This window comes from Neofelis nebulosa, chromosome 3 (genome assembly GCF_028018385.1).
Source record: "Neofelis nebulosa isolate mNeoNeb1 chromosome 3, mNeoNeb1.pri, whole genome shotgun sequence".
Lineage (NCBI taxonomy): Eukaryota > Metazoa > Chordata > Mammalia > Carnivora > Felidae > Neofelis > Neofelis nebulosa.
In genome coordinates this window covers 39,596,360-40,593,281 of record NC_080784.1, presented here as the reverse complement: position 1 = coordinate 40,593,281, position 996,922 = coordinate 39,596,360, and the positions used below count along the sequence as shown (strand labels likewise).

At 38.2% G+C, this 996,922-nt stretch overlaps 2 protein-coding genes, 4 long non-coding RNA genes and 1 pseudogene across 36 annotated transcripts; 3 read left to right on the top strand and 4 right to left on the bottom strand.

The window, feature by feature from the left end:
- Window positions 1-8,799: 8,799 nt before the first annotated feature.
- On the bottom strand, window positions 8,800-68,170 carry SH2D4A (SH2 domain containing 4A). Of its 5 annotated transcripts, none has more exons than XM_058720455.1 (10): window positions 68,058-68,170; window positions 62,441-62,824; window positions 50,820-50,979; window positions 49,260-49,431; window positions 36,500-36,580; window positions 32,487-32,598; window positions 30,429-30,639; window positions 27,296-27,426; window positions 10,563-10,783; window positions 8,800-10,076 (listed from the first exon to the last, which is right to left on the bottom strand). In XM_058720455.1, the coding sequence occupies exons 2-10, from the start codon at window positions 62,619-62,621 to the stop codon at window positions 9,984-9,986; spliced, it is 1,362 nt and encodes a 453-aa protein (XP_058576438.1). In that variant the 5' UTR covers window positions 62,622-62,824; window positions 68,058-68,170; the 3' UTR covers window positions 8,800-9,983. The 5 variants fall into 5 exon arrangements, with proteins under 5 accessions (XP_058576438.1, XP_058576441.1, XP_058576439.1 ...); XM_058720458.1 differs by lacking the exon at window positions 68,058-68,170 and adding an exon at window positions 67,817-67,860; XM_058720456.1 differs by lacking the exon at window positions 68,058-68,170 and adding an exon at window positions 67,466-67,672.
- A 1,664-nt stretch (window positions 68,171-69,834) lies between these two features.
- Window positions 69,835-83,588, top strand: LOC131506080 (uncharacterized). The gene is made up of 2 exons (XR_009258721.1): window positions 69,835-70,022; window positions 83,137-83,588. It is a non-coding gene; the product is annotated as an uncharacterized LOC131506080 (long non-coding RNA).
- Window positions 83,589-233,698: 150,110 nt separating this feature from the next.
- PSD3 (pleckstrin and Sec7 domain containing 3) lies at window positions 233,699-980,824 on the top strand. 27 transcript variants are annotated; one of them, XM_058720427.1, is made up of 21 exons: window positions 233,699-233,802; window positions 235,797-235,936; window positions 264,859-264,907; window positions 311,634-312,514; window positions 465,885-465,993; window positions 531,885-532,965; window positions 535,602-535,997; window positions 540,913-540,948; window positions 612,423-612,617; window positions 612,718-612,798; window positions 614,777-614,889; window positions 617,636-617,694; window positions 645,797-645,886; window positions 753,813-753,856; window positions 805,605-805,798; window positions 875,856-875,926; window positions 915,480-915,637; window positions 919,283-919,427; window positions 934,105-934,248; window positions 939,414-939,482; window positions 980,488-980,824. In XM_058720427.1, the coding sequence occupies exons 4-21, from the start codon at window positions 311,750-311,752 to the stop codon at window positions 980,701-980,703; spliced, it is 3,966 nt and encodes a 1,321-aa protein (XP_058576410.1). In that variant the 5' UTR covers window positions 233,699-233,802; window positions 235,797-235,936; window positions 264,859-264,907; window positions 311,634-311,749; the 3' UTR covers window positions 980,704-980,824. The 27 variants fall into 27 exon arrangements, 25 of the variants coding, with proteins under 25 accessions (XP_058576410.1, XP_058576419.1, XP_058576422.1 ...); XR_009259079.1 differs by lacking the exon at window positions 235,797-235,936 and adding an exon at window positions 939,950-940,104 and having other exon boundaries at window positions 233,701-233,802; window positions 980,488-980,565; XR_009259078.1 differs by lacking the exons at window positions 235,797-235,936; window positions 980,488-980,824 and adding exons at window positions 939,950-940,104; window positions 941,189-941,246 and having other exon boundaries at window positions 233,701-233,802.
- On the bottom strand, window positions 380,342-386,097 carry LOC131506649 (uncharacterized). Its single transcript, XR_009259080.1, has 2 exons — window positions 385,662-386,097; window positions 380,342-383,635 (listed from the first exon to the last, which is right to left on the bottom strand). It is a non-coding gene; the product is annotated as an uncharacterized LOC131506649 (long non-coding RNA).
- On the bottom strand, window positions 391,310-415,752 carry LOC131506650 (uncharacterized). Its single transcript, XR_009259081.1, has 4 exons — window positions 415,438-415,752; window positions 412,589-412,717; window positions 393,050-393,209; window positions 391,310-392,121 (listed from the first exon to the last, which is right to left on the bottom strand). It is a non-coding gene; the product is annotated as an uncharacterized LOC131506650 (long non-coding RNA).
- Window positions 499,630-518,109, bottom strand: LOC131506653 (uncharacterized). Its single transcript, XR_009259082.1, has 2 exons — window positions 517,947-518,109; window positions 499,630-499,812 (listed from the first exon to the last, which is right to left on the bottom strand). It is a non-coding gene; the product is annotated as an uncharacterized LOC131506653 (long non-coding RNA).
- On the top strand, window positions 928,014-929,617 carry LOC131506648 (uncharacterized protein C3orf38 homolog; annotated as a pseudogene).
- Window positions 980,825-996,922: the final 16,098 nt, after the last annotated feature.

Genomic DNA, 996,922 nt, shown 5'->3' with positions numbered 1-996,922 from the left:
GTTCATAAATTTTAATCAAAACACAGGACATGAATGTAAGGTGGCATTGGAGAGCTAATAAAATATGATTTGTGGATATGATTTCTTCTTGGAGCAAGAATGCCATGTTTTTAGTTTTGGGAAAACTTTTTACATGTGCAGAGACCAGGGTTTCTCAACCTTGGTGCTAGAGACATTCTGGGATAGATCATTCTTTGTTGTGGGGGTTGTCCTGTGCACTGTAGGACATTTAGCAGCACCTCTGGCCTTCACCCACTAGATGCGAAGAGCATCTCTCACCTAGGCTGACAACCAAAATGTATCCAGTCATTTCCAAATGTCCCCTGGGGGACATAAAACTACACCTGGTTGAGAACCACTGGTATAGAAGGAGAGAACCATAATGAAAACTCTGGCTGTGAATACATTTTACTTGTCCTTTTTATTTTTTTTAAAGCTTATTTATTTTGAGAGAGAGAGTGTGCACACACGTAAGTGGGGGGAGGGGCAGAGAGACAAGGAGAGAGAGAATCCCAAGCAGGCTCCATGCTGCCAGGACCAAGCCCAATGTGGGGCTCGATCCCATGAACCATGAAATCATGACCTGAGCTGAAACCAAGAGTCGAACACTTAGACTGAGCCACCCAGGTGCCCCTACTTGTCCTTTTTAGTTAGAAGAAATTGAGAAATGGTTCCCAAGGTCCCTTTCTAATTGAGTTTCATATTTTCACATACACTGGTGATACTAGAGATTCTGGGCACGTCTGGCTTTGTGGGACTGACCAGCACACTCCTCCTATATTCTTCCAGTGTCTGGAGGACGTACTTCCAATAGGCAGGCAACAGGAAGCAAATGTGATCATGGAATTAGGTCTAAGTGTCCTGCAGATGCTACAGTCCCAGGCTGTACTGTGGGCTAACTAGCCATTTGTGCTTGTTTAAATTGCATCTCACAGATGCCTGAGGCAGCGATTAAGAACTGAGTTTCAGCAATTGGTTAAGAATTGCTGAGGGTAGCTGAAGAGAAAACAGCATAATATTAAACCATTTCTCTCTTTTTAGAACTTAGCTAAAGCAGTTTTATCAAAAAGTAGGAGCCCTCTTGGGGCATCTGGCTGGCTCAGTGGGTAGAGCATTCACCTCTCGATCTGGGGGTTGCAAGTTCAAACCCCATGTTGCGGTAGAGATTACTTAAAAATAAAATTTTAAAAAACAAACAGTATGAGCCCTCTAAAAGTGCATGTAAGAGGGGATCTTAGTTTGAGCTGCTATATCAAAAATACCTAGACTGGGTGACTTAAGCACCAAAATGATTATTCAGGTCCTAAAGGCTGAGAAATCCAGGATCAAGATCCGGTGTCTGGTGAAGACCCATCTCCCTGCATCCTCACAAGGGCTGAGAGCAGAGGGCTGGCTGTCTTCTGGGCACTAATTCCATCGTGGAGCCTACCTCATGACCTAATTACCTCCCAAAGACCTCACTTCCAAATACCATCACATTAGTGCTCCACCATCTGAATATTGTAGGAACACAAACATTCAGTCCATAGCAGGACACATCCCCCTTCCCTGGACCAAGACACATACAAAAGAAGGGTTGGTGAAAGCGCCACTGAAACGTTACATTGAGGGGCTTGGAATTTAACCTCAGCAGCAAAGGAAAGCAGTAATGAACTCTGGTTTGAAAGACCCAGTCATGACATCTTCTAAAGGAAAGATACTGCCAAGGAAGCACTGAGTCTTGTGTTTAAGGTTCATTCCAACTCTCTACATCCTCCCTCTGTTTTTTTTTTTTTAATTTTTTTTAATGTTTATTTATTTTTGATACAGAGAGAGACAGAGCATGAATGGGGGAGGGTCAGAGAGAGGGAGACACAGAATCTGAAACAGGCTCCAGGCTCTGAGCTGTCAGCACAGAGCCCGACGAGGGGCTCGAACTCACGGACCGCGAGATCATGACCTGAGCTGAAGTCGGCCGCTTAACCGACTTAGCCACCCAGGCGCCCCATCCTCCCTCTGTTCTTACGGTATAGAAGTCACTTGGTAACTGGCCCAGCCGTCTCTCTGGAGCTGGGGTCTCTGCTACAGACCTGGGTCTTCTCTGAGCCCTGGTGCCTTGTGAGAGCCTCTGAGCCTCTGCAGCCTTGTGAGAGGTGCTTGTTTGCTCCACCACCCACTCCCCATCCCAGCCAGTTGTTAACTATTCACCAGCACACCACTGCCTCCCAGTGACATACCTGTTCTCCTTGTGCTGGCGTCCGTCCAGCCGTCTACTTTGCAGCACCCCTTCTGTGTTCATAAATGTGGACAAACTGGCTTCTCTCCACACATCAACAATGAAAGAATCAGGCCTAGGAATTTGCAACAGGTGAACAGAACCTCACACAGCCCTGCTTTGAAGATTTTGTCACACTCAAGTAGACATCATACGCAGTTCTGAAATGTATGAAAATTGCTGCCCAGAACCTAATTTCAATAAACTTTGTTTCAGGGAAAAGCTAAGTTATCTAATCTTATCAGTGTTCAGTGTGGTAGTTAATACCAAGGCTTCCCTGGCCAGATTGCCTGGGCTCAAATTCTAGCTTTTTCACTTGCAACCTATATGATCTTAAGCCAGGCACTCGGCATCTCTGTACCCGTTTCCTTATTCAGGGCAGCGAATGCAGTCACATCTGCTGTACACATGAGGCACATAGCAGGTATTCACATTCAGCTATTATTTGATACCAGTTCTGCATTCACAACTATTATGCTTCCCAGCACGTCCATAGCACCTCTTGGGCCAATATGGGTCACACAGTAGAGATCATGAACCCATCACATGTGCACCATTGTCCTTTTATTTCTGTTATTCTGAAAACAAGGTCCGTCTACCTGAAGAAGGATAACTAGGAATGTAAATTTTAATGGATAACTTCTTCCTTAAATTGCACACTCAGTAATTTGGAGTCAATGACCCCCTAGATATTTGGGAAACACAGGTGTTTGAGGTAGGGTGCATAGCCAGGCACCGTCTGTACAGAATGCCACTCTTCTAAGGTAGTATCATTTTCCAGGTGCAGAAGTGGTAATGAACTCGCTCAGAGGCCCAGACTGAAAGTGGCTGGCTTGTCAGGCTCACACATCATTGCCCCATCCTACCACCAGCTCCAGAAGGCTTGAAGGTCAGGAGACGAGGGTAGACAAGGGAGTTTGGGCTTGGGACAAGTCCAGACTCTGTCATCTTGTGCCTCAGTTTCCCACTGTTTCCCTACTCTTCAGCCCACCTGAAAAATCCCCTGTGACCTAAAACAACACAGTGATCCAGAAACATGGATTGTGCTGGGCTGCTTCCCTCCAGCTGCTGTGAAACTCCATGACAGTCAGGCTCTGCAGTCTTGGAAGCAGACCTCCAGCAGGATCCCAGGGCCATGCACTTCAAGGCTGCCTTGAATGGGAGGGGAGAGCAAGTGGGAATACCGGCCTTTTGAAAAAGATTTGACATTGTTTCTGAGAATTGCTGATCAGAGATAATGCCCTTGGGCGGTCCCTTAAAGGTGGGTGTGTTTTACTCCCAACACCCATCAAGTAACTGGCAGCTTTGTGTGATCCATATTCTGATTAGCTTTATATTTGAATTCAAAGCTGTTTCTCCTGGCAGGACTCTGTGCTTTGCTGTTGCTGCCAAAAACTATGGGGACTGTGCCAGCTGGTCGGGGGCTTTGGGTGGTGGTTTTTTCAATACACAGAGAATGTTCTCTCAGCAGAGGTGCCTTTCAAAATGTGTCTGTGATGCTGATCCTCTGAACATGCCCTCTGGAGTGGGCAACTCCAAGGCCCCTTGGCTGTGTCTGCCTTTGCTCTTCCAAGGGAGGGTGCAGGTCACAGCCTGGGAAGAGAAGCAGGCCCTGCCTCTGGGCTGTCTCTGCTGGTCAGCCAGTCACCCAGAGGCTCAGAGAGGGCCAGGCCACCTTCAACGACCTCTGCCCAAGACTCATCAAATGTCCTTTGGTGGCTGGCTTTGCAGACAGCCTGTCTGCCACAGGCAGTACCCAGGTGGGACACTTGGTGAACTGGCCTTACTCTTCATCAACCTGAGTCAGGACGTCAGCTTGAATTGAGGTGAGCACAGTACTGGAGGTGATTCCCTCCACCCCAGTTATCCCACAGTCTCCAACCCCACCCCAGTCTGCTACCAGACCAGTACCCTCCAACCCCAGAGTTTAAAGAATTTCAACAGTAATCACCTGGCCTGCTAGGATGTTAAACCCCATTTGAAACGGTTAAGAAAAATAAAAATTTAAAAATAAAAATGGACAGCAAACAGCAAAACCCTCAAGTTAAATTCAAAGAAAGGCTGAAGGAAAAAAAATGTTTTTAACTATGTGTTCTTTCTTCTAGTCATTAGTCTCGAACAGAGCCATGTAAAAATCACACCTAGAATGTGTGAGGCTGTCAGGAATAGCAGTGGTGTGTTTAGGAAGCATTTTCTAGAGCTCCGCCATACCACCAAGAACACCTCCAGGAGATAAGGTGCTTGCCATGAGGTTTGGTTGTTGAGGCACAGTGTGGAGGAGGGTTACCAGGATCTTGACTCAGCGGGTAGGAAGATTTCATGAAGGGAAAATAAAAGCTGATGTAGACTGACAACGGTGGCAGGGGCTTGTCCCCTCCCTGCAAGTGGGTTTTAGCAGTGGCTAAACCTATCTGGTTGACCTATTTGGGAAACAAAGCAGAGTTAATCCCAAAGGGATCTGGGTTTGTAGTAAGTGTTCTGATCAAAAAGGCAGGCAAATACTTGGGGATTGGTGACCAGGAATTCCAGAACTGAATCAATTTGTCAACCATCAATTTTGGGTAAAGACTGATACCTTGGGGATTGTCAAAGTTCGACAGTAAGAGAATGCCGTCTCTATGCCATTTCTAGTCTAGACTAAGGTAGAAATCTCTCTGTAAGCCATTTCAACTGGCTAATACATTGTGTGGCTCATAATTATATCTCCTACTCTAAAAGTTTCCCTTTTCCCCCCAAAAATTCATCCCAGAAACTGTAGCAAATGGGTCATTACTAACACAGCCCATTGGTTATATAAGCCAAGGTGCTAACAGAGGAGCATGGAGTGCAGGGATCCTGGCTTTGTTGGACCCGTAATTCACATGGAATAACTACCATTTGCAGAGAATGGTATAAATGCCAAGCACTTTACATATTTCTTCTTTAAGCTTCAGAACCCAGTGGGTGACTGAGAGCTGAAGCTCAGAGATGCTTAGTATTTTTTTTTTTTCTTTTAAGATTCCACTCAGCTGGTTAATGATACAACCAGGATCCTGACCCTGACTTTACTGAGCTAACTCCAAACCAAATAGTGTATTGTTACCACACAATTAAAAAAAGCACTTTTGTCGTGTAAACCTCCTGAGAGTTTTCAGTCTGGGGCAGCAGGAGGAAGTGTAAGGATCCAGCACAGGGACAGAAGGAAGCACAGCAAGTGCACTAGAAATAGAACGATAGAGTCCACAGTGGAGGCAGGAAGAACAGAACTGACACACTGCAGAATATTTAGTCTGTGGTGGGGAAGGAAAAGAGATGAGGAGCTCTCCGGAACTAGAAAAGGAGGGAGAGATGAAAATGATGAGGATGAGATTACAAAAATGGAAGGCAGAGGGCAGAAAGGGAAGGGAAGGCATAAGGCAAACAGATGTGTTCTTTAAAAATGTAATTGTAGAAACTTACCTTCTAAAAAAAAAAAAAAAAAAAGACCTGTGGGATGCAGTCTGAAAGTATCACATTCTTAGCAAAAACGAAAGCAGAGGTCCGGGGAGACACATCCACACGTCCCCTGTAAGTCATTTTTGTGTGTGTGCATCACATGGCAGGCGTCCCAAGGTATCTGTGTGCTCACATGTGCCTATAACACGTATTTGAGAAAGTTGGCTCACAGAGACAGTTGTCTTTATGGAAAGGAGCAACTGTAAAACTTCAGGCCATGAACTTCTTTTTTAAATCTACAAGCAGATTTTGTGCCACATGAGCACCTGCCATTCTTTTACTTCAAAGGATGGTTAATTCCAGAGTGTAGCTCAGATGGGCAATTTTTGATATAAATGCATCTGAGATATTTTAAGTGACCTGTCCATGCCTCGTTTTCACTTTTTCTCCCCTTTCCTGATCCTTTTTCTTCTTAACTCTTTTTCCTCTTCCTGGTCTAAGGTTTGGACCCACTAACATTTCTTGGCATTGCTGAGCTCCGCTGGGGATGCTGAAGGACAAAGTAACTTCCTTGTGCATCCTCCCATAGCAGGGTAGGGTAGGAGACCAGAACCCAGGGCCTTACAGGTGATCTGATGGGGGGGCGGTTAATGATTGTGAGGGTCTGGCAGTAGAGGGATGGCAGCCAGAGAGTCTGGAATGACTAGAAGAGGAGATTCTAGAATCTCATTGAGGGAGTTGAGAAAGAAGAATCGACATGGGCAGTGAGAGGCATTTGTGCACAGTCCCAAAGTGATAGGCAGACTGGAGTGCCCGAGGCTGGAACCTGGACAGTAACAGGAGAGGAACATCCTCGACCAAGAAACCTTAGGCAGGTTAAGGGGGCTGGGCTTGTTGAGGCAGAAGGAAGGGACCAGGACCAGGGTATGGACATCCTTGCTTTAGGTCATAACTAGGGTCAGACACAGGGAGACTGTGTCTAATAGCTGAGCTGAGAATTCGGGCCCCCCGACCCCCAGTTAGTGTTAATCACTTTCTGAATTCTTTACCATTCTCTCTCCCTAAGAATTTCAAGTACTACTCCTGGCCATCATGTCCATTGTTTGATGATGTGATCATTGTTTGTGTCAGTTTATTCCTCTGAATATTAATAACCACAGGATAAAATAGTATATAACTCAGATCTGCTCCCCCTTGTACTATGTTAATTCAGTCAGTTCATTTGCTGTTTCCCCAGTTGGATGTTATTTAGTGTCCTTATATCTGGGTATGACTGTACTTATTTCCTCCAAAATAATTCTAGGCAGAGGATGATGCTGGAATCATATGTCTTCATAATTATTAGTGACTATAGGGTACTTTTCTATTTATTTCAAAACCTTAAGATGAATGAAAACTGAATGAAATTAATAAAAATTAATAAAAATCAGCTAGTAAAACATCTTCTTTTAATTAAAATAGAACTACCATATGACCCAGTAATTCCACTTCTGGGTGTTTATTCAAAGAAAGCAAAAATACTAATTCAAAAAGATACATCACCCCTATGTTCATTGCAGCATTATTTACAGTAGACAAGAAGCAACCTAGGTGTCCACTGACAGATGAATGGATAAAAAGATGTGATACACACACACATACACACACACACAGGAATATGACTCAATCATAAAAAAGGGATCATGCCATTTGTGACATGGATGGACCTTGAGGGTGTTATGCTAAGTGAAATAAGTCAGAGATAGACAAATATCCTATGGTTTCATTTACACGTCGAATCTAAAAAACATACGAAACCAAGCCAAACTCACAGATAGAGAATAGATTTGTGGTTGCCAGAGGGAAGGAGGGTTGGGAGGTGGGCAAAATGGGTGAAGGGGGGGTCAAGAGGTATAGACTTTCAGTTATAAAATAAGTCATGGGGATGTACAGTATGGTGACTAGAGTTGAAAATACTATAGTGCATATTTGAAAGTTGCTAAGAAAGTAGATCTTAAAAAAGTTATCACAAGAAAAAAACTTTTTAACTTTGTAAGGTGATGGATGATAACTATACTTATAATGGTGATCATTTCACAGTGTATACAAATGTCAAATCATTATGTTATACACCTGAAACTAATTTAATGTTAATGTCAAGTACGCTGCAATTTTTTAAAATGTGCTTTTGTATTAGAAGTGAAAGCTGACATTCAGAGAGCTAATGGTGGGAAGATATGGAGACAGAATAGAAGTTTGTGACTTCCTGTCCTGTGCCATCTTTGCAATTCTATAAGGTCACAGCTGTTGAGTCACAGGAATGAAAGCCAAAGACAGGTTCTCTTGGACAAATGTCTCACTGACAGTTGTCTCTCAGACTGTACAAACACATGCGACATTTCAAGTAACACTTTACAATGATCTGTGTTTAAAAACTTTCTCATAAAAACACACGTGTGGGGGCGCCTGGGTGGCGCAGTCGGTTAAGCGTCCGACTTCAGCCAGGTCACGATCTCGCGGTCCGTGAGTTCGAGCCCCGCGTCAGGCTCTGGGCTGATGGCTCGGAGCCTGGAGCCTGTTTCCGATTCTGTGTCTCCCTCTCTCTCTGCCCCTCCCCCGTTCATGCTCTGTCTCTCTGTCCCAAAAATAAAATAAAAAAAAAAAAAATAAAAAATAAAAAATAAAAACACACGTGTGCACTCATACACACTCACACACACATGTCCCCCACACTCTGTCGTTACATTTCATACAACCGACTGCCTCACGGACTAACTGCTGCAGCCCCTGCTGCTTCTGGAGGAATGCAGATACAGGGACTAGGCCTGAAGTGCAAGGAAGGCTCCATCTCCCCAGGAGAAGAACCTGTGGCTCAGAGCATAGGAGCATCCTTGGTCACTGCCCAGAGGGCCAGCACCCCTGCTGGGCCGGAGGCTGGGGTGGGGATACAGTGGGGCACAAGACTCCTGGCTGCGGGAATCTGCATCCCACTTGGGAGGTTACTCTTCATCTTCCTTTTTCCTTCATTATCGGGGAGGAGACTGTAGAGCAACAAATGGTATGTGATGTGTGTCACGTTCCACAATTACATGAACTTCTGTGTTCCTTTCCCAGGGCTGCTCTAACAAATTACCATAAACTCAAAGGCTTAGGGCAATAGAAATTTATTCTCTTAGAGTTCTGGAGTCTAGAAGTCTGAAAACAAGGTGTCAGCAGAGCCACATTCCCTTCCAAGGCTCCAGGGAAGGCATGTTCCATACTGCTGTCCTAGCTGCTGGGGGTTGCCAGCACCCCCTGCCATTCCCTGGCTGTGGCTGCATCTCTCCAGCCTCTGCCTCTGTCGTCCCATGGCTGCCTCACCTCTCCATGTCTGTTTCCAAATCCCTTCTCTCCTGCTAAGGATGCCAGTCATTGGACTGAAGGCCCACCTGAATCCAGTATGAACCATCTTAACTTGATCACATCTGCAAACACCCTGTTCCCAGATAAGGTCACATTCACAGGTACCAGGGCTTAGGACTTCAACATATCTTTTTGGGGACACCGTTCAACCCACAAGTAGTACTCACACAGCTCACTATTCTGTTCTGGTCTACCCCTACCGGTAAGCACCTCATGCCTCATCCTGCGTGACGTGCTCCTGGATGGAGCCAAGGTAGACTGGGCAAGCACCGTCCCGCTCATGGAAACACACTCGCAGATGTCTGCTTATGTCTCTACGGTCCGTGGTATTTCTTTACATGTTAAGTCTCTCCTACATTTTTAAACTCCTCATTCAATTTACATTCCCAACTTTTGTTCTTCTGTGTCTCTTACATCCTGGCTCCAGCATGCGTGATAAATGAAGTGTGTTTGCGGGGTCATTTCAGCCATGAGTAAAGGCTTTTTTTGCCAGCTCCCCAAAGCCAACATGAAACTTAATGTAAACACAAACCTGAGACATTTCAAAATGACGCAAAGAGGGGTCATGAAATACTTCACATGAGCTACTAGTTTTTGAAGTAATGCCTTAATTCCTAAAAGGTTTTGATTCCTTCTTTGTTCATTTTATATACATCATTAAGGTTGTATCCTTCATGTTAGGTAGTTGCTGAAATTGGGAATCATCTCTCTTTACTTTCAGAGTGAATATCCTGCAGAGGCAATTTTCTTTTAACATTAAACTCCAGCATTTGTGCAGAAGAGAGATTTCCGTGGGGCTTTAAGGATACTTCCAGTTGATCAGCATTGGCTCTGCTGCAGGGTGACTTTGGCTTCACATACAAATGTCTATTTCAGCGATGTCTGTCCAGAGGAAAGCCCAGCTGGAGGTTACAGGATGACACGATGGAGACTGTCACTCAAAGAGCTCCAGGTAGTCGGGTGGCTCATCCTGCTGACCACAGGGGTACAGAAGGAGCTCTCTCCCCAGGGAAGTTATAGGTTCCTCCTGTGAATCAGAAGGCATAGGTCAGGCTGGGCTGTGGGGGGGGGCAGGTTGTTAAGACAGCATAAATAACATCATGTCCTTTCTGCCTCCTCAGGGTATATAACTTCTTGCTTGCCCTTAGCTTTATTGGTTTATGATAATCTTAAAAGAGATTTTTCTCATCTGCAAATTGCAGATTTTCTCATCTACAAATTTCCCTCCCAGGCTTGAGTTCTAAGTAAGAGTGGTCTCAGATGTGGTCAGTGTGTGCACAGATTTTTAGAATCTTCTACATTCTCTGCCCCGGTGGGTTCTCCCTGAATATTTGAGGAAGAACTAGGTTCAATGATAAAGGAAATGCAATTAAGAATCCTGATTATCTGGAAGAATTATCAAAGACTAATCCCATTACTTGTCTCAATCTTTTTTCTTGTAATTGCCTTTCATTGCCTGGGCTGCTGCAGGACAACAATTCACAGAGCAAATTTAGTCTGCACATGGTTTCACCTTGTGATATTCCACCAGCTCCGCCAGGGTGGCATGCTGGAGCCGGTCCACACCCAGGAAGCTGTAGGAGTCCGTAGAGGCATCTATGAGGAAATGTTTGCAGCCATCCTCAGACAGATAGGACAGGGCATAGCCTTTGATCCTTTCACTGACTCGGATCAGAAAACTGCCTGGCACACATGTGCTCAGAAGTTCATTTGCTCTCTTTAATGTAAGAATTCCTGTGGGAAAGAAAAGCAGGTATTTCAGCCAAATCATTTCCAAAACTTTCTTCAGTTAAATATAGCTGTGTGGATAAAGTTTCATAAAAAGTAACAGCAACTGTAAGTCCATTTTGGTTCTTAAGAATACAGTGCAGTATCATTCATCTTCTGGTATTTGGTAACTGGGCCAGCCAGGTAGGTTACATAAGCAAATGGATAATATAAATGAGGGTGTGCACGTTTACCCTTCAGAGTATGTTTCCACCAATGCACCCAGTTATCACACCACAGCTGTTAGGTAGCTTCTGTGTCTGGCATCCTAGAAGCATTAGATCTGGAAGGGGACTGGAAGTTGCCTTCCTCAGTTTATTGACGAGGACTCTATGGCCTGGAGAGTGATCCAACATGGTCTTAAACAGTGCTTCTCAACCAGCACAATGTCTAGAAGTGTATGATCGACATCTTTGGTTGTCATGGGCAGGGAGTTGCACCTGGCAGCCAGTGCAGAGAGGCCAGGGACGCTGCTAAACATCCTACAGTGAATAGTACAGCTTCACACTGTAAAGAATTATCCAGCCCAAAATATCAACAGTGCCAAGCTGAGGACCCTGGTCTAGGAGTCAGCAAGTCAGTGACAGAAGAACCAGGATGGATCCAAGTCTTCAAGTGCTTTCTACAATAGCTACTCCTAAATCATGCTTCAGTGGCATTTAAAGGAATACAAGTATTTACTTATAAACATATATATACACCTATATATATGTATGTATGTTTATATATGTATATACATATGCTTCTATATTTATGTCTCCATATGTTTGTCCTAACATATATTAAAACAATAAAACTCTTCATATATATTAAGTTTTATATGTATATATAGTTTAGATGCCTCATAAATTCACACTAATTAAGACCAGTCTTTCCCCCAACCAGTCCAAACTCATGAGGTTGACTCATGTTCCCAATTTCCCTTCTAATTCCCATTGTAATTCATCAGATGAATCACTAACATTGCAAAACATATAGAAGGTATGCAAACACATCTTGGAGAGATGGTAACGTCGTTCACTTATTCAGCAAGTTTGGATTTGGGAGGACGAGCGTTATTCTCCCCCTGTTCCCTTTCACCACTGCAGAGAGAAGCTCTTTCTCCTCCTGTTCCACAGTTAGCTCCGTATTGATACTCTGTATCTTATTATTAGGGGAAAAAAACCCAAAAACCTCCTGGTGAAAGGGCAATGGATGGATCATTACAGTCCTTTAGTCTTATTATTAATAAAGTTAACTGAGAATTGAACCCTAATTATCCAGAACAAAACATTAAATAAAACCATTTCTATTTTACTTTAATAAAAGGGGGATTGAAAAATCACCTGTTCTCAGGGCACCTGGGTGGCTCAGTCAGTTAAGCGTCCAACTTTGGCTCAGATCAAGCTCTCACTATTTGTGAGTTCGAGCCCTGTATTGGGCTCTGTGCTGATAGCTCAGAGCCTGGAGCCTGCTTCGGCTTCTGTGTCTCCCTCTCTCTCTGCCCCTACCCAACTCATGTTCTGTCTCTGTCTTTTTCTCTCAAAAATAAACGTTAAAAAATTTTTTTAAAAAATCATCTGTTCTCCCCCAGCCAAGACGAACCACTCAGCCCTTCTCCTGCCTTCTCTTCTCCCATGCACCATTCAGGAGGCCCCAGGGCCTGCACCTTGAAGTCAGAGCGTTCAACCCCTGTGAGGCTCAACCCCAGTGAAACGCCACGATAAGAACTGGGGATGTTGAAAGGCTTGGCAGATTCCCCCACTCATAGATAGGAAGCATCTCTGAAACAGAAGAAGAGTCACAACCTCTCTCCTCAGGCCTCCAGCTCTACTGCGATGATGCCCAGCAGGGTTACCAAAGCCTGTGCTTTACCTCCATTACATCCAGTTACCTTTCTGCCCTATCCTTGACAAGACTGGGCCAACACAATCTGTGGCACCACTGATACTGGTAAGCCTCTTGGATTAGCTGCTAAACTGTCCACTGTAGGTCCTCAAATGATACCCATATTAAGTTCTAACAGATATGGACCTGCTGCTACTGTTGGTCTGTTGTACCTTTCTAGACACACCTCATCCTATTGATAGATTCCAGAGGACAACCATAAGCTGAAACAAGGCAACAGGTAACCAGCCTGCCCTGAGACTAAACATGACTGAGGTCTCAAGACTCTGTGTTTGATTGTTATGGAACCAGGGAGATTTTTCACTGACACTGAAAACTCCCCTTCAGAGGTGAGGGGCTAACAAACCACTAGTGAAAGAGAAGCAGCATTCTGGAAAAAAGATTTCTCTCTTCTTGCAGACTTACTGACAGGCTAACTCTGAAATTGCAAGTTACTTCAACAGATGGGGTAGATGTTATAATTTATAACATCAGCATGTTATCCAGATGGATTTAGATTCCTAAAATGAAAGCTACTCTGGAAAATTATAACTGAACCTGGGTTAAGGTAGGTTAAACTCCTCCTAAAATCAGGTCATGCAGTAGCTGTAAATCAAACTCCCCCAAACCTCTCAAACTGTAATTATTACCCATTACATGCAGATCTTGGCACTGTGTAATCTCCAGAGACACTGGAACACAATAAAATGCTTTTGAGGCGAATCACAAGTCATAATGGAGACTTGAACACAATGGTACTGACAACAGGTTCAGAAGTTAAGTGTTATGGAGAGGATGCTTTGTTCTTTTTGCTTTAAAACAGGATTATCATTTCTGAGGAGCACATTCTTTTGGCTCCTCTGATGATACTGGTCCAAATATAATCTGCTGTTCCATCGAGGGCAGTGGGCACATCCAGAGATGCCTGGCTATGATCGCTACCAAGCAGTGAGCTTTGTCTGCTTGCAAAGAGAGTTCCTGAACACAAAGCCAAAATCCAGCATCAGATATTAATCACCGTGGATTCGGGCAATCTCCTTACAGTACTGATCATTCCCTGATTTACCCCTGTGCGTGACTCTAAGAATTCTAGAGCAGCGGTCTTCGTCCGAGCCCCCTAAAGGCAGTGTCACCTCCAAGCAAGTTCCCTCTGACCAGCTCTCTTCACACATATTACAAAAACCAAGCCTATGTGAGTTCATAGGAGGATTTCTGTGCTAGTGAAGAGGGGTAAATAAAAGCTTTCTTTTACTTCCTCAATTTTTGAAATGAATCAGATCTTCACCCTCCCATGCTCTGTTTTAAGCTGAATCCAGGCAGGGTGTGGCAGGACTACTCCAGTCCAAAAGGAAGCAGATGTCACTGCATAAGGTCTAACTAGATGGCTTCTGGCTTTTAAAGACCCTGGCGCAGAACTGGCTAAAACCCCTGAGGGCCTGAATACCCAGCATGGAGGTTCACAACAGAAGGAGTTGAGAGGGAGCCGAGAGAAACGTCCCACTACTTTCTGTGTGTGATGCCAGGGCACTCTCTAGAAAAGTGCTATTCAACAGAATTTTCTGTGGTGATAGACATGTCTGGGCTGGCCATGTGGAGGCCACTAACCATATGTGGCTACTGAGCACCTGAAAGGTGACCAGTGTGACTGAGAGCCTCAAACTTTCATTTTATTTAAAAAATTTTTATTTTTATTTATTTTTTTTATTTTTTGAGAGAAAGCGTGTGCACAAGCAGGGAAGAGATAAAGGGTGAGAGAGGGAGAGAATCCCAAGCAGGCTCCACTCCCAGCCCAGAGCCCCACACAGGGCTTGATCCCATGACCACTAGATCATGACCTGAGCCCAAATCAAGAGTCGGACATCCAACCAATGGAGCCACCCAGGAGCCCCAACTTCTAATGTTAATTTTAATTAATTTTGGTATAAAGAGTCACATATAGTTAGTGGCTACCATATTGGGCAGCACAACTCTAAATCCCACTGGGATGAAGGCAGACCTCCATGACAGGCCCAGGAAGACTATTTTTTGCAGAAAGGGTGAACAGATCTTAAGAAACTTGAAATAACTCAGAAATTCTAGCATGGCCCTAGTTGAAAATCAAGTGACAGCAACTACCTCACAGAAGAAGGGCAGTTCTCTGGGATGCCCTTCTCCACAGCTTCCTCCTGGAAAATGCCTACTCATCCTCCAAGATTCAACTCAATAGCATGAAAATAGCATGAAGCTTTCTGACTTCTCCCTGAGCAGTAAGTCAATGTTCTTCTACACCTGCTGAGCACCTGGTTCCCACCTCCACCTGAGACTCACCTGGTCTATCCAGGGTCTCACCTGGTTCCCCCTCCATCCTGGCAGGTGCTATCCACAGCTCTGTCAGTGTACTCACAGCACATTCTACTCTGTGTCTCCCTGCCCCACCTCCTTGTGATCTCATGGAGGGCAACTGATTTATTTTCACACTCTCAGCACCTGCCACTTAGAAGATGCCCAGAAAAGAACTAATGAGTAATTTTGTCTTATAATCAAGCCAGAAACTTTCTTCTCTAGGACACTTCTATGCAGCTACTGCCCCTATTGTTATTGGTAGAGAATTGTTATCGGTAGAGACAAGGGATGCCCTCATGTTTCTCTGAAGGACTGCTAACTTTGTTTATATGTGTACATCTGTATGCCCTACTTCCAGAACCTGGAAAATATGTGTTTCAAAATCAGATGAAAGGTAACCAAATACCTATAACATGTAGAGTTCTTAATGTCTGCCTGGCACTACTCAAAGTGTGCATTATTTCATTTAATCCTCAAAGCAGCCTGACAAACAGGTACTATTCCTACTCTCAAATCACAGATGAGAAAATCTGCATCAGAGAGAACATCATAATGTGTTTAAGGTCACTGAGGTAGGCCAGGAGAAGCGCTGGTCTTGAACCCAGGCAGTCTCACCCCAGAGTCCAGGCTCTCATCCACTCAACCTGAATACTACCCCTGTGCTAGTGTTTCACACTGCTCAACGAGCTTCTATTTACTATTTACTATTTAATTCTCAAACAATTTGAAATAAACAGAACTGGTATTATTATCATCACCACACAGATGGGAAAACTGAAAGAGAGAAGATATGTGCCCAAGGTTATAGGATTAGTTAGTGATGGTTTCAGGTCTCTTGTCTCTTATTCAAGTATTTTGTTTTTTAACCCCACAGGCTCATGAAGTTTTCCTGAAATTGGCTGAAAGTAAACTACAGTATTTACTTCACACATTTCTCACCCGGGCAACATAAAGAAGATGAATTTTTCAGTGATTACTCAAGTACAGTTGCCTGGATGTAGGAGCAACACATCGGTAACCTCTGCAACCTCCCCTAGGCTCAGGATTCCCATTGCAGAGCACAGAGGGTTTCAGCTTTCTCCTTGAGCAGCATCAGGTCTGCTGAGAGCTGCCCGTAGGCTGCTGCCCTTCCAGAGCTCTGCCAGGAGGCCCTCACTCCTTCTTCTGTCATCTGTCCCACACTCTCTGCCTCTTGGGCTTCCCAGAAAACCCTGCAAGGAAGGGATGGCACTAAGACAACTTACATGAAGGAACACATCTCTGCTGTTAAGGTGACATCAAAGTCCCACACTGCAAAGTGCCAAGGTTAGGGGTGAGTAAAAGAAAAACTGAGTTTTAGAAGAACTCATTTCCAAGTAGCAACCCTGCCAGACGCAAAGGGCACATGCTATCCATAGGAGGTCTTAAACTTGGACGAGAGCTCTATATTTCCCCCCTTCAGCTCCCTTCCACCTTATGCTTTCTTTAACCCCTTCAGTATTTACAGGAAGTATTTTTGGAGAGGCCCTGGGATCTGCCCTAGATTCTCTATATGGAGGGGAGATGTATGGTGATGTCAAGCTCTCACCCTTGGGGTCTCAGGCACCTTAGGGGTGAGGAAAAATAGAGCTCTTAAAATATTATTCATGTTTCCTTAATAATTCAAGAATAAAAATCACATAATTTGTTCTTTCATCATTACCTTAATGATTAACACTTATTAACTAGGGCTTACTATGTGTCACATTCAGCTCTAAATATTCACATATATTAACTCATTGAATTGTTAGAATGATCCTATTAAGCAGATGATATCACTGTCTGCATTACACAGAGGGGAGATAGAAGATCGGAAGTCACGTGACTTGCCTAAGGCCACACAGCTGGTTGATGGGGCTGGGATTTGACCCCTAAGATGTTCTCTTAACCACTACAACTGCGGCCTCCTTTCCCAGAATAAAGAGTATCCAAATTTTATAAAGAAACCACATGACAACAAAGAAAATTCTGACAACAAAACCATAGGTTAAAAATACTTCTCAAAAGGGGCACCTGGGTGGCTCAGTCAGTTGAGCATCTGACTTTGGCTCAGGTCATGATCTCATGGTTCATGAGTTCGAGCCCCTCATCGGGCACGTTGCTGTCAGCCCACTTCAGATCCTCTGTCCCCCTCTCTCTGCCCCTCTCCCACTCGTGCTCTTTCTCAAAAATAAACATTAAAAAAAATTCTCTAAATACCAGGATCCCCCTTTCAATAAAAAATCTGAAGTCAGACCCCCAAAGCAGGTCACTCTCTTTTGCCACAGCCTCCCCCAACCCCCCCCCCTCCGCCCCCCGCCACTCCACCCTTCCCTTGCCTGCTTGGTCCCTCTTGGTCCCTCCAAGAGCACAGTGTGAAATAACACTGGAGCCTGGGCATCAGTAATGGGAAGCTTGGGGTCCCAGGCACATACAGGCCATGACTCCCAGTGGCTGGCAGCATTAGGATGAGGATAGGTGCATCATTTGCAAAACTCAAGTAAGCAAGGTCTTTGGGGTTAATGGACTATTCTGAACATTAATGGAAATACATACTAATGTTTTTGCAACCGGTTTGCTACACTGGGTAATTTATGAGAAAAGTCAGGGTCTTGGGAAAAAACAAAAACACAACCCACAATGATGCGTAGTATTTGCTGCCGAAAAGCTAGCTCTTCTCAAATCTGAATAAATGTATGTAGCTTTAGCCTCTTTATGTTTCGTCTTCAGTTAGCTTGGAAATCTGAATCCTAAGCAGTCAGACAGGAGAACTATGGAGAATAATTCAAAGTGTTTTGATGCCATTAATGTAGATGAAGGCTTCATGCTAAAATGTAGGTGAATTCCCAGGGCTCCTTGCTAAGGCCATGCTGGTCCCTCTCAAGGGTAGGACAGTGGCTGGCAGGGAAGGGGCCTGCACTAGTCCTTCCCTGCCACACTCACACAGGGACATATTCTCGCTGCTGCCCACAGCCTACCCACCCTACGCAGTGTATGAATCATACATGTAAATGAGGCAGTGCTTAGTAAAGGAAGAAACTTGAAAATCTCTGTAAGAGGGGGGCAAATTTTGCTGGCTGCACAGTTAAGAAATCGCCACTCCTCGGCAAAATAGTCAAAGGACAGATTATCACTTATGAGTGCCAATTCACATGTTCATTAAAATTTTAGCCTGAAGGAAATCTTGGGCAGTCTCTGAGACTCCGTCCACACAATCTCTCCCGTTGTACGCACTTGGTCCTTAAGGCCTGTGTGGCAGGGGCTGCAGGCCAGCACACTGCCAAAGGACAGGGACACGGGACTCCACTTGGACAGTTGGCTCTAGGGAACTTAAGTCCCAGACAGCAACCGCCTCCTCAGAAATGGATAGGACTTGCTTTCCAAGGAGAATGAAAATTTGGAGGATGTGTCAGAAATGGAAGCAATCAAAATAGCTGCAGTGTGAACTATATTGAAATCCCACAGATGTTAAAGGGATTTGCTTTTTAAGTAGCTTAAAATATAAAATATTGGGACTGAATCATTTAGAGGCAGGTTCAGCTATAAACCATGAAAGCAAAAGACATCCACAAGAAACAAATCAGGATGGAAATACTTCATCAACAGTCTAATTATGTTCATATTTGAATAAGGAATGTTCATTACATTTCAGCAGAATAATGATCAACTCTTGATGCTTAAAGCAAATATGTGAATCCTCTAACAACAGAAGCAATTAGAAAATTCCTAAATCAGAAATTTGTTTATACACTTATTGCTAGCTTTTCCCCACCTTCCTATTCCTAGTCCCTGATGAATTCTAAGCTCCTGAACACTGTCATGTATTAACAGGAGACAGGAAATGCTAATGGAGGGAATGAAGATAGGAGTCTATGGGTTTCTGAACAGACTTTCAAACTTCAGTTTCATTTATTTGTTGGCCCTTTGCTCTAAGAAGTGTAAAAAAGCATGTTAGTGAGTACAGATAATTATATATCTACACACTTTGGATACTCCTATTCATGAACCAGAATAAGTAAAATGACTTTGAAGGATGTTAAATTTAGCCAGGAGGACTCTCCAACACTAATCACGAACTTTATGAACTTTCTAGACAATAACATGTGTTTTAAAGACTGCATTGTGACCAACCAGATGCAAGAAAAAAATGAATAAAAATAAGGACTGTATTTGAGGGTCAAGATAGTCCAACACAATGAAAGGAGGGTGGCAAAGAGAGAAGAAAATAATCCTTTTTAAGGAAACAAAACCAAACAGACTTAACTACAGTATACAGGAGATTTAAATTTAGAAAACAGAAGATACGGCTTTAGCAATTCCAGGACTCACTCCCATCTCTCTGCACCTTCCCTCCCAACATCGTGCTCAACCTAAACTGGCAATGTTCTGCTCAACTTTTCCAAACAACTTTATTCCCTGTTTTGGGGGTGGTTGTTCTTTTGTCCTTCCAAATTCCTGTTGCCTTCTGGGGTGACCTCCTAGGTTCTGGGAATTTTAAGGACAAGCCCTAAATAAATACTTGTCAAAACAGCATAGGACAGTTTTTGCAGTAATAAAGATCTATTTTATTGAAGTGCTACTTATTCTTCATATATGATGCTGTTATGACAGTATTTTGTGGCAAGATTAGGATTCTAAAGAAGAGAAAAGCAGAGAGAACAGGAAGGGTGAATTTACTCTCCAGCTGTTCAGTTCTGGTAAGCCATAACAACAGAAACACTACGTGCCAGGCACTGTTCTAAGCACGTCACATATATTAGCTGATGAACTTTTTTCTTAATGTTTATTCATTTATTTTGAGAGAGAGAGAGAGAGAGTGAGTGAATGCCGGAGAGGGCAGAGACCATGGATCATGACCTGAGCCAAAATCAAGAGTTAGACACTTAACCAACTGAGTCATTCTGGTGCCCCTGATGTACTTTAAAAACAAAACAAAACAAAACGAAAAAACAAAAACCTTACTCTATAGTGTAGATATCATTATCCCCATTTTACAGAGGAGATGAACATACCCAGATCTAGGGTCTTGGAGTCTTGTGCCAAGCCTGTACTATACAGTCGACCCTCAAACAACACAGGGTTGAACTGTATGGTCCACTTATATGTGGGTGTTTTTCAAATAAAAATAGTACTGTATGCATTTTCTCTTCCTTATGATTTTCTTAATAATGTTTTCTCTAGTTTACTTCATTATAAGAATACAGGCATAATACATATAACATACAAAATAACTGTAATGTTATCAGTAAGGCTTCTGGTCAACAGTAGGATATTAGTAGTTAAGTTTCTGGGAAGTCAAAATTTAACTGTGCAGGAAGTTGGCACCCCACCCCCTGCATTGTTCAAGGATCAGTTGTACCCCTTTCCATGCTAAGAGCCAAGAAAACTCTGTGCTTCTTGGGCTGTACATTGAAAAAAACATTTTTTTTTTCCTCACATTTATTTATTTTTGAGAGACAGAGAGTGTGAGCAGGGGAAGGGGCAGAGAGAGAAGGAGACACAGAATTGGAAGAAGGCTCCAGGCTCTGAGCTGTCAGCACAGAGCCCAACGCGGGGTTTTGAACCCACGAACTGTAAGATCATGACCTGAGCCAAAGTCAGATGCTTAACCAACTGGGTGCCCCACTGGGGTCTTCATTTTTAAAAGTCAGCTTGAGATATAATTTATATACAATAAAAATTTTCCAATTTTAAGTGTACAAATGATTGATTTTGACAAATGTATACAATTGGGTAACTACTACCACAATAATAATATAGATTGTATTTCTATTACCCCAAACCCTTGTGCCCTTGGGGCATTTTATTAAACATTTGAATGTCACATATCTGCCTCTTAAAATTCTCCCTGGGATTGAGCAAAATAGTGTCTGGACAAGAACATGCTTTTTCCTTATTCTCAGAGGTGGGGATGGGGCATACTTATGCTGGGTGAAAGTTCCATGACACTTTACATCACCACTGACTGTAAGATTTAGTGAATTAATCCATTTATTGGAGAAACAAATCTCTGTGGTATTACTGTTCACTTATTTAAATTCCAAGTTATATAAAAAACATGACATGGATGTTCCCACTTGTGTTAGTGGTCAGATATGCTGTGACTTTGAAGTAAAATAGATCTGGCTCTAAATACTGCCACTAGTGTTAGAAGTCCAAAAAGAACTTCACATCTTAGTTCCTAGTTCTTATTCTATAAAGTGGAAATAAAAGTTACCTCCTTCAAAGTGTTCAATGTAATGTTTGGCACATATTAGGTCCTCAAAAAATTGCAGCTCTAACAGAATCTTCTGACAAACAATTAGAAATAATAAGAGATTTCAACAGTATTAATGAATTTAAGATCAACATATAAAAACATAATTTCTTTACAGCATCAACAACCAATTATGTAATTTTTAAAAATCCCTTTAAAAACAGAAAAAAAATTTACATACCTAGAACTAAATCTAGTTTTCCTTTTTTTTTTTTTTTTAAAAGGTGCATGTCCTATATGGGGGATTTATTTAATGATTTAAAAGAAATATAAGAAGAAATTTACTATGTTCATGGATGGAAAAATACAATAATATAAAGATGGCAATTATATCTCCAAATTAATCTACAAATTCAATGAAATTCTATTAAAATTCCCAACAAGCATTTTAAAACTTGATGTGTTGCCCCTAAAAGCCATGTGAGCTATGTGGGGCCAAGAAAGACAATTTCAAAGGAATAGGAAGAGGGAGAACTTGTCCTAATAGATATAAAGACATAATATAAATATATAGTAATTCCCATAAACAGGATCTTGGTATACAACAGCGGGAGCATTACAAATCAGTGGAAAAAGGAAGACTATTTAATGAATGATACTGCGAGAACTGGCTACTCACATGTAGAATAAATTAGGTATCTATACCATATATCATATACAAAAATAAATTACAGGTGGATTATATATTATACAATAAGCAAAAACCATAAAGGAAAAATAGCTAAACTCAACCTCACTGAAATGAAAAACTTCTATGCCTCAAAATGTGCCAAAAATCTAAAATACGTAGTCTAGGAAAAGATATATGCAACCCATATAGGTTTACTATCCAGAATATATAAAATCCTACAAATTAATATTAAAAACTCAACTGACTAGAAAAATAGTCAAAAGATTATAAGTAATTACAGAACCCCCCTATCCAGGAAGCAGGGAAGGCTCAGCCTCACTACAAATCAGTGCAAATTAAAATAAGGTGAGGGGCACCTGGGTGGCTTAGTTGGTTAAGTGCCCAACTTTGGCTTAGGTCATGATCTCATGGTCATGGGTTTGAGCCCTGTATCAGGCTCTGTGCTGACAGCTCAGAGCCTGGAGCCTGCTTCAGATTCTGTGTGTGTGTCTCTCTCTCTGCCCCTCCCCTGCTCATGCTCTGTCTCTTTGTCTCTCAAAAATAAATAAACGTTAAAAAAATTTTTTAATATAAAAAAAATAAAATAAGGTGATTCCACTTTGGACCCATAAGAATAAGGGAAAAGAAAAGTTTGGCAACACCAAGCATGGTAAGTATGTAGGAAAACAGAAACTCTTAAAGATTGCTAGTGGGAGTAGAGATTCATATAATCACTTTGGAGGGCATTTGGCAATATTCAATATAATTAAAGATTCATGTAACCTACCCTCCTAGCAATTCCACTTTTAGATATACACCCTGAAGAAATTATCACATATGTGTACAATGAGGTATGTCCAAAAGTATATACCCCACATCATTTTCTGTAATGGCAAAAAAAAAAACAAAAACAACAACAACAACAACAACAACTATACCAAATATAGAAGGGATGAATGAATAATGATAGTGTGTATAATAACATAGAAATATAATTATTAAACACATATAAAGCATTGTATGTTTACACTTTATGTATTATAAATAACATATATTATAATATACTACACAATAGGTAAAACAAATGAGCCAGTCTACATTTATAAAAAAGGAAAAATCCAGACAACATAATGTTGGGAGAAAACTCAAGTTGCAGAACAATGCCTATAACATGATACCATGTAAATGTTAAACACAAGATTGCATGTTTTATAGAAGTATGTATACGTTTAATATATCTTAATATATTTTATAAAAATTCACACACATCTACATATATAATGAGAGTACAAAAATGAGAGAATAAAAATGAAAGGATAATTTCAAAAGAGTGGTTCACCCCCTGGGAGAGAGGTATACAGAATCAAAAAGGCAGTAAAAGAGGGTACCTTAATTCTTTCAGACTTTCTTTCCTTTTTTTTTTTTTTTAAGTTTATTTATTTATTTGAGACAGAGTGAGAGAGGTGGGGGAGGGGCAGACAGAGAGGAAGAGAGAGAATCCCAAGCAGGTTCCACACTGTTAGACATAGGGCTTGATCTCACGAACTGTGAGATCATGACCTGAGCCAAAATCAAGAGCCAGATGCTCAACTGACTGGGCCACCCAGGTCCCCCAGGTTTTATTTCTTATTAAGAAAAACAGATATGAAATAAATATGGTTTCTAACATTCACTGTACTGTATCCTGGAAAGTAGATATAACATTTGCTACAACGTTGGTCTTAGTCATAGCTTCCTTTGTACTTTTTGTTCAAAATGGTTTATAATCAATTTTTTTTTAAATAAGGAAAGGGAGAAAAATCCTCCATAATGTGGGTAGGCCTCATCCAGTCAGTTGAAGGCCTTAAAAGAACAAAGACTGACCTTGCCTGAGCAAGAAGGGATTCTGCCAGTGTTCGGCCTTTGGACTCGAGCTCAGTCTTCCCCGAGTCTCCGGCCTGCTGGCCTACCCAGCAGATTTGGGGCCCAGCAAGCCTCCACAGTCACGTGAGTCAGCTCCTCAAGAGGCTGGCCATAGAAGGATCTTCAGGAGGAACAATTGCAGAGGTCCTAAGAGAGGGTTAAGTGTGGTGTGTCAGGGATAGAAAGGAAACGTGTGGTGGAGAGCAGTGATCAAGGCAGGGCTCTTCGAAGAACATCATCTGAGACGGGGCCGGAGCAATAATCAGGGGTGGATCAAGCCAGCTTTGTGAGCCCCAGGGAGGAATCTGGGTTGTACTCTCATTGCAGTTTGATTATGTTGAAAACGGAGGACAGCAGAGGAAAGATGGAGACCAATTAGGAGGCTGATAAAGGAGGGCAGATGAGAGATCAAGATTAGTTATTCACGTGGTGACAAAGTCCAGAACTTTCTCCTACTGAAGGGGCTTAGCAGCAAGGCAAGATGCTCTGGGACATACACTGTAGTTTTCCCAGCAGTCCTCCTAAATGAGTGTGAGTATAAAATTTCCAAATTAACTAACATGAATTACCTTTGCAGAATATTAAAAAATTAGAAAAATGCCCACTACAAAATTCCTTCACAAGGCCCTCTGTCAAGACTGCTGGGGCTTCCTAGTATTCTTCATGATTCTGTGGTTGCACAGTGTAGTAAGGTGGCCTACAAATTTGCAGGGAGGTTCTTCCCAGGGAGCAGGTGGGAAAGCATCCTGGGAAGGAGCCAGTGTGTACATCAGCTCCCTGGTCTCCAGGCTACTAGGAAGGAACATGGGAAGCAGCTAAGAGATGTCAGCAAGTCATTCCATCTGGGTCCTAACACCAAACTGAACCATGTAAAAGCTAGAAATGTGCTCTGGCTCTAAGGAAAACTAACAAAAAGTATAAAAGAACTTGAGAATCTTCAATGGGTTCTCCCACAAGTCCCACATAACCAATGGGACCAAAAGTCCGGTAAAAGTTGAGAACTTGTGGTCTCTGAAAAAAGCTTGCTGAGAGAGAAGTGGGGAGACGGCATATCTAGATGTGCTTGAGATCATCAAAAGATGCTCATGAAGTAGAGTTCAGCACTGCATTTCAGGATCTCTCTTGTACTTGGGATTTTCCAAGCTCTTACGTCTAGGAGATCAGACAATATCCTACTTTACTGCCTCTAATACTGGCCCCCATGGACAGATATTCATCTCATCATTATCCCAAGTGAGGAGGGACACCTGAGACAAAGATCTGGTGCCATCGCAATGAATGTTAGTGCTCCCCAGGGTCTTGTCCTTGTTCTTCTCTCATCATTCTTCCCAATTCACTCCTGGAAAACCTCATCCCTCCCATGCTTTTCATTAGGTGCTGATAACTCCAATATATTATCTCTAACATTGTTCCATCAATTCAATTTCCAAAGGGATATTTTCATATGACTGCCCCAAAGACATTTCAAACTCATCATATCCCAGATAAGCTCATTGTCTCCCCTCTTCTTTTTGCCCCTTAATTTCCCATCCTCTTGTGGTCCTTCTTCCAGCTGATAGCATGCCACCTTCTGCCTAGCCCCACAAGCCAGAGATCCAGTAGTTTTCATTTCCCCTGTCCTCTACCCACTCATCCTGTCTAAAGCTAATTAAAAGAAAAGGGTAAAAGTGTGACTTCCACAGTGAAAAATTAGCTGACCAAAACAGTAACATAAGAAAGGCAGTTTATGCAGTGCATGATAATGGAGGAAGATGGTAAACCAATACAAGAGCTACCATCCCATTATTTCAAACAGGGCTCATGAGCAATAAATGATTATATTTTAAAAATATAAGATATTATCCATCTTTATCATAGAAACATGTGAAAGTTTGTCTTCTTAAAACAAGATAATGACTTACATGACTATTAATATCATATTATTTACATTATACTGTATATTATTTATTTTGCTTATGACTATGATAAATATTTATATAAATGAAAATAAACAAGTAACAATTGCAACTAACAAGTTATTAAAACTCAAGAATTTATTTTTTAATCAAAGCTCCAACTGGATTTTTAGTTCAACTTTATCTTTCTCACTTTTAGCAACTGTTTCAAATAGAACTGCCTGTTAAAGTACCAGGATTTTGAATTACATGAACCAACATTTTCAATGTCTCACTTCCTGCTGTTCAAATGAACTGCCACCCTTGTAATCAGGGATGACAACATCTTCTGCCCAATGACACAGAAACTACAAAGTACTAATTTCCTCAGTGCTTACCATAAAAAGGAAAAAAAAGGGGGGGGCAATATGAAACAGTGGGGCTAACGTGTAATTGGCCATGTTCTTTCTATTCATCTTTTGACACTGATGTCCCTCTTTCTTCCAATGTCTTCCAAGAAGAATGGGAAGAATGGAGACTTATGACTCAGTCCTAGGAGGGGGAGGGGCTCCTCAGGGAATGGACAATTACTAAGGCCTAAATTGCCAAAGAACACATATTTTCAAGGAAAGCTAGACAGTTCCATAATGATCTGACTGCAAAAGCAGCCCATTAGCAGAAAGCCTATTACAAATAATATTTTTCTTTTTAGAAGACTTTGCCATATTATAGGGTTGGGAGTCTATTTTTCTGGACATATTTATGTGTGACATGATACTAGTTAAACATGATTCAACATGATTCAAACCAATATACCCTTTGCGACAAGTGTGCTCTGTGAGAGAACTTTATTTTTGTATTAAAGCACTTTTGTTGTACATAGAGCCAATTAGTCCAAATCAACCACAGACATTACAGAAGCAAGCTGAGGCAAGAAGCCCCTTCATTTCTTGAAGTCCAAGAAACTAAGCAGTCAGTGAAATGTGTGCTGGGTACACAGAGGACTTGAATTCATCAAATTTCTAGTGTTAAATGGCTTATTAGGTAATATCTGCTCAGGCTTCAACAAACCCACCTGGCAGCCTTAACTACTTAATGGAAACATAGATCAAAGTAATAGAATTTTTAGGTTAAAGATCATAAAGTTCAATTTCTTCATTTAATAGATGAGGAAAATGAGGCTTAGCTAAATTGACTTGCTACAGAAAAAGAAGATGATTTGCTCAAAGTCACTCAACTGTTAATGGAGAGCTGACCTTTGGATTGCTAAACCAATGCCTTGCCCACCACACCCAAGGGCATATCTGACTCATGGTGGATGGTGGACAACAGGCACTGCCTTTTGAGGGGAGCCCTAGTGTAGGTGACCAGGAGGCACTGTCTTCCCCACCCACCCGGCGGTATTTCATTTGTGGTGATAAATTAGCCCACAGTACATGCAGAGACCACAACCACTCACTGTTTTGTAACTTCATCATGAGTTTGCAACCCACTGAGAAACCTTTGAAAAACTCCTTGTGAAAATAATTTCAAAGGCTCTTCTTGGGCAGCACAAATAAAAGGACGCCTTTATTCTTTTTGCCCTCCTGGTGGATTAGCATAGCTCTGTGCATCACCAGATGAGGTTCCATTGAGGGAACCTCTGTACTCACCATGGAACCAGGGAGCTATGGCATCTGAGGCTTTCTGGTAGCCTGCTCGCAGAGGTAGCTGCTCCTCTTTAAACCACCGAATGATTTCCTCTTGGGCAGAGCTGGATGCCATCCTCGTCACTCCCTGATTTCTGTTATTTAGAAAATGTTTTTCAAGTTAGATTTAACTAATTTGAAAACAATGCCTTTAGAACTCATACATATGCTATATATATACATATATATATATATATAATCATGTATATATTATATATATTTGAAAATCTAATTACATGGGTTGAGCTAAGGGGAGGTTATACCCCTAATTACTGCCATCATACAATTTCTTTTTTTTTTTTTTTTTTTTTTAAAGTTTATTTATTTTTGAGACAGAGAGAGACAGAGCATGAACGGGGGAGGGTCAGAGAGAGGCAGACACAGAATCTGAAACAGGCTCCAGGCTCTGAGCTGTCAGCACAGAGCCCGACGCGGGGCTCGAACTCACGGACCGTGAGATCATGACCTGAGCCGAAGTCGGACACTTAACCGACTGAGCCACCCAGGCGCCCCATCCCATCATACAATTTCTTGAGGGCTAGTCAAGAAATAGGAAAGAGGGGCACCTGGGTGGGTTAGTCGGTTGAGCATCTGACTTCGGCCCAGGTCACAATGTGAGTTCAAGCCCCACATCGGGCTCGATGCTGTCAGCACGGACCCCACTTCAAATCCTCTGTCCCCCTCTTTCTGCCCTTCCCCAACTTGTGCTCTCAAAAATAACATTTTAAAAAAATAGGAAGGAACATAAATCTGTCACTTGTCCTTCTGGTCCTGTGGGGCTAGTCATGGCTCTGAGCAACTGCTGTGTTAAAACAGAGATTTAATTCATTTTTAATGTGAATAAAAGCTCCATTAACTCCCAGTTAAAATTTGAGAAAATAAGCACTAAAAAGTGAAATACACCCCAGCACTACTTTCCTTGGGCCATGTCCTTGCAAACAAAAGAAATCAAATGCAATAAAATAAATTTCCTTCCTAACATTTTTATTATTAAACTTTCTCTTCTTTCTGTTTCCATCTCCCTGACCTGCTTTCTTCTCTCCCACACTTTGAAGAAGTTTGGTTCTGCTAAAGATAGCCTCAGAATTATAAAGTAAAAAGAAAGAAAAATGTATGAAGATTGGTAAAAGAAAAAAAAAGATACAAGCAGCAGAATCATTTTGAAATATATTCAGTAGCAGAACTTAAATTCTGGGATGTAAGTCAATTTCCATTACAAAAGTAACATTGCAATGTAATAAACATATTTCCAAGTCTCACACCACAGCCCACTAATTTTGAGCAGAATTCAGTGTGAAAACAATGAGGAGTTTGGATGAACTACTGGGATGCCTGTCATGTAAATTAATGTATGGCTCTTTATGCGTTTTATGGTAACACATGTCACTGTGAGTTACATGTGACATATATGTTAGATGTACATATATGCAGGTACATATCCATATATATACATAAACAGCATTTTGGAGAAAGTAGCCTATAATAGTTGACTTTTTTGGGTATCAGACACTGCACACACATAAGATTACATGATGAGTGCTCTAATTAGCTTTCAAATTAGGTTCTTTTTCTTTGGGAACTCTATGGAGATTAAGCAAAACATCTGAGGACAGCCAATCTCTGTCTTTTCTTGGGTTGGTTCCTAGCTGACCTCGGTCATCACTGTTGTCCCAGCCCAAAACCCATCCATTCTGGCTGCCTCACAAGAAGCATTTCATGCAAGTGTATTAAGTTGGAAAAAATGAGTTAACTGAGCACAGCTCAAAACAAGAATTACCCTTATTAAAGGCCACCTTCATTGCTGTCAATCGCATACACTGTGCTCTGAAAATACTGTGGGTCAGGACATATTTCAAGGCACAGTCCCACCCTCAAAAGAGCCTGGAGAACAGTGGTAGGTCCACAAACAGCCCTGCTGGGGATCTGTGGTCAATACACAGACAAGCCTGGGCACTGGAAAGGACCCTGTGCAGGATCTCACACCTTTGTGACCTGGTCACAGAAGTTTGAGGATACCTGTTTCTGATTGCCTTTCTTGGGTTTTTGTCCATAAGAAAAAAAAATGATTCCCCAAACTGTCACTTTGTAGACATGATCATTTAGTTCGGGTCCCCAAGTCACAAAACGGAACCTTTTAGTTGAGTAAGTAGAAATAATTATAGTAGAGGAAAAGGTTCACCTTCCTATTTCCTCTGAGGTCATAATGTCCCTTAGGAAAAGCCCTGAAGATAACTACTGTCTCCAAGCAAAGAGAGATTTGTTTGCTTTTTATTTCTCCATGCTTGTAACCGAGTATTTTTAGTTTTTATTTCAGAAGGCAAGGCTTTCAGACAGTTCTGTTTCACTCAATCACTATTTGATTTCTCTGGTATATTTTAACTATCACCTTTCTACATATTAGAATACGAAAATAATCATATAATATCCAGGAGAAAATAATTTTATAATCAGTTAAGTAACATAAAGGAAAGGGGTTTCTGCTATGATATCATTGTATTTTTCTTCAGGGATTTTACAAAACAAATTGTTCTAATTTCCCATAGCCTTGGAGGCAAAGGCACTGTTATGACCAAAAAAGTTTTCATTCAACAAAGGAACAGTTCCAAAATCTCAACATATGAGCTTGGCTCTGTATCCCAGAACAAGGATTACCATCAAACCTTTAATCCTGAGCAATGAAAACATAACTCTACTGAAGCCATGAAAGTCAGCAAGCCATTAGATTCCTACTTTGATATTGTTTCCTACTAAGAGCAATACTGAGCACTGGTGAAACCCCTGTTGTTTCTGCTTCTCCCCTCATTGGCTCCCCTTCAGCCCAAGGGGGTGGGGGTGCGATAGTAGCATAGGAAGGCACTGAACTCGATGTGCATCCTAAGTTACTGGGTATCTTAATTACAACAACTGTGGACATTTTATAGATAAGAATGAGACGAATCCAGACCAGGTATCTCAGGAAGACAGGCTTGGAGGGGAGGCTGAATTTAATTTCACAGGCAGCCAGCTGGTCCTTCACTCCCCATGGCTCATCATGCAGTTTGTCTTTAATCAGCCAGTTTCCACCGTTATGCTTAAAGCCATCTGTGTGGCTTCTTACCTAAGAGGCTTTCGAGGGTATCCCGCTGGGGTTAGGAACTGAGGCTTGGGTGGAAGCGGAGGTCTTTTTGGTTTCTGTGGAATGCTTGGGGGACTTTGTGGTCCCTCACCACTTCTTCCTTTTTCAGCCGCTAGTGATAACCTCTTGTAGTCTTCCCGCGCTTGTTTAGCCAAAGAGCGTCTCTTCTCATCAGCTGCTTTGGATTTTCGCACTAGGAAAACAAGGCGGGGAGGGGGGAGGTGTTGAGAAAGCCCCTGGTCAGCCAACAGAGATGGTGAGAAGACTCAGCTGGTGGAGAGAGCAGTCTCTCATCCCAGCAGATTCTGTCATCTGATGATGACAATGAACAATCAGTGTCAACACCTATGACTCACATAGTTCAGGCTTGCACATTCACAACTGCCCAATGTTCACTGCAGACTTCCTATCTTTCTCTGGGAGTTTTAGGACTTTCTAAGAGGGAGAAGGAAGAGGAGGAGGAAAAGAGGAGATAGAAATGGAGAACCATGGGTACATGTTTCAGAATTTCCTGCAGTTGGCAAGACCAAGTGGTGAGTCACAGACCAAGTGAGAATTCCAACTGACAGGGGGTCTTTGAATAAAAGAGGTGATGTCACATCCCTCACACACGCAGCTCAGGATGTCACCAGCAAAGAGCAGACTATGAGGAACTCCTCAGTGCCGTGGCTCCTGGCTGTGGACAGGATGAAAGAGTGGTGATGTCCACTCCTCAGTCCACAGAGAACTGAACCAAATGTAAATCGGCCTGCCAGAACAAAAAAAATAAAATAAAGTGATTCTCACCACAGAGAATGTGTTGATACACATAAAAACATCCCAAAGTCACCTTTTAATGTTGCTTTGTAAAGCAGAAGGTTTGTTGTTTTGTTTTGCTTTTGTTTTGGCAACACAGTGGTAAAGGACTCCAATGCAGGATGTTAAGACTAATTTTTATTGTGTGTATTTGCACTTCAGCCATTATTGGTCAAACCCTGTTAGGTTCGACTTTAAAGAGATGCCAAAAATGTTCCATTACGCTAGAATTTCACTGCATAGAAGTGATTGGATCTTGCAAATGTTTTCATTTCACACAAACTGTCATGTTAATGGTATTCACTGTTATGGAACTGAACACAGTATTCTCCACATCCTGCAAACATTGCCACTCCTGTTCTCTCCCTCAAGTGGTCTCTAGGGATGACCTGGTAGGTAAGCTTTTTTCTGGGTCAGCTGTTTCAAACAAACATTTTCCCCTAGCATCCCTGAGCAGGCTCTGCTCTGCCTTCACCTGCACTGAGCTCTTCCTAAGGAGGTCTATCTTTGGTGGTGCCACCTCTAAAAGGAGTCAGGGTTAGGTGACAGGCATGGGAGGGATGCTGATATATCCAATTGATTATCCTGGGTTCTTCTATTACCAAGTTGAGTTCAATGTTGAAATTTAGAAAAATACAGAATAACAAGAACAAGAATTCAAACAAATCTCAGATCCCACCTCTCCAAAAAAACTAATGTCGACATGTTAATAACCTTCCAGTTCTTTTACTTCATATACTCGAGCATTTTAAAATTGGGATATTTTGGGACACCTGGATGGCTCAGTCAGTTAAGTGTCTGACTCTTGATCTCAGCTCAGGTTATGGTTTCAGGGTTGTGAGTTCAAGCCCCATGTTGGGTTGTATGCTGGATGTGAGGCCTACTTAAAAACAAACAAACAAACAAACAAACAAAGGATGTTTTTCATACTGTTTTGTAATATTTTTTCTTCTCCAAGTAAAAAAAAGATATAAACATATCCCAAATTCATTAAACACTCTTCTAAAACATGTTTTTTCATAGCTATATACCATTCCATCAAATAGATACGACAGCTGTGATGGTACAAAGATGAATGGAAAACCTTTCTACTACTGTTCAAAAAGAGACTCATAAACCTTTCTGTAACAACTTAGTAATAATTCTCTCAACAACTATTTTAAGTGCTTCCTAGTTTGATCGTTTATTAAGAGAAGGAATTGGCCTGGAGAGTCTAAAGTGTTATGGAGGCCCTGAGGTACTCACAAGATGCCTGCCACTCTGAATCTTCTTTCCAGCTTTTATAAATCTGCTTGGTTTTCTCCCCATCTATTTGTTTTAGTTCCTCATCTTGTGTTTTCTTCATGGATTCTTTCTTCTGTTAAAACAACAACAACAACAGAAACAAACACTAATGACTGACTGGCAGTTTTCTGTGAGGAGGAGAGGTGGAGGAGGGGAGGGAGGAAGGGGGTACAGGGATGGGGAGGGGACTCAGGTTGGTTTCTGTTTAACTCCCTTGCGGCCCCTGGCTAGGCAATTTGTTGTGCAGGAAAAGCTTGCAGTCAGTGATACCTGAAGCTGACTCTACTGCCACCTAGCTGTACAACTGCATGGCCCCTTACCAAACCTCCCTTAGGCTGTCTTCCCCTAAGTATAATTAGAAAATTAAAAATATTTTGGGGCACCTGGGTGGTTCAGTTGGTTAAACATCTGACTTTAGCTTAGGTCATGATCTCGCGGTTCGAGGGTTTGAGCCCTGCGTCAGGTTCTGTACTGACAGCTCAGAGCTTGGCCTCTGCTTCCAATTCCGTGTCTCCCTCTCTCTCTGCCCCTCCCCCACTTGAGTTCTCTCTCTTTCAAAAATAAACTAAAAAAAAAGAGAATTCAAAATATTTCATAGGGTTATACTGAGGGTTAAATAATATTTAAAAAGTGTCTCCCATAGTGTGTAACACAGTAAGAACTCAGTAAATATCCATTTTCCTCAAACACAGCACTTCTCTGTTTTAAGTTGAATTCCCTGAAGTAGCGTGTAAATACTGTTTCATGGCACCAATGTAAACACTCTAGTATCTGACAGGTTCCATAAAAGTAACAGTACATTTCTACAGCAATCTTAGCTGTATCTCCATGTGCCCTCACACCAGTGTGTCTAAAAATGTGGTATTTACATATGATTTTAGGTGACCCAAAAAGGAATATTTTTTTGTATTTAAAAAAAGCAGAAAAATATTTTTACAAAGCATCATCTTTGAGAAAACATAAAATAAGAAACACAAGTCTTCCTTAAAAAGGGAATTTGCTTTTGTTTATTGTAAAATATACATAATATAAAAATTACCATTGTAACCTTTTTAAAAATTGTGGCAAAATACACATAACATAAAAATGACATTAGCCATCGTGAAGTGGACAGCTCTATGCACCAGTACACTGAAGGAACTCGTTTTTAACTAAAGAGAAACTAATACGCCTAATCACTTAGACCTAAAAAGTACTTTGTTTATTTGGGAACTGCCTCCTGAGTGCCTACAAGAAAACTGAATTTAGCACTTGGTCAACTAAATAAGAGCCTTGGTCACCTAAATAATGAAATAAGCTGAGAGGGTCAGAAAAGACAGATCATGCTTTGTTCTCCAGCACAAAAATGATAGTTTTTTTTTTCTTTTTCTCTATAGAAAGATAAAGACTTTCTGTTAAGTTATTTCACCCCAACTAAAATATAAACCTTGATGTCACAGAACTTGTTTTCAATCACTGTGGGAAGTCATAAATCACAGTTAATGTAGGTGATAATTCATACACTATATTTCACTTCAGATGTAACTTTTTTCTTTCTTTCTTTCTTTCTTTCTTTCTTTCTTTCTTTCTTTCTTTCTTTCTTTCTTTCTTTCTTTCTTTCTCTTTTTGGAGAGAGAGAGTGTGTCTGTGCAAGCAAACAGGAGAGGGACAGGGGGAGAGAAAGAATCCTAAGCAGGTTCCACACTGTCAGTGTGGAGCCCCATATGGGGCTTGATCCCAGAAACGGTGAGATCATGACCTGAGCAAAATTGAGTCAGATGCTTAATTGATTGAGTCACCCAGGCACCCCAAGATGTAACAAAACTTTTGTGTATTTATTATTTTCACTTTTTTTCTTACTTTCATTTCCTGCCTAGAGCTAAGCCTCTGCAGTTTGCCAATATTATAAAAACTAAAACAAACAGACAAAAAGCAGCTTCTGGTGTTTTAAATGACTGTTAGGGGCACCTAACAGTTACAAGTTGATCCTTACTTCCTACTTCATCTATTTAGAAAACCAAGCCAAACCATCATTTCCTTTTTAGAAGTGTTTGCTGGAAACATGTAGGCCCAGGATGGGGATGGTGAGCCAAGCATGGGAAAATAAAGATAGAGGCTGAGGAGTGAAGGAACAGCAGGGCTGAGGCTGAACACTGGTCCATACGCCCACGGACTGAGGTTTAAACATGAGGACAGGCAGTTTGGTGTCAAAACGTCTCCCACAGAAAGTCTCTCATCCCAGCCTGTTAATGGAAATACTCTCCACAAGTTTCCTCAGAGAGCCTCTCCATTGCCTTTAAAGTGGGAAGGCTCTGTTTTATTACCTTTGTTCTACAGAGAAGCTTGGTAAGTGATCTTTCTGCTCATTCACTCTCTTGAATTCACATGTAATTTCTTAAGTTAGAGAGGGGATGTATCGGCCCATGGCTCTAGGTGCTCTCCTGAGAGGGTGTGAAAACGAATAACTTACATCTTAAAATGTTCGAGAACCACTGATCTAGTCCATTTCCCTTATTTTGGAGACAAGATATTTCAGGCCCAGTCTAAACACTGATGTACCTTAGACCTCAGACCACTTCTCTTTTCCATCTAAACTCACTCTCTAGATGATCTCATTTTTCATCCTGGCTTGAAATAACACCAAGATACCAAATTCCTTACAAGGGTCTACATGATTTCTCAGCACTGATCTCTTTGACCATGTCAAGCGAGCTCTTGCCTTTGTGCCTTTATACTTGCTGTTCCCTCTGCTGGGAACATACTTTACCCCAGTCATCCACATGGCCCCTTCCCTCATTCCTTCAGGTCTCCACCAATAGCACCTTTACAGAGTAGCCTTCTCTGACCACCTCTATAAAAAACCAATTCCCACCCTCCCAGCCTTCCTCAGCTCCCTTATCCTGCATCATTTTCCCCCATAGAACTTATGACCATCTGACTTCATAGATGTGTTTGTTGTCTGTCTCCACATCCAGAATATAAGCTTCCTGAGGGTAGGGATTTTATCTATTTTTTCACTGTGTTTCCAAAGCCTGTAACAGTGCCTACCACAGAGGAGAAACTCAGCAGAAATTGGTTGAATAAATACACAGACCCTTTGTCTTTCTTGCTATCATTTGAAATGAAGCAATGTAATCTGGGTAGTGTAACTGAAATTTTCCTTTAGATGCTCTGGAATGGCCTATATTATATCAGCAGTATGCACACCAGGACTATACCACAAAAGTTCATGGCTTCTCGAAGTCTCCACAGGAGCTATCTCAGTTCATGCATGTCCCTGCAGACCAGTCAGGGAATTGACCTCTACTAGAGATCTACTAGATCTGCTAGAATCTACTAGAATGTGGGCCTTCACCATGACCCCATCTCAGGCCTGTGGTCACTCAGAACCTTTTCTTTACAGCCTCCTATCTTATGCTATGTTTTCAAACTTACTGCGGGTCAAATCCTACCATAGTTTCCAACTGCCAGCCTATGCCCCATTTATTGTGAAAAATGTATGATACAATGACAATCTAGCATGATGGAGGAAACAGGCTTGGCCTGTAGGAAGAATCCCACGTCTGGGTGGATGTGTGAAAGGTCTGAGTGCCTAAAGGAGCTCCTGGCACAGTGGGCATGGACGGCACAAGAGGCTGCTCATCCTGAAGGGACAGGTTCACAGAACCAATGAACACATTAGGAACTTAATCTGAATTCACCATTTCTGCCAAGTTAAATGCTTCATTTATCGCTCTCTGGTGTTGTCTCTGTTCTAGATCTTCCATGAGGAGTTTAGCAGAGATTTCTTGGCATCTGTTCTTTCCATGATACTCAAGACTTTTCCAACCTCCAGATAAACAGGTAAAGATGAATAGCTATGCTCACAAGCTTTTTAAGACAGATTTCACATTTTGCTGCTTTCATTTCTGCATGAGACTAATATATCCATTTGTGAAACATTAGTGGACATGGCTATGCATTTAGCCCCCTGAAGACAGAATGTAAGTCTTTACCTGGTGAAATCCATATGCCTTCATACGATTGATAGAATCTGCCAACATTTGTTGAATATTTCTTGAGGAACTGGAGAATGACTAAAAATTAAATGAAACATGTTTTTATACCATTTAGAACTACAGTGCAGTTTCAGTAGATAATCTGTTAATGCTTCCTTTGTTTCAATGTTCCCTAACCTGCCCCACTCCCATAGATGTATGTACCAAAGCTTTCCACCACCAAAGTCCCTGAGTCCATAATGACTGAGGCAGTAGGGACGGGAGACCTCAGCCTCCCTACTCAGTAGGGGATTATTGCTCAAGACCCTGGAGCTGGTGTTTTGGTCGTGACAAGTGGGTTTCTCTTTTTTGTTCCCAGCTGGCCTCAGGGCTCCAGAATGACTTCTAGACATCACCATTACTCCTTAATTTAATTATCTTCTTCTCTTAATCCCTGCTCTACGTCATCCCCTGTTTTAGTTCAGACCAGAGAAATGCTTCGTCTCTGCCATTTAACTGCATATGCCTTGCTCCCTGTCTAGGACTGGAGGCATGACTAGAATATCAGTTTGGTGCTTGGGAGCCCTGGCCACTTTCTCTGTCTGATCACTCTCCTCCCCTCCCCACCTCTCCCACCCCTGTTACCCAGCCCAGTATCTGGCTTTATGCTGCTCTGGATGGATTTCCCAAGAGGAAACTCCTGCCAATGTGGTTCCCAGATCCATTGCCCAGATTCCCTGGTGTCACTCCTGCCTGCCACATGCCAACTGCTCTGGCATTGTGACTGAGCTGGCATATCACACGGAGTGTCTCTTAAGGCCAGGTCAGTTACACAGGCCCCTGTCCCCCTGCCCCGGCCTGATGCAGTGTTGGGCCAAGTCCCAGTATGAAAAGTCACATGAGCCTCTCACAACCCATATCACCATGATTTATGTGCCCTGTGCCTGAGGACTCACTCCTGAATTTTGGTATCGATCAGAAATTGTCAGTAAATTTTCAGAAAAAGGTTGGTACCGAGATTCAGTGTGGAGCATAAGATACTTCAGGGTCATTACTATGTCATGTAATAAACCAGTGTGACTACCTCAGTTTTATCCCTTATCTCACAGTAGCTACATTGCTTTTCCCAGCTGCCCTAGCAGTTAGGTGTGCCCATGGGAATAAGTTATTTCCAATTTGTGATATCTGGTATTTGCCACTCCTATTCAAGTCCTTAAAACCTCCTTCACGCATTCCTCTCCACTTCCCACTTCCCCCTTCCTTTGGGCTGAAATGGTGATCACAGTCATGCCACTACACCTTCAGTCCCTGAGTGACTCTGTGGACCTGGGCCTCCTGAACCAGAACCATTCTTTGAAGTTCTAAGTGAGAAAGATGAACTCCTGTTGTGTTTTGCCTATTGCTTTGTTGGTCTATTTGTTATAAAAGTTTAGCCTATTTTAGTTAATAAAACTGGCCATGGCAATTGGTAGTGGCACTCTTCAAGCCCTCTGTTGAGATTTTTTACTAGTCATGGAGAGTGCTATTAATGCTAATTCCACTGAAGGCTACTAGTCATTAAAGGCGCATTATGACCAGGCACTGTGTTAGTAACTTAGTATTATTTTTATTCCTCAAGCACCTATGATGTATGGACAACACAATACCCAACTATCAGAGGAAGAAACTGAATCTCAGAGGAGTTGTACAGCTTTCTGGCATCATACAGCTGGGTAGTGCCAGAGTTTATACTTTTCCCACTATGTCAACATTGCAATGATAGGAAATGAGTTGTAGGTCAAAATGTTTCTTTATGCTTATTACTTGGCAAAATAATGAGTCCTATAGGTTTCACAATTGCTACCTACCATATTCTATCTCATTTTTTTTTTTAATTTTTTTTTCAACGTTTTTTATTTATTCTTGGGACAGAGAGAGACAGAGCATGAATGGGGGAGGGGCAGAGAGAGAGGGAGACACAGAATCGGAAACAGGCTCCAGGCTCCGAGCCATCAGCCCAGAGCCTGACGCGGGGCTCGAACTCACAGACCGCGAGATCGTGACCTGGCTGAAGTCGGATGCTTAACCGACTGCGCCACCCAGGTGCCCCTCATTTTTATTTTAATATTATAAAAGGATACATAACTGCTCTGCATCTAAAACAGAATAGTATAGTAGCCAGTTCCCTATCTGTGAACAGGTTAGAACTGTTCTAACAGATTTTATACATGTCTGTTGAAAAGTCCAACATGACTTTGAAGAACTTGAATTTGTAGTCTCTGAATAAATTTCCACCATAAGGAATGTGAGCTTTAAAAACAGGCCCACTCTCCCTCTCGCTTTATTTAATGATATAAGATCCGTGGAACATCATTTTGCAAAAAGGATCAGTTTCTTCTATGTTGAAAATTAGGAGGGGGGCACCTGGGTAGCTCAGTCAGTAAAGCATCCAACTTTGGCTCAGGTCATGATCTCATGTTTTGTGGGTTTGAGCCCTGTATCAGGCTATGCATTGACAGTGCGGAGCCTGCTTGGGATTCTCTCTCTGTCCTTCCCCCACTCAGGCTCTTTCTCTCTCTTTCAAAATAAATAAATAAATTGAAGAAAAAAACTTTAAAGAAAAAGAAAATTAGGAGACTGGTAACCACCCTCCCTTGTCTGCTCAAGCACTGTACTCAGGTTCTAGCTATGGAACCAGCCACTAGTCTGTAGCAGGACCTGGACCTAGGCAGCCAGCAGAGCTTTGGACTGGGGATTTGTCACCAGCACTCATCCACCCTCAGCCTTTAAGCTCGCAGACTCTCAGTTGTTTCCTGAATTAGCTTCAGGCTAACAGGGCTTGGACAGGTCTCTTCTAACATATATTCTACTTTGTCAAACCTTTTTCCCCCATCACTTGCCAATTACTGTCATCTGCATGGCACTTGAAGCATACTGTGTGAGTTATTCTTTGTCCCTTAGAATTATTTGCTCAATTGAATGATTCATCTTATATGCACATACAGCATTGTTTCCTTACCACTTGCTTTTTTTATTATCTTTTTTCCTATATTATCTATCTACCACCAAGGGCAGACCACCCCAAGATGGACTACATTGGCATGAAGGTAATTTTTGAGTTAAAAGCAATCAAAACCCAGCAGATTCAGGAAAAGCTCGTTACCTTCCCACCTCAACTACTTAAAAGAATTTAGATAGAGGTCTTGCTCCAGGAAGAGAGCTGTCACTAGAGATAACTCCATGACACTATGAACTAGGTATAGCAGAGAGAGAGGAATCTAGCAGAGCCTGATTGGTCAATGTCCTCTGTGTCTCATTCTTTCTGAGTGGCCCAGAAATTTGTTTTTACCAAACATTTACTCTTTTTTATCATCCTGTGAATTGCAGGAAGTCCCAGACCCCTAGAGCCCCTTTCTCCTTAGTTCAGAATGATATATACACCACATTTTGCTTGACTGTCTTCAGAATTTCCACATCTGTGTGGGTTTCTCATACATAGGAAATTAAATTTGATTTTCTCCTGTTAGTCTGTCTCGTGTCACTTTGATTCTTATTCTGGCCAGAAGGACCTTGAAGGGCAGAGGAAATCCTTCCCCGACACCAGCATTTCAACATTCTCACTGCTTTTGCACTTCTCAGAAATGATGGGGTTATTAATACTCTTAAGATAATTCAAAATTGGGAGCACCTGGGTGGCTCAGTCGGCTGAGCGTCCAACTTCAGCTCAGGCCATGATCTCACAGTTCCTGAGTTCGAGCCTCACGTCAGGCTTTGTGCTGACAGCTTGGAGCATGGAGCCTGCTTCAGATTCTGTGTCTCCCTCTCTCTCTCTGCCCTCCCCACTCATGGTCTGTCTCTCTCTCTCTGTCTCCCAAAAATGAATAAATGTTAAAAAAAAAAAAAAAAAAAAGATAATTCAAAACTAAGCACAGACAAATGAGCCAGACAATGAAATTGACCGGAACTGAAGGGATAATGTGACCATCAGCACCATCTGCTGGTGCCATCAGATTTGACATCCTTTCTTTGTCACAAGTTTTAGGTTCTGTTCTCAGTATACCAAAGCTCTGAGTTGGTTCTTGAGTAGAGGAGTCAGAGCATAAATAATTTCAATTAGTTTAATAACCACCCAGTTAATAACTACCTGATACTTCTACTGAAGTACTTCTATAAGTCTAAAATATATGGTAAACTCTAAAAACTCTTCACATATACCAAGAACCACATATAAAAATTCTAGTTTTCAAGGTGAACCAAGATTTGCCATTATTCCAAAGTGCTAAAATAATATGAAGAACTAATGAGGACTTGTATAGAATGGGTTCATTCAGATACACTTACCCATTCTACAAATACATGAAATACAAGTTCAGTATAGTAGACTGAAAACAGTATGATCCAAGATTTCCTTTATTAAAAAACAACCAGATTATTGGCTCAAAAGTGACTATTTATGATGTTAATACCAGATGGAGACAATCTCAGGAATGCTGTTGCCACTCAACATTCCCAGAGTGAAGATGAAGAGGCTTCTTGGAGAAGGCATCATGCCCCCTCTGAAGCTTCCATATGATGCTATGTTCCAGGGAATATACTTTTTTATTATTCCTATTATTAGAAAGAGAGGAAAACTACCCATACCTGCATAATTTTTGCTTTCAAAGCACTTTCAAGTCCGATACATCATTTGACCTTCATTATCAATCCTATAAGAGAATCAAAGCAGGTACTGTCCCTTTACAAAAGAGGTAAGGTGACATGTTATAGGTAGGAAATCAGAGATTGAAACCATGTCCTCTCGATGTCTACAGCTCAGTCTTTCCGTGGGGTGTCCCAGAGAGAATGTGTGCTTGTTCTCATGCATACAAGCCACAGCACCCTCTTCCCATTTGCTACATTACAGAGGCTTCTGCAGCTGCTGAAACTCTATGGGCACAGTTAAAGCAATCTTACCTGCTTCATATCCCCTTTATTTAAAAATAAAAACTGCCACAGAATATGACTCCACAAAATAAAGTGAAAACTTGAAAGCCAATGGCATCAGAAGGTAGTAGACTTCCTGCAGACACTGAGTCAGAATGGTCCCTTCTAGTCAGTGCAGGCCCAACCAGATCTGGGAGTGGAGAGCATCTGTATTGACCAAAGGGTAGTGCGTGTGTGTGTGTGCGCATGTGTGTGTGTGTGTGTGTGTGTGTGTGTGTGTTATGTATACAAATTACTGTTAAATTTAGAAGTATGGCAATTCAAATCTATATAAGCAATTGGATTATCAAAAGATACTGTAGCAACATCTGTATTACATGATTACAAATCATATTTCCCCCAGAGACTATGTGTCCCATGAGAATTATTCTAATTATATTCACTTTTAAAACTGATTTGAGGGGTGCCTGGGTAGCTCAGTCAGTTGTACGACCTACTCTTGATTTTGGCTCAGGTCACAATCTCATAGTTCATGGGATCGAGTTCCACATCAGGCTCCATGCTGACAGTATGGAGCCTGCTTGGGATTCTCTCTCTCTCTCTCTCTCTCTCTGACCCTCCCAAACTCATGCATATATGCACATGTCCTCTCTCTCTCTCTCAAAATAAATAAATAAACATTTAAAAAAGCTGATTTGAAAAACAGTTCGTTCTGTCTTTTAACTTAATACTCTGTTTAAAAGTATGGCTATGCAATTTATTAACTGCAAATAAACCAGAAAACTCCAATAAACATAAGATTTTTAGCATTCAATTTTTATGGTAAAGATTAAAATGATGAATTAACAGGCTAAAACCAAGAGTTTCCTTTTGAAAAAAAATTACTAGATTAAGTGTTTAGCCATCCTGTTCTTACACCTCTTAAATCCATGGTATTCCTTAATGGATAAAAGGTCAGAATAATGAAGGCAAAGACTATGTCAGCTTAATTCACTGATAGCTGAGCCCTCAGCAAACAGAACAGTGACTGGCACTTAGTAAGGTTCAATAAATATTTGGTGCATGAATGAACATACCATAAATTCATGAAGCACTTTCTCAATCATTATAAAATATTTAGTCTAGTTTTAATATTAATCAAGAGAGACAATTAAAATTCTCTGAAAATTGATGCTCTATAACTCACCCATTTTGCTAACCAGGTCATTGGAATAATCATATCCTGGTATTTCCAGCCATTTTAAATAAAATTTCCCAACGATGACTATAATATTAAGCATTTGAGCATACTGGGATTTAGCTTTTTCCTTCTAAAATAATGAGAGAGGCAGAATAATGAAATTGCTTTGATAAAGTTATGAAGGAGGATAATATGGGGTAGAGATATCTTTCAAAGTCCAACTAAACTAACAAGATGAAAAATGGGACAATCAATTTTACTGTTGAAAATATGGTACATGGTCCCTGTGGAATGATTTTACTGAAACATGAATTAGGACAACAGAGACCCTAGAGAGTCTTTCCTTACTTTGCTAACAATGTTCCTAGTAAAATCTATGCACACGGACTACTAGATAGCCTGACTTAAAAGTACAGCAGACTCTAATATTGTGTGTAATTTTATGGAACATCTTTAAATAATATATTGTCTGAGTTTATTTTGTCCATATTAGAGCACTGAACTGTATACTGAATGAACATCTGTCCACTTTCATTGTACCTTCCCCCTATAACCCCTCACAGCAATGTGCAAATAGGAGAACTGGCAGGGACATCCTCGGAAAATGTAATAATGCAGAACCAATAGGGGTTGTTAGGGCAAAGCATTTCAGATATGAAAGACTTTCAAAGGCTGCCCTTACATTTTCACTAGGGACACACCTGATATATGTTCCATGAAAAACAAAATGAAGACAAGCAAGGGAAATAAAGTAATTATTAAATATAAAGTATAAGGATAAAATAATAAAAGATTGTTAAGAGAGAAAAGAGTCTTAAAAACATGATTGATATGGGAAGTCTTGACATAAGGGAATATAGGAACCTAACTATAATATTTATATCATACATAATAGTATACAAAACACTTCAATATATATTGCCTCATTGATTCTCATATCCAACCCAGTGATAGGCTATATCTGCCATTTTTAAAATTTTTTTATTTTTTAAAGTTTAATTATTTTGAGAGAACATGCATGCAAGCAGGGGGAGGGGCAAAGAGAGAGAGGGAGAGAGAGAGAATCTCAAGCAGGCTTCTCGCTGTCAGCGCAGAGGATGATGCTGGGCTCAACATGGGGCTCAATCTTATGAACCATGAGATCATGACCTGAGCAGAAATCAAGAGCTGGTTGGTTGACTGAGTATCCCAATGCCCTATAACATACTGTTTTTAAAAGCATAACAGTTTAAATGGCTTCTAAGGCCCTAGGATTTTGTAATTCTATCTTCTATAAAATTTTATTCTATAGTCTACCATGAAATTCTACTATGTTACATGGAAACCACTTGGGTAATTATATAACTTTCTGATTATGGCTCCACTCTTGAATTAATAAAATGAGCACAACAAACCCCTTGTCTGTTTTTGCCTAGCATACCCAATACTTTGTCTCTCACAAAAATAATTTTGCTTCCTGCATGCATACTAGAAGAGAATATACATCAAGGGAAACAGTTACTGGTTTGGGATTATCCATCTTTTTTCTTCACACCTGTTAAAAAGAAAACCATGGGCCCAAAATGGCATTGCCTAGCTTGAGACCTAAGTCAGTAAACCAAGACTTACTACCTAACATAACTGCAGTTTCACACCCCCAAAAAGGTAACCTTAAGCAGTCAGAATGGGAATTTCCTGGTCAGCTCTAGGAATTTTACTGACAGAGCACTCTGTTCCCCTTAGAAGGGTGAGCTTGTCTAAAACAATGGATTCTTTGCTAATAGTTTCTTTTTTCCATTCCCTTTCTACCTTCAAAAACTTTCCTTTTCCAAAACCCTTTAGAGCTCCCTTCTACTTACTGGATAGGATGTTGCCCAATTCATGAACCAATTAATAAAGTCAGTTGGGTCTTTAAAATTTGCTCAATTAGGGGCACCTGGGTGGCTCACCTGGTTAAGTGTTCAACTTTGGCTCAGGTCTGATCTCAAAGTTCATGAGTTGGAGCCTTGCCTCAGGCTCTGTGCTGACAGCTCAGAGCCTAGAGCCAGCTTCAGATTCTGTGTCTCCCTCTCTCTCTGTCCCTCTCCCGCTCACTCGCACACTCTCTCTCAAAAATAAACATTAAAAATTTTTCTTTTAATTTACTCAGTTTTTTGTTATTTAACACATCCAATTCAATCCTCAAAATTCTAGCTTGCATTTCAGGAACACATTTTCCCATTCTATTTACATTGAGGTTCCTTATTATAAGTGTGAACCCAACTCCCATTTAGGGATTGGCAATATGCCTGTCTGCATACAAGAGCCAGGCAATGCCATAATGGTTCCCAAGCCCAGGCACAGGGCATCTACTCTGGGGTAGGGTGCAGACTTCTCCACCCCGCCTACTCACCAAGCTTTAGTATGTCCCCGATTAAATCACCTAAGAAAAATTGTGATTTAGTACTACTGTTCACCCTTTACAAAACGCACAAGCCACATATAACCAAAACTTGGTTGCTCTATAAGTAGCACTTAGAGATGAATAAAGGTCCAAAAAAAACCCAACAATTCAGCATATTCTTTTCTATTCTTTAAAGAAGTGGTCTTAATCTTAGTATCTTGCTTCTGAATCTCTCCTTTATCAAGGCAAACAGCCAAATTCCGGTTTTAGACAACTGCTGGTTTCTGAGAGCACGTTTAACTTTGGATTGGAAGTGATGTATGGAAGAAGGAAAACCTAAGTGGAAGTCTTTCATTATGTCTGAAAATAGTTTTATAGGTTGTTCCTTCATTGCTATCTGCTAATGGGAACACAAAGCTAGGAGTTAGAATAACACTTAAAAATATAACCACCACGGTTTCAATGTCAAATTAACAATCAAAGTGTACATTTTAGTAGCATGTTTTTTTATCAGATCTTACAGTAAAATGACAGATATAAAAACAGATATCAGAGTCTTGGGACAGTGTGCACGCACATGTGCATATGTGCAAAGTAGGGGTAAAGAGGCAAGAGATGTTATCTCTAACTCTGTTTCTTTAAAGATATGAAGAGGAAAAATCTTGCTCAAGGCTTTTTTTTTTTTTTTTTTTTTGGAATGCTTTGAATCCCAGATGTTTGTGTTCTAATGTTTTAATCTTTTGTTTTGCAGTAGGGTCTACTCTGAAGGCCATTTCTACAAAAATGACAAATGAGATAAAATCTACAAGTGAGCAGATATAGTTTCATTCAAGGTCCCTCTTGGGGGCAAGGACAGTCAGTCTAGTGATTAATGAATAAGTTCCCCAGCCCCTACAAATTACATATAAACAGAGAAACACAAAGGGGCTTATCTTTGAATTAGCATATTCTGCCACTCTCCTAACCACACTCACAACTGTTTTGCACAGAGTGGGGAAAACAAATTCTCTCGCACAGAGTGGGGAAAACACTGGCTGTCCACATCCAGGATCCCTAAGAATTTCCACTTAGCTGCGGAGTACTCCAGTTCTCACCTAAACTCCCCAGGGAGAGGGAGCCTCACACAGTGCATTATCTGTCATTTTCTCTGGCTCCTATTAACTCCCAGTCAGACTTGTCTTTGCATGGGAATGGCATCTGCTTCCCCACCTGCATATCTCAAAACCTGGCTGGGTGACAGCTAAATGCTGATATGTATCATCACCTCTAGTTCAGCGACAGGCACCCAGTAACACAGTGTTCGCTGTGATCCACTGAGAACCACAACACTCTCACTAAATACTAAGCAGAACACTATTTCTGAGTTTCCCAAGCACTATCACCACTGCCAAAAATAGGAACAGGGTAGGTATTTCGTAGAGGGCAATAGCTTTTCAGAAAAAGAACCATACATTCAACTCTAAGCCAGGCATTACTTCAGCCTCCTCTGCAGAATACACAAACCACTGAGGCTCCTGTGGCCTCCAACTCTTCATCTGAAAAATGAAAAGGACCAAGGCTGGGCCTGCGATAAAACAGCATCTTATAACTGAAGGATTTCAGGGGACAATTCTTGCTGCTTCCATCAGATGGTATTGGGCAAACATCCTCATGTTGATAAATTTTCTCAGCTTCTTTTGTAAAGAAACTGTGTTGCTAATTTAATCCCTACTTTAGAGGGGGCCTTGATTCCTTACAGGATTCTGCCCCAAGTCGCAGAGCTGCCTCTGAAGACTGAAGCCTCCATTCCAGACTAGAGGTCTCCTGCGTCAGCAGTACTGTTTCACAGTACCCGGTTCTGAATCGGGCAGTCTTACCTCTGGCCATTTGTTAAAATGAAAATTTTAAATCAATATAAGTATATTCTTTTAAAATTTTTTCATGACTATTTGAGTGTGTAGAAAATTGCTCTGAGACTGGACTCCAAGTTTTCTAAACCCTGAAGTGGGGGTCAAACAACTATTGTCAAACCGCCCCGCCCCCCACCCCAGACTTGCTTCTCATGACTCTAAGGGTGAAACAAATTCTTCACTCTTAGAATTGGGGCAAATCTTTTATGATTCTACAAGAGAGCTCCTTGGATGACTCCATCTGCTAATGAATATATAAAATAAATCATTGTTGGGGCACCTGGGTGGCTCAGTCAGTTAAGCATCTGACTCAGGTCATGATCCCAGGGTCATAGGATCAAGCCCTACATTAGGCTCTGCACCGAGCATGAAGCCTGTTTAAGATTCTCTCTCTCTCTCTCTCTCTCTCCTTCTGCCCCTCACATGCACTCTCTTTCAAATAAAAAAATAAATAAAATAAATTTTTAAAAATAATTTAAAAATAAAGTAAATCGTTGTTATATTGGTATAAAATGATCGAAATGCAAACCTATACATTGGGCTGTTTAGTGTTCTGGTCCCATGGAGGGAAGGGTACAACTCTCTACATATCTCTACATTTCACAATCTCTTCTACATTGTGAGAAGATTAGCTATTTTCCAGGAGGGCCAAAAGATGAGAGTTTTGAGTCTCAGGCAGAGGGCTGTGGAGAAAAGCTCAGAATAGGATTGCCAATTGACTGAGAAAGATAAAACTTGTACCTCAATTCCAGAAATGAGACTGGATTAACCTCAGCCTTGTACTACTGGGCTTGAACCTCACATCTTTGCCTAAATTCTGCTTGAATCTGAAAGTCCAGACCCCATGGTGAGGCTCATCCATTAAAACTGTATGGAAACCATCCTTAACATCTGTAGTGATACAAAAAATATTCTATTTCAGGTCATGCCTACGGGTGTTGTTTAGGACCATGAATGTTTAGAGGTGGAAGAATTTATGAGGAATCATCTCACCAAACATTCCATCTCCACAAGCTAACTCCTATGGCCAACAGTCTAAATAAACATGTAAGGGATTCTTCCTAAAGCTTCCAGATAAGAACCCAGGTCAGCCAAAACCTTGATTTCTGCCTTTTGAGACCCTCAACAAAGGACCTAACCAAGCCATGTCGGAATTCTGACCACAAGAGCTGTCATATAACAAACAGGTATTATTTTAAGCCATTTGGTTTACAGTAATTTACTATGGCAGCAATAGAAAATGAACACAAGAAAAGCCTGATTCCTCTTCCATAATATGGCCTATCAGCACCTCAAATGCACCTTCCAAGTCCCAGCCAAAGTACTTTATCCCAGTCAGGCTGCCCTCCTCCCTGTATCCCCACAAATGATGCTTTCCATTTTCTCACCACAGACATTCTGCATATCCCCATGACATCAGGCCTACCCCCATCCCTGCCTTCTACAAACCAGTCAAGCCCTGACCTTCTACCCAGCTGGAACTTAATTATGTCCTTCCTTAGTACTAAGTGCTTCTAATCTTTCCTCTAATTCCTGAAGGATGAAGACCTTGTCCTGTGCCTCCTTTGTGGCTCCATAATATCCATCATTACATGTATTGGCCCCTTGGTAAGTATTTGTTAAGAAAAACACTGATTCAATCAATCCAGCCAAATCATGCAAGGTCTTCACCCATGCAGCCTGCACAAATGACACTCTTACAGCAGGGGCAAGGTTTGGAGTATGTCATAATATCATTTTATTGTTCTTCCAAACTATAACCTAAGTAGCAAATGATGTCTGAGCTTTTTGAACCAACTGAGACACAAGAGAATTCAGAACAATTCTGATTATAAAATTCTGTTGAGGAAATAGCAGTCCCCACAGTCACAAGCAGAACCTAGGAAGCCAGTGAGGCACTGAGGTGTAGTCCTCAACCAAAAGGGGAAGACTTGATAGAGAATAATCTACATCACAAATGTGCCAGCGTTCTAGGACTAGAATCAGTCAGCCACAGCCTGTATGCCAGACCTGGCGCTGTTAGGTAAGTAAGGTTTTACTGGAACAGAGCCACATCTATTATATTATGTACAGTTGTGACAGAGACCGTACGGTCCACAAGCCTCAAGTATCTACCATCTGGCCCTTCACACACAAAAAAGTTGCCAATCCCCGTTATAGAAGACATATAATAGGGAAAAAATAAACCCCCAAATTACCTTAAAATGCAAAATTTTATTCCTAGAGTTCCTTCTTCACAACTTCAGTCCATGAAAAAGGGGTGCTTTACCTTTTTTGTGAAATAGCAGGAGAGTCAAATTGAACATCAGGGCCTTCCAGCTGGGAGGGATTTTTCCCAGAAAAGTCTGAGAGCCTGATGTTCAACTACATTCATCTCAGTGGCCCCAATATCTTTCACTTCCCTGGTTATGAAATTCTGCATGTTTACAGATATGAAAGACTCACTGGAATTTTCTCTTCTTCAAGGGGTGGTGCCAGTCTAGAGCCTTTCCCCAGCTCCTCCTCTTCCGCTGCTTTCTTACAGATATTCTGAGACTCCAGGGTATCTGGTGCTTGCAGATCATAGTACTGTGATCTCGTTTTCAAGCTATTGGCAAATTCTTTGGACTGAGTCTTTCTGAAGAGAAACAAATGTGGAATTATCAAAAACACTCTCCAACATGGATAGCTTTTCCAAAGCAGATGCCTACATTCAAATTATGTGAAAAACAGTAATAGATACCATTTACCGAGTGAATAGGCTGAGCCCTTTGCTAGTATTTTAAAGACATTAACTTAATCCTCATAACAGCCCTCAAGAAAGGGGTTGTTATCCTTGCTTAACTCAAAAAAGCTCAAAATAATTATTTTATTTATCCAAGGCTACATAGTGGCACAGGCAGGATTTGAACCCAGTTCTGCCCAATTCCTGTTCAGAAGCTAAACTGCTAGAGCACACTGCCTTCCTCTGATAAGCAGCAAATAATTAGTTTATCTCTGCATGCTCATTTATACGTTAGTTACAGGAGCTGTGGGCAGCATCACCAGCCCTTGGGAACTGAACTGAGGTCTGTATGTCTGCTTCTATCTCATCAAGGGATAACAGGCTTCACAGAAGTCACCCTGGGCACCCTGCAGAGGGGATCAATCATCTGCCTCACTGCTACCACTCAAGTTACCTTCCTAGATCTCCAGCTGATCATGTCTCTTCCTGATTCAAAAACTGCCACCATCCACAGGATAAGGTCCAAAGTCCTAAATCTGGCTTTCAAAGCACTTTAGCACATGGCCCTGTCTCCCGCTATTTGCCCACATATACCCCAAACACTCAGAAGAATTTATCATCACCCAAAGAACCTTACATATTCAAGACTAAGGATCTTGATTATGCCCTCTGCCTGCAGTCTCCTTCCTGACATTCTGCACTGAAAAACTCTACTTATCTTTTAAGGTTCAATTCAGATTTCACCTCTTTTGTGGGTAGGAATCATAGGTCCAGTTAATGCTTTGTTAATAACTTACTTATAGCACATATCACAGCCTATATCAGCTGAAGTTAGTGGTGCACCTGTTTCTCCTCCTAGACTGGAAGCTCCTTGTTCATTTTTGAATCCCCACCACCTAGCACAGGCCCTAAAAGGTCTGCTTACTCAGCTACCTATATCTAAGCAATCTTGTTTGAAGTCCTGAAGCTTGAACTGTCACTGCATTTCTTATTTCTATTCCTGATGCTCAGCTGTGTCAGCCTTTGGTGCTCCAGCATGGTTCTAGTGAAGCCAGTGATTCCTGGGGAAACCACATTCCAGATCAAACCCAGGGTGGCAAGCAAGGAAATGAAACAGCTGATTTGATCACATTGTGGGAATAAAGGGAACCACCAAAAGTCTAAAGAAACTTGCCCGACAGATCTAAAGTTACTCTTGTGACTCTGCCCACCTCACTCTCCCTCCAGCTACTGTGAAGAAGAGGCATCTTTGCATGACTGTATAATCTGGCCAGCCTCTCACTGGTTTGTAGATCTCATACCTGAGCTCTTCCGCTTCCTGCTCTGCTTTCAGCTGGGCCCTCTCAGCAATAATTTCATTACAGAGAACATCGTAGGGTTTATCTAGATGGTGTTCACCCATCACCCAGACCCAGACTTCCTTATCGGCTCCCAGTTTCCAATGAACAGATTTGCCATTCTCTGCAAGTAAAACAAAATTTAGATTGGACAAATATCTTTAGTCATGGGTTATTATGTTTGCCATCATTAAAGTATTGTGTCTTCAGGAAAAAAGCTATTGGATGAGACAAAGTGCTTCCAATCTGCTCAGGAAGCAGCAGCATTCCCAGGGAGCAATGGAGGTGGTAGCAGTTGGTGGCGGCTGTAGCAGAATATGGGAATATGGTTTTTGAATGTGCCCATTTAATAAGTAAAGAAGGTGATATGGGAAGAAGCCATGTATTATTTACATTACCTTCAGGGGAACAGAGCTAACATCAGATATCAGAACCTCTCAAGTCTGAGAGTCTCCTGGAACCCCAGAATGACACAGCTGCTCCAGGGTTTGGTATTTTCATTTTAGAATCAGTCTGGCTTTAATTGAACTCTTAGCCCTGCCACTTCCTAGCTGTGTGCCTTGGACAAATTATTTAGTCTCTCTAAGCCTCAATTTCCTCATCTGCAAAATGGGGGTAGAAGCATCTAGGACACAGGATTGCTGTCGGGAGCAGGCAGGCTAGATATGCCACGTATTCCCCCTAGTGCCCAACACATAGCAGGAGTTCACGAGAGGTCAAGTGCTCTGGTCACCCTCCTATTGTTTATTTACGTGGCTGCTCAGAGATTCACACCAGCTTGTGAGAAGATAACACTACCGGTAGTGTGATACTTGGTGAAGTTACTTAAATAACACTTGTTTACAATGGGTCGCAGGGGTTGTATTACATTCTAGTTCCCGTACTCCTGAGATGCAGCCACACAGGTCACGCTCCCTGAAACTGGGGGAAAGTGAAGCACACCTGGGAGAGGCCAAGAGGTGCAGTCCCTAAATCTAAAAGCTCCAGAGCAGACCTACCCAGGGCCATTATGGGCCATGTTATGGGTCAAGATCCCTGTGCCCCAAGGACCCCAAATTGGCCAGTGGTGTTGAGCATGGGTAGTAGGGCACCTGATGGAACACAGGCCAGGCCATGCTTATAGGTTAGAAACCCACACTGGGATTGTGTCTCATCTCTGTACATTATGTGAAGGTTTCCAGTTAAAGTATCTGCTGTCCAATGATTGTTTTTCAGGATACACTGAAAAAGTGGGCTATTCAAACAGAGATATGTTTTTATTTTGGCACTTTCTACCCTTCTGAGTGCAATGGAGACATTCTACAGTATAATAAAATTCTAAATAGGATACTGGGGTAGAGGGGAGGGGAGACAGAATCTTCACTATAAAAGGAGTCAAATGTATCATTTAGGAGGAAGCTGACTTTGCACTGTTTTCACAAGTGGAGAAACATTGAAAGTGGCAAGTAGGTCCGAAGGGAAGATCAATCCCAAGTGGGCCTTCATGGGGATGGGCCCTGGCCAGCTGTGGCTCTGTGTGAGGAAATGCCAAATGGTTCAGTAACTTTAGAAAGCTGTCATACCTCATGAAATTTGCTTTATTAGGCTCTCTCGGGGCAACTAATAACATTTTTTACTATGTCCATCTCTCAACCTTCACCTAAATGATTACCAATATTTTTGACAGCAGGAGACAGATGCCCTGAGAGGAGTGTGGCAGAGGGCCAGGGGAGGCAGACAGGAAGGTCCCAGGGATTCCAGCAGCTATGCTCAGGACAGCAGGACACATTCCCCGAGAGCACCCTCCATGGGCTGCAGGCAGAACTCTTATGGGAAGGTGTTGCCCTGCAGAGCTGGGTGGGGGACAGATCCCAGAACTGCCTGTGGGCACATGAAGGTGCTTAGAACTATAAGTAGAGAAGGCAGCTAGAGGAGAGGGTGAGAGCCCTGAAATTTTAGAAGCAAGGCAGTGGCGAGAGCATGGTGACGGTAAAGAGATTGCGGCTTGGAGGCAAGAAAAAAGAGAATTGTCAGATCTAGCCAGATGCCAAAAGAGGGCTCTTGACAGAATGGCACTGACAATAATATCTGTTCTGAGTCCTCCTCACCCTCAGGAGCTCTTAAATATTGCCTGAGAGCAGAGACTGGAGGGGCTTCAAGGGCTTCCCCACGACTCCCTAAAACCTTAGGGGAGAATGGAGAAGATTCTAGTAAAACCAATGTTAGCTCTGATACCCTCAGTTTTTTGTTTTTTGTTTTTTTATAAATGTTTATTCATTTTTGAGAGAGAAAGAGAGAACACACGCAGAGAGAAAAGTTGACAGAGGATCCTAAGCAGGCTCTGTGCTGACAGCAGGGAACCCCATGTGGGGCTCAAACTTAAGAATTGTGAGAACTCATGAATGTGGGATCATGACCTGAGCTGAAGTTGGACACTCAACTGAATAATCCACCCAGGCACCCCTGATACCCTCAGTCTTATACCAAGATGCAGGAAGACTACTAAGGACTCTGTTTAGTGTATTTTACAAAAACTGATTGAGTTTCTAAGTCTGAGCACAATGCAGATGAGCTAAATGCTGCAGGGGACACAGGGAAAACACAGATGTGGCCATTTGTCCTGCAATTCATCTAAAGTCTGAGAGAAACAGCAAGGCATTAGGTTACTTATTTAATGCATTTTATTGCATATCTACTACGTGCTACGCACTTAGGTAAATATGTGTAAACACTTATGAACAAGACAGACCAACCCCTGCCCTCAGGGAACTTAGATTTTAGTTGGAGACAGAAGTTGAACATTTAATTATAAAAGTAATACAACTTGGGGAAGGGGTTGTGAAAGGATGCTATGGAAATTCTTCAAAAGAGGAACTGATCTGTTTGAAGGACCAGGGGAACATACATTATAACCACAAGAGACTTTAAGTCTGGTGAGGATTCACAGGATGGAGAAATTGCTTTGGAAGCACACAGAAGTAAAAAGAAGTTCTGTGAATTGAGTTTTGGTGGATGAACATGGAACTTAGAGAGTAGGGTGTAAGTTTGGTGACCTCCACAAAGATAGTGCGATGGAAGATCAGAGAAGGAAATCAGTGAAGAGCTATCGGGAATCAGTGTCTCAGTGAGAGCTCAAAAGAGTTTTAGATATCACCTGGTCATGGGCTGAGGATCATGCAGGGGGCCAGTGGGCCACGTGGCATGACTCCCAGATACCTGGCTAAATGATTTAAACTTAGGCCCTGTAGTGCATAAAGCCAGAAAGTGGTAGTAAAGTCCCAATGTTTCTACCAACTCTTTATGTGACCATGTATATGTTATTCTACCTCTCTGAGCCCGAGTTCCCTCCCTGATAAAACAGAGGTAGTAAGTCAGACCTTACAGGCCTGTCACATGATAAAGGCTCAAAAATATTAGTTCCATGTTCTTGATTAAGTGATCAACAAAGAGTCCATGACTTTCTCTGTGCAGGTGGTGCTAAGGTCAGAGAAATGACTTAGGAAGTGTAATAACACATAGGGTAGATCAGAGTAGTGGAGGTGGGTGGTTCAGTGGGTTAGTGGGGACAGAATGGAGGAGCAATGAGGTACCAGGAGGCAGGTACTCAGGGCCTGAATGAGAGAAAGGTCAGTAAGTTAAAAGTGGCTGAAAAGGAAGTACTCAAAGATGACGCCAACATTTTGAGACTTACTACCTGGGAGGATAGGGGAGTAATAAGCGGAAACAGTGACAGCAAGAAAATAAATTTGTTTAACAATAAATAAATAAATAAATTTGTTTGAGGAGTCAGGTAATGAGCTATTTTGGAAATGTAGAATAAATTATTTTTATCTTTACTAACAATCTACATGGAGAGCATCAGTAGATATCTGAACTATGGCACTGGAGTTCAGAAATGCTACCGAGACTGATAGTGTGAATTTGAAAGTTACTTTATAGCTGACCCCACTGAAGCCACTGGCATAGAAGAATCTGCAAAAGTCATGAAGCCTAGTGAGAACCTTGGAAAAGCATGTGCTCCATTTGGGAGGCAAAAGGGAAGAAAAAGAGCATTCTGATTAAAAGAGAAAAAAAAAAAGGACTTCTGATTCCTAAATAATGACATAATATAGAAGGAGCCTAGGGAGAAATGCACGGCCATACAGCCAAGAGAGGAAAAGGGAGCCAGTGTTCTGTGCCATGGAGACACAGAAAGGGGGATGGAGACCCTGGAGGGAGGGCAGTCTCAGGCAGTGTCTGATCTCAGAGTGTATTTTTAGGGAGACAGGCTGGGGACAGGCTACAAAAACAAGACAAAAAGGATGGGAAGAGGTGGAGGCTGGCAGTAACTATGTGCTCTGAGGAAGTAAAGAGGATTCAGTTCTCTGTTCAACAAATACTTCCTGAGCATCCGCTATGTTCCAGGCACTGTGACAGAAAGGGCAGCTTAGGAGCATGGATGGTTGAAAGATTTCTTTCAATAGAAGAAACTCAGGGTTTAGGGAAGGGAGAAAGTAAGGATGCCAGGGAGCAGGCCAGGAGAAGGAGGGCTAGAGGAGCGTGCAGAGAACAGGTAAAGAAGAAAATGTTGACAAGAAGAGGAGAAGAGCACCTGTCTGCTAGGAGCTGAAAACTGATCCACACAGACCCACATTTCTGTCCCCAGTGGACTTCCTTAAGACAGAGATATAAACTTAAGAGATCCTAATGAGGCAGGCCCTACATCTTGTTATAATTTAATGCTATCCATGCATTCTGGACTTTCTGTCTACTTCACCTTGAAATTATATGCACTGTTTTGTCAGAGGACAGTGAGAAAGGGACCTTTTCATAGCACTTCCTTTTATTTTATTTTATTTTTTTTTCAACGTTTTTTATTTTATTTTTGGGACAGAGAGAGACAGAGCATGAACGGGGGAGGGGCAGAGAGAGAGGGAGACACAGAATCGGAAGCAGGCTCCAGGCTCCGAGCCATCAGCCCAGAGCCTGACGCGGGGCTCGAACTCACGGACCGCGAGATCGTGACCTGGCTGAAGTCGGACGCTTAACCGACTGCGCCACCCAGGCGCCCCGATAGCACTTCCTTTTAATTATAAGGTTTATTCCCAGTCCTTGAATCATGTTTGTACCATGCAGTGCTCTTCATGCCTGCTATCTTAGGGATTCTCAAGAACTTCTAAAACCAACTTTTCTAGAACAGTGGATTAGTCCTGCTTAGGACTGCACCACAATGAACTGTTGTGCAGAGACTCTCATCCATACCTCATTCACATATAAAGTCTCTAACTAGGCAACGTTGTAAAATACCACGTAAAAATGGAGTGACACATGCCCTTGGCAAGGAAACGGCCAGGTTTATTCCAGGCCTACATTAGTGCGTGACACTGCTCACATCATCACTGTGTCTGACTTCTCCCTGTGTGGCAGGCCCAGCAGAAGTGCAGGAGGGAGAGACTGGAGGTGTCAGTGTGGATCATCTCAGGTTCAGGTCAATGCAGTGCTCAAGGCTCTCCCTGAACTAAGACTATGCTTCAGAGGGTCAGCAACTGGTTTCTAGCCCAACTAGATCTAACTCAGAAGGTCACCCATAGTAACAGGAGAGGGCGACAGATGGAGAGAGAAGAATTATATACCCTGTCCCCACAAAAAGAAGACCAAACTGAGTGAATAGAAGCCAGAGCATCAACATCAGGGGCCTCCTAACAAATTTACATATTGAACACAATGGGAGTATCATCAGGGCTGAGGTTATTAAACTATTGATATACTTCCCTAAACTCCCAACCTCTCAGTATCTCCCACCACTCTGGCCTCTCCTCTAGGACAGCCCACCCCCACATCCAGAACCAAAAGACTAGTGCCAGGCCAATGGGCACTTGAGTACTATGGCCATGTCCCTTCTAATTGATGCCCATGCCATGACTGCCATTAAATATTTAGAGTATCACCCAAGGCTATTAATGACCCCATTTTACAATGAGGAAATTAGGATCATGGAGGGTATTTAACTTGCCGAAGGTAACAGACCTAGTGAAATTGGAACCAGAATTCAAAACCAGCCGGTGAGGTTGCAAAACCTGTGATTAAGGTGGCCTCATAATGCACCCTCCAAACCTGAAACATTTCTTTTTCTTTTTTTTTCTTTTTTTTAGAGAGAGAGAGGGAGAGAGATCACATGAGTGGGGAGAGGGTTGGGGGACAGAATGGGGGGAGAGGGAGAGGGCGGAAAGAGGGAGGGAGAGAGAGAGAGAGAGAAAGAGAAAAAGAGAGAAAGAGAATCTTAATCAGGCTCCATGTTCAGTGCAGAGCTTGATACAGGGTTTGATGTGGGGCTCGATCCCATGACCCTAGGACCATGACCTGAGTCAAAATCAAGAGTCAGACACTCAACCAACTGAGCCACCCAGGCACCCCCAACCTGAAACACTTCTGAGAGCAAAAGAGAAAACCACCAAAAGGGATGCTAGGACAATGAATGTAGACAGGGCTCTGATGGTCAAGCTGGGGTGTGGGGTCACTTTCGCATTCCCTCCTGGCCCTGAAGAGCAGGACAAGGCAGGAAAAAGCAAGATCTAGCCCCATGTGCATGCAGAGTCCTATAGGGACTTCCTGAAATCGCTCACGACCATTGCTTTCCCCATTGTATGCTAGACTTGTCAAACTGGGTTAATAATCCTATAATTACTAACACTAAAGTTCATCTTTAAAACTTTAATAAATTTTTATGTTTATTTTAGAGACAAAAGGACAGAAAAGAAGCTGGAGAAACTGCATGGTGCTTGAACTATGCCCAGGAAAGTAGGGGGGACAGAAGCAGGTGAGAGGCCTGGCTTGGCAGTATAGGTCTGAGTGTCCCTGGCATATAGGTGATGTTTAACCATGAAAGGTAGAGGCAGTGCCCCAGGGAGATAATACAGAGACCTTAACCTAGAATCTGTGAACCCTGAGACTGTGAATGAGATTTAGGGAGTAAGTGAGCATTGTGAAACTACGCACAAAATGTTGTCTGTCTGTGATCCTCCCAACCCCACCTCAAGGTTACAAAACCACCAGTACAGAGTGGGGTACCCTCAGGGGAGTACAGCTATTCAGGGGTCAGGCAGAGGCAAAAAAGAGGCCATTATGGAGAGGGCAAGAAACCCATGACATCAAGTGAGAGACTCAGAGTGGCAACTCAAGAGTCAGGTAAGGCTGAGGAATCAACTGAGATCAGAACTGAATCCATCAGTGGAGGTCACCAAATGAGTTCCAGAGTGAAGGAAGGGGATGAAGTGCCCCTGAAGGTGGCACAAACAGGTGGTTTACAGTCATTCCTGGAAAAGGGAAGGCTTTGCATGTGGGAATTTGTTCCCCTGGTAGCAATGAGATGCAGCAAATAAAGTCTCATGAATCCATGTCTGTTTCAAGGGCACACATAGCCCCTCCTGTACCACACACAGCAACCACCAGCCCAGCCTACCTCTTAGGCTTCTGTCTGCTTGGAGACCCAATAAGATAACTGCTGGGCAACCCTCTACTGAGTGAAGGCCTCTTGTGTCTGTGTTACCAGAAAGAAATCACACACAACAAAGGCAGGGCCCTGATGCAAGCATACGTTTTCGAAGTGTGCAAGGCACCTACAGACAAAAGTAAGCTCAACATGTGGCATATTTGTTAGGAGCACCCACTTTCGGAGAGTCAGACTCAGGTCAAGCCCAGGTCTATCATTTAACTCGCTGTTGTCCTGGGCAAGCTAGTTAATAACCCAGTCTCACTTTCCTCACCTGTAAAATGTGAACAGTAATTCAGCTTCAGGCTTGGCTGTGATCATTTAATAAGATAATATATTTAAGCACCCAGCTCAGGATCTGATACTCCATCAGCTCAGTGGTGCTACTTTTATGGTCTAGGGCAGTGCTGTCCAAATGTGAGCTACATCTGTAGCCATACATTTACTAGTAGCCCCATTACAAGATCAAAAGAAACAGACGAAATTAATCTTAATGTATTTTATTTTACCCATGTTATCCAAGATATTATCATGTCAATATATAGTGAATATAAAATTTTTAATGTGGTGTTTTACATTACTTTCTTCCTATCAAGTCTGTGAAATCTGGTAATTTACATTTCTTACACATCTCAGTCCAGACTAATCTCATTTCATGTGCTCAACAGCCACATGTGCCTGTGGCTATCATACTGGACAACACAGCCTTAGACCTCTAGTTATTTGCCCCCAAAAGGCAGAGGAGATACATAATTCTTTTCCTAAGAATCACATTTTCCCATTACAGTTTGAAATGATTTTCTGATCTATTACTACGTTAAATCCATATTTCTGTTTTTCATCCCTCTCTACATTAGCCATAAGACTTCTTTTTTTTTAAGTTTATTTATTTTGAGAGAGACATGAGTGGGGGAGGAACAGAGAGAGGGGGAGAGAGAGAATCCCAAGTAGGCTCTGCACTAACAGTGCAGGGCTTGAACAATGCAGGGCTTGAACCCACGCAACAATGAGATCATGACGTGAGCTGAAATCAAGAGCTGGAAGCTTAACCAACTGAGCCACCCAGGCACCCCAAGCCATAAGATTTCTAAAAGGTTCCTGGTATACACAATATGTAAATTTTCAGTGATACTCTTTGAAAACTCACCACAGTAGACTGTAAAGAGAAAACAATGACAAGATGACAGCAAAAGAGCTGCCAAATGATGAACTATAATGGTGCAAAGGAAAGAGGTGGGGAGGGGCATAAGATATACTTAAAGGGCCAAGAAAAGGACACTTTCCAAAGCTGCAGCCTGGCTAAGAACTGCTAAGAAAAAACAGCAGTAAAGTCAGTGCAGTACAAACTATGCGGGGGCAGGAATGGGGAGGCCGGGAGCACAGGCCTGATAGGAGTTGAAGTGCACAGTGAGGTTTCAGCTAACAATGGCCAGGGGCTTGGCAGGTCAGCAGAGGACCAGCAATGACACTGCTTTGTACTATCTGTGGCTTTATCTTCAAAGACAGAACAAGATGAAAGACAGAGAAGTGCTGCCTTTTAGGGGGAAGTCGGGAAAGCTTTTCTTTTTCTGCAGTTAGAAGAGAAAACTAATTTAGTGCAAAATGTATTTTTCCAAGTGTTAAATTTAAGGGAGTAATAAACTTTTGACATGAAATACTGATAGAATATTCATTGTGTATATTAATATACTTTTTAAATGACCATTTAATAAGATAATATAAATTTTCTAAGAGGTAGATTCAAACTCTGCAAAAGAAGAATTTAAGCAAAGAAACTGAAATTATTGTCTTCAGTCATCACAAGGAGACCATTTCAGCAAACAGGAGAGGCCCAAAGTTTTACAAAGAGTCTGGGCCACTGACATTAGGGCAAGAACTCACTAGTCCCAAGGTCACCCACCACAGCAATATGCTATGTTCATAGTATACATGGTGCCCAAAGAGGTCCAGCTATCTCTGATAAACTCTGGCTAAAGATGCAGAGAGATGCATAAGCCAGTTAAGAAAGACAAGAAAGTGGGGCGCCTGGGTGGCGCAGTCGGTTAAGCGTCCGACTTCAGCCAAGTCACGATCTCGCGGTCCGTGAGTTCGAGCCCCGCGTCAGGCTCTGGGCTGATGGCTCGGAGCCTGGAGCCTGTTTCCCATTCTGTGTCTCCCTCTCTCTCTGCCCCTCCCCCGTTCATGCTCTGTCTCTCTCTGTCCCAAAAAATAAATAAAAAACATTGAAAAAAAAAAAAAAATTAAAAAAAAAAAAAAAAAAAAGAAAGACAAGAAAGTCATGTTTCAATTAGGACATGTTACTTACTGAAGGAAAAATTCTATTTTGGGTAGTATAGAGCACTGTGAAATCTAATAAATCTGCGTGCCTACTGGTGGTATGACTTTGCATATATTACTTAACCTCTCTGATTCTAAGTTTCTCCATCCATAAAACAGACAATTAATATTAACTTTGCAAAAGTTTAGTGAAAATGAGGCATAATGCAAGGAAAAGTGCTCTGCATAGTGTCTGACAAAATAGATATTTAATAAACAGCTGTTATTGATACCAATGATAATAAATGAGATACTCGTATTTACTTTGATATCATTAGAAAGGCTTAATTGTGGGGCACCTGGATGGCTCAGTTGGCTAAGCACCTGACTTCAGCTTAGATCATGATCTCATGGTTCGTGAGTTCCAGCCCTGTGTCAGGCCCTGTGCGGACAGCTGAGCCTGGAGCCTGCTTCGGATTCTGTGTCTCCCTCTCTCTCTGCTGCTCCCCCACTCATGTTCTGCCTGTCTGTCTGTCTCTTTCTCTCTCAAAAAATAAAAACATTAAAAAATTTTTTTAAAAAAATAAAGGCTTAATTGGAAAGGTTTTCATTAAAGGCAGTGTAAGGTAAGGTCACTAAACTGACTTCATTTTGAGTCTGTATATACCAACTCCCAAGTGTGATTCATTTTCTCAATCTTTGAAACCCTGAAAATTTATCAAATTTTATTTTTCCTGGCTTAATGAAAAACGAGGAGAAATTGGCCTTGAATGCCTCTGTAAGCGACCTTGAAAACTGTTTTTTAAAACAGCTTAGGTATTCATCCATGACAGAATTTGTGTCGGGGGAGGAGGAAGAACAGAAGTGGTTAATGTGTGCTTTTCTATGTCTGTGTGTGTATGTGCTTTAAGTCTTAAGGTGCAAAGAATTCCTGCCCCATGGTCTCAAAAGGCTCTCTCAAGCTACCAGGGACTCCTTGGGTCAGGAAGAAGTACATCTGAAAAATTAACTCTCATTAAAAAATATGCAGTATGGGGGCACCTCGCTGGCTCAGTTGGCACAGCATGTGACTCCTGATGTCAGGGTCATGAGTTTGAGCCCCATGTTGCGCATAGAGATTACTTAAAAAAAATGTGTCGTGGGGCGCCTGGGTGGCGCAGTCGGTTAAGTGTCCGACTTCAGCCAGGTCACGATCTCGCGGTCTGTGAGTTCGAGCCCCGCGTCAGGCTCTGGGCTGATGGCTCGGAGCCTGGAGCCTGTTTCCGATTCTGTGTCTCCCTCTCTCTCTGCCCCTGCCCCGTTCATGCTTTGTCTCTCTCTGTCCCAAAAATAAATAAAAAACGTTGAAAAAAAAAAAAAAAAAAAAATTAAAAAAAAAAAAAAAAAAAATGTGTCGTATGACTTTTTCCCTACAGCAGTATTTACGTTTTGTCTTTTAAAGATAACTCAAAGAAAAATCTCTTAAAGTATAAGAAATATAAACATAATTACTATAAAAATGCTGATACAATGACTCTTTGTGTGGCAGTAGAATACTAGGCACTAGTGACTAAGTGGGAGAGAAGTCTTCCTTAATATCCCCAAACCAAAACTGCACAGGTGACTTTTTCCTTCAGCTTATGGTCAATCTGGTTTCAAGTAAGAGATCTGCTTATAGCTACACAAGTTCATGGTAATTGCTATGTGTGTGGAGGTATGTGCATGTAAGTATACACTTCAAATTGATAAACTGCACTATCTCCATAATATTTTCAATAACATTTAGGGTCCACCTACCAAATTGGAACTTGTACCTGGCTTGCTTCTAACTAGTGTGAAATGTTAAAACAAGCCTAGAGCCACTATAGTAACACATTCACAGAAGAGACATAGCTAAGTTTACCTTTCTTTGGTCTGGATTTCACTGGCAAGGACTCCTTTTTTTCCATTGCTGCTTCTCTTTCTTTCCATCGGCGGATCTGTTCCTCCCTCATCTTGAAGAACAGGATCTGTTTCTGCTCTTCGCTGAGCTCTGCCAGCAGATCAGGATCTATGTACATCTCTGATAGTATCTGTTTCAGCATCTTTGCAGGTCTGGAGTCTTTTACACCTGTGGCAAAAGTTCTTGGAAATGGCTTCCAGGTGTGCCTCTCCTGGGCTGGCAACTGGGTGCACTCACAGACCTTCAAAGAGACTCGCAGCAATCCTAACGACAGGGACAATAATTCAGCAGACTGGCTCTTGGTTCCTGGCACCAAATATCCTGTCCAAAATTCTGTTTGTGAACCTGTAAAGAGCAACAAGCAAAAAGCAGGCAGTATTAAAATTGTAGATGCCAGGCAGGGGCAGGCTTATGAATTAAGCTTGGAGGAAATACAGTATCGCCTTTCATTTCAGACGCAAGGAGAAGAAAAGCTGAGGCACACTTTGTCGAGAGTTTGTGTAACCTCTATCCCGTAATTTCCAAAGATACTTTATCAAAAAAACAAAACAAACCCTAACTTTTTACAGGCCAATCTCAGGGAAACAAAAAAATTAACAGAGATTTGGCCTTCTCCCAACGAAGCAAACATATTATTACCTCAGAGCCTAACCACCAACTGTATGGCTGAGAAAAGAATAAAAGAAAAAAAGGCACAGGAAGAAATTAAAAGGTTCTCTCCAAACAACTTATTTCAAAAGAAAATACTGTTTTTGAGATTTCACAGAATTACCCACCCCAAACCAAACCAAAACAGGGCCACGCTGAAGGAAGGAAAAAGAAGAAATATAAATTAGAGCACAATGCAGTTTTCCCATTTCCCCTTAAAAGTAGCACTAAATAAACAAAATTACGTGCTTTCATCTTCACAGGACAAGGCAATTTCCAGACAACCTCCTAGAACCATAAAAAACTCTGTATGTACAGGAGAAAACATTCATGTACATTCTGGAAGGTCACCAGGTTTTATTTAGGTGTACCTGTTCTATATATCTAATTTAATAAAATTTACATTTACAGACCAGAAAAACTGGGAGAACAGAGACATAACTAGGTTCCTTACAAAGGATCCCTGTTTACAAAAGACTTTATTAGAGGGCTCCTTTAACAAGAAGCCAGGGACTGGTGCACTCACAAGTGGCTTTCTATTGGGGGAGGGGGCGCAATTTCACTGACGTTTCATCTAATTTATGCGTTCCTGTTTGGTTGATTTTTTATTATTTTTTTAAATTTTAAGTAAGCTCCACACCCAACGTGGGGCTCGAACTCATGACCCCGAGATCAAAAGTTAGTTGCACACTGTACAGACTGACACAACCAGGTACCCTAGATGATTTTTTTTTACTTCATCTTCAATATAATAGCATACACAAAAAAGCTTACTTACTGAGACTTTTCAGGATCACCTATGTTTAAAAAGTTGTCTAGTAATTTGGTGCTCACAATGCCTCAATAATCTCACCATCTAGCCATGCCTCTCAAATACCTTGATTCTCCAAACTAAGTTCAAACACTCTTAAACCATCCCTTACTTACTTAAACCATGGCTCCTCTTACCTAGTTCCTTCATTTTGACACTCACAAAGCCAGACTGTAATGCTCCCTGGCTTCCGCTTCCCCTCGTCTTCCTCTTCCTTGCAAAGCTGCTCTTTCATTTACACCAGTCTTTTGACACAAGAGTGCTCAACAGTCGGGGTACCCCTGAATGTCTGCATACACAGCACATAGTTAAATTCATCTCTATTCATTGTGCAGCAGGAACCTTTTTTGAGCCTCTAACTATTCTTGCTAACTGCATCCTATAACTTCCTGCAGCATTCAACTACTGGAACTCAAATGGAACACAATATGAAAATTTTTGAAAAGAATTAAAAGCAATGTTTGACTCTAAATCAGGCAGACATGTCCCTCCCAGGCTCCCTTCCTACCTTTGTATTTTGCTTTGAGATGACCCTCAAAGGCCAGAAGAGCCACAGAACTGATGTCCTGTGATGCTTTTCTGACTTTTGGGTCCCAACAGCTTCTTGAGGGGCCGAGCCAACTAAATCCACACTAAAAGAAAGGTTGCCAGAGGCTGAGCTCTGTCTTCCTAGGAACCACAGGAAGAAATTTGGTTTCTCAGCACACTTGACTCCAGTGCTCTGAGATGAAGTGGTAAAAAACCAAAGTGAATGACTCCTTGATGTTCCAGTAAATATCCTTATGTTGGCACATTCCATGATTCCAGTGACTGACTTTCACAGCAATAAAACATGTAGAAAAGGAGGAACCCAGTGAAGCCTGAGGTTTCAGTTCTGTTTCCTATTTGGAATGGGGTGAATCTTAGCAACAGTAATGATGTGGGTAAAGCCAAAAAACCAAAACCCTGAAAGTGCCAAATTCACATTGTTCCTCTCTCCCCATCCCAGAGTACCCCTGATAATAAGAGCTCACCCACACTATGCCAGCCACCACCTTAAGCACCTTACATACATTAACTTACATAATTTTCACAATTACCCTTGGAGTTCAGTTTCTCCCTATCCCTATTTCACAGATGAAGAAGATGGAAAGTGGAAGAGCTGGGCAGTCTGGCTCGAAGTCAGCTCTACTGTGCTCCACTAGCACAGTAGAGTTTTTTTGTAAGCCCAGAATCAGCACATCATCAGGATATGGTACCACATGTGAAATTTCAGAATGAAGACCAGCAAATTCTTGCAGCAACATAAATGCTGACTTGAAGGTGCATGACACATTGCTTCTGAGGGGCAAAAGCCTCATCCAGGTAATTGTAGCTAAGCTGTGGGGAGGCCAGGTATTGAAAAGACCTCCCCCACCCCCCCTCAACCCCCAAAGAAGGGCAGCAGGGAACTGTCATGGTGGCCCAAGTGTGGATGTTGTTTGCCTACTTTATTCACCAGGTGCTTAGTGTTCTCAGTTTCCCCTCTCACAATCACTAGGAGTAGCACAAATGGTACAGCCTCTCACAGGTATGAAAAGTTCCACTGTACCTCTGTGATTAGATACTCAAGCTCTTTCTGTTTTAGTTTTGGTTTGTTTTGCCTTTTCCGGCAAATGTGGATTTTTAGCATTAAAGTTAACTACTGGATCTTGACGGAAAGACACTGGCCTCCCTGTGTCCTCAGAGAATACTTGGGACCCAGCTAACAGCTATCTTGAGGTCAGGCAGCTGAAATAATATGCATGCCATTCTAAGGCTGTTGATTCCCACCAGTGTGGATTAACTCCTTCCTCCTCTGTGCTTTCAGATGGAAAATTCACATTGCACAGAGTGCTTACAGAACATCCAGCAAGGACTCCAGTGTGGGCTTTTCAAGAGCTGCGTGACTTGCAGATGTCAGCTACTCAGTTTTCTCATCCATGAAATGAGGGTCTGTACTATACATCTTTGTAATTTGAGGACTATGTCATATAGTCTAGGTGACGTTACAGAGACAAGTAGAGACAGAGTAGAGGAAATAGAAACGAGGAAACTAACTAACCAGGGTTTTTCCCACTTTCACTCCCTGACAGGACAACCCCTGACATTGATTCAAACTTCAAATGACTTTCCCCATCTAACAAACTGGGTGCAGCAAACTTCCAGCTATTCAAGCTCCAATAAAAAGGAAAGCTAAGCTAACTGTTTTCTCTTGTGTAGCACTTTTCTTTAAAAAGAGAAATGACAACCCCATATCTGCTATTTATTTCAAAAATAAATTTCTAAAGGGTGATAGGATTTTCCAAGATACCACAGATTTGGCCTGACACTCACATCTTCCACAGCCCTGTTCAACAAAATAAAAATTGTGTTTTTAATGACTCTGAGACCTTGGGTCGGGGGAAACCCGAGATAAAGCCTAAATCATAACAATAATGTAATATGGACCGTAAAACTTTAATGCTAAGAATACAGTTTGAATTCTAATTCTTCTAAAACATCCAGCTGTTTTCAGACTTTCAGTTATCTTATTCAACTTTACCTTATAAAGTTTATCTACAAAAGGGCAATTTTTGAGGATAAAATGAATTACCAGAGGCGACAGCAATTTGCTGTTTTGTACATATATACCTTGCTTCAGAATTTGAAATCACTGTACATACAGATTTATCTAGAAAATTCCATTCATGTGTCAAATCTATGTCCACAAATGCTTTCCACTTATTTATTCACTTTTTAAGAGCTCCAAGTCGTCTCTATTAAGCAGGCGATCAAAAGTCCTTTATAGGGGATTCTGGCTGGCTTAGTGGAGACCTTTGATCTCCCCGTCCTGAGTTCCAGCCCCACCTCGGTGAGGCCCCACTTCGGTGAGGGGTGGGTGGGTAGAGCTTACTTTAAAAACAAAAACAAGGGGCGCCTGGGTGGCTGAGTCGGTTAAGCGGCTACGTTGGGCTCAGATCATGATCTCACGGTTTGTGAGCTCGAGCCCCACATCCAGATCTTTGCTGACAGCTCAGAGCCTGGAGCCTGTTTCAGATTCTGGGTCTCCCTCTCACTCTGCGCCTCCCCCGCTCACACTCTTTCTCTTTCTCTCTCAAAAATAAATATTAAAAAAAATTAAAAACAAAAACCTTTCAGGAGGTAAGGAACACTAAGCTTAGAGAGGGGTGCCATGCTTCCTTCTTCCCTGCGACCCTTGGGAAGCTCTGAGACAACCTGACAAAACCTACAAACAGTGACTTCTCCCAGTGACTCCACGCCCACCCCTCCAGGCGCCCGCGCGAACCCCGAGAACAGGAGTGGGCAGGAGTGTCCACTTGGCTGAAGAAGGTCATCTCCGGGTTGTCTGGGGCCACGGTCGGGGTCTGCCTTCCAGCAGCGGGCGGCGACGCTCGGCCCTGAAGCCGGCCCCGCCCGCGGCGCCCGAACCCTACAGGGAGGGCAGCCCTGGGTGCCGGCGCGCTGGGAAACCGGTTCGCGGGACTCTCCCATAAGGTCTGGGGCGAAGGAGGTCCGCACGGCCCTACCCCACGTGTGCGCGAGCGCTCGTCCGCGGGTGCAGTCGCTGCGGGGCCACAGGCGGGGGCGCCCGTCGCGGGCGGGTGGACGCAGGCGCGCAGGAGCCGCCGAGGACGCGACAGACGGGAGACACGCGTGGCGCCGGGGCCGCTCTGCTACAGTCCAGAAGCTCCAAGCTATCCCGACTCTCCCACGCGTCCACCTCGGGCCCGCCCCGGCTCAGTGACGCGCGTGCACACACCCCTCAGGGACCCGGAGGCCAGCCCTGAGCCCCATAACTGCCCCCAGACCTCCCGAGTGCGCCGAAGCCTTCTCCCTCGGGGCTCCCCGTACCACGGCCACAAGCCCCGGCCTCTCACCCGCCCGCAGCTCCAGACACCGGACACCCGACACCGGACACCCGCCCCCCGCCCGGCAGTGGCGGAGGAGGGCCCGGGGAGGGGCGAGTGCAGGCCCCGGCCCAGGCGTCGCCCCGGGCCTCCCCCAGCCCGCCTCATCCCTGCGCCTTCCACGCTCCTCCTCGAGTCCGCCGGCCCCACAACACGTACAGTCTTCTCGGCCTCCGCCTCCTGGCCTCCCTTCCCCACCCCAGGCACTTACCCGTGCAGGGCTCTGCGCTCCTCTAGCAGATTGACCCGAGCAACGCCACGTCCAGTTGGGCCGCCAGAAGCTGTCGGGGAAGGGAGAGCAAGGCAGCCGTGCTTGAGAGCGGCACAGGCTGGCTGGACAAACACTCTGGCCGAGATGTTGGCAAACAGTGTCCCTCAGCCCCGGCCCGCCCGCGCCGCCCCACCCGCGACCCACATGCCGGAGTGACTGACTGGGCGCTCACGGCCCCACCCTACCACCTGGAGACGCTCCAGGGCCAGACGTCGGCGAGGCCGTGTGGCCTGCTGCATCCCGGGCCCCTCTCTCCTGACCGCACACTGCCCCGAGCTGCCGGGGGTCCGGGGCGGCAAGGCCACCGCCCTCCACCTGCGGTCTGTGAAGGCCTGTCGCGCCATCTCAGGACCCGTAGAACTTATTAATATCAGCCGGCCAGGCCCTTTCTCCACTCCAGAGCTCAAGGTTTCCTTCAAGGTGGAGCCTGCGGAGGCGGGCAGACACTTCTCAGTTACACTGAGTCCTGGCAGGCCAAGTCCAATCACCTCTCGGGTTTTGCTCAAGAGTCTCTGGAGCTTACTTTTTTTTTTTTTTTCTTTTGTTGATACTAAGTAATTTATCAGAGTTCAGGACTTTGTCAATTCAGGTGTGGCTTTGTGGGACAGGATGGAGGAGGCAAAAGGCTAGAAAGATGGAGACTGAAGTTAAAAAAATGAAAGACGGAGTTAAAAAATGAAAGAATCTGTAGAATAGGAAAGAAGGTAAAGGAAACTTGTGAATTGCAGCAAGAACAGGTTGGGGTGGTGCATGAAGGGAGGAGCCCAGTACAGGAAAGCTGGGCAGAAGCAGAGTACAAATGTTGGAGGGCGTTTATCATTGTGGGGGAACATTCAGAATGTGGGCAGAAGAACAGCCTGCTTTGGGGAACTCCAGATGGCACATGTTGGGGAGAAATGTGATAAACTGAGCATTCAGTAGTCCTCTCCATAGCCTACCTGATAAATTCAGAGGTCTGATTGCTTCCTTCAAAACTGAACCTTTCTTATTTGTAACCTCTCCAGCCTACAAGTTAGAAAGAGCCTTGGGGCAGAGGTAGTCCTTGAGACCTAACTATTTAGGAACCATTCTAGGGATCTGAACAGGGGAGAATTTCCGGTTTAGGTTTGGTTCCCACTGCTTATTAAATGAATGGCCTGTGGGTGCATTTCGCTGGATTGTCATTTGCCCCTGGGTAGCTGCTGTGTCCAGTTGAAAATGAATCCTAACACTTCATGGACTGAGCAGTTGAAGAACTATAAAGGTGGTTCATCAGCCAGCAAAATTTCCATAGAACACTGGTAGCAGCCAATTACCTTCCCCCACACGCAAATTCTTTTCATGTCCTGACAAGTCTTTGTAACAGTGCTCCCACTTCATTATTAACCTCTCTGTACTTCAGTTTTCCCCTCTGGATGATAACAATGCCTACTACCTCATGAAGTTGTTGAGAGGGCTAAATGAGATAATACATGTAAAGTGCTTAGAATAGTTCCTGGGTGTGATGAGTGTTCAAACACATTAACTTACATTATTTCACATCACATACTATAATTTCAAGTTACAACTTCACACAGACTGTGGATTTTGTCTTCTGCAGTACCTGGACTCCAAGTTAGCCTCAGTGATCCATCCCCACCTTCTAGTGTGTCACTTCTAAGATTAGGTCATAAAAGACCTTGTAAGTGCTTGTCAGGCTGGGCTTCCAGTGCAGGTCTTTGAGGCACTACTGTGGGACCACCAGCTTCAAAATTGTAGTGCATGTTCTGGCCCAGCAGCGGCCTGGGTGACTGCTAAGTGTTCTTCAGGGAGACAGCAGTGGGCAGAGTTGCTGACCCTGTGAACAAAATGAGAGATGCTGAAGCAGGCAAGAAGTTCTTTATTCAAAAATGTGCTGGGTTCTACTCCTGAAACCAAGACTACACTGTATGTTTACCAACTTGAATTTAGATTTAAAAAAAAAAAATGTGCTCGGTGCTAGATGGTGGAAAAAAGTGGGAAACACAAAACAGGTCCAAATCTCTAAGGTCTTTTTGAATGAAAAATAGGATAAGCACCAGGATTTTCTTATTCCGATGCTAATAAAAACAAAGGCGTTATCTGGGGGAGAAGGAACTGATGGAATATTTGGAGAAACCAAAGAAATATATAGCTGGAACTAAAATGGTCTTTGCTGGTCTTAAAATGAATGAGAGAGAAGATCTTATTTGATATTTGAAATGGGCAACATCTTCATGAAATGCTCTTGCAACTTAAAAAATATTAGTTATAAGCCAAAATTTTCCAGTTTCAAATACTGCATGTTTAAGGAAGTCATATTTGATCTTTCTTGATCAGCCTATAGTAGGTTTAACATTTAAAAATAAAAGTTGAAATAAAAAAATAAAAATAAAATAATTAAAAAATAAAGACCTTATAGCTTGTCTTGGTTTGTGTGTGTCTCTCTGTCTGATCATTCATTCTGAAGGAAGCCAACTACATCATAAGCAAACCTGTGGAGAGGCCCACATTGAGAGGAACTGCGGACTCCTGCAACAGCCACAAAATGAATGCGAAGTGGATCCTTCAGACCTAGCGAAGCCTTCCAATGACTACAGCATTGGCCTGTAGCTTCAGTGCAAATTCATGAAACCACCTAATTAAGCCACTCTCTAGTTCCTGACTTACAACATTGAGGTAGTAAATTTGTGTTGTATTAAGCTACTAAGTTTGAGGAAATTTGTTACATGGCAATGGATAACTAATATACTTCCTCATTGGTCTTGTTTCTAAGCCAGTTTTAGCTAGGTTTTGTATACAGAAACTTTCATGTACTGGGTAACTTATTTAAATACAGATCCAGGACCTCACCCCAGAGCTAGGGAATATAATGTCCGTGAGGCACAGGCATCTGCATTTTGAGTAAGCACTCTAAGTGATTGGATTAGAGATGGGGTTACAGATCATGCTACCAGAAACCCTGCTTCAGGCTCTCCAGGTCAGACATTTCTGAATGCAATCGTCAATTTATCTCTTTAAAACATTAACTCTAATTCTTCATTTTTGGTTGCTAAAAATTCTTTGATGCCTACTCCTCCTTCTTGTCTAAAAATAAGCCTAAACCTCTTGTCAACTTTCAAGGACCAGGACAATCTAGAAGTAATCTTCCTCAGCTTTATTATCTTCCTAATACAAACCCTGCTTCCAGATAATCTGACATTTTCCAGGCTCTTAAACCTACACAGGCTCTGCAGCTTCACAGTATGGCCTTAGTTGAAAATGTGTTGCCTTATAACTTGACTTCTAAAAATCCTACCTCTTCTTCAGGCATCAATTCTTAGGAATCCTTTCCTGTCGAGCCTCCCCTGTGTCAGAAGCAATCCCTACTTCTGTGTTTACAGCATTTGCATTACAAGTTAGCATTCAACACGTTACAAGAACCAGTTAATGAACACTCACTAAGTGCCGGGCCCTGTGGTGACCCTGGGGTATGGCAGAGAGCAGACAGCCAGGGCTCCTGCTGCCATCCTTGATGCAGCAGTGCCTTGTACAGTAGCTGTGTGTATGTTTTATGTCTGTTTGAAATCATAAATGTCTTGATAGCAAGGACTAATTCTATGCTAGTTTCAGTCTTCATCAACACTCAGGCACACAATAGGTATTCAGTGCATGCTACTTGAGTGGATGTTGATACTCCAAATGAATGTGGACTGTACACAAATACTATAGTCATTCACACTATGTGGAGCCTGGTATCTCTTTTTTTCTCTCCTTGTTTCCCTTCCATCCATCTTGTCATGTGCCTCTTTCCTGTATTTGTAAATATCTTCCTTTTCCTCTTATTTCTGTAGTTCTTTTTCCATCCTCCTCACTTGGTCTCCCTTATCCTCTACCACCTTTTTTGTTTTCCCTCTCCTGTCTCCCAGTATTTTCTCTTTCAATTAGCATAATCTGAAACAGAAAATATATTTTCCCCCTTAATTTCAAAACCAGACAATTAAAATGTTTCAGATTGCTCTCAAAAACATCAAGTGGCTCTGTTACTTACTCATGAGGCCTTCAATTACTTTTAGCCTCCTTTTGGGCCAGTGCTCTCAATAGAAAGCATTTCCCCATTCCATGATCCAGGATGCAACACTCCTGACAGAATGGGAGATCTGAACAACCAGGCCTTAGCAAGGGACAGGCGTGGAGCATCTACTGCTGGCTGGCCACTGGCAAGTCGGAGACGTGTACCACATGCACCACCAGCACGTGTGTTCAGGAGGGCCCCAATGCCCATCTAGGGGCAGTATTCTAAGAGAAAAGCTAAATATCTATTTACGAAATGCTAATTTTTTAATGTGTCATTTGTAGTAATGGATACCATGAAACAAATAGCCTACATTTTAGTGGACATTAAATGGCATTCCGTTTAGAATGTTGTTTAAGAGGCCTGCTACCCGGAGCTGTCATGTTCAGCCACGCGCATGGTGCTATACAACTGGAGAGACACCAAGCAGACACTACAAAGCATAAGACACCCCTTGGGGACTTTTCATTTTTCCTAAATAAAAGTCAATTTGTGTTTAAGTTCTACAGAAGCAAAAGTTCCTTTCAAATATTTTCTTCGTAAAAAAAAATAGGATAAGTACCAATAATATTTTTCCTGCCATATTTTATCATCAACATCAGAAACCTGAAGTACATTTTTAATTTTTAAAGAAGTTATATATTTGTCATATTTATCCCATAGTGAATGTGAAGTAGATGTAAATGAAAAAGACTAAAACATTTCAACTTTACTCAAAATTGAGCAAATCTCAAAATAAATCTCTGTTAAGTCATCATTCACCAAAAAAACCCAACAACAACCAAAAAAAAAAAAAAAAAAAGGGATTGAAGGTATACTATGATTTCAACTGTTGGCCAGCAGTTAGGTTTGGTTTTGAACTTTTTTCATTTCTTTATGACTCTATGTGAGCTTTTATTCTTTCATCTTTCTTTGAAAATATCAAGAAGATTATTGGTCTTCACATTCATCTTTGAAATACTCTAATTTTAGTGTTTCCCCCTGAATTCTCTTTGTGAACAACAAGTTCAACAAGATTGTTTGAGGAAACAATCCTCAAAACCCATGCTCTGGGTTGCTGATAAGACATTTCTTCATTTCTTGTATTTCTGTGATGCAGTGGTAAGCAGCCGGTGGCCCAGAGGAATCACTGACCCGGCTTGTGAATGGAATTGGACTAATTCTACCCCAAGTAATATGGGACATCTTGTGAATAGCCTGTATTAACCAGTGCTTTTGTACAGGTCAAAGCTCTGATAAAGGGGCAGAAAGCTTTCCCTAGTATTGTGGCACTCCCTGGACCTTCCTAGGCAGTTCTGAGTAGGTCTCCTAATGCTAACAAAACCAAAGTCTCATCTCTTCCTTGGACCAAATTCAGAATCAGGTTTTGATTTCCTAACTTCTCTCTTCTTGCATTCTTTCCAAAAAGTACACAAATTCATTTCAATTTTATAAGGGTTCACTGCCAGTGAGCACAGAAATAGTCTCAAGCACATATTAAAATAACCTACGGGGATTTAATATTTGTCCCTTTGTCCTCTCTGCCAAGGGGTTCTTATTTGATTGAAATGGAATCAAATTGCTTTTTAAAGCAACCCAGGCGACCTTAATGTGTGGCCAAAGTTGAGAACCACTAAAATATATGGAAACAAAATTCATTGGTTATGGATTTTGAAGGAGTGGTAATGGCAACCCCTAGACTTTTACTAAAACAAACATGAAGCTAGATATTCATCTGTTAGGTTCTGGTCTTAAAGTCCCACGACGTTGTCTGGAAATGGATGTTCCACCAAACCCAGCCTGCTACTTAAATGCGATACAAGAGGTGACTGTGTGGCTTGTTGTGGCAGCCTCAATATGTCTAACTTTCACTCCTTTCCTTCCTTTCACTGCTTTCTGGTTATGAAACCCGGGTGTTCCCTCTAGGCAATCTTGCTGAGGAAAGCACTTCTCCCTGTAGATCGAAGATTGCTCCCTCACACCAAGGGTTCCACATGTCCTCAGTCATGTCCTGGTCTTTCCTGGAAGTAGCTGGAGTTCTGCCCCCTAGCAAGTCTTGCACTCTCCACCAAACCATTTCCCTCTATTATACTGTTTGCCTGAAGACTTTTGTGTAACTGGAAATTGGAGTTCATTCTGTCCTTGTGTAAGGTAACACACTTTGCCTCTTCCTCTAAGGATATGTTTAAATAAGAGCCAGCTTATGGCCTCAGTGGTAAGTGCCATTGTTTAGTTTGAGACAGAAAGTTGGTTTTTATTGGCATGTTAGTATTTTAATGACAAGGAAGTTTGTACAGCATCCAGTAGAGTGGAAGGTTATGGCCAGTAAATGACAGATCATCTATACAAATAGGGAAATATGAAAGACAGAGGACTTTCCCTTATGGAATTTGTATCCACATAGAATGTATATAACCACACTTGCCAACCCTCATTGGGATTAAATTGTACATCTTTATATGTTCTCATTAAAAGACAATAAATCATATAATGTTTAGGACTAGAAGGAATCCAGCCATTATTTGGACCCCATTCTGCAGCAAAAAAAAAAAAAAGAAGAAGAAGAAGAAAGAAAAAAGAGGGGCGCCTGGGTGGCTCATTCGGTTGAGCGTCCGACTTCGGCTTAGGTCATGATCTGAGTCTGTGAGTTTGAGCCCCGTGTCGGACTCTGTGCTGATAGCTCGGAAGCCTGGAGCCTGGTTCGGATTCTGTGTCTCCTTCTCTCTCTGCCCATCCCCCGCTTGTGCTCTGTCTCTCTCTGTCTCTCAAAAATAAATAAATAAATGTAAAAAAAATTTTTTTTAAAAAATGAGGCAAAAACAAGGTTAACAATTGAAGGGCTAGTCATTGGCATATCTAGAAATTAAAAAATTTTTTCCGACACATAATCTTTACAAAGTTATTATACTATGTTAAATTAACTAGCTCATTTACCTAACTGAATTCAGGAAAGAGTGAAGGGAACCACTGCCTGTGTTTCTCTCCTAACATAAAGCATCTTTGTGCCTTGATGAAGAGGCAGATGGGAACTGCCTTCGAGGCTGCACTACTTCAGGGCCAGCTGTTTGTGTACAGGATTCACTCCAGTCTCCGCTCACAGCACTGAGCTCACATTACAAGACCTGCAGGTACATTAAACTTTCAACCCCCCTCTGGAGAAAACAAAGCTGAGACTAGGATCCTCTTAAGTATAATAAGTAGGTATTGGTGAAACAACAAATCAATTCTGAATGTTAGGTTCTGATTAAAGGAAGAAGCATAAGGAAAAAAAAACGGAAAAATGAGAAGGAATAGGGAATAGAGGAATCAACAGCAAAAGAATAAAGGAAGTGAAGGTGAATTTAAAAAAATGAATACATAACTTAGTTGATTTCTTAAGTAAGATTTCCTTTGGTGCTTTCCTGCGGAGCCTCAAATCCACTCTCCTTCCTTGTAGAGGAGTGGTTCAAACAACAGAGGAAGGAAGAATGTGTATGGCATTCAGACATGATTTTGAGAATCTTTAGTGGAGGAAATATACATTTTGAAGTGATCATCACAGTAAGTCTAGTTGCTATACATCCTTATATGAAGCTACACAATTATTTTTCTTGTGATAAAAACTTCCAAGATTACTCTTAGCAACTTTCAAATATGTGCTACAATACTATTGACTAGTTGTCACACTGTATATTCCATCTCCATGACTTTATTTTATAATTGGAAGTTTGTACTCCTTGACCCTTGTACTCCTTCACCCATTTTACTCACCCCCAACTCCCCTCCCCTCTGGCAAGCACCAATCTGTTCTCTGTATCTATGAGTTTTGTTTTAATAAGTTCCATATATAAGTGAAATCATATGGAATTTATCTATCTCTGTCTGACTTATTTTGCTTAACATAATACCTTCAAGGTCCATTAATGCTGCAAATGGCAAGATTTCATTCCTTTTTGTGGCTGAGTAGTATTCCACTGTGGATGGATGGATGGATAGATGGATGGATAGAGATAGATGATAGATAGATAGATAGATAGATAGATAGACTAGCCACAATTTCTTTATCCATTCATCCATCAATGGACACATAAGATACTTTCCATACCATAGCTATTGTAAATAATGCTGCAATGAACATGGGAGTGCAGATATCTTTTTGCGTGTTTTCATTTTCTTTGAATAAATATCCAGAAGTGGAATTGCTGGATCATATGGTAGTTCTATTTCTACTTTTTTGGAGGAAGCTCTATATTGTTTTCCATTGTGATTGCACCAATTCACATTCCCACTGATGGTATATGAGGGTTCCCCTTTCTCCATGTCCTCAATACTCATTATTTCTTGTCTTTTTGATAATAGCCATTCTGACATGTGTGAGGTAATTGTGGTTTTGACTTGCATTTCTCTGATGATTAGTGATGCTGAACATCTCTTCATGTGCCTGTTGGCCATTTGTATGCCTTCTTTGGGAGAATGTCTATTCAGATCCTCTGCCCATTTTTTAGTTGAATTGTTTTTCTTGTCATTGTTATTGAATTGTATGAGTTCTTTGTATTTTTTGGATATTAATCCTTTATCAGATATATGATTTGCAAATATCTTATTCACTTCAATAAGTTGTTCTTTAATTTTGTTGATGGTTTCTTTCACTGTGCAGAAGCCTTTTAATTTGATGTAGTCCTATTTGTTTATTTTTGCTTTTGTTGCTATTGAGTTGAAGTCAGATAAAAAAAAATATATTGCCAAGAATGATGGCAAGGAGCTTACTACCTATTTTCTTCTCAGAGTTTTGTGGTTTCTGGTCTTGCATTCAGGTTTTTAATCTATTTTGAGTTAATTTTCATGTATGGTATAAGACAGTGGCCAAGTTTCATCCTTTTGCATGTGGCTGTCCAGTTTTCCCAACACCATTTATTGAAGAGACTCTCCTTTCCCCATTGTATATTCTTGCCTCCTTTGTCATAAATTAATTGGCCATATACATATGGGTTTATTTCTGAACTCTCTGTTCTATTTCATTGATCTCTGTGTCTATTTTTATTCCAATACCATGTTGTTTTGATGACTATAACTTTGTAATACAGTTTGAAATCCAGGAGTGTAATGCTTCTTGCTTTGTTCTTCTTTCTTAGGATGCCTTGGCTATTCTGAATCTTTTGTGGTTCCATACAAATTTTAGGATTGTTTTTTCTATTTCTGTGAAAAATGACACTGTAATTTTGTTAGAAATTGTACTGAATCTATACATTATTTTGGGTAATATGTATATTTTAATAATATTGATTTTTAAACAATATTCATTCTTCCAATTTATGAGCACACAATATCTTTCTATTTATTTGTGCTTCTTCAGTTTCTTCAGTGTCTTATAGTTTTCAGTGTACAGGTCTTTAACTTGCTTGGTAAAGTTTATTTCTAGGTATTTTTTTTTGATGCAGTTGTAAACAGGATTGTTTTCTTAATTTCTCTGATAGTTCATTGTTAGTATATACAAACACAACAGGTTTTTATACAAGCATACCTCACAGATATTTGTGGGTTCATTTCCAAACCACCACAATAAAGTAAATATCACAATAATTCAATCCAAATGATTTTTTTTGGTTTTCCAGTGCATATATAAAGTTTTATTTATGCTGTACTATAGTCTATTAAGCTTACAATAAATTTATGTCTAAAAAACAATGTGCACACCTTAACTAAAAACACTTTATTGCTAAAATATACTATCATTTGAACTTTCAGTGAGTTGAAATCTTTTTGATGATAAAGGGTCTTGCCTTCATCATGTTGATGGCTGCTAGATGATCATGGTGGTGGTTGCTGGAGGTTGGGGTGGCTGTGACAGTTTAAAGTAAGACAACAATGAATTTGCCACCTTGACTGATTCTTCCTTTCACCTGAACATTTAGAGGCCATTATAGAGTTATTAATTGGCCTAATTTCAGTATTGTTGTGTCTCTGGGAATAGTGATGCCCAAGGAGAGAGAGGCAGAAGAACAGCCAATTGATGAAGAAGTCAACACACACACAATGTTTATTGACTAAATTTGCTGTTTTTTATGGGTGTGGGTCATGGTGCCCCCAAACAATTACAATAGTAACATCAATATCACTGACCACAGATCACCATAATAAATATGATAAAAAAAATTGGTAAGAATTACCAAACTGTGACAGAGACAGGAAGTGAGCAAATGCTGTTTTAAAAATGATGCTGATAGACTTGCTTAATGTAGGCTTGCTACAAAACTTAAATTTGTAAAAAACACAGTATCTGTGATGTGCAACAAAACAAAGTATGCCTGTATATTGATTTTATATCCTGAAAATTTACTGAATTTGTTTACTAGTTCTAGAAGTTTTTTGGTGGAATCTTTAGAGTTTTCTCTCTATATAGATTTTTATAAGATCATATACACAAATAGGGAGAATTTTATTTCTTCCTTCCCAATCTGGATACCTTTTCTTTCTTTCTTTCTTTCTTTCTTTCTTTCTTTCTTTCTTTCTTTCTTTCTTTCTTTCTTTCTTTCTTTCTTCCTTCCTTCCTTCCTTCCTTCCTTCCTTCTTTCCTTCCTTCCTTCCTTCCTTCCTTCCTTCCTTCCTTCCTTCCTTCCTTTCTTTCTTTCTTTCTTTCTTTCTTTCTTTCTTTCTTTCTTTCTTTCTTTCTTCCTCTTTTTCTTTCTTTTTGCCTAATTGCTCCAGCTAGGACTCCCAATACTATATTGAATAAAAGTGACTAGTTTGGACATTCTTGTCTTATTCTTGATTCTATACAAAAGATTTTAGCTTTTCACTGTTGAGTATGATGTTAACTGAACGCTTCCCATATATGGCCTTTATTATGTTGAGGTATATTCTGTCCACACTCACTTTGTTGAGAGTTGTTATAAGTATATGTTGAATTTTGTCAAATGCTATTTCTGCATTTATTGAGATGATTATATGATTTTTAATCTTCATTTCATGAATGTGGTATATCATGTTGATTGATATATAATGGTCTATTTTAAGTTGATAGCAAGTTAAACCTGAACACATTCTAAAGCTCTGCTTTCCACCACCCCCCCCCACCCCCCACCGGGGTGTTATCTTGTTCTTTCATCTGGAACATAGTCCTCTGTCTCCTCATTTTGCTGATTCTCTGAGTTTGTTCCTATGTATTAAGTGAAACAGCTAAATCTTTCAGTTTTGAAGGAGTAGCTCTATGTAGGAGATGAACCTTATCTTTAACCTTGCCTTAGCTCTTGATTGTCTCTCAAACTGTCTCTCTGATGGTTTCAGATCTGCTGAGTCTGGCAGCAGCCACAGGAGCATCAGGGAGTAGCAGGGCACCAACCCACGGAGGGGCAAGACACTTGCCCACCAGGTCACACAGGGGGTTGGTGTCAGCAAGATAGAGGGAAAGTATAAAGATGCTGTCTGCCTTTGTTGGCATTGGAAGGTAGAAGAAGAGTGCCCCAAATAACATATGCTACTGCCTTTGTCCCCAGAGACAGTCCCAACAGCTTTTGGCCCTTTAGCAGATGCCTTAATGTTAGCAAATAAATCTCCCTCACATATGATCTAGGTGTTTTTCAATCTGCTACTTTTGTGCTGGGTCCTGGATCAAAGGAGTCTGTGCATGAGCCCTCTAAGAGCAGAATCTCCATTCCTTATAGCCCTATGTTTTCCTTGGATGTAAGATTTTTTGGGTTTTGAAGCCAGATGATTTGGGAGTATATCTCTCAGATTAGGTCCCAAGGGTTGGGGTGATGTATATGAGGCACACACCTTTTGCTTTTCAGAGAGAAGCTCTGTGGGTGGGATATCCCTCCCAACTCTTTCTGTTGTTGGTCATGTGTGAGGAGTGAGGTTTTTAGAAAGACTGTGTCTCTACTTTTCTTACCTATCTGGGTATGGCCTTTTAATCCTTGATTGTGGAAGATCTGTTCAGCTAGTTTTCAGGGTTTATAAAGAGGGAATTGTTGTAAGTGTAGCTACATATTTGTTTTATCTTTGGAAGGAGGTAAGTTTAGGGTTTTCCCAAGCTGCCATCTTGAACTGCCTTTTCTGAAAGCATAAGTGTTATTGCTAGTTTTGCTACATGGTGAGCAGCCCTCCTAAATTGGTTGAATAAAAAGTCTAGTTAAATGCCCAGGAAAAAAGACTCAAATCATCTGTTTTTTTTTTAAAACAATATTTCCTAGTTAGACTACAAGGAAGTAACATATGCAACTAGACAGATGACACTTAACAGTTAGAAATGGTAATTTAGTCTTCTGTGTGATAATGGCACCATAACTTTGTACAGATTAATACGTCAGAGCACTTTCAAATTATTATTTCATTCAGTTCTTACAACATGTTTGGTGAGATAGACCTTTGGTCTTAATTGACAAATGAAGACACTTAGTTACAGTCCATTTCAAGGATTTGCCTAATTTACACAGTAAGTACAGTAAACTGTATTGCTACATGGTAAACTGGTAGTGGAGGGAGCAGAGCTGAGATTCAGAACCTTTAACATCCAGTCTAAGGCTCTTTCCCCTATGCCCTACTGTCTCTGGCACTGTCATTTCCCCTGCATGTGTAGTAAAAGCTGGAACTTGGTCTTCTTATTTTCGTATCCCTGGAGCCTAGCCCAGTGCATGATATAGAGTAGGTACTTAATAACGTTTTTGTTGAATAAATGAATGAATCTAAATTTGGGCTTGCCCAGAAAGAATTAGTACCTCTCTGAATAGTCTTGGTAAGCTTATTTTAGCCTTGTAGCCTAAGAAATTATCAACATGTTTTATGGAATTTTCTTATTCCCTTGAACAGCTCCTGTAACTTGAATGCTCTGAGATGAGATACTATTCTGTACGAAAGGAAGGGATACTCTTAGGGGGATTATATTGTTATCCTGCAACAGATTCATATACCTCTATGTTTATTTTCAAAATAAATACCTATATTCATTTTCAAATATATACCTCTATATATTTTTCAAATTATCATTCATTGCATGCAATGATGCACATCTTTTATCCCTAGGATGTGAATGACACACATATAAGTAACTATTGTTTTTAAATACATGAACTCTGACCCAGAAGGATTATTATTATGATTGGTCTTGCAATTTTAGTAATGTACCATCTCAAATTGTTATTCCATAGTTTTATTGTCCTTGGTTGTCCAACTAGATTATAAATTCCTTTGGATGGACCTTATGCATTTTGTTCATTTTATATCTCCCTCATGCCTAATAAAGAACCAAATACACAAAGATGGATTTCTGCATTCAAATCAAGGCAAAGAACGTAGTATGCCCTTGAGAGAGCTGTTGTGAGGTTGAAAATGCTTATGAGAAAATATTTGTTTTTTTAATTTTCATCTTGATCCAACTTAACAGATATTGTAGTTAGAATGGAATTCTGTTTTATTAAACTCACAATATTTCCTAAGAGTATATATTTTTTGTAATGAAACTTTATGTTAGTAGGAAAATATAGACAGAATTGAGAAAGCTAATTCTAGGATATTTGAGTTAAGAAAAGAAGCCATATATGGCTCTCCTTCTCTTCCTTCTCTTCCTGCTTTTCCTTCTTTTCCTCCTCACCTAACATGTTTAAAATATCCAGGTGTATACTTTCCATTGCTAAAGCGAGAGGGAAATGAATGATTGTTTTTTCTTGTTTGTCAAACATGTAGCAAATGCCCATTTTTTGCTGGGGAGGCAGGTAACAAAAAGAAACAGTCCCTGATGGCAATAAGCATAATATCTAAAAAGGAGAAATGCTATGAATAAAAACTATCATAATATTTTTATTTATTTTTAAACACTTATTTATTTTGAGAGAGAGAGAGAATGCAGGGGAGGGGCAGAGAGAGAGAGAAGAGACACATAATCTGAAACAGTCTCCAGGCTCAGCACAGAGCCCGACATAAGGCTGGAACCCATGGACCATGAGGTCATGACCTGATCCCAAGTCGGATGCTTAACTGAATGAGCCACCCAGGTGCTCTCTTAACAATTTTAACAAAGGGGTAGAAAGTATAAATACCACAAAGGCCACAGAGACAAAGCTGCGAGTGCTCAGAAGACAGAGTATATCAATCTGGTAGGATCCACATCTTGTGTATGGCAAAATCTGATGCTCGCTGATGGGTCAGGCTGCCTCCAAATGTATCACTTTGGCATACTGATTTTTTAAAAAAATTTTTAAATGTTTATTTACTTGGGGGGGAGGGGCAGTGAGAGGGAGACACAGATCTGAAGCAGGGTCCAGGGTCTGATCTATCAGCGAAGAGCCCAACGTGGGGCTGGAACTCATGAACCTTGAGATCATAACCTGAGCCAGAGTCGGAGGCTTAACCCACTGAGCCACCCAGGTGCCTCTGGCATATTGATTTTTTTTAATTAAAGTTACTTAAGCAACAGCCACTGAAAAAAGGGCACTTACCCTCCTTTGTACTCCTGAAAGCAGAAAATAAATCTCCCATGTGAAAGGTACTCTTCCTGTACCAGGAGGTAAAGAGAGAATTCAGGGTTGAGAAGGCTGTATGAATAAACCCTGTTACTTCCCTAATTTACTACCCCAAGCTCAAACTTCTCGGTCTTGTCACTTCTTTACAAATTTATTGTTTCTGAAAGATATAAAAGCTCCCTGCTCTGGTCACTTCTTTGAATATTATATTTTTGTGAGTATGAAATTAAATCTGCTTTTCTCCTGTTAATCTATCTTATGTCAGCTTAATTATTAGGCTATCCAAGAAACCTAGAAGTGAAGCAAAAAATTTCCTCCTTTACATTATCATAAAATTTATCTTACATTCCCTCCTTTTTTTTTATAGCTTGTTGGTAAGGAAATGGTAAGAATTTGTGGGGCAGTTGGGGTTCTTAGTGAGGCTGAACACATAGTAGGATTTTAGGAACATTTTTTAAATTAGAAATGTTTAGTTCTCTGGTTTGATCTTTCCAGCTCATATGAGTTTTCTTTTACTGTATAACAAATGCCACAAAACTGAGTGCCTTTAAACAATAACACTTTAATATTTCTTAAGGGTTTTTGAGTGGCTGGATGGTTATTCTGCTGGTCTTGCCTGGGCTCACTTATGTGGGTCAGCGGAAACCTGGGACAGTATGGAACAGCTGGACATCTCCCTGTACGTGGCCTTTCACTCTCAAGGAGTCTTCACATGGCAGCAGCAACATTCCAAGAAGACAAGTCCCAGCATGTTGTAGTACATGTGCTGATGTCCTATTGGCTGAGGAAAGCCACAGGGCCAAGTCCAATTAAAATAGGAGGAGCTACACAGTGGTATGGATACTGGGAACTATTAGTGTAACAATCTACCACACAGTCCAATATACAGAACTCTCTAGAAATATGAAGAGCATGCTCAAGGAAGCTCACAGTTGTGTAGGAATGTATTCTCCTGTGTCCAGGGATGGTTTATTTCTGCAGCTGTCTGATGTGGAGTGACTGGACAACTAATAAATTATAATAAACCACTGTGGTACTTCCTATAAGGACTCTTTTTCCTTCCTCTTTCCCTTCCTTCCCTTCCTTCTCTTCCTTCCTTCCTTCCCTCCTCCCTTCTTCTCTTTTCTTTTCTTCTTCTTCTTCTTCTTCTTCTTCTTCTTCTTCTTCTTCTTCTTCTCCTCTCTCTTTCTCTGTCTCCCTCCCCTTCCTTTTTTCCTTTCTTCTAAGAAGGCAATTCTTGCTCATGCTAAATTAGGGAGCATGAAAGACTAGCTCTCAATCTAATGATCTTTGCACAAACAACCTTCCTCCTCATCTGTCCACTGTGGATATGTGGTCTCCAATTTCATCTACTTTAAACTAGACATTTGAGGATTTCTTGTCTAACATTTTATGTGATTTTAAATGTTTATAATTAATTAATGTGATATTTCCTTTACTTTTCAAAGCCATGAATGACCCTTATTCACATCACAATTAATTTCTCATTAATTTTGTTTTTACAATGTTTAACATTAACTAGTAGAGCTAGTAAAAAGGAATGGCCCCACACCAGACCTTAGAGCACTGAACCTTACATTCTAAAAACTATATTTCCTCCTGTTTATTATTAACATTGATTTACCTTGTTTTAGCTGTTAATCTGACTATGAGAACATGGTCTGATATATGATCACTTGGGTTGTTTTTCAGAAAAGAGATGATCATTCCACATCAAACAAACCTCCATTTGCAACTATAAGTGAGTTCAAACTACATTTTAAATAGATTTTAGTTTTCATTATGCCTAAAGGTGTAATTTAACAAACAATAGAGTGCCAAATAGCAGCGGGATATTGAGTCCTTCTTTCTGTTGCACCTTTTGTACGAGTCAGAATATCCCAGTGTATAAGGCCATTATGTGGGGGAAAAGTTAGGCTCTTCTAGAAGCCACATTAACACACTCAGCTTGCACAACCTGATTTAAACCAGGAAGTAACTTGGACATTTGAATAGCAGGTCCTCAAGCAAGTCATATTCTTTGTCTTATAAATAAGGTTGAGATTAAACAAAGAAACAAAACCAAACCTTATTACTTACCTCATGAGTGCAAATGCAAGTTTTGTGAGATCTCTATCACCCATGGATTGCCCTGCACTTCATCATCATCACTATCATTTTTATTCAAATTGTTCTCCTTACTGGTCCTCAATGAGCAGATTTTGTTCAGGCACATGTACATTTGAAGGAAATGAAGAAAATAAGGGGGCATCATAGAAAATGTCATAGTCTTTCTTTTGGTTCAGTGAAGCAATTTTAAGGTGTAAGGATGTAGTGGCGAGTCACACATAGTCAGAACACCGAGGCTTTTCTTTCCAGGAAACAGCTTTATTTGTGCCAGCATGGGATCAGTGTGCCAAGACCAAAAAGGCTGAGTCCTGAACACACAGGGGTGTTGCCTTTTGTACAATTTTTGCTCCTTTGTCTCCCATATATGGTAACATACAGTCTGCATGAGCAGTCTGTGTTACAGAGTCATGAGGAATGTCATACACGTGCATGTAGCCAGGTTGCCTTCCCTTGTCCTGAGGTTTTCACCACATTCCTTAGGGAGGGGCTCTACCACATTCTCCCCTTTGATGCTTGGAACCCCTATTTTGGGTCAAAGAGCATCATCTTGGTTTAGGGGTTTAGATTTCCATAACATCATCACATGCGTGGCTGTTTTCCTTTCGACCATTACCTCAGGTGAGGTTGGAGACAGACCATATAACCGGGGGAGCTAGGCAAGGTAGGATTAAACAAGCTCCCAAAATCAAGAAGGTAATACCTATGAGGGTTTTAAATCCCCTGAGAGTTGAAAACCATCTTCCAAATACCTCCCCGGGGTCCCAACCTTTCCAGGTCTGGACTGGGACATGAGCAACATTTCTCATTTGATCTGTGATCTCCTCTTGACTTTTCCTTCACCATCTATCTGTAGGCAGCAGTTGCTCTGGTTAAACTTTCCACAAACTCCTCCCTCAGAGCAAGCAGGCAATCTAAGGCCAAGCGATTTTGACAGATAGTATTGTGCATTTTGGTTTGCTGCTTGGCTAGTAAGTTAAGAGCTCTGGAAGTTTCATTGGTTATAATTTCTACATCTGCTTGAAGTCTGATTATGTGGTTTAGCATGTAAGTGGGAGCACGGTAGCCCCAGGACCCATCCTCTGCCCAAGTGGCAGGGCCATAATACTGGATTATATGCTCAGGAGGCCAATCATCATCTTTCTAATTGCCAGTTCATAGGGCACATAGTTTCCTTTGAGTCTCCCTGTCTCCATGAACTTGGACTTCCAAATGTTCCCCTCTGGCAAGTGGGAGCAGGAAGAAAGATGGACAAATAGTTCCCAGCACACATGACCCTGACCAGCCTGAGGGAAGTACTGTATAGGCTGTCCTTCCACATATCCAGTATTAGGAGGCATCACAATCCCAGACTTTAGCCTCTACTACAAAGCTGTCATCATCAAGACAGCATGGTATTGGCATAAAAACAGACACATAGACCAATGGAATAGAATAGAAACCCCAGAACTAGACCCACATATCCAGTATAGTCCACCCAGGGCCTGCCACTGGATGGCTGCATTGACATTGTCCCAAGCCTCTTAGAGATGAGAGAAGTTAGACAAGGGGTGGGGATCTGGTTCTAGGAGATCTGGGGTCCACCACCATTGGGTTTCCCAGGAAGTTGAGTTATAAAATCTTTGGCCTAGGCCTGTTAACTTCCAACAGAGATGGCGAACTTTTTTCCCCATCAGGCAAGGCAGTTTTTCCCAATAATTGAGGTTTTGAGGAGCCAAACCCCAGTAGTAGGACTGTGGTATTCTATTCCATTATAAGGTTCACAGGGATCTAATTCTCTACCTCCCATAGTCATTAATCCCCCACGTTGGTTCCCCCTTATAGCAAGAAGAGATCTTGAGAGTCTGGGCTATAGTCTCTACTAGGGCTAGAAACAAGTTCCTTGCTGTGACTGAAATGGGAGGGAGCTACTTCTTATTTCTTCTTTGACGGAGTGGAAGACTTAATGGGACATGGTTGGATAGGCAGTAGTGACTCTCTTGAAATGTAGCACAGTCCCTGGGTCTCTGCTTCACCCATGGATCTGGATGCCAATTCAGGCACCTTACTGCCATTTGGAATCTCCTGGGTTAGTGATGGTAAAATTAACAGGGTTACAGGCCTTTGATTGACAACCTGATGTATCAGCCCCCTTCTGAAGGAGTGCTGTTGTGCCTTCTTTTTTCCAAGTAGCCCATGAAACACACCTTCAGCTGGGGCATAAAAACTGAGGTGTATAGGCACATAAACCATTTTCCTCACACATGTATTCGTCATTGAGTTGGTATTCCTGCTCCCAATCCAAGATTTTGCATGGTATATCGAGAGTCCTCAGGCCTGCTATGGTAAGTGCCCGCTTTTTTCATATGACAGATGCCTCTGGGCCAATATCTATAACTGCATATATGTCAAACATCATTTTGGGTTAGTAATTTGTGTCTGGCTGACCAAGGCCCTGCCCTTTTCATAGGATTAGACTTCAAAGAAAGTGTATTGACTCTCCCCTCAGCAGTAGAATAGGTGGTCTTATTGTGTCTGCAGGTCCTCAGGACTTTTCCTTGGCATGAGAAGTGGGTATGGTATAGTAAAGTCCAAGTGACTCCCTGGCCTGAACTGGTTTTGACATGGGTCACATGATGAGGAATCTAGGTCTACAGAGGGGTCCGGATTAGAAGCAACCAATACCAATGAAGCATCCTATCCATAAAAGGAAGGTAAGTGCTAACAGAAACTTCTCACCACACTCCCAGCTAGCTGGGGCAGCCTTTGCCAATCCTATGGTCAAAAGTAGAGCAAGAATCACAATAACAGTGAGACACAAGGGGCAACAGTGCATCATAGTAAGGAAATAGATATAAAAAATAAAGACAGTCTATTTGTTCCACCAGACCGTAGATTCCTCAAGCTTCTGCCATGCGTAGGTTAGTCAGCTTCTGGAGTGACTAAAGCAGGGCTGTAGTATCCCAGAGCCTCTGGAGTTGCAGATTGCTTCTTCTGTATGGTCAGTTTGCACAGTGTTGATGGATCAGGAGTGCACTCCCAGTTTCAAGATGCCAGCTTCACTCTGCTGTGGTGAATCCAGGGACCCACCTCAGCTACCTTTACTGCAGTAGGAGTGGACAAAATGACAGTGAATGGGCCTCTTCAGAGGGGTTTTAGGGTTTGGACATTTCCTTCCTTTATCTATATTGCATCTCCTGGTTAAAGGAGTGAGAGTCTGTGGTCAGATTCACAGGTAATCGCTTCCTAACCCAGTGGTGTCAGGTGATTAAGGTAAAGCCAAGGGCCCACATCTGTTGCCTTAGGGTTAGATTGCCTATCTCATATAGATCCCTCCCCACCATGACTTGATAATGGAGGGGAGGGCACCCATGAAGAATTTCATAAGGGGGGAACCTTGTCTGCTTAGTAGGGCTACACCTGATTCTTTTTTTTTTTTTTTTTTTTAATTTTTTTCAACGTTTTTTAATTTATTTTTGGGACAGAGAGAGACAGAGCATGAACGGGGGAGGGGCAGAGAGAGAGGGAGACACAGAATTGGAAACAGGCTCCAGGCTCCGAGCCATCAGCCCAGAGCCTGACGCGGGGCTCGAACTCACGGACCGCGAGATCGTGACCTGGCTGAAGTCGGACGCCTAACCGACTGCGCCACCCAGGCGCCCCTACACCTGATTCTTAACAAGACAATTGACAACACCTGGTCCCAGTGTAGATGGGTTTCCTGACATAGTTTACTTAATTGCAGCTTCAGGGTTTGATTCATTCATTGTACCTTCCCAGAGATCTGGGGTCAGTATGCCGTATGTAACTTCTAGGTGATCTTTAACCCCTTTGCCACCAGCTGTACCACCTCAGCCACAAACGCTGGCCTTTTATCTGATCCCATAGTGATAGATTTCACAAATCAAGGAATGATTTCTTTTAGAAGAAGTCGGGCCACTTCGTGTGCCTTTTCTGTGTGAGTAGGGAATGTGTCCACCCAGCCTATGAAAGTGCACTTGAAGACCAACAGGTATATATGGCCTCAGACCTGGGGAAGCTCCGTGAAGTTCATCATCATATTTTCAAACAGGGCTCTTCCGACACTCTGCACCCCAGAGGAAGCCTGGGTTCCCTAACTTGGGTTATTCTGGGCACACGTTTCACATTGCTCACATACTGCTTGGGCTATGCTGGAGAGTCAAGGGTTGTAGACATGTCAGCTCAACGTAGTCTTAAGAGCTATCCAGCCAATATGGCTTTCCTGATCGAAGAGCTTGACAAAAGCTGGAACCAAGGCCTCAGGAATTGCTACTCAGTTGTCTTCAAATTTCCACCATCCAACTGGGAGGTAGCTTCCATTTTCAGTCTTAAACCAGGTACTCTCATGGTGTGAGTAATTAGGGTCCCATTCTGCCAGTGGACTAGGGAACAGTGCAGCAGTTAACACCGTTGATTCCACTGTTCCTTTGGAGGCCAAAAGCTTTGCCTCTAGGTCTGCCTTATGGTTTCCGCATGCAGTTGTGGTGTCTCCCCTTTGATGTTCCCGACAATGCATGACTGCCAGTCTTTTAGCGGCCCACACAACATCTAAGAGTTTAAGGATTTCCTTACCATACTTTATGTTTTTTCCACCTGAGTTTATTAGACCCTTCTCTTTACATAAAGCCTTATGTATGTGGAGAGTGGTGAAGGCATACTTAGAGTCTATGTATGTATTTACACATATCCCTGCCACTAGTTGGAGAGCTCGTGTGAGCACAATGAGCTCTGCCTTCTGTGCCAAAGTCCCCTTTGGCAGAGGTTTGGCCTCAATGAGAATTCAGGGTCACTACGGAGTACCCTGCATTCTCCCTCTTTCACAAAACTGCTACCTTTGGTGAAATACTCTGTGTTGGGGTCCTTGAGGGGCTGGTCCTTTAAGTCTGGTTGGCTGGAGGACACCTAATCCATGGCTTCAATGCAGTCATGATCTGGTTGACCTGGCCCAGCAGACAGTAGGGTTGCAGGGTTTAGGGTCCACACTACTTTTAGGTGAATGGGAGGGTTGTCATGTAGCATTCTCTGATACCTGATCATCTGGGCGTTGGTTAGCCAGAATTGTCCCTTGTACTCCATTTATGTCAATACTGAATGTGGCACTTGGACTGTTAATTCTTGTCCCATAGTTAACTTGTCAGCCTCAGACACTAAGAGGGTGGTGGCTGCAAGTGCCCATAGGCAGGGTGGCCAAACTTGGACAACAGAGTCAAGCTGCTTGGAGAGATATGCCACCAGGCGATGCCATGACCCCAACATCTGGGTTAAGGCTCCCACTACAATGTCGGTATGTTCACAAACGTACCAGAAGAAGGGCTTGGACATGATTGGGAGTCCTAGACCAGGTGCGTTGGCAAGGGGCCATTTGGTCTCTTCAAAGGCCCTTTGCTGTACTTGCTCCCATAACAGAGGTTCCTGCTCTCCCTGATTTGTGGCATCATAAAGGGGTTTTGCCAAGACTGAGAAGTTAGGTATCCAGATTCTACAGAAACCTGTGGCCCTGAGAAACTCCCGAACCTGATGTCGGGTCAACGGGACTGGGATTGATCAAACAACTGTTTTCTCTCCAGGCCAAGTTGGCACTGCCCCTGGGAGAGGTGAAAGCCAAGGTACTTGACTTTCTTTTGATAGATTTAGGCCTTTTTCCTTAAGACCTTATAGCCAGTTTCCTGTAGGAAATTAAGGAACTGCTGAGCTCCATGCAATCCTCCCAAGACCTTCCAGCCAGCAGTAAATCATCTATGTACTGAAGGAAAACACAGTCATGTTGATAGGCTGGGAAGACTCTTAGGTCTGAGGCTAATGCAGTGCCAAAAATAGTTGGGGAGTTTTTAAACCCCTGAGGCAATCTTGTCCAAGTCAACTGGCCCTTGTCACCATTTTCAGGATTCTCCCACTGAAAGGTGAAGATTGGTTGACTCTGGGGGGCCAGGCAGATGCAGAAGAAGGCATCCTTGAAGTCCAGACATGTGAGCTTCAGCGAGGATAAGACCCAAGAGAATGTATGGGTTTGGGACAATCGGGTGCAGGGTGACGGTGGCCTGGTTTATTGCGTGTGGGTCTTGGACTGGCAGATAGTCATTGGTTCCTGGCTTCTGCACTGGTAGGAGAGGCATGTTCCAAGATGACCAACAGGGTTGGAGGATCCTGTATTCTAGAAGTTCTCCAGGTGCTTCTGTATCCCCATCTGTGCCTTATGAGGCATGAAATATTGTTTTTGGCAGATGGGCCCACCCCTGGCTTTAGTTATACAATTACTGGAGATATGTTCCAGGCCAGTCCTGGTGGGTTTTCCTCATCCCATACCCCTGGTACTCTGAAGGGCAGCTCAGGTCCCTGTTGTGTCTCCTCCATGAGACGGTAGAGGCACCATTCTCCACCTTGGGGAATCATGAGAGTCATAATCTTCGCTTCCAGATTTCATTGGGTCAGAGCAGCTTGTCTGTGGGAGTTGGAAATTATCTGTGTCTGCAGCTTTCCCAACAGGTCCTGGCCCATTAAAACCACAGGGCAGTCGGGGAGGTACAGGAATTCATGGATGACTTCATGCCCACCTAAATTGCATCTTCAAGGCAGCAAGAAGGGACGGCATGTCCAATTGCCCATGGCCCCCACAATGTTGGCTTGTCTCTGTGAGAGGGGGACTATGGGTTGGATCACCACTGAGTATTCTGCCCCAGTAACTACTATGAAGTTGATGGGTTGACCTCCCACATTCATTCGGATATAGGCTCTTGGGGCCTAACAAAATACAGCCTGGTCTGTCCTAGTCTTCCTCATAGTCCTCCATGGTGTTTAGTCCCACAAAATCATCCTCAGGGGTCCCATGAGGCTGTGATGCTGGTTGATACCAGCCCTGGACCACATGGCCATTTCTTTCTGCTTGGGGCCCTGCTGAGAATTACCCAGCTGCAGGGGACACTCATTTTTCCAGTGGCCCTCCTGAGGACAGTGAGCACACTGGTTCCATCCTAACTTTGATCCTGGGCAGGATGATCCTCCCTGCTGTTCCCCTTTTTGGCCCTGGCCCCTTCCCTTTCCAGGAGTGTTCCAACTGCTTCCCAAGGAAGCAGGCAAGCTAACAAGCTTGCCTTTTTCTGCATCTTCCAGTGTTCTTCCCTCCGTGCCACCTGGTCACGGTTGACAGACACCTTCCTTGCTATTTCCAGCAACTGACTGGCATTCATGCTGATGAAACCCTCTAGCTTTTACAGCTTGTGCCAGATGTCCCCTTGGGCCTTTGGTCCCCTACGAAAGCTGCTTTGACCATTGGTTGGTTAATGGACGCCTCTGGATCAAAAGTTGTGTAAAAATGAAATGCCTCACGTAGTCTCTCATAGAACCTGCTCAGGCTCTCCTCGGGTTCCTGGAGCACTTCTGACATTTTACTCATATTTATGGTCTTTTTCTCCCCTTCCTTCATGTCATTTAGAAGGACTTCTGGATACTGTTCAGTCCTTGCAAGTGCTCCATCTACACTTGGGTCATTTGGGTCCTATTCGGGGTCCTCCCCAGGAAAGTGAGCCTGAACATAAGCCTAGGTGTCTAGCGTCCCAGCCGGGGCATTCCTCTCTAACCATTTTAGGGCTGCCTGAGTAATTTGGTGATGCTCCTCTATGTCGAAGAGGGTCAGGAGGAGTTGGCAGCAGTCCATCCAGGTAGCTTTATGGGTTTGAATTACGGACTGCATTAGTTCAATCATAGCCTGGGGATTCTCCATATAAGACAGAGTATGGTGCCTCCAGTTTAGGAGATCCATAGTGGTAAAGGGTTAGTACACAAAAACACACTGGCCTCCTCGGATCTGGCCTTCCTGATCATAATAGATGGGCCCCCTAATTTTCCCCAGTGCCATCTGTAGGGCTCCCCGGTGTTGCTTCAGGGAGGGTCTGTCTCTGCTGGCCTGATCTTCTAGTCACCTTCTGGGAGGGGTGTATGGGGTTGGGACCGGTGGTCCAGGTGAGCCAGTCACATCTGGAGAGGCTGGTGGTGTTAGAGGTGGCGAGGCCTCCGGACTAGGGGCAGACTCCAGTGGGGTTTTGGCAGCTGGGGTGGCTGGAGGCGCAGGTGGCAATGAGGGGTACAGTGGGACATATAGCAGTGGGGTCCCCTCAGGCTTTCCCGACAGTATGGTTTTTTCAGTTTTTGGCCAGCATTTGGAGAAAGCCGTGACATGGGCCATCATAACTTTATAGCTCTCTTCAATACAAACTTTCAGCCAAGGTGGCCAGAATAGGACCAGGTCTTGCCAACAGTCCATGTAAGGAAATTGGTCAGGGTGGCCTGGATCCCCCACAATGCCCCTGAATACTCAACCAACTAGTTCCTTATCAAGTAAGCCCTTGGAGGGCCAGCCCTCCCTGAGCGATGGTCAATCAATTTAACAGAATTTCCAGAGCTTTCTGGGAGTTAATTTCACACCATAATCTGCTGAATATCCCTTTTTGAAATTTCTCAACATACACTTTAGGGGCATTGGTTTACTCTGCTTTCCACCAATTTCCTCCCCCTAACAGACAACTTTCATAAGAGAGGAAAAAGGGGGAAGGGAGGGACTAATTTGGAGAGGACGCAAACTTGCTTCATCTGTTTCCAGCTGTTCTCCTCTCCTGAGGAAGTCTGATGCCACCCTAAGCCATATGAGGTTGCCATGGAAACACGGATCGGGACTCACACTTGCTTAAGCACATTGGTCAGGTCTAATTTTCCGTTGTCTGTCTCATTCACACACAGTCACACAATGACTCCAGCCTGCTGCCCAGTGCCCAGCACCTTAGAATTGCGGTTTCATTCCTTATGGAACTACTCAGGCAACTCTGGGAGGTGACCACTCTCCCCTTCTGCCCCTTAGGGGCAGGTCTACCAAAAGGAACCTGTGTTCTTACCAGTCTGATGGATGGTGCTCCATGAGCTGGTTCCTGGGCCTCCCTGGGTTCCTTTGTGCATCTGGGGCCCTCACCCTGGCACACCCAGAGGGGCTAGTCTCCTATGGATCAAGTGGTCCACTGGCACCTGGCAAGGTCACCTCTCCTGGTGCCCCAAGGTTCTTACCCTGGTGACAAGGGAGGTGAAACACCATCTCCACCTCCCAGGTGAGCCCCCACGAAATGTACTGGTGAGTCACACAGAGAGAGTAGGGCCACTGAGGCTTTTTTTTCCAGAAAGCAGCTTTATTTGTGCCGGCATGGGCTCAGTGGGCTGAGACCCAAAAGGCTGAGTCCCAAGCACAGCAGGGGGTTGCCTTTTGTACAATTTTTGCTCCTTTGTCTCCCATATATGGTAACATACAGTCTGAATGGGTGGTCTATGTTACAGAGTCATGAGAAATGTCATCCACTCACACATAGCCAGGTTGCCTTCCCTTGTCTTGAGGTTTTCACCACATTCCTTAAGGAGGGGCTCTACCACAGGGAGGAAAGGTTAGATAGTTTCACTATATTCTCCTTTGATCAGATTACCTTTGGAATTTTTTGTTTGATATTAAGTGCCACATTTTAAGATGACAGCAATCATAACCAAGTGCAGTTTTTCCAGAGAAGAATGTTTAATGATGATAGTTAGAGGAATTGGAGATGGTTGGCCTGAATAAAAGAAGGAAGACTTTAGATTTGAGATCAGCTATTTTTCACCAGACATCTCATCTCTTCTTCTGATAATCATCATGTACCAAATAAAGGGCAACCAGAACTTACTACCATCTTCAAGCTCCCCTGGTCCATTTTCTTGTGTACTGCTATACTGGGTTTTGATGAGGTTTTGGAGTGGTGGTGCGGGTTTGGAGCTAATGACCAAGAAAGAATTCTTGAAGATGTCTTTGGTACAAAAAAGTGATTTTATTAAAGCCTGGAGACAGGACCCCGGGGGCAGAAAGAGCTACACTAGGGTAATGAAGAATGACTGGTTATAGACTATGGAGTTGGGGGAGGTAAAGGCAAAAGGGAGGCTTCTAGAAGGACTTTGATATGCTAACGAGGACTCTTCAGATGTCTGAGGATTTGCTATCATCAAGCTAAGGTTGTTTTCCCTTTAGAGAGCATTAACATTATGACAGTAGGGGGTTCCTGCAGAAATATTATACTCTGTATTTGTCTTAAGTATTTGTGAATGGGCTACAGGTGATAAGAAAATTTAATTTTACCTGTCATACCTGCAATACTACTAAGGTGGTATTAGGGGGTCCAGGCAACTGAGTCTATAAGTTTCTGGACATTAGCTATTAAGATTGCCTTTTTCTTACAATTTACTAAGACATATGTAAACTGATGGAGACTCATGTCCTGTATGACTGTGACCTTTATCAGTAAAGCATTTGTTTTCTCTCCTTTCCTTTGTTCTTGGGCAGTCAGGAATGCCTGAAGAGTATCACATATATCCCACCTGGAGGGGTGGGGGGCGTGTGCTAGCTTGTGGTTGGCCCTGCTTGCTTCATGGTCCCTCATCAGTTTCATAATCCTTAGTTTTAGCTATTACTCTTTTCTAAATATTTTCACCCATCACTGCTGTTTCTAGTTTATCACGTTTCTTGTATTAAAGCTAATTCTGTAATTTCAGACTGTTAAAAATAAAACCACAGGCCCAAAATGGTATCACTTAGATTAAGGCCCCAGATCAATAAAGCAAGACTTAATATCTAACTTGTAAATATCTAACTTATCTCTAACTTATTCTCTAAGTTTCCACTCTGGATAATATAACCTTTAAGCAATCAACATGGAATTTCCTGGTCAAAAGTAGGAAGTTTATTGATAGACCCCTTCCGTTACCCTTAGGAAGGTAAACTTGCCTAAACAATCATTCCTTGCTAATCATTCCTTTCTTCTTTTTTAATGCCCTCTCTTTGCCTTTAAAAACCTTTGTTTTATTTAGTTTAGTGGAGTTTCCCTCTACTTGATAGACAATATGCTGCTTGATTCACGAATCATTTAATTAGATCTTCAAATTTACTTGGTTGTATTTTTTTTTTCCACAGATTTGGTGGCAGTGTTGGAATCTGAAATGAACTTCTGGTGGCATTTGGGGATAATGAGAAACAGGCATGGCACCCCACGAAGCCTTTTGAGTACTTACAGTTTCCTAGGGTTGTTGGTAAGTTCCATGAGGTTTGAGCTTTGCTTTGTGCATTGTGGATTTCCAATCCAGGGTTACTGGGTCAGTGTAGACTAAGGAGGCTCTAACAGAGCACCAGCTGTTAGCCCTTGGTTCAGCCTGTGATTCCACATGGGAGTCTTTTCCCAATTTCCAGTCCACAGTTACCTGGAATTTGCAGGTTTAGTCCTTTCTCCATTTCCCATTCTCAGTCTCCATTGCCTGGAGTCTGCTGGTTTAGGAATTGTTTATGGTGTGCATGGCCTTTTCTTGTCCAGTCCACAGTAACGATCTTTGGTTACTGCTGGTATGTTAAGGTGCACAAGTTTGTTTGTTTTGTTTTGTGTAAATAAAAGCCTAGGGAATAGGATCCTTAAAATCCAAAGAATTAAGCACATCGACTTCTGGCACACCTGGTTATCCAAAAATCTAAAAATGATGGTCCTATGAGCTGTGAATATCTACAGAAATGGCAAAATTTTAGAATTGCAATGGCCATTATGGGGAAGTTTCAATTAGATAAGATAATTTAAGAAGTGCACTTGACAGCAAAGATTCCCAAATTAAATAGAATGGGAAACCTGCTTTAACTGGCAAGTAGAAGTATCTAAAGTTTTCAAATTTCCAAATTAATTCCATTGAAAGATTCATTGAAGAAGGCTAAAGAAAAAATTAAAGATGTAAGAGGTATCTAAGACAAGAACTACTGAGACTCATGCTGAGACAAGGAAATTAGAGGGACTCCATTAAAAAAACAAAAGTTGTTTTTTTTCTTTGTTCTTTTTCCTGCTTATATCCTTGCTAAGACCTGCACCCCCACCTTATACATGGCTTAATGTATTTCTTCCTTGTAAAGATCAATGATTTCTTTGGAGTCTTCCAGCTCTATAGGTAATATCTGAGGAGTAACTATGTGCATTCGTCATGTATATTTTCCAAGACCACTGACTCACCAAAACCCCTGACTCCAAGGCATAAGCAAGGGGGACACCTGAGTACTTGCTCTTGTCCAACCAGTTCCTGGATGCCTAAGAGGACTTGTATACCAGACCACCATCTTCAACAAAAAGCTCAGGCCCCAAGCAAAGATGAGTCTCATGCTCCATTTCCTTTCTGATTACACAGATGCTCTGTCTGTATCAGTTTTCTCCATGTCTTCAGTAAACTTTGCTATTACTTCCTCTCAGCTCACATTTGATTTCCAACTTGTGCAAAGCCAAAGACCCTCTTGGCTGGACCTGTAGGACCTACTCTGGGTCCTCAGACCCAGCATGCCTGCATCAGTATCACTCCTACTTCTCCCTTCTATCTTCTTTTGAGTGCTTATTGTATTAATTAATCCTCTGTCTAAATTGTTTTTCCACTCTGAAAAGATAACACAAATAGAAGCAAAAGTTTATCAAGTTAATGGCCTTATAGACACTTCCATATGTACCTTCAAAGGAGGGCTCCCAAATGGGCCCCTCCCAGAATTGACAAAATTGAGAGATTTTCTGGTAAATTGCTACATTATTCCTTTAAACAGCTAAGGGGAAACTCTGGTAGGTACCAGAGCCTGAATGGGGGATCTTATAAAAACTAGCAGATGACAACAAAGGGTAAAAATTCTTGCCAGAATAATTTCTTCTAAAGAAGACAGTCTCGGGGCGCCTGGGTGGCGCAGTGGGTTAAGCGTCCGACTTCAGCCAGGTCACGATCTCGCGGTCCGTGAGTTCGAGCCCCGCGTCAGGCTCTGGGCTGATGGCTCGGAGCCTGGAGCCTGTTTCCGATTCTGTGTCTCCCTCTCTCTCTGTCCCTCCCCCGTTCATGCTTTGTCTCTCTCTGTCCCAAAAATAAATAAAAAACGTTGAAAAAAAAATTAAAAAAAAAAAAAAAAAAAAAAAAGAAGACAGTCTCTTCAACAAATGGTGCTGGGAAAACTGGATGGCTACATGCAAAAGAATAAAACTGGACAACTTTCTTACACCATACAAAGTATAAGCTCAAAATGGATTAAAGTACAAAATGTGAGACCTGAAACCATAAAACTCCTAGAAAAAAACCCATAGACCATAATTTCTTTGAGGCTGGCCATAGAAACATTTTTCTAGATACATGTCTCCTAAGGCAAGAGAAACAAAATCAAGATGAAACTATTAGGACTACACCAAAATAAAAAGCTTTTGCTCAATGCAGGAAGAAATCATCAACAAAATGACAAGGCAACCTACTGAATAGGAGAAGATATTTGCAAATAATACATCTTTAAGGGGTTGATATAAAAATATATAAATAACTTAGATAACTCAACACCAAAAAAATAAATAATCAAATTAAACAATAGGCAGAGGACCAAAAGATGGTTTTCCAAAGAAGACATACAAATGACCAACAGACACATGAAAAGATGCTTAACATCACTCAGCATCAGGGAAATACAAACAAAAACCACAATGAGCTATCACCTCACACCTGTCAGGATAAAAACAATAAGAAATAACAAGTGTTGGTGAGGATGTGGAGAAAAAGGAATCTTTGTACACTGTTGATGGGAAAGCATTGGTGCAGCCACTGTGGAAAACAGTGTGGAGGTTTCTTAAGAAATTAAAAATAGAACTACCATATGACCCAAAGAAAATGAAAACACTAATTTGAAGATATATGCATCCCTGTGTTTATTGAAGCATTATTTATAATAGCTAAGGTATAGAAGTAACCCAAGTGTCCATCAATAGATGAATAGATAAATAATATTGTACATATATACACATATATGTGTGTATATATGCACACACACATATATACAGTGGAATATTACTCAGCCATTAAAAAAGCATGAGATCTTGCCATTTATGGCAGCATGGATGGACCTAGAGAGTATAATGCTAAGTGAAGTAAGTCAGACAGAGAAAGACAAATACCATATGGTGAAATTTTGACTCCTTACTAGGAGTCTGCCTAATCCTACAGATTCTGACAGGCCTATGATTTCATTCATATGTGGAAATAAAGAAACAAAACAAATGTATAAACAAAGAAAAAAGAGATAAAAAAAAAATCAGACTCATATACAGAGAACCAAACTGGTGGTTGCCAGAGGGGAGACAGGTAGGGGATGAGTGAAATAGAAAAAGGGAACTAAGGGTACACTTATGCTGAACAATGAGGAATGTATAGAATTGTTGAATAATTGAATGGTACACCTGCAACTAATACAACATTGTATGTTAATTATGCTTCAATAAAAAATAAATAAAAATAAAATAAAATAAAATATTTAAAAAATTTGGACAAGAACTTGGAGACCTCAGTTACTAGTTTCACCATTCAGATACCTGAAACCAGACTGAGGCCACTGTTATGAAGGAAGGTTAATTCATTTTTCTATTCTCATGATACTCTCCCTCCTTTGCAAAACATAAATTGTTTCCACGTTTTTTTTTTCAGTCAATGAATTTGTGTAAGCATGTTCTCAATTTCAGTTAACACAAAATATCTAATTTTTTGGAAAAAAAAATCCCTCCAAAATATTAGTAACTATAGAGTCTTTGCATCTATCTGTGTGTGTCCTTATATATGTTGTAAATGTGAAATATTTTTCTATTCACACAATAGTGTGCTATTGTTAAAATAATTTGCAGAAGAGCTCAATTGGTTTGAAAGCAAGTGCTTGTAAAAACTGGGCATTCTACCACTCTTAGAAAGACAGAAACTATCCCAAATGTCTTTTGAAGTTCATGTGACCTGAAGAATTATTCTATATAAAAGCTAGTTTAAAGTTGTTGATTTAATTAAAATAGACATTTCTTTAGAGTTATCAGCACTAAAATTAAATTTTTTTTTTCCTGCCTGGCTTTACTTAAAGTCAAGTAAGTTGATGTTATCTGTTATAAATTATTTTTAATAACTTGGAAAAATGACTGTATTTGATGCCTGATGAAGTTTTTATGGGTAATTTAAGCATAATTGGTAAGAACAAACAGATATAAATAAAATTTTTTTAAAAATTAGGTAAATTTTTAAATAGTCTCCTAAATCTTTCTGGTAACTTAAAACTTAACATTTTGCTGAGTTAGGTTAAATGGTGAATTAAGTCAAACTTATTTAGTATCAGATCATTTACACAGAAGAAGAAATATTAACACATTAATTACTAAACTTGGGTCTATCTAGTTTTGGGTTCTTATTACAGAAAAACTAACAGATATTTGAATGTGTTAATGCTACATTGGAAAATTTAAAAAGACATATGTTTCTAAAAATTATGAAATGTATTCATAAATTTGCAAGTCTAAAGAATGCTGGTGGAATGGTTCACAATTGTTTGCTACTAAGTTTTACTTAGTTAAGGTTGCTAAAGGTTAAAAATTCTAATTAATATGTGTAAAAGCTATTGGAAAAAATAAGGGAAAACATCTCCAATATTCCAGGAGAGTAGTATGTGTTTTCTGTAACAGAAGGTTTAAAAAATGGAGATACATTTTTTGTTGAGGGAAAAGAAAGTAATTTTGTCCAAAAGTAGGGCTGGTTGTTTAAAAGAAAAAAATGGGCAAAATCAGAATGTAAAAAAGAAAGGTGTAGAAAGTTTGTGAAAAGGAAATCTTTGAAAACAAATTTTAATGTGTGGCCAAGTTGATTAAGAAAGTGAATTATTTAAAAATCCATTTTAGGGGCATCTGGGTGGCTCAGTTGGCTAGGCGTTCGACTTCAGCTCAGATCATGATCTCATGGTTTATGGATTCCAGCCCCGCGTAGGGCTCTGTGCTGACATCTCGGAGCCTGGAGCCAGCTTCGGATTCTGAGTCTCTCTCTCTGCTCCTCCCTCGCTTGTGCTCTTCTCTCTCTCAAAAATAAATAATAAACATTAAAAAATTTAAAAAAGTCAGTTTTAATATCAAAAGTAAGCTGGTACAAGATTAGAATTTGGTTTTCTCTCAGTTTAAGTACAGATTCTTTTTGTTTTGACTTTTGGTCTGTTTAAGTTTTTTTGACCTGGAACATTCCAAAAGATTTACTAAAATATTAGGCTTATTTTCTATGTTAAATTATATGGGAAGCATTGTTAAATAAGAAGTACTACTAAGCTTTCTTTATGTTGTTTTTGTAGAATTTGGCATATGTGGATAGAGTCCATTCTGCTTCCACAAAAATGGCCTCTCATTGCCAGACTTTCGCCACCCTAATGTCCTTGTAACATGGCAACAGTCTGCTCCTAAATAAAAACATTAACAATGACTGTAAACTAAACAAACAGGGTTTTAGAAAACCCAAGACAGCTGTTTTGTTCTTCCTGGCTTCCTGACAAACCCAGTTTTTTAATTTCTTCATTCTTCATTCAAGATAATGCATTTATGGTGACTCATTTTATAAATAGACCTTAGTGGACAAACTTCTATAAAATTACAAAAACAATCTTACCAGCAGTGTCTGACTTGTTAGGTCCATAATTCCAGAAAAACTATTCTTGCTCCTTCCTCAGAGGCCTCAGGCCTCCTTTCTCTATACACTTTGAACACTTGCTGATGGATTTCATTCAACTGCCACTTAGTATGGATTATCAGTATGTTCTAATAATTGTATGTATGTTTGCCAGATGAGTTAAAGCCTTTTCCTGCTGCAAGACCAATGCCCTCAAAGTAGCAAAGAAATTGTTAGTGTTTCCCACTTGCTGTATACTTTCTATAAACTCCAGTGATCAAAGCACCCACTTCCTTGGACAAATTGTATGAGCCTTAACAAAAACTTGCAAACTTCTTGGAATTCTATTGGCATACAATCTTCTGCTGGTCCCTTGTTGACTCATGATTGTATGACCAGTTGCTGTAAGTCTGTAATGTCTTATGTTTAGGCCTTTCATCAACAGATTAACAAAACCTTTCCAGATCCCAATTCAAAGGATCCTGTTGGTCACAGTTTACAGCCTAGTGATTAGGTATTTTGAAAATATCAGAAAAAAACAGCTCTTGAGCCCGGTTTGGAAAGAACCTTACCAAATGCTTCTGACCCCTGACACTGCTATTAAAACTAAAAGGCATTAAACCTTGGGTATACATCACACAACTACAAAAAGTTTCCACATGACACCTGGTCCTGCACAGATGCTGGGGACATCCAAATCAAATGTATGAGAAAGAGAAGGGGCTGGCATCAAAATAGACTGCTTCACCCAAGACAACAAATCAAGACTTTTTACTTTAACTGAACATGAGACCCTTTCTGCTTTTCCTTTCCTCTACTCTGGCATTGTTCTGGAAAGAAAGACAACACTCTTATCTTTATTCCCCAGACCATTGTTAAGGGTGGTAACCTCTGAATTTAAAACAACCTTTTATTTCAACCTAGGAGAAAATCTAACTGTGCCCCTAACTTTTCACAAGTGAAATAAGACATCTTTCAACTCCCTTAAATTTACATTGTCAAGTTAGAAAGGACTTAACAAAAGGCTTTCATGATTTAGGATTTACTCCTTTTGATAGATCCTTATTTCCCTAGTTAGAAATCAATGTAAATGAGACTAACTTCTTAATTTTTAAAATTATTACAGAATCTGCTGCTAAAGCAATAGCTGTACAAAAAAGATCCTTAGACTTTCTGGCCAAAGTTGTTCTTGATAAAGTAGGTCTTGGTTATCTTTACGCTGAGCAAGGAGATGGCTGTGCTATGACCAACTCCCCTTGCTGTACCTGGATTAACACTTCTGGGGATGTTACAACTCAATTACATAAGATCACAAAACAAGCCACTTCCCTTAAAAAGTGATGCCTTCCACAGGGTCTCCTTTGACTTATTTGATTTTGATTGGTTTGGGTTTGGGGACCATGGATCTGAAGTGTGCTCAAACACTGGGAATATTCCTGCATGTAGTAATCATAATAATCTCTGTGGTGCATTATATTCTTGTGGGGAGCATAGCATAATGTATAAACTCATCAAATCACTAAGTTATACACCTGAAACTAATGTAACATTGTGTGTCAACTATACTCAAATAAAGTTTTCTTGAAACCTTTCAATGCATATTCACAGCCACTAACTACCACACAAAAATGATCTCACTGAGACTGGAATGTTAGAAAAGGAACAAAGAGAATGACTGACTTAAAGAATGTAAAACTAAAGATGTAACCTGTAAATATCACAGAGATAAAGCAAAAATATCATGACTTGAGCACATATTGGTCCCTAATTCACAATGCCTTGCTGTGTCCCTTGAGATGTCTCCTCCTTGTAGAAACTTGCTACTCCTTCAGTTTCTGTGAATGTCCATTCTCCCGGTCTTCCTTATCTTTCTAATCAGCCTTCTCTGTTTATTCATAGGCTGTTCATCTTCCACTTTAAATGCTAGGTTTCCTAAGTCCACTACTCCTCTGATTCTAACAAGTCTAATGGACTCTGCTTGTGTGATTTCATCTACTTGCATTTTTTGACACTACTTGTATGTGGATGCCTCCTAAATCTGTATGTGGAGCCCAGACACCTTTCCTGAAATTTAGATTTGGATGATACAATGCCTGATGGACATGTCCACTTGAGCATCCACCTGAATGCCATCTCAGCAAAGCACAAACAGAATTAACATTTTCTACTTTACTTCAATCTCTTTTAGTTGGTTATATCAACCAGCCCCTCAAGTTATTCTTGGCATTTCCCTTTTCTTTACTATTTCTCATCCCATGTTAATTCTAATCTGGCCATGTCAATTTCTTTTTGTTTTTGTTTTTTTTAATGTTTTATTTATTTTTGAGAGGGCAGAGAGAGAAAGAGACAGAGGATCTGAAGCAGGCTCTGTACTGACAGCAGAAAGCCCGAGGTGAGGCTCAAACCTCATGGTTCATGAACCATGAGATCATGACCTGAGCCGAAGTTAGACACTTAACCGAGCCACCCAGGTGCCCAAGGCCATCTCAATTCTAATGCATGACATTTCTCAATTCATCACAGGATTTCCAGCTGTGCTGTCATCAGTCCAGAATTTCATCATATCTTTCTGAATTTCTAATTGATCTACACTCCCCACTGGTCTTCTTTCTTCCCATTTTATTCTCTCCAAATCCATCATCTACACAGCAACAGGAACGAATATATTATATATTTTAAACTAACTGTGTTATTACTGTCAAAATCCATCACTGAGAGGGTAAAGTCAAAGCTCTCTATCCCTGAGGTGGGGTCCTGCCTCCCTCTCCAGCTCATCCCTTATACTATCTGCCTCACATTTTTGGCTTCAACAACACAATAATTTATCTAGTTTCTTGCATCACCATGCTATTTTTTTTTTTTTTTTTTTGGCTTCTCCATCTTTGTACATGCCATCTCCTTTTCTGGAGCGCCTTTCCCTTTCTTCTCTCTACACTGTTCCCTCCTATTCTCCTCCACCAAAACAAAACAAAACAAAACAAAAATTAAATTAAAAAACAAACAAACTAACAAACAAACAAAAACCACTAACTCATCATCATCCTTGCAGGCTCTTCTGCAAAGCCTATCGTGACCTCTCTTCTCCTCCATGACAGAGTTAGGTACCCCTTTTGAGTGTTCCTATAATGCCTGTTATGTACTGTTTTAAGCACTGATTCAATGTTTTATAACATCAAGTTATAATAGGTCTTTTGCCCTGTGAGACTGTACTTTTCTTAAGGGAAAAATTAGTCTCATTCTTTGTTGCAACCTCAGAATATGGCAATGTACATGACAGCTAGTAGGTACTTCATTAATAACTGAAAAACTAATGAAATAATTAATGTATAGAGGCCACTTTTAGGCAACCAACTTGAAAAATGGAAACCTGAATAATGTAGAAGAGCCCACAGTGATTCCCAATCCCCTGGCTGAGTACAGACAGGCCATGAGGCGACCCACCGCAAAATATCCATAAACCAACCAATGGGTTACTTACATCTGAACACAAGTACCAAAAAAGAAAATTCCATGTTCCCATACCTCCTTACCTTCTTCCTTCAACTACAACCTGCTATCATAACCTTGTGACAGAGTCTCTTCCTAGCTGTCTTGCCTGCTGCTCCCTTGCAGTGTAGTCAATAAACTTCTATTTCCTGTGTTCTGCTTTGGGTGAATTATTTCATTGGCCATGCCACCAGCCTCCACCTGATCAGGTCATCCCACATTTGGTGGCCCCCACATCTGATCAGAGGAGCCCACATCTGGTGGCCTGTACAGGGAGCCTTTGTGGTCTCCCACATTTGGTGGCCTATATAGGAAACCTTGCCAGCCAGGAGATCTCCCTTGATTCTCCAGGAATTTCTCTGGACTTTCCCTCAGTGGACCAACTCTAGTACTCCTTGGGGAACTGATGACTTCTGGCCAAGGCTACTCCTCAGTGAGGATCCAAAGACCCAGGGGGAACCATTGGACTGCCCTTGCCTAAAAGGGTTAGGGATTTCCCCTCTTGCCCTTTGGAGGGATCCTTCCCTCCTTCTCCTTTCTCTTTTTGGCTCTTTGGCAACCTAAACATAGAGCTTCCCAGACAACTGAAGGTCTCTGGCCAGGGCAGCTTCCCGGTGTGTTCTGAAGGTCTGAGAGCAAACAGATTGGACTGTCCATGCCTATGAGAGCAAAGGACCCTTTTCCTCTGCTTTACCACTTTATCCTCTAAGGTCTGTTCTCAATGTGTGGTGCAGCTGGTGGTGGCAACATGACCAGGACTCAGTTCGGACCCTTTCCTGACACTGTTTGACTCTTAGCTGCCTTAAGAGCAGCTGAAAAACTAATGAAATAATTAATGTATAGAGGCCACTTTTAGGCAACCAAAAAAGCAGGGAGCTGCTTTCAGCTCCCTCCCCTTTTCCCATTGTTCCCATGGATCCCGATGCCACCTTGAACTATAGGTAAACACATTCCTGTGCATTTGAGTGGTGAATCCTCCCCATTCCTTTTCTGACTGGGTTCTGCCACTCCGCTTCTGGCGCTTCCTGTTGCAGGGGACACCCCAGCAGGAAGTGCCATCACTACTTGCATCACCCTCTTCTTGGTGAGACACTCCAGTAGAGTCAGTCACCCAGTATAAAGTCTGGTCTTTTTTCAGGTCAGTGAGATGCTCTCACTAAAATTGTAACTGCTAGTCAGAACTCCATTCTTTTTGGTGGGGCCCTCCTTTGGGAATAGGCAGCCAGTATTTCCCACTATGGGACAAATCCCTTCTATTCCTTCAGACTCACCCTTGGGCTATATTCTTAAAAACTCGAACAAATTTGACCCCCAAGTCCTGAGGAAAAAAATATCTCATCATTTTATGTAATGTTTCCTGGTCTTAGTACAAACTCCCAGATTAAGAGGTATCTTCTTTTCTTTCTTGCTTTCTTTCTTTCTCTCTTTCTTTCTTTCCTTCTTTCTTTTGAGAATGAGAGGGGCAGAGAGAGAGAGAGAGAGAGAGAGAGAGAGAGAGAATCTTAGGTGGGTTCTAAGCTCAGTGTGGAGCCTGATGCGGGCTCAATTTCATGACTGTGAGATCATGACTTGATTCAAAATCAAGAGTCAGTCACTTAACCAAGTGAGCCACCCGGACATCCCAGAACTCTTTCCTACAATACTATTTTCCAGCTTGACCTCTTTTGCTGGAACTCATCCAAATGGCCGGAGGTCTCATATGTTCAAGCCTTCAAGACATTGTCCCCAAACCCTTACCTCTGCAAAAACTGTAGATTATGTCTTGCTCAGTTTCGTGGCCCATCTGACCCTGAGAATAGCTATCAAACCTGAAACTTTAAAGTTTTGCTAAGTTAAATGGTAAGTTGGATTGAATTAGTTGGATACTTAAGTTTTTTCCAAATAAACAAAATACTTAAACATAAATTACTAAATGTAAAGTTTCTCTGCTTTTGGCTTCTTATTGTAGAGAAACTAAGATACTTGGGTCTGTTGGAAAATATACTTTGTGCTTAATTGATTCATAAATTTGCTATCTAAAGAATTCTGGTGTAACACTTCACAATTGGTCACTACTTAGTTTTCACTGGAGACTAAGGTTGCTAAGAGTTAAAATTCTGCTGAATGTAGTTAAAGACTGAAGGAAATAAGGAAAGCAACTCTGGTATGGATGAAAGCAGGAGATGTGTAAGAAACATATAGGGAATGGGAATACATTTTGTTGAAGGTAAAAGAAAGTAATTTTGTCCTAGAATTAGACCGGTTATTTGGAGAGAAAAGGCTTGGGACAAAATCTGAATATAAAAGAAAGTTGTAAAAGGTTTGGAAGGGAAAGTTTTAGAATTTTAATATGTGATCAGGATGGACTAAGATTGAAATGAATGGATTTTAAGAGTACACTGATATAAGATTGACTCTGTGTTAAAAAGACAAGTTTCCTTGGATCGTTGGTCTGCTCTTGATTAAAAAACAAAACAAAACAAAACAAAAACAAAAACGTAAACAAAGGGTTTTTTTCTCTTTTGTCTGCCCAGAAAACCAAAGTTTCTGTTTTGTCTTTATCAAGTCTTTGATGATCCCTAATCCTCTTTTTTTTTTAATGTTTATTTTTGAGAGACAGAGAGAGACAGACAGAACACAAGTGGGGGAGAAGCAGAGAGAGGGAGACACAGAATCCAAAGCAGGATCCAGTCTCTGAACTGTCAGCACAGAACCTGACTTGGGGCTCAAACTCCCCAACCATGAGATCATGACCTGAGCTGAAGTCAGAAGCTTAACCGACTGAACCACCCAAGTACCCCTATCCCTAATCCTCTTTAGGCATGTGCTTTGTAACTTTCTGAAGTTTTAACAAAATTCTTTGAGATTTGAATTGTAAATGAAGTATTTTTGACTAATTAGGCCTTTTAATTTGATATATTAAGTTACTCTAGAAGCATGGTTTAACAAATACTGTTATGCCTTAGGTTATGTTGTTTGGGTAAATACTATAGCTATTCTAGAGATTGTATGCAATTCCTGAAGTTTTAACATGTTTTGGTATTTCTCCTATCAGATCTTTAAACATGTCCATTTTTTAGTCTTTTGTCATTTATAGTTATTGTTCTTATTCTTTTGCAAAATGAGTTTCATCTTCAAGGAGATTCATAAAAAGGACTTTTGACAAATGCAGTATTTGATATCTTTAAGATCATAAAACTAAAATGGATAGGAATTTCCAGAACTAACTAAAAGCTGCATTCAAACTGAACAAGAACTAGTGACATGATACTAGTAACATAGTAACCAAATGAATTAAGGAAGATGATTAAAGTTTTTATGACTCTTCTTTGAAACATTGCTGGTTCTCTAATATTTGCTCTTCCAGATTAAGGAAGTTTTCTCTTAAGATATTCATGACAGGCAGAATATGATAAAATTTTCCTTTGTGAACAAGTTGAAGTATTTAACTTTTCTCTCTACCTGCGCCCTCCAGAATTCAGAAAAGTCTCAGTGAGTATTCTTTCTTTCATGACAGTTACAGTTATCTGCATAAGTTCAACAATAATCTGTTTTCCTTGTAACAGGACACCACTGGAAACACTGGTTATATTACCAAGGCTTGGACAGGAATGTCATATTTGAGAGACATGCATAGACTCAGATATGAGCAGACAGCTTTAAGGATCTAAGGTTGACTTTATGGAGCCAATAGAGCCCAGTGGAAATGGCCTGATATCTCGCTTACAGAGTTCCCAGAAGCCTTACCAGGTGAGTAAAGAATGTCACTTCCTGGCAGGTGCAGGAACCTCAGGATATTTTGGGAAACTCAAGAAGAAGAATGCACCCCAATCTACAGGCATTGCAGACAAGTCTGATGACAAATATTTGGCTTAGATTCTGGAGTTAGGAGGCTATTAAAAGTTCAATCTAGAGATTCCTTATAAAATGTTCTAGCAAGACCTAAATGTGAAACAGGAAACCATCAAAATCCTGCAAAAAAAAACAGGCAGTAATCTCTTCGACCTCAACTGCAGCAATTTCTTACTTGACATGTCTCCAGAGACAAGGGAAATAAAAGCAGAAATGAACTACTGGGACCTCATCAAGATAAAAACTTCTGCACGGCAAAGGAAACAATCAACAAAACTAAAACAACTGAATGGAATGGGAGAGATATTTGCAAATGACATACCAGATAAAGGGTTAGTATCCAAAATCTATAAAGAATTTACCAAATTCAACACCCCAAAAACAAATAATCCAGTGAAGGAATAGGCAGAAGACATGAATAGACACTTTTTCTAAAGAAGACATCCAGATGGCTAACAAATGGATGAAAAGATGTTCAACATCACTCATCATCAGGGAAATACAAATCAAAACCACAATGAGATACCACCTCATCCAATCAGAATGGCTAAAATTAACAACTCAGGCAACAACAGATGTTGATGAGGATGTGGAGAAAGGGGAACCTTTTTGTACTGTTAGTGGAAATGTGAACTGGTGCAGTCACTCTGGAAAAGTGTGGAGGTTCCTCAAAAAATTAAAAACAGAACTACCATACAACCCAGCAATTGCACTATTATTTATCCAAAGGATGCAAAAATGCTGATTCAAAGGAGCACATGCACTCCAATGTTTATAGTAGCACTATCAGCAATAGCCAAATTATGGGAAAAGGCCAAAATGTCCATCTACTGATGAATGGATAAAGATTTGTGGTATATATATGTGTGTATATACACACACATATATACATATATACTACACACATATACATACATACATACATACATACATAAAATGAAATACTACTCAGCAATGAAAAAGAATGGAATCTTGCCATTTGTGACAACATGGATGAAACTAGAGTGTGGAATTTGAAAAACATGACAGATGAACATAGGGGAAGGGAAGGAAAAATAAGATAAAAACAGGGAGGCAAACCATAAGACTCTTAGATACAGAGAGCAAACTGAGGGCTGCTGGAGGAGAGGTGGGTGGGTGGATGGGTTAAATGGATGATGGGCATTAAGGAGGGCACTTGTTGAGATGAGCACTGGGTGTTATACGTAAGAGATGAATCACTGCGTTCTACTCCTGAAACCAAGGCTACACTGTATGCTACCTAACTTGAATAATAATAATAATAATAAAACCTGCAAATAAATTTTTAAAAATCTATATGGCCAATCACTATTCTGGCTGAGCTTATGTAAACAATTAAGCCAAGTTTGTTAAAATTGGACTTGTTTTTTAAATGAACTAATCTTGATTTGACTATCTTTGATAAAAATAAGGGTGCTTATAGCAAAAATGTTTCAATAACATCTTTGTAGATATTAGATTTTAATGCTATTTTTCATAAACTAGACTAGATTCTGAATTCTTCTGGTTTCCTCAAATATCTAGCTATGGTTCTCCAAACTAAGGTTTCCAATCTTCTTCCATTCTCTTAAAGTCATTGCAAACTAAAACTGCCCTTATGCCTGGATCTGACCTTTGCACTTCTGTAGAGTATAACTTTTCAGGGGTTATTGATCTTGTTTATTCTGTCAGATCAGACTTAAGTGATTCTCCTGTTGATATTGCAGATGACAACTGGTTTGTCAACTAGTACTGATAGCACTAGTTTCATGGAAAAAAAGATGAGAAAAGCTGGGTATGCTATAGTCTGTCTATCTGCAACTATTGACGCCAAAGCCCTCCCAGCAAATATGTCTGCCCCAAAAGTGGAGTTAATATTCATAAATCTCTGAATGAATTTGCAGACCATATCTTCCAAACCTGATGTGACAGTTACTAACAACCCACCCCATATAAGCCCTGGAGACATGGTTTATTTAAAGGATTGGAAGTCTAGTACAGCAGGGGATTTTACTCCAAAATGGAAGTGCCCCTACCTGGTCATCTTATGTACTCCCACGACCATAAAATTAGGCTATTCCTCATGGATTCATATATCAAGAATTAAACCTGTACGTTCCCCACAGGAATCCATTGTGCCAGCTAATGCATCTTACTCCTGTGAACCTATGAAAGACCTCAAACTTCTCTTCAAATGACAATGATGGTTTTGCATCTCTTTTTCATTCTCTTTTCCCCAATTTGTACTGACAGTTCCTTCTTACAATGGGCACAGCATTATGCTGAACTTAAAAATCAAACAGCTTGCTGGATATGTGGAATTCTGCCTGTGTCAAGCACATCTGGTCTGCCTCAGTGGGTGTCCCCATTTCAGGGCACAGATTGGCATTCCTTCTATCACTATGTATTAGATATGATCTATGACCCAAATACTGCTATGTTTCATGATAGGTCTATAACAGAACAAAATGTTACCCTCTGGCCTATGATCAGTGTTACCTGGAATCCTCCAGTCCACAATCGGCCTTTTCATACTCTCAAACCATTAAGGTTCTGACTGAATTCACTCACCCACAAATAAATGGGGCCAGAAGATGCCTAAGTTATGAAACCCAGCTTCTCAGCAGACACCAGATGGAATGTATCAAATCTGGGATGAACATTTATGGCTTACCCCCACAATTGGACAGTTAAGTCAAAAGGTGATTATATGCTGGGAACAAAGAAACTATACTTATGATACATGGGCAAACAACACATGACAGTTAAGATGGCTGTCATCAAAACTATGCTCACAAACCATTGCTCTTCAGGCCACTGTTGGTTTGCTATTGATGGGGCAAGGAAGCCCAGAATTAGATGGCTGGCTTCTAACAGGACCCAATGGTTATGGGGCTCTAACCTGTGGCCATGGCTTCCGCCAGGCTAGATAGGCCACTGTACTCTGGGTTTTGCCTGGTGCATAGATGCATTATCAAAACCATTACCAATCCAGCCAATCTTCCAAATTTAAAACAATGGTGGATGTGTTCTGTGTTGGTATGACCACCTCACATCCATCTTTATTCCGTCTTTAGGACTGGAAGATGTCACTTGGCACATGAAGCTTTTACTTTTTTTTTAATTTTTTTTAATGTTTATTCCTTTTTGAGAACAGAGAGAGACAGAGTGAGAGTGGGAGAGGGGCAGAGAGAGAGGGAGGCACAGAATCTCAAGCAGGCTTCAGGCTCTGAGCTGTCAGCACAGAGCCCAATGTGGGGCTTGAACTCACAAACCATGAGATTATAACCTGAGCTGAATGTGGACGCTTAACCAACTGAGCCACCCAAGTGCCCCAGCACATGGAAGCTTTTAATACGTACACAAAGCCCTAAATGACACTCAAAATAGCATTTCCCTATTAAATACTGAAGTAACACAAATACATAAAGCAGTTTTACAAAATACAATGGTGCTAGATATTTTAACTGCTGCACAAAGTGGAATGTGTGCTATCATAAAAACGGAATGCTGTGTATACATTCCAGAATACCACATAAATGTTTCTAGGTTTCTGACATGGACACTCAAACTGGTACTCTAAAAGACTCCTCCCTTTCTTTTACTGACTCCTCCCTTTCTTTTACTCCTAGACAGGACGATTTTTGTCAACAATCAAAGGACTCTTATTTGGACTTCTTTTCTTCTTGCTATTCTAATCATGTTTTGCTGTTTTCTCCCATTGCTCTTCACCTGGTGCCAAGACTCCTTCACTGCTCTAACTTCAAAATGATAGATGATCCTCTCTGTTCAAGGAGATTCCCATATGTTATCAACTCTGAACACAACTGCCACGGCCTTCCATAGCTTCTATTAAATTCCCAACTGATCAATGTTGACCCATAGGTATGGACATCTTTATGCCTCTCATTCAGCATGAAGCAGTTACAGGAGATAAGGCCTTCCACCCTCAGCAACCTTTAAGATTTAAGGGTCAAAATCATTCAGTGGGGAATGTAGAAGCCCCTTTTAGGCAATCAACTTGAACAATGGAAACCTGAATAAGGTAGAAGGACCTACAGTTCCCCTAGCTCCCTGGCTGAATACAAACAGGCCCATTAGATGACCCACATCAAAATATCCATAAGCCCTACCTGACCAATGGGTTACTCACACCTGGACATGGATATCAAAAAAGGAAAATTGCATGTGTTCTCATACCTCCTCACCTTCCCCTTTAACTACAGCTCCCCCTCCCCCCCCCCACCATCACTGCCTCCTGGCAGACAGTCCCTCTCTCACTGTCCTGTCCCCTGTTCCTTTGCAGTGTATTCAAATAAGCTTCTATCTCCTCTGTTGTACCTTGAGTGAATTCTTTCACCTCTCATACCACTGGCCTCTACCTGATTGGGTGGCCCCAATTTGGTGGCCCCGCCCTTTTATCTGATCAGGGTGGCCCATACAGGAAGCCTTTGTGGCCCCCCACATAATAGATTACCTTTACAAACCCTGGAATCATGTTTTGGTACCAAGATGCTAACTCTCTCATTGTTCCCTATCACCACCCTGACAGTTTATGAAAAATGGCTCTACCTTCTAACAATCTTATGGTTAAGATTTACAATGCTACCAAAATATACTTCTAACAGTACTTTAAAAGCTAAGATTACATAATTGACCCATCAGTATCAGAAGTGTAGCTGAAAAAGGACTATACTTTGTCTAAAATTAAGAAAGCAACTCTAATACTGACCTGTGGGCTCACTGGATAATCAGAGTATGTCCAAGGTTGAAAAGCAAAATAAGAAGGAAAACTAAGACACATTAAAATAAAATATCCAATATGTTGCAATCTTTGGGTTGAAATTAGAGCAGGTGAGGAGAGTTGAAAAGATCAGTTGTTAAACTATAGGAGAGATGAATCATGAGGAAGGGAGAGTGGAATAGATAGTACAGTGTGGTAAATAATTTTGCTTTAAACACTCAAAAAAGAAAGGAGTTCTTACCACATGCAATGACAGTGGCTCAACATTCAAAAGTATTTTAAGTTCCCTGAATTGACATGCTCCATATTTAGTGGTTTAACTCTTTTGGGGGGGCTATTTTGAAATTCTGAGTGGAATCACAAAGCAAAGCTAAAGACCACTCACTACATAAAGTGCCAGAATGCCAGTCTACCAAGTAGGATTCACAGGGACCCAAATATTTCATCTTTCCCTATGAAAATGGAACAGTGAAAACTACTTCACTTGCCACTGTGCAAAATGCTGTTGGACCTCTGGAATGACCAAATACCCAGAAAGATAAATTTTAGAAAGTTATTCATTTATTTATTTTAATTAAAGATAAGGGGCGCCTGGGTGGCGCAGTCGGTTAAGCGTCCGACTTCAGCCAGGTCACGATCTCGCGGTCCGTGAGTTCGAGCCCCGCGTCAGGCTCTGGGCTGATGGCTCGGAGCCTGGAGCCTGCCTCCGATTCTGTGTCTCCCTCTCTCTCTGCCCCTCCCCCGTTCATGCTCTGTCTCTCTCTGTCCCCAAAATAAATAAAAAATGTTAAAGATAATACTGAATTAAGATGACCAATACCCAGAAAGGGAAATTTTAGAAAGTTATTTATTTAGTTTAATTAAAGAAAAAATTGAATTCTTTATTTTCATTAATCATCTGCATGAATATGGGTCCTTAGAGAAAATCTGTCTATTGGTGGAATCTGGGCTCTCAGAGCAAATGTTACCAGGTAAAAAGACTTTTTTCTCATTATTTAATAAACTTTCTTTCTATGGACTATAGCTTACAAATATTCTGGTATAATAAAGATGACAGAATGTGCTATAGTGCAATAATATAAAGTTTCTTAGGCACAAATATTATATTTGAATTGCAAGCATATAATTGGCTTTTGTCAAGGTAACTTGAAGGATTGGTGGGTTATTTTTATGCATGAGCTGTGATGCTCGTGCTTAACTGGTTATTCTCAATGAGAGCCATGACCATAACCCTCACGATAGCTGGTGTCCTTTGGTCCTTCTTAGCTTGTGGAATGACATACACTCTGGTTTTTTCTGTTCTGTTAAACTCATTGGAATCCCCAATGGAACCACTTCCTTCCTCTCCCTGGGGACATGCCAGCTATTGGCCTCAGGCCAATGTCACCTCCCTCCTGCACTGGCACTACATGCTCTCCTCTGCCCAGAATGGTGGGAGCTGTATTCATTGCAGATAGTAGCCTCTCCTTCCCCAAATGGTTATCAGTGTGACAATAGACAAAACTGGGACTGGCTTCTGTTTTCCCACATCTAGTGTGTTTGTGTTCTTTGTCAGGGGACTAACTTCATTAAAGAACAAAATAAACTTTTTGCAGCTCCACTTTTGGAAGTAGTGAGTTGGTCATTAACTAAAACACCTATGCTTCTGGAAATGAGTCCCTACAACCTGAACACTACTCTTTTGTAGAAATGGCTTATGATAGAGAGATGACAGTTTGGAGCAGAATAAAGACTAAATGAAGAATGTAAGGAGGAGTAGGGATACCTGGAAGCTTATCTTGGCTCTTACAGAACAAATAAGGGGTCCAGGGCTCAGTCACTCCTCTCTCCAGCCTCAGTTTCCTCACCTACATCATGAAGGATATAAATCCTTTTAGGAGTCTAAAAGTTTAAAATTCTAGGGGCACCTTGGTGGCTCAGTCGGTTAAGCATATGACTCTTGCTTTCAGCTCAGGTCATGATCTCACAGTTTGTGAGATCGAGCCCCATATCAGGTTCTACCCTGGCAGTGGGAGCCTGCTTGGAAATCTCTCTCTCCCTCTGTCTGCTATCCACTGCTCATGCTCTCTCTTTCTTTCAAAATAAATAAATAAACATTTAAAAAATAAAAATAAAAATAAATAAAAGTTCAAAATTCTACAGTTTTATAAATCTTGAGAAGTAGAGAACTAATTAGGCTGATAATTTGAGTTAAGTATAATTAAAGGCAAATGCAATAAATTTCCAACTTTCAATCACTATTCTATACATATAATAAAGAATAAATAGAGAATATTTTGAAAATGCCAATAGTCTGGTTTTTCTAGCCCATGATAAGATATATCCAGTTGTCAATCTATTTATTTTTCTTTTCACAAATCAAGCACCTAATGGTGTGGACAAACTAGAAATTCTAGTTGTATGAATAGGAACAGAGATATGTTCCTATAACCATTTAACTTTTTTTTTTATTGTTAAAGATGGATCTGATCCAAAACCAGGCCATTTAGATTTAGTGTTGAAGTGTCAAACATTTATCAGCAATGGCAGTTTGCTAGATCCTCACTAAGAACAAGGGTCTGAGAGGTTATAAAGGTCCTTTCAGTGTTATGATGATGCACCTAGATGAATTTCAAAACTACTCTGCCATCTGCCAAAGGTCAAAAGATGTCAGATCTGGACCCTATCATACAGTGATTAGTGAGTGGCTAGTGATATGTGAGGCTTTGGAGACTGGAACCCTCAGTAGGTTTCCAGCACTTGAATATTGTTGGAATATTCCCACCTTGTCCCTTAGCACTTCCAAAGTGAGCAGTACAAATGCATGGGCACCCATGTGGAACTGAGCTATTTGAATTATTCTCAGGTAAGTTTCTAGGATCTGATCCAACAGGCAAAAAAATATGTGCTGAGTGCCAATACATTCTAAGCACAGGGCTAGGTGGGAGAGTATGTAAAAAAAAAAAAAAAAAAAGCAAGATCTATAAGGCTTTTGACCTCAAGTTTTCAGTAGAGTGCGAAAGGGTAACATTCTTTAGATTGACGTAATAAAGATTTCAAGTAGATTTCTACCGGACTCCTATAGCAGAAGACCAGGATTATTTGGGCAAAAAAATATCGCTCAAATTTTAAATGTCCTGGTCACCACCTACACTACTAAAAGGCCCATTGGTGGGGTACCTGGGTAGCTCAGTCAGTTTGAGTGCCTAACTTCAGCTCAGGTCATGCATGATCTCACAGTTCACAAGTTCAAGCCCCGCATTGGGCTCACTGTCCTCAGCACAGAGCCCACTTTAGATCCTCTGTCCCCCTCCCCCCCACCCTTCCCCTGTTCACACACTCTCTCTCAAAAATGAATAAATATTTATTTAAAAAATAAAATTCCCAATGGTTACAGAAATGTCACAGGATTGATTTAAGTACTCAAAACACTGATGAGGTAAAATTTTTCCTTATCTGTCTAGGAGAATTATCTTGCTCAGGCTTCTTTGCTCTCTCTTCTGTCTTTGCCTGGCTCTATTTTTGTCCTCTGCCTACCATATAGTCTGGAATGGAAAAAATGACTAAATGACCTCATTTTATTAACTCCATTCTAGAGCCTATTTACCTTGAGATGTGCATGGTTCTAGATCACATAGCATGGAATACATACAACAGAATGTAGGCACACATGCAGACAGAAATGATATGTAAAATGGATGCAGCAAATATTCACATGGACTTTGTCATTCTTCACTATTTTTTTTCTTTCTCCAAGTGGATATGGTCCTGAGGAAAAGGGTCGAGAGACTACTACCTTCTGTGGACTTATATACTATTTAGGAAGCAATTCACATATTCTTCAGTTAAAAAAAAGCTTACATTAAGTGTTTACTGTGTGCCAGGCACCACATGTCTTCCATGTTTTAATTCATTTAACCATCATAGGAAATCTTTTGTTATCTCCATGTTACAGAAGAGTAAAGTGAGACAAAGAAGTTACTTGCCCAAGATTACACAGCTAAAGAATGGTAGAGCCAGGTTACCAATCCAGACCATTGGACGCCCAACTTTATGTCCTTAACTAGAACACGTTCTGTCACCCTAGAATGAAAAACTGATTGGGAATCTTCTTTGTCACATTTCACATTCACCTTGAATTTGTGTCAACCATGTGGCAATCCTAAAGTATGCTTGGCGTGCACAGAAGCTAATCTATCTGCAGTGCTGCCTCCCTGCCACAAAACAAGCATGTTCCTGAGTCACTCATGCAGTGAGCATCTGGCTGGAGCTTATGCCTTCTGAAACAGCATGCCTGTCTAGAAGTGGAGCTGTCTAACAGGTTTTTCAACTGACATCACACAGGGAAATAAATATTTAAGGCATCTCTGTACTTTTTTAACTTCTTTGAAAATGGTGTTATTTAAGTGGTTATGAAACATGCCTTGAAAATTATTCTCTTTGATTTAAATACTTAATAATGTGCTTAATGAAGTGTTCCATTTTTAGAGTCATTGCATAATGTCTTACCTATTAAGTGTGCTTCATAATTTGGATTGTGGAATAGTCAATTGATATAATGCTTTTGAAAGGGAAACTGGTCTCTAAAAATCATAAACATATTTATATAATCATCTCCTGCTTTTTGGCCTCCATGGGATAAATCTATTCTGTCTTAGGTTGTTATTTAAACTGTTTTATATGTGTAAGACTTGTCTCTACATTCAGTCACTAAACTCCTTAAAGACATTTCAAGACATCTGGGGACACAGTAAGTGCAATACCTAATACATATTGCTGCCAAACTTAACTGAAAATATACAGATACTAAATTATCATTAGTTACTAAAATTCAAACCATAGATGACAAATAAAACTTCAGAAATAATTTTGAAATCTAATAGCCTCCTTTATTCCCCAAGGCATTGCAAGTCTCCTTTTTAATTTATGTTTTAAAGTTAAAATTAAACGGTCCATCTTTGTGAATATATTGGAGTAGTTATTGTAAAAAGGTATGTTTTTAAATATCAAAAAATAATGTGAGTTTCTGAAAGACATTAAATCCCATCATAAAATATGCTAGCTTTTCTCACAGCAGAATTTAACATAAGTAAATAAAGTAGTCAGGACTTCTATTCTAATCTTTACAAAGAGAGTAGTTTCTATTCCCATTCATGTTGCACCCTGGCTTCCCAACCCTGTTAGTATTGGCAGCATTGAGAGTGGCATTTAAAGGAGGGCTGTCTAAACACAACCCAGTCCTTTGTCTACGGCTTTACAAAGAAGCAGAGCTGCATATAAAATCTAAATCTTTGAGCTGGAAGTGTCAGCTATCGCTGTCTCTTATTGTGGAACCAAGAACTTTCGTTTTAATTCTTGGGCTGGTAGAACTTGCAAGTTATCGACAGAGTCTTGTTATTAAATAGGGCTTTTTGCATTACTGAATCTCAGCTTAGAAACTAGTAGACAAATGGCCTTGATGGATGACCAGTGATGGATGGCTATGGAGAAAACAAGGGCAAGAAGGCTTTAAAGACAATGCATATTTTATAAAATGTCTCCCTTGAAACATGACCATGCAGTTTTGGAGAAGAGGGAAATGGATCATACTTTGCATACAGTAAGAAGTGCACTTTCACCTGTATGCACACACAAGCACAGGCAGGGATAAAAAAAAGCGGGATATAGGTGAGGAGGGTGACAGAAAAGAGGTGAATGACAAGCTAGTGGAAGAAAAAAGGACAGACATGCCCAAAAATTCCCAAAGGAAGGTATTTCCAGGCCTCAAGTTTTCTTATCTTTAAAGTGAGGAGATTAAGGGGCTCATGGGTGGCTCAGTCAGTTAACAATCTTGGTTTCAGCTCAGGTCATGATCTCGCCATTCATGGGTTTGAGCCCCATGTCAGGCTCTGTGCTGACAGGGCAGAGCCTGCTTAGGATTCTCTCTCTTTCCTCTCTCTCTCTGCCCCTCCCCCACTCATGTGCTCTTTCTCTTAATATAAATAAATAAATAAATTTTTAAAAATAGTAAAATGAGGAGAATGAATTATGTCTTTCTTTGATAGCAATTCACAGAACCTAACTCTAGCTGGCTAATGTAGGAGCAAGAATATACTAGAAAGATGCTGGGATATGTATCCAAAGGAAGTCTGAAAACCTAGGCCCCAGAAAAGGGGACCAGGAACCTAAGCAGGTAGATTCGTGAATTTTCTTTCTAGAATGTTGCTTTGCACACAATTCAGTAGCAAGGGGCCTCTCCTCAACACCCCCGTCCCCACTAAAAGCTCTGTGTTTCTTAATTCAAAAGTTCCAATTTCTGGGGGAAACATCTGATTAGCTCAGTTTGGCTCAGCCATGCACACTTGGATTATTCATCTATGACCAGGGAGATAGGATCTTAAAAGTACAAACATAGCTGTTGGGTCCCACCCTGTGTCTTGGGTGGGAATAGAGGTTGGGGGGAGTAATTTCTGGAGAAAGGCAAATAAATGAGAGCTGAGTGACATTACCAGTATCTTTCAATTCTACCTAAAGTTCTACATAAACTACCATAGCTCACAAGAATATTAATATAAATAAGTAAAATAAATACCTTAATAGTACAACCAAAGTGGGATAAAGGTTGATCAGGAAGGACTTCTTAGAAGAGAGACAGTTTGAATGGCAATTTAAAGGGATCTGGTTTGGTGAGGCACTGCCTATTTCAGGTAGCAAGGAGAGCATGCACAGAGGTTCAAGACAAGAGTAGACAAGCCATGTTTTGAGGAGAGGAACTACTTTGCTAACTAGTCCAAAAGATTAAAGTCTGAAATTCAAGAGTATTTAAGTAAATTAGGTTAAAGGTGAGCTGATTTTTCAGGAGGCTGGGGTTGGGAGGCAGCCTGGAGGAGAGGAAAAGCAACATGTTACAGAAAGAGCAGGAGTGGGAGCCTGGGAGGCTGGCTTCTGCCATGAGTCATCATTTTTTCTGTGGATAATCAGGTCCTCTGGCCTTAGTGTATTCACCTGTAAAGGAGGTCTATGATTCTACCACTGGCAATTATGTTTTATTTATTCATTCAAAAACTATTTATTGAGCAACTACTATGTTCCAGGAAGAAAGCTAAGTGCTGACAGTTCAACAATGAAGAAAACAAAGTGCATTCTCTGATGGAGCCACATACCCAGTTGATAAAGTAATTATCAAAACAATGTTTGATTCAGACTCACAATGATGATAAGCCTTGCCGTATTTCCTTGCTCCTGCATTTCCTGTACACACTTCCTTTCATAGAGCTGCTTCTTGGGGTTACATTGTTCCTTTGCTAACTCTCCCTGCCATATCAGATGGTATTGTCATTATCACAAGATACTTAACAGACTCATAAATGGAGTGTGTGAAGAGTCCTGATAATAACACCACACTTTCTTTCCCAAGTTGTGAACCATTTAAGAAGACAAGAGTAAAGCAGATGAGAGACCTAGGTGACTCCTTAAGTACTGACAAATGCTAAGGCATTTGTCATATATTTACTGTGAAAAAGTCTTTTTGATAGTGAGTCCCAGAATTAGACACATTGTGTCAGTTCAGGCCCTCTACCTGGGGTGCCTGCCCTGTGTGGTTTCCTGATGGAGGAGAGGGCAGAACGCTTGCTTCTTACCAACAGCTGGCTCCCAGGAGGATGGAGAAAGCCTGGTTTATGCATTTCCAGTTCCTCTCCTCAAGTCACAGTCTGTAAGTCACTCCTTCTCCCTGAACTTACTTGCTAATGATATATTATTATCTATTTTCTGACTTCTTTCCTATCTGGATAAAGGAAGAAAATTTTATTCCACTTCCCCAGCAGAAACAGGGCAGAAACAAGGACCCCATGAAACAATCCCTGTGCAGCACCGTTACACTTCCCCGGGCCTACAGTGGGCTCTGGTGAGCTTTTCCACCCAAAATTTGGAAATTTGGAAGACTGCTATCATAGGAGATGAGACACAGGCATATCTTTTGAAGGACAAATAAGTAACTACCAAGCCAGCAGTACTTGACTGAGCAAGTGGCTAGATCTGTGCTGTCAAATATGAAGGCTAGATGGAGTGATTTATATTTAAGTTAGTGAAAATTAAATAAAATTAAAAATTCAGTTCTTCAGTCCCACTAATCACATTTCAAGTGCTCCATAGACAATGTGGCTAATGGCTGTTACGTTGGACAGTGCAGATGGACATTTTTATCATCACAGAAATCTTCACTGGCCACTGTTGATCTAGAAAGGCTCTCATTAGTTGATAGAAGGGTTGGTCCATTGATTAACCTTTGAAGTACAGACAGTGGAGAGGCCTCAGGTCAAACTTGTCCTGGGAGAAAACAGATGGCACACTTAAAGGGTTAATAACAGATTATTTACAAAGTTGTGGATAGGGCTAAGCAAACCAACAAAAGAAGGTGAAGCATCTGGAGGCTTTGCACAGTGAGGAACCATCACCTTTGAGACCTGACAGGCACTGCCAAATTGATGGCCATTCAGTGGACAGTTGGGGCAATGCTCTGACTCTTTCTCTCCCTGTTCTTCAGCTATCTTGTTGGCGCCTTCACTGGCCTCCAGCTGGAAGCCAGAGGGCAAGAAAACCTTAGGTTGCAGGCTGCCAAGGCAGCTACATGGGTCACAGAGCCGGACAGAGAAGGAAAATGGAAAGAGAAGAGCAAAGGAGAGGAATCAACTGTCCTTGCAATTGCTGCCCATGGCGGAGGGAGGTTTGGTTTAGCTAAGAGTGGTGTGAACTTCAGGTGGGGCAGTCCTAATGTAGAAATGAACTGCTAGAGGGTTGCAGTGATGCTACCAATGGTTTGGCTTCCTGTGTGGGTCTACTACAGAGATAAGAATATCCACTGCATGTGGTGCTCCTTTCTGTTCATGGGGTGGTTTTCTCTCTCACTGCAAATGAATATATTGGCAGCTTCGAAAACTTGGCCAGGTGTTTCTGAGCCTTGGACCATGTGGGGAGATAGCACAGCCCCTTGGCTTGACTTACGAGCAGTGGATATGCAGCCTGACCTGTCCTATGCAGTGGCCAATTTGGGATAGAATGTTTGCTATCATTTAATGAGTTTGGTTTCCAGGACATTCCTAAAGAATTCAAGAGATGTTTTTTTTCTTGTTCAGTACTGTTTGAAATTAAGGAAAAAAATTAACAAATGAATAGTGACAGGCCAAAACTTCTAGCAATTTATTTTGATGTGTTTAGTTGAATCACAAATAATAAAGTACACTTTTATAACTCAATTATGCTTTAAAAAACTCAATTATGCTTTGATTTTTACTTTTATTATAGCAGGAAAATTATAGAACACTTAGTAAGGAGAAAGTCACCTACTATCCTAACTCATAAATTGTAATTTTTAAAAATTTGCTTCTCAGCTTTTTACCAGTTGTACAGTAAAGTCTTGTATTGTGCTCTGTTCCTTAATGTGATTTCCTGTGCAGTAATTTTAATTTCTGCATAATATTCCTTCTATGATGTACCATAACATTCTCCATTAGTTAGCATTTAATTGCTTCCATTTTTTGTCATTAAAATTATTGCAGTGAACATCTATGAGAATATGGTTTTCTTATAGTTTATTTCCCTAAAATAGGTTCTCAGAGGTAGAGTTATGGGCCAGAGGGCTTTAATATTTTTATAATTCTTTATATATTGCCAACTTGCCTTCTGAAGTATTATATAGCTTCATGAAGTCGCCATTGACATAGGAGGTAGTATGATTCACAGAGCTGCCAGCAGAAAAAATTGTATTAGATATGCGAATTAACTAGGCAGAAAATGATGTTACTAAATCCAGTCTTGCATTTAAAAAGTATATCTGTTGCTATATTTGTTATTGTGGAATTCATATATATGTGTGTGTGTGTTTGTGTGTGTATGTACATAAGTGTGTGTGTGTGTGTGTGTGTGTGTGTGTGTGTGGTATTCTACATATATCCAACTTGAGGAGAATTGGTAACTCTAGAGGCAGAATAAACCTTGGCACCCCTGTATGTTTCCCAGAAATCCCCATAGGTGGCATGGTCTATTGCTACAAGCCAAGATATGGGGACCAACTTCAGAGAGCAAGGATGCTTAGTCCCACAGCCTGCACATGCAAATCACACCTACAACCTGCCTAAGGCATCCAAGACCTCTAGGCCTGTGTGAAGAGGGGCTACCCAACCCCAGCAGGTCATCTTCCTAGAGCTAGGACTTCCCCAAATTGCAATTCTGCTACAGAGTGAGGAAGGTCATTTTGAGTCAGACCCCTTGCAGAGCTATGCCAGGAGGATACATGGAGCCTTGGTGGGAGTCAGGTCTTTTATGTATTCTCAGCAGGATTCTTGGCCATGCCAGAAGGGCAAGGCTAACAAGTTCCTTGAAATATGGCTTTGGGGAAAGAGCAACTGTATTTTGGAGTGAGATGGACTTCACATCACTGTGGGTCCCCCTGAAGTCCCTGTGGGGGGCCCAGCCCATCTCTACAAATCTCAGATATGGAAGACCATCCCAAGGTGCCTTAACAGGAGTTCCAGCAGCTTTTCCATGTACAGTTTGCTCTGGTGCACCTGTCCCCAGGTATCAGGACTTCTTGGTCCTTTATACTGGGCCTGTCCTTGTAGACCAAGCTATCTTCCTGGAATAGTCTTTCCCAGAACTTCATCATTGGTGAAAACACTTGAATGGTGGTTACCCTCAGAACCCAAAGGGCCTTACTGTCTTTATGGGACTAGGGGCCTCTCTTGCAATTTTATTTCCCAGGTGTCTCTCATACCACATATCCCAGGTCAGACCCAGAATGGCTTCTGAGATCCCATGAAATCTGGCATTAGAAGAAATAGCTATTATGTTGTAGAGCAGAGTTGATCCTGGCACCCTAGTATGTCTCCCAGCAGTCCCTACCTGTGGCTCAGCCTATATCTACATGGTCTTGACTGAGGGACTGATCCTAGAGACCCTGCTGAAGGACGGGAATTGCAACAGCATGTGCACAATGATCTCTGCCTACCTCCCCCCCTGAGGTATCCAGGTCCTCTAGGCTTGCGTGAACAGGGTCACCCCAGCCCTATAGGTTGTCTTCGTAGATTCGGGGTTCCCTGCACTGCACTCTTGATGCAGAGTGGGGAAGGTCTTTGAGTCAGACTATTGATCTGTGCTGCTATTTGGGGGGGGGGTCAGTTTCCCCAGGTGTCTCTATTAGTGAAATTCCCAGTGGTGGGAAGGCTAGGGGGTTCCTTGTGATCAGTGTATAAGCAACTGAATTTTGGAGCAGGGTGGATCTTGGCATTGCTGTGAATCCCACAAAAGTCCCCATGGGGGACAAGGTCCATCCCTACAAGTCCTGGATCTAGGGTGTGTTGTTGCTGAATAACCAGGACTGGCACATGTGAGGTGCACTCTGCAAACCTGCCCCCAGGCATCTGGCCCCTTGGTCCCTCACCCAAAAGGCCATATTCCTAGGGCAGACTTTCCCCCTGTGCCATTGATGAGGACATTTGAGTTGTGGTCACTATCAGACACTGTATGGCCCTACTGTTCATACAGGGCTAGGCACATGTCTGGTAGTCATGATTCCCAGGTGCTTTGTTTTGAAGAAAAATTATTCTCAGAGACAGAGTTCATCTTTTCCAGCAATTTGTTTTAAAACAGGATCACTGTGGGAATTTCACAAGCCAATAACATAGAAGATGTCTCTTAATAAACCAATAAAGAAATGACATAGTCCAAATCAATGATAGTTTAATTATACTATTATTCCAGGAGAGGAAAGACTTAAGAATTAAAGTCCAAATTTACTTGATGTGTACTTTTATATGATTTGGTATTTGGAAAAGATGGCTTAGCCAACAGAAAGCTGATGTCCAGCTGCCAGGACCACAGTAAAAGTCCCCTGTTGGTAGAACACATTGCTAGCAAATGATACCACTGCGATTGACAGGCAAGATGATATTCTTCAAAGGGCTGTTGTATGGTTTTTGCCACCACCATTAAAAATGGTGCCTTTACTGCTGCAGGAGCTAATTGCCCCAAGGTCTTCAAAGATTGACTTAGGTCAGCAAAGCGTAACCTTGACCAGATCAAACAGTCTCAGGTTGTCCTCACAAACTGAGAATATGTAGTCTAAATACCAGTAGTTGAGCTACTGAGTTCTTAACTGGTGAGAACAGATGAGAAAATGATATCCTGACACAACTTAATTTAGTTTGCATCAAAACAATGGTTTTAGTTTTTGTCATAAAAAGTGGATTAAAATAACTTCACTTAAGTCATAAACAAGTGGATTTGAAATCATATCAAACCAACAGACAACACTGAGTCGCATTGCCTTATATATGCACAGTTTGATCCTGATACCTGCTCTAGTCATCTGGCCCATTTAGCTTGTTGGCTAGGGACTTATTTTGCTTACCAGGAAATTTTTCGGTTAGCATTTCTCCTCACTGCTTCATTGATGAAAAGGTTTGAATAGCCCTGGTCAGACCTAGAACTGCTCCTGAGATCCTGTGAAAACTGATCTACCATCAGAGGAATTAGCTATTCTTTTTATGTTTTTAATTTTTATTTAATTTCTAGTTAGTTAACATACAGTGCAGTTGGTCTCAGGACTAGAATTCAGTGATTTATTACTGACCTACAATGTCCAGTGCTCATCATAAGTACTCTCCTTAATACCCATCACCCATCTAGCCCATCCCCACCCACCTCCCTCCATCAACCCTCAGTTTGTTCTCTATCATTAAGAGTCTCTTATGGTTTGTTTGCCTCTCTCCTTTCCCCTCCCTTCCCCTGTGTTCATCTGTTTTGTTTCTTAAATTCCACATATGAGTGAAATCAGATAGTATTTGTCTTTGACTGACTCATTTCACTTAGCATAATACACTCTAGCTCCATCCATTTCATTGTAAATAGCAAGATTTCATTCTTTTGGATGGCTGAGTAATATTTCACTGTGTATATATACCACATCTTTTTTTTATCCATTCATCAGTCAATGGACACTTGGGCTCTTTCTATAGTTTAGCTATTATTGATAATGCTGCTATAAGCATCAGGGTGCATGTACCACTTCAAATCTGTATTTTTGTATCCTTGGGTAAATACCTAATACTACAATTGCTGGATCATAGGGTACTTCTAGTTTTTACTTTTTGAGGAACCACCTTACTGTTTTTCAGAGTGGCTGTACCAGTTTACATTCCCACCAACAGTGTAAGAGGGTTCCCTTCTCCACATCCTCTCCAACACCTGTTGTTTCTTGTGTTAATTTTAGCCATTCTGACAAGTGTGAGGTGGTATCTCATCATGGTTTTGATTTATATTTCCCTGATGATGAATGATGTTGAGCATTGTTTCATCTGTCTTTTAGCCATCTGGATGTCTTCTTTGGAAAAATGCTTGTTTATGTCTTCTGCCCATCTCTTAACTGGATTATTTGTTTTTTGGGGTGTTGATTTGATAAGTTCCTTATAGATATTGAATACTCTTTTTTTAATCAATTAATTAATTTATTGTTTAATTTACATCCAAGTTAGTTAGCATATAGTGCAACAATGATTTCAAGAGTAGATTCCTTAATGCCCCTTACCCATTTAGCCCATCCCCCTTCCTACAACCCCTCCAGTAAGCCTCTGTTTGTTCTCCATATTTAAGAATCTTTTATGTTTTATTCCCCTCCTGTTTTCATATTATTTTTGCTTCCCGTCCCTTATGTTCATCTGTTTTGTATCTTAAAGTACTCATATGAATGAAGTCATATGATGTTTGTCTTTCTCTGACTAATTTTGCTTAGCATAATACCCTCCAGTTCTATCCATGTAGCTGCAAATGGCAAGATTTCATTCTTTTTGATTGCTGAATAATACTCCATTGTATATATATACCACATCTTCTTTATCAATGCATTCGTTGATGGACATTTGTGCTCTTTCCATACTTTGGCTATTGTAAATAGTGCTGCTATAAACACTGGGGTGCATGTTCCCCTTTGAAACAGCACATCTCTATCCCTTGGATATACACCTGGTAGTGTGATTGCTGGGTCATAGGGTAATTCTATTTTTAATTTTTTGAGGAACCTCCATACTGTTTTCCAGAGTGGCTGCACCAGTTTGCATTCCCACCAGTAGTGCAAAAGAGATCCTTTTTCTCTGCACCCTTGCCAACATCTGTTGTTGCCTGAGTTGTTAATGTTAGCCATTCTGACAGGTGTGAGGTGGTATCTCATGGTGGTTTTGATTTGTATTTTCCCAATGATGAGTGATGTTGAACATTTTATCATGGTCTGTTCATCATCTGGATGTCTTCTTTGGAAATGTGTCTATTCATGTCTTTTGCCCATTTCTTCACTGGAGTATTCATTTTTTGGGTGTTGAGTTTGATAAATTCTTTATAGATTTTGGATACTAAGCCTTTATCTGATATGTCATTTGCAAATATTTTCACCCATTCCGTCAGTTGCCTTTTAGCTTTTTTGATTGTTTCCTTCATTGTGCAGAAGACTTTTATTGTGATGAGGTCCCAATAGTTCATTTTTGCTTTTGTTTCCCTTGCTTCCAGAGACATGTTGAGTAAGAAGTTGCTGTGGCTGAGGTCAAAGAGGTTTTTGCCTGCTTTCTCCTCGAGAATTTTGATGGCTTCCTGTCTTACATTTAGGTCTTTCATCCATTCTGAGTTTATTCTTTTGTATGGTGTAAGAAAGTGGTCCAGGTTCATTTTTCTGCATGTAGCTGTCCAGTTTACCCAGTACCATTTGCTGAACAGACTGTGTTTATTCCATTGGATGTTCTTTCTTGCTTTCTCAAAGATTAGTTGGCCATATGATTGTGAGTCCATTTTTGCATTCACTATTTTGTTCCATCCATCCATGTGTCTGTTTTTATGCCAATACCATACTGTCTTGATGATTACAACTTTGTAATATGTCTTGAAGTCCGGGATTGTAATGTCTCCCACTTTGGTTTTCTTTTTCAAGATTGTTTTGGCTATTTGGGGTCTTTTCTGGTTCCATACAAATTTTAGGGTTATTTGTTCTAGCTCTGTGAAGAATGCTGGTGTTATTTTGATATGGATTGCATTGAATATGTAGATTGTTTTGAGTAGTATCAATGTTTTAAGAATGTTTGTTCTTCCAATCCAGGAGCATGGAACATTTTTCCATTTTTTTTGTGTCTTCTTCAATTTCTTTCATAAGCTTTCTATAGTTTTCAGTGTATAGATTTTTCACCTCTTTGGTTATGTTTATTCCTAGATATTTTATTATTTTTCATGCAATTGTAAATGGGTTCAATTCCTTGGTTTCTGTTTCTGTTGCTTCATTATTGGTGTATATAAATGCAACCAATTTCTGTGCATTGATTTTATATCCTGCGACTTTACTGAATTCATGGATTAGTTCTGGCAGATTTTTGGTGGAATCTTTTGGGTTTTCCAAATAGAGTATCATGTCATCTGTGAAGCGTGAAAGTTTGACTTCCTCCTGGAAGATTTGGATGCCTTTTATTCCTTTGTGTTTTCTGATTGCTGAGGCTAAGACATCCAATACTATGCTGAATAACAGTGGCGAGAGTGGACATCCCTGTCATGTTCCTGACCTTAGGGGGAAAGCTCTCAGTTTTTTCCCATTGAAGATGATATTAACAGTGGGTCTTTCATATATGGCTTTTATGATATTGAGGTCTGATTCTTCTATCACTACTTTCTTGAGGGTTTTTATCAGGAAAGGATGTTGCATTTTGTCAAATGCCTTCTCTGCATCTACTGAGAGGATCATGTGGTTCTTGTCCTTTCTTTTATTGATGTGATGTATCACATTGATTGTTTTGTGGATATTGAACCAGCACTGCACCCCAGATGTAAATTCCCCTTGGTCGTGGTGAATAATTCTTTTCATGAATTGTTGGATCCAGTTGGCTAGTACCTTTTTGAGGATTTTTGCATCCATGTTCATCAGGGAAATTGGTCTATAGTTCTCCTTTTTAGTGGAGTCTTTGTCTGGTTTTGGAATCAAAGTAATACTGGCTTCATAGAATAAGTTTGGAAGTTTTCCTTCCGTTTCTATTTTTTGGGACAGCTTCAAGAGAATAGGTGTTAACTCTTCCTTAAATGTTTGGTAGAATTCTCCTGGAAAGCCATCTGGCCCTGGACTCGTTTTTTGGCAGATTTTTGGTTACTAATTCAATTTATTTACTGGTTATGGGTCTGTTAAAATTTTCTATTTCTTCTTGTTTCAGTTTTGGTAGTATATATATTCCTAGTAATTCTAGGAATTTATCCATTTCTTCCAGATTTCCCAATTTATTGGCATATAATTGCTCATAATATTCTCTTATTACTATTGGTATTTCTGTAGTGTTGGTTGTGATCTCCCCTCTTTCATTCTTGATTTTACTTATTTGGGTCCTTTCCTTTTTCTTTTTGATCAAACTGGCTAGTGGTTTATCCATTTTGTTAATTCTTTCAAAGAACCAGCTTCTGGTTTCATTGATCTGTTCTACTGTTGTTTGTTTGTTTGTTTGTTTGGTTTCAATAGCATTGAAATCTCTAATCTTTATTATTTCCTGTCTTCTGCTAGTTTGGGGTTTTATTTGCTGTTCTTTATCCAGTTCTTTGAGGTGTAAGGTTAGATTGTGTATCTGAGACCTTTCTTCCTTCTTTAGGAAGGTCTGGATTGCTTTATCCTTCCCTCTTATGACTGCCTTTGCTGCATCCCAGAGGTTTTGGACTGTGATGTTATCATTTTCATTAGCTTCCATGTACTGTTTAATTTCCTCTTTAACTTCTTTGTAAGTCCATTAATTCTTTAGTAGGATGTTCTTTAGTCTCCAAGTTTTTATTATCTTTCCAAATTTTTTTCCTGTGGTTGATTTCGAGTTTCATAGCATGGTAGTCTGAAAATATGCACGGTATGATCTCTCTTTTTGTACTTGTTGATGGCTGACTTGTGTCCCAGTATGTGATCTATTCTGGAGAATGCTCCATGTGCACTCGAGAAGAATGTGTATTCCGCTGCTTTAGGATGAAATGTTCTGAATATATCTGTTAATTAAGTCCATCTGGCCCAGTGTGTCATTCAAAGCCATTGTTTCCTTATTGATTTTCTGTTTGGATGATCTGCCATTGGTGTAAATGGGGTCTTGAAGTCCCCTACTATTATGGTTTTATTATCAATGAATTTCTTTATGTTGGTTTATGTTCTTTATGATTTATATATTTGGGTTATTCCACATTGGAGCATGAATGTTTACAATTGTTAGTTCTTGCTGGATAGACCCCTTAATTATGATATAATGCCCATCTTCATCTCTCATTACAGTCTTTATTTTAAAATCTAGGTTGTCTGATATAAGTATGGCTACTCCAGCTTTCTTTTGGTGACCATTAGTATGATAGATGGTTCTCCATCCCCTTAATTTCAATCTGAAGGTGTCTTTAGGTCTGAAATGGGTCTCTTGTAAACAGCATACTCAGTACTTTGAATTTATCCTGCCACTCCTTTCTGGCTTGCCAAGTTTCTGTGGATAGGTCTGCTGTGAACCTGATCTGTCTTCCCTTGTAGTTTAAGGACTTTTTTCCCTTACTGTTTTCATGATTCTTTCCTTGCCTGAGTATTTTGTGAATTTGACTGTGATATGTCTTGTTGATTGTCACTTTTCGTTGAATCTAATGGGAGTTTTCTGTGCTTCCTGGATTTTGATGTCTGTGTCTTTCCCCAGGTTAGAAAATTTTTCTGCTATGATTTGCTCACATAAATTTTCTACCCCATTTTCTCCCTCTTCATCTTCTGGGACCTCTATTATTCTGATGTTATTCCTTTTTAATGAGTCACTGAGTTCTCTAATTCTTCTTTCATGCTCTTTTGCCTTAGTATCCCTCTTTTATTTTGTTTCGTTTTTCTCCATAAGTTTGTCCTCTTTAACGCTGATTCACTGCTCTGCCTCATCCATCCTTGCTGCTGTGGCACCATTCAAATTGCAGCTCAATTATAGCATTTTTTATTTCATCCTGATTAGCTTTTACTTCTTTTATCTCTGCAGAAAGGGATTGTATGCTTTTTTCAACCCCAGCTATTATTATTATTATTATTATTGTGATTCTAAATTCCGTTTCAGACATCTTCCTTGTATTTGTGTTGATTAAGTCCTTGGCTGTCATTTCTTCCTGTTCATTCTGTTGGGGGAATTCCTTTGGTTCATCATTTTGAAGGAAGAAAAGGAATTAATAAGTAAAAAAATTGAAATTACAAAGTTAAAAACAACACAAAGAAATGAAATAAAGGATGCTAGATCCAAGGTGTGTTTTGTTGTCCCAGGTGTGTCCCAGGTTGTTGAAAGAAGCTTGATAGATTAGAGAAAAAAGGGAAAGATAAGAAAAGAAAAAAAAGGAAAATGTTTGAAAATTTGAAAAAAATGAATCCAACAAAATAGAATAAAAGTAAATGATGAAAGTAAAATAGAATTTTAAAAATTTTCAAAAAAAATATATTAGAAAAAATTAAAGAAAAATCTTTTTAATAAAAATGGAAAATAAAAATAAATTTTTTATGTTTCTGTATTCAAAAATAAGAAAAGAAAAGAAAAGAAAAAGAAAAAAATTGAAAGAAAAGACCAGTGAACAGAATGAAATATGATTGAAATTACATCTGATATCCTGTAGAAGTCAAACTATGAAGAACTTTATAGTCCATAAACTAAGCAGGTGGAGAGAGTTGTGGTGTTTGTCAAGAGCAAGGTTGGCCCAGTTGGGTGGGGCTTAGTGTAACAGTTCTGTTTTCCACTAGATGGTGCTGCTTATCTTACTGGCATGGATTGTTGTGGTGCATGTAAGCGTGTATGCACATGCGCAGGAGGGGTGAAAATGGCATCACCCTGGACCCAGTCTCTAGTTTCAGAACTCTGTACTCTCCCAGACTGGCAATCAAGCACCTCTCCATTGTCTCCGGCTTCCATCCACTCCCCGCTTCTACACTAGCTGTGACCAAACCTCAGGCTGCCAGGCAGCACCTCCCTCCTGAGTTTTATCTCAGATGTGGCTGTGTTTCCCAACCCCTCACATCTGAGGGACTGCAGCTCTGATCCCCTCAGACCCTCTGGGGAAGGGTCTCACTGAGCAATGGCCAGGTGCTGGCTGCCCCCAAGAATATTCACAAGTACGTGCTGCTGCTGCTCCTGCCCGAGACTGCAGCTGGGTGCCAGCCAGCCCCAGAAAAAGTTCACATGATCATGTAGCAGCAGCGTTTCAGGGATTATGGTAATTCACAACATACATGTGGCACCAGGCTGCACCCTTAATGTCCTTGTTCCAAAACCAGTGAAAGTGGTTGTTCTCTGGGGTCTGCTGTGACCTTTGCCTGTGGGGAGGCCACACAGCCTCTATCAAATGTCCTCCTAGCAAGGCAACTGCCACTTCCTGTGTGGCCCTCAGACCCCTCAGACCTCACTCTCCACTCCTGGCGATTCACTGTTCCCACCAGAGCACTGCCAGGTGTTGAGCTGTGGAGTTTCAGACTCTGCTCTCCCCATTTATAGAGTTTTAATGGAATTTAAACCCTCTCCTTTCTCCTTTATCCTTTTTTTGTTCATACCCTTGCAGCTGTTTCCACTTTTCCTTTATCTCTCCAGCTGCTTTCATGGGGGGTGTGCTTTTCCCATACTCTCCCCCTATCTCCATCCTCTCTTCACAAGCAAGAGCAACTCCCTGTCCTCCGCAGCTTCACTTTCCCCCAGTTCACCTCTCTGTGCTGTGTACCTAATGAATTCTGTGGTTCAGGTTGTGCAGATTGTTGTGTTAATCCTCAAATCAGTTTTCTAGATGTGCAAGATGGTTTAGTGTTGATCTGGCTGCATTTCAAGGACAAGAGATGAAAAAAAAACCTTCCATGCTGTTCTGCCATCCTGGCCCCTCCCCAGAAAAGACTTTCCCTGGATACTCACTCTTTATCAGATATGTCATTTGGAAATACCTTCTCCAATGGAATTAGTTATTCTGTTTGGAGCACAATGGACCCTTTTACTCTATGTGTTCTGCACAAGTCCGTGCCTATTACCCAAATTACCCCACTATGGCCTTGATCTAGGGACCCATCCATGGGAGCTTCCATTCTTCAGAGGAGCCAATACATGGGTACTTTTCTTCCTGGGAAACTCCTGAATTCAGGTTTCAGATTTCTCGGACTATGTGTATAGATGGTGCCATAGCCAGCCTGCTGTCTTCCTATACCTAGGGGATACTCTCACTACATTGATGATGTGAAGAGTCATTACCTGTCACTGGAATCAGACAGGTAATACATTCCATTGTTGAAGAGATACTCAGGCCTATGTAGAAACCAATCTTCCCAGATGTTTCTCATTAGGGAAATTCCAAGATTTTCCCTTTATCACTAAGATCAGGAATTACCCTGAGATCCGGTCTAAGGAGAAGAGGTGACTGTTTTGGAGTGATGTGGACCATGTTATTGTTGTAAGACCCTTAGAAGTCCACAGTGAGAATGGGTAAATCCCTGAACTAACGGACCTGAAACATATACCAGAAGTGTAAATAACAAGTCCCTGTGGCTCTAGCATGTGCAGCTCCAACTTGATTTTCTTGCCCAAGGCATCAGGCCTCTAGGCCTGTGGTGTGGGGCCATGCTTCACCCAGTCAGATGCCTTCCCAGAGCAAGCACTCTTTGCCCATTAATTAGATCTACCTTCAGCAGAATAATGCTCTTGATTTTAAAAATTATTTCATTAATTAATTTATTTAAAAATTATTTTTTATTTTATTTAAAATAAAAATTATTTTATTTACTATTATTATTATTATTATTTTAAGTTCCAGTATAGCTAACATTCACTGTTATATTAGTTTCAGGTGTACAATATAGTGATTCAACAATTCTATACATTACTCAGTGCTCATCATGATAAATGTACTCTTAATCTCCTTCACCTATTTCACTCATTACCCCACATACCTCCCCTCCAGTCACCACAAGTTTGTTCTCTAAAGAGTCTATTTTCTGTTTTGTCTCTTTATTTTTCTTTGTTCATTTGTTTGGTTTTGTAAATTCCACATATGAGTAAAATCATATGGTATGCGTCTTTTTCTGACTGACTTATTTCACTTAGCATCATACTCTAGATACATCCATGTTGTTGCAAAAGGCAAGATTTCTATCTTTTTCATGACTGAATAATATTCGTGTGTGTGTGTGTGTGTGAGTGTGTGTATGAAACATATTCTGTATCCATTTGTCTGTCAATGGATACATGGGATACTGCCACAATTTGGTACATGGGATACTGCCACAATTTGGTTATTGTAAATAATGCTGCAGTAAACATAATGGTGCATATATCTTTTTGAATTAGTGTTTTCATATTCTTTGGGTAAATACTCAGTAGTGGAATTACTGGATCATAGGGTAGTTTTATTTTCAACTTTTTGAGGAAATTCTATACTGTTTTCCAAAGTGGCTGTATCAATTTGCATTCCCATCAACAGTGCACAAGGCTCCTTTTTCTCCATATCTTTGCCAATACTTGTTTCTTGTGTTTTTTATTTTAGCCATTCTGACAGTGTGAAGTGCTATCTCATTGTGGTATTGATTTGCATTTTCCTGATGGTGGGTGATGTTGAGCATCTTTTCATCTGTCTGTTGGCCATCTGTATATCTTCACTGAAGGAATGTCTGTTCATGTTTTCTGCCAATTTTTAAATTGGGTTATTTGGGGGGTTTGGTGCTGAGTTGTATGAATTGCTTATATATTTTAGATACTAACAATTGAACAGTTATGTCTATTGCACATATCTTTTATCATTCAGTAGGCTGTCTTTTAATTTTGTTGATTATTTCTTTTGCATTGAAGATTTTCATTTTGATGTAGCCCCAATTGTTTATTTTTGCTTATTACTTTGCCTTGAGAGTCTTATTTAGAAAAATGTTGCTATGGGTGATGTCAGAGAAATTACTGCCAGTGCTCTCTTTGAGGATTTTTATGGTTTTAGGTCTCACACTTAAAATCTCTAATCCATTTTGAGTTTATATTTTATATGGTATAAGAAAGTGGTCCAATTTCATTCCTTAGCATACAGCTGTCCAGTTTCCCCAGCACCTTTTGTTGGAGGGACTATCTTTTTTTGATTACATATTCTTGCCTGCTTTGTCAAAACCTTTTTGACCATATAATCATGGATTTGTTTATGTGTTCTCTTTTCTCTTCTATTGATCAATGTGTCTATTTTTGTGCCAGTACCATACTGTTTTGATTACTACAGCTTTGTAGTATATCTTGAAATTTGGGATTATGAACCTCCAGTTTCATTCTTCTTTTTCAAGATTGCTTTGGCTATTCAGGGTATTTTATGGTACCATACAAATTTTAGAATTACTTTTTCTAGTTCTTTGAAAAATGCTGCTGGTATTTTGATAGATTGCATTAAATCTGCAGATTGTTTTGGGTAGTATAGATATTTTAACAAAATTTGTTCTCCCAGTCTGTGACCATAGAATATCTTTCCATTTTTTTGTGTCATCTTCAATCTTTTTTATCAATGTTTTATAGTTTTCAGAGTTCAGGTCTTTTTCCTCCTTAGTTAAGATAATTCACAGGTATGTAATTATTTTTGGTGCAATTGTAAATGAGATTTTTTTGTTAATTTCTCTTTCTGCTACTTCATTACTAATGTATAGATATGCAATGGATTTTTGTGTATTGATTTTGTATCCAGAAACCTTACTGAATTCACTTATCAGTTCTAGGAGCAGTTCAAGGCATTTGCCTTGGCAAATGCATTTCTGCATCTAATGAAATGATCATATGGTTTTTGTCCTTCCCTTTGTTGATGTGATGTAGCATGTTGATTGATTTGTGAATATTAAACACACTTGTATCCCAGGAATAAATCCCACTATATTGTGATCAATTATTTTTAATGTATTGTTGGATTCAATTTACTAATATCTTTTTGAGGATTTTTGCATTTATCTTCATCAGACATGTTGGCCTGTAGTTCTTTTTTTGGGGGGTGTTTTCATCTGGTTCTGGTACCAAGGTAATGCTGGCCTCATAAAATGAATTTGGAAGCTTTCCTTCCTCACTTATTTATTGGAATAGTTTGAGAAGAATAGGTATTAGCTCTTCCTCAAATGTTTGGTAGAATTGACCTGTGAAGCTGTCTGGTCCCCTGGACTTTGGTTTGTTGGGAGTTTTTTATTACTGATTCCATTTCATTGCTGGTAATCAGTCTGTTCAAATTTTGTCTTTCTTCCCGATTCAGTTTTGGGAGGTTATATGTTTCTAGGAATTTATCCATTTCTTCTGGGTTGTTCAATCTGTTGGCATATAGTTTTCCATAATATTCTCATAATCCTTTGTATTTCTGTGGTGTCAGTTGTTATTTCTCCTCTTTCATTTTTGATGTTATTTGATCTTTCTTTCTTTCTTACTCTTTCTTTCTCTTTCTTTCTTTCTTTCTTTCTTTTTTTCTTTCTTTCTTTCTTGTCACTAAAGATTTCTCAATTTGTTGATCTTTTTCAAAGCTCCTAGCTTCATTAATCTGTTCTATTGCTTTTTTACTTTTTATTTTGTTCATTTCTGCTTTAATCCTTATTATTTCCTTCCTTTTCCTGGTTTGAGGTTTTGTTTGTTCATTTTCTAGCAGACATAAGGTTGGGTTGTGTATTTGAGATTGTTCTTGCTTCCTGAGGTAAACTTGTATTGCTATAAATTTACCTCTTAGAACAGATTTTACTACATCTCAAAGATTTGGGACCATTATATTTTCATCTTCATTTGTCTCCATATATTTTTTAAAATTTCCTTTTGATTTCTTGGTTGACCCATTCATTGTTTAGTAGCATGCCATTTAACTTTCATGTATTTGTGTTCTTTCCAGAATTTTTCCTGTGGTGATTTTTTGATTAATAGCATTGCTGTCAGAAAAGATGCATGGTATTACTTCAGCTTTTTTAATTTGTTGAGACTTCTTTTGTGGCTTAACGTGTGATCTATTCTGGGGAATGTTCCATGTGCATTTGAAATGAATGTGTATTTTGATGTTTTAGGATGGAATTCCCTGAATATATCTATTAGGTCCATGTAGTCCAATGTGTCATTCAAAACCAGTGTTTCTTTGTTGATTTTCTATTTGGATGATCCACTCATTAATGTAAATGGGGTGTTCATGTCCCCTACTATCATTGTATGTCTATCAAGTTTTGGGTGTTAACAGAAGCTTTATGAATTTGGGTGTTCTCATGTTGGGTGCATAAATAGTTACAATTATTATTCCCTTTATGATTCTGTAGCATCCTTCTCTGTCTCTTCTTGTAGTCTTTCTTTCATTTTTACCTGGCTTTCTTTTCACTTCCATTTGCATGATAAATGCTTTTCCATCCCTCCACTTTCAATCTGCATGTGTCTTGGGTATGAAATGAGTCTCTTCCAGGCAGCATATATGGGTCTTGCCTTTTTATTTATTCAGTCACCTTATGTCTCTTGATTGGAGAATTTATTTTATTTTTAACTTTATTTATTTATTTTGAGAGAGGGAGAGAGAGGACGCACACACACAAGGGCATGAGCATGGAGGGGGCAGAGAGAGATGAAGAGAGAGAATCCTAAGCAGACTCTGTGCTGTTAGCACAGAGCCTGACATGGGGCTCAATCTCATGAACCATTAGATCATGACCTGCACCTAAATCAGTGTTGGATGCTTAACCGACTGAGCCACTAGGTTCCATTGATAGGAACATTTAGTCCATTTACATTCAATGTGATTATTCATAGGTACACACTTAATGTCATTTTGTTACTGCTTTTATCATTCCTTTTGTAGTGCTTCTCTGTTTCTTACTCTCTTGTTCTCTTCTCTCATGGTTGGTTGGCTTTCTGTAGTGATATACTTGGATTCCTTTCTCTTTATTGTTGCATCTGGATTCCCAGTTTTTGATTTGTGGTTACCTTTAGGTTTATATATAACATCTTATGCATATGGCCGTCTCTATTAAGTTGATGGTTATTTAAGTTTGAACCCATTCTAAAAGCACTAAATTTTGACTGTTCCTGTCCCCCCGCTCCCATTTTAGGTATATGATGTCATACCTTACATCCTTTTACTTTGAAAACACATTGACTGATTTTTCAGAGATATACTTAATTTTACTGCTTTTGTGCTTCCTTCTTTCTTTACCCCTGTTGATGGTCTTCCCTTTCCACTCCAAGAACCCCCTCTAACATTTCTTTTAAGACTGATGTAACTGGTGATGAATTCTTTTAATTTCTGTTTGTCAGGGAAACTCTTTATCTTTCCTTCTATCCTGAATGGTGGCCTTGCTGGATAGAGTATTCTTGGTTGCAAGTTTTCTTCTTTCAGCACTTTGAATATATCATGCCACTCACTCCCTTCTGGCCTGCGGAGTTTGGGCTGAAAAATCAGCTGATAGACTTATGGCAATTCCCTTGTATATAATGGCTTTCTCTTCTCTTGCTGCTTTAAAAATTCTCTTTATCACTATTTTTTGCCATTGTAATTGCTATGTGTGTTGGTGTGGATCTTCTTGGGTTGATTTTGCTGAGGGCTCTCTGTGCCTCCTGGAGCTGGATTTCTGTTTCCTTTGCCACGTTCATCTCTGATGGGTTCTTTCTTATGTTTTCTATCTCTTTGTTGAGGGTCTCACTGAGGTCCTCCACTCTTCCCAAGTGCAGTGAATGTCTTTATGACCACTACTTTAAATTCTCTATTTGGCATGTTACATATCTCTGTTTCATTTAGCTCTCTTGCTGTGATTTGGTCCTGTTTCTTCATTTGGGACATGTTCTTCTGTCTCCTCATTTTGTCTAACTCTCTGTGTCTGTTTCTGTGTGTTAGGAAAGTCAGCTACGTACCCGCTCTTGAAAGTAGTGGACTTTGAAGAAGAGGTCCTGTAGTGCCCTACAGTGCATAGTCCCCTGTTCACCAGAACCTGGTGCTTCAGAGCAGTCTCCTATGTGCGTTGCATGCACTCTACTGTTGCAGCAGTGCCACATTTTCCCTAAGTCCAGTTGTCTGCAATGGCTTGCTTTGCTTTTGATGGACAGGGTTTGGTCTCTGTGTTGTTAGTGGGCCAGTCTGAGGCCACTTTGGGCTTGAGTTGGGTCAAACCAGGCACTTTCCAGAGCTGAGGTGGCACAGATCTTCGGGGCACTCTCCTTGTGTTGTCCCCTGAGAGGCTTTCCTTGGTGGGTGAGGCCAGCAATCAGACTGGATGTCTGCCCGCATCCTGGCACTGGGGCAGCAGTCAAACTACTGTGTGTGGTTATCTTCCCCTCTCCCTGGGGCAGGAATCAGGGCTTCTTGCACAATGCCATGCTTGAGGCAATGCTTTGGATTGCCTACTGCAGAGGGCAGTCTGAAGGGGGTTGGTCTGTAGGAGTATGTGGGGGAGGGATATACTGTTAGCAAGCCAGGCCGAGATTGTTTAAGTTGCACTGGTTCCATCAGGTGTCCCTGGATCTAGCCTGCAGGGGGTTGGAGGGTGGGTGGTAGGGGGGCAGGGGAGGGAAATGGCACCAACTCTTCTGTTCTTGGAGAAGTGTCCTAAAGATCCCTGCCCCTTTGGCACCTGTTCTGAGATTAGGAGATGAATCTCCTTCCCATTTTTACCCCAAGTATTTTTAGACTGCTGCTTCTATGCTATATCTCAGCGGGCTGTTTGTTTTGCTGTGTCTTCAAGAGCAGGAACGCAGTTTCCTATTCCATTCCCACTCTCCCGGAGTTAAGCCTGCTGATTTTTAAAGTTCCAGGTGTTAAGCCCCACTGATTGTAACAACTCATGAACTTAAACCCCTCTGATTTTCAAAGACAAATGCTTATCTTCCCAGTGGAGATCCCCTGTTCCTGGGGTGACTGGTCTGTTCACTCCCCTTCTCTGTGCTTGTGGTGTCCTTTCCTCCCATGGACTGTCTCTTGGGTCCGTTTCTTGTCTCTGTTTTTGCCCTTCCTATCCTTTTTGGTGTGACTACTTCTCTACATTTAGCTGTGGAAAGTCAGTTCTGTCAGTCTTCTGTGGGTTTTTTTTCCCCTGGATTATTTTACCAATGTGGGTGTTACCTACTTGTATTCATTGGAAAAGGTGAGCTTAAGATCCTCCAATCCCCCAATTGCACACAAGCCTCCATATGGCACCTGGACCAGGAGCTAGTGGTGCCTAACCTGGGGACTGAGACTGTACAGCCTGGCCACAAGTTTGGGAGTGTCTGGCACATGCAGAAGCTGCTCTCTGTTTACCTCCTGCCCTCGGGTTTCCAGTATCTCCAAGACTGGGGAAACAGGGTCTGCCTTAGCCCAGAAAACTGCCTTCCCTTAGCTAGGAGCTGCCAAAGGGCACAGCTCTTGCCAAAAGGGGAAACCATCTAAGTGATACCAGTGTGGCCCTCTGCCCAAGGTGGGCTCAAGGTGCCTCTACAGTGTTTTGTGGAGGAGGGAGTCTGGCTCCCCAGAAGTCTGTTAGGAGCCAATATCCCAGTCATCCCTTGAGATGACAAAGCCAAGGGATTCCCCTGGGATCTGGCTTCAGTCACAAGCATGAAAAGGTGTGGTGGAGTTGTGTGGACCTGGGCACTGCAGTGAGCACCCCACAAGTCCCCACCAGGAGAACAGTCCATCCCCACATATCCATGTCCCAGGGGCTCAGCCAAGGCCACCTGAATGCTGAGACTTGGGTGGTGGGTACATCCCAGTTATGATAACTCCTCTCAGCCTGCCAGGTTGGGACTGTTCTTCCTTGTCACACGACTCTACCCTGACCCATTGATGATAAAGAGCTTTGAATGGTCATTCCCAGCACACCCCATCAGGCCAACTGTCCTTATTGTCCTTCCTGTCTGGCAATGGTGATTCCCAAGTGTCTCCCATCCCACCTAGTCCTGCTGGGGCCTGGCATGGGGTTCCAAGGTCTCTCAGATCTAGGTGGGAGCTCTCTCATCTCCCCTAAGGGAGCCCCACAAGCCCCAAAGTTGGCCAAAACCATCACTACCTGGCCCTGGCCCTGACCCTGTGGCTGAGGCCAGGGAGCCTGGATCCCATCTCAGGGTGGCCAATGCAAGGGTGCTGCCCTTCCTATGCACATTTTTCCCTCAAGCCTCCCAGATGGACTGAGGTCCATACTCAGCTATCTGCACAAGGGAGGGACCAGCTCAGCCAGTCACCTTCTCTGGAGCCAAGAGTCCCTGTCACTGCACTCCTGAGGCTGCTGGGAAAAAGCCACTTTAGTACAAGCCCTGGTAGCCCTATGCTTTTGGGGTAGTGAAGACCTCTGAGGGAGTCGTGTCTTCTAGGTGTCTCATCCACATACTTTCTGGCCCTACCTGGGAGTGGCAAGGTTCAGGAATTCCATGCCGTCTGACTTTGGTGGAGTACAAAAGTAGGTGTCAGAGAAGTATAGAACTGGGCATAGATATGAGTGTCCTGGAAGTCCCCAGGAGTGACTTAGTTTATCCCATATCCCATAGTTAGGGTCAAATACCAGGGTGCCAGGATGCTCCTCACAAATACAGGGCTAGCTTAGGCATATTTATCTTCTGGCATTAGGCTTTCTTAGCCCATTAAGTAAGACTTACCTTCTCACCAAGCTATCTTCCTAAGGCAGCATCCCCTCTGTGGCAAGACTATTACTACACATCCCTGAGCTGGGGACAATCCCAGGGTGCATGGATGCTGAGTCACATTCACTTTTGCATGAATCATTCCCATCTGTGCACCTGCCCTCAGATTCTGTACCTCTAGGTTTTCATGGATACCAACTGCCCCTTACCCAGTGGGACCATTCTCCTGGAGCCAGAGTTCTCTGCATTTAACCCTTGGTGGAGAAGTTGGAAAAGTCCTTTATTTTTATGGCGCTGGTGTATGTCTCCGTACAGGGGTCTTTCTAAATGGTCAAGCCTCCCTGGTATCTGTTGTGCTGCCTTTCTGTCTTGCATGCATGGCATGTCTCCTGAGATCCCACAATATATTTTTATGGGGCATTTGGCATCTCTGGTTTAGAGCAGGCTGAACTTTGACAGTGTGACATGTTTCCCAGAAGTCTCTGCCTGTCATTTTTCCTATCCCTTTCCATCCTAGACTCAGGGGCAGATTCCAAGGAGACTGTGCTCTGAGTTGCATTGCATGTGTTAATGGAGTTCATTTTCAAACACCTGCTGTCTAGCTCTTTCGTCAGACCTGAGCTCTCTCACATGGATATACATATATAACTGAATGCAGGCAATAAGAGGGTGCTTTGGTCCATGCACTCTTTCCTGTCTGCTTGCCTTCTGTGTGCCCCTTTACTCCTGTCTTCTTCCTGCCCAGCACACCCTTTGTACCTCCTCTGCACACAAACCAACTTGTAGTCATAACACTCCAACAAAGGCAGTAATTAAAGCTCAACAACCTAATGGCAGAGATATTGCATCCACACATGGTAAAGTTTTATACTAGAGGCTGAGTAACTGGATCATGTGTGTGTTGATTAAGTCATACCCACATGGAATTAGATTGTGGGGAGCGTCAGATTTATAGCACATTTTCTGGTGGTCAGAACTGAGGAGTATTCAGGGAACCTGAGTGGCTTAGTTGGTTAAGTGTCTGACTTTGGCTCAGGTCATGATTTCATAGTTTGTGGGTTCAAGCCCTGCATCAGACTCTGCTGACAGCTTGGAGCCTGGAGCCTGCTTCAGATTCTGTCTCCCTCTCTCTCTGCCCCTCCCTCACTTGTGCTCTGTCTCTCTCTCTCAAAAATAAATAAACATAAAAAAATAAAAACATAAGAAAAAAAATTTTAAAAAGAGCGGTGGAATATCCAAAATGAGAGTGTCACATAGTACCTGAAGAGAATCTTGATCCTCTTATAGTGTGTGTGTGTGTGTGTGTGTGTGTACATATGCCCAAATATCTATGTATGTGAACTAATAAGTGTGAGTTCTCAGCATGTTTACTTATCACCATTCTCTAGTTTTAGGGGCAAACTGTGTTCTTTTTGCAGGATGCTCTGGAGCCAAATGAAGAATGAGTTGATATTGTGATGTTCCACTCTTGCCCTCACTTCCCCTTTACTGCTTTTTGACTCTCCTCTTGTTCCCAGCCCATGGTTAATATGTGCCTGCTCATGGCCCTAAGATCTGAGTTGTAGAATCTCAGAGCTAAAAAACATCTCAAAAAATCACTTGGTCCATCCTTTCCTTTTAATAGATGGGAAAACTGAGTCTAAGAGAAGTAAAGTGACTTGACTCATGTTACTCTATGGCAAAACCAGTACTAAAACCAAGGTGTCCAAGAAGAAACGTCTTAAGATAAAACGTCCAAAGACAGGGCTTTTCTGCCTTGTAGGAAGTACATGGCTTAGGATAAATCAGCTACATGCCTTGGCTCATTTCCCTAATTGTTCTAACCACCTTTGCCTATCCAAAAAGCTGTTGCAAGTTTCAAATTAAGTAATAGATGTGACAAAGGACTTTAGATACTGTTAAGCCTCTTATTAATGTAAGATTTTTACTATGTCCAGTCAGTGGTATGCCGAGGTCAGCCTTGTGTGCAGACAATAAGAAGGTACATTGTAGAGAATTTCAAAGTAATCTTAAAACTAAAAGGTTGCTTTTTGTTATCACGGTGTTTGGCAGTTCTAAATAAGATTTTCTTATGGGTGGCTCAGTCAGTCAAGTGGCCAACTCTTGATTTCAGCTTAGGTCATGATCTCAAGGTACGTGAGATTAAGCCCTGCATTGGGTTCTGCACTGACAGCATGGAGCCTGCTTGAGATTCTCTCTCTCCCTCTCTATGCCCCTTCCCTGCTCATGTGTGAATTTGCTCAGTCTCTCTTCACAAAATAAATAACCAAACAAACATTAAAAAAAAGTTACTCTTTCTTGAAAACTTCTTTCATTTTGGAGCAGCTTTCTTACGTATCCCAAGATTAAAAGTTTCTTAGGTGTAAACTAGCTATGTCTTTGTTTGCCAGATCATCCCTCTAAAATAGTGGCTTTCTTTTTCCCGCTTCAAAACCTGTTGGAGCCTATCATTTTGGCTTCTATCTGGATTAGTTCCTAGAGCAGAATAACTTTCTTGAACTGATTTCAAACAAGACTTATCAAGCAGAGGGTTGTTTGGATTAATTTAGAACCTCTTGTTGGCATACAATACAATTCACTGTGAAACAGTCCTGTGCGTTCTAATATTTTGCTTTTGCTATTTTTGTTTAATGGACATATACTTTCTATAAAATATTGGTACTACTATTCCTAGCCATCTCATAAAGCTGTCTAGCTGTGCCCTGGCTTCAGAGATAGCATGTGTAGGGCAGTTAACATAGGGACTATGTAAATGAAGTTTAATAATCCATTTTCCTTCAGAGCATCTGGGTGGCTCAGAAGGTTAAGCGTCTGACGTTTGCTCAGATCATGATCTCATGGTTTGAGAGTTTGAGCCCTGCGTTGGGCTCTGTGCTGACAGCTCAGAGCCTGGAGCCTGCTTTGGAATCTGTGTTTCCCTCTCTCTCTGTCCCTCCCCCACTCATGCTCTTTCTCTCTCTCTCAAAAATAAATAAACATTAAAAATTTTTTTAAAAAATCTATTTTCCTTCCTACCTCCCTCTCTCTACCCCTTTAATTTCTTTTTCCTTAGGCAGAATTCTCCTTTATAAGTATTGGCCTCCTATTTGCCTACACTATGTAGGCATGAGAATGGGGTTGCCTGAATGTCTTTATATTTGTTTTTCCAAGTTCACCACATTCAATTTACTAAAGTTGCATAAAATTAAAAGTTTTTCCAGCAGGCGGCACTGTAGGCTTCCAGAGGCTCTGGAAACCACTGGTTCCAGAAGTAGGTGCCCAACCTACAGTCAGAAAAGAAGTCTGAATTTCTGGGTTTGTTTAAGGACAAAGTTGCATGCTCAGGATTTCACCCTGCAGTCCAAAGTATTGTCATGTCATCCTGTTACAGACAAGACAATGGGTACATACAGCTTTCCTGAAGTACTGCAATCCTGAGGAAATAGAAGGGTGAGTTAGCCAAAGTATGCATGGAGAATAATCTTGGTGAAACACCATAATGTTAACTTTATGTACACTGTGTTAACAGAAACTGGACTGACTTAAAGGGCAAACAACAAATGAACCAAGGAAACCAAATAACTTATGTTTAAATAGAGTATATCATAATGCAGTGGTTCTTAAGCAGAGGTACTCATGAGAATCTCCTTACACATTAAAATAAATATTCCCTGTTCCTTCTCCTGAATGACCTGATTGGATGTCTGGATGGGATATGGGTCTCTGTGTTTTCTCAAGTTCCATAGATGATTCCAATGCGTTTTCCCAGTATCTAGTACAATGCAACAAGGGTCATCTGTATTATTCTTGACCCTCCAGTTAGTACAATATAATGGGAAAACAGGTTTCATCCAGTGAGCTTTCAGTTGTCTGAATCAATTTTCTCATCTGTAAAAAGGGCCAAGTTGCAGAGCTGGACTAGTTCCTTAAGCTGAGTCCAGATATTAGCTATGACTGGGTGCCTAGATCTCTTCACATCACCCTTCCACATGCCCCCCCCCCCATTTCCCCACAAACACTGAGACAATGTTGAGTGAAGAGACATCACTGTTGAGATCCTGCTGTCCTCGGTGATCGGTTATAATATAGTGCTGTTCTTAACAGAATTAACTTTGTCCTGTCCCTAAGGCTGTAAAGTATTAGGAAATTGAACATCTTTCATCATTATAGTCTAAGAAGTAGCAAATGAGTCTTAAAACAGTGCTCCTTTGGGTCACTAATGATTTGGGACTCAGAGACTCCTCAAAGGAATAATTAAATCTGTTCACAGTAGGAAGAAAGTAATATATGGTCATTAATGATTTTGTTTACTCTTTTCAAGAGAAGGGATAGAAGAAAAACTCCCTGAAAAGGCACAGACCTGAACACTGGGACAGTCTCCTTAGGAAACTTCTATCTGTTATCTGATAAAACAACAGATAGCCCTTCTGCTAAAACTGGTCACCTTATAAAACCCGCTAGTTCCCACCTTTCCTCCACTTCTCCTTCTTGACATACTTTCCACATCCTTCAAGAAGGAGTCAAAGGTCAGCTTCTCTGTGAGGCCCTCTGCCTTCCTTGTGGTCATTTATGTTGTAAGTATGTCTTTCCCTTAGACTACAAGTTCCCCAATCACAGGAACTCTGAGTCACTCAAAGTAGAATTAATTAATTGATGCAAAATTAATGGACAAATAAGGTTTTCCTTATCTGTGGGGAATATGGGTGGTCATTTAAGAAGTACGTCTGATATAAACAGAACTCACAATACTCCCTACCTCCCAGTATCTTGTATATCAGCAAAGCAGGTATTTAATTTTACCAATTTATTTGGGTTAAACGCTGCTGATGCCTGAGAGCCTTTAGAAAATATATGTATCCTTAGGAAGGACACGACCACCCCCTTGGAGGAAGTGTATTACCCCAACTTTTTCTATCAGGCAGAAGGTAAGGTTCAGGATCGCTCAGTAAACAGTGCCCTGGGAGTGCAATATGTAAAACACAACTGTCACTTCAGGATTCTGAAGAGGACCATCTCTGGGCAAAGTGATGTCCTACTATGGAGGACATGTTTTGATACAAGAGAGCACTGTGGCTGGATTATGAACAAGTAGAATGTCCAAATTGGAAGAGACTCCAAACTTTCATTTCATAGAAGCAGCAACTGAGGGCCAGAATTTTGCCCAAGGTCAACAATCCATATGCAAATGTCTTCAGTAGTGACATAAGCAATGCCCTTTTGCAGTTTCTGGTGCCACTGGCAAGGCAATATTCTCAATGCCAAAGCTTTGCTCCACTTTCTACCAGCTACTCATTGGAATTCTCTAGGACTCTCTTCAAAACCAAGGCACTATATTTTTAACACAAATCTGTACTTTTGACAAGGTCTTTCAGGTGATTCTGATGCACAGCAGGTTTGGGAACTACCTCTCTAGGTTATTAGGACTGTTCATATAGATAATCATAGGCTTTTTGTTTTTTGTTTGGTGTGTGTGTGTGTGTGTGTGTGTGTGTTTTGTTTAGTTTTTTACTTTTTGAGTGTTTTGTTGTTGTTTTTGGTGCTTAAAAGGACCTTAGATATAGCATGAATCGTTTTATTTTTTTCCTTTTAGTTGCAGAAAAGTTATACATTACTGACCACAGTCTACTTTCATGAAAAAAAAAATACAGAAACACCAAAGGACAGATTAAGAAGTCAGAGAAAAAATAAGCTTACTCTAATGCCACATCTTAGTGTTTCTCTGGCTTCTTCATTTCCCAAAGAAGAAAAACAGATCTATAGAAGTGAATGACTCTTTTCAAAGTCACACAGGAATCTAGGCCCTCTGTCACCACTGCCTCAAACATATAGGATGATATAAGCTTATAGAAAAGTCTTGTGAGAAGAGACCACATGGTTCAAAGTAGTTAGCACTAGAGACTGAGATTCCTTACATGCACTTTCATTTTATACCTATCTGTATTATCTGAATTTTTTCCATCTGTAAGCAACACAGAGAACTAAATTACCTGAAAATCCTCCTACTTCAAACACTAGACAATGCTGTATTGCATATTGTAAGTAGTCCTTCCAACACAGAGCTGAGCTTACAGAAAAGAAAAGGAAATGCTCATGTGAAAAGAATGAAAGAGGTGCTGAAAATCAGGGTGGCTATGCCTGATGCCACAGCAGCTCTGGGAGCATCAGCCTGAGACAGATGAAGCTTCTGTACACAGCATGCAGAGGTATGAGTGAGCCCTCACATAAGCCAGGACCAGATAGGCTGAACCCACACAGGAAAAGAAGGAAAAGTTGCTGTTTCTGCTGAGCTCAGGTTAGAAAATGTCTCTCTGAGGACATGAAACATGATTTGTTCAAGCAGAAATTGTATTTTATTCAGTTAAATTAAAAATTAATAGCAAAGGTATTTTTTAAAAAAAATCTTCTATATGTGGAAAGTTAGCAACACATTACTCAGTAAGTGTTGGTTTTACAAGGAAATACAAAATGGTAAATGTTTATAATTAAAATATAATTAAAACACCACATGATAAAAGGTGTGAAAGGTGTGGAACAGCTGAAGAAGTACTTTTAGGTAAAATTATAAATATGTTTAACAGGAATAAAATTTAATATGTTAATTTAAATTAACTTAAATATGTTTAACAGGAAATAAAAAAGATAAAAAAGCACAAGCTAACTGTTCAACTCAAGAGTTTGAAAACAGAACAATAGGAACAAACACAAAGAAACGTCATGGAAAGAAAAAAATACACAAATTAATGAGATGAAAGAGGAAAAATACCAACAGAGATTAACAAAACTAGGAGCTGGTTTGTGGGAAACATTGGTAAGAAAAGTATATGAAGGGAGAAAGAGAGAAGATGCAAATATACAAAAAAAAAAATAAAACATAAAGGTAACTATAGACACTTCCAAAATTTAAAGGTTGTTATGAATGCGTACATACTAATGAATTTAAAACTTACCTTAATCACTAACTTTTTAGGATATATAAATGTGTGAAAATTGACAGGAATAGAAATTTAAAAATTAAATACACCTGAACTTCTGGAGAAGATGTTGGTGTAAGAGGATGCTAGGCTCATCTGAGACCACAGATACACCTAGATAACACCCACATCATTATAAATAACCAAGAAAATGAACATAAGATTGACAGAACTAACTCTTCACAGCCAAATGTAAAGAAGCAACTGCATCAAAAAGGATAGGAAGAGCAGAGGACAAAATGAACACAGGAGACAGTTCATTGGAGGGAGGGACACAAAAACCACAGAGAAGGGGAGTGAACAGACCAGTCACCCCAGGAACAGGGGATCTCCACTGGGAAGATAAGCATTTGTCTTTGAAAATCAGAGGGGTTTAAGTTCATGAGTTGTTACAATCAGTGGGGCTTAACACCTGGAACTTTAAAAATCAGCAGGCTTAACTCCGGGAGAGTGGGAATGGAATAGGAAACTGCGTTCCTGCTCTTGAAGACACAGCAAAACAAACAGCCCGCTGAGATATAGCATAGAAGCAGCAGTCTAAAAATACTTGGGGTAAAAATGGGAAGGAGATTCATCTCCTAATCTCAGAACAGGTGCCAAAGGGGCAGGGATCTTTAGGACACTTCTCCAAGAACAGAAGAGTTGGTGCCATTTCCCTCCCCTGCCCCCCTACCACCCACCCTCCAACCCCCTGCAGGCTAGATCCAGGGACACCTGATGGAACCAGTGCAACTTAAACAATCTCGGCCTGGCTTGCTAACAGTATATCCCTCCCCCACATACTCCTACAGACCAACCCCCTTCAGACTGCCCTCTGCAGTAGGCAATCCAAAGCATTGCCTCAAGCATGGCATTGTGCAAGAAGCCCTGATTCCTGCCCCAGGGAGAGGGGAAGATAACCACACACAGTAGTTTGACTGCTGCCCCAGTGCCAGGATGCGGGCAGACATCCAGTCTGATTGCTGGCCTCACCCACCAAGGAAAGCCTCTCAGGGGACAACACAAGGAGAGTGCCCCGAAGATCTGTGCCACCTCAGCTCTGGAAAGTGCCTGGTTTGACCCAACTCAAGCCCAAAGTGGCCTCAGACTGGCCCACTAACAACACAGAGACCAAACCCTGTCCATCAAAAGCAAAGCAAGCCATTGCAGACAACTGGACTTAGGGAAAATGTGGCACTGCTGCAACAGTAGAGTGCATGCAACGCACATAGGAGACTGCTCTGAAGCACCAGGTTCTGGTGAACAGGGGACTATGCACTGTAGGGCACTACAGGACCTCTTCTTCAAAGTCCACTACTTTCAAGAGCGGGTACGTAGCTGACTTTCCTAACACACAGAAACAGACACAGAGAGTTAGACAAAATGAGGAGACAGAAGAACATGTCCCAAATGAAGAAACAGGACCAAATCACAGCAAGAGAGCTAAATGAAACAGAGATATGTAACATGCCAAATAGAGAATTTAAAGTAGTGGTCATAAAGACATTCACTGCACTTGGGAAGAGTGGAGGACCTCAGTGAGACCCTCAACAAAGAGATAGAAAACATAAGAAAGAACCCATCAGAGATGAACGTGGCAAAGGAAACAGAAATCCAGCTCCAGGAGGCACAGAGAGCCCTCAGCAAAATCAACCCAAGAAGATCCACACCAACACACATAGCAATTACAATGGCAAAAAATAGTGATAAAGAGAATTTTTAAAGCAGCAAGAGAAGAGAAAGCCATTATATACAAGGGAATTGCCATAAGTCTATCAGCTGATTTTTCAGCCCAAACTCCGCAGGCCAGAAGGGAGTGAGTGGCATGATATATTCAAAGTGCTGAAAGAAGAAAACTTGCAACCAAGAATACTCTATCCAGCAAGGCCACCATTCAGGATAGAAGGAAAGATAAAGAGTTTCCCTGACAAACAGAAATTAAAAGAATTCATCACCAGTTACATCAGTCTTAAAAGAAATGTTAGAGGGGGTTCTTGGAGTGGAAAGGGAAGACCATCAACAGGGGTAAAGAAAGAAGGAAGCACAAAAGCAGTAAAATTAAGTATATCTCTGAAAAATCAGTCAATGTGTTTTCAAAGTAAAAGGATGTAAGGTATGACATCATATACCTAAAATGGGAGCGGGGGGACAGGAACAGTCAAAATTTAGTGCTTTTAGAATGGGTTCAAACTTAAATAACCATCAACTTAATAGAGACGGCCATATGCATAAGATGTTATATATAAACCTAAAGGTAACCACAAATCAAAAACTGGGAATCCAGATGCAACAATAAAGAGAAAGGAATCCAAGTATATCACTACAGAAAGCCAACCAACCATGAGAGAAGAGAACAAGAGAGTAAGAAACAGAGAAGCACTACAAAAGGAATGATAAAAGCAGTAACAAAATGACATTAAGTGTGTACCTATGAATAATCACATTGAATGTAAATAGACTAAACACTTTAATCAAAAGACATAGTGTTACTGAATAAATAATAAAGCAAGACTCATCTATATGCTGCCTAGGAGAGTCCTAAAGATGCATGCTGATTAAATTTTTTTTAACATTTATTTATTTTTGGGACAGAGAGAGACAGAGCATGAATGGGGGAGGGTCAGAGAGAGAGGGAGACACAGAACCCGAAACAGGCTCCAGGCTCTGAGCTGTCAGCACAGACCCGACGCGGGGCTCGAGCTCAGGGACCGGGAGATCATGACCTGAGCCTAAGTCGGACGCTCAACTGACTGAGCCACCCAGGCGCCCCAAGATGCATGCTGATTAAAAGTGAAGGGATGGCAAAGCATTTATCATGCAAATGGAAGTGAAAAGAAAGTCAGGTAGCAATAAAAGTAAGACTGCAAGAAGAGATAGAGAAGGACGCTATAGAATTATAAAGGATTCAAGAATCCAAGAAGAAGATACAACAATAGTAACTCTTTATACACTCAACATGAGAGCACCCAAATACATAAAGCTGCTATTAATAAACAAAACTTGACAGAGATACAATGATAGTATGGGGACATGAACACCCCACTTACACCAATGGAAAGATCATCCAAATAGAAAATCAACAAGGAAATTGACTTTGAATGACACATTGGACTACATGGACCTAACAGATATATTCAGAACATTTCATCCTAAAACAGCAGAATACACATTCATTTCAAATGCACATGGAAAATTCCCCAGAATAGATCACACATTAGACTACAAAACAAGTCTCTACAAATTCAAAAAGACTGAAGTATGACCATGCATCTTTTCTGACAACAATGCTATGAAACTAAAAATCAACCACAAGAAAAAATCTGGAAAGAACACAAATACATGGAGGTTAAATAACATGCTACTACACAATGAATGTGTCAACCAAAAAATCAAAAGGAAAATTTAAAAAATACATGGAAAGAAATGAAAATGAAAACACACATTGTCCAAAATCTTTGAGATGTAGCAAAAGCTGTTTTGGGAGGTAAGTTTATAGCCATACAGGCCTACCTCAGGAAGCAAGAACAAATATACAACCCAAGCATAAACCTGCTAGAAAATGAACAAACAAAACCCCTAACCAGTAAAAAGAAGGTAATAATAAGGATTAAAGCAGAAATAAACAAAATAAAAATCAAAAAAGCAATAGAACAGATTGATGAAACAAGGAGCTGTTGTTTTTCTTTTTTTTTATGTTTACTTATTGATTTTGAGAGAGAGAGAGAGGGAGTGAGAGAGAGAGTGAGTGCAAGTGGGGGAGTGACAGAGAAAGAGGAGAGAGAGAATCCCAAGTAGGCTCTGCACTGCCAGTACTGAGTCCACCATGGGGTTTGATCTCACTGCTGTGAAATCATGACCTGACCTGAAACCAAGAGTCTGACACTTAACAAACATTCCTACCCAGGTGCCCCAGAAGCTTGTTCTTTGAAAAGATCCACAAAATTGAGAAACCTTTAACCAAACTTGAAAGAAAGAGAAAGAAAGGAAAGGAAAGGATAGGAAAGGAAAGGAAAGGAAAGGAAAGGAGGAAGGGAGGAAGGGAGGAAGGGAGGGAGAAAGAAAGAAAGAGAGGGACTCAAATAAGCAAAATTAGAAATGAAAGAGGAGAAATAACAACTGACACCACAGAAATACAAAAGATTGTGAGAGTATTATTAAACATTATATTCCAACAAATTGAGCAACCTAGAAGAAATGGATAAATTCCTAGAAACACATAACCTCCTAATACTTAATTGGAAAGAAATACAAAATTTGAACAGATTGATTACCAACAATGAAATGGAATCATACTTAATGGTGAAAAATGGAGGATTTCCCCTCAGATCAGGAACAAGATATGGATATCCAATCCACTCTCACCACTTTTCTTCAACATTACTGAAAGTCTTAGCTATAGGACTCAGACATGAAAAAGAAATAAAATGCCCAAATTGGTAAAGAAGAACTAAAACTTTCGCTATTTGCAAATGACATGATGTCATATGTAGAAAACCCTAAAGAATCCACCAAAATACTAATAGAACTGATAAGTGAATTCAGGAAGGTTTCAAGATACAAAAATCAATACACAGAAATCCATTGCAGTTCTATATACTAATAATGAAGTAGTGGAAAGAGAAATTAACAAAACAATCCTATTTACAAGTGCACCAAAAATAATGAAATGCCAGGAATAAACTTAACTGAGGAGGGGAAAGATGTACTCTGAAAATTATAAAACATTGATGAAAGAAATTGATGACAGAAATAGAAAGACATTCAATGCTCAAGGATTGGGAGAACGAATAGTTTTTAAATGTCCATGCTACCCAAATCAATCTGCAGATTTAAGGCAATCCCTATCAAAATCCCAATAACATTTTTCATAGAACTAAAATAAATAGTCCTAAAATTTGCAGAGAACCACAAAAGATAACCAAAGCAATCTTGAAAAAGAAGAACAAAACTGGTAGTATCACAACACCAGATTTCAAGATATCCTACAAGCCTGTGGTAATCAAAACAGTATGGTACTGGCTGAAAAATAGACATATGGATCAATGGAACAGAATAGGGAATCCAGAAATAAACCCATGATTATATGGTTAGTCTACAACAAAGGAGACACGAATATGCATGGGAAAAAGATAATCTATTCAACAAATGGTGTTGGAAATTCTGGACAGCTATATGCAAAGAATGAAATTGGACTACTTTCTTACACCATACAAAATATAAATTCAAACTGGATTAAAGGTCTAAGTATGAGACTCAAAACCTTAAAAATCCTAGAAGAGAGCACAAGCAGTTATTTCTCTGACATCAGCCATAGCAACATTTTTCTAAATATGTATTCTAAGGCAAGGTAACAAAAGAAAAAATAAACTATTGAGACTACATTAAAATAAAAAGTTTCTATAAAACAAAGGGAACAATCAACAAAACAAAAAAGACAGCCTAGCAAATGAGAGAAGATATTTGCACATGTTATATCTGATAATGGGTTAGTATCCAAAATATATAAACAACTTATACAACTCAACACTGAAAAACCCCCAAATAATCCAATTTTAAAATGGGCAGAAAACATGAACAGACATTTTTCAAAGAAGACATCCAGATGGCTAACAGACACATGAAAAGATGCTTAACATTACTCATCATCAGGGAAAGGCAAATCAAAACTACAATAAAATATAACCTCACACCTGTCAGAATGGCTAAAATCAAAGGCACAAGAAACAAGTATTGGTGAAGATGTGGAGAACAAGGAACCCTTGCAGGAAACTTGGTGGGAATGCACATTGGTGCAGCCACTGAGAAAACAGTATGGAGGTTCCTCCAAAAATTAAAAATAGAACTACATTATGATCCAGTAATTCCACTACTATTTAACCAAAAATATTAAAACATTAATTCATAAATCTGTATGAACCCCATATTTATTATAGCATTATATACAAAGCCAAATTATAGAAACAGCCCATTATCTAACAATAGATGAATGGATAAAGAAGATGTTGTATGTATATACAATGGAATATTATTCAGCCATAAGAAAGCACAACATCTTGCCATTTGTGGAAACATGGATGGACCTAGAGGATATAATGTTAAGTTAAATAAGTCAGTCAGAAAAAAAAGTACCACATGATTTCACTTATATGTGGAATTTAAGAAATGAAACACATGAACAAAGAAAAAAATGAGACAAACCTAAAACCAGACTCTTAAATATAGAGAACAAATGGGTGGTTCCCAGGGTGAGGGAAGGGATGACATAGGTGAAGACGATTAAGGGTGCACTTATCATGGTGACTACTGAGTAATGCATAGAATTGTTGAATCATTATATTGTACACCTGAAATTAATATAACACTGTACCTTAATTATACTGGAATTAAAAAAAATTAAGCAGACCACTATGTATACAAGATTTTAAAATGGAATTAACAAAGTCTCTCTCTCAAAGCATAACATACACACCCTGTGGTATGCAGCCTCTTACATGTCTCTCAACAATCTGTTTCCAGAGATTCATGCCCCTGTGTAGTCTCCAGCCCTTGAGTGTGGGCTAGACTTTGTAGTTGTCTTCTAACAAATGGAATATGGCAAAATGATTGGATGTCGCTTCTGTGTTTAGGTTGCAGAAAGATTGCTTTACATTTGCTCTCTCTCACTCTCCTTTTCCTCTCTCTTAGCCCTGTCTCTGGGAGAAGCCTGACAACATGTTGTTAAATAGCTTTAAGGAGAGTCTCATAGGAAAGGAGTCAGTGAGGACCTATGACTTGTGAACAGTCATGTGATTGACCTTGGAAATGGATTTCTGACACAAGAGCAAAGTGAATGAGTCTGGAAGCATATTCTTCCTTAGGAGAGCCCTGACAGATGCATCTTATGAGAGACCCTGAGTCAGAGGCACCCAGCTAAGCCTTGCCCACAAAAAGTGTGGTATAATAAATGCGTGTTGTTTTGTGTCACTAAGATCTCTGGTTGTTATATGACAAAAGAATAACTGATACACACAAATTGGTTTTACTGATGAATTCAATTAACTTTCAATAAGTATTTTCTATCTTATAAAACTTGTTTCAAAAAAATAGAAAATGAAACTGACGAGTTCATTTATGAGGCTAGTATCATCATTTCATTATGATTGATAATAAAATTTAATACAGACATATACAGATCTGAAGTGTATAACTAGGTGAGTGATGAAAAATGCATACTCCTGTGTAAACAATCTACCAATCAAGATAAAACCTTTCTATTACCCCAGAAAATTCCTCCATGTGTCCTTCTGTCAGTCTCCCTTGTCACAGGCAATCACTATTCTCATTTCTAATATCAAAGGTTATTTTTGTTATTCTCCAAATAAAATCATATCTTTTGTGCCTGATTTATTTTGCTCAACATAATGTTAAAATCAGACAAAGAATTAGGATAATCTAGTGACATGAAATCAGGCTGAGAGGAACGAAATTATTAGAGCAGAAGGTTATAATTTTCTATCTTTCTAGAGCACAATACTATGATGAAATAAAGGAAGCTGCATGAATAAGGCTGCTGGCCAAGTTATACTAAATAATTTTGTCTTTGGTGTATATTAAAAGTAGCTTATTTATATGTAGACTTTTATCTGAGAATTATCATATGGGTGTGTATAGATTGTTCTTCCTTTTTTTGTAACTAAAGTTTTGTTTTTTTAATAAACCTGTTGAGGGAGGCACTGATCATTGTAGAAGTCTAATTACCTAATAGTAATCTTATGTTTTTTTAAAATAATCATGCCAGAGGTGGCAAGTTGTGAGGTAACAACCCCTCCCCTTCCATACATAAGACAGATATCACTAATCCATCTTCACTGCTGTGAGCCAGAGCTGGCCTGTGAATCCCTCTCAACCAAGTATTCTGAGTAGCTATCATCCACTTTTCACAGTTGGAAAAGGAGTGGAAACCTATTGAACTATTCAAATAATTTCTTAATATGCTATTCATAGTATGTGTTGAGATACAGAATGCTACTTTATTAAGATAGTGTAGTGTAAGAGTGTAGAGAAAAAAAGGAACTTTGGAGGGTAAGAGCCGTGGGTGTGAATCCCGACTCCATATTTAATTTATCTGGTGCTTTGGGCAAACCACACCTCTTTTTCAAAGGAGAATTATTATTGGTATCTTACTGATTTGTTGCAAAAATATATAAATAAAATTTTAAAGTACTAGGCAAATAAGAGAAGTTCATATAAGAGTAAGTGCCTATTACTCTTATACTGGAAATATCACAGGTTTTGAATCAGATGACCTAAATTCAAATCTTGGCTTTGTTCCTTATCAAATAAGATAATTTATTTGTTTAGTCTCAATCTATTTCCTTATGGGAAAACAAAAAAGAAATCATAAAAACTGCCTTGATGGGTTGTTGTGTAAGAATCAGTGCCAATAAATGGAAATTGCCTATAAATTAGTCACAGCTTGACCAATGATAGCTGTATTTTAATGTCACTATCATTATTATTCTTCCTGCCTCCTTCCCTCAAAACTATGGATAATAATTGAGAGAATATTTGCCAAACTCAGTTGATGGGGTAAGGGTGGTTGGGGAGTAGAATTTAGAGAGATTCTGAGACACTCAGGTGGTTCAGGTGGTTAAGCATCAGACCTTTGGTTTCGGGTCAGGTCATGGTATCATGTGAGTTCGAGCCCTGCATTGGGCTCCACACTGACAGTGCAGAGCCTGCCTGGGATTCTTTCTCTCTCCCTCTCTCTGCCTCTCTCTCTCTCTCTCTCTCTCTCTCCCTTTCTCTCAAAATACATAAAGAGACTTAAAAAAAAGAACTTGGAGAACTTCTGATGTCTACAATAGTATTACTGTATTAATTTTACAGCTCTTAATTTATATCTGAAATTTAAAGGCAATATAATAGCAAAACTTTAAAAATATGAATGTTCATTAACTACATATAAATAATTTTTAAATACTGATTCAACCATAATAAAATGAAACTCCAAAATCTGATTAAACCATGTTGTGTGTATAAAGTAGTATGTTGTTTTTTTATTGCTAGATTCCAAACAATGCATTTATCCAATTGCCTTTTGATATATATTTTCATGGTTTTCATATTTTAGTTATGATGAATAAGGCTTCTATAAACATTCTTGTATAAGTCTTTTGATTGACATGTTTTCCTATCTTTTGGATAAGGATAAATTCCTATGGTGGAAATTATTGAGTTAAAAGGTAGGTATCTGGGGTGTCTGGGTGGCTCAGCCAGTTAAGCGTCCAACTTCGGCTCAGGTCATGATGTCACGGTTCATGAGTTGAATTCCTGTGTCAGACTCTGTGCAGACAGCTCAGAGCCTGGAGCCTGCTTCAGATTCTGTGTCTTATTTTCTGTCTGCCTCTCCCCAACTTGTGTTCTGTCTCTGTCTCTCAAATATAAATAAATGTAAAAAAAAATTTTTTTTAACGTAGGTATCTGTTTACATTTATAAGGAACTACCAAACTATCAGTTTTCCAAAGTGGTGAAACCCTTTTACTTCAGCCAGTAAAGTAACATTTGTCGTTCTCCAACACAATACACAAATATTCAGTGTTGTCAGTCTTTTAAATAATTTCAGTCATTACAGTGGGTATGAAGAGGTATCTCACTATGGTTATAATCTGCATTTCCTTAGCGACATATTTTTATGTGCTTATTTGCCATCCATAGATCTTTTTATGCAATGTTAATTTCAAGTACTTTCACCATGTTTTACATTTGGGTTTTTTTATTTTTATTATTGATTTATGAGTTCTTTATATTTTGGATACAAGTCCTTTGTATATCACATATTTTCTCTCAGTCTGTGGTTTGCTTTTTTGTTTTCTTAATGGGGAGTCAAATTTAAAATTTTTTATTAATCCAATTTTTTCAAAAGGTCAGTATCTATTTCTAAATCAAATTTTTTCCTAATAAATTATAAATACAACAGAACTTCCTTACCTTGTGAAGATTATATCCAAAACCTACAGCAAACATTATAGTTAATGGAAATTTTTTGAAAACAATTCCCTTTAATATAAAGTCTACAATCCCCTGTATAGATCTGACCAATATAAGAGGAAAAAGAGGAAGTATAAATTGTGAAAGAAAGAGATAAATTGTTACTATTTGAAGATTGTATGATCATTTATTTACCTAGAAAAAACAACTGAATCAACATACAAATAGAACTAATAAGAGAGTTCAAAATTGTCAAACAAATGTCAGTGTATACCAACAACATTCCTTATACCTTAAATACAAAATATTTAAAAAAATACAGTGTCAATCACATGTATAAAGTGTCCAGGAACTAACCAAAGTTATTCAGTGTCCCAGTAGAAAAGAAACAGATGATATACTCAAATTTGATAGAGATTTATTATTATTATTATTATTATTATTATTAGGTAAAATACTTTGAAGCTTGTAATATTAGGCAGTGATTCCTACTCTTAGACCTATATGTTTTTGAAGTTCTTATTTTGCATTTTCATCCAAGGTGGCTTATTTCTTCCTGTGTTTTTGATTTTGGATTGTGAGTTCATGTTCCTTAGAACTTGTTTGTTGCTAATTTTTTTTAATGTTTATTTATTTTTGAGAGACAGAGAGAGTCAGAGCATGGGGGGGGGGGTGGTGTGCAGAGACAGAGGAAGACACAGAATCTTAAGCTGGCTCCAGGCTCTGAGCTGTCAGCACAGAGCCAGATGCGGGGCTTGAACTCACGAACTGTGAGATCACAACCTGAGCCAAAGTCTGAAGTGTAACCACCTGAGCCACCCAGGTGCCCCAAAACTTGTTTGGTTTTGATAGACACCTATCAGACAAAGACATTTTTAAACTAAATTTAAAATTTTTCTTCTATGAGTATTGTGACTTCTGGCCCCAAACCCATGTGTGAGTTGTCTATGGTTAGGAATTCTGAGACAAGAATTGTTTTCTTTTTCTTATTTTCTCTTTCCACTCAGAGCCAAGGCTTACTCAGGCAAGTATTCTTACCATCCCTCTGCATGACAGATTGTTGTTCTCATTCCTAATTTTTAAATTTTGTTTTCTAGTTTACCCACTGAAGGTATTGTGTTTCAAGATGACTATCTCCAGGAGTAGCTTTCTGACCCACCTCACAGCTTTGGAGAGCTCAGGTTTGCCTCTTGTCTCCAGCAAGCACAGACTATCAAAATGCATGGCAGTGCTTCCTCTTTCAAGCAGTCCTTTCTGACTTCCAGCTGCTCATCATCCCTGAGCTCCTTTGACAATTTGATGCTTAGGAAAGACTGGTACTCAAATCTGACCTCAGTTTGGCAACAAATTTCCTTCCTAGCATTATCCATGTCCAAAAGATATTAATTAAATTATTTATATTTAATCAATAAATAGATGTTTAAAACCTTTCTGGATTTACCCTAATGAACAATATAGGTAAAAATTCCTAAACTTAAGATCTTCTATTCCAGTAAGGCCAGATAGGCAATAAATAATTAAAAATAATTAACTAATTAATAATTAAAAATTAAATAATATAAGTAAAATAATTTCAGATAGTGATAAATGCTAAATATAAAACTGAGTAGTGGGATAAATAGTGTCTGCATAGGGATGGAGCTACCTTAGCTGGAATGTCCAGAATAGTTCTCTCCAGGAAGAAGACATTTGGTTTGAGAAAATGATGACATGGAGCAGGCATAGATAATCTGGAAGAAAATACTTCTAGAAGAAGAGGATAGAAAAGAGGTTGGTGTGTGTGAGGAATAGAAAGGAGTGTATCAAGGTTTTATGAATTGAGAGTATGAGACAAGGCTGGGGAGATTTGTAGAAACTGGTAAGTCATGGTAAGGAGTTTGGATTTTTCCAGAAATCATAAGATTTTTAAGAAAGGATATGACATAATCTGATTCATGTTTAAGGAAATCCTTCTTGGGTACCTGGGTAGCCAAGTAAGTTAAGCATCTGACTTTGACTCAAGTCATCTCATGGTTCACGAGTTCAAGCCCCACATCAAGCTCTGCACTGACAGCTCATAGCCTGAAGCCTGCTTCAGATTCTGTGTCCCTCTCTATCTGCCCCTCCCCCGCTCATGCTCTGTATCTCTCTCTCTCAAAAATAAATAAACATAAAAATAAAGATCCCTCTTGCTGCTGTATGGAGAATATTTGAATTGTGGCAAAACTGGAGAATCTCAAAGACAACTTTCAAGTGCAATCACAAAGATAAATATGCTGACTGAGGAGAGCTGGGGAACAGAGGAGACAAAAAGGATAGTTTGTACTAGTTGTTGTCAATTATGCTTCCATGAACCCCTTCAGAGGCTATAGGAAAAATGTAACTCTTTTCACCTCCTGGAAGGCTGAGGGAATATGAAAGTCGTTAGGTCCAATATTCTAGATCTTGTTTTTCTGGCCACAGGAGAAGGATATATTTCCTGTCCTGCTTGAAGATAAGTGTGGCCATGTGACTCTGTCCAGTGAATGAAAGTATGTGACTTTCCATGAGCCCTTCCCTTACCATGGTGACTGGAAACATTCCAGATGATAGAAGCTCTGTCACCCTGGGTCCCTGACTGAAGAAGACATGGAGCAGAACTGACCAAAGATAAGCACATAGGATGAGCAATAAACAAACCTTCATGGTTTTAAGCCACTGAGATTTTGGGGTTATTGTCACAGCATTATCTAGCCTATCCTGTCTAAATATAGAATGATAGTGATAGGAGTTTCTGCGGTAGCTTGGACTAGGTTTAGTTTCAGTTCACAAACCCTTTTTGAGAGACTACTATGCACTAGACTCAAAAATCTATGTCTAGACGAATCTCATGGAGGCTGCAGTCAACATTTTGACCAAAGAAAAGCACAGTACATTGTGTTAAGTAGGAAGATTGTGAACATACTCCTGCTCCTCCCATCTTAAAAAACAAACATCTCTTTATAACTCCACTTTGCATGATCACAAAGTAGTCTCCACAGACACAGTTCTTGAGTTGTCTTTACTATCTCCCTACTCTGTCTTTATCCCACTGTACTCTGGCTTCTGAACCTGCTCTTCCCAAAGTCAACAATGGCTAACTTCCATGGCAGTGTTCTTTAGTTTTTATCTCATCTAAGTTCTCAGCAGTGTTTAGTACTGCTACCTCCTCTTTCTCGAAATACAGTAAAACCTTGGATTGCGAGTAAGTTGTTCTGTGGGTGTTCCACAAGACGAGCAAACTTTTCTAATAAGTTTTAACTTGATAAACAAGTGAGGTCTTGCAATACAGATGTCTTTCTCTCTCTCTCTTTTTCTCTCTCTCTCTTTCCCTCTCTCCCCCTCTTTCTCTCTCTCTACAGGATTGTGAGTGATCATCTCCTATACTCAGATGCTCAGTCTCAGGCTGTGGTGTTTGGCAGAAATCAGTGATTGTTCAGAACATTGGAAGGTGCCCACAGCTGGCACTAATGTATTCTTTGTCACTTCAAAGCACCTATGGACAGTCCTTTGCTCTTCCATACAAGAGTAAGTTTAGGAATACTTTGCCTCATTCTAGGTCACGCTGCCTGCAGATATAGACCCTTTCCTCTGTTGCCCTATTGCCAGCTACATTAAATACAGTATATAACAAGAGTTTATTAATACTGTACTGTAGTCAACATCCGTTGGTGATAGTGAAAGTCGTCCTACACAATAACCCTCCTTTTCTTGTCTCCCTCACACCAGCCACGAAAGTTTTCAAAGGTAAGTGCAGATTAATTTGTTTATTTTTCTTTATATTTTTATTTTCTTTATTATTTTGTATCATATTGCAGTACTGTAACCATCTTATGTGAATATTTTTTGGGTTGTGAAATGAATCATCTGAGTTTCCATTATTTCTTATGGGGAAATTTTCTTTGATATACAACTGCTTTGGATTACAGGCATGTTTCCTGAACAAATTATGCTCACAAACCAATGTTTTATTGTAATTTGTTCTGCAAGTGTTCCACAAGATGAACAAACATTTCTAATAAATTTTAACTTGATAAATGAGTGATGTCTTACAATATGAGTAGTATGTGATGCCTAATGTCACATGATCACAACTGAGCCAATGTTTTTGAAATTGGCTTTGATATACAAGTGCTTTGAATTATAAGCATGTTTCCAAAATGAATTATGCTCGCAAACCAAAGTTGCACTATACATATTATTTTGGGGTAGGCTAATGTCAATGGTAGTGTCCTTTTTTTTTTTAACGTTTATTCATTTTTGAGAGACAGAGAGACAGGTGCGGGGTGTGGGGGAGCAGAGAGAGAAGAAGACACAGAATCCAAAGCAGGCTTCAGGCTCCAAGCTGTCAGCACAGAGCCTGATGCAGGGCTCGAACTCATGAACCGTGAGATCATGACCTGAGCTGAAGTCAGACACTTAACCAAATGTGCCACCCAGGCACCCCTGGTATTGTCTTTTTAATTTCAAATTCCACTTGTCTATTGTGGGCATATAGGAAAGTGATTAACTTTTGTATATTATCCTTGTATCTTACAAACTTGGTATAATCACTTTTTAGTTCCAGAAGAGCTTTTGTTAATTCTTCCAGATTTTCTAAATAGACAATCATTTCATCTGTGAGCAAAGATGGTTTCTTCCTTTCTAATCTGTATACTCTTTATGTCTTTTCCTTTTCTTATTGCATTACCTGGGATTTCCAGTATAATGTTGAAAAGTAGTGGTGAAAGGAGACATCCTTGTTCCTGATCTTATCAGGAAATCTTCTAGGTTCTCATCATTAAAGTACAATGTTAGCTGTAGGTTTTTTGTAGATATTCTTTATCATGTTAAAGAAATTCCTCCTGTATTCCTAGACTGCTGAAAGATTTTTTTTTAACCATAAATGGGTGTTGGATTTTGTCAAATGCTTTTTCAGCATCTATTGATATGATTATGTGATTTTTTTTCTTTATTCTTTTGATGTAATGTATTAAATTAATTATCATTCTAATACAGAACTAGCCTTTCACCACTTGGTTGTAGTGTATAATTCTTTCTGTACATTGTTGATTTTATTCACTAGTATTTTATTGAGACATTTTGCACCAATGTTCATGAAAGAAATTGGTCTGTAGTTTTTTTTCTTGTAATGCCATTGTCTGGTTTTGGTATTAGGGTGATGCTGGCCTTACTCCTTCTGCTTCTATCTTCTGGAAGACATTGTAGGGAATTGATATAATTTCTTCCTTAAATGTTTGGTAGAATTTACCTGTGAACGCATGTAGGACTGGTGCTTTCTCTTTGGGAAGGTTATTAATTATTGGTTCAATTTCTTTGACAGATATAGTCCATTTAATTTGTCTATTCCTTCTTGTGTGAATTTTGGTCATTTGTAAATTGGTCCATTTCACTTAGATTATCAAATTTGTGTGCATGGAGTTATTTATAGTATTCCTTTATTATCCTTTTAGTGTCCATGAGATCTGTAGTGATGTATTTTCTTTCATTTTTGGTGTAATAATTTGTATCTTCTCTCTTTTTCTTAGTTAACCTGGTTAGAGGCTTATCAAATTTTTTGTAAACTTTATTTATTTGGAAAAATAGAGAAAGAGACAGCACATGCAAGTGGGGGAGGGGCAGAGAGAGAGGGGGACAGAGACAAAGAGAATCCCAAGCAGCCTCTGTACCACCAGAGCAAAGCCTGACACAGGGCTCAAACCCAGGAACCATGAATGAGATCATGACCCGAGCCAAAGTCACACACTTAACCAACAGTGCCACACAGACTCCCCATTTTTTTAAAAAAATGTTAATTCATTTTGAGAGAGAAAGAGAGAGAGAGCAGGGAAAGAGCAGAGAGAGAGGGAGAGAAAGAATTTCAAGCAGGCTCCATGTTGTCAATACTGAGCCTGATGCAGGGCTCAATCCCAAGAACTGTTAGATTATGACCTGAGCCGAAGCCAAGAGATGGGTGCTTAACTGACTGAGCCACCCAGGCACCCTAGAGGCTTATCAATTTTATTGACCTTTTCAAAGAACCAGCTTTTGGTTTGGTTGATTTTCTCTAATGATTTTCTGTTTTTATTTTATTGATTTCTGCCCATATTTTTATTATTTATTTTCTTTTTACTTTGAATATAATTTGTTCTTCTTTTTCTAGCTTTCTAAGGTGAAAGTTTAGATGATTGGTTTTAGACCTTTCTTCTTTTCTAATGTATGCATTTAATCCTACAAATACCCCTTTAAACACTGCCTTTGCTGCATCTCACATGTTTTGATAAGCTATGTTTTCATTTTTATTTAATCTACAAATATTTTGGAATTTTTCAACTATTTATTATGAATTTATAGTTTAATTCCATTGTCATCTGAGAGCATTTATTATAAGATTGCTATTATTTTAAATGTGGTAATATATGTCTTATGGCCCAGGATACCTTGATGAGTATTCCATGTGAGCTTGAGAAGAATGTGTATTCTGCTGTTGTTGGATGAAGTAATCAATAGATGTTAATTGATGAATAGTGCAGTTGAGTTCAGCTATGTCCTTATTGATTTTCTGCTTGCTGGATCTGTCCATTTTTCATAGAGGAGTTTTGAAACATCCAACTGTAATAGTGAATTCATCTATTTGTCTTTGCAGTTCTAGCAGGTTTTGCTTCATATATTTTGAGGCTCTGTAGCTAAGCACGTACACTCCAAGCATTGTTATGTGTTCTTAGAGAATTGACTCTTATATAATGCCTGCCCCTCTTTATCCCTTATGATTTTTTCCTTGCTCTGAAGTCTACTCTTTCTGACATTAATATAAGGTACTCCAGCTTTCTTTTCATTAGCATGATCAGTTTTCTTTTGATTCCCATGATTTGCATGATATATTTTTCTCTATCGATTTGCTTTTAATATATATGTGTCTTTATATTTAAAGTGGGTTTCTTATAGACAACATATAATTGTGTCTTGTTTTTTTATTTACTTTGACAATCTCTGTCTTTTAATTGGTGCTTTTAGACCATCTACATTTAAAGTGATTATTGATATAGTTGGATTAAAATCTACCATAGTTATTATGGTTTCTATTATTTGATGTCCTTTGTTCTTTGTTCCTATTTGTGTCCTCCAATCTTTGTCTCCTTTTTAATTGAGCATTTTTTATAATTCCACTTTCAGGGTGCCTGGCTGGCTCAGTTGATAGAGCTTGCTACTCTTGATCTCGGAGTTGTAATTTTGAGCCCATGATGGGTATAGAGATTACTAAAAATAAAATCTTGATATGATTCCATTTTCTCTCGTTTCTAAGCATGCATCACTTATACTTCTTTTATCACTCTTTTAGTGGTTGTCTTTGTGTTTGCAAGTTTATTTTCAAATAACACTATATTGTTTTGCAGGTTGTGCAAACATCTTGTAAACTTGCTTCTCTGATGAATCTAAGAAAACTATTAATTCCGTTTGTTTAGCTTTTTACTTGTTAGAATGGAGTGACAACCTCCAAGCTTCTATATGCCCAACTAGAAACTGTAAGTCTTTTTCTTACTCTCTTAGTACCTGTATTTCATGACAAAAAATATTACAGTTATTCCTTTTGCTATAGCTACATCACAGAAAATTCATTGCTCATCACTATTTCTTGTAGTCTTTAGTTTTCTTATCTAAGATTTTTGTTCTGATTTATTTATCCTTTAGCTAAATGAGCTCTTGGAGTGTTTTCCTTGGATAGGATATGTGGGTGGTCTGCTTCTAAGATCTTGCAAGTATGCTAATGTAAAGGATATCATCACTGAGTATAAGATTTTTGGACTTATACCTATTCATTCTGTAGCCTAAGATGACAGTTGACTGTTTTTTAGCTTCTAATGCTGCAGAGAAGTTGAAGCTTTTTTTCTTTATAGGTGTTCTGTTCTTTCTCACTAGAAGCTTAGGTAATTTTTTTTTCTTTATCACTGTAGTCCAGAAACATTACCAGAATATGTCTAGGTATGTATCTTTTTTTGCCTAGTCCTGCTTGGAACTCTGCTTTATTTTAATAATGATTGAAGCTTTTTTTAAATTTTAACTTTGAATATTTTCCCCATTTTCCCCTTAACAATTAATTTTTTATTTTTTCTATTTTTGTCCTGATAATCCTATTCTTTGTATAAGTTTCTTAGGTCTACATTCCATATGTCTTATAATTTTTCTCATGATGTATAATTGTTTTCCTTTGTGCTATGAGTTGTAAATTTTTTACCTTTTAGTTGTCTACCCTATTAATTTAATTCTCATTATAACTATAATAATTTTAATTTTTCTTGAATTTTAAAATTCAAAGTCATGTTTTAAACTTACAGTGAATCTTTTTTAAATTGTATAATTGCATCTATTTGAAATTCTTATAAACTTTTGTTATTTTTTCTGTTTTTTTTTTTTTTTTTGGTCTTTCCCTCTTGGATTTTGTAATAATTATCTATTACTGTATAACAAATTACCCCAAAATGTTGTGGTTAGAAATATAAACTTGTATTAGCTTACAGTTTCTGTGGGTCAGGAATCCAGGAGTGGCTCAGCTGGTGGTTCTCTTTCAAGGTCTCTCCCGAGGCTGCAGTCAAGGTGCTGGTCAGGGCTGCAGTCCTCTCAAGCTCAGCTGAGGAAGGATCTGCTTCCAAGCTTCTTTTTGGGACCCTCTCCACAGAGCTGCCTCATGACATAGAAGATGATTTCCCCCAGAATGAGTGATCCAAGAGAATATAAGAAAGAACAGCCAAGATAGAAGCAAATAGAAGCCACAGTCCATTTATAACCCAATTTGGAAGTGACATCCTATTACTTTTGCTACATTCTATTCATCAGGAGTCACTAAGGTTAGCTCATACGCATGAGGAGGGGATTACACAAGGATGTGAATACCAGAAGGTGAAAATCAATCTTCTTGAAAGCTTCTGAGATCCTCTTTAAAAAGCTTTACTTTTTCTCTCTATTCATGAATGTGGGTTCCCTCTGAGCCTGTTCATGTCAAGGTTATGGAACTCTCTTGGTCAAAGTGAAGAGCTTGAAGACAACAATCTTTGTTCTAGAAGCTGGAGTCAAATAAGCTGTCTGTAGATTTCAGTCAGCCAGAACTTTTAGCATTTTATTTCACTCAGAAATATAACCAGAGCATTTCTGAAAACAAAAGAGAGCCTCTAAAGAAAAATATAGTCAGATTTGCTTTTCAGGAAAAAAAAAATTACTTTAGCAAAGCTATAGAGGATGCTTTGCAGAAGAGGTAAGAAATCTGTTATGGATCTTTGGCAATGATTCAAGCAAGAGATGATGGGCTGGATAAGGGTATATTCTGTTTTCCTTTTGCATCATTTTCTATTTACTGGGTCATTCTGACCTATATATACTTGCATGCCTTAATATCAACCATTATTTTTAGAAGTCCTTGATCTCACGTCTTCCTCCAGCTACCACCACATTTCTCTAGTCATCTTCACAAGAAACCATCCTAAAAAGGATCGTTTTCCTCACTGTGTCCACTCTTCACCTCCTATTTTCTCCTCCATTTACACAAAGAAGGGTTTCATTCTTACCATTCCTCTAAAACTCTAATCAAGATCATCAATGACCTATATCTCTCCAAAGCTAATGCTCAGTTCTCCATTCTCTTTTACTTGCCTACAAATCAGGGTTTTATATAATTGACCATTCCCTCCTTTTTGAAAGACTTTTTTTCTCCAGGCTTTATGGAACTGATTTTACATTTATCCTGTTGATAAATGTTAAAGTCCTTTGTCTTGTTAAAGTTCTTCCTACTTTCCTGGATCCTCCTTCTTGGCCTATTTTGTGACCTCCTCTTCTATTAGTCTTCCAAATAATCTTTCACAGTCTTAAGGCCTTCATTTGTGTGCTCTGAAGATGTCTGAATCTATGAACTGTCCAAATACCAGGAAACAGAAAACATTTATTCATTTATGTTTTTTCCAGATTGATGAATGAACTCATGGTTTTAAATATAAAGGGACTGTGTCTGCAACAAAACATTTTACAATGTAACTAACATATTTTAAGAATGTGTTCTTTGTATGTACTGTTTTTATATTTCCTCTTTGAGCTCCTGACTTGTATATCCAATTGCCACTTGGAGTAGTTGTCATTTCAAATTTAAGTTGGTCAACATAGAACTACTTATTTCCCCCCTCCCATTTTCTGTGTCTAAACTACCTCAGAGAATGGCACATCATCCACTTATTTGCTTTGGTAAAGTAACTGCGCATCATCTTTGATTCCTCTCTTTCATACTTCTCATTGGTTTCATTTTCAAAATGTGTACAATGCAAATCCAGACCACCACATGTTCCTTGGACTCTTGAAACAGCCTCCTAACTAGTGTCTGCCACCATTTTTCTCTCAGAGCCCATCCTTTCCATCCTCTGCATTTCAACCAGTTACCTTTTGAAATGTAAATCACATCAGGTCAACTTCCTGCTTAAAACCCTCATTTCATTATACTTAGAATAAAACCAATCCTGCTTCTTGCCTTTGCATTCACTTCTTCCTGAGAAAGCACTTCACCAGATACTTATATAGCTGCCTCCTAAATGCCTCCACACACTCAGTACTGTACTTTGTTTTCTTCATCATAATTATCAGCATCCATATCAAACTATTTATTTGTTTCCATATTTATTGTTTGACTTCCCACCCCCTTCCCATGCCTACACACTAGAACATAAGCTCTTGGAGAGCAGGGACTTTGTTCTCTTCACTGGTGTATCCCAGTGGCTTATATAGGGCCAGAAACAGCTTTGTTCACCAACTGACTTTTTTTTTTTTAAGGGGAGGATGAGTGAGGGGCAGAGAGAGAGAGGGAATCCCACAAGGGGCAAAGAAAAAGAGAGAGGGGGAGGGAAAGACAGAGAGAGAGAGAGAGAGAGAGAGAGAGAGAGAGAGAAGGGGCTCACCTAAAGCAGGACTCAAACTCATGAACCATGAGATCATGACCTAAGCCGAAGTCAGATGCTTAACCAGCTGAGCCACCCAGGTGTCCCACCAACTGACTTTCTGTCCATTCCTTTCTCTTCAAACATACAGGTACAAAAACCACACTACAATGTACATCATGCTGTTTTTCCTCCTTGAATGTTTTTTCTTGCTTCTCAGCTTAGAAAAATCCTCATTTTTCTAGACTCAACACAAAATCCTAACACCAGAAGATTCTCAATTCAGACAATAGCATCTTTAATGGAATTATCTTTGCTGAGTTGCATTTATGCAATGTCTTTGTTTTTTATCAATTAATGTTTAAGAAAATGCCATGTAAAATCTATTACATTCATTATAGGTGTGTTATAGGAGACGTTGTTTCTTTTTTTAAAAAGTTCATTTATTATTTTGAGGGGGGGGGTAAAGAGAGAGAGGGAGAGAGAGATAATCCCAAGCAGTCTCCACACTGTCAGTGCTGAGCCCCATGTAGGACTCGAACTCGTGAAGATCATGACCTGAGCCCAAGTCAGACACTTTACAAATTGAGCCACCCAGTCGCCCAGGAGACACTGTTTCCACTATAGTTCTCAGTGACACTAATAAAAACTCCCATGTGAAAATTTTGTTTGAGAAAATAGTTCTAAGAAAGGCTTATTTTCCCTTTTACGAACTGCTTTGTTTTTTCCTTTATAACGATAAATGTTATACAATTGACACTCCCTTTTCTCTTTGACTACCAGAAAGCTCATAGATGCTGAAGTATGGTGTAACTAAACTCCTTTTCTCCTTCTCATTCTCCTTTTCCTTCTCTTCTTCCTCCTCCTCCCCCTCCTCCTCTTCCTCCTCCCTCTCCTACTTCTTCTTCTTCTTCTTCTCCTTCTCCTTCTCCTTCTCCTTCTCCTTCTCCTTCTTCTTTTTGATGTATAGTTGACATTAAACTGTTCTTTTTGGGCTAAAATATATTTTTCCTCTGGTCTTGATTTTCTTATGATATTTACATTTTCCCTGGTCCTGATCCCCTAAGTTCTATTTTATCATTACTTTAATGTATGCATTTTTTGGTGTAAGTTGGTCCAATCCTTTTCTAAAAGGGGGTAGGTGTATATAAAGAATAGGGTGATACTGTCTCAATGACACCATTTCCCACATCTCCAAGCTGAATAACTCTCTAACCCTTATGCTCCCACAACACTTTGTTCACATCTCTACTATACCTGTCTTCAAATTATCATATAATGTAGTGGTTAAGGAAGTGCTTAAGGTTCAATTACACAGTCCACCAAGCTATGCGATCCTGGAAAACCTCTGTTTTCCTCTGTTCAGCTATAAAATGAAGATACTCATGATATGTACCTCATAGGTTTCTTGTATTAAAAAACAAAATTCACTAGAGTAAATTTGAAAATCTAATTGGCTTTATTAGGTGATTCATGAATCAGGCAGCATCTAGTCTAGCAAGTAGAGAGATGCTGCTTGGAGGAGTTGTACAAAATGGAAGATTTTGTAAGAAAGAGGGTGGGGCAAAGAGTGATTAGCAAAGGAAAAGAAAGGATAATTTGGAGCCAGAAAATTTTCTTCTTGGGGGGAAGGGGCCAGCAAGGTTTTTTTTTGTTTTTTTTTTATCATACAGAGTACCTCACTAGTACCAATCAGAAAATTTCAAAGAGACTTTTAAAAGGTCACATCCTTGGGAGAGGTTGAAACTATGATTAAATCTTGATTTGCTAGTTTGGGGAACAAATGATTCCATTTGGGGGATTGGCTTCTCTTTTTTAACAGTTGTGAGGATTAAAGGAGTAGATATGCAATGCTTAGAATGATGCCTGGACTATACAAAGTGCTCAGTGAAGTTAGTGATTACTATTGTTACTGTTATATTATAGCTACTTATGTGTTTAACTCCCCTGATTTGTCCTGAGCTCCTTTAGGGCAGAAACTTTGTCTTATTCCTCATGCATACTAAAGTGCCTGGAATCAACTAGGCATTCAGTGAACATTACAGAAAGGCTTTCAATTGAAAGAAGAATCTGTTTCAGGGTTATAGAGTATTAGGAAGTGAATTTAGAAAGGCATGGTGGGGATGGGTTTTGGAAGACTTGAAAAGCCAAGTCACCTTTACATTTAATGTTAGGGGAAACAAGATCCACTGATGGTTTTTGAAAAACAGGTAAAGAAAAGCAATTTATTAAGGAAGATTAATCTAATAATGGGTGTCAATCTGATTATATATGCGGTGGGATAAGGTCACTAGACTAATGAGCTGTATCCCTCTTTGTCAAAGGCCCCCCACAAGTAATCCCTGAAGTTCACTTTTCTGTTGTGCTAAACTTATACACAAGCAGTTGGCTATAGTGAACTAAAAGTGATGCAAATTCTTTTGCCAGCGACAGCCAGCTATTGGAGGACAAGTGTCAGGGGCAAGGAAGGGTTAACAGGGATGTGAACAAAGGCACATACACAAATCCTTCCCTTCAAGAAAATTGTATGCTTGTGAAATAAATCAGACTGAAATAATCTCGTATGGTCATTCTGGAGAAGAAAAAAAAAAGACACACAAAAAAGGTTAAACATCAACTAGTGCTGAGAGGATGGAGGAAAAGAGGAGAGCCCCATCTTCTCTGTGACCACGAAGACTGTAACCACGTGGAGGTGAGCTGGGGCCTTCTCGTAGCACCTGATGAGATTCTTCTGCCTGGAACTAGTTCCTTTGACTTATTATCAGGCCACCGGAGACTTGATCCTGTGCCTGGAAGGTGAGGAAAGGGTGTGGGCAGATGAACAAAAGGGTTATGGATTTAGCAAATTAACTTTCCTGCTCTAGAGGCTGTTGATGGACAGGAATTTTCCCTTCTGATGGTAAACTCCAGATGGTTTGGAGAAAGAAGTGAAGAACTGAGAGTTGGAATGAGAAGCCCTCCCTCCCTCCTAAGGAGTATGTCCTGTCAGCAACCTCTTTGACACAAGGAAGAATATTAAAAAGAATGATTACTGTTAATACTACCTTTTTTTTTCACTCCAGAATGTGAATGGTCTTGATGTTACATAAACTTTTCTAAAAGTTTATTTCTTTTTAAAAATTTTTTAAATGTTTATTTATTTATTTATTTAAATTTTTTAACATTTATTTATTTTTGAGACAGAGAGAGCATGAACAGGGGAGGGTCAGAGAAAGAGGGAGACACAGAATCTGAAACAGGCTCCAGGCTCTGAGCTGTGAGCACAGAGCCTGATGCGGGGCTCGAACCCACAGACTGTGAGATCATGACCTGAGCCAAAGTCGGACGCTCAACCGACTGAGCCACCCAGGCGCCCCAATGTTTATTTATTTTTGAGAGAAAGAGAGAACAAGTTGGGGAGGGGCAGAGAGAGAGACAGAGAAGAATCCAAAGCAGGATCCAGGCTCTGAGGCACAGAGCCTGATTTGGGGCTTGAACCCACAAACCGTGTGATCATGACCTGAGCAGAAGTCTCAGGCCTTACTGACCGAGCCACCTAGGTGTCCCTAAATGTTGATTTCTTAAGTCAATCATTTCATTCATTCATTTTGCAATTCATTTCATTCATAATGCAGAAAAATAGTAGCAAATATGTTATATGGAAACCAGAAACAAATAATGATGACTCTTGGATTTAACTCCTCCATACATTAAAGCATACCCCATTATGTGGTATCTGAGGGTTAGCAATTCTTCCAAAACTTTAAATACAAGCTCCATTTCCACATTGATGTTTTTTAAATCACCAATTATTTTAAATGTATTAATCACAAAAACCAGAAAATGGATTTTTTTAATCCCTTGATTCTGTATGGAGACATTCAAATAATCCTGAAAAGAAATGTTTCCATTCTTCTGTGAAAATACATAAAGGAAACCTCATTTAAAATGGAATCAGGTGGCCCAGAAGGGGGAGCTGTCATGCACATATTCCTCATTGCAGCTGAGGGAATCCTCAGGAAGAAGGAAAACAAGAATCAGTTCCACAAAGGGAGGACACTTTTCACCCACAAATTTACCTCCTGCCTTTAAGGAAGGAAAACCCCTCCCCTGCCTCAGCAACATTGTGTTAACCACTGCTTGCAACCAATGAGAACCCCCCACAACCTCAAACTCCTGTTCTCCAATACACTTTTGTTCAGAACAACCTCCCCAGCTGCCTTTTTAAAAAATCTCTTGAGAACAAACAGGGTTGATGGGGGGTGGGAGGGAGGGGAGGGTGGGTGATGGGTATTGAGGAGGGCACCTTTTGGGATGAGCACTGGGTGTTGTATGGAAACCAATTTGATAATAAACTTCATATATTGAAAAAAAAATCTTTCTGGGGTGCCTGGGTGTCTCAGTCTTTTAAGCGGATTACTTTGGTTCAGGTCATGATCTCACAGTTTGTGAGTTCAAGCCCTGCCTTGGGCTCTGTGCTGACAGCTCAGAGCCTGGAGCCTGTTTCAGATTCTGTGTCTCCCTTGCTTTCTGCCCCTCCCCCGCTCATGCTCTTTCTCAAGAATAAATAAACATTAAAAAAATTTTTTTTAAATCTTTTAAAAAATTTTAATTCTAGTATAGTTAACATACCATGTTATGTTGAGTGTTACTCAACAACTCCATACGTTAGTCAGTGCTCATTGTCATAAGTGAACTCTTAATCCCCTTTATCTATTTCACCCATCCCTCCAACCCACCCAATTGATTTTTAAAATGTAATAAAAGCTGACCTTCCCTTTGTGTCTTCAGACTTGCCTGTGGTCATCATAGCTTACTTGTCAGAATTGACTCAGTTTCCTGGAGCCCTCCTATTGCCCTCCCTTCCATAGTGTTGTGGGGAACAAAGGCAAGAAGGAAATGGCAGGTAAAATTAAATTTCTTTATAACCTGCAGCCCATTGACAAATACTTGAGGCAAGTCCAGAGTAGAACATTTCTCCAGGAACCACCTACTGTCTTAATGTTAATGCCTTAGTAGAGGGAAAACAACCTTAGATTGACAGACAATAGCAAGGCCTCAGGTAACTTGGGAGTCCTCTTTAGCATATCAAAGTCCTTCTGGAGGCCTCCCTTTTGTCTTTACCTCCCCCAGCTCCATAGTATGTAACCAGTCACTGGGCACAACCCTAGTGCAGCTCTTTCTGCCCCCTGAGTCCTGTTCCCGTGCTTTAATCACCTTTTTGCACCAAAGACATTTCAAGAATTCTTTCTTGGCCATCAGCTCTGAACCTCACCATCATCACCCCAAAACCTCATCATATATGTTAAAATCAAAGTGCACATTTTCTTAGGAGCCATTGAGTTTGGATTCGATTACCAGACTTGTTTAGATGGTTCTTGTGATGAGGTGTCCAAGAATACAAATCACAGCCATCATGATGAGAAGATATTCTATCCTTTTTAGGAAACAGCAATATCTGTTAGTAAAATTCTGAATTTTACAAAGTCAGAAATAAAATAAGCAGTTTATTTTAGCTTGGGATACCTGAGTTCTCATAGGGGTCTCTGGCACAAGTGAGGTCATCAATTATAGATTCAAAAGTTATGTGGGTTCTTTAATATGTAAAATAAGCTTTTATCGAGGTGTAAGTAAGCTCTGCAAAGTTTGCTTTTTAGAAACAAAAGTTGCCTGAAGACAAGAAGCAGTTTCCCTGTGACCTAAAATACTTACAACAGTGTTATCCACACTGGGGCTTTCCACAAATTCTTGGTTTATTGAAAAAAATCTACATAGATATGGCAAATGCACGAATAGGGCCAAATTCCTTGACTCATTGTATATAGGTAATACACCTTAGCTTTTTATATCATTTCAAATTTGGTATGCAGAACAACCAAACAGAAATAAAGAAAAGGATAGATTTAATTGTTCTCTGGTAGTAGATCATTAGGTGTGAAGTTTCTAGGTTTGGTGACAAACCAAAATGTGAAACTCTCCAGCTATAATCTTAAAGTTAACTCAGGCAAAGATGTCTAAAGTAAAAAATGAAGCATATTTCAATAATTACATTTATCACGTAGGCAAAAAGTCATTGTTTACCTTACTTTTTTCCTGTAATTCTTTTAATCCTGTGCTTTGCTTTCCTTGCAGAGTTTTGGTCATGTTTCAGATATACCGCAAGGACCAGCTAGTGGTAACTTGGGTCAGATGACAAATAAAGAAAATATTGTGGGCATTTTTAGTTTTTCTACTTTTCTTTAGTAATTGTAAAGAGTAACTATACTCTTTGAGTATAGTTTGAGGTAGTAATTTGAAGAACAAATACTTCAAAGGCCATGACATTAGACTATCACTCTCTGTATTTTTAGAAAGCTCTCATGTTGCTTGTGTTCTTAAAATATGTGTTACTTATCTACGGTAAATAAGAAAAATATCAATGCACTTTCAAAGAAGGTACATGATTTTTGTGTTTTAAGTTTTTATCTAAATTCCAGGTAGTTAACATGTAGTGTAATATTGGTTTCAGGAGTAGAATTTAGTGATTCATCACTTACATATAGCACCCAGTGCTCATCACTGTGCCCTCCTTAATGCCCATCACCCATTTAGCCCATTCCCTGCCCTCCTCCCCTTCAACAACCCTCAGTTTGTTCTCTATAGTTAAGAGACTTTTATGGTTTGCCTCTCTGTTTGCCCACCCCCCTCTATGTTCATCTGTTTCATTTCTTAAAATTCTACCTGAGTGAAATCATATGGTTTTTGTCTTTCTATGACTGACTCATTTTGCTTAGCATAATACACTCGAGTTCTAACCACATTGTTGCAAATGTCAAGATTTCATTCTTTTTTATGGCTGAGTAATATTCTGCTTTATATATATCTTCTTCATCCATTCATTAGTCGATGGACATTTGGGCTGTTTCCATAACTTGGCTATTGTTGCTAATGCTGCTATAAACATCAGGTGCACGTGTCTCTTCAAATCAGTGTTTTTGTTTCTTTTGGGTAAATATCTAGTAGTGCAGCTGCTGGAATGTAGAATAGTTCTTTTTTTTTTTTTAATTTACATCCAAATTAGTTAGCATATAGTGCAACAATGATTTCAGGAGTAGATTCCTTAGTGCCTCTTACCCATTTAGCCCATTCCCCCTCCCACAACCCCTCCAGTAATCCTCAGTTTGTTCTCCATATTTATGAGTCTCTTCTGTTTTGTCCCCTCCCTGTTTTTATATTAGTTTTGTTTCCCTTCCCTTATGTTCATCTGTTTTGTCTCTTAAAGTCCTCACATGAGTGAAGTCATATGATTTTTGTCTTTCTCTGACTAATTTCACTCAGCATAATACCCTCCAGTTCCAACCAAGTAGTTGCAAATGGCAAGATTTCATTCCTTTTGATTGCTGAGTAATACTCCATTGTGTGTGTGTGTGTGTGTGTGTGTGTGTATACACACACACATATATATATTGTGTTATATATACATATATATATTGTGTATATATATATGTATATATACCACATCTTCTTTATCCATTCACCTATCGATGGACATTTGGACTCTTTCCATACTTTGGCTATTGTTGATAGTGCTGCTATAAACATGGGGGTGCATGTGTCCCTTCAAAACAGCACACCTGTATCCCTTGGACAAATGCCTAGTAGTGCAATTGCTGGGTTGTAGGGTAGTTCTATTTTTAGTTTTTTAAGGAACCTCCATACTGTTTTCCAGAATGGTTGCACCAGCTTGCATTCCCACCAACAATGCAAAAGAAATCTCCTTTCTCTACATCCTTCCTAACATCTGTTGTTGCCTGAGTTGTTAATGTTAGCCATTCTGACAGGTGTAAGGTGGTATCTCATTGTGGTTTTGATTTGTATTTCTCATTGTATTTGATTTGTATTTGATTTGATTTGATGAGTGATATTAAGCATTTTCTATTTTTAACTTTTTGAGGAATCTCTGTACTGTTTTCCAAAGTGGCTGCACCAGTTTGCATTCCCATCAATAGGGTACATGGCCTTTTGAATATGTCTTTTTCTATTTTTGTAATATATTAATTACAATTAATGTCTTTTTATTTTGTAATACATTAATTAATTCATAATTTTGCTCTTGGAACTCTACTAAAAAATTCAAAGGGAATACAATAGTTCAAAGATTTTTTTGAATCTATGTTTTATTTATAAATAATTCTCATATTACCTCTCTAAACTATAACTTTGTCTAAAATATTCATCACTCTAACAGCCTTAAAATGTAGCATTGAGGATGACCCAAATTACATGTTTATTACAAAACAAAATTATAGACAAAGGATAAAGGGTTTATTTGTTATGTGAACCTTCAAAATAGTACTGCCAGTTATTTTAACAGAAAAAAATGGGTTTACTTGGGAATAGCAGAGAATTATAATCTGGGACAAAATGATAGGCAAGTCCACAGAACAAAGGAGGACATCCTTCTTTTATAGGGGAAAGGGGGAGGTTGGAGGGAGGCATTGTAAATAAAGAGTCCATTGGAGTAAACTGGGAGTTCAAAGTATAGTGGCATCTCATTGGCTGACTTGTGACTCTCTCTCATTGGGCAGGCTGTCACTGGGGGGAGGAAGTAGGCCTTTCTTCCTCTTGCCAGGGTAGTAAAGTAGTATACACTTGCAGGGTCCATCTTTTCCTGTTGGATTTGCAATCAATGGTAAGTGCTAGGGTGTGAGCGCTCCCCCTGCCAAAGCTCCTGACTTCATGTTAGTGAGGTTTCTCTTTATTACTTTTCACAGTTAATAGGATATTGTAAGTATTTAAGACAGAATTTGTGTAAATTCTGAAAGCTTCCCTTTACTTATACTGGATGACTGATAAAGAGGGTGAGTTGAATGGAAGAATTATACACATCTACCATTTTAGCCTGATCTTCAATTCTGCTTGAGTAGAATTTTTGCTTTTTACTTTTAATTCTAACTCTTGCACTTTGTTAGTAAGTTTAACCTTTTCCTTCAATGATAGCCTTATAATAAGTTCCACACAACCATTTGAAATTATAATTAAGAACTGCACTCCCTTAACACTGCTAGCCTTAGGAATATGCACTGTATGTCTGGACTAAGATTTGTGCAGTTGAACACTTGTCTTCCATGTTGCACAAAACAAAAATTATACAATAAATGTGCCCTGGACAATTAGGCAAAAGATATTATTACTGAAGAGTCTCTCAAATATAGTTATTTTGCCATGAAGCTTCCTGGCATTAATTTTATTAAAAAGTTGCATCATAAAAGTATTAAATATCATTGCATAACAAATAGAAGAAGGAGTATGTAGGACAGCATTTCTTCCACTATCAAAATTAAAAAAGATTTAACCAACAATTAGTTATTATGAACTAGTAAATTTTGTTTTGAAATGAACAAGAGAGATTCCTATTCCATGAGGTTTGAGAAGCAAAGATCACTCTGTAGGCTTTCACTTGCGTATGAGAAAAGCAAAGCATCCTTAATGAAATGCACCCAAAGATGAGGTACAGCTTTAAGAGGAGAATCCTGGACAACAGTGCTCCTATGAAGGCTACAACTGTGGCTACAACATCAACAGTCCATTGAAATTGAAGGAATTTAGAGATGTTGTAATAAACATTCCTGCTCCTACTTTATGGCTTTAACAACATTTGTGAAGTTGTTATTGATAAGAATGATATTGGAAGCTCTTTAGCTATATCTGTCCCTGTTAATCCCATCAGCTCTCTTTAGCACTGGGTCATCATCATGACTACCATCACCAGTGACTGTTGCCATTTGCCTGTGTCCCAAAACATTACTCTTAGTTATACCTTTTACTAGATTGTATTTGTCAGTAGGACAAGATGCTGTAGGTACACAAAGTTTTGTCCAAATCATATATATGAACCTTTTTTTTTGTTTCTCTATTTCTGTTATGTATTGGTTTGTTGAAATCTGTGCCCTCTAAACATAGATAACCTTTAAGGGCCTGTTATGATGCTACAATTTCAGAGCAATAGCCCTATCAGTATAAAGGTTATCACCAATAATCATACACACAGTGATTCCAGCTTTCTGGCATATAAAAATCCTACCTGGCACCTCAAGTACTATAGGTTGAATTGTTTCCCGAAAAGATAGTTTCAGTTTTAAACCTTGGTACCTGTGAACATGACCTTATGTGGAATGTAATTGAGATGAGGTCATACTATGTAAGAGTGGGCCTTAGTCCAGTGACTAGTATTCTTATAAGAAGAGAAAAGTTTGGACACACACTCACAGAAGGAAGTTGGCCATGTGAAGATAGAGGCCATGTGAAGAAGAGTGGAGTGACACAGCAGCAACCCCAGAACACTAAGAATTGCCAGCAGAAGCAGTGAAGGATTCTTCCTAGAGCTTTCAGAGAGATCATGGCCCTATTGATACCTTGATCTTGGATCTCCACCTAGCTTCCAGAACTGTGAGAGAAAAAATTTCTTTTGTTTTAAGCCACACACTTTGGAATACTTTGTTATGGCAGCCACAGGAAACTAATACATCAGTTCTCACAGGATCTTCAACACCTATAAGAGCAATGCATGTGGGATCTTTAATAATATCTTCTCCGTTACCCAGTCAAGTTCATTTTCAGTATCTGGAAAATTCCTGAATGTCAGGCACAAGATTTTAAGCTTCTCACAGGATTCTAAGCCATTGGTTTCATAATCCTCTGGGAAATTATTTGCTCCTGCCAGTTCTCTGGGTATTTCTTCTTCATTCAGGATATGACACCATCTGTTAAGTAATAGTTCTGAGGCTTGTTTGGTGAACAGCTGAAACCTTCATCAGGCAGTTTTAAGACAGTTGTCATGGATTTCTTCTCTGAGTGAAGGTATATACTTTGTATAGATTCTCTTATGTTATGCCTTTCCTTCCTTCCTTCCTTCTTTGTTCCTTCCTCCCTTCCTTCCTTCTTCCTTCATTCCTGCCTTTCTCCCTTCCTTCCTTCTTCCTGCCTTCCTTCCTCTCTCTCCCTCTCTTCTTTCTTCTTTCTTTCTTTCTTTCTTTCTTTCTTTCTTTCTTTCTTTCTTTTTATCTATTTTTAAATGCAGAATAAATCCTAACAAAACATATTTTATTTTGTCTCCAGTCTGCTTAGTGGAACTTTGATATCTAAAAAAATTATGTTGGAATTATAAGAACAATTAACACAATGTTTGCTAAAAAGATATTCCAAAATGGGTCTGGAATAGACTTAAGCCTAGGAATTGTTTTATAATGAGTCTTACCAATGTAAGCCTGGACTACCATTCTGTTAATAGTCAGTGTTCTTATTTTATCTAAGCAAATGATTGCTGCATTTCCTGTAGTTTCAAAAGCTTCCAAGTGTCTTACTAAGTTATTTTCTTTTGTTATTTTCTTTACAGAATAAGCCAAGGAGAGAGGGACTGCATGTGGAAGGTTTTCTGGGACAGCCAACATCAAGACTGTTATCCCAATAATGGAAAACTGAACAATACATTCTGTGTAACGTATTACACAGACTGCAGTGTAGTCTAAAGTCCACTTGTGCTCCCCAATTCCAAAGTCCATAGTACAAAGTTTGTCATTAAGAAGACAAAGTGAGAAGAGCCATTAGTGAACCATACTTGCCATTTGTGTTACAGATACCTGAAAGCTTGCCTTATAGAATCAACTACTCTTTGGCACTAGTAATGTCTGAAATCTGCCACATTTTGTCTTTGCTGTCTTGGGCTGTTTTGCCCTCTCTTGTTCTATGAGAATCTGTTTTCTTTACATCATCTTTGCCCATTGTTTCAAAAGTCAGCAAAGACAGGAAGGCTGCTTTCAAGGTGGGGCCAACTGTGGTCAACTAGGACCCAGACCACAGGATGGGGTCACTGGTCAGTGTCCTCACTCCTACTGTCTGGTGAGGACAGTCTCCTCCATCTTGAGGTGGTACTGGAGGAGCAGCAGCTGGTCCACAGCAGTGGACCTTGATGATGCACTTCTCAAGGCTACAGAGCTGCTCCTCCTTGCTCTCTGGTTGGTGGAGGTGTCAACCTGCACCATGCGGACCACCCTCCTCAATCTTCATGTTCTGGAATAGCTGACAAACCTGCTTCCAAGCCCAAGCCACATGTACCCCCTCTCCATGTGCCTGCACCACTGGCTCACTGTGGGGCCCATTTCATTTCCTTCCCCTTTTTTTCCAGTGGGCCCTCAAGCCCTGGCCAGAAGATTCACCTGTGCCTTTTTCCTGCACCCTAGCTAGTCCCACAGAAGTTAAAAGGGGCCCCTCTCCCAATTCCAGATCTCACCGCCCCAGCTCCCACTGCAATGCCAAGTCCTTCAGTCACACATAGGCAGGCTCTCAGAATGCTTCAAAGACCACAAACACCCAAATGAGAAAAAGCAGAGGTTATTTATTCAGAGCTTGCTTTGGCAGGGAAGTCAGCCACTGTTATGCCCATGTCAGAGACTCAGGGCAGGCAAGGAGTGGGAAGTCTTTATAGTGGAAAACAAGGAGCACTTCAGGTAGGCCCTGTTGACATGGGGAAACTGGAGGCAAGCACTCCATGTGATTGGATGGAAACAATAATTGGCTTTCTCTGGTTGGTTCTGAGTTGGAAGCATTGGTGCAGACAGGGCAAACATTAGGGGAGCTTGCATTTGTTGATCAAATCCTGACCATTTTGTTCTGGTTGCTGCAGAGATTGTGGGTCTGTGTTCTATTTTTATGTAAGGTTTGGCCATGATCCCTTTGGATATTGTCTCCCACCAATCATCCCCTCTGCTTCCTTTGACCACCTTTCCAAGTGAAAGCTGTCATTGGGAATTTTTAGGAGGAACTGACCTTCCAGGGTGCTGGGGTTTAGCATTTTTCCTGAGAGAAACTGCCCCAAATGATAAGGCCCTGGTACATGCAGCCTGTGCCCAGCACTATGTCTTTTAGTCCTTCAGCTCTGTGATGCAGATGGGTAGCTGAGCTCTTTGATTTTTAAAATTGTGAAACTTGGGGTGCATGGGTGGCTCAGTCAGTTAAGCATCCAACTTCGATTCAGGTCATGATCTCATGGTTTGTGAGTTGGAGTCCTGTGTCAGGCTCTGTGCTGACAGCTCAGGGCCTGGAGCCTGCTTCAGATTCTGTATCTCCCTCTCTCTCTGCCCCTCCCCTGCTCTCTCTCTCTCTCTCTCTCAAATATAAATAAAAAACATTTAAACAAATTTTAAAAAATAAAATAAAATTGTGAAACTAGCCCACCTCCCTTAGTTCTACTGCAGTGCAGCCAGTGGTTACAGAAAACCAAATATTTTCTGTATATTCATCAAATTCTCATGAATAGTAACCAAAAGACAGTATACACAACATTCAAGTTTCTCCATTACACAGTGGATGAGGTAGGGTGTGGTGGATATTCTGTGGCCACAAACTTGGTATTAATCTAGCTTGGATATTCATGTATCCTTCAAATTCATTTTTGTTATGGCCTTTTTTCTGTGTCTGAATTATCACCAAGGTGTAGGGAAATACGTAATGCTCTGTTACCCAGAGCTTTGGAGCATCTTGCAAAATCTTCTATCAATGAAGAATAATGTTTTGTCTTCATCTTTACTCTCTCCCCGCATCTAGTTAGCAACAATTGAACAGTCAACTGGTGATTAATTGGATGCTATTTAGTTTGTTCTGTCAGCTGTTTATTAATCTGTAACTTCCTGTTAAGATGCAGGGTGTGCTTTTTAAAGAAACCTTACACAGCATAAGTTTTATTTTGGGACTGGCTGTACTGATATATAAAGAGGATCTGTGAGAGTTACTTCATCCTGTAAGCTATTTTCTTTCAGCAAAGTTTTGTGGGCACTCACCACATGGTTCAGTGCACTGTAGTGTATGAATGAATGAGATAGTCTTAGTTTCCAGAAGTTTACCATATACTCCAGGGAGACCAGTGTGATAAAGTGTGGTAAGTACAACCATAGATGTGCAAAGTATGGTGTGATGGGAAGGAGGAGCTAGAAAATTCCAGGGGAAGAAAGCAGTGAGAAAGTTTTTAAAGAAGAAGCTCTAAAAGGCAATCAAGGAAAGATTTTTAGCAAGGCATCACATTTTAGTGACAATGTAGAGAGATAGATTGGACAAGGAAGAACTTGAAACTAGAGAAATTATTTGAAGATTATTTAAGAGGCTATTGCAATGATTTAGGCAAGAGACGGTAAAAAGCCTAATTGAAGACAGAAAGGGGGTACGGAGGAAAGATTTGAAAGAATTTTTACAGTGGAGTGGGACAGTGGGAAGTGAGAAAAAAAGAGTTAAGAGAAGGTTTTTGTTTTAGAGCACTTGGAAAATAGTACTGCCATTAAATGGAATGGAAAAGCAGGTGAGCTGGGTGAGGGTTATCAAAACAATGGGTTCACTTTTGGACCTGTTGAAATTTAGGTGCCATGTGGGGACATCATTCATTCATTGGAAATCCAAGTTTGAAGTCTGAGACAGAGGTCTGGACTGGAAATACAAGATGTGAGTGACATAACAGTTTGGAAACATGATTCTATTAAAAACAGATTGTGTTTTCTGTTTATGGCACTGGACAACTGACTAGTACTTCAAAAATATAGTTTAAGATACAGTTTTCTATAGAAATGTAGGTAATAGAAATTCTAGATCATGTTTTTTTTCTCTAATGGTGTCAGTTTTTATGTCAGGGATTGGGCATACATGAGTGGGGGAAGAGGGTAGTACAAACTGAATACAATCTGCAAATTGAACTTGGAGGTGTTAACATTGATATTAAAAGTGTTGCTTGCATTTTCAGTATTAGAGATTTAAAAACACTCTGAACAAAGTATGGAAAACTGTATAGTTTCATTTAATCTTGGAACGCTGTAAAATGTTCTTTACAGTGCTTTACTAGTTCTTGGGATTTGGAAAACTGAAGCCTCTCATCTTTTACTATCCAAAGTGGAATTTTCAGGAATACCTTTTTGTAAAATTGTCCTTTGTATCCAGGAATCTAACCTAACCCTAAACTTAACTCTAACCCTAAATTGTAGCCTTAACCCTAACTCTAGTCCCAAACCCAACCCCAAGTGTAACACTAATTCTAGCAGGAATCTACGTTTGTACACCTAGATCTATACATCATCTTCAACTGAGCCCTTAACCCTAACACTAACCACCAACCTAACTGTAACCCCAACTGGGTACCTATTTCTTCTCACTAACCCTAACTATAACCTAGTGTTTTTAGGGATAAGCTTCTTGGGGGAAATGTTCTTCATGTCTCTAGTAATTAGATAATCAAAACTGGCAAATGAATTTCAGACTAAATGAGTAATTTATAAGCAGATCATCAGACCATCTTTAACAACATATCATTATTAGGTAACCTGAGCTTTCTGATAAAGATATCCAAAGATCTGGGTATTATTCCCAAATGTCTACAAGACATACTTGCTTCTGTTCTCTAATTTCAGAATGTGTATTTTACATTCACTTAATGGTGACTGTGAAAGTTCAGTGAATATCTCTGAAAGGCAAGATCCAAATTAAGGGTACATTTTCACAGTCTTCACAAAGGTGTATACTAACCTTGCTCCCAGTCTTCTAGAACTCCCCAAAGTGTAAGACTGTCCTCCTCCAGATGACTTACAGAAAGCTGGGGCTCTTTCATTTATATCTAAATCCCAATGTGAACCATAGCTAGACCTTACCAGCTATAACTCCTCTCGATTAGACTAGCAGCATTAAGACGGTGCGCAGTGATACGCTCCCGGGATTATAGAAGTAATATAAGCTACTGTATTGCATTCAGAGACTTTACAGCCAAGCTGAGGAAAAATGATTAACAAATATAAAATGATGAGAGAATATGACGACAGAACATAATTCAGTGCTATATTATTTGGTACAGACCTGGATACCAAAGTGTTTCAAAGTGCAGACAATACTTTCTCTTATCTATATAGCACTTGGCAGCTTACCAAAACTTTGTAACACACATTCAATCCTTCTTAGGATCCTGGGATGTTGATGGAGGGCAGGTATTAGTATAATTGTTCAATATTTCTGTATGTAGAAATAGGCTCAGAGGAGTTAATTATGTCCCCTCAACTATTCCAGCAAAAGCAGCAAAGCAGAGTTTTGAATGTAAGTTGGCCAACTTCAAATCCAATGGGAATGCAAGTTGGTCAGATCCAATGAGAAACTCATTCTATTTCATGGAGCAAATGAGACCTGAACTGGGCCTTGGGGGATTGAGTAAAATTTGAAGAGATGAAAGGAAACCAGAGTATTCTGAATAGGGTAAATACTATAAGGAGAAGGCAAGAAGCCAAGAATGGGAAAGTGAACAGAGAAGGGAATGGATGAGGTAAGATTGGTTGCAGGAATTGGGGCTTTGAGAGCCAAACAAAGGGTTTTATATTACATGTCGAGTTTCACTAAGAAGTCAATGAGCTAGATAATGGCATAAAGAAATATCCACCTGGTAAGTGTGCAGGTGTACAGGCAAGAGTAGAACAGGGAGGTTCCTGAGGCAGGAAGGCCATTTAGGTGGCTTTGGGGTGTGGTTACAAGGGCCTGAATAGGGTAGCAACAGTTAGTATCAAATTTAAATAAATGGGTTAAAAAAAGACAATTCAAAATGATAGACTTAGTGTTTGACTGAACTTGAGAGATGAAGACAGTGAAAAAAGTCAAAAAATTCCAAATTTCAAATAACTAGTTTTGTGACTTCAGGCAAGTCATATGATCTCTCTGGGCCCCTCATCTGAAGAAAATGTCATGGCAGGATGTGAGAGCAACCCTCACGTCACATGTGACTGAAACTTGTTATATATGTAGAACTATTGGATTAATCAGTTGCTTTAATAAAGAGGGAAAATTTTTAAGTGTCCAGAAAGATATTTTCAATAACATTATTTAAAATAATGAAAAATTGGGAAATATCTAAATGTTCTACAATGGAGGAAGAAGCAAACAAATTATGACTATTATGTGGAAATGAAAATCACTTTTGAAAAACATAGAAACACAAATATTCAAAATATAAAGATAGGTAGAGAAAACAGGACACACTATTATCTGAACATTATTAAAAAATAAATATATTTTCTAAGGACTGGAACAAACCACTAAGAGTGATTTTCTGTGGCTGATGGTAATATGGCTGATTTGTATTATCACTTTTTACTTTGTACTTTTCTGGATCTTCCAAATTTTGTACAATGAGGCTTTTTTCTTTTATACTAAGAAAAAGTATTAAGCAAAAAAGAAAAAGAAATGAGATCAGCTACTACTGTTTAAAATCTTTAGATGCGTTGTGTCCCTTGTAACTGTTTAAGAATAAAATATATAATAGGTACATCCTTCTCTATTTGACTTGGAAAATATCAGTGGAGTAGAGTAGATTTGGAGAAATGGCAGAGATGAAGAGGTTACCATAGGAAAAAGGGAATAGAGCTGAAGAAGATTGAAGTACTGCAAAAGCAGAGCAGAGATGTACGCCTTTACTGGAAGAAAATCAGAACACTTCTCTGCAAGGTAGTTTGACCTTTGGAAAATGCTTACAGCTCAGATAAATACAGAAGCAACTCCGGAAGTATGCAAGAATGCAGTATGTCACAACTACAAACAGTGTTGCATTGTACAAAGTTTTTCATTAGGTTTGATAACCTCAAGGAGACCTTTGCCAGGATTCTTCTTGGTTTTCCACTACGACTATAAAATGTTTTCATTGACTGTGCATTCAGGCATAAGTGGAAATGCACTATCCAGTGACATTATGAAACATGTATGTTTTGAGAATTTTAAATGAACATTTGTATAACTAAACAAAATATTTCTAGGAAAGGAAATAAGAACACAAATGTGGCCTTGAAGAATATAATTGAAAACCAGTAGAATAATTCTTAGAATCTTGATATTGACACTGATCCATGATAGTTCCTGGCTTTGTGCTCAGTTAACAGGACATGAGAGGGTTGCTTATGTGAGGCAATATGAAGTGGTAAAATGGTCTTTGACTCAAACTTTTCTTCTAAATATGTTATTTCATATTTAGAAATATGAATGACCCTGTACTATCACTTAAATCAAAAACCATGGAATTTTCAATAGGTAGATAAGTTTCTGACAGTTGGAACCCTCCTTTTTTTAATCTTGGAATTTATTTTACATTTACCTATGTGATATTGTTTTCACCAAATATGTTCTACTAAAATTCAGGGAACTCTCTCAAAATATTGTTTCTTCTCCCTGCCATTTACATTGGCCTTACCATGTTTCCCATCACTATCTGTTCTGAATGTCACTCTGCCATATCACAGGGGAAGCACACTAGAGTCTGTCAGGGAGAGGTTCAGAGTTCTCTAAATACAAAGGTCCCCAAACCCCAATACATACCAAACCTGAAAAGGGTCAGAATGCAACCTCTGTCTGGTTTTCTTTAGGATCAGCTTGTTACTAGACTTTGGGTAGACTCACATATGCTAATTGTCTTGGCTGTGCTCACATTTGTAAAAATAGCACAAGAGAAAATTGATGAACATAGCAAACAGTGGAAGAACTTGCCCACCAACTCTTGCCATCTCTCAGTATTTGTGATTCTTGCACTTATTCTTGTGATATTTGCCAAGTGGACAAAACTGCTTCATATAGCGATGAAAGGGCTTCTCCAGTTGTAAGTCATTTGTCTATATAGGTTGTCAAAATAAATATTGTAAGATCATTTGCTTATGGTATCACTGTGGATGATGCTAGAAACATTAGGAAAACAAAAATTTCACATCAATATTACTTTTCAAAAACTGAACCTCATTAGAATATTTTGCCTCATTTAGAATATCTTTAAAATGCATTGCAGGAGGAAGATAAACACTGTTGGGAAGGAAGAGTAGAGGATAATAACAGAATGGGAACTTCATGGCTTTACTTAGAAAAATGAAATAATTGGGCCTGAGATGGCTTTTCTATTGTAGCCCTCTCACTCTGCATTCTTACTTGAATGACTGTCAAAATAAACTACAAGTTATCACACCGTATATAATCAGTGTGACATCTGGGGCTCCATAAGAGGCCACTGTTTCTCTAACTTTAGCTAACCAGTGCACTTCCTGTAGCGTGCTTTGGGTTAATTGTCAGAGGCAAAGGGTCTGATTACCCTCTGGCTCCTTTTAGAATCACCCTCTCTCTCTCTCAGCTAGCAGAAGTGGCTAGTGCTGCACTTACATTAATCCAGCATCGAAAAAACCTATTCTTTTGACAAACAGAAACAAGCAAAGAGCTAATGGGGTAGCCACATCTATTTGAAGAATCTTTTAAATAATTTTGTAATTGATGATTCCTGATTGCTTGATTTATGTATATTTTACACCTTTTCCTTGACAAGTAAACGAAGATTGTGTAGTTTTCATCATGGACTGAAGTGTAGAAGAGAAGGAGAATGAGAAAGAAAGTATTTTTGAGATTTTACAGACAGAACAACTGGGATTTTCACCCTTTTGTGGAGTTCCAAAGTCACTCACACCAGACAGCTTAACTGAATGCATTTTATATTTTAAGTTTCAGACACAACTTCAAAGCAAAGAGGAACCTCTTCAAGGACCTAACAAGAAGCAAGCCTGGTAAGTCACTGTCTCACACAGAAAGTTTTGTGTGAAGCAAAACACTAGTAAGAATATATTTTAGGAGGAAATGTTGGGTCCTTAAAACAAGTCTATCCTTTTTATAACCATGACTGTGTAGAGATAATTCTCACGTGGTAGGAGAGGCAATTTGGGGTATTTTGTCAGGCTGCTTTGTGTTATGTTTTCCTTTGGAGGAAAGAGGGTCAGAGAAATATTCTTGGCTCTACCATTTAAATCTGCTCTAGCATAATGTCACATTGTCAGTGGCTGGGTGGTTGAAGCAGTGAATCATGCTTTTCTTTGAGTATATTTTGAAATATTGACTGGTTGGATCTGCAGAGTTTGCATGAACATAAACTGAGGCATGATTTTTTTTTTTGAAAACTCAAGCCTATCCTGATTTTAGGAGATCTCATTCCATTTTTTTAAAAACTTTGATTTTTGTCCTTTATTTAATAATATCTTTAGTGTTGAAGAGGTGAAACCATAACCAGAGCATTGAGTTGATGACAAAGAACTTATAAATAAAATTGTAACAGCAAAAATATTAGAATAAGATATCATGTGTTTCCACAGAAAACCTGGACATTTACACTTAAAAAAAACAGAGGCAGAAAAGACAACATTTTACTCTCTATTAGTCCATAAAAATTGCCTTTATTTTTGTAACCAGATCTGCTAAATTGGCCTTTGTACGGTCCTTTGCTCTCATGAAGCAAGTGGGGAAATATCTACATGTGAAGTCGTTGCAGTTTATTAAATGTCAAAGAGAAACTTGTTAACCAGACATATCAGATAACCAACTGCCCAATGCAGAGCAGTTGCCTAGCACAGGAAATTCAATGTTCCCTTTAAGGACAACTGATGACCTCACAAAATGCACAGTTTATAAATAATTAGGAAAAAAGATTAGAAAGTGTGTCACTCATGTTATGCTATATGTTCCCCAAAAGAATAAATATTACCATTTGTGTCGTTAATAAGCATGATTAAGCATCAGTGTGTTAGAAACTGTGAATACAATTTCAGCCTAATTCCATAATCTTGGTGAGATAAATGGGCAAGATAGAAGCATAGGAGTGAGATTTCAAGGACAAGCTTTGGGAGAGGGGAGTCCAGAGTGTGTTTGATGTACTTTTTGTGGATATGGACTGAAAAGATCAGTTTCCCAAGAAGCATTCCTGCAGTTAGGAGATGGGATTTTTTTCCCTTCTCTGTCCTGGGAATTTCACTTCCTTGAGATGAGGGAAGGAATGGAGGCTTCTCAGTATCTTTTCTGGATGCTCTCTCTTTGTATGAAAAGTAGGAAATGAAATTCCCATGAAGGATTCTGGGCAAGTTAGAAAAACCCTCAGGAGATCTATGGGATTCTAGAGGCTTCATCCCTGGGTAAGGGTAAGAAGGCCTACCTGACATTAACCCCCTGCAATTTTATGCAGAATTGCTGGTGAAAGAACCACTCCTTTGCATAAGGAGAACATTTGAAGAAAAGCACTTGCACAAGCAGAAGGGACAAAGGTCTTTGAACTATAGCTGCCTTTGAAGCTAGGGCTTCCACTACTCTAACACTACACTCCATATCTCAGGTATTCATGAAAAGAACAGTCTCAATTCAAGACCTCTCGGTTTGAGCTTTGTATAGGGTGTCTGTGTATGCAGGGAGAGAAGACAAAATACTTCCTGCCCTTTGCAAATAAATACAGTCAGGCAGTGAAATTTAAGAATGCTATAATTGGGCTAGTCTTGCCCAAGCAATGACAGAAAGGGTTTTGGTCATGAGAGAAAACAAGGCTTATTGGGGTGGCCGCTGATTTCAATCCAGGAGCAGGGAGAAGACTTAAATGGAGAATCAGAATACTAGAACACTAAGATCACAGTAAGAGAGGGATGTACTTCTAAGGATCAAGGCAAAGAGAGAAATTGGAAGCTAGAAGTAAAGTTGATGATGACTTAAAAGCAGAATAGGGCAGGTTGAAAGGAAGGAATTGTGATGAATGACTCTGAACTGGTTCTGCTAACAGAGAGTTCACTGATGTACATTGATGTGGTGGCCTAAAGGTGTTGCAACAGATCAGGCAAACTCTCCTCCTCACACTGTGGGAAAGCAAACTCTGGCTAAAATCTTATATGGTGGACTAAAAGTTACCTTAAGAAATCTATTCCATCTGCCTCATTTCATACACATGGAAAGTAAAGCCCAGAGATTATCTTGTGGTCTACCTAACCCAGAGCCATACAGAGAAGGAAATTCTGAGAAATGTGGTTCTCTCTTAGCTAAACTGACACGGTTCAAAGTCACCAAGATGTTTAATGGACTTCTCAAACTTGGCACTACCCTTAAATCTTCTTTGTCTGCAAACGTTCTCCATTAATGGCATCTCCAACCCTCCCCAAACATCAGAGTCATTCTTGATGTTCTTTTTCTGTCACACCTTGCATTCAATCTTTCAGCAAGTTTAGTCAACTCTGCCTTCAAATGTATCCAGAATCTGACCATTTGCTTCAAGCCACCATAGTTTCCCACCTGGATGATTGAAGTAAGTGGTCTGTCTGCTTCATCACATGCCCCTCCCTGTATATTTTCAACACAACAGCCAGAATGACCATTTTTAAAGCATAAGTCAGGTCACATTATACTGCTAGACACACACACACACACACACACACACACACCCTTCCAATGGCTCCTTGTTTCACTTGGAGTAAAAAACAGTCCTGCCAATAAATGACCTCCCCACGATCATCTATCTTACATCATCTCTTCCTAATGTGGCCTCCTTATAGTTCTTCAAATACATCAGGCACATTCCTACCTCAGGGTTCTCATGCTGGCTGCTTTATCTGACTGGAACACGTTTCTCCAGATGTTGACATAGTTTCTCATCTACTTCAAGTCCTTCCTTAAATGACACCTCAGCAATACCTACTTTGGCCATCCTATCTAAAGTTACAATCTCCCGTCTCCATCACCACCCTACTTATTTCTATTTCCTAACTAGCTGTGTTTTCAGTACCAATTATTACATTCTAAGATATGCTTTGTGTAGTATTACATTTATTGTCTGCCTCCCCTGATGAGAATACAAGCCCAACAAGGACAAGGTTTTGACTGTTTGCTTATGTGCCTCGGGCTCTAACCCTGCACAGAGTAGGTACTCCATAAATATTTGTTGTATGAACTGAATGTTATTTGTCTATGCATCTCCCTAATTGGAGGAGGGTAGATCTTTATTTAAAAAGTTATGTTATACATTTCTCCATTTTTAGGAAGCACTCTTTCTATGTCATTCTAGGAAATTTCTACAGAAAGATAAACTCCCCCATTATTTTAGAGGCTTCAATCATAAGCATCTTCTTTTTTTACTTAACTAAATTTTAGCTACAGAAGTTTTCATCCCTGGGGTACTGGGGTGGCTCAGTTGGTTAAGCATCTGACTCTTGATTTCAGCTCAGCTCATGATGTCACAGTCATGAAATAGAGCCCTGCATCAGGCTCCGTGCTGGGTGTGGAGTCTACTTGAGATCCTCTCTTTCCCTCTCTTGCTGCCCCTCCCCCACTCCCGTGTGTGTGTGTGTGTGTGTGTGTGTGTGTGTGTGTGTGACAGAGATGGGGGGAGGGAGGGAGAGGGAGAGAGAGAATGCACGTGTGCTCTCTCTCTGTCAAAATAAATAAATCAACATTATAATTTTTTTAATGTTTATTTTTGAGAGAGAGAGAGACTGAGTGTGAGCAGGGTAGGGGAAGAGAGAGAGAGAGAGAGAGAGAGAGAGAGAGAGAGAGACATAGAATCTTAAAGAGGCTCCAGGCCCTGAGCTGTCAGCACAGAGCTTGATGTGGGGCTTGAACTCACAAGCTGCGAGATCATGACCTGAGCTGATGTAGGACGCTCAACTGACTGAGCCACCCAGGTGCCCCAATAAATCAACTTAAAAAAAACTTTTCATCCCTTTTGGTCACCCTGGAAGCATGTACATATTAGAAACATACAGATCTTGGGTCACACTTCCCCAGCTGTTTTCTTCTTAGTGTTGTGTTCTGGATCCTTTGACCTAATTTATAGCTTCTATAGTTTCCAGCCCTTGAGAGAGGTTTTAAAGCGGGGAAAAGAAGTTATGTGCAGGAGAAACATGATACTGTTCCCTTTTGCTGCAACAGAGAAGTCTGAAGGAAGAGAAAAACCACTGTTGAATGGGAGGAGATGTTCCTAGAAAGTGAGACAGGTGCTAATGATCCTTGCAATGGTCACAAAACTCAGAAACGATATTCTCTGGTAGCAGAAAGCAGAAGGAGGAAAGGTTTATTCAGGGAGAGTTTGCAGCTTGGAATGAAATGCTATTAACCCTTAAAAAATAACATGTGCCTGTCACGGGTGTCCTGCATCACATTGTACTTGACTGACATATGTGACTTCCCCTAACTAGACTGAATTCCACTCCAGAGGTGGGATGATGGGTTTTCCTTCTCACCGTCCAGTGCTTGGCCTGGTACCGGAGGCCCAGGGGCAGCTGAATGAACCAAGCTGGGTGAACTGTGAATGAATAAAATGTCTCCCTGATTAGCATTAGGAAAGAAAGAACCATTATTTATGTGTATGTGGCATTCAACTGGGAAAGGGAAGGAGGGTGGAGAGGGAAACTAGCATTTTTTGACAGCTTACTATGGAATTTATGTAAAGTAACTTGTATGGTGCCTTTTGCACACCCGGCATTCATTATATGGTAGCTGTTTTTAATTTAATTTATACTGACTTCATGAGGTGGATGTTATGACCCCTTTTTGCCAAGTGAAGGATCTTCGACTCAGAGAGGTTGTAGATGTTAGACTCACTTAACTAGTGGTGGAGCAAGGATTCAATCCCAAGACCAGGTACTTTCCCTGATCCTATTGCTTCACCATGACCTTCAAGAAGGACCCCAGGAGCATAATGCAGATGTATATATGCATATGTGTGGGCATTATTCACCATACGCATGGACAGGAAACTGGCAAAAACTCATCCCTGGTGCCTCTTTAGTTCTTTTTACAACCCAGCTGCTGAGCCCTTTGCCTTATTCCTGGATACCCATTCAATGACTCATATTTTCAGATGTCTTTACTCTCAGCAACCATCATTCCATTATTCACCCTCTCTGAGTTTCAATCTTCTCGTCTTTAAAATTAAAATGATTAGGGGCGCCTGGGTGGCGCAGTCGGTTAAGCGTCCGACTTCAGCCAGGTCACGATCTCGCGGTCTGTGAGTTCGAGCCCCGCATCAGGCTCTGGGCTGATGGCTCGGAGCCTGGAGCCTGTTTCCGATTCTGTGTCTCCCTCTCTCTGCCCCTCCCCCGTTCATGCTCTGTCTCTCTCTGTCCCAAAAATAAATAAAAAACGTTGAAAAAAAAAAAATTAAAATGATTATACCCCCATATGGATTCATTATGAAGATTAAGTGAGAATAAAAGCCAACATTTATTGAGTGCTTGCTATACACCAGACACTGTTCTAAGCACATTATATGGATTAATTTATTAATTCCCACAACTATCCTATGAAGTAACTATAATTGCTATCACTGTGATCATTTAATGAGTGAAGAAGCTGAATATCAGAGATTAAATGACCTGCCCAAGGTGACCCAACTAACAGCAAAGATTCAAACCTGGGCAGTCTGACTGAAATGGCCCTTGTGCCATTTCACCTATGCTGTCTCAATTTACAAAACAAAGATAATCTATAAAATAATAAATAATATTAAAATAATAAGATGATAATAAAAAATACCCATCATTTACTAAATGGCAATTTGTGCAAAACAATATGCTTGCTCGCCTACATTGGTCCCTACACTGTAGGCCTTCAGCACTTCACAGAGTTATTATAAGGATAAATAACATGACAAGTGCCCACACATAATAGAGGATGAATAAATATTGTCTGGTTTCCACCCGGAGATAACCAGTATTAATATCTTTATATAGAAACTTCTAGACATTATTTATACCTATTTACAAATAAAGAAATAAATGTGAATTATTTTGTACATCCTGGGTTTTTTCTACTTTCCAAAATATCATGAACATCTTTCCATGTCAATAAATATTCATTAACAACATGCTTTCTTAGTGAGTTTGATAATCACTCCCAAGTCAGAAAATACTAGTTTTCAAAATCTTAGATATTGCAATGGTTTGTGACCCTCTTTGCCTTTCTAAATATATTTTAGATTATTATTTTTTTAATGTTTATTTACTTTTGAGAGAGAGAGGGAGAGTATGCATGCACAAGCAGGGGAGGGGCAGACAGAGAGGAAGACACAGAATCCAAAGCAGGCTCCAGGCTCTGAACTGTCAGCACATGGGGCTCAAACTCACAGACCTCAAGATCATGACCTGAGCTGAAGCTGGACACTTAACCAACTGAGCCACCCAAGCATTCCTAGATTATTTTGTTTTTAAGTGAAGTTCTGCATCATGAGTTGTTAATTTTCAAAGTGATTGGGTTATTTTATATTTTTCTTTCAAGAATTGAATTTTTAAAAATTTACATGAAGTCTTTAGTTAGTTTCTTCTGAAACACTTAAATGTAATCAGTAGACATTCACAGGGAAAAAAATCCCCACCATTCAAGTGACAGACCACATGCTTGGGCTTCCAAAGCTGTTTGGTTTCTTCCTAGGTGTGCTCCTGGAGGTAGCACACCTATAGTTTGAATGAGACGTGTACTCTCTGAGACATGTTCTTTTACAGTGTACCATGCAATCCCCACTTATGAAAGTTTCATTTCCTACTCCCTGCACTCCAAAGACTATATAATCTGCACAATGTAGTAAAATGCTACAATATTTTATGATTTTTACAAAATTTTATATTTTATAACTATTATAAAAAAGCAGACTATCACTCACACGGTTTTACTGGAGCCATACTTCAGGCAAGTTCATGAATGATATGATCTCAATATTTTGTTGGATGAAACATCAGCATAAACTGATAGTTTAGAATTTGAGGAATTTAGGAGATGATAGCAAAGTCCCTCTGTAGCTTAAACCTCATATTTAGCATTACATTTTTTTCTTTCCCATATACATACATATGTCTGAAGTTTTGATAGCAAATTTTTAGTTAACCACAATCTCTGCTCACTTTAAACAAGGAGTTTAATATCTTAAACACTTTTAGCTTTCAAACGACTTCTCTGAGAAAACAAACAAACAAGCATAGATTTCTTAGGCAGAAAATACAGACCAATCATCAAAATAGATAATCAGTGTTTTCTTAATAACTCTTAAAAAGATACTAATAGCAGCTAACATTTTTTAAAATATGAAATTTATTGTCAAATTGGTTTCCATACAACACCCAGTGCTCATCCCAAAAGGTTCCCTCCTCAATACCCATCACTCACCCTCCCCTCCCTCCCATCCCCCATCAACACTCAGTTTATTCTCAGTTTTTAAGAGTCTCTTATGTTTGGCTCCCTCCCTCTTTAACCTCTTTTTTTTCTTCCCCTCCCCCATGGACTTCTGTTAAGTTTCTCAGGATCCACATAAGGGTGAAAACATATGGCATCCTTTCTCTATATGACTTATTTCACTTAGCATAACACTCTCCAGTTCCATCCACATTGCTACAAAAGGCCATATTTCATTCTTTCTCATTGCCACATAGTACTCCATTGTGTATATAAACCACAATTTCTTTTTCCATTCATCAGTTGATGGACATTTAGGCTCTTTCCATAATTTGGCTATTGTTGAAAGTGAGCAGCTAACATTTTTATAGCACTTATTTACCGTAGGCACTTTCCTAAGTGTTTTATATACATGTAATTAATTAATATTAATCATATAATTTTCACAACTATCTTATAAGGTAGGGACTTCAAATGACTAGAAATAAAAATGAAGTTGCTTCAATAAATAAATTTTGAGAAATATAAAATTGCTTTAATATACTCATGGGTGAAAATGGGAATAGTCAACAAATTTGATGGTGGGAAAAAAAGGAATGTGTAACAAAATGGTTTAAATTATTTTTTTCTAAAAAGATATTTTAAGAAACTACTGGATAGCTTGGCCAAAAACAGCTTTTGTGTGTTGTTTGATCTTAAAATCTTCATGAAAAAAAAAAAGCTTGACATTTAAGAAGTCTCTTAAGGGGCGCCTGGGTGGCTTGGTCGGTGGAGCATCTGACTTTGGCCCAGGTCATGATCTCATGGTTCGTGAATTCGAGCCCTGCATCGGGCTCTGTGCTGTCAGCTCAGAGCCTGGAGACTGATTCAGATTCTGTGTCTCCCTCCCTCTCTGCCCCATCCCACTCATGCTCTGTCTCTGTCTTAAATAAAACATTAAAAAAAATTAAAAATAAAACAAGTCTCTTAATCATTTCATGATCTATTTAAGTCAAATTACAATGTTGTACACCCTAAACTTATGCTGTGCTGTATGTCAGTTATATCTCTGTAAAACTAGAAAAGAAAAAAAGAACTCTCTTAGGAGTAAGAGTATCAAAGTTAAGCAAAGAAATATTTGATACAACATACAGTTTGAAAATAAAGAAGGGAGGCATTCAAAGGAAGTTAGTAACTTAATTGCCTGGGCAACTCTTTTATGATAGAACAAAAGAAAGACAAAGGAAAATGTAGTGTATACCATGGGATTTTTGTTGTTGCTGTTTCTTTATTTGGTTCTGCTAACCATAAGGAAGAAAACACTTAGGGTTTGAGAGCAGAGAGGAAGAACAGTAACTTTCTCCTCGAAAAGAAGATTCAGGGAGAGGTCTCCCTCTCTCTCTGCCCCTCCCCTGTTCGCTCTCTATCTTTCTCTCTCTCTCAAAGTAAATAAATAAACATTAAAAAAAGAATAAAGAACTAATAAGCTTTCTTGTCCGGCAAGATTGTTGCATATATAATATATTGCGATATACAAGAATAGATTATATTTCTGATCTTAATAAAAGGCTCAGTGAGTCTTTTCTTAAAGTCAGAACTAGGAAGCTTGAATTCTAGTTCAGAGTATCCAGTACCCAGGTATCCATTATACGTGGATGTTTGAGTTTCTTTAAATCTTGCTCTTTATCAGCTTATGTGGTTATTCAAGAGTTAATAAATATTTTTCCTCTCTTACTATATTTTTAGAAAAGAATAATTGGCTGGATTATAACTAAGTGTATTACTTCTTAGCTGGAAAGTATGCATTGCTCACCTGTGTATCAACTTTCATCCCTTTTTACCTGTGGCAGCTCAGCTTCTTGATTGGAAACATATAACCAGTGTTCTGTGATATTATGTATATACTTAAAACTTTTGTGATAGCACACATTTTCAGGCTTAATATTTTATAAAAGTTTGTACACATTGGGTCAGTGTCCATATGGTAAGCTGAATGTTTTCACATTTCTAATAAAACTGTAGCTTAGAGCTTACTGTTTTCTGAGATTTGTAGGAAACAGCCAGAAAGCAGTGTATGTGACCTGAGATTTGTTTGTTTCCTTTGGCTTGCAGTAGATTTTGGCATCATGTTCCTCTTTCCTTGGCAGAAGCTGGAAATTAGAACCTTGAAAGGGATTTAAGTGCAACACTTGGGGCAGCTTTCCCCTTTTGAGCCAAGCAAGCCAGCCATTGACACCTGAGGTAGGGTTATGACAGGCTTTCTCCACAGTTAGGACTGAAAGAGTCCAACAGTGAAGATAAAAATCACTTTGCCGTGGACCAATGTTACTTTTGTCCCCTATGGGAACAACTGAGATAACCACATCCCATTTTGAGATCTGTCTCAATCAGCTGTGATTTCTCTTTTAGACAAAAGTGGTGCCAATGAATATTACTTCTGCTCCGGCTTGGATATCATTTTTCTCCTTATTTCAAAGTATCATTTTGAAATGATAATGTAATGAGTAGAGGAAGAAGCTTCTTACTTATTTACTTATTTATTTTACAATTTTTCTTTCTTTAATAAGCTTTGGTCCCTAGAGACCAGTGTTCATAACATCCGTATGTAAACTCAGTTTACCCCCATTTTCATCTCCACTAGCCATGTCTGCAGAGAGCCTGGCCTCCTAGCTTATTCAGAAAAGAAGATATGAAGGACCATCATGCCGCAATTTCCCTCTTGTCTGCTTCCAAAGTTAACACCATATGTTTACCCATCTTATTCTCCCTCCTATCTTAGAAGAAAAGAAATCCTTCATTTCTTTCCCAAAACCATTTTTTCATCTTTGCTAATAATCTCTCTTTTTCCCACCTTCTCTGGGATTTATGTTATTAATTTTTGTACTCAATTTCTCTAGTTTTTCCTTTCTCCCTGCCTATAAATGTGTACAAGTGTTAACCTTGCACAAAAGCCTTCTCTAAGGTCACAGTCTCCATCCAATTACCTCCCTTTTCCTCTGCTTTGTTTCATTGCCAACTTCTTGATAGAGTTTTCTACAATCACTGCTTCTTCATCTCTCATGTGACTTTCAACTTGATTTCCATCCTCATCACTCAACTGAATTTGTCATAGCAAGGATCATCTGTGATTTCAAATCCAATCTCCTTCTGAGTGGTCAGCTAACTGGACCTTACCACAGCCCTCCCTTCTGAAACTCCTCCCCTGGATTTGTGAAGCAGCTCTCTTCTCCTCTTACTAGTCTCACCCTTAAATGTCACCCATGGTTCTGTCCTGGGGTTGATTTTTGTCAGGATTGAGGAGGTGGCTCGGCAATGGCTCCTACTGTGTTCTTTCCAGTGACACTTTAAGGCATGGATCACTCATTGGTTTCCATTTTCTCTTCTTCCCTATGGGATTACAGAAATTATAATGTTTCAAAAATATCACACTCACATCCAGAAGTTGCTATTTTTGTTTTCCTTCCTGCCTTGCCCTAATACAGGAAAGAAGACACCTTTGGCAAAGGCCTTGGTCATTCTCTTTGTCATGTTTTGGCTTACTGAAGTGGATCAGAACAAAAGAGGGTCTTTATGAAAATATGTGAAAACTTGGAGCAGATCTTGCGTCTGGACTCTTCAGATTAACTCAAGTGAGCATTTGCACTACATGATGCTACCTTCCGTCCATGCGCCTGTATGAGTCTGGTCTCTCAGTGAAGGAATGTGGCAGCACATTTCATTCTAGTGAAGAGTCATTGCATAAAGTATTGATGCACAAGTACTGTATCTATTATTTAGAAAATTATGGTATATGTTACAAGTTACACAGTGTCTCTTCACTATGAGAAATGTCCAGGAAATCACTCAGTGAAGCTTTCCTGTAGTCTGAGTATATTCCCCTTAACAGCTTCTCCAAAGTTAGATGACTCACTTATGCTACAGATTTGTATGTGGACACTGTATTTACTTGCCTACTTCTCATTTCAGCAAAGTCTTTCTTCCTTTTCTACTTTTTTTCTTTTCTGCCCTTCCTTCTTGCTCATGGGACTATTTTACTGGAAACTGTTAAACTCTCCCTCCCCCTAACTGCACATTCAACTTCCTTCTAATGAACAGAGGAAACAGATGACAAAAGTTGTTCACATAGTAAACTGAAAGAGAAAAACTTGTAAAATAGCAAAGAAGTATGAAACATAGTGTAAGATGCATCTCATGAGCCCGAGGGAGAAGGAGAGCAGAAAACCTATCACAAAAGCTCTAAGAATTTCCAAGGTCCTCTCTGGCCCCATGGTATCAGTAAAGAGGGAAACTTATGACCCTAGAGAAGTAGTTGAGAGTTTTAAGAGTTTCAAAATTCATTTAATGTTGCACTATTCACAGGTGTTAATAAAGTTTATTTCTAGCACTCATTACAAGCTCAATGTACTAGGGGTTTTTTTTGAAGGAAGTAAAGATACCGATTTTCTCAGGTTCAAACAGTCCCTTGGTTTTCCTTCTTTGACACTTAATTTTTAGAGGAATGTGGACACTTTTGATAATTCTCCAAGGGACATTTATTTACAGTCATTCTTTTAGATTGTAAAGAATGATCAGAAGACTCTTTTCTTTGCCTTATTTTTTAGTTTTGTATATGCTAGATAGTTTCGAGGGTTTACACTGAAATAAAAGTTTTAATTTAAAATGGAAGTGCTTGGGTGGGAAAGGATTGATTATGCTAATGATATTATATATTGTTTGTTCTTTCATTTAATCTCCAAAAATATTTCCATCCATTTATACCCAAACAGAACATTTATTCCTTTGTGTTTAGTTTTGCTTCACATTTCTTTTTGATCAGGGTACTCACTAATTACTTGGGAGTTTAAACTGCTCAGTCTAATGAAACGCCATCCGGAGTCTTAAACTACATAACATCCATCCTTTTGAATAATCTACAATGTTTGCAACTCAGCTGCAAATTTTTTTTCAGTATCTATTGCTTCTTAGAAATTGAATGGCAAACAGGAGGGAATCTATCATCTCATAATTCTCTTTCCAGTGGAATGAATCTAGGATTTATGTTTTAGATACATATGAACACAGTTCCAAAATTATCCATCTTGCTGAATAGCAGATGTGAGAACAGACAAAAGAATGTGCAGTTCGGTAGTTTCCTTTTGCTCAATTTATAATGATTTCACTGTAAGCAGTAATAAATAATGAGAATGTTTTTCTCAAACTTTGCCTTGAATCAATTGGAGGGCTTGTTCCATACTGATTGCTAGGCCTCACCTCCAGAGTTTCTGACTCAGTGGTCCTGGGGAAGCCTGAGAATTTGCATTCCTAACAAGTTCCCAGGTGATGCTGATGCTACTTATACAGAGACTGCACTTTGAGAACCACTGCTCTAATTATAATGTTACAACATGAATATTATACATGGTGATTTAAATTAGTTTCTATTTTTGCTTTGGCATATGCAAGAGACACTAAAAGATTAAATGTGGGAATTTCAATTTTTGATGAAGAATACATACTGAGAAAAAATGTATTTTAAAAACCAACTATTCCCTGTAACCTCAAAAGTATAACACAGTATGTATAAAACACCTGAGACAAAACGAATCACCTTTTTCTCAGTTATTTGCTGCTATGGGACAACTCTCTCTGGTTTTGCCTTTGTAAACAGACCATGAGATTTGATGTCAGATGGCTATTGCTGAGGCCAGATCCATTTATATACAAAGCCTGTCTAATCAGCAGTCCACCTACATTTTCAATCCGGGTGGCCTATTTGACATCACAATATTCAATTAATGGTCATCTGCCCTGATGACAGGATTAAATGAGCACATGCTGATCAAGTGTCAGTTGATCAACAGCCAAATCAAGTGTCTTTCTCTGGACACTTTACTTTTGGAATTTAAACACAATTCAAATTCCCCAAGTTACTATTCAAAGAAATGGTGTAAGAGTGCCCCACAATATGTTTTTATTGGTTTTGCCTGACTTTTAAAAAAAATTTAAATGGTTATGATTTTTGAAGGCCACCACTCTTCTTCTAACATTCTCTTTTAATATTTAATATGTGCTAATTCAACTTTTTAAAAGCCCAAGTGTCAAAAGAGATAAGAGCTTGAGGAGCTGTGGCAAGCAAAAGCTCACACACTGTAAAAAAGGTGAGCAAAGATGGCCCCACCATAACTGAACCAGGGGTTTGTCTGTGGAAGCCTATCCAGCAGAGGCTGGTAGACGCATGCCACCAGAGGAAGAAAAGCCCCACAGTGCACATGGACTCTGCTTTTATGGGACTGTTAGCTCTGACTATTGTTATGCAGAGGCTTATGAACAATGGAATTGCTTTGAGTATTAAACACACATGGTAGCAGAAGTACCCACATATTTTTCTTTCCAAACATTTGGTCCCCTGTAACATGCAGCTTGGGGCTACAAGAGCTAAACAATCCCTACTGTGTAGACCTGGGTCTATGTTAACTAAGTAATCTTAGGGGAAAACCTGGGAAAACAAATCAGTAACATTGCATTTGGTTATGATTGTCAAGCACGTTCTTTCTTTGAGCTGCCTCATCTGGATTGCTTCCCTTCCCCTCTCAAGCAGATATGGAGTGCTGGTGCAACAGTTGCCACCAGGGAGAGGCACAGAGAGCCAGGAAGTCCTTTTAGCCTTTGCCTCTTTCCCTCCCTTCATTTTTGATCCGTATTGTTCTACCTCCTCATTCTCCCTTACACCCCCGCTTCTTCTTCTCATATATAAAATGACTATGAAGTCATAAACTGGTTGTTCAGCTGCATATGAGAAACCTTTTATTTTATAGCTATGACTAGAATAGACCTAGTCTGTTATATTTTCCAGCTTATTCAACCTCACCTTTTTCTCTATTTTTTTCTTTATTCTTTTTTTCTCAATCTAAAACTGAAGTCTCCTCTAATTTTCCCACAAAATTTTCGGGTTCTTTTTTTTTTTAAGTTTATTTATTTATTTTGAGAAACAGAGAGAAGGCACAAGTTGGGGAGGGGCAGAGAGAGAGGAGAGAGAGAATCCCAAGCAGGCTTTGCACTGTCAGTGCAGAACCTGATGCTGGGCTTGAACTCATGAACCATGAGACCATGACCTTAGCTGAAGTCAGGCACTCAACGGACTTAGCCACCCAGACGCCCCCATGTTCCTTTCTTTATTGCCCAGTGGTGTGTGCTCAAAACAATGTAACTCTTAATACTACTGTCTCCAAAATGTAGCTTAAAAACAGCTATATGCAAACACCACATGCAAAAGCCAATATATATATGATTTTTTATTTATTATAATTATTTTTAATGTTTATTTACTTATTTTGAGAGAGAGAGAAAGCATGAACAAACAGGAAGTGCAGAGAGAGGGACAGAGAGAGAGAAAGAGAGATGCCCAAGCAGGCTCTGCAGCTGTCAGCACAGAGCCTGATGTGGGGCTCAAACCCACAAACCGTGAGATCATGACCTGAGCCAAAACCAAGAGTCAGATGCTTAACCTACTGAGCCACCCAGGCTCCCGCTAGTAGGCATTAAATTATTAATTGATTGATTGTATCTCTGTACTACAAGTTTAATGATGCAAAAACTGAAATATTGTAGCTATATTTTTATAAGTGTTCTCAGCCAAATGGTTTATTTAGTAAACTGCATTATAACAAAATTTCTTAGGTTTGACAAAAGGATAAATTATTTACTGCAGGCAGCAGTTGCTTACGTTAAACTTTTTACAAACTTCTCCATCAGAAGCAAGCAGGTAATCTAAAGTCAAGCGATTTTGATAGATAGCATTGTGCATTTTGGTTTGCTGCTTGGCTAGTAAGTTAAGAGCTCTGGCAGTTTTATTGGTTATAATTTTTTATAGCTGCTTGTAGTCTGATTATGTGGTTTAGCATGTAAATGGGAGTGCCGTAGCTCCAGGACCCATCCTCTGCCCAGGTGACAGGGCCATAATATTGGATTATACTCTCAGAGGCCATTTATTATCTTTTTAACTGTCAATTTGTAAGGCACACTGTTTTTTTTTTTTTAGTCTCCCTGTCCCCACACACTTGAACCCCCAAATGTTTTCCTCTAAGTGGGAGCAGGAAGAAAGATGGACAAATAGTTTCCAGCACATATGATCCTGACCAGCCTGAGGTAAGTACTGTATAGGCTGTCCTTCCACATAGCTAGTATAGTCTACCTGGGGCCTGCCATTTGATGGCTGCATTGACATTGTCTCAGGCCTCTCAGAGAGGAGAGAAGTTAGACAAGGGGGCAGGGGAATCCGGTTCTAGAAGATCTGGGGTCCCCCACCACTGGGTTTGCCAGGAGTTGAGTTATAAAATCTTTGACCTAAGCATGTTTTTATTTATTTTTATTTATTTTTATTTTTTAGATATAATTTATTGTCAGATTGGTTTCCATACACTACCCAGTGCTCATCCCAACAAATGCCCTCCTCCCTGCCCATCACCCACTTTCCCCTTTCCCCCAACCTCTTAGTTTGTTCTCAGTCCTTAAGAGTGTCTTATGGTTTGCCTCCCTCCCTCACTGTAACTTCCCCCCCCTTCCCTTCCCCGATGGTCTTCTGTTAAGTTTCTCAGGATCCACATATGAATGAAAACATATGGCATCTGTCTTTCTCTCTATGACTTATTTCACTTAGCATAATACCCTCCAGTTCCATCCACTTTGCTGCAAATGGCCAGATTTCATTCTTTCTCATTGTCAAGTAGTATTCCATTGTATATATAAACCACATCTTCTTTATCCATTCATCAGTTGATGGACATTTAGGCTCTTTCCATAATTTGGCTATTGTTGAAAGTGCTGCTATAAACATTGGGGTACAATTGCCCCTATGCATCAGCACTCCTATATCCCTTGGGTAAATTCCTAGCAGTGTTATTGCTGGGTCATAGGGTAGTTCTATTTTTAATTTTTTGAGGAACCTCCACACTGTTTTCTGGAGTGGGTGTACCAGTTTGCATTCCCACCAACAGTGCAAGATTCCCATTTCTCCACATCCTTGCCAGCATCTATAGTCTCCTGATTTGTTCATTTTAGCCACTCTGACTGGTGTGAGGTGATATATCAGTGTGGTTTTGATTTGTTTTTCCCTGATGAGGAGTGATGTTGAACATCTGTTCATGTGCCAGTTGGCCATCTGGATGTCTTCTTTAGAGAAGTGTGTATTCGTGTCTTTTGCCCATTTCTTCACTGTATTATTTGTTTCTCAGGTGTGGAGTTTGGTGATGTCTTTATATATTTTGGATACTAGCCCTTTGTCTGATATGTCATTTGCAAATATATTTTCCCATTCCGTCAGTTGCCTTTTAGTTTTGTTGATTGTTTCCTTTGCAGTGCAGAAGATTTTTATCTTGATGAGGTCCCAATAGTTCATTTTTGCTTTTAATTCCCTTGCTTTTGGAGATGTGTCAAATAAGACATTGCTGAGGCTGAGGTCAAAGAGGTTTTTTCCTGCTTTCTCCTCTAGGGTTTTGATGGTTTCCTGTCTCACTTTCAGGTCTTTCATCCATTTTGAGTTTATTTTTGTGAATGGTGTAAGGAAAGTGGTCTAGTTTAATTCTTCTGCATGTTGCTGTCCATTTCTTCCAGCACCATTTGTTAAAGAGACTGTCTTTTTTCTGTTGGATACTCTTTCCTGCTTTGTCAAATATTAGTTGGCCATACATTTGTGGGTCTAATTCTGGAGTCTCTATCCTATTCCGTTGGTTTGTGCCAATACCCTGCTGTCTTGATGATTACAGCTTTGTAGTAGAGGCTAAAGTCTGGGATTGTGATGCCTCCTGCTTTGGTTTTCTTCTTCAATATTACTTTGGCTATTTGGGGTCTTTTGTGATTCCATACAAATTTTAGGATTGTTTGTTCTAGCTTTGAGAAGAATGCTGGTGCAATTATTATTGGTATTGCATTGAATGTGTAGATTGCTTTGGGTAGTATTGACATTTTAACAATATTTATTCTCCCAATCCAGCATGTTAAGTTTTTAACAGAGACAAAAATGAACTTTTCCCCCACCAGGCAAGACAGTTTTTTCCAATAATTACATTTGTGAGGAGCCAAACCCCAGTAGCAGGACTGGGGTATTTTGTTTTACTATAAGTTGTGTGGGGATCTAATTTTTTTTTTCATTGTTTTCAATATATGAAATTTGTTGCCAAATTGGTTTCCATACAACACCCAGTGCTCATCCCAAAAGGTGCCTCCTCAATACCCTCTAATTTTCTAGTCTCTGTGGCCATTGTTTTCCTATGTTGGCATCAACGAAGCATCCTATCCATAAAAGGAAGGTGAGTACTACCAGAAACCTCTCACCACACTTCCAACCAGCCAGGGTGGACTCTGTCAATCTAGAGCAAGAATCACAATAACAGTGAGACACAGGGGTGACATTGCATCACAATAAGGAAACAGATATAGAAAATAAGGGCAGTCTTTTGTTTCACCATACCATCGATTCCTCAAGCTTCTGCCATGCGTAGGTTAGTCAGTTTCCAGAGTGACTAAAGCAGGGCTGCAGTATACCAGAGCCTCTGGAGTTGCAGCATGCTTCTGTATGGTCAGTTTGCACGGTGTTGATGGATCAGGAGTACACTCCCAGTTCGAGATGCCAGCTTCACTCTGCTGTGGTGAATCCAGGGACCCACCTCAGTTACCTTTACTGCAGTAGGAGTGGACAAAATGACAGTGAATGGGCCCTTCCAGAGAGGTTTTAGGAGTTGGACATTTCATTTGTTTATCTATATTGCATCCCCTATATAAAGGGGTCAGTATCTGTGTCAGAGTTACAGGTAATCATTCCCTAACCCAGTGGTGTAAGGTGGTTAGGGTAGAGCCAAGGGCCTACATCTGTTACCTTAGGGTTAGATTGCCTATCTCATTTAGATCTCCCCTTAATACTTGGTAATGGGGCAGGGAGGGTGCCCATAAAGGATTTTATAAGGGGAGAACCCCATCTGCTTTTTTAGCCTCCCACTTGCAGCTGCAGTCTGCCTCCCTAAAGGTCCCTATCTCTCCCTGCCTAATGTTAACCCTTTCCCTATTTGTTTCTCCCCTGGAATATGGCCTATAATTTTTTTTTTTCAGTAAACACTCTTTGGGCCATTTGGTAAGTTTTGTGACTCCTTAAATGAAAGGTCTGTTGCTGTGTTTTAATGATCTTTTAGCTCTGTGAGCTCAGTCATAGTAATTGCCCTGCTCTGTTTATAACCATTTTAAGGGCTGGGGACAGTGTCTATGAGTCAGACCCCAGTTTATTTTCTTGGGAGAGTAGGTGGGATTGAGTCTCCTTTAATAATTGATATAGCAGGCAAACTGTTTTCTGAACCCTGGTATTTACAGCCTGTAATATCCAGTAATTCCCCAAAACTCATACAATTGTTTATTTGTTCTGGAGTTGGTAGTACTATAGTCTCTCATTTAGTTATAATGTCCCTTCCTAGCAAGGGAGTAAGGCTCTCTGGGATTATCAAGAAAGAATGAGAAAAAATTAGTTTTCCCCATATGTATCCCAGAGGCTAAGAGAAAAATTTAGTTATAAATTTTCTCGAGATGCCTCTAATTGTCATGCTGTGTTTGGATAGTTGGCTTGGAGTGGAAAGGACAGAAAAGGTAGCTCTAGTATCAAGAAAGAAGTCAACCAGTTTTCCTTCTATATTTAGAGTTATCTGAGGCTCTGGGTTTCTGATAGACCATTGGTTTAGGGGAGCCACTGTGAAGAGCCCCAGGCCCCCGTTTGTCCCTTCCAGGGGCATTGGTTATCTGAGCCCTCACAGACAGAGGTCCCAAAAGACATTCAGATCTCCAGTGATTGTCTCCACACAAGGGGCATGGCTTATGGGGTTTTCATTTTGGTTGTCCCCTCTGAGGATGTTCTCATTTTTAATGCTCTGAATGGCCATATAAATGACACTTGGTGCCAGGACCTCGAGAAGTCCAGTTTGACATAGTACATAAGGCCACAACTAAGGCCTCAGATTTTTTTTTTAAAGCCTCCTTTTCTGTTTGTTTTTTTATTCTCCTTTTGATCTTCGTTGTAATACATCCAATTGGCAGCTCATAAGAGCTCCTCCAGGGTTCCTTCTGGACCAACAGCCAGATTTTGCAGTTTTCTCCTAATATCTGGGACCAATTGAGTGAAAAATTTGTCTTAGAATCATCACAGCCTCAGGGGTGTTAGGGAGATAGCCATATATTTCATGAGAGTCTCTCTCAATCTTTCCAGGAAGGCCACCAGGGTTTTATTTTGTGTCTGTAAGATAGTGGCTAATTTAGCATAATTTAAAGGCTTAACCTTAGACCTTCTGACCATATATAAAATTTCTTTTTAAAGATTTTCCTTTAGAAAACTTTTACAACATTCCTTTGCTTTTAGATTTTGACCTAAGCCCCTTTTTCCCCCAAACAACCCATCTCATTTAGGACAAAATTACCTTTTTTTTTTCTTACCTTTAACAAAAAATATATTTGCATTCCTTATTTTTTTTATATATCTACTTTTTTACATGCAGACTTGCTTTCCTTATTTTCATCAGTCTTAACTACATTTAGCAGAATTTTAACTCTTAGAAACCTTAGTTTTCAGTGAAAACTAAGTAGTAACAAATTGTGAACTGTTATATCAGAATTTCTTAGATGGCAAACTTATGAATCAATTAGGCACAAAGCATGTTTTCCGACAGATCCAAATATCCTTAGTTTTTCTGCAACAAGTCAAAAGCACAAACCTACATCTAGTAATTAGTGCTTTAGTCTCTTATCTCATTAGATATCTAATGAATTTAATCTTAATTTATCATGCAAGCAAAACCTTTAACATTTTACTTACCAAAGACTTTGAAAGCTATCTTAACAATTACCCATGAAAACTATGAGACAAAGTTAACCATTACTTTAAGTCATCCTTTTGCTAACAAATTGGAACAGAGACAACATAAACTTATTTGACCTTCAGCAAATCTAGGTAGAATAAAAAATTTTTTTTAAATTTAATGTTGCTAAACATTATCTATCTCAAACCAACAAACTTAAATTAGTTTAAACACTGAGTATGTTTTATTTGGGTCCACTTAAGACAATTTGTTCCCCATGGTTAATTTTTACCTGAAACATTGGTGGAGAAATCTAAAGTGAGTGGTCTTTGTTCCTCAACATCTAGGGTGGGAGGAACTGATGGTGCCTGAGGCATGAGGAGCCAGTTATGCAGGCCACCTCCTCCAGGTGGTGCAGAAACAGAAGGGAAGGGAAAGCAGAAGAGGTGAGGTACCAGCAGAAGGCTGAGAAAGAGAATTCCCAGATTTAAATCTTGTCAGCTGAGACTGAGGAGCAGACTCCAGGTTTGTTTTGTTTTGTTTTGTTTTGCTTTGCTTTGCTTTACATTGTTTTGTTTTGTTTTGTTTTCCATTAGTGGAATTAGGCAGTCCATGTCAGTCTGGAGAAGACAGGGAATTTCCCAGAAACAAAAGGAGTTTTGGCAGCTGCTTGGGAATATTCCTTAAAGTTCCCATTCTGAGGTAGGCTAATCAGAGACAGTTGGCTCTAATTATCATAGTCTTTGATCCAGGAAATGAATGAGACAAGTCCCCACACACATACAGTGACTCCAACCCACTGCCCTACATTCAGTGCCTTAGAGTTGCGACTTTGTTCCTCATCCCTTGTGGAACTATAGGGCAACTTTGGGACTTCATCAGGCTCCCCTTCTGCCTCTTAACGGCAAGTCTGCCAAAATGAACCCGGTTCTTACCAGTCTGACGGGTGCTTCCTGAGCTGGTTCCTGGGCCTCATGTGGTCCTCACCCCAGCGTGCTGGGAGGGCTAGTCTCCTGCAGAGCAAGTGGTCCACTGGTACCAGGCGAAGTCACCTCTCCCAGTGCTCCAAGGTCCGTATCCCCAGTGACAAAGGAGGTGGAAATACACCATCTCTGAATCCTAGACGTGAGCCCCCAAGCAATGTCACAGGATTCTCACAGAGTCTTGACACCGAGGCTTTTCTTTCCAGGAAGCAACTTTATTTATGCCAGCACTGCTCAGTTGGGTTCGTGCCCAAAGAACTGAGCCCCGAACGCCACGTGGTGTAGTTTTTTATTTATTTATTTATTTATTTATTTTTTATTTTTTAATATATGAAATTTACTGTCAAATTGGTTTCCATACAACACCCAGTGCTCATCCCAAAAGGTGCCCTCCTCAATACCCATCACTCACCCTCCCCTCCCTCCCACCCCCCATCAACCCTCAGTTTGTTCTCAGTTTTTAACAGTCTCTTATGCTTTGGCTCTCTCCCACTCTAACCTCTTTTTTTTTTTTTCTCCTTCCCCTCCCCCATGGGTTTCTGTTACGTTTCTCAGGATCCACATAAGAGTGAAACCATATGGTATCTGTCTTTCTCTGTATGGCTTATTTCACTTAGCATCACACTCTCCAGTTCCATACATGGTGTGTTTTTTAAATATATTTTTTACTTCTTTGTCTCCCGTATATGATAACATATAAACATGTAGTCTGATTAAGTGGTCTCATGTTACAAGGTCATGAGGTATGTTGTCATGTATGCCATAACCAGGTTGCCTTGAGGGTTTTTTTTTTTTCTTTCTTTCCTTAGGGAGGAGACCCTACCACAGTAGATTATGATAACAGAAATACTGAGGGTGGAAAGGAAAGAGAAGATTTTCTATACTCATTATTAGAGAAGGCCACAAACAGGAGCTATGATGCCTGATCTTACAAAGGGAAGTACCTAAAGATGTAGACTTTAGGGTGAGCACTCGGTACATGGTTCATTGGGTGCCAAAAACCTCAGTCATCAAGATAAATAATGTAATACTCACAAAATAATTAAATTTTGTGCTTGAGGTGAGTGCCTCACTCCCCTCATCCTAGTTCCACTGATGGACTCTCTAAGTGGATTGGACTACTCCGGTGTGAAGAGGGTTACAGAAAGCAGATTTCTCAGGGCAGGGGCCAGGGAGGCAGTCCTCATTGGCTTTTAATTTGTAATGAGGACATCTTAGATATACATATCATCATGTCAAGTATAAGTGATTCAATGGGTTTTTCAAGAAAATACATCCCAGAAATCCCATACTTTCAAAAATACAGTTAGAAAATGTAAGCTTAACTTTAATATGTGTAGTGGGATGAATGGTGGCCTTCAAAAAGATCTGTCCATGACATAATCCCTGGGACCTGTGAACGTGACCTGATTTGAAAACAAAAAATATTTTTGCAGATGTAATTAAATTAATGATTTTGAGACAAAGAGATAGATCATCCTGTATTACCCTGGTGGGACCTAAATCTAATGACAGGTCTTCAGATAAGGGTGAGACAGGGAAAGGGCATGCAGACAAGAAAGGAGGACATGAGAAGAGGCAGAGATTGGGGTGATGTGGCTGCAGACCAGGGAGCAGCGAGGAATGCTAACAGCCAATGGAGGCTGTAAGAGGCAAAGAACGGACTCTCCCCTAGAGCCTTAGAAGGAGTGGAGACTGACCCACACCTTGATTTTGGACTTCTGGCTCCCAGAACTGTGAGGGAATACATTTCTGCTGTGTTAAGCCAACAAGTTTGTGGTCATTTGTTACAGCAGCCACAGGAAGTTAATACAACACGGCAATGAATGGACACATGATGGCATAGATGCCACACTTCCAGCATTAGTGAAGGCACTACTTGAGGAATGTTGTCATCTTGAAGATTAGACTGAAGCTAGGCCTTAAGTAGGGCGACCACATAGTTTATTGGCCAGATCAGAATACTTTTGAGAAAAGGAGGGGGACTATCAGTAATTACACCTGGATAGCAGGCACAAACCCTAAACTGCCCTATGTGATTAAGGGCTTAAGCTATCAATTTCCAGCAAATTAGTGATCACTGGTAAATTTGTTATTGGAACCACAACCCCACTTTATTAATTACAGATGTTCAAGGAGTTCTTGTGTATGATTGCAAACACTTCAGGGTGTTTTTGTTAAATAGATCAATTTGAGAAATGAATGCTGAGTGGCCTTTCAAGCAAGGGTTTTATGTTGCAAAAAATCACCAAGCAGACATATTTATAAAAGCAGAGAATCTGACTCTGGAAAGCTGGAGCAGCAACTGGGCCTGTTTTGGAACATTGGCAGGCGCTGGAGAGAGCTCCTGGCCAGCTCTCCAGTGTCTTCTGAGGTGGAGGCAGTGGAACCAATACGTTCCTGTGTGTCTATCCTCAGCTGCAGTGTTTGCCTGTATGCCTAAGTTTCACATGTTTTAATTATTAAACAGCCAGAGGAGCTTCAGCATTTGGGCAAGAAAAGTAGAAAAAAAAAGTATTTTTCTAATATGAAGTGGTATATAAAATCTTTAACTGAATCCACTGAGGGAAGAATTATAACTTCAAAATCATACAACACTGTACTTTGGCTATTACATTCTTAAACCAATTAGTTTTATGTTGTGGCTTAGAAATTTAACTTCATTATGACAACATAACACTTTAAACTTTGATAATACATTTGGTATTTCTCTGGTTTAAACTATGTTAAATATGCTGTAGCAATGCTAAAAACTGTTCTGTGTTCCTAGGGTATATCAACCAGCAATATTTAAGATTCAGCAATTCAATAAAAAATATTTCTGTGCACTGGCTGGGCATTTTGCCACATGCTGGGAATGCAAAGATGTGAGCACTGTCTCCATCTGTCATGCCTTCTGCCCTGTCCTCCCTGTTCTGTGCCCTGGGACACTGACCCTTACCAATGGGCTCCCTTGCCTCCAGCGTCAGCTGCACCTGCAAAGTGGCGTTCATCTGTAAGCAGCTATGTCCATATGGCTTTCTCTGATTCTCATTCCAAAACGATTCCAGTAACAGGTCAGCTTTAGGGCTGGTAAAGAAAGGGGTTGGTGATGGGGTGGGCAAGGTAAGAGAAGGGAAGGGAGGATACTATACAATTTCTTTCATTTTCCAAAACTCTGCTTACGTTTTTTTTTTCAATATATGAAGTTTATTGTCAAATTGGTTTCCATACAACACCCAGGGCTCATCCCAAAAGGTGCCCTCCTCAATACCCATCACCCACCCTTCCCTCCCTCCCATCCCCCATCAACCCTCAGTTTGTTCTCAGTTTTTAAGAGTCTCTTATGTTTTGGCTCTCTTCCACTCTAACCTCTTTTTTTTTTCCTTCCCCTCCCCCATGGGTTTCTGTTAAGTTTCTCAGGATCCACATAAGAGTGAAACCGTATGGTATCTGTCTTTCTCTGTATGGCTTATTTCACTTAGCATAACACTCTCCAGTTCCATCCATGTTGCTACAAAGGGCCATATTTCATTCTTTCTCATTGCCACGTAGTACTCCATTGTGTATATAAACCACAATTTCTTTATCCATTCATCAGTTGATGGACATTTAGGCTCTTTCCGTAGTTTGGCTATTGTTGAGAGTGCTGCTATAAACATTGGGGTACAAGTGCCCCTATGCATCATCTACTCACGTTTTTATAAACAGGCCCTTCATTAATTTGACTCCAAATTACTGATTTGAGGGGCCAAGATCCTGTATGAAGATACAGACTCAACATAAAGGAATTCACATTGTGGCCAGAGAGACAGATATAACAGCTAACTGTACCATAAAGTGAAAACCTTACCATAAAGGCCTGTCCAAACAGGTGTCAGAGCACTGAGGAAAGAATGAGGAAGTGCTCCCAGGAAAGGTAGAGGTGAAGACAGAGATGAGTAGTCTTTACCCAGAATGTAGCATTTGGGCTGTTGAGGATTCAGAGGTGGTGGATTTCCTAGCATGTTTATGGACCTCATGGCCTCAGAGATGTTGGACTGGTTAATTTAAGATGGAGGCACAGGCTCAGGAAAAAAGAGGAAACTCATGGAGATCCCACTGTGCCAGAGTTTTTACTATTACTGTTTTAGAATAATGATATGTGGTGAGATGAACAATGAACCCAAGCCAGAAAGCCTGAAGCTGTTGCTAGCTAACTATGTGAACAAAGGCAAGCTTCCTAACCTTCCCTCTGTCTCAAGTGCTTCATTTACCAAATGGGGAGGATAATTCCTACCATTCCTCTTATAGAATTTCTGTGAGGCTCAAAATGAAAGAGCATTTGTAAACATGCTGTAGGACTAAAGCATTATGCCAATGTGGATCATGCAGGTGTAGGTAAAGATGGAACAAGGTGAGCCATGAGCTGATAATAATTGAAGCTAGACGGTAAGTACAGAGGACTTTATTACACTATTTCTTCTACTTGTGTGTGTGTAAAAAAATTGTATTTACAAATAATTGACTTATAGAAAAATTGCAAAACTAATACAAAAAATTTCTGTATATACTTCATCAGATTCCCCAAATGTGGATAACATACCCCTTTTGCTTTATCATTTTCTGTCTGTGTATATGGATGAATGTGTATGTATTTTTTTTGTTAAACCATTTGAGAATAAATTGTAGACATGATGCCATTTACTCCTATGAATGTATATTTCCTACAAACAAATTTATTCTCTTTTATACTCAAAGTATAATTATCAAAATCAGGGAATTAGTACTTACATAATATTCTAAGTATTGTAAGTATATACCTACACACTATTATTTATAATTCATATCTCATTCAAATGTCACCAAATGTCTCACTAATATCTTTTATAGCTAAAGAAAAACAATTTTTGTTTTCTGGTCCAAGATCCAATTGAGGACCACACTTGCATTTAACAGTTGTTTATTTAATGTCTTTAAATCTCTTTATCTGGATCAGTTCCTGTCTTTCCTCACTTTCCATGACCTCACATTTAAAAAAATATAGGCCATTTATTTTGTAAAATGTCCCTCAGTCTAGTTTGTCTGATGTTTCCTTATGATTAGATTCAGGTTATACATTTTTGACAGGAAAATCATGTTCTAGAAATCCAAGTTTGCCTCCCATTGCTCTAAAAGACAATGCTCAAGAGACAAATTTTGATTGGAAAGGACTATGAGCTTTACTCAAGAGGCTGGCCACCTGCAGAGAAGGTGGACTCTTGTCCAAAGGCCCACTATGACTACATTCTGAGGTTTCTGCCTGACACAGGGACTGTTAAAGGGGTTTAATCAGTTAAGGGAGTACAGGGTCTGTGACATTTCTTGATTATGTACAGACACAATGATGTCAGCTACAGAGTTATCTTGGTGCTTGGAGGTTGTACAGGTAGTTCTAGTTCCTTGGTACTCCAGGGTGGTTGTGTAAGAAGGTCTGGTTCCTTGGTACCCAAGGGTTGTGCAAGAGTAGTCTGTTCTTTCTAGAGAGGAGGGCAAGGTCTACAGATGTGCAAAGGGTGGTCAGCAAAGTAATTTGCATGACCTTAAAAAAGAAAAATATTTTGCTAAAAGATTGCAGGGCTAATTAGAAAGCTAAAGGGGCTTCAAATGGACCTGTTGGCCTCTGTGGTCTGGGAGCATCCTGCTCCTTCATTCACCAAGGCCAGCAGCTTATAAATCTCAAAGAAAGTAAATTAATTTGGTTACAGATCAAGGGCCTTACATCAACAAGCAAGGAGTGTGTCAACTTGAAGCAAGTTAACCCTTAAGACCAGCTGGAGTGCTATTATAACTACAGAAGGGATATATCCTTCTCAGAGCATCGTATCAAGAGTCACATAATAGGGGCGCCTGGGTGGCGCAGTCGGTTAAGCGTCCGACTTCAGCCAGGTCACGATCTCGCGGTCCGTGGGTTTGAGCCCCGCGTCAGGCTCTGGGCTGATGGCTCGGAGCCTGGAGCCTGTTTCCGATTCTGTGTCTCCCTCTCTCTCTGCCCCTCCCCCGTTCATGCTCTGTCTCTCTCTGTCCCAAAAATAAATAAAAAATGTTGAAAAAAAAAAATTAAAAAAAAAAAAAAAAAAGAGTCACATAATATACGTTTGTCACATTACTGGTGATTAACTTTACCCGATTAAGGTTATTTATGTTCGTAAAGTTACATTTTCTCTTTGTCATTAATAAACTTCTTGGGCAAAGATAATTTACTTTCATATATTTTTTTATATTTTTGTAATAAAAATGGGGATGGGGAGATCAAGAAGTTAATTTTAGATAAGATAAATTTGAAATATTAAATAGGAAATCAAAGATGAAGCTCAGAGTAGTGTTCTAAGGTACTGTGGTATAATATAGATGATATATTGAGTGAGTTGAAGAGGAAATAGTAGGTAAGGAGGTCAAGAGCCTTTGCAGAATAATTTGTAAATTTTGATTGTGAGAAAAAGCAAAATAACGGGTTGGTAGCTGATAGGAAATATAAGGGCAAGAAAGGATTTTTTTAATGTTGGGAAATAGAAGAACATTATATGCTGATAGGAATGACATAGCAGGTGCAGGAGGGGACTAGCAGCAGACAGGGGATATCAGAAGTAGTAAAGTCCCTGAGGATAGTTGTACTCAAGTCAGGAAGCTGGGTACCCAACACTGCCACTCTTTAGCTGTGAAGCTTTGGTAAGTAAATCAAACTCTTAGTACCTCAATTAACCCATCTGAAAAATAGGATTGTTATGAGAATTAAGTAAGATGATTGTACAATGCCTGCTGAAGTATGTGCTATGTAAGTGTAAAGTTAAAACATGGTCTTGAACTCACAGTCATTTAGTATCCTCGCATTGTTTTATCTCTGAGCTGAATTCTGGGATATTTTCTCAGGCCCTCCTGCTTTTTAATTATATATGATTTGTTGTTAACCCATACTTTGAGTTTTTAACTTCAATAACTATATATTTCATTTTAAGTTCTGTTTAGATTCTCCTTTTTTTTTAGATGGTGTCTTGATCTTTCCTTCATATGGTTCCTATTTCCTGTTTTAACATTTAAATTATTTAAACATAGTTATTATACAGTCCCTTTCTAATATTTCAATTTGGTGGGGAGCACATATTTTCCTGTATATTTATATCTGCTGACTTTCCCTTATGGTGATTCATTTTACTTTGTGGTTTGTAACTTTTTACTGTGAGTTTGTCTTCAACTGAAGTTGTTTGTTTCTGTGGGTGTTCCATGAGACTTGTTTTGCATTTTCTTTTGCCAAGTGTTCCATGAGTTTCACCGGACTGGAAACCATTTTTGTGTTAATTTTGCAGTTTATTATTCCACAGATTAGGGCTCTATAGTTGCAAATGGCTCAGGATTAGGATTTAATTTCTCATAGGAGGATTTACTGTTGTTGTTCATTTATTTGATTTTTATGTTTAAATCAGAACCATTTCTAGAAAGCTAATAGTAGAATTTTTTAGAACTTCTTTCCAGGGTCTTAGCTACTTAAAGCGTTTTCCATTTTTGGTTCCCTATTTTACAGAGGCCTAAGATCACATCAAAATTCCTTTCTTGGGGCATGAAAACCTCTGCCTTTTGGACCTCTATCCAGGTTGGATGTGTCCCTGGGCCACCAGAGGCAGCTTGTAAGCCTACCTCTCTGCCTGAGACATTTCTTGCTGTTGCCAAAAACTGAAGAAAGTCCATTTGTTCTTTCAATCTTGGCTATGTGTTTACAATTTTTTGTTATGTTTTATGTGTTTATAGAAGGGATGGAATCTACTTTAGTCTAAATGACCCTATTGCAGGAACCAGAACTCTACCACTTATACAGATAGATGTAGGTATGTAGATATTATAAAGAGACCTAGCATGAAGATTTTCTTGAAGAATTTGCAAGCCATATTTTTCTCTATAAATTCTTTGAACTAAACTCCTGGGGCAAGCTAGATCAGAGATTAAGAGCTGCATACCAGGAATGCATCTCATTGGGCCTCTTGTAGAATTGCTTTTCCTGAATTGCAGTTTGGCATGATACCCTCAGCTTATATAGGCAGATTTTATAAGAAACAGCCTTGTGAAACCTCTCACTGCCTTTCCTATGAAGATATTGTTGAAAACAACATACATGCTTTTCTGTACTTCTCCTGAGTAGCTGGATTGTTCTTCTTTTATGGAAACTGAATTCAGTAACTGCTAGCATTCTCCTCTTTGAATGGACTCTTAGAAAGCTTAGAGACAAGTTTGTACCCAATTTCTAATAAGAGTACAAGGTTCTTGGCATGCATTATTGGATTCTAACCTTACTCATTATTCCATCTTATTTTACTATGCTTATTTTCTCTTTTAGTCTGAAATGTTCTTTATCTTGCTATATTTTGTTTATCTCTATAAACTATTCTACATCTTTAACAGGATAGGGTGAATAATGTGTCAAGAATGAATAACATTAATGTGCAAGGTACCAAGCTAGTTGAATGACATAGTGGATTGACCTCTATGAGTTTCTGTTCAGGGCATAAAATAATTTATACCAATTGCAAGAGAGTTAAAATATCGCAAAATAATATGCAGCCATTAAAAATTAAAACTGAAGAATGTTAAAGAAATGGGACACACACAACAACCAAGTGTTTATCTAATGCTCCCTTCTCAAATATACCAATAGGAACAATGAAATAATAAGTCAATAATGATTATCTCCTTTAGTAGGATTCTGGTTGGTTTGTATTTTATTATTTATGTATTCTTCATTTTCAAACATTTTTATTATAAACATATATTTCTATTATAATTATAAAATGGAAAAGCAGATGAATACCACTGTATCTATTAGGGCTATAGGAGGAAATAGCATTCACCCTAAATGGTTTAAATGAAGAGAGTTGAATGATGGATTACCTACAGAGGCACGTGCTGGGTTAAGAGGATGAGCAAAGATTGTTCAGGCTCTGCAAAACTAGTAACACAGGGAGATATTACCACTCCTGGAGGGATTAGAAGGGTATGAGAGAAAATAGAACTGTAGCCTGGGGGGTAGGTTTTTCCACTAGAACTGTAGTCACAGACAGGCACTTACAGAGACATGATGCCAAAGCAGGGAGGCAGTAGGAAAGAAATATTCATACTTTTCTCTCCTTTACCCACTGTGATGGTGAATTTTGTGTCAACTTGACTGAGCCACAGTGTGCCCAGATATGTGATCAAACGTTATTCTGGGTGTTTCTGAGGGTGTTTTGCGATGAGATTAACCTTTAAATTGGTAGACTGAGTAGATTACCCTCCGTAATGTGGATGAACTTAATTCAATCAGTTGAAGGCCTGAAGAGAACAAAAAAGCTGCCTCTGTCCCAAGTAAAAGAGAATCTTTCTTTTCCGATGGTCTGTGAACTGGGACACTGGCTTTCTTTCTGCCTCTGAACTCCTCTAAAACATGAGGTTTTCCTGGGTCTCAAGCCTGCCAACCCTTGGGAGGGAACCCTAAACCATTGGCTTGCCTGGGTCTCCAGCTTACCAAGTGACTCTACAGATCTTGGAACTTGTCAGCCTGCATATTCATGTGAGTCAATTCACTATAATATGCCTATAACTTATGCACACATGAACATACACACACATGCACACACATCCAATTGGTTCTCTTTATCTGAAGAACCCTAATACCTGACTAATAAACACTATGATCTCCTGTTGGTACCTTCCATTGGCCAAACCCAGCTGGCAGTAGACCTGGGTGATGTCCTGGGGCTCAGAGCAATGCAGAGAACAATGGGTGACTCCTAGGGTTGTACAAATTAAGGTGGTGGTGAGGATTGGGCATGTAGACAAATAGAGACAAATAAAATAATGCTATGGTGGTTCAAAGACGGAAGAGATTAGAACCAATGAGGAAATTTTTACATAAAGGTAGATTTTAAGCTATTTTTCTGTGGATAAAATGGGATTATGATGGAAAATTTTTTATGCCAGCTGTTATGAAGATTAAGCTACATAGTACCACACACCATAGGATGGTACTACCTACACAATAAAAATTATAATAATTATATTAATGGCTAACTGTACCTAGCATTTACCATGTGCCAGGCACTATGCTAAATGCTTTACATGAGAAATTGGATATTTCCTTTTTAAATGTTAAATAATGAGGCAGAAACACGAACCCCTTCATAGAGACCTAGATATGTGCAACAGGTTGGAGGAATAATTGCGGTTTGCTCAGGCAATTTGTAAGTTAGAGGCTCTATGGATTGAGGAGATCATGATGCCATTTTGGGTTTCATATTCATTCAGTGCAATCCCAGTTATTGCCAGGACAGCACTGACTTTGTGGTCTGGTCAGAACCACTTCATGTGTAAAGAAAACAAATGCCCAAAACCTCACATGAGGAGTGGTTTATGTCCTTGTAGGAGGAAAGAAATTCTTCCCACTTGGGTGCTCTGTAGGTAATCTCCCCTGGCTGTGGCCCATGACCAAACCTAGGAAGCAAGTAAAACAAAGAAGGAAGCTCAGAAGAGCCTATGAGTAAACATGTCAGTCCTGGAAAGGAGATAGGAGGCACTCAGCTTTCTGCTGATGTGAAATTCTATTCCTCCCTGTTTTGTCTCTGTCCTGCCAAGCCTTTGGAAGAATGAAGGTGGGGGTCATCATGCTTTCAGATAACCTTAGGTCCCTTGATATGAAGAGAAAAAAAGACAAGTAAAAAGAAGCCAAGTGAAATGGATCAGATCATTCTCTGCAAGTAATAATGCCCACGACAAGGCAGGGGAAGCTTCTGCTCACTGTCCCTAGGCCTTTTCAAGGCAGAGCATGTTGAAGGTCAGCCTGAGGTAGAGCCTGACATCAAGTCTGACTCATATCTGCCCTGAGCTGGCTCTTGTCACTAACAGACTGGACAGGAATGTTGGGGCTTGTTCAGGGTTCTCTAGGCGAAAGTTAAGCATCCAGTTTCATTGCTTACATGAGAAAAGACACTGTATTCCAGGATGAGCTTCAGGCACTTTAGGAGCCACAATTATTGACATATCCTGAATTGAAGAGCCCAGTGGGTGAATGACTGGATCCTGAAGAACAAAAGTCCACCTGTGACACCAAAATGAATTATGAAGGAGACAGAACTATTCAGGAACAGAACTATGAAGGAGATGGCTAACAGCCCAGAGATTGACAAGTACCTACACAGCTTTAAGATTAATCTGATATGGGCACCCAGGACCTGAGACCAGTGCTGCAGGTTGTGAGTAGGGGAGGGACTTCCATTCCCAAAGAACTTCAGGTCACAGGTCTGGGAACCAGGAGTAGGAGCTCTGGTTCCAAATCTGCCTCTAAGTTGTCCTATGTCTTACAGTAAAATAGCTTCTCTGGCCTCAGCCTCTTCATAATTAAAATGATATCTGTGCAAAAAGGCTTCTAAGGATTTTCCCTATAGAGAGTATAACTCAATAGTATACCCATGAGTTCCAGAGCCTAAGGTAGTGGCACCTAAAACGTGGGTTCCTAGTCTCTTTGCTGCTGCTGATAACTTTAAAGGAAGACCAATCTCAACTCCAGACCCCCAGTACAGGATGTCCATACTGCCAGGGAGATCTTGGGTTCTGACCTCTAGCTGTGGTCTGAGAGCTTTGCAAGTGGCAGACAATTGTCACTAGCTTATCCTATGACATGGTAGACATTATTAATGGATCATATTGTTTTCCTAAAACCCTTCTCAACTCAGAGCTTCAAGCAAACACTACTAACAATTTAGAGCAGGCTTGCATGAAACTTATTTGCTACCCCTGCTCTCATCTCTTTCTTTCCAGTTTGACATTCTTCATTGGATAACATCAAAATTAATTGGCTTGCATGGAAAATTCACCTATTGTATGAGATGACCACATTTTCATTAGGGCTTTAAGTAAATTGAACTCTTTAGGCAATAGTCTTTGTGTTTAAATATTACATTAGTGAAGACATTTGTTCTCATAATTTATTTAGCACTGGGTAAACAAAGATGCAGTTACCATAGAATCATGGCATGTGGAGAAAAGAAACAGTAAACATGTGCCTGGACATCCCTTTAGTCCCCTGGAAGAAACACAGTGCAGTTAGTCATAACACATTCAGTGATAATATTGTTTTCTCAGTTTTGAGTAATAGTATTACTTGTGTCTCCTCTGGGAGACTTCCATAACCTAATGGAGTTTCACAACATTTGGCCCTAATTATCTTTTACTTAATTTAATTCATTTGATTTAATTTATATTGTTTTGTACCAAGCTAAGTTTTTCATCCCTTTCCTTGTAAATACACACAGCAATTATTAGAAAGTAGGTCTCACATCCCTTCCCAAATGACATAACTGGGTTAAAAATTCCTTTGGGTGTGCATTACATCATCTACTCTGATGTTTGATGCTTTTCCCAGAATCATTTCCAAGTTATCTACATTATGATAAATAACGTCATATACTTGGGAACTTTTTTTTCTCATTGTCAACATACAAAGCTTATGTATGTTCTTTGAATTTTGTCTGATAAAACTTGTGTTTAATTTTTCACATTCTTCACTTATTCAAGATAGTTTCTTCTATAACTCATAATGAGGACCGGAGAAGACCAGAAGTAAGGAGCTCGGTTGAGGAAGGTTGGGTTATCAGAACAAGCCAGGAGGAGACATGTTTGTTTGAATTAAGATGCAGCAGAGCATCTGGGAGAATTGAGACCACTGAAGTATCAGAGGGCTTCTCCACTCTGATTAATGCTTCTGAATAAAAGGGAGGCAGTGTTCACATCTGGATAAAGAGCACAGTGGATGAGCATGTAACGTACCTTAACAAAACAGAGAATTGAGGTACCTGTCCATGTCCTGGAATGCTGGCTCAAGGCTGACATAAGAGTCGAGGCTGACTTATAGTGAAGCTAATAAAGCTTATGCTTTAGGGCCCCTGGCTTCTATGGACCACTTCCAAGAACCCCAGGGAAGGACCTTAGCAACATGTTCACAATGTCAGATGTTCTTTTAAGATATGCTCCCCCAAAAAGGAAGAAAAAACATATTTTAAGCACTTTGGTCAAGATTTCTGTCTCTGTCAGCTTTGTTCTGTCCTTCTTTTTCTCATATTGAGTATGTTAAGAGTGCTTATGAAGTTTTGAGGCTCCATCTAAGGGGAAGTTCATTGAGGATACATTTAGTTGGGTTAGTGGGATATATCCATGAGGTTCACAGTCACTTTTGTGCCGGTTTAGTGACTATGAGCTCTCCCAGTGTGGGGTACCATGCCCTCATATTTGTTTGCCTGCTGGGATGTGATTGTACAGGGCCAGAGGTCGTATTGTGATAATGATGTGCATTGTGACACCTGCACTAGTACAGCTGGATAGTGGAGAAGTTAGGATTTGAATATATGGAGACAGAAACTTGTCTGTGGAATATTCTTCTAATTATCAGGCATATAAAATGATAGGTAGAGGATTCTATTGTCAATAATGCTTGGTCAAAGTGGAAGTGATCTTCTCCCAGGAATAGATTCAATGATCCAGTGCATAAAATAATAAAATTCCTGTTTAGTATTTTTCTTTGCTGATGGAAATCAGTGGAATGAATTGATCAGACTTCTTGTGCATGAAGAGCACAAATCTATACTAGTACTAGATACAGGGGAAATGTCTGTGTGTGAAGTTATGCACTTTATGCACCTTAACATATTGCAACAGCTACAGTATTTTACTGTATCTTCTCCTAACAAAGTCTGGTGACTCCAGAGAAAATGATGTGCAAAATAATTACTGACACTAGTGATCCAGTGACAAAACTCCTGAACTCAATCATCAATAACTCAATGTATGGAGCAGAAGAGTGATTTGATTAAGCGGCAATGCAGCTTAATACAACAAAGCAGCATCATAACCATTTGAAATTGCCTTTGAATTACTCTGTGTATGCCTCAATTTCAAATTAATTTGATACATTTCTTCAAATTTATTATTCATACTAAAATTAAAATAAAAGAAAGAAGTAGCCTGGTGGAAGCCCAAATTGGTAAGCAAAAAGACTGAGCTTAAAATGTCAAAATGTCTCCTATATATCACAATAGAAACTAAAAAATAAGAAAAACTACTGATGGTTAAAACTCATGAAGGATAAGATGAGTTGATAAAGTCCATTCATTTTCTATGAAAATGACATAGAAGAATTTTAAAAGATAATGAAGATCAGGACACTCTTAGATGGAAAAGAAAAATGCAGGAGGATCAAAATAAGAATGAAGTAAAACACAATTTGTATAGTCAAACAGTACATAAAAGCTAATAGTTTCATTTTGATGAATTCATAGAATTTGATAATACTGTGACCTCTCTCTTCAGCTTGTTACAATGAGCAATAATTTTATTTGACACCATTTAATGAATATATAGTTTTCTTCCCCCCCCAAATTATCACCCCAATAGTATTCTCAGAGAATCAAACATAACACACAGGCACACACACACACAAAGATGTTTTGGAAATAGCCACTCTGGAAAAAATTTTTAATGATCAAACTGTCATGAGATTCTGGCTGGCATATTCCAACACTGGATGTATCATTTTATTTGTAAACTATTATCAAAGAGATAGACATTTCTTATATCAAGTCAGCTTTTAGACTAGACAAATATGTTGAGAAACTTCAAAAAACATAAAGATTCTACAGAACATTAGAAGGCTGTGTTTATTTGGATCACATATAGATCAAATAAAAATGTACTATGTCTCAAACAACAGACAAAAAGTAGTCCAGTCCTATTTTGATTGCTAAAAGAGTTGTGCTTATTTTTTTCATTATTGAAGTATAATTGACATACAGTGTTATATTAGTTTCAGGCATACAACATATTGATCAGACAATTCTGTGATTTCTCACTGCTCACCATGATAGGTGTGGTCACCACCTGTCATCATACAACATTATTACAATATTATTAAGTATATTCCCTATGCTGTATTTTTCATCTCTATGACTTGTTTTATGACTGGAAGTTTGTACCTCTTAATCCCTTTATCTATTTTTCCCATCCAACCACCACCTACCTCTCCTCTGGCAACCACCAGTTTGTTCTCTGTATTTAAGAGTTTGGTTTTTTGTTGGTTTGTTCATTTGTTTTGTTTTTTAGATTCCACATATAAGTACAATGATATGGTATTTGTCTTTCTCTGTCTAACTTGTTTCACATAGCATTATAACCTCTAGGTCCATCTATGTAACTACAAATGGCAAGATCTCATGCTTTTTTTATGGTTGAGTGATATTCCACTGCATATCTATATCATGTCCTTATCCACTCATCTATCAATAGACATGTGGGTTGCTTCCATATCTTGGCTACTGTAAATAATGTTTTGATAAACATAGGGGTGCATATATCTTTTCAAATTAATGTTTTCATTTTCTTTGGGTAAATACCCAGTAATGGAATTACTGGATCATATGGTATTTTTATTTTGAATTTTTAAGGAACATTCATACTGTTTTTCATAGTGGTTGCACCAGTTTACATTTCCACCAACAATGCATGAACATTCCCTTTTTTCCCACATCTTCACCAACACTTGTTATTCCTTGTCTTTTTAATAATAGCCATTCTGATTGGTGTAAGGTGATTTTTCATAGTGGTTTTGATTTGCATTTCCCTGATGATAAGCAAATTGAACATCTTTCCATGTGTCTGTTGTCCATCTGTATGTTTTCTTTGGAAAAATGTCTATTCAGTTCCTTTGCCCATTTTTTAAAAAAAGATTTATTTATTTGTTTTTGAGAGAAAGAAAAAGTTCAAGTGGAGGAGGGGCAGAGAGAGAGGGAGAGTGAGAGGAAGAGAAGGATAATCCCAAGCAGTTCTGCACTGGGACTCAAACCCACAAACCATGAGATCATGACCTGAGCCAAAGTCCAACACTTAACCGACAGAGATACCCAGGTGCCCTCTTTTGCCCATTTTTAAATCTAATTGTTTAGTTTTTTGGTGTTGAGTTGTATAAGTTCTTTATATATTTTGGATATTATTGTCTTATCAGATATATAATTTGCAAATATCTTTTCCCATTTAGTAGTTGTCTTTTTGTTTTGTGGATGGTTTCCTTTGCTGTGTAAAAGCTTTTTATTTTGGTTAGTCCCAATCGTTTATTTTTACTTTTGTTTCCCTTGCCTGAGGAGACAGATCCATAAATATGTTATTAAGGCTGATGTTCAACACATTATTGCCTATGTTTTCTTTTAGGATTTTTATGGTTTCAGGTCTGACATTTAGGTCTTTAATCAATTTTGAGATTATTTTTGTGTATGGCATAAGAAAGTTCTCCAGTTTCATTCTTTTGCATGTAGCTGTCCAATTTTCTTGACATCATTTATTGAAAAGACTGTCTTTTCTCCATCATATATTCTTGCCTCCTTTGTTATAGATTAACTGACATAGGCTTATTTCTGGGCTTTATGCTGTTCCATTCATCTATTTATTTTTGTGCCACTACCATACTATTTTGGTATTTTATTTTGGTACTATTTTATACTATAGCTTTGTAGTATAGCTTGAAATCTGGGATTGTGATGCCTCCAGCTTTGTTCTTCTTTCTCAAAATTGCTTTGGCTATTTGAGATCTTTTGTGGTTGCATACAACTTTTAGGATTATTTTGTTCTAGTTCTGTGAAAAATGCTATTGGTATTTTGATAGAGATTTCACTGAATCTGTGGATATCTTTGGGTAGTATGTACATTTTAACAATATTAATTCTCTCAGTCCATAACCATGGTGTACCTTTCCGTTTGTTTGTGTCTTCTTCAATTTCTTTCATTAATGCCTTATAGTTTTCGCAGTATAGATCTTTTACCTCCTTGGTTAAATTTATTCTGAGGCATTTTATTCTTTATGGTGCAATTGTAAATGGGATTGTTTTGTTAATTTCTCTTTCTGCTACTTCATTATTAGTGTATAGAAATGCAACCAATTTCAGTGTATTAATTTTTTTTATCTTGAAACTAAATTAATTTATTCTGTAAGTTTTTTGGTGGAGTCTTTAGACTTTTCTACATATAGTATCATGTCATCTACAAATAGTGACAGTTTTACATCTTCCTTACTAATTTGAATATTTTATGTCTTTTTCTTTTTAAAAAAATTTTTTAATGTTTATTTCTGAGACAGAGAGAGAGCATGAGTGGGGGAGGGGCAGAGAGAGAGGGAGACAACAGAAGCAGAAGCAGGCTCCAGGCTCTGAGCTGTCAGCACAGAACCCAATGCAGGGCTCGAACTCACAAACTGTGAGATTATGACCTGAGCAGAAGTTGGTCGCTCAACCGACTGAGCCACCCAGGAGCCGCTTATGTCTTTTTCTTGGCTGATTGCTACAGCTAGGACTTCCAGTACTGGGTTGAAGGAAAGTGGTGAGAGAGGACATTCTTATCTTATTCCTTATCTTAGAGGAAAACCTTTCAGTTTTTACCATTGAGTATGATGTTAGCTGTGTTTTCAATAACTGGCCTTTATTTTGTTGAAGTATATTTCCTATAAACCCACTTTGTTGGGAGCTTTTATCATGAACATATGTTGTATTTTATAAAATGCTTTTTTCTGCATCTATTGAGATAATCATATGTTTTCTATCCATCCTCTAGTTAATGTGATGTATCACATTGATTGATTTGTGAATAGTGAACCACTCTTTTACATCCTTGGAATAAATCCCATTTGATTGTGATGAATGACCCTTTAATATATCATTGAATTTGGTCTGCTAATATTTTGTTGAGAATTTTATATTTATTTTCATCAAGATACTGGTCTGTAATTTTCTATTTTTGTAGCGTATTTGATTTTTGTGTCAGGGTAATGCTAGCCTCGATGAATGGATTTGGAAGTTTTTTTCCTCTTCTATTTTTTGGAATAGTTTGAGAAGAATACATATTAACTCTTGTTAACAAGTTTGATAGAATTCACTTGTGAAGCCATCTGGTCCTGGTATTTGTTTGTTGAGAGTTTTTTGATTACCAATTCAATTTTGTTACTAGTAATCTCTTCAAATTTTCTATTTCTTCCTGATTCAGTTTTGGAAGATTATGTGTTTCTAGGAATTTATCCATTTCTTCTACATTGTCCAACTTGTTGGCATATAATTTTAATAATATTTTCTAAATATTTTTTAATGTTTATTTATTTTTGAGAGAGAGACAGACAGACAGACAGAGAGACAGAGCGAGGGGCAGAGAGAGAGAGGAAGACACAGAATCCAAGGCAAGCTGAAGGCTCTGAGCTGTCAGCACAGAGCCAGACGGGAGACTTGAACCCACGAGCTGTGAGACCGTGACCTGAGTCGAAGTCGGACACTTAACCAACTGAGCCACCCAGGCACCCCTAATAATATTTTCTTATGATTATTTGTATTTCTGTGGTATTGGTTATTAGTTCTCCTCCTTCATTTTTTATTTTATTTACTTGAGTTTTCTCTTTTTTTCCTCAAAGAGTCTGGCTAAAGGTTTACCAATTTTGTTTATCTTTTCAAAGATCAAAAATGATAAGATCTTAAATTCATTGATCTTTTCTATTGTTATTTTAATGTCTATTTCGTTTATTTCTTCTCTAATCTTTATTATTTCCTTCTTTCTACCAGTTTTGAGCTTTGTTTATTCTTTTTCTAGCTCCTTTATGTGTGAGGTTATGTTGCTTATTTGAAATTTTTCTTATTTCTTGAGGTAGGCCTATCTATCTATAAACTTTTTTTCTTAGAACTGTTTTTGCTGTGTTCCAAAGATTTTGGACCATAGTGTTTTCATTTTCATTTGTCACCTTGTTTTTTCCAAGCTGACTATTGAATCTGATGCATTTTTGTGTGATCAACTGACAATTTTTAAAAAGTTGCTTGTGCAAAATAGTTTACATAACATTAATCAAAATAACCTGAAGGGCTTTACAAAATGAGTTTGACATTCACAAAAATAAAGCAGAAGACCAATACCACTCTATAACTGTAAATTCTTCATAGGATATGACAAATCTTTTATCATTTGGTGATAATTGTGCATTAGTCATATAACAGAAAAGCCTATGCATAATTTTAGCATTATCAAATAAAAACCACTTATCTGTGACTTTATTTGGAAAAGTAAAAGAAATGGTCATCATATGATAATACATGAAAGGCAACTGCAAAGGGCAACAAGCACCCTTTCAAATATTAATAATTATGTAGGGTACATGACATACATATCTCATTCCCTAATCTCTTCAGAGAAAAAGCTGCCCCAATAGTACTGAAGTTGTTGATTACTGCAGTATATCCACAATAGTTAATACACTTGCTTTGCAGTCTTGTCTAATACAATGCTACCCAACGGAAATATAATATGAGTCATATTAAAATTTTCTAGTAGTCATATTAAAACAAGTAAAAAGAAACAGTTGAAATTTAATGATATTTTATTTAACCCTATGGATCTTAATATGTAACCAACAAATATATATTTAAACATTTAAAATTATTTTTTCTTGTGAACTACATCTTTGAAATCTGGTATATTCTTTATGTCACAGCACACCTATGACTAGCCACATTTCAGGTATTCCATAGCTACATGTGGTTAGTGGTTACCAAATTGGACAGTGCAGGTATAGTAGTTGGTGTGTTTTAAACACACATGACAACTCAGATTTTTCTTTAAAAGATCTAAATATCTAAATGCAATTAGTTTGTCTACTATAAAGTGTTCAAGCCTTGTGACATGGGTGCAAACTAATAAGCTAAAATTAACTGTAAGCCTAGATCAAATAAGGCTGACTTCTGGAGCTGAACCTCTCCAGGTGATCAAAATTTAAAAGTGCAGATCAGTAGGACCCTCAGGAAAGTAACCAGGCAAGAACAGCAACAGTGGGGCCACCAGTGAGAGCTGGTGACCAAGAAGTTGAGCCATAGGACCTCAGAGGGGTATCTTGGACAATGCTTACAGGCTATGGAAGAGACACCCAAGGCTCAAGAGTGACAGGAGGGGGCACTGAAGGAGTAATGGATGATTAACCTTCTTGAATGCCAAAAAGGGTATGCCAGGACCCTGGAGCTTTGTATAAATATGATAACTCACTGAGCCTCAGAACAACCTACAGTTAGGCATTATAATCCTGAATTCACAGGTAATGCCAGTAGAACAAAGAAAGATGGGTAGTTTGTCTGACATCACACAAGGAGGCATGGAATCCAAATTTGAATGCAGGTCTGTATTGTTTCAAAGCCTCTGCAATCCACAGTGCCATAATGCCTCTTTTAGGAAGACTGGTATTCTGAAAATGGTTCTGGAGGTCTCAGGAATCAAAATACAAAAATTATTCTTACATCTTGACAACCTTATCCTTAATTCTGGCATTGCCTAAAAAATCGTAAGTTTTCTTACTATTACCACAGTGTCTTTCATCAAAAATGCCCTGGGAAAATACCTATTACCCACTGGCCAGGTGCAAACCAATGCAACAGCAAATGCTTAGAAGGCTTTCTGAAGATGCTTCTCATGTTATGGTTTCTTTTAGAAACACATTATGTCGTATGAGCAGAGTTCAGTGTTTCTAAATTCCATTTGAACTAGTACAGTTCTTATATCTCTCTTTTTGTTTCTCAGAGCTCTTCTTCTGAAAAATTGAATTGATGGAGTTTACTCCTTCTTCTTACCTTTTCCCTCTCTCTCATAGATATAACTTTTCAGCAGGAAAATTCTTCTAAAGGAAGAGAGAATAAAAGCCTATGAAGTGAATCTCAATCTGAATGAATAGCCTCCAAGTAATTAAACGCTGATTGTCTCCTAAACCCTTTAGTTTCTGGTTTCTGCCTAAAGAGTGCAAGTGTTAGGTGTGAACTGAGGGCTAAAATGGCTTGAAAAGCAACTTGGATAACTGTTGATTTGAACTGTTCACTTACTGTAGGGAGAGGCATGAATAACCTTGGAGCATCCTCATGCTTAAGTACTGATAAAAACATTAAAAACTAAGCATTAGTTCTGCCTTTGGTTATAACTTTGGTAAAAATGGGTATAACTGCCTAGCCTCAGTTCCTCCTTCATAAAATGAGAAGAGATTGCCCATTTCTTGAGCTAAGTGGGCATATTGAATGAGATTAAATGAGATAATATGTGAAAGTGCCTATAGCACAGTTCATGGATTATGGTAAATAAAATGTTGAATGAATAAACCAATGAACATTTTAAGCTTTTTGAAAATCATTTAATGAATAACTATACCAATTTATTATAAAAAGTACTTAATCCATTTCCCATACAGCTTTCATTTTTATAATTCATGGTTTGTTTTCTTTAGTAGTCGACCCATGATTATACATCTTTTTTAAAAACACAATTTTCACATAACCAAACAACTTCCACCTCTTTTTTCTTTATACATTAATTTTAAAGTTAAGTCAGAAATCTATATACCATGGTATATCATTATCTGCATTATCCAGAGATGGAGTCAAAAGGTTCTGAGAACCTTGCTGTTTGCACAGCCAGGAATTGACTTGGGTTTGGACACCTAATTTGACAGTGCCTCTGGTGAGTTCTGCTCAGTTCTCAGTGCACTGAGGGGAACACTGGGCTCACAGATAGCTCAGGGATGGCCTGCATTCTAGCTGACACTATTGTTGAGAAGAGACTATTACTAGCTGCACACTCTCTCCTATGGTACTGACGATGCGTTAAGAAGCATAATGAGCAGTACCGATGCACTAGGTCCCTTGTTGTTGTCTGTTGTGCTTCATCTCACACAATCCTCACACCACCCAGTGAGGTAAGTCTAGCATTTTCCCCCAAATGGGGGAAGAGAGAGGTTCAGGAACTTGCCCAAGGTCACTTGACAGTAAGCAGCACAGCTGGAACCAGATCTAGTTCTGCAGACAACAGAGCTTAACCACTGAGCCTTATCAGCGAGAGCTGTAAAATACAACATCTGAACACCACACTGACAGTTTGAAAAGGGCAAATGTGTCTGATACAGAAGATTGTGTATTTTGGGCCCATCACACCATTTGTAGAGACCTGACTCTCAAGTAGAGTTTTTTGCAGGAGGTGATTTTCATGCTTAAGTGTTATTGTTTGGGATAATAATCAACTTTGAGGGCTCCTTAATTAATCAATACAAATGCTGTGTAGATGGAGAACTTGGGTTAAATCTTAGCCCTACCCCTTACCAGCCATATGAACCTGGGCATACTGAATACAATAGTGCATATAAATATTTAGTTTATTGCCTAGCACACATTAAGTGCTCTATAACCATTTGCTATTATTCTTTTTATTATCAACACATTTTTGGTGCACACCTATTTTGGATAGATATCATTAATGGCACTAAGTGTTGGCTCTAAAATTTTAATATAGGAGAGACTCAGGGACAGCATTCTGGTTAGGGGAAGAAGAGAAAGCAGATTTACCTTAAAGCTGCTTAACATAACGAACAGCTTGAGAAACCAACAGGTTTACATACCAATGTCTAGGGAGGGTAGACTGACAAACCTTAGGGGGGCTACAACTGTAAGTTCTTTAGAGAATGCATATTTCATACCCATGGAACTGCCATTGTGCTAGAAAAGAATATCTTATACCACCACCTTTAAGAAAATCAAACATGTAAATAAATCATGTGGTAGGAGACTTCCTGAAGGAGAGATCTTACCAAGCATTTGGCAATTTGGAAGAAGGAGCTGACAATGCTTTGTGGAGGTGAGTTCAACTTCACAGATATATTTGAGGTGGGTCTTGTGGGACATGTAACAATATGCCAAACAGAGAAACATAAGAGCCAGCTAAGCAAATAAAACAGGATGAACAAAGGCTTGATAACATTTAAAGGACTGGGATAGTCAGGAAATGGCATTTTGAGGAATGGCCTAACAGTTAGTGTGGCTACAATTTAGGATTTAGGCTGCGGGGCATAATACCAGGAGATTAGCCCACAGGGATAGGTTGGCCAGATAGTCTGCCAGGGTAAAGCATTTGTACCTCATCATTTAGGTAATGGCTAACCCCTGATAATTTTTTTTTAATTTTTATTTAAGACAGCGAGAGAGAGAGAGAAAGTGACAGAGTGTGGGAGTGAGCAGGAGAAGGGCAGAGAGAGAGAGGGAGAGAGAGAATCTCAAGCAGGCTCCATACTCAGCAAGCGGCCTGACTCAGGCTTAATAGATCTCACAACCATGAGATCATGACCTGAGCCAAAATCAAGAGTCAGATGCTTAACTGACTGAGCCACCCAGGTGCCCCAACCCCCAATAATTTTTAAAGAAGGAAATACTATGATCAAATCCTTATTTTAAGGATATAAAAAAATCAATGTATAGTGTCAACTGAGAGAGATTCCAGTTGTTTTAGTGAGAATGTGCCAGGTTGTGCTACAATAATAAACAAACCTAAAGTTTTAAGGGCTTAAAACAACTTATTTTTCTCTTCCAATGGGTTCCACATGGATCAGTAAGGGTTTTATGACACATAATCCCTCAATATTCCATGTTGGAACTGTACCATCTGGATAGAACACAAGTCCTCCTTGTCAGCAAGGGAAGGGAGAATTAATCACACAGCCTTGCCTAACTGAAGAAAGGCTGGAATTGTTGATGAGCAAATGGAATGTCTGGTGAGCCTTAACTGTCTCTGGCACGCCAGTAGAAAAAGAATTTTAAAACTATCTGGATACGACATAATAAGAGCCACTGGAGAGGTGGAGGTAGGGTTAGATGCTGTACCTAGGGGCCTGGCCAGGGCCAAGGAGCCATGGAAAAATTGGTCCTTCCACATGCTTCTATTCTTAATCCCATTCTTGCTTACAAATGGCTGTCAACTACCCTCCACTGAGATAGCTGTAGATAATTCAGAAGTAAGCTGATAAAAATTCTAGGTCTAGTGGGAGCTGCAAAGGCATGGTATGTGGAGATCCAAGGCCATGGTCAGTTGTCAACCCTAACAACTTTTCAAGTGTGTGGATCCCATAGTGCCCATTTCCTTTTTCACCTCTGTGTCCTACTTGTGAGAGAACATAAACTAGGTGACCTCTGCATGAGAGGGAGGGGGAGGACAGAGAAAGGAGAAAGAGAGTATAAAATACTGTATACTGGATAAACACATAACAAAATGTTAATCGTGGTTGTTTGGAGGTAGTGAGATTATGGATTACTTTCTCTTTCTCTTTTACTGCCTTTCTTTTCTGCATTTTCACATTTCAAAACTAAACGTCGGGGCGCCTGGGTGGCGCAGTCGGTTAAGCGTCCAACTTCAGCCAGGTCACGATCTCGCGGTCCGTGAGTTCGAGCCCCGCGTCAGGCTCTGGGCTGATGGCTCAGAGCCTGGAGCCTGTTTCCGATTCTGTGTCTCCCTCTCTCTCTGCCCCTCCCCCGTTCATGCTATGTCTCTCTCTGTCCCAAAAATAAATAAAAAACGTTGAAAAAAAAAAAACAAAAAAAACCCCTAAACGTTATTAGTTTTCATCATTTGGCAACTTGTTTTATTAAAACACAATATAGACGTTGTACTATGTATTCTGCCAATGGCTCTGTAAGGTTGACACTTAAAAACTTTTTAAATTATTTTTTAAATCTTTTTTAAAAACGTTTATTTATTTATTTTGAGAGAGAGAGAGAGCACACGAGCAGGGGAAAGGGCAGAGAAAGGGAGAGAGAGAATCCCAGTTAAAATCTGTGCTGCCAGCACAGAGCCTGACACAGGGCTCAATCCCATGAACCAAGAGAGCATGACCTGAGCCGGAAATCAAGAGTCAGATGCTTGACACTTAAAATTTTGATTTAATTTTCTACATTATACAATGAAGAATAGAAAAGGCTAGCAAAAAATCCTCCAACTCCTCTGTGAAACTAGTCTTAGACTCCATCAAGGATCTGAGGACAGAGTTTGGGCCACTGCCTGGGAAGAATACCTCCAGAAAGGGGCTTGGGCTGGGGGAGGTCACAGGCCCGTTACTGCCATGAGGCTGAATAGCTAGCAGCAGAACCAGAATCTGCTCTCCCAGAAGCACATTTCTTCAGGGTTGGGTCAACATCTGAGTCCTTGATCTGTGTAGAGAAAATTCTCTCCCCTCTGCCCATGATTGAATAATGAAAGTAATACTATTGATTGTTAAGAATCTTATGTTGATATGAATACTTTAAGAAATCCATTTATAAAGACAAAATGTACGAAGTAGCACATGTGACAGCAGCCTGGGGGCACTATTAATCTGAACAGATAAAAGATGAATACTGGAAGGACAAGAAGTTTGGGGTTTGTAATTTAAGCAATGCAAATTGTTTTCCTGTGTGGATCAAGCCAGGATGGTAACTTGTGGTTATGTCACTGCGAACATTCTTTCCCTCTGTATCATTGGAGAAGTTACACAGTCATTCTGATTCTCCAGCTGTTTCTAATCAAATTAAATGAAAACTTGAAAAAATACTCAGAACTGAACCCACACCATCTACAGACAGTTCTTGTTTCAAGCAACACTGGGGGAGTGGAATCTTCCTATCACCTACTTACAGCTTATTTATTTCATTCCTGACAGAGAGAAAAACATACTAAGAGCTACTAATTATGCAGAAGATCTATTGTATTCTTTCTTTGATCCCCTTTCCTTTGCAGGTCTCAGTAGAGAGAGATTGTCTGCCAAACCCAAACATTTAGTAATGTGTTTGAAACAGGCCACATGTGGTAACTAAGTCCTCAGAAGACACCATAGGTTCTGAATACCATCAGAGCCAAGAGGTCATTTAAACTCCAAGGTTAGGAAACGGGTCTGTGAGTAAAACTGCACAACATTGTTTCTTTTGGTGATAGATGCAAACATCTCATATAAAATGCTAGGGAACCATATTCTAAATGTTGTAAAGGAATAAAATGATAATTTTTTGTGTGAATTGGTATAATGTAAGTGTAATTAGTAACAGCACAGGGAACTGGTACCCAGTTTCAGTTCCCGTTTACTGGATGTCTCTGTACCTGTAATCTCACCTCTCTAAATATGAGTTTTCCCATCAGTGTGATTGGGACAGTACTTCTCTCATTGGAGTTTTGAGTGCCTGACTCACAGTAAGTGGGGAAACAGAAGGATGGAAAATTCTCACAGCCAGAGAGGGCAGAGTAAGGAGTTAGTTAGCCTCACCTTCTTTGGACTCAGAATCTGGGCTCTTAAGCCCTAGGATGTAATGAAAGCAAAAAGCCAATGTAAGAAAATATAGGGCTATTTTTCTGAATGAGAGTAAGAAAGAATTTTTTAGTAGTATAAAAAGTGAAGGAACCATACAGTAAAATGTATAGATTTAACCACACAAAATTTTAAAAATTTATATAAAAAAACATTTTCTAAAAATTTAAGAGGTAAATACAACTGAGCAAAAATTTACAACATATATTGGTTAATATTCTAAGTATATAAAAAAGCCAAGTGTTTAAAAAGATGAACAGTCAATTTTTAAAAAAGACAAAATACATACACTAAAAATTTACAAAATAAGAAATACAAATGGCCAATACACATGTAGGAAAATACTGTAAGCCTGAAAAATTATCCAGAACACTTCATAAGTTGAAAGAATGTCCATGTTCCGAGACCTCTTCTCTGATTCCCTTTTTCCCTCAGGCTCCCAGCTTGTAGTGAACTGGGAACATGAGAGCTGACAGGATCTAGCCACTGCTGAGTTCTGGCTCCCTTCAGGCCACTCTCCTCCACACTGTATGGTCCAGCCTGCAGGACACAGTAGACTTATGGCATTCTCAGATTTAACCTTCCTGGTGTTGACAATTTGTGACCTACTCTGCTGAGGCTTGAATTTTAATCATAGTCGTGTAAGGTTGATGATCAGTTAGCTAGTGAGTGAGCCTAACTGACTGCTAAGCATTCCCAGTTAACTGTGCTTTACTGTTTCATGGTTAAAGCCCATTCTCATACAGTAATAAAAACTGTTTCTTTATGCAAAGTGATCAAGAAAGAAAGAAAGTAGCATGGTGGTAGAAGTCAAGTCAAAGTGCAAAGGTCTTAGAAACTTTTTGATCTTGGTTAGAAGAAAAAACATCTTGGGTACAAAGCATACTGTTCTACAAAGGCAGTAACAATATTCACAAACAGAATGTTCTAGAAGGTTACCCTTTTGAATGTTAAGGAGTCTAATGAATTGTTCTTTCCTGAATGAATGTTGCTTTAAGATCTGATGCCTTTGCCTTCCCTGTTTTTCACCCTCTTTGCTTCCCTTCTTCCCCATAAGGCCAAGTCCCAACACTTCCTCTGAGAAGCCTGGGCTGCAAATGGGCAGAGGGCATCACATCATCTTTGTATTTGCTTCACACTTTGTGTATGAAAAATGTAACATGGAGGTTAACAGCATAGACTCCTGAGCCAGAACATCTGGGTGCAATCCCAGCCCTGCCACTTATAGACTGTGTGATCTTGAGACAGTTACTTCTCTGTGTCTCAGTGTCTTCATCTGCAAAATGGTAATAAAAATAGCAACTACTCATAGGAATGTTGTAAGCCTTAAGGTAGTTAGTAGGGTTCTTAGGACAGTGTCTGACACATACCAAATGCTGTTTTATCATTCTCCTATAAAACTTCCCATACTTTATTGTAGTTAACTGTTTATATGCAAAGCAGGATTGAAAAAGAAAAAAAGAGGACTACCAAAACTCAGTTGTGCAGATAAAGTGTAGTTTCTTTAATTTGTTTATAGATTTTCTGAACTTCCTCATGACTGAGAACTGCCACCTCTACTCCTCTTGCTCTGGGAGATAAAACAACCAAATTTACTCCAGCTTTGTAAACTGAGTTTGATCCAGTAATTTAAATAGCCCATTGATAATGCTATCTTTGAAATAATTGCTTAGACTCTTTTTTGCGGCTCTCCAAACCTCATCTGACTCCTCTGGGTTGGCCTCTGAGTTTCTGGAGGGAGGGAGGATGTCCTGCCTCTGACGGGGGAGTGTACAAGGCTCTCCAGTACACGCAGTGCTTTCTGGTCCTGTCTTATCCCAGCTGAGAGGCTGTGCTGGCCTTCTACTGAGGCCTGCTGCTAATAAACTCACACTCATCTATTTCTCAGCTCCGAAAGACCTACTAGCCTCTTTTGCTGACTTAGCTCCACCAGCTGTGGCCTCCTCCAAGTCCCTATTGTGTGTTTCACCCTGTTCCAGGTAGTCTACCCCTAGCTCTCTTGCTGTTAGCTGCCTCTCAACTTAGTATCCCCACCACATGAGATGTGTGAGGAGCTCAGGAGTGCAAACTAGACCCTTTCTCTGCCTGAACATGCTGCTCTGCTCTATGATTCATTCAGGGGCAACTAGCCCCCAGAATTTCCAAATTCTCTCAAACATACAACTGCCTCTTTTTTTAAATGTTTATTATTATTATTGAGAGAGAGAGAGGAAAAGACAGAGTGCAAGCAGGAGAGGGGCAGAGAGAGAGGGAGACACAGAATCCAAAGTGCTCTGAGATGTTAACACAGGGCCTGATGCAGGGCTCAAATCCACGAACAGTGAGATCATGACCCGAACCAAAGTCAGATGTTTAACCAACTGAACCACACAGGTGCCCAGCAACTGCCTCTTTTGACCATCATATTCCCACTTTACCTGGGTGTAGAATGGAGGCTTTCTTCCATTTCTTGCAGATTGTCTGTCCCCTGTTGCCCTTACATGAAACTCTGGTCTTGACAGCTGGCCTGGAACTTAATATAGCTTTCTTCCCTTCATATCCTATCTGAATAGTGCCTGCCTTTCAAGCCTATTTTGTAAGTGAAAAATCCAATTCAAAAATTAGATTCATTAGAATCTAAATGCTAATGCTTTCTTTTCCCTTTGGCATTCGTGCTTAAACATTTTTAATCCCCTCAAGGCTGACAAAGAAAGGTTAAATACAGTAAATTACCACCCAACACACACACACACACACACACACACACACACACACACACAACTGGAAACATCAGCCCCATTATCTGAGTTTGTCTCATAGCCCCTGAGCTCTGCAGAGACTGACTGTCCCATTCACTGAGCTGGGTCTGTCTCAATTTGAATACACGCACTACCACTTACCTTGGGACTTTAGGCAAGTTACGTGGTCAATCTGTGTCTATTTTTTCATCTGTAAAATGCAGATAAGAATATGATTTTGTGGGATTCTTTTGAGGGTTAAATAAATACATGAAAAATGTTCAGAGCAGTGCCTGGCATGCAATAACTGCTCAAAAAGTGAGAATCATTATTGCTATTAGCTCAGCACTTCTCCAGAGTAGTATGCTCAATAAATGTTCATTGAAAGATCATACATTGAGGTATAGATCAGGAGTTCTGATTATCAGCATAGAAATATGAGTTTAATAGCCTTATATCCTTATATTACATATCTTTTGCAATCATGTGTCTCTAATCCTTACTCATAAGGAAAACCCCAATTAGCCTTTCTTTCACCTAATACCATGCATTTAAATAATTGATACTTATTCCCAAAGCTACTTTTAAAAATTGGTCTTAGAGGGATGCTGGAAGACAGTGGCATAGGAGGATGCTGGGCTCACCTCCTCCTGCTGATCACTTAGATTCCACCCACATCACCCTAAATAATCCAGAAAACCACTGGAAGACTAACAGAACAGACTCTCCAGAGCCAAGCATAGACAAGAGGCCCACGGAAGAGGGTAGGAAGGGCAGAGAGGCGGTGTGTGCTACTCGGACTGGCAAGAGGGAGCCAGGGCGGTAGAGGGGCAGCCTGCTGGGCAAGGCAGAGCCCCCGAAGTCTGGCTTGCAAAAAGTGGAGGGGCCAGACTGCACGAGTTCTGACAGCCAGGGGGACTTAACATCTGGAATGTTAAAAGTCAATGGCTCTGATCTCAGAGAATGAGGAGGGTGAGAGGACGCCAGGAAGGGAGAGTGGTTGAGTCACAAAAAGACAGAGCTTGGCAGGGGAACAAAGGCGCTGGCAAGTACCATTTCCCTTTCCCATCCCCCAGCCGAAATTCCAAAGGGAACCAGTTCCTGCCACCGAACTTGACTGCACCTCCCAAATGCCCAAAACTGTGCTTATGTGGATCCATCCCTCCCATGGGCCTGCCTGCCTCCTGGTGCTGCAGAGTCCCTCCCTCAGGGGGCCACTGAAGACTGGGCTAGCTAAGCCTGCCCATCCTGCCCCTGTGCACCTTGTGGATCCACCTGATCTAATACACCCTTGGCCAGATCCCATGGAAGCAGCACCACAAGCCTGGAAATGTGCAAGCAGCCCAGACAGGGACCACACCACTCCACAGTGAGTCCTGCCCCTGGGAGAGGGGAAGATAAGGTACACACCAGTCTGACGGTGGCCCAAGCAGTGGGCTGAAGGCAGACATCGGGTCTGACTGCAGCCCCACCCACCAGCACAAGTTTCTCCAGACAGCACAAGGGAAGTGCCCTGCAGTTTGGAGCTACTTCAGGGACTACCCAAAATAATGAAATGGAAAAATTCTCCTCAAAAGAAATTACACGAAGTAATGACAACTAACAAATTGATCAAAACTGATTTAAGCAATATAACAGAACAAGAATTTAGAATAATAGTCATAAAATTAATCACTGGGCTTGAAAAAAGCATAGAGGAAAGTAAAGAACCTATTGCTACAGAGATCAAGGGACTAAGAAATAGTCATGAGGAACTAAAAAATGCTATAAACGAGGTGCAAAATAAAATGGAGGTGGCCATAGCACGGAATGAAGAGGCAGAGGACAGAATAGGTAAATTCAAAGATTAAATTATGGAAAAAGAGGAAGCTGAGAAAAAGATAAAAAAAAATCCAGGAGTATGAGGGGAGAATTACAGAACTAAGTGATGTAATCAAACAGAAAAATATCCATATCGTAGGTATTCCAGAAGAAGAAGAAGAGAGAGAAAGGGGCTGAAGGTGTACTTGAACAAATCATAGTTGAGAACTTCCCTGATCTGGGGAAGGATAAAGGAATTGAAATCCAAGAGGCATAGAGAACTCCCTTTGGACATAACTTGAATGGATCTTTTGCATGACATATCATAGTGAACTGGCAAAATACAAGGATAAAGAGAAAATTCTGAAAGCAGCTAGGGATAAACAGGCTCTAACTTACAAAGGTAGACACATAAGAGTAGTGGCAGACCTATGTACTGAAACTTGGCAGGCCAGAAAGGAATGGCAGGAAATCTTCAATGTGATGAACAGGAAAAATATGCAGCCAAGAATCCTTTATCCAGCAAGTCTGTCATTCAGAATAGAAGGAGAGATAAAGGTTTACCCAAACAAACAAAAACTGAAGGAATTCATCACCACTAAATCAGCCCTACAAGAGATCCTAAGGGGGTTTCTGTGAGTGAAATGTTGTAAGGACCACAAAGTACCAGAGACATCACTACAAGCATGAAACCTACAAATAACACAATGACTCTAAACCCATATCTTTCAATAATACCACTGAATGTAAATGGACTAAATGCTCCAACCAAAAGACATAGAGTATCAGAATGGATAAAAAAACAAGACCCATCTATTTGCTGCCTACAAGAGACTCATTTTAGACCTGAGGACACCTTCAGATTGAAAGTGAGGAGATGGAGAACTATCTATCATGCTACTGGAAGTCAAAAGAAAGCTAAAGTAGCCATACTTACATCAGACAGACTAGATTAAATTGAAGGCTATAACAAGAGATGAAGAAGGTGCATTATATAAAATTACAGAGTCTATCCATCAGGAAGACCTAACAATTATAAATGTCTATGCACAAAATTCGGATGGACCCAAATATATAAAACAATCACAAACATAAGCAACCTTATGGATAAAATGTGGTAATTACAGGGGAATTAATACTCTACTTACAACAATGGATAGATCATCTAGACAGACAATCAGTAAAGAAACAATGATATGATATATTGGATCAGATGGACTTGACAGATATATTTAGAACTCTGCATCCAAAAAGAACAGAATATACTTTCTTCTCGAGTGCACATGGAACATTCTCCAAGATAGATCACATACTGGGTCACAAAACAGCCCTCAATAAGTATACAAGAACTGAGATCATACCATGCACACTTTCAGATCACAATGCTATGAAACTTGAAATCAACCACAGGAAAAAGTCTGGAAAACCTCCAAACGCATGGAGGTTAAAGAACATCCTACTAAAGACTGAATGGGTCAAACAGGCAATTAAAGAAGAAATTAAAAAATATATGGAAACAAATGAAAATGAAAATACAACAATCCAAATGCTTTGGGATGCAGCATAGGCAGTCCTGAGAGGAAAATACACTGAAATCCAGGCCTATCTCAAGAAACAAGAAAAATCCCAAATACAAAATCTAACAGCACACCTAAAGGAAATAGAAGCAGAACAGCAAAGACACCCCAAACCCAGCAAAAGAAGAGAAATAATAAAGATCAGAGCATAAATAAACAATATAGAATACAAAAAAAAACTGTAGAGCAGATCATTGAAACCAAGAGTTGGTTTTTTGAAAAAATAAACAAAATTGATAAACCTCTAGCCAGGCTTCCCAAAAAGAAAAGAGAGAGGACCCAAATAGATAAAATCATGAGTGAAAACGGAACTATTACAACCAATCCCTCAGAAATACAACCAATTATCAGGGAATATAATGAAAAATTATATGCCAAGAAACTGGACAACCTGGAAGAAATGGACAAATTCCTGAACTCCCACACACTTCCAAAACTCAAACGAGAAGAAATAGAAATTTGAACAGACTCATAACCAGTGAAGAAATTGAATCAGTTATCAAAAATCTCCCAACAAATAAGAGTCCAGAACCAGATGGCTTCCCTGGGGAATTCTACCAGACATTTAAAGCAGAGATCATACCTATCCTTCTCAAGCTGTTCCAAAAAATAGAAAGGGAAGGAAAACTTCCAGACTCATTCTATGAAGCCAGAATTACTATGATTCCCAAACCAGACAGAGACCCAGCAAAAAAAAGACAACTACAGGCCAATATCCCTGATGAATATGGATGCAAAATTCTCAATAAGATACTAGCAAATCGAATTCAACAGCATATAAAAAGAATTATTCACCATGATCAAGTGGGATTCATTCCTGGGCTTCAGGCCTGGATCAATATTCACAAGCCAATCAATGTGATACATCACATTAATAAAAGAAAAGAACCATATCATCCTGTCAATGGAGGCAGAAAAAGCATTTGACAAAATTCAGCATCCTTTCTTAATAAAAACCCTTGAGAAAGTCTGGATAGAAGGAACACATTTAAACATTATAAAAGCCATTTATGAAAAACCCACAGCTAATATCGTCCTCAATGGGGAAAAACTGAGACTTTCCCCTGAGATCAGGAACATGACAGGGATGTCCACTCTTACCACTGTTGTTTAACAGAGTGTTGGAAGTTCTAATATCAGCAATCAGACAACCAAAGGAAATAAAAGGCATCAGAATTGGCAAAGATGAAGTCAAGCTTTCACTTTTTGCAGATGACATGACATTATACATGGAAAACCCAATAGACTCCACCAAAAGTCTACTGGAACTGATACATGAATTCAGCAAAGTCGCATGATACAAAATCAATTTTTCAGAAATCAGTTGCATTCTTATACACTAATAATGAAGCAACAGAAAGACAAATAAAGAAACTGATCCCATTCACAATTGTACCAAGAATCATAAAATACCTAAGAATAAACCTAACCAGAGATATAAAAGATCTGTATGCTGAAAAGTATAGAAAACTTATGAAGGAAATTGAAGAAGATACAAAGAAATGGAAAAACATTCCGTGCTCATGGATTGGAAGAATAAATATTGTTAAAATGTCAATACTACCCAAAGCTATCTACACATTCAATGCAATCCCAATCAAAATTGCACCAGCATTCTTCTCGAAGCTAGAACAAGCAATCCTAAAATTCATATGGAACCACAAAAGGCCCCGAATAGCCAAAGTAATTTTGAAGAAGAAGACCAAAGCAGGAGGCATCACAATCCCAGACTTTAGCCTCTACTACAAAGCTGTAATCATCAAGACAGCATGGTATTGGCACAAAAACAGACACATAGACCAATGGACTAGAATAGAGACTCCAGAAGTGGACCCACAAAAGTATGGCCAATTAATCTTTGACAAAGCAGGAAAAAGTATCCAATGCAAAAAAGACAATCTCTTTAACAAATGGTGATGGGAGAATTGGACAGCAACATGCAGAAGAATGAAACTAGACCACTTTCCTACACCATTCACAAAAATAAACTCAAAATGGATGAAGGACCTGAATGTGAGATAGGAAACCCTGAAAACCCTAGAGGAGAAAGCAGGAAAAAATCTCTCTGACCTCAGCCACAGCAATTTCTTACTCGACACATCTCCAAAGGCAAGCACAAATGAACTACTGGGACCATATCAAGATAAAAATCTTCTGCACTGCAAAGGAAAAAAATCAACAAAACCCTAAGGCAACCGACAGAATGGGAAAAGATATTTGCAAGTGACATCTTGGACAAAAGGCTAGTATCTAAAATCTATAAAGAACTCACCAAACTCCACACCCGAAAAACAAATAATACAGTGAAGAAATGGGCAGAAGACATGAATAGACACTTCTCTAAAGAAGACATTCAGATGTCTAACTGGCACATGAACAGATGCTCAACGTCACTCCTCATCAGGGAAATTCAAATCAAACCACACTGAGATATCACCTCCCGCCAGTCAGGGTGGCTAAAATGAACAAATCAGGAGACTAGATGCTGGCAAAGATGTGGAGAAACAGGAACCCTCTTGCACTGTTGGTGGGAGTGCAAACTGTTGCAGCCACTCTGGAAAACAGTGTGGAGGTGCCTCAAAAAATTAAAAATAGAACTACCCTATGACCCAGTAATAGCAGTGCTAGGAATTTACCCAAGGGATACAGGAGTGCTGATGCATAGGGGCAATTGTACCCCAATGTTTATAGCAGCACTTTCAACAATAGCCAAATTATGGAAAGAGCCTAAATGTCCCTCAACTGATGAATGGATAAAGAAGTTGTGGTTTATATATACAATGGAATACTACTTGGCAATGAGAAAGAATGAAATATGGCCATTTGTAGCAACATGGATGGATCTGGAGGGTATTATGCTAAGTAAAATAAGTCATACAGAGAAAGACAGATACCATATGTTTTCACTCATATGTGGATCCTAAGAAACTTAACAGAAGTCCATGGGGGAGGGGAAGGATTAAAAAAAAGTTACAGAGAGGGAAGGAGGCAAACCATAAGAGACTCTTAAAAACTGAGAATAAACTGAGGATTGATGGGGGGTGGGAGGGAGGGGAAAGTGGGTGATGGGCATTGAGGGCACCTGTTGGGATGAGCCCTGGGTATTGTATGGAAACCAGTTTGACAATAAATTCATATTAAAAAAGAAAGAAACTTGAATTGCAGTTGTTAGGTGCAAGAGATCAATTAATTCTGTTGTTCTACCAATTCATTAGAAAGATGTGTCTAAGTTTTTCCTTATGGAAATGAATTAGTTCATATTGTAGTCTGTCAAGTTTTTCTTTATGTGTTTTGTAATTTAGTTCTTAGAAACATACATAATTAGAAATATTATTTCTCTCTCATGAATTGAAACTTTTATCATTATGTAAAGATTCTCCCTAGGTCTAGTAAATATCTCAATTATGGAATATTAAAAAAAATAAATAAAATAATAAGAATTGGTCTTAGAGAAAGTAAAGATGCAAACATAATAACAGTACAGGGAAGTGAAAGGGCGGTGCTCTGAGAATCAAAAGACAGGCATCCCACTTACAGCTCTGGTTCATCCAGGCGAATGACCCTGGTAAGCGCTGTCACCATTCCAGCCCACCTCTTGTTGCTGCACTAGATGTCTGAGTTTCTTCTAGTAAACAATGCTCTTCCTTATTTCTCTGAAGAAACAGCACATAGCATTATGAACTAGATTTGCAGCTCTGAATTTGCTTCCATAGTCCTTTAGTTTGGTTCAGGATTCCATCGAAGTCCTCTTGCAAACTGAAAACAACCCCTTGGATGATGGGAATCCTGGTTTAAAATGGACCTTGTACAACCAGGAAAATTAAAAGGGTCTAGATACATATGCTTTGTATCCTTACTTTATTGATTTAAAGACATTGATGAATTTAAATGTAAATTATTTATGAATTAAACAATAACAGCAAAATTTAAACACTCTTTGAGAAAGAACTTCTGAAGAAAAAATTTGTTAAAAAACTTAATTTATTTTACTCTTTTTATCCATCATCAAGATATTTCTAGTCATACTTCTCAAATTTTCTTCAAAGTATTTAATATGACCTGAGTTTTTATTTATGTTTTAAAAATTTTTTAATGTTTATTTTTGAGAGAGAGAAACATTGAGTGTGAGTGGGGGAGGGGCAGAGAGAGAGGGAGACACAGAATCCAAAGCAGGCTCCAGGTTCCGAGCTGTCAGCACAGAGCCTGAAGTGGGGCTTGAACTCACAAGATGTGAGAACACAACCTGAGCCGAAGTCGGACACTCAAACAACAGAGCTACCCAGGCACCCCGACCTGAGTTTTTAAAAGAATCTTGGCATGGGGCACCTCGGCGGCTTAGTCGGTTGAGCATCCGACTTCAGCTCAGGTCATGATCTCAAGGTTTGTGAGTTTGAGCACAGGGTCAGGCTCTGTGCTGATAGCTCGGGGCCTGGAGACTGCTTTGGATTCTGTGTCTCCCTCTCTGCTCTTCCCCTGCTCAAACTCTGTCTCTCTCTCAAAAATAACGATTAAAAAAATTAAAAAAAAAAAGAATCTTGGCATGATTTTTATCATTTAAAAAATATTTTACAATTATAAATGCTGATAAAAAATCTTTTATATTGTATACATAAGAATTTGTTTATGTTTAATTTGCATATTCTTTGAAGGCACCTAAGAAAAATAATATTTTGGAGAAAAGTTAAAGAATTGTTTTTAGTTCCACCTCAATTATCTTAAACTTCTGTTAATTAATTTATACATATATATGTAGTCTAATGACTGTTCACTTGTTTATTTACCTGTCTGCCATTTAAGAGTATATTAACAAAATATTTAAATACCCTACACATATACCAACACAGTCATGGTTAAATAAACCACCAAGATGAGAATAAACACAGTGATATATTCACATCAACTATGCTGATAAGACAGATATTAGCATTTATGAATTATTTTCACCTTATTTTTCTGGAGTACTAGTTCTTCACTCAAACTAGTAATTTCTCATTTTCCACTATTTACTTCTAGCTCTCCAAATTCATCCTTTTGTTATTTTCTGTTTACTTTTTATTTTTATATTCTACTGTTAATTCTTTCCCCAGACTTCAGCTGCTATTAAATTTCTTTTCTGGGATGGTTTAAAATCATTTTATTTTTCTTCATGGTTCTCTCTTTCTTCTCTATAATCTCGTGGCATTCTTTCCAGCATGCCATACTTTTTACAGAATTACATTGATTGCAGTTGGTCCTAAGCTTTATATTTCTGAGCTTTACACATAGCAAGATTGTGTTTGAAAGCAATCAATACCGTTAACTGCCCCCAAACTCAATCCTACCCTTGAATCTGCCAATAAAGCTATATGGGAATATAGGGATTAGGCAATAGTTTGTACTGAACAGTCTCTGCTGAGATATGACTGGTTCTCTTCCTAATGGAAAATCATGCTCACTTTCCCTTTTCATGGGGTAATACTTTTTCTTACTGTGTGATCTATTATCACTTTCAATCAACAAGGGAGATCCCATTGATCTGAGATGAAAAGGTACATAGCATGGTAAAGTTCTACCAGCATTAACACACCCCTTCCATATGTATAAGTACAAAGAAAAATTCTGAATCAAATTATAGAAAGAGGAATAAAATTAGCTCCAATGGACTTTTAATAAAACATATGTTATTGGGAGAAAAAAATAAAATTCTAGAGGATTCATTTGTCAATCTGTGAGTCTAAAAGTTTCATTAAAAAAAAGTAGAATCAAAGAATGTGTCAGCTGGAAAAGGCCTAGGGATCATCTAGGGGCCCACTCATTTTAAAGATGAGTAAATGAGGAAATGGGACTAGCCCAAGCCTCTGGAGGAATTACTGGTAGAGCCAGGAGTAGAACCAAGCTCACTTCAGTGCTCCCACTGGAATTTGTTGGGGGATGCCAGAATCAGTCACCTGCAATCCATTGCTGTAATAGAGTGTACTGAAACCTTCTGGAGACCTGGTGATTATCCCAAAATTGACTGAAAAAAATTGAAAAAATTATTCACAAAAATATATCTAATTCAAAGTTAAAATTCAAACTATGAAAAATGTCTATATAATTTCACCACAGTTTTTAGTCTTTTTAGTGTATTGGTGGTCTGTTTTTGTATGTTATAGTAAAGATACATTGAAGTTTCCCTTATAAATATATTTTTTAAGTTGGAGTTTGTGAGCAGGGATAGTTTGACAGAAACATTTGGGAGGAAATTCCACATTTCCAAAGCATGCCTTCAGTATAGGAAAAGAACAAATGTGTTGATTTTTCTTTCACGTGTGTTGTTTTGCTTAGGTCTTAGTCATAGCACAATATATGGAAAATTTTATTTTAGCAAAGGGAAAGAAATGGAACAATCATCTAAAGGAACAAGACATTTGGGCAAGAACCCAAGCACCTGGATGTCTAAAATATATAGTCTTGTTTGGAATAGACATTCTCTTCCTGTGTCTCTGACTTTCATAATCACAGATTGAAGTATACAGAAATCTAACTGCTTATATGTTTCTAGAACTAAACCTAACGTCTATCAAAAGGCCCCATTCTTCTTGGAGATAAAAAAAGTCAAGGATATTTTCAAACGACTTATCCCATAAAGGGTTAGGCTTTAAGTTAGCACTTTTGTATTTTTTTGATAAATACCCAGTAGTGTGGTCACCGGTTCATAGAGTAATTATATTTTTACCTTTTTGAGGAAACTCCATACTGTTTTCCAGAGTGGCTGCACCAGTTTGCATTCCCACTAACAGTGCATGAGGGTTCCCCTTTCTCCACCTCCATGCCAACACCTGTTATTTCTCATGTTATTGATTTTAGCCATTTTGACAAGTGTGAGGTGATATCTCATTGTGGTTTTGGTTTTTATTTCCCTGATGATGGAGTGATGTTGAGCATCTTTTCATGTGTCTGTTGGCCATCTGGATGTCTTCTTTGGAAATATGTCTATTCATGTCTTCTGCCCACTTTTAATTGGATTATTCATTTTGGGGGGGTGTTGAGTTTTATAAGTTCTTTATATATTTTGGATACTAATCCTTTATGAGATATGTCCTTTGCAATTATCTCCTCCCCAGTCCACAGGTTGCCTTTTACTTTTGTTTATTTCTTCCTTTGCTATGCAGAAGATTTTATTTTGATGTAGTCCCAATAATTTATTTTTGCTTTTGTTTCCCTTGCCTCAGGAGACCTATCTAGAAAAAAGTTGCTCTGGCTGATGGCAGAGAAATTAGTGCTTATGCTTTCTTTTATGGTTTCAGATGTCACATTTAGGCCTTTAATCCATTTTGAATTTATTTTTGTGTGTGATGAAAGCAAATGGTGCAGTTTCATTCTTTTGCTGTCCAGTTTTTCCTACAACATTTGTTGAAGAGACAGTTTTTTTTCTCCCCATTGGATATTCTTTCCTGCTTTGTTGAAGATTAATTGACCATATAGTGGATTTATTTCTCAACATACTATTCTGTTCCATCGATAAATGTGTCACTGGATTTTTGTACCAGTACCATACTTTCTTGATCACTATAGCTTTGTAGTATAACTTGAAGTCTGGAATTGTGATGCTGTTTTAGGATGGAATGTTCTGAATATATATGTTAAGTTCATCTCGTCCAGTGTGTCATTCAAAACCTATTTATTTTATGCTTAGATGATCTATCCATTGATGTAAGTTGGATGTTAAGGACCCCTATGATTATTGTATTATTATCAGTTAGTTCCTTTAGGCTTGTTATTAATTGTTTTATACATTTGAATGCTTTCATGTTAGAGGCATGAATATTTACAATTGTTAGATCTTGTTGGATCGTCCCTTTTATTATGATATAGTGCTCTTATTCATCTCTACTTACCATCTTTGTGTTAAAGTCTACCCTGTGCACTATAAGTATTGCTACTCTGGTTTGCTTTTGACATCAATTTGCATGATAAATATTTCTCCATCCCCTCACTTTCAATTTGCAGTGTCTTTAGATCTGAAATGATTCTCTTGTAGGCAGCATAGGGAGGGATCTCATTTTTTTAATCCATTCTGACGCCCTATGTCTTTTGATTGGAGCATTTACTCCATTTATATTCAAAGTAATTATTGATAGATTTGTATTTATTGCCATTTTATTACTCGTTTTGTCATTGTTTCTGGAGATTTTCTCTGATCTTCTTGTCTTTGTCACTTTTGGTCTGTCCTTTCCACTCAAAGAGTCCCCATTAATATTTCTTGCAGGGCTGGTTTAGTGGTAATGAACTCTTTTAGATTTTATTTGTTTAGGAAATTTTTTATCTCCCCTTCTATTCTGAATGATAGCTTTGCTGAATACACTGTTCTTGGCTGCAGACTTTTATCATTTAGCACATTGAATATATCATGCCCCTCCCTTCTAGCTTGCCAAGTTTCTGTGGAGAAGTTTCCAGGTAACCTTGTGGGTTTTCCTTGTAAGTTAAGAATTTCTTTTGTTTTGCTGCTTTTAGTATTTTTTCTTTGTCACTATATTTTACAAATATAATTACAATATGTCTTGGTATTGGCCTGCTATAGTTAATTTTGATGGGAATTCTCTGTGCCTCTTAGAGATGGGTGTCTGTTTCCTTCCCTAGATTAGGAAAGTTTTCAGCTATTATTTCCTCAAATAAATTTTCTGCCCCCTTTTCTCTCTCTTCTTCTGGGACTCCTATCATATGAATGTTATTATGTTTGATGGAGTCACATGAGTCTATTCTCATGTTGCATAATTTTTCTTTCTCTCTTTAGTTCAGCTCCATTCTTTTCCATTATTTTATCTTCTCTATCACTAATTCATCTCCCTGCTTCTTCCAGCCTGTTGTTCATTCCATCAAGCATGTTTCTAATCTTGTTTATTGCACTCTTCATCTCTGATTGATACTTTAACTTTTTTATCCCTGTTGTAAGGGTCTCACTGATGTCTCAAGCCCAATGAGTATCCTCACGATAGTTGCTTTAAATTCTCCACCAGACATATTACTTATATCTATTTCAATTAGATCTCTGGCCATGATCTTGTTCTTTCATTTGGGCTAAATACTTCCATTCATATTTTGTCTAAGTCTGTATCTTCTTCTCTGTGTTAGAAAAGCCAGTTTGTCTCCTGCTTCTGAAGGATGGCTTTATGAAGTGATTCATATAGTGTTCAGGCCCTGGCACTTCCAGGAGTGTCTCTGATGTATGCTGTGTGCTCTGCTATTGCGTTTTGGTTGTTCTATCCTTGATGCCAGTTGTCTGCAGAGGCTGTCCTTGCCTGCTATGGGAAGTGTTTGGTCCCTGGCCTGAATGTGGTGAGTTTTGACTAGGTGTGCCCTGGTCTGCTTGTTAAATGAGACCTGATACTACTTCCACTAGAACTGAAACCCCGTAGAACTCTCTGGTCAGGAGACATGACATGGAAAGGGGTTTCTCCTGGTCTTCTCTGAAAGGGGCCTGCTGCACTGGGATGGAGGCGTGCTTGACTGAGAAGAGCAGCCCCACCAAAGTGCAGAACTGTGGCACTTGGAATAAGCAAGATAGGCAGCCAATGTCAGCACTTCACTGATTTTTGTAGATGGGTCTGTGTTTATGCTGATGGTGGGGGAAGAAAATGGCACCAGCCATCTCCTTTGTCCCCAGAGAGGTGTCTCCGTGAACACTGACTCTCAGGGACATGCTTCAAGAGCAAATAATCTCTCCACTGTGTGTTTCAGGTGCTCTTCAACTTGCAACCCAGGTTGTTTGTCTGCCATCTCACCAGGAACAGGGCAGTGTCCTCTGGTCTATATCCCAACCAATCCCACTGATCTTTAAAATTCCAGGCTTTATAAGCCCCACTGATTGCAAGAACTCATATAATTTAGCCCCTCTCATTTTCCAAGCCAACAGCTTCAGAGAAATGTCCTTTTTGTGCCTTCCCCTCAGTGCTCCTCTCTCTCTTGCCCTTCTCCATGACCGTGGCGCTCTCCCCTCTGCAGAAACTGTGATCCATTTTTCTCCTAAACTACATTTCCACACCTCCTACCTTCTCAATGTGGACTCTTCTCTCTTTTTAGTTGTGGAGTTTGTTCTGACAATTTCTGGGTTATTTAGGATGATTTGATAGTTATGTGTTTGTAGGATGAACCTAAGCTGGGGTCTTTCTATTCTGCCACCACCTTCTTTTACTTCAACAGACTCTTACCTATAGAGAACAAACTGATGGGTACCAGAGGGGAGGTGGGTGGGGGCATGGGTGAAATAGGTGATTATGGGGATTATGGTGATTAAGGAATGCACATGTTGTGATGAGAACAGGATGATGTAGAAAAGTGTTGAATCACTATATTATACATCTGAAACTAATATAACACTGTATGTTAATTGTACTGGAATTAAAATTTTTTTTTAATTTTTTTTCAACGTTTTTTATTTATTTTTGGGACAGAGAGACACAGAGGATGAACGGGGGAGGGGCAGAGAGAGAGGGAGACACAGAATTGGAAACAGGCTCCAGGCTCCGAGCTGTCAGCACAGAGCCCGACGCGGGGCTCGAACTCACAGACCGCGAGATCGTGACCTGGCTGAAGTCGGCCGCTTAACCGACTGCGCCACCCAGGCGCCCCTAAAATTTAAAAAATAAAATGGCAATAGGATTTTTAAAAAATCTAGTGAGTTCCAAGTAAACCTATTGCTGCATGGGTTCTTCAGTCGTGTTAGGATTTTCCCTGACTCTTTTTTCCTACTTTGAGGGATGATGTAAATTTCAGAGGCTTGTGTAGTATCATATTCAGAACAGAAGTATCATTTGAGGAAAGTACAAGAGCTCTAGTTGTTGTCTGTCCTACAGTGGCACCTAGTGAGAAGAACAATTTGCCTAGTCATTGGGTGTGGACCTCTGCATACTGTTGCTTGCTGGGGTGAATTCATCCCTATCTCAGTGTAGGCTATAGGAACCACACCCTTATCTCAACCAAGAGACACTCTTCATATGTCCTCAAATAAGACTACTGGCTTTTCTTTAAATACATGTCCCCATTTCTCTGTCTTTGTCCACACTATCCCCTCTATTTGTAAAGGTCTTCCCCACTAAATATTCTTGTCTCAGAACATTATCCAGTCTTAAAAAGGCCACAGTGGGCCCTTATGCCTGTATGACTGCATTCTTACCATGTGGGGTCACACTGCCCTCTTTGATTCAGGCTCATGTAAACTGTCCAGAACCTATAGGCACTTTTGACTTGGGCCCTAAACTACTAACTTTTATATTCAGTTTTTAAATTTAACTCATCACAGACAAGGTGAAAAAAAAATCTGACTAGAGTTGTTACAAATAAATGTAAGAACAGAATGAAGAATCGAAAGGCCTGCTCCCATGTCCCAGGGCTACCACGTAACAGGCTGTGTGACTGAATGAGTTCCTCAGCTTCTCTGTGCCTCTGGTCCTCACCAGTACAATAATGAGGAATGGGATTAAGGTAGGAGAGGTCTCTTCCAACACTCAAATCCGTGGAGACAGCTTTCTGACAGTGCCACCTCTCCTCTGAACTCTTCCCTCAAGTGGGGTCGTGATCTCCATGCAACTTGATCCATGTACTCACCTTGATGCACTTCTGTGCTCAGGGAAAAGTAATCTCTTCACCTCTGGAAGCACTCTGGTGTGAGTACCTTATATAACTGAATGAGAGAGAGAGAGAGAGAGAGAGAGAGAGAGAGAGAGAAGAAATAAAGAAAAGGAAAGAGAAAATAATTAACCAACCAAAAAATTTAAGAAGACAATATTTGTAAACAACTAGAAATCTACAGTATATTAGGGTTCATTCTATGAAATTACATCAGCATTTTAAATTACCTTCACCTTAGTCTTCATTGTATTTTACTGTTATACTTATCTAAGCTGAAAACTGACTACATTATGTTAAATTGTATATATCTTTTGCTTTCAATCAATATACAATTGGGTTTTCATCTCCTCAAATGAAGGTTCTATGATCTCTCTGAGTCAGAAATAATATTTTTTGCTCTAAACCTCTTATGTTTTATATTTTTCATATCACTCACCACCTATTTTGTATTTGATTTATTTTTGTCCTTTTGTATTTTACCTTCTAGACTATAAAGTGGTTGACAATAGAAGAGACCAAGTTTTGTCTATTAAAGAATAGCCACAGAATCAAATGCATGGTACTACTCAAAATATGTTTTCTGAATGAATAAAATGATAATTGCATTATTCAGCTTTCACTATGATAAGTTGCGTAAAAAAAAAAAATCAGTGGAATGCAAACATTTATTTCTTCCTTGAAGATCATGGACAGTCAGGTAGCTCTGCTTTGGGCTGATAGTCACTTCAGTTCTGCTTCACATGTCTTTTGTCTGAGACTCAAGCTGAAGGAGACACTTCTATCTGGAATGCTCACTTCTAGTTGGATAGCTATAAGAAGGTTGGCAGAAAATCCCAAAGCTTCCTCAAGCATCCATTTGGAATTAACAGGAGTCACTATTGCCCTCACTACTTAGCCAAAGCAAGTCACCCAGACAAACCTAACTTCACTGGGAAATATATTTCCCTTAGGAGTGAGGTAGGAAAGATTCAGAATTAAGGGAATACTTACTAACAAATAATATAATCCACCACAAAGACATTGGAGAATACAGGATGGAAAATAAGCAGCTCCACAAGAAAGCTTCAGGGCTATAGCAACAGTGCAACCAACCTAAGTAAGTGCCCTAAAAAACCTCTTTCACATTAATTTTCCATCCTTATATCCTTTCCATCCTTTCCATCCTTATATACCTTCTAATTAGTTAGGACGTTGAGATATATATATATATATATATATATATATATATATAATCTGTAGCCTGCATGAAAAATATATATAGATGAAGTAAAACTCAAATCAGCTATGGAATAAAATGCAGGTTTCCCCCCCCCCCCCAAAAGACTAAGAATGAACAGTTCCTTTCCATTTTAGACCCAGGCTTAGGGAAAAAATGGATAGAGCAGCCTCCATGGAATTAAGTTAATTTAAAAATTTTTGGAGGGGGCACCTGGATGGCTCAGTCAGTTGAGCATCTGACTCTTGATGTAGGCTTAGGTCATGATCTCATTGAGCCTTGCATCGATCCCATCCACACTCAGTGTGGAGACCGCTTATAATTATCTCTCTCTCTCTGCTCCTCTCCCCCATTCAAGGTCTCTCTCTCTCTAAAATAAAAATTTTTTAAAGTAAAAAAAATTTTTTTGATATATTTTTGAGATATAATTTTGCATATCACAAATGTCACCAATTTAGAGTATTCAATTCAATGGTTTTAATATATTGAAAGAATTGTGCAACCATCATCACAATCTAAATTTAGAAAATTTTTCTCCTCAACATAACTGGTACTCATTAGCATTCTCTGCTTAGTACCCATCCCCTAGCCATAGGCAACCACTAATCTACTTTCTGTGCAATTAGATTTTCCCTCTCTGAACATTTCATAGAAATGGATTCATACAGTATGTTGTCATTTATGACTGCTTTCTTTCACCTAGCATAAGTTTTTAAGGTTTGTGCATGCTGTATCAGTACTTCATAATTTTTTACAGCTGAATAGTTTTCCATTGTTTGGATATACCACATTTAGCTTATCCATTCATCAGCTGATGGACATTGAAGTTCTTTTCATTTTTTGACAATTATAAACATTGTGTATAGGCTTTTGTTTTCATTTTTCTTGGATATATATGAAGAAGTGGAGTTGCTGGGTCATATGGTAATTCTATCAACCTTTTAAAGAACTGACAAACTGTTTTCTAAAGCAGCAGCACTATTTTATACTTTAATCAGCAATGTATAAGGTTCCCAATTTCTCCACATCTTCACCAACATTTTTTATATCTGTCTTCTTGATTCTAATATCCTAGTGATAGCTCACTGTGGTTTTGATGTGCATTTTCTAAATGGCCAATGCTGTTGAACACCTTTTCATGTGTTTATTGGGCATTCATATACCTTTGTTTAAGAAATACCAACTGGGGGCACCTGGGTGGCTCAGTTTGTTGAGCATCCGACTTTGGTTCGGGTCATGATCTCATGGCTTTGTGGGTTTGGGCCCCGCATAGGGCTCTGTGCTGATAGCTTAGAGCTTGAGGCCTACTCTAGAATCTGTGTTTCCCTCTCCCTGCCCCTTCCCCAGCTCACACTCTGTCTTTCTCTCTCTCAAAAATAAATAAAATATTTTTTTGAAAAAAGAAATATCAATTGAAAGACATTGCTCATTTTTAATTGGGTTATTTGTTTCTTTATTATGGAATTCTAAGAGTTCTTTATATATTCTGGTTATCAGTCCCTCATCCAGTGAGCAATTTGCAAATGTTTTCTCCTGTTCTATGGTTTGTTTGTTTGTTTGTTTATTTTTCATTTTCATGATGGTTTCATAGAATGAAGTCCTTTTGTCTTAGCTTTTAAGCTTTCCTTCTTTCATGCCGATGCATCTGTACTGCTTTAATTGTGATGAGATGCTAGACTGGGTGCTGAAGGCTATGACTTCACATGGCTTTGTCCCCATACCTTGACTTCTCTGTTCATTTTGTCAGCATAAAGGATGTTAAATTAGTACTGGCTGAGATTACCTCCTTAAACAGAAACATAAATCACACTTCCTCTGTTTGCATACCATCTACACTTGAATGAGCCTTGAACAGCTGGATGAGCCACAATTCAACTGTGACTTGACTAGAAGCCCCTAGGGCAATGTCTACCCTCACTTAGAGTTATTTCAACTTTAACTGAAGGTCAAGGTTATCAATGCCTTTCAGTTTAAAGAAGAAACATCACTGCTAGTTCTCCTCTGAGTGATATCACTAGAGAATTTGTTTTTGTTATATTAAGAACTATTTAACTCTTCACATTTAGTCCCAAATAATCTAATCTGGAAAGGCTCAGTTTACTTTTCACAGACTTTAAGTCAAGTATCTCCTTTGGAGTGGTGCAGAGGTACCAGAGAAAGCTTCATTATTTCCAGTTAATGTTCCATGACCATGCCTGTGTATTTTCCATCCTCTGATCTAAAACCTAAAGATATGAAATGACCTAATGGAAAATGCTAAACCCATAAATTTCCAAGCATGAATGTGACTTTGTAAACCTGAAATCCCTCAAGAGACCTTTGTTTCCAATATGCAAGAGGGTTGTGCCATGCAAAGCCTGCTTTTAGTTGCAGGCAGTCTTTCAATTAGCAAATTGTAAGCTTGTGGGAGCTATTATAGGTCAAATGTTCTTAAATTTATTAATAAAACTGACTGGAAGCTCAGAACATTTAGGAGCCATTGACAGAACTTTCAGAGCTGTTGGATCTGCTGTGGACAAAGTTAGAGATACTAGTTTTGCCACCATTATTTCCCAATTTCCTCTTTTAATACATTGAAACTTACTTAAAAACATGAAGTTGTGTGCATATAGCCAACCTCTGTGGGACGGTGACAATGCATATTGTCTCAGGTAGAATTTCCCAGAAGAGGTCCTGAAACAGAGATGACTCCCAGGGGGATTATTGGGTGAGCTCTCAGAAACCGCTCCTGTAAGAGAATGAGGGACATGGGCACACACTGTATTCTCAGCATCTGGGGTGTGCTGAAACTTAACACTAGTTATAGGACGGAGGCCAAAAAGTGAGGTGGGGGCAGGTCTGATGGGGACACATACCTTGTGGGTAAAGGTTTCTACACTGTCTTCAAGTAAGAGGGGAATGCTGCTCTTAATAGGGAAGGGTGGCCCACTTCTGCAGAAGTTTGGGGAGTTAGGAGTTTCAAGATTGAAGGGCAAGCTAAAATCAACTCAGATGTCCTTGGCCGGAAGTTTCACCTTTTTTTGGAGGTCTGCTGTTCTCACAATTAGTCCTGAGCCTGGTAGTCACCTTTCTCTGTTTTCTCTGTCTAGCATTTGAGAGCCTTTTTGTATGCTTCAAGGAGGTCCTCTTGCGTCCGCATTTGGCTCTCACTTGTCTGTAAATTGCTCTCAGGTTTTCACTATCTTTTCTAGAATATCAACCTATCTTTGTAATAGCTACTGAATTACATTGTTACTATTTTCTCCAAACTTTTGACACATCTAGTACTTTATACCAGCTACCGGCATTTCCTTCCCCTGGTATAACCATTTCAATTTGCTACTGGTGAAAGTTTTAACAACCACAGTAAGTATTAGTGTCCTATGGCTGCCATAATAAAGTGAATGGCTTAGACAGAAATTTATTCTCTCATGGTTTTGGAGGCTGAAAGTCTGAAATCAAGGTATCAGTAGAACCATGCTTCTCCTGAAGACTCTAGGGGAGAAGTTTTCCTCCTCTTCCTATTTCTAGAGGTTCCTGACATCTCTTAAGTTGTGGCTACATGACTTCATGCTCGGCCTCCATCTTCACGTGCCTTCTTCCCTATTTGTCTCTCTCTGCATATTTCCCCTTTTTTCATAAGGATGACAATCATTGGACTTAAAGCAATCCTGAATCTAAGATGATTTTATCCGGAGATTCTTAACTAATTAACATTTTCAAAGACTATTTCCTTTTTTAAAAAAGTTTTTTAATTTTTCAAGTTTTTATTTAAATTCTAGTTAGTTAATATACAGTGTAATATTAGTTGCAGGACTAGAAGTTAGTGATACATCATTTACATGTAACACCCAGTGCTCACCACAACAAATGCCCTCCTTAATACCCATCACTTATTAAACCCATCCCCCCTGCCCATCTCCCAGAAATCCTCAGTGTGTTCCCTATAGTTATGTGTCTCTTTTAGGGTTTGCCTCCCTCTATTTTTTCTTTTCTTTCCCCTATGTTCATTTGTTTTGTTTCTTAAACTCCACATATGAATGAAATCATATCGTATTTGTCTTTCTCTGACTTATTTTACTTAGCATAATACAATCTAGCTCCATCCACATCATTACAAATAGCAAGATTTCATTTTTTTTGATAGATAATATTCCATTGTATATATATATACTGTATCCTCTTTATCCATTCATTAGTTGATGAACATTTGGGCTCTTTCCATAATTTGGCTGTTGTTGATTATGTTGCTATGAACATCGGGGTGCATGTGCCCCTTTGAATCAGTACTTTTGTATCCTTTGGGTAAAAGCCGAGTAGTACAATTGCTGGGTTATAGGATAGTTCTATTTTTAACTTTTTGAGGAACCTCCATACTGTTCTCCAGAGTGGCTGCACAAGTTTTCATTCCCACCAATAGTACAGGAGGGTTTCCCTTCCTCCACATCCTCACTGACACCTATTGTTTCTTGTGTTGTTAATTTTAGCCATTCTGACTGGAGTGAGGTGATATCTCATTGTAGTTTTGATTTGTATTTCCCTGATGATGAGTGATGTTGAGCATCTTTTCATGTGTCTGTTATCCATCTGTATGTTTTCTTTGGAAAAATGTCTATTCATGTCTTCTTCCCATTTTTAAATTGGATTTTTGTTTTTTGGGTGTTGAGTTTAATAAGTTCTTTATAGATTTTGGATATCAGCCTTTTATCAGATATGTCATTTGCAAATATTTTCTCCCACTCCACAGGCTGTCGTTTAGTTTTGTGGATTGTTTCCTCTGCTGGGCAGAAGACTTTTATTTTGATGATGTCCCAATAGTTTATTTTTGCTTTTATTTCCCTTGCCTCAGGAGACATATCTAGTAAGAGGTTGCTATGGCTGATGTCAAAGAGGTGGCTGCCTGTGTTCTCCTCTAGTATTTTGATGGTTTCCTATCACACATTTAAGTATTTAATCCATTTTGAATTTATTTTTGTGTATGGTATAATAAAGTCAAAGACCCTATTTCCAGATAAGGTCATCTTCTGCGGTTCTGGATGGACATGAATATGGATGGTGGGGGAGAACACTATTCAATCCACTGTAGATAGCCAGTTTTGCCAGGGACTACTTGTGCTCAGTTTATCACTGATTAGAAGCTCTTCATTGCTAACCAGATGGCAAGCAATCCAGTTCCAAAACCCCATATTACCTTTGTCATCCCACTCCTGATACCAACCTCACAAGTTTCATTCTCCAGGAAACAGACCCTGAAACAGAATTTAGCCCACAGAATATTAATTAGGGAATGCTCTTGGTACCTGTGGAAGGGAAGGAGAGGTCAAGCTGCAACAGCCTTAACCAATCCCACAGGAAGCTTTGGAGCTAACCTAAAATCCCCTGTCATAGTCATCCTGGGTTGGGCCAAAACTGTTAGATGGTTATGTACCAACTTCTATTAGTCACTGGATATGCACTACTCTGGGAAAGGCTTGACCTTGAATGAGGTGGCTCTTTGTAGCTGAAGTAATCTCTGGAGGGGCTGGCAACCAAAGACTGTCTGCTGACATACTCCCAGCAGTGGGCAAGAAGTCCTTCCTTCAAGGAGATTTGGGTGGTATGTCATTGTGTCGACCACAATACCTGAGAGGTGAGGATAATAGGGTGAAAATGGAATTACAGTTCAGTGAACACCCAGGCATATCCAGTTCTGAATCTCATGACATAGGACCCATTCTGGGCCCCACTATTTAATGAGTACAGCCTACCAGACCTTAGGAGTAGTTCAAAAGCTGAGCCAGGTTTAACACACAGCAAGAAAATCTCTGTGGAGTTAGAAAATGCAGTGGCTATCACTATATGACTTGGGATATAGTTGTATAATTATGTTAGAGAACAAATAAACTGATATTCAGGAAAAGTTAATTGACTTTCCCAAAGTCATCTAGTTATGGAGGTGAATATGAACTTTAACATTTTTAGTCATTTTAAAAGTTATTAAATATCCAAACACACATACAACTGTGGAAAATAATTTAATGAACACCCAGGAGTGCACAACCCAACTTTAAGAAGTCCTAACATTTGGTTGTATTTGCTTCATATACTTAAAAAAAAAAAATCTTGGGGTGTCTGCCTGGGTGGCTCAGTTGGTTGAGTGTCTGACCTTGATTTCAGCTCAGGTCATGATCCCAGGGTCATGGGACTGAGCCCCACATCAAGCTCCTTGCTTAAGCAGGGAGCCTGCTTAAGATTCTCTCTCTCTCTCTGTCTCTCTCTGTCTGTCCCTCTCCCTATCCCTCTCCCTGGCTTGCACTAGCACTCTCACTCTTTCTCAAAACAAACAAACAAACAAAAAAAAACTTAACAGTTAAAGAAAGCTTTTACATTTATTACTCTGACCCTAATTCTCCCTCTCCTTTTACAGAAAGAACTAGTATGAATTTAGTGTTTATCATTCAGATGACTTTTTTGTCTTACACTATCTATGAATGTGTCCATAAATAATTAATAATATTATAAAGCATGTCTCAAGCTTTATATAAGTGAATCATACCAAATTTATCATTCTGCAACTCACTTTGTTCATTCAAAATTATGTTTTTGAGATTTATTATGAGATTTAGCCATGTTGATACATGTAACTCTATTAATTTAAACTATTTTATAATATACTATTCAATGAAAATGCTATATATATATATATGTATATTCTTTTATTATTGGACATTTGGATTGTTTCCAATTTTCACTTTTATGAACAATGCTGCAATGAAATTCTTGTTCGTGTCTCTTAGAGCACATGTGAACGAACTGGTGAGTATATATTTAGAAATGGAGTATTGGCTTTTGGGACATGTACATCAGGGCTGGGACCAGGGTGAAGCAAGCAAAGTACATGGAGCACAGTTTTCAGGAGGACTTCATTCTCAGGTGCTAACCTGCACTCACATGATCCTGAGAGTGCATGCCTACTTCAGTGTCGTGCCCTGGGCACCTGACTTGACTCATCCTGGTAGACCCCAAGAGCAAACATTGTGAGCTTTCATAAATATCACCAAGTTGCTCCTCCATATGTTTGAACCAATTTACTTTCTCACTGGCAACTTGTGAGAGTCCCATTTATATCACATTCTTGTTAAATTTGATGTCAGACTTTAAAATTTTTTGCTACTCTGATGGATGTGATCCAGTTCGTTAGTTTAATTTACATTTTGTTTATTACTAGTAAATTTGAGCACATCTCCTAAGTTTATTAACCGTTCAGATTCCTTTTTTTATGGCTTGCCTTTCATATTGTCTGCCTGTTTTTCTATTGTATTACTTATATTTTTCTTACTGGTTTATAAGTGTTCTTATGTTCTGGATCCTAATTCTTTACATTCTATGGGTTGCAGATATTTTATCCTAGTCTGTCCTTAGTCTTTTATTGTGTCTTTTGTCATATAAAAGTTTTACATTTTATTATACTCAAAAGTATTTATTGTTACATCTGTTGATTGTATTTTTCTCTTCCCCACCCCTGAACCTGGTGTTATAAAAGGTATCTTTATAAATTTTACTCTGAAATCAACAGTTTTACTTTTTACATTTGTTTTTAGTACACTTGAAATGTATTTTTGTGGATGATATAAAGTTTCTACATGAATAACCAATTTTCATAAAGATAATCACTAAAATGTTTGAAAAATATTCCTAATTTTTGACTCAGAAATTATATGATTAAGATTTATCCCAGGGGCACCTGGGTGGCTCAGTCATTTAAGCATCCAACTTCGGCTCAGGTCATGATCTCGTGGTTCATGAGTTAGAGCCCCACTGTGCTGACAGAGCCTGGAATCTGCTTCATATTCTATGTTTCCCTCTCTTGCTGCACCTCCCTCATACTCTGTCTCTGTATCTCTCAAAAATAAATAAAACATTTTTAAAAATGTAAAAGATTTATCCCAAAGAAAGGAAAAGAGGTGTATGCAGAGTTACTAGGATGAAGATCACATCATTCCTTATTATATGGAAGAATTGCAGATAATCCAAATATTTAACAGTGGAAGAATGGGTAAAATGAATTTGATTATTGTTATATAATGCTATATAGTTATAAAAATAACACTTTTGAAGAAAATTAAATGACATGGCAATAAACTAATGATAGAGTCTCATGTGGAAAAGGCCAGTTAAAGCCGTGTATATGTAGGGAATGAATAAATCATGGGGAAGGAAGGTACAGCATAGGGAATACAGTTAATGGTATTGTAATAACGTTGTATGGTGACAAGTGGTAGCTACACTTGTGGTGAGGGTGAGCATAGAATAAAGTATAGACTTGTGAAATCACTATTTTGTACACCTGAAAATAATGTAGCATTGTATGTCAACTAGACCTCAATTAAAAAAACCCAGTGTACATGATTTAATCTTATTTTGAAAAGAAAAAATATATATACACACAAGATAAGCTGAAAAGTTATTTATTGAACTATTAACAGTTGTTGTCTCTGGGTCATGAAATTATGGGTGGGTGATTTTATTTTATTTACTTCTCTTTTCACAACTATATTTTCTATGTATTATATATTTTACTTTTATATTTATATATTTTTATATTTATATATTTTACTTAATATATTTTACTTTTTAATAAAAAAATGGAAGTTATTTAAAAATAATCATTTCAAGGATTAAGGTTAACAGAGTACTCTTATCTGATTAATGAGGAACAAGTAGACTTTGTTATCTGTAATGTGGTTACAGTGATTGAAAGCCCAGAATCTTAATGACAGGACTGAAGTCAAGCATCCTGCCCACAGTCCTCCATACTTATATGACTACATGTCCTGATTTGGTGTTCAGAAAGCATAATTACATTACACCTACATTATGGGTGCAGAGGTTGTTGAAACCATATAGACTTTCAAGGCAATATCATAACCATTTTTAATCAGGATTTATTTTTATACAAGTAGAAGTCAAAATTGCGGTTCAACAACTAAAATTTCATGAGATAAGTGTAGGCATTCTGGCAGTTATGAAAGACGCCATCTTCTTTGAGAAGAGACAGGAAGTTTCTTACCACAGAAGGATGTCATATATGATTTGAAGACAGCTGCTCTTGAAATTGTGCAGTAAGTAGAAAGTCCAAAATTTCTCCCAACCCCCAGCAAGACACATATGCAAGATGTTTTGTGCAAAAGAAAAAAAAAGAAAGAAAATAAAAGAAAAAGAAAGAAAAAATCCTGAAAAGTTAAAGCTAGAACTATAATTTTTTATATTCTGAAAATTTTTAAAGTCATTAAAAGTAGTAAGATTAATTTAATAGATACATTGTACCCAGAAGTGTGCTAGTCAAGGTTAACAACTGACACTCCAGAGGAATAAAAAACTTCTGCTTTGTTCCATTTGCTGATTTCTGTGATGTAAATACTTCCCCCGTGGCCAATTCAAGCCATCGTGGTGACATCCTTGAAAAGGGAGTTGGGGAGAGATGCACAAAATTCACTCTCCCTGTGTGATCCAGATCCAGCACACCACTGATTGTACCCCAATAGCCATAATTACAAATATTAACAATTTTTTCATGACATTTTCCACAAAGGAAATAAAACATTATGAACAATGTTGAAGTCCTCCTTGTTTGTCTTCACAGATCCACCTCCTTATCTTCCTTCCCCAGAGACACCACTATCAAGAATCTGGTATGTATTCTTCCAGACTGCATTTTCATACCTTTATTACAATATATATGTAGTCAAAGCAATAATTATGCTTTTCATATTTTGAATTTTACCTACTACTATCATATTATACATATTCTTCATCTTCCTTTTCTCTCACATTATGTTTATGAAGTTTATTCATATTGTTACATATAGAGGTGGTTCATTTTTTATAACTGCTGATTGTGCTCAATTATTTGAAAATACCACAACTTATTTATCCATCCTCTTATTAATAGACTTTTAAGTTGCTTTCAAATTTTGGTAATACAAGTGATGTTGTAACTGCTCTAGATATATCTCAGTATGTAAAGTTACAATGCTCAGAATTAAAACAAATGAATTGTAGGGGATGGTAATTTTCTACATTAGTAATATTGACAAATACTACAAATTATTCCCTAAGTTGTTGTACCAATTCATACTCCAGGTAGAAATATATGAGTATTTCTTATTTTCATATTGAAAATATTTCATATTTTCATATTGAAAATATTTCATATTTTCATATTGAAAATATTTCATATTTTCATATATGAGTATTTCTTATTTTCATATTGCCAATTTAGAGTATCACAGGGATTTTTAAATGTCATCAACCTTAGGGTATGAAAAAGAACTTGGTTCTAACTGGCACTTCATGGATTACTAGTTAGTTTGAACATTGTATTAGGGTGAAGGCTAAGCTACTGTAACACATAGACCACACAGATATAGTAGTTTTTAAAAAGGACATTTCTCTCTTGTATAACAATCTTATGTTGGGTAGTCCAGGCTGGTAAGGTGGCTTGACTCCACAGTTATTCAAGGATCTTTCCTTTTGTTTCACTACTATCCTGTAGGTCATCATCCTTGTCTTCATGGTTACAGTTAGCTTGTTGCCACATAACAACTTTTGGGAAAAGATTAGAGAATTTTTGGAAAAACATTGTTCATAGGCAAATAAGGCAGAAGCTGCACACATCCCTTCCACTCACATTCCACTGGCCCTACTTAGTTTTATAGAGGCGTAGGTGCATCCTTAGTAGGATGCTGGGAAATGTCGTCCTTTGCTGGACAACCATGTGTCCAGGAAGAAGGGAAGAAGGTAGGAACTAACATTCCTTCTTAAGCAGGTGTTTGTTGACCTTTTGGGCTTTATCTTCTATGACTCAACTGGTAATACATTTTGTCCATTTTAATTTTGTTTGCTTTTTCTTATTGATTTATAGAAATTCTTTATATGTGGTAGTTTGCTTACTTACAATAAATTTGATCACCTAAAATGTATCAGTACACATATATCAATAAAGGAATTTTAAAATATTCTAGTGTACATTTAAAGGAATTACTTGTTATTTAAACTAGTCATATCACATTCTTTTGATAAATTAAGATTTCCTTTATAAAGTAAATAATTCCCACTCATCCCAATTTTCTTTTTTCTGGAAATATGGAATCTCACCTACTCTGTTTAAAATGAGATGAGGCACTTGGGTGGTTAAGTAGGTTAAGCATCCGACTTCAGCTCAGGTCACAATCTCATGGTTCGTGGGTTTGAGCCCCATGTTGGGCTCTGCTCTGACAGTGTGGAACATGCTTGGGATTCTCTCCCTCTCCCTCTCTCTCTGCCTTTCCCCCCTCCTCGAAGTAAATACATAAAGTTAAAAAATAAAATGAGGGGCTCCTGGGTGGCTCAGTCAGTTAAGCGTCCAACTTGGGCTCAGGTCATGATCTCATGGTTTGTGGGTTTGAGCCTGGCATCATGCTCTGTGCTGACAGCTCAGAGCCTGGAGCCTGCTTTGGATTCTGTGTGCCTGTCTTTCTCTGCCCCTCCCCTGTTTGCACTCTTTCTCTCAATAAATAAATAAACATTTTAAAAATTAAAAATTAATAAATAAAATGAAATGGACCTACAATACTCCATTGACTTCTAAACATCATTGTTTTATGGTAAGTTTTTTAGGTTAACATAAGTTCTCAAAGCTAACACTTAGAAACTTTGTAGTTTCTTAGATTCTGGTGAAATTACTGAACCTATAAGAAAATCTGACAACCTGTATGATGTTGTGGTAATTTTCTTAACCACACTGAGTTTCCATTATCTCAATTGTAAGGATGATATGATTTGCTCTGCCTACTATATGAGATTGTTTTAAGGATTAAGGAAGATAATATAGGGAAATGCTCTATAGAATGCAGAACTTATATAATTGTTAGGAATTAGACTTATGAATAGGATTTAAGTAACATGCATTAGATTTCATTTGAAGTCTCATAAATCTTGTTTTCAGTTCCACAACATACTCTATATATCATCTACACACATATTCCATACTCCATTATCAGGACCTGACTTTTGACAGTCACTACCATCTCTGGGTGTGAGTGTAGGTGTAGGGTGGAAAGACAGCCATGTGGTTGAGCACATCTATGTAGGATAAGACTCTTCTGAGAATTGGTTTTATTCAGGGCTGTTTCTTTCCTAATGACAACCTAGGAGACACTTTCCAGACTGTTTTCAAACAGTTTTCAGCTAAACCTCATCATGTCAAGTTGTGCCTTGGAGTTTCTATTACTGATTCAGGCCAACCCAGCTTGTCATTCGTCACTGTTTTCACTAGGGAAAATTCTCAGTTTCCTGGAATTTTGCATCCAGCCTGTCACACACAATTAAACCCCATTACAGTTAGGTGGGAGACATATAAATGACGTCTCCCCCTCTTAACCTGATCCATCAGCTCCTCTCCCCAGTATCTCTGTGCCAGCACAACCCTGCATGGCAGTCCTTTGGTGTGGCCAAGAAAAAAGAGGGCTAATGGGGACAGAGAGGGAAAGAATGCTCTGGAATGTGATTTTTGCTTTATTAGTAATAAACTGATTTTTAAAACTTAGAAAGAAGAATTCTATCAATGCATTAAGAAGTGAGTATATAGAAGTATCATTATTTTATTGATATACTTGAAGTTTGTTTTATTTCTTTTTCTTTTTTTTTTTTTAATTTATTTATTTTAAGTCAGCTCCAAGCCCAGCATGGAGCCCATTGTGGGGCTGGAACTTACAACCTTGAGATCAAGACCTGAGCTGAGGCCAAGAGTCAGATGCTTAACAGACTGAGCCACACATGCACCCCTTGAATTTTGTTTTAAAAGTGAGAACAGGGGGCGCCTGGGTGGCGCAGTCGGTTAAGCCTCCGACTTCAGCCAGGTCACGATCTCGCGGTCCGTGAGTTCGAGCCCCGCATCAGGCTCTGGGCTGATGGCTTGGAGCCTGGAGCCTGTTTCCGATTCTGTGTCTCCCTCTCTCTCTGCCCCTCCCCCGTTCATGCTTTGTCTCTCTCTGTCCCAAAAATAAATAAAAAAAAAAAAAATAAAAAAAAATAAAAGTGAGAACAGTGTTCTTGTGACAAAATGCAGGACAATTATTTTAATGCTGTGTAGCTTACACCTGCAGATGATAGGTATGCCTAACGGGAAAGACCATCCTGTCTTCTGAGCAAACATGTCCCTAAACTTTTTATTTGCTGCAGTAAAATTAGACTATAATTATGAGGTATTGAAGTAAGGCATATTTCATAGAGATAACATATAATATTAAATTAAAATATATATACCTGTTTGCTCAGTGGATACCAAAGATAGATAATATACCTGCCTATGTACATCATGTGAGGAATTTTCTATAAAAAGTTAACAACAAAATCATTATTTTTTTTATTAGAAACTCTCATTTCTTGGTGCCTGACTATGTTCTAAACACTGTGCTGAGCACATTTTACATGGTCTCATGTCACCACTATTACATTATTGTTTCTAACAAAAAATATACTCAAGGAATCCCAAGGTTTAGAGGGTTATCTGATTTGACTTATACCATTTGACCTACAGCAGCTTTTCCATTAATGTGATCCTCTTCACTTCATGGCACCTAGTAATCACTTATTTCTACTTCTGTCTTTTTGGGGGTAGGATAAGGGCATCAATAGATTAACTAAACTAAGAGCTTGGATAATAGGTATTAGAGATAGAAGGGACCTTGTGAAGCCCAAGCCAGCCTTCTGCCTTTAGATGATTATGCACAGGAGGGCAGGAGAGGTTTATCACCTTCTCAATGCCAGACAGCTAGAAAATAGCAGATGGAAACCATAGTCCAGATCTTCTATTAAGATCCTGTCTCCAAGATCTCCCTCTCCTAACTGACTTTTTTTGTGAGAGCAAGAGTCAGTGTGTGTTGATATATGGCACATTTGTGCCATTGGTTCTTCTTGACCAGTTGCACTTTCAAAATCATAGAAAGAAGAGGTGAGAGTAGAACATGCTTTTAGGAAAAGCAGCTAAGACTAAAATCTATAGCTCTACCCCAAGGAATAAGATCATAACCTTATCCCAGCCCAAGCTGTAACAACATTCTACCGAGATGATGAAACAAACATGTCTTCCTCCTGCTTCACCTCTTCTACTTAAGCATGTCTGTTCCATCCCTCCCATCTGCTGACATTCCAAACCTCAGGGCAGGCTGAGGATGCAGTACATGAATAAAAAGGGAAGGTGCTAAGAAGAACTTTCTGCCAATCTCAAGTGGCTTTTAAAAATGCATAAATGGTAATTAGCATAAACAGAGCTCATTTTAGTGTGTGTTTGTGTGCGTGTGCGTGTGTGTATTGGAAAGGGAACACTCTTCCTGATGACTATGCCTGAATGCTGGTCTTTCCTGACCTAGTGATGAGATTTCCTGCATGGCAAAGAAATAGCCTCTCACTCCATGAAAAGAGACAGTCCCAGAGAAATCTCTGGAAAGACAGATCTAAACAAACATAGACAAGACATTGATTTAATGCAGATGCTGACACTACCAGGAAAATGAGAAGAAAAGGGAATATTTGGGAAGAAGCTGAAGCATCTCTTAGAAAGGAAAGCAAAGGAATGCATTAAAAGACCAAGAATTGGCAGTAAGAAAATTACCTTGTGACATTCATAAACATGTCAACCAGAACACGTAAAGAAGTGATTCTGGGAGCAATAGAGAACCTGGAGCTGTAACAGAGGATAAGGAATCCAATCAAAACATGAAGCTAGGGGTGCCTGGGTGACTTAGTCTGTTAAGTGTCCAACTCTTGATTTTGGCTCAGGTCATGATATCACGGTCATGGGATGGAGTCCCTCATTGGCTTTGTTGGGCACGGAGCCTGCTTGAGACTTCTCTTTCTCTTCCTCTTCCTCTGTCCCTCCCCCATTTGCACTCTTGCTCCCCCTCTCAAAAAACAAAACAAAACAAACAAAAAAAGCCATGAAGCTTTTTCACATCCAAGCTGTGAAACTATTATCTCCTTGGTAAGGAGGGATTGAGGCTCAAACTGCACTCACCCTAGCATGATTTATTTACGGATAAATTATATATCTATAATTAAGCACATGGATTTAACTGAAATGCTTGGCCACAATATTACACATACCATGTTTGTTAAATTATACTTAAATGACCTCTTTCTGTTTAAAGTACCATTAGGGAGCTGGGTAGTCGGGTGGAGTGGGGAAAAGAGGAGGAAGGGATGGAGAACTCCAAGAATAAGCTATATTTTGCAGAGCAAAAGACTATTGTAGGTTGGGGCTCTCTGTACCTTTACCTACTTGCTGGAGAAGAGGGTATGTTGGAGTTAATATCCTCACATGGAAGGTCCATCAGCAGACTTGAGGCTGTGCTGGTGGACTGAGTCAGTGAGTGAGTCAAATCCCTGCTCCACCCAGGAGCAAAATGACAATAGAGACTTTCAGGGCATAGGTGTGAGTCATGTTTGAGCATCAAACCCTGCAATGCAACACCATGACATCACCTCTATAGCCTACTATTTGGCCCACAGAACAGCTGTGGAAGCAGTGATTGAATCTGAATCAAATTCAACTCTATTAAGTTAACCTTTGCAAGGTCAACATCTGCTACTTGCTCTTTAGCCAGCCAGCAATCTAGCAAATGAGTATAGATGACTTGGTTAATGAGGCTTCAATAATAGAAATCTGGGTACTGATTAAATTTTGTGCAGCATGTCTTTGTGGATGCTAGTGTATCTTGCTGGGTTTCTCAGAGTTTCTCAATTATATCTCAAAAATTATAACAGCAAATGCTCTTTTAAAAAGTATCCTATAGACAATTAGCATGATATATATATATATATATATATATCATGTATATATATATGTATATCTGTATATATATGTATATATATATATATATCTGAACAACTTTATGTGTACATATACACATATATCTATATATGCATATACATACATATACATATTATAAGTTTCTGAATGCTTTTGTATTTGTATATATGTATATATAGGCATACATGTTCGCTACAGTATTTTTTATTGCAACAATAAATCCAGCAATAAATGCCCAATAGGATATTTTTAATTAGATTATGGCCCATACATACTGTGTAATGTTATGGAGCTCTTGAAAAGAAACAAGTGTATTAGCACACATGATTATTACAACCTATTATGAAAGAGAGTGATGTGATAGAAAAATTATGTAATAGGGTCCCATTTATGTAAAAAAAGGGTATATATTAATTAAGGCTTAGACAGTCTCTGAAAAACTGGGAGAAAATAACTATTAACTGGGTTAGTCTCTGGAGAAGGATTTGAGGACGGGTGAAGGTAGAGAGGTGGGAGGGAGAATCTGTTTGTTAAGATGAGTTTTTTTTTTAATGTGTCTTCTAAAATACAGCAAACATTAAATAAAGTCACAATAATTGCACCCAATATTCAGAGGTCAAACTACCATTATGAATATACTGGCTGCTGAACATATACTATAAATGTGGTGTCAAGTGTCCATGAACAAGGATTCAAGTGACCCCAAAGCAATTTCATTGTTAATATTTTATTCTGCCATGCCTTCTCTTTAGCACCATTTTCAAGGAATTGGGGCATTCTCTTTCTAGATATTTTCTTTCTCAATTACTCAATCATTGATCTAATAACAAAAGGAAGCTATTAGAGACTCTATGTGCCAGATATTACTCATCCTTGATAAATTGATGCCCAAGGGAATATGAAAAAAAGGCACATCCACAAAAATAGAATGTAATTCACATTGATTAAATCAATATGTGCCAAACAGTTCATTTTGTGGGACAGGAAAAATAGCAACATATATTAAGAAATCTAACAAGTGAACATAGGAGATTATGGCCCTCCTAGGATTCAATTATTCAATGGGTTTTTCTTGATTATGTATTTTGCATTAGGCATTATGCTGAGGGTGAGTAGTGGAACAGTATGGTGAAAGGAAGAGAGAGTTAAAATAGTAGTTAAAATGCATTGGAATAAGAGGTAAAGTGAAGGTCAAGAGGAAAGCACATTTAAGCAAGTACAAAATGGCATATAAACATGAAAGAATGAGATATTGAAGGGAAGCAAGAATACTGCTCTTCTTGGGTGTGGAGGATACATATCCCAAACTGTCTATTCAATATGTCCAGTTAGATATCTAATAAGCATCTCAAATTTAATACACCCCAAGCTGAGCTTCTTATTCCTCCACTCTCCACTTTCCACCAGCTCCTCCCATGGTCTTCCTTTTTGTAGTTTATGGCAACCACATCCTTCAGTTGCTCAAACCAAATGCCTAGAAATTACTATTGAATCCTCTCCATACTCCATTTACAAGGTTTCAGAAAATATTTCTGGATCCCCTGAAAGGATCCAGACCTGATCATGTCTCACTCACTCTATTGTTTCCATCCTGGTCCAAGGTACCATCACCTCTGGCAGGGTTGCCTCACTTCAATCTATTATCTACATAGCAGAGTGATCTGTTTCTACAGTAAGACAGATCATGTACTTGTCCAGATCAAACCCACCTTGACTCTCATTTCACCTAAAGAAAAAGCTAAAGTCCTCCCTGTGGTTGGTCAAGGTCCTGAATTATTGGACACTTCTCTCCTCATTCTGATTCCCTTCCCTCTACTTCCTCTTCTTACCTCCTCCTCTCCACCCACAGGCATCTAGCTCTTCCTCCAGCCTCTCCCAGGCACACTTGTTCTACACCCTCCACTTTTTATTCAATAAACCTTCTCAGTAAGTCTTCTTAATACCCCTATATAGATTGCAATCTCTTCTTTTTTATTTTTTCATATCACATATAACTATCAAACACATTCTATATTCTATGTATTTATTTTGCCATCTAGAACCCATCTCCAGAGTATAAGTTCCAGAAAGATATAGATTTTTGTCTGTTTCTGTTCACTGCTGTATCCTCAGAACCTAAAATAACAATAAGAATATTATAGACATTCAATAAATATTTATAAAATTCATTAACGAATGAGTGGGGTCTGAATGAGGTATAAAATGGTCAAAGTTGAGCTTGAGGGGATACACAAGGGCCCAGATCTTGAAGGTGCCATAGAGAGGTGGTTATACCATTTGTGTGTGTGTTGTGTGTGTGTGTGTGTGTGCATATCATAGATATGCAAATATATATACAGCACAAAGAACACAACAGGTGGGGGAAAGACAGGAAAAAATGTTTAAAAGTTTTTACAATAGTATTTGTCAGTAAGTATGAAGAAAATGAGACAGATTCCAGAAATAGTTTTAAGTATAATTCATGAGATATAATAGCTAAATTAATGTGGAAGGTGAAGCAGAAGGAAGACCCAAAGGTAGCTCTGAGTTCCTAGTCTGGGTGTTTGGGCGCTTAAGTGCCACTAAATTAAGTGTGAATATATGACCTGCAAGGGAGGTAATAAAAACCAATAGTGGTATCTTCCAGGAGGAAAAACAACCTGGCTGACTTCTGGGCTTTATAATCAATCTCATGCTATGAGTGAGTTTTCACGTGGTACATGAGTGATTTCCTGCAGCAGACGGTGAACTGTCCTTTCATTTCGTGACCACATAGTCCCCAATATGAACAGGAATCTAAGGCTGGAAATGTGGGGAGATTAAAAATAAGCAATTCATACTTAGATTGGAAACACTTGAAACTTATTAGATAATACTACAAAGTTTTATGACAGAGTGTGCTAAGGCAGCAAAGAAATCTAATGGCCACAAAAACAATTCATATCCCGCTAAACAGAAGAAAAGAGGAGAAGTAAATAATAGATAAGGGGATGCTGATGTAACAGTTGTTAACGTTGTATAACATGATGGAGTATGGTTCACAACATGTAGGCTGGATTTGTTTTGTAAAAGCGTCTTAGGACATGCTTTTAACACAGATGAAATTTATTTGCATACTAAACGTGTAAGCCTATTCTTAGCATATTCATGTAAACACATTCTTCTGCAAAGAAACACACTCCTCTCATTTTTCTTGAGCCATATGATCCTCTCAATCTAGCTTTCATTTTCTAACTTTTGATAAAGACACAAACCTAAGAAATGCTTCATTTTTCTCTTCACTTCATTATAAGAAAAATTCCAGTGTAATAAAAGCAAGAGGCAGGCACAATGATCAGCGGCCCCTGTCAGCTGGCCTCCATGGTGGGTGAGCAGTCCTGACGGGTGTGCTCCTGGGAATGTCAGTCTGACAGCTGCCGAGAGGAGACAGAAGTCCAGGTTTTCAGAAGAAATGTCCTTTTAAAAAAGGTTAGCAAGCAGGTAAAAAAATGTTAAAGCAACATGTGGGTCGAAGGATACACAAAATCTGAACACATCTGCTGGCTTGAGTACAAGTTTGAGCTCTGCTTTAGAGTTTCAAAATTCTTTAAGGCACATTCTCTTGCTTGACTTCTTAACAATCCAGTGAGACACGATTGCTTACATTTTCCTTCTCTGGTCTGGTAGTAACCTGAGAAGACAAGAGGCTTACCCACATTACCTAAACCCAAGCCATCTCAAGGCTAAACTTCTCAATCTAAATCTTAGGCTCTGTCTTCTATTGCATTTTGTTGTTTTAAATGTTCAGAAGATTGAAACAGACTTTGGATTCTGCCTTCTTTTTCCTTCCAAGTTCTACAAATTATTTGAGACCAAAGAAAATATACAAAAATAAATTGTATATGTGTAATTTTATTGAACTTGCCTTATGGATTATAAGAAAAAAATAGAGTAATCATGAACATTGTAGCAAAGTTTACTGTTTTTCAAAATCTTAGATAACTTGATACTTGTTATATCATATAGTATTTGTCTTTGTCTGACTTACTTTACTTAGCGTTATATTCTTTTGGCTCATCCATGTTGTCACAAATGGCAAGATTTCATTCTTTTTTATGGCTGAGTAGTACTCAGCTATATGTTTGGTGAGATTTGGGACATGATTTGGTGATTGGATATAAACACAAAGGATTAAATCATGACTTAGCTTTGTAACTTAAAGTACTTTCAGTCAGTCACCAATTTAACAAATATCTTATTGAGCACCTACTATGTGCCAGGCACCATTTTAGGCATTAAGGGTACAGGGCTAAATAAGAAAAGACATTTTAGTGAGATGTGTCAACTGTGGGGAGGGAGCAGAAAATCAAGCAGTGGATCAATTAGTCAATAAGTCATTCAGTGACAAGTGCTAAGCAAAGCTTAAAATAGGCTAATGTGATAGAAAAGGACACTTTGGGATTGGACCAGGAAGGCCTTTCTGAGGAGATGACATTTAGACTGAGTTCTGAAAAACAAGAACAAGCCAACCATGGAGAATAAGGGAAAGGGCGTTACACAAAGAAGAACTAATTGATGAATTCTCCAAAGCAAAAATGAGCTTGGTGAGATGACAAATGGATAGGGGTGCCAAATTTAGCAAATAAAATACAAGATACCCAGTTAAATTTGAATTTCAGGTACCAATATTTTGTTTGTTTTAGTATTGCATAAGCAATAGTTGGGACATACTTAAACTATGGAAAAAACTTTGTTGTTTATCTGAAATCAAAGCATTCTTAGAACTAATAAGCAATTATATGAAGATTTGAGGATACAAGAGGATACAAAAGCCTATTGCTTTCCTACATATCAGCAATAAACGATTGAAATTTGAAATAAAAAATGTAGTACCATTTACATTAGCCACCCCCACCCCCAAGAAAAAGAAAAAGAAAGAAAAGAAAAGAAAGACTTAGGTACCTGAGGTTCCTTATGTAACCTAACAAAATATGTACAAGATCTCTATGAGGAAAACTAAAAAACTCTGATGGAAGAAATCAAAGATATAAATAAATGGAAAGATATTCCATATTCGTGGATAAGAGGATTCAATATTCAGATGTCAGTGCTTCCCACTGTATCGTATCTACAGATACGATGCAATCTCAATTAAAATCCCAGAAAATTATTTTGTGGTTATCAGCAAACTAATGTTAAAGTTTATATGGAGAGGCAAAATACCCACAATATCCAACATAATGTGGAAAGAGAAGAACAATATTGAAGGACTCACATTACTTAACTTCAAGACCATAAAGCTATAGAAATCAAAACAGCTCAGTATTGGTAAAAGAATAGACAGCAGATCAGTGGAACAGAATATAAAGTCCAGAAATAGACTCATATAAATATAGTCATTTGATCTTTGACAAAGATTCAAAGGCAATTCAACAGAGAAAGGATAGTCATTTAGACAAATGATGCTGGGACAACTGGATGTCCCCATACAAAAAATGAATCTAGACACAGACTTCACACCTTTCCCAAAAATTAGGCCTAAATGGATTTTAGACCTAAATCTAAATCACAAAATTATAAAACTTTTAAAAGATAACATGAGAAAATCTAACTTGTGTATTTGGTGATGACTTTTTAGATACAACAACAAAAACAATCCATGAAAGAAAAAATCCATGAAGTTGGGTTTCATTAAAGTTTACAACTTCTGCTCTGTGAAAGATGTTGTGAAGAGAATGAAAGGGTAGGCCAAAAAACTTGGAGAAAACATTTGCAAAACATATATCTCATAAAGAACTTGCATCCAAAGTATATAAAAAGTTAAAGTATAAGCTATACTTTAAGTATAAAGCATTTAAGTAAACCTAAAGATAAAGATGGCAAATAAGCATCTGAAAAAATAGTCAATATTTTTCATCAATGCTTTCATCAAGTAATTGCAAATGAACACAAACTGTACAGCTGTTAGAATTGTTAGAATTCAGAACACTGCTAATGCCAAATGCTGGAGAGGATGTGGAGCAGCAGGAAGTCTCGTTCATTGCTGGTGGGAAGGCAAAAGGTGCCACCACTTCAGAAGACAGTGTGGCAGTTTCTTACAAAGCTAAACATAATCTACCCTACGGTCCAGCAATCATGCTTCTTGATATTTACCCAAACTTATACCCTCACAAAAACCTGCACATGAATGTTTATAGAAGCTCTATCCATAATTGCCAAAACTTGGAAGCAACAAAGATGTTCTTCAATAGGTAAACAGACAAACTTAATTATATCCATACAAATGGGATATTACTCAGTGGCAAGAAGAAATGAGCTATCAAGCCATAAAAAGACATGGAAGAACCTTAAAATTATTTTGCTAAGTGGAAGAAACCAGCCTGAAAAGGAAACATACTATATATTTCTAACAATATTATATTCTAGAAGAGGCAAAACTATAGAGACAGTAAAATGATCAGTGGTTACCAGGAATTTGGAAGGGAATGGAAGGGAGTTGAATAGACGGACCACAAGGGATTTTTAGGGCAGTGAAACTATTCTGTGTGATACTGTAATCTCCAAAGAAAATAAGCAACCAATCAGCACATCCTTATACATTTGTCAAAACCCATAGAATTGTAAAACATAAAGAGTGAACCCGAGGGGTGCCTGGGTGGCTCACTATGTTAAGCATCAGACTCTTGATTACAGCTCAGATCATGATCTCATGGTTTGTGATTTCGAGCCCCATCTGGGACTCTGCACTGGCAGAGGAGCCTGCTTAGGATTCTCTCTCTCTCTCTCTCTCTCACTCTGCCCCTCCACCACTTGCACTCTCTCTCTCTCAAAATAAATAAATAAACTTAAAAAAAAAGTGAACCTGAATGTAAACTATGGGCTTTATTTATTTAATAATGATGTGTCAATATTGGTCCATCACTTGAAACAAATGTACTACACTAATGCAAGATATTGTTACCAGAGCTGATTCCAAACTCAGGTTTGCCACTGGAAAATCAACACTGGAGAGACAATGATGGTGAGAAAGGAAAGGATGCTTTATTCAGGAAGCTGGCAGCCTGGGGAAAGTGGTGGATTAATGTCTCAAAGACAATCTTCTCTGTCCAGGCAAAGCCAGGGGGTTTTAAAGGGGAAGGCATGGGACAAGGGAGGGGTGCTGTGTGCAGAAGAAGCAGGTGCCCAGGCAGTTAGTCATATGTCAACATGACCCTGAGCAGACTTGGCATCTGTGGCAGCTGTTTTTGAACGTAGTCAGGACTTCTCTTCTGGGAAAGTCTATTCCTTCATTCCTCAAGGCCAGTGGTCTGCAAATCTCAAAGAAAGTGAGTTAGTTCTGCTAAAGATCAAGGGACTTAAGTCAACAAGCAAGGAATGGGTAAGCTTGAATCAAGTTAACCCTTAAGATTGGTTGAAGTGCTGTTAACAATGTTAATAATGAGGAAAATTGTATGAGGGGTGGGGAGGGTACACGGAAACTCTAGGTTTTGTTCACTTTAAAAATCAAAGTGCATTAATTTTAAAAGTTTTAACTGGGCATTCTGTGTGTTAGCCACCAACCTTAGGAACACAGAGAAACTCACCGTAGTTGGATTGGTATGTGAATGGAGAGTGAAATGAGATGAGTTTAGAGGTAGGGAAGGGCCGGAGTACAGAAGGCTTTGTAAGCCAGAGAAAGGACTTTTGATTTTATTCTATGTGTAAAGGGATGCCTCTGGAGGAATCAGTACTATTAAATTCTCTCTGGCTCTATGGAAAATAGATGGTTCCTGCAGTGGAAGTCAGAACACCTTTACAAAGTTATTGCATTAGTGGCAGACTTCATTGGTGGCAGAGGAAGAGAGAGCAGTGGTCAGATCTCTAAAGTGGGGACAGAAACAACAGAGTTTTGTATTGGTACTTGTAATGGAGAATGAGTAAAAGAGAAAAATCAAATATAGCATTCAAAATTTTGCCTAAGAAATTAGGTGTCCCATAAATACCATTTATTGATATGGTAAAGAGTGGGTATAAAAAAGTAAAGAGTTCTTTTTACCCTTTGAGATGCCTATTAAATATTGAAACGGAGATGCTAATTTTACTGAGCTAAGGAACAATGTCACTGATTTATATTGGAAACAATGGTAAGGGAGCAGTCTGTGTAGAAAAAGTCATAAATTGGGTTTTCGATATATTGAATGTGTAATGCTTATGAGGCATCTCAATGGTCATGTTGTGTGGGCAGTTGGATGTCTTTGTCTAAAGTTGAGAAGAGAAAGTTTGGCCTGGAGATATAATTTGGAAATTGCTGGTATGAGGTTGAATAAGATTGCCTGCTGAGGCACATATACCAGTTGCAACACAAGGTTGGCATGGAGTAGGGGTAAGCATTCTCTCTAAGGCTGGCTATTTCTTACCATAGGCTACAACCCAGATCTTCTCTCCTCCGGATCCCCAAACTTTAAAAATTTTCCACTGGATACTCCCCAATTCATTTTATTTAGGGGGTAGAAATGAGGGCAGAGCACATGACCTTTACACTGCCTCAAATTTTATTCTTCCTCTCCCCTTTCTCCTCTCTCTCTCTCTCTCTCTCTGCTCTTTAATGAGTCAAGAGGGTGGGAAGGGACCTGTTCCACATAATCACCATCTCCTCACCCGAGATTATCAGCATACTTCAAATTTGCTTCCTTTCCTACAACTACTTTTCCCAGGGCAAGTCTTGGTTTTTGTCACATAGTCCAAGTAGGGTTGGGATAAGAGAAGAGCCGAACAAACTGCCTATATCCCAATATACAATTTCACCATATATAATGTTCCTTATTGTGTGTCCTTTCTTCTCTAGTCTGCACATGTATCTCCTGTCATTTTTTTACATAGCTATCTGTTTTATTTATCAGTTCACTGACAGAATGTCATTGTCGAGAACCTCCCATCATTCTTGCAATATTTTCTTTGGTTTCTGAGAGGGAATCTAAAGTAAGGATTCTCTAAGAATGGGATAATAATGAATAGGGACGTAAAATCTGCTTTGGTAAAATTACTCATGCTTTTATGCAAATATTGATCCGAACAATTTATCTGGAATTTGTGCAGAGCTATTTCTTTTCCAACCTTTTCTCCACCAGAATTCTTTTTTTATGTCCAAATTTTTAAGTTACTTTTAAATCAAGATATAACATGAATAGAGTAGAGTGTCTAACTTGCCCAATTCTTATATATACAATTAATGAATGTTAAACAAGTATACAACTATATATCTCATACATTTTTAGATCTTTCATTTTTTTTCCAGAACAGCAGAAATAAAACATGTCACAGAAAATATAGTTAGTTATGTTATTTAACAACGTTCTCAAACTTTTTGGTCTCAGGACCCCTTTAAACTGTTAAAAATTATTAAAGACCCCTAAGAGCTGTTGGCTTTTGTTTATGTGAGAGATAAGTAGATAGGTAGGAAGATGAGATAGATATATGCTTATAATGTATATAGATTATAAATTAAATCTGAGAAAGTTATAAAACACAAGAATATACCAGTACACATTCTGTTAGTTATTAGAATAATGACATTGTGGAACTCTCTACATATTTGTATATTTGTGAGAGAACAAGGGTAGGTAACAAAGGCAAATAATGTCTTAGAACTGTTATGAAAATCATTTTAATCTCATGACTCCCTGAAAGATTATTGAAGATCCCCAGAAATCTCCCAAAGACAGCACTTTGGAAATTTCTCTTCCAGACCTCAGTTTCTACATCTACATAATATGGCATTAGACTAGATAATTTTTAATTTTCTTTTTACTCTGCTTACCTGTAATCTCTGACTCCCATTTTTCTGCCCCATTAAGTTCACAAAACACTTTCCCACATTTGTCAACTTATTTTGTTTTCCCAATGCTGTGAGACGGTAAAGTAAACCATATTTTATGTACAGCACCAGGAAAGGTGATGAGTGAAATACTGATACAGGGGGTCCCTGACTTATAATGTTTCAACTTATGATTTTTTGACTTTATAATGTGAAAGCAATACACATTCAGTAGAAACCATTCTTTGAATTTTGATCTTTCCTGGTCTAGTGACATGCAGATACTCTCTCATGATACTGGTAGCAGCAGTAAGCTATAGCTCACCATCAGCTACATGATCACGAGGGTAAACAACCATACACTTACAAACCACTCTGTTTTCCCCTTTCAGAATAGTACTCAATAAGTTACATGAGATATTCTACACCTTATAATAAAATAGGCTTTATGTTAGATGATTTTGCCCTACTGCAGGCTAATGTAAGCATTCTGAGCATGTATAAGATAGGCTAAGGTAAGCTATGATGTTCAGTAGGTTAGCTGTATTAAATGCATTTTCAACTTACGATATTTTCAACTTACAATGAGTAGATTGGGATGTAATGCCATTGTAAGTCAACAAAGATCTGTATTTAGAGATCAGACCTAAAAGCTTCCATAACATCATCAGGTGCTAAAGAGGCCTGATGTGGCAGAGGCTTCCTTTTGTGATCAGAGATCTAAGATCCCCACTTCTCCCTCACCAGTGCACATTTACTCTTTGTCAATTTTATATAGTGGGATACCACATAGATTTTAATTTTATTGAAAAGGTCCTCCAAGCACAAGCAACCAAAAAAAAAAAAGCTGACAAATTGAACCTTATCAAAATTAAAACCTTATGTGGATCAAAAGGCACAATCAAGAAATGAATAGAACAGGAGAAAATATTTGTAAATCATGTATCTGATAAGAGTCTTATAATCAAAATATATAAAGAGCTCTTCAATTCAATAAAAAGACAAAAAATCCATTTTTTTAAACATTTATTTTATTTTTGACAGTCAGAGAGAGACAGCATGAGCTGGGGAGGGGCAGAGAGAGAGGGAGATACAAAATCTGAAGCAGGCTCCAGACTCTGAGCTGTCAGCACAGAGCTCAATGTGGCGCTTGAATCCATGAGCAATGACATCATGATTTGAGCAGAAGTTGGACGCTTAACCAACTGAGCCACCCAGGTGCCCCTAAATAATTCAATTGTTAAGTGGACAAAGGATTTGAAGACATTTCTCCAAAAGATATACAAATGGCCTATAGGCACACTGAAAGATGTTCAACATCATTAGTCACTAGGGAAATGCAAACCAAAACCACAATGAAATATCACCTTACTATTTTATTTGATTATTTGACTATAATCAAAAGAAAGGTAATGACAGGTATTGATCAGGGTGTGGAGAAATTGTAACCCTCGTACATTTCTGCTGGGATTATAAAACAGTGCAACTACTATAGAAAACACATTTGCATTTGTTCAAAAAGTTAAACAGAGTTATCATAGAAGTCAGCAATTCCACTCTGAGGTATATATCCAAGAGAATTAAAAACATATGTTCACACACAAAAAATTGTACACAAATTTTCATAGCAGCAATATTTCAAAATATCTCAAAATGGAAACAACCCACATGTCCATCAACTGATAAATGGATAAACAAAATATGGCATAACCATACAAGGGAATGTTATTCAGCTGTGTAAAATTATGAGCTACGATTTAGGCTACAACATGGATGAACCTTGAAAACTTTATGCTAAGTGAAAAAAACCCAGACACAAAAGGCCACATATTGTACGGTTCCTTTTATGTGAAATGTCCAGAGTGGACAAATACATACAGAGAGAAAGTAAGCTAGTGGTTGCTGGTAGATGGGTAGATGGGAGAATACTGAGTGACTGCTAACAGGTATGGAGGTTCTTTTTGAAGTAATGAAAATGTTCTGGAATTTCATAGCGGTGCCAGTTGCACGTTGTGGATATACTGAAACCCCTAGAAGTACTAAAAACCACTTTAGAATGGTAAATTTCATGATATATGAATTATATCCCAAATAAACATTGCAAAAGAAAATAGTGTCTTCCAGAAATAATTATTTGGAGCTTTAGAGACAACTTTGTGACCCAGAAAATAAATAGATGGATAAAGGAGACTACTGATTTCTGCTGAGGAGGAATTTGTAGAGAATTCTTATTGCCAGATTGAGTGATCCTCTAAGATAAGCAGAGTTAGGCTTCGTTCTCAGGTCACTGCACTCCCAGGGTAACTGATGTCATGCTCAAGTTTGAAAATGGAGTTGGTCAAACTGAGGGAACCAATGCTGATGAGGCACATGAAAGCCCATCAGGAAGTATAGATAGGCCAGTATAAGGGCTGCTGACCAATGCCCTTCACCTGAGTTAGGGCAGAACTTTCATATGCTCTTGTAAAACTCAGGTATAAATGAAACTAACTACTAGAAATAAGGAAACAATGACAAAATTTAAAACACCACTGTAACTATAAAAGCACATGGGTTTCATACATCATGGGAAAATAATCTCTTATGCATTGAATACTTTTTCTCTGGTCACCTGTGCAGTTTAGGATAGATGATGCAATCAAACCAGCTCTCATTTGAATGCATTCTCAAAAGAAGAACCCAAAGATACATGATTTGAGTTTAATGGCAAAAAGAAATATTTTAAAAATATAAGCCAATTAAAAGATAATTACCCAGAAATACAGCTGATGGTTTAAGTCTTGGGAGGAAATGGTCTGATGAAACTTTTCTGAAGTCACTCCTTGATCTACAACTGGAGTAAGAACAAAAAGAGACAGTAGAAGCAGTGCAAGACTCTGGCTCCAAGTGGTTGCTCCAAGCAGACAATGAGACAAAGCTGTCATAAGATAGAGGAACTTTGGGGGCACCTGGGTGGCTCAGTCATTTAAGCATCTGACTTCTGCTCAGGTCATGATCTCACAACTCATGAGTTTGAGCCCTGCATTGGGCTCTCTCCTGTCAGCCCACTTTGGATCCTCTGCCTCCCCTTGCTCTCTGACATTCCCTCTCTCTCTTTCTTAAAAACAAATAACCATTAAAAAAAAGAGGAAGTTTGAGAAAAAGAATTCAAGGGTGGTTCTCTCCAGGTGTCAACTTTCTTAGGAGACCTGGGATTGTTGAGGTGCCCTAATTAGTAGGTACCTTTATCTGGATTTTCAAGTCATGACTAAGATGACCCCATGTAGGCAGGAGGGATGAAGAGGTCTCAAATAGACAGGCATGTAGAAGTTCTGTGTAGTGCACAGGTTTGAAAGGTACATTGCATATTGTGTATTATATAGGTTGACAATACTAGAGTTTTAATTTATACTAGAGCAATAGTACTTAAAAGCAAACGAATAGTAATTTGACAGATATTTGACTATAATCACTGCATGTTGTAAGCTATATAGAGAGTTACATATTTAACTCACTCCCAAGGAGAGAGAAATGGAAGGATTTTTTTTAAGACAGCAAAGTATACATACATCCTTTTGATTAGTTTTCTCATGTTCTGTCATCATGCAAAATGAAATTCATTCAAAATGAATACTTACTGAAGCAGTAACAAATATGCAACATCCATCTGGAGTGGTACATGAGTAGTCACTAAGGAAACAATTCCAGGAAAGAAACCATAAGTGCTTTCACCAAAGCCAGATAATTAGAAGTGTTGTTAAAGAAATAGTGTAGGATTTTTCTTAGCTTCCTGGTTAAGGTAAATCAGATCTAATGATATTTTGGTTGCTAATTCCTACCCAGATCATTGAAATCTTTCATGAAAATGAATTAAACCCATAATTTTTAATAGGAAATTTCACAATTATGCTCTCTGCATATTTTCTCAAAATAATTTAGAATCTTTTTTTAAGTTTATTTTAAAATTTATTTTGAAACAGAGACAATATACAAGCAGGGGAGGGGCAGAGAGCAAGAGGGAGACACAGAATCCCAAGCAGGCTCCTCACTGTCCGTGAGAGTCCGACCTGGGGCTCCACTCGGGGCTTGAACCCAGGAAACCACAAGATTGTGACCTGAGTGGAAATCAAGAGTTGGACCCTTAACTGACCAAGCCACTCAGGTGCCCCAAAACAATTTATAATCTTAACAAGAGTACGTCTTCACACATAACTCTCTTCCCATAACTCATGGGATTCTTTGTCTCTTTGTAGTTAAACTAAATAGATCCTACAGAGCCTTCTGCTTTAGTACGTTTAGCGAAGGCAAGTTTAATTAATTTCGTGTAGGGTTGCAAACAAAGATTGGCCCACATCACAGTGTGCACATTATCACAGCATACCTGAATCATATCAGACAGCCATTAAGTAATCTGCTAAATCACCTACCAGTTTGAGCAAGACTATGTGAATGAGGAACTAAACACAGAAAAGAGAAATAAATTTTGGGTGATTGGGTAGGTAGAGAGCTCTGTTACTCAGCTTGCCTTCTGAGCTGTGGTATCCCTCAGGTGGTCTCACAGCCCCTTATCTGAAATTCATAAGGTCAGATGTGTTTCAAAATTCTGAATGTTTTGGACTTCATGAAGGTAATCTATTTTGGATATGTTGTGTATTGACATGATACCCCAGGGTGGTTGGGGAAGCAGCTCATAACCAAACATACCAGCATGTCTGCAGTTTAATGTATGTATGTCATTAAGTAGAATAAAAAATGAACTGAAAACAGTCTTTTGTGAGTTCAGATCAGGTTTCACCTTCAAATGAATTCTGAAAAATCTTTTGGTTTTCAGAGATTGCTTTGGAATTGTGGATAAAAGTTGTGAACCTATTATTAAATTAAAGAAATTGCTTTATTCATCCTTCCTGGAGGAAAATCCTTTCCTGGTTGGAGGTGGAAAATCTTCCCTGGTGTCTTTTTCACCCTCCATCTCCCCTTGACCCTTCATAATATAACTTGAGGAAGAGAGCAGCACTGCTGACCCCAATGTGACCCTGGCTCTGACTGGTGAGTGTGTCCCGTGAGAGAATCTGAAATTCAGTCAAATACAGAGATCCTTGTTAGATTTACACTCCCAAAGGAAGGATTTTGTAGTTGCTGGTTGCTGGATTTGGTGAATCATGGTGAGTATTTGAGTTTCCAAATGATTTTCTTGGGAATCTTTCACTCTCTCATTCACCTTTACCTAAATGATCTTTTATCTAAGCAGTCCAAGATAATCTGATGATTAAAAAAAATTTTACTTTCCTAGTGAATTTAAACATAAGAAGTATCTCTGCCTATTTTCCTTCTATTTGTTCCCTTTCTCCCCCTCCTCCTGAACCCTCTACCCCCAATCCAAATTAAATTGGATTAAAACTATGAGAAAATTCTGAAAAACCTTATTTTGAGAACTAGCACAAACATAGCAAGTATAGTCAATATGAATCTTTTGGTTGTGAACCAATTTTTATGTTTGAACTGGCAGAGCTGTCAGTTTAGGAACTGAAAATGCCATTTGCTTGGTCTTCAGACTTATTCAAGTAATGAAGGAAGATTCTTAGCTGGGAGAACTAAGGGCAGAAAGGATCTACTGAGGCTATGTAGACCAGTGCCGTCCAACAGAAACATAATGTGAGCCATACTTGTCATTTAAAGTTTTCTAGTAGCTCCATTAAAAAAAATGGAAATTAATTTTATTTTTTTCAATGTTTACTTATTTTGAGAGAGAGAGAAAGAGTCCACATGAGTGGGGGAGGGACAGAGAGAGGGAGAGAAAGAATCCCAAGCAGACTCCACACTTTCGGCTTGACACGGGACTTGATCCCATGAACTGCAAGATCATGACCTGAGCAGAAATCAAGAATCGATGCTTAACAGACAGAGCCACCCAGGTGCCCCAAGTAAAATTAATTTTAATAATATACTTCATTTAAGCTCATATACCTAAAACATTAATTTTCTGGTATGCAATCAATATAAAAATTAATGATAAAATATTTACATTTTTTTCCACACCAAGTCTTTGAGATCTTATGTACATTTTATACTTAAAGAACATCTCAATTTGCACTAGTCACGTTTCAGGTGTTCAATAGCCACACATGACTATTGGCCACCATATTGGACAGTAAAAGAAATTTGTAAGTTTAGAAAGCAGAGAAGGTACCAGACCCTCAAATATTTGTGATTCTTCTGGGAAAACAATGGCTCCTACTTTGACTTTTCTTTCACATTAATTCTACTATACATTATAAACAAAAATAAAGACCATCAACTAATGAAAATAATTTCTAGTACCTATAGTAAACTAATGAAATACACAGGATTCATGCTAAGAATTGTATGTCATTCCCTGGCTAAGTAGAAGTCACAATTTGAATCCAAAATTGGGGTGTTTGCCTACTGATCTTTTTGCAAAAAAGGTGTTGCCCACCGATATTTTTTGCAAAGAAATTTGCAGAACAGTTGTCTCTATTGACTTTAACACTGAACTTCTGTTGGTAGCAATTTAAATTGCTCTAAGGAAAGCATGAACATGGTAAATGCTAACAAGTGAATGCTGAAATGATGTAAAAATAAAATTCAAGCATGTTTAGACAGGCTTCTTCCCCTCTAGAACCAGGGAATTTGATCTTATAATCTTATTGTGCAGTAACCAGCTGCATCTAGTGTTTCACAACTACAGAATGAGAATAGGCATTGTTCTCAGTGTATTCCATGTATTGATTTGTTTAATCCTCACAATAATTGTATACAGGAGACATTATATTTTATCCCCACTTGAAAGATGAAGAAACCGAGACCAAATGGTAATTTATCCAAGATCACACAGCGAAGAAGAAATGAAATAATATTCAAACTCATGTTAGTAATCATTATTCTCTAACCTACTACATTTATGAGGTGAAAATAAAATGAAACCTGATTATCTTAAATAGAAATCATAGCATAGATTCAACATATTAATATTAAAAAATATCTATTAGTGGGGTGCCTGAGTGGCTCAGTTGGTTGTTTTCAGCTCAGGTCATGATGCCAGGGTTGTGGGATTGAGCCCTGCACCGGGATCCAAGCTGAAAGTAGAACTTGCTTGAGATTCTCTCTCCCTCTGCCTCTCTCCCCCACTTGTGTGCTCTCATTCTCTAAAATAAAATAAAATAATAAAATAAAATAAAATAAAATAAAATAAATCTATTACTGAAAATACCTTTGTTAAAGGAAATCCTATTTTGTTTTGTTTTGTTTTTTAAATGTATATTTTTCTCTTTTAATACAAATGTTAGCATAATATGTAGAGTGCTATGAACTTTTCTTTTTTTAAAACCTAATAACATAGCCTTAAGATCTTTTCACCTAAGCACTGATATAGTATTGAGTAGTATTTCTTTTTTTATTCCCAAATTTGTTTTATTTTTTTAATCATTTTATTTTATTTTCTTCATCATGACAAATGTGCTCTTTAATTGTCCTCCTTTATTTCCCCCATTCCCCCACTCACCTCCCTTCTGGTAACCATCAGTTTGTTCTCTAGAGTTAAGAGTCTGTTCCCTGGTTTCTCTCTCTCTCTTTTTTTCCTTTTCTCATTTGTTTTGTTTCTTAAATTCCACGTATAAGTGAAATCATCTGGTACTTGGCTTTCTGACTTATTTTGCTTAGCATTATACTTTCTAGGTCTGTCCATGTTATTTTATGTTTAAATTATATATTTCATGTTGTACCAAAACAGCTGAAATTTAAACTCATTCATTCATTTATTTTGTTCAAATATCATTTATTAGTGACACTTTCTATGATCATTTAAAGTAAAATAGCAATAAATTTTTCCAGCCCTTGGCAATATCAATCTTCCTTAATTACAAATTGATACATATAACTCCTTATTATAAATACATAAACTATAAATTTACATATAAATTCATTATTATAAATTTACTTACATGTTTGTGCTGTCTCTGTCCTTAATAAGCTCCATACAGGCTAGATTTTTATTCTGTTTTGTTCACTCCTATATCCCCAATACCTGACAACAATGTTTGGATCTTAGTAAATCCTCAATAAATATTTTATTAATTGAACAGATGAATGACTTTTTTATATTTATTCATTTATTGATGCTGAAACAATACACATAGCACTAATGCACATAAACTTTGGAACAAAATGGACTTGGGATAGAATCACAGCTGCCATTTCCTGTTTGTAAAATATTTTTAAAATAATAAATATAATGACATTGTAAAGTTATTGGGAAGATTTTAATCTTTTAGATACCGCTTTCTAAAAGTAGCATGGAGTCTGGCTCCAAGAATGTTTTTGTTATTTTTACATTTTCATTATTTATCCATTCATTAAATAAATACAGTGCCAAACACCGTGGTAGGTGCTAAAGAAGTTCAACTTAAAGAAGTCATTTCTTTTGAGATAAATCATGGTTTTAATATACTGCTAGACTCATAGGAAGTAGAGGAACTCTTTAAGGACTTCCAGCCCCCAACCCCCACCTTCCAACCATAATGTAAGCTGAAAGCAGAGCCAGGAGCTGGAGCAGTAAGCAAATTAGAACTGCCTTGTTTCCCTGAGAGCAAAGGCTGTGCTGCCAACAGGAGCTCAGGCCTCTGGTTGAGTCATTACTCAGTCAGTACCAGGTGGAAAAGGTAAAACTGTCATTCTGACATAAGCTGGGGATCTTCAGAGATGACTAAAATAGTACCCATTTCAGTAGTAACAAAACCAGGCAGAAATTCTCTCTGAAGAAATCTGCATGATTTTGTGATTTAAGATCATGCAAATATGAGTTCAAAAATATAACCAAAACACAAGTAAACAAGCTATCATGTTGCAGAAAAAGGAAAGAAACAGCTTTAGACACCCAAGGATATCATATTTTTTAATTATTAGATAAATAATACATAATAATTAAATATGAATTATTTATAGAAATAAAGGATGGGATTATAAATTTGATGAAGAAACAAAATGACAGCTGGATTCACAAAAGAATCTAATAGAACTCTTTAAATTGAAAAAATATAGTTGTTGAAATTAAAAATTCAATGGAGAGGTGAAATAGTGGATAAATAGCAGCTGAAGAGGGAATATATGAGGGAATACATAGAAAATACAGGAAAGAGATAGAGCCGTATGGAGACCAGAATGAGAAGCCTGCCATAGTTATAATCAGAGTCCCAGAAGTAAAGAATAGAAAAAAATGGAAAAGAAGTGATAATTGAGAAAAATGGATTTCTGATGAAAGACGATTCACCAAACAGAATAAGTAAAAATAAAACTACATTTAGATAAACCATAGTAAAATTGCAAAATATCCAAGCAAAGAGAAGCCCTTATGAGCAGCTAAAGAGAAAATGCAGATCAGTCACAAAGGTATGACAATTAAACTTACCGCAGACTTCTCAATACACAATAAAAGAAGCCAGAAAGTGTGAAATAATGTCATGAATAGTTGGATGAAAACTTAGAAAAGCTGCTTTAAGAATAAGAATGAAATAACAACCATTTCAGATAAGGCTGGGAAATATGTCACCAGCAGATCTTTACTAAAGAAACTTCTGAAGAATCTACTTCAAAATGAAGGAAAATGATACCAGAAGGAAGTTCTGAGATGCAGGAAGTAATGGTAAGCAAATAAATAAGAAAATATGTAGTTTGTGATAAAAATTACATCTAATTATGAAATAAAACATTCCAAAGTTCTTGTATTTTGGGGAGAAGATGAAGATAATTGATTACAATTAGACTTTGTTCACTTAAGAAGGATCATTGAAAAAAATAGTGATAGAGTATATTAGTTTCAAAACAAGAAGCGAAAAGAAGATAAGAAAAACAAATGAATAAAAGTCTTGTTAAAAATTTTTTAAAGGCAGGGGCACTTGGGTGGTTCAGTCAGTTAAGTATCCAACTTCAGCTCAGATCATGAGCCTGGCACCTGTTTGGATCTGTGTCTCCCTCTCTGTTTACCCCCCCCCCCACACACACACACACTTGTGTGTGTGTGTGTGTGTGTGTGTGTGTGTGTCTCAAAAATAAATAAACATTAAAAAAATTTAAAAAAAATTTAAAGGCAGGGGCGCCTGGGTGGCTCAGTCGGTTGAGTGTCTGGCTTCGACTCAGGTCATGATCTCACAGCTCATGAGTTCCAGCCCCACATCGGGCTCTGTGCTGACAGCTCAGAGCCTGGAGCTTGCTTCAGATTTTGTGTCTCCCTCTCTCTCTGCCCCTAACCCACTCGTATTCTGTCTCTGTCTCTCTCAAAAATAAAAAAACATTAAAACAAATTTCTTTTAATTTAAAAGCAAAGATGGGAGGAAGGGGTATAGAAAACATAAAGCAAAAATAAAGTTAGATGGAATAAACAAGTCTAAATATATCAATGATCATAATGAATATAAATGTTATATTCTTACAAGCTAAAAACTGAGCCAGGGTGGCTCAGTTGGTTAAGTGTCTGACTCTTGATTTTGGCTCAGGTCATGATCTCATGGTTCCTGAGTTTGAGTCCTGCATCAAACTCTGCTCTGTGATGACAGCATGGAGCCTGCGTGAGATTCTTTCTCCCTCTCTCTCTGCCCCTTTTCCACTCGCTTGCTCTCTCTCAAAATATATAGATAAGCTTACAAAATTTAAAAACAAAGTAAATTTGTCCTAAATGCTTAAAACTTCAGAATCTGTTTATCATCTGAATACTTCTTGATTTAAGCACTGCCTGTGTTCATTTTATGCATGCCACTCAGATTTGATAGATTTTGAACATAAAGCTACTTGGTCTTTGCAGGCTGAAGTGTTGCCCTCTTTTGCACATCCTCACAATCCATGTTGCTGATCATTTTATCTGATCAGCAGATAAAATTATTCTTTTCCTGTCTTTCTGAAGAGGGCAGAGCCTGCTCAGTTGGTTGGGAGTGGAGTGGAGGATACAGCACCTTTGTACAATGTCTCAGGATGGAGTACAAGACTGAAATAGAGGTGCTCAGAAATACCAGCAAGAGACAACAACAATAACAAATGTTACTTATACATTATTTATACACATATTTCCTATGTGCCACACACTGTTTAATCTTATGATATAGGGTAGTGCTTAATGATGAGTCCATGAGGTCCTCAAATACCTGTTTAATTCTTCCCTTTCTCCTCCTCGCTTCTCTGTTTCCAAAGAAATTAGAGACAAGTAAGTAGGCATTCAGGCCTCTTGCCTGTTTTCAGAAGCTGTAAAGTTGGCATCAATGCTTCCATTCATCTGCCTCTCTTCTGGGTCAAGAGGGCACAATCACAGTATGGATTATGAAACAAAGGGGTGTTAACTTGGGGGCAAGAGGCCAAAAAAAAAATCCAAATAAACAAACCATACAAGTTAATGCTAATGAGCAGAGAACCAGCTTACAACTAAGTCTTTCCAAGCCTTTAAGGAACTAAATAAAATATTATGCTTCAATGACTGGCATCACAGCAAAGCTGAATAATAATAATAAAATAGTACTGTACATAGAAATTATGTATGTGCATAATTGTGGCTTTATGGAAACTAATGAACCAGATGAACTTCTCTGTTATCTCTGACACAAACTTTTGTTTTTCTCCTGTGAGTTGGAAAAAAGTCAATGTGTCAGCAATTCATCTATTTCTGCCTGTTGGTTCCTCATGCAGAAATTAAATGAGGTGCATAATGTGAATTTAGATGTCAACATTCTGTTGAATTCTAGAAAGATGCACTAAAATGTTTAGTTTGCATGATAAATTTGTGTCACTCTGAGTTTGTTAAATTTGGATTATGGAAAATTGAAGTTTTGCATAAATCTAAATTCTACTAAGGACCCTATGTTAATACATTCTTCACATTATTTTTCCAAAGGACAACTTTGATCTGTTCCATCCAATCTTCAAAGTCTTCATTATACACTTTGGAAAGCAAGATTTTCTTCAATCTCAAATATTCAGCCATGAAATTAATCTTTTGAACAGGTCCTAAAATATTTAGTAGTTTTATCTGACAGGCTATTCATTTGAGACAAACATCATCATGATGTGTTAAAAGCCAAACAAACCAAAATAAAACAACAACAAAAAAATGGTTCATGCTGCCAATCATTTGGTTGGTCTGTGTTAGAGTCACTTGTAGGTCCTCACTGGGTGCGTCCTGACAAATGGCTCAGATGGGAATAGAGGCTGGTCAGGTCCAGAGCTCTGGAGCTCAGCATGTAGCTGAGCGCATCTAAGTGGGCTATTCTGGGCCCTGCCCAACTGATATGACAAAAATTATAATTATCATTTAAACAAAGCAAGTTTTAATATTGTACAACACAATATTAACTATCAGCTTATGTAAAGATAGCATATGCTACCTTATTGGTTTATTTATGTAATAGCTTACCTCAAAACTGGCTCCTTTTATAGCTAAAGGCCCTGCTACCCTCTCATATATCATCACTGTATATACCAAACTATTCTAAGCCCTCATCACCCAGACTCTTTCATCATTTCCTTGCCTCAGCCTCATCCCACTGAGATTATTCTCTACAGCCAAGTTAAACATCCTATAATAAAGCTATTGCGGTGTCACACCCCACTGAACGAGTCAGGATGGTGCACAATTGCTCCTCCATCTGTTTTTACAATTTATCTTCCCTCTCTGCCTTCTTTCTTCCCTTCCTTTTTTCTTCCCTTCCTCTCTTCTTATTTCCTTTTGACTTTTGATTGAATTGTAATATGCATATAGAAGAGTACACATATCATCAGTAGATTTTCACACAACTGACTGGCAACACAGAAATTCCTTCTTGTTCCTTACCAGGCTGTACCCATATACTCTAAAGGTAACCAGTACCCCACATTCTAATAGCAGGAGTTAATTTAGTCAGTCTTCACTTTTATTAATCTTCTGCTACACCCAGGACTCAGGGAAAGGCTCTAACTTGGAGTGCATGAGGATGCCTTGTCTACCGCCGCCCCCACCCCCGCCCCGGCCAGGCCTTGTAGTCTATGGCAGCAAGTTTAATTTGAGTCCCTACATCTAAATGTCCTGAGATGTCATCTGCCTTAATCAGAATTTTCTCAAGAGCTGCCAGGTGGAGGTGTCAAGGTGATGGCTAATGTGCTTGATGAGTAGGGAGAGACTGGCAATGGGTAGCACTTGATAATAATGGTCTGAAGCTAATATACACATTTCATCTCCTTCCCATTGTCTCCATCCTTGCTCCTTAACCATTTTCTCTGCTTCCTACTCAATTTCATTTTAGTTAATGAAATCACAAAAGGCACCTGCAACTTGTGACATTCAATCCATAGAGTCCCCAACTAATACCCAGAGCCTCTTGCATCTTAAGTGCAATGCCTCCATTGTGGGAGAGCCTTTTTTTTTTTCAACGTTTTTTTTTTTTTAATTTTTTTTATTTTTGGGACAGAGAGAGACATAGCATGAACGGGGGAGGGGCAGAGAGAGAGGGAGACACAGAACCGGAAACAGGCTCCAGGCTCCGAGCCATCAGCCCAGAGCCTGACGCGGGGCTCGAACTCACGGACCGCGAGATCGTGACCTGGCTGAAGTCGGACGCTTAACCGACTGCGCCACCCAGGCGCCCCATTGTGGGAGAGCCTTTAATGCTGCTCTGACCTAAAGAACATTCTCCCTGTCTTCCAGGAGCAAATATGCGAAAATATTTTTTATCTGTGATTCTTCTCAACAGCAATTGAACAAATGCTATTAGTTGTTGCCTTATCATAAAGTTTTCTATTGAAAATATAACATAAAATTAGTATATTAAATAATCCCATAGATAATCCCAACCTAACTCTACAACTACTTTAATTTTCCATATTACCTCACAGATCCTGTCCACATTCACTCCAATTTGCACACTGTTGCTACGGCAGTATTCATATCAGATTACCTTTAAGTAGCGTTTTGTTTATACGAACAAAAGGAGTTTTACAGATTCCTCTTATAAAATAATTTTAATACAGAATCACAAAGTTCTGCTTTTCTTTTCTGACATATCCTAATTCTTTTTATTCAGGGAAGCTGTATAGCTTAGCTAAAACAAATGTCGGCCATGCCAGGACATGAGGAGCCTGGATTCTTCCTCCCTCTCTGTCATTGTTTAAGTAAACATATGGATGTCATTGTCACTTTGTTTTGCCTCAAAATCTTCAGGAGTGAGGTACAAGGATGAGACCTATCCCACTTACCTTACAGGATATTTTATTAATGCAGCTGCTAGGGACTGTGGAAAGCAGCAGAGCTAGCAACTACAGCTACTTGGGCAGTGGACAGGTGAGGGCTCTGCTACAGAAGGGGCAATGGTCTCACTCAGGAGGGTCTGTGAATCAGGACTTAGTCTAGGGTCCAATACTTGCAATGTCTGCTCTATTCACCTCATCCTAGCAACCCCTAAGAGCAGGCTTCTAAGGTCCCCAGGATGCATGCAGGGATTTGACCTTTCTGGATCCCACCTTGTCCTTTTCTCCCAGCATTTCCACTCCCTCCCCAGCTTCTACCACATCGTCCTTAGCCTTCCTTCACCAAAGTCTCATTCTCTACTTTTTCCCAGGCAGGGGCTCATTGGTCCATCAAACTGGAACCCTGACCCTGGGCAATACAAAACTTGTTTCTCTTCCTGGAAGAGAAATGCGGGGGCCTCAGAAATACAGGAGCCTTTCTTTAAGATATACCACACCCCCTCAAGAATGCACAGTAAAAAGCTTTCCTGCTGAGGAGGAGAAAAATAGTTTTAAAACATTCCATTTCAAATTCCATATCCCATTCCACGTACATGAATTCAGAAGCAGGAGCAATTGTTTCTGATTGGAAATGTCTTATAGGATTTTGCAGAAAGTGTGGCATTTTTGTCAACCATTAAAGACAATTGGGGGCTAAAATAGGGCACCTCACATGGAGGAGTACTGGGGGCAGAGTTCAGAGTTGGGAGAATCCAGAGTGTAAGAGAGTTACAAGGATTCAGAGGCAGGTGGAGGGCAGTTGTGTGTGGTATCCAAGAGAGAACAGATGCCTGGGATGACAAGAGCAGGACTATGGGACCAGCCCACCAGAGCCAAACCCCCTTCCTCTAAGAGGCCAGAAGGCCCATCACGTTATGCAGATACCCCTGTACCTCATCACTCCAGACACCCCAGCATCCCCAATGCCCATCACCAAGCTCTCACCACACATTGTCCATATGTGCCCTGACGTGACCCAGGCCACCTTCTGTTCCCTCCTGAGACTTCATGTCACAACCTTTCCTCTGAAATATGAAGGTTCTCTGAAGACACTTTTCCCATGGTCATCAAAGGCTGTTTTTTCTTCCACATTCCCTGTAACTAGGATCCCAGAGGTAAGGTGGATATCTTCCTTGCTTCCCTCTGCCACCTCCAGACCATTGTTTTCCTGCAAAACCTTTGTCCTTTGACATTCGTGTGACTTGGACACACTACATTTCTCATCTTTGTCATCTCCCAGTCACACTGCTTCATTCACTTGTTCCTCTCCACTCCAAATTCTCTCACTCTTTGTAATTTCAACATTCTTAGGAAAGGCCATTTTCTTTCCCTGACATCTCAGTTTCTTCACCTCTTTGTCTCATATGATCTTTCCTTTCTACTTCAGTTACTTCCTCTGATAGTTGCACCCTGGACAATTTGCACCACCTTTGAAATCTTGAAGGCCAACATCAAGCTCCCAGACTATTCCCATATCCTTCCAGTTTAATCATTCATGTGTCCCTATCAGAAAAGTTCTTTAATCTCATCATGGTTTCCAATGGATCCTCCCATTTTCTCACTATCCAACAATATCTTTGTAAATGTCTCCCTTCCTACCTAGGTTCCATTACATACTCCACCATTCTAATCAGTTTTTACAAATGCCACTTGTCTGCCATTGCTTTGTGGATGTGTTATGGGCAAGCATCCTCAATAGCAATATAAGAAATGAATTAAATGAGAAAGACATTGAAGGCAAAGCTACTAGGAGGATAAAATGATTCCACAGATACATAATTATTCTTTGAAAAGGTAAATGGACTATATAAACATATGGTTGTACTGTTACATATAGTAATTTTATTCTTCATTAAGAATTAATAATATTTGACTTGATCAAATAGTTCAGCCTTGGGTTTGTCGGGTTCAAATTATCATGGTTTTTTAATGAATGTCCCAGATTATCTCAGAATATATTTATGCCCACAAGCTGGAAAACATTTATAGTTTGTGGTTTGGGGGCTAATCAGGCCCAAAAGTATCTTTCCACGGCAACTGAAAAAGCCTTCCATACTCAGCTAGCTATTTTTAAATACAAGCCACCTCTCTCATTCCTTCCAAATAAGATTGCTTTAAACTTGGAGAACAAGCACTGTTTTTCAGCACATGTGTGTAGCAGCTCTGAAGTTCTAAGACCTATTTCCTTCAAGGTATCTGGATTGAAATAGTGTCTGGAAAAAGTGATTAAAATAGCAATGAATTTGAAAACTTCAAAAATAGCCATACAGATTTTAAAGGTGTATTTAAAAACAAATAAACAAAAACTAATTCTACCCAAAGTACGTGTGAAAAGAAAGAGGTCAAGAATGGCTCTCCTCTAAATACCAAAAGAAATGAACAGTGGAGAAAGAAAGGTGTTGAATTGAATTGATGCCAAGAGACCTCTAGCAAAGGGCTTAAATGACTATTTTATTAATTGTTGTTTCTAAATCCAAAAATTTTAAGTGAAGCCAACACACTGGTGTGTTTGGTTCTGTGGCGGTAATGCCTGAGGGGATATGGTGACAAAAGCAGAGTTTGCTCCTGCTGAAATGAAGGTACATCTCAAGCACCCTACTTCATGGGCTCTGCAAGTGTCAGGCCTCCCCTTTTTCTTTTTTTTTTTTTTTAATTTTTTTTTTAACATTTATTTATTTTTGAGATAGAGAGAGACAGAGCATGAACGGGGGAGGGTCAGAGAGAGAGGGAGACACAGAATCTGAAACGGGCTCCAGGCTCTGAGCAGTCAGCACAGAGCCCGATGCGGGGCTCGAACTCACATACCGCGAGATCATGACCTGAACCAAAGTCGGACGCTTAACCGACTGAGCCACCCAGGCTCCCCGGGCCTCCCCTTTTTCATTCACCTACTGGGGCATCACACAGTAGTGACCCAGAGAAAATGATGGAAAAAAGAAACAAAGCTCCTATGAAAGGCAGCTGAAAAAATTAGTTTTAGCTTTAACTGTTAGGACAGAAGGCATTATATTGATCCCTGGGTAGTTCTAGGACTAGAATGGTTTATCCTAAAGAAACAGTGCAGTGAAAACAAAGGAAACAAAATAGTTCTAGTAAAAACACTTGGTGTTTTACTTCACTTGGTGAAGTAAAAACACTTCATGGTGAAGATTACTACCAACAGATGTTCATAATGTGAGTAGGTAATTTTATGTCAGTATAGAAGATGTATTAATGACATGCATCAGTCATATACTTGCACTTCTTGGACTAGGATCTACCTTCTGGGAGGCATTTGAAAGGCAGCATCATGGGGGCACCTGGGTGGCTCAGTCGGTTAAGCAGCCCACTTCGGCTCAGGTCATGATCTTAGGGTCCGTGAGTTCGAGCCCCGCGTCGGGCTCTGTGCTGACAGCTCGGAGCCTGGAGCCTGTTTCAGATTCTGTGTCTCCCTCTCTCTGACCCTCCCCCATTCATGCTCTGTCTCTCTCTGTCTCAAAAATAAATAAACGTTTAAAAAAAAAAAAAAAAAGAAAGGCAGCATCGTGAGCAGAATGGGTCCTCACCTGGTCATCAGGAGGTTGGTTCCAGCTGGCTCTCTGCCTCTTACTACCTCTGACTTTGAATAGTTAGCTTCCCTTCTCTGACAATTCTTTCCCCTTCTTGGACTAAAATGTTGATACCCACCTTAGGAAGGAAGAATGACATCTCAGACTAACCAGGACAGAGTCTCTAGAGGTAGATATGTTAAAGTGTGGAGGAGAAAGTCATCCTCTATTTTGGACCTCATCCTTTCTGTAGAGTAGGAAGTGAGTTCATCCACTGGGGGAAGAAGCAGAGGATCATGTGAAGAGAAAGTTTGGAGGAACGTCTTGGTGAGCAGATGGAGATCAGAAAAAGCTGGCAAAGCCACAATAACATTTACAAGCACAGACATGTAGTGAACCTGACAAATGGCTCCCTACAGTGGCAGCATGTCTCAATGTGTGAAGCTAGAAGATGGAACCCTTTGAGCAGGGGGAGTTGGAGAGAGAGAAGGGGTCAGGAAAAGGTCCTGCAGTCAAATCTGAAGAAAAATTGCAGAGTGCATTCCCTCTTGAAGATTCATGGTGTATATTGGCATACTAAAGGCTCTGGGGAGACCTACAGTAAAGAAATAGGATAAACTAATCCTGAACTCATTTGACTATATAGCAACTTTTAAAAATATGTTTGTAATAGTTACCAGAGGGGAGGGGGGAATGAAGATATTAGGTGGTGGGGATTAAAGAGTACACTTATCATGATGAGAGAATAAAATAAAGTGAAAAAAATAATAATACTGGAAAATATGTTTGTTAAAATTTCACTGAACACAATAGAACACAATAGAACGCTGTTCTAGGGTATAAAATCCAAGCTTGCCAACAAGGTATATAACACCCTGCAGGGTGGAGCTCCTGCCACCACTTGCCTCAAACCTAAAGTTTAGTGCCGCTAAGCCAAACCATCTAGGCTCATTTTTGTCCACCCCCACCCCACATCCCAGACTGCCCTGCATACTGCATGCCTCATGGTTTCTTTATGTGTGTTTTGCTCACTGAAAACACAAATGCTCTCCTCTTTGACTGGCCAGCTCTTATTCATCTTTTAAGATTTGTGTTATTATCCAGGAAGCCATGCTCCTCAGAGATATTTTATAACCTTGAGTGAAGCTGTATATTCAGAAAAATAACTCACCTGTGCATGGCAATATATCCATTCTATATGTTGCTTTCCCACATATTATCTCATTCAACGTTTGTTTCTATACTGCAAGAGAGACCTTATTATTATCATCATCTTATAGGGGAGAAAATGAGGATCAAGAAGTCTCAGTGACTTGCCCAAGATTACCCTACCAGAAAATGGCAGAGGGCATTCTCACTTCAAAAACCAAGGCCTGACAATATAGTGGGTATGCGAGCCATCAGAATCAAAGCATTTAAAGAGCTTCTTGTAAAAGCAATCATCTAACTGCTTCTCCCTCCTGTCTGTTTCTCTGTGTGTCTCTTTCTCTAACATCATCGCTGCCAGCATCATAGCGTCTGCCTCTTGGATGGGCCTCTAGTGACTGAGAAGGACAGAGAGACTAGGGTGGAATAAAACTCATTTGTACCCTGTGCACACGTCTCTTCTCACAACTGCTGCTGTTCCCAATTTTCTGCTTGGCTAAATTTTTTAAAGAGTGTTAACTGTGTTTTTCCTATTGCTAAATGCAAAACAAACAAAAAGCCCAGTCACGTGTGTGTACACATGCTAGTATATTTCTTTTTGAAGCAAATATTTGTAATAACAAGCTGGAAAGGATGAAGCTTGACTCTAAAAAAATTCTTTTACATTGTTTACCATATTTTAAAAGTAGAAAGTGACTAAAGGAAAATTCTCCAACTTCAGTTGGAAACACTGAGCTCAATAAAAACTTGTGCTGTTGTGAGACTTCATCTTCACTAGCTGCCCCAGGCTCTTGACTTGTGTGGTGTTCATTTGGAATAGTGAGTGAGGGTAAGACTGTCCCTGGCCTGCTGATGGCCCATCCTCTCCTCCTGTTGCCCCACTCCCATCTCCAGGGGCTGCCGAACCTGGACAGTGTATGAGGAAGCAGCCTCAGAAAACTACTTGAACAAAGATACTGGTGGTATGATGGGTTTGGCCCTCCCAGAGTAATTAGAATTCCAAAGGAGAATCCATCCTATCCCCAGGTTAATTATTCTGTAAGTGTAGAACTTTTGGATCTATATCACTTTTCCTGGCATCTTTCAAGTTGCATCATTTGTAAGGACATTTTCTTTTCCTTTTATAAGTGGACGGTAGTCAGCCATCCTGACTACCAGGGGGAAAGAATTGATGCTAAGCTGAAAAGGAGGCCCTAATACATATGTGTGTTAAATGGAATAAGCGATCATTTTCCATCATTTTAAAAGCTGCGCAGACCTAATGAAAAGCATTCTATTTCAAACAGTTATACTTTTAAGTATTGCTTTCTGCCCCCTATGCTTCACTCTTCTTTTACTCCTTTCAAGATAAATAGGCCCTTTTCCCCTGGCTATTAGAAGATTTCCTTGTGAAAGGCATAGATTGTATGTGAGAAGCACATCCATTCATATCCAGTCGAGGTAGTCAATACTGCCCGGTCTGCCAGGCAAAGGGGAACCGGATCCACGTGCCCATGTCTATCTGCATCTGCCCGCTTGGCATGGCTGTGTGTCCACCAACCTCAGTGCACCATACTGGCTCTGTTCTCCCAGCAAAAAGGACACAGTGTGTTTCTCAGGCAGCGTTTCTGTTTGCTTCCTGACAGCTTGACTGCTGCAGAGAATGGCTTTGAAGTCTGGCAGACCACACTAGTTACTAACTCTGCTGCTTGGTCAAGTTGCCCTCAGAGCCTCTGTTTACTTATGTAAACTGGGGGGGTGGGGGTGGGATGTGCCAGTGTGTACCATGGGGATTCGTGAAATGCGGTCTGTGAAGTGCCTGGCACATTCACACCCAGCACAGTATGGAAAAGTAGTTGCTACCAGGTCCTAGAGAAAGGTTTTTTGGGCTAAAAAGCTGAATTTAATACACTAACAAACTGTCTTTTGCAGAGTTGAAGTCACTTCCTCCTCAAAAGGCTTAAAGGACCCCTTCAACTTTATTTTCAAGGCCCTCCATGATCTAAAGCAAACCCCTCCATTTTCCCTTATAAACCATGCTTTGCATGCACTCCATCATTTTGAGCCATGTTACACATGCCCTAAACTTGATATATAATGTCCCATTTCTATGTTTTTCTTCTAGTTTCCTCCAGCCTTGAATGTAAGACTCCCTAATCTTTACTTATTGTAATGCTGACCTACAAGGCCACCTCAGGTGGTGCGTCTTCCATTAGACTTCCCCTACAGCTCTGTCAGAATTAATCTCTCTCTACTCTTACCCCCCTATTCAAAATTTATCACATTCTGTCTTGTGTTAGCTGTGTTTTTCTGTCTTCCTCATTGAATTAAAAGCTTATTAAAGGCGATAACCTTTTCAACAATTGTTGTTGAGCACTCCTGTGTGCCAGGGACTACAGAAGTAAGTATGCACTAGTCAGTGCCCAGAAGCAGCTTGGATCCAGTAGGGTCCATATGTACACCATATATACACCATTTCTTCATTTAACAAGTATTTATTGAACACATTCTGCCTGCTAAGCTCTGTGCTAGGGACTAGGTATGGGATGAAGAACAAAATGGTGTCTGCTCTGGTGCTAGGGGAAACAGTCATCAAATAATTAAGCAAACAAATAACTCTGTAATGACACCTTGCGATATGTGCTATGAAACCTATTGCAGAGCCACATCCATAAGTATTTTCTAAGCTGCCTTCTCTTCTCTACTCTCATCTCACCTTGATCTTCAAAAGTCATTCATGATGCTTCTTACGTGGCAGTTCACACCCATACTAATCTCCTTATCAAATGGTTGCTTGATTGCACCCTAAATTCTCTTCCGAACACATTCTCATTTTATTCAGTATGCGAATTTTTCAAATATTTAAGTTAGAGTTCCCTTTTGCTTAATAATTCCATCTTTAAGTCATTTTTCTCCTCTCATCTTTTACTATAAGAAGTCAGAAGAAACCAAGTCACTTCTTCAACACTTCACTTAGAAGTCTCCACAGTGAGGGGTACCTGGGTGGTTCAGTCGGTTAAGCCTCCTCCTCTTGGTCTCAGCTCAGGTAGAGATTTCATGGTTCATGAGTTCGAAGCCCGCAACATGCTCTATACTGACAGTGTGGAGCCTGCTTGGGATTGTCTCTGTCTTCCTCTCTCCCTGCCCCTGCCTTGCTCACTCTCTGTGTTTCTCTCTCAAAGTAAATAAACTTAAGGAAATTAAAAAAAAAATTAATCTCCTCAGCAAAACACCCAATTTCATCACTGGCAAGTTTTCTCCATTGTCCAGTAACATGTTCCTTACTTCCATCTCAGACCTCATCAGAACGGCCTTTACCATCTGTATTTCTATCAACATTCTGTTATGTGATTATTTATGTATTTTCTAAGGTGGAAACCTTCTTTACAGCTCTTCTTTCCTTTCTGTGCCCCCACCATAATTGTTTATAAAAACCCCTTAATGATAATTTCAGCTTCATCTAGCATGCACCTAAAACCCCAGCCCTGAACTTATAACCTAGTTTCAGAGCTGCTTCCACCTTTTTAGATATATATTGTAGCAGCACCCCGTTTCTTGGTATGAATTGCTGCCTTAGTCACTTCAGGCTGCTGTCACAAAATGCCATAAGCTGAGTGACTTATCAACAACAGAAACTTCTTTCTCATTGTACTGGAGGCTGGGAAATTCAAGATAGAGATGCCAACCAATTCGGTTTCTGATGAGAACCTTCTTCCTGGTTGCACACTGCTGACTTCTTGGTGTGTGTGCCCATATGGCAGGAGAATGAACTGCCCTCTGGCCTCTCCTTTTGAGGACCCTAATCCTACCAAAAAGTCTCCACCTTCATGACCTGATCACCTCCCAAAGGCTATCCCTCCAAATACTATCATAGGGAGTAGGTTTAGTATATAAATCTTGGGGGGACACTCACATTCAGTCTATAATAGCATTTGTCTATTGACTCTTCTTCTGAACCCTGTAAGGACATTTACTTGCTTTTGTACGGATTCAGAGGCTTTTTTTGTTTGTTTTTATTTTGTTTTTAAGTTTACCTATTCATTTTCAGAGAGAAAGAGAAAGGGCAGAAGAGGGGCAGGGAGAGAAAGAGAAAGAGAATGCCAATCAGGCTCTTCCCTGTCAGCAACAGGGCTGGATCTCACAAAACATTCATGAAACCTGGAGATCATGACTTGAGCCGAAGCCAAGGGCTGTAGGCTTAACCGACTGAACCACCCAGGCACCCCAGGATTCAGAGTTTTCTATGTAGGCAGTACCCCCACTGGATCCTAGCTGCATCTGGGTATTGACTGGTACATACTTACTTCTGCAGTCCATGGCACACAGGAGATGCTCAACAACAATTGTTGAAAAGATGAATTTGTGTCACATCATGGCAATGATATACATACCACTGATGTTAGAAACATCGATTGTTCAATTTGTCTTACCTTAAAAGAAAACGTCAGGATTTAAATTCTTCCTTATAGTCCTGACATGGTAATTATTCAGTAACATTCTGAGTTAGGGCAAATATTTTTATATTTCACATATAAAGGTTGAATTTGTGCTACTGGTGAGCTATGGGGCTAGTACTGCAATCTGGTCAGGGCTGTTACCTCTTTATCACTCTTCTCCATAATAAAACCTAGGCCTGTCTCCAGTAGACATCATTCCTTTGTTCTGAAGTACCTGGCAAGAATTACAGTCAGAAGCCCAGAAATCCTAAAAGTAAAGAAGGGAATCCATTTTGGATAAGAAAGGATCCCAAATATTATCTGGCCTTATTATATTCTAGATTTCTCCCTTCCTATTACTTAAGAGATCACATTATGCTTTTCTTGGGAGAGAAATTGTGTTTAACACTGATCCAGGTGACTGGCTTGATTCTGAATCATTTTGCCCTTGTAAGGATTAGGGAATAGAACAAAGGATCAAAGTTCCAGGAAGGACTGAAAATCACAGTATTTATCCTTCTGAGACTGCCTACAGGGCCATTATTACAGTAATTCAGTAACATTATTACTGCAGAATAGAGAGTGGATGCTAAATCAATATGTATTTAGTAATTGTTTTTATTAAGACCTGATAAAACCTCCTCCACTTTTTTTTAATAATGAGACTTTTTAAAAAATGTTTATTTATTTTTGAGAGAGAGAGAGAGAGATTGAGAGACAGAGAACAAGCAGGGGAGGGGCAGAGAGAGAAGACATAGAATCCGAAGCAGGCTCCAGGCTCTGAGCTGTCAGCACAAAGTCCAATGCAGGGCTCAAACTCATGAACCATGAGATCATGAGCTGAGCCTAAGTCAGACACTTAACTGACTGAGCCACCCAGAAGCCCCAAAACCTCCTTCACTTCTATTTAGACATCATCTCATCATGCAACTTTATGCCACACACACAGCTTTCCAAATTCAATGCTGAATTAGTTATATTTTGATAGTGTTTCAAGTGAATTTATTGTCTGGTATATATAAAAAATTACCAATATGTAGTTTTTATCTGAGTTTACAACTAAACCAAATGTTTTACTTAGGGGAGAATAGTTGCAACACTAAAATATTTTGGATTTTTGAGACTGAGTCAGGAGTTAGAAAAAAGAAAATTTCCAAAGCTTTTTGAAACTTTCTTCTTTATTTTCATTTTCTTTCACCATACGGAATAATATGTGGCTGGCATCACAATAAATCTTATTGGCAGAAAGTGCTAGAAAGGGAAGGATTACTGATGGCTGGAATGTCTGGCAAAGGTGTCAGAAAGATGGTGGGATCTATACAGTATCCCAGAAGGCAGTGGCATTTGCATAGGTGGGGAAGACAGAGAAGGGAAGGGACTCAAGCAAGGGTCTAAGTAAAAGCTTTGTATGGGGAGCACATCTGCATGAGGGGGATCATATGGAAGAGCTGTAGGAGAACAGTCTGGAAAAAGAGAGAAGGTAAACCAGGCAAACCAGTGGTTGAGGTTATCTTTATGTTAGAGACTGGTGACCACAGGTCATGGGCATGAGAGAGTTGGGGTCTTAGAAGACCAATGTAGCAGCAGCTCATAAAATCAGTTGAATGGGGATGCAGTGAGCACTGAAAGGATTCAGAGTGGGCTGGAATGAGGACAAGGATGCACTGAGAGACACTTAGCCCCTGTTTGGAGTTAGGACAAAAAGGACTTGAGTGCTAATTTTGCCTCTTGTTAATGACCTTAGGCAAGGTGCTTCATCTCTCTGGGCCTCAGCTTCTTCATCCTATGGCCTTTGAGGACTAAACCGGATAGTAAATGGGAAGCTCTTGGCACACGGTGGCGCTAGATAAAATTGCAGTTCTTACAAGTTCAGTAGAAATGGGTCATTTGCTCTAATTAGTTATAAAAAGTGCACTTAGATGTAATCTAATCAAGCTTTTTTGAAGGTTACTTCTGGTAAACTCACAACACCATGAGGATGGTTTCACTGAGGAACAATCTGGAACAATTAGGGATTAAGTGAAGGAGGAATAGCCTCTGGCTCTGACTTGGGTCTCAGAACACAAACCACCTCAAACCTCACCCCCCACACCACAAACTGTCCCTATCCCACCCCATCCCCACCCCTTTTTTAAGTGGAGCCTGCCCCTGGCCTGGTCCAAAGCCCCCCACCTTTGACTGTCCAGGGCTTCCACAATGGAAAGTCTGCAGAAACCTTGAACTAGAGGACAGCCATCTGGGCATGACACAGAGCAGAGCATCTAAATTCCTCGTGCCCATCACTCTGGTCTGTTTAAGAACTTTTTCCATTTACTTCAAAAGTAGTCATCTTATGTGATCAGATGCTAGGGTAGGCACATATCAACTGAAAACACAAAGAATCAGTCAAACACACCCATGTGTGTGTGGGGTCAGGGTGGCAGGCAGCAAAGGAAATAGAAACAGGATGGAAATGGAAAAACTCCATCTGGTTCTTCCAAAAATAATCATCACAAGGGAGAATATCTGACATGGTGTCAATTCCTGAAGGAATGAGCTGAGCTTGCTTTTTGGGGAGAGGCAAAAAATGGTCACAGGGGAGTAAGTCTGAAGAAAGTAAGAGGTGGTGGAGTTGAGGGGAACATGTGACCCCGGTGCTTGGAGAGGATGTAAGAAAAGTTTTCTTTCTTTCTTTTTTTTTCCTCTCCAAATCTCAAGTGTTTGTCTATTAAACAGAAGATAAAGTTGGTCCCTAAATAGATGCATTCATAAGTAGTGTGGCACCATGGAAAGAGCATAGACTTTGGAGCTGAAAGACGCGAATCTGCATTCACTTAATTGCTATGTCACTTTGGGAAAATAATTTCTGCAGTCTTCAGTATCTGTGTCTTTGAGACAGAGACTCTAATAAAAATCTTTCTATGAGGGTTAGAGGTGATACATACAAAGTGCCCACAGCAGTGTCAGGCATATAGTAGACATTCAGTAAATGACAACTGTCATCATCACCACTACCATGTGCACTATTATATAAATCTCCTTATAATAAGGGAGGAAACTAAGCCACACTGTGAGGTGTATTTCTAACCCACAGACAGAATATCCTGAAGAATCTTGAAGCCTTATTTGAAACGGCATGAATAGGAATGCTCAGTGATTACTATTGGCATTGCTCTGACTCTCCTAGGTTATATCATTCAGAGTCCCATGTCTCTGCCCTTTCATGTCTGCAAGCTCTTCCTCAGTCCCATGCCTCACCCCAACTTTGCCATGTTTCGCATTCTTTCTTGACTCAAGAATGCATTTTCCAAACACATCCTTATAGCAGGAAGAGGCAATTGTTACTACCTTTTTGCCTTCCTATCAGGCTGTAGATGGCCACTAGGTCACAACCAGATTAGACACAGTGATTCGAGAAGTCTCCCAGTTTAATTGCCAAGGACTGACTACCGTGAGCTCCACCTTTTGAGAGAATGAATGATTATTGAGAGGCACGTTGTGACTCCTTTGACTCTGAATAGAATATTTCCAGGAATCCTTGGGATTCCCTGGAACATGCACTTCTAACACTTGTTCTCTGGAATCACCACTCTTGGGAGAATTACTTATCTTAGACTCAGAAAACAAATATTGATTGATCATTTTGTACAATCTTGAATCATTTAAGCTCTTAAAAATACTAGGGAAACAACTTTAGAGAGCCTCCCTCAGCAGTAAATGTAACACATGAGTGGTGAGTAGATCTTTCCTAGGAATCCAAGCTTTGGAAATAGGAAGTACAGACAGGCTGAACAAGCTGTGTTAATTGGGTCCACCCATCCCAGTGGGGGGAAAGAGCCAGACCTGGGTGAAAATCTCAAGTTATTGCCCTTCCAAACTCTGTTGCTCTAAGCAAGTTACTTCATCTCCTTTATTCTCTGAATTTCTAAAAGGAGAATCTTGCTGCCTACTTCCTAAGGTTGTCATAAGATTTAAGTTAGGGGTGCCTGGGTGTCTCAGTCAGTTAAGTGTCTGACTTGGACTCAGGTCATGATCTCGTGGTTTGCAAGTTCAAGCCCCATGTCCAGCTCTGTGCTGACAGCTCAGAGCTTGGAGCCTGCTTAGTATTGTGTGTCTCCCCTTCTCGCACCTCTCTCTCTCTCTCTCTCTCTCTCTCTCTCTCAAAAATAAAGAAACATTAAAAAAAAACTTGTAATGAGAGAAATGAGTGCTTTGATATCCCTTCCCAGTGCCCACTCCCCACTCCACCCTTGATAAGATTTTAAAATGTTCTTTTTCTCTCTAAAAATAATGAGAAGAAATCACTAGCAGAAATAAAGTACAATTAAAATTATCTGTTGTTTGCAATCACACTTTACGAATCTTGAAGGTCAGTGGTGGTGGGAATCAACCTAGAATCCTTTCAAGACAAAGAAATCTCGAGTCTTCAGAGAAATCAGAGACAATGATTTAATTTAGTTATTACTAATATTATTATAACAAAATCCATTCTGACTTAATGACCTAATATGGGGGTGCCTGTGTGGCTCAGTCAGTTAAGCACCTGACCCTTGATTTCAGCTCAGGTCATAATCTCATGGTTCATGGGATTGAGTTTTGTGTCGGTCTCTGTGCTGACAGTGTGGAGCCTGTTTGGGATTCTCTTTCTCCCTCTTCTCTGCTCCTCCCCAGCTCATGCTCTCTCTCTCTCTCTCTCTCAAAATAAATAAATAAACTTTAAAAAAACTAATATATATTAATTTTGTGCTTACAAAGTATTCTTCCATACATTATGCCATTTGACCCTCAAAACAATTCTCTGAGGCAGGAAGCTCAGAAATTTATCTTGCTCAGGTAAATGCACTGAGGTTCAGAAACTTGCCATGAGTCACAGCTAATAAGTGATCACAGCAGGACTCAAGCACATGTGTCCAGACCCCAAATTCACTGCTGACTCTTCTGTCATCCCATTTAATTCCTTAGCTGTTAGCCCCATCACATGAGAAGCATGAAAACATGCGTGTGATTGCCCAGTGCAGGTTATATACGTATACATATATATATATATATATATATATATATATATATATATATATTTCATGCCATAGCTCACATCGTTCCACTGAGTCAACCAGTTTTTTCCAGGACTCAATAGTATGTGGATATAAATTGTAAGAGTTGCTAACATTTATTAAGAAACCGTTATGCGCCAGCTACTATGCTAAGTAAGCCCTTTATATACACTTCCACCTAATCCTCTCAATAACTCTATAAAGTAGATATTGTTACCTCATCTTAGAGAAGAAGAAACTAATTATCAGAGAGGTCAAGAAACTTGTCCAAGATCACACAGTCCCACAATGGATTCAGAGAAATGTCTGTCTGGCAAAATACACACTTTCAATCTCAGTGCTATTTACATCATAGCAAAAACCATGTTTCTCGGGCACTTGCCACAACTTCTCATACAGAACTCCAGCCCTCCCTGAAGGTGCCCCTCAAATATTTAAGAGTGTCCTAAGGAGATGCCTTACATGTGTCCTCCAGGTAAATTCTATCAGTCCTTCTGTCAACTCTTTCTCTTCTATTCTAAGCCTACACAACCTAGAAATGAAATATTTGTCAGTAATCACTTCTGTGGTAGGCTCACAGATAACAGGTTAGAAAAGAGAAGTGTCCTGAACACACCACCACTACCATCATAGTTTTTTGGTTTGTACATCGTTTTATTTGGAGGTTGAAGTTGAAGTGAAACTTCTCATCTCTTTAAAACCCTGGCTGATCTGGCAGTTGTGGTAAAGAGGCATCTGGCAATTATTTCACTTCCTTGAGGCTCACATTCCTCAACTGCAAAATGGAGATAATGTCATCTCCTCACCGGATTGTGTTTTGCCTTAAATAACATTAAGTCTGTAAAGCACCTAGCATAATGCTTGGCACCTGGAGAAGCAAAAACAAAAAGATGGTTCTTCTCACCCAAATCCCTGTTCTGTACAAAGGTAGCTCCTTGCCTTATTAGCAGTTAATCCATTAACAAACTAGTATGTGTTAAGTGATTAGTGTTCACACAAGTACTTTTATAGGAGAGTGGGAAAATTACATAAGAGGACTAAACATCAATCAACACAGGATTTTTATTGAAAAATAGTGTGATCAGATCAACATATCATTATTTCAATGGAGGGGTCTAAGACTTGGACATAACATTGTTTTGCCAAAGTTTTCTCTGTAATGATGTGTGTTATAAAGGGATTATACTGTCCTATTCCTAGACTAGACAGCTCTGGGCACATTTCTGAGCAAATGTACACTGAGTCCTTTGTCAGTTGTCTGGAAATGTGGACAGAGTTACCATAACCTTGGGTGTAATGGCTGTGTGAAGATATTTAAAATAAAAATAAACAGAGGGCCCCAACCACCCATCCTGAGAACTTCCAAAGACACTCTGGCCAGGAGTGGTCAGCCAAGGCCATGGCCCTGCAGTAATCCAGCGGTGCTTCCCATGTAAGGTAATGGCCAGGAGTTGGGGGGAGAGAGACAGGTCAGGCTCATGTGCTGCCAAAGCAGCCAACTTTTTAGGTTATGTGCTCAGTTTGTCTCAGAGCATAATTTCCTGGTTCCCTTTCAGTCAAGTTCAAATTAAAAGGAAGGACCTTTCCCACCTCCTACTCACTTCTCTCCTCAGGAACAAGGCCATGGGACTCAAAATGTTCTTTTCCATTGTGAGAGATATTGAGCCTATAGTAACACCCTGAAAGTGGACTACTCAGTGAATTTCAGGTGAATTGCTTTAGTTTTCACAAAAGGCTGAAGTATTTTTTTAAAACAAGCAAAGCCCTCTCCTGTCTGGTTTGTCATCTGCATAACTTCTCTTATTTCATCTTTCTGTCTCTCTCTCTCTCTCTTTTTTTTCCTTATCCCTTTTTCATCTTTATCTCTTTATTTCTATTTATTTGGGTGTGTGTGTGTGTGTGTGTGTGTGTGTGTGTGTGTGTGTAATACCATGTATTTTGATGTGGGACTATGGGACTAACACTGGGAACTCCTAAATAACCATAGGGTTTAAAGAGGAAATTCATTAAAACATTAAAGTTGTTTACAACTGTACATTATCAATGCAAGCAAGGTGGATTAAAAGTACACTTTGGAATGTCCTGGAAGCTTCATCTACAAATCACACAGTGTCTCACAAGTCAGACACCAAAGAACAAGTGTAGCTAATATAGAATTTAGGATTAAACAATGAAACAAATAACTTTAATATTTTCATTTCAAATATGGGGAAGGGGACATTTAATTACGAAAAAGAAATTCAAAAAAGAAAGAAAGAAAGGAAAGAAAAAGAAATCCCATCAGACTCACCAACATGAGAGTGCTGACTGTTGAGTGTCCCCTCCCACCTCTCATTACTAGAGTGTTCTCCAGTCTGTCTGGTTTTGTGATTCTGTAAAGTGAGTGCTGAGTCCACTCTCAGAGCAACATTATCCCCTGCTCCTTGAAGACTGCCCCTGGGTCCTGAAGATGTGTCATTTGCTTCCTCAGGCTGTCATTGGAACCATGGGGCCAAGTCATGTCTGCCCACAGCTGCTGGCATTTGCATCCCTGGGCACTGAGGTCTGAAACTCGACCCTGGCAAGGGCCCTACCCCCTTGGAGGAAATGGCTGAACAGCCCGAGCAACAGCAGATGAAAACTTCCTTCCTCTTCATCCAGCTGCAGGCCCCCCCTGCCCGAGCTCACCCCTCCCAGTCTCCAGCTACTGCAGCCTGGACAGCAGCCCCAGGGGGCCCGGAGGAGGGACACATTTTCCCAAGTCCCAGGACTGGCTTCTTGGCAGGCCGGGACCTCAGGCACACACAGGGCTTGGCTGCTCCTCCCTCCCGCCTGCTGCAGAAGGGGGGCTCTGGGACAGAGGAACCAGCTGCTTTCAGTTGCTCTGCTCTGAGGGAGGAGGAGAGAGAGGAAAAATCCCAGGATCTGGATGTAAGAAGAGGTGGTGTCTGCAGAACCCCACGTCACAGGCCTTCCCCGGCCCCCGCCTCCAGGAAATTTGGACGACTGCAGCCCCTGTCATGCAGACTTCGTAGCCCAGCTCCCGTTATGAGTGATGAAAGCAACAATCCCTCCATGGGCTGGGAGCACTGGCCAGTCATCACTGCCCCCCAGGACCTGTGGAGCAAGGACTCTTCGTCTTGGGATGCCTTGGGATGTTCAATGCCACAGGTCATCCTGGCTCACGCTACTGACAGGGGTGAAAGTGCTATGCTGAGGAGAGGTGTTGCTACCTGCCAGATTCTTCCCAAGAGCTGTGAAGAGGGCATCAGCACCACTGTGCAAGCTAGGAGAGCAAGGCTCTACAGATACTGTCCGCCCATTCAGACCAGCAAGAGCTACCCGGCCCTGCCTGCCGCTCTGCCTCTCAAGGTAAGAAAGCCCATGTGGCTGAATCCCCAGACCCCAGCTGTTCCCAGAAGAGAGAATAGAGAATGGGGACAGATGTGCCCACTAGAGCTCCCAGTCACTCACACTTGCATGTCCCCTGCACTGTCGATGGGGTAAACCTCAGTAGCAGAGGTACTCATCAGCCACAGTCCCCCTGCCTTGGGCCTAGATCTTTCCTCTCTGCTCTGCCACCTTTCCCAGCCATTAACGACATTTTGTTTGGAAGGAGAGGATGAATAACTGTTTCCCAGATTTCTGACAAAGATAGGAGAAGACAAGTCAGGCAAGGAAGTACATACTTTTAGGGGAAGACCAGAGGGAAGGATAAAGGAGGTACATAGACTTTTATTGAGCCCTATGATGTGTCAGCCATTATGCTAGATGTTTTTCTATATCCCATTTGTTCTCATAACCACCCTGAAAAATAGAAGCTCATACCCCCATTTCAGATGGGGGGAGCTGAGAAGTGGCTAGGCAAAAATCCTCCCCCTTCCAAAAACAAAAAGTACAGAAGCAAAACCTATTCTTCAGAATGGGCTCTGGGTACTTTAAGGAGGCTTCAGTGAATTTTGTGGAGGTTTTCAGAACTGAAGTGCAGCCTTGGAACTCAGCCACACCTTCTAAAGCCCACATCTACCTCCCATCACCCCCCCCACCCCACCCCAAGAAGCTATATAGCCCTGAGCATTGACCTCCCAGCTTCCATTTCCCAGTAGGAATGGAAGAGATAAATCTGTGTGGTCTTCAAAGGTCTCTTCCAGCTTTTATGGGCTCTGTCTCCAATCATGGCCATGCTGGCTCATTGTTATTAGCATCTTATTCTCTGCATCTCTGACCCAACCTCCTCATTGTGATGGTGTTCTCTCCACCCAGTTCAGGTATACAGATCACAAAATGGATGGACAAAATAAAAAAGTATGCTTTTATTTTCCCTTTATTAACAGTTTAGACAATTTGCTATACTTTGCACATAATATAGGCGACAGGGGTGAGGGTGAGGAAGAGCGTGTGTGTTGGGGTTGGTGGGATCAGGGAGAAGAATGGGGACTTTTCTGGGGTATGGGAGGGTAGACATGGAGGGGACTCTCAGAGACCTCACAGAAGAAATGAATGAAATTCCCATCAGAAAATTGGTCTTCCATGGACTTGGAAATGATGCGGCTTCTAGATTCTGTGGTTCTCTCCTACATGCTTCTATACAACATCCTTCCATGCTCTTTCCACTTTTAACAGGGAGCCTGTATAGTCACAGGTAAGAATCAGGGAGAAAGGATGAGCCTAAGTTCTATTCAGAGGGGAACTTTTGGAAGAAAAGAGATGCTAGCATGTTCCCTTAAGAAATAGTTTACATTCCTTCCTGGTTCTTGTATCACTCATTTCCTACAGGGATTTAGGAGGAATGACATACCCATGCGTCAGAGCCCTGTCTCTTTTTGTGTGGTCACACAGTAGTTGTTTATGTACTTTGATGCTGGTTTGATAACTTGAAAACTCTATCTTTTCTTATTCTCCCCTCCCACCTTCCGGGTATAAACCAAAGCCTCAGAGCCATTTCTCTAGGGAGAAGTACCTTGGGAGTTGATCCAAGTGGGTATATTTCTCCCTTGTCTGCTTCATGTAGCAACTTTTGTGAATGGGCTCCCAGACATCTGTCCCATCTAAACTAAGCGATGCAAGATTCTGGTCTAAAAACTTAGATTTGTATACTAAAGTGTTGGGCCAGTAAAAGGGACCCTCAGTAGCCTTGTCTTAAGGGAGAGAAGAAGAGAGGCAAATCAGTGAGACACCTGGGTAGGACCAGGGAGTATATGGTCCGTGTAGGGTGTCCATCTAGGGTAGGACTCAAGGTGGTTAGGAAGCAGGGCTACAAAAACTTATCCTTGAGCTTGCTGGTCAAACATGATTCCCTCCATAACAGGAAAGATGGGAGTTGTGAAATTAGCACCCTCAGACCACAAGTCCTTTAAATGCTTTATGGCTATTATTAGCCAGGTGATCCCTGCCTAGTCTTCTGTGCTAGAGAAAGGAGTACAGAGAGAGGTTTTTCCATCTTCCCAGTCCTGAATAGATTAAGGTGTCTGGATTTGATAAATTAGTGCATAAGAATTCCCTAGTCCTCTCATGCTTTGGAATTTAGCTGTAGAAGTCACTATAAAATGGCAGCAGCCTGATTAAAAATGTCTTCTTGTCACCTATGAATGGAAAGCCCTTGAATACCCGTAGTGGAAACTTTCACCTGATGTACTCATGAAAAAATGTGATCGATTATATTTATTAAAGTGAAATTTTGGTTATATGGAAGCAAAGTCTACACACTACACACTACATGTACACACTACATGTGTTTCATAGGCTTGAGGTCCTTGTATCAACTTTCCAAGCAGATAAATCTGGATCTTAAGTGTAAAGTCTCTTCTTCACAATACCCCAGATGCCTAAATATATTGCCTCACAGTTGAAACAAATGGACTCCAATATGAAAATTATTGCTTTACATCCTTCCAAGTATCATAGGGAGTGAGTGCAGCAAATCAAATCAACTGGTTTTTAATTTATAGTAAAAACAACTATAGCACTTTATGGCCAATATAGAGCTTCCAATGCACTATTTCCTCTTATTAAAACATCAAAACTCCATGAGGATATACATTATTATCATCTCCACTTCATGGATAAGGAGACAAGATGCTTGTAGATGGTCAGCAACTTGCTGGATCCCATGACTAGGATATGGCAGCTCAGGACAGAACTCTAATTATCCAATTGGAGGCCAGAGCCCTTTTAGCCTTCTTTCAGTGTCTTCTGAGAGGGTGAGATTTCCTTAGAAGGCAACCCACTACTTCCTGGAAACTGGGACACTCTACTCCTATTTTCTCTGGTGGAGAGGATGGGAGAAGGACCCTTGGGAATATCAGGTCTAGTGACCAGCCTTGTGTGAACAAGCACTGCTTTCTAGAAGCAATGAAGGTCTGGGTTTGGAGGACATGGTGTTCCAGCTCTGGGTAATGCCAGCTTGAGGGCTGTAACATTCCTGTGGTAAGTCCGTCAGTGTGAATCAGAAAATGTTCCATGGTCTGAGGCCACAGCTGCCCTAAGGATTTCTTGGGCCCATGTTCTGCTGCCTCTCTGTGGGAATGAGAGGAACTGTTGATGTGTGTCTTGAATTTGGGGCTAAAGATACAAAGACCATACCAAGATAAGACAGACACAACACAAAAGAGAGGGGAAAAAAGCTTTCTCTACAATCATTTTGGAAAATTTCCAATTTTTTTTTAAAACTAGGTCTTTATATCTTACATATTTTATGTTTTGAAGTAACAATGACTTTTGGTATTTAAATCATAGTAATTAAATATATTTTAAAGATCTTCCTCCTAGTACTATTTTTACAACACCCCCCCCCAAATTTTCATCTATAGCTTTAAATTTCCCAGAAATTTTACCTCTCTATTGGCATTCCTTTTCTCCCCCCCTCCTCTCTCATCTCAAAAGCAATCACCTTTTTGAGTTTTTATCACCAGCTTTTAGGAATGTTCAAGTTTAGAAGACAGAGTGGAGAATGAGCCAGACAGATAAGGAGCCCATGGGAGGTATCTGGATTTGTGGGAAGGAGACAGGGATGGGTAGTTCTTCTTTAAGATAGTGAATACAAGTGCGATGTAGGTCTATTTTCTTATAGGTAGGCCCTGGCAAGCAGACTAGAAAAAATAGTTTTAACTTTCTGCATCTTGGATTGTTTTGCTTTAAAATAAGACCAATGTCTGAAATATAAGTCTGTAAGTTTTTGACAGAAAGTTTTTATTTAAAATAAAGGTCACTAGCACTGGAATTTATGAGATGAAAATGAAGCTCTGGTTCTGTCAACTAGCTAGCTAACTAGCTAAGTGGCCCCTGACAACTCACTGAACAAAGTTGGTTATCACATTTGTTCTCTGAGGTCCTTCCAGTTCTGACTCTCCATGATTATGAGAATCTATGGAGATATCTGGAATCTATGAATCCAGAAAGGGAATGAAAACTGTTTAATGAAATAAAAGTATTAAAACAACTTAATCTCATCTACCTCAACTTGTCTCTAAAGATTAATGGTTTTATCAAGTGACTTCTCTGCAAGAAAGACATACACATTGGGCTTGCCTCTCTCTCAGGGAGATCTGGGACTCCAGTGGGCACTGGGATGGTTATATACGTGAATAGCACAGTGCCTGGCACTTCACAATTAGTTGAATGAATGAATAAATGATGGAATGAACCTCATAAAGTCTGATTAATGCTCAGTGATATGAAAGGGTTAGTGCCTTTTTTGAACAATAAAACAAATCCCCACCATGGAATTTTAGGGCCAGAATTCCCAGCTGTCCATCCCCTAACCGTTGATATTTCCTTCTCTGACCAGATTTCGGTTGAATTAAATTCCATTCTGGAGTTGAATACTGACCCTCCCCCTCCCCTGGGTATACTTAAACCCCCTGGAAGAGGTCAATATCTTCTCTGGGGTAAACACTTAATTACCCAAGCATGTTTGACTTTTCTGACCTGTTGTAAGCTTAGAAACTGTTCTGCACATAAAACGGTAATCTAGGTAATTCAATCTTTACATTATTCCTTCTTGGCGAGCAATTTAGAATTTTAAAATAGAAATTAGAACAAAGAGAGAGCTTGCACAAATGCCCATATAGTAGTTTTAACAGTAATATAGATAAATGTGTGGTGGTGTCCCTTTTAAAAGATTTTGGTACTTAGGAGACAGTATTGATTGGATTGAAAAGCTTATCTTTAGTCTATTTTACATTGCATTGGTTTTGACACAGATGTCTTGATTTATTACTCGAATAAATGAAGTCTGAGATAGCAGAATGAGTTTCAATTCTTTTTTATCTTGCAATTTGCCTCAGCGTTCCCATGACAACATTTTCTCACTCTTTTTTTCTCTCCTTACTCTTTCCTTTCGCATTCAAATACAGACATCTTATGATCATTGTACAAGTGCTACCCTCATGGAACTATATACACTTCAGCATCTTGATTGGAAGTAGAAGGCAGAGAGCACAGGGGCCACTTTACAGTTGGGTGACCCTGTGGCATAGAGAAAAGCAATTGGAGTGGGAGCTGGGACATAGGAGCTGTGGCCCTCTCCTTGATTCAAGTTAGCTAAGTGAGGACAAGTCTCTTCATCTGGGTCTTAATTCCTTATCTGTAATGTGAAAAGATTAGACTGCTTTCCTCCCATCTAGCTCTGTGATTCTAAGTCCTTGCCAATCCATTTGTGCCCATATTTTGGAAATTCAACCAAAACTATAGCTTTTGATGATAAAAGCCCATCATATTTAGAAGTTACTATGAATTGGGAAACTCCTTTATTGGTAAAATTAGATGCCTGTCTACTATCCAGAGGATAAATAAGAACTGAATGTATTTTAAAACACTTTATACGAATATATACCAAACTTTCTAATCTTGAGTGTTATTTGTTTTTACAAAATATTAGTATTACTCAAATATTAGGTTTGGCCTGAGACATTTGGACAGAAGCTAAAGTTGAGGGGTTTTGACTATACAAAAAAGAGTTGACTATACAAAAGAGAGTTAATTCTCCCATATTAAAAGGAAATAAATCTGCTGAAAGGTGTTTTTAGTCTCTTGAATCAATTATTCAGCAAAAAAAATGTTGGCAATCAATTCCAATCAGAAATTAAAACCTAGAATGATGAAGAGACTTATCTTCACTTAGCTAGTTTGAATTAGTTTCAACAGATTGCCTTCGTTTAACTTTGAAAGCTTGTGCCCTTGAACAAAAGTGTTCTATTAGGATTCTTGTTCTAGTTAGGATTCTTGGTTGTGTATAACAAAAATCTTCAAAGATACTTTATCCCAAATGCAGGGGACTCATTGGAAGAAAGATACATGTGTAAGTGTAGAACCCCGGGGCAGAGGCATAGATGGTCCTCAGGACCAATTGGAATGAGAGCTCCAGAGCTTTCAGGTCTCTCTATCTCTTTTCTTTGTTGGACTCTGTTCCTCTCTTTACTCTTCTCTGAATCATTTTCTCTCTTTCTGCACATCTGCTTCCTCTACCCCCTCTTCCACAGGGAGGAATATGGCCACCCACAGTTCCCAGGTTTACATCTCCTCTCTTTAGAGACAATTCAGACCAAGACTGAAACCCCTTAGGACTGCTTCCCAGCCCCTGGGAAAAAGCTCCCTGGTCCATTGTGGGTTGGGTGTCTCCCCAGTTTACTATGGGACATGGGCAAGCACAGCTCACATGGTACTATCAGATCTGCTGACAGGCCAAAAATAGTGATGAATATGTATATCTTAGAAAGGGACAGTTTCTAGAAATTAATGCGATGTGGAGAGGAGGGGAGCAAATATGGACAACGAACACAATAAATGACCAAAAACACTGCCAGGGTGTTGTCAGCTAAAATTTATAAAGTGTTTGCTTTGTATAAATGTCCTGTCTTGAGTCTTTTCAAATTTAAAGGAAGCCAGTTTTTACAGCCTTTGGGGAGATTTTATTTTTTTTTTTCAACATTTTTTTTTTTTTTTTTTTTTTTGGGACAGAGAGAGACAGAGCATGAACGGGGGAGGGGCAGAGAGAGAGGGAGACACAGAATCGGAAACAGGCTCCAGGCTCCGAGCCATCGGCCCAGAGCCTGACGCGGGGCTCGAACTCACGGACCGCGAGATCGTGACCTGGCTGAAGTCGGACGCTTAACCGACTGCGCCACCCAGGCGCCCCAACCTTTGGGGAGATTTTAAAAAGAGCATCCCTGAACTAAGCAATATATTAGAATCAAACTATTGCTTGATACAGTTTATGAACAGATTTCCTTTCAGAATCTGATACTGGTTATGACATTGTAAATTTTCTCTTTCAAATATGTTTCTTTGTATATTTTTCAGAGACTATAGGGTGCTATAAGAGTTACACAAATATAAGTCCTTAGTGAAAGTGGGGTTCCATACTAAGCAGATAACCATCTTAGATTCTGCATGTGATCTCTTCCACTTTACAGCAACTCACTGGGACTCCTGACCAACAGTGTTCAAGAATTAAGAACAACAAAAATCACAAACATAAGCCACATTCCTTGAATTGGGCTATACTGATTCCTTGAACTGAACCATATGAACGAAAAACAAAAGGTGGGCAAAAGAAAGAATGATGGTTCCATATAGTTAACATTGTTGGGCTATTGCAGGGCTGTGTTTTTAGGAAGCTCCCTTTCCCTCATTCTAAAGTAATCAGCAGTTCCGACTCCTTTTTTGGCTGCCCTTTGTGTTGTGCATATTTCCTGTGATTATATTTAGTCAATTTTAACTTTTTGGAAGTTAACTTTCAATTTTCAGGATGTGTGAATTTGTATTAACCTTTAAATTACCAGGTCCAGCAGATTATGAGGGCATTATTCAAGCATTTACAATGTTTTGTCATTTGAAAATCCTACTTTATCAGCAAGAAGATTTACTTCTCTTTATTGAATTCTCAAACTGATTGTATGGTAAAGTAACAATTAAAATGTTACACCATTTATCCCATGTCATAAGCAGAAAGATCTCACAAGAGTTTGTTCATATACACTCAATCTTTTCCATAAAGGATTTCAAGTGCACTGCAGCTATAGCACAAATAATAAATTAAAATAACGGCAAAGGTAAAGGTAAATAGGAATAAATAATCAGGTCTAGGAAATTATAAATAAGGATCAAGATGGAGAAAAGATCACGTCAAAATCAGGAAAACAACAACAACAAAAAATGCCATAAAGGTCCACAGAGTTGGTATTTTTGAAAGTCAGATTTGGATCTGTGCTTTCTATATACCCAAGCTATAAGGGACATGGTTAGCTACACATTTCTCATTGTGTAGAAAAGTTGGAGGAAAGGAAAGGAGAAGGGGAAAAGGAAGGAAGGAAGGAAGGAAGAAGAGAAGGAATGAAAGAAGGAACAGAGGGAGGGAGGGAGGAAAGGAGGGAATTTCTGTAACATGTTCCACAGAAATAATTCTCTCAGAAAACCAAATATTGCTTAGCCTTTAAAATAGCAATAAAAAATAAAATTTGGGTAAAGTGTTTTCTAAGAAACACTTGATATTTACTATTTCCTTGTTTCTTTAGATGTATATACAACATAATATAATTTTCTTGATAACTTGAGTAATTACTACAATAGTAGTATTGTTTGTTGGCAACTTTACATCAGTAAGACTATTTGCTTTTATGCATAATGCCCCCAAATATTCTGCTGTGTGAGTTCTTATTGCTGTTTAGTAATTTTTCAATTTCCTACATGTTGGCCTATTCCTTCTTGCTATTATTAATGTGCCTACATCTAATGTACTTTTCAAATCCACCACAATCCAGGAAACTAGATAACAAATGTGTTTAAATTGTAAATCAACTTTGTTAATTATGTAAAGTAAAAGTAAAAATGCTCTTTGTGAGGGGTTGAGTGGCTCATTTAGCAGGAAATCTCATGAGTTTTAATATGGACTTTTTTTCTTCTGATTTTGTGTGTTCAGACATGGTACTTCTGCTTTCTATAACTATGGTCACAATCTGGATGAATAGTTGCTAAAGAAATAATTTCTGGACTCATTCATTCAATAAATATTTCTTGATCATTAACTATCTGGCAGGCACTATTCCAGGCACTGGGGATACAGCAATAATAGGAAAAAGTCCTTGCTTATATATTCTGGTGGGAGCAGGAAATGAAACAAGTAAACAAGACATGAACATACAACTTCAGATTGTGACAAGTGCTTGGAAGAAAATAAAACAGAAGGAAGTGGTGAAGTAATCTGCATAAGAATGAAGTTTAGTTTGAAAGTGAGAATTGGCCTCATGGGGAAGGTGACTTTTGAAGTAAGACTTGAATGACAGGCAGGAGCCAACCATGGAAGATCAGGGAGGGGAAGGTTCAAGGCAAGGATTAACACAAGAATCCCATGTACCTGCAGATCAATAGTGAGCATAAGTTACTAGAAAAGTCAAAGCCATAGGCAAGGATAGATCATGTAGAGCTTCATAGACTCAGATAAGAAGTTAGAATTTTATTCTAAGTACAATGGGGAGCTTTTGGAGAGTTTTAAACAGGAAAGAAATGCAGAAGTTAAGGGAAGGATGGGTGCATTTATGAAATAACTGCCCTACAGTTACTCTGCAGATTAGAGAATTTAATATTCTTGCCCACTTCCTAATCTTATCAAAAAATCCTTGAGGCACACAATTTAACTTCCTTTGGATGATAGAGAGCTCTAATTTTTTCCCCAAAGTCCTTTAGCTCTGAACTGTAGAGGCACGATAAATTCATGAAGTATTAAGACAGGTGGAGGAGGGGAGAATACTCGTTACTCAAGTATTTGAGATTTCCCTGAATGAAACTGCATACTAATGATAGACAATATGAGCAGGTCCTCTCAATATTTGTAATCTTGAAATGTTTGATTTTGTTTAGGATAACAATGTTTAGTATGTAAACAGAAAAACTTTCTCTCTTCTGTATCATTATAAAATGCATTGCACATAATAGGTGCTCCATAAATATAACCTCTAGGTTGTCTATGGCAAAGCCATTCTAAGTGACCTCCTCTTTCACTAATTCCTTCAGTTCTTCCCTCACATCCCTCCGTTCCCTGCACTTCACATTTGTAAGGCATTACTTATGACGCATCCAGGCTGGTGACTTGTCAGGCACCAGTGGTAGTTGGCACTGTTGGAGTGGATTTTATTCAATCCAAAGTAGAATAAAATTTCAAACTACCTTTGGGGTCATAAATTTAGCATAGTGGTATATTTATGAAAATATATTTCTCTTGTGGCTTAAACTAGTGCTCTCGGGTGGGCGTGTGGCCAAGGAATTACAGTAATATTTCTCTTTGGCTCAGCTTGTTGACCTAGTTTCCTAGGTCTACTTTGCAAATAATCTTTGTGAAAAATGTCCCTTCAATAGTAGTAACTATTCTCCTAAAGAGCCAGCTTTGCTCCATGCCTTGAATAACCTATAAAATAAATATTTTCACCATAAATAATCATCCCTACTTTTCATGCCATTTGAGAAAGCTAATGGCAAAATTCTTTCCATTTTCATCCTCAATCTGTTTTAGTAGGTGAACTTTTTCTTACAATTCGCTACAAACTGCTCTTCCACCTTTTTATACTGTTTTGTGAACCATTTATGGCTGGCTACCTTCTGTGCATTTATTGGGTTGTTTTATTGTTTGTAGCCTCTGAAGCCCTTTGAGAAAAAAACTATTACATAAATCCAACTAGATGGAATTATACTATTGACTACCTAAGTTACTCTAAGCATTACTAAATGAATTTTTTTAATGTTTCTGTTGGTTCTTTTTGTAAACATTAAACAGGAGGGAGATTCTTTTCCTGCTTTCTATAAGCTTGAAGTTTGAGGCAGACAAACATATATACAAAGAGGCATTTTTAGACATATGCAAGAAACATCAGCAGAATACAGACAAAGGGTTATAACTTTGTGTATTAATCAGTATAGGCTTACACTCGAGTGATGACCAAATAAGAAAGTTGTGCAAGTTACTATCTGCACATCATGATTTGAGGTGAAAAGTCACCATCTCTGTTCCATATTGTCAGGGCATCTCATACTGGAGATGGGCTTCATGGGCCATCTGAGTGAAGGCAGGAAAATTGTGGCTGATTGACAGAATGTAAAGAAGGTTTGCATTTGGAGTTTCTCCTGGGTTCAGGTGTGAATTTCCTTATGCTTTAATAAAGAACATAATCCAATCATATACACATAGAGTGAATGTTTTCCTAACTGAAAATTAAGATTTCTGGGTTGTAAGTTTATACCTTTTATTCAGAAGTATAAAAAATAAATTTAAAATAATAAGCTACATTTACTGAATAAAATACCATGAAAAGAAACACATATTTTAGCATAAAAATATGCATAATTTAATGCAACATTGGAAAATTTGAAGTCAGGACCAGAAAATCTGGACACAGACTACCATGTTTGTGTGTTAGAGAAAGGTAGACTCCCACCAGACCAAGAAGATTTCTCCTCACCTTGGAAGATTTCCTTTTGCGGGGTGGGGGGAGGGGCAAGCAGCGATGACAACTGATTAAGGCCACTTTGCAAGTGTTGTTGATAGGAGACTGCAGAAACACAGGAATGGGTCCTATAAGCTTAATCAAAGTCAGGGAATCTGAAGCAATTTCCTGGTCAGAGTGTGCAGGGACATGGGGAGGGGAGGCTGGGCTTGGGATGCTTCTTTGAATGCAGCACCTTTTGGAAGGACCACAGTCTTGCCTATGGTACATGAAGGATTCTGTCATTCAGACAACAAACCAAAGCTGGTATCCAGGTTGAGAGAGGGCAGACTGTAATCCCTGAACAAAAACGAGGGTTAGAACTTTGTGACACTATAACAATATGTCAGTTCACAATAGTAATGTATAGATTGGCTTTTCTGCACCTTTCTTCCCTGACAAAATGATTATTGAGACCTCTTAGGCCCTTAATCATGAAGATAGACCAAAGAATTCATAACGTTAATATCCTTCCCTTGGCAAACTAGTCTGGCCTATACTGCAGGTGGAACAGACTTAACCTTATGAAAAAATTGGTTCCTATTCTGTTAATACCAGGAAGAAGAAGAAAATAATCTATTCATGAACTATAACTACAGCAGTTATTATTTTGTTATTTTTAATAAAATTACATTAAAATCTTCCTCCAATACCCCACCTTCCTGGACTAGCAATAAATTCAGTCCCAGATATTCTCAGGGCTCTCTGTCCACTAAAATTGGGCCACTGGTCAAGAAGTTTCCATGATATGAAAGCATTCATGAATTCTTGCATTTACCTGTTCCTTCAGTGAGTGCATGGTCAGCTTAGCACTGTGTTGAAGAGCACAGAACCTGGAGCCAGACTCCAAGTGTGAGTCTCAGCTCTGCCTGCACCTTCCTAGCTGGGTAGCCTTGGATGAGTTACAAATCTCTCTGTACCTCAATTTCCTCATCTGTAAAATAGAGGTGAGGTGAGTACCTACTTGATAGAAAATAATAATTTAGTTCTAATATAAATATAAAGCACTTGGACCCATACCTGGCACAGAGTACATAGATGCTGGGGACCTCCAACTTCAATCACCAGTTCTCCATCCATCCTAACCTTTGCCAAACTGCCTCTCATTCTAGGCTGTGTGCTTTCAGGTCTGGCAACTCCATTGCTTCTGTGAACTTGGGCCTCCCTCTGTGCTTCTAGAAGAGTAACACATAGGAAGTAGACAGGTCAGAAGTAGGGGAAAGGAAGTAGAGGTCCCTCTCCCTGTAGGTCTGAATAAAGATTCCTTCCACCACCAAATATAAACATAAAGGCTATTATTTTCCTTGTTTAATCATAACGTTTGTGTTACATACCTAATATCTGAGTTCTCTATTAAGTCATCATCTACTGCAGGCCACAACTGATGGGACCTTGAGAAAAGGAAAAGTATTGAAGCATAGAAATCTTCAGGAAAACAAGAGAGCTCTCTGTACTTGGAAGAGTGAAGTAATTTGCCTCCGAGTCCTAAACAAGGTTAGGAAGTGGGAGGAAAAATATTGAAGCCTGTAAAATCCTGACTAACTTCAAGTCATTTCATAAACACCCACCTTCCCTTTAATTTCTGCCACTCTCCAGCTTAAAACTTCCCCCAGGGTACTGCCTCTGAGCAGCCCCCAGAATTAATCAGGATTCTCTTTATACTTGCCAGGCTCAGGCCAACACCCTCCTCTCCCAGACACTTGTTTCAGCATCTTTAGCATCTTCTAACAGAAGAGAAATGTCTTGAGGGACACTGTTCCTTGACATATAAACCTCCCCAAGGCACAGCAAGGGACTTGGCTTAAAGGGAGGGGAACTGGAAAAAAATAAGGAAAAAATTCACAAATTGATGTCAATAAATTATTCTGCCAGTCAAGATGGTTTAGAGAGATTTTTAATTATTAGACCACATGTAAAAATAAAACACTAAGACTGGGTCTGTCTTGCCTAAGTAAAAAGGAAAGAGTTAAGGAAAATTTGGATTTTACAAAAATTTATTGATAAACTATGTTGGTTCTCTGGATTCAACATCCTTGATTCAAGTTGCTTGGTTAGTTCCAGTGTCCTCTTTTATCTTTCTTTCTTTCTTTCTTTCTTTCTTTCTTTCTTTCTTTCTTTCTTTCTTTCTTTCTTTTTAATTTTTAGGAGGGAATACCAACCTTCATTTATACTTGGGTTTGAGTTCACAGCAATTTTTTTTTAATGTTTATTTATTCTTAGAGAGAGAGAGCACAAGCAGGGGAGGGGCAGAGAGAGGGAGACACAGAATCTGGAGCAGGCTCCAGGCTCTGAGCTGTCAGCATGGAGCCCAATGCGGGGCTTGACTCATGAACACAAGATCATGACCTGAGCCAAAGTCAGCCACTTAACCGACTGAGCCACCAAGGTGTCCCTGAGTTCAGGGCCATCTTAAACAGTATAGTAAAGCAGGAAAAAGCACAGGTCCCGCAACCAAAGTTCAAATTCCAACACAAACATATTAACTATGTGACAACTGGCAAACATTATCTGGAGTTCCTTCAGTAAGGTGGAGAGAGTATCACCCCAGCTTCTTGTGTTCCAGGATTCTTTACCACAAAACTGGGGATTTGTTGTCTCGCAGCTTCAAAGAATGAAGAGGTGGACACAAAATAAGCAGCAGGCAAAAGTTTATTAGAATATAAGATTAGAAAGGAAGAACAGTAGGAAAGCTCTCTTTACAGAGAGGGGACATTCAAAAGTGACTGCCCAAGGATTATAGGCAAGGGTTATTGTTTAATAAGGTTCTCTGGTCAGCCAATTCCCCTTCCCTTTCCCCTTGTTCCTTCTCAGGTTCTACCCTTAATGGCTTGATAGCTCTAGGTGCTGGGTTGTCCATTCCTGATTGGCTTGTTTCCATTGTATGAGGGATGGTCTGTGGCCATAGTTAGGTCTCTTGTCAAATTCCAGAGGGGGAACCTAAGGGAAAGTAGGTGGGGTGTGTTACATTCTTAAGAGAAACCTTATGCCTGAGGGGACTTGCTGAGGTCAGATACTCTCAGCATTGTTCCAAAATAGGTGTTTTTTTCCCACCTGAGGACCTCAGGCCCTAATCTTTCCCTCTCTGCCTACTGAATCCTATCTTCTCCTATCACACTAGCAGCTGTTGCAGCCACATCCACCCCAGCCTGCTTCTCAGGCACTCTACCTGAAAGGCAACTGGGCTGAAAGACAGTGGGCTCTGTAAGTCTCCATTCTGCTGGTTAGCGTGGGACTTGGCAAGCTGTCGATCTTTTGACGGAGCCTCTAACTCCAAATGTTCACTAAAGGCAAGAAATAGGAACTCTAGAACTGATATAAGGGCCAAGTGAGAAAAACTGCACATAGGTCTTCAGTAAGTATTAATTATTTACAAGTGTTGCCCAGGACAAGGATGTGTCCAAAGTGCGCAACGATTTGCAAAGTCGGGTGCACAAGACAATCTGTTTGGTACAGAAAGAAAAAGATTGTTGTACCCCTTTTTATGTTTTTATCTCTCATCTTTTAAAATTTTTATTTTGTGTTTTAAAATTTACATGACATATTAATATGACAGTATTAATTGCAATGACTGGGTTCAGGGGAAAATGTTTTAACATTGCTAGGCATATCATACTAAAAACAAATATTGAAAACAAATACTATTTACATGACAATTTTATCTAATTCTTAAGCTTCTTGTAACATCATGATTCATCTGAAATAGGGCAGGAATGCCCAGAACAATGATCTAGTTCTGCTACAAACTCCAATGTGTGGAGGTTTTTCCCACAACACCAAACAATTCTTCTACCCCAGCTGGGTGCCCTGCAATGCAACTCAATTATGACACTACATGGAGCTAGCGTCAGATCCCAGATTAAGGGTTTAGTACTACAAGACTGCCCCACTTCCCCCATTTTAGATGCCAGACCAGATTGTCACCTTTGCTTCTGACTTACTGGCTGGGTTGAATTAGTTTGCTAGGGCAACTCACAGAACTCAGAGAAACAGTTTACTTACTAGATCACTGACTGGTTTCTTATAAAAGAATATAACTCAGGAACAGCCAAATGGAAGAGATCACAGGGTGAGGTATGGGGAAATGCCTTGGAGCTTCCATGCCCTCTCCAGGAAGACATGCCACTCTCCCCAAAATCTCTAGTGTTCACCAACCCAAAAGCTCTTTGAACCCCATCTTTTCTGGTTTTTATGGTGGCTTAATTGCACAGGTACAACTGATCAAATCAACCATTGGTATTTGAACTCAGTTTCCAGCCCCTATCCCCTCCCTGGAGGTGTGAGAATGGGACAGTGGACTAAACTTTCCAACTCTAATCACAGGTTATTTCCTTAAGGACCATCCCTCACCCTAGGGGCTTTCCAGAAGTTACTTCATTAACGTAACAAAGGACGTCCTTTAGGAAATTCCAAAAGATTTAGGAGAGACAAAGCCTGAGCATGGAAGGAGCAGAGAGAGAGGGGGATACAGATTCAGAAGCAGTCTTCAGGCTCTGAGCTGTTAGCCCAGAGCCCAACATGGGACTTGAACTCACAAGCCGTGAGACACTGACCTGAGCCAAAGTCGGAGGTTTAACCAACTGAGCCACCCAGGTGCTCCATCCCTTGTAATCTTGAATTCCTTACTTTACCTTATAAGATGAGGTTTGGAGTAGGGCTGCCAGATTTAGCAAACAAAAACAGCAATATTTGGGACATACTTATACTTTTCAGTATCACTGTTGTTATCTGAAATTCAAATTTATTGGTGTCCTATATTTTATCTAGCAACTCTTGGTTGGAGGTGTACTTGGCAACTTGTCCTTGTTTGGAGTCCACTTGTACTCAGCCAGCTAAGTGATTTCAGGCAAGTTACTTAACTTCTCTGGGCCTCACTTTCTTTGTACCCCTCCATTGTTGTGAGCATCCTTTTTATAGAGGATGTCAAGCACTTGCACATTTCTTGCACATAGTAGATAAGGTTCTTACTAAATTATAAGTATTATAATAATCACAGATGACCCTGTTACTTATAGTTTCAAGTATTACCTAGTTTTACCTAATGTTACCTAGTATTACCTAGTTTCACGTATTTTTGTACAAATCTAATCTCCTTTACTTTACTAGAAGGTGGGATCCACATATGCACAGACCTGCACATAATGGGTACATAATTGGTTGAATTCTGTATAAGTACAGTTTCTACCCAAGCACTTCTGTTGAGTCTGATTGACTGGCTACTTGGCTGGCCCCTTTGTCCAATTCTCCTATTCCCTTCCTTCCCTTTCCCCCATAAGAAGAATAAGGCTTGGTTCCTAAATTATTTCAAATAAGATAAGCCCTTGTGGAAACTGCTTCAGTCAGTTTTTACAGGCCAATAGATCCCACAGCATGCATATGATTTACCGTTCATATTAAATTGAAAAGCTCCCTTGTGTAATTCTTTGGAACTACTGATGAAAATGAAAGGCATTCACCAGAACTGTTGTAAAGATTTAATGACACTTGCATTCAAGCTGCTGAAAGTAAATAATTATGATGCTGGGTGGCTATTCTTCTGCTGAGTTTAGACAGTTTAAAACAACTTGTCCTGTGTTAGCTTGACATTAATTCAAGGTGTGTGAACAATCTCCATCAGAACTGTGGGCAACATATGATGGAAACTTAGACATTTTTTTATAGATTTATGAAGCATAACAAGGATTTGGAGGAGGGGACCCTCAGGACAGTGACAAGGGATGGTGAGAAGGACTTCCTGGAAGGCTCACCTGTCCAGATCACCCTATGAGAGGGAGAGGTGCCCAGGAGAAAGCACCACCAAAAGTCACAGCAAGCCCAACTCTGGATGGTTTGTGTGTCACTGCACCAAGGCATGTCACTCGTCTTCCAAGCCAGATCTTTGTCCTGCCCCCACTTGCTATCAAGAAGGAAAAGAAAAGTGAAAAATAAAGACTGAGTGTGAATTTGTGTGTGTGTGTTTTTTTTTAAAGGTCCTTGACCTTTCAACTTCCCCCATTTCAACTCTGCTATTACTAAGTATCCCACTGGGTCACCCATTCTCCTCAGGTGTTCTGGGACCTCTGTCAGGTATCCCCTGAAGGGGAGAAAAAAATTTTCCTGGGTCCAAGATCCTTCTAGCTGGACTAAGAATGAAATTTACAGGGTTGCCTGGGTAGCCGAGTCAGTTGAGAGTCCAACTCTTGATTTCGGCTCAGGTCACGATCCCTGGGTCATGGAATTGAGCCCTGTGTCAGTCTGTGCACTGAATGTGGAGCCTGCTTGAGATTCTCTCCCTCTCTCTCTCTCTCTCTCCCTTTGCCCCTCTCCCCCACTTGTGTACTCTCCCTCTCTCTAAAATGAAAAAATAAGAATTAAATTTACATGAGACAGATTAACATGAAAAAAACCCAGTTGCATTAGGTACACACAGAGACCCAATAATGAAATTGAGACCCAAAGAAATGACCAGAGCAAGCAGTTTTTATACTTTTTACCCAAAGAAACAATAAATCTGTGAGGCATTGACAGGACAAAGAAAACTTAGCTTTAGGAACTTCAATTAGTAAGGAATTCTAAACAGAATTTGGGCTGTGGTAGTAAATTAGTAAAAAGTAACAAGGGTTGTTCACACAGTCTTCTTGGCTCTAAATTTCCTATCTCTGGCAATTAGGATGTCTCTTTACTTCTTGCGCAGGGAGGGTAGCTTTCACAGGGGAGATTTATTTCCTGCTTTCAGGGGGACGGGGGACTGTCTGAGTGTCCTTCTTGCACAGGCTATCTCTTAAGTAACTTTTATTCAAAATAATCAATATGCCAAAGTGGTACATTTTGGGCAGCCTGCCCTTGGCCCCTACAGCTCTGTATGCAGGCTGCAGAGGAGCCAAAGTCAGGGTACTGGGCAGTCAGTCCTGAGTCCTAGCACATAGGCTCAAGCCATGAACAAATGAACTTAATTGAACTTTTGTGTATGTGGACGATCATTCTCTTCCACAGCATTATCAGAGAGCATTTCCCATGTACTTGACTAATGGAGGGATTTTCCATCTGATTCCGGGTGTTCCATGTTGAAAGCTAAAGGGAGATCCCTGCATTTGACAAAAAAGACAGAATGCATAGGCAGATGCCAGGTGCATTTCTCCATGCTGGCCAGAAAACAGTACAGAGGGCTGCGTTTGATAAACCCATTTGGCTCAAAGCAGGAAATGAGTCCTACATGGACGGCTGCTGTCAGTCTCTCCAGAGCAGCTCCCATCTGCTTCACCTAGCTTACTGTGCTTCACTTCACCCTGAGCCTTGAGTGCCACCCTTTGCTGCTGGCTCAAGACACACTAGGAAAGACTCTGTGTGGACCACTGAATTGTAATTCCATCTTCTATTTCTGTCTGCCCATTTTTGTGGGATTTCCTGTCCTTTCACAAGCTATTTAAGTGATGCTCAGGAAACTTATGGTTCAGACTTGTGAGCTCATCGAATGCGTGGTTAGAGTCCAAGGGCTTTTCTGACGCCCTTTCTGTGGGACGTGTTTTGGAGAACTCAGTGACTCTTGGTGCAATGACGGCTTTTGGTTTCCTTATCTCTCAAATGAAGATTTGGATGCGATGACTCTGGAGTGTCTTCCATCTCTAATATTCTGTGAGCTTCTGGAATGGAATTATAGGTATGAATATACTATAAAGCACTATAAAGTAGGTGTCACTACTGTTATTATGTTTTCCTCTGAATCATATCACAAACTAAGATGTAGCACAATGCCTATTTCTCTCAATAATTCCTTCAAATTGACCAATTTTTAAAAATGATAATTGAGATAATTGAATGTCTTCCCAAAGAACTCATCAGTCTTATAGCTTTAGCATTAACTTTCGTTCATTTAACAGATATTCCTTTGTAGGCTGTGTGCTAGACATAATGGATATTAATAATAATCATAAAACCAGATTTGTTCTTGAAGTGTATATAATCTAGCTGAGAACACAGACCTTAAATAAGTATTTAAAAGTATGATGAGTATTACAAGGAAGGACAAGATTCTACAGAAATGTAAAATGGGGGCACCCATCCTTGTTTGAGTGGGTAAGAAAAGTTTTTTGCCAGGAGTAACTATCCAGATTAATAATAACAGCTAACATTACTGAGTGTTTATCATATGTCATCATGTTATGTGCATTATTTCATCTAAACTTCACAAGAGCCCCATCAGGCAGGGTCTATTATTGTTTCTACTTACAGACCAAAAAAAAAAAAAAAAAAAAAAATCAAAGCAGTGAAAAGGCTAACAGCAGTTGGAGAGTTGGAGACAACTGATATGAGTGCAGGTAGTTATACACCATGTTCTTTGCTGACTCTGGAGTAGAAGAAACGACAGACAAGCCTGGAGACAAAGGCTGCGTCAGATCCTGCAGGTCTTGATGGACTGTGTGAAATTGCACTGGAAGAAAGCATCAACTGGTTACTACTCTTGGGAGGGAGTTTCTCATTGTCCCTCTGTTCCTCAAGATAATAATGTGTTTGTAAAAGAAAAACAAGCTGCTTTATCATTCAGAAAAGAAGGAGATGGGATGGTTTATATACAGCCAGAGGTATTAGGGTTTGTGAGAAATAGAATTTCTCTGAAGTAAAATTTTCTCATAAGTAAGATAGATGGCATAATCTAATTTTCTAATAAGCTTTGAGTAATCAAACTCTATAATGATCTTAATAAAATTCTACCTGATATCTATCAGATGGCAATAATAGTGAATATTCACTGTTTTAATAATAGAATTATTCTAGCTAAAGTTACAAAGGCATTGATTCTAGCAGGTTCTTTTTCTCAATACTTAGAATTACTTTTTAGGGGAAAAGTGGGAATAATAAATATTATAATAGCAGAAGGGAGTAATTTTATTTCTGACATTTTAAGCACAGCTCTAAAAAGTTTAACTTAAACATTTCTTAGCTGGGAATGACTTAACATTTAGGAGATGAATTTTCTGGGCAACATTTAGATTCTTCAGTATTATTAGAATGTTTCCACCTTGACTTCAAAAGAAACAATTTAAGTGTGTCCAATATTACTTTATCTAGGTGCATACCAGAGCATCTTTAATTATTAGGAATTTCATGCTACTAAAGCGTAATTAATTATAAGTCAGCTACCTGGACTTCTCAGTTAACTTGAATTTCTTTTTGTATTGTATCTAAGGCATAAGGGAAATTGCCAGATAATAAAGTGTTAAAAAAAAAAAAAAAGAAAAAGAAAAACACCTGACATATATTTTAAGACTAAAACATGTCATGCTGACTGTGCACCTCAGGCCAAGATTCTGTGCATTCAAATTCTACTACTCTTGGGATTAAGAGCATGAATTTGGAAATCAGATGGGCCTGGGAGAGTTCTTATTACATTCACTATTTGTCTCCAGGCAGGTTATTTAATTTCTTGATAGCTCAATTCATTCATCTGCACAAAAAGGATAATAATACCAGTCTTGCTGTAATGTAGGAAGAGTCAAAGGGATTGCATAAGTAAAGCAAAGAGTCACTTCATGACAGGTGCTCAGGAAACTGAAATCATTTAAAACCAAGATTTAGTCATCCCATTATCAGAAATAATCAAAGAAAAATGACATTACATTTGGTATTCAGTACTAACTCCTATAAAAAATTATGCCTTCAGATTTTCAAAAATTACCTTTAACAATGATGGTTAAAATTAAAATATTTCTTGGTTAACTTTTCGTAAATTACAATTACAATCAGGTAACTAGAATGCCCAATTTAGAAAATATTCAGGTTAATATAAACTTGATTTTTTATAGTATTCAGAAACTATAGTGTTTTATCTACAAAAAAATAGGATCATCTTTTTGAAGTCAATAGAATTGTCAACTCTAATTTTAGCAAAGTTTAAATAGACTTCCAGGTAGGAATTAGTGCTGTTTTTTTCTGCCTTTTTAGGCTAACTCTGAGTTCTTCAAATCTTACTGTCTCCTGCATGCCTTCTAATTAATTTCTTAGTTTTGTTCTTTGTTGAATATGTATTAGCACCTTTACTTTTGCAGGGCTAATAGATGTTTTTCTTGACTAATTTTGAATGGTTCTGAATTTTCTTTTCTTTTGCATTTGGGGCAAAAACAGTCATATCACATAGATATGACTTTGAAAAGATCGATTTTTCAAATATAGGTCATACCATATATACATAGTAACACCTGTGTAAAATACTTACTAATCTATCTGCTTGGTCAATACAGATTTTGGGGTAAGGTACTATTTCCCCAAAATGTGCACTTTAGATGGTAACACAACTTTTATTATTTTTATTTTAAAAGTTATATATTTTAAAGAATATTAATATATACCTTCTACTTATAGGAAATGATACCAGTTTGCCATTTATTGATAATAATTCTAAAGATTTCTTCTTAAATTGTTTAAGTAAAAAACATTAGGAATTGAACATATATTATTCATATGCAACAAAAATTGTGCAGATGATACATGAGGAGGTGAAACCAGGGAAATAGGAATATTGTTGCTCTTAACTGCACGACTTGGGTGAGTCACTTCACTATTATTTTTTCCACTTTACTTTTCTAAGCCTCAGTTTCTTCATCTACAAAATGGGAATTGGACCTTATAATCACCCCATCAACTGTAAGCATCCTTCTGACCACACTTAACTCATCTTTCTCTCACAACTACCAGGATAGTGAGGGAAACACTACCATGTGGCTCACTGCATGACTGTAAGATTCGGTAAGTTAACTGAAATGCCTTCACTTCCACCACTGGAAGATGCCTCTTGGTCTACAGTAATAGACTATATATAGTAATTTTCTTTTCAGTTGCCTACCCATAGAGATACATTGTATAGCCACAAGCCGAATATTTAAACATTGTGTTTTTGTTTTGTTTTTGTTTTTTGTGCCCTGGACATGTGAGGTGCAATGAAGGAAACAAGAGAAGTGTCAGAAATGGTGAATGTCCTCAAGGAGTTTACAGTTTCCCTGGGAAGGCAGTAAGAGGGCAAGTTAGGCATTTAGGTGAGCAAATATAATTGTATATGGGGAATTTTACCCAGGATGAGAGGTGAAAGCTGTTAGCAAGTTTAAGGAGGAGAATGGGACATGACCTGGAGGGAAGAGGAGTTAAAAATAAAGGGTAAGAAGAAGGAGAACATTCTAAGCTGGGTTAGCTGTGTGTATAAGGTCTCAAAAGTGATATTTTTAAATGTATAATTTAGCAAACTTACCAGAAAAAAGGAAAATAATAATACCTGTTTACTCTTGATTTGCAAGCTAACATGCTTGTTGGTTGAGTCATTTTGTTAATTATATCTTGTCACCCATGATTAAGTTATTAACCATGTCCTTTTTTTATTTTCCAAAATATTCTCTAACTATAAAGATCTTGACCGGGGCGCCTGGGTGGCTCTGTTGGTTAGGCGACCGACTTCAGCTCAGGTCATGATCTCGCAGTTTGTGAATTCGAGCCCCACATTGGGCTCTGTGCTGACAGCTCAGCGCCTGGAGCCTGCTTCAGATTCTGTGTCTTCCCCTCTTTCTACCCCTCCCCTGCTCATGCTCTGTGTCTCTCTGTCTCTCAGTAATAAATAAATGTTAAAAAATAAAAATAAATTAAGAACTTGACCAACTAAATTACTTTATTTCTTTTGCTTGTTTGTTTTGTAAGTGTGGTGTGGCTAGGGGGAGGTAGGGGGAAGGACTGCCAACTAGGATTTCATTTATTTCTTTTTAAGAAATTCTAAGCTGGCATAAGAAAATGGGAAGGGGTGCAGACAAGTGAAGCATGATCAGATGCCACTGGTGGAGGCTGGCACCTGGCTGATGACTGCAAAGTGTACCCAGGCTATAAAGAAAACCCTGGCTAATGAATGTGCCCCACTGTGTTTTGTGACTGATTAAAAGAGGACAAAGAAAGGGCCAGTAAGAGTAGGTAGAAGCCAGGAGCCTTCAACAAGAGGTTGCTGTTACCTTGCCAAAGAAGATATCTAGATAACCAGGGACAGGCAGCTTCTGAGCCACTTGCCATTCTTAAGCTTCATGCCTTTGCATGACTGGTTGTTTCCATGTATCATCTTTCATTTCCCTCTTTCCTCCTTTAGTTAACCTTATAATTGAGGAAATCATTAAAGAAGAATTTCATCCTATCAAAAAATATGTGTAAGTGAAACGATGATCAATTTGGCTTCATTAGGGAAGCATATTTCAAAGTAACAAGATTTATTGACATATATTAATGTTAGTGTTGAGCTATGTATAAGATCTACAGATCTCTGTGGCTATACATATTAGGAAACCAATAATCCTATAAGTGAAACTACAGATATTTTTTATGTATTGATAAATAAGAGGCATTGATGGAAAAATCTCTAGATAGATATTTTTAAAACTACTTCTTGGAAACTCAATTAAATGTTAAAGTTTTTTTTTTTTTCCAAGTTTCCTCTAGTCACCTGAAACCACATACTCCTTAAATCCCCAAACTTCAAAATGTATTCACTTCCTTCCGCTGACATTATTTGCAAATAAGGAAGAAAACAAACCCCAGCTCAACAAAACCTAACATTTCAGGGAGTTAGGGCCCTCCAAACATCATAATATAATATAATTGCTATCATTTGAAAGGTCAGTGACATTTAGGGCTGTCTGGGTCAAAAGCACTCACCTCAGGCACAGATTTGATGGCAGCCTAAGCAGACTTGCTAATCCTTTGGTCCTCAGCACAGTTGCTTGGAATGAAGTGCTAGGCCTGGTGCAAAATACGAGTTCCCATGGTTATAGGAGACAAAAGGCAGCGGAGCGGGCACCCTGGACTGGAGGCTAGCTGAACAGAGCTGAAGGGGACTCTGGCAGGCTGGAGAAAAGAGAATGATCCAAGACAAAGAAAAGCCTTGAACTTTCTATGAATTGTTGTTTCTTTCCTATTTCTCTCCCTTTGTTATCTCCCTAATCTGTTACCTAACCTTTCTTTCTTTTGTTGTGGGAGTGACTAAAGGTTTCAAGTCAGCATTCCACAAAACATAGAAAAATTTTAATTTTTTGAGTAACTGATAATAAACTTGCTGTCATAACTTCCTTGCTTAGGTACTGAGGGAGGAGAAAGGGGAATCTATTTGATCTCCTCAAGTAAAATATCCCAGTGCAACCTGATACTGCTTTAAATCTTAGACTTTCCGAAAAACTTAAATCTCTCCCCCTCCTGCTCAGGCTAGTTTTTGTTCAGCAGCAGCTGCTACTGCTGCTGTTGGAAATAGTGAGTTGCTGGGCCTTGGCATGTCCTGTATTCCTCATCCTTCTCGTTATTTCCCTGTTTTTAACTTTGAGCTGCATTCTCTGCAGAAGCAGCAATAGAGCTGGAGGGCACGGAAACCATCTTCCTACAAGTGTGAAGGCAGTCTACGGAAGCTACAAGCCTGGGTATGGTCATTCCGTTGTTGAACCCTGCTGTGTGCCAATTCCCTGGTCTGGTTCCTGGCATGATGGTGCAGACTCAGCCACAGCTGGGTCCATTTGGGTGCAGAGAAGTGCCCATGAATTAGTCCCTGACCATTCTGTTTTTGTGGTCTCTGCTAAAATGGGGTTGCAGGGTAGGTGGCATACAGAATGTTCATGGGCAGCATTCAGCTCTAAAATGTAACCAACCCAAAAGATCATTGGAGGACAGTCAAACTTTCCTGTGGCTCTTGCCAACAGTACATGCTGTATCCCTTCAGGCTGGGCAACTCAGTTTTGTATAGTCAAAACAAAGGCAAGCTATTGGCTTCCCTCCCTTGGTTAATCTCATTTGGGTCACAGAAACCAGCTGAGTTCTTGCTTTGATACCCAAAGCCACAGAGAACTGGAATGGCAATATCCTCACTTTCTCTTTCCTTGGTGTACTCCATGCTATGGTCCCCTCTCATTTTATTGGCCTACTGCTGAGCTCTTGCTGTCAAAAATATCTAGATAAGCAAATGGCACCATTCCTTAATTTCCAGAAACATCTCCAAACTTCAGAGGATTTTTGTACAATGTGCTTAATTACTCAGTTCAGAGGAAAAGAAGGCATACTAGCAGTAGTTTAGTTGGGTCTAGCTGGTAAAGTAGACAACACTTAAAAAAGGTATCATAAAGTAAAATTAACTTTTGTGTATGTGTATATGTACATGTGCATGTGTACACAGTTCTATGAATTTTAACATATACATATATATAAATAAATATACATATATAAAATATACATATATAATACATAAATATACATAAATAATACATACGCATGTAAATTTGTGCAACCAACCACTACTATAATCAGGAATGGTTACATCACTCCAAAACCTCACTTGCACTATTCTTTTATAGATATACCTCCCTCTCACCCATAATCCCTGGAAATAATTGATCTCTTCTTTCATACAATAGTTTTGTCCCTTCAAGAATGTCATAAAAATTGAATCACAAAGCATGTAATTTTTTGAGACTTGCTTCTTTCACTCAGCTAGTCTGAAGGATTTTGAGATTCAACCAAGTTATTAGTTATTGCATGCTATCAACAGTTCTTGCTTTTTAATGCTGAGTATTCCCCTGTATGGGTGTTCCATACTTTGTTCATCTATTTAGCCTAGGAAGATATTGGGTTGTCTCCAAGTTTTAGTGATTATGGATTTAGCTGCTAAAAACATTCATGTACAGGTCTTATATGACATTAGTTTTCATTTCTCTGGGAAAAAGACTCAGCAGGGAGATTGCTAGGTGATATGGTAAGTATATGTTTAATTTTATAAAAACAAAACAAAGCAAAACATAACCGCCAAGGTGTTTTCCCAGAATGGTTCTACCATTTTGCATTCCCATCAGCAATACACGAGAGATCCGTTTTTCCTCATCCTTGCCAGGATTTGGTATTTTCTTTGTTTTTGTGTTTATGCCATTCTAACATGGGTGTAGTGGTAATGCTTTATGGTTTTAGCTTTCACTTCCCTAATGGCTATCTTTATAACCTCTTTAGTGAAGTAATTATTCAAGTCCTTTGCCCATTTTTTTCCTATCAGCCCATTTATTGAGGTTTTTTTCCCCTTCTTTCTTTTTCCTTTTTTGAGTTTTGATGTTTTTCTATATATTCTAGATCTAAGTTCTTTGTCTGGTATGTGGCTTGTAAACATTTTATCAATCTGTAGCTTATCTTTTCATTTTCTTAACAGTGTCTTTCACTAAACACAAGTTTTTAATTTTTCATGAACTATAATTTGTTGTATTTTTTTCTTTTATACATCATGTTAATGGAATATCATGTCTAAGACTCTTCGTCTAAGCCTAGGTCATGATATTTTTCACTTCTATTAAAAGTTTTATGGTTATGGGACACCTGGGTGGCTTCATCAGTTAATTTTTGTAGTTAATTTTTGTGTGTGAGATTTATTTATTAAGTTTATTTATTTATTTTGAGAGAGAGAGACAGAGCACACACGTACAACATGGACAGGGGAGGGGCAGAGAGAGAAGAAAAGAGAGAGAATCCCAAGCAGGCTCTGCGCTGTCAGCATGGAGTCCAATACAGGGTCCATCTCACAAGTCCATGAGATCATGACCTGAACTGAAATCAAGAGTCAGACATTCAACTGACTGAGCCACCCAGGAACCCCTGTGTATGAGAGTTAAACTGAGGTATACTTTTTTTTTAATAAAGATGACCTATTTTTCCAACATCATTTGTTGAAAGGGCTATACTTTCTCTATTGAATTGCTTTTGCATTATTGTTAAAAATGAAATAGTCATATTTGTGTGGGTCTGTTTCTGGATTCTTGACCCATATATATTTCTTCATGAATAAAACTCTTATTACTGTAGCTTTAAAGTCTTAAAATTGGATATGGGATTCCTCCAACTTCATTATTCTTCAAAACTGTTTTAACTATTCTAGTTCCTCTGCCAGTCATATACATTTTAGAATCAGTTGGTTTATGTCTTCAAAAAATCCTGCCTGTATTTAGATTGGTATTGCATTAAATCTATAGATCAACTTGGTGAAAATTGGCATCTTTTCCATGTTGACTATTACAATTAATTAACAAGTATGTCTCTATTTATTTTGGTCTTCTTTGATTTTTTAAAATGGATATTTTGTACGTTTTGGCATATAGCTCCTGAATATTTTTTTAGACTTTACCTAACTAAATATTGGAATTTTGGGCATTATTATACATGGCATATTTAAAAAAAATTTTTTTAATGCTTTTATTTTTTTTGAGAGAGACAGAGAGAGAGTAAGAGTGGGGGAGGGGCAGAGAGAGAGGGAAACGTAGAATTTGGAGCAGGCTCCAGACTCTGAGCTGTCAGCACAGAGCTCAACGCGGGGCTAGAACTAACAAACTGTGAGATCATGACCTGAGCCGAAGGCAGACACTTAACTAACTGAGCCACCCAGGAGCCCCAAATGGCATATTTTTTTTTAGTGTTGACTCTTTTCTTTTTTAAATTACAGTCAAATACACATAACATAAATTTTAACATTTTAACCACTTTATTTTATTTAATTTAAGTAAACTCTACCCCCAACCTGGGGCTTGAACTCATGACCCTGAGATCAAGAGTCATATGCTCTACGAACTGAGCCAGCCAGTTGCCCCCACATTTTAACAATTTTAATGTACAATTCAGTGGCATCAAGTACATTCATAACGTTGTACAACCATCACCACTATTTAGTTCCAGAACTTTTTTATTACCCCAAAAGTAAACATTATTTTTTAAACCTCAGTTTTCAATTGTACATTATTAGTATATAGAATTAAGACTTTTGTGTATCTTGTGACCTTTCTAAATTCACTTACTAGTTCCAGGAGTTTTATTGTAGATTTCTTGGGATTTTCTACAAAGACAATCATGCAGTCTATATATGAGGATAGTTTTAACTATTCCTTTTCAATCCATTGAGATTTTTATTTTATTTTTTATTGAAAAATTTCCCATTTCATTCTTCTTTATATCTTCTGATACTTTCTATTTTAATGTTTCTTTCAAGAATGTTTGTAATTACTTATTTGAACACTTTTATAATAGCTGTTTAAAGTCTTTTGTCAGATAGTCCAGCATCTATGTCATCTTGTTGTCATGTGCTGATTATCTTTTCCCTCATGAGTTAACATTTTCCTGATTCTTTGTAGGCCAAGTAATTTTAGATTGTATCCTGAACATTTTGAATATTAATTTATGAGACTCTGAGAACTGTTTAAATCATATGAAGAATATTATTTTTGTTTTAGCAGATAACCAACCTGGTTAAGTTCAGGCTAGAATTTCAACCCTCCTTTTGTAGTCTGTGGTTCCAACGTCAGTTCAATTTTCAAAGCTCTTGCAGAACTATTTAGATTTATCTCACAGTTGTACCGCTCAGTGGTCTGTGGGGGGCCTGGGTGGAGTTTGCCCATTAAATCTGTTCTCAGAGTCTGATTTGCTAGTTAATTAGGATCAAATCCATGCATGGGCAGGACAGGATTGCGCCTAGCAGTTCATGAACAATTTTATGTAGAGTTAGTTTCCCAAGATGCTCCCTCTTCACTACTCCCTAGTATTTTCCAGTTCTCTAGTTTTCTCTTTTTGATCCCCTAAGCAGAAACTTTCTACTTCCACAACTGCACTCTATTTGGGCCAGGTGACAGGAGGAGATGTGTGAGAAAGAGGATGACAGAGAAAGAGAAAGAGAGAGAGAGATGAAACAAAAGGAAGCAATGGAATTTGATCCCACTTCTGAGAGCTACAACTCCATTGAACAGAGAAAACGTCTCTCTCCCTTTGAGGTTTGGAATTTGGGCTCCAGCTGTTGCCACTGCCATCACTGCTGCCACCATTGCTGCAGGATAATCTGGAGAGTGGTATTAACAGGGAATCTTACCTAGTACCTGAGAAATTGGAGAAAATAAGAAACAAAGAGATGATTTCCCCCACACCCTCTGAAATTTAGTAGATCCCTTCATTGCTTTTTAAGCCAGAACTAGAGTCCTTCTGATCTCTGTATGCATCACAGTGCTCACTTCCACATTTCCAGCTACCTCAAGTTCAGGCTGCAGGATACTGGAGGGAAAATAAAATGGTAGACTCACCAACAGCTCAGTGCTATTTTGAATTCTAGTGTTCTTCCCTGATCTGCCTGCTAATATATATTTCCTTTGTCAGGTCTTTAAATATTTGAGCCATGTTTTCTGTCTAGGTTTTATTGTTGTCTTTAGTGAGAGAATGGGTGGTATGTGCTTATGCCATCATACCTAGAAACAGAACTTCTGACAAGTTTTGCATGACATAATTTTTTTAACCCAACCAATTTTGATTTGAAGAAGTGTTAATTAAAGTAACATATAGAATTAGAAGGAAAGATTACTGGATCTATACTCTTTCCATGTCTCAGCTTTCTCTTCTGAAAAGTGATGATAATAATAATTTTTACTTTACAGAGTTATGAGATTTAGATAAGGTAATGTATATGTTTGTGCCTCAAACACAGTGTTATATAAGCTTTTATTATCATCATGTACCATTAAAAAGAAGATGTTAATCACTTTTGTAAGATAAGATCTATGTTTGAAATTTCAAATATATGTGCAATGAGAGATAAAAAGACAAAAAATTTTAAGCAATTATATAGAAATGTATATATACATTTCCTATAAATGTAGGAAAAATTTTGAATAAACATAATGTCAATTTTATACTTATGTGTGAAAGGTAAACAAGCAAAATACAATGAAATTTATATGTGAAATTTAAGCAATAAAAAATCCACTGAAAATTTGGAGTTTTTTCTTTATTATAGATACCTATTTGTAAAAATAAACCATGATTTTCCTTGAAACTTATTGCAAATGTGAGTTTTCTTATTAGATGAAAGTATAATTTCTCATTATTTGTCTGAAGAAATATCAAGAATTGAAAACTCATTGAATTCTAAATGCTGAAAAAATTAGGAATCCCTGTTAATACCACTCTTTGATTTGGGAAAGCACTGAGTCTTAGTGTTCAAACTAGTAACAGTTTACATTTGGTTGATTGAATTTCCCTAAAAAAGTCCTGTCCAAAGTGTTTGAGAAGTGTCCCTTCCATTCTTCCTGTTTTTTACACACAGGAACAGTCACACTAACAATTCTATATATTTTGTCAGACTGTTCTCAGACATTCTTGGGGTTAGTCTTTAAGTCAGAGATGGGACATTCATTTGCAGTTTTTCAAAGGAGCATAGCCATAATTTGATTAGCTGACATCATTCTTTAATTTAATTCATATCTCTAAAATGTCACCATAGTTGAACCCTGTTTCTCCTTAGAAATATTTTCTTCAGAAGTAAACAAAATTAACCCATTACCATCAAAACTGTGCCTGCTTGAATTATACAACTACTGCATGTATGGTCTTAGTGAAAGACATGACTTGCAACAGCTTCTAGTATTTTCTGTTCATCTCCAAGAGGCAGTCTCAATAACCTTTCTACCTGTATGTTGTATCTTACCTGATACCCTCTCCCTACTCTCAGTAGTCATCCCCCACCTGTATAGTCCCAACTGGAAGAGAGCAGCTTTCACAACTCCTGCATTCTACCATTCTTCCCTTATGTTAACAGAGCTAGCTCAAGAGAAGACTACAGAGGAGTGGGCACTTTCTGAATATTGGCATTAAGCATCTTCCCTTATGCTGGGGAGAAGAGGGCACAAAGTGTGCCCTTTATGTCACTGACCTCTGGGGAGAAGTGAAAATTACAGTGTGGTTTGGGTTTTCAGGGATTACCTCTAAGACTCCTCTGGAGACCCCAAATTTCCCTTCCTTCAGACTCCTTCCTATACAGTCAGCTTGCAGGCCCCTCAACTTTAATTTGTCTCTCCTAGCAACTTAAGAGTGTAAGAAAAGAGAGGCACAGTAGTTGCCAGCCAAAGAGTGAGGGGTGACAAGGGGAAGGCAGTCTTTTATTAAGAGAAGATGAATGCTAACTAGTTGCTCTGGGACCTGAGTTCTGCACTTCTCTGTTGCTAGACATCCTGTCCATTCAAACCACCCATGAATACATAGCATTGCCTTGAGGAAAGCCTTGAATATCTATGGATTGGATCAGACACTTTCACAATAACCAGTTTTCTGACTTCTATGGGGAAATTATTTGACCTAACAGTGTTTTCAGGAAATTTTAGTCATTTATATATTGTCTTTGTGATTTTTTCCATAAGTAAATATATCTGAAGTCAAGATTTGATGTTCTCATTACATGCTTTCTAATATATGTTAAAATAAGTACATCTAGCTATCAAAATATTATCTCTAGGGTGGGACACATGTATCAGTATTTCACAGATCCCTGGGTGATAATAATGTCTGGTCCATATTGTTGAGACCTCATGCTTTAGAGGGTCGGAGGGGTGCCTGCGTGGCTCATTCAGTTAAACATCCAACTTCAGCTCAGGTCTGATCTCACCATTTGTGAGTTCAAGCCCTGTGTCAGGTTCTGTGCTGACAGCTTAGAGCCTGGAGCCCACTTCAGATTCTGTGTCTCCCTCTCTCTCTGACCCTTCTCCACTCACACTCTGTGTCTCTCAAAAATAAACAAACATTAAAAAATTTTTTAAAAAATAAAGAAAAGAAGATGAGATGTTGTACATGAATGTCTACTCTATTGGCTGGCACATAAATGTTGTCTTTCTTATACTTCTACTAATATATATGGATATTTCCTTTTACCCTTTCACTGATGAACAGCTGAAAAATCTCAAATTATAAATAAATGTGCTTTAATAAGGTGATATACTCTAAATATATGCCTTCGTTGGCTTCTACCAGTAAAATCATGTACATCTTGATTTCATAATACTGAGAGTAAATGGCTTATGTTTTTTCAATGGTGGTTACTTGAAGCTGTTTTCTGTAGAAGAATGATATCACCAGTAAGCATATGGGTGAATGCCTAGACGGAAGGTGGTCAGTTGGCCACAAAATCCAAGGAAAGTTTTTTTCTTTGTGGTTCCATCAGGCTCTTAGCATATAATTGTGAACTTTTAGGGTTTCTACCCTCTTCTGGCTTATGGTCTAATGAAGGAGAAAGACCACAAATAAAACAGGAAACTTTAAACAGAAAATAGAATTACAAATTGAGGAAAGTACTACAAAAATAAAAGAATAGAGAACTGTGGGTGAAAATAATGGGAGCATACTTTACATTCGGTAGTTTGAAAAAATCTCTCTGAAATAAAAATATTTATGCTCTAAGAACTAAAAATAGTTTATTTTTGCTTTTGTTTCCCTTGCTTCAGGAGACATATCTAGTAAGAAGTCACTATGGCCAATGTCAAAGGGGTTGCTACCTGTGTTTTCTTCTAAGATTTTAATGGTTTCATATCTCACATTTAGGTCTTTAATCCATCTTGAATTTATTTTTGTGTATGGTGCGAGAAACTGGGCCATTTTCCTTCTTTTGCATGTTGCGATCCAGTTTTCCCAGCACCATTTGTTGAAGAGACTGTCTTTTTCCCATTGGATATTCTTCACTACTTTGTTGAAGATTATTTTACCATATAGTTGTGGGCTCATTCTGAGTTTTCTATTCTGTTCCATTGATCTATGCATCTATTTTTGTGCCAGTACCATACTGTCTTGATGACTACAGCTTTGTAATATAACTTGAAAGTCTGGAATTGTGATGACTCCAGCTAGGCTTTTTTTTTTTTTTTTTTTTTTTCAGCGTGGCTTTGGCTATCTGGGATCTTTTGTGGTTCCATACAAATTTTAGAACTGTTGGTTTTAGCTCTGTGGAAAATACTACCGGTATTTTGATAAGGATTGCATTAAATGTGTGGATTGCTTTTGATAGTAGAGACATTTTAACAATATTTGTTCTTCCAATCCATGAGCATGAAATGTCTTTCCATTTCTTTGTGTCATCTTCAATTTCTTTCATCAGTGTTTATAATTTTCAGAGTACAGATCTTTTATCTCTTTGGTTAGGTTTATTCCTAGGTATCTTATTAATTTTGGTGCAATTGTAAATGGGATTGATTACTTGATTTCTCTTTCTGCTGCTTCGTTATTGGTGTAGATAAACGCAACAGATTTCTGTACATTGATTTTGTATCCTGTGACTTTACTGAATTTGTGAATCAGTTCTAGCAATTTTTTTGTGGCATCTTTTGGATATTCTGTATAGAGTATCATGTCACCTGCATATAGTGAAAGTGTGATTTGGAAGCCTTTTATTTCTTTTTGTTGCCTGATTGCTGAGACTAGAACTTCCAGGACTATGTTAAATGACAGTGGTGAGAATGGACATCCCCTGTGTTCTTTCAGACCATAGAGGAATCACAAGGATGATACTAGCTGTGGGTTTTTCATAGATGGCCTTTATTGTGTTGAGGTATGTTCCTTTAACCCTACTTTGTTGAGGGTTTTTTATCATGAACAGATGTTGTATTTTGTAAAAAGCTTTTTCTGCATCTATTAAAATGATTGTATGATTCTTATCCTTTCTCTTATTAATGTGGCATATCACATTGATTGATTTGTGAATATTGAACCACTCTTGCAACCCAGGAATAAATCCCACTTGATCATGGTGAATGATTCTTTTAATGAATTTGGTTAGATTAGATTTGCTATAATTTTACTGAGAATTTTTGCATCTATGTTCATCCGGGATATTGGCCTGTAGTTTCTCTTTTTTAGTGGAGCCTTTATCTGGCTTGGGATCAGGGTAATGTAGACTTCATAGAATGAATTTGGAAGTTTTCCTTCCATTTCTATTTTCTGGAATAGTTTGAGAAGAATAGGTATTAACTCTTCTTTAAATGTTTGATAAAATTTGCCTGTGAAGCCATCTGGCCTTGGACATTCATTTGTTGGGAGTTTTTTAAATAACTGGTTCAGTTTCTTTGCTGGTTATCAGTGTATTCAAGTTTTCTATTTTCTCTTGTTTCAGTTTTGGTAGTTTATATGTTTCTAGGAATTTTTCCATTTCTTCGAAGTTTCCAATTTGTTAGTATATAGTTTTTCATAATGTTCTCTTATAATTATTTGTATTTGTGTGGTATTGGCTCATTTCTCCTCTGTCATTTGTGATTTTATTTATTTTGGTCCTTTCTCTTTTCTTTTTTGATAAGTTTGGCTAGAGTTTTATCCATTTTATTAATTTTTTCAAAGAGTCAGCTCCTGGTTTCCTCAATCTGTTCTGTTGTTGTTGTTGTTGTTGCTTAGTTTTTATATCATTTATTTCTGCTCTAATCTTTATTATTTCCTTCCTTCTGCTGGCTTTAACTTTTGTTTGCTGCTCTTTTTCTACCTCCTTTAGGTGTAAGGTTAGGTTGTTTATTTGAGATTTTTCTTGCTTCTTCTTATAGGCCTATAATGCTATATACTTCCCTCATATGATCGCTTTTGCTGCATCCCAAAGGTTTTGGACCATTGTGTTTTCATTTTCCTTTGTGTCAATGTATTTTTTCAATTACTTCTTTGATTTCTGGGTTGACCCATTTATTGTTTAGTAGCATATCATTTAACCTCCATGTGTTTGTGGTCTTTCCAAATGTTTCCTTGTGGTTGACTTCGGGTTTTATTGTGTTGTGGTCAGAAAAGATGCATGGTATGATCTCTGTTTTTTTATTTGTTGATGCTTGGTTTGTGACTTAATATGTGATCTATTCTGGAGAATGCTCAATGTGAGAGCTTATATTTTCTTAATGAATAGCAGCAAGCTGAGGTCATCGCCAACAGTCCAGGAGATAAGGTGGGATTTGGGGAGCAAAACAAGCTTCTATTCCATTTCTTTCTGCAAATTTTCACAAAGTAAATCCTTTTATTATATGTTTATCCTTCTGTTTCATTTTATTTTTGTCTTTTTTTTTTTTTTTTAATATGTGCAGCTGAGGAAGGGGTTAGCAAGAAATATTCAGGTAGGTTTGCACCAGACAGATATCATTGTTCACTTAGCTTCAGAATATGGGAACTAGAAAACCTGGGAAGGGGTTTGGAATAACTGTTGGGGAAGCCAGCACAGACACAATACATATTTTGGAGTCTGAATGGAATGTTTGCTGTCTGTTGAAATTTGAAAATGAAGCAACTGCCTTGCTAACATGGTATCCACTAAGCCATATCTTGGTTTGTGTATGCATTTTTCTGTGCTAGTTAGATTGCATGCATGGAATATGTCCAATCTTTCCATCAGGAGCTTTCTCCTTACTTTGTAATTGTACAATGAATAAAGAATCCTACTCACTTCTTCTACTGAGAGGAACAGGTCCAAGACATATTTTAGATTTAATATAAATATTCAGACATCCAGATTTTGCCTAGCCTGATTAATTAGGATATAGGAGAGTCAATTTTCTTTCTGTATTTGTGAAGCTGCAATGTAACAAACTGCCCAGAGACTACAACAGGTTTCTTTCGTGGCTTCTGAGTGTTAGATTTTGCATTGAAATAACATCTTTTGTTTGTTTGTACTTGAAAAAGATGAAAGGGAAGGAAGTTATCCCATGAGAAAGTTGCTCTAAATGATCACATTTAAATGAGATTAAAACTCAAAGAAGCACAACAAAGGACGTAGTATTTAACATCATGGAGGAAAAGAAAATTCATACCAAGAATAAATTATTTTCAAAATAACAGAATTATGTTTCAATAGAATGTATCTTAATAAGGCAATAGTAGCATTTTTAGTACAAGAGCAGATGATTTTGGGAAGTAGTGTATTCTCTTGCCATAGGCATCGGCATGGAGGCTGAAGCTGAATTGTATTGAATTCTGTATCTACCTTTGTTTGGTGGAATAGCTTTCCAGTCATGTTTAATGTAATCTGAATACAGGAAAGGAACCACTGAGAAGATTAAATCTCTGTGGCCACAGGTCACAGAGTGGGTGTGGATTTAGTTGAGTCTAAGATTTCAACATACTGGTTTTAATTTTGCTTTGTCAACACCCTTTATCCTTAGCACCAATTCTACATTTACCTTTTCTGAACCTTTTGCTATCTTGAAATTTAAATAGTCCTTTTACCACAGGACTAGTAATGTAGATCAGTGAAAAAATCGACAGGTCACCTAGGAAGTTGATGTGTCATTATGTATGTATGAACTGCCTCTTCAGTAACCTTCTTCAACTGTTTTTTTTTTTTTTTTTTAATTTTTTTTTCAACGTTTTTTATTTAGTTTTTGGGACAGAGAGAGACAGAGCATGAACGGGGGAGGGGCAGAGAGAGAGGGAGACACAGAATCGGAAACAGGCTCCAGGCTCCGAGCCATCAGCCCAGAGCCTGACGCGGGGCTCGAACTCACGGACCGTGAGATCGTGACCTGGCTGAAGTCGGACGCTTAACCGACTGCGCCACCCAGGCGCCCCTTTCTTCAACTGTTTTATTAGGCTAGGCTAAACTCTTCCTTGGCAACAGAGCAACCCCTGTATCTCAATGGATTAACACAACAAAGGTTTATATCTTGCTCATGCAAAATCAAATAAGAGAAGAGAGATCAAGAAGGTTATGCAAAAACTTTTCACTGTCAAAGCCCAGAAGTGACAAAAACATCTCTTCCACTCACATTAGATAGGACTAGTCACACTGTACTGCCAACCTGCAAAGGGGCTGAACGTAGAGGCTTCCGTGTGCCCAGGAAGGAGAAGAAAACAGGATAGAGAAGCTTCTACCACAAATTTTATATATATATATATATATATATACAATATATATTACATATAACCTATATATAATAGGTTATAATATATATAATCCAGAATTATTATATATAATAATATATATAATAAAGTGTTTATATATATATTTATTATATATTGTATATATTATATATTAAGGTTATAATATATATATATATATATGTATATATATATATATATATATATAATCCAGGTCATATATATATGTGTATATATATATATAGGTTAATATATATAATATATATATAATCCAGAATTATAATTATATAATTATATATAGGTTATAATATATATAATCCAGAATTATATATTTATATATAATATCCATATATTATATATAATATCCATATATATATATACAGAATTATATATATATGTATATGTGTATATGTGTGTGTGTGTATATATATATATATATATATATGTATAAAATTCTGAATTAAATCCAGATTCTGGATATATATATGTGTGTGTATATATAAATATATAATTCTGGATTATATATATATTATAACCTTATATATAGGTTATATTTTACATATAACTTATAACGTATAATGTATATAATATTCTTATTTTCTAAATGACTTAGTTCAATACTTCCTCAAGCCCAGAATTGCAGGTATTCCAGAATTAAAAACTGTTGGCATTGTTAGATGCTATTAGGGGGAAGTTTTATTAGCATGATTCCTATTTAAGAATAAGCCTTTAAAAAGATACCTATTTTATAAAATAGTTTCAGATTCATTTAATTAGCTCACATGTATTATTAAAACTAAGATTACCAAAAATATTAATTCCTTGGACTGCATTTGGCAAATTCCAAAGTGAAGATTCATTGCTGCATTTTTCAGCATAAAGAGTAGCAAAGGAGATGGGAGGAAGAAAACACAGACATATGGGGCAAAGAAGCTGGATCCATGCAAGATGATTACAGAGCTCTGGAAACATAATTTCCTTCCCTTCCTCCCTTCCTTTCTTTTTTCTTTCCTTCAACAAATATTATTCAATCTCTGCCATATGCCACAAACTCTGCCAAGCACCAAGGAAATGTTCACAAACAAGGTAGTCGTCATCCCTATATTAAGGTAGCACTGGGTGCTATAACAGATAAACCCCCACATTTCAGTGGCATACAATAGAAGTTTGCTTTCAATTGATGTAAAATCCAAAATGTGTGTCTCAGAGCAGTGGGAACTGTTTTTAATCAAGTAGTTCACTCACATGTTTCCACAAATTTTGCACGCGGCTTCCCAAGTGATTGCCATAAGACAGCAGCAGGGGAAAGCACATGGATGATCTCATGTAGGAGATTTGTACAAGCCTGGCCTGGGAGTACTCTACACCATTGCCATGTCCAAGTGCAGGTAGGGAGGGCAAGAGCAGAAAAGACTTAATGAACTAGAGAGAAATAAGCTAAAGGAGTTCTCTTCTGGTTCTGAGAAACAAAAATAAAAATTTTATCAATTCATTTGTTCAACAAATAAATCATTAATGCCTCCTCTTCCAGGGATTGTTCTAAGTATCACAGTGAACAAAACACACAAAATTCTTTTTTCATTAGACTAATGGTAAAGTTTAAAATGTTCCTAACCAAAAATTCTACTTTTGGGTCTATACTCTTAAGGAAAAAAAAAAAAAAGAGAGAGAGAGAGAGAGAGAGAGAGAGAGAGAGAGGTTAGAGTGGGAGAGAGCCAAAGCATAAGAGACTCAAAAAATGAGAACAAACTGAGGGCTGATGGGGGGTGGGAGGGAAGGGAGGGTGGGTGATGGGTATTGAAGAAGGCATCTTTTGGGATGAGCACTGGGTGTTGTATGGAAACCAATTTGACAATACATTTCATATATTTAAAAAAAAAGAAAATCTTGTACATGTAAGAAACCATGTACAAAATGTTTACTACCTTATTGATTGTAAAATGTCCATCAATAGGAAATATAGGTAAATTATAATGTATTTACTCAATAGAATACTATAAAGCAGACAAACTTAAAAAATTTGAGCTACAACTATCAACATGAATAAATCTCAAAAACACAATGTTGCATGAAAAAAAAAGCAAATTGCCGAATGATTACTGATAGACCAGGGTTACATTTAAATAAGTTTTAAAACCCCCCAAAAAACAATACTGTATACTTTTCGTAGATACAAATATATATTAAAAGTTAAAAATATGCATAAGCATAGTGAGCACAGAATTTAGGATAGTGGTTATTATCTACAAAAAGGAAGCAACAGGGAAATGGGTCAGGAAAGGATACCCAGAGGTCCTTGGCTATAAAGCATAATTTCTCTTAGAAAAATCTGAAGCAAATATGGCATGATGTTTAGATTGGATAAAGCTGGACTTTAAGCAGATGAGTGTTCACCATATCATTATCTATTTTTATTATTACATTTAAACTTTTTTTTTAACATTTATTCATGGGAAATGGAGACACAGAATCCAAAGGAGGCTCCAGGTTCTGAGTTGTCAGCACAGAGCCCAACGTGGGGCTCAAACTCATGGACCACAAGATCATGACCTGAGCCCAAGTCAGATGCTTAACTGACTGAGCCACCCAGACACCCCACATTTCAACTGTTTTTGGTACTCTCTTCAACTACACTCATTTCCTCTATCATCTTCTCATATTTTGCCTCCCCAAACATCCTACATATCCCTTGGGTAGTATCTCAACTACTGGTCATGCCAAGGAGAGACATTTTCCCTTCTTGCCCTTAGGTGATGCATCCAAAGCAGTGCAGAAAGGCTGCTAGTGGGAAGGGCGCAGGTGTTAAGGTTTCAAGTGGGGAGGGAGTGATAGGTAGAACATGGTCACTGTAGCTCCCTACTTATACTCAGGTTGGTACCCAAGCACCTGTCCTCCCCAACTGGTCTGATTTCCAAGTCCTGGTGCACTCAATGGCCCCACTCACTACCTTGTAGCCTCAGGTCCTGACCTTCAGCCAACACCAAGATTTCTAGTGACTAGACTCCTGCTTTGCATGGACAATCTGTCTTCTCTTGGCGTCCTTCCCTACCTTAGACTCCTTGATTAGCTGTATTAATGCAGAGCCCCCCCCCATTTTTCAAGCTCTGAATTTTGATATTGAAGCACAGTTAGAGAAATTCCAAGAAATGCATACATATACTTACAGCAGACCAATTCTCAGCTCCTGATATTTGCTTTTATAAATTTCTGTATTTTTTTAACTAGCTTTCCAGATTTATTACAATAGCTTTTCCAGACCACCTTTACTTTCTTCAAGCCTCTATCTTTTCTTCCACCTACTCTCACTCCTACCTGAAGACCTTGCCATGGGAACGTTGAAACTGTGGACACCTAGCACAAAATGCTCCATCCCCCATCACCTTTATTTATTTTTATTTCTACATATGCTCTCTCTGGCTTTGTTGAAGTATAAAAGGAAAATATTTTCCTTTCCTTCCTGGAGTTAATTCAGCTACCTGTGCTCTAAATATCTTTACATCTAAGCTGAGAGATCTTATTCCCATAACATGCCATCTTTTTCTAGCATCTTATGTAGACTGTCATTTTCAGTTAGCTTTTTGTGTTTTTTTTTTTTTTGAGTGCCTACACTGTGCTAGATGCAATGAATATAATAAAGAATAACGTGTGACCCCTGTCCTCAGCTGAGTAGGGGAAGATGGTAACATGCTATTCCCCTGACTATAAGTCAGCATGACACAATGACAAATAGTTCTCCAGGTGTTCACAGGAAGGAGCAATTATTCTGATGCGAGATTTTTATATCCTCAAGCCTTTACACTGCCCCCAAGCCAATTTCCCCAATCCAGCAGCAAAATAATAGAAAAGGAGAAAATACATGCAAATTCATTTATTAATCCACTCAAAATATTTATTGAGTGCCCACTATGTGTCAGCACTACTAGGGTGCTGGAGGCCTCCTAATGAGCAAAAACAGACAAAATTCTTGCACTCCAAGAGCTTATTGGTAATTGAACAAGAAAAGTTTTAATTATACAAATAAGTATGAGCTGTGATAAGTGCTAAAAACAGACAATAGTGGATCATATGAGAGACCACAATAGAAGATGTGGTCTAATTCTAGGAAGCAAAGAAGTATTTCCTAGACCTGGGACAAGGGAACTAAGAACTGAAGAGTGAGTGCTGATTATGGAGGCAAAGATGGAGGCAATAGGAGGGCTAGCCTTTGCAGAGCTCCTGTGTGGGAAGGGAGCTCCACAAGGACACAGGCCTGGCGGAAGCAATTGAAGGAAGAGGATACCATGGAAGGCTGGGGTGCATGCATGTCAGATGGAGAGATGTCATGGGGGAGGGACTCACAGACCTGGATAAGAACCTGTGTGTTTATTCTAAGAGCCATGGAACTGTTGACAATTTAAGTAAAAAGGGAACGTAATCAGATGTGTAAATAAACCAGCACTCTAGCCTCGGGGTGAGGAACAGTGTAGAGGTGTTTGGGGTCACCTCTGCTGAAATTGAAAGAGCACTGGGCTTGGAATTGGGGGTCATAGGTTCTATCTCCAAGTTTTATGAGCCCAGTGACCTTGGGCAAGCTCTTTTCTTCCTGAGGCTTGGTCTCCTCCTCTGGACACTGAGACAGGTGGAAGAGAATATATGTGACTAGGTCCTGGCCCACAAGAGGCCTTCAGCCCATTTGTTTAATCTTCTATCTTTTTTTTAATTTTCTCTAAGCCTCATAGCCAAAATCCACCTGACAAGTAGGCACGTGGGTGAGGGTTGCAGACCATGGAGCCCACAACATTTTTGTGGTAGTTCAAAAAAACTTCAGGAAAACCTCACAGGCCCAGGAGTGGTAGAGTTGCTTAAATTAGAACTGTTTTTTTCTAATTTCCAAATTGCATTTCTCAAAAACTAACTTAGCAGAGCTGACATGGCTTACTTGACCTACATCATAAGAAATGAGATCTTGGGGCGCCTGGGTGGCTTGGTCGGTTAAGCATCCGACTTCAGCTCAGGTCATGATCTCACGGTCCGTGGGTTCGAGCCCCGCGTCGGGCTCTGTGCTAACAGCTCGGAGCCTGGAGCCTGTTTCAGATTCTGTGTCTCCCTCTCTCTCTGCTCCTCCCCTGTTCATGCTCTGGCTCTCTTTGTCTCAAAAATAAAAAAAAATAAAAAAAAAAAAAAAGAAATGAGATCTTGACTTAAGAATTATTGCAATCTCCATCATGAATTGGCTGGCTTGTTTGAACAAGAGTGGTATGTTTTTAAAGTCCTGGCTTCTTCAAGACTTCAACTTTCTGCTAGGTACTGGTTGGAACTAAGAAGTTTAATTGCTTTGTTCCTTTACTTGTCGTGATTGTTTTCTACTAGTGGGTTAGTTAATTAAGAGGTTAAGCTAATAAGTGGCAGGGATGGGATCCAAATGCAGGGAGTCTGGCTTCAGTCTTTGGATTTTGCCAGGCTACTCTGCCTTCTCACTAGTCAAAGTAGGCTCAGGAGCCAAGGAAGTAAAACATGTAGATTATTGTATTTTCATTAAATGAGAAAATAAAGACATCTTCACCATTATCTTCTCTCTCATACATCTAAGAGGCACAGGAAGCATATGCACACATGATTTAAGTTTAAGGGATTCCTGACCCCCTGCATGTGTGTAGGACTACAATGATGGGAGATATTCTTCTCCCTCCTCCTTGGAGATTATCACTTCCTTTTACAGCCTATGAACAGTGTTCCCTCCCCACCCCCAATTCATATGTTGAAGTCTCAACTTCCAGCACCTCAGGATGTGACTGTGTTTGGAGATAGGGCCTTCAAAGAGGTAATTAAAGTAAAATGAGGTCATATGGTTGAGCCTGATTCAATATGACTGATTTCCTTATAAGAAGAGATTAAGACACAGACAACGCACAGATGCAGGGGCAGCCCTGCAGGGACCCAGAGAGAAGGTGGGCATCTCCATGCCAAGGAAGACAGGCCTCAGAAGAAACCAAACCTTGTGACACCTTGATCTTGGACTTCTAGCTTCCATAACTGTGAGAAAATAAATTTCTGTTCCTTAAGACCCCCAGTCTGTGGTATTTTGCTATGGCACCTCTGGCACACTAATAGAGCCTTGTGTAGCTCTACCAAATCTATATAAAATGAGAAAACCTGATTAAGTTTCCTCACTTTCTGCTCATGTGGACTAAATCTGACTCTGTGACAGTTTTCTCTTTTTTGTGATGAGGCTGCCTACTGCTTAAGCAAATTGCCTCTGCACATCTTTCAACTCAACATTGCACGGGTCTCTTGTTTATTAACCACGTTGATGACTTGGAGTCTCCTTTCTTCCTTCTCTCTCATTTCTCTTACAAAGATACATAAGCTAGCACTTTGGCAGTTAAATTGCTTGGAGCACACGAAGCATTAATTCAGTACCTAAGCACATTTCACTAGTTTATCCATATATCGTTGTAAGCCAAATGGTTTTTTACCGTAATCAGTGCTATAAACCATTACATTAGAAATCTTTCAGAGGCATGGGCTTTGAATGGGGAGACAAAGTACACCCTGCCCTCATAAAAGGATCCCATAAAAAATATCTGTAGCTGCTTTTACCTCCAAGGTGATAGGTCTGCCTAAACTCTGTGGTTTGTAAGAGAATGTTAGGCCACTTCTCTTTGAAGAGGCAAAGAGGTTGACTCCACTGCTTTTGAGTTAATGTCAGTGCCAGAGAGCAGCTACCAAGCCTGGCCTCACACTGGCTGCTGCTCTTGGCAGAGGCTTCAGGAGAATGAATTAGAAGTTGTTGGCCCTGTTCTTTGAAGTACTATTTGGATGTGCACATACTGCTTGTTTCTAGGTTTAGGCAAGCCAAAGATGCTAACAGGTTGGTCAGTGGGGTTGCTGCATAAGCAAGAATAGAAAGCAAATTTGTAGGAAGATTTATTTGGGGAAAAGAATCTAACCACGAGATACTTAATGGTCAAACTAGACTGTGAGTAGATGTCACCTCACAGCAGAAACTTCAGAGCAGGAGACCCACCTGGCCACAGCATTGGCCCCAGGGCAGTGTGATATCCAGCTTCTGCCTGGAGTATGAGCACCTTGAGATCCTTGTTCTAAGGGATTCCCATTCTTAGGAAGGAGAGGGCTCATTCTATGTCTTATTAATTCACATCATTCAACATGTCCATATTGAATGCCTGCCTTGTGCCAGGTATTATGCAGGATGTAGGAGAACAGTGGTGAATAGACAGACATGGTCCCTGCCCTTTGGGCTCAACAGTATAGTTGTGCAGAAAGCAAAGGTTGTGTTTCCTTCCCCTACCCACACTCTGTATCTCCCTCTTCTTTGTCCTTTCTTCCATTCATCTGTCCCTTGTATTCCTACTCCCAGAGGTTTGCATCTGAGGAAGACAGCCACAGGAAGAGTGATGCTTATTCCAGAGCATGAATTCTTAACAGCAGAATTTTATCATCTGGGTACAAGATACTTTATAATAAATGAGCATCTTGTGGACTCTCCAATTACACAATCCTGAATCCCTTGCTTGTGATGAAATCTGCACAATGCATTCATAGTGCTGTAGTCTGAATGCCTTGTAGAGGTACACGAAGGCTGCTCCAGAGTGCCAAGAACTACAGAGTTAGAGACCACTAGGCTTGCAAATCAGTAGTGCATGTTGTCATTAGCAAATAAACAGCTGAGTGGCACTATATTTCTCTGCTAATTTGTTCCTGCTTCCTGCAAATCAATTTATGCCCCACTTACACAGGAATGAGAGGCCTGCTGGCTGTGAGCCCCAGAGAGGTAGTGGGGTTTGCAGAGGATATGCTGACAAATGTAATTGCTGGCAGTTCTTGGTCCTAAGGATGCCAGACATAAGATTTAATTCCTAATTCTTCAGGTATTATGTGAACTAAGGATGAGTAGACACCACTCTTGATCAAAGACAAGTGTTCACTTGAGGCCCACACCTGAGCACTTTATCTCTGTCCCTACCTAGTTTAATGCCTCTTCTTCTATTGCAGGACTAACCAATCATTTCACTTGCCAAGGACTTAACGTTGGTAAGCTTCAGTATTAAATACTCTTTAGCAATGTGAGCAGTATTTTTTTTGAAACTTATTTTGTTGGCTTTAACAAAATTTCATCAGTGTTTACTAAAAGGATTAGCATCTGGAGTTTTATTTGGATAATCCAACATTGCATCAAATTTGGAAGAAAAAGGAATTTTAACTTGACTTGGAAATTCAAGGCAACATTACACTTGGGCATTTCAAGAGGCAGAAGGGAATGATAAAGGGATTATAATTAAGTAAGAAGGTCTTTTGTTAAGTCTGACCTCAATCAGATGCATGGTGCTGGGAACTTAGCTCATATTTGTTGAAAGAATAAGTGATGGCCCAAGAAAGGAAATTGGTCAATGCTAAAATGATGAGTAAGTCAGGATCCCCAGCAGGTCTGTGAGTGTAAAATCTAATCATTTCATGTATATATTTTTAGTTTTATTAATTAAGTTTGGGGGGGGAGGGGCAGAGAGAGAGGGAGAGAATCCCAAGCAGGCTCTGCACTGTCAGCACAGACCTGATGCAGGGCTCGATCTCACAAACTGTGATATCATAAACTGAACCAAAATCAAGAGTGAGATACAACCAACTGAATTGCCCAAGAGCCTCTATTTCATCTTTCTAAACACATTTTCTTGTCTCTGTTGGATAATCCCAATGAAAGTCTGCTTATACAAACTAAGTTTGAAATTAATTTCAACTGTCTTTGGTAACTATCTATTAAAGACAGAGCATAAGGGATTATGGTATGGCAAAAAAAAAAAAAAAAGATAAACAAAGGAAAGCATTGTATACATTGTATACATTGTATAAAAAGGAAAGCACTGATGCAAACCCTGAATTCAACTGGGATAAAATTGCCTAGGCAGGTTATTGTGAGAATTGAATGAATTAATGGATATAGCATGTAGCCTAATGCCAGCACCTAGGGGATGGCCAACAATTGTTAATAGCCTCCTCTCAACCTCACAACACTAGCTGATTTTTAGCTAAATCAGATAGCTGGTTTCTTTTACTTTCTTCCATTTCTAGGATTCTCTTCCTTTTAATGGAGAAGACGTCACCAAGTTAAGGAATTATTACCTTTCTCTCATCTTTGCAAGAGCCAAGAGTTTTCTAACCAGTTGGGTGAACTTCTATAGAGTCAGTCTTAGAGAACAGCTACTGGGAACTGCTATTTTCAAGCACTCTATGCTGTTGCTTAGAAATGCTTATGACTTTGCCAGGAAAGATTCTTGGCTGTGTTTAAGGGAGTATGGCTATTGTCAGTCTCAACTCCCTTAACACTTCTGATACATTCAAAATAAAAGATGTATGAATGGAATATCTAGACCTTTTGGTCAAGGTTTCCCATGATACTGTGAATCTCTAAGCTTTATATCATCTTCTGCTTAAAATTTTCTATCGCCTGTGAGAAAGTTAAAGCCCTGTATAATAGCATTCAAGGATTTTCACAATTCAGACCTTAACTTTCTTCAAAGCTTCATATCCCTGTCTCCCTGGAACATACCTAAGCCTTCACAGTTTTTGTTTATAGCCTTCCCATTTCTACACCAAACTCCCCTTCATCCTTGGAGAATCTCTTCTGTGAAGCTTTATGACAAACGGTAGAGCAAGGTTCTCATAGTCCTTTCTTCTTTCAATATCACAGTACTTTTCATGTTTTACTGTAATTATTTCAATGTCTGTCCTCACTGAACTGCAAAGTCCTGGAGCCCAAGAACTGGGCATTGAAAGTCAATAGATCAAGCAAGAACTATGGAATGAGTTGATAAGGAACAGTAAATATAGTGGGGAAAAAATGATAATTTACATTCATTTAATTTCTCCTATAAGCTGAGTACTGTGCTGGATACTTTCCAGTATATAATTGATATAATCTTATTTAATTTGTTCAACAGGCATGCAGGGATTAACACATTTACAGATTAGTAAATTGGTTTAAGGATAGAGTGACTTGACTTGTTTAGACTAATTAAGGATAGAACCTAGATTTGAATTCCATCTGATGCTCCAAAACCCAGGCTCTTTGCATTACACCAGACTGGCTCAGAGAAGGGAAATGTTACACTGGAAGATATAGGTTGGCATTAGCAAACAGTACAGATTTGATAGGGAAGGAAAAGCAGCTAGGAGACTAATTAGTGGAGGAATTCAATTGTAAAGTAATAAGGGCCTGGAAAAGAGTAATGAATAGAGGGTAACTAATGAAAGTGATAGATATTGACAAGGAGGAACCAAACTGAGAAACAAGCAAATAAAAAGCAGATTCATAGAAAAGTCAATGCAACAAAGTACAGTACTTGGTCTGAATGTGGCCGGGGGTCAGAGGATCTGCAGTAGGAGCAGGACACAGTCCTTAGCCTGGATCCCCAGAGATGGCTGCTCCACACCCTATGCTGGGATATACTACCCAACAGCGTGTGGAGCAGGAAACAAAAAAGACTCATGTCCTGCAAAAAAAATCATAACGTGTTAATGCTTATGTTGAGTATTTGAGATTTGACACGAGAGATGGTCAAGATATTTTCCCCCGAACTATGAACATAAAGGTGGACTGCAAAAATAATAGGTTTAATCCCATTTCTCTCCCAGCTCAGATTTGTCAAGTCTATAGGGGATATCAGCCATTGCTCAGAAAGTATAGCACCTCAGCCCCGCAAAAGCACTAACAGATGAGAGGGTTGTTTGAGTTGTGTTTGGCTGGATATCACAGTATATGGAAATGTTGACCCTGAACTACCACCAGAATTTTTTGCAATCTTTTTTATGTAGCTTGATTCCACACGTATGAATTCTTTCTGCAGCCATTTTGGCCAAATATGCTATTTGCTTGTCTGTAATATATGACAACATGTGTGGTCTGATGCTAAGCATAGAATTGTCCTTCTGGTTAATAAGTTTCAAGTCTTGGGTCTTTACTCTTTTTTTTTTTTTTCCTACTCTTTTCTGTTCTGCCCTCCCTTAGTCCCTTTTCTTTGGACTTTTTGTTTTATAAGGTGAAAGTAATTTGGGGACAAGAACCAGATAATTGGGAAGAGGAAGTAGGACAAAGTAAAGACCATATTTTTTGGTAGCTCCCTCTTATTTGCATTCTTGGCCAACTCACTGGTAGAATATTCCTTTATTTGATCTTACCAAGATGGAAGTTGTATTTAACTGGAGAGCAATTACTCTTCTTTTGTAAAGTTACACTTTCTTTTTAAGAAGTATGATTCTCTCATAAGCATTTAATTCAATTTAAAAAAAGAGAAAATTGGACTTTTGGCAGCAAATTTAAGCATTATGAATGAAATTAAAATGCCCAAGTCTGTGCTCAAGAGCATTATGTGGATTTATGATACTCCTTTGAGCTATTCATGAATTCAGCTATTTTGAGCTTCAGTGACCCATGAAAAAAGCACTTTCATTAATGCTTTTTGTTTATGTCCTAAGCCACTGCTTCTTCTCCTTCTTCTCCTTAAGAAAACTGCAGAAATTCTTTGTGTTTAGACCTGGTCAATTTCACAGACTACCTACTTTGCTGGCACAGAATTGAAGGTTTTTGATGCTTCAATCACTGACATTTGGCTGTTACATAGGATTTTTTTCACTTTATGAATTATAGAACTAGATTTATCATGTCTGGTATTTTTCTTTTAAATATGTGCTGGTTTTCTTTGGAGAACATGTTGGGGACTTATATAGGAGACTCACCCCACATTCCACTAAGCATATGGAAGAGAAGTCATTTTGCAGAAGGTAATTCTAGAAGCTGGGTCACCTGCAAAATCACTTTGAAATTTGATATCCTTAAAAACAAAACAAAACAAAACACCCAAAGGGATGAAATACCATATGTTAGGTGCAATGTGAGAATCTGAATCTTTTTCTTCTTTTTTATTATGTAAGTTTTAAAAACTGCATGTTCATCCAGCTGTTTCTCTTCAGTTTTGTTTTGTTCCCATATAAACACACACACATAAAATAAGACAATTTTAATGAAAAGAGAAATTCTTTTTCCTTTAAAGTTTCTTTGATGATGGAATTCATGTAAAGCTCTGAGTTATGAAAATGTACAAGAATCCAAAAGATTCTTAAATGCATTTTAAAACAAAATGCATTTTGTCTCTTTGTCTCCATTTTTCAAATATGTTCATTCTTCTAATTCTATAAAACCACACAGGAAAAGCACAATTTTAAAATAATATTAGCAAATTAGTTTTTGTTTCTATTTATTTATTTATTTATTTTTAATTTACATCCAAATTAGTTAGCATATAGTGCAACAATGATTTTAGGAGTAGATTCCTTAATGCCCCTTACTCATTTAGCCCATCCCCCCCACCCACAATCCTTCCAGTAACCCTCTGTTTGTTCTCTATATTTAAGAGTCTCTTATGTTTTCTCCCCCTCCCTGTTTTTATATTATTTTGCTTCCCTTCCCTTATGTTCATCTTTTCTGTGTCTTAAAGTCCTCACCTTGTATGAATGAAGTCATATGATATTTGTCTTTCTCTAATTTCGCTTAGCATAATACCCTCCAGTTCCATCCATGTAGTGGCAAATGGCAACATTTCATTTTTTTGATTGCCAAGTAATACTCCATTGTGTGTGTGTGTGTGTGTGTGTATATGTGTGTGTATATATATATACCACATCTTCTTTATCCATTCATCCATCAATGGACATTTTGGCTCTTTCCATACTTTGGCTATTGTTCATAGTGCTGCTATAAACATTGGGGTGCACGTGTCCCTTTGGAACAGCATACCTGTATCCCTTGGATAAATACCTAGTAGTGCAATTGCTGGGTCATAGGGTACTTCTATTTTTAGTTTTTTGAGGAACCTCCATACTGTTTTCCAGAGTGGCTGCACCAGCTTGCATTTCCACCAGAAGTGCAAAAGATATCCTTTTTCTCCACATCCTCGCCAACATCTGTTGTTGCCTGAGTTGTTAATGTTAGCCATCCTGACAGGTGTAAGGTGGTATCTCATGGTGGTTTTGATTTGTATTTCCCTGATGACAAGTGATGTTGAGCATTTTTTCATGTGTCAGTTGGCCATCTGGATGTCTTCTTTGGAGAAGTGTCTATTCATGTCTTTTGCCCATTTCGTCACTGGATTATTTTTGCTTCTTGGGTGTTGAGTTTGATAAGCTCTTTATAGATTTTGGATAATAACCCTCTATCTGATATGTCATTTGCAAATATCTTCTCCCATTCTGTCGGTTGCCTTTTAGTTTTGCTGATTGTTTCCTTCACTGCGCAGAAGCTTTTTATTTTGATGAGGTCTCAGTAGTTGATTTTTGCTTTTGTTTCCCTTGCCTCCAGAGACATGTTGAATAAGAAGTTGCTGCAGCCAAGATCAAAGAGGTTTTTTCCGGCTTTCTCCTCGAGGTTTTTGATGGCTGCCTGTCTTACATTTAGGTCTTTCATTCATTTTGAGTTTATTTTTATGTATGGTGTAAGAAAGTGGTCCAGCTTCATTCTTCTGCATGTCGCTATCCAGTTTTCCTAGCACTATACTCCTGGATAGGAAGAACAAATATTGTTAAAATGTTGATACCACCCAAAGCAATCTATATACACAGTGCAATCCCTATCAAAATAATACCAGCATTCTTCACAGAGCTAGAATAATGCTAAAATTTGTATATTTATTTATATTTATATAAAATTTTCTCTTCAGCCAAAGCAATCTTGAAAAAGAAAACCAAAGCCTGAGGCATCACAATCCAGGACTTCAAGCTATACTACAAAGCTGTAATAATGAAGACAGTATGGTACTGGCACAAGAACAGACACTCAGATCAATGGAACGGAACAGAGAACCCAGAAATGGACCCACAAACATATGACCAACTAATCTTTGACAAAGCAGGAAAGAATATCCAATGGAATAAAGACAGTCTCTTTTGTTTCTTTTTAATGAGAAAAGATATATCAGAACATTTTTAAAAATGTTTATTTATTTATTTTGGAGAGACAGAGATAGCATAAATGGGGGAGGGGCAGAGAGAGAGAGGGAGACACAGAATCCAAAGCAGGCTCCAGGCTCTGAGCTGTCAGCACACAGCCTGATGCAAGGCTCAAACCCATGAACCGTGAGATCATGACCTGAGTTGAAGTTGGACACTTCAATTTAACCAATTGAGCCATCCAGGCACCCCTCAAAACATTTTTACTGACAAGATCAAAACAAAGAGGAATACTGTTTGTTCAGAGCATGTTGGGACATATCCTTACTGTTGTCTTATCTATTTAAAAGATGTCTGGGTGTATAGTCCAGTGTGTTTATCTGACATGTATTGACTTACAGCTTTCCGCTGTCTTTATATACAAACCAGGAAAGTTCAAGAGGTATAGAATTTCTAGAAGTTAAAAAGTGACATGGAAAATACTTGATTGTACCTTTTGTACTGAATTTTATGTAAATAGTAGAAAGAATAGAATAGTAACTTAGATTTCTATAGAACTTTATAGCTTTATGGTTTTCATATACATTCTCTCATTTAATCCTCACAGACTAATACCTCTTTTACTATGAATTTAAGGCTCAGGGGACATAGATATTTAAAATGAGTGTCATACAATGGGGCCTATTCACTTTGGCAGTGTACCCTACCACATTAGGGTCATATGAGCTACTAAAGATAGGATAATTAGCTAGACTGTCTCTGAAGAGCCTTGTCCTTCTCTGAGTTAATGCCATTCCCACTGGCCTCTGACTTACAGGATATAGAGGGACACATAAAAGTAAATAAGGCAGGTTCTACATAAAATGGGATCAAGTCTCACAATAGGTAGAATGTTGGAGTTAACCTTATATACCATGTGGTCCAAGCACAACTCACAGGCAGCATCCCTAATTCCACTTCCTGCACCTCTGCTTTTGCTAGGATATTTCCAATAATAAGGGGCATGGCACCTCACAAAGTAGCTTATTCAGCAAACTCATCACTTGCATTGATATTCTGGTCCAAGCCACCATAATCTCTTACCTAATTCACTGAAATTTAGCAGGTCTTCCTGCTATCACTTTCGTCCTGCCCTAACCTCCATGATTTATTCTCTACACTGCAGCAAGTGAACTTTTGAAGATGTAATTAAGTCAAGTTATTCTCAGATTCAAAATCCTATGGTATTTAACCACTTTAAATCTAAATCCAAACTCTTACTATGGCTTTAATGCCTAATGACCTGGCTTCCTGCCTGTGTCTCCTGCTCTTCCCTTTCTTAAGTGCTCTTCACTGACCACATGGGTCTTTTGCTCTCCCCATTTCATGACATTTGCATGCTGCTCCCTGTGCCTACAGGGCTTTTCCTTGCATCTGTGTGTGGCGTATTTCCTCATTCAAGCAGATGAATGCTCTAATATTATCTCCTCGGATCATCCTAACCAAAATAGTTCCCCCCAAATCACTCCATAAACCCTTGACCTGCTTTATTTTTCTTCATAGTTTTATTGCTCCTTTATATTATTATTTTTTACATTCAAGTATAATTAACATACAGTATTTCAGGTGTACCATATAGTGACTCAGCAATTCTATACATGTTTATTTGTGTGGATGTTTATTGTCAGCCTCCCCACTCTACCATGAGTTAGGGACTTTGTCTCTTTCATTCTTTGCTATGTAGTCCCATAGTGAATTCTATACATATTGACGAAATGAATAAATTAATTATTATAAAAATTTCCTTTCCATTTCAAGACTGAATTTATGTGGAATGAAAGATGGCTTGAAGATTCCATCTCTGGGTCATTGAAATAAAGATAGAAGTGGGTCAGCAGGAATTGTAGGGATAGAGTTTGAAGGCACTTAATATCATCCAATCCACCCCCTTACTCTAGAGATAAATTGAATGACCTCTAGATCATACAGCTAGTACATCAAGGACTGGAATACGTCTTCTGTAAATTTCCCTGGTTTGTGTTTTTTCCACAGCACCACACCATCTCATTTAAATCAGCAGAAGGAGGGGCGCCTGGGTGGCTCAGTTGGTTAAGTGTCCAACTTCAGCTCAGGTCACGATCTCACGGTCTGTGAGTTCGAGCCCCGCGTTGGGCTCTGGGCTGATGGCTCAGAGCCTGGAGCATGCTTCCGATTCTGTGTTTCCCTCTCTCTCTGCCCCTCCCCCGTTCATGCTCTGTCTCTGTCTCAAAAATAAATAAACGTTAAAAAAAATTTAAATCAGCAGAAGGAGATGAGGTTGGGGTATAGCTAAAATGGTAAAGGAAAGATGATAATTTAAGCTTTATATGTGCTAAGTTTGAAGTGTTACTGGAACATTTAGATTCAGATGTCATGTACCATAGATGTAAAAACTGTAACTCAGAAATGAGCTCATATACCTACATTGATTTTGTAAATGAAGCTGTGGGAAAGGATGAGATTGACAAGAGTAGAGAAAGAGAAAAAAAAATAAGAAAAGGGAGAGAAAAGAGGGGGAAAAAAGACAAAAGGCCAGAACCTTTGCATATGGAAAAAGTTTGCAAAGAAAAAAGGACCCACGTGGTCTCATAGAGTCAAAGAAGAAAGAAAATCAACCTAGGGAAGGTCAAGTAGGTTAAGTACAAGGCAGGAGAAGATGCAGTTTCAACAGTGTGGGACAAAAAGTCAAATTTCTCAGGACTGAGGTAATAATGATGAGGGGCTTAATGGTTAAGAGCTCTGGAATTAAACTGCCTGGATTTAAATCCAGACTTCAGCATTTACTGTATGTCCTTGGTCAAGATTTTTTAATGTCTCTAAACCTTATTGACTCATATATTAAATAGGGATAAAATTAGTATCTATCACATAAAAGTGTTATGAGAAATCAATGAAATAATCCATCTAAATAGTTTAGCCCTGACACATAGTAACTGCTCAATAAATTTAGATATTATTTCTCTTGGTAAAAGTATGGAATATGAAGGAAAGGGAATGATAAATTTTGGAAATTAACAGGGTCAAGGGAAGACTTCTCTTGAGTGAAAAAAAATACTGTGAAGAAAGGAAAAAGGATCACAAATTTAGGCACATATCTTAGTTTTAGGGAAGAAAAAAATAGATTTTGAAATAAGAGCACAAAACATAGGGATGAGAAGAAATATGGATATTTTGATAATGAAAAATGTATTACAATGTCACCTTGATAGATTTGTCCATGTCCCCAGCTTGTTGGGAGCTTTTGAGTCTTTGTTTCCTACAATGCCACACATTGGCTGATAATTCTTCTTTTTTTAAACATAATTTATTGTCAAATTGGTTTCCATACAACACCCAGTGCTCATCCCAAAAAGTGCCCATCACCTACTTTCCCCTCACTCCACCCTCCATCTACCCTTGATTTGTTCTCAGTCCTTAAGAGTCTCTTATGGTTTGCTTCCCTCCCTCTCTGTAACTTTTTTTTCCCTCTTCCCCTCCCCCATGGTCTTCTGTTACGTTTCTCAAGATCCATACATGAGTGAAAATATATGGTATCTTTCTCTGCCTTGCTTATTTCACTTGGCATAATACCCTCCAGTTCCATCCATGTTGCTACAAATAGCCAGATTTCATTCTTTCTCATTGCCAAGTAGTATTTCATTGTATACATATTGGCTGATAATTCCAATGCTCTGAAATGATGTTTTGATACGCACTGAAAGGGCTAAGCATAGATTCCTACAGCCTGCCATAAGAAAACCTCTCTAAGTTGCCATTGATCAACATTGAATCAAGCGGCTATTGATTTAACACAATCTTTTTAGAATTTCAGGTTGGAAGGCATCTGAAAGACCATCTGGCCCAATGTTACCTGGATTCTTCCATAGCATCTCTAGCAGGTAGTTTCATATAAGCTGTATTTGAACAGCATCCCATTTGATATCTTATAAGCCAGACCTTTCTTCCTCAGTTTGAATTCTTCAGCATATAAAGTTCTCCCACCAATTTGCCATGGGCCTTGCAATGGTCACATTCAAACACTTCTTAGGTATAAGGGACTGAAAGATTCTTAAAAAACAAAAACAAAAACAAAAACAAAAAACAAAAAAACAAAAAAAAGAAAACCGCCAAAAAACATAACCTGGGAATGAAGACACTGGTAATGCCTTGTCTATAACATTCCTTTGTTAGTCACATAGAACAACCCCAAGGATAGGTAAATTCTAATGTGCAGTAGGAGAGGCTGGAGCATAGAGGATGTTAAAGAGCATAAGATACTATTAAAAGGGATAGTCCTAAAGAGTTGTAAACCAAAACACAAGGTATCACAGGAAGGGAAATATTGAAGTCATATTCATCCTTCTTTACACCCGTTTCTTGTTCTGACCCTAGGTGGGTACCTAGGGTGAGCTACCATGTAAAGAGGAGCCCAGGACTGAGCATTAACTCATCACCATCATATAAAAGAGAACATTTTAATTACTGGCAATGAGATAGTTCATTTAGTCCATTTAAGTGGACCCAGACAGAAGTGCATGGATCTGGTGTAAGCTAAGAAAGTTGAAGGTATTCTCCGCCACATAATGTGCCCACAGTCCAGATGTGGTCCAACACAGCCCAGTTCAGCCCAATACTCTCTGAATTCAGCTAACTCTGAACTTCGTGTTTCCTCATTTGTAAATTACCTTACTTGTTAGAACTCAGAGAGCTGGTTAAAGGGTCTCTGTTGGGTCTTTCCGCTTTTAAATTCCATGATAGTAGCTCAGCTATAAAATCTCCCTAGAGACTCCAGAAGTAATGGCAGGAGGCAGGTAGGCAGCGGCAGCTCCAGAATTTCAACCTACGACAGAATTGGGGCCAATCTATTTGAAGGAGAAGGCTGCAGGCTTGTCATGGAACTGCATCTTCCTGGCAAGTGGCTGTTTTTATCTTGATTGCATAAAGCATTGGGGGGACTTAGAGGAGGATTGGGGGAATCCAAACCTCCCCACAACCCCTTGTGCCATTTCTGGAAATAGTTCTAGGTAGATGGTATGGTAATTTCCTCTAGCTCTGCACTCTTGGCAATCTCCATATCCATTGCCCAACTTCAGGAAACTAAAAGGCTCAGCAGTGGTATTAACATTACATCCACTATCAGAAGATATTCTTTTTTCATCAGGAAACTTTGGTTATCACTATGTGCATTGATTTTCTCCGCTGCGTGACTGTATAATGTGAGTTGGTTAAGATTTGGCCAAGAAAAACATAAAATAGAGACTAGATAATTTGTTACAAAGACAGCAAATTAAAAAAAAATCTTAATTCCACAATGAAATTATTACTGTTAATGAAAAATCAACTGGTCTATACTGGCTATGAATACTTTATCATTTATGATAACAACACTAGCATCAATACTATAAATACTGTGCATCTATTAATAGCAGTTTTCACCTTCATAGTGATTTGCCAACAAGTAATTAATGAAACAAACCTACTTTAATTAGTTGCCATGGTAGTAAATAGAGATACACAGAAATAGTTGCCTCCATCAAATCTGTTCTTAGCTCCTGAAACATAATTCAGTTTAGGCAATAAATCATCATTATGTAGCACTATAATGTGTTTAGAATGACAATTATGTTATTATGTTGGTAATGAAAAGATTTGCAAGTACACATAAATAATGCAATAGCAAATATTTATGAAGATAACTTTTATGTTTGTTACACATTAACTTTTTTCCTTTACTGAATCTGATAGCCAAAAGTAAAAATTTCATCAATAATTATTACTCTATTTCTATCTTATCTACTTCATTTCTTCTTGGGTACCCACCCTGAGAGGAGGGTTGTCAGAATGAAAGAGGCTTCAAAAAATTTGCTGTTAAATTAACTGTGAAGAGTTATGGGGGGATGGTGGGAAGATGACATAGTCACCATCTTCAAGTGTCTGAAGGGCTACTGGAGTGGAAGAGGAATTGGACTGATAGTTTGTCCTCTGGTGTGCAGACCAGAGTGCATGGTGGAAGCTACGGGGAAGTGTGATCTGAGGTGTCATGGTGTCATAGTGGTTATGGCAAATACTCTGGAGTCAGACAGGGCCTAAATCCAGACTATGTCCCTTCCATAGGTCAGGCTACCTACTCTAAGCCACAGGCCTGTTGCATGGGGTCATGTGGGGATTATCAAATTAATGCACTGAGAATGTGCTCAGGACCATGTCTGGTATATAGTAAGTAGTGCATGAGTGTTAGCACTTTGTTAGTGGAAGGTTGTTAAGAACGGAATGAGTTGCTTTGTGAGGTAATGACTCACTTCTCTGTCACCAGAATGCAGTAGAAACTGAATGGTCACCTCTTAAAAATATTGTATAAGGGCTTCCTGCTTTGAAGGTAAGGTTGAAATAGATGATTCCCAGGTCCATATGATTTTTTGGGAGGAGGAGTAGGAAGGACTTCTATTTTCATCCTTCAACCTTTTTTTACATTGGATTCTTGCTGTAATGTAATGCTTGTGGGACTATACTGGTGACATATTATTGGTTAAATTGTATTATATGGAGCAAACTTTTCTCTTTCAGACTTTTGCCCTGAAATAGCCTTAATTCTGGGAAAATGACCATTCACTAATTTTGACAATCTAGTCTCTGCCAGGTTTTTCTCTGAGACACCTTAGGACCTTTTCAAATGGAGATTTTTTTCAACTGGTTTCCCTAAGTCTGTGGCTGTGTTCTAAAATTACAAATTACTTCCCCTAATATCCAGAATGTTCTGTTATAATCACATTTCCCTAAATATTTGTATCAATCTTTACCTTGTTGTTTAACTCCTCTGTCAGTGAGCAAGCAGGGAACATGTCTAGGTTTTAAACAGTGGGAAGTTCTTTCTCATCATTTTTCTCATTTTTGTTTCCTTCTCTCTTACAACACTGTATGATGACAGCTCTGGTCTAGTTGCTAAACATCTGCATAGAGCCACTGAAATCCATAAGGTTTTGGGTTTCTTTGTAGGACATGATGTCAGGTGCGTCCCAACTACTCATGAGACTGCTACTCTTGGGAGCATGTCTGTCACTATGACAAAATGCTGGGAATAACAGTGAACTAAGAAGCTTAAAGAGCGGCTGAGAGGGAGCCAAGAGAAAAGGAAATGAAAAAATGAATCCTAGGGAGGTAACCAAGGCAAGGGTAAAAGGTTGGATATAAACAGTACAGGAAGAGAAAGGAAACAGGAAAAGAAGAGCAGAGAGAAAGAAAGAAGAGAGTTTAAAAATCTGTTCTTTTACCTTGAAGACTTACATCCACATAGATCCTTCAAATGCAACAAAAACTATTCTTTAGAGAAAATAAAAGTTAAAGTTTGAAGATCAAAATAGCTAGTAAAAGAGAAAAGAAAAATCTCCGTTTACAGGTAGCCATTCTAGGTTAATCATTTACCAGAAGCACGATAATTGCATAGGCAGTATAAACTAGTATATCTGGTATGGGCACTCTCCATAGTAAACCACAAATGAGAAAAAAATTAAAGGACAAAATAATCTCATATCCAAGAATAACTAAATAAATAACATAAAAAGTCTTTTTTTTCTGAACAAAAAGGATTTGAAGATAAATCCCTGGTGTGTGTGTGTGTGTGTGTGTGTGTGTGTGTGTGTGTGAGTGTGTGTGTGTGTGTGTGTGTGTGTGTGTGTGAGAGAGAGAGAGAGAGAGAGAGAGAGAGAGAGATCTATGTGGCATTTTTACCAAATGACAAATTTTAAGGCACTGAAATAGCCCTCCTTCTTCATGTGTATGGTTTCAGAATTTCTTTAGCAATAATGTGGGCATATTCAACTTATAGTCACAACAAAACATACAGTTTCACATTCTGACATTAATGTTGAATATCCATCAATTACAAATTACTAATACTTTCTTTGGAAATATTTTCTTACCTGAAAAAGTTCCATAGCAAATCAATTTAACTTTATTATTATTTTTAATATGAAATTTATTGTCAAATTGGTTTCCATACAACACCCAGTGCTCATCCCAAAAGGTGCCCTCCTCAATGCCCATCACCCACTTTCCCCTCCCTCCCACCCCCCATCAACCCTCAGTTTATTCTCAGTTTTTAAGAGTCTCTTATGGTTTGGCTTCCTCCCTCTCTAACTTTTTTTTTCCTTCCCCTCCCCCATGGACTTCTGTTAAGTTTCTCAGGATCCCCATAAGAGTGAAAACATATGGTATCTATCTTTCTCTGTATGACTTATTTCACTTAGGATAACACTCTTAAGTTCCCTCCATGTTGCTACAAAAGGCCATATTTCATTCTTTCTCATTGCCAAGTAGTATTCCATTGTGTATATAAACCACAATTTCTTTTTTTTTTTTTTTTTAATTTTTTTTTTTTATTTTTGGGACAGAGAGAGACAGAGCATGAACGGGGGAGGGGCAGAGAGAGAGGGAGACACAGAATCGGAAACAGGCTCCAGGCTCCGAGCCATCAGCCCAGAGCCTGACGTGGGGCTCGAACTCACGGACCGCGAGATCGTGACCTGGCTGAAGTCGGACGCTTAACCGACTGCGCCACCCAGGCGCCCCGAAACCACAATTTCTTTATCCATTCATCAGTTGATGGACATTTAGGCTGTTTTCCTAGTTTGGCTATTGTTGAAAGTGCTGCTATAAACATTGGGGTACAAATGCCCCTATGCGTCAGCACTCTGTATCCCTTGGGTAAATTCCTAGCAGTGCTATTGCTGGGTCATAGTGTAGACCTATTTTTAATTTTTTGAGGAACCTCCATACTGTTTTCCAGAGTGGCTGCACCAGTCTGCATTCCCACCGACAGTGCAAGAGGGTTCCCGTTTCTCCACATCCTCACCAGCATCTATAGTCTACTGATTTGGTCGTTTTAGCCACTCTGACTGGCGTGAAGTGATATCTCAGTGTGGCTTTGATTTGTATTTCCCTGATGAGGAGTGATGTTGAGCATCTTTTCATGTGAGTTTGGTGAGTTCTTTATAGATTTTGGATACTAGCCCTTTGTCTGATATGTCATTTGCAAATATCTTTTCCCATTCCTTCAGTTGGCTTTTAGCTTTGTTGATTGTTTCCTTTGCAGTGCAGAAGGTTTTTATTTTGATGAGGTCCCAATAGTTCATTTTTGTTTTTAATTCCCTTGCCTTTGGAGACGTGTCAAGTAAGAAATTGCTGTGGCTGAGGTCATAGAGGTTTTTCCTGCTTTCTCCTCTAGGGTTTTCAGGGTTTCCTATCTCACATCCAGGTCCTTCATCCATTTTGAGTTTATTTTTGTGAATGTGTAAGAAAGTGGTCTAATTTCATTCTTCTCATGTTGCTGTCCAATTCTCCCAGCACCATTTGTTAAAGAGACTGTCTTTTTTCCATTGGATACTCTTTCCTGCTTTGTCAAAGATTAATTGGCCATACTTTTGTGGGTCCACTTCTGGAGTCTCTATTCTAGTCCATTGGTCTATGTGTCTGTTTTTGTGCCAATACCATGCTGTCTTGATGACTACAGCTTTGTATAGAGGCTAAAGTCTGGGATTGTGATGCCTCCCACTCTGGTCTTCTTCAATATTACTTTGGCTATTTGGGGTCTTTTGTGGTTCCATACAAAGTTTAGAATTGCTTGTTATAGCTTCGAGAAGAATGCTGGTGCAATTTTGATTGGGATTGCACTGAATGGGTAGATTGTTTTGGGTAGTATTGACATTTTAACAATATTTATTCTTCCAATCCATGAGCACGGAATGTTTTTCCATTTCTTTGTATCTTCGTCAATTTCCTTCATAAGCCTTCTATAGTTTTCAGCATACAGATCTTTTATATCTCTGGTTAGGTTTATTCTTAGGTATTTTATGATTCTTGGTGCAATTATGAATGGGATCAGTTTCTTTATTTGTCTTTCTGTTGCCTCATTATTAGTGTATGAGAATGCAACTGATTTCTGAAAAATTGATTTTGTATCCTGCGACTTTGCTGAATTCATGTATCAGTTCCAGCAGACTTTTGGTGGAGTCTATCGGGTTTTCCATGTATAATATCATGTCATCTGCAAAAAGTGAAAGCTTGACTTCATCTTTCCCAATTTTGATGCCTTTGATTTCCTTTGGTTGTCTGATTGCTGATGCTAGAACTTCCAACACTCTGTTAAACAACAGCAGTGAGAGTGGACATCCCTGTCGTGTTCCTGATTTCAGGGGAAAGCTCTCAGTTTTTCCCCATTGAGGATGATATTAGCTGTGGGCCTTTCATAAATGGCTTTTATGATGTTTAAATATGTTCCTTCTATCCCAACTGTCTCAAGGGTTTTTATTAAGAAAGGATGCTGAATTTTGTCAAATGCTTTTTCTGCATCGATTGACAAGATCATATGGTTATCTTTTATTAATGTGATGTATCACATTGATTGGCTTGCGAATATTGAACCAGCCCTGAAGCCCAGGAATGAATCCCACTTGATCATGGTGAATAATTCTTTTTATATGCTGTTGAATTCGATTTGCTAGTATCTTATTGAGAATTTTTGCATCCATATTCATCAGGGATATTGGCCTGTAGTTCTCTTTTTTTGCCGGGTCTCTGTCTGGTTTGGGAAACAAAGCAATGCTGGCTTCATAGAATGAGTCTGGAAGTTTTCCTTCTCTTTCTGTTTTTTGGAACAGCTTGAGAAGGATAGGTATTATCTCTGCTTTAAATGTCTCGTAGAATTCCCCAGGGAAGCCATCTGGTCCTGGACTCTTATTTGTTGGGAGATTTTTAATAACTGATTCAATTTCTTTGGTGGTTATGGGTCTGTTCAAATTTTCTATTTCTTCCTGTTTGAGTTTCGGAAGTGTGTGGGTTCTTAGGAATTTCTCCATTTCTTCCAGGTTGTCCAGTTTGTTGGCATATAATTTTTCATAGTATTCCCTGATAATTGCTTGTATTTCTGAAGGAGTGGTTGTAATACATCCATTTTCACTCATGATTTTATCTATTTGGGTCCTCTCTCTTTTCTTTTTGAGAAGCCTGGCTAGAGGTTTATCAATTTTGTTTATTTTTTCAAAAAACCAACTCTTGGTTTCATTGATCTGCTCTACTGTTTTTTTTTTTTTTTTGTATTTTATATCGTTATTTCTGCTCTGATCTTTATTATTTCTCTTCTTTTGCTGGGTTTGGGGTGTCTTTGCTGTTCTGCTTCTATTTCCTTTAAGCGTGCTGTTAGATTTTGTATTTGGTATTTTTCTTGTTTTTTGAGATAGGCCTGGATTGCAATGTATTTTCCTCTCAGGACTGCCTTCGCTGCATCCCAAAGCATTTGGAGTGTTTATTTTCATCTTCATTTGTTTCCATATATTTTTTAATTTCTTCTCTAATTGCCGGTTGACCCATTCAGTCTTTAGTAGGGTGTTCTTTAACCTCCATGCTTTTGGAAGTTTTCCAGACTTTTTCCTGTGGTTGATTTCAAGTGTCATAGCATTGTGGTCTGAAAGTGTGCATGGTATGATCTCAATTCTTGTATACTTACAAAGGACTGTTTTGTGACCCAGTATGTGATCTATCTTGGAGAATGTTCCATGTGCACTTGAGAAGAAAGTATATTCTGTTGCTTTGGAATGCAGAGTTCTAAATATATCTGTCAAATCCATCTGATCCAATGTATCATTCGGGGCCCTTGTTTCTTTATTGATCCTGTGTCCAGATGATCTATCCATTGCTGTAAGTGGGGTATTAAAGTCCCCTGAAATTACCACATTCTTATCAATAAGGTTGCTTATGTTTGTGATTGTTTTATATATTTGGGGGCTCCCATATTCGGCGCATAGACATTAATAATTGTTAGCTCTTCCTGATGGATAGACCCTGTAATGATTATATAATGCCCTTCTTCATCTCTTGTTACAGCCTTTAATTTAAAGTCTAGTTTATCTGATATAAGTATGGCTACTCCAGCTTTCTTTTGACTTCCAGTAGCATGATAGATAGTTCTCCATCCCCTCACTTTCAATCTGAAGGTGTCCTCAGGTCTAAAAGGAGTCCCTTGTAGACAGCAAATAGATGGGTCTTGTTTTTTTATCCATTCTGATACTCTATGTCTTTTGGTTCGAGCATTTAGTCCATGTACATTCGTGTTATTTTTGAAAGATATGGGTTTACAGTCATTGTGTTATCTGTAGGTTTCATGCTTGTAGCGATGTCTCTGGTACTTTGTGGTCCTTGCAACATTTCACTCACAGAGTCCTCCTTAGGATCTCTTGTAGGGCTGGTTTAGTGGTGATGAATTCCTTCAGTTTTTGTTGGGGAAAACCTTTATCTCTCCTTCTATTCTGAATGACAAACTTGCTGGATAAAGGATTCTTGGCTGCATATTTTTCCTGTTCATCACATTGAAGATTTCCTGCCATTCCTTTCTGGCCTGCCAGGTTGCAGTAGATAGGTCTGCTACTACCCTTATGTGTCTACCTTTGTAAGCTAGGGCCCGTTTATACCTAGCTGCTTTCAGAATTCTTCTTTATCCTTGTATTTTGTCACTTTCACTATGATATGTCATGCAGAAGATCCATTCAAGTTACGTCTGAAAGGAGTTCTCTGCGCCTCTTGGATTTCAATTCCTTTTTCTTTCCCCAGATCAGGGAAGTTCTCAGCTATGATTTGTTCAAGTACACCTTCAGCCCCTTTCTCTTTCTCTTCTTCTTCTGGAATTCCTATTATACAGACATTGTTCTGTTTGATTGCATCACTTAGTTCTGTAATTCTCCCCTCATACTCCTGGATTTTTTTTTATCTTTTTCTCAGCTTCCTCTTTTTCCATGATTTTATCTTCTAATTCACCTATTCTCTCCTCTGCCTTTTCAATCCGTGCTATGGCCGCCTCCATTTTATTTGGCACCTCATTTATAGCATTTTTTAGTTCCTCATGACTACTTCTTAGTCCCTTGATCTCTGTAGCAATAGATTCTCTGCTGTCCTGTATGCTTTTTTCAAGCCCAGTGATTAATTTCATGACTAGTATTTTAAATTCTTGTTCTGCTATATTGCTTAAATCGGTTTTGATCAATTCGTTAGCTGTCACTACTTCCTGGAGTTTCTTTTGAGGATAATTCTTCCGTTTTGTCATTTTGGGTAGTCCCTGAGTTAGTTCTAAACTGCAGGGCACTTCCCCTATGCTGTCTGGAGAAACTGGTGTTGGTGGGCAGGGCTGCAGTCAGACCCGATGTCTGCCCCCAGCCCACCACTGGGGTCACAGTCAGACTGGTGTGTACCTTATCTTCCCCTCTCCCAGGGGCAGGAATCACTGTGCAGTGGTGTGGCCCCTGTCTGGGGTACTTCCACACTGTCAGGCTTGTGGTGCTGCTTCGATGGGATCTGGCCAAAGATGTATTAGCCAGGGTGGATCTGCAAGGTGCATGGGGGTGGGAGGGGCAGGCTTAGCTCGCTTTGCTGTTGGTGGTCCCCTGTGGGAGGGGCCCTGCAACACCGGGAAGGAGGCAGGTCCGTGGGAGGGATGGATCCATAGAAGCACAGTGTTGGGTGTTTGCGCAGTGCAAGCAAGTTTGGTGGCGGGAACTGGTTCCCTTTGGAATTTCGGCTGGGGGATAGGAGAGGGAAATGGCGATTGCCAGCACCTTTGTTCCTCCACCAAGCTGAGCTTTGTCTTCCAGAGCTCAGCAACTCTCCTTCCCGGCGTTCTCTCGTCCTCCCAGGTCTCTGAGAGCAGAGCTGTTGACTTTTAACATTCCAGATGTTATGTCCTGCTGGCTGCCAGAACTACATGGTCCAGCCCCTCTGCTTTTGCAATGCAGACTTCAGGGGCTCTGCCTTGCCAGCCGGGCTGTCCCTCTACCACCCCAGCTCCCTCCTGCCAGTCCGTTTACCATGCACCACCTCTCCACCCTTCCTACCCTCTTCTGTGGGCCTCTTGTCTATGGTTAGCTCTGGAGAGTCCATTCTGCTAGTCTTCTGGTGGTTTTCTGGGTTATTTAGGCAGATATGGTAGAAGCTTAGCGATCAGCAGGATGAGGTGAGCCCAGCATCCTCCTACGCCGCCATTTCCTCTCTTATGACTCTCCATTTAACTTATAAAATAAGTCAACTTGGATTTCAATTTTGTCCATTAATACATATAACATATAAACACAAGGGATAAGCTATAACTTATCTGTGGTGTGTGTGTGTGTGTGTGTTTGGGGGTAGTGTAAGAGGATAAAATGTTGATTTTGAAAAGATAAAAATTGCTCGATAAATCCTAATGTCTTTTCTCTAAGGTAAAAGTATTTTTATTTGTAACTCATTTGATAAGTGAAGAGAGTGATTGGAATATAATGACCAGATATGACTGATTGGCTTCAGGTTGTATCCTCATTTGGTCTGATGATCATGGGATATGTCCAATTATTAAATTTTTATAGTAAATATTATAATGAGTTGACTCAAATAATTGTCATGCAACCTGTGCCAAGAATCTATAAGAGCGTTCCTCATCTGTAACATAAAGAGATTGAGTTAAATAATCTCTAATGTCCTTTTTAGTTCTATGAAGTTAAGTCCTTTGCTTCTGGTTTTATTTTTCCACCTCTGTTTAGTTAGCATACAGAAATGAACCTACCATCAGAACGTCACCCACTTTAAAAAAAATATCACCCACTTTCTTCACAAGTAGCACCCAACTACAGTGTTATGAATCTAATATACTTGTTAATGAACTTTCATCTTAAGTCTCTGTATTGGAGAGGTTTTTAGTTCATTTGCTGGCAAGGAGGGAAATACCTTCACCTACATTTGTGTTTAGTACTTTTTCAGATTCTTCTTGACTTTATTGTGTCAAACAATAAAGATCAGTTTACCAGGGCAGATAACAGAATGACTTTAAATTTGTTATGTTACTACCCTATGATTTTTCTCCTAGAAGTAGTGTGGCAAATGCAACAAACTGATAACTATTTTCAGGATACATGATTCACATAGCTTTCAACAACAGAATTCCCTTACAGCTTTCAAAATAATATGCTTACTATTTGGTACTTAATTATGTGTATTTGGGCTAGGTATTAATCAATGTAAATAATGTTCCTGCTCTAATAGAAAAACCCATAAATTTCAGTGGCTTAACACCATAGAAGTTTACTTCTCACTTACTTCACTGAATGTGTGTTGGTGAATGTTCTGGTTGCTCTGGGCACTGGCAATTACCTGATAAACATGGAACATCTCTTGGGATGTCAGGTCTTGAAGTGGTATATATTACTTCTGGTGACATTTCATTGACCAGAACTAGTAAAATGGCCCCATCTAGATACCACTGGGCTAGGAAATGTAGTCTTCCTAACATGCCTAGGAGGAAATTAAAATGGGCTGGTAAACACAGGGGATTGTTTCTGCTATAGTATTCTACAGATAGCAATGAGCCATATTTAGTAATGAGTTGAAGAAAAGGGGCCTGAAGGAGAAAGCAGCTTATCTAGGCACATTTTCCATGACCAAGGTTAGAGTGGTCGTTAGAAGTTGTAACAATTATCATGTTGTATTTAGATAATTCAGAAACCAAAGAGTGGTAAAAGTTTAGAAATTAAGTTGATACAAGGCTGGAGAGGATAAATGCTGAGTAGGGGGAATGTACATTATTATCTGCAGTGTGTGTGTGTGTGTGTGTGTGTGTGTGTGTGTATGTGTGTGTGTGTGTGTATGTGTGTGTGTGTTGGGGGAGTATTTACAGATTTGTGTGGATGCCCTACCTCCTAACTGTTCTATAGTCTACACTTGCTTTTATGTCATGGCTTAAACTTAAGATCTCTCTAAGCTGCAAGCTTAAGAAGCTAGAAAAAGAAGAGCAAATTAAATCCAAAATAACAATAAAGATGGACACAAAAACAATAAAAACAGAAATCAATAAAATAGGAAATAGAAAAACAATATAGACTACAAATGAAACAAAAAGTTGATTCTTTGAGATCAATAAAATTGACAAGTCTGTAGCTAAACTGATGAGGAAGAAATAGAAGATACAAATGACCAATATCAAGAATGAAAGTGAGAATATCCCTAGAGAGCATAGAGACATTAAAAGAATAATAAAGGAAATACTATGGAAAACTTTATCCCAATTAATTTTGACAAGATAAATGAAAAGGACAAGTTCTTTAGGAGCTTACTCAAGAACTAGATAACCTGAAATATATAATATTTTTACCGATATACATTAGTATATAATATTTATTGTTATATATTAATATATTTATTATATATTAAATATATTTATTATTATATATTAATATAATTTATTATTATACAAATATAAAATATATGTATATGATATATGACACTTATATAATATGTAAATATTAATATATAATAGTAAATATAATATATTTAATATATAATATATATTTAATATATTTAAATATATATTACATGTGACTTTATATACATATTTTATATATATATATATATATATATACACGCAAGTATATATATAGTATATATATAACGTGAGAAAATACATTTTTGTTGTTTAAGCCACAAAGTCTGTAGTATTCTGTTATGGCTGCCTTAGCAGTCATAACACAATAATATATGGTGATCAAATGAGGTTTATCTCATTTGAAGGGTTGGTTTAACATTTGAAAATCAGTGTAATTCACCAAAATTACAGCATAAGAAAGAAAAATCAGGGGCACCTGGATGGGTCAGTTTGTTAAGTGTCCGACTCTTGATTTCTGCTCAGGTCATGATCTCATGGTTTGTGAGACCAAGCTGGCATTGGGCTCTGTGCTGGCAGTGTGGAGCCTGCTTGGGATTCTTTCTCTCTCCTCTCTCTCTGCGCCTCCCCCTAGTCACGTGCACACACACTCTCTCTCAAAATAAACATTAAAAAAAAAGAAAGAAACATCACATGAATATCTCAATAGATGCAAAAAAACCATTTGACAAAATTCAATACCCATTCATGATAAAAAGAAAATAAAACGTCTCAACAAACTAGGAATAGTAGGGAACTTTCTCAACCTGATAGAAATCACCTACCAAAAACTTACAGATAACATCATACCTAATAGGGAAAAAGTAAATGCTTTCTCCCTAAGATCAGAAACTAAGCAAGAATTCTTATTCATTCGATTTAATATTGTACTAAAGTTCCAGATCAGTGCAATAAAGCAAAGGGTAAAACTATCTTCATTCACAAATGACATGATCGGCTATGTTGAACATAATAAGGAATTTATTTAAAAACTAGTAAAGGGGTGCCTAGGTGGCTTAGTTGGTTAAGCTGCCTTGGCTCAGGTCATGATCTCATGAGCTCATGGTACCATATATAAAAATTAAGTCATAAGAATTTATAAGAATTTAAACAAAAAGAATTAAAACCATAAAACCTCTAGAAGCAAACATAGGGGAAATCTTTGTGACATTATGTTGGTCAAAGATTTCTTGGGACACAAAAAACACAAATCATAAGAGAAAAAAAGTGGTAGAGTAGACTTCATTTAAATTAAAAACTTCTGTTCTTCAAAGAAACTTAAAAAATTGAAAAGGTAAGACAAATATGGGGAGAAAATATTTACAGAATACATATCTGATACAGAACTTGTATCCAGGATATAAAATAATTCTTACAATTCAACAATTAGAAGACAAAAAGAATCTATTTAAAAAAATGGGCAAACGTTTTTAAACAGCCACTTCTGAAAGAAGACATAGAAATTGGAAATAAGCACATAAAAGGAGTCTCCATACCATTCATCATTAACAATTCCCAGTCGAACTACAGTTATATACCACTATGCACACAAAAAGCCAAAATTAAAAAAAAATTGACAATATGTTGGCAACATGTTGGCAAGAATGTAGAATACTGGGTCTCTCATACCTTGCAGATGGAAATGCAAAATAATATGGCCAATTTGGAAAACTATTTCATGAATTTTTGAAAAAATAAGGTTAAAAATACATAAACCACATGAGCAGCGATCCCACATCTGGGTGTTTATCCAAGAATATACATACACACAAAAAAAAAACCCTTGAACATATATATTCATACATTTTCCTTATAATAGCCAAAAACTAGAGTGTCCATCAACTTGTAGAGAAACAAATTATGTATCCATGCAATGGAACACTACTGAACAATAAAGAGGAATAAATTACACGTTCATATAAAAACATGCATGGGGGGGTGCCTGGCTGGCTCAGTTGGTAGAGCATGTGACTCTTGATCTCAGGGTCCTGAGTTCAAGCCACATGCTGGTCATGGAGCCTACTTAAAAAATAAAAAAAGAAAAACATACATGAATCTTAAAAGCATTATGCTATGTGAAAGAAGACAGATAACAAAAATTTCATATTGTATGATTCCATTTATATGGAATTCTAGAAGGGCAAAACAGAAAAGCAGGTCAGTAGCTGCTAGGATCCAGGGTTTGGAGGGAGGGATTAACTACAAAGGAGCATGGAACTTTTTTGGGGGAGGGAGGGGAAAAATATCTTGATTTTATCAGTGATTTACACAACTGTATACATTTGCCAGAGCTCACTGAATTGTATACTTAACAATTCTGATCACCAGTTCCAACATGTGTGTGTTTTCCCCCTGTACCACCAAGCAATTCTCCCACACCAGTTGGGTATTCTACAATTCAACTGAGTTGTGACCCTATTTACCTGGAGACAGCATCAGATCCCACATGTTAAGGGCTCAGTCCTTAAAGGGACTAATGGCAAGACTCTCCTCTCCCCTTCAGAAATCAGAAGTTCAGGTTGCCACTTCGGCTTCTGAACAACCTGCTATAGACTGAAGGTTGCCATGGCCTCCTCCTCAGGTTCAATTAATTTGCTAGAACATAACTTGGAGAAACAGTTTACTAACTAGATTACCAGTTTATTATTAAAAGATGTAACTCAGTAACAGCTAGATGGAAGAGATGCGAAGGGCAAAGTATGAGGAAAGGGCATGAAGCCTCCATGTCCTGAGTGAGCCACTTCTCTCAGAATCTCTAAGTGTTCACCAACCTGGAAACTCTGAACCTGTGCTGCTTTTTGGTTTTTATGGAGGCTCCATTACATGGATACTATTGATTAAATCATTGGTTCTGGGCAACAATTCAACCTTCAGCCCCTCTCCCGGCCTCATTAACAAAACAAAAAACATTTTAATGCTCTGGCACTTGGGAAATTCTGAAGGTCTTAGGAGCCTCTGTGCCAGGAAAGAGGACAATCTTATAAATCACGGTATCATAACACTTAAAATTGGTGAGATTTACTGTATGTAAATTGTACCTCAATAAAGCTGATACTGAAGGGAAAAGATTCTTTTCTCCAGGGTTTCTGACTGGATTTATATAAATCAATAGACCAAAATAGCTGCTCTCATAGATCTTAGAGGTGAAATGACTCAAAAAGAGCCACTCTGCCAGAATTCAGCCTCAGGAACTTGTCATCTCTTGCAAGTAATTCAGCAGTTGTGTCTAGAATGAGAATCTTTACTGGGAAATAGAAAACTGATAGATCTCTCTTCTTTCAGAAACAAATTTACAGAAATTTTCAAATGTAAGAGTTCATAATGCATATATTTTGTGATAAGAGTTCTATTCAAAGTCCTCCTACCTATTTTGTTGATAGTGCTTACCAACAATACTCTCTGTAGTCACTGAAATCAAAGAAGTCTTAAACAACATGTTACTCTTTCTCAAAACAAGGAGAGAGAATTGTTTCATTCATTTATGCATTCAGTGAACATTTGTTGAGCACCTCCTCTGTGCTAGGCAATAGGCTGAGAGAAAAAGTGAATGAATGAATGAATGAATGAATAAATAAATAAGGTGTGGTCTTTACCCTCTGGAGATTGCTGTCTGCTCTAAGTTTCTTGGGGTCACAATTCAGAGCATTGAGCTTTCAGGGATTTGTCATTGTCACTAAAGACTTGCTAGAAAGACTGAGGATCATGAAAATAAAGAATGTTTAAAAAAATTTTTTTTAACGTTATTGAGAGACAGAGACAGAGGGCAAGCAGGGGTGGGACAGAGAGAGAGGGAGACACAGAATCATAAGCAGGCTCCAGACTCTGAGGTGTCAGCATAGAGCACGATGTGGGGCTTGAACTCACCAGCCGTGAGATCATGACTTGAGCCGAAGTCAGATACTTAACTGACTGAGCCACCCAGGTGCCCCAAGAATGTTTTTAATTGAAAGTTCTTTAAATCCCCAAATGCTGCAGTTTTTCAAGAGGGAAGGCCAATCTTTCCCATTCATAAAAAAGGAAATGAGGGCCCAAGGACAAGAAGCTTCCATCCCATGGTTAGACGATGAGTGAGCGAAGACTCTCTTCTTGTTCAACAGTCTGGAGGCCCCTGGGATCATCTTCATTGTGATCATTCCTCTCATTACCCACTGTGGAGCAGCCTGTTACTATGTTACGGTTTCTTCTTGGAGAAATGCCAGGTTACTTTTACAATTTGAACACACATACCATTAGTAATTTCCATAGGTCATTTCTACTCTGTAAAAAATATTATAAGTGGAATGCTTATTTCAGCAAAGAAATGTTTTCTATGGAATCTTCCTTCAACACAAATACTGCTTTTAAAACAATTCCTTTCCATTTGTTGAATAATTCTGAAAAAAGTGATTTGTTTTTTGAGGGAAATAGTGACTTTTCCACAAATATTTTCAGCAATTATTTTGATAGTAAAGTATTTTCTGGTGAAGTAGGAGGGAGCAGATAGGTTTTCAAGTGTGAAATAGAAAAGAGGCTGTAGCAGTGTAACGATTTGGTTTTTGTTTTTAATTGTTTTTAATGGTTGAGTTGGTGTGTAGTATTGCACTAAAAAGCTTTATCTTCTCATAAAAATAAGACAGTATAATCATATGGTATTCTTGACCCATACTTTCATTTGTCATTTATTCAGTGCCTCCTATGAGCCAAACCCTGTATGAGGCAGTGCTGTCAACAAAACTCTTATGAAGATGGCAATATTCTGTCTGCATTGCCTAAATATAGTAGTCATTAGCCACATTTCAAATGTGGCTAAAAACTGAATTTTAATCAGCTTTAAATTTCATTTAAATTTAAATCGCTACATGTAGCTAGTAGTTATCAAATTGGGCAAGATATGTATGAGGAGTAATTAATACGAAGTGTCTCAATATGCACAATGTAGTTGTGGTGTATTTGGAAAGATGTAGATGTAGGATTTTTTCCCAGTGATTTCTGTCCACAAGGGTACCAAATCTTTCAGAATCACTTGCAATGAATCTACAATTAAAGTGAGTAAGTCTGTATTCAAAGGTCCAATGCATCCTATGCATACTTAAATGTCCACGTAAATATATGTGCACGCATATTTACAGTGAGAAAACAAAATGCTAGGATTCTTTCAAGCTAAGAAATTTAAGAGGATGGTAGAATAGGAATCTTAAGTTCAATTGCTCATTGACAATTGTCAATGCAATAGATATCGAAGGTATCAAAGCGAATATGAGACAGACCTCTACCCCATGCACAGTTTTTTAATGTTTTATTTATTTTGAGAGAGAGAGACTGTCTGTGTGAGCAGGGGAGGGGCAGAGAGAGGGAGGGAGACACAGAATCTGAAGCAGGCTCCAGGCTCCGAGCTGTCAGCACAGAGCCCGACAAGGGGCTTGAACTCAAGAGTTGTGAGATCATGACCTGAGCCGAAGTTGGACGCTAAACTGACTGAGCCACCCAGGCGCCCCAAAATACACACGCTGTGAGCAGAGTCTGAACTTGTACTGGGAGACCCCATTGGATTTCGAGTCCAATGCCTTAACCCCTCAGCCATCACAGCCACCTCACGCACAAATTTTTATGGAAATGGTCCTGAGACCCTATTCCACAATTGGGGTCCTATAGTCAGATCAAAGTTATAAAAACAAGCAAGATTATGAAAAGAGTAGGGAGCCTGGCTCTACTCCCCACTAGGGGGAGGTGGGAGGTGCTACTCTCTAATTCTAAGCCAGTGAAGGGACTTCCAGGGGCCCTTGGGCCTTGGAGATATTTGATACTGTTCCCTGTAGTTGGAAAATACTGAGGATGGTGGACTAACTCATGTCCCAAACAGCTAATGGAGACCGCTGCTTCCCAGGAAACTCAGTGTGGGAGTGAGTCGACCATGCTTTGGGGCAGGGCCAGCGATCTCTTGCTGTGTGGTTGGGTTAGCCTGCACTTCCGGAATTAGTAAACTCAGGGATATGTGTTTCCTGTGGACCAGATGTGAATCACTTGCAAGACCCTTGGCCTTGGATTGACCTTCTTGGGGTCTATACAACAGGGTGGGCTGGAGAGAGACTTCAGTGGGAACAGGTGTCCTGCTGGGTACCTAGGGTTGAATAACAGGAACAGGGGACCTCTCCCACCCTCTTTCCCACTGCATACTTCCAGCTAAGAAGAGAAAATTTAATGCTAGGTCAATTTTTTTTAAGCCACTTCCCTTTATTTGGATACCTTCTAGAGGTTACAAGAGGAAACCTAGTCTTCGTGACATAAAACTGTCACACAAACATACCGTAAGCACCATGCAGCTGGCCACGTGGACTTCTACCTCCAGGTAGACCTGGCAAGGGTTGAAGGTACAGGTGAAGCACCTCTTGCTTGCAAGACCTTACACACCGTGGTTTTTAGATCTTCCTCTCCCTTCGCCAGAGGAGGGCGCCTTTCCTTCCAGGCCCTGCCTCTCTGCTGCACACGACCTGAGGCAAGAGGAAAAAAAAGCACAGGTCTTTGGCACTTTCGACTGAAAACGTAGTTTTTCGTTTGCTACCCCCCTGCAGGCACATTCGATGTGGGATAGTCCCGAGACTAGACTGCGGGGTGGATGTGAACCCCTGGTCCTCCGAGGCTGGACCCTCCTGAGGGGGAATGGACCTTAAATGGGGAGGCGGGTGGGCAGGTCCCCGGGACTCTAGCAGTGGTAGTCGCCCTAGGAGCTCCTTCAGAGGCAAACATACCCCAATACAGATCTGAGAGGCCTCTGCCCGGCGTCCCCGCCGCCCCGGACGCTGGCGGGGGGGGGGGGGGGCGGGCGTTGGAGATGGGGGTGGGGGTGCTAAGCGCTTGTCTTGGCCGGCGCGCGGCCCTGAGCTCTTCTCGGGCCCGAGACACACGGCGCCCAACTCGCAGTTCCTTCACGCGGCTCTTCCAGAGAGGAAACACCCTCGAAAGCGCCTCTCACTTTCCTCAGGGTAGGAAAACTGTCGGAGAAGAAGACAAAGCAACAGACAGGGTTCCGCTCTCCAGCTGGAGGCCGGAGGGCGAGCTCAGGGCACCCAGCGCCGGCTGAAGGCCTGGGGCACCGCCCCCTATCCGCCCCTGGGGCACCGCCCCCTCCACCTCCCCTTCCACCCCCTCCCACTCTCTAGAAGTTACCTCTTCCCGCTTTCCCGCCCCATCTCCGCCCCCGGGCGCCTACCCCGCCCACCGTCCGCCTGCCCGAGCCTTCGCGCGGACGCCTCGGGGGGCCTCGGGGGGCCTCTGGGGCGGGCGGGCGGACGGCCTCGGCAGCCTCCGCCAGGGTGCGCACCGCCTCCGCCACCGCTACCGCGGGGCTGCTTGCTCGCCTCCACTCGGCTGTCCCGGGAGCCCAACAAAGAGCGCGCGGCGCCGGCCGCCAGCCCTCAGTCGCGCCCTAGGCTCCCTCGGAGCGCCCGGTGGCCCGGCGACAGTTTCGGCGCAGGCGATGGAAGATGGAAGGAAGAAATGCCGCGGTGAGGCTCGAGAACCGCCGGGGGCTGAAGGGCGTGTAGGCTCGAGCGCGGTGCTCACTCAGACGGGGGTTTGCTTTGCTTTGTCGCTCCTCAGTGCCTCAGGGTGCCTGGGCCACTTGTGTTTGTGCCTTGATGTCAGGTTCTGGTAACAGTTTTCCTTTTTGCTCTTTCTTTGTGTGTGTTAGGAGCCCAGAAGGGTCAGCTTTGTGGTGTTAACGTTGAGGTGTTTTAATTCAACCCTCCGCTTTGAAAACCTGACTTGGGAGAAAAGCCTGAGTACTCATACTTGCTTAATGATCAAAAGAAGGGAAGCATTAAAGAGGACTTGCGGTGCCAATTTTTACTCTGCCCAAGTCAGCTCTTGTATTTAGGGGCTATCATGTTTCTCTGTCAGGGAAAATAAAAGCCAAAAAAACAAAAAACGAAAACAACAAAAATACCCCCAAAACAAATTTGCATTGAACGAGCAAACGGGAAGATTATTTGGTATAATATTCTCAGTATCTTTTAAAGACGTTTCATTCTGTTTTACATGAATTTAACTTTTATCTGCTGTTTCAGCTGTGAGTTATAGCAAATTATGTTCTGAGATTAAAAAAAAAGGTTAACACTTAGAGAACCTGGGTTTAGAATGTTGTCACTGACCTAAATAATAAATGTTTAGTTTTACCGTTCCCCTTGATGTTAAACACTCAGTAGACAGAAGAAGTAAAGGGAATTAGTTTTATTTTGTAGAAACTGATTTGCTTGACAGTTGGATCCAGGGTTTCCACTCCAGAGTAACTCTTCTTCAGTGGGTCAAGGTGTTGGTGTGGGGATAAGGCAGATCTTGAAAATTACACGGAGTGGGATTCTGAGAACAAATGCTTCAATTTATTAACTATAATTGAATATATATAAAGGATTTTGAAAAGCCCAATAGCCAGGTAAGCAAGAGAGAATTTCTGCTGTCAAGGAGCTGCTTTCTAGTAGGAGAGACTTCTGCATAGGTTACGATGGGGGAATCCAGAGGAAGGAGAGCTTCTGACCTAGGGGCTTGGAAGTCGTTTGAGGAGCTAGTGGTTCAGCTGCACCTTGAAAGGGGGGAAGGATTTGGCTGGCTTTTTGTGTGTGGGGGAAAGGATGTTCTCTGCTGGAGGAAGAGAAATGCACTTTCTACCCTATTGCAAGAAATGCTTTACCATCCTTTCTTTTCTTAGACTATTTACAAATCAAGAGACGTTTCTTCAAAAAAGTCATTAAATTCCTCTTCAGTTGAAAATGCAGCATGCTCAGCAGAACCAGCAAAACAATACAGATAAATTAATACCTTCCCAACCAGTTTTTAGTGGCTTGATGTATGTCTTTAGAACAACTTTCGTATATCCATTCACAGATCATATCACCAATATATGATTTGTCTTGTGAGATATTTCATTAACGATGCTTTTTATACTGAAAGGAGCCAAGAGGTACCATGGAAAGCACTTGGGCTAGTAGTTAGGACGCCTGGCTTGTAGGTTTTGTTACCGACTGAGTTTTTGCTGTTGTCTTGGGCAAATCGTTTAACCTCTGTAGCTAAAATTTCTTCCTTTGTAGGTTGAGAGAATTCGGTAGATGCTTCCTCAGAGCCATCTAGCACTAGCATTTTATGGTATAATGCATAAACATGTACATGCATTACTAATTCAGTGATGTACTCTTCACATTCTATCTCTTAATTTGTGTCTGTGAATGGATTGTCACTCTTATCCTGGCCATTGAATGTGGAAGAGTGATTAAAGCTGCAAAGCTAAAATACCCTTATTTTAAGGTAAAGTTCCACAGTTGAATGTTACAAGCATAAGAAGCTTGATTTGCAAATCTGAATTTGTGTTGGCTTCAAAAAATGTTTTGTTGACACTCTTCACTTCATTTGTGAACAAAGAGTAATACATACTTTACTATGTAAAGAAAATTGAACCTTAAGAGGATAGTAAATCTTGGGAATTTGGAAATAAAAATAAAGTAAGACAGAAAATCTGCTCATTGAAAAAGGAAAATTCAGAGATGCTTTCTATAAATGACTATATTCACTTTTTAAAAAGTTGGTGTTTATATATTTGTTTGTTCATCCTGATGGAAATGTGAGTGGGATGTAGTCTGGCATTACATTAAAAAACATGTCGAAGGCATTACTGCTTTTAGAGGTGATTTTTTTTTCCTTTAGAAATTCTGGAGTCATCTGTCCTGCCTTATTCATAAATGGACACACCATTGTGGTAATGGGTTAATTTCAGTCATGGTTAAGCTGAGGCAAAAACTATGTGAACATTAAACTGTGTATGTGCTCCAGATTGGTTTGTTTCAGGTTTACCTGAGGTATGTTGTCATATGGCAATTATGAAAAGAACAGTTCTTTGGGCTTGGGTTAGGAGGTGAGTAATGGATGGTGATCTTTCCCAGTTTTTAGAAATGAATTCAGATATGGTTGACGTTTAGGCTGTCTGTGAAAAATAATCTGGCGATCAGTAGGTGACCAAAGTTCACTTACCTCAGGACATGAGTCAGGCTCACAGAAGGCTGGGGATCTAGTTTAGTTTCAAATCAACATTTAGGGATTCTTCCTCTGTAGTCTGGGCTAAACACGGAAGTCCCTACTTGCCTTTGTTAAGAGTGGAGATGATTTATCTTGAATACTGCCTTTTAGTTCTTTCTGAGTTCTTTCACAGTTAAACCAGCTTAACCTTACTTTAGAAGAGTACAGGATCCAAGTGAATTTCTCCAGAGCATTTGTTCAGAGTGTCCCTGTCTGGACCGTTTGTGCAGTTTGTGATATTGTATGCAGATTCAGAGGTTTGCTGGAAAGAATTTTAGTGGTGGCATTTTTTAGAGTGTCCCTTTGTACTTTTCCTGTGTTTCGGAGTTACAAAGACATTTTTCACATGCTGCAAATTAGTTTTAGTGCAGTGGCTACAGTGGCGATGTCAATCACTGTTGCAGTTTACAGTGGAGAAAATGGATAATTTGCAGCATATAGTTAACAAGTTATTCTTACATCCAGATCACCAGATTTCTGTGCCTCATTTGAAAATAAGGTGTAACTCATAACAATAATGAATCTTTGCTTATGCTATCTTTTTTATATAAAAATAGCACATGTCCCTGCCGACCTTGTTTTTCACTGTTCCCAGAAGGTCAACAAACTGGGGCCCTAGTCGGCAGGGACTTTGTTGACAATCCAGGGCACAGACATGGTGAAGCTTTTCTCTTGGGGACACTTCTGGTGTGAAGGAGTCACTAGCTCCTCTCCTCTTCTTCCATGTGAGTGCCTGGCCTAGGCCAGGGCCCGCCACTCATTTCTTGGGGCTTGCTTGACTTCAAACAGCCATCTAGTATGAAGCTCCCTTTTCTTTGGCCACAAACCATTGATATGAGTCAGAATAATTGTTCATGTTGATGGATATTTTCAAGTTTATTCTTGGAGTTAGGGATTTAGGGTAAGTGGAAAAGTGAGCATTTTGATCCGAACCTGGGGCTCTTTTCTTACAGAGTATTTTCCTGTGGGTTGTCCAAGCAGCAGCATTTTCTTTGAAGTTTCACCCTAAGTCCTAACTTCTGGAAAAATGCTTATTTTAAGCATTAAAAAAATTTTTTTTGATGTTTATTTTTGCGAGAGCGAGGGCGCATGTAAGCAAGCATTCAAGCAGGTGGGGGAGGGGCAAAGAGAGAGGGAAACAAAGAACCTGAAGTAGGCTCCAGGCTCTGAGCTGTCAGCACAGAGCCCAACACCAGGCTGGAACTCATGGACTATATGAAATCATGACCTGAGCCGAAGTCAGTCTCTTAATGGACTGAGACACCCAGGCGCCCCTTATTTTAAGCATTTTAGAAACCTCACTTAAGTTTTCAGGAGATGCATTGTTACCATCATAGCTAATACTGATTGAGATCTTACTGTGTACTTTCACAGATTACCTCCTCTAGTCCCCATGACAACCCCATGAGGTCAGTACTATTATCATTATCTCCATTCTGAAGTCTGGAGAGGTTAAGTAACACAGCTAATAAGTGGCAGAATGAGGTTTAAATTTGGCAGCCCAATTTTCTTAACTACTATTCTGCTTTTATGTCCTCAAAGTTAGCATTGTGTGTTGTAGAAACTGAACTTTTTGGTTGTCATATTTGGATTCTGTGGGTCTTAGAATCTGAAATTGGATGACTAATAAACAACCATTATTTTATATATGTGTTGCCTTAAATAGTAGGACCAGGATTGTTGTTTGGCTCAAGAGATGGAAATTGTGTAATTTTCTTTCAAAAACACCTGTAGTGTCTAAAGGGTTCACTAACTGGATCATGTAAGGAGTTCATATAGTTATAAGCAATTTATTGAAATTCAAAACAAAGCAGACCAACAATTTAAAATTGAACTTTCACCTATTTTAACTTATAATTATGTCACCTCATAGAAGTAATCTAGGCTTTTTTTTTTTTTTTTTTTAATAACTGTGGGTATTGACACACAGAAGGCTAATTTTTTCTTCTTGTGAGCTGGGACTTAGGTTGCTGAGAAAAGGACCTGAAACAATGAAGCGGAGAATGGGGAATGAGCTGAGGGCATTAATAAAAAGATCAGGTGGCAGCTGCTCCCCTTTCTTTTGCCTTCTGTTCCCAGACTTTTGCTAAGAAAAAGTGAATTATAGAAATGGAGCAGCTTGGTTCTTTCTATGGCTATTTGGTCTGTGGACAAGGCAAGTAGAAAAATGTGAATAGAAGAAGTTATAGCTTGTTTTGTTTGGGCTTCAGAAGATTATTGGTTAAGGGCCTGTGGAGTTGCTTTTCTCTGTATATGAACACTTATACCCTTTTCTGAATTTTGATTTTCAGCAATCCTTTCCAAGAAGTTATTTGATAGGCACAGTATAGATGGACTCATAGGACATTGAGGGAAGGGGATATCTAGGTGTAAAGTGAGTGGCACAGACAGTGCAGTTTAATGATTGCTGCCTTTGTGGTTAATAATAGTTTCTAACAAAATTATATTGGGAAAACACTGAGAAATAGCAGCAGGTCATGTGATCTTTCATAGCATCTCCTCTGATCTTTCCTTCATCTCTCTAAACGCTGCAGTCAACCTGCAAGTGTTTGAAGAAGCACTTGGGTCTTTCCTTGGGTCTGAAACTATTCATTGGAATATCAGTTTGCTTTGGGCAGATGTTTACATTTATCAGCTTCATTTCTGGTGGCTCCAAAGGGTCCATGAGGTGTCTGCTGATGCTTATGTCTCCCTATAAAAACCTCCTGTGTAGGGAAAAAAATCTCATTGCTTTCCATGAACTAATATCTGTAAGTAATAAATTAAGGCAGAAACTAAAGTACAGACATTAATATGCTGTTCATTCATTCAGCAAATGTTAAGTACTTATCATGTGCTAAGGTCTCTGTTAGGCTCCAAAAACCCTCGTGCACTGACCACTAAGAAAACCTGCCAGGAACATTCAGAGGCATTTGGGTACTTCTGAGAGTCAAACCTCACAATCTGTGAGTACTGGTACTGTGCCTAAGAACTCTGAACTTAAAAACTTTCATAGAATCAGTGAAGTTTCTGTCTTGCAGTATTGTTAAACAGTACTTTCTGCTATGATGGAAATATTCTGTATCCGTGCTGTCCAGTATGGGAGTCAGTAACTGCATGTAGCTACTGAGAGCAGTTGGAATGTGGCTAATGAGATTTAGAAATTGGATTTTAAATTTTATTTATTTAGGTAAATTTAAATAGCCTCATGTGACAAGTGGCTAATATATTGGGTAACATAGCTCTAGAGCAAAAATGCATTAATAGATGGCATTGGCTGTCCTACGCAGTCATTTCTCACTTGACCATCTGGTTGCTTATGATGTGTTTACTGATTAGGCCTTGCTAAGTTTTTAGTTTCGCACACAGTTACTCCATCATGTCAGATAAGTACAAAAGCAGTGAGCGTGTATGGAAGCATGGGATTTTAATGGAAATGAAAGTGAAGGTAAAATCATTAAATGTGCTGAGAAGGAAGGAAAAAAAAATATATTTGACAATAGGAACTATTCTGGAAAAAAAATAAATTGTGTATTAGGTAGCATGCAGTTGACAATACTCAGCAAGATGGAGGAAAACCTTTGATAAAATGGAAAAACTTGAGTGTCTGGCTGAGAGTCCACTATGATATTAATGAGTTGTTTGAGAATTTACAGAGATGGTGAGAATGCTACAGTTGACCTTTTCTGTTGCAAGCTGTGGGTAGTTCCATAGTTTCCAATCCCCCTTGATCTGCTTTTCATCACAGAGAGTATCCAGGTGGGTAGTGGTTGATATCCAAGTGGCTAAGGTCTTTCCTGGGCCCCCTGCAAAGCTGTGTTGGAGAGTCAATAGATTTTCAGTGCAGATGAAACTAAGATGTCTGAATAGTATAAATATTGACAAGGAATGTGCCTGGTTTTATTTATTTATTTATTTATTTATTTACTTATTTATTTATTTATTTATTTAAAATTTTTTTTAGTTTTAGAAAGAGAGAGAGCATGTCATATAGGGGAGAGGGGTGGAGAGGGAGAGAGAGAGAATCTCAAGCAGGCTCCACGCTCAGGGCAGAGCCCAATGCAGGGCTTAACCCCACCACCCTGGGACCCTGACCTGAGCGAAAGTCAAGAGTTTCATGCTCAACTGACTGAGCCACCCATGTGCCCCAAGGAATGGGCTTGGTTTTAAAACTACACATTAGTAGAGGTGCTTCTGCACCAAGGTTAGAGATAGAGAAAACACTAAGACTGTGGAATGGTGAAAAAAAAGCTTACTCTTTTTCCCCAAATACCTTGTAGTGACAAGTCTGGGAGGTGGACTTGTTTGCAGGCTTGAGTGGAATTTGTGTGAAATCATGAGAGAATTCTCATGGTTAGGTCTCTGCTGGAATACATTCTAGTTTTTGAGTTTTGTAGCTTGTGGTGAAAATACAGTGATTATCACCACCTACTGTGCAAAATGTGGGGATAGGAAATGGAGAAGGAATAACATGTATTCTATATATGTTACATGCCAGATTCTATATGAAGGATGTGTGTGTGTGTGTGTGTGTGTGTGTGTGAATTTATATATTATATTTTCTTTATAATACTGTAAGATAGGTGGTATGCCCATTTTTAGAGGATGAAATTGAAGCTCATGAAGGTTTAAATGGGATTCTTTTTTATAAACAAATTGTTGCAATAAAATTTACATACCAAAGTTTTAAATGGGATTCTTTTTGAAAACAAATTGATTGACATACAATTTACATACCACACAACTCATCCAAGTAGACAGTCTACTTTCTGTCTCTATCGATTTGCCCATTCTGCACAATATATGGCCTTTTGTGACAGTCTCCTTTTTAGCACAATGTTTTTAGTGCTCATCCATGTTATAGCATGTATCAGTATTTCATTCCTTTTTATGCTGGATAATATTCAGTTGAATATACAGGGTACATTTCATTTGTTCATTCATCAGATAGTGGGTTGTTTCCATTTTTTAACTATTGGGAATAATACTGCTTTGAACATGCACATACAAGTTTTTGTGGAGACACAGTGTTTTCATTTCTCTTGGGTATATACATAGGAATGCAATTGCTGTGACATATTGTAACTCTCTGTTTAACATGGAGGAATTGCCAAACTGTTTTTCACAGGGTCTGCACTATTTTACATTTCCATCAGCAATGTGTGAGAGTTCCCATTTCTCTATATCCTTATCGACACTTGTTATTTTCTGTGTTTTTGATTTTAACTATCTTAGTGGGTATGCAGTGTTATTTCATTGTGGTTTTCCCTAATGTAGTTGAGCATCTTTTCATGTGCTTGTTGGCCATTTGTAAATTGTTGGAGAGATGTCTGTTTAGATCCTTTGCTCTTTGTAAAATTGGGTTGTCTTTTAAAATTATGTATTTGTCTTTTTATTATTAAATTATAATTTTTTTTTGTATATTATGGATACAAGTTTCTTGTCAGATATATGCTTTGCAAATATCTTCTTCCATTCTGTGGGTAGTCTTTTCACTTTCTTGTCTTATCCTTTGAAGCCTGTGAGGTTCTTTATCTTAAGCAAAGTGTGGGAGGGCTTAGCACACTTAACATACTTACCAAGGTTAGTCAACAAAATGACTTGTAAAATGGCTTGTGTAATGAATGTCATTCTTTTTGTTTGTTTCTGGTTGGAGAACAAGGTGGATTTACCCTTTGCTTAAACTACTCAGGATTGCAAAGGTTTCATGTGTGCTGAAAGCAAAATTTGGAAGTAGACTTTGCTGTACTGAAAATACTGCTTTCCTCCTGGATTAGAGAACTGCTTAAAAGGAAAAAGAGACTTTACCTAAAAGAGCCCTCTTTTGAGGTCCTGTAATTTTATGATCTAAATAGTGTTTCCTATATTTGTCTGTTGCAGGAATTACCTGGTTTTAGATTTCCAGGGCTGATTAAAGGTTCTGGTTCAGTAGTTCTGAAGTGGCACTTTTCATCAACACCTCACATGATTAGAATCAGGAATGCTTCAGAAACTGATCTAAACAGGTGATAATAATGACCTTTTAGTGGTTGCTAGAACTTAATTAGACCTCTTTAGTGGGTGTGGCCACGAGGTGACAAACATCCCTCACTGAGGGTGATTACAAAGAGCAGATCCAGCCAGTCTGGCTACCTTGCTCTGGGAAGCTACTGATCTTGATCCAACACAACCCACAACACACACACATTCAACCTCAAAATTCTCTTCCCCTCCCCTCGAGTATAGTAGAGATGGTTCCACTATAAAAATTTAAACCAGATTCACAAACATTTTCAGGTCATCCTCTTGAGAGTGTTACTCTCTCCTTTTCCTACTCTTTAAGATGTGTTCATAATTTTCTTACCATTGTTGAGTCCCTGGAGGCCTTTCATAACCACACAGGTTTCCATGTAACTGGATGGTAGGTTATACTTTACTGGTCGGAGGGTGGAATTATTCTCATTCTAAAAGTCACACAGCTATTGAGTAGTAAAACATCTTTTTTGTACCCTATATTGTTAGTGCCTGTAGTGCATGGGCACTGTGGATGCTGAGAGGAAAATTCTCCTACTATGTGTAGTGCAGAGTAGTCACTCAGTAGATAAATGTTTGTTCAATGGATGAGTTGAAGACTACAGGAACCCTTCCAAAAATGTATGGACACAGTAGGTGCTCTGACCTGTAGCCTTGTGTTCCGGTGGAACAAAATTTCCAGAGTCAGCAGATTTCTGAGCTTAACGTTTTTTGCTGTTGGCTTCATTGTGGGGTTTTGTTTCATCTCCTGTTTTAGGGAGGTGGAATTTCCCCCTACTTTGTAAACAGTGTTCATGGTTTGCTTTTATAGCTCCAGGTATGTGACTTTCATTATAGCTTTCTTGCAAATGACAACCTAGACCACAAAAGATAAGAGTAATGTGTCACTGAATTTCCTCACACAGGTCTTTCCCTTATGGCAGAGGCATCTGATAGAAGTAGATAAAGATATGAGCTGTGTTTGTTTGGTGTGATGTAACGGTTTCAGAGACCTGTTTCATTTATTCTTTTAATTGTATCATTTTTCATTCTTGATTCCCTTCTTCCTACCTTTGTGTGGTTTGCATGTCAGTTGATTGTCTATTATGTTGATTGGTTCTGTTTGGGGGAAAAAACTATTAAACACAGCATAATCTAAAATAAGCTTAGGTAAAGATATATTTGTGTTAAGATATTTATATATTTCAATTTAATTTTATTTATATAGAACAGTATTTGTATATTTCAAAGAACTTGATAGGCTTAGAGCAATCAAAGACAAAATTTAATTTATTTATTATTTTTTATTTTTTTATGAAATTTATTGTCAAATTGGTTTCAATACAACACCCAGTGCTCATCCCAACAGGTGCCCTCCTCAGTGCCCATCACCCACTTCCCCCTCTCCCCCATCTCCCATCAACGCTCAAGTTTGTTCTCATTATTTAAGGGTCTCTTATGGTTTGCCTCCTTCCCTCTCTGTAACTCCCCCCCCCCTTTCCCTCCCCCCGGTCTTCTGTTGAGTTTCTCGAATCCACATACGAGTGAAAACATATGGTATCTTTCTCTGTCTGACTTATTTCACTTAGCATAACACTCTCCAGTTCCATCCATGTTGCTACAAATGGCCAGATTTTCATTCTTTCTCATTGCCAAGTAGTAATCCATTGTGTATATAAACCACATCTTCTTTATCCATTTGTCAGTTGATGGACATTTAGGCTCTTTCCATAATATGGCTGTTGTTGAAAGTGCTGCTATAAACATTGGGGTACAAGTGCCCCTATGCGTCAGCACTCTGTATCCCTTGGGTAAATTCCTAGCAGTGCTATTGCTGAGTCATAGGGTAGATTTATTTTTAATTTTTTTGAGGAACCTCCATACTGTTTTCCAGAGTGGCTGCACCAGTTTGCATTCCCACCGACAGTGCAAGAGGGTTCCCGTTTCTCCACATCCTTGCCAGCATCTATAGTCTCCTGATTTGTTCATTTTAGCCACTCTGACCAGTGTGAGGTGGTATCTGAGTGTGGTTTTGATTTGTATTTCCCTGATGAGGAATGACGTTGAGCATCTTTTCATGTGCCAGTTGGCCATCTGGATGTCTTCTTTAGAAAAGTGTCCATTCATGTCTTCTGCCCATTTCTTCACTGGATTATTTGTTTTTTGGGTGTGGAGTTTGGTGATGTCTTTATATATTTTGGATACTAGCCCTTTGTCTGATATGTCATTTGCAAATATCTTTTCCCATTCTGTTGGTTGCCTTTTAGTTTTGTTGATTGTTTCCTTTGCAGTGCAGAAGGTTTTTATCGTGACAAGGTCCCAATAGTTCATTTTTGCTTTTAATTCCCTGGCCTTTGGAGACGTGTCAAGTAAGAAATTGCTGTGGCTGAGGTCAGAGAGGTTTTTTCCTGCTTTCTCCTCTAAGGTTTTGATGGTTTCCTGTCTCACATTCAGGTCCTTTATCCATTTTGAGTTTATTTTTGTGAATGGTGTGAGAAAGTGGTCTAGTTTCAACCTTCTGCATGTTGCTGTCCAATTCTCCCAGGACCATTTGTTAAAGAGACTGTCTTTTTTCCATTGGATACTCTTTCCTGCTTTGTCAAAGATTAGTTGGCCATACATTTGTGGGTCCAATTCTGGAGTCTCTATTATATTCCATTGGTCTATGTGTCTGTTTTTGTGCCAATACCATGCTGTCTTGATGACTACAGCTTTGTAGTAGAGGCTAAAGTCTGGGATTGTGATGCCTCCTGCTTTGGTTTTCTTCTTCAATATTACTTTTAAAAGCCAAAATTTTAGAAGCACTATTGAAATAAATATATCTGTGATTATGTAGTCAGTGAGAAAAATGTTTTAATTTATAATATTATCTATCAAGAAGGTTCACAGGGGAGTTAAAGGATAATGGTAATTTCTTGGCATATTTGTATCATGAATCTGAATATATGACAAATATTTTATAAATTTTACTTTGTTTCTATATAGTAAAAACAATTTAGAAACAAACCACTGTTGGTAGGATTCTCTTATGGTCATTCAATGTATTGTTTCTAAAACATTCCATTTAGCTTTCATGGAAATAATTCTTTCTTATATACCCATATGTAATTGTTTTACATAATATTTAATTGAATTACACAATTTCAGTAGCAAGTGTAACCAGCATAAGTCTGTTTGGGAGCAAACACAGTTGATTCTTTGTAACCATCTTCTCAAAGGTAGGAGGAGAATTTCATGAGCTTGCCACAATCTGTGATTACTAGCTGTGAGCACCAAGTAATAATGGGCATCAGCTAGGATGTTTTATAGGGTGAAATTCATCCTGGAGTTGGTTAATTGCAGATTGGTTAAGAGCTTCTGCTGTGTACATGACTTCCTAGACATAACTTCAGAAACAAGCAAACATATATAAGAATAAATATTATAAGGTAGAGAAATTAAGACACTATTTTTTTAAGTCAGTTTGGGTTTTATTTGCCTTCTGTATGAAGTCACTTCATTCCTGCTTAATTTATTTGTGCATCTAAATGTTTTTTGAAATTATTTTGCTTTCCTTTTAACTTGGAAGATAATTTAAGTTCTTTTAAAATGTGGTTTGTGAAAAGATGACCTACCCATGTCTTATCTATTGAGTGAATGCATTACTAAAGTATAAAAAAAATCCTAAATTCTTTGTCTTATATTTAAGTTCAGAGGGTTACTGGAAACAGGTTGTACCCAGATTTTATATATTATTAAAACATTAAGTGCTTTGTACTTTGTGTCATAATTTCTCTATCTTTTTTAGAAGTCACAGCCCATTATACTGGCCTGGCGACTTCACCTGTTTCAGGGAAGGTGCACTTATTGAGACTGTCTTTTCATTGTGCTCTGGTGAAGCATGATCTAGGATCTCGAGAAATCCTAGCACCTTTGGAGTGTTTTAGAGTATCTCTCAGTTTAGAGAACTATTATTTTTACAATTAGTCAGTTTTTTGGGGTGTCTGGGTGACTCAGTCAATTAAGTGTCCAATTCTTGGTTTTGCCTCAGGTCCTGATCTCACGGTTTGTGAGATTGAGCCTTGCATCAGGCTCTGTGTTGACAGTGCGGAGCCTGCTTGGGATTCTCTCTCTCCCTCTTTCTCTGCCTCTTTTCTTCTCATGTATTTTCTCTTTCTCAACAAAAAAACAAAAAACAAACAAAAACAAACCTTAAAATAAAAACCAATTACTCAAGTTTTTTATAAGGTTAACTTAATTATCAAATTGGAGCAGCTTTGTTTTTCCACAATATCTGAATGTGGATATACATAATGGTGCTGTATTAAAATCTAGCCCTTTGCAAAGGTTGTAAAGTATGCTATCATAGATCGTATATAGGTCTGTATCAGTGTCATCTTTCATTCACTCGTATATTTATTAAACAAATATTTATTGAGTGCTTCCTATGCACCAGGCATTATTTTAGATACTGGGGATACAATGATCAACAGAATACATAAAAAATTCTTACTTTTTTTGCATTTCTTTTTTAATTTTTAAATTTTTAATTTTTTATTTTATGTTTAGAGAGAGAGAGTGTGCGTGTGTGTAAATTGGGGAAGGGCAGAGTGAGAGGGAAAGAGAGAATCTTAAGCAGGCTCCACGCCCAGTGCAGAGCCTGACCCAGTACAGGAGCCCAAGCCTGAGGTCAATACCTGAGCTGAAATCAAGAGTTAGATGCTTAACTGACTGAACCACCCAGTTGCCCCCAAAATTCTTACTTTTGCAGGGTGTGACAGACTGTGTGCATGTGTGTGAATTACTATGAGGAAAACTAAAACAGAGGAAGGAGAAGAGGAATGAGGGGGAGTTACAACTATAAATAGGGTCATCAAGGATGGCCTCATGCAGGTGACTTGTTATAAAGGGCGTGAGGAAGGTAAAAGAGTCTTGGGGAAAGAGTACTTCAGAAAGAGTGGACAGCAAGTGCTAAGTCCTGAGGCTGAGGCATGTTTCCGGCCATCCAGAAACTATCAGACCAATGTGACTAGAGTAGAGTGAGCAAGAAGGAGAACAGACACTAGTTCCTGTGAGGCCTCTGGTCTTGTAGGCTATTGCAAGGGCTTGGTCTTGTACTTAGAGTGTGCAAAGAAGCCAGGGAGAGTTTCAGATAAAGATGTGGCATGATCTGGCTTATGTTTTAAGAGGACATGTTGCTACTCATGCTCTCATGAGACTAAACTTAGTGAGGAAGGGCAGAAATAAGGATACCAATTAGGAGGCTATTGTGATAACCTAGATGAAGGATGGTAACTAGAGTGGTTATGTTTTGAAGGTGGAGTGGAAAAGATGTCTTGAGTGACAGAATGTGAGATGTGAGTGAGAGAAGGCAGTGGTGAATTGCAGGGTTATTTATTGACTTGTGTAGCTTGAAGGCTAGAGTTGTATTAAGTATAGGGAGACACTCATTTGGGGGGAAAGATCAGGAGTGCAGTTTTGGAGAGCCCAGCTGGCAGTTGGATATACTACTCTGGGTTTCAGGGCAGAGGTTCTGGACTGGAGGTAGACACTTGGGAGTTGTCAGAGTATAGAGACTGGATGAAATCCACAAGTGAGTGTAGATAGAGAAGAAATGAGGTTCAGGACCCTGGGCTACTTCCACACTGAGGTTGTGAGATGAGATGGAACCAGTAAAGGAGAATGAGAAAAAGCAGCTAATGAGGAGAGTGTGGTGTCTCATGAGCCAAGTGAAGAACCTGTGTGAAGGGCAGCGAATCAAATACTTCCAAGATGAGGGTCCAGAATTGACTGAGGAAGTTAGCAATGGGGATGTCACTGGTGAGTTTGACAATAGCAATTTTACTGGAGTCATAGGGACCAAAAATTGGTGAGGATTCAAGAGAGAGCAGGAATAGAGAAATGGAAACATAAAATGTGGACAAATATCTTAACAATTTTTGCTACAAAGGGAAGGTGAGAAATAGAGCTGAATGGAAAAGTGAGGTCAAGAGAGGTTTTAAAATGGGGAAAATAGCAGTATGTTTGCTGGTATAGGAAAGAGGAAAAAAAAAGGAATGAGCTTTCATGTAGTAGCATAATTCTCATCCAGAAGAATGTTGGTTTTGTTTGAAACAGCTAAAATCATTTAGTTTACTATTGTAAACACTAATTCTTGTTAATGCAGTTTGTATTTTCAACATAAAAAGTTCTTTCTTGTCATATCCATCAAACATCAAATTTTCTCTTCTGAACCCTTAAATAAATGATGTCTTGATACGGATAGTTTCTGTTCATCTTATTCGACCTAATGTAGTCCTTAGTTCTACACCAGTATACATGGGCCTGAGGTACACTCAATTCACACTTTCTTCAGTAGCTGATGACTTTTTATATTTTTAAAGACTTTATGTTTTAAGAGCAATTTTAAGTTCACAGCATAATTGAGAAGAAGGTACAGAGATTTCCCATTTATCCCCTGCCATTCATAGCACCCCCCATTATCAATATTGCCCATTGAGGGGGACATTTGTTTTAATTGATGAACCCACACTGACACATCATAATCACCCAAAGTCTATACTTACAGTAGGTGTTTACTCTTGGTTTTCTGCATTCTGTGGGTTGGGACAAATGTATAATAATATGTATCCTTCATTATCATATCAGACAGAATATTTTCACTGCCCTAAAAAGCCCTCTGTACCCTGCCTATTCATCCTTCCCCACTGTTACAGCTCCTGGCAACTGATCTTTTTATTGTCTCTATAGTTTTGCATTTTCCAGAATGTCATACAATTAGAATCATGAAGTGTGTAGCCTTTTCACTTAGTAATATGACTTAAGCTTCCTCCATGTTTTTTCATGGCTTGATAACTTCTTTTTAGTGCTGAATAATATCTCACTGTCTAGATATACCACAATTTATCTGTTCACCTACCAAAGGATGTCTTGTTTACTTGCAAGTTTTGGCAATTATGAATAAAGCAGATGAAAACATTTGTATGTAGGCTTTTGTGTGGATCTAATTCCTTTGGGTAAATACCAAGGAGCATGATTGCTCGTTCTTATGGTAAGAGTATGTTTAGTTTTGTAAGAAAATGCCAAATTGTCCTCCCAAGTGGCTGTACCATTTTGCATTCCCACCAGCAATGAATGAGAGTTCAGAGATACTACTTCTGAGCTTATTTTTTTTTCCCCTTAGGTTTTGCTTCTGTTGTCTTCCTACTTTCTCTTATTTCAGTATTGAATCCTCTCTAGCAGGAACTTTTTGACTCTCAGAACATACTGCATTTCAGTATCTTCTGCCTTCCAACCTTTGCATTTTTATTGATCTCTGCATAAAGGCTACTGGCTTCTAGGTATTTGTTTAGTAATTAGGTAGCTGAAGAGACTCTAGGCACATTTCATTTGCGTGAATGGCCCGATTTTTGGGTCTTAATTTAAATCCCAAGGCACCACATACTGATGAAAACTTCTCAGATGGCTCTAGAATTGAAGAGGTACTTATCAAAGATAATTTTTTTGTTTTTTTGGTTGAGAAAGAGTTTGAAGTTAATTATATATAAACTCTGAAAATCACTTAAGTTTTGCATTTAGTTTCTGCTATAATTTAGATCATATATCTTGTCCTGATTTTAATTTTCATGAGCCTATTTTTTAAGATCAGCTATATCAGTGCTGTCTAATGGAAATATAATGCAAGTTTTATATATAATTCTAAATTAAAACTTTTTCTGGTACCTGCCTTAAGCAAGTAAAAAGAACAAGTGAAATTAATTTAAATAATGTGTTTTTACTTAACATATCATCTAAAATATTGTCATTTCAATATGTAATTGTTACAAAAATTATTGAGATGATTTATATCCTTTTTTCATCCTCAGTCTTAGAAATTTGTTGTGTATTTTATATTCATAGCATATCTGACATAACTAACCATATAACTTTAACAATAATGTGTTGATATTCACAAAGAATAGTGAAATAAAGATACAAAGAGAACTGCACTTATTCTACCTCCAACTACTCTGCCTATAGATCTGCACTGTCTAATGTGGCAGTCACTTAGGGCCATTTGACACCTGAAATATGTCAGATATGCTATGAATACAAAATACACAGCAAATTTCTAAGACTGAGGATGAAAAAAAGAATGCAAATTATTTCAGTAATTTTTATGACAATTACATATTGAAATGACAGTATTTTAGATGATATGTTAACTATTGGTTAATTAATGTAGGATGGATTTTTTTACATTAATTTAAAAATCTACCCTAAAAACAAATAGGTGATTGTATGGAAAACAGATAATTATAAATATGCAGAAAAACCACTAAGGTGTGATTGATTTTAGCAGTGGCTAGCAGTGGCTAGCATAAGTTAAAAATGGCTGACACGATAATAAGTTTTAGCAAAATTATTTAAAATAATTTGCTTCTTCAGATAACTTCTAACAACAACATCGTTAAGAGTTTTAAAAGATGAGAAGCACCGTCCCAAACATACTCACATCCATTTTCATTTGATCCCACAACCCCCCCCCCCCCCCCCCAATAAGGTAGATAGGTACCATCATGACTCATGTTTTTACAGATGGGGAACCTAAGGCCAGAGAGGTTTAGTAATTTGCTCCAGGTTACACAGTGGGTAAATTGAGGATTCAGGATTTGAACTATAGACAGTCTGATTCCAGAGCTTACTTTCTTAAAGTCTGAACCTAAGGGGAAAAAAAATAAGCTGAGAAGTAGTACCTCTGAACTCTCATTCATTGCTGGTGGGAATGCAAAATGGTACAGCCACATGGGAGGACAATTTGAAGATGCATCTTTAAATTATATGATTGAGGAGTAAAGAGTAGAGATTACTTGCTTTGTGAAATGAATATGTTCTAGAAATTTGAGCACAAATTAACTCTAAATAAATCACATTCTGTTTGCCATTAATTTGTCTTAATTTGAGGGTTGCTTTATCTTGATTTCTGACTGATCTTCAGTTAAAACGGAGCCTTAACACTTTATTGTTCTGTCATCAACAGTTGATATTCATCAACTCTGACTTCGGGGTAAAACAGCTAATAATATGTAAGGTAAACCTTTAGTGTAAGAGAGAACTAGAGTTTGCAGCTTGATTGAGGAGATAAGGTTCTAATACTGATGAAATATTAAAACTTATTAAGAGAAATCCAGTGACAGCAGCAACAACCATTTATTGAGTGATTACTACATGCTAAGCATTGTGCTAATAAGACTTTGCACGTATTATCTTAATCATTAAAATGATGCTGTAATGAATGTTTTTCTCTTCCTCAGTAAGTTACATAAGTGCCAAAAGCAGTACTACTGCAGTTTGAAACAATTAGATTCTGTGAGAATTACTCTATTTGATTCTGGGGATCATATTTTAAGACAGACACTAACAATGAAAAGGCAGTTAGGTAGCTGAGTGGTAGGTGAGTGATCAGAAAATAATGTGATGTTAGGAGAGGTTGTAGAAACTGTAATCTTTAACCTAAGGAAAGAAGACTTAGTGGATAGTTAGTTGTCTTTAAGTATTTGGGACAATGAATGTGATCTGAAGAGAAACATGACTATGGGAAAGGAATACACTTTTCTGTCTTTCTGCAAAGAATACAGAAGAGAAATGAACAAAATAACAGATTTTTATTTCTGAATAAGAAAGAACTTTCTCAAGGAATGGCTTGAAAACTAAACCAACTTTCTGTTCAGATGTGTTTGGATACAGACTAGGTCCTTACCTGGATATTTTAAATTGAATGCTTATATTTGGAAGATTTGGACTATAGGAATTGACCATTGGATGAGTTGTCCAGTTCTTCAAATGAAAGACCCTTCAAAGTTCTTTCCATTCTTGGGAGTTTGTGATTTTGTCATAAATTATGTTCTAAAATCAGATACTTTTGTAATATAAATAATTATCTCGGTGTGTATATTAAATTGGAGATTGTGATTTAATAAGAATGTCAGAGCTAAGAAGGATGAAATCTTGTAGTCTCACCTCATTTTGCAAATGGGGAAACAGAGAAAGTTAGAGAAAATAAAGCTGTAGTTGGACAAATAGGTATTGACTTCAGTTCCAATGCTTTTTTTTTGGTTACCATTACTAATATATAGGTAGACTAAATCACTTACAGCACATTTTTAAAGGTCCCTTTTAATCTTATCCAGAGCTAACAGAATGAAGCAACTGTCAGTTCATTTTTTTAATTAAAATAATTTAAAAAAATGTTTATTTATCTTGGGGGGGGAGAGCACGTGTGCACGAGCGGGGGAGGGGAAGAGAGAGAGAGGGAGACACAGAATCTGAAGCAGGCTCCAGGCTCCGAGCTGTCAGCACAGAGCCCTATGTGGGACTCAAACTCACAAGCTGTGAGACCATGACCCAAGCTAAAGTTGGACACTCAGCTGACTGAGCCACCCAGGTGCTCCTAGTTCATTTTGTTCTAAGCAGATACACCTGAGTCCATTTTGTTGTTGTTATCCGAACTTGGAGCTCAGTGATTTTCCTAAAAACAAATTTCTGTTTCTTCATGGTGTTTTATTTCCTTGAAGATATATGTATGTTCACACTGAATGCAGAAGAAAGGTACAGTGGCTCTGAGAATGTGTTGTTCATTCAACAAATATTTATTGAAGGTCTCTTGTGTGCTTTTCCAAGCACAACTGTACTGTCGTAGGCTTTTACTCTGAGATGGGAAACATCAAATTGTTTTCAGTAGAGAATGAGATTTGCTTTCTTCTTTTTCTCCTCCTCCTCCTCCCCCTCCCCCTCCTCCCCTCCCCCTCCTCCCCCTCTCCCTCCTCCCCTCCCCCTCCTCCCCCTCTCCCCCTCCCCCCCTCTCCTCCTCCCCCCCTCCTCCTCCCCCCTCCTCCTCCTCCCCCTCCTCTTCCCCCTCCTCCTCCTCCCCTCCTCTTCCCCCTCCTCCTCCCCCTCCTCCCCCTCCCCCTCCCCCTCCTCCTCCCCCTCCTCCTCCTGCTGCTGCTGTTAAGGTATGCTGAAATATAAAAGGATTCTGCAGGAATTTCAGCCAGGTGTAGTCTGCCTTGATTTAGTGAGACACACCTTTTGGCTACTAGGCACAAGATTGGAATAACTAAAGTTCCAGGTTTATATAAGCTATATATAAGTTCACAACAAGTTATGTAAGTAAGTTCGTAAGAAAACAAGTATAAACCTCTTGAAAATATTCTACTATATACCAGCTTGAAAAACATAACTTCGTAGTGGGATTTGACAGACCTGGGTTTGAATCCCACCTCTCAATGGTAATTTTATTTTGAAATGTACTAATTCACTGAGCTTCCTCATTGGTGAGGAAGTTTCCTCAGTTTCCTCATTGGTGACATGGGGGTAAAATCTTTTTCATGGAACTTTTTGATGATCAAATGATTAAAATGAGTCCGTGCATGTGAAATGCTTAGCTCAGTGCCTGGCACATTGTAAACATTCAATAAAAGGATGTAACTATTACTATGATAATTTACTCAAGGGAATTTTAAGAATGGGTAAGTTATTTTAAAGATTTGGGGTGCCACCTCAGAGCCTTAATTTATTTTTAGTTTAGATGATGTCTTAAATACCTTTGTCTAAAAGTCCTGACATTGACACAGTGCTTAAAATACTACCTCTTTCTTAACACTGTTTTGCATGCATATGAATTAATTCTTTCATATGTCATTAGCTGTTTTTGTGGTGTCACAGTGTGGCAAATTCTAGAACTTTCCTCCACATTCTACAGACCTTCTTATCAGTTTTGTATCAATTCTGGAGGTTCGGCTATTGATTAAAGCAGGCAGGGAAGGTCCTCTCTGAATAGGTCATAGTTGACCTCTAGCCAGAGGACACCCAAGGGACTTGTTCATTTTGAAGGTTTCTTGGGCTGTAGGGGTGTATGTGTGTGTGTGTGTGTGTACTCTGTTATCCAGAATCTTTGTCCTCCCAGAGAGTAAACACAGCGCCTTATGATTTTGTGGACAAGTTCACCTCTGTAATGTTTTTTGTTGCCCTATTGTTACGCTTGGAAATTCAGTCTGGCTTTTAGTTTGATATTGTATCTATGGCACTATCTGGTAAAAGCATAACAGTGTTGACTTGCCAGTCTCTAAGTGACACTAGGAGAAAGTTACGTGTAAAACCTGTCTTTACGGTGCCCTCCTTTCCTTGGACTATGGCTGTCAGCTGCTTCTAGCCCAGTTCTAGGTCTTCTTTTCCTGGCGCTTTCTTTAGGTATCACATAGCTGAGTTGATAAATTCATCTGGATTAATGGGAGAGGGTTAGAGGACATTTAAACTGCTTTTGGAGGCACTATTTTGCTTTCCTTTCTCATCAGTTATTTGAAAGTACTTTTGCAAAACTAAGACCACTGTATTAATGTAACATTTCAGCATTATATTCAGTGGAGCTGTTAGTGAATAATCATGAGAATTCTAGATCATGGGAAAGGTAGGTTCATGGCAGGTCTCTGGTGAAGATATGGGCATGTACAGCCTTAAAAAAATTTTTTTTTTAATATTTACTTATTTTGAGAGAGAGAGAGAGAGGGAGGGAGGGAGAGGCCCAGGTAGGGGCAGAGAGAGAGGGAGACACAGAATCTCAAGCAGGCTCCAGGCTCTGAGGTGTCAGCATGGAGCCGACACTGGGCTCAAACTCATGGATTGAGAGATCATGACCTGAGCCAAAGTTGGACACTTCACCAACTAAGCCACCCAGGTGCACCTAGCCTTTGTGTACTTAACATTCAATGTCACGTTAGTTTTAGCAAATATGTTTAAAAAATTTTTTTTTAATGTTTATTTACGTTTGAGAGAGAGAGAGACCCCGAGTGTGAGTGGGGGAGGGGCAGAGAGAGAGGGAGACATAGAATCTGAAGCAGGCTCTAGGCTCTGAGCTGAGAGCACAGAGCCCCATGCAGGGCTCGAGTTCACAAACTGCGAGATCATGACCTGAGCCGAAGTCGGACACTTAACCACTGAACCACCCAGGTGTCCCTTAGCAAATATGTTTTTTAAATGGCACCTGCTATTTAATCTTAGGGGTTTTCTGTAACTCATTTAACCAGTTCCCTGTTATTGAATACTTACGTGTTTCTAGTTTTTTATTGTGATGACACAATACTATATATATATATGCTTTACATATAAAAGCTTTTATATAAACTTTGTGTCTATGTCTGTGTTTCTGCTTATTTCCATACAATATTTTCCTTTAAGAGGAATTTGAGAGTCAAAGCTGTGAATTCTTTATGGCCCCACCAAAAATCCATATTCCTTTCTGGAAAGGTGGCACCATTGACATTTTACCTACCATCATATAGAGTCAGACAAAAACGTGTAGTTTTTAGGTGATACAGGTTAGGGCTGGCTTCATTTTAGCTATTATCCTAACTTTACACCTTTAAAAAAGAGGTGGTGGAATCACAGAGCTAAAATGTTTAGATCTAGATCTAGAAAAGATCTAGTCCTACTTTGATACTTTTATCCATGAGGAAACTGAGAACTACAACAGTAAATTCATTTATTCAAGATCACATGGCTGGTAATTGGCTAAGCCAGGATTAGAGACTTGACTCCTTTTTGTCCTGTATCTTTTCTTCTTCAGCTTGAACCTGATATACCAGAGAGATTTGTCTCTAGGACTGAACTAGAGGGGAGTGGGACCAGCCTTTATTTATTTATTTATTTATTTATTTATTTATTTATTTATTCATTCATTCATTCATTCGTTCGTGATGCATGCATGCATGCCACAGCATAGTGTCTGTTTAGTATATAGTACCCTTACCTATCATCTGGCCCCCTGGCATGCTTGTTGCCCATATTTCCAGCGAAGTTCCTAGGCTTAGTTTTGATAGGCTTAGCTTGAGTTATGTGTCTATTTCTGTAGCCAAAGGGAATGGAGTACCTTGGCTAGGTCTGAGTCACATGGTCACATGCATGGCCCTAGGTAGGCCCTAGGTGGTAGCTGAAATGTGGCTGGCCAGAAGAAACATATGCCATATAGAGGAATAGCAAGCACAGAGGCCAGGGGTGGGCTAAAGCTTAGCATATGAAGAATGGAAAGAAGTGAGTAAGGAGGTATTAAGATGGGGAGATATGGAATGGAGGGAAGCGGCTTAAAAGGTAGGCAGAAGCCAGATAGTGCAGTAGGGTGCTTGGATTTTATCCTATGGATATGGGAAGTCGTGAAATGGATTTAAGCAGTTTGGAATTAAAATTTTTTTTTATGTTTATTTATTTTTGAGAGAGAGAGACAGAGACAGGGAGTGAATGGGATAGGGGCAGAGACAGAGGGAGACCCAGAATCTGAAACAGGCTCCAGGCTCTGAGCTGTCAGCACAAAACCCTACGCGGGGCTTGAACCCACAAACCATGAGATAATTACCTGAGCTGATGTTGGATGCTTAACCAACTGTGTCACCCAGGCACCGCAGCAGTTTGGCATTTTAAAAGATCACTCTTCATTCCATTCTCACACTGTAGGAGGGAAGCAGGGAGACCACTCAGGAAGCTCTTTTAGGTGAGAAAGGAAGCTTTCTTGGATGGGAGTGGTGGCAGTTGTGATACACACAAATAAGCCACATTCTGTGTAGATGAGTAGAACCTGATTACTGATGGGCAAAGAGAAAGGGAATGAAATAGATTTCTGGCTTGATTAACACAATGGTTGGAATTGCCATTATTGAGATTTAGCACTCTTGTTGATATTGTTCTGTGTTACTCAATTCCTTTCACCTAGACTTCTTGAGAATAGGATTAGACATCATCTCTTCACCATTTATTCTAGCACAGTGTTAAGGCATATGATAGGCACTTGGTTTGGCAGGGTGGGAGGAGGCTTAAAGTGACAACAGCAAATCCTGCTTGTTAGGATATACGTTGTTGATTTTTAAATTTGTTTAAAATACAAATTATGTGGGAAGAAATTGCATCAGCTGCATTTTATGGAAAATGTAATCAGACCTCAGTTAAAGAAATCTGCCCTAATTTATTGACAGCTGTAACATTTTCTAATCTGTGGTATTCTCGTTAAATCATCTACCTTACTCTTGTTTTCATGGGTATTTTTTTTTTTTTTTTTTTTGCCTAGAATGAGTGTTTTTTCTTTGGCGTTCTAACATAGTAAAAGTAAAACAAAACCTTAGATAGCTAGCCACATTGTCTTTGGGTGGTCCCTGCACCTTTGATACTGCTTTGTCTCTGTTCCTTTTTTTTTCTCTTTTATCAAAAACCTCATTCTGAAGTGCCTGTGAAAAAGAGGCCCAGATCAGAAGAAATCAGTTGAGTGGCCCAGCACAGCTTCCTGAGGTTATAGGGCAAACTAAACCTCTTCCCATAATGTGCTTCTAACAGGTAAGCACAGTGGCTAGCGGGTCTCAGGAGATGCTTACCAATGCTGGTTACTCATCCTTAACCAGTGCTTTGGTTTCTCTTAGTCATGGCTGTTGTTCTTTCTGGCATGGTTTTTGTTTTCTCCCAAGAGAAACTTTAAAACAGGAGGAATTGAATAGAGGCAGCTTGAAAAGAGATGAATACAGAACACAAGCTACCGTTAGCTGGTGTGCTGGCCACTGCTGACGTAGAATGCTGAAACAGCCCTAATGGTTTGCTTGGCCCAAGTTTGCAGTTGGTTTTGAAGCCCCCAGGCCAAATGGCAGGCTCCAGTCCAGCAACTACATACGTTACTCACCTTCTGGGGCAAAAAATGTGCTTTTTGTTCTGCTATTCTCCATTTGCTACAGATTTTTAAAATGATGATTAAGAGAATTTCAGAAACCAAATTATTTTCCCTAGTCTTATTTGTATATTTCTGAAGGATTAGAAATTTAAGTTCTGTTCCTTAAAAATTTCTAAGGAAAAAATGTACCAAAACTTTAGGGTCTCTTCCACAGTCTCAAATCAATCCTTGTTTCTGTAAGTGGTGGTGTCACTAAATGTTCTTAAGGAAAAATTGTTGAAGGAAGTAGAGCTGTGGAGGGGCTCGGCATACGGAGGTTGGGTGAACATTTTGAGTTAGGTAATTAGGCAATTACAACCATGTGGAACAGAAGCGATGATTAGACTAATTAGTTAAGGCATTTTGTAAGTGCCACTTTGACCCAAGGGTAATGGCCTAGAAATGCTGCCTTTCCTGATTCATTTGATTGACGAAAAGCAGGTTTTACACGTGGGATTTACTTATTTTTAAAATTAGGGATTTGCCTGGTTTTCATCTGTTTTCAGTTTTATGTCTCTGGTAACAGGCAGGTGTATCTGATTTAGGAGTTTTGGGCCAGGACTTTACTGCTTTTGTTTGCATCTCCTTAAAAGCACTGTTGTAGTGGAGCAGATTGAACAGGGTACCTTTAGTCAAGCAAGTCTTTGCAAACAACCAGAGTGTTCTATTTGGTCACTATGCAAGTAACTTTCTAGTGACAAGTCTCTTTCTGGTCATTTTTGTACACCTAACTTGTTCATGTATACATTTATTTATCTACCATTCCTTGGTGTTTGTTGTGTGCCAGATACTATTAGATGCAAAAGATACAAAGATATGTAGCAGTTAAAGATTGTTTTGTTCAGTGTTTACCCCAGTTGCCCCAAATGCTTGGCATTGTAGATTTGTATGTTCAGATTTACCTCATGCAATTGTAGCTGATTTTGCAAAGCAGATTTAAAAACAAACAAACCAATTTCCATATTCTGAATCCCATTTCTTTTCTTGTAATTTTAAAATTTAAGCTACATCTCTTCAAAATATTTGCTTTTTAAAAAATATCAGAAATGCTGTTTATTAATATGGTATTAGGTGTAATTTACCAAGTACTTTTACACATGCTATGTTGTTTGATCCTGCCATCAACTCTGAGGTAGGCAGCCAAGCATTACTATCCCTGCGGTAGCACCCTCATACTGGGCCCATTGTGTGGTGTTCAAAAAAGTTAGCTGATTTCCCTCAGGTGTTCACAGCCAATACACAACAGAGACAGAACATTACCTCATTTTCTCACTCCTGGCTTATTTTAGTCTTCTCTTACATGCTCTCTTAATGGCTGAAGTAGGTCCACTGGGTTTAAAGAATCTTTTAGGGGCATTCAGCAATAAGTAAAGTATGTTTAATTCTTCAAAAACAGCATTAGTAACATATATACCAATCAGATAAATGAAATAGAGCACTATTAAAACATGCTTGTGAGATCTTTTTCAAACAGTGAACATTTTGTGTTGATTTGACATTCACCTTACCTTAGGTAAGAGCTGGTAGGCTTTATGAAAATCTGTAGTGAGGTGAAGAGCCAGACAGACCTTTTTGAATCTTTTGAGAGTATTTTATAGTATATAATGGAGTAATAATACCAGCCTTGCAGGAGTGTTCTGAGGATTAAATGAGAAAATCCATGTAAGTAAGGTGCTACTTAGTCATGAAATACTCTATACCTGGTAGCAAAAACAAAGTAAAACAAAAACAAGTAAAAACCTAAACACCAAAGGGGAAAATAAAGCTATTTTTAGGTGCCTTTGTTTATTTTATAATTGAAATTCTAATTCTCATTTTTATCTATTTATTAATGTGGTTTCTCCAAAAACCTTTACTGGTAATGTAAAGGTGCTCCATCTCTATGTGAAAGTATCAAAAAAAAATTTTTTTTTTTCTGAGAGAGAGAGAGAACGCATGAGTGAGCATGAACAGAGGAGAGAGAGAGAGAGAGAGAGAGAGAGAGGGAATACCAATCCTAAGCAGGCTCCATGCTCCACGTGGAGCCCAACATGGGACTCGATCCCAGAACCCTAGGATCGTGACCTGAGCCAAAATCAAGAGTCCGTTAGTCAACCAACCGAGCCACCCAGGTGCCCCCCAGATAATTCTTTTTAAAATAAAACCTTCCCAGTTCAGTGTGACCTTTCACAGTCAGTCAGAGTTAATGAACCTCATTATCAATTGAGGATTTTAAAGACTTGTTGCTCTGCTACCCAGCATCTTGTGGCCTAGGAATTTGAGACACAATGAGAATCTTAGTCTTTAAATAGAATTTTGGGTTATAAAATGAGGTGGATTATCAATAGAAAAGCTTGATTAAATGATTGTAACATAGTATTATTAACTCAGTCACAAGATATCCATTAAAATCAAACTAATTAGGAAATATTTAATTGGTTTCTAGGAAAAAATAGAAAAGGTTATAGAGTGACTTGCCACCCAAAATCAGGAACAGAATTAGAATTGATTTGGAGACATTTCATGGTACTAAAATACATCATTCTAATACTTAAATATTTAGAGAGAAAAGAAATCCCCCCCCCAAAAAAAACTGTTTAAAATATTTTATCTATTGTATGGGATAATAATGAATATTGATTACATTATTTGGATAATATTTTTGGATAATGCAGAAATTTTGAAAACTCAATATCTTCTATAGCTACAATTAAGCAATTATAATAAAACTTATAAATTTATTACATTTAAAACATTGAAACATGTTCCTTAAAAGGGTCAGATGGTTCCTTTAGACCATTTTTTGATGGAATTTTTAAAAAATGTTATTATTCCCTTTTATATATTTTAAATGCATGTACTTAATGTTCAACCTTTTTTTAATGATCCATGTTGATTGTTTTCTAGTATTCAATTACAGTGATGTTGTCTTTATGGGTTATAAACCTGTATCTTAAAGGCATTACAGGAAATTATTTTAATGTATGGTAACCAGGTTTTAAAAAAGGGCCTAATAACAGTTATTGTTTTTAATGTTTATTTATTTATTTTGAGAGAGATAGAGACAGCACAAGCAGGGGAGTGGCAGAGAAAGAGGAAGAGAGAGAATCCAAAGCAGGCGTCATGCTTTCTGCACAGAGTCCAACGTGGGGCTTGATATCAGGAACTGTGAAATATGACCTGAGCTGAAACCAAGAGTTGGACGCTTAACCAACTGAGCCACCCAGACGCCCCCTAATAACAGTGTTAGTTAAATTTTGCTATTTAACAACTAGATTTTCAGCCCCTATTGTAAATGTACACACAGAATCTTAAGAAAAAATGCTCTAAGTACTTTTCAAGTATTAGCTAATTTATTCCTTATAACAACCTAATGAGGTTGTTTTATGATTGTCCTCATTTTTTAAAGTCACAGGGCAGTTAAGTACCTTGTCCAATAATAAGTAGTAGCATCTAGGTTTGAAGTTTTCATCTGTCACCAGAGCCTTCAGTCTTATTCACCAAGGTAGGTCTTTTTGTTCTGTAATGAGTGGACTTTGTTTATCATTTTGGGTAATTGGTGGCCTGGTTTGTTTCCATCCTGATTTTTGTATGTTTTGAAACTTTGTGTTCACTCATTTGTTCATCACATGTTTATTGAACACCCATAATGTTCTGCTGAGGGTTTAGCAAGTAATCCAGGTAGGCCCTTAACTGTTGGGGTTTAGTGTTTAAAACAGTCCTTGAATGTTAGTGCTTGATGGCTAGTAGGAGGGAAGACAGATGTAGCCAAGTGAACTTACTGTGAGGTCAGAAAGAACTCCCCGAGAAGCTCAGGGCTGAGAGGTGAGCAGGGTTAAGCCAGACTGGGAAGGACGTGTGAGGAGAAGATGGGTGACATTCTAGTTAGAAGGAGCAGCCAAGTGCAAAGGCTGAGATGAGAGGCTGAGTAAGTTGTTCAGGGAACTGCATATAAATCCATTATGACTGAAGCTCAGTATTTTGAATTGGGAATAGAAGTGGTGAAGGGTGTAAATAGTGTAAAAGTGTTTTAAGATCAGACAGAAGAGTAAAAGAATTGATTAACTTTATATTTTATTGTAATTTCTGGGATAACAAAGGTAAAGAAACAGAGCATACAGCTTCCATACTTGCAAGGGCATAGAGGCAAGAAAGGAGGTTAAAATAGATGGGATAACTAGCACAAAATAAGATGGTAGATGTAAACCCAAATATATTTATAATTACATTAAATGTGTATGGACTAAATTAAAGACAAAGACTGTCAGACTGATAAAAATCAACCAACCAAACAAGATGCTGCTTTTACTTTATTGATTCCCACAATATGAGAAATGACAAGTAGTGACCATGAAATAATATACCCCCATCTCCTTACCTCTCCTTGTAGTCCACAAGCTGTCACCTTCTTGGGAAGGGTACTGGACTTCCTGCTGTAAGTGCAATGGTCGTGCTGGGAGCTGGCAGGTTAGTTGTATCTGGGTTATGAGGGACTGGCTCCTTACTGACTTGTGAGACCTTTATGGCAGGGTGGAGTTTTATTCACATCCCTAGTGATTCATGTAGTTTTTGACATATGGTAGTAATTGGCATACGTAAATATAAATACCTTGCCTGGTATTTATCATGTGGATACATTTGATTTCCATGTGAGATGTAAAGGATCTTGTTATAGTTTTCACTTTTCCATAATACCTGCTAAAACATATATAAGTATATAATAAATATTTCCTAATTAATTCAGTCAAGGTTAAATCTGACTTCTGCATAAGGGTATTGTACTGCTCAGTGCTTTGGAGGTTTGTTTCTATAGCACAGAAAAAACAAAAACCACTTATTTACACAATAAAGAACCTAATGACCTACTTTTTCATAAATATACTTTACAGGTAGAAGAGTATTCTTTTAGGATGGGGGAGGGATGGGTGAAATAGGTGAAGGAGGTTAAAAGTACACTTATCATGATGAGCACTGAATAATGTATAGAATTGTTGAATCACTATATTGCACACCTGAAACTAATATAACACTATATGTTAACACATTGGAATTAAAATAAAATTAAAAAAAGAAATTAACATCCAAAAAATGGTGTTCTTTTATATTTTGAAAAGCATGACTTATTTAATATCAGAATAAATACTTTGCTTATAAAAAGCTGTAATAAATATTAATAATAAAATAATAAAATATTTTTCTTAGAAGAAATATTGGGTAGAACATACCAAAACAGTAATTTATTTCTTTGGAGTGGAAGTTACTTTTGATTCTGTTAGTCCAAATGCCTGAAGTTCTCTTGTTGACTAAGAATGTACTGCTCGATACAAAACTCAGTTGACTTCATGTAAAAACTACTCATTATGAATGGAAAGAATTACAGAATTCAAAGGCAAAGCTAGACATTCTGTTTTTAATCACAGTGTATAAAAATTAGAATATGGAGCCAGGATCTAGTTGAATATACTTTTTTAAATCTTTTTTTTTTTAATGTTTTATTTATTTTTGAGAGAGAGAGAGACAGAGCTTGAGCGGGAGAGGGGCAGAGTGAGAGAGGGACACAGATCAGAAGCAGGCTCCAGGCTCTGAGCTGTCAGCACAGAGCCTGACATGGGGCTTGAACTCAAAATCCGTGAGATCACGACCTGAGCTGAAGTCAGACGCCCAACTGACTGAGCTACCCAGGCACCCCTGAATATACTATTTTTACAATAGACATTTTGGAAACATTTGTTTGGAAATAAAGTAAAAATGGATATATGCTTCTTGCCCTCAACGTCCTGGTGGTTCTTCTGTTTAGTGATCTGTTTGTCTGTCATGAAATCACATAATTTTAAAGCAGGGAAAGGATGTTAAATCTCTTGTCATCCTCTCATCCTCCAGATGAGAAAATAGGCCCACGGTGGTGGGAGGACTAGACTGAAGTTATATCGCTAACTCTAGAAGGAACTAGGAAGGGGGAGAGGTTGACAGGAAGAGTCACTATCAGCGAGAGAGATGAGAAACAGGGATTGAGAAGAGGAGAGGCAGGGAGGATGGTAAGAAAAAAGTGTGCTGGCTTTGCTGCTTCTCAGAAGTGGGAAGTAAAGCAGTGATCTGAAGCGTGAGGAGAGCGCAGACTGGCAGCAGTGGGGATCTAGGAACATAAGCCTTCAGTGTAAACCCCACCTTGAGCTGACTGAGGCTGGCTGGTCCAGTGAGTATAGAGCTAGCTGTCTCAGGGTTTATAGAGATGAGAAGAAGAGGCAAATTGAAACTTATGTGGCTGATAATTTGTCAGATTTCTGTTTTTTCAAATCTTAGCAAGAGTATATACCCTCACATTTCCTTTTCTACTTTCACATTTGAGCAAAATCATTTGATTTTCCTTGCTTGGTTGGGGTTTGACGTTTTAAGAAAAGTCACAATGCAAACTAATTTTCAAAGGTATTTTGAGTGTTTCAGGTATTCTTTCCTAGTTTACTCAAGGTCTGTTGTGGATTTGCTGCTGTGGAACAAGTGTGGAAACTGTGTGTGGGTGTGCGGTGCTGGTTTTTAATTTTGCCCATGATGCCCTCTGGACTTCTTATCAAGCCTGTGGTATTTACCTGGTGCCAGATTTAGGTCCTTAAATCCCTGAATAACTCCCTGAAGTCAGCAGGGAGCCTGGCCCAATTGAGCATGGCAGTCTTAGCTACTGATGATCCGTTGTTTCTTTTGGTATTATTGTGATATCTGACTTCCAGATTCTCAGGAAAGTGTGTGCTCTTCATTTGTTTGTACTCTAAAGTCCATTTCTGGTTACATCATTGTAAGACTCTCAGTTTGGCCCCTTCCTTTGTAGGCTGTATATATAAATAAATTATGACAGTTGGTATGTTCCTGTTACACAGTAGTATGTGTTCATTTTAGGAAAATAAGAAAATAGGGAAAGCAAAGGAAAAAAAAAATAAATTAATCTATAGTCTACCTCCTAAAGAAACAACTGATAACATTTTAATGTATATCTAAAGGCTTTCTGTGTACATTTATTTGCATAATATTAAATATTATTTTAATAAAAATGAGTTTGTTTTGTTTTTAGATTGCACATATAAATGATACTATGCAGTATTTGTCTTTCTCTTTCTGGCTTATCTCACTTAGCATAATATCCTCAAGATCCATCGTGTTGTTGGAAATGATAGAATTTCTTTTTTCTCATGGCTGAATTTTATACATATTTTTATAAATAAAATTATATAATTGTGCATGTATGTATTATATATATTATATGTACATATATAACATTCATATGTTTATAAATATATGTAACATACATAATGTGCATAATATATATGTATAAATATACATAAGCACCACATCTTCTTTATCCACTTATCCACTGATGGATACTTACGTTGTTAACATATCTTGGCTATTGTGAATAATACTGCAGTGAACATGGGAATGCAGATGTTTCTTCCATATACTGTTTACATTTCCTTTGGATACATACCCAGAATTAGGATTGGTGGATTTTTAATTTTTTAAGAAATCTCCATACTGTGTTCCTTAGTTGCTACAATTTACATTCCCACCAGCAGTGCACAAGTAAGTATTCTCTTTTCTCCACATCCTCACCAACACTTGTTATCTCTTGGCTTTTTGATGATTGCTGTTTATATAAGTTGTGAGGTGATATCAGAATGTGGGTTTTACTTGCATTCCTTGATGACTAGTGATGTTGAGCATCTTTTATGTATTTGTTGGCCATTGGGATATCTTCTTTGGAAACATATCTATTTACTTCCTCTGCCCAGTTTTTAATTAGATTGTTCCTTTGCTATTGACTGGTATTTCTTTATATTTTTTGGATATTGAGTACTAACAGGTACATGATATGCAAATAGTTTCTCTCATTTTTGTGGGTTGCCTTTTCATTTTGTTGATGGTTTTCTTTCCTTTGCAGAAGCTTTTTAGTTTGATGTAGTCACACTTGTTTATTTTTGCCTTTGTTGTCTTTGCTTTTGGTGTCAAATCCAAAAATATCAGTGCCAAGGCTGATGTCAGGGCCTGTGTGTTCTTATAGGAATTTTATGATTTCAGGTCTTATGTTTAAGTCTTTAATCCATTTTGTGTTTATTTTTTTATGTATGGTGTAAGATGGGGGTCCATTTTCATAAGCAGTTCTTAAAACATTTGTTTTTTAGCCCTTCAAATTTCATATGCACTGTAAGTGTTTTTCCAACATGAGCTTTATTTATTAACTTATAGAATGAATGGGGAGAAGGGCAGAGGGAGAGAGAGAGAGAGAGGGAGAGAGAGAGAGAGAGAGAGAGAGAGAGAACTTAAGCAGGCTGCACGCTCAGCATGGAGCCCTATGCAGGGGTTGATCCCATGACCCTGGGACCATGACCTGAGCTTAAATCAAGAGTCAGTCACTCAACTGACTGAGCCACCCAAGTGCCCCCCAAGATAAGCATTTTTAGTGACTTTATGTTTTCCATTATATGGAGATATTGTAATTTATTTGAATTGTCAGTAATTTGAATCGTCAGTCTTTTGCTTTTAGTTTTTTGTTGCAGTGCTGTCAAGAACATCCACGTAATATTTTCTTGGGAAATTTCTTACAAGCATAAATGGTAGATGGAAGGGAATACATATTTTTAAGGTTTTGATTCATATTGTTATTTCTCTCTGGAAAGATCATATGTATGTTGGCCAGCATTACATGATACAGTACCTGTGTCCCCATAACTGATGACATTACTTGGCTAATATGTACTCCTCTGGTTATGAGTTAAGATTTAGATATTTTCCATATGTTTATTAGGAGTTGGTATTTTTTCTTGAATTGCCTATTCATGCATTAAGGAAGATTTTGACTTTATGTGTAATTTTTCAATTTTATCTACCAGTGGCATGAAATGCCTCATCTTCCCATCAGAGGTGATACTAAAGTAGAAGTTAAAGATACTGGAACTGTTTAAAGCCAGGGAATGAGTATCTATTAACTTACAATGATAAGTCAGCCTTTATCCCTTTATACAGTTATAAATCAGTCTTTAATCCTTCTGTTTTAATCTTACAGATAAAGAACAAAAGGCTTAGATAGGCCAAGGAACTTATCCAGGGTCCCACAGTTGTAAATGGCAGAAATAGGATATAAACCCTGTTCTGCCTGACCTTGTAGCACACGTTTCTTTCACTCTAACCATGTACCTTCCACGTCTGGGCCATACCTTGTTTAAGAAGACATATTTATATCAGGTATTAAGTTAGCTGGCTGGAATCTAAGGTACATTTTGACCAAAAAGATGAAATTTGGAGGAATATTTAGAAATATTCTAATGTGATACAGAGTACTTCAGAAACTTGGTGTTATTTTGATTTTTCTGCTAACTCTTCCAGTTAGGAACTGCAATGTATTAGGGGAGTAGAAAATGGGTAGGGATTAGCAAAGACCTTTTCCCTAAAAGCTTTGACCTCTTCCCCTTCCCCACACTTCCAGGAGAGTGCTTACCTCTACTTGCTTTTGTCTCCTCACTAGTGCTTTCTCTTCATACTCTCCTGTTAGAATGCTGCTTTCTCTATTTCCCTAACGCTGTGGCAACAGTGCATGGCAACTGCTTTACTTGAGGTCAGGGAGAAAGACTTCATATTTTTCTTTCTCTTCAACCTGCTGTTTGCATTTAGCACTGTGGTCTACCCGTTCATCCAGTGAAAAGCAGGGAAGCACTGAACTGTAGTCAAGACTATAGGACCTGCTGGATGGAATAGCTAGCAGGCCTGCTGTGCCCCTTTGCAGCAGTTTAAACTCAAGCCTTTTCTGACCACCGGTTCTAAAATAGCACCCATTGCATCTTCTGCCCCCAGTCCTCTACCCCTTCATTCTCTGTGCTTATTTTTTTTTTAATTTGACATGTTATATATTAGAAGTTTATTTGTTCATTCAGTCTACCCCCCACTAGAATGTAGGCTTTAGGTGAGTGGGATTTTCTTTTGTTCACTGTTCTACATGTTTCCTGGGACTAGCACATTGTAGGGGCTCCATAATTTTTTTTTAATGTTTGTTTATTTTTGAGAGAGAGAGAAAGTGAGCATGAGAGGTGGAGGGGCAGAGAGAGAAGGAGACACAGAATCCAAAGCAGGCTCCAGGCTCTGAGCTGTCAGCACAGAGCCCTATGTGGGTCTCGAACTCATGGAGTGAGAGATCATGACCTGAGCCTAAGTCAGACGCTTAACTGACTGAGCCACCCAGGTGCCCCCCCCTTCCCTCCCCATAAATATTTGTTAAATAGGCCACAGGACTTGGTGGTAGAAGCCTGATTTGCTCTCCTTGGATCTTTTACCTTTGAAGGCATCTTTGGATGGTATTTGGCCTTTCCCTGGAAATTTGGTCACCTCCAGGGGATTTTGAAGTCCATCAAGTCTTAGGGCCTGAGCCAAGTGAGAGCCCTGTCAGGAGTGGATTATAGTTATGAAAGATTTGCATGAAGAATAGCTTAGACTTTGGTTTGAATCCTGACCCCTGGTATTTTTACTCACTGTATGAGTTTGAGGAAAGCTTTCTGAGCCTGTTTCCTCATCTGTAAAGTGTGCATAATAATATCTGCCTCCTTAGTGTGCATTGAAGATGAATTCTGACAATGTGTACGGGGGAAGAAAAATAAACAAGTGTTGGTAATGTGGTTGTATTAGTTTTCTTCTGTGTGATTTTCTGTTGATAAATGGAGTTCCTCAGGTGGATTATACTTACTGTCTTACTAATTTAGACAGGCTGTTCAGTGTAATGGTTAAAAGCTGGGTAAGTGACTTTAGTGTTTGATTGCCTGAGATCTAGTCCTTTTGCCACTGTGACAGTGGGAAAGAGCAAACCCTCATTTATAAACTACAACAAATGACTATGGTAGTAGTATTTACCTCAGAGTGAATATAAAGTTTTAAGGAGATCATGTTTAGCACAAAGTTTGGTCCATAGGAAGCACCCAATAATTTATATCCTGTAGTTTAATAATAATACTTATAATAGCTAGTAGAGTTGATAGAAGGTTAGACTTCATCTAGTGCAACTCTAGTGCTCCTGTGTTTCTAATTCTGCCTCCTGGAGTAATAAAGAATAAATGAGTATCCTTTTCAGTCACAGTCATTCATGTACTTAAGATTGGATCTTGTTGTAGACTGATTTAAATCCCTCTAGAATACATATGTTGAAGCCCTAACCCTCCATGTCTGTAAATTCAGAGATAGAGCATTTAGGAAGGTAATTGAAGGTAAATGAAGTCATAGGGGTGGGGCCCTAATCCTATTGCACACGTATTCTTAAAAAGAAGAGGAAGAGAGAGAGCAGAGCTTTCTCTTTGTGAGAAACAGAGGAAAAGACCTTGAGAGGACATAGTGAGAAGGCAGCAACCTATAGGTCAGGAAGGGAGGCTTCATCAGAAACCAACTCTATGGCACCTTGATCTTGGGCTTCCAGCCTCCAAAACTGTGAGAAAGTGCTGGAGGCTGGGTCTTAAGCCATTTGGTCTGTGATATCTTGTCTGAGCAGCCTGAGCAGATTTGAACAGATCCTTTTTCTTTTCTCATATCATCATCATCCCTATCTTATCTTAGTTCTCCTCTTGAGACAGTTTTCCAATACCTTGCCATCCTTGTTATCACTGTCTAGATACTTCCAAGTGTACCATTGTCCTTTTTAAAATGGGAAACCCCAAGAGCTCAGGACTCCCAGGTGGTCTGAGCAGATTGGGTACTGGACATTATTCTTCTTAATGGAATATAAGATTGTGTTAGGTAGTCCTCTGAATACCCAAGAGTAATGTCTGTGCCACCCTATATCTGGTTGATATTGTAGTGCAAATTCAAAATTTTATCTTGTTAATTTCAGCCTTTTGTTTTGTTTTGTTTTGTTTAGAACCCTCTTTGGACCAACCAGCCCACCCAATACTCAGTGCTGGCAGCTTTCATGTTGTGTGTTTTGGTCAGTTTGAGCTGTTATAACAAATTAGCATAGACTGGATGGCTTAAACAATAAACATTTCTCACAGTTCTGGAAATTGGAAGTGCAAGTTCAGGGTGCTGGTGTTGCAGGATTTTTTTTTTTACCTCAACACCTGGGGCTCATTGTCTCACTGCTTCAAAGAATGAAGAGGTGGACACAAAATGAGCAGCAGGCAAAAGTTTACTAGAATATAAATCAGAAAGTAAGAATAGTATGAAAACTCTCTTTACAGAGAGGGGACAGTTGAAAGTGAATGCCTGCGACTATAGACAAGGGTCCTTGTTTTATAAGGTTCTGGTCAGCCCTCCCTTCCCTTCCCCCTCTTTCCTTATCAGGTACTACCCTCACTGGCTTGACAACTCTAGGTGCTGGGTTGTCCATTCCTGATTAGCTCAATTCCATTGTATGATGGGTGGTCTATGGCCATAGCATTCCTTGTGGGTCATATGTTTTATGGTCTACTACTTATTTTTTGTTAGGTCTTTGGTCAAATTCCTGAGGGGAACCTGAGGGGGAGGAGGGCACTCCCAGCATTGTTCCAAAATAAGTGTTTTTCCCCACCCAGGGACCTCAGGTCCTCATCTTTCTGTCTCGGCTTACTGAATCCTATCTTTTCCTATCACACTGGTATGGTCGTATTCTAGTGAGGGCCTGGTTTCTGGTTTACAGAGGGCTGTCCTGTTTTTGTGTTTTCACATAGTGGAAAAGGAGCCACTCAGCAATCTGTCCTCTTCTTTTGGGGGCCACTAATCCCATTCTTGAGGGCTCTACCCTTGTGACCTAATTACCTCCCAAAGGCCCACCTCAAAATAACCATTACATTGGGATTAGAGTTTCAGCATGTAAATTTTGGGGGCAGGGGGAGGGACGCAAACACACTGCACTATACCCCTAACATTGGCTGCTTAGCCTGCTCCTATACTTCCAGTGGTGGGGAGCTTGCTGTTTTGTTATAGAAATTATTCTATTGTTGGATTCCTTCAAGTATGTTGAGTCAAAATCTGACTCTGTAGCTTCCACTCTTTGATTACACCTGTATTCTCTAGATAGCAGAAAATGTTTATTGTGCCTGCACTTGACAGCTTCTCATAGACTCCCCTCTCCCTTCCTGTTATTTGCTTTAAACATATAATAATATTTTACTTAGTATCACTGGGAAAAAAATCAATTCCACTTGTTTTCCACAGGCCAAAGATACATAGATAAATGAATCTGTAATACATAAATAAAAGAGGAGCTTAATTGACAGCAGAATACATATTTGGTTTGTTTTAATGAGTAGCTTCCATCTGATCATTCTCTATGAAAATAGATTGAGGTAATAGGCTCTACATTCCTTACTATTTGTATCAGTAAGATTCATACCCTTCTTCTCTGTTTAGTGTGGTAAGCATTAAATATTTACCTGAAGTCTTCATAGTGTTTTAGCACTGGAAGGTACCCTACAACTCTAATTTCTTTTAGACCCTCCTGTGGCAGATATTTATCTTTTTTTGTGCTCAGTTCTCTTTTTGTTGTGGTAATCAGAGGCTAATGGGAAGCTGGGCTCAGCCTATTCTGGCCTACTTCTGGCCATCAGATTGGGCATGTGATCTTCTCTGGCATTTGAGTTCTAAGGAGCTCTGAGTTCTTTCGATTTGCCTCTATAGAGTATTGGAGGCAGCTGGGCTGGTTGATAGGTATTGTATTGGCAGTCTGTGGTCCAGAGCCTCGGTGGAAGGAGGTTACTATCCACTGTGATGAAGTAGTGGCAGTAGCAGTGGCTCCAGCAACGTTAACAGTAGGCTGGGCTGTTCTGTTTTAGGACCTTGGCTATGCTGTGCCCTGCTTGGTCCCAGTCTGAGTCTGCATCTGCAGCCGTCCTGTAGACAGGGAACTCCCCAGACTCTTGCCAATAACAAACTTCTTTTCTGCCTAAACTAACCTGAGTCAGTTTCTTGTTTTTAACCAGGCACCTCGACATGTACATCCTTATTTGACTGTTTTCAAGTTGTGATATAGGATTGGTTGGATTGATATAGGATTGAATCATCCCTGCCTAAGCACATCTGAGGTTTGTATGTACTAGTTAAGGGATGTACTCCCTAAGGTGTATAATTGCTATTTATGTGGCAGTTAGGAGTTATTTCTTCTCATCTTTAACTGATTAATTTTCAGAGTATTCTTCCAGGAAAGATTTATTTAGTTATTTGTTGTTTGGTTTTTTTTCTTTTTTTTAAAAAATTTTTTTTTTCCAACGTTTTTTATTTATTTTTGGGACAGAGAGAGACAGAGCATGAACGGGGGAGGGGCAGAGAGAGAGGGAGACACAGAATCGGAAACAGGCTCCAGGCTCCGAGCCATCAGCCCAGAGCCCGACGCGGGGCTCGAACTCACGGACCGCGAGATCGTGACCTGGCTGAAGTCGGACGCTTGACCGACTGCGCCACCCAGGCGCCCCTTGTTGTTTGTTTTTTAAGTAAGCACGATGCCCAACATAGGGCTTGAACTCACAACCCTCAGATCCAGAGTCAGATGCTCTACTGACTGAGCCAGCCAGGTGCCCCAGGGATTATATTTTGACTCTTTTAAAGCAGGTACTGATAGCGTAGGCAGTTAGTTAGATGTGACCTGGAGGCAAAAGCGGTAATAAATAGGTGACACATTAGAAGCCTGAAGGCACAACATCCTGACTTTGTGGCTTTTAACATCTTGGCCTTAAAGCTTCCAACACCCTGGGACTGACAGACCTAGAGCCACAGGTGCAGAAAGTGTGCTCTCCTCTCCCACCTTTGCCCCAGGGTAACCTATAATGATAATATATTTACACTGTGGTTTTGATCCCTCCACCCCCCATGGGGGAAGATGACTCTGACAGTTCCTTTCCTTTTGGCAAAATACCTTGTAGGGCCAAAATTTCCCCCTTCCCAACAGGTAGGAGGAGTCCTTTAGATGATTGAATACAACTTCTTGGAGACTGCCCTAGCTATGGCCCATAACCTCTGCAAACCTAAAAAGAAAAGACACCCCTGACTCCGGTGCAGCTGCCATCCCTGGGCCTGCCTGCTCTCCCACCTTGAGAGTGTACTGTCCTTAATAAACCCAAACTGCTTTGTGCTTGCTACTTTCCTTCTGGCTGTCTTTATTTGCGTGGGTCCTCACATAACAGTTTCATGGGGAATCTAAGAACCAAGACCTCCATCTACACAATGCACTCTCCCACTGGTAACAGTACTTTTATTTGTTTTATTTTTTTAAGTAGGCTCCATACTTGGTGTGGGGGCTTGAACTCATGACCCTGAGATCAAGAGTCTCATGCTCTACTGATTGAGCCAGCCAGGTGTCCTGGTAATAGTATTTTTAAAAGAAGGTGGTGAGGCAGGGAACATGTCAGGATGTTGAAATTTAGGATATGGAAATTGTTATAAAAAGGTAAAGCTCTGTCTGATTGGACGGAAGGATTCAATCTGTTTTGAAAACTGAAGTTTTTAACAGAGCTCCATGGAAGGGCTCAAGTTGCAAATAAATTTAAGAAAATGAGGTAGGTTGGTTTATCAGTGACTGGATATATTAGGGTAAATGAGGGTTATTTTTTTTTTCTCTTTTACCTATTGTTATTGTAATATTGTTATTGTTTACCTATTGTTATTTCTCATTTCAAAAACTAGTGAAGAAATAATGTTATCTTGAATATGTGTATATATTTATATTTTATTAGCAGAAATAAACTTTTTAAATTCTTAAAGCTATATGTAATTTGGAGGTTTTTAAAAAAATTCTCTGTGGGCCATTCATAGGGAGACCACGTGTCTGTGGTATCTGCAAATCCATAATAATAATCTATCCTTTCATAATATTTACTCCTTATGACCAGTACTTTCATATTTCGAAAGATCCTTGGGTTTACTTTAATTACACCCATTAACATTAAATTATAGCTAAGGTAACAGGATTTTGGGATTCATACTGTGGAGTATGATACGACAGCCGAGGCTACTATTAATGATATTAATGATGCTAATATTATGACAGTTTGGATAATGAATTTTCCTAAAGATGAACATTGAAAGTATCAAGGGCATTTGCTTAATTGGATCTTATAGTATCTTGTTGAAAAATCTCAGGGAAATTTGTCTTGCTTAGTCTATTTCTGTGAATACTGTACCTTGAACAAATAAGGTTTAGTGTGACCTCTCTAGAAATGGACACAAATAGGGGCACCTGGGTGGCTCAGTCGATTAAGCTTCCAACTTCAGCCCAGGTCATGATCTCATGGTTTGTGGGTTCGAGCCCCACATCTGGCTCTCTGCTGTCAGTGCAGAGCCTGCTTTGTATCCTCTGTCTCCTTCCCTTTCTCTCTGTACTTCCCCAGCTCTCTTGCTGTCTCTCAAAAATAATAAACATAAAACAAAATGAACACAAATAAAAAGCCATAGGTATAAACTAATTTTTAACAAGACCTAAAACGTGGGTACTTTGTATTTCATTACTGAATTTGCTCATACTAGGAATTTGTAACCTTTTCTGGTCATTCCACAAATTCGCATGGTGTTATGGATTTTTAAATCTAAATTCATCTGTTTTGTTTTTAGGATTTCATTAAGATAGTATACTTTGTGGGGCACTTGAACAAAGAATATTTGTAGGAAAGGGATTTTTAAAAGAATATATGAGTGTGATGTCACTTAGTACTTAGAGCTATCATTAAAATGGATCCCGGAGATCCAACATGGCAGAGAAGTAGGGGGACTCGAAGTTCAATCGTCCCTCAAACACAGCAGTGTTGAGGCCAAATAACTTTGAATCCTAAGAGTCCAGGCTGCAGAGTGACAGAGACATCTCCAGGGGCGCACGGGGACAACCTGACGGGCCATAGGTGCGTGATTGCTATCTGGGAGAAATAAAATGGGCCGTGTAGACATGGAGGGGAGGGATTCCCTTCTTTGGAGAGACAAAGGGAAGAGAAAGAGAGGCTGTGGAAATGTAGGACTATATTTGTACAAGAGAAAAACCACAGACCCCTGTCGGAGAAATATCCAATCTCTAACTGCGGGGCTTTCTCCGGACTGGGGCCACCTGCCTAGTTGGCGCACCTGGGGAGGAGGGGAGCCAGCCCCGGGCTCAGGTAACTAGCTCAGCGGTGCAGTCCGCAGTGGGAGAAGGCAATCCCCTCCCTCAGTGCTGTGGGAAGAAGGTATTTAATGGTTCAGAGGACCCTGCCTGTGCCTGTGCCCTTTAAGACAATGGGGTTTAAATCCCAGCCAAGCGCCAGGGAAGCATGTGAGTTGCTGGAGCGGGATACACTGCCTCTTTCACACCTGAAGGGCACTGGGGAGGAGGCCCTCCATCGGTGGGGTGGAGTGGCACTTCCCCGGAAACAGGGTACACAGAGCGGGACCCTTTAAGACGTCTGGGTTTGAATCCCAGACAAGCCCCAGAGAGGCGCCGGAGACTGTGGAGCTGGGGTGGGGGGGGGGTGGGGGGGGTGGGGGAAGGAAGAGAACGACGACAGAAAACAACCCACTTGCGCCTGCGCAGCACCGTGAGGACTGCCTGAACAGAGTGGTTTGGACACCCAGTCCAGGAGGAAAGACTGGGGTGTCGCCACTTTTCTCCCCATCACCACCAAGGTGGGGCCTCAGGGAACCGACAGAGGGCCCACAATTGAGGCGGGACCACCTTACACCAAGCCACGCCCCTTCACACTTGGTAACTACCTGTCTGCTAGAGTGGGATTGAGGCTGAGGGACCAGACAGCCCCTCCTCCAGACTGGCACTGCCACCAGTTCCAAGGAACCCAAGGGTTTTGCATTTTCTGATTTAATTCTTGGATAATTCTTATTTTATGTATGTATGTATGTGTGTGTATATACATATATACACAGACACACTTTTTTTTTCTTCCTTTTCTCCTTTTTATTTCTTCCCTCCTCTAGTCTGGTTCTTCTGGTTGTTGGTTTGTTTAAACATAGTTAATCTATTCTCTTTATACCTGTTCTATATATCCTTCTTTATTTTTTTCTACCCCCCCCCCCGGATTAAGCCGTATAGTTTCTCTGCCTCTCAATTTTATTTTATTTTCCCTGTTCCTGTCATTTCTCTTTTTGTATGAGATAAGGCCTCTTCCACCAACACCACCCCCAACCCGTTGTTTTGTTGTTGTTGTTGTTGTTTTTGTTTTGTTTTGTTTTCTTTTGTTTTTCCGGGGCTACTTCAATGAACAAATGAAAGCACATCTGGTGGAAGGCCCAAAACATCACTACGAGTAGGGAGATAAAGCAACCAAAATCACAACAATAGAGAGCAAGTAACACACTCCAAAAAATACCTCCTGAAGACCCAGGCCCTGGATGGTGTATGACCTATCTTTAATATATTAGTGCTCACAAGCACAGGACACATAACAAACTTTTAAAACACATAAGGGACAGAAAACTAGCCAAAATGATGAAATGGAAGAATTCTCCTCGAAATGACAGCTAAAGAATTGATCAATATGGGCACCTGGGTAGCACCAGTCGGTTAAGCATCTGACTTCAGTTCAGGTCATGATCTGGCTCGTGAGTTCAAGCCCTGCATTGGGCTCTGTGCTGACAGCTCAGAGCCTGGAGCCTGCTTCAGATTCTGTGTCTCCCTCTCTCTGCCCCTCCCCCATTCATGCTATCTCTTTCTCTCTCTCAAAAATAAACATTAAATTTTTTTTTTAAAAAGACTTGATCAAAACAGATAAACAATATATTGGATCAAGAATTTAGAATAATAATCATAAGATTAATCGCTGGGCTTGAAAAAAGCATAGAAGATAGCAGAGAATCTATTGCTGCAGAGATCAAGGAACTAAAAAATAGTCATGACAAGGGGCGCCTGGGTGGCTCAGTCGGTTAAGCGGCCGACTTCGGCTCAGGTCATGATCTCGTGGTCTGTGAGTTCGAGCCCTGTGTCGGGCTCTGTGCTGACAGCTCAGAGCCTGGAGCCTGTTTCAGATTCTGTGTCTCCCTCTCTCTGACCCTTCCCCGTTCATGCTCTGTCTCTCTCTGTCTCAAAAATAAATAAACGTTAAAAAAAAATTAAAAAAAAATAGTTACGACAAATTAAAAATGCTGTAAATGATGTGCAAAATAAACTAGAAGTGGTGATAGCGAGGATTGAAGAGGTAGAGAGATTAAGGGAAATAGAAGAAAAATTATGGAAAAAGATGAAGCTGAGAAAAAGATAAAAAAATTCTAGACCAAAGGGGAGAATTAGAGAACTACGTGATTCATTGAAACATAATAATGTCTGTATGATAGGAATTCCAGAAGAAGAGAGAGAAAAAGGGGCGTGAGGTGTATGTGAACAAATCATAGCTGAGAACTTCCCCAATCTAGGGAAGGAAACAGACATTGAAATCCAGGAGGCACAGAGAACTCCCTTCAGATGGAACTTGAATCAGTCTTCTGCACAACATATAATAGTGAAATTGGCAAAATACAAGATAAAGAGAATTCTGAAAGCAGCTAGGGACAAATGGGCCCTAACCTACAAAGGTAGACACATAGGGTAATAGCAGACCTATCTACTTATGGCTTGGGAGGCCAGAAAGGAGTGGCGGGAAATTTTCAATGTGCTGAATAGGAAAAAATATGCAGCCAAGAATCCTTTATTCAGCTAGCCTGCCATTTGGAATAGAAGGAGAGAGAAAGTTTTCCCAAACAAAAGCTGAAGGAATTCATAACCTGAGGTTGACTCTGTGAGTGGGATGTTGCAAAGACCACAAAGGACCAGAGGCATCACTATAATCACTATAAGCATGAAACCTACAGATACCCAATGACTATGAGTCCATATATTTAAGTAATAACACTGAATGTAAATGCTCCAATCAAAAGACATAGGGTATCAGAATGGATTAAAAAATAAGACCCATCTATTGGCTGTCTACAAGAGACCCATTTTAGACTTGAGGACACCTTCAGATTGAAAGTGAGGGGAAGGAGAACCATCTATCATGCTACTAGAAGTCAAAAGAAAGCTGAAGTAGCCATACTTATATCAGACAAACTACATTTTAAACTAAAGGCTATAACAAGAGATGAATAAAGACATTATATCATAATGACAGGGTATATCTCCATCAAGAAGAGCTAACAATTATAAATGTTTATGCACCCAATTCAGAAGCACCCAAATCTATAAAACAATCACGAATGTAAGCAGACTTACTGATAAGAATGTGGTAATTGCAGGGGACCTTAATACTCCACTTACAACGATGGACAGCTCATCTAGGCAGAAAATCAATAAAGAAAGCAATGGCCTTGAATGATATGCTGGACCAGGTGGACTTGACAGATATATTCAGAACTTTGCATCCAAAAGCAGCAAAATACACATTCTTTTCGAGTGCACATGGAACATTCTCCAAGATAGATTAGATACTGGGTCACAAAACAGCCTTCAATAAATATAAAGAATTGAGAGTATACCATGCACACTTTCAGATCACAATGCTATGAAACTTGAAATCAACCAAAGGAAAAAGTTTGGAAAACCTCTAAATGCATGGAGGTTAAAGAACATCCTACTAAAGAATGAATGGGTCAACCAGGCAATTAGAGAAGAAATTAAAGAATATATGGAAACGAATGAAAATGAAAACATGATAGTCCAAACTCTTTGTGATGCAGCAAAGGCAGTCCTAAGAGGAAAATACATTGCAAACCAGGCCTATCTCAAGAAACAAGAAAAATCCCAAATACAAAAATCTAACAGCACACCTAAAGGAACTAGAAGCAGAACAGCAAAGATACTCCAAGCCAGCAGCAGAAGAAAAATAATAAAGTTCACAGCAGAAATAAACAATATAGAATCCAAAAAAAACCCCAGTAGAATAGATCAATGAAACAGTTGTTTTTTTGAAAAAAATAAGCAAAAGTGATAAACCCCTAGCCAGACTTCTCATAAAGAGAAGAGCGGGGACCCAAATAGATAAAATCACCAATGAAAATGGACTTACTACAGCCGACCCCTCAGAAATACAAAGAATTATCAGAGAATACTATGAAAAATTATATGCCAACAGACTGGACGACGTGGAAGAAATGGACAAATTCCTGGACACCCACACATTACCAATACTCAAACGGGAAGAAATAGAAAATTTGAACAGACCCATAACCGGTGAAGAAATTGAATCAGTTAACAAAAATCTCCCAACAAGTGAGAGTCCTGGGCCAGATGACTTCCTAGGGGAATTCTGCCAGACATTTAAAGCAGAGTTAATATCTATCCTTCTCAAGCTGTTCAAAAAAATAGAAACCGAAGGAAAGCTTCTGGACTCATTCTATGAGGCCAGCATTACATTGCTTCTCAAACCAGACAGAGACCCCACAAAAAAGGAGAATTATAGGCCAGTATCCCTGATGAACATGGATGCAGAAATTCTCATCAAGATACTAGCAAATCAAATTCAACAGCATATAAAAAGAATTGCTCACCATGATCAAGTGGGATTCATTCCTGGTCTGCAGGGCTGGTTCAATATTCACAAATCACAATCAATGTGAATTAATGAAAGAAAGGATAAGAACCATATCATCTTGTCAATAGATGCAGAAAAAGCATTTGACAAAGTACAGCATCCTTTCTTAATAAAAACCCTCAAGAAAGTCAGGATAGAAGGAACAAACCTAAAGTTCATAAAAGCCATATATGAAAAGCTCACAGCTAATATCATCCTCAATGGGGAAAAACTGAGAACTTTCCTCCTGAGATCAGGAACAAGACAGGGATGTCCACTCTCACTGCTGTTGTTTAACATAGTGTTGGAAGTCCTAGCCTCAGCAATCAGACAACACAAAGAAATCAAAGGCATCCAAGTTGGCAAAGAAGAAGTTAAACTTTCACTCTTCTCAGACAACATGATACTCTACATGGAAAACATGAAAGACTCCACCAAAAGGCTGCTAGAACTGATACATGAATTCAGCAAAGTTGCAGGTCACAAAATCAATGTACAGAAATCGGTTGCATTTCTATACGCCAATAATGAAGCAACAGAAAGAGAAATCAAGAAATCGATCCCATTTACAATTGCACCGAGAATGATAAAATACCTAGAAATAAACCTAAGCAAAAATGTAAAAGATCTGTATGCTGAAAACTATAGAAAGCTTATGAAGGAAATTGAAGAAGATACAAAGAAATTGAAAAACATTCCATGCTTATGGATTGGAAGAATAAATATTGTTAAAATGTCAATACTACCCAAAGCAATCTACCCATTCAATGCAATCCCAATCAAAATTGCACCAGCATTCTTTTCAAAGCTAGAACAAACAATACAATCCTAAAATTTGTATGGAACCACAAAATACCCCGAATAGCCAAAGTAATGTTGAAAAAGAAAACCAAGCAGGAGGCATCACAATCCCACACTTTAGCCTCTACTACAAAGTTGTAATCATCAAGACAGTATGGTTTTGGCATAAAAATAGACACATAGACCAATGGAATAGAATAGAGAACCCAGGATTAGACCCACAAATCTATGGCCAACTAATTTTTGACTAAGCAGGAAAGAATATCAGATGGAAAAAAGTCTCTTTAGCAAATGGTGCTGGGAGAACTGGACAGCAACATGCAGAAGAATGAAACTAGAGCACTTTCTTACAACATACACAAAAATAAACTCAAAATGGATGAAAGACCTAAATGTGAAACCATCAAAACCCTAGAGGAGAAAACAGGCAACTGCTTGACCTCAGCTGCAGCAATTTCTTGCTGGACACATCTCCAATGCAAAGGGAATTAAAAGCAAAAATGAACTATTGGGACCTCTTCAAGATAAAAAAAAAACTTCTGCACTGCAAATGTAACAATCAACAAAACTAAAAGGCAACTGATGGAATGGGAAAAGATATTTACCAATGACATATTGGATAAAGGGTTAGTATCCAAAATCTATAAAGAATTTACCAAACTCAACACCTGAAAAACAAATAATCCAGTGAAGAAATGAGCAGAAGACATGAATAGACACTTTTTCAAAGAAGACATCCAGATGGCCAACAGACACATGAAAAGATGCTCAAGGTCAGACTGGCTAAAATTAACAACTCAGGCAAAAATAGATGCTGGTGCGGATCTGGAGAAACGGGAACCCTCTTGCACTATTGGTGGGAATGCAAACTGTTGCAGCTGCTCTGGGAAACAGTGTGGAGGTTCCTCAAAAAATTAAAAATAGAACTGCCCTGCGACCCAGTAATAGCACTGCTAGGAATTTATCCAAAGGATACAGGAGTGCTGATTTATAGGGGCACATGTACCTCAATGTTTATAGCAGTGCTTTCAACTATGGTGAAATTATGGAAAGAGTCTAAATGTCCATCAACTGATGAGTGGATAAAGAAGATATGGTTTATATGTACAATGGAATACTATGTGGTAATGAGAAAGAATGATATCCTGCCATTTGCAGCATTGTGGATGGAACTGCAGGATATTGTGCTAAGTGAAATAAGTCAGGCAGAGAAAGACATGGATCATATGTTTTCACTCATATGTGGAACTTGAGAAACTTAACAGAAGACTATGGGGGAAGAGAAGGGGAAAAAATAGTTAATAACAGAGAGGGAAGGAGCCAAACCATAAGAGACTCTTAAATACAGAGAACAAACTGAGGGTTGATGGGAATGTGAGGGAGAGGGGAAAATGGGTGATGGGCATTGAGGAGGGCACTTGTTGGGATGAGCATCGGGTATTGTATATAAGCGATGAACCACAGGACTCTACCTCCAAAACCAAGAGTACACTGTACACACTGAATGTTAGCCAGTTTGACAATAAATTATATTATAAAAAATAATAAAGTAATTGGGGAACTGGTATTACATAAAAAATAAATAAGACTTGGTTGTTTAAAAAAATAAATAAATAAAATGGATCCCACTAAGAAGCTATTCTGGAAGGCATACTGAAATATTAAGTGCCCTCCCCTACCCCACTTCGCATGTTTATTAAATAAATACATTTTATATTGAAACATTAAGATTTAAAAGAATGTTATTCTTTTCATTGTAGACATTTTGGAAGGCTGTACACTTCTGTGATATTCCAGTAGCCCAACACATTGTTGGAGTTTTTTTTCCTTGGGAAATACATTTATATACTCCATTGCATTTTGAAAAATTATCCTCAGTGGTGATGGACCTTTATTTTTTTGTGGGTGGATTTTACTTTTGAGTCAGCTTACAACTTTTAAAGTTTGCTCTGTAGGCCAGGTGACAGCAAGCTGGGACACAGTTTTTCTTTAGTGAGACATGAAGTGTGTCTGTAAGGAAATCTGTCTTATTTGATGTGAAAACTGGTTTTGGAGGTTATTTCAGAATAGGAACTCTAAATGATTTGCTCAAGATTTCTTGAAATAACATGTGTGGTTTCCTAGGGAGACTCTTTGAATGAGTACAATTCATTTAGATGTACAAATTCTGTTTTTAAAAATAAATTTCAATATACTTTATGGTCTGCTTGTGAATTCTTCTTCAATGTCTGAGTACCCTAATTAGTCAGAATTGGACTTGGGAGCAGTTTTTCTGAGTTGGGAAATCTCAGTTATTGGGTGGAATATAAGATGATTTTAACTGAGGGCAGTGGCTGCCCTGAGGCAGTGAACAGTGTTTTGTGTGAGTGTGCATAAATATTTTGTTTCCCATCAGGAAAGGTTACTGTGTGTTTACCACCTTCTCCAAGGGGCCCAGGACCCCAAAACAATTGAGAACCAAGAAGGTCTTCCTTCTCTGGCAATTTCAGTAACTGTGGGAACATGGATATGCATTTCTGCACCCTGGTTCTTTGGTAAATCTAGAGTTGTTCTAAGGAGCTGAAATGAACGTCTGGTCTTCCATGGGCATAGTTGCTCAGTTAGCTCCTCAGAGGAGTTACCAGTTTAATTTTGGTGGTTTAGATTTAGATCTTTCACTAGGCTCTTGTTGAATGTCTTGGATTTTGGAAGCAAATACCCTCATAGCATCTGGGAATATATGAATGGGCCCTCAACACCTAACATTCTATTCCAAATTCTATGCATTTGGAAGCAAGTTTTGAGAGCCGCCTGTTTTTGCCCAGTTAGTTGATTTTCCTTTTAACCTTTATGTTACTTTTATGTACCTTTTACCTTTGGTTACTAACTTGATCATACGAGTCGTTTGGCAGTTTGTGAATGTTTTTATCAAGTGTAAAAACACTTGCATGGTCATACGCGTTTTCTTTATTTTTTAACTTTCTTGTTGAAATACTAAAGAGAATACTGTTCTAAGAGTCAGAGGAGTCCAGGCATCTTATGGACCAGCTCATAGTTAAAAGACTTCAGCAAGGTGAACCTGGTATGTGTGAGGCATTCTGAAGATAATTAAGTGAACAAATAAGTAACTCTAAGTGTTGTTTAGGGTTAATGTGGATATAGCATTCTACTGCTGGTAATCTTAAGATACTTTTCTAGAAGATTTGAAGTAGAATCCCACTCTGATAGGTCTTAGAGCCTATGTGAAAAGAAAGCCAAGTAAAAGACTTTATGGAAAGATGTATTCCCATTTGTCTGGAATAGTTGGAGCCAGGCAAGAAGATTGGAATAAATTTCTCTCTTAAATCCCTTAGTTCTGTTTATCAGAGCTTCTCCAACATCTCCCTTAAATAAAAGTAACATTCCTTCTACCCCTCTCCCAACCTTGCTTGAGTGCATACCCTAAAGCAGTATGCTGCAAGGACATAATTTCTTTTATGACTCATTTAAAAATTTCATGCCCATTTTGCATTACGTTAAAAAATATATTTATTTTAGTATAAAAATCAGGTTTTAAATGACCATCTATTCAATCTGAACTCCAAGAAAATGTATCCATTGGTCTGGAGTCTTTGTGAACCCTTGGCACACTGCTGAGTCACCCTGGGGATTTGAAGATACCCCTGTTTGATAAGCACAGTTGTAGGGTATAATTGAAAGCTGTAAAGTCTGGGGAAGTATGCATTTTTAAAAACTACCTTTGTCTGACAATGTAGTATAGATTGTAAAAACTTTGTGAGAAGTGGAATGGGAACCCCATTTGCAAAGTTTATAGAATTGTGCAAATTAATAAAGGGAAACCTAACAAAAATGGTGTTGGGAAGTCAGAGGTGGAGAGTTCACACCCTACCACTTGTCAATTACAGAACCAGCCGACAGAAAAAAGGTACCTTGCAAGTCCATGCTGCTTTATTATGGAGAAAGAAAGGTTTTCTTGCTCTGCAACAGCCCAGCCTATGAACCACTGTCACAACTCAGCCAATGAAAAGCAACTACACTTTGGGGCCCCTGGGTGGCTCAGTCGGTTGAGCGACTGACTTCGGCTCAGGTCATGATCTCGCAGTCCGTGAGTTCAAGCCCCGCATCGGGCTCTGTGCTGACAGCTCGGAGCCTGGAGCCTGTTTCAGATTCTGTGTCTCCCTCTCTCTGACCCTCCCCTGTTCATGCTCTGTCTCTCTCTGTCTCAAAAATAAATAAACGTTTAAAAAAAAAAAAGAAAAGCAACTACACTTTGAACTCCCAGTTTACTCTAATGGACTTTTTGTTTATAACAGCCCCTCCAACTCCCTCCTTTTCTCTATGAAAGAGCATTCCTTTCCTTTATTCTCCAGACTTAGCTATGGCAGTTGGTGTGTCCTGAATTGCAGTTTTCTGCTATACCCAAATTAACTCATTTTTGGTGTTTTATTTTTAAGGTTAACAGCATACAGCTGCCTAATTAAGAAATGCATCTTATCGCAATGAGAATCATTTCCTTTAAAATAGCCCGGTGTATTCTACCATTTACTGAGAGTCAGGTCAGCTGTTTCCCTGACTGTAGGACTGTGTGTCATTGTAATCCTGGGAAGTTATACATCACATTTTTTCCCCCATTTTAAAAAGGGAGATTAGAATACTTGCTGCTTACTCCTCTCCTAAGGTGTTGAAAGGATCAATGAGATCATGCTACTAATGTACCTTGAACTCTCTGGAAGACATGGGCACGGAAAACACCAAGTGTTGTATTACCAGGAGTTTAACCCACGCATGGCTTTTACTCTGCCATTATGCTTCTGTTTATTTTGTTTACATGTTGCTTTAAACAATAAAGTACTGTATTAAGCTTGAGGCTCATCCAGTAGATGTTTCAAAATGAGGAGTAAGCCTGTTGGCTTCACATGTTTTAACTTGCCATCTATCTCAAGAATCCTGCCAGCTTGACTCTTGGATTGTTGGGTTGCACAATTTTTTCTGTAAGACCTCCTACTTCATTTTGCAGCTTCAAGTCTATTTGTGGGATGTGGCTTCTTTAATAATTCTAGGCTGTGATTTTTTAAGCATAGTTTAAACTTTGCGCCCTACTCGAGTAATAAATTGTCATTCTGGCAACTTCAGTGCATTTTCACTAGGGGACATGGTGCTTGCCAAGGAGAAGGGTGATGAGATGAGAGAGAACAAAGCCTTGCCAGTAAAGCCTGTGGTCCTTTTTTGAATGGCCCAATAGGGATGCTGATTCCTGAAGAGCATAGCCTCCTCTCTGTAGGTAGCTCTCCCCCTGATTTCATTTAGAGAAACCCCTTGGGCTTGGCAGGATGTGTTCATATACATCTTTATGTAGCCAAAACCTGACTGGTATAACTGAGTTTAAAAGTCAGATGCCAGAGTGTTCAGAAAGGCATTATTTATGAATTATCAATGAATGAAGCTACTGTAATAGAAAATAGCAAAGTTTAAAATAATGTTGATATTCAGGATGGCAGAATTGGGGGAGTTGGAAGTGAGATGGGAGAAATATAATTTTAAACCCTTAAGCTTTCACTGAAGTATAATGCTTAGTTGTTAGTAATTCTAAGCAATGAGTTAGGCACATTTATAAATAGCTTCTTAACATGAATGAACCTTTTTATGAATTGAACTTCAATGAAAAATAAGTTGGTCATGCAAATTGTTTTTTAGTCGTCTGTTTTAAACATTTTAGGGCTGAGATTAAAAAAAAAAACATTTTTAGGCTGTAAAAGCAAAAAGTTCTGGCCTAAAAGCAACATTAATTATAATAGTCTATAGTGAAGAAATATGTGTCACTTTCTTGATAATGTTATGTTTTCTTTGAGTTTCAAAATATGAAAAAGGGGTGGCTTAGATGTAAAATGGAGACCAGTGAGTTGAGTGAATTGAGAATAGTTGTAGACACAGGAGTCTTTTGTGCCTCAGCCAGTTCAGAGCCACTCTGTACTCTAGCAGCTTTGGAAATCAAAGAAGACCTTGCAAGAGAGAAGTTAAGAGTAGTTGGTTGCTCACACAAAAGCGCTGTAAGGAGGAAATCATTGCTTGTGCTATGAATTGGTTCTGAGGCAGCTGAATCCTTGAAATAAAAAAGTAAGTGCTCCAGGGTTTTAAAAAGTAAAATATTATTTTTGTGAAGTGTAACCAGAGATGCTGATTAGAATTAGAAAATTTTGCCTGTAAATATAGGCAAATACAGGTGGAAACTATGCATATATATGTGCTGTCTTCTCAATGAGGTATATTTTTTGCAGAAAGTACTGAAATGTGTAAATTCCTTATTTTTCATAACTCTTCTTTCTTCTGACATGAAGAAGGCCTATGTATTGGAGCTAAATTACTGAGAGCAGGACCAACATTCACAGAGGTAGCAAGCAAATAGTATAAATATGGAACACCTAGGAGAAATGGAGCCATCTGATGGGGCCAGGTTGAATAGCTCCTACTCTTTCAGTGACATGTTTGCTTCATGTTGCAGTAATGTGGGCTCCATATTTTAGCTGTAAGCAAGGCCTTAAAATACTGCCATTTTATTAAATTTGTAGTGCTATTAAATTATTTATACCTGAAATATTGCTACTGACCATTTCCCCCACTCCCCATTTCTTATTTACTCCCAGCAGTGCTGTGTAGTAGAAATTCCTCAGGCAAGATAAATGTAAAGAACTAATCATTGGTTCTAGTTTTTAAATGTTTTAATGGTCTCTACTTACCCTTGTGAGTAATTTTGAAAAAGGAGAATTAAATTTGTTTTATTTATGCTTTGCATTTTAGTTGTTGCTAGTTGGGTATGTATAAAATAAGAAAAAAAACCTCTTGGGGAAAAGAAAAGGAAAAAGTTTCGTAATCTGAGAATCCATAGCACGCAGAAACCTTACTGTAACTGGTTTGTGCATGAGAAATGTTTTAAAGGAATTTTTTAGTTTTAGAAGCAGAAATTAAGAGGGTCAATTCTTTGTGGGTGGTAATATATGGGAATATATATAGTCTAAGCAGAACTCTTCCCAAGATAGTGGCAAATCTTGGCTTCCTGGTAGCCTGATGTGACCTTTAACCTTTCTATGCCTTCTTGGAGTAGGATTGAAAATAGAACCTAGATCTCAAGTGCTTGTAAGGATTAAAGTGATACAATATATGAAGTTCTTTAGCCAGGCACTCCTGGCTCATAGTTTTTAATCATACATACTTTTTTTTTTTTAATAAACAAAATGTCATTTTTTTTTTTAAACTGAGTAAGAGCTGTCTAGGCTAGTCCTTCAGCAGTTGGAGGTATTCAGATTTTTTCTAATTTTAATTTTTTTTACATTTATTTATTTTTGAGAGACAGACAGAGCACACGCAGGGGATGGGCAGAGAGAGAAGGAGGCACAGAATCTGAAGCAGGCTCCGGGCTCCGAGCTGTCAGTGCAGAGCCCGACACGGGGCTTGAACTCACAAACCGCAAGATCATGACCTGAGCTGAAGTCGGATGCTCAACCAACTGAGCCACCCAGATGTCCCTGGAGGTATTCAGATTTAAGTGTGCTGTGGAAGATGCCAGCATAAACTTGATAGTCAAACTGAAATTACTCCATGTCCCATCTAAGAATGATCTTTTTACCCAGTTAAAAAAGATGTCTTGCTGGAGATGTATTAGCAGTATGGTTTGCCATTTTTTCCAAAACAATATTATCCTTCTTTTCCACAAAGTAATCCCTTTTGCTTTGTGGCTGTATTGTCACGTATTGCCAACTTTAAAGCAAACCAGAAACATCTAAGTTTTTTAATGTTGGGGAAAGTTTTTAAGGGAAGTTCCCAATAGGCACAACTAGGCTTTAAGAATCATAGTTGACTTGTCTTTATTTTGAGACTATCACAAAATTTTTGCAGAATGAAAGCCAGTGTTGTAGATTTGCAATAGTTTTATCAGGAAAGCGGGTGATATCTGTTATGGGCTTGAAGGAGTGAGCTCTGGGCAGTGGAGGAAGCACATACATTGTTGACCAGGACTTAGAAATATTTTTGTCAGATACCTTATTTATCTGCTATTTGACCTAGGAGAAATAAAATACTTCAATGACAATTTTAAAGACTTCTCTAGAAGAATATTTATATCTACAAATAGCTTCTGTGTATATTTTTTTTTATGTCTCTTGTTTTTTGTCTTCTGTTGCCTTTACGTACCTTAAATTGTAACATGTTGGGTGTTACTATGTTCTGTATTACTGTCCCATTGTATTGACAACTGTGTGGACTACTAAGTATTGAGATGACTAATTAAAAAATATAGTATTGTTTCAACTACTGCTTCATTACCAATGCTTATGCTTAGAGTTTCTCCTTCATATTTAGCTAAAATTTTTCTGTTGCCGAATTTCATTTTCCAGTGGAGCTGAGAGTATGATTACTCCTCAGAATTTTCTTTATATTTGTCCTAAGCTTTTTTGCTCTTTCCAGGAGTCTCATTTTTCAGCTTCTTAAATCATCTTCTTCTTTTTCTTCTTCTTTTTTTTTTTTTTTTTTCAGTTAGGCTTGGAACTTTAATAAGGATCTAATTGGGATCTCTTGGTGGTACATAAAAAGAATACAAAAATGACTTAGGGATCTGACTTCAGCTCAGGTCATGATCTCATGGTTCGTGAGTTTGAGCTGCACATTGGACTTTATACTGTCAGTGCAGAGCCTGCTTTGGATCCTCTGTCCCCATTGCCCCTCCTCTGCTTGCACTTTCTCTTTCAAAAATAAACATTTGAAAAAATTTAAAAAAATGACTTAGTTACTACTTCTGATTTTTGACAACTCTGTTGTGTTACAGTATCACAGAAGCAGCAGTTTAGTATCAGCTAGTGATCTATAGTGACCCTTAGTATATTCATGCATTTCCTAATTTGTTTTCATGAATTGTTTTATTTAGTTCTTTGTTGGACAGCTTTCTATTATTTTAGGATTTCTGCTTTATTACTCTGACATTCAAAGAACCCCTATTCCAAAGGATCTCTAAATAACTGTAGTTTTCTCTCTTCTCTATTGGTTCTCTTGCCTTTTGGTTCTTCTTTGTATTTTGTATGTTAACTAGGCATGTCATTGACTGTTAATATTCAGAGAATGCCTCTTGATCATATTTCCCCCTTATTCAGCATTCCTTCTTAACTATCAAAGACTACACTCCACATTCTGACATTAATAATTTCTTTCAGAATCAGTGGATAGTTGAGTATTGTTTTTGTAGGGAATTCATTTAAGTGATGCAAATTCAGGGGGATAAGATAAGAGTCCTAGGATCAGGAGACTTACTGTTTATTTTATCTTTATAGACTATGCATCAGTAGAGCAGATATTATTGTAAATCAAAAGAGTAGCTCAGATGTTAGGTGCCATAGGAATTCCAAGGAAAGAATGACATCATAAATGATGGGTGGGATGGTTTTAAGGTCAGGTGTGGGACTTGCACTGTGTCTAAAAAAAAGGTTGAGTATTACTGAGGGAGTCTGCTTTACCTGGCCTCATGTTTCTAGTCAGAGGGACTGCCATGGAAAGAGGAGTGGCTTATTGATTGGTAAATTGGGGAGAATGTAGATCCTCAATTCAGTGCCTGCTAGGCCTCTCTGTGCAGAGTCAGCCTGCCCTTGGCTTTTTCTGCTTTAAAAGACCTGGCTCTGCTGGGATGGCTTGGGGTTTTCTAGCTGTACCAGGGACTGACTAGAGAAATCTGGCTAATCCTTGTCATAGATCTACAGCCATTTTCTCCAGTCTGCTTTATCAGTAATAAAAATGATGTCTTGACTCCTGTTTCTCTCATGGTTGGATATGAGTTTGGAGAGTCATGAAACATTAAATAATGAGTAGATGAATAATGTTGGTTAGTGTAGTGGATCAGTGAGACCTAAAGTTGGAATTGAAGATTGGAGCCAGATTATGCAGGGCTGCAGAACGTGGACTTTATTTTGTAGGCCAAGACACATTCAAGTTTTTTGAACATTTGAGTGTATAGAGTCTTGTTTCAGTACTATAAATCTGGTAGTGATATAGAAGGGATACCTGGGGTGGGGCGCCTGGGTGGCTCAGTCAGTTGGGTGTCCGACTTTGGCTCAAGTTGTGATCTCGCGGTGAGTGAGTTCGAGCCCCACGTTGGGCTCTGTGCTGACAGCTCAGAGCCTGGAGCCAGCTTCGGATTCTGTGTCTCACTCTATCTCTGCTCCTCCTCCTGCGCACACACACACACACACTCTCTCTCTCTCAAGTAAATAAACATTTAAAAAAACCCAACATTTTTAAAAAAAAAAAAAGAAAGGATACCTGAGGTGTGTGGGTGTCTCAGTTGGTTAAGTGCCTGACTCTTGATACCGGCTCAGGTCTTGATCCGTGGTTGTGTGTTCCAGCCCTGCGTTGAGTTCCATGCTGACAGCACAGAGCCTGCTTGGGATTCTGTCTCTCCTCTCTACGTCTCTCCTGCTCGTGTGTACACATGCTCTCTCTCTTTCTCTCAAAATAAATAAACTTAAAAAAAAAAGAAAGAATGCATTCCTGTTTTTACATGTTTTTTTGAAGTCTTTACTTCAGGGATTCTTTAGTAGGGATCATAGAACATCTGGCTTTGGAAGTTATGAAGTAAGATGTTATGAAATATGCTGAAAGCTTAGGTAGGATATTTTAAAAGGGTTATCTTCCAAAAAGGGTTTAAGACCCACCACTAAATATCTTTGTATTGTTTGCTTATAGGACATGTGGGAACAGAATTTCACCATTCATTATGATGTTTACTCTGGATTGTTTTGTAATGCCTTTACCAGTTTACAGAACTTCTTTTCTATACCCAGTTTGCCAAGGATTGTTTTTTAAAATAATAAGTTGATGTTGAATTTTATCAAATATTTTTCTGCTTATAGTCTGATAATCAGATAGGTTTTTTCCTCCTTTAATTTGTCTGTATGGTAAATTACATTAGCTTTGTGTTCTTGGGATAAAGCCAAGTTGGTTGTGATGGATGATCTTTTTTTATATATATATAATTGAATTCACTTTGCTAATTTCTTGTTTAGGATGTTCACATTTAATTTTGTAAGATTGACCTGCAATTTTCTTTCACAGAAAAACATGTAAATGTTTTCTGTGACTCCTTGAATGCTCAGAAGGAATCTATACATTGGGGATCCTTAAAAAAAAAAAAAAACAACAGCCAAAAAACACACAATACCCCAGATTGGAAATAATAATACATGATATATGATTACAAACTAATTAATTAAAGGGTAGGAACTATACAAAGAAAGTCTTTCTCTAACCTCAAAAAACCCAGGTCCCCTGGCAGTCTTTTACCAATGTGTGTGTGTGTGTGTGTTTGTGTGTTTGTGTGTGTGTACACGCACGCACACTTGCTTACATACCCACGCACCCCTTCCCTTCCACAAATGGTTGCATATGTTCTATATAGTTTTCTACTTTACTGTTTTTACTTAATAATGTATCTTGGAGATAGCTTTAGAGTAGCATATAAAGTCTTCCTTATTCTTTTCTTAAATCTCTATTGTATTTCATTATATTCTGGAATAGTTAATTAGACCCTTGTTGATAGATATTTAAATAATTTCTTATGTTTTGCTGACACAAATACCATTTTATTTCCTCTTTGGCATGTTGGTTTTTTGTAGACTAAATTCCAGCAAGTAGAGTTGCTAAAAGGTTGTGTACATTTCAAATTTTGACAGAAATAGCCAAACTATCTTCCAAATGGGTTATTTCTTTACACTCCAAAAATATATGAGCATGCCATGGCAAATGTCTAAAAGATCCTGACCTAAGATTCATTTACTACAGCATAAGTCACCCGGTTTCTTGTCAGGCTACCTGCACCCACACTTCATCCCACATGTAAGTTCATTCATTATTAACTTGGTGATCTCATAAGGTTTGGCAAGCAGTGATTTCCTGCTTAAGAGCCTCCTAAGAGCCTTGGAAATGGCTGTGTTCTAACATATTACCATGGGGGATGAGATGTCCACAAAATACTGAGATCAGGTATTGAGCTCAGCCTACCTTATTCATATCCCTTCTCTATGTCCCTCCTTTTCCAGGTCATAGTGGAATAGTGGAAATAAATTCAAATGCTGGCTTCTATCTCTCTTTGCTATCTGGAGCTTATGATGAATTGGGAGGACAGGGATAGAAGGGATGACATGGAATTAGCTCTTGGAGAATTGGACTCTGTCTGGGCTAGTCTTCCTTTGACTGGTTGCCCTGAGTTAGATTAATTAATTTGTTGAGTTGTGTGCAGTCACCTTCTTTCCTGAGGGATTATTTATTCTGAAGTCTAGGCATGTTGAGGTGATTGATAACATACTTCCAGAATTGGCACTCATCTCTTACTGAATTGAGAGTAGTAGTTATAGTCAAGGGGGGGACATATGGCAGGGGAGACTTAACACTTGGTTACTCTAGTGTCATTTTTATAAACAGGACTTCTGATTGGATCCCTGTTTCAGTTAGACACAGTGATAAAGCAGTGACCAGGGAGGGACAGTGATAAAAAGCAGTGACCAGAAGCTTAGGAATATGGCCCCAGCTGAGTGGGCCAGAGAAGATAGGGGATAGAGAGGTAAGGAAGAGCAAAACTTTAATCCTTCTGTTTTTTTTTAAACCTAATTGTCTCTTTTATTATTAATAGTAATATTTAGACTAGAGAGTATATATGTGAAATACTGATATTTTGCCAAACTAGCCTCAAGTTTGCTTCAGTATTAATCAAAACTGAGAAAATATTAGTGACAAACAAAATAAAATAAACCGTCCTCTAAGAAAGACTTGGTTGGTAATGTGGCATAAGGATTTTTTCTTAGCTGATTTTTCTCTAGTGGTTAGGTCTCTACTGCTCAGAAACTTCTAATATACCTCTGCTCCTTCAAATTGACTACCAAAAAAGTGAATACCAAAGTCCAGACTCTCTAGTGTTAATCTGCTCCTTTGGTGTAATCATCTGCTTCCATACTATTTGAAGTACAGTCCATCAACATCACCTGAGAGCTCATTAGAAATGCAGAATCTCAGGCCCTAACCCAGATCTCTTGAGTCAGAACTAGAATTTTGACTAGATCTCCAAGTGCTTGGTATGCCTAGTGTAGTTTGAGGACTGATCTATTTAATTTTTCTTATCTTCCCTCTGTGCCCTACAGTCACCTTAACTGGGCTAGCTGTTATTTTCGGAACATGTTCTTTATTTCCTCAGTAGCCTCCCTTTCCTCAAGTGATACCATTTTCCCACCAATGTCCTTTTAGGTCAACTACCTTCTGCTTCTCCTTCCATTCATGCAGTTTATGAGGTGCCTAAAATGTGTTAAGCACCGTGATTTGGTAGGGTTTCAGACATGATTGAAAATACAGTTCCTGTCCACTGCTAGTACAAACTCTCCGGGGGACTGCTTTGCAGTACATATCAAGAGTCTTAAGTGTGCATTTCATTGGAACCCAAAATTCTACTTGTAGGAGATTTTCCTAAACTAATAACCAGAAGAGGATATAAAGAATGTGAAATATATAGAAAGTTAATCACTACAGCATTATTTACAAAAGAAGAGATTGATAAATTAAAAAAACTGTAATATACTTGTATAGTAGACTGTTACATAATCAAGAAAGTAAGATATATGTATTACTGAAATGAAAATATATTAACAATATATAATTGAATACAAAATAGATTATTAAAATTGCATGCTTAATTCCTTTACTCCAAGGACTTACAGTTGAATAAGTAAGAGAGAGATATAAAGCAAATAATATAGAAATACAAATATAATAATTATGATGACAGCAGCAACTAACATCTGTTGTACATTCATAATGTCCTGGGCCCGTGTTCTAAGGTATTCACATATATTATCTTCCTTTATCCTTGCAAGAACCCTATGAAGTCAAGACTGTTGTTTGTTACTTTCATATGAAGAAATTATATTATTTTCATAAATTTTAATTGCCAATATTATGGGTAAAAATCAGCAACTTTTGTTTTAATTTGTGTTTCACTGATTATTAGCAAGTTTGAACATCATTTCATGTATATTGGTCATTTGTATTTACATTTCTCAGATTGTTTTTATCTTCTGCCTCTTTTTCTGTTGGGTGTATCTTTTTCTTATGGATCTGTTGGAATTTGTTATATCTTGGATATTTAAATATATATTGCAAATATTCACTCCCAGTCTATGCTTGTCTCTCTTTTATTTTTTTAAAAACATCATTTTTTTAATGTTTATTTATTTTTGAGAGGGAGAGAGACAGAGTTTGAGTGGGGGAGGGGTAATGAGAGAGGGAGACACAGAAGCTGAAGCAGGCTCTAGGCCTGGAGCTGTTAGCACAGAGCCCAATGTGAGGCTTGAACTCACCGACCTGAGCTGAAGTCCAGTGCTTAACTGACAGAGGCACCAGGTGCCCCTGCTTGTCTTTTTTAAAAATATTTATTTTGAGAGAGAGAGAAAGAGAGAGGTGAAGAGAGAGAGACAGAGAGAGACAGAGAGAGACAGAGTCCCAAGCAGGTTCCACGTGTGGAGCTTGACATGGGGCTTGATCTCCAGACTGAGATCATGACCTGAGCCGAAGTCAAGAGTTGGATGCTTAACCAGCTGAGCCACCCAGCTGCCCCTATGCTTGTCTTCTACCTTTGTTTATGTTATCTTTTATCATTTGTCTTTACTGTCAGACTTGGGGTTGTCATTCTTGATTTTTAATATTGTCTGCTTGCCTTTAACCCTTCTCACTAATAAACCATTGGGACTGTTACTGACTTAGAAAATAACATTTCCCCCATATAAGAGCACTGAAGTTCCAGTTCTTCTGATTAACCTATAGATATGTAATTGCATGGGCTTTTGAACATGTATACTTTGATCACCCTGAAAATCTATTTTCTTTTGTCTGAATATGTGTTTGTTGGATTATTATATTCCAGATAAGGGAAGTGTTAATAATACCACCATCTCCTTACATTTTTAACTGAGGTGCTCTTGTACAAAAGATGATTTGTTCTCAGCTTTCCTAAGCAAAATTAGGGATCTGTAATCACTCACTTCAGTAGTTTTTGTTCAGAAATTTATGTGCGCTACCAACCTCAGTTAGCCAGATTTTATCATGTGTGAATAAAATGTATAGGCAATCTCTAACTTTCGTATGTGAATCCCCAAAATTTATTTATCATTATTTGGAACTTAACTTTTATTTTTCCACAGAAACAAGTCAGTTTCTAGGTTTCCAGCAAGCCCAAACAAGCATTCTTAAAATTAACTCTTAATACTAAGTATTATTTGAATTCAACCTAAAAATTGCAGTTTATCACTTGATCTTTTTATTCCAATTATAGATGTAAAAATAGAACAAGACTTTAATCCTCAGAAGCTGGTGATCAGAGACTGTGGGGTATGTGGGTGGGTGGGTTGGGAGTAGAGAATGCATAAATACCTTTAAAACTATAAAAGTGAAGATGCCTCTGGGTGAATCATTTATTCTCCAATGTTCTGTGTTTAAGAACAAAGGTAATTTGCATTCACTCAGTATTCTTCAGCTCATGCATTCTCTGTTGATAAACTCCCTACCCCGTGTTTGTGAGAATGACTTGCTACAAAAATAGTGGTATTACTTCCTACTGTACTTCTTGCAATGCTTGGGTCCAAAAACAACTTCATGGTTAATAGCATTGTTTTTACTCACTGAACTAATTTAAAGCCATCGATAATAGCAACCAACAACTTTAACACCACTTGTAAAATACTCCCAATAAACCAGAAATGCTAAGAGTACATTTTCCTAGGTATTTTGTGGTTGTAGTTTTTGCTGTAGGCATAGTGGAGGTGGCCTGAGAGGAACAGGCTTTGTTCCTTTTTGTCAGCTGCCCTACTGTTTCTTGAGGGCTCAGTTGTATAATTCATGGGAGCTCTAGAATAATAGCTCTCAAACTTGAGCATGTCTAACAATCAGCTGGAGGAGTTAGGTGAAAATTCAGGTTCTCCTGCTCCTCTTCCAGGAATCTGATCCAGTGTGCCTGAGAGTTCAGCGATCTGCTGTTCATCCATAGCACCCAGGCTGCTCTCTTATGATGTTCCCTGGACCAACAGAAATATTGTTCAGAATGTGTTGCTCCTCCTCATGTTACCTTTCTCAGATATGAATCAGAGCAAGACAATTCCTAGATCACCTGCTTCTGTGGGTGAGGCTGATGAACACTGTCAGGGGACCAGTATACAACTTGATGTCCCTGAAGAGTAATTGACCGAATGGGACATAAAAGTTCTGAAATAATTCTTTACTTTTATCATGTTTATGTAAGCATTTTATTTCTGAGAAGTTTACTTACTTTGGATTACTTAGTTTGTGTCTTTGCAAAATCTAAACATGTAAAATTGGAACTTTTTAATATTAAAGGTAGTGTGAGTGTCCCTGACAGTGCTTAAGTTTAAAGAATGGAGATCTTCTGAAATCAAATCCAGATCACTTTGTCAGTTTGTGTAGTATCTTTTACCTATCAAGTGCTCATTATTACTTTCCTGAAGCTGGGTTACTGAGAACTTATCAGTGGAAAATTAGACAAATAAGATATTTAATAATATCTTACTTTGTTGGGACATTGTGAATGAATGACTTTTCTGGCAATTAACAGGAATATTCAGTACCTACATATATTTCATTTTAAATTAAAATAAAAAGTTTGGTGAAAAAATTTATCGAGACTATTTATAACTAGTGTTATTTGTCTGAGAATTATAATTTTTTGTTAAGTTTCTGTTTTTAGGACCTAATGTTCTCTTTGGTGTCCTTCTGTACCTTGCCTTGACAGATGTGTGTTTTATGAATCATTTTATTTCAGCTCATGCACATTTCTTCATAATAGGCATCTGTTAGCAGCTAGAGATGAGATACTTGGTATTGTCTAGTCAGGATTTATATATTTTGCAGGAAGAACCAGTTCCAGGGTGATAGACCTTAGGATTTTCTTTATAGTATCAATTTCATGATCATATGGTGTTTTTCAAGAGGGGTACATGCTTGGAAATACTTTGCTTTGGTAAAATTAGGTGGACTCTATATTTTCTTGTAGAAATTAATGCAATGATTGTATTACTCCTAATATTTCATGTGCTATTTTAGCTTAAATTATAGCCTGAATTTTATAACTTTTAGAATGTTTGTATTTGTCCAGAGACACCTTTTTTATCTACACATACAAGTCGGTAAATGACTTACACTTCGAAAGTAGAAAAGAGATTTAATTTATTTCATTAGTCACCTGCCTTCTTGAGAAGAAAATTATGGCTGATTCTCTTATTGTAATCAAGAGCAATCTTTAGCATGTCTTATTTGTAAGATTTAGTCTTGGGTATTAGGTGTTTCACTAAAACACATAGTTGTCACCCAAGAGGTAACTTTTAAGTTAAGAGAAATAGAGATATAGCAAACTAAGGTGAGAAAACACTTATTTCTCATTATTCACACCTTGAAGTCACACTTAGCACCTATCTTTTCCTTCCTGTCAAAGCGCCAAATGACATGTTTTTTTTTTTTAGGGTGGTTTTAATTGTTTTCAGAGGTTAGTGGAACCTTTGAAGTAACTAAAGACACATTCATAGTTTGCAAAGCTTAGATAAAGGTGAGTAGGCAGATAGTTTTCATTTGTACAGTTTGTGTGTGTGTGTGTGTGTGTGTGTGTGTGTATGTGTGATATTTCTGCCAAGGCTTCCAGGCTTTTTTGAGGTTACTGAGTTTATAAGGACTCAGCAAAAACACTTTTAAACACTTTCTGTGGGCCAGTGTCTGTCTGCTTTGTGTGTGATCCTTTTGATTGTTCTCAGTACCTAATCTTCCTACCTTTTTTTTTTTTTTTTTGAGTATATAAATGAGCATTTGTGAATGTTACTTTCGAAGTCTAGTTGATTTCTTTGGTGGGATCTTGATTTTGCTGGGCTGACTTGTAAAGTTCTGTGTGGTTTTTCAGTCTTCCCTCCTGTTCCTGAAATCCTGCAATGAATGCTCTGTGCATGTGGAAAGCTCCAGCCTCCTGAGTAAGGACCTGAAGCAAGAAAGGAGAGGTGTTCAGAGGCTTAAAAAAGTGTGTTTTTATCTTTAAAATCTGTATCTTTATATTGTCTGCTTCATTTATGAGTTTTAAACCTTATCACAAGCACACAGGTCCAGAGCCTGAGGAAGGCAAAGGTGGGAAGTAGTAGGTAGGGAAACAGAAAAGGCAAAAACAAAGTCTTAAGTCACGGGTCTGTACATTTGCTGTCTAAGGTCTCACACATCTATCATTACTAATTATGAAGTGGGAAAGGTGGAGGATATATTGTGAACTGATAATATTTGGTTGCTAATTTTCCTTTAACTCTTTCTTTGAAGCTTTCTAACACTTAGCTACTTGGTGCCTTGGTGAAGGAGCTGTGAGGAGAACTTGATCTGTAGGTCTTGCATTTGTTTTACAGGAGGCTTTGTTACAAAGGAGTGTTTATCATCCTATTTTCCTAGCCCCTAACTTTCTACATCACACTCCTCAAAAAATAAAGCCTCTGTTACTATTTTGTTTTAAAGTTTAAATGTTTATTTTTGAGAGAGGGGGGGGTGGGGTAGGGGCAGAGAGAGAGGGAGACAGAATCTGAAGCAGGTTCCAGGCTCCAAGCTGTCAGCACAGAGCCCCATGCAGGGCTCAAACTCGAGAACTGGGAGATAGTGACCTGAGCTGAAGTTGGACACTTAACTGACTGAGACACCCAGGTGCCCCACTCTGTCACTATTTGTAATAAGTCATGATGTGTTGTGAATGCAGAGTCTTGCCCAGTATGGGAACTGTTCCAAGATGGGGGATATAATCTTCCCATTTGGTCAGAAGACAACTAAAATGGGTCCAAGATGCAGATTATCAAGGGAGATGTCCTTTGGGTTGGCACAAAGCCTGCTTTCATATCCTTCCCTCTGATTTTACATCAATGCAGCACCTGGACTCTGTCTCTGCTCTGGAGCCCCTGCCATCCCTCCTCCATGGAGGAGTGGCAGAACCTCCACTTGCCCTGTCCCAGGGGACTGTGCTTTCAGGAAATGGGCTGTGTGAGTAGACAGCAGCTGGTGGGAAAATGAGACTGTACCTCCAGGGCCTTTTAAGAAAGCCATGAATTCAGCTCTTGTGTTCACACAGTAAAAACAGGCTTGGCAGAAGGGCTAGAGAGTGACTAGGTGAGGAGCTGAGTTCTCATCTTTGCCACTGTCTTCCCTTTAGTCTTGTAGCCCATTTCCTGCTTTGCTCTTTGGTTTTGATGCTGTTTTTAACCTTTAGAAGTTAAAGATTTGGCCTTTCTGTTACCTTGTTTGTCTCCTGGCTGTTTTTGGCCTCTAACTCTTGAGAGGCTTTCTGTCCCAATTTTATTTGGTGCTCTTACTGGTGTTGGAATATCTATCCAATTAGCTTGTCAAGGCAGTAGGGGCTGGTTTTAGGGGAATTGTAAATTCCCAACTTACAAATTGGGCCATCCTCTTCTCAAACACCAGTGTTTTTTTTTTCTGCTTGTTTAAAATGCAGGCATATGTCAAATATCTTCTTAATGTGAAAAATGCTGCACATGATAGAATTTGAATATCTTTTTTTTTTTTTAATTTTTTTTTTTCAACTTTTTTTAAATTTATTTTTGGGACAGAGAGAGACAGAGCATGAACGGGGGAGGGGCAGAGAGAGAGGGAGACACAGAATTGGAAACAGGCTCCAGGCTCCGAGCCATCAGCCCAGAGCCCGACGCAGGGCTCGAACTCACGGACCGCGAGATCGTGACCTGGCTGAAGTCGGACGCTTAACCGACTGCGCCACCCAGGCGCCCCTGAATATCTCTTTATAGCCATGTAAACGGAAGGAATGGATGATTTTGTTTATTGGTTTTCAGCAATACAAATTTCTTAATTATAGTGGAAGAGCAGAATATATTTGGTTGAACTGTAACAATGAACAGTGTGAGTGGGATAACAATTCCTTGATAAGTCTTACGATTATTTCATTAACAACTCATTTGTACTTGAAACCAGCAGAAGTATACTTATGTAAAAAATACTGATGAGGGAGCATGGGGCAGGCTGAGGACAAAATACAGGCTAACATCCCCCCCACCTCCCCACCAGGTGGGATCTGTGTGATATTCCCCCAGACATTCCTGGCTACCCAAGAACCAAGGAAAGAGGTTTAAGTGCTTGCCCTGGTGATGTGGGAAACAAAGGCAAATGGAAAATTAAATTCCCTTACTGCCTACAGCCCATTGACAAGTTCTTGAAATAGGCAGAGTGACCTCCCTCTAGGAGCTCAGCTGCCTCAATGATGACACTTGGCTAGGGGCAAAAGGGACTTTTGGCTTAACATTATCCTGACCCCCAGGATCCTGTAAATCTACTTTAATCTATAAAAATTCATTTAGAAACTTCCTTTGTCTCGACTCGCCCAAGATATATGCTGGCAATCATACTCCAAGCTTATGGCCCCCTGATATATATCTGAAGGACCTCATGACTGAGGTTTTACTAAACAAACGGTGTTTTCCTAACAGCTAGCCTCTCAAAGTCCTGGAAATTTTGCTTCCAAAATACCTTAGAAGTGTACTCTATCCCTCACCCCCTCCCAACCTGAAGGTATATAATCAGTTACCCATCACAACCCAAGTGCAGCTCTTTCTGCTCACAGGTCCTGTCCCCATGCTTTAATAAAATCACCTTTTTGCATCTTCAAGAATTCTTTCTTGGCCGTCAGCTCTGAACCCCACTGTCACCCCAAAATACCATCAATATGAGTGTGAACTGTTGGTTTTTTCATTGCATAGATGCAGAAACAAATACAGAATAAAAAGTGTGGGGGTTACCTGGGTGTCTCAGTTAGTTGAGTGTCCAACTCTTGATTTTGGCTCAGGTCATGATCCCAGGGTCATGGGATCGAGCCCTGCATTGGGCTCCACTCTGAGTGTGGAGCCTGCTTGCTTGAAGTTCTCTCTCTCTCTCTCTCTCTCTCTCTCTCTCTGTCTCTTCCCCCCCCCCCCACCCCTCTTCTGCTTGTGCGCTCTCTTTAAAAAAAATAGAATAAAAAGTGTGTGCCTGTATATGTATTTCTCTGTGTGTTTGTATTCATTTCCTGTGGCTGTTGTAATAAAGCACTATCAGCGTGGTGGTGTAAAACAACAGAAATTTATTCTTTTATAATTTTGGAGGCCAAAAGTCCAGGTGAGTTTTAGGGGCTAAAGTGCCAGCAAGGCAGTGGTTCCTCTGGAGACTAAGGACGATGAATTTCCCTGCCATTTCCTGCCTCTAGAACTGCATTTCTTACATTACTTACAAGGGGCATTTGGCCCCTTCTTCCAACTAATAGCATAGCACCTTTTCTCTCACTCTGCTCTCCTCTTTCTTCTTTTCTCTATCAAATCTTGACCCACCTGAGCAATCTGGGTTAGTCTCCTCATACCAAGAAACTTAATCACATCTTCAAAGTCTTTGCCATATAAGGCACCATTTACCAGATAGCAGGGATTAGAAAGAACATGGACATGTTGGGTGCAGGGGGCTTATTCAGCCTGTTGCCGTGAGCACATGCACTTGTGTGTGTCCGTTTAAAATTCTCTGTGTTCTCTGGGCTGGTCTATAAGCAGGTATACCCCAGAGGGAGTGAGCATACCCAGTCACCCAAAGTCTAGTTCTTGTGTCTAAATAAAGGGACTAGGCCTTTGGCTTTTTTTTTTTTTTTTTTTTTAAAAGAAATGGCTGATTCTAGGGAGAAGCCTGGAATATCCTATTGTACCAGGAAGTAAAATGGTAATCATAAGATAATGGAGACATGTCAGTAAACCCCACAGAAGTCAGATAGAACTTCCGCTGGCCAAAACTTGGCAATCTGAGCATTGAAATAAATAATGAAAGTAGATTATAACCCACTGAATAAAATAGTAAATTCAGTCACTATTGATAAAAATAAATAAATTTATAGGTTGAAAGTTTGATGAAGAATGGAGTATTTACATACTTTGTAAGTATTTTTCAATAGCATACTTATTAATTACAAAGAGAGAAAATTGAAGTTGACAGTGGAGAAGCCTGGCAGATCAAAGTGAGTATGATTAAGTAGTGGGGCAGTTTAAAATTGCGTATCACTGGAGGATGCGAAGAGTAGAACAGCATCACTTCTGTGATATTCATATCAAAGATGCCTAATCTGAATTTGATCATGAGGAAATGTAAAGACAAACCCAAGGTGAAGAACATTCTACAAAATAACTGGACTGTAATTTTCAAAAAGTGTCACAGTTTTGAAAATTAAGGAATATGATGTAATAGTGGGGTCTAAATAGCCAGTTCGAAGTTCTAAACTTCACTCTATGAGGACCTGGTTAGTCCATTTGTTAGCGGATCCCTGATTTAATTATTTAGGTCTTTCTTGGGCTGGTTACATTCTGCATAGAATACTCTTCACATCTGCCTGCCTGCAGGGTAAGGTCTAGGGTGCCAGCATTTCACAGGCTGGGTGCGAGAAGAAGTCTAAGCATCCTAACATCCAACAAACAAATCCCTGTTTTCACTATGGTATCTTGTATCAGTTGTGCCTTGTGTCCCCCCAGCCAGAGATGTTCTTAAAAAGTAGAGGTGGGTGGGGCGCCTGGGTGGCGCAGTCGGTTAAGCGTCCGACTTCAGCCAGGTCACGATCTCACAGTCTGTGAGTTCGAGCCCCGCGTCAGGCTCTGGGCTGATGGCTCGGAGCCTGGAGCCTGTTTCCGATTCTGTGTCTCCCTCTCTCTCTGCTCCTCCCCGTTCATGCTCTGTCTCTCTGTGTCCCAAAAATAAATAAAAAACGTTGAAAAAAAAAATAAAAAAATAAAAAAAAAATAAAAAGTAGAGGTGGGGATCTGAGGATTTAAATGCTTGATAACCATTCCTTAGTACTAATCCTACTAGTTTTAACCACTCCTTTCCCCACCTTCCTTGTCCCCTTGGCCTTTAAGTACTGTGTGGTGTGACTTGGATTGGTTCTGTTCTCTTTTAACAGGACATAAGGTACCTGTCATCCTAAATAACTTCCTTTTTGCTCTTAGCACTTTCAGCCTTCCCTAGTGTAATAGTTGTCTAGGCTGCCATAATAAAGTACCTCAGAGTGGGTGGTATAGACAGCCAGAGAAAAAATTATTTTATCACAGATTTGGAGACTAGAAGTCTGAGATCAGATCTTCTGAAGCCTCCTCCTTGGCTTGCAGATGGCTGCCTTCTCCTTGTGTCTTCATATGGTCTTCCTTCTGTGTGTGTCTATGTCCTAATCTCCTCTTCTTTTTTTATTTAAAAAAAATTTTTTTTTTAACATTTATTTATTTTTGAGACAGAGAGAGACAGAGCATGAAGGGGGGAGGGGCAGAGAGAGAGGGAAAGACAGAATCGGAAGCAGGCTCCAGGCTCTGAGCCATCAGCCCAGAGCCCGACGCGGGGCTCGAACTCACGGACCGCGCGATCGTGACCTGAGCCGAAGTTGGACGCTTTAACCGACTGAGCCACCCAGGCGCCCCCCTAATCTCCTCTTCTTATAAGGACACCAGTCATATTGAATTAGAGCCTACCCTAATGACCTTATTTTAACTTAATTACCTTTTTAAAAATTGTCTCCAAATACAATCACATCTAAGGTGTTGAGGTTTAGGCCTTCAGCATGTGAATTTTCAGCCCATAACACCTATCTAAACATTGCCTTTTGCAGCATTAGCACTAAGCCCTGCCTGCACTTGTGATGGCATGCTTGGTGCCCTGTGTCCACAGGCCTGACTTCTGCTGGGCGATCGGAGTGGATGGGATTGACCAGGATCAAGTGTGAAGTATAAATGTTGGAACCAAGTGTTATGTCCTTAATGACTTATGAAATACTGTTTTTATGGCCTTTAATTTAGCCTTTAATCTTCTCTGGCTTAAAGCATTTTCTAATACTCAACTCTGACTGACTAGGAGGCTCTCACATCCTCTGAACACCGTAATGAAATTAAGGAGCATACCATCCTCCTCCAACTCTTCTGTCAGCCCCTACTCCACTCTTCCTCTGGCCCCATCCCTCCTATCCCAAATTCAGTGACTTTTACTTCTGAAATTTGCTCACAGCTTTCTGCTTTGCCCTCTTAATTTTTTGCAGCTAGACAATTGGAAGAATTATTTTACATCAGTAGTGTTTTTCTTGTGTCTAATAGGTAATTATAGTCAGTAACATCTTGAGAGTTAGAAAATGTAAGTGAAAATTCTTTGCAAATCTGAAAAGCCATGTAAAATGTAAGATTAAGATTTTATTTGAATATTTAAGTGCAGGGTATGTTTTGGTAATCATGTCATTGTAATGTTACCGCAGGGGAGAGGTCTTTGTTATTCCTCCTTAATGTAGTAACTGCGAAGGAGGTACAGAAGTGTGAAGAATCTTTGTGCTTCAGAATTTGAGATAAATTTGAGTAATACTTTTTATCAATAGGAAGGCTAAAGTCCAAAGACTAAGCATTAGTGTGAGATTGAGTGGAAATTCCAGCTGGGAGTGAAGTCTGGATCATCTGACAGTCCATTTGCTAATGTTACTTCATACCCCCTACTTCAATGAGATTTATGTTTCTAAAGTGACTGTGATAAAATAAAAGAACATATTTTATTCAATTAGTAATACAGAAGAAAAAAGTAGTACCAAATTATATGGGTCTCCCGTCAAGCTGCTTGTTTCAAATAGGATTTTTCAAAGACCCGCAAAAATTATTGTAGAGATGGGTATTGTAGAGATTTATAACCTTTGGCATGGGAAGAGAATATGTCTTTGGTTAAGAATAACATGTAAGTAAATGAATTTTATTTCACTAGGCAAGGTGGAAGAATGTTAATGCTTTGATTTAAGCCTGAATGTTAGGTTTTAGGCTCCCCCATAATTGTCATAGTATGGAGTGCTTTATCACAGTGAAAGCTTTTAGTGTATTTAACTCCTGGGTAAAACATCCCTTTAAAAAATGTTTCTCTTCTCTGAAGTCTGAAAATGCTTTGATTACTGCTTTACTTGCAAGCTTTAGCACAGATGTGCTCTATGAACCAGTGTCAGCATCTCCTGGGAACCACCCCAGATCTGATTAATCTACATTTTAACAAGATTCCCAGGTGATTCATATATATAAGAAAGGATGAAAAACATTGGTCTAGAGCAATGGTTTACAAAATACAGTCCCTGGAGCACCAGCACTAATATTACATGCAAAATTGTTGGAAAATACAAATTCTCAGGCCACACATCCCAGACGTACTAAAATACAAACTCTGGGTGAATCTCCAAGTACATGTTTTAATAAATCATGTAGGTGATGCCAAGTCGTACTGAAGTTTGAGAGCCACTCTAGAGCAATGTGTTTCCAACAGTTTTGATCATGACTCATGGTGAGATACACATTTTACATCGTGATCTGATATACACACACCTGTGCATGTACACAAGTAATTTAGGAGTTATATAAAACAATGTTTAATCTTACTATGTGCTGTCATACTCTGGTATTTTCAATTTTATTCTCATATATATATGTGTGTGTACGTGTATAAACTTATATGAAAACCTGATCAAGCCACTAATGGGTCATGAGCCACACTTTAAATTTTTTTTTTTTTTCCAACGTTTTTTATTTATTTTTGGGACAGAGAGAGACAGAGCATGAACGGGGGAGGGGCAGAGAGAGAGGAAGACACAGAATCGGAAACAGGCTCCAGGCTCCGAGCCATCAGCCCAGAGCCTGACACGGGGCTCGAACTCACGGACCGTGAGATCGTGACCTGGCTGAAGTCGGACGCTTAACCGACTGCGCCACCCAGGCGCCCCGAGCCACACTTTAAAGAACCATGCTTTTGAGCAGGGTCTCTTCTTTTTTTGTTGTTATTTTCTTTGTTTAAAAATTATTTTATTTCATCATGATACGTACTCTTTAATCCCCATCACCTATTTTACCCACTCCTCCACCCCCTCCCCTCTGGTAGCATCAATTTATTCTCTATACTTAAGAGCTGTGCAAGGTCTTTTCTTCAGTGCCACGACCCCTTTTGACAATCTGGTAATGCTATGTACCTCTTGTCAAAATAATGCTTTTTAAGTACATACAGTAACATACATGGATCTACAGAAGAACCAGTTATATTGTTTAATACATATGTTTAATGATTTATGTTTAACAAAATATTAAACAAATTTGTGATATGGTAATGCATTTCTTTATTCATAATTAAATTTAGTGGTGGTTCTAGTAACTGCTATCATTTCAAGGATGAGTATGAATTATATTTTTAAGATATCTGCAGTAACTGTTATATGATGTGAAAATGGCTGTGATTTCTACTGGTGCCAAAGTTACAGCTACTGATAATAATTCTATGGTTAGTTGCATATATTCATATTTGAAAAAAAAAAAGCTAAATTTCAGTTTAAGGTAAGTGAAAATAAAGATGTAAGTGTTGTTGTTTTATTTTTTTACCATTTAACTTCAGACCTCCAGAGTTCTATTGATATGGAACTGAGGCTTAGAAACCTTGCTCAAGAGAAATGTTCCTTAGAGAACAGTTTTCAGGCTTTAAACTGAAACTCTATGCCGAAACATTATCTTCCTATAATTTCTTAAAACTGGTGCTTTATTGATGGCATCTTTTCTAGCACCTTAGTAATGGATTTTGCCTTTAGAATTTTCTTTTTTGTTGTTTTACTGAGACCTTGGGAAGTCACCTGGAAGCCCAAATCCAAGCTATTGATAATGTTCCTTCTCTAGTTTTTCCATATCTCAGTATATGCACGCATTTGCTCAGGTCAGATTCCTGGGAGTCCTTCCCTGAGTCATGGGTTCTGCATTCAGGATTTGAATCTGGATTCCACAATTTACTAGCTTTATAACCTTGGACAACTTACTTACCCACTCATTGCCTCTTTCTCTAACTATGAGACTTGGATGATAGTAGTGCCCATCTCCTACAGTTATCCTGAGTATTAAATGAGATATTAATGTATTGCATTAATGTAACCAAGTCCAAGGTGGTTCTGCTGGCCACACAGTAGACCATAGAGTCAAGGGCAAGATGTTGGGGGATGTAAGCAATTTTGTTCAGAAAGCCAGCAATCCAGTGGTGGACTAGGATTATTGTCCCAAAGAACCATCTCCCCAAGCATGAGATTTGAGTTTCTTCTATGTTAGGAAGAGGGGGAAGCAGTACAGAGTTGGAGTCTAAAGGTGACTGATGTTTGTAGACATCTGAGGAAGGTCATGTAACTTTTGTCCTTGGTCAGTTAATCTTTACATATAGGAATCTGGTCATGTCATTCTTATAAATCTTAAACATAGTATAGTCATTTTTGTACATACTTCCTTATTTCCTTGGGTGAGGTAGATTTTGGATGGAAAATAGTTTTTGCAAATCTTGCTATAACATGCCTGTGTGCAGGGCTAAGCAGAAGTTTCTAAGCTATACGCCACAGTACTAAGGGAAATAGTAATAAGGAGTCAGACAAGCTAAGTTTCTCCCTGCTGCATTAGACAATAATGTGCCTGGACTAAGTGGTTAGTAAATATTACTCATTGCAATTATCCCTGAAATCACCCTTTCTCTCATTTCTTAAATCCAATTTATCAGAAAATTCATGTAGATCCTTCCTACAAAGTATATTTCAAATTCATCTACTTCTGCCTATTTTCATTGCCATCATTCTACTCTAAGTTTCCATACTCTCTAACTTGGACTCTTAACTGGTATTTGCTTCCTCTTAACTCATTTCAATCCATTTACCCCATAACAATCATATGATCTTTTTAGAAAAAATTTATATACTTTGAGAGAGAGAGAGCGAGCATGAACAGGGAGGGGCAGAGAGAGAGAGAGAAAGAAAGAATTCTAAGCAGGCTCCAGACTATCAGTGTGGAACCCAACACAGGTCTCGTACTCACGAACTGTGAGATCATGTCCTGAGCCCAACTGAGCCACCCAGGCGCCCCTAAATGAATGATCTTTTAAATGGGTTAGTGAGTCACCATATATTTCAAACCCTTCCCTGGCTTCTCATCAGACCTTTCCTCGACCTACACATCATGTGTGTTTGGCTCCTGTCTCCTCTCCTTACTTTCTGCTGTGTTATTTTCTTGGTCAGTCTCTAAAGTTTCCCATTTACCCACTATTCTGTGGCCATGTTGGCTTTTCAATCATTTGAGTAGCCTAATCCTTTCCTGCTATAAGGCCTCCTGCTATATGACCCTCTCTCTGCTTAGATGGGGGAGTCTGTTCTTCCCTGGCTCTCATCCTTCTCATTTCTACAAGTATTAGTTACTCAGAGAGCCTTCCTTAACTGCTCTACCACGATACCTAGGGCATCACATTCCTCTTTTACCAGTCTGAAGCTCCCTAAACACATCAAAACATTGATATTTCCTCTCTGCTGGGGAAAAGGTTAATCAACAGCTTGTGAATATCAAGCACATAACTCCCAAGAGGAGTATACACCTTTACCAAAAAGATAAATTTTACACAGTTGAACATTAAGTGATTGTAGAGCTATTTTAAGAAATAAATTGTTTCCTCAAACTTCTACAAACTAGCTCTTTGATATTGGTAGGGAAGAACAAAGAGAACTGTTGAACTGGTCTGCAGTAGGGTGATGGAGTTAATCATAACCCCATCATGGGCCTTCTCACTACTGTCAATCATTTCTGCTCCAAGGAATATAATAGAAGTCATAAAATTTCCCTCTATGAAGTAGCTGTTTGGTTGCTGATAAAACTCTCTGTGCTTCTGTCTCCTACAGTGAACGGTTATGTTTGCTGCTCAGACATGAGAAAAGAAGATATCTCATAATTAGAGGGTAGAAACCAGGGAGGGCAGTATCTGGATTTTGGTTGATTTTTGGGTTCAGGGTAAAGTGGCAGAAGAATGGCTCCCTGATTGAACTAGGCTAGATTTCTCTGTGTTTTACAATTTCTATCTTGTTACTTATTTTAAATTAATACTAGGCCAGAGAAGGGAGGGAGGCATGCCTGAGTTTTGGCAGTTGCCTAAAGCTGCCAGGAGGAAGGCCATAGGAATTTAGAATCATGATGTGAACCCACTTTCACAGTCACCTTTGTAGCTTATCTTTCAAATAGGGGACTTTATGGAATTCCAGAGAACACTGGGACAGATGCTTAAATTTAGGAGAGTTAGTATAAATGGGATGAGTGGCACTTATACTCTGTGCCCCCTGTTTGGCTGAATGGTGTTTCTGATTACATAAAAAATAAGGTCTTTTTGGGGAAAGACTTCTTTATGTTAGCATATTTTAGTAGAACCCATACACAAATATTCCTGCTGTGTGCTATAGGTATTGATAATCATTTGGAACATGACACATCTAAAAATAAAATACAGTTTGCTAATTGCAGAAAAGTAACATAAGTTTAATTTAAAAAATTCTGCCAACCCACAGATAACATCATACTCAATGGTGAAAAGCTAAAAGCTTTTTCTCTCTAAGGCTAGGAACAAGACAAGGATGTTAACTCTTGGCCACTTTTATTCAACATAGTGCTGGAAGTCTTAGCTGCAGCAGTTAATCAAGAGAAAGAAATAAAAGGTATCCACATTGGTAAGGAAGAAATAAAACTGTTGCTATATACAGATAACATTATATTATATATAGAAAAATTAAAATGTCCACTAAAAAACTATTAGAACTGATAAATGAATTTGGTAAAGTTGCAGAATACAAAATTAATATACAGAAACCTGTTGGATTTCTATATACTAATAATGAACTAGCAGAAAGAGAAATTAGGAAAACAGTCCCATTTACAACTGTATCAAAAAGAGTAAAATACCTAGGAATACATTTAACCAAGAAGGTGAAAGACCTGTACTCTGAAAACTGTAAGACATTGATGAAAGAACTTGAAGCTGACACAAATAAGTGGAAAGATATACTAGGTTTATGGACTGGAAGAATTGATGTTAAAATGTACATATTAATCCAAAACAGTCTACAGATTCAGTGCAATCCCTATCAAAATGACAGTAGTATTTTTCCCACAACCAGAACAAACAGTTGTAAAATTTATATGGAACTGTAAAGGACCCTGAATGGCCAACGTATTCTTGAGAAAGAAGCACAAAGTTGTAAGTATCACAATCTCACATTTCAAACTATACTGCAAAGCTATAGTACTCAAAACAATATGGTCCTGGCAACAAAAATAGACACATAGATCAATTGAACAGGACAGATAGCCAAGAAATAACCCCATACAGGGGCGCCTGGGTGGCTCATTCGGTTGAGCATCCAACTTTGGCTCAGGTCATGATCTCGCAGTGTGTGAGTTCGAGCCCTGCGTCGGGCTGTGTGCTGACAGCTCAGAGCCTGGAGCCTGCTTCAGATTCTGTGTCTCCCTCTCTCTCTACCCCTCCCCTGCTCATGCTCTGTCTCTTTCTGTCTCAAAAATAAATAAAAACATTAAAAAAAAATTAAAAAAAAAAAGAAATAACCTCATACTTATATGGTCAATAACTATGACAAAGAAGGCAAGAATATACATTGGGAAAAGACAGTATCTTTAGTAAAGAGTTAGACAGCAGCATGCAAAAGAATGAAACCGGACCACTTTCTTACACCATGCACCAAAAATAAACTAAAAATAGATTAAAGACCAAAATGTGGGATGCCTGGGTGGCTCAGTCAGTTGAGCATCTGACTCTTGATTTCAACTCAGGTCATGATCCCAGGGTCATGGGATCAAGGCCTGTGTCAAAGCTCCATGCTCAGTGTGGAGTTCAAAATTCTCTCTCCCTGTGCCCCTCCTCCCTAGCTTGTACTCCTCTCTCTCTCTCTAAAATAAAAAAAAAATAATAAAAATAATAAGGACAAAATTGTATACCTGGAATCAGGAAACTTCAAATGAAAACATAGGCAGTCAATTCTTGGACATCATCCTTAGCAGTATTTTTCTGGATCTGTCTTTTCAGGCAAGGGAAACAAAGCAAAAACAAACTCTTGGACTACATCAGACTACATCAGACTAAAGAGCTCCTGCAGAGCAAAAGAAACCATCAACAAAACAAAACAAAAAACCTACTTGAATGTGAGAGGACATTTGCAAATGATATATCTGATAAGGCGTTAACATCCAAAATATATAAAGAACTCCTACAACTCAACTCCAAACAAAACCATAAATAATTGATTAAAAATTAGAGGACCTGAATAGACATTTTTCCAAAGAAGACATACAGATGGCAAGAGACATGTGAAAAGATGGTCAACATCCCTAATCATCAGAGAAATGTAAATTAAAATCACAGTGAGATATCACCTCACATAGAATGGCTAATGACTATTATCAAAAAGACAAGAAATAACAGTTGTTAGGATGTGGAGAAAAGGGAACCCTCATGCACTATTGGTGGGAATGTAAATTGGTACAGCTATGTGGAAAATAGTATGTATGGGCCCAAGTGCCCATCCACAGATGAATGAATTAATGTGATGTGGTATACATATATGTGTGTGTACATATACATATATATGTGTGTACACACATATATACACACGTGTGTGTGTGTGTGTGTGTATATATATATATGTATAAATGGAATAAAACTCAGCCATAAAAAAAGACTGAAAGCTTGCCTTTTATGATACTATGGATGGGCACCTAGAGGGTATTTTGCTAAGTGAAATAAGTCAGATGGAAAAAGACAATACCATGTGATTTCACTTATAAGTAGAATCTAAAGAAACAAAACCAGCGAACAAACAAAAACGTACCCAGAATAGAGATAAATGCGGAGAACATAAATGCAGAGAACAAACTGGTGGTTGCTAGGGGGTTGGAGGATGGGAGGATGGGCTAAATAGGTGAAAGGGATTAAGAGGTACAAACTTAATTATACAAACTTAAGGTACAAACTTAATTATAAAGTAAGTCATGGGGATGAATAGTATAGTATAGGGAATATAGTCAATCATATTGTAATAACTTTGTATGGTAGCAGATGGTAACTATAATTTTCGGGGTGAGAGTTTTGTATCACTCTGTTGTATACCTGAAACTAATATAATGTTGTATGTCAACTGTACTTCAATTTAAAAAAATAGGGGCGCCTGGTTGGTTAAGTGTACAACTTTGGCTCAGGTCATGATCTCGGGGTTTGTGAGTTCAAGCCCTGTGTTGGGCTCTGTGTTGACAGCTCAGAGCTGGGAGCCTGTTTGGATTCTGTGTCTCCTTCTCTCTCTGCCCCTCCCCTGCCTGCACTCTGTCTCTCTCTCAAAAATAAATAAACATTAAAAAAATTTTTTAAACAAGTATTGTACCATAATTCTGCCTCCTCCATCAAGCCAAAGTTTTCATAAATTTCTTATTCCCCATAGATGTATGTTTATTTTTCTATACAATTGTAATCTTTCAGTGATCATTTTGTATTTTGATTTTTGTTGTATTATATTTTTTATGTTTCATTTTTAATGGCCATGTAGCATTCTGTCAAGAAGATATTTCATTATTGCTTAACCATTCTCTTGTGGTTGGTTTGTTTTATGATGTATTTTTTATATGTTTTTAATGATAACTTTTTTTTTGTTTTAATTTTGCAGGCAGAGACATTTGTTTGGGTTAACAATGCATCATCTCATTCCCAGAGTGTTGCCAAGGCCAAATATGAATTTTTATTTGGCATATCTAAAGAGAAACCTCCAGATACTAGTAAGTGTTTCCCTACCCTCTTCCTTTAGGTAACAGATGTGAAGTGCTACAGAGATTTCAGATGTTAAAAGCTGAGATTTCTTCAACCAAGAACTGATCTGAAATTACCCAGAACAAACTACAAGAATCACATCCTGCATTTTTAACTTTTATATCTTAGAAAGATTGTTTTGATGAATAAAGTGAACAAATTTCAAAAAGGTAGGAAGGCAGTAATGAAGGTGGAGAAGTACTCAATCAGTACATGATAAAGAGGATATGAGTTGTCTTGGGAATTAGCTAAGAAAGGGATATTGCATTTGGTTAGGAGCCTGGGTGTGGAGCTAGACTTCCGAAGTTTGAATTCTGGCCTTATAACTTATGAGATGTATGACCTTGAGTAAGTTATCTAATCTGCTTGTGCCTCAGTGTTTTCATCTATAAAATGGGACTATACATGTTGTAAATAAGATAGTATACATGTCTCAGAATTCTTTTGGGGGTTTTAAGTAAATTGGCGAATGTAAAGATCTCGGAGCCACGTTTGGCATGTAACGAGTGTTATAAAAGTGTTTGCTAATGTTATTGTTTATTGTAATCATCATCATCATCATACCATATTTGAAGTTGAGATTTAGAAGTACAGTCATGACTTTCCTCAATTCTATCACTGACTGACACTGATTTTTGTTTTGGGTAGTCAAGGTATCTGACCTAATGTAGCTGTTGTTCAGTTGAAAAAATCAAATAATACCTGTTTTTTTGACTTACATGTTAGATAAGATTATGTAATGGACCCCCATAATATTTGGGGATAGCAAGAATGCAGTGTATATGCAACCATGTAATAATTTCTTTTACCTAATGGTGCATATTTATTAGATATAGCAATAGTTGAGGACTCTTGATGAAGAATAAAACAGCTAGGTTATTTTTAAAAAATCATTCTGCTTTTGGGGCGCCTGGGTGGCTCAGTCGGTTGAGCGTCCGACTTCAGCTCAGGTCACGATCTCACGGTCCGTGAGTTCGAGCCCCATGTCGGGCTCTGGGCTGATGGCTCAGAGCCTGGAGCCTGCTTCCGATTCTGTGTCTCCCTCTCTCTCTGCCCCTCCCCCGTTCATGCTCTGTCTCTCTCAGTCTCAAAAATAAATAAACGTTAAAAAAAAATTAAAAAAAAATCATTCTGCTTTAAAAAAATTTTTTTAATGTTTATTTATTTTTGAGAGACAGAGCATGAGCAGGGGAGGGACAGACACAGAATCTGAAGGAGGCTCCAGGCTCTGTGCTGACAGCTCATGGGACCAGAACTCATGAATTGTGAGATCATGACCTGAGTTGAAGTTGGATGCTTAACTGACTGAGCCACGCAGGTGCCCCAAAAATCATTCTGCTTTTATTATAGTGCCCCGATTTGTTATTTATCATTCAGAGTAAATACCTAACTATTCTGGGCTTGAGTTTTAGGGCACTTACCCATCTATTCATTATTTCTCAGACAGGGTATACTGATTTACCCAAGACTATTTAAAACTCCTTGGCATAGCCTTTGCATGTCACATTGTGATTTTGTGCTGATTAGAGGTGTTTTTTTATTTTTCTTTCAGAAAAAGTATTTTTACTTTACTATGTAGAGATAGTATCAAATGTCTGCATAGTTCTCTGACTTGGTGGGTGAGTTTGGTTATTCCTTACTCCTAGGTTTTGAGTAGTATTCTCTGTATACCTGAGTCAAATCAAAATGACATTTTAAACCTGTTTTTATTTGCCTTGGTAAAAACAGTTAGTATTATTTGTGTCTGGTGTGATGTTATTCTGCAGATGTGAAAGTATGCATGTATTTATTGAGTAAATATGTTTAAATAACAGTTATGTGTAGTTATCTGTACTGGGCACTGGGAGGGTGCAAAGAAGTAAAGACAGTTCTTTCCCTTTAGGAGCTTATTCTTTGGTCAGAGAGAAACATATCTGTAAGTGATTGGTGGGGGGGATGATCATTTTCAGCTGTGACTTCATGGAGAGTTAGAAGTTGAACTTTTTCATAAAGAATGACTAGTGTTCTGATTAGTAAGGTTTTAGGGGAGGGCATTTCAGATTGAGGGAATGGAATGAGCCAAAGGTATGGTGGCAGAAAATAAAAATTGTTTCATGGACAGGAAGGAGATTAGCCTGGTTGGTTTTAAATTTAGAAAGATAATCGTTTAAATGGGGTGCAAAATCATTTGGGCCTAAGGCAGGATAGAGTTTGCATTTTATCCAGGTGTGCAGAGAGGAAGTGGCAAATCAAGATGAATTGATCTGGAAATTGGAACAGAGCAGCAGAAGCTATCGGTTACAATAGGAGGGTTGTAAAATGCAAGTTTATATTGACTTGGAAAGTATTCTTTTCATATCTTTACAAAGAAATTATAGCATATTTTTTTCATTTCAAAAACACTGTTGAAGTTTCTTTACATAGACTAGTCATTTGTCATCAAAACACTGCCCAAATTCAGACTACTGTAGAGTTAAGGTAGTAGAGAGAATAGGACAGTGTTTCTATTTGAATTTGATTGATAGACATATCTCTTCCCACAAAGGTTTTTTTTTTTTCCATTAAAAAAGAAAAAAAGTAAACTAAATAAGTGACTTAACCTAGGTGCTCCAGAAGCAGCCTGCTGGAGAAATGGATGCATCCCCAGTAATACTCAGGAGGCATCACCTGACAGGTGATACCCTAGTAATGACATAATCAGATCAGGTAAGGTCCCGTGGTTCGTGATCCTCTGTGAGGCCCAAGGAAAATGTCACTGCTACAGGGAGAGAAGGTTTAGACTTTGTCATTGAGCAGCAACTTAACATGAGTTGTTGGTAGGAGGTTCTAGGGGAAACAAGTCAAGATTATTTGCAAACTATAGCTTATTGCAGGGATTTTGAATCAGTGGCAAGGCTTAGAATGTTGGATGGGGTACAGGAGAACATGTGAATGGTGGAAGAATCTCTTGGCATGGAATTAAGATCTAGATTCTCATTATCTGTTTATCACTATAGTGAAAAGAAAGAAGTGACTGTGTTTCCTTAATTTCTGTGTTCCCTCTGCTTTCTGGGAGCTGCAGCTTTCAGGAGCTTCTCAAGGGCTAAAGCAGTAGTTGGTAGTTGTTGAGAGGCTCTGGCTATGTGTGATGTCTGTTGTGCTGTTACTTAATGAGGCTGTGAGCCACCAGAGATAGGTTGCCTGCTTCCATTCTAGTCAGCTATTAGAATATGTGTAGAGCTGCATTGAACTTCAAAGAGATAAAAAGAGATATCACAGGGGCTGCACTTGGGGCTAACCATAAGGCCTGTATTAATTAGCAGTTGAGTGACAGTGCCTTTCAGACTTTCTACTTCCCACACCTTTCCTCTTTAGGTTACTGCTTAGATGACCAGTATGGCTTTTCTAAACTAGTCAGATAAAGTACACTTTAACAGGAGGGTGGCTTCAATTTGGGAAAGTATGTTTTTTGAAGTGTTCATAAGACAGTATCAGATGGCCAACATTAGTTAGTCTCTGATTTGGTCAAAATCTGGGAGGGAAAAATGTTTGAGAAATTCTTTGAAGAAGATTAAGATTCTGTTCCTCAACTTTTAGGCAGAACAGGTGACTTATAGAAGTGCATGAGAAAGTAAAGGGGCCTGTGGGATGCCTTCTAAGAAGGGGAATCAACTTATATGACTCTTACAAATTGACAGAATCTCACTCCTGTGTTCTTTATGTTTTTTCACCCTGTATTCTTTATTGATTTGTAAACTTTTTAAGGTAAGTAGGTAAAGAAATGTGCTTCAGAAATACTAACGAACTTGCCCAAGGGTAGTTTAGATGCTTTAGAATGAGGTAGAGGTCAGGGAGGAGGTAAGGGGGCAGGGGATTTATACACTAATTTTCCAGAGCTCTGAGGGTGGGAAAAAGTCAACTCATGTGGAACTGAAATCCAAGCCTGCAGCACTGATGGGCTAGAGATTCAAGTGTATCTTCACATGCTATCTAGAAATTGACATAAAACTGGTGTTGGACATGTTGACCTTAAAAGTAAAAAAGCCAGTTATTTTACTAGCAAAATCAGTTTATTCAGCAATAGCAGAGGAATTGCAATTTGGGACATGCAAACTATGGCAAAACATAAGCAAGTTCCAAGATCAAAGGAAAGGAACATTATAGAGAAAAAGAGGAAAATGGGAGGGGCTGCTTTCAACAAAAGTTTGTTGGAGGAAAGCGAGAGTTTAGGGTGGTAACAGTTTCTTGTTGGGTGAGTTGTGGTATTATTGGCTGAGCTTATTGCTGGCCAAGGAGAAATTCTTCCTTTCTGCTGCTGGAATCATAAAGTAGGTTTCTTCCTGTAGCGAAAGCACAATACTGCTCTTCATGCTGGGTTCTGCAGTTGACCAGTGGTAGGGCACGAGAACTTCCCTTCTGGCCTGCCCACTCCATTTTAAATGAGGCTTTCTTCAGTTTTCAGTTTCACAGACTGGAGAAACTCCATAAATTATTGCTGGAGTATGCAAAACTACTCTGAGGGATTGTCTCACAGCTCAGGACAAAGAAAACCCCCATGTTAATAAATCAGTAATCCATAATATTGATCAACTCACAATAAAATGGCATAAATAGCAAAAAAGAAGGAGCTTCCATGGAAGGGGGTGGGGGGGAATCAACATTCACAACAAATAGGGAATCAAGACCCAAAGAACTAGAGACAGTAGAATATTCTGAAATTGTAAAATTGGCTTGTTTAAAAGATAAAAGAAGGAAAAGAAACCATTATGATGAAGGGAAAGTGTGAAGCAGGGACATGCATATTTGAGCAAGAAACAAATATAACTTACAGAAAATAAAAAATACAGATAGTGGAATAAAAACCCCCACAGTGCTTGGTTAAGTGTACATATTTAGGTTTACATTTGGTAGGGACTGATGAACTCTTTTTTGATCCTTGCTTATCATATGTTATCTGTAGAGAAGTGAAAAGAAGGGGGGAGGAAAGAGCTTCTGTAATTCCAAACAATATGTTCTAATTTTGGTAAAGTTTACTTCTGATTTTTTGTTTGTTTGTTTGTAAGTTTCATACCCAAGAGTACATAGATGTTTCTTCTTGTTTCTTCCTCGTTCACTGAATATATTACTCTGTAGCAGACATTGTTTTAGGTCTTGGGAATAGTAGTGAACAGAACTAAAATCCACATTTAACAAACCGTTTAACAGAAAGATTGTTCTGGGGTACCTGGGTAGATCAGTTGGTTAAATGTCCAACTTTGGCTCAGATCATAGTCTCAAGGTTAGTGAATTTGAGCCCCATGCTGGGCTCTGGGCTGACAGCTCAGAGCATGGAGCTTGCTTTGGATTTTGTGACTCCCTCTCTCTCTGCCCCTTGCCTGCTCATGCTCTGTCTCTTTCTCTGTCAAAAATAAATAAACATTTAAAAAAAAAAGTAAGATTGTTCCTATTCAGATTCTCCTCTGGGTACATTAATGTTCATCTTTCACAACCTCTTCAGCATTGAATATTATCTCAAACAAAACACTGTACCAAATTTAATAGAGGAAAATGGACATAACTAGCTTTTACTCCTTCAGATGTAGGCATTTATTTTTTATTTTAAATAGGAAATTTAAGTTCTTATTACCAAAATGATATGTGTGTATAATCTGAAAAATATAACTTTTAACAAATTATACGTGGCCAAAAAACAAGAGTCATCTTCTTTGCCACTCTCCATTCCCTCCCTTAGAGGCACATTGTTAGTACTATTCTCTAAATCTTTCTCTCTCCAAACCGTGAACCTGACTCTTCTTCCTCTGAGTGAGGATCCCACAACATTCTCTCTCCCAGTTCTTCCCTGTGGTAGTGATTGCTATCTTGACTGATTATTGCTTTTTTCTCCTACCCTTTTTTTCCTTTCACTTTTTGGAAAAGCTTTTACTGTAGTTGCCTCATAGATAATATGCTAACATCTGTATTATAGTTTATTCATCCCCCGCCATACCAAAAGTTGTGTTTTTATTGTTTACTTGGTTACAGCTATGGTTTTTAAATATTAATATTTGAAACTGTGTTTCGTAAGCCATGGATTCTAAATAGTCATCTCATGACATTCTTCTGTAAGATAAGAATGTGGTGCCTCTGCATCTTCCCTCCAGCTGCCCTTCTCCAGGCTGAGCCTCCATCTGTCTCACCTTTACTTTTATAAGACTTATGGCATTTACATTCTGTTCGGAAACTAGGACACAATCTTTTGTGTTTTTACTATAGGTTGACTCTAAAAATTTAAAATCCAGCGTCAGCATTTACGGAATGTAGAGTCCAGGTAGTGTAGTTGGACCTGATGTAAAACGCAAGTAGATCCTGTGTCTGTAACGTGCTGTTCATGGTTGTACAGCTAACCAGAGCAGAGAGGAGAAAAAAGTGAGGGGAGGGGCCAGCAGGTTGTTATAATTTACTGATCAATTGTTATGTCTTCACTTTATCACTAGGTGTAACTGGATTATTATTATTATTTTTGAACATTGATAAAACCTTATTATCCAATGTAAAGAAGGGTTAAAAGGTAGGAGTTTCTAGTTTAGTTGTTCCAGTGTGCAAGGTATTAACAAGGACATAGATGTTCCCATCACTTCCCTTTGCCATCTGCAACCTGTTGGCATTCATCCAAGACATGTCCCCTCATATTATCAAGATGGCTGCTGTAATGCCAGCCCCAAATTCTCATACAAGTATGTCCAAAAGAAAATAAGCTTCTTCTCACCTCTCTCTCTCTTTTTCAACTTTAATTTAAATCCAAGTTAGTTAACATAAAGTGTAATAATGTTTTCAAGAATGTAATTTAGTGATACATCACTTACATATAACACCCAGTGCTCATCCCAACCAGTGTACTCCTAATGTTCCTTGCCTATTAATAGGATTATTTGTAACAAGCAATTCATTATCACCATGAACACATCCTTCTTAGAACCTTCTGACAAACTTGTCCTAATTTTTGCTAAAAGTTTTCTATGCCTTTATACAGCTGTTCTCCTTAGATTTTTTTTAATGTTTATTTATTTTTGAGAGAGACAGAGACAAAGCTTGAGCGGGGGAGGGGCAGAGAGAGAGGGAGACACAGAACCCAAAACAGGCTCCAGACTCTGAGCTGTCAGCACAGAGCCCGATGTGGGGCTTAAACTCACGGACCATGAGATTATGACCTGAGCCCAAGTCGGATGCTCAACCGACAGAGCCACCCAGGCGCCCCTGTTCTCCTTAGATTTTAAAAGAATTGTTTATATTGTATTCTTGATTAGATGTACTGCTTTTTGGATTGCATGTTTCATTCTTGGAATCCTTTTTTTTTTTTTTTTTTTTTTTTGGACTGGAGTTTGTCCTTTACCCTTTAGTAATACTTTTGGAGAGGTTCTGGGATTGGTAAAATTCCTAAAGCTTTGTATGTCAGAAAATGACTATTTTGTATTTATGCTTTGTTGCTTTTTTCCACAGAATTAAACTCTAGGTTCACGTAATTTCCTTTCAGAAGTCTGATGTTACTGCTTCCCTTTCTGTTGGATCCATTGGTGCCATGGCCACTCTGATGCTTGCTCCTTTTTGTCACCTGCTCTTTCTCTCTGGACACTTTCTCTCTGCCCTCTGACATGTCAGGAGGCATGAATCATTGTATTTTCTGCATGGTACTTGTTGAGCCTTTCCGGTCATATCTTTCTGTAGCTTTGGGACCATTTGTTCTATTATTTTTAAATTATTCCCTTTCCACTTTTTAAATGGTTTTTACTTTGAAATTCCTACTAGATGGCTGTTGGTTCACTTGGATTTGATTAATCATCAATGTCTCTTAATTTTTCTTTCCTATTTAAAAAATTTAAAAAAATTTTTTTAATGTTTATTTACTTTTGAGAGAGATACAGAGTATGAGTGGGGGAGGAGCAGAGAAAGAGGAAGACACAGAATCTGAAGCAGGTTCCAGGCTCTGACCTGTCAGCACAGAGCCCGACGTGGGGCTTGAACTCATTGACCACAAGATCATGACCTGAGCTGAAGTTGGATGCTTAACCAACTGAGCCACCCAGGCACCCCTCTTCTATTTTAAAATATGTAATTAAAAGCTTTCTAATAAAAGATTCACTTTGATAATTATACTTATAATTTCAAAAGTTCTTTCCCATTCTCTGACACTCAGGTTTCCCTGCAATCTGTTCTTTTGTGTATGCATTATTATGTTGAATCTCTAAAGAATTAATTAGAGTTGTTTTTCCAAGATTACCTTCTGTTTCTGGAATTTCTACTTCATCCAGGGTTAGTTCTATTTTATTAAATCTTGGAGCTTCTCTTGGAAGCCACTGTTTTTCCTCAAATGTCTGTTGGAGTTGTTTTTCCCCATTCATATGCACGAATGAAAGACTGAGTTCCCAAATATAGATAGGCTAGAATTTCTCTGTATGTGTGGAGTGCATCCCCAGCAGGCCTCTTCCTTGAGGAGGAGGGAGGGCTGATAGAGAAGGGCTGAGAAGAATCTTGGTGAGCTGAGATTTATGGACTGGTATAGGGGTACGTGGGTGAGCTAGGTGCTTTTGATGTCAACAAGCTTCTAGGTAGGGAGAATGGTGGAAGAGGGGACAAAATGGGAAGCTGCTTTGTAGGTAATTCTTCAGTTAATCACAGTGACATCTGTTCTGCTTCCCATTCTGGGTGTGGACACCTGTCAACCCTGGACGTTTAGCTTCTCTGTGGTTTTACCATTAGGGTAACAAAAGCCTTCTGGATTAGTTCTTGGTTGTGATTTCTGCTTTATTTTCTCTATGATTATAACCCTATCCCTTTTAGTCTGACAAACTCATTAAAATCTCTGGCTTAATAATGTTCCTCTTTTTCTAAACATTGTTAACAAATTTGTTTTGAAATTTGTCATTTATTTTTAAGGTTTATTTATTTTTGAGAGAGAGAGCGAGAGGGTGTGCGAGTAAGTGGGGGAGGGGCAGAGAGAAAGAGGGAGAAAGAGAGAGTCTCAAGCAGGCTCCATTTTTTCAATACAGAGCCCAATGCAGGGCTTGAACCAACAAACTATGAGATCATGACCTGAGCTGGAACCGAGTTGGATGTTTAACTGACTGAGCGACCCAGGTGCCCCTTAAATTTGTCATTTTAATGGGACTTAGAAAAGGAGAGGAGGCAAACTTGTGTCCTTTTCTATCATAGTAACCCAGAAATATGAATAACTCTTTTTTTCTCTAGTTTTATTGATATATACAATTGGCAGATAACATTGTATAGGTTTAAGGTATCCAATGTGATGACTTGGTAAGTATGTATATTGTGAAGTGATTACCACATTAAGTTTAGTTAACACATCTATCACCTCACATAGTTTCTTTCTTTTTCTTTTCTTTCTTTCTTTCTTTCTTTCTTTCTTTCTTTCTTTCTTTCTTTCTTTCTTTCTTTCTTTCTTTCTTTCTTTCTTTCTTTCTTTCTGTGGTGAACACATTTAAGATATACTCTGTAAGCAGATTTCAAGTATGCAATACCATATTGTTAACTATAGTCACTAAGCTGTACATTACATCCCACAACTTACTTAGTTTTTGATTGGAAGTTTTTGGCCTTTGACCAACATCTCCCCATTCCCTACCCCTTTGCCCCTGGTAACCACCAGTCTACTCTGTTCCTTTGTGTTGACTTTTTTAGATTCCACATAAAAGTGTGATCATGTGGTACTTGTCTCTGTCTGACTTGCCTCACTTAGCATAATGCTGTTAAGGTCCATCCATGTTGTTGCAAGTGGCAGATTTCCTTCCTTCTCATGACTGAAAAATATTCCATTGTATATACCACATTTTCTTTATCAGTTTATTTGTTGATGAACAGTTAAGTTCTTTCCATGTTTTGGCTACAGTGAATTCTGTAGTGAGCATGGGGGTGTAGATATCTTGAGATACTTATTTCATTTCCTTTGGATATATACTCAGAAGTGGTATTGATTTTTAAAAGCCTTATTGAGATGTAGCTTATAATGCCACATAATTAATCCATTTAAAGTATAAACTTCAGTGGTTTTCAGTATGTTCAGAGAGTTGAGTTGTGCATGTATCACCACAGTTAATTTAGAATATTTTGATCACCCTAAAAAGAAAAGACTATATGCCTTAGCAGTCACTCTGTATCCCCCTTCATACTTCAGTAGGCGATCACTGAATTATTTTTTGTCTCTGTGGATTTACTTATTCTAGACACTTCATGTAACTGAAATCATATAATATGTGGTCTTTTATGATTAGCTTTTTTTTCACTTATTGTATTGTTTTCATCCATGCTGTAGCCTCACTACTTCATTCCATAATAAATTGCAGAATATTTTATCATATGAAAAGGAACATTTTATTTATCTATTCATTTGATGTATATTTAGGTTGTTTCTACTTTGGGGCTATTATGAATAATGGTTTTATGAACATTTGGGTATAGGTTTTTGTATGGATGTATACTTTCATTTCTTTTGGGTATGTACCAGAAGCAGAATTGCTGGATCATATGGTGATTCTATGTTAAACCTTTTGAGGAACTTCTAAATTTTTTCCACAGTGGTTGCACCATTTTGTATTCCCAACAGCTGTGTACAAGGGTTCCAATTTCTCCACATTCTTGCCAACACTTGTTATTACCTTTTTATTATAACCATGCTAGTGGATGTGAGGTAGAATCTCATTGTGGTTTTGTTTTCAATTTCGTCAGTGACTAATGATGTTGATCATCTTTTCATGTGCTTAGTGGCTTATTTATATCTCCTTTGGGGAAATGTCTATTCAGATCCTTTGCCTAGTTTTTAATTGGTTTATCTTATTATGATTAGGTTTTAAGAGTTGTTTGTATATTCTGTATACAGGTCCCTTTTCAGAGATATTATTTGCAAATATTTTCTCCCATTGTGTGGGTTGTCTTTACTTTCCTGATAGTATCATTTGCAGCGCAAAATTTTAAAGTTTTTATCAAGTCCAGTTTATCAATTCTTTTGTTGCTTGTGCTTTTGATATTTAAGAACCTTGTGCCTAATCCAAGGTCAAGAAGATGTATTGCTAATACTGTTTTTTAAGTTTTATAGTTCTGACTCTTAGATTTAGGTCTGTGATCCATTTTGAATTATTTTTTTGCTTATGGTGTGAGAATGAAGCTGAATAACTCTTAATGATAGAATGTATTGGGTAAATGTAGAGCGTCTTACTGATTTGTGTTGACACTGCCCCATGTACATAGAATTCCTGGTGAGCAACATGCAAACAAAGTAGCACTGCAGCCTAACCTTATTCATGTTCCTATCTAATCTTTGCATCTGGCTTTAGGACCCAGGAAAGCTAGGAGACATTGTTTTCAGAAAAATGTGGGTTGGTTTAGAAAACCACAATTATACAAAGTAACTGATGACAAATCTAATTCTAGGGTCTTCAGTTGTATTATTGTTCTTGTCTTCATCACAGATACAAGTTGGTTTATAATTTTATGCTTAGTCCTTTAGTAAATCCTCTATCTTTGGCACATTTTATTTAGTTTGCTCCTTCCTTTCCACTTTCCAGCTTCCTTCCTACCCATGATGAAAAGCAGAGAAATGGTTTTACAGTATAATACACAACTATATATTAGACTGACTCACCATTCCTTGGTCCTTCTTAAGTTGGCAAGATGTCCAGATGTCCTGTTATTTTAGCTATCTCACAGACTGTGCTTGATAGGCAGTAGTTTTTAATGGTCTGGGTTTTTTTTTTTTGTTTGTTTTTGTTTTTTTTTAGTTTTATTTTTAATTTATTTTTATTTTAAATATAATTTATTGTCAAATTGGTTTCCATACAACACCCTGTGCTCATGCCAACAGGTGCCCTTCTCAATGCCCATCACCCATTTTCCCCTCTCCCCCACCCCCCCATCAACCCTCAGTTTGTTCTCAGTATTTTAGAGTCTCTCGTTGTTTGCCTCCCTCCCTCTCTGTAAATTTTATTCCCCCTTCCCCTCCCTGATGGTTCTCTGTTAAGTTTCTCAGGATCCACATATGAGTGAAAACATGTGGTAACCGTCTTTCTCTGCCTGACTTATTTCACTTAGCATAACACTCTCCACTTCCATCCACGTTGCTACAAATGGCCAGATTTCATTCTTTCTCATTGTCAAGTAGTATTCCATTGTATACATAAACCACATCTTCTTTACCCATTCATCAGTTGATGGACGTTTAGACTCTTTCCATAATTTGGCTGTTGTTGAAAGTGGTGCTATAAACATTGGGGTACAAATGCCCCTATGCATCAGCACTCCTGTATCCCTTGGGTAAATTCCTAGCAGTGCTATTGCTGGGTCATAGGGTAGATCTATTTTTAATTTTTTGAGGAAACTCCACACTGTTTTCCAGAGCAGCTGCACCAGTTTGCATTCCCACCAACAGTGCAAGAGGGTTCTCGTTTTCCACATCCTCTCCAGCATCCATAGTCTCCTGATTTGTTCATTTTAGCCACTCTGACTGGTGTGAGGTGGTATCTCAGTGTGGTTTTGATTTGTATTTCCCTGATGAGGAGTGACATTGAGCATCTTTCCATGTGTCTATTGGCCATCTGGATGTCTTCTTTAGAAAATTGTCCATTCATGTCTTCTGCCCATTTCTTCACTGGATTATTTGTTTCTCAGGTGCAGAGTTTGGTGAGTTCTTTATATAATTTGGATACTAGCCCTTTGTCTGATAGGTCATTTGCAAATATCTTTTCCCATTCCATCTGTTGCCTTTTAGTTTTGTTGATTTCTTTCCTTTGTAGTGCAGAAGCTTTTTATCTTGATGAGGTCCCAATAGTTCATTTTTGCTTTTAATTCCCTTGCCTTTGGAGACGTGTCAAGTAAGAAATTGCTGTGGCTGAGGTCATAGAGGTTTTTCCTGCTTTCTCCTCTAGGGTTTTGATGGTTTCCTGTTTCACATTCAGGTCCTTTATCCATTTTGAGTTTATTTTTTGTGAATGGTGTAAGAAGTGGTCTAGTTTCATTCTTCTGCATGTTGCTGTCCAGTTCTCCCAGCACCATTTATTAAAGAGACTGTCTTTTTTCCATTGGATACTCTTTCCTGCTTTGTGAAAGATTAATTGGCCATACATTTGTGGGCCCAGTTCTGGGGTCTCAATTCTATTCCATTGGTCTATGTGTCTGTTTTTGTGCCAATACCATGCTGTCTTGATGATTACAGCTTTGTATAGAGGTTAAAGTCTGGGATTGTGATGCCTCCCACTTTGGTCTTCTTCTTCAATATTACTTTGGCTATTCGGGGTCTTTTGTGGTTCCTTACAAATTTTAGGATTACTTGTTCTAGCTTTCAGAAGAATGCTGGTGCAGTTTTGATTGGGATTGCATTGAATGTGTAGATTGCTTTCGGTAGTATTAACACTTTAACAATATTTATTCTTCCAATCCATGAGCATGCAATGTTTTTCCATTTCTTTGTATCTTCTTCAATTTCCTTCATCAGCTTTCTATAGTTTTCACATACAGGACTTTTACATCTTTGGTTAGATTTATTCCTAGGTATTTTATGATTCTTGGTGCAATTGTGAATGGGATCAGATTCTTTATTTCTTTCTGTTGCTTCATTATTGGTGTATAAAAATGCAACCGATTTCTGTACATTCATTTTGTACCCTGCAACTTTGCTGAATTCATGTATCAGTTCTAGCAGACTTTTGGTGGAGTCTGCTGGGTTTTCCATGTATAATATCATGTCATCTGCAAAAAGTGAAAACTTGACTTCATCTTTAACAGTTTTGATGCCTTTGATTTCATTTTGTTGTTTGATTGCTGAGACTAGGACTTCCAACACTATGTTAAACAATACTGGCGAAAGTGGACACCCCTGTCGTGTTCTTGATCTCAGGGAGAAAGCTCTCAGTTTTTCCCCATTGAGGATGATATTAGCTGTGGGCCTTTCATAAATGGCTTTTATGATGTTTAAGTATCCTTCTATCCCGACTTTCTCAAGGGTTTTTGTTAAGAAAGGATGCTGTATTTTGTCTAATGCATTTTCTGTATCTATTGACAGGATCATATGGTTCTTATGTTTTCTTTTATTAATGTGATGTATCACATTGATTGATTGGTGAATATTGAACTAGCCCTGCAGCCCAGGAATGAATCCCACTTGATCATGGTGAACAATTCTTTTTGTATGCTGTGAATCTGATTTGCTAGTATCGTGTTGAGAATTTTTGCATCCATATTCATCAGGGATATTGGCCTGTAGTTCTCTTTTTTTGCTGGGTCTCTGTCAGGTTTGGGAATCAAAGTAATGCTGGCTTCATAGAATGAGTCTGGAGGTTTTCCTTCCCTTTCTATTTTTTGGAACAGCTTGAGAAGGATAGGTATTATCTCTGCTTTAAATGTCTGGTAGAATTCCTCAGGGAAGCCATCTGATCCTGGACTCTTAATTGTTGGGAGATTTTTGATAACTGATTCAATTTCTTCACTAGTTATGGGTTTGTTCAAATTTTCTATTTCTTCCTATTTGAGTTTTGGAAGTCTGTGGGAGTTTAGGAATTTGTCCATTTCTTCCAGGTTGTCCATTTTATTGTTGGCATACAATTTTTCATAGTATTCCCTGATAATTGCTTGTATTTCTGAGGGATTGGTTGTAATAATTCCATTTTCCTTCATGATTTTATCTGTTTGGGTCCTCTTTTCTTTTTGAGAAGCCTGGCTAGAGGTTTATCAATTTTTTTTTTTCCAAAAAACCAACCCGTGGTTTCATTGATCTGCTCCACTGTTTTTTTGTATTCTATATTGTTATTTATGCTCTGATCTTTATTATTTCTCTTCTTTTGCTGGGTTTGGGGTGTCTTTCCTGTTCTGCTTCTAGTTCCTTTAGATGTGCTGTTAGATTTTGTATTTGGGATTTTTCTTGTTTCTTGAGGTAGGCCTGGATTGTAGTGTATTCACCTGTTAGGACTGCCTTTGCTGCATCCCAAAGCGTTTGGATTGTTGTATTTTCATTTTCATTTGTTTCCATATTTTTTTTGATTTCTTCTCTAATTGCCTGGTTGACCCATTCAGTCTTTTAGTAGGATGTTCTTTAACCTCCATGCTTTTGGAGGTTTTCCAGAATTTTTCCTGTGGTTGATTTCAAGTTCCATAGCATTGTGATCTGAAAGTGTGCATGGTATGATTTCAATTCTTGTGTACTTATTAAGGGCTGTTTTGTGACCCAGTGTGTGATCTATCTTGGAGAATGTTCCATGTGCACTTGAGAAGAAAGTATATTCTGTTCTTTTTGGATGCAGAGTTCTAAATAGATCTGTCAAGTCCATCTGATCCAATATATAATTCAGGGCCATTGTTTCTTTGCTGATTCTTTGTTTAGATGATCTATCCATTGCTGTAAGTAGAATATTAATGTCCCCTGTAATTACCACACTCTTATCCATAAGGTTGCTTATGTTTGTGATTGTTTTATATATTTGGGTCCATCCGAATTTTGTGCATAGACATTTACAATTGTTAGGTCTTCCTGATGGATAGACCCCGTAATTATTATATAATACCCTTCTTCATCTCTTGTTACAGCCTTAATTTAAAGTCTAGTTTGTCTGATACAAGTATGGATACTCCAGCTTTCTTCTGACTTCCAATAGCAAAATAGATAGTTCTGTATCCCCTCACTTTCAATCTGAAGGTGTCCTCAGGTCTAAAATGAGTTTCTTGTAGACAGCAAATAGATGGGTCTTGTTTTTTTATCCATTCTGATACCCTATGTCTTTTGTTTGGAGCATTGAGCCCATTTACATTCAGTGTTGTTAGTGAAAGATGTGTTTTGAGTCATTGGGTTATCTGTAGGTTTCATGCTTGTAGTGATGTCTCTGGTACTTTGTGGTCCTTGCAACATTTCACTCACAGAATCCACCTTAGGATCTCTTGTGGGGCTGGTTTAGTGGTGATGAATTCCTTCAGTTTTTGATTGTTTGGTAAAGTGTTTATCTCTCCTTCTATTCTGAATGACAGACTTGCTGGTTAATGGATTCTTGGCTGCATATTTTTCCTGTTCATCACATTGAAGATTTCCTGCCATTCCTTTCTGGCCTGCCAAGTTGCAGTAGATAGGTCTGCTACTACCCTTATGTGTCTACCTTTGTAAGCTAGGGCCCGTTTATCCGTAGCTGCTTTCAGAATTCTCTTCTTTATCCTTGTATTTTGCCAGTTTCACTATGATATGTCGTACGGAAGATCGATTCAAGTTACCTCTGAAGGGAGTTCTCTGTGCCTCTTGGATTTCAATGCCTTTTTCCTTCCCCACATCGGGGAAGTTCTCAGCTATGATTTGTTCAAGTATACCTTCAGCCACTTTCTCTCTCTCTTCTTCTGGAATTCCTATGATATGGGTATTGTTCCATTTGATTGCATCACTTAGTTCTCTAATTCTCCCCTCTTACTCCTGGATTTTTTTTATCTCTCTTTTTCTCAGCTTCCCCTTTTTCCATAATTTTATGTTCTAATTCACCTATTCTCTCCTCTGTCTCTTCAATCTGCGCCGTGGTCATCTCCATTTTATTTTGTACCTCATTTATATCATTTTTTAACTCATCGCGACTATTGTTTAGTCCCTTGATCTCTGTAGCAATAGATTCTCTGCTGTCCTCTATGCTTTTTCAAGGCCAGCAATTAATTTTATAACTATTATCCTAAATTCTTGTTCTGTTACATTGCTTAAATTGGTTTTGATCAATTCGTTAGCTATCGCTACTGCCTGGAGTTTCTTTTGAAGAGAATTCTTCCATTTTGTAATTTTGGCTAGTTTTCTGCCCCTTAGTGCATTTTAGAAGCTTGTTAGGTGCTCTGCAACTGAGAGCACTGCTATATTAAAGGGGGGTTATACACTGTCCAGGGCCTGACCCTTCAGGTGGGGTTTTTTAAGAGATTGTTACTTGCTCTCTGTTGTTGTGACTTTGGTTATTTTATTACCCTACTTGTAGTGATATTTTGGACCCTCCACCAGATGTGTTTTTATTTGTTGCTTGGAGTAGCCCTGTAAAGGAAAACATAGAGAAACAGGAGACAAAAACACACAAACAAATAACACAAACAAGTAAAAAGAAAAAAACAAAAAACTCAAAACAAAAAACCTAGAAACACTGCGTAGAAGTAAAGGACATGGTGGAAGTGGTGCTGATGGAAGAGTGCATACAATAGAGAAATGACAGGAGTGGAGACAAAGAAAAAATAAACATTAACTAGTCAGAGAGACTAAAAGGATTAATCCAGAGAGAGAGAAAAGAAAATAAAGAAGGAGGCGGGGAAAAAGAAAGGTAGATAAAGTTACCCAGACAGAGAAAGTGTATGGCTTGATTATTCCAGGGAGAGACAAAGGAGTGTAAAGAAGGAGATGTAGAACATGTATCAAGAGAATGGATTAAATATGTCTGTTTAGACAAATCACTAACCAGGGTAACCAGCCTAGGGGAGGGAAGAGATAAGGATGAGAAATGGGGCAGAGAATATATCTATATATCCAGAATTGACCTAGAATTAATCCAGACAGTGCTGCATTGCTGCTCTGGGGGAGCTGTCCACAGGGTCTGTCCAGCTCTGTGGGTAACGCAGTTACCCAGTGGGAAGGGGCATGGTTTGGTGCATTCTGGACCCACCTCTAATATGGGCTCCTGGACTGATCCCTGAGGCCCCGTCTTGTTGGTGGTGGTGGTGGGGAAATGGCGATCCCACAGTCTCTTCTCCATGGACCTGGACCCTGTAGGCTGTGTTTGAGTTGTCCTCACTGTGCCGTGGGCACAGACGGGGCGGTCCTTCTTGCTCCTCCACCTCCCCTGACCCTGCGCTTGGCTAGGATTCAATGTCCTGCTGCGTGCTCTCTGGCACTGGGGAAGCGCCTCTCAGTGCTTTCTGATATGTGGTCCCAGCTGGCTTTGTCTGTGCTGCCACACTTCAGTGAGGACCGCCTTCTCCTAGACTGCACGGCCGACCTTGCCGTCGAGCCCCAGGGGTGGCAGATGCAGGCAGGCCTAGTGTCTTTTCACAGCCCTCCAGGGAGGGGGCCACTTTCTCCAACTGCGTACTGCACCCCTGACCTACCACCTAACCCACTCCTGGCTCCCCTCCCCAGGTACACAAACAGGGAGCCTGCCTCTGTCCGAAGAAAACCCCACAGTTACAGATAGGATCCCTCTCAGTCCCAGTCTGAGGTCTTTCTCCTGTCCAGATATAGTCCTACACTTGCCTAGCCCCTCTTTCGCTTCCCTTTGTCTCTTTGCAGAAAGGCATCCCTCCCCCCCCCCCCCATGCCTACATGGCCTGTTTTATCTCCCCCAGTTCGCAATCACTCTCCTATCTTTTTTCCAGTTGATCTGTTTTCTTCCTGGTAGATTCAGTCTGTTTTCCTCCCAGACTCTGGGGCTCAAGGTCCTTTGGCTTTAGCACTTCTTTGTTTGAGAGACGCGGGAGATATGGATCCCCCTACTTCTCCATCATGTTCTTAGTGGTCTGTTTTGGGTTGGCAAAGTGGGTGAGAAAGTGACTGTAAACTTTCTCTTTGGTAGGGTTTTGGTATATGGTATATGATAATTCAGTGCTTCCATTTTATCCCAGCTTGGTCCATATATTGTGCACACAGAACTGTATATTGGTATCCTCAGCTACCTCATCGGAATTGCCTGGTGTTTAGCTAAGGAGTGTTGCAGAAATCAATCTGGAGGCATGTAGAAAAGTTTATTCCTACTTTCTACTCTGTACAGTATTTTAATTTTGCATAGGAGACCCATTTTTTTTTTTGAACCAGTGTTCATTGCATTTTTTTTTAAGCAGCTATTGAGAAGCTGAGGAGCAGATTTTGACTTTTTTTGAGAGTGGATATGATCAACTTTAGAACAGTACATCTCAATTGGAAAAGAGAGCTTTTTTTTTTTTTTTTAATATATGAAATTTATTGTCAAATTGGTTTCCATACGACACCCAGTGCTCATCCCAAAAGGTGCCCTCCTCAATACCCATCACCCACCCTCCCCTCCCTCCCACCCCCATCAACCCTCAGTTTGTTCTCAGTTTTTAACAGTCTCTTACGCTTTGGCTCTCTCCCACTCTAACCTCTTTTTTTTTTTTTTTTTTCCTTCCCCTCCCCCATGGGTTTCTGTTAAGTGTCTCAGGATCCACATAAGAGTGAAACCATATGGTATCTGTCTTTCTCTGTATGGCTTATTTCACTTAGCATCACACTCTCCAATTCCATCCACGTTCCTACAGAAGGCCATATTTCATTTTTTCTCATTGCCATGTAGTATTCCATTGTGTATATAAACCACAATTTCTTTATTCATTCATCAGTTGATGGACATTTAGGCTCTTTCCATAATTTGGCTATTGTTGAGAGTGCTGCTATAAACATTGGGGTACAAGTGCCCCTATGCATCAGTACTCCTATATCCCTTGGAAAAATTCCTAGCAGTGCTATTGCTGGGTCATAGGGTAGGTCTATTTTTAATTTTCTGAGGAACCTCCACACTGCTTTCCAGAGCGGCTGCACCAATTTGCATTCCCACCAACAGTGCAAGAGGGTTCCCGTTTCTCCACATCCTCTCCAACATCCATAGTCTCCTGATTTCTTCATTTTGGCCACTCTGACTGGCGTGAGGTGATATCTGAGTGTGGTTTTGATTTGTATTTCCCTGATAAGGAGCGATGTTGAGCATCTTTTCATGTGCCTGTTGGCCATCCGGATGTCTTCTTTAGAGAAGTGTCTATTCATGTTTTCTGCCCATTTCTTCACTGGGTTATTTGTTTTTCGGGTGTGGAGTTTGGTGAGCTTTTTATAGATTTTGGATACTAGCCCTTTGTCCGATATGTCATTTGCAAATATCTTTCCCATTCCGTTGGTTGCCTTTTAGTTTTGTTGGTTGTTTCCTTTGCTGTGCAGAAGCTTTTTATCTTCATAAGGTCCCAGTAATTCACTTTTGCTTTTAATTCCCTTGCCTTTGGGGATGTGTCAAGTAAGAGATTGCTACGGCTGAGGTCAGAGAGGTCTTTTCCTGCTTTCTCCTCTAGGGTTTTGATGGTTTCCTGTCTCACATTCAGGTCCTTTATCCATTTTGAGTTTATTTTTGTGAATGGTATGAGAAAGTGGTCTAGTTTCAACCTTCTGCATGTTGCTGTCCAGTTCTCCCAGCAGCATTTGTTAAAGAGACTGTCTTTTTTCCATTGGATGTTCTTTCCTGCTTTGTGAAAGATGAGTTGGCCATACGTTTGTGGGTCTATTTCTGGGGTTTCTATTCTATTCCATTGGTCTATGTGTCTGTTTTTGTGCCAATACCATGCTGTCTTGATGATTACAGCTTTGTAGTAGAGGCTAAAGTCTGGGATTGTGATGCCTCCTGCTTTGGTCTTCTTCAAAATTACTTTGGCTATTCGGGGCCTTTTGTGGTTCCATATGAATTTTAGGATGGCTTGTTCTAGTTTCGAGAAGAATGCTGGTGCAATTTTGATTGGGATTGCATTGAATGTGTAGATAGCTTTGGGTAGTATTGACATTTTGACAATATTTATTCTTCCAATTCATGAGCAGGGAATGTCTTTCCATTCCTTTAAATCTTCTTTAATTACCTTCATAAGCTTTCTATAGTTTTCAGCATACAGATCTTTTACATCTTTTGTTAGATTTATTCCTAGGTATTTTATGCTTCTTGGTGCAATTGTGAATGGGATCAGTTTCTTTATTTGTCTTTCTGTTACTTCATTGTTAGTGTATAAGAATGCAACTGATTTCTGTACATTGATTTTGTATCCTGCAACTTTGCTGAATTCATGTATCAGTTCTAGCAGACTTTTGGTGGAGTCTATCAGATTTTCCATGTATAATATCATGTCATCTGCAAAAAGCGAAAGCTTGACTTCATCTTTGCCAATTTTGATGCCTTTGATTTCCTTTTGTTGTCTGATTGCTGATGCTAGAACTTCCAGCACTATGTTAAACAACAGCGGTGAGAGTGGGCATCCCTGTCGTGTTCCTGATCTCAGGGAAAAGAGAGCTTTTTTTTTTAAATTGAAGTATAGTTGACACATAATGTCGCATTAGTCTCAGATGTACAACATATTGATTTAGAAAAGAGCTTTTATCTCAGTATACTTAGGGTACCAAATGTAATTGAGGTCAAACTTTTTTCATTTATTAGCCATTAAGAATTCATTTTTAAGGATTTTCCTTTTCATGTGTTTTATATTAGAGATTTAGTCTTTTCTTGACATGCACAACTCTTTGAGAGCTGTTAGTATGTTTTACAGTAAATTTAGGTCCTTGAGATGGATCCCTAAACAAGATTTTTTATTGTCAGGTGAACAGACTGCTTTACAAGGTATGCCTTTAGCAGTATCCCCCTTTATCTTCTTTAAATCAACCATCTAATCTTAAGTTTCCTTTTGTTTTTAGGTGAAAGGTATCTTTTCCCTTTTATTTTATGAAGCAGAGGTTATATATTGGCATCTTTCACTCATGTTTTATTTAGCTTAGCCAATGTTTTATTTAAAAATTGAGCTAACTTTTAAAAATTGGGAGATTTCATATAAAAACCCAGATTTCAACCTTCTGTTAAAAATCTGAGAGTGCAACATTGAGTGGGCACTGATGCTAAATAGCAGCTGGTGCCTTTGGAGCTCAGGTTTGCCAGTTACCACCCGTCCTGTGTTGTCTCCTGCTTTGCCTGCTTTACATTTGTTACCTCCTGAAACTTGTAGGCATTTTGGGCTTATGGTCTCTGCTTCAAAATGATACTAGTGTAAGACTTTACATGTTCAGCCATGTTTCGCGATAATGATTCATTATGTCATATATTGCAACCCTGACTAACGTCCAAAGGTGCATATAGTATGAAGTTTATGCACAGGAGTTTTCCAAGGCCTTAAGAGACATAGCAGTTTTTTCTTCTTTCTCGTAAAGAGAGAGAGAGCACCCCAAAATGTGTAAGTTTCAGGAGGGATAAAACTGGATCCACCCCTGCAGAGAATCACCTATAGACCTTTTAAAAAGAGTAAAGATTTCCTGTACCACACCTTCTCCAGGCATATGCAATCAGAATCTGTGGGCAAGGGACTCAGGCATATCTAAATTTTTAAGTAGCTCCTCTGGTTATGATTATGATACATACGCAGGATTAAGAACTACTTTATTAAAAATATTAATTCAAAGGGATACATGCATCCCTATGTTTATAGCAGCATTATCTATGATAGCCGAATTATGAAATAGCCCGTGTTCATTGAGTCATAAATGGATAAAGAAGATTTTGTGTGTATTTCCATATGTATGTATATATACATACATTATACATATGTTGGAATATTACTCAACCTTAAAAAATATTGAAATCTTGCTATTTGCAATGTCATAAGTGGAGCTGGAGAGTATTATGGTAAGTGAAATAAGTCAGTTGGAGAAAGACAAGTACCGTATGATTTCACTTATATGTGGAATTTAAGAAACAAAACAAATGAGCAAAGGTAGAAAGAAAGAAAGAAAGAGAGAGAGAGAGAGAGAGAGAGAAAGAAAGAAAGAAAGAAAGAAAGAAAGAAAGAAAGAAAGAAGGAAAGAGAAAGAAAGAAAGAAAGAAAGAAAGAAAGAGGCAAACCAAGAAACAGACTCTTAACTATAGAGAACAAACTGATGGTCACCAGAGGGGAGGAGGGGGTGGGTGGGTGAAATAGATGATGGGGATCAAGGAGTGCACTTGTGATGAACACCAGGTGTTGTATAGAAGTGTTGAATCACTGTATTGTACACCTGAAATTAATATTACATTGTATGATAACTGGAATTTAAATAAAAACTTAAAAGAATTACTATATTTAAAAAAGTAATTACTTGAGCTATATTAAACCACTTTAATACTAAAAGGTTTTGTTAATATATTTGAATTATGGCAGTGGATTTGTTTTACAGACATTCAAAACTGAAGGGCTTAGGAACCATTGCCACTTTGAAGACCAGTCAGACAAATGAGAGGACATCTAGGAAACTAAAATGTAATGTCAATAGGAAAATGTGATTTGACTGTAAAAAAAAAATATGCTTTAATTTTTAAGGAATTCATGAAGAACTTTTCTTATATCTGTGGTAATTGTCCATTCATGTGTAATTGCATCAGCAGTTTTTGTTTTGCTAGTATTTATGTGAATATTTGCTTTGGGAAGCATTATTATATAGGTGGAATCAGGTAGAGATTCTGAGTTACTATAATCTAAGATGGTAGCAGAAAGGAAAATAATATTGCAGCCTGATAAAACTGCCTCTATTCTTATTGCTTGAAGAGTTTGAATGGTTGTATTTTAAAGCAGTGGTTTTGGAAATTTGTGGGGATGTTTTTAATTGTCAGAGTAATTGGGGATGCAGATTGGCTACTGGCCTTTAATGGGTAAGACTACAGGCATCTTGTAGTGCATGAGATAGTACTGCACAAGAAGAATTGTTCCACATGCTACATGACCTTGAGTGTCCTACTGACATTCATGTAGGCAGAAAAACATGTTTCTAATGATCTGGACTTAAGATATTTAAACAAAATGTTTTTTGCATTGTTTTAAATATCCCTGAATTTTTGGGGACTATAACTACCATGTGAACTAAGGGAAGATTTTACTTTGTTTAGTTTGGAAATTTACTAAAAATTGTTCATTATTTCATGTCTGACAAGACTGCTATTCAGTCATCAGTTCAGTATACCCATTAGTCTATACTCAAGCTTTGCTTTCAGGGTGATTCTATGTTTAGGTACAGGCAAGCATCTGACTAACCTAAGCATTTACATAATGAAAATCAATTTTTTGTATTGCATTTAGTAAATTGCTGAATGTATCATATTCCATAAATTATATTGATTATTTTGAATTTTATATTTAGGCAGGTTATATTTTTGAATTTCACTTCAAGATAATAAAGGAGGTACTGTAAATTATGTTATAAAAAGGTACTCTTGCTCTTAAAAAGTTGAGAATTGCTATTTTATTTTATTTTTTTGAAAATTGTTATTTAAAAACAGTGATTCTTAAGCGTATCAGATTGACCTGTGGAAGTTTTGAAAGTGATCATTGTGAACCTCCCCTACAAATACTAATTTAATAGTTGTCTAGAAATTCTAGGAACTCTACAAACCTTTTCTACCTCACAACATACTTAGATTATATTCTTTGTATTACACACCTAGAGTGAATGAAGGCAGCTGCTTCAGGCGTCAGGTGACAATTTCTGGGGATTCTGGTGGCCCCAGTTTTGTCCAGCCCTGTCCTGCCATGCTAGCAGAGATGTATTAACAACTTGGATGCTTGGAATGCTCCTTGAAAACTCAAATTCTATCTTTTATAACTGCATACATATATTGAATATCACCTTGTACTCATTAAAATCTTACCATTTTACTTCTCAGTTATATCTCAATAAAGCTGAAAAAACAATTTGGGACTCTTGAATTTCACCCCAGTAATTCTTTTAAATTAAATTAAATTAAATTAAATTAGATTTAATATGATTTAATTTATTTACGATTTATATTTTAATTTACATCCAAGTTAGTTAGCATAAGTGGAATAATGATTTAAGGAGAAGTTTCCAGTGATTCATTCCCTGTAACACCCAGTGCTCATTCCAACAAGTGTTGTCTTTAATGCCCCTTACCCATTTAGCCCACCCCCCCAACCCCTCCAGCAACCCTGTTTTTTCTCTGTCTTTAAAAGTCTCTTATGTTTTGTCCCCCTCCTTGTTTTTATATTATTTTTGCTTCCTTTCCCTTATGTTCATCTGTTTTGTCTCTTAAAGTCCTCATATGAGTGAAGTTATATGATATTTGTCTTTCTCTGACTGATTTCGTTTAGCATAATACCCTCTGGTTCCATCCATGTAGTTGCAAATGACAAGATTTCATTCTTTTTGATTGTAGAGTAGTATTGTATTGTATATATATACACCACATCTTTATCCATTCATCTGTCGATGGACATTTTGGCTCTTTCCATACTTTGGCTATTGTTGATAGTGCTTTTATAAACATTGGGGTACATGTGTCCCTTCAAAACAGCACACCTGTATCCCTTGGATAAGTACCTAGTAGTGCAGTTGCTGGGTCATAGGGTAATTCTATTTTTAATTTTTTGAGGAACCTCCATACTGTTTTCCAGAGTGGCTGCACCAGTTTGCATTCCCATCAGTAGTGCAAAAGAGATCCTTTTTCTCCGCATCCTCGCCAACATCTGTTGTTGCCTGAGTTGTTAATTTTAGCTATTCTCACTGGTGTGAGGTGGTACCTCATTGTGCTTTTAATTTGTATTTCCCTGATGATGAGTGATGTTGAGCATTCTTTCATGTGTCTGTGAGCCATTTGGATGTCTTCTTTGAGAAGTATCTATTCATATTTTTGCCCATTTCTTCACTGGATTATTTGTTTTTTGGGTGTTGACTGTGATAAGTTCTTTATAGGTTTTTGGATACTCACCCTTTATCTGATATGTCATTTGCAAATATCTTCTCCCATTCCATCAGTTGCCTTTAGTTTTGCTAATTGTTTCCTTCATTGTGCAGAAGAAGTTTTTTGTTTTCATGAGGTCCCAGTAGTTCATTTTTGCTTTTGTTTCCCTTGCCTCCAGAAACACATTGAGTAAGAAGTTGCTGCGGTCGAGGTCAGAGAGGTTTTGCCTGCTTTTTCCTCTAGGATTTTGATGATGTCCTGTCTTATGTTTAGGTCTTTTATCCATTTTGAGTTTATTTTTGTGTATAGGGTAAGAAAGTGGTCCAGATTCATTTTTCTGCATGTCACTCTACAGTTTTCCCAGCACCATTTGCTGAAGAGACTGTCTTTATTCCATTGGATATTCTTTCCTGCTTTCTCAAAGATTAGTTGGCCATACATTTGTTGGTCCATTTCGGGGTTCTGTATTCTGTTCCTTTGACCAGACTGTCTGTTTCTGTGCCAGTACCATATTGTCTTGATAATTACAGCTTTGTAATATATCTTGAAGTCTGGGATTGTGATGCCTCCAGCTTTGGTTTTCTTTTTCAAGATTGCTCTGGCTATTCAGAGGCTTTTCTGGTTCCATACAAGTTTTAGGATTTTTTGTTCTAGCTCTGTGAAGAATGCTGGTGTTATTTTGATAGGGATTGCATTGAATATGTAGATTGCGTTGGGTAGTATTGACATTTTAACAATATTTGTTCTTCCAATCCATGAGCATGGGATATTTTTCTGTGTGTGTGTGTGTGTGTGTGTGTGTGTGCGTGCGCGTGCATGTATCTTCTTCATTTTCTTTCATAAGCTTTCTTTTTAAAAAAAAATTTTTTTTTAACGTTTATTTATTTTTGAGACAGAGAGAGACACAGCATGAACGGGGGAGGGGCAGAGAGAGAGGGAGACACAGAATCGGAAGCAGGCTCCAGGCTCTGAGCCATCAGCCCAGAGCCCGACGCGGGGCTCGAACCGGCGGACCGTGAGATCGTGACCTGAGCCGAAGTCGGACGCTTAACCGACTGAGCCACCCAGGCGCCCCTCTTTCATAAGCTTTCTATAGTTTTCACTGTATAGATTTTTCACCTCTTTGGTTATATTTATTCTCAGGTATTTTATGGTTTTTGGTGCAATTGTAAATGGGATCGATTCCTTGATTTCTCTTTCTGTTGCTTCATTATTGGTGTATAGGAATGCAACCAATTTCTGTGCATTGATTTTATATCCTGCGACTTTGCTGAATTCATGGATCACTTCTAGTAGTTTTTTAGTGGAATCTTTTGGGTTTTCCATATAGAGTATCATGTCACCTGCAAAGAGTGAAAGTTTGACCTCCTCCTGGCCGATTTGGATGCCTTTTATTCCTTTGTGTTATCTGATTGCCAAGGCTAGGATTTCCAATATTATGTTGAATAACAGTGGCCAGAGTGGACAACCCTGTCATGTTCCTGATTTTAGAGGGAAAGCTCTCAGTTTTTCTGCACTGAGGATGATATTAGTGGTGGGTCTTTAATATATGACTTTTATGATCTTTAGGTATTATCCTTCCATCCCTACATTCTTGAGGGTTTTTATCAGGAAAGAATACATTTTGTCAGATGCTTTCTCTGCATCTATTGAGAGGATCATGTGATTCTTGTCCTTTCTTTCACTGACGTGATGAATCATATTGATTCTTTTGTAGATATTGAGCCAGCCTGCATCCCATGTTAAATCCCACTTGGTCGTGGTGAATAATTCTTTTAATGTATTGTTGGATCCAGTTGGCTAGTATCTTGTTCAGGATTTTTGTATCCATGTTCATCAGGGAAATTGGTCTGTAGTTCTCTTTTAGTGGGGTCTTGGTTTTGGAATCAAGCTAATGCTGGCTTCATAGAAAGAGTTTGGAAGTCTTCCTTCCATTTCTATGCTTTGGAACAGCTTCAAAAGAATAGGTGTTAACTCTTCTTTAAATGTTTGGTAGAAATTCCCCTGGAAAGCCATTCAGCCCTGGACTCTCGTTTTTTGGGAGATTTTTGATTACTAATGAGATTTATTTACTAGTTCTGGGTCTGTTCAAATTTTCTAATTCTTCCTATTTCAGTTTTGGTAGTTTATAGGTTCCTAGGAATTTGTCCATTTCTTCCAGATTGCCCAATTTATTTGTGTATAATTGCTCATAATACTCTCTTATTATTGTAAGAGAATTAATATTTTACTGTATGGTATTTGCATTGTTGGTTCCGATATCTCTTCCTTCTTTCTCGGTTTTATTTATTTTTTTAATTTTTTAAAATATTTATTTATTTTTGAGAGACAGAAACAGAGTGTGAGCAGGGGAGGGTAAGAGAGAGAGGGAAGCACAGAATCTGAAGCAGGCTCCAGGCTCTGAGCTGTCAGCCCAGAGCCCGATGCGGGGCTAAAACTTACGAACCACGAGATCATGACCTGAACTGAAGTCGGAGGCTTAATTGACTGAGCCACCCAGGTGCCCCATTCTAGGTTTTATTTATTTGGGTCCTTTCCTTTTTCTTTTCTTTTCTTTTCTTTTCTTTTCTTTTCTTTTCTTTTCTTTTCTTTTCTTTTCTTTTCTTTCCTTTTCCTTTTCCTTTTCCTTTTCCTTATCCTTTTTTCTCTTCTTTTTTTTCTTTTCAGTTTTTTAAAATGTTTATTTTTGAGAGCGAGAAAAACAGAGTACAAGCATAGGATGGGGCAGAGAGAAAGGGAGACACAGAATCTGAAGCAGGCTCAAGGCTCTGAGCTGTCAGCACAGAGCCTGACATGGGCTTGAACTCATGGACCACAAGATCATGACCTGAGCTGAAGTCAGACGCTTAGTGATTGAAACATCCAGGCACCCCTTTTCCTTTTTCTTTTTGATCACACTGGCTAGGGGTTCATCAATTTTGTTAATTCTTTCAAAGAACCAGCTCCTGGTTTCATTGATCTGTTCTACTGTTCTTTTGGTTTCGATAGCATTGATTTCTGCTCTTATCTTTATTATTTCCTGTCTTCTGCTGGTTTTGGGTTTTATTTGCTTTTGTTTACCAGCTCTTTAAGTTGTAAGGTTATATTGTGTATCTGAGGCCTTTCTTCCTTCTTTAGGAGGCCTGGATTGCTATATACTTGCTTCTTATGACTGCCTTTGCTGTGTCCCAGAGGTTTTGAGCTATGGTGTTATCATTTTCGTTGGCTTCCATGTACTTTTAATTTCTTCTTAACTTCTTGCTTTGCTTAGCCTATTCATTCTTTAGTAGGATGATCTTTAGTGTCTAAGTATTTGTTGTGTTTCCAAATTGTTTCCTGTGGTTGATTTTGAGTTTCATAGTGTTGTGGTCTGGAAATAATGCACGATACAATCTCTATCTTTTTGAACTTGTTGAGGGCTGATTTGTGTCCAAGTATGTGGTCTATTCTGGAGAACGTCATGTGCACTGGAGAAGAATGTGTATTCTGCTCCTTTAGGATGAAATGTTCTGAATATATCTGTTAAGTCTATCTGGTCCAGTGTGTCATTCAAAGCCATTGTTTCCTTGTTGATTTTCTGTTTAGATGATCTGTCCATTTCTAAGTGGGGTCTTGAAGTCCCCTACTATTATGGTATTATTATCAATGAGTTTCTTTATGTTTGTGATTTATTGATTTATATATTTGGGTGATTCCACATTTGGAGCATAAATGTTCACAATTTTTAGCTCTTGGTGGACAGACCCCTTAATTATGATATACCCTTCTTCATACCTTGTTACAGTCTTTATTTTAAAATCTAGATTGATATAAGTATGGCTACTCTGGCTTTCTTTTTCCGACCTTACTTTCAATGTGAAGTTGTCTTTAGGTCTAAAATGGGTCTCTTGTAAACAGCGTATTTCTGGATCTTATTTTCTTATCCATTCTGTTACCCTATGTCTTTTGATTGGAGCATTTAGTCCATTGACATTTAGAGTGAGTACTGAAAGATATGAATTTATTGCCATTATGTTGCCTATAGAGTTGGGAGTTTCTGGTTGTGTTCTCTGGTCCTTTCTAGTCTTTGTGGCTTTTGGTGGTTGTTGTTGTTTTTTCCCCATCTTTTCTCTCCTCAGTGATTCCCCCTTAAAATTTCTTGTAGGGCTGGTTTAATGGTCATAAACTCCTTTTGTTTTTGTTTGTCTGGAAAACTTTTTACCTCTCCTTCTATTTTGAATGACAGCCTTGCTGGATAAAGAATTCTTGGTTGTATATTTTTCCGATCCAGCATATAGAATATATCCTTCCAGTCCTTTTTGGCTTGCCAAGTTTCTTTGGATATGTCTGCTGTGAACCTGATCTGTCCTCCCTTGTAGGTTAAGGCTTTTTTTTTTTCCTTGCTGCTTTCATGACTCTTTCCTTTCCTGAGTGTTTTGTGAATTTGACTATGATATGCCTTGTTGATGATCAGTTTTGTTGAATCTAATGGGAATTCTCTGTGCTTTATGGATTTTGATGTCTGTGTCTTTTCCCAGGTGAGGAATGTTTTCTGTTATGATTTGCCCACAGAAACCTTCTACCCCCTTTTCTCTTCATCTTCTGGGACCCCTATGATTCAGATGTTATTCCTTTTTAATGAGTCACTGAGTTCTCTAATTCTTAAATTAAATTGTGTTCTTTTGCCTTAGTTTCCCTCTTTTTTCTGCTTCTTTGTTCTCCATAAGTTTTTCCTCTATATCGCTGACTTGCTGCTCTGCTTCATCCATCTGTGCTGCTGTGGCATTCATTCAAGATTGCATCTGGTGCAGACATCTTGCTCGTATCTGTGTTAAGTCCTTGGTTGTCATTTTTTCCTGTTCTTTCTTTTGGAGTGAATTCCTTTGTTTCATCATTTTGAGGGAAGAAAAATAATAAAATAATAAATAAATAAAAATTAAAAAATTAAAAGCAATGAAAATAATCAAATAAAGGATGCTTGATTCTAGGTGTGTTTTGGTCTTATTGTTGAAAGAAGCTTGGTAGAACAGAGAAAAAGGAAGGAAAAGAAAGAAAGAAGAAAAAGACCAGCAAAACGTTTGAAAATTAAAAAAGTGAATACAAGAAAATAGAATAAAATGAAATGATGAAAGTAAAATAGACTTTTAAAAATTTACAAAAAATAAAACATAGTAGAAAAAAACTAAAGGAAAATCTTTTTCATAAAAACAAAAGTAAAAATAAATTTTTTGAAAGTAAAATAGAATTTAAAGCATTTACAAAATTAAAAAATACAGTAGAAAAATTAAAGAAAAATCTTTTTCATAAAAACCAAAATAAAAATATTTTCTCTGTCGGTATTCAAGAATAAGAGAAGAAAAAAAAATGAATAGGTGACCAGGGAACAGAATGAACTATGATTGAAATTATATCCAGTTTACCCTAGATGTCAAACTATGAAGCACTTTATAGTCCATAAACTAAGCAGGCAGATAGACTTGTGCTGTTCCTCAAGGGGGTGATTGGCCCAGCTGAATGGGGCTTGGCATAATGACTCCGTTCTCCACCAGATGATGATGCTTAGTTTACTGGGGTGGATAGTTGTGTATATGTGCATGCACAGGAGGGATGAAAATTGTGTTACTCAGCTACCCAGTATCTAGTATCAGAACTCTCTACTCTCCCGCTGACAGTTAAGCACCCCTCCTTTGTCTCTGGCTTCTGTCCACTCCCCACTTCTAAATTGTCCACGAACAAGCCTTCAGCCTGCCAAGCGGCACCTCCCTCCTGAGTTTTATCTCAAATGGGGTGTGTTTCTGAACCTCACACTTCTGAGGGCCCTGTGGCTTTGGCCCACTCAGACCCTCTAGGAGTCTTGCTGAGCAATGGCCAGGTGTCAGCCCACCTGCAGGAATGTTCAAGAGACTGTACTGCTGCCAATGCCCAGAGTCTGCGGCTGGGTGCCAGCCTGTCCCTGAAAAAGTTTGTATGATTGTGTAGCAGCAGCGTTTTAGGGATTACGGTAAATCACAACACATTGGTGCTAGGCTTCACCCTTAATGTCCTTGTTCCAACACCTGCAAACATGGCTGTACTCTGGGGTCTACTGGGACCTTTTCCTGTGGGGAGGCTGCACAGCCTCTACCAAGTGTCCTCACAGCAGGGGAACTGCCTCTCCCTGTGTGGCCCAAGGACCCCTGTGACCTCACTGTCTGCTCCTGAGGATTCGCCCTTCCCACCAGAGCTCCACCAGGTATCGAGCTGGGGGGTTTCAGACTCTGCACTCCCCTATTTATAGTCATTAATGGCATTTAATTCCTCTCCTTTCTCCCTTTCTTATTCAGTCCCTTGTGGGTGTTTTCTCTCTCTTTCTCTCCAGCTACTTTCGGGGGGAGTGCTTTTCCTGTTCTTTCCCCCGTGTCTCCGTCCTCTCTCTGCAAGTAAAAACAGCTCCCTATTCTCCATGGCTTCTCTCTCCTCCAGTTCATTTCTCCATACCGTGTACCTGCCAAGTTTTGTGGTTCAAGTTGTGCCGATTGTTGTGTTAATCCTCAAATCAGTTTTCTAGGTGTGCAAGATGGCTTGGTGTTGACCTAGCTGCAATTCAGGGATGAGCGAGGCAAAAAAACCCTTCAGTACAGTTCTGCCATCTTGGCCCCTCCCTTCTACCCCAGTAATTCTGATTTTGGTGTGTGATCTTTAAATCTAGTACTCTAATGAATGCCCTGGATGATTCAGATCCAGGTAGTAGTACTTGGATTGCACTGTGAACAGTCCTCCTGTTCACAGGGATAAGTGAACAGAGGGATAAGTGCAATAACTGTGTAGCATCTGACAAAGAGAATAAGGGAAGGTTATGCTCCTTTCTAAGGGTGTGGGAGGTCATGTTAAGAGATTGCTGAGATAAAGTGGAGATATGAAGCTCCTGCTTAGTTGGATTTGTTGTATCACAGAGAGCAATTGCCTTGCTGGAAATGGTAGAGCAAACAGTACTGAGGAACAAAAGCCCGGGAATAGCTCATCTTGCTCCTTGTACATGAATTTAAACTGTGAGGGATTATGTCCTAAGAAGCTGAGCAGATTTATAGATAAAATACAGATCTACTCTAGGTAATCTTGGAAAAACATGATGAAAGAGGTAAGTGCTAAAAAGCTTTGAGAGGCAAAACCTCTTTTTTTAGAAAGAATAAAGGGAATTGTCGAGACTCTTGAGTTCTAGGGTAACATTCAGTGGAAGTTTAGAGTATTTTAAAAGCATTGGGGGAGTGGAGAGTTCTCCCTGGGTATGAGCTGGTGGTGAGAGCTAACTGATGGATGGTGGAATCCAGATCTAAGGCGACTCTGAGGCAGAATACCTTCCAGGCAGAAGATGCCCAGCAGGGTGGGGAGACAGACTGAGGGTGGAAAGATTTTGACAGGTTAGTGGAACTGAAAGTTGTCTGGAGTGGCTGGAAACCCACATGTTATTAACATTAACCTCCCTAAATAGATGTTATTGGGACACTGTTGGAGAAATGCTGATGTACTGGAAATAGGCCTGGGCAAAGAATCAAGAAGCCTGGATTTTTGTTTGCATCAGGTATAAGATGCCAAAAACTTCCTTCAAGGCAAGTAAAAGCATTCCTGAGAGTATTTACCCTTTCAACATACAATAAATATGTATAGTTGCTAAGATAGAGATATAGAAATAAAGCCTACAGTCTGACTGAAGTCTGGTTGGGGAAACAGACAAATAATATGATGATTCTAACACACTGTGATACCTGCTATAGTAGAAATAAGAACAGGGAGTTTTGAGAGGCCATTGGAGGCACACCTAAGTTAGACTGGAGGGAAGGCTTCCTGGGAGAGGTGATTATCTGAGCAGAGTTTTTGAGGGTCAGGTCAAGTGGGTGCTGGGAAGAAACATGTATCAGACAGGGTAAGAAGCATATATAAAGATAGGTTGCTATGAACACCATGGCTTGTTCAGATCAACTGGTGTCAACATGGGAGGAATGAGAGAGGAGGCTTGGGGCAGGCAAAAAGCAGGTTGTGATCTGTTTTGTATGCCATGCTAAGGAGTACACATAGTATTTAGTTTTTAAAATAATGGATTTTTCATATTTGGGATTTAGGAAATCATTCTGGAAGTAAGTGTAGGAATTGGGTTGCAGTTATGGAAAGGTGAGATTAGAAAGGCAGTGTACCTTGTTAGGAAGGTCCATACACATACAGACATGTGTGCGCGTACACACACACACACACACACACACACACACACACACACACACATACTAGTGGCTTAAGCAAAATAAGTTTACTGTTTTCTTCCCTGGGAGGAATCCAGACAGATGATTTAGAGCTCAGATGCTGGTTTCACAGTGTTAGGTGATCCTGACTCCTTTGAACTCTTTGGTCTGCCATCCTTAGAACATTTCATCTTTTGATGTGGTTGCTGGAGCTTTGGCCATATTCCTTGAGAGTCAAAAGGTAGAAGAGGAGAATTAGGTAAAGGGGCATGTGCTATCTGTAATTTAAAGATATTTTGGGGAAGTTGCTCCAGAACACTTTCAGGTATGGCTCATTGTTTATAGTGCTGTGCCAAGGTTGCAGTTAGCTACGAGGGAAATGTTGAAAGTGTAATCTTTATTCCAAGTGGCCATGGACCCAGCTAAAAAAATTGGGAATTCTGTTACTATAGGAGGAGGAGAAATGGACAGTGGGGTTCAGCTACCGGTTTCTCTGCCACAGAGTTGTGCAGGAGTGCAGGGCACTGGGGAGGAGGATGGGTGAGGCAGTGGGTAGAGTAGAGAAGAGACTTACTGTGGACAGAGTGAGGTGCCACTGCTGGCAACTGATTGCTGTGGAAGGGAAGAAAGGAGGGCACGGAGGGTAGTTTCTGCTTTGGGAGGCTGGGTAGATGGTGGTGCCTTTTCACAAGGTACAGTTTCAAAGGAGGAGCAAGTTTGGGGTAAGAAAAAGAATGGTGTTATGTTGGACATGTTTGAGATTCCTATGGCACATTCAGGTAGAGACATCCAGTGGGCAGGTGGGTATACAGGTCTGGGCCTGAGAGAAGAGATTTTGAAAGGGGATATAGGTCTGCCCAAGGAGCATGTGCAAAATGAAAAGAAGAGTGAATATGGCGTTTTGAAGGAAAAAAAAAATTAAAGGGCAGGCTGAGAGAGTAGTGTTTAAAAGAAAATTAGCAGGTTTAGCCAGAGAGATAGAAGGAAACTCAGAACAGAAAGATTTGAAAAATAAGAAAGGATTTTAATAAGGGAATAATTCGTACTATAGATGAATCTAGTAAGATAAAAAACTGAAGTGTCTAAAAATTAGGAGGTAACTGAATGTAATAAAATAGAGAAATATGTGTGTGCGTAGATAACTCTGTATGTCAGATGTGTATGTATGTATGTATGTATGTATGTATGTATGTATGTATGTATAAAGTTGTTTAGATTAAAGTTGTTCAAATCACTCAGGGTAGATGGTTGCTATTTCCCTGAAATAACCTTGGGAGTGGTCTACATACTCTGTGCCTGTCACCCCTTGGCAGCCCACTTTGGACTTTTGTCACTGAGACAGAATAGTGACTGAATCTCTCAGGCTAGAATTCTGGATATATTTACTGATAAGAGAGAATGTTTTTATGGGTATAGTGGGGATAGATATTTAATACAAGGACTAGTGTGCCCTAAGCATCATTAAATGGTTTAAAATATGTGATGAAATATTAGGATCTCACCTGCCACTGTCTACCACCTTCTTTGTGCTTTATAGCATCAGGCTGAGTGAGCATGAGGGACTTGTCAGAACTGTAGAGGCCATGATTAGATGTGGAACTGGACATGCTGCATCTTCATTTTAGGATAATCCAATACCTAGAGGTATGATTAATTCATAGGCCCAAAATGATTTTGAAAACTGGAGCATCTTTTATATCATTTTAACCTAAGTACAGATATCTATGGCAGATTTCTAGGTTTTCAACTTCAATGAGTAGAATTTTTTTTACCTGAAAGCTTGGAAAGAAATTTTTTGAAAATACAGAATTTTATTCTGGAGTTCTAAATTGTTTATGGAATTCTGTTAATAGTTAGACAACACTTCCCTCTGGTGGACAAAGTGTAACACTTTTTGGTAGCAGGTGTCAAATTGTCAAGTGCCATTTGCTTTTCCTGCTGGCAGATTTCTTGCAGATTTGTTTTGGAGGTTAGTTAATATGCTTTTGTTCTTTCTGCCTAATTTAATCTGGAGGTTTATAAAAATTCCAGTGGTGTACAAATATGCCTTAAATCTGTTGTGTCTTAATCTCATTATGATGTTGTGAAATTAAAGATTTTGGAATTTCCATGGCAAAAAACACACAAGTTTTTGAAATAAAAATGTTAATCAACTATACTCTCAGATGGACATTTTGGTAGGCCCGTGATAATAATATTGCTTGAATACAAGATGCATTAAGATAATGTATGAAACCTAGTCTGGGGTGCTGTTGTTTATTTTTTTCTCATATATAAATTTTGCAAAAACTTCCAAAGAAGTCAGTATTATTGGAGATGTAATAATTGAAAGACTAATGTGGAAGGTCCTAAATTGGCTGTTCCTTAACTGATAATTTTTGGTTGCTGCATTTGTTTTGTTTTGTATTAAATTATGGTATAGGGTGACAGTGGGATATTTTTAATTTTTTGGGTTCAATCTTGAGTGAACATTTTTACACATTTATTATGTAACAGATACTCTACTAGAAAATTTTTATATGAGATTAAACCTCAGAAGAATCCTCTGATCCTCTGATACTAGTCTACTCTCCCACCCATTCCCCCCACTTATTTCACAGATGACACTCACTGAGGGTTAAATAATTAAACACAGCAAATAAGGCATGGAACTGACATGCCAGCTTGAGTGTGACTTGAGTGAACCTAAGTCTTCCACAATATTCTACATTTTTAGAGAATCTGATCAAAGTGCTGCTGTACCCCAGTTGCCATTCTACATGAAAATAGGCTGTAATTCTGACTTTGTCATTAATTGGTATCATGACACTGGATAAACTGTTTAACTTTTCGGCTTCACTTTCTTTCTTTCTTTTTTCTTTTTTTTTTTTTGTAAATCTTGAAATCAAGATCTTCATGTCTAAGGTTTGGGGAATGAGGAGATGGTGGTATGAGTTCATGCTCCACCCCAGTCAGCTAGAGGTACACCCTCTTTTATCTCTTTCACATATTGGACTACTGTGTGAGATACCACTTGAAGGCAGAATTCTTAAAAAAAAATCATGCTGTTGGTCTGTACGATTTCTTAGATGTCATGTAGCTCATTATTTTTTGACAGATGTTAATGCAGTGCAGTACCTCCTTGTATTTTCCTTTGGGAGGGAAAGTAGATATGGCCTGAGTCATCAGATTATTTAATGCATGTTCTTTTCCATTGGTAGTGTTAGGGTGCTGATGACAGGACCATTAAATTAGAAAGAAAGTAGACTGTTGATGGGGGCCATCTTCTGTATCTGAGAATAAGGAGACATCTAAATTCCTTATCCACTATAATTGGGGCACCCAGCCTGCCCCTTTTTCCTTGCACTATAACTTCAACAACCCAACCCTTCTCATCCATAGGGAAATTATAATGCCAGGAATATGATAGAAGTAAAAAAAATACACAAAAATACTGAAACATAAATTAAAATTTCTATTTGCTTTTAATATTGTAGAATTAGAGATTTCTTGGCAAGATATAAAATAACAGTGAGCAAACCAAGCACCCTTTCAACATAGCTATGTTACCTGTGCTTTTCCCCAGCAATTTTTTTTCCTTATTGTGCCTGTGGTGTTCATATATTAGAATATCTAGTCAGTGTTCATTCACTTGATAAGACAGTGGTATGACCAAAGCCAGGGTCCAGTCTTAAGGAATAGATAACTTTTATTTCAGTATATCAGGAAACTTGCAGACTATTTTACAGAAATGTTTCTGTTAGTTATAAAGGTGGCATAAACAAATGAACAGGGATGACTCAATGCATATAACCCAACTATACTAGGAAAAAGCAATTTAGAGAGCTTGCCCTTTTGATGATGGATTGCTAAATATTTAAAATATGGCCTGTTTAGTTGTCCTTGGGGCAACTAGCATGGTGAACTTTGAGTTAACCCTGGTTAAAAAAAGATAATTTTAAAAAGAAGATTGAGGGGCACCTGGGTGGCTAGGTTGGTTAAGTGTCGTGATCAGGTCATGATCTCACAGTTCATGGGTTCAAGCCCTACATCAGGCTCTGTGCTGACAGCTCAGAGCCTGGAGCCTGCCTCGGATTCTGTGTCTCCCTCTCTCTCTCTGCCTCTCCTCTGCTTGTGGTCTGTGTGTCTGTCTCTCAAAAATAAATAAAGGTTACAAAAAAACACAAAGAAAAGATTGAGACCCTGTTTTAATGATCTTTTTATTTTTTTAAAAAATTTTTTAATGTTTATTTTTGAGAGAGAGAGAGAGAGAGAGAGGCAGAGAGAGAGGGAGACAAAAAATCTGAAGCAGGCTGCAGGCTCTGAGCTGTCAGCACAGAGCCCAACGTGGGGCTCAAACCCACGAGCCATGAGATCAGGACCTGAGCTGAAGTCACTTAACCTCAGTCACTTAACTGAGATTTGTATTGCTTTTGTTCTTATATCTAGGTAATTAAAAATAAGAGAAAAAAGCAGGGGCAGGAAATAAGTTTCTCTTGCTTAATACATTTAATTGATTTCTATAAATATTTGAGTATTTGCTATGTACCCAGTGCTGCTAATCACTGCTTAGAAGAAGCTGATGAACTTAAAGCAAGATGAAATTTATATTCGGAGCCATTTAATAGAGTATGATGTAGTAAGTGCCAGATAATTGATTTAAACCTCATGAACAGATGACTAATTCCATGTTAAAGATCTTGCAGGGACAGACTTTTGAGATCACGAGCGGTGTGGGAAATCAGGGATATGTGGTCATCATACTATATACAGCAGAGGAGACAACACAGCAGGGTATGAAGGAGTCATCAGAGACTTGGAGGGATGTTAATGTGTTCTCTGTCGTAAAGGATAGGTGATATTTGAATATATTTGAATATTTGAAAGAATGGGGAGAGTATTCTGTTCTTCAGAAGATGAGAATTATGTTATGGAAACAGTGGAATATTGACACAAGTGGAGAGGTGAGTTAAGGTATCATGGCCTTTTCTATCAGTTCAGAAAATTGTGATTTGAAGTCTATGCCCTGAGAAGCTTTTTTAAATCCTTCTCAATCTGATTGACCATCCATTTCTTTGAGGGCCCTCTGTACCTTAGTGTCTGCCTCTGCTTTTGAATCAGTCATTCTGAAAGGCACTAACTTATTTACAGCTTTTTCTTTCTCTAAATGAGACTGACACTACACCTTGTTACCTTGATAGGAATTTGGCTATTTTTGAAATTCCACGTTCATCATTTTACCTATTACATTCATGGTAGATTGATTACTACTACAGATAGTTTGATTTTAACTATTTTATGTTGAATCATAAAATTTAGATTTTTGTGATGTCTTGCTCTCATTCTCATGTGCTGAGTGCAAAAGACATAAAAATTGAATCCTGTTTAGCAGTACATTTAATCAATTTGTCTTATGAAAAAAGACTAAATGAAAGGAAATTAAAATTCAGCCACTTATGTATCATGAATATTATTGTGTTTTTTATTTATCTGCTGTGTGTTATTCTACTGGTATTTAGGAACTCATTTTTATTTCTGAAGTTGAGGGTTTTTGTTTGTTTTTTTAGTGTTTATTTTTGAGAGTGAGAGAGAAACGTGAGCCTGGGAGAGGCAGAGAGAGAGGTACACACAGAATCTGAAGCAGGCTCCAGGCTCTGAGCTGTCCACACAGAGCCTGACATAGAGCTTGAACTCACGAACCGTGAGATCATGACCTGGGCCAAAGTTGGACGCTTAATGGACTGAGCCACACAGGTGCCCTACTGAATTTGAGTTTTAAAGAGATATTTTACAATTAGTTGCTCATGATGATTTTTCTTAACCTGAGTTGTTGTTTTAGGATATGAAACTGCCACTTCTGATGTTTGAGGTTTAGCAGTAACGTGTTGGCCCTAGAAGAACTGTGCTTGATAGAGGTATCTCTAGGCCATGTGATCCTTCCTAGCAAGCAGCAAAATGAAATTGAAATCTGCAAGTCATTGCTGATATTTTTCCTCTCCCCTCCTACCCATTTGCTCTTAACTATAAAATTCTTCATTTCCACTGGTTATGATCTTTGACATCTTCTGATTTGGGTGTAATAGTTTCTGTTTTGTGACAATGTAAAAAAAATATTTCCAGATCCTTTTGGTGGATTTCAGATCCTCCTGAGGGAGGATTTCTCCTCTTTAGAGTGTCTGTGAGTGCCCAGAAATTTTATGCAAATTTTATATAAATATCCATCTGGGTGTTTCCTATTGGGAGAGGGTCCATAGCTTTTTCTAAGTGGTCCATTTTACCGAAAAAGTTAAGAATCGCTTCTCTGAGACTTGGGTAACAGAAAAATCAGTTTAAGGATTATATTTTCCTAGTCCTACAAATATAACTACTGTCTTAAATCAAGCACACTAATACTATGTTTATAATAAAATAACCTCTTTTAAGTAGTTCACTTATTGAATCTATATTGTCCTTGTTTTTTTTGTTTGTTTGTTTGTTTTTTTGCATGATATACCTCATACTGGAAAGGCCCAAGGGATTGATTTATATATTTTTTTTCCATTTAAAAGTTGATATAATTACTGTATAGGGATCATTTGCTATAATTTTCATTGAAATGGTGGGTGGTGAAAATTTTTGAGGTCCATATATCCATGGATTGCCTTGTAACTTATCATCATCATGTTAGTAAAGAATTAATGAATACCAGGCACCTGGGTGGCTCAGTTGGGTAAGGGTTTTAATTTCGGCTCATCATGATCTCACGGTTCCTGGGGTTGAGCCCCATGTTGGGCTCCACCCTGACAGTGTGGTGCCTGCTTGGGATTCTTTCTCTCCCTCTCTCTGCCCCTCCCCTGTTCAGGTATGGGTATGAATGCATGTGCATGCGCACACTCTCTCTCTCAAAGTAAACTTAAAAAAAAAGAATTAATGAATACCTTTTAACGTTTGAACACTATGGTAGTTATCCAGGACATAGGAAATGTGAGATAAAAAGTAAGTAGGGAAGGCGGTATGAAATCATGAATACATAAGGACCCAATGAAAAGTACAGGCAATATATGTTTTAAGGCTAAAATGGAGGGAACGATCACTATGAGTTGGGTTAAGCATGGAGGACTTCAGTGAGAAGTAGAATTGGAGTGGGGACATGAGTGATGAGTAAGACATCATTGGAAAGGAGGGAATAACTATAAAATAGTTTTATTAGAACACAGTCATAGATTCATTTACTATGGTCTGTGGCTGTTTTTGCTATTATGGCAGAGTCACGTATTTACATAGAGACTCTATGGCCCATGAAACTGAAAATATTTACTATTTAGTCCTTTACAGAAAAGGTTTTGCTGATCCCAGTGTTAAACAGTTACAACTTTAATTTAGTCACACTGGGAATCCATTTAAAATTTGTTTTGTTTAGGTGAAGGGGAGGCATATAGTGGGACAGTGGTGACAACAGTGCTTTAGGAAAAGTGCCTTATGAAGATTAATACAGCAAAATTAATTAGAGTATATTAAAGGATATGCATTCATGCTGAGGTGGGCAGTCTGTTTAGGACCAGTAGCTAATTCTTAAAGCAATAGTATCTGCTCTAGAGAAGTGATAGTAATAATGTAAATAAAGGGATAGACATAGCAGATTTTAAGAAACTAGTTAGTCTTAGATACTAAAGATATAGGGAGATGTAAGGACTCTAAAGAGTGGCACTGGGGCACCTGGGTAGCTCAGTCGGTTGGGTCATGATCTCGCAGTTCGTGGGTTTGAGCCCTGCGTCGGGCTCTGTACTGACAGCTCGGAGCCTGGAGCCTGTCTTTGGATTCTGTGTCTCCCTCTCCCTTTGTCCCTCCCATGCACAAACTCTCTCTCTCATTCTCTCAAAAATAAATAAAACAAAAAAAATTAAAGAGTGACACTAAAGTGACAGGAGAGGTTAATGTTACATTGAAGTAGGAATTCTCTCTCAGACACTAGTTTTTCAGGGAAGGTAATCACTATGATTTTGACATGTTGAATGTGTAACGAGACATCTGTCAGATAGAAATTGTTGATTCTTTGCTTTTTTCTCTGCTTCTCTGGACAGACCCAACTTTCATGGGATGATAGGCACAGTTCCGAGCTGAGGCTGCCTTTAGTTGTTCACACCTCATACAAGATCCCAGGAAAGAGAGAATCTGTTTCCTCAGTCCCAAGTTTCCTTCTTCCTGGTAGTGCCTTTCAAAGTGTAAAGGCAAGATTATAATGTGGTTGTGTAACTCATGGTCTATTACTGGCAGTGACTTGACCACTGTCTGTGGAGAAGCACAGAGTAGAGTTCCCAATGGCTCTCTTGAGCATATAGCGTCAAGTTAGCCCATCATACAAAACTTAGATTCTTCCTTTGCATTCTTTACATGAGACACACATCTCTTCTAGACTCCTCCTGAGACACCCCCTGTCCCTTCCCCCCATAAGCACTAACTTACTTAGTGCTATAACTATAACATAGTTTATATGTGAACTGCTTCTAGCTGTGGTTTACTTTGTATTTGTTTTCTCATTATGTTGTCATTAACCTAAGTTTCTCCTGTTGTTATTATCATAGGTTGTGGGGTCCTTTTGCCAAGACAGATAGGAATGTAACCTTGAGACCTTTAACTGTCCTTGGTAAGATTTCTTTCATGTTTGGCTTCCTTCACTCTTTTTTTTTTTTCAAGTTGTTATTTCAATTCTAGTTAGTTAACATATAGGGTAATATTTGTTTCAAGAGTAGAATTTAGTGATTCATCACTTACATATAACATTCAGTGCTCATCACAAGTGCCCTCCTTAATATCCATCACCCATTTCGCCCATCTCCCACCCACCTCCCTCCATCAACCTCAACCCTCAGTTTGTTCTCTATAGTTTAAAAGAGTCTCTTATGATTTACTTGACTTCCTTCTCTCTTGTAATTAAAAGGATATAAACTGGTCTGGAGTTCTCTTTCTCTCCTTGTTCTATTACCACAGTCCAAGTCTAGACCCTGCCCCAGGTATCTGGTCTGGCTGATTGTTTCTTTTGAATTGACTAAATTATTGACATCGTTTCCTTTTTATTTATAGTGGTCCCCATGTGATTAGTACTTTGTACTCAACAGAAGCGTGAGATGGACTAAAGCCCAGGAGAGATACTGGGTTTGGATACCTGGAATTATCAGTGTAGAGCCCTACTTTGAAAAAAAACATTTTGTAGTTTTCAGTTACTTTTTCATGTGACCTTTTCGAATTTTAATCTTACAGCAAGCTTGGGAGGTAAACATCTATTTGCCTACATTATTGTTTGAATCCTGGATCAAAATTAGTTGTAAATTTTCATTTTAGTGAGTACAAAAGGCTGGGGAAAAAGTTGACTTTTAATGAGTTTTTTTTTAAAGTAATAGTTGAAAGCTGAGACTCAGAAAGGCAAAATTATTTGCCCAAGTTATATAGTAAATAATGGAGCAAAGACTGATTGCCAGTAGTAATAGTAATATCAGCTAGTTCATGCTAAATATTTCCTATGTGCTGGGTGCCATTTTAAGCACTTTATGTCTATTAACTCATTTAGGATATTTTTGCCACCATTCCAGTTTGTCTTTTGGATGATAAATATTTTTTCCAAGCTGTAGCATTTTAGAAGGCAAAGAATACTAAGTGAGAAGAGCAGTGAACTGCGAACTAATTAATTCTATTAACTATAATTATAGGGCAGAGGATATACAATAAGCCCAGGGGACAGCAGCATGGCGGAAGAGGTAGAACCACCTAGGACAGCATATTGCTAATGAAGCCAATGGGAGAGAGAGTTTCTAAAAGAAATTCTATTCCCTTCCATCCTTTGGCTGACCAGATTGTGCTCTGTTGTTGGGGCTGGGTCTGGAGTTGTTCTGATCTTGCTTCCCTGCCATCTAGTTCATGGCTGCCTTATTGGTGCCTACAGAGAGGTGCAACATTACATTTTACACTAATATAATTGATACAAGATGCGAGATTTTGAACAGAATCTCTTACTGAAAGAAGGAAAGAAAATAGAAACAGCAAATAAAGGAGCTTCTAGGATAGAGAATTATGTAAGTATGGCCTACTGAGCCCTTCTGGCTAGCTTCAGTTGCCCATTTAAATAGTTGCCAAGTTTTTTATGTTAGGGGAAATTCAATTCCTCATTGAATTTGCTTTCAAGTTTTACCTTTGTGTATGGATGAGGATCCTCTCATTGCCTCGTTAGCTCAAGACTCTACTTTCCTTCGGCTCTAATGCTATCCTCGTGATGTGGAAATGTTGGGGTTCAGAGCTGACAGCCAAGAGAGAATTCTTGAGACATCTTGGTGCAAAAAGGTGTTTTTTGTTGTTGTTGTTTTTTAGTTTATTTTTGTTTATTTTATGAGAGAGAGAGAGAGAGAGAGAGACAGAGAGAGAGCAAACAGGGTCAGAGAGAGAGAGGGAGAGAGAGAATCCCAAGCAGGCTTTGCACTGCAGTGATGCAGGACTTCAACCCACGAACCATGAGATCATGACCTAGCCGAGATCAAGAGTTGGACGCTCAACCAACTGAGCCACCCAAGTGTCCCTAAAAGGTGTTTTTGTTTGTTTGTTTGTTTGTTTTTTTAGCACGGGGACAGAACCTGTGGGAGACAGAACTGCACTGGGGTTGTGATGGGTGACTGATTATATATCTTCAGGTTAGGAGGGGGTCAGGGATAGTGTAAGTCCAAGGTATCTGGGAGACATGGTTTCCAGGACCTTGAAGGGCTAGCTGCTGTTAGGAAAAGGTCACTTATTACTGTTTAGTAAAAACTCATTCGTGAGACCCTTCAGATGTGTATCAGGGGACCATAAGCTTGGAGTATGATTGCCAACCTATATCTTGGTGGGGTAGAGATAAAAGAAGTTTCTAAAGAAATTTTTGTATGTTAAAGTAGGCTTACAGGATCCCCGAGGTTGGGAGAAAGTTAAGCTAAGATTGCATTTTGCCCTGAGCAAAGTGTCATAGAGGCGGCTGTCTTTCCAGAGGAAGGTCACTCTGCCTATCTCAAGGACTTGTCATTGGGCTATAAGTTGTAAGGAAATTTAATTTTTTTCTTCTGCCTTTGTTTCCCACATGTTTCCTGGGTCCGCTACATGAGGAAGGCAGTCTCCTGGCTGTAAAATTTCTCCCTGTTTGTAACATGCAACCTGAGTTTTATGCCATCTTGAACTGGCCTTGCAGTTTGTTGTTTGTGCTTCCTGGATATCTCAGTGGCATGGGGATGCATCAATGAACAAAATAGAAACAAGTCAATGACTTCAGGGAAGTTTCAGTTTGGTGTTTGGGGGTTTATATATTGATTACATTCTGAATATTAATTAGCAAGCTGTCAATATAAGAACCTACTTAGGGTAATATTGGAAATAACCAGACTATTCAACAATAACTATATTATAACTAAAAATGATGTTTACATTGTTTATATTAATAAATAATAACATGATATTAGCATTACTATAAATAAGTTAGTACAGTCAGCAAGGGAAAAAAGTTCAAATTCCCAAACTGTGCTGGATTAAAAGAGAGGAATGAAGTATAACCCAATGTTAAGTAATGATTTTGTTTCCTTCTGCTCTTCTGTATATTCATATTTGTACTGGCAGCTAAATTCCTTCTTCTTTTTTTTTAACTTTGGCCCGAGGGATATTTCTTGCTCTCTTTATCTTTTAATTGTGTGTTGGCCAGTTTTCTTCAACTTGATACTCTTGATCTGTAAAAAGGAGTTAATATCTTACTTAGGGTAAGGATGTTTTCCTGAAAAAGTTATCAGAAAAGGAGTGGCCTTATATTCAAGTTGTTACTGTTTCTGTATTAGAGATGTTTTGATTACTTTCAGTAACAAAGAACTTTTGGAGAAAACACATAGCTTGAAACCACTAGAGATAATGCTAGTTGGGATGCTTCAGAGATTACTAAAACAGGTTTAAAAAAAGGAGGAGAAAATATATTTAATTACACAGGTAGTAATTATTCCTGAGGAAATGATCCTAGAATTGGAAATGTCAAAGGTCATTGTAATGTAGCTTTTTAAAGATGATTTCCAAAGGACATACAGTAAGTGGTTACATTGTGGGGATCACCTAAAGTGAATGGATACTGTAGATTAGGATAGAATTTCCAATTGTAGCATCACACAGATTTAAATATTGCTGTATCTTAAGACAGAACTAAAGATATAATACAACTCAAAGTTAAGACTCTAGTGGTGGCAAAGACCCTAATGACAAATTGCATGTGAAAAGCTTTAATAAAATAATTGTCTAAAATGTAAGTTAATAAAAGCTATTTTTTAAATTGTTTTATGTGAAATGTTGTTAAATATATGTACAAAATTAACATAAAAATAAACTGTATAAAATTAGCCTAAATTATAGGCAAATTTGTGCAAATATGTACAAATTAACGTTAAAAGTGTTAAAAGATAAACTGAGGTCTATTAAAAATTTTAAGAGTTTATTTGAGCTCAAGTTGATTTGGATCAGTATCCAATATAGGAGATAGGAAGGAGCTCCAACTTGCCGTACAAAGAGGCATAAGGGAATAGGAACAAAAAAAGATACAGTAGGCAACAAAATGGGGTGGTTCTTGCAAAGTTACTTTCCTTTAGGTGTTAGCAGGGGTCTGTCAGGCATATTACCTAACTAGTACTGATCAGGTGATTCATTCCTGATTGACTGGTTTAAGATTACATTTCTGGAAGAGCCAGAACTGTAATTAAGTTATGTCTCAGTTTGGTCATTTGGAGTTAGCAATAAGTGACTCCATTTGGTGCCAGTTGTCTCATTTTTTATTTCTATTTTTTATTATTGTGTGTTGTTTTTAACATAGGTTACCTTTTACCTTAGAGTGGTCTTTTTTGCTTTTAACAGTATTTCATAGTATAAGGCTCTGGCATTATACCAATCTTGGTATTGCTCACTCCTCTTTTCTGCTCACTTGGATTTATTTCATGTTGTATCTTCCAAGATTCTATTTATCTCTTTACATGAAGCTTAGACTGTACTTTATAATAGAGACAATAGACTAATATATAAAAACTAAATTTTTGTAATCCTGAAATTGGCATCGAGTTTTGTTGTTATTGTTTTTGTTTTTTTGTGTGTGTGTTTTTGTTTGTTTTAAGATCTAAGAACCAGACTTAAAAAATAAAGTGGAAACTGGCTCCTCATTTATTGGAATTAGCTCAATGTAAGAAAGTTATTTCAAATAAGGAATTATTGTTACCAGTTCTTCTGATAATCTTGTCTTCCACATGGATTTAGGAGTAAATCAAAGCAAACAATAAAATAATAGGGGATATGGTGATAAAAATTGGCATCATGTAATCAGTCTTGATTTGTAAGAAGGTTTTAATTCTAAAATCTCATATTAAATTGGATAACAGTTTGCTTGCCTGTCTGTATTACTTTGTTTTGAATTTTTGAGAAATAACACAGAGCCCTAGAAATAGTAGACATAGTAGGTCTGCAGGGCCACAACGGGGAAGGAGGCAGAGAGGACTGGGGAGAATACAACCCAGTCTTTAATACGGTTTTTGCAGAAAGGAATGGATAAGGCAGGGTAGGTCCTTGAATACATTTAGGATTGGTAGTTCCTAGGTGTCCTCCATTCCCCTGGAGGGAATAGGGTAGGAGGAATATTGGTTTAAGAGTGTGAGAGATTGATTTAGGAAATGGGGTCTGACAGTGGATTGGTTGGTTTGTATATCAAAAGTGCACTCCCAGGGGAGTCCATTGCTATCTCTAGGAAATAGCTAATGGGATTGGGGAGGGGTGCTTTGCTTCTTCAAGATACTCCAAATGCCAGAGCACCAATACAGGAAATAAGAAGATATAGTCAATACCAACTTTATGTAAATGTTCAAAATATTTTATAATTTAAATTTCGTATGTTTATCAAAAACATAAAATATTCCTTTAAATTTTAATGAAAAGGTACATTTGATAAATCTGGCTCTTTTTGATTTGTTCACTCTGATAGTTCTGGAAAAAACTGTTTTACAGAAGAGGTACAAACAGAAGATTGGTTTGAAATTTTTAATGGTTCTCTCCTTTGAATATTTTGATATTATATATCCTTTAAGAATAATGGCAGTGTTATTAGATTACATTTCAGAAAAAATATAATTGAGGACTTCAAGATGGCACTACTGTCAGTCTAAATAAAGAGGTAAACTGAGGCAAGCTTGAATCACCAGAAATTGAGTTAGTTTGGGAATGGCAGAGCAATTGCAATTTGGGAAATGCTTGCTGTAGCAAGCTACAAGTGAGTCCATCGAGGGTTTGGGTCAGGCTGTATTTCTGGCCAAGGACTGCAGAAGAGAGGGCCAGCCAGAGTTCAAGCAGGTAAGTTCATTGGCTTGAGGACGGGGAGAGAGTTGTGGCAGATGTTCATTGGTCAGGAGATAAGTCTTGGTCTTCTGTAATTCAGGCATTTATAGGAATCAGTCTCTTAGTTACTAAGTTCTGTTTTTCTGAGGGTGCATGTGTGAGATTCTCCATTTCATATCCCCTGGTTCCATTTTAGATTGAAAGAATTTTCACTTCACCTAGTTATGGACTCAAGTGCTGTTTTTTATACATACATTATTTAGAGATGGTGGCCATGAGAGACTAGAGAATATGTAACAAATTTACTTTTGAGTTTTACTTTTTGAAATAGGGAGTTTTACGTGTCAGTCTAAGATAGTGTTAGTTAAAGCCTAATGTGAAATGCTAGACATTTGGAATTGAGACATTTGTGAGGTGGAGACATAGTTCTTCACGGTCACTTGTAGTTGCAGTTATGTAGCCTTTATAATAGCAGTAACTTTGTCAATCATCCTCATTCTTGTATTTTAGGCTTTTTGTTTGTTTTTCTCCTTCAACATTAGCTTAGTAGCATATACCCATTTAGAGACTGAAGGAAATTAAGATGAAGGAGGAGCTTTACACATGCTGTTGCTTCAGCCATTCAACCCTTTGTTGTTTTGTTTGTGATAAGACAACACAGCTACTAAGTATTGGGAAGCAGTATGTTTTACTTTTTCTTTCCCCCAGGGTCATCCATTGACTTTTACTTGACATTGGGGAGGATGCAGGCTCAGAGGATGTTAACAGAAGAGTGATGAGAAGTACCCCAACCCTCTAGTTAGCTGTTGAAACCATAGGGAAATTGTGACCTTCAGTTGTGTTTCATAGGATCTGGAGAGTTGCATTTAGCAGAAAACTTGAATTAAATACTTGAACTAAAGGTTTATTTCTCTCCAACATAAGAGAAGATGGGAATGGGAGATCTATGGTGGGTTTGGGGACTCTCTTTTCGTTTGACCTCCCTAACAGGATGCCTACAGTTACGGATTGCTGCTTTAGGTCTAGCCTCCTTCCATATTCCCAGCAGAAGAAGTTGGGGAGGGCAAAAAGATAAATGCTTCTGTTTCTTCCCCATGTAGAGCTTTTTTGAAAGGCATGCCTGATAACTTCATCTGATACCTCATCTGATTCATTGATTGGTTAATGTGTATATGAAGCCAGCAAAGGTTGTCCTTTGTTTTTCTAACCAACTCTAGAAAAATAGCAGCTTTTCTTGGAGAGGTTTTCAAAAAGGGAGAGGCTTTTGAAATATTGGCAGTTTTAGTAAAAAAATGTGATATTGATACTAAAAGTAATGATGATTATGGAAACAATACTCATAAACCTTAAGCTCTTATATACTGGTTGCTACTTTGAGTGCTTTATTTATTTATAGGCATAGTTCATTAATTCTCAGAATAACCCCATTGTTTTCCTTATTTTTTTTTTTTTGATGAAAAAATTGAGCCCTTTAGAGGTTAAATAATTTGCTTAAGTTGACATAATTGAAAAAGGTGGAGCCCAGATTACAAGCCTGGATCCTGTGCTTTAACTATATTTTAATACTGCTTTATAATTTAAAAATCTGCATGGGCGCCTGGGTGGCTCAGTTGATTAAGCATCTGCCTTCAGCTCAGGTCATGATCTTGCAGTTTGTGAGTTTGAGCCCCGCATTGGGCTCTGTGCTGACAGCTCAGAGCCTGGAGCCTGCTTTGGATTCTGTGTCTCCCCTTCTCTCTGCCCCTCCCATGATCTGTCTCTATCTCTCAATAATAAGTAAACATTAAAAAAAAAAATCTGCAGGGGCACCTGAGTGGCTCAGTTGGTTCGGCTCAGGTCACGATCTCACCATTCGTGAGTTTGAGCCCCATGTCTGTCTCTGGGCTGACAGCTCAGAGCCTGGAGCCCGCTTCAGATTGTGTGTCTCCTTCTGTCTGCCCCTCCGCTGCTTGCATTCTGTCTCTCCAATTGTCTCAAAAATAAATAAACATTAAAAAAAATTTTTTTTTTAAATCTGCAGTTTAGGAGCACCTGGGTGCCTCAGTTGGTTAAGCCTCCAACTTCGTCTCAGGTCATGATCTGAACCCATGGTCCATGGGTTCAAGCCCTGCATTGGGCTCTGTGGTGACAGCTCAGAGCCTGGAGCCTGCTTCAGATTCAGGGGAGCCTCCTTCTCTCTCTGCCCCTCCCCCCCATCAAAAATAAATAAACATTAAAACAATTTTTTTTTTAATTTTTAAAAAACCTGCAGCTCAGAAATAAGGAAACTAAAGATGAAAGATTTTAAGCCATTGTCTTAAGGTCACTTGAGTAGTCAGCAGTAAACTACTCCTGGGCATTATTTCCAGTTTCGGTACGCTTTCTCTAGGTGCACTTTCTACTTTTATCCTCTTATATATAGGCCAGTCTACTTGAGGGGTAGCTATATTTGGCTTGATGTGGTTCTAAATCTTGGAAATTGTATTCCTCCTTTAGAATTCTTTTGATAAGGAAGCCCTCATGATGCAATTTAGCTTAGTGTTTGTGAGGGTGGACTTTGCAGCCATTGTGCCCATGTTTGAATCCTGCCCGTGCCAGTTTTAGCCATGTGATCTCGGACAAGTTACATAGCTGTTGTGTTTTCAGTAGTCTTATCTGTAAAATGGGTTCATATACTAGCTATCCCAAGGGCTGCTAGCAGGAATAGATGAATTAATACAGTAAACCTGCTTAGGATAGTGCCTGGCACATAGTAAGCATTAAATAAATATTTTCTATTCTGATTTTATTATTTAGCAGAAATTTACTTTCTGTGTTGAAAGGTATTGCATATGTCCAGGGTACTATTAGTGATGTAAAAGTTTATGCCATCATATTTAAAACTAGATGTTAATGTCTTTGAATTTTTCATGTCACATTTTCCAAGTAATATCAATTACCCATTAAATATTAATTTAATCACAGGAATGATAATGTAATCATCAGTAAAATGACTTCAGATGGCAGCATCATTTAGCAGTGAAATAAGGACTGGCAAAGCAGGATTTAGGTCTTCCTACAGCAGCTTTCAACGTTGTATTTGCTCTTTCCTTTTCTGTTTAAACAACACAAGAATTAAACCCTTTTAAAGGGAACCTATCCATTTCTTTTCACAAATGTCATTCTCTCATCAGAGAAAATGCTGCATAATACTGAGATGACAGCCCCACCTCTGATGTCACAGAGGATGGTACAATCCTCCCGGAGCCTTTGCTGGGGTTTCTGCTGCCGCACTGGGGAAATGGTTACATTAAAGCTAACTCCTATCGTCTCAATTATCTCCTTGGAAGTAGTTTTCACAAATATAGAAAAGCCCTACGGTGGTTGTTTTCGGTAAGCTACCAAGGTAGAGAGAGACAGGCAGAAAGAGGGCGAGCAAACGAGAGAACAGGCTGCTTAGCCTTTGTGAGAGAGGGACTGAGGCGGCAGCTCCTCTCAGCTAGGGTTTCTAGTGCTCAAAGTGCTTCCATCACCGCGTGCAGTGCAGGGCAAAAGGGGCTGCCAGGAAATTTGAAACTAATTTGCTTCCAGTTGACTAGAACAGCAGATTTTGAATTAGCTGGCTTCTTTTCTAGCTAACTTTTCTCAAGCATTAAGCTGATGAACTGGGCATTTTCTATGATCAATGGGTAACTGCTGGAGCTACAGTAATCTCTGTGAGTAACCTCTATTTGTAGGTCTATGCAGGAAAATATATTTTTATATATCTATCTCTTGTAAAATGCTGCTGTGAAATGATCCATCTGTATTATTGACTGCTTTTGCTTACTAGTCTTGTCTTTTGACTGTCCCAGTAGGAGACTCCTGGGGCTAGACCAGGTTGTGCTGAATCCTGACATAGGGAAGAGCATACTGCATTATTTAGGGATGCCCACGCCAATATTTAACTCCCCAGCCATCAGAAAGATGCCACTTGCCCTCTGAATGCTTTTGCCCAGTACCTTACCTGGCTTTAACCTGGAATGTTTATTTTAGCATCTGACATTGGATTTTCCAAAATTTTTATTTTTAAATAGAAAGCAATATTCTTACCTGTGATTTTATTTCCTTTCATTGTTTTTGTTGTTGTTGTTGTCCAATCGGCTTTCCTAAGAATACAGTTCTCAAAACCTATTTCTCTACTCTCTGTTTGTGATGCATTACATAGAAAGGAGGTGGAAAACGGGCTACCCCTGTAGTTTTAGAAATACATAATATTGTGGTGCTGGATGGGAATATGGGAGGAGTTTCTCTTAAAGAGCTCAAACTCCTTTCCATCTGCATGTCTAAAGTATGGCTATGTCTGAATACCCTAGAAAAGAACCAGGATTAGCCACACAGTAGCAACAGAAATGTTCTGTGAACACTGTAGTTAAGGCTGAGGTAGTATCTACTGGAGATTTAGAATAGGTATTTTAACTCCTTAGTTTATACACGAGGGTTTGTTTTCTGTCGAAAGTGTCACTTTTAGAGTAATACAACATTTATTTTTCTCTCACGAGGGAATTTGACTTTAAACTTAATGTAAAATTTGCATTTCAGATATAGTTGGAATTATTGCACATGTTATTTTGCAGCTGAATCCTTAGCAAAACTGTGGGTCTCTTATTGAGCATGAAAATTACTGAATGCAAATATGAATCAGCTGAGGCTTATTACAGATTGGAGGCTGAGCGAGGTTGTTTACCATTGCATCTGACACCTGTCTTGATACACAGCAGTGCAGAGAAGTCCACAGCTGTAGTTTATCATCTCTACTAGAACTCCAGCTGCTTGGCATTAATGGTTGTTGGTTTTTGTTTTTTTAAGGACTTGTATTTTGAAACATCAATTTCAATTTCTTAAATATTAATGTATTTTATTAAATATTTTATGTAAGAATTTGTATTAATACTACCACATTCATATTAACTTTAGTAGGAGAATGCCTATGTAAATATAATTGTGAAATTATTTAAACGTTTAAACTTTTTTTGTTTTTCAAAATAAAAATTTAAAAAGTCAGTGAAGATCAGAGAAATGTTAAAATTGGGTTTTTCAGAGAATAGAATGGTGGTTATAAGAGGCTGGGAGTGGTGGTGGAGGAAATAGGGAGATGTTGATCAAAGCGTACAAACTTCCAGTTATAAGATGAGTAAGTTCTGGGGATCTAATGTACAGCATAGTTATTATACTTAATAATATTGTATTATATATTTTGAAGCCACTAGCAGAGTAGATCTTAAATGTTATCACCACAAGAAAATGGTTATGTGACATGATGGAGATGTTAGCTTAAACTATGGTGGTAAACATTTTGCAATCTAGAAGTATCAAAGTAACACGTACACCTTAAACTTACACAATGGTGTAGGTCAATTATGTCCCAATAAAGCTGGAAAAAAATAAAAATAAAATAGGGTTTTTAAAAGTGTGAATTCCTAAACAGGAAGAAGTAGTAGAAAATAGAATGGATGAAATCAGAGGAACAGCTCTAATCAGAAGTGATATGGCTGAAAGGAGAAGCACAACATATGGACATAAAAAGAAACAAAAATTATGAGAAGGGGTTGACAGTGGAGAAACATTGTTTGAAAAAAGGAAACCAACTTTAAAAAAAACATGATTTTAAATTCAGCTTAATTTCAGCTTAAGCTGAATTCAGCTCAAATTCGGCTTAAATTCAGCTCTTACCGCTCAGTATTTCCTCTCCATGACAAGAACAACGTTCTGCACATTGCAGAGACTTTGGTTTAAAATCAATGGGCTGAAAGCATCAGAGACTCTTAAAAACTGAGAACAAACTGAGGGTTGATGGGGGTGGGAGGGAGGGGAGGGTGGGTGATGGGTATTGAGGAGGGCACCTTTTTGTATGGAAACCAATTTGACAATAAAATTCATATATTGAAAAAAAAATAAAATCAATGGGCTGTTCCTTATATCACTCATTTTACCTTCTGTATGGTGTATAAGGTGCCACTCCTTAGCTTATAGAGCTTACTCTGAAATTGACTAGGATGGTAAGCCAGTGTCATTTCCCCAGGGATTAGAAGTGAATGGGGAAAAAATGGGTTCTGAATCACTAGTATGTGAAATTTTGCTTGAAGTAAGTACAGCTGTAACTATTAATCACTCAGGAAAGAGAACGTTCAATTAATACAGTAGTCTTCTATTTGTGTGCACATGCTAATAGCTTGTGTAGTGTCTGGCAGGCCTTTTCCTAGATTCACAGCATGCAAGTACCTGAAATATCTGTGTTTTTGGAGACTTATTAATGACTAGGCAATAGCCAGCATTCTCAGTGACTTATATTAGGGTGAAGAGTGTGTATCAAAATATAATTGTACTTAGATTACTCATTTAGTAAAATCTCATCACTCATACTCATTTTCTGTTATTTTTATCATACTAAGCATATTTTCTTTAGTAAAAATGGATTAGGTTAGTTTTTTTAAAGGCAACTTTTTCTATTGCATTGCAAATCTGAACAACCCATGTATGTGTCACTGTTTGTGGAGAGGCTTATTGATTATTAGACTTAAAAACATTGATCATTATTATTCACAGTTAAGAATTATAGTTACTTGTAGGAGAAGTATATTTGAGAGTTTTCAGCTCTGCAAGGCTTTTTATATTTGCTTTATAAATTGGACCTTTGTCTTCCATTTTTTTTTATCGATTTATGAAATTTTGGACTAAAGGGGAAAAGTAGTCACCCCTCTGTATATGGGACTGAATTCCTGTTTGACAAGTCAGGGAGATTTTAAACTTGTTTCTATAAAACTTCCAGTGTTAAAATAATTTAAGAATTTATAGTTCTTTTATAACACTAACTCATGATACAAGTCTTAAGGTGTTTGCTGATATTCATTAGGGAACGAAGAGCCCCGTGGACATTATTGAATTTAGAAACAAGGTACATGGAAAGGAGAGAAAATAGATTTTTAGTGTCTAGGTTAGCTATGATTTGTAAAGAATTGAAAATCTTTGATTTGTACTCATAAAAAACAGATTACAAACCCTTAATGCACGCTCAGAAGTACCTCATTAGAGTGAATTTGCCCATGCATTTTTATTTTACGAGTAATATATCCAATGACATGTACATTAAAAGTCTGAGATGAAACCCTGTTTTAAAAATTGAAAAGCTTACCTCTCCCTCACCCCTTTTCCTTTAGGTTCTCATGTTAACTTCATTAATGCTATGTACAGATGTTAACATATAGGTGTTTACAATGCTCAAGTTTGTATTTGTATTATTTTAGGATTTTATGGTCTTTTTGCATGAGTAGAGTTGAGTCATTGACCATTAATTGTGCAACAAATTTACTATGAGTTGTAAAATAAAAAAAGAGATTATATCACAGTAGAGGTGATTATCTTTCTCTCTTGAGGATTCCAGCATAATTGGAGGGCAAACCCAGACCACAGTGAGCAAACCTTTCTCTTGGTATGAATGAGAGACTGTATGCTTTCTTTAGTTGTCTATTTCAACAGTTGGACTTTTTAGTTAGGAGGTAGGAATTCTTGGGGTTATCTTTTAGAATAAAAAATGTAGCTTTTTAAATGTAGTCAGAACAACTTCTAGATATTGTCGTAGTACTATGGAGAAGTGCTTCTCATACTTGAATGTGTGTACACATTACCTGAGGTTCTTTTTAGAAATATAGGTTCTGATAGGAAGGTTTAGGGTGGTACCCGAGTCTGCATTTTTAACAAACTGCTGGGTGGTATCTGTGCTGCTGTCCCAAGGCTACACTCTGAGTGGGAAGATTCTAGGACAGTGCTTTCAAATAGAATTTTCTGTGATCACATAAAAATGTTCTATATCTGTGTGGTGCAATATGGTAGCCACTAACTACATATGGTATTGAACACTGGATTTTCAATTTTATTTAATTTTAATTAATTTAAATTTAAATAGCCATATGTGGCTGTGGGTAACATATGGGACAACATGGCATTTAGAGTAAGATAATCAATTGAGAAATTTATTCTTAATGGTAATAGCCCCTGTAGGATCATGTGGAAATCTGGAACTATGGACAATATTGTCTCCCCTTAATGTTACCACTGCCTGAACTTTATCTGCAATGGACAAGTGTATACAGATGGAGTTGCTGGATTGTAAGCTCCCTGATAGCAAAAGCCCTGTTGGCCTTGTTCGTTGCTCTGTTTTCCAGTGCTCACCACATACTTGGTGCACAGTAAATGTTGGCTGAGCAAATGGAAGAATTAGCTAGCTGTAATGTTAGGAAGGATCCCCATGTTTCCAGCGTTCTGTTTAAGCCTGTACTTGGGAGTAGGGGACAGAAGGTGGATGGCACTGACATGTGTTATTTTGCTTGTGTTTTGGAGGGTTTCTTTTTGTTTCTGCTGTGAGGTTCTGTTAAATGGTATTCTGTTGGGTATAGGACATTCTTAATTTATCTATTGTTCCAACAAATACATCCATTTTGCTACGTACTAATGTTCTAGGCTCTGGGGATATAATGGTAAAGAAAGCAAAGTTTGAACCTTTTGTAGTTTATATTCCTGTGGTAACAAAACAAAAACAGGACAAAACAAAACCAAAGAATCCCTTTTTAAAAATGAGTGGGTCCAATTTCTATGGAATGTGTATGTATAGAATTCATAATTATGGTTCTTCTGGGGCTTTAGGCATAGACATGATAGTCATATTATCTTGGGAAACCTTCATTCTGTTGCTCAGAATCCCTCATGATAAACTTTTTTATTTCACATTTCAGCTTCTTGTATCCTAGTCTGCAGCAGACTTGCCAAATAGTTCTTACTTTTTTTCTTTGACCATTTTAAGGAGTTTGCTAGCCAGAATGCAAGAAAATCCATTTCATTTACTGGTCCTCAATCAAAATCATTCTTAGAAGGGCCACAGTCTTTCTAAAGCCCATCATATGGAGCAAGGTCATTTCCTCCTGATTTGAAGAAAAACAGGTGTTTTTTTTTTAATGAGGTATAATTGACATATAACATTATATTAGTTTCAAGTGGATAACAATTTGATATTGTATATATTGCAAAATAATCACAGCAATAAGTCTAGTTAACATCTATCATCATATGTAGTTATAACTTTTTTCTCTTGTGATGAGGAATTTTAGGTTCTACTCTCTGAGCAGCTTTGAAATATATGATACAATATTGTTAATTATAATCACTATACTACATGTTACATCTCCATGATTGATTTATTTTGTAACTGGAAGTTTATACCTTTTGACCCCCCCCCCCCCCACCCTTCACCCATTTCACCTAAACCCCACCCTCTGCCTCTGGCAATCACCAATCATTTCCTGTCTATGAGCTTGGTTGCTGTTGCTGTTTTTTACTTATCTATCATCTGTCTATCTGTCTATCTATTATCTATCTATCTATCTTTATTTATTTATTTTATTTATTGCTTTTATTTATTCATTCACCCATTTGTTTGTTCATTCTCTCATTCAGATAAGCTTCACGCCCAGCGTGGAGCTCAATGCAGAGCTTGAATTCATGACCCTGAGATCAAGACCTAGCTGAGATCAAGACTTGGAGGCTTAACTGACTGAGCCACCCTAGGCGCCCCTTGTTGCTGTTTTTAGATTTCCACATGTAAATGAGATAATATGGTATTTGTCTTTCTCTGACTTATTTCACTTAGCATAGTACCCTCAAGGTGTATCCATGTTACTACAGGTGGCAGGATTTCCTTCTTTTTTATGGCTGAATAGTGTGTGTGTGTGTGTGTGTGTGTGTGTGTGTGTGTGTGTGTGTGATTTTCTTTATTCATTCATCCATCCATGTGTACATGGGCTGTTTCTGTATCTTGGCTATTGTAAATAATGCTGGAGTGAACATAGGGGTACCTGTGTCTTTTCGAATTAGTATTTTCATTTTTTTTTTTTTTTGGACAAATACCCAGAAGTGGAATTGCTGGATTATATCATAGTTCTATTTTTAAATTTTTGAGGAACCACTATACTATTTTCCATAGTGGCTGCACCAATTTATGTTCCTACAACAGTGCATGAGGGTTCCCTTTCTTCCACATCCTCTCTAACACTTGTTATTCTTGTGTTTTTGATAATATAATAGCCATTCTAAGAGGTATGAGGTGATATTTCATTGTGATTTTGATTTGCATTTCCCTGATGATGAGTGATGTTGAACGTTTTTTCATGTACCTGTATGTACATCTGTTTGTCTTATTTGAAAAAAATAAGAACTTCTGCCCATTTTTAAATTGGATTTTTTCCCCTGCTATTGAACTGTATGAGTTCTTTTTATATTTTGGATATTAACTCTTTATCCGATATGTGATTTTCAGGATTCTTCTCCATATCAGTAGGGTGCCTTTTCATTTTGTCAATGATTTTCTTTACCAAACAAGAAGCTTTTTAGTTTTATGTAGAAGGATTTTTTTTTCTATTCCATTTTGTCTTATTTCAGCCCTGTCCCTGTGTCCTAGAAGTTGATGACTATTTAACATACAACCCAAAGATGATTATTTAACATACAACCCAATTCAAAAGTAGCCCATTTCTTTCTCTCTATATTAAGTTAAAAGAAAAAAAATTTAAAAATTAGTGGGTTTAGTTCATCACAGGAAAAGCAACAGGAAACAATGTTAAGGATCTGACCAAACCCATGAAACAGCAGATAATATTCCTATTAGAAAAGGGTGACTCCTAAAGGAATATAAATAGATACCCCCAAAAGTATATATATATTTCATTTGAATGTGAAAAGCTGGTCTTCTCTCTCTTCTCCCCTCCCTCCTACACATTTGACACTACATTTCATTCCTTTAAGGGAAAAATAAATGTAGAAAAGCTATGAACTCTTATTAATTCAGATTCTACTAGTGTGTGGTTTCTATTTAGGCAAGTGCTAAAGTTCTTTTTTTATACTTAGCAAATCCCTTTGCTAAGATGTGAGACCAAATTTAGGCAAGAGTAATTCAGTAAGACTTTCTGGAAGAGAAATAGCTATTTCAGTATTCACTTGGATTCTTACATTAGTAGTAGATACAGAGTGACAGAGGTGAAGGAAAAGCTTTAACAAGTTAGGTATAAGAGCTCACAGCAGTTGGCATAGACTGAGCAGTAGCTTTGTGGAAGCATGTTGAAGTTAGAGAGGACTGGGCAGAGGGCATGAGGTGATATTGGGTGTGGATACTGGCTGGAGTGGGAGATGTAGCAGCCTCTTGTGTCTTTGCTCTGTCCCTTCTGCCTTCGCCCTGGCTCAGGCACACATCACCTCACCTGTCCTATTGCAAGTAGCCTGTTGTTACTCCTGAGCCTATTTGTGCTCATTCTTCCCTGTACATCCCTTCACATGCTACCAGAATAACTTTTTCTAACATGCTAAACAGATTTTTCATGCTTTGGCAACATTCAGTTTTGAATCCCCTTATGTTTAGTATGTAGCAGGTAATTAATAAATGTTTGCTGAATTTGAAAGAATTTTGGAAGTATCTGTGTATTTATGGGAAGTATCTATGGCCTTGTTTCAAAAGGGAGCAGAAAAAAAAATCTTTATAGTAAAAGAAGAATTTGGTCTTTTTTTTTTAATCACCCTAATATAAATAGTCCTGATTTTTAAACATAAGGAATAAATCAGAAATTCCAAATAAAAAGGTCAAGATTAATATTGTATGAAGTTTTGTTTGTTGTCAAATACAGTTTAAATGGTGACTTGAAATGCAAACAGCAAAAGTAAACTACTCTTGCATTCTAACAAACAGGTGCCTTATTTGAAAGATTTGGTGCTATGCTGAATTCTGTGATGAGCACTCTAACTAAGAGCCATGTGGTCTTTAAGGCTACTTCTACCTAGGAGCTACAACTAGAAGATTTTTCATTCTGTATTGTGTCTGGTAATATCGCTGTTAGAAATAAAGGTCTGACAAGTCAGAGGCCTCTTAGTTTTTTTTTCCAGGAATTTACTCCTGAGAAATAAAAGACTAGGAATCTAGTCCTGACTTGTAATTCTTCTAGAATACTTTGTTGACCATCGTCTCATTTACCTTAGTCAAGTCATTTTGCCTCTCAGAGCATTGATTTCTCTCAGTCTGTGCTAGTTCTTATTTAGTTTAGAAGTAAACAACATTTATTAGAATAGCACTTATTAGAACAGTAAACTTAGAGCAGGAGAACTGACTGGAATAGTAAAGAGGACGATTTGTCATGCAGGGTTTTGGTTTTTCCCTTCTCCCTTTTGTCTTTCTTTGACCAGTTGCCAAGTTGTTATATCAAGATATCACAAACTGTTGCCCACAGCTGAGGCATTTGCCATCTCCTTTATGAGATACATTTTAATGACAAGTATTAATTATAGAATGGAAAGATTATTTAATTTCTTTGAGTCCTTTTTTCTTGATTTTTTTCTGGTCACTTCTCTTTGGACCAGTGTACCAGTGTTTATTTTAGTGGTTGTTTTACAGATGGGAGTTTAAACTGTTAGGACAAAGTAGACCTCTAAATGATAAAGTATATTTTTTTTCCCTTTGTTAAATAGATTTCATCATAGTATGTTTTTGATGTTAAATGTATGTATGGCTTCAGTGGTAACTGTGGACAGTTTTGTTAAAACACTTCTGATAGGTTAAAAATTGTAGTCTTTTAAAGCTTTAAAATATGAGGTAATATTACGTTCACTTATTTCATGTGTTTGTACACTATGTAATATACAGCTAAAATTCTCTTGACATTTGTAAGGAGGAGAAGTGACTTCTTATAAGGGCTGGTGATTAAAGGAAGGCTTTGAGTTTGGTCTTGAAAGATGAAAGAGGGGATTTGAGTTAGGTCTTGAAAGATGAAAACAATCTGGTCGTTTAGAGATGGGAAGAAAACCTATCCTATGGGGAAAAGAGGTTGAGCACAGACACAGGAGTGTATCCATAGTTAACTTAATTTCCAGTACATATTTGAGAGAACCTTTTCAAGGTATTCATTTGCTGCCCACCTCCTTCAGTTAGAGAAGCAGTAGTAGAGCATATTTGAAAAGGGGGTTGAGCAAGAGAAAGAGAATAGTTTGAGAAAGATACATTGGGACTGGGTTATGGATCCTGACTTCTAGATCAACGAGTTTGGACGTTAGACTTTATTCTCTAGGCAGTGCAGAACTACTGAAAGCAACATAAACTTTTGTTTTAGGAACAAAGTGGGAAAATGAGGCTGGGTTTTGGATAACTATTTCAGAAGATTTTTAAGTTTCAGGGAAAAGTTTGAAGACACACATATTAGAGTACCTTACTACCAATAAAGATGGAGGGGCAGGGAGGGATGTAAAGCAGAGTGAAGGTAGAATAGATAAGCTCTGACTTTTATTTATTTTGGTAGAGTACATCATTCAGTTGAACGTGCCTTCTCAGCTGCCTGCCTTAATTATGTTAGCTGGCTGAATTAATTCTTAAATCCCTTCAACCTTTGAAATTCTATATTCTTTGATCCTTGAATATTTGTAAAGGTATACCCTAGCTTAGAGAAATAATGAAAAACATTTAAAATCTAAAGGAAATATATCCTACTGGGGACTAAATACTTCTCTATCTACTTTAAGCTCTTTCACTATGTTGAAGAAAGAAAAACATCTTTTTAGATTATTGACCATTTTCTTTCATTGCATACTAACAATAAATTTATAGTTTGGAAGTGCTGAAGAAACTGATGAACACAGGGAAAACTGTTAAAAGCCTAAAAAAGTGTAAAACGTGAACAATGTTTTTAAAAGTTGTAAAAAGGTACCAATATAGGGATAGTTCCCAATTCATTTTGTGAAGCCAGCATTACCCTAATACCAAAACCAGACAAAGATAGTACAAGACAACTGCAGACCAGTATTGCTCAGCAAAAATACTAGAAAGCTGAATCTAGCAAAATATAAAAAGGATTATACACTCTGACCAAATGAGATTTATTCCAGGGATGCAAGATTGGTTCAGTATATAAAAATCAGTTGATATAATAATGGTTACTAGAAAAAAATATGAAACCCACATGAGCATCTCAGTTAACAGAAAAAGCATTTGACAGAATTTGACACCATTTCATGATAAAAACACTTGACAAACTAGGAATAGAAGGGATCTTCTTCAGCCGGATATAAGGCATTTGTGAAAAGTCCACAACTAACATTATACTTAATGGTGAGAAACTAAAAGCTTTCTCTTAAATTTAGGAACAAGACAAGGTTGTCTGCTCTTACTACTTCTTTTCAACATTATAGTAGAGGTTTTAGCCAGGGAAAATAGACAAGGAAAATAAATAAGAGACATCCAGATAAGAAAGAAGAGAAAAAGTAAAACTATTTATTTTCATGGATGACATGATTTTGTATATAGGAAATCCTAAGGAATCCATAAAAAAGCTATTAGAACTTAAAAAGTTTGGCAAGGTTACAAGATGTAAGTTCAGTGTACAGTAACCAATTGTGTTTCTATGTGCTATCAATGGATAATCTGCAAATGAAATTTTAAAAATGAGAATCCTACTTCTAATAGTTGCAAAAAGAATAAAACACTAAGGGGTATAGATTTAATAAAAGTAATGCAAAATTTGTGTATTTAAAATTATAGAAATTTGCTAAAAGAAATTAAAGAAAATTAAATGGAAAGACAGTCTATAGCATAGGTCAAAAGATGTAATAGTATTATTGTTAAGATTCCAGTACTCTACAGATTCACCCCAGTCTCTCTCAAAATATCAGCTGACAAACTGATCCTAAAATTCATATGGGAAATGCAAGGGGCCCAGAATAGTCAGAACAAATTAGAAAAGGATGAATAAAGTAGAACATACACTTCCTGATTTTACTTTCCACAGAGCTATAATAATCAAGATGGTGTAATACCAGCAACAAGATAGGCTTTTAGCTCAATGGAATAGAATTGAGAGTCCAGAAATAAACCTTTAAACTTATGGTCAGTTGATTTTCTACAAGGATATCGAGGCAGTTCAGTGGGAGATGGAAGTTTTTTCAACAGATAGTGTTGGGACAACTGGATATCCAACATGAAAAATGAAGTTGGGTCTCTACTTCACACCATATACAAAAGTTAACTCAAAATGGATTAAAAATCTAAATGTAGTAGCTAACACTGTAAAAATCTTAGAAGAAAACATAGGAATAAATTTTTTGACCTTAGATTGGATAATGATTTGTTACATATAACACCAAAAGCACAAGCAATGAAAGGAAAAAGTAGATAAGTTGGATTTTATCAAAATTAAAAACTTTTGTGCTTCAAAAGACACCATCAACTAAAGGGAAAGACAGCCCACAGAATGGGAGAAAATACTTGCAAAGTATATATCTGATAAAGAACTTCTGTCCAGAATATATAAAGAATTCTTATAGCGTAATAATAAAAAGACAAGTAACTGAGTTATAAAATGGGCAAAGGATCTGAATAGATAGAAAATGTACAAATTACCAATTTGTATATGACGAGATGCTCAATATCAGTCACTAGGGAAATGCAAATCAAAACCACAGTGAGATACCATTCAGTACCCACCAGGACAGCTAAAATTAAAAAAAAAAAGATGGACAATAATGGTACTCTCAAACTTTGCTGGTAGGAATGTAAAATAGTGCAGTTGCTTTGGAAAACTGGGAGCTTCTCAGGCATGAAACAGAATTATCATGAGACCCAGAAATGCCATTCATAGATGTATTACCCACAAAAATTGAAAATAAATGTAGACACAAAAACTTATATACAAATGTTTATTAATCCTAATAACCTAAAAGTAGAAACAACACAGATGTCCATCAACTGATGAATGAATAAAGAAACTGTGGTATATCCATATAATAGAATATTATTTGGCAATAAAAAAGAATGAAGTTCTGATACATGCCACAATGTGGATAAACATTGAAATCATTGTGCTAAGTGAAAAAAGCCAGATACAAATGCCACATATTATAGGATTCCATTTTTATGACATGTTCAGATTCACACAAATCCAGAGAAAGAATGAAGATTGGTAGTTATGAGGGGCTGAGGAGATAAGGCAATAGGGAGTGACAGCTGATATATATGGGTCTGTTTGGGGCGGTGGTGAAATGTTCTGGAATTAGAGAGTGGTAATAGTATAATTTTGGGAGCATATTACAAACCACTGAATCTTAAAAGAGGGAAAAATGTCAATATGCACCTGAGGAAAAGGAATCTTACTGTTTTTAACTATCTTTGTTTTCAAAGTCAGGATTTGAAGAGATGCTCCCTCTTCAGATTTCACCAAGCCACATTCTCTTAGTCTTGCCTTATGAAGGTGTTATAAATACTGCTATCACAGAGAAGTGCTTCTTGGATTCCATCCATACCTTATTCAAATTTAATTTTAAAAATATATTTCTAATTGTTTAAAAAATGGAATATTAAACAGTATATACTCTCAGATGTATTACTGATTGTATATTTTGCATACTGGGGGATACCATATGTTAACACATTTCTTTTTTTTTTTTTTTTAACATTTATTTATTTTTGAGACAGAGAGAAACAGGGCATGAACAGGGGAGGGTCATAGAGAGAGGGAGACACAGAATCTGAAACAGGCTCCAGGCTCTGAGCCGGCAGCACAGAGCCTGACGCGGGGCTTGAACTAACGGACCGCGAGACCATGACCTGAGCCGAAGTCATATGCTTAACTGACTGAGCCACCCAGGTACCCCAACACATTTCTAAGTTAAGTTCATTTTGTACATGCCTTAGAATCAAGTCTTTCATGTTCAGTGTATATATTCAGACATTTATCTAACATTTCACCAAATAGGAAGGTTGTAATTCACAGTGCTTTAAAAACAACAGCACAACAGGGGCGCCTGGGTGGCTCAGTCGGTTGAACATCTGATTTTGGCTCAGGTCATGATCTCACGGTCTGTGAATTCGAGCCCCATGTCGGGCTCTGTGCTGACAGCTCAGAGTCTGGAGCCTGCTTCGGATTCTGTGTGTGTGTCTCTCTCTCTGCCCCTCCCCTGCTCATGCTCGCGCTCTCTCTCTCTCTCTCTCTCTCTGTCAAAAGTAAATAAACATTAAAAAAATGACAACAACAACACCACAAATGTCCTCTTGAATAAAGTTGTTAAAGTGAGTACACTGCATTTCTACTGTAGATGAGGATTTTCTTGATACAAAGTAACCAAAACCAAGTTTGGAAGAAAATTGGATAGTGGGGTTGATGTAACTGTAACTGGTCTCCATAAACTCTCAGTTAAAATTTTTCTTCATCAGAATGTTTTCATTGTTCTCAATGACTGCTATTTTAGTAAGAAAATGTAAATTTGGTTCACTGTAGTAAAAATATACTAATTATTGTTTTCACTGCTTCATATATTGGGGTCTACGTAACACACCGTTTACATTTTATGTGGCTGGGATCCTGGAAAATTTTCTTAACACATGAAGTATCCTATTCCATTTTGACTTTAGTCTCATTGTCCAGGGATGTTCTGGAGGCATTTCCCACCCCCCCAGAGAAATCTAATAGTGAAGGGGAGCCTTCCAGCCAAAAAAGTATTTACTGACTTTAGATAGATCATATCTTTGTTCTGAGGCTCTGTCTCAGAGATTGCACTGCACAGATACTTTTGGCTGGATCGTAAGGCTGTTTGTTTTTATGCCCAATATAAATATTTTAGTTACTACTTCATAAATGGTATCACATAAAAGTGATAGGTATTTTATTTTAGTCTCTTTTTGCATGTGCAGCAACTGAGTTTTCTGTGTGGGACCTTATCAAAAGGAGGGTGAAATATGGCATGTGTCATTAGATTGCCTCTTTCTATACTAAAACCTTTGTGGTTACTTTCATGTAAGCTAAATGGAAGGGACCATTGGCAAAGTTACAAGAAGGATGTGTTGCAGAGTGGTTGAGGGCAGGAGACAGTGAAAGAATCAAATAAGGATTATTGAGTACCTAATATGTGTGGATATTTACCATTACATACTCTAACCTATTGTTCAAAACAAGTTATGTGTCCCTTCTGTTCTACTTGTAGGTGATCATGGAGGAAGCACTTTACTCCCACCAAATGTCACAAATGAATTTCCAGAATATGGGACCATGGAGGATAGTGGAGAAGGCCTAAGAACTTCTCTTGGGTTTGATACAGAGTCTCTGCCAGGCTGCCCACAAGGGCAGCTGGGGGTCCAGCTTCTTCATGGCCACCAGTCTGGGCTTGAGAGTGTTACCGAAGGACCAAAAGATGTCAGAGAGTCCCTCTCTCAAAGTCACCTCAAGGAACAAAGTTTACAACCCATTGACTCCTTGATTTCAACCCTGAAAGCCACAGAGGCCAGAAAAGCTTCAGGAACATTACAGGCTACAAAGGTACTGGACAAAGATGCTATTTCTAGTTTTTCAGTTCAGCAGGTGGATAAAGAGCTGGACACTGTCCCTCATAAAACAAAGAGACAGGGAGCCAAAAAATTATTTCCTGCTGGCCAAGAAAAAGCACCAGATATACCTCTTTCAGCTGAAGTTACGACTGAGGAGAACTTTTATTTGAGCATCCAGAAGGATCAGACTGTACTCTTAACCGGAGAAGCTCAGGCACAGCTTTCCAAGATAACTAATAATGGTAGAAAAGGGGCTGTCCATGTGCAGGAGCCAGCTTGTTCTATATCCTCCCTGGGGAGCCCAGCAGTGACGCATACCTCTGCAGGCAGTGTTGCTCTTTTGAGAGAGAAGAGGTCTGATCAAGGTAGCTCCACAGGACGCCCAGGCCGGGTCAAACACGTGGAATTTCAAGGGGTGGAAATATTGTGGACAGGAGGGGAGAAAAGAGAGATACAGCATCCTGTGGATTTTGAGATATCATTGGAAAGGAGCACCTCTCCTGAAAACAGAGAACTTTCCAGAGTGCCAACCCATCTCATTTCATGTGCTGGTTTGTATAATTCAGTTGGTTTAACTGAGAGTGTTTGGGATGAAACCTGGAGATCATCAGAGAAGCTGGGCACCAGCTCAGGGACGTTTTCCCCTCTGCCTCTTGTTGAGAGTGGAGAGGATGAAGTCTTCCTAAAGGAAAACAAAGAACATCTTGAGAAGAAACCTGAACTGGAGAGAGACAAGGAAAGGTGAGCTCCTACAGTCATCCTGCTGTCTGTGATGCCTTGTACACATTATAAGAGATCTTTATCCTGTGCTTGGCCATGAGTACTCAACATAATATCCTGGGTCCTTGTTATTATAGAATGGAAGAGAATTTATTATAAGCCAGATTCCTTCTAAGTCTCTAAGATATAAAAGTGATCTTGTTATAAAGCTGTGCATTAGGCATAAACTGGGGAGGCAGAGTTACAGAGAGGCTGTGAACACCATACTCATGTGGATCCATTTCTGACGTTTTTTATGTTTGACAGGTTTCAACTTTTCCAACATTAAGGTAACTAAAATACCCCACGGTTATCTTTAATAATATGAAAAGGTTTGGACTCTTGACATATCCTATAATCACTATATCCTATCTTAGGCACTTCTTCTGTGTGCAACACCAGTGCCTATATACAAGCCGCATACATGTGTGAACGCAGAGGTTTGGGTTTGGGTTGCCTCAGTTTTCTAGGTTTAGAAAGGAGGTCAGGAGGTCAGAAGTAGACTTTCGAATTCAGTTGTTCTGTGGCATTCACATGAGAATCCCTTCTTACAAGTAGCATATGTTATGATTTTGGGCCTGATAAATCAGCTTAGCATGATATGGTATCTCCTGATCTTGCCATACATTTCTGACATCCATATCAGCTTAGAGCCTGGATAAATGGAAGACATAACTCATCTTTGTTCACTTCTTTTCATTGCTGTCTTGACCATACAGTGCTCCTTCTGGCAAAGTCATTTGTCATGTACTCTCATTTCCAACTTGTACCATCTTTTCATCCATCAGTCCTCATAGCATCACATTTTATAGTTTATGTGGGAGAACATCTGTGTCAAGGCTGAAGGGTTTTTTTTTTTTTGGTTTGTTTGGTGTAAGGAAATACATTTTCCTCTGTAGTTAATTAACAAATCCACCTAGAGTGATGCTCCTCTAGGAAGGTTATCAGGACTCCTCCTCTCCACTTCTTCCTCCCCAACCCCCCTAACACACAAAATCTCTAGATGTCCCTCAAAAGCAGCCTTGATATGTGGCACATGGCTCAATAGTTATAGTCCCACTGAAATATACACTTTTGCTATTGTGCATATTATTAATTTATTCCACCCTTCCCCTCTCCCTTCTTCCACAAATAGTTTTTGACTGTCTGTGATGTTCTTGACCCTGCTAAATACTGGACATAAAAGAATGTTCAAAATAGATAATAACTTGTGGTCATTTCCCTCATGGCGTTTACTGCTAAAGATAAACACTGACTACATAAACATGTTAATAATTATAGGATCACAAATTGTGGTAGGTTCTGGGAAGGAAAATAACAGAGACATACTAGAAAAAAATAAATTCGGTTGATGGCTTAGAGAAGGCCTTTCTGTAGAAATGATAAGTAGGCTGAGACTTGAGAAATGAATATGAGTTAATCAGGCAGAAAATGGGGAAGAATATTCCAGGGAGGAAGGGAACAAAATGTGCAAAGGAGCTGCTGGATTGCCTAGCTATGTGCGCTTCCTAGAGTTGTGTGAAATGAAGTCTTTATGGAAAGTTAGAAGATTTGAAACTCAATAGTGTGGTTGGTGCATAAGGAGCTGTAGGGTTGGGAAATGAGCATGGAGAGGTAGGGAGGAGCTTCCCATTTTATTCCATGGGCAGTGAGAAGCCATTAAGAGATATAAACCCAGAATACTATTTGGTATGTGGTAGACCTTTATAATTTAAAAACAGCAAAGACAACTGTATTGTTGATTGTGAATCCTCATAATAGATTTACGTGAGGTAGTTTTCTATTTTTATTCTTATTTATAGGAATTTGAGGCTTAGAGAGATTAAGTAAGGTTTTCTAAAGTGATATAGCTGGTAATTGGCACATCCAACATTCAGCCCCAGGTTTTTCTAACTCTTGAGCTTTGCTGTTATGGAGTTTAAAAAAATTTACTTAATTATCCTAATATTCATTTTTAATATTTGAACACAGTGCTGCATACTAATTAATTGTTTATAGGTTTTCACTGTTTTGGTTAGCCTTTCAATAAACATGTTTGTTGGCTTTTAAAAAAAATTGTTTTTGTTTTTAAAGGTCATTCGCTGGCTGTCGAATTTTGGGTCTGAAAACTCTCTGCAGTGCTGCCTTGTTGTTGGCAGGGGGCGGCCCTTGGATTCTAATCTTCTCATCCTCTTGAGGGCAGTTGGTCTTGTTTAAATCAGAATGTATTAGTAAACTGATGAAAGTTTAGTGTATTTTTACTCCATTAAGTTTACACAGTATATTTATCTGTGTTCTGTTAAAATTAAGGATGACAGTGGCTGTTAACAATTTGAATTTGTGGAGTTTAGTTGGCTAAAATGAGAATTTAATATTTCATTCAAATATAGTCACATACTAGGAAATTAGTTTGAAACTACAGAAATTATTTAGACAGCACATGTATGCTAAGAGGTTCTTCAACCCGAATATGTTTCTGTGATAGCTTCCTTTTCAAATATATTAAGACATAACCCAAAGAACAAAATTGTTAGCTTTACAGAATATTATCTTTCTTATATGGTTATATGGTTGAAAGGGAAAAAGTAAAAAGAATATTAACCTAATATTGAAATTCTTTATTCTTATTTTCTTTCCAGGATTCTTGAGCTAGAGGAGCACTTTAGGGGAGGAGATGATGATGTCCTTGGGCCTGCCTATACAGAGGACTCCACTGATGTGTACAGCTCCCAGTTTGAAACCATTTTGGACAACACTTCCTTATACTACAGTGCTGAGTCCTTGGAGACATTATATTCAGAACCTGATAGCTATTTTAGCTTTGAAATGCCTCTCACTCCAATGATACAGCAGCGCATTAAAGAAGGCAGTCAGTTTCTGGAGAGGACAACAGTGGCAGGACAGCAAGACGTCCTGAGTGTCTCAGCAGATGGTGGAATAGTGATGGGTTATTCTAGTGGGATCACCAACGGGCTGAATGACACCAGTGACTCCATCTACACGAAAGGCACACCAGAGATTGCTTTCTGGGGAAGGTACTAATTCTGTCCTCATTAATTTCATGCGGTGGTTTTTGTATCACTTTCTCCTTGGGAAATCTGAGAGTGGAATATATCTGAGGAGCATTTGGCCAGTTTCTGTGGATATAAGTGAATTCTGTGAGTAGAAAGTAATTTGGGTTTTAGGGACAGAGTGCGCTTTAGCAGTTTCCCAAATTGGGAAGCTGTGGTTATCGTATATGGTGGTATTTCCTGGATTACAATATATAAATTGTATCCCGAGCAAATATTTGTGGGTGATGAGTAGGTGTTAGCTGCCATGGTGTACCTTTGGTAGCAGTGGTATGGTGCTATGAAAAGAACACTGAGAGATGTTGGCTTTCATATTGGCACTGATATTGGTTGTTGGCTTGGAGCAGGTTGCTTGACTAGGCCAGAAGTTCCTTAACTGCAAATTGAGGGTGTTGGATTAGATGGTCAACCAAGTATCTTCTAGGCCTTTGCTCTGTGATGTCCTGTTCTGTTGAGCAGTCTTCTATTTCTGAGATGGGAAATATCCGATTATATGGATGCTTGATAGAGCTAATACCTTGGTTAAGGCTATAAATATTTATTTTCTCTCTCTGCTTTAGGATTTAAGTCTACTTGGGAGGTAAGATGACAAATTATATAGGTTACATGTGCCCTACCTGTCATTTAGTTATTCTTTGTCTATTTATGGATTATCCAGCATTTCATTTCTTCTTGCTCATTATCTTTGGGTCATTCACCTGTTTTTTAGCATCTTTATCAGTGGGTAGAGAATGCTAAACTTCTTAATGATTTTATGAATTCAGTTTTGATATAATTTTCCTCAATTAAAGTGTGTGTGTGTGTGTGTGTGTGTGTGTGTGTGTGTGTGTGTGTTGGGCAAAGTCAAGGGGAGATTTAAGGGGATAAACTATTTTAAAGCTGTATGAAATAGTGTCAGCACTTTTTTTTAAAAGTCAGTATTTATTATACAGGTTTCCAATGAACCTCTCTTTGTGAGCATCTTATGTTGAGTGTTTTCTATAACCAGTTTATAGGTTTATAATTCTTGCATGAACACATTCAAGACTGGCATTTATAAATTGTAGCTATGCATTTCCATGTGAAATGGAACATCCAAATGGATGTTGATTGCTTTCTTGGGTCACTAGTGATATAATGAAACAACACTAGTCTCAAAAGCAGAAGACCTTAGTCTGAATTACTTGGGCAAGCCACTTATTTTCTCTGATACTCACTTTATTTATTGGCAAAATTAGGTTAATGGTATCCAGCATGCTATGTAGCTGTGAGATTTAAAGAGTTAATATAGATTAAAGCAACTAGCACAGTGTATGGTGCAAAGTAGGAGCTTGAGTAAAGATGTGAGTCAGAATTGGTTGGCGAGTCCACATTTAGACTTTCTCTATTTCCGGGGCTGGGGTGGGAGGGGGTGTCCCTGAGGGTAAGGTGTTTCTGAGGACCATGGTCCTCCCCTTGGGGTGGGAGGAAGACCCTTTTGTTTCCCCATCATCTCTGATAACTGTAAATTGAGATAAAATGCAATAGTATAGGCATGCAGATAATTTTGTTAGAACTGGAGTCCAGCTTTCTGGGGTGAGTTGAAGTTGTTTATATTACAGACCCAAAAAATAGATGGGGGAGCTGAGGTATTTTGGGCTGAGAGGCTTTGCTGCAGATGCTTCAGGGAGAGTAAGTAAATAAAAAGAGATGAACATCAGAAAGTCAAATCAGGAAGGAATTAGGTGAAATGTTTATCAAATGTATGGTTTGCTTATTTACAATAGGAAGTAGTCATCATTGGGGCCAGTGTGGGTGCCAGTCATTATTAGTAGGGCAGAGTTAGATAGTTAAGAAAGAGTATTTGGCAAGTTATAGTATATTTTAGCATCTCAGATTTAGACAGCAGTACACTTTAGGCAATCTGAAGATAAAGCTTCATTACCTGCATTGTCAAACCTTGAGATCTTGGCCAGTAGTAAGACAAACTGAGAAACAGACTCTAACTATGGAGAACAATCTGATGGTTACCAGAATGGAGGTGGGTGGGGGGATCAATGAGCTAGGCGGTGAGGATTAAGGAGTGCACTTGTGATGAGCACTGGGTGTTGTATGGAAGTGTTAAATTCCTAAATTGTACACCTGACACTAACACTGTGCAACTAACTGGAATTAAAAAAAAAAAAGACTGAATTCTAATATGAATGAGAAGCATCTTAGGGATGTGTCAGCCACACTTCTTTCAGCTCTGATACTCTTCCATGTGATTCCTGACTAGTGGTCATTCTTCTCTTCCTTTAACACTTCTGGTAACTTGAACAGACCTATTTGTGTTCTTCGAGTTGGCATAATATAATATGTGGTTACAGGTGAAGAAGGTTTTGTTTTATGATTTATGTGTCCATTCAGGGTTAAAAATGTAGGGCGGGCTCAATGATCTAAGAAGTTTTATTTATTTTTTCCTAAAAAATTTTAAAGAAACTGGAATAACTTTTATGCTTTTCTTTACCCCTCTTTTTGGTGCTTTTAAGTTGCAGCACCAGAAAAATTGTAGGTTGAAGAATTATGACATTTTTTTTAGCTTGAAGGTGGCCTTAGATAGTCTTGTTTTACAGTAAAGAATCTGAGTCCCAGTTTGGTGGGATGGATTTACCTGTGAGAGATCCTTTACCAGAGTTCAAATTGTCTGACTCCTAGATTAGATACATTTGCTCTTCTAGGCAGCCTGGTCTCATACCTTTATTCTTTTTCTAAATCTAACTTCTCTAATGCCATATGTCTATGGAACCAGAAGTGTGAGTTGGTAATTGTAGAATTTATTGTTGTTGTTGGTGTGTGTGTTCAATTTGAGAAAAAAATTTACCAAATTGTTAACAAACATGTCTCCACAAATTTTTAAAGTAATCAATGAGCAGGCTTTTAAACATTTCCTTTACATTAAAACATTCTTCTGCAGAGGTAAGGAAGTAGACTATGGAGCCTGTTAAGGAAATCCAGACTTGAATGCTGACTGCCCAATAGTCAGCCTGATTGACTTACCTCAACAACGTGCTCAGGGCCAAAGTGTTAGGATTCAAGTGAAAAAACATTTTCCGATTTTATTAATAAATGTGACATTTGTATAAGGAAAGTGATAAATCAAACAAGTGTACATGCCTAGTATTCTGTCTCTATTCACTGGCCTCTCCTGATTCCCTTGGCAGTGGACTAGGGGGGTGGGGTCTGACTATATTGAATAAAGTGAACTCTCAAGAAGGCACAAAGAAAAGGGGATGATACACGACTTATGATATGACTAATGACTGATGATGATAGGACCGTCTCCCTGATAATGCTTCTTTGATTCTAACTAGACCTGAACCAAGAAATTAAGCCCATCTCTGTTGAGGTATTGATTTTAATGTATAAAATATTAACTGTCAGCCAGTAGAAAAGATTATAATATTACTTAGGTTGTCTCTAAGCACAATTCTATATCATAGGCATCCTATAGTTTTTATTTAGTAAACACATGGTATGTAATTCTCATAATAAGCTAGGAGAAAGGAGCAATTAATGTTCTCATTTTCTAGATGAGGAAACTGAGGCATAGCGCATTTGAGTAACTTACTCAAAGTAACACAGATGGTAAGTTGCATGCCCAGGGTTTGAACCCAGGCAGTCAGGCTCCAGAGCCCATTTATTTTTGGTTTCAAAACAAAAATATATTTGGCATTGCCTAGGTATATTTTAAAATCCTTTTCTACTTCAGTATGTGATTTACTTTGTCATTAAAGATGATTTCAGGGGTGCCTGGGTGTCTGACTCTCTCTTGATTTTGGCTCAGATCATGATCTCACAGTCATGAGATCGAGCCCTGTGTTGGGCTCTTTTGGGTGTGGAGCCTGTGCACCCAGCATGGGTGTGTTCACTCTCTCTAAAAAAAGAAAAAAAAAAGGTTATTTCAGTGGCAGTATTTGACAGTGATTTCTTTTGAATGCAAGATAACACTATTTTCTTTTGTGTTGCTTCTTTAAAGAAAGGTATTAAGTGGTTGGGAAGGTTAATGAGGATGTTGTATCACTTCAGCAAAACTTAGTTCTCTCTCAGCAGTGCCTTCCAATTTGGATTTAGCCATGCATTGGTGGTCAGGGGCGGGGGTTGTTCTTCCCTGTTACTCTCTCCACTTAAATCAAAGAAGAAAACATTTCAAATCTGTAGTATTCTAGTATCAAGTTGGAAAGGGCATTTTTAAAGAGTACATGTGCTCACTATTTGTCTTTTGAAGGATTATATACCTTTTTGATATCAAATACATCATTCTTTATAAGGTGAAAAAAACCTCTTAAGACCTTGGAATAAATCTGGACAGGAATAGTTAAATACTCTCAGGTGCTCTGAAGTGCTCTGGACACTGAATGTTGGCGAGGGAGCCGCATGTCGGTCAGGAAATAACTCACCCTGTGATTGTAACACAATATTTTAATGAAGGAGCAAAGAGGAGCATCCCCTCCCTTTGTGGTGCGCTACATAGCACTCAGGCTGATGGGGTCAGCAGTGCTGTGTGAAGTCCAGTCACATGGCTCCAGAATTAGAAAGGATAATTAGAGACTTACAGTTGTACATGTTCCAATGGGTTCCTTTGTGTCTGGGTGCTTCTCCCTTGCTGGCTTATCATCTGATGATTGCAACTCCAATCAGTAAGTTGTGACCTGAAGACTATAAGGCACAAATGTTGTCACTGTGACCATTCACAGAGCTAAATATTGTCCAATTCTATTGAGCTTGGGTTTGGACAGATAGGAAAAGAGAGATACCAAATATAGTAACATGGCAGGATCCTCTCTTTTGGTTCTCTGAAACTTATAAAACTGCATTTTAAAATTAACTGTTTAGCATAATAGATAAATTTTATGTCTCAGCCTCCTGGCTTTTCTTTCAGATACCGCTCAGGATATGGAGGAATACAGCAGAAGAGGTGAATTACATCAGTGTGCAACTGATATGCCTGAGGAGAGTGCTTCAGTCAGTCTTGGGTCCACTCCAAATTTGATAGTTTTGGTTTTTTTGCCTTCCTTTTTTGTTTGTTTGTTTGTTTGTTTTCCCTCTTTTCAAATGGAATGCTGGTGTTTAAAAAGTATCCCTTTTCTTTAGTTTTTCTCTTTCTTTAGTGTTTGTCTAGGAAAAAGCACGTGAAGTGTGATTTCAAAAATGTTTTTGACATTTCAATTTAAAACCTGCAGGCATTTTAGTTTATAAGTATCAAAATAAGAATGAAAATAATGTGGTATTAGTTAAGCTTCTGAGTGAGGAAAAGATTTTGATCCTGTGAAATTGTCTTTAGAGATCTGGCTGACCAGTGAGTTTCCGATTTTTCTTGTATCATTGGGAGCAGGAAGCTCCGCAGTCTCATAGGTTTATTATTGGGTAGCTCTTGCTCTAGTAATCTCTTTAGTCCTTTTCTTTTGGGTTTGAAGACTAGTTTTGCAGAAAATGGGTTCTTATTTTTTTTTTTCTTTCCAGCTTCCTTCCAAGCACTTATAATGGATTTTGTTTTTTTATTTACCACAAAGGGATCCTTGCTCAGTGATGAGTGATGGGGGCTCTGCTAGGTTTCAGAGCCAGTCCTATCTGGGTTTGAATCCTGTCTCAGTTACTTACTAGGTGTGTGATATTGAGTAATTACAGAAAATGTGAGAACGTTTCCACGTGTAAAATGCAATGTATAATACCTATCTGGTAAAGGAAGGAGAAGCAAATGAGATTAGTCAGGTAGCAGAAATCAAGAAAAGAAAATCAAGTAGCTTAACAATGCCTGGTGTACATCATAGGAGATAAATAAATCAAAATTTATGTCATCATGCTACTGTGCCATGAGCTCAAGTCCTGTATCAGTCTCTGAGCTGCCAGCACTGTCCTCTCAGCTCTAACTATCTGGCACACCTATTGCTGGACTTCCTGAAATACCACTTTCTTTTCATAAAGTACAACACTCTGTGGTAGGGTGGCATAAATATGGGGATTTGGGATCAGAAGACAAGGAGGTCACGTCATCCTCTTTACTGGCTGCCTGATCTTGTTTTACTCCAGACAGCCTGTGATTCCATTGGTGAGGTGGAAATAACCTTACCACTCATTTTATAGCTTTGTTGTAAGAATTTGCTAAGTTCTAGTTTGTGGATATTTATTTTAAACCTATTGTGAGTTTTGTAGTAGTCTGAATAATAATCTAAGGGATGTAAGAAAATACACAAGAAAAACCTGGTAAAGAAAAACAGATGCAAGGATTTGGCAAATGTTTGAATATAGGACATGCAGGCTGAGTCAAAATCATTGTGAGACTTCAAGCGTGGATGACTTACTGAATCTAGAAGTAATAGGAATTGGGGAGATCGGTGGGGTTTGTAGGAGAGTAGCTAGTAGTGAGGTCAGTTTAAACAGGTTAAATTTCAGGAGAGCGATGGTGCTTTATGTAGAAGTGCTGGTGGGAGTGTGAGGTTGAAGGCTGGCTGCAGGACTTTGGAGTTACCATTTGGATGTGAGGCTTGCAGCTGTGGGCATGAACGAACTCTTGGGTGATGAGGGGTGTGCTGAGGCCAGGTGCAGAGATGCACACACAGGAGCACTCGGGTGCTGCTTGTGCATCTTTTTGATTCTGTATTTGTAGGAAATGCCCTCCAAGGTGAGTTTCCTGGGCGCTCTTCTGTACTTGCTTCGTTTCTCCAGCAGTGCCTTGATTATCAGGGAGAAGCTCAGTGCTCTAGTCGTCTGATGGATGTTCTTTTAATTTCTCTCAGACAGTCCTGGCCCTGGCTGGCCTTGGTGATTTGGGGCTCTGTTTGTTGAGTGCCTTCTATATAAATTGGTGATGACTTCAGGAAATGGTCCTGGATTTGAAATAGGGTTTCCTAGAAACATTTTAATTCTCTAGTTCACAACTTAAAGTAATGCCCTGGATAATGATGGATATTAGTATGAAGAGTGCTGTGGGATGCTTGCTGAAGTGGATGATCTTTTATCAAAGACCATATTAAAACACTTTGTTTTTATTTATTTTTTATTTTTATTTTTATTTTTTTCAACGTTTTTTATTCATTTTGGGACAGAGAGAGACAGAGCATGAACGGGGGAGGGGCAGAGAGAGAGGGAGACACAGAATCGGAAACAGGCTCCAGGCTCCAAGCCATCAGCCCAGAGCCCGACGCGGGGCTCGAACTCACGGATCGCGAGATCGTGACCTGGCTGAAGTCGGACGCTTAACCGACTGCGCCACCCAGGCGCCCCTGTTTTTATTTATTTTTTAAAATTTGTTTTAGAGAGAGAGTGGGAGAGCAGAGGAAAAGGGCAGAGGAAAGAGAGCATCTTAAGCAGGCTCCACACTCAGCATGGAGCCTGATATAGGACTTGATCTCATGACCCTGGGATCATGACCTGAGCTGAAATCAAGAGTTGGATGCTCAGCCAACTGAGCTGCCCAGGCACCTCAAGACTTTAAATGACATTGGACGTATATATTATTACAAGGGTAATCATGGGTCTAAATAAAAATCTGATTGGCAGTTACTGTTTTAACTGGATTGAGATGATATAGCCATTTTTAATTCATATATCAGTGCAATTTTTATCTTTTAAAGGAAGCAACAGCATTTCCTTTTAGCAGAGGTCATTTAACACAAGATTTGCAATACTGGATGAGAAATATTATCCATTGATTTGTTGTTTGGGGAAGCAAAAAGAGAAAGTTATATGAAGGTATTTTACATAGGAGTACCAATTTATCAGAACTCCAGATGGGTACATTTCCAGTGCCTTAATCTTTTTTTCTTTTTCTACTGTGGATCTCCTAAGCTTTCTATCAACTGATGTACAGAATCTGTATTAAATTGACTCAAGCTCCTAACAGAGCCTTAATATTCAGTATCATGGCCATGGTAAGTTCAATATAATCTTTCTCATGCATGCTAATGAAGATTAATATCAAACTACATCTAAACCAATGTTAGGTCAATAATTTGACTTCATAATCCCCACACCCCATATGATATTTCATATGCCTGCGCCTAAACCTCCATCTGTAGTGTTCTACTGGTCTCTCCATTAAGAATTATTAAAGGAAAGCCTTATAAGTCACACACTGAACTACTGAGATTCTTAATCTTTCTACTTACCACCTTGCTTCGCAGTGGTGTTGAGCTGGGAGCCTGTTAGAATTGCAGAATCTCAGGCCCCACCTGTGACCTACTAATTTAGGATCTGCATTTTAAGATGCCCAGGTGGTTTACATAAACTGACATTTGACAGGCACTAGTCTGGAACAGTGGTCCATGGACCAAGCTAAAGTAGGAAAGCTCTAGAATAGGATTCTCTGACCTGACTGCACATTAGAGTTACATAGGGAGCTTTTTAAAATTCCAATTTCCCATGCTTCACCAACAGAGATTCTGATTCTGTTGGTGGAGGGTGACATCCGGACAGTGATAGCTTTAAAGTTTATTTGTTTTGAGAGAGAGAGAGAGAGAGAGAGAGAGAGAGAGAGAGAGAGAATCCCAAACAGGCTCCACACTATATTAGCTCAGAGCCTGATGTTGAACTCATGACCTGAGCCAAAACCAAGAGTCTGACGCTTAACTGACGGAGGCACCCAGGCGCCCCCACCTGGGAATCTTTTAAAGCTATCACTGTTTGGGGTGCCTGGGTGGCTCAGTTGGACTTTGGCTCAGGTCATGATCTCATGGTTCGTGGGTTCAAGCCCCACGTTGGGCTCTGTGCTGACAGCTCAGATTCTGTGTCTCCCTCTCTCTCTGCCCCTCCCCTGCTCATGCTCTCTCAAAAATAAATAAAACGTTAAAAAAAATATGAAAACAATTCCCGGGTGATCCTGATGTTCAGCTTGGACAGTCAACCTCTCCTTTTGGAGTTTGTTAGAAATGTGTAACGCAGACCTCACCCCTGATGTATTCAATCAAAATGTGTATTTTAACTATTTTAACAAATTCTGAGGTCATTCATGAGTACTTTAAAGTTTGAGAAACACTGGAAACTGTTTAAAGGAAGAATATAAAGCTAAGTAAGATAGTCCCTATTCTCAGGTGAGCAGGGTTACTGTGCTAGTGGCAGGGATGAGTCTAACAGAGGTTTGTAACAGTGAGTGGTCCTGGCTGTGAACCTTGTAATGATTTCTTGCTTCATCTTTGGTGTAGTGATCATGGGGTGCCCATCCTTACGCTGGAAATATAATTGGGGTTGATCCATTTTCCTGCTAGGAAACGGTATGGTTTCTTATAAACAGTGTGGGTTCTTAAGTCAGATTGCCTTGGTTCAAATTTTGGTAAATTATTTCCCTAAACCTCAACTTTCTTACCTGGGAAAAGAGATAATAATTTACTTCCGCTTGATGGAGTACTCAAAATATGTTGTCCGTTATTATTAGTAATAACACTGCTTGAGTTATTTTCTTTAAATTTTTTAAATGTTTTTTTATTTATTTTTGAGAGAGAGAGACAGTGAGAGAGAGAGAGAGAGAGAGAGAGAGAGAGAGAGAGAGAGAGAGCATGAGTGGGGAAGGGGCACAGAAAGAGGAAGACAGAATCCAAAGCAGGCTCCAGGCTCTGAGCTGTCAGCACAGAGCCTGACGTGGGGCTTGAACTCAAAGACTGTGAGATCATGACCTGAGCTGAAGTCGGACGCTTAACCAACTGAGCCACCCAGGTGCCCCAAGCTATTTTCTTTAAAACTTTTTCAAAGTCACCTGATATGAAAGAGCTGTGGTCAGATCGATTTAGGATGTTGTATATCTGTAATAATAATTGTAAGAGCCTTAGATTACTTGAAGGTGAGGATTTTTAGTGACAGTTTGTTTCACTGTGTTTATCTATTTAGCAGCTCCACTGCAACACAAAGCATATGACATTTTCTAGTTAAGGGTAGTAATATAAAATTTTTAGTACAGAGAAAATAAGAGGTATTGAATGTTGCAAAGCAAAACCATAAAAGTTCCCTTAACAATGGTTTTAGGATTCATCCTGTAATGTACTTAGCCAGGTATGGGCAGTGATCTTCTTGAGTCTTTAGTCTTGACACTCAGTGTTACAGGGTCCAGCACATATTAGAGACTAGGTTTTTGTTTAGTGAAGAACTTAATTAGCAGCTCCTCTATACTAGGTACTTGGTGTCCGCCAGAGAAGAGGCGGACAACTTCACAAGTATTTTTACTACAAGGCCTAGAAAGCCAGACAGTAAGGGTCTGAGGCTGAGGCTACTTCCAGGAAGTGTTGTAGAGGCCCTCCTGGAAGTGTTGCTTTTGTGTGTGTGTGTGTGTGTGTGTGTGTGTGTGTGTGTGTGTGACTAAGCCACCCAAGCGTCTCTGTGGTGGGTTTTGAAGGCAGAGGTGGATGTGTGTAAATGATTGTTGGTGGGGAGTGTGCAGGGTGACTGTCCAGACAGAGCCAAAATGAGGCAGAATTAGTAACAGCTGCTTGAATTTGGGGACTTGAGAGTTGGGAGCTGAGGGGACTGTGAACCTCTTTGCCTCTTCTGTTAATCTTTCAGACTGAACAGGTGCCACTGTGCTCAAAGGCAGGCATTATGCAGTTGACATTTTACAACTTCTGAAACATTTTAGGCATCCCAAGGGTATGGAAAATAATAAACACTTGTGATCTCACCAGCCAATTTAAGAAAGAAACATTGCAAATGAATTGCCAACTTGGTGAATGCCTCCCTGTTTGCATTCTTCTCTTTCTCTTCCTTAGGGTAACCATGGCCTGTGGGTGTCTGTCATTCCTATACAAGTGTGCATCTGTAGACACTAGATAGTATTTTTTCATGTTTTTAGACTTTATATAAATGTTACCTTCTTCTTTCCTGTTGTAACTCACTTTTTTGCTCAACATTTCAAATTCATTATTACTGATTCATAAAGTCCTACTTTATTAATTTGCTGTATAGTATTCATTACATGGATGTATACTGTAATTTATTTTTCCATTTTCCTATTTATGAACACTTTGGCTGCCTTGTATTTTTGTTATCTCAAATGGCCTGATAGTGAACATTCTAATTTGTTGTTTCTTGTGCACTTATGGGAGAGTTTCTCTAGGCTAAGTATATATTTAGGAACAAAATTGCTGGACAGTAAGTTGTAATCATTTTCTGGGTGAATCAAGGCATTCTTGAAAGGGCGTATTACATTTTCTTTGAGAGGATATAATTTTATCTACTTCTGTTTATAAAGTAATTTTTACTTATTCTACCTCCTGGATCCTTGTAATTCCAATATCCTAACAAAAACAGCTGTTGTCCAAAGAAAAAGCATGGGAAACAGAATGAAGTTTCCTTTCCCTTTAGGGGCACTGAATGTGGACTCTGTTATCCATTAGTTGGGTCTGCTGACTGGCCTTTCTATGGGACTCCTATAGTTCCCGGTTTCTGAGATGCATCTGCAGGCAGTTGCTGTTGTGTCTGACAGCTGTGAGTGTTGCTTGTCCACCTCTGGTTGTCTGACGCGGAACTTGAACAACAGGGAAAATGAATACTTTAATTTCAACGATAGCGGAAAAGCAGAAACAAAAGTAGAAATGAAAATAGGAAAACAGAGATCACAAGATTAAGTATGAATTTTATAAAATCTAAATGGATTAGGTTTTTTTTTCCTCTTTCAGGCATTCTTTAGTGTGTGCTGCCAGAACTTAGAGTCTTCAAAAACAGTACTTCAAAAACCTTAGTGTTATTATGGAAGAACAATGCTGAAATTACTTTCTTCTTCTTTTCTTTTTTGAAATGATGTTGGACAAACCTCTTTCTCCCAAAAGAGCAAACACTCCAAATCAACTAAGACAATTGTCCTTTCTCCCTATTGTCAGCTTGCCGTCTGGCTTCTGAAGAGTTAAATTGGAGGTTTGTGAGGTCATGTGTGACTTCACTGGGTCTGGACTTTTGAAGCAGATCTCTTGGAGGGAAGCTGCCTGTTGAGGCTAAGTGGAGGGGGCGGGGGGAGTTCTCCTGTAACTTCTTTCAAGTTCTTATCCCTCAGCCCCTGAGGGACATAGTAGCATTCTGGGAGAATGTCACTGCAGAGTCAGCGTGTAGCAGTTTGTAGTTACAACCGGAGCAGCTATAGAAGTACATTAAAAGAGCCCTTGCTGAAGATGAAGATTTGTTGAACAGATGGAACGGGAGAATGTTCTTTGTATTCCTCGCAAAATTATGGGCAGACTGTTTGCTGATGGAGGTAACTGGAATTCAGTTTATTTTCTTTGTCCTGGGCAGTACTGGGTTATGTATAATTGTAGTTACAGAAAATTGCTTGGATTTTAAACTGTTTGATTTAAACTGGAAAGCATGGTAAGAAAGTCTTAGAAACTTAGGAAAATGATAGTTCACATACATTGTTTTCTAAACGAGGCTGACAGAAATGAAGAGGGTATATTTGTTACAGGGTCTGTAATGTTTGGGCATGTTGCGATTTTTTCATTTAAGTTGTGTTGCTCTTTTGAGGTGGTTAGACATAGCTTGATGCTTCTAGACTATAATGTGCTAATTTCATCTATTTTTTATGAAACTGCATCCAGGCATTGGAAGGTTCCCAGTTTGAACTTGGTCATTTAGTGGGGTCCGTCTGACAACTGTGCAAGGCTGTCATTCTCATTTCGGTGTACATCTGCTCTAAGGGAATGTTGGCTGTGCTGTTAGTATAGAAACATGATTTGTCTTAGAATTTAGTATTAGGTTTGAAACTTCAAAGGTTAGCTAGTTATCTAAAGAAAAAAAGCATAGGGAGTATCTTTTTCTGGAACTGAGGGAATTTAAGCTTCTTAGTTTATCTCTGGGAAGGCCTCTTTTTTTTTCATACTCAATAGGCACAGACAAGTGCAAGACATAAATAAAGTCAGCAGTGGTAAAGAAGGGAGCTTGAGCCCAGTGTGTTGGTATTTTGTCCCTTCTTGAGATGCTTGGGGTCAAAGGGCTCATGAACACCCAAGAGCCTGTGAGGACCCTAGTATTTGAATGTATAGGACATTCAGCTGATTATAACAGATGTGTTGGTGGGTATGTATGGGGTATATTGAAATTTCTTGCCTTGATTACAGAGTTTAAGTCCATAATTTCAAATTTATATTTCCAGTATTTTATAATGTCATTTATCTTACATAGCCCATTAGTATAAAAAAATGCCTTTTTCTAATTGGATATTTTGTTCTGTAGCTTTAATAATAAAGGACAAAAGAGAATAGTTGAAAAAAAAGATGTGAAACATATTTTGTGAGAGGCACAGTGCCTGTACTTGGGAATTATAGGTTCACTGATTGAGTTTTAGCTCTCTTTCTTACAGTTTGGCCTCTAGTAAATTACTTAACCACTCTTCAGTCTCCGTTTCTTCGTATGTGATCTAGACATGGTGAAGCACCTCTCCTGAGAGGTGGTGGTTGTGAAGATTGACTGAGGTGCAGTGCATGGGATGCACTTCGCAGAATTTCTCCGGTGGTAATAAAAGCTCAGTAAATGTTAATAAACTTAGGCTATTGTTATTTTTAACTTGTTCTTCCTTACATCAGGCACGTGAGAGGACTTAGACCTTAGAGAATGGTGATAATGAATGTGGAGTTGTGGGTACATATGTTCACACTGTAAGTGTGGCAGGGTTCCAGGTAGTGCTTTGTTCCCCATGGCACCATGGCAGTCAGCCCTCCGCTGCCCCATCAGTCATCTCTCAAATGGAGCCTTGGGTGTCAAAAGGACTGAGGGAGAAAAATGGGTAGATTAATGCAAATCCAACAACACTTTGTGAAAACTTCTTTATACTCACGTTCTACTGATTGTGTCTCAGTTCCATCATCTCTGAATATGGAGCCCAGCACTGCCCACATAGGGACCTCACAGGAGGAAAGTGACCCACATTGGGAGTACAGCTGAAATGATTGTCAAAATCAGACCATTCCTTTCTGTGTTCTTTCCATAGGTGCAGTTGTCTTTTGCCATGCAGTGGTGGCTGTCCTTATCGGGTTTATCTTTATTTCCAGCTTGGCTATTTCTATCTTTATGCCCCAGGTGTTAGTAGCTGTGCAGCTCTTTGAAGCTGCTTAATTTCTGTTTCCTGAACTATAACTTGTGGATAATATCATTTCTTCCATGGTATTGAGATTAAGTAAGATAAAATGCCTAGCACAAAGTACTAAGTACTAACAGATATTTTGCTTATCCAAAAATTGCTCTATTCTTATATTACTGTGAAGGGAAAATTCATAAAATTTGTACATGAGTCTCTTTCCCTTATTTTGCTTTTTAAAGGTCTCATGTCTAGATCAGTGTTTCCAAAGCTTTGGTTTAAAATGATTTTCTTGTGTGTTATTAGTTAACTTAATCTAGTGTAAGTTTTTCTGTTTGCCTCCATGACTTTCCAGTGCAGTCATTATAGATTTTAAATTTAATTTTGAACTAGTTTTCAAAAATATGAAAGGAATATGTACCAATGGTAAAAATTGAAATTGAAGTTCTCTTTGTTCCCACTCTGTTCCCACTTCTCAGAACCTCCTGATGGTTTCTAGTGTATTCTTTAAGTCATGGTCTGTGCCACTCTTGGGGAGCATATTTTAAACTGCTTTACTGGTGCAAAAGTGCAAATGTGGAATGGAAGGTTGTGTCAGATTTGCCAGCTCTCTCTGCAGCTTATTTCCTCCCTCCAGTTCTGCAGCACAATGTTTGGAATGTTTGGGAGCTCCCTTGTAGGGAACCTGCCTGCACAGCTGGGTTGTGTCACCAAGAGCCCAATGAACTTGGCAGGTCCTGCTCTAGCCACACTAGTGTCATTCATGTGATCAGGCTACAGTTCATGAAGGATAGTGAGGCATTGGGGTTTTCTCAGATGCCTGGGTCTGAACCTACTGTCAAAATGTTCAATCCTGGAATTCTGGGGAGGCAGAGCCTGTTTGGGTTCCAGCAAGGATTTTAGTCATTGTTTAGCTGGCTAGAGGGTGTGGTTCAGTCAGCCCTTTGAGCTACTGTTGTGCTTGGCTTTTTGTCATTAATAACATTGGGTGGAGGTAGTGTACAAGTAGATGCACTGAATGTGGAGTTGGAAGATATGGGCTCAACTCCCAGCCTTGCTGCTTACCAGCTGTGAGCTGGGGCAAGGTTTCTTTGGTTTTCTGTTTCTTTACTTGGAAAATGAGACTATGGTGAGGGTCAGATACAACAATGTATATGAAAATTCTAGATAAACTGCAAAGTGCTCTGTGGATTTAAAACAAATTTAAATTTGTTTTTCTTAATCGATTATTGAAAGGACTGGCTTATTCCTCTTAATTGGCTTGCGTATGTTGAACTATCTGTATTTTGGAGAAGGAGAAATGGTTGTCTAGTATTCGGTGTCATTGGACTTGATCCTACCTCTTTGTGAATGTGGTTTGTCCCATCTGCTGTTGAATGCTGCATAAACCTACATTCAGAAAGGGGGAGGGCAATATAAATTCTGTGCTCAGAATGTTCTCAAGTAAGCCACTCCCTTTTGTTGATTCAGCTGGTCCTTTATTAAGACCCTACTTTTTAGCAGAGGAAGCACTGAGAACTGAGGCCTGAGTATCTCTGTTGGCCCAACTCTGCTAGTAATTGTGAGACCTGGGAAGGAAGGGTCCTTCTTCTTTTGTTATCTCAGTTTTCTCATCTGTGAAACAAAAGGCAGTTGGACAGAAAACTTTATTGTATGTGGGATGGAGATGATGACTAGATACCTTCCTTTTTCTGTCTTTTCTGTACCTTATTATATCCACCATTTTTGCCAATTCTTGCTTTCTCTTTTAAACAACTTAGGACAGTTATCTTCAGAAAGATAAGACAAGTAAGTAATGAGGCTAAACACCAACTTGAGGGATGCTGTGCTGACATGTGAGACCTAAATATAATGAGAGCCCTTTAAGGATGACAGAGTGGTTAGGAGTGAGTATTGTATTGTCCTGCCTGTGACCCATTGACCTTGACATGCTCTGTTTTATAGACATCTAGAACTAGTCATCTTTGATCAGGGCTTCCACTTCTCAGATCTGTTGTTATGGGAGCTATGAGTACCTGAAGGGAGAGAAAGAAAAAGGATGGGTGATGGTAGCTGGTAACTGTTTGATGGTAGCTGAAATAGAGATGCCACCATGAGAAGAAATGGAAAATGAATATTGTTTGAGCTGGAGGCAATAATCCCTTCAGGGCAGAGGAGGGGCCTTTTGCCAGGCTGTATGTGAGATACTTGCATTGCTGTGGCTTGGTTCTCAGTATTGTTCATCCAACTTGGTTTCTTAAGTTCTTTATCTAAATCTTGTTGACAGAGGTACACATTCATCATGTGTGGACATTTTAGTCTTGCTTTCCCAGGACAAGAGTGCATTTCTAGGTGATGGAATGATAGGGAAACATTTGTATTTCTTCAGTGTTTCCCTGCTAAGATAAAAAACAAAACAAAACACAGTTAAAAACTGTCTCTGCAGAGCACAAATCATAAGGCTTAGGATGGGCCCAAGTAGCATGAGATAGTCATTATGTAGATAGTAACTTTTGTATTTAGTGAGTTCTTTGGTCAGCTGAGCCAGCTGTCAGAGGCCCATGCAAAGTGTCCTTATTTAAACAATTCAGCTAAAGAATTCCAAGACTCATGACTTAAAAAGGCAATGGTTGGTGAGTGGAACACAGATTTCTTATGTGATTGGCTGAGTAGCCCAAGTGTAGGACCATGTGTTCTAGGAATTATTTCTGTTGTAGACCCTTCCAGTTGCAATACAAGTAGAGAGATTCTGTTGATCAACATTTCACACTTCTTGCTAGTTCCCAGAGGTGGGGATCTCATATATTTACCTTGCATATACTTTGTGCCAAGCAAATCAATGCCTATCTAAATGTCAACTGTATAAGGGTTGCTTCAGGACTCGAGGTGGGGATATGGCCAACAGTTTTAGAAGGTAATGAAGACTAAACCTAAGGACTAAGTCAGTACAAAATAGGTTTGGCTTTACATTTTCTGGCATCTTGTCCTTGGGAAGCTGGTGTGTTGCTGGAGTCCAGCTCCAGCAGGTCCAGGCGTTCCCGAAGGATGAATGGCGTTGGCGAAAAAGTGAAAATAAAATAAAACAAAAATAAAAATGGACACAGACAACAGCAGTGTGTTGGACTGGCTACTTTATTGTGGCAAACGTAGCATTATATTTGTTAGCAATTTCCTTGTAGCGTGTGTCACCTACGTTTTCTGGCATTACCGAATTCTAAAAATGTTCCTATGTGTAATCACCCTTTAAGGAATAACATGGTTATTTTCTCATAACGTTCCCTCCTGCCCTTTCCTTATTGATTAATTTCTTACATTATTTTCATTATGTATCTATGTTTATAATCTATAAAGCTTTTGCTTTGCTGTTTCCATGAAAGGTCATCTATCTCTCAACACCTCATGTGGAACAGTTACAGGGACATGACCTCTTAGTTGTTTCCCCGAACCATTTGTGGTTTGAGGAACAAAAGTGTTCGCCTCCGTCCGAGGTGCCAGGAGGGGGCCAAGAGGGCCTTAGGAACCCATGCCTTATGCATTCTCAGAGAGACAATGCGCCTAGGAACTAATGAACCATTCTGTACCTTAACCGACTAGGTTCAGTCATCATCTGAATGCCTCCTGTGGGCCGAGTGGGCCTAGGGGTTGGAGTAACTTGTGCCCATAGATACACTCCTTTGTTGCCGGAGTGGGGCTTTCAAATCCATTTGTTCCTTCCTTCGCTGGCAAATGTATGGGGCTATCCTTCCTTTAGATAGAGGAGTCTTTATAAGGGGTGGCAAGGGCTAAATGTAGGGCCGCACAATTTCCTTGTGGAACCTTATTTCTTTCCCTAATGGTTCTTTTCCCAGGGGGCCTGTCAAGGGCAATTCCCCAACAGACAACTCCCCTTAATACTTTTATTAAGGCCAAATTACATACAAGTGGAAGTACAAGAAGCTTCACTGTCGGTGGGCTGCCCTGCAGTCCTGATCCGTCCACTGCCCAGGCCCTGCCATCAGGCTGGTTGGATAGCTTGGCTTCTGGCAGTGTGTCCTATCCTTGATTATGACTTTGAATTTACCATGGAAATTGCTGGGTATTTTCTTAAGCTTAAAAATGAGGGAACCAAAATACCACTTGACACAGAGCCAAAAAATGTTGGCATATTTTAATGTAACAAGAAACTGCCCACCTTCTCTGTAGAGTCCTGGTAAATTGATCACTCAGAGGCTCCTCCTTGGTAAGCAATATGGATTTCACAGCCTAATCCTTTGAAAATAACTTCTTTCTTTTTAAAGGAAAAAAATGTATTAAAATATTTCATGGGAGATTTAGGTTGAACAAAATAGGCACCCACTATTACACACATACGAAAGACTATTCTCAGAAATATCCTAATATGAGAGAGAATATACAGCACTTACATTTGAGTTGCAGTCAGTAGATTCTGAAATGCCAACATTGCTACGTACTGATTCTTAACTTCATGCCTGGCTTCATATGGTTGCCTCAAAGTGAGAGCTGGTCATCTCCTGAGTCAGCAGTATCTCTTCCTGTGGTATTGAGGTCTTCTTGGGAGGTCTCAGGGCCACACAGCCATGGGGCCAGCTCTGGAAATAGGCTGAGAGATTCATCTGCAGAAGCTAGGTTGTGAGCCAAGGGTGGGGTTGCCCTGCCCAATATGTGTTAAGTATTAAAATCAACCCATGGTTGGCTAGTGTAGAAGTAATAATTATCTTGTGTTATACTCAGTTTTATGAAAACATACCTGAAGATAGCAGTGTGCTGTAACTGTACATCTGGTTGATTAAAAATTGAATTAGATATACCTTCTTAAACAACTTGCAGAGAAAGTCTCATTGTGAAAAAAATAACAGGATTTAGGGATTTTTCCCCCTTCAAAATACTGTATATTATATGGCCACTAGCTATCCTTTCTGTGCTCTGATGCCATTCTTTTCACTTGCTTTTTTGATAGCATGTTTTCTCCTCCCTGCTTTCCTTCTTCTGCCTTTCCTAGCTCCTTTATCCTTAGAATTCAGGTTGTCATGGGGTCTTTTCCTTTCTCTGAATATTCAACCTTGCTCATGTCTCCCCTATTGTTTCTCCAGTCCACATTCTTATCTTGCTAAGCCTCAGTAGCCACTGATGGACAGGGACTTTAAGTTGCTGTGGCCATTGCACATCTAAGACCAGTGAGACTCTGATGAGCCCAGGGGTTGCTTCCAGACCTGTCTGTGGAAGGTGGGCGTCTACAGTAGTCCCATGTCTGCTGGTGATGCAAGTGGTAGGAAGAGTGTTGTGCTAGGAGTTGAAAGACTTCGGCTCTGGCCCTAGTTCTGTCTGTGTCTAAAATCTTCTTCTTCTTTTTTTTAATGTTTATTTTTGAGAGAGAGAGTGAGAGAGATAGAGAGAAGTACGTGCACCATCAAGGGAGGGGCAGAGAGAGAGAGGGAGTCAGAGAATCCCAAGCAGGCTCTAAGCTGTCAGCCCCCAGCCCAATGCTGGGCTTGATCCCACTAACTGTGAGATCATGACCTTCGGGTGCCGAAATCAAGAATCAGATGCTTAACCGACTGAGCTACCCAGGCACCTCTATCTGTATTTAAATTCTTAAATTCTCTCTTCATTCACTCATCTGGAAAATAAGATTAGATTAAATACTTCATAAGGTGTATTTCCAATGCCAAAAATCTATTACTTGACTGTATGAAATCATATGAATTCTGGCTCCTTAGGTTAGCTCTTTGTGACAAATTAGAATCTTCTGTACAAGACCACATTGAAAAACAATGAAGAGACTGTGAAATTGGAGCAGGTAGAATAACACCAAGAATTAGCAATAGCTAAATCTTACATTATATAGCATCATGTTGCTAAGCATTGATGAGATGGAGAGCAAGTGGAGGGAGAGGCTGTTTTCCATTCTTTTGTGGTCTGTTTTGGGCTGTGTACACAGCTTGACTTTTGTACTGTTCTTCCATGGAAGCAACATCCACCAATTACCCTTTTTCTGTCTGAGTTGACTGATAAATACTTATTTTGAAATCCCAAATGCTCTCTCCTAGGAAGGTGAGCACAGAGATAGTAGAGAATTAGAATTCTCCTTCTCTTGGCTGAAGGAAGTAACTGATCATTACGTTCTTTATCCTTTCTCAGAGTCCTTGTTTCTCCCATGAAAGAAAGCAGAAGTGACTCACAGCAGCTGAAATGAAAACAGAATGTAGGAGGTTAGAGTCCATGTATTTCTCTCTTGGTTCTTAGCTGTCCAGTGTATGGATATTGTATCCTCTGCATTTAGGAGAAAAATTCTCTCCCCTTTGAACTGAAGAAGTATGGAGCTGGCACTTGGGAGACTGGTTTTTTTCGAGTGCTTCACATTACCTCTGTGGCTCTGGGCATGTCACTTGCCCATTTCTGAGCTGATCTTGCCTGTAAAATGAGGGAGTTGGGCTAGGCAATATGTGGATTTTTTTTCCAGAGCCAACATGCTATAACCCTGTAATTTTCTTCTTCATTTGTGAGACCATGGGAAAGGAGTGGCAGTGAGGAAAAAGGAGAGTAAGAACAGTCAGGTTCTTCTGAGGCTTATAGAGCTTACTACCTCCTTGAAGGCAGAAGCTGTCTTTTAATTTTTGTGCAATGCTAAGTTCAGGTTACCACAGTGTTTTAAAATTGATTCTTCTTTTTGGTTAGTATACTGATTTTAGCATTTATGAAGGTATCAGCAGCCTGAGGCTCTCTCTTTAAGGAGGACAGTCTCCCAGAAACATGAGTGATTACTTGAATTTTTCTCGTAGTGGTGGCAGAACTTTTGAACTATCTGTACCTTCACGAGGAAAATGCCTGCCTCCACGTGGTCATAGAAACTTTTCTGCTGATCTCCTGTTCCGTTTGTTTTTTCTTCAACAAAAGTCTCAAGGACATTTGTTGTTCCAAGCTTGTAATAAATGTCTCTTGGTATCCGGGTTGAAGGACCTGCTTTTGTTTTCGAACCCTAAGGTGAGGTTTAGCAAGGGAATATCAGTGTTTCATCAGGGAATTGTTTGCCTTTGCCTTCTTGATAATGATAGTGCCAATCAAAACATTTGTATTCTGATTGAAAAGTTGAGTACATGCATTGAATGGCTTATTAAGAATATTTTCTGGTCATGAGGAGATCTGAAAATCTCCTTTTCCTATTTTCACTTTTTTTTAGCACCACAGGACAACTTCAGAGTTGGCAGATTGCCCTAAATTTAATATGCATCCTCTTTTAATGAGGGATACCACTCTTCCCATTCCTGGAGAACTCTTGTTTAGGCTCATACCACTGACTTAAGTGAAGGGTATCAATATGAATGGAGATTATTACAATTCCATTTAGTTATCTATGCTATTGGTCAGCAGGAGAAAGGATTTTATTTACCTATACTGTATATGTTTATTCAAAACAATAGTTTCCATATTCTCTCCTGTCAGACTCTTAGACTAGTTTGATTTATTGTGTTTCTCCCTTCTGCCGTTTCCTAACTGATGTAGTAATGAGATGTGCAAAGCTATACCTGTGGGCAGAAGGGAGGGTGAGGAGGGATTCTGAGGGCTTAAGTAACCCCCACATGTGTGACTGACACAACTAAGAGGGTGTTGATGGGGTGGTTACAGAGCTCTCTTTGTTTGGAAGTACCTGTCTCCCGAAGCCCTGTCCTATCCCCTGGAAGTGATGACTGAGGACGGGGTTGCCACCCTGCCTGTGTCACTAACTCTGGGACCACAAACAGTGCCATGTCAGTGGGATGGTTGCAGGTGCCAAAGGCCCATGGGGCAGCTACTCCAGCAGACTGCAAGATTTCTGTAGCTTACTGCTGAGGTGACAGCCTCTCTTCTCCCTGTCCTTTTCAAGATATCTGTATAGATGTGCCAGTCTTCTATGTGTAATATAATCTCTTTTTAGAATAGTAATAGTGAAAGATGCTATTTACTTTTGAAGAAGTATTCTAATTTACTATATATCGTATTTTTACCTAGTGATTTTTTCCCCTTTAGAACAAACTTACCCTCAAGTTAAAACTTTGTTCTATTTAAATTAACCAGGTTTTAGAAAATCTAGGCTAGTTTGTGAACTCATATGACATGCTTTGAGCCATCTATGGCTGTACATTCCTAGATTTGAGTGCAAAGCATTTCCCACCAATTTGGAATGAACTGGTCATTGTAACCAGTTTTGTATGGGACAGTTGTTTCAGATCCTAACCCTATAATGACGTCATTTTCTTTATACCCAAAATAAATGCTGTGCAGACTAGATTATTCCGGAATTTGCTCTATTTTTCTCCCAATTAAAATCTGTTGCAAAGGAGCCCTGCTAGTGAACAGTCTCCCTTATAAGTTATTGTTTTTTGTGCTTCTAACTTTGCCAGTAATAAATCTTATTTTGCCATGAGAAAGCAGTCCATTCTATTTAAGGTGGAGTAGGAGTTGTGGTTGAAATCGCAAGCACATCCAGTGTGTTCTGTTTTGATTTTCTAGCTTCAGAGCCTTCAGTGGAAATGGCGTAATCTCACTGTGGTTTGGGTTCAAGGGTATAGAACAGTAAGAGCTATAAATATAGTGAATAGAAGGAGGATCATTATTATATTTAGCCAAAATAAGTATGCTCTAAATTGTTTATACATATGGCCTTAAATTAGAGGAACTAGTAATCAATAATAGAGTTTTCAAGCTCCTGATGGAAGATAGGCATGTGTACCTCAATTATTTGTAAATGCATGAAAAAGAATAGAGGGGAGATTACTCTCAAGGGATTGAAAGGGAGACCTTCCTTTTCTTTTTATGATATCTTCATATTTGATGAATAATTATCAGATCTCTTATAGATTATCCTTGGGAGGCTATTGCTCTTAGATAATTATAGATAATTTATATGATTTAAAGGGTCTTAATACAAGTCTTGACATAAATATTTTAAAATTTATAATCCCATTAAGCTAACTGCTGCACCTCTTTTAGGGTCTGAATTCTAAGTATACAATGACTAGAATCACATGTAAGGCTAAGAACCTGTTTCTGTATCAGGAGATTTATCTTCCTAGCCCAACCTGGCCTTTCATGACAGTATGACCTTGGGCAGAAACAACAACAACCACAAAAAACAAACCCCAAACCTCCCTTTTGTCCTTTGTAAAAGGGCAATAATACAGTAATGCCTGCTTCCTAGAGGTGTTTCGGTTAAGATAATGCTTATGAAGTGCTGAACATAGTGGCTGGAACTAATAAGTGTGCAGGAAATGTCAGCTGTCATCATCATCTTCATTGTCATCATCCTCATTATCAAGCATTATCAGGTAATTCCATGTACTTGAAAATGCTTCTATTTTCACTATACTTTTTAGATTATTTCCATTAAGCATAAAGCTCAAATTAGCAACAAGGGACATTATTTATTCCCTACTCATTTCCTTTCTACTGCTCTTCTATACTTTGTACCTCTTCTGGTTTCTTTCACTCAGGGGTGCTAGGTGAGGATTGAAGCTGTATCTCAAAGCTATTATTAGAAGAGAAGAAAGAACTATAAATCCAGAATATAGAGTTCTTTTCAGGCATCTTTCCAGGGTAAAGGAATTTCCTAATGTCTTTTATGCTACTTTATTGCATAAAGGGAAAAAAATAGAAAAAAAAATTAATGTCTGACTCCCTTGCTTAGATTTTTAATTATGTCGGTTTTAATTTTGTGCTGGTATTTGTCTATCTAGAACAATAACTTTCAGTAATTGGTCCCTGTAATTCTTCTGATGATTTTATTTTTATTAACAACCACATTAGAGACCTAGCTTTCTAGAGTGGTACATTGACAGCGTAAAAAACATGGAAACTGAATATCTCCTTTAAAATTTTAAAGTCATAGTAATATGAAAATGTATGGGTCTCTACCCAAGATAAATCCTGTGCCTGATTCCATAAAGTTCTGACAAAAGGGAACATAAGAGGAAAGCTTCTGTACCATAATATTGTACTAAGCTTTCTTTCGTGCACTCATTCTCTGATATATATTTATGTCTAAAACCTTTGCTACAAAGCTCTCACTGACTGAATATTAATAAAGTCTGTATATTACTAAAACTCTAAATTTTTGGGAGCTCTAACTCATCCTAAAACTAAACATTTATTTATTTTTTAAGACTTATTTTTAAATAATCTCCGCACCCAACATGGGGCTTGAACTTTCAATCCCGAGATCAGGAGTCGCATGGTCCGCTGAGCCATCCAGGCACCCATAAAGAAAACATTTAGGTTGCTGTGAAGAGAACTGAAAAGATTTTTCCCCTTAAGCCCATGGTGGGAGCATTTTTGTGTCAAAAACAAATTCTCTAATAGATTACCTCTAAGCAGTCTCTGCAACACAGAGGAGTTATAAAAGGCATGTAAACTTTGGAACTGTGCAGTCTTGAGTTGCCTTGGGATAATGGGAATTCACACAGTGAAGCTATGCAGAGTAGTTGTGGTTTTCATCCAGGAAGCTCTGGTTGTGGGCTAAATGCTAGTTGGTGTGATCTTCAATTAGCAGACACAAGTCTTGTGGATACACAAGTCTTGTTGTGTATCCAGCAGTAGGGTGCAGGTATTTATTCCTTCCTAGGATTCTAAGACATTTGAAATATTGACTACTGGGAGGATGGTGAAGTCCATCTGAAATGGCAAAGAAGGGCTCTGCACTAACTTTCTGTTCCTATGATTAGTAACTAGGGTTTCTTTATTAGCTGTCTACCTCCATTGGTCTTGAGTATACTGCTTATAAATAGAGTAGGTTCTAATTAAAGAAAGGGACCAGGGACCCTTGTTAGTTTGTGCTTTTAAGTTCACTCTGTTACCCCCATATACTGAGTCATGCGGGGTTTTTCTACAGGTGGTGTTGGTTCAGTGTAAACTCTTCCTGACCTGATCCTTCTGCAACTTCCTAAGAATGGTTCATTTCTGTTAGCAGCAAACAAGGATCTCTTGAAAAAGTCAGAGAGTTTTGTCCGTCATCACCGTAGTTGAGTCACTCATGCATGACTGGCTGATACCAGCTGGCTGGGTGCAACCCAGAAAAGCCCACCCACTCACCAGCATCTTTCTTTTTACCCAGTTCAAACAACACCTGCTCTTCCTCTCTCCATTTCCATATGGGGTGTAGGGAGCCCTTTCTCCTATGGCAAGTAAGAGCAATTCCTCCATGCTGGTGGGTTTTAAAACTGTGTATGTGTGTGTTTGTGTGGATGTGTGAGTTTAAATAGTCATTTTTAAAAATAAGAAAGTATTATAAAGAACTCCTGGTTTTATCAGATGATTGAAAGTGGAACTTACTTTGTCAGAAGGTTAAACGCAGTGATACTGATACTGAGTTCTACTCTGGGCATCCACAGCACTGTTCAGGGGCTGCTTTAGTGCGTTGTCCTTGCTAAGAAAACATAACATAGTTCTCCCTCCTTTTCTGTGCTGTACATGAACATGCATACACACAGGTACACATGTTAGCAAGCCCTAATAAGTAGGACAGTTTACTAAGTCATGTAATTAGTGCTGGTACTATCTAACTGCCATAAGCATGAATTGTCAGTGTTGGCCAGGGGTTTACTGGGCAGTTTATAAACTTGATTTTTATCCAACAGGAAATTATGAGACTTATTTTGCTTTCTAACCCCTAATTAGGTTCTTGTTTTACTATTTTTTAAGTAGCACATAGTATTCTAATAATCTTACCAGATACAGTAGACTGTTGTAAAAATTTAGAGGGAGAAGGGACATTCACCCAGTCCACCTACCCACACGCACACGCACATGCACACAGTTGTGCAGATGAATGAATGTACTAAGGTTAAGGAAGTGAGGCAGCTTGCCCCAAATGTCACAGCTAATGATGAAATTGAAACAAGAATTCAATTCTCTTTTTTCTTTTTTTTTTTTTTTCTTTTTTTTTCAACGTTTTTTATTTATTTTTGGGACAGAGAGAGACAGAGCATGAACGGGGGAGGGGCAGAGAGAGAGGGAGACACAGAATCGGAAACAGGCTCCAGGCTCCAAGCCATCAGCCCAGAGCCTGACGCGGGGCTCGAACTCACGGACCGCGAGATCGTGACCTGGCTGAAGTCGGACGCTTAACCGACTGCACCACCCAGGCGCCCCAAGAATTCAATTCTCTTGACTTCTGTATATATCCTAGTGTTCCAGAATGTTTTCAACATGTGTGCTGCATCTGACCACTATTTGTAAATCTGCCTTACGACACTGCCCCCCACCCCCGCCATTGACCTGTCCTAGGGAGGCAGGATAAGCAGTGTGATGTCTTAAGTAGACTTCCTGGATACACATCCCAGCTCTGGCATGCTGCTCCTTTGTGCCTCAGTTTTCACATCTGTCAAGTAGGCATACTAATAATACCTACTTCATAATTAAATATGCTAATGCCTATAAAAGTCTCAGAGCAGCGCCTAGAACATTGGAAGTGCTTAATACATATTAACTGTCATTTTTATCTGAATGCATTGAATGGCAATGAGAGAAATTTTGCATCACACTGAAATGTTTACCTCAGCCTGGGCAGACCAACAGGGGTTCATTTAGTTCATTTACCATTAGCAAAATATATACCAACCACCCAGGTCATCTCTGGGAGGACACTGTGTTTGTCGTAAGAGTTTTGAGACATTTTGGCTTAGCCTCCAATATCCACCTCCCACCCCAGCCTATAACTCAGGAGCGACTGCGGCCATGAGGCATATCTGCTTAGCATGGTTTGTATGGTGGGATGTTTTTAGGCAGAAGGTAGTTTTTGCTCTAAGCTCATTTGGCTTAATCACTTGGCAGTCACATTCCTTTGAAATAACGCAGAGTAGTTTTGTTTGAGACCTAGAGAACAAAGAGATCTGCAATAGGATCCTTAAAGACTCTTGGGATGGTTACTTTCTACTAAGCATGAGCCATTATTTTGTTCCTCCATGTAATAATGTAAATTATTATGTGGAACAGTATGTGGGAGGATAGGGAAACGTTTTTATGGAACGATGGTACTGCATTGTCTGTCTATGTGAATGATGTGGGTGAAATAACCACAAAGTATTGCTAAGTAACTAGCACATCTGTCAGTCCATTGCCATAGGCTGTGTGGGAGGCAGGGAGATACTGTGTGGAGCTAATTGTGTCATCACTGTGTCATGGGAGAGCTACAGCCAAGCCCAAGTCTTGCTTTGTGTACTAAAATACTTGGAGGATAACTCCATTGGTACTTTGAGCTCAGTGTTGAGTTGACTTGCAGTAGGTGATACCTGTCTGTGGTGAGTAGTGTGTTCTAGAACTACTGGAGCTGCAAAACCTTAGGATACTTGTTTTTCCTCTGGGTAAGTAATCCTGGCTCCAGCTTATTACATTTGTAGAAGTGTTTCTCCTCAAAGTAGGCATCCTCTGTCACTGGCCACAGCCTGTTACTCCCTTTGCTTTGCTGTAGCAAACTGGCTCCACCTTTCAGGGCCATGAGTTGTAGGAGGAAAAACAAACTCAAGGTACTTTGGTGGATTGTTCTGTGAGAAGGTGTCCCTAGACAAAACAGGGCAATTTGCCTTTTGACAGAGAATCTTTTAAAGGAAAAGCTTTGCTCTGTTGTGTTTTGGTCTTTTTCTTCTTTCAGGCTTAAGAAATTGTTTTCCTTTAAAATTAAGTTAGATTTGTGTCTATTTTTTTAATGTTTATTAATTTTTGAGAGAGAAAGGGACAGAACGTGAGCAGGGGAGGGGTAGAGTGAGAGAGGGAGACACAGACTCTGAAGCAGGCTCCAAGCTCTGAGCTGTCAGCCCTGAGCCCGATGCGGGGCTCAAACCCACGAACTGTGAGGTCATGACCTGAGCCCAAGTTGGATGCTCAATCCACTGAGCCACCCAGGCATACCAGATTTGTGTCTAAAAGTGCAGTGGAGAAGATATGTTTGGACTAAGGGATGTCTTTTCTGTCTTATTATCTCTGATGAGATAATAATAATGCAAGAAACCAATGAATTCACCAATCAGAACATTTGTAAAGGGTGTACTCTCAAGTTAGGATGCTAGCACTCTTCTGTGGTTCTTCTGGTTAAAATGAGGAGCAGTACCTTGGCTGCTTTTGAGAGAGCTTAGTACAGAAAGTGGTGTTTTGATATTTCTTTCCTTTTTCAAAGACCTCTTCCTTCTGCTTGTTTTAAAGTTGGTTCTGAGTTGTCTGCCATTTCCATTTGTACGATAAGCCCATTTCCTCTGGGTCGTTTGTAGAATATTTAGAGACTGATTGAGATTACTGAGAAACAAACAGAGTCTAGTTACCAAAATTTTTTGAAATGCATTTTGCTGAAATAGGGTGTCAGCCACTGAAGGCTTATATTTGTTTTTAAAAATTTGAACTTTGGTTTACATGTACTTAAAAAAGTTTCTCCCACTCCATGCAGTTTTTTGTGTTTGTTTTTGTTTGTTTGTTTTTTGTTTTCTTTCTTTCTTTTTTTTTTTTAAGAGGAACGGGACATATTTAGTGAATAATGATACTTAGCTTTACTAATCACAGAAGTGCTTTCGGAGAGCAGAGGAGATGAGGAAGGGAGGGTCAGATTTTTTTCCTTTCTAGGAAACCCATGTTCTAACACTTGTCAAGAGTGGTAAAACAGTATATTATTTGGGACAGCTTTTTAGACTTAATGTTTATTGATCACATCATGAAGCCATAGCTCTACATAAAATCAAAACTTAAACTCTAGTATTAGAAGATGGTTTAGAAACTAAAAGCCTTGCTCAGGCTGCAGGGTGAATAGGTGTGAGCTTTGTCAGAAGGCTTTGTGTGATAATTAGTTAAACCATATGATTCATTCTATAAAAGACACAACTTAAAGCCATTCATAATTATGTTTTTTTTTTAAATGTTTATTTATTTTTGAGAGAGTGAGAGCAAGAGCAGGGAAGGGACAGAGAAAGAGGGAGACACAGAATCTGAAGCAGGTTCCAGGCTCCCAGCTGTCAGCACAGAGCCTGATGCAGGGCTTGAACTCACAAACCACAAGATGACCACCTGAGCCAAAGTCGGATGCTTAACCGACTGAAACACCCAGGCACCCCCATAATTATGTTCTTTATTAGAGAGCTGTGTCTACACAGGGCAGACATCAAGAACAGTCCTCTATCATTTCATTCTCAGATTAACTGTCCATCCAGTAGTTGTCTGATGTACAACATGACATTTTGAAGATAAAATGAGTTGTTGATCTGATTGAGGTTAGAAGAAAGTCATCTTAGTTCTTATGCAAGGTGGAGTACTTGAGAACCTTAATGCTGACCAGAATGCTTTGGAGTTTCATCTCTCATTTCATTTAGTATGTACATTTATGGTCTTTTGCCAGTTAGTAATAAAGTGCTAAGAATAGTGACTTCTTGGTAACCAGAAACCTCCACTTAATCCTAGTTACCTATGAAAATTACACCATTAGGATGGAGAGGGAAAGTATAGTCAATTACTTCTAGAGCCCACTCTGACTTTTAATGAACTTGCTCTTATTCCTCTTGAGCGCTGTGTAGGAAAATCTAGGTTTATTTTACCTGGGTAATGTTTTAGATGACATTTATGTAGAAGCATTTGAGCAGCTTATTAAAATATGGTATTATGGTATTATGGTATTGGCATGTGTCAAGAAGCCTTATTTACCACAAAGCAGTGAGGAAGCTCTTGGTAGAGAGCTGACCCCTGGTCCAGTGAATGCCCCAGAGCTTGTTCATGGCTGGTTCAAGAGTATCTCACATTTGCTATCTGTCTTCTACTTCCTGGACCTTGATTTTTGCATGTGGAATGCCATCTGCTGGAGTTTTAAGATGATGTATACTATCTGTGTCACTGCTGCAATTCTATTTTTAGTTTATGAGCATAATCCCTTAACTTCACCTTGAAAGTCTCTATCCCAGTTCCTTTCTGTCCTGGATGTGAATTTAAAAGCCTTACCTATTACATCAAGCCAGAAACAAAGAACCCAATTTGAACGAGACTTGCACATATATTAAAAACTGAACCACTTAAAAAGGAATCTGATTATAAAAGGGAAGCATATATTCATTGAAGACAATTTCAAAAGTAAAATTTATATTCATGGTATATTATAGAAAATAATATGAATGAGTGTGTTTTATTAAAAGTTACACATTCTAATATGTATTATGAAATTGTAACTAGCACATCAAACCTGTGATGACAATTACTATTAAAGACCTTTAGTTTTGGGGAGTCCTCAGAACCTCTTCAGTGCCTTACTCCTTAAGTGATTTTACTACGTCTTTAATATCTAGCATATCAGCAATCTGGTCAGCTTTACCTTCAAAATATATTAGTAATTCATTTCTTTGACCATTCCAAAAGCCACCATAATCTAAATGATCCAAGTCATACTGGTTTATTACAATATCCTTTTAACTAGTGTCCCCCTTCAGTCTTTTCTCAGTCTCTTGGTTTCTTATCTCAGAACAGAAACCAGAGTCCTTACCAGTCCCTACAAAATACAGCCCATGTCTACAACCCATAGCTGTATGATCTCTCCTTTCACTCCTCTTACTCACTTTGCATCACTCACATTGGCTTCTTTGCCCTTCTTTGAACACACCAGAAATGTTTCCACCTCTGGTCTTTTGCCCTACTGCTATTCCATCTTCTGAAATGCTAATCTCCCAGATAGTCTCATGGCTAGCCCCTTCACGTCAAGTCTTTCTAGTGAGCACTTAACCTGGCTACCTTCTCTAGAATTCTAACCCCTTTTACCCCAAAGCTTCATATTCCCCCTTGCCTGCTTTATCTTTTCTCCCTAACCATGTAAGTAACATGCTGTATATTTTATTCATTTTATTATCTGTCTTCCCACCAAAATGTAAGCTCCACTAGGGTAGGGATTTTTGTCATCATTGCTGAATTTCCAGCACCTAGTTTCTGGCATATAGTAGGCATTCAGTAAAACCTGTGGAAAGAGTAAGTTAAATAATAAAAAGCATAAGCTGACTTAAGGAACAGTGTTAAATAAATCAATACGTGTGGTAAAGGGATATACAAAAGTCATTAAAGTGATAAATGAATGATGTTTGAGAAACACTGATTTAAGTCATCTTTGAGTTTGTTTCTTTTGTGTTATTATAAATGGCTGTATAGTAAATATTCTTAATTTTTCGTGCATGTTTATGACTATTTCCTTAAACTAAATGCTTAAAAGTCTAATTTCTGATTCTTAGGATATACAAGTTTTAGTCTTACTGAAACTAGAAAATTTACAGTTTACACTCCTCCTTCCAATGTATAAGTGCCCATATTTCTTTCCACACTGCACTGTGCGACCATCTCAGTACCTTATTATCTTTGTCAGTTGAATACCTACAAAAGCTGAATATCTTAACCTGTCCTTATTTGATAACTTACATGTATGGGCATTTTGTCACATGTTTAATTCTGATCTTTTTGTCCTTTTTTGTAAATTGTTTGCTCATGTCTGTTTTGGATCTGTGGTCTGGCTGTAGTGGACTGATAACCTACATGAACTGGTTTTACCTAACGGTGATCATAGGCACTCTGGTTTGTATCAAAGAATAGAATACAAAGGACACTCGGACCTCCCAGAAAAAGAACTGGAAGGTCCATTTCCCTCTGTCATCTTCAGTGTCCTGTTTTTCTTCACTTTACATCTTGGATTTGCCTTTCCTCCATGCCTCCTTGTTCTCCTGTAACTCTTTCTTCCACCTGGCTTTGGCTGACCATGTCATTAGTTCAGTCCCTACTTTAACATGACCTTTCAGTTCAGGCACTCATCAACATCTCAGTACCATGGGCATGTGTGTCCCAGGTTTCTAGGAGTGAGCAGTCTACTGGCTTAGTTTCATTAGATGGTTGTTCCTTGTCCAGTCAGCTGAGATCAGGATGGGGAGGGGGGTACTCTGTTCTTTCCAGAGGCTATGGATTAAATAGCTTCTCTAGGAGAGACACAGCAACTAGAATGTTCAGTACAGTGTCTTTTGCCCATTTTTTGATTTGTTGTGTTCACTTACTTCTTATGGGTACCCAGGAGGTCCTTCACATAATAGGCCAATGTTGTCTTTGTCTTATGGGTGTTTCTCTGTCCATTTATCATTTTTATTTTGCTTGGTGTTTTTGACATTAATTAAATCTGTCAGTTAAAACATGATTTCTGCGGTGTCATGTTTAGAAATATCTTCTCTGTGAGGAAATTATACATTTAGCTATATTTTCTTCTAGTTCTTTCTGATTTTTTTTATGTGCCCCTTGAATTGTGTTAAATTTTAGAGGAATTTGAGAGAGAAATGGTATCTTTGCCATATTCATTCTAGGGCTAGTCTTTATTTAGTACTGATTTTTTCTCTCAGCAAAGTTTTGTAGCTTTATTTTAGTTCTGTACTTTTAAGTTGATTCCTAGCTACTTTATGAACTATATTCTTATTATGCATAAATTTTTTTTCTCTTCTGTTATCCAACTGTTCCTTCATGGTTTATTAAAGCTACTTTAATATATTTTTATTTCATAATTGACCACCTCAGGCAGGCTGGCTCATAGTAGTTCTAATAACTTTTTTACTTGATACTTTTGGGCTTTATTTTTACATACAGAGAATTTTAATGTATAAGTAACTATTATTCTCATCTCTTCTTTTTTCACTTTTTTTTGTGGCGGATATTTTAGAATGAGGATAATAATAGTTATATTGAAATGTAGAGCATGTCTTTTACTGTTGTATTTTGTTAGGGATAGTTGTCCTATTAGTTAGAGTGCTTTGGGAACATCTAAGTAAATGAAACTAGTGGAAAACTGGTCTTGACCCCCAATTTTTTCACACTGCTTTGTCTTGGAGCCTGAACAACTCGCTTGCTATGCTCTTTCTGGTCCATCTACTGCCTCTAGAAAGTCCGTGTTTAAAATGCACATATGATCCCTCCCATTAACATATTATACTTGCTAATATAGCATGTAATAGATTTAGTTTTCTGATTTTCTGATAGTTGATACTGGTCTACTATTATGGAAAATTGAGAAATACACCTGAAATGGAATAAAAAGTATTTTGATAGTGATGTCAGCAGGAACCTTCATGATGTAGCAGCTGCTTTACTTCTCTAGCTTCATCTTTTGCCTACTCCATGTTCTGCATACCTCCCGCTTCCACTCCATGAACTTCAACCATAGTGAACTTTTTCTTCCTTAAATATGTTTTGTTCTTTTGCATTGAGCTTTCCTTTTTCCCCCCACTCTTAGCATCGTCGTGCTGAGGGTCAGCTTTAGTGTCACTTTCTCCAGGAAGCCTGATATCCCTTAGACTAAGTCTTGTCCTACCATGTATTCCTAATGCACTTGGTCTTTTCTTTAAAATAACATTATAATTTTAAAATTATGTCTTTTAGGGGCGCCTGGGTGGCGCAGTCGGTTAAGCGTCCGACTTCAGCCAGGTCACGATCTCGCGGTCTGTGAGTTCGAGCCCCGCGTCAGGCTCTGGGCTGATGGCTCGGAGCCTGGAGCCTGTTTCCGGTTCTGTGTCTCCCTCTCTCTCTGCCCCTCCCCCGTTCATGCTATGTCTCTCTCTGTCCCAAAAATAAATAAAAAACGTTGAAAAAAAAATTTTAAAAAAAAAATAAAAAAAAAAAAAAAAAAAAAAATAAAATTATGTCTTTTAAAAATTGTTACAGCTATTCAACTATAACCTCAAACAATAATGCCAGAGTGTATCTTGTATCTGCCTTATTGACCATTGTGTCTGACACCTAAATTCTCACTCAATAAATGCTTCCCAAGTTAATAATTAGGAGGGGAATGGAAGATAGTACTTGGCATGCTTATCAGTGAGTTTATCAGTAAGATACTGCAGGGAGCTGTCTGGATTGGCAATAATAGTAGCAAGAGGGAAATTGGAGGAGTCGAAAAGTCAAAAAAACCACCTTCCAAATCCCTCAAAAGTCTTTATTCAAACTCCAGTAACAGCAGACAGGCCTTCCCTTCAGTTCTGCATAGGTTCCGATCCAGGGCATAAACATTTAGTTTTACCCTATGCAGAACTGAAGGGAAGGCCTGTCTGCTGTTACTGGAGTTTGAATAAAGACCTTTGAGGGATTTGGAAGGTGGTTTCATACACAGATGAACTCTGTGTACCCTTGGGCACAAAGGAAAATATAAGCCTGTACTTTATGCTTTCACTCTTTAATTTCTTTGCTCTTCAGGGTTGAAGTAGTGCAGCTACTGGACTTTTACATCATCTAAAATAGCAGGCTGCCTCATAAAGTTCAGGAACCCCACCTACAATAAAGACCATATTTAAAGAGCTAGAGTAAAAAAAGGCAACATGAAAAACAGGAGCGTTTACAAAAATGTAGTATGTGGTGCTCTTTTGTTGTCAAAAAAAGGGAAGGTTTGCTTTTGTGAGCCTGAATGGTACAAGTTGATGAAAATATTTGTAGCAGTGAGTAAAAAATTATCATAGGATTTCAGTATTCTTCAAGTTAGAGTAAACTTAGCTTCCTATGCTTCTTTTTCTGTGTATTATCATATCTGTTATAAATTTTAAACTGTGAACTCAGAATTGAATGTAAATAGGAAGACTAAATACATTTTTGGTTCTTATTTTCTATATCTCACTTATTCATACTGTGTCTTTCTGAGGAAAGACATAATGTTGAGGATTGACAAAATGTTGAACTGAGGGTTGAACTTGTATTAAAAACAAACACAGTAACTGAGCTGATTTTATGTGAGATTGGTATATGACTAATAAAGAAGTTGAGACTGCATATTTTGGCAGCGTGAGTTGTGGTGCCGAATTTAAGTTCAGGGTAATTCTAGAGCTGAACAAGGGTTTTAATTTAACCCTTTCACTTTACTGATGAGGTAGTTGAGGTGTTAAGTGACTTACCTGAGGTCGTGTGGCTTTTCAGCTTTTGGGCCAGACTGGTAATAGTAGCTGCACTACTGTATGCCGTTGATGAAGGTAACACTCTTACCTGTTTTACAGAGGAGGAAACTGAGGCACAGAGAAATAACTTGCTCATCTTCGCACAGCCAGTGCACATGGAGCCAGAATGTGAACCGGGATCTGGGTCCCACATCCTTGCTTTTAACCACCGAATTTTTGTGCTTCTCTCCTGAGTCCAGTATTCTGTGCTGGTTACCATACTGCCAGCTAGAAGAACTGTTTCAGCATCGCTCCTTCTCCAGTATTTGGCTCCTACAGGTGTTTTACATATCTGAAAATGTATTAGCTTTTCCCTAAGACATGCTCTGTCCTCAAAGCTGGTTCAGGTTGAATGGATCTAGTCTGTGCTTCAGGAACCTTGAGGTAGGAAATAGGTCTGCAAGCAGTGGGGGAAGTTCCCCCAAAAGACAAAATAGAGCTTCTGCAGGGGTATAGTTTGGGTTATGCTGCAGTCCTTTTATGTTCTTTCTGAACAATGGAGCTCTTTAGTTAACTAATTTATTTTTTCTCAAAAGCCAGCAGATGAAATTGTTTGATGATGGAATAGCTGAAGGGTACTCCAATACTTATTAAATACCTATTTATCTGCCATAGATCACAAAAGGTAATTTCTACTGTTATCCTTTGAAATGAGTTGCAGTATGCATGTGTTCTATTTCCTTTTGGGAAACAGTTAAAAGAAATCCCTGGGAGTTTTGGGGCATAAAACTTGCTGTAAAGCTAGTTTCACCCCAAATGGATCTGTTTTAGATGCGGGCCATAAGGGTTTATCACTGGGAAGACCAAGTGGTACCTGAACTCATTGTACTGCACTTGTGGAATCCAGAGTCCACAGGGTCCAGAGGGCTTATTCATTCAATAGAAGATTACTAAGGTTTGATGTTTCTAGAGCTTTTTTGAGGGAAAAATGTTGTTTTGTGCTTTTTGCCAGTGAAGCCATGTGAGATGGTAGCCTTTTAAAAATTTGTTTATAAATTCATAATAAAAATTTTCCCTCTAACTTTAGAGCATCTTTTAATTCATCTCCTAATATGTAATTTTATTTCAAGACAATTAAAGAAATGCCCTTTTTAGATGCATAGCAGAAGTGCTGTGGGATTGTAAAGTCAAGTCATTTGAGGGCTTGGGTAGGCTGTATGGAGGCATTTGAACTGAGCCCAGAGGAGTGAGTAGATTTCCATGTTAGAGGGGAGGAAGGACACTTGGAGCTACAGGAACAATAACTCGACCAAAGGGGATGCTTGGTGTACAGGGAAAGACGCAATGGGGACTGAAGCTAGAGACTTGATCAGCCCATACTATGACCACCATGCTGGGAACAGTGTGACAAACATCATCCTGAGGAGGGTGGGTATTCTGTAGGCACTGGAATTTTTTTAAGAGGATGATCTTCATCCTTGAAGAGTAGGAGAATTCTGGAAGAACGGAAGTTGGATTAGAAAGAAAAGGCCCATGGTGATTGAATGTATGTAAAGATTCCCAGGTAACTATATAACCTTGAAACTTTTTTCCTTCTGTATTTTTTAATGAATTTTAATTTTTCTATATATAGGGAATGTGCTGATTTGTAAATTTTTAAATGTTACGTACCTTGCCTTTTCTTCATTGTAAAGTGCCTTTGTCAAGAGAATTTAAAAAGTTTTTAAAAAATCATGAATAAGCCAGTTTTTTGTTGTTGTTACTAAATTTTGGATGTGGTAACCTGGTTGTTGCTGTAACTTGTAAATAGACTTGAATTTTTAGTATTATTAAGTGTTTGGACATTTGTATTACTAAATAGATATAACGAAGCCTTCAATGGAAAAATCAGCTACTAGTTTGTAGTCATAAAAGACTAGTTGTTTTGGTGATTCATGCTGCTTTTTACAATCAGTTAAGGGAAGAGTAGAAAAGTAGAGTATCAGGATGATGTGTTTGCTCTGGTGAAATCTGTGCAGTGGAAATAGCCTTGAACCAAGGAGCTAGAGGATTTGGCTGGTGGTTTGGCTACCTGTAACTTTTAAATTATGCAACTCAGGAAATCTCTTTAACTTCTCTCTCTTTTTTTTTTTTTCAACATTTTTTATTTATTTTTGGGACAGAGAGAGACAGAGCATGAACGGGGGAGGGGCAGAGAGAGAGAGGGAGACACAGAATCGGAAACAGGCTCCAGGCTCTGAGCCATCGGCCCAGAGCCTGACGCGGGGCTCGAACTCACGGACCGCGAGATCGTGACCTGGCTGAAGTCGGACGCTTAACCGACTGCGCCACCCAGGCGCCCCTCTTTTTTTTTTTTTTTAATAAAATGAACTACCCACTTTACAAGGAGTTTATGAGACCTAAGTGATTTAAGTATGAGAAACCTCAGATTTTTTTGCTGATATAAAAAAATCAAATGCCTTCTCTCCATCCTTCTTAAAACAGTCTAACTTATATTTCTTATCTTGGCTAAATGTTGGCTAAATTCACTATTATTCACCCAACACCCTTGTGTTGTGCAAGCCAAAATCCTGGAAGTCTACCTCAATTTCCCTCTTTCCTTCATTTCTCATGTATAATTGGCCAAAACATTTTACCAGTTTTACTACTCTTCTCACAGTTCTGCTCATTAGCTCCATATTTATTACCTTGTATCAAGTCCTTTGTGTTTTTCACCTGGACCTTTGCAGTAGTTTACTAATTGGAAGCCTCTATCTTCAGGCTCTCTTCCTAACAGTTTTATGGCACTGCTTTCCAGCTTCTGTTTTAAGTACTTTGTATACTCCAATTTATTTAATCCACCTGTAAAATCCAACCACCTTCAATAATGCCATCTCATGCTGTCTCTAAAATCTGGCCATTTTTCTTACCTGCTCAGTCTTTCTCTGGCTTCCTTGCCCAAGTATTCACACTCCTTCCCTTTCTCCTGTACCCTCTAATCTGGTGACATGGGCCTGTGGCAGTTCTCTAAATAAGCCATGAAGTTTTACTCCTCTGTAACTTGCATGTAGCCATACCCTGTGCTGGAAAAGCCCTTCATTGAACACTGTCTACCTGGTGAGTGCCTCCTTTTGGGTTAGGGTTGTGCAGGATACAACCTCTTCCAGTTGAAGCACTAACTGCTCTGTGATTTCTGTTTTATTTGTGGTTATTTATATGAAGTTTGTCTATACTCCCTATCCTGGATGTTGGGAGCTGTATTTTGCTCTTTATTTATCTCTGTATATTTCATACCTACTGGATGCTTAGTAACTAATGTTACTAAGGGAATTTAGTGAGGAAACTTTGAAGATGGTTAGGCAGGCATATCTGTGTCTTAAGCCTGTGCTCTTAACCATGATGCTAACATTGTACAATACACTGTTAAAACCATCATACAATTCATATTACTTTGGCATGAGCTGATGTTGTTATATTATAGCACTTAAGGCTCAGAACTTAGCATTTGAAAGATAGAACATACATGTCCTCTGACTATAGAAATATTAATATCATTCTTATAAGTGTGAAATGTAAGTGGCCCTGGGTGTATATAGATATAGTTAGATTTTAAAAAATTCAAAAAACAAAACCTTCAAAAATTTTCCAAAGCTCCTTTGCCAAGATGATATGCATTCCCAAACATCAGTGATAACACAGTAGATGTTACTAGAATCAGTTGTATGTAATAGAACCTTTTCCTTCTTAATGGTAACATTTTTATGTTCCCAAGAGAAAAATACAAAAGGAACTCTTTCACATCACAGGGATTATAAAGTGATATGACATTGTATCATCTGATGAGACCTATAAGAAGTTGGACTTAGTTTATAAGGAGAATTGCTGTTGATATTATTCTGTTTGGATCCAACAATTGTACCAATTCATATAGAGTGTAGTAGTATACCTGTGCTAGTCAGGTTTCTTCAAAGAAACGGAATCAATAGGATCTATATAATGAAATTAATTTTAAAGAATTGGTTTATGTGTTTACGGAGGCGGAGAAGTTCCACAATCTGCTGTCTACAGGCATAAGACCCAGGAAAGCTGGTGATGTAATTCAAAGACCCAGAGCCAGAGAGGTTTAGATTCTGAGTCTGAAGGCCTGAAAACCAGGAGTGATCAGAGCAGAAGACTGATGTCTGGGGCCCCTGGGTGGCTCAGTCAGTTAAGTGTCTAACACTTGGTTTTGGCTCAGGTCATGATCTCACATTTCATGGGTTCAAGCCTCATGTTGGGCTCTGTGCTGACAGCTGCAGAGCTTGCTTGTGATTCTCTGTCTCTCTCTCTTTCTGCCCCTCCCCCTGCCCAAAAAAAAAAAAAAAAAAAAAAAGATTGATGTCCTAGTTCAGTCAGGCAGAAGTCAAACTCAGCTTTTCTCCCCCATTTTCTTCTGTTCATGTCCTCAGTGGATTGGATGATGCCCATCCATATTTTTAAAAAATTTTTTTAATGTTTTTATTTATTTTTGAGACAGAGAGAGGCAGAGCATGAGCAGGGGAGGGGCAGAGAGAGAGGGAGACACAGAATCTGAGGCAGGCTCCAGGCTCTGCACTGTCAGCCCAGAGCCCGACGTGGGGCTTGAACTCACGGACTGTGAGATCATGACCTGAGCCGAAGCTGGACGCTTAACCAACTGAGCCACTCAGGCGCCCCGATGCCCATCCATATTGAGGAGAGTGATCTGCTTTATTGAGTTCACTAATTTAAAAGTTAATCTCTTCCAGAAACACTCTCATGGACACACCCAGAAAGATGATAGATAACATTAATCAGTCATCATGATGCCTTTTGTTTTAAGAAGGGAGCATACAGAAGAACTTAGGTATCTGACCAAATGAAGTGGCTTCGAATCAACCACACATATTCTGGTTTGGCCAGTTCTTTTAAAGCCATCAAGGTGGAGGCTGTGGAAGAGATCAGATTTTCACAGGTCATTCTCAATCCATGAAAGACAGCAATCAGTTTAAAGTAGTAATGTTGCAAAGTACGAATCAATGAATCATAGTTTCTTATCTTTTAAAAAAAATTTTAATGTATATTTATTATTGAGAGACAGAGAGAGACAGAGCATGAGCATGGGAAAGGCAGAGAGAGGAGGGGACATAGAATCTGAAGCAGGTTCCAGGCTCTGAGCTGTCAGCACAGAGTCTGACGTGGGGCTGGAACTCACAAACCATGAGATCATGACCTGAGCCGAAGTTGATGCCCACCCTACTGAGCCACCCAGGCGCCCCTTAAAATTTTTTTTAAACGTTTATTTATTTTTAAGAGACTGAGAGAGACAGAGCATGAGCAGGGGAGGGGCAGAGAGAGAGGGAGACACAGAATCTGAAATAGGCTCCAGGCTCCAAGCTGTCAGCACAGAGCCCAATGGGGGGCTTGAACTCACATACTGTGAGATCATGACCTAAGCTGAAGTTGGACGCTCAACTGACTGAGCCACCCAGGCACCCTCATAGTTTCTCATCTTAAAGCATATATTTAAAACCATCTTCATTCAAAATAATACTGAAATGCTTTGAGCTGCTTTTTACCCATGAACACGGCTCCCTTTCCTCTCAGCATTCATATCAGTAATGTGCTCTTTTAAAAAACAAGCTTCCAGGTGACTTATAGACATTGAAGTTTGAGATGTACTGGTGGTAATTACAGTGAAAACTGACAAGTCTAAAACTACTGGTACATGGTTTTAAATTTATTATAATCTGGGGGGCGCCTGGGTGGCTCAGTCAGTTAAGTGTCTGACTCTTGGTTTCAGCTCAGGTCATGATCTCACAGTTTGGTGAGTTGGAGCCCAGCATCGGGCTCTGTGCTGACAGCTTGGAGCTTGTTTTGGATTCTCTCTCTCCCTCTTTCTCTGCCCCTCCCTGCTCACGCTGTCCCTGTCTCTCTCAAAATTAAATAAACTTTAAAAAATAAATAAATTTGTTATAACCTGGGATGCTTATTTGAAATATAACTAACCCATTTGTTCTCAAACTTTAGGTCTTGAGTGAGGTTGGAGAAGTTGCCTTTATAACAATTTCCCAGGTGATTCTAATGCGAACATAAATTTGAGAAACTGCTGTACAACACTATGACAGTGTTGTAATAGGTCAGGATTTTCTAAATTGCATTTCTCTAAGTGTCAGTAGATGCACTTGGCATAAAAGGATCTGTAGTCAAATAAGCTTGAGAAATTTTGGAAAGTTAAAAAGGTTGTTTTGGGGGCATCTGGGTGGCTCAGTTGTTTAAACATCTGACTCTTGGTTTTGGCTCAGGTCATGATCTTGAGGTTCATGGGTTCGAGCTCCACATCAAGCTCCATGCTGACAGCACAGAGCCTGCTTAGGATTCTCTCTCCCTCTCTCTCTGCACCTCCCTGGCACCTGCTTGCTCTCTCTCTCTCTCAAAATAAATGAATAAACTTAAAAAGGTTATTTGTTTTTTGTTTTTTAGCTCTTATTTTCAGAACCTGGAGCACTAAGAATAGAATATTATTTCGGAGGACATATAGAAAAAGGTGGCTCTTGTCCCCTGGTTTGTTCCAAGACATGGCTAAAGAGGTCATGTTGGACCTGAGTATAAAAGCATATACTGCATATTATTGGTACTCTGAGTGGGGGGTTAGTTTGTCTCTTTTAGGTGTATATATATTGCAGTCAGGTATTGAACAAAGCTATCTTGGTTCTACTTCTTTATTAACTGCTACCCCAAACCCTGCAAATTTCTTTGGATCACTTATCACGGATAATAAAGTGTGTGCTTTAGACATTGGTACATGGCCCCTGGATTTATTCTGGAAGGTTGTGGGGAATTTTTTTTTCCATTTCTATTCTATAAAGTTAAGAATTCTTGGAAGGAAAACACATTAAAATCTTTTTTAAAAATTTAATAGGTATCACCATTATTGAGTGAGTAATTTTATCTTATCTTCACAGTAACCCTTTAATGGAGGTATCTGACGCTAAGACAGGTGATATAACTTGGTTAGGCTGAGCCCTGAGCTCAAACTGAGTTTCCAAACTCATTGTTTTGTTTTTTTTCTTAGTAATTTTTCTTTCTAATTTTATTTAAGGTCTGTATTAGTGCATTGGATTTTTTACTGTGGAAAATACTCTTAGACTGCAGATAAATTTGTTTTGTGGCTAAGTAGCTTTGTGTTTTGGGGAAAGTCCGTGATCTCTCTGGGCCTCACTTTTTTCCTCCATTAGGTTTATAGTGCTTTCCAGACCTTATTGCCAGAATATTAGAAAAAATATGTGAATGTGTGTATGTGTGTATAAAGTTCCATCTGTAACTGCAAGGGAAGAGAGCAGGTAGTGGTATTCTCATTTATAACAATGAGCTTTCCTCAAACTGTGGCAAGTTTAAAATGGTATCAATGAGACTTACTTCTGCAAGTATTTTGGCTGCTGTGAGGTGACTAGCATGTGACAACACTGTGACAAGGTGCAGAAACATCATTTCTTGGGTGACTTGGAGCTGGTGGCATTGCAGCAAATTGCAGAATTTAGGATCTCCTGTGGCAGGACCAAAAAGCCTGCCTCATCTCCAGTGGGACAGGACTTTTAACACCTCTGATGGATAAAGGGGAGGGGAGAATTCACACCTTTGCTGTTATTGCCACTTGACTTGTACTTTCTTCTTTTTATTTTAAATGGTTGGGGTAAAAATCTTTTGGTAGGATTGGTGAGATTGACTTGAAGTATGTTTAGATCTTATTTATCAGCCTTGGTTCCAAGGGTAAGAATTCAGAATGTGAAAATAAGAACTGTCTAGGTGATTTGACTATAGTTGAAGGAGAAATTTAAAAATGAATTTTAAGAATGGTGCCATAGTAAATTCTGTTACCTACAGACCCCAAAGGAAGGAATATATCCTTCGAGTAGAAGTCCCAGACTGGTAGGTTGTTTTTGTGTGTGTGTGTGTGTGTGTGTGTGTGTGTGTGTGTGTGTGTATGCGTGTGTGCTTTAATTTTGCTTCTTAGGAGTTTTTCTGGCTATTGGCTTATGAGTCAATTAGACAATTTCTTTGTCTTCCTTCCTTCTCTCTTTCCCTCTATACTGCTTTATAAAACTAGAGTTTTTATACCTCAGAGTAAAATTACTTCTTATAACCTTATATAAAGCTTAAATAAAAACTTCATAGAGCTGACTGACTAAATTTATTCACCATTTTTGAGTGAGTATATGTGCTAGGATAGGAGTTTTGTTTCCAGGATCTAGGAGAAGGGTGGACAAGCAAATATTCTTGTTCTCTAAATCTTTAAAATTCTTATGGTCATCCGACATGCATTTTTTATTTTAGAAGAAAGACAAGATAAATATAGAGTTAATGTACTAGCGAGAACAGTATATTTTGTTGTCTAAGGTGAATTTCATTGTGAAATGTTGGAATGTTCTCTGAAAGTTAAAAATGTATGTGCAAGCTGTTTTCTGGGTTAGTCTCTGTTACACAGCTTTGTGTGGCAGATAGTTGGGAGTTGGTAAGTGGTTCACATTGACAACTATGGTCGCCTTTAGATGAGGAAGTAGACAGTCATCGGGGGGGGGGGGGTATTGGCTTAAGAATGAACATATTTTACCCAGGACATCACATGTAGGTCATTCATTCTTACTATTTTAAAAGTTAAGTTTGAGTATGTTTATTCTTGCACCATGGTGTGAGGTGTTGCTCATAAGAGTATGTATGTCCAGCTTGGGGTGGGGTGATGGGATATTAGGAACACACTCCAGAGGGTAGACTGTAGCAGTGAAGAAGGGACACAGGTTTGCTTTCCTACTCTCAAGTGAAACCCAAGTGACCCTTTGAGGAGCTGGGCTGGATAGACAACAGGTATTGTCTAGGGCTCTGCATGGTACTTTTTTCCAGGAAGACATATATATGACCAGATCTCCCTCTGTTTGCTTTTCTTTGAAGTCTAAAGACTCAGCCTGAGCCATCTATTGTTCAGGCCACCTAAGACCCTTGTATGGCCCTTCTGAAAGTTTCTGTTGTACATAAAGCATCTAACTTTGTAGATCTAATAACTTAGAGAAAGTTTGAGTGCTTGTGTTCACACAGTGTGTGTTCCATGTAAAATAGATAGGAAGTCAATGGGTAGTAAACAAAACCAAAACCAAACCACAAAAAAATATTTTATCAAGGTTTAAAGTAAAACTCTTTCTGAAGAACTTCTAAGTTTTTTTTTCTTGTTTTCTTATTTTTAATTTTATTTTTTTTTAATTTACATCCAAATTAGTTAACATATAGTGCAACAATAATTTCAGGAGTAGATTCCTTAGTGTCCCTTACTCATTTAGCCCATCCCCCCTCCCATACCCCCACCAGTAACCCTCTGTTTGTTCTCCATATTTATGAGTCTCTTATGTTTTGTTCCCCTCCCTGTTTTTATATTATTTTTGTTTCCCTTCCCTTATGTTCATCTGTTTTGTCTCTTAAAGTCCTCATATGAGTGAAGTCCTATGATATTTGTTTTTCTCTGACTAATTTCACTTAGCATAATACCCTCCAATTCCATACACATAACTGCAAAAACTTCTAAGTTTTTAGTACTAAAGGATTAAACTGCTTTGTGACTCTGGGGGCAGGGGGCAGGGGGATTAGAAGTAAATACTCTTGTTTACTTGCCATTCTTCTTTCATGGGGAGTATTTGTTCTCTAGAAGAATCTGCAACCCCTCCCCCCCACCACACCACACCCCCCCATCCCTTTCTCAAAGTATAGTTTGAGACAGTAGAATTGATTAAGGTTCGAGAATTAAATTTATTTAATAAATTCAAATATATATATATTTGAAGCCCCTGAGTATAGAAGTTCATAAACTATATGGAGTTGTACCTTTTTTTTTTATTTTATATATTTTAATATATGAAATTTACTGTCAAATTGGTTTCCATACAACACCCAGTGCTCATCCCAAAAGGTGCCCTCCTCAATACCCATCACCCACCCTCCCCTCCCTCCCACCCCCCATCAACCCTCTGTTTGTTCTCAGTTTTTAAGAGTCTCTTATGCTTTGGCTCTCTCCCACTCTAACCTCTTTTTTTTTTTTTCCTTCCCCTCCCCCATGGGTTTCTGTTATGTTTCTCAGGATCCACATAAGAGTGAAACCATATGGTATCTGTCTTTCTCTGTATGGCTTATTTCACTTAGCATCACACTCTCCATTTCCATCCACGTTGCTACAAAAGGCCATATTTCATTTTTTCTCATTGCCATGTAGTATTCCATTGTGTATATAAACCACAATTTCTTTATCCATTCATCAGTTGATGGACATTTAGGCTCTTTCCATAATTTGGCTATTGTTGAGAGTGCTGCTATAAACATTGGGGTACAAGTGCTCCTATGCATCAGTACTCCTGTATCCCTTGGATAAATTCCCAGCAGTGCTATTGCTGGGTCATAGGGTAGGTCTATTTTTAATTTTCTGAGGAACCTCCACACTGCTTTCCAGAGCGGCTGCACCAATTTGCATTCCCACCAACAGTGCAAGAGGGTTCCCGTTTCTCCACATCCTCTCCAGCATCTATAGTCTCCTGATTTGTTCATTTTGGCCACTCTGACTGGCGTGAGGTGATATCTGAGTGTGGTTTTGATTTGTATTTCCCTGATGAGGAGCGATGTTGAACATCTTTTCATGTGCCTGTTGGCCATCCGGATGTCTTCTTTAGAGAAGTGTCTATTCATGTTTTCTGCCCATTTCTTCACTGGATTATTTGTTTTTCGGGTGTGGAATTTGATGAGCTCTTTATAGATTTTGGATACTAGCCCTTTGTCCGATATGTCATTTGCAAATATCTTTTCCCATTCCGTCGGTTGCCTTTTAGTTTTGTTGGTTGTTTCCTTTGCTGTGCAGAAGCTTTTTATCTTCATAAGGTCCCAGTAATTCACTTTTGCTTTTAATTCCCTTGCCTTTGGGGATGTGTCGAGTAAGAGATTGCTACGGCTGAGGTCAGAGAGGTCTTTTCCTGCTTTCTCCTCTAAGGTTTTGATGGTTTCCTGTCTCACATTCAGGTCCTTTATCCATTTTGAGTTTATTTTTGTGAATGGTATGAGAAAGTGGTCTAGTTTCAACCTTCTGCATGTTGCTGTCCAGTTCTCCCAGCAGCATTTGTTAAAGAGACTGTCTTTTTTCCATTGGATGTTCTTTCCTGCTTTGTGAAAGATGAGTTGGCCATACGTTTGTGGGTCTAGTTCTGGGGTTTCTATTCTATTCCATTGGTCTATGTGTCTGTTTTTATGCCAATACCATGCTGTCTTGATGATGACAGCTTTGTAGTAGAGGCTAAAGTCTGGGATTGTGATGCCTCCTGCTTTGGTCTTCTTCTTCAAAATTACTTTGGCTATTCGGGGCCTTTTGTGGTTCCATATGAATTTTAGGATTGCTTGTTCTAGTTTCGAGAAGAATGCTGGTGTAATTTTGATTGGGATTGCATTGAATGTGTAGATAGCTTTGGGTAGTATTGACATTTTGACAATATTTATTCTTCCAATCCATGAGCAGGGAATGTCTTTCCATTTCTTTATATCTTCTTCAATTACCTGCATAAGCTTTCTATAGTTTTCAGCATACAGACCTTTTACATCTTTTGTTAGATTTATTCCTAGGTATTTTATGCTTCTTGGTGGAATTGTGAATGGGATCAGTTTCTTTATTTGTCTTTCTGTTGCTCCATTGTTAGTGTATAAGAATGCAACTGATTTGTGTACATTGATTTTGTATCCTGCAACTTTGCTGAATTCATGTATCAGTTCTAGCAGACTTTTGGTGGAGTCTATCGGATTTTCCATGTATAATATCATGTCATCTGCAAAAAGCGAAAGCTTGACTTCATCTTTGCAATTTTGATGCCTTTGATTTCCTTTTGTTGTCTGATTGCTGATGCTAGAACTTCCAGCACTATGTTAAACAACAGCGGTGAGAGTGGGCATCCCTGTCGTGTTCCTGATCTCAGGGAAAAAGCTCTCAGTTTTTCCCCGTTGAGGATGATGTTAGCTGTGGGCTTTTCATAAATGGCTTTTATGATCTTTAAGTATGTTCCTTCTATCCCGACTTTCTCAAGGGTTTTTATTAAGAAAGGGTGCTGCATTTTGTCAAAGGCCTTTTCTGCATCGATTGACAGGATCATATGGTTCTTCTCTTTTTTTTTGTTAATGTGATGTATCACGTTGATTGATTTGTGAATGTTGAACCAGCCCTGCATCCCAGGAATGAATCCCACTTGATCATGGTGAATAATTCTTTTTATATGCCGTTGAATTCGATTTGCTAGTATCTTATTGAGAATTTTTGCATCCATATTCATCAGGGATATTGGCCTGTAGTTCTCTTTTTTGACTGGTCTCTGTCTGGTTTAGGAATCAAAGTAATACTGGCTTCATAGAATGAGTCTGGAAGTTTTCCTTCCCTTTCTATTTCTTGGAATAGCTTGAGAAGGATAGGTATTATCTCTGCTTTAAACGTCTGGTAGAACTCCCCTGGGAAGCCATCTGGTCCTAGACTCTTATTTCTTGGGAGATTTTTGATAACCGATTCAATTTCTACGCTGGTGATGGGTCTGTTCAAGCTTTCTATTTCCTCCTGATTGAGTTTTGGAAGAGTGTGGGTGTTTAGGAATTTGTCCATTTCTTCCAGGTTGTCCAATTTGTTGGCATATAATTTTTCATAGTATTCCCTGATAATTGTTTGTATCTCTGAGGGATTGGTTGTAATAATTCCATTTTCATTCATGATTTTATCTATTTGGGTCATCTCCCTTTTCTTTTTGAAAAGCCTGGCTAGAGGTTTGTCAATTTTGTTTATTTTTTCAAAAAAACAACTCTTGGTTTCGTTGATCTGCTCTACAGTTTTTTTAGATTCTATATTGTTTATTTCTGCTCTGATCTTTATGATTTCTCTTCTTCTGCTGGGTTTAGGCTGCCTTTGCTGTTCTGCTTCTATTTCCTTTAGGTGTGCTGTTAGATTTTGTATTTGGGATTTTTCTTGTTTCTTGAGATAGGCCTGGATTGCAATGTATTTTCCTCTCAGGACTACTTTCGCTGCGTCCCAAAGCGTTTGGATTGTTGTATTTTCATTTTCGTTTGTTTCCATATATTTTTTAATTTCTTCTCTAATTGCCTGGTTGACCCACTCATTCGTTAGTAGGGTGTTCTTTAACCTCCATGCTTTTGGAGGTTTTCCAGACTTTTTCCTGTGGTTGATTTCAAGCTTCATAGCATTGTGGTCTGAAAGTATGCATGGTATAATTTCAATTCTTGTAAACTTATGAAGGGCTGTTTTGTGACCCAGTATATGATCTATCTTGGAGAATGTTCCATGCGCACTCGAGAAGAAAGTATATTCTGTTGCTTTGGGATGCAGAGTTCTAAATATATCTGTCAAGTCCATCTGATCCAATGTATCATTCAGGGCCCTTGTTTCTTTACTGACTGTGTGTCTAGATGATCTATCCATTTCTGTAAGTGGGGTGTTAAAGTCCCCTGCAATGACCACATTCTTATCAATAAGGTTGCTTATGTTTATGAGTAATTGTTTTATATATCTGGGGGCTCCAGTATTCGGCGCATAGACATTTATAATTGTTAGCTCTTCCTGATGGATAGACCCTGTAATTATTATATAATGCCCTTCTTCATCTCTTGTTACAGCCTTTAATTTAAAGTCTGGTTTGTCTGATAGAAGTATGGCTACTCCAGCTTTCTTTTGGCTTCCAGTAGCATGATAAATAGTTCTCCATCCCCTCACTCTCAGTCTAAAGGTGTCCTCAGATCTAAAATGAGTCTCTTGTAGACAGCAAATAGATGGGTCTTGTTTTTTTATCCATTCTGATACCCTATGTCTTTTGGTTGGCGCATTTAATCCATTTACATTCAGTGTTATTATAGAAAGATACGGGTTTAGAGTCATTGTGATGTCTGTATGTTTTATGCTTGTAGCGATGTCTCTGGTACTTTGTCTCACAGGCTCCCCCTTAGGATCTCTTGTAGGGCTGGTTTAGTGGTGACGAATTCCTTCAGTTTTTGTTTGTTTGGGAAGACCTTTATCTCTCTTTCTATTCTAAATGACAGACTTGCTGGATAAAGGATTCTCGGCTGCATATTTTTTCTGTTTAGCACACTGAAGATATCGTGCCAATCCTTTCTGGCCTGCCAAGTTTCAAAGGAGAGTTCAGTCACGAGTCTTATAGGTCTCCCTTTATATGTGAGGGCACGTTTATCCCTTGCTGCTTTCAGAATTTTCTCTTTATCCTTGTATTTTGCCAGTTTCACTATGATATGTCGTGCAGAAGATCGATTTAAGTTACGTCTGAAGGGAGTTCTCTGTGCCTCTTGGATTTCAATGCCTTTTTCCTTCCCCAGTTCAGGGAAGTTCTCAGCTATAATTTCTTCAAGTACCCCTTCAGCACCTTTCCCTCTCTCTTCCTCCTCTGGGATACCAATTATGCGTATATTATTTCTTTTTAGTGTATCACTTAGTTCTCTAATTTTTCCCTCATACTCCTGGATTTTTTTATCTTTCTCTCAGCTTCCTCTTTTTCCATAACTTTATCTTCTAGTTCACCTATTCTCTCCTCTGCCTCTTCAATCCGAGCTGTCTTCGTTTCCATTTTGTTTTGCATTTCGTTTAAAGCGCTTTTCAGCTCCTCGTGACTGTTCCTTAGTCCCTTGATCTCTGTGGCAAGAGATTCTCTGCTGTCCTGTATACTGTTTTCAAGCCCAGCGATTAATTTTATGACTATTATTCTAAATTCACTTTCTGTTATATTATTTAAATCCTTTTTGACCAGTTCATTGGCTGTTGTTATTTCCTGGAGATTCTTCTGAGGGGAATTCTTCCGTTTGGTCATTTTGGATAGTCCCTGGAGTGGTGAGGGCCTGCAGGGCACTTCCCCTGTGCTGTGGTGTATAACTGGAGTTGGTGGGCGGGGCCGCAGTCAGACCTGATGTCTGCCCCCAGCCCACCACTGGGGCCACAGTCAGACTGGCGTGTGCCTTCTCTTCCCCTCTCCTAGGGGTGGGATTCACTGTGGGGTGGCGTGGTCCGTCTGGGCTACTTGCACACTGCCAGGCTTGTGGTGCTGGGGATCTGGCGTATTAGCTGGGGTGGGTAGGCAAGGTGCACGGGGGCAGGAGGGGCAGGCTTAGCTCTCTTCTCCTTAGGTGATCCACTTCAGGAGGGGCCCTGTGGCAGCGGGAGGGAGTCAGATCCGCTGCCGGAGGTTTGACTCTGCAGAAGCACAGAGTTGGGTGTTTGGGAGGAGGGAGCAAGTTCCCTGGCAGGAACTGGTTGTCTTTGGGATTTTGGCTGGGGGATGGGCGGGGGAGATGGCGCTGGCAAGCGCCTTTATTCCCCGCCAAGCTGAGCTCTGCCGTCCGGGGGCTCAAGCAGCTCTCCCTCCCTTTGTCCTCCAGCCTTCCCGCTTTCTGAGCAGAGCTGTTAACTTATGACCTCCCAGACGCTAAGTCGCGCTTGCTGTCGGAACACAGTCCATCTGGCCCCTCCGCTTTTGCCAGCCAGACTCGGGGGCTCTGCTTGGCCGGGAGCCGCCCCTCCGCCCCGGCTCCCTCCCGCCAGTCCGTGCAGCGCGCACCGCCTCGCCGCCCTTCCTACCCTCTTCCGTGGGCCTCTCGTCTGCGCTTGGCTCCGGAGACTCTGTTCTGCTAATCCTCTGGCGGTTTTCTGGGTTATTTAGGCAGGTGTAGGTGGAATCTAAGTGATCAGCAGGACGCGCGGCTAGCCCAGAGTCCTCCTATGCCGCCATCTTCCCTCCCTCATTCTGGAGTTGTACCTTTGTGTGTGTGTGTGTGTGTGTGTGTGTGTGTGTGTGCGCCTGTCAAAAGGTCAAAATTTTGGTATTATAGCAACATGGATATTAAATATTATCTGTAGCACTTTTTGAATTAGCTGGGGAAATATTTTGCATTTCAAAAAATTAAAGAAGTAATCGTTTGCTTTTGTTAGGTATTGATTGTAAATACTGGCTTCAACTAATTCACATAAACTCTACCTACTTTGTCACTTTTCTCATGAGGAATAGTTATCCATAATCTTAATGTTTACCGTTTTGGAACTTGGTATGTTGGTTTGTTTGTTTGTTTTTTTTTGAAATTGAAGGAGCAAAATTTTAATACTAATTATCTCAATGTGTTTTTGGTGCACATTATCTTGGAGCACTTAAAGCATAGCAATGCTTTAAAAATACTATTCTCATTTATCTACATTGAAAAATAGTGTTTTAAAAAGCAATGATTAAAGAGTATGTCTGTATGCTTTTAAATGGTGATCTTTGAGAAGTGGGTCATAAACTTCTAGAATTAAATGTAAACACTAGAACTTCCAAGTAATTTGTCTTTTGCAAAACAGAGGCAACAGAAACCAAAGAATTTTGTGCCATCATTATTTTACTCTCATGACCCATAAACAAGCAAATCAAGAAACCGAATACAATCTTCCTTTTAAATGTTATTGAAATTTAAGGTAAATGTAAGCTAGTAAAAACAAAAAGGCATAGAATTTTTAAAATCTAAGATGCTGTTGATTCAGAGATAAATCATTATTTTTAAGTATCATCAGAAAATAATATGCCACCAATTAACTATGACACAATGCTTTTTAACACTTAGAATTTTTTTTCTTTCTAACTTATTTCAGTCAGCATAATATTCTTTAGATCTATCTATGTTGTTGCAAGTAACAAGATCTCATTCTTTCTGTGGCTGAGTAATATTCCATTTTCTGTGTGTGTGTATGTGTGTATGTATATATATTGCATCTTCTTTATCCATTTACCAATTAGCCTTTGGGTTGCTTCCGTATCTTGGTGATTAAATAATGCTTCAGTAAATTTAGGGGTGCATACATCTTTTCAAATTTGTTTTTGTTTTCTTAAGGTAAATACCCAGTAGTAGAATTGCTGGGTCATGTGGTATTTCTATTTAAACTTACAGATTTTTACATAAAAATAAGAATCTTAGTTGCTTCTTTTCAGTGCCTTCTCCATACCCAATACTTTTGTTTCAATACCAACTAATAGCGTAATCTTTTTTGAGACATTGTACACATCAATTAGGCCAAGACTAAATCAACAATATATAATTTTCCTTTGTATACAAACAATGAATTAACTGTCTAGCTGACAGAGGTTGTACTATATTAAGAAACCATCCTAATATGAGAGACTATACAATTTAGAAAAAATTGTCTAGAAATCAATGAAATATGTTATGTACTTGTACTTATATAGCTTTGCCAAAATTAGTACCACTTTGCCTCATCTCTTTGGAAATGTTCAGTGGGAAAAAAGGAAGAGGGGGAGGACTTCTAGTTTCTTTCTGTTCAGTAGCATCTCTGGCTCTCCCTGGTATTATCCTCCTCCCTTCATAGCAAGGTTCATGATCTGGTTCTAGAGGATTATTTTTGTGGTTTCAAGCTGGTGCACTGCCCCTGACATCATCCCTTCCTTTATTAGTTTTCTGGGCTTCTGGAAGTGCTAACCCCAGTGCCTCTTCCCTTGACCAAGAGACTTTGTCATATTCTGTTTGCTTGAAAAATATTCTCTGAAGCAGAGAATATTGTCAAGACTGAGCCTATCTTATGGGAAGGCCAACTTTGTCATCAGTTATTTATATTGTCATCTCTGCTGTGGACAATTGTGTACTAGGTGAAAAGTTTTGGATTTGGAGTTGGAAGACATGATTCTAAGGGTGAGTCCCATCTCTGGATTTCAATTGTTGTCATATGAACAATGAGTAGTTAGGTGGTTGATTACTTGAAAGTTCTCCATGTGCTTTCTTAAGGCCAAGTGGTCTAATGGTAGGTGGTTGTCCTAATTACACCATAATTTCTTTGGACCCCTGCAGGGGTCTCTGATGTGAAAAGTAGTTACATGTCCTGAATTCTGATTGCTTAGCTGTGAGCCCTGATGGGATTTCCTTTATCTAAAACATGTACCAAAATGGATGCCTTTTTGTAATTCAGTTGTCCATAGGGTGAATTTAAAAATTCGCCCGAAGAAACTGTACTAAGAGGTTCTGATAATCATTAAAATGAAATGATATACATAAAGGGCTTGTCATATGTTAGAGTGCCAGAAAATGTGATTTCCTTTCTTCTCATCTGATTTTTTTTTATTATTTAAAAAAAATTTTTTTTTAATGTTTTTATTTATTTTTGGGACAGAGAGAGACAGAACATGAGCAGGGAAGGGGCAGAGAGAGAGGGAGACACAGAATCTGAAACAGGCTCCAGGCTCTGAGCTGTCAGCACAGAGCCTGACACGGGGCTCGAACTCACAGACTATGAGATCATGACCTGAGCTGAAGTCGGATGCTTAACCAACTGAGCCACCCAGGCGCCCCACTTCTCATCTGATTTTAAAGACTCCCTCTGTTTTTTTTGTTTTTTTTTTTTTTGGAGAGGGAGGTATTCACTACATTTGTTATATACTGTGTACCTTTAATTCTCAGCTTATTTGCAGAGCAGATTGTCTTGTCTCATGTCCAGTAATTGAATCTCTTCCAGCTCATGTTATTAAACTACCTCCGAAATCTCACGATTTCAATTTTAAAATACCAAAATACTTAAGAAGAGAGTTAGATGGTAGATAGCTGATGTAACTTACATTTAGGACCACAAGGCTCTCTCCCCTCGAATTTACAGGTAGTTTGATGTTAGGAGGTGATAGTGTGAAATGAAGGGCAAATTAAATGATATACAGCTCCCTAAAATTTGTTTTGTCTTGTTTTGTTTTGTTTTTGTATGGGAAAAGCAATTTATTTCTAGATTAAACTTATACATGGTTCAGATGATTTATTCATTAAGCAAACACTTTGGTAAGAATAAATGTGTGCCAACTGTCTGGTACACACAGTTCTCCTGGTTTTCTCGCTTATTACCTCATTTGTTTAAAAATATATTTTTAAAATCAAAGGTGGTTTCAAAAACCTGGAACTTTCTAAAATCTATTCACTGGAAAGGAAGGCACCCATGTCTGAGCGCGTCCTCTCTTATGTGACTCAGTGATCCAGGGAAGTCATCTTAGCATTGTCTCATCTATTTTTAACATATAATAAATGAAGATAGGAAGAAACTGGTTTCAGCATCATGCCTAGGAACATATAAAGCTTGGCAATTGGCAGTGGTACTTTTCTTTTTAAGATAATGTGTATTATTTTCTTTTAATAAACTGTTTTCTTAAGTTTATTTTGATCTATTTTGGGAGAGAGATAACAAGCGGGGGAGGGGCAGAGAGACAGGGAGACAGACTCCCAAGCAGGCTCCTTCTTGTCAGCCTAGAGCTCAATGCAGGGGTTGAACTCACAAACCATGAGATCATACCCTGAGCCGAGATCAAGAGTCGGACACTTAACTGATTGAGCCACCCAGGTACCCTGTGTATGATCTTTTTATTTAGTAATGATGGTTTTACTTTTCTAAGTTTAGATATTAAGAATTGAGAATCCTTTGTGTTCTACTTTGTTGCCACTTTTTCATATTTGCTCCTCATTGTACTAAGGAACAGGTAATGTTTAAAAAAATGAAACTTGGGAAAAAATGTCTAGAGAAAGCTCATTGGTAAGTATTTTCTACTGGTCAGAGCTTCTAGATTCCACAATGAGGTAAGTACTTAAAATTATTAAAGTGATTCTAATTGGTAGATATAAATAACCAAAACTTCATGGTGGAGACTTGCAGCTTTTTACATGGGTTCATTGGAGGAAGCATCCTAATTATTATTTTCAGGCATCTTCTAGTCAAGTTTATTGGTGTGTTGAGATTTGAACATAGTCATTGACTTTTCTTGTTAAAGTTTTGCAACTTGATTTAAGGCACTTTTAGTGAGCAACTATTTATGTCCCAGCCATTGTACTAGACACTGGGATAGAAATGTGAGGAAGATTCAGCCCTAGAAAAGTCACAGACCAATCCTGTCGGACAGTACTGGAGACAGTATGCACAGTATGCAGTGGATCCTTGTGCAACAGGATGACTTAAGGGATTGCTGGAGTCTGGGCCTTGGATGCTGCTGAGGGTCAAGGAAACCTTCATAGAAGTAGAGAAGGAAATGAAAAACAGCCCACTAACTTTAGAAGCTAACATGTCTAAGATACTAACAGTCTCTTTCTTTTAAATTGTGCCTTTTCTGACTATAGATGGTTGAGAACTGGAGTTGATTTGGCGGCTTTTGAGTGAATGACCACTTTGGAAGTACAAGTGAATTCAGGTCCCACCTCCCCCATCCCCCACCCCTGTTCTTGCCTTTTCCTCTCTAGCCATAGTATCCTCTCTGGGCCATCCCTTGGATGTGCCAAACACAGTCCTGCCCAGGCCTTAGTATTTGTTTGGAATGCTCTTCCTGAAGATAAGTTGCAAGGACACATCCCTCACTTTCTTCAGTTTTCCACTCGAGTGGCACTTTCTTGGTGCTGTGAGTAAAGCAGCAACCCTAACCTCCCCTGTTTCCTTACCTGGCTTGTATGTATGTCCAAGGCATTTATCACTATCACTGTCTGAATGTTAGCTCCATGTGTGCAAAGACTTTTGCTATTTGATGCATTATTGAACACATAATATTTACTTAGAACAGCATCTGACTCATAACAGATATTCAGCAAATATTTGTGGAAGGATAAAAGGGAGGGACAGAGTGAGGGAGGACCTTCATTTGGTTTATTGTCTGTCTCTTACTAGAAGTTAAAACTGTACAAAGGCAGGGCTTTGTTGCATTCATTCTGTGCTCCTAGCATGTAAAATGTGTCCAGCACATATTAGATGCCTTAATACTTTATTGCAGAGAGAATTTATGCAAATATGATGTGTACACTGAATTCAGTAACTATACTAAGCATGTTTGGTCATATGGATGTCCCTTAAAAAGTAGACATTTTTCTTCTTCTATACCAGTGTTATACCTAAAGTATAACCTATAGGCTTAAGCTTCTATCTCAGCTTTGCCATATTAACATTGTGACCATGTGAAATTACTTTATGTCTCCATGTCTTAATTTACTCCTGTGTAAAATGGTGATGATAGTACCTATCATAGCGTTTGCTAAAGGGGTTTGGTGAGTTAAAATAAAGTGCTTAGAATACTGTATATACAGCACAGTAAACATTCTGGATGTGTTTACAAAATATATGAAGACAGAAACATATATGGATATTCTTGCTAACTCATTCATCATAGGCAATAAAGAGTGGAAAAAAACCCTTGTTATTCCCATAGCCCCAGATGAAGATGACCCCTTTGGTCTGTCTCCAGATTAGCTGAAATAATGTAAAGAGATGAAAGCAGGAAGTGACAGAGAAAAGACTTTGTTTCCTTGGGGGATGATCTTCCTGTCTTCTTTGTGCTGATCTTCTTACACTCTTGTTAGGGAGCTAATTTATTCTCTTTAAAACTACACACAAAATTTGTTCAGTGATTCTGAGAAACATCTGTCAAATACAGCAGCTTTCAGTGTATTTACAAGTGGCACTTAGGGGAAACTCAGTATTGAGAGGATAAGCTGACAGGCCACTGTAGTAGGAATTGCATGGAGTGTGTAAGAGCAAAAAAGTGAAACTTTCATCAACTGGATCATACCCCCAGAGGAATGTGGAACTCTAGACGGTTGAAGAATACAATTATTTATTGAAAATAAAAGCTTCTAAGGTAAAATGCAGCCTATTTCTTTCACTTGGTGTTTGGTCAGTTTTTGTACCACTGCTTTGCATGTTGGTGTCCTCTTCTGGACGACTGCAGAAGGTGTTTGCAAGGTGAGACTGTCCTTGTAGTGGACCTGTCAGAAGCTGAGAGACACTGCAGGGCAGATATGCACTTCTGAGTGCACCAAGGAAGCACAGCAAAACCGTGGAATGGGACAGTAAAAATAAAAATTGTTTTATAAAACATTTTATAAAGAATTGAAGAGAGGGCAGAAAACATTAATAGTGATAAAAACTGGATATATCTAACCATAGAAAGTATTCATAAAGCCTCTTGTTCTTCAAAATATGGGAGAATTAGAAAAGGAAGAGAGACCAGAGGAGATTAGAATTGATCTAATGTTCTGTAGCTAGATGACATTACTGAGTACCTGGACCTGCAAAGGTGTGTGTGGGGTGTTTGATCAAGCTAAATTTGTTTTTACAGGTATACTTTCTTCTTCTTCTTCTTCTTCTTCTTCTTCTTCTTCTTCTTCTTCTTCTTCTTCTTCTTCTTCTTCCTCTTCTTCTTCTTCCTCTTCTTCTTCTTCCTCTTCTTCTTCTTCTTTAAGAGAGAGTGTGTGAGCAGGGGAGGGGGCAGAGGGTGAGGGAGAGAGAGAATATTTTTTTTAACATTTATTTGTTATTGAGAGACAGAGAGAGAGATAGAGCATGAGCATGGGAGGGACAAAGACAGGGGGAGACACAGAATCTGAAGCAAGCTCCAGGCTCTGAGCTGTCAGCACAGAGCCAGACGTGGGGCTTGAACTCACAAACCGTGAGATCATGACCTGAGCTGAAGTCAGACACTCAACTGACTGAGCCACCCAGGTGCCCCTAGAGAGAGAGAATCTTAAGTAGGCTCCACATTAAGTGCAGAGCCTGGCACAGGGCTTGATCCCATGACCCTGGGATTATGACCTGAGCCAAAATCAAGAATTGGACGCTCAACCGATTGAGCCACCCAGGCACCCCTACAAGTATACTCTTGAGTGGTTATAATGTTTAATTTAGGGCTGGGATACTTATGTTTAGTAAACTAATATTAACTAATTTATCTCTAATGGTTATTACTCTCAAGTAAAGTACATTAAAAAGAAATTAAGTTCTAAGTTGAGACCTCTAGCAGAGATCGATGTAAAAAAAAATTCAACTTGAATTAGAATACATCTTTTTTTTTTAATGTTTATTTTTCAGACAGACACACACACACACACACACACACACACACACACACACACACACATACACAGAGTGTGAATGGGGGAGGGGCAGAGAGAAGGAGACACAGAATCTGAAGGAGGCTCCAGGCTCTGAGCTATCAGCATAGAACCTGACACGGGGCTTGAACTTACAAACCATGAGATCATGACCTGAGTGAAGTCGGATGCTTAACTGACTGAGCCACCCAGGCACACCTAGGATACACCTAACTCTTACCCACTGCTTTCAAGATAGATTTTTTTTTGACAGACAAATTAAAATTTATTGTGACAGACAGAAATGCACCTACTACAGTTAAAGCATTTACTATTAACCAGAGCATCATGTTCACATTCCAGATAAGTCTATGTGGAAAAGCATTCAGAATTTACTAGATTTTTCTACATCACTCTTTCATGTACAATAGGGACAACAAAGCGACACTCAGGATTTCGTGGACTCTCATTACAATGCTACACATTGAACAGGGACAAACATCAGTGACTTTGAGAGAAAGGTATAAAAAGACCAAAACCACCCACTGTAGAAAGGGCTCCTAGATGTTACTGTACAATGTGGTCAAGGTAAAAATGAAAACAAAAACAAATGTGAATTGCATTCTGGGAAAGTAGAGGGGCAGACCTGGACAGACATGTAGTCATTCATTGCTAGGCGTGGGGAAATGGGCATAAAGAAGGGGAAACTGAAAACAATATCTCAGATTCAGTATTAAGGTATTCCCATGCCTAGAATATCTGTAAAAACAAACAAACAAAAATCATTAATATGGCAGACAACTAACCATGGTGGAAGAAAATTCTGGGATTTAAGTTGGATGCTGAGGAAACAGTATTAAGTAAAAGAACCATTTATCCCAGACTGGTTTAGGTGTCTCTTGACCTGTGTGCTCAGCAGGAAACATGGATTCACAGGATTGGTTTAGGTACACCAACCCTTTTTAATTTAATTTTATTATTATTATTTTTAATGTTTATTTTTGAGAGAGAGAGAGAGAGAGAGACAGACAGACAGAATCCAAAGCAGGCTCCAGGTTCTGAGCTGTCAGCATAGAGCCTGACACGGGGCTCAAACCCATGAACAATGAGATCAAGCTCTGAGTCCAAGTCCAATGCTTAACCAACTGAGCCACCCAGATGCCCCTAATTTTATTTTAAACTCCAGTATACTTAAGCTACAATGTTATGTTAGTTTCAGGTGTACAATATAGTGATTGAACAATTCCATATATCACTTGTTGCTTATCATGCCAAGCACACTCTTTAATCCCAATCACCTATTTCTTTCCTCCCCCTGCCTACCTCCTCTTTGGTAACCATAAGTTTGTTAAAAGTCTGTTTCTTGGTTGGCCCCTCTCCCCCCGCCTTTTTTTTTGTTACTTAAATTCCACATATGAGTGAAATCATATGGTATTTGTCTTTCTCTTATTTCTCTTGGCATAATACTTTCTAGCTCCATTCATGCCATTGCAAATAGCAAGACCTCATTGTTTTTTATGACTGAGTGATATTCCATTGTATGTATATACATCTTCTTTATCCATTCATCAGTCAGTGGACACTTGGGCTGCTTCCATAATTTGGCTATTGTAAATAATACTGCTGTAAACATAAGGGTGCATTGTTTACATTTGAATTAGTGTTTTTGTATTTTGGGGGTAAATACCCAGTAGTGTGATTACTGGATTGTAGGGTAGTTCTGTTTTTAACTCTTTGGATAACCTCTATAATGTTTTCCAGAGTGGCTGCACCAGTTGCATTCCCAACAGCAGTGCACCAGGGTTGCTTTCTCTCCACATCCTTGACAACACTTGTTCTTTTTGGTGTTGTTGATTTTAGCCATTCTGACAGGTGTGAAGTGATAGCTCATTATAATTTTGATTTGTATTTCCCTGATGATGAATGAGGTTGAGCATCTTTTCATGTGTCTGTTGGCCATCTGGATGTCTTCTTTGGAGAAATGTCTGTCCATGTCTTCTGCCCATTTTTAATTGGATTATTTGTTTTTTAAGTGTTACATTATACTATTTATTGGATATGTCAGTTGCAAATATCTTCTCTCAGTCTGTATGCTGTCTTTTGGTTTTGTTGATTATTTCCTTCACTGTGCAGAAGGTTTTCATTTTGATGTAATGTCAATAGTTTATTTTTACTTTCATTTCCCTTGTCTCAGGAGACATAATTTAGAAAAACGTTGCTATGGCCAATGTCAGAGAAATTACTGCCTGTGCTCTCTTCTAGGATTTCTATGGTTTCAGGTCGCACATGTAGGTCTTTAATCCATTTTGAGTTTATTTGTGTATTGGTATAAGAAAGTGGTCCAGCTTCATTCTTTCGTATGTAGCTGTCCAGTTTTCCCAACACCATTTGTTCAAGAGACTGTCTTTTCCTATTGGATGTTCTTTCCTGCTTTGTCAAAGATTAATTGACTATAGAGTTGTGATTTTATTTCTGGGTTTTCTGTTCTGTTCCATTGAACTGTATGTCTGTTTTTGTGTCAGTATTTTTGTGATGACTACAATTTTGTAATATGACTTGAAGTCTGGAATTGTGATGCATTCAGCTTTACTTTTCTTTTTCAAGATTGCTTTGGCTATTTGGGGTCCTTTGTGGCTCCTTACAAATTTCAGGATTGTTTGTTCCAGTTCTATGAAAAATGCTTTTGGTGTTTTGATAGAGATGCATTAAATGTGGAGATTTTAAAATTTTTATTTATTTTTATTTTTTATTAAAAAATTTTGAAAGTTTATTCACTTTGAGGGAGTGCAAGAGGGGGGAGGGGCAGAGAGAGGAGAGAGAATCCGAACCAGGCTCTCTACCGCCAGCTCAAAGCCTGATGTGGGTGTGAACTCACAACCTCTTAGATCATGACCCGAGCCGAAATCAGATGCTTAACTGAGCCACCCGGGCACCCCTATTTTATTTTTTTTAAGTTTATTTATTTTGAGAGAGACAGAGTGTGAGTGGAAGAGGGGCAGAGAAAGGGGGAGACAGAGAATCCTAAGCAGGCTCTGCACTAACAGTTTAACACAGGGCTGGAACTCATGAAACCATGAGATCATGATCTGAGCCAAAACCAAGAGTCAGACGCTTAACTGACTGAGTCACCCAGGTGTCCCTAAATGTGTAGATTTCTTTGGGTAATATAGACATTGTCACAATATTTTTCTTTCAACCTATGAGCTTGGAATACTGTCTTTTCTTTGTGTCATCTTAATTTCTTCCATCAGTGTTTAAAGATTTTAGAGTACAGGTTTTTCATCTCTTTGGTTATGTTTATTCCTAGGTGTCTTATTATTTTTGGTACACTTGTAAATTAGATTGTTTTCTTTTTTTTAAGTTTTAATTTTAAGTTTAATTGTAAGTTATTTAAATTGTAGTTAGTTGGGATTGTTTTCATAATTTCTCTTTCTGCTACTTCATTATTGGTATATAGAAATGCAACAGATTTCTGCATGTTGATTTTGTACCTTCAGAATTTACTGAATTTGTTTATCAGTTCCAGTAGTTTATTGGTGGAGTCTTCTGGTTTTTCTATATAGAGTATCATGTCATCTGAGAATAGTGAAAGTTTGACTTCTTCGTTGCCGATTTGGATGCCTTTTATTTCTTTTTGTTGTCTAATTTCTGAGGATAAGACTTCCAGTACTATTTTGAATAAAAGTGGTGATAGTGGACGTCCTTGTCATGTTCCTGACATTAGATGAAAAGTTCTCAGTTTTTCCACATTGAGTTTGATATTCATTGTGGGATTTTCATCGATGGCCTTTATCATGTTGAGTTATGTTCTCTCTAAACCTGCTTTGTTGAAGGTTATTATCATGAATGGATGTTGTACTTTGTCAGATGTTTTTTCTGTGTCTATTGAGATGGTCATATGGTTTTTATCCTTTTATTGATAGGTACAACAAATCTTGATATGACACTATTTAACAAACTGTTTACAATATTAAAGTTATAGTCATAATCCACTTGGTGTGGAGTATCTGTTGTCAATTGTGTTATCAGAATTCATACAGTCCCTCACTGGAAAATCCTAGATTACCTTCTGTTGCCCAATGAATATATACTAATACTAATTCAGGGCAGTAAAAATGTGGACAGAAGATACATTTTTGCTTAAAAATTATTTATTGCATGTGGAACATCTATTAACATAAATAATTAGAAGATGGTTTAAGATCCCACTGAAAGTAATTCAGTGCTTTTTCATTTTTATTAATTTACTTATTTATAGCTATCCAGCCTCTCCATTTATTAATAATCATCTAATATTTTTACAGCACTTTGCAGTTTACATAAAGGTTTTTTTTGCCATCCAGCCTCTCCCTTTATTAACAATTATCTCTAATATTTTTTATAACACTTTGCAATTTAAATAAAGCTTTTCTTTTTTAAAAAATATAATTTATTGTCAAGTTAGCTAACATACAGTGTATACAGTGTGCTCTTGGCTTTGGAAGTAGATTCCCATGATTTATCGCTTACAAACAATACCCAGTTCTCATCCCAACAAGTACCCTCCTCAATGCCCATCACCCAGTTCCCCCTCTCTGCCACCCCCTATCAACCCTCAGTTTATTCTCTGCATTTAAGAGTCTCTTACTGGTTTGTCTCCCTCTCTGAAACTATTTTTTCCCCTACCCTCCCCCCATGGTCTTTTGTTAAGTTTCTCAGATTCCACATATGAGTGAAAACATATCTGTCTTTATCTGCCTGACTTATTTCACTTAGCGTAATACCCTCCAGCTCCATCCACATTGTTGCAAATGGCAAGACTTCATTCTTTCTCACTGCCAAGTAGTATTCCATTGTATATATAAACCACATCTTTTTTATCCATTCATCAGTGATGGACATTTGGGCTCTTTCTGTAATTTGGCTATTGTTAATAGCGCTGTTATAAACATTGGGGTACATGTGCCCCTATGAGTCATCACTCCTGTATCCTTTGGATAAATTCCTAGTAGTGCTATTGCTGGGTCATAGGGTAATTCCATTTTTAATTTTTTGAGGAACCTCCACACTGTTTTCCAGAGTGGCCTCACTTGTTTGCATTCCCACCAACAGTGCAAGAGGGTTCCCATTTCTCCACATCCTCGCCAACATTTGTTGTTTCCTGAGTTGTTAATTTTAGCCACTCTGGCGTGAGGTGGTATCTCAATGTGGTTTTGATTTGTATTTCCCTGATGATGAGTGATGTTGAGGATCTTTTCATGTGTCTTTTGGTCATCTGGATGTCTTCTTTGGAAAAGTGTCCATTCATGTCTTCTGGCCATTTCTTCACCGGATTATTTGATTTTTGGGTGTTTAATTTGGTTCATTCTTTATAGATTTTGATGCTAACCCTTTATCTGATATGTCATTTGCAAATGTCTTCTCCCATTCCGTCAGTTGCCTTTTAGTTTTTGTCAGTGCTTCATATTTTTAAATTAGAATTGAGCATTTTTCCCCCTCTGTGGTATGAAGGAGCAGAATATGGCACTTTAAAAACATTATTTTTTAATCATAACTTTTCCTCAATAATATAACCATAGTGATAGAAAACTGATTTTCAAGTATCAGGTAAAATTTTTAAAAATTACATAATTTTGATTGAACTAACAATAAAGAATGTCTTGAGTTTTCAAATGATTATTCGGGAATTTTGCTTTTGAAATGGCTTATTTTGTTTAATAGATTGTATCATTGAATGGGCCTCTATAGAGGGAAGCACTAAGGAATAATATTATAAGCCTACACAAAATCAGTCACTATCATTAGTTTTCTTGTTATATGGAATTGTATGTGAGTAGTATTTGTTGTCTTTCTCTTTTTAGTTGGTAGTGATTTCAGAGAGAAAAAGCAAACATTTGCTAGTCCAGGTAAGTTTTGGCTTTCAAAAATTTGACATTCCCTTTTATAAATTTTCTTTGGAAGGATAGATTTGACCTCATTCTCTGTTATTGTAAATAATCTCCCTAAGGGTATTAAACTTTCTTGCTTATAATTGTATTGCATTAGGCAATAAGGATGCTAAATCTCAAGAGTGAGGTTACTGGGCTCTGGCAGTTTAGTTTTACATGTCTTTCTTTCTCGTATGTCACGTTACCAAGTAGTACCTCCTTCCTCCTCAGTCAAAGGAGGGTATGTTATGATGAGTTTATGATTTATTGATGTATGTATACATTCCTTTCTTTAGAGTGTTATTGCTTTCCTTTAAGTGAACATTTTTTAAGTTAGAGAATTTGAATTTGGAGAAACAAGAAGGGATGTAATATCTTGGCATGGGGGATAAGCTAGTGTTTTTTATGTAGAGATATGAGTGTTTTGTCTAAATTCACACCATCCAGTTTCCAGCAGAGTGTGCAGTACATAATCACAGTCATTAAATGATATGGTCAACTTCAGACTGTCTACTTATGGATTTTACAGGGATGTGGACTACAGTTGCTCCTTTTATTTCCTTTTGTCAGGATAGAGAGTGATATGGTGTCATTAGAGATTTTTAATGCTGTATCACGGCAGTGAAGTAACATAGCCAAAAGCTGTATCTCATGAAAGATGTACACCTAGAATATACAGTGACATTTTAATAGCATTCTAGGAAAACAAGTTAGTCCATCTGTGAATGATTCACTCTTCTTTCTGTCCACTGGAATTGGGATTCATGGATTCATTCACTGAAGCTTCTGTGCAAATACTGAACATGTAAATGTTTTTACATCATTTTTTCTCCTTATTTATCAAGCTAGACATCTAGTAATAGTTGATTTGCACATGATTCACCTCAAGTTTTTATGATGTAGTTGTATTAAAATTGACTTGTTAATATTTCTGCAAAATTACATTCTCATTTGAGAGCTGACCCAGAAAAGCTGCAGTTTAATATGGAAAATCAAAACAAAGCAAAATCTCAAAAGGCATAAAGGCAAAAAGCAAAAAAAAAAAAAAAAAAAAGCAAAAAACAAACCAAAAAAAACCCAACAAAATAAACCTGCACCATCTGGATCATGCCCCCAGAGGAGTTCAAGGCTCCAGAATAGTAAAGGTTCCAATTACTTATTGTAAATAAGCAAATTGGTAAATTTGATCAGTTTCTGTACCACTGCCTTGCACGTTGGGGCCCTTGTATGGAATACTGAATGCAGGACTGAGTGAAATGAATGAAGTTTAAAAAGTATCCTAAGGAGGCAGAACCTCTTAGTGACACTTATTACAATTCTTCAGTTTTAGAAACTGAATTATGTTCTCCATGCTGAACAGAGAAATAGCCATTAGGAGTTTCTATAGTTAGATTTTGTTTATGGTTCTCTTATAAAGTTCCTGAAGTCATTTATAAGTAAAATGCAGTCCCATCTAGAGAGATGTATTCTATGTAAATGTCAAAAATTTGAGGCAGTTTTCTTTAGAGATGTCAAGGATTAATTTCTACTCAGACCTAATGAACATTTGTATACAATACAAATAGCAGTTTACATTTAATAAAATACTGCCTGATGTAATTATCTCATGTGATCATCCAAATAACTAAATAATAATCTTAAGGATGTAGGGAGAAGTAGTGATGCTCTGGTGATGGCAGCTAACATTTATGGTTTACTCTGTGCCAACCATGCATCTACTCATTTAATCTTCACAACACCTTGGGGAGTTGGTATTGTTAATCTCCATTTCATAGATGAAAAAACTGAGGCTCACAGAGAATCATGAGTTTACTATCAACTCTGGTGAGTGATAGAACCATTGTTTGAACCTCGGCCATCTAACTAACTGGAGATTTTGGCAAATACTTGCTTTTAGCATCTTCTAAATAAATAATTGTTACTGACTGGCAAACTAAGCACTTGCATGTAGAATCTCATTAATAAATGAAAGGAGACCTCTTAATTCTTTTGCTGTAGTGTAATTGTGCTCAAATGAATACACTGTTAGACATATTTCTTTGTTGGCACATTTCTGGGTTTTTTGGTCAGATGAGATATTACAGCCTTTCACCAGGTGACCCCATCCACATTGATGGAGGTAACTGCTATGCCTGTATTGAGTTCCCACAGGTAATGGATGATCGCTGTGGCTACTAGATAGGTCTGCCTGGATGTCCTATAGACACCTTATATTACTGCATCTTCAAACCAAACTCAACGCTCTTTTCTCTTTCTGTCTCCTGTTTCTGCATGTGCATGTGTGTGTGCGCTCTTGCACTCATTACCTCTTCTTCCTCTTGTATTTGTTATCTTGGTTGGTGGCCAACATATTCTGCTCAGGTTCTAAGTAGAGTTAGCCTTCTGCTCTCTGAACACAACTCCATACACATTCCAAATCACTATTATGTTCTTTCATTTTACTTTCTAAATCTCATTCAGAGCAGGTGTTTTTTAATATTTGTATGAATTATCTTTCAATTTCAGGTTCTTGTCTCTTAGCCAGAGTATTTTGATAACTTTCCTAGCTGGTCTCTCTGCCTTCAGTTTTGTCTCCCTACAGTTATTCCCCCATGTTACAAAGAAAATTGATCTGATCAAAATCCACATCTCTCCATTTCCCCTCTTCAGACCTATAGTGCTTTTTCATGGGTTACAGTGGTGGCTAAAAATCCTGATATCACATCAGAGTCATCTTGGAGCTTAAAAAGAAAATGCTAAGCCCCCCCTCAGGCCAACAGTCTGAAAATTCCCTGGAGTAGGGCCCAGGCACATGTCTTTTGTGAAAGTATTACATATGCCATATTTCCATATCTCCTTGGATATCTAATGGAGACCTCAAAGTTAATATGTCTAAAATGGAACTTCTTTCTCTTTTTTTTAAATTTTATTTATTTTTTAAAATTTACATCCAAATTAGCATACAGTGCAACAATGATTTCAGGAGTAGATTCCTTAGTGCCCCTTACCCATTTAACCCATCCCCCCCTCCTACAACCCCTCCAGTAACCCTCAGTTTGTTCTCCATATTTATGAGTCTCTTCTGTTTTGTTCCCCTCCCTGTTTTTATATTATTTTTGTTTCCCTTCCCTCATGTGGAACTTCTTTCTCTTAAACCTGTGCCAACTTTGGTCTTCCCTATGTTAATTGATGACACCTCCACCCTTCAATTTGCTCACACTTCCCATGACCACCTTATGAATAAAAATGGCTGCTTGGGTGGCTCAGTCTATCATCCAACTCTTGATTTCAGCTCAGGTCATGATATCACAGTTTGTGAGTTGGAGCCCATGTCTGGCTCCTTGCTGACAGCATACAGCATGCTTGGGATTCTCTCTCTCTCTCTCTCTCTCTCTCTCTCTCTCTCTGCCATCCTCCTCCCCTCTCTCTCAAAATAAATAAATAAACTTAAATATATCTATCTATATCTGTATCTATATCTATATCTATCTGTATCTATATCTATTATCTACCCCTTTCCTCAAACTAAGATTTTTGATCTCTCTTTCTTTGTTCTATTATTTTTCCATAGCAATTATTACCTTCTAACATACTATATATATATATGTAATTTTTTTCATTTATTATGTTTGTTTATTTTTATCTCCCCTGGGGTTTTCTACCATATTTGTTGAATCAGCAAAAACAAACCAGAAAATGCCTAACAGTAGCAAAATTATAGTAGTAAAGGATATAAAGTACTTGGGTACTGGAGTACTATTGTTCGTGTCCAGGTCTGTGCCTCAGTTTCCATCTGGAAAATGGGTGTACTACTGCCTACTTTATAAGGTTATTGAGGATTAGAGATGGTTTCTAGGATTACTAGACAGTTTCTAGTAAGCACTTATCTCAGTGGCTGGCACAAAGTAAGTGCTTAATCAGTGTTAGATGCTGCAAGGTGAGTGTGTACCATGGAGGTGTTGTAGCTGTTCTGAATAATTTCTCATTTACATTTCCTCCAAGATTAGATTATGTGCTACCTCTGCAATGCCTGAAAAATAAATGTCCTGCATGATGATGGCCAAGAAGAATTCCTTTCCTTTCGTTTCCTTTCGTTTCCTTTCGTTTCTTTTCGTTTCCTTTCGTTTCCTTTCGTTTCCTTTCGTTTCCTTTCCTTTCCTTTCGTTTCCTTTCCTTTCCTTTCCTTTCCTTTTTTTAACATTTATTTTTGAGAGACAGAGAGAGACAGAACACGAGCAGGGGAGGAGCAGAGAGAGAGACACAGAATCCAAAGCAGGCTCCAGTCTCCAAGCTGTCAGCACAGAGCCTGATGCAGGGCTGGAACCCAGAAACTGTGAGATCAAGACCTAAGCTGAAGTCGGATGCTCAACTGACTGAGCCATGCAGGCACCCCTCCTTTTCTTTCTTAAAGGCAATTTAGACTTCAGGATTTTTTGTGTACCTTGCTTATGACTTATTTAGAACTCTTTTTTGACTGACGTTCATTCTGGCCAGGAAAGCTCTGCATTTGTACCAGCTTTCCTGAGTTTGTTGGTTCCAGGCCTTTGCCATCTGTATTTTCAGCCTGAAGAATGGTGCCAGGGTCGTATTGCTCCCTCTGGCCCTTTCATTCTGCTTGCTACTGGAGTCATTTCTTTCCTCTCTTTGGGATTCTTCTGACTGGCCTTTACCCAGCTTATATAGTATAAAATTTGAACTAGGTGGCTGTTTGTTGTTGTTTTCTATGCACAATTCCCTAGGTATACTTTATAAATGGAGGCGGGAAATGCTTTGACACCTTAGCCTAGTTTAGTTTTTTAATCCTAGTTATATTCAATAAAAGTTTAAAGAATTTTTAAAAATTTAAATTCAAAGTAAATATGAAATCAGGCAACATAACTGGTACCCTCTGCTGACATCAGTGCCTCTAGAACATTTCAGGATTGGTCATAATGAGTTAGAAAGTTAGTGCTACATGTCATTGATAGTATAGCATAGAGGGTAGTGGGGGCAGTGGGCACAGGTAGTTGCTCAATTCTTGGATCCTTCTAACAGATGGCTATTGAATAACTTCAACCTATTCTTGTGATGGGATACAAAGTGAAATTCAGGATTGTAGTAGGTGAGAGAGATGGGACTTTTAAAAGCAGAGCTAGAATAAAGGTAATTTATCAGGCTGAGACTGCTGCAGGGGTGAGTTGGAGTAGGATTCTTGAAAAAGTTATTTCACCTGGGCTCTTGTAGAATCAGTAAGAATTTGCAGAATGGGGCACCCCAGAATTTTAGGGCAGGATAACAAGAAGGCACAGCTAATATTCCTGTGTGGCCCAAGCATGAAGAAAATGGTAGATCATAAATCTAAATAAGCAGTTGGGGGTCAGCTTGTGAATGTTCTTATTTTGTTATGGAACCAAGCTGGATTGCTGGCAGAAAAATCAAGCGGCACTTGGAGATCTTGGTGAATCGGAGTTTTATTTTACACCAGCAGGCTCAGAGGAGATCCCTCTCCAGAGGTCTAAGTCCCGAACACAAGAATGGGGGACAATTTATCGTCTGTTACTTCCGCATTATGCATTAGTAGTAATTTGGCACACAGGGCAAACAGGGTAGGAAGAAGAACCTGGAAGAGGAGTCTCTAAGCTAGAGACTAGAGCTTATGTTAGTCCCGTCAACCATCTTATGGTGCATAACTTTACTTATTTTCCCCACAGTCTGACATGCTACAGAATATAGATTTTTATCTTGTGTAGGATTTTTATAAAGGAGACATATTATTACAGCTTTGGTGGCAGTATGCAGGCTGGTAAAGTATGCAGAGAAAAGAGGGTTTTCCTTTTGCATTTAGAGGACATTAGAGAAGATCAGTAGATCATAGGCAACTGAGAGAAGGTCTGGATGAAACTGTAGAACAATAGTAAGAATAAAAATTAAATCACATAAGTAAGTCAAAATATTCTCGTAAGGAATCTGATTGTGAAACACACTACCAGTTGATAGAGAACACCATTATTGGAAGTCTTCAAATAATTTTAGAACAAACATTTTAGAAGATAGCATTACTAGGTAAATCTAGGTAAAATATAGGATGGCCAGTTAAATTTGAATTTCAGATAAACATTCAATGATTTTTTTAGGTCCCCTGTGATGTCCCTGTATGTCCCATGCTGTATTTGAGATACACTGAAAAACTATTTTTTTGTTTTATGAAAATCAGATTTAAGTGGGTATTTTTTTTTTTTTTTTAGGAAATGTGGCAATCATAGTATGATAAAAAGGTTATGAGAATGCCTGGTGATCAGACTCAATGATCTGATCATTCTTTTGATGATATCACATTTGTTTGGAGGTATGAGGTACAGGCCCCAGTGAAGCATTTTCTAGAACACAGTGAGAACCTTTTGGGAAGTTTTTTCTACATTTAAGTGACTATTAGGGATTTCACCTTATGAGATTATAAAGTTACTTGATCAAGAAGAAAAAAGAAGCTAGCAAGAAAAGGAAAATTCAAACTACTGAAAGCATCTAATATTCAACAGGCTAGGTGGACAATGTCTTCTTTATTCTAGGAAAAAAAAATGGGGTGTTATTCCTGCTGAGAGGCATCATCCAGTTTGCTTTATCAAGTATGAACAAGGCTGGGCTGCCATTGTTGTTTCTGCTGTTGATATACAGTGGCCCCTGTGTTCTGGTTCCTGTTTTTATTGGGGTTGTAAAATCATTACACAAACCCCAACAGCAAGCACTCTGCCAAGAAGATGAGGTCATAATAATATGACCTCATAGGGAGCTAGTTCCTTAGAAGCCCTAGTGGACCAGCAGACACTGGAATTGTGGAGCAAAGAGTGCTGGGAAGGGGCTTATAAGATTAAGTATGGCCCAGGCATGCTAGGCTCTGGGATGGGTTCTTTTTGGTGTCTGTCTGATTGCTGGTGAGTATGTATTGCCATTGTATTGCTAGGCTTCTGACTTAAAAGAAGCAGTGTCTGTTCTTGTTCAAATAATCTCATAAATTGTGAAATGGGGCAGAATGAAACCACCTAGGAATGGAGGTATTTATCTTCACTTTATTCCTCATTTCTTTTTTACTAAAGGTTTTTTCAAGAAGATCCAGAAAAGTCTGACTTGTACAGATTTGAAAATTACCTCCTTTTGTGAATGTGGGGAAAATGCGGTGATATAGACTGGGACAGGCAAGAGAGCAGAAAGAGGAAGCAAACATGAGGAATGAAAAATAAGAAATAGGAATGACTTTGACCACTACATTTTAAAAAATATATGTTCATTGGGATAAGTCTCTTATATCTGAAGAAAATCTTTGTAGTACTGTACATGTAGTATAATTATACTCTTTACATAGAGTGATTAAATATATGCCATGAATTTGTCATGGAAAAGAATAAGTAGCAGTTTAATTGAAAAGAAAATTCTTTGACACTTGTTTCTTTTTTTCACGCGATAGTTAATATATAGAGTAAGAGAATGCATGAGAACACAACTCCAGGGATTTTCTTTTATAATTATAAAAAAATTACTTGATTGAAACTAAAACAGTTCTTAGAATAAATATTTTACATTTCTACCACTTATGTGGGAAAACACAAAATGTAAGTTGCCCTTTAAAAGAATTTTCTAATATGAGTTTACTGATTATAGGTTTGATGTATATAATTAAACATTCAGCTTTCTGATAGGATAAATTTTATAAAAGTGGGTGGTAACTCTGTAGAGGAAGGTTTAGGATGAAAAAATACTTAAATGTACTTGCATGAGGATTTCATCATAATGTAGCAGTTTATTTTAATTGGCATCTACTTCTGTTGGAAAACTGTTTAAGGTAGCTAATTGTTTAAAGAAGCATTATCAAACATCTTAGTTTGCCTAGAGCAATTCCAGTTTGTGTGTTGTCCTGGCATTGACTGTGGTTTAACATTTTAGTTTGACTTTAAAAAATGAAGTCAGTCTGGGTTTGATAAGCTTCCACTTGGTACTTGTAGCTTCTCTGCAGTTTCCTCTGGAATGTGTGAAGTTGAAATGTGCATTGAACAGAATTTTTGATGAGTTTTTGGGATGATGGTGGGGTTCGTGGGGTTTGTAACTGATGGCCAAGAAAGAATTCTTGAAGACATCTTTGGTGCAAAAAAGGTAATTTAATTAAAGTAAGGGACAGGACCCCTGGGCAGGAAGAGCTTCCAGGGACCATGAGGACAGACTGGTTATATACTTGGGAGTTGAGGGGAGGTAAAAATCAAGTGGAAGTTTCCAAGAGCTTTTCATATTAAAGAAGCCTCACAGGGTACTGGAGGCCTCGCTATTGGCAAGCTAAGGTTGTTTTTCCCTCAACAAAGCATTAACAATAAGACATTGGGAGCTCCTGGAGAAATGTTTTACTCTGCTAGCCTCAAGTAGTTGTCAGTGGGCTTCAGGTTATAAGGAAATTTAATTTTATCTGCCATTTCCTTCTGCCTTTGTTTCCCACATCACTATGGACAGGTGATGTTGGGGCTCCAGGAAACTGAGTGAATCTATAGGTTTCTGGAGATTAGGCTGTTGATAAGACTGACTTTTTCTTGTAATTTACTAAGATATTTGTAAATTGATGGAGACCCATGTCCTGCATGACTGTGATCTCTATCAGTTAACCATTTACTTTTCCCCTTTTCCTTTGTTCTTGGGCAGCCAGGAGTGCCTAAGGAATAGTAAACATACCCCACCTGGGAGTAGGGAGTACTTGGGCCTGTCAGTTTGCCTTATGCTCCCTCATCATTTTCACATAGTTGAGTCTAAAAGACAAAGTGGGATAACCTCTCTCTTTTCCCTCCCCATATCACTGACTTTCAAGGACGGCATGTGGAAGACTTGCTGATAAGGGAGCTTGGAGAGGAGTTGCAAGGGGCATTGAATTCCCTCAGGTCTGTCAGTGGTTGGGGAGGTCTGGGACTGCACAGCCCTTGGGAGCTACTTGGTGTGCAGTGGCTAGAACTGCCTTTGAGTGATAGTGAACATGAATCTGTGAGGCTGCCACTTAGCTAGTTGGTAGTAGGAAATGGGATATTGTAAGTTAGGTAGAATAAGTGACAAAAATAGAGATTGAGCAATTTTGCTTAAAAATCTATTCATTTTTGCTATAATGATTTTTGTCATTTATTGTATGCTGTAAGTTTACAACTAATTTTTTATTGGCAATGACTCTTTCAAACTTCGTAACAATTATAATTACATATTTAATGATTTTATTATCCCTGTTCCTTCTTCAGAGTGTCCTGATTTAGACAATAAATGGTTACTTATAAATTCAGGCTAAGTTAAAGAACTATGGGATAGAGCAAAAACACACAAAATTAGGCCTGTGAGCCTGTTCAGCCTAGCCTAGAATGGCTTTTAAGTTTTGAAAGGTTGAAGAAAAAAAAGAAAAAAAAACAACAAAAAGAAAGAAGCATGTATGACAGAAACGTTATGAGGCCTTGTCTGAAATATTTACTGTCTGGTTCATTACAGAAAAATTCTGACTGTGTCTGGTTTAGGGTCTGTGGTAAGTACATTGGAAGGCTACGTAAGCATAGTTGTTTATCATTAACACATCTTTGCCTATTTTCCAAGTTAAAGTGAGGATTTGGAAGTTACTATATTCTTGTTGGTTTAGTGTTACAAATGCATTATGTAGCATTCTATAGCCAGGTTCTAATTTGTGACCCCTTTCTAGAGCAGAGGTTCTTACAGTGTGGTCAGTGGGGCTTATTGTGACTCTTTCAGGAGGTTAATGAGGTCAAAGCTATTTTATAATAGGAGTACAGCATTATTTTCCTTTTTCACTATATTGATATTTACACTGATGGTACGGAAACAATGGAGGGGGCTTTAGCACAAATCAAGGTGTAGCAGTGAGTCACACACAGAGAGTCTGGACACCCAGGCTTTTCTTTCTAGGAAGCAGCTTTATTGATGCCAGCATGGGCTCAATGGGCTAAGACCCAAAAGGCTGAGCCCCAAGTGCAGTGGGGGGTTGCTTTTTGTACAAGTTTTGCTCCTTTCTTTCCCATATATGGTAAAATACAGTCTGCATGGGTGGTCTATGCTACAGAGTCTTGAGGAATGTCACCCACACACACACATAGCCAGGTTGCCTTTCCTAGTCTTGAGGTTTTCACCACATTCCTTAGGGAGGGCCTCTAACACAAAGGTAGTGGCACCAAACTTTCCAAGTTGTTATTATATTCTTCATTACCATGTACTCAAAGAAACAAAACTCACCTAAAAATTCCTTTATAAAGCAGTACAAAATAATTACATTTTAACCTTTTTGTACATACCTTTTTTGTTTGTTTCAAGTTTTTATTTAAATTCTAGTTAACATATAGTGTAGTAATGGTTTCAGGAGTAGAACTTAGTGATTCATCACTTACATATAACACCCAGTGCTCATCACAAGTTCCCTCCTTAATCCCCATCACCTAAGGCCATCCCCCTATCTGCCTCCCTTACAGCAACCCTCAGTTTGTTCTCTATAGTTAAGAGTTTGTTTTTTGGTTTGCCTCCCTTTCTTTTTTTTCTTTTATGTTCATCTATTTTGTTTCTTAAATTCCACATATGAGTGAAATCTTATGGGATTTGTCTTTCTCAGACTGACTTATTTCACTTTAGCATAACACACTCCATCCATACCATTGCATACAGCAAGGTTTCATTCTTTTTGATGGCTGAGTAATATTCCACTCTATATACATACCACATCTTATTTATCCATTCATCAGTCAATGGACATTTGGGCTCGTTCCATAATTTGGCTGTTGATAATGTTGTTATAAACACTGGATGCGTGTGCCCTATCAAATCAGTATTTTTTTATCCTTTGAGTAGGTACCTAGTGGTGCAATTGATGGGTTGTAGTGTAGTTCTATTTTTTCCAGAGTGGCTGCACGAATTTGCATTCCCACCAACAGTGCAAGAGGGTTCCCCTTGCCCCATATCTTTGTCAACATCTGTTGTTTCCTGTGCTGTTAATTTTAGCCATTCCTTTTTATTTTCACGTGTGATGAAATGGAAAATATGCATAAAAGCACTTCTCCTGATGGTGTTCCTTCGGACAGCCTTACATGTAATTAAGTTGTGAGTTACAAACTAGTTGCTTTTTGTGAAATGCCAGTTTTCCTTCAAAGTGTAACTGAAAAACTATGATTATTGGCAAACATTTTCTCAAAAATTGATAGAGTGAGTCTATTAATACTTTAAGAAAACTACTGACTATATTTGTTGCCAACAGTACAATTTGAGCTTTCAGTCAAAAATTAGAATTTTGGAATATTTCTGTCTGCCACCAAAACTTTGATATCTTTTCAATACTTGAAGACTTTTCTGAAGATAATCATGGCGTTTAATAAATGTAACTTTTAAAAGTATTATATAGTGAAATGTGTAACATATTTTGCAAATGACCAATGTATGATGCAGAATCATGCCTGGGTAAAAGATCCATTTAAAGTGTAAGACAGGGGCACCTGGCTGGCTCAATCACTGGAGCATGTGACTTTTGATCTTGGAGTCATGAGTTTGAGCCCCATGTTGAGTGTAGAGATTACTTAAAAATAAAATCTTAAGAAAAAGTAAAGTGTAAGACAAATTTTAATGTGAGTACAAAAGGTTAATTGATACTTTATTGCAACTAACATTTAAGAAACTATCCCTTGTTTTATTTTGGTGTCCTATAAAAAAAATAATAAAATTATCTGTAAAAGATTAAAATACTTCTTATTTTTCCAACTAATAAGCTGGATTTTCTTTCTTTTTTTTTTAAGGTTTATTTATTTATTTTGAGAGAGAGTCAGCATGAGAGAGCAGGGGAGGGGCAGAGAGAGAGACAGAGGGAGAGGGAGAGAGAGAGAGAATCTCAAGCAGGCTCTACACTGCCAGCACAGAGCCCAGTGCAGGGCTTAATATCATGAACCAGGAGATCATGACCTAAGCCAAAATCCAGAGTTGGATGCTTAATCAACTGAGCCACCCAGGTATCCCTGGATTTTCTTAATATATTTCAACCAAAACAATATTATTGTTTACAAATTAAATATAGAAGTGGCAGTGAGAATCCAGCTGTCTTCTAGTAAGCCAACTATGAAAGAAATATGTAAAAAATCGAAATAATTATTGCTTTTCTCATTAAATTTTATGTTATTATTTTGGAAAATTATTTTTAATAAAATATTTATATCATTGAAATGGGTTTATTTTTATTTTTTTTACATTTTTTTTAATGTTTATTTATTTTGACAGAGAGAGAGAGAGAGAGAGAGAGCGAGAGCGAGCATGAGTGGGGGAGGGGCAGAGAGCGAGGGAGACACAGAATCCGAAGCAGGCTCCAGGCTGTGAGCTGCCAGCACAGAGCCCGACGTGGGGCTCGAACTCACAGACCATGAGATCATGACCTGAGTCGAAGTCAGATGCTCAACCGACTGAGCCACCCAGGCATGCCATGAAATGGGTTTATTATTTTTAAGTGAATTAATATTTGAAAATTTTCTTTCTAAATTACTTATACAGTGAATATCAATAGATACAACTCACAGAAACATGAAGGTAGCTAGAGTCCTCTGTATTTTTAAAAATGTAAAGGTCCTAACTGCTCATAAGGGGTTTAAGCAATCACTTCTTCAGTACATTGAAATATATTGCTGTAAATAGTTTTATGAATAATTAAGCCTAAAACTATCCCATTTAAAAGTTTTTCATTTATTGCTACAATATGATAATTTTATCAGCTGTTTTCCTTTTTTTGTCACATAAGAAAAATCTTTTTAATTTTTTTCTTCTTTATCAATTCTCACAGCAATGCTGGGGTAAAAACAGCACTACTAGAGACTCATTCTGAGATGGGGAGCACTGAAATTCTGGAAAAGGAGACCTCAGAAAGTCTCAGTAATGGTACCAGCAGCAACATAGAAGCAGCCAAAAGGTTGGCCAAACGCCTTTATCAACTAGACAGATTCAAAAGATCGGATGTCGCAAAGCACCTAGGCAAGAAGTACGTTCTGTACCAAGGCTGGTGTCTGAATGTGTCCATGTGTGTTGTCTTGTTTAATAGCTTCAACTTTAATAACAGAGTCTATCCTGTTTTCTTATAGCAATGAATTTAGCAAACTAGTTGCAGAAGAATATCTGAAGTTTTTTGATTTTACAGGAATGACACTGGATCAGTCTCTCAGGTATGATTAAATATCACTTCTGTTCTTTTTTGCCTCCAAAAATTAATTCTGAGAAGAGAAGTAATGCTGAAGCTAAAGTGTGATTTTTATTTTTTTTAAAACCCATAGTGACTTTGTAATCTTAGCTCATATTATTCTATAGTTATTAAACATAGCAGAAAGAAAAATATATTGTTTTTATGAAATCATATATGAACTCATATTTTGCATCTAGCAGATGATGTGGTAAAGAATAGTGACAAAGTAAGTCTCGAGGAGGAGTAGAATCTGTGGGAATTTGGTTTTTGAATGATCAGTTTAAAAAAAGGCAGTTTTACAGGCTGTAGAATTATACATTTTTTTCCCTAAGCATTTGTTTACAATAGCCAAGTAGCCTTTTAAGGTGATACTTTGGTATTAACTCATGAATGGAATAAAAACGACTATCCACATAATAATCAGAAAATATCTGCAAAATTGTTTCAGCACTTTTTGCTGATCCATTCAAAATAGTGTCATAAACACACTGATCCTCACTTTTCACACCACTATTGTATTGTAAATTTCTAAGAGCCACTGCTAAAAGTAAAACTTAGTCAGCATTTACTCTTAAAAACTTTTTAACATGTCAGAGGTTGGAGGAATTCTGAGATCATCTGTGTAACCCTCTAGTTTTATAAATCAGGAAACTGTGCCTTGGGAGGTGAAGTGATGATGTTTGGATTAGAATGCACAACAATGACTTATTCTGTGGCACTTTGCATGAATTGATGGCACTCATAGGTTTTTCCACTGAAAACAAATAAGGGCAGAGGAAAGATCTATATTTATGCTTTACTTTCTGATGTGGTTTATAAAAGTTATGAAAAATTAAAGTTTGGTCAGTGTAATTTAGATTTAACAAACTAAGACAGCAACATTTTCATCATAGAAATAAGGTTTTATATATGTTCCCACAGTAAGATTTTTTAGAACATTTTAAAGGATTTTTTTTTCTATTCATCTCATACTTAGGGAAGTGCTTTGTCTAGTGAGGGTCATCTGAGTTTATCCATAATAGACAGTACTCTTAGTGACTCAGATTTAGATTGGTGTGTAGTTCTGGGCATATTTTTATTTTTCAAAAAATTTTTATACATACATTAATTTATTCCTAACCCAAGAAATAATTTATAGTTTTAGCTCCCAATTTCCTTCCCATATAAAAGGTAATAATATAATATGATAATAGGCAAAATAAAATAAGAGAAATCTACTATACACAAAATAATATAATTGTAATTTTAACAATGTGTCAATGACAAGTATAATCATATAGCAAAATGATAAACTGTGATCCATGTATAGTTTTAAAACATCGCCTTCATGGTTGTAGGTTCAGCCTTAAGTGTTCTTTGGTTTTTATCTGACTGATCTTTTAAATGGCTATTTGTCATTTAGTCATGGGAAGTTACCACCTTCCCAAGGTGGTATTGTTATTGCCTTGTCCATCTTTATATTGACATTTTATAGAATAAAATAAATTTATATTGAATGCTATATAGTAAATGATTTTGTGAAAGAATAACTGTAGAATATCTTCATATAATTAATTTCTCTTTATTTGTATACTTATTTGAGACAGAGAGAGCTAGCAGGGGAGGGTCAGAGAGAGAATCCCAAGCAGGCTCTGTGCTATCAGTGCAGAGCCCAGTGTGGGGTTCAGTGTTATGGATCATGAGATCATTACTTGAGCTGAAATCAAGAAATGGACACTTAACAGACTAAGCCACCCAGGCACCCCTAATTAATTTCTTATTATATATGAATTAATTTTATTTTAATTTTTTAAAATGTTTATTTATTTTTGAGATAATAAACTCAAAATAAGAGACAGTTGGATGCTTAACCAACTGAGCCACCCAGGTACCCCTATATGAAGTAATTTTAATTGTCAAACATAAAGAGTATGGTAATGTTTTCTAAAGTTTCACTTTTTTCCCCCCTAATTCTTTTTTAGGTATTTCTTTAAAGCATTTTCTCTTGTGGGAGAAACTCAAGAACGAGAGAGAGTTTTAATACATTTCTCCAATAGATATTTTTACTGTAACCCAGACACTATTGCTTCACAAGGTAATCTGATGGAAATGTTTGTATTTCAAAAAACAAGGGCTATTTTCTCATTATTAAAGTTATATTTTATTGTGGAAAATATGGAAGATTATACAGAAGAAAATGAAAATCATCTAGTTATCTAAAGATAACTATTATTAACTACTTGATTTATTTCCTTCCAGTCAGTTTGTGAAATATTTAATGTCAAATTGGAATCATTACAGAGTTTTGTTTCCTGTTGTCCTTCGTTTTCATTGTGAGCGTTTTCTCATGTCATTAAATATTCTTTAAAAAGCATGATATGTAATGACTGCATGATATTCCTTATTCTTCTTTTAATTAATTTTTACTTAGTTTTCCAGTTCCATACTATGACAGGATGCTTTAAGTTGCTCATGCTGTCACTGAGATTTTACATGCAAAGCACATTTTAATGAAATGCTCGTTTTCCTATTTCTTCTTCCTATACATCTGACCCTAAACCCCTTGCATGTATGCTTATTAAATTTGTGGTTATTTTTGGAAACGTTTACAAATCTCACTGGAGTTTGTGGTGTGTCTCCAGTGCTTTGGTTTGATATTCATTGTAACAACACTGACCACTGAATTTGGTTTATGATTTTAATGAACTATGAGTTTATGTTTATTGTACTAATATTTTAAAAAGCAAGTTTAAGCTATTTAATTGTTGATGTACCCTATCAAGAGAGGTTTTTCCTCCATGTCAACTCCTGCAATAAAGCAAAGTTTTCATGATTTGAGGTCAGGTGCTTTCATTTGCAATTGGAGAATCTTTCATAAACACAGATTCTGGAAGAGATCACTAGGACTAGATGCATTAGAAATGGCAGTTATCTTTGAGCTTCAGTATTGCCAGTTAAGTGTACGTGATATTGACTAAAGTGATTATTCCCCAGGTCTCTGGTCTCCACCCTCCAGGCTATAGCTAAATTAACTAACCATCTGATCATTAAAGTCACATTCTTCTCTGTAAAATGGGAACTTAATTTTCTTTAGTCCTTTCTTTGATTATAGTTAGGCCTATTGTAATCACGGAGTAGAGAATGAAAGGGATAAAAAGGGAGTTGTTTCTATTAAAACCTTCTTCATATCTAATAAGATGTTAGCAGTCCTCAGTGAAAGAAGGAATATGGATGTGTACCCTCAACTGATAGGGATATTTTAGAGTTGGCTGCTGAGTTTTCTAGATACTTTTAAGGAATTTGTTTTAATGTATTTAAAATTTAATAATAAGCTGGAAGTGGAATGAATATACTTTTGGGCATTTGGTAACATCTCCTTAGAGGCATTAATAATAGAAGTCACCTACTATACTCAAAGGCATACTTTGAAAAATAAGCTATCTTTTTGTTTTTTAAGATTTTTTAAAAGTTTATTTATTTTGAAAGAGAGCAGGAGAGGGGCAGAGAGAGAGGGAGAGAGAGAGGATCATAAGCAAGCTCCACACTGTCAGCACAGAGCCTAATGCCTGGCTGAACTCATAAACTGTGAGATCATGACCTGAGCCTAAGTCAAGAGTCAGACATTTAACTGACTGATCCACCCAGGTGCCCCCAAATAAGCTTTCTTTCATTCATGAATTCAGTTATTAGAAAGGCCTTTCTGTACATTTGGCATTCATTAGTAAGATTTTTCTGCATCTGCAACTGCTATGGACAGCTATACTTGGATTGAGAATTGCAAGAAAAGAATGAGGAGAAGTATTTCTAAGGTTTGGAAATGAGAAGCTTAATTCTTAATTGCCTTTTCTTTTCCTCTATAAAGTAAGAAGAGAGAGCAATGTTTCCATCTAAGTGTGAAATGATCCTTCTGGTTTGAACAACATTTTTTTGAATATTTAATTTTTTAATATTTTAAGATTATTCCAATATTTTACTTTTGTCTGATCCATAGTATCCTGTGCCAGTAACCTACATGTTGCCTTTAAAGAATTGTCACCAAAAAGGATAACTATTCCTCTTTTTTAGCCAGAGAAATAATACCCAGACAGTACAATGAAAGACCCAAATCTTGGTTTCCTTTAACTTTTGCTTCTTTCTTAATTTACTTTCCTCTCAGAAAGTTAAAAAAGACGGAATAGTAGAAAATGGTTTATTTTAATTTCTGTATCTTGTGTTTCAAAAAATGAAGAAAATATAAATAAAAATATAAAAATTATCTCACTATCCAGAGACAATAATCTTTTAATATTGTTATGTATTATTCTAGATATATTTATATTTAAATGGAACTATACTGCATACAGTGCATTTTTCATGTAATAATTTACTATGAAATATTTTTCTATTTAAACATGTATACTTGGACAACATTTTTAATGACTTAAACATAACAGTTGTATTTTTGGAGGGTTTTATTTACTTGTTCCCCATTGTAAGCAATGTTTCTTTGGATATCCTTATATTTTGTATAGATCCTTATTTCCTGAGTGTAAAGCCCTGTAAGTGGATTTACTGTGTCAAAAGTAAAAGATTACTGTTTCAAAGCTTACAATGTGTACTGTCAAATACCCCTCCAGAGAGGTAAGAATAATATACTTTACCAGCAGTAGAGTCCAACTTTGTCACTGAAGTCCCTTTAGTAATTTATTTTTATCTATTTTTTTGTCTCCCCAAATATGATGAATTGTGCCTAGCCACATTATTGTGTTTTCATAGGTTCTTAGTGTATGCTATTTAATGATAATAACAAGCCCAACAGGAAATAGTGAATTAATGCTTTCTTTCCTTGTCTTTCCCCTTAGATGGAGTCCATTGCCTCACCTGTGCAATGATGCTTCTTAACACAGATCTCCATGGCCATGTAAGTGTAGGTGTGTGAAGATGTCTTATACAAATTAAAATGTCTCGGGCTTATCTTTGCTTTTGTGTTCATACATATTTATCATATGCTGCCCTTTCTTTCATTCTCTACTTGACAGCTAGGTAAACATAAATCTTTGGAAGAAGAAATAACTTACTTTACATGCTAGCACAGAGCTTAGTTTTAAGTGAATACGATATCGTGTACATGTCTGGAGTTGTTTTATCTGTAATGTGTGTGTTCTGTATCTTCTTTCTCCAGTAGGTGGCAGAGGCAGAGCTTTTACTTTTTTGTTTTTGTTTTATTTTGTTTTTGGTTAGCTATTAAAGTTGATATCTGATGGAAAGGGGATATAAGTTAGATCTGAAAATGTTGACTGTGTTTTCACCAAATACAGTAGTGCGTCTTAAGAACTCAGCCTTTTCTACATTTCTCAGCTCACCTGGTCTTTTACCAGTTAAAATATCAAAATGATATAATTATTTTCTCTTGTATTTAAGATGTAGAATAAACTTAAATTTATAGTTATTACACAAGCTTTCCTTTTATAGATGTGGAATTTTAGCATTTACTTAAACTATTTATATTAGAGAAAAGAAGAATGTTTTAGCTTAATATAGGCTAATATATACTTATTTAGCACAAAAACTTTTTCATAGTCTCCAGTCCATTTATTTTGAAGAGAAAACCAGGTTTCTTGTAATTAAAGAATCTAAATCATCCCTTGATTTACTATATGATTTATCTTACAATTAAAAGAACTAAAACTCAGTTATCAGTCCAATTTAGTTTTCCTATTTCAAAAGGCCACATAGTTTCCTTAGGCAAAATGGAGCTCTATGGGGCCATTAAGATGGACTGAAGGGAAAGAAGTGTTCTACCCTCAGAAGACTGAAGAGGAGATGTAGTTAGTGACAGTTAGTTTAACGCTGCCTTCACAAATCTCACGATACTCAACCAAGAAATTCCTTTTGCAGTTTGCATCAGGTGAATTTAGAATAACTTAGTGACTTGTAGACATGCATAACATGTGTCCAGAGATGATAGAGATTAAGAATGTAGATTTTTTTCAGGGGACATTTTGGGGTAATAGCGCTGTAATACATCTTATGGAAATGAAGGTACTAGTGAGCCTTGAAATGAGGATCAGAATCTAAACTCATCCAGCTTGCCAAGGGGAGGACCAATCAGTGGATAGTCCTGACCTCTGCTTTTCTCTTACCAGTGAAGCAAGTTTTCCCTGCTTTCGTCTTTCCCTGTCTTGTGATAACGTTGCAATTCTGTCCCCTTCTTTTCTTCACACTAAATTTCTCAACCTTTTAGCTGAAAGAGACAATTTTGAGTGCTCTTGTCCACATATAACTTTGGTCTAAATCAGAGAGTCCCAGCATGAGGGATCTTCTTCACATGAGTTATTTTGAGGTCCCATCCATATATGATGGTTACACATTTAGTGTCTGTTGACTGAGAAAATGTGTAATGAAAAAAAAAGAATCAATTCTTATTTAAAGGTTGAGGATCTCATAGAACTTCTGTGGAAGTTGCTAGATGCGAGATTGGTTTCTATTAAAAGGTAAATTACCGGGGCGCCTGGGTGGCTCAGTCGGTTAAGCGTCCGACTTCAGCTCAGGTCACGATCTCGCGGTCCGTGAGTTCGAGCCCTGCATCGGGCTCTGGGCTGATGGCTCAGAGCCTGGAGCCTGCTTCCGATTCTGTGTCTCCCTCTCTCTCTGCCCCTCCCCCGTTCATGCTCTGTCTCTCTCTGTCTCAAAAATAAAATAAATGTTAAAAAAAAAAAGGTAAATTACCTTTTAAAAAGCTAATATTGCTTTAATAATACTTTCAAATAAATATGTAACTTATTAATCACAATAATTTGAAACAGGAAGAGATAAAGGTGTGAGGTTTATTATTTATTCAGATAAGTCAGCATGCTTGATATCCAACTAGGCATGGGCACCCCAGTGTCTATAGCCCATAGGTTCAGAACCACAGATCTTGGATTTGCTCTTGCTCTGTCTTTATACCTCCTTTGAATATTTGAAAAGAGATTAAATGAAGCATCATACTTCTTTTTGGCAACTAGAATGTAAGAGTTTATCAGTAAGAGACAGCAAACAAATGAACAGTTTATTATTAGCTTGAGTTATGCCAGTCATACATAATTAATATTTGGCTGTGGTGGCAGAATTACATATAAGAGGGAGAATATTATAAGTACAAGTAAATCTCTGTATATCATCAAAATCATGTATTTAATGATTATTAGTTCTTAGCTTTGTTTTTGAAAATGTATGCTTTATACTTAGGGTTGTCTGTTGTTTAAGTTTTGTATACTAGAGTTTTTTTAATCCTTATTTACAATGCATGCTGTTAAAAGTCTGTTAAAATAGATAGTTGTTATCATGAGAACTAACCATATGAAAATGTGTTTCTCTTATCTTCAAACTGTGGATTCATTTAAAAAATAAATTTTCCTTCTAGGTGGTAAGTTTTTATCCATAATTCTGGATGTAGCTTCTCTTGCATCATGGTTGCCTGATTTTTTGTTATCATGTTTGTTTGACTTATTAGCATGGCCCCTTTGAAGGTGAACCATTCAAAATATAAAGTGGTTCATTTCTAACCTTTTCCCCTTTTCACCTTTCTAGGCTGTACTGCCTAGGCCATCACCTCTCATTACTCAATCCAATGTCAGAATAATCCTCTTGGGGAGTAAACTAATAAACCATTTTCTTTTTCTTTCATACCATTGTGCCATGATAGCATGACCTTTTTAAGAAGTACCAAGATAAGTGTGTTCTCATGCTTTCAGTGGGGGAGGCATACCTTGGGAATTCTTTTGGCTTTACTTTGTGAATCTTTCTTGTGGCTTTATTTACTCTAAGGAATGATACATTGAAAATGCACTGATATGGGCCTTTGTTCTGCTAACTTTCTTACTAATAAAACAATAGAATGTATACTAATGTAATAAATCTAATATAGTGTTACATGTTGGAATTTCTTTCTTTCTTTTTCTAATTTATTTTATCATTCAACAAACTCTTTTAGTGTCTCTACTCTATCCAAGTTCTGTGCCGTTTGGGTTAAGGATGGGAAATGAATGAGATGTTCATGGAAGTCAAATCTCATTTTTGGAGTGTTGGCTAGGTTAACTTCCATTAATCCTTTTAACTGAAGAATGGTAGCAGGTAACTGAGGTGCTAAGGTGGAAAAGCACTGGAGAGCTATTTTAATTATATGTTGGATTATTGAACTTCACTAATAAGTAGGCTAGGAAAAAAAAATCTGTGGCGTATGCAATATTTTGGGGAGAAATTCATTCAGATGTTATAATTTAATTGGAACTAAAAATGCTGATTCCCTTTTGTGTCTATTTTTTTTAAAATATGAATGATGTATCATTAGTTTAGCAATAGTATTGACTGGCTCTTATTTGTCTGCATGTGGCTTATTCTTTTAGATAAATATGTTATAATTGTGGTCACATGATTAATTTGCTAAGTAATCTCTTTAAAATGCCTCTATCTATGAAATATATATGTAAATTAAACTTTTGCACATACAGATAAATTTCTATTAAAACAAACTCTAGAGTGTGGTTTTCTCTTGCTATACTGAAACTAAGTTGTATTACATGTTGTTTGAACTATGAACATGGAAAGAGTTGAAAATATGAAAATCTTTTTCTTTTTAAAGCCTTGTATTTTATTGGAAATAGTTTGAGCAAAAGGATTTTGTCATGTTAGAATAAATTCAGGCCTATTTATTTTATGGACTAATCTTCAAATGTGCTTTTGGTACTTCCATCATAGTTGAGATTCAGCCCTCTGGCAGGATTATCACTAGGGGTAAAGGCAGGTGGCAGGGACAGGACAATAGGCAGGCACTTCTCACCAGGGCAGGACTCTGAGGTGGAAGGAAGTTTTAGATACAGATTGAGTTGTAATGAAGTGTAGGATAGATGAGTACACAATCAGTAGGTGAATTTCACAACTAAAAGTCAAAAGAGATCTATAAGACAATGGCTGTGCAGGGCCAGGCCATAGTCAGAGGCAGTAGCCAGGACATTATTTTTAATGAAGATATTATGACAGAAGCTACCCTTTCATACTGTGGCTTGGTATTTTTACTAGCAATTTTACCCAAGGTGTCCACTATGCTTTTCAGTGTTGGCAAGAGCCAGCTCACTCTCCACAGGTATAAGGGAGTTGAGGACTGTGGTTCTTCTGGAGTGGTGGCTGTATCTGGCTCAGGCTGGGCATCCTATAAATGTCTTTGGAATACTCCAGGTGTGTTGAATATCATCCTCAGAGGTCTGAATTTAATGTATGAGGCAGGATTTTACTGTGTTGTCTTGGTTTTGTTTTTGGTGTTAGGTTATAGGTTGAATAAGGGATAAAACCCAGTTAGTATACCATACTGGTAGAGGGGAGAAAAAATCAAAGGTAAAACATAGTTTTTGTAATAGAATAATGTTAAAAATATATGTGGAATTCAGTTTGACATAGGTCATAGGAGTATATTATTTTTCAGTTCATAAACTGCATTGGTAATTGTGAGCTTTTAATTCCTAGACTGGCTCTGTAGGATCACAGAATTTTAAATGGTGGGTAAAATATTTGGTTTATTATCATAAGTGGAAAATGACTATTATAAGAATTGTTTAATGCTTTTACTTTTTATATTGTGCCTCAAAAGCACCACAAACCTCTAAGGTTGATAGGTAGTTAATATCCTTAAAAAGTCTCTGTGTCTGTAATTATCATTTTTATAACTGGCAGCTGTCTTAAGTGAATTTTGCCTGCTGCTCTCCCTTTGTCCTGGGTAGCTGTCTTGTCTATACCTTCTCTTCCTGTCTGCCCCATATCCTTGATGCCCTCTGCCAGGAAAGCCATCCCTAGCATTCATTTGTTTCCTTATTGAGTTTTACCCAACTATAGATTCTAGCCTCATTCTTAATTTGCATTCAGCCAGCACAGCCTCCTTCCCTTACCTCTTTTCTACCTCCTTGGTGCCAAGTCTTTCTGTTCACCTCACTGGGAGCTCCCTAGCCCCAGTGACTTCTAGTGCGCTCTCATCCCAGGAGCTTCTCAGTGATACTGAAAGTTCATAGAAGCATCAGGTCTAGCCTCAAAGTTGTCAAGGGTTTCTGGTGGGGCCCTGGATTCAGTTTTACTCTTACTATTCCTTTCTTCAGAATGAGCATTTGGGGGATAGCCTAAGAACCTTAACCATCAGCTGTGGAAATGTTTTTATAGAAAACTTTCTTGATTTCAGATTTTCCAATTTTATTTTATCTATTTACTTTTTTAATGTTTATTTATTTTGAGAGAGAGAAAGAGAACAAGTGGGAGAAGGGCTGAGAAAGAGGGAAAGAGAGAATCCCAAGCAGGCTTTGTGCCGTCAAGGCAGAGCCCACATGGGGCTTGATCCCATGAACCATGAGATCAGGACCTGAGCCAGAATCAAGCGTTGGATGCTTAACCAACTGAGCCACCCATGCATCCCAGATTTTTCAGTTTTGAAATGACCTTTAAAATACAATGACTGGTCAAATTGACAGCTACCTAGATTTTAGTAGGAATGCCTTTTTAAGTATGTCAAAATTAATCATGCACTGGTAGATTTTCTTGGCTTCTGTGATTCTTCAAAATGAAAGCCTCCCTTCCTTTTTTTATTTCCTCCATTTCTTCCTCCCTAGCCAATTCCTTCTCCTTTTCTTTCTTTCTTCACTTTTTTTTTTTAGAATAGGTTCATACATGGAAAATATAACACGGATATGAGTTGGGTTAATGGGACTCATTTAAAGACCTCAGATTATCTAATTTATACATTATTCAGTCACTGCATGATGACTTTCCTTTTCCTTCTTACCATTATGAACTTTTCACATTTGCACAGCTCAACAGTAGAAAGTGGTAAAAGAAAGCAGATGAAATGCAATATTAAATCTGTTTTTGCTCTTTTTTCCTGCAAATGTTTTGGGGAGAGAAGGAGAAGTGAGGGTGAGGAAGGTAAACAAACTTCTTACCTTTAATCCCACTGCTTAAATTAATGTCTGTCTTTCTGTGACAAGTTAAAAGTAGAGTTTAGTCTTTGTAATTTGATAATGAGGTCAGTGTCTTTTCTTTTATCTTCTCAAATTTCAGAGGAAACACTTTCTATGAAGTTGTGATAAAATCTGTCTGCTACTATAGTACTTCTCAAACTTTATGGTCTCAGAATCCTTTTTTACTCTTGAATTTTTTTGAGGTCCCCAAAGAACTTTTGTTATATCCATTACTATTTACTATGTTAAACTAAAATGGATAAGATTTAAAAATATTAAATTATTTTAAAATAGCATTAATAAGCCTATTAAATGAATAGCATACTTTTTTCTTTTAAAATGAGTGAATTTTATTTTTTATGTATTTTTAGGTGTACAGCATTATGATTCAATATTTGTATACATTACAAAATGATCATTACAATAAGTCCAGTTAACATTTGTTACCAAAACAGGTTTTTTTCCTTGTGATGAGAACTTTTAAGCTACAATTTTCTTTCTTTCTTTTTTTTTTTTTTTTCAACGTTTTTTTTTTTTTTTTTTTTTTTTAATTTATTTTTGGGACAGAGAGAGACAGAGCATGAACGGGGGAGGGGCAGAGAGAGAGGGAGACACAGAATCGGAAACAGGCTCCAGGCTCCGAGCCATCAGCCCAGAGCCTGACGCGGGGCTCGAACTCACGGACCGCGAGATCGTGACCTGGCTGAAGTCGGACGCTTAACCGACTGCGCCACCCAGGCACCCCTTTTTTTTTTTTTTTTAAAGTAGGGCCACACCTAGTGTGGAGCCCAACCTGGGGCTTGATCTCATGCCCTGAGATCAAGACCTGAGCTGAGATCAAGAGTCAGACATTTAACCAACTGAGCCACCCAGGTGCCCCAAGCTACAACTCTTAATTTTTGAAAATTCAATACAGTATTAACCGTGATGTACATTACATACCCATGAGGTATTTATTTTATAATTAGAAGTCTGTACCTTTTTTTTAAATTGAAATATAGTTGACACACAATGTTATGTTGACACACAATGTTTTAGGTGTACAGCATAGTGATTTGACAAGTTTGTATGTTATGATATGCTGACTACAACTGTAGCTACCATCTGTTACCATACAATGCTATTAACAAACTCTTGACTATTTTCCCTATATTAAACCTTTTATCCTGTGATATATTCATTCCGTAACTGGACGCTTGTATCTCCCACACCTTTTCACCTGTTTTGCCTATCCCCTTACCCTTTGCACCTCTGGGAGCCATCAGCTACTTTTCTGTATTTATGGGTCTGTTTCTGTTTTTTTTTTTTTTAACTTTACAAACACTTATGTGTTTTTTTAAGTTTTTAATTAAATTCCAGTTAGTTGACATACAGCATAATATTAGTTTCTGGTATACAATTTAGTGATTCAGCACTTATATACAACACTGGGTGCTCATCACAAAAGCCCTCCTTAATCCCCATCACCTATTTGTTTGTTCATTTGCTTGTTTTTTAGATTCCATGTATAAGTGAAATCATATGGGGATAACAATTCTTTTTAATTAATAATAATATACTTAGAAAAACAAAAAGTGAGTGAAAAGTATAGCATTTAAAATATTTGGGGGAGACTTTCATATTTGGCTTAATAGAGGACAACTAACTCCTCTGCTTCTGTATTTAGTTGGTTATAGTTTGTCAGAAGTCATGTGGCTTTTACTCCACTGTAACTTGTGAGAGTGAAAGAAATGTTTTGAGTATTATTATAACACTAGGTTTGAGTTCATGGACACTGGGGACAGGATCCATGAATCCTATTTTGAGAGCCACTGTGTTACAATATTACTATCAGTTGCTTTATTTTTTCTTTAAACCACTTCAGTTCCTTTTTCAATGGCAGTGTTTTTACACAAGTGGCAGGAAAAGCCCAAGTAATATTTCAGATATCCCTAAACGTTGAACTTCTTTAATACTTACATTAGCTCTGTGATTGGAGTTTGTGAAAGGATACTTTGAATATGACAGCATCTTGGTTTCTAAATTTACAAAGGATCCTACTTTGCCTGCTAATCATGCATATAAAAAAGTGGACACCTGAGGGCAGCATAATACAATTAAACTTACATGATAGAGAAGAAAACAAAACAAAAGCAAGATAGGAACTTGTAGCAGAACTACAGAATTAAAGTAATTACCAAATCAGTAGTATCCTTTTTTTTTTTTTTTTTTTTTTTTTTAACCCCACTTATTGTAACATGTTGGAGATGGAATTGTCATGTGGGCAGGTATACCTACTGTGTTTTTGATATCCCAAGGTTTATGAGGCCAGATTTTACCAATGGATCATGAGAGCCCTTAGTTTCTCTGAAAGCATGTTTTCCACAAAGCTTCCAGACTCTACATTATTGAAAATAAAATTTTTAGGATTATTTTGCCTGATTCTTTAACCTGTAGGTCAGAGTATATGCTGTGGTTTGCTTTCCTAACAAATACTTGAGATAGTTGGCCTTGTTAGTAGCTCTCCCTTAGAACTGAGTTTAGGTTAGGTCTTGGCTGGAGCGTTGAAGAAGGTTCTATTCCTCCAGTTGTCAGGGAGAGCATACTCAAAGCAAAGACTTGGTCATTCTTGTGATGAATTTTGGACAGCAGATTATATGGTTTCTAGGTTACTCTAAAGAAGGAATCTCTTCATCATAACTTTGCCCCTTTGCTCTCATTATTACCAGTAAAGTTGGGAACTGATTATCAGCCCAGTGGGAAAAAATGCCATAATTTTAAAAATAAGGCACAGAATACATCAGGAATCCTAATCTGTTTTACTTGCTCACTCATGATGTGCTCAACACAAATTCTACTTCCTTCTAGTTTTCTCTTAGATCAGGGGTCAGTGGGGGTGCCCAACTGGCTCAGAGCATGGCATATAGACTCTTGGTAGAACATGTGACTCTTGATCTTGCGGTTGTGAGTTCAAGGCCCATGTTGGGTATAGAGAGGGCTTAAAAATAAAATCTTAAAAAAAAGAAAAAAGATTGGGGTCAGCAAAGTATGTCCCACAGGCAAAATTCTGCTGATAGACTGTTTTCATAAGTAAAGTTTTATTGAACAAAGCCATACCCATTTCTTTACATCTTCACACTAAAATGACATGTTGAGTAGTTGTAACAGGGACTTCATGGTCTATAAAGCCTAAAATATTTCCTATCTGGTCTTTACACAAATTTTCAGAACTTTTCTTTTCCAGTCCCCCGGCCCTTAGTCCATGAAACCTTTGCTATCTCTCCCACACATAGTAGAGCAACGTTGAAGATGATCCTTTTACTTAACATTCTGAACTGGGAACATGTTAAAAACACGCATGAGTTCAGTTTTTTAGAAATAATTCATCAAAGAATTTCTCTTTAAAAGGCATTTAATTTAATGTATCTTTAAAAGAAAACAAATGGGGAAAACAGCTCTTTCTTTTGTATTATAAGAGAGTATTTTTGAAAATGTCAGTACAGTCATTTTGGAGAATAGTCTTGAATTTATCTGGGAATATGAACCTCTAGTCTTCGGTTTTTCATCTTTCTGCTTAATATTTCCTCTATTACAGATAGTTCATTCATTGGCCCAAAATTCAAGATTTGGGCCTGCCTGGTACTTTGAGTTTTCAAATAGAATTCTTACTTTTTATGGATTTTCCATTCTGCATGTTAAATTTTAGGTTTGATTAAAGGTGTCTCTGGATTTTAAGGCTAAAGATTCTGATGTTCATATTCACTGAACATCTCAGATTTGATTGGAAATGTTGCATTGATTTCAAGAGACAATTTTTGTGACTCTCAGTGCGTGAGGCTTTTCACACCTCCATGCTCTATTCATTTAATGGGAAGGAATTCAGAATATAAAAAGGTGCTATGAAATTACTGCCTTGGCATGTAACTGACCAGCATTTGTTCCAGAGCAAGCCTACCTTTTTCCAAAGGTATGAATATATTTAGGAAGAAAATAGAACCATGGCAATGTGTGAGTTTCTCTGTGATAGATGTGAATGGTTGAGATACACAGTCAGTGATTATAGTTAGCTTTGTTCACTGGACAATATTTGAATAATAGTATTTCAAAATAATTGACACAGTTTGGTATAATAAAAAGGAAAAATCCAGGTATTATATGAAGGAGTGTTTCTTGATGAACAAAGACTTCATTTTACTTTTACTCCATGATGAAAATGGTATAAAAACTCAGTGTTTAAATGTATATGATAGGCACAAAATGGACTGATGAGACCCTTTGCTTTTCTGCCTAAGCTTTACCTAGGAATTACCAGTGAGTAAGAAGACAATAAGTAGCAGTTATAAATAACCTCAACTAATCAAATATTCAGTAAGTTGTTGGGCATCTTTAACAAATAGAAAGCCATGTATCTTATTATTTTCTTGCATTAGACAAATTGAGGCACCGGGTATAAGGTGATTGATTGTACTAATGCTTCCTTACTGTGGAGAACCCAAAATATATGAATTGTTTTTGTTGGTTTGAATTTACTTATTCATTTTTCCCCTAATTGCTATTTTCCTAATTTTTATTTCAAATTTGTGAGTGTAAAGGTATCTTTACACTAATGTAGAAATGGTGTGGTCACTGTGAAAGTATACAAAAAGCAATGCTAAATAAGCAAGTAAATAAAGTAAGTCTGAATTTAGAATGAAGTATGATTTTATAAACCAAAATAATGCCAGGGACTTTACCATTGTTTTTAAGTGTTATAAAACATGATAATTGTCAATTAAATGGTGAAAGTTTTATTTATAACTTATAATAGAAATTCATGGTGTCCTAAAGAAACTTTATACCTGGGGGGTGGGAGGGAGGGCAGGGTGGGTGATGGGTATTGAGGAGGGCACCTTTTGGGATGAGCACTGGGTGTTGTATGGAAACCAATTTGACAGTAAATTTCATATATTAAAAAATAAAAAAATAAAAAAATAAAAAAAAATAAAAAAAAAAGAAACTTTATACCTAATGATCATTAAACATATTTGCTCATGAATCTTTTTTCAAAAGAATTTTGAAAAAAAATACCCTTCTTTCCTTTTAAAGGTGCCCTCTAAATTTTTTTATTAAAGTTTAAGTAGCTAAAACATAAAAAGAATTTTTGATGTGGTTATTAACTATTGGCATTAAAATATTCTTTCATTAGCATCTAAAGGTCTTATTGAGGGGAAAGTACTTCCAAATGACAGTAAGGACTTCTGAAAATCTGGTCCTCCAAAATTACAATGAGAATACTTGCAAAAAATGGTCACAATCACTGTATTCAGAACTGTAGAGATTAACAGAAAGCTTGCAACAATCTGAAGAGTATTTACTGAAGAAAACAAAAAACAGCTGAAGATCCATAAGAACAGTAAGATTTGTAGTGTTTTAACTTGCTCTATTACCATCTCCTCTCCCCAACTCCAGGTAATCTTGAAAACATATAGTCTCACAATCAGAGTAGCTGTGAAAACCAGAAGCCTAGCATTCACTGGAATGGGCAGTGGGGAACTCCCTCAAAAACCCCATTCCCAGGGAATTGTCATTATTCGATTTGTCTGGCAGCTCACTGGAAAATCCTCACTTGCAGAGCTTGTCTTTCTTTGATCTGACTGGCTCATTCAATAAAAAAAAAGTCTTTTCCCCAGAGCATTTGACAGTTCACAGTTGTTAAACAATACTGCTGCATTAGGTGCTAGTAACAATTGGGCAAACAAGAGGCTGACCAAAAAACTTAACAGGAAAAGCCGGGAAATAAGGCATACTGGTAAACTCTGATATATTCTTGGGAATCTATGTCCACCTTCCCAGAAAAAAACCTGAAAAGACCCTAAGCTCATACTGCTGACAATCCTTGACATTCTACATAAACAGAAAGTGAAGACTACAACAGATTTATAAACTGTCTCCTGGTGCATTGAAGGTATTCCTTAACATGCACACACAACCTCATGGCAAGACTGAGATACTTATTCGTTCAAGACATTTAAGGAAATCTCTGTCCAATAATAAGCTGATTACTGAGTTTACGGAGTAGAGACTTTCATGGGTCACATACAACAAAAATTAATTCAGGAAAAGCCACTAAACAAACAATACAGTAACAACAAACGGGGGGAGAAGGACAAATCTGATGTACAGAGTTACCACATTATTTACAATCTCTAGTTTTCAACAAATAATTATGAGACTTGCAAAGAAATAGAAAAGTATAGCCTCTATACAATCAAAGATAGCAATCAGAAACTGTCTCCAAGGAAAGCCAGACATTGGACTTAAAATATTAGAAAAATGGATTAAAAGCATTCAACTGTGTGCATTATAAAAGAGACACATTTTAGATTCAGAGACCATAGGTTGAAAGTTAAAAAATGAGAAAGGAAGTACCAAGTAAACAATAACTGGAAGAGAATTGGAGTTTCTGTGTTAATATCAACCAAATATACTTTAAGACCAGACATACTAGAGACAAAGACATTTTATAATAATGAAAAGGTCAGTCCACCGAAAGGATACAACAGTTCTAAGTGTAGGCACCTAAAATACTGTCCCAAACTAACTGGATGAACAACTTACAAGTGGAAAGGAGATAATATGCCCAAAATCAGAGCACCAAAATATATAAAGCAAGTACTCACAGAACTAAAAGGAGCAATAAACAACAGTACAGTAATAGTTGGGGCCTTTAATACTCCACTCTCGCCAATAGATAGATGACCTAGACAATCAGTAAGGAAATGGTGATTTGAACAATACTGTCCACCAAATGTTCCTAGGAGACATATGCAGAATATTCCATTCAACAGCAGTAGAATACATATTCTTTTAGAGCACACGTGGGACATTTTCTAGGATAGATCATTGCTAGGCTGCAAAACAAGTCTCAAGAAATAGAAGATGATAAAAATTATATCAAGTGTCTTTTTTGACCACAAATTTCAGAAAATAAAAATAGAAATCAAAAACAGGAGAAAAGCTGGAATATTGACAAATGGAAGTTAACAACCAGTGGATCAAAGAAGAAATAAAAAAGGAAATTAAAAAGTATCTTGAGACAATAAAAAAAATGGAAACACAACATACTAAAATTTATAGGATGCAGCATAAACAGTTCTAAGAGAAAACTACAGCTATAAGCATATATGTCAAGAAAAAGAAAGATCTCAAATAACTTTATACCTCAAGGAACTAAAAGAAGAACAAACTAAGCCCAATGTTAGCAAAAGAAAGGTAATAATAGAGATAAGAGCAGAAATAAATGGGATAGAAGATAGGAAAATAGAAAAGATTAACAAAACCAAGAGTTGGTTCTATGACATGATAGACAAAATTGACAAACCTTTAGGTAGAATAATGAAAAAAAAGAGAAGACTAAAATAAAATTACAAATGAAAGAGGAGACATTACAACAGATACCTCAGAAATACAAAGAATCATAAACTATTATAAAAAATCATACTCCAACATATTAGACAACCTAAAATAAATCGATCTATTTCATACAGCCCGCCAAGACTGAATCATGAAACAGAAAACCTGAACAGATCAATAATGAGAAAGGAGATTAATTCAGTATCAAAAACCTCCTGAAAAAGATAAGCCCAGCACCAAATGGTTTCACTGGTGAATTCAAGCATTTAAAAAAGGATTAACGCCAGTCCTTGTCAAACTCTTCCAAAAAATTCAAGAATAGGAGGGAACATTTCCAAACTCATTTACAAGAACAGCATTACCCTGATACAAAAGCCAGATAAGAACACTGTATGAAAAGAAATTTACAGGCTACTGATGAATATAGATGCAAAAATTCTCAAAATACTAGTAAACTAGATTTAAGAGCACATTAAAGGAACACACACTGTGATCAATAGGGATTCATCTCTAGGAGGCAAAGATGTTTTGACATCTACAATTCAATAAATATGATGCATCACATTAATAGAATGAAAGATAAAAATTGTATAGTCATCTTAATAGACCCAGAAAAAGCATTTAACAAAACTTAATACCCTTTCCTGATAACAATTCTCAATACATTGATTATCGATGTATGCCTAAACAAAGGCCATATCACTGCTAACATCATACTCCATGGTGAAATGTTGGAAGTTTTGCCTTTAAGATCAAGACAAGGGTTTTCATTCTCACTACTCCTATTCAACTTAGTAATGCAAATCCTAGCCAGAGCAATCAACCCATCAAGGAAAATAAAATAATCCAGATTGAAAAGAAAGAAAGACATGAAATCATTTGCAAACGACATGACCTTAAGTGTAGAAAACCATAAAGACTTCACACACACACAAATGTTAGAACTAATAAAGGAATTAAGTAAAATTCAAGATAAAAAGTCAATATACAAAAACCAGTTGTGTTTCTATATACTAATGAGAGAATATCTGAAAAAGAAAAAAATAATCCCAGTCACCATAGCACCAAAAACAATCAAATACTTAGGAATAAATTTAACCAAGGAGGTGAAAGATCTATCTGTACACTGAAGGCTAGATGACATTGTTGAAAGAAATTGAAGACACAAATGGAACAATGTCCCATGTTCATGATTGGACTAATTAATATTGTTAAAATGTCCAACCTGCCCAAAGCCATCTATAGATTCAATGCAATTCCTTATCAAAATCTCAGTGGCAATTTTTACAGAAAAGGAAAAACAACCCTAAAATTTGTATGGAACCACAAAAACCCCACATAGCCAAAGCAAACTCAAGAAAAAGGAACATAGCCAGATGCAATCACATTTCTCGATTTCCAACTATACTACAAAGTTACAGTAATTAAAACAGTATGGTACTGTCATTAAAATAAACACACAGACCAATGGAACAGAATTGAGAGCCCAGAAATGAACTCACACATATTCAATCAACTAATACTTGACGAGGGAGCCAAGAATACTCTATGGGGAAAAGATAGTCTCTGCAATAAATGGTGTTGGGAAAACTAGTTATCCACATGCCAAAGAATGAAACTGGATCCCTATCTTAAACAACTCACAAAATTAACTCAAGAATGGATTAAAGACTTATATATACAAGGCCTGAAACCATAAAATCCTCTAAGAGAACAGCAGGAAAGAAGCTCTTTGACATTGGTTTTGGAGATAATTATTTTAATCTGACACCAAAGCAAAAGCAATAAAAGCAAAATAAGCAAGACTATATTGAACTAAAAAGTTGCACAGCAAAGGAAACCATGAACAAAATGAAAAGACAGCCTATAAAATGAGATGAAATATTTGTAAATGGTATATCTGATAAGGGATTAATATCCAAAATATATATATGAAACTCCTACAACTCAACAGCAAGAAGAAAATTGAAATTGAGAAAGGAACTGAAGTTTTCAAATAAGATCTATACAAATGGTCAACAGGTACATGAAAAGTTGGTCACCATCACTAATCATAAGGGAAGTGCAAATCAAAACTACAATGAAATATTACCTCACACCTGTTATAATGGCTATTATCAAAAAATCAAGAGTTAACAAGTGCTGGTGAGGATTTGTAGGAAAGAGAATCCTTGTACAATGTTGGTAGGAGTATAAATGTGTGCCTTTTATTTTGTATGTATTTTATTGAAGATTCTAATCAGAGTAATAAGGCAAGAAAAAAAAGTATCAAGATTAGAAAGGAATAAGTAAAATTATCTGTTTGCAGAAGACCTGATCTTGTATATAGAAAATTGTATATCTACCAAAAAATAAACACTATTAGAATCTCAAAAACAAGTTCAGTAAACACTGCAAAATAAAAGTTGAATATATAAAGATCAACTATATATATTATATATCAGTAATGAATAATATGGAAATGAAATTAATTTTATATATGGTAACATCAGAAATACTAAGATACTTATGAATAGACTTAACAAAATAAGATAATACATTGATGGTGAAAAATACAAAACATTGTTCAAAGAAATCAAATGGAAAGTTATCCCATGGTCATGGTTTGGAACACTTAATGTTAAAGTGGCATACTCTCCAAAATGATCTTAAGAGTCATTACAATGTCAAAATCCCACTTGGCCTTTTTTTTGGGGGGGGAGCAGAAATTGATAAATGAATCCTGAAATTCGTGTAGAAATGCACAAAAAAAAGAGAAATAACTTGGAAGATGATACAAAGCTTACTACAGAACAAGACAAAGAAGACACAAATAAGTTGAAAGCCTTTCCATGTTCATGGATTGGAAAACAATATTGTTAAGATCACTCAAGGTGATCTGTAGATTCAATGCAGTTTGTATGAAAATCCCAATGAAATATTTTCAGAAATAGAAAAAAAATAAGGCTAATATTCATATGAATTCTCAAGATCAGAGAGGAAATAAATGAAATAGAGACTAAAAGGACAGTAGAAAAAATCAGTGAAAATGAGAGCTGGTTCTTTGAAAATATAAACAAAATCAATAAACTCTTAAGCTAGATTAAACAAGAAAAAAAGATAGAGGACTCAAATAAAATAAGAAATGAAAGAGAAGTTACAAGTGATACCACAGAAATGACAAGTGACTACTATGAAAAATTATATGCCAACAAGATGGACAACCTAGAAGAAATGAACAAATTCCTAGAAACATACAATCTCCCAACACTGAATATGAAAAAATAGAAATTTTGAATAGACTTTTACCAGTAAGGAGATTAAACAATAATCAGAAACCTCCCAACAAATGAAAGTTCAGGATCAGATGGCTTCATTGTCAAATTCTGTCAAACATTCAAATAATATTTAATATTCTTCTCAAATTCTTCCAAAAAACTGGAGAGGAGAGAGCCTTTTCCAACACATTTCACAAAGCTAGCATTATCCTGATAAAAAACCCAGACAGGACACCATACAAAAAGGAAAATTATAGGCTACTACATTGATGAACATAGAAGCTAAAATCCTCAACAAAATATTAGTAAACCAAATTCAATAATATGTTAAAAGAATGATACACCATGATCAAGTGTCACTTATTTTAGGAATGCAAGGACAGTTCAACAGCTGCAAATCTGTGATATATCACATTAACAAAATGTAAGATAAAAATCACGATCATCTCAATACACACAGAAAAAGCATTTGATAAAATTCAGTAGTCATTTATGAGACAAACTCAACAAAATGGGTATAGAGGGAACATACCTAGACTTAATAAAGGCCATATATGACAATCCCAGAACTAGTATCATACTCAACAGCAAAGAACTGAAAGCTTTTCCTCTAAGAACAGGAATAAGACAGTTTTGTCCACTTCTGTCACTTTTATTCAACATAGTACTGGAAGTCCTAGCTATAGCAGTTAGACAAGAAAAAGAAAAGGCATCCAAATCAGAAAGAAGTAGAACTATGTTCACAGATGACATGCTACTACATAGTGAAAATCCTGAATACGCCACCAAAAACCTGATCAGTTGGAACTGATAAATTTATTCAATAAAGTTGCAGGACACAATATCAATATACAGAAATCCATGGCATTTCTCTATGCTAATAATAAAACATCAGAAAGATGAATTAAGAAAACGATCCCATTTACAACTGCATCACAAAAAATAATATATCCAGGAATGAATTTAACCACAGAGGTGAGAGACTTGTACTCTGAAAACTGTAAGACACCAATGAAATAAATTGAGGATGACACAAATAAATGGAAAGATATTCCATGCTCATGGATTAGAAGAATTACTATTGTTAAAATGTCCATGCTACCCAAAATAATCTACAGATTTAATTCAGTACTAATCAAAATTCCAATGGCATTCTTCACAGAAGTACAACAAGTAATTGTAAAATTTGTATGGAACTGCAAAAGATTCTGAATGGCCAAAATGAGCTTGAGAAAGAACAAAGCTGGAGGTATCCTGCTACCTGACTTCAAACTATAATACAAAGCTATAGTAATCAAAATATGCCATTGGTATGAAAATAGACACACCAGATCAGTGAAACAAAATTCAGAGCCCTAAAATAAATCCACACTTATATGGATAATTAAACCACAACATAGGAACCAAGAACATACAATGGAGAAAGGGGTAGTCACTTCAATAAATAGTGCTGGGAAAGCTGTACAGCTGTATGCAAGGGAATGAAACCAGAACTACTGTCTTACACCGTATACAAAAATTAACTCAAAATGGGTTAAAGACTTGAATATAAGACCTGAAACCATAAAATTCCTAGTGGGAAACTCCTGGGCATCAGTCCTCGTGATGTCTTTTTGGATGTGACTTCAAAGACAAGAGAAACAAAAGCAAAAATAAATAAATAAATAAATAAATAAATAAATAAATAAATAAATAAATAAATAAAGGGACTCTTCGATACTAAAAAGCTTGTGCACAGCAAAGGAAAATCATCATCAAAACAAAAAGGCAACCTATTGAATGTGGGAGATATTTGCAAACCGTATATCCAATAAGGGGTTAATATCCAAAATATATAAAAACTCATGCAGCTCAACAACAACAAAAAACAAATAACCTGATTCAAAAATGGATAGATGATCTGAATAGACATTTATCTGGAGAAGACATACACATGGCCAAAAGGCACATGCGAAGATGCTTAGCATCATAATTATTAAGGAAATGCAAATCAGAACCACAGTGAGGTATCACCTCACACCTGTTACAATAGCTATTATCAATAAGACAAGAAATAAGTGTCAGGTGGGATGTGGGGAAAGGGAACCTTTGTACACTGTTGGGATTGTAAAATGGTATACCCACTATGGAAAACATTATGGAGATTCCTCAAGAAATTAATAATAGAACTACCATAAGACCCAGCTATTCTACTTCTGTAAATTTTTTTGAAGAATATGAAAACACTAATTCAAAAAGATGTATTCATCCCTATGTTTGTTGCAGCATTATATATAGTAGCCCAGATATGGAAATAGGCTAGGGGTCCATCAGTAGACAAATATAAAAACGATATATAGTGTTACTGATCTTAGCGTGGAAACTCACAGTTTTTCCCCATTGAGGATGATATTAGTGGTGGGTCTTTCATATATGGCTTTTATGATCTTGAGGTATGATCCTTCTGTTCCTACTATTTTGAGGGTTTTTACCAAGAAAGGATGCTATATTTTGTCAGATGCTTTTGCTGCATCTATTTAGAGTATCATGTGGTTCTTGTCCTTTCTTTTTTTGGTGTGATGTATCACATTGATTGTTTTGTGAATATTGAACTAGCCCTGCATCCTGGGTATAAATCTCACCTGGTCGTGGTGAATAATTCTTTTAATGTATTGTTGGATCCAGTTGGCTAGTATCTTGTTGAGTACTTTTGCATCCATGTTCATGAGGGAAATTGGTCCGTAGTTCTCCTTTTTAGTGGGATCTTTGTCTGGTTTTGGAATCAAGGTAATGCCGGCTTCATAGAATGAGTTTGGAAGTTTTCCATCCATATTTGTTGGAACAGTTTTGAAAGAATAGGTGTTAACTCTTCTTTAAATGTTTGGTAGAACCCCCTGGAAAGCCATCCTGCCCTGTCCTCTTGTTTATTGGGAGATTTTTGATTATTGATTCAATTTCTTTACTGGTTATGGGTCTGTTCAAATTTTCTATTTATTCTTGTTTCAGTTTTGGTAGTTTATATGTTTCTAGAAATTGGTCCATTTCTTCCACATTGCCCAATTTATTGGCATATAATTGCTCATAATATTCTCTTATTATTGTTTATATTTCTGCAGTGTTGGTTTTGATTTCTCCTCTTTCATTCTTGAGTTTATTTATTTGGGTCTACTCTCACCACTGTTGTTCAGCATAGAATTGGAAGTCCTAGCCTCAGCAGTCAGACAACATGAATAAAAGGTACCCAGATCAGCAAGGAGAAAGTCAAATTTTCACTCTTCACAGATGACATGATACTCTATATGGAAAACCCAAAAGATTACACCAAAAAACTGCTAGAATTGATACACGAATTCAGCAAAGTCCCAGGATATAAAATCAATGAACAGAAATCAGTTGCATTTCTATACACCAATAATGAAGCAACAGAAGGAGAAATCGAGGAATCAATTCCGTTTACAATTGCACAAAAAACCATAAAGTACCTAGGAATAAACATAACCAAAGAGGTGAAGAATGTATACACTGATAACTATAGAAAGCTTATGAAAGAAATTGAAGAAGACACAAAAAAATGGAAAAATGTTCCATGCTCCTGGATTGGAAGAACAAACATTGTTAAAATGTCGATACTACCCAAAGCAGTCTACATATTCAATGCAATCCCTATCAAAGTAACACCAGCATTCTTCGCAGAGCTAGAACAAACAATCCTAAAATTTGTATGGAACCAGAAAAGATCCCACATAGCCAAAGCAATCTTGAAAAAGAATACCGAAGCTGGAGGCATCACAATCCCGGACTTCAAACTGTATTACAAAGCTGTAATTATCAAGACAGTATGGTACTGGCACAAAAACAGACGTCAGATCAACGGAACAGAATAGAGAACCCAGAAATGGACCCAGAAATGTATGGCCAACTAATCTTTGACAAAGCAGGAAAGAATATCCAATGGAATAAAGATGGTGATGGGACAACTGGACAGCGACATGCAGAAAAATGAACCTGCACCACTTTCTTATACTATACACAAAAATAAACTCAAAATGGATTAAAGACCTGAACATAAGACAGGAAGCCATCAGAATCCTTGAGGAGAAAGCAAGCAAAAGCCTCTTTGAACTCAGCCGCATCAACTTCTTAGCACATCTTCAGAGGCAAGGGAAACAAAATAAAAAATGAACTGTTGGGACTTATCAAGATAAAAAGCTTCTGAACAGCAAAGGAAACAATCAGCAAAACTAAAAGGCAACCAACAGTATCGGAGAAGATATTTGCAAATGACATATCAGATAAAGGGTCCAAAATCTATAATTAACTTATCAAACTCAACACCCAAAAAACAAATAATCCAGTGAAGAAATGGTCAGTAGATATGAATAGACACTTTTCCAAAGAAGACATCCAGGTGGCTAACAGACACATGAAAAAATGCCAACATCACTCATCATCAGGGAAATAGAAATCAAAACCACAATGAGATACCACCTCACACCAGTCAGAATGGCTAAAATTAACAACTCAGGCAAAAACAGATGTTGGTGAGGATATGGAAAAAGAGGGTCGCTTTTGCACTGGTGGTGGGAATACAAACTGGTGCAGCCACTCTGGAAAACAGTATGGAGGTTCCTCAAAAAATTAAAAATAGAATTACCCTATAACCCAGCAATTGCACTACTAGGTGTATATCCAAGGGGTAGAGATGTATTTCGAAGGGGCACATGCACCCCAATGTTTATAGCAGCACTATCAACAATAGCCAAAGTATGGAAAGAGCCCAAATGTCCATCGACAGATGAATGGATAAAGAATAGGTGGTACATATATACAATGGAGTATACTCAGTAATCAAAAAGGATGAAATCTTGCCATTTGCACCAACATGGATGGAACTAGAGGGTATTATGCTAAGTGAGATAAGTCATTCAGAGAAAGACATATCATATGACTTCACTCATATGTCGAATTTAAGATACAAAACAGGTGAACATAATGGAAGGGAAGCAAAAATAATATAAAAACAGAGAGGGGGACAAAACATAAGAGACTCTTAAATACAGAGAACAAACTGAGGGTTGCTAGAGGGGCTGTGGGTGGGGGGATGGGCTAAATGGGTAAGGGGTATTAAGGAAAACACTTGCTGGAATGAGCACTGGGTGTTATACATAGGGGATGAATCACTGGAATCTACTGAAATCATTATTGCACTATATGCTAACTAACTTGGATGTAAATTAAAAATAAATGAATAAATAAATAAATAAGAATATATAGTATATTCAATGGAATATTAGTCATAAAAAGAATGAAATCTTGCCATTTGTGACATTATTGGACTTTGAGAATATTATCCTAAGTGAAATAAGTCATATGGAAAAAGACAAATACTGTGTGATTTCCCTCATATATGGAAACTAAAAAAATAAATGAACAAACTAAAGAAAACAAACTCATAGGTACAGAAAACACAGTAGTGGTTACCAGAATTTAAGAGGGTTAGGGGGTGGGTGAAATGGGTAAAGGGGGTCAGCTGTATGGTGATAGATGGTAATTGGACTTGTGGTGTGATCATGTGGTAGTGTTTGCAGATGTCAAGTTATACACCTGTACACTTGAAACACATATCTGTGTGTGTGTGTGTGTGTGTGTGTGTGTATACACACACACACATACATATATGCATTTGGCATGTATATACATACATGCATACATATATACAAGAAAGTACTCTATGATTCCCTTTATGTGAGCCATCTAAAGCAGTCAAATTCATAGAAACAAAAAGAAAGTAGAATGATTGTTACTATAGGCTCAGGGGGTGGGAAAGAAGGGTTGTTTTGTTTTGTTTTAATTTTTTTAACGTTTATTTATTTCTGAGAGAGAGAGAGACAGAGCATAAACGGGGGAGGGTCAGAGAGAGAGGGAGACACAATCTGAAACAGGCTCCAGGCTCTGAGCTTTCAGCACAGAGCCCTATGCGGGGCTCAAACTCATGGACCACGAGATCATGACCTGAGCCGAAGTCGGATGCCAAACCGACTGAGCCACCCAGGTGCCCCCAGCGGGGTTGTTTTTTAATGGGTATAGAGTTTAAGATTTGCTATATGCAATAGTTTTCAAAATCTGTTTTATAGCCATGTGAATATACTTAACACTGCTGAATTTTACACTTAAGTATGGTTATGATGGTAAATTTTTTGCTATGTGATTTTTAGCCACAATAAAGTGCAATGACAAAAATAACTTACTACAAAGCTATAAGAATCAAGAGCGTATTATACTGGCATCCAGTCATACATCCAGATTACAGTAGAATTGAGAATTCATAAGAAAACCCTTATTTTTTTTCATGTCTTTAGTTTTAATGTTTCATTTCTTTTTTTTTTTTTTTCAATATATGAAATTTATTGTCAAATTGGTTTCCATACAACACCCAGTGCTCATCCCAAAAGGTGCCCTCCTCAATACCCATCACCCACCCTCCCCTCCCTCCCACCCCCCATCAACCCTCAGTTCTCAGTTTTTAAGAGTCTCTTATGCTTTGGCTCTCTCCCACTCTAACCTCTTTTTTTTTTTTTTCCTTCCCCTCCCCCATGGGTTTCTGTTAAGTTTCTCAGGATCCATGTAAGAGTGAAAACATATGGTATCTGTCTTTCTCTGTATGGCTTATTTCACTTAGCATCACACTCTCCAGTTCCATCCACGTTGCTACAAAAGGCCATATTTCATTCTTTCTCATTGCCATGTAGTACTCCATTGTGTATATAAACCACAATTTCTTTATCCATTCATCAGTTGATGGACATTTAGGCTCTTTCCATAATTTGGCTATTGTTGAGAGTGCTGCTATAAACATTGGGGTACAAGTGCCCCTATGCATCAGTACTCCTGTATCCCTTGGGTAAATTCCTAGCAGTGCTATTGCTGGGTCATAGGGTAGGTCTATTTTTAATTTTCTGAGGAACCTCCACACTGTTTTCCAGAGTGGCTGCACCAATTTGCATCCCCACCAACAGTGCAAGAGGGTTCCCGTTTCTCCACATCCTCTCCAGCATCTATAGTCTCCTGATTTGTTCATTTTGGCCACTCTGACTGGCGTGAGGTGATATCTGAGTGTGGTTTTGATTTGTATTTCCCTGATGAGGAGCGACGTTGAGCATCTTTTCATGTGCCTGTTGGCCATCCGGATGTCTTCTTTAGAGAAGTGTCTATTCATGTTTTCTGCCCATTTCTTCACTGGGTTATTTGTTTTTCGGGTGTGGAGTTTGGTGAGCTCTTTATAGATTTTGGATACTAGCCCTTTGTCCAATATGTAATTTGCAAATATCTTTTCCCATTCCGTCGGTTGCCTTTTAGTTTTGTTGGTTGTTTCCTTTGCTGTGCAGAAGCTTTTTATCTTCATAAGGTCCCAGTAATTCACTTTTGCTTTTAATTCCCTTGCCTTTGGGGATGTGTCGAGTAAGAGATTGCTACGGCTGAGGTCAGAGAGATCTTTTCCTGCTTTCTCCTCTAGGGTTTTGATAGTTTCCTGTCTCACATTCAGATCCTTTATCCATTTTGAGTTTATTTTTGTGAATGGTGTGAGAAAGTGGTCTAGTTTCAACCTTCTGCATGTTGCTGTACAGTTCTCCCAGCACCATTTGTTAAAGAGACTCTTTTTTCCATTGGATGTTCTTTCCTGCTTTGTGAAAGATGAGTTGGCCATACGTTTGTGGGTCTAGTTCTGGAGTTTCTATTCTATTCCATTGGTCTATGTGTCTGTTTTTGTGCCAGTACCATGCTGTCTTGATGATGACAGCTTTGTAGTAGAGGCTAAAGTCTGGGATTGTGATGCCTCCTGCTTTGGTCTTCTTCTTCAAAATTACTTTGGCTATTCGAAGAAAACCCTTATTTTTATGGTCAGTTGATTTTCAACAAGGATGCCAAGATCTAAAGGTATAAAAATTTTGGAAAACATAGAGTAAATATTTCTGACCTTGGATTACGTAATAATTTGTTACATTCGACAATAAAAACACAAGTAGTAAAAGAAAAAAAAACTCTGATAAATTGGGTTTCATATAGATCAAAACTTTTTGTGCTTTAGACAACACCATCAAGAAAAGACAACCTACCGAATGGGAGAAAATATTTGCAAAGTATATATCTGATAAGGAGTTTTATATCCAGAAAATATAAATAACTCCTACAACTCAACAATAAAGACAAATGACTCAATAACAAAAGGGCAAAGGATTTGAGTAGGGATTTATTCAAAGAATATATACAAATGATCAATATGTGGATGAAAGATGCTGAACATCATTAGTCATTAGGGAATTACAAATCAGAACCACAAGATTGCAATTCATATCTGCTGGAAATGGCTAAAATAAAATGGACAGATAAATGTTGGTAAGGATGTAGAGAAATTGGAACTCACACTTCTAGTGGGGATGTAAACTGGTGTGGCCTGTTTGGAAAAAAAATTCTGATAGTTCTTCAAATGATTAAATGCAGAGTTACCATATGACATAGCAGTCCCACTCCTGAATTAAATACATAGGAGGAATGAAAATATATGTCTATGCAAAAACTTTACACAAATATTTACAGTAACATTGTTGATAATAACCAAAATGTGGAAACAGTCCAAATAGCCATCAGCTTATAAATGGGTACACAAAATTTGGTATATTCATACAATGGAATGTTATTTGCCAATAAAAATAAATATTGATTCATGCTAAAATATGGACATACCTTGAAAACAATATGGTAGATGAAAGAAGCCAGTCAAAAAAAGGCCACACTTTATATGATTCCACTTATGTGAAGTGCTCTTGCATAGGCAAATCCATACAAATAAAAAGATAATTAGTGGTTGCCAGGAGATAAGTATTGGGGATGGGAGGAGAGATATGAGTACTGACTGCTAATGGATATGATTATCTTTTAGGGTGATAAAAGTATTCTGAATTTAGATAATGGTGATGGCTGTACAACTCTATATGTGTATTATGAATCACTGAATTGTATAATTCAAAAGGATGAATATTATGTGAATATCATTTCAGTAAAGCTAGTATTTTAAGAAAGCTTCAGTGAGCTGACACTCCTCCTTCATCATATTAAAAAATTAACTCTCTTTATTTTACTTTTTCTCCTAGTAGTCATAATTGTTTACTTTTCCATAGTTTTTTTTTTTTTTTTGTATGTGTGTGTTAATAGGTTTTTATACTTGGGAGACTTTTATTGATTATTGTTTGATATGTATTTTTAACAAAAACTGTATAAACTGAAATGAAAGTTTCATATCTATTTTGATACCTTTGATGACTATAATACTACAAGTATTTAAATATAAATTGTTCTTCAAGAAATTTTGTTATTAACAATACAAAATTAATAAAAATGATGTTACAAGTATTTGAATTCACATCATATATTAAAGAACATTTTAGTTTTTAACTAATGATTAAATTATGCCCTCTTTTGGTTTGGTTAAAAGCAAAGAATTGGAAACTGTCTGACTTGGAAAAGACATTATTCATTCATTTTCTCAAATCCTCAGAACATAACCAAAAACACCATGTCAAGTCATATCAACATTACTATTAAATATACTTGTTACTTTTTACCTTGTTCTGATATCTTTGATAAAGACTGGGAAGGTTGAGTTATTGTGTTTTTCAATACAGTGTTGTGAAACTATTTTTTATTAAAGTTTCTGTGCTTTAAATAAGTTTTAATCAAAACTTAGGGCTAGAGATTTAACTTACTTAAATTATGGAAATATCTACCAAATTCACTGGCAAAACCATTTCTCATTGTTAAAACATTCACTCAGTCTTTCATATGCATTCTGACTATGCCCTCTTTGCTAATGGAAGAGGCAAGGTTTTTAACAAAAGTTATTTAGCACTTTCACTAAAATTAATTAGATAGGATGGGTTGGACTATTTGTTTCGTGTCTTAAAGTAGAAGAGCAGTTGTGAGACAGGAAGTGGGAAGTGATTACTTTTAAGATACACAGGTGTATATGTTCCCAGGCATATATGTACTTTTGAAGTTAAAGTGTTGTGTACATAAGCTCTTAAACGTATCCTTGGCTTTGTATCCCTTTTAAAATCTTTATTTCCTGGAATATTTTTCCTCAACTTGAAGGCTAATGTTCTACCCCACTCTTAGTCTTTCATGAAAAATAACCTCGTGGAACATACATTTTATTTGTATGCATATTGTGTACAAGGATATTGATAAGCTGGTACACTTCCTGTTCACTTGGACCACATTTTGGCAAAGACCACACTTTGCCTGTGCCTTTTGTGGATAGATTTCTCTTGGTGTCCAGATTGAACCTCTGAATCCTTCACGACTGGTGGCTCTTACTAGTTGACTAGAGCTGGCATAAGAGACACTTCTCTTTCATACCACCTTTATTAGTTTCCTCACTCTGACATATTTGTATCTTCTCTTTTTTTGTAGTTTAGATTTCCTAATTACATTTTACTTTTTTTCATTTTGTTTATTAATGTGATTTTTTTGTTATTGAGCTTATCCTTCAATCAGTTTGGAAATGTGTTTGGAAATAATTTTCCACGAGTCTCTTGCATTTCTGTACATTTTGTGAACAGAAGCTTTGATTGCCTTTGTTCCGGTCTACTTTTACACATTTTTTTCTATAGTGAGCAGCTTTGGAATATATAATGACTAGAGAGCAATGCATAAGTTTGTTTATAGCCTTGGATGATACGAGTTGGTTCGTTCCTTTAGAGCAAAAGTGATAGGCTTATTGCCCATTACAGTTATTCAGATTCCCACATCTCAGTGCTCCTTTCCTGTATCACAACCCACCACGTGTGCATATCAACTGTCCCCGCTCAGGTTCTCTGAGAATTGGGACTCTGGAAACTGGAGCAAGAAAATGCTGTCATTTTGGTTACTCCTGTTGCTGTAATAAATGCCTGTGCCTCTGACTCAGGACACTTATTACTTCATCTGGTAATGTGAGATAGTGATAGACTAGTTTGTTAGAGTGAAAGTGGCTAAAATCTCAGATCCTTCACAGTTCTTGACAATATGTAGGGAATACAAATAAGCAAATAAATAGCTACCAGAGTTCAGCTCAGAAATGTCATTTTATCCATGTTTTTCATTAAAAACTAACATATATATCATATGTATAAATGTAGCATAAATTTCTCGGATTTTTTCTTAGGTTAAAGTAAAGGTTTGGCATAATTCTGCTATTTATATTTAATGACTGTTTTGAAAGCATAATAAGCCATCTGTTTCTCATATGCATATAAGTTTGTATTATACGTATGTATGGATATATACACATATATGAGGGGTGTGTATTCATGGTTTGAAAAACCAAATCAGTCTTGCTTTGCTTAATCATATTTTTAAGAATTCCATGTGTGTCATGATGATGTATTATTTGCCTCTATTCCAGAATATTGGAAAGAAGATGACCTGCCAAGAGTTCATTGCAAACCTCCAAGGGGTAAATGAAGGTGGTGATTTCTCCAAGGATCTATTGAAAGTAAGTATTGAAATATTGGTTTTTAAAATATGCTTATATGTATCTTTCTGCTTGTTTTTAAATATAAAATAGATAGGCTAAGGACCACTTAAGTATTTGGTTTTTGCTTTTGGTTTTGGTGATATTTCTGTTGGGCCTCATCTTTGATGTGTCAGACTGCAAGTACCCTTTAATGAATTAATGCTAAAAGTTCACATTGTAATCAATAATACTGAGATAATAAGTAGATTTGGAATAATTGGTGATTCATAGTGGGAAGTTTTTGATTCATTTGCAAGTGTACTGTCAGAACTTGAGAAAGATCACAAAGGTATATTCACTATGGAAAAGAAAAAAAAAACATTTACATGGTATAATGGAAGCAGTTCTGACTGTATTCAGTCCCTAGTTACAGAGCCACTTAGGTTGTCTATGGAAATGTAAGCAATTGCAGAATACCTGAATTATTTCTACTTGGCTTTATTATTGGTAACAATCAGCATGCTTTTCCCTATCAGATTTTCAAGGAGACAACAAAATCAGCTTTGGAATTCATAACATTCTATAGCAGTATAGATGAGATATGCATTTGATTAAATACAAAATAGTGATTGATAATAGATGTGAATATTTTAGAAGTTCAGGATAAGATGTGTATGTTCACAGGTTTCTATTTGATTCTAGCGTTCTTTTCTAGAACTTTGTACATATGTAGGCTTTGAATTTGCTAAGGAAACACATGTGAATCATGGTATGATCTTTCTCTCTCAAAAAAAAACAATAAAAAAAAAGAAATGAGAATTGACAGGAAAAATTTTCACAGTGAACCTTTTAGATTTTATTCGTAGGCTTATGGTAACATGCATGACTGTGGATGAATTATTGGGCAGATTTAGAGCATGTGTGATGGAGCTGTCTGAAACCAAATGTAGTTAACATACAGTCCAGTGGCTGCCGTTCACCTTGGATAAACATATGTTCTTTGATTTACTTTGCCAAGAATTTGCTGGATGACTTGTTATAGTTGGGACTATATTGAGATCCTATTTATAAACCTCAGGGGAGAAAACATGTATTATACTCTTTTTTATTTACTGTAGGTAGATGACAGTGAAATAACACCGAAAATGACGGTGGCATTTAGCATGGAAATTGCCAGGTAAAATACTGATTCCCTTTGATAGTAAACCTCAGCCACTCACCCTCCTAAGATGAGGGTTTTCCCTTTCAGTAAGAATCTGGATTTTACTGCAGATTTCAATCAAGAAAAGGTTTTCTTCAAACCATTTTTGTTTCATTTCTCTTTTTGATGTGGCTCTCCTTTTTTCCTTCCCTGCCCTCCTTCTTCTTCCCCCTCCTCCTTTCCCTCCCTTACTGCCTCTGTTTCAATTTATATATGTCTTTTCCTTTCTCTTTTGTTTTTCTTTTTGTCTCTCTTCTTTCTTCTCTCTCGTCTCGCTCTCTCAGACTCTCTCCCTCACTGTCTTTCTCAGTGGCTATCTCATGATTCTCTTGAGAGATAAATTAGTAGGTGGAATTCAAGTTAATATTTGAACTTTTGTGGAAAGTGATTATACACATGCCATACAGACAGATAACATACCTATATACAGATAAACAGAAAACACTTGGTATCATCTTACAAGGTTTTGAGTAACCTAACTCCCTTACACCCTCTCTCCAACTTAAAAATTACAGGCATATACAACATTCAGTTTAATTTATTAGGTAACATGAATAGAGTTAAATGGATTGAACTGAGGTTTTCATTGATACATAATGATATTATTACTTTTAGATTTCTTTGGATCAAAAGTAGCATTTGTTATGTATTTTTATTTATTAATTTAGAGGGAGAGTGAGAAATAGAGAGTGTGAGCATGGAAGGGGGCAGAGAGAGGGAGAGAAAGAATCCCAAGCAGGCTCCTTGCTGTCAGCACAGATCCTGATGCAGGGCTTGGTCTCACAAACCTGAGCCAAATCAAGAGTTGTATGCTTTAACCTACTGAACCACCCAGGCACCCCAGGATCGAGAGTAACAATTTAATTTATGTCTCTTCAGATTTCTTTGGACCAGTAGTAACATTCCAACTATGGTTAGATAGTAGGGAATATTTATTGAAGGCCTACTATGCTTTCAGTGGGGGTTGTGGATTTGGAGAACTAGCTAGAACTAAATGGACTCCTGTCCTCACAAACTACTGAGAAAGATGGATGGTTCTTTTTCCCTTAAATGAATAGTTATTCCATATTAAAATTAAAATATAAACTGTGCTTGTTCTCGACAGAAAGTTATCAAAGAAGATAAACTGATAAACCTTATTGTATTTATTTTTAAAAATTTTTAACATTTATTCATTTTAGAGAGACAGAGCACCAGCAGGGGTGGGGCAGAAAGGGAGAGGGAGACACAGAATCTGAAGCAGGTTCCAGGTTCTGAGCTGTCAGCAGAGAGCCTGACCAAGGCTCGAACTCACAAGCCGTGAGATCATGACTTGAGCTGAAGTCAGATGTTTAACCGACTGAGCCACCCAGACACCACAGCCTTGAATGTATTTAAATGTATGAAAAATGAGAAATTTATTTCAAGGCTTTAATTCAGAGACTTAAATTAATATTTTGCTTTAATTTTGCCTTGGACTACGTTAAAGGCATGGATGATACACTGAGCTCTTTTTCACAGTTTACAATTCCACAGCAGTTTCCCTTTTCACTCAAATGACCTAAACAGATAAATGAATGCTTTGTGCAAATAAGAATGTTTCCCTTGCAAGTTGCTTTGAGTATAAATTCTAGATACCTATAGTATAAAGTAGAATAATTTGGATACCAAAAGACAACCAGTGATAAAATATTTAATTTCTTTGAAGTTGAAGTCTGGCTGGGAGGATGTGATATTTGAGATAGGCCTTTGAAATATAGGTACAATTATACTAGTAGACTTGTTTTGGTTTTTAGTTAGATTATCATTCTGTTTCACCTTCCACCCCCTTTCTCACCCATATAAACATTAATGTTCTCTGTGGTAAGTACCTCTCCTTATTATTTCACCAAATCAAGACAACACTTCATTTAACAAAATCTGCCAAGCCATCTGTCATGTTTCACGGCTGCCCATCCCAACACTTGGATGTGGTTTGTGCTTAAGCATCCTTAGGACGATGTAGAAAAGAAGGGAAAATGGATATTCTGCTTTTAGTTCTGGCAGAATAAGGCATTCCTAAGATTTTATAATAAATAATAAAACCTTTAAGTACATGAATAGAGAGGGATGAGAATGTAGAATGTGGGCCAGCTCTGGATTGGAGGCTGAACTTTCTGAGAGACATTATCACGTGGTGATTATGATTGTGGACTTGGGAGCTATACTGACTGGGTTCTAATCCCAGCTCCTGCTGAGGGATTATAAGTAAATTCACTGAAACTTAGTCCCTTGATTTCCTCTTCTGTGAAATGGGAGATTTTATTAGTACCCATCTCATCAGTTGTTTTAATAATTGAATGAGTTACTATATAAAGCCTTTAGAGTCCTAACATGCAATAAATGCTATATATGATAGCTATTATATATTTTTATTTAAAATATTATTTTATTTTTTACCAGCTTGAAGTAGACTTGGAAGGGCCTACATCCCTTTCTTCCAGGGTTTGGATCTAAGGTGTTTTTACAACTACTAGGGCTAATTAAGATTAGCTTTAATGCACAAGACCTCTATTGCCCATCCTTTTTTAGCCTAGGCATACACATTCTCTTGCTGTTTCAAAGGGACTGTCTGTGAACTTGACTTTGAGCATTTGCTCCTTTTGTGGTAAGATTTTTAACTGTCATTTATGTCTTCCTTTCTTTCCAAAGACTTGTTGGTTCCACTTTTGCACTGTTGGTGGGATTGCAGACTGGTGTAGCCACTCTGGAGAACAGAGTATGGAGGTTACTCAAAAACTTAAAAAACAGAACTACCCTACAATCCAGCAATTGTACTACTAGGTATTTACCCAAAGGTTACAAAAATACTGATTCAAAGGGGCACATGCACTCTGATGTTTATAGCAGCATTATCAGTAATAGCCAAACTATGGAGAGAGCCCAAATGTCCATTGCTTGATGAATGAATAAAGAAAATATGGTATATATATATATACAATGGACTATCACTCAGCCATCAAAAAGAAAAAATGAAATCTTGCCATTTGCAATGATGTGGATGGAGCTAGAGAGTATTATGCTAAGCAAAATAAGTCAGTCAGAAAAAGACAAATACCATATGATTTCACTCGTATGAGGAATTTAAGAAACAAAACAGATGAACGTATGGGAAGGGGGGAAAAAAGAAAAAAAAAGTGAGAGGGAAACAAACCAGACTTTTAAGGATAGAGAACAAACTGAGGGTTGATATAGGGTGTTGGGGGGGGAGGGCCTAAATGGGTGATAGACTTTAAGGAGGGGACTTGTTGTGATGAGCACTAAGTGTTATATGTAACTGATGAATCATGAATTCTGCTCCTGAAACCAATGTTGCACTGTATGTTAACTACCTAGAATTTAAATAAAAAATTAAAAAAAAAAAAAGACGTTGGTTCTGAAGAATCAGAATTTTCCACAAGAAACATTTGTTCCATAAAGTCTGTGTTAACATTGTGGAGACACTTGAAAATGAACCTTGGTTAATCCTGTATTTTCCTTGCCTTTTTACCTTGTTAACAACAGGTTATTTCTCCTCGACTTTATCTCTCTTGCCACGCTTTTATATCTTATATTTGGCTTGGGTCTTTGAAGCTACAAGGGTGGTGGTCCCGTACCTTCTTACTTAGGACTGTTTGGAGAAAACATAAGAGAGCAGGTGGGCATCTAGCAACCTTTCTTTTCTCCCACAGAGTTTTAGACACTTCAAATAATTCCCATCTCCATTAATATCCCAGGATTATTTGGGGATCTTTAAAGAGAACAAGAACTAATTTGCTTCCTCAAAGGTTCTTCCAGATTCCAGGACCAGTTTAAGTTTGGTCTTAAACTGTTCTGTAAGTTTTATTTCATCTGAGTTTCCTGTGAATCTCTATTCTTGGCTATAACAGAAAAGCCACATTTTTATCTTCAATCTATTCTGCTTTCCATTTCTAATCCTGTGATAATCCTTCATTTCTCATTATATATGGGGGAAACACAAGAACTTTGGGTGATAGCCACAAGTTATTTAAATATTTAGAAGGAAAGTAGCCATTTCAAAATACATTTACATGAAAGTGGGGACGAAGTAAAAAGAAATGAGGCAGAAGAAGGAGCCAGTGAAAAGCGTCATAGTGGAAGGTCAGTTATTGGGTGCATGATTGCATTTTGGGTAGATCCAGACTGAAGATTTCCACAATGAAACATGAAACCCTAGTTGTTTTCTGTCTCAGCTTTCTTATTGCCACGTACCATTTGATACTCAGATAAAGTTCTTTATATTTTTATCATTGTCATAGTTAAGTCTTTAATTTTCTTTTTTTCTTGAGCAGCAAATGAATTCAGTAGGTGCCAATGGGAATTAGGGGAAAAAAATAGCTAGGGGCACCTGGGTGGCTCAGTCGATGAAGCATCCAATTCTTGATTTCGGTTCAGTTATGATCTCACAGCTTGTGTGAGATTGAACCCTGCGTCTGATAGTGCGGAGCCTGCTTAGGATTCTCTCTTGCCCTCTCTCTCTGCCACTCCCCTGCTCTCAGGCTCTCCCTCTCTCTCAAAACAAATAAACTTTTTTTTTTTAATTTTTTTTTAACGTTTATTTATTTATTTTTTTTGAGACAGAGAGAGACAGAGCATGAACGGGGGAGGGTCAGAGAGAGGGAGACACAGAATCTGAAACAGGCTCCAGGCTCCGAGCTGTCAGCACAGAGCCTGACGCGGGGCTCAAACTCACAGACCGCGAGATCATGACCTGAGCCGAAGTTGGCCGCCTAACCGACTGAGCCACCCAGGCGCCCCACAAATAAACTTTTTTTTAAAGAAAAAAACTAGCTAAAAAATCTTCTTTAAGAATTTTTATATCATCTTAATGATGGAGAGGGTAGAATCAACAAGACACCCAAGTCTCTCAACATGATTCTAATATAAGTAAAACACAAAACTGAATACAATTTGTAGAGTGTTTTGAAACATACCTCCTTTGCCTCCTTTTAAGTCTGCTTACATACACAAATAGCTTAATAATAGCTCCAGTTACAAGGCATTGTCACTGGAAATCATTAAAAAGCAAGGTAAATAAATCTTTCTTGGGCAAGTCAATAACACACTATCCTTTCAGGCTATTGCTTGTGATTAGATGTTTGAGTTTAGAGTATTCTTCAGAAATTTAATTTTTCGGGTGGAAATTTTTGCACCTATCTCCTTTCTTGGGAATTTATTAACCTTGAAATTAACTTTCAATCTCTTAAGGGAAGACCAAAAGTTTTCATTCTCTCAGGTGTGTAGTTAACGTGCAGTGTGCACGTGTGTGTGTAAAGATTGTGGGGTAGGGGGGAATGCCAGTTAAATTGATAGAATGTAAATCAGTATACCTAGCTTAGTGGAATTCATGTGCTTCATTTCATTAATGGAATGGTAAATAACATAATGAATTAAATTATTACATATTGTATTGGTCAGAATCCCAATAAAAGTTGTTATTCAGATGTGTTTGTTTTCCCTTAGCTTTCACAAAAGATAGAATTTAGGTGAGGTTTTTTTTAAAGAAGTTTCTGAGGATATACAGGTTACCTATGTCCAATCCTTAATTTATGTAGTTGGCTGAAAGTATTATGTTTTGTTCTAAATGTCGTTTTCTTATTTGGTATTCTTAGGGAAGAATAATTTGTGACAATGATGGAGAAGGGTTGCGTTTAAACAGAGGTTTAAAGGTTAGCAAAGAAAAAGGTTTGCGAAGAAAAATACATCATGTTTTATTTTCAAGTTTTTATTTAAATTCCAGTTAACATACAGTGTAACATTAATTTCAGGTGTAGTCTAGTGATTCATCACTTATATACAATACCCAGTGCTCATCACAAGTGCCCTCCTTAATGCTTATCATCCATTTAAACCAGTCCCCCTGCCCACCTCCCCTCCAATAATCCTTAGTTTGTTCTCTATTATTAAGAGTCTGTTTCCTGGTTTGCCTCTCTCTCATTCTCTCTGTCTCTCTTTTTTACCCCTCCCCCCCATGTTCACCTGTTTTGTTTCTTAAATTCCACATTTGAGTGAAATCATATGATATTTGTCTTTCTCTGGCTGACTTATTTTGCTTAGCATGATACTCTCTAGATCCATCCATGTCATTGCAAATGGCAAGATATCATTCTTTTATGGCTGAGTAATTTTCCATTATGTATACATACACACGCACACACACACACACACACACACATACACACACACATATGCATACACACACAAATACACATCACATTGTTATCCATTCATCAGTCAATGCACATTTGGGCTCTTTCCATAATTTGGCTATTGTTGGTAATGCATGTATACATTTGAATTAGTGTTTTTGTATTTTTGGGGTAAATACTCAGCATGATTACTGGATCATAGCATAGTTCTAATTTAACTTTTTGAGGAACCTCCATACTATTTTCCACAGTGGCTGCACCAATTTGCATTCTTACCAACAGTATAAGAGGGTTCCCCTTTCCCTGCATCCTTGCATCATTTCTTATTTCCTGTATTATTAGTTTTAGCCATTCTGACAGGTGCAAGGTGGTATCTCATCGTGGTTTTGATTTCTGTTTCCCTGATGATGAGTGATATTGAACATCTTTTCATGTTTCTGTTAGTCATCTGTATGTCTTTTTTGGAAAAGTGTCTGTTCATGTCTTCCATCCATTTCTTCACTGGATGATTTGTTTTTTAGGTGTTAAGTTTGATCGGTTCTTTGTAGCTTTCTGATACTAACCCTTTATCTGATATGTCATTTGCAAAGATCTTCTCCCATTGTGTAGGTTGCCTTTTAATTTTGTTGATTGTTTGCTTTGCTGTGCATAAGCTTTTTATCTTAATGAAGTCCCAATAGTTCATTTTTGCTTTTGTTTCCCTTGACTAGGAAATATAAAATTATATCGTGAAGGTTCAAAACCATAAGGCTTTGCAATGACTAACAGTTGTATTTAAGGGTAAACAAACAAACAAAATCAATCAGCCATTAGACATAGCGGTGATTTTTTTATAATCTCAAACCCCAAAAAGTACCTGTTTTACACAGTGTGACATCAAGAGCTGTAAGGAATTTTCTTAAAAAGAGAGAGAACAAAACCAGCCCACTTCACTTCCAGAATTCTGTTTATCTGTCTAATTTGACCCTTTCAGCAGGGAGAAGATTAAAAATTTAATACTGAAAATTGCCCTACTTTTCTTTATCCCAAAAAGCTGGCCTTATGCAACATCCTGTACCCCAACTACATAAGCCATTCTTGCTCCCTACTCTTTAATCTTTACTTCCAGTGTTATCACTGAGGACAAATATAACTAGAGAAATCTGAACAAAGTCAGGTCTTATTAATGTCAGTACTCTGGTTGTGATATTATACTATAGTTTTGCAAATGTTACCATTGGAGGGAACTAGGTAAAAGGCACAAAAAATCTATTATTTCTTACAACTACATGCAGATCTATAATTATGTCAGTAAAACTTTCAATAAAGAAAAGGCCCACTTTAAAAAAAAAAAAAAGAAGAAGAAAAGGCAAATGGGCCTGTTCTCTCCATTCAGAGATTTTGGCATCATATAAATTAGCTTAGTGAAATTTTACTACTCCTGTCTTTCTTTTAAAGTACCAATATCATGATCAGGAGCTTAGACATAACAGCAGCAGCATTAAAAATGGTGGTATATTAAGAAAAAGGCAATGGGAATTAATTTCAAGTGTTGAAAACTGGAAAGTCGCATAAATCTATTTTTAAAAACATTATTATTACTCCGGATACTGTAGAGAACTGTTGGAAAGATGTGAGAGTAGAAATGGAAAAGATGGTGAAGAAATGATCTGTCCATGAGAGAAGGAACAATGGCTTGGATGTGGGTAGTGACAGTATTGAGAAAAACACATTCACTATTGAATTATTTTTAGTTTGTTATTAGAATTTCTGTTGCTAAATTTCCCCTGAATTGCCCCTCTGCCCTCTTCTACATCACCTGCATTCTAAATTGTGTGGAATGGAAGAGCAATAAAAGGGAGAAAAACCCTAATTGTTTCTTCTGAGTTAATGTTTAATCTGTTAGGCCAAATGTGCTGGTAGATCTTGTGGCTCTGTGAAGTGAATAGCATCAGATTTGGAAAAAGCAAGCCCAACATTTTACCTTGGCCAGGAAATTAACTTTTATCAGTTTCCTTGTGTATAACATGGATAATAATACTTTCCTCCAAGAGTGATGATGAGGATTAAATAAGATGATGTGTGTTCACTCCCTCTCTCTCTGCCCCTCTCCCTCCCTCCCTCTCTGTGTCTCAAAATAAACATTTTTTTTAAAAAGGGGCACCTGGGTGGCTCAGTCAGTTAAATGTTTAACTCTTGATTTCGGTTCAGGTCATGATCTCACGGTGTGTGGGATTGGGTGATTGGGCCCTGTTGACTGTGCATAGCCTGACTGAGATTCTCCCTCTGCTGCTCTCCCACTCACATGCACTCTATCTTTCTCTCAAAATAAATAAATAAACATTAAAAAAAAATGATGTATGTTGAGTGGCTACTAGCATTGTGTCATTCAAGTGTTCATAAATGTTAGCTTCTTTGTTTTTTTCTGTTGCTCTAGTTTTTGTAACTAGGTTGTGAAGGTCACTGGGCTTTGAGCCTATCTTAATGCTGCCAGTGGTGGACTGGTGGTGGACCTTTGGTGTGATCATTTTACCTCTTTGTACCTTAGTTTCTTCATTTGTAAAATAAGCAAAGTTAGGCCACGTCCATAACATCTGTCACCGTCACTTGCCACCTGGACCAGAATTTCTTGCTCTGTTTTTCTGTTGTGCCCTTATCTTTTCAGCTAAATATTCGTGATAAAGAAGCTGGAAAAATTCCATAGATGATCTTTAAGGTACATTTCAATCCAAGTATTGGAAACATTCTTAACATAATTTTTTCTTCATAAATTCAAATCATATCTCTCAAGTTTTAACTTTTAAATATTGTATTTACTGGTTTAGACAAAGAAGTATGTTCTTAATAGTCACAGTTCAGATTTAAATCCAGGAAAATTACCTTTGTGGTAGCAGCATTGTCAAAGGATTAATCCTAAAGAATTCTATTAGAGGAAGAAGCAGGCTGCAGTCTGGAAAAAAGTCTAAACTTGTTATAAATGAAAAGCCTGAAGTGAATTCTCAAAAATACTTGATCTGAGTTATATTCGGAGTATGTAGTTGAAAATAGGAACTTATGGGTGGTATTTAAGTGTAGCTAAAAAAAGAGCATCAACTGTTGCCTAGAGTAGGTGATTTCTCTCAGAGAGAAGGTCATGGAAACCTGGTAGCAACAGTATCTATGGAGGAAAAGGGCTTGGATGCTTATCCTGGTATAGGCAGGAGAGCTTTTAAAGAGAAAAACTATGTTAGCAAGCTTTTTTAAGAGAAAAGCTTTAAAGGTTCTTGTTTAAAATATGGAATATTGCTTTTTTCAGTAAAATGAATCAAGCTGAGTTGTGATGAAAGGTTCGTGGTGTGTTTCTGCTTCTGCTTTCCCCATGGAGATCTTGAAGCATGTTTTGCTTCTAGTCGTGTGCTCGTCATGAACAGAATAATGATGCTGCCTTTCATATGGTTCAGACCTTGAATGAAAAGTGGTGACTATAATGAGGATAATACTTTGAAGTAGCTGAAAATCCACAAATCATGTTCATGCTTTTAAATATATATATGTGTATATATATATATATATGTGTGTATATATATATATATATATATATCTCAAAAAGAAGTCTGGTAGAACACTTAACAGAACAGATGCTACTTAAAAAGTACAAACAGATTTTTAACAAAAAAGAAAAAGAAAGAAAGGCAAAAAGTTGGAGTAGGGGAGGTGGTAATCATTAAGAGTACTTTAGTGTAATATTAATGAATCCCAGAGAGATTCTATTTTTAATTTGATCTTGAAGAAGTGCTATATAATTTCATATTCAGCTGCATCTATGGAAATTCGATTGTGTGTTTGGAGATTTTTAAAAATATCATAACATAACCCATCTAGGTTGCTGCTCCTTTCACTGACATATGACCATGTGATATTAATGAGTGTAATGGGTCACACTGTGAACTTAAACCATCCTCCTTTTGCTTATGGTACACCATGTGGGGATGGGTTCCTTAGGAGTGATGTGCTTTTTTTTTTTTAAACAGGTTTTCAATGCTGTGGTAAACAAACTATCAGTAAATACTGTATTCTAAACACAGTGTTTACCTATCCATTAAGGTATGGTGAAACAAATTTTAATTTAAAAGCATTTTTAGCTGTATAATACAAAATGCCATAAATGAAAACAATTTTTTGTGGTTGTATTAATGCTTTGCTTTAAGGTCAGTTCTCTGATAAAGACGGAAAGTTGAAAGCACATAAAAAGTTAAAATAAAAACTCTGAACAGCCACAATAAATGGGTGTTATAGCGTCTGTGTAACACACCTTAAAATTTTACTCAGACCCTCATTTGTGGCCTATTTTTAATAATAACCACAATTTTTACTTCAAAATTTTGGCCTAATCTCCTTCTTTGGTATATCCTAAGCAAATGGCCATGCAGACACAAGTGAATACCAATATGTAAACCACTGCTGAAAACTATGGACTGGCTGGGCCCCTGCCATTGATCATCTCTGAGCCAGCTCTCCACTGACAAAGTAATAGCCACATTCAATTGATTTTTCTAAAACAAAGTTAATAAAACACACGTGTTTAGGTTGTTATTTTTTAGTTGATATTATTTTGAACAAATATATCGTAGTTAGCCATAAATTAGAAGGATGGAGTTGAAGGGAGTGCTGTTATCTATATGGACATTAGCAAGAAGTGATTTGATAATGAGGTGAAGAGAAAATGAAACCTTAAAAAGCACTGGTTCTCCATTTGGAGCAGCTGGAGTTGTTTTGACAAAGGACAGGCAAATCCCTGTAGTCAAAACAGCTTCTCAGAGAATGGCTCTATTACATAGCACATCAGAGTAATGGATGTACTTAATGAGTCATCAGAAATGTTGCATTATGCTTATTTAGTTTAAGGAGAGAGTGTGAAATGGATTTGGAAAGATTGCCAACAAAATTATTTTATAAAGATTTTGGTATCAGAAATTAGCTTCAATTAGAAAATCCACTATTGTAGAATAATTAATATCTCTACTCATTTTTGGACTTCATTCCAAAATGTGTTGGGTTTTTTTGCTGTTAATTTAAAGTTTTATGTTTATTTTAGTTGTTTTAACATTTATTCTTCCCTCAAACTTTTCATAGATAGCAGCATAGTTGTTGTGTTGTAACATTGCTTTCTCAGAAACACTAGGAAACAACATTTTCCCATATTTCACAAGGGAGTGTTTCCTGGATGATGTAGGTACACAAACCTTCCCCTTGCCACTATATATTCCTGTAGTTCTCCCTCATCTCAGCTACCTGTTGAAAATTCTGATACTTTCAGATAAATGAACTACTGTGTTCATTTCTACATACTGCCATTTGAAGACCACTGAGGGAAGTCAGTACCTAATCCTGAGGCAAGTCATTTCATCATTGCTTAATTCTAGAAGCAGTGAGAAGCACTTACTCCTTTTTTTTTAAATTTTTTTTAACGTTTATTTATTTTTGAGACAGAGAGAGACAGAGCATGAACAGGGAAGGGGCAGAGAGAGAGGGAGACACAGAATCCGAAACAGGCTCCAGGCTCTGAGCTGTCAGCACAGGGCCCAGCGCGGGGCTCGAACTCACGGACTGTGAGATCATGACCTGAGCCGAAGTCGGACACTTAACCGACTGAGCCACCCAGGCATCCCGCACTTATTCCTTAAGAATGCAACATAAATAAGTGGTTTCCTCTTTTTCTTTCAATTTTTTTTTCACCTCTAGGAACAGAAATCAAAGACAAATTTGTGTACCTAAAATATTACATTAAAGAATTGTTTGCATTTCAGGTTGTTAGTCATATGTTGTAGACTTAGGCAAAAAAAAAAGACATATTTGAAAAATTAAGGATTTTGAGACTATCTGAATCTTGATTAGATGATATGGCTTGTTGCTTGTGTATGACATTCTCTGTGTTGCTTTTTTTAAAATTTGAGTGTAGGTGACACACAATGTTACATTAATTTCAGGTGTTCAATTTAGCGATTGATAAATTTATACATTATGCTATGTTCACCACAAGTATAGCTACCATCTGACCCAGTACATTGGTATTACAGTATAATTGACTTTATTCCTTATGCTCTGCTTTTTATTCCTGTGACTTATTCTGTAACTGGAAGCCTGTACTCCCATTCCCCTTCACCCATTTTTCCCAAACCTCCACCCTCCTCCCCTCTTTTTTTCTTTGTATTTAGAGTTCTGATTCTGCTTTTTGTTCATTTTTAAAAATTTTAGGGGCGCCTGGGTGGCGCAGTCGGTTAAGCGTCCGACTTCAGCCAGGTCACGATCTCGCGGTCCGTGAGTTCGAGCCCCGCGTCAGGCTCTGGGCTGATGGCTCAGAGCCTGGAGCCTGTTTCCAATTCTGTGTCTCCCTCTCTCTCTGCCGCTCCCCCGTTCATGCTCTGTCTCTCTCTGTCCCAAAAATTAAAAAAAAAAAAAAAAATTAAAAAAAAATTTTAATTCCAGTTTAGTTAACATACACAGTGGTATATTAGTTTTAGGCATGCAATATAGTGATTCAACAGTTCCATATATTAGTGCTCATCAAGATAAGTATACTCTTAATCCCCTTCACCTAACTTATCCATGCCCCATCTACCCCCCACTCTGGTAATCATCTGATGTTCTCTATAGTTAAGAGTCTGTTTTTTGGTTTGTATCTCCCCTGCCCTTTGTTCATTTGTTTTGTTTCTTAAATTCTACATATGAGTGAAATTGTATGGCATTTGTCTTTCTCTTACTAGCTCATTTCGCTTAGCAGAATACCATTAAAACTATCCATGTTGTATCAAATGGCATGATCTCATCATTTTTTATGGCTGTGTACTATTCCAGTGTGTGTATATGTATATGTGTATGTATACATGTGTGTATATGTATATATGTGTAATGTACATATATACATATATGCACATTACATACATACACACATATTTATATGTATATGTATGTCATGTATATATATGTGTGTGTGTGTGTGTATGTGTGTCATTTCCCTTATCCATTTTCCCTGACCCTATTGTTAAGGATAAAGACTGTGTCTTGTTGGTCACAGTATCTCTTGTACCTAGTGTAATTCCAAGAAAAATCAGATATTTAACAGATACTTGCCGTTTTATGTAAAAGCGCAGTGATTTCTGACCATGGTTAGGCTTTGTGAGCATCATGTGAACAACTTGATATTATATGGAGAATTGTGAATGTGTGTGAGTATGTACATAATTCCATCTTTTTTTGAGAGAGAGAAGGTGAGAGAGAGAGAGAGTGAGAGTGTGAGGGGATCCATAGTTTTAATCAGATTGTCAGAAGGATCTTGGTTCTCCCAAATGTTGAGAGCCTATAGACCTAAGACCCTCCTAGATTAGAGACTTATAATACCTTGTTGTTTTAATTTAAATAACCACACCAATTATTTAGGAGAAAGAGTTTTTCTTTCCCCAAAGCATATTGTTCATTCATTAAGGTCCTGCTATGGGCCAGTCTCTGTGCTAGATTCTGGGGTATAGCCCCTAAATAAGACAGACACAGGTTATGCCCTCATGGGGCTCAGAATTTGGTGGGGAAAACAAATATTGGACCTATGATTATACAGGTTATAAAACGCTTTACTTTGAATTATACACTAATTGTGTTCAGGTATAAAAGGCATACTTAGTAGATTTGCTGTGAATGGCAAAAGTCCAAAACTGGATTAAGATGAAATTTGATAGGATTCATGAGTTTCTGCTTTGGTAAAGACTGTGCTAAATATATTGGGGAAAGCAGAAACTAGTGAGAAATGCATCCTTCCCTGAAGGAATTTTTAATATAGTATGGTGGTTCTCAACTCAGGCTGTCCATTAAAATCATTTGAGGTGAGAGGAGAAAAAATAGGCAACTAACATATTCTCACTCAGATAGAAACCATTAAAATGGTATAGACTCTTTGAACTTTCTTATAAAACTAACTTACACTTACCAGCAATGATCCGGCAATTCAAGATAAATGAAAGCCTAGCTCACAAAAATATTTGTAGCAGCCTTATTCATAATAGCCCTGAACTGGAAACAACCCAAATGTCTATCAACAGGTGAATGGATAAACGGTGGTATACAATGTGGTATTCAGTAAGAAGGAATGGTCTACCAATTCACACATCATGAGTGAAAGACACTTTACAAACAAACATATGCAATGCATGGTTATATGATATATGAAGTTCTGCTATAAGCAGAACTAATCTATGGTGGATTAAAAAAATCAAAAAAGTATTTTACTCTTGGGATGCGAGGGTAGGAATGTCCTAGGAATGGGCATACAGGAACTTTCTGTGGTGAGGTTAATATTAAATGTTGGGGAAAATGTCATTTGTGGGGCTGTAAACAAAATCATGATGTCTTCTCTCAGCCCTCCCTCCTCCCTCTCTTCATACGCATTTCTGAAAGCTCCTCAGATGATTCTGATGTCCACTGAGATAGGAAAGATTATTGAGTAGGATAAAGTACAAAAGAAAAAAATACTACTTTTCTATTGCTCTTGTAACAAATTACCACAAACTCAGCAGCTTAAAGCAACACAGATTGATTTTTACTGTTTTGTAGGTCACAGGTTTGAGTTGACCTGAATTTTTCTGCTCCAGGTCTCACAAAACCAAGTCAAGATATAGGCAAACTTCTCTTTCTGAAAGCTCTGAAGGTGAATCCCCTTCCAAGCTCATTCAGGCCTTTGGCAGAAATCAATTCCATGTGGTTGTAGGACTGAGGTCCTCATTTCCTCGTTGGCAATTAGCTAATGGTCATTCTCAGCTTTTAGAGGTCATCTACATTCCCTGGCTTCTGATCCTCTTTCTTCATCTTCAAACCCAGCACTGATGGCTCAAGTCCTTCTCACTCTTCATATCTCTGACCTCTCTTCTGCTTCATCTCTCCTCTGTACTTCTTTTTTGGCACATCTCCAAAGTGATTGTTCTTCTTTCCTCTTATGTTTTGAAGGGATCATGAAATTAAATTGGGCCCACCCATATAATCCAAAATAATCTTCCTGTGTTAAGGCAGCTGGTTAGTAACTTTAATTCTATCTGCCAAGTTCCTTCCCAGCAGTACAGAGGTGGGTTATTGATTAACTAGGGATAAGAATCTTGGGGAGGAAGGACCAGCATGATTAGAATTCTTCCTACAATAGAGAGTTACATATGCTATGGATTTTCAGAATAAAGAGAAATGACTTCCAACTGGGGAGCACTTGGAAACCTCCTTTAAGGAGGTAGCATTTAGTTGTCACTTAAAAGGCAGTTCTTATGGAGTCTGTGGAGCTAGAATAGGAGATGGAACTCTGGATGGGGGTAATAGTTTAAGTGCCAGGGTGGAGAAAGGAAAGGTGACAATGTGTGATGCATTTATCCCATGAATGCATGCCATGTGTATTAGTTATTATTTACACTGAGCTATTTAAGCCACTGTAGCATAAAGTCAGATTTTTTTAGATTAATGTAGAAGAATAGCAGGAATGTCAAAAAGTTACACATTTAATGTGTAGAAGTATTTTTAAATGGACTGGCCAATTTTGTAATGTGACTCTGTATCAATTTTTCTTCAGCTGTTAGAACCAAGTAGAATTACATATCAAAGTCTGAAAACTTACTTACATATTTCTAAATTTTTCGTAACTCTAAATCTGCTTATGAAAACCTGGGGAATACGGCCTTCCATAAAAGTATCCCACTCTCCTTTGTATTTCCCCACAATACTGAACTTTTGACCATTTTTAGAGGACTTTGTACCCTGCTATGGGGGTGGATGATAAAACATCAGTACAATTGCAGCTGCTGTGGAGAGATGCTGTGTTTCTGTGGCATCTCTATAAAAACTACAGCTGTTGTCCACTGTTGTTTTTTTTTTTCCGAGTAATTTCACATAAAGGAAAAATCCTATTTATAAGCATTAATTACTTTGTACCACTTATCTTTCTTTTACCTAATTTATTTATAAGCTTTTTAAAAAAGATTGTGTATACATTTTCATTTTGAAACACATGCATCTATATGAAAAGTCTTAGAATACTTCCTGCCAGCCTTTTAAAAATACAAAAGATGTAACTGCCTATGGTCATTTTTAGCCTTCTGTTTTTTTAAATTTTTTTTAATGTTTATTTATTTCTGAGACAGAGAGAGACAGAGCATGAGTGGGGGAGGAGCAGAGAGAGAGAGGGAGACACAGAATCCAAAGCAGGCTCCAGGCTCTGAGCTGTCAGCACAGAGCCTGACACGGGGCTTGAACTCACAAACCATGAGATCATGACCTGAGCCGACGTCGGTCACTCAACTGACTGAGCCACCCAGGCGCCCCTTATTTAGCCTTCTAAAGAATGTGGATATAAAAGCTAGAACAATAAAACCAGTACCACCTGCTCTTTAAACTTCTAGTGCATACTAAGCATTCCAGAGTCTTTCCAGACTTTTCTTCTTAGGTTTTACCAGCGTCTGTTTTCCTTCCTTGTCTTCCCCACTTCCACCCAAACCTGAAGCCGTACTCATGAGGATTGGAGTCCTGCTAAAGGAAACCCATCCTTCTTCTGTGTCATTTCTTACTGGTTTTGAGAGAAGAAATAGCTTTTTCTTGGAATTGCTTTCTGCATTCTGAGTAAATACTATAGAAGACATTCATGCAGTAGTTAATGTAGCTACTTAGTACCTGCAAAGAAAGCACTGCTTTCTTCACCATGATGCCATCTTTTTCTTGTCATCATCCCCTCAGGAAATCTGCTGGTGTTTTGATTAAAACTTCATGCTTTCCAGACACCTGGGTGGTTGGTTCAATCAGTTAAGCATCTGACATCAGGTCAGGTCATGTGTTCAAGCCCCTCATCAGGTGAGCTTGAGCCTCACTATGGGTGAGCACAAGCCCCACTTTGGGGGATGCTTGAGCCCCACTTCTCTCTCACACACACACCCCTTGCCCCTCCTGGGGTTCTTTCTCTCCCTCTCCCTCTCTGCCCCCTTGCTTACTTGCGCCCTCTCTCATAAATAAACAAACAAATAAATAAATAAATCCTTCATGCTTTCATATTCAAAAATACTGGGAACTCTTTCTGATTTCATCTTTTCCCCATTCATTTTCCCACTTTTATATGCTAAGGTATATTTTCTGATCACTCTGAGAGATTGCAGTTGTTTTCAATTGTTTCTTTGTCTTCATATCTCCACAATGCTACTGACTCTGAAAACATATTTTTTTGCCTGTCTACTATATCAGTTACATATTTTATTTTTAAATAGGGGAAATTGAATTAAAAGTACATGAAACCAAACTTTTAGAAACTCTTCTAGGTAACTTCTTCAAGCTCTTATGTTCTTATATTTTCCTTGTTTATAATATTGTTAATTAATTTTTAAAAGTAAAAATGCTTTTAATTAATTTCTCCAGTGCTGTTAACCTCCAGTAAGTAGTGTTAGTACTTCTGCAGGTACTCACATGAATTTTGATGAAAAGACCAAATTATGATTTATAGTGTGTTACACATTATTATTATTAAGAAATAGAGAATTATTTGGCAATATTTGCATTTAAGAAGCTGTTTTTAACATTAAAAAGATTGATAGGTTTTTAACCTTCACATTATTTCCTATGAAGCCCACTATCAAAGGAGGCTATCAGCTAGTAATTTTGAAACTATTACTTCATATTTATACTAGAATTAAACAAATAAGCAAATTATAGATATTAAGGGCCAGGTTTCTCTCTCTATAGGAGAAAATCATTACAAATTAGGAAAAGGGGTAAAGTTAAAATAAACCCTTTGGTGCTAGATTGGAATTGGAGTTATCAATAGGAATTTATAGTTTTTAATGTATAGACACAGAAATGTAGCTGGGTGTGTATATGCTAGGTTAGTATACAGTTATTTCCTAGTTCTGCCTGTTGAGAGGATCCAAAAGTAGTGACCTTACTAGCATCCAGTCTTTGGTTTCTAAGTATCATTCACCAATAAAGGGAACCACGGTTTCTTGGAGAGGTGTTTGATTCTAGACCTCAGGAAGGGAAAATACAAGAGGAGCCTAGAACATCTTGTGCCAGAAAGTTATGGAAGTGCTCAACAAAGAGGGGGCATGCCAAAAGGATAACTGGGCCAATGTGGAGAAGCTTCCAAGGTCAAAGCTAGAACAATTTGAGCAGAAAATGATAGTATTGGATTATACCCCATAGACCAAAATAAATATCCATTGAAAAATAAATAAATGGTGGAGAAGGGACAGCTCTTTTTTACAGAAGAATTTGAATACTTGTAATAGCAAAGAGGTAAATAGAAGCTTACAATTAGGCATATACCACAGTAATATTTGCATACAAGATCCACATATAGATAGTAACATAAGTGGGTGAAAGTTTGAGGAAAAACAGGATACTTGCATAGTCTCAAAGTATTTCCCCCAAGAGAGTAATTACAAAAATAGTAACTTTACATTGCAGACCCCTAGGACTTACCAAATGCTCATGGTTAGTATCACCAATGATAAGACATATGGATGTCATAAAGCCTCTAATATGACTCATTAATGCCACTAATTCACTTCTATAGTATTTTCTCCCAAATGCCTAACCTCAGTGTAAACATGAGAAAACATCAAGCAAACTCAAACTGAGGAATATTCCATGAAAAGCCAGTCCTCTTCAGAAGTGTCAAGGTCATGAAAGAATGAAGAACTATCACAGATTAGAGGAAACCAACAAAACACAACTACCAAGTGGATTGTATGATCCTGGGATAGGATCCTAGAATAGGGTAGTGGAAAACTGGTGAAATTCAAATAAGGTCTGTAGTTTAGTTAATAATACCATACCAATGTTAATGTCCTGGTTTTGATAATTATTGTTTTAGGGTATACAGAAACTCTCTGTACTATTTGTACAACTTTTTTATAAGAACATTAATTGCAGCATTGTTTACAATAGCAAGAAATTGAAAATAATACAGATGTCCACTGGTAAAGGATTAGGTAAATTATGTCATATTCATATAGTTAATATAGTTTTAATAACTATAGCTATTAAATAGTAATTATATAGTTGCTATATAATTTTAATAACTATAGTTATTTATATAGTTTTAATAACTAAAGAACCACACAGCATTATGTGTACTGATATGTATGTCATGGTGAAGGGTTTAGAGTGTACAGTTTCATTCCAGCTGCCTAGTTTCTCATGCCCTCTTCAATATGTAAAACTGATTGGGACACATTATATGTGTACATATAATAATAGTATGTACCTATGGATTGGCTATGAATATTAAATACGAAAATCCGTGTGAAGCACTGGATAATACTTAGCACATAATATGGATAAAGTATTAAGTACTTTATTATTTTCTAGAACTAAACGGAGGAATAAAACCCAAAATAACATTAAGTTTCAAGCGATGCCATCTGTTAAAAGAAAATCATATGTATGAATCTTAGAGATAAGGTACTAATGTAATGTGTTAATGGTGATACTGTTGGGAGAGGTTGACAAATTAGGGAACTTCTACTTCCTAAGTTAAACATTCAAAAATATTTTCCATAAAGTATGCAGTTAGGCAAGTATATATAGCAGCTTTTAAAAGAAGCCCACTGTTAATAATTATTAAATAGAAATTATTAAATAAGCATAATTATTAATAGAAATGAAAACTGTAAGGCTGAAGTTGGGTAGTCATTCCAGGCAAGTATCCAAGATCCTATGACTTGTGTTCTGTGCTGGTGGAAAGTATAAGAGGTTTGATTTTGCTGTTGGCCATGTAAAACTAGTTGATATCTAATTCCCTGCTACATGGTTCTTCACTTAAAAAATGAAGAACTTAATGGCTCTAGCTGATTATTCCAGACTGTGAAAAGTTACTGTAAGGATGGATGTGACCAGTTTTTTGTCTTCATGTGATCTAAATCAAAAGGCCTAAATTGTAGAGTTTAGACAGAAATAAGTGGTTCTGGTAATTTTCATTAGAATGATTAAACTCTGGAGGAAAACACCAAAATGATGTAATCTCTAGGTTTATAATTAAAAATTGGATAGGTATCAATTGCTTTTTGATCCCTACGTAGTGGTGGTCCACCTGAGTTACAATATAAGCCAGAATTCACTAGTATGATAGCAAAAGCCATTTATATTTATATACAACACAGATAGAACATACATGTATATATACCTGTAAATAACTACACATTTTCTAAGAATATGCTTATATTCATATTTTAGATATGACACTAGTTTTTTTGTGATTATAAAGGTTTGGGCTTTGTGTGTGTTTTTGTTGTTGTTGGTGGTGGTTTGCTTTTTGTGTGTGTGTGTGTGTGCGCTTGCTTCAGTACCTATGATGTTCTAAAGTTCTTTTTTGTGCTAGGGCTCTAAGCTCGACCACTCTGATCTATACAGGAGTATGCAGCAGATTTAGGTCCATCTGTCTTTGTAGTTTTAAGCTGTGCTGGGTTTCTGAAGGATCACAGGGTGGAACTAGGATAAAATCTCAAAAATAAGTGTATTCCAGGGAGATAGGAATATCCATCTCTAGAAATTGGAATAAAAGGTAAAGTGCTCTTCTGTTCTTTTGCATTTGTAATTCCTTTGTAATATCTTTCCTATAATATGATAGGCCTTTCAAATTTGAATCAATAAAGCTTTCCAAATAAAAAAACTGTAAATGTTGAAAATATATCTTCCTTATTTGACTCTTGGTAATGTTTTTACACATCTTTGCTCCTGGCGTCCTTAAACATTTTTGTTTAAATATACACTACTGGTTGACCTGCTTTTTAAAGATCATTTAAATTTCACTTAAGTTTCACTTTTCCTTCAGGACTCCACTGCTTTTTTCTTCTGTTTGCAACAGTCACTGTTTTTAATTCATGGTAACTGAATGGCAGAGAATTTTTCTTTTATGATAAAATTAGATGCAGTGCCTTGAAGCCCATATAATTATATTGCAATCTCTGGGAAGCTTAAAGTAGATGACAGAGGGTGTCCCAGAATACAATGTGCTTGTAGATAAGATACTGGTAGATAATCTTAGCACAAGATTGGGTTTTATAGTATTACATTTTGAAGGTACTGGTATATATGGATAGTGCCAACATATAAGTGCAGAGTCTTCACATGAATAGTGCAACTGCAGTGTCTATGGAGTTTTCCACTTTTCCCCAAATACTTTGGTTTCTTAAGTTCTAGGATTTTAATATGAGATAAAATTGGCTAGCGGTAGTGGGCACTGTTTGTGTGAGCCAGTGCTGTGAAGGTGGGATGATGATAGTAACAAGTCTAGGGAAAGAGCAGTGGACGCTTAGAGTCACAGTGTCTTGGATATAGTTCTTACCTTGCCACTTACTGCCTTTGTGACATTGGGCAAATTCGTGAAGCTTTTTGAAGATCCTTTTTCTCTAACTATAAAATGGAGATAACATAATCCCTTTGAACAGTTGTTAAAAGGATTAAATTAAATAATATATATCACATCCTCTGGCTCATAACTAGTACCTTTCTTCCCTACACTACTTATTCTAACATCTACCTCTTGCTCAGTGCTTTGTTTTCTCATATTTTAAAAACAGACAACAGAAAATATTACTTAAGTCAGACTTTAAAAAAAAATTTTTTTAATGTTTGTTATTTTTGAGAGAGAGACAGAGTGAGAGTGGGGGAGGGGCAGAGAGCGAGGGTGACACAGAATCTGAAGCAGGTTCCAGGCTCTGGGCTGTCAGCACAAAGCCCAATGTGGGGCTCAAACTCACAAACTGTGAGATCATGACCTGAGCCAAAGTTGGATGCTCAACCAACTGAGCCACCCAGGTGCCCCTACTTAAGTCAGATTTTAAAAATAAGAAAAAAATTTTAAAAAGTATGTTACTTAAGTCCCTTTTTATATTTGGACCCGAAAATTCTTCTAAGTTTTCTTTCTTCTTCTCCATCCTTCATTCATTGCTGGCCATGTGCCAGAACATCTTTCTGGAGGACAAAGCCTTAGGAAGGCACCCAAGCTAATTCCCACTCAGGAGAATGCTAGAAGACACTGGGAGAAGCCTGACGCAGATGTACTGAACCCTGGGAGGACTAGAAGATGGGAGATGGTTAAGGTTGGTTGAACAGAGGAAGTTGAAGCAAAGTTTAAGCAAAATTAGGAGGAACAGGAACAAAGTAGCAGTGATAGAGCGAAAAAATTGTTTATTTGGATCTGGAGATGAGTAAGAGGATTTCTGGATGACTTCTGGGATTTAGGTGCCTTGTGGTGCCATTTCACTGAGATTAGGAATACAGGAGCAATTTAATTGGAGCTAGAGGTAATCTTAAAAGGTTATCTATCCAGTCTGATATCCCTGAAATTTTAGATGAGGAAACTGAGGAACTATTAAGGGTAGACTCAAAGAGGAGCTGAGATTTACTCATGGTCACTCAGTTCACTGTCCCTGCTTTATTAGAAGTGCAGTAGTTTGATTGCTTAAAGAGGGTCTAAAGAATGGGACTGAAGGTATGCTGTTCTTTTGCGTGAGAATTTTATACATGTAGCACCAAGGCATTTCTGTCTGTGTAGCAAAAGGTCACTGGAAGCTGTCAGAATTGAAGAGGAGTAGTGCAGTGGGGAAAGAAAGAAAAAAAAAAAAAGGGCAGAGCTGAGGTCAGATTCTGAGGAGTGAGTAGGTTGCCAAAAGCTGTTGCAAGTAAAAGCAGTGTGGGAGTGATTCAGGGTGAGTTAACACAGTAGGAGCTGTCAGCCTGGAGCCAGTGTCAGTGTCCATTTCCTCAGAGCAGTTGGAGATCAGAGGTGGGGACAGAAGACCTGGAAGCAAGAATATGGAATTGGTCCAGAGAAATATCATGGAAAGCTGCTATTGAGGTGGCCTGAGGACCTATAGGCCAGCCTGCCTCCATTGCTCTTCAGTGTTTGGCTGACCTCTAATATCTTGCAGTTTTGTTTCTCTGAGTTTTTTTCATGAAGAAGAAAGTTACCGAGCAGTCTGTTATCCCAGATTTGATGTTATGTTATTTGTGGTATTTTGAAAATTCTTTTGGAAAGAACCTATGTTCTAAAAATAGCTAGTGGTGTTAATTTCATCTAGTTTCATATATTTAAAAAATACTTGATTTTTATTTTTTGCTACTAAAAAATAGGATAAGTTAGAAAACTATGTGACCATGTTTATTAATAAGTGAAAAGTAGACTGTACTTATAAAATGGACTATTTATCTATAAACTCTTAGATACATGAAAATGGAAGTTTAAAAAATAAGTGTGGGGGTATATAATCCTGTTTTTCATTTCCAACCCTATAATAAAACACAGATGTTTTAGGAAATTCTATGGTTCACTATAGAGTTCAAACAAATATATTTATATTTGATGTTTTCCAGGTTTGCCCAGCCCTCTGTTTCTTTAAATACTCAATGGTATTTCAACAGTGAGCCTATAACTAATAATTAAGCATAGGAACACCCATTTTTTCCCCTTATATATCCTAGTCTTCTTTCTTGCACAAAGATTTGTTTATTGCCTAAAGTCTATTTCTGCTGGGAGAATCATATGTTTCCTTGTTACCGATTATAGCTGAGCATAGTTTTCAATCTAAATGAGTTTTTCAGTTGCTTAATATTTTCTTTCTTAAGGATATTTATTGCTACATTCTCATCATTTGAGTTTTTCCTACTTTCCATATGTGCCATCCAAAATGATTTTTTAACGTTGAACTTATTTATTAACTAAGTCACTAAGTAAAAATCAGTTAGTCCGAGTTGTTCTGAGCAATCTGTGACACCCAGGTGCCAAAGATTCTTTTTAAAAGGAAAAGAAAATCATTCTGGGGGCATTTTTTGTCTTATAAATATATTAGGACAAATTCAGAAAAAAAAATGGCTGGAATTTCTTGCAGAACACTTTTTTTTTTTTTTTTTTTGGAGAGAGGAAGTAATTAGAAAGCTTGATTTTGTCTGCTGTTTAGCAGTCCAGAAAGACCATTTCTGGAACATGATCAGTTCACTAAAGGTATAATCAGCTCTTCGATCTGTGTAATGTTTATATATCTCTTTCATGCAGCCATTGTTCAGTAACTAGTATGAGTCTTCATTTTGGTGCTAAGAGTAAGGTGCCCATTTGGCATTCAGACCCACTTATGTTATAGGCTTAACCTATGATGGAATTGAAATATCCAATAATGAATAGAGTTTTCAAATTTTAATGTATATGTATAGTGCAATATGTGTAGTAGATCCCCTTTATAAGATGGTTAGTATGAAGATTCATATGTAGCAACTGGTGGATTGTGTCCCCAGAAAAAGCAGCTACTATATAGTAAAACATAATAGATGAGTCCTGTTGATGGTAACAATATGGATGTTATCTTATTATAGATTGTGAGAGTTGGAAGTCATTCCTGAGGATGAACCCTCTCTGTTGACAAATGAGAAAATGGGTTTCAGGAAGATAGTAACTTATTCAAGGCCCTATCTATGCCTTGGTTACACAAAGACAGAATAGAGAGGAGTAAAGCTAATTCTCTTTTCCACTGCCATGGTTTCCCAACAGCAAGGATGCCTCTAATTTTGAATGACATGCTGAACTGATTACTGGGTAAGTCATAATAATTGTCTGTGATGCAGATGCTAAGGTCTGGAATTAACACTCAGTTCTGTTTTTTTGCCAGTGACCCATGTCAGGGATTCAGATTTTCTGATTCCCACTACATTATCCTTCTCCCAGTCTCACACTGAAAGACTTCTTAAAGTCAAGCAAAGACAGCATAGCACAGCAAAATCCCTGAGTTCAAATGATAGTTCTCTCATTTTCTAACATTGAGCCCTAATTTTCTCGTTTGTGAACTAATGCAGTGTTTCTTGACTGTGGCTGTATGTTAGCATCATCAGGGAGAATTATAAAGATGACACAAAGCAAACAAAATAGTGCTATCCTTCACCCTAAGAAAGCTCTGATTTTAAGTCATCCTGGATGGGATTAATATTGTTTTTAAAGCTCTTCAGGTGATTCTAATGGATGATCAAGCCATCAGATCTGATGACTTAACAGTTCCTTTCAAGTTCTAATATTTTGCAAGTCTTAGATTTTCTAAAAAAAATGTCATCTAGTCCAGCTGCTCACTCAGCATAACCATCCCTTGGTATTGAAAGTGGCTTCTTATTTTTATGTGAACATGTTGAAAGAATGCTCATTACCATCAGAAATCTTAGATTCTTAAAAAGTTTTTTTTTTTTTTCTGATAAGCAGCCAGATTTGCCTTTGGAGAAACAGCTGGCAACTCTAATTCCTTATTTATTTGATGACCTTTCTAGTATTTGAAGATTACTTTTATGATTCCACAAAGTTGTCTGTTAAAGCAGAATACTACCAACTTTTCATCTCTGTTGATGTGATAGTATGTCCATATCCTACCATGGTGTTTATCTTGCTTTGGGGATAACCTGGAGGGCCATCATATTTGTGAAGTCCCTTGATGATCATAGGAGGAAGCCTAGGGAGTTTTGGTGATTGTCATCCTCTAAAACTCTTATTGAGTATAGGGTTAATAAAAGTCCCCAGTTCCAGTAAATAGTTATTTACGGACACTCATTGATTTATATTCATTCACTAATAAATACCATAGATTATGTAATCCCCAGCATTTTTTAATTTTTATATACCAGGCATGATTCTATTAACACATTTGATTCTTGCAATAACCCTATCAGGTAGTACCATTATTATCTTCATTTTATAGATAAAAAGAAGAAACAAGCCAAGGAGCATGACTGGTAAGTATCTTGCCTCTGCACAATGAGTGGCAGAGCTAGCATAATAATAATGTAAGGCTTCTTACTGCATAACCTGTAGTCCTTTAGTCTTTCAGTAGAAGTCTCCTCATCTGTAATGTAAGAATGTTCATTTTTTTATGTTTATTTATTTTTGAGAGAGAGAGAGAGAGAGAGAGAGAGAGAGAGAGAGAATGAGGTGGGGGGGGGGGGGGCAGAGAGAGAGGGAGACACAGAATCAAGCAGGCCACAGGCTGTGAGCTGTCAGCAGGGGCTCCAACTCACAGACAGAGATCATGACCTGAGCCAAAGTCAGACACTTGACCTACTGAGCCACGCGCCCCAAGAATGTTCATTTTTTTTAAATATGAAATTTATTGTCAAATTGGTTTCCATACAACACCCAGTGCTCATCCCAACAGGTGCCCTCCTTAATGCCCATCACCCACCCTCCCCTCCCTCCCACCCCCCTCAGTTTATTCTCAGTTTTTAAGAGTCTCTTACGGTTTGGCTCTCTCCCTAACTTTTTTTTTCCCCTTTCTCTCCCCCGATGGTCTTCTGTTAAGTTTCTCAGGATCCACATAAGAGGGAAAACATATGGTATCTGTCTTTCTCTGTATGACTTATTTCACTTAGCATAACACTCTCCAGTTCCATCCACGTTGCTACAAAAGGCCATATTCAACATAGTATATTTAAGAAAACAATCCTCAGCCCCTTAGGCCTATTTCTAAAGCCAAGAGTTTTTTTATTTATTTTATTAAAAATCACAGATACACTGCTGGAATTTTCACAAGAAATTAATGTTCATTTTTATAGTAATACATATAAGCATACATGCATAAACATGTAAAATAAAGGGATTTAGATTCTGTTCATTCATCCATCATCTGAAAGTCTAGAGAGAATCTGACCTGAATCTTGTTGTATTTCGTAGAATTTTAGAACTCTAGAGTTTCAAGCCTTGTGACTAATGATATGAATTATCCTTAGTTTGTAATTGTGGAAGTTGGGGATTAAAGTAGATGGAGGGCATAAGGTTTATGCTTATACCTAAATAGGTAAACTAGATTATAGGAAATGTGCTCAAATTTGTTATAATTACATGCTGTTTTAAGAAACCTCAAGTACTTCAGAAACTACTTTCCATAAAAACAATTTATATGCTAATTATGTTATTTTTATTTATTCTTTAAAGTAGATTTTGCTAGGTAATCTTTGTTCAATTTGCCAAATAAATTTTCTAAAACAATTTTATTTGTCAGGTGAGTGTTTCTTCAGTTGACTCAGCAGAAAGTTTGACTATAGTTTTGAAAAATCATTTAAAGAACCCTTGTTGATATCCAATAATCCTTTGTGTTCTTACAGTTTCACTGGTATGAGAAATTTGTATTGATTCTAACTTTTCATGAATACTATTTCTTAGTCCTTGTTTGATTCATTCTGAAAGCTCAGTCTTTCTGTGTAAAGCTTATATACTCAAGGTTGCCAGTAAAAACCATGCTACAGGTGAACAGAAACATTTCAGAGAAAAATTGACGTTGTAAAACTTATTCTTCATCTGATTACTTTGGCAGATATGTTTGTATGACTGGTAACAATATAAATTAAATCAGCTGCAAAGCAAGCATTTCTATCCACTGTGAATCTTACCCTTCGGGATAGTACATCTACTTGTATTCATTTGTAGCCCATGTGCCTGCCAGCTCAGTATATTTTTCCGAACTAGTATTATGAGCATCTCAGCCATCAGTTGTGATTGTTTATGCTAAGGCTTTGGTGGTCTTATGTATATGTGCCAGTATTACCCTCTAAATTATTGGCTTTAAGAGTATAAGAAAAGCAGTCTTTGATGTGAAGATCTGATTTTCCCCTTTAATAGCAAAGGTTTCCCTTTAACAGCAGAATTTTAAATTTTATCTCAGATGAGGACTGTTGCTTTTGTAGTACAGAAAAGCTTTTTAATGATGCTGCTGTTCTTTGGAAGCTTTTGATTTCAGTTTTAGAAAGAACGATTTAACACCTTACAAAACATCAGAATGAGCGATTGTGGTCTTCTTTTCTCTTTGTTGACTTTCATGTTTACAGTCTTGGACTCATAGACTTAAATGGGAGTGAGGGGCGGCTTGAAGATACTCTCTGCCAATCAGTTCATCTATAGGTGACACTACCTGGCACTATTCATTTGTTCCTTTTATGTCTCCCTGTGGCACGGAAAGCTCTGTAAGGGCGGGAGGTTGATTTGCCTTGTTCACTGTTGTGTCCCCAGTAAGTGAAGAGCCTAAGACTTGGGGAAAGAAAAAAGGCTTACCCAAGATTGTCCAGCCAGTAAGTTGCAAAATATGACCTAGAAGTTTCACCTACTGACCACAAACTTTGTGCTTTTTTGTGATTTAAAAAAATGGACTTTACTTGGGAGTCTTAATTATTTGGAGCCTTAATCTGTATAAAACAGCAGAATCCTACAGTTTACACTTATTGGATACTGTTTTTCAGGCATATAAACTACTTACTTCATTGAACCCATAGAGTAAAACTCATTGATTGAATGTGTTTTTATCCATATATTTTTTAAAACTTATTTTATGTATGTCCAGAGAGACGGCACGAGTGTACACAAACAGAGGAGGAGCAGAGAGGGAAGGAGAAAGAGAATCCCAGGCCGGCTCCATGCCTCCAGCACAGAGCCAGATGTGGGGCTTGAACTCACAAACTGTGAGATCATGACCTGAGGTGAAATCAGGAGTCAGCCGCTTAAGTGACTGAGCCACCCAGGCACCCCATCCATATTTTTTACAGGTGAAGAAACTTGGGCTTTAAAAGGTTAATTTAAAGGAAAAGGTTAATTTACTGGGGGTTAGAGGCAGGATTCAAATCTGTTTTTCCCCACCTGCCAAGTTTAGTGATCTTTCTACGTTTGCCTTTTATATGGGGGCCAATGTTTGTCAGTATAAAGAATTATCCCCTCCCAGAGTAACAGTAACTGAAATTATTTTGCCCAGTGCCTTAAATGTTGCAGATCTTAATACCTGTAGAATTTGTTGAGTGAGTGCTGGCTTAGCCTAGAAGTTTCTTTCAAAGACAGTAAAAGAAGCATCACTTAATTACTTTCTTTCATCTGTGATAGTCAGTTTTGGCCTCCTGTGTGGTCTGATTTGAAGAGCTTTTCTGTTTCCTTATCTTTTTTTCATTTCCCCATAATTAGACTTGGATTTCCTCATTTTGGTCCTGAATGATTGCAAGGTTCAGAGCTTTCCTGCTAAATTACGGATACCCCTGAGATGGTATGGTATTAACTTGGTTGAAGATTAACATTACAGCTGGGAGAAAAATATTGTCTTTTGTTGTTTTTATTATGGAAAATGAAGAGGAATGATGACAAGCAGGGAAGTGAGTGGAAGCCACTGTAACATGGCATATTTGTCCACATTTTGTGCAAATGGTAAACCTCTTATCCAGTGAAATTTTGTCTAGGCTCAATTGGACTAGTTTCTTTGAACTCAGGATAATCTCATTACATCTCCACTTTGGTATGCAAACCCATCTGCCAACCAGTTTTAGGGAAAAGTCATGCATGAGTAATACTGCTGTTTCTTATACATGAAGATTGGAGATTTCAAGAGGGGATGGTGTTCTGCACCATTGCATGTTGGTGCAGGAAAGAGGTAGCTGCCTGTCCACAAGAGCTGCTATGTTACTACCTGCATACAACACATTTATTTTTCAACTGTGGATATTCCAGTATTTATTTCTTTTAAAAAGATGTTAGAAACATTGATCTTTTAAATTAGTGACCCTAAGAAATAGAACTCATTTTTTAAAAAAAAATTTCCATTTTTCCCTCTAGCAATTTATATATTCTTTACCTATTACTAAATCCATGTATTTTTTCTGTTTAAAACTTACATTTAGCCAAAGGTACGAACAGACTCAGTGGTGGTTCTGTAACCTCACTTTTTTGTTCTCTTTCTATATTAAAAAAAATTCTAATTAGATATTATAATCAAAGTTGCTCTCTGTGAAGTCTGCACTACATCTTCCATTTTGTTTTTTTCTATTCTTCATTGGCTAGAGACTGAAGGGTAGGAAATAAGGTGTATTAGCAAGGAAATGCACTTAATTTTGGCCATTTTCTATTTTTTTCTCTTGATTTCTCTTATGTTAGTGGTTTCCAATAGTGGGATTTATGGCAGATTGTTTGCAAAGATGGTCACCTGTAGATCTTCCCATCCGTGTTTGCAAAGATGGTCACCTGTAGATCTTCCCATCCGTGTTTGCAAAGATGGTCACTTGTAGATCTTCCCATCCATGTATGCACATGCTGTTCCACCCATCTAGAGGGTGGGGTCTCTTTGCCCCTCCTCTTGAAGTGTGTGCTGGCCTTGTGGGACAGAATGTGGTAGAAGCCATGCTGTGAAAATTATAGACCTTAGAAGGGGCAGTTTCTGAGCCAGCATGTAAGGCAGGAAGCCCAAGCTTTCCTACTGGGGAGGGGAAGCCTGTATAGTAGGTAGTAGGAACACCAAAACTCAGTTGCCTCCAACCAGCACCATTTCCGGACATGGGAGTGAGGCACCTCAGATCTTCCAGCCCCAGGTAAGCCTCGCTAACACCATGTGGAGCAGAGATGGACATTCTCCTCTGAGCTCTGCTCTGAACTGCACATCCACAGAATCAAAAGCAAATAAAATAGTATATGTTATATACCACTGATTTGGGAGGTAGCTTGTTGCAGAGCAATAGATAACCAAGACAGAGTATTTCTTCCAAAACTTTCTTCTTTTCTTAAAACTGGTTACAATTTGTCCAACTATATCCACACACCTGTATTCTTAAGGGGTCTGCTAACTGACCAGTATTTTGTTTGTTGGGTAAGAATTTGTTGTTTAACAAACAACATTATTCAGCAGCTGTTTCTCATTTTGTTCTTTACCAGCTTTATATTTGTCTTCACTTACGGCAGATTCTGTGTCTCCTGAAATGCCCCTGAGAGGTCATTTTGCTGGAGCACTCAGAGAGACCAATTTCTCATAGTATGTGGAAGACAAAAAAATTACTCCTCTCTTGCAAAAGAAAAATAATGAAACAAAAAAAAAAAGAACCTGTTTTCTCTAAAGAGTATTTCCTGCTACCAAATTAGACCCTACTCACCTCTCAGACTCCATGAGTAACTGAACATTGTACTCATTGCTGGACAAAGAACAAAACAAGAATCTGGGAATAAAAATCAAGCAAAGGCCAAGACGATCCAGGGAGAGTTTGCAATGTACATTTTCTGTTCAAATTGTAAGTATTCCTAGGAAAACTTTGAAAGTAGTATTTCGTTTTACTTCAAATTTTCTGGAAGGATCTGAAACTATTTTTAAGAGTACAACTTTTAATTTCCTGAGAAGAATGAGTGCTTATTCTGAGGTCCTTGTCTCAGCTTCTATAAGTAATATCCTTTGAAAACTCAAGGTACTATTTTTCTCATTTTGTTGTCAGTTTTTTATACTTTAATTAAAGATTCATTGTTTATTTCTGTTGGCTTTCTGTCTAGCAATTTCTTTTCTCAAACTCTCCCAAAGAGTTGACTAAAAAGAATTACTAGGATTATGTTTGATCAGGGCAGTAAAGTTTAAATATCAAATGATAGAATTGGCTGGGTTTAGAGGATCTAAGTTGCCTTTCTTAATAGCAGAGAGAATCATATCAGGTCCATCTTAATGATTTATTTACTGTTTCACTTACTTCCAGTGATTACTTACGGGATAACATGATTCCATGAGTTCAGTAGTCAGTAGTTAGAATAAATGTCTTGCTGTTTGATGAAGAGGGTTCTTTGGGGTGGTGAAGAAGGAGACATTTTTCTAGAAAGGGGTGAGGAGAATGATTTTTAGGAGCAAATTCTCTTTCCTTCATTTTATTTAAAAATATTTTCAACCTTTCCTAGGTACATGTGGATTTCTGCTGGGTCACCATCTATCTCTCCCACCCTAAGATGATAGTACACACTCTAACCTCTAAAGCAGTGCTGTTCCCACTGGACATTTGGTAATGTGTGGAAACATTTTTGGTTTTTACAACTTGAGGCAGATAGGTACTCCTCATATTTAATGCACAGAGGCCAAAGATGGTGCTGAACATTTTGCAGTGCATGGTATCTGGCACACAGGAGGTCATAATTGAGTATTAAATGGATGGATGAAAGGTCACAGAGTGTAACAAATGTTTATAGTGTGTCTTTTCTTCCTTCTCTTTCCCCAAAGGTACTGAAGGTAGGCTTTGTTAAAGGTCAGATTGCTAATTCAGGTATAACCCGTGATCTTATTAATATGCATAGATAAAAGATTTTTTTGCATTTCCTACTCTCAACAGAGATGAAAGCTAAATAATTTTTAGTTATAATGTGGGATGTGTGTGCGTGCACACATGTATGTTTATATTAGAGAATACTTGCCACTTAACCAGAGATTAATAGATTAATGTATTAACAGAGGAGAATTAATGGCGAGGTTGATCACACCAATCTTGATGATGGTACCTTCATTCTTAAAATGTCAGGTCCTCGTTGTGTTGTCCTAGGGTTATGGAATGCATGTGATTTTTAGAGCTGCTCCGAAGTAACATGCCCTATTAAGAACATCTCAAAAGAAGTGGTATGTTGAGAATAACATAGCATACCACTTGTAACTAGAAAAATGCAATACTTTAGTGTATTTCTTACTTTTGAAAGTCAAGAATTAGTAGGCCAAATGATGCCCCTATTTTAGAAAAGAAGAAGCTTTTTTGTTTTATGGTGCTTTCTTTTCTAGTCTCCATAGGATTCTGGCTTCGCTATTTTAATGAAAGAAATAAATGAATGTGATAAATAATGAGAGTTTTACTTGGTGACAACATTGTTAGTACATTGGGGCAATATTACTTAAGAAATTGAATTATTAACTCAAAAGGAAGGTTTAGCAGGGGATTTATTTCTTTCTCCTGTGTAGTAGGCTAGAGACAGGGATATGAAAGATTTTCCCCCAGAATAGCATTTATATTTTTTCATAGTGTCCTCATTTCATTCATGGCCCAGAGCAAGTGCTGGCTATTTTGATGAACAGTATTTAAAGGTAATGTATGAGACAGATGCTGGGTAGTTCTTAATACATAGTTAACTAAAACTTGTCCACTTAAAATCCATACCTTTTCTAAATCACACTTAGAAAACTGCATCCTTTTTGTCTGGGGAGCTTTGAATTCTCTTTATCCCTTTATCTTTGTTGCACACTTCCTTAATGGCATGTTCTTAGGAATACTACGTGAGTCTACATGTAGTTCTCTGTCTTGAAATAATTTCAGGTCAGAGTCCCAACAAAATACCACATTTGGACAGAACTTGGTATTGAATATGGGCTAATGTGAAGAACTGGTGGTGGATTAATTTGAAGTAAGAAGTAAAATGGAAAGCAGAACCAGTTTGAACTGTTTCCTTAGCTCACTGCTGAGTTAAGTTTTTACAAATTGCCTGGTAATGACGAGAATGTATAAGATTGTGGATTCTGAGACAAGCCCAGTTCAGAAATCTCTGCTGACTAGCAAAGGAATTTCAGAGTCCCAGGGGGGAAAAATAATTAAGAGATTTATGGTTCATATAGTTCAATATAGTTGCTTATTAGTTCAGTGATTCCATTTTAAAATTACTCTTTTTCCCCCCTTTGGATGGGAAAGGGACAAGAAGAATAAAAATTTTCAATTTTTTAAACACTTTTATTTGAACAGGCATTTGAGGATACAGAGAAAATATAAGACCACAAGGAATTTATTCCCTAAATTGAGAGTTAGAACTGATGTTTAAAGCATCTCCCTGTCTTTTGCCCTTTCTCAACTTCCTCTCATATTCATTTTGATAGCTCATTCTTTTGTTTCCTTTGGATGGGAAAGGGCAATTGAAAGTGATTTCAAGGTCCTTTAAACTCTGATCCTTGTCAACCCTGCAGCTTCAGCTCCTTTCCTGTCTTCTTTGTACTCTAAACTCCAGACCCATTGAACTTCTTTCAATTCCTGAACACTTTTTACTCTCTCTTGCTTCTAGGTCTTCATTCATGCTGTTCCCTCTGCCTTAAACATTCCTCCCTCCTTTTTTCTGGTAACTCCTACTCATCCTTCGGGACTTTACATGTCTCTTCCTCTGAGAAACTTTCCTTGTTGCCAAAGTCCATGCTAGGTGTCCTTTCTGTTTCATCTGTAGCACCTGATTTTTAACTGACTTTAATATCTACACTAGACTATAAATTTGGAGAAGACAAAGACCATATCTGTTGTGCCCATTGGTTTATCACCAGTGCCTGACAAAGAGCTTGATGCATAACAGGCTCTCAACTATTCATGGAATACTTGGAATGAGTATTTAACTGTTAAATTGTATGGAGAGAAAAAGAGAAGATAAAAGTGATTTGTGAAAATGGGGATTTGACCTGAATTATAAGCTCCTTAATAGGGATAGTTTGACACATACTTTCTCCTACTTGACTTTCTCTCTCCCTTCTCTTTTTCTCTTATTCTTACAAGAACTCATTCATTCATCCAGCAATTTTTTTTTGAGGTCTTAATATGTGTCAGCATTGTTCTAGGTGCTGAAGATACAAAAGTGAAAAATCCCTGCTTTTATGGAGTGTACATTCTGATGGACTAAATGGGTAAAAATGAGTTAAGTGTGAATATAGAAATTAGCTTAGCAGGCTGGTAGGGCAATGAGTAGGGCCTACTTGATAAGTAAGGTATGTTGCAAGTTGGACTTTGAATGGCTCCCTTTAAGAGCATAATTTTACTTTGGAAAGTAGGTGGGTAATGGAGAATATATATAGCTTTTAGGTAAAGGAGACTTTTAGTCTGTAATTAGTATGCAGAAATTGAAAGTAAAAAGGCCAACTTAGATAAGATGGCCAAAATCAGGGTAATGATACCCAACGTGTAATAGGGTAGTGGCAGAGAGGTAAAGATGATTAAAAGGGACATTGTGTGCGTGTGTGTGCGTGTGTGTGTGTGTGTGTGTGTGTGTGTGTGTAGCAGGCGGTTGGGCTTCTTTTTAATTCAGCTATTTAGTTTCTCAAGAAAATTTCCTAGATGATGGACTGTCTGGATAGAGGAGATAAAGGAGAGAGATAAATTAAAACTATACATTTAGATCCCAGAAGAGCAAGTAGGAACACTGAGAAAGACAGGCACAGTAGTTTTGGATGGAATTAAGATATTTTGCATAAGTTGAATCTGAGATTTCATCAGACTTAGGTTCATTCAGTTGACAGTTATTAAGCTTCCATTCTTTATCATGTTCTGGAGGTCATACAGCTGTACAAGATAGATGAGGTCATAAAGTTTACATTCTAATGGATGCCCAGATGAGAGGGTCAAATTGTAGATCAAGGTTTGGATATCTTCTGTAACCAATATGAGTTGAAGTCATGGGACCTAGTTAGCAGATAATTTTTTAGTTTATTTAAATTTTCATATCTAGGATTTGATATAATGTAGTAATTATAATCAATTACATAGCAATTGCTTTCAAAAGAAAGAAAAAGGTAAGAGAAAATCAGGGAAATACTGTGAATCTTTTAACCAGCTATGTTCCTTTTCCATATGTGGAAAGAAAAAAGACATTTCTTTGTCTTTAAATTCTGACCTGTCATTTTATTAAAGTTCAGTACCTTAATGTCTCTCTCCACTTATTACTTGGCAATATCTTACTAGCTCATCGATGTTAATTTAGGCTTGTCTCCAACAAATGCATGTAAGAAATAGAGGCCAGTAATTCATGTGATTTTTAAATAGATTTACATTAGTGCCTTTCTGGGTTTAGGGAAGTAGACAAAGGAGAGACCTGTAGTCATAGTTTCTGTTGTCTTTGTCTTCTTTCAGTAATAGCCATGAACTCTCAGGTTAGTGTCTTGGCTCAGAGATAAGGATGGTTTGGCATTGATTCTTCTGTTGCTATCTCAGGCTGGTTTTTTTCGTCCCCAAGAACAGCACTCTCAGTAGGTGTGGAGGTGGGCGGGACGTGAAGCAATGGTTTGCATTGCATTGCCTGGCTACAGCTTGGCATTTCTTCCCTTTTTCTTTCTCTCTGCGTCATTGCCACTAGTGCCACTAATTTTACTTATCCCATCCACCCTTGTTTCTTGAGGAGTAGCCCAGTGTCTCGGCATTATATTTTCTTTGGAGGTGTGGCAATATTCTCAAGCAGTAATCTAGGAGATATTACCCATTTCATTTTACAAGGTTAATGCTAGAGGAATTCATGAAAAAAGTAGAATAAGAGAAAGTCCCTCTCACTTGATCTTCTACTTTTCTCTCTGATTGTCTTCTACCTAGGACATATCCTAAATGAACATATACTAGATGCCTCAGTTGCGAAAAAGAAGGGAAAATGGGACATAAGGTAGGAGGGTTGTGAAAAACAGTGCCAACCCCATTCCTTCCAGTGATTCCAGAAATCAAAAGCAAGCCTCCTTGAATGAAGTATAAAAGGTTTTTACCCCCTTAGGACATAGTGTGATTGAGAGACCTGGTTTTCATCTTTTTTTTTCATTTCAGATCCCTACCAAGGAAGTCTGTAATATTAGTTTCTTCCAAGCTCAGATCCTACTTACATCTCCTCCTTTATCTATTTCTGTCCCCTATCTGTTTGTAGCTTCTCTCCTCAAAGCTAGCTATTTTCTAAGTTTCCTAAAGAAGAAAGAATTCTTAGGCTTGTATTGGGTTAGACTTTAAAGGATGGACAGGGTTGGGGTAGGGTGAGGTGGGTTGCAGGCTTATTCCGCATGTGGGTTACAAAGGAAAAACATGATTGGGAGCCAATAAATAGAACATATTTTCTACACTGAAAGCCTAATAAGAGGTTATTTGGCAGAAAAGAACTAGAAAATTAGGATTTGCTCAATGATCTCCTAAATGGGAGTTTTCTTTATGTGTATTTTAAAATCTTTTTACATAACTTTTTCCACCACTTACTGGTAACTTTGCCCCAAGCCCTCCTACCCACTTTAGATCTCCCAGGATCCCTGTCTAGTGGTTAAGATTGTTCTTTGTCCATTTATTCCCCCCACCCCGTATCCAGGAATAAATAATTTATCCCCACACTCCTTGTTTTATTCATGTATTCATTTCTTCCTTCCTGTTTTTATGTGTTCATTTGTTCTACAATCATTTGTTAAGCAGAATTTCCCTTTCTCACATTAACCATTCATTACATGTCCATGTTAACTTTTATGTCTGCCTTGGAAAGAACTGTAAAGAGGTGTCTAGCTGTTGTTTATTTTGGTTACTCAGTGTGTTGTTGCCTCATTTTTCTTCTTCTGGTGATAGACCCCTTGATAACAGGCGTGCCTGCCTACTTGTCCTGATGCCAAGATCTCTGCTCCACATGATACTTCCACTCTCACCTGTGATCAAAACCCTAAGCTTGTATTTTTGTCTTCTTTTTAGTATATCCATTTTTTTAATGTTTATTTTTTGTATGAGAGAGAGAGAGACAGAGTGTGATTGGGGGAGGGACAGAGAGAGAGAGAGAGGGAGACACAAAAGGTGAAGCAGGTTCCAGGCTCCAAGCTATTAGCATAGAGCCTGATGAGGGGGGTCTAACTCACAAGCCAAGCCTTGAAATCATAACCTGAACCGGTCAGACACCCAAGCCAACTGAGCAACACAGTATAATGTCTGTCATTGTTTACTTTCAAAAGAATAATTTTCTATGTAACTTTCTTTATACATGTTGGTTTACAGTCCTTTACTTATATTAATATGACTGTGATAGCAATATTCTGATATGTATAGATACAGAAATTGCCTCAAATTAATTTCTGCTTCAGGGAACATGAGAGTTAAAATCAATAAATGGTTTTGCAGTGACAGTGTGTGGGAGAATCAACTCTTCTCTAGAAGTTAACTCAGAAGAAAATACATGTTCTTAAAATATATTATTTTTATGTACTTGGCTTTCATATGATTGTTTATTTATAAAGGGCTACTGTGCTCTTCTGTGTACATACTTACAAATTTCATTATTTCATAAACACTGCGGTGCCACTGCCATATTCTCTGAGCCATTACTTTATGTGCAGTGCTGGGAGAAGTGGTGTTGGAGATGCAGAAAGAATACATTTTTCCCTTTCCTTGAGAACTCTGTGTGTGTGTGTGTGTGTGTGTGTGTGTGTGTGTGTGTGTGTGTCTAGGTATGTTTGTATGCTTTTTATATTTGAGAATTAAGAAAATAGGGAATTCTGTCATATGTCTTTGTGTATTTCAAGGTGTAGCTTGGTGCTGGACACTTAATAGAATTTTAGTAGAGAAATGTCTATGCAACTAATTTGGATTACATTAAAATAGTTGACTGAAGTCTCCTTTTAATGACTTGCTGTAAAATGAAAAAAATGCACTGGATAATGAAATCCAAAAAAGGAAGAAAAATTACATCCACATTCGCACAAAGGCATTTGAGGAATTTGCATTCCTAAGTGTTACTTGCGGCACTTTGCTTTCTTGAAGATGAATAACAATAATAATAATTATGATTATAACTAGTCTCTTCAAAAGAGCTGGAGCATTGGTGTGCTTTACAGCCATATACATGTATGCATACAGATGCATAGAACTTGTATCTGAGTTCATGCATAGCCAAAGAAAGAAATCCTCTGTCACTCTGAGTTTGACTATGCTAATTCAGTGCAGCAGGATTTTTTTTTATCCCAGGCACCTATTTCTCCACTTGTATGCTAGTGCTGTGGGACATATTTTGAAAGTATAAGTTTTGGTGTATGTCCTTAGTCTTCCATTTTAAGTGAGGAAATAAACCTGGTAATATAAATGGAACAACTAGCAAGGGATACAAGACATTCTATAGTTGGTACCAATTATGGGCTTCACATAAGAATGCTGTAAGAGTTCAGAAAATGAGAGCTTGGCGGATATGTGGTACTCCAGGGAAGCTCCATTTGAGTGATGAATTTGGAATGGGCCGAACAGATAGATGGGATTTAAACAGATGGGAAGGGTGCTTGTGGTGAGGAGGAAAGGGCATTCTGGGGTTAGAGAAGAACAGGATGTGGGAAGGAGGAGGGAGCACAGTATTAGTGTTAGATGGCAGTGAATATGGCCAACCTGAGGTCTGACTGCACAGGTCTAGTGGGTACTGAGAGGATGTAATACTAATTGGAGACACTAGAAGAGCATCCTGGCAGCCTAATGAGGTTGATGTGCTTTCCTTGCCCCATGCACCGTTGCTGCCTCTGCTCTGTTTTCTCTTGAACTAGGAATGAAGAAGGGATGGAAAGAAAGTCTATATTTGTCCCTGTCTTAAAAGATTAAGTTTATTCTTAGTGTAGATCATTTATTACCCAAATGAAGGGAAACCCTTTACAAGGCCATCTAGGTATGAAATATCTCAGATTATCAGCTGTAATTAGTGTTTATACTGTGCTGGGAAGAGAACATTATAAGAACATGTACACTTTTAGATTCTGGTTTAAGTTTTTCATTGTGTTTGTCAGCTGTATAAAGTAGACCCAGCAAAGGAAGGCTGAGCGTTGCTTCTTTAAAAACAGGGAACAACCTGCTCCTTGTCGAATTAGGGAATCTCTAAGACTTTGTCACATACTTTTTAGTCCCACTGACATATTACTCCCACATCCTTGTGGGTAGTAAAGTTACATTTTTTTAAATGTTCTTTGATCTTCCACCCACTGATCTAGTAGACATTTAAGTTCAATACTGCAGCTGGAAGAAAGAGGAATTGAAATATAATTTATACTATTAAAAAAGCCTCAGAAATCATACATAGTCTCTATGTCTGCACAAGTTTAGAAATTATAACGATAAATTGGTTTTCATTTTAGAATGTGTTATTAGTCATCTCACTTTAAATTACATGGCATTACTATTTGTGACCTACTTAAAATGGATGCCCTTGCATAGGTTGACTTGTAGGCCTTTTGCAAAATGTCTTCTAATTGCAACCATATTTTGAATATCAAGAGGTTAAATAAATACTGACTGATTCTCTATGGACTTTATTTTATTGAGGGAAGAAGTGTGATGAGCCTTTATTTAGGGAACTGCTTAGTAAATAGTTACCATAGTAATTAAATGCTTCCCTCCTGCTCTGTGTTAAGATAGGACACATTTTCCAGAGTGATCATTTATTTGTGCACAGTGATTTGTAGAGCAGGAGTCAAGAGACCCAGGCCTTGCCCTAGCCAGGATGGTGCACTGCTTTGTGGCCTTGGGCAAGTTATATACACAGCTTCACTTTTCCTCCTGTATAAACTGGGACATTGCGTTGTCATCTCACTAAAATGTCAGTCTTTTTAACTTCTGAAGTTTTTATGATCCTAGCTATACTACAGAATTCTGGAGGAATATAAAAGGGTAAATACAGTGTACCTTGGTCTCAGGTGACTTAGGCACTTGTTCCTGCTTACCTAGGACATGGTTGATTCCTCCAGATAGACATATGTGGGCATACCTCAAAATGAATCTTACATCAACTAGCACTGTTGCCTCCCCCATCCCTTTTGTAGCCTTGCCTAGAAATTTTGGAATATTTAATTCAGAAATAATTGGTCCTTAGAAGGAAACCATTAAGATTATTTGAAAAAACAAAATACCAGAAATTGCATACGCCTTGTTTTGCTGGCCGGAAGTGAGCACTCTGAGGGGGTATCCTGCCAGTCAGGTGGCAATGATGTGATTCACTAGGGCTCCCGGGGCCAGAAGGGCTTTGCTCTCAGAGGAACATGGACAGTGGGCAAATCCTTCTTTCCCCAAGAAAATCAGTAGAATGTTCATGATCTAATTTCTTTGTTTACATTGGCTGATGAGTCTTACCCCTCACTATAAATATTTTTATCTTCATGCTTCCTTTTAAAATAAAGGCTCATTTTGGTTTCCTCAAATACTGAGGAAGAGTGATATAAAGTAGGAAAAATTAAAACCTTGAAGACATCACCACTAATGATAAATCAATTTTGACCTTTGAACCTTTGCTTTTCTCGAAGACTTGAATTGTAATTATGTGTGTACTTAAAGCGTGTTGTATGAGTGCATCTGCATCCCTGCTTCTGGGTATTGTACGCCATCTGCAGAGCCCTGTGGGGGTGGTCAGGCAGGGAGAAAGGTTTTGTACTAGACCGGATTTTTCTTTCAATTTTTCTGGCAGATTCAATATGCACTTTAAAAATCTTTTACTTTTCTTTTCTTCTGGTCAGTTTGCATATAGTATTTTGTTTCTATTCCATCAAGAGCTTCTAATTCTTGCTACTTTTTGCCAATTGTAAGTAGCTGTAAACACATGTTTGAGGATATGGATATAGTTTTTTTTAACTTTGTTTCCTACATTGCTTGTGTTTTATTCAATAAAATTGTACTTTTTCTAGATGATATATTAACATATATTGTCAATTCAAATGGCCTTTGAAAGAGGTTCAGAATGTAGTTGTGCCAGAAAGTGTAATCCAGTAAACATCTGGTGGTTCAGGTAGGTAGGAATGTTCGGAATGCGCCTATGTACTTTATTGCCTAGTCCAATAAAACATGGTTACATTTTTGTAGCCCAAACTAGAAGTTTGAGCTTCTCTGTGTTTTCCAGCATGCCCCTCTACTTGCAGAATATCACTGCAGATTTTCTCTGTACATATCAGTTCTGCCATGTTGGGTATGGCAGTTATCCTTAATGGGTGGGTCAGAATGGAACAGTCATAATCGCATAGGATTCTATTTTATACTTTGGGCACTGACGACAAAATATACATATCTTTACTTTTCTGTATTTCAGTGAAAGAAATATACATTACTATGAATAGAAGAGATATCATTTCTGTTTTTAAAAATTTTGAGTATAGTTGACACAGTGTTATGTTAGTTTCAGGTGTGCAATAGTGATTTGACAAGTTTGTACATACTGCTGTGCTCAACACAAGTGTAGATACCATATGTCCCCACACAACGCTATTATAGTATCAGTGACTATATTCCTTATGATGTGCCTTTTGTTCTCATGACTTATTAATTCCATAATTGGAAACCTGTATCTCTCACTCTTCTTCACCCATTTTGACCATCCCTCTATCCCCTCCCCACTGGCAACAATGAGTTTGTTTTCTGTAGGCCTTTATAGGCCTTATTTTGCATTTGGTTTGTTTATTGTTTTATATTCTACATATGAGTGAAATCATATGGTATTTATCTTTCTCAGTCTTTTTTTACTTAGCATAATAGTCTCTAGGTACATTCATGTTGTCACAGATGTCATGATCTCATCCTTTTTTATGGCTGCATAATATTGCATTGTGTGTGTGTATTATATCACATCTTCCTTACCTGTTCCTCTATAGATGGACACTTATATTGCTTTCATCTCTTGGCTAGTGTAAATAATGCTGCATTAAACACAGGGTGCATATATCCTTTTGAATTAGTGTTTTTGTATTCTTTGGGTAAATGCCTAGTAGTGAGGTTATTGGATCAGAGGGTAGTTCTCTTTTTAACTTTTTGAGGAACCTCCATACTATCTTCCACAATTGCTGCACCAGTTTGCACTCCCACCAATAATGTACAAGGGTTCTTTTTTCTCCACATTCTCACCAACACTCGTTATTTCTTGAGCTTTTGATTTTAGCCATTCTGATAGGTGTGTAAGGTGAAATATTGTGATTTGGATTTGTGTTTCCCTGATGTGAGTGATGTTGAGCATCTTTTCATGTGTCTGTTGGCCATTTATATGTATTCTTGAAGAAATTGTTCATATCTTCTGCCCATTTTTTAGTTGGATTATTTGGCATTTTTGGTGTTGAACTGTGTAAGTTATTTAAATATTTTGGATACTAACCCTTTATCAGATATGTCATTTGCAGATATCTTCTCCCATTAAGTATTGTCTTTCAGTTTTGTTGATTGTTTCCTTCACTATGCAAAATCTTTTAATTTTGGTTTATGCCCAATAGTTTATTTTTGGTTGGTTTCCCTTGCCTTAGGAGACTTATCTAGAAAAATGTTACTACAGCCAACATGAGAGAAATTACTAGCTGTGTTCTCATCTAGGATTTTTATGGTTTCAGATCTCAAATTTAGGTCTTTCATCCGTTTTTAGTTTATTTTTGTGTATGGTGTTATAAAGTGGCCCAGTTTAATTTTTTTGCATGTAGCTGTCCAGTTTTCCCAGCACCATTTATTGAAGAGACTATCTTTTCTCCATTGCCTCTTTTGTCATAGATTAATTGACCATCTAAGTGTGAATTTATTTTTGGGTTTTCTATTCAGTTCCATAGATCTATGTATCTGTTTTTATGCCAGTATCATACTATTTTGATTACTACAGGTTTGTAATCTATCTTGAAATGTGGAATTGTGATAACTCCAACTTTATTCTTCTTCCTCAAGATTACTTTGACTATTCAGTGCCTTTTGTGGGTCCATACAAATTTTAGGATTCTATGTTCTAGTTCCGTGAAAAATCCTTTGGTATTTTGATAGGGATTGCATGGAATTTGTTGGTTGTTTGGATAGTATAGACATTTTAACAATATTAAATCTTCCAGTTGTTGAGCATGGAATATCTTTCCATTTTTTATGTCATCCTCAATATCTTTCATCAGTGTTTTATAGTTTAAAGAGTACAGATCTTTCACCAGCTTAGCTAAATTTATTCCTGGGTATTTTATTCTTTTGGGTATGATCATAAATGGGATTGTTTTCTTAATTTCTCTTTCTGCTAATTTGTTATTAGTTGTATGGAAATGCTACTGATTTTTGGGTATTAATTTTGTGTCCTGCAACTTTACTGGATTCACATTTATTACTTCTAGTAGTTTTTTGTGGAGTCTTTAGGATTTTCTATGTACAGCACCATGTCATCTGCAAATAGTGACAGTTTAACTACTTCTTTACCAGTATGGATGCCTCTTATTTTTCTTGTCTGATTACTGTGACTAGGCCTTGTAATATTATGTTGATTAAAAGTGACAAGAGTGGACATCCTCGTCTTGTTTCTGATTTAGAGGGAAAGCTTTCAGTTTTTCACCACTGAGTATGATGTTAGTTATAGGGTTTTCATATATGGCACTTATTATGTTGAGTTATGTGACCTCTAAACCCACCTAGTTGAGAGTTTTTATTATGAATGGATGTTAAATTTTGTTGAGTGCTTTTTCTGTATCTACTGAGATAATCATATGATTTTTATCCTTTGTTTTGTTGATATGGTGTATCATATTGATTGATATTGAACCATCTTTGCATTCCCACAATAAATCCTACTTGAGCACAGTGAATGATCCTTTTAAGATGTTGAATGTGGTTTGGTAATATTTTGTTGAGGATTTTTGCATCTATGTTCTTCAGGGATATTGGCCTGTAGTTTCCTTTTCTTGTGATTTCTCTTCTTTTGATATCAGGATAATGCTGGTGGTTTCTATTTTTTAATCAGATATATTAGTATATAGTTTATGGTATACAAAATGCTTTCTTACCCATTACCTCAAAAATCTTTGGCAGAGCAAAATATAATACTGAGTTTTGCTATACACATATATTTTGTCTTCCTAAAAAGCTATTTGGTTAAAATGAAACTACTTAACCTTAAAATAATAGATGCAGTCAATTTTAGGAATAAAAATAAAATAATGCTAGAACAAACAAGTCAGTCTTAGAGTTGGAGTTGTCCATAGATAAAGTGTACTGCCTCTGTAAATGTGGCTTCCTTGACCTGAAGTGTCTAAGCGTAGACTGGGAAGTTAGCTGGGGTACTGAAGAAGAGGTTCAGCTAAAAGAATATTTGGACTAAGTGACTTAAAGTCTTTTTCTTTTTTTTTTTTTTAAATTTTTTTTCAATGTTTTTTATTTATTTTTGGGACAGAGAGAGACAGAGCATGAACGGGGGAGGGGCAGAGAGAGAGGGAGACACAGAATCGGAAACAGGCTCCAGGCTGCGAGCCATCAGCCCAGAGCCTGACGCGGGGCTCGAACTCACGGACCGCGAGATCGTGACCTGGCTGAAGTCGGACGCTCAACCGACTGCGCCACCCAGGCGCCCCTTAAAGTCTTTTTCAAATAAGGTTCTGTGGTATGTAGTTTGTTATAGTTAATATAGATATGGATGTGTTTTAAGCAAGATGACTAGTAATACATAGTAAAGAAGGTGCCTTTGAAGATGTTTTCTGCTTCTGCCAATGTTGTTATGTGGCTTGCAAAAGTTTTATTCTTTGGCGTCCTCTAAAACATAGAATAAGGTAAAAGCCTGGATTTAGTAATTTCCTCAGACCAAACCGTCAATTTCAGATTTTTTAAATTTTTCCCAAGGACTTTGTCTTTTGACAAATACTCCAGTACAGCCTTGGTTAAGAGGACCTTTATAATTAAATCATCCTCATGTTATAGATAAGGCAGTTGAAGTGTTTGAGTAACATTTCTGCATTCCTAAAGTCGGACTCTAGAGTCTTAACTTTTTTTTTAAGCCTATTTATTTATTTTGAGACAGAGAGAGAGAGTGTGCACAAGCAGGTGAAGGGCAGAGAGGAGAGGAAGAATCCCAAGCAGGCTCTGCACCATCAGTGCAGAGCCCGATGCAGGGCTCAAACTCATGAACCATCAGTTCATGACCTGAACTCAGATCAAGAGTTGGACAATGCTTAACTGACTGAGTCACCCAGGTGCCCCCAGAGTCTTAACTTTGATTTTATATTTTATGCTGTCTTTTGGAAGAAGTTTATAAAGCTCATAAAGAAGCTGGCAGTTTGGTAAAGATGATTCCTTAGTGATTGGTCATCTCTCTTGACATCTTTAAAAAAAAAAAAAAAAGAGGAACTTCATAAATGCTATAGACCAAACTTGTTACTTTGTCAGTCTCAGTGGAGTCTACTAATATTCCTCTTCCAAGGTGCCTCCTAGAAACTTGTTTATCAGCTTGAACAGGGCAGAGTGCTTCTGAAACAGGCTATGTGCCTATCAAAAGTCACAGCAACCTAATTTTCAATCTCTGTTTTCATTCTTTCCTATTAACCTTCTCCTGATCTAAGATAACTATGTTATCACTTATATTCCTTAATCCTTTATTCTCACAAGTTCTCTACATCAGCTGCCTGACAGTTTTACAGATGTCTGTGGCAATTGGGTAGAGTCTGAAGTTCTGTGATGTCTGTTTTTGCACATTGTCTAGGCATTTGTGCTAAACTCTGCTCTACTTTGCCTTCTTTTTTTTTTTTACCTGTTTTTCCCATTTTATTTTATTTATTTGCACCAAATTTTTTTCCTTTAAAACTCATGATATCTCTAAGTTACAAGATTTCCCTGACTTTTTTTTTAATGTTTTTATTTATTTTTGAGACAGAGACAGACCATGAGCAGGGGAGGGGCAGAGAGAGAGGGAGACACAGAATCCGAAGCAGGCTCCAGGCTCTAGCTGTCAGCATACAGCCTTATGTGGGGCTTGAACTCACGGACTGTGAGATCATGACCCAAGTTGAAGTAGGACGCTTAACCGACTGAGCACCCAGGCACCCCTAAAATTTCCCTGACTTCTTGCTTTCTTTTGTCATCATTTCCTATTTTTCTCTTACCACCATATTTCACCTCCTAAGGGCTTTTAGGGTTTTTACTTAAAGATTGTATGACATTTCAAATCTTAGAAGACCTTGTACTCAAGAACACAACTGAGACATGACTATATGTGATAGTCATATATTTTCTTTTTATTAATTTTTTTATTAACGTTATGCCTTAAGAACTTTCAAAAAAAGGGGGGGGGGCACCTGGGTGGCTCAGTTGGGTAAATGTTCGACTCTTGGTTTCAGCTTAGGTCATGATCTCATGGCTTTATGGGTTCGAGTCCCGTGTCTGGCTCTGCGCTGGCAGCATGGAGCCTGCTTGGGATTCTCTCCCTCTCCCTCTCCCTCCCTCTCTCTGCCTCCCCTCCATCCATGCTGTCTCTGTCTCTCTCAAAATGAATAAATAAACTTTAAAAAATAATAAAAATAAAAATGCCTTCAGTATTCCCATATCCTAGAGATAAAATTGTGGAGTATTTCCTTACCTTCCTTTTTATCTGTCTGTGAAGCTGAAGGATTTAACCTCTTTGTAATCCCTGCCTCTGCCTACTTTCTTAGAAAAGTAAAAAACAAAACATATACAATAGTATGCTAAAGTTAGAAATCTTTTATAATTTCTTTTGGGGAAAAAAGATAGGTGAGCATATAATGGGTAACATGGGAAAACCTAAACATTGCTGGGTGATTCTAGAGAAATGAACATGAATGAATAAATGGATGAAAGAATAAAATAAAGAGAGTGAGTGTAAAAGAATGTTACTTACACTATAACTTCGCACGGGTGTCCTTGCAGGAGATGGGAGGTAGGTTGTGTGTGTAGAAGCAGCAGCAGGAGGTAAGAAACCATCAAAGCCAGCTTACAATGGAAGGTTCATTGAGGGCTTGCTGGAGCCAATGTAAAATAAATCCCCCCTCTACCAAATATGCTTGAAAACCATATATTAAACCCTGGTATAAAGGTGGAAAGGGATACACAAGAGCATGACTCCCAGAGGCAGGACTTACTGGGTACCTTCTTATAGAGATTGGCTACCACAAATCTTTCTGAGCTGTCTTTGGCATTTAGTCTGAACCCTTTTCTGTGTTCTTTTATTTACTACCTCTCACCTCATCTAATTTAGTGTATAGAAGGGAGCTGGAGCAGGCAAAAGTTTATGAAATGGAAAGAATGCTTGGTTTGGATTCAGTTTATGTGTGAAAAGGATCACCAAAGCAGGCTGTATGGAAAAAACAACAGAAATAATGGTTTTTTTCTGACTCTGTCAAAATGGCAGGAATTCATCAAAGCCAGTATTGTGGCTGCTTTGGAGAAAAATGGTAAAAGAAATTGTATAAACAATTAATATGCAAATACATGAAATAGATAATATATCAGAGGGTATTTAAAACTGACTCTCTGAGCACCTGGATGGCTCAGTCACCTAAGCATTTAACTCTTGACTTTGGCTCAGGTTGTGATCTCTTAGGCTCTATGCTGGCTGTGGAGCCTGCTTGAGATTCTCTCCCTCTGCCCCTTCCCTGCTTGCATGTGTGCTCACACATGCTCTTTCTATCTCTCTAAAAAAAAAAAAAAGAAGAAGAAGAAGAGGAAGAAGAAGAAGAAGAAGAAGAAGAAGAAGAAGAAGAAGAAGAAGAAGGGGCACCTGGGTGACTAAGTCAGTTAAGCACTAGACTCTTGATTTTGGCTTAGGTCATGATCTTACGATTCAGGAGATCGATCCCCTTGTCAGGCTCTGTGTTGGCAGTGCAGAGCCTCTTTGGGAAGCTGTCTCTCCTTCCCTCTGCCCCTCCCCCTCTCACACTCACTCTCTCTATTTCTCTCTCTCTCAAAATAAATAAACTTTAAAAACAGACAAACAAAAAACCTGACTCCTTTTCTGCAATTTTGCTTCATGTTTTCTTTTAAAATTGGAGCAAAAATACATTAAGGCTCAAAAGGTTAAGACATTATAATTATAAAAATAAAAGCAAATTCGGGGGCACCTGGGTGACTCAGTGGGTTAAACGTTCGACTTCAGCTCAGGTCATGATCTCACATTTCCTGAGTTTGAGCCCCAAGTCGGGCTCTGCTGACAGCTCAGAGCCTGGAGCCTACTTCGGATTATGTCTCCCTCTCTCTGTCTGCCCCTTCCCTGTTCCCTCTCTCTCTCTCTCAAAAATAAAACAAAAACATTAAAAAAAATTTTTTTAATGAAAGCAAATTCGAATGTTTTGACCACAGTTATGATGTGTGACCTTACACCAATCACAGGTGCTCTGGGCAGAAGCATGACAATTGCTAAATTGGGTATGTATTTAAGGAAAGTTCCCCTAATTCCCAATCTGAAACATTTTTTAAATTGACATTTTCTTCTAAATGGCTCTAGTCCTTACAAAAAAAAAATAAGTCTGTTATAAATGGAATGTTAGAGTGAATTGCATTATTATCTAAAAAAAAACAATTGAAAAACATGATTTACTTTGATGGTTTATTTTTATTTAATCTTGTTTTTGCTTTTGAATTGTATACTGGAGAAGAAAACAAAAAAACCTTTGTTGATACTGGGACTGCTTTAAAAAAGGCTGATTTCAGTTCTGCTGCCTAATTTTCATTCTTTCTCACTGCACTATTTTTTCGTGTCTGAAGAATTTCAGGTTTTGTCCAGAGGTTTGAATTTTTTTTTTTTTAAGAAGGTGCATCCTTGATCAAGCACATCTCTTTGGAGTCTGGCAGGGGGCTGGGCCAGCTGCCATTGTGCCACTTCTCTTTGCATGGGGAAGGTGGAGATGATCATACTAGCACCGTAGTCTCTCTGACAGAGATATAAATTGAGAGCTATTACTTTGTAGTCAATTCTTTTGATTTATAAAATTCTCATTCCATATGAGAGCAATTTAGCCATTTTTAAACCACATGTATGTTTTCAAACCATGGACCTAAATCAGACATGGAGAATAGTTCATAGAACAAAAATGGTCTGTTATAAAAGTTAATCAACTCATGTTACTCCCTGCTTAAAACTCTTCATCCTATAACTTCCCTGCATACTTAGAAAAATAAATTTAGACTCCATATCAAGACCTACAAGGCTCATATGATCGGACTCTTGACATCATCCCCCTATACTCACCTCCACCTCATCTCTTGCCAATTTTTCTCTTAGTGTACAAGCTCCAGCCATACTGGCCTTCTTGCCACTCTGAATGCACTAAGCTCATTCCTACTCTCAGCTTTTTTAGCTGTTAGCCCCTCCTCATTAGTCTGCAGCCTGCTCAAAAATTCAATTCTCAGGCATCTATGCCTCTGCATTGCCTAGAAGAGTGAAAACTGTATTTCCCTTATCCCTTGCTGCTTGGGTTCAGATTTGTGATTTAAGTTTGGCCATTAGAACTCCATGTGAGATGAACATGAGCCATAAAGAGGCCCAGTCTGCTTGAAATAGTGCTGCTCTTTCTGCTGGAGTTTCATTCTTCTGTGGCTTCCGTGGCAGATATCCAAATGTCCATTGCTTCTGTGCCTGTCCAGAGGCAGGATGTGGGGTGCCATTTATGGTGGTTGTGGTGGCAGCACTGGCCAAGGCAGTGCTTCCTATAGCAGTTCAGTTCTGCAGTATGGCTCTGGAAGTATTTCCTGGACACTCAGCCTGGATTTTTTATTAGCCTTCTAGCAATCTGTAAAGTGTTTAATATCTAATAAGTAATAGTCTTAAACTTCCTAAGTAGATCCCATTCTCTGTACTTGCACCCCAACTGATACCTCCACCATGCCTGCCCTCTCAAGTAGCACTCACCCGCCCCAACCATTACATTCTATTCGATTACCCTACTTTATGTTCTTCATAGCACTTAAGCAACCTGGAATGAATCATGTATTTGCTTATTCATATGTTGGCTGCTTTCCTCACTAAAACCTATGTTCTATGAGGTTAGATGCTTTGTATTTTTTACCACTGTGCCCATCAATACCTAGAACAATGCCTGACATGGTGGAGTCTCAGTACATGTTTATTGAATGAATGTATGTGTCAACTCCAGTTTTAGAGTAGCTTCCAAGAGGATTGAGACAGAAACTGAAGACTGCAATGTGTTTCAGTAAAAAAAGAAAAACCAGCATTATTAATAAGTAGTATTCATCATGGGCTATAGAGCAACAAGGCCTTGTGTTTGTCATGCCTGCCATAAATTTTAATAGCTGAGGCAGAGCCTTGATACCTGTGTTTGGAAAATATTTTCAAGTAATCTTCCTTTAAAAAAAAATCTGTTATATTTAGCAAATGAGACTAAGTGTAAAGACGTTTAGTCTCTAGAAATAAATTGCATTTTAAAATTACTGTCAATTTACAAGCTAGGTAATTTAGAGTTTGTAAAGTTTGTTTCTTGAACAAACTGAATTAGGATAATTTAATTTTTTTAACATTTATTTATTTTTGAGAGACAGAGAGAGACAGAGTGTGAGCAGGGAAGGGGCAGAGAGAGAGGGAGACACAGAATCTGAAGCAGGCTCCAGACTCTGAGCTGTCAGCACAGAGCCCGATGTGGGGCTCAAAATCATGACTCGTGAGATCATCACCTGAGCCGAAGTCGGACACTTGACCGACTCACCCACCCAGGCACCCCTGAATTAGGGTAATTTAAAGAATATCAAAATAGTCTTTTCTTATAGTGTTACAATTTGTAGATGGACAATAAACAAATATATACACGAATACATCAATAAAATAAATATCCTCAAATTGGGTTTTTTTAGATCTGCCTAGTCTAGAGCAGTACTTTTTAAATCAGTGAATCATTAAATCAATCTAGTGTTTTGTGGCTAGCATTTCTTTTATTAAAATGGAATAGATAAGAATGTAGTACATATAGGAAAGGTAAGTGTTACTTTTTGAAATTTTGGTTCAGGTATATATTATATATGTGTGTGTGCGTTGTATGTGCTGGATCATGATAAAAATGTTATTTGTTACTGACGGCTGGAGTAAAAACTTCTGAAAAAACACAGAGAGACAACTGTATGATCCACAACTCATCACTGATGGCTCTACCCAGAGGTACTACTAAGATTAAAAGTTAGAAATTTGTCTGTGGATAAACTTACTTTTTTTAAAACTCTGGCCTGGAGCAGACATCTAAGGTTGTTTTCAGTATTCACAGGAATGAGAAGTGAGGAGAGAGCAGTGGACTGCCCCTGTATTAAATGTGCAATAGATATTTTACCATAGTCTCTGATATAGGCTTTTCAGTTTCACAAGTAGAGAAAAGGAGTTTTACTGTAATTTTTGCAATTATTTTCTCATTGTCATATGTGTAAAGAAGGAAGAAAGAGCAAATGAGGATTGAAGTGAGCCCCATTAACTGTAAATTAGATATGACTTCTCAGTCTCTTTCCCTTACCTCCATGGTGAGAACAGGCACCTTGTCAAGACTATAAATAAATATTCTTTACATCATTGCCATTACAACAAGGTTGCTTGTTACCTGGCCAAAAGTAGGTGAGGTTGTCCATGGCAAAGCCCCGCCTGCCCTCTATTATCTTTAGAAATTCAGCTCTAGTCCCAAACTTTCACATCACACTTAACCAGACAAAAACTGTGGTTCCTGCCCTCCAGAGAAGCCTGACTGGTATTTTTCTGTTTTTATTCAAGCACTCTTATTTGGGGCTCTTACTTCCTGTCCCACACTTTCCAGTCTCACACTGTACTCTTCTGAGGGGTCTAATAATTTCTCTCTATCTTGTTACATTTCCAGTGAGTCTTACATTAGTATAAGAAGCTAAAATTAGCAGGAGGCAATACTCATAAAACCAAGCTAATGGACCCTGAATCCCATATGTACTACTACTGACCTTGGGAATGTTATTAATTATTTGAGTCTTGCTGTCTCATATGGGAATATAGGAGTAATGACCATATCTATCTCATAGTCTTGTAACTTTTCCTTTTTCAGATAATTTGTAAATAAGTGCTCAGGACTCTGCCTTGCAATAGTAGTAAATGTTTTTGGTGGGGAGCTGCTGCCCTTAAATCCTAAGCCTCCCTGCCCTGAAACTGCCAAATTAATGTGCTCAGAAATCAATAACATAAATATTTTTTGAGAATCTGCTGCTCATCTGTTGTTATGGGGAATATAGGAAAAGGTTTCAAGGAGCTTATAGTTCTCTACAGAGGAAAAAACTCTTGTATACTTGACATGTGTGTGGAGGAGAAAGGAAGGAATAGGGTTCCTGGAAAGGAGAGGAGGGTGAACTGTGAGGTGTTCTTTGAATGGTGTTTTTGAATGGTTCTTCGCTGCCCCCCCCCCCCCGCCAAATGAAATCTGAATCCCAATTTATTAACTTTATTGTCTTAAGTAACTTTATCTGGCCCCATTTTATCAGCAAATTTCTTCTCCATTGGTTGAAATTGTGAAACCATGTAATATTCAGAAGATTGTTTGGCTGGTGTGTCATCAGGACAGAAGGAGTTAGATGAGTTGTATGTTTTAATATCATTGAGCAGCTTGATGTAGCCATTTCCAGTAGGGATGAGCGTGCAATGGACCACAAATCTCAGAGTTCCTTAGCTGCAGTTTCTGTATCCATCTCTGAGCTAGGAGATTGCCAATTGGACCAAAAAATATCTCTAAGCTCACTAGCTAAGGCTTCTTCTCCTCTGTACTATGCATGGATAGGCACTGCCAGTGCTCTAGTGTATGGCTCTTTTGATATTCTTCCTTGGCTAACAAATAGCTGACGATGAGTATTTCTTAGACATTATAATGTATGCAGTCAAAGTGAATCCTTCTAGCTTGTTGAGCTAATTTTTGATTATCTAATACATAGTTGTAATAGAAAAATTAGGAAATAATGATAAGCAAAACAAAATTCTCCCATGATGACATTTTGCAGAATAGCATTGCATTGTATATTTTTTAAATTACTTTGCTACATATCAAACAACCCCAAAATTTCTATGACTTAGATTTATTTACTGCTGTGACTGAGCTCTGCTCCAAGTGTCTTCTCATTTGGAGATCCAGCCTAAAGGAGTGGTCCCTCTGTGGACAAACCCTTTCTTGTGATAGGAGGAAGAACAGGAGAGGCTGAGCCCAACTACAGTGAATTTAAAGCTTCTACTGGTGTGTGACATAGATCATATTCGAATACTCATATGCCATTGGCCAAAGCAAATTACATGGCTATGGCCAACATCAATGGATTAGGTAGCTTTCCTTGGGAAAACTTGGGAGTGGGGTTTATTTCGGTATTTGTGAAAAACAGTACAATTTATGATAGTTTTGGTCACAAAACTATTCCCTTTCTTCACACTCAAAATACGTACGTATTCAATAATACAGCAACCACATTCCACTTTTCTGTTCATAAATACTTCCTTCCACAGGCGAAATACACTCACCCCCTCTCCAGACAAGAGACATGCAAGAACAGTCTGTGTTGCACTCCTTAGGAGTTTTATGCTATAGCCATAAATGAACATGAATTTAAGTGATGTGGTCTACTTTTTTTCAACTTACATGTTTAAGAATCTTTACATATCAATATATATTTTAATAAAATTTTACTATTTGCATTACACTTCATTATTTATGCTATAAGCTATTAACCAGTCCTCTGTTAGTAGACATTTTGTTTCTAGTTTAAACATTTTTTTTCATTCCTTCATTATTTACTTAGGAATTGCTGAGTCAAAAGATAAATACATATTTTTAGTGCTTTTTATTTCTATTACAAAATTGTACTCCAAAAAGGCTATTCTGTGCTATTTCTGTATGTATTTGACAGGTGAAAATACTATCTCATTGTCTCCTTTTCTTTTTTTTTTTTGTATTAGTTTCATTATGTTTTTTGAAACTTGTAGTATTTCTTCATTTTTGAATTGCCTGTTTATTACTTTTTTCCAATGTTTTAAATTGGGATTTTCATCTTTTTTCTATTTGATCTCTGAAATTTGCATTTTAATGCTTTTTTTTCTATCATATATTCTGCTTATTTCTTTCTAGCCTGTCTTTTAACTTTGTTATTTAAAAATTTTTTTAATGTTTTTATTTAGTTTTGAGAAACAGAGGGAAACAGAGAATGAGTGGGAGAGGCAGAGAGAGAGGGAAACACAGAATCTGAAGCAGGCTCCAGGCTCTGAGCTGTCAGCACAGAGCCCAATGTGGGGCTCAACCTCACGAACCATGAGATCATGACCTGAGCTGAAGTCAGACGCTTAACCAACTGAACCACCCAGGTGCCCTAACTTTGTTATTTTTTAAACTTTCAGTTTTTAAATCTTAAGCAGGGCAAAGACATTATGGATAGTATACTGTGTGAAGATGGAAGAAGGTAGAATGAAGAAGATGGGCTCACTGGAACTAGGCAGCAGGTCTCTCAGTAACCTGGCAGGCCTGGGATGGAAACTCAGTAGGAAGCACTGGGATTCTCTTATTTTCCCTTACCCGTGTTGTTTAAGGTTTCCCACTGTGGAAGTTCATCTTCCCAGAACTGGTCTTCTCATAAAGGGACATTCCCCACTTATAATCTAATAGAAAAAAGTGTTCAGAATAAAGTAAATGATCTTTAGTGATAGTAAAGTTAGTATCTGTAGAGAAGATAGAAATGCATGTTTTCAGTTGGGAAGCAATAGTTTGGTACATTATACCTTGCTTTGATTTTTGCTTTATCATCTTTTTGGCATCTTTGTTTTAGATCTTATCTGCCAAGAAGTTAGTTTTTGATTAATAAGCTTTTTTTTTTTTTTTTTGAAAATCATTACCACAATTTTAGGAACAAACCAGTGATGTTGCAGTATTTTCAGGGTTAAAAGCACTTGCATTAATATGAAATTCATTGTCAATATTGTTTAGGGCAAATTTTGAAAATGATTGCTTTGAGATTCAACTGCATTCATTTCTATTCACTTGGTTTAAAAATGCAAGGTTTACTTACTGATTTTCAGGTTTAGTGTTACACATTCTCATTAGAAACACACTCATGTTATTTAATTTTTATTAAGAAAAAACAAACTAAAGATTGGCGATTGGTCTTCAGACATAGCATCCATTGTACTGTAATCACACAGTCTTCTGTGGAAGTTATTTGTATGTTATTTATTTTAACAGTTACACTTCCAAGGGAATTTTCTATGTGGGAGTGTTTTCTGTGGGTGATTATTTCCACCAACAAAAATGGCACATTGTTAATTGTTTATATTCTTAGAAGTTTTTTTTAAACTTATCCTTGAAAAGTAAATGCTTGATATCCTCAGAGTTCATGTAATCTCATGATAGTGAAGAATTTAAGGAAAGGAATTTTAATTTCAACCTCCTGAATGTCTGATTAAGTACCTTTAGGTATGTTGGAGGGGATAATAACTCTGGGTAGCCATTCCTGAGCTAGGTGGGTACTGTGTAGCTGCAGGTTTCATTTGCATATTGGTCAGTGAGCTTCACTCTCTTTTACAGGCACAGAGGGCATGAGAAAATTCTGTCATGGTTCATAAACTACGAATTCATCAAGAAAAGAACCCCTGTAACCAGGAGAACAATGAGAAAGCTCAGGGACTGTTGGTGGCATTGGCTTCTTTTTAGTGGAGTCCTACTAGCAAAGAATTCAAGCACACTCTATGCAGCTCTTGACACTGGCAAATAAGAGTTTTCTCTTGCTGGAATTTTTCACAGTTCTTATCCTCACAAAAACACAAAAATCAAGACAGTATCATAAAAGAGATAAGAGAAGGACATTTTAGGAGAACATAAAAATGTCCCTGATAAGCAGTGCCTCTTGTAAAGGGTACCAATTAAGGTATAGGTATTTTTCAAAAGGTAACATTTTAAGTCATTTCTGTTGTATAACTCTGAGAACAATCTGTAGCGGGTTTACACACACACACACACACACACACACACACACAGGTATACATACACATGTACATAATAAGATTTCCCTATTTTATAGAGTTGAAAACTGGAGCTTAACATATAGCACAAAGTTCCCCAGATAGTAAATGACACCTCTCCCCATACCTCCATCTTTCTTAACCACTGTCCTGTGTTGCCTCAGTGTAATGTACTTAATTAATCAGGTCATATTTTGAAGTTATTGGGGAGAATGTGGATCTTAGAGTTACAAACAGTTCCATCTATTTCCAGTCGATCTTGAACATGTAGAAACAGCTGTTGGTTACAAATTGGTGATTTCAGCCTTCCTCTACAGATGGATGAGTTATCAGTGTAATACCTGCAGCAGTAAATGTCACTCTGAGTATCTGAAGTTAACTCCACGATTCCTGGGAGACATTCTGCCTTGAGAAGTACAATGTTAAGATTAGAACTTGAAGAGTTTTTTGGTTTTGCTTTTATTTTCAATTCTTTCACATAATTTTCATATAATGTATAGGTAAAAAGTCCCAAGAGCCATAAATGGTCCTATGAACATAGTATTTCACATGGAGACATTTTCATGATTTTTTTGTCAGATTGAAAAAGATTGAGATGAAGTATTGTTTATAAGTTTCTACTGTTTAAGTAGGTTTTTATACCCTTGGGAGAGCTTATGGCTATGCTATTGTAAAGCTGGTTGCAACTGGTAAATAATTCCACCTTAAATGTAAATATCTACTTAAAGACAAACACTAAACATTATCAAATAAACTCCATGCATTTGGGGAAAATTCACCTTGACAGATATTTGTGTGTTTCTTGGAATTTATTTGTTGTGTCCTATGATTAGGAAACCACTTTTTGTTTCTTTCACAATGAAGTACTTAATTCATATGATGACATTAGCACATATATGTTTGGTTTAACTGGATTGTAATATAAGTGATCTATTATATTCTTTTAATAATCAATATGATTCTGTTTTGTTTTGTATGAGAGGACCTTGCTATATGCTATGTTTTAAGCTATGCAGTCTTTACACAGGGGCTTGGTAAAGTAGTATACTATACATGGGTTTAAAATTTGTAGCAAGCTGAATGTTTTGTCATTGAAATTATATCAACTCAAAATATCCAACTCCAACTTTGAGTTGTACCAGTTTTTAAAGTGTCATTTCCTGTGACCAATATTTTTTAGTTATAATATTTAAGAGAAGATACTATTTTATGAAATTGTGAAACTTTAAATCTGCAAGGACCTTAGAGATCATACCTTCTATACAGATGAGTAAACTGATGCCTTGAGATGTGAAGGGACTCTTCCAAGGTTGTATAGCAGGATGGTGGCATTGCTTCAACTTCACTTCAGTGTTTTGAATCTCAGTCCAACACCCTATTTTACCATTTCTTTAAACCTAGGCAGAGGTAAAGAAAAAAAATCAAAAGAAAGGACAAAAGGAAAGAAGGGCTCAATATTCTGTGGGTTGGTTTTTAGTGTGATGTTGTGAAATCCATTGGTCTTGGAGTCTAAAAGTTTAGAGGTTTGGCTTCTGTTCTATTTTTTCCCTTGCTAAATTTGGCCTGTTTTCCTCTTAAATAAAAACAATTTCTCTAGTGTTTTATGTATCTGGACTATTTTTGTGTTTTTGTTTGTTTTTGATGGGTAAATGAGCCTATAAACATTTTGTTTTATAAAGTTTCTTTAAATCTTTATTCTCCAAAGTTTAGATCATTTGTAAATAGATAACTGTGTTTAATGGTAAAATTATAGACCCCTAAACAGCTGTCTAGAAGCTGTTATTTCATCCTCCTGCTAAATGATGAAGCTGTGCTTCTGCTTATCCTTAGCTCACAAAGCAAATTGTTTATTTTCTCAAACACAGTTTTCAGGTTATTAGAAGTATTGCAGAAAGGCTTAAGATGATGGATGTGGGGTATAGCCTCTAAGCAATGTTCCCACTGTTTAAGTGGTGTTTTATATCTTGAAGAACTTGATCCAGAAGATAACAACCATACTGTAGAAATTACATCATATTTCCAATTAATATGAATATATATATACCCTTTCAATGACTCATTCATTATAATCTATAAAATATTCATATCCTAACGGTGTATGTAATAATTCTTGGGCTTTGTGTATCTTTTTAAATTGTGTCTATTTAAGCGATTAAATTAAGAAATCTGTTTTCAGAGGGAAACAGAGTTGCTGAGTTATTTTCTGTCTTTGTTTTTAAACGGTATGTTTAATGTTAACATGAAAACCCCAGAAGGTGGTGGTGAATTTCTTAGATCCCATTTCTCTAATTCTTGGCTTAGGAAAATGATAACAGGGTTTGACTGAAGTAAGAGTCTATCAAATCCTGTTGCAAATATGGAAGCCTCACCTCATAAAAATTCTCCAGGAATATTGTCATTGATTAACTGCCTGTGGGAAAAATTTTATACTTGGGAATAAGTTCAAAAAGTTAAACATTGGGGTGCCTGGGTGGCTCAGTCAGTTAAGCGTCTGACTTCAGCTCAGGTCATGACCTCACGGTGTGTGAGTTCCGGCCCCGTGTCGGGCTCTGTGCTGACAGCTCAGAGCCTGGAGCCTGCTTTGAATTCTGTGTCTCCTTCTCTATCTGCCCCTCCCCCACTTGTGCTCTGTCTCTCTCTCTCTCTCAAAAATAAATAAATGTAAAAAAAATTAAAAAAAAAAAGTTAACCATTCACCAGTGGTTAGTGAAGAAAGAAGGAAATAAGAACAGAAGCTATAGCTTGATTTTTGTTGTTTTAAGACCTCACTACAGTTCATACAATGTGTAGTACTGAGAAGAATCTTAATAAACTTTGGTTTAAATAATGGAAGTAATTAAAATCCTTCACATATTACTTTTTCCAGTGTCTTAATCACTTTTTTTTTTTTTTAATTTTTTTTTTCAACGTTTTTTATTTATTTTTGGGACAGAGAGAGACAGAGCATGAATGGGGGAGGGGCAGAGAGAGAGGGAGACACAGAATCGGAAACAGGCTCCAGGCTCCGAGCCATCAGCCCAGAGCCTGACGCGGGGCTCGAACTCACGGACCGCGAGATCGTGACCTGGCTGAAGTCGGACGCTTAACCGACTGCGCCACCCAGGCGCCCCACTTTTTCCAGTGTCTTAAAACACACCTGTTCTGGGGTGCCTGGCTGGCTTATTCAGTGGAGTGTGAAACTCTTGATCTCAGGGTGGTGAGTTCAAGCCCCACGTTGGGCTTAGAGATAAATCCAGACTCAACACACACACATACACACACTCATTCTGTATCTCAGTATGCCTATCCACAAGTTTCTTATGATTAATTTATCTTTCATACTACTTGAATTCCTTTTATTTTTCTCTTATCATATCTTGCCCAATAATCCTTATACTACCTGAGATCTTTACCTAGAATTGTAAACATCCCAGCAAACATTTTTTGAGGAAACCCTTCTTCATATAGAATAATTGACCAAATGAGATTAGCCAGCTCACTAAATATCAAACTATGGTTTTTACCACATACTATGTTGTCACCATGAAATAAACTCAAAAATCAAATGTTTGGTCCTCTTTCTTAATTGTAACTAGGTGTATCAATTTAGGTAGATTAAATTGTGATAATAAATGATCCCAAATTATATAATGGCCAAATACAGGTTTATTTTCCTTCTTACCCAGTTGTCCAAGGCAGATCTTCCTGGTGAGCAAGTTGCTTTTTTCTGTGAAGAAAAATAGCAACCTATTTCCATTTTGTGGCTTTAGCAAACCTAGAAATACCTTAATTTTTCTATATCTTGCTTGTAAAAGGGGAAAGAGAACATGGTGGGGGAGGGGTGTAGTTCTTAAAAAGGTTGGCCTGGAAGTGGGGCACAGTCCTTCCAGTCACATTTCATTGGCAGGCATCTAGCTGAAAGTGGGGTTGAGAAACAGTATCTGGATAGTTCCAGCAATACCCCTATTAACCCTAAGTTAATTCCATCTGTTTTCTTTTTACTAATTTTAATGAAGTTACTATAAATTTTCAAATTATGTATGTGACTTTCATTATATTTCTGGCAGATAGTGCTGCCCAAACCAATGATGGTATAATTTAAGGCTGAACACCTCTTCCCTATCCTAGTCAGAACAGCCATTCTGATAAAGTGGTGGAGCCAGATTTGTTAGAACTAGCTCAATTAAAACAAAGTATTTCCTGTTTAAATTTATATTGATGAAATAGTAACATCATAACTTGTTGAATGACTGTGATACTGTGTTATTGTAATATAGTAAAAACCTTGATAATTGTGGGTGGAAGTTATAATTAGTGCCTGAATTAAAGTATATTTTAAAAGGAATGTACTTCTATTTGCTTCTAGGAATATATACTAATACAAGTTAAGCAAAGTGCTGCTTAGTAAAATAGGTCACACACAGTATTAGAAAGAGAATAGCTTTTGCGATCTTAGTGGATTTAACATTGAATTTAAGTCCCTATTTTAACTGAATCACTTTCTTCAGTTCAGCTAATTTCTCTAAAACCCATCTCTAAAACGAGATTAATAATGTCTACCTAGTAAGGTGTGTCACAGGATTAAATGAAATAATGTAAGTGAAGTTTCTGGCATATATAAAGTTCCCTGGGAAGCATACTCTGAGTCAGAGGTTAACTTGTAGGAAGTTTATTAGGGAGAGGAATCCCAATACCAGGCAGATGGAGCAGGGTGGGGGTGCTGTGGAGGAAAGAGGAAAAGAAGTTGGACTGTGATTCAGTGGGGTGTAGAGGGGCCAGGCAGCCATAGACTCCTCATCAGATCCAAGTCATCCCTCCCTAGAGGCAGTGAACTTGGGCCAGACAGCTTTCTTCAGCTCAGGGCAATTCTCAGAGAGAAAGCTAATCAGTGAGGCTGGATATGTTCTTCCTTCCTGAAAGGGCATCTGGACAGCCCAGCATAGTTTCCACCCAGGAATATTCATTACCTTTTCCCTCGTATTACAAAGTTTACTTTACAATAGGAAAATATGCTATTGTGTTGTATGAAATTACCATAATTAATTTAACCATTTGAATTTTTTCCTATGCTTTCCCATTACAGTGACATTTTTCAGTTCATCTCTTGAAGCATAAATGTAAGAGCTTTTCTGAGTTCTTCTGAGAGAAGAACTGCCAGGTCATAAGGTAGACAAATTAAGCTTTATAAGATAATGCAAAATTGTTTTCTAGTGTTTATATGGAAGAAGAGCAAGACAGGTAGGATGGGACCCCAGAAAGTTTTAATGGTGGTGATTATATTCTATTTTATATAATGGAGGTAGAGGGTTGATGGGTGTTTCTTTCATTATTTTTAATATTTTGCATAAACATTTTATGTATTGTTTTGTGTATATCAATTATTACATAATAAAAATGTCCCTTACATGGGAATAGGTAGACGGTGCCCATGGTTCTGTGAAACCTCTCAGGGGTCTTCTAAAGTACACTGAAGAAGTCTTAAGAATTTGTTTCTATAGTACTTGATATCTTAACCGGTTATATTTCTACCATATTGTGGCAGGAGACATGAAAGATGTTATCTTGTTACTTTTTTACCTCATACTTGCACTTTCTTTCTGCAAGGCCCATTTGGGGCTGTCAGCTCAATAATTGTTGTGTCTACAGCTTCCTCTAAGAGATATTAAGATTTAATTTAGATTGTCAGCTTGCACCTAGTCAGCTCAAGTTGTGATCTCAGTATCATTGCAATATTAGCTCTCATCAGCCCTTTGTTGTTGCTTTTCTTTGTAAAGAAGCTTTTCCTTTCCACTGGAGATCTTTAGTCTTCTTAGGAGTAGTCTTATCCCTAGAGAATTTGAGAATTGCTCAGGATAGCTCTGGTCCTTTTGTCTTGGTATCTGTCTTAGATTCTCTGTTTTCCTTTATTGGTTCCTCTTATATTAAAATGTGTATTGAAGGGGCCCCTGGGTGGCTCAGTTGGTTGGGCGTCTGACGTTGGCTCAGGCCATGATCTCACAGCTCCTGAGTTGAAGCTTCATATCGGGCTCTGTGCTGACAGCTCAGAGCCTGGCGCCTGCTTGGGATTCTTGTCCCCTTCTCTCTCTGCCCCTCCTTTGCTCACGCTCTGTCTTTCTCTCCTTCAAAAATAAATAACCATTAAAAAAATTTTTAAATATGTATTGGATTGTTTTTAATATCTAAGAGGTAGTAGTATTTGGGGGGAATGGTATATGTTTCCACATACTTGGCCAGCTCTACGGATCCCTTGAATGACTAGGGCTATCCTGAAAACTATTTAATTTATCAGAATAATTTTAACTTATTATCTAAGTAAGAAGTGCAAGAGAGGTAACCTCACTTTTTAATTAGAGTTCTGTAGGATGTTTTCCCCAGAGACTTGGGGAGCACTGTAGTGGTGGGCCCAGATGAGCAGAGTTGGTTGGTGGGGTGGGAATGGTGGGTAGGTGTTTAAGGCATAGGGAACAGGAATGTTTTATTATTATTTACTGTTTGGTGGCCCAGACTTAAATAGGTACCAAGATCTTTTTAATCTTTGTTACTGAAGCGAAACTCTGGCTTAAGATGCTTTATTGTTTGTTTCATGAAACTCGGACAGAAGTATTTTCAGGTCTCAAAATCACAACTCTTTCAGAGCATCGGGATCTAGCCTTTCTACTCAATTATCCCAACTGTGTCTTTAACATATGAGATTATGCTAACTGCTTCATCTGTGTTTCTTCTCTACCATTTTCTATAATTAAATGGAAATTAAATTGAAATCAAATATGGCTTGAAATTGTACCAGCCAAGATTATTAACTACAAAAAATAAATAAGAAACTGGCCCTTCATATGTGTAAAAATAATTAATTGGAAGGTCGTCAGGTAGTTCACAAAATGGAGGGGGAGATTATTTGAGAATTGTATTGGAAAATAGGTTCTAACCAAGGAAGGCTGACAGCAGAGGAAAATGCCAACTTGCTTCCATGAGACAGGTGTGGTCTGAACCCTGCAAACTGCCACCACTACTGTAACAGGGATGCTTAGTTGCCCCTGTGGCCTGACATCACTCCCTTGTGAACACCAGGTCGTCAAGCATAGGTCACATGGCCCTTGCTGCCAGCTTATGTGACAGAGACTGTCTGTAACCCCCCACTCTGGCCCACGGTAAGGGTTACCCCTAAAGTAGGAAGTTGTTCTTGATGAGTAGCCTAAAGTCAACAAATATACATTGAGTTGTTTCCCCCATTTTTCATCAAGATTTAGAGAATTCAAGAAAATTACCCAAAGTCATACATGCAGTCAGTGATGAATTCAAGATGTAAAAACACTGGTCTGTTTTGGCTCATAACCATTGCACTTTACTGCAACCTTAAGTGCTGTTAGCCTTGTAGAAGGCACAGGCATTGTCTTGGCCACATTGAAATTTGAATGAAGCAGGGAGTAGTAAATAGAAATCTGTTGCTTTGTTTGGTTGGTTGTTTTGTTTTTTGAAGGTTGCACATTTCTAATTGGTTTGGTTCCATTGGAAAAATCTGGCTCAGTATGAGAAGTTGATCATTTGATACTCTGTAATATGTATGGTCTAGCCTTTACCTATTTCAAAATGAACTAGTCTCCCAAATTGTTCCAGGATTTTTCTAAACCTTTCAGGAGTTTACCTGAAGGTAAATTTATGCCAGTTCAACCTCCCACCTGGACCCTCTGCCCCAGAAATGACCTTCTGAAGCTCCAGAGCACAACTTTGGTACTACAGAAATTTGAATTGTTCCTAACAGTCTGTGTTCTATTCTTTTCTTTGATTGGAACTGCTGATTGAGAAGTTAAAATAATATGTAGTGTGAGTAGTTTGGTCCTTTTGAAAGTGAAAGCCACACATAGATTTGGAAACAAAAAACATCCCTAAAAAATTAGCAATTTTTGCAGTCCCTTTCTTGACAAGTATAACCACAGCTACTACTATTATGCTACAGTTGCTTAGACTGTTTGTCCCTTTCTTTCCTGTTTGTTGTTCAGATTCCATCTCATCATCAGCTTCCTCAGGGGAGCTTTCTAAGACTTATGACCAGCTCAGAACCTGTTGTAGACTCTCAGAGTACCTTGTGCTTCTCCTCTTGGCAGTGGCACACTTTTGCCTATTGGATTGATTGTTTACTAATTAACGATTCATTGATTAATGTCTATCTCAGTGTAGACTCAGTAGGAACAGGATCTGTCTGGTTTTGTTAATATTCTGTTCCTAGTGCCTAACACAGTGAATGAGGGAAATGACAGTGGTGAACAGAATTACACAGGTCTTTTTGTCTTTTGTACTATAGAGCTGACGGTTACTCTTATGTAACACTAAGTGGTGACTATTTTTGGTGAAATTAAATATGACTTGAAATTATTAAAGACTAATAGGAACTGATAAAGTGACCCAAACTACCAAGCAAATTAATCAAAGAAATGGAAAATGAAATTTTGTGGTTTCTAGGGGTTTTCTGATAAATGAACGAGAAGCAGGAAAAAGTGGTGCTCTTTCTATACAACTCATGGGGTTTTTCTGGAAAAAAATTAGAGTCGTGCATTCTGATTAGCATTACTTTATACTCAGAGAATAATTTGTCTTTGGTGTGAAGCCCTGCAGGGGCAGCGATCATTAACCATTTTCTTTTCTCCCAGACACTGTGCCTGGCATGAGTTAGGCACTTAGGGAATATTTGTTGAATTAACACTAAATGTTATAAAGAAATTATTGTGAGTGGGCTTGTTGGATTAGCTTCTGGAACAGAATATTTTCTCAGCACTTACCATCCCATCTATAATTATTGGTTTACTTCCTAGAAGAATATCTTTTTGGGCTCTGAAATGATAACCATTTCTGTGTTTGCATTTTGTGTGTATTTTGGGATAGAATGAAGAGTACCGTCTTGTAGCACAAAAAGAAGAATTTATAGTGTTTCAGGTATACATGATAGGTTTTTCTACCATTCTAGAAGGCCTGAACTGAATGTGACAGCATTATAGAAAATTATGTCTTATGAATACATAGATGAAGTCTTCCTTCTGTATTTTCATGATGGCTAAATAGCAAATCTAATATTTGACCCTTGTCTAAATGTCTTACATCACTGGATTTGGTTTTATGAGGGAAAATGATGTTTTTTTCAAGTTTGGAACTACTTCACGCTTACAGGGTGTTTTCCCCCCCTCAAGAATGTTATTTAATTTTAAATGTAAGAAGGTTCTATTTAAAGATTTTTTTCCCCATCCTGTTGCTTTGTATGAGGAACAGATGGAACTAAAGCATGTGATAATAGAGGCAAGATTGAGGGCTGCTAGAGTGAGGTAATACGTCTTCATAGGTTGAACAAGTCATAGGGATTTTGACTTCCAACTGCTAATTAACTGAAGACAGTGGTTGTTCATTAGAATTAGGCTGATCTTACTTTTTAGATACTGAATTATGACCTAAATAAATACGTAGCCCCACTGCTAGATAAAACTTTTCACTTTTGTGCCCAGGTTAGATGCATAAAAATAATTATTATCAGACCTTTAGGAAAATGGCCAGTGGACAAAGGGAAGGGACTGTGAAACTTGCTCATTAGGCTGGGATTGAAGGATAAAGGGACCAGAGAGCAGCAGTTTCAGTGTCTATTCACAGAGAAATTGTCCCAAGTCCTGTTTTGGAATGTAGTCTTGTGTGTCCAGTCCACGAAAGTGGTAGGTTGGTGGCACATGACAACAGAGTTCAGGTCACACTATCAGCACAGGTGTTAGGCAGGTGAGCCTGCATGAGGTCTCATGTGGCTGTACCACCTGTGGCTCAGGATCTAGTCTTGGGGTGTAGAGTACTAGAAGAATCTAGGCTACCACCATTTACGGAGTTTCAAAATGGGTCCCCAGATTGGAAAAGTATCAGAATTATGGGAAAGCCTGGAAGAAGATAGGAAAATAAAGCAAGGAATCAGTTTTTATCTAATTTTTCTATTTTGTTGTTTTAAATCTTTTTTTTTTGTTTTTATGTACTCTCAAAGACTACAGTAAAGTAGATATTGTCCTCTAGAAGGTTAATTTTGTGATCATGTTGCTATATAGAAAGGAATAGCATCCAGAGAATGGGAGGGTACATAATGTCACTCTTGCCACGTCAGGGACAGGGAGCTGTCACACAACTTCCTGGACCCTAAGACTAGTTCCTAAGCTATTGGTAGAGTTGATTTTTCAAGTCTTCTCTGCAGTCGTTCTATGAATGGCTGGCCTCCATTTCACTTCTGGAGTCAGTCTTCCCATAGTGAATTTTCCATTTAAGGTAACCATTTCAAACCTTATTGCAGTCTGAAAAGGTGTATGGCCATGGAATCCATAGCTTTAAAGAAGCAAACAGCACAGGAGAAAAACAACTTCTGTTAGAAATTAGGAAACCTGGGCGCAAGTCTCTATCACTTAATTCATTATGAAATCCTAGACAGGTCACTTCATGTTTCGGAATCTCAGGAATCTTCACCTATGAAGTGAAGAGATTGAAGGTGATTATTTCTAAGGTCCCTTCCAGCTCCCAATGAAATTAAGTTCATAAGAATGGCCTAGAAGAAAATCATTCATTAGCACCTTTATGACAGTAGCACTAGCACCAACATTGAAGATGTTGGACCATGTAACATTCATGGCTAGAGAGCCTCAGAGAGCACCTGACCTCTGACTCCAAGATCAGCATTCTGTTACTTTACTCTCTTTTGTACAAGTTTGTGTGTTCTAAGAACCTAGGGTAAGCCATGAGATCCTTTTGAATTAGGTGAATGTTACATCCACCATTCTGTTCTGAAAATAAACTAAAGCTGGTTTTTTTCTTGCCACCTCATGCCTCTCTCCTTTCCCCTAGCCCTTCTGTATATCGTGTTAATAATTCTACCTCTGGAATCGGTATTTAGAATTCATTACCACTTTGGCTTCTCTCCAGAGTTCATAACTCAGTCTTCATCTTTTTCTGCTAGTGGTTTCATGACATTGTCTTAGAGGGGAAAGAAGCATCTGGCTAGATACCCTTGATACTCTCTTGTCTATCTCATGTGAGGTCTGCAAGTCTTCAATTCATTGATCTCTCAAAGGTATTCACCATTATAATTATCACAGTAAAATTTTCTGTTTTTTTCTAACCCTTACCCCAACTGACTATGAACTTCCTAAATTTAGGGGGCTTGTACTGGGGCTGTATATCCCCAGCACCTGGTACCCAGTAGGCAACATGAACACAGTATTAAATTGGTTTAGTTTCTCTGGGACTCTGCCTGTGGAAAGGCTTAGAAAGTTTTTCTGCTGACCTTTAATTGGAACACTTTTTTAGCAGCCTTTTAGGGTTTATGTACTAAATAGTATCTTCTGTCAGAAAAGCGTCAGAAGGTGATGCACCAATTTTCAGACTTTTAGTTAATTTTCATGATTACATTTCTCTTACTATTTCTATTTGATATGGAAGTCACCTTTATTTTCTGTTAAAGCTTTTATGGAAAGTTATTTTGAACTTCTAAATAGCACTGCCCTCCAGGAGGCCTGTCTGTATTTTATACCAAGCAGGCTATCTGTGCACAGGCTGGCTAAAGTCTAAGGACAGTCAAGCCCACTCAGAGCAGGATGGGGCAGGACAAGGCCATCCCATAAGTCTTTGAAATGATTCATATTGAAACTGGTTGTGAACCCCATATATACCTAACATGATGACTGTGGGTGATTTGAAGTAAATGTAGGGAAAGGAAAATAAGACTTGTTCAGAAAATAAGTAGAAAACCGTATTGTTTAAATATTATTTAAGATATGGTATGTTATAGGCATACTCATTGCATCTTTATTTAGAGTAGCAAAGACTGTAAACTAAATATCCAATAATAAGACCCTGATAACATATGATACATCAGCACACTGGAATATACCTTGCAGCTGTTGACAAGAGTGAGGTAGCTTTGTGCTGATATAGAAGGATCTCGATGATAGGAGAAAAAAGCAAGCAACAAAAAGACTATATATCATGCCTTCATTTATAGCCCATAAGAAGGAAAAGGACATAATATACACATACTCAAACACATAGTGTATATGGATAAATGATCTCTGGAAGGATAGATAGGAAACTAGCGATAGTACTTTTTTCTAGGCAGAGGACTAGGAATCTGGTGGGGGAGAGAACTTAAATTTCACTGCATACTCTTTTGTACCATTAGGAAAGAAATTAATTGTGTATTAACTATATCCATTTTTCAGAAAAAAAATATGCTGAATTTTCTTGGAATTTTAACTGCATGAAATACAATAGAGAAGGGAAGCTTACTATATATTTAAGGAGTTTGATTATTTGACAAATAGTCATTGAGCTCCTGCTCTCCACCAGGCACTTTTGTAAGCTCTGAGGTACAGGTAGCTTCAGACAGCAGTGAATGCCATTAAGACCAGGAGATAGCAGTTATGACAGAGAATGAGTGGGGTGGAAAGTGGGGGCTCTTTTAGGAAAGGGGACAGAGAAAGTCTCCTAAAACAAGTACAGTTGAGCTGAACTCTGAATGATGAGAAGGCAGCTATGTGGAGGATCAGGGTAGAGCAACAGAGTTCCAGGTGTGAGGACAGCATATGGGGGAGTAATTAAGGAAGGTGTCAAAGGAGCTGAGCTTGTGTTTTATTTGAGGCTGAGTGAAAGCTACAGTGCAGTGTATTAAACTGGAATCAAGAGACAGGCCTAACTGAAGGAGAGAGTGGTATTGGGAAGTGGTGGTAATTAAGCTTAGGTCAATAGGATGAGGCCAGGCCTGAGTGCTAGGGGTCCTGCCAGCTTCTTCACATACCACTTGGAGGACATATTCAGATATATTACAGGCATCATCTGTTGTTTATTCTTACTACTAGCGGCATTGCAGTGGTTGTCTTCACTCTGTCCAAGTAGGAGTTTGGGACAGAAAATACAGGGAAGGCACAGAGGAAGACTTTTCTCTCCCTGACTTGCAGAAAGTTTTATTATAGGTTTAAAAAGGAAAGGGCCAATGTAAACAGCCATAGTTTGTGGAAGATAGTGTGGTTGGTGGAATCATTTAAAGTGAGGATTTAGGGGCACCTAGGGGGTTCAGTCAGTTGAGTGTCCAACTCTTGATTTTTGTCTCAGGTCATGATCCCAGGGTCAGGGATTAAATCCTGTGTTGGGCTTTGCACTGGGCATAAAGCGTACTTGAGATTCTCTCTCTCCCTCTTCCTCTGCCCCTCCCCTGCTCTCTGAATAATTAATTAATTAATTGAGGATTTGAATGCTGGCTCTGTGCTAATCTCCTGAACTGACCTCTCTCATCTGTAAAGTGGTGGGGATTGTAATGTCACCTCAACCCACCTCGCAAAATTGTCAAGTTGAGAATCAAAGTGAGATAACAAATGTTACTTCTATAAAGTATAAGGTGTTAAACAGATGAAAGTTTTTATTAATAATGACATTACAGGAATGGTGGTGCCAGTTGGACAGTCTGTAGACAAAGATAGCATATTAATGCTAAACTTCCCAGAAATCAAATTGTATATCAGAATCCATTTCTGTACATACTAATACATGGTTTTCATCCTTTTTATGTAACCTTTTTGGTGGAGAAAAGGAAATCCAGTTCCTCAGGATACATGTTCTAACTCCTCATTATGGTGACTGGCAAATATCCAAAAGATGTGTTTCTTTTAAACCAATGCTCTGTATTTCTAGTCATGCTGAGGAAGGGACTCATTGTCTTTTATGTAGTACTTTTTGAATTTTTATCTTGCCTTTGCTGTTAGTTCATTCATCAGTTCTACCTCAAGCTTGCTTGTGCTAAATGGAAGATATTTGCCTATATACCTATATAATTATCATATACTTAAATTAGAATTATGCACATGTTAAATGATAACTTTACCATAATGTTACAGCACACCACTTTTTATATCTTTGGGACATGCTTTGTAACGTGTAAATTCACTATGGATTTTTTGAATTTAAAGAACAGTTATGCAATAGTTTCAAATTACCTGAGAAAAGAGAAAAATTTACCACAAAGTAGCCAAAATGATGTTATAGAATTATAACATTCTAAACTTAATGAATTCTTAGAGGAGATTCCCCAAGTTCTTCTAAAAGCTATTATCTATTATTATTTTAGACAAAATAGTATCAAAAATTATTTATTATTATTTTTGCTTATGGCAGAGTTAAAGTATCAAGTGCTTCAAAGATATGAAAAATAAAGAAGTCTAGAGGAGGGTGGAAGAAGCCCCTGACATGAGGGTAAAACTAAACCTCACATCTACATATCCCTTTGCCTGGGCTGATTGACATGGTGGAAACAGCCTGAACATCCTGAGTCCTCAAGGAAAAATTCAGACTTGAGGAACTGAGTGTTGAGGCAAGACTGTGTTCCTAGATTGGCATTTTACAAACTATTTTAAAATTTTGTTGTTTATATTTACATGAAAACTTCTTTTATCTGGAGGCTTATTTAGCTGACCCTCTCTCTACCCCTGTGATGCCCTATGAGCAAGGCATTGTAGTGCTGAGTGTTATGCTCAAAATGACTTTGTGTGTCAGAAGCTAAATTATCTGATCTTCTAATAACCTCCAATGTGTTACTTTTACTCAGAAGGTTGTATGTGTTCTTATACGCTAACAGAGCATTTACACCTCTTGGAAAAGCTCTTGCTTTTTATTGATCAGAGTTGGTTTTTTTGGTCTCACTCTAAGCCATATTTAAAATTAACATGTGCTAAATGACCAATTTTTTAAAACTTTTTAGTATGATAGGAAGGTAGTGTCACCTCTTTATTCTGTTTTTTTCCCCTCATATAACTGGACACAATTCCTGTCTAAATATCTGGCTCAGTGCTCTAAGGTCATAAGAAACATTTAATTCTTCAGAAGGCAATACAATTTAAATTACTGTTAAACCATGTGTGGCCTGGAACAGGAAAGAGAGGAAAATAGATGATAGCTGGAAATGCCTTTGTGGCTACTGTCTTTTTACTAGCCTGTAACTGATGAGTCTTTTGCTTTACATACTTACTCCCACCCTCCAACCTCTGCAACCCCCTGGCCTTTTGGAGATTTATCTTTGTTCACACCCCACATGGTGCCTAACAGATTACTTGAGACTTTTATTTGTGGTATCTCTATTTTGTTGTTGACATTAATGAGCTTGATGTACAATGTCACAAGAGAAATGGTGTTGTTATTTGGAATGTTAATGAATAGCTTGCCTGGCCAATTGCCATTTGTTCCAGTGTGTGAATATGGAGCATGCGTGCGTGCATGCGTGCGTGCGTGTGTGTGTGTGTGTGTGTGTGTGTAAAAAAGAGACGAGTAGCAGGGGTGGGATTGCATTTTTTTCCTCTTCGTAGCCAGTGACGTGAGCCGTGCCTGGAACAATCAGACTCGCTGCAAACAGGGTAGTTGAAGATGCTGGGGGAGGCAGCCTGGTGTTTCTTAAGCTAACGCAGATCTCTGCTCTTTGAGCTGCTCAGGCACAACCCGACAGAGTTCCTTCAGCGTTAGAGCCTTGCAGCGGTTGGAAAGTGCCTTTTTATTTCTCCCAGCCTCTTCCCCAGTCAACCTTCAAAATGATTGGCGTGAATAGTGTTCAGAGTACCAGCAAGGTGCGGGTGAGGACCTCAGGTTCCGTGAAATACTCCCGGGAGGATTCTATCCGGCGGCAGTCCCACCGGTCAAAGTCTATGAAAATTTCTAACTCCTCAGAGTTTTCTGCTAAGGATACTAAGGTAAAAAATACCATGTTAAACTGTATTGAAAATTTGATATACTCTTTGACAATGTCTAATGTGCAGTGACAGACTAAGAAAGTAATGTAAAAAAATGGCTCTAATCAGGTGAGATCAGATGAAAGGGATGGTATCTGAACTCCAAATATAAAGATTGCTGTGGCATGGGTCAATTTTGTAAAAAAGCCTGTTTGTGGAGAAGGGTGAGGCAATGCTCAAAATGAGATGATTGTGGGAAAGTGTTGGTTGGCACATTGATCTTGTTTTTATTCTCGGAAAGGTTGCCTTGACAAATGATTTGTCAGTGCAGTATATTTTTAGAACATCAAGAATACAGAGACATTGTGTATGATTTTATCGTTCAGTTAGTTCCTCTTGCCTCCCTTCCCTTGCTCTCCCCACAATATATAGAGCTGCTGTACAATAGTGATCTGGTCTCATTGAACTACATTCTTGCCTTGTACAGAGTCATTAGCTTTGGGTATGTGTATTTGGGAAGAATTTCTTCTTTCGTGTTTTTTACACATTTGTGTGCTGGTTGTGCTGCCATTAACCACTTGTTCTTTGTGACTATCTGTAGGATAATATTATCTCTGTTCATATGAAATGTGAAGGGAGTGATTACGTAGTGAAATGGGCATTTACTACATGCAACATATTCTTGAGATTCTTCCCACCACCATCTGTGTGAACAGGGTACTCAGAAACACTCCCACTCCACAGGTTTAAAAATGGAATAATAGAATCATAGGATCACAGAACTCTGGAGCTGGAGATGTAGATGATTATGATGGAGATTTGAGAGGTTTGATAACGCACAGAGAAAGCTTCAGGAGGTGGATCTCAGTGTCATTTGAGCCTTCTCACAAGTTCTGTATCCAGACCCACTGAGAGTGACATTAGGCTTTCACTCTACCACCTTTCACCTTCCTAGGCTCTTTCTGTGACATTTACAGTATTGAAAGGCTTTGGTAATAGCAGGTTCCCTTCAAAGTATAACAGAGGTGGGCATGAAGGGGACAAAATACGTTAATGTGACTTTAAGAAACATGTTGGCTTTTAATCTACCCCCATTAGATTATGACACAGTGGGATATAACCCCATCAATCATTAGCAAAATTTCTAGCTAGGATGTCTTCAGGCATAGCTCTTTCCCCTTCAGTATTTTTTTTAAAAGCTGTATCTTTGGGGAAAAATATGTGTCTTCACATGTCCTGTTCACATGTCTTCTTTACAGTCCTGTTAATGTGACTTCATGGTGATGTATTGGTCTCTGTTGAGACCACTATGTGATCCCTGTGGCATGATGACTACTGTCTCCTGCTATGATAGAACTGGATGGCTTATTATATTGTTAAATAACCAAATGTATGTAAGCGTGCATGTGATTCTCAACATGGCTCTGAAATTGGCTCCTATTAAGAGTGCTAAGAAGCATCTTTGGATTTTGTTCTAACGTGGGTTATACCCACAGTATGCAGTCAAAGACTTTGGGAAATAAATGCATCATCATTATCTGCCACCAATCCGTTTGATAATTTAAGCATCATAATGTTAGTCTACCCAGAATTATGGTTGCATAGTATAATTAATGTTGGAATCAGGCATAGATGTGAAACGAAAAGACTTTCTACTGTCTTCTCTTTTTGTTACATGGTACAGGTTTTCTTGTTTGATATTGCATCTATGTAAGAAAAAGCCAGGCATTTTTTTTTCCTTCAGAATATTGCCAACATTGCACAGAGCAAATAGTAGAAAAGACCCCTGTAGAATTGTAATCAATAGGTCATCGTATGGTACTTTGGAAATTATAGTCAAAAATTTTTAGTTATATTTTTTAAGCATATGTGGTATCTAAGTTTTGAAATGTATATTTAAGATTGTAACTAAGTCCCCAATATCTCATAAAAAGTATTTTTGTAGGATTATTTAGTCTTTTTAATTTGAACACCAGAAGGAGCTAATATAAAATCATTAGAACAGGAAATTAGATAGATTGAACTTAATCTTTCACTAGCCATTTTTGTTCCCTAAATGAAGTTAACTGGATAACAGGATAGGCTTGCACCATAAATATAGGAGACCAAATTATATTATAGATGCATAAATACATATCAATATGTATTTCTATCCACAGTGTAAGCATTTTACCCCAGGGGGTAATAATTAGAATTCTTATTCACTTTATTTCTATCTAGTAGTACTTTTTTAGCGCTTAAAATCAAATTAGTGTTTCTTCCTGCTAATCATGTGAATAAAACTTTTTAATTTTCTGTCTCTTCTCTCAAAATGAAAGATATCTAATCCAATGATTAGAAAAAAGTCTTCTCCCCTTCCCCTCCAAAAAGGTAAGGTGCTTGTGGTATGTGCTCCTGGGATTTAATTTTGTCTCTTTGGAACTCTGGCTTTTCCTAGAATAGGTGTATTAATAATTGTCATTTGTAAGAGGGCTGGAGTTATAACATGTTTTGTATTCCTTGAAAGCTTTCATTTTTCATGTTTCTAACTTCTGTTTTATTGTTCATTAAAAACATAATGGTTTATTTAAATTTTATTCATCTGTTGTCCTCACTTTTTATCTGGTTTATTCATTTTTGTTCTTCATTTGCAGCAGGTGTTAAAGGACTTCAGAAAGGATTAGATACTCTTGCTTTTTATTTTAGCAAAATATCTTAAAAGCTTCCCTTGATCTAATCATTTTAAATTAAGAAAATTCACTTTTCTAATCCTTTGTTTCATTTTGACACAGTCTGAAGAATGTTTAATTTAAACTACTGAAACAGTCTGTATGTTATTTTCTTTAAAACTTGATTTTCTGTGTGGCCTTTTTTTTTTTCTTTAAGGTATTTTAAATTATATTCTTTAGACCTCCATTTGGAACGTGGTTTTGTCTTTTTTTAGATAACATTGTTTATATCAAATTCTGAAGCAGATGTAGGACACATGTCAGTATGTTTTAGAAGACTATGCATTTTGTGGCGAGCACATTCATTGTTCAACTGTATTAATTGTCACTTTGGTTTAAGCTCTTTATCAGTTTAAGGATCTGTTATTAGAAGAGTTACCAGTGAGGCTCCTGGCCGTGAGGGGGCAGTACAGACCTTCCTGCTGTCAAGCCCAGCTGGTTGCTCTGCCTTTGACAGAAGTAACATTTTGGAATCAATTTCTTAAAAGGCAGATACTCCAGAATTTGGTATGTATAGTATAAGAAATGTTGATTAGGCCTCAATTCTGCCAAGAATTTCCACATGTTTCCCATGGATCTAGTTATACCTCAAGTGTAAATTATTTTGATGTTGCTTAGGTTTCTTAGTGTTTTTGTTATTGTTTTGTATTTGGTGTGTGTGTGTGGTGTGTGTGTGTGTGTGTGTGTGTGTGTGTGTGTGTGTTTTGTTTTATTTTGAAACAAGGAAGGTAATTTATTGTAGTGAGACTATATTGAAGTTCTATATATGATCCCCAATGCATAGAAAGTAATTTCCTCCACACTGTTGGGGAAGGCATTACTGAGCCACAGAGAAACTCAAAGTGCTATAAATAAGTTAATATTGATGTAGTTTATTTTTACTAATCTACCAAGATTGAAAATGAGATGATTAAAAGGACACATTTAAGTACTTTTCATAAATTTTAACCATGGCCTTTTCATTCACTGGAGTTTGTAATGCCTTTCATAACTTCAAACACTGAAGTCAATTCCTTGCAGTCTGCTGCTTTTTATTCCTGTAGTGAGTAGTTAACACAAAGCTACTTACTGGAGTAACTTCTAACAGAGATTTAACCATTTTCCCCTAAATGGAGTTTGTCGACAATATGAAAAATGGCATGATATTTGAGGCAACATAAAAAAAAATTATTTTTGAACCCTAACCAATAGAATAGCACCCCAGGAGGCAGAGAACAGCAATGCAGTTAACCAGAAGTTCACAAACAAATAAACACATACTCATGTAGACATCTTTGCACTTAACACCTTATCTCCAGTACATTTTTTACATTTGCTACATGTTGCACAGATTTGGGCATACACAAACACTACCTGAGTGCCACTGCATGGCCATCCCCTGTGAGGAGGACTCTATACAAATTTTCTAAAGGAGCTTATTCTGAACTTTTTTGAAGACAGAGTCTAAAGCAGCTCTTTATACAGTCATACACTTATAGAGATACCACAAGCCATGTCATGGTGTCTGGTCTTCCTTCATAAATGTAGGATTCTTTAGTATACTGAGTTGGTCTGCTTAATTTTTAACTTGAGTAAGTCAATTATAGGTTTGAAACATAAATCTATAAAAGTTCATGTTGATAGTATCATTTATTTCCTTTTTTTATATAAGATTAAAAAAAATTTTAACGTTTATTTTTGGGAGGCAGAGAGAGACAGAGTGCAAGCAGGGGAGGGCAGAGAGAGAGGGAGATACAGAATCCAAAGAAGGCTCCAGGTTCTGAGCTGTCAGCACAGAGCCCCCTGTGGGGCTCAAACGCAGGAACTGGGATCATGATCTGAGGTGAAGTTGGATGCTTAAACGACTGAGCCACCCAGACACCCCTCATTTATTTCCTTCTTTATCTCTTGCTGAACTACATTATACATTCATTATAGATCAGGAAAATCTCAGCCTGATGCTTTTGTTTCATGTTGTTGTGGGTGAATGTAACAAGCATGGTTGAATCCTGGGGACATTTTTTTGAGGACTAATCTGACACTAGAGATTAAACTAAGAGTTCTCTACTTGATTATTGTATGGATTCAAACAAATTGTGTAAAGTTATTGTTTAATAGTATGGCAAAGAAATCAGTTTCTCCAACACTGAAATTTCAGAGTAAAACTGGTACTTTGAGTAGTAGTAAATGCAAAAAGTTGGCTGTTTGCTGTCTGTACCAGGGTGCTGCATCCTTGTGGTCGGGCCTGGGTCTTGCTTTCTATAAATAGCAATATGTGCCTAGACAGTCACTTCTCCTCCCAGAGACACCATCCATAAAATTCATGGGTTGATAAAATGATAGCTTTGTTCTGAACAATGTTAATTTTAGAAATCTTGCGGAGGTTGGTGGGGGTTATTTCCTCTGTAAAAGGAATCTAAAGACTGAGCTAGATTCTGGGGAAGGTGAATTTTATCTGTATTTTGAATAAAATTCTTCCTTTGCTAGGAGATGTTAGCCATAAACATGTTGAAGGGAAATGGAAGTGCCTAATTCATTGTGTTGTAAAATATGTTGCAGTTGTGAGGAAAGGCACTATCAGCTCTATTCTCTCCATTCTGCATAAGCTTTGCTTGTTATTTCTTTAATATTGGTACATAAATATTACTCATTTCTTCTTCTGTGAATCAAATCTACCTGCAAAGGAGCCTGAAAGATATTACAATGCCCATTGCAGCCTAAAATTTTTCGTTAGAGATTTGCAGATTATTGTCATTCTTAACTAGATCCCTTTGTTCTTTAGTTTAAGGCTAGAGCCTGGGAAGGAGATTCTTGTCAAATGGATCATTTATATTTGCCCATTCAGAAATGTATATCTATATAATATGGGAAAAATCCTTAGTCATAATTTGAAAAACTTCCTGCAAATGTCTGTTTATGCATATTTTTTTATTCTTAAATTGAAGCAGAACATCTTTCTGTCTCATAAATTCATCCTTTATCTGGATCCTTTCAGAACAATAGATTTAAATATTGGGGTCAGTATTCAGTATTTTTAATTAATTAATTAATTTATTTATTTATTTATTTTGAGAGAGAGAGAGCAGGTGCAAGTGGGGAAAGGAGGCAGAGGGGCAGAGAGTGAGAGAGGGGGGAACCGTCCAAGCAGTTTCCACACCTTCAGCATGGAGCTCAATGCAGGGCTTGAACCTACAAACTGTGAGATCATGGCCTGAGCTGAAATCAAAAGTTGGACACTTAACTGACTGAGCCACCCACGTGCCCCTGGGGTGAGAATTCAGGAACAGTGTCTGTACTAGTTATAACCCTGGCCCATTAGAGAATTAGGGAGGAAGTATCTGGCAGTGTAAAGATAAAAATAACTTTATCTCCAGAACTCTATTTTTCTCATACTGGCTCAACTGTCTTCCCACTAGAGTCCCTTCTTGTGTTCAAGAGTTCCCACTAGAGTCCCTTCTTGTTTTCTCTCATGTGTGATTCTGCCAGACTAACAAGTTTTTATGTGTTGATGTGATCTTTACCCAAAGGAGGTCTTAAGAAGTGACCTGGCTCCTTATGGAAGGTCTTTCTGCAGACTACATTATAATCGATAGCTGTTTAACTCTCTTAAGGGTTTAGTCAGCCTTGCCCCCAAATAGAAGCTTGTACTGGGGCGCCTGGGTGGCGCAGTCGGTTAAGCGTCCGACTTCAGCCAGGTCACGATCTCGCGGTCCGTGAGTTCGAGCCCCGCGTCAGGCTCTGGGCTGATGGCTCGGAGCCTAGAGCCTGTTTCCGATTCTGTGTCTCCCTCTCTCTCTGCCCCTCCCCCGTTCATGCTCTGTCTCTCTCTGTCCCAAAAAAAAAAAAAAAAAAAAATAGAAGCTTGTACTACCTTTGGGTTTATTTTTAAATTATGAAGCTAGCAAAGTGATTCTAGTTTTTGTTGTTAGGTTTGGTGTTTCTTTGTTTGTTTTTTAATTCTCCCTTAACCCCTAATCACCCCTCCCACCACCAGCTTCTTTCTGAATTTCTCAGATCCTGCCAGTGCTTTTGTGTAGATTACTACTTTTTCCCCCTTAGATTATACAAATGATTATTTAAGGTGTTGACCAACTATGCTCCTGATGGGACCATCCTTTTGAACCTTGAATGTAATTAAAAGCAGATAATCACTTACCCATTTTCACTTGACTAAAGTGCCAGTGGAGTTGTGCTTTGGTTTGAGTGTCTCTAAAATAACTCCCAGTGTTACACTGTGTTCTTGATCTGCTACCTCATGCCTTTCTATTTGAACACATTCTTCCAATCATGGTGCTCTAAAGCAAGTAGCTCAGAGCTTCCATGCAGTATGTGAACACTAAAGAAATTGCTGGGCCATGCCATATTACATCCCCATGACTTACTTATTTTATAATTGGAGCTCATATATCCATGAGCTCATTTTTTGTTGGTTGCTTTGTTTTTTTACATTCTGCATATGGATGAGATCATTGGTATTTGTCTTTGAATTGCATGTAGCATGGTGCCCTCAATGTCCATTGATGTATCCATGTTGTTAGAAATGACAGGATTTCATTCCTTATTTTATGGCTGAATAATAATTGAATAATTGGACATATACATATTTTCTTTGTTCATCCATCAGTGGATGTTTAGGTTGTTTCTATGATTTTTCTTTTAAATGAGATACTTTTATTTCTTTCATAATGCTTTTCTCCCATATTAAAGTATAAATATCTTTCTTTTTTAATGTTTATTTATTTATTTTGAGAGAGAGAGAGAGAGATGGACAAAGAGAGAGAGAGAGAGAGAGAGAGAGAGAGAGAGAGAGAGAGAGAGAATCCCAAGCAGGCTCCATGCTGTCAGCGCAGAGCCCAATGTGGGGCTCTATCTCACAAACCATGAGATCGTGGCCTGAGCTGAAATGAAGAGTCAGATGCTTAACCAACTGAGCAACCCAGGTGCTCCAAGTGTAAATATCTTTCTATGTCACAAAATACTCTTCTTCAATGTTATTTTAATAGTATTATTCAATAATGCTTATTATGAATCAAAAAAAAAAATTGGAGGGTGGGTGGTGCCTGTGTGGCCCAGTTGGTTAAGTGTCCAACTTTGGCTCAGGTCATGATTTCTCAGTTCAAGTGTTCAAGGGTTTGAGCCCCACATTGGGCTTTGCACTGACAGCTCAGAACCTAGAGTCTGCTTCAGATTCTGTGTCTTCCTCTCTCTCTGCCCCTCCACTGCTCTGTCTCTCTGTCTGTCATGCTCTGTCTGTCTCTCAAAAATAAATAAACATTAAAAAGAAAGAAAGAAAGAATGAAAGAAAGAAAGAAAAGAAAGAAATTAATTAATTAATTGCTGGTCCATGCTATCATTCTTGACAATCTAGTATAGAACTTGATATGTCTAGCATAATATTTGATTTGTCAGAATCAATGAAAAGGAAAAAATTAAAATATGTAAAATATTAAGATGAGAGTTCAGGGAGGAAAACAGAATCCTTGCATTTTTAAGATACTCTTTGTTGAAGATTGAGGGAGGTTAATAGCATCGTGGTAACCTGAACTTAACCATCTGGGAGTTCTTATGTGGGAATATGCACCGTCCATCTTGGATTTTCCAAGATGATGCCTTTCCCTTATTTTATTCTGTTGGTAGATCATGCCTGCTTGCCTGGTTTATAATTCAGAGATTGCATTCAGTTTAGGGACTAATAGGAGATTTTTGGAGAATGTTTTTATATACTCATTCATAGTGATGTGGAAACCATGAGGAGCTGGGCAAGGTGGCTCCTTCTTAGTCAGTAATCATGGGAGTTACTCTTTTATCTTTTATTTTAACGTTTTTTTTTTTTGTTTTTTTGTTTTTTTTTTAATTTATTTTTGGGACAGAGAGAGACAGAGCATGAACGGGGGAGGGGCAGAGAGAGAGGGAGACACAGAATTGGAAACAGGCTCCAGGCTCCGAGCCATCAGCCCAGAGCCTGACGCGGGGCTCGAACTCACAGACCGCGAGATCGTGACCTGGCTGAAGTCGGACACTTAACCGACTGCGCCACCCAGGCGCCCCCCTTTTATCTTTTATTTTAATTAAGATTTGGAGCGTTATCTTATTCTTCAAGCAGATCATTTTTTATTGCTTTTTAAAAGCTGGTCTTTCACATTCTGATGTTACAACATTTAGTTTATTATTTGCGCACACAAATCATCTGATCTTTGTGCAATTTGTTTTTCTAGGTAGATTACTTGGAGTGTTCCATGTCAAAATGTTTAAGAAAGTACTGGCTGAGACTCAATTTTTATATCCTGACTCATCTCATAATATAACACTGGTTGTAGCCTACAGTTAAGTATTAGAAGGCAAGATGATACCCAAGGCACTAGAGACATTAATATACTTACCCATTATTGCCAGATTCAAACCTGGCAAGCCAAATTTTTGTTTGATTTGACAAATCAAATAAGATTATATAGCTGTTCCAGATACAATAATTCCCTTGCATCCAGGTGTAAGTAATTTAGTGGGGTCAAATTCAACTCTATAACTGAGAAATGCACTGAATCACGCCAAGTGTTTACAGCAAGCAATAGGACCTTCTGTAGACCCTGGAGCCCCCAGAAGCTCACAAGGGAATTCATTACTATTGAGCTTTTTGTTAAAGTTTTCTCCTAAGATTTCCCAGTGTAAAGAGGGTTGGGGTCTAGTTAATAACTAAGTAGACCAAATAGGCAGACAGATATAGGAGAGTGCTTTGAGAGAAAAAGCTCTTTACTATCACTTAGAAGGACTGATAAAGTACCAGCAGTGTACTGATTTATGACAATTCTCCTCCACAGAGCACTTTTTAAAGAACAGGTAAAATGGAAAGGCTCAGGGCACCTGAGTGGCTCAGTAGGTTAAGTGTCTGACTCTTGATTTTGGCTCAGGTCATGATCTTGCAGTTTGTGGGATGGAACCCCATGTCCGGCACTATGCTGAGAGCCTGCTTGGGATTCTCTCTTTCCATCTCTCTCTGCCCCTCCCCTGTGTGCGCGTGCTCTCTCTCTCTCTTAAAATAAATAAACATTTTCTAAAAATTATTTTTAAAAAAATCAGTAAAAAAATGGAAATTCTCTCCAGAATACTTTAATGATGATTGGGCAGTATTTTAAGGGGATTTTGATATGGCTCATCAACCCCCTGCTGCGATCTCTAAGATCATGATTAAGTGGTATTTATATACTACAAAAGCATAACTCTTAAAATTAAAGTTAACAATATGCTTTTCTCCTTATGCATATGTAAACCTCACTAAAATGACAGTAGGACACATAGATCTTAAAGGACACAGAAGGAGACAGGATGCCTTCAAGATGTCAAAAAAAATTTGAAAGACGGAAAGCATACAGACTTGTTAACTATTTACTACCCCAAATATTCTGGTTTCTCTTCAAGTTGTATAAATCTTTCACCTTTTACCATTTACCACCCCAGAGAAAGCTGAAACCCAAGTGTCTATAGACCTGAAAGCCAAGGAAAGAAGACTGATTTTCCTCATGGAACACAAGAAAGGTCTAGGAATTGGGAGCAATGGTTACAACTAAGCATAGTGGGTCAAAACAAGAAGATCCTTTAAAGGTTCTAAATTAGTAACTAGATGCTCTCAATGCCCTCCCTGCTTTGTAGAGCCAAATGACCTAACTCTCTTCATCTTCTGCAGTTCCTGCCTGGGAAAATTAACCCAAAAACTTTGTACTTAGGAAATCAGGCTCAGCTGAGGTTAATACTGAGATTCCCACATTGAAAATATCAAAATTAAGTGAAAAGTACACACATTTCACAATGGGCAGACTCTTCCCTCTCTCCTCACCCATGCACTTTTTCTTAGTTACTTAAAGAAGAGGAGGCTTGCTATTTAGTAAATAGGAAATCTAATAGAGAGGCAGAGGAAAACCTCAGGGTGATGCTAAAGCCCTAGGACATCAGCTATGCAGGAAATAGAAACCAAACAGTTTAGAACAGAGTGGGGGAATAGAGGATTCCAAGGATGCTTCCAACAGTGTCATCGAGAGAATATGTGAAATGTTGAACCATATGGAGAGGAGAGTCATGGTTCTTTTGGAGAATGTGGAGGTGAATTAGAGATAGGCTTTTGAAAACAAAGTAAACAAAACAAAATGAGGTAATAATTAACTCTAGGGGAAAAAAAAGCACACATCAAAAAGCAAATGAAACAGAATGCATACATAGCTCAGGAGTGAATTTATATATATTCAGTCATAATAAAGTAAGTACTGAAAATTGATGTAGCACTAAATTATGATTATGATATAATTTTAGTGGAAGCATTAGGGGATGGAGGAGGATGGGGAGAGAGTGAGAGCAAGCTGTGTGTGTGTGTAAGTGAGTGAGAGAGAGAGGGAGACAGGGAGGATGGTGGTGGGGGGGAGAGAGAAAGTGCCCTTTTTCCAGAGGTCCATAGGTGAAAGTCAATAGTTCATACTGAAAATATAAAACTACTGAAAGTCAGTAATTTCATACTGAAGCTCCAAAGGAGTTGAAAGAGATTGCTTCTAGGCAGCAAGAATCAGAGGTAAGTCAAGGGACTATATGTATTGCCTTGTTAAATGTTTTAAAATGAGTAGAAGGGAAAATAGCATATATATGTGCATTTAAAACTGGAATAATTTCCAGTGACTAGAATGGTTTGTGTAGAAAAGCAGGCTAAAGAAGATGGCAGTGGAGTAGGACACTGGGCTTGCCACATCCCATGAACACAACTAGGTAACTATCAAATCATCCTAAATACCCTAGAAATCGATCTGAAAACTGGAAGAAACTCCACAACTAAAGGTACAGAAGAGGTCTCATCGAAGTAGGTAAGAACTGTGGATGTATGGTTTGGGAGAGAAGTGGATCAAAGCTGCTGTGGTAGGGAAGGAGCTGCAGTCACAGAGAAAGGTAAGAGACAGACAAGCACACAGGAGAATGCATGGGAAAAATGAATCACCATAGCAATTGGCTTGGACAAAATTGAGGTGGCCAAATTTTGTGAGTTCTTGCAAACAGCAGGGCTTAAAGCCTAGATTTTAAAGGTCAGCGTGCTTGGCTCTGGAAGAGCTCAGAGGACATTGGGACTGCTCTTGGGGAGAAGGCAAGCAAACAACCCATGGACATATAGCATGGAAACAAAAATCTGAAGAGAGCCTGGGACACACAGTGGGGAGGTTATTTGCTGATCTCTTAGAGCTCATCCCAGAGAGAGAGCATTCACAGAGACCCTTCTGAAACAAAAGAACTGACAGGCACTATTTTCCTCCCCTGCCCTTCAGCATAAGCACAGAGCCACCTGTGAGAACCAGTGTAGTGCCAACACTTGCTCCCTAACTTGCTTACACTGAGCCCCAACCCCATGCTCTAGGGGAACAACCCCTCCCAATCATGCTTGCCACAGTCCCAGCATAGCAGTTCCTTTCCCCAGATGACAGGTCTAAACCCCTGCTCAGACCATATTTACTGGTTGGGAATTTTGTGGAGACTCAGTTCCAGTGGTGGTGGAAATAGGTCTTATTTCACAAGCAGACCAGAGTACACCTATTTAAAATGCTCCATATTCAGGCCAGGGGGCAAACACTGCCCACAATTGTCAGAGAGACTCTGCAGATGACACCTCAAGGATAAAGCCACCAGGACACAAAACAGAGCACATGCAGCACACATAGGAGACACTTCAGGAAGCTCCAGGCTGTGGGGAACAGAGGACACTACACAGCAAAGCACTATAAGACCTCTTCTTCATAAGGCTGTTACCCTCAGGAACAGGAGATGTAGCTGACTTTCTTAACACATAGAAACCGGCACAGAGACAAAATCAGAAGACAGAGAAGTTTGTCTCAAATGAAAGGACAAGATGACAGCAAAACAGATATAACATGCCTGATAGAGAATTTAAAGTAATGATCATAAGAATACTAACTTTCAGAATGGAGAAAAGAGTGGAAGACATGAGTGAGACCCTTAACACAGAGATAAGGAATAATAAAGCAGAAATAAGGGGCTCAATAAATGAAATTAAAAGCACACTTAACGGAATGAACAGCAGGATGGAAGAAGCTGAGGAATGAATTAATGACTTAGAAGACAGAGTAATGGAAATTAATCAAGCCAACCTAAAGAGGAAAAAATAATTAATGCAAGATGAAAATACGCTTAGGGAACTCAGTGACTTCATTAAATGTAATAAAATTCATATTATAGGAGTCCCAGAAGAAGTGAGGGAAAAGGCAGGAGAAAATTTATTTGAAGAAATAATAGCTGAAAACTTCTCTAATCTAGGGAAGGAAACAGACATCCTGATTCCAGGACACACAGAGAACTCCCATCAAAATCAACAAAAACAGATCCTCACCAAGACATATTGTAATCAAATTGGCAAAAATGTGATAAAGAAAAAAAAGTTTAAGAGGGGCAAGACAAAAGAAGACAGTAACTTGTAAGGGAAGACCCACATGGCTAGCAGGGAATTTTTCAGCAGAAACATTAAAAGCTGGAAGGGAGTGGCATAATATACACAAAGAGCTGAATGAAAAAATTTGTAGCCAAGAACACTATCCAGGAAGGCTATCATTCAGAATAGAAGGAGAAATAAAGAGTTTCCCAGACAAAAACTAAAGGAGTTTGTTGATCCCTAAGTCAGCACACAAGAAATATTAAAGGGGACTCTTTGAGTACAGAGGAGAGGCCAAAAGTGGCAATATGAAGGTAGGAAACACAAAAGTGGTAAAAATGAATATTTCTGTAAAAAAAATCAGTCAGGGAACTCACTAACTAAAAGTATAAAAGTATTAAAAAACCTATCTAAAATGTGAGGAGGAGAGGAGTAAAGAATGGATTCAAACCTAAACAACCATCAACTTAATATAGATTGCTGTATACTAACCTAATGATAACCATATATCAAAACCCACTAATAAATATGCAAAGAATAAAGAAAAAGAAACCCAAAATATCACTTAAGAAACTAAATGACCCATGAAAGAGAGAATTAAAAGAAAAGGTCAGGAAAGATCTTGAAAAGCAATCACAGAACAAATGATAAAACAACAATAAATAGGTATCTATCAATAATTGCTTTGGAGGTAAAGGACTAAATGTTCCAAAAAACATAAGGTGATGTGGATAAAAAACAACACTTACCTATTTGCCACTTACAAGAGATTCATTTCAGATCTAAAGTCACCTGCAGATTGAAAGTGAAGGGATAGAGAAACATCTATCGTGCAAATAGATTTCAAAAGAAAGCTGGAGTAGTAATTCTTATATCGGATAAAATACAGACTTTAAAACAAAGGCTGTAACAAGAGACAAAGAAAGACACTGTATAATTATAAGGGGACAGTTCGAGAAGAAGATAGAACAATTATAAATATTTATGTACCCAACATAAGAGTACGCAAATACATAAAACTGTCAGTAACACATGTACAGGAACTAATCGATAATACAATAATAGTAAAGGACTTTAACACCCCACTTACATCAATGGAGAGAACATCTAAACTGAAAAATCAAGAAAAAGCAATGACTTTAAATGACACACTGGAACAGATGGATTTGACAGATATATTCAGAACATTCCATCCTGAACCAGCATAATACACATTATTTTCAAGTGCATGTGGAACATTTTCCAGAAGAGATCACATGTTAGCCTGAAGAACAAACCTCAACAAATTCAAGATGATTGAAGTCATACTATGTATCTTTTCTGATTAAAACGCTATGATACTAGAAGTCAACCACAAGAAAAAATCTGGAAAGACCACAAATACATGGAGGTTAAATAACACGCTACTAAACAATGAATGGATTAACCAGGCAATAAAAGAAACAATTAAAAACTACATGGAAACAAATGAAAATGAAAACAACAATCCAAAACCCCTGAGATACAGCAAAAGTTATTCTAAGAAGTTTATAGCAATACAGGTCTACTTCAAGAAACAAAAAATCTCAAACAACCTAACCTCATACCTTAAGGGAGCTAGAAAAAGAACAACAGAAGGAAAGAAATAATAAAGATTAGAGGAGAAATAAATGAAACAGAAAGTAAAAAAAAAAATTAGAACAGATGAAACCAGGAGCTGGTTCTTTATTGAGAAGAATCAGTAAAATTGATAAACCTCTAGCCAGACTTATCAAGAAGAAAAAAGAAATGACTCAAATAAATAAAATCACAAATGCAAAGGGAGAAATAACAACCAACTACACAGTAATACAAGCAATTATAAAAGAATATTATGAAAAACTGTATGCCAACACATTGGACAACCTAAAAGAAATGGAAGAATTCCTAGAAACATATAAATTACCAAAACTGAAACAGGAGGAGATAATCTGAACAGACTGATAACCAGCAAAGAAATTGAGTTAGTAATAATAAAATTCCCAACAAACAAATCCAGGACCAGATGGCTTCACAGGCAAATTCTACCAAACATTTTAAAAATAATACCTAGTCTTCTGAAACTATTTCACAAAACAGAGAAAAATGGAAAATTTCCAAATTTATTCTATGAGGTCAGCATTACCTCAATACCAAAACCAGATAAAGACACCAATAAAATTGAGAGGTACAAGCCAGTATCCCTGATGAGCATAGATGCAGAAATCTTCAACAAAATACTATGAACTGAATCCAACAATACATATAAAAAAATTATTTACCACCATCAAGTGGGATTTATTCCTGTGTTGGCAGGGGTGGTTCAATATTTGCAAATCAATCAACATGATATACCACATTAATAAGAGAAAGGATAACCATGTGATTATTTCAATATTTGCAGAAAAAGCATTTGAGAAAGTTCAACATCCATTCATGATAAAAACCCATTACAGAGTAGATTTAGAGGGAACATACTTCAACAAAATTAAGGCCATATATGAAAAATCCACAGTGAACATCATCCTAAGTGGGGAAAAACTGAGAGGTTTTCCCCTAAGGTCGGGAATAGGAGGACAAGGATGTCCACTCTCACCACTTTTATTCAATACTGTACTGAAAGTCCTAGCCTCAGCAGACAACAAAAAGAAACGAAAGGCATCCAAATCAGTAAGGAAGAAGTATAACTTTTGCTATTTGTTGATGACATCATACTCTAGATAGAAAATCCCAGAGACTACAAAAAACTTCCAGAATTAATAAACAAATTCGGTACAGTATCAGGATATAAAATCAAGATACAGAAATCTGTTCCATTTCTGTGCACCAATAAAGAAGTAGTGGCAGGGGCGCCTGGGTGGCGCAGTCGGTTAAGCGTCCGACTTCAGCCAGGTCACGATCTCGCGGTCCGTGAGTTCGAGCCCCGCGTCAGGCTCTGGGCTGATGGCTCGGAGCCTGGAGCCTGTTTCCGATTCTGTGTCTCCCTCTCTCTCTGCCCCTCCCCCGTTCATGCTCTGTCTCTCTCTGTCCCAAAAATAAAATAAAAAATGTTGAAAAAAAATTAAAAAAAAAAAGAAGTAGTGGCAGAAGGCAAAATTAAAAAAAAAAAAAAAACCATTTACAATTGCACCAAAAATAATAGGACACCTAGGAATAAGCTTATTCCTATGTTTAGGAATTCAGTTATACCTAGGAATAATCAAAGAAGTGAAGACCTGTACTCTGAAAACTATAAAACATTGACGAAAGAAATTCAAGGTGATGTGAAGAAATGAAGACCCATGCTCATGGATTGGAAGAACAAATATTGTTAAAATATCTACACTACCCAAAGCAAGCTACAGGTTAATACAATCTCTATCAAAATACCAACAGCATTTTAAACAGAACTAGAACAAGCAATTCTAAAATTTGTGTGGAACCACCAAAGACCTCAAATAGTCAAAGAAGTCTTGAAAAAGAAAAGCAAAACTGATGGCATCCCAATTCTGGACTTAAAGTTATATTACAAAGGTATGGTAATCAATATAGTATGGTACTGACACCAAAATCAACACATAGATTAATGGAACAGAATAGACATCCAGAAATAAACCCACAACAATATGGCCAAATAATCTTTGACAGAGCAGGAAAGAATATCCAATGGAAAAAAGGCAGCCTTTTCAACAAACAGTGTTGGGAAAACTGGACAGCTACATGCAAAAGTGAGAAAATGGACAAGTTTCTTACACCATACACCAAATAAATTAAAAATGGATTAAAGACCTAAATGTGTGACCTGAAACCATAAAAATCCTAGACCACAGGCAGTAAACGCTATGACATTGGCTATAGCAGCAGTTTTCTGGATATGTCTCCTGAGGCAAGGGAAACAAAAGCAAAAATAAAGTATTGGAACTACATCAAAATGAATAGCTTCTGAGCAGTGAAGAAATCGTCAACAAAACAGAAAAGCAACCTGTGGAATGGGAGAAGATATTTGCATATGACATACCTGATAAAGGATTAGCATCCAAAATGTAAAGAATGTACACAACTTAACACCCAAGAAAGAAATAATCCATTTAAAAATGGGCAGAAGACATGAACAGCCATTTCTCAAAAGTAAATCCAGATAGCCAACAGACATATGGTAAGATGTTCAGCATCACTCATCATCAAGTAAATGCAAATCAAAACTACAATGAGATATCACCTCACACCTGTCAAAATGGCTAAAATCAACACAAAAACCAAGTGTTGGTGAGGATGTGGAGAAAAAGGAACACTGGCGCAGTGTTGGTTGGATTTTAAACTGGTGCAGCTACTGTGGAATACAGTATAGAGGTTTCTCAAAAAGTTAAAAATAGTTCTACCCTTTGATCCAGCAATCTCACTGCTGGGTATTTACCCAAAGAATACAAAAACACTAATTCAGAGGGATACATGTACCCCTATGTTTATAACAGCATTATTTACAATATGGAAGATTCAGAAGGAGCCCAAGTGTCCATCAATTGATGAATGGCTAAAGAAGCTGATATATGATATATGTGATGGAATATTATCCACCCCAAAAAAGAATGAAATCGTGTCATTTGCAATGAACTAAGCGAAATAACTCCATCAGAGAAAGAAATACCATATGATTTCACTTATATGCGAAATTTAAGAAACAAAGCAAACATGCAAAGGGAAAGACAAATTGAGAGAGAAATTAAGAAACAGATTGTTAATTATAGAAAACAAACTGATGATTACCAAAGGGAAGAGGGTGCTGGGGGGATGGGTTAAATAGGTGATGAGGATTAAGGAGTGTACTTGTTGTGATGAGCACTGGATGATGTATAGATTGTTGAAAACTGTTGTACACATGAAACTAATGTGACACTAACTGGAATTATGTATGTTAACTAACTAGAATTAAAATTAAAAGTTAATATTTGAAAAGATGTAGGAAAGAATAAAAAATTCAAAAAATAGAAACATTTGTGTATCTTAGTTAACTTGTTTAGCAAATACCAAAAAACAGATTAATTTTTAAAAATTACATCTTTTCCAAGACACTACATTTTAGCAATTATGGGACTAGATTGTGTTCTGCTGCTGGTTGCTGTCAGAATTTTCCATCTGTAGTGAAAATGATAATGAAAGACCAGTCCTCTCCTGGGAAACATTCCTTTATTTGAGATTGTCCTTGTTACTTATTTTTATGGAATGATGACAGTAGTGGACAGTCGTGGTTTGGTTTGTTTTTAAAAATTTATTTCCTCACTTGACAAAATTTAAGACTTGGCAATTCCAAAACCTCTTCAGAAAAATTTCCTGTTAATGAAATCCAAAAGCCTCATAGTCACTAGATGAGATCATAATTTGGCTGAATTGATTGCTTTTGATAAAATCTAGTTCCATTTTGTTTGTCTTCCCTTGCTTTGTCTAATCCATGAGAACAAATGCCATGCCTGGTGTTCTCTCTAAATGTCAAAGTCTTCCAAGGATCATTTTTTAACCAGCTATTTGTAAAAAGAACTCTATATGGTACCCACTAAACAGTTTTTTTTAGTTGGTACATTAATTTTATCATCATGTTCATAATCTTTAAACAGTTGATCATTCTTCTTAGGTATTTAAACAATACTGGACTGTATTACCAGTAGTTTAAGTGTCTGATTACCCAGACACTTACCCAGTTAAATTACCCAGTAGTTTAAGTGTCTGATTCTTGATTTGGGCTCAGATCATGATCTCACAGTTCGTGGGTTTGAGCCTTGTGTCGGGCTCTGCACTGACAGAGCTGAGCCTGCTTGGAATTCTCTCTCTGTCTCTCTCTCTCTCTCTCTCTCTCTCTCTCTCTCTCTCTCTCTCTCTCTCTCATCTTCTCCCATTCACTCTCTCTCTCTCTCTCTCTCTCTCTCTCTCTCAAAATAAATTAATTAAAAAATAAAAATAAACAATACTGCATGTAATTTATAAAGACACTTAAGGGGGCATCCAGGTGGCTCAGTCAGTTAAGCATCCAACTTTGGCTCAGGTCATGATCTCATGGCCTCTGAGTTCAAGCCCGCATCGGGCTGTGTTCTGACAGCTCAGAGCCTGGAGCCTGCTTCAGATACTGTCTCCCTCTCTGTGCCCCTCCTCCACTTTCACTCTGTCTTTCAAATATAAATAAACATTTAAAATTAAAAAAAAAAAAGACACCTAGAATTTATGTTTTTCTTATGTTCTAAAATTATGAAGCATGCCTGGCAGTTCCTAACAAGGTTTACTAACAAGAAGGTCTGACAACTGATTATGCAAGTATAATTCAGAATCTCCTTTGAAAATACTGGTTATTGGTATATTTTTCAAAAGCATGGCTTAGCTAACCAAATGCAAACAAGCTTTTGATAAATTATAGTGCCAGAGGATTAGGGTATAAGAATTAAAACCAAAGTCAGGAGATAATTATAAATGCAATGAATTTGAAAATCATGACATTTATGCAGGTTAGAAAATAGTTACATTTGCTGAAGAAGGTGGTGATTCACTAAAAGCATAGTTACATTAACTTTTGCCAAGCTATCTGGCTCTAAGGATTGCCACATTAAATCACATCTACATGTTTTTGGAGAATAGTTTTTAATGCCTACATTGGTTTGAAAATGGAGGTTCCTTTTAAAATATACGTAACAGTCTTTCCATCTATAGTTTAGTGAGAATAACTCTTCTACCCGGGATACATAACCTGTCTGAGGAGTTTTTTGACATGATCATGGCAAGTTCATTTGGGGAAGGACAAAGAAGAAAGCGTAAAGTGGTAAAGAAACATATGGGCTCTGGAGTCAGATTAGTCCTATGTTTGAGTTCCAATTTTGCCATTTAGTAATAACTCTGTCCCTGGGGTAACGTTGCCATATTTAGCAAATAAAAATACAGAAAACCCAGTTAAATTTGAATGTCAGATAAATTATAATATTTAGTATAAAAATCTCTCATGTAAAATTTGGGGATATACTTATGCTAAAAAAGTCATTCATTATTTATCTGAACTTCACAGTTTATTGGGAATCCTGCATTTGATCTGACAACCTACAACTGCAGCAAGTAATAATCTGCCTTATCCTCAACTTTGAGATCAAATGGAGTAAATTATACTTGTTGTAGAGAGTTAAATTAAATAGTGTACTTAAGTGCTCAGTTCAGAGCCCAACACATAGTATGATAACTATATCATAATAAATGACAACTATATGGAGGGTGTTATTTCAGTTGTCTGACATCTGGTTTGGCATCTTAAAATGTTGTTAGACATCCAGGTTGGAGTTCTGTGCCAAATTCTAAGATCCTTAAGTGAATAGTGTGCTAGTCTGAGTGGTCAGAGAATGTATGCTCTTGTCCTTCAAAATTTGGAATTGGGGAATTATATAGCCCTGGCTAGTTAGTGTACCCAGAGGTGGGCATAGGAAATGAAAAGCCTATGTTTTTAAGGGGGAAAAAAAGGTCAAGGAAAAAATTTAAAAGGCTTTGGAGTCATACTGCCTATGATTCCATTTTGAAATCTGCCATTTAAATAACACTTTACTTAACCCCTTTGTATTCTATTTTCCTTCTCTGTAAAATAGGAATAATACCTATGGGCGGTGGTATAAAGAGTAAATGATGTCAGACATGCATAAGCCTAGGAACAGGTCTTGGCACTTGTTAACTACTCAGTAAATGTTAGCAGTTGGCATAATTTGTCTATGATGCCAAGCTGCAAATCTGATTCAAAACCAGTGATTATCCCAGTGCCCAGCATATGTTTGCCATGGGGTATTATTTGGCTAATGGACATGGGATGGATGGATTCTGGATATTTAAATTTAAGTGTTCTGTAAAATCTGCAGATGACAGGAATAGACTGCATGTAACAAAAATAGTACTATATGTATATATATGTACAAACATATACATGTATAAACAAATGGTTTCCTATTGATGGTCTCCTATTTGATGGTTACATATCATCTTCACAATTCTGTGAGGTAGGTGTTGTTATACTGTCTTTACAGATGAAGAAAGTAGACGTTATTGTTAGTGACCTAAAGTCAAATAGCTGATTGAAGAAGCAAGTTTGATACAAGTCTACCTATTTCTAGTCCATTGTTCCTTTTATTATGTTTGCTACCTCCCATCATAATTGTGATATTAGGATTATCATCACTGAGGTCTTTATCTTCTCAACAGGTTTTTTTTTTCTTTTTTCTTTGAGAGAGAGAGAGAGAGCACAATGTGGGGAGAGGGGCAGAGGGACAGAGAGAGAATCGTATGCAGGCTCTACACTCAGCGCAGAGCCCAGCTAGGGGCTCCATCCCACGACCCTGGGATCATGAGCTGAGCTGAAATCAAGATTCAGATGCTCAACTGACTGAGCCACCCAGGCACCCTTTAACAGTTTTTTTTTTAAACATGAACTATGATCAAGGCAATTTAAGAGGCATTATGGTGACTAAAGAGAGACAGAAGGCTTGATTACAGTGCAAGGAGTTTAAAATCTAGTATCATCTAGATTTTTAGTTGTAGAAGTAATGCATATGTGGTACGGCAAACACTCAAATAGAACAGATTTATACATTGAAAATCCTCTCTCACTTTGTTTCCCCAATTGCCCTCTCCAAAGACAGTTACTGTCAATAGTTTCTTTTGTATTTCAGAAATGTTCTATGTGAGCTTATATTTATGTTTATATATACACATGTGCACTGTTTTGCACCTTTTCTTTAACAATATATTCTATATCTACTTCATTTTTAGTTTAAATGACTTTAAATACTAATGGGTAGCTATGTATCTCTGGCGCTATTCTTAAAACTGTCTTATCCAATTTTTCATTTGTGCTTGAGGCCTGTAAAAATGAGCCACAACCTGATACATCCCAAATCTGCCACTGCCATCACCTCAATCCAGGTTACATCATCTCTTACCCAGACACCACCCATCTTACTACCACTTCCCTTGCTCTCTTCTAGTTCTTTCTCCACACAGAAACCAGGGCAACCAGTAAGAACATGAAATTAGAGCAGGTCTCTCTTCCAGTAGTTTCCCAATACACCACAGAAGTTCTGTGTTTTCTGGCCAAAAAGCCCCTTGTGACCTGTCTGCCTATTTGCCCTTACCACAGGCTTTCAGACCCACCATGTTCAATTATGCCAAGGAGCGTCTCACTGATCTTCCCTTAATCTTTGTGTGGCTGCGTCTTGTGACTCATATATTAAATTTCCTTGCCTAGAGGTTTTCTTGGCCATCAGTTGAAAGCTACTTTTTTAAGTTACCTTAATATTAAATACCTTATAATAATTATGTGGTAGTTTACCAGAAAATCACAGAATCATCTTGATGTGTTTGTCTGTTTTCGTATTGTTTCCACCCCCACTACATCTAAGTTCTGTGTCTGTGTTGTTCACCACTGGACTTTCAGTGCCTGTTTTAATACCTGACAATTTGTTAGGTAATAGATACTCAGTAAATGTTTGTTGACTGAACATATGAATGAATGAGTGAGTAGTTTTAAGAGTTTATTTATACTATATTGTTACAAGTGTTACATCTGTTACACTATTGATGTTACAAATAGGAATTATACTCAAGTAGTTATGAAACTATACTATTTTGTATAAATACCTATAGGGTATTATATATTATACGATACAGAAAAATACTGTCTCAGAGTTATAAAAAGTAGTTTTAAAAGTTATTTAAAAATTTCCCCTAACATCAGCATATGATAAAATATTTGTTGTAGTTATTGTACCATAGAGTGATACAATCAATATGAAGTACACAAAGTATGCAGTATATGCAGTATATGCAGTCATATGCAGTTAGCAGTCGAAACATATTATGAAGTGATATCTCAAAGGATAATTTGAACTACTGACCACTAATTCGTGTACTCTATGATAAGTTTCAGGTGTACAACATAATGATTTGATACTTGTATATATTGTTAAATGATCACCACCATTAGTTAACACCTATTACCTTACATATACAAAGCATTTTGTTTTCTTGTGATGATGAATTTTAAGATCTGCTCTCTTAGCAACTTTCAAATATGCAATGCAGTATTATTTACTATATTCAACATGTTGTACATTGTATCCCCATAACTTATTTTGTAACTGGAGTTAGTACCTTTTGACCTCCTTCACTCATTTTACTCACCCTGAGTTCTTGCCCCTCTGGCAACCACCAGTCTGTTCTCTGTATCTGTGGGCTTGGTTTTTTGTTTGTTGTTCTTGTTTTTGTTTTAGATTCCACATATATGTGATATTATGCAGTATTTGTCCTTCCCTGTCTGACTTGTTTCACCTACCATAATCCCCTTCAATTCCATCTATGTGGTATCAAATGGCAAGTTTTCCCTCTTTTATGGCTGAATAATATTCCATTGTATAGATACACCACACTTCATCCATTCATCTGTCAGCAGACACTTCACTTATTTCCTTCCATACCTTGGTGATTGTAAATAATGCTGCGATGAACATGGGCGGAATATATCGTTTCTACTTAGTACTTTTGTTTTCTTTGGATCAATACCCAGAAGTGGAATTACTGACACATAGGATAGTTCTAGTTTTAATTTTTTGAGGAACCTACATACTGTTTTCCATAGTGGCTGTACCAATTTACATTCCCACTAAGAGTGTACAAGGGTTCCTTTATCTCCACATCCTTGCCAGCATTTGTTATCTCTTGTCTTTATGATACTAGCCATTCTAACAGGTGCAAGATGATATCTCATTGTGGTATTGATTTATATTTCCCTGATGATTGATGATGTTGAACATCTTTTCACGTATCTGTTGGCTATCTTTATATCTTATTTGAAAAAAAAATGGCTATTGAGATCCTCTTTGGAAAAATGGCTGTTTAGATCCTCTGCCAATTTTTTCATTGGATTGTTGTTGTTGTTGTTGTTGTTGTTGTTGTTGTTTGTTCTTTGGCTGTTGAGTTGTTTGTGTTATATTTTGGATATTAACCCATTATCACATAGATGATCCACAAATGTTTTTTCCCATTCATAGGTTGCCTTTTCATTTTGTTGATGGTTCTTTTGCTCTACAGAAGCTTTTTAGTTTGATGCAGTCTCACTTACTTATTTTTGCTTTTTGCTTCCTTTGCTTTTGATGCTAAATCCAAAAACCTCTTTATAATACTGACATCAAGGAGCTTATCCTTTATGTTTTCTTCTAGAAGTTTTATCATTTCAGGCCTTATTTTCAGTTAAATACATTTAATTTAAATCCATTTTAAGTTAAAATTTATGTATGGTGCAGGGACACCTGGGTGGTTCAGTTAATTAAGTGTCCAACTCTCAGTTTTGGCTCAGGTCATAATCTCCCAGTTTGGTGAGTTTGAGCCCTGCATCAAGCTCTGCACTGACAGTACAAAGCCTTCTTGGGATTCTCTTTCTCTTTTTCCCTCTCTCTCTGCCCCTCCCCTGTTCATACTGTCTCTGTCTCTCTCAAAATAAATAAATAAACTTAAAAAAATTTTTTTGAAATGTATGTATGGTATAAGATAGTGGTCTAGTTTCATTCCTTTGCATGTAACTGTCCAGTTTTCCCAACACCATTTACTGAAGAGACTGTACTTTCTCTATTGCATATTATTGGCTCATTTATCATACATTAATTGAACGTATATGCGTGTGTTTATTTCTGGGCTTTCTATTCCATGGATCTGTGAATCTGTTTTTATGCCAGTGTTGTAACTGTTTTAATTACTATAGCTTTGTAACATAGTTTGAAATCAGGGAGGGGCGCCTGGGTGGCGCAGTCGGTTAAGCGTCCGACTTCAGCCAGGTCACGATCTCGCGGTCCGTGAGTTCGAGCCCCGCGTCAGGCTCTGGGCCGATGGCTCGGAGCCTGGAGCCTGTTTCCGATTCTGTGTCTCCCTCTCTCTCTGCCCCTCCCCCGTTCATGCTCTGTCTCTCTCTGTCCCAAAAATAAATAAAAAATGTTAAAAAAAAAAAAAATAGAAAAAAAAAAAAGAAATCAGGGAGTATGATGCCTCTAACTGTTCTTCTTAAGATATTTTGGCTCTTTGAGGTATTTTGTGGTTTGAGGTATTTTGTGGTGCTATACATCTTTTAGGATTCTTTGTTCTACTTCTGTGAAAGATGCCATTGGAACTTTTATTTGGATTACACTGAATTTGTAGATTGCTTTGGGACAATGAACATTTAACAGCTTTCTTCCAATCCCTGAGCACATAATATCTTTCCATTTATTTGTGTCTTTTTCAGTTTCTTTCATTGGTATCTTACAGTTTACAGTATACGGGCCTTTTACCTTCTTGGTGAAATTTATTCCTAGGTATTAAACTCTTTTATTCAATCATAAATGGAATTGTCTTCTTAATTTCTTTTTCTGATAGTTTGTTATTAGTTTATAGAAACACAACAGAGTTTAATATATTGACTTTGTATCCTGCAGCTTTACTGAATTTTTTTATTTGTTCAAATAGTTTCTTTGGTGGAGTCTTTAGGATTTTTTTAGATATCATATCATTTCATCTGCAAATAATGATAGTTTCACTTCTTTTTTTTTTTTTAAATCCCAATTTGGATGCCTTTTATTTCTTTTTCTAATTGCTCTGGGTGGGACTTCCACCCAGAAGTGACTATGGTCAATATTGACTATGGTCAATAAAAGTGGCAAGTGTAGACATCCTTGTTTTTGATTTTAGAGGAAAAGTTTTGAGCTTTTCACTGTTGAATATTATGTTAGCTGTGTACATGTCATTTATGGCCCTTATTATGTTAAGGGATATATTTGCAATTTTAGCAAGTAGAAAATAATTCTACTTAAAATTTTTGCTTAATGAGGAACTTAGTACAGATATTGAATCATTATATTGTACACCTGAAACTAATATAATGTTATCTGTCAATTATGCCTCAACTTAAAGGAACTTAGTGGCTACTTAGTATTTTTTTTTGCTTACATTTGCAATCACATTATTTGTACTAGCATATTTAAGAAATTTTCCTGAAGACACAACAACCAGTCAAATGGAAAGCAATTGCAAGATGTAGTAAAGGCACTTTAGGAGGAATGTGTTCCATATAAATTCTCTTGACATTTTATTGACCAACCTTTCCCTCAAAATGAATGAATGAATATACGTGTGTGTGTGCGTGTGTGTGCGTGTGCGTGTGTGTGTGTGTATTTATTTGGAGTATTGCATTAGTACAAACGATAATTAGCAGTTAAAATTTTATTTACTTTCATGTTTGGTTTAGTGGTACCTCCAAGAGCTGCTCACCACATCTGTTTTTGTGCCTATTTAGTATTATCTTTTGCTGCATTTTTTACCCTTCAGTATAATGAAGGAATAGGGGTTTCTATTTTAGCTCACAAAGATACATTTGACAACAGGCAATCACGCAAGCCCCATGTGCCCCTCCTCCCCCTTAGAGAATCAAATCTGTCTCTCTTTCTTTCTCTCTCCCCCTTCCATCTTTTTCTCCCTCTCTCCCTTTTTTATTCCTGTCATATGAAGTTTAAAAATGTTCATTCATTAATATATAGGAGTAATGCCTGACATATGGAAAAAAAATAGTGGGGGACACAGGAAAAAGGGGCAGAAACTAGGGAAAGAACTAGTTTGAGAGTTTGACCAGGTGACTTCTGAGATCTTTTTCAACTAGAATCATAGAATGGTAGATCTAGAAGGGGACCAAAAAGGATAACCTTTTAGAGCCTTCTCATATTGCAGATTTAGAAAATGAAGACCAAGTAAATGCAATGATCTGTGTTAAAAAGACAAATTAATCACCCCCCAAACTTTAAGTTCTTAGAACCCAGGGGGATGGGCAAAATGCATAAGGGACATTAAGGAATCTACTCCTGAAATCATTGTTGCCCTATATGCAACTTGGGTGTAAATTTAAAAAACAAATAACAATTTTAAAAAATAAATAAATTCTTAGAACCTGAGATTGGATCTGTTTTCTTCCTATAAAATTTTTCTATGAAGAAAATACATACAGCATCAGATATTAGACACTGCATTTGTGAAAACATATTGCACGTTGTAAGTAGGAAGTAGAGTTAGTTGACTTTGTTAACTGACTAATTCTCCATTAGGTAAAGTTCAGTCAGGTTTAGTAACACATTTTGTCACCCTCACATAAGAAGCCCCTGAAGGCAGAATGTATTTATTTGAACCTAGCATAATGTCACTCTAGCCTATAGAATGTACTCAAAACTGTTCATTGTGTGATGAATTATACATATTAATTATACTTCAGATTCCCTTCCAATAACACAAGTGTCTTTAAATTAGTTTTCTAGTGTCTATTATGGGTTTTTACTGGCATGTCTACTCAATTGAGTCAGACAGTTGGTGGTTAGATATTTCTGCCATTGCTGGCTGGGTTCATAAGTACACCACAACAGAAGGTTAAGTTAATTGTCCAAGACATAGATTTTGATTCTGTTTACATGATGACTGGACCCCCCAAAATTGATCTGACTATCTATGTGGAAAAAACCAAACTCAAAGCATGCTTCTGTCACCCTGAATGAGAACTAGAAATAAATGTTTATGACATTGCTTGTGAACATACGTTCTTTAAAGTAGTGTTCTTTAAACCTGGCTCCGTGAAAACTGGCTAGTGAATACAGGAACACAAGTATTTTAAAGGGAATCAATTTCAAGAAACTCATCTTTAGTACTCATCCTTAAAATGGATCTACCGGGGCGCCTGGGTGGCACAGTCGGTTAAGCGTCCGACTTCAGCCAGGTCACGATCTCGCGGTCCGTGAGTTCGAGCCCCGTGTCAGGCTCTGGGCTAATGGCTCGGAGCCTGGAGCCTGTTTCCGATTCTGTGTCTCCCTCTCTCTCTGCCCCTCCCCCGTTCATGCTCTGTCTCTCTCTGTCCCAAAAATAAAAAAAAATTAAAAACGTTGAAAAAAAAATTAAAAAATAAAATAAAATGGATCTACCTATGAATGCTTTGTGGTCAAAGCTTCAGGCTGTTTATACTTTGTCATCTCTGCTTGACAGCTGCCTTCTGCCACTTAAAAAAAGGAGGAGAGGGAGGGCATAGCTCTCACTCATAGTCTTATTTGGTGCATTACATAGGTGTGAAAACCTCCAGGAGTAGAGGGCGCAAACAAAAAGTCCATTTTAAGTACCAATTTTAGGGAAGCCTCTAATGGGGGGGGGTATAATGCAATTTTTCAATGTTAAGGCATAGAGAAGAAAAAAATTAAAGCACCATTGCTTTAACATATTTTAAGTTTTCCTAAACAATTTGAAATTGATTTGGTAACTAGTTGTATCATTGGTTTTTAAATAATGTCTTTTTTAAACACAGTCTTTCTTTGATAATAACATCCAGAGCAGTGCATATTTAATTTTATACTCAAAAATCATTTTGATCTGAATATCTGCATGAAGCATTACACTTGGAAAAGATACCCATGGTGTTGATAGTGTCCTGATTCTTCCTGGGTACAAATTTTTCTGTGGTCACTGCCAGTCTCACTAAAGGAAATTGGCAGCTATCCAATTTATCCTTCGCACTTTTCATAATAATTGAAAGAACACATAGGAAAAAAAAAATCTTTGGAGTTGAGAGATGATCGAACCAAAATACGTGAATATCATAGATTGCAAAATGTGCTGGGGCGGGGGTGAAGGGTGGTGGTGATAGAGGGAGAGGGAGGGAGAGAAAGAGGAAGAAACTCAGTGTTACATAATGTATGGTAATGGGGAAAACTTCACAGAACCATGCCTGGGTTGTCAGTGATGGTGCTAAGCCTTGAATAAAACTGCATTTTGTATCTCAATGAGAAATACTCAAAAGTTAGGAACAAAGACTTAAAAAGTAAATTTAGACCAAGATACCTTGATCTCTGTAATTTAAGCAATTTACTTTTGCTTTCTCATTCTTAAAATTTAATGAACTTTCAAATTTGAAGAATCATTCTGCTTTTGTTTAGTCTCAGTTGAGATATTTGATTGTTTGCTAGCTCCTCGGTTAAGTTGCAGGAATTTCACTTAGAGAAAAGATAGGTTTACTTGGAAAGCAGTGGTTTTTAACAAGGGGTTCATATCAGAGTCACAAGTAGAGCATTTGGAAATATTTATGTATTTTCTCAATTAGGAATCTGATTCAGTAGATCTGGGATGGAGCTCATTAATCAATATTTTTTAAAAAATTCCTGGACTTACTCTGGTGTGCACCCTTACACTTTCAGTTGAGACCGCTATGGTAAAAGAATATGTTTCACCTAGGGATTGACCCTGAAAATGTTTCTGAAAATCCATCTGTGTGTACGATCATTCTTTGTTCAGATATCTGTCTTCCATTTATACCTTTGTGTATTAGTTTTCCTAGGGCTGCTGTAACAAATTACCACAAACTTTGGTGTCTTAAAACAATAGAAATTTATCTTTTTATAATTTTGGAGTCCAGAAGTCTCAAGGTGTCAACATGGCTCCACTCCCTCAGGAGAGTCTACGAGACTCTCTTCCAGCTTCTTCCAGCTTATGACGGTTGCTGGCATTCCTTCACTTGTGTCTATATCACTCCCAATTTCTGTGTCCATCTTCACATTGCCTTCTCTTCTTCTATATTCCTTAAATCTTCCTCTGCCATGTTCTTCTATAGACACCACCCAACCCAGATACCCTCCCCATCTCATCTTTTTGCTATATGCAGAAATGTTTATAAAGTTAATCACATTTGAATCTTTTTGCCATATACAGAAATATTTACAGGTTCCAGGGATTAGCACCTGAACATCATTTGGGGGTACGATATTTAGTCCACCACAACTGGTTATCACCTCAAGCATATAATTTATATGGGCTGCTTTAACCCATTAAGGTTGATTTATCCCTAACTATCAATTCATGTCCACAGGGATATAATAGCCTTTCATGACAGTGAAAGTTTGCCCACAAGCTTTGCTGTCTTGGAGCTAAGTCAAATAACCCTTCCCATAACTAGGGATAAATTATTTTCCTGAGCTGTAGACTACATCTCCAGTTTCAGCCATTTTTATGGCAGATACCTTTAGTCATGAGTGGACTGAGACTACAGAATGAATGTGGCAAACCCATCATCTCACCAGCAAAGGCATTTCAAGAATGTGTCCTTTAAGTTCATCCTTTAAGAATAGAATATTACGGGGGCGCCTGGGTGGCGCAGTTGGTTAAGCATCCGACTTCAGCCAGGTCACGATCTCGCGGTCCGTGAGTTCGAGCCCCGCGTCAGGCTCTGGGCTGATGGCTCAGAGCCTGGAGCCTGTTTCCGATTCTGTGTCTCCCTCTCTCTCTGCCCCTCCCCCGTTCATGCTATGTCTCTCTCTGTCCCAAAAATAAAAAAAAAAAAAAAAAAAAAAGAATAGAATATTACGGTGACCACCATTATTGAATGTATTGTAAGAGAGCCACAGCCTTATTACCTTTTCACATGGGCCTTGACAAGCCAGTTATTTACAATGTTGTAAACTTTGGTAGAATGTAGTTAGTTTTAGTTAGTTGATAAGAGAGAATGTAGCTAGCTGAATATAGTCAATTGATTTCTGAGAGAAATGTGATTTCTGAGTCAGAGTTTGTGAAAAACAGCTAAAGGACCTTGAGAGAAATTAACATTGGACTTCATTTTTTTTAATCGATAAAAGGAAAAATTTGTTTTATGATCTCTAAGGCCCCTGTCAGCTGTGAAATTCCATTCTGTTGTTTGAGTGGAAATTAGAGAGTTTTAACGATTATTCCTGAAAATATTATTACTAAAAGGCTTTTTCCTATGCCATTAGCAGGCTGATATAAGATTGGCAGTAAATATGATTTAAACCTGGAGCTTTCTTGCTTGTATGATAGGAATATAATAGTATTTTTACATGAAACTGTTGATAGAAAAATTCTGGCAGTCCTAGGATTTGGACTTGGATATATTTTATATTACTGTAAGCTACCTTGGACTATATATAGTGTAGTGTTTTCACACTCAAAAAATTATATATTTTCTACTGACACAGTTTACTAAGATGGAGAGTACATTTCCACTGTTAGGTCTTCATTCTCTAGTTCACTTTTACTGAGTTTGTAGTGCTTTGGAAACATCCAAGTGCATCTGACATATGGATCTAATGTTCACAAGAGTTTACATTGGCTTCAGATAAACCCTTAGGCTCACCCACATTTAAGGAGTAAGATGAGGAAGATATGAGTAATAGGGATTATCCAAAGAGGAGAAAATTCAAGAGACTGTATTGTGTCACAAAATAAGGAAGAAAACATTTGAGAGTATTCAGTGCTGCTAACAGGCAAAGTGATTCAGGAACACTAAAAAGTGGCCTTGAGTTTAATGTGAAGGAAGTTGGTGCATTTATTGTAATTCACTTTCAGTGGAAGAACAGCGATGAAAGCTAGATTGCCTGAGTTGGTTATATGAATTGTGGAAACTTCTCTCAGAAATTTGGCTAAAAAAGGGGCTGAGGAACAAAGGGTGGTAACTAAATTACGGAAGTGGGGTTTGGAGAGACTTGCACATGTTTCAAAGCTGATAGAAAGAAGCTAATAAAGGAGGAGATGTTACCGCAAGGGAACTGTCAGGACCAGTGATAGATGCCTAGCCTTGTAGGGACAGGATATCCCTTTAATTACCATCAGAAAGGCAAAAAAGGATAGATGCCAGTGCAGATACATTTTAAGGAAGATGGCAAAAAGTCAGGAGGCTATTGAATGAAGTCTCTCCTAAAGTTTGAGATGATGAATATTCAATGGCATTAATTTGTGCTGTTGTTTAATTTTCTCTATTATTGCTGAATTAGTTATATACAAATAAGGGAGGCTTTAAAGCTCAGGAGGATTACACACTAGTGGCTACGTCTATACTACCCCCTCTTTAATACATACCCCAGCCTCACTGACTCCAGGGATAGTCCCAATCATTATACCTCATCTCGCCACATGTATTAGGGGAGGACAGGTGATCTAAACCACAGCAATTACAATCTTTTCAAACTGAAGTTAGGAGAAAGAACTGTTATCTCTTGTTGAGAGTCATGAAAGATACACATGAGTGTTGCTTGTTGTAGACATGGTTTTTGTGTAGTAAAGAAACAAGGAGTGGAGATGTTTGAGGTGGAATGAGGAAAATACTTGAGAGTTAAATACCTTTGTCCCTGAGGCCAGCTCCATCCATGTCTTTTTATGGTCCTCCTCATGCTTAAGATAGTTAGAGTTTTGGTATGTGTATTTTAAACTAAAGAAACCTTAACTAATACAGGGGATATAAATGTGGAGAAGTCAGAGTAGGATTGGTCAAGAGTTTCAATCTTTCTCTTTAGGTACAACAGAGAGGCAGTGGGACAAAGAACTTGAAGGTAATTAATAAAAACAAGATTTGTTGATGTGATAGAGCGTGGGGTCTAGGATACACAGGAACGAAAGGGATGACTGTGGAGCTAAAGATAAGGAGGAACCAAGGGAATTGAATTCTTTTTTTTCTTAAGTTTTATTTATTTTTAGAATGTTTATTTATTTTGAGAGAGAGAGAGAGAGAGAGTGCAAGCAGCAAAGGGGCAGAAGAGGGTAAGAGAAAGAATACCAAGCAAGCTCCATGCTGTCAGCACAGAGCCTGACAAGGGGCTCTATTGCAGGACCCTGGGATCCTGACATGAACCAAAATCAAGGGTTGGACCTCAACTGACTGAGCCACCTATGTGCCCCAAAGGAATTCAGTTCTTAACTAAGCTAAGTAAATAAAAGGATAGGAAGTTGTGATGAAGGATATAGAAGTGTTTGATACATTTGCAAAGCATAATTTCCTTTTTTTGGTAAAATAGTGTGCCATTATAAAGCACCAGAAAGATTCAAGAAAATCCCTTTGTAATTTTGCAATTGAAAAGGATAAGGATAGCATCTACCTTTTAGATTTGTCTATATAATATATATGTTATTAGCATTATATAGCATATGTTATATGCTATATAATATTTTCCAGATAATATATACACTGGGAGAAGACCACACTATGGTAAGTTTGTTGAATTTTTCAAGATACTTTATGATAGATTTTTGTTGCATGATATGCAGCTGAACAAGAATTTTCTATTTAAGAACTCGGTATCTCATTAAGCAAAATATTCTCATGGGCAAAAAATTTGAAAGAAAAACTTGTTCTAGGACAGAATTAAATGTATTAGAAAAGTTTTAGATGCTTGGATATCATTTTCAGCTATCTACCTTTATGAATAGATTTTTTTAATCTTTATTACATTGTTAAATTACTCTAGGTAGTATTGAGTGTGATAGTATATAAAGAACCTTTAATGATCTCTTTTCAGTTGCAGTTTCTCAACTCACCATTACTTGTGGGTTCAAAATGGCTAATGCGAGTAGTGGAATCCATTTAAAGGACATCTATCTATCAAGAGTCTCCTGAGGCTTGAGTTAGACATCTACTCTCTCTGCACTTCTAAATAAGTGCAACCTCATGAGACATTTTGCTAAACAATAGATTGTTGTAGTTCTTTAGTAAATTTGAGTTCTTCAAAAAGAATATCCAATTTACAGCATGGTCTTTGTACCTCAGTTTACCCCTTATTTTAATTTAATGTTCTATGAGTTTTTGCATTTGAGGACACATTTTACCACATCCTGGTAATGATGAAATGTCTCCTAGTTTTTATTAGCTTCATAATTATCCAGTAGTTAATTAAACTGACTGTTGTAGCTACTAGGCAGAACTCCCACAGAGTCTGTGAATACTGGCTAAGGGTATGTGTGTTAAATCTTAAGTAATATAAAACCTGTAACCTAAATATATTTGTACTGAATCTGCTGAATTGAATAGGTTCAAGTCCTTCTTTGAGGAAAAATGTTCTGACATCATTCTAATGTTATCCTGCACATTTCCTTTTCTTCAGTATAATTTGTTGTGGTGGCTTAGAAATCTGTGTTTTCTTTACAACATCTTACTCAAAATTAAGGAAATAGAGATGTGGAGTAGCATTTTCTTGGGTAGTTATCATGGTGGAACAACTTGATTACAAGGACCTTATATATAATGCCAGAGCTTGGAGAATCAGAGATGATCAGGCCAACTGTCATTATTATTACCCAGGCTCTAAGGAAGTTTTCTGTCTTTCCTCTCCACCACCTCACACCAATGTAATACTAACTGTAAAGCACAATTATGAAGTTAGACTGCTAAAAACTGCTTAAGTCATTGGTATAAAAACTCTGAAATTATTCTAAGATGGTTTTCCATAATCTGGCTTTAGTCCTCCTCAAATGTATCTTGCTCGTTAAATTTTTATGAAAACAGTTTTACTTATTACATTAGTGAAAAAGGTATGCACACTTAAGTATCTAAACTAGTGAAACTACAAGACCATATTTTGAATAAGAAGAATAGAGTACATGGCCTAACTTTAATTATATCCTAATATTTACTAAAATGTCATACAGTGTTGTGTGTCTTATTTATAAAAGCCATTTTTTACTTTGTGAAAAATCTGTTTCACAAAATACTGCTTACCCTATGCTTGTTTGCCTCACCTTGTGTATTCCTCATCTTTGTAGAGCCAGCAAGGTGGCCAACAAAGGGCTTGGGAGTTGCTTGCTGCTCAGTCAAGCCTTTTGGCTTTGGTCATTTGCTGGATTAAAAATATGGAACAGTACGAAAAGAATAATTCCGTCTTATTTTCTCTCTTTACAGGCTCTGTACAACTCAATTAAGAATGAGAAGCTTGAATGGGCAGTGTAAGTATGCTGGATGTCAGCATTTTAATAAATGAACTGCTTATTCTTTTTACTGTCTTTCCTTACACTTTAGATGTGATCCTAGAGGATAAAATATGCATGTCCAGTTTTCATTTTACACCAGTGTCTAACGTACTTTGTATAAAACCTAAGTAAACTCTGAGTATCCCATGTCTTTTTCTTGGTACCCAACATGCGCCTATTTTGCATTTAGTCTAGTTGCTATGCCTAGAGACAGTTATCTTCTTAATATATCCTTCTAAGAAAGAAAATCTGATAAAATCACATATATTCCACAATACAATACAAATGATTTTGGTACAGCCTGTTTGTTTTAATCCCTTCCTTCCTATCATCAATCCCATTTCCAATCACACTAATAATACCAAGATATTGATAAACTTGAGAAATGATGGATTAAATAAATCTACATTATTTTTGTAACTGCAGAATTTCCAAGAGTTTATACAATGCAAGTCTCCAAGAGGAATGAAATGTGCAATGTTTTCTGAACCTTTTTGACAGTATAATGTAGTGTTTCAAGATACATACTTTGGGAAATAAAATTATAGATAAATTACACCTAATTTAGGTGTAGATCAATACTGGTAGATCAATAATACCATAACTCTTCTGAATTTTCACTCATCAATGCAACAGTTAGGAATTTAACTTAAAAAAACTTTTCTACTAAATTTTTAATTGTTGTCCAGAAATTAGGTCAAAATATGTTTTTTAATTAGAACTACATATGAAGTTTATTTTTTATTTTACCGATATTAAGTATTCATACCTATTTTTCTACCATGTGGCCTAGCATAGCAATCTGCAATGACCTTAGGTTTATAGAATCGTAACTTAGGGATAAATCTTATTCTTTCATCTGTACACTGGATAAAAGTAGTTTAGCAAATGATTACATATGTCTCACATATAATAAGCTAGAATGAATGAAAATGTACTACTTAAACTGTTTGCACTAATTGTAAGGTTATATGGTACTATTTGAAATTAGGGATTCAAAGTTTGTTTTGAGACTAATATTTGCAAGTATATGTGATGGCATATGTTTCTCTATTTATATATGTCATGAGACTCAAAGACATTGTGTCATTTCAAGGAAAATTCATTAAGATAGTAAGAATTCATGGCCTATGTTCCAAAGTGATCATTTTTGGATATATCTCTCATGAATGAAAGTGGGTTTCCTAGAAAAATTTCATAAATTATATGCTTAGTATCTTGCTGAAATATTAAAGGCGTATCTGGACCGATGCAGAATATCTCCTCTACAGAAAATTAATAAAAATGAAATGTAAGTATGTTCATACAGGGGAGAGATATTTGAAGATTCTTTTATAAGTTATTTTAAAAAACAAATAAATGTAGTCCTGAGGATCTGTTTTGTAAATCTAAATTTTTTATATATGAAAATTGTTATAGTATGTTTTTATTTATATTTATGTATAGTGACAATTTGGTGCAAGAAAAAAAAATTATTTTAATTCCATTGTACTTAACTTTGTTTCTCAAGGTGACTTCCTGTGGAAAGTATACTGTTGCATCCAGAAGATGCTACAGTTAACATGTAGCATTGTGTTAGTTTCAGGTGTACAATATAGTGATTCAACAATTCTGTGCATTACTCAGTGCTTATTGTGATAAGTGTACTCCTTAATCCACATCACTTGTTTCACCCACCTCCCCAGCTACCTCCCCTCTGGTAACCATCAGTTTGTTCTGTATAGTTCAGAGTCTATTTTTTGGTTTATCTCTTCATTCTTTGTTCATTTGTTTCATTTCTAAATTCTACATATGGCTAAAGCATATGGTATTTGACTTTCTCTCATCCAGCTTATTTCACTCAGCATTATACCCTCTAGATCCATTCATGTCATTGCAAGTGGAAGACTTCATTCATTTTTATGGCTGAATAATATATATACCACATCTTCTTTATTCATCTATCAGTGGACACTTGGGCTGCGTCCATAATTTGACTATTGTAAATAATGCTGCAATAAATAAAGGGCCACATATATCTTTTTGATTTAGTGTTTTTGTATTCTTTGGGTAAATACCCAGTAGTGGAACCTCCATACTGTTTTCACAGTGGCTGTACCAGTTTACATTTCTCCAACAATGCATGTGGTTTCTTTTTTCTCCACATCCTCCTCAAAACTTGTGTTTTATTTTTTTGATCAAACTTGAGTATTTCATTTTAGCCATTCTGACAGGTGTGAGGTGATATCTTATTGTGATTTTGATTTGCATTTCCCTGATGATAAGAAAGAATCTTATCTCAGACCCTATCCATGGGCAGGCATGGGAATGAACCTAAGACCTGGACTCTTCTTGGCCCCCTTGTCAAAAGAGCGTTGTGTTCTGGAGCCCAGGTTCCAGAATTAGAGAGATTTGGGTTTGAATTCCAGCTCTTCCATGTACTAGCTGGGTCACTAGTCATATTCACCTTAGGCCTCAGTTTCTTCTTTTGTCTGATGAGTGATTATTGAACTTCATATAACCCTCAGGATGACACTGTGAAATGTCCTAAAACACTAAACATAAAGCAAATTATCCCTCGAATGGTAACTAATATTGTATTTTTTAAAGCTGTAATTTCTATTTTTCACTTACCTTTTTGTCTCTCTCTTGTTCATATGCTTTCATATCCACATGTATTCTTTATCACCCACAGTAGTATATCATATAATTAACGTTCTTCACCTATAAAGTGAAAAGATTGGATGAAATGATCAGAGCTTTCCTTTCCAGTTTTAATATTATGTGAATTTTCAAATTTTACTATTTATCCTTGTTTCTCAAGGTGACTTCCTGTTACTGCTAGATACTGCTGTATCTAGAAGATAAAAAACAAAAAGGGTTTATGGGTCAGTGTGATGTACTCTGAATTCTACAGGATATAAAGAACCATCTTATCCCCATCTTCTGAATAATTGAGTCCTGTTTTGATCATGAAGTACCTTTTAACAGCTACTAAAACTAATGTTTTTTTAGAACACACTTTAGAAAACCCTGCTGTATATCAATTTATGTGATTCTTCAGATCAAGAACTAAAGTATACACATAAGTATGTGCATGTATATAATTATATAGAACCACTGTGTTCACCCAGTTCTCCTGGTACCTCTCCAATCACACTTTCTCTCATTGTTTTCCTATTATCTATTAATGTTGGTACCTTACATGAATCAGCACTTAGAATTGTCTTCTTTCACTAAGTCCTTTTTTCAGCAATCTTATATTCATTTTTAAAACTTCACCTTCCATGTCTGTAAAAATTTTTTCCAAGTATTTATATAGATCTGACCTCTTTCCCAAGTTTCAATTCAACATTTTCACTTTCCTGCAGGACATTTCCATTCTACTTAACCCTTTTCATCTGTCTCTGAACTTTGTCATATATTCTCCATTTCTATTAACAACACCAGTATTTCCTTACTTACCTAGGTTTTGGCCTTTACATTAGCTTTGACTCTTTCCATGCTACCTCTTTCACTACCGTGGAAATGGTTCCATACAGCACCTTTCTTCTCCATTCCTGCTGCTGCAGTCTGAATCAGGCATTCATACTTTTTCATCCTAACATGTACATCCATCTCAAGCCTCTTTTTGCTCCTTTTACTTTACTGAAGCACTCCTCTGCTCTAAAACTTCATTTAGCCTCTTCACATTCTGCCAGTAATCTTTTTTCTCTCCAGTATTTGTCTTTATACAGCCTACATTTCAACTGTTACCACCATGTACAGATCCTTGTACTTGTCCCATGGCTCCCTGCCTTTTTGCTGATGTTCATGAAGTAACCTCTGCTTAGAATCTACATCTGTACCAATATTTTATGTACAAAGCCTGACATTCTTTATAGCTCAGCTCATAACCAGAAATAATCTCAGCCCTTAAACATCCATTTTACTTTATCTGATGATATCATCAGTTTCTACTACCCATTGTAGTTATTTGTAGGAATGTTCCATTAGAATGTAACCTCTTTAAGGAAATGATACATTTCTGGATTTGTCCATTTATATCCTCCTTTGTTGAACATACTACTTATAGGTAATGAAGTTCACATAAAAGGCTATATAGAAAGAGCAATAAAAACAGTGCAAGGAACTGCATTTCCTAAAAGATCAGCCTACAATTGTGTAGTTTAGACAATGGTTAATAAGAAAGATGATGCCGCTACAAAATTTATAGGACAATGTTTACTTACATGGGAGGCATCTTAATGTTGATTTTAGAGGCTTAGAAGAAATCAGATTATACCATCATGGAATGCTATAACTGGAGAGACCTAAAGAGGTTTTAGACTTTTGGCTTTCTAACTGTATTTCATGGAGCTCTAGGGTTAGGAGCCTCCCTAGGAGATGTAAGGGGAAAGAGGGATGATAACAGGAACCCACTTCTAGTTTCCAGAAGCGTCATGCCTATTTTAAATGACCAAAGCAGCCCCACCTGTATTTTTTATTAATATATATTTGAAATACTGGTTAATATTATTTAGATGTATCTGTACTTAAAATTTTAAGTACCACTCCAGTCCAACATTCTCATTTTGTACATGAGGAAAATAAAGTCAAGAAGCATTCACTAAGGGATCCAAAGTTACACACTGTAGTGACAAAGCCAGGATTTGTTAAAATGTTTCGTATGTTGCTGTGTAGGAAATGGCTATCTCAAAAGGGTAGTTTTATTGTGACTCCAGAGTGTTTTTCTTTTAACATAGACTGATTTAAATGAGCCACCTTTAGCTTATGAATGTAATTTATTGCCCTGCATTTAAGTTTTCTTTATCATTTTCTCTTTTGTTATCATTCTCCCTGAGTTTTTATTTGCTAACATTAGAGTCCTCCAGGAAGAAAAATTATAATTCCCTTATATTACTTACTTTTTAAATTTGCCTTGTATTCTAAAGAAAAGAGTGCTTGTCTTATTTTTAAATACTTTTTACCTTGAGGTAAAATTATTTTATTTCCATTAAAAAAAAGATAAATCACAGTAATTCATTTTACAATGAGTTATTCTGTTAAATAACTTTAGTATCTGGAAGCCCTAGTGATTTTATACAAATGAAGGTGTTAATCAGGATGTTGTGTCCTAATAGTAATGTAGACAAGGGAAAACTTTCATACTTAAATTATTTTGGATCAAGACATTTATATCATACTTTGATCTAAGAAGTTCAAAAGTAATTCCCTTTTAATTTTTTAAAATTATTTTTGAGTAATCTAAAAATCATTTTTTTAATCTTAATTCCAGTATAGTTGACATGTAGTGTTATATTAGTTTCAGGTATATGATACAGTGATTCAACAGTTCTATATCTTACTCAGTGCTCATCAAGATAAGTGTACTCTTAATCCCCTTCATTTATTTCACCCATCCCCTTAGCTACATTCCCTCTGGTAAACATTTGTTTGTTCTCTATAGTTAAGAGTCTGTCTGTTGGTTTGTCTCTCTCTCTTTTTTCCCCTTTGTTTATTTGTTTCATTTTTTATGTTCTACATATGAGTGAGATCATAGGATTTGTGTTTCTCTGACTTATTTCACTTAGCATTATACTCTCTAGATACATCTTGTTTCAAATAGCAAAATTTCTTTCTTTTTTTTTTTTTTTTTTTTTTTTTTTAATTTTTTTTTTTTTTCAACATTTTTTATTTTTATTTTTGGGACAGAGAGAGACAGAGCATGAACGGGGGAGGGGCAGAGAGAGAGGGAGACACAGAATCGGAAACAGGCTCCAGGCTCTGAGCCATCAGCCCAGAGCCTGACGCGGGGCTCGAACTCACGGACCACGAGATCGTGACCTGGCTGAAGTCGGACGCTTAACCGACTGCGCCACCCAGGCGCCCCAAAATTTCTTTCTTTTTTATGGCTGAATAATATTCTCTTTTGTATACATGCCACATCTTTATCCATTCATCTTTTGGTGGATACTTGGGCTGCTTCCATAATTTGGCTATTGTAAATAATGCTCCAATAAACATAGGGATACACATATTTCTTTGAATTGGTGTTTTTGTATTTTAGGGGTAAATACCCAGTAGTACAATTATTGGATTATAGGGTAGTTTTATTTTTAATTTTTTGAGGAACCTCAGTACTGTTTTCCACAATAGCTATACTGGTCTGCATTCCCACCAACAGTGCATGAGGGTTCTTTTTCTCTGTATCCTCATCATTTGTTTCTTGTGTTTTTGATTTTAGCCATCTGACAAGTATGAGGTGATATTGTGGTTTTGATTTGCATCTCCCTGATGATGAGTGATATTGAGCATCTTTTCATGTGTCTGTGGGCCCTCTGAATGTCTTGTTTTGATAAATGTCTATTCACCTTTCTGTGCATTTTTAATTAGATTATTGGATTTTTGGGGTGTTGAGTTTTATAAATTCTTTGTATATTTTGGATTCTAACCCTTTATTGGAAAGGTCATTTGCAAATATCTTGCCCATTCAGTAGGTTGTCATTTAGTTTTCTTGGTTGTTTCTTTTGCTATGCAGAAGATTTTTATTTTGATGTAGTCCCAATGGTTTGTTTTTGCTTTTGTTTCTCTTGCCTCAGGAGACATATCTAGACAGATGTTACTACAGCCAAAGTCAGAGAAATTACTGCCTGTGCTCTCTTCTAGGATTTGTTACGGAGTCACATCTCATATTAGGTTCTTAATCTATTTTGAGTTTATTTTTCTATATGGTGTAAGAAAGTGGTCCACTTTCATTCTTTTACATGTTGCTGTCCAGTGTTCCCAACATCATTTGTTGAAGAGCCTGTCTTTCCCATCACACATTCTTTCCTGTTTTGTCAAAGATTAATTGATCATATAATTGTGGGTTTATTTCTTGGCTGTTTAGTCTGTTATCTTGATCTGTGTTTTGATTTTGGTGTCAGTACCATACTATTTTGATTACTACAACTTTGTAACATAACGTGAAGTCAGAGATTGTGATGCCTCCAGTTTTGTTTTTGTTTTTCAAGGTTGCTTTTGCTCTCTAGAGTCTTTTGTAGTTCCATACAGATTTTAGGAATTGTTCTAGTTCTGTGAAAATTGCTGTTGGTATTTTGATAGGGATTGCATTAAATGTGTAGATTGCTTTGGGTAGTATAGATATTTTAACCTTATTTGTTCTTTCAATCTGTGAGCATGGAATGTCTTTTCATTTCTTTGTATCCTCTTAAATTTCTTTTATCAGTGTTTTATAGTTTTTAGAGTACAGGTCTTTCTCCTCTTTGGTTAGGGTTATTCCTAGGTATCTTATTATTTTTGGCTCAATTGTAAATGGAATTGATTCATTAATTTCTCTTTCTCTACTTCATTTTTGATGCACAGAAATGCAACAGGTTTCTGTACATTGTGTATCCTGCAAATTTATTGAATTAGAATATAAATTCTGTAAATTTTTGGTGTAGTCTTTGGGGTTTTCTATCTGGGTATGATGTTATCTACAGATAGCAAAAGTTTGACTTCTTTCTTACCAATTTTGATGCTTTTTACTTCTTTTTGTTGTCTGATTACTGTGGTTAGGACTTTTCAGTAAGTTAAATAAAAAACAGTGAGAGTGTACACCCTTGTCTTGTTCCTTACCTTAGGAGAAATGCTGTCAGTTTTTCCCCACTGAGGAGGATGTTGGCTGTAGGTTTTTCATATAATGCCTTAATGATGTTGTGTTATGTTGCCTCTAACCCTAATTTGCTTAGGGTTTTTATCATGAATTGATATACTTTGCCAAATGCTTTATCTGTAGATGTTGAAAGGTTCTTATTCTTTTTCTTATGATGTGATATGTTACATTCATTTGCCAATATTTAACCACCTTTCATACCAGGATTAAATCCCACCTGACAATGGTAAATGATGTTTTTTTATGTATTGTCGTTGGATGCAGTTTGCCAGTATTTGTTGAGGACTTTTTCATGCATGTTCTTCAGAGATACTGGCCTGTAGTTCACTTTTTTTGTTGTGTTTTTATCTGGTTTTGGTATTAGTTACTAAATGCTACCCTCATAGAATGAATATGGAAGTTTTCCTCCTTTCATGTTTGGTAGAATTCACCAGTGAAGCCATCTAATCCTGGACTTTTATTTATTGGGAGTTTTTTGATTACTGGTTTTAATTACATTGCTGGTAATAGATCTGTTAAAATTTTCTATGTATTCCTGCTTTAGTTCTGGTAGGTAGTATGTTTCTAGGAATGTATCCATTTCTTCTAGTTTGTCCAATGTGTTGACATATAGTTTTTCATAATACTCTCTTACAATTGTTTGTATTTCTTTGGTTTTGGTTGTTATTTCTCCTCTTTCCTTTCTTATTTTGTTTATTTGAGTTCTCACTCTTTTTCTCTCTCTTTTTTGGATGACTTTGGATAGATTTTTATCAATTCTTTGATCTTTCCAAAGAATCAGCTTATGGTTTCAGTGATCTGTTCTATTGTTTTTTTTTTTTTTTTTTAGTTTCTGTATCATTTATTTATCCTCCAATATTTATTATTTCCTTCCTTCTGCTTCTTTGGGGTTTAGTTTGTTCTTTTTCTGGCTCCTTTAGGTGTAAGGTTAGGTTGCGTATTTGAGATTTTTCTTGCTTTTTGATATAGGACTGTATTCTTATGAACTTCCCTCTTAGGACTGCTTTTGCTGCATCACAAAGATTTTGTACCATTATGTTTTGTATTTTCATTTTTCTCCGTATAATTTTTATTTCTTCTTTGATTTCTTGGTTGATCCATTCATTGTTTAATAGCATATTATTTAATCTCCATGTATCTGTGCTTTCCAGATTTTTTTCTTGTGGCTGACTTCTAGTGTCATAGCATTGTGATCATAAAAGATGATTGGTATGACTTCGATCTTTTTTAATTTCTTGAAGTGTGTTGTGTTGTTTTCTGGCTTAATATGTGGTCCATCTCAAGAATGTTACATGAATCCTTGAAAAGAATGTATACAGAATGGAATGTTCTGAATATATCTGTTAAATTCATCTGGTCCAGTGTGTCATTCAAAGCCACTGTTGCTTTATTTATTTTCTGTTTCTATGATCTGTCCATTGATGTAAGTGGGGTCCTAAACTCCCCTAATATTATATCAATTTTGATTTTTTTCCTTTTTGTTTGTTATTCACTATCTTACGTTTATAGGTGCTTTCATGATGGGTGCATAAATGTTTACAATTGTTATATCTTCTTGTTGGATTGTTCCCCTTATAGTTATGTAGTATCTTTCCTCATCTCTTGTTACAGTTTTTGTTTTAAAGTCTGTTTTGTCCTATATAAGTATTGCTTCACCAGCTTTCTTTTGACACCCATTTGCATGGTAAATGTTTCTCCATCCCTTCACTTTCAATCTGCAGGTGTCTTTAGGTCTGAAATGAGTCTCTTGTAGGCAGCATATAAATGGGTCAAGTATTTTTATCCATTCCACCACCCTTTATCTTTTGATTGGAGTGGTTAGTCCATTTACATTCAGAGTAATTCTTGATGTGTATTTATTGCCATTTTGTTACTTGATTTATGGTTGCCTTCTACTTCTCTGACCTTTCTTCTCTGGCTCTCTTTTATGATTTTCTGGCTTTAATGTGATGTACTTGGATTTCTTTCTTTTTATTTTTTGCATATCTCTTAATGGTTTTTGATTTGTGGTTAACATGAGGTTTGTATACAATATCTGCATATAGCAGTCTATATTAAGCTGACGATCACTTAAGTTTGAATCCATTCTTTACTCCCTCCACCATGTTTTACATATATCATGTCATACTCTACATCCTTTTGAGTTCCTTGACTGACTTTTACAGATATCCTCATTTTTACTGCTTTTGCGCTCTCTACTTTTTTCTTACTTATGATCTTTCCTTTCCAATCACAGAGTCCTCTTTACCATTTCCTGTAGGACTGGTTTAGTGGTCATGAACTCTTTCACCTTTTGTTTGTCTGGGAAACTTTGTTTCTCCCTCTATTCTGAATGACAGCCTAGCTGGAAAGAGTATTCCTGGCTACAGATCTACCCTTTGACTATATCATGCCACTCCCTTCTGCTCTGCCAAATTTTTGCTGAAAAACCTGCTCATAGCCTTATGGGGTTTCCCTTTTCTGTAACTGTTTTCTTTTACCTTGTTACTTTTAAAATTCTCTCTTTATCACTACTTTTTGCCCTTTTATTACTATGTGTCTTGGAGTGGACCTCCTTGGGTTGATTTTGTTGAGGGATCTCTGTTCATCCTGGATCTTGATATGTTTCCTTCCCTAGATTAAGGAAGTTTCCAGCTATTATTCCATGAAATAAATTTTCTGCCCCCTTATCTATCTCTTCTTCTTCTGGGATCCATATAATGAGAATGTTATTACACCTGATGAAGTCAGAGTTCCCTAAATCTCTTCTCATTTTGCATAGTTTTTTCTCTCATTTGTTCAGCATGATAACTTTCCATTACTCTGTTCTCCAAGTTGCTAATTCATCCTCTGATTTGTCTAGCCTTTTTATTCCATCTAATGTTTTTTTTTAATTCCATTTGCTGTGTTCATCTCTAATGTTTTCTTTTTTTCCATCTCTTTTATAAGGGTCTCACTGATGTCCTCCACTCTTTTCAAGCCCAATGAGTTTATGATCATTAAATTTTATATTCAGCATATTACTTAAATCCATTTTGCTTAGGTCTCTTGCTGTAGTTTTGTCTTCTTCTTTCATTTGGGACATATGCCTCTGTCTCCTCATTTTGCCCAACTCTGTGTTTGTTTCTGTGTGTTAGGAAAGTCAACTACATCTCCTGCTCTTAGAGGTAATGGCCTTGTGAAGAAGAAGGCCTGTATGTCCTGATATGCAGCAACCCCACCCCTGTTCAACAGAACCTGACACTTCAGAAGTGTCTCCTATGTGTTTTGTGCATAATGCTCTTATGTCTTGCCTGCTTTTTCCTTCAGTCCAGTCATCTGCAATGGCTATCTTTGACTGTTGTGGAAAGTGTTTGATCCCTCTCTGGCTGCCTTAGCCTTGAGTTGAGTCAGACCAAGCATTTCTCAGAGATGCAGTAGCACCAAACTGCAGTGCACTTTCCTTGTGTTGTGTAATGAGAAGGTTTCATTAGTAGGTGGGGCCTGAAATCAGACCACATATCTATTTGCAACCCACTGCCAGGGCTGCTGTCTGACTGATCTTCCCCTCACCCCAGGGAAGGAGTCACTTTGGAGTGGCACTGGCCTCTGTCAGAGCTGCCTGCATATTGCCAGTAGCTTTGGATGGGTTATGGCCAAGGGTATATTGGAAGAGGACATCATGCTGCTGCTGAGAGTGGCTGATAGGTGGCATGCAGCTTTAGCATAGTGTGCACTGGTCTGCTTTCAAAATGAGATCTGTCACCAAGGCTGTGGGAACTGGGTAGCCTGGACAAATCTGCACAGCACCTTGGGTGGACACACAATTTTAACAAGGTGTACACTGGTCTTCCATTGGGCCACCTCTGACACTGCCAGGACCAAGGCCCCACAAAGTGGTTGGGTTGGGAGATACAGTATTGGCAAGGTTAGTGCCAGTCTTCTGAGCAAGTTGACTCACAGCTCTAAGACTTAGGCAAATGTGACTGGAAGGGGTGGATTTTTAGAAGTGTAAGCAGTGGTGTTTGGTGTAAGCAAGTTAAGTAGTGAATGCAGGCATTGTGTTGATTCCCACAGGTGGCTGTGTGTTTCTGCTGAGGGGCAAGGGAAGGAGATGGCACCTGCCAACTCCTTTGTTTCTGGAGTAGTCTCTTCACGATCTCTATCCCTCTTGGACATGCTCTGAGATTAGTAAATAACTCTTCCTCACATATGCGCCCCAGATGTTTTTCAAACTGGTAGTTTTAGATGTATCTCCGTGGGATGTTCTTTGTACCATCTCTTTTGGGGGGATCAACTTCTTCTCGCCCTTGGGGCTCTCCCAGAGTCAAGCCCACTGATTTTTAAAATTCTAGGTTTTAAGTACAGCTGGTTGTGAGAACTCACAAAATTTGGCCTGTCTCCTTTCAAAGCCAAATGTTATGGTGATTCATTTTCCCTATGTGAGCTCCCTGGTGTGATAGTCTATTCCTCCCCATTTTCTGCTCCATGTCTTTTTCCCCACCTTGGAGGCTGGAGTCTGCTTAGCCCTCTACCACATCTCTGCTTCTCCAACCTTCTTCGATGTCGCCTGTTCTGTACATTTAGTTGTGGATTTTGTTCTGTCAGTCTTTGGGTCGTTTTCTGGGTTATTTATACTGAATGTGACTATTATCTAGTCCTATCCATGGGATGAGGTGAGCTTAGGGACCTTCTACTCTGCCATCTTTCCAGCCTCAATCTAGTAATTCTCTTTTTAAACTTCCAAATAGCCACCTGTAGGTTTATAATAATTATTAATGAGAAAACTAAGCCAGAGAAGTTGCTATAGGTTGGGCAGTATTTGTAGATACTGAAAATATATTTAATATGTTAAAAAATTGTATCAGAAAAGAGTTGGAGAGGTTGGCATTAGGAGTTATTGGTAGAGAAAGAAATAATCATGGAAAAATTAATAAAACTATTTGCGCAAGACCTTGAACTATAAGGAGAGATTAAAACTCAATTCTCTATTTTGGGTATTTATACTATTAAACCTTTTCTAGATATGTATTGTGCCTCATTGAAATAATAGAACAGAATACAATAAGAATATTAACATCCTTACCATCATTGCTGTTAAATGATTGCTTTCCTTATATTCCTAATATGGGGAATGTTGTGTCATGTTTTTGGTAAAACATTCTAATGTTAAGATTAGATGGAATTGACAAATTTAGAAGGTAATCTATGTGAATATTAAGTAAGGGTAAATCTATATATATATAGATGGGTATGTAAAGAATATTATTCATTTGATTTAATATTGTAAAGAATATTATTCATTTGAAAGTATATTGCATATAAGAAAAGAGGATAAAATAGAAATAACAGTTATGAAAAAGTGATTATTAATTTGAAAGGAGACTTTTTTGAGCTGAAGAATTAATATCACTTAAAATATGTTGGGGCACCTGGGTGGCTCAGTTGATCTTGATTTCAGCTCCGGTCATGATCTCACAGTTCCCTGGGATTGAGGCCCACCCCCCCACCCCGCCCCGCCGCCCATCGGGCTCTGTGCTGACCGCATGGAGCCTGCTTGGGATTGTCTCTCTCTCTCTCTGCCTCTTTCTCTGTGTGTGTGTGTGTGTGTGTGTATGTACACACACATATATACTTATATACTTATATATATAAGTTTATTCACTTTGAGATATATATATATATACATATATATCTCAAAGTGAATAAACTTAAAAAAATTTGCTAGCTAAAAATGATCTTGAATGTGGATCCATCTCCCAGATTTTGGTGTTTAAAGGAGGAAAGAGTTCAGGATACAGAATTAGGGAAGATTCTCTCACATAGCTCTCTGAAGTATAATTTAGTAAGAATCTGAAACAAAGCTCACACTTAATGTTTAATCTGTAAGTACCTATTTTTCTCAGCCATTTCAAGTATGCTAAACTCAGGTATATAGGATACTGGAAGAATTAGCCATCCAATTCTTAGCTTTAAAGGGCAAGTTAAAAACAAAATGTCAAAAGAAATAAATGCTTCATAGAAAAGTCTGCTTTCTGTGTAAGCAACATGTCTCTCACTGCTGAGATTGAGGTGGATACTTAGAATATTTAAGGATTTATTGTCGTACAATTTTAATATCCATAAAGATAATGACAAAAGTGATATAACTTATAAGTATTGTTATCTTTGCTTTACATTATCTTTAACTTCAGAATATGTTAAGCAGACAAGTTGGTGAGCAGATGGCATATGATTATATCTTAGTCTCCTTGTCTCAAAGCAATTTTAGAATCACTGAGGTACAAAGAATTATTGAGGCTGAAATGTAAGGAAATTATTTTTTCTTTTTTCTTTCTTTATTTATTTTAATTTGAGAGAGAATGCAAGCAGGGGAGAAGGGCAGAAGGAAGAGGGACAGAGAAAAAGAGAGAATCTTAAGCAGATTCCATGCTCAGCATGAAGCCTGATGCAGAGCTCGATCCCACAACCCTGGGATCATGACCTGAGCCAAAATCAAGAACTGGACACTCAACCAACTGAGCCATCCAGGCATCCCAGGAAATTGTTTTTCTAGTGTGCTGATGATTTTGAATTGTATGTCATCTATATTAATTGCTAAACTTTAGATTTTTGTTAATGACAAAAGAGGAAAACCTACATAATTTCAAAATGAAGCATATTCATGCAATGGCTATATAGTGCCTTAAATGTTTTGACAGTAGATGTATAGACTTCATTAAGCATTTTGTATGTGTACATTTCAATATACAGTATACATACATTTTCAGGGATGAGGACATTTTAGATAGATTAGTAATACTAAAAGAAGTTATTTTAAGTTGACCATTAAAAATATCTTATTTGATCTTTTGGGAAACATCTGATTTGACCCCAGTGTACTTCCAACAACTTTTTAAAAACCACCTTAATCACTTATAATTTTTTCTTAATTTGAAAATCATGCTACAGTCATTGTACATATAGTCAGCTCCTTTGTTTCAGAAAGCCAGGTTGCCAGCCTGCATCTTCCTCACATCTGGCAACCTTCTTACTGGTGTTGAGCTAAGATGGAGCTGGAGCTTGACATTTTTAATAGAAATGTCTTCTCTTTTGTATAGTTCAGATGCCCTTGTCAGAATAAGATATTTTTGTAAAATAAAATATACTTCCTGGTGTCATCAAAATTTTTAAATTTACATACTTTTTAAATTTTATGCTGTTGGTAAATAACAAAGACAAATTCATCTTAAACTCATTCTGCCTTGCGCCATAATACAATCTGGTATCATAGAAATTTCATGACAAGTCAGCAGATTTTTTAAATAAGTTTATTCTTTATTTTCCAATAATTACCTAATCCCAATATTAAGATCATACTCAACTTAGTGTTCTACTACTTGCACTCAACTACTATGTTCATTTAAAAAAAGTTTTTTTAATGTTTATTTATTTTTGAGAGAGACAGAGACAGAGTCTGAGTGGGGAAGGGACAGGGAGAAAGGGAGAATTCGGAGCAGGCTCCAGGCCCTGAGCAAGCAGTCAGCATAGAGCCTGACATGGGGCTCGAACCCACAAACTGTTGAGATCCTGACCTGAGCTGAAGTTGGACGCCCAAGCAACTGAGCCACCAAGGCGCCCCTACTGTGTTAATTTTTTAAAACAGATATGCTGATGTGTAAGTTATATACCATAAAATACACCTGTTTAATTGCCCAATTTCATGGGGGTTTTTTGTACATTTATAGAGTTGTATAACAATCATCAGAATCCATTACCCCATTGTTACCACTTCAGAAAGATTCCTTGTACATGTCATTTAGTATATTTGATATGAACTCTTCCCTCCTCTTTGGTCCTACACTGTTTTGTGCACAGCTCTATTGAGATTTATAATACAATACTTTATTTTATAAAAAGTTTATTGCCCATTATTTTCCCTGCTGGACTATGAGTCCTCCAAATGTTTTTAATCATTTTGATATCCCCATTGCCTGGTACACTGCCCAATAACTGAAGGCTCCTTCTAATCATTACTGAGCTGATACTTGGAGGCAGGCAGGGGCTTGGTCTCTTGCTGTCTACCATGCTCCATAGGCATCCTTGTGGATTATGCAGTGACTTTCAATTTTTTTTTTAATCAAGGAGGCCTCTGAGGAGGACTGTTACTTACCCTGGGTTCTGTCCATGTGAAGTTCATCTGTTTGAACCTTGGTCTTTCACTGAGATGGTAATATCATCTCAGTTACCAGACTGTGGGGGGTAGTGTTAAGAAATTAAGTTATGATGATGTTCATGGTAATAATGTTTGGATGTTCAGGGTGGTTTGGTATCTGATTTATACCCACTCTCATCTTTAATATTCTGGCTAAAGGAGCATGTACGCGGAACAGTAGTCCAATGAAGTAAAGCAGCCACTCTGTAACCTAAAGTGCAAGGCACCCTCAGAAAGTTAGATTGAAGAATGATTAGAATCTGAGTGACTGCCAAGCTTGCTGAGCTCAGCCCACCTAACTTGAATATGGACTTAGAAACCAGAACTAAGGGAGCATAGGCAAGCCTGACCCATTGCGTTTGCTATGCAGTGAGGCAGAAGGGAGAAATGATCTGCTTGATACTAGAAGGGACTGAAGAGGTCACGTGATGTTAACAGTTCAAAGGAACAGGCTCACTAAAGATTGAGATCAAATAGTAAAACTATAGAAGACTTACCTTCCCCCCACTTTCCCACTGTATTACTAAAGGCCTGTTTTGATAGAGAGAGACCCAAGTGCGAATGGGGGGGAGGCAGAGAGAGAGGGAGCCACAGAATGCTATGCAGGCTCCAGGCTCCGAGCTGTCAGCACAGAGCCCGATGTGGGACTCGAACTCACCAAGTGTGAAATCATGACCAGAGCCGAAGTTGGATGCTTAACCAACTGAGCCACCCAGTTGCCCCTTCTAAAGGCCTGTTTATAGCAGTTCCTTTTACCCAATATATTATTTCTGACTATCAAGAGAAAATTACAGAGCATACTAAGAGTAATAAACATGATTTGGAGAGACAGAGCGAGCATCGGAACCAGACTTAGATATTGGAGGCGTTTTGAATTATCAGACCAGGGATTTAGCAAAACTTATGATTAAAAATGCTAAAGTTGCCAATGAATATAAGACTGCATGCAAGAACAGATGGACAATGTAAGGAGACAAATGGAAGTCCTAAGATTCCAAAAGAGATGCTAGAGATCAAAAACACTGTAATAGAAATGAAGAATGCTTCTGATGGGCTCATTAGTAGACTGGATATATCTGAGAAAAGAATCTCTGAGCTTAAGAATTTGTCAATAGGGGTGCCTGGGTGCCTCAGTCACTTAAGCATCTGACTCTTGATGTGGGCTCAGGTCATGATCTCACAGTTTGTGAGATTGAGCCGCACATCAGGCTCTGCGCTACTTGGGATTTTTTCTCTCCTTTCTCTCTGCCTCTCCTGTGAACTCACTCTTTCCCTATCTCTCAAAATAAGTAAACTTAAAAAAAAAGAATGTTAATAGACTCTTAAAAAATGGAAAAGGAAAGAGAGAAAACATTGTGCGGGGGGTGGGGCGGGGGCATGGGAAGGGAACAGAATATCAAGAACTGTAGGACAACTATAAAAGGTATAACATACATATAATGAGAATACCAGAAACAGAAGGAAGAAAGCAACAAAGGAAGTATTTGAAGTAACAATGACTGAGAATTTCCCCCAAGTTAATATCAGACACCACAGATCCAGGAAACTCGGAGAACACCAAGCAAAATAAAAACTATAGGTGTGGAAAGAATCATAAAATACCTAGGAATAAACCTAACCAAAGATGTAAAAGATCTATATGCTGAAAACTATAGAAAGCTTATGAAGGAAATTGAAGAAGATATAAAGAAATGGAAAAATATTCCGTGCTCATGGATTGGAAGAATAAATATTGTTAAAATGTCAATACTACCCAAAGCAATCTACACATTCAATGCAATTCCAATCAAAATTGCACCAGCATTCTTCTCGAAGCTAGAACAAGAATCCTAAAATTTGTATGGAACCACAAAAGACCCCGAATAGCCAAAGTAAGAAAACCAAAGTAGGAGATATCACAATCCCAGACTATAACCTCTACTACAAAGCTATAATCATCAAGACAGTATGATATTGGCACAAAAACAGACACATAGACCAATCAAATAGAGACTCCAGAATTGGACTCACAATGTATGGCCAACTAATCTTTGACAAAGCAGGAAAGAATATCCAATGGAAAAAAAACAGTTTCTTTAACAAATGGTGCTGGGAGAACTGGACAGCAACATGCAGAAGAATGAAACTAGACCACTTTCTTACACCATTCGCAAAAACAAACTCAAAATGGATAAAGGACCAGAATGTGAGACAGGAAACCCTCAAAACCCTAGAGGAGAAAGCAGGAAAAAACCTCTCTGACCTCAGACACAGCAATTTCTTACTCGACACATCTCCAAAGGCAAGGGAATTAAAAGCAAAACTGAACTATTGGGACCTCATGAAGGTAAAAAGCTTCTGCACTGCAAAGGAAACAATCAACAAAACTAACAGGCAACTGATGGAATGGGAAAAGGTATTTGCAAATGACATCTCGGATAAAGTGCTAGTATCCAAAATCTATAAAGAACTCACCAAACTCCACACCAGAGAAACAAATAATCCAGTGAAAAAATGGGCAGAAGACATGAATAGACACTTTTCCAAAGAAGACATCCAGATGGCCAACAGGCACATTAAAAGATGCCCAATGTCACTCCTCATCAGGGAAATACAAATCAAAAGCACACTGACATACCACCTCACACTGGTCAGAGTGACTAAAATGACCAAATCAGGAGACTATAGATGCTGGCAAGGATGTGGAGAAACGGGAACCCTCTTGCACTGTTGGTGGGAATGCAAATTGGTGCAGCCACCCCAGAAAACAGAGTGGAGGTTCCTTAAAAAATTAAAAATAGATCTACCCTATGACCCAGCAATAGCACTGCTAGGAATTTACCTAAGGGATACAGGAGTGCTGATGCATAAGGGCACTTGTACCCCAATGTTTATAGCAGCACTTTCAACAATAGCCAAATTATGGAAAGAGCCTAAATGTCCATCAACTAGTGAATGGTTAAAGAAGATGTGGTTTATATATATAATGGAATACTGCTTGGCAATGAGAAAGAATGAAATCTGGCCTTTGTAGCAATGTGGATAGAACTGGAAATTAATATGCTAAGTGAGATAAGTCAGGTAGAGAAAGACAGATACTATATGTTTTCACTCATGTGGATCCTGAAAAACTTAAAAGAAGACCATGGGGGAGAAGAAGGGGGGGGGGGGAGTTACAGAGAGGGAAGGAGGCAAACCGTAAGAGACTTTTTTTTAATTTTTTTTAATGTTTATTTATTTTTGACAGAGAGAGACAGAGCATGAGCGGGGGAGGGGCAGAGAGAGAGGGAAACACAGAATCCAAAGCAGGCTCCAGGCTCTGAGCTGTTCAGCACAGAGCCCGACACAGGGCTCGAACTCACAGACTGCGAGATCATGACCTGAGCCGAAGTCAGACGCTCAACCGACTGAGCCACCCAGGGGCCCCCATAAGAGACTTTTATTTTTTTATTTTTTTTTTTAAATTTTTTTTTTAATGTTTTTTATTTTTATTTTTGGGACAGAGAGAGACAGAGCATGAACGGGGGAGGGGCAGAGAGAGAGGGAGACACAGAATCGGAAACAGGCTCCAGGCTCCGAGCCATCAGCCCAGAGCCTGACGCGGGGCTCGAACTCACGGACCGCGAGATCGTGACCTGGCTGAAGTCGGACGCTTAACCGACTGCGCCACCCAGGCGCCCCTGAGACTTTTAAATACTGAGAACAAACTGAGGGTTGATGGGGGGTGGGGGAGAGGGGAAAGTGGGTGATGGGCATTGAGGAGGGCACCTGTTGGGATGAGCACTGGATGTTGTATGGAAACCAATTTGACAATAAATTATATTTAATGTATATTAAAAAAAAAACTACAGGTGTGGAAAAAAATTACACCAAGTCATAACATATAAAAATTTCAGAAAATCAAAGCTAAAGAAAAAATCTCATGGGGCACCTGGGTGGCTCAGTCAGTTATGCCTCCAACTTCAATTCAGGTCATGATCTCATGGTTCCTGAGTTCGAGCCCCACGTTGGGTCTGTGCTGACAGCTCAGAGCCTGGAACCTGCTTCTGATTTCTGTTTCTCCCTCTGTCTCTGACTCCCCCCCACTCACACTCTGTCTCTCTCAAAAATAAATAAACATTAAAAAAAATTTTTTTAGGGGCGCCTGGGTGGCGCAGTCGGTTAAGCGTCCGACTTCAGCCAGGTCACGATCTCGCGGTCCGTGAGTTCGAGCCCCGCGTCAGGCTCTGGGCTGATGGCTCGGAGCCTGGAGCCTGTTTCCGATTCTGTGTCTCCCTCTCTCTCTGCCCCTCCCCCGTTCATGCTCTGTCTCTCTCTGTCCCAAAAATAAAATAAAAAATGTTGAAAAAAAATTAAAAAAAAAAAAAATTTTTTTTAATCTTGAAAGAATACATAGGGGTAAAAAACACCTTATCTATAGAGGAACAAAGATGAGAATTATACCTGACTTCTCAGAAACAATAAAACAAGAAAAGTGTGTGGTGAAATATTTAAAGTTTTGAGAGGAAAAACTCACTAACCTAAAATTCTGTAGCCTACAAACTTATCCTTCAGAAGTGAAGGGGAAACATCATCAAGGTGGCAACATAGGTTATTCCTGACTTCCATTCCCTGTCACAAGAATAATTACCAGCATTTCGTGGACAAGAGATTTCTGAGAGAATTCTAAACTTGAGAATGAGGCTGAAGCATCCCCCCTGAACCACAAAGACCAAGACAGATGGCATTAGAAGGGTAAGAGGAACAGCTATACACTAAACACATTACCTTTCCCCAGGCAGGTGTAGCACCGCATTGAGAGGTCTCTCCTTAGGCTATAGTCCCTACAGTGGGATGAAAGAGCTCAGATGTAACATCTAGCAACCCCCAGCATTGTGGATCACTTTGTGGGAACCCCTACTCTGGTTTTTCACCATGGGGATAACAGGGGAATTTACAGGGCTTAACTACTGGGAATCTGATTGAGACAGAAAAAGGAGTCAGATTTCTAAGAACCAACACTTTGGGCTTAGCAGACTGAGTTCCTAACTGCAGAGCCCAAGCATTAGCCTCTACCATTGGCTTTGCTCATGTACAGAACCAAGTGAGTGTGGTGTGACTAGGGAATTTGGCAGGGTGCAAGTCAGCCTGATTTGTGACCTCAAGCAAAGAGTTCTGCCAGGCCTGGAGCCTGGTCTCCCCACACCCAGGCAAAAGAACTGAGTCACAGCCCCGCCTGCTACAGACCATGGACCCCAGGCCCATTTGACAGGAAGGACTGGCAAGAACACCTGGAAGCTGTATACTCCAGCATTTCTTCAGCTAAGAGGCAAGTAGGCAGTGCTGATGGCGCTCAGAGCAAAGCCAATACTAGCTGTGAAGGGCTTCCCTGCTACACCAGGCAGGAGAGCTAATTCATGGCCTCACCAGTGAAGATTGTGACTTTCTGGTTGGACTTTCCTAACCAGAAAGTCTGTTCAGACAATTTGGGAGAGTTGCCTGAAGTGGAACCTCCCAGTCATGCCCAGGCAGGAGCTAGTCATAGCCCTACATGCTATGGATCATGGCCTCCAGCCACATCTAGCAATAAGTGCTTGTGAGAATACCTGGAAGCTGCATAACCCAGCAATTCTGGAACTGATCACCTATAGAACAAAGCCAGTGGTCCTGTTAGTTAGTGAAATTGGAACACAGGTTGGCCTGAGTCAAGACCGCAAACAAAGAATGTTAGTGGACTTGGAACTATTTTTCCTGCTATGCCCAGGCAGGGAAATTATTTCATGGCCCAATTTATACATCCTTCAGCCTTCCTGACAGGGAACACAAGTTTTAACAGCCCATCCAAGAGCTCTGCTTAGAGTACCACTTGAACAGAGAATGTAGCCCATGACTTTATGTGTCTACAAAGCAAAACCAGTGTCCTCACCTGCTGAGGGGATTCAGTGTACGCTCTTGCCTGATTCAGGGCCCCAGACAATGAACTGTACAAGTCCAATACTGCTGCCCTGCCAGGGCAAGGAAAATAATTTATAACTCCACTTATTGGTGAGAATAGTATGAGGTCCTGGCTCTATAGTGAGCCTAACCAGAAAACCCAGGCAAATGTGAAGTCCATTTTAATAGCCTTATTTGGTTAGGGACCAAGACAGCAGTCCTACGCAATTATTCTCAGCCCATGGCACACTCCCCATCCCTGACTTCAGAGCCCAAATAGTTGTCATAGTGAAAAAAAAAAAAAAAACAGTCCTTAATGGTAGGCCTTACCTGCCCAAAATGTTACCATTAAAGGCATCCAGCAAACCAAACTGAGCTGACTATAGTGAATTCTAAAAAAGCAAAATGACAAAGTCTGGAAGAGGAGACCACTTGCTCAAATGTGTGGATACCAACATAAGGAATCAAGAAACATGAAAAGTCAAGTAACTGTGACACCATCAAAGGAAATGATTCTCCAATAACTGATACTAAAGAAATGGAGATCTGTGGTTAATCAAAGAATTCAGAATAATCCTTTTAAAGAAATTTAGTGAACAAAAACACACAGACAACAGTGAAGTGAAATTTGAAAAACAGCATGAACAAAAGCAAGTTCAAGAAAGAAATAGAAACCAAAACCAAAAATTCTGGAGCTGAAATATACACTGGAATTGAAGAACTCAATAAAGCGCTTCAAAAACAGACTTGACCATGCAAAAGAAAGAATCAGTGATGTGGAAGATAGGACAATTAAAATTAGGTAGTCAAATAATCAAAAAGAAAAAATGAAACTGAATAAAGAAAGCCTATGGTACTAGAAACAATATTTGCATTATGGGAATTCCATAAGAAGAAGAGAAAAAAAGAGGGACAGAAGTTATATCTAAAGCAATAATGGCTAAAAACTACCCAAAGGTGGAGATAGGAATAGACACCACATCCAAGAGGCCCAAAGAACCCCAAATAGGGCTACACGTTATTGTTATGGAATTGTCAAAAGTAAAGACAGAGTTTTAAAAGCAACAAGAGAAAACTGAGAAGCCACATAAAAAGGAACCCTTATAAGACTATAGGCAACTTTCTGAACAGAAAAATTTCAGGCCAGAAGAGAGTGGTATGACACATTTGAAATACTGAAAGAAAAAACTGCCAACTGCCAGCCAAGAGTACTATATCTGAAGAAGCTGACCTTCAGAGATGGAGGAGGAATAAAAACACTCTGGAACAACCAAAAGCTGAGGGAATTTATTACCACTAGACCTTCCTTAAATGCTAAAGGGATTTATTTAAGTGGAAATAAAATGACAGTAATGAACATCATAAAAACATATAAGAAGGCAGTGTAAAACTGGAATAGTAGATTTATAGTCAGAATTTGATTCTTAATAGGGTAATGGTGATAGTTAATTCACTTACAACTCTAGTTTAAAACTTAAAAGAGAAAGAAGTATAGTAAAATAGCATGACTTCAATAATCTGTGATTCGTTACAAAATGTAAGAAATATATAAATTGTAGCATCAGTAACTTAAAATATGTGAGGGAGAAGAAGGAAAACTAAAACTTACGAATTTTGTTGAAGTTACTAGTTTAAATTATGGTGTTATAATTTTAAGATATTTTATGTAGACCTCATGATAACCACAAAGGAAATACCCATAGTAAGTACTTAAAAGAACATAATAAAGAAGTCAAAGCATGCTGATACCACAAGTCAAGACATACAAAAAAAGATCTCAGGATAAGAAGGAACAGTGTATCTATAGAACAATCAGAAGACATTTTGTTAAATCTTTTAATTATAAGTTGTTATCAATAACTGCTCTAAAAATAAATGGATTAAATTTGTCCTTAAAAAGACAGGGAATAGCTGAATGGATTGAAAGAAAAACAAGATCCAACCACATGCTGCTTATAGGAGACTCACTTTAGCTGTTAAGACATACATAGACTGAGAGTGAAAAAATGGGAAAAGATATTTTAAAGTAATGGTAACCAAAAACAAACAAAACAGCATAGATAGCTATACTTATTTCCGAAAAAATGGACTTTAAAAATGGTAAAAAGAGACAGGACTATTATGTAATAATAAAGGGGTCAAGACATCAAAAAGGTCTAACTTGTAAATATTTATGCAACCAACTTTGGATCACCTAAATATATAAAGCAAAAATTAACAGAGCTAAAAGGAGAAATAAACACTGATACAATAAAATTGGTCTTTAATACCCTGTTCTCAGCAATGGATAGGTCACTCAGAGAATCAATAAGGAAAATAGTAGACTTAAGCAACACTGTAGACTTAAATGGGCATATACAGTAAACAGGCATATACAGAATATTGTATTCTATAATACCAGAATACATTCTTCTCAAGTGCACATGTAACATTTTCTAGGATAGATCATATGTTAGGTCACAAAACAAGTCTTAGCAAAGTCAAGATTGAAGTCAAACCAAGTATCTTCTCTGAGCACAGTGATATGAAACTAGAAGTCAGTAATGAGGAGAATTCACAAATATGTGGAAATTAAACAGCAATCTTTTGAATAACCAATGAATCAAAAATTACGTTTCTCAGGATCCACATAAGAGTGAGGGGGAGGGGAAGGGAAAAAAAAAAAAAAAAGAGGTTAGAGTGGGAGAGAGCCAAAGCATAAGAGACTGTTAAAAACTGAGAACAAACTGAGGGTTGATGGGGGGTGGGAGGGAGGGCAGGGTGGGTGATGGGTATTGAGGAGGGCACCTTTTGGGATGAGCACTGGGTGTTGTATGGAAACCAATTTGACAGTAAATTTCATATATTAATAAATAAATAAATAAATAAATAAATAAATAAATAAATAAATTAAAAAAAAAATTAAAGGAGAAATTAAAAAGTATCATGAGACAAATGGAAATACACAACATACCAAAACATAGGCAATGCAGCAAAATAATTTCTAGAAGAATTCATAACAATAAACACCTGTTTTAAGAAGCAAGAAATAAACCCCAGAGTTACTCAAGCTAATATTAGACAAGGGAGCCAAGAATACTCAATGCATAGAAGACAGTTTCTTAAATAAATGGTGCTGGGAGAATTGGATATTCACATGTAAAAGAAGGAATTTTTACACTAATTTATACCACTCACAAAAACTAAATTGAAATGGATTAAAAATTTTAATGTCAGACCTGAAACCATGAAACTCCTAGAAGAAACATAAGACTAAAACTCCTTGACATGGGTCTTGCCAGTGATTTTTCTATTTGACACCTAAAGCAGAAGCAACAAAATAAAATAAACACGTGGAACTACATCAAACTGGAAAGCTTCTGCACAGCAAAAGAAACAACAAAGTGAAAAGATAACCCACAGAATGGGAAAAATATTTGAAACAATTTTTATGATTAGAGATTAATAGCCAAAATATAAAGGACTCCTAAAAACTCAGTAGCCAAAGGAATAAAAAATCGAACGAGCCCAATTAAAAAATGGGCAAAAGACCTATATAGGCAAAAGAAGATATATGAAAGCCAACAGGTACATGAAAAGATGCTCAACCTCACTAGTCATCTGGGAAATGCACATCAAACCACTGTGATATAACTTCATTCCTGCCAGAGTGGCCATCATAAAAAAGACAAGAAATAAAAATGCTGGCAGGAATGAATCTACACTGTTGATGGGATTGTAAACTGATATAGCTATTGTGGAAAACAGCATGGAATATCCTCAAAAATTTGAAATTAGAACTATCATATAATGCAGCAACTTCACTGCTGGGAATATATCCAAAGGAAATGAAAACACTAACTTGAAAAGATATCTCCATCCGCTATGTTCACCACAGCAGTGTTTACAATAGCCAAGATATGGAAATAACCTGTGTCCATCAGTAAGTGAATGGATAAAGAAGCTCTGGTATGTGTGGTATACACACACATTTTATATACACACACATTATATATATACACACATTATAAACTCACACACACACACACACACACACACACACACACACACACACAATGACGTATTCCACCATTAAAAAATGAGGAAATCATGCCATTTGTGACAACATGGATGGATCTTGAAAGCCTTTATACCAAATGAAATAAGAGAAAAACAAACACTATGTGATATCATTTATATGTTGACTCTCAAGGGAAAAAAAAATCTCAAATTCATAGAAAAAGACACCCGATTTGTGATTACCACAAGTGGAGGTTGGTGGGAGACAGGAGGTGGAAGGGAATTAGTGATCGTTGGTCAACAATAAAAACTTCCAGTTACAAGTAAATACTAGGGATACAGTGTATTGCATGAGTATGGTTAATACTGCTGTGTGATCTGCTTTTGTTAAAAGTAAATCCTGAGAGTTCTCATAAGAAAATTTTTTTCTTTCTTTTTCTTTTTTCTTTTTTTTTTTTTTTTGGCTACTTATATCTGTATGAGATGATACATGCTACCTAAACTTGTTATGGTAATCATCTCAGAATATATGTAAATCAAGACATTATGCTGTATTTCTTAAACTTATGCAGTGATGTATGTCAGTTATATCTCAGTAAAACATGGGGAAAACGGTAAAGGAGAAATGCATTCTCACACAAGTATTGAGCAAATCTGCCAGTAGACCTGCTCTATAAGAATGGTTGAAAGACGTTCTTAACAGGGAAAATAATATAGATCAGAAAGTCAGATCTACATAAAGAAAGGAAGTACATCGTAGAAAAAGTGAACATAAAATAAACATTTTTATTAACATATCTAATTAATAAGTTTGTTCAAAATAATAGGAACAGATTTTTGTTGGGGAGGGAAGATGGCAGCGTAGGAGGACGCTGGGCTCACCATGCGTCCTGCTGATCACTTAGATTCCACCTACACCTGCCTAAATAACCCAGAAAACCGCCAGAGGATTAGCAGAACAGAGTCTCCGGAGCCAAGCGCAGACGAGAGGCCCACGGAAGAGGGTAGGAAGGGCGGCGAGGGGTGCGCGCTCCACGGACTGGCGGGAGGGAGCCGGGGCTGAGGGGCGGCTCGCCGGCCAAGCAGAGTCCCCGAGTCTGGCTTGCAAAAGCGGAGGGGCCTGACGGACTGTGTTCCAACAGCAAGCGCGACTTAGCGTCTGGGAGGTCATAAGTTTACAGCTCTGCTCAGAAAGCGGGAAAGCTGGAGGACAAAGGGAGGGAGAGCTGCTGAGCCCCCGGACGACAGAGCTCAGCTTGGCGGGGAAGAAAGGCGCTCGCCAGCGCCATCTCCCCCGCCCATCCCCCAGCCAAAATCCCAAAGAGAACCAGTTCCTGCCAGGGAACTTGCTCGCTCATTTCAAACACCCAACTCTGTGCTTCTGCGAAGCCAAACCTCCAGCAGCGGATCTGACTCCCTCCCGCTGCCACAGGGCCCCTCCTGAAGTGGATCACCTAAGGAGAAGCGAGCTAAGCCTGCCCCTCCTGCCCCCGTGCACCTTGCCTACCCACCCCAGTTAATACACCAGATCCCCAGCACCACAAGCCTGGCAGTGTGCAAGTAGCCCAGACGGCCACGCCACCCCACAGTAAATCCCACCCCTAGGAGAGGGGAAGAGAAGGCACACACCAGTCTGACTGTGGCCCCAGTGGTGGGCTGGGGGCAGACATCAGGTCGGACTGCGGCCCCGCCCACCAACTCCAGTTATACACCACAGCACAGGGGAAGTGCCCTGCAGGTCCTCACCACTCCAGGGACTATCCAAAATGACCAAACGGAAGACTTCCCCTCAGAAGAATCTCCAGGAAATAACAGCTAATGAACTGATCAAAAAGGATTTAAATAATATAACAGAAAGTGAATTTAGAATAATAGTCATAAAATTAATCGCTGGGCTTGAAAACAGTATAGAGGACAGCAGAGAATCTCTTGCTACAGAGGTCAAGGGACTAAGGAACAGTCACAAGGAGCTGAAAAGCGCTTTAAACGAAATGCAAAACAAAATGGAAACGACGACAGCTCGGATTGAAGAGGCAGAGGAGAGAATAGGTGAACTAGAAGATAAAGTTATGGAAAAAGAGGAAGCTGAGAGAAAGATAAAAAAATCCAGGAGTATGAGGGAAAAATTAGAGAACTAAGTGATACGCTAAAAAGAAATAATATACGCATAATTGGCATCCCAGAGGAGGGAGAGAGAGGGAAAGGTGCTGAAGGGGTACTTGAAGAAATTATAGCTGAGAACTTCCCTGAACTGGGGAAGGAAAAAGACATTGAAATCCAAGAGGCCCAGAGAACTCCCTTCAGACGTAACTTGAATCGATCTTCTGCACGACATATCATAGTGAAACTGGCAAAATACAAGGATAAAGAGAAAATTCTGAAAGCAGCAAGGGATAAACGTGCCCTCACATATAAAGGGAGACCTATAAGACTCGTGACTGATCTTTTTTTTGAAACTTGGCAGGCCAGAAAGGACTGGCACGATATCTTCAGTGTGCTAAACAGAAAAAATATGCAGCCGAGAATCCTTTATCCAGCAAGTCTGTCATTTAGAATAGAAGGAGAGATAAAGGTCTTCCCAAACAAAAACTGAAGGAATTTGTCACCACTAAAAAAGCCCTACAAGAGATCCTAAGGGGGAGCCTGTGAGACAAAGTACCAGAGACATCGCTACAAGCATAAAACATACAGACATCACAATGACTCTAAACCCGTATCTTTCTATAATAACACTGAATGTAAATGGATTAAATGTGCCAACCAAAAGACATAGGGTATCAGAATGGAATAAAAAAACAAGACCCATCTATTTGCTGTCTACAAGAGACTCATTTTAGATCTGAGGACACCTTTAGATTGAGAGTGAGGGGATGGAGAACTATTTATCATGCTACTGGAAGCCAAAAGAAAGCTGGAGTAGCCATACTTCTATCAGACAAACTAGACTTTAAGTTAAAGGCTGTAACAAGAGATGAAGAAGGGCATTATATAATAATTACAGGTTCTATCCATCAGGAAGAGCCAACAATTATAAATGTCTATGCGCCGAATACCGGAGCCCCCAAATATATAAAACAATTACTCATAAACATAAGCAACCTTATTGATAAGAATGTGGTCATTGCAGGGGACTTTAACACCCCACTTACAGAAATGGATAGATCATCTAGACACACGGTCAATAAAGAAACAAGGGCCCTGAATGATACATTGGATCAGATGGACTTGACAGATATATTTAGAACTCTGCATCCCAAAGCAAAAGAATATACTTTCTTCTCGAGTGCACATGGAACATTCTCCAAGATAGATCATATACTGGGTCACAAAACAGCCCTTCATAAGTTTACAAGAATTGAAATTATACCATGCATACTTTCAGACCACAATGCTATGAAGCTTGAAATCAACCACAGGAAAAAGTCTGGAAAACCTCCAAAAGCATGGAGGTTAAAGAACACCCTACTAACGAATGAGTGGGTCAACCAGGCAATTAGAGAAGAAATTAAAAAATATATGGAAACAAACGAAAATGAAAATACAACAATCCAAACGCTTTGGGACGCAGCGAAAGCAGTCCTGAGAGGAAAATACATTGCAATCCAGGCCTATCTCAAGAAACAAAAATCCCAAATACAAAATCTAACAGCACACCTAAAGGAAATAGAAGCAGAACAGCAAAGGCAGCCTAAACCCAGCAGAAGAAGAGAAATCATAAAGATCAGAGCAGAAATAAACAATATAGAATCTAAAAAAACTGTAGAGCAGATCAACGAAACCAAGAGTTGTTTTTTTGAAAAAATAAACAAAATTGACAAACCTCTAGCCAGGCTTCTCAAAAAGAAAAGGGAGATGACCCAAATAGATAAAATCATGAATGAAAATGGAATTATTACAACCAATCCCTCAGAGATACAAACAATTATCAGGGAATACTATGAAAAATTATATGCCAACAAATTGGACAACCTGGAAGAAATGGACAAATTCCTAAACACCCACACTCTTCCAAAACTCAATCAGGAGGAAATAGAAAGCTTGAACAGACCCATAGCCAGCGAAGAAATTGAATCGGTTATCAAAAATCTCCCAACAAATAAGAGTCCAGGACCAGATGGCTTCCCAGGGGAGTTCTACCAGACGTTTAAAGCAGAGATAATACCTATCCTTCTCAAGCTATTCCAAGAAATAGAAAGGGAAGGAAAACTTCCAGACTCATTCTATGAAGCCAGTATTACTTTGATTCCTAAACCAGACAGAGACCCAGTCAAAAAAGAGAACTACAGGCCAATATCCCTGATGAATATGGATGCAAAAATTCTCAATAAGATACTAGCAAATCGAATTCAACGGCATATAAAAAGAATTATTCACCATGATCAAGTGGGATTCATTCCTGGGATGCAGGGCTGGTTCAACATTCGCAAATCAATCAACGTGATACATCACATTAACAAAAAAAAAAGAGAAGAACCATATGATCCTGTCAATCGATGAAGAAAAGGCCTTTGACAAAATCCAGCACCCGTTCTTAATAAAAACCCTTGAGAAAGTTGGGATAGAAGGAACATACTTAAAGATCATAAAAGCCATTTATGAAAAGCCCACAGCTAACATCATCCTCAACGGGGAAAAACTGAGAGCTTTTTCCGTGAGACCAGGAACACGACAGGGATGCCCACTCTCAGCGCTGTTGTTTAACATAGTGCTGGAAGTTCTAGCTTCAGCAATCAGACAACAAAAGGAAATCAAAGGCATCAAAATTCGCAAAGATGAAGTCAAGCTTTCGCTTTTTGCAGATGACATGATATTATACATGGAAAATCCGATAGACTCCACCAAAAGTCTGCTAGAACTGATACATGAATTCAACAAAGTCGCAGGATACAAAATCAATGTACAGAAATCAGTTGCATTCTTATACACTAACAATGAAGCAACAGAAAGACAAATAAAGAAACTGATCCCATTCACAATTGCACCAAGTAGCATAAAATACCTAGGAATAAATCTAACCAAAGATGTAAAAGATCTGTATGCTGAAAACTATAGAAAGCTTATGAAGGTAATTGAAGAAGATACAAAGAAATGGAAAGACATTCCGTGCTCATGGATTGGAAGAATAAATATTGTCAAAATGTCAATACTACCCAAAGCTATCTACACATTCAATGCAATCCCAATCAAAATTACACCAGCATTCTTCTCGAAACTAGAACAAGCAATCCTAAAATTCATATGGAACCACAAAAGGCCCTGAATAGCCAAAATAATTTTGAAGAAGAAGACCAAAGCAGGAGGCATCACAATCCCAGACATTAGCCTCTACTACAAAGCTGTAATCATCAAGACAGCATGGTATTGGCATAAAAACAGACACATAGACCAATGGAATAGAATAGAAACCCCAGAACTAGACCCACAAACGTATGGCCAACTCATCTTTGACAAAGCAGGAAAGAACATCCAATGGAAAAAAGACAGTCTCTTTAACAAATGGTGCTGGGAGAACTGGACAGCAACATGCAGAAGGTTGAAACTAGACCACTTTCTCACACCATTCACAAAAATAAACTCAAAATGGATAAAGGACCTGAATGTGAGACAGGAAACCATCAAAACCCTAGAGGAGAAAGCAGGAAAAGACCTCTCTGGCCTCAGCCTTAGCAATCTCTTACTCGACACATCCCCAAAGGCAAGGGAATTAAAAGCAAAAGTGAATTACTGGGACCTTATGAAGATAAAAAGCTTCTGCACAGCAAAGGAAACAACCAACGAAACTAAAAGGCAACCAACGGAATGGGAAAAGATATTTGCAAATGACATATCAGACAAAGGGCTAGTATCCAAAATCTATAAAGAGCTCACCAAACTCCACACCCGAAAAACAAATAACCCAGTGAAGAAATGGGCAGAAAACATGAATAGACACTTCTCTAAAGAAGACATCCGGATGGCCAACAGGCACATGAAAAGATGCTCAACATCGCTCCTTATCAGGGAAATACAAATCAAAACCACACTCAGATATCACCTCACGCCAGTCAGAGTGGCCAAAATGAAGAAATCAGGAGACTATAGATGCTGGAGAGGATGTGGAGAAACGGGAACCCTCTTGCACTGTTGGTGGGAATGCAAATTGGTGCAGCCGCTCTGGAAAGCAGTGTGGGGGTTCCTCAGAAAATTAAAAATAGACCTACCCTATGACCCAGCAATAGCACTGCTAGGAATTTATCCAAGGGATACAGGAGTACTGATGCATAGGGGCACTTGTACCCCAATGTTTATAGCAGCACTCTCAACAATAGCCAAATTATGGAAAGAGCCTAAATGTCCATAAACTGATGAATGGATAAAGAAATTGTGGTTTATATACACAATGGAATACTACGTGGCAATGAGAAAAAGTGAAATATGGCCTTTTGTAGCAACGTGGATGGAACTGGAGAGTGTGATGCTAAGTGAAATAAGCCATACAGAGAAAGACAGATACCATATGGTTTCACTCTTATGTGGATCCTGAGAAACGTAACAGAAACCCATGGGGGAGGGGAAGGAAAAAAAAAAAAAGAGGTTAGAGTGGAAGAGACCCAAAGCATAAGAGACTGTTAAAAACTGAGAACAAACTGAAGGTTGATGGGGGGTGGGAGGGAGGGTAAGGTGGGTGATGGGTATTGAGGAGGGCACCTTTTGGGATGAGCACTGGGTGTTGTATGGAAACCAATTTCACAGTAAATTTCATATATTAAAAGAAATAAATAAACATTAAAAAAAACAAAAAATAATAGGAACAGTTACTTGATTATGCATTCATGCATATATGTACATATATTTTATATTTACACATATGCTTATAGATAAGTCATATGAATGATAATGATGCAAGAAACAGGAGGCTGAAATTTGGTGGTTTTGTTATTATAAAGTACTTGTACTACCTGTGAAGTGTTATTTGAATGTGGATTTGGATTAGTTGTATGTATATTGCAAACTTTATGGCAACTACTAGAAAACATTAACAAAATATAGCAGACATATTAAGAAAATGGAATCATATAAACTGCTCAGTTACAACCACCAAAAGGCAGGAAAAAGAGGGGGAGACAAAAATAGGAATGAATAACAAGGTCAATGAATAGAAAACAGTAACAAGTATGTTAGCTATTAATCTATGTCATTAAATATTAGTGGACTAAATACACAAAAGACAAATTGTGAGAGTGGATCAAAAAAAGAAATTTATACCATAAGCACTGATATTAAAAAAGAAGAAAAATTCTCAACTCAAAACCCAATTTTACACCTTAAATAACTAGTAAAAGGAAACTAACAGAAAGAGTTAATGTTCTTTTACACAGAGATATAAAATAGAGAATGGCAAACTAATAGAGAAAATCAATGAAACTAGGAGTACTTTGAAAAGTTCACTAGGGGCACCTGGGTGGCTAAGTTGGTTGAGCGTCTGACTTTGGCTCAGGTCATGATCTCACAGTCGTGAGTTTGAGCCTCAAGTCAGGCTCACTGCTGTCAGCACAGAGCCTGCTTTGGATCCTCTGTCCTCGTGTCTCTCTGTTCTCTCCCTGCCTCATTCTCTCTCTCTCAAAAATAAATAAACATTAAAAATAATAATAAAAAGTTCAATAAATTGATAAATCCTTAGCTAGATTGAGGGAAAAGACTCAAATAATTAAAATCAGAAATGAAAGAGGGGATGTAATCACTAATTTTACTGAGATAAAAGTTTATAAAAGTACTATGAACACCAACAATTGAATAACCTGTATGACAAATGAACAATTTCTAGAAACCTACAACTTACCAAGACTGAATCATTAAGAAATACAAAGTCTGACAGATCGATGGAAGATTGAATCAGTAATAATAAACCTCCCAACAAAGGAAAGCCTAGGACCATATAGCTTTACTGAAGAATTCTATTAAAACTGTAAGAAGAATTTAGGCCAATTATCCTAAGACTCTTCCAGAAAACTGAAGTAGAGGAAACACTTCCAAGCTAATTCCGATGCCAATATTACACTGATACCAAAGCCAAACAAAGATACTCAAAAAAATTACAGAACAATATCCCTGCAAAAAATCCTCCACAAAATGCTAGCAAAGCAAATTTGTTATACCATATTAACAGAATGAAGAATGTAAACCACATGACTATTTCAACTGATGCAGCAAAAACATTTGACAAAATACAAACTACTTCAGGATACAAGCACTCAACAAACCAGGGATAGAAGGAAACTATGTCAGCATTTATACATGAAAACCTTAGAGCTAACATCATACTCAATGCGGAACAACTGAAAACTTTTCCTCCAATATCAGAAGAAAAAAGGATACTTTTCACCACTTCTTTTCAACATAATACTAGAAGTCATCGTAAGAGTGTTATGGACTGAATTGTGTCTCCTTTACATGTTGAAGCCCTAATCCTTAATGTGACTTTATTTGGAAATAGGGCCTTTAAAGAGGTTACTCAGGTTAAATGGAATAGTAGGTGTGGGTCCTAATGCAATATGACTGGTATCATTATAAGAAGAGACAGCAGAGTTGCCACACACAGAGAATAGGCCTTGTGAGGACACTAATAAAGCCACCTTCTGCAAATCATGGAGAGAGGCCTGCCAGCACTTCGACCTTGCATTTTAAGCCTCCAGAACTGTGAGAAAATAAATTTTTATTGATTAAGCCACCTTGTTTGTGACATTTTGATATGACCGCTATGGCTGACTAACACACTGAGCAATTAGGCAAGAAAAATAAAAGGCATCCTCTCTAGAAAGGAAGAGGTAAAATGATCTCTGTTCACTGATGACATGATCTTGTATGTAAAAATTTCTGAAGGTTACACACAAACACACAAAAACTATAAGAACTAATACATTCACTAAAGCTGCAAAATACATAATCAACACACAAATAACCAGTTGGATTTGTATCCTAACAATGAACGCTAACAACAAACAATATAAAAAGGAGAAAATATCTCCATTTACAATAGCATCAAAAAAGAATAAAATACTTAGGATTGAATTTTAACCAAGAAGATGAAAGCCTTGTACAATGAACACCTCTACCCTTGAGGCACACAAAAAATTGTTTAATTTTTGAGGAACTACCTGCTATATAGTTTTCTAAAGCAGCTTGAATGTGAAAATGTTTCAGGACTAAAAATGAATTGAAATTAACAAAAACACAAATAGGTGGAAGAATATCTTGTGTTCATGGGTTGGAAGACAAACTTATTGTTAAGGCATCAGTTCTGCATATAGCAACCTACACATTCAATGCAGTTCGAGCACATACCTAAGTGACATATTTTTGTTTTTGTTTTTGCAAAATTCTAAAATTCATAGGGAATCTGAAGGAACCCCAGATAGCCAAAACTTTCTTGAAAAAAAACAAAGTTGGAGCCCTTATATTTCATGATTTCAAAACTTAACTACAAAGCCATGGTAATCAGAACAGTGCAGTACTGACATAAAGATAAATGTATAGATTAATGGAATAGAATAGAGAGCCAGAAATCAACACTCCCATATGTGGTCAAATGATTTTCAACAAGTTGCTATGGCCATTCAGTGAAAAAAGGACATTCTCTTCAACAATTGACATTTGGAAAACTGGACTTACACATGAGAAAAAAATGAAGTTGAACCTTATACACCATATATATCATAAACAGAAATTGTCTTAAAATGATTAAAAGATTAATGATTCAATTATCTTAAAATGATTTAAAAGCTCTAAATGTTAGAGCTAAAATAGAAAACTCTTAGAAGAAACCTAAGGGGAACAACTTGATCACATTGGATTTGGCAGTGATTTTTTGATATAACAGCTAAAATACAGGCAACAAAAAAATGTTAGTGGGGTTTCATTAAAATTAAAAAATTTTGTGTACCAATGGTCATTATCAACAGAGTGAAAAGGTAACCCATGGAATGGGACAAAATACCTGCAAGTCACATATTTGATAAAGGATTAGCATCCATAATATGTAAAGATCGACGCTTAAACAATTAACAAACAAATAAAAAACATATAACAACAACAACAACAACAAATACCCTGGTTAAATAATGTACAGAAGACTTCAATGGATAATTCTCCAAAGATGTACAAATGGTCCATAAGCACATGAAAAGATGCTCAAACACCACTGATCATTAAAGAAATGTAAATCAAAGTCTCAATGAGATACCACCTTGTACCCATTAGGATGCCTGCTATCAAATCAACAAAAATTAAGTGTTGGCAACATGTGGAGTAAAGGAACTCTGTACCATCTAAAAGAATGTAAAATGGCATGGCCACTGTGGCAAGCAATTCCTCAAAAAATTTAAAGAATTACCAGATGTTCCAGCACTTGTACTTCTGAGTATATTTCCAAAGTAATTTGAAAACAAGGATTCAAGATATTTTTACACCCATGTTCATAGCAACATTATACACAAAGTGTGGAAGCAACCTAAGTGTTCCTTGTTGGATGAATACTTAAACAAAATGGGTGAACACACACATCTACATAAATACATACACAATGGAATGTTACCTTATAAAGGAAGAAAATTCTGAAACGTGTTAAAACATGGATGAACCTTTAGGACACTATGCTAAGTGAAATAAGACAGTCACAAAAAGACAAATACTATATGATTTCACTTACATGAGGTATACCTAGAATAGTGAAGTTCATACAGACAGAAAATGGAATGGTGGTTGCTAGTGGCTGGGGAAGGAGTAAGTGAGAAGTTGTTATTTAATGGGTGTAGAGCTTCAGTTTGAGATGATGAAAATTCTGGAGATGTGTTGGCTTCACAACAATGTGAATGTACTTAATGCCACTGAACTGTACCATTTTAAAATGGTAAATTTTTTAAAAAAGGAAATGCACATATAAATGTAAATTATGAAAGTACCCTCTTCAATTTTTCTGCCTGGTGAACTAATCTTTATTGTCTAACTCCAATATCACATTTTTAGTGATGATTTCACATTGAGTGCAATTGAATAATATTTCAATTTTGCTGTGGAAAATGTTTTTGTTTTCTATTCTTCTGTTACTTCTCACCCCCTACTGACACACAGACACACACAAGCACCACCAATTTATATTTGACTTCAGTATTTGAATTCCACATAGCTGAGGCCCTTTGAGATCATTTAATTCTTGAGTTTGTTCTAGCATAATTACTTTGTTAAAACTGAAACTCCACTATGATGAGACTTATCAGAATAGATATTTTAAAATATGCTCAGTGTCTGAATCAATGCAATGTTAGTCAGCTTTTGTAAATTTTAAGAAACACTTGTTTTCCATTCTTTTTGGAATTCTTTTGAAATACAGGACTCTAGTGGGTATGTATGATTTCTTGGCTGATTTTTTTGTTTCACAGTAAATTACCTGTTTTGAGTAAGGTGAAATGTAGGAAATTAATGATTTATAGTTGCCTTTTAGAAAGAACATAGAAGTAGAAAGTTTATCTGCTCAGCAGTACAGTTTTTGTCATTCTTGAACTGCACCACCTAGTAGTGGACTTAGACATGCTGTGAGTTATACACTTGATTACTGAGAGAATAGATTACTGTGAAGATTGTTTGGGAGAGTTGTAGGTTGTAAGGTTTTGAGATGTCTGGAAGCTCAGTAGAAATACTCCACTATGATTCTTTTTTAAATATACAAAATATCCAGGTATGAATCATTGTTTTTACAATCAGGACAGCCCTGTTGTGTCTCCTCCATTTTACTATAACAAAGTACCATAATCTTGAAAATTCTTTAGCCATTCAGTTACACAGAAAAGTCCTAGTTAGGTGAGCTCTTTTATGAAATGAGCTAACTTTATTTATAGAATTATTTTTTTTCAAAATACTAATTTATATCTTCATGTGTATATGGTGGAAACAATCTCCCTTATGGGGAAGCACTGGCACTTAGGGTATCTACAAAAACAGTAAAATCCCACAATGATGCAGTCAGGGATCCAGATATAAAGTAATTGGTTCCTATTCTGTGCCAATCCCATATCTCAAATGGAGCTCTGGCATAGATTCTGGGGACTAGGTAGATATGGGAAGATGGGCAGGAAAAATAGAGAAGGAGGGCATACTGCAGGGGTGGAGGTGTGGCTGTCAACGTAGAAGATCTTCACTTTATCTGTTGTCATTTGCATCCTGTAAGTCCCAGCCAACAGAGAGCCATGCATATTTAAGCATCCCCCCCACCACCAAAAAAAAACAAAAAACAAAAAAAAAACAAGCCACCACCAGATGGAGCCAGTCTGCATCTCAGACTGCAGTAGATTTTCACTCTCAGAGCTTGACAAGGTCATTTCATTAATTTTCAAAATGTCAAAAAATACTTGCTTTGCAGGATTGAATATTTTCAACCCTCACTTATTTTCAGAGTTTTACTGAGCTGTACTCTTTGAACATTTCTTTTATTGTTGTCCTATTTAATACTCAGATATCATAGAATATACAAGCTGCTCCAACAACAGCCCTGTCTAAAAGAAATGTAGTGCATACCACATAATATAATTTAAAAATTTTAGTCCCATATTATAAAAGAAAAAATAAATCAATGAAATTAATTTTATAATGTATTTTTAAATTTAATCCAGTATATCCAGAATATTATCATTTCAGTATGTAATCAGAATAAAAAACTACTGAAACATTTCTTCCCTTTTTTTGTACTAAATCTTTTGAAATCTGGTGTATATTTTTTCACTTACTAGACATCTCAATTTGGATTATCCACTTTCAAGTTCTCAATAGCTATAATTGGCCAGTGGCTACCATGTTAAACATTGTAACTCTACAAGCTTCTTTTGGTTGATGTTTATATAAAGAAAAATTATAATTGTATCCCCAAAACTCAGTACAACATATTAACACAATACGTGTGGTAAGTCTCAAATGACATTACAATTGAAGGACAGTCATGTAGTCATTTTGAAAAGTATGCCCAGTTGTCATTAAATAATTTTCTTAAACTAGGATGTTACTTATGCAAAAAGAGGTAGGAAGCATAAAAAGCATTTATTTGTTTAAAAACACAATTATTTGGGGGTACGGAAGCAATATTTTAAGCACCTTATATCCTGTATGAATGATTGTTGTTTGTATATAGGCATTTTTACTGTGCTTTAGCCACTTCTTAAGAAACTGAGATTGACATGTAATACACTATATTACTTTTTTCCCTTTCAAGTACCAGGGACTAGGCCCCCATTTGCCATTTTTTGACCTAACAGTGATTTCCAGAAATGAATTACTTGCATTAAGTGGGACATGCCTTTGATGCTAACTCTAAGTACAGTGCTTTTGAAATTGTGTTTGTGTTGACTGAAATTAAAGGGTTTTCCATAGTGCTTCAGGATTTTAAAACAATCTGATTCCACATTCATTTTAAAGTGTTTTAAACTTTCAGCTTAAACTACAAAAGGCATTACATGTTAGGAAATTTTTGTACATTTATATTTTGTACAGCATATTATTGCTTTTATAGATCTCAGAATAGTGTTTGTTTACTTCTCTCTCACTTTGCTATTTAGAGTACTCTGTTTAAGGAGTAGGCAACTTAAAAACTTTTATTATCTATAGCCACTTTTTTGTATGAATGAGAATTTTTACAAAACTGTGTAGCCATCCAAAGTATAAAATTAAACAGAATGCCTAGGCTGACTACATTGTGATACAGAGTCTAAGTTTTACATACTATGTGTTTATAAAAAAAAGATTCCACCATTCCAGTGGATATACTTTATAATAAATATTATACATTAAAACTTATAAAGCAGAATTATGCTTCATCAACTTCATACTCAGATTTTGTTTACTCCCTGCAAAATATTAAACAGTTTAAAACAACAAGCTTGGAAACAATGTATATAGTAGTAATTTCTTATAGCTTTTCATTTTTAAAATACTTAACATAATTCCCAGGGTAATGGTTGTTTTTTCTACCCACAGCTCAAAACCCTGCAAAATTAGTAATCACCAAATATTGAGGGTAACTTTATAAATAAATTTTGAGGTCAAGCAGTTAATAACTTCTTAACTCTTAAACTGTATCCTATTTTTCTCCTTCAGAATGAGAAAATAGTACTTTGAATGTGATCATCTTAAAATACCACTACATGGAAAAAGAAAAACTGAAAAATTTACTATGATTTTTGTCTTGGACCTACTAATTTTATATCAGTCACAATTGTTTTAGAATAGCCATGTGTGGAGCGCCTGGGTGGCTCAGTTGGTTAAGCCTCCAACTTCAGCCCAGGTGATGATCTATCTCATGGTTGGTGAGTTCGAGCCCCGCGTCAGGCTCTGTGCTGATAGCTCAGAGCCTGGAGCCTGCTTCAGATTCTGTGTCTCTGCCCCTCTCCTACTCATGTTCTGCCTCTCTTTATCTCTCAAAAATGAATAAATGTTAAAAATAAATAGCCATGTGTATCATGTGGTCTCTTTTAGGCATGTGGCTGATACACATTAAAAATAAATTTAATATAATCAAACCTATCAAAATTTATATTTCTGATGACAATATAATAATATAGAATGGTATAGTGAAAAAATAAGTCTAATATTTGTAGGCACTTTGTATACAGGTGAAATTAGAAAGGAGATATAATTTTTTCAGGTAAATAGATTTTGGCTTGCTCATATTGAAATTTGCTTTGTATTGTCAGTTGCACAAACAAAAACTTATGTAAGACACTACACAGAATGTAGTGATTTTAAACATGCAATATTTGAATGTGAAACTGCAATTCTTTTTTTTTTAATGCAAGGGATTTTTTTTTGTTTTTCTTTTTTTTTTTCTTTTTCTTTTTTTTCAACGTTTTTTAATTTATTTTTGGGACAGAGAGAGACATAGCATGAACGGGAGAGGGGCAGAGAGAGATGGAAACACAGAATCGGAAACAGGCTCCAGGCTCCGAGCCATCAGCCCAGAGCCTGAGGCGGGGCTCGAACTCATGGACCGCGAGATCGTGACCTGGCTGAAGTCAGACGCTTAACCGACTGCGCCACCCAGGCGCCCCTTTTTTTTGTTTTTCAAATGAATACAAATGTATATCTTAACAGTATTAAATCTTTATGGTGACAGTAGAATAATCTATTTGAATACTAGGAATCTTCTTTCTGGATTGATTCCAAACTATGAAATATCTATAACACTGTATTTTCATATTATTATCATGATGCTGTTTACAAACACAAATAATTTTTTCATTATAAAAATAAAACATAGTAAGTAGAAATAACACAGATAACTTTTACAAGAGAGATAAAAAAATACATTAAAAAAATTTTTTTAGTTTATTTTCTCTGAGTGAGAGAGAGAGTGGGGGATGGGCAGAGAGAGAAGAGAGAGAATCACAAGCAGGCCCCCCACTGTCAGCACAGAGCCCAATGTGTGGCTCAAACTCATGAACCATGAAAACATGACCTGAGCCAAAATAAAGTCAGGTACTTAACTGAGTGAGCCACCCAGGTGTCCCCCAAAAATATCTTGAGGCAGATGAAAATGAAAATACAACATACCAAACTAATGGGATATATGAAAAGCAATTCTAAGAGTGTAGTTTATAGTAATCAATGCCTACATTAAGTTAAAGGTAAGATCTCAAATAAACAACCTTGTACCTCAAGGTATTAGAAAAAGAACAAACTAAACCCTAAATTAGAAGAAAAAAAAAAAAACTAAAGTCAGAGTAGAAATAGAGTCTAAAAAAGACAATAGAAAAGATCAATGAGACAAAGAGCTCAGTTTTTAAAAAGTTAAGCAAAATAGACTTAAGAGGACTCAAAGAAAATTAGAAATGAAACATACATTATAATTGATATCATAGAAATATAGTCAATCATAAAAGGCTATTATATGCCAACAAATCAGAGTAAAAAAGAAAATTAAATCCCTAGAAATAAGCACCCTGCCACGACTAAATCATGAAAAACAAAACAAAACAAAACAAAACAAAACAGAAAAACCAACAGACCAATTACTATTAAGGAGACTGAATCAGCAAGCAAATACTTCCCAAAAAATAAAGTCCAAGACCTGATGTTTTCCCTGGTGAATTCTACCAAACATCAATGAATTAATGCCAATCCTTCTAAAACTATTCCAAAAAACGAAGAGGAGGGAAAAGTTTAAAAATATTTTACAAAGCCAGCATTGTCCTGATACCAAAGCCAAACAAGGATGGGGGGGGGGGGGGGGAAGTCCATTCCTGATAAACATAGATGCAAATGATCCTCAATAAAATATTAGCAAACTGAATGCAACAGCACATTGAAAAGATCATACTCCATGATAAGATGGGATTTATTCCAGAGATGCACAGATGGTTCAACATTGCAAATCAATAAATGTGATATACTTCATGATCAAAATGAAGTATAAAAACTATATTTTTGTTTCAGTAAACTCAGAAAAAGCATTTGATAATATTTAACATTTTTTTAAGATACCTCTCCACAAACTAGGTACAGAGGATGTACCTCAACATAGTCACGGCTAAATGTGACAACTGCATATCTTATATCCTATTCAACAGTGAATGCTAAAATCATTTCCACTAAGATCAGGAACAATACCCAAGGATGCCCACTCTTGATATTTTATTCAATATAGTACTGGAAGCCTTAGCCAGAGGAGTTAGGCAAAAAAAAAAAAAGAAAGAAAGAAAGAAAGAAAGAAAGAAAGAAAGAAAGAAAGAAAGAAAGAAAGAAAGAAAGAAAGAAAGAAAGAAAGAAAGAAAAGGCATACAAATAAAAAAGGAAGAAATGGGGCGCCTGGGTGGCTCAATTGGTTAAGCTTCTGACTGCAGCTTAGATAAGGATCTCAAGGTTTGTGAGTTTGAGCCCCACATCAGGCTCTCTGCTCACAGCACAGAGCCTGCTTGGATCCTCTGTCTCCCTGTCTCTCTGCCCCTCCTCTGCTCATTCTGTCTCTCTCAAAAATATATAAATAAACTTTTAAAAAATCTTTTAAAAAGTTTAAAAAGAAGTAAAATTATCTCTGTTTGCAAATGACATTAAAACTAGAAAACCCTATAGACTTCAACAGAATCACTAGTAGATTTAATAAATGAACTCATTAAAGTTGCACAATATATGTAAAATCAATATACAGAAATCATTTGTGTTTCTGTGTAATGACAATGAACTATCAGAACAGATGTTAAGTAAATTACAGAAATCATTTGTGTTTCTGTGTAATGACAATGAACTATCAGAACAGATGTTAAGTAAATCCCAAGTATAACAGGATCCAAACCAGTAAAATACTTAGTTATAAATATTTTTTAAAATGTTAATGTTTTATTCATTTTTTTGAGAGAGAGAGAGAGAGACAGAGTGCAAGTAGGGGAGAGGCAGGGAAAGACAGAGACAGAATCTGAAGCAGGCTCCAGGCTCTGAGCTGTCAGCACAGAGCCCGACACAGGACTTGAACTCATGGACTGTGAGATCATGACCTGAGCCGAAGTCAGACGCTTAACTGACTCAGCCACCCAGGTGCCCCAGGAATAAATTTAATGAAGGAAGTGAAAGACTGTACACTGAAAACTATAAGGCACTGATAAAAGAAAGTGAAGAGGGCACAAATAAATGGGAAAAGTATTTTGTGTCTACTGCTTGGCATAATTATATTGCTAACGTCTCTGTACCACACAAAGCAATCTATGGATTCAGTGCAATCCCTATCAAAATTCCAATACCACTTTTTCACAAAAATAGAACACTCCTAAAATTTGCCTGGAACCACAAAAGATGTCAAATAGCCAAACCTATTTAAATCTTTGTTTAAATTTTTTTTTTATTTATTATATATTCTTTATTGTATACTCTTTAATCCCCTTCCCCTATTTCACCTATAAACCTACCCACCTCCCCTCTGGTAACCATCAGTTTGTTTGCTATTGTTAAGAATCTGTTCTTCAGTTTTCTCTTTTTATTTTTCCTGTAATCATTTGTTTTGTGTCTTAAATTCCACACATGAGTAAGATCATTTGTCTTTCTCTGACTGACTTACTTGGCTTAGCATTATACTCTCTACCTCCAACCATGTTGTTGCAAATGGCAAGATTTCATTCTTTCTTATGGCTGAGTAATATTCCAGGGTGAGCATGAGTGCATCTGTGTATGTTCGTGTATTACATGCCTTTCAATTTTGCTGATGATTCCCTTCACTGTGCAGATGTTTTTCATTCTGATGTATTTCCAATAGCTTATTTTTGTTTTTGTTTCCCTTGCCTTAGGAGACATACCTAGAAATAATGTTGCTACAGCTGATGTCAGAGAAGTTATTGCCTATGTTCTCTTACGATTTTTATGGTTAGGGCTCACACATTTAGGCCTTTAATCCATTTTGGGTTTATTTTTGTGTATGGTGAAAAAAATGGTCCAGTTTCATTCTTTTGCATTTATCTATCCAGTTTTCCTAGCACCATTTGTTGAAGAGACTATCTGCAGTCCACAAAACTGAAAGGTAACCTATAGAATAGAAGATACTTGCAAATGACATAACTGATAAAGGATGAGTATCCAAAACATACAAAGAATTTATTAAACTCAAAACCCAAGAAGCAAATAATCCAGTTAAAAAATGGGCAGAAGACATGGACATTTTTACAAAGGAGATATACAGATGGGCAACAGACACATGAAATTATGCTCAGCCTCACTTATCATCAGGGAAATGCAACTCAAAACTACAATAAGATAATAACCTCATACCTGTCAGAATGGCTAAAATTAACAGTACAAGAAACAACAGGTATTGGCAAGGATGCAGAGAAAGGGGAAGCATCTCACACTGTTGGTAGATATGCAAACTGGTGCAGCCACTGTAGAAAACAGCATGCAGGTTCTTCAAAAAGTTAAAATATAACTACCCTGGGGTACCTGGGTGGCTCAGTTGGTTGAGCACCAACTTTAGCTCAGGTAATGATCTCACAGTCTATGAGCTCGAACCCCACATCGGGCTTTGGGCTGACAGCTCAGAGCCTGGAGCCTGCTTCAGATTCTGTGTCTCCATCTCTCTCTCTCCCCTTCCCTGACTCATACTCTCTCTCTCTTTCTCTCTCAAAAATAAAATAAACCTTAAAAAAATAGAACTAGATTCCTAAGATTCAGGAATTGCACTCCTAGGTATTTACCCAAAGGATACAAAAACACTAATTGGAAGAGATACATGCACTCTGGTGTTTACAGCAGCATTATCTATAATAGCCACATTTTATTTTTAAAAAAAAATTTTTTAACGTTTTATTTATTTTTGAGACAGAGAGAGACAGAGCATGAACGGGGAGGGGCAGAGAGAGAGGGAGACACAGAATCAGAAGCAGGCTCCAGGCTCTGAGCCATCAGCCCAGAGCCCGATGCGGGGCTCGAACTCACGGACCTCGAGATCATGACCTGAGCTGAAGTCAGACGCCCTACCGACTGAGCCACCCAGGCGCCCCTATAATAGCCACATTTTAAAGCGGCCCAAGTGTTCATTGACTAATGAATGAAAAGAAGACATTGTGTGTGTGTGCGCGCGCACACACACACACACACACACACACACACTATGGAATATTACTCAGCCATCAAAAAGAAAGAAATCTTGTATTTGCAATGACGTGGATGGAGTTAGAAAGTATTATACTAAATCAAATAAGTCAGAGAGATATACACTGTATGGTTTCACTCATATGCAGAATCTAAGAAACAAACAAAAAAAATGAACAAAGGGGAAAAAAGAGGAGCAAACCAGGAAACAGACTCTTAACTATAGAGAACAAACTGATGGTTACCAGAACGGGAGGCAGATTGGGGGATGGGTTAAACAAGCGATCGGGATGAAGGAGTGCACTGAGGCATGTATGGAAGTGTTGAATCACTATTTTGTACACCTGGAACTAATATTACACAGTGTGTTGACTAACTGGAATTTAAATAAAAACTTTTAAAATGACTGTCTTTTTCCCATTGTATATTAATTCCTGCCTTGTTGATTAATTGATCATACGGTTCTAAGTTCATTTCTGAGTTTTCTATTATGTTCCATTGATCCACGTGTCTGTATTTATGCCAGTACCATACTATTTTGATTACTACAGCTTTGTAATATCACTTGAAGTCTGGAATTGTAATACATCCAGTTTTGTGTTTCTTTTTCGAGATTGCTCTGGCTATTTGGAGTAAACTTTTGTGGTTCTATACAAATTTTAGGATTCTTTTTTTAAAAAGTGTGTTTATTTTGAGGGAGACAGCAGGGGAGGGAGAGAGAGAAACCCAAGTAGGCTCTACGCTGCCAGCACAGAGCCCAGTGTGGGGCTCAATCTCACAAACTGAGCCAAAATCAAGAGTCGGATGCTTAACCGACTGAGCCACCCAAGGATTCTTAATTCCAGATTTGTAGAAAGTGCTGGTGGTATTTTAATAGGCATTGCATTAAATTTGTAGATTGCTTTAAGTAGTTTAAACATTTTAAAAAATTTGTTCTTCCAATCCATGAGCATGGATTGTCTTTCCATTTCTTCACATTGTCTTGAATTTCTTTTATCAGTGTTTTTTTTTTTATTTTTATTTGTTTAGTTTGAAATAGAGTGTGTGCAGAGGACAAAGAGAGAGAATCCCAAGCAGGGTCTGCACTGTCAGTGCAAAACCTGATGCAGGGCTCAAACTCTATGAACTGTGAGATCATAACCTAAGCCGAAATCAAGAGTCACATTTAACCAGCTCGGCCACATAGCACCCCTTTTTATCAATGTTTTATGGTTTTCAGAGTACAGGTCTTTCACCTTTTTAGTTATGTTTATTGCTAGGTATCTTACTGTTAAATGGAATTATTAATTTCTGTTTCTGCTGTTTCATTATGAGAGTATAGGAATTCAATTGATTTTTGTATCCTGCAAATTTACTGAATTCATTTATCAGTTCTGGTGGTTGTTTGGTGAAGTCTTTAGGGTTTCTATCATGTCATATGCAAATAGTAAATAGTAAAAGTTTGACTTCTTCCTTACCAATTTGGATGCCTGTTATTTCTTTTGTTTAATTTCTGTGGCTAGGATTTCTAGTACCATGTTGAATAAGAGTGGTGAAAGTGGACATCCTTGTTTTGTTCCTCACCTGACCAGAAAAGCTCTCCAATTTTTTCCCATTGTGTATGATTTTGGCTGTGGGTTTTTCATATGAGGCCTTTATTATATTGAGATATGTTAGCTCTAGACAGACTTTGCAGATGATTTTAATCATGAATGAAAATTGTACTTTGTAGAAAGCTTTTTCTGCATGTATTAAAATATTTTTTTTTTATCCTTTCTCTTATTGCTGTGACATATCTTGTTGAATGTTTTGCAAATATTGAACCACACTTGCATGCACAGAATAAATCCCACTTGACCATGGTGTATAATTTTTTTAAATATATTGTTGGCTTTACTTTTCTAATATTTTGTTGACAAGTTTACATCTATATTAATGAGAAATATTGGCCTATAGTTCTCTTTTTTGTGATATCTTACCACAGCAATCTTCAGAAAGAAGAACAAAGCTGGAAGCATTATAATTCCTGATTTCAAACTATATTACAAATCTATAGTAATCAGCAGTTTGGTATTGATGTAAAAAACAGACACAGATCAATGGAACAGAATAGAGAGCCTAGAAATAAACTCATAGAGTTTGTTCAATTAATTTTTAACAGGACAGCCAAGAATATACAGTGGGGAAAAGATTATGTATCCAAGAAATGGTTTTTAGGAAAATTGGGTATCCACATGGAAGAGAATGAAATTCGACCTCTGTCTTCTACTTTACACAAAAATCAACTCAAAATGGATTAAATCTTTGAATATAAGACCTGAAACCATAAAGCTCGTAGAAGAAAATCTAAAGAGTATGCTCTTTGACATTGGTCTTGATAGTGAATTTTTAGATTTAGGAACAAGAGCAAAATTAAGTGAGACCACATCAAACTAAATAGTTCCACACAACAAAGGAAACCGTTAACAAAATAAAAAGGCAACCTACTAAGTGGGAAAGATATTTACACTGTTTGTGGAAATGTTAACCTGTATAGTTGCTATGGCAAACAGCATGGAGGTTCCTCAACAAATTAAAAATAGAACTACCAATAATCCCACTTCTGAATATATAGCCAAAGAACACAAAATAATTATCTGAAAGAATTACCTGTACTCTCATATTTATAGAAAAATTATTTATAATATCCAAAGTATGGGGAAAACCTAAGTGTCTATCTACAGATGTATGGATACAACTATATATACACAATGGAATATTACACACCCTTATAAAAGAGTGAAATCTTGTCATAGGTAGTAGACATGAATGAATCTGGAAGCCATTATGCTAACTGAAGACAGAGAAAGACAAATACTACATGGTATCCCTTGTTGTATTGTAATATGTGGAATTTTAAAAGAAAGTTGAATTTACAACAGTGAAGAATATGTCACTTTCAAGAGTTGAGTTGTGAGGGAAGTAGGGAACAAGTGGTAAAAGAATATAAATTTTCAGTTATAAGATGGATACAATCTAAGGAAGTAATGTATAACATGCTGAGTACAGTTGATAACAGTACATTGAATAGTTGAAATTTTCTAAGAATAGAATTTACATATCTTCACACACAAAATTTATATATATATATATATATACATATATTTTTATATATGTATATATTTATATATACATATAATTTTACATATTTATATATGTATAAGTGTGTATATATATATTATATATATGTACATATTTATATATATACATATAAATTTATATATATATGTGTGTATATATATATATAAGTGTGAGGTGAGGAGTGTGTTAACTCAATGAGGGACCCCTTTCATGATGTATATTAAATCCTCATACTATATACTTTAAATATCTCACATTAAATGGTCAACTACATGCAAAAAAAATTTTAATAAAGCAACATAGAAGAGGAAATCTGATCCACACAGTAACTAATTATGATTTTCCAGGATTTTTGCAGCCTTCGGAAGATAGTTTTGTGAAAATCAATAGTGGCCATTAATTTAAAATAAATGAATAAATAATTAAATCTCTTACATGCATAAATCAGTAATTCCAGAGGGAGAAGAGGATAACAGCAGAGTAGGAGGATCCTAGGCTCATGTTGTCCTGTGAACACAACTAGATAACTATCAGATCATCCTAAATAACCCAGAAATTGACATGAAGACTGACAACAAACTCCACAACTTAAGGGAGAGAAGAATCCTCATCAAAGAATGTAGGAAGTACGGAGATATGGTTTAGGGGAGAAACTGATTCCAGGTGCTACAGAGGGGAGAGAGTTGTGGTCACAGAAAAGGATGAGAGAGAGAGCAACACACAAGGAGAATATTGCCTCAAAGTCATTGCCTTGGAAAACAAGACGGGCTGGATATCATGAGAACTTGCTTAGAACCTGTATTTTTTTTTTAAAAAATGTTTGTTTTTAAGAGTGAGAGAGCAAGAGAGGAGGGGCAGAGAGAGAGGGAAACAGAGAACCTGAAGCAGGCTTTGCACTTTCAGCATAGAGCCCAATACTGGTCTCCAACCCATGACCCTTGAGATCATCATCTGAGCCAAAGTCAGATACTTAACTGACTAAGCCTCCCAAGTGACCCAAGAGCCTGGATTTTTAAAGGTCAGGATGCTTGCCTGGGATATAGTCCAGAGGGCACTGTGCTGCTCCTGGAGAGAAGGCAGGCAAACCAACCAAAGGCAACAGCATGGAAGCAGCAATCTGAAAAATGCCTGGGGCACCCAAGAGGGAGATTATTCACTCTTGGGGCATGTGCCTGATGGGAAGCATTCACAGAGATATCTCTTCAGGAACAAAGGAGCTGGCTAGTGCCAATTCCATCCCCAACCCCTCACCAAAAACACAGCCACCTACCAGAAGTAGCATATTGCCAACACTGGCTGCCTAACTTGCATACACCAGGCCCTAACTCCCTACATTATGGTGGGACTGCCCTTATCAGGCAAGCATGCCTCATTCCCAGCATGGTGGGCCCCAACCCCAGATGACCAGCAGAAACCATTGCCCATACCATGTCTACTGACCATAGTGTTCTTGTGGAGGTTGTGTCAGGTCTCATTTTACAAGTCGACCAGTGCAAATTTACATAAAACTTGCCACATTCAGACCAGGGAACAAACACTGCTCACAGAAGGCAAGGAGAGCCTCTGCAGATGACCAGCCTGAAGGATACAGCAGCCAAAGCACAATAGCAGAGCAGAGACAGCACACACCAGAGAAAATCCCTGAATCACCAGGTCTAGGACATTACATATTCTCTTCCTTAAGGAGCCATTGCTTTCAGGAGCAGGAAAAATAACTAGCTTTTCTAGCACAGAAAAAAAGACAAAGCCTTAGACAAAATGTCAAGATAGAGGAATTTATACCAAATGAAAGAACAAATTACATCCACAGCCAGATATCTAAGAAAAAGATATAAGTAACATTCATGATTGAGAATTTAAAGCAACAATTATAAGGATAGTCACTGAGCTTAAAAAAAGTATAGAAAACATCCAGGGGACCCTTGCCACAGAAATAAAAAAGTGAAAACAGAACCATTCAGAGATAAGAGTGCAATAAACAAGATTACACACATGCTTGATGCAATGAACAGCAGGCTGTAAGTAGTAGAGGAACAATGACCTAGAAGACAAAATAATTGAAAGAAACGAAGCTGAACGAAAGAAGAATTATGCAACATGAGACTGGACTTAGGGAACTCAGTGGTTCAATCAAGCATAATAACATTATAGGAGTGCCAAAAGAAGAAGACAGAAAAGGGGGCAGAAAATTTATTTGAGGGAAGAATAGATGAAAACATCCCTAATCTGGGAAAGGAAAAAGACATCCAGATCCAGGAGACAGAGAACTCCCATCCAAAGCAAAAAAGCAGGCCAACACCAAGACATATTGCAATTAAATTTACAAAATGTAGTGATAAAAAATTTTTAAAGCAGGAAGACAAAAGATTATCTTTAATCAAATAGCAATGGAGAAAAAAAACACATTTTTAATTTGATCACCAAATGCACAACTTTGATAATTGTTAATTTTGTGGTTTATTTTAAATATATTTTCGTGGTGGTTATTTTGAAGTTTTAATCAAAAATTTTTAATCATGAGTGTCTAATAAACAGTAAAAACAAAGGTAAGCCAAGAAATTGAAACAGGTGAAATAAGACAAATGTTCTTAATTCAGTGTTGTGTTTTTCGGCAGTTTATCAGTTTATTAGCTTTCATCTTCATTTCACTCCTCTTTATTAATTGAATGTAAGCATCCATTTTCTGCAAACTTCATACTAAGTGTACATTAAAAGATTTTCCCTGCTTGAAGGAACAGAGATTCACAAAAGACTGGGCAATTGGTTTTCTCAGTGGTGCCCCACATTTTTATGGCAGTTGAGAAAATTGTAGCTAGAAGATGCCAAAGTACTAAATGACGCCACCATCCTACCACATTGATAGCTTTACTGGGGGTTTCAATATAAGAGATTATTTGGTGGATATGGTTCAGTATTATTCATTATACTTAATCTAAAATTATTCATTGTATTCTGTGTACTTGGCGATGTGCTAAAACATGTAAAAATCAAAATCAAAATCATGATTTCAGCAAAAGAATCCTCACTCTTTTGAAAGAAGACAGGTATGAAGGTAGTGGGTAGAAAGAGCAAAGGCTTTAGAGATTTTGCAGTCATTACCTTACCATCATCTCTCTTTGATTACTAGATCTGTGGCCTTGGGAATTTATTTAAACTCTCTCAGTTTGCTTCCTTATCTGTAATATAGGATACTAATATCCATCTTACAAGATCTTTATGATCATTAATATTTGACACAGACACACAGTAAGTGATAGCTCTTATTATAGTGTTTTTATCAAGACTGATGGACTATTGGAAAACATGATAGTTTATTACACTAAATAACTTTGTTCATTGAATATTGTGTTAGGTGCTCAAACTGTGTTTTCTCCCTTTAGAGATGATGAAGAGAAAAAAAAATCTCCAACTGAAGGAACTGATGAGAAGGCTAATGGAACACATCCAAAGACCATCAGTCGTATTGGGAGTACTACCAACCCATTCTTAGACATTCCTCATGACCCAAATGCTGCTATATACAAAAGTGGATTCTTGGCTCGGAAAATCCATGCAGATATGGATGGGAAGAAGAGTAAGCATAATTTGTTATTGTCATTTTCTATTTTAATTATTTCATCTTGAGGCTCAAAATTTAAAGTGAATTTATCTGAAGTAAAGTCAAGGATAAAGAAAAATTATATTAGGTTTGTCTAGAAAAGTATTACTGAAGTTTGATGATGCCTCTAACCCTCAGAAATCCATTGTCACACTTGATCTTCTCCAAGTAGAATTATGGAACTTCAGAAATGGAAGATCTCTTACAGATTATTCCTTTCTAGCTTTTTATTCATTTATTTACTCTTGCCTTCAACAAATAATTTTGAGTACTTACTATGTGCTAGGCATCAAAAATATAGCAATGAATATGATGGAAAAGGTATCTGTCTTCATGGAGTTTACATCTCTCATGGTTGTGGGGAAGAATTAATTTATAACACATAGAATAATCAATAATGTAAGATCCCAGAAACAAAACAGGAAGGGAAAGAATTGCAGTCTATGCACATTTGAATGATTGGCCTTTGTGGAAGATGGATAGGTGCAACATAGGCATGCATGGTATAATTAGTATTGGGAAATTAGAGTCCCATCTGATAGCTTTGTGAAGTATGAGACATAGTTACCTATGACAGATAATAGTGTTTGAAATTTGAAAGAAATGAAGTATGTTTCTGTGCTTAGAATAGCCTATGTAGAGTGAAATAGCAATTTGATATAGTTGGACAGGCTAAGGTAAGCTGGTATGTATGCTCACAATTAGTAGGTTAAACCTTTAGGGTATCCTTACCTACCTACAGATGCAAACATGTAGTGCTTGGATGGACATTACCACTATTTCCATCTGTGACTTTTTCTTACTGTGGTAGTACTTTCTGTTAGGTTACAGTCAAGAGAAAGACTGTAATAGAGTGGCTTTGGAACTGACTTAAGATGCTAAGTTTCTCAGTTTTCCCAAGTTTCTTAGGAGTACCTCTACCATATTTCCTGTGCACTCTATATACTAGCCTACTAGACTACTTGATTTTTTCTAAGAGAATTGTGTCAGGACTCTTGTAGTTGCAAGTGACAGCAAATCTGACTGGCTTATGAAAAAAGGGCAAGGCCACACTTAAAATGAAGAATTATCACCAGGACACTTTATTATATTGTCTCTGCATTATAGTGCATGTCACCTGTATTCCTTACAACAGGGCTCTTTCACATGGCTAGATACATAATTATTAGCAGCATTACTTTATGTGTTCAATTTTGTCACCAAAGTATTCTCGTTTCCTAACTTTGAATTTAGTATATTATGTGGCAGGATTCTGATTTGTATTACAGAGGGATGGAATACTGTGATTGACAGCACACACTTGGTTGAATGCAAATAGAAAAGTTCCCTCAAGAATGAATAAAATACAGAAAAGGGGGTCTTTTTGGTAGACAAAACAATGGTATTCATTTCTTTGTTGCCAGCATACACACACACCCTTTCTCCATCCAGTTCAAATGGTGCTTTTGCTGAACCTAGTACAGTTTTCCATTTATAACCACAGATACACTCATTCTCTGTCCCACATGCCATGCCTAGAAGTGACTCTCATCTCCAAGATTAATAGCTGATTGGTGTCCATTTTGTCTCAGATAGGGATGTAAATTCACTTATAGGCTAAATTAAAAATATATAGAAATGTCTGACATACTTCATGTAAAGTAACAGAAGCAAAAAACAGAATAACTGCAATTTAAAATAACAGTTCAAGGGGCGCCTGGGTGGCGCAGTCGGTTAAGCGTCCGACTTCAGCCAGGTCACGATCTCGCGGTCCGTGAGTTCGAGCCCCGCGTCAGGCTCTGGGCTGATGGCTCGGAGCCTGGAGCCTGTTTCCGATTCTGTGTCTCCCTCTCTCTCTGCCCCTCCCCCGTTCATGCTCTGTCTCTCTCTGTCCCAAAAATAAAAAAATAAAAAAAAATAAAATAAAATAAAATAACAGTTCAAAAAAGCAAAAATAGGAAGATAGCTATCACTTATTCCATGTAATTTTCTACATTCTGCCTCATAAGGATAACAAAGTTAACCTAATTGAGTCTTTTTTCATTGAGTCCCTTCCCTAGCAATGGATTGACATAATTGGTTAGCTTATTCCAAAGAGTCCCCAGATTCAGCCTATCAATGACATTTTCTTTGTTTCATGTTTCCCTGTGCCATCTTGGAGGATTATTGGAGAAAATTCCCTTGCTGGAAGCTCTACTCCCTTATTAGCCCACTTTTATATGAGTATAGGTACAAAATCTAGGAGTTGCTTAGCAGATGAGACAGAACTCTTATATCACACTAGGTTTTTCTGCCAATATAACTACTTTAAAGCCTTAGTTAACTCCTTTGAGTACTTCAGATTGATTAGGACAGTATGTCATAGGACTTTTGTCTTTTTAGCAACCTAAGAATTTCTGCCTAGGTGGGACCCTCCCCTGGAAGACCAGTAACAGGCCCCTGCCCACACCACATCCCTAAAGCCTGGAGTTTTAAGACTAGCAGGCTTGGCTGTGATACAGCTCAGAGGGCACCACAGGCTAACAACCTGGAGACAGACAGTGTGGATACAGCAATCTGAAACACACCTAGAACACACAGAGGGGAGATTATTTACTCTTCTCAGCTTGCTTTCCTGAGAGACAGCATGCACAAGGACTCCTTTCCTTGAAGAAAGGAGCTGGCTGGTGCCATTTCCCTCCCCTGCCCTCACCATAAACATAGAGCCATTTGTGGGAAGCAGCATAGCATCAATACTGGCTGCCTAACCTACTTATACCAAGCCCCGCACCCCTGGGCTCTGACACTACTGCCCTTCTTGGTCAAGCTTTCCCCCATCCTAGCATGGTTCCCTTTCCATAGAACACCAGCAGAAACCCCTGCCCACACCATGGCTCCCAACCAGAGAGTTCTGTAGGACTTTAGTTCAGGTGGAAGTAGTATCATATCTTATTTAGCAAGCAGACCAGAATATACCTAGTTAAAACTTGACCCATTCTGGCCAAAGACCAAACACTGTCAACTGCAGGCAAGACAGACAACTGGCCTGAAGGATACAGCAGCCAGAAAAGAACAGCAGAGTGCACACATCACACTCTGAAGTACCAGGCCCTGGGCACTATATGATCGCTTTCATAAAGCCATTATTCTTAGAAGCAGGAAACCTAATGGAGTTTTCTAATATACAGAAGAGGATAGAAACTTAGATAAAATGCCAAGACAGGAATTTAGCCCAGATGAAAGGAGAAGACAAGGCCATGGCCAGAGATCTAAGAGAAACAGATATAAGTAACATACCTGATGGAGAATTTAAAGCAACAATCATAAGGATACTTACTGGGCTTGAGAAAATAATGGAAGACTTCATGCAGGTCCTTACCACATTTAACAAAGAGTTAAAAACAGAAATGAAAAATGCAGTAACATTCAAAACAGGCTTGATGCAATGAACACAAGGATGGAAGAAGCAGAGAAACAACTAGGTAATGTAGAAGATAAAATAATGAAATATAGTGAAGCTGAATAAAACAGAGAAAGAAGAATTATGCAACATGAGAATATACTTAGGGAACTCAATTACTCCATCAATCATAATAACATTCATATTACAGGAGTCTCAGTAGAAGAGAGAAAAGGGGGCAGAAAATTTCTCTAGATCCTCGGAGGCACAGAAACCTCCCATCAAAATCAACAAAAGTAAGCTAGCACTAAGGCATTATAATTAAATTTGCAAAATATAGTGATTAAGAAAAAAAAAAATCTTAAAAGCAACAAGACAAAAGAAGTCCCTAACTTACAAGGGAAACCCAAAAGGTTCACTGCAGATTTCTCAACAGAAACTTCCCAAGTCAGGAGAGACTGGCATGATGTATTCAAAGTTCTGAATGGGAAAATTTTGCAGCCAAGAATACTCTGTCCAGCAAGGCTATCATTCAGAATAGAAGGAAAGGTAGAGTTTCCCAGATGAACAAAAACTAATGGAGTTTAAAGCAGCCCTGCAAGAAAACTTAAAGGGAACTGAGTAGAAAGGAAAGACCAAAGTGACAAAAACAAGAAAGAAGAGAACATCTCCAGAAACCATGACAAAAGAAGGAATAAAACGGCATTAAATACATATCCATCAATAGTTATTCTGAGTGAAAATGGACTAAATGCTCAAATCAAAAGACATAGGGTGTCAGATTGGATAAAAAGACAAGACCCATCTATATGCTGCCTACAAAAGACTCATTTTAGACCTAACACACCTGTGCCTTGAAAGTGACAGGATGGAGAAATATTTATCATGCAAGTGGACACCTAAATAAAGTTGGAGTAGCAATACTTATATAGGACAAGGTACACTTTAAACCAAAGACTATAACAAAAGATGAAGAAGGGCACTATATCATAATAAAGGAGTCTATCCAAAAAGATCTGACAGTTGGAAGTTATTATGCACCCAAGATGGAGGCACCCAAGTGTATAAAACAATTAATAACAAACATAAAGCAACCCCTTGATAATAATACAATAAGAGGAGGAGACTTTATCACCCACTTATATCAGTGAACAGATCATCTGTGGAAAAAAATTAAACAAGGAAACAATGGATTTGAATGACATACTGGACCAGATGGACTTAACAGATATATTCAGAACATTCCATCCTAAAACACCAGAATACACATTATTTTCAAGTGCACATGGGACATTCCCCTGAATAGATCGCATACTAGGTCACAAATGAGACTTCAAAAAGTACAAAAAGATTGAGATCATACCATGCATCTTTTTTGACCACAACACTATGAAACTTGATGTCAATCACAAGAAAAACTGAAAAGACAACAAATACTGGAGGTTAAACAGCATGCTACTAAACAATGAATGAGTCAACCAGGAAATCAAAGAAGAAATTTAAAAAATACTTGGAAACAAATGAAAATGAAAACACAGTGGTCCAAAACCTTTGGGATATGCAGGAAAAGCAGTCCTAAGGTGGAAGTATACAGTGCTACACGCCTACTTCAAGAAACAAGAAAAATCTCAAATGAAAAACCTAATCGTACACCTAAAGGAAGTAGAAAAGGAACAACAAATGAAGCCTAATGCCAGTAGAAGGAGGTAAATAATAAAGATTAAAGCAGAAATAAATGGTATAGAAACTAAAAAAACAGTGGAGCAGACCAATGAAACTAGGGATTTCTTAGTAACATTGATAAACTCTTAGACACATTTATAAAAAAAAAAAAAAAGAAAGAAAGAGAAAAAGGAAGGACCAAAATAAAATAAAAATAAAAGGAAAATTAAGAGCCAACACTACATAATACAAACAATTGTAAGAGAATATTATGAAAAATTATATGCCAACAAATTGGAAAACCCTGAAGATTGGATAAATTCCTAGAAAGATATCATACCAAAACTTAGGAAGAAATAGAAAACTGAACAGACCAATAACTGGAAAATAAATTGAATTAATAATCAAAACTCTCCCGACAAACAAATTCCAGGGCCAAGTGGCATCACAGGTGGGTTCTACCAAACATTAAAAGGAGAGTTAATACGTATTCCTCTCAAACTATTCCAAAATATAGAAGAGGGTGGAAAACTTCCAAATTCATTCTATGAGTCCAGCATTACCCTGATACCAAAACCAGATAAAGACTCCACTAAAAGAGAAATAGAGGTTAATGTCCCTGATGAACATGGATGTAAAAAGTCTCAATAAAATAGCAGCAAACCAAATCTAACAGTACATTAAAAGAATCCCCATGATCAAGTGAGATTTATTCCTGAACTGCAAGGGTGGTTCAGTATTTGTAAATCAATCATCATGATACACCACATTAATAAAGGAAAGGATAAGAACCATATGATCTTTTAAACAGATGCAAAAAATTTTGACAAAGTACAATATCTATTCGTGATAAAAACCTTCAATGTAGTAGGGTTATTAGAGAGAACATAACAACATAATAAAGGTCATATACGAAAAACCCACAGCTAATATCTTCTTCAGTGGGGAAAAACTGAGATAATTTCCTCTACAGTCAGGAACAAGATAGGGATGTCCACTCTCACCATTGTTACTTTGACATAGTCCTGAAAGTCCTAGCCACAGCATTCAGAAAACAAAAATAAATAAAAGGCATCCACATCAGCAAGGAAGAAGTCAAACTTCAGTCTTTGCAGATGATGTGATACCCCATATAGAAAACCTGAAAGACTCCATCAAAAAATTACTAGAACTGACACATGAATTCAGTAAAGTCATAGGATTCAAAATCAAGGTACAGAAATCTTTTGTATTTCTATACACCAATAATATAGCAGCAGAAAGAGAAATCAAGGAATGGATTCCATTTACAAGTGCACCAACAACCCTAAGATACTAGAAATAAACCTACTCAAGAGGTAAAAGATCTGTACTCTGGAAACTATAAAACACTGATGAAAGAAATTGAAGAGGACACAAAGAAATGAAGATGTTCCATGATCATTAATTGGAAGAACAAACTTGTTAAAATGTCTGCTACCCAAAGCAGTCTACACATTTAATGCAATCTCTATCAAAATACCACCAGCATTTTTCATAGAGCTAGAATAAACAATTCTAAAACTTGTATAGAACCACAAAAGACCCTGAATAGCCAAGGCAGTCATGACAAAGAAAAGCAAATTGGAAGCATCACAATTCCAGGCTTTAAGTTATATTGCAATGCTGTTGTGATAGGACACTATGGTACTGGCATAAAAACAGACACATGGATCAGTGGAACAGAATAGAAAACCCAGAAATGAACCACAACAATATGGCAATTTCATCTTCAACAAAGCAGGAAGGAATATCTAATGGGAAAAATTCTCTTCAACAAATGGTGTTCTGAAAATTGGACAGCAATATGCAAAGGAGTGAAACTGGGCCACTTTCTTACATCACACACAAAAATAAATTTAAAATGGCTGAAAGACCTAAATGTAAGGTGGGAAACTATTAAAATCTTAGAGAACACAGACAGTAACCTTGTTGACATCAGCCATAGCAACTTTGCACTAGATAAGTCTCCTGAGGCAAGGGGAACAAAAACAAAAATAAACTATTGGGACTTCATCAAGATAAAAACTTCTGCACAGTGAAAGAAACAATCAATAAAACTAAAAGGCAATCTTTGGAGTGGGAGAAGATATTTGCAAGTGATGTATCTGATAAAACGTTAGTATCCAAAATTTATAAAGAACTTATCAAACTCAACACCCAAAACACAAATAATCCAGTTAAAAAATGAGCAGAAGACATGAGTAGACATTTTTCCAAAGAAGGCCAACAGACACGTGAAAAGTTGTTCAACATCACTCATCATCAGGGAAATACAAATCAAAAGTGCATTGAGGTATCACGTCACACCTGTCAGAATGACTAAAATTAATGACACAGCAAACAACAGATGTTTTGAGTTTACTGAGAAAGGGAATCCCCATTACACAGTTGGGAATGCAAACTGGAACAGCCACTGAGGAAAACATTATGGAGGTTCCTCAAAAAGTTAAAATAGAAAGGCACCTGGGTGGCTCAGTTTGTTGATTGATCAGCTCTTGGTTTCAGCTCAGGTAATGATATCACAGTTCCTGGGTTCAAGCTCTGCATTGGGCTCCAAACTGGTAGAGCAGAGCCTGCTTTGGATACTCTCTCCTTTCTACCCCTCCTCCACTCTTGCTCATGCTGTCTCTCTCTCTGTCTCTCTCTCTCTCAAAAAAAAAAGTTAAAAATAGAAATACCCTATGATTCAGCAGTTGAAGTACTAGGTATTTACCCAAAGGATACAAAACTACCGATTCAAAGGGGTACATGCACCACAGTATTTATAGCACATTGTCAACAATAGCCAAATTATGGTAAGTGCCCACATGGCAATCAACTGACTAATGGATACAGAAGTGGTATATGTATGTGATGGAATATTACTCTGCCAAAAACAGTAGAATGAAATCTTGTCTTTGCAACCACATGGATGGAGCTAGAGAGTATCAGGCTAAGCAAACTAAGCCCATCAGAGAAAGACAAATACTGTCTGATTTCACTCATGTGGAATTTAAGAAAGAAAACAAATGAACATAGAGGGGGGAAAAATAAAACAGACTCTTAACTATAGAGAACGAACTGATGTTCGTTGGAGGTGAGGTAGGTTTGTGGACAGGTTAAATGGATGATGGGTATCAAGGAGTGCCCTTGTGATGAGCACTGGCTGCTGTGTGTAAGTGATGTATCAGTAAATTCTGCAGCTGAAACTAATATTACATTGTCTGTTAACTAACTGGAGTTTAGATAAAAATTTGAAAAAAGGAAAAAAAAGTTACCTTGGAATAAGGGAGTGAGATTGAGTGATTGCTGTGGTGTATGCTAAGTATATGTTTAACTTCATAAGAAACTTCCCAACTATTCCAAAGTGTCTCTGTACCATTTTGCATTCCTCCTAGCTATGCATGTTATATCCTCTTGATAAAATGGTTCCTTTATCATGAAATGATCCCTCTCATTCCTGGTCTTACTTATTTTGAAATCCACTTTGTCTTAGATTAACATAGTAACTCTCCCTTTCTTTTTAGTTTCTGTGTGATATTTAGATTTTTTTTCTAGCTTTTTAATCTATAATTTTGTCTTTAAAATTGTTGCATACAGCATATTGATGTCTTGCTTTTTATCAATTTACAATCTCTGTGTTTTAACTAGAGTGTTTTCCTGCCTTGTTTAAGATTTGTGTGTGTGTGTGTGTGTGTGTGTGTGTGTGTGTGTGTGTGATTCTTTCTTCAATATTGGTGTATTGTCTTTGCTCTTTGTTTAATAATTTTAATGATTGTTTTTGGATTTACACTATAACTTGTCACAGTCTGTTTTCAAATTTTACTACTTCACGTGTAGTTTGAGACCCTTACAACAGGCTATTTTCTTTTCTCTCTTCCTAGCATTTGTGCTACTGTCATATGTTTTACTTGTGTATATGTTGTAAAACTCCTAGTACATGGTGATTATTTTTGCTTTAAATAGAAATGTGATTTTTACCTTCACCCACACATTGACTATTTCTGGGATACTAAGTTTCCGTTTGCTTTTCCAAATTTCCACTTAGTATCTTTTTTTCTTAAATAATTTCCTTTAATATGTCTTAATAGTAAAGTCCTGCTAGCAAGAAATGTTCTCATGTTTTATTGGTTTTAAAAAAAATGTGCAATGCAAGGGTGCCTGGGTGGTTCAGTTGGTTGAGCGTCTGGCTCTTGATTTCAGCTCAGGTCATGATCTCACAGTTGGTGAGATAGAGCTCTGTGCTGGTAGTATGGAATCTGCTTGGGATTCTCCCTCTTTTCCTTTCTCTCTGTTCCTTCCCTGCTTGTGCTCTGTCTCTCTTAAAATAAATTAATTTAAAAAATTTTTAATGTACACTGCATCTTAATTTTAGGAATTTATGATTATTGGTTGTAGAATTATTTGGCAGTGTTTTCCTTTTCCTTCAGTAATTTAAAAACATTCCATTGTTCAATGCCCTGTGTGATTTCAGGCAAAATGCCTGCTGACATTATTTGTTCCTCTGTACTTAGCATGTTTTTTTTTCCTCCTTCTGACTGCTTTGGTGACTTTTCTTTTTCTCTTTGATTTTCAGCAGTTTTATTATGAGCTGTCTTAATGTGGTTTTCTTTTTCCTTGTCTGGTGGTTGACGTTCTTGGATTCATCAGTTTATATTTTTCACCAATTTTGGATATCTTTTAGCCTTTATTTCTATGGCACCCACCCCTCTTTCTGGGACTCTAGTTTCCTGTATATTTGACTACTTGGTATTACACGAAAGGTTCTTTGAGGCTTTATTCAGTTTTTTCCAAATCTTTTATGTAGTTTCAGGACCTTATTTTAGTAACATTTTACTGCTGTGTCTTCAAGTTTACAACAGTATTTATCGTTGTGTATATAGTATTCTTACTTTTGAAACTGCATCATGAATCTTTTCTATCCTCCATTTCTCTCATTATCAAGATTGTGTTTTTCTTAATATCCTTGAGCATATTTGTCATATTTACAATATGGTTCTTAAGGTTCTTCTCTTTGATTTCCTTTCTCTTTCATTTCCAGACTGTTACTTTAATTGTTCTGCTGCCTCTGGGTTATACTTTTATCTTTGCATTCCTAGTAATTTTTATTTGAATACCAGACATGTGACATTTTGGAAGACTAGATTTAGTTTTATTACTTTAAAGAATACTGGATTCTATTGTATGGATAAGTAACTTGTAAAATAACTGAATCCTTTAGAGGCTTGCTGTTACCCTTAGTTATGATGGATCCAAAGCAGCCTTTATTCTGGGATTTATTTAGCTTCATACTAAAGCATTATTTAGACTCCATTGCCCTAGTTTTGCAAAGTCTTTCTGTACTCTGTCTGATGAGAGCACAGACTGTTCCCAGCCCTATGTGAGTTTTTGAAATTGTTTATTCCACTACTTTTTGGTAGTTCTTTCCAACACCTTGGATAATTTACTTTCACATGTACTCAGGTTAGTGCTCTAGCCAAGACCTGGGAATTAACTCTGTAAATCTCCAGAGCTATCCTCTTGTGTAGCTTTCCCTCTGCTGGACAGTTCTAGCCACCTCAGCCATACCAAACTTAGCATGACTTCCATGTTCTGTTTTGGTACCCTCTTTCACTACTGGATCTTAGCTATTTCTTCCAAGCAGTAATCTGGGATTACCAACCTCATTTGTTCCTTTCTCTTTGGAATCTATTCAAAGCTGCCTATTATACAACATCTAAAAACTTTTGTTTTATATGTATTGTTCTGTTTTCTAGTTCTTATGACAGGGGAGCAGTTTTTGTAACAGTTAATTTTTCATAGGCATAAGGAGAACTAAATTGATGACTGATCCCTTTTGTTAAGAAATTTCTTTCTAGTTGTCTCAGATCTCAAGACTTAATATTTACTGAGCTATGAAAGTGATAAGGAATTCTAAGCCTTTGAGTACAATTGAACTCGTTAGATATGTATTTGGAGATTCAGAAAGGAGTTGTTTGCTTCCCAGCTAATCTCCATGCTCTCCCTACCTCCTACTTGTTGGACTTTAAATCATATCCGTTTGAACTGGTTTTTCTCAGTGATAGACTGCTGCTGCTTCTTGGAAATGTACTGGAATGGCTGAACTGCTTCTGGACCATTTGCCTTTTTCTTTTAAGAGGTGATCACTATAAGTAAATTCAGAATATACTTTATGTTACTAATGTCTGGTGTGTTTTGAAATAGATCATTTTTAACTTCCAGTACATTAAAAAAGTAACAACAGTGGAGCTTTCTTGGAATAAGTGCTTCAAATAATTTTTGAGGTATCTGTGTAATGACACCTTTTTGACATATTTATCCGAAGTCTGTAAACACTTTATTTGGGTTATCATGTTCAGTGTACCTAGAACTATATCGTATTTATATACACACATATATATATATATATATATATGTGTGTATATATATATGTGTGTGTGTGTGTTTATATGTATATATGTATATATATGTGTGTGTGTGTATATATACACATATATATGTATACATGCATTTGTATATATTTGTGTCTGTGTGTGTATATATACATATATATGTTTGTGTGTGTGTGTGTGTGTAAACATATCCAGGTGCTCTGATATTATAGCTATTACTCTGATACAGATATTACTAAAAATTTTTAATAAGTGAAGATTTTGGTTAAAACTATGGAGAGATTAAAACCCTGATTAACTTGTCTCTAAAGGACCTCTTGTCTGACTCAATATTTGGTATCTTTCACTGTTTAGTTAACTCTAAGGACTCAGTTTGTCAGATGTATCTGTAATTGCTCATAAGCATTTTAAAAACCTTAGAAGTTTCCTTTGCTTCACTTAATTAATTTATTTAGCTTTTTAAAAATAAGCTCAACTCAGAAATTTTAACTGGAGGAGACAAATCATGATTGAAAGCAAATGTTGTATATTTCATAGAAGTATATGTGTTTATCAGACTCATGAAATCTGACAATAAGTTAAAGTATTGACAGGTCAAATTTGGAAAGCAAACTATCTTCTGAATTTGTCAGACAAAATAAAATACAAAATTCAGTATAACCTCTTAGTTTTATTAGTCTGATGTGGGAAATTTGTGGAAATCAAGAAAGGTATTAAAGGTAAATCAAGAAAGGTAGACAAGATATTCAAAATTTTAAATGTTCAAAAAATGAGGATGATAACAGTGATAATCAAGTGATAAAGTGGTAAAAGTGATAATCACTATTAAAGCTTTATCCTAAGCAATTTGTGCATTAATTCATTTAATCTTCACTCTAGGAAGTAGATATTATTAGTATCTACATTTTGTTAAGGAGGAAATGGATATTAAACATCTTAACTAAGCCTGTAGTAGAGAATAGCAGAGCACCTGATAGGAGTAAAATCTGATTATAGCAAACTAATTACAGCATATTGTTTAAAGTAGTGCCTAAGAGAAAATATGCTTATGAAATATTTAATTTGTGCATTTTTTTGTGTAGTCAGGGACAGTCTGTCACTATGTCACATGTATTTAGATGACTAGAGGCCTCAAACTAGAGCCAGCAGGGGCTGAGAATTTTGTTCCTTGGCCAACACAGCCCTTTTATATAAACTGAATTGCATGATTTAGTTAGGCATTTTCTTGTTGACCATAGTTTCTACAATTCCCTGTACCAGGCCTTCTCTGACAATAATTGCTACTTTTCTGGCCCTAGAGTCTTTGAGATTGTGACCCCCCATACTTGTCCCCCATTTAGACTGATGTAGCACACAAGAGATGGGAACAAGCAGGTGAATAAAATCATACATAGTGCTGTCTTTGTATTTTAGTAGTATCAGTGTTGCAAAAACTGAAGTTGTTGTCTAGTTTTTATTACCACAGCCTATATAAGCTGAGGTGCAAGTAATGATTTTTTTTTCTCTATGTGAATTAAGCACTCCTCGAGTACCTAACACAGTAGATTTATATTAAACATAGCCTCTCTCCTCTAAGGAGCTTACAGTTAGGTGTAATATGTGGAGAATAATTACAGTCTAGCACCCACAGTATAAATTTTTAAATACATACATTGTTAGCTAAGGTACTACACACATAATGTTCAAAATTGAATGGAAAAAGTGCTGTTCAGACCATGCTTACATATTTTCTCAGATAACAAGACATTGATAGGACAGTGGAATAGAAGAGAGCCTAGAAGCAGCAGTGGCCATTGTTTATAATAACTTGATAGATGTCATAAGAAGTATTTCAGTAATTTAGCAACATCAGAAATGTTTCAGTAAATGGTACTGAGTGGGGGGATATGTGGATGCAATGTATAGGAGGGTATGGTGTGTCGGGCAGTATGTGATAGTGTGCATGTGGGGTGTGATGGGCTGTTTGTATGTGTGTTTCCACATCAGTCCAACCAGAAAAATCAGTTTCAGGTAAATTAAAAGTAAAAGTTTGAGAGACAAAATGTAAAACTTTTAGAAGAAGCTGTGGAACAGTATCTTTGTAATCTTTAGGTAGGGAAAGATTTCTTAAGATTTAGGAAAACAAAAACCGTGAAAGAATATGTTGATAGGTATGATTGTGTTAAAAGTAAAGACTTAAAAAATTTTTAATGTTTACTTATTTTTGAGAGAGAGAGAGAGACAGAATATGAGCTGGGGAGGGGAAGAGGGAGAGGGAGACACAGAATCTGAAGCAGGCTCCAGGCTCCAAACTGTTAGCACAGAGCCTGACACTGGGCTCAAACTCACGAACCATGATATCATGACCTGAGCCTAAGTGAGACATTTAACTGACTGAGCCACCCAAGCTCCCCCAAAAGTAAAGTCTTCTTTATATTAAAATACTCTTTTGAAAGTTAAAAGACAATCCACATATTGGGAGAAGATACTCACAGCACATTACAGGGACTAGTATCCATAGTATACATATAAAGAAATGTTAAATTAATTAGAAAAGACAACCCAGTAGAACAATGAGCAACAATTTGAACAAACCACCACAGAAAAAGACGTTGAGATGATTAATAAATATATGAAGAGATACCCAACCTCAGCAATAATCAAGCATATTCAAATTAAACACATGATGAGATAATATTTCACATATGTCACATTGACAAGAATTTGAAAGAATGATACCAGACATTGGCAAGCATTTAGAGCAACGAACACTCTCCTACTCTGTTAGTGTATCAGTGGTATCCCCACTTTGGAAGATAGTTAGCGATCATCAATAGAGTTGAAAATACTTCAACCTATGTCTCAGTTTATCCAATCCTGCATAGGTACATATCAACAGAAACTTGCAGTTTTATAATGAGGAATTTCATAGCAGCATTATAATAGCTGAAAATAAAACAGCCTAAATGGCCTTTTACAAGGGATTGGATGGGTTACATATATCACATAATAGAAAACTATGTAACAGTGAAATGCAAGGAACTAGAGTTCTGTGTATCCACATGGATAACTCACAAATATTATGTTGAATGAAAAACAATGTGCAGAAGAATACACACTTATAAAAAGATTCTACAGCATTCAGAACAGTACTATTTTTAGTAGGAATACATTCACATAAGAAATAATTAAATATGGAATAGTGGTTACCTCTGGCAGAGAGAACACATGGAATCAATGATGAGTACCCAGCAATTCAACTATATTGATTTATTTTTTTAATTAGGTGATAGTGGCATTTTTTTTGCTTTATTGCTGTTGATAAACTTTAGATGCATTAATGTTTTATAATTTTTAAAAACTTGGGGCACCTAGGTGACTCCATCGGTTAACCATCCAACTCTTGGTTTGAGCTCAGGTCGTGAACTTGCTGACAGCACAGAGCCTGCTTGGGATTCTCTCTCCTCTCCCCTCCACCCCGTCAAAATAAATAAGCTTAAAAAATAATTTTTAAAAACTTGATGGAACACTTGATTGCATGGGAAATTTAGAAATAGTTGGTATTTTGCTTGAAATCTGTGTGAGAAAAAGAACAGTTAGAAAACCCAAAAACCAAATTTTGTAAGTACCATCACTACAATATAACATTTTAAAACTTCACCACAATAGTAGAATTTTGATTGCTTTTTACAGTTAGAAATGTGAAAGATTTAATTATGGCTACACCTAGAATATAAATATTGTCCACCTTGACTCTGTAAGAGGATGGATTGAAAAAAGGTGAGAGGTAAAAGTGGAGAGGAGATGGGGCACCTGGGTGGCTCAGTCGGTTAGGCGTCTGACTTCAGCTCGGGTCACTATCTCACAGTTTGTGGGTTCAAGCCCCACATTGGGCTCTGTGCTGACATCTCAGAGCCTGGAGCCTGCTTTGGATTCTGTGTCCCCCTCTCTGTCTCTTACAGTTTATGATGACAGCACATTGTTTAGGGATGCAATGGAAATTTACCCAAAGTAATAGCTCAAATGCTAAAAGGTGCTTTCTTTTGGACATGGAATGGGAGGACTTCAGAAGAAGTGAACCAAGGTAGCTAATAATTTTGTGGCCATATCACTTTAATAATTTTGAAATACTTTAATCACATTGCATTTCCAGCATAGATTATTCAATGACTTTACCCACATGAGATTTGTTTCTAATTTGAAATATTGAAATGTGGATTACTTTGTAAGAAAGTGAGAACCACATTCAGTTCATATTTTTAATCTCATTTAACTACTTTTTGTTTAAGGAGTGTTTGGTAGTATCTTGAGAAGGTTAGGGAAGTTTACTCACTTTACAAGGGTTTACACAGTAAACCCTGTCGGTAAAAGTTTTGGAAATTTAGTCCCACATATCCAATTTGAGAGAGTAGATGTTATTCTGAGTCACACATTCTGAAAATAGAATTTATAATGGCAGTACAGGCAGAATTCTTTCCTATTGTGTAACATTGGAACAGTGACACTATAATTAAAAGATAATAAAATTGAAATGGTTTTCTTATTTCCAGAAGACAGTTGTTTCCTCCTGTTACATAAAGACTCTTTAAGTGGAGGCAAAGCAAAGCAATTATTTTAAAAATATGCTAAGGTCTCCTCCCCTTTTCCATTTTGCTGCACTGTGGGAGCTGGGTGCATAATGAAGCCTTTGGGCTGTTGATACAGGTCAAACAAGGAGCAGTGCCTGGAGGGCAGCCCTCTGAGTTCTCAGTATTAGTTCCCCATATGACATTCTAGTGTTGGTGACATTTAATCTGTTTTTGATGGGGAATGCTTCTTCATAACTCTACATTTAGACTAAAAGAATACATTTTAAGTTTTTAAGTTCCATTTTGATGACTAAAGCCTTTAATTTAAAATCCACCTTTTCCTGAAGTGGACTAAAGTTGGTTGAAAGAAGCTACCCACCATTCTCAGAAACCCTTGACAAGGGCACATAGAATAGAAACTGCAGTCTTTTAGCACCAAAAAAAAAAATCTGTGTTCATAATTTCTGACATATTACTTTCTGAAAGAGGAATGTACTGTTTTCATTGCATCTGATTTTTAGAAATTATTCTATTGGAATTATTGACTCTAAAGATTTTTTATATAGTTAACATTTGTGAAAAGAGAATAACGTTGATATCTCTGTTATGGTTATTTAATGCAGTATATGAAATTCTTCAGTAATTTGATAAAAACTTGAAATGAAAAATACACTGCTGTTTTTTTAAAGGAAATAATTACAGTGGCAGAAATATGTGTGCAAAGATGTTATCACTAGATACTACAGACTTAATTTGAGCTTTGAAAGTAGATAGGCCATTTATTCATTTATTTTGTTTTATTGAAGTGCAGTTGACATACTGTATTACTTATAGGTGTACAACCTAGTGATTCATCATTTATATGCATTATGAAATAATCATCATAAGTCTACCTACCATCTCTCACCACACAAAGTGATTACAACATTCTTAACTATGCATTCCCTATGCTATACTTTACATCCCTATGACTTACTTTAAAACTGGAAGTTTGTACCTCTTAATCCCCTTCCCCTATTTTGCCCATCCCCCCCATCCCAGCATTACCAATTTATTCTGTTTCTATTTTGTTTTGATTGTTCATCTGTTTTTTAGATTCTACATATAGGTGAAATCATGCAGATTTTGTCTTTGTCTTATTTCACTTAGCATTTACCCTTAGGTTTACCATGTTGTCAAAAAATGCCAAGATTCCATTCTTTTTTATGGCTGAATAATATTCCTTTGCACACACATAAACACACACACACACACACACACACAACACATCTTCTTTATCCATTCATCTATTGATGGACATTTAAGTTCCTTCTATATCTTATTCATTGTAAATTATGCTACAGTGAACATAGTGGCACATGTATCTTTTCAAATTATTATTTTTATTTTCTTTGGGTAAATAACCAGAGTTGGCATTGCTGGATTGTATGATAGTTCTATTTTTATTTTTTTTGAGGAACCTCCCATACTGTATTCTCTAGTGGCTACAATAAATTAAATTTCCACCAATAGTTCATGAGGGTTTCCTTTCCCTACATTCTCACCAACATTTGTTATTTCTTGTCTTTTTAATAATAGCTATTCTGACAAGTGTTAGGCATTATTACATTATGGTTTTTATTTGTGTTTTCCTGATGAGTAATGATGTTGAGTATCTTTTCATGTATTTGTTAGCCATCTGTGTGTCTTCTTTAGAAAAATATCTATCCAGATCCTCTGCCAGTGTTTAAATCACATTGTTTTTTTGCTATTGTGTTGTATGAGTTCTTTATATATTTTGGATAACCTTATCACATATACCATTTGCAAATATCCTCTCCTATTCAGTAGGCTGCCTTATTATTTTGTTGATGATTTCCTTCACTGTTAAAAATCTTTTTAGTTTCATGTAGTCATATTGTTTATTTTTGCTCTTGTTGCCCTTGCCTGAGGAGACAACTCCAAAAAAATACCAGTAAGATGAATGTCCAAGAGTTTATTGCTTTTATTTTCCTTCAGCGGTTTTAAGGTTCCAGGTCTTGCATTTAGGTCTTTAATCCTTTTTGAGTTTATTTTTTTTTGTAATCCCCGATTTCGAATCTGAGAGACCACCAAGGAGCTGATACCGATGCAAACGCACGAGGGTTTATTTGCAAGCTCGAGCTTGGGCCCAAGTATACCGACACAGCGGAGCAGGGACTTGGACTCCTAGGTTAAGAGGCATAGCAGTTTTATAGGGGCCAGTGGCCAATGAGATTGTAACACACACAGAAAGTTGCATAGTCATGTCAGTCCACACGCAGGTGGCCAATTGAATTACAATTTACCCTATAGTAACTGTTTGAACTAGCCTATCACTCTGGTCAGAATTGGCACGCAAGTTTGGCGGGCAAAAGGCGGGGTTTAAGAATTGGCATGCAAGTTTGGTGGGCAAAAGGCAGGGTTTACATTCTTTGGCGGTTAGGGGTTCCGCATTCCTATATGAACCGGTTTCCAGTAAGGGTGTGCTCAGTGGCTTGACTAGGGTGGGGGAGTGTCTTAAGCAATAAGTAGGTCATGTGGGGGTTATACATGAGATGGTAGGTGTAGCACAAGATGGAGTTAGTCTTGCTCTGCTTGTCCAGGGGTAGGGGATTTTTGTTAAATTCCTTGGGTCCCACATTTTCTGTGTAGTTTAAGAAAGTGGTCCAGTTTTATTCTTTTGTGTGTAGTTGTCTAGTTTCCCAGCACCAATTATTGAAAAGGCTGCCTTTTTTCCATTGTATATTCTTGTCTCCCTTGTCATATATTAATTGACCATATAAGCATGAGTTAATTCTGGAATCTCTATTTTGTTCCATTGACCTATGTGGTTATGTGCCAGTACTATACTGTTTTGATTACTATAACTTCGTAGTGTAGTTTGAACCAAGGACAGTGATACCTACAGAATTGTTCCCTTTTCTCAAGATTACGGTGGCTATTTAGGGTCTTTTGTGTTTCTATACATGTCTAGTCCTGTGAAATATGCCATTGGTATTTTGATGGGTATTGCATTAAATATATAGAATTCTTTGGGTGCTTTGGACATTTTAACAATATTCTTCCAATTAATGAGCACAATGTATCTTTCCATTTATATATGTCATCTTCATTTTCTTTCACCAGTGTCTTATAGTTTTCAGAGTACAAGTCTTTCCCCTTCTTGGTTAAATTTATTCCTAGGTATTTTATTCTTTTTGATGCAATTGTAAATGGGATTGTTTTTTTTTTTTTTTTAATTTTACGTTTTTACTAGTTGTTCTTAGTATGTAGAAACACAGCTGGTTTCTGTGTACTTTAAATTTTTTATCCTAAAATTTTATTGAATTAATTCTGATAGCTTTTTTTTATGTAGTATCTAGGGTTTTCTATATATAGTAACATGTCATCTACAAATAGTGATAGTTTTATTTCCTTCTTACCTGTTTGGATGCTTTTATTTCTTTTCCTTATCTGCTTGTTGTGCCTGGGATTTTTTTTTCCTTCTTCTTTTATTTTATTTATTTTTTATTATCTTTTTCTTTATATACTTTTTTAAATTTTTTTATGAATATAATTTGTAACATTGGCTTACATCCAACACCCAGTGCTCATCCCAACAAGTGCCCACCTCAGTGCCCATCACCCATTTTCCCTCTCCCCCACTCCCCTATTCACCCATAGTTTGTTCTCTGTATTTAAGAGTCTCTTATGGTTTGCCTCCCTCCCTCTCTGTAACTTTTTCCCCCTTCCCTTCCCCTATGCTCTTCTGTTCATTTTCTCAAGATCTACATATGAGTGAAAACATAGGATATCTGTCCTTCTCTGACTGACTTGTTTCACTCAGCACAATACCTTCCACTTCCATCCACGTTACTGCAAATGGCATGATTTCATTCTTTCTCATTGTGTGGCTGGGATTTCTAACACTGTGTTGAATAATGTGGCAGGAGTGGGCATCCTTGTTTTGTTCCTGATATTATAGGAAAAGCTTTCAGTTGTTGTTTTCTCATGTTCCCTCAGGTTACCCAATTTATTGAGACTTTTTTCCATAAATGGATGCTTGAATTTTATCAAAGCCTTTTCTACATCTTTTGAAATGATCACATGGGTTTTATCATTTAGGATGTTAATGTGATGAATTGTGTTGACTCATTTGTGGGTATTGAACCATCCATCCTTGCATCCCAGGAATAAATTCCATGTAAATATTGTGTATGATCCTTTCATAATATTGATGAATTTGGTTTGCTAATAAAGATTTTTACATAGTTGTTCATCAAAGATGAAGTTTCTTTTTTTGTAAGTTTCTTTTTTTGTAGTGTCATTAGTTTTGATATCTGGGTAGTGCTGGCCTCATGGAATGAATTTGGAAGCATTTCTTTCTCTTCAGTATCTTGGAATAGTTTGAGAACAGGTATTAACTCTTTTTTAAAATATTTGGTACCATTCACTTGAGAAGCCATCTAGTTCTGGAATTTTTGTTTGTTGGGAGTTTGTTGATGACTGATTCAATTTCACTACTAGTAATCAGTCTTATTCAGATTTTCTATTTCTTCCTGATTCAGTCTTGGAAAATTGTATGTAAATTGGAAATTTATCAATCTCTTCTAGGTTTTCCAATTTATTTGTGTATAAGTTTTGTAGTGGTCTCTTGACAATCCTTTGTATTTGTGTGATGTACGTTATAATGGTATGGTGTTCTCTTATATTTCTGATTTTATTTACTTGAGTCATCTCTTTTTTGTACTTGATGAGTTGGCTGAATGTCAATATTTTTTATATTTTCAAAGAAACAGTTCTTAGTTTTATTGATCTTTTATTATTTCCTTCCTTCTACTACTTTGAGCTTTGGTTAGTCTTCTTTTTCTAAGTTCCTTTAGGTGTAAGATTAGATTATTACTTTGAATATATGGTGCCACTCCCTTTTGGCCTGCAGAGTTTCTATCATTCAAAGATGATAGTTTTATCAGTGTTCCCTTGTATATAACTAGCTCATTTTATCTTGCCACTTTAAAAATTCTCTTTAATTTGTGACATTTGAATTATAATCTATCTTGATGTGAAGCTCTTTGGGTTCTTTTTGGTTGGGCTCTCTATTCTTCCTGGATCTATTATCTGTCCTTACCCTGGTTGGGGAAGTTTTCAGCTATTATTTCCTGAAATAAGTTTTCTGTTCCTTTTTTTCCTCTTTCCTCCCTTCTGGGACCTGTATAATGTGAATATTAGTATGCTAGATGTTGTCCCTGTAGTACCTTAAACTGATTCCCTGTAGTGTGTTTTTTACTTAAGCTATATTCTTTAGTTCTGAATCATTCTGTTTATATTTTTATCACTTTTTAAAATTTCTCATTGTTCATCCATTCTTTTCCCAAATTCAGTTAGCATTTTTATAGCCATTGCCCTGAACTCTTTGTCAGATAGATTGCTTATCTCCAGTTTGTTTAGTTCTTTTTTTAGGGTTTTTCCTTTTCCTGTTGTTTGGAACATATTTCTCTGCCTCCTCATTTTGTTTTTATGTATTAGATAGGTGAGATATGTCTTCTGGTCTGGAAGGTATTGTACTATGTAGTAGGGGTCCTGTGGTGACCTTTGGCACTATCCCTTCTGGTCACCAGAACTAGGTATTACAGGGCTGTTTCCTATATTGTTGCATATGTGCCCTTCTGTTGTGTTTGGACAGTGACTGTCTTGGTAACAACTCTAAGCAGGGTAGCCCCTGGTTTTTCTGGCTACCAGGCCCAGCAGCTGTCCACACTGGTCCCAAGACCACCTTTCAGATATTGTAGGGTGGGAGCCACTTTGAATGAGGGACACAAGTCCTGACTAAGGCCGTTTGCTAGGTGTTGTGGGACAGAGCCCCTTGTGTTTGTGGGAGTTGCTCTCCAGCCAAGGATGCCTATTGGTTGGGCAGTATTGGGTGAGCAGGTTGGGTGGGGCAGGTCTGCATAGGAATGTCCAGGCAGGGCAAGCTGTGGCAGCAAGGAAGATGGAAACGGTGCTCACCTTTGCCAGGTCAGTGAGGTAGAAGGAGAGTAACAAAAGATGGAACCCACTATCACTTCCATTTCCAGAGAAAGTTCCTACAGATCCCTTCATTTCTGCACGAACCCTAAAATTAGTTAAGTCTCCTTCATATATGGCCTATATGCTTTTCAATCTGCTGCCTCTGTTCTGGGTCTCAGAGAAAGTGAGCTTGTGTACAAGCCCTTTAAGAATGGAGTCTCAGTTTTCTGTATCCCTCCAGTTCTCCCCCAGTTAAGACCCTCGGATTTTCAAATCCAGATATTATGCCTTGTCTTTCTGGTACAGTTTCCCAGGGCTAGGGTGATGCCTGAACTCCTCACTCCTCAGGAAGGATCTTCTCATTTTTGATAGTTTCCTGCTTGTGGGTCACCACACTGGAGATGTTGGTCCTTACGAGACTACATCTCTGCCTGCCCCTTTGACTTGTCTTAGTATGGCTTTTTCTTTATATCTTTAGTTGTGAAAGAGCAGTTCTCCTCTTGTTTGGTCGTTCTCAGAGAAAGTTATTCTTATATATTTATAGTTTTAGTGTGTCCGTGTGAGGAGCTGAGCTCAGAATCTTCCTACTCTGCCATTTTTATTTCTTCTCCCTCATTGATTCATTTTAAAAAATGCTTTTGAGCATTAGCTGTGTGCCAGAACATTCACTATTGATGGGAATAAGGAGGAGTGGATATACCTAAATAGGTGTCATTCAGCTGAGAGCTGAATTATATAAGGAAATCCATCAAATCTCTGCACACAAAGATCATAGATACAAGTATTCTGGCAAGGAAATAGGTAATGCAAAGCCTTAAGGTGACAAGGATCCAATGAAGCTAATGCCTTTTAAGGTGCTTAGCACATAGAAAGAACCTAGTTTTTGTTTTTGCTACAGAATATCATCATCATCATCATCATCTTGGAAACTCCATGGCCAATGAAAACTTTATTGTTAGATTTATATGAAAGAGTAAAATAGAATAGTAAAATGTCTTTCTTTAATGTCATTTTAATATGATATATTCTTAGTAGAAGTGTTTAAAAGAAACAAGTGTAATATCCTTGTTGTGTGACATATGTGTGCATAGTAAAATTATTAGAAGATAATATACCAAAATGTCAATAATGGTAGTCCCTAGTTAGATTGGTGATTTTGTAGCTTTTTTTATGTGCTTTTTTTCCGTTATTTTTTCCTTACTTTTTTTTTTTTTTAATTTTTTTTTCAACGTTTTTTATTTATTTTTGGGACAGAGAGAGACAGAGCATGAACGGGGGAGGGGCAGAGAGAGAGGGAGACAGAATCGGAAACAGGCTCCAGGCTCCGAGCCATCAGCCCAGAGCCTGACGCGGGGCTCGAACTCACGGACCGCGAGATCGTGACCTGGCTGAAGTCGGACGCTTAACCGACTGCGCCACCCAGGCGCCCCAATTTTTTCCTTACTTTTTATTGACATTGGACAAGCTATTGACATTGGACAAGCATGACTTACATGTACAGGGAAAATCAATATTTTATGTTACAGCACTTGTTATTTAAAATGTGACATTAATACAATGGTATGTTTTAAAGTTCTAATGAAGTATAATTAATTATAACTAAAAACAGAGAAAAACATTTGCAAAATAATGGCAAAAGTGAAAAGGCATAAAGTTTTCCATAGTATGATTAACAAAAAAAATAATAATTAGTTATGGTAAGATGGATCTGTATTGTCCCTCTCTTTTAAAAATTCACTTAATGTTTTTTGTGGTACTGTTCTTACTGTAAATAAATTGAGGCTAGGGGATGACAAAAGGTGGTTCTGTGTTGTTTTAGCAGCACTAAGTAATTCATATAAAGGCTGCTTGTTGCCATGCTCTTGGGAATGCATTTCTGTTTGCCTTTTTACAAAGTGGGAAGCACTTTAGAACACCAGAAGTCTAAATAAATGGAAGAAGTTTGACCTGAATTGGAAAAGCCAAGAGTTAAGCACACGGTGGCATCAATTCAGATGCATTCCATGATACCTCTCTGTGAGTGGCCTTGTAATGTGAGGATCAAGAGTCCTGTTTCAGAAGGAGCTGAAAGTCTCTCCTCAAGCTTCTAAGTTTAGGGAAAAGTAGACAGACTTTATTACATTCCCTGGACCACAGATTTCTATCTGGAGGCTGCTCATCCTTGCCATTATTTTTATTGACCTGCAGTAGTTTTTGCCCAGGGGCATTCTAAAGATGCCAGGAGCCTTAGGCTGTTTTACAATTACAATAGCTTATTTGAATTGCTATTTGTAGAAATACATGTTCAGCAGGGTCTTTGAGTCTGACCTTTCTCAGTCATAAGGTTCTTACAAAGTTGAAGAAACCTGATTTGGTGTCACTTGATAAGCCTACTTGCCTGATTCAGCAGTTACCTGCACTACTCACACTAATGATTTAACCTTACATTTTATTTTAGCACTTAACTTGCTATAAGTTTTATAATGAGCTCTAAACTGCTAAACAAATTATGAAAAACATTACTATGCTTGATTTTCTTGTAGTTCAGTGTTCATATGTTTCACATATAATGAAGTTCTTGAACTTCAGTAGCATTTTGCTATGTCCAACTTTTTAAGATTGTTATTAAAACACCAAGTTCTCCTGAATCCTCGGTTTATAAGAATTAGAATCATGTGGGGGTGCCTGGGTGACTCAGTGGGTTAAGTGTCTTATTCTTGATTTTGGTGCAGGTCATGATCTCACGGTTCCTGGGATCGAGCCCAGTGTCAGCACTGACAGCAAGGAGCCTGCTTGGGATTCTTGCTCCCTCTCTCTGCGCCCCTTTTCCGCTCACACTCTCTTTCAAAATAAATACATAAACTTAAAAAAAAAAAAAAGAATTAGGATTCTGTTGGTTGTAGCTAATAATACTATATATCATATTTGCATGTTGCCTTTAAACATATGCCATCATAAGAAAAAAAATTGCTGGGGTGCCAGGGTGGCTCAGTCAGTTGAGCATCTGACTCTAGTCATGACATCCTGGTTCATGAGTTTGGGCCCATAGTCAGGCTCTGCACCATCTGCTTGGGATGCTTTCTCCGTCTCTCTCTCTCTCTCTCTCTCTCTCCCTCTCTCTCCCCCCTCCTCCTCCTCCCCCCTACCCCCCTCCCCGTTGTGTGTACATGACCTCAATCTTTCCTTCTCTCAAAAATAACATTAAAAAAAAGAGGAAAAAAAATTGCCACCATGTATTTTGACAGATATTACCTAGACTTATTGTGGTGATCACTTCACTGTATATATAAATACCAAATAATTATTTTCTATAACTGAAATTAACATAATGTCATATGTCAATTATACCTCAATTTTAAAAAAGAATTTTTCTTAATGTGTATTTATTTTTGAGAGAGTGTGAGTGAGTGGGGAAGGGGCAGGCAGAGGGGGACAGAGGATCCAAAGTGGGCTCCACTCTGACAACAGCGAGCCTAATGTGGCACTCAGGCACACAAACTATGAGGTCATGACCTGAGTGAAGTCAGATGCTTAACCGACTAAGCCACCAGGTGCCCTTAAAAAAAATTTTTTTAAGTATTTATTTATTTTGAGAGAGAGAAGCTGAGAGAGAGGAAGAGAGAGTCCCAAACAGGCCCCACGCTGTCAGCACAAAGCCTGATGCAAGCTCAAATTCACAAACTGAGCATGACCTGAGCAGAAATCAAGAGTCAGATGCATAACTGACTGAGCCACTCAGGTGCCTCTTATAAAAAGAATTCTGAGATGGTATTTCTTTTCTAGAATTTTGAAGTCCTTTACCACAGATATTCATTCTGTAAACTCATAGTACTTTGTCAAGCTATATTTGTTCCTTAGGAGCCTGGGTCTTTGCTAATTCTTATTTTCATACTTAACATCATCTTGCTGACATAATCAGAATCTAAATTTTACCCTGTCCTCTCTTTTCTCTTTAAGCAACCTGAGTTTTGTAAGGTGGTTTCATCTAAATGATAGAGAAAATAAATTTTTAAAAAATTCCCTCTAATATTTATTCAGTCATGTCATTTGCATGTCTGTTCAGGACATGATTTTTTTTCAATTTTTCTTCCAAGTATTAATCTGCTCTCTGGACACAGCAACAAATCAAACAAAGTACATACCCAAAGGTTCCATTATAGTGTAGAAGGAGCTCAGTAATAAATATACCATATTTCGGACCGGTGTTAAGTGATCTAGAGAAAACTAAAGTCAGAGCGAGGAGAGAGTTGTTAAACAACAAAACTTAAACTGAATAAATTGAAGATCTAATTGGCTTTGTAAACAATTGGGCAGTATCCCATACAACAAAGAAAAAGAAACTTCATTGAGCTATAGAAGATGAAATGTTTTTAAAAGCAGAGCAGAGAAAAGGAAATTATTAACAAAGAATATATTGCTTTAGTCCTGGTCACCCTTCTGAGGAGAACTGAAGGGGCATATCAGTGAATTTTCTAGTGCTGATCAAGAAATTCCGTGACTGGTTAAAAGTTACATTCCTGGCAGAAGTGAGGGAGGAGTTGAAATTGCAATTTGGTCAGGCATTGAGTCTTGATATTATGACTCAGGGCCTTAACATAAGTGATAACATTGTAGGCCTCTGGTTTTCTTTTGATCAGATCCTCAGCTTAACTGAGAGATGTGATCAAAATTTAAGGCATTAGTGCTACTATCAGCTACCACTCTAGATCTCACAGCTTTTGTTGATCCTTTGTGTGGTGGTCACAGGTTGTGATGTTTTTGCTTAGTCCCTATGATATACAGGTTACAACTTGAAGTTCACATTCTTTAAGTTGCTCATTTTCTCCATGTCTTTTTTTGACATTCGAGTCTTAAATAATTTCCTTGGTGGTTAGTGGCTGAAAACATGCATTTAAATTTTTGAGAGAATACAACCCACCAAGATTACTATGATGACTATAAGCAGAATAATTCCCAGTGTTTGTAGCACATTTCAGAGCCCTGTTCCCAAGACCCAAACTAATCAAAATCAAATAAGTCAAAGAAAGACCCTGCTGAAGGAGTCACCCTTTAAGCCAAATGGCTTGCCCAGTGATCTTACATACTTGAAAGTTTCAGCTTCCCCCTAAGTGTTAATTCAGATGTAGCAGACAGATGTTGGTAACAACACAGACATCTTGCTCAGTTAAAAGATAATTAGGGACTATCCTATTATCAAGAGCCACTTTGAACAGAGTCTAAGGATCTTTGTTGGGCAGCTGTTGTCTTAGCAACAGATTCTGTTAAACCTTTAAGAGTTAAGGAGAGACTTCTGATCATATTCTTATTTGTATTTACTCCTAACCAAAGTAGTGTGGCCCTACCAAAGGAAGCAAATCCTGAGTCATGAATACTTCCTGTAGTTCCAACTTGATGATGTAAATCCAGAGGAGTCAAACAAGGAGATGTAACAGTTATAAGGGCACAGTTAAAAACCTAAGAGGAATTGCTTGGTTATGCACCAGCTATCTAGGCATTCACAGGCCAAGATAAACTCTGTCAAGGTATAAACCATTTCCACTAAGCTGGCTCTGTTAACAGACAGGTAGGAGTTTTTGATGGCAGATCCAACAATCTGAAAGGCACTTTTTCCCATTAACAATGGCCTGGGAGACACAAGATGGTGGCATTATCTTTCCAGGCCAGTGCCAGAGTAAAGGACAGAAAGGAAAGAAGAAGGGGTTACATGTTGAGTTAAAGTATGAAGTGTCAATCCAGCATCTTCAGAGGAAGCAATCTACCTCAGTGTCAGCCACTTCACTTCCTCATCAATTTGATTTGGAGGTTCCCAGCATCTGCATAGGACAAAATGTCAGATGAAGCCTTCTATAGTTGTGAGATGCATATCCAAGCTTTAAATCCCTGAAATGTGGCTCTCTTCTGGGTAGTGTAGTGAGAAGGACCTGGTATAGTCTCTACCAGGGAGATTTAAAGGCAGTCTTTGTTCTTAATGATAACAAATCAGAAGAAAAGCATCTATCCTACTTTTTTTTTTCCATACAGAAATGTTCTACAAGCATTAATCACATACATTAATTTGAATTCTTAACCCTTAGGAACCTTAACTAAGGAGTAAACAATTGTGAACTTTTACATTAGCATTCTGTGAATTTGGCAGATTTAAAAATACTTTTTAGGATTTCTAGAAACATGTTTTTTTCCTTAGGAAATTTCTTAGCATGACATAAAACATATTTACTAACAGACGCAAATATCTTTATAATTCCTACATAAAAGAGAACAAAAAGTGCATATGCCTATGTTTAGTGATTAAGTGTCATTACTTTATCTTACCTGGAAATGATGTAGATATTTAATAAATCTCCATTATTTAATTTCACCTAGAAAAATTTTTAAATGTCAAGTTAACAAAGATTTGGGAAACTGTTTTTAATTATGTATTCTATAAAACATAATTCTGGCATAAAAGTTCACTTCAAAACTTTTTATCATACATATTTCTATTTAATTTTCTTATTCTCAATAATTATTTGGAAATTACCCGTGAAGCCTTCAAGAGGCATTAGACAAAGTCAGCCATTATTCTGTTATCTTTTGCTGACAAATTTTGCAACAGAGATAACATTAATTATTTGACTAAAAAACCCAGGAAGAGTAAAAAGTTATGTGTGCATTATATTCAATGTTTGTAACTCTAACAAACTAGCAAAATTAAACTAGCTTTATTACCACATATCTTACTAGATCACATGAACCTAAAAAGCATTTGTGTTCATTTCTGTTATATTTCTGAGATTTAAAATTATAGGTGCTTATTTTTAAGTCAATTAAATAGAGCTCTTTACAAATATCAACAATAACATCAGAAGGTAGAAAATGCCACACATCTACACTAGACACACATAAACATGTAAACAGAGATCTTATTTTTTTTTAATTTTTTAGCCATGGTACTGGTATTATGGTAATGCAACATTCACTAGTCTATAAAAGAACAGTTGGATCCCAACTGTTTTCCGAGCAGATGGAATAAGTTAAGGTTACCTGCTTAGATGGCTTGTTTTTTCTGCTACTATTTGTGGAAAAGACACATGGTTTTTCATTTGTCTGAATTTAAAATGACCTTTCCTTTTTTCATTCTACTTCTAATAAGAATTACCTCCCTGAGGTTTGTACTTTTAATATTTTCATCTCAAAGGTACAAGGAAAGAATGTAAGTTCCTCCAAGAAGAACTTTGTTTTCCTAAGACTAATAATTTAAAAGTCTTTCAGATAAACTGGGGAATTTTGGAGATCTGTGGAAGGGATAGGTGAATTTTGAATTGCCTCTAGAGCTGCATGTCTGGTTTTGAAGACTTACAAGCTAAGGAGTTTCTTTTCATTTTAGTTTTCCCCTGGCTGCTTAAGGGAAATATGTAGCAATTTACCAGGAAAGCCCTCAGAGTTGACTCTGGGAGAGGCACATATGGGGGCCTTCCTATGAAGGTAGATATGGGGATATCTATAAGGCCATTAACGTGGTGGGCTTCTGTTTAAAGTATTGTAGTCTTTTCAGACCAGGAAATCTATTCAGAGGGTCACTAGAATGAGTACTCAGGGGGGTTATATCAATCTTACAGTCTTTGTAGTCTTTCATATCAGGTACCCCTTGTCTTTAATTTGTTATCAGGTTTCTTTTTTTTTTTTAATTATGAAATTTATTCTCAAATTGGTTTCCATACAACACCCAGTGCTCATCCCAACAGGTGCCCTCAATACCCCTCACCCACCTACCCCTCCCTCCCTCCCCCCATAAACCCTCAGTTTGTTCTCAGTTTTTAAGTCTCTTATGTTTTGGCTCCCTCCCTCTCTAACCATTTTTTTCTTCCCCTCCCCCATGGTCTTCTGTTAAGTTTCTCAGGATCCACATGAGTGAAAACATATGGAATCTGTACATACAGAGGTATGATTTATTTCACTTAGCATAACACTCTCCACTTCCATCCACGTTGCTACAAAAGGCCATATTTCATTCTTTCTCATTGCCATGTAGTATTCCATTGTGTATATAAACCACAATTTCTTTTTTTTTAATTTTTTTTTAGCGTTTATTTATTTTTGAGACAGAGAGAGACAAAGTATGAACGGGGGAGGGTCAGAGAGAGGGAGACACAGAATCTGAAACAGGCTCCAGGCTCTGAGCTGTCAGCACAGAGCCCGACGCGGGGCTCGAACTCACAGACCGCGAGATCATGACCTGGGCCGAAGTCGGCCGCTTAACCGACTGAGCCACCCAGGCGCCCCATAAACCACAATTTCTTTATCCATTCATCAGTTGATGCACATTTAGGCTCTTTCCATAATTTAGCTATTGTTGAGAGTGCTGCTATAAACATTGGGGTACAAGTGCCCCTATGTATCAGTACTCCTGTATCCCTTGGATAAATTCCTAGCAGTGCTACTGCTGGGTCATAGAGTAGGTCTATTTTTAATTTTTTGAGGAACCTCCACACTGTTTCCCAGAGCAGCTGCACCAGTTTGCATTCCCACCAACAATGCAAGAGGGTTCCCATTTCTCCACATCCTCTCCAGCATCTGTAGTCTCCCGTTTTGTTCCTTTTAGCCACTCTGACTGGCATGAGGTGATATCTGAGTGTGGTTTTGATTTGTATTTCCCTGATGAGGAGTGATGTTGAGCATCTTTTCATGTGTCTGATGGCCATCCGGATGTCTTCTTTAGAGAAGTGTCTATTCATGTTTTCTGCCCATTTCTTCACTGGATTATTTGCTTTTCGGGTGTGGAGTTTGGTGAGCTCTTTATACATTTTGGATACTAGCCCTTTGTCTGATACGTCATTTGCAAATATCTTTTCCCATTCCATTGGTTGCCTTTTAGTTTTGTTGATTGTTACCTTTGCTGTGCAGAAGCTTTTTATCTTCATGAGGTCTGAATAGTTTATTTTTGCTTTTAATTCCCTTGCCTTTGGGGATGTGTCAAATAAGAAATTGCTACGGCTGAGGTCAGAGAGGTCTTTTCCTGCTTTCTCCTCTAGGGTTTTGATGGTTTCCTGTCTCACATTCAGGTCCTTTATCCATTTTGAGTTTGTTTTTGTGAATGGTATAAGAAAGTGGTCTAGTTTCATCCTTCTGCATGTTGCTGTCCAGTTTTCCCAGCACCATTTGTTAAAGAGACTCTCTTTTTTCCACTGGATACTCTTTCCTGCCTTGTCAAAGATTAGTTGGCCATACTTTTGTGGGTCTAGTTCTGGGGTTTCTATTCTATTCCATTGGTCTATGTGTCCGTTTTTGTGCCAATACCATGCTGTCTTGATGATTACAGCTTTGTAGTAGAGGCTAAAGTCTGGGATTGTGATGCCTCCTGCTTTGGTCTTCTTCTTCAAAATTACTTTGGCTCTTCGGGGCCTTTTGTGGTTCCATACAAATTTTAGGATTGCTTGTTCTAGCTTCAAGAAGAATGCTGGTACAATTTTGATTGGGATTGCATTGAATGTGTAGATAGCTTTGGGTAGTATTGACATTTTAACAATATTTATTCTTCCAATCCATGAGCACGGAATGTTTTTCCATTTCTTTATATCTTCTTCAATTTCCTTCATAAGCTTTCTATAGTTTTCAGCATACAGATCTTTTGCATCTTTGGTCAGGTTTATTCCTAGGTATTTTATGCTTCTTGGTGCAATTGTGAATGGGATCAGTTTCTTTATTTGTCTTTCTGTTGCTTCATTGTTAGTGTATAAGAATGCAACTGATTTCTGTACATTGATTTTGTATCCTGCGACTTTGCTGAATTCATGTATCAGTTCTAGCAGACTTTTGGTGGAGTCTGTCGGGTTTTCCATGTATAATATCATGTCATCTGCAAACAGTGAAAGCATAACTTCGTCTTTGAAGTTATTTTGATGCCTTTCATTTCCTTTTGTTGTCTGATTGATGATGCTAGAACCTCCAACACTATGTTAAACAACAGCAGTGACAGTGGACATCCCTGTCTTGTTCCTGATCTCAGGGAGAAAGCTCTCAGTTTTTCCCCATTGAGGATGATGTTAGCTGTGGGCTTTTCATAAATGGCTTTTATGATGTTTAAGTATGTTCCTTCTCTACCGACTTTCTCGAGGGTTTTTATTAAACGATGCTGAATTTTGTCAAATGCTTTTTCTGCATCAATTGACAGGATGATATGGTTCTTATCTTGTCTTTTATTAATGTGATGTATCACATTGATTTGCGAATGTTGAACCAGCCCTGCAGCCCAGGAATGAATCCCACTTGAGCATGGGGAATAATTCTTTTTATATGCTTTTGAATTCGATTTGCTAGTACCTTGTTGAGAATTTTTACATCCATATTCATCAGAGATACTGGGCTGTAGTTCTCTTTTTTTACTGGGTCTCTGTCTGGTTTAGGAATAAAAGTAATGCTGGCTTCATAGAATGAGTCTGGAAGTTTTCCTTCCCTTTCTATTTTTTGGAATAGCTTGAGAAGGATAGGTATTATCTCTGCTTTAAATGTCTGGTAGAATTCCCCTGGGAAGCCATCTGGTCCTGGACTCTTATTTGTTGGGAGATTTTTGATAACTGATTCAATTTCACTGGTTACAGGTCTGTTCAAGCTTTCTATTTCTTCCTGTTTGAGTTTTGGAAGTGTGTGGGTGTTTAGGAATTTGTCCATTTCTTCCAGGTTGTCCAGTTTGTTTGCATATAATTTTTCATAGTATTCCCTGATAATTGTTTGTATCTCTGAGGGATTGGTTGTAATAATTCCATTTTCATTCATGACCTTATCTATTTGGGTCATCTCCCTTTTCTTTTTGAGAAGCCTGGCTAGAGGTTTATCAATTTTGTTTGTTTTTTCAAAAAACCAACTCTTGGTTTCATTGATCTGCTCTACAGTTTTTTTAGATTCTATATTGTTTATTTCTGCTCTGATCTTTATTATTTCTCTTCTTCTGCTGGATTTTGGGTGTCTTTGCTGTTCTGCTTCTATTTCCTTTAGGTGTGCTGTTAGATTTTGTATTGGATTTTTCTTGTTTCTTGAGATAGGCCTGGATTACAATGTATTTTTTTTTAATTTTTTAACGTTTATTTATTTTTGAGACAGAGAGAGACAGAGCATGAACGGGGGAGGGTCAGAGAGAGGGAGACACAGAATACGAAACAGGCTTCAGGCTCCAAGCTGTCAGCACAGAGCCCGACGCGGGGCTTGAACTCACGGACCGTGAGATCATGACCTGAGCCGAAGTCGGCCGCTCAACTGACTGAGCCACCCAGGCGCCCCCCCCCTTTTTTTTTTAATTTTTTTAACGTGGATTACAATGTATTTTCCTCTCAGGACTGCCTTCGCTGCATCCCAAAGCATTTGGATTGTTGTATTTTCATTTTAGTTTGTTTCCATATATTTTTTAATTTCTTCTCTAATTGCCTGGTTGACCCATTCATTCTTTAGTAGGGTGTTCTTTAACCTCCATGCTGTTGGAGGTTTTCCAGACTTATTCCTGTGGTTGATTTCAAGCTTCATCGCGTTGTGGTCTGAAAGTATGCATGGTATGATCTCAATTCTTGTATACTTATTGAGGGCTGTTTTGTGACCCAGTATGTGATCTATCCTGGAGAAGGTTCCATGTCCACTCGAGAGGAAAGTATATTCTGTTGCTTTGGGATGCAGAGTTCTAAATATATCTATCAAGTCCATCGGATCCAGTGTATCATTCAGGGCCCTTGTTTCTTTGTTGATCCTGTGTCTAGATGATCTATCCAATGTTGTAAGTGGGGTATTAAAGTCCCCTGCAATTACCACATTCTTATCAATAAGGTTGCTTATGTTTGTGAGTGATTGTTTTATATATTTGGCGGCTCCGGTATTCGGCACATAGACATTTATAATTGTTAGCTCTTCCTTATGGATAGACCCTGTAATGATTATATAATGCCCTTCTTCATCTCTTGTTACAGCCTTTAATTTGAAGTCTAGTTTGTCTCATATAAGTATGGCTACTCCAGCTTTCTTTTGACTTCCAGTAGCATGATAGCTAGTTCTCCAGCCCCTCACTTTCAATCTGAAGGTATCCTCAGGTCTAAAATGAGTCTCTTGTAGACAGAAAATAGATGGGTCTTGTTTTTTTTATCCATTCTGATACCCTATGTGTTTTGGTTGGAGCATTTAGTCCATTTATATTCAGTGTTATTATTGAAAGATATGGGTTTAGAGTCATTGTGATGTCTGTAGGTTTCATACTTGCAGTGATGTCTCTGGTACTTTGTCTCACAGGATCCCCCTTAGGATCTCTCATAGGGCTGGTTTAGTGGTGACAAATTCCTTCAGTTTTTGTTTGTTTGGGAAGACCTTTATCTCTCCTTCTATTCTAAATGACAGACTTGCTGGATAAAGGATTCTCGGCTGCATATTTTTTTCTGTTCATCACATTGAAGATTTCCTGCCATTCCTTTCTGGCCTGCCAAGTTTCAGTAGACAGATCCGTCACAAGTCTTATCAGTCTCCCTTTATATGTTAGAGCATGTTTATCCCTAGCTGCTTTCAGAATTCTCTCTTTATACTTGTATTTTGCGAGTTTCACTATGATATGTCATGAAGAAGATCGATTCAAGTTACGTCTGAAGGGAGTTCTCTGTGCCTCTTGGATTTCAATGCCTTTTTCCTTCCCCATTTCATGGAAGTTCTCAACTATGATTCCAAGTACACCTTCAGCACCTTTACCTCTCTCTTCCTCCTCTGGAATCCCAATTATGTGTACATTATTCCACTTAATTATGTCACTTAGTTCTCTAAGTCTTCCCTCATACTCCTGGATTTTTTTATCTCTCTTTTTCTCAGCTTCTTCTTTTTCCATAATTTTATCTTCTAATTCACCTATTCTGCCTCTTCAATCCAAGCTGTGATCACCTCCATTTTATTTTGCAGCTCATTTATAGCATTTTTTAGCTCCTCCTGACTCTTTCTTAGTCCCTTGATCTCTGTAGTAATAGATTCTCTGCTGTCCTCTGTACTTTTTTCAAGCCCAGCAATTAGTTTTATGACTATTATTTTAAATTCATTTTCTGCTATATTGCTTAAATCGTTTTTGATCAGTTCGTTAGCTGTCGCTACTTCCTGGAGTTTCTTTTGAGAATTCCTCCATTTCATCATTTTGGATAGTCCCTGGAGTGGCGCAGAACAGCAGGGCTCTTCCTCTGTGCTGTCTGGAGTAACTTGCGTTGGTGGCGGGGCCGCAGTCCGACCTGATGTTTGCCCCCAGCCCCCCGCTGGGCCACAGTCAGATAGGTGTGTACCTTATCTTCCCCTCTCCCAGGGGCAAGACTCACTGTGGAGTGGTGTGGCCTCTGTCTGGGCTACTTGCACACCGCCAGGCTTTTGGTGCCTCTTCGATGGGATCTGGCGTATTAGCCAGGGTGGATCCTCAAGGTGCACAGGGGCTGGAGTGGCAGGCTCAGCTCACTTTGTCTTTGGTGGTCCAGTTCGGAAGGGGCCCTGCAGCACTGGGAGGGAGGCAGACCCATTGGAGGGATGGATCCACAGAAGCACAGAGTTGGGTGTTTGCGCTGTGCAAGCAAGTTCCCTGATGGGAACTGGCTCCCTTTGGGATTTTGGCTGGCGGATGGGCGAGGGAGATGGCGCTTCCCAGCGCCTTTGTTCCCCTCCAAGCTGAGCTCTGTCCTCTGGGGCTCAACAACTCTCCCTCCCACTCTCCGAGCAGAACTGTTGACTTATAACATTCCAGGTGTTAAGTCCCACTGGCTGTCAGAACACAGTCCGTCCAGCCCCTCCAGCCCTTCAGCTTTTGCAAGCCAGACTTGGGGGCTCTGCCTTGCCAGGTGAGCTGGCTGCCCCTCCACCGCCCTGGCTCCCTCCTGCCAGTCCGTGTAGCACCCACTGCCTCTCCACCCTTCCTACCCTCTTCCATGGGCCTCTCGTCTACGCTTGGCTCTGGAGAATCCGTTCTGCTAGTCTTCTGGTGGTTGTCAGGGTAAATTAGGCAGATGTGGGTGGAATCTGAGCGATCAGCGATCACGTGGTGAGCCCAGCATCCTCCTTCACTGCCATCTTCTGCAAAATCCTCTGTTATCAGGTTTTTACAGTGAAACTTTCAGTGAAGTTATTTTAGGAATTCTGAAGATTTTGCTTCTTAAGTTCACTTCTTAAAAGACCTTATCTCATTAGAATGCTCCTCATAATGGCAATTGTAATTCTAGATTGTTATTCCCCTTACGGCTCCCAGTTCAGTAAGATCTAGTTGCAAATGGAGTGCAACTCACATTTCTGGCCATCCTTATTTTGAACACCCCAGCCTGATAGTTATCAAGCCAAGTTCTTCAGGACACAAAACAAACTTAGTAAGATATTGCCATTTTTGTAGATATTTATAGCTGCTGGGACCATGGTTCCTAGATATAAAATATGCAGATATGCTGGAAGGTGGTACACTTAAGTCTGGGTTTTAAGAATCCCATTTTATTGTTATTTATTTATGATTTTTTAAAGTTTATTTATTTTGAGAGAGAGAGAGTATGTGAGCAGAGGAGGGGCAGAGAGAGAAGAGAGAGAAAATCCCACGTAGGCCCTGCACTGTCAGCACAGAGCTGGTCACAGGGCTCGAACCCATGAACCATGAGATCATGACCTGAGCCAAAACCAAGAGCCAGATGCTTAATGGACTGAGCCACCAAGGTGCCCCCTATTTATGATTTTTCTTTTAGCTAAGCCTTTGGGTCTCTGGAGCCAAATCAATATCAAAGAAGGATATGCCACAGGGTTGGAGTTGTGTGGTATCTCACAGTATACTTTATTTCACAGAAATTTTCTTGAGGTTGGTGGGTGATATAATGTCAATCCAACCCCTTCCATGACCAACTTTTCCTAAACAGGACTCTTTGGGTTAAGAGATAAACACTCTTAACAACCCTCAAATGCTCAACCTATACCCACCAATTTTTGTGGCCTTTTGGCCTGTTAGCAATAGTTTTTATCTGCACCAAACAAGACAAACAAATGTGCACTTAATATATCAGCAGTAACCAAAAGATATTATACTGTCTTGGCCAAGAGAAAGTCCTGTGCACACCACCACAAATTTCCATGAAACCTTGGACCCGGGAAAGGATTAAACCAGCAAACCCATGGAATGGCGACTGCAGACTGATTGCAAACAAAATGCAGAAGTACAGCTGCTACCAACAGTTCCCAATGTTGGAATCCCAGGAAGGATTCCAAACAAATGGGAAACTGAGGACTAAATGCCAGCAGCAGTTCCCTGCATGGAATCCGGAGACAGAATTGAGGGCTGGGTTTTCTACTAAAAAACCTAGGAATTTCAGTCTTAAAGGCTACAGGGCTTAGCTCTGAGCAGAACCATCTGCCAGCTCAAACTAATGTGCCCTGTAAAGGAAAGCCAATTAGACTGGGAGCTCAAAGCGAAGAGAAAGGAGCTCAGAACCAAGAGGGAATTTACCCACAGCCCTTGGAAACACCAAGAAAGACAATGAACTCAAATGGTATGTGAGTACCACACATTTTTTTTCATTGTTCCTAAAGCCACCAGAAGTATCCTTCAGTTCCAACCACTGTCACCAAATCTGTTTAAATAACAGTTATTCAGTTGAGTAAATTTAAAGATCTAATTGACTTTATTAAGTGATTCATTAATCAGGCAGCATCCCATTTAGCAAATAGAAGGGAGCTCTTCAGCTGTAAAAAAGGAAAGGTCTTTAAAAGTAGAGAAGAAGCAGAAAATAGTTATATGACTACTCTTTCTGTTTTTCCTGAAAATATATTCACAGTCATCTTTGTGTTTCCTGCTGCCTGCATGCTTTTCCTATAACCCTTAGTTTATGGTGATATGTTCCTATGTTCTGCCCTCTTTTTCAACTCAGCATAAATCATTTAAATTCTTCCTGTGCTTCAACAATAGCTACCAGTGAAACTATCTTCTACCTAAGTGGAGAAAGATTTTTTTTATATGTTAGGTTTGTACATTTTTGTAGCTTATTACTTGGGTAAAAAGTTCTCCATCATGGATGCCTGGGTGTCTCAATCGGTTAAGCATCCAACTCTTGATTTCAGCTCAGATGCTGATCTTACAGTTCATGAGGTTGAGCCTAACTGGGCTCTGAGCTGACATCACAGAGCCTGTTTAGGATTTTCCCTCTCTTTCTGCCCCTTTCCCACATGTTCTCTCTCTCTCTCTCAAAATAAATAAATGAACTTAACAAAAAAATAGAAGTAACTTGGCAAATATTAAAATAAAAAGTTCTCCATTGTCTTTTGTCCTTTCTCCCATTATTTTTTTTTTATTATTTGCAATCATATTTGATATCTCAATATTAAGGCAGGGCCTGAGACAAATAGAAACAAATGTTAATAAATGTGTTGCACTTCCCCAAGTTAAAATAAGAGTTTAAGCTGTACCCTCTGTTAAAAATTTGTCAATAATGTCAGGGGGTTTTTTTCTTCTCAAAGTACTGATTTTAACAAAGAAAAAGTTCTGAATACGTGAGTGAAATTTAAAAAGGCAGGTCTTTGTGTTTTATCTTGGAAATTGCATGCATTTTCTTTTAGCAGACAGTATCCTTAAAGAAGCAACACTTCTAAAAGTTTATTAATTTTCAGAAGCAGATATTGTTCTATTCCTATTTTACAGAGAAAGGAAGTGAGGCATGAAGAGGCTAAATGACTTGCCCAAGGTCACTTTGATAAAACCAAAATTTCAAACCAGGTGCCTTCTATAAAAAATACTATGTTGACTTTTTCCAGAGGTCATCCTGTTAAAGGATGGTGGTTATTAGCAATGTTATGTGACTTCCATAATTGGGATCCATATTTTAATTCAATGTCTTAGTCCAGATATATTGTAGGCAAAGTAAAGATCAAAAGAAAACCCTTTTTTTTTTCCTTCAAAGTCCTCCTGAAAACTAAATCCTTATTTAAAATCTTCTCTGGGGCGCCCGGGTCCTGGGTGGATCAGTAGGTTGAGCGTCAACTTCGGCTCAGGTCATGATCTCGCAGTTGGGTTCACGCCCAGGTCCTGGGTGGATCAGTAGGTTGAGCGTCAACTTCGGCTCAGGTCATGATCTCGCAGTTGGGTTCAAGACCCGCGCCGGGCTCTGTGCTGACAGCTCTGCTTTGGATTCAGTGCCCCGCCCTCTCTGCCCCTCCGCCACTGGTACTCTGTCTCTCAAAAATAAATGAATGTTAAAAAAAAAATTAAAATCTTCTCTGACTTCTAAATCCTACTCATTAGTAAAATTAATGATTTCTTTCTCTCTTTAACAACTTGAAACTCCATTGTGTTTTCTTAGATTAGTGCATTTGTTTATACTGCTTATCATGTTGTATTAAGTTTTATTATTAATGTGACTGCCTCTATATACAAACTCAATATAAGAGCAGGATCTGTGTCCTGTTAGTCTTTATGTAACAAAATTCTAACAACATTAGAAAGTAATTATATTATAGTGTAGCATATTCATTTTATAGATTTATAACCAGAGATGTTAGGTAACTTGTCCAAAACCAAAAAATAGTGGATATAAAGGTATACATAAAATCAAAGTTTTTTGACAACCAGTTCAGGGTATCTGCTGCCATTCCAGAAAGATCAATTTAGGTAAAGGGTCTCAATTTCTTTCTTTTTTTTTTTAATGTTTATTTATTTTGAGACAGAGTTGGGGGGAGGAGCAGAGAGAGAGAGAGAGAGAGAGAGAGAGAGAGAGAAAATCCCAAACAGTTTCCGTGCTGTCAACGCAGAGCTCGAGGCAGAGCTCAATCCCATGAACTGTGAGACCGTGACCTGAGCTGAAATCAAAAGTCCAGAGTCCAGTGCTCAATGAACTGAGCCACCCTGGCACCTCAAGTCTTGATTTCTTAAAGGCACAGAACCATAGCCAGAATGATCATCAGCCCACTAGGGGACACTCTTACTTAGTCCTACATTCTTATGTAGAACATTCTCCCAGTTCTCTTTTGTTTCATCTTCTGTTCTCTATCAGTGAAATGAACCTATTCCTATCATATAAAAGAAGAAAATATTTTTCTGGGTAAAACATCAGATATAGGTTGTACTTCTGGTTTCTTTAAGGCTGCCACATTTTTTTTTAATAAAATATAGTTGAGTTCTTGTAACAACTCCCAGTCTCAAAGAGAAAGATTGTAAGGATTAACTGACTTCAAAAGTGTGCAGGGGCACCTGGGTGGCTCAGTGTGTTAAGCTTCTGACTTTGGCTCAAGTCATAATCTCACAGTTCATGAGTTCCAGCCCCTCATCAGGCTCTGTGCTGACAGCTCAGAGCCTGCACCCTGCTTCAGATTCCGTGTCTGCCTCTCTTTGACCCTCCCCTGCTCATGCTCTGTCTCTCTCTCTCAAAAATAAATATAAAAAAATTAAAATTAAAAAAAGTGTGCAAATTGCCTTAAATGTTTTGAATATAAATGATGTAGAAATATAAGTTAGTAATAGTACTATTTTATTTCTACCACTCTGTTATAAACCTGGGGATACTGTCAGCAGCTTAATATTGTGTGACTCATCTCCCAAAGGTAACTTTTGTTAGGTAGAGCTTCCATTCCATTGCTTCAAGTAGTAATCTAAAAGTATCTGAGTTACTCCTGGAGGAAGTAAGGAGGAAGAAATTTTTCTTTGCCCTTCAGGGTTCTTTTAAACTGAACTAAGAATTAAGTTGACATGAGACAGATTAACAGGAAACCAAACGCAATGTTTTATTACATGCACAAAGAAGCCTGAAAATGAAATTGATACCTAAAGAAATAACCAAGGCAGGCAGTTTTTATACTTTTTAGACGAAGAGACTATAACCCGTGCACAATCGATAGGACAGAGAAAACTGAATTTTGGGAGCTTCGATTAGTAAGGAAAACTAATCAGAATTTGGGCCGGGGAAGTAAATCAGTAAAAAACAACAAGGATACGTGCACCTGGGTGGCTCAGTCGATTAAGCATTCGACTTCAGCTCAGGTCATGATCTCACCATCTGTGAGTTCAAGGCCCACGTCGGGCTCTGTGCTGACAGCTCAGAGCCTGGAGCCTGCTTCAGATTCTGTGTCTCTCTCTCTCTCTGCCCATCTCCCACTCATGCTCTGTCTCTGTCTCTCAAAAATGAATAAATGTTAAAAAAAATTATTTTTTCATAAAAAAATGAATAAAAAGCAACAAGCATGGTTTATACAGTTTTCTCATCTCTAAGTTTTCTATCTCTGGTGATAAAGATGTCTCTTTACCTCATGGTACAGGGATGGTATCTTTCACATGAGAGATTTATTTCTTGCTCTCTATAGAAAAAGTGTATATGGTAGGAGGGGGGATCAGAGCTTTTTGTTTTGTTTTGTTTTTGTTTTGCATTGGTTGTTTCTCAAGTTGCTTTTACTGAAAATAATATACCAAAGTGGCACATTTTGGGCGGGCTTCCCTTGATGCCTGAAGTTCACTAGAAGTTTCACACATTAAAAGTTGAGCTGGTAGATTGTTCTGTCTTGTTGAACCAGTCTCCTAGTTCTGAGAATAAGTCAGTTCAGTTAAACTCATTTCAGATAGTGGTGATGTAGGTATGTTCTCAAACTTAGGCCTAAGGGTTAAAAACTCAGGTAATAAATAAGAGGCATGGAAACAAAAGAAAAACAATGATTTATGATAGATCAAATTATAAACTAGTTTTTAAGTTTTGAGGGTAGCTAATCAAGAGTATTTCTAGATGTCAGGCTTAAAGCATTATTAGATAGAGTGAGGGCAAGTAGTGGCAGTCTGACAGATTTTCTTGTTTTGTAATTCATGTGTCTTTAGTGATCTATTTGAGTGACCCATAGAGAAGCAGGCATGAAAATTGTCTACATGATATATTGTACTGATTGCTATGAAGTTGTTCATAATCAGTTGTAGGACCTCAGGAGGAAGGGCAGTTTTAGTAATCAAATGATTCCAAGTCAAAAGGATGAGGGAAAAATTTTTTAATGTTATTTTGGAGAGTTGTAGCCTCCAAACTAGTCCAGTTTATGCTGGAGTCCAGCTCCAGCAGGTCCAGGGGTTCCCAAAGGATGAACAGCGTCGGCAAAAAAGTGAAAATAAAATAAAACAAAAATAAAAGTGGACACAGACAACAGCAGTGTTTTGGACTGGCTGCTTTATTGTGGCAAACGTGGCATTATATTTGTTAGCAATTTCCTTGTAGCGTGCGTCACCTATGTTTTCTGGCATTACCTAATTCTAAAAAATGTTTCTATGTGTATCACCCTTTAAGGAATAACATGGTTATTTTCTCATAATGTTCCATCCTGCTCTTTCCTTATTTATTAATTTGTTACATTATTTAAAATTATGTATCTACGTTTATCTATAATCTATAGAGCATTTGTTTTCATGAAAGGTCATCTATCTCTCAACACCTCAAGTGGAATAGTTACAGGGACATGACCTCTTAGTTGTTTCCCCAAACCATTTGTGGTTTGAGGAACAAAATCATTCACCTGGGTCCGAGGTGCCAGGAGGGGACCAAGAGGGCCTTAGGAACCCACATCTTATGCATTCTCAGAGAGACAATGCGCCTAGGAACTAATGAACCATTCTGTACCTTAACCGACTAGGTTCAGTCATCATCTGAATGCCCCCTGGGGGCCGAGTGGGCCTAGGGGTTGGAGTAACTTGTGCCCATAGATACACTCCTTTGTTACCGGAGTGGGGCTTTCAAATCCATTTGTTCCTTCCTTCACTGGTAAATGTATGGGGCTATCCTTCCTTTAGATAGAGGAGTCTTTATAAGGGGTGGCAAGGGCTAAATGTAGGGCCGCACAATTTCCTTGTGGAACCTTATTTCTTTCCCCAATAGTTCTTTTCCCAGGGGGCCTGTCGAGGTCAATTCCCCAACAGACGATTCCCCAGGTACTTTAATTAAGGCCAAATTACATAAAAGCGGGAGTACAAGAAACTTCACTGTCGGTGGGCTGCCCTGAAGTCCTGATCCGTCCACCGCCCTGGCCCTGCCATCAGGCTGGTTGGATAGCTTGGCTTCCGGCAAGTTTATAATGAATGGTATTAGAATCTAATATCCACAAAAGTGTTATTGAAATATTATTTTGTTTGTTCTGTATCACCCTCATTTTTCGACAGATAGTCAAATTAATACTAGTTTGCAAAATAAGTCGAGTTAAAAAAAAAAACATTTCCTGGTTATTTACTTAAGTGCAGTAGGAGCAATTAGTCATATAGGCATATAGACGCTTTTAAATCTGCTCTGCTGGAAGTTTTTATAAGGAATCTAAATATTAAACTGTTAACAACTTCTTTAGGCCAGAAACTAAGCAAAATACTTGCCATAAGACTTAGCCTTGTTATACTTATAGATCTGGGTTAATAACTCTCTTCTCAAGATCCTCAAAGTATCTTGAGGTTCTTACACCTGCCAGGAAGTAACCTTTACTCACCTGGTAAGGCTGCTTGGGAACCCTATAAGCAAAGTATCAGACTGTTTTTCCAAGGGGCTTTATTGGCTCCATAGAGTAAACCTTAGTTCCTTAAACCTGTCTGGTCACATCTTGAGTTTAAACATTATCTCCCTCAAATATGAAGTTCCAATCAAGGCCTTGATAATATAACCAATGTTTCCAATTGTGTCCTGTTACAAAGAGAACAGGTTCTTCTTGAACTTGGGCAAATAAATATGTTGTCTTGAAACTACAAGAATGCTAAGAATCTTTGACTTCTGGAGGGATATGGGAGGGAGAAAAAGACACATGTTTCAGTTTATTCACACAGATATATTTTATCAAACTGCTCTAAGTCATAGTTACTTTAAGAGAAAAGCTTTCCTAAAATCTGGAAAAATAAAACATTAAAATCAGCAGTGTTTCAAAAAATATTATAGAAATTATAACCATCCTCCTCAATTCATTCAGCCCCATGTTATTCTACTTTTGCTTGAATCCAGTTCTTCTACTAGTTCCAGAAATTGTTACCTAGTGTCAGTTTTATGATTGTAAGGTTATCAGAAACCTGTACTTAGAGTTTTTTCCTTGAGTCTCAATGAAGATGAAATATATTTGCAGAAAGCTTTTATAAACGTATCTGAGTCAAGGCATAACTGTTGTAAATTATAAAAGACTTAAAAATGGCCATGGTTAAAGATCAGATTAGAGTTCATTATAATTAACAAGGAAATTTGGTTATTTCTGTGATGTGCAACACACGATACTTCAAGACAATAATGTACCAGGGCAAATCAGATTTCTAGTAGTTTTATGTAATTTTTAGAACCCTTATTTTAATAACATATATCTGCACAAATATAACTTAAGATGGTTTGGTAACACTTATTTGGCAATGCTTCCCATGTAATTTAACATAACAAATAAACCTAATTAAAAGTTTAGTATCTCTTTTATGAGGAGAGCACATCCTTTAAAATCTTCCAGGGACCTTATGGAACGGTTAGATTGTGGTCAGAAGGCTTCATTTTAGAATTTGACTTGGGGAAGTTTGTCCAAAAACATCCAAAGGTTGAACATTTTATTAATTAAGATCACAGATCATTATGAAACAGTAATTTCGCATTTAACTGAAGTTACAATACAGGGTTTTAAAGGCAGATACAGAAGGTTACATGGTTGTGAGCAAAACATAGCTCTTTTAATATTAAAAAGATTCTGTTTTCCTGAATAATCAAAGACTTGATAAAGACTAAACATAGAGTCTTTGTTTTTCTAGGCAGATAACATTTAGGTAAAGAAAATTTTGTTTATAATTTTTTATAAAAAGCAAACTAATAATCTAAAAAAACTTCTTCCTTTTTACAGAGAGAAAAAGCAAATTCTAATTCTGTACCAGTGTACTTTAGATATTAAAACTCATTCTTGAATAAGTTTATTTTCATCTTAGCCGGTGCTAACCACATTCATAAAAATTTATTTCCAGGGGCTCCTGGGTGACTCATTCAGTTGAGCTTTCGACTCTTGATTTCAGTTCAGATCGTGATCTCACAGTTCATGGGTTCCAACTCCTCACTGGACTCCACACTGACAGGGTGGAACCTGCTTGGGATTTTCTTTCTTTCTCTCTCTCTCTCTCTCTCTCTCTCTCTCTCTCTCTCTCTTCCCCGTCACCCATGACTCCCTCTCTCAAAATAAATAAGTAAAAACTTAAAAACAGTTCTTTCCAAAGGTTCTTTTTCTGTAAATCTTTTACAGCTTTCTTTTTTGCATTCAGATTTTGTCCTGAGTTTTCTTGCTTTAAATAACTAGCCTCACTTCAGGACAGTTATTTTCTTTTTCTTCAATGAAAATGTATTTCTATTTTTTCATACTTTTCTTGCCAAAAACCTACACTTTACTTTTCATTTCATACAGAGATGTTTTTCTTTTCTTTTATTCTTTCTTTCTTTCTTTCTTTCTTTCTTTCTTTCTTTCTTTCTTTCTTTCTTTTTTTTTTTTTTTTTTTTGTCATCTTTGATACAAGGAGGATGGGTTCAAGGACCCAGAGGGGGGCCTGGCAGGATCAGCCAAGAAGGTGTTTGGCTTTGCTCAAGATAGAAATCAAATGCAAACCGGATAATGTGAAAACAGAATTTACTGAATAGTGTGAGTAACAGAGAATAGCAGATGGAGTATCTGGGAGACCCAAAAAGGAAAGGAGAATGAGACTCATCAGTGCTTGGGGTCAGGAGTTTATACTGGAAAGGGGTCTAGAGACCCATGGTAGGATCCCATCAAAGGCAAATGTCAGGTGAACAATAGGTGTCATTCCGTAAGTTACCAAAGGTAGGTGTATTGAGGCCAGCGTCAGCCCATGTATGTTTGAAGCTAGTTCTGGAACATGTTCAGGATCTGCCTCTTCCTAGATGTTATTAGGTGTTTCTGGCCTAGGACAAAACTTAGAGTAACAATTAACTTTCTTGTTTCCCCCTTGAAATGGGAACATAGCTTCTCTGGCTTACTCAGGGGCAAAATATAGAACATGAATAAATGGGGCCTCGCAGAAAAACAGCAGAGATGTTCTTTCTAAGTGATTGGAGTCCCTTCAGCTTCCCTGCCTCAGTGTTATCCATACATACATATTAATTAGAATTCTTAACTCTCAGAAACTTTAATTTCTAGTGAAACCTAAATGATAAATAATTGTGAACTGTTGCACCAACATTGTTTTAGATTGGTAAATTTATGAATTCATTTTACAGTTTCTAAAAATGTGTTTTTTCATAGTACAGTCTATTAATAAAGCACAAAAGATGTTTACTAACAGATCCAAACTTATTTTTAGTTTCTCTGTAATTAAGAAACCAAAAGTATGCAAACCTATAAACCTATGGTTAGTATTTTCTTATTTGTAAATGACTGAAATATTCAGTGAATTCAACCGAACTCATCACCTAACTTAGCAAAACTTAAAGGTTTCAGGTTACCAAAGAGATTTGGGGAAAATAATAATTTACCTATAAAATTTTTTATTTACAGCTCTTCAATTTACTTACTCTTAACAACTGTGCTTAGATTAGACATAAAAACTACAAGAGACATCAAAGTCAGTGATCTTCCCAAGCTGTTATTATTATTTTTTAATACATTTTCTAACAGATAATAACAACTTGAGTTTAAGTAAATTCAGATAGAATAAAAGTTAGTGTTAATTCTGATAACTTTGAAGACATGTCTGCTTTAATTAAACCTTGAATTAGCTTTAATATTGAATATTAAATGAACTTGAAAAACATCTGGTTTAGTTTCTGTCATTCCTGAGAGTTGTAGAATGTCCAATCTGTATAAGCACTTGCCTTGCCTTCAAGCCAACTAAATAGAGCTCTTTTACAAATAAATTTTAGCAGTACTGTTTGGAGGCAGAAAAATTATCTCACATTTGCAATAATATATATATATGTATATTATATATATATGTATGTATATATATATATATATATATATATATATATACAAACATGTAGACAGATACAAACAAAAATCTTATAGCTTTTGTTTTTAAAAATATTTGTGGAGGGGACGTTATAGGCTTCATTCCAATCATCTTTTTTTTCCCTCTCTTTCTCTTTTGATGAGAAAATTCTCCTTTAAGTATGTATTTCAAAAAATGGCTTTTAAGTCCTATAGAAGATGGAGGTAGAAAATTTATACCACAAAAGCACAGAGAAAATATTCTCAAGAAAGTCCAGGGTGGACTTTTTGGAACATGTCCTTTTATCAAAGGTACTGTAGCCTCTGAGCACAAGAGCCCTTTCAGCAGTTTTTATTTTAAAATGGATTCTTTTCCCCCTTCCTCTAATTCCCACTCCCCCACCCCCCCACCCCCTCACCCCCTGGCTTTTTTTTCCTTCAGTCTCAGGCAATTGTGGGTTGTGTTTGCATTTCAAAGACATGATAAAAGAGACAGGAAAAGAATGAAAGTTTTATGTTTTCTTTTTTCAAGAGTTTTGGGGCAATTGCTATTTAAAGTCTATCTTCCTTTTTTTTTTAAGTGTAGGACAATTTTGTTCCAGTATCCTGATCTTTTATAATATCTGTAAGCACTTTGAGAGGAATAGGTGAAGCTTGGAAATTGGTAAAGATAGGCAGGCTTCAACTGTTTTCAGAGTTGTGTTTCTGATTTTGCAGAGATGTGCAAGATAGATACAGTTGTTTCCATTCCCCCAAAGAACTGAATTATAGCCTGAATGTCAAGGCATTGACCTGTCTTTTTATTTTTTTTTTATTTTTTATTTTTTTTTATTTTTGGGACAGAGAGAGACAGAGCATGAACGGGGGAGGGGCAGAGAGAGAGGGAGACACAGAATCGGAAACAGGCTCCAGGCTCCGAGCCATCAGCCCAGAGCCTGACCCGGGGCTCGAACTCACGGACCGCGAGATCGTGACCTGGCTGAAGTCGGACGCTTAACCGACTGCGCCACCCAGGCGCCCCTGACCTGTCTTTTTAAATTAAACTTGTTTTTTTCATTATATCAGGGAGACTTTTTTTTTTTTTTTTTTTTTTTTTGGGACAGAGAGAGACAGAGCATGAACGGGGGAGGGGCAGAGAGAGAGGGAGACACAGAATCGGAAACAGGCTCCAGGCTCCGAGCCATCAGCCCAGAGCCTGATGCGGGGCTCGAACTCACGGACCGCGAGATCGTGACCTGGCTGAAGTCGGACGCTTAACCGACTGCGCCACCCAGGCGCCCCAAATATCAGGGAGACTTTTAACTAAAATGGAATCAAAAGATTTATGCCTTTGTAAAGTCTGTATCAAGCAGTTTAACGAAAGTCTTCTTTCTGAATACACAATTTAACATTGTCTTCTATTAGTCCCTGAGTATTGGCCTTTTCCAGATCATTTGTAAGAGTGATGGGGTTTTGGAGTAGTGGGGGTCCTGAGCTGTTGGCCAAGAAAGGATGCTTGAGATGTCTTTGGTGCAAAAAAAAAAAAAAAAAAGGTGTTTTTATTAAAGCACCAGGACCGACCCTTGGGCAGAAAGAGTTGTGTTTGGGTTGTGAAGAATGACCTGACCTGCTATAGACTGTGGAGTTGGGCAAGGTAAAAGCAAAAGGAAGGCCTCCAAAATGAGTTTGATATGTTAAAGAGGACTCAGAAGATGCCAGGGGCCTTCCTATTGTCTAGCTAAGGTTCTTTCCCCTCTAATAAGGCATTAACATTATGACAATAGGGGGTTCCTGGAGAAATGTTATAGTTTGTATTTGCCTCAAGTATTTGTCAATGGGCTGCAGGTCATGAAGAAATTTAATTCTACCTGCCTTTTCCTTCTTGCCTTTGTTCCCCACATTACTATGGAGGGGAGGGTGATGTGGGCCTCCAAAGGTTTCTGGAGGTTAAGCTATTAATAAGATTGCGTTTTTCTTATAATTTACTAAGATATTTGTAAACTGATGGAGACTCGGGCCTTGTGATCTCTATCACCTAACCATATGTTTTCTTGCCTTTCCTTTGTTCTTGGGCAGCCGGGAGTGCCTGAGGGATGTCACATACATCCCACCTGCTAGGGGTGGGGTGTTTGCTGGGTGTCTGTTGCCTTATGCTCCCTCATCAAGAGGATCTAAAAGAAATTATTGTCATTACTTTGTGAAGGGCTAGTTGGGGAGAGGGGGAGGATGAAGATAAGGACTATCTGGCCTGCCTCAGGACCACAATATAATCATGGGGTATAAGAATTCCCCTCAGCAGCCTATCTAGTTGTCTGGGAGTGGGTTTGTAAATAGTCACTAACCTTTTTAATTTTTCTATAAATTTGGTAGAATCTTCTGTAAGTAGAGGGAAAATGGCTTTATATATTTAAAAGATTTGCTGCTGTTCAGGGGACATGAATTCTTTGCAAAGGTAGGGTCAGGTCCTAGGGATATATCTGCCAAGGTTATTGCAGAGGAATATCTGAAACTGTCAGTGTTACGGAAACTGGTCTGGATCACCCCGCAGAAGAACCAAGCAGCACTCAGAGATCTTGGAAGGAAGGAGGTTTATTTTACACTGGTGGGCCTAGAGATCATTCTCCAGAGATCTGAGCCCAGAGCATAAACAGATGGGACAATTTATAGTCTGTTACTTCCACACCCCTCATTAGTAGTAATTTGGTGCCTGTGGCAAGCAGGGTAGAAAGGAAATCCCAGAATGGTAGTCTTCTCACTAGGACTGGAATTCCCTTATCAGTCCTGTTGGCCATCTTATTACAGATTTTTTCCTAACAGCAGAAGTTGATATAGTAAACCAAACCCTTTTGTCTGTACCATGTACTTCTGCCAAATTCACTTTGTGGCTTTCAGCATTTACAAGAATAACCTATATAGTTTTGTTATGGAACCAGCCTGGAACACTGGCGGAAGAACCAACCGGCACTCAGAGACCTTGGTGGATTAGAGATTTATTTAACACCGGCAGGCTCAGAGGAGACCGTTTCTCCAAAGATCTGAGTGCCAAATGCAAGTGCGGAGGGTACTTTATAGTTGTCAGCTTCCATATCTGTGGCAGGTTTTCGCACGCAGCAAACAGGGCAAGAAGAACCCAGAAGAGGGGTCTCCAAGCTAGAGACCAGAGCTTGTTTTCGTCCCCTCGGCCATTTTATGGTGTAATACTTTATTCATTTTCCCAAGAGTTTGAATCTAGAGATTAGGCAAGAGTACTCTGCAAATTTTGTAGGGAAAGGGAAGTTAAAAGAGGCAGATAGAGCCAGTTTTAAAACAGGAAATTTTCACTGGATATGGACATTAATTTTTGTCTTAAGTCTAATTTCTATTTGTTTGTTTTGTCCAAGGAGTCCCTTAGGCTAGCCATCATACTAATAATACAATCAAGAGCTCTCTCTATATATATTTTTTCTTCCTAACATAGCAATTTAAAGGATCCATTGTTTGACTACTGACAAATAGGATTTTATTAATTTTAATAATACCAAACCAATAAACCTTTTTTTGAAAAGACTCAGAAGGAACTTTCCATGCTTAGAGTATGAACACAAGAGGCAGCTTTGGAGAAGGCATAGGTCGTACAACCTCCATGATCCAAATGTTTACTCCCAAAAGTAGTCTAAGAAAGCAAAGACTTTTGTTGTAGAGGCAGTAAGAATGATGGTGTGTATGGTGTTTCCTGTCTCCCACAAACGTAAGTTGTCTGCAGTAATAGACCCATAGTCACTGGGCAGGTGCTACTTTAATGGATTTTTTTTTGAGCACTAACAAACAACAAAGGTTGAGATGATATAATTCCCTTAAGAGATGGGACCTCTTATGATGAACTCCCTAGAGAGCTGGCATGGCTCCACAGAGAATGCTGCTTATAACTGCCTGTCTTGGATCCCCAGTCTATTTAAACTGTTAGAGCAAATACTCAGCACCCAGAAAGGGACAAGCTGCGTGCAGTTGGGGGAATCAGAAAAGACATTATTTCGCACCAGTGCCAGCCCAGCAGAGTCCCCTCCAAAGACTGAGCATCCAGCTTGGGTTTTACTGGTCTTTTACACATTTGTGCTTCCAGGTTGGGCGGGGCTTAGTACAGTCTGGCTTCTGGTTCCTGGCAAGTAAGATTGCAGAAGCCAAAAGCATTCAAGGGGAGTATCCGGCCTCAGACAGCTGGCTGCCCCTTTTTATCTGCTTTTTACCAGTTTTTCTTCTCACAACTAACCCTCAGGATACTGCCTAGTAAGGGCATCCTCTGGATAGAGGAGACCTGAAAGAATATTTTCATTTGGTCAGAAAGTCAAGCTCTTAGAACAAGATGAAAGGAAAAAAACTCATTCAGGTTTTTGTTTTTTTTTGTTTTTTTTTGTTTTTTTTTTTGCATATTAGCAGCTTTAGCTAAGCCTTGGGTCTCTCAGAACTAAACTAATACCTAGAAGGGATGCACCATGGGGTTGGGAATTGTATGTCCCTTGACAGTGTAACTCATTGCATGGAAGTTTTTCTTGAGGTTGAAGAGTAACCTACTATGAATCTACCTATGTCGTGACCAGTTTATCCTAGCATAGGAGTCTTTGACTTATGTGGCAAGTGCTTTAAGAGCTTTTATGGGTCTGGATTCTAGGATGTCTCTTAACAGTAGTCTTTACCTCATGTGCACATTAACTCTCAGCAGAGCTTGACTTAAACTTTAGCGGGGAGACACACACAGAGTCAGGACACAGAAGCTTTTCTTTCCAGGATGTAGCTTTATTCGTGTCAGCACGGGCTCAGTGGACTAAGACCCCAAAAGGCTGAGCCCTGAGAAAAGCTGGAGGGGGGGGTGCCTTTTGTGCAATTTTTGCTCCTTTGTCTCCCATATTTGGTAACATACAGTCTGAATTGGGGGTCTTTGTTACAGAGTTGTGAGGAATGTCACACATGCGCACATAGCCAGGTTGCCTTCCCTTGTCTTGAGGTTTTCACCACATTCTTAGGGAGGGGCTCTACTACATTCTCCCCTTTGATTCTTTTTTGGGTCAAAAAGCATCATCTTGGTTTAGAGGTTTAGATTTCCATAACATCATCACATGTGTGGCTGTTGTCCTTTCGACCATTACCTCAGTGAGGTTAGAGACAGACCATATAACCAGGGGTGCTAGGCAAGGTAGGATTAAACAAGCTCCCAAAATCAAGAGGATAATACCTATGAGGGTTTGAATTCCCTGAGAGTTGAAAACCATTCTCCAAATAACTCCTCAGGGTCCCGACCTTTCCAGGTCTGGACTGGGACCTGAGCAACCTTTCTCATTCAATCTGTAATCTCCTCTATGACTTTTCCTTCATCATCTATCTGTAGACAGCAGTTGCTCAGGTTAAACTTTCCAAAAACTCCTCCCCCAGAAGCAATCAATTAATCTAAGGCCAAGTGATTTTGGTGAAAACATTGAGCATTTTGGTTTTCTCTTGGATAGTAAGTTAAGAGCTCTGGCAGTTTCATTGGTTATACTTTTTACAACTGCTTGCAATCTGATTATGTGGTTTAGCATGTAAATGGGAGCACGGTAGCCCCAGGACCCATCCTCTGCCCAGGTGGCAGGGCCATAATACTGGGTTATATGCTCAGGAGGCCATTCATCATTTTTCCAATTGCCAATTTGTAGGGCACATCATTTCCTTTGAATCTCCCTGGCCCCATATGCTTGGACTCCCAAATTGTCCCTCTGGCAAGTGGAAGCAGGAAGAAATATGGACAAATAGTTCCCAGCACACATGACCTGACCAGCCTGAGGGAAGTACTGTATAGGCTGTCCTTCCACATATCCAGTGTAGTCCACCCAGGGCCTGCCACTCGATGGCTGTGTTCACATTGTCCCAAGATGAGAAAAGTTAGATAAGGGTGGGGATCTAGTTCTAGGAGATCTGGGGTCCCCCACCATTGGGTTTCCCAGGCGGTTGAGTTATAAAATCTTTAGCCTGGGCCCATTAAGCTTCCAACAGAGATGGTGAACTTTTTCCCCCATCAGACAAGGCAGTTTTTCCCAATAATTGAGGTTTTGAGGAGCCAAATCCCAGTAGTAGGACTGGTGTATTCTGTTTCATTATAAGGTTCACAGGGATCTAATTCTCTACCCCCTATGGCCATTGATCCCCCATGTTCGTTCCCCTGCATACACATAGCAGGAAGAGATCTTGAGAGTCTGGGCCATAGTCTCTGCTAGGGCTAGAAACAAGTTCCTTTCTGTGACTGAAGTGGGAAGGGGGCTACTTCTTATTTCTTCATTGAAGGAGTAGAAGACTTGATGGGACATGGTTGGATGGGTGGTAGTGACTCTCTTGAAATGTAGCACAGTCCCTGGGTCTCTGCCTCACCCATGAATCCAGATGCCAACTCAGGTGCCCCACTGCCATTTGGAATCTCCTGGGTTAACTGTGGTAAAATTAACAGGGTTACAGACTTTTGATTGACAACCTGATGTAGCAGCCCCCTTCTGAAGGAGTGCTGTTGTGCCTTCTTTTTTCCAAGTAGCCCATGAAACACAGCTCCAGCTGGGGCATAAAATCTCAGGTGTATAGGCACATAAACTGTTTTCCTCACACATGTATTTGTCATTGCATTGGTATTCCGTCTCCCAACCTAAGCCTCCACATAGTGCATCAAGAGCCCTTGGGCCCTCTGTGACAAGTACCCACTTTTTTCGCATGACAGATGCCTCTGGGCCAATACCTATAACCTCACATAGCGTCAAGTAACATTGACACCAATCGTTGTGGGTTAGTAATTTGTGTCCAGCCGACCAAGGCCCTACCCTCTTGGTAGGATCGGACTTCTAACCAGTCTTCACTGGGGGAGTATTGGGGGTCAAAGCAAGTGTATTGACTCTCCCATTAGCAGATAGGTCTTATTGTGTCTGCAGGTCCCCAAGACTTTTCCTTGGCATGAAAAGTGAGTATGGTATAGTAAGATCCACGTGACTCCCTGGCCTGACCTGGTCATACAAATACATGGGTCGTATGATGAGGAATCTAGGTCTACAGAAGGGTCTAGATTAGAAGCAACCAATACCAACAAAGCATCCTGTCCATAAAAGCAAGGTAAGTGCTAACAGAAAACTCTCACCACACTCTCAGCTGAGTGGGGCAACCTCTGCCAATCCTATGGTGAAAAGTAGAGCAAGAATCACAATGACTGCAAGACACATGGGGGGACAGTGCATCACAGTAAGGAAATAGATATAAAAAATAAGAACAGTCTATTTGTTCCATCAGACCATCGATTCCTCAAGCTTCTGTCATGCATAGATTAGTCAGCTTCTGGAGTGACTGAAGCAGGGCTGCAGTCTCCCAGAGTCTCTGGAGTTGCAGCTTGCTTCTTTTGTATGGTCAGCTTGCATGGCGTTGATAGATTAGGAATGCACTCCCAAGTTTTGAGATGCTGGCTTCACTCTGCTGTGGTGAATCCAGGGACCCACCTCAGCTAACTTTACTGCAGTAGAGGTGGACAAAATGACAGTGAACAGACTCCTCCAGAGGGGTTTTAGGGGTTAGACATCACATTCCTTCACCCATACAGCATCCACTGGTTTAAAGGGGTGAGCATCTGTGGTCGGACTCACAGGTAATCGCTTCCTTACACCCAGTGGTGTCAGGTGATTAGGGTAGAGCCAAGGGCCCACATCTGTTGCCTTAGGGTTAGATTACCTATCTCATTTAGATCACCCCCCCCATGACTTGATAATGGAGGGGAGGGCACCCATGAAGAATTTCATAAGGGGGGAACCTTGTCTGCTTAGTAGGGCTGATTCTTAACAAAACAATTGGCAACACCTGGTCCCAGTGTAAATGGGTTTCCTAACATAGTTTACTTAATTGCAGCTTCAGGGTTTGATTCATTCGTTGTACCTTCCCAGAGCTCTGGGGTCAGTATGCCATATGTAACTTCCGGATGATCTTTAACCCCTTTGCCACCAGCTGCATCACCTCAGCCACAAGTGCTGGCCTATTATCTGATCCCATAGTGATAGTTTCACAAATCAAGGAATGATTTCTTTTGAAGAAGAAGTCGGGCCAGTTCATGTACCTTTTCTGTGTGAGTAGGGAATATGTCCACCCAGCCTAAGAAAGTGCACATGAAGACCAACAGATATATATGGCCTCAGTCCTGGGGAAGCTCTATGAAGTTCATCATCATATTTTCAAACAGGGCTCCCCTGACACTCTGCACCCCAGGGGAAGCCTTGTTTCCCTAACTTGGGTTATTCTGGGTGCACGTTTCACAGCTCACATACTGCTCAGGTTATGCTGGAGAGTCAAGGGATGTAGACATGTCAGCTTAACGTAGCCTTGAGAGCTGTCCGGCCAATATGGCTTTCCTGATTGAACTCCTTGACAAAAGCTGGAACCAGGGCCTCAGGAATTGCCACTTAGCTGTCTTCAAATTTCCACCATCCAACTAGGAGGTAGCTTCCATTTTCAGTCTTAAACAAGGTACTCTCATGGTGTGAGTAATTAGGGTCCCATTCTGCCAGTGGACTAGGGAACAGTGCAGCAGTTAAAACCATTGATTCCACTGTTCCTTTGGAAGCCAAAAGCTTTGCCTCTAGGTCTGCCTTATGGTTTCCCCATGCGGCTGTGGTGTCTCCCCTTTGATGTCCCTGACAATGCATGACTGCCAGTCTTTTAGGGGCCCACACAGCATCTAAGAGTTCAAGGATTTCCTTACCATACTTTATGTCTTTTCCTTCTGAGTTTATTAGACCCTTCTCTTTATATAAAGCCTGTGTATGTGGAGAGTGGTGAAGACATAGAGTCTGCGTATATAGTAACATGTATCCCTGCCGCCAGTTGGAGGGTTCGTGTTAGCGCAATGAGCTCTGCATTCTTGTGCCCAAGTCCCCTTTGACAGGGGTTTGGCCTCAATGATAGAATTCAGTGTCACTACAGAGTACCCTGCATTCTCCCTCTTTCACAAAACTGCTACCTTATTTAAATACTCAGTGTCAGGGTCCTTGAGGGGATGATCCCTCAAGTCTGGTTGGGTGGAGAACACCTAATCCATGACTTTGATGCAGTCACTATCTGGTTGACCTGGACCCACAGGCAGTAGGGTTGCAGAGTTTAGGGTCTACACTACTTTTAGGTGAATGTGCGGGTTCTCACATAGCATTCTCTGATACCTGATAATCTGGGCATTGGTTAGCCAGAATTATCCCTTGTACTCCATTAATGTCAATTCCTGAATGTGACACTCGGACTGCTAATTCTTGTCCCATAGTTAACTTGTCAGCCTCAGACACTAAGAGGGCCATGGCTGCAAGTGCCTGTAGGTAGGGTGGCCAGCCTTGGACAACAGAGTCAAGCTGCTTGGAGAGATATGCCACCGAGTGATGCCTCTACCCCAACATCTGGGTTAGGACTCCCACTGCAATGCCAGTACTTTCATGAACATATGAGAAGAAGGGCTTAGACATGTCTGGGAGCCCCAGACCAGGTGAGTTGGCAAGGGCCTGTTTGACTCTTCAAAGTCTCTTTGCTGTATTTGCTCCCATAATAGAGGTTCCTGCTCTCCCCCACTTTGTGGCCTCATAAAGGGGTTTTGCCAAGTCTCCTCCATGAGACTGTAGAGGTGCCTTTCTTTCCCGTGGGAATCGGGAGAGTTATAATCTTCACTTCCCGCTTTCATAGGGTCAGAGCAGCTTGTCCATGAGAGTTGAAAGTTATCTGGGCCTGAACCTTTCCCAACAGGTCCCAGCCCATTAAAGCCATGGGGCAGTCAGGGAGGTACAGGAATTCATTAATGACTTCACGCCTGCCTAAATTGCATCTTAAAGACAGCAGGAAGGGATGGCGTATCCAACTGCCTGTGGCCCCCACAGTGGTGACTTGTCTCTGTGAGGGGGGCCCACGGGTTGGGTCACCCTTATGTGTTACACCCCAGTATCTACCATAAGTCGATGGGTCACCCCTCCACATTCATTCAGACATAGGCTCTTGAGGGCCTAACAAAGTAGAGTCCAGTCAGTCCTAACTGGTCTTTCTCATAGTCCTCTGTGGTGGTTAGCCCCACAGAATCACTTTCTGGGGCCCCATTAAGCCATGATGCTAGTTGATATCTGCTCTGAACCACATGGCCTGTTTCTTTTTTCTTGGGGCCCTGCTGAGAATTACCCAGCTGCAGGGGCACTCATTTTTCCAGTGGCCCTCCTGATGACAGTGCACACACTGGTTCCATCCTAACTTTGATCCTGGGTAAGATAATCCTCCCCACTGGCCCTCTTTGGGCCCCTGCCTCATCCCTGTGGGGCACCTATCCGGGAGCATTCCAACCACTCCACCAAGGCATCAGCTAACAAGTCTGCCCTTTTCTGCATCTTGCATCATTCTTCCCTTGGTGACGCCTGACCACTGTTGACAAATTCCTTCGTTGCTACTACCAGCAACTGACTGACATTCATGCCAGCGAAACCCTCTAGCTTTTACAGCTTGTGCTGGATGTTCCCTTGGGCCTGACCTACAAAAGCTGCATTGACCACCAGCTGGTTAACAGGTGCCTCTGGATCAAAAGTTGTGGAGAGACGAAATGCCTCACATAGCCTCTCATAGAACCAACTCAGGCTCTCCTTGGGTCCCTGGAGCACTTCTGATGTTTTACTCACGTTTATGGCCTTTTTCTCCCCTTCCTTCATGTCATTTAGAAGGGCTTCTTGATACTGTTCAGTCTTTGCGAGCCCTCCATCTAAACTTGGGTCATTTGGGTCCTATTTGGGATCCTCCCCAGGAAAGTGAGCCTGAGCATAAGGCTGGGTGCCTAGTGTCCCAGCCAGGACATTCTTATCTGACCATTTTAGGGCTGCCTGCATAATTCGGTGATGTTCCTCTGTGTCGAAGTGGATCAGGAGGCGTTGGTGGCAGTCCATCCAGGTAAGTCTATGGTTTTGAATTATGGACTGCATTAGTTCAATTATGGACTGCATTAGTTCAATCTTAGCCTGGGGCTTCTCCGTATAGGAGGGAGTATGGTGCTTCCAATTTAGGAGGTCCGTAGTGGTAAAGGGTTGGTAGACAAAAACATGCTGGCCTTCTTGGATCTGGCCTTCCTGATAATAACAGACAGGTCCCCTAGATTCCTTCAGTGGCATCTGTAGGGCTCCCTGGTGTTGCTGCGGGGCGGGGCGGGGGGGGGGGTGTCTATCTCTGCTGTCCTGATCTTCTAGTTGCCTTCCTGTAGGGGTTAGGACCGATGGTCCAGGCAAGCCAGTCACATCTGGAGAGGTGGTAGAAATGGTAAGGCCTTGGGTCTAGGGCCAGAATCCAGTGGGGTTTCAGCAGCCGGGGAAGCTGGAGGCACAGGTGGCAGTGAGGGATACAGTGGGGCATATGGTGGTGGGGTCCTCTCAGACTCTTCTGACAGTACGGGTTTTTCAGTTTTTGGCTGGCATTTGGAGGAAGCTGTGTCATTAGCTGTCATAGGTTTAGAAATTCTCTTTAATACAGACTTTTAGCCAAGGTGGCTGAGTAGGACCAGGTCTTGCCAACAGTCAATATAAGGAAATTGGTCAAGGTGATCTGGATCCCCCACAACAACCCTAAATACTCGGCCAGCTAGTTCCTTATCAAGTGAGCCCTTAGAGGGCCAGCCCATCCTGAACAATGGCCAATCGATTTCACAGCATGTCCGGAGCTTTCCAGGGGTTCATCTCACACCCTAATCTCCTGAATATCCCTTTTTGAAATTCCTCAACATACACTCTAGGGGAGTTGGTTTACTCTGCTTTCTACCCATTTCTTCCCCCTAAAGGACAACTTTAATGTACAAGAGAGGAAAAAAGGGGAAGGGTCTAATTTGGAGAGGACGCATGCTCACTTTGTCCATTTCCAGCTGCTCTCCTCTCAGAGATATTTCAGTCTCCTCTTAGCATTGTCAGATTTCATATCAAGCCCTGACCTGGATAGACTCCCGAGGAAATCTGATGCCGCCCTAAGCCATATGAGGTCACCATGTAACCACGGATCAAGACTCACCACTCGCTTCAGCCCATTGAACAGCCCATTCCGCTGTCTCATTCACACACAGTCACACAGTGACTCTACCCTGCTGCCCAGTGCCCAGCGCCTTAGAGTTGCAGTTTCATTCCTTGTGGAACCACTTGGGCAACTCTGGGAGGTGATCAGGCTCCCCTTCAGCCTCTCAAGAATAGGTCTACCAAAACAAACCCTGGTTCTTACCAGTCTGGTGGACAGCGCTCCCTGAGCTGGTTTCTGGGCCTCACCAGGTTCTGTTGTGCATCTGGGGTCCTTGCCCCAGCACACTGGGAGGAGCTAGTTCTCCTACAGATCAAGTGGTCCACTGGTCACTTCTCCTAGCACTCCGAGGTTCCCACCCCTGTGAAAAAGGAGGTAGAAATGCACCATCTCCGAATCCCAGACCCAAGCCCCCAAGAAATGTAGCAGGAAAAAAACACACAGAGAGTTGGGACACCAAGCAAGGCTTTTCTTTCCAGGATGCAGCTTTATTCATGCCAGCACAGGCTCAGTGGGCTAAGACCCCAAAAGGCTGAGCCCTGAGAACAGCAGGGTGGGGTGTGGGTGGGTTGCCTTTTGTACAGTTCTTGCTCCTTTGTCTCCCGTATATGGTAACATACAGTCTAAATGGGCAGTCTGCATTACAGAATTGTGAGGAGTGTCATGTATGCACACATAGCCAGGTTACTTTCCCTTGTCTTGAGGTTTTCACCACATTCTTTTTTTTTTTTTATTTTTTATTTTTTAACGTTTACTTATTTTTGAGACAGAGAGAGACAGAGCATGAACAGGGGAGGGGCAGAGAGAGAGGGAGACACAGAATCTGAAACAGGCTCCAGGCTCTGAGCTGTCAGCACAGAGCCCGACGCGGGGCTCGAACTCACGAGCTGTGAGATCATGACCTGAGCTGAAGTCGGACGCTTAACCAACCAAGCCACCCAGGCGCCCCTTCACCACATTCTTTAGGGAGGGGCTCCCTAAAGCAGATGCTAGTTTGATGAAAGCCATGAACTAAGTCTGTAAGCCAGGCTCCAGCAGCAGGCTTATAGAGCCAGTCCCTGTGTTCTGCCCTGTTGTAATACCTATATGTGACAAACAACACAAAGGACACAGACAAGACAATGACCATCTCTGGAAAGAAATGGATCAGTAAAACCAAGAGCATTCTACCAATTTTTTACCAAGAGTCACTAAGCCTAAGGAACCAATTCCACAGTATTTTTTCCTCCTAATCTAAATTTAGAGAAAGGAAAAATATATTCTTACCACTCTTGCTCCATTGGACTCTGCAGATAGATTCCTGGAAGCTACCATGGTAAGAAACCTTATCTTTTATAGGCTATACATAAGATGTCCCAAGATCTGAAAGCTGCAGAATCTTTGGAGCAAATATCAAGTAGAATTTTATCTTGCCAACTATGCCTACTGTAGGGAATGAAGAAATCATTTTTCTTGTGCCCATCAGGGTCCTTCTTGACTAAGAAGTAAATTGACATGAGACATTAACAGGAGAAAAAACCAAAGTTTTATTACATGCAAACAGAAATCCTATAATTGAAGAAATGACCAAGGTAGGCAGGTTTTATACTTTTTAGACAAACAGACAATAAATCTGTGATAGATTGACACAACAAAGAAAACTTAACTTTGGGAGCTTCAGTTAATAAGGGATGCTAAATAGAATTGGGCTGGGGTAGTAAATTAGTAAAAAGTAACAAGGGTTGTTAATATAGCCTTCTCTGCTCTAAATTTTGTATCTCTGGTGATAAGGATATCTTTACTCCCTGGAACAAGAAGGGTACCTTTCACATGAGAGATTTATATCTTGTTTTCTGGAGACAAAGGAGGGAGGGTTTAGTGTTCTTTTTGCATTGGTTCTTTCTTAAGTAACTTTTATTGAAAATAATTGATACACCAAAGTGGCACATTTTGGGTGACCTCCTCTTGACCTTTACACTCTATAAAGATTTAATAGTAATTATGGTGGTCCCTGAGGATGTTTATGAAAGAAAATTAGGGATAAATGTACAAAGATCACTCTTCAATTCTTTAATGTTTTGTAGGGCTGTCATTTATGAATCTAAGTCCTTTGCAAATCAGTTGCAGAAAGCATTCCCCCTCCCCTCACCGTATGCTGTACTTTCAGCCCTCAGTGGTGTAGAATTTATGAGTCTGCCTGCTACCAAGGTAGCATACCTCTTTATTCTGTAAAGAAAATACTTTAAGAATTTTTCCCAATTTTCAGATGCTGTCACTAGAGAAATAAAGCACCTTTAAAAATGTCTTGTGCTTTTTACAAATCTAATATAAATGTATCCCAATTATATTAGTATAGAAGAGCTTTGCTGAGCACATCTTTGTTTCCAAGTTCAGCAAGGATTTATTTTGGAATGCCACCAGTGGTATTACATTATATTTTAAATGCATTTCTTCATTAAGGAAATTGAAGATAATGTGCATAGAACCATCACATTCTCATGTTTCCCTTTGTTCAAACCTGGTAGGACCAAAAATGTTAGCTTTCAGGCCTTACTCAAGAATTATTTCTCATTAGTGTTCTTACTGACCTCTACTCTTTGGGGAAGATGGTATTTTTGTCATTTTATTGGGGCAGTAGAAGAATGCTTTTCAAGCCAACAGACAGGAAAGAAAGGTTAGAGTATTAAAAGAAAAAAATAGGCAATGTACATACTATGCCTTTCCATACACATTAAGTCTTTCTGATATTAAACTTGAATAAAAGCAAAAAGTTGTGGATTAGGGAATCCAAAGTACGAAGTGGCCTGTCATAGACTCTGGGTCTGGAGTTCTGTCTTGTCCAGCAAGAAGGTGGGAGACAGGATTAAAAATGCTAGAGAAGCTAATGTCTGGGAGGAGACAAGAGCCCCGAGTAAGGGTCCTTGCTCCATTTTTATTAGGATCAGAAGCTTACAAACGTGGTGATGGGCGTGCAGAAAGAGACAATGAAATTGTGAACATTAACTCATGGGCATAAGGGAAAGGGGGTTTTGAATATATGCGGTGTTAGGAGTTTGGGTCAATACAAACAAGATTCTGGTGCCAGGTGAAGGGTTGTTTACAGGAAACATGAGGCAACACTTCTGCTTCCCTAAACTAGCCTAGGGGACAAGAACGAGCATGCTACCTCAGGGTCAACAAGGCACCTTTCTTTTGCTAATTAGCTCCCCCTGGGCAATTTTGCCCTGCAGAGGTCTATAGTCCTATTTACCTGTTTACCTAATTTGGTCCTTCCTTCCTACAAAGCAGCTTTCTGCTATTGTACTAAATTGGGGGCATTTCTGCCCTGAATACCTAATCTTGTTTACCTCATCTTGGATGTTTTCATCCTGAGATTTCCCTATTCTTATACCTTTGTCCTACACTGGGACCTTTGCCTTGCTTTACCTATACTGGGGGCCTTTGCCCCATTTACCTAATTTTATTTACCTACTCTTGTTTACCCAAACTTGGGTGTGTACATCCTATGGCTTTCTAATTCTTTATGCCTTGTTAACCAGTCGGTGAAAACTCAGGGAGTTCCTAAGCTTATTCCCCACAGCGGCCAGAAGCAGGATTAATCTATTTTGATGTAGGAAAAAAATCATTCCTTTTTGAATAAAATAGAAAAATTGGGACACTAAGATCCTAGCCACAATTTCTTCCCAGTTTGGTTCAGAAAAAAATTAAAGTTGCAGAGTATAGCATGCAAATATAAACTTTTACATGAAGCCTATACCTTTTGGTAGACTACAAAAAATACATAGGTTTATTTTCTGGCATGTATTCAGTATCAATCTTTACTTAATATTTTATTGCTTGGGAACATTTTCTGATTCCTTCCTCTTTATGAAATAATGGTGACAACCTGTGCTTTTGGTCCCAGGTAATTTAACTATTTTACAAAGACCAATGGCAATAATTGAAGCCAAGGTATTGTTACTTTATATTTCCAAAAAGACTTCTTCAACTGTATAATGAAGGTAAGATGAGAACATTAACAAGAGCTGGTTTCTAATATTGAAGATTTCATAATAGTTCCAATATCACCTATCTTTGGAACAACTGCCAATTTCTCTTTTACAGAAATGTGTATTTGTGTGTGTGTGTGTGTGTGTGTGTGTGTGTGTGTGTGTGTTTGTGTATGGGTGAGATGTAGGACAATAATCACAGAGTTTTGTTTGACTTTTCTTCTTTCTTATTTTAACCTACGGTGGGCAGGAAACATTCTCCCAGGCAGGACTGATAGGGAATATATGTACTGGTTCAGTTGTACAGACTATTTACTATGGGTGTCCCTTCAGTCCTGATTGGACAGTGTCTTTCCTGACTGGTCAGTGTTCATGCTTAGATCATAAATAATTTGAAGATAACTCCTGTATCTCAGAGTTAACCAAGACATTGTATACTGAGTCTGGTTTAACTGGTCTTTTCCCTGCATACAAACCAGAGTAAATGTGGCCAGTGCTGTGGGAACCAAGCGTTGCAGGTTAGATGGGATTTTGGATCCCACATCTGTAAAATAGAGATTATAATAATTGCTTCCTTATAAAGTTGTAGGCTTTAGTTAATTCACATCAAGTTTTGGAACAGTGCTTAAAACAATATGTGCTATTACCACAGCTGTAATTATTATTGCTATGAGAGTTAGTACTCCACAGAAATTTTGGGCTGGTCACATCTGAGAGGGCAGATGCAGGGATCATGCCTCAGTTCTGAGGTTCATAGCCATGAGCAAGAATACCTTTGAAAGTCCCTGAGTTCAGTGATATTAGAGAATATACTTTGTATTTGTATCCCCCTCCTGTCTGGACTTCTCCTTTCCCTATCCATTATATTTATCTCACTGGAGTAGCAGGCTTGATCATTTATAAAAGATTACCACCTGCACAGTTTCTCCTTCTCAGTGTAGCCTTAGAATACATTTCCTTGGCTGAATTGCCCTATACAGTAGCTCTGAAATCCTTAGACAAGTAGCCTTCTCAGTAGCTTACTCTACCTTTAGGACTGCAAGTGTAGCTTAGGAGACATTAATGTGAAAAGAGGCAATAATACCTAAACTAAGGATTGTTTAGATCAAATATAGTGTACATTTTAAATGCTAGCCCAATGCTCAGAGCACTGGATATAGGTGCTCAGTTAACATTACTGCCTTTCCCCTTTTTATTTCTTTAGTTTATTTATTGTGTACTTCTGCCCATATTTTGGCCTTTTTCTCTCATCTGGACAATTGTAATTGCCTCCTCCCTTGTGTTCTGTGTTATGATTCCTCTCATCTTGTCTTCAGCACTTACTGTATTCTTCTCATGAATTGTTTCTAGATTACAAAATTCTCTACAAAAAAATTCTTTAAAGAAAAAAGAGCTAGAGGGTCTATTTTGACAATACAACAGCCTACAAATTCCAAAATTTCCATTATAAAACATCTAAAAATGATGAGGTATTTTAACATACCTTTTAAAAGAATGGATGACTATAACAATGAAAGGGAAATCCTATGAGGCCAGGAAAAAAATATGAGTACAAATCTAGGACAGGAAGCTAACCCTAGGGGTGCTATACCTTCAGAGTATCTCTGGATCTGGGTATCCAAGGAGAATTGGAGATAAAATTACACAGCTTTTAGCATAGAAAAATAAAAAGAATATAAGAGAGAACAGGTAAAAAAAAAAAACCTGTGGAATGCAATTAAAAGAGTGTCAGAGGTTAAAATAGTGGAGAAAATGGAGGAGACACAATATTCAAAGATCTAATGACTACAAGAATTTGGAAATGACACACAGCCCAAAGAACATCAAGCTGGATCAATTTAAAGAAACCTCTTCTTAGACATAACAACTAGAGTCAAGATAGACATTGAAACAATAGTGAGATCAAAAGGTAGTGAAATTATATCTTCATAAGGAAATTGAATTGTCAACCCAGAATTTTTAATGAAATAAAGACATTTTTATGTAAACAAAAGTAGAAAATGATTTCCCATCAAAGCAACCCTCACAAAAGGAACTTCTCAGTATAAATTTAGAGAATTAATTGAACATGACCTCAAAAAGAAATCTGAGGTACAGAAAGTGTTAATGAATAAATGTAAACATGAAAGTATATATAGACGATGGGAGTTTATAGACACATACAAAAATAATGATGTCTTTTTTGGTAGTGTTAAAAAAACAAACAAAAGTAATAGGTACCATTATCATGTAAGGTTGGAGGCAGATGATGAGAACAAAATATTCTAAAATCTTTGTATTTTCAAAAAGAAGGTAAGTGTCTTTGAACTTTGAGTATGCATATTAAAAACAGCTATGAAAGCATAGTCTAGTGCATAAAATCATGTCTTTTGATAGAGTTCTGTAAACACCTTTTTACAGTAGACACCTAGGTATTTTTAAAACCTACTTACCAACTCCCTATCACCCTTATAATTTAAAGCCTTTCAGTAGGTGACATTGGGTTTCCAAATAGAACTCTCATTCATTCCTCCCATCATGTTTATTTTTTTATATGTTTTTTTGGGGTTTTTTTGTTTTGTTTTTAATTTCAGAGAGTGCATGCAAGCAGGGGAGAGGGGCAGAGGGAAAGAGAGAGAGAGAGAATCTTAAACAGACTTTACACTCAGTGCAGACCCTGGGATCATAATCTGAGTGGAAATCCCATATAAGGGAAACCCCATAAGGTAATCAGCAGGTTTTTCAGGAGAAACTTTGTAGGCCATAAGGCAGTGACATGATACATTTGAAGTGCTGAAAGAGAATAATCTGTATCCAAGAATACTCTATCCAGCAAGGCTATCATTTAGAGTAGAATGACAGCGTCTCAGACAAACAAAAAATAAAGGATTTCATGACAACTAAACAAACCCTACAAGAAATATTAAAAGGCACCCTTTGAGTGGAAAGGAAAGACCATAAGTGAGGGTATGAAAAGTAAGAAACACAAAAGGAGTAAAAATAAGTAAATCTGTAAAAACCAGTCAAGGGAGTCACAAGATAAAAGGATGTAAAATATGACACTATATACCTAAATTGTGGGGGTGAGAGGAGTAAAGAATGTTTTCCAACTTAAGTGACCATCAACATAACAGAGACTGCTGTATATGGAAGATGTTATACAAACTAATGGCAGTCACAAATTAAAAACCACGAATAGATATGCAAAGAATGAGGAAGAAATCCAAGTACAGTAAAACCTTGGTTTGTGAGCATAATTTGTTCCAAATTGTGATCCAAAGCATTTGTGAGTCAAAACGAATTTCCCCATAAGAAATAGTGGAAACTCAGATGATGCTTTCCACAACCCAAAAATATTCATATAAAAATGATTACAATACTGTAATATAATACAAAATAATAAAATAAAAACTATAAAGAAAAAAATTAACCTACACTTAACTTTGAAAACCTTCATGGCTGGTGCAAGGGAGACGAGAAAGAAGGGTTATTTTATAGGACAACTTTCACTATCACTAACAGAATCACGGGTGTGGAATCTTTTTCGTTTTGTGCAGTTTTAAAAGGGAGCCTATCCAATGCCACTTGCTTTTGCCTTCTTTTGAGGATTTACCACAAATGTGACATTGCATTGATGATCACCCATAATCCCGCAGTGAGAGAGAGAAGAACCATTGGCTCAGGTGTGATCATGTGACATTAGGCATCACATACTACTTGTATTGCAAGATATTGCTCATTTATCAAGTTAAAATTTATTAGAAATGCTTGCTTATCCTGCAGAACACTCACAGAAACAAGTTATTCACAATCCAAGGTTTTACTGTATATCACTAAAGAAAGCCAGTAAACCATGAAAGAGAGCAAGAGAAGAAAGGATAGGAGAAAAACTACAAGAATAAGCTCAAAACAAGTAACAAAATGGCAATAAGTACACATCTATCACTAATTACTTTGCATATAAATATACTAAATGCTCCAATCATAAGTCATAGGATACAAAACTACAATGTAATATTACCTCATGCCTGTCAGATGGCTAAAATCAACAACACTAGAAAAAGCAGGTGTTGGTGAGAATGTGGAAAAAAAGGAACCCTCCCTCACTATTGGTAGGAATGCAGGCAGGTACGTACACTGTGAAAATTTTCCTCAAAAAATTAAAAATTTAAATTAAAAATAGAACTACCCTATAATTTAGTAATCACAGTACTGGGTATTTACTCAAAAAATATAACAACACTAATTCAAAAGGATATATGCACCCCTCTGTTTATTGTGGCATTATTTACAGTAGCCAAATTGCAGAAGCAGCCCAAGTGTCCTTCAATAGATGAATGGATAAAGAAGTATATATAATATTACTCAGCCATAAAAAAGAATGAAACCTTGTCATCTGCAACAACATGGATGGATCTAGAGAACATAATGCTAAGTGAAATAAGTCAGTCAGAGAAAGACAAATACCATATGAATACCATTACTCATATGTGAAATTTAAGAAATAAAACCAAGAGAGAAAAAGAGACAGAGACAAAGGAAGAAACAGACTCTTAAGTGTAGAGAACTAAACTGATGGTTACCAGAGACGATTTGGATGGGGGGAATGGGTAGGTGATGGGGATTAAAGATGTTAAACAACAACAAAAAGTAAGAGGGGAAAAAAAGCAGTTTTCTCTAAGTTCCTTTCCAGCATTAGCTAGTTCTTTGCCTTAACTTAGGTAAATTATCCATGATTTTAAATGAAACATCCAAATTTTTGAAAAGTTGGTGGATCGGTTAGAAGTTACTCAGTTAAAGTTTTGGGTGAGATGGGTTTAAGACAGGGCTAGAAACCAGCTGGTCTGCTTTCTAGTCTGGTGGGTTCGGCACACCACGCTGCCTTTGGTCCTGCTCTGCAGTAGTTCCTGTGGTCACTTCTGTGTTTCTGTGTGCACTGTTGTCACATCAGCTGTATCAGAATTTGACATCTATTTAACAGTACAGTCAATATTCAGTGTATATATATATATATATCATATATATATATATATGATATATACATATATATGATATATACACATATAAATTATATATATACTGTATTATATAACATTTATATATAATATACATAATATCTATATATTATATATAGATATGTATAAATGATCTGTGATTCTCTTTATAAAGGAGATAATGGTGTACTGTTTTTGTTCACTTATTTTTGAGTACATACTTGTAAACCTTGCATAGTGGAAACAGATGGGATGGTTTGTTTTTGGTTGTTGTTTTTTGTTTTGTTTTGTTTTGCTTTTTGTTTTTTTGTTTTTTTTAATTTCCCCCAGAAACCTGCAGAGCAGATGTTTTGAGTCCTTCTTTGCCAGGTGGATATATCAGTATAGTGTTGGCAGGGGCACCTGTGTTCTGTAGGTGGATATTAACACAGTTGCCAACCCTAAGGATTCTTGAGTCTTCAGTCAAAGGAGATTTAAAGGATTTGCTTAAGAATAATGCACTTCCTGGGGCGCCTGGGTGGCGCAGTCGGTTAAGCGTCCGACTTCAGCCAGGTCACGATCTCGCGGTCCGTGAGTTCGAGCCCCGCGTCAGGCTCTGGGCTGATGGCTCGGAGCCTGGAGCCTGTTTCCGATTCTGTGTCTCCCTCTCTCTCTCTGCCCCTCCCCCGTTCATGCTCTGTCTCTCTCTGTCCCAAAAATAAATAAAAAAAAAAAAAAAAATTGAAAAAAAAAAAAAAAAAAATTTAAAAAAAAAAAAAAAAAAAAAAAAAAAAAAGAATAATGCACTTCCTAATTTAATCAAGCATCCAAGTTAAAGACAGCCTAAAGGCAGCCAGATAGTTGATAAAGGAGTAAGAATGAGTGACCGTACCTACCTATTTGGATAGACATGTTTAGAAAAATGTCATTCAGGTAATAAAATTTTCCAGTTATATATTTTAATTTTATTAAGATTACGAATGAATAGTAAACTATATTTGCTAATCTGTGTTTTTGTTTTAGGACATTCTGTAAAAGTATACATTGATTCAATGGAGAAATTGTAGGGATGCCTGGGTGGCTCAGTTGGTTAAGGCTCTGACTTCTGCTCAGGTAGTGATCTCACAGTTCGTGAGTTCAAGCCCCATGTCGGGCTCTGTGTGCTGACAGCTCAGAGCCTGAGGCCTGTTTCAGATTCTGTGTCTCCCTCTCTCTGCATCTCCCACTGTCTCTCTGTCTTTCAAAAATAAATAAACATTTTAAAAAATAGATGAATTCTACTTTATACTCCAGGAAAATATAAACAAAAGGAATGTAAGGACTTCTTTTTTTTTTTAAGTTTTCAGTTTTTTTTTATTTTTATTTTTTTTTAACGTTTATTCATTTTTGAGACAGAGAGAGACAGAGCACGAATGGGGGAAGGGTCAAAGAGAGGGAGACACAGAATCTGAAACAGGCTCCAGGCTCTGAGCTGTCAGCACAGAGCCCGACGCGGGGCTCGAACTCACGGACCACGAGATCATGACCTGAGCCGAAGTCAGACGCCCAACTGACTGAGCCACCCAGGAGCCCCTGTAAGGACTTCTTAAAGAACATTAATTTGGAGATTTTTTATGAGGGTGCCTAATGACTGCCATACACTGTGCCAGGTACTATGAATTATAAAAATGAAGGATACCTGCTCTCAGGTCATTCATAATCTCCTGAAAGAGACACTTAAAACAAAAATATTATGTTACAGTGTGGCAAGATCTGCAGCTGAGATAATGCAGGTTGCCAAAGTTATAATCCAGTTGGTAGGTATGTGGGAGAAATACCAAGAGGAGTCCTTTTATATTCTGAGACTTTAATGATTTCTAGAAACTTTGACAGAGCTATAAATGATCCGGTACATGAGCTTTTAAGCTTTCTCTGGGATTAATATGCACTTGCAAAATGCCTCTTTGCTTTCCCAGTCTTTAAGTCATGTCTACTAGAGTGCAGACTATAGAGCCATGCTACCTGGGTTCAGATTCCTGCTTCTCCTCTTCCTAGTTGTATGACCATGAGCAGATTACTTCTCTGTGCTTCAGTTTTATAAAAAGACAAGAGTCATAGTACCTATCTCACATTATTATTGTGAGGATTAAATGAAATAATACATGGAAGACATTTTTGGAAGATTGACTATTACACAGTTACGTTTCAAGAATATTTTAGTTCTTATTATTAATTTTGGAAGCTAATAAACCAAATCATTGAAATACACCATGTTGATCATTTCACTTCTTCCTAAAGTGCTGTTTTCTGTCAAATAACATTTTCCATTTTTTACCCTTTCTAGCTCCAAGAGGGAAGCGAGGATGGAAAACATTTTATGCTGTACTAAAAGGAACAGTCCTTTACTTGCAAAAGGTAAACATAAATTAAAAAATGAAGGCCGTAAAATTTTATGAAATGATTTAACAAAGTACCTCCAAAATATTCATTTCATACAAAGAGGCTACATCAAACTCCCAAAAGATTATTTAATTGATATCTAAATTCTTTTTTTAGATTTTTTTTTGTTTCTGGTTAAAAAATTATTTTAAAAATTATATATATGTGTAATTATGTATCTTACATGAAGTAATTTATGCATAAAGTATTTTATGGTATATATGTTCTATATGTATTTTATAATATATTAAATATATGTAAAAATATTTTGTGTTCCATTTGTGTTCAATTATAAATTGTGAATATGGGTTGATAAATCAAGACTGTATGTGGTCTATTCGGGTACAGACCTGTGGTAGCACTTGTTCCAATGGTTTTTATACTTATTTATACTATAGTTATATCCTCATATATATCCTTCATTATTGCTATGTAACAGTATATCTTCATTTAGTTATTTATCTCATTTAGATCTCACTTAAATCTAGAAACAATTTTCATTCATATCCTGAAGTATTGGTACTTAACAGTGCAAATATAATCCAAGTTATCTGTGTAAGTTTTTAACCAAACCATTTCCTGTCAGGATCCTTTCTTCTAATCCCAGAATCTGGAAATCTGTTTGGGATCAATTTTATATGTTCTGACCTTTGAAGGGTAATCTCTGGAGTTTCCACCTCCCTAGCTCTCCATGTGTAAATATGGGAAATTTGTGTGTTAACTGGAATGAGGTCCATCACCTCCCAGGACCCAACAGGATTCTAGCTCCAACTGTGAAGGGAAGCTTGGAATTTGGGCTATTAAGAGGCAAGGCAGTAACAATACTGTCCTCATGGTGACTGATGGGAAAAGTTTCATTTATTTTTATTTTTTTTAATGTTTTTTCACTCTTGAGAGAGACAGAGTGTAAGCAGAAGAAAAGCAGAAAGATACGAGGAGATGCAGAATCCAGGCTCCTAGCTATCAGCACAAAGCCTGACACAGGGCTTGAACTCATAAAACACAAGATCAGGACCTGAGCTGAAGTCGTATGCTTAACCAACTGATCCACCCAGGCACCCCAAAAGTTTTATTTTTTTAATTGTGGTAAAAACATAACATTAGGTCTACCCTCAATTAATTTCTTTTATAGAGGCACAATAGATAGTATTAATTATCAACACAATGATGAACAGTAGATCTCTAGAAATTTTACATCTTGCATGATAATACCTGGTGAATAGCAATTCTCCCACAAACCCTCCCCACTCCCCAACTATTGGCAACAACCATTCTACTTTCTGTTTCTTTCTGTAACTTGGGCTATTTCATATAAGTGGAGATAAATAGTATCTGTCCTTCTCTGACTGGCTGATTTCACTTAATGTGATCGAGGTTCATCCATGTTGTAACCCCTGACAGAATTTCCTTCTTTTTTATGGCTAAATAATATTTTGTTTTCTACTTAATTTTCTTTATTCATTCATCCATACACATTTATGTTGTTTCTGCCTCTTGGTAATTGTAAATAATGTCGCAGTAAACATGGAAATGCAGATCTCTCTTTGATATCTGGATTTCAATTCCCAGTGATAAGGATAATGCATAAGTGGGATCACTGGATCATATGGTAGTTCTATTGTTTTTTTTTCTGAAAAACCTCTATACCATTTTCCATAGTGGCTGAATTATTTTAAATTACCACCTATAGTGCACAGGAGTTCCAATTTCTCCACATGGATGTCAACATTATTCTCTGTTTTTTGTTTTGTTTTATTTTGTTTTTAATAATACCGTTGTAACAGGTGTAAGATGATATATCATTGTGGTTTTGATTTACATTTTCTTGATTAGTGATGTTGAGCATCATTCTGTATACCAGTGTTGTCTTTGGACAAATATTTATTCAATCCTTTGCCCAATTTTTTTAAGCCCAATGTGGGGCTTGAACTCAACACCCTGAAATCAAGACCTGAGCTGAGATCAAGATTCAGATGTTTAAACATTTTTTTTCCTTTGTATTTTTTTGAATAATTTCAAATTGCTAAATTACTTATCCTTTCTTCTCCTTGCTCAAGTCTGTTGTTGAACCCTTCTAGTGAGGTTTTTAGTTCAGTTATTCTATTATTTAGCTCCTAAATTTCTGTTTAGTTCCGTTTCATGTTTTCTCTTTGTTGATATTCTCATTTTGTGCATGTATCATTTTCTTGAGCACATCAAGCATCTTTATGATGGCTAATTTGAATTTTTTATCAGGTAATTATATACCTCTCATTATTTAGGTTTGATTTCTGGAGGTTTATTTTGATTTTTTGGTCAAGCCATATCTATTTGTTTCTTCATCTGATAACTTTATATTGGGATCTGCACATCTAAAGTCACCTCTCTCAGTCTTTACAGACTTGCTTTCTTGTAAGGAGAGTCTTACAGACTCCTTACCAATCTGCTTGGCTACGATTCTGGGGGGCCTCTGAAACTTTTTTGGGGGAGATACAGCTTCTCTGTGCCTCTGTATACAGTTTCTCCGGTAGATAGTCTTGCATTCTTCTTTTCAAAGGCTTGTAATTTTTGCTCTCTGGTGTCTATTTATAGCACTGCAAGTGCTGGTTCTACAGAAGTAAGCCACTCAACTCTCTTCTAATGAGTGGCAGCTAGGCATCCAGAGCATGCCAGTTCCTATCAGTGCCCGAAGTCAGGCAAGATAGATACCAGTTCCCTTGGGCAGCCCTCTGTATCTCCCTCCTGAGAGAGAAGGCTTAGATTGTGCACCTTTCTCCCAATTTTACTAAGCCATGCTGGTGGCATGCAAGCTACCCACCACTTTCCTTTAGTTTCAGCAGCCTTCAGGTATCCAATCTATGCTGATTCACTCATAATTCTGAGTGAGGCAAATCAGAAACCATTCCTTCAGCAGCCTTCCAGAAAGCCAGAACATTAAAGGTATTCTCCACTTTTCACTTTATCCTGACAGAGAAGTCAAGGGCCAGGGTATTTTTTTTTACATATTTAAATTTTTTTATGTTTATTTATTTATTTTTGAGAGAGAGACAGAATGAGCAGGGGAAGGGCAGAGAGAAAGGGAGAGGGAGAATCCCAAGCAGGCTCTGTGCAGAGCCCGATGTAGACTCGAACTCACAAAACCTTGAGATCATGACCTGAGCTGAAACCAAGAGTTGGACGCTTAACCCACTGAGCCACCCAGGCATCCTGTGGGGTCAGGGTATTTTCTTGCAGTGCTGGCCTATGGTAGTTTCAGGGAAGGACTGATGCAGGTAAAATGAAATTGTTCTTCTTTCCCATTTTAATGTGGTTCTTCTTGGCTTTTTGCTGTCCTAGAGTACCGCAACCTCTTAACTGCATTCTAACATTTTTACAAAGGCATTTTGATGCATGTATCATGGTTAAATTGTGTTTTTGTGGGGGAACAAGAACTGAGACTTTTTATTTTGCCATCTTGCTGATATCTGCTTTTTTTAAAATCTGATTTTGGGCTACGATATGGTTTTGGTATCTTTTCTTTTTACTTCAGTTATTATCATAGCATTCCTAAGTGAAAAATTTTTTAGAAGTGTATTTTCAGCCAATTTTTATTTATGAATAATGGTGTGTGTGTGTGTGTATCTGTGTGTGTCTGTGTGTTTGTACACATATGTGTGCCTATGTGTGTATTTGTGCACATATCTGTTTATTTCCTGAAGATAGATTCCTAGTAGTGTCATGGGTCACAGGGTCAGGATAGGAACTGCTTAAAATTATTGAGGCGTAATTCTAAATTACTTCTGAAGAGGCTGAACCAACATTCATTCCCAACAGCTGTTCGTGACAATACTGTTTCATCATAACCTCTCCTCCCCACATTAATTGTTGATATTTGGATATTTGAAGAGAAAGTTCTCGTTCATTTTGAACTTTGTTTTTAAGGTACAGACACATGCCCTTATATATTTTATACTCTTCCATGGCTGCCTTTCCATGTGTGTATTTCTCTGGGAAAGAATCCTTCCCCTTGATATAACATCTACAATACCAAATCAGAAAGCATCCCTTGTATGATGGTACCCATACGTGTACCACTGAGATAATAAAATGGCTTTGGAATGGAGATATCACTACTGGGTAGAAATATATTTGATTTATTTTTATTTTAAATATTTCAAACAAATAAAATGCTCTATATTATTAAATTGAATGAATTTGTTAATTTAAAAACCACCCTTCCTTAGGAGTCTACCCAGATGACTATTTAAAAGGAATTGGAGCGCACTATATTATATCCTATATCAACATTTTGTATATTACCAGAGCAGCTTTGTAAGGAACACTTTTATAATTCTCTTGTGTTCTATTATTTATTTGAGCTTTTTTTCAGATGTCTTCATTCGGAAGGACCATATCTGACACAAACTCTTTTGCTTTCTTCCTTTTGTAATAGATTATGTAAGGAATATTAGAGCATGGCATGCTTCATCTTAGCACAGAGTTCTCTTTGTGGGCAAATTACCTTTGCAGAAAGAGGTGTGTGTGAAACACAAAGATTACAAAGAATTTGCAGCATCTTCTAAAATTTACACATTACTTTGAGGGACAAAACAACAAGAGAAATGAAGACTGTTGTTATTAGATTATCTATGCTCTTACATGGTCAGATATCTTGTATTGCCTTTATTTCCCTATGGAGCCAGTACAGCTTGTAATTTATAAGTCAACTGCTTTGGCCTTTGCCAAAGCAGCATGTGTGTTCATGCTGAGCCCGCATCAGTCCTTTCAGCTAGCTTTGTCTTCGCAAGAAACAACCCTTTGAAATTAAATTTTACATAGCACAGCTGTTGCCTGGGCAGAAATCCTATTCTTTGGCTTACTTTTTCATTTTCTCTAAAATCTCTGTAAAAGGCTGTCTTTGGTAAGTCCATTTCATTGAATACAGAGCCACAGGATTTCCACCCACTCCACCTCAGAGTGAACTTGGGAAGAGAGAGAAATACTCTTGCATTCAACATTTGATAGAATCGATGCAAAGAGAGATGCCATTTCCAAGTTACCAGCTTTTCCTGTCTTGTTGCCCTCTTCCTCAGATTGCATTGAGTTTGACTCATCCAGATTGAAGAAAATGGGCTAAATATTGACAAGGGAATAACTTAATGAACTTTGAATCTTTAGCATCAGTTCGTATTATATCTCCAAAATTAGATTGCCAACCATACTTTTTTTTTTCATTCCTTTTCACCCCATATAAATTTCTCAGTATCAAAGATTCCTGTCCAAAGACTTCCAGTAACTCTTCCATACTGAGCCCCTTCCATTTTTCTCAGGTGGGCAGATGCTCCATCACTGCTCCCCACCACATCATGACTTCCAATATCTTGGCTCCTAAAGAGGTAGAGGGGAGAGATAGTATTGCCTAAGACAGAAGGACACAGGCCTCTACTCCCTTGATTAAATGAGTCAAGTAAGTCTTCTAAAGAAATCATAATGGCTGGCAACTCACACCTTTAAAGCCCAACTTTCCTTTATTATAAACATATACACACCACACACATACACAAAAACCTCTCTCCCAATCTAAATAATCTATTTAGGGGCTCATTTCATTATCAAATGCTCATCATTTATGTTTAAGCCTTTCATCAAGACTTCCAAACTATGAAATAGCATAATGATTTTTACCTATACAGAAAGTTCAGTTAGTATTTCTTCATTAATAGTGAAGAATAGTAGGGGCTCCTGGGTGGCTCAGTCGGTTGAGTGTCCAACTTCGGTTCAGGTCATGATCTCGTGGTTCACAGGTTTGGGCCCCACATCAGACTGTGTGCTGGCAGCTGGAGCCTGGAGCCTGCTTCAGATTCTGTGTGTCTCTCTTTCTCTGCCCCTCCCCCACTGGCACTCTGCCCTCTGTCTCTTTCTCCAAAATAAATAAACATTAAAAAAAAATTTTTTTTAAAGAGTGAAGAATAGTAAGAAAAGCCAATAAATAAATAAATAAATAAGTCATTAGAGGCATAGCTTAAATTATACCGGGAAAGAGCTCTGAATCCTCTCAGTCTCTATTCACTCAGCCTCCTTCCCTGCTTCCATCCTGGCCAAAGAGGCTTATCCCAAAAGTTTTCAGGGATTCCTATAAGAAATTGAAGTTTATAACCCTACCTGTTTGTTTATAACCCTCTCTCTTGCAAGACTATTCCTGTATTTAAAAAATACACGTATATCCTTACAGAACACTGCTTTTTATTTAATATATAAGAGGATAGTCATTTCTAGATCTGAGCATCACACATCACAGAGGTAGGAAATGGGTTGGCAAACTTACTAAGCCAGCTTACTTCAGTGATCATTCAACCAGAAATGACTGGTTTGTTAATATAATTTTTAGTATACTTTTATATCTGAGCTTTACAACCTCATAGGAAGATATTGTTCCCATTAAAAAAATTTTTTTTAATGTTTATTTATTTTTGAGAGAGAGAGTGAGCACGTGAGTGGGGGAGGGGCAGAGAGAGAGAGAGAGAGAATATCCCAAGCAGGTTCCATGCTGACAGCATCGAACCCAGTGTGGGGCTTGATCTCACAAACTGATCATGACCTGAGCCAAAATCAAGAGACCGACTCTGAACCGACTGAACCACCCGGGCACCTACCCGCCCCCCCCATTTTTTAAATTAAGAAGCTGAGACTCAGAGGTGGCTTAACTTCGTTAGAATCATGAAGGTGGTAGTAGCTACACTAGTATTCTTTCCATTAAATATTATTGGATAAACACTGAAGCCCTATTGTGTGACTTTTTAAATTACTAGACATTTAAACCAAGCAGTTTTGTAGAGATTTTCCCTAACTTGTACATCCTCAACCAGATTCAGCTTACTTTTGGCTAATACATAACAAGTATGCAATAGCTTATATTCTTTCCCTTTAACCTCCTTCTTTGTAAGAACTAATAATGATTACCTTCTCTTATTGTGCTCTCCTGACTACAGCTGCTGTTTTATTGAAATATGAGACTATCATCATCTTCCATAATTAGAGTAACTAATGTCTTGAGATTTTCTAACATGGACCCATTTTCAATTATTCTTCCTTATTGTTTTCGTAAAACATGAAAATCGTGAAAATGTCAACATTCCAATCACTTCACAACTCCCAGATGGTGGCGCTTGGGCTCATTCCGTTAAGTGATTGACTTCGGCTCAGGTCATGATCTTGCAGTTCTTGAGTTTGCAGATCTTGCAGTTTAAGCCCCACATCAGGCTCTGTGCTGGCAGCTCAGATCCTGGAGCCTGCTTCAGATTCTCTCTCTCTCTCTCTCTCTCTCTCTCTCTCTCTCTCTCTCTTTCTCTCTCTCTCTGTCTCTCATACTCTTTCTCTCTCTCTCTCTCTGTCAAAAATAAATAAAACATTAAAAAAAATTTTTTTAAATAAAAGTGACCCAAGCATCCTTTATCAGCTGAATTTTGGCTAAGAAAGTAGCATTCTGAAAGAGGGCCATAATAGGAAGAAAATCAATAATAAATACATCTATTAGGTTAGAACTATGCCAATATTTCAAAATGCTATACACTGGAGATATGATTGTGAGCAAGATATAGTCCCTAAAGAAACTTACACTCTGTCTGAAGAGATCAAAACAAAACAAACAAAAAAATCCACTAAACTATCTGAATGCAATTTGATATATGCTATAGAAACTATTGTATGGAAACACTTAAAAGAGCCTCAGGAAGAGAAAAGAAGCTTGTGGAAAAATTCATGAACTAAGTGACAGGGAAAAACGTGTGCAGATGCTCAGATGTGAGACACCACAACACATTTGAGGAGCTACAGGTTCAGTGGAGTATAAAGGGGTATCCGAGGCAGATTAGGAAGAGCCTTGAAGATTATGTTTCAAAGTTCAGATTTTATCGTAGGGCAGTGTGACACCATCAAAAGGTGTGAATGGGATGTGACAGGATCAGATGTATATTTTAGAAAGATCAGTCTCACTGTAGGATGGAGTTGGACTGGAGTCACATTCAATCAGAGACATAAAGACCAGATTAGCTTGAACTATAATAGGAATAACAGAAAGGGAGAGATATGCTCTAACTAGAGAATTCAGTTTGTGGTGTTGAATATAAAGTGTCTTTGGAATAATAAATAGATGTGTCCAACAAACAACTATGGATATTCAGATCTGGAACTGAGGAGGGAGCCTGGAAATACAGATCTGTAGAGCCATCAAAAAAAAGTTAATGATTTCAGCCATTGGAATAGGTGATGTCACTCAGAGTAGAGTGAGATGAAGATGAAGGATAGAATGAGTGGAACAAAGATTATATGTTCTCTTAGAATAATGATGGTGAAAGAGCCTGAGGAACCTGTACTGTGTGACTAGAGATAGCTGAGAACAAAATAGAGAGACAGATAAGATGCTGCAGATGCCAAGAGATGGTAAGGGTGTTCTGTGTTGTAAGAAGGTTAAGTAAGCTAGGAATTGGAAAGTGTCACTTGAATTCACTAACAAGGAAATTACTGATAAAGCAGTTTCAGTAGAGTGGTAGGTATGGTAGCCAAACTCAACTGAGAGTTAAAGACATATAGGCAGAAGAGTATATAGACAACTACTTTGAAGAGAGTTGACTTGTAGTTTCCACTTAGATATTCCTTCCACTCCCCCTCTTCCGATACTCCTTTCCTGTGACTTTTGCCAATAAAATATCCCCAGTTTCTAACTCATTTCTATTGAATCTTTCTTTTCTTTCCTATTCCTGATTTCTCTCTCAAGTAAGATAAGTCTTTTGTTTTCTTCTTTTCCCCTAGACAGTTTCTGGCATTATTCAGAGTTCTTGCTTTGCTTCTCTGGGTTACATACAGCCTTCATGACCACCTCATTTCCCTTTCTGGCCCCCTTGCTTAATGTTACCTAGTCACATTTGCCTCTAACAAAAAGCAAATCCACAGAGTATCACAATAGTAATGTCAGAACCGTTTATCAAATATCATATTGGGAGCTATGTAAGAAATAAACATGGTGTCTAACCTCTAAAAAAGCTTAAGTTTACAATGTAGATAGATGAGACCACTCCAGTGCAATGAGTGGCCAGTGACATGAAATAAACCCAGTGAATAGTTGGAAAAAAATAGAGTAAATGGAATTAAGTTTGGTGAATAATTGACTCCAGTTTGTAGAACTCTCTAAAGTATACCAAAATAAGGCATTTATTTTATTTAAAAAAAATTTTAAGCTTATTTATTTCTTTTGAGAGGGAGAGAGAGAGCAAATGGGGGAGGGGCAGAGAAAGGCAGGGAAAGAATACAAACAGGCTCCACACTGTCAGTTCAGAGCCTGACGTGGGGCTCAAACTCATGAACTATGAGATCATGACCTGAGCTGAAATCAAGAGTCAGGTGCTTAACCTACTGAGCCACCCAGACACCCCAAAATAGGGCATTTATGATAGACTTGTTTTGTCTGGCTTCCAACTGAGTGAGAATAATCCTACCCTTGTTTGGTTCTTATGCTTACAGTATCCCTGAGCCCAGACAACTTATGCCTAAGAAATTGTATAATCTATTAATTATTATTATTATTGGAATATAAAATGTCCATTACAGAGGAGTCTAATATTACCACTTCAATGTAACACAGTTTATATTTACTTCAAAATTTTTAAATTGTTATGAATTGATGATAAAATGATTAAATTCTTATTGGTCTTTATGATCCATCATTGTTGATATTCAGCTATTAATTTCACGTCCATTTGTTAACTGAGAGTGAGTCATCTGCTATCTAAATGCTTAGAGAAGCCTTTGTTACCACTTCAAAAGTTCTCTGTTGGTTTCTATCATGGGCTTTGTGTCTGACCCACCTAGTCTGTGCCTTTTTCTTGAAAGTATTTTTTTGGTAAGCTTTATGACAGTATTTCTATTACAGGTCTGGTTGTGGCAAAACTGAACTGTGTTACCCAAAATAAATTGTCAGGTGATGGATGGAATGGTTAAGAGAAATAGGTGTCAGTTGCTGGATAGTGCATGGCACTAAATTACTTGATTACTGCATTCCCTAGACCAGTCTCTTAAGAATCTTCTAATGTCTTTTATCTCAAGGGTCTAGAATATAACTATTCAAACCTGTATATATTTGTCTTTACCAGGTCTTTCAAAGGTGAAAAGTCAGTTTGTTATCTAAAAATTTAGTTTGCTGTCACATATCATAGGAACTCTCTGTCCTTGTGTTCTCTTCATTCCTTGGATTACTTGGAAAAGAGATTTTTCCAACTGCCTATAATGTTTTCTTTTTAATCTGATTTAAGAAAAGAGTTGGGTTTTTTTTGTTTTGTTTTGTTTTGTTTTTTGCAGTGTTTGAAGTATAGATGGCATCAGGAGTGAGCTGGAACCAGGCATAAGAAAGACATTAATGATTTGAGTCCTCTCAGACTGTGATGATGGTGGCGAGTCTGGGCCTGATATGCCAAATACCATAATGCCAGGAACCAGCTAGTCCCTGAGAACACAAAGCTTTCCTGTATGATCAGGGCATTTTTATTTGTTTTTGTGAAACTGCTGGCCCTATGCCCTTTCACACTTTGAAAAGTCTGTGTGGACTTCTCTCATTCTCTAAAACAAAGGAAAATGCATAAGAAAAAAGTTAAAGAGGCTTTGAAGCCCAGTGTTCCCTCGGGAGAATGATGATAACATCCAAGTTTTCACTAGTCATAATTTAGATGAATGATGTACGTAGTCCAGCAGAGAAATGTCATCATTATATAAGAGATATTTTGGAAATAATCACAATTTTTAAAAAGTATAAATTTATAAAAAGACATTATAGCAAGAAAACACACCTGGTCTGTGGAGTTTAAGACATATAGGCTGTGCTCTGAGGATTTGTTTAAAAACGTAATTCCCCTTTAGATGCCTAGCAAATAGAAGCTACTTTATTTCCGAAGAATATTTTTGTTCCCACATGAAGAGATGATGCAGTGCTTTGTGCTTTCTTCCAAGTTATTCAAGTTGAGATAGGTCCAGAACTCAGACCTCATTCCCTGTTTGCTACTCAGGTCTCTAGGAAGTGCTTCTCTCTCCCTGTCTTCCTCCCTCTCACCTTCTCTCCCTTTCTTCCTTTCACTAAGTATTATACCCTCATCATTCATGTGAGAGTTGTAAACGGACACATATAAATTAGACACTAACCTGATCTCACAGGGTTCTGAACTGAGTGATGATAGGGTGGATGATGGACAGACACATCAGTGTGGTCACATCATAACAAGTGCAGACTTTCATAGAATGTTAATGTGGCCTAAAACTGATAGGAAATTAGAAAGCCACCTTCTACCCATAAAAACTGATTGTTGTATTAGAAATATAGAAGAAGTATGGAAGGGTGCTTGAGATTTTTTTTCTGCTTAAAAACTTGAAGACTTCTTAAATCTTTTCATATATCGAGTCAAGGAATCCTATTGTTTTTTTCAAAGGGTTATTGATGATTATCTGCTCTAACTCTTCCAGTTCAGTTGTGGAATCATTAAAAAGATCATCCTAAATTCCTAGTTCAGTCACAGATTCATCCTAGAAAGTTTCCTGGGCTTCATGGAAGTCTAAGGCCTTAATGAGAAAGCATTTCAAGTACTTCATTTCCTCTAGTGTCTGTAAAGTGCTCCTTCTCCATGTAGACTAAGGAGGGTTACAATGCAAAGTGTTTCAGTACTAACAAAGTTCTCCTACTGCAGACCCATACCTCCACATTATTGCAGCATGTGATATAAACATTTTGAATCCTTGGCCTTAACTTATTTTCTCTTAATTCTCTTTAGTACTATAATATAGTACATATTTTTCTAATTCTAAAATTGCTTGCTTACCTGAGAAAATTAGATGAAAAGATTCTTCAGTCTTCTTCAATTTTAAAATTCTGCAAATAACTGATTTTCAAATGTATAATTAGTTGAGTTATGGGCTTTGATTTGCTCTTACTCCTCACTTACACATTTATAGAAATATAGCACTTTATATGCTCCCTGGCAGAAGAAAAAAACTGATTTTTAGAAATCTGTCTAACCAGAAACACTTAGAATTGAAAAAAAGAAAAAAAGATAGTCACCAAGTTATAAAAAACACTTTTAATGCCTTTTTAGAAATCAAGGATTAATAGACTATGTAGGATCCAGTTTAATAACTTTTTTATTAATATCATCATAGTTTCAAACAAGAATTTCTTCTCAGTTCTCCAGTCTGTATTCTCTCATGGGAAATCAAGACCATTTCAACTTCGCTTTAAATTTTTTAATTAAGTTTATCAATTTTACCTATTTAATAAGACATGAAGTAATAATATTTTGAAAACTGGGTGCTTGCTTCGGCAGCACATATACTAAAATTGGAACGAAAACTGGAATCCAAGCATCTTTTTAATTGATGTTGACGAATTTCTGTTGAGATTTGGTCACTTTCCAAGTTGAATTTTTTATTTATCTGAGAGTACAAGTTTTCAGACTGATCCCAATTATTTGTACATATGTAGATGATTTCTGTATTAGTGTGTTACGATTCAACTTTACAAGATGTTGAATTAACAAGCTTCTTAGGGGAAAAAAGAAAGCTTTTTATTCTATACTTTAAATGAATTTAAAATAAACAGCATTGTAAAATCAAATTATTGGTGTTTATTAGGGTAGTAGACTATTCTAGTGAATCATACTAGACGAAAAGATGTAGATTGCAAGTGAACACATGGGAGAGTAACATGTTTTTAGGCATCACTGTCACCTCTCATTTGTTTGAAAAAATTAATAGCAGTTAGATGTAATGTAGCATTTTCTTTTCTTACAGAAAATTTTATTGTATTTAGTTTGCTGTTTCATATTTAGTTTGCCCAGCAGTGTTAGGTTTGAAATGGTTTGATGATAATTTATCCCTTATTTCTTCCTTCCCAGTTCCACCATTTAAAACACTGTCTTCTTCTTTAAGTAGTGAAAAATAAAGATGTCAGAACAAACTCTGTAGGATGAAAACATTTCTTTTTATCCAATTGTCAGTCCTAGTGCTTCCAGTCTCACTCTGAAGTTTGTTCATTTTTTATGGACTTGGAGCTTCAATTTCTAGTAGGAGCTCATAATGCCAAAAAAAATTGGTTTTATTTGCCTTTTTAAAAAATTGAAGTGTAGTTGATATACAATATTTTATTAGTTTCAGGTGTAAAACAGTGATTCAACATTTGTATACATTAGGAAACTGATCACAAATGTAAATCTGCTACCTTCTATGACCATTCAAAATTGTTACAACATTATTGGAGTATCTGGGTGGCTTAGTCAGTTAAGTGTCAGCTCAGGTCATGATCTCACAGTTCGTGGGTTCAAGCCCTGTGCCGGACTCTGTGCTGACAGCTCAGAGCCTGGAGCCTGCTTCAGATTCTGTCTCTCCCTCTCTCCCCCCACCCCACTTACTGTATGTCACTCTTTCTCAAAAATAAACATTACAAAAAAATTTTTTAAGTTGTTACAACATTATTATGCACTGTATTCCCTATGCTATACATTGTAAATGCCTGTCTTATTTATTTTGTAGCCAGAAGTATGTACCTTTTCATCCCATTCCCCTGTTTTGCCCATCCCTCCAAGCCCCTCTACTCTGGCAACCACCAGATTGTTATCTGTATCTATGAGTCTCTTTCTGTTTTGTTTTGTTTGTTCATTTCTTTTGTTATTTAGATTCCACACATAAGTGAAATCATATGCTATTTGTATTTCTCTGTCTGATTTAACTTGACTTAGCATATTGCCCTCTGGGTCCATACATGTTGTTGCACATGGCAAGATTTCACTCTTTTGTGTGTCCTGAGTAATATTACGTTGTATATATGTATATACACATACACACAAACACACACCCATCCTCCACATCCTCTTTATCCATTTATCAATGAGCAGTCACATTGCTTTCATACTTTGGCTATATTAAAAAGTGTTGCAGCGAAAATGTAGTGCATATATCTTTTTAATTAGTGTTTTTGTTTTCTATGGATAAATACCCAGAAGTAGAATTGCTAAGTTTGTAGTTCTATTTTTAATTTTTTGAGGACCTTTCATACTGTTTTCTGTAGTGATGTCACCTTTTTGCATTCCCACCCACAGGGCATGAGGGTTCCCTTTTATCTGCACCCTTGCCAATGATTGCTGTTTCTTGTCTTTTTGATAATAGTCATTCTGACAAGGGTGAGGTGATATCTGATTGTTATTTTGTTTGGTATTTCCTTGATAATTAGTGATGTTGAACTTTTTTTTTAATGTGTCTGTTAGCCATCAATATGTCTTCTTTGGAGAAATGTATATTCAGGTCCTCTGCCCAATTTTTTGTTGGATTGTTTGTTTCTCTAATACTGAGTTACTTGAATTCTTTATGTAGTTTGGATAATAACCATTTATCAGTTATCTCACTTGCAAAGATCTTCTCCCATTCAGTATATTGCCTTTTTTTCATCATTCACTTCACTGTGCAAAAATTTTTTTAGTTTGTTATAGTCCCATTTGTTTATTTTCGCTTTTGTTCCCCTTGCCTGAAGAGACAGATCCAAAAATATATTGCTAAGACCAGTATCCAAGAGCTTACTGTCTGTATTTTCTTTTGGAGTTTGATGATTTCTGGCCCTACATTTAAGACTTTAATCCATTTTGAGTTTTTTATATATTGTGTAACAAAGTAGTCCAGTTTCATTTTTTACACATTGCTGTTCGCTTTTCCCAATACCTATTATTAAACGCACTGTCTTTTCTCCCATTGTATATTCTTGTCTCTTTTGTGAAAGATTAACTGAACATACAAGTGTGGGTTTATTTCTGTATTCTGTTTCATTTGTCTTTGTGTCTGTTTTTGTGCCCATACCATGCTGTTTTGATTACTACAACTTTGTAGTATTGTTAGAAGCCAGGAAGCATATTACTTTCAATTTTGTTCTTCTCAAGATTGCTTTGATTATTTGGAGTCTTTTGTGAGTCCATACAAATTTTAAGAAGCTTGTTCTAGTTCTGTGAAAATTGACACTGTATTTTGCATTGCATTGGATCTATAGATGGTTTGGGGGTAGTGGGTAGTATGGGCATTTTAACAATATTCTTTCAATCTATGAGAATAGAATGAATATCTTTTCATTTGCTTGTGTCATCTTCAATTTCTTTTCTTTTTTTTTTTTTTGAGAGAGAGAGAGAGTAAAAATAAACAAGGGGCAGAGAGAGGGGGAGAGAGAAAGAGAAGTGGGACTCACCCGAAGCAGGGGTGTGTTTTTATCTGAAGCAACGCTTGTGCCCACCTGAAGCAGGGCTCTATCTTATGAACTGTGAGATCGTTACCTGAGCCGAAGTCAGATGCTTAATACCTGGGCCACCCAGGTGCGCATCTTCATTTTGTTTTTTTATCAGTGTCTTAAGATGTTTAGCATACAGGCCTTTAACCTCATTGGTTAAATTTATTCCTAGGTATCTTATTATTTTGGAGCAACTGTAAATGGGATTGTTTTCTTAATTTCTCTTTCTGTAAGTTCATTATTAGTGTAGGGAAATACACCAGATTTATGCATATTAATTATATATCCTACAACTTTACCAAATTTATTTTTTTTTCTTCTTTAAACTTTAGTTCACATACAGTGCAGTATTGGAGTAGGAAAGGAATTCAGTAATTCATCACTTACATATAATACACAGTGTTCATCACAAGTGCCCTCCTTAACACCCAAAATCCATTTAGCCCATCTCCCACCCATTTCCATCCATCAACCCTTCGTTTTTCCTCTTTCGTTAAGAGTTTCTTGTGGTTCCCTCTCTTCTCCTTTTTCCCCCTTTCTCATATGTTCATCTGTTTTGATTCTTAAATTCCACATATGAGTAAAATCATAAGTATTTGTCTTTGATTGACTTATTTCGCTTAGCATAATACATTCTAGCTGCATCCGTGTCATTGCAAATGGCAAGATTTCATTTTGGTACCAATTGATTTTGATAGAATTGTAAATGATATTAATTCCTTGATTTCTTTTTCTGCTAGTTTGTTATTGGTGTATAAAAATGCAACAGATTTCTACACGTTGATTTTATATCCTATGACTTTACTGAATTTGTGTATTAGTTCTATCAATTTTTGGTACAGTCTTTTGAGTTTTCTACATAGAGTATCATGTCATCTGCAAATAGTGAAAGTTTGACTCCTTCCTTACTGTTTTGTATGCCTTTTATTTCTTTTTGTTGTCTGATTGCTGAGACTAAGACTTCCAGTGTATATTAAATAGTAATGGTGAGAGTGGGCATCCTTGTCTTGTTCCTGACCATAGGGAAAAGACTCAGTTTTTCACCATTGAGGATGACATTAGCTGTGGGTCTTTCATATGTGGCCTTTATGATATTGAGGTATGTTCAATCTGTTCTTACTTTGTTCAGGGTTATTATCAAGAATGGATACTGAAGTTTATCAAATCCTTTCTCTGCATCTATTGGCAGGATCATATGGTTGTTATTCCTTCTTTTATTAATGTGGTACATCATTTTGATTGATTTGCAAATGTTGAACCAGCTCCGCAGCCCAGGAATAAATCCCACTTAATCATGGTGAATAATTCTTTTAATGTACTGTTGAATTCAGTTTGCTTGTAATTGCATCCAGGTTCATCAGGAATATTGGCCTATAATTCTCCTTTTGAGTGGGGTCTTTTGGAATCAAGGTAATGATGGCTTTGTAGAGTGAGTTTGTAAGCTTTCCTTTCATTTCTATTTTTTTTAAACAATTTGAGAGGAATGGGTATTAACTCTACTTTACATGTCTGCTAGAATTTTCCTCGGAAGCTGTTGGGCACTGGACTCTTGTTTCTTGGGGGATTTTTAATAAATGATTCAATTTCTTTGCTGGTTAAGGGTCTGTTTAAATTTTATATTTCTTCCTGTTTCAGTTTTAGTAGTTGTAAATTTCTGGGATTTTTGTCCATTTCTTCCGGATTGCCCTATTTGTAGGCATATAATTCTTCATAGTATTCTCTTGTAATTGTATTTCTGTAGTATTAGTTGTGATCTCTCTCCTCTTTCATTCATGATTTTATCTATTTGGGGCCGCTCCCCTTTCTTTTTGATAAGTCTGGCTAGGGGGTTATCAGTTTTGTTTATTCTTTCAAAGAACCAACTCTTAGTTTCATTGATCTGTTCTACTAGTTTTTTGATGTTTCTATACCATTTATTTCTCTAATCTTTATTATTTCCCTTCTGCTGGATTTAGGCTTTACTTGCTTTTCCTTTTCTAGCTCCATTACTTGTGGGTTAGACTGGGTATTTGGGAGCTTTCTTGATTCTTAAGATAGGTTTTAATTGCAATATACTTTCCTCTTATGACTCCCTTTGCTGCATCCTAAAGGGTTTGGACTGTCATGATTTCATTTTCATTTGCTCCCTTGTATTTTTTTACTTCTTCTTTAAATTTTAATTAACCCATTATACTTTAGTAGGATATCCTTTAATCTACATGTATTTGAAGGCTTTCCAAATATTTTCTTGTGGTTGACCTCAAGTTTCATAGTGTTGTGATCCACAAATTTGCATGGTATGATCTCAATCTTTCTTGTACTTGTAGAGGGCTGATTTGTGACCCAGTATGTGATCCATTCTGGAGGATTTTCCATGTGCACTCGAGAAGAATGTGTATTCTGCTGCTTTAGGATGAAATGATCTGAATATATCATTAACTCCATCCAGTCTAGTGTGACATTGAAAGTATTTGTTTCCTTGTTGATTTTCTGTTTAGATGATCTGTCCTTGCTATATTTGGGGTGTTAAAATCCCCTACTATTACTGTAATACTATCAACGAGAGTCCTTATGTTTGTCATTAAATGATTTATATATTTGGGTTCCTCCATGTTGGGGGCATAAATATTTACAAAGTGAGATCCTCTTGATGGATAGATCCCTTAATTATGTTATGCCCTTCTTCATCTCTTATTACAGTCTTTATTTTAAAATCTAGTTTGTTTGATATTAGTATGTCTACCCCACATTTCTTTTCACATCCATTATCATGATAGATCGTTCTCCATCCCTTCATTTTCAATCTAATTTTTCTTAGCATAATACCCTTTAGTTCCATCCACCTACTTGCAAATGGCAAGATTTCATTCTTTTTGATTGCTGAGTAATACTCCATTGTGTGTGTGTGTGTGTGTGTATATATATATATATATATATATATATATATATATATATATACCACATCTTCTTTATCCATTTATCCATTGATGGTCATTTGGGCTCTTTCTGTACTTGGGCTATTGTTGATAGTGCTGCTATAAACATTGGGGTGCATGTGCCACTTCGAAACAGCATACCTGTGTCCCTTGGATAAATATCTAGTAGTGCAATTGCTTGGTTGTAGGGTAGTTCTATTTTTAGTTTTTTTCAGGAACCTTCATACTGTTTTCCAAAGTGGCTACACTAGCATTTGCATTCCCACTAGCAGTGCAAAAGAAATCCTTTCTCCACATCCTCACCAACATCTGTTGTTGCCTGAGTTCATTTTAGCCATTCTGATAGGTGTGAGGTGATATCTCATTGTGGTTTTGATTTGTATTTCCCTGATGATGAATGATGTTGAGCACTTTTTCATGTGTTTGTTGGCCATCTGGATGTCTTCTTTAGGGAAGTGTCTGTTCGCGTCTTTTGCCCATTTCTTCACTGGATTATTTGTTTTTTTTGGGTATTGAGTTTGATAAGTTCTTTATAGATTTTGGATACTAACCCTTTATCTGATATATTGTTTGCAAATATCTTCTCCCATTCCGTTGGTTGCCTTTTAATTTTGCTGATTGTTTCCTTCACTGTGCAGAAGCTTTTTATTTTGATGAAGTCCCAGTAGTTCATTTTTGCTTTTTTTCCCTTGCCTCTGGAGACGTGATGAGTAAGAAGTCCCTGCAGCCAAGATCAGAGAGGTTTTTTGCCTGCTTTCCCCTCGAGGATTTTGATGGCTCCTTGTCTTACATTTAGGTCTCTCATCCATTTTGAGTTTATTTTTGTGTATGGTGTAAGAAAGTGGACCGGGGTCATTCTTCTGCATGTCACTGTCCAGTTTTCCCAGCACCACTTGTGAGCCGACTGCCTTTATTCCATTGGATATTCTTTCTTGCTTTGTCAAAGATTAGTTGGCCATACGTTTGTGGGTCCATTTCTGGATTCTGTAATATGTTCCATTGACCGCGTCTGTTTTTGTGCCACTGCCATGCTGTCTTGATGATTACAGCTTTGTAATACAGCTTGAAGTCCGGGGTTGTGATGCCTGCTGCTTTGGTTTTCTTTTTCAAGATTGCTTTGATTCTTCGGGGTCTTTTCTGATTCCATACATTGTTTGTTCTAGCTCTGTGAAGAATGCTGGTGTTATTTTGATAGGGATTGCATTGCTTTGGGTAGTATTGACATTTGAACAATATTTGTTCTTCCTATCCAGGAGCATGGAATCTTTTTTCCATTTTTTTCTTTCTTCTTCAATTTCTTTCATAAGATTTATATGCTTTTCGGTGTATAGGTTTTTCACCTCTTTGGTTAAATCTATTCCTAGGTGTTTTATGAGTTTTGGTGCAATTATACATGGGATCGATTCCTTGATTTCTCTTTCTGTTGCTTCATTATTGGTGCATAGGAATGCAACCTGTGCATTTATTTTATATCCTGCAACTTTGCTGCTTTCACTGATCAGTTCTAGCAGTTTTTTAATGGAATCTTTTGCGTTTTCCATATAGAGTATCATGTCATCTGCGAAGAGTGAAAGTTTGACTTCCCCCTGGCTGATATGGATGCCTTTTATTTCTTTGTATTGTCTGATTGCTGAGGCTAGGACTTCCAATACTATGTTAAATAACAGTGGCGAGAGTGGACATCCCTGTCTTGTTCCTGACCTTAGGGAGAAAGCTCTCAGTGTTTCCCCATTGAGGATGATATTAGCATTGGGTCTTTCATATATAGCCTTTATGATCTCGAGGTATGATCCTTCTATCCCTACTTTCTTGAGGGTTTTTATCAAGGAAGGATGCTGTATTTTGTCAAATGCTATCTCTGCACCTATTGAGAGGATCATGTGTTTCTTGTCCTCTCTTTTATTGATGTGATCGATCATATTGATTGTTTTGCAGATATTGAATTAGCACTGCATCCCAGGTATAAATCCCCCTTGGTCGTGGTGAATAATTTTTTTAATGTGTTGTTGGAGCCAGTTGGCTAATATCTTGTTGAGAATTTTTGCATCCATGTTCATCAGAGAAATTGGTCTATAGTTCTGCTTTTTAGTGGGGTCTCTGTCTGGTTTTGGAATCAAAGTAATGCTGGCTTCATAGAAAGAGTTTTGAAGTTTTCCTTCCATTTCTATTTTTTGGAACAGCTCTTTCAAGAGAATAGGTGTTAACTCTTCCTTAATGTTTGGTAGAATTCCCCTGGAAAACCATCTGACCTGGGAGTCTTGTTTTTTGGGAGCTTTTTGATTTCTAATTCTAGATCCTGGGAAGATGGCAGCATAGGAGGACGCTGGGCTCACCGTGCATCCTGCTAATCACTTAGATTACACCTACACTTGCCTAAATAACCCAGAAAACTGCCAGAAGACTAGCAGAACAGAGTCTCCGGAGCCAAGCGCAGATGAGAGGCCCACAGAAGAGGGTAGGAAGGGCGGAGAGGCAGTGTGCACTCCACAGACTGGCGGGAGGGAGCTGGGGTGGAGGGGTGGCCCACGGCCAAGCAGAGCCCCCAAGTCTGGCTTGCAAAAGCGGAGGGGCCGGACAGAGTGTGTTGTGACAGCAAGCGGGATTTGACATCTGGAAGGTTATAAGTTAACAGCTCTGCTCAGAGAATGGGAGGGCTGGAGGACAATGGGAGGGAGAGTCGTTGAGCCCCAGACGACAGAGCGCAGCTTGGCAGGGAACAAAGGCACTCTCCAGCGCCATCTCCCTCGCCCATCCCCCAGCCAAAATCCCAAAGGGAACCGGTTCCTGCCAGGGAACTTGTTTGCACCCTGCAAACACCCAACGCTGTGCTTCTGCAGATCCATCCTTCCGTCGGGTCTGACTCCCTCCCGGTGCCGCAAGGCCCCTCCCGAAGCAGATCTCTGAAGGAAAAGCAAGCTGAGCCTGCCCCTCCCGCCCCTGTGCACCTTGCCGATCCACCCCAGCTAGTACGCCAGATCCCCAGCACCACAAGTCTGGCAGTGTGCAAGTAGCCCAGATGGGCCATGCCACCCCACAGTGAATCCCGCCCGTAGGAGAGGGGAAGAGAAGACACACACCAGTCTGACTGTGGCCCCAGCGGTGGGCTGGGGGCAGACATCAGGTCTGACTGCGGCCCTGCCCATCAATGCAAGTTATTCAAGATAGCAAGGGGAAGTGCCCCGCAGTTCCGCACCACTCCAGGGACTATCCAAAATGACGAAACAGAAGAATTCCCCTCAGAAAAACGTCCAGGAAATAACAACCGCTAATGAACTGATCAAAAACGATTTAAACAATATAACAGAAAGTGAATTTAGAATAATAGTCATAAAATTAATCGCTGGGCTTGAAAACAGTATAAAGGACAGCAGAGAATCTATTGCTACAGAGATCAAGGGACTAAGGAACAGCCAGGAGGAGCTAATAAATGCTATCAATGAGCTGCAAAATAAAATGCAGACAACCACGGCTCAGATTGAAGAGGCAGAGGAGAGAATAGGTGAACTAGAAGATAAAATTATGGAAAAAGAAGAAGCTGGGAAAAAGAGATAAAAAAAAATCCAGGAGTATGAGGGCAAAATTAGAGAACTAAGTGATGCACTAAAGAGAAATAATCTACACATAATTGGTATTCCAGAGGAGGAAGAGAGAGGGAAAGGTGCTGAAGGTGTACTTGAAGAAATAATAGCTGAGAACTTCCTGGATCTGGGGAAGGAAAAAGGCATTGAAATCCAAGAGGCACAGAGAACTCCCTTCAGAGGTAACTTGAATCGAGCTTCTGCATGACATATCATAGTGAAACTGGCAAAATACAAGGATAAAGAGAAAATTCTGAAAGCAGCTAGAGATAAACGTGCTCTAACATATAAAGGGAGACCTATAAGACTCGTGACTGATCTCTCTACTGAAACTTGGCAGGCCAGAAAGGAATGACGGGAGATCTTCAATGTGATGAACAGAAAAAAATATGCAGCCGAGAATCCTTTATCCAGCAAGTCTCTCATTTAGAATAGAAGGAGAGATAAAGGTCTTCCCAAACAAACAAAAACTGAAGGAATTCATCACCACTAAACCAGTCCTACAAGAGATCCTAAGGGGGATCCTGTGAGACAAAGTACCAGAGACATCACTACAAGCATGAAACCTACGGACATCACAATCACAATGACGCTAAACCCATATCTTTCAATAATAACACTGAATGTAAATGGACTAAATGTGCCAACCAAAAGACATAGGGTATCAGAATGGATAAAAAAACAAGACCCATCTATTTTCTGTCTACAAGAGACTCATTTTAGACCTGAGGACACCTTCAGATTGAGAGTGAGAGGATGGAGAACTATTTATCATGCCACTGGAAGTCAAAAGAAAGCTGGAGTAGCCATACTTATATGAGACAAACTAGACTTCAAATTAAAGGCTGTAACAAGAGATGAAGAAGGGCATTATATAATCATTACAGGGTCTATCCATAAGGAAGAGCTAACGATTATAAGTGTCTATGCGCCGAATACAGGAGCCCCCCAATATATAAAACAATTACAAACATAAGCAACCTTATTGATAAGAATGTGGTAATTGCAGGGGACTTTAACACTTCTCTTACAGAAATGGATAGATCATCTAGACCCATGGTCAATAAAGAAACAAGGGCCCTGAATGATACATTGGATCAAATGGACTTGACAGATATATTTAGAACTCTGCATCCCAAAGCAACAGAATATACTTTCTTCTTGAGTGCACATGGAACATTCTCCAAGATAGATCACATACTGGGTCACAAAACAGCGCTTCATAAGTATATAAGAATTGAAATCATACCATGCATACTTTCAGACCATAATGCTATGAAGCTTGAAATCAACCACAGGAAAAAGTCTGGAAAACCTCCAAAAGCATGGAGGCTAAAGAACACCCTACTAAAGAATGAATGGGTCAACCAGGCAATTAGAGAAGAAATTAAAAAATATATGGAAACAAACGAAAATGAAAATACAACAATCCAAACGCTTTGGGACGCAGCGAAGGCAGTCCTGAGAGGAAAATACATTGCAATCCAGGCCTATCTCAAGAAACAAAAAAAATCCCAAATACAAAATCTAACAGCACACCTAAAGAAAATAGAAGCAAAACAGCAAAGACAGCCTAAACCCAGCAGAAGAAGAGAAATAATAAAGATCAGAGCAGAAATAAACAATATAGAATCTAAAAAACTGTAGAGCAGATCAATGATTACTAATTCTATTCCTTTATTGGTTATGGCTCTGTTCAAATTTTCCATTTCTTCCTGTTTCAGTTTTGGTAGTTTCTATGTTTCTAGGAATTTGTCCATTTCTTCCAGATTGCCCGTTTTATTTGCGTATAATTTCTGGGAATATTCTCTTATTATTGCTTGTATTTCTGCTGTGTTAGTTGTTATCTCTTCTGTTTCATTCTTGATTTTATTTATTTGGGTCCTTTCCTTTTTCTTCTTGATCAAACTGGCTAGTGGTTTATCCATTTTGTTAATTCTTTCAAAGAACCAGCTTCTGGTTTCATTGACCTGCTCTATTGTGTTTTGTTTTTGTTTTTGTTTTTGTTTTTGTTTTTGTTTTTGTTTGGTTTCGATAGCATTAATTTCTGCTCTAGTCTTTATCATTTCCTTCCTTGTGCTGTTTTGAGTTTTATTTGCTGTTCTTTTTCCAGCTCTTTAAGGTGTAAGGTTAGGTTTTGTATCTGAGACCTTTCTTCCTTATTTAGGAAGGCCTGAATGGCTATATATTTCCCTCTTATGATGCATTGGCTGTGTCCCAGAGGTTTTGGGCTATGGTGTTATCATTTTCATTGGCTTCCATGCACTTTTTATTTTCCTCTTTAATTTTTGGTTAGCCAATTCATTCTTTACTAGGATGTTCTTTAGTCTCCAAGTATGTTACCTTTCCAAGTTTTTTCTTGTGGTTGATTTCAAGTTTCATAGCATTGTGGTCTGAAAATATGCACGGTATGATTTCAATCTGTTTCTATTTGTTGAGGGCAGATTGTTTCCCAGTATGTGATCTATTCTGGAGAACCATCCATGTGCACTGGAGAAAAATGTCTATTCCACTGCTTTAGGATGAAATATTCTGAATATGTTTTAAGTCCATCTGGTCGAGTGTGTCATTCAAATCCATTGTTTCTTTGTTGATTTTCTGTTTAGATGATCTGTCCATTGTTGTAAGTGGGGTGTTGAAGTCCCCTAATATTATGGTATTATTATCAATGAGCTTGTTTATGTTTGTGATTAATTGATTTATATATTTGGGTACTCCCACATTTGGAGTGTAATGTTTACAATTGTTAGGTCTTCTTGGTGGATAGACCCCTTAATTATTATATAATACCCTTCTTTATCTCTTGTTACAGTCTTTATTTTAAAGTCTAGATTGTCTGATATAAGTATGGCTATTCCAGCTTTCTTTTGGTGACCATTTAGCATGATAGATGGTTCTCCATCCTCTTACTTTCAATCTGAAGGTGTCTTTATGTCTGAAATGGGTCTCTTGTAAAGAGCATATGGATGAATCTTGTTTTCTTATCCATTCTTTTACCCTATATCTTTTCTTTGGAGAGTTTAGTCCATTGACGTTTAAAGATATCGATTTGTTGCCATTAAGTTAACTGTAGAGTTTGAGTTTCTGGTAGTGTTCTCTGGTCTTTTCTAGTGTTTGTTGCTTTTGGTCTTTTTTTTTTTTCTTTATCGTCTTTTCTGCCCTCAGAGAGTCCCCCTTAAAATTTCTTGCAGGACTGGTTTAGTAGTCACAAACTCCTTTAATTTTTGTTTGTCTGGGAAACCTTTAATCTCCTTCTCTTTTGAATGACAGTCTTGCTGGATAAAGAATTCTTGGATGCATATTTTTCTGATTCAGCATATTGACTATATCCTGTCACTCCTTTCTGGCCTGCCAAGTTTCTGTGGATAGGTCTGCTGCAAACCTGATCTGTCTTCCATTGTAGATTAAGGACTTTTTTTTCCCTTGCTGCTTTCATGATTCTTTCCATCCCTGAGGATTTTGTGAATTTGACTATGATATGCCTTATTGATGGTCGGTTTTTGTTGAAGCTAATGGGAGTCCTCTGTGCTTCTTGGATTTTCATGTCTGTGTCTTTCCCCAGGTTGGGAAGTTTTTCTGCTATGATTTGCTCACATAACCCTTCTACCCCTTTTTCTCTGTCTTCATCTTCTGGGACCCCTATGATTGTGATGTTGTTCCTTTTTAATGAGTCACTGAGTTCTCTAATTCTTAAGTCATGCTCTTATGCCTTAGTCTCCCTCTTTTTTTCTGTTTCATTGCTCTCCATAAGTTTGTCCTCTCGCTGATTCACTGCTCTGCCTCATCCATTCTTCCTGCCGTGGCAGTCCTTCGAGACTGCAACTCAGTTATAGCATTTTTTTATTTCATCATGACTACCTTTTACTTCTGTCTCCACAGAAAGGGATTCTAATCTATTTTAGACTCCAGCTAGTATTCTTATTATCATGCTTCTAAATTCTGGTTCAGACATTTTGCTTGTATCTGTGTTGATTAAGTGCCTGGCTGTCGTTTCTTCCTTCCCTTTCTTTTGGGGTGAATTCCTTCATTTCATAGTTTTGAAGGTAGAAAAGGAATAAAGTAAAAAAAAAAGTTAAAATTAAAAAAAATTAAAACAACACCCAACGAAATCAAACAAATGATGCTAAATCCTGTGTGTATTTTTCATCTGGTTGTTGAAAGGAGCTTGATAGATTACATAAAAAGGGCAAGATAAGAAAAGAAAAAGAAAAAAGAAATCATTTGAAAAATTTGTAAAAATTTACAAAATTTACAAAAATTTACAAAAAAGTGAAAAATGTAGTAGAAAAAAACAAAAATATATTTAATAAAAATTGAAAATAAAAGTAATTTTTTTGTGTATTCAAGAAAACAGAAGAAAAAAAATTGAATAGATAGACCAGCAAACTGACCGAAATACGATTGGAATTACATCATTTTCCCCTAGAAGTCAAACTGTGAACACTCTGTAGTCCATCAACTAAGCAGGGGGAGAGACTTTTGGTGTTCCTGAAGAGCGAGGTTGGCCCAGTTGGGTGGTGCTTAGCATAATGGCTCCATTCTCTATTAGTTGGTGCTGCTTAGTTTACTGGGGTGAGTTGTTCTGGCGCTTATAGGTATGTATGCACATGCATGGGAAGGATGAAAATCACATCATCCACTCAGTCTCGAGTGTCGGAACTCTGTTCTCCCTGATTAACAATCACACACTCGCCCTTTGTCTCTGGCTTCCATCCACTCCCTGCTTTTACACGGTCCATGACCAGGCCATCATGTTGCCAGGCAGCACCTCCCTCCTGAGTTTTATCTCAGATGCGGCTGTGTTTCCCAAAACCTCACTTCTGAGAGACTGTGGCTTTAACCCACTCAGACCTTCTGGGGGAGGGTCTCACCAAGTAATGGCCAAGTGCCAGCCACACCCAGGAACATTCATAGGACCGTGCTGCTGCCAATGCCCAGAGACTGTGGCTGGGTGCCATTCCGCCCCAGAAAAAGTTCACAATTGTGTAGCAGCATTTTAGGGATATGGAAAATCACAACATATGTCTGGCACCAAGCTTCACCTTTAATGTCCTTGTCCCAGCACCAGCAAATGTGGTTGTTTCCTGGCGTCTGCTGGGACCTATGCCTGTGGGGTGACTGCATAGCCTCTACCAGATGTCCTTCCAGCAGGGAAACCACCTTTCCCATGTGGCCCTCAGACCTAACTCTATGCTCCTGGGGATTCATCCTTCCCACCAGAGCACCACCAGGAATCGAGCTGTGGAGTTTTAGACTCTGTGCTCCCCTGTTTATAGAGCCTTAATGAAATTTAAACCCTCTACTTTCTTCTTTCTCCCTTTTTAGTTCAGTCCCTGTCACTATTTCCTTTTCTACTTTTTCTCCAGTTGCTTTTGTTGGGGGTGGGGGGTTCTGTGCTCTCCCCTCATCTCCATCCTCTCTCCACAAGCAAAAACAGCTCCCTGCACTCTGCAGTTTCTCTGTCCCCCAGTTCACCTCTCTACACGATGTACCTCCTGAGTTCTGTGGTTCAGGTTGTGTACATTTTTGTGTTAGTCTTCAAATCAGTTTTCTAGGTGTGCAGGATGGTTTAGTGTTGATCTGGCTGTTTTCATGGAAGCAAGATGGAAAAAAGACTTCCATGCTGTTCCGCCATCTTTGATACCCTATGTCTTTCAATGGGAGTGTTTAATCCATTTACATTCACAGTGATTATTGAAAGATATGAATTCAGTGCCATTGTTTTATCTGTAGTGTTGGTGTTTCTCATAATGTTCTCTGGTCCTTTCTAGTCTCCACTCAAGGACTCCCCCTTAAAATTTCTTACAATGCTGGTTTTTGTGTTCATAAACTCCTTTAGTTTTTGTTTTTCTGGGAAACTCTTTATGTTTCCTTCTATTCTAAATGAGAGCCTTGCTGAATGAAAAATTCTTGGCTGCATATTTTTCCTATTCAGTGTATTGAATATTTCCTGCCTCTCCCTTCTGACCTGCCAAGTTTCAGTGGACAAGTCTGCTGCTAACCTCATGTGTCTACCCTTGTAGGTTAAAGACACTTTGGCCCTAGCTGCTTTCAGAATTCTCTTTATATCTGTGTTTTGCAAGTCTCAGTATGATATGTAGTGGTGTTGACCTGTTTTTGTCAATTTTAGGAGAGTTCTCTGTGTCTCTTAGCCTTGAATTTCTGTTTCCTTCTCCAGGTTAGGGAAGTTCTCAGCTATAATTGTTCAAATAAACTTTCTGTCCCCTTTTCTTGCTGTTTTCTTCTGGGAGGCATATGATACAGATTGTTGTTTGACAGAATCGCTGAGTTTCCTGTCTCTGTGATCTAATGGTGGTTTTGTTTTGTTTTGTTTTTTGCCTCTTCAGCTTCATTATTTTCCATAATTTCATCTTCTATATCACCTATTCTGTCCTCTGATTCTTCAATCCTTGTTGTGACTATATTCAGTTTTTCATCTCAGTTATAGCATTTTTTATTTCAGCCTGACTAATTTTTAGGTCTTTGATCCCTGTAGTAGGGTTTTTCTGGTGTCTTCTATGCTTTTTTCAAGCTCAGGTCATAGTCTTATGACTATTGTTCTAAATTGTTCAGATATATTCCTTATATGTCTTTTCATCAAGACCCTGGCTGTGATTTCTTCTTGACTTTTCTTTTGAGAAGGATTCCTCTGCCTTGTCATTTTGGCTACATTTCTGTATTTTAAATGTTTTGAAATCTTGTTATATTTCCTACACCGGGGAGTACTGCTATAATCAAAAAGGATCATATACTGTCCAGGGAAGAAACAGAAGTATTTCTGGTGTATGCTGTGTGCACTCTGCTGTTGCATTTTGGCTGCTCTTTCCCATTGATCAGTCCTCTACAGAGCTCCTCCTTGCTTGCAGTGTGGAGCATTTGGACCTTTAACCAGGTGTGCTTTGATTTGTTTGTCAAAATAAGCTTGAAGAAAAAGAAGAAAAAACACGCCTAATTCAAAAAAAAGAGAAAAAGAATGAAAAAAAACAACAACAAGGAATCAAAAAGCCAGAATTCTCAAGACAAACAAAACAAAACAAAACAATCCAACAGGATTTGGATCACCAAAAAAGAGAAGGAAATGAAAAAACAAACAAACAAACAATTATAACCCTGATTCCAACAGGAAAAAAAGGAAGAATTAAAAAATAAGCCTTGGTCCTATTTCCACCAGAAGATGTTCTGAAGCACTCTATTTTCAGTACACTGGTGCATTCAGGGTGCTGCTGTGCTGGTGTTCTAGAGGAGTGGCCTTCTCTACTCATTCTAAGTTAGTTCTGCCCTAGTAAATAAGCAGTTGCAGGCACAGAGGGGTGAGTTTTGATGTAAATGGGTCCCACCTCCACTGAGGGCCACTCTGTTCTTGAAGTCCCACCATGTTGGTATTGAGAGGGAAAATGGCACTACCCACTCTCTAGTCTGTGGATGGGATCTTACAGCCCCACTGTTCAGGAAGCCCTTACACAATAGTGAGGATAGTCAGTGTGTCTTGTGCCACAGCTCTCCTGCATTTTTTATTTGGTGTGTGGCTGGGTTTCAAAACTCAAAGTCTAGAGGACCCAGCACTGTGTGGATTCACCCCCCTCCTCCAGAATAGAATTTCTCCACATTGTGTCTGATGTCCTTTGTCCCAGAAAAACAGTCCCCCACCTACACAATACTCAGAATCTATGGTGTAGCACAGTGAAAAGCAGCAGCCAAGTTTTCTGTCCTGTGTGTGCACCTTTGTCCCCCATCAGTGAAAGCCCTGGAGATCCTTATACCATGTTCTGCACTCCCAGGCCAGCTCTCCCCTCCTCAGAAGCACATGCCACAGCTCTGCTTAGGAGAAAATCATATACTTCCTAAACCTCCAGAGTTTGTGCTCCAAATGCTGTTTGCAAAAAACAAAAACAAAAACTTACTACACTTAGTACCTCTCACTCCCCCATGATCCAGAGAGATTGTCCTCTTGTGCAAACCCAATACCGCACTCTCTAAACCCCTCTATCTTTCTCCCACTCCACAGCATCCTCTGTTTTTCTCTCCCCAAGTTCTCTTCCATACACCTCACACCTGCCACACTGTCTCCATCCAATGGTGGAGATCCTTCTGCCAGTCTTCAGATCTTTTTCCTGGGTGTCCCAAGTGATCTGACCTCTATCCAGCTGTGTTTGAAGGACAAGAAATGCCCAGGGTCCCATTTATCCACTATCTTAACTCCTCCCTCAAATTTATTCTAGTTCTAATAGTTTTTGGTTGAGTGTTTAGGATTTTCTATATATACTATCGTGTCATCTGCAAATGGAGACATTTACCTCTTCTTTACCAATTTGGATGTTCTTTTTTTTTTTTTCCTTATTATCATGACTGGGTCTCCTAGGTCTCCTGATATTATATTGAATGAAAGTGACAGGAGTGAGCATCCCTGTTTCTGATTTTTGAGGAAAAGCTTTTAGTTTTTTATCATTGACTCTGAAATTAGCTATAGGTTTTTCATATATGGACTTTATTATGTCGAGGTATGTACCCTCTATATCCTCTATACCAGTTTGTTGAGAGTTTTTATCATAAACAGATATTGAATTGTATCAATGCTTTCTCTGCATCTATTGAGATGATAATATGATTTTTATCCTCTTTTTATTAATATGGTGTATCATGATGATTAATTTGCTAAGACTGAAAGATCCTTGCAATCCTGGAATAAATCCCTCTTGATCATTATGTATGTTCCTTTTAATGTATTGCTGAATTCAGTTTACTACTATTTTGTTGAGGGTATTTGCATCTATGTTCATCAGACATATTGGCCTGTAATTGTCTCTTTCTGTGTTGTCTTTTGTTTTGTTTTTAGGTTATGTTGACCTCATAAAAGTAAAACTTTCAAAGTGTTCTTTATTCTTCAGTTTTTTGGAACAGTTCAAGGATAGTTATTAACTCTTCTTAAATGTTTTATAGAATTTACCTCTGAAGCCATCTGGTCCTAAAGTTTTGTTCGAGATGAATTTTTCTATTACTGGTTCAATGCTATTACTAGTAATTGGTCTGTTCACATTTTCTGTTTCTTCTTGATTCAGTCTTGAAATATTGTATGTTTCTAGGAATTTATCCATTTCTCCTAGGTTGTCCCCTTTATTCGCACGTGATTTTTCATAGTAGTCTGTTACGATCCTTTGTGTTTCTGTGGTATAAGTTACAACTTCTCTCATTTCTGATTTTATTGATTTGGGCTGTTTTTTCTCTTCATGAGTCTGGCTCAGAGTTTTTCAACTTAGTATTTCTTTTCAGAGAACTGCCTTTAGTTTCATTGATCTTTTCTATTGTTTTTTTTTCTTTTTTTACTTTCTATTTCATTTATTTCCACATTGACCTTTATTATTTCCTTCCTTCTATGACCTATGGGCTTTGTTCTTCTTTTTCTAGTTCCTTCAGGTATAATGTTAGATTATTCATTTGAGACTTTTCTTGTTTTTTGAAGTGGACCTACATCACTGTAAACTTTTTTATTAGAACTTCTTTGTTGCATACAATTGTTTTGAACTGTTGTGTTTTCACAACACATTTGCCTCCAGTTATTTTTTTCTTCTCTATTTTCTTTAGCCTGTAAGTGTTTCTTGTTGTTGTTGTTTCCCAGTTTTTTGCTTATAATTTCATCCCTAAAGCAACCTTACAAGCAAGCCCCAGTGGTATCCCAAACAGTCCCTACCAAGTCCAACCCTGGTGCCAAGGCCAGGGAGCCTAGCTCCTACCTCAGGGCAGCCAACCCAATGGCACTGCTCTCCCTGCCCTCTTCCTGCCCTCAGGCCTCCTAGGCAGTTGGATTAGTATCTTGTTTTTTAATCCATTCAGCCACCCTGTGTCTTTTTTATTGGAGCATTTAGTCCATTTACATGTAAAGTAATTATTGATAAATATGTACTTATTGTCATTTTGTTTGTTGTTTTCTGTTTGTTTTTGTAGTTCTTCTCTGTTCCTTTCTCTGGCCATTGTCTGTTGGATTTTGTGATTTTTCTTGGTGTTTGTATTCCTTTCTCCTTATTTATTTATTTATTTATTTATTTATTTATTTGTATCTATTACAGGTTTTTGGTTTATGGTTACCATAAGGTTCGTAAATAGCATTCTATATATAGCAAACTATTCTAAGTTGCAGATGGCTGAAGTTCCAGTGCAGTGGAAAAGCACTACATCCTCCCATCCCCCCCAACACATTTTATATTTTTGATGTCATATTTTACATCTTATTATTTTTTATCCCTAGACTAATTGTTTTAGGTCTAGATGATTTTCCTACTTTTGTCTTTTAACCTTCAAACTAGCTATGTTAATATTTGATCCACTACCTTTACTATATTGATTTTTAGCAGTAAGATTGTTTCCTTATTTTTTCTAGTTATGTCCTTTTCTTTTCTGCTAAAGAAGTCCCTTTAATAATTCTTGTAAGACTAGTTTGATATTGATCAACTTTTTCAGCTTTTGCTTTTCTGGGAAACACCTTACTTCTGTCTCCTATTCTGAGTGATAACCTTGCCAGATGAAAGATTCTTGGTTGTAAGTTTTTCCTTTCAATACTTTGAATATATTGTGCCATTCCCCTCTGGACTGTAACGTTACTCCTGAAAAACCTGCTGGTCATTGTATGGGGATTCTCTTGAATATAACTGGTTGTTTTTATTTTCCTGCTTTTAAGGTTCTCTCTTTACCTGTTGACACTATATTATGTGTATTGGAATGGGCCTTTTTGGGTTCATCTTTTTTGAGGTTCTCTGCTTCCTGGACTTGGATATCTGTTTCATTCTCCAGGTTAAGGTAATTTTCACCTATTATTTCTTCAAATAGTGTTGCTGTTCCTTTTTCACTTCTCCTTCTGGGACCCTTTTAATATGAATCTTAGTATATTAGATGTTGTTTCATGGGTCCCTTAAATTATCCTTTTCTTAAAGTTCATTTTTCTTGTGACTGTTTCAGTTACATGATTTCTGTCACCTATATTCCAAATCATTGATCCATTTTTCTGCTTCATTTAATCTGCTGCTGTTGATTCCTTCTAGTGTATTTTTCATTTTAGTTATTATATTCTTCAGCTCTGATTGGTTTTTTATATTTTCTCTTTGTTGAAGTTCTTACTGTGTTTATCCATTCTTTTCCTAATTTCAGTGAGCATCTTTATGACCATCACTTTAAACTCGTTATCTGTTAGATTGTTTATCTCTGATTCATTTAGTTCTTCTTCTTGGGTTTTGTCTTGTTCTTTCATTGGAAATATATTCCTCTGTCTCTTAATTTTGTATAACTTTGTTTCTGTATCTTGCATAGATCAGTTACATCTCCAAGTTTTGAAGGAGTAGTCTTATGCAGAAGGTGTCCTATGGGGTCCAGTAGTGCAAATCTTGGTCACCCAAGCCCTTGTGTTGGCAGTGTGAACACTCCTCTTATGGCTGAGTCATGACTGGCACAGACTCACTGTTATACAGGACTCAGCATGGCTGTCTATGAGGCTTGGCTATGACTGCTATGGGCATGCTGGCAAATGGGGTTGACCCCCAGCCCATCTGACTAGGCATCCTGGCTGTGACTGCTGCAAGCATGCTGGTGTGCTGGATTGGCCCCAGCACAGCTAGCTTAGAGGCGTGGCTATGACAGCTGTAGGAGTGTTGATGGGCAGGACAGCTCTCTAGTACAGCTGGATGTGAGCTAAGCTATGACTGTTGTAGATACTCTGGCTTGCAGTCTCCCTGGGTTGGGGGTGTGGCTCACTGGTGCTGGTGAGGCCACCAGCATGTTTGGTGGGGCAGGGAGCCACCTAGGAGGAGTGCTGAGCTGGGGGAGGCAGTTTGGCAGTGCAAGTCCACAGGTGAATGTTAGCACTGGGTGAAGGGTGTTAGCATAGTAGATGGAGAGTGTCAGAAATGGTTCTTGCCAGCCCTTCCATTCCTAGAGAATGTTCCTCTGACAGATCCCTGCCTCTCTCACACATGCTAAAATTAGTTAATAGATCTCCTCAGTTTAACCGAGGTACTTTGAAAACTGCTGACTATGTGCTAGGATTTGGAGCAAGTGAGTTGTGTGTGCACCTTTTAAAGTAACAGCTTCCTACTTTCTTCTGGCTATCCCAGACCTAAACTCCAAATGATTTTCAAAGCAGACATTATGGGTGATTATCTTTCCAGTACAGATCCCCTGGGCTATGGAGCTCAATGTGTGGCTTGGAACCCTCCTTCCTCAGGGAGGGCCCTCTTTGATTCTGAAATCCCTTTCTCTGTGGGTCACTGAACCAAAGGTATGGTTCCTAACTAGACCGCATCTCCACCCCTCCTACCGAACTCTTTGTGGACATTTTGTTTGTTTGTTTTCTTTATATCCTTAGTTGTGAATGATCTGTTCTGCTTTTCTTCAGTTTCTTCTCAGAGATAGTAGTTCTATATATAGTTGTAGCTTTTGGTATGTTCATGGAAGGGGTGAGCTCAGGATCTTCCTACTCCATTATCTTGATCCTCTCCTATTTTTCCTTATTTTTTTTCATAGTAAAATGATATTAGTACCAACTAGAAAAACAGAAGTTTGTAAGACTTAAGATTCCTAGACTTCGGTTCCATCCTCACTATGGATCTTGCCTTCCATTTCTGTCCTGTGCAATATTTTACTTCCAATGTAAGGTAAACTGGCAGTGTATCTCAGAGTTTAGAAACTGCCCTGGAATAGAGTCCTGTTCAGCCACAATGGTGCAGTTGTCCTACATTGATGATTACTGTTAGCTTTTACGTAGGACTATAATAAATGTTGCATTTTAAAATTTCTTGCACTTTTATAGCAGTCTAAGGATGTCATCCTTCAGGCTTGGTTTTAAAGGAAAATATCAGCAGGGGTGCCTGGGTGCCTCAGTTGGTTAAGTGTTCAATTCTTGATTTCAACTCAGGTCATGATCTCATGGTGCATGGTATTGAGCCTTGCATCAGGCTCTGTGCTGAGAGCATGGAGCCTGTGTGGGATGCTCTCTCTCCCTCTGTCTCTGCCCCTCCCCCATTTGCATATGCTTGCACTCTCTCAAAATAAGTAAACATTTAAAAAATAAATAAATAAAATATCGGCACAGACAATATTTCCTAAGAATATTTACATTGCTCCAAGTTTCACGGTTGAAGTCATTCATTAATAGCTATCAATTGGTCTTATGTTTCTCATTCAACCTACAGCACTTTGTTAGACATCATGATATAGGTGGGAGTTTAACTGATAAGAGCAGTTGTAATCATCCCTTGTGGTATTTATGGAATGAGAAGAGATGAAAGACAGTGGCAGAACTGACATCTGGAGGATAGTTGAAAGAGGAGATAGCAAAACACTGCTCAGAGAGGTAGGAGAGAAACAAGGAGTGTATTGTAACATAAGCAAAGGAAGAATTTCAAGAATTTTGTTGAATTCCTCGGGTGCCATATGGTAAGACCTAACAATAATTTCTCGAAATTTTCAATTAGGTGGTCATTGATGACCTTTGCCAGAGCGGTTTTAGTAAAATGTAGAAATGGATTCCAAATTGCAGTGGGTTAAAGGATAAACTGGAAATTAATACATAGAAACAACTAACTTATCATACATAAAAGAAAAGAGGTGATACCAGAGGAGAAAGCAGTATTTAGAAGAAACAATTATCTTACAATAATAAGAGAGACTTTGAATATATTTATAGGCTTTGAGGAAGAAGCCAGTAGATAGAGAATGATTAAAAATATAGAAGAAAAATAATGATCCATGAAATAAGCTCCTAAGAAAGGTATGTGGAGGATGATCTGAGAACACAGGATTCTTCTGTTTCAGAAAGAAAGGAGATAAAAATGGTCACCAAATATTGTTTTTTATGGAGTAGTAAGCAGAAAGTTTTATATTTACAAGTTTGACCTTATATAAGGCCAACCCTGTTACTAAGAAATTATTAGAAATTATACCAGCCAGGAGCACCTGGGTGGCTCAATTGGTTGAGCATCTGACTTTGGCTCAGGTCATGATCTCACGGTTTGTGAGTTCAAGCCCCACATCAGCCTCACTGCTGTAAGCACAGAGGCTGCTTTAGGTCCTCTGTCCCCCTCTCCCTCTGCCCCTTTCCCCTTCAAAAATTAATAAAACATTTTAAAAAAACAAAAAAATTATACCAGCTAGAATTTGAGTGGTTACTATATGCTGTGAACATTAAGAGTTTAACAAACAGTATCTCATTTAACTTCATCCTACCACTTTATGAGGGAAGTATTATCACTGCTTCTCAAGCTTAGAAAGTGAAGCTTAATGACTTTAATTAACCTAAGGTCACAAAAACATTAAGTATTATATTAGAACTAGTCATTTGAACCTAGACAGTTCTAACTCTAGGCAACTATGCTCTTAGCCACAGTTTTAATGACTTGGGGTGTTGAAGAGAATGGCGAACATTTGGCAGAATGCAACAGAGACTATCATGGATGTGTGAAAGAATTGTCTGGGGGCACGTGGGTGGCTCAGTCAATTAAGCAAAGATAAAAAGAAACCTGTATAAGATTCCTAACAGAAAATACAGTAAAATGGAAAAAAAAAAAACAAGAATCAGACTAGCTTTGGACTTTTGTAAAACTGGAAGGTAGATGACAGTAGAATAGCATCTACAGATACTGAGTGTAAGGGGACTGCAACCAAGAGTTCTATACCTGTCAAAGAAAATGAAAGATATTTTGAAATAAAGACTACAGTAGATCATTCACCTGAGAAAAATACTCGAAAGGAGAGAAAATAACCAAGGGATGAGAAAACACTTTAAGATAGAGGAAAGATAGAAAGGAAGTGAGCAATTAGATCTAAAAGAATAAGGAGAGACTCAGTGAATGTGTAATATAAGTACAAAGTAAGGTTTTTTAAAATAGAAAATGCATAATATCAATTAATTTTAATAATATTGCAGAACAAACATAATAAAGTATTTCAACAAAGTTTAGGATTAATGAGAAGGAGGGAGGGAAGCAAAATGATTTTTAAAATCTTACCTTGTTGATGTTGACTACTAGTAGAGAAATAGAACATTTTTATGGGAGAGAGCATTTTAAGTTTCTATCTTATATAACTAGGCACTACTAGATAAAGAACATTTTAAAATAATAAATAGCCCATCATTTAAGGAAGATAACAATCATAAACCTAAATACATCAAACATAGCAACTAAAATGTGAACAGGAACTATTAGAAATGCAAATAGAATTTAAAATACAATATAGTGAAAGAGAGAGGTCAGTATATTTGTCTCAATGGGATGAACATTTAGAAAAAATGGTGTAGGAATATAGAGGGATTGAATCAATAAACTTATCTCTTAATGCATACTCATCCCTCAGAGAATAATTTTTTTTTCTGTATGTCCATGGAACATTAACAAAAGTCAAATGTGGTTTGAAAACCTTAACAAATTACCCTTAACAAATTTTGAAGAAATAAAATGGGTTTTACAGACTGCTGTAAAATCTCTGGTCACAAGCCAATAAAAGTAGAGATATATAATGATAAATAACTAAAACCTTAGGTAACTTTAAACTCAAGAAACATACTCTTTGACATGACTAAGATCAAAGTAGAGATCAAAAAATAAAACTGCAAACTATCTAGAGAACAATGAAAAAGTACTCTTCATTCTCAAACTACGTGTAACCTGTACTCAGAAGAAAAATTATAGCCTTAAATTCTTTCTTAATTAAAAAAGATATAGGAAAAACAAAAGGACTAAGTAATCATCTTAAATCCAAACAAGAAATTAAATCAAAAAGAAACTAGTGAGAAGGAATTAAGATAATTCTAGGCCAAGTCATGGACCTAGAATATCAAAAAAGGGTTCATAGATGGGGCGCCTGGGTGGCGCAGTCGGTTAAGCGTCCGACTTCAGCCAGGTCACGATCTCGTGGTCCGTGAGTTCGAGCCCCGCGTCAGGCTCTGGGCTGATGGCTCGGAGCCTGGAGCCTGTTTCCGATTCTGCGTCTCCCTCTCTCTCTGCCCCTCCCCCGTTCATGCTCTGTCTCTCTCTGTCCCAAAAATAAATAAAAAACGTTGAAAAAAAAAATTAAAAAAAAAAAAAAAGGTTCATAGAAATTTCTAAGCTGATCTCTGTGCATACTCCAATATCAAGTGTTAGAGATCAGTATGTATGGAAATGGAGGTAGTGTATAAATTCTCTGAAGATCATTTTGTTCGTGGTCTTTTATCCCCACTCCCCATTATTTATCTACTTCAGATTCCTATCTGGACTTAAGTGTAAGTTAAATCGAGTGGATGGTCAGCTATGCAGGGTTCTATTGTAGCATGATCCTAAGGCTGATGGGGACCTCTTCCTCTAGTTGATACCTCCCTGAGGAAATTTGTGAATCTTTGGAATGCTAAAAAGAAAAATCTCATTTAGAAAAGACAGGACCCCAAAACATAACTAGATTACAGCTTTCTGCGTTAATGGGAATTATAGAATAGATATATGTAAATATATTGTATTTAACTTAAGATTTCTTTTTATTTTCTTTCTTTCTTCATCATACTTCTGTAGATAACTGTCCATTGTCAACAGGAGTTCTTAATCTCTGAAGCTTAATAAAATAGACTTGTTGCAATCTTAAAATAGAATCTACTCCCAAAGCCAAGAACACTCTGTATACACTGTATACACTGGCTAACTTGACAATAAATTATATTTAAAAAATCATAAAATAAAGTATTCAGAAGCTAAAAAGAAAAGAAATTTCATCATTTAATATTACAAATCTGGGTAATCTTTATATTCTCAATTGGTATTTACTGTGTATTTGAGGTTTCCCTTACCTTTGTCTCTCATCACTGTCACTGACTGATCATTAAGGACAAAAGCTGCTGTTTATTTCTGACTCAGTTTTAATTACTAGCAATAGTACATTTGAATTGCTTGATTTGTGGCAGGGATGGGGGAAGGAAGTAGGAGGAATGAGAACGTGTAATTGTTTTTTTGGAAATGTAAAACCAGGCTGTGATAAGAGAATAGGCAATATCTTCCTTAAGGATTTGCTACTAATTAGGTGAGAGGGCTGTATGTTCTTGTGTGTTTTCTTTACAGAAGTGCAAGTTTTTTTAGCATCATGTCTGACAATATATGGGAAGAGGGAAGAGGAGACCTTAAACACTAGAAAACATATCCTAAAACATTTTTGCAGTGTCTACTGTATTTAATTAATTTTGAGTTCCTTTTGTTATTCTATTGGACCTGGAAAAACTACAGACATAAAAATATGATATTAATAATCAAATTTGCTTTAAAGTCTTGTTATTCTACTAGTTGGGATTTTCTATTGTTAGTTTGGAGGGAAGCCATACAGAAAACCGTTATAAATTCTGTAGTGTATAATTCATGCCCAAATATAAAATTGCATCTTCATATGGCACTTTCCTTTTTATATCTATAATAGGGTTAAGCCTTCTCCTGATTATTAAACTGATTTTCCCTCTTTTCTTTCAAAGAACCGTTGGAGGAATCATTTTATTTTACTTTTGATTTTTCTTTTGATAATATTAGACTCAAAAAAAAGTAGGAAGAAAATGTAGTATCTTTAGAGCTAAGAACACAACGGCAAGGTTTTCACCATCAGTAAAATTCTCTTGATGGGTACCTGAAGTAGCAAAGAGTTGTTTTTACACCATTTCACTTTTTCCATGCCTTCATGGATTTTCTAATTTGTTTTTCTTTTAGTTTTAGGGGTTTTTTTCTTATCATAAAAAGAGAAGATGAAATCTGAATATGATCTTGTCTTAGCTTTCTTTGTATCCATCTATCCATCTGTAGGATGAATATAAACCTGAAAAGGCCCTGTCTGAAGAGGATTTGAAAAACGCCGTGAGTGTGCATCATGCGCTGGCATCCAAGGCCATAGACTACGAGAAGAAGCCGAATGTACTTAAACTTAAAACTGCCGACTGGAGGGTCTTGCTTTTTCAAGCTCAGTATGTTTCACTGGTTTGATTTGGTTTGGCTTTTTAGTTTGCATAACACCACTTTATACCGAGAAATAGAATCAGGATCTTCAGGGGAAATTTTTCATGTTGGATTCAAAGTCATTAATTGGTTACACAAGAGGGACAAATGCCTAAGAAAACTAGAATCAGAAATAGAAACTCTAAGTTCAGTTTTTTTGTGTTGCTATAAGGCAGCCCTGTGACTTCTGGTCAACCACAAACCATCTATAGAAGTTAATATTTTATGAATAAAATACAAGGGTTGTACAATGTAAGTTTTATCACACAGAGAGTAAAATAGACCTGGATTCAAATCACCATTTCCTAGCTCTTCGTCCTGGCATGTAATTTAACCTCTTTGAATCTTAGCTTGTCATTAGTGCAGATGATAATGTTTATTTCATAAGGTTCTAATGAGAATTACATGAGATCAAGTATATATATAAAGTACTTCATACAGTGCCTGGCATATAGAAACTGTTCAATAAGTGTAGATTTCCATTTTGTTCCCTCTCTCTTCTTTCTCCTCCTGAGCTCTAATAGTCTGTGATTAAACTAGAGGAAAAAGATAAAATTATATTGTGGGCAAGAAATCAGGATGGATTGCCAGTTCAATAAGGGGTCCATGACAACTTTCACATTAGAAGTGGAGCCTTTCACACAGAGAATTCTGGATTTGTGAAGTGAGAAACTTTGCATTTTCAGAACTGAGCCTCTACAAAAGGAATTTTTATAGGAGTACACACAATCAGTGTCTGTGACAGTGTTAATTCTTCATGCTTTGCACAGAACCTGGGCTTGACTTCAGAATCACTCCCAACACTACCAATTGACTGCATTTGGCATTGGAATTAAAATTTGACATCAAGATAGTGAACACAAGTATCTGCATACTTGTTGATCAAAGCAATGTAAGATCAAAAAAAGAAATAAGAACAGCAGCAAGTACTCTGGTGATTTGTGAATGTTGAATTTCCGGAGGTATGAAATTGCTGACATCAGGTGAGGAGGAAGTTGTAAGGAAATCCAAGTTTCACAGGATTTTTTTTTAGCATGGGAGTAAGACAGCTTTAGCACCACAGAGGGACTCATGGCCAGATGTATAATTACAGCTATTAGTCATCAGAGTCCTTCAAATTATCCTGTTCCCCAACATTTTTTTAATGTAAAATACCAAGTATGATAACTAAGAAGTTCTAATTACTTCAGATAGAAGTGATGCAGAAATCAATGAATTGAATTAACAGAGGCAAAGAAATCAGATTATAGAAACATATGGGGTACAAAGAGGAATTGATACCTAGTGTGGTCTTAGGTTAGTGTGGTTTCTCAGAGTAATGCATAAAGGAAATGATTTTAGATGGGCTGACATTCTGTCTACCTTAATCTGTCCTGACTCATCCTCCCATTCATTTATAAATTCACAAATATTTATTGAGTGCTGCCAGTCAGTGCTGGTCTTTGCAAATATATGACATACAAGTTAAAAGTATATTAAAAGTTGAAAGTATGTTAATGAAATCAGATGATTTCTGCATCCTTTCAGGTGGATTTTTAACATCCTTTTGGAAAGTTCTTTACATACCATTAATCTCACTTGTGTGAAGTACATAATTCAATAATTTTCAGCAAATTTACAGAATTGTGCCACCATCACCACAATCCAGTTTGGAACACTTTCATCACCCCAAAGAGATCCTCCATGCCCATTTTGTAGTCACCCCCCATTTTACCACCAACCCTGGATACCACTAATCTCCTTTGTGTCTCTATGGTATTGCTTTTTCTGGATTTTTCATATACATGGAACATATAGTATGAAATGTATCTGGCTTTTTTCACTTACCATAAAGTTTTGGGGGTTCACCATGTTGTAACATGTATCTGCTCTTCATGCCTTTATTACCGAGTAGTATTCCACTGTATGGATATATATTACATTTTTCTTTTATTCATGCATGAGTTGACAGACATTTGGATTGTTTCCCCTTTTTGACTTTTATAAATAGTGCTGCTGTCACTCTCAACAATAGCCGAATTATGGAAAGAGCCTAAATGTCCATCAACTGATGAATGGATAAAGAAACTGTGGTTTATATACACAATGGAGTACTATGTGGCAATGAGAAAGAATGAAATATGGCCCTTTGTAGCAACGTGGATGGAACTGGAGAGTGTTATGCTAAGTGAAATAAGCCATACAGAGAAAGACAGATACCACATGTTTTCACTCTTCTGTGGATCCTGAGAAACTTAACAGGAACCCATGGGGGAGGGGAAGGAAAAAAAAGAGAGAGAGAGAGAGGTTAGAGTGGGAGAGAGCCAAAGCATAAGAGACTCTTAAAAACTGAGAACAAACTGAGGGTTGATAGGGGGTGAGAGGGAGGAGAGGGTGGGTGATGGGTATTAAAGAGGGCATCTTTTGGGATGAGCACTGGGTGTTGTATGGAAACCAATTTGACAATAAATTTCATATATTTAATAAATAAATAAATAGTGCTGCTGTGAACATTCACATGTAGATCTTTCTGTGCCTATATGTTTTTATTTCTCTTGGGTGTATTCCTAGGAATAGAACTGCTGGATTGTATGATAAATTTATATAGTTAACTTTTCAAGAAAACTGTCAAAGCTGCTTTCCAAGTGGTTGTTCCCTTTTATATTCCTTTTAAATTCTATCAATTTGTTCCTCAGTTGGATTTTAAAATTGAATTATGTGATTGAAAGAGGAGCTAATTTTTAAATTAATGTTTGACTGAGTCTAGTATCAAACAAAGTAGGGTTTTAATATTTATTGTCGAGTGATTTTGCTTTTTTCCCCTCCTGTATCCTTGAGGAATAATCACAGCCTTATATTGTAATGATCATCGGTTCCAGGGCCTTTTATTACTATGGTAATTGCTGTTGAAAATGTTTATCTCAGTGAAATTTTATCAAGGATCAATTACCAAGAAATATAAATGACTTTATGTAACATTTTAAATCAATAATGAGACAGGAGTACTGATGCATAGGGGCACTTGTACCCCAATGTTTATAGCAGCACTCTCAACAATAGCCAAATTATGGAAAGAGCCTAAATGTCCATCAACTGATGAATGGATAAAGAAATTGTGGTTTATATACACAATGGAATACTACGTGGCAATGAGAAAGAATGAAATATGGCCTTTTGTAGCAACGTGGATGGAACTGGAGAGTGTGATGCTAAGTGAAATAAGCCATACAGAGAAAGACAGATACCATATGGTTTCACTCTTACGTGGATCCTGAGACACTTAACAGAAACCCATGGGGGAAGGGAAGGAAAAAAAAAAAAAAAGAGGTTAGAGTGGGAGAGAGCCAAAGCATAAGAGACTGTTAAAAACTGAGAACAAACTGAGGGTTGATGGGGGGTGGGAGGGAGGGGAGGGTGGGTGATGGGTATTGAGGAGGGCACCTTTTGGGATGAGCACTGGGTGTTGTATGGAAACCAATTTGACAATACATTACATATATTAAATAAATAAATAAATAAATAAATAAATAAATAAAAGTTTAAGTAAAAAAAAAAAATCAATAATGAGAAATGGGCAAGGTGTGATAAACTTAGATAGAGAAATACCCTGATGTAAATTTATCTTTTTGTCATAGGAGTGCAGAGGAAATGCAAGGATGGATAAACAAAATTAATTGTGTTGCAGCTGTATTTTCTGCACCACCATTTCCAGCAGCCATTGGTTCTCAGAAGAAGTTTAGTCGTCCACTTCTGCCTGCTACTACAACAAAACTGTCTCAGGTAAGTCATTTTGATAGTGCTTTGACTTTGGAAAAAAGCACTTTGTAAAATAATCCTACTAACATTTTCATTTAAATAATATTCCATATGTTGGCAGCAAGGATAAGTAAGACCTTGCCTTGGAAGATCTATTGCATAAACGAAGCAAAATGCAGTATACTGGGTTTTGCACTTCATATTGGAAGCTGGCATGTGGCTGACACATAGGACACATACTATGAATACGTTTCTAAAATTTATGTTACTTTATTACTCAGTCATACAGGCCTAGTTTTTTTGTTTTTAATATTTTTAAGTGAAATATAGTTGGCACACAATGTTACATTAATTTCACATGTACAACATAGCTCTGCCTACCGCGAGCATTACCATTACATTATTACAGTAACATTGACTGTATGCTTATGCTGTACTTTTCACCCTCATAACTTATTCATTCTATAACTAGAAGCCTATTCCTCCTACTCTCCTTCACCCATTTTGCCCATCCTCCACCCCCTTGCCCTCTAGGAATCATTAGTTCTCTGTATTTATGGGTCTCTCTCTGCTTTTGCTTGTTTGTTTATTCGTTTGTTTTGTTTTTTAGATTCCACATATAAGTGAAAATATGTGGTATTTGTCTTTTTCTGTCTTGACTCATTTCATGTAGCGTTATACCTTCTATACACCATGGATGTTGCAAATGGCAGGCTTAGTTTTTTGGTTTTGTTTGTACTGACTCATATTTTTTAAATGAGTAGCTACTGCCAGACATCCTGGCTTGAAAACAAGATTTTTATTCATGTATTTGTTTTTTCATTTTACTGAGCTCTTCCCATATCCCGGGCTATATTTGATGCTGGGTATATAAGAATATTCCCAGGGATCCACTATTCACAGTACATTGGAGCAGAGACTTCCCTAACTCTCAGGGAGGAGCTAAGTGGACCATGTGGGTTTTTCTAGCTAATCAAGATCATGTATAGTAGAACTGTGTTCCAAATGTAGTCCCATAAGTTTCTCTTCTGTTGTCAGATTGATCTCTCTAAAGATCATATTTTATTGTATTCCTGTCTTACTTAAAACTCTGTTCTAAGGACATTGTGTACAGGCCAGTTTTGCCAATTTTAAACCTGTCTGTGTTGCCTGTATTCTCAGACTAGTTAAGGATTTTGGAAGCTAGTTTGATGTCCTTGTGAATTTCTTATTGGTGCAATAATAGAAATAGTTTCATCTGGCTCTAATCAACCAGAGCTTGATATTAACTGGCTCCTCTACATACCTGATATCATGGATTATCAATGATATATGTATTTAATAAATATGTATTATGTGCCTGTTATACCTCAGAGACTATTTTAGGCTCTGGAGACAGAAAGACAAATGAAACCCAGACACTCTCTGGATACAAAATATGCAAGTAATTGATAGAGTTTGACTGGAGTACAGGAAGTATAAGTCCAGAGTGCTGTGGGAGTATAAGAAGGGACATTTAGCCTCTGGCCTTGTAGGTGGAAGAGGCATTGTGGTATCTAATTTTAAACTTAAAGGATGAATAGCAGTTAGGCGTGGTGTCGGAAGAGAAAATCCCAGCAGAGGATCAAAAATGCTTAGAGGAGAAAGCACTGAGATACATAACATATAAATTATCAACTGTGACTTGAGCACAAAATACTGAGAAAAGGCAAGATACATTCCTCTGTGGAGAAGTAAGCAGAGGCCAAATAATGAAAGGTCTTGTCATGTGTAAGATTTTGGATGCTTCACTGGTTCCCCAGCATCCTTAGGATAACAGTTTAAGCAAGCAAGCACTTTTATCAAAATAAAATCTCTTATTTTAAACAAATGCCTTACACTGGAGGCATTCTAAAAATAGAATGCATAAAATTCTTAATCTTTCCTTATTTTGAGCATAAATCCAGAGAAACAAAAACAAAAAACCCACCCCTGTTTATGTAATTGATCAAAATGATGGAGTTAAGATTTTAAATAAGGCAATAACCAAAAAGAAGTGTGCTCCTATGTCACATAAGATGACCAGGTCGTTTCAGGAATCTAATTTCTTTGTTAAAAAAGATGTTTTCTTTTCCACAAATAAATCACCAAGCTTTTATGGGCCTAAATGAGGACTATGTTCTAGAATGTTTTTAAGATTTTTTAAAGGTTCTTTCACTAGCTCTGTGTTTTTTGTCCAGGTCATTGTGTTTGTTTACTAAAAATGAAAAAGATGTTTTGCCTTTGAGAGTAGTAATAGGACAACTTAAAAACAAATATGTAAAATCAAGCATGCGATAAATAATAGTTTAGAAAAAGGGAGAGAAGTTAGCTCACACCCTCCACATCAAATAGAGACTCTTGTGGGATATCTTTGGAGGAGTCTTAGTGCACTTTCAGTAAATCCTGAAATATGTGCACCCACAAGCTTTCCAGTATCTTGTAGACTAGTCCTCAAGTTTAGCCCTGGCATTTTGCCCTGGTGTTGCCAACCTTAACACTACTGCCTTTATAGCCTGGATAGTTCTTTGTTGTGGGGACCATCCTTTGAATTTTTGTTTAGCAATATCCCTAGCCTATACCCACTAGATGCTAGTATCATCCCCCTAGTTGTGACAACCAAAAATGTCTCCAGACATTGCCAAATGTCCTGTAGGGTTAAAACCTACCCCACTGCTACTCACTGTTATTGAGAACCACTGCTTGAGCCAAGCTATCTTTCCTTTTTCTCCATACACCCACAACCTGGCTATGACTGCCCTAAATGCCAGAAACACTTGGATAATTTTAGTTTACAAAATACATGTATAACAATGTGAGTATCCTGCTGGAAAAAAAATTAAATAGTGTTAGGAAAAAACTAAACATTCAATTAAAACATTGTTTGGTGCTTTTGGAGACACACTTCATCATCACCTGGTCATTTGTAAGCTTTTATTTAAATTATTCTTGTCTTCGGGTCGGCTTTAGCTCAAGCAGTTACTTCGCATGTGGTTACTAAATTATTCTTGTCTTCTATCCAAACCATATTAGCCTTCATTATTAAAATTGATCATTATCAGTACAGTGTGGTTCTCTGTACAACTCTGCTGTGTAGGAGTTATCTTCTTTAGTTGTTTTCATGGCAGTGTTGCCAAAGCATATTTTTCTTCTTTCGGAGGCAGAGGAACAAGTTTGAATATTTAAGTTTCATTTCTCCTTCTGGTATAACTAGTACTCTAAACTTAGGATTTCATGGTTAGCCCTCTTCAGGATCTGTTCAGGACCTCCTTTTATACTCATCAAAGTAGTCATTTTCAGGCTTTAATATGCACAAGAATGATCTGGGGACTTGTTGAAAGTGCACATATCCCAGCACCCCTACCCCAGGCTGGTAAGGTATGGGTCAGGGTCCCAGGCACATGAATATTTTAAGACACAGCAGGTGTCCAGCCTGTGAACAATGAAGATCATACTTAGAGGCACTGCACTGTACTCCCTACAATCCCTACCCTCCCCTTCACTACTTAGCTGGAGATGTGTGAAACTGAACTGGGCCCTTGGGCTCGCTCAGCAATAGAAATTGACAAGAGGCTAAATGGGAATTTCCAGCAAGGCTTTATTGGAGCTTATGCTTAAGCACAGGGAAGCAGCACAAAGAAGTGTCCTCAGGCTGACCCCCCACCCCGAGGCAAGGTCAGGGAGAGTTTTTATCAGAAACTTGGGTGGGGAAAGGATAATGTCAAAGCATAGAGGCAGGGGTCTAAAATGCCATGTGTCTTCATACATCGCATGTCTAATTAACATGTTAAATCTCCACCCCTGGATATGATTTTTAGTATTATAATGAGAGAAGAAGTCAGTGAAAGTTCAGCACTGGGGTCCATCTTGGTGCAGACTGGTTTGGTCTGGTCTTCACCAGTCATGGTAGTAAATATGTTCCTTTCAGTAAGCATCCTCCCTCACATTCCTGCAAGATGTGCTACTCAAGAGACATAGAGTTTTAACTTTTTTGTTTTCTCCTTATGAAGAAAACAAGGAATGCTAGATTTCTCAGTCAGGTTAGGAAACCTGAGTCCAATTCCTGCTCTGTCTCACCGATACCTCATGAAATTACCATTTCCTGATATCTAGTTCTGTTTTCTTCTTAGAATTCCAGCCATTCTCCTGTAAAGATCTGAATCAATGATCAATGATTATTTGAGTCAATAATCAGTGATTAGTTTGATCACTGAATGTTAACTGTTGAGGGCCAGACCTTGGAAACAAAGGAAAGCCCTGTTCTTGTTTCTCACCCCTCATTTTACCCTGTGGTTTGACCATTAGGGCAGTAATGCCCAGGGCCAGATGAGTGCGGCAGAGTTCATTCATAAACTGGCTTCTGAACACAGAGGGCAAGGAGAGACTGAGGAAAGAAGTAGACCTCTTCACATTGGTAGGTAGTAGTTTTAATAAGCAAGAGAACTTACTTAAGAAACCTGTGTTGGGTGGCACAAGATGAGTAGATCTTTGCACACATCTGTTGGTATCATAATCTATATAGAGACTTAATTGAGCTCAATCATGTATACCATTCGGATGATCTCAAAAACACATTACTATTTGAAGACCATGTCCTTGGGGCAGCTTATAGATCAGGGAAATAAGTGAAATGCACATTCCATGAATGGGAAGGAGGTGAGGAGCCTCCAGCTGCCCACATCCAGCTTGCCTGTCAGGCAGGGTTGCGTTCTCTCAGTGACCTCCACCAACAGGCATTAGGGGCAGTGGGATTTCAGAGGAGGAAGTCATCCTTGTAATTGTGTCCCATACTGGCCAGAACCACATCCTTCCTATCCCACTCCATTTCATACTTTAGTCACAAATCCAGTTATTTTCATACCCTACCCACATCCATTAATTCTGGCGTTTGTCATCTTTCACTTAGATCACTGGTCTCTGAACTTTTTTGATCATTCATTTTATTAATACTAAATATTTGAGCAGATATCCTCCAATATATGTATATATTTTTATAAAATATACTACATGTTCTATTATCAATACAACATGAAAAACTGCCGAACATCATTAGTCATTAGGAAAATACAAATCAACCAGTAGGTATCATTTTACACTCATTAGGGCTGCCATAATTCAAAAAAAAAAATCTTTTAAGGAAACTAATGTTATGGTGAAGATATGGAGAAATTGCAACTTTGATATGTTGCTTATAGGAATATACTATGAATGCAGGTATTTGGGGAAACAGTTTGATGGTTTATCAAATGATTTAACATAGGGTTAAATGAAAACATACACCCCATAAAACCTTTCACACAAATGTCCATTGCTGCATTATTCATAACAGCCAAAGGCATGAATGGCTGTCAGCTAATGAATATATAAATAAAATGTGATATATCCATACAATGGGATAGTATTCAGTTGTAAAAAAAAAAAAAAAAAACAATGAAACCAGTCACAAAAGAAACATATTGTTGATTCCATTCCAAAAAGACACTTTTAGGGGAACTAAAATGTCATAAAATTAAATTGTAGTGATGGTTGCACCACCCCATGACTATACTAAAAAACATTAAATTATACACTTTAAATGGGTGAATTGTGTGGTATGTGAATTATATCCCAATGTTGATTTTTAAAATTCTTCCCAGTGGATGATCTTGCCTGGGTTGCACACACTCCACTTTGAAAAATTCTTGCAAACTATTCACATAACCACTTAATATTGCTCTTCTTCCAATCTTGCTTTTCTCCAATCCATCCTTCACAGTTGCAGCTAAAATATGACTCATGTAATTACGGTCACTTAATGTTAATTGACTCACTTTAGCCAACAAGATGTGGTCTAAACTCCTTGGCATCACCTTAAATGGTAACTACACTGTTTTGTATTCATTTCTTAAAGGTCTCTACTTAACATATTTTAAGTAATCAACAGTTAAATCATTTTGAAGTTATGCAGCAGCTCACTACGCTGTTTAAAGTCTTTAAATCTTTTAAACATGAAATGATAAAATCTTTCTGATAGTGCCTTCAATAATACCTCAAACTGACTCAAAGCAGATGTTCTTTATTCTAAATTCCATACATCTTGGGTTTGATAAGGCTGCAGTATTTAGCAATTTGACCTGTAAATTTCTTAGAAGATTCCTAGAAATGTCATTACTTTCTAAATCATCTATCAGCTTTAGAACAGCACGAAGGAAACACTCTTGAGTCCTCCCCTCTATGTCTCCCCCACTTTTTTTTAAATCATTTAATCAGTTACTCTTGACTGAAGAACCTATATATCAAGTACTGTATTAGGTATGTGGACATTATAAAAATAGCTAAGATGATGGTCTTGGCTCTCAGCTAATGAGAACTTAAAGAATCTATCAGAATTATTCCAGTACTATACAAAAATTATGCCATATACTGTTTTCTCTGCTTAGTACTAAACACTGGAGGATTTGAGGAAAGGGGGAAAAATGACCCTTTCTGCCTTCAAAGAGCTTATAATCAGTAAAGAAGATAAAATCTACACAGAAGTCAGAGTATATTTTGTAATAAGTATGTAGCATAGACATTTAAGTGCTATAGTAGTGCACAAGTGGAAGACATTGTGATACCTGGAATAACACTGGTTTTGAGTAAATATCAAATTTTGGCAAGGGTATAGAACAATGTGAATTTCTTTTTTTTTTCAATATATGAAATTTATTGTCAAATTGGTTTCCATACAACACCCAGTGCTCATCCCAAAAGGTGCCCTCCTCAATACCCATCACCCACCCTCCCCTCCCTCCCACCCCCCATCAACCCTCAGTTTTAGAACAATGTGAATTTCAAGCCTACTATGAGAGTGTAAACTGGTAGAAACACTTTAAAAAAACAAGTTAATGTCACCTTAAAGATGTGCATATTCTAAACCCCAAAAATCTACCTCTTGGTGATTGTACTGTAGGACAATTCTTTCCCATATTCACTAGGCAGCATGTTCAATGTAGTATCATTTATAATAGCCTCAAGAAATCTGAAAACAACCTAAGCATCCTTCAATGGAATTGTAGAATGTCCTACAATGAAACAGTATACTTTGAGGAACTAGAGCACATATGTGAATAAATCTTAAAAACCTGTTGAATGAAAAGACAATCATAAAGGAAGCCTTACAAACTATAAAAACCTGTAGAACATACTATTTCTATGGAGCCTTCTATTTGTATAGGAGTAGCATAGAAAAAGATGAGATGAGTAGATAAATAAATGCAGGGAGTTTCAAATGATTTCTTATTTTTTTCTTAAACCAGCTGTTAGATAAATGAGCATTTTTTACATATCATTCAATATGACTTTTTGTATATCTGAAACATTTTATTAAACAAAGAAAAAATTCATCATGTTTTTATTTTTTGAAGCGGTCTGATCACCCAATATCTTTTGTCAAACATTCTATTAAATAATTTACATGTTTCAGTAAATACACAAAAGAAATTACTTTGAAAGGAAAAAGCTGGGGCGCCTGGGTGGCGCAGTCGGTTAAGCGTCCGACTTCAGCCAGGTCACGATCTCGCGGTCCGTGAGTTCGAGCCCCACGTCAGGCTCTGGGCTGATGGCTCGGAGCCTGGAGCCTGTTTCCGATTCTGTGTCTCCCTCTCTCTCTGCCCCTCCCCCCGTTCATGCTCTGTCTCTCTCTGTCCCAAAAATAAATTAAAAACGTTGAAAAAAAAAAAAAAAAAAAAAGAAAGGAAAAAGCTATTGATACATTCTTCTTAGTTCTGGCTGCTATAAAAAATACCATGGACTGGTTGGCTTAAATGACAGAAATGTTTTTCTCACAGTTCTGGAGACCAGAAGCCCTAGATCAAGGTGGCAGCAGCATTGGGGGCTGGTGTGGGTTCTCCCTGTGGGTTGCAGATGGCCCTCTTTCTTCTACATTCTCACATGGTCTTTTTCAGAGTTCGTGCCCAGAGAGAGAATGTGCTCTGTGATGTCTCTTCTTCTAAGAACACTAATCCTATCAGGTCAGGGCCCTATCTTTAGGACCTCATTTGCCCTCAGTTACTTCCTAGAAGCCCCATCTACAAAGATAGCCACACTAGGTTTCAACATAGGAATTTTGAAGGGACACAAGCATTCAAGTCCATAACACAGTTTGCAGTGTTTTTGGAGAAAGAAACAAAAAGATGAATGAGAAGTTGTCAATTAAAGCTATGGAAGCATTGTTTTCATTTACTTTCAGTATTATGAGTGTACAAGTGACAAGTTTGGGTAAAATCTCAAAGCAGATTTCTTTGTTTTCTTCTCCTCTACTTTTCTGGCATTTTGTTAGGTTTTTTATTTTGTTTTAGTTGCTATTTAAAAATGAATCTCATCTTTCATTTACTCCACTTGTTCCTGCCACCCTTCTTGTTTTTTTTCCACTGATGTACCTTGCTTTTTAAAAACTTTTTATTGTTCTTTTTACTTTGATGGCTTTAGACTTGTATTTTAGTTTTCCTTGGTTGGCTTTTAAGGTGTACATTATAACAAATCCCTAAGATAATACATTTGACTCATAATTTCTGATTATCATTTTTAATGTACAATGATATTACATAATCTTAATTTGTTGGCCATAATTATTCACTTTCTGGTAGTCTTTTTAATTATTCCCCCTCGATATAAAATTTTTATATTTTGAAATTATGGACCAAGGTACCGACCCAGTGGGCCTAAAGGGATGACATTACGGCGTCATCCTCTCCCTTCATTTTGGAGGGTTGAGATGTTGGGCTCCGCTACCCAGAATGGAGGGCTGTCATACCCTGCTCAACCTCTGGACAGTGACGGTATCATGGCCCTATGCGACACCATCACCAATCGCCTGGTGTGGCCTGAGGACCGCCAAGATGCCATTTGTGCAAATCAGTATACAGTCAAAGTGTAAAAGAACTTTTGAGGCATAAGAAAGTCCACTTAGAAGTCATATTTAAGTACTTGGCAACACTGGGTAATTATATCTCCAGCTACTGAAAAACACAACACAGGGTAATTATACCTCTAGCTACTGAAAAACATAATCTTATTCAGCATACAAAGGATTATTGGAAAAAACAATTACAAGTTGAAGGAAATACCAGAGCTAATTAAAACAGAGGACATTAGACTCTTGATGGCAGGAAAAAGAAGATTAAAAAACTGAAAAAGTCAATTTTTGTCAATTAGCAGAATCCTGTCACTTGTTCTTTGAAGTTTTTAATTCTCAGAATCCCTTTCTGGGACCACCTCAAGATGAATAGGGGCCCACCACACTTGTGGCATGATGTGAAGCTTACATTTTCTTTTTTTTTTTTTTTTTTTTTTTTTTCTAATTTATTTTTGGGACAGAGAGAGACAGAGCATGAACGGGGGAGGGGCAGAGAGAGAGGGAGACACAGAATCGGAAACAGGCTCCAGGCTCCGAGCCATCAGCCCAGAGCCTGACGCGGGGCTCGAACTCACGGACCGCGAGATCGTGACCTGGCTGAAGTCGGACGCTTAACCGACTGCGCCACCCAGGCGCCCCGAAGCTTACATTTTCTTACAGTACCTCTGAACAAAATGTGATAGACTACTCTGAGTGGAGCAAAAAGTATGAGCCTTAATCTGCTGTCACTAGTGAAAGAAGAGTGTCTTCTCAGTCCCACTAGATTCCCATAGATTGAAAATGTGCTTCTGCTCCCTATGGTCTAGTTATGGTTGGAATTGCTGGAACTTCCCACCAGGGGAACACTTGTTTGGGCATTTTTGAACAAATTTTTGGACTCATGCACCTTTCTGTTTTGGAAAATACTTGGAAAATCAAATTTATCAACCTGAAAATTATTGGAGAGGGTTCTGTTGCTCTAGGAACATTAATGAAACCAGCTGTTAATTTGAACATAGTAACCTAGAGGTCTTTCATAACATAATTGCTTTATGCAGTGCCAACAAAATACAACTTAATGTAAGGCAGGCATTGGATAGTGGAACTGGAGACCAGGCTTTATGCAGTGGAGATGAGGCATTGTTGAACAAAAGAAAACTGAGTTTACCCAGCTGTATGTCAATCTAAAAAAACCTTCTATACAGAAACTCTTCCAAATATGTCTTACTCTAACAATAATGTCTAGGTGATTTCAGATGTGAAGATTGACATTTATTAGTTGCAATATCTTACTTGACTACAGAATAACATAGTATGTGATGTCCTTGCTTCTTGTTGCAGCAAATGTTCTGAGAGCTTAATGCAATTCTCATTTACTTTTATCTAAATCTGGACAGTATCATAAATGCATGTCATGACAGTACTGTTTTTTAAGTAAGTACATGTTTTAGAGATGTTTAATGTATACTTAAAGTTGTCATTTTAGAAAACTTGAATAACATTCTCAATCAAAAGGTCCAGTAAGTTAGCAGGTGGAGAAAATTTACTTTCTCTTTTTAAAAGAGAAATTTTTTTAAAATTTACTTTCTCTTTTTAAAACATTATTCACAGTTATTTATTGTATACCAAGCCAAATATCTTAAAATCTGCAACATTTTTGAAGTATTTTTGAGCAATAATAAATGCTGTTCTCAAAACAGACCTTATTCTTATCTAAGATTTAAACTAACAGTTTTATAGAATGTTTATTATAATACCATATAAAGGAAACATAGTGTTATATATTCAGAGCATTTCACACTAAAGCAGGAGAATATACATTCTTTTAAAGTACCCATGGAACAATCTCCAGAATAGATCACATACTGGGTCACAAATCAGGCCTCAACTGGTACAAGATTGAGATCATACTGTGAATATTTTCAGACCAAAAGCTGTGAAACTTTAAGTCAACCACAAGAAAAATTTTGGAAAGCCCTCAAATACGTGGAGGTTAAAGAACTTCCTACTAAAGATGAATGGGTTAACCAGAAATTAAAGAGGAAATTAAAAAATACATAGAAGCAAATGAAAATGAAAACATGATAGCCCAAACCCTTTGGGATGCAGCAAAGGCAGTCCTAAGAGTAAAGTACATTGCAATTCAGGCCTATCTCAAGAAGCAAGAAAAGTCCCAAATATACAACCTAATCTTACACCTAAAGGGGCTAGAAAAGAAGTAGCAAATGAAGCCTAAAGCCAGCACAGATAAATTATATAGAAACAACAAAAAAGAAAGTAGACCAGATCAATGAAAGTAAGAGCTGCTTCTTTGAAAGAATAAACAAAACTGATAACACCCTTAGCCAGACTTATCAAAAAGAAAAGAGAAAGGACCCAAATAGATAAAATCACAAATGAAAGAGGACATCACAACTGACACCACAGAAATACAAACAATTATAAGAGAATACTATGAAAAATTATATGCCAATGAACTGGGCAACCTGGAAAAAATGGACAAATTCCTAGAAACTCGTAAACCACCAAAACGGAAACAGGAAGAAATAGAAAACTTGAACAGACCCATAACGAGCAAAGAAATTGAAACAGTTATCAATAGTCTCCCAACAAACAAGAGTCCTGGGCCAGATGGCTTCCCAGGGGAATTAGTAGAGTTGATACCTATTCTTCTCAAACTGTTCCAAAAAATAGAAATGGAAGTAAAGCAAACTCACTCTAGGAAGCCACCATTACCTTGATTCCAAAACCAGACAAAGACCTCACTCAAAAGGAGAGTTAGAGACTAATATCCCTGATGAACCTGGATGCAAAAATTCTCAACAAGGTACTAGCAAATCAAATTCAACAGTGCATTAAAATAATATAAAAGAATGATTCGCCATGAATAAACAAAAGCAAACATGAACTACTGGGATTTCATCAAGATTAAACCTTCTGTACAGGGTAGGAAACAGTCAACAAAAGCCAACAGAATGGGAGAAGATATTTGTAAATGACATAAGATAAAGGGTTAGTATCCAAAATCTATAAAGAACTTACCAAACTCAACACCCAAAAACCAAACAACTTAAGAAATGGGCAGCACTAAGAAATGGGCAGCAGCCATGAACAGACACTTTTTCAAAGAAGATATCCAGATGGCTAAAACGACACATGAAAAGATAATCAACATCTCACATCATCAGGGAAATACAAATCAAAACCATGATGAGATGTCACCTCACACCTTTCAAAATGGCTAACACTAACAACACAAGAAACAACAGGTGTTGTCAAGGATGTGGAGGAAGGGGAGCCCTCTTGCACTGTTGGTAGGAATGTAAACTAGTGCAGCCATGCTGGAGAACAGTATGGAAGTTTCTCAAAAAACTAAAAATAGGACTACCCTCTGATCCAGGAATTTTACTACTAGGTATTTACCCAAAGGATACAAAATAACAGATTCAAAGGGGTACATGCACCTCAGTGTTTACAGCAGCATTATCAACAATAGCCAAACTATGGAGAGAGCCTAAATGTCCATTAATTGATGAATGGATAAAGAAGATGTGAGATATATATATATATATATATATATATATATATATATATATATTATATAAAAGTATAAATATAATATATATTTAATATATAAAATTTTAAAACATAATATATATTATATAAAATGGAATATTACTCAACCATCAAAAAGAATGAAATCTTGCCATTTTCAACAATGTGGGCAGAGATAGAAAATATTATGCTAAGCAAAATATGTCAGTCAGAGAAAGACAAATACCATATGATTTCACCCATGTGGATTTAAGAAACAAAACAGATGAGCATATGGTAATGAAGGGTGGGAAGAGAAGAAAAGGAAACAAACCACAAAAGATTCTTAATACTAGAGAACAAACTGAGTGTTGATGGGAGGAGGTGGGTGGGAGATGGGCTAGATGGGTGATGGGCATTAAAGAGGTGACTTGATGTGATGAGCACTGGGTGTTGTATATAAGTGATGAATCACTGAATTCTACTCCTGAAACCAATATTGTGCTGTTATGTTTACCAAAATTTAAATTTAAAAAAAAATGACTATTACAGATGAAAAAAAAAAGAAAGAAAAAAAAGAAAGAAATGGAAGGAAAACTTCCAAACTCATTCAGTGAGGCCAGGATTACCTTGATTCCAAAACCAGAGACCCCACTAAAAAGGAGAATTATAGATCAACATCCCTGATGAAATTCTCAACAAGATGCTAGCAATACAAATCGTACAGTACATAAAAAGAATTATCCACCACGATCAAGTGGGATTTATTCCTGGGCTACAGGTATGAGTCATTATCCACAAATCAGTCAGCATGATACACGAATCTCTGAGTTTCCATTATTTCTTACGGGGAAATTCGCTTTGATATACAAATGCTTTGGATTACAAGCATGTTTCTGGAACAAATTATGCTCTCAAACCAAGGTTTTACTGTTTGTCAATGTACTCCTACATCATAAATTAAAATTGTTGGGATTTTTCACCTCTAAATTATCCAACTAGGTTTGAATTGCAAGGTTAAGTTGCCAGATTAATTATATAGTTACTTTAAGGTTTAAATTCTTCATCACCTGGCAACTACTTACTGATCTAGGATTTAGTAATTTTAATTTACAAAAATGTCATATGGAAAGAATTCAACTGGGAATTGTGATGATGTGTTGTACATGTTAATTTTTTACGTTTAACTCTTCTCGTGATCATCTAGGGTGACATGAATTCTGGAAGCAGGAGGAAACAACCATTTTTTTTTCTCATTGCCATGCCTTTTTTGAAGAGTACAAATTGATAAGTCCTAAAGTAAGAACTTCACGAAGGAGGGAAATTCCTTTTGTCTGCTCTTAAAAAAAAAAAAAGAAAAGAAAAGAAAAAGAAATTATGGTGTTATTATACAAATTGTATTTATCGCCTAGTTTAATCATTTCCTTTTCATTTATTTTATTCATTTATTTCTTATTGTACATGTGAAATTTATAATCAAGAATTGGATAATATATATGTGAATGCAGAATAGTAAACAAAGCAGTCATATAACTTTAGGAATGCAAGAAAATTCCAATGTTTTTGTTTCATTTTTAAAATGTTACCAGAGGGTTTGATGGTGTCTTTCATTATTATGAGGTGATAAAAATGTTGCCCCTAGTATGTAAATTCTTTGGCATAGGATCAACCATGTTGCATTGGTGCATGGTGCCTATAGTGACACTGTTCAGGCAATAATTTCTCTATAGGAGCATTTATTTGAATTAATACTTTGGATCAATAAGATTTTGAAAGAAGTTAAAACCTCTGCTACTTTGGAGGGAAAAGGCATAGGTGTATGCATTTTTTAGAATATCTTCAGATAGCTTTCAGAGAATTATTTCTTGGTGACATTGTTCGTCTCAAAAAGGAAAAAGAAAAACTAAGCAGAGAGACTTTTCATTCATTGTGACAGACGGGGAAATTAGCAGCATTACTGATTGGACAGGAAATAGAAAAGCCAAATTATCTGGGACTCTAAGTGCTTAACTGGTACTTTGCCTTTTGGATTATCTGTTAGGAAGCCTGTTCTCAACTTCATGACCGGTATATTTGATAAGGGGCTCTGAAAGTATTTGGTTTTATAACAAGGGGCCTGTTGTCAGTTTGTAAAGGTATATGTGAATACTAGCATGAGAAAGTTGGTAAGATGTGGCAGCAGAGGCACATTGGACTGTTTTGATGAATTAAAGTCATTCATCATAAGGGATTTTTAAAAGCACTCTATGATTTTTTTATTGAAAAGTACTCTATGAATTATTTTCTGATGCTAAATAGCTTAATAAAATCCTGCAGGAGGAACAGCTGAAATCTCATGAAAGCAAACTGAAGCAGATTACCACTGAGCTGGCTGAACACCGCTCATATCCCCCGGATAAGAAAGTTAAAGCCAAGGAGATAGATGAATACAGACTGAAAGATCACTATCTGGAATTTGAGGTATGTTGAACCTAAATGTAATAAATGCCTATGCCTAAGTTATTTTATGATTTTTTGCATGAGACTTTTTTTTTTTTTTTGGCTACTGCAACTATGGGAAGTATACCTTGACCCTGGCTCTAACTTGGGAGCTCTGGGCATGGTCTAGATCATGGTGGCCCCTCATGCTCAGGATTCTATTTAAGCATCAAACAAACATCAAAAAATATCTGTTAGTTTATGTGCTTAAAAGCAAACAGCCTGCCTGGTTGGGATAATGTGTGCCTGCTGTGAGAAAAAACAATCCCAGAATGGGGCAGCTGCTTTCTATGTGTCTATATCTCTTCCAGCAGAGTTTGAGTCAAAAAAATAAAAAATAAAAATACAGTGGAGGAAATGAGCTATAGGGTGACATGAAGTATCTGTTATAGTCTGTGTTACTTTCTGTCCTTCATCTCCTTCATTCTCATCTTATCATCCTGTTTCTTCCTAAAGCTTGAAACTTAGACTCATTTGAGCACCCTCCTCCTGGCCCCTGCAGCCCCCAGTATCTAATCAGGAGCTAAATCCCAGTGCTCAGCCACTCTAGTGTTTCACTTCTGTCTCTTCCTTACCATAGGCAATTGCTCTTATACTTCCTCTGCTCAAGTCCTGGGTTTTTCATCTCTCACCTGAATGTGGTGGTAGCCTCCTGTGTCTCTTTAGTTCTCTTGTGACAGTTAGTTTTTCTTTTTTAATTTTTTTAATGTTTATTTATTTTTGAGAGAGAAAGAGACAGAGTATGAGAGGGTGAGGGGCAAAGAGAGGGGGAACAGAATCTGAAGCAGGCTCCAGGCTCTGAGCTGTCAGCACAGAGCCTGACAATTAGTTTTCTAAGGCTTAACCCAGACAGTGGCATTCCTCTGTTTAGCAGCTGCCCTTGAGGTTCTCCTAAGACTCCCCCCAAAATTTATCTTATGAGTAAAGTCCTAATCCTTAATCTCAGAGGATTTGGGTTCCTTCTGTCTTTCTACCACACTGGTTTCTTTCCACAACAGCCTCCTTATGTGTTAGTCACATTTCTGCCTACTCTCTCCAAGTGTACTTTGTGCCTGTGTTCATCTACTTTCTTCTGCCCCAAATGCCCCTCCCCTCATCTTCATTCCTGAAAGTCCTGTTCAGCTTTCAAAATGCAGCTCAAATACCTCCTATGAAAAGACTACTCGGGGTGCCTGGGTGGCTCAGTCAGTTAAGCATCTGACTCTTGCTTTTCCCTCAGTTCAAGATCAAACAGTTCATGAGATCAAGACCCCAGGTCAGGCTATGTGCTGATAGTGCAGAGCCTGCTTGGGATTCTCTCTCTCTGTCTCTCTTCTCTCTGCCCTTCCCCTGCTCTCTTTCTCTCAAAATAAATAAACATTTATTTTTTTTAAAAAGTCAATTCTAAACTTATTAATTGGGTTTAATCTGTTACAGTCCTTGCCACAGTTGGTTTTATGTTAAAGTTTTTCAGTATGTCTTTGTATCTATGGTAGATTCCATAACACCTCCCCCTGCTCAAGATGGTGAGTTCTTGGGAGTACAGAGACCTCAAGTTCATTTCTAATCTTTGCTGTATGCTTGCATATTGAATTGCATAGGATTTCATGGAAGCTTAAAAAAGTATCTCCCTGAGTTATAAAATTTGTTATAAGATGTGGCATTTTATCCAGTGCAGATCCATGTACTAGCATTCTTTATGGTCAAGCAAGTTCTTGCTGTGGGCAGATGAAGAAAAGTCATTCTTTTAGTAAAGGTAAAAGTTTATTAGCAAAAACTGTAGAAGCCTCACCAGCAAAAGACTTGAAAAATATTTTGTAAAAAACAAAACAAAAAACTAAGGAGCTCATCTTTCCCCAGGTTTGTTCATTCTTGAGAAATGGGAGTTTCTCAGAAAGCAATCTTCACACTTTGAGTGGCTTTCAGCTATGGGCCCTTTTATTTTCACACATACTAATTGAATTTCCTAACACCCTCACTCCCCTGTGTCTAGCACTCAACACCTTACTTTGAGCCCTTGACTTTAAAGGCTGAGAGCTTGTCCACAGGAGGTGGGGGTAGCTGCAAGATCATTGAAAAGTTGTCACTGCTAGAAGCACTCCATACTTTTTTTTTTAAGATTTTTTAACATTTATTCACTTTTGAGAGACAGAGTGTGAGTAGGGGAAGGACAGAGAGAGGGAGACACAGAATCCAAAGCAGGCTTCAAGCTCTGAGCTATCAGCACAGAGCCTGACGTGGGACTCAAACCCACCAACTGCGAGATCATTACCTGAGTCAAAGTCAGACACTCAACCAACTGAGCCACTCAGGCACCCCTGCACTCTGTACTTTTGAACCTACTGTGGTGCCCCTTTTCAGAAAATGTAACCTAGCAAGAACCAGCATTTTCATTTCCTAACATGGAATTTAGACCAAGCTTTGTGGGGATCAGTCTTGCTTTCATTACATTGTCACCTCATGGAACCTGAAAATTGTATTACACAATCCCTGGCTCATGAAAATCATACTCATATGCTAATATGTCAGGCATATTGGATTGTCTCTCAAGTTGCATTAACCTATGTCTATTAGGAAAGTAGAAGAGTAGATGCTATCCAAAAAGGTGTTTATAAAATTAATTCTTTTTAAAAAGTGAATATTAGTTTTCACTAACTTGTGGTAATATATCTTGTGGGGTCCACTTTGCTATTATTTCAGCCACCAGAATTTGTGTTGTGTGTGTGTTCGTGGAGATCTTTTGCATAGCATTAAGTATTCTGCTTTATAAGCAACATTTTCTTAGCAGACTGCTTCATTCCCTGAATGAATCTAATCTCATTCCCTGAATAGAGGGTATGAGAGTTTTTTATTGATCATTTTGTATATTTTGTTCACTTCTCTATCCTCAAGCTTCTGGAACATAGGTTCAATGTATATTTGTTGAATGAATGCATGGAATTTTATTATTATATATAAAAGATAACATCAAAGAAAGTACTTCTCTGAGACAGCTTAGTAGGTGCCCTGAAAACAAATCTGATAGGCAGGTAAGAACAGTGTCTGCAATTCAGTGTGAATCTCAAGTGGGCAGTGACAGGAAGGGGAGCTTTAATCCCATCTGCATCCTGTCGCCAGTAAGAATAACAGGCAAAAATTAGCTCTTTCACCTACTCCTGTAGTAGGGACCTCCCTGTGGTTTCAGACCATAGGAAATTCTTACAATTTTTACACTTGATAAGGAAAAATGCCTTATTTTGTTAGAATGTTAAGCTTTTGGTGATTACACTGGGAGTTGTTCCTCCCTTTACGCATTTCAGTTGTTTATATCCCAAGTTGCTTTGAGTACCAACAGTCTTCATTGTAGGCCAAATTCATAGCTCTTTCTGTGCCTTCAAAGTCTGACTGACAGTAAGTTACTAGAAATTATAGTAAATAAGTAGGTTCAGAGTGTGAGTTTTTTGTTGTTGTTGTTTTGTTTTAAAGTCTATAAAAAGTCTACAGAGAACAAAGAGACTTCCATTTATCTTACTAGCTTTAGCCTATAAGAAAAAGATTCTCTTACTTAAAGCAGCGAACTACACTCAGAATGGGCTATAATTGACTACATCTGTGCCTGTCTCTCTGTTGACAGGGGGAAGAGAGGTTGTTTGTATTTGATTGGATTTGTACCTCCAAGCCATGACTGTTAATTTTTCAGAAGAGTTCACTTGGAACCTAAACTTACTTTTGAAAGAGTGGTTAGACCTAACAAGTCTCTGTTAAGAAACTCATCATCATTTTCCAATTTCAAAAAATAAATATCAGAAATAGCCTCGCTTCTTTATAAATTAACTTATTTCTACTTTATTCAGTTCCCATTTCACTTCAAAATGTCTAAATTTATCTCCATGCTGCTGGTGCATTTGGAAATTTTTCAAGATATGGGACAGATGGATGATTTGTATTAGATATAAAAACTTGATAGCTTGGTAGTTAGCCCCATACATTTGGCTTTGTTTCTTTAGCTTTAAAAACAATGGCAATTAGAAAGTGTAGATACCGTTTACTCCCAGTATTTCATGTAACAAGATGTTTTCAACAGCTTAAATAATTCATCCTTAAGCCTAAGTAGGGAAAGGGAGACTGTGTAGCAGCCCAAAATGTTTAAAAACATGACTGGGCTGTATGAGATTTACAGAAGAGGAATTATTTAGGGCCAGGTTAATAGAGGTTTCTGAGGTTCATTTTAGAGCCAGGTGGAAACTTGGTGGCCAATACAATGCCAATGAATTTAATGTAGCCAGCAGACCTAATGTCAGCAGTTTTGTTTGACCAGCACAGTGCTATATTTGTTTTCGTTCTAATTTATATGCACTCAGAGAGGATCAGCAGTCTCTTCTCCACTACTCCCTATTATATCACATCCGGTAGGTTTCCACATTGTGTTGGCCCAGCCCCTGAATGCATTTGAGTTTGCCATCCCTAGTATGATAGGTGCAGCCAGTTGTATATGCTTTGTGTCTTAGTTAAATCTTTGAACATGGGCGTTGGACTCAGCAATCCCTTCATGTTTAGAAAGTGGAAACTTCCAGGTGTGTGTTTTCAGGTTCTAATCTAGCAAATAAAAAATTCCACTTCCCTGATGGCTCAAGCCAAATGCAAAATAATATCCCCTTGGCTTAATGAGCTAGAATTCAGTAAGTTTTCTCTCCTCAATTGCAACCTAGAGTAGCATATACTTATGGCTTAAGACCGTTAGGACCCACACCAACCACATGGCTAGGAAATTCCATTTTAGAAACAACAAATGTCCGTTATAACAAGACATATAAGAAGCTTGGAACAGGATATTTTAAATCTAGAAAATCTAGGACATTCTTGAGACATGATGCATCTTTTTCTGACTTTGTGATTTTTCTTGGCATGTTAAAAAAAGGCATGATTCTTTCTAAAATTGACATATTTGAGAATATGAGCAGTGTCATTAAACTCAACTCATGTTTAGAAGTGCCCATAATATAAATATCTAGTTGTAAACCCTCAGTGTTACTGTTGAGTTGTTTGTTGCGTAGTGGGTGGGTGGTTTGAGATTTTTTAAAAAATAAATTCTCAGGTTGAAATTAGCTCTGTTTCCTCAGATTGCTCATTTTTAATTTGCCAACATTAGATAAGTAATTTTACATTATGGACCACTTTTCTTCTCACAGGAGCAGTGCAAGGACATTTCTCAATACAATGCCAACTGCCACAAGTCAAATCCACCTCTGGAACAAAAGGTCCAGGTTATTAATTTATAAGTGGCCTTGATCATATGAGCACAATAACAGCAGTTGTTACCCTTTTTCTCCCTAGTGAAAGCAAGGGAGAAATTCCATTAACTTACTTAAAGAATATTAGTTGCAAGTCTCAGTCTTAGTAACTGAGTCTAGCCCAGAATGTAATGATGTCTCCTATACAGAAAACATCACAGAAGTGATTATATGTCAGGGTCTGAAAAGCTATATCGCAGGTTAATAGAATTCTTGAGGGAATTTAAGAATTTTATTTTATTTTTTTAGTGGGATACTGTTATGAGTCAAAAACTAGAGACCTAAGATCAGCAGTTTTCTAGGCATTCAAATCTAGTTAACAATAGAGACATAATTCTTGGAATGCCATTTGGAATTGCATTTTCATGACATGATGTAAGAGGGCTAAGAAGCTCTGAATTTTAATCTGTAAATGATGATGTATGCTTTTGAAGGGAGAAGCTTAGCAACAGGATCCTTTGAATCACATTTTAAAAAGATGATTGAAAACAACTCGGGTCATACCTGAGAATAAACAGCCAACCATCTGACTTGAAATGACTCTCTGTCCCTGTATTTATTCCTCCACGTGCCTGAAATATCTGCTCTGGTAAGGATCACTGCTTTGAGTTAATGTATTATCTGCAGGGTAAGGGCAAATGCAGTGATAAAATAGTAAAATTGGGAAAAGGACTGGCTGGGAGTTAGGAGGCTGTGTTAATCTTATCCTTGATGTGTTTGTTATACATTTATCCTCTATAAGTATTACACATTTATAGCTCGGTTTCCTGGCTATAAAAATGAAATGGGATTGGGTAAATTAACCTAAAGTTCCCTTCCAACTCTGCTTGTTTGAGGAGAGTGACATATTAACACCAATTAGTTTGTTAGATTAACTCACTCTCTTGAAGACCCCCAAGAGTGTTAAACATAGAACAAAAATATTTCAATTTGGGGATTTCAGGAGATCTAGACCAGTACTATGCAATAGAGATATAATGCAAATCACATATGTAATCTTAAATTCTATAATAGCTGCATTTAAAAATTAAGAGAAACACGTGGAATCAGTGTATCCAAAATAGTATCATTTTAACATGTAATCAATATAAAATATTAAGATATTTTACATTCTTTTTTCTTACTAAGTCATCAGAATTTAGTGTATATTTTCTACTTATGACATATCTCAATGCAGATTGACCACATTTCACATGTTCTGTAGCTACCTGAGGCTAGTGGCTACTGTACTGGTTAGCATATATATTGACCATGCAAACTGCTTAAAAGTCAGTTAGGAATTAGGAGGTCTGATAACAGGCCCAGGTAGATATTATGCTTAATTTAAGAGGTGGAAAGTGAGCTGATAGGCAGCTATTGTGCACCTATAAAGCTTTACAATGGTTTGCACACGGTGTCCATTTGGATTTAGCACTTGCCTATTGCTGTACCAGTAGTTTAATATTTTGATTATTACTGCTGGTTGGGGATACAATAAAGAGGAGACCCACCTGATATGAATGATGTTGCCTATAGCCTTGTAGTGTCCTTTTTCATATCAGTAACTTTTGAGATAGGAGAAAACCAAATACATTTCCCTCATAAAGAAAGTTTTCGCGAAAACAATGTAAATTGCCTCCTTTCTGGTTCCTGTAGACTTTTTGGTAAATGACCCTCCCCATTGCTTCTGTTAGTTTGCTGACTGCTGGTGCTGAATCCTTTCCTGGGCTAACCTCTAGAATTGGAACAATGAAATGGGGTGTGTATTTTGTTTTTCCCTTTTTATTTTTACCCAGAGTACTTTATCTCTAACTACATTAGATTTTTTTCCTAATATATTCTTTTTTAATCCCCCCCCCAATTTACACCAAGTTAGCCAGCATACAGTGCAACAAGGATTTCAGAAGTAGGCCCCCCAACACCCCCAACTCTTTCAGCCCGTCCCCCCTCCCACAACCCCTGCAGTAACCTTCTGTTTGTTCTCCATATTTAAGAATCTTTTTTTAACATTTATTTATTATTGAGAGACAGAGAGAGACAGAGCATGAGCAGGAGAGGGGCAGAGAGCAGAGAGAGGAGGAGACACAGAATCCGAAACAGGCTCCAGGCTCTGAACTGTTAGCACAGAGCCTGACGCAGGGCTCGAACCCACAAACTGCGAGATCATGACCTGAGCTGAAGTCAGATGCTTAACCGACTGAGCCACCCAAGTGCCCCTAAGAGTCTCTTATGTTTTTGTCTGCCTCCCTGTTTTTATATTATTTTTGTTTCCTTTTCCTTATGTTCATCTGTTTTTGTCTCTTAAATTCCTCATATGAGTGAAGCCATATGATATTTGTCTTTCTCTGACTAATTTCACTTAGCTTAATACCCTCCAGTTCCATCCATGTAGTTGCAAATGGCAAGATTTCATTCTTTTTGATTGCCGAGTAATACTCCATTGTGTGTGTGTGTGTGTGTGTGTGTGTGTGTGTGTGTGTGTGTGTGTATACACCACATCTTCTTTATCCATTCATCCATTGATGGACATTTGGGCTCTTTCCATACTTTGGCTATTATTGATAGTGTTGCTATAAACATTGGAGTGCACGTATCCCTTCAAAACAGCACACTGGTATCCCTTAGATAAATACCTAGTAGTGCAATTGCTGGGTTGTAGGGTAGTTCTATTTTTTTAGTTTTTTGAGGAACCTCCATACTGTTTTCCAGAGTGGCTACACCAGATTGCATTCCCACCAGCAGTGGAAAAGAGATCCTGTTTCTCTGCATCTTCATCAGTATCTGTTGTTGACTGAGTTGTTCATTTTAGCCATTCTGACTGGTGTGAGGTGGTATCTCATTGTGGTTTTAATTTGTACTTCCCTTATGATGAATGATGTTGGGCGTTTTTTCATGTGTCAGTTGGCCATCTGGGTGTCTTCTTTAGAGAAGTGTCCATTCATGCTTTTTGCCCATTTCTTCACTGGATTCTTTGTTTTTTTGGGTGTTGAGTTTGATAAGTTCTTTGTAGATTTTGGATACTAACCCTTTATCTGATATGTCATTTGTAAATATCTTCTCCCATTCTGTCGGTTGCCTTGTAGTTTTGCTGATTGTTTCCTTCACTGTGCAGAAGCTTTTTATTTTGATGAGGTCCCAGTAGTTCATTTTTCTTTTGTTTCCCTTGCCTCCGGACACGTTTGAGTAGGAAGTTGCTGTGGCCAAGATCAAAGAGGTTTTTGCCTGCTTTCTATTCGAGGATTTTGATGGCTTCTTGTCTTACATTTAGGTCTTTCATCCATTTTGAGTTTATTTTTGTGTATGGTGTAAGAAAGTGGACCAGGTTCATTCTTCTGCATGTCGCTGTCCAGTTTTCCCAGTACCACTTGCTGAAGAGACTGTCTTTATTCCATTGGATATTCTTTCCTGCTTTGTCAAAGATTAGTTGGCCATACATTTGTGGGTCCATTTATGGGTTCTCTATTCTGTTCCATTGATCTGAGTGTCTTTGTGCCAGTATGTACTGTCTTGATGATTACAGCTCTGTAACCCAGTTTGAAGTCCGGGATTGTGATGCCTCCTGCTTTGGTTTTCTTTTTCAAGATTGCTTTGACTATTCAGGGTCTTTTCTGGTTCCATACACATTTTAGGGTTGTTTGTTCTAGCTCTGTGAAGAATGCTGGTATTATTTTGATAGGGATTGCATTGAATATGTAGATTGCTTTGGGTAGTATCGACTGTTTAACAATATTTGTTCTAACTCTCTAGGAGCATGGAATCTTTTTCCATTTTTTCGTGTCTTCAATTTCTTTCATAAGCTTTCGATAGTTTTCAGTGTATATATTTTTCACTTCTTTGGTTAGATTTATTCCTAGGTATTTTATGGTTTTTGGTGCAGTTTTAAGTGCGATCGATTCCTTGATTTCTCTTTCTGTTGCTTTATTATTGGTGTATACGAATGCAACCTGTGCATTGATTTTATATCCTGCAACTTTGCTGCTTTCACCGATCAGTTCTAGCAGTTTTTAGGTGGAATCTTTTGGATTTTCCATACAGAGTATCATGTCATCTGCGAAGAGTGAAAGTTTGACCTCCCCCTGCTGACTTGGATGCCTTTTATTTCTTTGTATTGTCTGATTGCTGAGGCTAAGACTTCCAATACTGTGTTGAATAACAGTGGCGAGAGTGGACACCCCTGTTTTGTTCCTGACCTTAGGGGGAAAGCTCTCAGTTTTTCCCCATTGAGGATGATATTCACGTTGAGTCTATCATATGTGGTCTTTATGATCTCGAGGTATGATCCTTTTATCCCTACTTTCTTGAGGTTTTTTATCAAGGAAGGATGCTGTATTTTGTCAAATGCTGTCTCTGCATCTATTGAGAGGATCATATGGTTCTTGTCCTCTCTTATACTGATGTGATCAATTATATTGATTGTTTTGCAGGTATTGAATTAGCCCTGCATCCCAGGTATAAATCCCCCTTGGTCTTGGTGAATAATTTTTTTAATGTGTTGTTGGAGCCAGTTGGCTAATATCTTGTTGCATCCATGTTCATCAGGGAAATTGGTCTATTGTTCTGCTTTTTAGTGGGGTCTCTGTCTGGTTTTGGAATCAAAGTAATGCTGGCTTCATAGAAAGAGTTTGGAGGTTTTCCTTCCATTTCTATTTTTTGGAACAGCTCTTTCAAGAGAATAGGTGTTAACTCTTCCTTAATGTTTGGTAGAATTCCCCTGGAAAACCATCTGACCCTGGAGTCTTTTTTGGGGGGGAGCTTTTTGATTACTAATTCTGTTCCTTTACTGGTATGGTCTGTTCAAATTTTCCATTTCTTCCTGTTTCCGTTTTTGTAGTGTCTATGTTTCTAGGAATTTGTCCATTTCTTCCAAATTGCCCATTTTATTTGCGTATAATTGCTGGTAATATTTTCTTATTATTGTTTGTATTTCTGCTGTGTTAGTTCTGTTCTCTTCTGTTTCATTCTTGATTTTATTTGGGTCCTTCCTTTTTCTTATCACTTTTGTTAATTCTTTCAAAGAACCAGCTTCTGGTTTAATTGATCTGTTCTGTGTTTTTTTTTTTTTTTGATAGTTTTGATTTCTACTCTAATCTTTATTATTTCCTGTCTTGTGCTGTGTTTTGGGTTTTATTTGCTGTTCTTTTTCCAGCTCTTCAAGGTGTAAGGTTACGTTGTGTTTCTGAGACCATTCTTCCTTACTTAAGAAGGCCTGAATGGTTGTACACTTCCCTCTTATGACATGTTTGCTGTGTCCCAGAGGTTTTGGGCTGTGGTGTTATCATTTTCCTTGGCTTCCATGCACTTTTTAATTTCCTCTTTAATTCTTGGTTAGCCTATTCATTCTTTACTAGGATATGCTTTAGTTTCCAAGTATTTTTTGTCTTTCCAAATTTTTTCTTGTGGTTGATTTCCAGTTTCATAGCATTGTGGTCTGAAAATATGCATGGTATGATCTCGATCTTTTTGTACTTGTTGAGGGCTGTTTTGTGTCCCAGTATGTGGTCTATTCTGGAGAACATGCCATGTGCACTGGAAAAGAATGTATATTCTGCTACTTTAGGATGAAGTGTTCTGAATATATCTGTTAAGTCCATCTGGTCCCATGTGTCACTCAAAGCCATTGTTTCCTTGTTGATTTTCTGATTAGATGATCTGTCCATTGCTGTGAGTGGGGTGTTGAAGTCTCCTACTATTATGGTTATTATCAATGAGTTTCTTTATGTTTGTGATTAATTGATTTATATATTTGGGTGCTTCACATTTGGAGCATAAATGTTTACAATTGTTAGGTCTTCTTGGTGGATAGACCCCATAATTATTATATAATGCCCTTCTTTATCTCTTGTTACAGTCTTTATTTTAAATTCTAGATTGTCTGATATAAGTATGGCTATTATGGCTTTCTTTTGTTGACAATTAGCATGATAGATGGTTCTCCATCTCCTTACTTTCAATCTGAAGGTGTCTTTAGGTCCCAAGTGGGTATCTTGTAAACAGCATATAGGTGGATCTTTTCTTCTTACCCATTCTTATCCATGCCTTTTGATTGTATTATTTAGTCCATCGACCTTTAGAGTGAGTACTGAAAGATATGAATTTATGCCATTATGTTGCTTATAATGAGTACTGAAAGATATGAATTTATTGCCATTATGTTGCTGGGAAGCTTTTAATCCCTCCTCTTATTTTGAATGACAGTCTTGCTGGATAAAGAATTCTTGCTGCATTTTTTTTCCAATTTAGTACATTAAATATAATCTGCCACTCCTTTCTGGCCTGCCAAAGTTTCTGTGGATAGGTCTGCTGCAAACCTGATTTGTCATCCCTTGTAGGTTAAGGAATTTTTTCCCCTTGCTGCTTTCATGAGTCTCTCCTTGCCTGAGTATTTTGTGAATTTGACTATGATATGCCTTGTTGATGGTCAGTTTTTGGTGACTCTAATGGGAGTCCTCTGTGCTTCCTGGATTTTGATATCTGTGTCTTTCCCCAAGTTAGGAAAGTTTTCTGCTATGATTTGCTCACATAACCCTTCTACTCCTTTTTCTGTGTCTTCATCTTCTGGAACCCCTATGATTCTAACGTTGTTCTTTTTTAAGGAGTCACTGATTTCTCTAATTCTTAAATTTGCTCTTTTGCATTAGTCTCCCTCTTTTTTTCTGTTTCATTATTCTCTGTGAGGTTGTCCTCTTTATCGCTGATTCGCTGCTCTGCCTCATCCATCCTTGCTGCTGTGGCAACCATTTGAGATTGCAGCTCAGTTATAACATTTTTTATTTCATCCTGACTAGCTTTTACTTCTTTTATCTCCACAGAAAGTGTCTAATCTATTTTAGACTCCAGCTAGTATTCTTATTATTATGATTCTAAATTCTGGTTCAGACATCTTCTTGTATCTGTGTTGGTTAAGTCCCTGGCTATCGTTTCTTCCTGCTTTTTCTTTTGGGAAAGAAAAGGAATTAGTGAGATAGAAAAATTAAAATAAAAATATTAAAATTAAAAAATTAAAAACACACACAAAAATCAAATAAATGATGCTAGATCATAGGTGTGTTTTTGTCTGGGTGTTGACAGGGGCTTGACAGATTAGAGAGAAATGTGGGGGATGGGAAGGAAATCATTTGAAAATTTGAAAAAATGAATACAATGAAATAGAATAAAATCAAATGATGGAAGTAAAATAGAATTAGAAAAATTTACAAAAAAGTAAAAAATATATAGCATAAAAAAATTAAAAGTATTTTTAATAAAAATTGAAAATAAAAATATTTTTTTTCTTTCTGTGTTCAAGAAGAAGAAAAGAAATGAAAAAGAGAAAATAAAATTGAATAGATGGACTAGTGAGCAGACTGAAATAAGATTGAAATTATTTCATTTTCCCCTAGAAGTCAAACTATGAAGCGCTTTATAATCCATTAACTAAGCAGGCAGAGAGACTTTTGGTGTTCATGAAGAGCGAAGTTGGCCCAGTTGGGTGGGGCTTAGTGTAACGGCTCTGTTCCCCACTAGATGGCGCTGCTTAGCTTACTGGGGTGGATTGTTGTGGCGCTTGTAGATGTGTATGTGGATGCGTGGGAAGGGTGAAAATGGCATCACCCAGGTACCCAGTCTCTGCCAGCATAACTCTGTTCTCCCCAATCAGCAATCATGCACCTGTCCTTTGTCTCCAGCTTCTGTCCACTCCCCGCTTTTGCACTGTCCCTGAGCAAGCCCCAGGCAACACCTCCCTCCTGAGTTTTATCTCAGATGTGGCTGTTTTCCTGACCCCTTACTTCTGAGGGACTGCAGCTTTGACCTATTCTGCCCCTCTGTGGGAGGGTCTCACTGAGTAATGGCTGGATGCCAGCCATACCCAGGAGCATTTGCGGGACCGTGCTGCTGCCGATGCCCAGAGACTGTGACTGGGTGCCAGCCCATCCCAGAAAAAGTTCACGTGATTGTGTGGCAGCAGCACTTCAGGGATTATGGAAAATCACAACACACATCTGGCACCAGGCTTCACCCTTAACAACCTTGTTCCAGTACCAGTGAATGTGGTAGTTCTCCCAGGTCCATTGGTGCCTTTACCTGGTCGGGGGGGTGGGGGCACACAGCCTCTACCAGATGTCTTCCCAGCAGGGGAACTGACTCTCCCCATGTGGCCTGAAGACCCCCAGACTTTACCCTGCTCCTGAGGATTTGTCCTTCTCACCAGAGCACCACCAGGTATCGAACTGCAGAGTTTCAGTCTTTGCACCCCCCCCCCATTCATAGAGTCTTAATGAAATTTAAATCCTCTCCTTTCTCCTTTCTCCCTTTTTAGTTCAGTCCTTGCAGCTGTTTCCACTTTTCCACTTTCTCTCCAGCTGCTTTTTGTGGGGGGGATTTCCCATATTCTCCCCCCAACTCCGTCCTCTCTTCACATGCAAAAACAACTCCCTGCCCTCTGCGGCTTCACTCTACCCCCAGTTCACCTCTCCCCACCACATACCTGCTGAGCTCTGTGGTTCAGATTGTGCAGATTGTTGGCTTAATCCTCAAATCAGTTTTCTAGGTGTGCATGATGGTTTAGTGTTGATCTGGCTGTATTTCATGAATGCGAGATGCAAGAAAAACTTCCATGCTGTTCTGCCAACTTGGCTCCTCCTTCCTAACATATTCTAGAAGAATATGTATGCTTTTGATGTAAGAGTTTTAAATTTTAAGTTCTTGATCTGAGATGAAGAGTCTTTTGAGTTGGGGGGCTGGGCAGGCTATTGAGATTGTGTAGGTGTTTCTAGTTAAAAATTACTCAATAGACTTATAATGAAAATATAAACTGTTCTTTAATTTTTTTCTGGAAATATTAGGAAAAAACCATATGCAAGCCAAGAGATGTTTGCTATAGGAATTTTCAGCACAGCATTCTTTGGAAGACTAGAAATTGGTTCTACTTGTGTCATAGACATTTTTCAGGAACACTCAATAATTTGTCTACTTATGTTCCTCCTGGAGGTTCTGCTCACACACACAGCAAGGAATGTGCAAGGTGCTTTCACAGCAGGTTTATTCCCTGACCAGGTCTGGCCTTTGGCAAAATTGTGAAATAAGTAAACCATGGCTGGTTTTCCCATTTGCCTTTAGTGTCCTATTCCCCGTTTTCTGGTTCACCTTTTCCTCCCAAGGATCAGTATTGTGTCTTCTTTCATATATGTTGTTTCTAAGTAGCTCTCACCTATTTAGAGAATCCTGGAAGGTTTACAGCTGGAAAGTGGTCCCACCCCCTCATTTTGCCTATGTGGAACCTGAGACCTGGAGGGAGCAAGGGACTTAGACAAGGTATGGTTGCTTGGTGTTCTGACTCCACTGGTTGGAAGATGCTTTATCAAGACAAGCTCAAAATTGGACACAGAACCAGTAAGATCGTAGCTTATGGTACTTCCCATTTAAAGGGACATTTGAACTGAGAATACAGAATGTGTAAAACTACTTTAAGCTCAAAAGGCAATTAATAAATCTCAGGGATGAAATGTCATGGAAGATTAGTGGGGAAGGTATTTTAAAGCCAAAGTCTTTCAAAGCCTCCTCAAACCTACTTTAAATGGTTCCTGGAAAGACTGACCCTGTTTCCCTATGACCCTTTTTGGAGCTGTGAGTCTAGCAAACAAGTTGTAGTGAAGACTCTGGGAATGTGCTGCTGAGGGTTACCTTGTATGACTTTAGGGAATTCCAATATAAGGAGAAGTATAAACAAGATATAAACCAAAAGATTAACAGCATGACTTATAAAAATGTTGCCATAACAGACTAAACTTTTGTTTTAGATGTGAGCTCCATAAGGAAAAGTTTGGTGAGGGACAAGAGGGACAAACTTTTCTTTTAATGTTTTTATTTATTTTAGAGACAATGAGAAAGCACAAGTTACATAGGGGCAGAGGGAGAGTGAGACAGGATCCAAAGTGGGCTCGGAGCTGACAGCACAGAGCTGATGCGGGGCTCAAACTTACAAACTCTAAGATCATGACCTGAGCTGAAGTCAGATGCTGAGCCAACTAAGCCACCCAGGCATCCCAAGAGACAAACTTTTATTCCACAAGAGTTAAATTTAATTATTTGTCCAGATAAATCTCTAGCTCAAATTACTTATCTTGAGTTTGTAGAAATTTGACATCATATCCCTGTGTTTCAAAAGAAAATATCTTTTCCATTTTTTTAAAGCAAACATTTTAATATTTTTTAACTTTTTAATTTCATTTTTGAGAGACAGAGCATGAATAGGGGAAGAGCAGAGAAAGAGGGAAAGAGAGAATCTGAAGCAGGCTCCAGGCTCTGAGCTGTCAGCACAGAGCCTGATGCAGGGCTCAAACCCATGAGCTGTGACATCGTGACCTGAGCCCAAGTCAGGCACTTAACCGACTGAGTGACCCAGGCACCCCTAAAGCAAACATTTTAATCCCATTAACCCGGAGTGAATTTTCTTTTACAGTTAACTTTATAATTGTCTGCTGTCAAATCCCTCACACAAGGCCAAGTTGTGTAGAGCCATTGGGAATAGGCATAACTGGAGCCCCCAGAGCCAGAAGCCTTGTGGATTACAGTTCTCTGTGGGATTGCCCCATTGGTGGATTGGAACTAAACAATTGGAACTAAACACTTCTTAAATATTCCACAGAGAAAATAAAATGTGTACTACTTTCTAAGTAAGTTTTTGGGCTTTTAAATTAAGAATTTTGAGTTAAATTTTTTAAAAAGAGATAGAAATCTGTGTACTAATACAGACTGAGCTTATAGAAAGGGTTTGAGAGCTAGAGAAACAAAGAAAGAGAGATGTAGGAGGTAGCAGTGTTTTAAAAATTATTTCTCAGCAGAAATCAAGGAATTAAGGTATATTCTCCTTAACAACCCAAGTGTTTTTCTTTTCCACCAAAGATGGAGTTGTTGTCCTGCAAAAATAAAAAGCAGTACAGGGGATCCGCCCTCTCATTCCTGGAAGCCAGGTGGGCCCTGAGGAGGGCAGTAGCAAGACCAGAAGGTAGGAGAGGGTCCAATGATGGCCATTCAGCTCTCCTTTCTTTCTAAATGACCCACGGGAGAACTCTTTAGAAGCAGTGTATTAGGGCTGAGTTACCACCTGGCAAAGATGAAATGCCATAGGAATATCTGGACTGGGAGGCCCAAGAGCAAAAGAATGGAGACAATGAAGCTCTGTATAAATCCAGTCCTTTTTTGTCTATATTAAAGCCCTCTGACCTCTTCCACTTATTATTATATAAAAGCAAGCTTTTTGTTTTAAAATTTTTTGAAATAGAAGTCACAAATTCCATTTAGAGAACAATAGAGCCAAACAGTAGACTGAAATGGAAAAATGGAATTCAAGTTTCCTCACATTTTCCCAGAAAGCCACAAATACAAACTATACAAATTGAAATGTGTGTATTTGCTATATTTAGGCAGTGGGTTACCACTACATGCTAAAGCCTAATATGGGAGTAACATAGAGAAAAAATTCTTTTAAAAATTTATTTTTTTTAAATGTTAAGTCCTAGCATAGCTTTCAGATAAGAACTTACAGAAAGCTGTCTTGAATGTAATTGCTGTCTTAAGTTAGCAGTTAGTAGTTGATGAGCCAGCTTTTCAAGGAGAAAGTCTCTTCAAATCAATTCTACCATAATTCCATAGAATGAAAAGTAGAGATGAACAGTATTTATTTGAAAAGCAGTTACTTCAAGAGTTCCTTCTTGCATTGTTTGCTTGTTTTTAGTTTTTAGTTTATTTGCTTTCCATTGTAAAAATCTAGTAGTGTTTTGCTATGTACATGACATTATTGATTTTCTCCTCATTTCATTTTAAAATGGCCTTTTACCCTTCCTGCGTGAGAAAGGGAAATGTCAGGAGAAAATGTGCTCAGGATTTGATTGCTAGAGCAGTGAGGTCTGAATGTAAAAAGCAGTATTAAGTTAAAATTGCCAGCACAGTGTTATTTTCATTCAGATTGTTACTACTGTATTCATGTATCAGAAATCAAAAGGAGACAGTGTACTGTTAAATGAAATAAATGGTATGCAGAGCTCAAGAGAAAATAAACTGTTTGATCAGATACATGTAAATTTATATGTGGATCTGATTAAACTTCTTTTCAAATAAAATCAATACTTGGGTTTTTGTTTTGTTTTGTTTTGTTTTTGTTTCTTTTAGTAGGCAGTTAACATTCAACCTAAGCAACAGCTTGCTTCCCTTAGACATGATATTTTTCATTCCTCCCTAGTAGGCATTGCTGCTAGTGAAAAGGGATATTGTTTTCCACATACTGGGAAGTATTGTTATAGGTAATTAAAGACCAACTGTTTAGGGGCGCCTGGGTGGCTCAGTTGTCTAAGCATCCAACTTCAGCTCAGGTCATGATCTCGTGGTCTGTGGGTTCGAGCCCCACATCAGGCTCTGTGCTGACATTTCAGAGCCTGGAACCTGCCTCAGATTCTGTGTTTCCCTCTCTCTCTGCCCCTCCCATACTCATGCTGTGTCTCTCTCACTCTCAAAAATGAATAAATGTTAAAAAAAATTAAAAGACAAACTTTAATAAGCTAATATAGCAAACAATAAAAAAAGTCATCAGGAGGTTACAGACTGAAAAAAGAACTTTGTTTTTGTAGAAAAAGTAGCCATTAATCATATGAATTTTGTTTGGTTGTTGATGGTCACAGAAGTCTTCATGAAAGTAGCAAATCTTAAGAATAAAATGAAAGGAGAGAGCTTACTGAATAGACAAAGCCACAAAAACAATGTGTAGATGCTTTTCTGTAGGGAGTAGCTATTGGACTTGTATTTGATAAAATCCCATCTCAAATTATTTTGATAGCTAATCTATTCACACTGTTGGAGAATTCCTAAGGACAGAAGCTGAGCATATTGCCTAGAAATGTCTTAGAAGTTATCTGAGAATGAATCAGCATAAACTAAGACAAAAATTTTAGTAACTTGGCCAAAGGCAGCAAACTGTCCCTGAGGTACATCTTCTTATTCTCAAAATATCTTTGCCCTTCTTAATGGAAGAAACATACCTGAAAGTGCTACATAACAAAGAGTGAATAATAATTTAGGAAAATTAAAAAATGCCATACTTATTAGTTAGTGTCAGTGTCAGCAGCAGTCCACCTGACCCCAAGACTAGTCTTTTCACTGCCACAGGGCTTCTCACTCAGTTTTTGTATCCCATCTCATTTTTTTAGACTTTTTAAATTTTTTTAATTTATTTGTTTTGAGAGAGAGCATGCACAAAAGCAGGGGAGGGGCAGAGAGAGAAGGACAGAGAGAATCCCAAGCAGGCTCTTCACACTGCCAGCACAGAGCCAGTCATAGGGCTCAGTGGATCATACAAACTATGAGATCATGACCTGAGCAGAAATCAAGTGTCGGACTCTTAACCAGTTGAGCCATCCAGGCACCCCATATATCCCATCTCATTTTCAACTTGCCCTACCTGAAGTATATTAATTCTTGCATAAGGATTACTTTGTGGCATGAAATTATATTAAAACATTCAGTTTTCTGTTGTTTCTTCCCTTTTTTACCATCTGGTTATGAACATTATGTCAGAGTGAGGGTATAAAATTTTAATATTGTTATTATTTACTGTCAACAGCAGATTCCCTCCTGTATTAATGTTGACAACGATACTACTCTCAGACCCAGGGAGTCTAATTTCTTCAGTTAGTATCAAAGTAGTTACCCACAGGTAAATATGATCCTGATATGTTACATGTAAGTTACATGTAAGAATGATCAGGCAGGGGAATTCAGATATAAATGACCATTGAAAACTCCTTATTTTTATAATGGATGCTTTTGTTAGAAGGTCAAAGTAGAAGCTGCTCTTCATGTCAGAATGAGATCTAGTAACTATCCAAATAAAGAACCACATAGTGATCCCATTTCTCAATTTAGTGAGCTCAAAGTGGGTAGTAAAAATTGGGTCTTCATTTACTGCTATATGAGATGCTCAGAAAATATGTCTATGTTTTAAGAACCTCAAAAATATCACACAAACTATTTTTTTTTTCTTTGCAGAGGGAGGGAAAGAGACAACCCCTGTTTTAAGCATAGCAACCTGCCTGTCATTGCACAGTGCAGGGTTTGCCCTGCATGTCAACATGACAGCCATGGTCAAGTAAATGTGGACATGGGGAGAATATGCACAAGTCTTTGCTGAGTAGAGGCTCATGAGTCTCAGTACTGCTCCACAGGGTCAGCCCTGTGCCTTAGTGTTTTTGTGGAAAACATGGGAATGGTAGAACACTGAAGATTTAAGTATGTTCCTAGGGGTTACTGGCTTAGGAATTCATCAGACATCTACTTCTATGTTTATATACATATCATTTTTATTTTTATAGGATTTTCCATATTAGGAGCTCAAAGTAAGTGAGATTTTATTGAGAAAATTTATTTTTTCATATTTATTCCCTCTTTCCATTCATACATTTAACATATATTCAGTGTATACTATGTGTTCTCTGTTCTGGAGATACATTAGTAAGCAAAGGCAAAGTCCTTACCCTCATGTGATTGCATTCTAGTACTGGCAGAAAAAAGATGAACAGCATTCTTTATACGTTAAATATAAGCCTGAGAGAAATACTAAGGAGAAAAATAAAGTAGTAAACAGCAGTAAGAGTAGGCATTGCAGGGCACCTGGATGGTGCAGTCAGTTAAGCATCCGACTTGATTTTGGCACAGGTCATGATCTCGTGGTTTGTAGGATAAAGCCCCACATCAGGCTCTGTGCTGACAGTGTGGAGCCTGCTTGGGTTTCCCTCACTCTCTCTCTCCCCTTCCCTGCTCACTCTCTCTCTCTCTCAAAATAAATAAATAAACATTTTTTAAAAAGAGTAGGCTTTGCTATTTCTAGGCCATTTTGAGGATTTGAGGTTGAGAAGGATTTTTAAGGATGAGAAACCACTGGAGAATTTTGAGCAGTGATGACATGCTCCAACTTATGTTAACATCCATTCATGATGAAAACTTCTAACAAAGTGGTTAAGTAGGAAATATACCCTCAACTTTATAAAGGCCATATATGACAAATACTGACAAACAATTAACATGGTATTCAGTGGTAAGAGGCTGAAAGCTTTGCCTCTAAGATCAGGAAGAAGACAAGGATTCTCAGTCTTGCCACTTTTATTCTCACAGTATTAGACACAACAATCAGATGAGGAAAACAAAAGGCATCTTACTTGGTAAGAAAGAAGTAAAACTATCACATTTTTGCAGATTGACATGATAGCAAATATAGAAAACACTAAAGACTCCACCAAAGCACTACTGGATCCAATAAATGAGTTCAGAAAAGTTGTAGGATACAAAATTAATACACAAAAATCCATTGTGTTTCTATATACTAGTAAACTACCAGAAAGAGAAAAATTGTTTCAAAAACTCCCATTTGCAATTGCATTAAAAAGATTAAAATAAAATACCTATGAATAAATGTAACCAAGAAGAGGAAAGATCTGTACTCTGAAAACTATAAAACGTAGATGAAAGAAATTGAATGACACAAATAAGATATGGAATGCTCACGGATTGGAAGAATTGTTACTTGTAAACAATGGCTCAATTCAATCTACAGATTCAATGAATTCCCTATCAAAATACCAGTAGTTCTGTGTGTCTGTTTTTGTGCCAGAACCATACTGTCTTGACAGTTACAGCTTTATAGTACAGCTTGAGGTCCAAAATTGTGAAGCCTCCAGCTTTGGTTTTCTTTTTCTTTTACTTTTTTTTTTAAAAGCTATTTATTGGGGCGCCTGGGTGGCGCAGTCGGTTAAGCGTCCGACTTCAGCCAGGTCACGATCTCGCGGTCCGTGAGTTCGAGCCCCGCGTCAGGCTCTGGGCTGATGGCTCGGAGCTTGGAGCCTGTTTCCAATTCTGTGTGTCTCCCTCTCTCTCTGCCCCTTCCCCGTTCATGCTCTGTCTCTCTCTGTCCCAAAAAAAAATAAAAACCGTTGAAAAAAAAAATTTAAAAAAAAAAAAAAAGAAAGAAAAGAAAAAAAGAAAAAAAAAAAATAAAAGCTATTTATTTATTTGTGTATTTATTTATTTATTTATATATTTATTTATTCTTTATAACAAGAGGATGCAAGTAAGCGAGAGGTAGAAAGACAAGTGGAGCTCACCTGAAGCAGGGCTTCAGCTCACCCAAACCAGGGCTCATGCTTAGCCAATGCAAGGCTCAAACTCATGAACTGTGAGGTCATGATCTGAGACAGTCATTTGCTTAACTGAATGAGTCACCCAGGTGTCCCTGGTTTTCTGTTTCAACATTACTTTAGCAATTCAGGGTTTTTTCTAATCCCATACAAATTTTAGAATTCTTTGTTGTATGTCTGTGAATAATGCTGGTGTTATTTCGATAAGGATTGCATTGAATATGTAGATTTCTTGAGGTAGTATTGACATTTTAACAATATTTGTTGTTCCAATCCATTGGCATGGAATGTTTTTTTTTTCCATTTTTTTGTGTCTTCTTCAATTTCTTTCATAAGCTTTCTATAGTTTTCAGTGTACAGATCTTCTACCCCTTTGGTTAGGGTTATTTGGTTATTCCTAGATATTTTATGGTTTCCACTGCAGTGGGAAGTGGGATTGATTTTTCTATTTCACTTTCTGCAGCTTCATTATTAGTGTGTAGAAATACAACCAATTTCTGTATGTTAATTTTATATGCTCTGACTTTGCTGGATTCAAATATCAGTTCTTGCAGTTTTTTGGTGGAGTCTTTCAGGTTTTTCACATAGAGTATCATGTTCTCTGTGAAAAGTGAAAGTTTGACTTTCTCCTTGCTGATTTGGATGCCTTTTATTTCTTTTTGTTGTCTGATTATTGAGGGTAGGACTTCAACACTGTGTGGAACAACAATGGTGAGAGTGGACATCCCTGTTGTGTTCCTGAGCTTAGGGGGAAAGCTCTAGGTTTTTCCCCATTGAGGATGATATAGTTGTGGGTATTTCATATATGGCCTTTATGATCTTGAGGTATGTTCCTTCTGTCCCTCTTTTCTTGAGTGTTTTTGTCAAGAAAAGATGCTGTATTTGTCAAATGTTTTTTCTGCATCTATTAAGAGGATCATGTGGTTCTTATGATGTAACACATTGATTGATTTGTGGAAATGGAACCAGCCCTGCAGCTGAGGAATAAATCCCACTTTATTGTGGTAAATAGTTCTCTTAATGTATTGTTGGATCCCATTGGCTAGTATCTTGTTGAGAGCTTTTGCATTCATTTTCATCAGGAGAATTGATCTGTAGTTCTCCTTTTTAGTGGGTCTTTGGTTTTGGAATCGAGGTAATGCTGGCCTCATGGAATGAATTTGGAAGTTTTCCTTCCATTTCTATTTTTTGGAACGGTTTTGAAAGAATAGGTGTTAACTCTTCTTTAAATGTTTGGTAGAATTCCCCTGGAAAACCATCCAGTCCTGAACTCTTATTTGTTGGGAGATTTTTGATTACTTATTCAATTTCTTTACTGGTTATGGGTCTGTTCAAATTTTCTATTTCTTCCTGTTTCAGTTTTGGTAGTTTATATGTTTCTAGGAATTTGTCCATTTCTTCCAGATTGCCCAATTTATTGGCATATAATTGCTCATAATATTCTCTTATTATTGTTTGAATTTCTGTGGTGTTGGTTATGATGTCTCCTCTTTCATACATGATGTTATTTATTTGGGTCCTTTTTCTTTTGGATCAGTCTGGCTAAGGACTTATCAATTTTGTTAATTTTTTCAAAGAACCAACTCCTAGTTTCATTGACCTGTTCTACTGTGTTTTGTTTTTGTTGTTGTTTTGTTTTGTTTTGTTGTTCTTTGTTTTTGATTTCACTATCATTGATTTCTGCTCTGATCTTTATTATTTCCCTTCTGCTGGTTTTGGACTTTACATGTTGTTCTTTTTCTAGCTTCTTTAGGTGTAAGGTTAGATTGTGTATTTGAAACATTTCTTCCTTCTTTAAGAAAGCTTGGATTGTCATCTACTTCCCTTTTATGACCACCTTTGCTGTATCCCAGAGGTTTTAGACTGTTGTGTTTTCATTTTCATTGGCTTCCATGTATTTTTTAATTTCCTCTTTAACGTATTGGTTAAGCCATTCATTCTTTAGTAGGATGTTCTTTAATTTCCAAATATTTGTGGTCTTACCAAATAGTTTCATAGCATTGTGATCTGTAAATATGCATGGTATGATATTGATATTTTTGTACTTATTGAGGGCTGATTTGTGACCCAGTATGTGATCTGTTCTGGAGAATGTTCCATGTGCACTCAAGAAGAATGTGAATTCTGCTGCGTTAGGATGAAATGTTCTGAGTATATCTGTTAAGTCCATCTGGTTCAGTGTGTCATTCAAAGCCATTGTTTCCTTGTTGATTTTCAGCTTAGGTGATCTGTCCATTGTTGTAAGTGGGATGTTAAAGTCCCCTACAATTATGGTATTATTACCAATGAGTTTCTTTATGTTTGTGATTAATTGATTTATATATTTGGGTTTTCCATGTTGGAGGCATAAATATTTATAATTGTTAGATATTGGTGGATGGACCCCTTAATTATGATATAATGCCCTTCTTCATCTCTTGTTACACTCTTTGTTTTAAAATCTAGTTTGTGAGGGGTGTCTGGGTGGCTCAGTCAGTTAACTGTCCGACTTCAGCTCAGATCATGATCTCACAGTCCGTGAGTTTGAGCCCTGCATTTGTGCTGACAGCTCAAAGCCTGGAGCCTGCTTTGGATTCTTTGCCTCCCTCTCTCACTGCCTCTCCCCTGCTCACTCTCTGTCTCTTTCAAAATTAACATTAAAAAATTTAAAAATTTGAAACAATAAAAAAATAAAATCTAGTTTGTGAGATATAAGTATGGCTATTCCTGCTTTCTTTTGATGTCCATTAGCATGATAGTTGGTTCTCTATCCCCTTACTTTCAATCTGCAGGTGTCTTTAGTCTAAAATGAGTCTCTTGTAGGCAGCATACAGATGGGTCTTGTTGTCTTATCCATTCTGTTTCCCTATGCCTTGAAATTGGAGCACTTAGTCCATTTACATTTAGAGATATGAATTTAGTGTCATGTAGACTTGGTGTTTGCCTGTAGAATTGGCGTTTCTGGAGATGTTCTCTGTTCTGAATTTCTAGTCTTTGTTGCTTTCAGTCTTTGTTTTTTGTTTTTTCTTCACTCAAAGAATCACTGTTAAAATTTCTTGCAGGGCTGGTTTAGGTGTCACAAACTCATTTGGCTTTGCCTGTCTGGGAAACTCTTTATCTCTACTTCTGTGCTGAATGACAGCCTTGCCAGATAAATAATTCTTGGCTGCATATTTTTTCAGATTCTGCACTTTGAATATTTCCTGCCACTTCTTTCTGGCCTGCCAGGTTTCTCTGGACAGATCTGCTGAGAACCTAATCTGTCTTCCCATGTAGGTTAAAGGACTTTTTTCCATTGCTGCTTTCAGGATTTTTTCCTTGTCTGTGTTTTTGTGAATTTGACTGTGATATGCCTTGGTGATGGTCGGTTTTTGTTGAATCTAATGGGAGTTCTCTGTGCTTCCTGGATTTTGATATCTGTGTCTTCCCCAGATTAGGAAAGTTTTCTGCTATAATTTGCTCACATAAACCTTCTGCTCCTTTTTCTCTCTCTTCATTTCCTGGGGCTCCTATGATTCAGATGTTATTCCTTTTTAAATAAGTCACTGAGTTCTCTAAGTCTTGTATCATGATCTTTTGCCTTAGTTTCCCTCTTTTTTTTCTGCTTCATTATTTTCCATGATTATATCTTGTATATCACTGATTCACTGCTCTGCTGGTTATAGCACTTTTAATTTCAGCCTGACTAGTTTTTAGTTCTTTAAACTCCACATAAAGAGATTCTGTGGTGTCTTCTATGCTTCTTTCAACCCCACGTAGTATTCTTTTAATCGTGGTCTTAAATTCTAGTTCAGACATCTTACTTATATCTGCGTTGATTAAATCCCTGGCCATCATTTCTTCCTGTTCTTTCTTTTGGGGTGAAATACTGTGTCTTGTCATTTTGGAAGAAAAAAATTAATAAAGTAAAAAATTAAAATTAAAATATTAAAAACAAAATAAAAAACAAATAAGGAAGCTAGATCCTAGGTGTGTTTCAGTTTGCTTGTTGAAAGAATCTTGAAGAATAAGGGAAAAAAGAGAAACAGCAGTTAAAAAAAGTTTTAAAAATTTTTAAATAAAAAATTAATTGTAGAATAAAATAGAATTTTTCAAAATTCAAAAACAAAAAATAAAAAAGAATTTGCTTTTTCTGTATCCAAGAAAGAAATAAAAGAAAGAAAAAAAAACAATTTAAGCAAAAACAGAAGCAAAGAACAAACAAATAAACAAACCAGCAAACAGAATGAAACCTGAATGAAGTTACATCCAGTTTCCCTTAGATCAACAAAGCAGGAAAGAATGGAAAAAGTCTCGTCAGCAAATGATGTTGGGAAAACTGGACAGTGACATGCAGAAGAATGAACCTGGACCACTTTCTTACACCATACACAAAAATAAACTCAAAATGGATGAAAGGCTTAAATGTAAGACAGGAAATCATCCAAATCTTAGAGGTGAAAACAGGCAACAACCCCTTTGACTTTGGCCACATCAACTTCTTACTAGACATGTCTCTAGAGACAAGGGAGACAAAAGCAATAATACCTCAAGATAAAAAGCTTCTATACAGTGAAGGAAAAAATCAACAAAATTAAAAGGCACTCTACAGAATGAGAGAAGACATTTGCAAATGACATATTAGATAAAGGGTTAGTATCCAAAATCTATAAAGAACTTACCGAATTCAACACCAGGAATACAAATAATCCAGTGAAGAAATGGGCAGAAGACATGAACAGACACTTTTCCCAAAAAGACATCCAATTGGCTAACAGACACATTTAAAGATGCTCAACATCAGTCATCATCAGGGAAATACAAATCAAAACCACAATGAGATACTACCTCATGCCTGTCAGAATGGCTAAAATTAATAACTCAGGAAACAACAGATGTTGACAAGGATTTGGAGAAAGGGGAACACTTTTGCACTGTTGATGGGCATGCAAACTGGTGCAGCCACCCTGGAGTACAGTATGGAGGTTCCTCAAAAAATTAAAAATAGAACTACCCTGTGATCCAGTAATTACACTACTAGGTATATACCCAAAGGATACTAAAATGCTGATTCACAGGGTCACATGCACCCTAATATTTATAGCAGCACTATCAACAATAGCCAAATTATGGAAAGAACCTAAATATCCATCAACTGATGAATGGATAAAGACATCGTGTGTGTGTGTGTGTGTGTGTGTGTGTGTATGTAAATGTGTGTGTATATATATGTATATACATATATATGCATGTTGTATATATATGTATATGTATGTTGTGTATATGTATATATATGTATATGTATGTTGTGTATATATATATGTGTGTGTGTATATATACATATATACATACACCTTTGGGTATATATATATATATATATATGCACACACACATACATACATATATATACATAGAACGGAATGTTACTTGGCAATCAAAAAGAATGAAATCTTGCCATTTGCAACAACATGGATTGAACTGGAGTGTATTATGTTAAGTGAAATAAGTTAGAGAAAGATAAATGTTGTATGATTTCACTCATATGTGAAATTCAAGAAACAAAACAGATGAACATAGGGGAAAAGTAGGAAAAATAAGATACAAACAGAAAGGGAGGCAAATCATAAGAGACTCTTAAATACAGAAAACAAGCTGAGGGTTGCCAGAGGGGTGTTTGGTGGGGGAATGGGCTAAATGGGCGATGGGCATTAAGGAGGGCACTTGTTGGGATGAGCACTGGGTGTTATATGTAAATGATGAATCACAAATTATAGTCCTGAAACCGTTATTAGACTGTATGTTAACTAACTTGGATTTAAAATTTTTTAATAATATAAATAAAATTAGGGAGGAGAATACCAATAGCCTTTTTTACAGTACTAGAACAAATAATACTGAAATTTTTATGGTACCAGAAAGACCCCAAATGGCATTCTTGATTAAGAACAAAGCTTAGAGGTATCACAATCCCAGATTTCAAGATATGCTACAACGCTGTAGTAAGCAAAACAGTGTGGTACTGGCACAAAATAGATCAATGAACAGAAGACAGGAGCCTGGAAATAAACCCCCAGTTACATGATCAATTAGTCTTCCAGAAAAGAGACAAGAAAATACAATGGGGAAAAGACAGTCTTTTCAATAAATGGTTTTGGGAAAACTGGACAGCTATATACAAAAGAATGAAACTAGACCATTTTCTTACGTCATATACAAAAACAAACTCAAAGTGTATTAAAGACCTAAATATAATACTGAAACCATAAAGCTCCCAGAAGAAAACATAGGCATTAAATCTGGAGATCAGTCTTAGTAGTATTTTTCTGAATATGTCTCCTCTGGCAAGGGAAACAAAACAAAAATAACTACCAAAATAAAAAGCTTTTGCACAGCAAAGGGAATCATCAACAAAATGAAAAGGAAGCCTATTGAATGGGAAAAGATATTTGTAAATGATATGTCCAATAAGGAGTTAATATCTAGAATATGTAAAGAATCAACTTAACACCAAAAAGACCTAAACAATTAGTTAAACAATGGGTAGAGTATCTGAATAGGTTTTTTTCCAAAGAAAACAAACAGATGGTCAATAGACATATGAAAAGATGCTAACCATCAAGAAAATACAAATAAAAGTCACAATGAGATATTACCTTCACACCAGTCAGAATGGCTAATATCAAAAAGACAAAAAATAACAGGTATTGGTGAGGATGTAGAAAAAAAGAGAATTCTCCTGTACTGGTGGTGGGAATGAAACTGGTGCAGCCACTATGGAAAATAGTATGGAGTTTCCAAAGAAAATGAAAACACTAATTTGAAAGATATATGTACCCCTATGTTTATTGGAGCATTATTTACAATAGCCAAGGTATGAAAGCACCTTAAGTGCCTACTGATAGATGATTGGATAAAGAGATGTAGTATATATATGCAATGGAATATCATTCATCCATAAAAAAGATTGATAGTCTTGCCATTTGTGACAACATAAATGGACCTAGAGGGAATTATGCTATGTAAAATAAACAAAGACACCATCACTTATATGTGGAATTTAAGAAGCAAAATAAGGAGCGCATGGGTGGCTCAGTCTGTTAAGTGGTTGACTCTTAATTTCAGCTCAGGTGATGATCTCACAGTTCATGGGATCAAGCCCCCCGTCAGACTGTGCACTGACAGTGCAGAACCTGCTTTGGATCCTCTCTCTCCCTCTCTTTCTTCCCTCCCCGACTCACACTCTCTGTCTCTCAAATAAATAAATATTTTTTTTTAAAAAGAAGCAAAACAAAAGACCAAACAAAACATAAAAAGAGTAAAGGATACAGAGAAAAAAACTGGTGGTTGCCTAATGGGTAGGGGGTACAGGAATGAGTGAAATAGAGTGAAGGGGATTAAGAGGCACAAACCTCAAGTTATAAAATAATAAGTCACAGAGATGTAAAGTGTAACAGAAGGAATATAGTCAATATTATTATGTAACTTTGCATTGTGACAGATGGAAACTACACTTAAATCATGGTGAGCATTTTGTAACATTTATAAATGTTGAAACACAATGTTGTACACCCAAATCTACTATTGTTTTTTGTTTGTTTTATTTTTGAATTTATATATTTTGGGAGAGAGCATGAAGATGGGGAAGACGCAGAGATGAAGCAGAGAGAGAGAATCCCAAGCAGGCTTTGAGCTGTCATTGCAGAGCCAGATGCAGGGCTCAAACCCATTAATGTCAAGAAAATGACCTGAGCCAAAATCGAGAGTTGGACACTCAACTGACCGAGCCACCTAGGCATCCCCTGAAACTAATATTGTATGTCAACTATATTTTAATTTTTATTTTTTAAAAATTTTTTTTTACGTTTATTTATTATTGAGAGACAGAGAGAGACAGAGCATGAGCAGGGGAGGGGCAGAGAGAGGAGGAGACACAGAATCTGAAACTGAATCTGAGCTGTTAGCACAGAGCCCGACACGGGGCTCGAACCCACAAACCGCGAGATCATGACCTGAGCCGAGGTCGGATGCTTAACCGACTGAGCCACCCAGGCACCCCAACTATACTTTAATTAAAAAAAAATTTTTTAAATAGATAAGTTAAAGCTAGTGTGTAAGGCAAAGCAGAGAATTAACAGGGAGTGTATTAGTAAATCACTTTAAAACTCTCAGATGTACCAGTTCAGAGACTGAAAACTTGATGATCATGTTCACATGGTCAGTGTTGGGTTATATGATATTGTGACAGACACTTCTGCTTTCCCAGCATCATCTTCTCTCATGCTAACAGAACTGTGATTTTCATTGAGGAGGTCAATGTGCCTAGCCCCAGGAGGGGAATCATGGTTTAAACTAGACATGATAATCCTTACTCACATTGCTAGTCAACCCGTCCCACAAAGTTTCTGCTTAAAAATCAGGTTAGAGTCTTTTGGGTGTTCCCTCTTCTGTAACTAGTTGCTTTTCCCTTGTTACTTTTTATTTTTTTTAAGGTTTATTTATTTTTGAGACAGGGAGAGACAGAGCATGAACAGGGGAGGGGCAGAGAGAGAGGGAGACACAGAATCTGAAACAGGCTCCAGGCTCTGAGCTGTCAGCACAGAGCCCCACGTGGGGCTCGAACTCACGGACTGTGAGATCATGACCTGAGCCGAAGTCGGACGCTTAACCGACCGAGCCACCCAGGCGCCCCTTCCCTTGTTACTTATAAGATCCCTCTTTACTTTTTATTTTTGACATTTTAATTATCATATGTCTTGGTGTGGACCTCTTTTGTTTCATCATGCTTGGAGCTCTTTTTTTTCTTCCTGGATTTGAACATCTGTTTCCTTCACCAGGTTAGGGAAGTTTTCAGCTGTTATTTCTTCAAATAAGTGTTCTGCCCCTTTAATATCTTCTCCTTCTAGGGCTCCCTTAACGTGAGGGTTAGTACATTTGACGTTGTCCCAGATATTCCTTAATCTGTTCTCATTTTATTTTAAATTCTTTTTTTCTTTTTGCTGCTCAGTTTGGATTATTTCCATTATCTTGTCTTCCAGGTCTCTGATCCATTTTTCTGCATCTTCTAACATACTACTATTCATTCCCTCCAATGTGTTTTTCATTGCAGTTATTATATTCAGTCTGATTTGTTCCTTTTTAATATTTTCTGTTCTTTGTTGAAGTTCTTTCTAAATTCATCCACTCTTTTCCCAAGTCTGATGAGCATCTTTATGACCATTACTTTGAATTCTTTATCAGTTTGCTTTTCTTCATTTTATTTATTTCCTTTTCTGTTTCATCTTGTTCTTTCATTTGGAGCATATTCCTCTGTCTCTTTATTTTGTTATATGTTTGTTTCTATGTATTAGGTAGATAAGCTATGTTCTTGGTCTTCAGGGTAGTGACCTTATATATAGAAGGCTCCTGTGGGGCCCAACAATTCTCCCTAACCACCAGAACCATGTGTTCTAGGGGTGTCCCCTGTGTGGGATACATATACTCTCCTGTTGTGACTGGGCCACACTGCTTCAGGTGTGCTCATAGGTGGGGCTGGTCCCTTGCCAGGCTGGTTGCAACATGGGCCATGACTATTATAGATGCACTGGTGGGTAGGACTGGGTGAGAGGTCCAGATGCAACTGCTAGAGGCATGCTGGTAGATGGAGATAGACCCTCATGTGGCTGGTTATGAGGCCTGGTGTGACTATTACAAGCATACTGGCAGATATGGTTAACACATGGTGTGGCTGGCTGCAAGGCCCAAGTGACTGTTGTAGGGGTGCTGATGGGCAAGGTGGTTTTCCTCCCTAGGCCAGTAGTTGTTTTGGAGACGCATCAGTCCTGGCAGTGCTGCCTACTGGATGTTTCAGAGGTGGAGGGGAGGTGTTTGAATTGTACCTGCCAGGGCAGGAAGATTGGACAGGCTGGGGTGAGTAGGCTAGCAAAGTAGATGGAGAATGTCAGAACTGCCACCTGCTGATCAGGCCTACTAGGCTGAAGGAAGGCAAGTAAAATAGCACCTGCCTACACTTCCATTCCTGGAAAAAGTTCCCAGAGATCCCTGAAACTCCAGCATAGTCCCTAAAGTTATTTAATAAATGTCCTTTGTGGATAGCACAAGTACTTTCAAACTGCTACTTCTGTGCTGGATCTCAGAGTGAGTAATATTGTGCATAGGCCTTGAAGAGTGGAATCTCAGTTTCTGGCTCTCCCAGAGTTAAGCCTCACTTGATCTTCAAAGCCAGATGTTATAGGGGCTCATCTTTCCAGTGTACACCTACAGGAGGAGGCACCCAATGTAGGGGTTGAATCCCTCAATCCTCAGGGAGGACCTCCATGCCTATGATTGTCTCATCACTTTTGGGTCACTATGCTGGGCGTTTGATTCCTGACCACATCTCTGCCCTTTATGCCCTTCTCAGTGTGGCTTTTTCTTCATATCTTAAGCTGTGAAGAGTTGTTATGCTAGTTTTCAGATCTTTCTCAGAGTGAGTTGCACTATATGCAGTTTACCCTTGGTGTGTTCTTCAGAGGAGGTGAGCTCAAGATCTTTCTACTCCTCCATATTCCTCTCTCCCCCGGCTTTAACTTCAAATTTAAATTTCACAATTGGTCTTAGAAAAAAAGGTAAGAATCATCTCTTCTCTGAAAGTAAGAAAGGAAATAAACCCCCCCAAAGATACCACATGGTTACATAGTAGGAAAAAAGTGATTGGTGATTGGTGATTTTTCTCACTAATAATAATAATAATAATAATAATAATAGTAATAATAAAAGGAGATAGCGATGAAGGCGAGACTTTTATTTTTTATTTTTTATTTTTAGTTAGTTAATATACAGTACAATATTGGATTCAGAAGTAGAATTCAGGATTTATCCCTTACATACAATACCCAGTGCTCTTCACAAGTGTCCTCCTTAATACCCATCATCCATCTAGTCCATCTACCACTCACCTCCCTGCATTCAACTCTCAGTTTGTTCTCTATATTTAAGAAACTCTGTGGTTTGTTCCCCCATCTTCTCTCTCCCTGTCTTCTCATATGTTCTGTTTCTTAAACTCCAAATATCAGTGAAATCATGTATTTGTCTTTCTCTCATTGACTTATTTTATATAGCATAATATAAAATAGCACCATCCACATCATTGAAAATGGCAAGATTTCATTCTTTTTGATGGCTGAGTAATATGCCATTGTCTGTTGTCTATCACATCTTCTTTATCTACTCATCAGTCGATAAACATGTGAGCTCTCTCCACAGTTTGGCTATTGTTAATAATGCTGCTGTTGGGGGCACCTGGGTGGCTCAGTCAGTTAAGCATCCAACTCTTGGTTTTAGCTCAGGTCATGAACTCATGGTTGGTGGGTTTGAGCCCCGCATTGGGCTCTGCACTCACCGTGCACAAACTGCTTGGGATTCTCTCTCTCTCCCTGTCTCCCTGCCCCTCCTATGCTCTCTCTCTCCCAAAATAAATAAACTTAAAATAATGCCGCTATAACATTGGGGTGCATTTACCCCCTTAAATCTGTATGTTTATATCCTCTGGGTAAATACCTAATAGTGCAATTGCTAGATCTCTAGGGCAGTTCTATTTTTAGTTTTTTGAGGAACTCTATACTGTTCTCCAGAGAGGCTGCACCAGTTTGCATTACCCCAGGTGTGCAAGAAGGTTACGCTTTCTCCACTTCCTCACCAACATCTATTGTTTCTTGTGTTGTGAATTTTAGCCATTCTGACAGGTATAAGGTTGTATCTCATCATGGTTTTGATTTGTATCTCCTGATGATGAGTGATGTTGAGCATTTTTTCATGTGTCTGTTAGCCATCTGGATGTCTTCTTTGGAAAAGTGTTTATTCATGTTTTTATTCTGCCCATTTCTTAACTGGGTTGTTTTTTGGGTGTTGAGTTTGATAAGTTCGTTATAGATTTTTGATACTAACCCTTTATCAGATATGTCATTTACAAATATATTCTCCCATTCCATAGGCTGCCTTTTAGTTTTGTTCATTGTTTCCTTCACTGTACATAAGTTTTTTATCTTGATGAAGTTCCAATAGTTAATGTTTCCTTTTGTTTCCCTTGCCTTTGGCAACATGTCTAGTAAGAAGTTGCTCTGGCTGAGGTCAAAGAGGTTGCTGCCTGTGTTCCTCTCTAAGATTTTGACTGTTTCCTTTCTCACATTTAGGTCTTTCATCAATTTAATTTACTTTTGTGTGTGGTGTAAGAAAGTGGTCCAGTCTCATTCTTCTGCATGTCACCATCCAGTTTTCCCAGCACCATTTGTCTAATAGACTTTCTTTATTCCATTGGATATTCTTTTCTGCTTTGTCAAAGATGAGTTGACCATACTTTCATGGTTTTCTATTATTTTCCATTGATCTATGTGTCTGTTTTTGTGCCAGTACAATACTGTCTTAATAATTAAAGCTTTGTAATATAGCTTGAAATCCAGAATTTTGATGCCTCCAGTTTATCTTTTTCAGGATTGCTTTGGCTACTCTGGGTCTTTCAGGGTTCCATACAAATTTTAGGATTGTTTTATCTAGCTCTATGAAGACTGCTAGTAGTATTATTTATTGCATTAAATGTATACATTGCTTTGGGTAGAATAGACATACTAACAATGTTTGTTCTTCTAATCCATGAGCATAGACTGTTTTTGCATTTCTTTGTGTCCTCTTCAATATCTTTCATAAGTATTCTGTAGTTTTGAGAGTACAGATCCTTTACCTCTTTAGTTAGGTTTATTCCTAGGTATCTTATTGTTTTGGGTGTAATTATAAATGGGATGGATTCCTTGATTTCTTTTTCTGCTGCTTTATTATTGCTGTATAGAAATGTAACAGACTTCTGGGGCACCTGGATGGCTCAGTCAGATAAATGTCCAACTCTTAATTTTGACTCAGGTCAATTTGACTCATGGTTCATAGGTCCGAGCCCTGTGTCAGGCTCCACGCTGACAATGAAGAGGTCCTGCTTGGGGTTCTCTCTACCTCTGTCTCCTCCCCTCTCCTGCTTGTGTTCTCTCCCTCCCTCCCTTCCTCTCTTTCTCTCTCTCAAAATAAATATATAAACTTTAAAAAAAGAAAGAAATGTAACTGATTTCTACATGTTGTGATTTTATATCCTGTAACTTTGCTGAATTCATGTATTCTAGCAGGTTTTTGGTGGAGTCTTTCAAGTTTTCTACATAGAGTATCATGTCATCTGCAAATACAAAGTGTTTGATCTTCCTTGCCAATTTGTATGCCCTTTATTTATTTTTGGTGTTTGATTGCTGAGGCTAAGACTTCTAATACTATGTTGAATAGTAATAATGCGAGTGGGCATCCTTGTCTTGTTCCTGACCATAGGAGAAAGGCTTTCAGTTTTTCGCCATTTAAAGATGATATTACCTGTAGGTCTTTCATATGACCTTTATGATGTTGAGGTGTGTACCATCTACCCCTACTTTGCCGAGGGTATTTATCAAGAATGGATGCTGTGTTTTGTCAAATGCTTTTCCTGGATCTTTTGACAGTATCATAGGGTTATTATCCTTTCTTCTATTAATGTTGTCTATCATATTGATTGATTTGAGAGTATTGAACCAGCCCTGAAGCCCGTTAATAAGTCCCACTTGTTCATGGTGAATAATTCTTTTAATGTACTGTTGAATTCAATTTGTTAGTATCTTGTTGAGAAATTTTGCATCCAGTTTCATCAGGGATATTGACCTGTACTTCTCCTTTTGAGTAGGGTCTTTGGTTTTGGTATCAGTGGTTTGGTAATGCTGGCTTCGCAGAGGGAGTTTGCAAGCTTTCCTTCCTTTGCTATTTTATGGAATAATTTGAGAAGAATAGGTATTAACTCTTCTTTAAATGTCTGGTAGAATTTCCCTGGGAAGACATCTGGCCCAAGACTCTTATTTGTTTGGAGATTGTTGATAACTGATTTAATTTCTTTGCTGGTTATGGGTCTGTTCAAATTTTCTCTTTCTTCCTGTTTCAGTTTTGGTAGTGTGTAAATGTTTTTGAATTTGTCCATTTCTTCTAGATCACCCAGTTTGTTGGTATATAATTTTTCATAGTATTCTCTTATAATTGTTTGTATGCCTGTAGTGTTGGTTGTGATCACTCCTCGTTCATTCATGATTTTATCTATTTGGGCCATCTCTCTTTGATAAGTTTGGCTACAGGGTTATCAATTTTGTTATTCTTTCAAGGAACCAGGATTTAGTTTCGTTGATTTGTTCTACTGTGGTTTTCTTTCTGTTTCTATATTATCTATTTCTGCTCTAATTTTTATTATCTCCCTTCTTCTGTTGGATTTAGGCTTTATTTGCTGCTCCTTTTCTAGCCCCTTTAGGGGTAAGGTTAGGTTGTGTCTTTGGGACCTTTCTTGCTTCTTGAGATAGGCCTGAATTGCAATGTACTTTACTCTTAGGACTGCCTTTGCTGCATCCCAAAGGTTTTGTTCTGTCATGTTTTCATTTTCATTGGCTTCCATGTTTTTTTTTCCTTTAATTTCTGGGTGAACCCTTTTCATTCTTCAATAGGATGTTCGTTAACCTCCACATATTTGAGGGCTTTCCAAGTTTTTTCTTGTGGTTGATCTCAAGTTTTATACTGTTGCGATGCAAAAATAGATATGGTATGATCTCAATCTTTTTGTTGAGGACTGAGTTGTGACCCAGCATGCAGTCTATTCTGGAGAATGTTCCATGTGTACTCAAGAAGAATGTGTGTTCTGCTGCTTTAGGATGAAACCTTCTGAATATATCTGTTAGATCTGTCTGATACAGTGTGTCTTTCAAACCCATTGTTTCCTTGTTGATTTTCTGCTTAGATGATCTGTCCATTACTGTTAGCTATTAAAGTCCCCTACTATTACAGTATTTTTATCAATGAGTTTCTTTATATTTGTGATTAATTGATTTATATATTTGGATTGGGGGCATAAATATTTACAGTCATTAGATTCTCTTGATGGATAGACCCCTTAATTATGAATAATACCCACTTCCTCTCTCGTCACAGTCCTTGTTTCAAAATCTAGTTTGTCTGATATAAGTATGACTACTCCAGCTTTCTGTTGACATCCATCAGCATGATAGATGGTTCTCCATCCCCTCACTTTAAATCTGCATGTTTCTTTTGGCCCAAAATGAGTCTCTGATACTTTAGGAGAGGGTTGAAATTTATTTATTTATTTTGAGAGAGAACGCAAGTTGGAGAGGGACAGAGAGACAGAGAGACAGAGAGACAGAGAGAATCCCAAGCAGGCTCCACTCCATCAGCGCAGAGCCCAACATGGGGCTTGAGCTTATAAACCATGAGATCATGACCTGTGTAGAAGTCAGACAATTAACCAACTGAGCCATCCAAATGCCCCAGATCTGTGTTTTTATCCATTCTGATACCCTGTATCTTTTGATTGGAGCATTTAGTTATTTAAATTCATAGTGATTAATGAAAGATATGTATATAGTGCCTTTGTTTTACCTGTAGAGTTGGTGTTTCTGGTGATGTGGTCTCGTCCTTTGTGGCCTTTGTTGCTTTGTCTTCCTCTTTTCTTTTGGTGTTTGTTTATTTGTTTGTTTTGTTTTGTTTTCTCCACTCAAAAGTCCCCCTTAAAAAATCTTGCAGGGCTGGTTTAGTGGTCAAGAACCCCTTTACTTTTTGGTTGTGAAACTCTATCTCTTCTATTCTGAATGACAGCCTTTCTGGATAAAGAATTCTTGGCTGCATATTTTCCCATTCAGCACACTGAATATTTCCTCCCACTCCTTTCTGGCCTGCCAAGTTCCAGTGGACAGGTATGCTGCTAACCTTATGTGTCTATGCTTGTAGGTAAGGACTTTTGTCCCTAAATGCTTTCAGAATTCTCTCTTTATCTTTGTATTTTGCAAGTTTCACTATGATATGTGGTGGTGTTGACCTTTTTCTGCATCTCAGTTATAGCATTTTTTGAATTTCATCCTGACTAATTTTAGGTCTTTGATCTCTGCAGCAAGAATTTTTCTTTTTAGAAACAGATATATTGCTTATATCTGTTTTGAGCACATCCTTGACTGTGATTTCTTCTTTACCTTTCTTTTGGGGAGAATTACTCTGTGTTGTCATTTTGGTTAATTACCTATCTTTGCCATGTTTTAAAACCTTGTTATGTTTCCTGCACCTGAGATTAATGCTATATTAAAGGGTCCATATACTGTCCAGGGCCTGGCACTTCAGAATGTTTCTAGTGTATGCTGTGTGCACTCTGCTGTTGTGTTTTGACTGCTCTTTCCCAGTGGTCTGTCCTCTGCAGAGATCCTCCTTGCTTGCAGTGTGGACTGTTCGGACCTTTACCTAGGTATGATTTGATTTATTTGTTAACATGACACTGGAAAAAATAGTGGAAAAAAAGCCTGACCCTAAAATAAGAGAAAAGGAAAGAGAACAACACCAACACCAACACACACACACACACACACACACACATAAAAAAAAAAAAAAAACAGAGAATAAGAAAACTATAAGGCTGATCCAAAGAAAGAGAAAGGTGGGAAAAAAGAAGAAAAAAGAAAAAAAGAACCCTCATCAAAAAAAGAGAGAGAGAAATGAAAGTAAATGAAAAAAACAAACAAACAAGAAACTTTGAGCCTGATTCCAAAAGAATAAAAGAAGAAAGAAAAAAAAAAAAAAAAAGAATAAATCTGGTCCTAATTCCACCAGAACTGCAGATGTCCTTTTGAAGGACTCGATTTTTAGTATACAGGGTGCTACCTATGGTGGTCTTCTGGAGCAGGGGCTCACTGCATTGGCTCAGAGTCAGTCCTGTCCCAGTTATAAGCCGTTACCAGGCACAGGGGGGTTGGGTTTAGTGTAAGGGGGCCCAGACTACACTGGGGGCCACTATGCTGCTCTCTGAAGTCCCACCATATTCGTGTTGAGCAGAAAATGGTCCCTTGGACTCTCTCATCCTGAGGCAGGGGTTTTCACACCTCCCACTATTTAGGCAGCCCTCACAGACTGCAAGGGCAGTCAGCTTGCCCTCTGCCACAACTCTCCTGTGTTTTTTCTTTGACTCGTGGCTGGGATATAAAACCCGAAGTCTGGCACCAGGCAGATCTGCTCCCCTTCTCTGAAGTAGAGCCTCTCCACACTGTGTTTGATGTCCTTGTCCCAGAAAAATGGTCCCACACCTGCGCAGTGCACAGAATCTACAGCACTGCTAAAAGCAGCAAAAACATTATATGCCCTCTGGGTGTGCCTCTGTCCCCTGCCAATGAAAGGCCTTGTGCTTATGCCCACAGGGTCTTTTGTCTTTGGAGAGGCAATATACCATCTTCCAAAAGTACTCCAGGAAGGGGAATGTTGTCTCCCAGGGTGTCCGTAGATTCCTACACCACACTAAACACTCCAGGACCAGCTGCCTTCTCCTCAGGAGCATGCGCCACAGCTCTGCTCCAGAGGAAGTCGTGCACTTCCAAAACCTCTTGAGTTTGAGCTCCAGATGTTGTTTGCAAATAAACCTGAAACACTCAGTGCTTCTTGCACCCCAGTCTGTGGTCCAAAAAGGTTTTCCTCTTGTGCAAACCTGACACCACACTCTTTCAACCCTCTTTTTTTCTCTTCCTTTGTCTCTCCAGGGAAAGGGTTACTTCCCCTCTGCAACACCACCGTTTTCTCTCCCCCAGTTCACTTCCATATACCTCTCACCTGCCACGCTGTCGCCCTCAACTGTGGAGATCCTTCTTCCGGTCTGCAGATCCTTTTCCTGGGTGTTCCAAGTTATCTGACCTCAATACAACTGTGTTTAAGGAACAAGGAACTCCCAGGGTCCCCCTGCTTCTCTGCCATCTTAACTCCTCCCCGAGACTGTTAAAGTTACATTCATTCCCATTGCTCTTTAGGGCTTCATGCAGAGCTGTGTTTCTCTACTCAGAGACAATCTTTTTTGTTAGCCCCAATCTAGATAGATAGAGATTTACATATTTGAATGAATCTGTAATCTCAGAAGAATATGGCTGAAACCAATACTCACAAATAGTTCTAAGATAGATGTTTTCTAAAACATTTTGAAGACAATTTGGTTTGGTGTTAAAGAATGCTACAAAACAAAGCTGCATCACTGGGTTTAGTAGCTTCTGTCCCTGTAAATCCTTTTAACCCGAAACCAAGCACAGCCATTTGGAAGTTTATAAATACACATCACCTTCTTTTCCTTATTTCTCTTAACAACAACTGAACACTTATTTTCCAATCCTCTTTCATCCTTAGCTTTTGCTTTGTCTTTGTTTTTCATCAGTGCTATTCTTTTTATTTGTTGACTGACACATTGATGTAATTTATTTGGGACAATAGTTTTGCAGGTTGAGCTGTAGCATGAGTGTTTGAAATGGTTTTTCCTTCATTTATTTTTCAGGTGAATTTTCCTAGTAGTATCAGTTCCTTCAAAGACTAGTAGAAAATTGGTCCTATCATCTTCTCTCCTTTTGTCCCCTTTCAGGTCATCTCAAAAATTTGTCTTTCATACTCCTTTTATTGCATAAATGCCCCAGCTTCATGAAACTGGGGCATCTGGGTGGCTCAGTTATTTAAGCATCCGACTTTGACTCAGGTCATGATCTCACAGTCCATGGGTTCAAGCCCCATATCAGGCCCTGTGCTGACAGCTGCTTCGGCCTCTGTGCGCCCGCCCCCTCCCCGACCCTCCCCCTCTTGTGCTCTATCTCAGTCTGTCTCTCAAAAATAAATAAATGTTAAAAAAAAATTTTTAAGGTAAATACCCCAGCTTCATGAAATAATATGCCTTCTACGGGTTTTCTGAATCTATTTTCAAACTGCCTTTAGATCGTTTTACTAAAGGTTGTTCATATTGGGAGTACTTTCCTGTACTTCAATCTTGCCACCAAGAAGTTAGGAAAAGATTAAAATAATAAATTTTTAGAATGAATATGACATTAGAACTAGTATGCCCTTTATTTTTTTATTTCTTTATTTTTTTCTGATCCATGCTTCCTTTATTCCATGGCCAACCACCATGCTGTCTCCACATCACGGTACAAAGACTGGCAATCATTCACAATCCTGCTGTACAACAATCTGAGGCTTACAGTGCATTTAAGGCTTTTAAATTTGAAAAGAAAAATGAAAATAAAACCAAGGAACCCCCAAACCCAAACCCCCAACCAAGATGATCAGTGTAGCAATTTTTAAGTGTCTTCTGTTTCTGAGGCTTACTCGGTGCAGCAACAGTGTCAAAACCCAAGTAACTCCTAAACTGAAAAGATTAGTTTAGTGAAGTTTTAATTACATAAATTCTTAAAAGCATAAACTTGTGATTCTTTTTTTTTTTTTTGTCTTGGAAATGTTATAACAAAATTTTAATAGCAAAGCATAGGAATAAAAACATTAACAAAATGTATTCAATCATTTACATTACAAACGAGGGGTCTGCAGTTTGTCTTGTAGCCTGACAAAAGAAAACTACCCATTAAGAATCTATGCACAATGCAATTGCAAATATGTACAAGTACTTTAAAAAAGCCCTACAAGGAGGTCTTCACAGAAGGAAAGTCAGCTAGGCTCTGTGTTAGACCAACCAGACAATCAAAGTATTAAAACTCTTCTCCCACAGCCTGGCCATTTACGAGCGCGGTCCCCGGGGGGTGGAGCCCCTCTAGGTGGAAGGGGCTGTACACAATGACATAGAACTTTACGCACAATACCTGGACAGACTAAAACAGTTCATATCTCACGAACTGCCTAATTCCTGAAGAAGGCGCCTTGATCATACCTCATTTACCGCGAACACACGAGTCCTCTGTTTCGCACATGCTTTAACTGGTCAGCAGGAATGGCGTGACAGCCATAGGAGAAGTGCCCGCCTTTTGGTGTTCTAATCAAAGAGCTGATGAAATCCTAGCCTCCTGTATCTAGAGGCCTAGGCTCTTCTCATTCACACAGCACGCTAAACTGAACATTGGTGGCAGCCAGCGTCCCTGCATGGCAGGAAGCGGGGAATGGGAGCTGGGCGCCGGGCGCCGGACCTTCGGTTTTCCCATGCTGTGGGGGGAATGCTCACGCCTGTTGCCCCGCTGTCCCCACCAGTCACGATTCACTTATGCAGGACTCAGCCCTCTCCCCACCAGTGTTCTCAGTATTTGACATGCATCTCTTTTTCGGCCACTGGATTCATGGGTTCGATCCATTTGTGAAGCTGTGATAGAATATAACCGGAAAACTCAGGTGACGGGAATTCCTTTGCTAAGCTTCATTCACAGACTGATCTCTTCCCCCAAATAAATCAGTCCAAGGGTACTTTACTGGAATTATCATGAACAGGTTCATCCACTGGAACCATGTAAACATGACTGGAATATTCTTGATCAAAAGGAAACTGGGTTTTTTTAAGTGTAAATTTATTACTAGTCAACAGAGTTTTAATATTTTGATTGTATTACCTTTGATCTAGTATGCCCTTTAGATGTCTGGTTAATCCCCCGATTTCACTGATGCACAGACTGATGTGTAATACTGATGACATTTTTATTACAAATGCCCTTACTAAGCCTTTTTGTAGCTTTCAGAGATAAGCTTCGTATTTTATTCATTTACTTTGTTACTTTATTAAGATTAGAATGTGTATCAGTAATGCTTTTAGCTGCATTTGACAATGCCTTAATGGCTTAAACCCTAAGGATATTTATTATTCATACTTAACAAGATATTCAGAGGTGGTAGGGAATCATGGAGTTGGATCCAGCTCATTGTATCATCAAGAACCCAGGCTGTTTCTTTCCATTTTTCCTCAAGTTAGCATGTGGTCCTTTTGTCTTCATGCCTGTTGCCCCGGTGCACAAGGTACCATTATAGCAATCACATGCATGTCAAGGAAGAGATAAGAGAAAAGGGAGCTTGCACCTAAAGCCTGGCCTCTTTATGAGAAAGCCAGACTACTTTCCCAGAAGCTCCCCATTAGACTTCTCCTTACATCTCATTGGCAAGACTATCACATGATCCATCTTAGCTGCACATGGGGCTGGGAAAGCATTCATGTTTTTTAGTGGGAGTTACCTTTGTAGTGGGAGGAACATAGGAGTAGAGGAGGTTGAAAATGCCTTTAAATTGGTTACACGAACAGCCTCTGTCAGACTAGTCATCCTAAAATATATAGATATAGATATAGATATAGATATAGATATAGATATAGATAGATACATATAGATACATATATATATACATGTATATGTATCTATCTGTATCTATATCTATATAGATACATATATATATACATGTATATATACATGTATATATATATGTATCTATCTGTATCTATATCTATATCTATATCTATATCTATATCTATATCTATATTAGGTATAGATATATATATTCATATCCAGAGAGAAAATATATTCTTAAGACAATGGGTTCTGGATTCAGATTTCTTTTTTTTTAATTAAATATAATTTATTGTCAAATTGGTTTCCATACAACACCCAGTACTCATGCCACCCAGTACTCATCCCTCCTCAGTGCCCATCACCCACTTTCCCCTCCCCCCATCAACCCTCAGTTTGTTCTCAGTATTTAGAGTCTCTTATGGTTTTCCTCCTCCCTCTCTGTAACTTTTTTTTCCCCTTTCCCTCCCCCATGGTCTTCTGTTAAGTTTCTCAGGATCCACGTATGAGTCAAACATATGGTATCTGTCTTTCTCTGCTGGCTTATTTCACTTAGCATAATACCCTCCAGTTTCATCCACGTTGCTGCAAATGGCCAGATTTCATTCTTTCTTATTGCCAAGTAGTATTCCATTGTATATATAAACCACATCTTCTTTATCAATTCGTCAGTTGATGGGCATTTAGGCTCTTTCCATAACTTGGCTATTGTTGAAAGTGCTGCTATAAATATTAGGGTACATGTGCCCCTATGCATCAGCACTCCTGTATCCCTTGGGTAAATTCCTAGCAGTGCTATTTCTGGGTAATAGGTAGTTCTATTTTTAATTTTTTGAGGAATCTCCACACTGTTTTCCAGAGTAGCTGCACCAGTTTGCATTCCCACCAACAGTGCAAGAGGGTTCCCGCTTCTCTACATCCTCACCAGCATCTATAGTCTACTGATTTGGTCATTTTAGCCACTCTGACCAGCGTGAGGTGTTATCTCAGTGTGGTTTTGATTTGTATTTCCCTGATGAAGAGTGACATTGAGCATCTTTTCATGTGTCTGTTGGCCATCTGGATGTCTTCTTTGGAGAAGTGTCTATTCATGTCTTCTGCCCTTTTCTTCACTGGATTATTTGTTTTTCAGGTGTGGAGTTTGGTGAGTTCTTTATAGATTTTGGATACTAGCCCTTTATCTGAGATGTCATTTGCAAATATCTTTTCACATTCCATCGGTTGCCTTTTAGTTTTGTTGATTGTTTCCTTTGTAGTGCAGAAGCTCTTTATCTTGATGAGGTCCCAATAGTGCATTTTTGCTTTTAATACCCTTGTCTTTGGAAATGTGTCAAGTAAGAAATTGCTGTGTCTGAGGTCAAGGAGGTTTTTTCCTGCTTTCTCCTCTAGGGTTTTGAGGGTTTCCTGTCTCACATTCAAGTCCTTCATCCATTTTGAATTTTTTTTGTGTATGGTGTAAGAAAATGGTCTAGTTTCATTCTTCTGCATGTTGCTGTCCAGTTCTCCCAGCACCATTTGCTAAAGAGACTGTCTTTTTTCCATTGGATATTCTTTCCTGCTTTGTCAAAGATTGTTGGCCAATCCTGGGTTCTCCATTCTATTCCATTGGTCTATGTGTCTGTTTTTGTGCCAATACCATACTCTCTTGATGATTACAGCTTTATAGTAGATGCTAAAGTCTGAGATTGTGATGCCTCCCACTTTGGTTTTCTTCTTCAATATTACTGTGGTTATTCAGGGTCTTTTGTGGTTTCATACAAATTTTAGGATAGTTTGTGCTAACTTTGAGAAGAATGCTGGTGCAATTTTGATTGGGATTGCATTAAATGTGTAGATTGCTTTGGGTAGTATTGACATTTTAACAATATTTATTCTTCCAGTCCATGAGCATGGAATGTTTTTCCATTTCTTCGTATCTTCATTTTCTTTCATAAGCTTTCTATAGTTTTCACATGCAGATCTTTTATATCTTTGGTTAGGTTTATTCCTAGGTATATTATGGTTCTTGGTGCAGTTGTGAATGGGATCAGTTTCTTTATTTCTCTTTCTGTTGCTTCATTATTGGTGGATTGGAGTCAGATTTCTTGACGTCAAATCCCAGCTTTACTTCTTTGAAAACTCTGAGTTTAGACTTCTCTCTGCCTCTATCTCCTTTATTGTAAAACAGGGATAATAATGTACCAATTTTATATGGTTATTGTATTAATGACCTGAAATTAGCATGTGAGCACTCCATATAAACTACATTATCACCATCAAGCAAAGCTTGGCATCCCCACATAGATACTGACCAAACCCAGAGCAAGCTTAATTACTAGAAGCTCTTTCCCACTCTTGAACAAAAACAGTTTAAAAGAGTGACCTCAAGTAGCTTCAACTTCATAATTATTAACTTAAAACTAAGATGTACATAATCTCAGTCTGATCAGGAAAATCCTTAAAAGACTGACAGTCATAACAGAATTTGCCTGCATTTGTTGGGACAATTTATAACTGAAAAGTCATCTTGTTTAGAAATAGAACACTTTAGGGGCGCCTGGGTGGTTCAGTCGGTTGAGCGTCCGACTTCAGCTCAGGTCATGATCTCACGGTTCATGAGTTCGAGCCCCGCGTCGGGCTCTGGGCTGATGGCTCAGAGCCTGGAGCCTGCTTCCAATTCTGTGTCTCCCTCTCTCTCTGCCCCTCCCCCATTCATGCTGTGTCTCTCTCTGTCTCAAAAATAAATAAACATTAAAAAGAAATAGAACACTTTAGGGGTGCCTGGGTGGCTCAGTCGATTAAGCGTCCAACTTCAGCTCAGGTCCTGATCTCAGAGCTCATGAGTTTGAGCCCTACGTTGGGCCCTGTGCTGACAGCTGGGAGCCTGGAGCCTGCTTCAGATTCTATGTCTCCCTCTCTCTCTGCCCCTCCCCGACTCGTGCTCTGTCTCTCTCTCAAAAGTAAATAAACATTTTTTTTAATGTAAAAACAAAAGAACTAGAACACTTTGGGCTTTCTTATAAATCATTCGTGTGTCAAAGCAGTATGGTGAAAGTCTTATTTTGACTAGAATCCATCAAATCAAGAATCTGAGACCTATCTGTAATTTGCATACATATATGCATATATATATGTAGTACATAGTATAGTATACAGTTCTATAGTTTATAGACCTAGATCAAACCAAAAAAGCACCAATTAGGGTTAGAGAAAAAAAAATCTCTGCAATGTTCACTTCAGTTATTTCTAGACAAAGATACACAGAGTTAGGAGAATCTAGGAGCTGTTTAAATCATAATAGATACTCAAGAAATAGTTGATGAAAAAAAATTTGTACAATTGAGAAAAACATCAGAAAGTAATTTGAAGTTTTGTGAGAAACCATAGTGCTCTGAGAAATTCGTGATCCTAACATAAAAGCAATGGCAGGAAACCCAGAGCAGCTTCTACAGTATTGTTGTCATGTAGGAAACCAGAGACTGGATTCACCATTGACAGATTCCTCAAGTTGAATCTTTGTAGAGGGAGTAGGGAAGAGAGTAAACAACCATATCCGAGCTAGACTGAAGTGAAGGCCTAGGTCACATGAGGGAAGTTCAAGTGACTATACCACTGAGCCATAGGAGCCATCCACTTCCCCAAAACCAGAGGTTATAGCTCCTCCAGTTTACACCATTCTTCTGCCTGTGTGTTCAGGAAGCATGATTCTGCTATGCATTTATGAATAGTGTACTGACTACTATTCTTCTCTGACTTTCCTTCCAGAAAACCCGTTATGAAATTTATGTCAGCATTCTAAAAGAAGGAGGCAAGGAGCTCCTGAGTAACAATGAAATTGAGGCTGCAGGACTGAAGAAGTCACATTCAAGTCCTTCACTGAACCCAGATTCATCTCCAGTCACAGCCAAGGTCAAGCGTAATGTGTCAGAGAGGAAAGATCACCGACCTGAAACACCAAGCATTAAGCAAAAAGTTACTTAGAATCGATCTGTGACCAGGAGGTACTGGTCATGGAGCAAAACAGAGTTTTTCAAGATCTTTCTGGTAAACCCGTGAATATATTTTTAAAAAGTTTGTGACTAAATGGTGCATTAGTAACCTTTTCTATTGTATAGTTTTGTTAGTTTCTGTACTGATTGTCTCTTTGCTCTTGATTACTTTGCTTTGATGATTTTTGCTACTTGATGACTAATGCACCTTTTTTTGTGAAGGGGAGGGGGATCATGATTTCAGAATGAATTATGTGTCACTTTTTCTTTGTTTATTTTTTCTTGTTTGCACTCTGCTCAGTTGTTTTATGTATTGTCAAATCAGCTATTACACTTTTCTAAGGTTAAAAAATGTAAATCATTGTGAAACATTTAACTGGACAAACTTGGTAGTTGAGTAAATTCTAGCCAGGGTTAATATAAGCCTTTATACGTGAAATGTTGCTCAGTCACAGAGGTGGAATTGAGCACTGGCAGAAATTCAATTAAGAATTATAATTCTGGGAAGCAAGATGGTCCACTGTGATGCAGGTATGCATATATCTTTGCACTTACTGTTGAGTCCTGACCCTGCTGGAAACATAGAAAAGAGGGTGTTAACAAGATGGGAGGACTGGAGAACTAAAGAAGTGCATTAGCTTCCTTGAAGTGTTGATTTCATTTCAGCCAAAGAAGGAAATAGGAAGTGGAATCTTTTTGCCATTGAAGATTGTGGAAAAACGACACCAAGTTCATTTTGTTTCTTAAAGGGTGGTGGCAATAATCGACTCTTGGGGAGCTGCAGTAGTAGGCATGTGGCTGGTGTGCAGGAAATTATTACCTCACTTCAAGGTCTAGGCTAGGAATCCAGAATCATCTCTGTCTATCAGTACTCTGCCATTCAGGAATTATGTTCATATATATATATATATATATATATATATATATACACACACACACACATATATATATATGTATACACATATGTATATATGTATACATATATATATGTATACATATATACATATACATATACATATATACATATACATATATATATATATATATATATATATATATATATATATATATAAGCATGGTGTTATCTCCTGGTTGTAAAAATATTGGGGTCTTCTTAAAAAACATAATGTTGAAATGAAACCCCTTTTGTTTTTAACAAAACAAATTAAGAGGAAACAGTAGCTGCAGTTGTTCAACAATGTGATTCTTTAAAATAAATCTGAAAGTAATAATATCTAAATGAATTGTGGCTGGAAAACTGAGGAATCTACTGGTTGTATATGTAGAGTTAGTTTATTCTTATCTCATGATCTCTTTGATAGCCAGTTCATTCTGCTGCTACTGAACTTTCTCCTAAAAAAAGTACCTAATTTTAAGTCAGTATTTTCTATCTATTCAGAATAGTTACAGTCACGAATTTGTTCCAGTGCTGGTCCCTTTGAAATTTAGGGTGACAACATATTCTCGTGTAGTGGAAGAAAAAGTGAAAATTGAGCCCTGAGTTAGAACTTTCTGATTTTGAAACCTTGAATGTTTGTGATCCTTAAAACGATAATCTCCATGACTTCTGAACTAATGGAAAAACTTTGAATACTCTTTTACCTCCCACACAGTTTGCTCTAGTTCTACTCAGTTTATTAAAGGCACTATGACCAAAGAAACAGGGACTCTGCAGGAATAGCATGGTTCCAGTGAATTAGAGAAAATCTGCTATTAAACCATGGTGGTTTCTAGTAGTATATTGTTCTGATGTACCAGCACTTAATTATAAGATTAAGTAATTATAATCTTAATTATAAGATTAGTAATAACATTTACTTTACCTATATAAATGCCCATATTTGCTACTGCCCAAAAGAGAGAAACCCTTCTCTAAGGTTGTAGTTGCTTGCTTTGTGAGAAGTTTTTGCCATACCTTTGAAAAACTCACCCTAACCGTCTATCTTGTTTATGTAAAGACAATGACTAAATTTGTGTGTCAAAACCGAAAAACAAGGTAATTACGACATGGCCCCGTGCACCTGATTCATTTTTGTAGCTTCTGACCAAATCCAAGATTTGCACAAAGGAGAAATCATCTTTCTTCCTTGAATCTGAATAATTAGTGTGTTTGTTTTCTGTATAATATATTTATACCAAGCAAGAGAGAAATACCTAGCCATGTCATCTCTGAGCTTCAGTAACTAAAGAAAAATAAACATCCCTGATTGGCTTGAATGTGTTTGTCAACAGTGTGACTGTGTCTGTGTATATAGAATGTCTCTATGTATTTTACTTACAGTATATAATAGACATGAAATGGTACCATGCTACAGTATTTCTGACATTTAGAGTAGTTCTAAAATGCTCAGTTAGAATCAGCACCATTACAGCATTATTCCTATTATACAACTCACTAATGTTAGCTACAGGAATTTCTGGATATGCTAATAGATAAATGGGTGAGAAGGAAACTTTGAAGCTGTGTTTGCAGTTTCTCTTTTAAAAACAACTGCAGAAGGTTTTTCTTTGAGCCAGAATCCCAGATTGTCTTGGCATGATGTTGCCTATCTGCCCGGGATGGGTTGAGAATACCTCTGTCTGTTGTCAGTGCACCTAGCAGACCAAGAGTTTATCCAGTAATAGGAGGAAATGGCCCCTGATTCAACTAGATTCTAAGAGTCTTGCCCATAGCCAACCACATTTTCCTTTGTGATCATTTCTTTCCTATAGTATCAAGTCAGAAGAAATTGAAGACATTTCCTTTCACAGCTATTCCAAGCCTGCTCACCTCCTCCTTACCTTCTAAAGGTACTCCCCCTCTTCCCATCCCCACTCCTCACCCATACCTTAGCATCAGGAGCCTTGGGATTTCTCTCCATGTGATAAATTATTGTTCTCCTTCACATAAATACACGTAATATTATTTTTTATATAGAAAGTCTTGATAGTCATCAAAACATCTTGATGGTAGTCTTGTTGCAAATTGACCATAGAAGTGGTCCATGTATAAAATCTTTGAGTGTTTTGGGGTTTGTTTCTCCACCTCACATGTTGACTTTCACAGGAGGTCTCAGAAATCCCTTGTTAGCAATCAAAACTTAATTACTAGCATGCAGAGTCCTCATTTTATTGCCATGCCATAGCCATTGTTTGAAGTGTGCTTTTTAGAAACATTTTGGTAACTCTTAGCAATGCCTAGTTAAACCAAGCAATACTTCCATGTATTTTAATTAATCTCAAGTAAAACCAACATGTTAGAGAGTCCTCTGGTAGAACTGTAGTTCCTATTGTTCTTCGGTAAAGAAGGTAGAAAGCAACTGTACAAGAACGTCTATACTTCTGTTATCCTAATTCAGAAGATGAGGATTTCTGTCCTCAGTCAGAAGTGATTGAGAGAATTCATTCTGGAAAAGCAAAATTGGCTGGCTTTCTAAGGCCAAGCTATAGGTGGTCTCTTGAGTTTGTATTTCACCCTGTGGCCAAACCACAGAACATCTGAGGCTGGAGAAGAATTTATATAACCAGCAGTAAAGGAGGCCCTTTGCTGCCTAAACACAAAGTTGTAGAGTTTTCTGCTGGCCCTTGCCTGCTACTCCCTCTGATATAAAAAGCTTGAGAAGCTTTTCTTAAGTAAGGCGGGGCCTGATTTGGCTATGAGTTGTACCGTTTCTCTGCCTTTACTCCTAATCATAGACAATGGGAAGAAAATTGACCTTTAAGAAGTTTCTCTATTGTCTTACTAGCAAGACTTTCTTGGATATAGTTAGTTGTCATTGGAATTTTAATTTATTTGGAATTTACCTTGTAGTCATCAATAAAGCCTTCTTTTTTTTTTTAGATTTTATTTCTGAGTAATATCTACACCCAATGTGGGGCTCGAACTCACGATCCCAAGATCAAGAGTAGCACACTCCACCGACTAAGCCAGCCAGTCGCCCCCTAGTTAAGCTTTTTTAAGCCAGATTTCACAGGGAGTTTCTTAGTCTTGTAGGTCCAAATTTCTTTACTTTAGCTCTTAGGGACCTGGTCAAGTTTACAGCACATTGGTAGCCACCTTCCTTAATTTCAGCAGCGAACAATATCTTTACTTTTCAAATGACATTTTTTCCAGTTGTAAAATTAATACTGTTAAACAAAGAACCAAAGTGGTATCCTAAAACTTGTTAAAAGTAGAGTTTAGTTAATGATTAATAGTGTGACTTTGGGTTTAAATAGCATCTGCTTTTCTCAACATCGAAGTTACTCTGACAAGAAAAAAAGATCAGTCAGCTTTGTAGGCAGATGAGCTTCTGGGTCTACCTTGCCCCAAAGTTTTCTGGCTGTCTCTTCTCCTAGGCCAGGTCAGGCCACTAGTCTGCTTCAGGTCAACAGATATTTCCATCAGCCTTTTGACATTTTATACTGTCAAGTCACTTGGAGGACTTTAAAGGTCAGTAGTTCACCACAAAATAATCCCAACAAGTGATAGGGAGGTACTTTGTCATTGCTTTTCCTCTCAGATTCCTTTTCAATGTCTCACTTTTAAAGGGAAACTGAAGTCCAAAGCCATTGCCATTCTCCTTTTGTACCTATAGTATCCAAAAACAAGTGTGCAGCATTCTGCTTAGGACATAATGCCCCTTTGCATGCAAAGAGAATATCTTCACAGAGAGAATGTCAGTAAATACTTGAATCTGCATGATAGTTTGTTGACTTGAATGTAACAGCAAGAAAATATTGCAAGTTAAGTAATTGTATATACAATTTCCTTAAATGTCCTTGGCTTGTTCTTTGTAATTTATGTGTGTATCTGTAGTATTGCAGGCTTTTGGAGAATATTCATATAGATAGTTTGTCAGACATCAAAAGAAATGCTTTCTGTCACCTGCCAATGTTGTATTGTGGGTATTTATAGTTGTATATATATGTGTATATGTATCAATGTGTAGACTGTATATCAGTATATGGTGTATGTATATCAAATTTATTTTTAATAACCAGTATGATATGAAAAGCAAGTAAAAACCTCATAGGATTGATTATATAATGCAGTTATTGAAAGTATATATAGTGGTACTGTTTTATTAAACTTAAATGATATTTTGATTAGCTTTTTAATAAGACTTTATGTTAGAAAATTCCATCTTTGATCTTTGAACCACCAGGGTGAAAATGACCCTGAACTAACTTCGTGAAACTCTTTCAGTGTACTGTGTACAATACTAAGGAAGTAGCTCATTATAACTTGAGATCTACAGAAAGAAAAAAAATAGGCATCCTATACAGTCTTAACAACTTTGGTATTCTGAGTACTTAACCATAAAATCAAACTGACAATTTTGGGCTTATTACAAAATGTGGTGCTTTAAAGCACACGTTCTTTATTGTTGTAATTAGTCCAGACAAATAGAGCTTTCAGAAGAATTAAATAAGTGCCCACAGTATCATTTTTGTGCCTGTGTCTATTTTACAGTAGATGGAACCACCCTTCTTGCACCACCTCCTTACCCTCTTTACTTTAAAGAATATTACATTGCTAAAGTATATCAGGGCTTCCCAAGATCAGGTACTATATTCTAGGTTTGCAGTTGTACAAATTAGCATCTAGTGTCACAAGTGAAAGAATTTTAGGGCAGGCTATGGACTAGGTTAAATCTTTATTTAATATTTTTATACTTAGGTCTCTTCCTGCCTCTCCCCAAAGAGCCACCGGCCTTAGTTATTTGAGCTTACTGCTTATCTCACAGTGTGTAAATAGATAATAGATTAAATGTGTATTATTCAGCATGTTTGGTATATTTAAAGCAGCAACTGAGTGTGTTTGAGTGAGTGGTTGAGTACAGTATATTTTTAAACATACTGTCTCCTATTCTTTGTATCTGATTCAGAGAATTGGAGTTATGGAATGAAAGACTAATCTTTAGCTCTAGGCTGCTGTTGGTAGTTACATTGGAGTTTTTTTAATTAACTCTACAGTCTCAAACTTTTTGCAAATATATCATATTTCCTAATTTGTTCTTGACATGCAGTGAATTCACTCTGACTGATCAGCAGGGTCTTTGTTCTGCAAGAGTGTATTTCTTTCTAAAAATTATAATGAATTGAAAAAACATTCATTTGATTCAGAAAGCATATACTAAAGGAGTAGCAAAAATAAAGTTTCATTTTGGGCCTTAATCATTTGAAATGTTTGGACTTTTAATATAAAGCCATGTAGGTTATAAAGCCAAGTAACCATTTGGCATGGACAGTAATATACACTGTATCAGAGTATATATGCACATTGACTTTTTAATGTCATTAGGATACTTTTTTAGTTTAGAAACAAGACTAATTAGACCAAATTGAAGTCAGGGGGCTTTGGGGAGGAGTGTGTGAGCTGGTTGACTTCCATTTAGAATAGACATATATGTGGTCAGTCCTCCGCTCCTGAGAGATTCAGAACCAGTTTACTGTCCCCTTAGGTGTGTAAGGGGAAAGTTTCACATATCTGGGCCTCTCACATGTGTACATACGCTTGCACACATGTACACATAGTGAATGTTTTAAGTTATACAAACTTAAGACACAAAGGGCCAGAGTGTAGAAGAGGTGATGAATTAAGGGGGTGGAAACTGTATCACAGGAATGTTTTCTAAGGGCTAGAGAGGAGTTGAGCTCTTGTGTCTGACTTTGACAAGTATTGCATTAACAAATATGTGAGGGGATATATATCACATCCACCAAATTGAAGGCTTTCTTATAGTTCACAAGTAGAAGCCCTCCAACATCCCGCAGTAGCATGGGGACATTCCAGAAGGCTGAATTTTCTGGGGTGGCAATGCTGCGTGCTCTGGAGATCATTACTTTGAGAAAGGAGCACAAATGGAGAAGGAACAAAACACTGTAGGAACATTGGTGTGAATTGTCCACATTCCCCTTCAAGCTGTACTGGTAAGAAAGTTCAGATTAAAGTATGCTGAACAGTTAAGCACTTTTCCATCAGCAGTGACAGTGAAGATAGAGAGGAGAAGGAACCCAGCTAAAATATATTTCCCATTGCAGGGTAAGAGCTAAATTCTCACTAATAGTGTTATTAAAAGCACTTTAACTTCAATTCCTGAAAATGGTGGTCAATGGAGAGAAATTTGGGGCTTCAGTTACCATTTCCCTGTGAGCTTGCATAGATAAGTCTTTAGACACTCTCAGGAGAGTCCTAACAAGAAAGCTCAGCTAAGGACAGTACTGTAGGTCTGAGGCTCCTTGCTCTGACCTCTGAATACTGGGGCACTGCAGAGGGTGATAATGTATTCTCTCTGCAAAGAGGAGATTCTCTTCTGGCCTTCTACTCCACTTGGGCTTCTACTGAGCAGCAAACACATCCTGGATTTCAGTGCTATTCCCCAGCTTTAGGAATCCAGCTCTTCTAATGGGTTGACCCTGCTGAGGAAAGATGTCAACTCTGAGAATGACTGAGTCACTGGGGATGACACATGACAAAGGTATTTTAAAAATTCTGTGACTGAAGCCAAGACCATATATTTTGCCTTTGCAAGAAACAGGTTGGCACATTGAGCTCTACCAAGGGATGGATGATATCTTTGCCTTTGCACCCAGATTTCTGAAAATGGGTAATGTTTCAGTTCTGTGGGAAGGGTCAAAGAACACTAAGCTTATTGCTTAGCATTTCTGCTCAGTCAGATGAGAGCTGTTGGGTAAAGGCCTAAATGCCTCCCTGCATTCTCTTCTACCTCAAGTTTTAGGAGCCCATTTCTAGAACAAAAATTTACACAAGTGGAGAACCAATACTGTCAGCCTTGATTACTGTAGGACAGGCAGAAGGGTGGTAGTTTATATCCTTTAATATAAAACAAGGTTTTGACTTTTCCAACTAGTACCTGGGTTATATTTACTGTGACTCAAACTATTTGCCAATGTGCAACATTCCTTTGCCTTCAAAGTTTTCTCCACCAATCATTGCAGTTTCATTGCAGCCCTGGTGCCATATCTCCCTGCAAATTGTGAAAGTAATTAGTGACAAAATAGCAGCCTACTCCTTTTCAGTAGCCCAACTGTCAGCATTAGCAGACTTAAGTAAGCTAGTGAGACTGAATTATGTACTGGAAACCTGTTCCTCCTTATCACCCACCAGACTGAAGAAATGCCATCTCCTATAAAATTATGGCATTTATGGTGGTCATCTTTGTAATGGAACAGTAATTTATGTGGGTATTGCTAAGGTGTTTAGAGAATATTTTGAAAATTAAGTTTACATTTTACAATTGCTTTATTTTTTATTAAAATAGTTGTATATAAATATTACCTTGTTTGTTGTTGAAGTAACCTAAACCATGTAAACAGACAAGCGAGTCACCTGATATGTATAGATGCTGTGATATATAGAGTACTTTTCCCTATTGTGTAATGTTCATGAATATAACTGTTCCTGTGTTTTTATAAGTTGGGGATAATTTGTTGTTTTACAACAACAAAATCTGTTGGATTTAAGTGGCTTTTATGTAATAGAAATCATGTGAAATAGTGAAGGATTTAAAATATGTATATGATAAATGTAAATGTACAAACTTTAGAAAGAAATAAATCTAACAAATTTCAATCATTTAGGGGGATAATTTTATTTGCTTATTTAAGCAACTGTATAATACCTTTCAAAATCAAAACAATACACCACACCTCCTCTTGCATTAAAAAGACAACAACAAACCCACAGTGAGAGATTTCACCAGGGTACTTGATTAAGGGGTAAGAAAGTCAAAACTATTAACTCTGACTCACCTTCATTGACGTCTGTGAAAACACGTGTTTGCACAAAGATGTTGATGAGATTTAGGAGGCCCACTGTCTTCATCAGGGGGCTTTAAGCAGGGAAAGAACAAAACTTTTTATAGCAATTTCAAGAACTCATTTGCATCCCCATATTCTAACACTTTTTATCAAAGTAAAGGGACTTAAGGTAATTATTGCTCTAAAATGCAAATGCTGATCATGCTTTATGGTGCCTAGTGTATATATCTTTGTTATCATAACCAAACTTAATGTTAAAAATGATATCTGTTGACTTGGAAAATGAAAAAATAAAATTCCCCCCTAATCACCTAACTTCTGAATATTTGAAAGGATGTTTTATGTTTGGCAATTTGGGCTTTCTGAAGCAAGATAGCTGATAACGAATGAAACTGCTGCCTGGCAGAGATGAAAACTGATGTTATGTATAAATCTCAAAGAAATAAATAGCTTGGAGTAGGGAGGAAGGGAGAGATGGGTGGCTTCCACTAAAATCCCCTGTGTGACTCTCAAACATGAATCCTCTTACATAAATATTGAATCATATTGTACATCTGAAACTAATATAATGTTATAATGTCAATTATATCACAGTTTGAAAAAGAAACAAATATGAATCCTCATTGCCCAGTTTTCTGTCCTCTAAGTCTAGGAGTTTTGTCTATTTTGGGACTGTTTGTTGCACAAATTAATATTAAAAGATGAAACCTCAAGACAAGAAGCTAAAACCCAGGAGAAATAAAGATACAATGAAAAAACTATCAACCATAAATAATGTCTCACCTCTACATTAATTCTATTCCATGATAGTGTGAAATTTACCAATGAGACTCCTGAATCACCCAATTTTTATTGAGAAATTGTAAGCCATAGAAAATACTGAAGACTGGCATATGTCTTTCTAATATTAGAGAAGAGTGTAAGTTCTGGATGCTGTAGACTAGTGAGCTTGATATTAATTCTGGGCATAATTACAAAGTGAATGATAAGGATGCAACATTACTGCAAGTCAGCATGGCTTCTCAAGAACAAACCATTTCAGACTATGTGTATTTCCTATTTTGTAAGATTAAGTAGATCAGAAAATACTAGATAAAAGATCTGAGCCACAACAAAGAATTTAATGTGGTCTTAAATATGTCTGGGCTAAGTGGTGAAATATCAGTGTTGGTGGGTGTGTAACCACTTGAATGGTGCTAATTAAAGAATGCTTATCAACCTGGAAGAGCATGTCTAGTGTCCTGCTGCAAAGCTCACCTTTTGGCTCCATCTGTCCAACATTTAAATTACTAACTTTACTAAAACTATAAAAATGTGTTTATTAAAAATGTTCATGTCATAAAGCTGGGAGAGAATGATTTTACTAGAGACAGAATCAGGATTCAAAAAAATCTCAACAGGCCAAGAAAGGGACAAATTAACAATATGAAATATTAAAGTGTAAGAGCATAAGATTTTACACTTTGGTTATTAAAAGAAAAACTTTACAAGGTCAAGCTAGGATCTGGTATATCACAAGCAAATAGAAAAGAAAGCCTCCAGATTTAACCCACAGCAAACTCAATTACAAGGAACAGAGTGATGTAGCCACCAAAAATATTGGTGCCATCCCAGAAAGGTGAAGCACACTGCTCTACACTAATGAGACTACAGCCAGAGAAACTGCCTTGAGACTTGAGATGTAAACAAACCAGAGGGTATGCAAAATTAACAATCAAGATGGCAAAAAACAAAAAAACAAAAACAAAAAAACCCCAAAACTATGAACAATGTAATGAGAGAAATGTAGGAAACACATGAACTGGGGATGGTTAGCCATGACAGAACTAAGGAATATTGGTTTTAAAAGTTTAAATGAGTCCTATGTGGAAGGGGGATAAGGGCTGTGCTTTAGCAATTGAAGGGGTTTAATCAGGAGTGGTTATTGGAACCTAAGAGAACTTACTAGAAGGGAGAGCTTTCCACTAAAAGCTGGCCACAACACACAAATCCCTTGCCAATAGAGTAGTTCAGATGTGGTGTGGCACCCATGTGGGAAGTTAAAATGTTGAGAAATAAGAAACCTCAGATGGGTAGTTGGATTGTAACAACTGAGCACTTAGGTGCTTGGTGCTATGCTGGCTACTTAACATGGATCCTCTCATTTAATCTTTATGAAATTCTATGATATAGCGCTATTATTGTACCCAGTTTACAGATGAGAAAAAGCCTACATCAGGTTCCATCTCTTCAGATCGTCAACACGTTAATTCCTCAACAGCGTCTATCTTGATCTACAGAAGTCAGAGCTAACACTAACCTTTCTTGTCAGCCTTAGTTTTGAGAAGCAGTGACTCCACTCACAAGAATACGTATGTCACCCAGGAGGAAGTGGCAATAGAAATAGTCCTTTTAGCTCAACATGCCTAGATCACACCCACAGAATTCTGAATGAACAGAAATTTTAGATGTTGCCTGGGTGTTTCTAACATGCACCAGGGCTTGGGAACCATTTCCTTGGAACTTGGCAACTTAGTAACATCTCCTTGAACTTTGTGGGAAAAGTATAATCTTAGGCCCCTTCCCAGACCTGGTGAGTTACCAAGATTCTGCATTTAAATTACATCCCCAGGTGCACATTAAAGCTTGAGAAGCACTGCTTTAGAGCAGTTCCCAAAATGTGATCCCTCAAGCAGCACTAGCAGCATCTCCTGAGAATTTTTTAGAAATACAAATGACTGGGTGACTCGGTTAAGTGTCAGACTTCGGCTGAGGTCATGCTCTTGTGTTTGTGAGTTCAAGCCCTGCATCGGGCTCTGTACTGACAGCTCAGAGCCTGGAGCTTGTTTCAGATTCTGTGTCTCCCTGTCTCTCTGCTCTACACCTCCCACATCAAAAATAAATCAACATTAAAAAAAAAGAAATACAAATTCTCTATCCTATCTCAGACCTATTGAATCAGAAACTCTGGGGATGGGGCCCAGCTATCTGTACTTTCTCAAACCCTCCAGGTGATACTGATGCCAAAAATGAGAACCATTGTTTTAGGATAACTCACTGGCTACAGAAGCCTTTAGTACTCACAAAGGGCAACTGGCTGTTTCCTGCCATTATTGTGTTGTGCTTGATGCAATGCTGCCCATTGACCCTTGCATCTGTTAGCTGTTGTCATGAAGAAGAGAGACCAAGCTTTGACCACTGAATTATGAAATAGGATATGGATGCTGAACTGGCCAGAATCCTTGCAGAAGTGAGCAGGAAACTCCAGCACTCTCTTCTTCTGTGTAAGGCGTCTTCCTCCTGGCCCACTGCATAGACTCTGCCTGAGATATGCGCCTTAGGCTCAGCCTTCTGAAATGGCTCCTTCTGTCAATTCACTTGCCTACCTTTACTTTAAGGACAATCTGTCCTTCCTTTTCTAGGCAACGTTCCCTGACTAAATTTAGTTCTGTCCTAAGTTACAACTGAATTCTGGCCACACCACTAAAATTTGTGAGAGACCTTTATGACCTGAAAGAATATGTCCAGGGAATTCTTACCTGGCAGTTTCCCTACAGTACAGTTGCTAGATAAAATATAGGATGCCCAACTACATTTGAATTACAGTTTTCTAGTGTAAGTATATCCCATGCAATACTTGAGATGCAATCATGCTATAAAAAAACATTCATTGTTTGGGATGCCTGGACAGTTCAGTCAGTTAAGCGTCCAACTCTTGATTTGGGCTCACGTCATGATCTCATAGTTGTGGGATTAAGCCCTGCATCGGTTTCCCTGCTGAGCGTGGAGACTGCTTGGGATTCTTTCTCCCTCTCTCTCCCATCCCCTGCTCAAACATGTTCTCTCTCTCTCAAAATAAATAAACATAAAAAAACAGTATTCGTTGTTTATCTGAAGATCAAATATAACTGAGTATCCTATATTTTATCTGGCAGCCCTACACAGGGGGTCCCTTTGGGTAGCATTTCCTTGCTAATTACCCTTCTTTTTGGCCAAAAAGAGGATTTTATCAATATCTTTAGGTTAGTAAGATGCTCTAGTGGAAGTCAAATTATAATCTGAATTTTGCGTAGCTTCTTAGGGGCGGAAAAAACTATACTTGCTCAGGTGAGGTACTGTGCCATGTACCTGGAATCCCAAGAAACTGCTCAATAAATACATTTTGGATGGAATAAAAACTAGCATTAGGTGATGCCTTTCCATTGAAATCATTTGTAACACTTTTCCATACTGAGGAGCCACTTTCCCAGTATAATCACAGGGTCTTGGGGGGACAGTACACTAGGCAGTACTAAATGTACTGCTGCTGCTCAGTAGAACAAATGGTTAAGAACAGAGATAGTGGAATCCAAAGGAGCTTCCTTTAACTCCATACCCTGCACCTTATTAACTGTGTGAACCTGGGCATGTTACCTAATCTCTATTCCAGTTCCACACTATTAAAATGTGAATAACAACACCCAGCTCATGGGGTTGTTATGGGTCTTAAATGAGACAACACATATAAAACAGCACAGTACTTGACCCTTAGCAAACCCTAAAAATAATAACAATAACTAACATTACCTTACCAATGATATTAATTCTGTTAATGGTAATTGTCAGCTTTTTATTCCTGCTTCTGGCCCAGGAAGAATAGTGCTTTTATCATATATCTTGGTTAATCCACAATGTGTTGATTTTGTAATTTAACTCAAAGAATTTTGGAGAAAGTTACTTTGCTAAACCCCAGACTGCACATAAAGGTTAACAAGTATTTAGCACTGTATTCTCTACTTTTGTTATTATCTTGGTCCTTTAGAAAGGTATTGTTCAGTATGGTAGCCACTAATCACATGTGGCAATTTGAAATTCTATTTTAGGATACCGGACCAACATGGCAGAGATATAGGGGGATCCATACTTCCCATGTCTCTCAAACAAAGAAGTGCTGAAGCCAAACGACTTTGAACCCCAAGAGACTGGGAGGAAGAGACTGAACTTACCAGGAAGAAAATGAGACAACTTGAGAGACCATAGGTGGGTGATTGCAAACTGGGGGAGATAAAATGGCCATGTGGGCATGGAAGGGAAGGATCCCCTTCTGTGGAGAGACATAGGGAAGAGAAAGAGCAGTTGGGGAAATGTAGGACTGTATCTGGGCAAGAGAAAAACCTTGGACTGGGACTGAGAGGATCTCATCTCTAACTATGGGGCTTTCTTGGGACTGGGGCCCACTCCCTGTTTGCACACCTGGGGAGGAGGGAAGCCAGCCCTGGGTTGGGTGGTAGATTGGGGACACAATCCATAGTAGGAGAAAGCCCTCCCTGGAGGGCTACACCATAGGACAAAGCCTGCCTGCATCCACCACCCCAGGCTCAGTGGCTAGGTCAAGGGTGCAATCCGCAGTAGGAGAAAGCGGCCTTCTCCCTGACATGCTGTGGGACAGGACAAAGCCTGCCTACAGCCACCACCCCCAGGGCTCCGCAGCGAGGTCAGTGGCATAGTCCACAGTCGGAGAAGGGGGTCCTCCCTGAAGTGCTGTGGCACAAAGACAGCCAGGAACACATATTGGGCTGCACAGAGAGGCGGTTCCCCAATGCCAGAGCACACAGAGTGGGTCTTTGAATCCTAGCCAAGCACAGGGTCAGGGGAGTTGGCAGAGTGACAAGGACTGCCCTGTCTGTGCCCAGGGCACAGTGAGGATGACTCAAATGGAGTCCATTGGGTCCCTGGAGAAAAGACTGTGGGGTCACCATTCCTCACCCCCACCCCCCACCACTACCACAAGGCAGGGTTTCAGGGACAGTCTATGGAGCCCACAGTGGAGGTGGTACCAGCCTACGCCAAACCACTCCCCTCCACACTGGGTAACTGTGTATCTACTGGAGCTGGACAGACCCTGTGGAACCAGCTGGACAGCTCCTCCAGACCAGTGCTGCAGCATTGCCTGAATTAATTCTTGGTCAATTCTGGATATATAGATATATTCTCCCCACCATTTCTCCTCCTTATCTCTTCCCTCCTCTAGGCTGATTACTCTGGTTGTTGGTTTGTCTAAACAGATATATTTAATCCATTCTCTTGATACATGTTCTACACTTCCTTCTTTACATTCCTTTCTCTCTCTCTGGAATAATCAAGCCATAGAGTTTGGGTAACTTTATTGCCATTTCTTTTTCCCCACCTCCTTCCTTATTTTCCTTTCTTTCACTCTGGATTAAGCCTTTTAGTCTCTCTGCCTAGTCAATATTTTTTTTTCTTTTTCCCCACCCCCGTCATTTCTCTCTTTGTATGTGCTCTTCTATAAGCATTGCCTCCACTGTGTACTTTACTTGTATCCAGTATTTCTCGTTTTTTGCTTTTGGATTGCTTTCAGTTTTTTGGTTTTTGTTTATTTGTTTCTTTTATTTGTGTGTGTGTTTTTGTCTCCTGTTTCTGTTTGTTTTCCTTTACAAGGTTACTCCAAGGAACAAATCAAAGCACACTTGGTGGAGAGTACAAAACATCACTACTAGTAAGGAAATAAAATAACCAAAGTCACAATAGAGAGCAAGTAACAATTCCCGAAAAAAAACACCTCCTGAAGGGCTAGGCCCTGGGCAGGCCCTCCTTTAATATAGCAGTGCTCGCAGGTGCAGAGCACACAACAAGCTTTTAAAATACATAAGGGACAGAAAGGAACAGAAAACTAGCCAAAATGATGAAACAGAAGAATTCTCCTCAAAAGAAATTCCAGGAAGTAGCGACAGCTAACGAATTGATCAAAACCGATTTAAGCAATATAACTGAACAAGAATTTAGAATAATAGTCATAAAATTAATTTCTGGGCTTGAAAAAAGCATAACGACAGCAGAGAATCTATTCCTACAGAGATAAAGGGACAAAAAATAGTCTTGTTAAATTTAAAAAATGCTATAAATGAGGTGCAAAATAAAATGGAGGCGACCACAGAACAGACTGAAGAGGCAGAGGGGAGAATAGGTGAATTAGAAGATAAAATTATGGAAAAAGAGGAAGCTGAAAAAAAGAGAGATAAAAAAAATCTAGGATACAAGGGGAGAATTAGAGAACTAAGGGATTCAATCACATAGAACAATATCCATATCATAGGAATTCCAGAAGAAAAAAGAGAGAGAAAGGGGCTGAAGATATACTTGAACAAATCATAGCAGAGAACTTTCCTGATCTGGGAAAGGAAAAAGGCATTGAAATCCAAGAGGCACAGAGAACTCTGTTCAGATGTAACTTGAAGCGATCTTCTGTATGACATATCATAGTAAACCTGGCAAAATACAAAGATAAAGAGAGAATTATGAAAGCAGCTAGGGATAAATGGGCCTTAACATACAAAGGTAGACACATAAGGGTAGTAGCAGACCTATCTACTGCAACCTGGCAGGCCAGAAAGGAAATCTTCAATGTGATGAACAGAAAATACATGCAGCCAAGAACCCTTTATCCGGCAAGTCTGTCATTCAGAATAGAAGGAGAGATAAAGGTCTTC

Coding starts and splice junctions, on each gene's coding strand:
- SH2D4A (XM_058720453.1), bottom strand. CDS start 67,430: ATGGGAGAGTCCCGCGAACCGGTTTCCCAGCGCGCCGGCACCCAGGGC. Junction 62,825..67,255: donor AGATGACCTTCTTCAGCCAA/GTGGACACTCCT, acceptor TGCTCTTTACAG/GTTCACAAACAGAATTTTGG. Junction 32,599..36,499: donor AGGCATATGGATTTCACCAG/GTAAAGACTTAC, acceptor TTGTTTTAACAG/AAGAAAGAATCCATGAAGAA.
- PSD3 (XM_058720427.1), top strand. CDS start 311,750: ATGGCTGAACAGCCCGAGCAACAGCAGATGAAAACTTCCTTCCTCTTC. Junction 312,515..465,884: donor CTGCCGCTCTGCCTCTCAAG/GTAAGAAAGCCC, acceptor TTAATTTTGCAG/GCAGAGACATTTGTTTGGGT. Junction 535,998..540,912: donor GAGATTGCTTTCTGGGGAAG/GTACTAATTCTG, acceptor CTTTTCTTTCAG/ATACCGCTCAGGATATGGAG.